General features: G+C 29.5%; 31 protein-coding genes and 2 long non-coding RNA genes across 83 annotated transcripts in view; 21 read left to right on the top strand and 12 right to left on the bottom strand.

The window, feature by feature from the left end:
• The window catches only part of LOC148230548 (uncharacterized), a 314,285-nt gene extending 288,732 nt beyond the window's left edge, over nt 1-25,553 (bottom strand). Inside the window, exons 1-13 of one of the 3 annotated variants that reach the window (XM_088194598.1) lie at nt 25,314-25,553; nt 24,737-24,923; nt 24,507-24,668; nt 8,161-8,285; nt 6,356-6,481; nt 6,196-6,287; nt 6,036-6,129; nt 4,280-4,439; nt 4,022-4,193; nt 3,768-3,957; nt 3,592-3,699; nt 2,380-2,551; nt 1-2,316 (exon numbers count right to left, since the gene is read on the bottom strand). The exon at nt 1-2,316 is cut by the window's left edge and continues 1,208 nt beyond it. In XM_088194598.1, the coding sequence (XP_088050724.1) occupies nt 1-2,316; nt 2,380-2,551; nt 3,592-3,699; nt 3,768-3,957; nt 4,022-4,193; nt 4,280-4,439; nt 6,036-6,129; nt 6,196-6,287; nt 6,356-6,481; nt 8,161-8,285; nt 24,507-24,668; nt 24,737-24,923; nt 25,314-25,466 (4,057 nt within the window). In that variant the 5' untranslated portion in view covers nt 25,467-25,553. Of the gene's footprint in view, nt 2,317-2,379; nt 2,552-3,591; nt 3,700-3,767; nt 3,958-4,021; nt 4,194-4,279; nt 4,440-6,035; nt 6,130-6,195; nt 6,288-6,355; nt 6,482-8,160; nt 8,286-19,798; nt 20,195-24,506; nt 24,669-24,736; nt 24,924-25,313 lie in introns of those variants that run through there. The other 2 variants (XM_088194600.1, XM_088194599.1) reach the window with 2 other exon arrangements.
• A 4,870-nt stretch (nt 25,554-30,423) lies between these two features.
• On the top strand, nt 30,424-32,054 carry LOC148230547 (piercer of microtubule wall 1 protein). Its single transcript, XM_088195684.1, has 3 exons — nt 30,424-30,529; nt 30,796-30,882; nt 30,950-32,054. Exons 1-3 carry the CDS (start codon nt 30,424-30,426, stop codon nt 31,066-31,068), a joined length of 312 nt encoding a protein of 103 aa, XP_088051810.1. The 3' UTR covers nt 31,069-32,054.
• A 3-nt stretch (nt 32,055-32,057) lies between these two features.
• Syn (synapsin) lies at nt 32,058-170,949 on the bottom strand. The gene is made up of 15 exons (XM_088194623.1): nt 170,767-170,949; nt 147,240-147,398; nt 144,671-144,798; nt 140,071-140,231; nt 139,382-139,564; nt 138,028-138,194; nt 136,796-136,881; nt 136,601-136,727; nt 133,430-133,534; nt 36,751-36,843; nt 35,919-36,031; nt 34,342-34,438; nt 34,107-34,274; nt 33,669-33,915; nt 32,058-33,366 (listed from the first exon to the last, which is right to left on the bottom strand). The coding sequence occupies exons 7-15, from the start codon at nt 136,837-136,839 to the stop codon at nt 33,200-33,202; spliced, it is 1,161 nt and encodes a 386-aa protein (XP_088050749.1). The 5' UTR covers nt 136,840-136,881; nt 138,028-138,194; nt 139,382-139,564; nt 140,071-140,231; nt 144,671-144,798; nt 147,240-147,398; nt 170,767-170,949; the 3' UTR covers nt 32,058-33,199.
• LOC148230546 (tissue inhibitor of metalloproteinase-like) lies at nt 42,822-84,681 on the top strand. The gene is made up of 7 exons (XM_088194629.1): nt 42,822-42,958; nt 81,495-81,626; nt 81,699-81,778; nt 81,855-81,963; nt 82,290-82,411; nt 82,489-82,631; nt 82,705-84,681. Exons 1-7 carry the CDS (start codon nt 42,952-42,954, stop codon nt 82,772-82,774), a joined length of 663 nt encoding a protein of 220 aa, XP_088050755.1. The 5' UTR covers nt 42,822-42,951; the 3' UTR covers nt 82,775-84,681.
• On the top strand, nt 88,079-123,367 carry LOC148230545 (metalloproteinase inhibitor 3-like). 26 transcript variants are annotated; one of them, XR_015811011.1, is made up of 28 exons: nt 88,140-88,322; nt 88,387-88,469; nt 88,540-88,648; nt 88,733-88,854; nt 89,775-89,911; nt 90,053-90,349; nt 93,045-95,117; nt 95,181-95,263; nt 95,334-95,442; nt 95,528-95,649; nt 96,559-96,695; nt 96,837-97,241; nt 97,327-97,406; nt 102,446-102,556; nt 106,059-115,864; nt 117,636-117,773; nt 117,837-117,919; nt 117,990-118,098; nt 118,184-118,305; nt 119,174-119,310; nt 119,452-119,857; nt 119,943-120,022; nt 120,101-120,206; nt 120,472-120,814; nt 122,230-122,384; nt 122,447-122,992; nt 123,070-123,178; nt 123,239-123,367. XR_015811011.1 is itself a non-coding variant. In XM_088194630.1 (12 exons), exons 2-7 carry the CDS (start codon nt 117,653-117,655, stop codon nt 119,489-119,491), a joined length of 612 nt encoding a protein of 203 aa, XP_088050756.1. In that variant the 5' UTR covers nt 117,355-117,513; nt 117,636-117,652; the 3' UTR covers nt 119,492-119,857; nt 119,943-120,022; nt 120,101-120,206; nt 120,472-120,593; nt 122,230-122,384; nt 122,447-123,367. The 26 variants fall into 26 exon arrangements, 2 of the variants coding, with proteins under 2 accessions (XP_088050756.1, XP_088050757.1); XR_015811008.1 differs by having other exon boundaries at nt 88,150-88,322; nt 120,472-120,593; XR_015810995.1 differs by having other exon boundaries at nt 88,132-88,322; nt 93,045-93,151; nt 93,210-95,117; nt 120,472-120,593; nt 122,447-123,367.
• LOC148230544 (tissue inhibitor of metalloproteinase-like) lies at nt 126,676-128,979 on the top strand. Its single transcript, XM_088194634.1, has 6 exons — nt 126,676-126,915; nt 127,024-127,106; nt 128,247-128,355; nt 128,415-128,536; nt 128,620-128,759; nt 128,832-128,979. Exons 1-6 carry the CDS (start codon nt 126,804-126,806, stop codon nt 128,899-128,901), a joined length of 636 nt encoding a protein of 211 aa, XP_088050760.1. The 5' UTR covers nt 126,676-126,803; the 3' UTR covers nt 128,902-128,979.
• On the top strand, nt 131,312-133,176 carry LOC148230543 (metalloproteinase inhibitor 3-like). The gene is made up of 6 exons (XM_088194635.1): nt 131,312-131,616; nt 131,798-131,877; nt 132,379-132,484; nt 132,550-132,671; nt 132,732-132,871; nt 133,030-133,176. The coding sequence occupies exons 1-6, from the start codon at nt 131,499-131,501 to the stop codon at nt 133,076-133,078; spliced, it is 615 nt and encodes a 204-aa protein (XP_088050761.1). The 5' UTR covers nt 131,312-131,498; the 3' UTR covers nt 133,079-133,176.
• Nucleotides 170,950-173,833: 2,884 nt separating the features above from the next.
• Nucleotides 173,834-218,803, top strand: LOC148230541 (uncharacterized). Its single transcript, XM_088194622.1, has 11 exons — nt 173,834-174,183; nt 209,986-210,107; nt 210,939-211,047; nt 215,456-215,568; nt 215,638-215,750; nt 215,826-215,904; nt 215,983-216,119; nt 216,830-216,943; nt 217,004-217,149; nt 217,219-217,325; nt 217,426-218,803. Exons 1-11 carry the CDS (start codon nt 174,109-174,111, stop codon nt 217,511-217,513), a joined length of 1,203 nt encoding a protein of 400 aa, XP_088050748.1. The 5' UTR covers nt 173,834-174,108; the 3' UTR covers nt 217,514-218,803.
• LOC148230540 (carboxypeptidase E-like) lies at nt 217,677-228,986 on the bottom strand. 2 transcript variants are annotated; one of them, XM_088194614.1, is made up of 8 exons: nt 228,686-228,986; nt 224,794-224,990; nt 224,574-224,729; nt 223,467-223,633; nt 223,230-223,393; nt 222,068-222,334; nt 221,846-222,000; nt 217,677-221,764 (listed from the first exon to the last, which is right to left on the bottom strand). In XM_088194614.1, the coding sequence occupies exons 1-8, from the start codon at nt 228,915-228,917 to the stop codon at nt 221,666-221,668; spliced, it is 1,437 nt and encodes a 478-aa protein (XP_088050740.1). In that variant the 5' UTR covers nt 228,918-228,986; the 3' UTR covers nt 217,677-221,665. The 2 variants fall into 2 exon arrangements, with proteins under 2 accessions (XP_088050740.1, XP_088050741.1); XM_088194615.1 differs by having other exon boundaries at nt 217,677-220,951; nt 228,686-228,975.
• Nucleotides 228,987-232,483: 3,497 nt separating this feature from the next.
• LOC148230539 (uncharacterized) lies at nt 232,484-236,786 on the bottom strand. Its single transcript, XM_088195683.1, has 11 exons — nt 236,110-236,786; nt 235,924-236,048; nt 235,769-235,862; nt 235,531-235,705; nt 235,354-235,475; nt 235,194-235,296; nt 235,022-235,130; nt 234,781-234,965; nt 234,547-234,711; nt 232,700-232,814; nt 232,484-232,596 (listed from the first exon to the last, which is right to left on the bottom strand). The coding sequence occupies exons 1-11, from the start codon at nt 236,784-236,786 to the stop codon at nt 232,484-232,486; spliced, it is 1,983 nt and encodes a 660-aa protein (XP_088051809.1).
• Nucleotides 236,787-260,487: 23,701 nt separating this feature from the next.
• Nucleotides 260,488-273,791, top strand: GV1 (nuclear protein GV1). Of its 2 annotated transcripts, none has more exons than XM_088194455.1 (5): nt 260,488-260,621; nt 271,119-271,186; nt 271,663-271,853; nt 272,802-273,351; nt 273,408-273,791. In XM_088194455.1, the coding sequence occupies exons 2-5, from the start codon at nt 271,157-271,159 to the stop codon at nt 273,483-273,485; spliced, it is 849 nt and encodes a 282-aa protein (XP_088050581.1). In that variant the 5' UTR covers nt 260,488-260,621; nt 271,119-271,156; the 3' UTR covers nt 273,486-273,791. The 2 variants fall into 2 exon arrangements, with proteins under 2 accessions (XP_088050581.1, XP_088050580.1); XM_088194454.1 differs by having other exon boundaries at nt 271,660-271,853.
• Nucleotides 273,792-300,999: 27,208 nt separating this feature from the next.
• On the bottom strand, nt 301,000-787,189 carry Mp (collagen XV/XVIII-type protein multiplexin). Of its 2 annotated transcripts, XM_088194596.1 has the most exons (28): nt 787,035-787,189; nt 730,706-730,773; nt 692,669-693,210; nt 335,857-335,925; nt 333,568-333,597; nt 332,826-332,861; nt 332,105-332,189; nt 330,252-330,289; nt 327,803-327,949; nt 325,582-325,728; nt 325,313-325,510; nt 316,920-317,084; nt 316,721-316,838; nt 312,719-312,802; nt 312,586-312,650; nt 312,314-312,511; nt 310,875-310,991; nt 310,607-310,705; nt 310,277-310,550; nt 309,454-309,581; nt 307,555-307,647; nt 307,365-307,487; nt 303,922-304,052; nt 303,685-303,864; nt 303,413-303,556; nt 301,571-301,651; nt 301,345-301,491; nt 301,000-301,279 (listed from the first exon to the last, which is right to left on the bottom strand). In XM_088194596.1, the coding sequence occupies exons 1-27, from the start codon at nt 787,046-787,048 to the stop codon at nt 301,404-301,406; spliced, it is 3,462 nt and encodes a 1,153-aa protein (XP_088050722.1). In that variant the 5' UTR covers nt 787,049-787,189; the 3' UTR covers nt 301,000-301,279; nt 301,345-301,403. The 2 variants fall into 2 exon arrangements, with proteins under 2 accessions (XP_088050722.1, XP_088050723.1); XM_088194597.1 differs by lacking the exons at nt 301,000-301,279; nt 301,345-301,491; nt 301,571-301,651; ... (5 more) ...; nt 309,454-309,581; nt 310,277-310,550 and having other exon boundaries at nt 310,684-310,705; nt 310,875-310,987; nt 312,310-312,511.
• A 27,280-nt stretch (nt 787,190-814,469) lies between these two features.
• RhoGEF64C (Rho guanine nucleotide exchange factor at 64C) lies at nt 814,470-984,122 on the bottom strand. 2 transcript variants are annotated; one of them, XM_088195519.1, is made up of 13 exons: nt 983,795-984,119; nt 914,912-914,954; nt 891,726-891,777; nt 868,967-869,016; nt 852,989-853,095; nt 828,864-830,805; nt 819,653-822,001; nt 819,310-819,587; nt 818,198-818,404; nt 817,845-818,131; nt 817,665-817,776; nt 815,368-815,589; nt 814,470-815,202 (listed from the first exon to the last, which is right to left on the bottom strand). In XM_088195519.1, the coding sequence occupies exons 5-13, from the start codon at nt 853,061-853,063 to the stop codon at nt 815,071-815,073; spliced, it is 5,604 nt and encodes a 1,867-aa protein (XP_088051645.1). In that variant the 5' UTR covers nt 853,064-853,095; nt 868,967-869,016; nt 891,726-891,777; nt 914,912-914,954; nt 983,795-984,119; the 3' UTR covers nt 814,470-815,070. The 2 variants fall into 2 exon arrangements, with proteins under 2 accessions (XP_088051645.1, XP_088051644.1); XM_088195518.1 differs by lacking the exon at nt 914,912-914,954 and having other exon boundaries at nt 983,795-984,122.
• Nucleotides 984,123-993,670: 9,548 nt separating this feature from the next.
• Nucleotides 993,671-1,029,486, top strand: axo (axotactin). 5 transcript variants are annotated; one of them, XR_015811116.1, is made up of 28 exons: nt 993,671-993,956; nt 1,013,707-1,013,922; nt 1,014,001-1,014,183; nt 1,014,296-1,014,524; nt 1,014,588-1,014,727; nt 1,014,796-1,015,011; nt 1,015,866-1,016,150; nt 1,016,221-1,016,951; nt 1,017,017-1,017,197; nt 1,018,549-1,018,666; nt 1,018,730-1,019,081; nt 1,019,153-1,019,367; nt 1,020,141-1,020,355; nt 1,020,431-1,020,604; nt 1,020,673-1,020,898; nt 1,020,970-1,021,217; nt 1,021,294-1,021,923; nt 1,021,993-1,022,210; nt 1,022,281-1,022,360; nt 1,022,425-1,022,537; nt 1,025,214-1,025,417; nt 1,025,489-1,025,682; nt 1,025,753-1,025,905; nt 1,025,985-1,026,119; nt 1,026,178-1,026,409; nt 1,026,470-1,026,645; nt 1,028,526-1,028,614; nt 1,028,721-1,028,949. XR_015811116.1 is itself a non-coding variant. In XM_088195516.1 (28 exons), the coding sequence occupies exons 2-28, from the start codon at nt 1,013,787-1,013,789 to the stop codon at nt 1,029,333-1,029,335; spliced, it is 6,027 nt and encodes a 2,008-aa protein (XP_088051642.1). In that variant the 5' UTR covers nt 993,671-993,956; nt 1,013,707-1,013,786; the 3' UTR covers nt 1,029,336-1,029,486. The 5 variants fall into 5 exon arrangements, 3 of the variants coding, with proteins under 3 accessions (XP_088051642.1, XP_088051641.1, XP_088051643.1); XR_015811115.1 differs by having other exon boundaries at nt 1,028,523-1,028,614; XM_088195516.1 differs by lacking the exons at nt 1,028,526-1,028,614; nt 1,028,721-1,028,949 and adding exons at nt 1,029,030-1,029,087; nt 1,029,151-1,029,486.
• Nucleotides 995,648-1,000,281, bottom strand: LOC148230535 (uncharacterized). The gene has a single exon (XM_088195520.1). It carries the CDS (start codon nt 1,000,148-1,000,150, stop codon nt 996,245-996,247), a length of 3,906 nt encoding a protein of 1,301 aa, XP_088051646.1. The 5' UTR covers nt 1,000,151-1,000,281; the 3' UTR covers nt 995,648-996,244.
• A 1,343-nt stretch (nt 1,029,487-1,030,829) lies between the features above and the next one.
• On the bottom strand, nt 1,030,830-1,038,466 carry HDAC1 (histone deacetylase 1). The gene is made up of 9 exons (XM_088195514.1): nt 1,038,348-1,038,466; nt 1,034,563-1,034,675; nt 1,034,373-1,034,490; nt 1,034,202-1,034,302; nt 1,033,288-1,033,531; nt 1,033,035-1,033,211; nt 1,032,540-1,032,967; nt 1,032,276-1,032,468; nt 1,030,830-1,032,214 (listed from the first exon to the last, which is right to left on the bottom strand). The coding sequence occupies exons 1-9, from the start codon at nt 1,038,394-1,038,396 to the stop codon at nt 1,032,141-1,032,143; spliced, it is 1,497 nt and encodes a 498-aa protein (XP_088051640.1). The 5' UTR covers nt 1,038,397-1,038,466; the 3' UTR covers nt 1,030,830-1,032,140.
• Nucleotides 1,038,467-1,040,694: 2,228 nt separating this feature from the next.
• Nucleotides 1,040,695-1,043,719, top strand: LOC148230532 (mitochondrial carrier homolog 2-like). Its single transcript, XM_088195025.1, has 2 exons — nt 1,040,695-1,040,860; nt 1,041,993-1,043,719. The coding sequence occupies exons 1-2, from the start codon at nt 1,040,776-1,040,778 to the stop codon at nt 1,042,868-1,042,870; spliced, it is 963 nt and encodes a 320-aa protein (XP_088051151.1). The 5' UTR covers nt 1,040,695-1,040,775; the 3' UTR covers nt 1,042,871-1,043,719.
• Nucleotides 1,043,720-1,047,024: 3,305 nt separating this feature from the next.
• On the top strand, nt 1,047,025-1,052,313 carry LOC148230531 (ATP-dependent RNA helicase p62-like). Of its 4 annotated transcripts, XR_015811216.1 has the most exons (8): nt 1,047,025-1,047,056; nt 1,047,190-1,047,277; nt 1,048,769-1,048,888; nt 1,049,036-1,050,064; nt 1,050,244-1,050,482; nt 1,050,588-1,051,044; nt 1,051,229-1,051,407; nt 1,051,660-1,052,313. XR_015811216.1 is itself a non-coding variant. In XM_088196105.1 (7 exons), coding segments are annotated over exons 2-7 (1,809 nt in total). In that variant the 5' UTR covers nt 1,047,025-1,047,056; nt 1,047,190-1,047,275; the 3' UTR covers nt 1,051,900-1,052,313. The 4 variants fall into 4 exon arrangements, 2 of the variants coding, with proteins under 2 accessions (XP_088052231.1, XP_088052233.1); XR_015811217.1 differs by lacking the exon at nt 1,048,769-1,048,888; XM_088196105.1 differs by lacking the exon at nt 1,050,588-1,051,044.
• Nucleotides 1,052,314-1,052,792: 479 nt separating this feature from the next.
• LOC148230530 (uncharacterized) lies at nt 1,052,793-1,054,745 on the top strand. Its single transcript, XM_088196108.1, has 6 exons — nt 1,052,793-1,052,967; nt 1,053,034-1,053,204; nt 1,053,283-1,053,387; nt 1,053,449-1,053,592; nt 1,053,670-1,053,814; nt 1,053,880-1,054,745. The coding sequence occupies exons 1-6, from the start codon at nt 1,052,902-1,052,904 to the stop codon at nt 1,054,623-1,054,625; spliced, it is 1,377 nt and encodes a 458-aa protein (XP_088052234.1). The 5' UTR covers nt 1,052,793-1,052,901; the 3' UTR covers nt 1,054,626-1,054,745.
• Nucleotides 1,054,746-1,055,218: 473 nt separating this feature from the next.
• On the bottom strand, nt 1,055,219-1,071,397 carry ringer (tubulin polymerization-promoting protein ringmaker). 2 transcript variants are annotated; one of them, XM_088196109.1, is made up of 3 exons: nt 1,071,370-1,071,397; nt 1,058,853-1,059,313; nt 1,055,219-1,056,321 (listed from the first exon to the last, which is right to left on the bottom strand). In XM_088196109.1, exons 2-3 carry the CDS (start codon nt 1,059,288-1,059,290, stop codon nt 1,056,139-1,056,141), a joined length of 621 nt encoding a protein of 206 aa, XP_088052235.1. In that variant the 5' UTR covers nt 1,059,291-1,059,313; nt 1,071,370-1,071,397; the 3' UTR covers nt 1,055,219-1,056,138. The 2 variants fall into 2 exon arrangements, with proteins under 2 accessions (XP_088052235.1, XP_088052236.1); XM_088196110.1 differs by lacking the exon at nt 1,071,370-1,071,397 and adding an exon at nt 1,060,363-1,060,700.
• Nucleotides 1,071,398-1,075,512: 4,115 nt separating this feature from the next.
• Nucleotides 1,075,513-1,076,859, top strand: LOC148230528 (phosducin-like protein 1). The gene has a single exon (XM_088194164.1). The coding sequence runs from the start codon at nt 1,075,584-1,075,586 to the stop codon at nt 1,076,448-1,076,450; it is 867 nt and encodes a 288-aa protein (XP_088050290.1). The 5' UTR covers nt 1,075,513-1,075,583; the 3' UTR covers nt 1,076,451-1,076,859.
• A 2,832-nt stretch (nt 1,076,860-1,079,691) lies between these two features.
• Nucleotides 1,079,692-1,084,002, bottom strand: Uba2 (Ubiquitin-like activating enzyme 2). Its single transcript, XM_088193819.1, has 11 exons — nt 1,083,856-1,084,002; nt 1,082,523-1,082,677; nt 1,082,305-1,082,452; nt 1,082,048-1,082,187; nt 1,081,869-1,081,980; nt 1,081,629-1,081,803; nt 1,081,239-1,081,487; nt 1,080,998-1,081,165; nt 1,080,678-1,080,925; nt 1,080,476-1,080,611; nt 1,079,692-1,080,413 (listed from the first exon to the last, which is right to left on the bottom strand). The coding sequence occupies exons 1-11, from the start codon at nt 1,083,982-1,083,984 to the stop codon at nt 1,080,199-1,080,201; spliced, it is 1,875 nt and encodes a 624-aa protein (XP_088049945.1). The 5' UTR covers nt 1,083,985-1,084,002; the 3' UTR covers nt 1,079,692-1,080,198.
• A 2,431-nt stretch (nt 1,084,003-1,086,433) lies between these two features.
• Ythdc1 (YTH domain containing 1) lies at nt 1,086,434-1,088,494 on the top strand. Its single transcript, XM_088195908.1, has one exon. The coding sequence runs from the start codon at nt 1,087,271-1,087,273 to the stop codon at nt 1,088,456-1,088,458; it is 1,188 nt and encodes a 395-aa protein (XP_088052034.1). The 5' UTR covers nt 1,086,434-1,087,270; the 3' UTR covers nt 1,088,459-1,088,494.
• A 5,453-nt stretch (nt 1,088,495-1,093,947) lies between these two features.
• LOC148230525 (uncharacterized) lies at nt 1,093,948-1,095,416 on the top strand. The gene is made up of 5 exons (XM_088195909.1): nt 1,093,948-1,094,159; nt 1,094,464-1,094,499; nt 1,094,569-1,094,802; nt 1,094,876-1,095,040; nt 1,095,116-1,095,416. The coding sequence occupies exons 1-5, from the start codon at nt 1,094,043-1,094,045 to the stop codon at nt 1,095,254-1,095,256; spliced, it is 693 nt and encodes a 230-aa protein (XP_088052035.1). The 5' UTR covers nt 1,093,948-1,094,042; the 3' UTR covers nt 1,095,257-1,095,416.
• Nucleotides 1,095,417-1,095,869: 453 nt separating this feature from the next.
• LOC148230524 (uncharacterized) lies at nt 1,095,870-1,097,813 on the top strand. The gene is made up of 2 exons (XR_015811195.1): nt 1,095,870-1,095,961; nt 1,097,097-1,097,813. It is a non-coding gene; the product is annotated as an uncharacterized LOC148230524 (long non-coding RNA).
• Nucleotides 1,097,814-1,099,345: 1,532 nt separating this feature from the next.
• Wbp2 (WW domain binding protein 2) lies at nt 1,099,346-1,103,197 on the top strand. Its single transcript, XM_088194088.1, has 7 exons — nt 1,099,346-1,099,448; nt 1,100,965-1,101,139; nt 1,101,354-1,101,513; nt 1,101,590-1,101,720; nt 1,101,992-1,102,301; nt 1,102,365-1,102,450; nt 1,102,523-1,103,197. Exons 1-7 carry the CDS (start codon nt 1,099,393-1,099,395, stop codon nt 1,102,568-1,102,570), a joined length of 966 nt encoding a protein of 321 aa, XP_088050214.1. The 5' UTR covers nt 1,099,346-1,099,392; the 3' UTR covers nt 1,102,571-1,103,197.
• LOC148230522 (uncharacterized) lies at nt 1,103,192-1,104,734 on the bottom strand. The gene is made up of 3 exons (XM_088194089.1): nt 1,104,604-1,104,734; nt 1,103,913-1,104,092; nt 1,103,192-1,103,853 (listed from the first exon to the last, which is right to left on the bottom strand). The coding sequence occupies exons 2-3, from the start codon at nt 1,104,058-1,104,060 to the stop codon at nt 1,103,294-1,103,296; spliced, it is 708 nt and encodes a 235-aa protein (XP_088050215.1). The 5' UTR covers nt 1,104,061-1,104,092; nt 1,104,604-1,104,734; the 3' UTR covers nt 1,103,192-1,103,293.
• A 1,398-nt stretch (nt 1,104,735-1,106,132) lies between these two features.
• LOC148230521 (uncharacterized) lies at nt 1,106,133-1,111,882 on the top strand. 2 transcript variants are annotated; one of them, XM_088195556.1, is made up of 7 exons: nt 1,106,134-1,106,218; nt 1,107,127-1,107,191; nt 1,107,262-1,107,337; nt 1,107,546-1,107,604; nt 1,107,673-1,107,700; nt 1,109,748-1,110,106; nt 1,111,229-1,111,882. In XM_088195556.1, the coding sequence occupies exons 1-7, from the start codon at nt 1,106,191-1,106,193 to the stop codon at nt 1,111,835-1,111,837; spliced, it is 1,224 nt and encodes a 407-aa protein (XP_088051682.1). In that variant the 5' UTR covers nt 1,106,134-1,106,190; the 3' UTR covers nt 1,111,838-1,111,882. The 2 variants fall into 2 exon arrangements, with proteins under 2 accessions (XP_088051681.1, XP_088051682.1); XM_088195555.1 differs by lacking the exon at nt 1,111,229-1,111,882 and having other exon boundaries at nt 1,106,133-1,106,218; nt 1,107,673-1,109,857.
• Nucleotides 1,111,883-1,114,675: 2,793 nt separating this feature from the next.
• LOC148230520 (18S rRNA aminocarboxypropyltransferase) lies at nt 1,114,676-1,115,726 on the bottom strand. Of its 2 annotated transcripts, none has more exons than XM_088195566.1 (3): nt 1,115,390-1,115,726; nt 1,115,079-1,115,329; nt 1,114,676-1,115,012 (listed from the first exon to the last, which is right to left on the bottom strand). In XM_088195566.1, the coding sequence occupies exons 1-3, from the start codon at nt 1,115,641-1,115,643 to the stop codon at nt 1,114,783-1,114,785; spliced, it is 735 nt and encodes a 244-aa protein (XP_088051692.1). In that variant the 5' UTR covers nt 1,115,644-1,115,726; the 3' UTR covers nt 1,114,676-1,114,782. The 2 variants fall into 2 exon arrangements, with proteins under 2 accessions (XP_088051692.1, XP_088051693.1); XM_088195567.1 differs by having other exon boundaries at nt 1,115,079-1,115,321; nt 1,115,390-1,115,712.
• A 1,524-nt stretch (nt 1,115,727-1,117,250) lies between these two features.
• Nucleotides 1,117,251-1,151,859, top strand: LOC148230516 (uncharacterized). Of its 10 annotated transcripts, XR_015811126.1 has the most exons (18): nt 1,117,251-1,117,339; nt 1,127,104-1,127,156; nt 1,127,229-1,127,289; nt 1,127,353-1,127,426; nt 1,127,490-1,127,592; nt 1,134,926-1,134,993; nt 1,135,058-1,135,118; nt 1,135,182-1,135,255; nt 1,135,335-1,135,398; nt 1,142,090-1,142,157; nt 1,142,225-1,142,285; nt 1,142,350-1,142,423; nt 1,142,502-1,142,565; nt 1,147,109-1,147,948; nt 1,148,587-1,148,651; nt 1,148,723-1,148,783; nt 1,148,847-1,148,920; nt 1,148,999-1,150,360. XR_015811126.1 is itself a non-coding variant. In XM_088195548.1 (17 exons), exons 1-17 carry the CDS (start codon nt 1,117,312-1,117,314, stop codon nt 1,149,647-1,149,649), a joined length of 1,704 nt encoding a protein of 567 aa, XP_088051674.1. In that variant the 5' UTR covers nt 1,117,251-1,117,311; the 3' UTR covers nt 1,149,650-1,151,859. The 10 variants fall into 10 exon arrangements, 6 of the variants coding, with proteins under 6 accessions (XP_088051674.1, XP_088051675.1, XP_088051676.1 ...); XM_088195548.1 differs by lacking the exon at nt 1,147,109-1,147,948 and having other exon boundaries at nt 1,148,999-1,151,859; XM_088195549.1 differs by lacking the exons at nt 1,148,587-1,148,651; nt 1,148,723-1,148,783; nt 1,148,847-1,148,920; nt 1,148,999-1,150,360 and having other exon boundaries at nt 1,147,109-1,148,091.
• LOC148230519 (uncharacterized) lies at nt 1,118,587-1,123,918 on the top strand. Its single transcript, XR_015811131.1, has 3 exons — nt 1,118,587-1,119,400; nt 1,120,117-1,120,813; nt 1,120,920-1,123,918. It is a non-coding gene; the product is annotated as an uncharacterized LOC148230519 (long non-coding RNA).
• On the top strand, nt 1,127,629-1,128,864 carry LOC148230518 (uncharacterized). The gene has a single exon (XM_088195565.1). The coding sequence runs from the start codon at nt 1,127,781-1,127,783 to the stop codon at nt 1,128,717-1,128,719; it is 939 nt and encodes a 312-aa protein (XP_088051691.1). The 5' UTR covers nt 1,127,629-1,127,780; the 3' UTR covers nt 1,128,720-1,128,864.
• On the top strand, nt 1,132,089-1,133,009 carry LOC148230517 (uncharacterized). Its single transcript, XM_088195568.1, has one exon. The coding sequence runs from the start codon at nt 1,132,236-1,132,238 to the stop codon at nt 1,132,968-1,132,970; it is 735 nt and encodes a 244-aa protein (XP_088051694.1). The 5' UTR covers nt 1,132,089-1,132,235; the 3' UTR covers nt 1,132,971-1,133,009.
• Nucleotides 1,151,860-1,153,433: the final 1,574 nt, after the last annotated feature.

The following is a 1,153,433-nucleotide window of genomic DNA, read 5'->3' as shown; positions in this document are numbered from 1 at the left end:
TCTCTTCGTCTAATAGTGAAAAAGCGCGTTTTTGATCATGTGGCAATTCTTCACTCTTTGTTTTCTCTAAAACATTATATTTAACATGTTCGGTATTGTTTTCAAAAGGCAATTTAGAAAACACATTCTTTAATTCTTCCGGACTGATAGGACTACTTTTTTTATCTACAAAGGTTGACGGAACTTCATAGAAACTCAAGTTTTCTTTCAAACTATAAGGATTAGAACTTGAAACTATTTCTTTATCTTCTTCAATAATTTTAAATGATTTATCTTCCAGCGATACTTCTATTTTTTCATATTCATTATTTGTATATATTTCTTCTAAATTAATAACAGATTTTTCAACCTCGTCAAGAGAGATAATTTTAGTTTTAGACAAATACGCATCATCGTCTTCATCTGAACTGATATAAGTGCCTGATTTTCTAGCACCGAAAAATTCAGGGCTATGTTCAAAATATTTATCTATTGTTAAAACTAACGGTTTCTCATCTTCTACAAATGCGCTTGTCACGCGCGATTCTGCTCTCATAGGACTTTTATAACATAAAAACGAGGGAGAACCTTCAGCGCATTCTGCAGCGTATCTCAAAATTGGACTGATGGAACTAACTGAACTACTCACTGATCTTTCACAGCTGTTTGATCTAAAATCCGGATACACAAACGGCTTGATATCTGTTTTATCGGAATGGTCCCAAAAGCTTTGCTCTTTCTCTTGATCCTGCTCATCGTCTATTTCGCCGTTCTTATCTAACTTGATAGAGCAATCGTCTTCTGCTATGTCGCTAGTTTTTTCCATAAACTCATTCTGTAAAGATTCTTCTTCTTCCCACGATCGTTCGTTTTTAATTGCATCGTCAGCTTTTCTAAATTCATCTAAATAGTTCCTCAATGGTTTTCCTCTGTTCGAATCCACAAATTCATTAAAATCGCTATCAGTATTTTGATATTTGATATCATCAGTTAAAGGATCTTTTTTTTCACTACTTTTTATAGAAGGTTGATCGTCATCACTATCGATCTTACTTGAACCTAAATGTACGTCGAATTCTTGCAAATAATTTACAAATTCACTATTTTCTTTATCATCTGGAGAATCATCTTTAATACATTGTTGATCGTCGGCAATTTGATTAGTATTATCTAATAACACTTCAAATCTTTTTGCATAATTCTCAAATTTAGAAGCACTTTCATCTTCCGGAGTTTCTTTAGAACACAATCGATCTTCTTCAATCTCGATATTATTCGTTCTATCTAACAATTCTTCAAATTCTTGCACGTAGCTTCCGAATTCATTGTTTCTATCGTTGTCATCAATCGATTCGATTTTATCAGAAGTATCTTTATCGACATTCACTTCAAATCCTTTTGCATAATTCTCAAATTTAGAAGCACTTTCATCATCCAGAGTTTCTTTAGAACACAATCGATCTTCTTCATTTTCGATATTATTCGTTCTAACTAACAATTCTTCAAATTCTAGCATGTAGCTTCCGAATTCATTGTTACTATCGTTATCATCAATCGATTCGATTTTATCAGAAGTGTCTTTAACGACATTCACTTCAAATCCTTTTACGGAATTCTCTAATTTAGAAGCACTTTCATCATCTGGATTTTCTTTAGAGCACAATCGATCCTCTTCTTTCTCAATATTATTCGTTCTATCTAATAATTCTTCAAATTCTTGCACGTAGCTTCCGAATTCATTGTTACTATCGTTATCACCAATCGATTCGATTTTATCAGAATTGTCTTTATCTACATTCTCAACGCTCGTTTTGTCATTATCGACCTCTTTAAAAACATCATCTGTATTTCCAGTAAAATTATCACTAAGTTCTGAATCGAAATCACTCATTCTGTTTGGTTCGTCACATAAACTAGTAGACGTGCTTGATTCAGAACATTCACTATACGAAGAAGATTCACTTTTTCTTCTACTTCTCATCGATGTCTGCAAAATTTCATTGACTTCAGACTCGGTTACTAGTTTGCCATCTTCTTCTTCAGGTTCTTCGTCTGGTTCGTCTCCTTGCAACGGCATCTGCTTAACATCCCTCCATTTGATAGAATCTCTCCGTTGGACTGTTTTCTTCTGATTCTCATCTTTCCAATGAAGTGTTTCACTCTTGCTTGGCGTTATACACTGTGCTTTAGAACTACTCTTATTAATCTTTTGTGCTCTCGATGGCGGTATAGCTCCTTGAGGAGGACCGAGACGCCTACCGCGCGCACTAACAATCGCACTTTTTCCCAGTAATAAATGATTTACTGATATTGGTCCATGTCCAGATGTAGCACCAACTGAAAATGTACATTTATTGATTAGTTTATGTGATTTTTTATTAGTGTTATAGTACTATTTACCTGACGGTTGTCTAGCACACGCCGCAGCTAAAATAATATGCGCTTGTCTTTGCCTTTCTCTCAAACGAGCATATTGTTGTTTTAAAGCTGATATATCTAATGCTAATTTTTCCCTGTCAGGATGACCAAATACTCCAGCAGCCATGAGTGCACCGCGCCCACGTCCACCAGCCTGCGAAAATAATTTAAAAAATATTATTTAATACAGAAGTATTTATTTATTTTGTAAAAGTTAAAAGGGAGAGTCAAACAAATACACCGCTATATTATCCTGTAAATTGAGAGCAGTGTTTTATATAGTATTAATCAAGTATGCACCAAGGTTAAACAGTTCAGTATGATGATGTATGTATGTTACTACAGTAAATGTAGGAATGGACTAGAGAGTACCGAAACTGCGTGAGTTCTATAGCAGATTCTTCTCGACCAAACTAGTAATTAGAGTCTATTGCAGCAGTTGAAGGCATTGTGAAAGAAAATCGCAGAGTAACAGTGACCAAAACAACATACAGAATCAGCACACTACATTTTTCACGATGTTCTGCAGTTTCACAATATTTCCAAACCAGATTAGTTTACCACCAGCAGGAAACTAAAAGAGCGAGCAAGAGATAATGCTGCCAGGAAGTGACTCGTTGACGCAGCCATTGCGAATTGACTAGCGCTGGCAGGAATCCTGCTTGTCGGTATTAGGGCTCTGTTACACTACCACAGGAGTGAATTTTTGTTCTACAGTGAACTGTCTGTCAGTGGTTCATAATTATGAATAACCTACAAGTGTTGGTAAAAGTATATTCAGACCAAATTTTGGTCAATCAGAGGGCGTAAAAACAATTATCACTTCGCAGAAGTCAAAAATCTACGTCAAAAGCAATAAAATTTTGTTGGCGCCATTGCAATGGGAACGATAGGTAGCGAGCGTTCCCACTGCGACGACGCCAGTGCGATTTTATTGCTTTTGATGTAGATTTTGACTTCTGAGAAGAGAAAATTGTTTTGTGCGCTCTCCTGTTGGTCAAAATTCGGTTTAGATATGCTTAATTCGATTATCCTTTATAGTAAGTTGTAAAAAACATTTGCTCTACTTGTCAAATCAAAGAGATGTAAGGAAGTAAGATGTCCAAGCGTTTTCTAAGCTTTTCATTTGACTCACCCTCATAATTCATTAAATGTTTTATAAATATATGTATATATTATATATATAATAAAAACCTGCAATCCGTAAGCAGTTGTAATGGCCAATTTATCACCATCATCACTTGAATCAGTCTCATCTTCAGAATAAAACATTCGGAGTCCTTTCTTAGCAGCCGATTGTACCTGTAGTATAATTCACATTAAAAACAGAAACTAACTAAACATAAGATCATGATCGAGTAATTGTATACCGAATGTGCCCACGGTGTAATATTATACCGATGCTTATCTCTGAGCCGTGGGAGTTCAGGAACGGGACCTAACTGAGCTGCCCTAACCAAAAGTGCTTCAGAAGTGGCCGGCGGCGCCTCGAGAGTCTGACGAGCCAGCTCGCCCATCACCGAATAAAATTCATCGGCTGACTCTACTACCAAAATGCGGCTAGAAAAATATAAAATGAAGTATAACTCAAAGCTGTATATTTATAATTGTTAAAGTTACTTACTCTTGCAACGTATCCCAAATAGCTAACGCCGTCGTTAAAAGTATCTCATCTCCTTCCAAAAATACCAAGTCCCAGACTCGTAAAACGGTATTTCTCGGAAGACAATTACAAAATAGCGTAAGAAACCATTGCATTGTGAACACATTAGTAAGTGGTGGTTCGTAACAACTTCCTGTAAATATTTCAATATAATTCATTAATGCATCCGTAGAATGTGATTCACGTCCTGGAAAATTTTCTAGATATCAGTATATATACCTTCGGCAGCTCCTTTCTGTAGTTTCTCCAAATGAGCAGATAAACGGGGCAATCGCAGTTTTAATAGATCTCTAAAAACAGCCATATCGACAGACAGTCCACGTAGATTGTTAGCAAAATATCCTTCTGGTAAAACAGCCTCAATTAGATAAATCATAACCTGTAAATTAAACCTTTATATATTAATAAACAAGTATCATAAATATAATATATAAAAAAATCAACAAAATATTTTTATATTATATATGAAGGATGAAGTGCAAATATGTGTTGACGTGGATGTTTTAATATGTGCCATCATATATGGTTTTAGCTTATTTATGATGTATAACTTAGAATTGTACACCTCTTTATTTCTCTAATTCTCAATGTTTGTCTGTCACTTTTATGTGATTTAACAGAACGTTCTGTTCCAAAGTTCTAGTTTCTTTAAATTACAAAAATATATTATAAATTTAGTAATAAAAATACCTACAAAGAATTTCAAAAACGAATAATATTTGCGGCAGTTAATGTATGTTCAACGGTTTTTTTGCTTGAGAGATGATGCCAGTTGCAGCACATTTATTTTAAATAATTGATAAGTTAATAGATGAAGAAGAAGTTCTAATATGTCGTTGAAGAACTTGGATCGACCAAAATCATGTAATGAAATGCGGTTGGTTGATAGAGCATTGAATGTGATTGAGTCAACGATTCTGAATAGCACATTTCCAGACAATGGAATATTTATTTAATTAAATTAAGACCATCGTAACAGGTATCTCAATGCGTCACAATAGTTAAAAATCATTACAATACACAAAAAATATAATACAAGTAAAATAAAAAATAATACTTAAATATTAAAATAAAATGATACGAACTGGACCAGCTCCTCGTTGCCATTAAACAGATCAATGTGCAATGCCAACATATTAAGTTCTTAAAAATAATTATTTTTCACATCAGTTCTTCCTATACATTATTATAATTAAATTCGTTCAAAAACTGTTTCATGCTACTTTCATAAACTGGGTAACAAGTTCACAAATTAATTTACTTTTTCGAGCATCATAACGTCAACAGCGATCTTTGTTTGCATTTATTTTATATAATGAACAACGATATATTGTTGTTTAGCATTCAAATGATTAAGGAGCCAGTTGGCGACAGCCAAGTGCGGACGTTCTAGTTTTAACGGACATCAAAAGAGGACGCGATCGTGATTCTCGAAGACGTTTCGGAACCCGAAACTAGAATTCTCTGAGAATAGTTTGATTGTCGACAGCACCCTTCAGTAGTTTAAAGAAATGCTAAGTGACATACAATTTTCAATGGCAAAAAACGGTATAGGTTGATGAACCCTCGAGGAGTCACTGTGGTAAAATACTCTTTCGACAATCGGCCGCCATAGATTATAATCTGAGTTAAATCATCCGAGCAACCAGTCCGATAATTTTTTAAAAATTAACTCATGGCAAATTTTTTCAAAATCCGTATATGCGACATCTACTTGAATTCCCACATTATGAGATTTTGTTACCATTTTGTGTCAATAATGTGCATATTCCTAGAATCTCATGGATTCGTATTGACTTAAACCTCACACAGCTTAATTCTCAATTGGCAATAAGATCATTCAATGTGACCGATGAACGCTTTAAGTGTTAAAAGATACGATAAAATTAGGAACATACACAGACAAAGCTGGGTAAGTAATAAAATATCTTTATATTATACATATAGCTTATTTAAACAATTAAGTAATACTAACTTTTAACGAATCACTTTCAGATCTATCCATAACTTCCAGAATTAGAGCAGCTAACATATTGAAACCTTGACAGTATCCGACGGCTTTGTTCCATCTGAAATGATCAATATGTCACATTGATTACTATCTAAATGATTCTGCGATAAAAACAAGTATTTACCTTGCATAAGCAAGAAGAACACGTTTCAAGACTGCTTGATTTTCTCTGCCTTCCGTTCCACAAAACAAAGAACATCCTGTACGATGTAAATCCTAAAATAATATAGTTGATTATTTGTATATAGCTATTTCGATGAATTATATATTTAATATTAACTAACCTTGACAATCTGAACTCCGAGTTCAGTATCGTCAGGATTTGTCCACTCGCTGAAGCATGTTCGTTCTGCTCGTGTCCAGTCCACACCTTTCACTTTGAGGTGTTGTTCGGCCAGTGTTAGCCATAGCTGAAAACAGAAAGATGTAATAAGATAACAAGTATTATTACCAAATATTTTTTGTAATTTTGTTATGGTTTCTGTACTGTATATGAATATTTAATAAGACTGGCTTTTCAAATTCAGACAATTTAATATAAATATATATATTATTTGTACTTTATTATTGGTACAGTGACGTCACCGGGACCAAACAAAATAAAATTGATCCAAAGTGCGGCACTGATGACGTATTATATTAGCTGAATACATCTCGTGAGTTGGAAAATTGCTCCAAAAAGTACCCCTGTCGAGTTTGAAATTGTTTTCAATAACGCAATTTACTTTCAAATACCATATAGAAAGTAACTAAATAAAAAATAAGCATCGCTTATAGGCACTCGGAACACTATTTATACACATCGAAAAACGTTGACGTCACGACACGTGAATTTCCTCACTGATGGGCTACAATTTCACTTCATGATACTTTTTTCATCGAAACTTTGCTTATAGAATATTTTAACGCGAAAACTTTCATCCGAGACTTTTTTCATATAGCCCATAGGTATATAGCAATAAAAAACGTATCGAATTTCATATCATAGCTACCCTATTTTTTTACGTAACATAAATAGAGAGAGAGAAAATAATCTGTTTTTTTTCTTTCCGTAGAAAATTTAGAACGTTTATGCCTTCGGGTGAAAAAATGGTATCAAATTTTAATTTTATACGGCTTTCGGAAAAATCTGATATAGCCTGAACTGTTTTATATTCACGGCATGTTTTTGATCGAGATTGGAAGTTTCGCGTTGATTTAATTCATTTGAGACCTACACACATTGACAGTACTTTATGTCTACAGTTTCTAAATATAGGTGGAAATAATTATTTAAAAATAAATGCTTATTTATGAGCATATTGTATTTCATTTTTACGAGTTTGAGCTAATTACAAAATAAACAATGCTTTGCAAACAATTTATTCAGTGAATAAATATTTATTTATAAACATTGAAATATTTAATATATAACATTTTATTCTATTGTACTATATTTAATTCCTAAAAAAAATCAGCACTCGAAATGGACATAAGCAAACTGTAATATGGCACACTGCCCAATATGGTGCCAATAATAGTTATCGCAAAATATTACGTAAAAGTGCAGAAACTATTGATATTACTAGCTAACGTTCTAAATTTCATCAAATGTAATATTATTTTCTTTCTCTTATATCTTTGATTTATTATGGCATCTCAAAGTTCTCGGCTTTATGATTTCTTACAGTGAATTTTCATATGATATTTTCATAGTACGATTTGCCATGTCATGAATTATTTATATTTACTACTGTAAAAAACCCATTCTTTATCGAAATAAGATTTTAAGATAAAAATAGGTATTGCAGTAAACATAACGTACTGTTTATTTTTAATTGACGAAAACGATTATTTTATTAATTTATTGCAAATCTATCAATCATGATCTGCAAATCTATCAATCATGTTTTTTCAATGCACCATGATGGCCTTTATGCAAAATAATTTAATTTAATTAACATTGTATTTTTTTAAATTACATTGCTTTCTTGTCCATTCCAAGAATTTAAAAATATTAGTAAACTATTGTTTTTTAGTATTAAGGGTTCAGTGTATATTATTTAGTATACAAAATCAAATTTTTACTTGAAGAGTCTCCTCTACTGACCTTCTTTCTGAATTCTGGCGGGATTCCGGTGGGCAATCTGGCCACGAGCCTCATGGCCTTTAGCCACTCGGCCCAGCCGCATGCTCCGCCTTTTGGTGACACCGAAAACCTCATGTCTCCCTCACCTGAAACGGTAAAAATCGATACATTGATATATATTATTCAATATTAGAACGCGTCTGTTAAGACACGAACTTTGTTAAGTATCATTCAACTATGAAAAACGCATACTGTATCATCTTGATGTTATTTTGTTTATACTTAGAACTAATATTCAATGAATCGCTTAAAGTTGAAATAAATAGCATAACTATTTATGAATAAAGTACCAAATTATATTAAACGTTTTAGAGTGGGGTTTTAATTGCATATATACTATTCTCTATGGTTGTAATTCAATAATGAAATCGATCTACACGTTTGAGTGGTACGCCACACTTACCCCTTTATTTATTTATTTTTTAATTAGCCCAGCTCTGATCAAATTAACCCGAGGGGAAAAAAGGGTGGGATATTAAGTTGTAATTAATGGAGTGACTCACATTGTTCTCTCGGTATACCCTTGGCCAATTGTCCTAGGAGTTGGAAACTTCAAAATGTAATTTCACAGGTACGTGAGCGAGAGAAAGAGTTCTTGAAAAATATTTATTTTTATAATTACCATTATAAAAAGCACAAATGTTTGCGCAGTTCGTTTTCGGGGTGTAGGTGAAAAAAATTCACAATTTTCAAGCGGAGGTCATAATAATTTGGACTTTTGTACATACCTGTGTAATCTTAAGGTCAAATTTTTTTACAGTTAATTTGAAGTATTTTAAACATAATTACATTTTATGTTTTGTATATTTACATATATATAAAAAAATACAATTGCCTCCGAATAAGACTTAGCATATTGGCCTACTTTTAGTTAAAATCTATACAGCTATAATATAAACGATTGATCGAATCACTGGAAACGTTCACTAAGACATTCAAGTGCAAAAAAACAATAAATAAAAAAGTAGATACATAATTTTATTAACGGAATCATATCGATATTATGGCTTCAGTATATTATTTAGAAACATCCATACATAATTGAATACGTGTGTTTTCACAATTTAATGTTGAAGCAATCGATTGAATGGTGTTTATGTGAAAGAAGAATTTCTGATTTATTATTAAGTAATTATCATTCATCGTTGAATTAAAAAATAATACTTTTAATCAAATTTTCATTCATAAATGAATTTTAAAATATATTTTCACTGCCCGATGCTAATTAGTTAAATTATATAAAACGGTATTTTTTTATTAAGATATCTTTCTGATCTTTCTTTATAAAATTATAATTAACATATTCGAAGCTTCGTGACAAAATAACCCTCGACGTATAAAAATAAATACTAGTTATTTTAAAACACAGCGTGGTTAGTAAAATCACGGCATTTTCTTTAATGATAATAACAGTTCAAACGTTATAGATAGCGCGCCATTACATAAGTGCAATAACGATTCTTATACTTTTCCGTCTTTGCTTGCACGAGCTTATCGCCGAAAACATTATTGTGCTTGACAAGCTTGTTGAGAAGCTGGAAAAAGTTATGTGGGATGGTGTTTTAGCTGACGAATGCCGCTGCAGTAATATCTTTATTGAAGGTTTACAATTTAGTTATATGTTTAATGATATAAATGAGTGATCGGTGGATGAGGCAACACCGGTCGTCAAAGTCCGTCGAGGTCCGTCAAAAAATGTGCTGCCCTCCGCCGCTGTCACGTTAGTCAGTAGAGTGCCGCCTAATAAATAAATAAATAGCTCTCCACAGTGCTTGTCTATTTTAGGCGTGCACCATAAATGATTTTTAAAATATTTATTACTGTTTGTATAATGACCATCATGATGCATTGAGGAAACATGCAAAGTCACCATGGCAAAATTTGTAATGAAAAATAAACATTTACCAATGAGTTTTGGTAATGGGACTAAACTATATTTTGCGAAATTTGTATAAAATGTTTCAGATAATGTTTAAGCAATAGAGATATTTTAATTTTAGTAAAATATTCAATGGGAATTTAAAGTTAAGCAAAAACAATTTGAAAATGTATTTTCAAATTGTTTTTGCTTCGCCGTTCCACCGCGTTACATGACAAAAAAGCCCTCGTTTTACATAAACTTATTACCTGATGATTACCCAAAAGTTTCACCGGTAAGTTATACTCTTTCACCAAAGGAGGCGAAGTTAAACAATAATGCTATTGCTCCTAAATTAGCCTTATCTCCCATTTGTTCAACTGTTCTAATATTTTTTTAATGTGGAGAAGATAAAATTTAATCATTTCAGTAAAAATCTCTCATATGTAGTATATATGCTGACCCATGTACATTGTAATTAAAAATAAACTGAAGAAAGTGAAACATAAATTACCATATAAATCTGTAGGTCACTTGTGGGAAATTACACTGAAAGAGACCGACTTCAAAGCATAACCTTTTAACCTCAGAGTTTTAATTCAAAGGAGCGGATACGTCCACTGAGAGAAATCTTGTAGGATTTGTATTGTTACGCAGTCAGTCGCAATATTACGCACGCAGAATACATCTCGTTGGATTATGGGATAACCCAATAACGGCACGTACAAAAAAAGTATACGTACTGTCAATGCGATGGTATGCGCGTACTGCGTAAATACAGTGACATGGAGAAATGCCAATGAGGCTGATTGAAGCTGATCGTTACACAAAGGAAAAAATGCATAATATATGTATATAAATATATATTTATAATAATTTTTAAGCTAGTGCTTAATTGAAATATTGGATGAGTTTGTGGTAGCAATGATACGTAGAGACCACATTGCATGAAACGAAACGTCGAAAATCATAAGATGCCTATTTATTTATTTATTATGGTTAAAACTAGTGACCGCTATGGAGTGCAGCATATTCTTTGGCGGACCTTGACGGGAAAAGAACGACCGGTGGGGCCTCGTCCGCCGATCATTTACATCATCATTAAATAACATGTAACTAAATTGTAATATTAATAAATAATACTGCAGCAATAGTTACCACTCGTCATCACCCACTCGCCAAAGTTTAAACAGCAATGTTCATTCTGGTTCGAATACTCAAGATTCGAACAGACAAAAAAGATAGACTAAGATATTAGTCAACTTTCGAGACTAATCAACCATAGAACAGTCGGCAAACTTTGATCGACCTCTATTGTAAGCCGATAACCAATCCTTTTTCGACCTGACCTTACAGGATCAGCATAACAACTATGATGAGTTACACCAGAATCCACTTTTAATAACGATGTTGCAGTATTTTGATTAATAAAATTCATATAAAACCAGATTTCAATTGTGTCTCACAGGGATAAGTACAGTAAGTACACATCAACCAACTTTTACTCATTTTTTTATTGTTGCAAACGTATAGTACAACATTATGATGAACAAGAGCAATCTAAATTATATTTATATGATAATATAAAACAACTCTGGTTATATTTATGTATAAGTAAATACTAGTAAAATGCGTAAAAGTAGAAAAAATATATCATAATTCTGCGCTAAAGCTATTTAATTTTTCGAAGCTTTAAAAATATATATTTTAAAACTAAGATACACATCTAAACCAATATATACAACGAGGCATACTCCTTGGTTTGAAGTGAAATATTTGTATTAATCACATACTTTTTAGCATAAGTTTCTCCTTTATTTATGCAAAATTAAGTTAGGCATGGCATGGGAGAAATATCCGGAAGAAGGGTCTTATAACGCAACTGAGTAAATTGTAAAAGATTGCATTCAACATAATAAATATTTATAATCGAGCAGGGTTTTAAAAAATAACCATGCTAATAATGAAGGCTTATATAAAGAGCATATTTTCAGACAGATATTAAATTATAAATTCATAGCTTTATTAATTACCAGAATAAAAAAAATCAGAGTTCGTGCGCGATTTAAACCTATGACCTTTCAATTGTAAATTAATAACCTATCGTGCTGCTTAATATAAGACATAGTGATTATTTTATTCCAAAATCGATCCGATATGTTAATAATTTGGCATTTAAATAAACGACAGCATGTTGGCTTTAATCTGATTAGCGATATGATAAAATTCGACTCACAGTAAGGTATTGAGATAATGTACGATAGTAACTATAAATTGAGTAATGCATATTTATTTGTGGTTAAAAACGCGTACAATTAGAAAAATATAAAATATTATAATAAGCGATGTACTAATTGGCCTCCTTAGAATCTAATGATGCTTTTCAGGACATGCATAAATAATTTAAAATATAAAATAAACATCATATGTTGAAAAGTAGTATAAGTTTCTGACTAATACACGAAAAACTGGTTCGAATTCCATATGAAGTATTTTTTAAAGATCCTAATAACTGAATATTATTTAAGAATGATCATTGCAGATTTGGTTTTCCTATATTTTCCGAATCTCATGGATGAATATCGTGATTAATAATTACGATTAAGTCGAGGTAGCTCATGCATATTGCCATCTATTGATTATAAACTATAAAAATAGTTTATAATTAATAAAATATGTGTCTCACAATTTACTAAGTAGTTATTGATTATGTTTACCCCGTTGTGACGTATTGGGATAACGCCTGTTATGCTGCACAATAAATAAAAATATAAAATAAAATAATATACAAATCGACGTATCTTTAGAAGGTTCTCTAACTATTGTTGAAATATCGATCTTTATATATATTATTAATTTGTGTGTTCTGGAGCAAAAAACTGAAATTTGGGTATAGAGTATAATGCGTGATGCTCCTCAGTACCATATAAATATAATTGTTTAATTACATATACAGCTATTTCAAGTGCTTTTATATAAAATATACAATTGTATTTATAAGGAAAACTGTTTATTTATACATTTGTGTTATATATAATATATTATAATATTATGTATAAATCGATATAATGTAAACAATATAGCAAAATATTAGGTTTATATTACTTTCAAAGAGATTATAAATAATGCATAAAATTGTATGTTGTTTTTATATCATTTAAGAACAAGCATGTAACGAGCACAATGTAACGAAACTGTCAAAAACACACATCATCCGAACGAACATTATTGAAGAAAAATACAGTGTATTTTATATGTTAAAATATTCAATCGATTCGATTAAATGACTGTTGAAAAAGCCACATGAATTATTGATAATATAAATTGTTTTTAAAGGAATCTACGTTCTGTGTTATCGTGTTGCAAATATAAATTAATTAATATAAAAATATTATAATATTTGTACTAACAATGCTTACAATATTATTATAAATAAAAGTGAGGAGCTGTAAAATAAGGACTAGATTGGCTAAAGGTTTTAGTCGTTTTATGACTTAAAAAATACGCAGTGTTTTTTTGTATTAATTAGAAATAACAAAACTCACAAATGTTTGCACATGGTATTCAATGTGTTAAGTCAGTAGTTTTAAAAAATCAACTTATGATACTGAAATACTGAACATATCTAAAAATACTATAATTTTATACAATTTGTTCATATTTTGTCTCACAGGATCATAATAAATCTGGTTTCACTATTTTGGTGATAAAAATCGTCGCCACTCATTGCATTTTACACATACACATCAACACACAAATCGATTTTGTCGCAGAAGTTATTAACTTAATTAAAATCAGTTCTCTGAATCATTGAAGCAGTATATGATGATTTCAAGAAAAACAGTCTTGAAACGCTTAAGACTAAGGGAAGATAGAAAAAGTCCACAATTGTAACATGTTAATAGAAAGCGTTTAATTTATGAGTTTTCTTTCACGAGATTTTTGTCATATCAATAAGATGCATTTTCGATTCACCAATCTGATAGAAGAGAGTTAAGAGATCCAACATTCTTGCAAACTTCTCATTATTAGAGGAAGTGCTTGACTATGGTAGTGTTAAGCTACAAAAATCTTTGTATTTCTAAAAATATATCGGTAAGCACTTTGTATTATTGAATTACTATTGATGAGATAAATGTTAAACTATAGATTCGCAATCTATTTCTGATATAACCTGAATCTAAGATTCTGACCTAACCAAGGATGAATTTATTGAATTAGAGAGTAGCCTATTTTCGTCTGATAAAGTGAGATATGGAAATTTTAATTGCGATTGCAAAAACGAATCTGTGCGAATCGGGATTTTTATTACTTATAACAATGTAAACGTAATCTTGAATTGATTGGACGTACAACATGACATTCGTGTTGTCTTGTCAAATACTAAACCATAGTTTAATCTTCTTATTGAAAATAAACAACAGCAGCCTTCACATTGACATGTAATTTAAAAATAAATATTACTTTTTCATATAAATTGTATTATATTTAATACAGGTAAATTTATGGAATATGTTTCCTTTGTAACTTAAAAAGTAAAGAGATTTTTTTAGAAACTTTCCTAGCTTTTATTTGATTGGAAAAAGGGTCCAAAAAATAAAAAAGGTTAAGAAACTTTTTTTCAACCATCTCTAGTTTGTATTTAGTTATTCCGAAATGAATCTTATATTATCAATGAAACGAAAAAATCACTTTTAAATGATCGAAATATAATTTTCTTTTGAAGTTTGAAGTTTAAACTGATTCTAAATATTTCGATAGCCACCTTTTTACATCGTCTGCGTTTTGAATTTTTTCCATCTAGGAAATATTGCATCAATCGAAATAAATACTAGTCGGAAGGAGCAAGGTCTGGAGAATAAGGCGGATAAGACAAAACCTTTTAACCAAGTTCCTTGATTTTACTGAGAGTAAATTTCGTCCACACCCTGACGCGCATTATCGTGTTGTAGAACTATTCGACTTCTGTTGCCAAGCCCTTATTTTTACTTTCTCATTCAGTCTCCAAGCCTTCCCAATCTTATTAATGTGTATGCACTGTTGAATATGACTAGTTTAGTTTCTTGCCCAGCTGATGGATAGTTTGAGTAGGATTTACTACCATTTCTACAGTCAGCCAATTATCGTATTTTTTGCTAGTTTTCCACATCCTTAACTCTTTGAGGAGTATTGCCGTACATGTACGGCGGTCAATCTTTCACTGTTTTGAGGTACCCCAGATAGTTATATATTTACATATATAACTGAAGAAATAATAAATAAAAAACATTATAATTATATAATATTTTTTTTAAATTTAAATTATTGTAAATGCTTTATTTACAAAATAATACCCATAAATTAAATTTATATAAAAAAAATATTAAAAGCTTCTGTATTGATATAAAAAAATTCAAAAACGCCGAATAATATATAATAAATATGTAAAATAAATTACCAAAAATTAATAATAGAAAAGTATAAAATAAATCAAATCCTATATTAAATATTATAATTAACTATAAATGCAATATTAAATAATAATAAATAAATAACAACAGAGAAAATTATGGAAATATACGTAAAATTAAATCACTCCCAGGTGTATACTAACAAATTAATGAATATTTATAAATGAAATCACTACTCAAAGGGTTTTTATCGTATTTTAAAAAAAATAATCTTTGACCTTTACAGATATCTAATGAAATATCTAGCACTTTACAATTCTTTTAGTGGCCGTAGTTGCCATTTTTTATTATATAAATTCATTTGTTTACTTGGTAAAAAATCTGCTCTCATAAATTTTTGGGCTTAAATATTTTTTTAATGTGAAGTCTAGATGTGCGCCAACACAGATATAACTAAAGACGTACTCAGGTATCCAAAAAAAATTAAAAAGCAAAATTTCGGGATTGTCCAACATTATATTTGCATTGGTTCAAATATAAATTATAAAAATTATAAGGAAACATTATCATTTATTAATATACCATAATTCGTGCATCACCCTTATATCGGAATCGTGTCACGTAGTAGGTTCTAGGTATCATAAGTATGACTAAAAATAGACATTAATTCAATATTGACGGGTAAATCGACGCTTGATTACATTTAATATCAGAACGTCGGTTATGTGCGATTTAATGAAGAACATAATCTAAATTTAGTTAAGCTATTAAATAAGCATTCGGAAATATAAATATCAAACGTTTCAGACGTAATTGGATATTCTGAGATTGATGCTTTGACATTATGTTAATTTAATTTTAAAGTATAATTAATAAATAAAATAAGGAAACGCAAATTAAATTAAAATGATAATCATTATTTATAAATTGTTTTATTTTTATCTGCCTAGCGGCGATACGCTTTTAGAGTACATTTGGGATTAATAATATATAATTTTACTCGAAAAATTCAGAAGCGGATGAATAAATCATTATTTTGTGTATATTAAATTAGCGTGAATTTAATATGTTGTTGCCATAAAATAAAAAAGGTTTATAATATGTGTTAATTAGTTAAAAGCAGTCATTATTCATAATTTTAATATACTTGAACAAACTAAAATATAGTAGATTTTATACGTGTTCCGAATAAATACATAATTAACAATTAAAAGAAGCATTTAAATTATCTGACAGGACATAAGACAGCCTACAAGATTTATTGAATTTGATTTCATGCAAAATAAAATAATATGTATACTGTGGGTATACCCTTCAATGAAAGCTAACACCACTTTTGACCTATATATAAAGATGGCAATCAAATTTCGAAAGCAATACAATTATACTTTTCGAGGAATAAAACAAGATACATACATATCAGAATAATTCGTTACGACAATCTCCAATGGTTTTGTATAAATTAAAGCTTAAGCTTAAAATTGTGAAATAAATACAAATGGCTCACAAAGAATTAGAATAAGCTGTAAGATATTAACTACACTGGTCTGACTGGTCACCAATAAATATATTACCAGCACAATAAGGGTTCAAACATCACAGATAAACTTTCCTATATTTTTTTTAATCTCACAGATGAGTATCATGATGAATAATTAAAATCGAATGGAACTAGGTCGTCCATAACATCTATTGATTCTACGTATGAAACGAATAGCAGCCAAATTTGTTCAAAAAATGTTAAATTTTCATTAAAAATGGTATTGTGAAGAAAATAAAACAGTAAAAAATATTAAATTGAATCGTAATAAAATTATTGTAATTTACTATAGTTTATAATAGTGTAACTAGAAACGAATTATAAAATACATAAATATTAATCAGTCACAGTTTTATAATTATAAAATGTTATATAAATATCTGGTTACAAAAAAATTAATCATATATTTAAAATTATCGTCAATATGTTCTAAGATATCCCGGGATCCCGAATGATTTTCGATTCATAATGATCTCGGGATTAGAAAATATAATCCCGAAACTTTCGAGATTGACTTTTTTATTAATAAAATTCGAATTGGTTTGTAAAAAAATGTAACATTCACGTAAATATGTGCTCATAGATAAGAAATAACATCAGAAATCGATAAAATAGGGATGTACTCCATTATTAATTTAGCATCACTGCATTACACACTCATTCGTAATTATGTATCACTTATGTAACATCGATCATGTATCACTATTTCTAAAGTTTTTTACAAAATTATTTTAATTAAATCTTCTCGAAAGGAGATGATCAATATTAAATTATTTACCGATGGATATGTAAAAGGAAAATGATTATTAATAATTGATTGTGAATCTGAAAAACACTGCTTCGGAGATGTAAATAGAATGAAAAAATTCGTGATATTATTTAAAAGATCACTCACAATTTTACAAAAACAAGTTAAAACGAGCACGGAAAAAAATCTTTCACTTAGTATATTAAGACTGTAAAACCTTTACACTATGTTGGATCGATTTTATAAGTATACAAAAAAATGCAAATTGGCTTAAACAATTTATCGGTAACGAAAGAAAATTGCAGAAAATATAGAAGTTTTGAAAACTCTAAAATTAGCTGTCGAAGCACTTTGCCGACGTAATTCCAACTTGTGCTTAGCCGACGCAATTCTTAAATTTTGCGGCAATTGACCAAGCTTAAATTTGCATTAAGCTCAGATGTGCCAATTGCTCTAAAAACACGAAAGCGAATAGGTTTAACGGATACGATTAAATAATTAATAAATCCTAAATCCTTTGATGAGATTAATATTGATATAACCTACGCTGTAAAAACTCGTAAAATTCTATGGCAATTATTAATTATAAAATATCCTAAGGTTTTACCACATCAGGAATTCATCTCGACACATTAATGTTTCTCCTGTTTATTAATGATAATATTAAAGTTATTCGTCATTCCAAATTCTTACTTTTCGCTGATGATCTTAAAGTACTCCTTAAAATAAATTCCTTTGAGGATTAATAAAAAATTGATGCTAAAAATGCATTACCATTTAGCATAAAATAATTACATATTATTGAGCAAAAATGTGAATATTGAATGCGGTGGTCTGCAACTATTTTCATTGTGTAGCTTCAAGACAGAAAAAAAAGAGCACATACTGATATATACATTGGTAAAAAAATTCAGATCTAAAAGATTTGCTGTCAACTCTTTTACGAGTATTTTAATACAGCTGACTATCATTTCTTCGATGTTTACAATATTGGTAATTAGCATTTAGTGTACAAGTGTCGACTCACGTTTTTCACTTTGGAGCTGACCAATGATATAATGAATTACAATGTGCTTCCTCGCACAGAAATGGTAGCTGATTTGGGTGTCATATTTCAAGAGGACTACAGATTCCATCAGCATTCCAGAACGAGTGGTATAAGTTTCTGACTATTGACTTGAAAGACCTGGGTTCGAATCCTATATGGACCATAGTGTTTTTAAATTTCTATCGTGCCTGGGAGATAGGAATTAGTGATTATTATATAATTATAATTACGATCGATCATCATAGATTAGGTTTACCTAGATTTTCTTAATCTCACGGATGAATATCGTAATGATTAATTAGAATCGAGCTAGGTCGAACATATCTGGTATTGAAAATTCTCTAATAATTAAATCAATTGAGGAGCTTGAGGTCACCGTGTGCCTTGTTTAATCACATAGTGTACAGTGCCCTTTGGAATTTTCTTCTGGTCTGGTTAACAAATAAAGCAACCAACTCATTTTTAATTTGGAAAGGTCCTAGAAAGTTTTTTCAGATACCTGTACACAAAGAAATATTACATGCAATATTTTTTATTATATTACAATTGTTAACTTGAAAATGGCTATAAAATAATATCATTAAAATATGTTTGTAAATTTAATCATAATATAGAAATATTATTTGTAGAAAAAAAACGCATAAATAAAAACTATGTTAAAATAATTTTTATTTTTTTGAAAAAAAAATATACACATACAGCATTAGCAAGTCGCAAGGGTGAATGTTTGATTATGTAGGGTTGAATTTCAACTTTACATAGCCTCGACAACTGAAAGGGTTCAGCAATGAAAATACGCTACTGGGGTAATTTCCAAGTAATGAAAGGAAATTCAGATTATTTATTTAAGGCTTAAATAATTGGACGGGATACAGTTGGTATATTATAATAATGATTTTTGAGTATTCTACCAAATCAATTTATATTATTTTTAATTCCAGCGGGTTAACAATCAACAACTAGTAGGAGTAGGTATTGCAACAACGCGTCTGCTAACGAAGCCCTAGGAACTCACCGGTGCTTTGCTTCGAGGATCCGGCCAGATTCTTGAGCGAATTGAGCAGCCCGCTCATATGTGCCTGCGGTGGGTGGATCAGCGCGGATTTTTACGACGCGGGCACTCGCCCCCCATGCTGTAAGATTAGGGGCTACCGTGACCACGGCCCCGTCACGGCCACGGCCACGGCGCTACCCGCACCCGGACTCATCTGAGCGGCGACATCGATCGCCGCAGTGTTTATGTCATGCACCAACCACCACAATGCACCGATCGCATCCCCGGAGGGTCCGTTTCGGGAATGACAGCTGCGCGCTTCAGAAGAGGTTGCGTAGGAGTGCGGAGCGCGGCGCAGAGGGAGCAGCACCGATCGATGAGGCCCACATCTGAACGGCGCGACCCTCGGTTCGGCTTTGGGAGAAGGCTAGTGGTGGCGTCTCGCTCTGACGTCGATGTGCGAACGAGACGGAGGAACAGTCGGGTGTGTCGTATCGCTTCGTGCATGGAGGTACAGGGCGGCCAGGAAGAATAGCGCTCGAGGCAGTGACGTACTAGGGGCTGGCGTCTGGGATATCACCAGGGGCGCCGACTTAAGCATTTTTAAAAATTATTTTGAAAAAAATTAAAAGCGGTAATTTTTTTAGCATTACAAATACACCACCGACAGAAAAATTGAGGCAGATATTTGTTGAAATCAGGCAAAAACCCTTGAATTTGGCCAAAAAATATATGTTATTTAATGAATCAAGACTTTTACTCTGGATTTTAATGAAATCGAAATAGTAAAATAAACTGACTAAGCAATTTCCCCCCCCCCTTCTTATAAAAATCTAAAATGATGTCCCTGGTTCTAAACCAGAAATTTTCGGACTATCCCTCAACACATCTGTCTTGAAATTATCCCAAAAATATTTTAAAAATATGTAATATCAGTGAAGTCATATCGAAATACATTTTCACCAGTAAATATATATTTTTAACAGTAAAAATATAATTCATCTGGCATGTGCTAGAAAAATGACATGATTGCAACTTTTTCATGCATAGTAATATAAAGGGTGTTTTTTTAGAGGTTTGTTTTTCAAATTGGTAAAACTTTTTCCAGCAACAGCCAATTTGACAGTTGATTTGTGCTCAATTTTGTAAGCTATTTCACCATGAATAGATTTACGCCAGAACAGCGCTTGGAAATTGTGTAAATTTATTTCGAAAATCGTGGTTCAGTTCCCGAAACTTACCGTGCGCTACGTCCATTTTACGAGTAAGGAATTCGAATAATCATGAATCGTCTTCGCACCATGTATACTCTAATTGATAATACGCATCCGCAGAGACGTCGTACAGTGCGCACCGAATAAGTAGTTTCTGCTGTGGAGCGTAGTATTGAGTAGGACCCGAATGAGTCGATTCTGCTGTGGAGCTGTGTCCATATGCTTTATGGAAGATTTTGCGGAAAGATCTTGGTTTACGAGCTTACAAGATCCAGCTCGTGCAAGAATTGAAGCCGCTTGACCATCGTGTGCATTGTACGTTCAGTGAATAGGCTGATAACGAGATTGCTCGTTTACACCACAAAATTTTGTTAAGCGATGAGACTCATTTTTGGTTAAATGGCTACATCAACAAGTAAAATTGCAGTATTTGGGGTAAAGAAAATTCAAAAAAAGAAAAGTGCTTTATAGGGTGTCATCATTTGTCCATATTTCTATAAAAATGATCCCGGTCCAGAACGTTACAGTCAACGGAGAGCGCTATAGATACATGATTATTGACTTTTTCGTTCCTCAAATGAATGGCATTAATGTAGAAGAGCTTTGGTTTCAACAAGACGGCGAAACATGCCACATAGCGCGCGCCACAATTTAAATTTATTGAGCGCATAATTTCGCATAATGGACCTGTGAATTGCCTTCCAAGATCGTGTGATTTACCACCTTTGGATTATTTTCTGTAGAATATGTGAAGCTGTTAGTCTACGCCGATAAACCAGAGAAGATGGACGACTTGGAAGCCAACATTCGCCGCGTTATTGCTGATACACGGCTCCGGCTGTTCAAAAAAGTAGTAAAAAATTGGACTTTTAGATTGCGCTTTATTTGAGCCAGCCGCAGCGTCCATATGCCGGAATCATAATACAATTTTCTTTCCAATAAATACCATGACTAATACCACGATTTTTATGTGTTTTATTTGATTTCAAAGTTCTACACCTCTAAAAAATCAGTATTTATTTACATGCGATGTATAAATGTTACAGTAAATGTGTATTTTTCACTAGTGTAGTCCAAATACATTTTTACCAGTGGATATATATTTCTACTACCGAACATATAATTTAAATTAAAGGAGCTAGTAAATTATAAACTGCTTTAAAATTTCTATGAAACTCAATTTGACAGTTGCGAAACGTACATTTGTTGTTCAAACCTAAACATTATCTATACTAATTAACCAAACCCAACTAATTATAGTTTTAGAACTTTCATTAGATCAAATCAAAAGTACAAACTAAGACAACTCAACTATCAGAGGAAAATAAGCGGAAGAAGAAGTAAAGACAGATGTTCAATCAGGCATTCGCATCCGTTATAACACTTTAATCCGAAAGAATCTTAAAATATTATCCCTTATTTGGAACCCCTACAGGACCAAATATTCTCTAATGAAAAAATATAGTCTGCTGCGGGTTCATGAACCCGTCGCCTTTGAGTTATCAGTCCAGGCTTTACGGATTACGCTACTTTTACTATTGAGATTACCAGAACCGTATGTCGAAAACATATAAATTTATAGATAAAACGGATGGTTCGTTTGTTCATTCCTGTCAGTTGTGCTGAACTGCAGAGCAACATAAACGAAGCTATGTACTGATCTATGACTCATAAGAAGTTAAGCTATTGTTTTTCATTGAAGCATGCAGTTTCAGAACTTTTTAGTCCACTCACACGCTTGCTGGAGTTATTTACATATATCACTATATTGAATTTACAGAACTTACATTTGATATGCCTCGCTACAAAAATTGTACTGTGAGGTTAAATTAAACTCTTCAATAAAGTTAAATAGCAGTTCATTGTAAAAATGTGGATGTTTTAAATTTTATGATAAATTTAGTAAAATCACTGAGAATTGTCTCATTATTAAGTAATACGGCAACTTACAGAAATACAGTTTAATACCTCGAATTTGTTGCAGAGCCTAGACGTATGAGCAGATATTATATTACATTTTTAATCTACTACAAAACACATATAATTAAATGTCTAATTATTTATAATCATTCAATACAGTATTAACCAACATTTATTGTGTTTTAAAATACGATCATTTAAAAATAGATATGCTAAAAAACATATAAACACTACAAGTCATAATACAATAATTACTGTGTTCTGAAATGGTGCATATATTGTTAAATAAGTAAAAATCGATTATATAATGTAATATAGGAAAATACGCTACAGGATAAAGACCCTTCGTACAAACGAAGGGTTGAAATACTGTTCACGTAAAGTGAATGAATTGAAAACATCTACATATACTTGTATCACAAGCTTAAATGTAAAATAAATATAATTATATTATTCCATTACACTAACTTGATTTAGTTATAATCAAAATGTTTAAGTTAGGGCTCACGTATAAATTATAAATGATTCGTTCATTATTTACTAACAATTACCGGAGAAAGGATATGTTTTTGGAAAGGTATATTCTATTGGGAGAAAATTTTCTAAGAAAGTTTTCGTCGAGGCACCTTGTGATTTTTGTCGGGTAACTAACTACACACACATATTGGCCAACTGTATACTATACTTGTGTTTGTATGCGTGTGTATTCTGACGTCACGTCTGAATGAAAAAGAATGTATCCCTTTTAAACATGGTCCTTGCCGTCACATTTTTATTGGACACATAAAAATTACATCAATACGCGTGTTTTTAACGAGTTTAAAAAAAACAAATGTTAGATATAGTAACAATAATATTCATACGTAAAATTCACTAGAAAATTTATTATATAATTATAAAAATGTATTTTATTTTACATCATACATATATGTATAATGTAATTTGTTCAAAATACATAATTCAATTTAAAGAGAATTATTATTATGTAACGTTAAATATTTATGAACTTTTATAAAATATTAGTAGATATTATAAAAACAGACTGGTGCATATTTTATAAAATCAGACGGTATGTTATGAAATTAATTGATAAGCGAAATTTAAAACCAATAATAAAATATGTACTATTTCATTCGCGTTACCCATGGATTTGGGTATTTATAATAATATTATTTAATTAACTTCTCAACTACCAAATTATGTTTTTTACCCGCTTAGATTGAAGTTTAAGGACATTTAAAAAAAATAAAAGACCATTATTAATGACTAAATCCTAGTTTTTATAATTTAAATTGTATCTGGGAGATCGAAATTAATGACTTTTTATATTTATATAATAATTCCGATCGATTATCACAGATTAAGTTTTCTTAGATTTTCCTAATCTCGCGGAAGATTGGGGTAATAATCAAAATAAAATTTAGCTTGGTGGTGCATAGTGACATTCATTGAATGTAAGTTGTAATAATATTATATAATTAATAAAATATGTGTTACTAATTTACAGTATGGTGTCTTACTACTTACTTGTAGGTATTAATTAAATGTATGAGTTTATTGAGAATAAAAATTATCATAATTTAAAGTTTACTCACTGTCATCCTGTATTCTCCTCAACAAAGTAGTTATCATGATACAAAGTCGTTTACTTCTACGCTTCAGAGCTTCTCTCTTATACAATCTTTTAACTAACAAACCGCCCAATAGTTGCGTCCTGTGATTCCACTGCGATATGATATTGGACAAGTCTTCTAAATCTGAAAGCAATCAACGAATAATGAAATTCAACGAAACTCTATAACTGTGGTGTCGTTTTTCAACTTACTCAAAGTATCAAGTTCCATTTTTTTCATCATCATAATATCTTCGCAGTCCGGCGATGCTGAAAAACACCTATCACTGTCTGAGGTTTTATCTCTGTAATTTCCATTTTCGCCAATGCTCGCATCGTAACCGTAGATATCACTTAACAGCTTTTCAATCAGCTGAATTGGAGGAGTAGGTATACTTTTCTAGTTAATCAAACAATAATATAACTATGAAAAAATATATAAACGTCAAGCAAAGCTATGTTATATTTAATTAGAAAGTCGTTAAAACTGAATCTCATTTTAAAGCTGGAAAATCGTCACATTAATTGATTAGAAAACGCCATTAAAACATATATTTTAAATGTTTTTTTAAATGTGAAAATTGATTGAATTATATACATTATTTTAAGGGATATAAGTTACAGTTCTTCTATAAGGACTGAAATTATGTTAAAAACATAACTAAAGATGTGAACTGAAAAATATGCTGTATAGATAGAAAAAAATAACTAAAGTAATTATTTTAGTACATAGATTGGGTTAAATAATCAATGAATAACATTTTGTTTATTAGATACAAACAAATAATACCTTGGGTATTACAGGATTAATTCTCCTTTGTGGTGTTCGCTTAGTTTTGTATCCATTTTGGAACGTTACAGCATAAGAATCGTTTTTAGTCCACACTTCAGGAATGTTATACTCCATTCGGATGATTTTCAAGTTTATGTTGCTTTTGCCCATTTGTGATTATTTAAAACCTCAAATTGTAACTATATTCACAAAACAACACCGCAATACGACCGTATGTCGATAATAATAAAGAAATGTGGCGTGTGTTGATAACGCTTGCACCGGTAACGCTGCGAATAATTAATTTTGATGAGGTGACCATAAAACAAGGACAATGTAATCATTTTTCTCAAGTTTGGTTAAATACGAGTATTTTTAATTTTTATTTATTTATGTACATACAAAACTAGTAGTAGGTACTAGAAGGAGTCTCTGCAGTGATGATGTTGATGTCTTTCAAAATCCAATAGTGTTTATTCGAAATGAGCTTCTTTTTCTGACTGAATAAGTGAGCAGTTGTCAAATCTTTTTTTACATTCTATGTATAATAAAAGCTTAGGATGAATTGAAAAAATATTTATTTATACCGATTAGAACGTATTATCAAACTTTAATTTACGTCATATTTAATGAAGCGTGAACAAAAGTCCCGGGTGGTCCTCTATAATTATAACCATTGTGGTCGTTTCTTAATGGCAAAAAACAAATAATATTAATTGTTTGTTGAGAAAAACAGTGCTTTTTGTTTAAATGTGCGTTTGACCATATTGTAATATCGAATAATGCTTTGTAGTAATAAACAGTTATGAAAGTTTCGATAATTTATGTTCATGGTTTTAGAAAGTCTGTTCTGGTCATTGTTCACGTGTTCTAATATGACAAGTTTTTTTAAAGATTTGTTTGTAGATTTAAATTTAAATTTAAAATTAGGGTCTTGTTAACGTAATTGATAAATAAAATTGACGGGACCACCCGCGATCGATGCGATGAAATCAGAAAGAAATTAATCGCTTTATTTGTATTTAAGACTACCTAAACAATGCAAAGGTCAATGCCAAATACAAAATAATGCATGACATATATTTGTCGACAGTTACAAAGTGTCCATCGAAGTCACATTTATAGAATTACATCATTGCCAATTTTAATGACATTCGAATCATCGTACATATACTAAATATTTATTTAAAAATAATAAATTATTCTGTTTTCGTTCCTAATCATTACATTACTTCTAAATTCTTATGGTTTAAATTACACGATCGTACTGAATTACATTTTATCAGAAATGTTTTTCTTCCAGAAACTTCATTCAGAACCACCACTTCGCTATCGACTTGGAATAAACGAGAATTCAGCCGAACTCGCATTAAAAATTTTCAAAAATAATTGATAACTAGAAACTTTGTATATAAAATGAACGCGCGCATTGCAAAGTATTGCACATAATTATATTTAAAATAATTTAAAAGTAATAATAACTTAAGCGACCACACACAGATGACCAGGTTTGAAAAGATCTTTATCTCAAAACTTACAGTAATTGACTGACCAAAATGATCATCCATCACAAGGAAACAAAACATAGCGTAAAGGAGTTTGGACCACACAGACCTCGTTACATTCCCATAAATAACACGAGTTCTTACAGTAAATATTCTCAAAAAACTCCTTTATGGCGAAAAGGTCACGGATAGAATAAATCACCGCATCAGTGACATTCCCGAAAATGTAATACGACCTTGGACGAGCGAACGTCGCTTTCTAAAGGCGTACCTATTTCGCCGTTCGACTGCAGCGAGTTCTCAAACCCTAAAAAACAATTATTATTATACGCTGGAACTATAAACATATATTTATAACAGCAATTATATTAATGTATGTTACAGTGAATGTGTATTACCAGTGAAGTTATATTAAATTTTCACTGGCGTTTATATATTATAAATTGTTCATTTTTATACGCGATAAATATTTTTTTTAAATTATTATAATTACATACGTGTTTTAGATCGCGTTTTCCTTTGATTTTTCGTCTCAATATTTTGCCACATCCTCGAGAGATTTTGCTTCTTTTTATATACACTGTTGTTTTCTTCGCACAGGTAGAGTTTTTGTAGAACGATGTGATGTCACAATTCTGTAAATCTCAAATCATGTGATTTTACGCATATAAGCACAACCGGCTGATGATAAATATAGTTTTACTAATACTGATCAGTGAAATTGTAAATCGATTGCTTGATACATTTAAATGGCCCAGTTGGTGAAATTATATTAATACTAGTAAAATTATACCTTCACTGTTAATACACATACTTAATTGCATCAATGATTTTTTTCTAAGGTATCTCTAAGTATCGATTAATTTTTATTCACCGCTCACAATCTATATCCCACCATAAAAAATGATTTTATGCATATGTAAGTTTTGGCAATAAAACCAAATATCCGTTAGATAACGAATCACAAATTTTCCACTGAAAGCTCGTTTACTTTAAAATTGGCAATATCCTGTCGATTTAAATCGAATCTTAAAATGAAAATGTCAACACCATAATACATTTAGATTTCACAGAAAATGTGTTATAGATATTCAATCTCTTCACTTCTAAACAATATGTCTTAATAGGATTAATTATACGTGTTTACTATCTATTATATATCAAACGGCTCTATATCAATAAAATCAACGCCGCAATTGAGTTGTAGCTATAACTACAATTTAATATAAAGTCTACATGCTCTATTGCAGAGTTGATTATTTTTTCCCACAACTACGTACCATTGCTATAGTCACCTTGTGTGTAGTATAATTATCAGCTGTCCACGCCATAAGCATGCGATAATTTCAATAAATTGTACAAAATTGTGCATTGGTTAGAGTCGGTTTTTGTTTGCACAATAGACCCGTATACATAACAAACAATATCTACGCGTTAACGTTTAACCATTTCCTGTGTTAATTTTCAGCACGTAAAACGAATCAATTAGTAAACGGCTTCGCGGGAGTTTATTGACTTAGTTTTAGTCCTAATTATGCGGTCGTTAAAATATAAATTGACTTTGTAGAGGAATAGCGAAAACATATTGCTAGGCAAGAACACCGTAACTAAGATAACTGTTTACATAACAATTGAAAGTTTAACTATATTTAAACAATATACAAGAAAATAATAAGTACTAGTCTTAAGAATTTTAATGTTGGTAATTTGATTTTAAATATAGCACATACTTATTAACAACTATTAAGAATGTGTGTTTTAATATTAAGAAGCAAATTTATTTAAGGATATATTGTATTAAATTACATTTGATAAATAATTATCATTAAATACAAATTATTGGTAGTGCCATCACTGGAGAGGAAGTGATTGTATTCGAGGGGCGCAAGCCCACTGATGTTGTCACTGAGGGCGCTCTGGCTACGACAATCCTCCAGAGGGGGTAGTGGCGTAGTATCCATATGTGTAGGCCAGACCTATGGGGGATTAGTCTCTGCCATGCAACTCTACGATGGAGGCGTCTTCGATATGTGTGTGGCCAAGGGCGGAGCCCTTGCGGCGGCTTCTGTGCTGATTGTTAGTGAGGGCTCAACCGATCAAAGACGAAGCCCTGGTTACGAACCTAGTGCGTCATTGGCGACTGTGACCGCGATTCAATAAATCATTGATGAGTCACCTCTTATCTCGCCATGTCTGAATTAATTTTATATTAGGAGAGATGGTTGAAATATATTTTATTTTATAAAATCATTATCGATCCTAGTGTAGTTATAATAGTTGCTGTGAAACACATTTAAGCATAACTAAATAAATTTAGAATAAAATGTTAATAATATAGAGATTGTATTATTAATAAAAATATAGCAATAAAAATATTTACATTATAAAAATAATAAAATTTTCATTAAGGAATTATTTTTGGACTTTTTCATTCACATGTACATAAGTTTTTTGACCGTTTTCCAACGAATTATGATAATAATGATAACTTTCCCAGCGCAAAATTAATTTCTCTCGCCCGCCAGCGGGCAATTATCGGAAAAACAGTTTTCCGCGGCGGCGTTTCCACGGAAACCCACTTTTCCTACATATTCGTACCGAAATGTTTGATCATTTTCAGAAAGTCACGGCAAACAGACACGGGAAAATGTCCGAGCAGAACAGTAAGACTTCGCTGCCCCCAGGCACTTTTCCAGCGAGCAATTGTGAATTTCCCGAAAATTTTCGCAGCGAAGCTTCGATCAAACTGGCGGTGCGTAATGAAGGTAAAGGTGAGATTGAGTGGCGAACATACATATATACTTAAATGTATTATATATAGTTATTGATTTAAATAAGTAATCGTACTTTGATATGTGTCAGTAAATATAGCGATTTATCAAATGCTTACTAAATAAATTATTCTAAGATTAATATAAATTTTTCAGTAAGGTATCGATTTTGTCCTTGAAAACAGTTTTGATTTGATATTGAATAAATTATGCCATCTACAAATAACTATCATCAATAACAAAAGTCTATATCAATCTATATGCACACATAGAAATAAAAGCACGTACGTCGGCCGCAAGCACTTACACACAATCAGCAAGTAGAAAAGCTCAACCCACGTGACAACGATACTGACTGCTCAATGATATTATTTGTTATTGTAGAGATAGTTTTTTATTACTTTCTACCATAAATATATTATTATAGCTACGTAAGTATTCATATTACGAGTAACCGTAAAAGTAGTAAAATCGACTAAAATCATGTTTTATTTTTAATTTTGACAAAGAAAAAGCAATTTTTACATACTTTTTTTGGAACTCTATTTGGCGCTTCGTTGCATTGGCAGAAGATTTTTCTCGAAATTTCACAGATCTTCTGTTTGCTAGATTGCAGATTGTGCGGTCTGAAAATATTCACAAGTATTGTGCAAGTACTTTTCCAGTATGCAATTATTTTATACAAAAACAAAATCAAATACTTTTTGGACCAAACCTTTTATTATAATTTATGATTTAAATTATGACTACCATTTAAAACACCAAAGTGCTTTTCAAATGATGAATACCACGGATAGAAATCTTAGAATTTTTGGTTCTGAGAATCCCTTTACTTCCATCAGATGTCAGATAATGGATTCGAGGCACTGCTTGACAGTGACACCGAGAAAGGAGACAAACGTATATCAAAAGAGGATCTACGCCCTCGTATCAGGCACCGGCACTTTGCTCTTTTCATGTCAATCTCCCTCACAACTTGCAGGTGGCACAGAAAACAACTCCAGAAAGCTCATTTTCAGAGACTGCAGCTCTCAGAGCTGCATCCATTGAGATAAGATGTCTGCGTCCCAAATATCTCCCAAATATCCCCAGTTTCATATAAAACGTTGCCATATAATGTTTTCTTTCTTTTATTATATTATATATATACATACTGTGTGTGTATATAATGTCTTATATAAAATATGTCTTATATATAAATATATCAATAAATTTTCATCAAAGATTGTTTTAGTGTTTATGGCTCTCAAGTAGACAAACAGCATCCGTTCTACCGTACTTCGTCCCAAGAGTACGGATGGTATCCGCCAGGTATGTAGCACACAACTATAAATATACGTCTTTTACAATTCATAGTATATTTTAATTAATGATTCAGATGAGTACACTGTACCATGTGTATACTATCCGACTAAGCAAACGTTCAGCAGTCACTTGGCAGCGGCTGGAATGTACCGAAACCACTCGCTCAATACCAGCATGGACCCGAAGCAATGAAACAACAATGTGTAATATGGCATTTATTCATATTTCATAATATAATATTTATATAGAATATATAATGTAACATTCACTTACATGATCAATTATTGATTAAAAAAGGCACAGAAAAAAGAATCTGAGAATTTTTTGAGTCGCACAACGCAATTTTGTAATAATTTTTAATAAATTGATAAACACATATATTCTTTGTTATTTTATTTAACAATGGATATTTTTATGATAAGCTAAAGGGTAAACAACGAATGTTGCTTCAAAAATAAATGTGAATATCTTTTTTTTTCATTTAAAAAATAAAATTTAGTTAAAAAATAGTTTCACGGGACAACGTATATCTTTGGCCACCCTGAGGTCACCAAACCTTACTGCTTATAACTTTCATATATGAAAATATAATAAACAAGAGCTATACAAATATAAGTTATATAAAAAGAGCTAGAATTATATAAGAGTGAATGACATTTTGGTCAGATGCAATGCTATTTAAAATATAGAGATATTCACATTTATATTTGTATTAATATTTGTAAATCAAGAAAAGTATTAGTTGTATTGGTAAATAAATAGATCATGTCTCAGAAACTCGTTTCTGCCCTTGCGGCGAACACTAACAATTTTGCAATACACATTTTAAATAGCAACAACAACAACAGCTTATTCCATTTTGTATTTTTTTAAATAGACTTATGAAGTATAAATTATATACTAAGTTATAATGTTAACTTTTTATGTAATAATACATAAACAAATATATAAACCTTTCAAAGCTAACACGGCTTCACAATACCATATCTTAACATTGTTTATTTGTTCAATATCCTTGTTACATTCACAAATTATTTTAAATCATAACAGTCGTATGTATAGATAGATAGATAGATACAAAAGCTAATTTTTTTCATTTGATAGTAGAAGGTAGAGATATGTTTGTCTTAATGCAATCAGATCAGTTTTGAAGAATATATTAACCGCTTTGCTGCCAAGATTGTACATTCATTATAAGACAGCTAAAGGATTAAGGCCTTAAAGAGAGAAAACTATATTTATAATATAACAATACAAAAACAATTTAATATTTATCATACACACAAGGATAATATTTTGTGTATAAAACAACGACCCTTTACCTATAACTGCCACATTTCACATCCGTTATGAAAAAATTATACATCAGTAAAGGTACCCGTTTAATCCTAAGTTAATATATTTTATCATATTTAATGATGAAATGAATTAACACATTTCGTTGTAAGAAATCTAATTGAAACAACATTTTTATTTGTATTTCTAGCTCTCGGATTAACCGAACATCTAAATCTCTACTGTTACAAATGTCAAATTTAATATAATGCACATTTCGTTTGGTATATTATATTAATTAAATTGTTGTATATTTGTGTATAATACTGATTAATCAGTATTTTATTTATTTAACATATAATTAATACTAGCATGTCCATTCACACGTGTGTCGACACGAGAACGTATGGAAATCAGAGCAGATAGCCATAACACAAGTTTTGCTCATACATTTATAACAATATATGCTTTTTTTAATAAGAGACTATTCTAAGAATATCATGAAATTTTAAAACTATATAATATATTATTAAATTAAAAACGAAATAAGTTTTATTATATATTTTTATATGTTTAACTGTATTGTCTGTTTAATATGTCATGTTAACTTTTAAGCGTTGAAAATGACGAAATTGTATTGATTTATCGGTTATTTCATTCCTTTTCAATACAATTCAATACATTTTCATTAAATATTATTATTAAATATTTATATAAACAATCAAAAACACAAATAACTGACCATACGCTCTGGTGAGATAGCGACAGTTAATTTTGTTCAGATTTGACTTAGAATTAACTAACAATTTTATTAGTATAGTTAACATATATAAATGCGTAAACATTGAACGATAAGCATGAGTAATGTATGGATTGAAATAATACTGTCGAATCGAAGAAGCTACACTAACCGTTCACGCACATGTAAAAATTCTAAAAGGCTACGTTTCTCCGTATAAAAAATGGTATCAAACGAAAGAGTATCACAAAATCATATCACAATTTATAAACATAATACAAAAGATGATAGAAAATAATATAAAGAAAATTACATGTCGCCGAATATACCGGCGAATGTCTTGCGCAAATTTTTCATGGTGTCTTCCGCGTCTTCGGCGACGGACGCCGACAGAGATCCTTGACGAGAGAACCCAGACCGTTGCGGCACTTCTGGGACTTTGGTTGTAGATGAGCTCACAGTAGAACTTTGAGATGCTGAAATGATAAAACAGATTGTATAATATTATTTAATAAGATAGTTACGAATTAGGTGAGCTAAATGAAAATCTTAACGGTGCGATAAAAATTAAAAACCCTGCTTTAAATCAGAGATCAGTTTTAATTTGTCTAGTTTGATTAATGGACGTTTGGTCAATCTTTAAGTGTTCGGTCTAAGTGTCGCTAATTTCAACGTTTCAATTTTTTTTGAATAAATTTTAACAGCCTGCTCTGAAGACGTTTTCATTGGTTTCTTAGTAACTAAGCAACACTCATTGAAGACCAGGAGGAGATTATACCTTGAGAATCACGTCTTCCAACGGTCGATAGCGGAGGATTACCAGGAGGCGGATGATCAGGCTCAGCTGGAATCGGTGGCAATGGTCTCTCACTTCCGGTAGTTGGTATCGGAGGTGGTCCCGGTGGACCCGGTGGCGGTCCAGCTGGAGCACGATCTTCAGTGGGGGAAGATACAGATCCACGAGTCGATTTAGTAGCTTGCCCAGCATTGGCAGCAGCAGCAGTAGCTCCTGGTCGACATGTATTCTGAAAAACATTTTAATCCAATCTTCAAACCATTTTTAAAAAAACAAATGAACAATAGGTGTCACTGTAACCATTGCTTGATGTGACCTTACTCTCAAAAATAGTTTCAAGTTCAAGTTCCTTGTTTTTAGCAAAATTGAACGGAAACGAACCATTTGACACCATCTTAATTGTGTTATTTTTTGGCTAACCTGCATCCGTTGAGTTACAAGATCGGCAATGTGGCGACGGTCGTCTTCTTGAGTGTCTCCCATCAGAGAAAGAGCACTGTCGTTCACTTCGATTATGTACTCCTTACCATCTTTGGCAACGACCACTTCTAGAGCGCAAATTTCCAAACCGCCAAATAATTCGCTTACCTAAAAAAAAGTTTATAAGAGAATGCGATTTCACTACGACTAAAAAGTTGATCAAAAAATGTAGTACTTCGTCGACCCAGGTCTTGTAGCGTTCGGTCATTTGGAGTTGTTCGAGCATTGCAGATCCTTGATTTGTCTTCCAGTTGCCAGAGATAGATTTGCGCCTGAAAAGCAAAGAATGATAAAATAACGTCACTTTATAATGTGAGAGATATATATGATATATATGGTTTAAGCTAAAAATGCTGAAAAAGGTATGTACATACATATCTATGTTACAGTGAATGTGTATTTTTTAGCGAAATTATATTTTCACTAGTAGAAATATAATTTCATTGACTAGGTCAGTGAAAATGTACCAGGCAATTGATGTATAATTTCACTGGTCAATATTACTGAAACTGTATTGTTACACTGATTTTCACAGGTGATGTGTCACCCAATTTGACAGTTGCGAAACGTCCATTTGCTGTTCAAACCCAAACCTAACCTAACGAATCAACCATTATCAACTTGACCAAATGAAAGTTTAAAAACTATAGTTAGTTTTAGAAGTTTGTTTTAGTTATTTCGTTTTGTTTGGGTTTAAATATTTTGCCATTAGCAGGTAGTGTATCGCCATACAACTATTTTTTGAAACTAAATTTTGAGGGTGATGGTCGTCTATATTTAGTTCAGATACGGCGTTGAAAGAGGGGGGGGGGCAGGTGGGGACGTCTGCTCACAACAAATACAAAAACGTAACACAGACTTTACAAAAATTAAATGACGCACACCTGTTTTTGAGATAAGCGTTAAACGATAATAAAGGGTGGGCGTTTTCAATATTTAGTTTCGTCCAATGAATAAATTCTGCGAATTTCGGTCAAAGTAGATACGGCCGATAAACATGTTTGACATAGGCGTAAAAGATTTTTTTTGTTGAGAATAAGCGTCTCACTGTCTCGCAAAATAATGGCGCACCATTGATTTTGGAGCGGCACTAGTCACTCGGGTATATTGAGAGAAAAAATACTACCCTACTTCCAAAGTAACAAGTATAGCGAATAACATTTTAACAATGCCATAACCAACTTTAAAATCAGTTTTATATACAATTTAATATGTAATATTATTTGGTACACAATTCAGGAGAAATATACTACAAATATAATATTATGTCTTAATTAAAAAAAGAATACATATAATCAAATACAGTTGACGCATATGCATGAGAAGTTGTATGTATTACAATATATGATATCAGCGCAAAAAATAGCTCTAAGATCATAAAAAGATCGATAAATATAATTTTCATTAAATTTAGACAATACACCTTCATGACTTCATCCAATTCTTAGATGAGATCATTCGAACCGCACAAAAGCAATCTTCTTCGGGACGGTTCTAGACTTCCAGTATAATACTAATATAATGATGAGATTACTATATTTTCTTCAGTAATTGGCGTTTGAGTTAATGTAAATATTTTTTACGCCTCCGTAAAAGTCCCGATCGAAAACTCTTAACATTAATTGTTGAGTCAATTATAGGTTAGCCAAGATTTTCTTTGTATTTTAATTTTTTTTGAGTGACCATTGTTTTTGATTAGCTTCGTCGATAAAAAACATAGTAAGTAGTTTTAAGGTAAAATTTAATTGTTACATAAAAGCTTTGTAGTTGCTTCCAATCTTTTGCACATGGACGTCGAATTTAGCGTCGATGTAAGGCTCGAATGTACAGTAGGATCCGGAGATGGCTACCACTCCTGCCATATCCTGTAAAATAAAAATTAGTTAAATTTTAATGCTAGGTTTTAGTCTTATTAATATTACAATAGTTGGAATCAACAATCACTAAAAATCATGTTAAATTGTACGTATTATAATAAATTATTATGTACGTCCAATATATTTTCTGATCTCATATTCGATGTGGTCAGTATTATTATACAGAAACCGTTTCGTTGAAATTGCATGCTTTCGTCATGCCATTTTCGAGATTCGCCATAGTGAAAAGCAACAGAATGCATATTGCATTGTGACACGATACGTGTAAGTTCAGTAAAAGTCTAAAGTAAAATTAAACATAACCTAATCAGTAAACACTTGATTGATAGATGATTTTGTCTCTATAATGCATTTTATTACTTGATCCTGGTATATTAAAATACATCGATGATTATAAATAAATTAAATAGATAGATAGAGAAATATATAATATATAATACTAAGTAGCTTATGAGTGCGAAGCATTGACGATGTCAGCGAGGGTTAAGTAGGGTTTTGCTATGTTCTTAAGGTTCTTCGGACCATGTTGAGAGTTGTAAATAACATAGTGCTATGATGCTATGAATATGGATATGAATGGCTCTAATAGGTAAGACTTGCAATTAAAATGAAGGGTAACATTGTAGTTAACACTGTTGAAAAACATTTGTATCGTGTCTTCTATTTATTAAATTGATTATTTATATATGTTTATATGGGTAAGTTACCTGAAAATCTGAGATGTTCTCCACCTTCACTTTTCCAACCCCTCCGTGTGCGTGCCCAATTTTCAGAACCACTGGGAAACGAGGAACAGTTACCTGTGAACAAAAAAGAGATAATTCAGCATTTGAATACCTTTATATAAAACATTTATTTTAGACAAAACATAACCATTTAATTTCTTGTTTAGTAAATAAATTGTCTTAGGTTTAATATTAATTGTATTTAGAACTTTAAGTAAGTATATAGTACTTTATATTGAATATAATCATATATAATATTTCAAACCCTAAATATGTTTGAATTTATAATGTAAAACTAAATTATAAATTTATTGTCCAAAAATATATAAAGCATAATTATTTCGAATAGCAAATATATTAAACATCCTAAATGTAAACTAAAAGTAATTATATTTTTACTATTTATTATTGTTTTATTTAATATTTTGATGTTATCAAGTTATTTTTTAGTTGTAAACTTTACATACTTCATATAATATGAAGTAAATAAAGTAAATATACGGTTTATTTACTGTTATTAAAAGTTATTTTTAATATCTTCAAACCATTTTTTTTTTAGATTTTGACATTAAACATCTTATGTATTACTCATTAGTTGTACAATACTAATAATGGGTATAAAGTAAATATGCATTTTTTATGATTTATTATTTTAATAGTGGCTTTTAAATATTATATAATATTTAAAATCATATTAAAAGTAATACTATTTATACTTAAGGCTACATTTAAATGCGCCAGGATAATGTTTTTAGTATTTACATATAGCACATTATTATATAATTTAAATATATTATATATTACACAAAAACGATGACCTCATTGATGGTTTTATCAATTTTTAAACCATTGATTTTTTGGCTTCTTATATGGATATGTATTAGAATTAATAATAAGAAATACGTATTAATTTACTTTTTAGGCAATGAAAATAAATTAGAATATTTAAATATTTTATTTCTTAAAATTTGGCGGTCATGTGTGTCACACAGACGGAAAAATCGGATTTTTAATGGCGCGGCGAGCCAGCAATATAAAGGATAACTCAATGAAAATTTAAATATAAAATTAATAAATTCCGAGCTCACCATTGGTTTACTCCCCCCCTCCCCGAGCGCCATTGAAGAGCCTGTGTTACAGTTAGTTCAGTGGTGCACAAATTATTTTATTTCCGACCCCTCCGGTTTCGTTTTAAATTTTGTCGCGACTCATGAATAGACGCTTTTTTAATCGTCAACATAGTTAAAGTGAAATTATTTGTCACACCGTCACACGTCATCGTCATCATGCGTTAATTGCTCGGCAGTCGCTAAAAGACTCAGATAGTACGCGGTGTTCATCGCGTCGCTTTAACACTACACCTGGCGACTTTTGGGACTGTCAGTTCACCCCTATTGTCGTCTCAGAAATGAATATAAATTTAAATATTTAACTGCTATTTTATTTGTTGATGCCTTATTTTTTTGTTAAAAAACAAATTTCTTTGAATTTTACGACCTCAAAAAAGTTTCTTCCGATCCATGATTTGTGCATTACTGCTCTAGACATCTGGCGCTCAAAGATATTACAATTTTTAAGAGAGCTGACCGCCGGGGCACCACTAAAAGGCGCCCACAGAGACTGCAGCCTTGCGCCACGGAGACTAAGCTTTAGAGTGGCCTACACCACTACGTCCTCCAGAGATTTAAATTAACCTTTCATAATATGTATTCTAAAAACATAATTTAATTTATTTTTACACTATTAGATAATTGTAATATAAAAATATCCATGACGTTTTAATTTTTGAAATAAATAAAAAATTCATGTTTTTAATTTTGGGGAATTTTAATTTACTTTGCCCGATAAAGCAATTGGGAAAACCTTTAATAGTAGATAAAGAATAGAAGCAGCACTTTACTAACCGCAAAGTAAAAATATAATAGAATAGAGATAAGATAAATATAATATTTATTTATTGCATTACATATAAATATATAAACACAGCTTTTTAATAAAAAAAATAAATTCAATAAATTATATTATTAATATAATATAATTATAATGTCTTAGTTTGTATTATTTTCTTATGCATATAAAAATCATAGATCTATGTATTATAATTATAGATACGCGTATTTACCACTGTATATAATTCGTTGATTAGATTAGGTCAGCTTGTGAAGTATATGATCTTAACATAATAATACATTGTTTATATTTTAATAAAAATATTGATGTAAACGCAGCATTAATATTATAATTAAAAAGCAGTTTTGTGTTGTATTATTTTTTTCTGGGTCACCTCAAAGGTGACAGCATCGCCAAAGTGTAAGCCTTGTATGGTCAGGATGTAACTCTTTATCATACATATCATTCAGAAATTATTACCCGATTGTTTGCTCTGTAGGGTCGAACAATGCAATGGGCTCGAGGAAGTTTACTTCTAAATTTAGATTGTGTCATGATCTGATTCACTGAGGAAGCAGCAAAATAAATAATGAATCGATGACCATTTCTGGAAGTAGTTTAATCACATTGTATAACATATAAATAATAATAATGGTTGATCTATATCAATACTATCTCATCTAGTATTAAGATATCCTATGTAATAGATATTATATTTATTATTCGATTCAGATTCTTCGTCTTCGTGGTGTCATGTATCGCGGTTTGGCTTTCTCAGCATCTGTCAAGGATGATAGTACTGATTTGTACTGTGAAATGTGTAGGTACGAGTATATTAATTGTTATGTCAAAACAGGCTTTCACGCTTTATCGGACCGCTGGAGCATAAAATTATGTTTTTCATTGCATTAGTTATTTATTTATTTTAATAAAATATCTTACAATTTATTTTTTAATATAAAAAAAAAACAGTGAAATCTGCGCAGCTATAAACTTTATGATACTTTACCCAAATGGTAGTAAACACAAAATGAAATACACTAATATGAGTGGTAGTAAATCCATGCTTTAAATCACTATAATTTAAATACATAAAAAATGACTCATTATTAAAAAAAAAATTAACCGAGATTATTAAGTTTGTAAAATTTTAACCGAGATTACGCTAGTTTAACGTGATTTAACACGTTAATTATAGAGTATTACTAACGTTTCATTGATTCAATAGTAACGTTAAAATATGTGAATAACTATGATGGAATGCTGACCATTCGTCGAAATATGTAACCATACATTACTCACTAAAAACAAATGTGGTTAAACAATAAAAAATTAGTTTAAAAATGTCAAACCTCGAAAGACCACACAAAAAATATATACAATTTTTTCAAGAGAGACGCATTTATTGTATCTTTCTTGAAAGTTTAATTCAAGAGCTTTAAAAAAGCTCTTTTCGATTATATTTCACGGATTTATGACCAATAAAGTGTCTTTCGCCCCCATATATCGCTCCAATTGAAAGACACGTTCCAAATTTTTGCGATTGCACCGAAATAATACGACTTATTTTCGCTCGCCAAAAAATATTATTGAGACGATCTTGCATGCTTTCGATTAGAGATGAAACATAATAATGAGATATACAGTAAGTAGAAAACACAATGGTCAATATGGTCTTGAATGGGCATTGTGCAGTGAGTCGAGCCATATGTCATACGTTACACGGCAGTATATCAGTGTAGCGTTTAACGTGCATAATTTATTGTTACAAAAGCAAACGTTTACCAAACTTTGACATTTGGTGGTATATTGTAGACGTATAGATAGAAACATTCAGTGGCTTTCTAATCCTTTCGTTTGTACATTGTATAATGTTTCTAAGAGTTGGCAGGCTTTGTAAGGTTTGATCTATGAATTTTTGTATTTTATGTTTAAGTGTCGTTAAGGGTCTAATAAATTCGTATATTATCATAAAAACAGTAGTCTTCTTATTTTGTAATATAAATTATTAGAGAATATTCTCTATAAACATAATATTTCAAGCTGATTTGAAAGTTCATCATGCGGATGTTGGTAGCTCGCAAAAAAATTTAAAAGCTTAAATCAATATTGCAAATGCTAAGAGGCGTTTTTTTTAATCTTGTTTGTACTTATAACGAATGCAGTGTAAAATATATACAGAATAACTTTGAAAATTCAAAACCCGGAAATGTTTTATTTATTTTTAATCTAAGCAAACACATGAATCATGAACGGAAAAATATATATAATGGCAACAATATTGTTTTGATTTATTTTGATCATGCCCAATAAAATTTGCGTTATGACCGAACCAAGCGCGAGTTTTCCGCTCGCTCTTGTACCGCTAGCATCAGTGACTTACAGGCGCGCGGTAAGCATATTTACTATTAAACATTCAGAAAGACGAAATAAAGATTCCCACAGCAATACAGATGTTAAACTGGTCCTTTGAGTCTGATAGTATGCCCTTCTCTCGAGGTGAGAAGTGAAAAAAGTATTTTAAAAATAAATGTTTAGAAAATATTTATTTTATACGTTTATTTATTTAATATTTTCTCTATACATGAAAAATATTTTAAATTAATTAATCACATTTGTTTCAAAATAAAATTATTACCATGAATAAAAAACTGAATTGTACACAAATAGTTTTTAATGAGTCAATTCACAAATTAATCTTTTTTAATTATCATATTATAATATCAGAAAATATACGATGCCCAACATTAATTCTTGTTAATAACAAATAATAAGTTTTCGCTCCGAATCATCGCATTAGTTACACTATCGAAAACGGGGAGGAACGTTAGACTTCACCCCAATTCCCAAACACAGCAGTGCTGAATTTTTCTTTCAAAATATACTTTTTTTAGGAACTATTTCATTTCTGATTTGGGATAGAGTTATGTCAAACTTAAATCATGCGATGCTATGCCTGGATGGCCTTTAGAAGATCAAGAAGAGCAGCTGATTTTCACTGAGATTTTTTTTTACAATACTGTAGCAAGCGATGCGTAACTATATATCAAAGAAGACATCAATAAATAAATATATTATTAATATATACATTTATTATGGTTAAATAATGTAAATATATTTAATACATATCAAGCCACAAAAATAAAAAATAAATTAATTACGTAATGTTGACATTAAATATAATAATTAACTTTCCCACAAAAGAGGATAAAATACCTAGTAACATTTTTTTGTATATATTGACATGGATATTGAAAAGTAAACATGTACTTTCAAGTTTAACCGAAGATTTGGTTCTGTGAATAGTTACATAATGTATTTACACAAAAAAAAATCTAAATTTTCAGAAAGGATAAAATTACATTTTATAATTTAATTAAAATAATATATGGCCATTTTGCCATTTAATGATTCAAATTGATACAGCAATTAACTTTTGGCACGGCAGCCATAGCTTTACAACTCACGGTTATAAAGAAAGATTTATTACTATAATTAATTAATCTTCAAAAAAATATATTGCGTCAGCATTAGTGGATATTTTATAAATGTAACAATAATTTTTAAATAAAAGCTTATGTATTACAAATAATGTTTCTGAATAATAATAATAACTTATAGCACAATTTAAATATACATACATACCAGGCGTGGGCGGTGAGATACTTTCCCTCTCGATCGCTCGCGTGTTAAGTGACGAGAGTGAGTGAATAAAGGCATGCGGACCCGCATGCCCTTATTCACTCACTCTCGTCATTTTGTATTTTGTATTAATCACAAATTAGGTATTCCAAGATTTTCCTAATCTCACGGTTAAATATGGCATGGGTAATTAAAATAAAATTTGCTTAGATTGTGTATATATCGATTTTGCGCTGTAATAATATTGTGTTTACAATGTTGTAATGCAAGAGTTACAAGTAATAAATAAAGGTAAATCAACACACCTAATTATTTCCTCTGAATATTTCTGTACTGGCATTTGAGTCATTACCCTCAAGTTCATAAGAAAAGGAATGTGTAATAGTAGATTCAACTTAATCTCTCTCCGACCACAAAAGGTTGCGAACTTCTGACCGGAACAGGACCGCGGTTCCGCACTAAGCAGCCCACATACTTATATCACTCAATTCATTCACTGCACTTCAGTTTCCATACGGCTACGGAGTCGGACGGTCGCGCGTTCTTTATCGCTCTCTTGAATCCAAACTTTGATCTGTTTACGACAGTTTTATTTCGCATCCATAAAATCAGTGACAATTTTGTAACATACCGCAACGTCGAACGTGTGATATGACAGGTAAACTATTACATAAGTGAAACAATGTGCAAAATTAACGTTTATTTCATCGCGTACATAAGATGCATAATTTTACCCTTTTGAATGGATATTTTTAATTCTATTTAAATAGATCAGATCATATTTAATCTTATTAAAATAAAATAATGTTATGTTGTTATCTGAGATGAAATGTTTACACGTTCCACGAGAGAGCTCTATCCGATTACACCTCTCAAAGTCGATTGCTGCGACACTACTTTTGCATTAACAACCGAGGAAGATTATGCCAATTTTTATTTACTTAATCGTGTGTGTGTTTAATTAATTATTCGGTTAAAGTTAATGTGTCTGTGACACTGTGGCAGTCGAAGCGGCGAAAGGTCATTTTATTTTCGGATCAGTTTCAAAACGTCATATCAATTAATTTAATTCATTTAAAAAACAGTACAGTTTATATTTAACTTGTTCACCGGCATCTGGTATATATGGTTAATATTTTGTGTGAAGCGTTGTTTGTGTATTTATATAGTACAAGAACTTCGATTAGATGATTAACTGAGGATGTAAACAAAGTATGGTTAATAACGGTTGTAAAGACCGCTATCCACTGTCAGTAAAAAATCTAGGTATACTGGTATACATAGTTCAGTTATATTGATTGATTATAGTCTTAAAGGTCATCGGGATATTTATCAATTATAATATATACTTTTATACGCTGACTCTAATTTTAAAGTAAGTTATTAGTACTTTTTAATATATTATACCAAACACATAAAATATATGAATTTGTGATATTTAACTTTACATAGCAAAAAATGTATACAGGGGTTTTAAGATTTATGAATATAAACATTGTCAGTAGTATGTTGTTTTATTATTATATGAATAAATTTAATTTTAGTAGAATTTTAATAAGGTATTAAAACTTGTGCTAACTGATTTATGAATATGCAAGTCTTTAACCAAAATAGTGACAAAATCTCTCGATGCGAGAATTCAAGTAGACGTCATCTATATGGATTTTGAGAAGGCCTTTGACAAGGTTTGTCATGGGCTATTAATAAAAAAAAATTTTCGGACATATTTCTCTATAATATTTTGTATTATCGATACAATATATGATCTATTTAAAATTTTATTAATTTATTTAGAATTCTTGTATCAGGTTAGTTTTATTAAAATTAGGATGACGTATTTTATATTGTCTTATCTTAAAACATGCATAATTATCTTTAATCGTGGTTTTTAAGAAACCGCATTTTTTAAATATTCATGCGGTTAGTAAAATATTATCGTATTATGTCATTGACACGTTATTTTATCATTACATTATCTATGAAATTTCTTTTAAAATCTATTATACGCATATGTACATACATCATGCATTTTAAAATATCACAGATGAGATCATGAGCTTATCAGGGTTGGGCAAATAATGATGCACAATCTCAAGAATTTTGCTCAAGAGCCAGACCTTCCTACGTTCGGAGAAAACTATAACTCTAACTGACGCAATTTAGAATAAATCTGTCACGAAACCGAAAATAAAATTTAATTTTATATAGGGCTTCTAACCATAATTTAGTTTTAAGCTTTCAAAAGTCCAAACACGCGAGCCGCTAAATAGCATATTTTGGTAATTATAGAAGAACGTTTTCGGGTCATTTTTAAAACATTCCACTTTAGTCACACGTTAAATTCTTCTCAAATTAACGCCACATTCTGTGAAAACTTTCACGACACGCTCATAATTAAAGAACCATCAACGCACGGCAGCTTTTACGTAACTTTAACTTTGACGAAAGACCCTTTATAATTTAGATAAAATTTATTGAATGGTTTATGCTCTTGACGCTCGGAGACGATGCTAAAATTAATTTGAATATAAGAAATTTAATTAAATTAAATAGATAAAAAAACAAGTTGTTGACAGTGTTACAAATGAGCTGGCGATACGAGAAATGAACCTTGACGAAATGATAAACCGGTCGATTAATCGTGCGCTTAAGTTTTAACGCGTCGGTTAAACCACACCGAGCTATTGTTAACTAATTAACTTAAAAACTCGACTGTTTCGAATGTGTGGAATTTTTTTGTTGGAACTGTGAGTTCTGTTACAAAACCTGTTTTAATTGAAAATTGATCTGTACAGTGTTTTGGATAATGTTTAAGATTATTTGTAGGCAAGTTAAATCATTCAGATTGAATAATATAACGAGACGAGACAGTTACATCGTTAGAGTGCATATATCATTTTTATTGTAATTTAAAACGTAAGATCACTTTAGGCTCTTAACTGAAGATTTCCTTTCTCTTTATATGTTAAGTATGTATTTAAATTGCAAATACTATTTGATAATAAACTAGCTTCTAAAACATCACATTGATGAATTATATCCGTTGTGATTTGAACTGTAATATAATCTAGTTAGATTGTTATAGAGAAGCGGTACAAAAATGTTTAACTATTCAACATGTATTTATTTTAATGTTCGTCATTGTCACTAAAATATAAGTATCAAGCAATAAACCGAAATTTTCTTAGTCACTAAAAATAGAAAATACATATAATCGACTTTACAGAATATTCAAGTTTGTCCTTCTATTTGTCTATGTCAGTAAATTCCAACCTATATAGTTAGTTTTAAAAATTATTATCCCTATTTGGCGACTCTTTGAATGAGTGCTGTATTAAGACTGTCTTTATTTTCTTAATCACTTCATATTTATAGTAAACATATATAATTAATGATAATTACAAATAATTAATTTTTTGAGTCCAAAAATTTAAGCAATTATATACGTACTTGCTTCACAACTCAATAATACGAATCAATTAAAGATGATCGATGAGAAATGAGTGCTTTTCCCCAGATTCATTGCTAATTTTATGGTAAATGTTGAAGGATACACAGTTGAGAATCAAACGTTATGCAAATGTTTTAACGTGACAACGAAAACATTCGCAGTTTTTAAAATATTTTATATGCACAAACCGACGCCATAGCACACATATTGTTATCGTACATGGCTATAAAAATTCCTAAGTCACTATAACCGGCCACGAGATGATATTCAGCTAAAGAAACACTCTTATCAAAATCCAATGTTTATTTATAACGCCCACGTTGTTCCAGCGTATTGACAAAAGCGACTTCCATGAATATATTTCGCTAGTACACAAAAAACTGCGGTAACACCTCTTTCAAGATAACCTTAACGTAATGACGCATGGTTTCGGTTTATTATCTGTGAATCAGAGATGCGTGTTTAAAGTTAAACGGTAACCCAAAGGTTGCGTAATTTTGAGTTAAGGTCGGTTTAAGAAACATTATTGTAGTACCAGCATAGGGACGTTAATCATGTGAGACATGTGGGACGTGACAGGTTATGTTGTTCAATAGAACAATCGTCTGCAATTCATCCAATTGCGCTCCGATGGGCTCATCCGAAACGAAAACATCAATTAAGAACAGTTGTCAACAGATTGAGACATTAAGTGTGGTAGCAAAACAACGGTTAAACGCACGATTTGAAACTGTGGCTCTCGAGCCGTATACGGCTTTTCACTGATTCCGAGCGCATTAGCGTAGTAACTGTAAATTTAATTCGTTGAAATAAAAATTGTGTTAGATTCTTTATTTACTTTTTTTCTAGTTATATACTTTTTTATCATTTTACGATATTGTTTTCAGTGACTATTGAGTTGTCAAATTTACGTGATAATTGTTCATATCGTATCTGTCAGAACAGTAGGAGTGAAGTTACATATAAGTTAAGATTTTGCGAAACATATTTGAGCTTTATTATAAAATATTATATTTGCGCAACAATAATAAGCATCGCAGTAAATGCGTGATCGCGATCGATGATAGAAATATAATTGAGTTGGGTTTAATAATTTACGCAACTAAGATTCTAGAGTGTTAAATAAAAGCAGTAATTCAATATGTATTTGTTTATGGTGGATATACGTTGAGCGCTTCTTAACTGCAGTAAAGAAAATATGGCACTACGAGTATCTGTTAAAATGCTTTTGATTCTTTCAATGTAAACTTTTAAATTCTCCCCTATTTCTTAGAATACCGGCGGTTGTATATCAATAGATCACAATTCCCAGATATACGTGTGTTTGTTACAGTAATTATTTGTATTTGTGTTATATATTGTAAGACAATTTGTATATTATTTTTTATTATATGTGCATAGCTTAGAATTTTTATAGAATTATAAATTAGGATCACTCTTATTTTAATTTAATTTATTTATTTAACATAAAGATAAAATTACACAGAAAAAAATATACGTGAAAAAAATTACATGAGGAAAAAAACATGCAAACAATAATACACGCAATAAAGTTTCGCTTTTGATATTTATTGTGTGAATTTTATAATGTGTAATTTCTTCCTAGTGTAATTTTATTAAATTACGCTAGGTGTGATTACACGTATTTTTTCTGTGTAATTTAATCATATAAAAAACTTAATTAGTATTAAAATATTAAGCTGTGTTTTATTCTTAACATAGGTGGACCAAATAATTAAACAGGAAAAAATTTAAAATGTTAAATTAATATTACTATTGAATGTTTGATTTAACCTAAAGAATATTTAAAAAAATCAATATATTATGTATACCATATGGTGCATTTAAAAGTAGCTCCAAACTGCAATTTATCTTATATATAATGGTTCTAAGCCGTCTCTGTCGCTTCCGCTTCCGAACGCGCGCGTTTTAAAAAGAAACATTATATGCTCAATATTCTACTTTATAAATCGTATAGAGTTGTATGAGTGGTGTATATAAATACACGTAAACAAAGGAAATATATATTATAATAATAAAAATTTAAATTTGCTCCGATTGGTAATGCGTTCTGTTGTCTCGACCAATGAAAAATAAGCATTCAAATATAAAACAAGATGGCCGACAGTACCGTGACAACAGTTTTAAATAATTATTATTTAATAATAAAATTTTGTTACGCGACAAAAATTTTTGTTACGCGAAGAAAAACGCCGTGATTATATCATATTTCACTGTTTATTTATTTGCACAGAAATGTGCGCAGCGAGCGCTTGTCAGATGACAGAAGAACTGTCACATGTAAGCAAATTTGAAAGGGAATTCCCGGTTTTGGGCGCGCTTGAGAACGAACTACGAAATTGATTTTAACGATTTAAATTGTAAACACTTATCAAAATATGCATAAAAATCATTAAATTCTAAAAAAATATTTTTTTAAATATGTTTAGTTTGTACGGGATTTAAAATATAATATAAATAATGTGGATTTGTATTAGCTTCTCTATGCAGAAAAAATGTGTATCTAAATTTTGGCGAACGTTGGCAATTTAAAGTTATAGTTCTTAAAGAATTTTTAAAATTTCGCTTGAAAAAACATTTTCAACAAAAAAGGGCAAAGTTTCAAAATAAGTATTATTCATTACCAACCAACTACTAAGCACATAGTGTTGCAAAAATAAAAGTAGCTCCAAACTGCAATTTATCTTGATAAAAATGTAGTTGTAGATGATGCATTTAAAAGTAGCAATAAAAAAATTAGCATATGTTTTTCGGGGTACTTATAAACGTGCTGTACAACGTCTATAATTAATGTTTTAATTATTACACCATATAAGTCACTACCTACATAAGGATATGAAGATATTGTATCTCTCAGATTCACTTGTTGTTGTACTTTCAGCATTATCTCTGATTACTCAAGATACCATATGTAACATCATAATAAAAAAATAAAATGCAGTAAAAGCATATATGACGCTTTGTATCATATGCATATGTATGTCTATTAAAAATCTAATTAAATAAATAACCAATACGATGGAGCTCTAGTGAAAGTTATTGCTTATTAAATCGTATCTAAGAAATGGATTCAATAATTTAAATCAACGATTACCTCAGATTGAAAATTTCATGGGTTAATATTGAGGTAATAAATTGAAATTGCTCTAGGTCGTAATTTATATGATATGAAAAATACTACATATGTATGTATAAAAAGTAATATTTTATTTGAACGGCAAAGTTCAAATGGAATGTGTCAAGTTTTAATTTAACTTAACCAAATTTTATCGATATACTTTTTTTCGTATCACGTCTAATTTTCATAAGTGGTTGTTCGCCGATTTTTTCACCACCCATAATTCACTTAGCATTCGTCGTTCGTTCTGTCATATCTAAAATTACTCATGCACATCGCGTAGGAATGCTCCCGTTGCAATTTTGAAATTGTTTATTGAGAAAAGGAACCGAAAAACGGGAGCGTGGAACCCACGATATGTGACTCGCGCATAATGGAATTCCTCAGTTCCAAGTGTGTGTATGTAGTTAATGTTTGGAAAACACTTTTGACGCTTCGCTCAAACATTTGAGGTTCGCTAATATGAAAATAAGGTATCGAATGTCGGGGAATTAACGACGCACTCGAGATTACGCAAATAAAGACTTCATTCAGTGTGCGAGAAATCAAACTAGGAGTTAAAATAACTCATTGGTTCAAATTTTACCGGCTGTGTTAAAAAACAACCGTGTGACTGTGTCACTTTTTTAACGACTCATTGTCGGTTTGGCGGCTGTGACCCTCTGACGATTTATGGCTCAATTAATATTCGAAACTCTATTTGGACGAAAGCAATGTGTCGGTTTATCGCTTTTAAAATTTCACAGTACAGTCATTCTTCGATTTGTGTCAAGGATTCATTTTTTACTTCAAGCAAATACTTATTACATAAAAAAACATACAAGCACGAGATTTATAGAATTTCTTTTAGAATGCAATGTTTGATTCGGCGCATTTTAAACTATGCCGATCTAATTTTACTTATCTAAATCAGTGGCTTTTCAAATAAAAAAAATACTAACTGACCTTATTGCAAGCATCGATTACCCAAAATAGGTAAACATAATATAAAAAACTCACGGGCATAAGTCAGATCAAAACTATATATTTTTATAATAGATAAAGAAACTTCCTGAATTTCTCTCCAATAATGAAGCACGCATTGAATTTTAGAGCAAGGCAGATTGCTGATTTTTAATATCAAGAGCAGCATACTTCATTCGCAATTGCACACGAGGAAGGGTCTAAAATTTGCGAACAAATATTTTTCCTTCTCACAGTACAGAAATCAGTAAGACAGTTTCCAATTTGCTCTTACAAAAAACTTTAAATATAGATACACAATTACCAAAACAATCACTGAGATAACCTTTCACTGAAAATTTACTCATAATTATAGCTTCAGCATCAATCCGAACTATATTTAAGACCAATTAAGTTATGCGAAACCTGCTTCTAATTTTACGTTATACCTTTTACAACCCAAGCCCTAGATTTTGTATACATAATCGAGTTCGTAAACTCAGAGAATGTTTTGTTTGATTTTTAGCGACGGTCTTCAGAGCTTGCGAAACGATTAACGTGTTTTATTTTCATTTTTTGGGCCAGAGCATTTTCGGAGTGGCCTCGGAGGGATTTTTGCTTACCTTCGAGCCAGACCTTTAGGGCTATTATGAAACGCCATGAAAGAAGAATCCATTAAATGTTCGAAGCAAAACGATACGCCAAGCGTGACTTACGGGACCGACTTTCTCGAAAGGAACTTTCGTTCCGTTAAGGATTTATATGTTAAATATATATACTATATTGTATTACATACAAAGGTATATACATATTTTATTTAATATATTATGTAATTAAAAAAGCATGATTAAAAGTTAATATGATACATCTATCATCCTAGAAATAAACAATGCGGCACTTTATTGAAGTATAAATTATATTAAAACTTAATGTTGAATGCGTGTTTGAGAGCAATAAATGCTAGTTATTTCTTGACCCAAATTTATAAATCATGCAATAAAATCCTATTGTGTGATTTGTATAAAATTATCAAAATGTTGAAGAGATTTACGTGCTTTGTGTAATCAAGTGGTTTCTAATAATATCTTTGTTGGGAATGTTTAATAGGTCAAATAATTACTTGCACTCAAAAATTAAAAGAGTTATGTTGCTTGGAAAATAATAGCAGATTTTAAATGTCAACTTCAATTAAGTATAATTTCACTGAAAATGAAATATAATAATATTATTTCTAATTGTAGTGATAATGAAATTTCATTAAAATTATTACTATGAGAATTTAAAGTTTACTTTGTAGTCTTTCCTTATTCAATGTATACATTCCAAGGATCATAGAGTTAAAGATAACATAAAGCGTCAAAACGGACAAGACGTATGCCTTCAACGCGGATTTCCGCAACGCTGGTCTTTGTTGACTTTCTCCGTGTTAAATCCTAATTAGCATAAGTCCAGATAAGAACGCTCGTTGTGTTAAGAACAATCATGACACTGTCCGGCTTTGAACTTAAACCCGTGAGAACGGGAATTGTTCTCCACAATCCTCACGTTACATTGGGAGGAGCCAAATAGGCAATAGATCAAAGATAACATCTCAAATAGATGGATATTCTGATACACATGGAATCCATCTCAACTAGCAATAATCGTGAAGAATAAAAAACACGCACAGATGTATTAAACATTGACTCGGTGTCATAAGCAATAAATTTTGCCCTCGTTACACTTTATGATGAGATGTAACAAAGTGATCATTGAGCTCGGTTGCATTTTATGTTACTGTATAATGTTTATAGGCTCCTTCGCATTGCGACGTATAATTCGGCATTAAATGTAAGTTGAGTTATAAATATTAAAATATGATACGCATGAACATGATTCATGATCTATAAAATCGCGAAATTCGATTTGAAAATAATCGTTTTGCGTGTAATATGATAATACCTTATTAAGATATAAGACGAGAAATTTGACTATAAAAAAGTTAAAGCCGCAATTAAATGTAAATTACATAATTTTCAAGTAAGTTATGATCCTACATAATGTATACATAAAGTTCTTTATCTTCAAATCTGGTTTTATTAAAGGAATTTACTTTGGAGTAGTAACTATGTTTTTAGCTTTTATAAACCATATATGTAAATATTTTTTATTGTTAGTATCATAGCATATAATAAATTAACGTAAAAAAATGGTATAAATTACCCGAAAGTTTCCAACATACATTAATATTATTTAAAAGCAAAAGTGGTAATTTGCCAAATCAATTTTTCATGAATAATGTATAATGTTTAATTAAATAAGATAATGTTTTTTTTTTAATTGAAGATAAACTATGATCTTTGTTAATTTAAGTTAAAAATTAGTATGCAAAATAATATTGTTTTATTCAGTATTTTTTTAATATCAATGAAAAATATAATTTATTCATGTGACATAGTTTAAGTTCAAAGTATTCATCTAATCGTAAAATAGACTGTAAGATTCGCAATATTGTTGTATTTTATAAAATCACCCAATTTGGTATTATATGTACATATACCATCGATATAAATGTATTTATTATTTTTACATAGGCAGGATTTTTCTTATGATTTTTACTGAACTTAATTTTGATAAAAATATAGCCAACTATAAACCTATTATTTATAGATTATATATTGAATTGAAATAAAACAGGCACTGAAATAATATTTGCAGAATAAAAAAAATATATATCTATAGAGATTTAAAGTTCTTACAACATAGGTTAAAGATTAGTTAAATATGATATTAATTAAAAATTTAAAGATAGTATAAAAAAGTAGTGTTAATTACCAAAATGATTTTTAATATGTATAATACATTGAAAAAAATGTTTTATGCTAATCCTGAATATTTATTAACTGCTTGCAAATTTTGTTGTATTTCATAAAATCTTAAGGACGAATTTCGGTGTTCTATTGAACAATTAGGATTCAGCAAATATAGCAGGACAATGCCAAATATAAAAATTAATATTAAAATCAATTTCTTAACAGAAACTTGGTGAAGTATATTCAGATGCGCTAAAAATATTTTTTGAGTAAATAAATAAGGATTTTCACACGGAAAATATCTTATTCATTTAGATACGAATGTCTTTATAATTTCTTTAGTATACATTATTCATCAAAAGAAGCCCTTCAATATAAATGAAAGGATTAAACCAGCAGGTCTAAAAACGGCCAAAATACTTTTATTCAAATTTACAGGTGTGAGAATTTGAATAATATGCTATTAAATTTTCCGCCAGTAGGACGCAGATAGAAACTAGTAATAATTTATTAGTTTATATTACATATGGGCGAGTATCGTTTTCTCTGAGCAGTGGTGGAGAAGCAGGCGCGGGGATGATGTCTGTGGAAGATTCTTAGAGTTCTTGTAGGTGGCAGTGACCGTGTCTGGATGTTAGTTTCTCTTGCTGCGATGATCGTGTTTGGGAGTCTCAGGCCGCATTTTGCGTGGGGGCGCGGCTGCCAGGCGAGTGTCTGCTGTCTCTTCATTGGAGAGCAGCCTTAAATATTCAGGGTTGCAAAGCTTGCTGACAAATCACAATCATGCAACTATCATCTAGCCAATCGTTGCACTCGCTTATTAGACAACGATATATTTTAAAAGTGACATTTTCTGGATGGACATCTCCGAGGTCAAATGTGCAACGGTAATATTGTGGCTTTACGGTGCTTATTGTCTTCCGGTGATATATTTGTAACAAAGAAATATTCTGTTAATGCACCAGAGAATCCTCCAGTGTTATTTATGTGATATTTTTTTTAGCCGTAACGAGGGCTTTTGTGTGGTCCCATCCTTCACACTATATTGTCTTGTTTTTCTCAATTGTTGTTGAATGACAATATTTGGTCCCAGTCATTAATGCTAGTTTCAAGGATAAGATCCTCACAAAATAATTAAAATCGTCTTTGTACATATAAGTGCTTTTTTGTCAAAATTAAACACTAGTGGAAAAACAGTTTTGAATATTAAGTCATAAAGTACCCGCACATGCATTGAGAAAAGATAACATGTGAATTCGGGATTGCCATCCAAACGGCCGTTTGTAATCTGCTCTAACGGGCAAAAAAAAATGTATCATGACGGCCAACCTTGGGTTTCAAAGCTTTAGTACTTAAAAAGCTCATTCTTGTAAAAGCTTAGTGAGTGCAAATTAAAGTAGTTTCTATATAAAGTGGTTTATTAAACTAATACCATATAAACATGTCTTTGCAAAGCTAAAATTTAAAGTATTTATAAAAAAATATAACGGAACAATTCAACATTAATATATTAAGCAAACATCTGTGACACGTACATATGTTGCCAAAACACGATTTTGTTTGAAATTCAACCACTGAGAACTTTCCAAAAGCGATCGATCGTTTGGACCAAATCCAACTTTTGACTGTTACGAATCGATTGGCAAAAGTTTACAAAACGCGTAAAATCCATAAGAATGACGATTTGCTGACCCATTTTCAACAAATCGATCCAGACCCTCCACGACTCTTCTGGACCGGCACCCAAACAACCAGAAAAACCAGGTTATGCAAATTTGTAGCTTCCACGATACATCATGCATACATGCCCCCGAGTTTACAAACGACTCTCAATTTTTATTCACGGTCAATCACTGCATTCTTCGCTCGGTTTCAATCGAATAAAAGTACATAAATTGAGTTTTTGCTGAAGTTCATTTGTACATATGTAGATACAACCATCGCAGATCGTTAGTTTGATTTATGTTTTGATCGTTAGTTGCATGACTTCAATTTCTCAGCTTTCCACTTCGTAGACGTTCCGGCTTTCTTCTCTCGAGTCAAACCGCGATTCTCAAACGTCATATATTCACTTTAATTGATGTTATACCATGTAGTGTTCTATTTGATATGCATTTCCTAATTCTTCGCGTTAAACATGCAACAGATGTTCGAGAGCCAGTAATCGGGTCACTGGCTACCGAGATATTGTATAATTGAAACGCAATAATATTGCTTAAGAACCATTCATACAAATAAATCATTGATCCTTAAATGTATATAAAAAAAAACTAATATTAAAAAAGCCTATGAAGCATTGGAACAACGATTGTTAACTGGTAACATTTATTTTATAGAATAGAATAAAATAATTGTTATTTTTAATAAAATTTTATTTGATTTTATTAAGTGCATCAAACTTTTAATGACCAAAAGACTGCTAGATAAAATATATTTGCCCTTTATTAAAAAATAAAAATAGAAATATAATATAATTTAATAAGTGTACTAGATTAAACTAGTAGTCATTTGTGTATTAAAATTATACTATAACTAATTTACAATTATTATTAACGGATGTCTTCAATTATCAGTCTTGGATGCTTTGTTTAAACTTTACACCTTGAACTAACGTTTGTTATTATAAAACATTAGATTCAAAATAATAATATTTACCTCTATGGAATACTAAATAGTTTTAGTAGATTATTCCTCTTTTAATAGATAATTAATCTCGAAATAAATACATTTATTTTTACATCCCCACTAATTAATCTTGTTAATTAATAATCTGCTCTTTTTTCACCACAAGCATAACTCTCTCATTTAACGACGAATTCCACTTAATTATTGCTCGATGCCAATAAATTGTCAGTTCTATAATAAAATCCATATAACGAACCCGACGAGCACGACTCGCGGAGCTTTTGAAGCTCTCGGGTCCTTTGATCCGTATCGTAAAGGTCCAGTTTCGGTCTTAACGACCTTAGTCCTTTGATTAACTTCCTCGTCGTCGACACCTTTTATCTCCATCACCTGCGCTCTGTTGTTTTGAGAGCGTGAGAACATTTTGTCTTACTTACTATCGTCTCGAATGACGCCTCATTCAAAACGATGTAAGTATCTACTTCGAGATGTAAAAAGTTAAGATACACGCGTCGAGATAGCGCAAAAAACGAGACACAACAATAAGCTTTTTCGTTTTTATGCGGCGGGTACATGTCTGAAAATGGCAACCAGTTTTGGTGCGTCTACAATATATGTAATGCAGCAGGTGAAGGTCGGTCGAAAAGGACTACAAAAATGCTTCTCGAAACTTTCGCTTGAATTTGTTTAATTTAAAACTGTAACAATTTTTGCACTGAATACTTTATAACGAAATAATTTAAAATAAATATTAATAGTCTTAAGTTTAAGCTTCATAATTGTTAAATTTAAAATTAGTATAAAATATGTAAAAATATAAATATTTGGTTCTTTTATATAAATCGTACTAAAGAAAAAGTGTTTTTTCGTGTATCATGTAAAGCGTTTAAAAATGCAAAAAGTCTTTTTATATTGAATACTGTTCATTAAAAGGGTGTCAAGTCTTACATTGACAATTTCAGACCAATAGCGTTGTTTTCAGCACCTGCAAAATTATTTGAAATTGTATTGCATAAATACATTTTTAATCATTGCAGGTGTATGCTTCTTGAGTAGCAACATGGTTTCAGTCAATTTTATGTGTATATGTGTATGCAGGGCCGGCCCTAGGTTATTGTGCGCCCCAGGCAAAAACTAAATTTGCGCCCCCCCCCCCATATTAATACTTTATTAACTCATTACATGAGCGCAAAAATAATTCAAATTAAAGTAATTTAATATTATATTTGACACCATATTTTTTTTGCGATTGTGGGTATTTTAAGAATTTGTAGTTTTATTTTCGTCGCGATTTTTTACGCGTGAAATAATCTAAAGAGTGCACAGTAGTGTATACAAAAAAATAATATCAGATTATATTTTTTAACAATATTGTTTGATAATTTTAAGTAAATATTGCGCCTTTATTTGGTATCACGGCGCCCCACAAGATCAAGCGCCCCAGGCGATCGCCTGTACTGCCTGCCCCTCGGGCCGGCCCTGTGTGTATGTGAGTGTGCATATATGTATATATTTGTATGTATTTTAAAATAGTAATATATTTTATATAATTATTTTGGTAAAAATGACGCATTGGGTTAACCTGTCAGGTCACGATGATCCAAATTTTAATAAATAAATAAATAATAAAACAGGACTTTTAAACAAAATTCGAGTCAAAATTATACATTATTAAAATTGAAGAGCAAAGCCTTTTTTATAATCGATTAAAAATATAATATTAAAAGTATCAATTTGACAATATAAAAAAAATGTTTTTAATATAGTATATCTACATTGTATAAAATATTATATTACTAAATTAAGCTTGCCTAAATAATTTATAGCATTGGTTAATTAGAAATTGCCGTTAAAAATAGTATCATATCCATTGAGTATATAATAGTAGCTTGAATGCAAATGTATTAATCAGTCTTGAAAAAAAAAATATTAATCGAATCCTAAATTTATATATTGTTGTATTTTATAAAATCAGACAGTTAATTATTATATTATATAAAACTACTATTAATATATAATTAAAATATGCATAGTTAAAATTTTTTAATGACATATTAATTCACGGCAAATTTGATACAAACCTATTTGGATTTTATGGTTATTAATAGGTTTGATATGAGTCGTAGAATAGCAAATTATGCATAAAAACGTTGATTTTGCGTATTTTACAGAAATCTGGTTCTTGCAACGTTATTGAATAATAAAATATGAATACAAAGCTAATCAAATTAAATTATAATGCAAGTCAAATAATAATAATAATATATAGAAATAGTAGTTACACTAATTGCCATTCAACACAGAAAATCAATTAAAGAATATTTATTAGCGCACGTTTAGCTAATAACGATTGATTTAAAATAGTGGCAATTTAAATTGAAATATTATGATTTGTTCGCTAGTTAATATTTTTTTATCCAATTTGTAAAAATACATTATGCATTCTAATATGACATCAATAGGAAAAAATCTATTTATAAATACCTACGCTGTGCTTATTTACTATTTTAAAATGAATGTATTGATATTGAATAATGTTATATGACAGTTTTATTTATGTATTATAATAAAATACTAATCCAATGATTATAAAAGATAAGATAGAAACTCCTAGTATATACATTTTATTATAATACCAAGACACGATTTTGAAATTCATTGAATTCTGCAGCTTTACATAACATCTTAAGTGCGTCAAGAGTGTTTACGAATTCCCTGATCTTTTTTGCGATCTATTAATACCCTGAGCTAGATATGGTATTCACCAGATATCGATCTAGATCTTAGATTATTGACAGATGTCATCATCGATGAGTATAGTCGTTTGATTTATTGAGAGTGCATCTTGTGTATTTGCGGGAAACAACGCGGAAACGTGTTCATTCATCTCGAGAGCATCTCTTAAAGACGCTCGATTGGTTAAACGAGATAAACTGGACAGCTGTGGAATATGTTAAATGGTTTGTTTCAATTGCAAGGTCATTGTTAACGTACCGAGTTAACGAAGTGTTTGTCGTGGCTTTTAAATAACTGAATTACGATACATGCGATTAAATAATATAAAGGTGCAGTGTAAACGCGGCTTTGCAATCAATGGATAATTAAAGGAGACGTTTTGATGATGATGAGTTGATGAGAAACGTCAGTTGTAAGATGTTTTGAATTTTTTAGAGTCAAACCACTTGTTCTAAAACCGGAGAGAACATCGAGCATCATAAGATCACAAACATAACACAACCACCCACGTAACAATTATTTTATGAGTCACGGTTATAATTACTGTGCCATAAACAACGTTATGATTTTATGCTTAAACAAATTGGATCGAATAAAAATCAAATAATAATTACAAATGTCCCTTTAAGGCACTCATGATAATAAATATTGGTTTAATTATATATTTTAAACATGAATTTAAATAAATCTGCAATATATTATGATTTTATTATCGGAGACTAGTAAGACAAATATTTGAGTTCCAATTAAAAAATATTCAAAATTTTTTTTTTTTTTAACATGTAATATTAATTACTTATCTACTTGTGAACCCTGTGTTTGACATGCCTGGTTTTATGGCTTAGCTTACAATACGATATATCAAACAAAGCACATCTAGCGGATACATCAAAGACGTGATCTGATTTGAATAATTAATTGAACATCAGCAAACATGGTAATTAGTGTTATTACTATTGCTGCTGACACATTTAACAAATGATTCATAAAATTATTAACACTTTAACACCTTGAAATAATTGCTTTAAAACAATAAAATATTGAAAAATAAAGTATATTTTTAAACCAATACATTAGAAACATATTATGAACTGAATTAAGAAAAATATTATGCTTAAAAAATAATAATTAGAAAGTATAATTTTGATATTATCAATGCCAAGCTAATACTAAAGTTTGTATTATTCCTGCAATCTTTCTTTATAGTTGTATTACATACCCATATTAAAAATTCACGTTAAGATTACCTAATATGGTAAACCATGTATTAGGTATACTCGAAATGAATGTCGTTTTTTTAATTTAAGTTTTAACAGTCAGTCTTGCTTTACCTGAGTACGTATTTTGCTATTATATATTTATGTTGGTGCACGTCTAGACTTTACATTCCAAAATTATTTCTTTTTGCTTCACAAAATTCCATAAAAATTGATTGAAAAAACAAATGTACCATATCCTAAGAGTTCTGCACCTTGATGCTGATTCGCCTTTTCTCAATCATTTGATAACCGAAGTATTCTACAACAATCGTTATAAGACAGTGGTTATCCAAAGGTCAAGTAGCAAAACAACTAGAAGTCCGGGTGTACTGTAAATAAAATGTGCATGGTGGAATTTTAACCCTTTTAGTGCCAAGCTAAATTAGGTGGTGTATGCTAAAAATGCCAAGATATTTTGGCATATATTGATGTTTTTGTATATTTTAAAAAATATTTCTAAAAAAATATTTTTTGTGTGAACGAAAAAAAAGTATCAAAATACTAAATTAGGAACGGACACCCCGTCCTAGCGGCATTCATGTCGTCGTTCGTAAGTGGATACCGGTGCAGGCGCGTACGGTGAAATACTTTCTCTTTCGCTCGCTCGCGTGTTAAGTGACGAGAGTGAGTGAGAGAGGCGCCTGCGCCGGTGTCCTTACGGCATTCAAACGGTTATAGGGATTGTGCATTATGAAACTTTTAAACCTGCTTAAAAATATTTTGTGTGTCTCTGGTGGGATTTTAAAGATTGTATTGTGATTAGCTGGATCGTTTGCAAAAATGGTCTGTACTTGCAACATAACATTTCGCGTTCACATGTGACGAAATTGATTAGATTGAATTAGGGAAGTTTTAATATCATCCACAATATTCTCTAGACCTTGCTCTATCATTTATGCAACATTTCCTAGATCGAAAAAAAATAAAATGCGATGTGAGAAGTGAGCTATCGGAATATTTTGAATCAAAGCCTCGGAATATTTTATGTTAATGGATTAAAAAAATACTCGAGAGATGCAAAAATGTTGTATCTTAAATGAGCAGATGGTATTTATTAACAGGGAAGGGTGCCTAAGTTGTGAGCATGGCTCTAAAAAATAACCGGTCAAAAATGTAGGATTTTATAAGAATTTTTTGATAATTTTTTGCGCAATATATTTTCACGTTTTAATTTCAAGCAGTAATTAAAAAATATATGCAAACTTACTGTCTTTCAAATTAAAAAAATACTTTCGATTCTGCATTTTTACACACAGGAAACGGGTCAGATATCTATAGCAATGTAATTCCTACAACCAAAGTAAAACAAGTAAATCAAATAATATATAATTTTAACAATTTTTTGTATACTTGTCAATGACATTAGTACTAAAAGATAATGAAAATTATATAGTACATACTATAAATATTTTGGTAAAATAATATACATAATACAAGTCCTTTATTATTCAATTTCAAAGAGCAAAAGGTACGCATGAATATTTAAAAAAATCACGTGTATTGTTTGCTTTTGCGAAACATGATTTTGTGAGGTTTATACACAGTTTGAGTGAATTGGAAATGCGTTGAAACTGACGCAATACATTTTGATTGGTATATCGAAAAATATCCATATATGTAGGTATATATAGGCAATTTTTTTGTTATATTTTGAGTTGACCATTTTTTTCTCTATTTTCAGGTAAAGATCAAGTTGTTATACTATAGTTTGCTGATTGTACTGATACGATTACAACGCACCTAAGTAATCGGTGTCTACATAGTTGACTAAAGTGAGTACGCAAATTAATTTTGATATCTCATGTAATATTATTAATTTGATAATAAATTACATTTTATAACATACACATGCAAATTTTCATTGACACTATAATAAAATACAAATTTGGACATTTTACATCATAAAGGAATATTTATGCATATATTTAAACAAACACGTTTATTCGCAAATCGATTTATATGCTTGATGAACATTTGTCCGTGACTTGTCATCAATGCACATTTTCTTCTCAAGATTGTTAACATTCTCAATAATCGACCATATCATAAGTACCACGGGTAGATATTTAACTATTTATATATAATACATAGTGCAAACATGATTGTTGTTGTAAGCACGAAACCTGTGGAACGATTGATCGTTTGTATCGAACGACAAATAATACCAATTGACTTAACGTACGTAATTGGTTTTGCTTGATTGCCTATAATTGTACTGACAGATTATTAACGAGTGTCTAACGCGATTTATATAATAAAACCATTACTTTTAATTATCAAATAAATTAAATATATAACTGGCATAGTTAAATTTAACTGCTTGTCAGATTTATTGATTTATATAAAATATATTTATAATAAATGGATACTTAACTAAAAATAGTGAAATAAGATCATATACGCGATACTATTGAAAGATATAAGAGAACCTATAAAACTGCCATGGCTTCTGTGTGTATCGCATAAAATGCCATTTTCTTGTTATTAAATAAAATTTATTACGTCATTGTGTCGATTGAATATTTATATTGATAAATTTTACCATTTCAAAGGAAAAAAATTGTGCAACGCTTTTCATATTTTACTAAGAATACATATTCAACAAATTTTCAAAGTAAGTCAAGACCTTTAGTTCCATATTTAGTCATGCGACTACATTCCGACAATATTTTTAAAGTTACATAACAACACATGTTCGATAAACATTCTCTCCCTAGTGTCTAAACATGGCAAGTAAAAATAAAGTCAATATACAAAAGTCAAGAGTATGCTCAAACATTTAAAGGCTAATTAATTAATAATTCATCGTGCTTAATATATTGAAGGTGAATTCTAAATATGTGTTTAACTACTTTTATTAAGGTTAAAACTAGTCGGCTGTGATTGATGGTCATAAATTGTAAGTAATTTTGCATAAAATACGCCTGTTTGGTATGAAGATCAAAAATAAATTATCGTAAAGTAGAGATTTATTAACAAAAATCACAGGGATAGGTGTTTATGTGATGTAAATCAAATTTAATGGTAAAACGCACTTTGATCATTTGACAGACATAATGTTGTTATTATTTAAACGTGTTTTATTAACTTCCTGCTTTTTAGGAGCAATATGTGCCTATGTATATCATTCATAGTTAAATATCAAACTAATCAAAACTTTTATTTTATTTTTTGAGTCAATAAGATATTTGCAACGACTAAAATCAATATCAGACACACGTCACATTTATTTACTTCTGGTTGAAACGAAAAACATATTTAAATATTTATCTTTTCCATCATTTTTTGCTAGATGTTACGTCATATGTGTGTAATTTAATTAAGTAGTATAACTAAAACTTTCATATGATTTTTATTTTTCAACAAATCTTCTATAAGATGTATGTTTATATCAAATTAGTAGTTTTCATTTTTTTGCATAGATTACAATGCTTTTTAACTAGTAACATTTCTCAACTTTATTGTAAATAATCTACATTTTAAGTATAACGCAAATTTTTCAACCCTTTGCACTCCAAAGTGTCTTAGAAACTTCAAGCCATTTTCAGCGAATTTGTTATATTTTTATATTATTTAAATGACGGGATTCATCACATTCAGAACTTGCAGTGTTGCACCTGCCATTATACATTTTCGGAAGCTGTCACCCCTTTTTAAATGTTTTCAAACAGGTTTTAATATATAAAAGGGGGTTTAAATTTTGACTCTTTAATGTATATTTTAGACATTTATTTGGCAAATTAATTAAAAAAATTGAGAAGTGTGGTACTTTTTGGAACAATCCCCTGGAACAAAGCCAGATATTTTTAACAAGTTTCGTAATAATACGTCTTCGCGACTCTTGCGGTTCTCGTCCTTAAATCCTGATCAGGATCTCTTATTAAATATATGTATATTCCAAATGAAGTCTCGAGAAAATATAAAACCAGTTAATCCAATGCGTCACGATGGTTAAAAAGACAGTGCATAGTATTATTACAATCCACAAAAAAAAAAAAAATACAAGTAAAATAAAAAAAATAGTATTTATGTAAAATAGTATCAGTGTTTGATTCTACAAAATACAACAATATTATTTTTATACATTTTTATCAATTGGGTAGATTTAAAACAGCGTTCTTGTTTTCCAGTGCTTTTATTTTGGGAGCGCTGGGTTACGTTTCTTTGTCAACTCGCAGAAGTGTTTATATAATTAAACATTTTTGGAAGTTGCTCAAAGGTATCGTAGACAATCCTTCGGTGTTCGAGCAGCTCCAACTGTAGTTATAGTTCTCGGTCGCGTCCACTGTTCTTGCCTGTAAAGTCTAGAACTGGAGCACTTGCCAACTCTTCTCTGGCAAAGGCCGTTCGTCTGCTCAATACTGTGCATAGAGATATTGACATTTTCTGTTGCACATATGAGGTTTTGGTTCAATTCGTGTTTTTTTTTCGGAAAACGTCTGTCATAAAGAGGTAAAGATTGAATGAAATAATTGAGTAACAAATGTATATAATTATAATGCTATTTACTAATGTCGTAAAAAGATTTTAAATATATTTTATCTTAGAATGCAAATTACATTCAACATTGTTTTCAGTTACTCAAAACGATTAACTAAGATCAAACGCAGTAAAAACCCCATTACCATAATTATCGCCTCTTAAGTCACCGTAATCATGCTCCATTATCCATAGTTAAGATTAAGCTTAACTATTAGTTATATATTTTATTTCCTATAAAATCCAAACGTTAAATTGATAAAATACGATAACACTTTTGCCGCACAAATAAATAATAGCCGTTTGCGTGTTGTACGACAATAAAACAAAAACGAACGGCAATATGAATAAATAAACCTACAACAATGACTGATAAAAATGATATCATTAGGTGTGGGTGTGGAATTCCGGACGAAATCTGGATGAGTAATCTCATCTTTAATTCAGGATTAGCGAGAAGCGAAGTGCTTACTGTGCTTATGACATCAGTGAGCAAGGGCCCAGGATCCTTCTCAGGGATATTACGTTAAGACTTAAAATAAGCATTGACATACTTTTGGGTGGGCGTTGAACCTTACAGGGATGTTAAAACAATGACAATAAATATATACTATTAATTGTGGAAGTTTGATGTAGGATAGGAAAGACTTCTTGAACACGTGTGTTGAATTTTTCGCACCGTTAACATCGATCACGACAACCATTGATTCAACGCATTATTGCCAGCTTTTGCGGTTTTGCCACCACGAATATTCGCAATCCGATTGTAAGTAAAAACCTGATTTGGCGCGCTATATGGCCATCGCAAAGCCATATACAGTTATGGTCGATAGGATTATTCTCTCGGATGCATTATTCATATGCGCTGGTCCATCTGCTAATTCTTGCACGGTCCGGCTGCCATTGCAGCTCGTTTGTCCAGTCGAGATCAGATACCATTGAGATGCGCTTCAATACCTTGTTATCCAAAAGATTATGTCATTACCTCACTATTATTTATGATCGATTGTCTTTTAGCAGTATTTCTATAATTATTCTTTCATTATTATTTTACATTTTTCTTGTTCTTTAGACATTCATCTTTGAAATGACAATTGAAGTTTTGTTTATCTTGTGAGAGATGAAACTCAGCGACTTTTCTTAGCTTCTTCCAAGTTCCAAGAAAGTTTCAGCTTAAATGTCACGCTATAACATATTTTATCACTAAGGACTATTGTAGCTGCAATTTCCATAAATGGTTTGGTAACCCTAAGGGGTGTGACTTTGCAGCCAGTAAGACGCAGCTGGAAACTAGTAATGATTTATTAGTTTATATTACATATATTGCGAGTTACTATTTACTTCTTTATTCTAGTCGTAACGAGTGTCTTTGTATGGTTCCATCCTTTACACTATTGTCTAGTTTATCCTTATTGACGAATGATCATTTTTGGTCATAGTCATTAACGAGATACTCCACAAATGGATTTTATCAAGTGACTCACGTCTCGTGGTTCGTGAATTAAAAGTTAAAATACAAAGTAACACACATCTAAAACACCCGGTTGTTCAGTTCTACGGTGGTCCACTAGCAGCTTTGTCATAAATCTTCAGGTATAATGATCTTTTAGAGGCATTAAAGTCGACCACCTCGTTGTCGATACTCTTTTCGGAGAAAACTCACTTTTCTCTGAACGATGATTTACTCACAGCCACCGTTTATTTTTTACGCTTATTTTGTCGCTTAATCTAAAAGCGTAAGCGCAATTTGCAAACGTCCGATGAGCAAATTATGTTTTGACGGCGCTAAAAAATATTTGCACGCGATGAGAGTCTGATCGCTATGATGACCGTTTAGGGATATTAAACAGTTTATTTTTAATCGTATACATACGCTCTAATTGAGCGATTGATCTCGTAACACCTTTGTGAAATATCGAATTGAAAAAATTACACCTTATATATATTTTCCGAATTATTAAGATATGTTCCACTAGTTTATCAAAGATTTATGTAAATGACAAGCAACTGATCAATTGATCAAGCTAACCATAAAAAGTTTCTTATTAATTCATTAAATCTGCTGTTATCGCACCATAATCGAATCTCAGAATCTCCCAACAGTTACTTGAACTCCATGAAAGTAATCGTTTTCATGTTCGACATCTCGGTGGTTAATGGCTTTCTCTAGTAATGACAGCACAGTACTTTGGCCCCAGGGTGCACATGCAAAGCACTCCCACGATCACTAATAAACTCGAATTACCACGTCCGATATCACATTTTTCACAGACACGCGGTCAAACTTTAAAGGGCACACTGTCAAATGATCGATATTTAAAAAAATGGTTTTCGACGCCTGGAGCGTCCACAAATATGTTGGAACGTCAACAAAATCTTGAATTTTCTATTTAGCGTCTCGATTGTACGTCGCTTGTCTCAAGGTGCATTTCGTTAGAAGATCACATTGGTTCCAGGTCGTTAACTTTAAAAAATTTTCGATTAAATCCTATCGCTATTAACACATACTAAACATGACTCAATTACAGCGATTTAATTGCGAATCTAACATTAAATCATTAGATGGTAATATGACTAGATAGCATTAGATCAGCGTCTATTTGCATATGTGTTAATAACCTTATACGGTAAGCACAGAATCGTGAAGATCTTCTAGAAAACAATGCTATATTACAGTATAACTAACTTGTATTATGGCATCTTTGATGTTTTTATTTTAATAAAAACGAGAGGTAAGAATTTCCTTATCGTTTGGCAAGAGCGTCTAACGTCAATCAAGAGTCGGATTTAGTGATTAACGGGATTGCTCTTAATTCTGAGGTTATGCGCAATACTACATGTATATTTTTAAGTATGTACATAGTGACATTTTAACGATTTGTTCTGTTTATGTTGCGGAAAAATGCGACTTTGGCAATGTCGTTTGTAATCAACAACAGATGTTTCGGCGAAAATATAGAAACGTTGTGAAATCGTTGTGTTAGCGGTTGTTTATGTTATTATTATATTGTAGATTGAAGTAGGTGTAAACATGTTGCGCAATTAGTGTTTACTTCGAAAATAAATTTAAAATTACGCCGCATAGTTATTTTTGATGTAAGAATAGATTTTTAAATAATATTTAGCAATATAAAAAGTGTCACTTTTATCTCATACTACAGTGCGAGCTACCTTGCTCCAAAGTCGAGAGCAGGGATCGCAAAGAGCAGTGAGGTGTGCCTTATATATTTTTCTTAAATAAAATCGAGATAGGTTGTGCATTGTAACATCTATCGTTTTCAAGCTGTAGCAATAACAGTTCATAATGAATAAAATATGTGTCTCACTACTATTTTTGTTGTTTAATACATACAAGATATTTTCTAAGAACTGAAGTAGCTCATTATTAGAGAATATTCAATACCTAGCTCGATTTTAAATATTTTCCTGTGAGATTACGAAAATCTAGGTAATACTAATCTGTGATGATCGATCAGAATTATTATTATATAATAATCATTTATAAATATTGAAAAATAGCAAGGTGTTTTACAAAAACTAAGTGCAGGGCCGCCGTGAGCGAACTCAGACCCTGGGAAAATAATGAATCTGGGCCTCGTGAAAAAAAATGATATATTATATATTTTCAACATAGTAATATAATTTCTTAAATATATAATAATATGTACGAGTTAACCATTCCTATGCCATAAATAAATATAAAAATTAGCCACCTTTGCTATTTATTTTCTGAAATAATATTTTATGCGAAATATTTTAATTATGTATTAAAAATTATTAAAAATATCAATTCATAGTATTTACTTAATTAGTCATGTTTTTTTGCTGCTCAGTGTTGCCATATAGTGAACTTCTAGTCCAGCTCAAAAGCAAGAAAATCGTGCCATCGCGGTGAAAAGTTTATTTTAAGATTTTTTATAACCATATTATGAGTGAGAATCTAAACCAAATTTTGCCCAATAGGAGAGCGCAAAAATTATCACTTCTCAGAAGAAAAAAATCTACGCCAAAAGCAATAGAATCGTGTCATCACCACTTGGTAGCGTTCCTGAATGTCTAAATCTAATTTTTATACAATTATATGACCGATCAAGTTAAATTTTGAATAGTTTATCTTCAGAAACCTACTTAAAACAATACTTATTACCTCCACCCTGGTAGTTATTATATTAAATAACATCTATACTAAATTGTCCATTATGTTTATTATATTGCATACCATTCATTCGTATGATCTTGATAAAAACACATTCATCCTGCCTGGAAGAAAATTCTCATTAATCTTGGAGTAAATATTTTAACGTATTCAGTCATAAGTTTTAAAGCTGTTTATCTGAAGAATCACCTTTTGAAATGTGTATATAAATATAAGAAAATATAAGTACTCTCTCTAATCAATTACAGGTTAATATGCATTAACGCTGGTCAGCTACTACATTTTAATTTATTTAACCATGATCAATCTATGAATAATTGAAAAGGCAGATTTTTTACAAATCAATACTACAAGCCATTTAGCGATTACATGTTTTTGAAATGTACCTGTTACTCTGTCATTTTAATGTTTGTAAGCATTCATATTTCTCTATACGTATACTTGATTTATCATCAGACTTTTTAAGCCAAACCGAGTTACACTAAGCTTATGATTCGGATGACATTTGAATCAGTTAAAGAAATCTCTGCATTTCTGATTTTATAATCAGGTAGCCCTTTGTACTGTCGTAAAATTTCCTAAGAACAATCTTCCTACAAGTGTCCAATTAACGCGCATCACTCTAGCGCGCGCTAACGACTCAATTAATGTCCACAATCAAATTGATGATGACACAATGCGCTCCCGTTACACGTGACACGTTCATTAAGGTGCCTCCACATACACACGTTGTGTTAATTTTAGCTCAATAAGATCGAATCGAATTTAATGCGAGTCGATGCAGGTCGTCGTGTCATAATGACGAAGCGTTTCGGGAATGTGTATAGCACGCGATGCCAAGTGCCAATTCTGCTTGTCGTAAATCGGCGAGAAAGAGGTAGTCAAGACTAAAGCCCGATTTTCATAGCTGGACATAAATGCTTTAGAAAAGTGACACTTAGCACCTCTCGCGAATCGACGAATGTTTCAAAGTGGTCATCGGTCTATGTGCTATGAGTGCAACATGACCTATATTCAACTAGTGTACAGTGTGCGCCACTAGCGATGCACTTTAATTCGCAACCGACGCCAACCTCGTTTCCTGGACTTTGTGTCCAACTCTAGAATGAGTAAAATTACGGCGTATTCACAGATTCAGTAATGGTAATGAGGTACTTAAATTAAAATAGAGAGACATAATTATAAATGTGCCATTTTGCTTTTAAACTTCTTTCCGGTAGCTTAAGAATTGATCTTTTGAATAATACTTATGACTTTGTTAGCGAAAGATTAAGCTGATAAAACCTCTAGTTTACATCTTTAAGAGAGTTCTACAAAGCTCTAAACAAATTAACGTCTAAAAGTGTAAGATCCATACTATATGGTGGATGTACAGAAACATCAAAGTGAAACAATTTTGAATGTGACTCCATAAAAGTATGTCATAATGGCGTTGAAACGTTGCTTTTTTCGTTAAACGTTAAATTGTGAGCAGTACTTAGTGGAATCGATCCTTTATTTTATACACAATACTATCCTAAGCCTAATAGATACACTACTAGACATTTTTTGTGCAATACAGTCTTGCTGTCAAATTTAAAATTATAATTATTATATATAAAAAAATCGTTTAAAAGTTGTATTTAATGCGTATAAAAACATGCTCTAAAAATATATAAATCAAGATGATTTTGATGACGCCACTAGTTGTTATCTCGATTGTTTTCAATTTGTTTAAATCTAGTGACATTAGTTATAATGTCAATCAATTAATGATTTTGAAATAATATTTACTAATGTTTCATTTAATTTAATACATATGGTGTAAATTAATAAACAAAGTAAAAAAAACTATACTTATGTAATGTATAATGTAACATATATTTATACATGATTGATTTTTATTTTATATATCAGAGAAAAAATAAGATTTAATCTAAATCAAAAAGTTACTATGTATGGAACGTTCATTAGAGATAAGAGGATTTAAATTTCTTAAATATCATATTTTTCCTCAATAGAAAACTTTGTATTTGACATATTGATCTTATCATTATTATTTAAGCCTAATCTTATAAATTTACTTTTATTATATTATTAAGATATACTAAGTAATATAATAATTAAATAATAAAAAATCTGAATTTTATATTTTTATAATATAATATAAAATACTATTTTATTAATACGGACTTTTTAATAGTTCACATGACCTGCTTTATTATCAAATATTTTATAATAAATTATAGTATTTAATCGTTTTATTACTCTATATATTACCAACACAAAAAATAGAGGTCAAAAGACGATAAAAGCTTAGGTATAGCACGCGACTTTAGCAACATGCGGTTCTTCATATCACAAGGAACACTTTTCTACAAAAAAACTTATTTCAATATTAGCACTAATTTTCCACACACGCATGTGCTAAATCTACATAGAATTTCGCAGTTAATATGTGAAAAAAAATACCTTTTAAAGTTTACTTCAAAGCAAAATAAATAACCAACAAACCCGTTTAGGTCTAGTTGAATTTTTGCTGTCGAAGCGTGAGAAAATATTTACAGAACCTAAACAGCGACAAAAATGTTTAGTATAGAAAAACACTTATATTGTAAATATATTTTATAATAAATATATTTTAATTGTGTTTGTCGTTTGTAATATTTGACTTGTGACATTTCACTTTCGTGGGATTTTTAAAACAAGCAGTGATGTCTAATGATTAAATATCGTAACAGGCGTTGTTCAAGTATATGAATGAATATATTTTAAATGATCTCATTTGCTAATCTTATCTAAATACCTTATTAATTAATTGTTTTAATCAAGTGAGTCATCTGTGTCACATTGTATGTGACATTCGTCGACACTTGAGGACGCTAATACCTAAGAACGTAAGATTCGATATCTGATGCACTAAAACGCCCACGATTCCATTTAAGGCTATTCAGATGGATTCCAAAGAGTGTAAAGTTGTTGCGGAATTAGAGCAGCGATCGCTAACGGCGGCACGCGATCGTCCATCAGCGTTTAAAACCGACGTTTTTACACTCGTCAGCCATATTTGGCAATCTTTATGATTATTTGATGAAACACGTTTTGTGTAATATAATGTGGTTTTATTCTAATTCAATTTTATGTGTAAAGCGATTCAATTGATAATATAATATCCACAATATGCAGGTTTTATATCCAGAGCAACTCATAAAATATAATATCAATTCAATTGTATTGAAACTCAAGTTCCAAGAAATGCACAATTACAACGATAAATTGAAACTTAACGGCCTCAACAAAGTTTTATCGTATAACAATGAAGATTAATAAAAAACGCATATGTGTTACTTAAGGTATTTTAAACACGCATCGTCGTGGGATATTTATCAAGTCTAAATTGTTTACCGCAACGATTACAGTCACAAATGATACTGAATCACGTCTTTATATTATAAGCGTAATAGTATATTGTATAAATATATTATATATTCTTAAAAATATTTCATAAAGTCGTGCTTGAAAAAATGGCACGAAGTCTGGCTCTCGAAACACAAAAGTTTTTTTTGATACTTGAGACAATGGCGTCTTTCCTTTTGAGAACGGCTGATTTAAAAGCGCCTTTTTGAGAAGAGTCGGTGTGAATTATTATGACAGTGTGTGACTGCACCTTGTTAAAAAGTGAGGTTTACACGCGAATTAACGTTTATGCAAATTTCTCTTTTGAAAGTTGACAAAAAGGCAGCCGTGTTCGAATTGTATGCATACAAACAAACATTTCAATTGTAAATAAAGCTCTGTTTGAGCTTTTTGTGAGTTCAGATATAAAAAATGATATTTTAAATCTACGAGTAATTTCATCATAAACTGTATTTGTAACAATGAGTCAAATATATTATATTATACAAATATCTATGATTATATTTTATTAATGGCAATACCACATCCTTAATTGACTTAATGCATGATAGTTGATTTATAAATTGATATTGTTATATTCATTGCTGATTTTACTAAAATTTGATTAGATAGTGACACAAAAATAGCTGTAATCTCATATATTTATCAACCACTAAACCTATATAATTATTTTACCTATAAAATGATACGCTTTATCATTCAGTATGTATACGTATTGTGGATTTGGAAGAAAAACGCCACAACCCAAAAATAGTATATGTTGAAAAAAGTTAAGAGTCATAAATTTCTGAGTAAATATACCTCGACTGTTTTAGTGTCACTTAATATTGAATTTTTTTAGTTCGAAAAAGGGTTAGGCTATCGTTGTCTTGCGATTATAAATTTAAGCAAAATAGAAAAGATTCAACTGCAGGAAAAATATTACCATATCAAATAACAACTTTCAAAGTATTGAGAGAGAAAATAATAAAGTTTTAATTATCGATTAAATATCGAAATAAATTGTTAGTTTAACTATATAATACTATATTCTATGTACGTGTTTGGCATTAAATACAAATATATCGTATTTCAAGCCTCAAAATGAGATGTTTTAAAATACAGTGGCAAATGTAATATTGTACATCTACTGTACATCTAGATACTATTTTTTAATTCATTAAAACTAATAAATTAACAAATATTAAATATAGAACGTATAAAATTTTCTTATTTGTCTAAAAATAGTTCCACCATATTATTATATTTTTTATTATTTTTATGCTAATATTGAAATGCTTCTTATGAATATATATTAATATTTAGTTATGATTGTATTTTACTACATATCGGTATATGAAGAAAGGCAAATATTATACAATAAGAATATATATATGTATATATATATATATATACTACAGAAGTCGATATATACTACATATCGGTATATAAGGAAACGTAAATATTTTTTATGCCCATGCTCAATAATTTGACGTAATTTACTTCAAGAATTCTTCATTCCGCTATTATTTCTATCTTTCTAATATATATTTGTTAAATATTAGTATTCGTATAGTTCATACAAATATGTATTTTATGGTTATTTTTCCTGTATGAAAATTTTCCTTGTAAGCTCGTAAAAGTAGATAACCTATCGTTTATCTATATTCTATATAGTCTCCGAGGTTTTTGCGTAAGCCAAGCGAAACATAAATTTAATCAAATTTTTAATTAATAATGGTTGATAGGTCCTATTTTTTATTATTATATTAGACCTTGATCATATGAGGATTTTAGGTTTGGTAAAGTATATGCAATTGAAGCCATTTTAAAATGGAAGTTAACTTTATTATTTGTATAAAATTGCCACTGTAGGGTAAAGGATCGGTGAAGGATGCAGTTGTGGGTCCTCAATGGGGATGACCGGCCAAGGACGAGAGTTTGACGAATTTGCTGACATACTACGAGATATTCAATATCGCCCCGATAAGCCAAGGCTATAAAAACATCCTGGCTCAGGCAAAAAAAATGCACTCTAATTCTCTGCTAGTCGACCCAAGATAAATTGTCCGAAGTGACATACAACTGTTACTATTCAAGGGTTTCTCAATAGATATCTCTTTTGAAAAACCGAAAAGTGGTTCTAATAAACATTGTTTTGTTAAGCGATTGGTCGCTCCACAACACACTTTTATTTAGATTAAATAGTTCACTCTTAGACAGCTGGTTAGCAATGTCAAACAGTTCACTTATGACTAGGTTCATTCAAATCGAAATAAAGGGGATTCTCGGAAGCACTCAGAAACGTGAGATAATACAACTATATATATTTAAAAAAAAGTTTTATCACGCTTTCTTATCACTCACAAAAAGCAGTTTTAAAGTGGTTACGAGTAATGTTAAAAAGTCGTATAAAATTACGTTCCAAGAAACGTTATCTTGTTTGGCGAGCGGTCGCTATAATTTATTATATTTATAAGTTATATTATTAACTAACATCAAACTCTTAACCTAAGGCTATTTTTTGCAATATTTATTATCCTATTCTATTTGATTTTAATATAACAGGTATTTTTTTAGGCTTTGATCAATAAAATTGGTTGGATTTTACACTTCTATTTCTATCAAGTAGAAAAGTCAACATATATTTTGGATTTTTAAAACCTTGCATTACTAATTACATATCAAACATGTGTTTAATATTTAATTAGTAATTATAAAAAGCTCAACAACTAATAAGAATATTTTTTTACCAATAAAAAAAATAAAATGGCTTTTGCATAAGGCTTTGATACAAGCTCAAGTTTATTGTTATTTTTATAGATAATTCCTGCGTCATCGTGATCGACCATAAAAATACAGCAGATGACTCTTGCACGATCAAAAAATATTACAAATTTGCCGATCTGTTTGTTGTCACTATCAAAAATAATCTTTTGACTGGATCGTGACTCATTTGTTGTCCCTTTTTTCGATTCAATCGCGTAAAAAGGATCGGGCCGTGACGTTTCCATCCGCGAGAAGATTTATCGTCAATCGTTAAAGCGATCGATCTTTCTGTGAATTAAGAACGAAGTAAATAAACCATAAATATAAATTTAATACAATTAGCTTAGATCGTTATTTATACGTGACAATTAACATGGGTATTTAAAATATATGGTATGGCTAATGATAAAAAAATATAATGACCAATTAGTTAGAAACGAGATAATTTTTTAATTAATGGCGAATTATTATTAACGCTGGCGCCTAGATAGCTAAAGAAGAAAACAGTAATGCTTACAATATGTAAGTATTCTTGGAAGAGAAACCATAGTTGCGGTAGTATAGTTATAAAATTTAATATTCCACAAGTTAAACAATGAATAATTAAAATAAACCGCAAAGGTTATTACAAGTTTCAATTATTTTATTAAAATTAGTTTTGTGATAAAAAAACAAATATAAGATATCATTTAGTGCAGAAAGTGAAATATGTAATTCATATTTAATTATAATCGTGCGATAACAGTTTGATAATTTAATAATACAATGTCAATGTCAGGCGATATTTTCTTTGCACATAGATATAAATATTATTTAATAAAAATAATATTTATTTAAAAATATCTATGCGCCAAAGGATATTTGGAAAATCTAGAAAACCTATTTTTCTTGACAAGTTTTTTAGACCTACATTGTATGTCGTTGTTAGAGTGCTCTTTAATATATATTTAGAACTGTTATTAATTACACGTTTACTGAAATATTAAGCTATAAGAAAGCTAGCGTCATACTAATACGACAGCTTTAGAAATATTTTCTAAACCTTAATTTATAATTTAGTTTTTCGTTCCAATACCAGAAATAGTGACTAATCTTTTGGTAGGTTAAATATTGGTAATCAAAATGACTCATTCATTATTTCCCCCATAAATTTTATACATAGAAAAATAGAATTATACAGTGACGTTGCATATTTTTCTTAAAACTTTAACAATAATATGCCATAAATATGTACCATTAAAACATAAAAAATAGATTGGGATAAACAATATGTAATGATTCACGAATTTTGTTGAAACGTGATGACGATGCAAACAAGATAATATAAAAATACAATTTTATCTGTATTTTAATTTTATTTCTTTGAAAGATAATAATTATTATAATTGATAAATGTATACGATTAATGCAAGTTGCCATAACAAATTTTATATCACTATTTGTAGAAGTAGGTACCGAAGCTAGCAAGTGTGCGAATACCGGACCCTCAACTTTTTGGGTTTTAAATATTGTTTTTGCTTCGTTCTGATTTTTTAAAATATATTTTAAAATTGAATTTATTATTTAGGATTTTAAATAATAGTCAAAATGGTTAAATCTATAAAAAAAAACTACTAAACATTTTCAATTCATTTGAAAATAGGTTTACAACTTGACTAAATATTTTCAGAAAAAAATATTTTATATTATTTAACGTTAGATTTACAATTTAGATACTTAATGACAAATCTAAAAATTGTATATCATTCTTGAATATGTTTAAAGTTTAGCTAGATAATAAATTAAGCATTGTACAGTGAAATCTCAATATAGCGAAGCTCACGGAACCAATGAATATATTTCGGTATACTGAAAATTCGTTATATTGAATGTAAGGAAGATGATATATTGTTATTTTATTTTTAATTACCATATTAATACAACATCAAAATAACCTATTATACGGTTGACAGATCGTTGAAATCCTTAAAAATGGAGAATGTTTTTTTTTAATAATTAATAAGTGCAAAAAATTTTGCTTTACTTAAAAATAATAGTAAACTAAACATATTTAAAATCTGTAATAAATTAAGAATATTTAAAATCCATAATAAAATAAAAAATATTTTTAAGGTTGAAAAAATATTTTGAATAAATTTTATTCTGAAACTTTATAATTTAAAATATTTAAATTAGTGTTATACAATTTTGTGTAGTTTCCTTTCAAAGGCGTCAGTAAGAGAGATTTTTGCAACACTATGTGCTTAGTAGTTGGTTGGTAATGAATAGTATTTTTTTTCGGATCCAATATTTTAGCTATCATAGAAATATAGTCTAGTACATACTATAATTTTTTTAAAGGACGTCTACTTTTTTCTTTGTTCTCGATTTTTTATTAGAAAATCGAGAGGCAAATGTCCGGATTTGGGAAGCGCTAATGACATAAATGCAAAATATTATTATACAATTTATTTGCCTCAAATATATGTGGTACACTAATTGTTCTCGATTTCATATGTAAAACTACACGAATATTTCGAATTTGTAATTATTTTTATTGTATAAGTGTTTCTTTTCTAATATATCAACGATTTTATTTATAAACCTTGATACATATCTGTATTGCTATGTAGATGTCAACTCTCGCTGTCACTATCATTTGTTAACGCACTCTGAATCTTGCGTTAAGCACACATTATTTTGCGCATCAAAATTCTATTTTTCTTGTAACTTTCAATTAAAATATTTTAACATATTTAATTCATGCTCATAATTTTAACTAAGTATATTTTAAAATATTTAACTTAAAATATTTTTTAGGAAAAGAATATGGTGCAATTGAAATATGCGTTTAAATTTTTACATGAGCATTATGTTATCTCGTTGTACAGTGATAATTAAAAATAATATATAATTATATTTTTCTTAAATTTCACTAGTCCCACAGTGTTGCCACTGCATAAAAACAAACAGAGTTCTACCGCGGCTAATTGGGTCGCTAGAATAAATTACACATGCATTTTATCGCAGCGTGCAAATGATGCTAATTAGTTTGCGACGTGCACGAGACGAAATTCTCTTCATTCTATAATAATTTGCTTTTAATTCGCGAAAGCATTTTTTAATAAATTCAGAGTATCTAAATTTGTTATACTTTGACATTCGCGCCAAGGCTGACGACCCTTGTGGACTATAAATACAGCTTCCTAATGTTCACTTGTTGAGGTGACAAACCAATGTCATATTTAATTGTTGGGGAAGGTCACGATGATGTTGCGCAATATGTTTATCTCGAAAATATTTAAGATAAATCTTATCACAGTGCGACATTGTCTTGCTCAACGATAAAAAAATGGTAATATTCAACTGTATCGACAATATAAAATTAATTAATTCGTTCGATGGATTTCAAAATTGCAAAAATATATATTTAAAACAAACTGAAAATATATATATTTTGCACACTTGCGGTCAGTGCCGAAAGAATTAGTTAAAATTGATATTGTTTTAAGTAATAAATAACCAATTCCGATCTCTCAGACACGATACAAATTGAAAAGCGATAAAATTAATATGTTATTCGAACATTGTATTATATTTCAGGTATAGGTTATATGCTTAAGGGTTCGATCTTTTATAAAGCAGCTGAGCAATATTAAAGCAGCTGAAAATATTAAAATTTGCAGATTACTTTCTTTAGCTCCCAAGTTAGATTATGTAAATAATATTTGTAGCTCCTTCAATTAATTAGCTTAATGTTTGGACTTTCTCGAAAAGTCAGTACCTTTCTTTTTTGAAATGGTCAGCAAAAATCTAAGATTTAATGATTTCACGACCACCTAAAAACTGTCACACCAACTTAATAACAATAAGCGACATTATATATGGAAGTAGCACTAATTGACATCTTTTTGTATGGACACAGGAAGTAAATAACATTGTATAATATTGGAAATATTAAATAGATAAGAAAAAACATACACATTTATTCTGAAAATGTAAAGAATATTTTTTTTATGTTTTTTAAAAATCACAGCATAATTATTGCTTATTTTATTTCATTATTGTTTTACTAAATTAGTTAATAAATATATCTGATTATCAAACCAGTAAAAAAAATATTTATAAAATATAATATAAACAAAAATATTGTATACTTCTAAAACTGCACATTTATTCACAAAAATATGTTTATTTTGTCTTATTAATCACAAGATAAATATTTTAAATTATATTTTATTGATTATTTACTAATTTAAATTAAGTAAATATGTATCTAACCAGCATAAAAAATATTTAAGTATGCATATATAAATATATATAAATTGAATATATGTAATATGGATTTCAGATACTAGATGGCGTTAATAATTAAAAATATTCACAATAATAAACTTTGCTATCTTTTTGAGGAATCTTCTTAATCCACGAAGGCTGTATGTATATTGCTAATTTGCTATAGGAAAATTATACATTTATTTATTTAAATTAAATTAAGACCATTGTGACCTATCAGGTTACCCCAATGCGTCTCGATGGTCAAAACAATACAATACATAAAGAAAGAAAAAGAAAGCTAACTAACTTTAGTTTGATTACATGTATCTAATTCATTTTAGTGGATTGTTAGAATCCCTTACGCAAATTATATTATTTCATTTGATTTATAATATAGAAGAAAAAAATCTATGTAGCATTATATTGATTTCACTAATTTTATTGTTAGTACATATATAACAAAATGACACAAAATATAATATTAACCCTTTTAATGCCAAATAATTTTAACTTGCATATGCAAAAACTGCCAAGTGTTTTTTCTAGAAAAAATATCTTTTACAATTTAAAAAAATGCTTATATATTATATATATTTTTTAAATTAAAAAAAGCCGTGTGCTCTCTATTATACGTTTAATAATAAAAAGGAATAATTTAGACATTTTGCAAGAAAAATTTTTTTTTTTTTTAAAAAAAATTAAAAACAAATAAAAACAAATTTGAAGTATAAAACATATCTAAACACATTTTCTTAATTAAAAAGCTAGTCTTTTATCTAGTAAAATCTATTGTTAGTTGATAAAAGAAAAATAGCCATTTTACCATTTTACAAAGAAACATATTTTTTTTTAAATTTGGCAAAATTTTGCAAAACGTGTTATATCTGAAATCGATTATTTTAAAAATATGAATGATTTTACAAACATACTAATTATACATACATATATACTATACAAGTTATATATGGTTTATAACTATTTTCATGTTTACAATTTGTTATTAGCTATAATTTTATAAAATATAAGAATATACAACAAAACGTTGGTGGTTATAATAAAAGGAAATAAAAATACACTACTAATGGTGAGGTAATGAATATAATTTGTAAAAATATGAAATATTTGTTTTGGGTAAATTTGTGAAAGATATACTACATCAAATATACGTAACGATACCCGCTTTTGTTTTGCTTCATCTGGCATCCCATTGCAAAAAAATTCCCAGCGGCTATTTGTTTTGGACACACAAAAAAAAAATACTATGAAACGTCATAAAATATACTAGACATGCCTTATGCATGCTTATCTACAAATGTATTCATTTTACTTTGAAGAAGCTTACATATGACAAAAACATTATAATACATATAAATTTATTTTTAAAAGTGCATGGCCGAAAAATCGGTCCGCAACAGTTTTTGCGTAAGTAGTGTGGATTGATATTTTGGCCCTCTGGCAAAGGAATAAGGAAGCAAAAATAATAAAAAGTCAGAAGTGTAATCTGATTTATCTTTTAATATTTTATTATTTTTAAAAATAAACGTAAATTAAAATGTTTTTGCTTTTAGGTCTTATGTGGTTGCTATATTGTAATTTATCAATAATAACTTATTTCGATTCCAAACAAAAAAATCTAATTTTATCATATAAAATATGCTTTTAATAAAAATAATAATTTAGGCATTCAGAGACATCTATCGGTACAAGTAATATTGTTTTAGTCAGGGTACTTCTTGTATAAAAGGTAAGAAACCATAATAATAGAAAAAAGATTAGATACACGAGGTAGAACATTTTAATAATTTATTCAATTATGGAGACATAAAACAAGAAAATAAATACTCCACAGAAGACTAACATGATGAACATAGACAAATTAAAGAGGGTATTAAAACTGCTCAATATAATCTTCACGTGGAGCTGTTCAAAAGAGGTGGAGATATTTTTATATATAATATAATATATTCGGATATATTACATTATATATTATTGCAATAATACCAATAGAGTAAAATCAACGGATCATACACCTATGTCCGCTCCATAAGAAAGGCAACCTGTTGATGTATTTGAACTACAGAGGTATAATTTGGACAGAGACATCAACGACTGATCTTTAAAATATGGCATATACAGGAAAAACTTACGGAATTCACTGTTTACACATACTTTATGTAAGTGTTGACATTGATTTTAAAGCTGCATATGATTTAATAAATGCAAATAGATTATATGCAGCCATGAAATAATTGTAAAACACACCATAAATAGGCTTACCGTACGTCTCGCTTACACACATCGGTCCCTGTTCAAAAACAAAACAAAATTTTCGAGATGACATTTCTTTTTAACTGTCCCAGTTCAGAGTTTCATAAATATGGTAATCCTAATCATGAGTAACGTTGAACGCTATATGAAGATGCTTTATGAGTTGTCTAAACCTCTATACATGTACAACGGTTTCAGACCAGAAGATACTCTGTGTACTTTTTAATATTGCCATAAGAAGCGCCCGACTTAAAAAATCAGCAGTATATATATATATATATGTTGTAAGAAATGTGTATTACAAATGAAGTTATATTTTCACTAGTATACATACTGATTTATATTTTACCGGCTAATTATCAATAAAACTATATTTGATCACAAAAGATGATCCGGTATTTCCACATGATTCAGAGAGTTGTGTCGTCACACCATTCGACAAAATCCTACAATACTTAATAAATTAAACCAGTCCCAAACATAATCTAAACGAATTAATCCAATGAAAGTGCAAAAACTATAGTTTGTTAAAGAACTATCATTAGGCCAAGTTGGGTTTGGCTAATTCGTTTTGGTTAGTTTGAGGTTTAAATAGCAAATGGACGTTTTGCAACTGTCAAATTGAGTTTGTACACATTTTATAATTTTATTTTATATAATTTTACTGGCGGTCTTCAGTTATATTATATGTTTCTAAGAAGAAATATATATACATTGGTAAAAATGTACTCAGATATCATTTCAGTAAAAATATCACTTCACAGGTAATGCATATTTACTGTAACATATACAATAAGTTGGTGCAAGTCTTCATCTATGCTGATGACATCGATATAGTATACTCTATAAAAATCTTTCATAGTCGAAAAAACTAAATATTGCATTAGTTATAACTTCTTGGCATTTAACATATATTTAAATTAATCATGTTTTTATATCATTACAGAATTCAAGATGTCCTCGTATCGATATTTGGGTTTGATCGCATTAATGCTACTATTGCAGTCGTGGCACGTGTCCGAAGCCTGCATGTGTATGCCGTCACATCCTCAATCGCACTACTGCCAGTCAGATTTCGGTATGAATTCTCCAAATGTTTTGTAGAAATATAATAAACTACGAAACTATATCGTTAACATTTAATTTACAGTTATCATAGCAACGCCGAAGTTTAACCACACAACTGGCGATACAATAGCATACAAACTGAAAATCAGGAAAGAGTTCAAGGTACATATTTACACAAACATTTATATATTAATATGTTTGCGAGTTAATGCTCATAATGTGGTTTGTGTACTTTCAGATGTCCGAGAAGGCAAAGCTTGCCCTTAAATCTGGATGGGTGACAACTGCCTTGGAAGGCTCCATGTGTGGAGTATCAATGGACCTTAATCGCACATACTTAATTACTGGTAAGATATCACTATTGTATATTTGTTGTAGCTTATTGTTATATTGTATTAAGAATGAATAGCTGTAATATATTACTACGCATTCATTTTAAACTTTATAGCTTTCGTGTTTAATGATTTTGTATTATAGTCTAATAAATATAATATATAAGTAATTTATTTAAATTTTGATCTTACAGACATTTAATGTATCATAAATACTTTTATCTATATTATAGTCAAATTAAAACCATGAATATTTGTATTTCGTAATTTATTTATCAAAAAATAGTTCAATATAATTTTTCGTTTTGGACTTGTCTTGATTATTAGCTTAAACATTCCAGGTCGTATCCTGAGTCTTGAAGCCAAAGTTAACTTATGCAACTTCATCAAGCCATGGAAAGAAGTCAACCCTCGGCAACGAAAAGGATTCAAAATGTTGTACAAGCAAGGCTGCGAGTGTAGAGTGAGTTATATTAAATTACATTAATATTATTTAAGGAACTATGATTGTTTTATTAATATTTTAATATAAATTTTCAGATTCAACGATGTAATTCACCATTGACGTGCAGTCAGAAAGGGTCAAACAACACTTGCAAATGGTTACGCAACCATCCCGGACAGAATTGTCAGAACAACTATGGAATTTGCTTCCAAAACAAAGGAGTATGCCATTGGGCTATGTAAGTATTATAGTGCTATTACTTTTGCACTGTTACTATAAAAGATGCTTAAGTTCGTATTATATGTTTTCAGGGCTCGTAAGTTGACGCAGTGTCTTCACTCGTATTCTTTAAACCACTATATGAAGCCAATTCGACCTTAAATTAGTATATATTGTTTTGTATATAGTTTTGTAAAGTTATTTATTTTTCATAACATGTAAGAAAATAATCCATTTTTATTCTTGAATCGTTAAAATGCATTTAATATACATAGTGATTTCTCATCACATTTTTGATTTATAATAAATAATGTATAATATTAAACATTTATAATTAATGTGTATATAATTATTGTTGTGTTTGTTTGTAAATTAAAGCATAATTTATAAACTGTATACAAAATGCTTAAATGGCTGCTTTTAGTATACATATATATAATTTTAATGATGTAAATATATCGCAATAGGCTAGATAATATATAAGATTTTCTTATTATTTAAATGTTTTTCATTAATCTATAAGTCACAAAATGTTTCAGTACACTATTAATATTAAATATACAATATGTGTATTTAAAACATGGTATTATTATATAATGTAAGGAAGTTGATGAGATGTATGTAAAATTTCGTTTTGTATAATATTAGTTATTAATAATTGTATTCCAGGTTTATTTAATTACATATTTTTTATTTGCAAATATAATATCAGGTTGATAATTATATGTATAAGCATAATACATGTTATAGAACTACAAAAATAAAAACCTGTGATCATAATATATCTTTTATTAAAAAATGAATATAATTTTGCCTGTGATCTATGTAAAATATCTTGAATATTTATTTTTTATCAGAAAAATTGATAAATTATATTAGTCATTACTCAAAAATTAAACAGTTACTGTTATTAATCTCACACAATTTTTTCAATAGTATCTGGAAGATTAGAATTAACTATGCACAATACAACAAAGAATTATGTGATGTTTCAAAAATTCCATTTTTGTCAGAAATATATATTAATGGTTTGAATCATTGCTTAAATTTACCATACAACAAAAAATAGATTAGTTGATATTTAATATAAAAATCAATAATATTAATAGAGAACTTTAACCTTGCTTAATCGATTTTAAAAATGCTTTTTAATTACATTTACAAATTTGTAATATAAGCTGAACATTTTTAACTGTTTTGATATAGTAAGATGCAACTGTATCTCCTAAGTAATGGCTGGTTTGAAAAAATATAATAAATAATAATAATATGCTAAGTCGTGAATATGATGTCATCATTATAAAATAATTACGAATACTCATAACATTTTTAAAAGCAATATCACGACTTTAAAAATATATATATGTATATATTAAAGGCATTTATCAGTAGTTTATATCTTTCATAATTTAACAATAGAAGTAGCATTGTACGTAAGCTTAATATTTTAAATTCTATATTTTAAATTTATAAAATGCTTAACGGTATATTTAAACATATATAAATTGGTCCAAGTTTTTAATGTTTTTTTATAGTATATTTCAATTAAAAATGTCAGAAATAAAAGCGACTTGTTTGATAATATTTTTAATGACAGTGCATTGGATGTATGTCGATGGTTGTACTTGCGATCCGACTCATCCTCAAACTCAATTTTGCAATGGACATTTTGGTAACAACTTTGGTGACAACTTTATTTTATGAATATTTGATTTGTACAAAACTATATTTTAAATAATGTTTTTAATAGCTATTTTGGCAACTCCTATAAACATGTATGCCGTTGATGTGATGACCAATGCTTATTCGTTAAAAATTCACAAAGTCTACAAGGTTTAATACGTTATTTTATTTTTTGTAATTTAATTTCAGTATAATATAATTAAATTAGCAATAAATAGGCAACTGCAGCAGGACTATTATTTATAGCCAACGGTACTGTATATACTGGTAATAATATTGGACTTTGTGGAGCTATTTTAGTACCGACCCAAAAATATGTGATTATCGGTTAGTTTAACTTTATAAACGATGTATTTATGTTACAATAAAAATATAGTTTGAATCAACCTGTTAATTTAATCGAAAAGGTGGCACTTTTAACGGAATAGGATATATTAATTCGTGTGGATTTGTCAGACTACTATCTGAAGTTACTATGGAACAATTAAATGGGATCGAAAATGTGTATGCTAAAGGATGTAATTGTACGGTGAGCATTCTTAAAAATTTTCGATTTACTTATAATAAACGTTCTACAAAAATGAGATTTATAGGTAATATTACAAAGCAAATAAAAAAAATGTTTTTTTTTTTATTTTAGATAAACGTATGTCTAGATGAAGGTTGTAGCACCGGAGATAATTTTAAAAGTTGCGTTGCAGAACCAGCTAACAATTTGTATTGCTACTATAGTTATGGAGCCTGTGTTCCAAGATGGGGAGACTGCGCATGGACCGAGTAATATTTCCTAATAAATTAATTACCTTGTATTTATTAAAGTAAACTCTGTTATAACGAATGATGTTTATTCAAATTGCATTAAATTATAACAGAGTTTCAGTTACTCATCTTATTAATATTTTTTTTTATATTTCAGCCAATGTAGAATAAATGAGTGCATAAAAACACTAGTCTGATAACATTGTATATAGTTTATATTTTTAATGAATGTCATACTGGATCAACACATATTAATAAAAAAGTAAAAAAAATATTAAATCGGAAAACTCTGCTCCGTGTATATATAATAATACCATTAATCATTGACATTATTTAAATACGCAGATCTCAATTACAATAAATTAATAAACATTTTTTTATAAACTATTCAGTCTTTGGGAATGGTTTTAGTAGACTTTTAGAAATGTATTTAATTAAGGTTTCGATCTATATGTATATGTTTATTAACATAATGGATTACAAGAGTGAATGATAACCAGATTCATGATTTGGTAATAAGTTTAAGCGAATTAAAATAAAACTGCGTCTGTTTTCTCTATATTTAATTAATGAATTAGACAGTTGATAACTTTCTGACCCTCAAAACAATGATAGTACTATATTAGATAGTGAACTTGAAGAATATGCTGGAACTATCAGAGCTTTAAATTATATTTTTTCGTAGATTGCACTTCGAAAAATTTTATCAGATAACATTGATAGTATACTTTGTGAACTTCGACTGAATATGGTCTATCTGCAGTGTAATCCTGATTTAAAAACATTATGTAGATAGTTCTTGCAACTCTCTTGATCAAAGATTTTGCTCGAAAAATGCTTAGAATGATGATTTATAGATCGATTTATATTATATTAACAAACATTGTCAACATTGAATCACGATAAAAACCGAAAAGCACTCAAAGTTACTGAATAACATATACATACACATATAAGCAGTTGTAAGAAGACTATGTACTCTATTTTAAAATTCTAGATTTAAATAAAATGACAAAATATATAAAACAATTACATCTTATTGACTTGTATTTTATTAACGATTGTATGTTTATATTTATATATTTTTTAAATTGTATGTGAATATGTTTTGTATTATTGTAGACTAAATTTTTTTTTAACTAACTAAAACATGTATTTTTAAAGATTTTTTTGTCCAAATCGAATTTTTTTAATTGTAATTTTAAAGATAACTTACACATATTCAATACCAGAAAAATCATTAAGTTAAAATATTAAAAATACTCATTGACCTTGAGAAAGCACTTATTGCGCATACGTGTTAAAAGCGTAACAATATCTAGAATATATCAGCGGCACGATACATAAACCAATTTTAAGTGATCCGTGAACCTATACAACACACGCGCGTTTGTCTCAAAAACGGTGTTCGTGGTTCTAGTTGTCACGCTCTTTTGATCTCTACCAACGTACGTGGTAAGGAAACGGCAGGACCGCAAGTCAGTATAAATAACGCAATGACAAAACTAGACTTTACAACGTCTATATGTTGCACCCTTCATATACAGGTACTGACGACTTCAAGAAGGGTAACCCAAATGAAGACCTACTATTATAACTTTGCCTAAATTTTATTGAATTATTAAAAAAATACTAACTTAGCCTAGCGGTTGATTTTATTTTAGGCATATAACCAGATAACAGTTCTTGAAATTGCGTCATTTTTTAGCACAACCACGATCGAAAAAACAATACAGTGACTTAGAATGAATTGTAACACCATTGCACATTTAAGAGTTTCTAATAAGCACCTATTCATAGTAATATACAGCTTATTAAAATATTAGCATACTCAATTATATCACCAAAACTGCTTGGAAAACTTGAATAATACTATTTTACTTGTTTGTGTTTATATCATTTAAACATTATTTTTATATAAGAAAAGCTGTGAGTGTATAGTAAGTTTTGTTAAATACATAAAATTCAGTCATAAAATTTGTTATTATCAAAACGGCAATTCTGAAATTCAAAAATGATACAGGTTTTTAATTGCAAACTAAACTTTTTATAAATCAATTTTAACCTTTTTCATTTCAAATTAGACCTTTTTCATTGCAATTTAAATCTTTTTCATTTCAAATTAAACTGTTTTCATTTTCAAATTAACGTATAAATACATAAGCTGCTTCGAACAAGCATTATAAAATTTGCAAAAATTGGTCATACAATAGAGACACGGTGAGAGACGCAGAAGGAAGACGAGTCAAATGTATCGACACTATAGATATAGGCTAATCGTCCAGAAAGCATCGCAATAACATATCACGACAATCCCAGCCGCTGTATCGAAATCACAGCAGACAATAATACAACTCGCCGACTTCCAAGACCTGCAATCTCAACTCCACCGCCTAATAGCAGCATCCACATTTCTCTACATGTATAGTAATTTCTGAAATCTTAAGTTTTAAAGTGAAATTATGTGCATTTTGCACGGAAAAATTGTAGGCATGTGACTCAGTCTTCAAAGATGATATGTTAAAAATAAACTCTTATTTTTTATCATCATTAATTTTTGTATCATTTGCATTTAATTGCTCATGTAGAAAGTATGCACTATTGCTTTTTAATTGTATATGCAAATGTCGTACAAATATGAACTACATTTTCAGCTGTATTAATAGGATGCAACTGTATCATTTTTGAAACCCAATGAAATAATCTAAGTGTATTTTATTCCCTGAATAATAGCTCGTTTAGATAGTTTATAATGAATTATAATAATAATAATTCTATAAACTAGTCGTGAATAGTAAATATATAAAGACAAGCAAAAGATTTTAAAATTAATGGAATATTAATAACGTTATTGATGGTTTCGACATTCATTAATGTTATTATATTATAAAAAAATCACGAATAATCATAATATTTTAAAATCAATATCACGACTTTAAAACTATATATTAAATGCATTTATCACTATATTATATCTTTTATAAGTTAACAATACAAGTGGCATTGTACGTAAACATTATCAATATTTAGAAATCTGTTTTTTAATTTTATAAAATTATAAAAAAATCGACCCTTGTTTACACGTACAAATTAGTTTAAAACACAGCAATTCTTTTAGTATTTTTTTCTAGTATATTTACATAAAAAATGCTGCAAATAAAATCGATTTGTTTGACAATATTGTTGATGACAGTGCAGTGGATGTGCGTCGATAGTTGTACTTGCCGTGAATTTCATCCTCAATATCATTTTTGCAATGCAGATTTTGGTAAATTCGCTCATTTTTACTATTTTCTTTTACAAAACTATATTTCAAACAATTTTTTTAATAGCTATTGCGGCAACTCCCACGGAATTGATTGTCGTTGACTCTGAAACCAACGCTTATTCGTTAACAATTCACGAAGTCTTCAAGGTTAATAACACGTTATTTAGTTTTGTATATTTTAATTTCAATATAATGTTATTAAACTAACAATACATAGGCAACAGTAAATGGACAAGTAGTGATCACCAACAATATAGTATATACCAGTAATAGCGATGGTCTTTGTGGAATAAATTTACAATTGAACCAAAAATATTTAATTGTCGGTTAGTTGAACTTTATAAATTATAGTTTAATAAATAAATATGTAAAAAAATTATGTGAATTCAAATGATTATTTATTGATTAAGGTGGCGTGACTAACGGTCAAGGAATCATAAGCATATGCGAATTTAATACCTTGTTTTCTTCAGTGAGTCCTCAACAATTACTTGGATTCAAAAGACTGTATGCTAAAGGATGTGAATGCACGGTGAGAAATTTTTTTTTATTTTTAGATTTGGTAATCTTTTGTAACATTATATTAAGCACACTCAAGTGGTCATTTTTAATTAAAAGTATAAAAATATTGACGCCTGATAATAATAATTTTGTATTTTATAAAATAAGCCAGTGTGTTTTTATTTAATCCACAGAGGTAAATTAAATAAAACCATTTTTTAATATATAATTTAACATTGCCATAAATTAATAATTTAACATCTTTCATTTTATTGTGAGAAAAATGTTTATAATGACATAAATTTTACTTTTTTAAGGCGATTTCCAGCGCGACTAAGTCAGATTATATCTCACCACTGACGTAAAAAATTTACACAAAAATAAATTTAATGGTTAAGATACACGATTTTTAAAATAAAATTTGAAACTCTTTCTAAATTAGGTTTTAAAAGATTGTCTTACTTAAGATTTCAACGCTGATTTTCCTCGATATTCTTTTTCCACTTTCATACGAACACGTACAAGCCACGAGTGTAAAATTTGCAGAAATAAGTGCAGTATACTGTCATCCAAAGCACAAAATCAAAATAAAAGACTGAAGGCTTTTACCACGTTCTTGATAATAGATTCTTTGCTGCAAGGGACTACAGTGCTAAGTACACGCAGTGGAGATCTAGAGTCTAGATTCTAGACTAATTACTCGTTAAGTTAATTATTTTATATCAATTTTGCGTTGCAAAATAAATAAAATGTTTTATTCATATGCATAACTATATTTATAAGATCCATAATAATATTTTTTTTAAATTAGAAAAACATTTTTTTTAAAATTAATTGCCTGATATTTTTTTGCAAAATGATACGTTTTTTGTATTTTTTTGTTATTTATTGCATTTAAATATGGATTTAAATTATTATTTTAATTTCTCACTTCCTTACTTTTCATTTTAGATCAAAATGTGTCTAGATGACGATTGCAGCACGCTGTCGTATGGTAAAATGTGTGTCGCAGCACCATACGATAAATTAAATTGCTTCTACAAATACGGAGCCTGTGTTCCAGCTGGCAAAGAATGCCATTGGACCGAGTAATATTTATTATTAAATTAACTAACTTTTATTTAATAAATGAAACTCTGTTATAACGAATGTGGTTTATTGAAATTGCATTTAATTATATCAGAGTTTCAGATCCTCACTTATTTAATACCTTTACTTTTATATTTCAGTGATTGCTCTATTGATGCCTGTGTTGGACTAGTAATCTGAGTGCAATGTACATAATATATTTTTAATAAATATCATATTATTTTAACATATAGTATTTCTTTAAAAAAAATATTGAACAGCATTTCATAAATCAACAAAAAAAAAAACAATATCAACTCTGTAAATATTTGTAATACATATCGTAAGCATTTGTTGTATTATTTGCAATACACGGAGCTCAATCACAATTAATACACATTTTCTAGTAAATTATCCAGTCTTTGAAAATCGTTTCAGCTGAGTGGACTTGTTAAAATGTATTCATTTTTGGTTTCGATCTTAATCTATATTTGTATGTTTATTAACATAAATCATGCAAGAGGGAATGACAATCACCCACAAACTTTTTTTGTAAATCAGATTTTGGTATATTTAAATCAGTTTCTTTTTAAAATCAGAATAATAATAAAATTGGCAAAACATAATACTCATTGTAATGAAAATATTTTAACAATGTTGATTGTTCCTTGTAATGTAATTTTTACAACAATAAATAGCAGATATATACAAGGTATTTAATAATTCATTTTTTTGTATGACTATCAATTACCAATACTATATTATATATTTTTTATGGTAAATATTTTAAAATACTAAAAAAGCTAAAAAGTTCATTCGTAACGGACTATACATAAATTTAACGACGATGTTTGACGGTTTTCATTTTGTTCTGAACAATCCTTATTTAGTGACGGGTACTAAATTTGATGAATTAATTATTTATATTATATATGTATATATAGTGGCCCAAAAAAATGAAAGTATTTCTTAAAGCTAATTATTAAACCATTGTTTTAAATATGTTTAGAGATCTGTGATATTGATATGGTTTAAATTAAATTATTATTTCAGATACGTGATGGAAAAAGATATAAACTTTAAAAATAATTATTTTTTTGGCTTATATGTATATTTATTTTATTACATTATTATTTATAAATTCAGGAAGAGTTATGAAGAATAGAGCTTATACTGGAGACTCTGTTTATATAAAATCGTACGATGAGGTAGCCCTTAATCTTAAATTTGCATTTAAAGTTTTGTATCAAAACAGGTGTCCATGCCAGGTTAAGTTTTTTTAATATATCTACTAATTTAAATATGATAAACAACCAGGTCCATGTAGAACGCTCTGAAGTTAGTAGCGAGAGAGTTTTTTCGATAACTGATGTCGACATATCTTGGACTTGAATTAAGACACACAAAACAAAATTAACTAGTTATTAAGAAAAGCTTTTCAAACTTCTTAACAAAAATTATCTACCTGTTGATTGAGATGAATGATACAAGGGATTTCATGTATTATTTAAAGGTATTAAGAACTTATAATTTTGTACCGTAACCTAAATTTTTATCTCTTATTTAATATGTGACAGTTTCACAAAAAATTTTTTTTTTCAAATTAATAAAATATTTTATATAAAACCAAAATATAAACTGAAAAAAGGGTGTCCCAAAATTAACACAATATTTATTGCGATAATTTTGGGAAACATTTATTTATTATATATAATTATGCGTTGACCTTATATGTCCTAATTATTTTCTTACTGCTAAAAAAGACTAAAAGTGCTGAAAAAGAACTGATTTATATTTCTGTGGCAAAAAATGTGGCAAAGAGCTTTTTTTGTTGTTGAATACATACATACAAGATATTCTTTATGAGTTAAAGTAGCTTAATATTAGAGAATTTTTAACACCTAATATGTACGACCTAGCACGATTTTTTTCAATCATTACTTAATTGAAACTTTTTGGCAACGAAATATCTGGAGCAAATAACACAAATAACTAGTACAAGAAATAGTAAAATTGAATATGATAAAAGAAAATTACACATTTATAAAAACTTACTAATAAAATGTTTAATGTATTTTAGAGCTTTACACAATTTTAACCGACATTTAAATATTAGTTTGTACTACATGTCACTAAAATTTATATAGCTAAACGCGAATGAAATAAAAATCATAAGTTTTGTATAGTTAATATATAGTTGTTCGAAATCCATGAGGCGCGACAGACACGGTAAACACGACCTCACTCTTCCAGCTCTGGAAGCCGGCTAACAAGTGGCAACTTGTTCAAACTTGACACTCACTATCTCAACGGATCAGGCTATCGGACTTATTACTTAAAATAAATGTAACGGCAGCAGTTGCTGCTATACAACTTCTATCACCGTACTTTTTTATCACACCTCGTATATAAATCGTTTGGCTCTCGACATTCTTTCATAATTTTTGAATTTTTGACTCTTTCATTACCTATTCATTTAATGTTCAGATATTTTCATTTTTGGTAAAAATGTCACTTTATCTTGTGCATTAGTATTATTTTAAATTGATATATATTTTAATAAAAGCAAATTCGGTTTCTTAATATATTTTTTTTCAATGTATGCTAATAAATTAAATATGGAAAATAAGCAAATAAGAGCAATATTTTATTATTCATGTATTTCGCAAAACACATATAATGAGAGTTATTGTCAAGAAATTAATAAAATAAACCAAAAACTGTGACGTCTAGTATCCGAATTATACGATCAAAAAACACGACAATGCATGATCGACCCTACAAAATTGTAACGAATTGGACTATAAAATCCACAATAATTACCAGACATATCGCCAGTATATTTTCGCTTATTAAAGCATAATGATACATTTTTATTGGGTAATAAAGTTTTTATTAACCAAGCTTCTGCCAAAAGTGCAATTCGTGGTTACATCTACTCTAGACAAATTTAGCACCACTGAAATAAATCTAAAATGTGTCGATTTTAATAGTGCTTATTTTGATTAATAAAGTTGTTTTTTAGCTAAGAAAAATATATTTAAATTTGCAGATCATAGACTGTAATTATTTTCTTAGCAACATAATACATATTAAGCATTTGCATCTCTTCACAATTTTTATATGTTCTAATTAATCTAATCTACGTTTTAGGTACGCTATTGCGACAATAATAAAACTTGTGATCGTTATAATAGCAAATTTAATGACATATGCCCAGCTGATTTGAGGACTAGTAACAACTGCAGTTGAAAGCCGAAGTATTCTAAATTTTTGATTAAATAAATTTTTGATATGATATAAATATATTAATTTCAGGACTGAAGAATTGCATCAGTGTTTGTATAATAACGTGTGGTTATAATATATATTAATATATTATAACCCAAATGAAGACCTACTATTATATCGATTATTAATAACTTTGCCTAAATTTTATTGAATTATTAAAAAAATATTAACTTAGCCTAGCGGTTGATTTTAGTTTAGGCATAGAACCAGATAACAGTTCTTGAAATTGCGTCATTTTTTAGCACAACCACGATCGAAAAAACAATACAGTGACTTAGAATAAATTGTAACACCATTGCACATTTAAGAGTTTCTAATAAACACCTATTCATAGTTATATACAGCATATTAAAATATTAGCATACTCAATTATATCACCAAAACTGCTTGGAAAACTTGAATAATACTATTTTACTTGTTTGTGTTTATATCATTTAAACATATTTTTCGGTATGTATTTTAGAAGTAGGGAATTCGTCTTAAATTTTATTTTTGCTTTACATTACATTACTTACTTCAAGATAAAAAAAATCAAATTAGACTATAAGAATATAGTTTACAAGCTTTTCAGCCAAAATATTGCAAACTTATAAGTCATAGAAATAAGTCAACCCAATGTTATATAAAAAAAGCTGTGAGTGTATAGTAAGTTTTGTTAAATACATAAAATTCAGTCATAAAATTTGTTATTATCAAAACGGCAATTTTGAAATTCAAAAATGATACAGGTTTTTAATTGCAAACTAAACTTTTTATAAATCAATTTTAACTTTTTTCATTTCAAATTAGACCTTTTTCATTGCAATTTTAATCTTTTTTGTTTCAAATTAAACTGTTTTCATTTTCAAATTAACGTATAAATACATAAGCTGCTTCGAACAAGCATTATAAAATTTGCAAAAATTGGTCATACAGTAGAGACACGGTGAGAGACGCAGAAGGAAGACAAGCCAACTGTATCGACGCTATAAATATAGGCTAATCGTCCAGAAAGCATCGCAATAACATATCACGACAATCCCAGCCGCTGTATCGAAATCACAGCAGACAATAATTCAACTCGCCGACTTCCAAGACCTGCAATCTCAACTCCACCGCCTAATAGCGGCATCCACATTTCTCTACATGTGTAGTAATTTCTGAAATCTCACGTTTTAAAGTGAAATTATGTGCATTTTGCACGGAAAAATTGTAGGCATGTGACTCAGTCTTCAAAGATATGTTAAAAATAAACTTTTATTTTTTATCATTATTAATTTTTGTATCATATGCATTTAATTGCTCATGTAGAAAGTATGCATTATTGCTTTTACATTGCATATGCAAATGTCGTACAAATATAAACTACATTTTCAGCTGTATTAATAGGATGTAACTGTATCATTTATGAAACCCAATGAAATAATCTAATATAAGTGTATTTCATTCCCTGAATAATAGCTCGTTTAGAAACTTTTTAATAAATTATATTAATAATAATTCTATAAACTGGTCGTGAATAGCAAGTATAACGTTATTGATTGTTTCGACAGTCATTAATGTTATTATATTATAAAAAAAAATCACGAATACTCATAATATTTTAAAATCAATATCACGACTTTAAAACTATATATTAAATGCATTTATCACTATATTATATCTTTTATAATTTAACAATACAAGTGACAGTGTACGTAAGCATAATCAATATTTAGAAATCTGTTTTTTAGTTTTATAAAATAATAAAGAAATCGACCCTTGTTTACATGTACAAATTAGTTTAAGACACAGCAATTCTTTTAGTATTTTTTTCTAGTATATATACATAAAAAATGCTGCAAATAAAATCGACTTGTTTGACAATATTGTTGATGACAGTGCAGTGGATGTGCGTCGATAGTTGTACTTGCGGTGAATTTCATCCTCAATATCAGTTTTGCAATGCAGATTTTGGTAAATTCGCTCATTTTTAATATTTTCTTTTACAAAACTATATTTCAAATTTTTTTTTAATAGCTATTGCGGCAACTCCCACAGAATTGATTGTCGTTGACCCTGAAACCAACGCTTATTCGTTAACAATTCACGAAGTTTTCAAGGTTAATAACACGTTATTTAGTTTTGTATATTTTAATTTCAATATAATGTTATTAAGCTAACAATACATAGGCAACAGTAAATGGACAAGTAGTGATCACCAACAATATAGTATATACCAGTAATGGCGATGGTACTTGTGGAATAAATTTACAATTGAACCAAAAATATTTAATTGTCGGTTAGTTGCACTTCATAATTTATAGTTAAATAAATAAATATATAAAAAATATTGTGTGAATTCAAATGATTATTTACTGATTAAGGTGTCGTGGCTAACGGTCAAGGAATCATAAGCGTGTGCGAATTTAATACCTTGTTTTCTTCAGTGAGTCGTCAACAATTACTTGGGCTCAAAGGACTGTATGCTAAAGGATGTAACTGTACGGTGAGCAATTCTTTTTTTATTTTTAGATTTGGTAATCTTTTGCAACATTATATTAAACACAAATTCAAGCGCTAATTTTAAATTAAAAGTATAAAAATATTGATGCCAGATAATAACACTTTTGTATTTTATAAAATAAGCCAGTGTGTTTTTTTTTAATTCACAGAGGTAAATTAAATAAAACTATTTTTTTATATATAATTTAACATTGCCATAAATTTATAATATAACATCTTTCATTTTATTGTGAGAAAAATGTTTATAATGACATAAATTTTACTTCTTTAAGGCGATTTCCAGCGCGACTAAGTCAGATTATATCTCACCACTGACGTAAAAAATTTACACAATAATAAATTTAATGGTTAAGATACACGATTTTAAAAATAAAATTTGTAACTCTTTCTAAATTAGGTTTTAAAAGATTGTCTTGCTCAAGATTTCAACGCTGAATTTCCTTGATATTCTTTTTCCACTTTAATACGAACACGTACAAGCCACGAGTGTAAAATTTGCAGAAATAAGTGCAGTATACTGTCATCCAAAGCACAAAATCAAAATAAAAGACTGAAGGCTTTTCCACGTTCTTGGTGATAGATTCTTTGCTGCAAGGGACTACAGTGCTAAGTACACGCAGTAGAGATCTAGACTAATTACTCGTTAAGTAAATTGTTTTATATCAATTTTGCGTTGCAAAATAAATAAAATGTTTTATTCATATGCATAACTATATTAATAAGATCCATAATAATATATTTTTTTTAATTAGAAAAACATTTTTTTAATAATTAATTGCCTGAAATTTTTTTGCAAAATGATACGTTTTTTGTATTTTTTTGTTATTTATTGCATTTAAATATGGATTTAAATTATTATTTTAATTTCTCACTTCCTTACTTTTCATTTTAGATCAAAATGTGTCTAGATGACGATTGCAGCACGCTGTCGTATGGTAAAATGTGTGTCGCAGCACCATACGATAAATTAAATTGCTTTTACAAATACGGAGTCTGTGTTCCAGCTGGCGAAGAATGCCATTGGACCGAGTAATATTTATTATTAAATTATCTAACTTCTATTTAATAAATAAAACTCTGTTATAACGAATGTGGTTTATTGAAATTGCATTTAATTATATCAGAGTTTCAGATCCTCACTTATTTAATACCTTTACTTTTATATTTCAGTGATTGCTCTATAGATGCCTGTGTTGGACTAGTAATCTGAGTGCAATGTACATAATATATTTTTAATAAATATCATATTATATTAACATATAGTATTTCTTTAAAAAAAATATTGAACAGCATTTCATAAATCAACAGAAAAAAAACAATATCAACTCTGTAAATATTTGTAATACATATCGTAAGCATTTGTTGCATTATTTGCAATACACGGAGCTCAATCACAATTAATACACATTTTCTAGTAAATTATCCAGTCTTTGAAAATCGTTTCAGCTGAGTGGATTTGTTAAAATGTATTCATTTATGGTTTCGATCTTTATCTATATTTGTATGTTTATTAACATAAATCATGAAAGAGGGAATGACAATCACCCACAAACTTATTTTGTAAATCAGATTTTGGTATATTTAAATCAGTTTCTTTTCAAAATCAGAATAATAATAAAATTGGCAAAACATAATACACATTGTAATGAAAATTTTTTAGCAATGTTGATTGTTCCTCGTAATGTAATTTTTACAACTATAAATAGCAGATATATAGTGGACGTTCTGGATATATACAAGGTATTTAATAATTCATTTTTTTGTATGACTATCAATTACTAATACTATATTATATATTTTTTATGGTAAATATTTTAAAATACTAAAAAAGCTAAAAAGTTCATTCGTAACGGACTATACATAAATTTAACGACGATGTTTGACGGTTTTCATTTTGTTCTGAACAATCTTTATTTAGTGACGGGTACTTAATTTGATGAATTAATTATTTATATTATATATGTATATATAGTGGCCCAAAAAAATGAAAGTATTTCTTAAAGCTAATTATTAAACCATTGTTTTAAATATGTTTAGAGATCTGTGATATTGATATGGTTTAAATTAAATTATTATTTCAGATACGTGATGGAAAAAGATATAAACTTTAAAAATAATTATTTTTTTGGCTTATATGTATATTTATTTTATTACATTATTATTTATAAATTCAGGAAGAGTTATGAAGAATAGAGCTTATACTGGAGACTCTGTTTATATAAAATCGTACGATGAGGTAGCCCCTTATCTTAAATTTGCATTTAAAGTTTTGTATCAAAACAGGTGTCCATGCCAGGTTAAGTTTTTTTGATATATCTACTAATTTAAATATGATAAACAACCAGGTCCATGTAGAACGCTCTGAAGTTAGTAGCGAGAGAGTGTTTTCGATAACTGATGTCGACATATCTTGGACTTGAATTAAGACACACAAAACAAAATTAACTAGTTATTAAGAAAAGCTTTTCAAACTTCTTAACAAAAATTATCTACCTGTTGATTGAGATGAATGATACAAGGGATTTCATGTATTATTTAAAGGTATTAAGAACTTATAATTTTGTACCGTAACCTAAATTTTTATCACTTATTTAATATGTGACAGTTTCACAAAATAGTTTTTTTTCAAATTAATAAAATATTTTAGATAAAACCAAAATATAAACTGAAAAAAGGGTGTCCCAAAATAACACAATATTTATTGCGATAATTTTGGGAAACATTTATTTATTATATATAATTATGCGTTGACCTTATATGTCCTAATTATTTTCTTACTGCTAAAAAAGACTAAAAGTGCTGAAAAAGAACTGATTTACATTTCTGTGGCAAAAAATGTGGCAAAGAGTTTTTTTTGATATATATTTTAATAAAAGCAAATTCGGTTTCTTAATATATTTTTTTTCAATGTATGCTAATAAATTAAATATGGAAAATAAGCAAATAAGAGCAATATTTTATTATTCATGTATTTCGCAATACACATATAATGAGAGTTATTGTCAAGAAATTAATAAAATAAACCAAAAACTGTGACGTCTAGTATCCGAATTATACGATCAAAAGACACGACAATGCATGATCGACCCTACAAAATTGTAACGAATTGGACTATAAAATCCACAATAATTACCAGACATATCGCCAGTATATTTTCGCTTATTAAAGCATAATGATACATTTTTATTGGGTAATAAAGTTTTTATTAACCAAGCTTCTGCCAAAAGTGCAATTCGTGGTTACATCTACTCTAGACAAATTTAGCACCACTGAAATAAATCTAAAATGTGTCGATTTTAATAGTGCTTATTTTGATTAATAAAGTTGTTTTTTAGCTAAGAAAAATATATTTAAATTTGCAGATCATAGACTGTAATTATTTTCTTAGCAACATAATACATATTAAGCATTTGCACCTGTTCACAATTTTTATATGTTCTAATTAATCTAATCTACGTTTTAGGTACGCTATTGCGACAATAATAAAACTTGTGATCCTTATAATAGCAAATTTAATGACATATGCCCAGCTGATTTGAGGACTAGGAACAACTGCAGTTGAAAGCCGAAGTATTCTAAATTTTTGATATGATATAAATATATTAATTTCAGGACTGAAGAATTGCATCAGTGTTTGTATAATAACGTGTGGTTATAATATATATAATAATATATATATATATATATATATATATATATATATATATATATATATATATATATATATATATATATATATATATATCTTATAATAATATGAATTTTTTTTAAAGCTTTACAGATATATATATATATATATATATATATATATATATATATATATATATATATATATATATATATATATATATATATATATATATATATATATATATATATATATATATATATATATATATCGGTAAAGGTTTAAAAAAAATTCATGTAAATAATAGTTTATATGTATAATATAAATATTAATTATTTATGTTAAAAAAATAAAATCAAAGTTTTTATCAAAAATAGTTAGAATTCAGATAGCTTATTTTTTGTACTGATAGATAAGACATATCTGTCATTTGACATTTTCCTGTTCATTTGAACAGTTATACGAGTATACGTATGTTTAGACAGTTGTGTAAAAATGTTTAAAATTTTTTACCTGCTTTTTGCGCTTTTTACGTACATTGATCTAGCTAATTTAGCATTTCCGAAAGTTCTTCATACAAATTTTCATTTGAAAATCTACCAGCATTGGTTGTGTCAACCAAGCTGGAAAATGTATCTCTTTTAAATCAGCAAATCGTTATTTAAAATCAGTTGATAAAGTTTGCAGATGGTCCAAAATAACACGTTTAGCATTATCAGTCACTTCACATTTTTGGAGCCAGTAAAATTTTTCAAAATTGTTGTTGAAAATATTTTTTTTAGATAATATGATAAAAGTGGGAAATGCAAATATCTTTGCTTTTGCATCGACAAGTGTTTTCTCCGATCCTTGAAGTTGGCTATTTAAAATATTTAATTTTTCAAATATATCAGTTAAATAGCTTACAAATGCTTTACCGTCGACCGTCATCAAAAACTTCATATCAGATCGGTTGCTTAAAAAATCACAAAGGGTATCGAATAATTCCATAAATCTTTTTAAGGAATTTCCTTTTGAGAGCCATCTTACTTCAGTGTGAAGTAACAGTCTTACGTGTTCCGCATTTTGTTCTTCACAAAATAGCCTGAAGAGACGCTCAGATTTAGCACTAGTTTTAATCATATTGATACACTTTATAACGGAATTTAGTACCTCATTTAGAACAGGTGAAATGTATTTAGCCACCAAGTTTTCCCTGTGAATAACACAATGCACCACAGTCATATCTGAATTTAGTTTATTAAATATATCTTTGGAGGAAGTGGTACTTTCTAATGATTTGCAGAATAACATTTCTTCTGCAAATTTTTTTTATCAATATATCTTACGTAAGCTAGCAACACGGCTTCACTGTCTCTCAAAGTTGATTCATCCATTTGTAGTGAAAATTTTCTTGTTTTCAGCTTTTCAACAAGTTGGATTTCAACGTTTTCACTCAATTCGTCTATTTTTCTGCAAACAGTAGTGTTGCTGAGGGGCATAGCCTTCACGAGTTTGTCATCTTGTTGTAGAACTGTTTTAAGAAATGCTGATATTGTTGGCTTGATTAGATCCTATTCTATAGTTTATTTTTTTCCACATTTAGCGATGAGCAATGAAATTTGGTAACTAGCCTCAAGACTACGATCAATACTTGCAGTTTGTGCACAATATAGATTTGTTAATGTTGTTCGTTTTCCAAATTTTTCTTTAAGATTTTGAAAGAAAATAATATCTGAATTAATATGAGTACTATGTTTCGCCTTCAAATGTGCTTCAAGACGACCTCGTTTCATTGTTTCATTGGTAAAGGATTTCTCACACATAAGACAAAAAGGTAGACATTCGTCATGCCCAGCAGGTATAAATCCAAATTTTAAGAAATCCTACGCACGTGGGTATATTTAGTCGTGAACGAGCAAATTATATTTATATGTGGAATATTTGATAATTTCCGACGTGTCCCATCTCTGAAGCGTGATGTCCCATCTCTGAAGCGTGGTGCCCCACCTCTGAGGCGTGGTGCCCCACCGGTGGGGCGTACGCCCCACCGTGGGAAACACTGCTCTAGAGCTAAACGGTTCGCAAAGAACTGACTTTACTTTAAATGCCTTTAAAACACACAATTGTTTTGATTTATATTTTAAGCTGAGGGATCAGTATAAACAATTGACAACACTTTACGCTACAACTGCATGGTCATAAAACCTAAAAATTTTTTTGTTGATATTTCATATTGTTCATTGCCATAAATTAGATAAGTCGGGACTGTCGAACAGGAAACACAAAAGAAATTTCTCCGTCGTACCCACTAACATAGCCGACGACCGGAACTATGCAACTATGGAACTATGAAAAAATTATACCTGATAGTAACCGCTCTAACTCGGGACTTCGGGCATAAACGCCAAATAAAAGCAAGGCGTTAACCTTTACCGGACCGAGTTAAAATTATTTTTGTTTCTGAAATATTTCAAAATTTTTTAATTTTGAGTATTAATCGAGTAATTTTCAAAATACTCGATTATCAAGTACTTGAAAAATAGACAAGTATACTCGAGTATCGGGTACTCGATTACTCGAATTGGAGACTCTAGTCTGAACGTGCTTTTTTAGCAGCAGGCAGCTTAGGAACCAAAATCAGATCAAGGCTAAATGATGAAACGCTTGATGCTTTGATGTTACTTCGTGAGTTTTATTCAAAATAATGTTTTCCATTAATTGGGTCTATGAATGTACATATGTACATACATTGTCAAAAGTTCATTTTTTATCTTCTCAAATAAATATATAAGACCTTCCCTTTTTTATTTTTATTATATTATTGTCTATTTTAGGCCCAAGACTAAAATTATACTTACTTTATACATTGTACGTTATAAAAAACAGATGTAAAAATATATTGTATTATTAATTTTAAATTATTTTTATCGATAAAATTACATGAAAATTATCCCGGGACTGGTACCGGGATCCCGGGATCGACTAATTGCAATAGCAAAATCCCGGGATCAATATTTTGCCCCGGGATTGGAATCCTTAGTGCTAACTGAAAAACATGCCGGCATGTGCGGGTTGGGCATGAGAGTCGGCGAAACACGTCTATTTTCAGGTGATTTATTATTATAATTTAATGTTAATCGATGTGTAAATTATCAATTCGTTTTGTCAGGTGCCGTTGACGGTGATGTTGCAAGAATATATTCGTGCAATTGAAATAGAAGATGGTATTACATCAGCAGTGAAGAGCGCAGAGGATTGAGGACGGAATACAAAAAACAATGTAAATAAAATTATATGCTTGAACAAATTACATGTCTAATTTATTATTGATGTTGAAATGCGAAACCTTAGAATCTCAGTTAATTTTTAATAAAAATCTAAAAGCGACAGACAGTTGGCAATGTGATTCAGATAAGCAAAGCAGTAGCTTAAAATATCGGATACACTTGTAACCCGCACCAAAGCGCTGTCATTCGTTTTTTGAGACGCTCGAAACGTTTCATAGAATCTGTTCAAAACTGCTATAAAAAAAATTAAGACAACATGTTTCAAGCCTTTCTACAAAATCGATTTTAAGTGCTTTCAAAAAGTCCTCCTCTTTCATCATGTGTCACGCAGGAAAGTCTAATAAAGCAGAGAGAATAGCGCACTTTTAATAGGTTTCTTAAACATTTTTCTGTTCAAATTAAAATTGCTTGACATGAGCATTTAAAATAAGTGATATATATACATATATAAATATCAGTATATTATACAACAATTTTAGAAGCAATGCACGTATCAAAATGAAAATAAAACATAATTGTGAGAGGTTCATCCAGATATGCAGTTAACGCTAAGGTGATTCAAACTACAATTTAGAAAAGAAAATAGCAACGCGTTTTATCAAAAGGCTTTATAATTATAAAAACATACTTAATATCACAATTGCGTAACAATTATATAATAGTGCCAATATATTTTATAATATTCGGAGATTTTATCTCTCAATCAGTATCCGCCCATTAACCGCTCATTGAGCATAATAAAAACTACCATTTTTTGCGTAAACTATGACATAGACAATGTGTCTACCGATGTAAAAATTGCTCAGAGACAATCACACGCATAAAAAGCAGACGATCGCACAATTCGAGACGACAGACAACCAGACTTAGACGAATTATGATTTTGAATACTTTGGCTGCTGCTGATAAAATCAAACTGGCCTACTTGGATTTGTTCGCCTGTTTATGCATGGTAGTTATTTCCTTTTTTTATACAAAGAACATTTTTGTATAACAAAAAAAATAATGAATTACTTAAAATTAAATTACGGGAAATAGATATTTCATTGTTGCACATTTCATGAAAATAATATTATAACAATAATACAAAAGAATAAAATGTATTATTTTTCATCTTTAAAATCAACGGCTAATCTCGCAAGTACCGAATGGAACAAGACAGAATTAAGTATAGAATGATTAAATATATGTACAAATAAAGTTATTAGTACAGAATAAAACTCATTTGCAAAATAATAAACAGTTTTTTGCGTCCCAGTTTCAGAAATTGATTATTTTTTTACGTTATGTTATGATGTATGGCGTCTTGTAATGAATACTTTTAGGCTTCGTGGCTCATGATAAAAATAATTTTGAAAGATAAAAATAATTGACCTAAAAAATCCAGACATAATATGCTGTGCAAATTTTATGATGCCAGAGCTTGTCGTACGAGAGTTTTTGATGCTTCAGTAAACAATTTTTCTGCTTTATACTATAAATAAATATTATAAAATACAATTATATTAATGCGAATTTATGTAATATGTATCTTGAATCAATAACTTAAATAAACATTATCTGTATATTTCTTTACGAGCTGATACTATTTACATAGCTTCAGCTGTTGAGATGTTTCACTGAAACATGAGACTGAAGCTAAATTATTTAAAATTAATATATTACTATAATAATTTACACGTAATCAGACTTACTATTGTTTTATTGTCACATCGTTTGATCTTTACGAACCACGTGATAAAGTAGTTCGTAAAGGTCAAAAGATAATAGTGAATCACCTGATCAACGACATTTTTAGAATTGTCGATAATCTGTTGTTTTGCAATACTCAATAATCAAATCTTAGTCAACTGCTGTGTATTTGTAAATGACAAACACGACGGTTGTTCACTTAAGCTTATAAAACTGTGGGAGATTCAACCATCTGCACAATTTGTTATAATTTAGAGGCCATTCTAACAACTATTTTGAGCAGATAAAAGCACGCACAGATTCAAAACATCAACCGCATGAACGGTTGCCATTATAAGATTCCCCATAAAGGTCGACGATATACCGTTACATTTTAATTAGAATCCACTACTATTTGCCTCTTAGCCATACACCGTGGGGGTGTTACCCTGAGCTTCATTTTAATTTTTATTATACAATAATGCTCTTTTCATATAATAAATACAAATATTTTATTGCTTTTGTAAACAAAAATTAGTAGGAGCAAATTTAATAATAACTATATTAATTCTATTTATTTAAAAGATCGTTGAAATTCTGCGCAAATTAAAAAAAATCAGATATAAGTAGCAAAATTATAGAATAAAGTAAGTGCTATTGTGGGTTAATCAAATTTATTCATTTAACAATCCAGGACTGACGAGAGAGAAAAGTGGGAAGGGTGTCGCATGAAACGAAGAAAGAGATAAAGCATGCTATTTTGTGTAACGGTACGTCCAGACGAAATGGGAATCTTATGAAGCGAACGACTGTAAACACGAGTATGATTAACGGCTAAAGGTATAGTACGCATGCGCGACCAATTCAATTCCCGATAAACAATTCACGGCGTACGCGTATCGAGTACGCAAGACAGCCCGCGCTGCAGCCAGCTTTAGCCGCTCCCTCGGTATGGTTGTTTGTAGCCGTTTTTCTGTGCGATTACGTTTCATAATTACTTAAATTAAAAAAATGAATAAATGATAAAAATATTTAGCCACTGGTAGTAATTTATAAATATTTACAAATACCGTGTTACCAGTTTTCCGGCGTTTATTTGACTGCAAAATCACACACTTAATTCTCAAAACATATTATTCAAATCGATAAGATGATTTTGGTTTAATAAATCGCTTATTGTTTTAAGTTTATGTAAAATTAGACCCTGCAAGATCCCTTAGATTTCAAAGGAATTCCTTACAAAAGGGAAAATTGAACAAAATATCTTACTGTAACTTAAATATTAACTTTAAAAATAATTTGAAATACGAGATATCTAAACTATTATGCGAAGTATATTTTTCTTCACACTGCAGAGTAAAAAATTGAATTATTTTGTAAACTAATAAAAATAAATTGAATTTAATAATGTTAATTTTATGTTTATTAAGGTTAAAGTGAGAAAGTTATATTATTAGTATAATTAATCATAATTTTTAACATTGTTTTAAAGCAGAATTCTAGAAACTAAATTAAAAAATATAATCACAATTTATTAAGATATGTTCTATTAGGGAATTGAAATGCATAAAATAAAAATTGTAATAAAGCTATAATTATATTAGTGCAATTATGATTATTAAATAAAATTTGTAAAATTCAATAATAATGAACTAGTAAATATTTTTATTTACTATTAACACCATCTTTCGGTTTTGCTTAACTACGACTTGCCACGATGATTTAAAATAATTACTATTTATTTTATGTTTAAACAATAGGTTTTGTAAAATGCGTTTAATTAATCGTAACCAGATACATTATATAAAGCTATTATTTTTTTAGATTACAGCAACAGGTGGCAGCAGTCAGTCAAGCAATTCAACTTGCCTATAACAATACAAGACAAATTTAACCAGTTTTAGTATGCGGCTTGAGCGGAGCACAACAACAATAAGTTAAAACAATCACGATTAAAATGTACTCTATAGTTCGCGTATTTTGGGTACTGTTTGCGTATATAAAGTTGACAAACTCTTGCTCGTGTATGATGGCTCATCCACAGCAGAACTTTTGCCACTCGGATTTTCGTAAAGTGATGCTTTTTAATGAATATAATCTATTTATGCTTTTTTAATTAATAACAATTTTTATATACAATTAAATTAACAATATTGTTACACCACGGAGCAGCAAGGCGAAAAGTATGACGCACGCAACTCAAAGGAATGGCTAAGGGAGGGGGCGAGCGTCATGGTCAGAGGGTGGCAGGGTGGAATAGACTGGCGCTCGCCGTAGAAGACGGACGTTATTTTGGCACTGCGGCTTAAGCGACGGACTTACGACGAAACTAGACGAAAATTAACGTCTAACAAATCAGAAGTGGGATCAGGCGACTTGGGCGTCGTTCAGGACTGTCGAGGGAGTATTTACGTAAACGTTTATTTAATATTTCCTTTGTTACTAGGGACGCGTAAATAAACAAGATGGCGGCTAACAACAAAAGCGGTAGCGGGAGTGTCGGCGGTGCATACAGTGAAAGCGTGGGCAGCGTCAACAGTGCAGGAGGGGCGCGAGGCATCCGGCCTGAACGCGTCGGAGTTAGCGCTGGAGCCACCCGGATTGCGAGCGCTGGAGTTAGTGCTGAAACCATCCGGGGTGGGAGCGCTGGAGCCACCCGGAGTGCGAGCGCTAGAGTTAGTGCTGGAACCATCCGGAGTGGAAGCGCTGGGGCCACCCGGAGTGCGAGCGCTAAATTTAGTGCTGAAACCATCCGGGGTGGGAGCGCTGGGGCCACCCGGAGTGCCAGCGCTAGAGCTAGTGCTGGAACCATCCGGGGTGGGAGCGCTGAGGCAGCCCGGAGTGCGAGTGCTAAAGTTAGCGCTGTAACCATCCGGAGCGGGAGCGCTGGAGGCAGCAGGAGCAAAAACGCCGGAGCCAAGCGGAGAGGCAGCAGCAACTCGAGCTGCATATATGGGGAGGAGTCAGACGATATCTTGGAGATGGATGTCGCGGAGGAGAGTCACGGAGAGAGCGACTCGAGCTATGCTGCGAGTGACCGTGACGACGCCCAAGCGCTGAAAACCCGACTCATGAAGCAGGCTGAGTCGTGGTTTAGCCGGCGGACTAGCCGACACCGGAGCCCCAAGAGGGTAATAAGGCCGGAGTCGGCTAAACGTAGACGTCAGGAGACCGAGCAGGTGTCTCACGCGTCAAGTGCAGGGCATTGTAGTTATCAAGCGTCGGAGACGAGCGGAATCCTCGAACCATTCGATCCACAGTGCCCTACATTTCGAGTAGATCACTGGCTGACCACTGTGGACTGAATGGGGCAGATTCATGGCTAGACTGATTATAACAAAACGTGTATTTTGCAGGATAAGATGCGGGGCTCGGCTCAGCGATGGTACAATCGTCTACAACGCTACGACTTGACCTGGGAGGAGTGGAAAGTTCGACTTCAGAGGGCTTTCGAACTACGAGAAGAACCAGCGGCGTTGCTCAAGAAGCTAATGGCCCGGACTAAGAGCTCCAAAGAGACGATGACCGAATACTACGACGATAAATTGGCATTGTGTGACCAGTGCTATTTATCGGGACGTTGGGCGGTGTCCTGCATCATAGATGGGATTCCGGATGAACTTAAAGCGAACGCATTGGCATGTCGTTGTTCGACTCCGGACTCTTTATATATGAAGTTTTTGATCGGACTGGACTTTTATAAGTCGCCCAAGATCAGGAACTTTCGAGAGGCAGAGACTTCCAGAGTAGAGTCATCCAGAGCAGGGCCTTCCAGGGAAAAGCGGTATAGGACTAGGCCCACCAGCTGGAAGCCGAGGAGGAAGAGCCCCAGCGAGGAAGCTGAGGATAAGCCGGAGCAGGAACGTCTAAAAAGGGGAGTCCGATGTCACAATTGCCAGACCTTTGGCAACCATCTGAGCAAGGACTGTCCCCAGCCAAAGAGGACTAGGTGTTTGACTTGCGGAGAGAGAGGACACACTGCATCGGTTTGTCCTCAAAATAAACCTCCAACTCAGCAGCCCTCAAAGGTGAGCAAGGCTGTGAACGTCAGGCTGGTGAGTACAGACTTAGATCTCATTTACAGGAGAAAAGGGCAGGTGAACGGTCGTGATGTAAATGTATATATAGACACAGGATGTCAGCATAATTTGTTGGCAGCAAATTGTGCGACTCGGTTGGAGCTAGAGGTAGAGCCGCAGATAACTATTCTCCGAGGTTTTGGAGGCGATTTGGGAGAGCAGATGGGCTAGCCAAATTTATACTGACTATTGATGGTGTCAACATAAATATGAAGGCGCTGGTTACTCATTGTGATATCTCAAATACGGATATGATTCTAGGTCAGCCGGCGTTAGCGGAGGATGGAGTGTCACTGGTGGTAAGGGGCGACCAGGCGGTCCTGATCAAGGAAGGGGACGTCGCGGACATATTTAAGCAACTATCTCTAGAGGCTGAAGACACAAGGCACCGTGTCTCATTATCTGAGGATGTGACGATTCCAGCCGGAGTCACTGAGATGATAAGAGTCACTATAAACCAAGCCCAAACTGGTGAAGAGTACGAGATGGGAGCTAAAGTGTTCGAGGACGGCCGATCCTTGGTTGCAATCCCCAGTGGCATACTGAAAGCGTCGGCAGACGTGAGAATAAAGATGACAAACCTGGGCAGCGAAGAGCTTCATTGGAAGGCGGGACGACTAGTGGCGAGACCGACGAAATGCAGAGCAGCGCAACTCTAAAGAGCCTAAATTAGCTAAGACTACAACAACCGTTAGTACCATTGTTTCAATTCATAATTCTGACCTTGATGTGGGGGATATTGCAGATGACGAAATGAAGAAATTGGTGAAAATCCTTAAGAGTAAGTTGTCCTGTTTCTCTTCCAGTGAGGGTAATTTAGGATTAACTCACTTGGGTGAGATGTAGATCAAACTCGCTAACGATACTCCGGTATACTATAGGCCTTACCGTCTGTCTTATGCGGAAAGACAAAGGGTTAGGGAAAAGGTTAGAGGTTTGTTGGACAGCGGAGTCATCAGAGAATCCCAGTCAGATTATGTGAGTCCTATTGTGTTGATTAACAAAAAGGACGGTGGTTTTAGGTTGTGTGTAGATTATAGGGCATTAAACGCTGCCACAGTGAAGGATAGGTATCCATTATCGTTGATTTCTGACCATTTAGATCGCTTAGGTGGGAAAATTTATTTCACAACGTTAGATATGGCACAGGGATATCATCAGATTCCAATGCATCCCGGTTCAATCCATAAAACAGCGTTTATCACGCCGGACGGGCAATACGAATATCTGCGCGTCCCGTTTGGTTTGGCTAATTCGCCAGCGGTGTTCCAAAGAATTGTAAACAGTATTCTGGGAGGAATGCAGCATGAGGAAATTCTGGCCTATATGGATGATCTTATAATCCCTTCGGCAACTGTGGAGGAGGGATTATCTCTGTTGGAACGTGTGCTGACGTTGATTGAACGGGCTGGCTTCAAGTTGCACATTTATAAATGTTCCTTTTTGAAAGGTTCTATCTCTTATCTAGGGCACGAGATAAGCGGTGAGGGAATAAGACCTGGCGAAAGGAAAACCAAAGCAGTGTCTGATTTTCCTACACCGACTAACGTACACACTGTGAGACAGTTCATCGGCTTGGCAAGTTACTTTCGTAAGTTTGTGAAAAACTTTGCGATTATAGCAAGGCCCCTAACTCAGCTCACGGCGAAAGATGTTGAATGGACATGGAGCGACGCTGAACGAAACGCTTTCGAGGAGCTGAAACGTCACTTAGTGGGCAGACCAATTTGGGCGTCGTATCGCAGCACGGCTGTGACTGAATTGCATACCGATGCCAGTAAATTGGGCCTGGGTGGTATTTTACTTCAGTTACAGGAGACGGGCGAGCTGAAGGTTATTTCGTACTTTAGTCGAGCTACAACAAAAGCTGAATCCATGTATCACAGCTATGAACTTGAGACGTTAGCTGTGGTAGAATCTGTAAAGAGATTTAGGGTGTATTTGTTGGGTATACATTTCAAGGTGATTACTGATTGCTCGGCAGTTAGGGCTACTTTGCTGAAACGAGATTTAGTGCCTCGTATAGCTAGATGGTGGTGAGTCATTCAAGAGTACGATATGGAGGTTGAATATCGTCCCGGTGAGAAGATGCGACATGTGGATGCCTTGAGTCAGAATCCTACAACTGTCAATCTGATCGACGGTACTGAGGCAGATTGGTTTTTATTAGTACAATTGCAGGACGAAAAAGCTCAGGAGATTATCAGAGCATTAGAGCATCGACAAGCTGACAAGCATATTAAGAAGGAATTTATAGTAAAGGACGGTCGTCTATATCGTAAGACCGCTCTCGGAGACCGTCTTTATGTTCCTGCAATGGCAAAGTTCAATCTCTTGCGTAAGCATCATGATGAGATTGGTCACCCAGGGTTTGACAGATGTTTATCACTAATAAATAGAACTTATTGGTTTCCTAGGATGAGAAGGTTTGTGCGCAAATATACAGCAGCATGTATGAATTGTGCATATGCTAAGTAGTCCAGTCAAATAAGGGTTTAACCTCGGAATTAAAGATAACAAGCTGAAATTTTGAACAGACCTTTGTTTTGGCGTTCTAAATATATGGTGAAAAGTCTCAAAAGATATCGTGTCTGCTAATCAAGATATTAAAGGTCAAAGGTCATAAAAATCGTTTTTTTTTGCAAATATCTCGCCTCTTTTGCGTCGCATGTCATTAAATGCTTAACAAAACTTATAGAAAATAAAATTTTCTACAAGTTTGTTTTAATTTATTTCTTCGTATGGTTAATGGTTTTCGAGATATAGCGCGGGGAGTGGGAAGCGCGCATCCGTTTATAGGATAACGCTATGTAAACTACGGAGCCAGAGTTACCTGTACATTCTTCCACAGTTTCGTAGAAAACATCGCAAATTGTTATCTGCTGAATGAACCCATCTAAAGCATTATAACTTTCAATCTCCATATCTTCAAAAATCATCATCGATAATGCAAAAAGTAATACGTATGGCCTCTGATACTTCTTGCAAAAGCGGGACCATCCAACATTTTGTCGACAGAATTCGATGCATAAATTGTACTGAGAGCTTCCTTGATTCCGCTTCCATTCATTATATACCCTATGCATCCAATAAAAGACATAAGCATATGAAAGCCTCCTAGTTTCACAACTACTCTGGACAAGTCTGAGCTAGCATCTGAAGCTGCTACGATTTCACGTGCTTTTATGTACAACGGCTGATCAAAAGTTATTAAGCATGTTCTTTGTTCATGTTTCTTGGCAGTGTTTATAGCATACTGTAATGTAGTGTAAATTGTGTCCATATTACTCACAGGATGATGAATAAAAGTAAGAAACAGAATCCGAGAAGTTACAAAGTTCTCATTGTTTTTTGTAAGTTGTTCAATAAATCCATTCCACCCTGGCAACGGTGAGATATTTTTCCACTTTCCGTACTTCCACAACAAATCAACTACATTAAATATTTGTTCGGTTAGTTCTTCTACATCATTAAAATTTTGAACTTGAATCTCTTGCTCAATCCGGGTACGACATGATTTTCATACACTGAAAGGGGTATATGTGATAGTGCTGCTAGCTCCTTTGCACTTGGTTTTGTTGTAAATTTCTTTATGCGGTCATCAGATATAACTTCAGATTTTGGAGTTATAATTTTTATCATTCCCATTATATGAACAGTATTATAGCCATCAAGAGTATAAATATTTTTCTGCATTATCTGCTGCATACTGTACTAAGGCACTTGACTATGATGGAACATCCAAAAGTCTTTTTGGATGTTTTGTCAAGTTTTATTAATAACTGCGAAGAAAAGGACCGTTTTCGTATGGAAGTCATTATAGCATGACTTATAGCTGTGTATTTCGTTTTAAAATGCCCCGTCTTTCCTTTTCTGTTCTTTATAATAGCTTCTTGCAGAAAATGTAATAAAGTTTTCGGAATTTCTTCATTAATATTTTACTCGGGGGGCGGATAAGACTTGGTCTCAACAACAGAAGATCGAATATCTTCTCTAATAATCGCCGCAGCAGCTTCCACTACGCGCAAGTATTCTTCTTCCGAAGTGCCTTTTTTATTTTCATACCTAGCTATGGATAAAACTTAAGGTTGAGCATCGCGAAAAGAAAAAACAGGGAATGATCCAATCTTCGTTATAATTATAATATCAGTTAAATATTTTTCTCTTAATTTGGAAATGATCTTATCATCTGGTACATACTCCGTAAGGACATCTCTCAACTCTTTCAATTTTTTCGCACAAATTTCTTGTCGAGCAATATTTAATTTTTAATTCCTAATAATACAATAAAGAAAGTAATAAAATTATGGTTCAAACGACTTGCCGAGGCCACTTTTTTCACGATTGTTTACTTTTTCAAAGCTTATACCAAGTTAAGCAGGTAGAAATACTCGCTGGATTCTATAAACGGATGTACGCCTCCCACTCTTCGCGTTATATCTCAAAAACGGTTATTGATACAAAACAAATATACTAATTAAACTTGTAGATAATTTTATGCTTTACAAGTTTTGTTAAGCATCTAATGACGTGAAACGCATAAAACGCGAGATATTTGCAAAAAAACAAATTTTGTGACCTTTGACCTTTGATATCTTGATTAGCAGACACGATATTTTATGAGACTTTTCACCCTGTCCTTAGAACATCAAAACGAAGGTCTGTGCAAAATTTCAGCTTGGTATCTTTCATTCCGAGGTTTAGCCTTTATTTCGCCTTATTTGACTGGACTAAAGGGTGATTATGGGCGCAGAGAAGGATTTTTGCATCCTTATGAGAAGCAAGCGGTTCCTTTCGATACAGTGCATATAGATCATTTAGGACCCTTTGTGAAAAGTGTGAAGCGAAATAGTTATCTGTTAATGATAGTAGATGGTTTCACAAAATATACCATTGTGAAACCCACACGCACCCTGAGTTCAGCTGAAGTGATTGAAAATCTGCGATGGGTGTTTGCAGAATTTGGTTATCCGCGGCGTATTGTTTCTGACCAGGGCTTAGCATTTACTAGTAGAGCGTTTACTAATTTTTTGCAGGAGAAGGAGGTTAAGCATGTCATGAATGCTGTAGCGACTCCGAGGGCCAATGGTCAGGTTGAGAGACCTAACCGCACCATTATCGAGGCTATTACAGCAACAGCAAGTGCGGAAGCTAGATGGGATAAACAATTATCTGAGATAGTGTGGGGCATTAATCACACCATTATTTCCAGCACTAGGTTTTCGCCAGCAGATCTGATGTTTTCTTACCAGAGCGGACGACTAGCAGGATTATCAACAGGAGATACCACTGCTGAGGCGGGACGAGAACGATTGCAATCGAATCGACTGAAAGCGGCTGAAACTCTGCGAAGCACAGCAGCTAGTATGAAAGCGAGATACGACAAACGAAGGAAGGCTGCAACAAAGTATAAGCCGGGAGAGTTGGTTCTATGGCGTCAAGCAGCTACAGCTCTAGGGGAAAAGGGTATCAATCAAAAGGTGGCCAGCAAGTTTGATGGTCCTTACAACATTTTTAAGGATCTAGGAAACGACAGGTATCAAATTGTTGCACTCAAAGGTGTTAGAGGATACAAACGGTTCAAAGCCACCGTGGCGGTTGATGCCCTGCGACGTTACCAGAGCGGAGCTTTCCATACAGGAGATTCGTCTGGAGGAGATTCGATTGATTCAGAGATCAATAGGTCTGGGAGACAGGATCTGATTGATCTGTTGGAAAGTTAAACTCTGACATCAGACCAGTCGGATGATAGAAGTGTATGGTGCTGGTTGAGAAGTGGGAGTAATTAGGTATTCTATTAATGTGGACATTAATTATTTCAGGATGGACGATTGTTACACCACGGAGCAGCAAGGCGAAAAGTATGACGTGCGCAACCCAAAGGAATGGCTAAGGGAGGGGGCGAGCGTCATGGTCAGAGGGTGGCAGGGTGGAATAGACTGGCGCTCGCCGTAGAAGACGGACGTTATTTCGGCACTGCGGCTTAAGCGACGGACTTACGAAGAAACTTGACGAAAATTAACGTCTAACAATATTAATAAATTAATAAATTCTAGTTATATCAGCCGTACCTGAAAGTCAGATTGACGTCGACCATTTTACCGTTCAGTACAAAATTAACATAAAGGACTGTAGCACCGGAGATAATTTTAAAAGTTGCGTTGCAGAACCAGCTAACAATTTGTATTGCTACTATAGTTATGGAGTCTGTGTTCCAAGATGGGGAGACTGCGCATGGACCGAGTAATATTTCCTAATAAATTAATTACCTAGTATTTATTAAAGTAAACTCTGTTATAACGAATGATGTTTATTCAAATTGCATAAAACTATAACACAGTTTCAGTTACTCACCTTTTTAATATATTTTTTTTATATTTCAGCCAATGTAGAATAAATGAGTGTATAAAAACACTAGTCTGATAACATTGTATATAATTTATATTTTTAATAAATGTCATACTGGATCAATACATATTAATGAAAAATAAAAAAAATGATTGCTAAAAAAATAATAAACAGTATTTATTAAATCAGAAAACTTTGCTCCGTGTATATTTAATACATACCGTTAATCATTGACATTATTTAAATACGCAGATCTCAATTACAATAAATTAATAAACATTTTCTTATAAAATATTCAGTCATTGGGAATCGTTTCAGTAGACTTTTAGAAATGTATTTAATTAAGGTTTCGATCTATATTTATATGTTTATTAACATAATGGATTGCAAGAGGGAATGACAACCAGATTCATGATTTGGTAATAAGCTTAAACGAATTAAATAAAACTGCGTCTGTTTACTCTATATTTAATTAATGAATAGATAGTTCTCGCAACTCTCTTGATCAAAGATTTTGCTCGAAAAATGCTTAGAATGATAATTTATAGATCTATTTATATTATATGATCGAACATTGTCAACATTGAATCCAGATAAAAACCAAAAAACACTCAAAGTTACTGAATAACATATACATACACATATAAGCAGTTGTAAAAAAACTATGTACTCTATTTTAAAATTCTAGATATTAATAAAATATTAATAAACAATTACATCTTATTGACTTGTATTTTATTAACGATTATATGTTTAAATTTATATATTTTTTAAATTGTATGTGAATATGTTTTGTATTATTGTAGATTCAATTTTTGTTTTAACTAACTAAAACATGTATTTTTTTTCCAAATCGATTTTTTTCCAATGGTAATTTTAAAAATAACTTACACATATTCAATACCAGAAAAATCATTAAGTTAAAATATTAAAAATACTCATTGACCTTGAGAAAGCACTTATTGCGCATACGTGTTAAAAGCGTCATAATATCTAGAATATATCAGCGGCACGATACATAAACCAATTTTAAGTGATCCGTGAACCTATACAACACACGGTGTTCGTGGTTCTAGTTGTCACGCTCTTTTGATCTCTACCAACGTACGTGGTGGGGAAACGGCAGGTCCGCAAGTCTGTATAAATAACGCAATGACAAAACTAGACATTACAACGTCTATATGTTGCACCCTTCATATACAGGTACTGACGACTTCAAGAAGGGTAACCCAAATGAAGACCTACTATTATATCGATTATTAATAACTTTGCCTAAATTTTATTGAATTATTAAAAAAATATTAACTTAGCCTAGCGGTTGATTTTAGTTTAGGCATATAACCAGATAACAGTTCTTGAAATTGCGTCATTTTTTAGCACAACCACGATCGAAAAAACAATACAGTGACTTAGAATGAATTGTAACACCATTGCACATTTAAGAGTTTCTAATAAGCACCTATTCATAGTTATATACAGTATATTAAAATATTAGCATACTCAATTATATCACCAAAACTGCTTGGAAAACTTGAATAATACTATTTTACTTGTTCGTGTTTATATCATTTAAACATATTTTTCGGTATGAATTTTAGTAGTTGGGAATTCATCTTAAATCTTATTTTTGCTTTATATTACATTACTTACTTCTAGATAAAAAAAAATCAAATGAGACTATAAGAATATAGTTCACAAGCTGTTCAGCCAAAATAATGCAAACTTATAAGTCATAGAAATAAGTCAACCCAATGTTATATAAGAAAAGCTGTGAGTGTATAGTAAGTTTTGTTAAATACATAAAATTCAGTCATAAAATTTGTTATTATCAAAACGGCAATTTTGAAATTCAAAAATGATACAGGTTTTTAATTGCAAACTAAACTTTTTATAAATCAATTTTAACCTTTTTCATTTCAAATTAGACCTTTTTCATTGCAATTTAAATCTTTTTTTTAAATTAAAAGTTTTCGTTAATTTAAAAGTTTTTAAATTAACGTATAAATACATAAGCTGCTTCGAACAAGCATAATAAAATATGCAAAAATTGGTCATACAGTAGAGACGCAGAAGGAAGACGAGCCAACTGTATCGACACTATAGATATAGGCTAATCGTCCAGAAAGCATCGCAATAACATATCACGATAATCCCAGCCGCTGTATCGAAATCACAGCAGACAATAATACAACTCGCCGACTTCCAAGACCTGCAATCTCAACTCCACCGCCTAATAGCGGCATCCACGTTTCTATACATATGTAGTAATTTCTGAAATCTCAAGTTTTAAAGTGAAATTATGTGCATTTTGCACGGAAAAATTGTAGGCATGTGACTCAGTCTTCAAAGATGATATGTTAAAAATAAACTCTTATTTTTTATCATTATTAATTTTTGTATCATTTGCATTTAATTGCTCATGTAGAAAGTATGCATTATTGCTTTTTAATTGTATATGCAAATGTCGTACAAATATGAACTACATTTTCAGCTGTATTAATAGGATGCAACTGTATCATTTTTGAAACCCAATGAAATAATCTAATATAAGTGTATTTCATTCCCTGAATAATAGCTCGTTTAGATAGTTTATAATGAATTATAATAATAATAAATCTATAAACTAGTCGTGAATAGTAAATATATAAAGACAAGCAAAAGATTTTAAAATTAATGGTATATTAATAACGTTATTGATGGTTTCGACATTCATTAATGTTATTATATTATAAAAAAAATCACGAATACTCATAATATTTTAAAATCAATATCACGACTTTAAAACTATATATTAAATGCATTTATCACTATATTATATCTTTTATAATTTAACAATACAAGTGGCAGTGTACGTAAGCATAATCAATATTTAGAAATCTGTTTTTTAATTTTATGAAATTATAAAGAAATCGACCCTTGTTTACATATACAAATTAGTTTAAAACACAGCAATTCTTTTAGTATTTTTTTCTAGTGTATTTACATAAAAAAATGCTGCAAATAAAATCGACTTGTTTGACAATATTGTTGATGACAGTGCAGTGGATGTGCGTCGATAGTTGTACTTGCGATCAACATCATCCTCAATATCATTTTTGCAATGCAGATTTTGGTAAATTCGCTCATTTTTAATATTTTTTTGTACAAAACTATATTTCAAACAATTTTTTAATAGCTATTGCGGCAACTCCCACGGAATTGATTGTCGTTAACTCTCAAACCAATGCTTATTCGTTAACAATTCACGAAGTCTTCAAGGTTAATAAAACGTTATTTAGTTTTGTATATTTTAATTTCAATATGATGTTATTAAACTAACAATACATAGGCAACAGCAAAAGGACAAGTAGTGATCACCAACAATATAGTATATACCGGTAATAACGTTGGTCTTTGTGGATCAAATTTACAATTGAACCAAAAATATTTACTTGTCGGTTAGTTGAATTTTATAAATTATAGTTAAATAAATAAAGATATAAAACATATTGTGTGAATTCGAATGATTATTTATTGATTAAGGTGGCGTGGCTAACGGTAAAGGATACATAAACTTGTGTGGATTTAATACCTTGTTTTCTTCAGTGAGTCCTCAACAATTACTTGGGCTCAAAGGACTGTATGCTAAAGGATGTAAATGCAAGGTGAGCAATTTTTTTATTTTAAGATTTGGTTTTCTTTTGTAACATTATATTAAACACAAATTCAAGTGGTAATTTTTAATTAAAAGTATAAAAATATTGACGCCTGATAATAATAATTTTGTATTTTATAAAATAGGCCAGTGTGTTTTTATTTAATCCACAAAGGTAAATTAAATAAAAACATTTTTTAATATATCATTTAACATTGCTATAAATTTATAATATAACATCTTTCATTTTATTGAGAGAAAAATGTTTATAATGACATAGATTTCCAGCGCGACTAAGTCGGATTATATCTCACCATTGATTTATTTACACAATAATAAATTCAATGGTCAAGATACACGATTTTAAAAATAAAATTTGTAGCTCTTTCTATATTAGGTTTTACAAGATTGTCATGCTTAAGATTTCAGCGCTGATTTTCCTTGATATTATTTTTCCACTTTGGTACGAACACGTACAAGCCACGAGTGTAAAATTTGCAAAAATAAGTGCAGAATACTGTCATCCAAAGCACAAAATCAAAATAAAAGACTGAATGCTTTTACCACGTTCTTGGTGATAGATTCATTGCTGCAAGGGACTACAGTGCTAAGTACACGCAGTGGAGATCTAGACTAATTACTCGTTAAGTTAATTGTTGTATAGAAATTTTGCGTTGTAAAATAAATACATATTTTTATTCATATGCATAACTATATTTATAAGATCTATAATAATATTTTTTTTTAATTAGAAAAACAATTTTTTTTTAATTTTTTTGCAAAATTATGTTTTTTTTGTATTTTTTTGTTATTAATTGAATATAAATATGGATTTAAATTATTATTTTAATTTCTCAATTCTTTACTTTTCATTTTAGATCAAACTGTGTCTAGATGCCGATTGCAGCACGCTGACGTATGGTAAAATGTGTGTCGCAGCACCATACGATAAATTAAGTTGCTTCTACAGATACGGAGCCTGTGTTCCAGCTGGCGAAGAATGCCAATGGACCGAGTAATATTTATTATTAAATTAACTAACTTCTATTTAATAAATGAAACTCTGCTATAACGAATGTGGTTTATTGAAATTGCATTTAATTATATCAGAGTTTCAGATACTCACTTATTTAATATCTTTACTTTTATATTTCAGTGATTGTAGAGTAGATGCATGTGTTGGACTAGTAATCTGAGTGCAATGTACATAATATATTTTCAATAAATATCATATTATATTAACATATAGTATTTCTTTAAAAAAAATATTGAACAGCATTTCATAAATCAACAAAAAAAAAACAATATCAACTCTGTAAATATTTGTAATTCATAACGTAAGCATTTGTTGTATTATTTGCAATACACGGAGCTCAATCACAATTAATACACATTTTCTAGTAAATTTTCCAGTCTTTGAAAATCGTTTCAGCTGAGTGGACTTGTTAAAATGTATTCGTTTATGGTTTCGATCTTTATCTATATTTGTATGTTTATTAACATAAATCATGCAAGAGGGAATGACAATCACCCACAAACTTTTTTTTGTAAATCAGATTTTGGTATATTTAAATCAGTTTCTTTTCAAAATCAGAATAATAATAAAATTGGCAAAACATAATACACATTGTAATGAAAATATTTTAGCAATGTTGATTGTTCCTCGTAATGTAATTTTTACAACTATAAATAGCAGATATATAGTGGACGTTCTGGATATATACAAGGTATTTATTAATTCATTTTTTTGTATGACTATCAATTACTTATACTATATTATATATTTTTTATGGTAAATATTTCAGAATACTAAAAAAGCTAAAAAGTTCATTCGTAACGGACTATACATAAATTTAACGACGATGTTTGACGGTTTTCATTTTGTTCTGAACAATCCTTATTTAGTGACGGGTACTTAATTTGATGAATTAATTGTTTATATTATATAATATATGTATATATAGTGGCCCAAAAAAATGAAAGTATTTTTTAAAGCTAATTGTTAAACCATTATTTTAAATATGTTTACAGATCTGTGATATTGATATGGTTTAAATTAAATTATTATTTCGGATACTTGATGGAAAGAGATATAAACTTTAAAAATAATTATTTTTTTGCTCTATATGTATATTTATTTATTTATTTATTATTACATTATTATTTATAAATTCAGGAAGAGTTATGAAGAATAGAGCTTATACTGGAGACTTTGCTTATATAAAATTGTACGATGAGGTAGCTCCTTATCTAAAGTTTGCATTTAAAGTTTTGTATCAAAACGGGTGTCCATGCCAGGTAAAGTTATTTCAATATATATACTAATTTAAATATGATAAACAACCAAGTCAATGTAAAACGCTCTGAATGTTTTCGATAACTGATGTCAAAATATCATGGACTTGAATTAAGACACACAAAACAAAATTAACTAGTTATTAAGAAAAGCTTTCTTAACAAAAATTATCTACCTCTTGATTGAGATGAATGATACAAGGGATTTCATGTATTATTTAAAGGTATTAAGAACTTATAAATTTTTATCACTTATTTAATATGTGACAGTTTCACAAAATAGTTTTTTTTCAAATTAATAAAATATTTTAGATAAAACCAAAATATAAACTGAAAAAAGGATGTCTCAAAATTAACACAATATTTATTGCGATAATTTTGGGAAACATTTATTTATTATATATAATTATGCGTTGACCTTATATGTCCTAATTATTTTCTTACTGCTAAAAAAGACTAAAAGTGCTGAAAGAGAACTGATTTACATTTCTGTGGCAAAAAATGTGGAAAAACTGTTTTTTTTTTGTTGAATACATACATACAAGATATTCTTTATGAGCTAAAGTAGCTTAATATTAGAGAATTTTTAACACCTAATATGTACGACCTAGCACGATTTTTATCAATCATTACTTAATTGAAACTTTTTGGCAACGAAATATCTGGAGCAAATAATACAAATAAGTAGTACAAGAAATAATAAAATTGAATATGATAAAAGAAAATTACACATTTATAAAAACTAACTAATAAAATGTTTAATGTATTTTAGAGCTTTACACAACTTTAACCGACATTTAAATAATCGTTCGTACTATATGTCACTAAAATTTATATAGCTAAACGCGAATGTAATAAAAATCATTAGTTTTGTATAGTTAATATATAGTTGTTCGAAATCCATGAGGCGTGACAGACACGGTAAACACGACCTCACTCTTCCAGCTCTGGAAGCCGGCTAACAAGTGGCAACTTGTTCAAACTTGACACTGACTATCTCAACGGATCAGGCTATCGGACTTATTACTTGAAATAAATGTAACGGCAGCAGTTGCTGCTATACAAATTCTTTCACATTACTTTTTTATCACACCTCAAATTAAATATGGAATATAAGCAAATAAGAGCAATATTTTATTATTTATGTATTTCGCAAAACACATATAATGAGAGTTATTGTCAAGAAATTAATAAAATAAACCAAAAACTGTGACGTCTAGTATCCGAATTATAAGATCAAAAGGCATGACAATGCATGATCGACCCTGCAAAATTGTAACGAATTGGACTATAAAATCCACAATAATTACCAGATATATCGCCAGTATATTTTCGCTTATTAAAGCATAATGATACATTTTTATTGGGTTTTAAAGTTTTCATTAACCAATCTTCTGCCAAAAGTGCAATTCGTGGTTACATCTACTCCAGACAAATTTAGCACCACTGAAATAAATCTAAAATGTGTCGATATTAATAGTGCTTATTTTGATTAATGAAGTTGTTTTTTAGCTAAGAAAAATATATTTAAATTTGCAGATCATTACTGTAATTATTTTCTTAGCAACATAATACACATTAAGCATTTGCATCTGTTCACAATTTTTATATGTTCTAATTAATCTAATCTACGTTTTAGGTACGCTATTGCGACAATAATAAAACTTGTGATCGTTATAATAGCAAATTTAATGACATATGCCCAGCTGATTTGAGGACTAGTAACAATATTTGCTATACCTATTATGGCTTTTGCGCCCGTGATGCAGACGGCAAATACTGCAGTTGGAAGCCGTAAGTATTCTAAATTTTTGATTAAATAAATTTTTGATATGATATAAATATATTAATTTCAGGACTGAAGAATTGCATCAGTGTTTGTATAATAACGTGTGGTTATAATATATATTTATATATATATGTTAGTATTATCGGTAAAGGTTTAGAACAAATTCATGTAAATAATAGATTATATGTATAATATAAATATTAATTACTTATGTTAAAAAAATAAAATCAAAGTTTTTATCAAAAATAATTAAAGTTCAGATAGCTTATTTTTTTGTACTGATAGATAAGACATATCTGTCATTTGACATTTTCCTGTTCATTTGAACAGTTATACGAGTATACGTATGTTTAGACAGTTGTGTAAAAATGTTTAAAATCTTTTACCTGCTTTTTGCGCTTTTTACGTACATTGATCTAGCTAATTTTTGTGTCTGCTTAGCCTTAACTTGTTAATAGTTTTATTGTAAAGCAGATTATGGTAGATATAAATATAATGATGATAACCCATGAATTATTTAATACAAAATAATATATATGTCACTATTAAAAATAGTACCGAAATTGACCATCATACTTTACAACTAGAAATCGACATAATTGGAACGTTTAAGGTAAAATAAGTAGTTTGCTTAATTTTTGTTTACGATGGTATGCTCACACATTACTTTTATGTAAATAAATAAAATAGTTGACTCAACGCGGTAAATACGCATTAACAAATAGTACAGTGCTAGCTGAAAAACATGCCGGCATGTGCGGGTTGGGCATGAGAGTCGGCGAAACACGTCTATTTTCAGGTGATTTATTATTATAATTTAATGTTAATCGATGCGTAAATTATCAATTCGTTTTGTCAGGTGCCGTTGACGGTGATGTTGCAAGAATATATTCGTGCAATTGGAATAGAAGATGGTATTACATCAGCAGTGAAGGATTGAGGACGGAATACAAAAGACACTGTAAATAAAATTATATGCTTGGACAAAGTACGCGTTTAATTTATTATTGATGTCGAAATGTAAAACCTTAGAATCTCAGTTAATTTTAAATAAAAATCTAAAAGCGACAGACAGTTGGCAATGTGATTCAGATAAGCAAAGCAGTAGCTTAAAATATCGGATACACTTGCAACCCGCATCAAAGCGCTGTCATTCGTTTTTTGAGACGTTTGAAACGTTTCTTGGAATCTGTTCAAAACTGCTATAAAAAAAATTAAGACAACATGATTCAAGCCTTTCTACAAAATCGTTTCTAAGTGCTTTCAAAAAGTCCTCCTCTTTCATCATGTGTCACGCAGGAAAGTCTAATAAAGCAGAGAGAATAGCGTACTTTTAATAGGTTTCTTAAACATTTTTCTGTTCAAATTAAAATAGCTTCACATGAGCTTTTAAAATAAGTGATATATATACATATATAAATAAATATTAATATATTATACAACAATTTTAGTAGCAATGCACGTATCAAAATGAAAATAAAACATAATTGTGGGAGGTTCATCCAGTTACGCAGTTAACGCTAAGGTGATTCAAACGACAATTTAGAAAAGAACATAGCAACGCGTTTTATCAAAAGGCTTAATAATTATAGAAACATACTAATATCACAATTGAGTAACAATTATACAATGGTGCCAATATATTTTATATTATTTGGAGATTTTACCTCCCAATCAGTATCCGCCCATTAACCGCTCATTGGGCATAATAAAAACTACCCTTTTCTGCGTAAACTATGACATAGACAATGTGTCTACCGATGTAAAAATTGCTCAGAGACAATCACACGCATAAGAAGCAGAGACGACAGACAACCAGACTTAGACGAATTATGATTTTGAATACTTTGGCTGCTGCTGATAAAATCAAACTGGCCTACTTGGATTTGTTCGACTGTTTATGCATGGTAGTTATTTCCTTTTTTTATACAAAAAACATTTTTGTATAACAAAAAAAAAAATGAAATACTTAAAATTAAATTACGGGAAATAGATATTTCATTGTTGCAAATTTCACGAAAATAATATTATAACAATAATACAAAAGAATACCTAAATGTATTTTTTTCATCTTTAAAATCAACGGTTAATCTCGCACGTACCGAATGGAACAAGACAGAATTTAGTATAGAATGATTTAATATATGTACATATAAAGTTATTAGTACAGAATAAAACACATTTGCAAAATAATAAATAGTTTTTTGCGTCCCAGTTTCAGAAATTGATTATTTTTTTACGTTATGTTATGATGTATAGCGTCTTGTAATGGATACTTTTAGGCTTCGTGGCTTATGATAAAAATAATTGACCTAAAAAATCCAGACATAATATGCTGTGCAAATTTTATGATGCCAGAGCTTGTCGTACGAGAGTTTTTGATGCTTCAGTAAACAATTTTTCTGCTTTATACTATAAATAAATATTATAAAATACAATTATATTAATGCGAATTTATGTAATATGTATATTGAATCAATAACTTAATTAAACATTATCTGTATATTTCTTTACGAGCTGATACTATTTACATAGCTACAGCTGTTGAGATGTTTCACCGAAACATGAGACTGAAGCTAAATTATTTAAAATTAATATATTACTATAATAATTTACACGTAATCAGACTTACTATTGTTTTATTGTCACATCGTTTGACCTTTACGAACCACGTGATAAAGTAGTTCGTAAAGGTCAAAAGATAATAATGAATCACCTAATCAACCACATTTTTAGAATTGTCGATAATCTGTTGTTTTGCAATACTCAATAATCAAATCTTAGTCAATTGCTGTGTACTTGTAAATGACAAACATAACGGTTGTTCACTTAAGCTTATAAAACTGTGAGAGATTCAACCATCTGCACAATTTGTTATAATTTAGAGGCCATTCTAACGACTATTTTGAGCAGATAAGAGCACGCACAGATTCAAAACATCAACCGCATGAACAGTTGGCATCATAAGATTCCCCATAAAGATCGACGATATACCGTTACATTTTAATTAGAATCCACTACTATTTGCCTTTCAGCCTTACACCGTAGGGGTGTTACCCTGAGCTGCATTTTAATTTTTATTATACAATAATGCTCTTTTCTTATAATAAATAAAAATATTTTATTGCTTTTGTAAACAACAATTAGTAGGAGCAAATTTTATAATAACTATATTAATTCTATTTATTTAAAAGATCGTTGAAATTCTGCGCAAATTTTAAAAATCAGATATAAGTAGCAAAATTATAGAACAAAGTAAGTGCGATTGTGGGTTAATCAAATTTATTCATTTAACAATCCAGGACTGATGAGAGAGAAAAGTGGCAAAAGTCGCATGCAACGAAAAAAGAGATAAAGCATGCTATTTCGTGTAACGGTACTTCGTCAAGACGACATGGGAATCTTATGAAGAGAACCTCAAGTACGCATGCGCGACCAATTCAATTCCCGATAAACGCGTATCGACTGCGCAAGACAGCCAGCCCGCTCGCGTTGTAATCGGCTTTAGCCGCTCTCTCGGTATGGTTGTTTGTAGCCGTTTTTCTAAGCGATTACGTTTAATAATTACTTAAATTAAAAAAATGAATAAATGATAAAAATATTTAGCCACTGGTGGTAATTTATAAATATTTATAAATACCGTGTTACCAGTTTTTTGGCGTCTATTTGACTGCAAAATCAAATTCTCAAAACATATTATTCAAATCGATAAGATGATTTGGGTTTAATAAATCGCTTATTGTTTTAAGTTTATGAAAAATTAGACCCTGTGAGATCCCTTAGATTTCAAAGGAATTCCTTACAAAAGGGAAAATTGAACAAAATATCTTACTGTAACTTAAATATTAACTTTAAAAATATTTTTCGCGAAGTATATTTTTCTTCACACTGCAGAGTAAAACATTGAATTATTTTGTAAGGTAATAAAGATAAATTGAATTTAATAATGTTAATTTTTTTATTTAGAAACTAAATTAAAAAATATAATCACAATTTATTAAGATATGTTCTATTAGGGAATTTAAATGCATAAAATAAAAATCGTAATAAAGCTATAATTATATTAGTGCAATTATGATTATTAAATAAAATTTGTAAAATTCAATATTAATGAACTAGTAAATATTTTTATTTACTACCTATTAACACCATCTTTCGGTTGTGCTTAACTACGACTTGCCACGATGATTTAAAATAATTACTATTTATTTTATGCTTAAGCAATAGGTGTTGTAAAATGCGTTTAATTAATCATAACCAGATACATTATATAAAGCTATTATTTTTTTAGATTACAGCAACAGGTGGCAGCAGTCAGTCGAGCAATTCAACTTGCCTATAACAATACAAGACAAATTTAACCAGTTTTAGTTTGCGGCTTGAGCGGAGCACAACAACAATAAGTTAAAACAACCACGATTAAAATGTACTCTATAGTTCGCGTATTTTGGGTACTGTTTGCGTATATAAAGTTGACAAACTCTTGCTCGTGTATGATGGCTCATCCACAGCAGAACTTTTGCCACTCGGATTTTGGTAAATTGATGCTTTTTAATGAATATTATCTATTTATGCTTTTTTAATTAATAACAATTTTTTGATATACAATTAAATTAACAATATTAATAAATTAATAAATTCTAGTTATATCAGCCGTACCTGAAAGTCAGATTGACGTCGACCATTTTACCGTTCAGTACAAAATTAACATAAAGGATACGTTTAAGGTAACGCCCTACTTCTCTACACGTAACTTTTAACTAATATTATATTCGATTGTCACAATTGCGTCGTTAGATATCCACTTAAGTCGCTGATGGGTCATGTTAAGAAAATTACTGGTGAATGTGCAGAACGATTTTTAAAATCGTGAAAGAATGCGTATAGAAGAGTATAATACATAGAAACAAATTTGTTTTATTCAGCTGTTTAAATAAATATTATTAAAATTTTTTAGAGTAAGATTGCATATTTACGGTAATTTCTTTCAGTGGCCTATTTCAAAATAGCATAATCTGTAATACAAATTTTACAATTTTTGAAAAGTTAGAATTTTTTCCGCTTCCACTGGAAAAAAACACAAATTTCATATATTAAGAGAGTGCAAAATAATTACTTCTCGGAAGTTTATAATTTACGTCAAAAGCAATGAAACTATATCGTGCATGTAATTGTGAAAGAACTCAAGTCATTTATCAAGCCTAATTTTTTGAAAGAAAAAGGAGAAACACCTTAATAGTGTGTAGTACCAATAATTCATAAAAAAACATATTTTTTTTTAAATTCGAGTATTGAAAACTATCAGATTTTTTAATTATAAAACTGATACTTAATGTGAAGTAGTTGTATATGGTTAATTTACCACATGATAATAAATTTTAGGAAATTTTTCAAGAGCTGATAATTTAATATAAGGAAATAAAGCGGTTTGCGGTTTATTTAACTAGACCGATTTTTTCTTTCTGCGAAAAAGAAAAACACAAGAAAAAAGTAGTACTTTTTACAAATATTAATTACTAAAATAAATACTTGAATATTGTATGAGAATCTCAAATAAGCTATGGTATAACACAAGAAAACTAAAAATAAAGCTACAAATAATTTTATATCTGAAGAAATGCTACTAGTAATAAATTATTAATTATTAGAGACAATTCTGCAACATACAAAACATAAAAAATCTGTAACACTGGAAAGGTTTATGAATAAGTTTAATTATAAATATATATAAAAATATTTATTTAAGCTTTCATAGACAATTAGAACAACCTAGAAACAAGTGAAACACTTTATAAAATATACCAACTAGTATTAATTCAATAGTCACAATAAAGTTATATACAAGTATTTTTCAAACTCGTTTTCAGATGACACCTGAAGCCAAAACAAGTCTTATCGACAATTTGATAACTACTGCTGCAGACTCAGCCACGTGTGGAATTAAATTAGAGTTGAACACTCAATACTTGTTATCGGGTAATGTCGAAAAAAATAGTATTTGTAGCAAACCACTACATTAAATATATTTTTATTAGGAAGTACTCATGAAGGAGTTGCTAGGATAAACCTCTGTGGCTGGAATACTTTATGGAAAGATGTTGGAAAATATCAAGAAAAGGGTCTCAAATCTGAATACGAAAAAGGATGCAGTTGTAATGTGAGCGAGCATTATGTTCTTTTTTAAATATACTTATTTAATGTGTGATTTTATTATATGATTCTCAACATTTATCTGTATAGATAAGCCCGTGTTTTACGGCTGATGAATGCAATCCTAAGCAAGAAAACGCGTGTTTGTTAGATCAATTTGCAACGGATAGATCGTGCTATGATAATTTCAGCAGTTGTATTTCTACTGACGGACAATGCAACTGGACTAAGTAAGTTGATATTTTGTCTTTAATTAAGAAACAACTTTGTTGTATAACTAATTTTATAAATTTGTATTTTAGGAATGAACACTTCTTGAAGTGCAGTAATTCTCCGCTGGACTTACAACAGGCATATATTACCAAAAAATAAAGAGTGTAATTTGTGATTCTGAAAATATTATAGATTTTTATTAAAGATTTATAAACGTTTTATGCTTTTAAACCACAATCGCTATTTTATTTATTTTAAAGGTTATTTTAATAATATATTAGTTATTTTACAATTGCTATTGTATGGAAAGTGTTAAACATTTTTCATTTTTTATAATATTAAAAGTATTTATCCAAATTGGCTATTATAAATTATCAAATAAATTATTAATACCTAATTAATAAATTATATAAAAATCTATAGTATTTTATTGCTATAAATGTTTTAATATAAATTTTAATATAAATATTTTAGACATTTCATAATAGTATATGACATTAACGTTCCATTAATTAAGGCTTATCAAACGTTACAGTTTAACATATTATATTTTAATTATTCATAAAATGTGAGTACAAAATCATAATTAGTCACATGTTACGGTTAGCGTTTTAAGGAAATTCCGTAATCGCATAAATGATTACTTACAAGGACAAAGTTGACAAAATAGTCAACACATTCCATTTATAATACAAATTCATCTATCATTCCGGACGGACCAGTGATAACATATTTAAACATCTATGTGTCGCTTAATTATTTTAAAACAATAGTTACTGTAAATAGCATACTTTAGGAATATACACATTTTATCAAATAAATATCAGGTTTAAAAATTCATTCATTGAAATGAAAGAACATTAAATTTGTAATGTTTTCAGTTACTAGTATTATATATATAATGTTTGTTTTACGTTTAAACAAATATTTTTATCTATTATGAAACAATAGGATATTTTTCTAGTGAAACTAAATTCCTAAGTAAATTATATTAATTATATACACATGAAAAATTCCTTTCTACTTTAAATTCGTTATTTACCTCCTGCATATAAAGAGGTATTGGATTGAAAATGTAACATTATGCAATTTCAGTAAAAAACTGTCAAATATAATATAATGTACACATTTTAATGGTTTTTTTCGATGGTGAAAAAAAATTTTTACGTGGTATCAAAAATGTGATACAAATTTAAAACACCACTGTAAAATTGCTTGATTAGTTTAAATATTCATAAAAGTTTCCGATTTAAAGCTACACCAGTAGATTAAAATGGCCACTGTACAAAATGTACCAAGGTGAAGAAGTAATTTGTATATTTGGTAGTGATAAAGTGAAATCTATTTAAATTCATTGAAGATCAGTATAGTGATATATGTCTGTTACTTCAGAAAGTGTACGTGTGGACTAGAAAATTACGAAAAGAAACAAGTAACAGATTTTTTAAATAATAGCTTTAGTTAAAGCTATCATAAAGGCAAATCGCAAATGATATGTCTTGATTTAGGAATGAGTCTCGGAGGCTGTGGTTACGTCCCTCGATTCAAAAATTTAGGTTGACGTAGACTATATCGACTTTTGAATGTTAATGTTAGCTATTTATCAAGTTAGGTGTGGAGTTCCACGTGGATTTAATTTGTGTCCTTTACATTGACATACATGCAAAAATTAATAACTCTATGCTGATGACCTGAAAGTGTTTAAGATAAATCACACAAAAGCGGATTGGCTGTTTTTATAATAATATATAGAGTCGCTTAAAAGGTGGTGGATCAACCGTCGACTATCCAGTATTACATTTTTTTATCCAATTGCCTGGCAAGATTTATTATAGTTTGAAAAGAATAAATACTTTCAAGTAAAGTTCGAGCAAGATGCTCGGCTTTGTTATGCGGAGCGCGTGTCATTTTTTGTTCGATAGGTTATTAATATATATTCATTGTCTGGAATACCAGCGAAGCATTGTTAGAGACAATAACAAGGAAATCTTTTAGTGTCCGTAATTAAAACCTAGTCCAGAATTTTACTTTACTATTTTTAGCATATTACACATAGAAGCGATACGAAGAAAAAAATAACAATTAGTGTGGACTTATGCTGAAAAATGTAATTTTGAACCATAAAGGTAGTACGTAATTATATATTATTTCACTATGCCTATTTTCAGATTCTATCTCCAAACATTTATCTTTTTTACTTACAGCGCAGATCTTAGATATCGAATCTAAAATTTTAATATTCTAAGAATCGTATAAATTGAATTAAAAATATGCGTCAGGGAAGATACAATCGAGACTTTTATGAGATGAGTTTAGCGATATAATTATTGCTAGACACTCGCTAAGATTTACTTACAGATAAGTATACACGAGTAGGCTTTTATAATTTTTTTAAAATCGACTTTTCTCCAAACAAATTGGTAACATCTGTCGCATTTTAAAGCGTCTCTGTCAATTGACGCTTTACAATTGTTTGATTATTAATTTATTGCACACCTGTAATAATAAACTACCGTCAGATGGTAAGTACGTGTAGCTACATATCAATAGAAACATTGAAATTTACTTCCAAATATTGTCAGATTAAACCGCGAGCAGTTTTCGTGTATCCGTTGTGTGGTTCCAACCTATCGACTCAAAAACCGCAAAGTGCGATTGTGCATAGTAAAGTGTGAAATTACCGACGGTAATTAATCATAATAAGCGATTATCACACATATAATCTTATTTCATTAAAAAATATAAAATTATTAAGCATGTTTATAAACAAAATTGTGATTTGTGTGATAATTTGCGTTGAGGCTTATGCGCAAATGCAAAACGACGCATGTGAATTTACACACCCACAGAACTATTTTTGTGATTCAGCTTTTGGTGAGTAATTGTATAATAACAATTACAATTGTGGGCTTAATTTTAACAGCAAATATTTAATAGGTTAAAATTAATAGAAATAGTTATACAATAAAAAAACGAAACGTTAAAACCAAGCTCACGATTAATATAATATTTTTTATAATTAAACATACATATGTTTTAATTCTATTTTTTAAAGCAATTTTAGCCATACCAAGAAAAGTATCTTTAACACCATTTGGAATGCGTTATGAAATAGAAATTGTTAGAGAATACAGGGTAATTATTAATTAATTTTAAGAGTATATACAAAAAATAATATTAAACTGGATATGAATTATGAGATATAGCAATATTTTTTGCAAATTCGATATATTAAAAACATACAAGTTTTTTTAGGAAAAATAAATACAAGACAATAAGAGACTTATATTTTTGCTTTTCAAAGCTAAATCAATGTCACAAAAGTAATAAAAAGTAGCTATTCTATTATTTTTCTTCGCTCTCTGTAAAAGCCATTTTTTTTGCGCATATATAATACTTGTTTTTTAGAAGGTTGAACATTTTAATCCAATTAAAATATACATATCAATATATTCCATACCATATATTTAATATATAATATATAAATACAGATCGTTAAATATATGTTTTGTATTTATTTACATACTTTTTATAATTATTAGGCATCTGATTGACATTAAACAAATACATATAAAACGTCTACTATTATTATTACTGTAAGTTTCTGAAGATCTATATTTATTTTACTACTTTCAGATGTCATTTAGAGCAGATAAAGCCTTATACATGGGCCTATATATTAAGGTTTGCGATACAATGAATGGTTTCGAAATGGATATCGATGAGCCATATATGATCACGGGTATTTTTTATATGAATTTCATATTATTAGATGTCTTATTAAATTATTATTAATTTATAATTCAGGTGCTGTTTATGGCAATAGAGCATATACAGGCGAATGCAATTTGGTGATGCCTCTCAATTTAATGAATTTTTATCAGCAGATTGGTTTTAAAGAGTTTTATGACGAGGGGTGTGATTGTGCGGTAAATATCTTAAGAACTTAATATTAAAAGAAATTGTTTTAAATAATTTATGTATTATAGATTGAGATCTGTCATGGAGCTGGAAGTTGCCAGCAAACTAACAACGAAGATGTTTGTACAGTGGATAGAAGTATGTATCCTGATTGTCACACAGAATTTAGTCATTGTGTGCGGACCAGTGATGGATGTCAATGGGCGAAGTAAGTTTATGATAAATATAAGTTAAATTATAGTAATGAAATGCAATAATTGTGACACGTATATATGACACTTGTACATTAATACCATAAATACAATAACACATTGCAATATGTATAATCATTTTTTTGTATTGAATGATTGAATTATTTATTTACAGGAACAATCTTTTAACCAAGTGTCTGAAGAAGCAGTTTTTGAATATTTAATATTTTAATTATTTGATGTAATGTCTTACAAATCGTTTATTATTGTTATCATTATTTATACTCGTTAAAATTTAATAAATAGTTTTTAATACATAAAACATTAATTTTTCTATTGAATCTAATATCTAACACACAGGTAAAGCATGTTTTAACAACTGTAAAAACAGGTGTGAAATAATTTGGTTATTACTGATAAATAGAACTCGCCTATTTATATTATTTTTTCAATATAATGTCACCACACATGTTTTATATTACACATATTATAGGCAAATGTTTGCATTTATAAATTTCCAGAAAATGAGTAATAATTTAAAAATATAAATGGTTCAATAAAATAAATTTACTCACCATATCTCCATGATTAGGGAAATAAGTCTGCTCGATTAGTGGGAAGTTCTCTTTGCCGAGTCTTCTTTGTAGCTGTAATAGATGCGCAAACACCCAAGGCTTGTCCTGAAAATAAGAATAATACAATTTAATTTTTCTCTCGTTAGTAATGGGAAAAAATGCGTACCAAAAATTAAAAAATAATATTTTTATTGCAGTGAAAATTGCGTACGTATAATTAGAAAATACTTCTACTGAATATTTATAGACGAGTTTAGTAAAAAAAAGTGTTTTGCTTGTAAATTTTAATGAGAAAAACTCATGAACCACTCTGATGTTTGTTTGTCTAAATTATAATCTTATAAAAAAATTACTTCTAAGGTGAAATTGTTTTGAGTTTATTAATATACAAAATAACTGGTAATTAAACCGCAAATACGTATTTGATTATAATTTGACTCGTCCCTTGAATTTGACCAGAAAAATGAAATACTATGAATTTTAATAAAACCGTAATAATAAAAAAACTGTTTAACTTTAGCCCCCTATAGAAATTCTCAGGTTACTTCGAAGAAAATCTAAAAAAAAACCCGAATCTATCCCGAAGATATTTTTAAAAATATGTCATTTTAGTAAAATCATATCGGAATACATTTTTACCAGTAGATATATATTTTAACCAGTAAAATATAATTTATCTGGCAGGTGCTAGTAAAATTATATGATTTAAACTTTTCCATATGTAGTAATACATACATTTACATACCTATCATTATTTATTTACATGTGATGTATAAATGGTTTTATTTTTTATTTTTCACTAGTGAAGTCCATATACATTTTCAGCAGTAGCTATATATTTCTACTAGAATTTTTTTTATTTAATTGATAGGTCTAGTGAAATTATATGTTGTTATAAAATGTCTAAAACTCAATTTGACAGTTGCGAAACGTAAATTTGCTGTTCAAACCTAAATCTAACTTACACGAATTAACCAAACCGAACTTGATACAATGAAAGTTCTAAAACTAATTAAAATTTTAGAACTTTCATTAGGTCAAGTCTAAAATACAAATTTAGCCAACTCAACTCTCAGGGGAAAATAAGCAGATGAAGAAATACAAACAGACGTCGCATCTCGCATATTGCTCCATAGTTTGTCTGCATTTTTATATTACACTACGTTTTAAAAATATGATAGCTTTCCTAACCAATATTACAACAGACTTCTGATATAAGATTATTTGTTAAAGTTTATTTAAACCGAATTTTGGTAGATGGAAGAGCGCAAAAACATCACTTCTCAGAAGTCTAAAATCGACGTCAAAAACAATAAAATTGTGTATTATTAACACAAAACATTACATCAGCGTTTATACTGACAATGAAATTTAAAAATTTTACGTAATCTTTTTTTAAATATAGTAAAGGACTTATCTAATATGTTTTTAATAGTATTTAGAGTCTAGGTCTATGTAAATAGACCATGGTCCAGAATCTAAAACAAAACGTTCCAACTACGACGACTATTTATTACTTTTGACATGAATTTTTAACCTCTGACTTCTAATGAAAAATAATTGGATGAAGTTCGCCTGCAATTCACCGCCAGCAATTAATCGGAAGTTGTTTACCGCCGTGTCAATTGATCGTATAAGCATTTTGTAACCCACAAATAATCGCTAGCATGTTCTTCGCCTGATATCATTTTAAATTGAAAATAATGTGTTATTTTTAGAATTAAGTGCATCTAAAAATGGAATGGACTTATTACTTCTAATAAATAAGAATTGGTTGAAGTATATTAAAATCGAATTTTGGTCAATAGAAGAGCGCAAAAACAATTATCACTTCTCAGAAGGCAAAAATTCACGCCAAAAGCAATAAAATCGTGTCGGCGCCGTCGTAGTGGGAACGCTCGGTAACGAGCGTTCCCACTGCGACGGCGCCGGCACGATTTTATTGCTTTTGACGTGAATTTTTGACTTCTGAGAAGGGATTATTGTTTTTTGCGCTCTTCTATTGATCAAAATTTGGTTTAAAGGTACATTATATTTTTAATACTTAAAAGTCGTAATAGTAATATAAAAAAGTTAAAGAATAAACATTAGATAAGCGAGCAACGGCACGATTTTATAGCTTTTGCCTGAGAATGAATAATTACTTTTTGCGCTCTCCTATTGACCAAAACTCGATTTTAACATACTTCAACATTTGATTTTGAAACAGTAAAAATACGTAAAAAAGTGATGGAACGCCGTTCCACCGCGTTACATGACAAAAAAGCCATGAATAAAAATAACACTGTTTATCAATGTGCAATAGCTTTGACATCAGATCCATATTTTTAAGATAGAAACTAGAAAGAAACGGTTGTGTTATTCAAGTTCTTACGATAGATGCACATCTTGTAAATTCCATTTAATCATAGCTTATGAAAGATATATTACGTTTATTAATTACTAACCTATATGTAGCAACCTTTTCTTAAAATTTACTGTGTAAGGAATTTAGTACGCTTTAAATTGTATAGAAGATCTTCGTCAAACTTAATTTTTTCAAGTGCGTAATTTATTTGATATCATAAAATGTACGAAATACAATGCCTGACATTGATAATTTAATTAAATGCCTAAAATTCAATAATATTATAGCAATAAATAAAAATAATAAAGTGAAATAATGGTTTGAAACTTATAAAAATAAAATATTTATTTTCGCTTTAGCATCCTTTATGTTTACAGCCAATCATACAACAGATTACCTCAGCCTAAAAAATAAATTTGTAAGCGAAGCGGCTCATGGGCTTTTAAATATTTTAATATTCATATCCAGTATGATATTCAATATTTCACTGTTTTGAATTTTAAATTTTCGTTAAGAGATTTCCACGAAAATAAATGTCGCAAATCCTACGAATACGTTTCAATTTTTACGAAGCATAAAGGTTTAATTGAATTGAAAGCTTTATCATTCAAGCTCATCAACGATTTTCCTATATTATTATTTGTTTTATTTATTTTTAACTTTAAATTAATGTATATTTTTATTATAGCTGATATATTTTTATCCGTTTAGATTAATTAAAAAACACATGACACTAAAACTACGATCTATTAACAGACATTCGTATTCAAATCCTTCACATTATTTACTATTACGTCAAAGGGCTTACAGTCAAAATTACATACCTGGAAATTGTAGATGGCATTCAGGGAATTAATAGAAGGCACTCCACCGAATTTGAGGCCCAACAACAATGAGCGATATTCTTCGCCGGCATCTCTCAAATTCTGACGTACCAACACGAAATCAGGCCTGAAAATTCACAATAAAATCATAAGTAAATACAAGAACATTTAAAAAAATATTTTTATGTTTAATACCTAAAGCAGCGCGTGACTTTAGTGCCATTTCTAAAAACTGCCATGGAGACATTGGCACCGTCGGCGTTTGCCGTCAGAGATAATTCCTGTGGATAAAATATACATTATTACAGCTTTTTACGTTTCATGCATAACGGTTAAAGTAATTTATTACAATTTTCCGTTTTATCAGATTATTTTGCTTCACTCGGGTTACGTTTAAACGCTTTTAGATTTCTAAAGTTGATATATATTAAAACGATTTTGCGGTCGAAACAACCCTTTGCAAATCGATTATAGGAACAAAGGGTGCCAGAAATTTACAATAGAAGCAAAATATATGTATAATTTTAATTAATAAAATACAACAAAAATAGTATGCCTCTTTGTATGAAAGTAGAAAAGTACGTGAAGTAACTTTTTAAGCTGGCGATAAAAAAGTTTAAGCGGTAGCACGTAATTGGTAAAGTTACACAATTTTGACGCCTAAGCAAAATTCAACACAATGCAAAGCTATGTGGTGTTTAAAGAATTGCAATTTAATAAATATTATTCGACTATATTAATATTTGTAAATATTGTTATTAGTAAAACGCATGTCTTGAAATACACATTAGATTTTATCAAATATTCGACTTTTAAGTTGGCATTTATGGAAAGGTTTTTCCGTAGTTATTATGTAATCCTTTGCGTACAAAACATGTTTACATTCGTGTTTTATAAACGCATGACGCGAAATATTTGAGAACGTTTCGCTAGATGACAATAGCGAACACTATTTGTAAAACCTTACCACTAAACGATGCTCCCGTGTTCGAAAGGCAAAACCCTCCGTTTTCTGAATATAAATAGCCTTTTTAAAGAACGAAAGAAAAATCTGTTCAAGCTTGACCTTCAGAAAACCCACGCCAAAAAAAAAAGTTAAAACGATTGATAATTTATAATTCACATCCGACCGAAGTTTTGAACAGAATCTTCAGTCGAAATTGCCTCTGCCAGTATCTTAAAATTTCCTTTTAAGAAATCAATAGGAAAAAATAATCTAAAGTGCTTCTATCGAAATTTGAATTTATGTGATCTAATATCAGATTTGATGTATTGTAAATAGTGTCAAATAATCCCTCATATAGGAGATCGTAAATTTCAGTTCAGTCCTTACGACAAAACATTTCTTACGTTTCATTATATTATATATTGTATTCGATTTGAGGGTTGAATAAAATATCTAGATTATATTGAAAAAAAATGTCAACCTTGAATTCGGCTTGTTCCACGCGTATGTCCCAATCGTGATGCAGACGCTTTCCTCTGAAGTATTTGGACCAATCTGTGTGCTGATCATCTATCACCAATAGGGTGACACATCTTTCCTTGTTGAAGGCTGGTCTGACACCAGCTGTCACAGTCGACGTTACAGTACCTAAATGTATGTTACAGTATGTTCAATAGTATATTTATTAAGTAGGATATAAATAAATTTAATATGTGTTTTAATATAATATATCATTATTTATAATATATTGTACTTATAAATGCACCCCACTGACAACAATAATGATTTAATCACTTATTTGAAGGGGTGATTTAAGCAGAAATACTTCCGTCGATGACATTGAAGGAAGGAGATTTTGTATGCACATCGCCAAAATTTTCGATAAAACGTCGAGAATGCTCGGTTTCATTATACGTAGCACATATCACTTCAATAATTTATTAGCGATTTGCATTCTGTAAGATATACTAGTTCGTAGCTTCCTTGAGTATGGCTCCATTGTCTGGAATTCAAGTGAAATGAAGTATTCCTTCTTGCTTAAAAAAATTCAAAGAAAGTCGTCTCCGTATTTGTATCCCAGTGCGTTGGAATACAGTTTATTTCATTATCATGTACCGTCTACTCGATTAAGCACTTTTAAAAGTTGCTAAATAGATGTGTCGATAACCTGTAAATGTTCGGTGACTTTCGGTTGCGAGTTTTGAGTGCTCTAGAGTCGCGATCGCGTCCCTTATTCTTACCATTGGCGACCAAAACGTTAGTGCCTAAGAACACAGCTTTTACATGAGCCGTATAGCTTATAAACGAACTTGCCAAACACAAGGAGCTGGAAAAAATATTTGGAATAGTGCTAATCTTTTTTAGGTGTGAACTATGGTTCACTGTATTCTTCTGTATTGTTTAAATTTTTTTAACGTTCCATTGTATAAATATTGCTTCGTAAAACAGCCATCATGACGCATTGGGGAAATCTGTTAAGTCGTGAAGATCAGTTTTGTAATTTAAAAAAAAATCAGTAAAAATTTTGGCCATCCGACAATTCCGGACCGTTTTGAAATATGTGTATATAAAACAGTAATCTTAGCTTCAATCAGAATAATTCTTTACTTCGCTATATTCTGAGCCTTGTGGTGCTAATTGCTGATGTTAAGCATTCAGATATATTTTTGTATTCCGTCACTTGCGGTTTTCTAGCGCTAATTTTACCCCCAAGTTTATCAGTTAATAGTTTATGGATTAAAGTGTAAAAGTTAAATGAGCTAATACCTTAATACTGAATAATATAGGGGTTGTATAAATATATAAAAATTATTTGATTCATATAATTTTATTACCTAAAAGATTTGCCCCTTGGTCCCTGGCGGCTCCTGTCAAAGACTGGACTCTTTGCAGAAGAGACTCCCTTGATTTGGCAGGACTGCTTGGAGCTGACGTTCCTCTGGGTGTTCCTCTCAAATTTAAGGAGAGTTCGCTTCCTCCTGTTGCTCCTGGTGCTCCTTGTGGTGCTGGTGCTGCTCCTTTGTTTATATTATTAAGGTAACATTAACAAGTCAAAAATTAATGAAGATATACACAAAACTAGAGAAAAATGGCTAGACAATCGTAGTAAATTCTCAAAATTGATTCTCATGAATCACACATTTTTTTCTAGAACTATTAATAACATGATTCTGAACGTTCACTAAATATACAAGTAAAAGAAAGATAAGTCAATATTGAATCAAGTGGTACGACGACATATTAAAATATATTATTAAGCAATATATTTAATCACTACTTCACTTATACTCGAAACTTTCCTTTTACGTAATACAACAAAAAGCTAATCCAGGGAAATTTGACTAAGCATGTTAAGTAAATGTTGAAATTACAGCGCGTTGTACTTGTTGTTCTTTGATTGTTCTTTGAGACTTGCGACATGCGTCGAGCGCTAATTAACTAAGAAGGTTTTAGCAAGTGGTTTCATTGCCGTGTTTATATATGTATAATATATAGAACTAAATGTTTAATAATAAATATATACCTGTAGCAGGAGCTGGAGCACCAGCAGCAGGAGGAGCACCAGAGATCGAAGACTGTCTGGACTGCGTTGGTTGGCTGGTTGTAGCTGGAGGTGGTTTCTGACCCACGTATGGATCCACCTCGTTTTCTTCACATTCCGAGGACAGGTCCCCAGAACTAAACCTGTTGGCCCAAAAGTGTGAATTCACCCATTCATTACTGTTATACACACACCCTTTTGTCCATATTGGTATGAAGTGCGTATGTATGTGCGTTTGCGCTTATGACTAAAAAGCAATAATGATTAAGTCACTTATATCAATATAAATTAATACTAATAATAATGACTCTCTTGTGAAAAATAGTTAAGCTTATGTATTATTGCAATATTAACTTTAAGAAGACATTTGTAATGTAAGACAAACACATGCAGTTATCTTAGACAAAGTTCTGTATGCAACAAAGTAGCTTTGTTGTAAGTTTAAGAAGCGCAAAACCGCAGACTCGATTTATTTTATACGAATAGGGGAAATTCATGATTGGATATTTGCTTATAACCCAGAAACTGTCTTAGTTGCTGTAATATTGAAGCTTTGATCGTATTAACCACATACGTATTGCTTATTATATATAATATGTGAATTGAATTGATTATCGAATCGTTATTCAAACACGATTAAGCTTTCAAATTTAATCACAAAATCGTTTGAGCAAAGCTTGGTATTATGTAGGATATTCAATTAAAAATTCTATGACAAAGGATATGATTTAAGCCACACTTGAAATGCTTCTAAAAATATTAAATCGAAAAAAATATGACAGTGACATACAATGGATAATGGAAAAATATGATTTTTACGTATTTTTCTTAGAAAGGTTCGCTTTTAAATTGCTTGTTCTGATAATAACATTACATGTACTAGTATCGTATTTAATAAAAAATAAACTGAAAGTACATATTAATAGACTGAAGGTTAAAGTTTATTACTTATAGAAAATAAAATTAATCATAACACATTAAATAAATATTATTTAATTGTGATTTTTTAAATAAAAATATTAATTTGAGAGGGGGGAGGGTGTCAACGTTTTCTTGATTGCGGCCAGATAAATGAATGCGGCCTTCAAAAATAGAAAGGTTTCCTAAACCTGGTTAGTGCATCAGATCTTCACTAACTTGCGCTACAACCAAGAGGAGGTCGACTTAATTTCAGACCAGCAAAGATCGCAAAAGTTGCCGCTTCTCTCTTCGCATCCACAGGTTCAGCTCGATGAATAAAATATTAAGCCCCCTGAACCGACACGTTTAACAAATAGTGATTCTTTGGGAATTTTTGTGACCATAGAGAAGCAACAACAATTGTTTCGTTTATAAAAATCCACATCGTACAAAGCCTTTTCCTATTCGTCTAGTAACTTGTTTACTTAAGACAAAAAGCTGAGAGCAGAAAGATACACGGATATAGAGAGAGGGACTCATTTTAATGAATCTGATACTTTACTACTCTGCCTCTTAAATAACTACTGTGTTTTTGATTTTATTGCCTGCTAAAACCGTTTTGATTAACCTGGACACTTCGGCATTTGACAGCGCCGCCAGATACTGACACCTGAATTGTAGATGTATATTAGTATAAATATTAACATTTGTTATAAAAATGCGTCCAGCTGGTTAATAAAGTTTCACCACTCTCTAACATTAAATATACATACAGTGAGAAATACTTGATATAAATAAATTAATTTCTTGAATCAAGAGACGATATCAGTTATATCCCGTTCATTTTACTCAATTGACTAAGTAGACGCTACAAATTATAATCATTATAGCACAAACTTAACCTGTGAGTAATATTGATCCATAAACTGTACAATGGAACGCGGTTGATTATGAAGGTATTGAACAAGTCTGGCACATTAAAAGATAAAAGCGTATTATTATTAGAATTTCATTCATTTTTAGAGATTTTCCATTTTATTTCAAGTGACTACATTTACTTTGCATTATTAAATACATTACAAAAAAGACGATTTATTAAACAGGAATTTATGTTATAAATTAATGCTTTTCACATGGTCAATATCTCAAAGACACAAGTAGAGCATCCAAAACATTTTTATGTGGCAATAGATGACAAGTCACTTATTAATTGATTAAGGAAAGCTATAAAAAGTATGTCATAGTCGAGAATAAGATCCATCGAAGCTAATGATGATGATGAAGGTTCATCATAACAATCACAAGAGCACAATAACTACCGTCCAGTCCTTTTATTAGTTCCTCACATCCAACATTAATATTACATGCTCTGCTGGTTTATATACTAAGGTGATACTTTTATTAGATTTGATCGTTCGCCATTCATATTATGTTACAATAATAACTTTTGCCACTGACCCGTTAATTCGTTTTTTTCGTGTGTGCTTAACGAAGGATGTCGCGATTATCGGCGTATTAATCCGAGTCACGTAGCTCTTTATTTGCAATTACCACACCGTGAACGTTGTTACTTTTACGCGACATTTTTTTACGGTAATGACCGTGGTGTGTCTGAAACAAGCACGAATGATATGTGTGTATTCTCCGAAGTACGGCGGCTTTGTTGCTGTGGCCAAAGTGGCTAATGATCCGTGAATATGTGTCGTGTAAAAATATGAAAGTTATAAAGTATTGCGGTGCACGCGGTGTAGAGCTTTTTCCGATAGTATAAAGCGAAAAGCGAGAAAAGCTTTTTAAAGCTGGCGCGGTGAAATGAGGTTTAAACCTAATTTTTTTTAAGCGAAGTTATAAAGAATAGAACTTTCACTATATCATAGAATTCAAAAATCCATCCAGCTAGAATGATTCATGGATAATTCTGATAAGTAGTGGCGGAATTTCAATTTTTATAACACATTTTGTTAAGCTCTTTATATATTTTTTCTTAAAGTAAAGAATGTAAATTACTTTATGAAAAAAATACTTGTGCAGAAGTTAAAACATTTCATTTTCACATATTTCAGAACCGTTTAAATTTTAATTTGAAAAAAAAATCGCAACTCTCGAGAGATTTTATAAAAATATTTCTCGGTATTCCAAATTGAAACATATTCAAGAACCTTCAGGAAATGTCTATTGAGCAATCACAAGAAGGAGCCCCTAATTAACATGTATATAAATATTAAAAGCATTATTACAAATATACATGCAGATGTCGGTAACTTTTTAAAACGATTGCTTATAAATGTATTTCAATTTTATTAAAAAAAAACAAGGTCAAATGTACTATTTTTGATATATAACTTTGTATTGCCATTTTCCGTGAAGAAAATATCAAGATACAATTTCCCACGCGATGTTTTAATAATAAACTGTTTTTTTTAATAAAATGGCAAAGGTTAATTAACCGCGAAGATTTTCTCAAGAAATTGCAGGGGTGAATTTGAAATGAATTTTATATCAAGAAAGCTTTGATGTTTAATTAGTCGCACAGTAAAAGTATTGTTATCATATATTACAAGGGTCGGTAAACGTTTATTTTATGTTTCCCTTTTTTATTATGTTCAATTTAAATTAAAATAGCATTTTGATTTTTACATACTAGTTGCATTTTTTGACGTTTTTCATTCTTTGAGAAATGAGAAATTGATCTAAATTTTAGATAATTCTCGAGAAATTTGGACTGATAAAAAATATATCTAATATTTAATACATTAGTATATATAGAAAATATTTTTACTGTTTTTACTTAGAACAATTTACGTGAATACGTATGCAGGTTAATTATATCCTCGTAGAGCAATATGCATCAGCGTATTAAGGAGCCAGATGGGGACAGCCATAAGCGAGTCGGATAGTGCGGACGTCTTAGCGCTAACGCAATTTAGGACGTTTCGGAACCGAAAATTGGAATTTCTTGAAAATAGTTTGTTTGTTAACAACACCCTTTAGTACTCGCATAAACAGCCTTTCTCAAATCTACTTGTGTGTGCACATTGCGGTTGGAAAAACTTTAAATACAGAAAATAGTATATATGTATGTACAATATATTAAAATTATTACTGTTTTTTTAAATTTATAATACACTTAATATTATTTATGCTTGTTTAATTTTATAGTTTAATTAAGGCTAAATTTGTTTCACCTTTAATTTTAATTATAAAGCCACCTTAAATTTTAATTAAAAAAAATATTCAATGAAAGAGGAGTTTCAAAGAGAAATTTTTAGGTAGATTTCTCTCAAACAGATATATAATTTAAAATATATAAATTTCGCTCGAAAAAAAAAGCAATTTTTTACCATTTAACTTATTGTTGTGCTTTATGTATGACAACATAAAAACTATATTATATATAGGTAGGAGTAATTTTCTTAGTATTATTTTAAAAATATAATATTTGTGAATATGTATGATTGTTTAAGTTTTGACCATGCGGTAGTTATGCCAGTGCTGCTTGATATGAAGTCATTGATTGATATCTGATGATTTAACAATTAAATGAGACTGGCGCAAGACAGGTACAAGTGAAAGAGGCGTCATGGGTCGTAGTGCCAAAAAACATACATTAGCAGACTTGTTTTTACCTTTTGCGACGATCAAAGCTTTTTAATTTAAGTTTGTAGCATAAATATATAGTTACCTTCGCTTCAAGTAATTGACATTGCTGGTGAATGAGCTCCGGAAGCTGGAGAAAGACAGCGTGGGGGCGGGGGCGGGCTGCGGCCCACAGATTCCGGGACAACCGGACCGGTCTATCTTGACAGTCGCCTGCAATTTTAGTTAGAGTGAAACAAACACAATATTAATGGCAGTAATGCCATTGTCAAGCTGGAGACTCACTACCGGAAAACCTATTAACCGTGCACGCTACGTTGCACGTGCGGTCAGTCACGAACTACTACTAACTTTTCCGAGCTGAATAATCGATAAGGGTCAATTCAGTCAAGAAAAAGGATGTATATTTGATAAAATACTGTAGGTAAACTAAAAGTAAATTACCATCTTAAACCATCAGTTGTAGCTCCAGTCACGTTAATAAATTTCAGTTTTTGCGCTCAATTATAATTTATAATGAATTAAAACATGGTACATCTTCAAAGTGGTCGATATGCCAATAATAAGGGTCGATTGGAATCGATGGAAAGACATTGTTTCACAGTTATATTTGAAAATTTTTAACTTGTTAACGTGAGCGCTTAGACTAATATTTTTTACTATTTTTACTTTGAGCTAGTATTGTATTTTTTTAATTTATGTTAAACAACTCTTAGAAGCCTGATGACAGCAATCGCCTTTCACTTTAAACGTTTGATCCATCTAAGCTGTCACTTGAATCCCAAGAGTTTAACTTGATCGATACGACTTTAAGACTACGAAGACGCAATATTACGGCAAGAATAGATACATATATCTTTAATTCATAAAAATGTAGTGGATTTATTTTTAAACGTCACACGCACGAATTTCCAAAAGCCACATATAGCTCACTGTACTAAAGTTTTCCAAAATAAAACAGTATAGAAAATCTAGACAAGAAAATCTTTTTCTTAAAATAACACATTGTTATTATAAAATACAGATATTTCACTAATAAGTTGTTAATTACTTTTCCTAACTTTTTACTAAGCAAAACTACAGTTTTCTTGGGAATGTAAATATCTATTTGATCACACTGCGCGAAAATATCGTTAGCGTACAGAATTGTATCGCATTTGCCCTGTGGCTTTTTGCCAGCACGTTCTGTAACAAATTGACTTTAAATTTTTTAAATTAAAGCCAATTTGGCCTCAGACACCGAAGGAAAAAAATATCTCTCCATAGAATTTGGTGTTAAGCATAAGAAAATAAAATTGTGTATAAAAAATATTTAAAATTGTGACGAATGAAATTCGTTCCATAACAATCTCTGGGCTAGTCTTATTAGGGTTTGTCCGATTGCTAATGATCAATTTGACTGAGCGTCTGAAAAAAACAATTTGTTTTTGAATTGGGTGTTAATCAGAATATCAACATAAGCATCAATTATGAGAAGCATTCTGCTAACATCTGTGCAAAATTTTAAAAAGCAATGTAATAATGATACAAATTGGATAGAGTCAGAGATCAATTTTATATTTAAGTAATTTTTATATTTAAAGAAATCTAAATTATTATTTTATATACTCAAAAATCAAGTAAATAAATATAAAAATATATCACTATCAAACAGTTTATACAAAGATGTTAATAACATTTTGATAGAACAACTATTTTGAATATTCATATAAATAAGTGACTACCCCATAATTTAAATTCAATAGCTTAGTTTAAATTATTATAAAATGTACTGTGAGAACTAATACATAATATCGATGATTACGATTGTTTGTTCGATACAAAATATTTTATTTGTACAATTGAGTCAATATTAAACATTAAAGTTATAACGTTTCAATAAAACACGTCATTATATATAAAAAAATAAATAACATAAAATTTTATTATCTAAATCTCAAATCTCAATATTGTATAATATATTAATAGAAGTAATTTTATGGTAATAACCAACACCGCTTAATGTTAATCTCACTTGATTTACATACATTAGATTGGGTTGAATGCTTTCAATTCGTATATATGAATTTCCTTTGACGAAAAATATTTTGTGTAGCTCTTTATTTGATTATATACGAGCGGTTCGACTTGAAATTATCCATATAGGTATAGAGCACAATAACACGAAAATACTTTTTCCTATACGAAGTTTTTCGTTATAAAAAAATGGTTTGACACACAAACGAAATATTATTAATATTACGAAAGACTACGTACGAAAGCACATATAAAAAAATAATTTATAAACGTTCGCACCATTATACGTAATACCTAAAACTCAACAAAGCCGCTTACTAGGAAAACTGTAAATCGAGAAATGGTATATACAAATACATATACAGCACAAACGTTCCTTATGCCTAAGTCAACAGATTGTCAGATTACTAAAAGTGTCTATTTCCATGTAGTAAGGGAAAAAATGCTCATATATAGAATTAGTTGCAGAGCATCGTGCGGTTGGAGTATCCATGTTTGCTCTTTTGTTTGAAAACTCGGCGTGCTTCAGAATAACGACCTTTCATAATATGCCAAGGGTCATATCACATGGTGACATCGAGGTCTAGATTCTGGGAGAGGGTCAAGTAGTTGTACGTGTGTGTTTTTATCTTGGTTACCTTTTAACACGGAAAGATGCGGGGTGATGAGTAGCTTCTGTATCGGTTGTAATCGAAATCGAGGCGATTGAAGGAGGCTGAAGAAGTTCGATGTAGATCTAGTTGTTATTTAGGGAACAATGGATGTTCCCGTGGACGCTAGATGAGCTGGCGGAGAATCTGTAAAGAAAAAGAGGAATATATGTTAAAATGTATATATGTTGAATAAAATATCGGAGGATTTATCCAAGTGGTATTGTAAATTTTCTATGAGACTACTACTTATCAGATACGCCTATGTTATTCGTGACCCTAGTTTACTATGTACAATATCTTTTTTGTCAGGGTAGAAAAGGTTCAAAGAAGGTTTCTCCGTCTTTTTGAATAAGTAGTTTCACTTTTCTTTGACGGAATATATGTTGATTTGATGTTGGTAAATTAATAAATGACGTGGTTATTTTATTTTATGTATTTAATAGTATGTGGTTTTTTGTTATTATATTATAAATACATAATTTAGTAGTGGCAAATTATCTTAAGGTAGTAAAAACATTACTTATAAAAAAACATTGACTTGTTTGATATATCATTTGATACAAGCAATATGCTAATTTTACATCTCGATGATCAAAGTATATATTTTTTAGCTTGTAAGTATTGTATGTATTGTATTGTATTTACAGCATATACATATATTACATCACTAATTATAAAAAAAATAACGTAAATATATTAATATTTATTTTTGTAACAACATTCGTGAATTCCATTTAATTTTATTCCTCTGTGTACTCTTAAAACATTATTTATACACGTGTTTGTACAAACACCGCTTCATTAATTATCTCTCACCGTTTAGGTTGAGCTTTCGTGCAAAAATGATGACTCGAACCGCGAATATGGCGTGTCCGTAAAGAAATCTCAAAACGATTTCAGGGAGGATTTAATTGCGCCATTCGCACGTCAACCCTGACATTTGGACGAGGGTCACGTTTCAGTCGTCCAAAAAAGACACACGCGACCCCTGAAATATTATAGGTCAAAATTTTCAAAAAGGAAACCCCTTCAATATTACCTATTTATCTACTCGGCGTGCTCGCACGACCGTAAAATTATAAACAGACGATGATAAATTTACTAGTCCCAAATTGAAAGCACATTTGTAAAGCCACAAAATTCATAAACGAATTTTCTTGTTCGTGAATTTTGAGGGAATATGAATGGGTAGCAGAAACTGGCGTCTCTTTGTTGTCGTGTTGTTATTCTGAATTCGCTGCGAATTAGTTAGGAATAAATCACGGAAAGCATGTGTATGCCGAACACGTTTGCGATACGTGATATAGCAGTTGAACGCTGCTTTCTATTGTGGACCATGTTACGTTTAACTTTGGACACTGTTTATTATTCTGTTATAAAATAGTCAAACGGTAATTTTTAAATTCCTATAACTACATATAAGATTTTGCAATACCAGAATTGACCCAATGGAATTACTTTAAATGTTTTATGTGCGAGTTTCTTAAAAAAGTTTGTTTACCAAATTGTTTAAAATGTTACCTTTGAAAGCTTACACAAGTGTCATAAAGTATATATAATATCTGGCGAGACTTGTACATAAAAAATATATGTAAAAAAAATATGAACTTTCTCGTTGATATCTATATTAATCAGTGGTATTAAATTACTTAGTAAATATTTTTAAAAATAGCTCTGCTCTTTAAATAATATATTAGTATGAGATACGTTGCTACATATGAATTTTTCAGCACCGATTCTACTGTGAATGTGCTGAAAGATAAAAAGCAAACTGAGAAATATAAAACCTTCGATGGAACGTGTTCCAATATCGATTCCAAGCTGTTCAGGCTTTCTTCTCCTTTTGTATTTGCATTTTTTATAATTCACAGCTTAAGTTCTTACACTGCGCTTAGGTGTATGTAAGCTCTTGGTTAAATATGAATCCGATAATCTAATAAGTAATATGAAAGCCTTCGAGAATTATGCAAATATGGTTAAACAAGCCCCATTCTAATTGATGTTATATTGTTTTAAAGCTTTAAATGAGCACGAACGTTTATGAAATATAAATTATAAAGCTAAACAATACAAAGGTATATTTTAGTAAACGGGTACACTTTCGAATCAAAATCCCCTCTGCCGTTTATGAATATTCATTTACGCATATTGCTCAAGGACATGTCACGTAAATATTAAACATACGCGTATATTAAAAAATCTTTTTTTTAAAAGAAATTGTATAAAAAACACCAATTATTTTATGTTTACAATCATGTCTTAAGAAACTAATTAAACCTAATATTTAACTGTATAAAAATTATAAATGAAGAGCATCTAAGCAGAACAAAATAATATAAAACTATCTAAAACTATAAAAAAAAATTTTTTGTACAATATTTTATATATTATATAATATTCTCTGGCGAATTATTATTGTACGTACTTATAATATATAATTCATTCTGAAGTTAAGTTCTTCAATAATTCATCGTTAAAGGGATTAAAGCGGTTACAGAGTTTCCGACGCAACTTACCTACCATTATATATTTATAATAAACGATTTAATGACATTAAATTTGCTAGAATTGGTTGTACCTTCTAATAAAAATAATTAAGACATTGCTATGTGGAATTGAGTCTAGACAGCAAACTGTGCATATTTATATACATAATTAGTATTTAATGATACGCAAATTTTACTGATAATAAATTGACAGTTGTAATTAATAAAAAATCTCCATATAATGATTCATATCAAATAAATTTTAAATGCTTATAATCTGAGTATTATATATAGGTAAGCTCCATATTAATATGAAAAATTCTTGTTTATAACCATTTTCTAGTATAAAATTGAAAATTAAAAACTAATATAATACTATTAAACATAACAAAATAAAATAAATTAAGGATAAATACAAAAAACTTAGTGAGACGCCTGACATTTTATTAATTATAAATCATTATAGATGTATGTCACTATGCACGACATAGTTTGACTTTATTTTAATTATTCATCTCGATGTTCATTCGTAAGATAAGGAATATCTATGTAAACCAAATTTGTGATGATGGATCAGAATTATAAATGAAAAATAATCACTAATTATGATTTTTCATATACGAAAATAACTCCCTTTCAGGTATTAGTTACTGAAAATTCCCCTATCTATCTATCGTTCTTGTATACAAAAATACCTAGAATTTCAAAACCTTCTAATCTTTCTAACCGGCCAATTAATAAAATATAATAAAATTTGAAGATAACTTTCCTTAGTTTCTAAATTAGAATATAAATGTTATAATTTAGAGGTAATTTTAACAACTATTTCGAACAAAAAAAAATAAAAAAAAATTACCAACAATAGAAGAGAGATCTCGTGACCAAGAAATTGCGTAAATAATTTGATCACAAAGCAGCACATCCGTTACGAGACGTTAATCACCCATAAATACAGCCGAATTACTCTTTGTGTGGAATGGACGCGGGCTTACCAATACATTCTAGCCTACGCATAAAAATATTGCTCTTCCACTCTTTGGTTACTGATTGCAGGAGTGACCATCTTAACCAATTTTTCTTTGTAGATGTGTCCGGGAAGCGATGTAATTGCCTTATTTACGCAAACATTATTATCTATGATTCTCCAGAACTGTCTCGAAGCAAAATAATAAAATCTGTGACACTTAGAAAAAGAGAGAGACCACCACGTAGTCACAGAAGTAAAGACAAAACGAGAGACATCCGCAGATCGTCCAGTAAGCACCACGAGAACACCTCATAGCTGTTCTACCGAAATCACAGCCGACAATAATATAACTCGACACGCCAGCGAAGACATTTCGGCTCTATCGCCTGATAGCATAATTTACATTTCTCTTTATTTATGTGGTGATTTTGGTATGTTTGTAAAATAAACTGATACCAGATTTTTCGACGTCTATTTGAATGCAAAGCTACGGTTCTAAACCTGAAAGTATTATAAATTGTACACATATTTTCACAACGAAAGCTGTCGGGCAATTGACAAAGTACTAAATGAGTGATGAAATGTTTAAGGATATTAAAGGAAATAGATATATCATAAATTCTTTTGATTGAGAAGAAAATTATTAGCATGCGGTAAAATATTGCAAGTATGTCCATTAAATCATATATTATAATACCCGTGGAACCACAACGAGTGAGGTACACATGTTGTTTATCGTTCACCAGCTATGGACAGAAAGTCTCTCTCTATATAGTTCCACTCTTAATACATTTATTTTATTATAAAAAGCTTACGTAATATTTTCGTAGAATATTTAAATAATTAGTTAAATTAAAACAGAGTACCACAGCAAGCAGCAGGTAAATTCTTAGCTGCTACAATTATTTTACGTTAAAAAATAATATTTATTATGATTATTACTTTAATATTTAAATATATATTTGTAAAAAATGTTTGTATAACAGTATTGTGTATGAAATAAAACACAAGAAAGCTATAAAAAAATACGTGTAGGCAATGTTTGCCGAAAATTGAATACTATTATAAAGCGAAACAGGATTCCAAAACACACTGTTTGCTTTCTTTTTAAAAATCATATAAAAATTAACACGTAATGGTCTTTGACAAATATAATAAAATTTGTTTAATGTATGTGGTAAAGAATTATGTCGCAAAGCATTGTTAGCGTAAAATTGTGGGCAAAGAATGTTGGTTAAATAATTCTGGGCGAATAATGTTTCATATTTATATTCTATGATGGTATTAGTTGCAATTACTTAATCCACTAATCTATAATCCACTCGCGTATTAGTGATATTCGAAAAATATATTAAAAAAAAACATTTTTTGACGTAACGTAAAATAATAAATTATATATAAAAATTATTTTAATAGACATTTATGATCAATTTCTTTATAAAATAGTTACCAATAAATATAGATAAAAATGCGTTTAAATGTAACGGTTATTACAAAGAGACGTACTAATTTATTGTATTGTAAATCAACTCTGCAATGAAATGCTGCATTTACTAATATCCACGTTTCTTACATTTAACGAATAAAAAAACAGAACTGATTATTCATTTGCACTTTACAAAATTGGTTTATAATGATAGAAAACCACTGCATTGGCATTAGTTGATTCAGCGACTAGTAACTAATCCAACAAAGCAAATATGTACCTATTACTACCATTTCATATGCACGCTCATACCCTTCATACTCACAATATACACAGAATCTAATATCGTCTGCACACAATAACGTATCACGTAAAATATTACTTATCCCCAGAGAGTCACGTTGCATCACAGTCAAATATTGAACTCGAGATTAGCATTCGTCGATTGATTCGAATGTTCGAAATGGATTTACGGATGAACGGTCAACAAGGAACGTGTGTGCACACGAATCTATCTGCGTGTGCACTCGAAGCGACGTTACGTTAACGTGTGACGTCACGCGTTCACGTGGCGTGACGTCACTCGGAGCTTTTAAGCCCCGCTGCCATTTGTTAGCTTTGTTGTTGAGAGACACTCGACAAGGAATGTATGCAATGTTGAACATGTGTGCTCATGTAACGTTTCACATCGTCGAAATTACGATACGAAACGTTACATGTAATATTAATTGTCAGTAGAAGTAATATAAATTTAGTAAATTAGTTTTTGTAAAACTTTTAGTTTTGTCCTAGCAACGCGTTGTGATGCAATTACGAAACATTATTGTATCGCGTTTTAGATTTGTTGGGTAGCATGTCATTACAATATATGAGCAAAGTTTAAATACAGTGTTGTGTATATGAATTAGAAGGAATGAAGTAACAGGCATGACAATGTTTTAGTTTGATACGTTTCACATAAAAAAATACTAATTTGTTGAAAGTTATTAATCAAATAAAAAAATATATCTCGTAATTTATTGAATGATAATTTTGAAAGAATATCATTTTTCTACGTAGTCTCCATAGCGTTCAATACGATCAAAACAGTTTAGAAATCTATAGAAACAACTTTTCGCTGAGTGCCTAGCCATTCGCGCAACACCTGCTACACTTCTTATATTTCTTTTTATCGTTTTTTAGCAGTGCTAAGATGTGGGGATGAGATCTTGCCAGCAAGGCGGATGACAGATCTCGGGTCATAAAAACAATAAAGCAGGCAGTAAAGAACGGATTATTATCATTTTAAAACAAAACACTTGTACCCAAAAGAATAAATCATTCGAAGATAATTATTTAAGTAACCTGCATATATAAACAAAACTACCCCCTATTAATTGTTTTCTCAAGTTCTAGCTAGTGATTGTGAGCCCATGTTTCATCTTAAAAAAGATGCCTTCTACTTTAAAGCACTGAAAAAATGTTATTATTTTCCTTGCAAAATAAGCATATATAGTTTTATTACTTTGTGACACTCAATACTATTACATTTTTGACATTTTTTATCAAAGACAGTGAGACATCATATATTGTAAACTAAATTTCACCTAAAAACACGTAAGTCTGGTGTCCGATAAGAATTTGACCGAGTTCAGACATTTTGCGTCTGTGGTCAAGCCCGGACAGATTCGTCAGATGTCCGACGGGCAAATCCATACGTGTGTGCTTGGCTAATTGCTCACTTGAGTTTTAAAAAAGGATTGCAGGTCTAATTATTTAGTCTCGCTTAACTAACCGTTATGTTCAGTTACGTGATTTCGATTTTTATTTGTCGTTATATTTTTTTTATTTAATAATTTATTTTTAATATTTTATAAACAATGACGTGAATTAAGTGAAGCTAAAAGAGACAATATAATTGAATTGCATTCGCAAGGACCGAATAAATCAGAAATTAGTAAATACTTAAATTGTCCAGAATGCTTTGAAACGATGTAGTTCTTTCAAATCAAACTCAAGAACTGAAAGAAAACGAAAGACAACTGTCCAGGAAGATCGACTGTTGGTTCGTAAGTCTCTTAAAAATCGTCGAAAAAAGTCTTCAAATCTGGCTGCTAAAATCTCTGCAAGTGGAGGATCATCTATTTTTTCGCGGACGATGAGAGTAAAGCTCAACCATGTGGGACTCGTAAGTTATTAATCCCGACACAAATCGTGGCTTTCAAAAATAAATAAAACTCGAAGGTTAGAGTGGGCCCGAAAGCACTGAAATTGGAAATCTGAAGAATATGCGAAATTCGTTTGGTATGATGAATCTATCTTTAAAGAAATTTAAAACTAAAATTGGTAAATATTAAAAAATTTGATTTATTCAAAAATTTCTGCAGCAGTAATTTTTTAAAATAATCATAATTTTTGGAAGTAGTACACGTGCGTTGAGGAGTTGGAAAAGAATATCTAACCCAAAGTCACATAAAGTGTACTTAAAGAATAGTAATTATTATGAAACTTTGCTCCTTTTTGTTGGGAATGTTTTTTCCAACAAAAAGGAAATTTTAAAAATTCAAATTCAAGCGAAATTTTAAAAATTCTCTAAAAACTATAACTTTAAATTGCTAACGTTCGCCAAAATTTAACTACATATTTTTTCTGTATAGAGAAGCTAATACAAATCTACATTATTTATATTATATTTTAAGTCCCGTATAAGCTAAACATGTTTAAAAAAAGATTTTTTTTTTAGAATTTGATGATTTTTTGTGTTTACAATTTAAATCGATAAAATCAGTTTCGTAGCTTGTTCTCAAGCGCGCCCAAAATCGGGATTTCCTTTCAAATTTGCTTACATGTGACAGCTCTTCTGTCATCTGGCAAGCGCTCGCTGCGCGCAATGAAATATGTTATAAACACAGCATTTTTCTTACAAAGTGTTTATTGAAGATGATTCAAAGCGATGTTGCATTGGAATTAAAGACAATATAATTAAAACTATAAATTATGAGTGTGCCAGTAAGTGTTTGGTTATATGAATAATATATCACGGTTAATCTAACAAAAATAAAATCGACTTTTTAGGATCAAATATTAAAAAAACAAACAGCGGTGATTTGACAATTAAAGGTTAACATACCAAAGTTAATTAAACATATTACAATGCTAGTAATAATGAAAAATCTCGCATTAGTGTAAACAAAAAGTAACATTTTACTCACTATATAGTATCGTTTACAGTTCATTTTCAGAAGCAATGAAAGATTTAATATTTACTTATGGCAAACAATTAAAATATGATGTATTGCGACAACTTTGAAGAATATGAGGAGATGGAAAACTACGTGTTTAACCCTGTACAGTCAATTACGTTAATTTTGTTCTTCGGATGACGTTTAAATTTAATTTATGGATTATATTTGTAGTGCTAATGTGTTCAATGTTTAACTTTTGATAAGGTCTTATTGTTTTTAATTATTTTTTAGAAGCAATGATAAAACAATTTGATGACCTGTATGACGACAACGTAAAATTGGTATATAAACAAAAAGTTGAAGTGACTGTCAGCAAGTATTATTTTTTTATAATAAACATACTATAAAAGTTTGATGTAACTGAATATCCTGAATTTGTCTGTTCCAAAAGAGAAATGATTGCACAGAAGAAAAATGGATAGAAAGCCACTACGTAGATACATATTTTGCCACATCTGAATTAAAAATAACCCACTTAAAGATATTTTGGCTATCGATTATTCCAGGTATGCAATCATATATTTATAATCATTGTAAAATGTCGTCTATTAGATAACATCCAAGAAAGTACACATTTATAAGCTGTACGTTGGCTAATATATATAGCGTTCCGATTTGATCGACATTAACTTTCAATCCTCATACATACTAAGAATTATATTACACGTTTACATTTAAAACATATCTGGTTTATTTTAAATTCGTCAAATCTAACGAATATGTGCATTAAATCAGAAGCAACGATAATTTGTATGTATTGTAAAAGGAAAAACTCACTTTTCGGCCTCAAGGAATTCAAAATTTGAAGATTTCGTTACGAAGACTGTTATATGATTGTTTACCTAGTATAATCAATGTATTCGTTTAATCCTTACACACATTATGTATATATTTCATGTTTATAGTTATAACATACCTAGTTAATTTGCAATCCAATGTTTATATTCAGTCAAATCGAACAACGCACTTGCCAAAATAATGAAAATTTTTGTCGCGTAGCAAAATTATTTATAACTGTTGTCACGTTACCGACAGTCATCTTGTTTTATATTTGAATGCTTATTTTTCATTGGTCGACAACAAAAGTAGCTCGAAAATCACCATGCCAACTCTATTTTTATTTTTATTAATTTAAATTAAATATATTTCCATTGTTAACGTGTATTATTATATACCGTTCATACAAAGAGATACGATTTACGGAGTATAAAATTAAACGGAGAATGTTTCCTTTTAATTAAATTATAAAACAATTATGTTTGAGTTAGAATGAGTTATTTCTAACTCATGCGGAATTACGTATATAAATAAAAATAAAATATGTTTATTATTATTTAATACAAAATAATAAGCTTCTATTTTTTTCAAATGGTTAATAATTAAAGACAACTTTTATTTAATTTCCGTTGATTTTTGAAAGTATTAGGTATTTAAATAATATATAATTGGGTTGGTACGCATTTTGCATTTTGCACGTCTTTTTTATTAAAAAATCTTGGTTAAACTTTTCACTACGTATAGAAAAGAAAATGGGATGAAAAAGTAGTTTAAAACTAGAGTTCATTCGACTAAGATTAATCATGTATTTCTTTATACGTATGTGGTATTTTCTATTATCTAAATTTAGATTTTTATTTACAAAGTTGTATACAAACTATATATACACAACCTAGATCGATTTAAATTATTCATTACAATATATATATTTATTTGATAAGGAAGATCTAGAAAAAATAATAAGTAACTGATAATTCCTTTCTCTCAGACACAATAGAAATTGAAAAATATAAAATTTCATATGGAATTTTAATCTAAGTATTTTAGATTTTATGATCAACGATTACAAACACAATTAAATTAAAGTTTTAGTTCTAGTCGGAAAACTTTTTATTGTAACTTTTATTAAATTGAAACTTTTTAAATGTGAATTATATAGAAACGTTTTTAAATATGTATAATATGTGTATATTATACATACATTTCATGAACCTCTTATCGAACTGATTTGTGGCTGGAGAGAGCTTTCGTGAAAGTTCTTAGTTGTTTCACAAACACAAAGTTCGAAAAACACACTTTGACATTTAGACCCAATTGACTTAATAACGTTGTTAAATAATTCATATTATTAATTGGGGAATTTCGTAACAATTAAATATCATGATAGTTCAATATGATATAATTATATCGAATAACAATAGTATCACATAAAAAAGCTGTTATACATCAATCAACTAGGTTATATGAAGAAAAAAATAGGTGCGATTTACTAAACTACCTTCTGGGTGCATGACTAATAAGTCTTTGTCACGCAATTTGCTCGTACTGTGTAAGAACATATACTTATGATATATGTATGTGCACACGTAAAACATTATGATAATAAATATAAAATACTTTGCGAAAGTTCACATTACAAAACCGTAATTCCCTTGATGTTACTCCATCGTTACCGACGATGATTATGGTTTTCAGATATAAGTGTATTGGACTTAGATGCAAAGTTTAAACCGATCGAAATCCAACACTCTGATAAGATAAGGGAAAACATGACACAAAAGCTATGTATAATATAGAGCGAGTAAATACCGGCAAATCTCCCGAGACTTAGCCGTAAAAATCCGGATATTCCTTCGATCATGTTTTATTTATTTTGTCTAGCTACGAACGTGACTATTTCACGGAATTATATTCACCAAACAGTGGATTATACCGAGCTGAAGTAATAAGATTTATTCCTATAAATACATACATAAACATCGAGTGTTCTCAACAATAAAAGTTTGTTTGAATCGGCATGAATTGCGTGACTAACTAGAAATCGAATTAGCATGTTTATTGTAACATTAATTAAAACTAATGCATTTGGGGGAGCTTCTTTAAGCTTAGTTAAGCGAGACGTGTCAGATGGTTGTTATAGTCATAGACAGGGTTGTTAATAGAACTCTCTTGAGGTTACAGGGAGATTGCCAGCTAAGCAGCAGTATTATATATGACATGTACTAGAGATATTGTGGTTCAGAAATCTCTTGGGATTGTCGCTTGATATATAATACTGGATATTAATTGTTTTTACACATGAAAAACAATTATTTTTATTACTAGTATTTTACCGGTCGATTAACAGAATCTAAAAGTAACCACATATATATATATATATATATATATATATATATATATATATATATATATATATATATATATATATATATATATATGTGGTTGAATGCGTATATATATATATATATATATATATACATACACACACATACCTATTATTTTTTAAATATTGTATGTTATTTTAACTAGTAAATAATTTATTGTAAATGCAAAAATCAATGTAATTTCTTCAAAAATATTGATCGTGTGGGGGGTTTCAACCATTTGCACAATTTATTACAATTTACCATAACTACCATGCAAAAAAAACTAAAATAAGAGAGCAACCCATACCGAAATTTTGACAAAACACAGTATATTCACCCAACAATAAAAGAAAGATCTCGTGACCAAGTAATTGCGGTGATAATTAAAAATATTGTATAGACCACTTAATAGTACATCTGTCCCAAGTAGCACAAAAATATACTCTTAGTTTGAAGAGGACACGCGATACGATATACCCAGCGCAAATTATTATTCTTCGACTTTTTGGTTACTGATCGCCTGAATGGTTATATATACGGTTTATTTAAAAAAATAAACACATTTCGGGGGGAGGGGGGGGATGCCCAAGAAGCTATGCAACTGGCTCGCAAACATCCTCATCTGCAATTCGCTAGAGCTACACTAGAGACACTAGAGACATCAGTGAATCGTGAAAGAGCTTCACGACAGATCCCATCTGCTCCACAGACATCACAGCCGACAAAATACAACTTAACACGCTATCGAAAACTTTACCACTTTCAAGACCTGTCATTTCAACCACCGCCTGATAGCGGCATCAAAATTTTCATATTTATGTGGTTAATTATATGTTTATAAAATATATTTTTACTAGTTTTTACGGTGTTTATTTTGCTGCAAAGTCACACCCTTTGGCACCAAAACCCGTAATTATAATCAATTCTCTAATAAACGTACAATGTATTTGTATTTAAATAATAATAATACATATATTTTGTCAATCAAATATCGAAAAATAAATAACGAAACATTGGTTTTATAGTCAAGCATATCAAATGTTCTTAAATATGAACCACAAAATATATTTTGCGAGCTTGTGCTATCAGTATTAAAAAAATATTATCATAATTTAAATTAATTGAAACACCTAATATTTTTAATCAAAGTAATGTAATGAGAATTAAGGTATATGAATACTTAATCAAAGACTGCTTTTATTAAGATAATTTATTATCGTAGCAAGAAATTTCATGACATTTTTTTAAACTGCTATTTTATATTATACAACTAGCAATTATTAATAATTAGGCATGTAATTGCTTTAAATATAAATAATGGTCATGGTATAAAATATCTTATGTTTGTTTGTATTATATTTCACTATTTTTTAAATAATTAAAATGCAATATCATAAATAAATTTTATAGCAATATTTTTTGCGGGCCGCTTGATTGACATGCCTGCAAATCTGATGTGTTAAGATACACATTTTTGTGTAATGAAAAAACAAAATTGTACAAAATGCTTCGTAATTAGCAAATGCTTTAATGAAAGGATTACTAATTAGCAAAATGTCGGTATCCGGAAATTTACCCTTATTAGCCTGTCAATCTGTCGAGATAATTTTGAAGGATAAAATTACGCAATCCTCCTCTACTGGAGCCTAATTATTTATCATTATTTATTGAATATCTATCTACGTATATAATTGGAACATTGAAATTTCATCCGAATAATTCCGTATTTAATCTCAAAACATAAGATCTGCTCAACTGATTTTATCTTAGTTTTGTCCAAAGTGTAAATTATCTATATAACTTTATTTAGTAACATTGATATACACTCTGATTATATAAATATTTATTCAATAATAATTCGACTAAGAACTTAAGAATAGAACACTGCGAATTTCTGATGCCATCAAACTTTAATATGTAAATTATGCTTATAAAATTATATTAATATAAGATTATCTATTAAGACTGTTAAGACCAAGTTTTAAGTAATGCGGTTAAGGCAAAGAATATAAGTTAATGGTCAACAAGTCTTTTTACGACTGCCAAATAAATGTTTATACGACGCTAATGATTTGGTGCCTTCAGAAGAAATATTGTATTATTAAAAAAATTATATTCACTAAAACTGCAATACAAAACGTATGGTTGTAAAGGCATTGATTAAACATTGAGAAACTTAAATTTAATTTGTGATTAAGTAACTTATATTCGAGTCACAGTTTTTTCGCTTAATTGTCTTGCTTTCATCATGTCAAAGTATGTCAAAAGAACAATAAATGTCATGAATCTTAATGTTAATAAAAATAAATATAAATAAATTCGTGAGATATGTTGGATTGGAATTAAGCTGATAATATTTATATATGTATGTACAGGTTTTAAGTGTTTAATCAGCGTATTTACCATAATGAGATTGTTATTCGCAGATAGCTTTAGTCAGCTTCTCTTTAAGCCTCTTTTATACCTAGTACGCGTGATTGCACTCGAACCCCAAAGCTTTAACCAGAGTTCGCCTTTCTCGCTTTTTCACGACACAGTTGGGATTTTCATTTATTTGACAATGGTGTAAATTGAAAGCTGTCCGATCACATCCCACGACGATTCCAATCTACACATGCCTTTCATTATATAAATTGAACATAAAACTTGTATACTGGATATTAGGTTTCTAAACATACTAAGGTTGCTGTTTAATAAATGAAGCGTGAGATGCTGTTTTCTTTTTGACATGTTTTTAGAAATTGGATCTTGTTTTGAAAGAGGATATTCATGCACAGAGAAAAGATTGAGGCAATAAATAATTGTGGCGAACCGAAAATAGGAAAACGTGGAGGTCGTTGATTAATTTACCACAGTGACCTAAATGGTCGGAAGAGTTCAACTCACGGGTCAATATGTAAATGGTTCGAATGCATATACATAGAAGTTAATGAATGCATCATTTTTTTAAAACTATGTTTAATTTACTAGTGACATAAAATGTAGATAGTCTATCTTTATGGCTTATAAGTAAATGGACAATACAATAATAGTATAAGCAATGACTTAAACAATTTTTATATTGATATTATTACTGATATTGCTTTTATATACGAGTGTTTTGAACCTTCCAAAATAAATTATGCTCGTAAACCGAGGTTCTACACTGTCCAGCTAAATCCGTAGTGTATTAGTGTTCAATGAAAGTTAAAGGCATTTTAATGATATTTTTTTATAAAAGGAATGCATGGCATAAACTTACATATAATATTTTTTTATAAAAAATATTTTTTTTGTAATAAAACTATTTACTTACATATTAATCAAAATTTAAGTATTTTCATCCATAAAAAGTTACATATGTAGATTAACAAATTCTTTATTTCCTGGTTTTGATAAATGCTAGTATGTTAATTTTAAAGATTACACGAAACCTAATCTAGGGAATATTATAACCTATAGCAGTATGCCAGTTAAAAGTTAGCAAATATGTCAGTTAAATTGATCACAAATCGCTATCTTCATTTACCTATCAATGTGGTAATTCTTAGTATGCAATTACATACATTTTATTTATTTTCCATTGATATTTAATAAATAACCAGTAAGCATTATATCCGTTTATTTTCAAGGATGAAATAAATCTTATGTGATTACAGCTATAAAGCAATAATTGTTATACTACGTCATTTTAATGGTCTCTTGATGATTCGAATTTAATAATTCTGTTTGAGAGGAGCTATAATATATTCTACTAGCTCAAAGATTACAAAAGGTAAAATACATGAGCTACGTGTTCTATGTAAAATCGATTGTTTAAGGTACTTATCCTCGGAAAACGCCGTGTATGGGGTTGTGAAAATATTATTTTATTTGGAAAGATCGATGCCCTTTCTCTTTGTCTTTGTGGCCTTACATCCGATATGAAAGTAGGATTAGAATGTTACGAAGACACGTCAGAATTTTTCTTTTATATCCCTTTAGTTTTGACGAGTGAATCGGAAAAGCCCTCCTGGGGGCTATATACACAAAGAAAAAAAGATTCGCGCGAATATAAACGAATAAAGCAGAATAAATATTCGCAAAGTGGCTTTTGTGGTGTATATAAATTTGCATGTTTGTTTTTTTTGTGCCGCAGGGTGTATGGCAAAACATAACAATAAACAAATAACGCGACCTTTGGCCTGTTTATTAAAATTATGAATTGACTGTTTCGTATTTGTTTATGACGTTAGTAAAATAATTAGTATAGAAAATTATAGGTCATTAAATAAATAATTACAATTTATGACCTTCAAATTAAAATATATTTTTCTTAGCTAGTAATTAACATTATCCAACGAAATAAACATAATTTATAGTTATTAGTTATTTATCTATTCCCGTAGTGTAAAATTTTAAGTTTTGGAATTGATATAGTGGATAAATACCATATACTGTAAGTGATTTGAGATACTTTAACAAGTAAGATCTGCTGCGAAATGTCTTGTGAGTAAAATAGATAGGACAACACGAGAATTGGACCTTTTCGAATAACACACAGTAATTACTGCATATTGTCGATTTGAAACAATGTTATTGATTATACAGAGTGCAAAAAACAGCGAACATAATTTTTTATTGTTGTAATTTAATCCTAATATTGTGCAAATCGCTTTCTGCTTAAAGGATATACTTTCGTCGTTTGTTACAATATGCCTGTTGCGTGATCTTTGTAACGGTGATATTTTAGTTTTTATTTAGTTCGTGTGGCACCCATTTGTCAAGCTTTTTTTTGTTTTTATAGCCTCATTTTAAGTAAAATTAATAATAAAACCGATTTGTATTTTATCAGAATACCGATGAAAACTGCGCTTTAAAATAACATTAACATGAACAGGATAAATTAAATTTTCATTGAAAAATATTTTTTTTAACAACCTAATATTATTATAATTTATTGTATTATTACGACATTTTGGATTTTAAATAAAAAATAGAAGGCGGCATTTTTTTAGCTATTGCATCAAAAATTAAACGAAAAAAGTGAAATATAAATTTTAAAGTATTTATAAAAAACCGAAGAATAAAATTTGTGTGGCGAATAAGGCGTCAATTTCTATGAAAGGAAAATATGACGGTTTAGGTATTTTCAAAAACATGAGGTTTTAGTACAAATTGCTTCGAATTAAATATAAATTTAGTTAAAAAAATACTGAATAGGAATACTCAAAAGTTACTTATGCATATTTTATTGTATTTTTGTTTTAAATTGATATCAATCACTGAATAATAATAAATTGTTTACTTTCCAATTATTATTTTATTATTTTTTTCACATTGGTGTCGTATATTGGAAATTGAGATATTGTTGAATCAGCCGCCCTTTAGAAATTGCCCGCCCAGACCGGCCCTGAACATATGTATATAATTTTTGATAAAGTAGTAAAATATATTACATTAATAAAAACTCAACCACTATAAGCAAGATTTTTTAAAATGGGTAGTCAACATACAAATTTGCTGTTAAACACTAAAATTAGATTCGCCATTTGTAGAATATTTCAGAAATGTTACATGTTCGAGTCAAATTGCTTATTTTGTGTACATATCAAAAAAAAGAGATGTTTATCTTTAGAGCTAAAAATATAAATATTCTCACCACGAAATATAAATTACGATTTTTATTACGAAAAATAAAATATTCAAAGTTGGTTGTGTGAAAATGAACATATTTTCATCTCGACAGGAATCGAACTGTGAAATTAACGACGATGTTCAGAAATAAATAATTCACATTCTAAAAACAGACAATGTTAATAAATAAATAATTTATTCGACTAAAACTTGTTAAAGAATTAGACGACAATTGAGGTTTTAATCCCTTCTATGTTAATGAGAAATTAGAGGATCTTTTCATTAGCATATACATATGAGAATTTTACTGAACTGACTTCAAATCAAATAAAAGTTAAATACAATAAAGTTTCGATAAGTGATTTCTAGTGCGAAGAAAAAGAAGAATATCCGAATTTATCGAATAAGGCAATTTGTTGTTGAATGCCTTTTTGTACCACTTACTTAAGTGAAAGTGAATTTGCTCTCCTCACATTGGCAAAAAAATATATAGGAAAAAGTTGAATGCCACTCCTGATGTCAGAAATTGTTTTTCCACAGCAAAGAAAATTTTAATATAGTTAAATAAAAAAGCAATTTAATTATTCACATAAAATATAAATATATTGCTACAGCTATTTTTATTTGTAATGGAAAAAATTGTATTTTTATTGTGATTTGCGAATTTATTTCATTCTTGATAAAGGTACTCCTCACTTAACGATCGCTCAGACCAGTTCAGTGCATCTCAAACGCGGAGATGCACTGAACTGGTCAATTTTTCTGTAGTTATTTCTTCATAAATCGATAAAGTTAGAGTGAAAGAGACAGTAAAAGCATCAACAGAATTTAAAGTTATAGTATCTAGACAGTAGAAAGGTCTTACTCATGAGGTGTAGAAATTACTGGCTGGTTTGACAACAAGATACAAAACAGGATGCTGATAAGCCTTTTAATATATCAAGTCAAGGCACGCAGTCTCTTTGAGCTTTTGAAGGCACGCAAAGGTGAAGAATCAATGAATGGTTTCACCGGTTTCAGCAAAAATTCAACCTACATAATTTAAGTATCAGCGGTAAGGTAAGGCAAGGCAGCAGAAACTTTGTTGACCAATTTTATAAGATTGTCGAGAAAGACAGTTACTGCCCGGAACAGATCTTCAATGTGGACGATACTAGATTTTGTGGAAAAAATGCTTGAAAGGCACAAATATACACAAAGATTTTAAATACAGTTTCACGTTGTTGTTGGGAGGGAATGTTGCTGGGTTCAAGTTAAAAACGTTTTGAGAACTCACGTGCATTGAAGTAGTTTAGTAAGCACCAGGCGCTTACGGTTGGATACATTCCTTTTCGCTCGCTCGCGAGTTAAGAAAGAGCGAACGAGAAGAAGTGGGCGTGCGGAACGCATGTAGCGCACGCCCTTTTTTCTCACTCACTCTCGTCAATTAACACGCGAGAAAGCGAAAGGGAATGCATCTCACTATACGCGCCTGGTAAGCACACGCTGCTTGTTTACTATCGTACAATTTAGAAGCATGCATGACGCAAGATTTATTTGCTTCATACCCTCGGTAAGACAATCTTGTCGTAGGAACGAAACTCGGTCCTTAAGTGAGGAAATGTACAACTTGTTAAATAAGTTTTAAGATACGCTTTTCTCTGAGGTTTATATTTTTTTCAAATAAAAAAAAATTCATTGAAATCCATGTCGCAATTTTTTTAAATAGCAGAAATATGGAAATCGGAACTTTGGGAAAAATCTACAACAAAATTTTAAAATGTCTAATACTATTGTTTTTAAAATAAATAAATTTAAATGAATGAGGCTGTACTATAAATTCATAAATTACTGCAGCACACGTTTTAAGAGACCTCTATTATCTAATATATTATGATTAGATGTAATTAGCAAGAAAAGTATTTACTGTTGCTTGTCGGTTGAATTCTGAACATATTTACGAGTTTCTGAGTAATTTTAATATTAATTGCTTAGCTATCACGACATTGAAATACAAGGAAAGGTCAATTTAACCATTTACAGATGCATTGTTGTTTCAGATTTATAATCAAAATTTTAAACGATATAAGTCAATTTGTTCAAACAACGTATTTTTTATATAATAATTAATTGAAAGTAATTTCAAGTTTATTACATCGCTATAAAATAAAGTTTCAATCGAGTAGTTAAAAAATTGAGTTTAAAGATATTAAGAAATTCCAGAAGAAATAAAAAGTTTAGCATTGTTTCGCTTGCCCGTCCTATAAACGATACAATTATTAAAATAATTGATAATAACATCCATTAATGATTTTTGAGATCGTATATTTGAACGTAAAAGCAACTTTAAATTTTGCTTAATGTTATCTTTTAGTATATTTTAACTATCTGACAGCACATAAAATACACACTTCATTCAAAAGCTCCTTTGATCCGACATAAAACCGGGAAACGACTCTAGCGGCACAGTTCCAAGAAAATCGATCTCACATACACAACTCAATGCCAGACTCATTAACTTGGTCAGGATATTACATATACCTCCGATTCGGGTTCAAATCTTGTCACGAGCAGCACACGTTCGATTGAATTTTACGTACACGTAAATTTTCTTAATTAATTTTAGATTAGTACGCGTGCGTGAAATTAGTTTCCCCGCAATTAATTAAGGTGTTCGATTTCGATAGAAGGCTGAGACAGGTTTAATCCGATATATATATACACGTATAGTGGTATATTCGTGGAAATTTACAATTCGCATGTAGTTGAAAACCTCTCGGAAAATTGCTTTAGCCGTTGTAATACGAGAGAAAAATTAGATTCGTTGTGTTGGACTCGCGCAGATGGGATGAAACGTGGTTTGGACGTTATTAATTTTCGCACATGATTCGGTTAAATGCTAGCAATATGTCAAGTGGATTTTAATTTAATGTAACCCATGTTTGATATTTATTATCTAATCATTTTGTATTAGCCCTCGTTAGTTATAATTTGGGGTTTATCCCATGTTTAAAATTATTATTTTATAAATAGCAGCGAAATCTCTTGAGGTCTAGTCAGATATTTTCATGTAGGTTAATAATTCGATAACCAAGTTTAATTTAACTTAGCCAATACATAATATTTATTTATGTCACTGTAACATAACATGTATTAACTGCGCGTATATATTTATTTACTGTAAAATTTCCATTGAAATATGACAGGCGTTAGGCTAATGCTTTACATGAAAGTAAACACGAACAATTCCTACACATAAGTACACCAGACTGAAATCAGTCTGTATATTACTGAATGCTATTTAATTTACAGCGTACAATCAATATATATTACTATGCATGACCTAGCTCGATTTTATTTTAATTATTCATCACGATATTTATTCACGAGATTAGGAAAATCTATAGAAACCTGACATGTGATGGTCGATCGGAATTATAATTATATAATAATCAATAAGTCCGATCCCCAGACACGGTTTCAATTTAAAAATATAATGGTTCATATGTAATTCGAACTCTGTTTTTTTAGGTATTGGTCACCGTCTACTATATTATTATCGGAGTTTTTAATTCATAGGATGAAAAATATAGCATTATTAAATGTATAATATAAACTAAAAATATAACCTTTTGAAGTATATTTGAAATACTTTTAAAAATCAATGTAAAAAAATTTATTGTTGAAAAAAAATGTTATAAAATGGGTTTTCTTCAGTGACATAGTAGAGTTATAGCGCATAAGAAAGGGTGCGATAATTCTGTAAGCTAAACCAATGATTTACTATCACTGAACAAAGAAAATGAACGCTGAAAAATCTCGCTTTCTGCGACGAGCTTACTAGAATATTACTGAGATGTTGATTAAGTAGAAAATATTAAAAAAATAATATTTTATTGTTAGTTAATAATGCAGAAGGTCATTCGCCATGTGACTTAAATAAACACTTTTTTCCTCTGAATGGATTAAGGTGTAATACGTAAATTTAAAAATTATTATTTACGGACCACAGTCAGGCAAAAAATTTGAGCTATTGATAGATATAACGGTAAATCGTTAACGAAATTCTGAAAAAAAAATATTGGTAATATCCGGAGTGAAATTTTAATATCTACGACGAGTAAAATATGGATTAAGATTATATTATAGTTGTTCGGGAATAATATGCAAACTAAAGAAGTTAACCATGTTATTAGAATACTTGTCGAAATCAAAGAAAAAGAAAAATAATCTAGAAGAAAAGCATTTCTATAATATTTTAACGGAAATAAGCAATGAACTCTGATGGAATTTCAAGTCCAAAGAAAGAAATATAATTTTTCAGAGGAGCAGCAAGAAAATGAGCAACCAAAATAATTTTTATTTAAGGAGATGGCTAAATATATATATTATCTACAGTGATACCTCAACATACGAACCCAGATTCGAGACACGAACCGCGATACACTGTGCTTGCGCACGTCCCTAAAATATTTATCAGAGTAGGGTTTGTTGTTATTACGTCTCATTTATTTGAAATACGCTGCACGTACATATTTGCTTTTATGTGTATATATTTCGGTATTTATGTAATTAATAAAATGTATATACATATATAAACTAGTCATATTAAAAAGAAAATTGCTCAGATTCAAATTTATTTCGACTTACGGAATTTTTTAACTTGTTCGAAAACATTGGAATCAATTAATTACCTAAATCGAGGACTTAGTATATTTTTTTATTCATTTGTGGCAACCTGACAGGCGTAAGCCCAATGCTTTACAACGGGGTAAATCTGTACAAACCGGGTAAATTAATTAGGCATAGTGAATACACACAAATATTAAACATTAGACTGAAATTTATTAAATATATAATTACTGTTGTGTATTTTAGCAACGTAGTTGTTGGCTATTAATGAAGTTTATATTGAAATTGTGGTGAGGAAGCTGTAAAATCATATATAAAAATATGTTTATCTATACTAAAAATATGGAATTATTTGAAAAGCATCACTATTTTATGCAAAATAATCAAAGCGATCTTTAAGAAAACAAAAATCATCAGTGAAAATTTCACTTATAAAAAAAAGATTGACATGAAACAATATGATGGAAATAAATTATACATATGCTTTTTATGACGAAGAAATTCATTCATTACAAATTATGGTACTACAATGGTATAATTTAATGAAATATAAACACAGAGGCTTTACCTTTATAATTCAGACAAAAGATAATTTTACTAAAAGGGACAAGATTACAGCAAAAATTGCAGAATACAATTAAATATACATGTGAAACTTATCTATCAAAATTAAAAAGCGTACAAAATTAAAATAAAGAAGGAATTATTAAGATTAAACTTTAGAACTTTAAATTCGAAATATTTAATGCAATGATAGTTTTAAGAAAAAAATAATGTATTAATGGCTCAAAATACATTTTTCATTTAGTACATATAGTACATCGTATCTTTAGCGATATATAGAAATATTTCTTTTAATCCAATATCTATATAAAATAAAAATATTTATATTTGTCGTTACGAACTATTGCCAAATATTTATTGCCTTAGAAGCAAAATACCCATATTTTTAATATAAAATGTACTATAAATTTACTTAAAAATATTATTTTTCTTATAATATTTTTTTATAATACATACAGTTACATCATGTGCTTATGTAAGTAGGTAATAAAAATGTCTGTACCCAGTTGGCTTGCATCCAAAAAGGTTAAATATATTTAGAACATTGGTTGCGACAATGGAGAGATCAAGGACGAGTTTTTTGTTTATATTAAATTTATTAATTCATTAAGAACACAATAAAATTCATAAGATATTTTTAATTTGCCCTAATGTTTAATCGCAGCGTTGGAATTATCATTGCGTAATATAATTCCTTTCAAGAGGCTAATATTCATCCGGAATCCAGCTTTTCACAAAGCTCATTTCCTACGAGCTTTTAAATTGAGCTTTATAGCCATTTAATCTAAACTTTTTTGATCTACCGCAACCAGACATAAAAAATATATAATTGAATAATAAAAAGGACATTAAATTTTCGCGTGTATTATACTTTGACCCATATTTTCGACTCATATTGGGGTCAACGAACCTGACTCACTCGGCTACGTGAAACTCGCGTACACGTAAAGTTTTCACTAATATAAGTAAACAAGCATTTAAAATATTTTTTAATATATAAATAGGGTATAATAAACTAATTTATTATAGATAAAATTCACATAATGGCCAAAATTCAAATTGTTATTGCCGACATTAAATCACTTTCAATTGACAAAATTCAAATTGTTATTTTTAAATTTAAAAAATTAAATTAAATTATTTTAAGATAAAGAATTTACAATAAAAACATGCGTTTGCGATATTAAAATTGTTATTTTCGAAAGCAAAACATTTTAAGTTAACAAAATTCAAATTGATGTTATTTTATTTAAAAAATAAATTGTGTTATTTGAATATAAAGGATTTATAAAATTTTGTGATTAACGAAATTCAAATTTTTATTAAACAAGTTAAAACATTTTTGATGAACAAAAAACAAATTTTCCAAAAATATTCGAATGTAAAGTGTATTTTTGTAAATCGATTCCGTAACTGTGCGCGTGTTTTTATGTGTCAAAATGCGGTTTGCGCGAAAATCGCGTATTAATGAATTAAATAATGCTCGCTGAGCTTACTTGGGAGTTGGTGATTGACTCTGAGCTCCAAAAGCGGCGAGTTTTCGGGGGTATTTTAGACCCGGGGAAAGCGACGGCCGAAGGAAAACTGTGGTATAGGGAGAGGGTTCAGCGCACGTCGGGCTGTATAACTATTGATTTTCTAGGGGTGCGACTGCCTGATTTATCTTGAGACGACCCCAGCGCCATATCTACAACTGGCGGTCAGAGTTTGACAGCCAGCGAGTCGATAAAACAGCGCTCTATATTAAATTACACATTTGCCAATAGATGTCTCTAAATAAAATAAATTATAAAAAACATGCATTTTTAAATCATTATTAAAATTGATTATTGATGTAAAATTATTTTAAAGTGCGTGTACGTGAGTATTTAAAAATGTGTGCTTATTTTCTAACGTTTTTTACGTCACGCTTGATAAAACCTCACGTGTTTATGTTTCACAGGTGTGCACCATTGTCATTAACGTGAAGTGTGTATATGCGTGTCTCTTTCGCGCGTTGTTTTTACGCATAAATGCGTCTCGCTCTGACTTTGCTTATTTGGTGGGGAGGTAGCCGCTCCGGCGAAAACGAAAGTTGTCAAAAAGACAGGCGTTTTAAACTTGTAATAAAAAATATTATTGTGCAATATTTTTAATTCGGACTGAGAATACTTTTATTTTAGAATATTAATACTACGCATTGCAGTCATTTATTTATTTATTGAACTCGATTACGACTTTACAGATTTTATAATGTGTCAAGATGGCCTTAAAATAAATCATATTATTAAAATTGTTGTATGTACCTTACTTTGAAAAGAAAGTTTAGCGAATGCGTGGTAATGTAAGGTGATCAGACGTCTTTTTAAGGATGATTGCGCTCTTTACATTTTTGTCCTCATTCGTCTTCTTTTTGTCATTCTTTATCTTTCTCCGTCCACCTCAAGCAAAAATTTCCGAAATGACATTTTTTTAGTCCCCGCAGTAATTTGTTCTTCTCAGACAAACAATTTCGAGATCGCCTTTTATTTTTAGTGTCCTCCTTTAATATCTTAAAAATCTGGTCACCTTAAGTAATAGGTTAGCAATGATATTAGACACTGAATATAATTTATTTGTTGTTTAAAGTTTACAGTTTAACTAATTCGACCGGTGAGCGCAAACCAGCTGAAAACATCCTTTCGTCGCGTTGCCAATCCAGTAGGTTTTCCGCTGCCGCTCCGACTCGGTGTTACCTGCGTGGCTCCAGGGTTGTTTTTTATTTCAAAGGTAAATTATTACAAAATATTATATTCTGAGAATTAAATATAAATAAATATGGTTTGAGACGATTTAATTTCAAAGATCATTTTCTGGTATATTTTATGTCTTTCTTCTTTTATTCAATTAATCCTAATGTTTTGTTAATAAGTCATAATATGTTTTATGCATATATACTACGCTCACATTATATTTAAAAAAGACTGTCATACATTAGTTCACTCATTTAAACACGAAAGTAGAGCTAATGAGCGATAACGTTCTTACCAAGACGCACAGGAATAAGGGACGCGATCGCGACTTTAGAGCCCGCAACTGAAAGTTACTGAGTATAAAAGGATCCCTGAGAATTCCCTTTTAGAATATTTACACAATGCTTCGAATTTAGAATAAATTAATTTTTTTCTGATGAATTTTATTTTAACGCTCTTAACAACAAGGCGTAATAAATATTTATAAAATTTTAGAAAAATCTGTTTTACCTAGAATAAAATTACATTTATATATTATGGATGGCATCTGGATGAATCATACTTCTCTGTTTTTTGAAAACGTTACAAACCTAAACATATAGATTATGAATTTAATCATTTTGTCCGAATAACCAAGCAATAAATAAAAATGATCTCATAATTATCAGTTGTTTAATTAAAAAACATTATTATTTTGGAAACATTTTCGAATTACATAAAAATTGTACAATTAAGTTATGTTTTTTAATGATGTTTTTATTTGTTTAGAATCCATTTGCCTTCAAAGATTTAGTTGAGCTTAGTTTTCGGACGTCGTAGCTGGAGTAGAGATGAAAGAACTGAACGACCGTTGTTAGTGTATTTGGTGATGCTAATCACTCGAAATCTTTGATTTTCCGGTAATAAAATTACACTTATGTGTGAGTCGTAAAGATTATTATATTTTTTTTATAGCGCTTTTAATGTGTATATGCGATTAGCGCTTATCATCTGTTCGGTTGATCTCCACATTTTAAATGCTCAAAAAAATATTATGTTAAATATAAATATGATAATGTGTAAAGGTATCATCAAAGTCGTTATTGCTATTTCGCTTATAACAGTCTCCAGCCCAGACCTTTTGAGAATAGATTGATTTTAATACAACCGTTCATAAATAAACATGATTTGAGTGAGGATCGTTAGTCCTATCTATATTAATTTAGATCTTAGCTGAAAAACTTTAGATCGCTTCAATTTATATAGTATAAATAGTTCAGTACGTAAATGGCTACTATAAGAAATCCTACATGGTGTTTTGAAAATATATCAAGAGATATCATTATTTAAAAATATGTATAAACTAGATTCTCAAGATGAAATAAGAAGTGGTTCTATAAGACTTATTCATAGAAATATATCATGTGATTACTTATGACCAGTAAGTCATTATGGCTGATCACCCTCAAGACAAATAATAGAGTAATATGAAAGTGCATCGGATTTAAAAGGTCCAGATGCGTTTTTGATTCGGTCCTATTGGTCAAGATAAACCTGTAAAAAAAATGATCAGAGCTGCTGACATCAAGGATATAAGAATTCTTTTTGCGAACATAACCAACACTTTAATTTGTATGTCACTACTAACTCAAAACCGAGACTTGAATATTATTGTTTTATTTGCTAAATATTATTTATTTTGTGCAATATTAAAGATAAAATTATTTACATTTAATTCTTACATATAAACGAGATTTTCATAGGATATGAAAGCAACTTATAATGTAGTAATTTTGGTTGAGAAATTTTGTGGAATTTCGATTGAAAACCCCTGCCACAGTAGCCGTAGAGTCGGCTTCGCTCCAAGATGGTTGTTCGCTTCAGTGCTGCGTAGCCTTCGCGGTATGAGGTCGCGTTTTCGCACATCGAAACGCCTTCATATATTTGACAGTTGTTGCTAACAAATTTAACAACTAAAACCATAGCAACGACGTTTTACTAACACATACTAACAATCGACCTCCGATGGTTTCTTGAGTCGCAAAACCGGAGAGATATCGACGAACGAAAAACGCAACCCGAACGATGACAGCTTAACTGTTGTGATTTAGATTCAATTAATTATTCTTCTGCATAATTATTGTGATAATGAAGTGTGTGAACATGTTCATCTTGAGGACACTGATGTGTGTGGCGACCTTGGCGTCTTTTGCGAACTCCCAGGTGTGTATTTATCTATTGCAAATTTCCAAAAAATCTAACCTAATATATACATTTAAAAATACTATATATTTATAGATTTTATTATTATAATATAAGACTCATACAGTATTCTCTAAGATCATATTTAGAATGGTCAAGGCCAATGCTCCCACATTCTTCCGCCGAGCTATTAATTAAAATTCACTTTCTTAAAACGCCAACTGTCTAATTTTAAGCCGATTTAAGTATTCAAAGTAATGAGAATTTTAGTAAGAATGATTTTAAATGATAAAAATAATGTTTCTGAGTCAAAGTATATTCTTATGTATTTTTTGCTTGAGCAAAGTCGCATCAATTGTGCTATTCATGGTCAATTCCCTTGAATAATACAGCGCTACAACTATACGCTATATAACATATCATAGTGGTAAGAAAATTGCATTGACTTATTTAAAAATTATTATGTAAAGCCAACTTTTATTTTAGCCAAATATTTTAATGTCCAATATGTAAATAAATAATATATTTATGTTTATATGCTTTTAAAATGACGACAACATAATATATAAGGCAATGTGCTTAAACATACTGATATTTATATTGATATTAATAATAGCTATTTAATATAAATACTTGACCATTAAATTCAGATTATGCCCGAGTAATTATTTTATTCTATACACCACAGATGAACTTAAGACCTAAATGTATGGCTCATGATTTCATTTCGAGTTTTCGTTATTTTTTCATCACTTATTTACGAAAAAAACATGATCTGATACGACTTATTCTCTCTAGCACTTTGATTTAATTTGATATACAGATACCTACTACAATCACCTGAATTTTTAAGCTATTATAGATACAAATATAACTATTACTCTTCTTATTATGTTTTCAAATTATTAAGATTCGTCTTTCTTTTAAACTTAACGTCGAAATTTTTATATAAATGTTTTGTTATTTGTTATTTTAACAGTTAATTGAAAGTGATGATTATATTTGTTATACTACACTGCAAAAAAAAAAACACATAAAAAACAATAAACATATACTTTGTGACACCTATCACTCTTAGATAATGATTGAATAGTTTTCTATCTGCAGTAGGAAAAAAAATCAAACTTTGTGTAGCCTTGACTTATCTATAACGTTTATTTACACTTTTTATTTTCATATATAATATATAGTACTGAGTTTAATTTATGTATATATACATAAATATTATATGTATAAAATAAGAATCATTAAAAATTATTAGAACAATTAAACTTGAATTTTCTTAACTAAAAAATAAATATGTTCAACTCATAATAGATTTAAGTTGCGGAAAACATATATTACTCAAAGTAATCATTTATTTTTCATATATCATCGTCATTGCCTATTCTTAGAACTTGTTATGTTAATAAATCGTTAAAAATAAATTATCTTATTTCGAGTATATAGCTAATAAGGAAGATAATATGTCGAGATTTTATTTTTAGGGTATATTTTAATTTATGAGAGACTATTTATTGAGATCATGGTCCAGATTTGTATTTAGAACTGTGGAAAGTAATAATTTATAATTAGTTTTTATACCGTTGTTTAATTTTGAGTAGAAAGAAAAATACACGTTAAATAACAAATATAAGGATTTGAAACCTTTGCAAATTGTTCTGTATTTTTCATTATTTAAGAAGTTATTTTGTATATTTTCATTATACACATTAAAATTGTGTATAAAATGTTATTAATTATGAAATTACTACTGATTCAATATAAAAATTCTAATGTCTTTTAAACAATTTATTAGAGTATTATATGCCATTATAAATAGCTCATGCTATTTTTATTAGAAGAATGCATGTCAAATTTACTGTGAAAAAAATGTTTAATCTATTCTTTCATAGATTAATAATAGATAATATTTTTTCAATTCCTAAAGGTATTCTCCAAATATTAAAACATATTTGTGGCATGAATATGCTACTTCTTTAGTTTACATGAAACATAGATATATTCAGCGTATTCTTGTCCTGGAGTCTCAATTTACTAAACAATAATGAGTAGTAATAAACAAACATCATAAAAATATACCGTTAGAATACTGATTAAATAATTTAAATTTATGTATGAACAAATATATATGCCTGTTAATATTTTGATCATCATTATCATTATCTTTGATTAATATAATTTAACAGTAATTTAATTTTAGCATTGGCCAGCGACAGATGTTGCATCAGGCCAGGCAGCAGCGCATTGCTGAATCCATTCATTTGCATTCGCACAAGAATGGGCGTGGGTGGATCATAAACGGCAGCTCCTTTAAAGGCTCCTCAAGGCCCTTGTTGCCGCCCTAGAGCCGACTGGTTGGGCGGCACTGCTATAAATAAATGTGTGTATATACATACAGGCTTGGTTCTTTCACCCACTTACTTCCATTAATTTATATCGTCGCTAATGCGCTTTCGATAAATCTCTTTGGAGACAAGGTTGGTCTTGATTTTGATTATACTCATATCTGTCTTGGGACCTCGGATCGCATTGTTTATATTGAAGCATGTTCGTGTGAGAAATATAAATTAACACACGTAGAAATACATTTTAATTGTGTTTGCACGATGACCATATTTGTGCGGCCTTATCGTTTGACAATTGCAAGGTGATTTTATTCCGGTATCCACTGGACAAATATGATATTAAGATAATTCATCCAGTTATATGATAATTAAGCTATAAGCTCATTGATGCCAGCAATTTGATGTTGTTATTTTACGTGTCTTTGACGAAACTCATTACAACTTTCAGGTTCAAAGTTTATCGTGGAAGGCTAAGAAAATAATTGAATCTGTAATCAAACTTTAAGTAATTCTAGATTTCAGAATTATCGATGTACTTTATGAATATAAAATAATATATTACCTCTACAAGCTTGCGACGTGGGTGAAGATCGATATTATTAGTGTCTTGACGGACCAATTGCTACACAAGTGTGTTTATGCTCTCAATCAAAGAACACTTTTATTCTAATTAAAATGTGTTGAAATAAGAACACTATATTGCTGAGCTTGTGACTTCAATATAAGCTTATTTATATCAATATATTATTGTCTCACCTTTAAAAATTTAAGTTAAATTTTAATTTAAAATAAAACGTAGGATATGACACATTAACACGTGGCTCAGTCACAAATATCACCAATATATGGAAACACTATAATTATTAATTATTTGTATACTTATAAATAATAGGAAGGAAAAGTTAAATATTAAATAAAATGTCTACAGATTGATTATAAATTGTATGGTACATAATCATTTATAATTAATAATAGGTATTCATTATGTCTGATTAATTTACTCAGTTTGTTCAGATTTTCCCGTTGTAACGCATTGGGCTTACGACTATCAGGTGACAACGGAAGATTCAATAAAAAAATAATTAATAAATCATAAATATATTTACCGATGAAAATATATTTCGTTATAATTTCACTGAAATGTCAGTGAAAATATATTTTCACTGTGACACTGTATGTATACATATAGCTAATATTTTTTTTTTTTAACTTAAGAATAATCTGAAAGAGACTATGCATAGTTGTTCTTTAAGACCTTGCTAAAACATAAAGACTCTTACATTTCCTTTCAATCCTCTCCATAGCTATTCACATAATTTGTATTATTTAGAATGCCACCCATTCCAAATTTCTCTCAGTTGAATTTGTAAATATTTATCTAATTTATCTATACTTCTCTAGCTCTTAAGTGATCTGAATTAAAATTTGCATAGATATACTTGAAGACCCTGCTAAAATATAGACACTTTTACACCTCATTTCAGTCTCCTTCATTGTTTCTACACGATATGTATTACATTAAATGCTACCCGTTCCAAAACTGTCGTGAGTTGCACTTTGTAATTATATATATAGAGTTTGAATACTTATTTTTTAAGATAATCTTTCACCCCCTTTCAGTCCCACTATGTAAAACTATGCTCATTTTTAACCTGGTCCGTAAAAAAGTTAATTACACCACTTCTTCCCTACAGACATAAAATCTCCTCCCCTTAAACAAAGTTTTATTATATTGAATGCTAGCTGTTCAAAATGTTGCTTAGTTGCACTCTAGGAACATGAACTAATGCTTGGATTAAATTTCGCATACATCGTTACTCCTTAGAACCTAAAAAAGACACCTAATCAAGAAGAAAACACAGATCAAAATTCAAATCTATTTTTTATTTCAGACAAAAAAATATTTTTGTTTTTATTTATTTGTTATTTTTTTAAAAGCTCTTCTGTTTAATATAGTTATATTTTTGTGTACAGTTTCTGAAGATCGCCTTCCTTTAGATGGATGGTATTATAACAATAATACCTATCTGGAACATAACATAGGTATATTTGCATTACATCTTAACAATTCCTTATTATTAATTAGCATAAGTAGCTAGTAAAGATTTTTTTGCCCTGCGTTTTACGTGATTTACATGCAGTACAAAATAATCAATTATATTTGAAACGAGTTAAAATTTAATAGTTAAGTTAGCCACTAATGAGCAGATCTAAATATCTGCAATTTATCTTCAACAATTTCGAACTATTATTTTCATTATCCATGATATTATATATTATTTTATAAAAAAAAAACACTCAAGGCTAACTTCAAATTCTGTGGTTTAATCCGTTACATTTCAGACGCCTTTCTCTCTTTATATATTTTTTTATAATTAAGTTGCATATTATACGTGCAAACATTTGTTATTCATTAATAACATTTACAATGCCAAACCACAACAAATTTAGCTGAACGTTCCTATGATTCATTAAAGTTAACAGGTATTTTTTTGTATAATATATTGATTGAACATACAGCGTTATTTATTCATTTTTTAACAACTTAGATATAATACTTTTTGTGGCTTCACTGTTCCAAACTTTTTTTGTCGTTCTGTCTACATCGCACCTTAATTATCACATTCCATCCGGTCTAATGAATCCCACGTAAACACGCATCCTTTGCCACATTTTTTCTTGAAGTCTTTTTTCTGCATGAACTACTGAATACCCAGTATTATGTATAACACATCTGACTCAGTATTATGTCATCATTATATGTCCGATATCGGCTTCTCAACCGGCTGTTGGTTGCGCAACGTAAATAACCAGTTTGATAAAAGTGGAAGAACTTTCTTTCTCTACCGAGGGTCATCCCGTTCCTTGACTTTCTTGTTCTAAATGCACTCTTACGCGTATGCTAATTCTCAACACGACGCAAAGGAATGCATATTTTAAAAATTCCGTGAAAAGCAAGTCGATGAATAATAAGAAATGTTCTTGGAGACGAGACGCGAGGACACGCGAGGCTATTGAATACGATTGGTCGAGGGGCATACTAATGGTTCGACACTTAGAAATGTATGACTAATGGACAAAAACAATGGTTAAAACATCAATATGCAATTTGAGGATGACACATTAGATGAAGCATGTTCAGAAAAAACACCCAACAAATACCACAAAATTACAAAAGAATATTATATGTATGTGTAAAGATCTAATTAGGAAGTTTTGTTTAATCTGAAAATATGCAAAATAAAATAAGGCCTCTTAAAGAACACTAGTTTCTGTTGATAATCTTGCTTCTAAAATCAATCAAGTAATTAATGAGCCTAATAAATAGTTCTGTACTTCGCATTTAAAATTACCTGACCCTCTTACCTCTGATAGACGATTACTCGACACAGGTCCACACCTTGAGCGGCTTACATCACGAAGCCAATCAAGTCGTTTCTATGAAACGCCTCGTATACATCATCGCGTTATTATCTTCGAGAATGGATGACAATGCTTCCGAAAACGCCAACGGACTTGTACATCTAGGTTCTAGGAATTTTTGTATATTAGTTCTCTTGGAGAAAATAAAATATCCAAAACCACGAGCGTGGTGAATCTATCGTGGAAATTGCTGCGTGATTTTTTTGTTATTTATATTTGTGCGGTTATAGGTTTGAAGCTCAAGTTCACACGATTCGTCATCGAGAGAGTACCTGATGATAATGACTTGATATTTGGTGATGAAATACTGAAATGTCGACAATATAAATCATGTGAGTTAAATTTTGAATAAAACTCTAATTAATTTAGGTCTGATTCAATATTATAGTTTCATAAAGCAGATATTAATAATATTAACAAAAGTTAATTAGTTTCTGTTAAAGAATAGCAAAACATGTGTCTGGACACTTTTGAATGATTAAAAGTTTTAAAAAAATAAATTCAATATTATTTAAATTATTAAAAAAACGATTTTATTGCTTTTGTCGTGAATTTTTGCCTTCTGAGAAGTGATAATTGTTAAAACGCAATTGACTAAATTCACTTTGAATATACTTTGATTAGTCCTCTTATATTAGAAGTTCATAGTAATATCGGTAAGGATAGCTATCATATTTTTAAAACATAGTGTAATGTCGAAATACAGACAAACTGTCTGTTCTTATTCTTCCGATTATTTTCTCATGAGAGATGAGTTGGCTAAATTTGTATTTTGGACTTAACCTGATAAGGTTAGGTTAGGTTTGGGTTTGAACAGCAATTGGACGTTTCGCAACTGTCAAATTGAGTTTCATAGACATAATAAAGCAGAATATTAGCGCCTATCAGTTAAATTATATTTTCGCTATTATAATTATATATATCTACTGGTGAAAATGTATTTTGACTTTACTAGTGAAACTATAACTTAACCAAAAAATACATTTATACATCGGATGTAAATAAATAATGATAAGTATGCAAATATATAATTGTACTAGCACCTGCTAGATAATTTATATTTTTACTGGTAAAAATATATATCTACTTGTGAAAATGTATTCCGATATGATTTTACTAAAATGACATATTTAAAAAATATTTTCGGGATAGATTCGATACTGTTTTTTATAGATTATATTTTAGGATTAATTATTATATATTAATTGCTGCATTAAATCAAGTTGTCAAATTACTGACAATACAATCAAATTATGATTTTTCGTTATTTCTTTGCTTCCTCTTTAGATATTCAATCTGAAAATTCAGATTGAATACCTAAATTTACTGCTACTAATTTACATTCGTTGAATATTTTCCCTCATGTATAATATTTTTTAAATGTTCAAGAAGCAATAAAGTCACAATAATTTTCAAACAAATTGTAACACAAACGAAGCCGCATCAAAAAACTACAATCTGTCCCTCAGAAAGTGGGTGCTTTTGAAGGCAATGTTCCGCTCCTTTTATTTCTTGTATGTATAAAAAAGGCTTAAGGAACTTGTACCTGAAATACATCGGTGCATACATCTCAAACAATTGTAGTTTAGCTTAGATTCATTATTTGAGGTCGGTTTTTACTCTTTTTATACACATATTTTTGCTATGATTTTTTCCAGAGTCGGGGCCAGGAATTTGTCCCCTCTCCTTCCCTCTCTCAGCGGCCTGCCTATTTGTTACGTTATGTTAATTAAAAATGTTAAGAAATAAACGATGCAGCGTCGTTATTGTTCAAAAAGAGTGTGACCTTCGCCTAGGTCCATTTATAGCAATCTGTAAATTTTAGATTAAAAAATATGTCGTTTACATATTTACATATAACATTTTTTCGCTAGCGGCAATTAATTATAATATTATATATAAAAAAACCGCTCCTGATCGCTACGCTGGAGCGATGTGACTCGCTCGTCCCTAACGCATTTTATAAACGCAAAACAGTTATCTGGCGTTACAGTTTGCGTTACAATTCGTTGCCAGATGGTATTGATTAAATAAACAAAAAATTGTCAACAGATGTAAATGTGACGGAAATATATTTAATAGTTATTTCATTATTTATTTATTATTAAATGGATGTGTGTATATTTATTAGACCACTCGATAATTTTATTTAGTTGCGAATGTTATTTTTAAAGACATCTGCATAATATGATTTTTTATAAACTAGAAATTTATTATAGTTTTATAAAAGCTGAAATTAAATTTGGCAAAATTATAATGATTTAAATTTGCTTACTATGATTTGTGTTGGTCCATATTTTTACTATAAACTAAAATTCTTGGGCATTGTTCGGAGATGCCCATCACATTCAGGCTTTATTTTTCGATCGATCGTACGATATCGTGGGCGGCTTAAAAACATTACCCCTAAAGCCACGAACGTGTCGAATCTCAAAATTCTCAGCGTGACTCTATTTTGCTATTTATATGGTGCGCTTAGATAAATTTTCACACGATTTGTCGGCGAAAAGTGATGATATGATGATTACGTTGGCCAAGCCCGATCATTAGTGACGAAATAACTGACAAAAGGGCTCTTTTGCATTCTTTTCATATATGACAAATTACGCAATAGCGCGTGCGACACACACAGCCAGCCTTCGACTGTACGTATAATATATGAACATCACGTTGTGCAGAGTAAACATACTTGAGTTTCGTCACTGACGCGTAATAATGATTTTTACCGTATATGGTTAAGCAATGCGTGGCATTAGGCACATGTCTAAAATTTCAGAAACACGCGTGGGAGAATCGCTATAGGTAAAGTGGTTGATAGATAAATAAGTAGTGCAGTTGATGTACTTCGCCTTTTATGGAATAACATATTGGATTGACTTTCTGGTTTTGTTGTCGATTTCGTGCTACAACTAATCTAAATGACGCCATCTATTCCTATCATCTACCATATTTTTTAATTTATGTGTGTATAAAATGCTTGTATTCAAATTTACTATAGCTAACGAAGCATGCGTATTTCAATTAACTATTTTGGTTCAACAGTTTTGTTAAGTAATTAAAATATCTTATATACAAAATAATTTCAGTGAACTTAATTATTTATTTTATTTAAATTTATTTATTTTAGTTAAGACCGATTTTAATTATAGATATGTACCGTATTGCTATGCAATTTTTTTTAATAAAATAAATTAAAAGCGTCGTATGCTTAACATATCATACTGCTTTTAAAATAGTATATTAACCTTAGATTGGCCATAAATCTAGTCTAGAAGGTCTTAGGCTGGAGACTATTATGGATCGAATTGCATTCGTTTCAACTGAAAAGCTTTAAACTTTAAGCACTTAAAACCAGGAGTTTATAACCTTTCGGATCTTCTAAGCCACATCGCTGCACAAAAAGTTATCTAGGGCCGCATCAGAATTTAATATTTATTTTTAAATACAGTATAACCCATATTATCAACCCATTTCACAAAAACAACAATAATATATTATTGAGTTTATTTTTTCGAAAGTAGAATTTCGCCATTTTATTTCACAGATTTTATTAAGAGATAATATAGAAGCCATGCTAACATTTTGCAAATATCATTAATAACCCTTTGAGTAGTGAGTTAATTTATACACATTTGTTAATTTATTAGTATACTCCTGGGAGTGAGTTAATTTTACGTATTTTTCCAAAAATATTTCTGTTGTTATTTACATAATATTATTTTATATTGGATTTACAGTAAACCTAATGATTATTAACATTTTATTGTTTGTGTTTTATTAATTCATTTTAACATTTTTCTATATTTTAATTTATTTAATTTTTTATATACATGTATTATTCCGCTTTCGTAAAAAAAGTTATATCAATTCAAAGGCTCTTAAGATAAAATAAGGCTCTTAAATATAAATTAATTTTTGTATGTTTATTTATTTCGTACTCTTTAATTCATTGCTAATATTTTTAATAAAAAATCTTTTACATTAAAACAAAAAAAAATATTATATAAATTTAATGTTTTTATTTATTATTAATATGTAATTATCTAGGGTGCCTCAAAACAGTGAAAAACCGACCACCGTACATGTACGGCCATACCGCTTAGAGGGCTAATTTAATTTTTAACAATATTAAACCTTTGAGTAGTGAGTTAATTTCCTAGTATATACCTAAGAGTAAGTTAATTTAACGTATTTTTCCATAATTATTTTTGTTGGTATTTATATTGCATTTATAGTAAAGTATAGAAAAAATCAGTATTTCTCAACGTTCATTTGAATTGATTGATTTTACTTATTTTTTAGTATGTTTTATTAATTTATTTTAATATTTCTCTAATATTAAATTTCGTTAATTAATCTTACATATTTTTTGGTTTTTGTGGATTTTTTTTAATAAATTTAAAAAAAAGCTCTCTATATTTTTTATAAAATTAATTTAATTTTATTTTATTTTATTAATTTATTTAGCTTAATAGCTAATCTTTACATCTAACAAATATAGTAAACATATATAAAAATATATAAAAAATACATAACAGAAAGAAAAAATAAAAATATACAATAATAAAGTCTTAGTATTATAATTTATTTATATATGTACGAAGGTGTTTTTTTATTCCATTTATGAAACCCGTTATATTTTTGCTGTTTCGGAATTCTCTTGGAAGACTATTATATAAATCAAAACCTCCGTACATAATTCCCCTAGCCGTACTCGTTTTCTTATACTTAATTATCTTTAAATTTTCTTTATTTCTAGTATTATATTTATGTACATCTTTATTTCTTATTAAATACTTATTAAAATATTTTGGTAACATATTATTTTCTAACTTATATATAAATACTAAAACATTCATACTCAATATTTCTTGAACATTTAACCATTCTAATCTATCAATCATACTTTTACAATTAGTTAATCTATTTTTATTTAAGATTACTCTCATTGCCCTATTTTGTAATTTTTGCAACATTTGTTTATCTAATTTATTTAACATATTTAATAGTGTTGCACAATAATTAAAATGGGGCAATATTATACTATTGTAAATTATTTTTTTTGTATTTATACTTAATATATTTCTTAATCTAGATAATAAACCTATTTTTCTACTAATTTTTTTTAATATGTAATTACAATGTTCTTTAAAATTTAATTTTGTATCAATAATTACTCCTAAATATTTTATATTATCCACTATTTCTATACTAGAGTTATTTATTACTATTTTGGTACTATTATCTAACACATTTCTTGTTAAGTTCATATATGTACTCTTTAATATATAAAAAAATATTTTACAAGTATAATATTTTTATTTACGTAAATATATAACTATATGGGGTACCTCAAAACAGTGAAATATCGACCACCGTACATGTACGGCTATACCGCTCAAAGGGTTAATACGCGGGTGTTGTAGCTTCATGCGGTCTGCGGGCTGTGGGTTGGAAAACCTTGCTTTAGACCTAAATCTGTAGATCCAAATTTACGTATATATGCATTTAAACTAGCAAAATCTAGAAGCACTATGTTGATAATTTCTGCTGCATATTCCTAAATAAAAATAAATAAAGTGTTAAATACTTTTTTCAACACAGTAGAATATAATAAACATTGTCCAATTAAATCTAAGTGTTTCTAATGATTCAGTTAAATATCTAAATCATTTGTAATGTGGAGTAAGCGGATACTAAAACTTTCAAACATCTGTGTTCTCTGTAGTTTTATAGACTATTCGATATTCTAATATATATTTATAATTTATTAGGCTATAAATTGTAAGAGCTTTATTATTTCCTCATCATAAAATATTATAAACATATTTCTTGTAACCGCACTAGCCTACTAATCTTTAGTTTTGAATACTTATAAGCATAAACTGCAAAAATATTATGATTCAAGTAAAATACTAATATAAATTTCATGTGATGAATTTGTGCCAAAAATATAATTTTATAATAAAACAAAGATATTAATATTTGCGTAAAGTGATTCTTAAGCCATGCTGTTAATTGAAAATAAATATATGATATGGTTGCAACTATAATCTGATTTACGTTTAAATTAAACGAAAATAAAGCTTGATATATCAAAATTTGCTTGCAATGAAACTGACCCGTTCGTCGCATTGATCGTCACTTATATATCTTCTTAATATTTTCTAATTTATTATCACTTACAATTTGTATAATGTACATTGAAATTTTTTTATTATTTGAAGATGTACTGATTTTGAATCGCGACATGCTTTTGTGATAGTACAAATACGTTTTGCTTATTATTTATGTGAAAAAATATACGTATAGTAGAAAATAAGGTGATTCTTATTTTAAAATTATTATATTTTGGAACGCCCTATTAATATGGTATTTTATAAAAATATCTAATTAAACATTCGGATTATATATTATACAATGTTAATTTTAAAATTCCAAATCTATTAAAAACCAGCACGATAAATGAATGGTATAAGTTGCTGACTATTGACCTGAAAGATTTGGGTTCGAATCCCAAATGGACCTTGGTGTTTTTCAATTTCTATTGTGCCTGGGAGATCGAAAATCGTAATTAGATTATTACAGATTAATTAAAATCGATCTAGGTCGTATTAAAAATTGTCTAATAATGATTAGAGCTACTCCAGGATATGGAGAATATTATATGTATTTTAAACAAAACGATTAATGAGTCAACATCTCTACATTATAATTCAGATTACTTTCGATAAATTGTTTACCGTTTAACATTGATTAAGTAAAAAAAAATCATACGAATACAATGAAATATTTTTTACTATTAGAAGAGATATAAAAAACATCCGTATAGAATAAGGATATTTTCTTTTTAAGTTATTATTGGATTATTTAGACATGACTCTCGGAGTTCCTGTGAAAACAAATCTCACAAGGTTTTTGGGGCATCGCAAATGTTTTCACCGCGGAACACTCTCGTGCACTGTGCTTTAGCATATCTTTAAAACATCTTTGCACACTCAAAGTTGTAATTAGTCTTTATCAAGAGCAATCTATTGTAACAGCTAAGTAAAACAGATTAAAAAATGGGCCTTTTTTTTCATGGAAAATTAAATTTTAAATTTGTCGCTCCATTTTTTTTTATTAATGTTTATGTTTACGTCAATTTTATTGCATCTTTAATTTGTATTTCATAAATATATTGTATTATTATTGTAATAATATGTCGTACTGTTAGTTATTACGCATATATTATAAAAATAAAAATAAATTTCTTTCCCCTTTGATTTCATATTATTGTTTTAAAAATATTAAAACAATTTATAACAAAATTTTCAAAAAATATTTGAGCAGGTATAAAAGTTCTACTAAAAATAACAATACACACTTAAATCATCCACATTCCTGCCAAAATTATCCATACACACGCGAAGTTTCATAAAGTATTTAAAATAAATAAAAAAGTTACATGTTCCGAAGGGGTGGGTCCCTGTCCATCGTTCAGCAGGTACTTTTGACCTTACACCATGAAACGATCCACGATCCAATCGATTAGCAATGATTTTTGATCACGAAACCTCGGTGCAAAACTGCGGCCCGCGGAATTTTACTTTTACGGCCTTCCGGCCTTGGTGAGATCGCCCACATCTCCATCGCAGCCAGATCTGGTTCTGATCCGATTCGCCGCGGGGCGATGTCGATGATCTCTATAGATCTATATAGATCATTTGCGGAAACCTTACCGGCGTCCGTCGGCTCGTATATCTCTCGCGCATGGCAAACGTTTAATGCGATAATGTCCGACACAAAAGACGCCAACTATTCTCCATCTCGATATACATACATATGTATGTATATTATACATCTGTAGCTGGAAGGCTTAATGAAGTGTCACGTGATCGCTAGATCGAAGGTCTTAAATATTTATGGATCGAGAGATAGATTTACAAACCATTAATGTCGCAATATGGTCGTGTTAATTCGCTTCCGCTTTATGAACAATAATGAATATCTGAATTGTGGGTTGCTTATAGCACATAATATAAAAAAACATAGTCTTGTATTGTAAATGAGCATATGTACTTTTAAATATTTTCGATCATGATGTAGATAGCTAAACATTTTTAACTTTATATATACGTATTTTAATAGATAGAATTTATTTTACATTCTGGATTCTGAAGTGATATATGTAGGGCAATTGAGTCTCAAAATTTACCATGGAAGAATTTTACTGAGTGAACAATTTATTAAAAATTGCATGCTATATAAATTTCTAAAAAAAAAAATCGGACTCTGCAGCCACTAAAAACACTTGTGAAGTGGAAGGTGATTTATTAGATATCCGTTAATTTCAAAGATTAATTAAAAAATCAAACAGAAATGACGATGATGTCCTGGCTGCAGAACTCGAAGCATATCCCACTCAAACTATCAATCACGTCGACACTTGTCGAGGCACTTGTCCAGTGAGATCCAACAGTGGTTATCCAAAGACAAGTAGCAAAACCTACCCAGAAGCCCGGGCTCGCTCTAAAAAAGTAATTTTATGTATATGGTGGGATTGTAAAGAGATTGTATCTTATAAAACTCTTAAACCTGACAAAAAAATTACTGCGAGCTTATATTGTGATCAGTTGGATCGTTTGCACAAATAAGTAATGATTGTACTACACTCTCTGGAAGTTGTCCCATTCTAAGTTCGGCGGCCGTGAATGACATTCGGACGGCGGCTTCTGTCACGTACAGCTGGCATTTTTGCGCGCGATCGAAAAATGTGCCAAATAATCGCAATTTTTAAATTGTCATATTATTAAAATTACGCTATTGATAATCATAAAAGTTTGTGTGGGCACTCACCAATACAATATCAGTAAAACAATTTCGGTCGTAAATATTCAATTTACGCAAAATCTTTGTCGGCGTTTGCAAAATGGCATAAGGCATAAAAATGATACTTCAGAATACGAATACCACATCTGTGACTATCCTAGAATTTGTCGCCATCGATTCTAAATAAGAATTCGTTATGGTGTGACATTTATATATACCGATCTAGGAAAATACATAAGAATATTCGAAACGATTTATTTTATCAAAATCAAGTACCAATAATTATTTTTTAATTATTTAATTTTATATGAAAAAAAATATAATAACGATATATGTTAGAATAATATACTATCAAAAATATAATTAATCCCTTTTAGTGCCCTAAAATATTCAAAGATGTCAGTAAGAGTCTGTTACAGCGCTCGACATGCGTGTTGACCATAGGACGCCTACGCGCATACTGAAATTGAACTGAGTTACTCGTTCTATCTCAGTTTGAAAGGGGAAGTATTTCACCGCTCGCGCTCGAAAGAGCAGCTCCGACTTTGGTCCGTTTGCCGACAATGTTCGGAAGCACTCGAACCTGGCCAAGTCGACTGAATTACCCCCACTTTACCTCCCGTTCTCGGTAACCTCGGATAACTTCGGAGAGATTTTAGAGCGGACAGATCTGAACACGACCGAAGTAATCCACTATATTCTCCGTTCTTGGCCAACCTTGGCCAAATTCCAGAGAGTGAAGTGCAGGCATAAAAAAGGCCTGCACTTGCCAACAGAAGTCGAATAGTTGAACAACACGATAATGTGCGTCAATTTCCAATTGAGGCTGGAAGGTTTTAACCCATCCACCATATTCTCAATACCTTGCTCCTTCAAACTATTATTTATTGCGATTGATGCAATACTTCCAAGTAGGAAAAAATCAAAATGCAGACGATGTTAAAGGGAGCTATCAGAATATTTTGCATTTTATGATAATGAAATATAAAAAATTACCAAGGGGTTATAAATTTTAATGTAGATTATATTTTGAATCATTAAAAGCAAAATAAACATTTAAGAGTGATTTTTTAATTTCATTAAAAAAACGACATTCGTTTCAGGACTCCCCTATATATTTCATCAATTTATATATATTTTGTAGCTATGCATTGCATCGTAAATTAAATTCAGAAAATATTTTATAGCCACTATTTGATAAAATGTAAGTCTCGGGTTTATTGGCAATAAACTGAACTAATCTCACGCTAATTTTATAAGAAACTGTGTATTTATATCATCAAGACAATGTATATTTTAAAGCAATCGGCTACGTGTCTTGATTAATAAAAACATATTATATCTAATTTATTACATATTAATCAAAATTTATAAGTGGGACCAAAAATAATTAATATCCTACCTTATTTATTTATGTGCGATACATTGAAAAAAAAAGTAAAAAAGGTCGATAACTTTTCTACTTTGACTATACAAACTTATTTTTAACCGACGTTTCGATAAGTATATATCTCGCCATGATCACAGTCTACGATTGTTGGCCACTCTCGTTCTCAATTTGATCATCATGTGATTTTTTAATCAAAACTCGTATTTTTAATTGATTTTTAAGTTTAATCTTTTTAGTTATTGTTGAACGTGTTTGGTGTTTTGTTAAGCTCAAGTCTTTGTTAAACTAAACTTCGACTACTTTATTGTTTTGTTCAGCAGATTAGAGCCTTAATGCTGCTAAAACTTTTTTGAATATGATTTTTATTCAAACTTTTGTAAGGATATTTAAAATTAAGACACAATGCGTTAATTAAATACTGGAAAAAGAAAACCGACGCATAGTGCTTTTTTGCTTTTATTCCAGAGCCTTGGAGTAGAATTATTTGTTATTAATCATATAGTGAATTGAATATCTTAACTTAATCTCTAAAAACCGAATGTAATATTCTACATAGATATAGTATACGTCTTGAGATTAATTAAATGGGTGGCTTATTTCGGATTAAGTGACAAATTATAGCGTTATATTTTTATATACAATATTTGTATGACCTTGCCGAAAACTCAAACGACCTTCACCGACATAAACATCGTTGAATGATGTGAATTTTTCACTTTCTTGACCTTAATAATGAATTAAAAAAATAAACGAAAAAATACGCCCACGCGAGAAGAAGATAATCACATATTCATCACGTTCCCATTCATTCACAATTTAATTATATATGTAATTTTCGGGTTTATCTAATATCATTTCAATAAAAATTACGCAAACAATATTCGTTACGATCCATTGTGTAACCATATACGCCATATGAACTTTGAGATACATTTTTTCTTTAAGCTTCAACAAAGAAAATTTTTAACGATGTTACATCACAATTTTTTCCAAAGCGATGATTTATTATAATTATATATTTATTTCGGACTAATATTACGTTGTAAAATATACGGTAATGAAACGTGTAATTATTAATGTGAGGTTCGATCAACGCATAAAGGGCTATTTTATTATTATTAGAACGTATATAAGCTGCTTAGAAAGAATATGAACATTTAAAATATGATATAGTCTTAATTTCGCAGAGTAAAAAGTTATCTTACTATGTAATAATCTGTTTCGGTTAACAACAATAGTAATATCGTATCGGAAATAAGTAACTATTTATATTTAAATTGTTCAATTTTTAATGTAAAATAAATATTTAGTTGAAAGTTGTACACTGTTGGTTTTATTGCATTTAGTATATAATTTAAAAAAAATTAAGTTCTACAAAATAAATTTCAAATTAATGTTATAAAAAACAACACTTTTTAAAAAATGTTTATTTGCATTTTATTTATAGAAATATAAATTTAAAAAAAATACAACTTAGATCAAGATTATTTCTAGTAATAAAAACTTAATCCTTATCAATCGATAAATAAATGACTAAAAAGAATATATATATTACTGGTTTAATTTACAGTGATCATTTAATAATTAAACTTTTAGTATTATTAATGTACAATTATTAAAAACGTATGCATGTATATAATTGATATACATTTTTTGAATAAGTATTACTCTCAGTAACACCTTGTACCAACGCCTGTATGTTACAGTTAATTTTAGTATTATTAAATATGTAAAAAAATCATTACTTTTTAACAGTCCATTCATATTAAATTTTTCGATCTATCTATAACATGAGTGTCTGTTTTCCGATATATTGAAGCAATTGTGATGTAACACTTGCAACAATTGACCTCACATGTGCGTGTATACACATCATGTACATAATTACATTATTATTATACTATACAATACCGTTACAACACCTGTAATTTAACACTCGCACGTTTAACTATGTGTATTTTAAAAAAGGTTACCGCTAAATCGTGTTTAAAAAAAGGCGATTATAACGCATCGGTGCAATCTTGCATTATTAATCTTTTTTCCAAAGTTAACAATTGTCGGTTATTTAATTGCATCCCATCGGATAGTTCTCTGCACAATGCCTAGAATGTTTGTATTTTTTTCGATCAAAGTAAAAAAAGTTAACCGTGACATTCGATCTACAATACAGTTTTCAACGGACGATGTCGATATATCGAGTTCTCGGAAACGTGCAGAATGGTAGTCGATATGCATTTATTTTATTTTATTGTGGAGAATGTCGGTTCTTTTGTGGTGTATCTGATATAATATGAAGTTTTAATGATATACTATGCACGAGCACGCTAAAATAAATTTGATACGATACAATATTACGCTATTGTTAGATCAGAAATGAATTTATGTTTGATATTATATAATAAAAAAAAATAGTATACATGCTTAATGCTAAAATATCATATACAACATCAAGTCTCATTTGATGATAATGAGAGTTAAACGATAATGGTAGAGTAGAACCTTTTTTACATGCCTCAATTTCCTTCTAGATCTTGTTTAAATTGCTTTAATTTTTTGTGAGTCACGTGAGGATATTTTGAGTAATGTATTAATTATATAGTAAGGCATATATTGTATAATAATAATAAATATATTCTTAGGATATATATAAATAGTTTTTAAACTATGTTATACACAACATAAAAAACATCATTGATATCGAAATTCTTTTCTCGCGCTTTTATCATAAATTATTTTCGCACAGAAACGATACACTATCCATAAGGGTAAAACTTTTTATTTGATACTGGAATTATATGTAAAAAATGCTGATAAACTAATCTCAATAGATTAGGCTTAATGCCCTTTTGTTTATAAAATATAGTATTACCTGATATCTTGTGCTATTTTTTTAATATAAAATTAATGTATTATCTGTTTAATGAGATGATTAAGGACGGAATAGCATTGTTTGTAACGTCTCAGACTAGTAATTCTAAGATTGCAGGTTCGAGTCCCGGTAGCGGCACTCGAATTTTTATTTATAAAAATGCGCTATTATTAAAAACCCGGCCCCAGGATTAATAATATAGATGTCACCAATTCCCAGACTTTCAGTCTGATAGTTAATACTTATTCATAATGTCTGATTGACTTACTTAGTACAGATTTGTCCATTGTAACGCATTAGGCATACACCTGTCAGCTTACAACGGAAGATTTAATAATATAAATAAAATATTTTAGAATAATATTTACAATGCTTGCCCTTAAATCTATTCTTATGTACCTATCAGAATAGGGTAAATGAGTGAGATATGCAGAAATGGGTCGGAAAAATTATTTATCGCTGGGTATAAGTGGATCGATTTTTATGACAGGATCAAGTCTCAATCCACCTGCTTTAAGATGATGCTTTGATACCAAGTTGAGGACAGTCAATTTATTCCTGAGTCGCATTTTTCCTTGAGAAGTACTTAAAAATATACTTTGTCGATGGGTTTTGTAATTGGTGGTAATTGTCGGTTCTTGACAAAACACAGCAATACCATTAATTTTATGAAGTTATTTTGCATGCGTTGATAAATGTCGTTGTTTTCGGAGAGGATCTGAGCTCTTCTCAACCTCCAGGCTTAAAGTTTATCGCGCAAGGTAGACATGACATAAACTAATTGTTATGTCTATGAACTAGCTGTGCTATGAGTAAAAATCGATATTATCAGTGTCTTAACGGACCGCATAGTACGAAATATTGTGTGATAAAGCTACTATATGATTATAAAAAGACATAAGCACATTCTTTTTTTTTAATTATTTCGTCTTATAAATCAATGTATATAATTACACAAATAAACAATATGGTCCATGTTCATGGATGAACCACGTTCTCCATTCATTACTTTATTCTGCAAGAAAGTCCTGTCTATCCATGTTAATTTATATTTACTTTACTTCAAAACATTGATAACCCTGCATGTTTTTAAATCTGACACGCAATAGCTAGCGGATCGGATAATGAATCGGATCATCACAAACAACGGCGCCATTGTCAGGGTGTCGAGATGTAATCACGGTTAATTTATTCGGTCAGTGGTGAATTTGGTCACACTCTGGTGACCGGTCACTGACCACTTTCCGTGACAGCCGTTATTACGACGGCAGTTAAAACGCCACCGGCAATTATGTCACGACAATTAGAACCCACTAATGTTTAATTGTAAAAAAAACTCGCTAAGACAATAAAACTAAATCAATAACTAACTATTGTTTTTATATTTAATAAATAATATTAAATATAGTATAACATAATTATATTAAATATGGTTTAAATTATTTTACGTTTAACGTATAATCTTTATTATGATATTTTTATATCTTAGTAATTTACATATTTATTATATTCAGTATCAAAAGGACTTGATGAAACAATGGATGTACTTTAAAAAGTTTACATTCAGAAAAACTTTTAATTTATTTTACAAAAGAGAAATCGTTAAAGCATTTTATAATCTTTGTGTGTGTCTACAAATAAGCATACATATTCAAATGAAATAATATAACTAAATGACACGAATATTAACATATATTATGAGTCAAGTATTATCAAATACTATACACTTGTAATATATAATGCCTATGTATAATATATAAATGAAATATCTAAAAAATCCATGTTTTTTTAAGAAAGACATATTTTTCTTAGCTCTATAGCTAACGTGAATCACTATATAGCATAGGGACCCGGAATAAAAAACATATGCATGCACTACACTCTCTGGAAGTTGGCCAAGGTTGGCCAAAGATGGAGAATATAGTACGTTACTTCGGTCGGGTTCGGTTCTGCCCGCTCTAAAATCTCTTGGAAGTTGTCCGAGGCTACCGAGAACGGGAGGTAAAGTAGGCGTAATTCAGTCGACTTGGCAAGCTTCGAGTGCTTCCAAACATTATCGGCATTATTTTACGAGTCAAAGGGACTGAAGTTGGAGCTGCTCTTTCGAGCGCGAGCGGTGAGATACTTCCCCTTTCGCTCTCTCGCGTGTTAAGGGACGAGAGTGAGAGAGATAATGATATAGTGTTTCGCAAACTGAGATAGAACGAGTAATTCGGTTCAATTTCAGTATGCGCGTAGGCGTCCTATGGTTAACACACATGTCGAGCGCTGCAAAGTGGTCAAGTTATAATACCACATGCTTATCGGGGACTTCAACAGACTTTTACTGACATCTTTGGATATTTTAGGGCACCAAAAGAGATTAATTATATTTTTAATAGTATATTCTTCTAACAGATATCGTTAAAATATTTTTTTTCATATAAAATTAAATAATTAAAAAATAATTAGTGGTACTTGATTTTGTTAAAAAAAATCGTTTCGAATATCCTTATGGATTTGCCTAGATCGGTTTATATAAATGTCACACCATAACGAATTCTTATTTAGAATCGATGGCGATCAATTCTAGGATAGTCACACATGTGGTGTTCGTGTTCTGAAGTATCATTTGTATGCCTTTTGGCATTTTACAAAAGCCGACAAAGCTTTTGCGTAAATTTAATATTTACGACCGAAAAGTTTTCATTGATATTGTATTGGTGAGTGCCTACACAAACTTTTATGATTATCAGTAGTGTAATTTTAATAATATGACAATTTAAAAATTGTGATTATTTGGCACATTTTTCGATCGCGCGCACACATGCCGGCTGTACGTGACAGAAGCCACCGTTCGGACGGCGTGTGGTCGCTTACTCGAAGTCGTAGATCTCTGCCGACTTAAGTTGTAACTTCGGTTCGGATAACTTCCAGAGAGTGTAGTTCAAGCATTACAGTATAACTTCGCATAAATGTCGCAATACATAAATTATTTTTATCGAGCGGACGTTTTTTTTTTAATTTTAATAATTAAGAATATGATTAATATTGTAAATATGATTTAAGTATTATTTGCTTCAACATATCTAGTCAACCAGCTGTCATAAACCATCTAAAAAAGTATCTTCTTCTGAATTTTGCTTATTTTAAGAAAACAAATAACTAGCACGATAAACAAGAGTTATTAGTCTCTGACTATTGACCAGAAAGACCTGGAATTTGAATCCAATATGTACTTTAGCGTTTTTAATTAATTGCTATTGTGTCTGGGAGATCATAATTAATGATTATTGTATAATTATAGTTCTGATTGATTATCGCAGATTAGGTTTATCTATATTTTCCTAATCTTAATGAGGAATAAATCAAACTGTCTTATATAAATCAAGAACATATTTTAATTTTATTATCATTAAAAATATCAATACTAGTATTTAAGTATTTATTTTAAATATAAATTTAACTGGTTCAAAATAATAAGTCTTTTTATAGCATACCAATATTACAGTATACTATAAAATATTAAGTGATTAAGTCGATCTTTGTCATGAACAAAGTACCATACGCATATATTTTTACGCCATGCAATTATTTTTAATGTCACGTTGATAACAAAACTTTTATTACGACACAGATCTTTATCTCTCCGCCTTATCTAAGATCAAAGTTTCACTTTTGTCCGCTCAGTGAATCACTAATTGTAGTCTCATCTGTCAAAATCAGCCAATTGCAAGCATCACGAAATGTATGAACAAAATTGGCGAAAAATGCGTTTTCAAAACAAAATGAATAAAAAATGTAACGAAACAGTGCATTGTATCGGTACTCTTACAAAATTGCGACTTTTGCAACTGTGTACCGGTTTAACCACATATTATATAGGTATTTATTTATATTAGTACATGTTTGAGACTAAGACTTTATTATAATGAATTGTTTCTCTGGCGGTTATAGTTAATGATCGGAAATCACGGTGATTGCTTTGAGAGTAAATTATTGTGGTTAACATACGCTTTGAGCTCATCTACATACTTTTCAATTAATTCCTAACGCATTGTAAGAAATAAACATTTAGTTAATACTAGCTCGGCGCGAGGCTTGTAATGTTGTAAAACAATCATTGTATTGAATGTATTATAGTATATTAATTTATAGTTATCACAATTTATTTTAATTATAATCTGTAGAATTTCTTTTCTAATTTTTTATTTTATTATTTATTATAATGTTAATATATTAGTATAGCAATTATTAACGTACATATACAATATATAGATTAAAATACGGTCAAATCAACTATTTAAATTTCAATTCAACTTTCACTAAAGTATCAATATAAATAGATACAAATAAAATAGTACCATAACTAAGTAATACATTAGTTTTACTCAAACAAAGTTTTGCTTATTTTATTTCACAATATTTACTTTAATGTAATATGTAGCGATAACTAAAAAATTTTCCAAAAAATTCTACTTTTTAAAATAAAGAAATAAGTATCCGTATTTTGGAAAAAAATACAAAATAATGCCACAAATTAATTGACCAGTTATTTAGGTAATTAAATACTTGGGTATTTAATGACCTAAATTATGTCGTAAGAACTATCAATAATATCAATCGGTATGTAAATTAAAAATGTTTAGTAATTATTCAATTAATTAAGAAATTTATCGAACTCAAATACTCGTTATTGTTTCTTGAAATATTTTTTTCTACAAATTATAATTATTCAGTTTTTTATAATATGTTTTAGATTAAATAATACGTAATAAAAATATGTTTCATTGATCAAAACTGAATGACAAATATTTTTTTGATAAATAAATATATATTTTTTAGAGATGCTTTACAGCACAAATAAACTATTATTAAAGTGTTTTTTTGTTAAGTTCGTTCTACGCAATCCTAACATTATTCGTTAATATTACGTATTAACTAAAATCTCTTTAGCGTCTTTATTTTTTTTTATATATAAAAACATTTATTTCAATACGAATAATTTTACAAATATATAATATACTTAGATACAATACATATTTCTGGTTTATAGACATTTTCATGTTTACTATAAATTTTGTTACTTAATTCAATGATATAAACATTTGCAATTACTATTTAATGGTAATCAACTAAAAATCCCAAACTATTTTATAAAAAAATATATGAAAAATCAATGTATCAAGTGATACTAAATTTTTTTATAAATTAAAATTATTAAGTATTTTATAAAGCTGTAATCTAAAAAATAAAATAACTCATTGAAACTAGGCTAAATATTATTGAATATTATATAAAAAAAGCTGTAAAAATCTCTAAATCAAATATTTGGCGTCAAAATATTATTGTATTGAGTATTTTATTTTTTTCTACTTTAAAAATCATTATTAAAATATAGAGCACAAAACTTAATTTTATATTAATAAAATATATACTAATTATGTCTTTGTGGTGAAAAAACTATTATACGGTATAATTGTATTAAATTATAAGTGAGGTACATTATAATTGCATTATTAAAACCTTTAATTGACTCATGAGAAATTAATTTATCAATTGAAGGTTAACTATATAATAAAAAATATAATGTATTGAACCTATGGTCTATTGTTTTGGTTGAACATTTATAATCTCAGCTTAACTCAGGTAAGAAAAATAAAATAAAAATTTGCTTTTATAAAATTAGATAATCGCACAGGTTTTATATCTATAGTGTTTTTATTTTATAAAGGCATAGATAGGGATACACAATTGAAAACTCGGCATTGTTCCAATGCTATAACTCCTTCATTGTTCCAAATCTAAAATTACACAAATCAGCGATGACAAACAATGCGGCACGTGGGGCTTGCGATTTTTCATCCATTTTGTCGCACTTCGTTTGCCGGTGATTTTTTATCTTTATTTCGCTCAACCATTGAATTGCCGCTATTGTGATTATATAACCATCATAATAAATATGTTTGCAATTTTTTTCTGAATCGACTCTGCTATTTGACGGTCACGGTCATGTCACACGTGAATATTGATGATTTTTACGCGATTTTTAGGAAAAAAAACTCTCATAGGTAAAAAAAATACATAAATCATAATATATTATTCAATATATCTTGTTTATTTATTCGGTAATATAAACTTTGGAAAGTTTAAGTTTTTTTGCTGAATTAATTATGTTGTGCAATAAAATTAGAATTTGCCATCGGAATTTTGCTCTTAACATTGCCAATAGGTATAGATGTACATACAAATTTATTGCATAATGTTAATGTAATAAAATGAGCTATTTATGCTTGTATTCAGTTTTAGAGGTAATACAAAGATTAGTTCTCATAAATTTTAAAAGTTGTGCGAAGATGATAAATATAATGTATTAAAGGCTAGTCTTACATATTTGTTTATCTAGTATTATAATTTATTGACATAAATAGATGAATAAGTATCCCATTTCTGTTAAATAATCTTCAACGTTTATCCTTCAGTTTTTGGCTTAATCTTGCGGGTTTTATTAATTTTGTGTACATACCACCAAATGCACAGAAAAACTTCACAAAGCGTCATCCCACTCTTAGGGTTTTGAATATGTATTTTATTTGGAAAAGTCATTCTTTTTTCGGTTTACATTGTCTTGAAGAACCTAATTCTCATCTCAAGTTAAACCATGCTTTGTGATCGGACCACCACCTTTCTGTGTTTCTTTACACTGGAGGGTGGGTCTGATGTTATCCATAAAATTGTTTGTCTGTTTTTTTATTATAACACTGCTGATTGGAAGGGTTTCAAGAGTATTGTCGAGTCTTGATAGTGGTTGGGCTACTAATAGACGCTAAAACTATCGACGATGACATTAATTATTTAACAACAAATATCATAAGTACCGACGCGTTATTTTTTTCATAATTATAATAAACATACTCCATCGATTATTAAATAAAATAAGAAAGCAGTGGCAAAAAATTGACTGATTATATTCGCGATAAAATTCAGAGCATTAAAAACTTGTGTCAACTTAATAAGCTAAAACCAACAGACAGTTCATTATTCATTATGGAAAGTAACTAAATCGCTTAAAAATAAATACACAGAAATTTCACGGTTAAAAACTGTAAATATCATAACTGACACGGATCAGAATAAGGTAGAGATGTTAGCTGATCGTACGAACTTATTAAATAATTGAAACACTCGAAAACTGAATACGAAGTAAATATATCAATAAAAAAATAGAAACATCCGCGATAAATAAGGATTTAATTCGCAAAATTAGCTCATGGGATAAAAATATAAATGTTATTAAAAACTTGAACGATAAAAAAGTCCTGGAATTGATAGATTAGATAACACGTTAATCACGTTATATAACACATTGCATACATTACTTAACAAACATTTATAATGCTTTTTTTTCTATCTTTCGGTATTTCCCAACCGTTTAGAAAACCGTTAAAATTCATCCAATAAAAAAATCCGATACGGATTCTACAAATGCGATTAGTTATCGCTGAATCAGTTTATTACTGTCATTAAGTAAAATATTTGCAAAAATAATCAATTAATAATAATAATTAAAAATAATAATAAGAATAAAATTATTAACGTTTGATTTCATGACGAACAATTTGATTTCATGACATATCAACTTAATAGTTGAATTTTAATATGAAAGTGCGGGACTTTTAACGTTAGATATAGACAAAGCTTTCGAAACAGTGGCATGACGATTTGATTCATAAACAATACAAAAACAAAACCCCTGGCTATCTGCTACGCTTAATACGCTCATATCTGAAGTGTTGCCACTAAATAATTAGCATTCGAATTCATGTAAAATTTCAGCCTCATGAAGTTTGATCGTGCCGTTCCTTTTTATCTTGAATAGGAACGATATCCAAAAATAAAAAAATCTGCGTCAATTATTTTATGGTTAGCCGAAGATTTTATTTAGCCAGAAATTTTAACTTTAACTAATAGTTTAAAAATACGTGATTTTTTTCTGGTACCCATAATATATATATTCCTATAGTAACTGATGTTAAATATGTTTACCACGTGTGACGTTTATATTTAAATCTAATTAGATGCATTAATAAGAAAGATAAATAGATATTTTAAACCCAAAAATGCATGTCTTATCTCAATATATTATATTTGATAAAATCATTTCGATTATTATATAATTATTAAAATCGATGTATAATTTATAATTCTTGAGAATCATGTCGTTTTAAGACATTCAAATTACATAGCGCTGTGCATAATTTCTATCAATGCCTAACGACTTTATAATAATCTCAAATTGAGCATTAACTTTCCTGTTGACGATTACGTTTCAATGTTTCTAAATACACAAACTTGTTAACGTTGCCAACAATTACGTTTTCTATTATACAGTAAAAAAATCTCATCTCTATTTTTTTGTATATACATTGCAATTACGATGGTTTATGCAAAGCGCAAAAATGACTTTCCCATTTAGACCACTACTTTCACTAGTTAAACCGCACACGATATTCGGTCACCGCTGCCATTGTCATCTTGAACTCAAACGCAAGTATATTGTACATGTTTATATTGTACAAGTTTAGTTGTGCAACATGCGTAGATAACGCATTCTCTGCCATAACGTTCACTTTTGCAGTTGTGAAATCAGGAACGAGCCCAGGAACTATTCGATTTAATTATCGGTCGCTTAAACGGTTATGGACAATTTCCCCATTGTTTCGAAATCGAACACCACAACGCATGATGCTTTCTATTTCATCTGTGTTGTTAAATTATATGAATTACGATTGCATGTTCATGTCTGGTAACAATGCTCACGTTCGTTATTGAAATCGCACTGTGGGATCGTACCAGATCGGCCAGCGGCGTCAGATCTGGCTTCTTATCTGGCTTCATTGTCTTCCGTATCATCAGATGACCGTGACAGTCGAAGACATCGTGTTTATAATGGACCAGGTTTCTTGGCGCGCAGCAGTCTCACGACTCAGGAAAGGGTCAAGGGTTCATTCTTAGTCCATTATCCTCGGCACTCATTCCTTCATTCTTAGCGAACAATACATATCTACGTATGTGTATATGTAACGGACAATGACCGAGCCCTGCTATCATTTTTTAACAGTTTATATCATATTTTTAATAGTTGACTCTTTTTTGGGTGAATTCATAAGAGTAACCTGTGCTTTATTTAATGATTGGAAAAGGAAGCTGAGTGACTGTTATATGGATTAGGATACGACAACTTTATAGAGGCTTTTTGTGCTATAAAAGTTCGCTGGTATGTGAATTCTATCAGTTTAATTTACAGTGGTATTTCAGTTATATATATATATAAATAAATATCACTATAAATATTCCAACATAATACTTCTCGCAAGCTATTAAACTTTATTGCAAATATTTATGTGCCATAGTTAAGATGAATTTGTGAAAGGAGCTGCTTTTAGTCCCTTTAGACAGTATTATATACATATAAATAACGCTGGTAATGGCATATATACATACAATGTATGTTTATAATATTTAACTTTTATCAACCATTGATTTTTATTTTTTTAATGCTTTCAATAATATATAATTTTTTAATTCGAAATTATTATTTTTGTATTAAAATTATATAACATTCTTTAGATTTTGTTGTTCTAAATTTGGTTGCATATAATGCACCTAGCTCCTTTATAATAAAATAAGTGTATCATATACGAAACCGTTTTTTATATGTATGTTGAGGTATTAATCATTTTAGTCGCATCGACTTATAAACTCAAAAAAATATTTTATAGCTATGAAAGATATTTTTACGGCACCATAATTCAGATATGCTTTTATGGCGCAGTTAAAACAAGCAAACAGGAGTATTGGTATTCTGCTTTTAAAACCACTCCGTCATTACACTCTGGATATCCACATGCAATTTCACGTCACATCTTCGACATGCAATACGACTTATTTGGTTTGAGATCAGATCGCCATTATCCGCCCAGAGGCACTCAGAGCGTTTGTCTTCTATACGGCAATCTTCGATGGCGAAATCGATATAATGGAACACAAGGCAAGGGAAGGATAAGGCCTAAGGACAATAAGTGGGCAATTTCCTTCTCGTCCGATACGTGTCCCGTTCTAAATAACCACCGTTCTATCCGAGACGTAATGCCATACTATGATATTTCAATAACCACGTACCACCAAAGCAAATATTACGCTATCAATAAGACGCTGTTTGTTCTGTAGAGTGATCTGGAATTACGTAGGTTAAAGAAAAAAAATATCGCATTTATTATATTTCATAATCGACTAGTATAAGTTATATCTTCGTGATCTAAGATTTCAAAGCAATCGCAATTAGAAGCCCATCGTTCGTATAAAAGATTGATGGTGATATCGCTGAAAAGTGAGGCTAGAAAGTAATCAATTAAAGTCATGTCTCACGATACCGGCAACTGCAATAATATTTTTTTAATCGTGAATACAAAAGTTTGGGAAACAATTGATACAAAAATGCTCAATCATGCGCCAATCAATCTGCTGTCGGATAAAAATAAAATCAACTTTTGTATATATTTGATATTGAAATACAGCTATTACGGTTTATGAAAGTTGAATTATTTTTATCTGTCCGTATATATAAATGTTTTAGGGTGCCTGCTTGTGATATTACAACATAAAATTGACCATGTGAAAATTTTAGCTTGAGATGTATTTTTTTTGTCATGAAGAATTCAAGCCGCTTCTAGCAAAGAAGCAAATCAAATCACAAAAAAAATAATATGATTTCGGAAATAAACTCAGTAGCATTTTCTTCGTTCATTATATATGACATATTTGAAGGGCGAATTGTGCAACAGGTTGAATGTGACTAGGCGATGCTGTATTATGTATTGTTTACGCACCGTTACACAACAATGCATCGGTTCGTAATTAAAACGTGTTATTTATTTGTTAATCTTTTTTTCTTGGACATTACGAGGGCTATTGTGGTGGTTCGTTCAGTTACACTCTTATTAATATCGTGGTTACTATGTTATACTACTATATACATTAATACGTTTGAAATCGATATGATTAAAACAATTTTGTGTGCCTAAATTTCGTTTTTAACTTTAATTATTATTTTAATTGTCTATGTTATTCCGGGGTTTTTATTTGATTAAAAAATAAATAAATTGTTTGTTGCGCAACAGTTAATACGGGTTGTCGCAACAAATTTGAAACAGAAGTGGGTCGCTTTGGATTTCAGACCAGTGGGAAATTAAATGAGAAGAGGTGAGCAACGTCAGTTTCTGTGATATTTGCTGGTCCGAAGTTAAGTCGGCCTCTTTTCGGTTGCGGTCCAAGTTCGAGGTGTCTTGAAATTCAAGTACTTTGAACTTCAAGATGTTTAAGTATGTGTCAGATAAAGTGTTGAAAGGAAAGCCTTCAGACGAAATGTCTAAGTGGAAGTGATTCCTGGTTGCCAAGGTCCCAGTATTTATATTCTACGTCCCTCTATGGCGGATTTTGTGATCCGCCCTTTTACGGTGGGACGACCAAATATTGAAGAGCTGCGAATTTCTATGAAATTAATTGTTTTGGTCTATTCTCAAGTCAGAGAATATTTTATTCTGTATGAATTATGGTGCGTATGTTAATCCATTAAGTGGTCTTCCATGGTGTTTCATTTTAAGCGGAACACCCAATTTTTGCTTCAGCGGTTAAAACGCTTTTATTGATCTTTTTTATAATTACATATGCGTTCATCCCTTCAATTATAAATATAAAAGTGAAATTATATTTTTAAAGTTTTTGCTTGCTCTTGATTTTTTATTCAAGATCGTTTTCAACGGAATTATTACTATTTTAATGTTTATATAGGTAGTCTTATTCACAATTTTGAAAAAAAGATAAGACTAACTAATTTATAATATTTAATTTCACAAGAAGTTTCATGATGACGATATAATTAAAACTACAACAGTCCTCAAAAATCCATATAAAAGACCAAAAACTGTTTTTTAATTAAAGTTTATTTTTTGACGTTTTTCACCTTATTACTTATTTTCTCATATTTTTAAAAAAGTAATGATATTTCAAAAAAATCTATTTAGATTTTTACTTTTCTTCGATTTAAATTATGTTCTAAGCGAAACATAATTTAAATCAATAAAGAATTTATTTTACGAGTTTTCGCATCAATGAAAAAATTGTCCAGACAATGATTTATTAATTACACTGAAGTTAGAGAATGAAATTATGAAATAAAACTATTTCATATAATAATTAAAAAATGGGTTATGGTGAGAACTGCAGATATATTAAATAAATAGATTACCAACTTAAATTTGGATCACATTTTTAAAAATAACGATTCAACCCACGTCTAAGGAAAGTCAATGTGTGATTTCTATGACAGAATTTTCTTCAAAAAGTCTATGTTCACATATTTCTAAAATGCACTTATAGTTTTTAAAATATATTTGCTACTTAATCTATGTTGCATTAAGATTACCTCATTTTAAAAATCTGTTCTAAAAATTGAAGCGATATCTTCAAGCTCGGAGCTAACTCTATATTTGGTAACTCAACCCAAAACGAACAGGTAAAGTGACTCACTCTCTCGAGACTGGATTGTATCAAAAATTCCAAAAACATCGATGACGATGCATTTTATAGGTGGGTGCTCGCGAAATCCAAGAATGACGTAGGCGTGCAAAATATACGAACCTTCGAGGGGTGAAAAAACGGGTAGATCGAACAAGCTGGATATTGTAGAACCAGTTCTTGATCCACTGACGTACAGTATCTTTATCTCGCGTTAAAGCGTGTATGACGCCCTTTTGTTTGTTTGTTTGCAATCTTAACAAATTGCGCTCACTCGCTGAACCGATCCAATAAGCGACCAAACACACCTTCCCACTCTGCTGCAATTATTTATTACAACTCGAGTATATAAGACAAGTGTTATGTTGTATTAAGATCATTTGAAAAATTACACCTGATTGTAAGGTAAATTGCCATATCAGAAAGATCCGAATTAAAATTTATAATTAATAATACTGATTGCATATGTAATTATACATATATGTGTTCACTAGTGGGTGATAATATAACTTAACAGTTGATTAAATCTTATCAACAAAATAATATAATATTATTATAAAAAACTATGGGTTTTTCTAGAATTGATTTATAGTTCGCCAATTAACTAAATAGATTAAATTATATGACATAGTTTGAAAAACTATGAGTCCATTAAAAATACAACTAACCAAAAACCTTGTATATAATGTCATATATAAAATCAATTTCAATATCATAATAAATATAACTTTTCGCATAACTGATTAAATTATACATTTTTATGGCTTGTTCCCTGTCAATAAAATAATGCAATAAGGCAGCACGTTTCAATCAGAGAAGTAATTATTTATTAAATCATTTTTGATTGGACTATCGTCTGAAGCGAAGGTATTTATAAAAACGGCGTTTTTTATAAAGAATATTACGCTGCAGAAAATAAATATATATATACGGAACGACAAAAAAAGTGTGTTTGACTTTTGGAACGTCTCGTAAAAAAATGCATTTGTATGCAGAACACGTACGTAGCGAAGTCAGCAGAGATAAAAGAGAAGAAGAGCTAACCGAAGAAGAAAAATACCTTAAGGAGATAGTGCGATAACGAGCACACATCTATATAATATAATACGTTACATATATATTACGAACGGCACGAATTCAACTTATGAGATCGTTACAAAATATCAGGTTTTGCTTTTAAATCTGACACGTGACATTTCAGAGATGAACGTTTTGCGATCGCGACATTTGATTGCGAAAAAAAACGATAGCAAATGCGAACCGTATGTGGGTTCATTAATATTTGGTCAGTGCTTATAAAATGTTAGATTTATTTCAAGGAGGGTAATATTGCCTTGAAATTAAGGAAGCGTTTTTTTACTTAAAATATTATGTGCAGCAAGCTACTGTGAAAATATGATGAATTTCTATAACACAGTTCACATAAAAATTTCATATACACTTATACAGTAACCTAATAACTTTATTTCGTTTTAGAGTGTATTGACTCATAAAGAGGCCCACACATGTAATGGTTTTCCCATAACGGCACATAGCAAACAACTATCAATTTCACTTTCAATAGACTTATTTAGAAGTCTGTCTAAATATATATAAAAACAAATAAACATTTCAACTCATTCAACTTAACAATAGCTTAAAAAACAATAAATAATATTTTTTTTGTTATAAAGGCTGGTGAAAAATGTATTGTTGTAGCAACACAGATAATTTATTTTATTACTGTATTTCAATATATTGGGAAATGCAGAAAATTGACTTCAACTTAAAAGAAAAGAGATTTCCATACCTATAGCTATATTTTTATCAATGGTTAAATTATTTTGTATACATATATTTTCAACCACAGCACTTACTTTTTCGTTGATCAGCACACAGATTTGTCTCTGGATGATATACCGTCGCAAATCTTTTGATATTCGCAAAAAATTGTGAATGCTTTTTATAACCATTCAATCATAAACAAGAAATTGATCGATCTCGAGTTTCTTGAACTATTTGGTGTTTATGTTTCGTAATATTCAAACGAGTAATTTTAACACAATGAAGTGCTACAAGGATCAAGTTTTGCTCTACTACTTTTTCTTCTTATCTATATAAGACATATACACAGCAGATTTAAATATATTTTGACCGACACTTTATTTATATATTATTATTTAGAATGTGCTTTGGTAAATTGCATTCATAAAATCGGAGCGATCTCGGAAGAATTCTTCTCGAAAGAGAAACTCTTACTAAATATCATGGCAGATTCTTATGATATTATGATTAAATACATGATCTACCGGTTACGCGTTTATTTTATATCGTAGCAAACGCTATTTGTATTATTTTCTTATTATTAAATTTGCGACAATTTCTTGTTTGCGTTTCGAAAATCTTTGGATTTCGGATCTTGTAGATGGACCAGAATATGCGCCAAGTGGGAAGCGGTTGCTTCTTTAGTCTTGGTGCGATTTTGGGTGAACTCTTGCGTGTACAGAGTCGGCAGTATCTGGTAAAGTTATTGATGAAAGTTTCTGACAGAAGGGTATTCCAAATGTAAATGTCTGATGTACTGAGATGAAAGAGTTTTTTTATTTGGAAGTTGAATTTTATTTTTTATTTTCTGCTGTCTTTTCTACAAGAACGATTGATGGGTAAACGTTGTTTTTTGAACAGCTGGAGCTTTAGCGACACTGTAACTGAAAATTTGTAATTCCGGGTGGCACATTCCACTTGTTGTCGTGACATTTTAATGCAATAATAATATTTAGTATTTCTAAAGGCACCTATAACAGTTGTTTATGGTCAATTATAGGATGCATCCAAATCTCCGATCGTCACGTACGTCACCATAATAAATACACTTGTCGGTAATTCGCAAAGAATGATAAAAAAATATTTAATAAAATTTTAACGTGTATTTTCTCCTGTGGTCTCGATAATCAAATCAAAGATCTGAGGTTTGTGAAAAACTAAATGGTATTACGCATTTACTCTCTGTGTTTATTTGCTTAGGAGCACGCTCGTGCGCTTCGATCTCGCACACTGTTTTCACATATCTTTGTAAAATGAAAATTTCGTACCTGCAAGATATCTAAATATCATATTACAATAGCATATTATTTTTATATTATATATTTAAATGTATCATAATAATATTGTATTAAAGTTAAAGTTAAAGTTACCCTGTAATTAATGTTTTCTCAAAAAAAAAACTATAAACTTTTTTATAAAATTATCTAAATATGTATCTATATTTTTTTGTGCAGGTTATTAATTATTGTTTAATGTTTAGAGATAATTATATACTAGATCGCATTATCTAGGATAGATTACGCGTAATATAATACGCACGATAAATAAGAAATATATTTTTTCATGTATAGTTTAAAATGAGTCTGGCTTCGATTTTTATTAAGAATCTGACAAGGTTTTCAATCAGGTTTTACAAGTGCTTCACTTTTTATTGACCTATTTTATAAAAACGGCAATTTAATATCTGGAGGGTGTATATAATATTTAATAGCTATCTTTAATAATATAACATTTTTAAAGTCGTTTAACTTTTATTATACAGTAATTACTGTAAATTATATTTATTTTTATAGATCTTTTTTAAAGACATACAGTGTATTAGATTTTGAGCTCTACAATTTATTAAATTTTAAATTCCACAAAGACTATTTTATTTAAACAAATATTGTGTGTGGCATAATTGAGTGAAAATAATAAATTAAGTAAAAATTCTCATTGCGCAGTGGCATCAATTATAGATTTTTTTTAAATAATATAAAACCCATCACAGATTCTCATGTGCAATTTTGTAACTATTTATTAAATAATTCAAATATATATTAATATTTAAATTATTTTAGAATATACATATAAAAAATAACCAACAAGATAAACGACTGGTATAAATTGCTGACTATTTACCTGAAAGACTTGGGTTCGAACTTTTTTTAACGTGTCTGAAAGATTGTAATTAGTGATTATTATATAATTATAATATAGATCGATCATCACAGATTAGGTTTATCTAGATTTTGCTAATCTTACGGATGTATGTCGTACATATTAAATGTTAAAAAATCAACTTATATGTATTAAAAAAAATTATGCTATAATACAAGTTTTATTTAATTTACTTAAGAGAGCCCAACTTTGGAGAAAAAATTTAAAATTTGCTACCAATATTTTTTTATTACATACCCAAAATATTTTAATTATTTTTTTATCAGGCTACTTATAAATGCGCCATCCGCGTTACAAGCTGTACACGACCATGCATACCTTAGTTGTGAAACATGTTTAAGCAGCTGTCTCTTTATTAACGCTGCCATATTTTTACGTTAATGAATCGTAAATGTTTTAACTACGCATGTTTGTTCAGAAACGTATCTAAAATATATATTCATGTATTTTTTTCTTGTTTTCAGGGCCTCGAACAGGCGGTCGAATTTTCTCCGGTGGTCACAGCGACGTGTAAAGCCGGATTTATGACCATAAAGATTAACTTTAACCAATCTTTTACGGGTATAGCGCACGCCAGGGATTTCAGGTATTTTATATCATGATTTATAATACCATTGCATGGTTGACGAGCCTAATTCATACTATGTTGTTCATACACATTAATATCTATTTTTCCAAACAGGCGTCAATTTATTTTTTATATGTATGTAGGCATTCTATATTTTTAAGATGCTAACTGAGTCTGTTCTAATGATATGTAACATTTAAGTTTTTAAAATTTGATGATGCGTTTATATATTTTTCACAGGCCTTTTAACTGTAGTATCTATTTTTATTGTTATTTAGTTACAATCTAGATTCTAGACTTAAGAATTTGTTGTATGTAACGTATATACATATACATATATAGATCAAATAAAGATCTTTTTAAATTAAACAAATTCCACATATTCTTTCATACAAATCATTTTAAATATTCAAGTTAATTCAAATACAGATGTTTCTAAAGAACATTTATGTAAAACACAAACAAATAAAAACAACCAATCATAGACTATGCTTTAGTCATGAGTTTGGTTATTTAGATTATTTTATATTATTTCATAGATCCCAACATATAATTTAAATAAATACGATATCAATTAAATACTTCTCATATCCTTAAAAATATCAATTCCTATGAATGCAGAATATTTCATTGTAAATGTGTCCTTAGCTGAAGTAGACATAGGTTATATTTTTTCCTTTTAAATCTAGCTTGTTGAGCTATGTTTGCCCTTCAAGGCCGAAGCTTGTTCGTATCTTATTTAATACTTAATTTTAAGTTGTGTGCCTCTACCTTTTTATTTGAGCAATATTTTTATAGTTATTATTAGTTTAATATTTTTTTTATTAATCTGTTTAATGTCATTTATAGAACTTTACCATGCATGAGTCACGGAAATGGAAGTTCTACTCTCCAATTGGGCATCAACCTTCTGGCACCAAACGGAGCAGCCGACTACTGCGGTGTACTAGTTAACAACGTGAGTTTTCACTACAACAACAATCACAATAATATTCATTAAGTGAAAGTTCAATGACTGTCGAGATACATTTTAACGATCTCGATCGTAAATATCGTCTAACGCGTTTTAGAGATCTAGATTAGAGACAGAAACGGCAATATCAATGCTAGAAACTCACCGGCATTGTTTCGAACTGGAAGAATTTTTCGATTCGATTCAGCGATGGGTCAGTGGCATTGAAGAAATACGAAATTGGCAATTAATTCGACGCGTACGAAGAGAAATTTTGTAACGTTTTTGAATCAAAATTTTTGGTAGTTGTTTAGTGTGGTTCTTTTTTTTTGGAACGGATGCATTCGTTCTGCGATGACTTTTGTTAGGCCGAAACGGACACCGTTATTAAAAAGAGCATCCGCGCGAAGGATTGACGCAATACAATAATTAAAATCGACAATCTGTGATTTACATTTGCTTTTGCATTGTATTGCAAAATATCATTAAAAATAATTGCTACAAATCATTTAGATCTCGTTTTGTAAAATCATGAATTTTATAATAAAATACTTCATATCAAACAATATTCATAAAATTAATTATTTTTTATAATCGATGTAGCAATTGACTTTCAATTCTCTAATTACACCATTTAAATGGTTTTAATACAATTAAATTAATTTTTCTATTCTCAACTTTAATGCTTATTGATTACAATATACAGTGTAAAGTTAAAAACCCAATTATAATTTATAATATAAAAATTGCAATGGTAGCATCAACAGTTAATGATAATATTTATTATTATAAGAAAGTATCACATATTAAAAAAATATATTTTGAAAAAAGATGCACCATCAAAAATATTTAAAGCCGTTACTGTGAGAACTGTTATTGCTAAAATGATTTAAAGAGAGACATTTGTAGTTTTTTTCGTATTTTTAGTACATCTATAAATGCATTGAAAAGTTAGCTGCACTTACAAATGAAATTGATTGATCTATACCTTTTATAAATCATCCTTTGAAGCTCTAACCACAACGCGTCATGTATGAAATATGACACATATTTATCAATGCATTTTAAACGTTCTATAATAAATATATACATATATTTTTGTTATAGGTATATACATATATCTATAATAAAAAAGATTTTTTGGTATTTGTTTCTCTCTATATTCTTTCTTATTCATATGTATTTATGTATAGCAAATATTTATTTTATTAGCATAATATTTATTTATATAATTTATTTTACTAGCCTAATATTTATTTATATTATTATACATTTTCTGATTGTTTTTATATTAAATAATGCAAATTCTATTCGATTTGCTTATTGCAATGCGTCTTTTTGCGACGTTTCGACATCAGTTTCCCGTCACGTTGCCAACGTTGAAAACACGCAATAGTTTCCCGGAAACTCGAAAGATTCCCATTCCGCTTTAACGGTAATTACATTTGACCATATCATCGATGGCTATCGTACGCTAATTATTATATACACGAAAGTCGATTAAAAGTATAAATTTTGGAATCAAAGGAAGTATTTGGTAATAGCCGACGACAAACCATCCCAGCTCATCACGGTCTCCTGGTCGCAATCGCCTTGGTTCACTTTTTATTTATGAGATATTTTATTTTCTATCACATTTGCAAACGAAGACCTTCATTATGCGCCACGTTATGGATATTCGATACGTATTATGATTTTCGAGTGGAAATTGCCCCGCGGCGAAATAAAAAGAATATATGTATTCAGCATTATCGGACATACACCGATGCTTTGTGTATTTTTCTGAGTATTTACATTTTCGTGGGATGTGTAGAAAAAAATGCCGAGTTCGACGAATGATTTCTTGAAAACGTGTTTATTTATAATTATACTTATTTGTCATGTATGTATAAACATATGTATAATGCTATGTTCATCAAAAATATATTGGACACACTACATATTGTAATATATAAACTAAATATATTTAAAACATTAAAACGCCATATTTTAATTAATCTATCTATAATTTATCCATTAAAAATATATGTATAGATAAAATAACTCGATTTTTATGTAAAAATGCGCACTGGTTTTAATTCTGTATATGTATGTAAGTTCATTTTTTATTATAATTTAAGTTTTTAAATTTCTACATAATTAGCTTTCTTAACAATATATTTTATAATAATAATTGTTGGAACAAAAGTTCAATCCATTTCCATGTCATATGAAATACCTGAAAAATATTCTGTAATAGGAATTTCTAGAGTTGGGTATACACATCCTTACACATCCCTACAATTTTAGAAGAATTCTGTTTCTGCATGCTGCTTATATATATTATTAAAAATATTATTATAATATTATTAAAAATACTTTTAAAAAACTGAAATATATGTATAATCCGAAATCACTTCAAATCCGTATGGAAATTGTGTAAATATATGTATTTTATAGATAATAGTGAAGTATTTAACAGTTGTAACTGTTTCAATACAACACTTGATTTAAAATCGATCCGATTCCTATTCTTGTGTCATCAGCAAATAATATACCACAACTTTTATATTTTTCTTATTAAAAATTCTTACTTACAATCTACAGATAAAAACTCAGTTTAAAATTATATTATTAGACTGCTATTACTGATTTTTAAGTTCAATTTAATTTTTTAGTTATTATTTTTGATTACTTGAGCAAAAAAAATCTTGCCTGTAATTTTATATTTAAATCGAGTTATCTTATTCGTATGGCAAAAATCGTATTTACACTGTTCAAAAAATAAATCATGTACTTAAAATTTAATATTAAACATTAGTGTTTATTGTAAGAATGAAAATTATCGCAATGTAGTGCCTGAAAAAAATTGGCAAAAATCGACATACGATGAATTTTGCTATTTTTTACAATATAAAATCTAATATATTAGAAAAATGAACCGTGTATTTATAATATATAATTAAATTTTGCTTAGAAAAAATGAAAAATATATGCACTGCCGAAAAAAAATATCGTATACAAGCAAAATGCTTGTCATCTAAAGTTTTATGTAAATTTATTTATTTATTAATTTTAGGAGCATTTAAAAAAAATATATTAAAATATTATATATAATAATAACACATAAAATTGATATTGACAAATTTAATTTATTTCTACATAAAAGATTTTAACCATTTGAGTGGTAACGCCGTACATGTACGGCGGTCGATCTTCCACTGTTTTGAGGTACCCCAGATAGTTATATATTTACATATATAACTAAATAAGTAATAAATAAAAAACATTACAATTATAAAATATTTTTTTAAATTTTTATAAAAAATAAAACTAATAAATTTAATAGTACGTAAAGGAACATAAGAAAAGATATGTTATATTAACTTTATCAAAAATATTGAGAGTCTCTGAATTGATATAAAAAAATTCCATAAAGGCCGAAAAGTAAATAAAAATAAAATAAATTAATGAAATTGAAAAGTGTTAATATAAATTAATAAAACATACTAATTCAAAAAAGTAGTAAAATAAATGCAATATAAATAATAAGAATAAAAATAATTAGAAAAAAATACGTAAAATTAACTCACTTCCAGATGTTTAATAACGTATTAACAAATGTTTGTAAATTAACTCACTACTCAAAGGGTAATAGGGATTGAAATTAAAAGTGATGTGTTTAAAGAAAATTATAAAAGTATCCCATAATAACAAAATACAAAATAATAACAAAAATGTAAATATAATATATCGTCTTTGTATAATTTTGTGGAAAATTATTTTATTTTTATTTAAATATTTATTATTGCGCATGCTCTTTTATCTCGATAGCACTTATAAAAGAGTGGTGCAAGATGACAGAACCTCACAAGATTATTCGATTATTTCCTTCATTCATTTTTACATAACCTGTTTATACCCAAAAATAAAATTGAAAGTAAAAATAAAAATATTAAGGCATATGAGAAAAACATATTTATTAATTTGTGTATTAATATGAATCTGGAATCAACAAATATATCTGAATTTTACTTACAATATATACGTATTATATCACAATTTTATATGGAATATGTATGGCTTTCAAAAAAAGTCCATTATGTTAATATAAACTGTATTATGTGGAAACAGGACTGAAATAGAAAAAAAGTATCACACCCAATATTTGGTAATAACAGGTATATTTTTTATACAAATATATTATGTAAAATTCATAGATAATCCTGTGGTTTTTCTTGTAGGGTCTCTATATAATATTCTTGGAAGGTCCTAAGGAAAATGTTATTTTTTATATACAGACACATACAATGTATTTTTGTTTTATGTAATACATATTTATTTTTACCACTTGTTTATTCATGAGCTACCAAAATATACATTTCACAAAGCACTATTTGTATTTATATATATTCATAATATTCTCAAATTACAGAAAACCGAAGAGAGATCCGTGCCTTTGGCTGTGCGAGTTCACAGGACATTGGAGCTCGCCGATGACAAATTTTATGTTATTACCTGTGGAAAATCAGGTTTTCGCAATGCCAGGTATGAAATGTTTACATTAATTATAATAAACGTTCATTAATAAATTCTCATTCTTAAACACAAACACAGAAACGAAACCTCCTTAGTTTCTCTGAACGTTGTCAACGAAAGCGGCCGAAAGATAACTGAAGCGATTTACGGTAACAGATACACTTTGAGAGCCGATCTTAGCAAACCGGACGGTTAGCACCATTTCAACATTGACAATATATCAAACTTGTACAAAGTTATAACATTAGCATATTTAATGATTGCAGGAGCCTACGGCATGAGAGTAAAGTCTTGTTTTGCATTCAACAAACGCAATTCGAGCGTTCCTTTGATAGACGAACGAGGGTATGTTTTATTTATGAATACTGTATGAACAACAATAAATATGTGGTTTGATTTATATGAATGTTTTATGCATTGCAGTTGCTCTGTAAATTCAATGATATCAGCTTTTACTTATGACTCGACGTTGGGAAGAGCCGATGCAATTATTTCGTCCATATTCCGTTTTCCTGATTCATCACAATTGAGCTTCCAGTGTGACGTTGCTATTTGTAAAGGTATAGTCATAATTAATGTAATACTATTTAAATCATTTATTTATTTAGACACAAATGCACAAGAAAATATCTAAATATTGTCGATTGAGATAACTGCTGGTCCAATTGCAGTTTTAATATAATATATTTTTTCAAATTTATCAACGGTACAACACATTATTTGCACACCATTTAAGTTTAAAGACTGACAGATGAATATGAATGTAAAATAACCACATTTGCTATTTTTAACCAATTATAATTTTTAAAACATTACCGTTCCAAGATCTGTACTTTGTATTTTGAACATCTGCTGGTGGTTTTCACATCTTAAAAGAGTTTTAAGACCAACAAATTGCTACAGCAGACAAAATATTTTAAATATTGAAGTATCAATAGAAAATTTTTATTAAACAGCACGAAGACTACATTGGAATATGTTTATAAGATTTGTTTGAGTCACCATTGTATATCGGTTTCAGAATTTTAGGTATTTTCTTAGACACTATTTTAGTTTAGATTAGTAAAAATAAAGTAGTAACACAATATCAGGTTAAAAAATCAACATAAGTCGCCCGTGGGCTGGAACGGAGTGTTGCCATAGTGCAGTACTCCAGTCAGTATTTGGCGCTGTGATAGCTATATAAAATTGATTTTATTATGTAGTGTGAGTACTACTGATTTTCATAGAACGTCATTGGATATTTATATGATTCTAATCTACCTTATAGGTGGCTGTGTGCCTGTAGATTGTTCTTCAAGCAGTGGAGCTCCGTTACCGGTTGAAGATGGTTCAGTTTCTGCTTCGGCTAATGTATTTGTATTGAATCCTGGAGAAATACCAAGTAATTATACAAAATTAATTCACTTATGAAGAGCGTATATTAAATTATATTATATTCTAGGAGTCGAAGAGCTATGTGCTGAAGGAGCCGTTCATCCGGCATGGTTACTTTACTTAGCCATCGCTCTCGGTATTATGTTTTTAGTTATGTTGATTATCAACTGCTTCTTATGCTCGGCTATGACATGTTCATGTGCTAGAACAGAGGTTTGAACGTTTCTATAAATATTTTAATATAATCTGTACAATAGTATTAAAATTAATTTAATTTTCTAGGTATTAGAAAAAGATCCATCTGTCGTTGAGGATTACGATCCGTATAGAAGCTGGCATGGAAGTCAGTATGGCTCTAGATATCCATCATCTACAATTCATTCTACTAGGTATTATTTTATCAATTTGTTCAAACAAGCTATTGTATGTTAATTCAGGAAAAAATGCCTAATGGGTTTTGTATTCATACATTTTTTACTTTAATTCCAGGTCAGTGTCAGATAATAGTGATCATTATGCAATTGTACAGTCAAGACCGGGAAGTCGACACTCCGGCGCTCATCGCTCTCGTCATTAATATAATAAATAATATATATATTCTTCAATGCAATACTTTCATATAAAAATTATCAAGTATTCCTGTCATGCTGTGTCAGAATATTTTGATTTTTATATATAGAAAAATATTTATATTATATTAAAAATTTTTAAATCGGAGTTTGAGTCATATAAATTGTAACGATATATTTTTCTACATAATCAAAGTTCTTCAAAATGTTGTAAGTATTAAAATTTCACAGGAAAATAATTATCTATGATGAGATAATTGCTGTTGCTTTATTTGTTTGTTGGACTATTAATATTGGTTTGCCACACTATTTATAATTTCCTCTCTTTGCTGATAATAATAATGCTTGTTCCAAAAGTTCTAAGGTATACAAAGCTATTGATGCCCTAGAAAGTATACTTATTTATTTTTATGTTTATAACAACCTGTTCTTAATGATTTATCAAATAATGTTTATTATGATTGAGGATTGAAGGCTTCAATTACTGCCTATTTAGATCTCGCTTATATACACTGTTAAAAGTCTAACGAATTTATATTCAAAAATATATATAAATACATTCTCAAAGCAATTTTACCAGATTTTAGTACTTACAACCTTATGGAAAAGCTTGATTCAATTAATAAATTTTATACTAAGTGATTATATTATTTTAAATAACGAATTTAATTACGTGACGAGGTTTGTATATATAAATATTTTATTATTTCTCTAACGAGTAGTTCAATTATTCTCAATTGAAGTCCAAAATGTTGGAAAACTTCAGGTCGAAAATAATATTTGCTTTTAATTTAATTTTAATTCGATTTATGTAAGTGATATTAATTTACATGTAAATTTATGTATATTTAAGAACTATACCAGAATTTCATTGATATTAAAAATATGATTACCTTAATGGTGCCACTGAGTTTACAACTCAATTAGTATAAGCTTAATCTGTTAATCTGACCATTTATCTATACACAATGTCTTAAAATACTAGCAATCAATTATAAGTTATTTAAGTTATCTATCTTTTCTACTGTCCGTCTAGTATTTTAACACATTATGTAAATATAATTTAAGTTAGTTAAAATGCCTTTATGATCAAATAATACATGTTTTATCTTCTTGATATATGACTATGAAGTTTCTTCATATACATATGAAAGACATTACAAAGTTATATTAACTTTCCGCATAACACCTTTTTTATTAGTCATCCAGTTTTATAAAAAAAACATAGGTTTGTAAGTTTGTACATATTTTTGCTAAAAGTAAATGTAATAAGTGTAAAATAAATAAAATGTATTGTATGAATTAGTTTTATTTTATTATAGGTAAATGAAATCTGTCCCTATATATTATTTATTTGAGTGTTTTAGAGACAAACATATGTATTGTTAAATAGCATAATAAAACATTTTCACATATTTTGTATAAATATAAGGTACACAAATATTAAACAAGCAATAAAATACTTCAGTCTTAAATATTATTAGGACAATGTTTCTTTTAAAATATCCTTTATTATGTAATAATATAATTAAAGATATTTTTTACATACTGTTTAAACTTTATTGAGTCTTACTTTTAATACAATTTTCGTTTGATATATATTATAAATTCGTGTTTACTATTTACATCTATCTTTATAAATTAGCTCCATTACTATCTCATTAGGTTATAACCCCAATCCTTCGAAATATATCTTTTCAAATCATCCTTATGTGAAAATGTCAATGAAGCGTTGTTTGTTATGAAACATGAAGCAACTGTGAAACATCTCATTGTTTTTAAATGGTATCTGTAGTATATCTATGTTGGAATTATTGATTATACCCCAGATTTTAATTACATGTATCTATTTTGGCTTTAAAATAGTTTTGTATAGTAACAGTTTGCTTCCTAATATTGAGCTGAGATAATCGAATGATGCTGTTTTCATATTGTGTAAGTTCTTAATTGTTTTACCGGTGGGCTATATTTTCTCCTCATTGTGAATGTTATTTGAGCTGATTTTTAGAACTAGTTAGTAGTATATATTTTGACTATGGGATCTGCAAATATAATGGTATGTTTTGTAGTGAGAATATCAGCGGTACTTATTTAATACAGTGTCGACCCAAAAACATTGCTTTGCGGAACTCCAGAACTTATTGGAAGGAGTGATTTTCGATTCTCTAGGTAGTTGATGTATAAGTATGTATTATACTACACATGGTTATTCTAATGATTACAATATTTTATTACAATTTATTTTTAAAGCACGCCGAAATTATGTAATAAAGATATACATATACATATATTTATTCTTGCCGTAGTAGTGCTCCGTTGGAGTCTCCAAGATCTATTGTTATACTCTTATAGATTCAGGACGAATGTTTGGCTAGATGAGATCTGACGGTTAAAGTGAAATTGGTTGATTTGGTGTAGCTTCTTGTGGTGCAAGTTTGGCTGAACTATCTGTATTTCTACTCCGAAGTAAAGCAGTAGTTCTGTGATTAAGTACAGTAGTGTTAAATACTATTTGAAATGAGTTGAGGTCTAAATGTCCCTTCCAGTCACTATCATTTAACCAATGCAGATGATTTGAGGCGAAACCAGACCCAAAATTATATTCATTTGGCAACATATGTGCTTATTCAGTGACATTTTGTTAAAATATGGTTCAACGGTTTTAGTGCAATTGTTCCATAATTATTAATGGATACTGGCAATGATCCATGCGAATAAGCATAATTGTTATTTTGTTTGTTTGGCCAAAGAAACTTCGACTTTCCAGCAGAAATTTCTATTAGTACGACTTTGGAGGGTAATCATAATATGCTTTATTAAGCGTCTGGGATACATGAAATGTAGTAGTGCAGTAAACATATTTAATTGTAAAATAAAAATCAATATGTTGTTTTAAAATATTCTTTATTATGTATTATAGTAATTCAATTAAATGTATGAAATAGTAAATTCAAATTACAATTCTTAATAAATATTGGTTAAATATGCATAAAAGATATGTTTTATTAAACATTTTATAATAAGAATTTATGTATATACAAAATTTGTGATCAATAAAATTGGATAAACGTACATATTTAGATTAATTTTAATTTATACACATATTGTCATCATCAATGTTTATATTGAAAAAAATTAATAATTTACTATGTTATTATATAACAATATGTGTTTTTTATTTATATTAATAATAATAATAATGTAGTATGTACAGTTCAATTAAATTAAAGAAAATTAATAATTTACTTTGTAGTGAAGAATGTAAAATATTAATTCATTAACTCACTCATATTTCGTTCATTTAAGCATTTTTCAGTTTGCATTAAATAACACTTTGCCAAAGCAAAGTTATATAGCATCAATCTAGCTTTTTTCCTATTGGTCCAGTTCCAGCATTGTCCCTCTCGTAACGCATCTTCATTCAGTGTTAAATTAGAGCATCACAACTTAAAAGTAACAGTAATTTTAAGTTTCAACATTTTTTTCATTCAACTTATGTACATCGGAATGAAAATATCTTCAACCTACATATACTCACAATATTTCTTTGTGGTACAGTACTCATACCATATTTCTTGTAACGATAAGAAAAAAACTATTGCATATATTGAAAAAAGTACATATAATTAAATCATCTAAAACATTTAAGTATAATTATTACCACAGAGTATTTATTGGTGAGCTCAGTTAAACTATTGTTAAGTTAATATAAAGCATATTTAATACATTTAATCTAATAATGTATAAAATGGTATTAACAAAACAAGAATTTATACATACGTTTTATACAATCATAAGCTGTTTAGTTTTTAATGAAAATATGTGCGGAAAAATTATGTTGGTAGACTTGTTCCCTTGCATTACAACTCAAATCAATGTCAATATAATTGTGAGAAAAATATTTTCTGAGTATTTATTAAAATATATTAGTTTTAATATATTGAATATAATTTATTTACTATAAGTATATTAGAGTCTATTTTTATGAACTGAAAAAATCATTTTTATCTCAAACAGTTTTTTGTGACTTTTTCCGCACATTTCTTACGTTGGACTGTAAATGATACACATTTTTTCAAATTATATGATTTTAAAATATGTTATATTATGTTACAGTTTCAACTTTATGGAGAAGAATGTTATTGTACTATTTGTGATTGTTAGTAACGAATACGCCCAGTTCTTTCCCATCCACTGTTTATATCCCGAATCTCATTTTTCTCAATCGTATCATACGAATCGTCAATTGGTTTTTCAAACTAAAGACCAAATATGAAATATGTTAAAGTATTAGTAAACAAGGTGACATCATTATGTTAAAATGTATTCAAAGCACTTACGGGTGATTTGCGGAGAGTAAAATCGCACCTCGTAGCTGTCTTAAATGGAGTGTTACGTACTTTAACTCGCTTTGTTTCTGGTATGTAACCGTCCTTGTGAATGATTACTTCATACAATCCAGGAGTTAACAGTCGGAAGTAATCACCGGAATGAACTGGAATAATTCAGATAAATAAGTATTTCAAAGTTACTTTAATATATATTAATATAAGTTTACAGACCTGAAGTTATATCGTGTCTGATGTCAGTGTGCCTCCAAGAATCTGTAATGTTTCTTACTCTAATTAGAGCTCCGGGTATTGGCCTGCCTGCTGTATCTCTGACCAAACCAACGATTCCATTGTGTACTTTCCAAATGAAGCCGATAAGAGCCGCCCTATTTCTATCCCATTCCTTCTTCAAATCTGCCGCAGGTGGATATTTATCACATCCAAGTTCGATTGTTATCTCGAAGTCATTTGAAGATAGATAGTTGAAGTCTTGCATACCTAAAATAATATAAATTATGAATGAAGCTATAATTTAAAAAAAACACACGAGGCAAGAACGTGTTAATTTACAAATTGTTGTTTTTTAGCGAATGTTAAATGAAAAGAATACTTATTTTATGTACCGTTATATTGAATTTTTTGTAATCGTACGAGTGTGAGTCTAATGAAGCATGTACATACAACTTGTTTAGAGTCTAGAAAATGGATAGATATTTTCATTGCGTATGAAGCAAATTGTTCATCGGCTGCTACAACTCTTCGTCAAACTTAGGTATCTTTCATCTCATCGCCTTTTTGAGTAATACAAAGATGTAAAAATCACCATAGAGATCTGCAGTAACAATTCTAGGAAGTTCTACCCTTTGCTTCAAAGCATTACTTGATTTGTACAGCTACAAGAGGACCATTCTTTAAACTATATATACTACTACTGCTAATTCACAACACAGTAGAACGGTGTTTTCAAATTTTTATCTCACTTTGAAGTTTTTCATTTAACTCACCTCATACGTTTTCTTTACATCAATTAAAATGTTTATCTAATCAATTAAAAAGTAGGAGCGCAAATTTGTTAATTTTTGTACAAAATTCTATGAAGGCAAAACATATCTGGAACGCTTTTCCAAAAATAAAACTCATATGCATCATGGTAGCATTATTATAATCTCAAATTATCATTTATCAGCATGCCAATCTAAAAAAGGTTGTTCATTAGTTGTACGAATCCCTTAAAGGATTACAGATAAACTTTTTATTAACTAAATGCTGTCTACCGATAAGAATGCTTATTCTAGCAAACAATGTGTAGTGTATTATATCAGAAAATAAACAATGAATATTTTTGTGAAGACTACACTATCAGTTTGTAAAAATGAATAAATAAAATCATTACCTCCTTTAACGCTGTACCATTGAGCTCCATTAGTGATCCCATTTTGTAAGCCAAAGTTATAAGGCTCAGTTTTTTCATACAGTTTATCGTCTGGTGGATTGCAACCTTTGCGGTCATGCGATGCCATATCAGCATGAAGAGTAGCATATGTCAGAGCCAAATCTCTAGAATATTCATAAGAAATATATTAGAATATTATTGATTATTTCATTTTTAAACCATTTCAAATATGCGTACCTAAATGTATCATCATCCGGAGTATTTGAATATTCGTTGGAAGGTACACCAGAGCGACTATCGTCATACGGATAATTAGCGACGAGGTCCCCACCGTGGAAATTAGCACTTAATACGAATGGAACTTGCATTACGAACCGCATCACGGCTCTGGTTTCAGGTTCAATCTGGAATAAAAACATATAATAATAATGTAAAAAACGTAATCCCAGTTGCAGCATATTCATTTTACTAAATTAACAAATAATGGATGAAGAATAATCTACCAGTTATTCACTTGGGATTTTAAATTCAAATTGAGCACATATGATTAAGGCATATCCCATTGAGTCATAATACTTTCACTTTCCAATTCTCCATTTGCCTACTTGTGCTAGGAGATTAATAAAAGTAAACAAAATCATCGTCTATAGTTACGAGTTCAATAATACAATATAACTGTAAAAAAATCTGTGATCATAGTCGAGTACGAAAGGTAATACATAAATCTCAGACGGTTGATCCTGGGTCCTGGGCTTGTTGGAGGACCCTCAAACTATGGCCTCTCTTAGAATGTCAGCCAGGAGTCTGTTCCCCTTCGTCTACCTAAGGACAACAACCTCATCTGTGCACTCCGGCAACCAACAGTTTCTAGATGGTGCGTTGTCGAGGGTTTGTGCCTCTTGGATAATGTGCTCTATAACCTGTGGCTTCAGTGGCGTGTTCAGTGTTATTAAATGCTTAATTTTTTTGTGTTTTATATATAAGTATATATCTAGTGGCGGCCGGTGAAACGCTGTACCACTGTTTATATCATAAATATAAAATTCTAAATTGCCTCTTCAACGGTAATCTAAGATCCCTGCAATGCTAGTGGATTCTGTCATCAGATTGAAATAGAACACTCAAAGCATATTACTTTTTATTTTACAACCGTAAAAAAATATTGATCTTGACCAATAGTAGCTGAATGATAATCTCATGGCTGTTTTGTATTATGCAATTCTCTATAGAATGTATCATTAATATGGAAGTACACAATCATTCTACAGAAGCTAAATAATTTTACAATCATACAAAAATTTCAGTTGTTGTCTTAATATAAATAATATACTATTTTGAACATACCGGTTGGGAGAGTCGATCCAATTCCGGCAGTAAATGATTGTTGATGTCGTATCCGTTCTTCTCGTATGTGAATATAATCCTGTCCAAGTCTGGGAAGTTCCTGTTGAGATCTATAGAGTGATTGTTTTTCCTTCCGATTAAGTAATCTTTACCTCCCTATGAAAGAGTTAATGTTTAATACATAACCAATATATATATAGTGAGATCATTGTCAACTTACAACTTCAGTGGATGTTTGCCAGCCGTCTGGATTCATAGATGGTAAAAGATGTATTCGTGTTATCTGCAACAGCCTTAAGATTTCTTCGTCTTTCTCAATATACTTTGTACATAAATAATCTGCCAGTCCTAATAGCATTTCCCTTCCGAGAACTTCATTACCGTGCATGTTGGCAATGTACTTGAACTCAGGTACCACTGCAATAATGAAAAAACAATATATGATGCTATCACATTATCACAAGTACTTTCAGAAGGATAAATTAGTTTGACGTCATACCATTTGGCCAAATGTTATTAAATTGTATAGGTTATCATTAAGCGTTTATAGAAGAACAATGGAAAAAAATATAAATAAATGCAATTTAAGCAGAAGTACCATAGATAATGGCAAATTAATTTGTTTTCAATAAATGAAACAATAGGTATGATTAGTTTACCGTTAAGAAAATATGTCTTCATATAATAATATTTTCAAGGTCAGCAGTGTTTTAACTTTATCAGATACATTTAATGCTTTGCTTTTATTATTATTTAGTCTTAATTAGTTATGTCGTGATATATTATTTTTATATGAAATATGAATAGCAATATATTTTTTCTTTTAATTATAGTGCCTAATGTATTTATATACATTTTGGTGCCAAGCATGTGTGATTTTTGCTAGACCGAGCAGACCTTCGTTCGCTGTTAGACAGTTGTAATAGTCGAATCTATGTTCATTTAGTCAAAGTGACATTTAATCGTAGACTATTGAAAATATAAATAAAATTGGCTTATTAAACTAGGGGGTACCATACAGAATAAATAGTGGTATCTGCTAAATCAGTTAGTGTAGCAGTTAATGATGAATGGTCATAGAATAAATGTAAAAGATTGAGATTTATCATATTGATGATATCATAAGTACATCTTTTAATAATAAAAAGATAAACATGTTCTTAAAGTTTATAGAAATCATTCATTTTTAATCTATGTATTTACGTTTTAAACTTATTGTACCTGTAACTTGAATTTTATTGTAAAACAAGCTGTCATTAGATGATTTTTAATTCATACAAGCATCTTAACTAGTCATATATTAAACCAATTGCTAATTTGATTTTAATTTTTAACTGCAGCTATATAATATATGTATGTTAATATTGATAGTCATAATACTTAATTAAAAATAATAGTGGTAATAATATTTAATGATCTTAACTAATTTTAATTGGAAATGGCAGACTTATAATTCTCAATAGAAATATTATAGTTTAGTATAAGTTAATGGTTTTCATGTATGCATGAGAATTTATTGTAGTTCTACTCACGTTAGCTAAATATCTAACATTTTTTTAAAAGTGGAATTATATATTTTTTGGCTATATTTATATTTATTTAGTTTAACATGTTGTGTTTTTATAAAAAAGTAGTAATGGTAATTTAAAAATAACAATATGTTATAGAATAACTATTTTAATTATAATTAAAATAATAAAAATAATTTTGACCGTACTAAATTTTTTTCATAGTTACTCTATAGGACTCTGCTTCAAACATAAGTGACCCTCTTCTTAGCCACATAGTTGCAATTCGCGAGTTTTCACTTTAGGACCCTGAGAAAAATATCATCACTCCCCCCCCCTTCCGATAAATTAAATGTAAATTGTATTTTATTTTATCAATTTAAATTTCACGCACTAAATATTTGAATAATTATCTAAGAACCTAAACATACGATGATGCTCGTAACAACACGTTCAATTTGCTTGGTTGGCAAGATAATGGACAAAGAAGTTATTAGTTGAGAGTTACGTTCTTAACTTCGTTGCGTTGAATTACAAACACAAACTAACCCTCAAGGTCAGTACTTCCATTGTGCTGCTAAGTACAATTAAAGACGAGGATGTGTTTATTTTCAGAGCCCCATTGATTTCTAGTGTATTGCCTATTCGCTTCAAGCGAATTTAATCCCTAATTCGCCCAGTTACTTAATGTTACATTAACTAGACAAATAAATGCTTCTTTCGTGGTAAATTTAATTTCATGAGTGAAACATTCACAAATTTGATTTTTTAATGTTTATCAGACCATGTTTTAAATGTATTGTGATGATAATATGTGTGTGTGTGTGGGGGGGGGGGGAACAAATTATATTTGCTTGGGGTGCTAAATAAGCTAAGGCTGGCCCTGTGTGTTGATTTCAGCATATTCTGATTTTTTTTATAGACCGATGATCCGAAAGACGCAGGTTCGAATCCCATATGGACCCATTCCATAGGGTTTTTCAGTTTCTATAGTGTCTAGTTATCACTAATTAGTGATTTTTATGTAATTTTAATTCCGATCAATCATTACAGATTAGGTTATCTAAAGATGTTTCTCACTAAGCTCACGGATGAATATCGTGATGAAGAATTATTATATAATCGAACTAGGTGGTGCAAAGTCACATATATTGATTACAAGCTTAAACTTAATAAAATATATGTCACTGATTTATATACTTTGATTTCTATTGTATTTAATATCCAACAAAAATTAAAACATACTCATTATATAAAATAATCATGAATTATATAAAGTAAAAATTTATTAAAAAAAATTAAGACATACTTAGTAGAGAGTTTAAATTTCAATTTTGCGTGCCACCCTTCTTAAATATTCTAATTCTAATTTGCTTTAATGTTTGCAATCTATCGTGTGGTAATTTTGGTGGTATAATGTATAATTATCGTGAGTATGTAAATTTCTATTGATAAGCAGTCCGTAAATCACTCACAATATTAATGGCAAATATGATAATGAATCCTGAACGAAATGACGTAATTTTGGTCAAATAATTATCATAAGTATGTTTATTTCTATCGATGATCAATGAATAAATATTAATAAATCCAAAAAAAAAGTTTTTTTTTATTTCATTTTTTTTAAACTTTGTTCCGCGTGGAATTGTTGGCGCGGGTTTGTTGGGGCGGCATTGACATTTGCGTGGATTTGTCTTGCGCGGCTTTGTCGAGACAAAAAAAATCAAATTAAACATGTAAATTTACAGCAGAACTTTATTCAAAACATTGTATATTTAGAGCAGTGACGAGTTTTTAGAATCATTTAAATAACATCATCGCGTATATGGTTTTTGTTTATTTTATTAAAAACTATTATTTTATTCAGATACATTGGACTAACAAACTAAGTGGAGCCATTATGGCACATTCCCCGTTGTAATGCATTGGGCCAACATTAATAATGAATAAATATCCATCCGCCATAGGGCAATTAAAATGCAATGTTTTTAATTTGTTTTATAAATATTAAGGTATTAATTCTGGAATATTTTTAAGATTTGGAAAATATTATTATTAAATAAAAAAATGATAGCCTTGTTGAGTTCACCCTTAACATTTTACACGCTTCATATGTAATACAATCAAAGTAATAATAATAGTTTAGTGACCCATTATACTGCATTTTAATGACAAAGTTAATTTTATATATTATATAGTCACATTTGTTTTAATTTTTCATATGTTTATTGCACTTTTCGTGTAATAGTTTCACATAGTTGTGTATAATAATACTTAATATATTTAAAATAAAAAATACAATCGAAATATTAATCATTGTATCTACTCCAACGTTAAATAGTATAATAAATATTTTCTCGGTATAGTAGTCCTTCCTAGTCTTTCAACTGTACAACATATGCTAGCCAAATGATTTGAAATATTAAATTAATTCAAGCACAGTATAAATAGTAATGTATATCTAGTGCATATTAATAATTTAATACATTGCATGCTTTGAGAAATGTGTATTGACTGGTTTTGATATTTTATCTGTTTATTGTCTTACATATGTTAATCTATATATAGTGTTGAAATAGTATTATAGTTATTAAAAAATCTTACTAGGCTCATGGTGTCCAGGCCTCGGTCCAAACTCTATCACATATAGGGGAACTCCCCTAACAGATGTTTCACTGAGGGTGTAAACGCGCGTTATCGAATGACATTTTTTGTGGACTTCTAAAAGGACTTCCAGGAGTTCTTCGTTGTTGTGGTGCTTCCACACGAACTCAGCCTTTGTAAGAGCACCAGCTAGGCACAGTACCAAGAAGAATAGGGCGCTCGCCTGCGCCATGGCTCAAAATGGACTGACCACCAAGCTGGCGTTGAGTTGTTTGTGCGCGAGCTTGTATCGATCGATTCAAATGCGCCGGCTGTTCGTGAATGTGAGCGGCGCATGCGTATTGATGTACTTTTCGTTGCGCTGTTTCGAATGGGTTTACTTGTGTGGGCTGGCGCTGTTTTTTGAATTTGTTGAGATTTGGATAAATAGACCAGGGCTTCTGTAATAAAAAAATATGGTCAGACTATCCTCTTCCCTGACATGGTCGAATGTACTAGTCCAAACATATATTATTTATTTCTAGCATCACCAAGTATACTCGGTAATGAAATGTATTTATTTTCATGAAGATTAAAATACAGTAGCACAATTAATTGCAAACATAAGTTGTTCCAGAAATGTGTTTGTAATCTAAAACACTCATACATTAAAGCTAATTTCCTAAAAGATATAATGTAAACTCGGATGAATTGTCCCTCAACCCAATATTAATACAAAAATGATATTATTTTTTTATATAAATCTGACTATCATGACTCGACAGGTTTCCACAATGCGTCATGATGGCAATTATACAAACACGTTTGTTTTAACATTTCACATGTACATGTTACAGTTAAAGTGTTAAATTTCGATCAATTATGTAATGACTATGCTCGATTTGCGTTAACACAGTCAGTTCGAGAGCTATCCATTTCATAATTATTCATAATTGAGAAAGAGATGGCAAGTTTGGGTTTATCCTTTCATAGCTGTTTTATAGCTCTCTGATTGTGTTAACGAAAATAGAGTATAGACAAAGTATATCTTAATTTCATGTATACTTTCCCTAGGTAATGCACGAATCGTGTATGCTTCATCTAGTGAGTGTATGAACTCTCCATTGTGAGCTAGTTACATCGACAGTCGAGCGTGTTACCTACCTACTTGAAATATACAAAATAAATGATTCCTCAAAAATGTCATTCATTTTATGACATATGTATTTACTCAATTTTTATTCGAATTATAATCAATGGCATCTTAAAATTGCTAAAAATGTATCTACAGTGATTCATACATCGATGGTGATTTTACAGAACAGAGGAAATATATTTAATTACAATAATAAAAATAAAATTTGAATTTTGTTCCATTGATTTCCAAGCCACCGGTAAGCCATTCTGTTGTTTCGACCAATGAAAAATAAGCATTCAAATATAAAACAAGATGGCCGACAGTAACGTGACAACAGTTTTAAATAATTATTATTTAGTAATAAAATTTTGCTACGCGACAATAATTTTCATTAATTCGTCATTTGACTGAATATAAATAATCGGATTGCAAATTAACTAGGTGTGTTATAACTATGAAAATTAAATGTATACAGAATGTATTGAGGATTAGAAGAATACATTGATTAAACTAGATAAGCAATCATGAAACAATTTCGTAGTGAAATCTTCAATTTTTCAATTCCCGGCGGCGGGCTCCGAGGCCGAAAAGTGAGTTTTTCCTTTTATAAATAATCGGATTGTAAATTAACTAGGTGTATTATAACTATTTAAATTAAATATATACATAATGTGTTTAGGATGAGAAGAATACATTGATTAAATTAAATAAACAATCTTTGTAATGAAATCTTCAAATTTTGAATTCCCGTCGCCGGGCTCCGAGGCCCAAAAGTGAGTTTTTCCTTTTATATTACATAAACATTATCATTGCTTTCGATTTAATGCACATATACGTTAGATTTTAAGAATTGCAAATAAGCCAGGTACATTTTAAACGTGAACGTGTAATATATCCTTAGTATGTATCAGTATTGAAAGTTAATGTCGATCATATCAGCGCTATATATATCAGCCAACAGACAGCTTATACATGTGTAGTTTCTTGAATGTTATATAATAAACGACATCTCACAATGATTATAAATATGTGATTGCATACCTGGAACAATCGATAGACAAAATATCTAAGAGTAGGTTATTTTTAATTCCGATGTAGCAAAATATGTATCTACGTCATGGTTATTTATCAAATTTTCTTCCGTGCAATCATTTCTCTCTTGGAACAGCCAAATTCAAGATATTCAGTTACATCAAACTTATGTAGTATGTTCTTTATAAAAATATTATACTTGCTAACAGTGACTTCAACTTTTTGTTTATATATACCAATTTTACGTTGTCGTCATATAGGTCATCAAATTTTTCTATCATTGCTTCTGAAAATAATTGAAAACAATAAGACTTTTATCAAGAGTTAAACATTGAACACGTTATTACTACTAATATTATCCATAAATGAAATTTAAACGACAACGGCAGAACAAAATTAACGAAAGTTACCGTAGAGGATTAAACACATAGATTGGCATCATTTCTTGAACTGATAAGTTGTACGTCATAATTTAATTGTTTGCCATATGTAAATGTTATTAGATCTTTCATTGCCTCTGAAAATTAACTCTAAACGATAATATATAGAGGGTAAACTGTAACCTTTTTAATTCTAAAATGTAAATTGTAACGAGATTTTTCGTTATTACTACCATGCTAATCATACCATTATAATATGTTTAATTAACTTTAGTATGTGTACCTTTAATTGCCAAATCACTGCTGTTTGTATTTTAATTTTGATCCTAAAAAGTCAATAGTAATTTTGTTAGAATGAGCGTGATATATTATTTATATTACCAAACACTTACTGGCACACTCATAATTTATAGTTTTAATTATATTGTCTATAATTCCATTGCTACATAATTTTGAATCATCTTCAATTATCACTTTGTAAGAAAAATGCTGTGATTATAACATATTTCACTGTTTATTTAATTGCACCGACAGATGACAGAAAAGTAGTCACGTGTAACAAATTTGAGAGTTAAGGGAAATCCCGGTATCCCAGTAAACGAACTACCCAATTCATTTTATCGATTTAAATTGTAAAATATGAAATATGAAAGAGAAATATGTTTAGTTTATACGGGATTTTAAATATAATATAAATAATTTGGATTTGTATTAGCTTCTCAATACAGAAAAAAAATGTACTTAAATTTTGGCGAACGTTGGCAATTTAAAGCAATTTATTTTTTCAACCTTAAAAATAAAATTAATTTTATTATGGATTTCAAATATTCTTAGTTTATTATATTTTTTAAATATGTTAAGTATATTATAAATTTAAATTTTTTATGTTGACAACATTTTGGTATTTTTTTGTTTTATTAATATTTAGTTAAGTTGCAAACCTATTTTAAAACGTAATACAGTGAAATCTCTTTGTAACGAATACCGCAATATCGAAATTCCCAGTATAACGAATCTTCAATTTGACCCCGATAAACTTTCATACAAAATGTTTTCATTGTAACGAAGACTGATCTCAGTATAACGAAATATTTTGATTCGAATTTAAGAATGGCGTTACAACTTGACACAATATTTCTTCGAATTCAGTTCGTCCGGGTTGGCACTTCCAGTATTTTTTTAAATAATGAATTTATGGTATATTAAAAAACATTGTTAAAAAATTCACAATAAAATGTAGGGATTGTCACTAAGAACTTAAAATCACAATTAGTACTTGTCCTTCGTGTGATAGTCTTTGAAGCACTTGGACAAAGTGCAACTAGGCATTGTTGAGTGTGATATTTCGATAAGCACTCGAGTGGCACCCCTAGTGGCATATGCTGTCAAAACGTCGTAATTAAAAATAAATACCAATATTTAAAACCATTTCTAGTTCAATAAAGGGAACCAAAGAGGTCTCAGTTAAAAAAATGTAAATATGACGTGTCGTGTTTGCGTACAGCCAGGAGCCCACAGGCGGGTCTGCGGCATTGGTGGTCTGCTCAAGTTTTGCCCGCCTGTGGGTCCACGGCACCCAAGTGGTTAAGTTGTAAGCCCACTTTCAAATGAATTGAAAATGTCAAGTAGCTTTTTATAGATTGAATCATTTTGACCATCATTGAAAATCCTAAATAATAATGTCTAATTTGAACCATTAAATTTAAAAATAGATTTTAAAAAATCATAACGAAGCAAAAATAATATTTAAAAAAGTTGATGGTCCTCATTAGCGTACATTTACAATACATTAGCTCAACATATACGTATATGCATGCATACTTATCCATATACACACTTTTTAACAAACATATTAATAAATATATTTGTTATATTTTTTAATTTTTTTCGTTTCAAAGTTGATTAAATGATAATCTTTATGAAGAGAATAAAATAACACATCCTTCTTTTTATTCAGTGGAATATATCGCAAATGAAGTCGTTGATGCAATGTTTTGAGTGTTGACGACTTTGTTTTTCATTCTCTCTATGAATGATTCTTGGGTACGCGGAGCGCGACTGACTGCTTCTGAAATTCTGTTTGCGATTTTTTATATTGATTTTTTTATATTAAGAAAATTTTTCTGTATGCAATTTTTCCTTTCTCATACTAGTATTATTTCGCGCATTTCTTTCCCCCGGACTTTAATCGCTGAACCAAAAAGTACAACTGCTTTACAACAGATCGAGAGATTTCGTCTTCAAAAATGATTATTTTTAAAAAAAATATATTTTGTCCTCCGACTATGGCTGAAGTATAAAACATATAACAGCCAAGACAACCCGTGGAGCCATTTTAGTCGCCCCCTTTATTGCGTCATTTGATGAATACATACAAGGTTTATCATGTTTCAATTAGTCGTTGAGGCGTAGCTATGGTTTTTTCTCCCCTAACAAATTTGATTGAGCGCCCCTATTCTAATAAATTAATACGAATCATAGAAATGTAATTTAAATTTAATTATTTTATTATATATTATAAGCAGCCTTTTATGAAGAAAACAAGCTGAAAAATTCACAGTTTTGAATAAAATATAAATTGAAAAACATATTTATATACTATCTAAGAAAATATTATTGTGTTGATTTTTAGATAGCCATACTTAATAGTATATTTTTATGGTCTGAAAACTTATTACTAGTTTTGAATTGAAATATATATATACAGGTGGGAGAATATAACATATATATTCATTATAATAAGACATTTTTGTTACTCTACAATGGATCCATATTCGTGCAATATAATACAAAAAACTTGTATATCCATTTTGTGGTTAAATAGGAAGTTGGTTATCATATTTTTATTCTTTAGAAACACAAAAATTTTATTTGAAACAAATATACTGTCTTAATTTAAAAGAAAATATATGATAATATTGTGGTTAACTAATGTATTATCTGTATAAACACGCGATGACATAATACATATTTACACGTTTATGGTTTCTTTGAAATTAAATTCTTGGTAAGAAAAATAAAACATATATTCAGAATTCTATTAAAGTGTATTATATATTGCTTTATATGAAAAATACTTATTTATTTGAAAATAAATCGACCACACAGCAAGATATTTATTACTATTTTTTAAATGAATGGCATGCTAAAGTAGACAACCCCTTTGATTCACTAGGCTTAAAAGTTTTTCATAAATTACTATCGTACATTAATAAGCCACGCAGCTACAATTTAAAATTTTATTTGATAAGTACAAAATTAAAGAATAATTTTACATACATATAGTAAAGCAGTTATTATTTTTTTGAAAAACGCTTGTAAAATAATTCAACCAATAAAGCAATAGCTGCTGCAATGATTCCAAAGAGCCACAAGAATAACGATCCTTGAAAATGTCGAATTCCAAGCGGTCTAGGTCCAACATTTCCATCCCCATGCCGTCCCAAAGATAGCTTTACTGCTAGTTGAACTTTAAAATTGGCATGTTTTAATACGACCTGCAATTCATTTAAATAAAATTTAAATTCTGTAGATTAGTAATGTATAATAAATTATGACAAGCAAACTTGAGTCTCCCAAGAATGTGGTAAACCAGATTGATGAAGTCTTCCAAAGAATGTATTAATCTTTTTTGTGAACGGAGAGCTCTTTCGTGCCATGAAGACACACTGTTCCCAATAAATATCTTCTACCATTAATTGAAGATAAGGAACTGTCTCTTCAGTAACATATTCTCCAATAGCAAAATGGCCTAAAATATGTACCATATTTACTTATGTTATAATTAAATCAATTCAATTTAAATACCAGCTGGAAGTCTTTCAACACTATATGCAAAGTCTCTAGTTTTTCCTTTAGACTTTAATCTAGCTTCGGGCCACTTCTTGAATTTTTCTACTAGTCGTACTATATTTTTCTGAAATATTATTTAAGATATGTTCATATAAATTAGCATTAAAATATATCATTAAAATTTTACTTCAGTAGATAATAAAATGGAGAATATCCAAGCATCATGTGTAGCACCCCAATCAAGGTTGCTATCTACTAATTGTTGTACAGTATTGATTGGATCTTCATATCTAACAATATAAATAACGTTTAATTAAAATTTATAAAAAAATGACTTTATTACTTACCTTGGCACAGTAATGCTGCTAGATAATCCACTAGAATATATGTTTGAAATTAGTAAACTAAGTAATAGTAGAAATAAAATAACGTATCTCAACGCTATTGGTGGATGAATTAATGAAGGTACCTAAAATAAAACTTAAATGAAATTCATACAACTCATATTAAGTTCAAAAACATACTTGTTGAACAAATATTCCTAGCGTTGCCATCAATGACTCGAAGATTGAAAAAGGATTCGTTTTAACTCTTCCAGTTATAAAGATTCCGATTGCTCCTATCATTAACGCTATAAAGACACTTGACCACATAGTTCTATTGAATGGTAACACAGGCAAAAGCCAGCTTGGTATTAATCTATAAAACATATTATTATTGTTTTAAGTGTTCATAAATATTTTAATATAGTATAAATTATACTTTGGAACTGGAGCTATGACAGTAATTCCTGTTCTTACTATAGGCATTGTTAGATCTAAAAATCCATACTCGTGATACCAAGAATATAAAGCACCTGTAAATGTAATTGTTTTATGTGATGTACGTATGTATATTTAATATATTATGTATTATACCATATCCAAGATCAGCACTATCGATCACCACATTTCCAAGAATACCATTTCCTGTTCTGTTATCCCAAATTTCACCCCACTCGTGTTCGTCATCTCTGATTATCTCAATCGTACAATTGAGCCATCTGTAATTTCATTTCATTAAATATGCTATAAGTTTGTTAAAAAAATATGAAAAAGACATACTTGCAAAATTCTATAGCAGCTTTCATCTCAGTACCATCTAATCCTATGATTTCATCATTTTCATCCAATTCCAGAATAGCATAAGGCTTATAGCTAAAAGTAGCCATTTTTACTGTTCTTCCCTGCATATTGGACAGTTTGTCAGGAAAGAGATTAGCATTTTTCTCAAAAGTACCATTCGTAGAATTGTAACGGTCTAATATAAACACATTTGAATTGTTATTATAACCGACATATTTTTGCGTTCCCAATTCATAAGATAAGCATCCATCATCAGATCCGATCAAATCGCAAGTTGGAAGTATCAAAAGCACATCTGGTATGAACGATAAAGCTTTTACTTCCAACAAATCAATCAAAATCATTCGATTTTCGAAGCTATCAAGATGAGGTAAAAATATGAGTTTCCTGTTGCCCCTTCTTTGATTTGTAATATGGACGTTTTCATCAAAAATATCCATAAATTGTATTGGATCCTTCACAGATATCACATAATCTGAGCATCCGCAATCAAATGTTTCTAAAATAGATCTGGAGAGATTATTTGTATTAAAAACGATCGTGGGTACACTTTCTTGCAAGTCCAACTCCGTATCTTTGAATATAGCCAAACAATAAGTTTTCAGTAGATAAGTTCTTATAATCAGGCTAATTAAATCGCCCATATATTTTGCCATATTTTTGTCCGAAGTAGGTGAGTTTTGGTGACTGACTGTATGCAATATGTGTATTGGTTACAATTTATAAGGCTTTGGTGCAATAATGCTTAGATAATTATATGAGTGTTTTCAATTATTCAGAGTAATTATTATTGACCAGTAGTATATTTTTACTAGCCTTGTTCGAACAAAGATATACAATTTTATATCGATTATGATGAATAAAGTATTATATTTTTTCATAATAAGACTGTGATGATAATGTAAATATTATTAAAGAACATAGAAATGTTTGCTCAGTAGCTATTTTCTAGATATGTTTAGGAAAGAAAACATCAAGGGCATAAATTATGAATCGGTCAGTAAAGCATATTATGTCCATGCAACCTTGCTTACTTCTAAAATACTATATATGTATATAATTATATGTATATTTTTTAGTAATATCTTTTTGTAGAAGCAGTAAAATGTTTTTAGCTAAATTGTTGTTACTATTATTTTATAAATTATTTTAATACAACTAATTGCCAGAGCTACTATCCCAATTACTTTACATTTTATTTTATTTATAAATAAAATTATTATTTCTTTATTAAAATGATTAATAATAATAATATTTATTAATTTTTATTATAATCTTATAATATGGTAAATGTATTTTTACGGATTTTGGACATAATTTATTTATAGTTTGGTTAAATGATTTTAATTTATGATTTATTAATTTATTTCCCTACTGGCCAAAAAAGTTATTAAATTAACCGTATATCATTTTCTATAAAAATATAATATATTTTTTCAACATGACCGCTAGATGTCTATATTTAATTTTATAGTAAATTATTTAATTTAATAGTCTACAGATGTCACTAAAACTTTTTGTAAAATATACAATTAGATCAGTGGCTTACAAACTTTATGGTATTGTTCCTCATATTTTAGAAGAAAAATCTTAGCATTCACCATAATTTTATTACATTTATGAATAGAAATTATGTTTACAATATGATTACATGAAATTTACAGAAACATGTCAATAAGGTTTACTTAAATGTATGTTTATAAATGCATTGCTTTTAGTTGCAAATTGTGATATCGACTAACTGTGTGCATATGTACTACTATGAATTATTTTTTTACAACAAAACAAAGCAGCTAATGCATAAAATCCTGTTTTGGATAAATATTATGTTACAAATGGCAGCAGCACATACACAGCAAAGACATTTTCATAGCATTAATGTATTTTATAAATGCTTTTACTTTGTTTTTTTTTTAATCAGTGGAAGAATTTGTGGTATTTGCATTGATTTATTTTAATTACTCATTAAAAAAATAAATAAATAAAATATGTAGTTTTAAAAATAAATTATCGTTGCTAAATAAATTTGCTTCTTCCTTGTGGTCTTCATCAAGGAATTTTGTAATTTTTCTGTAAGTTCGAATTCTCTTTGAATAACCTTCTTTTGCATAGAAGGTATATTTAGCTTTCATATCTTCACACAACTTTCCATACGACCTAGCTCAATTTTTTTAACACAAGAGCTAGTTCTAGTGACGAAGTCTGAAATCCAAATCTTTGGATACCATCTAGATGCAGAGGCTAAAGCAACATTATTATGTTTACTATAAAAATAAATAGTGCGTTTTTTGTGCATTGACAACAACTATAAACTGTAATAGTTTTGTTATGATTTAAAAATATATAGTGAATTATACATAGCCCAGAACAGCAAACAGTCACAATAATTTTAATTTTGAGTCTTCATTTTGTGCAGGCCACTTTCTATTGTCGTGAAGAATTAACTTTTCGACGCATGTTACCAAATTATCATATATTTTTTTTTGCTTAAGAGAAGCAACAAAACTCGCATTAACGATTATTTTGGTAAAAATATATTTGTGTGTTACCCATTTATCAAGCTTTTTCTAGTTATTTTAAATGATACGTAATTGTTGTATTACTAGAATCTAAATTTTGTAATGCTGTAGAATTGTGATTATGATTCAACTAACGCATTTAAGGATGGAATAGCGTAGTCCATAACGTCTCAGACTATTAACTCTGAGGTTGCGAGTTCGAGCCCCAGCAGAGGCACTAGAATTTTTATTTACAAAAAATGCGCTTTTATTAAAAATAACCGGTCCTAGATACAGTGAAATTTATTGGTTATAAATTATATTACACATACTAATTTGTATTTATTATTATAGATGTCACCGATTCCCAGACTAAAAAGTCTGCTGGTTGATACTTACTTGTAGGTATTCATTATATCTGATTGATTTACTCAGTTGGTACACATTTTCACGGTGTGGAAGATTTAATAAAAATAAATAAATAATATTTAGTTGATCATTATTAATTATAGAAGGTATCTCGTCTTATCTTCAAGATTCTTGTCCCAATTACAATTATTTCAGAACTACATTTGCATCGTGCGTTCTTTAATAGTTAACACCAAAAGTATTTAGAACTCATACATATTTAATAAATTTATAATAAAAAACCTATTATTGGGTAGATTTATATAATATTATATCATAATATCGATTTATAATTATATAGCATAAAACTGTACCTTTCAACATTGCGCATCATTCATATTGCACATGCAAATTATGCAATATTAAAGGTACTTATATCAACTTTTAATAACCGCGTGCGAATTCGCCTGAAGTAAAAGTCAACTATTCAATTAACACGGTTATACCAAACTCTTCTTCGTGTAAAATTTTTCCACAGCAAAAACCATCATCACGATTTGTTCCATTCATGATTTATTCGCATTAAGTGCTCTATTGCGCTCGTCAAAATTGGCGGAAAGGTCACCCTCTTCTCATAACGATCCGGAACAACGCCATAAATACTTAATAATAATTCGCGAATCGCAATTGAGATGCTCTAATGTTATGTAAGCTTAGTCTAGTCTAGTAAATTTTAATAAAGACACTCTGAGAAGTCGGCTTCTTACTACCGAAAATCGATGATAGATAAGACCAGAATGCGAAATGTTCTTGTGGGAATCGTCTGGTGTGAGACTAGGACTATCGACAAGACAAATTCGTTCTAAGCAACAGTCCAAACAATGGACTATGACGTAAAAAGCATAAGGAGAAAGATAAGACATGATTATTCGAGAGCTAAATTAATGATCCAAACTTTTTAACTAGACTCATTATCTCTGATCTCACAATGAACCGTGAAAATGAATGGCTTATTAAGATCGATTTAACGCGATTGCTTATCCCAATCGGAAATAACCGATACAGATGAAAAATGCTGTTAGTTATAGTTCCGAGTTTAATTAAGGGCTTAGAAAGTTTATTATCACCACAGTAAATGGTTGAGCAATGCGGAACATTCACTCTGTTATCAAAAGAGATTTTTAAACCTCATTTATGTATATATAATACATATATATTGTAATATTAAAATAACAGTAAGATCAAGTAGATATTTTTACACCTAATATTATGCATAAGTATTGTAATTTTGTTAATTGAGGTATGAAAGGTCGAGCGTTCGCGCAAAAACTTTGATAATTTGATATCGGATCGGATGTGTGCAACAATGAAATTTCGCAACGTTAAAAATTACACGTCATTACGCGGATCAGTCAGGCGTCGACAACCTTTTTTGAAATTTGCATCTAATTGATTTTAAGCGCCGAGAACGGCTGTAATGTTGTGTTAGTTGTGTTGTGTCATAATTAATTTGTTGTCAGTTTTGTAATCGATTAGAAGATTTACGCTTGTGAGACCTGGTAAGGTTACAATATGAGTTTTGTACAAAAATAATTGATTTGTAATTATTTTACTTCATTATAAAAATAATAACAATATGCTAAGCTCATTATAGCAGTATTGCTAATTATCGAGAATATTTTTGGAGAAGTGGATAGTAAATATTTAAGAAGTATAAAGCAAAAGGTGAAGATAAATTATTTACATTTTAAGGAGAGAGTAATATCACACATATATGACAAGAAGAGCATTCTTACTTTTAATTTATATAACTGATTTAATAGGGAATGCAAAATTGTAATATCTGTAAGCCAAAGAAGAACTTAAATAATGAATTATTATAATATACAAGTTGATACCATATAAATGTACTTAATGAAAAAAACATATATTAGATAATACAGTATATTTTACATGACGTTAATTTTAATGATCACTCGAATTATAGAAGCAAAAAAATAGTCAAAAATAAGTTTATTGTCTAGAATGAAAGTAACTTACAATAATATTATATTGCCTCATTTTAACTATTGTGTAATGATATTATATATGCTCAGTGAAGCAGATAATTAAAAAAGTTGCAGAATGGGATGATGGGAGTAGTATTAAATAAAATAATATTTACTAATTGTGAATATATGCTTGAACGATTGAAATAGTTGGGTGTTGGAAAAATATTAAGAACGAATATTTTCGTATTTTTAAATATGTTAGAAAGTAATAAGTAATTGATAAAAAATATATGCTTGTACAATATTAGAAATAGAGCAGCAAAAAACTATTAGAGCAGTGATTTTTAACAGTTTACTGTCATACCTTCTTTGGTAAAAATTTTGTATAATTTCAGTTTAATCTTTAGAATGAGTTTGCATTTTTACGTATTTGGCAGAATATTTTAAAGGATGTATAATTAATAGCATGAAACCGTAATGTTCTCTGATATCTTGTTTTTTTATGTCAATGTAGAAATTTTATTATTATCACTATAGGGACTTGACCATGCGACATAATTCTCTCCTTTAATCAAGTCCATTTTTAGAAAATAATTCATTTGTTAACTGGCGCAGCATCTGGCGAGTTCAAGTTTACTGCTCATTTACAATCATTGTCTTGAGTTCCTCTACTCATATGAGTATAAAGTCATATCAAGATCATATCATATCATCAGGCAAAGGGTTTCAAACAATTTATTTTTTTATATAATGTGCCGACAGAATTTTTTTGTAAGAGCGTAAGGATTGATCAGTGTTTCGTTATCAGTTTAATGTATTTATAATAGTTTTTCTTATTCATCTTTCGATAAATTAAGTGAGCCTGAATTTTTAATAATCCTATATCAATTTATAGCTAAAATGCAAATTACGACTTCAATCGAAGCTTTCTATTGATAATTTTGATTTCATTTGTACTTTACAGATATAAAACCCATAACATCCACGTCAAAAGCAGCCACTCGCAGACTCCGGCGGACACTCAAAGAGACCAGCAGACACCGGCTGCCCGCGGACAACATACGATCATAGACGCAGACATCCCACCGCCAGCTTCTCCACCACCACTCGGAGAAAACATCTCACCATTTATGTATGTAAATATAATCTAATAAAACTTACACTAGATTCCACCATGCGTCCCACTGGCTACGAAGTCACATCCCTAGGGTTCTCAAACCTTAAAAAGCATACAATAATGTTACAACTTTTGCCTTTTTTCGATAAAGTAATAAGGTTGCCCAAATTTATTTTATGTAATGCCTGATTCAATATGTTGCTTATCAGATCCGATTTTAATATCTATATATGTAGGGACGCTTATCTCCTCCTCTTTTTCTACTAGAATATAGGCCAGAATACTATTATATATATTTGGCACAGCAAAAGCTCCAAGAGTCGAACTCGACCTTCGAAACGACTCATAGTCTGAAGCAATCAACGGGATAATAATTTACATTATTGCACAAACTATACGGCCATATTTTAAGTGTTGTAGCTTATAAAAAATTGTAATCTAAAATAAATAATAAACGCCTTTACCAACCAGGTACCGTAAAAAGACATGTATGTAATTTAATTGATAATTTAGTTATTAAATATGTTGTATAGTCTATAAAGAGTTTTAGAAGCACTTATGAAGCAATTGCGTGTTCTGAGCGTGCGTGCCCGAACATGTTCGATTGATATACATTAATTTAAATACACCCATATTCATACATACATTAATACATTAGGGTCTAGCCTTTTATAATATTATAGCTGGAAAAAATCTAGACGCCCCTCCAAAATATTTTATTAAAAAAAACATGTATTTTAATTTTAAATTAACAGCAAATATTTGCTTGTAGAGGTTTATAGAAATTTTTAATTTTTTTTAATGGAAATGTTTTGCAACAACAACTATATATATTTACTATATGTATATATTTATATATCTTTTTACGAACTAGATTTAAATTTTTGAAAATATAAAAGTAAGCGATATTGCAATAAAGCTATGCAGATATTAATTTTTGTATGACTCGTTGGAATTAAAAGTTCAATGAAAAAATGTAAATTTAATTTTTGGTTTTGTTTTTTATTTTGTGTAAATAAAATCGATGGGATATCAATGTTTTTTAGAACAATTTAATTGCTAATATTATGGCATTCATAAATAAAAAGGAACCGGTACTAATTTTCCGCATAAATTATAGAGAGTGTGGGGTCAAGATTTCTTTCAGTCAAATATAATATCAATTGCTATGCAATTTTACGATCACTCAAAGACATAAATAATATTTAATGATCGATTGTTTTGCACGCGAATTATCTATAATTTAATATTATGGAGAGAGAAAATTAGGAATTTACGGATTTCCTCATAACATCTAGCATACCTTTGAAGAAGATCATGTCAATTTTAGCCTTGGTATTTTCATTTCCTAAAATGCATCCTTGACAAATTCTGGCATCCTGTGTTGTGGTTCCATTTATTTATAGATGGTTATCGATCTAAACTCATTTGTTGATCTTTCACGACTTAGATTAGGACGAGCTCATTAGCATAATAAATCAAAATGTTAATGGACACGAATTGTGCATTAGCCGTAGCGTAATTCGCCGAAGTGTTTCGCAATCCTTGTTATTCGTTAATAAGAATTTACCATTTGGTCAGTTTCGCGACATTTCGTTGATTGTTAATCATAGCACTGTGACGTGAATGTGAGATTGAAATTAACCTTGGTGGTATATTTTTCTAAAATTGATTGATATCATTTTATAAATGTTTATCTTTATAAATATCGATAGATCTATTTTTTTACATTTCTAATTATCATTTTTAAAGAGCGAGAAAAACTTTTACAATTTTCCAATTTCAGTCAAAATATAACTGAAACTTTTATATGTATGTTACTAAACTACAAAATAATGTTATTAATTGGGGAATGTTTACGAAGTTCTGGAAGTTTGTTTGAACGTGCGACTAAGCCTTGACATTTTTATTGTTGATTTTTTCATTTAGTTCGTTCTACTCATTTGCTATATATACAAATGCATAATTTTTATATTGTTTAAGCAATAAGAGACACAGTTGTTTAAAAAAACAATAATTTTCTTCTTATAGAAGGAAGGTGTAAATACCAAGATAAATCATTTGCTGTCAATTTTTAATGTATCTGCTAAATCGAAAAGTGCTATTTACTATTGGATCAACCCATTTAAAAACGATGGAATGAGCCTTAAGCACAATGTTCAATTTTAAATTGTAGTCAATGAATAAAATATTGGTACTATGAAAAATTTACAGAAAATAATATACATCAGCGCTGTTTGTTTAATTGTTTAATTCATCTTCAATATGTTACTGAGATGAAAATCAGCGTTTTCTTCCTCGATTGCTTCGATATCCGAACTTTATACATTGGAATAAAGTCGTCCCAATAATCATATTTTAAATATACTATTTTGGAACAACTTAAAAAATAGTTAGTATTAACAACACGATCGGGTTTAGTAAAAAGTGTATCAAACAATCGAGGCTTTTATTTCATCTTTCTTCAATTTTGGCTTTTATGGTTGTGAACATTTCGTGTGATAAAGTTGTGTTAATCTTAAATATTTTTAAAAAGGAAATTAACAATAATTTCAGAAGTTAATAAAATGGCATTAAAGCTTCAACTGCCAGTTTTATAGGAGCGAGTACTTTATAATTATTTTACAATACGCGAATGTTCGATTCATTCCAAACATGGCCGATGTCAAGATCAATTAAAGATTTTCTGATGCAATTTCGTAACTTTAAAAATCTTTTGATCATGGGTATTAAGAAATTCCACCTTGTCTTCATGTCGAGATATAAATTAAACTAGACAGCAAATCAGCTCTTTACATATTTTTCTAAAATTGTGCATTTCGTTGAACTTTTTTGAAATAATTTGCTTATTTTTCGAGTCTCATTTAGAGTCTAAGTAAAGCTCGGTTTCAAACATCGTTTTTCAGTTTCTGCACTTTCATTATTTTCAAAGTCACTTTCCTGAATATACAGTTAATCGTCGTTGTCCTCTTCATCGGAATCTTCATGTGTTTGACATTCATCCTCTTTTTGGTAAAAAAGGATTATAACGTTTATGAGAGATTTTTTTCATAACGCTAGCTCCATCAGTTGTCACTGTTACAATGTCGGTTTTAAAAATAATTTCAAAATCTTCCAAACGGTTCTCAACAATTCTTCGGATTTCAGAAGAATCACATCTTCCTGATATGAAGTCTAGTCCTAAATTGAAAATATCGTTTTCACTATGAACGACGATATTAAAATACTTTCTATTTCGTAAATTCGCAATTTCGGGAAAAAATAAATAAAATTTGAATCGGAAAGTCTCGAGTCCCGAGTTATTTTTTTTTAATTCCCGTGACTCGACACAGAATCCATACCTGCGATATCTTTAAATAAAACTTTCTACATTTATTGTAATTGACTTCGAGCGCTTCCGAACATTGTCGGCAAACGGACCGAAGTCATAGGAACCGAAGTCGGAGCTGCTCTTTCGAGCGCGAGCGGTGAGCTACTTCCCCTTTCGCTCTCTCGCGTGTTAAGTGACGACAGTGAGAGAGATAATGATATGTTTTTTTGCAAACTGAGATGGAACGAGTAACTCGGTTCAATTTCAGTATGCGCGTATGCGTCTTATGGTCAACACGCATGTCGAGCGCTGCATCGTAGTCACGTGGTCAAGTTATAATACCACATGCATATCGGGGACTTCAACAGACTCTTACTGACATCTTTGAATATTTAAGGGCACCAAAAGAGATTAATTATATTTTTGCTAGTATATTCTTCTAACAGATATCGTTATTATAATTTTTTTCATATAAAATTAAATAATTAGTGGTACTTGATTTTGTTAAAAAAAATCGTTTCGAATATCCTTATGTATTTTCCTAGATCGGTTTATATAAATGTCACACCATAACGAATTCTTATTTAGAATCGATGGAGACAAATTCTAGGATAGTCACAGATGTGGTGTTCGTATTCTTAAGTATAATTTTTATGCCTTATGGCATTTTGCAAAAGCCGACAAAGATTTTGCGTAAATTGTATATTTATTAGTGAGTGCCCACACAAACTGAATAAAATGACAATTTAAAAATTGCGATTATTTGATACATTTTTCGATCGCGCGCAAATATGCCAGCTGTACGTGACAGAAGCCGCCGTCCGGACGGCATATGAAGTTTGTGGCAGTATGGTCGCTTACTCGAAGTCGTAGGTCTCGGCCGACTTCAGTTGTAACTTTGGTTTGGACAACTTTCAGATAGTGTAGTGCAGGCATAAAGTATTTCGCTGAAACTAATACAAAAATATAAAAAAATATTAATAAATAACATTTCATTTTAAAATATTAGCGATTTAGTTATTATTAACTTTCAGATACCTAATATATTTTATAAGATTAAGAAATTAGTTATAATCGACCCCTTTTACCAACAAAGCGCTGTCAAAACAAACTGTCAAATAAATTCAGACCGTTCTCAAAAAAATCAAACAACCCGTTATCAGTCTTTCATAAAATTTAATAACATACAACGGAATAGATAATATATCATTTTCAGCAACAAAAAATGTATCGACCGTTTAAAAGGCGATAAAATTATGATAAGCATCGGTTAATGCAACAATCGGATCGTGACGGACCTGCTCTAAACTCGTTACCCAATAATGCATCTTACACAAGATTCGATCTTCTGGTTACCATGAAGAATAATATGCAACGAATGCAAATTACCTAATCCAAAGTTATCCAGATACAATTAATCGTAAAACCACGCTACTATGATTAAGCTCGCTCATAGCGAGAGTTTTGGAAGCGTGTAACGACTGATTTTGATTGATTCGAACGAAATTATAAACTGTTAACAGGCATTGGGAAACGATTCGATTTAAAGCGTATACCATGTTTAATGCAAAAGGATTAGCCAATTTGATATTAGCAATAAAATATATTCGTTCCATATTCTCGAGTCTTGTTTATCGACCTGTGAGTCAGAGTTGGATATGAAAATATTTACATATAGCATCCATCCTATGTGGCAACTTATAAGGAAGCTTGATAGAAGCAGTAGAAGCAGCTTTATGCGATATGAAACGATACTAACTTTTCCTTTGATGGTCTGGTCGTCTTTGTTACGCATGAACTAAGCCGTGAGATAATGAACTTTTCCGCGAGGTATATATATTTATTTGTATAACGTATAATAATGGACTGGTTGTTAATTTGTTAGATGTAATGCAGATTGCAATTGGAAAGCTGTATTGATAAAACAAATAAGGCTATTTTGGATATCAACCATCAAACTGGTTCAAAAGGCGTTTATTAGGTGTAAGGAAATATTTTTATTAAGCTATATATGTATTATATGTATGTATAAGTATATTTAGATATATAAAAAATAATCAAATAGTAGATTTTCAGTATTTAATTTATATTTTTTTTAGATAGCATTTGTAGTAAAGGAATTTTTATGTGTATTAAAGTTTTTTTATTTAGAGGCACCACTTGCATTGAAATGCAATTATTTTTTATATATAAGTATTGTATATAAAGGCAATTATTGTCGCTATTAGAGAATGTTTGTTTGGTTATTATCTATTTTTTTCACTATATTGATTTACATTATACATTATATAACAGGAAGTATTTCATACGAAAAGTAATATAGAAACAAACCATTTTAAAGTTTAATCAATTTATTCTTAAATTGAAAAGGTAGATACATTTTCACGAATGCAATAATAAAATCATCAGTTACAAAAATGATTACTGTATTGGTAATTTAAAAAAAAAACAAAGTGCAGGTATATAAAAATACTTTTACAAAATTGAGAATGTGCATTTTATTTAGTATACGCGATTTTTACGGTTATGCATATTAATGAACTTATTCATACACATATGAGTAAAGTATTGAATATGAGATATAATTATTTACAGTTTTAGTAAATTGTATCCAAAATAAATGCACATTTTTTCGAAAGTTAATGTCAATGTTCTATTTGCATTTATCTAACGTCAATAGAAATCTGCAATTCAATTGTTGTGTCAAGGATCTGCATAACAAAATTATTCGAGAAAAGTAAGGAGTGCGTGTAGCTGTCGGCAAAAACATAATCAGCATTCCAAAAGTCAATAGTGCATTAAAATCAGTTAAATCAGTGATCAAAAACATTTAAATATTATTTATTACACTAAAATAATATCATATTACAAAATTTTATATAATAAATCATTTTATTTATATCTTAAATAGAAATCAGTATTTGATCATTGCGGATACATAAATTACGTGTCACGATTCACTAAATAGTTAATTCGTTTGGATTTATGCTTTTTATGTAGGAAGATGTCTTAATTTATGTAGCTCGATTCCATAGAAATTTTCTATTGAATGAGCTATGAACGAGACAAATTAAACATTTAATCAAAAAACCAAATGTATGTGAAATTGTAGATCGTGATTTGATAATATTTTATGTATATTGGGATTTTTATTTATATTAGAACAGGATATCATTCATTTAAAAGCGTTTTAAATGTCATTTATGAAGCGGATATTATTTTATAAAATCAATGATAGGACTAACATTGACCTTTCCTTATTTTGACACTAATGTATTGAGGGTATGCTTTTTTAAAATAATCAAGGTATTATATAAACATTTTTTTATTGAGTCATCATATATCACGTGTTACACGTTTATGAGTGTTAAATCGAAACCTAGATGTTCATGGTGAGATATAAAAAAATATGACTGTGATTCATTAATTGCAGTTTTAATTGAGTTTTTATTCTTTACAATGTCAATAGATGATATTTTGCATTAATTACCTCTTTGATGTGTCAAGAACATATACACACTTCAAATATAATAGTGTAATGGAGAAACGATTTCTAAATAAAATTGAAGGTTAAAATGTATGACTTACTTTTGAACAATATTAAATTATTTATAGATTTAAGACCCTACTGTTTTTGTTTAATATACATTTAAAGCAAATTTACATTTTTACGACATAACTAATAAAATTATACAATTTTACATTTTCTTGAAAAAAAATAGTTTTAATTATAGGCCAGATAAAATGGTTATTTTAAGTAACTGTTAGTCAGATAAAATAGCAATATGATTATTTTAAAGTAAAGTTTTTTTTAAATAAGTATAGTCAAATATGTATAGACTAAGCTCAAACAAAAACTTGATAAAAATAAAAAATCATATCTCGTGATCTGAATATACATTGGGTTGAAAATAATTTTATAATGCCACATTGCCTCCACCATTATGATACATATGTTACGAAAATAATTTATTTCTAAAATAGCAATTTATTATTAAAAAGCGTCTTATGAAAAGCTGATAATTTAATTATCAATAAAAGCAACATAAAAAAATTACGTTTATTTCTATTAGATAATTTAAATATTTTTTCTTGGATTTATTTAATAAACATTTTTTATTTATGATACATATTTTTATCTAATTTGTGTTTCATATTCCTTTTTATTTATAAAATATAAAAAATGTTAATTTATCTTTAATAATATACTATTTGTTTTTAAAATATACAACAATATTCACCAATTTATAAAAGTTACGTTATATAATATACCTACTGTTTGTTTTTATAAAATACGACAATCTTCAGCAATTCATAGAATGAATTTTATTCTTAAATAACGTAATCTGAACTAAAAAACAATAAACTAAATCATGAAATGTAAAATAATTTCATTGTGACAGTCCAAATATAAGTAAAAATATTTTTTATTAATTTATTAGTCAAACATATTGTTTGACTTATACTTTTAATTGAAAATACTTTAAATATATTGTCATTCATAATTGGCAGTCAATATATAAACTGAATAATATTCTGTTTAAAATACAGTAATGCCTGCACTACACTCTCTGGAAGTTAGCCTAAGTTGGCCAAGGATGGAGAATATAGTGGGTTACTGCGGGATTACATCGGTCGAATTCGGTTCTGCCCGCTCTAAAATCTCTCGGAAGTTGTCTGAGGTTACCGAAAATGGGAGGTAAAGTGGGGGTAATTCAGTCGACTTGGCCAGCTTCAAGCGCTTCCGTACATTGTCGGCATTATTTTCCGAGTCAAAATGACCGAAGTCGGAGCTGCTCTTTCGAGCGCGAGCGGTGAGACACTTCCCCTTTCGCTCTCTCGCGTGTTAAGTGACGACAGTGAGAGAGATAATGATGTGTTTTTTCGAAAACTGAGATAGAACGAGTAATTCGGTTCAATTTCATTATGCGCGTAGGCGTCCTATGGTCAACACGCATGTCGAGCGCTTCATTGTAGTCATGTGGTCAAGTTATAATACCACATGCTTATCGGGGACTTCAACAAACTCTTACTGACATCTTTGAATATTTTAGGGCACCAAAAGGGATTAATTATATTTTTGATAGTATATTCTTCTAACAGATATCGTTATTATATTTTTTTAATATAAAATTAAATATTAAAAAAATAATTAGTGGTACTTGATTTTGTTAAAAAAAATCGTTTAAAATATCCTTGTGTATTTTCCTAGATCGGTTTATATAAATGTCACACTATAACGAATCCTTATTTAGAATCGATGGCGACAAATTCTAGGATAGTCACAGATGCGGTGTATGTATTCTGAAGTATCATTTTCCTGCCTTATGGTATTTTGCAAAAGATGACAAAGATTTTGCCTAAATTGAATATTTACTAATAATGTCTCGATTAATAATTTAACTATTTATTATTCAATTGATGTACAATCATATGATACTATTATATATAAGCACCAAAGGTTGACGATTAAAGTCCTGTCATAAGAGCTACCAATGCTACCAAAATATTGTCAATTGAGCAATGTCAGAACAATGGTAAATGTGTGTGTGCATTGATGAAATCAAATGGCGCATTTCCCAATGAACCGCAAGGTAGAATTTCAAACAGACGTGCAGGTTATAGTGAGGTCGCGGGTTCGAATCGAGGGTCACAACTCTTTCTTCTATTATAGTAATTATAGCGAAAATTATAAAGACAAGGTAATTTCAACGTATACGTTTTAACGTTACAAGAAATACTAAACATTTTGTAATTTTATTCAATAATGGGCGGATGTTACGTTTTATGAACTCTAATTTGATTCAATTGCGTAAGAAAGTCAATCGGAAGCGACGTTTCACACTATCTTGAATCAGAATTAGTAAATATATATTTTATATGAATATAATAATCTCAACAAGAAGTGGTTCATTAAGACGATCGTATAATGGCATCAATTTTTGTTCCCAAACGTGAGACAAAGCAAAGCAAATAAACACTTATCTATTGTAATAAATAATTAAATATTATGCAATACCTTTTTTTACGACGTTGTTATATTTAAAACTACACCTATTATATTACGTTGTAGTGAATGTGTGTTTTTAGAATTAATGAGATGAGTATCGAGTAAGACGAAACGCTTTAGTCATATCCGCATTATTAATTTAACTATACATCTTAAAAAAATATGAATAATTAATTGCCATATATTGTTATCCATAAATTATCTTTCAGTTTCAATGTTTTAACGATTCTTTATTTTTTTACTTCACTCATTTAAGTCTAATAAAATAAACGTTATTTTCTCATAGCATTATTATTTAACGTTCTAACAGAGTTATAAATATCATTCGTTATTTACAATTTATAGATATTATCTAGGTTATTGTTGCTGGTCTATTTAATTTAATGAAATTATAAAATCATAAATTATTTGTGGCACTACGTATAATATAATAGTTACGAGCATCGATCAGAAGATGGTTTTCCAGTTAGTATCCATGTACGTTATACTTTATTGCTCTATTTTTAAAAATTAACTATGCTGTTTTCTCGATTAGGGATGTTTTAGTTTTGTGATATAGTCCTACTCTCTGCTTTGGTTAAAAAATAAAAAATGCTAGAATCCTGGGAGAGGGTAATTTTTTTATGTTCCCAGAGAAGCAACTGACCCAATTTTTGTACAGATTTGTTGGGGTTTCAACAAAGCATACTTCAATAAAGCATTGATAGCGTTCAAAACATTAACTTTAAAAATCGTGCAGAAGACCAAGTATTGCACAATAGCCACCCAAGCTAAGTATCAAGACACACGTCTAAAGACAATACTCTTGACCTTGAATTTACTAGCATTGTTGTACGGACACTTTTTTAATTACTGACAGTCACTAAACAATGTACCTTAAATTTTGCTTTTAGGAATAGTTCGAGTGTATAGTCAGACGCTAAAGCGATTTGCCTTACAATTGGTCTTATCTTTTATTCGTCCAATCTTCTTTAAAGGAACTTTCTATGCTAATGAACGTACTAATATTTGATAATTTTGCTATACGAATTTATTTCTGCCAATCAAGTCTAAGTGTGACATATTTTAAATATTCATGTATTAAAATGATTCTTGACCTTTAGAAGTACGCAATGCGATTGGAATTCGTACTCTGTATTGGGTAGCGGTATTTTTTTGAGCTTCTTTGTCTATAAAAGCTTAAAGTTAATCCAGTAAAATATTCTTCGGATCACAATTAGCGACTTGAAGCCGTTATATTGCTTAAAGCTTTTACTTAAAGCCGTTATGTCGTACTAAGTGAATTTCTTCAAAGGCAGCCGTTTTTGCATTCCAAGTAATACGAATTTAAAGGACCTCACAGTTTACATAAAATAATACGACTGCCCACGACTTTTAAGCAATATTATTTCATCTTTGTTATGGAAAGTAAACATATACTCAGATATTTTTTATACATGTACATATGTGTATTAACAGTTATATTCAGTTCAAACATATTATAATTGACCGAATCAGAGGTCGCGTGATAGACCATTACTTGTTTGAGTTTGTTCCATTAGATACGTGGTTATTATCTTAATTGTTTTATATTTATTTTTTTTAAATAAAAAAATTATCAGTTAAAACTGAAAATATAATATTTTTAACATATCTATGAAGAAGATAAATATTAATTGATTTTATAGTATTATATTTTACTAACTAGATGTCACAAATTTGTTATTGATTCTAAATTGTAATCTTTTAAACTGAATTAGCTCATTTTTTTAAACCATATATGTACAACTTAGCTCGATGGTAATTAGTCATCGTGATATTTATCCATAAAATTATAATTATCTAAGAAGGCCTTATCTATGATGATCGATAGTTATCATTATACAAATATCATTTCCAGACCCAATGAAAATTTAAAATCATAAGGTTTCATATTGGATTAGATTCTAAGTGTTTAAGGTATTAGTCATCAAATTTTGCTGGTTTATGAATAAAAATAATTTCAAATAGCTTGACCTTAAAACGATCACGGATCGTTTATCTACCGAAATTTCATTTAAAAAACTATTATAATATAAAAATGGATGATTCATACTTAATCATATATTTCTTAGCCTCATTATTGACTAATATTTATTGACCTATTTCTGAGAGCTTTAATTTTAATACGATTTTAAAGATCTGTATAATCACGTATATTAAAACCACTCTGATAACACGTCGTGTATGAAATGATATAAGAGTGGAAAAGGTTGAACGTTACAGTGTTAACATTTAAATTGAAAATGATCCATTCATTATGTTGCACAATAGACTCGTATCGAAAAATCAGCAGCAAACGAATCGAATCGAGATCAATCCAAGCGGTTCCATGGGACAAATTGAACTTCAATTGTGCTTTTTTCTGTCTCAAGGTCAGTGAGATTTGACTAACAATGTCATTATGATGCAAATTTTGCATGACGACCTTGGAACAATACAAAAACGAAATGAAACCACTTAATGAGGCAAAACTTTTGATCTATTTGCTTTCAAAAATTGTGCAATATTAAATTTGCATGAGATTTATTACTACTTTCTTTAAACGCTATTCGGAAGATGAATTGACGTTGAACCATTCTCGGTGAAGTTGAAAGTGTTTTTTTCTTTATAAATACATCAGATGCTCTGCGCTTATCTGATGCACTCGATCAAGTATGTCAAAAATCAGTTTCTCCGTTGTTTGTTAAATAAAAAAAACTAAGATGGAACACGGCTGGTTTGTCATGGAGCAGAATCAGAGCGGAAATCGACAATGGTTAAAGGCGAAGAAGAGGAACAGTTCGAAGCAGACAAAACTGTTCTTGCAACGATTGGCAAATAACACAATGGGTCATTTTGCATAACTATGATTGTGCAATATGCGCGTGCCCAGTGGCGCTTCGGAGACCTTAATGACCTACAAAGGCATTTTGTTGTGGTTCTCTAACGGTGATAATGGCATAATCATGTGCTTATTGCTTAATAACAATCTATCACAATATATAAACCCTGTATTTTTTGATAAAATAAAGGGTTTAATTCATTTGGATATAAAGTAGATTGTGCTTTTGGGTTTTTTTGCAAACTTTATCGTTTTTAAACACTGATATATACTCAAACATATATTTTGTTTATACTAGATAGTCATTGTCTGTACTACACTCTCTGGAAGTTGGCCAAGGTTGGCCAAGGACGGAGAATATAGTGGGTTACTTCGGTCGAGTTCGGTTCTGCCCGCTCTAAAATCTCTCGGAAGTTGTCCGAGGTTACCGAGAACGAAAGGTAAAGTGGAGGTAATTCAGTTGACTTGGCTAGCTTCGAGCGCTTCTGAACATTGTCGGCATTATTTTCCGAGTCAAAGGGACCGAAGTCGGAGCTGCTCTTTCGAGCGCGAGCGGTGATATACTTCCCCTTTCGCTCTCTCGCGTGTTAAGTGACGACAGTGAGAGAGATAATGATATGTTTTTTTGCAAACTGAGATAGAACGAGTAATTCGGTTCAATTTCATTATGCGCGTAGGCGTCCTATGGTCAACACACATGTCGAGCGCTGCATCGTAGTCACGTGGTCAAGTTATAATACCACATGCTTATCGGGGATTTCAACAGACTTACTGACATTTTTGAATATTTAAGGGCACCAAACAGGACTAATTATATTTTTGATAGTATATTCTTCAAACAGATATCGTTATTATATTATATTTTTTTTCATATAAAATTAAATAATTAAAAAATAATTAGTGTTACTTGATTTTGTTAAAAAAAATCGTTATGTGTTATTCTAGATCGGTTTATATAAATGTCACACCATAACGAATTCTTATTTAGAATCGATGGCGACAAATTCTAGTATAGTCACACATGTGGTGTTTAAATTCTGAGGTATAATTTTTATACCTTATGGCATTTTTCAAAAGCAGACAAAGATTTTGCGTAAATTAAATATTTACGACCGAAAAGTTTTCATTGATTTTGTATTGGTGAGTGCCCACACAAACTTGTATAATTATCAGTAGCGTAATTTAATAATACGACAATTTAAAAATTGCGATTATTTGGCACATTTTTCGATCGTCATGCAGCCGTCGTGCACACATCATTAACGCCCGCCGTCCGGACGGCATATGAAATTTGTGGCAGTGTGGCCGCTACTCGAAAGTTGCCGACCTCGGCCCATTTCAGTTGAATTTCGGTTCTGAGATCTTCCAGAGAGTGTAGTGCAAGCATATGCTGCATAGTAAATATTCAATTCATTTAAACTGTGTAGACGCTAATATTATAATTTTGACCTTTTTAAATATAAAAGGGTCCAAAAAATTAAATTTTCATGTTTAAAAATGCTTTAAAAATTTTTAGATTTTTTTCATAATATGACATAAGACATCTAATTAGCGTGAAACTTACACATACGGGGTCTGAAATCACCCGAAATTTACCCTTGGTATTACTTTATATTTAATAAAGCAAAAGAATATTTTTATATAGTTTATCGTATGATAAATATATGAAACAGGTCATTCGCATATATTTAATTCTTACAATATGAATTAAAACAGTGTGTTGATTACAAACAATATTATTATTGATTTTAATTTACAGATAAATCCATTACAATATTATTTTTAGCTAATAATTAAATCATTTTATCGATATATATTACATAGGTAGATGCAGTAATTTAGTACGTCCATATGAACCGTAAAACGTTATATACGTATCAGTAATTTATATTTAAGTATAATATTAATTAAACTGTAGCACAAATTTTGGTTCAATAATTAATAACTCTTTATATTGTAACTGTGTATCAAGTACAATATTACAAAATAATGTTAATGATGATGAATGTTATGTACTATTTTTTTACTATTAGTTAAAGGTTAAAGTTAGTAGTTGAAAAAAATTAATCATACTAAAACTTACAACACCAAGTACATATCTATGTACAAAATTTTACTACTAACACAATAATAACGTCTTATATATATTTCTTGCTATTTTATTTTACAAGTATGTTTCGAATTATATTTTTTCATATTGAATTATTTTATTTGGCACCATTTTACCCTTTATTCATAATATTATAATATGTCATTATTATCATACTTGTTCTATGAAATAAGATTTATTGTAAATATACCTATTTATTTATCTAATTCTTCCACATATTCATAAAATAATACTACACTTGGATTTTTATTGAATTCATCTAAAAAAAATCGATAGAACAAATTGTTTTTTTATTGTATATGTAGCTTAACACATTCTCATAGTAAAATAAAAAAGTTATCGAATGAAAATTTGGAAGAAAACTCTTATTTTTATAAAAGGAGTTTGTGAAGGGCATACGACCCACCCAATTTATTTTTTGGTTTGAGTATTTTTCCATGAAACGTTTTAAATTTTGTAAGCGTGGTAAATTTTATCATGGCATAATTCTAGCACTGCATAATAATACCTAATAAAAAATCATTGCAGTACGTATGATACAATTTGATTTGCGGTTTTTAAACGTAACGATTCGCACTCGGGATGATTCGTGAGAACTGGGCCGCTGTGGGCTGCTAAGTGAAAGCGAAATCACTTTGAAAATATTTGAGACTAAAAAGCAATTACAGAATCTTACCTAGATGCAAAGAAGCGTACAAATGCTTCAACAACCATAGTGTTATTACACATCGAGCGAACGAAAGCGAACAATCGCATGAATGACTAGGAACGTCGCTTTTACGGTTTTACGTGATCAATAACCGGGATGCTGCGAGACGTCTCGAGATTGGAGGCTTTTATAGTTTTACTCGAGAGGCTGCGGTTGTGCGTTTCTATAGAATATTGTATCGGTCGTTTATAAATTGTTGCTGTTGAGTTGAAATGGCTTTCGGTGAAGACGTAAATTAAGCGTTGCGAATGTTAATGTCTGACTTTAAAGTTATTAAATTAATTGAATTCTGATGTATGTCGTGAGTGTATAAGTAGATAAATAATTGTTGATATAAAATTTATTGTTTAAATTAAATTTATGCTATTTGCGTGTTAAATATTAAAATATTGTTATTTTTGTAAAAAAATATGTATAAATAAGTAAAACAATTAAAAAAGTTCCTAATATACTAAATTATAATTATATGGTAGAGGTATTATGTTGTAATATTATTTTATAACTCAAGTTTAAACTGGTTATTTTTATTACCATACAGATATTAAAAATCTATTAACTCTAATGTAACTACATATTTATATTTTTTTTATTTATTAACCAAAAATAAACCTCTTTTAATCAAGCCAACATAATACAATATAAAGCATAGATTTACATTATCTGGAATTATTTAAATTATTATTAAATTAAATTTTTATGAATTGCTTATGTTACGTTCTTAAAGTCTCACATAAAAAGAACAGAATTTTTACATCAAAGTACTACACGAGTTGTTGAAATAATATCTATGATTTGGTAATAGTTTTATTTCTGTGAATTATTTGCCTTGAAAGTAAAAATTATTAGAGAAACTAAAATAGTTAAATGTAGACATCGTCAGTTTTTAGTGAAAAGTCACTATTAAATTGTAATGTGTTTTTTTTTATAAATGTACATGTGCATATGTCTATGTTTTATATGTATATGATATATGTAGTATATGTATGTTAATTTGTAAGAATATATTTTATGAATTGTTTATGCTATAGAATAAATAGAAATATTAAAAATAATATACATTGAAATTTCGGATTGCAAAAAATTGGTTTATGAGTGTTTCATAATAAAATCAGTTTTTACTTGATAAACGAGCGATGTCTTGCAATACGAGCAATATATATTGTGTTACTTTCTCTTCAACTGAGCCGATGATTTTATTCGACAGTTGATTATTTTTTTTGCAGTGAAGTCATACCGCTAGAAAAATAATTTGCTACTTAAGTTGAGAACAACTTACTGGAGAAATTCGAGTTCATTATGATAAAATTTCTTTCTTACAATACCACTCCATTACTCTAACCCATAGATTAGCATGTCATTTTGAACTTTCAAAAGTCTAGCACCAAATTACTATTTTAGCAATGCTTCCATATTTTTTTATGAGAGGTCATTGCATGTGTCATTGGATAAGTTTCTAGTTCCACGAAAAGATAAATTCATTGAGCTATCAGTGATTATGGATTATTGTGTAGGAAAGTATTGTCATGTTGCAACAAAATACTCCTGAAGTATGTATTATCTACCAGCACGTAGTGCTCTGAAATTATCTCTCGTTCATCCTAAAAGAATGTCAGTATAATTTATCTTAAAAATTGTGCTTTACCTGTTTATTATTTATTTAAATACACACAACTTTTGTGTGATACAAGTGCATGGCATAATGCACCCTGTACAAAAAATATATTAATGGCTAGACCACAATGAGTCCACAAAATGTGAGTACCAGGATGAAGAAAAATCAATATTATTCTACAGATGATAAAAAATTCAAATAGCTATGTTTATTGCAAAGTTGTTTAATACTCATGTTTTTTCATGTGGTACTTCAAATATTACTCGGGAAGCGCTGGTAATTAGTTGGCGCACTAAAACTATGTTCTTCTATAATTCCGGATTGTGTATATTCTCTACCAGCAGTTTTAGGAACTGCTTTCCCATTTCTACTCGTCGACGCGGCTCGAGGAAATCATACTCCAGCATAACTTATTGATAATAATTGATAATATACCTTGTGTACCGAAAAACATTTTTTAAATAATTTTTGATTTATTTATTTATTTTATTAAATTTTCCGCTGTAACGTGACAGGCGTAAGCCCAATGCGTTACAACGGTGTAAATCTGTATCAACTGAGTAATCCAATCAAATATAATTAACAAGTAAGTATTAACCACCAAACTGAAAATATGGGAATCGTTGTCATCTATATAAATAGTTATAAATTATTATGTGTAATATAATTTATAACCAATAGATGGCCGGTTTTTTTTATTAAAATTCAAGTGCCACTGCCGGGGCTCGAACCCGCAACCTCAGAGTTATTAGTCTGAGACGCTACGGACTTAATAAAAATTAGTGGGCTGCATTATTTGGAAACCAGACTAGAGAAGCATGTTTAAATGTGCTTCACACAGTTTCCTCCAGCTCCTCAATTTACATAATCATCATCACGCAACATCTGTGAAGCTTTATTGAATATGTTTTTTTTTATATTCTGACGAAATATGTAGTCTGCTTGAAATAGAAAACTAAAATAGGTTACCACTTGTATAAGATGAAGCACATTGTTATCTATTTAATAATTGAAATTAAGTGGCGTTAATCTACTAGAATAGGTCATAAAATAACATTTTTTGATGCTAAATGGTAATCCATTAACGGATGATCACGCACATAGATTTTCAACAGCAAATTATTTTACTATCCTCAATAGAATTAATTTTAAGAGATACTTTGAGGTCATCAGTAAAAAGTAAGAATTTGTAATTACGAATAGTTTTTAAATATCAATAATAAACAAAATAAATATTATTAGACCGAGATCGTAGCCTTGTGGAATACCTGATGTCGCAATGAAACATTACACTACTGCACTAACTGCTATATTAAATTTATAGCAAAAATAAAACATATTTTTACAGTGTTATTAATTTACAAGGGACAATAATTCGCGTGAAAAACTTTTTTTAAACAATTAGATCTTTATATTTGAGGTTTGTATATCAACATCAAAAATAAATCTAAAAAATATTTTTTACTGACTGCTTATTACAGCAATTATGCGACTCTAAATTTTTTTTCTTTAATGTTTTCGAGTACTATGTATACAATACAAATGTTCTTGAAGTTTTATTGATATAAATCAATTAAACAAACAATTGCAATTATCAAAGCAATCTTTTTATTGTATGAGTAATTGATATCATAAAATATTTTTTAATTAGTGATAAATTATTTTATGTTTCCAGCAAATTATTATTTGCTATTAATTTTCGTTATTTTTAAGAACTCATTAATTAGTTTGTTAGTCATTACAGCTCGTTCACCTGATGGCCTTATCACAATGGCAGTAACCCGTTCCATGCAGGTAAATCTCATACCACCTCTCTGTGTCTCGTCTTGTCTCTTCGTGCGAAGCTCCTACGCCTCTTTAGTCTATGTTTATCCGCGGTCAGTGACGCTAGTGACGGATACGAACGTTTGTCGTAGATAAAAGTGAAATAATTATTTTGATAAGGTGAGATTTCAAAACAGATGTGAAGTGATAACAGTGTTTGGGAAAGATAATAAAAAAATCATAATGAGGCATAATATTTAACGGTCATTAGATACACTTTTGATTATATGTTATAATAAAACGACATAATTACATCAACCAAGACAATGCGAATTTCATATATATATATATATATAATAATAATAGTCGATTGTTGCTTCAGTATATAAAAAATAACGTACGCCGTTTGTCACATTGTATTGTCAAGTAAATCATAAGCGGATCGATAGTATCGCATAATTGGCCATTCTAGGTAACCCATTCTCCTTGTATGGTACATTGACAAATGTCAATTATGGGATTTGTGCCTTAAATTGCCATAATATAATGTTATTAGATCCGTTTAAATGTAATGTACACGATGATTATCAGTGTAGTCAATAAATATATAAAAAACAATGTTAGGAATAATAAATATACACAGAGTGATTAATAAGGTAATCAAACGCATTTGACGCAATGATGGACGCGAAAAGTGTAGGTGTGTAAAAGTGAAGGTAAAGACGTTTATTTAATTGAGAGTGATAAATCAACATAGACAGTTTAATTCGAGTGATAATGTTTATTTAAAAGTACATTTGATTAAAATATAGATCTTCTAATCTAGTAACTCCATATATTACATTGAAAATTTTTAACATTCGGAAAGATTTATTATACTCAAATATAGTATTGTAATGTTATATATTTAATAGATATATATTATTATATCACTAATGGATCGATTCAAACCTTTTTTTTGACATTTTAATGGTTAATATGTCAATTGAATATTTTTTAAGGGATTCAGGATTAAAAATAAACCCATAAGATATTTTTAATACAGATATTCTGGTTTGCCGTATATCATTGTGTTGAATTCTATTTATTAAAATATATTCATATTGAATTATTTAAACATTATTTTGAAACTGTGTTTTTTACGTTAAATTTATTTAAAAAAATACATGCCAAAAAGATAAGAATATATGCTAATCAAAAGTGTTTTTATGAAATCATTATGTGTAAAAAAAATATATATTTTTTCGCATGTCATAAAATAGATAAAAATAATATTACTATTTTTTTTTTTAAACTTTTACTATTTTAAAAGTGCATAATTACTATGGTTTTAGACATTACATAAAAATTAAAAATTAAAGTTGTCAATCTATCGATTAATTTTCCAGTTTAAATTTTCATTAAAAATTAAATAAAATTAATAAAATACAAATTAAAATTGCATTTAGCGTATTTTCAAATAAAAACATTATTTTATCTTTAAATTTTTTTATCATACAATGCAATTTTTTTATTTTTTGGATATAATTAAGTAATAAAATAATTAAAAATTTGTCAATGTCAAACAGTTTTTTAAACCTAGTATTATAAAATATATTTGTGAAAAACTGGGACAACCATATGTATATTGTTTACAGTTTTTTATAAAACGATAATTTCGATATAATTATTAATTTTATGAACATACTATCAAATATTATTCATACTACCGGTTTAAACTACTTTTATGTTTACAATTTAGTTATAAATACAATGTCATAAAAATAAGAATATAAAATAAAAAATTGCTTACAGTTTTAGATTACAAAAAACAGGAAAAAATTACAAATTAAGGGAGATAAACATAGATTAAGTGCTAATTCTAAATATCTGGAACGATTGATATGTCATATTAAGTATCTAAAACAATATGTGCTTTGACATTTTGTGCTTATGTTTGAATTCAAGGCTGTTTCTATCACAGTAATTGATACATTTTAGTGGGGTTACGCAAAATATTTTTGTAGTATTTTCTAGTATAAAAATTACAATGTTCTATTGTTGGTATTTGTAAGCTATAAAGTTTTTAAAGGTGTATTATCTATTATTTTTAATGCTTAATATTGTATCACTTGTCATTTAAAAAAATAATATTGCTAGTGTTACTCCACACCGAGCAAGTAATTTTAAAATTAGTCCAAATATTTTTTTAGTGAGCTCGTTTTTTTAATATGCAAAATATACTTAAAAAATATAAGCTTGGAATCAAAGTTTATTTAACGCTAGATTTCTATTCTAAATTACTGTCCTGTTCACTTTGGAGAGGCGATGGCAAATTTTATCTACGCTTTGTAAATATAATTGACTGTGTTATTCTGGTTGATTTTAATTTTCCACGTTTCAGTCAATCTTATAAACCGGTAATCACATAGTAAAATAAATTAATAAAAAACATATTTAAGCCCTTTATATAGGATTTTTATATAGGATACGATTTTCGTGCTTTGTTTTTGCAGACATCAATAAAACTTTTGATCAATATAATTAACAGCATCTCAGTTAAACTTTATCGTGATACTATTTTACATATAAAATATTTTAAATCACTTGATAAAATATACGTACATGAAATATGTTGATGCATATTATTTAATAATTACATTGAGATGCTATACAAGTTTATAATAATTGCCAAAAAAATAATAAACTGATTTTATAAAGTATTTTTATTTTCAATAAAAATACTATTCATTTTTGAAACTTTTGTATTCCATTGGTAAACGATTCTTCCTTTGATATCTTCACCTTCGATGCGGATACAAACAGCCTTCGAACGTTCGACTTCAGCCCCCAAAAAAATAATACAAAATCGTGACACACGGAGCCATCTTCGAAGTAGCACGAGCTTCATTATTTTATTGTAGCACGACTCGGATGCACACACCGAACAGGAAAATGTTCAATCATCGATTCCACTCAATGATGCAGTATTACGGCCCTCGAGGGCATCTGCAAATCCGAGTGAGATTGAATAATACACATATATCTTGCGATAGTTATGTAAACGATCGTGTGTGATAAGAATATTGTGCAATCAAACACATTTGAACAATAAATAACAGTTCAGCATGTGTAATACCACATCATTAGCATTATATGCATTTCCTTGTATATGAGAATTTATACAATCAAAGTTAATTGTATATTTGCAATAGAGATAATGAGCTAATGTCGTTCAGTGTCATTGAAAATCGATTCTTTAATTGAAAATAGTTGCGAAAATGATCGAACATTGCGATGATACTATATTGCCATATTATCATTCGTAATGCGTGATAGAGTTATTAAATCTGACGATTTATATTCAAGTCAAGTGGTATAACTTGTTTGATACATATTTATGTGTATTTAGTTATCTATAAGATTAATGGGAATTGTTGTGACTTCTTCTAATGATTGATTTTTTGTGAGGTATGTAAATCAGGATCCTTGTCCTTTTAAACGATTACGTAATAATTTAATTCATTAATGCGTAGAATCTATTGTTGCGTATTGTCCCATTAAAAGTTCAGTTTGAGCTTCGTGATAATAATCATCGATTATGGCATTCTTATGTTAATAATGTAGCATTATGAAAAATTATATTCATTATTAAATATGCAACTGTGTTGAATTAACAATTCTAATACGTGTGACATAATGTTAGACTTGGATAAATGTTCAGCAGAATGATTTTAATTGCATGCATTTGCAGCATTCATCCGACGACAAAGTGCAGTTATGCGTGTAAAAATTATACTTAATTGAGTGTGTGACAATTGTGTAACGTTACAGTGACATGGACGTGTGAACAAATTAAATGTGACAAGAGAGTAAGTGGATCTGATGAGATTAATGTACATAGTTGCAATGCAAAATATTACTAATATTATTTAAATAATATATGTTCATCAAAAATTAGGAAATAAGTATATTTTTTTCATAATTTAAGTTTTACCAGTCAGTTTTTAATTTGTGTTGGTGCACGTCTTTAATCCACATTTCAACATTAAAAAAAACATGCGCCCTAAAATTTACAATGAAGGAATTTAATCAGGTAAACAATACAAAATTGCATGTTATAAGAATTTATTAAAAAAATATATCGGCAACTACAGCTACTAAAAACATTTGTGAAGTGATTATTTGGATATCCATAAATGGCATTGATGGCTTGAACTAGTTTGAACGGTAAATTACGATATCAATAATAATCCTGAAAGTGAAATGAAAGCAAATCCTTCTCAAACTATCCATCAGCTGGCCAAAAAATTAAACCAATAGTGCATAGACACATTCAGAAGGTTGGAAGGCTTGAAGACAAACTTCAAACAAGAAAACAAGTCAGCGCATAATCATACATCCCAACAGCTTCAGGATCTTGAAGCTTAATCGCATTTCCATGATCATTTGATAACTGGAGATGAGAAATGGGAATGAAAGTGGTTATCAAAATCAAGTAACAAAACCTACCTCGAACTTGAGGCGCACTATAAAAAAAGTTATTTTGTGTATATGGTGGGATTGTGAAAGGACTGTACATTACGAAACTCTTAAATATAGCCAAATAATAATAGTTCTACAACACGACAATGCGCGTACTCATGTCGCAAAATTGCCTCTTGATAAAATCAATAAACTTTACTGGAAGGTATCTTATCCACCTTATCATCCAATCGATGCAATCGAAAATACATACGATATGAAAAGGTGTATATTGGAATATTTTGCATTAAAGCCTCATTTACCGGAATTAAAAAATAACCAAGAGGTAGGAGAAGGTTATGTATTTAATAAGAAATTATATTTTTAATTACTCAAATTAAAAAAATACATTTAAAAGGGATTTTCCAGTTTCAATAAAAAAAACGCATTTATTGCAGAATAACATAATATGTAAAAGTTCAATGTCATTGTAAAGCTTAAAAATATACCCGAATTAAATTCTGAGAAAAATATATTAAACAAGTTACTTGTGTACATTATTATATTAAAGCATGTATAATAAGATATAACAATACAGTAATTAAACACACTGTAATTATGTGATAATGATAATTATTTAAGGGAATTCTCCAATTAGAAATTTCCAACATCTTATTATTTTCTTTCTCAATTACTTAGCTACCGAAGAAAGAGAAAAATACATGTTATGATTTATTTTTATTTATATTTATTTTTAGACTCTTAAAACTGATTATCTAGTATAAAATCACAACTATTATATTGTATTTCATCTAATAAAAATATATGATAGATACGTATTTTGCTTTGAAAATTGCTATATGAATATATTAATTCATATATATTTTTAATTTTAGTATAATTTACAAATACATATGTATGTATGTACATACTTACTGCTTTTGTAAGTTGTAATGCATGTTATTACAAGCAAATTATTTTTATTGCTGAATTATTATGCCCTTAATAATTAGGAGTTTAATTACAATAAAGAAAGTCGTAAGAAAATTATTTTAATTATATACTACTGAAAAATACAAAGAAAAGTTTCTTGAAAAAAGCTATAAAATCAATTTTCATATATTACTAAATTATAAGAGCTTCTCAATCAGCGTGTGACGGCTTAATTGCGTTATTAAAACATAATAATATATTATTAAGTTAATTATAAGATATATTTTCTCCTAAATAATTAAATATTTTAGAAAGAGCGCTTAAAAAAAATATTTAAGAAGAATTCTAACTTTAACAGATTACTTCATAAATTATTAAGTTTAAAAATCACAGAACTATGTGTTAATAAATTAACGCAAAATGCTAAATAATAATACGGTTCGATTTCATATTGAGCATTTACGTCGTGATAAAGTGTTATTTAGCAAGGTAATAATTACTTGAGGTCAATGTTTTATTGGACCTTGACTCATGGTCATACTCGTATATCATAATATGCATACATAGCATAGCTCAAATTACTTTGAGGTTTTAAATGTATCGAGATCAAGTTATAAATTAATATTCAATTATAAATAAAGCCTCCAGTAATACTATATATTGTGTAAGTACTCACAGATGCGCACATTTGATCTTGGATAATCTGGTTTCGGTCATTATGTCTCCAAGGTTGCTTGGTTACTGTATTTTTTTTTGTTTAACGGACAAACGTAATATTATAAACAAAGACATTCAACTGTGGATAAAGAAGTAAACAATTATTTCCTCTATATAAATTCAACACAATTGCGGCATTTATTTTTTACATCTAGTATTTGTCGTGTAATTTAATATAATTTGTTTGCTTATTTTTTGCTTTTACAACCTCATCCGTTTATACAATATAAATGGATTTAATCATAGAGTAAAGAATATCATATATTCTTAATCTATGGATTTGATAGTATAAATTATGTAAAATATTTTTATTCTTTTTAAAACACACTAAAGAAATAATAATAATTTAACTTTCGTCTAAAAAATAGTTTTTTATTAAAAATAAAAATATGAAATATATTTTTGTGATAAATATAAATATTCATGTAAATACAAATATAAAAATACAGGTAAATTAAAAATATTTTTGTAGCAGGAATGTTTTTGTCTTTGGGTTAAATTTGCGGTACAACGTATTTTTTTGAGCTTCTGTTATCCGCAAAGAAAATATCAAGACAGTAAAATTGTGCTATTTAACTCATACTGCAAATCTAAAAGCTTGATAGCAGCGCAGCGAGAAAAATTGATGTTGATAATAAACTGTCTTTGCAAAGAAAAAAAAATTTTCTCTGAGAAAATGAAAGGGTTAATTGAACGCGAAGATTAAAATTTAGAATATGTTTTAATTGATAGATATTTTATTAGGAAAGTGCAAAAATGCTTTTAGCCTCGCAGTGCAATTATTTTGGATATTTTAGCTTTAAATTGCTCTTTTTATATAAAGGAAACTATTATGTTAAATTTGCAATGATAATATTTAAAACGTTTCTCTATGAAACTGGAAAAAATCTAGCATTGCAATTTCATTAATTAATTTAAAGCCAGTTTGAACTTGTATTGAAAATTACAAACGCAATAACATTTGCCAAGGTATAGATATTTTTCTATATTTTTTAATTAAATAATAAATTTATTTATTGTTAATCTTTCATTGGAGCATTAAAAGCGTTAGCCCAATGCGTTACAATGGCGTAAACACAATCAATAACTAGTAAGCAATAGTAGTTTCTAACTTTTTATGACAGATATTTTAATACAGTTTAAAAGCAGTAAATGTCAGTATATACAACATAGCTCAGTTTTATTTTCATTATTCTAGAGAGACTAAAAAATCTAGGAAAACCTAATCTGCGATGAAAAATCAAAATAAAAATTATAAAATAAAATGTTGATTTACAAAACATAATTAAATTAAAAAAAAGGGTTTGAGGTTAGAGTCACAGACTTTTACCACTGGGTTATCATAATGGTTAATGTTCTAGTCGCAAGAAAAATGTAATGATTTTTCATAAAACAATACTAGAAAATAACATACTCAACAGTCTTAACAAAGAATTATTTAAATGGATGGTCAACTCTGCCCTTAAGCATTTAAAGCATTGAAGTAATAATATAGAACAAACATTGAAACTATAACCATGAAATGTCCAAGAAATATACTATTCAATCAATGTGAATTTATTTATATAGGATTTAATTTTTCATCATTATCATGTGCATTTTTGAACAATTGTATTACTATTTGCTCTGTAATCCATTTTGAGTTCGCTGAATTTTATTTTTCATTGTAAACTATTTTGTACCATTAATTACTTTTTAAGTAAAGAACAATCAAGATAAGTTATTCAGACTGTATATTTTACATTTGAGTGATATTTCATGAGTGAAACTCATTGTATTTACAATTTATTTCGCCAGAGCATTACCTTAAATATTTACAGTGTTTAGACGCGTGCTGCACGACGTGCGCCAGTTTGCACTTTTTTATGAAGATGCTCTTAAGTCGTGCCTCTACAGACGTGCAATATGATCTAAGATCTAAACATTCACTTTCAGTTCAATTGTGAATCATTGTTACGTACATATACTTGCAAGCAATTTATGCAAATATTAAACGCTTAAATTGCTCTATTGCCATTGATTTTTCGAGTTCGAGAGAATGTTTGCCGACAAGGCGCGATGATAACAATTGTTTATGGTCATTTCTATACATATAAATATGTGTATAATTTCAATTGTGAATGTTTGTACAACGTGAATAGCCTCAAGCGACCAATAACGAACACCCTTTATGCATTTGATAGATATCCTGGATCGCGACCCGCAGACTGACACTCTGGACTTTTACTTTTCAGTTTTGTTACATATAATAAGATCGTGTCATGTCATGTCATTCCAATGTCGTGATATTAGATGAAATCTTCTTGTCCTTGTTTAAAATATTGCATAACACCAAGCCGGTCATCATGACCATTTTTGGTGGTCATCATCTACCGTTGATGGTTGTTTGATGAAGATAAAAAATAATTTGCTGCAATTAGAAATGTTTACAAGGCAATAAATCAAAGCATGTAATACGCTAAGATTGATATAGTAGTAATAAAGTTTCTCAAGTATATTTTTAAGCCAATTGACAAAATCTTAAGTGAATATTTTTGCGTGCCTTACTAGTACAAGTATTGCTTAATATCCTTTCTAACGATGCAATCTAAATTTGTATCTAATAAAAGTCAAATATGCTATTCGAGTTGCACATTTCGAAATTTAGTACGATTTATTTAATGCATTATCGCTATAAGTGTACAGGATGGGCAAAAACGGGTGCTACTATTAAAAGCGTATTTCAAAGCAAATTATTGACACAATTTTTTTTGTATGGTGGGACTGAAGATGAATTTTAAAGCTGGCCAAACATTAACAGAAGGTTTATATTGTGATAATTTGGATTGCATAAGAAACTAACAAAAAAAGGCCTGCCCTTGTCAACAGAAGTCGAATAGTTCTACAACACGACAGCGCACCTCTCATTAACTCTCGATAACATCAATGCACATATCTGGAAGGTTTTGTCACATCTATCTTATTTTCCAGACCTTGTTTCTTCTGATTATCATTTATTTCGATCGATGTAAGACGAAAATAAATTAAAAATCCTGATGATGTCATAAGGCTATCGGAATATTTTGCAAAAAGCCTATAAAATTTCATGTTAATAAAATAAAAAAAAATGACCAAAAAGTGGGAGAAGGTTATATAAAATATTTAAAAAAAATTATTATAAAAATAAATATTTAAAAGATATTTTTTCGTTTTATAAAAAAATTGCAAATACTATTTATAACATTAATTTTCTTACATATACTTACAAAAGATTTTTATGTTGTGTCAACACAGATTATTTTTTCTTTGCACGTTATTAATAAAAAGTTAAAAAATTTGGACGATTCTTATTAACTTTACTTTATATATATAATAAAAAATATGAATAATAAGTAACATTATTTTTATTATCAGTAAATAAAAATTTAATGGTTTGATTTTTTCATTGTATTGTACAATAAAAAATCAAACCATCAAATTTTATGTTAACCAAAACGGACTGTATCATTTGCTTAAAAATAATATAAAATTACATAATTAAATAATATAAATTTAATAGATAATAAAAAATATAATTATTTATTACAAAATCTTTTAAAGACATTAAATTTATTACTTAATCCAATGAATTTTATGTGACTATGATGCAGGAACGATATATTATTTAATAAATACAACAATAATTTATAAGATTTATTTTGATTGACAGACTTGATGCTTCTTATATTTTTGTAATAAATATATGTGAAAAAATCTTGAAATTACATTAAAATATATTGTTTATAATTATAACTTTGGATCTACAATAGTAAAAATTATTTTTAAAATATCAGGTTTGTTAAAAACATTTATCCGAAATCATTAGTAAAATTAATATATTATATGCAAAAAAACTTTCCTTAGGCTAAAATATGTAGTTTTTAATCAAAACTTTAGATATATTTATAAAAAATAGGCAAATCTAGTTTGAAAACAATAAAGTATGTAGTTGAATGTTATGATCAGTTTAAACTATTTATCAGTTTTACATATATACAATGTGTGTTTTCTTTATTGTATAAAAATTAAAATTTCTAAAAATTACTTTGTATGCAATTTAATAATAGGTATGGTTTTGCAAGAGTGCATTCAATTTGCTTTATTTTTAGAAGCAATTTGTTTTTAAATTTATCAAAACCATTCATCCATTCCATAAAAAACCACAACATTAGTTCGAAACGTAAAATAATAATTTAAAATAAATTTTCACAAAACATATTTCTAATAAAAATACATATGGTTCATTAGAAAAGTATTGCAAAACATTAAAGAATTTGTGTTAATTTATTGACACTAAAATTTTGCTATTAAATTATGAAATGAACTAAATGGCATTATAATACACACATGGTATTCTTATCGCCTTTAAGATTTTTTTGCGTAATGACGAAACGCACAAAGAGCCGTCTTAATTATGGAGGGAATTTTATAATTAAATAATTAAAAACACAATGTAGACCAACTTCAAATACGTCAAAAATGCTCTTAATTAAGAGTAGAATAATTTATCATTATCATTGTGTAATATATATTTATGTACAATAATTTTCTTTTACATTTTTTTAGAGATTAGAAATACGAAGACCATAGTATTATTTAAAAAAATGGCGATACAAAGGAGGTATTCATTATTGGTGAGTTTTTTTTAAACTTTTTATTTTAAGCGTTTAAAACAAATTATAAGAAAAAATGAGGTAAATTAACGATCGCTCAATACATTGATGAGCGAGGCCATTTTTATTTGAACCGTATAAACAGATCACCTTTCACATTCGCATGAATTGATTGGACTGTCATTGAAAGCACTATGTACACTTTTGGATCGTCCGTTAACTTGAATTTTATATTAAAAGTTGGTCATCACTGACCTTGCATGCAGTTCTCCTTGAGGCAAAGTGCATCTCGGACACGAGAATGAAGTGAATCGTGATACACATATGTGACACGTGATCGATCTGCTTTTTAATCTGCCTTGAACAAACTCAAAGTTATTGCTCTAAATATATCGTCAGCCTAGTTCTAGCTTCATCGATCTAAAAAGTTTTTTTGAAAATTAAATGAGTAAAGTAGGGCATTGATTTTAATCCCAAGTGTATTATATCTACAACAGGTTCTCCTGACAATGGCATTGTTCTACTTAGACCAAGTGAACAGCATCAAAGTGACATTCGGAACGAATGGTGGTCCTATTATACCACCCACACCAACACCACCAACGCCTCCACCACAGCCTCCATTCAGGGATCCAGCACCTGTTTGGGAAGATCAAACTAATGATACACCGAATCCAAATCCATACAAGTATGTATTTACTTTGTGTATAACTATTTAATTAACTGTAGGTTTGACAAAAAGCTCATGGTAAGGTCATATGACCATTGCAAAATGCAGCAAAAAAAATTTTGAAATCATTCATTTTTGGTAGCATCAATTATTTTTCAATCATTTATTTAACCCAAATTGTATAACAGCAGTACACATATTTTTATTTTAATAAAATTATGTTATTAAATTTTAAAGTAAGCAATAACAAGCTTAATAAACTGTTACTAATTTAACTTTTAATTAGTTTGCCTATCAATACTGTGTGTAGTAAAATAGCCATGAATATATTTACGATATTATATTATAACAATTAAAATTTCAAAGGCAATTATGACTTTTCATAGCGTACTTTAGATATGATTTAGTATAAGGAAAATTAATAGTACTCGATTTTATGGATATGATTTAGTATAAGGAAAATTAATAGTACTCGATTTTATGGATATTATGTGCATGTTGAGAAATCAATAAAGAACATAGAACTAATAAAGATTGCCCAAAGGTTTTACATGTTTATTATCCATGAAAAATATAATTAATTTATAATATAGCAGATACTTTATACTTAAAACATATTAGGCACTAACAATAATATAAATTCTGTCTAATTTATATTATTGTTAAGTGTTAATATATAAATATGTAAATTTTATGCTCTTGACTAACTTCAAGCGTTATACACTTATTGTTCTATTTATTTTATTGATACTAATTTCTGTAATACTTTTATATATATTTTTAACAAGCAGCTTGAGAGAGATTAAGTGTATAAGATCTACTCTTTCAAGGTTTTAAATTCATCGCACATCTACTATCAAAATCTTGTAGTATAATTATTGATCACATACCCAATTTACTCTTTTTTTATTAGCTAGTCAATATTTATTTTTAGCAAATATTTTTAATTGTATTTTTTATCTGTAGGGCTCCATTACCACCTCAATTGGCACACTTCTTCCCACAAAACAAAGCGCCTGTAACACACCCAACTCCAACAGTGAAACCTCAGTTGAATACGCAAACCAGATACACCCACGTGATATACCAGCCGAAACCTGCTCTTCCAGCTCCATCTACCACGATATCATCGGCTAAATCGTTCGTGCAAGCTTATGCACAACCAAAGACTACTCATCCTACCCAAGTCACCAACTATGTTTCGAATGACAAGCAGAAAGAGAACAATCACCAAGAGATTCACTATCAAAGCGACGAAAGGAAGAGTGAAAGCTTTACAAATTATAAGCAAGTGCCAGCGCTCGGAATCAAATACTTCCCCGGATACGGTTACAAGTATCTCACGCCGGAACAAGATAAGGACTCTAGAAAGTATGAGTCTTCGAAGCACTTCCACAACAAACATAATGCAGTCGAGAGTAACGACATATTTAGCAACCAACAGCATCCTGATGACATTGACTTATCGTACGGCAAATATTTGGCCCAGAGAGTGAAAAAATCGCCAGAACAACAGGTAAGATAATGGATCATTTTTAACTTGAGTTTATTCTAATAATATTAAATTTCCAGATGTATATCGCACAGCAGCCGTTCACCTACTTCAACCAACAGCAACTTTTCTTTCCCAGTAACTATTACAGGCATTAACATCTTGCCTTAAATCTAAGTTATACTGCCATTTAAGTTTAAAACTGTGTTTTATACACACCATAGACAATTACTGCTTCTAATAAAAAAATACAATAGCCATACAGATAAGATGACACATTAATGACTCAAATTATCACAGTATTTAAATACATATGTACATATATATAATTTTTAATAAAATAAAACAATTTATAAAGTCATTTTGTAGTCATAATAAATGTGCTATAAATTTTAAGTTATGTAAAAATGTTTTTAGTATTTATTGAAACATGTGAGAAAAGTGTAATAAAAGAAATTAAAATACACATTTTTTTATTTAGTTATTTATGACAAATAAAAGTGAACCTTATATAATAAGTTATTAACAAAAACTTTCTATGATGTATAAGTCATTTAATAAAACGATGTGACATATTTCACACCATATAATACCCTCATAAAAAGAGATTAAGCGAATATGATGAATGAACGATACGCTTGAGAATCGCTGCTGATAAAAATGTTGGAATTCACACGTCATATTAATGTCAAATAAAATTAAAGGAAAATAAAAAAATGAAAGTTAATAATTTGCTTTATAAATAAATAAAATATTAAAAAAATTATCACTAGATCATTTTGATATTTACACATAGAAATAAAAACCTTGATTTAAGACGATCGACTGGAAATTAAACTAATTATAATTGTTAGTACCAATCTCGAAAAAACGATTAAAAATGAAATAATTATTAGTTATGTCGGGACTACACGTTAACGTTGTACAAGGTTAAGAAACTTATTTCATATAATACTAATTAATTTATTTTTGTCCCTTATACTTTCTAAGAAAGATTTTCGCAGGCGTAACACAAACGAGCAGACATCCATTAAATGATATATCTTGAACAAAGACACTAAAAGGTCTATACCATAAATCTACCAAAGGTCTCCGAATTCACATTCCATAGACAAAATTGTAAAATATTACTTAATAATTCTCTTATTAACATAATATTTTTATTAGACAATAACAAAAAGTCTGATTCCACCCCGAATCATACTTATTGGCCAGATTATTAAGAACTAAAAGAGACGTTAGACTCTCCCCAATTTTAAAGAATATATAAATTAAAACATGACCATACTAAATTACTTTCTTTGCGAACTTCCTTCGTGCGCTTCCTTCATGCAACTTCATACAGAAATACCACTTCGTTAAGTCAAACTTGTGCTAAAAAGCAATGCTACGCCAAACAACCAGGCTAAATAATTTCAAAGCCACGCCAAATAGATTAAAGCGATTCTTAAAAATTTAATCACAAACCAAGAGATCATCACTAAGACCACTTGAACAACGAAAAGAGAAATATTTTACAATACAAAATTATCAACGCATTTATAAAAGTTAAAACCTCATACGTCACATAGTATCACAAAAGTAAAAATAAAAACTTAGTATCGCTAAACACCAGTGGCAACAATGCGTCTATTACCATTATATTATTATCGAGACGTTAACCACCCATTATTGATGCAAAAAAAAGCATGAGAAGATGTGCGCCAGAGACAATACGTTTAACTCTACGTACATTCAGGTCTGCCAAGACAAGGTGAAAAAAGGAAAATTCCCGGGGTCTGACTTTGTGTTCTCTTAAGGCGTGAATGCATTTTAGAGGTGTGTGCATAAAGCGATGCAATTTATTAATAAACATTTATTTGCGAATTGCCAGAACTGTGTCCAATCAATATAAAATATGTGATACTTGTTCACATTAGAACAGATTCTGATGAGACATCGAGGCAGAAACTTAGACAGACATAAGCAGAGACATAAAGCGATAAAGGCAGATTGACAGGAAAGACATAAACAGATTGCCTAGAGAGCATCACAAGAATACACCACGATGCCTATTCACCAGCACTCAACCCAAGAATACAACTTGGCACACCAGCGAAAAAGTTATGACTTCCAAGAGATTCTTATACGATCTTATAATGATACTGTGGTGAATCGTACCTAGCAAACAGACTTTTTTTCACAAATTTTTTTTCGGCCTCAAAACTCTATAATACCGATATCAAGAATCATTTATATTTGTTGTTTTTTTAAAAGGAACAAAGATATTAAAACACCGGCGATGTGAACGGTATAATTGACTTAAAATTGTGCGTTGTTTTACGCAAAAACACCTACTCAACAAATATAAATTGAACAGAAGATTTGAAAGAATAAAACAAAGATTTCAGCTATACAATAAATCGTCTATCTTGATAAAGTAGTCGAGTGAGAGTAGGATTGTTGATCTCCTCCTCTTTCCCTGATTGTATACAAGCCAGATTGCCGGCATACAGCGACTGATTTAAAGAGAGCTTTAACCTCACTCATCGAGTCCAGAGAAAAGCTGCTTTCACTCTGATTGTCTTATCTGGTTCAACCAAGCAGTCACATTGAATCTCTAAGAGTTGAACTTCATCTTCAGGATGACTTGAAAACATTTACGATGTAGCAATACACATAAACAAATGAAGCTCGAATTTGATATTCAGGCATCAGTGAATTTAATTTAATTTTTTTCTAGCATGACATTGTACTTAATAAATTAAGGATATCATTAAAACTATAGTGCATTATTTATTAAGTTTTATTTATCAAGGTAAATCGATTACAGATAACTTTAATGATCTTAAAAATATGTTTAAATAAATCTCTTAAAGATTTCGAAGATGTTTAGAAATGAATGTAGGATTTTGTGTCGTTTCAATCCTAACATATCGGCACTTATACGAACCATGAGTTACAAAAATGACAAGTATTTACGAAACCTTCCTTAGAATTGGATTCACGTATGTATACATTTCAGCATTCATTCAATGTTATGAGGAGTGTCATTACACAACTTTACCTGATGTCCAAGTGTTTGCGTATTCGTAAAGAATACGATTATCTGGGTTAGCGGGCCGGCGCGTGCACAATTAAATACAGCGATGAATAAACTTTAAAATTGATGTGTTTTTAATTCTTGAGAAATTATATAACGACACACGATGAGAATATTATATGATGCAGGATCTAAGCATTTTATTTCTAGTGTCAATTTATTCTAATCAATTATATTTAAAGAAAATTTAGCTTACTATATTTTTTTTAAATTGACGCAGATAAGATTTGAGTAAATGTAATAAAAAAACTTTAGTGAAATTTTAATTAGATTTTTTGCTGTAATTAAATAATTATATCATCTAATATAAATTCAGTTCTAATAAAAAGTAATAGTTTATTATTTAAATACAAGGCCTGTCTTTTTAAATGTTAGTTGTCTAACTTAAAAAAATAATCAGTACAACTCGCATGGATAGAGCATTGCAAACTTGTCCATAGTATATTGATAATATAATAAATAAAAATAATTGATTAAGCCACCATTTGGCATTTACGGTTTTGGATACGTATTTAGTCGCTAAAGATATTTGCAACCACAACCATCAGTGGTTCAACATTCCTCGGTTGAATTTTGCAATGCATTAATCGCATTTCATAGACCCAATATCGTCATTTTGGTTAGAGAACTTCATTCCATCTGAGTGTTCAGGTGGTGTGAAAAACGACCACACATCGCAGTCAATTAAAGTTTATTATAAAATGAGTTTTACATTAATATATGGCAACTAGTGACAGTTATAAAAGAGAGAAAAAATAAAAATTAAATTCCAGTAGTGTAGTTGCGGTGAACATTGTCATTGTAACAAGATATATGATTTATATAATGATCTCAATAATTATATGAATAACATCAAATTATAATATTTTCTTGCGTTAATATACATTAAATTAATCTATATACACTTGCATAATTATTATATATATATATATTAATTAAATCAGCTACCAGCATGAATCTTTCGAAATATTTCAATACGTTTATTTTTCCAGTCGATTTAATCTGGTTTCCATAACTAAAGGACAACGATCTCAAATCGCGGCATCTGCTTTTCAAGGCGAACGTAGAGCCACAAACGGCAATGGGATTATCGAACCTGTGGTTCTCAATCAAAAGACCAGAGCTTCATAAAGTATGTTGTTTAATGTATACAGAAGGTCGCAATACGGGTACGGTAGGAATTTGCTCTTTATTTATCTTTGAATGTCATCGACTGTAATACAAATTGATGTGGGTAATGCTCTCATGGCAAATAAATTATTAAAAAAAAAAAAAAAAAATAATTTCCCATATCCATAATTTGTATGATTTAATAAATCATCTATTCGTACTAAAATGAATTTAAAACGTGAAGAAAAGACTAAGAATGCTGTCGTGTGATCGTTTCGTCTCGAATATATTGATCGTATATTTGATTTGAGACATTTCAGGCGAATAACATATACGGATATTGGTGGGCTAATTGCACTGCCTGATTATTCAACCAACGAAATATGTTCACGTCTTGAAGAAGCGAGATCGTTAATTCAAAGGGTAGAGTGCACTATCGGTTTTTACGCAGGATAGACGCATTGCTTATCGCAATATTTTACGCACAACAGCATAATTTATAATCATCAATTAATATCAACTTATTTAGCAATCTCAACTATAGCAATTTGAAAGTTAATGAGCACAGTATCCTTAATTTCCATTTATTAAATATTTATTAAAAAAAATAGATTTAGTATCTTTTATCAGCCCATTGAAGAGAGAATTTAGATGCACCCGATAGCAACGAAGCGGCATTTCCGTACAATTATATGTTAGACTGAATTGTGTAATATGTCATGCATTTAAAAAATTCAAGCAGATCGATCATCGTTGCACTTTTAAAGCTTCTTCTATCCGTTTCGATCACTTTCTAAAATTCGCTATTCCCTTCTCCTAAAAACGACAATGCGAATCACACGATGAACGTTATATAATTTTATTAATTCGAATTAAAAACCTTTCTAAACAACACTTAATAATTGTTATAAATTAGCAATAAAACTATTTCAACTCATTAAAATTCAGTTTAAAAATCACATAACGAACAAGAGCAGCAGTATACGGTCAAAGAGAGTAATAAAAAAGACAGTTAAATATTTACGACGTTTGCAAAATCAACATATACATTTCAATACGTGCGATTGCCTAAATATTTTTAATACTAAAAGTGAAAATGAAAAATAAAACAAATAATATCTTAAGAGCACAGAAATTTCCTGTATGCAGAGGGAAAAATTATACACTGTGTATAAAAAGAGGAAAATTACTGTAAAGTTTCACAACAAATTAGTATTGAGTGTATATAAATGCGGTTAAAGTTGCGTTAATATACAACATAAAATAGCTTTATATTAAAATCATTTTTGTATTCGAAACATAATTTACTAAGTATATAGTTATGAAATAATAAATAAATATTTAAATTAAATATCGCTCCTTCTGACTGTTTTTTTCGTTAATAAATACAACAAACTCTTCCTTCATTATTTTATTCTTAAAAAGCTAATTATTTATAATTGTCCATTAACATAAGGTTATATTTTTAATAATTATTTTCACGCATCATAATCGACTCTACGAATTTAAAACATATGTATAATACATATGTACATATATTTTTTATATAACGTAACAATATTTTTGAAAATTGTATATATATTAGATATGAAGTACTACTTTTTAAATTTAATTAAATAATATGCATAAAATATATGTTCCATCCATAAAGTTAATTAAAACCACTTTTATGATCTGTTCGTTAAATTTTCATTGGTTTTACTACTAATTAGAAGAATAAACCGGGAATTGATAATTAATTGTAAAGTAAGTAACACAACTTTCAATTATGTGATTAGATGGATATAATAAAAAAACTGGATATATTGCAATTAAATTCATTACAAACTCACATGTGGTTATGTATCTCAGATATATGCATTATATAATAAAATTACAATGTATCTCAGTTTCAGATATAGAAAAGTTTTTATCTTCAAATACTTTTTAACTATTGTGTAGAGCCGAACGTAATAGAACTATGAAATTACATAACATTTAATGGCATGTAAATGTTCTTCTAAATATATACGATTCACGATTTTTGTCCAATAAAACTATTGCTAAATACAATTTTGCGTATTCGTGTCGCTTCTGTGTGTTGCCAAACGCGGAACGCAGCATCCGAATTGTTATTAGATAACGCTAATTAAAGTTTATATATGATCCCGTGTGAAAAGTGCACTAAAAATAGAAAGTCATGAAATACTTAAATTATTTTAAATGATTCTTCCATTCGTGAACGCTCCACGCGGAACAACGGTAAAATGTCAATGATCATTTTCGATTGAAATAATGATAATGCTGATTTAATATCGTGGTAAAACTATTGAAAATGATTCTCATTGCTTTATACAAAATGAGTAATTGTTATAATATAATTTATCAAACTGCTTTTACAAATTATAAAAGGATCATTTTTATGATTAAATTATTATTTTCTGGGAAGTTATATTTTCATTATTGAAGTCCAAATACATTTTCACCAGTAGAGATATTAAGGGTACCCAAAGAAAGAACGTTTTTTTAATGAAAAGTATTTTTTCAATAACAAATTTATTGCACAATATTATTTTACAAAATAATCTTTATCGACAGATTCAACCTTTTTTCATCGAGCATGCAAGTTTTTAATCCTACACTTGTAAAAATTGAGTAGCTGTGAATTAAAATATTCAGAAAGAAATGTTTGAACTTTACTAACACTATTAAATTTTATATCATCTAAATTATGTTATATAGATTTTAATAAATGATAATCTGATGCTTCTATATCGGGAGAATATCGATGGTGAGCAACGGTTTTCCATCCGAGAGCATTAGTTTTTTCTCGCGGGAATTTCGCAGTATGATGCAGGCGCGTCGCCTTGTTCTCGTCGCTTAGTGCGTGTGGAATCCAAACGCTTTGTTTCTACGCCTTTATATTTTTAAAATCTTTTTGTATGCTACACCATGAATATATCTTGACTTATCTGTTAGCTCCTGAATCGACATCTTTGTATTGGCTTCAATTTCTTCAGCTATACGGTCATCATCGATCATTTTTGATGTCTCACTTCTAGACATGTCTTCCAAACAGAAAAATCATATTTGAATCTTTTGAACCATTTTTTAAATTGACGAACCAGTAAAACTTAACCATAGACGGCACAAATGCTTTTGATTGCTGTGGTTGCCGAAATTTTTTGTGAAATTCATACAGCATACAATAATTCATACAGAAACACCTTAATCGGAACGAAATCACCATTGAAACTTGGTGTGATTTTTTGTTGTTGTTATATTCATAATGCACTTTCCAGATGTTAATCCAAACACTACCGAAAAAAATACATGCTACCCCGAACCACAAATATTATAAGTCACGACCGGTAAATTTATTCTGTATAAAAACCTCATAGCGAAAATATAATTTAACTGATAAGCACTAGTTAAATTATATGCTACTTTAAAATATCTATGAAACTCAATTTCCCAGTTGAGAAACGTTCATTTGCCGTTCAAACCCAAACCTAACCAACACGAATTATTCAAATTCAACTTGATTTAATGAAATTTATAAAATTCATAGTTTTAGAACTTTCATTAGATCTAGTCCAAAATACAAACTAAGCCAAATCTACTTTCGTGGGTAAATAAGCAGAAGTACAGATAGACGTCGTATATCGCATATCGAACAATAATTTATCTGTACTTTGATATTATACTATGTTTTAAAAATATGATACCAATAGTACTAAAGACAATAGTATTCAAACAGAATTTTGGTCAATAAGAGGGCGTAAAAACAATTATCACTTCTCAGAAGTAAAAAATTCACGTCAAAAGCAATAAAATCGTGTCGGTGCCATCGATTTTATTGCTTTTGACGTGGATTTTTGCCTTCTGAGAAGAGATAATTGTTTTTTTGCGCTTTTCTATTGGTCAAAATTTGATTTAGATACGCTTAATTCAAATCTCACTTATTGTAAGTCGTAATATTGTTAAAAAAAGTCTTAAAATGAACGCTAGATAACCTAGCAATTTAATTTCTTTTGATTACGGGCGGAGCAGGTAAGGGAATTTGTCCCATCCATACTAAATTTTGCCAGAAAAATGCATGTCATTAAATACTATACATCTGAATGAAATCGAAATATTAAAAAAACGACATGACTGGCTAATTTTTGCCCCTCACCTGTTTAAACCTAAAGCCCACAAGTACCTGTTTAAACTTAACATAAGCAAATTAACCATTATTTCATTATATTTGCTTAGGTTAGGTTTGGGTTTGTACAGCAATTAGACGTTTCGAAACTTTCCACACACATACAACGGCGCGAATATCACGGGTAACGTAGTGGGAGATAAAACTGGTGTTTTTTATAGTATTTTTGACAAAGATAATATAAATAAATTTTGTGTGGAATTACATTATTAAGATTTCATGTTTTAGATAATATAAATTAATATTTTTTGCTACTTTACGGTTATCCGGAGTCATTTTTAAATAGTTCTGCTCACTCAGTATTTATGTAACAACACAACGTCTTCCTTTTGGTCACAATGGAAATGTATATTATATATTGTGATTTTATATAAAAATAAACATTTGAACAAAAGAATAATTTTATTTAAGATGTAACTTCGAATAACAAAAGGGTACCTATTTTTTAAAAATATATTGAGAAACACAAGTCATTTAAATTATTATTATTAACAAGTTAGGCTTACTCACTCTTAATTTTAGAGTAAATAGGTCGAATAATATTCATCAATCATTATAAATTCAGTTTATTGTGTTTTTAAGATGTTGTGTATATTAACTACAATAATATTAAAAAAACATATACTCATATTTTGTATTTAAAGTAAAAAATGCACATTATTTCTAACAAAAATAAACATTTTATTATTATCCGCATATAATTGAATTTCCATAAATAAATTCTCACATGTTAGATCATATATATATATATATATATATATATATATATATATATATATATATATATATATATATATATATATATATATATATATATATATATATATATATATATATATATATATATATATATATATATATATATATATATATATATATATATATATATATATATATATATATATATATATATATATATATATATATATATATATATATATATATATATATATATATATATATATATATATATATATATATATATATATATATATATATATATATATATATATATATATATATATATATATATATATATATATATATATATATATATATATATATATATATATATATATATATATATATATATATATATATATATATATATATATATATATATATATATATATATATATATATATGTAATAAATAAGTCTAAGAACGTCTTAATTTATTGCTTTTTTTAATCATTTTTTATTCTTTGTAATACGTTAGATTTTAAAGATAATTATTCATTAGCCTTAATCTGGTTTTTCGTATTTATATGTGCGTAATATTTAATAAAATAATCTTATATCAAAAGCATCTTCCAAATCGATAAAAAAATATTATTACGAGTTGTATAAAGTTTAAGTTGCTATTGTGCAATACTGTGTGATGTGCACGACTAATAAATATATTTATTGTGTAGTCTAAATGGGTTTTCATTTAGAATTTCATTAGCTCCTTGAAATTTGTGTTTTAGTTTACTTTTTAAAAATGTAGTGACTTTATCCGAGTTGTTGTTGTATCCATTGAAATAATTATTATTTATGTTGCGTCATTCAAGTTATTTAATATATATGAAAGATACCAGTGTTAATAAAAAATATTTATAGAAAAATTAAAATTTTACTATCATTAATAAATAATATAATAAAACAATATTCCACTCTGTATGTGAGAATGTTTTATACTTCAATATAACAATAATTGTAATATTATTAGGTTTTAAATTTATATGTTAATAAATTATGCAATAATGTACAATGGTTTGCCAACCACCTTATTTTTTCGTATTTATTTATGAAACATGCAAATGCAAAATACCTTAACGGAAAATGAATTACTGTTTAATAAATTTTCCTTTCACGTACTCTTAAGTTACAACTCAATTTTTTTTGTGAAGCGCAACTTTCAATATCAATACAAGACATGTTTATGACATATGATTTGATATTATAAATTCTATAATAACATCCCATAATGACCCCCAACACTCGAAGCCCTTATTTAGACTTATATCACAGTTTAATCTCATACATTATATACCGCACGATCGTTATAAGCCAATGCTAACAAATCATCTACAATCAAGATAGTTCCTCGGGCACTTCGCCTAGGAAAACACCGTAAAATTGCTCACACGATAGCTGTTTCCGCCGAGTGATCAAGGTGTGTGTTTGCGATGTTCATCAACAATGGTTGACCGTCCCTGACACTATCCGAGATGAAGTCCGAGCTCTTGCGTGCGACACCTCGTTCGAGGTCAACGTATGAATAGTTTACCATTTTTCCCTAAACAACAATGTATTAATAATATAATAAAAATTGCGGAAATAAACATATGTTATTTACGAAGGTGGTTCCATATACAGAATGGCTCAAAAACACATTGTTTAAAAGCTCATATATCATGAATTGCTAATGCTACAAAAAATAAAACAATAAATAGATGTATGTTTCAAGATTGTAATGAATTATTTTGAACCGATATACAATTCTACAAATCATCATTTATCTAGGTGTATTATACACAAAATTTCAGCCTATTACATACAATATAAGATTTTGAGCTTTTAAGAAACCCTTGTGTAAACGATATACATACACTCATTTCAAGATCTTGTTGTTAATACATTAAGCAGAATTAATATTATCGGTGATATTCGTAGAACTCATGAAATCATTTATAAATGGCTAAAATTAATATTTTAGGTAGAAGCCAAGTTGTGACGGTAAAAATATATTAATTCACACAGGTTTGTATGACCTTACAAGTTTCTCAAGGTTACCCTTATTATGTATAATATTTCATTGACTTAAATGTCAAACTTTTATAGGTAAATATATCTTTAATATTATTATTAAATTAATCTCGTTATCTCATACATATGAAATTACTACAAAATCAGTTTAATCCATAAATCTACTGAGTTTCGGGATACGTGAATTAGTTAGTACTGAGGTCTTAATCCAAAAACATGTGTACTTGTGTTCAAGTATTTATTTAGTAAGTTAGGCATATTCCGACCGTTTTGAAAGAACGGTCGGAGCCGACTCACTGTTAAACGCCAAACATTTCCGAACGCATACAAGCGTCAGCAAAAACTATTTATAATGATCTAATGAAACAATTATAATGAAAACACTTGCTCTACGCTGATGATTGAAAAATGTTTTACCAGATAGAAAGTGCGTATGATTGTTTGATTTAACAATGGAACATGAATACTTAAACTAATTGCTTCATACAACCTAACATTAATAAATATTCTGTTATTAGTTTTACTAAGAAAAAAAGCATAAATAACGATTTAATAATTCTAAAAAAAATTGTGAATATTGTTATGTAAATTAAATATTAAAAAAACATATATGAAATCATATTAAGGCTTATCACATATTTGTACATTATATGTTGCTATTAGGGAGAAGGAGCAACATCCGAGGGGTGCAGATTCTCTGGTGACGCAACATTTGGAGACCGCGGTTACTGGTGTCGATTTTTAAAAATTTGTAGGTGCTGTACACAGCTTCTCTCTGGTAGGGGTAGGCTCTTTCGATTCATTATCTCTGTGGCACGGCTCTAATGAGCTAGAGTCACATTTAAAGACAGTAGGGGCTATTCTTCGGACTTGTAGCCTTTTAGAGAGGCTTAACTAGCTAAGGGCAGAGCCCCGGTGACGCTCTGGGACTCTGGCCTTCTGATTGCATTCTGGGATTCTACTGCATCTATTCTAAATGGCGTCTCAAATGCAATTTTGCTGTATAATAATGCAGTAATATTGTTTGAATGTAACATTAGAAATCCAATTGCTGCGCCACCTATGTTTTTTTAAGTTTCAGTTTTTGATATTGTGAATATTTAATTATTTTATCTTTTTAAATATGTTATGTAAATATCCTATTCTGATTATTTTTAATCAAAGACATGTAATAATCGTTAGTAATTTTAGTTTTTATTTTAATTTATTTTCAATATTTTTTCAATGAATTATTAAATAGATTTAAATAAACTTTTTTTAAAGTTTTTATTTTTTCTATATTTCTCACGTTTCATGGTGTGTCATCATTTATATTTTTTTTATTACAGATGAACAAAATGTTATAGATAGCTTATCCAGCAGTAACTATATAGTTCGATATAGGTATAATAATATAATTCATATATGTAGGTTCGTATACAAAACTTTTCATGCATCGTGCATTTCGTGCGAAAATGCACTAAAGGACACTGGTCTACACATGTGACCTTTAAAACAAAGTGCATTTAAACTGTCATGTCATGTTCACATTAGAAGCATGCAATTTTTCTGTTACTGCATTCCCAAATGTCATTTGATTGCTTGCACCATGGGAACGACGCACCATTTCCATACAAAAATAACATGAAGAATTTACTCTCATTTTCATTCAATATACAGATTAAACGATAAAGTCAGGCGAAACGAGCTTCCGGAGAACGCAATAACATTTACAAGTTAATCTTTTAATTATTACAATATGACAGGTCTGTATCGAAAAAAAATGATAATGCTATTTGGAATTGTAGACGACTTATATAAAAACATCCGTGGTTTTTACCTTGGAGCAAATGCGTTTGATGCGAAAATAAAACTCTTTTAGAATTTATAATTGATGTTTGATTTCTAAATAAAAGTTTCTTAATCTTCATTAATATAATATATTTTTATTATTATTAGTGATAAATATGATTAAGCATATTGATCGATTTTTTAATGGTGGTTTTAGACTCAATTAATGCTATTTTTTAAATGAATTTAATTATTACTTTTATTTAAAATAAGTTTGTATTAAATTTAATTAAAATTAGATTTATTAATTAAAGTTTGATAATATTATGTCGCATTTAAGTCCTTTAAGTGACTTAATTTATTATTCATACAGTTCTAGTTTTAACGACGAACATTGCCGCGATCCTCAAATGTCAAGGCTTTCCAGCTACTTACAAGAACTGGTCCATCACGTCCAACAACATAACGTCTGATTTCGATTTCGATACAAAAATTAGCAAGTCTTGTCGCCTTCCTTTTAAGTGATCGCAAAATCTAGTTATGTCGGCGTTGAATATCAACTAAGAATAAAAAAAAAATTACATGGCGTAATGAAAAAATTGAGCATCGCTAAAGACTTCCTTATTGTCTTTGTTACGGTTTTTGAACATCGTGCTTATATTTTTTTAATATTCAATTAAGACTCAGTTGTATGTAGGTTAAAACGAAAAAATCTCATGTGTTTTTGCAATGTTTGAATTTATTATTAATTTTTGGTTCAACTAATTAAAGCATTAGGTTGATTTTTTGTTGCTTGTGCAGACCTTCAGTCGCTGATAGGTAGCCGCAACTTTTGGATTTGCATCATTAGCTAAGTCATTTTGTATTTATGATTAAAAGCTTTTAGCATGTTACAAATATAAAAGATTGGTATAGTTGTTACAAAAATGTCTGAACGTCAAACGAGACTGATAAAAGTTCTGTAAAAATCCAGAAACATTCAAAAAGTGTTGTGGTTAGATGTTATTAATATATTTAATTCCAAAGGATTATTAAAATGTTCTGTAAATATATTGCACTTTTCGAAAAAATCGTATATATTGTAATGAAAAGAGTTATTTATTTTACTATAAAAAAAGACTTTGTACACAACAACACGAGCCTTTGTGGCGAACAAAAATAGTTTTAAAGCCTTTCTCATATAGATTTTTTCCTTCTTTATTAGTGATTTAAATTTTTTTACGAATTCAAGTAAACGTCGTATATACAGAAGGCTCTCCACAAAGTTTGTCATGTTTTTTTTTTAAAAAAAACTGTCGAACCTCGGTTGCTCGGATGATTTAACTCGGTTATTATCGACGCCTATGGCTGTGGCCATCCGGCTCCGTAATACCCTGGCATTGCACATTGATCTGCTTAATGTCGGCTATGAGGAGCTGGTCCGGTTCGTATCATTTAATTTCGATATTTTATGATTTTTTGTTTACCTCTTAATTAAATGTATATATATTTTTGTGATTTATAATAATACCATTATTGTTTAGAGACGCATCAAGGTAATCTGTTAGGTTACGATGTTCTTAATTTAACTTAAATAAACAAATAAGAGGTCAATGGCCAACGGGTGCGCAGTCAGATTCAGTAACAAATTTTCAAACTGCCTGATAAATGTTTAAACGACGCTGTTAAATTTAATTTTTCCGTCTTAGAATGTCTTAAATGTTTCTTTATTAAGTTTCTGTGTTTTTTAAATTTATTTTCGTATGTTTAATTAAAGTTTATTACATATTTATTATTATTTTAAATTTCTGCGTTTATATTTTTTACTTGCGTAAATAAGGAACTTCGTGTCTAAATAGGAAAAATAAAAATCGTCTTGTGCGACAAAATATATACATAAAATATATAAAAAATCATGTATATGTTTTTATTTAATTTAAAGCTAAAAATGTTGCCGAAAGCGTTTCCTAAAGTTAGGGTCTGAGATAATGTCATAAGCTTGAAGAGGGTAAAGACTATTTACATATAACATACATTTAAAGACACTGATAGTGTAGTTAATCGAATTTACGCATCACTCATTAATATTTTTTGCAACATACGCAGTCCTAAGACAATTCTTAGATTTTCCTCAGACATAAGATTCAAACGAGAATTCAGGACATTATAATAAAAATTGAATTTGCTTCATTGCTTTCCGAGGCACCGGTAGTGCATTTTTTTGTTTCGACCAATGAAAAATAAAAATTCAAATATAAAACAAAATGGCCGACAGTACCATGACAACAGTTTTAAATAATAATTATTTAATAATAAAATTTTGCTACGCGACAATAATTTTCATTAATTCGTCATTTTACTGAATATAAATATAATCGGATTGCATATTAACTAGGTGTGTTATACCTTTAAAAAATAAATATATACATAATGTGATAAGAAAAATACATTCATTAAATTAGATAAACAATCATAGAACAATCTTCGTAATGAAATCTTCAAATTTTGAATTCCTGTCGCCGGGCTTCAAGGCCAAAAAGTGAGTTTTTCCTTTTATATTACATAAACATTATCATTGCTTCCGATTTATTGCACATATACGTTAGATTTTAAGTATTGCAAATAAACCAGGTATGTTTTAAACGTGAACGTGTAATATATCCTTAGTACGTATGAGGATTGAAAGTTAATGTCGATCAATCGGCGCTGTCCCAGTGGGAACGCTTTATATATCAGCTAATGGACAACTTATGAATGTGTAGTTTCTTGGATGTTATCTAATAAACAACATTTTACAATGGTTATAAATATGTGATTGCATACCTGAAATAATCGATAGCCAAAATATCTAAGAGTGGGTTGTTTTTAATTCCGATGTGGCAAAATATATATACGTCATTGTTTTTATTTAATTTTTGTTCTGTGCCATCATTCCTCTTTTACAATTGCCAAATTCAAGATATTCAGATACATCAAACTTATGCAGTATGCTCTTTATAAAAAGAAAATATTTGCTGACAGTGACTTTAACATGAGAAGATTCACTGTAGCCATATAGATCATCAAATTGTTTCATCATTGCTTCTGAAAAATAATTAAAAACAATAAGACCTTTATCAAGAGTTAAGCATTGAACACATAATCACTACTAATATAATTCATAAATTAAATTTAAACGAAATTTAATGAAGTTACCGTAGAGGATTAAACACGTAGATTGGCATCACTTATTAAACTGATAAGTTGTACGTCGTATTTTAATTGTTTGCCATACGTAAATGTTATTAGATCTTTCATGCTTTTGAAAATTAACTGTAAACGATTCTATATAGTGGGTAAAATAAGATTTTTCATTAATACTACTATTGTAATATGTTTAATTAATTTTGGCGTGTATATCTTAAATTGCCAAATACCGCTGTTTGTCTTTTAATATAAGATCCTAGAAAGTCAATAGTAATTTTGCTAGAATAATTGTGACATATTATTCAAATAATCAAGCACTTACTCGGTAACAAATTTTGATGTAACAAAACAGTTCCCACTGCACACTCATAATTTATAGTTTTGATTATATTGTCTATAATTTTAAATGCTATATCACTTTAATTCATCTTCAATTGACTTCAATTAAATATACAGTGAAACCTCGGTTTATAAGAATAATTCGTTCCGGAAACGTTCTCGTATTTTAAAACACTCGTACATCAAAGCAAATTTCACAATATGAAAAAATGGAATCTTAAGCAAATTCGTTTAAAAACCCAAAAATATTTATATATATACAAAATAAAATATATATATTTATTTATTATTTATATTATTTTTAAGGATTTAGCGAAAATGTGACATTGTATTATCATTAAGTAGATTCATGGCTCGTACTGCCTTATTCGGGTTATGCTTTTCCACAATTTTTTACATTGTATTCTACATTTTGTAGATATTTTTATTCGCGCTTAACATAAGGTGTTCTTCATCCTCTTTCTTCTTCTATTTATATGAGATTTCTTCTGTAGCTTCGTTCTGTTGCTTGCGATGCAGATACATTAGTTCTTTGGTGATCAACTGCTGACCATGTTCCTCTACCAACTCTTAAATATCGTTTTTATTCACTTCCAGTTTCTTGTAGACGCAATTCCATTGACAATTGACCGCTCCCGTTTTCGGTCAAACCCATTAGCGCAATTAGGTCATAATTTTCTCTAAACAGAATTAAGGATTCTCTTGATAAACACGCCCCACGCTTTATCAATATTCTTGAGACAGCTCACGATCTGTAAATATTTTTTTTCAGTGGAGTGGCGTTGAAAAGAAAAAACGTTATCTTTATAAACTGTAATACTTTCAGTAAGTCGTCCTGAAGGTCTGTAGAATAAGCAGGAGCATTATTCATACCAGGCAAGACTTCACAGTAAGAAAATCATCGGCTCAGTTGAGAAAAAAGTGACGCAATACATACAGCTCGTATTGCAAGACATTGTTCGTTTATCAAGTCAAAATTGATTTTAAATAATGTTGCGAAACACTATTGGATTTAAAAAAAGCTGAATTAAAATTTGTAATGGTCGACAATAACTATAGATATTTTTTTTAATAATATTTTTCGAGGGCAGAATTTGGAAGTACAATGCATATCGTATGAATTGCACATTCTCATAGGTGGGAAGTAACAATGGAACTACTAAATCGATTCGCTTAAATTATTAGCATGCTTTTTGGGTTCATTATTCAATCATATTAACTAATAGTGGTTATTATGTAATACAATGTAACGAAACCGTTTTTTGCTCAAATTAAATATTAAATTTACACCAAATTTAATTGGTCTTGAAATAGACCCACGCTCGATGACAAAGGGTTTTTCAGAATAGTAAGGAGCCTTGATGATTTCCTTTGATTCATTCACGATTTTTTTTATATTTCTGATTCCGCGTTATATAAAAAAAAATGCAATTAAAAAAATATCATGTCAAAAATTTGCACCATTGTCTTCATTGGATTAAATAATCGAGGAAACAGTTTGCTATTAATATTTTGCAAATTCCCTCGTGAGAACGTTTATGTGTCCATGTTGCATTTGATCTGACGATGTAAAAGCTTAATTAAGCTCATAACTCTAGATACAGACAAGTTCCGCTTCCTGGTTACCGAGATGGGAGAGTTGACAATAATTATTATGAAACTCATAAAGCACTGATGTGGTGTACAATCTTTTGAAGAGATGTCTAGATATAATAAATTATATTATACCTAAAATAAGATAAATTATTATTTTTCATATTACACAAGGCATATTGACCTTTAAGTTATTTTTTCAATGCTGTCTATAAATTTGTTAAAATTTATTACTAGCGGATAGATCATATGAATAGTGATTAGTTTCATATACATACATATTTATAATTAATATTTGTAAATATTTAAATAAAATGATGCAATAACTTGTTTATAAAAACATTAGATAATATATTTATATAATTTTTATGTAATACTATTAATCACTTTAATTCGAAAACAATGATTTTATCATCACGTATGTGCAAAAAAGTAGAAGTAATATTTCAATTTAAAAAAGTTGATCTGGTTCACCGCCAGCGATCCAAATGTTACCAAAAAAGTAACCAAACCAGTGCTTCAATTTTTTTTATTATTACGGCAATGACCTCTTCAAGGCTATATTGTCAGTTAAGATCATCTAAAGGTCAAAGCAGAAAAATGTGAGATTGCATAGGCATTTATTTTTTAATTATTGTTAAAGGTGACAACGGCCGGATGGCCACGTGTTGCCCTTCAAAGCCTTAAAAGTAAGATGGGGGTCAGAACGATTTAAAATTATTCAAAAGAGAAGACCTGTAAATAACTCTGCAATGAACCACAGGTTCTTTATGGCAATTTTTTTTTTGAGACCTTTAAAATATAATGTTGGATTTTAAATTTATTGCACGCTAAATTACGTAATTATACACAGGTTGTTTAATAATTATTTTGCCCACATCGATGCCGTTAAATTAAATTGGACATATAACCAAAAACGTTCGATTTGACATTTATAGTGTAACTAACATTTTTATAAAATTTATTCGTTTTGTATTAATTAGAAAATTTAAACTTGATCTAAATTTCAATAATGAATTAAATATTTAATATGAACATCTTATATTTATTTAGTATTATATTACGCAACAAACAGTAAATACATTTTGTATGCAACGACTCGTATAACCGCAATTCGTCATAGTAAGTAATAAAGCGTTAAACTCTCCTGCAACTCATTGCTAAATAAAAATATTATTTAATGTTTAAATACATTACATAGCCATCAAGCATAAAATTATTATTAAGCTCTGAGCAATAGAGTCAAGTTAATAAATCTTTGCGAAATATGATGATCTCTACAAATATGTATATGCGGTATTTGTATAAAAAACATACTATAATTTAAGAACAACACGATTTGAATATTATATATTAGCAAATTGTTACTACAGATGATTTAATGATTAATGCAAAAAATAAACGCGTTTTGGAATTTGACGCCAATAAGATCTTCGCATTTAAAGGTGATCTAGTTTTTTATCGACTTTATTTTCGATATACATACGACGAGACTATTATGTGCTTTTTTTATATATGTATATCACTAAACCGGTCCTCAAAAGGTAGGTATGGTCATCTATCACGATAAAAAAGAGCTTTGTAGGAAATTGTCATACGTGAACTTTACATATGTCAAGTACGTCTGGTTGATTAAAAAATGTAATAAACAACGACTTTAAATGTTGGACTATCATTAGTATGGATTATTGGATTTACCAATCAAATAAAAAATAAATTAATTGATTTAATAATTTACAGCTGATTTTCAATTACATATTTAAAACTGTGCTTGAAAAACTTTTAAATTTTAGTAATTATTTATATTATTATATAAAATTAAGGATTTTAAAAGCAATGCATCTTCAGATATGTTTGTATTAATATTGTAATTTCTTCATCTATATTTTTCTTTATTAATTTACTTTTAATCCAAATCGAAAAAATGCGTATAATATTACTAACCTTAATATCTGACAAAAATATTTACTAATGAAATACTATTTTCATCACATCACATATTTATATATTTACGCTTATAAAATACAAATTGTACATAAATGTTTCTCTTTTATATTAACAAATATTTCATTCAGTTTCATATATTTTATATTCAGTATCGCAAACCAGCTGCATACATAATAAAATCGTCGATAGCATAAGAACTTGACATGAGATGTAAAATATACAGATTTATACGAGATTTACGTTGCATAATTTTAAATATATATTAAGTATAATCCTAGCACAATATTTAAGTAATAATATTTATTCCAGATAATATTTTTCGTAAACCGTGTCCCTAGGGATGTATTTTTTTCTTTTACACTTTTTTTTTATTTTATATTATTCGGGTTTTATGATTTTTTTTTATATCAATACAGAAGCTTTTAATATTTTTTATAAAATTATTATAAAATATTTTTTGTTGTGTTAATTCATTTAGTATTTTTTAAATTTATTAGTATTATTTTCTATATGAATCATTTATTCAAATTAATTTTTTTTTATGTAATTTTAATGTTTTTTATTTATTATTTTTTCAGTTATGCATGTAAATATATAACTATCTGGGATACCTCAAAACAATGAAAGATCAACCGCCGTACATGTACGGCGATACTTCTCAAAGGGTTACAAGTGCAAATTTTTTAATAAATTTTTAAAAATCAATTTAGAGGGTGAGTAAATTATAACTATTTATATTTTATAGCTGATATTATTTTTATTTAATAATTTAGATTTACTATTAATTTAAATTAAAAATACATGTCTGGCCGCTCTAAACAATATTTATATTAGTAAGATAGTTTAACAATACAATTTTAATTTATTGTGAGGGTTAGAGTTAGGTATTTTATTAATTAAAAAATAATTAGACTTGAAGTTAAAAAATGTAATGAACAGTTATAACACAAATATTTCAATTTTGAGTGAAAATTATTTGATTGTAATTGTTTAAGCTAATTTCACGCTAAAATGTCACATATTCCTCAATAGATCATGGTTATACACAAATCAAATATCATTACCAATAATGAAACTAATATAATTAACAAGGCGTCACATGAAAGCCACAACTGTACGCTACAATTATTTTTTAATTAATCCAATTAAAATACCAGATCTGGTTCTAATAACTATCCACGACAAATATGTCGGTAGTCACCTATTATATCATTGTATGTATAGTACAGCCACACATAGATTATGTGCACACAGCCCGAAGGTAAAAAGCGACAGTGTAGGTGACTGCAAAGGTGATTCGTAACATATTACATTATGACTTTTTTTAATACCACATTACAACAATGGACATTTAACAAAGCGCAAATTAGAATCGCCGATGAAACGTGATAGCCTCCGGCCGGATGATACGGCCACATCGCATAATCGATTATCCGAGCGAGTTCCGGCACTAAAATCTTTTGGATTCGGAACGAAGCGATTACGAAATCGAGTCACCAAAGCAAACTATGCGGAGAATTCGGCGATTCATAAAGTGGGGTCGATTCTTGAGACATCTTGTCTGGTAGCTGTCTATATTGGGTAATGTTAGCATAATTTAAAATAAATTTAAAGAGACATATGCTATAAAAAAAATTAACCGCTCCAAAATTTTTGAGTGTTTTTTACACATTGTTATAGAAACCAAGGACTTTTTGCCATCGTTGTCGTTGCTGTTTATCTGCCTCTCTATTGTAATTCGAAATTGTGAGAATATGCGAAATTTGCGTGTCGAAGATTATTCTGTAAAAAATCAGTGAATGTGCAATTATGGAATTTTTACATTGACGTTTTCCCATGTTATTATTACGTATAATTATTATGTGTTAAATCTTAGCAACAATTAGATGCCCGCAGACTCGGCTTTGAAATGTAATTGATGAAGTGAGAAGACGCTATTTAAACTAGACAATGGTTCTCAAAGTGCGTTTATGTGCGACTTTTCATTTCGTTCAATATAATTCCAATCGAATTTCTATTGTTTACGGATGGTAATTTATTGTATAGAATACATTTCAACGTCTTTAATGAATAAATAAATTATTAATTAAAGAAGTATTTGCTGAAAATAGCAATAAATAATGTTTTTAATTTTCATGGAATGACCATTTAGGATTACAATTGATTAATAAACAATTCAAGCAATAAAATCAGAATTTCGATATTCACGTTTTAAAAGTCGCGATATGTATTTTTGCACATTAAATTTGACTAGAGAAAAAATCCATCTCACTGGCACGCCCCTGGCGCCAAAACAAGCGCTTATACTGGGGTGGTCACCCATAATAGCTTGTAGAAACCAGTGTTGATATAATAAAAAAACAATTTAATAGTTCTACGTATTTGAAAAAAATATTTAAAAAAATAAAATTATGCCGAATTTATAAAATAAAATATTATATTTATTATTTTTTAATCTTTAACCGTTAATCGGAAAGATTATGACTCCAAGAAACTCATTTCAAATAAAAGTTTACAACGAGCTTTCACGATTTTAAATACTCAAGATCAACTGCAATTTATTCTGGCAAAGTAAAACAAAACAGACCAGTTTTTAATATATCATTTTAGGATGTAGTAACGATAATTACGATCGTGATTATAATTTTTCTGTAATGCTTGGCATTACGCCAAAATTATTTTTAAAATAATGAAACCTTATAAATTAGACGAAGATTAACATATATAAAAAAATGTAATTTAATATTAAATATATTTTCACCAGAAAAACCCCAATTCTATCATGTTTTGTAAAATATAATATGCCTGAAAATTAAATGTATTACGCATATAATAATTAAAAATTAATCAAATTGTAGCAGTAACTAATAAGTACATTAAAAATCTCATATTTAATATATACATTTTAATTTGAGTAAGAAATTAAGATTTTCAAAACATCTGCGAAATCGAAATTATTATCAGATCATTTCAATGTTTTTTATAAGTGATCGCTTTGGAAACTCTACTTAATGTAAATTATTATTATTATCTGGTGCATCTTGCACATGCATATACTAAATATTTGTCCGAAGAAGGGTAACTTCTTTTTAATCGCAATAACAAGTCCTCCTTCGACTTCTGTTACACATAAATTTATCAATGTTTAATAGTACTCTTGAAGTTGCCCATATACCTATGCTAACAAGTTGTATAATATAATAAAATTGTATTCATATCGTTACATAAACTTTGAATGCATTACAAGTGATCTACTTGATAGATATATATACCTTTTTATATGCATTTCAATATCTGATTATAAATACATTATACAAAGGCGCGGAATTCAGTTTTACTTTCCGTAAATTATCCATCTAGGCATCCACGCAAGTATACTATAGGTATAATTATATATTAATGTACACTCGACTTGAAAATTATACGTCTTTTCACGGGAATTGTTATGCGCCTATTGTAAATCATGATTATTAAATAAAATTTTCTATTACTCAACCGCTTATGGGACTCTTAATTTATGTGGGATTTTACTTGCGGAATTAATTTATAAAATACAATTTTAATTTGAGCAACTAAAAAATAGCGCTATTAAACGTTGGTTGTATTCATAGCTATTTCAAAATGTTACTCGAGTGGTTTTAGTATGTGACGAATGGTAATTGTTGCTCCGGCGCGAGTGATTTGCCCTTTAAGGAGAACCGCAAGGGTTCAATTTGGGTCCGTGGCTGTTTCTCATGTTTATCATTGCCATTTATGTATGTCTTAATAGTGTTTAAGCGATTTTAATACTAAATAAAAAACTCAATAAATTTAATGGGACAATAATATTATTTCTATTATAAATAGTAAGTAAATTCGTCACCATAAAATTTCAATAGAAATACATTGCCATATTTATTTATTGTGTATATGCTTATTAATGAATTAGATAATACGATGTAGCAACAAATAAAAAAAATAGAACTATAAATGTAGTTTCAATAAAAAATATATTTATTTAAATTAATTTAGAACCATCGTAACCTAACACGTTACCCAAATGCGTCATGATGGTGGAAAACAATAACTGTATTATTTCAAAACAATTTTTATTGAATTGAAACAATACAATTATTGACAGTTGAGCATATTAACAATTTCATTGCTAAAAAGTCTAGGGTATAAAAATACGCCTATGTTACTGCCGTCGTATCATGTAGTATGTACTGTATTGAAACGGTTTTGTTTGTGGTCAGTAACTTTTGTTTTCGGGTCAAATGCCTTCAATGTTTACCTTTTACCTGTCTATCTTTTGTTGAGTCATTCATTGCAGAATTGCCAGCCAAATTACACGGTCCGTTTGGTACTATCGGTAAGGATGTTCCGCAGCAAAATTAAATTCGCACGATCTAAAAGGCGATCTTGTTTGTGGCAACCTTTCAGATGGTAAAATGGCATCTTAATTGGGCAGTAGCAATTCAGAAGCGTCGAATTGAGGATATTTTGCAAACCGCTCGGGGGTTTTATCGAGTTTTGTTCCGCCACTGCCAATCACACCAATCGGAACAATAGTTTTGCGCAACTGGACGTTAGAAATTAAAAAGGCTCCGATCGCTATAGGTAATTTATTACGTATTCTGTTATGAATCTCTCGGATTGTGCCTTTTTCGTAAGTTGATTGTTGGTTTCGTTGCAGAATTGATCTTTGATGTTGGGCAACGGTGCCTTTTATAACTTGAATTTTGCTTGGGTTATATTATATTTACCAAAACGAGTTTAAATACTTAAATGGAAATTTAGGTGTATTAATATCATATAAAAATATGTATAAGGAATTGTTCAGCACATATAAACGAGCTCTAGCATGATTTTTACACAACCATTACATTTATGTATCTATTAGTTTAGGTAACAGAACCATAACTGCCGAGCTACAATTTAATTTATATACAATAATTAGATATATGTATCTATGTTAAAAATAAACATATATTGTATTTTCTCTAGAAAGAATAGCTAGATGTAGATGTTGAATTATACGATTAATTTAACTGTATCTATTAATAAGATCTTGTTTTTAAATAACATTGATTGTATATCATATAATATTCGGTAAAATGCATATATTTTTCCATTTTTGCAAAAAAATTGTGCTAAGAAAAAATATTTGAAAATACAGTAAAATTATTTTGTATAAATTCGTTGTTTTGATTTGATTAGGATATTGAAACTACTGTTATGGCGATGCTTGGTCAATCCGAATGGGTGTTTTCGCTCGTTTTTATACCGTTGGCGTTTAAAAAGCTAGGAGAGGCCTATTTGTGATTACAACATTAATAAAAACGAGTGTTTCGCTGGTCCTTCTGGCCTTCCCACGAGAGTCAAGGTCGCACGCAACAAGAAAATAAAAACCAATATAAACAATTTATTATTTTTACGGGATATTTATATTTATACAGAAACTAAAGATTTTTTCACAAATATTCTTAAACTAAATTTTGTAAAATTATTGTGTCTGTTATCGTAGTACGAGTCGAATATTCTGTTTTAGTTTTTTTTTTTGCTAGCATTTATATTACTTATAGAGATAGGGTACAATATTATTATTTTCATTTATTAAAATAAGCTTTTGAATTTTCGTTGCAAAAAAGCTAAGTAGTAGATAAACTGACCAAATCAACTGTAACGAACACACATGATAACATAAATATGTTTTTATAAAAATAATTTCCTGTGAATATTCATATTGATAATTATCCATATAAAAATGTATTTAATAAATCTTTTGTGGCAAATGCAAAAATAATTATAATATGTTTTTTAACTTTTAGCTGATTCTTAACTGAATTAAAAATGTACTTTGTACAGTATAAAACAGTGTTAATTGTTTTGCAATTGATTAATAATAAATATCAATATATAGAGACATCTATTATCAGGTTATACAGTGATAATTATTTTGAAATTGATTAATAATAAAAATCAATATATAGAGACATCTATTAACAAAAACATTAACTAAATAAGAATTTATCTATATATACTTTTATTATTATTTACTGAATATTTTACATTAGTAACTAAATTTCTTTACAGATAAAAAAATCTGATATATTATGTAAGATAAAATCATAAAAATATAAGACTAAAAATGTAATATTTTAAGCAAAGTTGTAAACCATGTTTAAATTTATTTTATAACAAATAAATATGTTATTAAAAACCTAAATTTGTAAACCCAATAAAAATTACTATTAATATTTTATTTATTAATATTGTATTTTTTATTTTAGATCCACTCCATCTAGTATAATCTAATATTCTTAACTATTGTTTTCTTTAAAGTTTAACCATCCTTACTTTTGAAATATAAAATAAGCTGCTTTTGTGGAATACTGCAGTTATACTCAAAAGAAACATCGAATTGTATCAATATGCAATTAATAATGAGACAAATAAAACACATATTTATATAATGACTTTGATTTTTAATATCGCCTTGTTAAAAGTACATCATTCGATATTCACGAGCAATAAGTCAATTTCACATGTATTTTTGATATAATATGTATAATACATTAATTTATTGTTACGATTTTTATTATTATTATTTTACAGTGTTAAAAAACTTAACGTTAGAACAAACTTAAATGTAACAAATGCATTGGTCAAAAAATATTGTTAATGTCGTTAGTTAAATTAGTCAATATAATACGTTCGTTTTTATGGACTCGTGAACACTTACTGACAAAGATGTAAATCACAATCAATATTATATTAAGTATGTATTCGTATCGAACGATAAAGATATGTTGAAGGTTTTGCATTCTGTAAAGAGTTATCAATAGATCGATGATAGAATGTCGTATAAATTATCAGACTCTTCAACGTATTTAAAAAACGAAAATGATATGATTTTTAACATTAATGATTTTTAATTTTGATACGGTCGTAATAATTTAACAACGTATTACATTTACAAAAATACCCTATTAAACCATATAAAAATTACTATTATTTATATAACATTTACAATTGGCTATATACGTAATTGACGATACATACGTAACGATGAGAAGAGTTTTCAGAACTAAATGCGAATGCATGACGATAATTATTATAAAATTAATTATCTTAAAAATATAATATATAAAAAATATTTTTAGCGATTTCTCATAAATAATTACTTGTACTGACTTAGTCAAATTATTAAAATACACTTACACGTTCATATTTGATCATATCAATTTAAAGTAATGAGCCTGAACTTAACGAAGAAATTATTTGTTTGACTAATGCAGTATTTCGAACTAAGATATTCGATAGATTCGATAAATTTGTTAAAACAATATATTGATACGCCTATAATATATTATAAAACACAGACAAATATTGTTAATTTAACATTTTTACAGTCTGTATCTATAAACAAATTATTATATAAGCTACAATCATTATTTCATTCAGTTTGCAAATTGGACTAAAACTTGATTTTTACTTGCATATCAAATAATCTTACTTTATAATTTATTTAACATTTATGAGTGAATATCAACAATCGTATCATATAATATATATAAGAATTATTGTTAGCGTTAAAAATTATTTTTACAATAGTATAACAGTATTATTTTCAACTATGCTTCAGAAGCTGGCGTAAAACAGAATGTTAATACTATGTAAAATCATCCATACATTACTATATAAATATTTTGAAAATAGGCGTTATATAAAAAAAGACAAAATAAAATAAAATTAAAATACTTGTAATACACGTTCACACTTAATTTTAGTTAATTTTTAGATTATTACTATTACATACATATATGTATAATTAGATAGGAAATGTAAAAACCTAATGAATTCTTACACGTCAATACTATTACCTAATTATTAATACAATTCATCCATTTGTTAACTATGTAAAAAAAGTCCGTATTCATTGTAAATTGTAGCACTACTAAACGCAGAATCAATTATTATGTATATATAACCACGACTCGATAATTTTATCATTAAACTAGAAATTTCCTGAAAAACCAAAAAACGTGAATTAAGAAATATATTTAAAATAAACGAATATACGGTTATATTACATTCCAAATGATGGAAAAGGTTATATTATTCTGACTAGAATATATAAGGAGTACGTCGTTTAGTCTTCATTGGTTTTTAATTCCTCCAAAATTTTTTGGTATTCCTCCATGCTTAATGCGTCGCTTTCTCTTAATGTTTCGTTATAGCTAAAAGTTCAATATAAATTTTCATTTTAATATGTTTATTAATAATCTACATTAGGGTATTTTTTTCATTTAGCATCACCTTCCAATTCCTCTTTTCTTTCTAGATGCTTGTGAAGTCGCTTCAATGCATAATAGAGCAAAGCGATTATTACAGGAATACCTAAAAATATGAATTTTAGTGTCATATATTTAAATTAAGAATGTGAATTGTATTTATGTAGTGTTAATGTATAAGTATCTTGTTATATATTGAACAGATGATGGGTTAACCCTTCCTAAGAATATAATAGTATTGACTGATTTGAAAAAAAAAATTTGAGCTTGGTTATGTAAAACATTTATTGCACAAACATGTTTTAATATTATTATAAAGTTGTTGAATCGGCTACCAAGGCAAAGAGGTCTGTCTAAATCGTGGTTTGACTAGTCGAACGTCAGTGCCGGAGCTCACCCGTTGACGTCGGCGTATCGGTACGTCCCTAAGTCAAATATAAAATAGCTTGGTTGGCTTACTGCGTCAATGAATCTAAACTGTAAGCTAAATAATTGAATGAAGCTTTTATTCTGAAAGTCCACAGAAAGAGATGATTCAGGATCCTCAGTCATTTGTCATAACTTATGAGTGTCTGGATTTTATACATAACTAATAGAATAGTAGCGAAAAACTACTATCTTCATCTTGTGTATCTGATGCTGCTGTGAAGTACGTTTTTAAACACTCATATAAAGCAATCCTATAATACTTTGAATGGTATATTTACGACTGCTTGATTTATTTTCTGAGAATGGTGTAATTAGCGTGTTTTGTGTCTCGCTAAGGTTTCCTAAAGTGACGTAATAGTTCTTCTGCGCAGATAAATTAGCACATCATATTTGATTGTTTCCAAAAATATATTAATACAAGTTATCCTGTGCTTAAGCAAAACTTTTGCAACAGCTTATTGAAGTATTATTTTCGACGTATTTATAACAGTATTGTTATTGTCGCATATTATCGTCGTATTCATTTACTGTTTGTAAATATAATATTTATGTAATATAATAGTAAATATTATATGTATCTATGATTACAATAAACAGTGCTGTATAACATAAAAAAATTACCAAAATCTCACAAATAGCAAGTAAAGGCATTATTTACTTTGAAATTGGTTGAAAAAATACAATTATATATGTGACTCTATTTGAAATAGTCATATAAAAAGTGTTTTTATCTTTTAATAGATAAAGACAAATTACTTGTCCTTGTCCGCTTTAGGACTTTGTTCTCATTTATTTGTGTAAAAGGACCAGGTAGCCACCGGAATAAAAAATATTTACAGATGGCCACATTATGTAAATACCTCTGAGCTAAATTGTAGATGCATTCATCAGGGGATGAGGATTGCTCATACGGCTAATTGGTTGAAATAAGCCAGGACATCATTCGTCAAAGCTGCTCGCAGAAAATATTTACATATGTTCTCAGTACTAAATTGAGTAATACCTATACATCAGATCTTTAAGGGTTTTGCTATTTACAACTACTTTACTTAAACCTAATTACTCGACGATCTGCTAGACCACTTCGATTCATCTGGAGCCTACCGACACTGACACTTGATATATACATATATATCTAAAACTCAAATAAGGAAAGATTACCTGTCCTCACATATTTCTTTCTACGAGTAAATGTGAATAAGCTACTTGTTCTTATCCTTACCCATCTATTTCTACTCATATGCACTCATCTACTAGTAAATTGATAGATCACATGTCATCATCTGTCTTTATTACTGATAGATAAGAATATATTCCCTGTTTGTGTTATTCTCATAGTACATATAAGTTAGATATTTGATTATTATTTGTATATTTTGTTTGTATATAAATATATTAGTGAATGTGTGTATGCATTAGTGTATATACAGTTGTTTACCTTTCTTGGTCTAAAAGTTTGTGTCCAAGTAATGAACTTGCTAAACCGACTTTGTCCGGGGAATCACTGTGCCAAGCGTCACAATAAGTATCCATGGCTCGTTCTCCTTGTGGATGAGATCCGTGCCATACGATCTTTTGTGGCCTTAAATAATAAAGTTGAATTAAAAAAGTAATTATTAAAAAGTCATGCTTTATAATTAAATATTGCAATTTCAAGCAATTTCTACTTTTTATTTAAACGTATAAAATGTTCTTCAAATCATGACATACCATGAAATATCTTGTAATATATTCTTTCCATTAAAGCTGTATATTCTTGGTGACTGTGCAAATAATCCACCAGCGCCGTCAAACAGATCACCCCAAGAATTAAACAGAACATCACCCCGAGTGTTAACGACGGGCAAGTCTCTATCGCTCCACCTCACTATTGAGTCGATGTTTTGAACTCTGAAAATTAGTTGTATCAATATATGATATTATTTTTACAATAGTAATTTTATTCACCTCGACGATAGGAATGCTCTAAAGGTTCCTCGTAGACCAGCTCGTCTCGCTTGTCGATAGCAAGCATAGTCGGCACCACGGATACCATGCATGTCTCCAGATACTGGTTCATTCAACGCTGCCATTCGTAGCTGAAATATATAAAATATGTGATTTATTATAATAATGATTATGTTAGGCTTAGTGCTAAAACAATGTAAGTCACTTTTCAATGTTCTTCAACTATTTTTAATTCAAAAGTTAATCTTGCATGTTACTGAATATTCGTTTGAGTGATGTATAATAAGTTTATGTAGTTTGGGTTGAAAAATATATTTGATGTTTTATAATACTAAACAAACGTTATTTATACTCATAACGATATAATTGTAAATTTAAAAAATAAAAAAATAACATATGGCATAAAACACTATTTTTTGTTGCGAAATAAAAAGGCATATTTTTATTTTATTCTTCAATCTAGGTACACCTAATGGTTTACCTAGATTTCCTAATCTTACGGATTAATATCGTGGTGATTAATTAAAATCGAGCTAGGTCGTACATATCTGGTATTGAAACTTCTCTAATATTGTGCTAATACAGTTCATAGAAAATATTTTTTGTATTAAAAAAAAATAGAAACCAGTATTATTTAATTGTTTTTTTTATTATTTTTATGTATATATATTTTTTGTTGTTATAATATACTTATTTTGTAATTTTAAAATGATATGAATCAATGGATATATCATACAATAAACCTAATATAATATTTAAATTTATTTAAAAATAAAAGGATAAAAAACACAAAAAATAAAAAATATGAAAAAAAAAATAAAATTATAAAGAATAAAATATAATTAAAAACACAACGTTTTACTAATTGTAATGCATTTTGTCTGTTATAGATTTTAAATGAAAAAATATATTATTATTACATAAAAAAATATATCTTTATTGTCTTAAATTTAAATTTAAGACAACAAAGATTTTTTTTGCTTGGTTGCTTATTTTTTTTTCTTTTATGTACATATACTTAAATTACTTCTAAATAATGTTAAGAAAAATAAATATATTTGAATGTAACAACCTTTAAAACGTAAAAAATATTAATAAATCAACACGAAATATTGAAATATAAAATTTAAACATACAAAATTACCCCAAAAAGTTTTTAATGCAAAAAATATTTCAATAAAAGAAGAAAAAAAATAAAAAAATAATGATATGCTTTGCTTGTGTTTTTATAATAAAAATAAATACAAAAAAATACATAATTAATTAAAAAATTAAAAGTGAATATTTATGATTTATTTAAGTATATTTTGTATGATTTTTTAGTGTTACTTATTTTTTTGAGAAATGCTATTTTTAATTGTTTTTTCCCAATAAGCATATTTGAAAATATAAAAAAAACAATAAAAAAAATGTAATTTTTAAAGACGATTCGTGTGGTAAATGATTGCCAAACAAATAACAACGTTTGATTTCTTTAGAAAGATCGAATTATACTATTCAATTGTCTTTAAATTATATTAATTACTAATAGTAAAACATGTCTTCAATTGATTATTTTACAGAAATATTGTTGCACACACGCAGTAAGCGCTCTTCATCAACGCCTGTTTCTTACAACAAAAATAAATACATAATAAAAATATTTACGTATGTAAATATAATATCAAACCTTAATATGTAATTATAACAATATATTATATAGTTTAATGTAGAGATATTATAAAATAAGTTAAACTGATTATTTTAATTTACTGTTGATTTAGATCAAATATTTTATGATGTAAAAATTTACAATTTCTGAATTTGAGTCTCATTTCCTAGATTACAAAAAATGTTTTTTTATTTAATATACTTAGAGATAGTAGTATATCAAATAAAAAAATAAGCGTCGTTTTCGGAGTGTTTTATGTAACCAGATAAAGACATACCTTTATTTTTCGAAATTTTGGTATTTACACAATTTTAATTGAATTCGCATATATCTGACCATTGTACAATTTGTTTATAACACATTATTTATACATTCTTCTGAAGCACTGAATCTCTTTGTGTTGCTGCAATTCTTCTTTTATCAAACAATAAAACCAGTGCTTCAGTTTCAACCGAACCTACTGAGTTATATGCGAGTGAGTATGTATTTGTGTGGATATTAAAAAAACAAAATACTTACCATTTTAGGATACCACTGCGACAATGGAGGCACGAGAAATAAAATGTAAAGGTTAAAAACGGTCGAGCATGGCGCGTTTGGGTCATAAACTCATTCTTGGGCAAACAAAGGGTCAATTGTAATGAATGATTCAGAGGGGAGGTCCAAGGTGGAGAGAGTGGGCTGGAAGTAGAGCCTTCGCCGCTTATGAAGCGATTGAATAAACAAAGGAAAGGTTTTGTTTATTTACTCGGAGGATTTTTTTTATTATTATTTCGGTTTTCGAAAGAGCGAAAGAGGAACAATTTCGTTATTTTTTATCATGCGCAAAAGGGTTAGAAAGTCAATATGTTTTGAATTAGCTCAAATACTTGTTCCAGCCAATTCAACTGTGTAATTCATTGTTGAAAGTTTCGTTATCGAATTGGCGTGTGGGCGATCCATATATTTTTCATATCCTTATTATTGTTTATATTATCAATTTATCGGTATGCACATGCTTATATTTTATATATTTAAATCTAATATATTATAGTTACCCTAGTTTATTTTCAGCGTATCATATTATTAATAATATTTTCTGAATATTTTGATTATGATCAAACAATGGATATTTCGTACTGGATCTTATACAATAAGTTACGCTATATTAAATACTACATGAATCTGAATTTAATCACGATCTATTATTAAAACACACCGAACCTTAAAAATGTAATATTGTACAAAAAAATATCTGTACGCTTCAGAAAAAAAAAATCGTTGTATGAATAATTAAATCCGGTTAATACCATACAAAAGTATAATTATCGGTTATTTTTTATTTTCATTGTCTGTCGATTCAATACAAATATTTTACACAAAATAAAACACGCCTCGGTTCATTAGTTAATCCACTTTTGCAAATTTCGCATAAAATATTCATAAAATAAATCATGTTGGCTGCATTCGCAGAAACTTGGTCGTAAATCATGTTATGGAAATCTTAGGGAAAACTTTCATATGACATTTATGCTCTTTTGCATGTTTTGCGATTTTTTCTCTTTCTTTCGACTAGTCACTTTGCAAAAATATAATAATGAAAGTGTTGACTGCAGAGCTGTGCTAAGAAAAATAAATAAAAAAAATGCTGTTGTTTGCAGCGAAGTAAGTTTTTTTACATTCAGTCGTATAATAATATCATATATCTAAAAATATATAAAATGTACATAGATACTAATATTATTTCGGTATATGTTAAGAGTGATACATATTCTAATTATGCTTATTTGTAGAAATTTATTATTTAACTTACATTAGGTCCTTCTACAGGTAGCGGTACGTTGTTGATGAGATTGGAAGCTTCGAAGGGCGGATGAGGCTGTGGGGGTGACGTCGTTGGTGGAGCTTGTGTGGTAGTCGGCAACAACGAACCCAACTATAATTTAAAAATAGGAATAATTTTTTTCTGTTAGTACAGTACTCAGTATAAAATTATTACTTACAGATATGTACTGCCATCCGTTGGTCACTCTAACCAGAAGTACTTCTTCGTCGATTTTGTAAGCCAATGTGCCCACTGGACAAAGACTGGCCATCTGGAAAGTATTTTTAAATATAATGATTGAAAATTTAAGTACAAATTTTTTTTTTTGAAAATATTTGATTATATTTAAAAGAAAATAAAGGCGATGTCAAATATTTATTCTGGATTTTACAACTATTTAAGTTGACTGTTGCGTATGAAATGTTGTTATTTTAAGGTAAATAATTGTCATGTACGGTTCTTACCACATAAATAAATATTACTGCCCGAGTATCTGATATTTTTTATCAATGGTACTTAAGTCTCGAATTTTAGGTCAGCAAGGCACATTTTGTTAAAAGAACAACAGTTAAAATACTACGCAGCATCGTTGCAGTAATATATAGCACCAGGGACGTCATTTGGGTAGAGTGGCAGTTAGAGACAATTGCCCCTCTTGAATTTAATTAAAAAAAAGCATGTCAAGTAATGAAATACTATGAATCTTAATGAAATAGAAATATTAAAAAATCGACCACTGCCTGGCCAACTTTTGCATCTCCCCCATGGAAAAAGTTTAAATGACGTCCCAGATTCTAAACTAGAAATTCTTCAAAGAAAATCTAAGAAAAAACTTAAAAAAAAAGTATTTCTTAAAATATGTCATTTCAATGAAATCGTATCAGAATATATTTTAACCGGTAGGTATTTATTTTTACTAGTGAAACTATATATAATCTGGTAAATACTAGTAAAATTATATGATTTCAAATTTTTCATATGCAGTAAAACATTTACATACTTAAAATTATATATTTACATGCGATGTATACATTTTACAGTGAATGTGTATTTTCAAGTGAAAATATATTTTCACTAGTAAATTCCAAATACATTTTCATCAGTAGATATATGTATTTCTACTGGCGAAAATATAATTTTACTAATATGCGCTAGTGAAATTTTGATATAAAATTTGCTAGTTGTGAAACATACATTTTCTGTTCAAACCCAAACCTAACCTACACGAATTAACCAAGCCCAGCTTGACGTAATGAAAGTTTTAATAGTAATTATAGTTTTAGAACTTTCATAAGGTCAAGTCCAATATACAAACTAAGCCAACTCATCCCTTAGAGGAAAATAAGCGGCAGAATAAGAACAGACAGATGTTATATCTTGCATATTGTTCCATAGTTGGTCCGTAGCTTGATATTACACTATGTTTTAAAAATATGGCAGCTATTTTTACTAATATTACTACGGAATTCTGATATGAGAGTATTGGGCAAAGTATATTCAAACCGAATTTTGGTCTATAGGAGGGCGCAAAAACAAGTATCACTTCTCAGAAGTCAAAAATTCACGCCAAAAGAAATAAAATCGTGTCGGCGCCGTTGCAGTTGGAACGCTCGGTAACGAGCGTAATATTAAAAAAACGACCAGTGACTGGTTAACTTTTGCTCTCCCCTATAAAAAGCTGAAAGGACGTCCCTGTATGGTAGTAATACTCATATGGACTATAAAAGCTTTACAGTACAGGATGTTGTATCATATAAGTTATGTCCCAACTTGAATTGAATCAATCAGTGAATTTAATGAGTAGATAGTTTTATTATCAGCAAGGTAATTAGCGTTATAAGATTGATTTTGCTTAAATATAAGATACAACTTACAAGTGACTTGAGCTATTTTAAACAAATATCTTAGTTCCTGTGGTTGACATATTGCTCTTGTCTTCTGTTTATGTGAATATTCTGTACAAATCTAAGGCACGTATTAAAATTGAACTAAATGCAATAATAACAACGACGTTTTAGTTATATACTTCTTTTAAATAGTTATTAAATTCATATTATTTATTTAATAGTATGTTAACCTTAATCATTGTGTCTGTGTTCTGGAAGGTAACTGCTCCAGGCACAATCCTCATTTGCTGTTGTTCTTCTTCTCCACCCATTCTTCCTTGCTGCTGGTAGGACGACGAAGGAGAAGGATTCGGAGGCGCTGCGATAAATTGAGACGAATGAGCGAATTTTAATTAAATCAAATAAACCTGCGTGATACATTGCCAAACTCTGGATAGTTTTCTTTATACGCGCCCCATCGAAATTAAAGCCCGTTTGCCCCCTTTTGATTTGAATTTTACACTCTCGTCTCGTCGAAAAGGTTTAATTCCGTTTAATTTGGCTTGTTACAAGAGAAATTTAGTTGATTAAGAGCAATAAACTCGGAGCGGCGTTTCTCTACGTTCAACTCGAATAACGGAATATATTTTATTAGAAATAAAAAATCGAGAGCTTTTAAAACATGAATATAAAATATATGAAACTACATTTTTCCTATTTACTACTTACAAGTTATGCGTCTTACCATTAGAGACCGCCTCCTTAGAATCTCTCGAATCTCTATGATCTTTCAGAGCTTTCAGTTCGTCCAGAGCACTTTTGTGCGTTTTTGCTGATCCAGTATTTAATGTTTTTCAAAGACAGCAGAAAGAAGAGAAAAACATTTGGATCTATTATATATAAATATATAAAATACAGACATATACTCAAGTCTCCCTAAAGGCTACGGTTTATTGTCAGCGTTGAAAGGGAGCAAATTGAGTGACGTTCGCGTGATACATGTTTGAAATTTTGCTCAAAAAGCAAATTGCTGAATTGTGTCGTATATAAATACATAGCTAGACAAGAATATACCTGGTCTACTGTGTGTTGAAGTATCTCCATAGACAGGCATGTGCATCGAGAAACCTGGCTCTCCTTTTTGTCCCACAACTGAAAGTCCAGCAGGTCCAGCGGGACCTGGAGGCCCTGGTGGTCCAGGTACTGTAACATAGCGCACAGATCCATCTTCAACTGAAGAACCTGATCCTGCAGGACCTGGAGGGCCTGGTGGGCCAGGAGCTCCATTTGAACCATTAGTTCCAGGAGTACCATTCGTTCCTCGATCGCCCTTGTCTCCTTTCTGTCCCTAATGAATATTATAAATTAAATTAAATTATAAAATATATTCGATTAAAAACTTACAGATCCGAATCCAAACATCCCAGATGAAGAATCGCCCTTATCACCCTTAATTCCAGGCGCCCCTGGAAGTCCTCCTGTTCCCGGCGTTCCAGGTGAGCCCTGTTAAGTAAATAATACACCGTTAAAAGCTTTAATTATGTACGTTAATGCCCCTAAATGTCCATTACTTACTTTAAGCGATGCCTTTAACGCGAAAGCCAAAAGTTAACGAAGTATATTATGAGTTAAAGATAAAGGTTTTGATCAATGTAATATTAAAAAAAATTACCGTCCATCCTGGTAGTCCGATGTCTCCGACAGTTCCTGGTTTGCCTGGTGTCCCTTGAATTCCTTGGATGCCTTGTCTACCTCGTTTGCCTCTCGGACCTTGTTCACCCTTTTCTCCCTGAATTATCAAAAACAGTACTTGATAATTATAATAACAATTAAAAAAATCACAAAGAAATTCGTTTTTAATCTTTTTTTTTCGTAAATAATAAATTTTATTGAATTAAAAATCCGATAAAAAGTTAATTGAAGTGAAATCATTTTGTAATTTTAAACACAATTTAAGGCTTTGCAAAATTGATATACAGTGTAATAATTAAGTTTGTACTTTCATGTAAAAATAAATTTAGTGGCGAAGACTACTTGTAATGATGGCATTTAGTTTCAACCTAAATTAATAACTAGAATACAAGTATCATATTTTTGAATTAGGTTAAAACTAGGAAATACATATAGCACGTAATGGGATATATAACATTTTAAAAATACACAGAAAAATAAATTATAAAAAAATATAATATACATGATCGTATAATAATATATAATTCTCAACCAAAAGTAAGGATGAAACTTAAAAAAGCTTTTAAACTTTTTTTGTGAAGTCTCTTTAACATTTTAGTATTTATTGTGACGTCTTTATACTGATTTAAAATTATAAGTTATATTAAGGTAGAGGTGCACAAAACTTAAATGTAGCTTCATAAGTTAAAATAATATTAATGAGCTTAAGAATAGAAATTAATATATTTATGTAATACTATCTATTATATTTTTAAAATATATTAAATATTTTTTTTTATAATTCTTAAACAGTTTTAACGAGGCACTAGATTGTACCATTCTGCGTCAATCTCTTAAGATGCATTTGCCTATGGTTTCCATCTTAGGATGTGTTTGTTTCGGTTCATCTATCGAAATTATAAAATACAATTCTAGCTATAAAAATAATTTATGCAAATGCTACCTTTTTGTATGTTTGACATGCTGGCAAACAATATTTATAATCTAAATTAATTCTTCTTGGAATATATGTATGAAAGGCATTGCACTTTTATAATTAACCAAACAGGTCGAAATTGTTGTACAAGACTCACAAAGAGCGAACTAATTCAGACGTAATATTTATGTAATATCACAACTTGTAAATTTCCGTACTTTAAATAAAATAGTTTAAATCTTTATATTTTATATTTAATAAAACAGTTTAATTACTGGAATACTAATACGGCGTGCTACTATTTTTTTTAAGATTTAAAGTTACGTAATTTAAATACGAACAAAAATTTGATCTCATTGATCGATCAATTGTGATCGCGCGGTCATTGGTCGATTCGGTCACGACGGCTGCGCTCTATATTCTAGTTTATATTGAAGTAATTCAGTTAATTAATTGTGTGTACGTTTTAATAATAACAATTAGTAAAATTAATTAATACATGCCTTTATCGGTACAAATTCAGCATTGCTGCCAGGAACCGGCAAGCATGGAGCTCCCTTGTCGCCCTTGGGTCCTGACGATCCTAAGGGACCTTCGATTCCGGGCATTCCTGACGGTCCGATTTCTCCTCTCTCTCCGGGCTTTCCGTCGTTGCCAGGGTATCCCTGCGGCCCTTCTATGCCCCTGCTACCCTTTTCACCCTGTTATTAAGCGAGCGTTCCCTTATTAAAAATTCATTATTAATTTAAACATTCATAAATAAAAAAATAATTACTTTGGGACCGAGTGAACCCTTTTCACCGGACGGACCTTGAGGACCAGCCACGACTCGCGTTCCGTCTAAATTTTTATTTAACAATTACGATACATTTTTTTATTTTATATATAAAAAAAAGATTAAAACCTACCCGACCCGTCGTATCTTACGTCGTCATCGATCGATCTAGTGGGAGGTCCTGGAGGTCCAGGTTTACCTTCGAGACCTTGTTCGCCTGAAAAAATAGTAAACATTCGATGTAAGGTCTAGTGGCTGGGAATTAAAGCAAAGTCAGCACTCTTTCATTTTTTACCTGTTATATAATTAAGTTTAATAACATCTTACAGTAACCAAACCGAAATTTAAAATTTATTAAAAATTCATTTATCGTAGATTCAGGTTACAAAAAATGATTTCAATCATATAATTATATCAATATTTAATTTGTAATAATATTGGGTAAGTTTTTTTCTTTATTTTAGTGATTCGAAATATAATTTCCTTCTAAATATATAACCTTCTACTGCTCGGATATTTTTTTAATTCCGTTAACTTAAAATCTTGGATGCTCTGATTCAAAATATTCCGATAGCCCCCTTTTCTCATTGTCTCCATTCTGAAATTTTTTCGTTTAAGTTATGCATATTTAAAAATTATGGGTAGCTAATAAATTACATACCACTTCACAAATGTTAAGTTAAGTGGTTAATATAACAGGCAATTTTATATAAATTATCAATGTCATTTAAAAATAAATTTTGGGGTTCAATTATATTTAAAAAAAAAAACAACACAGATTGTACGGCCAAAACACGAGTAACTGTTGAAACGTAAAAAAGAACACGATATTTACTAATATCAGACGCGAACGGTGAGATACATTCCCTTTCGCTCGCTCGCGTATTAAGTGAAGAGAGTGAATGAGAAAAGGTGGCGTGCAGAACGCATGTAAAGCACGACCCACGACGCGAGCGAGCGAAAGAGAATGTATCTCACCGTACGCGCCTGCGTAATATAAATGGATATTAAGTAATTATAAAAAAAAATAGTTTTCTCACAAACCTATGTCCAAATAATATATTTTTTATTATTTAGATAAAATAAATAAATAAATTATTATGTGTATAAAAAAATATTATTCATAATTTAAAATATACATAAACTTATTTATCCATCTGTTTATTTAATAATAATTAATACTTATATTGTTGTTTTTTTAAAATAAATTTATGTTTTAGAATATAATATTATTATTATTATTTCATTAATTTATTTAGCTTAATAGCTAATCTTTACATCTAACAAATTTAGTAAACATATATATAAAAAATACATAACAGAAAGAAAAAATAAAAATATACAATAATAAAGACTTAATATTATAATTTATTTCTATATGTACGAAGGTGTTTTTTTATTCCATTTATGAAACCCGTTATATTTTCGCTGTTTCGGATTTCTCTTGGAAGACTATTATATAAATCAAAACCTCCGTACATAACTCCCCTAGCCGTACTCGTTTTCTTATACTTAATTATCTTTAAATTTTCTTTATTTCTAGTATTATATTTATGTACATCTTTATTTCTTATTAAATACTTATTAAAATATTCTGGTAACATATTATTTTCTAACTTATATATATAAATACTAAAACATTCATATTAATTTTTAGAATGGTTTTAAAGTATACTATTGTAAGTGTTTCGTGTTATGTAAATTATTGTAACTCAATGTGTTTTTTATTGAAAATAGGAATTTAAAGTAAGATACACAAAATTTTTCTCGGTTTTTATTTATTTAAGCACCATAAATAAGCAAATAAATTTTATATTCATATTAAACTTAACGTTATTACCGAAAGATCTTTTTCTAAGAACGCATTTAAAACTATTTTTAGTTTATATTATTAATTCCTAGAATAAGCTTTATACTTAACGATAATAATGCAAAAAAGTGTAATTAATTTATGCTATTAATATTTTTTTATGAATAAATTTTTGTTGCGCTACAATAAATTATTTTTGCTTATTGCTCTCTGTTGTATTGGTCAAACATTAAATTGTCTTTATCATATTTATAACTCGATTGAATATATGCACATACATATATCAAATACTGCTTACTGTCGAAACAAATATGTCAAACATATTTATAAAATAATAATACATTAATTTAATTTTACGTTATTGAAACTTTGTAAGTGAACGGAACGTAAATTATATTGATGAAAAAAAAATGGCTATCCATTCCGAATAAAATATTATAACAAAGAGAAATGATCGGATAGATAGTTAAATTTCGAAACAATGATATTACAAAATAACACACACAAAAACATCAAAGGAATTCAGTACAAGAGTCAATCAAAATCACTCTATATACAAATAAAAATATACTAAATTGGTTTATTTTATAGAACAACATTGAGTTGTATTATTTATTTACAGGTGATAACAAAATTTTATTATTATTCTAATTGCTCTGAGATAACATTTGTAAAGCATTTTATTAGTAAAAATATAAATATTTATATAATGCTAATATTTTATTATCGATGCTCATCTATAAAAACATTTTAATAAAATATATTTCAATTGAATACTAATTATTAAGTATATTATCATTTTATAAGATGTTCCTAAATATTGGGATAACGAGCCCCTTTTATTCAATAATAAGTGTCCTATGTTTCTATTACCGCCAAAATAACGGTGATCCTAAATGGGATAAACTAGACCACTGGGGGATAATGATTGAAATTGGAGGTTTCGTTAGTGATAATTGATACTAACGTACTAAAATGTACATTTAACAAGTAAAACATGCTAACTTCAGAATAGGAACCAAAATTATATTATTGTATATTGTTTAATATATAATTAAAAATGATATTTTAAAATATATTTTATTGTAATATGTCATAAAATAAATATTTGATTCACAACAGAGTCAAAATCATTAGTATAGTAGCATTATCATATTAAAACTACATTATGGAAATTAGTTCTGATTCGATTATGATTTGTATGTAATGATTATTTATATTTTGAACGAATTGTTAATTTTATTATCTCCTTCTTAAAGGTTGTCACTGAATTATTCATATAATGAAACTTACATTATATATGTTACAGTAAATGAGAAATAATTTTATTTATTTGAGTAAAATTATATTTGCTTACATTTTCACCGATAAATATATATTTTTACTAACAAAAATATAATTTAATCGATAAGCACTAGTGAAATTTAATGATGCATTAAAATTTTCTGTTTAAAGCAAAACCTTATTTAATAGGATAAAATGTCCAAAACAAACTATATTTGTTGAACTTCCTTTAGGTCAAGTTTGGCTTAGTTAATTTCTTTAGTATAGGTTTGAGTCTGAACAGCAAATGAATGGTCTTTCGCAACTATCAAATTTAATTTTATAAACATCTTGAGCAGTATATAATTTCATTAGCATCGGTTAAATTATATTTTTGCTAGTTGTAATATGACCGTTGAAAATGTACTTAAATATTTTTTACTGAAACAGTTATTAAAATTATATTCATACTAGTGATAACTTGACTGAAAAATACAATTTACTGTAACATATAAATTAGTAAGCTAGATATTTATAAGTAAACTAAGAATCTATTAATATAGCACTAGTGTAAAAATATTTTTTTTGAGAGCAAAATTGTCCTGAATTTATTTATAATATAAGTGCTATGAATGTATTTTTAATAATATAAATTCGTATTTTTGCAATAAATATTTATATTTAGTAAAGAAATTGCAATACATGAAGGATATTAAATTCTACAACTAACTGAAAAAAATAGGCACATAAACTATATTTTTAGCAAATAAAAAATATATTTTATAACGCAGTTTTTTTATTCTATAATTTAAAAATGTAGAAAGAAAATATAAATATATTTTTTAATCTACATTTATGTTTAAAATAAAATAGTGTACTTAAGGATTATTGAGATTGTTGATAATTATGCAGACTTTTTTTATTCTTCGCAACTAGTTACTACGACATGGTAAAGAAATATGTACTCCTACTTATAGGTTAATGCTTTATAATTTACTATATTTTTATTAGTACAATAAGCGGTTAAATATATTATTATTTATTTGAAAAATATAAACAAACCTTTTTCTCCTTTTTCAGCAGGTTGTCCGTTCGTACCCGGCAATCCCGGCAAACCATCAGTTCCAGGAGGTCCTCTCTCGCCCTTTGACCCTAAAGGACCGGTCACACCCGTACTACCCTGTATATAATTTATTATTATAATAGGAACACCCATTTTTATACATAATCTTATAACAATACGAAAAAAAGTTTTTCTTGCCTTATCGCCCTTGTGTCCTCTGTGACCTATTTCTCCCCTTTCTCCTTTATGCCCCATGAATCCCTTCTCACCTTGGGTCCCTGATGGTCCCATAATTCCCGGTTCGCCTTTAGGACCCGGAGTTCCGGGCCTAGAGTTTCCGGCTCCGCTGCCGAAAACCGATTCCTGAGGGATAGCAGATGTAGTTAATTGATATGACCACTCTTTCGTACTGAAGCGAAATTAATTACAAAATTAACTTTTGTCTCTTGAAATGTATGAACATACTATATATAATACATATTTTATATATTATATATATATTATCAACACTCACTTACCTCTATTATCCAAATAGGATAATTTAGGTTTATTATGCACTAACCTTAAATATTCCTCTAGGCTTCCAACTTGGCTATAAAAAATCGTTGGCGTGAAAATGAGAAAAGTCACGTGAATACAGATAATGCAAAATATACACATTTTTACCTTTCGAATGTGTTATTACAGCATTTCCCAATCTTTTTTAAATGGCGGACCGGTTTTTTTATTTTGTATATAATTTTTTTTGCGGTTCACCTTATGTTTAATAGTGATAATAATAAGTATCTTATCAGAACAAAGTCAACATAAAATATGTGAGCTCTCTAGAAAGAATCTAAATTAATGTTCTTGCTAAATTAAAATTTATAAAAATTACAGTTTGACTTTTTAATCTATTTATGTTTCTGTTTCTATTCCTCATTAAAAACTTATTATTAAAACATATATGATTATTTTTCAGAACATTTATTGCAATTTTTTAGATAAAATAGTGTTAAAAATAATTATTACATATAATATATGGATATTTAAAGTAAAACAATATAGATCAGGGGTGATAAAATTAAAGATAGCTAAGCTATTTTAACTATTTAATTTTCTTTAAATATTGCAGAGAATATATAAGTATAATAATTTCAGTTGCTGCAGTATTTTATGTATAAGAAAATATGTTTTTTAAGAACATTAATTTTTTCGCTGTATGGGCAAAAAATTTTTGGCATTAATTTTTAGAATGGTTTTAATGTATACTATTGTAAGTGTTTCGTGTTATGTGGATTATTGTAACTTAATATGTTTTTTATTGAAAATAGGAATTTAAAGTAAGATACACAAAAAGTTTCTCCGTTTTTATTTATTTAAGTACCATGTCTTTTTTAGTTTGACATCTATAATTAAATAAAATAAAATTGACCTGTAAATTTGTTCTACTAATATTTATAAAGGGGTGGAAATTTAAAGTTCTTCTACTGATATACAGTTTATATTAATTTAGTAGCAATTTCTTTACGGGGCTTGAAATTTTGTTCACCTTTGATTCAGGCTTTCAAAAAAATATTTTTACAGAACCTATAATGAATGGTTTAAAAAAAAGCTTTACGCCATTTAATGAATGAAATTTGAGAACTATTCGCAAAAGCTTTTTCAGATTGTCGGTCAACGATTTATTTTAATTTTAAGATTTATTTAAAACTAATTTTTAACTTAATCCAATTGTCATGTATTTAAGCTGCGCTGAAAAAAAATTCAAGAGTTTTTCTCAAATTTGAAATGTATGTGTAATTTATAAAAAATAAAATCTGATTAGTTGATAAAATTAAAAGCCATTCAACTTATATAAAAACAATAGTTTTAATGCGTTTAATTTTTTTTGTGTATCGATTTCTTCTCCAGGGATCGAAACCGGTCCGCCTATTATAGTTTGGAAAACGCTGTTGATATAATAAATAAATAAAATTATAATTATCGCCATGAGAAAATTCAAGCCGCCTGCGGATACCTTTATTGTTGATTTAATATAGGCGTATTAAGACTTATACGCGCTTATTAAATTAAGGAAATAGTTCACGTTCGTGAATAAATAATATAAATATAATATGTACGTACACGTTCGCGTATATCCAACAACGAATATTGAAACAATATTCGTTGTTTGATCAAAGGGCAAAAGGAAACACTCGCCTGTTTTGTATGGGGATAGCAAAGTGGAGAAAGGAAACACCTGTCAATGCCAAATGTTGGGCGTCTCTTATGTGCGAAACTATCCACCCGGCTTTTGGATATTAGACGCCCTTTTGTAGCGCGAGAAAAAATGATTTATAATAACAAAACGCAAGAGAAAAGAGTTTTCTTTTATCGAGAGCCATATATAATATTATGCGCGCGTGTGTTATTAAACTAACGTGCAAATTGAAATAGGACAAGTTGTGTAATTTCGTTAATACTTGGCGTGATGGCAGCCAGTTAGAGCCGTGCAGGTGTTGCAAACCTTTAGAAAGGTTTGGCTCGGAGTAAAAATGTTTAATAATAATTATAATAAATAACTAGTTGGTGGTGAAAGAAAGACTCTTATGGTCGTTGGTTTTTCTCGTAAGAGAGACAGCTGCCCAGCATGGCACCGAGAAAACTGGGGCATAAATGTATTTAAGAGTTTAAATTCCTAATTAATTTAACAAGTTTTATGTATAATAAAAATTAAGAATAAAAGTAGACTATAACTTTATATTGCATGAAAGATATTAAGCGGTATCAACTGTATTAATTGTGTCCAGAGCCTGTCCAGAAATAATTTTTAATAATTTGATGTCAATAAGGGCTTAGGGCAGAGCAAAATAGAGAGCAATTAAATTAGGCCAAAGTAACAATAACAATAAAAAAAAGTACAGGAAAACAATGGAAAAAACAGAACATTTTTTCTATGAATGATTAGTCAACAAATCTGATTATTTCTGCAAAGTGTAGCGAAGATCTGTCAGATATTTGCTAGGTATAGAGATTCAGAAGAAACAGAAAAACTGTATTTTATAGCTAAATTACATGAATCTGATGCAACGGCAGCTTTTATTTTCAAGAAAAATCCTTAGCAGAAATAAAAAAATGGATTTACACATGTCTGAGATGAATACATCTACTAAAGCCTTTTACACATACAGCACGAGGCCAGTTCAATTCAGTAAAAAATCATAACTATTAACACTATAAAGGCCGATGGCACAACATGTGTGCCATATTTTTTATAATTATAAAGTAGCAAATTTATATTCAAATTGTTTTTCAAATATTTTTTTATTAATTTTTAAAATAAGTTGACGTCATCTGTTGATAAATTGAACCATGTAGCCACGCGATCTGTATAATCGGAAGTTGAGACAAGCATACTTTGTGAAAGGTATGAGCCATACAGATATGCAATAAAGGCCTTCAGTACTACATAAACAATTGAGAAAGGTGCTGATTAATAGTTAAGGGAGAATTTGCTTTGGTTCCCTAAAATTTATTTATCTGGCATAAAAAAATATAAAAATGCTGCTTGTCCTTTGGGATGAAAGTGAGCCATAAAGAGAATAGTAAAACATATAATTTGAATATGTCTATTCATATAAATTCAGACATCGAGCGCATTACTGATTCGTATCAACTGACACGTAATGATCGATGGCCATATCTGATTAAATGTCAAAGGATACGGAAAAAGCTTATTCCATAAAAGGTGCCGAATTATTTTACATATTTGGCGCTCTTAGATATTGCACAAGCATTGTTATGGACAGATTATTTACATGCTGGTGGTCCGATTTTTTTGAAGCTTAATTATAATTGGGTTCTTTGGGATCATAACGATAATGATTTTCTGTATTTGGCTGTCGTCAATATCAAAAACCATTGTCTTAGTTAATAAAGCAATAATAAAGTTTGTGGAATTGAAGCATTGAAACACATAACGTAAAAAATTAAATTAAATTAATAATGTCGTGGTTTTCTCGAAATTATTATATAGACACTGAAGATCTAGAAATAAATACTTATACAAAAAATAAAAATAATGTGTTTATTATGTTTAAATAATATTCTTTACATATCTGTATTATAAATGTCTTGTTTTTAATTTAATTTTCATTAAAATACTAACGAATATTACATTTTTACGACTTATTATAATGATCAATGATACATACTATATATTTCCTCCCACTGGTAATAAATATTGTACTCTACTAATTAATTATACAAATTTAAGTCATTAGATAAATTTGTTTTTATATTTTTTTTAGTAAATATTTTTTGATATATAATACATTTTTCTGTTTAGTATTGATTTAATTAGTGGGTTAAATACTTTAATAAATTTTATTATACTGCTAAGATTAAATTAAATTACAATGTTTCTTATTTTTTTTTTCGAAATACTATATTTTATAATTTAATTTAGTGGTATGCTGTATTATAAAATTATTTATATAATTAATCATAAACATGCTAAAATAAAAGTAAGCATCATATTTTAAATCAGATCATAGTTTAAGATATAATATAAAACAAATATTTAAAAATTCCAGTGTTATAATAAATTAGCTACGTATTAAAAGTTGCTTCAACAATGATTCAATCAATATAACAGTACATTTATCTATCACAATTTAATACAGAAAATTATACCGATTCTACTGTGAAAGTTATAACCATTTGCATAATTGTGCAAAATATTTACGCAACAATCGCGGAGAGATTTAGTGACCAAACAATTGCGTTAATAATTTAATATATTACAAGTAGCACCTAATAGTCCGTGGATATTTATGACCCATAAGTACCACCGAAAAAAAATACTTTTTGTTTGGAAAGGACGCGCGCTTACTAAAATACACTCTACCCTGCACATAATACTATATTGTTTTACCCTTCGATTACCAGTCGCCAGAGAGACCACCTTAACCGTTTCACTTTTAAAATGTGAAAACATACTGTGTATGTCCCCAGCGATGCAATTGGATAGCAACCATCCTCATCTGTGATTCGATAGAGCTGTCTCTAACCAGCATTAATAAATATGTAAGATTTTCTCACAGAGAAAGATACGGGAGAGACGCGTAAAAGACGGACGAGGAGAGACACGAAAGATTTACAGCTGCAGAGAAGGGCCAAGAGACACAAGAGATAAAGAGATTTCATCATTTAAAAAAAAAGAACGAAACTTAACTTTTTTGACTCGATTAACTATTTTTTTAAGATTATTTATAAATTACATAAATAATTTAATTTATTTATTAATTAAAATTATTGAAACCATGTCTGCAAAATTTATAATATTTTAATACAACATTATTTGTACAATGTTTGAGTTATCATTTCTCACTTGTCCTCGAAAACACAATGTTTCTCCCATCTAACAAAAATGATTCACAATATGCAAATTGATTACCTATGCCTGAATAAATTACAACATCACACACTATTTTTGTAGTTTTAGTAATTATCATACTGATAAGAACTTATCTTAATACAGTCGTATTAGTATAAGTTCTTTTTTTTTATTGAAGATTGAGAATTCATGTTTATTGATAGATAATTGTTTGTGAATCTGATTGCAAAGGATTGTTTTTTAATTATTTTAATTTTTTTTCGTTATGTTTGACCAATGGAGTGCTTGAGAGTTTCATTTTAAGATCTTCGTAGATGGTTATGTTTTATCTGTATGAAGATAAAACGCAAATCCTCCAAATCTAAGAACAGCGACGCGTGAAATTGGACTTCTGCCACAATTATCTAGCCAGTTGTTACAAAAAGCGACAACAAGGAAGAAGAGAAAGCGAAAATGGATCTAGTAAAGATGCCGCATTCAGAAGAGCTGACATATATGTGTTGAGAGAGAAATCCAGCCAACCGATATTCGTGGGTCACGATGCTTATCAACGAGGCAACGTCTAGAATAAATTCATGTGAATAATAATGTATTTATATACAATACACTATTTTCTGTTATTATAATTGTACTACATTTTTTAAATTATAATTGAGTGGTTTAGGATAACGAATCCTGTCAGGACAGTCGCTGTCCTGGGACGTGCTACAGAACCGCAAAGCCGCGAAACATCGTTGCTATTTCAGTTTTGGACCACGTCAATTATAATTGAAAACGGCATTGCGAGCTCAGCTGCGGTTTTGCGAAATTGTCACGCCGGATCTGACGAATATGGATACAAAAGCTCCAGTTTAAATGATCATGGCTGGACCGCAAAACAGGACGTTCCCATGCACATTGTTGGTTAGTAGCAATTCGATACAGACAGGATCGCATTTTAAAACTACTCGAGTGTGAGAAAAGCTCGTTATTATAAGATCAGTTAATTAAATATACAATGATGATCTGTAATATAATTTGTAGGTTAACTAATGTGTCGGAAATTAAGAAGTATCGAATATATGGACGGATTAAAGTTCCATAATTTTATTATTTGTTGTGAGACGTGAATCATTATATTAAAGAAAGATAATGATACCTTGAAATATGATATATCATATAAAAAATAGTTATTATGCATGTAGATTGAGAAGAGACTGCTGAAAATATTTCCAAAGACGATATTTCAGTTCTTTGGACACAGCTTTAAGAGAAAAGAAAACAATTCTGTTACTGGTTAGAATAAAGTGGAGACTCAATTTGTGGCAAAACGTTGTGCTATCACGATACTCAGATGCAAGAAAAGCGGCCGAGAGAAAGAATAGTATATAAAATGCATTAAACATTTTTCTCAGTAATATCTGTGATGCATTTTTAGTCCAGTATATTTTAAAGAGCGAAATTTAATTTATTTACATCAAAGGTTAAAAAGCACAATTGTACTATTTTCTATTTCTGTGATATTATTAAAAGTTAAAATTTAATACAAGTACTTCTACTACTGCAGTGATATGAACTAAAATTAATAAGATGTTCAAAACCATTCTTTAATTAAAAGACATAGTTGTGAAGATAATATAACATTATATATTGAATCACATATTATTTTATTAAATATATTTCGTAGCATGAGCATTAAAATTATTGACCATAAAAAATAAAATATCTTTTTAATATTTCTATAAAATCACGACACATGTTATTAATTTACATAAAAAATAATGATTCTCCAATCATTAATGCAATAGAATAAATAAAAATGGCTTTCAATTCGATAAAAGCTGATTTGCAGTAATGTTAAACGATGCGATTTTAAAATAACAGAGAAATAATTAGATACTTCGGAAAAATATTTATATATTATTAATCTTTCAGAATATATGTATTTGTAATTTAAATATGATTTATTACAGCACACTGTTTCGCAAAGTAATCTAAAGTTAAAATTTTGTATATAAGTAATTACTGACTTAAATTAGAACTGTCTCCCTACAAACATATTATAATAATAATTAAAAGCATAAATAACAAAAGTTCATTTTTTATTAGGCCTATATATTTTATGATATTGACAATTTAATCCTTATTATGGCAGAAATTATAATTGAAATAACAAATTAAGTAATTTATATACCTTAATTAATATAATAAACAATAATTAAGAATAATTACTCAAGACTGATATTCAGGACATTTTTTTTATATACATGTACAATAAATGAAACTTTTAATTAACAGTGATTGATTTATTTTTAATTATAAAAAGAGAAAACCAAAATGGTTATTTATATAATATGATTGTTTCACTTTATTTCTTTGCATTCCCTTTGAACATACATGACTTTTTATTTATTCTACTGATACTTATTTATTAATTAATTTATTACCCCTGTGTATCAATATCAAACATTTTGAAAACTACTACAAGAATTTTGATAGATAGCGTGTTGTGAAGCTTTGTTAATTTCCTGCATGGTTAAGAATTAGGAGCTCTGGTTAGCAACCAAAGTGCAAATAATCAACACAACAAGTCCTTTGACACAATAAAAAATAGAGTTCATTGCCAGAGAGTGCATTGTTAACAACGTGTATTTTTAACTTCGAGGTCGTCTTCATAAATTTTTGTTTTATTTTATTTCATCGATCGCCAAGGCGCTAAAGAGCGAATGTACAAAGAGGTATGATGAAAAAATCGTTTCGCAACATATAATAGTACATAAAACATTGCGGAACTTTTGCTTTTTTGGTATCGACGCACAGTTTCTTAAAATGGGGGTCGCGTGTTTCCGACGGGCGGCGAAGAATAACTCAATAAGGCGTGACACGTTTCAGAAAATAAAAAATATAGAAAATAAAATAAAAAAAGTGTCAGAGGTTCGGAATTAAATTTCGCTATAAGCGATAAATTTTGCCACTTGATTCGTATGAGTTTACATGAGATTTGTTTGGGGAGATAAATCATATTCAAGTCCGATGTTAGGTAAGATATAATACAAAAAATATTAGAATTAAATTGAGTCTGCAAAATAATTTAGCTAGTCATGATAGATTAATTAATTTTAACATGTAAAAAATAGACACGTATCAATATATTTATCTGTATATTAAAATATATTTTTATATTATGTAAGAAAAATTTAAAAAGGGTTTTATCACAGAAGAACAACAAAAAAAATACTTAAATGTTACTTACATCTGATCCTCCGTGGCTCACAGGTCCCGGTGGTCCAGGAGAACCCGGAGGACCCGGCGTGCCAGGCATGCCATCAACACCCGGTTCCCCTTTGGGACCAATGGGTCCCTCTGGGCCTTCAGCACCCGAGTCTCCGCGTTCTCCCCGTTCACCACGAGGGCCTAGTGGTCCACGTTCCCCAGGGATTCCGGGTTGACCCTGGACAAAAAATAAAATATTAAAAAAAAATTCACTCAATTTTTCATTAATAGTGTCATAGGAAAACTTACGGTTAGCCCTGGAGCTCCAGTCTTTCCATCGGCTCCGACTGGTCCTCGTGGTCCTTTCAGCATATCCAACGTTGTGATGGATTGTATGATTTTCGTTATATTACAACTACATTGCCCGGGAGGTCCATAACCTTCTCCTCTAATTTCCTAGTTAATAAAAATAGTTTCAATATAAATTACATAATTTTAGAACTAAAAATAAATATTGATAATGCACTAATATTGATACAAAAAAAAACGTGAATATTTTCGACGTTTAATATTTCTTTTTCATATAAATTAGGATTTATATATATATATTTGTTGAAACTGATATTTTTATAAAATAATAACTATATCAGAAACTCAATTTTAAAATTTTGGGTTTAAAAGTTAAAAGTAAAACAAATCGCGATGTACTCATGGAGTATATGTGAATAGTAGTGATCTTAAAGGTCTAATAGAGCACTCAAGACTAGCACATAAAATCACTTAAAATTTCCTACAAAGTAAATATATTAAAAGCGTATTAGTATTATTTTACAATATGTAAGAAATTTATTTACAGAAAAAATAATAACTTATTGTAAAAAAAAATAAAATAAAATACAGATAATTTAAAGTAAATTTGTATTGTAATTCACTGAAATGCCGGTAAGAATATAATTTTACTAGAATTTTAGTAAAATCATATCATAAATAATTTTCACCGGTAGATATATATTTCTACCAGTAAAAATGAAATTTATCTGAAATATGCTAATAAAAGTATATGCTGCTCTAAACTGTCAATGGCCAGGTGTGAAACGTATAAAAAAGCGAGTAAAAAAATAGTTGTAGACACATCACATGTTAGGGCCAAAATTTTCCAAATGTACGTTATCTAAAAATAAATATCTAAAACTTTTATTGTCTAGTGAAATTATAAATAAATTATTAGATACATTTTAACAAGCCTAGAATGTGATTTATTTTAATTTTATTTATACAAGTAAAAATATAACTTCACTGAAAAATTCATATTCACTGGAACAGTGTCTAAACGTCCATTTGCTGTTTAAACTCAAACATAACCTAACCGAATTAACAAAACCTAGCTTGACCTAATAAAGAAGTTTCGTTAGGTTTGTTCAGTAAAAATGTATTCGGATATGATTTCGCAAAACAGTAAATGAAAATATATTTATATCAGTAAAAATATACCTTTACTGAAAAATACAAATTCATTGTAACATATCCACCATATAGTATAGACCTTACACCTTCTGATTTTAATTTATTTAGAGCTTTGAAGAACTTGAAATTGTGTAAATATATCGAATTTTACCTTCTGTCAAGACCACGCTAGTTTTTTAGACATATATAATTGATTAAACTTTAAATCTGAATTTATAAATTAATTATTTGTAGAACACTTATAGATAGAGCGAATATGAATATTTAATTCAACTCTGTAACATAATTCTATTAAAAACATATTTGAAATAGTAGAAATATAAGTTCACTAAAAATACTCGGTTACTATAACATATATTATATAAACTTGGTTTAATAAGTAATTAATTATGATTATTATAAGTATAACCACCAGCAAAGATACATATACAGTGTACTCTCGATTATCTATATTTATTTTTTCAATCTCTGTTTTATAAAAAAAATATTGCATTCTGTGAATGCAAGTGTTAAAACTTACAAAATAAACCTTAAATTAAATTAAAAAACTTCTTGTAAATTATTATAGCTCATATATGGAAAAAATATCTTCATAGATTATTTTAAAATCATGATTTAAAAAATCAGTAAAATTGATAGAAATTATATATAATAGAATAAATACCGTTAAATATATGTCAGCTTAGACACGCCATCGTTTGTACAACGCAGAATAAAAAAAAAGCAAGTCCAAGGGACATAAATCACCCAATTAGTATACCCTTATATTAAATCCCTGTGATTAATTTTATAGCAACGGTTAAGGGTGATCCCGACAAATGCTATACATGGAGTATCTGAATCTCGGTAAAACAAAAAGCTTTAAACAAAAACAAATTGATAGAAATTTCACGTTTTCTTTTGATACAATATTATAGCATCATGATTTCAATTAGATTACTTACTTTTAATCGTTTTTCCTTTTGTTATTATTTTGAATAGCATGGAAGAAAGATGGTAGAAATAATATGTTAGAGTTAGATAGTCAGAAGCGAGTTTTTCAAAAATATATGCAAGTAATACTTACATCGTATCCTGATCCAAATCCGCTGCCACTTAAATCGATGTTTGTCATTGGTATATCGGTGAAGGATGGTGATGGGCCTGGTGGACCTGGAGGTCCTGATAAGCCAGGAGGACCAGGAGGACCAGGTGGACCTCTAATGGCTTCGCCCTGAAATTAATTTATTATTAATATTTTATATTAAAATATAGCTATTTATTGAATGTCTGACTGTTGCCAAAATAAACATTATATGCCACATTTGCACCACTGCTAGCCACAACCAACCGTAAAGGACTGAATCGTTCTCAGCACAACAACTAAAGGTCGATGGTAGACGTTTGAAAAAAGTTAATAGATACTGAAGGAAAAAAATATTACAAAGTTAGCGCCACGCACGCAACGTAAGAAAAGGTGATTTGCAAAAAATAATGGATAATCACCTGTTGAAGCAGTGTACGTGATTTTTTTTATAAGAAGCAATAAATAATAGCAATTTGTGAAGAGTTATCGCATCAGTTACGTGTGCGCCATATATGTGGGTTATTGAGAAAATATTATTTTGGGAAGACCATCAATGGAATCCGAAAGGTTTTCCAAACGTTGTTGGTATACTCGATTTGCAGAATATATATGTAATCGGCTAATGCTTTTAATGTGTAGCTATATACAATTTAAAACTATTCACTTACAAATATTTACATTAGGAAAAATATTTTAAATAGATATTTTGTATAAATATGCCACTTTAAATGAATCCAAAAGTCAATTAATACTATTCTAAATTAGATAATAAGGCACCTGAAGTGTGATTTTATCTCTCACATAGAGAGATAATGGGTTCATGACAAGTAGTTACAACGAAATCAATTTTTTTATAAGTGTCTTGTTGGGAATGTTTTTTTCAAACGAAATTTTAAAAATACTCTAAACCTATAACATTAAATTGCTAAGCACATATTTTTTTCTGTATAGAGAAGCTAATACTAATCTACATTATTTATTTATATTTTAAATCCCATATAAACTTAACTTATTTTAAAAAATATTTTTATTAGAATTTGATCATTTTTATACATATTTTGATAACTGTTTTACAATTTAAATCGATAAAATCAATTTCGTAGTTCGTTCTCAAGCGCGCCCAGAACAGGGATTTCCCTTTAATATTTGCTTACATGTGACAGATCTTTATTACCGATTATTTATATTCAGTCAAATCAAACGACGCACAAGATGAATTAATGAAAATTATCGTCACATAGCAAAATTTTATTTATAAATAATAATTATTTACAACTGTTGTCACGTTACTGTCGGCCATCTTGTTTTTTCATTGGTCGACAACAATAGAATAAATAAACGGAGATTCAAAAATTATTGTGCCAACTCTATTTTAATTTTTATTAATTATAATTAAATATATTTCCTTTGTTTACGTGTATTATTAATAAAGTTGTAAATGTAATGGATATGCCTAATAAATATTAAAAAGATTACCTGTAATTATATCTATACTTATACAATATTTAATGTCTCTGATTACAAAAATTAGGTAATTCACAGTAGTTCACTTTTTATGTATTTAACTAGTATATACATATATATGATTAGCTATATTTATTATAAATTTATTTTTGAATGTATTGTAAATTAAAAATTATGATAATATATAAACATAATATGTACGTAACAAAACATACTGATGATCAGTTCTATTTAACCTACTAAAGTTGAGATTAGGTTTATGTTATATTGACTGTACCTAATCCAACTTAACTTATAACTTTATTTGCTCCTAACGTAACTTACCTTCTAACTTCTATTGAATCTAATCTAATGTAACTTTTAACTAATTTGTAGTTTTGTGTAAAATATTTTTGGAAGTTTTACATATACATATGTCGTAAATATTAAAAAAAAATACATAATATGAATTTATGAATGTAAAAAAAATAACACAGTAAATAATATTTAAATGAACTTTGAGTCAATTATAGTTAGCCATATTGATCATATTAATAAAATAGATTTATAAAACAAATCAATGGTAATAATACTACTAGAGATCAAAACTAGTTTCGTATTTGACATTTGAAAGAGTCGCTAGGTAAAGGGTTCCGAAGGTATAGAGAGAACGATGACTCAGCCTCTTGATATAAGGCATCGGAGCGGCAAATCAGAAGGGTCCCTGAAACGGCCCTTTTTAAATTATGCAAATTTTAGATATGTTTTCAGGGTTGGTTTGATGTAATTTACTCTTTTTTTTTGTCGGCGTGCGCAAACGAGAAAAATATTTTTCCGTTTGACGTAGTTTCGTGAAAATAATTACGCGAATTTTCAACGTTTTGAATATTTAATGCAGTGCGAAAGCTTTGTTGTATTATTCATGTGCTCAGATTCGACATATAGTGTTTATTTTGTTTCTGCGTATGAAATATATATGTACATGGGTTAAAAAATAAAGCATTACCTTTGGTCCCTTTTCGCCTTTTTCACCTCTTCGATAATCTGAAACATAAATAACGTTCGAAAGATAAAAAACATGGTTGTAATGTATAATTTCATTATAATTTACATGTTAAGGAAAATATTTCTATAAAACACTATAAAGGGATTCATGGAAGAAAAATAAAATATATACAATATATTAATTCTATAAAAATTAAGTGTAATTCCAGCGCAATAATACATAAATATATACTTATGTTGAAAATAAAAAAAAAAACTAAGATTTAAAAAAAATAAATTATATTTATACTCTAGAAATCAAAACCCAGCTTTTTATAAATTAATTTTGTACCATTTATTTTAATTACATATATTAAATCTAAAATATATGTGTTAAAAAGTATTATATCATATTATTAGAATATATAATCTAATTTTTTTAAATAAAATTTCTTACTAGTTAAAAAGTTTTGGTAATAAAGTTATTGTTTGAAATATATTTTAATTTACTAATAATTAATATATTAATACAATACAAATAAATAAATGCGTATTATTTTTTCAATTCTGTCATATTAGTTTTTGAAAACTATTAAACCTACATTACCTTTTTAAATACAATCCTTACGCCCAATGTTAGTCGTTTTAACTAAATAAATATTCGAATATCGAAAATATTATCCCGTTTTTTAACTACATATTTGTTAATTGAAAATATTTGTTTAATTAAACGTTAAAATGTAAAGTAGTTTTTTTTTATTTTTTAATGATTGCAAGAACCTTAAAAGTAAATTTTATCAACGCAGATAGTCAACTTTTTTATCGATGTAGCGCTTCAATATCTATAATTTATTGCTCGATTGTTTTACAAAATTTATCTTATTTTTTTAAGGTTATTTATAACAACTTTGGCTAAGCTAAAGACTGAAAAACAAGAAGTCATATACAAAATAATGAAAATCAAAACACTTTATAACTTCCGAAATCATATAAATTATTGAGTTAATATTATACAGCTGTGGACTTTCTCAATAGCCGATATGGAAATTTCTATTTTAATAAATTTTTAGTCTATCTAAAATAATTCAATATTATTGCTATCGGTAGAAATAATAATTTAAATAAACTTTGTACTAATTTATTGTTTGCAACATTTAATGCTTTATTATTTTTATAAATAAACTAAAAATTTTTACTGTAAATATAGAAATGTGTATGTATGAACTTGATTTTTATTATTTAAAGTGTATTTTTCGACTCATGAATATATTAAAATATTTAAACATTTTATTTAAATAGTTGAAAACAACGAATATTTGGAAACATTTATGTCAAGCTAATTTTAATAAAGTTATCTGTTAAAATATGCAAAACTATTAAAATATATTTTTCTGGTATTATTTGTATAATATATTAAAGCACTATGACTGAAACTTAAGTATTTAATCGTTTGATAAAATATAATAATAGTTAATAACTTGTTGCTAAGAAAGATAGAAAATGAAGAATAGTCGAGAATAAAGTGAAATTATAAGTGGACTATCCGCGGAGACAATTTAAGCTGAGCTTCAAGATTAAGCTTAAAAGGCTCGAGTGGCAATTTTATTTCGTAAAGCTTTTTTAGTTTGTTGCGAAGAGAAGTTCTTGCCGAGGAAAAATTAATATCAACTCGCAAGAGCTTTGAAAAATGGTTTCTGAAGTGACGCGGAAGGAGTAGTTATTAAATACGGGTTAAATCATTTTTATAAAAATATGTTCCATCTAATAATAATATATATAAAATATTGTTAATTTAGATACAATTTTATGATGCTGGTTATTTTTTTAAATTATCTTTGAGATATACAATAGAATATCTCAAAAACAAAAAAATACCGTCAAAAAGTGGAGGATGCGATGGAATAGGTGGTGGCATAGTATATTCTCTCCCACTTCCATCCTCACCTTCTTCCTGATCCAGCTGAAAAAGAAAAGCTCAGATTAGTATGCGTACTAAATTAAATCATAATAATAGAATAAGACAACAAAGAAATGAGCCCGAGTTAAAACATTAAAATTTAAGTTATGTATTATGAATCATAAACTTACATAGTATACTTACGATCGAATGCAACTGAAATTTTCAATAAAATATTAATAGCCTTATGCTGACCCGTGCTTAAGATATTAACTTTGTAAGTACTGATTATATTATTTTAGTAAAAATATTATATTATTTAAATGTTAATATACATAGTAGCAAACACGCTTTGTTAGTTGGAAAGTCGTTTTAACGTGAGTTATAGCGATACTGTGATGCGTTATATTATTTTTTATAGTATCATTAATTCCGAAGGTCATATTTATTGCAAAGAAATAGAAAACAGTATGATTTATAGTTTGTTTATAAATTCTTGTATAGATTTGTTATTATAAAATTTTGGTTAAAATTAAATACACGTGCGAATATTAAAATATGTATTAATCTGCATTACATAATCATTTTTTATTTTTTTTATAAAATCGTATTTCGTTAGTAATTTATAGTATAGTTTTGCATGTATTTTTAGAGTGGTGTTATCGTAAAAGCTGGAAATAAATTCTCGTCCAGACTCACGTTTATGGTATAATCACCGAGTCCAGAACCAAAATCCTGAAAAAAATTTATTGTAAACACATAAAATATTTTAATTTAATATACAAAATGTTTATCAAACGGAAGGCCTAGAGCTATATTAAAATTTAATATTGGCAATTATTAAAATTTGAAATCGTTTTAATTTCCTGATATATAATATAACTAAGCTTTCTTGGAATTATTGCTTCAAAAGATGTTACCAATGTAACAATGTTAAAATGTAAATAAACAAATATGTGTGTACATATTTATATAATACATAAATATTAAATTTAAAATGTAATTTCTCAGAAAAATAGTTAATAAAAATTAGCCCTATTATTACGTTCAATATTAAATATTTTTTAATCAGCACATAAATTATTAAATTTAGTTTTACGACACTTACAGGCATACCATAAAAGAATATATTATATCAATTTAAACATATACTTAATTTAATTTTAAATTGCATGCTTAATTACCTAAAAATAATTTACAAAGTCCTTAAATATTAGTAACACTAATTTAAATTACATTGTAAACATGTTTTTTTGCTAGAAATAATGTGTATTTATTTTAATTTAATTGGTATTTTTGTAGCAAAATTCAATGTCTGGTTTTATATGTACAATGAAATTTATCATAAGTGTGCTATAATACGTTTCACGCATTTCATATTGTCAGATTAGTTTTTATTATAAAGCCGACATTAAATAATAATACATTATTCCAGACTCACATCCAGTGGCATTAGGTAATCTCCAGATGCCTGTAAAAATGTTACTATATTTATATATGTATGTACTATGTATATAAAAATGAAAACGAAAAATACACAAAATACGTCTTAAACGGAAGGTCAAAGACGTTATTAAAAATTTAACGTGCGCAATTATTAAAATTGGGAATAAACTCAATTTCCTCGAAACACTTTCTTATGATAAAATAAATTATTACCCTAACAGATGTTTGCACCGTTGAATTGCTGACATTATGAAATATGTACTGAGACAGAGATTCGCGTATATTTCTTGACAGTGGTAATTTAAGGAATAAATGTATATATATATAAACATATGTTTCATTGCAAAGATATTTTGTTCATTTAATCATATGAATAATTAAATATGTGTTATAATATCTTAAAAAGTAAATATATGTGTTGATATTTTTAGATTTATATTTTAAGTATACCGTATTATAAGTATAAAGAAGCTTTGTATTAAGAATATTAGCGTATAAAAAAGAGCAAACATAGTTTTAACTAAAAAATAAATAAAACTGAACTGAAACTTTATAATTATTTGGCACAAATAAGTAATTTTTAATATTAAAATAACGTATTTTATATAAAGTAATTTGCACTTAAATGCAATAAAAAATAATTTAAAAAAGATAACACATAGCTTTTATGTGTGTTTTTTTAAAGTAAAAATATGTTTAAGCATATCTCCTAAGCAATATTGTTTATCTAAATATATGCCAAAAATTGGTACGTTTTAAAAAAAATAATTAGTTAATTAATTATTATATATAAATAAGCTAATATTTGTCATAAGAAAAACATTTATTATTTGTAATGATTTTCGTGTGGGTAAGATATATTTATATTTCGGAGAAGTGTTTCGATTTATGAGTAATTTGTATATTTTTTCCATATTTCTATTTAAAAAAATACAATTTGTACTGTAGTAACTTAATTAAAGCTTAAAAACGTCATTTAAATGTAGACATAATATAGAAAATTTCATCTAAAAATATTTTTTATATAAAATATTTTTCCAAAATTATCAATTTATTTTTATATGAAAAACTGATTAAAAATATTATGATTTATGATGTTCAGAAAATATTATACGTAAAAAAAGATAACCAGAATAATATATCGAAATAGGCATTTTTATGCATTTCTTTACGAATTGCTGATTAAAATAATATATTTTAATATGCGATCACAAAAATATGAACTTTTAACTGTTAAATATAGATAACATTAACAGTAATATGTAATTGCGCATTTAAATGTAGCCCTAATATTTAAAAAAATATATTTTATAAAGGATATAATTTCTAAAAATATCCATGTATTTTTTATAAAATACTACATATAAATATTATGATTAATTTTGTGAATACAAAAAAAATAATTTAACTGTTAGCTTAAGACGTTTTTATTTAATAATATATTTATATAAAATATTTTTGCTGTAAGCATTTTTTATGCAATAGTAATTTAAAAATAATATGATATATTATGCGATCAGAATTATACTTAATTGTGATATGAAGATTAAAAGTAAAACTTTGCATTTAAATGTATTTCATCTAAAAATATATTTTTTATTTCTATTTTATTAAATTACTGATCTAAAAATCACAGAATTTATTTTTTAAATAAAAAATATATGCTTTAAAATATTGAAAATTGCATCTAAAAGTATATTTAGTACAAAATATTTTTGATGCAATCATATATGTATGTATGTATAATTATTAAATTATTGATTAAAAATTATCATGATTTAATATGCGAACAGAAAAAATATTTTAAATATATTTAGTAAGTAAAGGCTCAACATGAGCATTTAAATGTAGCTTCAATATAAAAGACTACATATAAAAATATATTTCAATAAAAATATTCTTAAATAAATTGATGAAAATATGATATGAGAATAAAAAATATAATTAGTGAACAATTTAATTTAAAGGAAATTCTTTATTTTTGTGATTTGTAAATATTTATTATTTTTGTATGATGTATTAAATTAAAAATAATAATGTACTTAAAATGCATTTAGTAATCAAAAGTTGAAATAGGACATATACAAATAAAAAAAATGTTCATTGAAAATAAATATAGAATAAATACAAAATACATAATATTATGATCAGCCTATTTTAGTAAACATTACAAAGAGAAAATTGATCCTATAATATTAAAAAATATACATATTGTGTTGTTTTTTATTTTGGTATGCCTGTATTATTTCTGACGGAATAAATATATTTAATTATCAACTCTTACCTCTTGTATATGGGAGCATTGCACCGTAGTTCCAGGATTGCCAATCAGTTTCAACTCTTGCAGACCACCCTGCAGGAACACGAAGGTGCAACAATATAGCGGGAGCAATTTTTCAAATTGCGCAAAGACCCCCATCATCAATGATACATTGCTTTTTAACTACAGTTCTTTTATGTGCACACAAAAATAAATGTGTACATGGGTATATTTCACCGATGCCACAGCAGCAGCAGTATCACCTGAGGCAAACTCGCTTAGTTAAATATAACCCATTCATAGCTAAAGAGATACCTAGGTATTCGTTATCGAAACCAGATTCTTTCCGAGCTCAGTGAATAAACGGCAGCCGCTCGATCGTGTAGCGGTTTCGTGGTTTATTTTATACTCACTACATACAGTGTATGTGTGTTTTTTTAATCGATTTATTAAACAAATGTTGGGTATTTGCGTCGGTTCGCCTGAACCGATTCGAATCACTGTGTAATTTTATTGATTGTAATTATAGATTCACCAGAGTGTACCCGGTATGTCTTATTTAGTCATAGTATCTTAAATGGCATCTGAATCACGCGCCGTTGATAGAATAATATAAAATGTGGAAGTTAAGAGGATATTATGTGTTTTTCGTATCCTAGACATGTACGAATTTCCTAAGATTTTATATGAATATTTAACAAGCGTTATAAGAGAAAATTTAACACAATATCAAGTTCGAAGGTTTATTTTTTTATTAAATGGAATAAAAATATGTGTAATATGACATATCATACATTATTATTTTTCTGTAAGGTGATTTTATATAGAAAGATGCTTTAAATAACATATGTATTCATTGACCTTATAGATATAGGGTTATTAGCTAATATGTAAATATATTAAAAATATAGTGATTTAAAAAAACAATGATAACTTTTATTGTTTATATTAAATAAACCACGTTAAATTTTATTATTTAATAAACTTATGCTATGAAATAAAATGTATTCATTATTATTAAAATTCATCCAAAGTCGTATTTATTATTACAATATTTTTTATGAAAAAGTGATTTAAACACAGCATGATTAATTATGAAAGCTGGTAGGATATTTTAATTGAATAAACAAGTAACGACAAGCTTAAATGGAAATTTAAATAACTGCACCAATAAATACCGTTCATAATAAAATGTTATTGTATAAAATAATATGCTTTAAAACGTCTTTCACTGCATAATCTATGTTAGCCCAATGCGTTACAGCGGGGTAAATACAATGCTTCTAATCGATGTATGTCACTATGCACTACCTAGCTTGATTTTATTTAGCTAAAAACAATATTTGACTTTCAGTTATTTGTCACCGACTTGTGCTGATTTCATATTTATATATTATTAAAAAATAAAAATATAATTAAATTGAATACAACATCGATACTGCTTAAAAAATAATTTTACTTCTAATGTAATTTCATTGAAAAAATCAATACGTTGATAAAGTAAATTTGTTTTAACTTTTTAAAACAAAAACCATGTTTTTAAACAACTGTAGCGTTATTAGGTTTGAGTAATAATAACAAAAACAGGCATTTTTTACCTACTATGTATACTTAATGTATGTATATACACCGGGATTTCGAACATACGAGTTCATAATACTTATAAAGTTTTACGTTTTTCATGAGATCATTTTTTATGCATTCTCGTTTCGGCAAAATAGAATAAATACTAATATTTAAAATATAAATTTACGAATGTATGATAAAAATATTCATAACATTAGTTTGAAAACACGTGATGCAATTGACCACACAAGTGGACTTCTTATCGAAACTCTCCCACTCAAAACCACTTCAATGCAAGTTCTTCTAAGAAAGGAAAAAATATACCCAAAATAACAGTTATTAGTTTGACATGGCGTTAGAGTGAAGTCACGGTTAAACCGCTTAATTTAATTATTATTTAAATATAAATAAAGCAGTCATTAACGTGTCAGCGTTGAGTTATATCAATTTATTATAAAATTGGTTCAACTCCTCGAGCGTTCGATCCATAAATCATTAATTATTTTTTATATAATGAATATTAATATTTAACGAGAAATATTTTATCTTGTTAATAATATCTTATCTCTGGTATATCTCAGAAAATTTTTTGGCACATAGTGTTTGGTTTTTATGTTTGGACAGTAATGAGCGCGTTGAGTTGAACAAACTGATAATATTCGCACATTCACAGCGATTGGGTAATTTGTTTAGTTTTGTGCTAAAATTAGCTTATCTTTTTTAAAGCAATTCACGACAAGTAGTAAATATATAATAAATTATTTTAGACTACTTTAATATATATGTAGATTTATTTTTATTGATGAGTGGTAGTCTCATTTAGTGCTTTGCATGAATCATTCTATGCAAATTAAAACCTATTGTCTCAATCTGCTAATATCTCATCCTTGAATTTGTGATTCCAAAGACTAATATGTATACCAAATACATATATAATTATATTTGGTGACTTAAACAACTTGATTTTTTAATAAAAAAAATAATAATAATACGTATTTTTAAAAATCTGTATTAAAAATATTTCTTTAAGCATAGCAATGATAATCCAAAAGAAAAAGTTTATTTTAATTTTAATAATTAAAATTTTTTTTTAAACGTATATCTACCTCCCATCTCTATCATTTTAAAATTTTATTAGCAATAAATGTTATAGGTTTATATGGAAAATATTTCGACAGCTCCTTTTTTACATCGTCTGAATTATGATTTTTTTACCGTATTGTGCAAACAATCTAGCTGATCCCAATATAAGCTTATTGTTATTGTTTGACCAAGTTCAAGAGTTTCATAATGCACAATTCCTTTGCAATTCCAATATATTTTACAGTGAGATAGTTCTTTGAGATACGCTTTGTTACTTAATCTTTAGATAACCACTGTTTTCTACGACGATTAATGTCGTACAACACCCATTTATTATCTCCGACTATCAAATGATCAAAAAAAGCGACCAGTTTCAACATACAGACGCTCTTTGAATATGCGGAAACGCGATTTATTTTATTCACTCAATTTGGGTGGAATCTATGTATATACATTGAATCAAATCAGTTTAGTTTCTCAGCTAGCTGATGCATAGTTTGAGTAGGATTTGCTTCCATTTCTGCAACCATGACATCATCGTTTATCTTTGCTGGTTTCCCAAATTATTATTGATATTTTCGAATTTTTTTATACTATTTCTAATATTTATGGATATTTAATAACTTTACAAATCTACTTATTCGACGTAGCGATTTTTTTATATAATTATATAACATGACATTTGGTAAAAATTCTGCCATCGTGAATTTTAAAGCTCAATTTTATTTTTAAATGTATGAATATGCACGACATGTAACTAATATTATTATTATCTAAAACACTTAATTATTGGTCAGTGAAAATTTTTTTTACAGCTTTAAACCAATTAATAAATAATTCATTATTTTTTCGAGATTACTCATAATGATCATATAATCGAATGGAGATGTCCCTCGCATTAATAATGAAACAAAGTGGCTTTGAACCTTGAATTTAAAGAGCAATATGTAATTAGTTATGTATTTTTTTGCTGTAAGTAATTAACGTTAAAACGGAATCTATCGTGTCGACACAAAATAACAAAAAAATGCATTTTTGAAACAACCAGAAAAAATATCGTTTTTGTACTATCTGATCTCAATTTTACCTCACTTATTACATTCACCTTGAATCATCAAGAGTTTAACTCGATTTTCGAAGCACTTTGCATCACATCAAATTCCATTTATTGACTTTCAGAAAAATTGGCACATTCTTTGATTTACGAAAAATTATAACAAGACTAAATTAAAATATTTATTTGTGTGTTTTTTAAACAATGAATTAATTATTATAAATATCCAAACCCATGTAAGTAAATTATTAGATATTTTAATAATGCTTTTAAAGTTTACCTAATATATTAACCAAGTATTTACTTTCAATAGGTGGTCCAATACAGTACTGTTATTGAGCAAATTCTAAACTGTCATTGCTAATAAATTACAATAATTATTGGGCGATTCATATTTATTTAAATTATTTTATGTATTACATATATAATAATTTATATTTACTAATATACATATATTATTATCTTTAATATTTGTATTTGCAACATTAAATATTTATCATATGCATATATCATATATGTATACATAATAAAATATTCAAGGAGTGTTGAAATAGTGATGACTGATGAAAAATATTATTTTTTATGTAATACCTTTACTTTTTCGTAGAACGGAAAGTAAATAAAAAACGACATATGTTGACGTTATTGAAGCTGATATGTTCTGTATCTTAGTTTTAATATTTATTTTATGTATTAAAAATATCAAATATATATTTTTCTAGTATATTGTGATAGTGCATATTTTACTTTTGTATTGTAATTAATTAATCAATATTTTTATTAGTAATAATATATTTCCAGTTCCTGATAAAATCTAGAATATTCCGAAACACAGTAAAATAATTTAATATACTCATTAGCTTTTTAAATAAAATAAATAATATGTAACATAAATGCAATAACTGCCATATTTGGACTACAATATAATTTTAGATTGCACCACCATTTCGCACAGCACGTGGTTTTAACACGTGCGATCGTTTAGCTTTAGAAGAATGTTGCAGAACACATGGATTTATTAGTGACGACCAACGCTTTTTGTTAAATGTACTAAATCAAACTTCAAAGTGTAAATTTTAAAATATAATAGACCATCTATTTTAGGGCCCGTGGACGTCAACGAGTTTTATAATTAGAATTTATCGTCTATGTTTTGTACTGAGCTCGTTAAAATATATAAAATTTGTATTATATCACTGAATCACACGCGATCGTGTGATGAATATGAACACCATAAAGAAGCACTTCAAATAGTGAGATGGTACACTATAAAATCTTTAGCACTATAACCGGACAAATTAACGTTGAACTAAAACATTTTTACGATCACTCTACGCGCTATATATTTGTACTGTATTTTTTTTAACCGGCTGCACCGCTCGTGGTGTTCCTCAGCAGCCGGTTCTGCTCTTACTAAATTTAAATCCTCACAGACACACACCAGCCATCACCATGACTCAGTCACATGGGTCACGCATATATTTTAACATTTAGGCTTTACTAGACTGGTGTGTGTTGTAGGCGCCGAGGACTCTTCGGTAGGAGGTCCAAAAAAAATCATCCCCAAAAAGGAAGTTGTGTAACATTATCTCATCCTTCGACATATGGTCGCATTAAGTGTTCCATGTTAAAAAGTGCCATCATTATAATATTCAAGAACATGGTAATACATGCTGAATTTGAAAGTTTTATTCGGCGAGAATATATTGACACCGATGCCGGTGGGTTAACGTTAACTAAAAATGTAAAGGTCAATAACCGACGAGCGGTATATCCAAAATCAATTTTATATAAGATTAATAAAACGTATAAGATCCTGTGAAAGTTTATTGATCTTCTTTGAACAGTCAGAAATGCCAAAAGCCGCGAATGACAGCTGTGACATTTAAAATGTGCTTTATCATAGATGAGATTTGTGAGATTGTCATTGGTTTTTTATTACTTAACTTTTAAAACATATAACATAGATAAGGCCCATTAATATATGTTTTTTCATTTATTACCATTCACAAAAATATTTTTTTAGCATCAGCATGTATGTATACGACCTTAAATTTAATGTTTATATTTTTTATTAGTCCATAGTTCACGAGATACATATATGTAGGAGTATGACATTTAAAAAAAGTTTTGTTATTGGAAAAATCTATTTTTATTAAGTTCGCATTTTTTTTCCTACTATGAAAAGTTTTCTTTATAATAGTTATATTATTGTTTTTATTCCAGTCGTATAATTTTATAGATAGAGTTATTTTTATAAATAATAAATATTTTTATCTTATCAATATTCAAATCTAATAAATTAGATGTATGTGTTATTATATTATTGAAAATTATTAAGGTTAGTAAAAATAATTATGGGCATCTAAAAGCAGCTCGAAAACATATAATAAATTACGATATAATAAATAGAACTTTAAACCGGTATAAACCGAGAATCGTAAACTAGGTTTTGATAACGATTTATTACTGTTCCATAATTGTTTTTTAGTGGTCTGTTAATTATTTAATTAAATGAATATTATTTGAGAATTAAAATGAATTGAGTAATAATACACATTAATTCGAATAGATCTTTGAAATTTTAATAAAGCATAATGGTATTGTACGTTATTCATATATGTTGATATATTACAATGTATCAATATGTGCTACTATGCAATTCTTAAATAATTTTGTTTGATCTTCATAATCTATTTAATATTTTATTTATGTTTAACAGCCATTTCTGAAGGAAATGTAATCAAAATCATATTTACAAAGACTGATTGTTCACTCTGATGGTGATGCCAATATTTTACATCAAACGAAACATGTTTAATTAAAGTTTCATATTACGATTTTTTGTTGAAGCTCGTGTGTTAATAAACGGACTACTTAACCAGTGACTTTTCATTTTCGAGTTTAATTAATTGACGAGCATTACATTTTATCTTTCACGTCGACTGTTCATCATCATCATCTCATGCTCTTTCGGCATGCACAATTTAGCATGGCACTTGAATATCAATACAAATTGATTAATATTTTGAGACTTTCACTGTACAACAAGGCACTCATTGTGGCTTCACTCTTTCTCTGCAAACATAAGGTCATTTCGTGATGCAAAGTGCAACGATCCCGGCCGCTGAAGAAGAATGCAATAATAAATTTCTTCGTATTAACAACGACGAACAAACTCAAAGAGCTCCATTTTAATTTATCGTAATGAGCGTCGTTTATGACGAAGGGTATTTTACATATGCCAGGTATTGAGTATAAAAATGTCAAAAGAACAATGGAATTGAGTTAACCGAATAACTGTTGAGCATCGCTGACACGGATTTTTTTTCCTATTCATGAAGCTCACAGAGATTTAGACGGCAATGAGGAAAGATCGTAAAATATGTGTTCCTGTAGTAAACATTCTTTACTAATAGATACATAGAAGTATAACTTATTTTGTAACACATTCATTTTCGTGAACCTCAATCATATTTTTTATGGTGATAATAATGACATTTTGTAGAATAGTCTCCAATTACCAGTTTTTTATATTTTAGTTTAGAGATAAACACTCACTTTTAAAGACTTGATTGACTACTTTTTTAAACGGTATGCATTTTATACTCACACCAATTAACCCTTTATTGAATATTGACAGTGAAGAATGTTTGATTAAATCTCTATTAAATAATAAAAATGCTGTAATGTCTTAGGTTATATTTTTAGACAATTAATAAATTATTATGATTATGATTCAAGTGTAAAGCATATTTTTATATTAAAAAAAGCTTTGATTTAATTATAACAAATGTGTTTTCTATACCAAAAAAATATTTTACTAAAAAATAGAATGAATAAAATAATAAATAATTTATTATAAAATAGTTTAAAATTATAAGGACGGAATAGCGTAGTCCGCAACGTCTCAGACTAGTAACTCTGAGGTTGCGACTTCGAGCTCCGTCAGCGGCACTCAAAAAAGCAAAAGTTTTTTTAAAAGACCAGAACGGTAAAGCCGTTTTATTGATGATGTAAAACCATGGTCCATGGGTTGAATTAAACTTGTTACATTAGGCGGTAAAAAATTTGCAACCATAAAACCGTCGTTCGCTTTTAATAAAAAAATAATAATTTCCTCAATAAAATATATAATTATAACTAGTAAAATATTTATTGTCATTTTTAAGTTAAAAATAATGTACTATTAATTTCTTTCATTTTTAAATAGTTTTATTATGAATTTAAAGTACTAGATTTTTAAATCTAGGAGTATGGTAAATGGTTACTATTATAATGTTATATGAAAAATAAATTGCTTCATGAATCTAATATATTTAATATTTTAATAATAATTAGGGAGTTAAATAACAATAAAAGTCTACATGCATACCATATATTTATGCACATACATATTTAATAATATATTGTGGAATCTGACTGAGTGATTGGAAAAATGTTAAAGAGAACAATGCTCTTGAGTTATCTGAATAACTGTTGGGCAACACCAAGACGGTATGCGACTTAAAATATGTGCCTTTTTTTAAACGTCGTTTGTCGTGCAGTGTGTGTTGGTTCTTTATGTTTAGCTTCTGACAGGGCCGGGTAGTCAGCGATCCGTGAGATGACATGTTACCTGTCGTATTTTTGTTGCGATTCGAATCATTTCAGGGTGTGACCCGAAGTTGACATCTTCATTGGTTATTCGCGGTCCGTTGCCTTCGACACACCCAGACGTTGCAGAGGTTGTCAACATTCAGGGCTTCGATTGACTACATCGTTGTATTTTTAAATTTATTTTTAAGATATAACAGTATAAATTGCTGAAGGTTTAAATGCAAAATATTCTATAGCTCTTTTTTAACATACGAAATACATTTTCGGATTACATAATATTTCTTCGTTTATTAAATTAGCTTAATCTTTAATGCAAGTATAAGTTTGCAATGTATAATATTTTTTTTACTTTATGTGTCAGTATTTTATTTATATTAATAAGGATAACATTGTGGTAAAATATAAGTTTCGTTGTAAATTATCAGAACACATGTTTCTGTAAGATATTTTCGCGAAAAGAGCTGATAAGTGACTAATTTTAATAATAGTTGTAATTACTTAGATTTAATATGTATTTTATTATTTATTGTCATTGTTATATACAGAGATTTGTCTTTTACTGTAACTGAGCATATAGGAAAAAGGTTTTGAATAAACAACATAGGCTTCAGAAAAAACAGTTTAAAATAAAACAGAAAAGGTATTCTAACATATTTTGTGAAAGTTAAATCTAAATAAAAAACTTTGACTTTTACACCTGTTATATTGAGTGTAATTCAGTACAAGTAAAATTATACATATGTATATAGCAAGATTCTTTATATACGTTGATTTCAATACGATAATCAATTTTATTAACATACTATTATATACAATATATGTTACTGAGGTTTAGAGATTTTTTAACAGGATTATTCCGTACAGAAATTTTGCAGATAAATTTTTGAGGACAGGAACTTTCCGGACACATTAAATAATAAAAATACAGATTCATTGAATTTAATTAGAATTGATTGCTACATTGAACTCCGTAGTTAAATATACAACAATCTAAATGTTTACCTTAATTATTTTTTTAATATAAAATTAAAAAATATTTTTTGTCTGGAATAATAAATGTCCAAAATAATCAGTGTCTGCAAAAGTCCTATCAAGAAATCAGTTTCCAGAAAGTTCATGTCTGCAAAATTTGTGTCCGGAATATTCCTGGCACCATTACTGATTATAACTATTTTCACGTTCACAATGTTTGTATTAGCGGCAATATAAAAAAAATAGGAATTTAAAATAAAACGTTGGTTGTTACTAAAAACTGTTTTTTTTTTTAAATAAAAAATGTTTTATAATTTGAGAAATGTAAAAAAAAGCAACGAATTAAATGCTAATTGCTGATATAAAAATACAATATTTTGTCTTGTTATAATATTTAATGATGTTATAATAAATAATGATTAATAAAATTTGAGTTCCGCTGCCGGGGCTTGAGCCCGAAACCTCAGAGTTACTAGTCTGAGACGTTACGGTCTGAGCAATTCCGTCCTTATATGTTAAGATAGGTCTGATTGTTTTTGTAGTGGGCCTACTCTTTCTAATAAATATCGGTCCGAGGGCCGCAATGGCAGTAAGCCCTTTAGGGCAACGTTTAAAAATGTGATAAATTTAAACTTTGAGCTCAAGTGTAGAATAAGGTAATTAACGATTTTTTATAGTTAACGTTGTGGTGCCAAAGTTGGTCTACGTTATGTTAATGGTAATAAAATATATGTAAATGTATACATTGTATTATGTGCTTTACTGATAATATAGCTTATACTTTTTATACGCTTGTAATAAATATCATTTATGTATTTTTTTGAGTCCTTTAGTGTGAAAATTACTTTCTTTATAGTTATTTTTGTTCAATAAAAAAACGATAGCTCATTTAGTAAATTGGAGATAATAGTTCGAAATGTAATAAAATTCGACAAAGTTGTTTTAAACATGTTTATCATTAGTTCTTTATAAACGTGAGGTCACAAAGTATAATAAAAAAGTATTGTGGTTATATATTATAAATATTACTTTTTAGAATTTTCACCATCTTCAAAATCAACGTATAAGCAAAGTTAAAAATATTAAAAAAATACTACAAAAAATAATTTGCTTTTTTAATAACCTGTAAAGCAATTCAAACTGCAACAGATTGTAAAAATATTGTGTAAATGTAAACACGTGTACTCATATGTAACGTTACCAAGAATGTTTTAATTGTAACCATTAAAACTCACACCACATGCACTATCATATTCTATTTTTATTGCAATTAAAATATACTGTGATGCAATTAGTACATGTGTACTGTTAATCATCACGTAGATTTAATAACTATGTATGTTAGTATCTCATAAACAAGTGGAAGGAAAATCTAATATTTCGCCGTGTAAACATAATATACAATACTTTAATGTAGTGGTGTGGTAAATTTTGAAATTCCACTTAAATTACTGTACAGACGAGCCAATCGATCACTTGTCTGCACCTCTCCACCCACTTTGACATACGTCTTCCTACACTCGGCTGAACAATGTTCTCAAGAACCCTATAATTATGTCGAGGGTGACCATCTCGCACGAAGAATAAGTAAACATGAAAACAGGAAGGGATTTTATGTAAAAAAAATAGTTATGCTACATGTGCGTTTTTATTTTAAGCAGCTGTGGCGTCCTGTTTATATTTAATTATTTTTGCATAATATAAAAGCCAATCTTAATAATAAATTATGATATTTACTATGTAAAAGCATATTACTATTAGTTTCTGGTTTAAAAAATAAAAGGGCAAACAAAAGCTATTAATGCAATGATTGTAATAATATTTTTTATTTGAAAGATACATTACTATGATAAAATTAACTAAAATTTTGTTTAAAAAACAAAAGAAATAATTTCTGACAATTTTTGAACGAAAAACGTACCATTTATCTACTTTATCTTCACAAAAAATTCAACTATACCATCGATGCTCAAAAAACAAATATATTTCCATAGACTTATTGAATATCTATTTATACAAAATAAAATAAATGTAACTTAAAGACGTAATGGTTACTCTTGTATCGGTTATATAAATAAGTTATAAGCAATAGCAATTTTGTTATCCACAGCTATTAGGCACAATTTCAATCCATTTATCAACCTCATAATACATGACTCTGGACGTTGATGGTTTACGTTTATATTCATATTACTCTGTAAGTTATAGTCGTGACATTTTATTTGGTGAGGTTCGCGATTGAGTTGTGAGATAAATATACTGGTTTTATATACATACATGCGTATGAGATGAACAATAAAAATAAAAATGGTATGCGGAAGTACTTGCAAGAAGTCATGTCGATTCAGCTAGTGTTTCAAATTGGATGCCTGCCACTGGTGTACTGCCAAATGTTAACACTTTATCGAGTGCATTTGGTAATAGCTTAAGTGCAGTTTAATATGGAGAGTTGTCTGAATTATAAACGTTTAACTTTTAACAGTAGCTGTGGTTTTAAAGAAAAAAAAAATTAAGTAAAATGACTTACATTTTTTTGAAAAATTTAAATTATCTCCTACTTGTGAATATAGTTAAATATAATTCATTGACAATGTTTGGTGATAAATATTGTTTTAATTAACTGCATGAATGCAAGAAATTAAATAAGTACATTTTAGTATAATATATACAATTTTTATCGCAAAGAACATTTATTTTTACCATCTAAAGTCAACAGACTTTTAATTATCTTGATATTGTAAGCAAGCTAAATGTATACATAATGACTGGTATTGCTACATTAAAATTCGACATGAAATAAAAACTAATATAAAAACGCATATTAAAAAAATAGCTTAATGTGTGTACCACATTCATATACATATGATATGCTAAGGATGCATAAGTAGAAAGGTAAAAGTATTAACCCTATTTTCAAGTAGTGCTGGAGAATTCGAAATCACACAGCACACTAAGGTAATCTCTCTTATTTACCATTCCATTGTTAAACTGATTAACAGACCAAATTTTATCGGTCTTCCGAGCATTGTTAACGCCACACGTGACTGCCGCAAATTAGTTTCCGTGGTTTATTTATTTTTCTCCTTTGGCTTAAGAGGCAAGTGCAAGAGATGTTAGCTCTTTATGTGGCTGCATCGCTTCTGATTGGACGTTCGTTAATACGGAAGTTTTAATGGGGAGCTAGTGTATTTTAAAGGTAAAAGCACCTGTTTATATAAATATATAAATTATAAAAGGTCTTATTAGAGCATCTATAACTGATCTTTCTTATGCTTGTAAAAAATAAATTGCACGGTAGCTGGAAAATCTTACCCTCATATTTGATCTTTTGTGACGATTTTCGTTTCAATCTCGTCATTATGCGATTTAATCTTTTCTGACTCTGCAATTGTACGGCTTATCATATGAGTGCCATTTTAAGATACATAATAACATTCATTGCGAATTTATTATGTATCTAGCACAAAAGAAAATCGGATACCTTGTAATACTATAATAACCCAGCTGGGAAAATAATTGTAGCTGACATTTAGGAGGTTTGCATTATCCTTTACGACTGGGTTGTTAAAGCATATGCTTTTTTCTGTTGCAGGATTCATTTAAATATCTACAAATTTCTTTACTATAAAATATTTCCAATACATTGTATATTCTTTTATAATGAAACATTATTTGATTATTAACAAAAATTATTTAAATCAATATTATAAATAAATACATATTTTTAGAATAATTCATAATTACAATTAAAGAAATATTTTTGACTTTTGTGCTTAAAATTAGATATTTCTAATAAAGATTAATTCATATAAACCTTCTATTCCTTAATCGAATTTTATTTGATCTTGGTAATCTATAGTCAGAATATCCAATAAAAAACAACACAACAAGGACGACTGCTTCAAAGAAGATGAGATTGAGATTTTGCTCCGATTGCAAACGATGACCCCCAATACTGTGAGTCGAAACATTGAAATGAGAAATGGGTATTAAATATGAATTAATTCTTCGCTCTCCTAATGCAAACGCTAATTAATTTATTTTACTAATCTAATTATTTAAGACGTGCCTTTGATATTATGATTCTGCATTTCAACAACTATTTTATTTATAAATTAGACAACCAAAGTAATTAAATTGACAGGTTTAAAAACGGTTTATAAAATACTTATATTCGCACACTTTAAATATATTTACCTGATATTTTTTTATTGAATTAGGGTTAAAATTACTAATATAATATAATATAAAGTTTTAAAACTACCAATAAAGTCAATGTATATGGCGAGATCATATTTCTTAATCTTACCGTTACACAAATAAACCAAATGTAAAGGTACATTGATAATTGTACCATTTAAGGCTTCGCTTGAACCTTAACGATCGAAGCAGCCTTTTTCGGCTGCGAGATGAACTTTCGCCTATATGGCACAATAGTCGAGCTCCCTTTCATCGGTCTGAAAGGATATATGTACATATATTCATACAAACACAAGTACTTGGACCCTATGACTAGGTCATGGTACGGTGAGTGCCCAAAAGCGTGGAATAGTGGCGGGCAAACTGCTGTTGTAAAATCGTTTTACTTGCACGTCTCTGATTTTTGGGGCCCCTTTATGACGCTGGGGCTCAGCCCCTCGTAATGAGCTTTGCGCTTTAGCGTTTAGACGAGTTTACTCGGCCGTGAGACTACTCGGCGGAGAATGAGTGTAGTCGGCCTATAAGCGAATTTATTCGTCTCAACTGCCACGACTAAAAAGGAGCATTTTTGCAAAAGCCTATGTATAGGCTTCAGTACGAAATAAACATTGGAATGTAAAGCAACTTGTACCTCTAAAAATCATCGATAATATATATGTACTCCATGTTTGAGAGGTAAACTAAAATAATGTTTGCAATAAAAATAATCTTAAATTCATTAGACGCAAAACTTCTATACTTTTTGTATAGTATGTAATGCATAATATGTTAAAAATATTTTTTTCACATTTTTATGTATTTTTATAACTAATAAATATCTTTTATCAATGTGTATTTTATATTCATATTTGATAATTAAAATATTAATTTTTATTCCATTTAACCACATAGTTGTTAGTATAGACAATGTATGACTCTTTGGCTATGTATATATGTATGTATCTTGTCTAGACTGATAATAAAGCTATAAATTAATCGAAAATCTGTGCTTTGCTTTTATATGTATTTCCAACCGAATTAAAGTAACGTATGGAAACTTTTGACCACATTAATTCCATTGAATATATAAACTAAGCTTTTGTGTCGTTTAATCCAGTGTTGAAAGCAGTTAATTACTTTATTTTTTAGTAGATGAATTACGAAGATAAAATAGATCGACTTCCAATTATAATAGCAATTAAAAGCTATATATATATTTAAAAATATAATCAATGCATATTATATAAAAAATAAATTATTGATTTAAAAAGCAAAAATCAGTTAAAGTGCGAATCTTAAACTCTATCTATGCGACGATTAAAAAAAGTGTTAAAAGAAATTCTCCTCAAAACAATTTTGCCGAAATATATAGACTCAAAATGATGTGAAGGCGAATTAAATCACGTAAATACAAAAAATAATTTTCAATATACATATCGCATAAAAATAAAATAACAAGCGTTTGACATCTTAGATAATTGAAAAGATGACCGACCATCGATGAAAATGTAAAAGATATAAGGACCTCTTGATAATTGTTTTTATTATTACTAACAACAGCTAAATCATTATCATGGAAATTGTTAAAGAAGTTAGTAACTCGTAAAGTTTATTCAAAGCAATTTTTATTGACGTTTGGGCATGAAATTAGAGTGGGCAAATTTGTTGAAATTTTAGCCAATATAGCATCGTGGAGAAATATCAACAAAGAGTAATAATATGCGATGACTTATGAGTGTATGGTTATGACATAAAAACATAAATCCAATCGTTTATTTAAAAGCACATGAAAAGCCAAGATTAAAAAAGACATGTTAAGTTCGTATAAATGTCAAAGATTTTCTTACTATTTTATTTTCAAGTCAATAAGTAGTATTGCTTTGTAATTTTATCTCATTTGAATAAGGAAATCTAAAATAAATTACTATAGAATTATGAGCAAACAAGTTTTAGATTTTGCACAACAATACTTCAACAGCTCGCAATTTATCTGTTATTTTTTGGCTAAAAAATATGTACTACGTCTGACGAAATTCGACGAACATCTGTCACTCGATACATCAGATATGCCTCTCGAACTTAAAGACTTTTCAACTTTACCGACATTTAGATTCGTATAAATATTTTTGGTAATTATTTACGTTTTTGGACTAAAATCTAACTAGATTTTCTGGCAGCAAAGTCACATCACTCGGCACGAATTCCGGAATATTATGAGGTAATAAATAGCAATGAAATAGTAAATAGTTGATTGTATAACTAACGATACGGTGATCTATATAGCTAGTATTAAATTTAAGCGCAGTAAAGTTTTAAGGATATTCTGCAATTCTCAAACTAAAATAACTCATATTTTTCAAGACATGATACTGACGGAATGTTTTAGGTTAGATATAGCTAGTTATAAGTATATTTTCAGCTCCGTCACGCGTTTACTCTCTGGTTAAAATTCGCTCACGTTGTCCACGTCGTATTCCCCGTCCCATTTCGCCCTTGGCCCGTACGTGTAGTGGCCGTATTAAATTTTCACCTGTAACGTTCGCCCGGTATGAAATAATCCTATGCGGGGGCAGATTGGCCACAAGGTATAACTGCGGAATAATTTCAGGTTTGTGACAATAATTGGCCATTACCCGCCGCCGCTCAGTTTCAATTATCCAATCCTTTGTCCCGGTCTGTGGGATTTTAGACCCGACGCGGGACACCCTCATCAGCACACCGGGATTCGTCGAAAATCTCAAGAACGCACACACATACCAGAACAATAATACACACAGAATCCTTTTCAAAGTCGGCGCAAATTGAAATCAAGAAATTGATTGCTGCCCCTCTCTCTCTCCACTTTCACTCTGGTGAATTAATGAATTTCATGTTTTGCCGCTTGTTACAGCAATTATGCTACGGGATTTTAGTAGGTGTTTATGTGAAAGCGTTTCAAACAAAAAGACACAATTGATTCAATTAAGTCAAAAGCGAAAGCTTAAACGTAATTGAAATTCAATAGTGTCTGCTTTTTGAGCTTTACTTAAGCTTAAATCACCTATAACATAATATTGATATATAATTTAAAAACATTCAAAACTTTAAACATTTATTATTTTGCAACATATTACAACAAAAAAGTACGACAAAAAAATTTTTTTAATGCCAAATTATTATTATTTTTCTAATTCTTTGATAGAAATACAATAAATATTTTGATAAAAAATATATATAAAAATGGTTCTTCAGAATACGATAAAAACTGTTATGCCTGCACTACACTCTCTGGAAGTTGGCCAAGGTTGGCCAATAATGGGTTACTTCGGTCGAGTTCGGTTCTGCCCGCTCTAAAATCTTTCGGAAGTTTTCTGAGGTTACCGAGAACGGGAGGTAAAGTGGGGGTAATTCAGTCGACTTGGCCAGCTTCGAGCGCTTCCGAACATTGTCTGCAAAAGAACCGAAGTCAGAGCTGCTCTTTCGAGCGCGAGCGGTGAGATACTTTCCCTTTCGCTCTCTCACATGTTAAGTGACGAGATTGAGAGAGATAATGATATAGTGTTACGCAAATTGAGATAGAACGAGTAACTCGGTTCAATTTCAGTATGCGCGTAGGCGTCCTATGGTTAACACGCATGTCGAGCGCTGCATCGTGGTCACGTGGTCAAGTTATAATACCACATGCTTATCGAGGACTTCAACAGACTCTTACTGACATTTTTGAATATTTTAGGGCATCAAAAGGGATTAATTATATTTTTAATAGTATATTCTTCTAACATATATCGATATTATATTTTTTTCATGTAAAATTAAATAATTAAGAAATAATTAATGGTACTTGATTTTGTTAAAAAAAAACATTTCGAATATCCTTATGTATTTTCCTAGATCGGTTTATATAAATGTCACACCATAACGAATTCGTATTTAGAATCGATGGCGACAAATTCTGGGATAGTTACAGATATAGTGTTCGTATTCTGAAGTATCATTTTTATGCCTTATGGCATTTTGCAAAAGCCAACAAAGATTTTGCGTAAATTGTATATTTACGACCGAAAAGTTTTTACTTATATTGTATTATTGAGTGCCCACACAAACTTTTATAATTATCAGTAGCGTAATTTTATTATTATGACAATTTAAAAATTGCGATTATTTGGCACATTTTTCAATCGCGCGTTGAGACGTCATTCACGGACACCGTCCGGACGGCATATGAAATTTCCGACAGTGTGGTCGCTTACTCGAAGTTGTAGGTCTTGGCCGATTTCAGTTGTAACTACGGTTCGGACAACTTCCAGAGAGTGTATTGCGAATCATATACAACAAATTATTATACAATAATAACGAAAAAAATATTTTAACATACATATATTAACTTTTAGATTACGCACTACACATTCAGCCTTATGCGCTCAAAATTTTGCACTACCACCTCATAGTCAGAATTCTATATCCGAAAATGATCATACGTTATAAAAAGTTTACATCCCGCACGTTATGCTTCTAGGTTTCAATGAACAGTTGCACTTTAACCGCGGAAACGAGCTATCATTCTGCATACATGCCATTCAAAAACAAACATAATACTGATAATTTCATACATCGTAATCCGTTTTCGATATAATTAGGAGGTTCGTGTACTAACGGCTCGGTCCAACCGCTTCCGACCAACCGCATGATGGCACAATGAAACGCCAGCGGATAATGCGTTGTGTAATTCGAAATCAAATAATAGACGCACACGAAACCCATTAACGGAGCACATTGGATGGGAAAATGACATGTAAATTAGAAATTCGAATGATCACATAACGACAAAACTAACCTCATTCATCGCTATGATGTTAGAATCAAATTGGCGAAAAATAATGTGCGGATTATGCTAGAAAAGTTTAATTAAACAATTATTGGTAACCAATAATTATTTTTTTAATAAAAAATATTTAACAGGCAATTAATTTATTTTTTGCATTTATTGGTTAAATAAATTAATATCAGTAAAAAAATACGAACATATTCGAATATTTCATCAATTTTTTATTTAATATTCGAATAGTTAAGAACCGTAGACATGATGATATTTATTTTGCCCGAATGTCCTTTGACAAAAACATAATGTTTGTCTTAATAAAAAAATAACAGTGCTCGACAAAAGCAATGTCGACTTTGTAAGAGAAACGTATAATGCTACATTTTAGGAAAATGTTTTTTTTCAGGACTTTTTATTTTTTTAAGGACGCTTTATAAGCACCACACTTAAGTAATTACGTAAGTTATCATTTTATGAACCATAATAGTAATCTCGTTATAGTTTATAAATTAAGTATGCGGCAGAAGAACCAGACATTTTTCATATGGGAGGACGAATAAAGATATGTGAGTTTTATTCGGCAGTCGAGTTGATGCCATTATACATATAATAGTAGCCAAGGAACCATATGGACTCATATCGATTCAAGCTTAAGATGTTCAAACATTTTTAGTATATTATGGCTAATATTTAGTTTTTATATTGAATTAATATTGTTTATACATATTTTATGTAGACTAATATTTATCAATAAATTAGAAATACAAGTTTTATAGCGTAATAAACGAACAACCTTGAAGATGTACGCAAAATCACTACCTGTTAAAAGTAACTTACTTTAATGGTATTCAAAAGTTTTATTTAGTTCCATCAACGTTTGCTAAATTATCAGAGGCCAATCTGAGCGTTCAATCTTCAACCCCAATCGAAGCTAAGAGAAATTGTATCCATTTAAAATCTCAGATTAAATATCGATAGCTCTCAAAATAAATTTGCAGTCATCAATTTCACCTTTAGTACTTAAATACTACGATAAAAAGCAATATTTTTGTGTAAAATACAACTATGAATTATTCATACAATTATAACCAATGAAATTTTCGATCAATTTTTTTTCAAACAATGTACTTAATACGATATTTTTCCCATATAAAAACAAGGATTGATGCAATCGATACAATTACATATTTATCAAGCATATTTTATTTAGGTTGTTTGTGGTTTGTTGTATAAATATTATAAAACATATTTCATTAATATATTTTTAAACTTCATCTGCAGTGATATTTATTATATTTATTTAATTTAAAACATGAATTGTGTATACATATTTTTAAAGGAATAAAAATAAAATTGATTGGGTTTAAAATATTTTTATTTATAAACCGGAAATGATTTATTAATTTCAAGAATCAGAGCCAAAATGTGCTTATTGATAATTTCCTAGTTCGCTTTAAAGTACAAAAGTATTTAGCTCAAACATTCTCTATACTTATCAAAGAAGTGCTATTAAGAATTAAAGTAAAAACCGTGTTAAGTCTAACTATGTAATAAAATATAAAGGAGCGCGTGGGCGAATAAACGTTTATAATAAAAATAAAAGAGGGATTGGAAATTATTAAAGATTTCGCCTAAGTGCCTACTTAAACTTTTCAAAAGTAATAAATACATAATGAAATTGGGACGGAAACAAACTTGTTAATTTCGCTTTGAGTGGTAGGAATGAGAGAGTATAAGAAATAATTTTCACTGTAATGGTTTTCCAATTGGGCTTTGACTCGAGTCTTGAATTCCTTATTTAAATGTTCTATAAGTATATAAAACGTATATATCTAGCGTGTAAACATTTCAGATTTTATTTCTGCTAAAGCGGTTCGATATAAAAAAGTTTGAAAGCGAATTGATGCACTCAATGCCCTCGAAATTATTCTTCTCGAGAGACTTTGCATATTTATGATTTATAAAACCGTGATATGATTCACTTGAATATTAATTTCATGCAATTTTAGTATTTCAAATATTTCATGCGATTTTCCAGAAGAGAGCTTTTTATCCAAAGCTCATCTGCATATAACGTTTCTTGTGTTTGAGAGTTGAATTATGATAGTATATTATGAGCACGTGTTTCGCAAAAATTATTCGTTATTAAAATTATATAATGTGTGTGAACATTTTATTCGATATTAAAAACGTACACTAGGACATTTTGATGCAAATGTCACTATGTGGTATTTCAAAGCAATTTCGACAATGACGAAAAGTCATGTTTGAAAAATTATAATGGATACTGCCATAAAATATAATAATAACAAGACTGTTCAGAAAATAATGGCTAGCTAAATCGCTATACAAGCAAAGCATATTAATTATTATTTTTATTTTAAAAATCAATACCTTTTAACTTATAAAGGAATTCTGACTCATTGTAAAGGTAAAAGCTTTTTATTACAAAATGCGATGATTCGTTCGAGTAAATAATGCTTTAAGGCAGCGAACAGCGGGATAATTATAATTTATTCGTTGTTAGGATTAAATTCTATTGGCAAAGCTTATGGAACGAATTCGCAATTTGTTGTTTCAATTTAGTGGAACGAGCCATTACAAATTTGTATTTAAAAGTGTGTAGAGTCATAAATTAATTCTGGATTATTTTTTAAGACAAAATTTTATATATGAAACAAGTCATGTGTCTGTATTAACTCAATGAAAAATGAAGCATTCGTAATGCAAATCCTAGCAATCTGAGGCTAAGCATTATGGAGATTCCTTTACGCGTCACTTCTTAATCTCACTGTCCCATATCTCTGTTTTCTCAGAATCAATTTTCATTGTTTATTGCAAAGTCAGTAGTCATTCATAATTGAGAAACTAGGAAAACGAACGGAACGTGCTACTGAGATAAAGCTCCGATGAAATATATTGCACCGTAACTGCCGTTGACATGTACCATTGAGCCTTATATATCAATACGTCAATTGGAAACTATTAAAACAGACTTTAAATCACAATTAAAAAAAATTTGAAGCGTGTTTTTAACTGTTTGACATGCGAGGTATATCATAAAACAACACTATAGCTATCTTGCTTGTACAACAAAATTCTACGAGCCTTATTAGATAAATATTTTTTCTTTAACTTATGTAGCATTAAATATTTGACACAATATGCTAATTGTAATTTAAAGTTAGATCCCATTTTATTATTTATTATTGTGTAAATTAACTCATTAGATACACAACTAGAATGAACCTATGTTAAATACACTTTTTGTGTGCGTATAGTCAGATTGAATTCTGATATTTTTCTGCATTTTTATTGAAAGAGAATCAACAATTATTGTATAAAAATAATTTTAGCAATAAATACGCATTTGCTTGCTATATCAGTGCTTATTATGCTAAATAAAACGAAGAGAAAAAAATCGATCGTCCGGAGCTTAAAGCTTGCAACGCCGTTAACGAAATAAAACTCGAGGGTAAATATGAAATTATAGGTCTTTAGAATGTCTAATCTGAATCACCGCTGCCTTGTAATATATTCTTTTGGAATTCAGGGAAAATCAATTGAGCGAATTTCACGTTTTGGTTCAATTGGATTTGTGCAATAAATTAACTACTTTCATTGCTGAGTCGTTCAAGATTGGAATACAGCAGAGAAACGTTAATGTATTTGTATGCTATACAAATGGTAATGAAATTAGTTATATAATATTATTTAAATTAAATTTTAATATGCACGGTATAAGTATGTATTCATGTAAAATACGAATAATCCTAAAGGTATAAAAAAACTTTATAATCCACTCTCCAGAATGATCCTTACAAAACATAAAACGAACGATTTTTTTATATGTGAGAGCTTCGTTTGATAATGTCGCACACATTTTTTATGTAAGTAAATTTTAATATTATTTTAAATAATTAAAAATTAATTAACTTATGCAAAGAGGAAAGTATTTTTTTTAATACTTATTTTGTAGATTAAATTAAAAAAGAGTTTTTAAATAAATATATCAATAGGTAAAGCTTAATTTTGATATTAAATTTATTAATACATGTTTTTTCAAATAAACAGGATTACGCCGCAGATTAGCAGAATTACGAAATTAATTCTTAAATTTTTGTTAGAGAGCTTTTAGGCTGAAAACAGATTGCAAAGCTTCGCTGGACTTTTATTAATGTATTTAATTTAAGATGTAATCCTTCCGACAACCAAATACCATTCCCACAGTGGATACAACAATATTAAAATTTTAAATTTCAGGTCTAAATTAGATGCAAAAATTTAGGAGCAATTGACATTTTTTCGATTGTGTGTAATAATATTATTATATGTTTTTATCATTATAGCTTTGTACGAAAAATATTATAGCAACTTAACCAATCTTCTTAAACATTGTTTGCAATTTTAAAAATTTCGTATTCAAGTTAAGGATAGGTGAGATTATATTTAAATATTTAATAGAATCAGGGATTAAATGCTATATTAAAAAGAACAAATATTGGATTTCATATTAACATTATATAGAAGTTAAGCTTCGAAGTATATAGTCAACGTGTGTTGAGACTACAATATTTGATAATATACCCCAAAGGCATTCTCACTTTATACAATCAAATGCCATTGTATAGTCTACGAAGCATGATTCTTAAATTATCTACATATTTTAATAATTTACCGAAAAAATAGTGTTTGCTCTTTAGTTCATTTTCTTTTGAAAAATTCAGCTTTTTCTTTTGTATTTTCTAACTTACATTATTATGCAATGTAATAAAACATATAATAATATTATACTGATATGGGATATAAACGCAATTGTTCTATGATTTGTACACTTTTTTGTGCAAAGAAATAAATATGGATTCCACTTAGTTTTGAGGCCATATCTCGCTTTTCAATATTTTGAAAAATTTGAGTGCAGCTGCCGGGGCTCGCACCAACCTCAGAGTTACTAGTCTGAACCGTTACAAAATACGCTATAAAAAATAATTTAAATATTATTATATGATAGCAGATTTTTATACGGTCTTAGTTGTTTAATTTTGAAAGTATATGGTCCAACGCCACACAACCTTTGTCCTTCCGCATCTTTAATCTTTTGAGTGAAACATTTCGCTTTGACATCGGCGAACATATTTGCATATGTACATATTCATATTTTTCATCGCCTTACAGCATTCGCATAGGGTAATGATTTTTTAAAGTTCATATACATAATGACACACATATACTGTGTACATACATTCATTTTCAAAGACAAAATGAAAACGTTCGTCATGAAAACAAACTGCACGTTTGATATGCGCCACGCGGCATATTTGTTAGACGCAGCTCAGCTGTTTGCGTAATACAAACCCCCAGGTTGAAATACCGGGATTCATAAACTCTTCAGAGACTTATGATGCTTGCTGCAGATCGCAAGCGGAGATGAAAACGCTGTGTAACAAGTGTTTCGTATTTGCAATGCGATGTTTGCAAAACCGTATCGACGGTAAACGTGAGCTTTGAATTTTATCTGTAAGGTGTGTAAAAAATTTTTATATATAATAACATACAGTCATGTAAATAATTAAATTCAGTTTGTTTGATGTTAACGGGAGCACCCGAATTAAATTAAATTCATTATATAGCACTTGTGACTTATAATGTGAGCAAAACTAATTTACTTAATATAAGAAAAATATATATTTTTTATGAACATTCGCGTAATTGCTTTTATTTAAAGTTTAAAATAGTTTGTTATCTTTGCAAAAATGAAGATTTTTTTATATAGAAATTGCAGACTAGACTGTGAGCTTAACTGGGTGCAAAAGTAAAGCATCTCTTTATTTACAAAGCTTCTAAAGTGAAAATGTACTTTAACACTATTTTTCTTTGACAAAGTTTACAAGGCATAACTGTAATGGTCCATAATTTATTTTTACCATTAACTCTTACAGTATAATAAACACTCAACGAGCTACATTTAAGGCATGGAACTTAATTTTATTGATAATAACGTTTTTAATTTTCTATTGTGCTAAATAAAAATAGATTAAATATATTATATAAGCTCTAGATATATGACCATCAAACAAAGGGATTTTATTACAATTTATTATATTTTTTTCTGTAACGATAACGGTTTAAAAGCATATATTTTCATTATAATGATCCTTTCTTTACATATGTATGTGTATAAAAATAGCTTTGAGGTGACCGTTTCATCACCCCTTTGCCATCTAAAATGAGTTAATGATACTTTTCGGAACAACTTTATATATAAAAATCACCATAAATATATAAATCGTTAGCTTACCAAACAATTTTAAAAGGTTATGAGAAGCCTAATTTTCAGAATATTAACAATTTTAAGCAGTCTACCCGACAGAAGAGTTTAAGTAGTCAAAACAGAGTATTTCCTATTTTATTTATTTATTTTATTTTATTAATTTATTTAGCTTAATAGCTAATCTTTACATCTAACAAATTTAGTAAACATATATAAAATATATAAAAAATACATAACAGAAAGAAAAAATATACAATAATAAAGACTTAATATTATAATATTTTATTCCTATATGTACGAAGGTGTTTTTTTATTCCATTTATAAAACCCGTTATATTTTTGCTGTTTCGGATTTCTCTTGGAAGACTATTATATAAATTAAAACCTCCGTACATAATTCCCCTAGCCGTACTCGTTTTCTTATACTTAATTATTTTTAAATTTTCTTTATTTCTAGTATTATATTTATGTACATCTTTATTTCTTATTAAATACTTATTAAAATAGTGTGGTAACATATTATTTTCTAATTTATATATAAATACTAATACATTCATACTCAATATTTCTTGAACATTCAACCATTCTAATCTATCAATCATACTTTTACAATTAGTTAATCTATTTTTATTTAAGATTACTCTCATTGCCCTATTTTGTAACTTTTGCAACATTTGTTTATCTAATTTATTCAACATATTTAAAAGTGTTGCACAATAATTAAAATGGGGCAATATTATACTATTGTAAATTAATTTTTTTGTATTTATACTTAATATATTTCTTAATCTAGATAATAATCCTATTTTTCTACTAATTTTTTTTAATATGTAATTACAATGTTCTTTAAAGTTTAATTTTGTATCAACAATTACTCCTAAATATTTTATATTATCCACTATTTCTATATTAGAGTTATTTATTACTATTTTGGTACTATCATCTAACACATTTTTATAATTAATAAACATACATTTAGTTTTATTCTCATTTAATTTAAGTACATTATTCTTTAACCATATCTCTAACACACCTAATTCATCATTCAAATTACTCACAACTTCTTCAATGTTATCACCCATGCAATAGATCAATGTGTCATCTGCAAATAGATGAACTTTACATTTTTTTACGTTATTAACTATATCATTTATATATAAAACAAACAACAATGGTCCCAATTTAGACCCTTGTGGTACTCCATAATACACTAACCTCTCTTCAGAACATACATTATTTATCTTAACTTTTTGTTTTCTTTTATATAAGTAATTATTAAACCATCTCAAAACTATATCACTTATACCTATACTCTCCAATTTCTTCAACATTATTTCTCTGTCTATTGTTTCGAAGGCTCTCTTGAATGTTATGACGCTAGGGTTTCTTAATGCCTTTAGCATGTCGGGCCGGCATTGAAAGCCTCTTAACTTTCGTCCTTGGTTGGGCGTCCCCATTAAACCATCCACCATCGGATGAGCTAAAACTGAGCTTTCGATTTTCACACTAGTTATTTTATAATTTATAACAAATATACAAAAATATATAAGTGTTTTGTGAGTTAAATTAAAATAAAATGCAACTAAAAAAAAGACATGTCATTTCATGTATATTCTTAAACTTTAAATTTTTATTTAATCTTCCGTTGTAACTTGACAGGCGTAAGCCCAATGCGTTACAACGGTGAAATCTGCACCAACTGAGTAAGCCAATCAAACATAATGAATACCTACAAGTAAGTATTAACTACACCAAACTAAAAGTCTGGCAATTGGTAACATATATATTATTAATTATAAATTATTATGTGCTATACAATAATCACTGCAGCTAAGACTGTTTTTTTAATTATATCGCATTTTTATGAATAAAAATTCGAGTGTCGCTGCCGGGGATTGAGCCCGCAACCTCAGAGTTACTAGTCTGAGACGTTACAGATAACGCTATTCCGTCCTTATGTTAAAATTGTAGTTAATTTCAAAATTACAGTTGACTAATTTTATAATGTTTAGTGGTAGCTTCAATATTTTAACAATTTAATCAATTAAAAACATTATAATGTAGCAAAACAACATATTTTGTTCTTCTAAAGTATTTTTAAATAAAAAACACCCCACTCATTTCACAAAAATTTAAAGAAAGAATATTCATGATGCTTAATGTTTGTTGAAAATCATATGTTCGGCTATCATAAAAGAGTGTGTTACAACTTGTTTTTCACTTTCTAGTTCTACGTCGATTTTTGAGGCATAATAGATACTATTACTCTTTTTCGATCAACATGTTTTTGCCTATCGATCTTTATTTATTTGACACCGTTTCACAATAGTAATATTATTAATAGAAAATTTCAGATGCGCGTATAGTCGTAAAAAACATAATAAACAATTTTATTACTATAGATCCGAATGAAAAGTGCAAATATATCTTAAAATCTACGTATATTTATATACGAAGAATCTAACATAGATTTCTATTGATGTAAAATTTATGCACAAAGTATAAATTGACTAAAATGAAATCAAAGCACTTACAAGAGGTTCATAAGGAAGAAAAATGAGCTGGATCGTAAAAAGAATAATGGCATTAAAATGATATATGCCCAACGAGTGCGGCCAGAAAGATATAGGTATACGTTTGTATTTTGTGCTATATAATGATATTAACGTTAGCCAATCCTATTTATTATGGAATCGATCGCTCTTTTTTAGAAGAGGGTGGGTCAGAAGATTAATTATTTTAATTTCGCCGCGAAAAAATATTTATGCATATTCGGTCGGATAATTAGGAGCAAATTTTGGGGGAAATTGTACGAAACCGCGCGACAGTATCAGCCGGTTATATAATTAGGTTAATAATTTAGAAAACTTGGCCGGGGACGTCCGTGGTGGAGCTCGCAAAGTTGGTCATACCACGTGAATTTACGTCTCGTTATAAATGTGTTTTTAAAATCAGATACATCGCTAAACGTGTAAACTTTGAAAATAAATTCGAGTTTGAATTATAACTCCCGAAAGGGAGAGAAACGTCGAGTAATTCGATGTTATCCGACCTTACTGATGGATTTATGACTCGGCGAAAACGTGTCGATTTCGCGTGAATTATGAAAAAAAAACGCGTTTTTAAGCGTTTTATCTCTCAGTAGAGGATTTAGCGTCTTAAGTTAAATTGTATTATGCACGTGTGAACGTATTGTATTGAACGTATATTACCCGCATCTGCTAATTAAGATCTTGCAGAATGCCATATGGAGCTGAATGGCACCTATTAAGAGGAGATTTCAATTATGACAGTTGAGGTGCATATTCATATATGTATGACATATACTACATATATTCGTAGCGAGTAGCTTTAACTATTATTATAATATAACAATATTCGCGTACTGATGAATTAAATAATAATCGCAGTTTTAATATTCAATACGGAGACAGAAAACCAGTTGCATGTTCAGTTAAAAAGTTCTGAAAACCGCGACATGAGGAAAGCTTAATTTATTGATTTCGCAAGGACTGTATCAGATATCAATAAATAAACTTTTTATTTATAAATATTTTTTTTGAAACATTACCCTATTTTAAAAATTCGTTAAAACGAACTGTCCATAGAAAAAGGATTTGCATCGCAGTTCCTTAATAAATAGTAAAGAGACGTCTTCGAAGCTGTCTGGAAAAATATATGCAACTGAGGGGATTCATTTCATCACATTCAACACATACAATAGTTAAGGAAGTCTCAGATAATGCAAAACATTAAACGATATCATTTTACGATTGTCTGGTGCTAAGTAACACTATAGATGGAAAATTAAAATAAATCAAATATATTTAAGAAACTTAGACATTGCCGTTTATAAACACCAATGTCCTTTAAGTTTAATAAACATTGCTCTTAAGGGTTTGCCACCATTGTAGCTATTAGAGCAATATTAATAAAATCGTGGTCCCGACAAAAACACAATTACATTATACATATGTTCATACATATTTTTTAACCGTTTGCCCTGTTTCATGTAATTTTTTTTTTTAAACAAATCCTCAAAATATATGTGAAAATATAATTTTATATACACTTCTCATACTGATCTAAGAAAAAAACAACGACCACTATTATTTTTACACCTGAAAATATTGTGAAAAAATCGCGTAGCCACCCTAACGCAAAAATAAAAAATATCATAGACTATGATGAAAACAAATATAAATTAAAATATAGGCACAAATGCCAAAGCATACATTGCTTCAAAAGTTTCGATGATTCTAGGTCTTAAAATGAATAAATTAATGTTTCCTATTTTTTTAAATTACTATCGTTTTTTCTTTCCATATTAAATTTAAATTCTCTTAAAATTTTCTCCTTAAATTATTTTTTACAAAAGTAAATTACTTGTGTTTTTTTTATATAGTTTGAAATTTATTTTAATTATCATCATTCATTCAAATGCCACTTAACTTTTTTTAAAGGTATTAAAAAATATGCAATACTTTAAAATATATATACATATATAGTAATTAAACGGTATATCAAACCCTGCCCCTATAACATACGCCAATCTAATTATTATTTTTTATTATCCATGTTTATTCATATATAGCTTTACGGTTATTTTACGCAAATGATTGTGAAACGTCTTTGTAAAGCAGAACATTAGCTGTGTTTAAATTAGTACAATACATTGTTTAGTGGTGATTACTGTTATAGAAATTTTGTAAATGTTAATGGTTTTCAAAAGTCTATGGTATTAATTGCTTGCGTCTTCAAATAAGACAATTTACCTCAAGGATTTATTTATAAAGCGCCTTTGTTTAAATTGCGTTATCTAACATGGGGTTATGTAGAATTTCCTACATAACAAAGGTAATCCATTAGGTCAGATTACACATTGACATAATTCCTATCCCTTTATATTGCAATTCGGCTTTAAACCATAACGCTTATATCCTTTAATTTTACGGTTTGTACATCGCAGTCAAAATATTCGTCTCCTACATTATTTTTCAATTTTAATCAAGCACAATTATTAATTCGATCCTTAAATCGATTTATATTAAAAAGGGTCTTATTCATAATGCTATAGATTATCTAGAGCAGTGCTCTACAACCTTTTCTGGCGGGCGGATGTGGCAATTTAACACAGATTGGACCACTGTAGAGTATTTTATTGAAGGTATTAAAATATATTACATGTTATTCAATGACAATATGATTTTTAATTCCAATTTTCTGACCACAAAAACTAAGAACCCCTAAAGACACTGATTTAATAACTGTGAAAACAAACACAAGCCGTCGTTGACCAGAAAAAATACAACGCAAGTGTTCTTACTGTAAATATTCTCCGTCATTAAAAGAATATTTTTGTGTTGCGAAACGACCACGGAAAACAATAAACTACACGTTAATCTACTGTGACTAAAATGATCATCCATCAACAAGGAAACGAGACATTAGCGTAAAGGATAGGATCACACACAAAAGCCATCGTTACGACTAGAAAATCACATAAATAACACAAATTTTGTTCTAACTGTAAATAATCTCAGTCATTGTAAGAATATTTCTTTGTTGCGAAACAGTCACGCATATAATAAATCACCGAATTCACAAGATTCCCGTTGCAGTATACGACCTTGGACAATGCCCATCAAGCAAATGTTGTTTTTTAAAGGTGAATACCTATTTTTCTGTTCTAAAATATGAGTACATCTATTGGCTGGATGATAGCTGCAAGATTGTGATTGCTCAGCAAGCTTTGCAGCCCTGGATACTTAAGCCTAGAGTCTGATGAGGAGAGTGCAGACAAAAACAGCCACTCACAGACTCCGGCGGACACTCAATGAGACCACATGCGGACAACATACGATTATGGATGCTCACATCCCGCCGCCAGCTTCTCTACCACCGCTCGGAGTAAACATCTTGTCATTAATCGCCTGTCGCAACATATGTAAATATAATGTAATAAAACTCTAATTAGATTTCACCTAGCGTCTTACTGGCTACGAAGTCATCACCCCCTAGGGTTCTCATACCTTAAACATCGTTTAATGACATGTGACATATTTTAATAACTTTTATAAAATACTCTGCAATGGCCCAATTTGTGTATAATTCACCTTCCACCCACCAAAAACGATAGCAGAGCACTGCTATAGATAATCAGCATTACATATAATGATTTATTTTTATTATTGTGCTTGATTAAAATTAAAAAAAAATGTAGAAGACGAATATTTTGACTGCGATGTATATATCGTTAAATTAAAAGATATAAGCGCTCTAGTTTGAAGCTGAATTGCAAAAAACAGGGATAGGAATTATGTTAATATATAATCTGACCTAATGGATTACCTTTGTTATGTAGGAAATTCTACATAGCCCCATGTTAGATAGCACAATTTAAGCAAATGCGCTTTATAAATAAATCATGTAGGTAAATCACCTTATTTGAAGATGCGAGCAATTAAATTCATAAACATTTGAAAACCATTACCATTTACAAAATTTCTATAACAGTAATCACCACTAAACAATGTATTGTACTTATCGAAACGCAGGTTATGTTCTGCTTACGTTTCACCACAGATTTATATATGAATAAGCATGAGCTAAAAAATAATAATTTTATTGGCGTATATTAAAGGTACGGTTTAATTCTTATTTCGAGAAGCAGCAACATCAAACCTACTTTGGACATCACAACCTACTACACCACTGCCTGGCACAAACCTGATTGAAATTTGTATATTGGTAATCATGTGCGATAAAATACATATCAAACAGTTTAATAAATATGGCAACTAATTTCTAAAAAAAATGCTAAGTATATTTTAATACAGTCAAACTGATCATCTAATTCCAAAAAACAAAGCTTCTTAGTCGACTTAAAAGTCGTAATGTATTCAATTGGAATATGTTCCACATAATCTTAGTTGATCTGCAAGAAATAAAAAAAAATGTTTTTGTGATTTTGCAAGTTGATTAGACCAAGTGGATGCATACTAAATATCATTAGCATTAAGAAACTAGTTATAAGTAATAAATAATGACATTAATGTGAACAACATTTTAAAAAGACAAGCTATAAGCGACGATTTAAGTTTGACTAGTAAACGCTAATTAGTTAAACGTTTCAATACGTGTAAATGCCTAGATCTTAGAAGAAGCCGCTCGGCGGCCAAGTTTTAAGATTAGCCTTAATCAACTTAAGGTTTTATGGTTTTCATGGTAATGTAGTCGGGTTAAAGTCGTTTAAGTCTTTAGCGAATACATTAGGACGATTTTCTAGTCTTACGCTTTATTTCACACTACAGTTTAATTGTTATGACTTCGTGTATATTATATAAATGTGCTTAAAAGTACGTACTGTAGAAACAAGGAAAAGCTATCAAAACGGATTGTCAGATCGTATGACAAAAATCTATGAATACAATTATATCAACGATGATAACTATGAATTATAAAAATATTTATATTTTTTATAAACTATTATAAAAAACACGCCAAAACTATGAACAAGTATTTGTTATCCAAAAATATTGCATTATGTAATATTATACAATATTTGGCCTGTGTTTGCCAAAGTGTGGTGCGCAATAATGTGTAATGTTTCGCGTTGTAATCGGAATCGCAAGACCGGTTCTAAATTATTATTTGATGCAAATATTAATATTTCCTGTAAAGTGTTTCATTAGTTTCCATCATTAGTGTCATATAGACTGTATATAACCATTATTGTCGAATATAGTGTACTTTATACTATAATAACTCTATGAAATATAATTTAATAGTTACGTGTTATTTTTTGTGAATTAGTATACATGATTTTTTAAAGCCATATGTTATATGAATATATGCATTGTATAACTTTTTGATGATATACTACGTATCCAGCTTCTTTTATTGTAAAATAACGTTTGAAAAAAGTATTACTATCGATCTCTCATTATCTTTGAACATCTATGATCCCGCAACTCGCTTTATTCCTATCCCCTTTAATTTTAACAACAGATTAGATATACGCAATACGCACGCAGGTAGGTTTATAATTAAATTGTGCGTCAGATCCTTATCTTTTGATTAATATCCTGGGAGCCCTTCTGAGCACTTTAGACCTGTAGGTGTATCGCTTATTAAAACCGTGACGTTTTCGTGAAATCCCTCCGCGGGAAAATGGGAAAAATAAGAGCCGCGAAGGTCTAAAAATGGGAAAAGGCTGCCTTTAGCACGTTTAATCTTTAGCCGACTTAATTATTTAGCTTCGGGACGCTGCTCGGGTCCATGGGTCCATTTAAATCCGGGGATCCTTTATTGCGCACCGGGGCTTTAATTGCAGCCGGTATCTTTTGTCGCAATTAAAGCAGATCTGATCTCTTTTTAGGACCTACAGAATGTTTATAGTTAATGCCGAACCCTTCAAAACCCCGGCACTGACCCGGACGATTAACAGTTGTCCCGTAGGCGATGTATTATACGCATAGTGTATTAGGTTTTAGTCGTTTTACGGCACAGTAATTGCGTGAATAAGGGTGTTTTTGAACGCTAGACATTATTTGATGGCGATAGTTAATTTTGTAATGTTTTTAATTGGAGAGTGGAAATCGGGTCTAAGCTCAAATATCAACTTTTTTGAGCTACCTATAAAAACAGTACTATGAACCAAGCCCTAAATAAACCTGTTGGGTTTGCCAGTATTTATTTTTTAATGATAACCTTAGTCCTACCGAAAATTACTTTCTTTGTTACAATAAAAATATTGATTAACACGCAGTTCATAGAGCTTAAAACCATACAATAAATTAATTTTAAATAAAACAATACTAGATAATTTAATTTAACGATAATTTATGAGTTAACGTTGAATCGATACAGATAACTTTATGGTTCAGAAAAGCAGCCTTTTTTACTGTTTGATCTGATCCAGTCAAGTAGTCAAATTGAACCTCCAGAAGTTCAACTCAATCTTTGAGACGAATTGAATACTATTACAATGCAGAACCACGACCTATGCGATAGTATTTATCTATACCCTAACATAAATTTATTGTAAAATAAAATAAAAAAGCTAAAAGTACAAAAATAATCAAGCGTAATAATTATCGCGTCGATCTTTTTTTGGTACAGAGAAATAAATAATTCTTAAAAGGTTTATGTTATTTACATGTTTTACTTTATCTGTATCATAAGAATATTGGATTTCATTCTTAATATATAAAATATTAAGTAAAGCACATTTGATTTTTTACCATAAAATGTGTATTTATAAATACAATTTTCTTAATTCAGGATTAAATTTAATCCCCCAAATTTAAAAATAAACTCCAGTTAAATTATTATACAAGACTTTCCCGAAATAATTTATTGCAAAAATTATTCATATTAGAAAAAATAATTTGGTTTTATAATAATTTGTTAAAATATTTATAAATTCATATTCATGGCTTGTGGTCAACCAAAAAAGCCATTTTGTATATTGAAAATAAATCAGCCGATTAATTATGGCGGTTTACTAAGCGCAATGCTTGCGGATATATTATATAATATTAACGACCTAACGAAATGTCATACATACGGTAAAAATGATGTGTATTTTAATAGTTATTAAAATTTATAATAGCAATCGTAACCTGCGGCTGGTAACAGCTTGAAACTGTGCTAACTATTGGTTTTTCGTATAATAACAGAAAGCGCCAAATTAACTTTTACGCGTTTCTAATAAATATTAAAATTATTATTAGTGAAATTTTAGATGAACGCTTGATGGTACTTTATTTAATTAAAATGTCAAAGAACCTACTTGGTGGATTGTTTGGAATATATGTTTATTAATACGTAATTTATTTAAAACCTTCCTAGAATTTGGATAATTGTGACGTACTAGAAAGAGGGTAATGTAAAATAAGCTTTCACAGTATTTTCAATATGTACAGAAATAAAAATGACACAGACATGTGTAAATATTATTATTAATAATTTAAGCTGAAATATGTTAATTCAATTGCATTAATATACACACTTTTTAATATTTAAAACTTGATTAATTCTATATTATACGTACAAATTCGTTACACTAGTTACCACGTAAAAAATATGAAATTAGCGTTGAAAGCGTTAATAAACGGGCCCAGATAATTCAGACGTGCTAATGTAATATTCTTAGAATAAAAGCTAAGAGGCCAAAGATTGCTAAAAATACTTCAAGACATCCTAATGCAGCATTCTCAGAAGAGTAATTTTGAATAGAAAGGCCGCCTGTAATTGAAAACGCGCTCCATAGAATTCGATCCTCAGAGAATCTTAATTAGTTACATATGTCAAGGATCGGTAAATTTGTTTTTAGATTGTATTAACACCTTTCGATCTATGACTCAATATTTGTTGTCAAATTCGACTAGAGATGGATGAGCTCGGAGTTTGACTCAAGGCCACCCCGGTCACTTGAGACGTTAAGTCATCTCAGCATTAATGCAATCTACGCCACATAAACGATTCATGGAGATCCGGTCTACAACATTTTACGGCGCCCAGAACTGACACAGAAATAAGATAAGACGACTTTATATGTCTAAATTAAATAATCATCATATGAAATATAAATCTGTAAAAACTGATTTATTTATGTAAGATTAAATGTATGCGTCTGGATCAAAACTAGGTTTATGTTACAATTATTAAATTAAACATTCTAAAAGTATACTTGGCAACTTAAATTAGTAAGATGATGAGATCATTCAGTTATTTCATCAAGGCCTAATATTTATTATAATAATATTCAATTAGACGTTTATTGTATTGCTTGTTCATTATCACATATATGCAAAATAAGCTATAAAAATGCGTCATCACACTACTGTTTTCATACATTATATTATAGATGAACGAAATTTCACATAAAAAACAGTATATTTACACAATATTTAAATATAGAAATAGCGAAATTCCCAACACAGTTACTGTTGCCGCGTTGAATTAAATTATACTTCACGTGTATGACCGTTGGCGTAAATTGAACTTCTACGTTAATCTAATTTTGGTTTAATAAAACGTACATGTGGTAGTAACGGTCTGACTTAGGTATCTATCTCATGTGTATAGTATATAGTGAAATGCTTTTAAGCATATATTTTTTCATGGTATAATTTGTACACGTCACAGCAGCACTGCAATTGTCTTTTCAGTGCAAGTTTGGTACGTGTGTGGAAACAACCCTTTCTTAAGCAAGATACTTAAAGTGGAAACTGTAAGAATAGTACGTGAAAACAATTTACAATATATGACTTTAAGACTATAGCGATATAAATCCGAGCTTAATTCTTGAAAATTTAATATATAAGTGAAACATTTTACTTATATTTTTTTTAGTGAAAGTCGAATAAACAATTGTTGTCAATTGTGTTTATTTAAAACAGTTAAATTAAATATTATTTGCCATTTGAAATAAACAGTAATATATATAACATATTTAACCCTTTTAGATGTGATGTGCAAATTACTACTAAGAAGTAATATCCTACGGAATATCTCAGAACGATTATGAACTTTCCATCTCCGCTGGGATCTCGTTAGATCAGATATATATATCTGCTTCAGTGTATTACTAATCTGTTTGCCCAAATTATCGGTCTGTCATTTTTGATAGAAAATCCCTACGGAGCTTTCGAGATCAAATATATAATATCTATATATAAAAAAATCATTTTCATTTTGAGGAATATATTGAGAATATATTTTATATAAATAATCTAACAAACATGAAATAATTAATTGTTAAATGTTTTGGTTATAGATATAGCATGTCTAAGCTTTCAGTAAAGCATTATTTGTTTGCTAAATTGAAAATAAAACACCACGTCAGTAAAAAAGCCGCACAATCACATTAAGGCTAGACAAAGCTTGTCCATTTGGTTTAGTCGGTTGATGCACCGATGTTTCCATTTTCACACGAAAGTTTTTACGAGTTGGCTGAAAATGGCGCATGTTTTTAACCTTTATTAGACATTCAAGTCTCTGGTGATATAAGAATGCTACACATATTTTTTATTAAAATAATTTGTCTAATGTTTCATCTATAATCATTTTATTAATCCTGTTTTTTTATTTTATATAAAAACCAGTCGTTAAAAATCCATGTATGTAGATAGCATACGATTTTTGTTGCACGGTCCATTGATCCACATTTTTATTTTATACTTTATTTATTCGTTCAATGCATTGTATAAATTTATTTTACATATGAAAATACGTATTGGTTTTTAATACAGTTCAATAACTGCAACCATTAATAACGATTCCAGATAATCAACAAAACAATTTGCGTTAAACACAGCTAAACTTTAAATGTGCTTTGTGTATTTTGTATAAAGATTAGGGTTTATTGGTAGTCTATTAAATCGAGTTGCTAGTTACAAAAAAAATAATACATAGCATAATGTAGGAGGTGTATAAATAACCTTTGTAATGTGAACAATGAAATAGAAAATATATGTCTGTATGTAAACATTCTAGTTTTAAACTTTTAACTTTTAAGTTAAAAGTTGAGCTGGACAGAGGGGTAACGACCGATTACGTGCTCTACTGTGGCAATGAAACCGCTGAAGAAACTAAACAGCGACGTGCTGACAACCGATTATGTGCTACTTAAATATGTTAAGACAAAATACTGAAAATATTATATATTTAACCAAGTATTAAAATAAAAATAATGATAATGGGTTTGAATCTATCTTCAACGAAGCCAAGTAATAAATCTAGTAAAACTTAAGGCAAATATAAAACCATTTTTTAATTATACATAATAATCATATCTCTTTTAGTTACGCATTATATGTTTTAAAACATTATATAAGTAATAAATTCAAAGTAACTCGAATGATGTAAATAAATAATAATCATTCGTTATATAACATTCCAAAGTCCCACGATAACTTTCTTCTTACTTGTTCCTTCTCATTTATTTTTCCAACTCTGATTTTATCTCCACTTTTATTTATTATGTTATTTTTAAGATGGCTGCATGAATACGCAGTCGTGAATCACTAGCCACCCCCTTTTGCCTTTGTAAAATTTGTTTTTCCCGCAAGAGAGTTTTATTAACTTTATTTTCAGGAGGAAGAAGTGTTTCCTCTCGCAATTCAGGAGGCCCATCGGTCTACGGGGAGCTTTAGCTAAATTGGTATTCTGCATTATGCATAAAAAGCGCGGCCCTAGATGCTGCAACAATAAAATTGAATTAATTCACTATTGGGTGTTTGGGTCGCTTAAATCAGCGGTATCAAACTTAAATTACTCTAGGGCCATAAATATAAATATATCCATATATATATATATATAAAGGGCCTAACCCTGCCTCTATTGAACTAATATATTAGCGACCCTGGACGCAAAATAATTTTGAACCCTCGTATATATTAATGAAAATAAATCTGTTTTTTTTAAGTATAATTTAGTTATTTTTTTAAGCTCCTTTCGTACATATTTTAGATGAAGTTTTTAAAAATTTATGTAGTTATTATATAAGACGGCACTATATACTTATATTATTTAAAATTAACACTATACTCGCACTCGCACATTCCTCACATTCTCATATGCATGAGTCATTAGTATCAAAATAATTTAAAATTATTTAGAGAGCTATAATTTTTTTATTAAAGCAATTATTTTCATTTATATTTTACTGAAATTCTAAATTGCTTAAATTTTATTAAAATTTTATTTATCATCTAATTTTTAAATTATAAAGTTAAAATATTGTAAATAGTTGTATTATGAAATTATTAAATGTTTTCCAGTAACTTGATATTTATATACAAGATTATTTTTTACTTGACTTTGTCGGCTGAGTAAATAATACATATAATTTACATAATAATTTTATTTTCATTAGGTTGATAAGACATCAAAGTATTTCTTAATAAGGTATAAAAAAGTTAATAAATGTATGGTATCATTATTTTTACATATAATATTTTTACCCTAAAATCATTTTTTTTAATATATTATTACTATTTATTTTTATAAAATATTTTCTTAACATTAATATTTGATTGTTCAATTTTGGTTAGGGAATAATATTATGATAATTTCATTGCTCATTTCCTCGCTCGACATCTTGTTCACACTGTAATCTACTTCTCGTCAAATAAAGTCAACACCCGCGACGCACATAACATTGTCCCTGGTCGGATCGTCCGGCCATTATTGTTGTTTAATTTTCGCCGTTGATCTCATGCAAAATATTATCTTTTAATTTTTTTAAAGGACCACACAGCGTCGAAAAAAACTCCGTCCTCCGAGGATAATATTCGCTTTCGGCTAAGTGATTTTGTTAAAGCGTTTTGAACTGTTTTCCGGCCGGCGTTCAATATGCATGAGCTTCGTGTAACGCTCCGCTAAGAAAACTCAATATCCGGACAGGGGTTGTGGAATGAGGATTTTTTTTATGTAGTACGTGTTTGCCCAAAAGGAGACAACGGCTGAAGAAGGACGCCGTATTTGCGTTGGCTTAACGATTTGTTAATTGTTTACGAAACGTGTTGTTCGAGACTACGCGGAATTAATCAGGATTGTATACACAAAGTCGTTAGGAGAGAGAAACGAACCGCGACTCGACAACATATCAACCTCTCTAATTGTTTATGTTGACTTTAAGCGCTTATGATACTAAGTTCGAAAGGAACAGAAGTGATTTAAACCAGCGGTTTCGAATTGGCGGCGCGCGGCCCAGAGGATAAGTCGGGTAGGATTATTAGAATACGATAGTGTGGATTTTCACACAAAGCTATGTATATATGTTAAATACTACAATAATTTACAAAGCAATTTTATTTAGGAAATAAATGTTAAATTGATTCAGTATAAATGTCAAATAAAAAGGATAAAACTAGTTTCAATATAAATGTTTTATAATTATATTTGTATGTATATTTCCCACTGTCATAAATATGACAAATAATATACATATTAATAATATTAAAAAGTATTTCATCTCTCTGAACTCTCATACAAATTATGTAACGCAAAACACATTTTTAAAAGAAGTCACATGAATTTTACCCAAGGTATGATTATTTAGATTTCCGATTTTTTTTATCCGCATATATTTAATATTTGCATAATTACAAATGTTACATTTCTATGTTGTATATTTGTTTGAAGCTGCTTAAGAAATACTTATATATTTATATAATACAATTAATTGTGTTTCGTTAAGTAGCTATACATATAGTGTTTCTTTTCAAGAATTTATTGAGAAGAATGTAAAATAATGATTTATTATTTTAAAAATGATTTTTGCTACAAATTAAATTTATACATGTATTTTTAATGGTTTGCAATCACTGCAATTTTAAAGACATGTTTTGGTTTTAATTCGCTAAATACACTAAATACGCTAAAACAAAAGGAGAGAGAGAAATTTTCAATTAACATTTAAAATTAAGAATGCAAGGATCAATTACTTTTTTTCTACAATCAGTATAATGTCGGTCTGTAAAGCAGTTGGTCTATATACTTTTTTTATGTCAGCCTTTTTCCCCTTAACGTATGACCTTATTGGGTACATACTAGGGATTCTGTGTCGAGACAACTTAGAAATTTATTCCTGGGAATTCAAAGATTTTTTGTTGTCTCAAGTCCTGGAAATTAAAAAAAATAGCTTGGGACTTGAAAGATTCCGATTCAAATTTTATTTAATATGAAGTTAAGAGTTTACAAAATAGAAGGTATTTTAATAGCGTCGTTCGTAGTTAAAATAATATTTTCAATTTAGAACTAGTCTTCATATCAGGAAGATGTGATTCTTCTAAAATCCGAAGAAATGTTGAGAACCGTTTGAAAGAACAACTCATGGAGCTAGCGTATAAAAAAAAATTAGACGTAAGAGTCCTGTCGAAAATCAACTTTGCCTAAATCATGCAATTCATCTAGCCGTTATAAACGTTTAATACCGGAAAGAGGATAAATGTCCAACAAATAAAGATTCCGATTAAGAGGACAATAATGATGAACAATATATTCAGGAAAGTGACTTTGAAAATAATGAAAGTGCAGAAATTCCAAGTAAAAAACTATGTTTGAAACTGAGCAATAAAGTTCTAAATGAGACTCAAAAAATAATCAAATTATTTCAAAAAAGTCTAACGAAAGGTACATTTGTACAAAAATATGTAAAGAGCGAATTTGATGTTTAGCTTAATTTATGTTTCGACATAAAAACAAGGAGGAATTTCTTGATACTCATGATCGAAAGATTTTTGAAGTTTCGAAATCAGAAAATCTTTAATGGATTTTGACATCGGACATATTTGGAATAAATCGAACATTCACGTATTGGAAAATATTTAAGAAGTACTCGCTCCTATTAAATTGGCATTTGAAGCTCTAAGACGCCGGGATGCCACTTTATAAACTTTTTAAATTATTGTTACCTTCCTTTCAAAAAAAAAAATTAGAAGCGAACACAACTTTATCGCACGCAATGTTTACAACCCTGAAAGTCAAAATTAAAGAAAGACGAAATAAGTGCCTTATTTGTTTATATTTAAAATATGGTGAATAATTATTGGGATGAATTTATTCAAGTGCAGAAAGTTCGGATATTGAAGTAATTGAGGAAGAAAACGCTAATTGCCATCTCAGTAACATGGCAATCGAAGAATAATTAAACAACGCATTATTGAACCACCAAAATATTACAACCGCGAGAAATAAAAAATTCAACTTTAAAAAGAAGTTTCTGATTTTAAACTGAACTGGCAAGTGAACTCATTGCAACTCATAGCCAACATCGACATAAAGCGAGCGAATTTTTCTACGGCTGGAATATTTGTCACAAAAACCAGGAATAGGCTATGTGATTCATCATTAAATGCCTTAGCGTTTTAAAATATATATTTTGCCATACAAAAGTAAAAGTTAATTTTTTCCATGATTTAAATGAAAAATAATTAAAGTCTCGAGTCCAGGGAATTGAAAAAACTCTATTATATTTATATTAAAGGTACTGGCACAAATCCAGAAAGACTTTTTAATTTTCGTTTTGCATTTTAAAGACAGCCATGACATATGACCTATAAGCCAGTACATTTTTCTTAGCTAGATGTCTATTTGCTACAAAACAGTATCGTTATTTCTCTTAAAATATTTTATTAATGAATTTGTGTACCTGTTTAGTAGTTAAGTGATCCTCCCTAGATCCAAATTTATGTTTAGGAATGAGGTTTTAGTGATATAATATTTGGATTCAGTCTTTGGAGAAGCAGTTATTCGAAGACTCTTGATAAGATTGAAGGAATCTAGTTTATCAATATCCTTATCCAGTCTTAGAGTCAATATTTTTTATGCAACTTTTCATTAGTGCGAATGGTATGCTACTCTTTTAGTAAAAAATAAATAGTAAAACTACGTCTAAGTGACTATAAAATTTAAAAAAGCTTAATTAAATTCATAAGCAAAATTCTATCAATTATAATTAAAATAATTATTTATTTTTTTTAAATTGTATCATTATTGATTTGCACATAACATTGCTTTTTTTACTGTATATTTTAATATAATGTAATAGTTACAGCTTATAAGTTGAATAGAAAATAAAATATTTAGCAGCATGTAGGTTTTAAAAAAATCTGCGTTGAAATAAAATAAGATAACTTGTCGTAAATAATAATGTGATCTAAATTCACAGGCAAAAAAGTTTTATTTATAAAATCCACCTCGAAATATCCCTCTGCTATTTATTTTTTGAGATACGAGGAAAATCTGTATAACATATTTCACGTGGCTGATTTCTTAGTAAATATTTTTTTGTTCGATTTCCATGGAATACGGTTTAGAGAAAAATCTCATTTAAATACAATAATGTATATTTCACATTATTCACATATTCAATTGTATAATATAATAGAAAAGTGCTTAATATTCATTCATAAATTTGTATTAGTAATAGTTAATAATAAAAATGATTATTATATTTTAGCTTTAGAATTAAACGAGATGAATCATTTTGGTTAAACTTGTTTATATTTTGTACTATTATATATGACGCGTTCGCTATTATTAATTTTGCGGTTTATTATATGCCGAAAGTTACGTAATATTATTGTGTTATATTATGTATATAATAGTATTTTGGTATGTACGAAAATGTAATTTCTCGAGACAATGAGAGCTTCGTATTATTTCTCGGTGGAAAATTAAGAAAATGACACCATCCGTATTCAGTTCGCGTTACTTGATTGACGCGGCAATTTATCCCAGGAATATGGGAAAACATCAAAAAGGGTTCAGGACTCAATTGTGACAATGGCATGAGTTAGTACCTGTGTTATACACACAGTCCTAGATATCCAAGAAATGTGCAGATCGACCCAAAAAATGATATTTCTTAATTTAATAGTAACGCAATATCACATAGAAACAGTAAAAATAATATGTTTTATAAAATCTAAATATAATTAAATTTGGCCTTGAACTTAAATATTGTATTTTTAGGTCCAAGTATTATATTATATATTATACAATTTATAGTCGATTAATAATGTATTATTATATCGCTAAATCGGTAACGCATATTTTATTAATTAAAAATTATACAGCTTACAATCACAACTGTCATTATGTACGACACAGCAATTTAAAAAATATATTTGTTATTGAGATTAGGAAAATCTAGGAAAACCTAATAAGTGATGCTTGATCGGAACTATAATGATATAAAAATCACTAATATAGATCTCCCAGATACGATAGTAATCGTGAGACACTTGGGTCCAAATGGAATTCAAACACATGTACTCGTCTACGCAAATAAAGATTTAAACTATACCAGTATTATAAGGTATATATAAAAGCTAATAAATATTTTTAGCTCAATTTTACACGAATGAATAATGTTATTATTACGATTATGTATATATTGAAAGTTATGGATGAAAGCAAACATTTTGGGCCCTTCTGTTGACAAACGTACAAAATGCACGAATTAAGCTGCGAAACGGCGACAAAAGAAAATAGGGTCACTTCGAAAGGTCCGATAAAAGCATGATTGATCGCATCGTTCTGACAACACATCGAGACCATATTCATCATTGTCTGAGTGCGTCTGTCACTACACGATCACGCGAAACTACCTAAACTATATCATTCCAACATTTGCTCCTTTCAAATCGTATCAGCGCCCTCGTTTAGATCGATCAAATTGAAGAATTGATTCGGTCACCTTAAGAGAAAAGGCTAAATTTACGTACGCCCTAGACACAAAGAGAACTTTGTGTTGTGTAGAGTTTTTAACGAGGGTTAAAAATATCCTCCTTGCGGCATAAAATGTTTTATGGACAAAGCCGCTCCCCCAAGGTTGACCCCGTGCGAAAAACCCTTTTCTGCACAACTTTGCGTGTTTCAGACACCCGGTCTGAGATTTCCCTCCCCGTGATGTATGCTCGTATATTTTTCATTAAATCCACTTTTCGATGTATCCCTAGAGGTTGAAATATGAAATCAGCCGCAAACACGGCGCTTAGGCGTTTCATTGTAACGTCTATTGTGACAGTAAACGTTTCGATCCTTCTTAGCCATGAAGTACACGAAAGACACTTAAATTTTTATATCCGCCTATGCCATAACGAGATTTATATTTGTTCAGCAGTTTCGAACGCCGGAAAGGGTTTAAGGCGGTATTTTACGCCGTCATCGCCGCATAAACTGTTGCTATAAATTTACTGCTCAAACAATTTGGTTTAAAAGTTAATATTTACTTAACTGAATTTTAAGAAGGATGGAACGCTTTGCCGCTTATCATTCTAGAGTAATAAAATACAATAGAGCTAAGTTATTTTTGCAGCATAGATTATAAAGGTATTATTTTAGTTTATTATTTGAGTATAATAAACATATATTTAAAAAAATAATAAAAATATACATTTATACAAAAGATTTTTTACACGGATATACTAAATATGAACTGCAGCAGTAGCTGTTGTCTTTAATGATATATACATACATACGTAATATATGTATGTATATTGTTGAAGTTTATGAAAAAAAATTGTATTTGCATATACTAATCAATGATTAATATTATACATAACACAATAAGGTTATCCTTATTAAGATTTGTTTTGGGGTTTAAATTATAGTTTTTTATCACAAAAATTGCTTATAATTATAAAGAACTGTTTTTGTTAATTTTAAAATTTATTGCTGTAATTTAAATTTTTTATGATATGTAAAATAAGTTTATTTATATTAATATTTTTTTATAACTTGTATAAAAGGCTGCAATAATCAGATTGATTGAGTAATAAAAAAATGATACATACTAATTTTATAGAAAATATTTATCAAATTTATTAAATCTACAAAAAGTTAAACTCAATATTTTCAATAAATAGTAATTCATTTTTGAAGTAATTTATATATAGGCAGTTTTACTTTTTTCGATACAAATTAAACTAAATTATTATACTTAAAAAATATTTTTTAAAAGAAGAAGTATTTAAGAAGAATCAATATTAAAAAAAATTGTCCGTGAGATGATAACGATATTTTTAGAGAAATTATGAAAAGATCATTTTTAAAAATATAAAGTATAGGCATAGATTTTTATGGTGCAATTTTTTTCAATTAGACATAAATTTATATACTTTTTTATAAAATTAACATTGAATATTGATTACTTATGAATTATACAAAGCAACTACTAGTAGGTGAAATATGAAAGGGATATTTATACCATAATATATTTAGAAAACTTATAATTGAAAGTGTATATATATATATATATGTATATATATAATATTAGGTAATCCCGGAATTAATGTCGTTTTTTTAATAGGCAACTTTGGCTTAGTATTTTTGGGTCCGATGAGCAGTGAAGACGTGCGCTGTAATTTTTTTCTTCTCTGTGATCCTTTGCCTTTCTTTTAAACAAAAAAAATATTTTCTACCCCATTTACAAACAATGGCAGAGACGTGTCCTTCGGAAACACATTTAAGAAGCTGTATGCTGTTTTCGTTTCATTAAAAAAAAACTGCGACAGAAGCAACAGAATGCATTTATGACATTTACGATGATATACTGGACAAAAGAAAGTGCCAAAGTTGGTTCAAAAAATTTCTAGCGGGCAATCTCGATTTGAAGGACGAGCTTCGAAGTGGACGGCCCAGTCTAGTGGATAGTTCAGCTCTAAAGGCGGAAATCGAAGCAAATCCGATTATGACCATTGATGAATTATCGAAGAAAGTCGGCACATCACGGTCGAACACCCATCGTTATCTTGAGAAACTGCGAAAAGTTAAAAAATAAGGTATCTCGGTTCCTCGCGCGCTCACCGACGCAACAAAGCTCAACGCCTCAACACATGCAAAATACTCCAAGAAAAGCAACATTTTACCCCGTTTCTCCATGACTTTATCACCAGAGACGAAAAATGGGTTCTTTATCATGATATAAAAAAATAAAAACAATGGTTAAATCGAAGTCAAACCCCAATTCCAACACCAAAACCAGGACTACATCATCGGAAAGCATTATTGTGTGTGTGGTGGGATTCGAAAGGTGTAATTTATTATGATGTTTTAAAACAAGGGCAAACTGTTACTGCAGCCCTCTATTGTGAACAGATGGACAAATTAAATACGACGTTACAAAAAATTAGACCTGCTCTTGTGAATAAAAGTAATGTCATTCTTCAACATGATAACGCCCAGCCGCATGTTGCCGATATTACCCGTAAAAAAATCCAGGACCTTAGCTGGGATGTTTTATTGTATCCACCCTATTCTCTGGACTTGGTACCGAGCAACTTTCACTTATTTCGCTTTTTAGAAACGCAATTAGGGAACAAAAATTCGACAATTCGACAAAAACTGAAATCGGGTCTTTCGGAGTTCTTCGAATCTAAACCAAAAGCCTTTTATGAATAAGGAATTTTAGATCTAGTAACAAGATGGCAAAGAGTCGTAGATAACACTAGAAATTACTTTGTATTAAAAAAATATTAAATAATTGAAAAAAAAAATAAGTTTGAGTTTTAATAAAAAACGACATTAATTCCGGGATTACCTAATATATATACAGGACTAATGAATATTTAAACTCGAATTTTTCTGTTTTATTTACGTTGTTATATTAAGCATTATAAAATAAAAGCTATTTTTAGCGTTTTGCAGATAAATGTCATTTGCAAAGTCACACAGTTAATTCTTGATAGCGTTTTAAATAAACTTGCTTAAATAATTAAAAATAGGGAAATTTAAGTGACATAAAAGCCATATTATTTATTTAGATACATCTGAATATATATTGTCTATGTTTAATCAAACTTATTTTATCCATTTCTCGTCATTGTAAATATTCTTTTGAATGGAAGTTACTTTTACGGATTTTAGAGAAAGGCTTAAAAATTTATTTGATGACATATATGGAATACGTTTTCATATATTCTAAACCTTATCATAATTCTAACAACATATTTTTGCTAAAATCATACTAAATCAATACTAAGCGAGGAATTACATATCTGTTTTAGGACGTATAAAGAGTTACACAATATATTTTATCAACTAATATTTAGTGATATATTCATATTTTGTACTTTTTTGATGTATATTATTTAATATTTTTATCATAATCTATTTGTGGAAGACTTCCAAAAAATATTGTATTAATATTATATTGTTATTGACAGACGTAAAATAAGATAAAACTTTATGATTACGATCATAACATGTTTTATCTAAATAGCTGAATTTTGATTTTTACTGAGAAAGAGCTTTCTACAATATTATATAAATTTTGCTACAAGGAAAATTTAAGAATAAAGTAAAATTACTATTACAGAAAAAGTATACAATTTTTTTAATTTTTTAATAAAGAGTGACCCAATTTATATTGGGTCACTCTTTATTAAAAATGGTGTTTAAAATGCTGTTTTTTTTATAAACTATGAATATTTTTAAATCTAATTAACATTGAGGAAAAAAACCGCTCAAATATTTTCTATACAATTTTTAAATCAAGAGTAACCAAAAAAGTAATTTCCACAGCAAAAATGATAAAGAATATTTTTTAAATAGTTCTGGTTAAATCGGGGCGCAGCTGATCGCAAAAACTGGTGTTTTAAATCTATATATATATATATATATATATATATATATATATATATATATATATATATATATATATATATATATATATATATATATATATATATATATATATATATATATATATATATATATATATATATATATATATATATATATATATATACACGAATTAGTCCGAAGATGGCTGGTGTGATCCAGCCGAAATAATAATCGATACGAATATATATATATATATATATATATATATATATATATATATATATATATATATATATATATATATATATATATATATATATATATATATATATATATATATATATATATATATATATATATATATATATATATATATATATATATATATATATATATATATATATATATATATATATATATATATTGTAATAAAATGCTATATCATTAGTATATAAGTTCGAAGCTACAAAACACCAAAATCGGGACGCAGATATATTGAGAAATCGACATTCGGAAACCTCAACGGCCGGGAATTTGCATGGTACTAGTCCTTCACGCCGGATGTGAACTAGATACACAGTTGAACAAAATAATTTAATTTCAAAGAGCTACTATTCAATTTCTATAAAATACAAAGCAGCGGTTTACTCGATTTTACAGCTTAATATCCTGATCGCGCTTCTCGATAAATTTTAAAATAAGATAAAAATACACACATAGATGGTTGTAAAATCCAATAATATCCGCGCACGGATAAGTGTTGATTTCAACTTTATTTCGCCGAAGATCAATCCGGACTTCTTTATGACTGTAACGGGAATTGAATTATTAGGTGAGGAACGAGCTCCAGAAACCAAATATCCATTTACAACGCGTAAGTGGTTGCGGCACTTTCCAATGGGATACGGAAACGGAGCCGAGATAATCGAAACGAAGCCAATCGTAACTGTCAGTGATATAAAACGGAGACACACACACACCCAACGACAACAAAGGTACACGCAGTGAAACTATATAATGAAATTTAATTAAAATTCATTTAATTTCATATATTAAAAAAAAATAATTAGGAAAATGTTGACATGTGAAAACATGATAATATTATCAATATCGTATTTTATTAAGATGAATTAAGATATGTATTATTTAGATTCATATATTGAAAGATGCCTTATTTATTTTACAATTAGCTCCGTGCTAGTTATGCATATTTTATTTAAGAGGTCAAATTCGATCGATACGTAGTTTACATTAGCATAATGTACAAGCGTGCTTTAAAGCTCGCAATATACACTTTTATCACTGATAAAATATTGTCATAGGTGAATATTATACGCTCATTTTTGTTTCGAGTGGACTTAATGGCATTTGAAGCGACATGCTAGACAACATATCACATTTCAATAACCCGTTTCAAAACAACATTATTCTATGGTGTTTGTATAGTTTTTGCTTTCTATCGTGAAGCATAATTATATCATATAATTACGACCTATATAGGTTGTATACCATATTTAAATTGTTTTACAATATTAAATTTCAACTTTATTGATAAATTAAAAATCAAACATAGCCGTCGAAGTATCAGTTGTAATATGCCATGAAACCGACAGCTTAAACCGCAAGCATTGACTGCAATCGAAATTATTACATACTGAAATGAACTGACGTACATTTTATAAATAGAGTGCGGTTTTCTGAGGTCAAACAGGTTTTCTTGCCTTGAATGCTAGTTTTATGCAATAAATATTATAATATATACATATATGTATGTAAAAATAAAATAATTATTTTTTAATATTAGTATATTAGCTACACTCGTTACTGAACAAATAACGTGAATTAATAATTGCTATTTTAGATCTAAAAACTCTAATTTGCCATAAAATTGTAGTATAATAATACAAATTATTAAAAATAGCAATAATAGTTACACAATACATTTTTTGATTTTTTTCTGATTATATAAAAAGTATCAAAAAAAAAATAATCAAGAACTCGTTGGATCTTTTTGAATATTTTTATTGGATAGTAGTTTTAGAAATGTATATATTTTTCGATATTATGTCTGAAAAATGCATTGAAATTTCTGTAGGTTATATATTTATTGAAATCTACGTCAACTTTCAAGTGAAAGATCCATATCAATACATTGTTTGGTTTGTATATATTTGATTTGATTCTAGACGTCATATACTATGTCTGATTCGATACATGTTGTATATTTTTAGAATGATTTTTCAGCAAATTTTTTTATCACTGTCTGAGTAACTTTTAAATGCCCCACAGCCAGATATTAAACAACACTTTCTACCAACAAAAGAGCCGTAAAGCTCAACGCGATAGAAGCTCCCCGAGATTAATTGCGTCTTCCAACTTAACACCGTACGTGCGTCCATTACGAAAGCTTCTTCGCACTTTCACCGCCACGTATGTGATACTTGTTCGATATAGAGCTTTAACCCGTTCGCGTCACCAGGGTCAACCGTGATTGTTGATTTTATCAGCGATACATATTAAATGGGAAAGCCATCGTTGGCAAGTTTTATTTGTTCGTCTACCTGTGTAAATATTGGAGCGGCATTGAAGTGTTTGTACACGGCTCGGAACCGCGCGCCACAAATGGTTTTTAGCAAAAATGATAATGGCGGTTCGATTCGCTACGTAAACACCGCGAAGAAGTCACATTCGAGGTTCTCTGAATCAGACAGCTGGCACCATTGAAAATGTAAATTTAATAAATATGGTTCTTATAAATATTTCAGGCGCAGATTCATGATATATACTGTTGATTAGAGCCTAGACGTTGTTTGGATTGTAATGGACGTTTGCCATGTTGTTTGGCTCTATTTGAAGATCCAATCGAGTGTGGGTGGGTAACCCTTTTGATATATATAGAGAATAATGAGCGAATATGATATAATATATAATATTTTATTATTCGATTTAGAACTAAAAAATATGATTTCTGGTAGTTGGTGAATTTATAAATAGCTTAAGTATAGAACAAAACCATTATATATTCACTATAAATAAGACACATTTACTTTTTTAACATTAAGCTGTCAAAGCTTTGATATCATTATTCCACCTAAAGCATATTTAGGTTGTGACCCAAAATTTGATAGTTTTGAATATTAAGTGAATCGCTAGATATTTTTTAACATTACCAAAACTTTATTGCTTTAAATATTTTTCAGATTCAAAGTAAATTTTTATCTTTCAGTAATTTTTTAAAACATCTTATTTTTATCAAATAAGATCAAGATATTATGCAGCAAAAATAACCTTAGTCTTGACAAAATATAAAATATTAAGGTTTTTTTTTAATTATGTAATATACATATGCGAATCATCTAATTTATTACACTAAAGCTAAAAAATATATTGAGAAACAGCAGATATAATTATAAAATTTATACATCAATATCAAGTTTAAATGAGCTTTCAAAAATATTAAAAGTTTAACATTAATAATAGTTACTGTTACTATAAATAATAATAATGAATTAATAATACAAAATTTAGTTTTTAATTTAGGCTTTAATTCGCGATATTAAAACAGTCACCGATTATTAAATTGGCTTATTGCTCGAAAATGTTTGAAAGCACTAAGATCTAATATTTATGTTATTAGTTGATTATTTGTGGACAAAAATAAATATGTATTTATTTAAAAAAAAAAAACTGGGAAATAAGTATAAAAGGTAATCATTTATTATTTTACTGAATACAAAAAAATAAATATTTGCAATATATCAATTTTTTAATACTAATTAAATAATGTTTTATACACCAATTTAAAATAATAAAATCATATCTCAATAGAAGAAGTAGATTCAAAGTAAAAGTTTTGCATTTTTTTTGCAAGAAAGAAAATTAAAATATTTGATTTTAAATCTGTCATTATTTTATGTAAATATCTGTTTTTTCGCAAATATTTTTGAAATAGTAGAATTCAAACCCTTATTTTATTAGTAAACTATTTTAATTTATTATGTATCAAAATTTTTTTTATATAAATTTTTTAGACAATTTGTTAGCAACTTTATTTTTAAATATTATACTTCTTATTGTAAAAAAATCTTATTTAAAAATATATAATTATAATCCAGTGTTTAGTTTAAATATACTTCAAATTCACTATTAAATTAACTCACTAATAATTTTTTTCATTATTAAAAACTAAGTACGTGTTATATTTATTATCTCTTAAAATAGCTATCTACGGTCAGAATTAATAAAATGCTTATTAAAAAGAAACATTATTTAGCAGTTTCATATTAAATATTTGAAAGTGTCTTTTTTAACAATCTTTAATTATAATCTGAAGTTTAAAGATTTATTAATATACATATGCAATCTACATGAATTGAATGAATGCCAAAAATTCATTGTTTTATGGAATTTAGTAAATTATTTAAAAGAAATACAATACATGTATTATTATTAGACTTTTGGTAAAAAATAATTAAGAAATAACATTTCTATATCACCTAACTGATATACATATATTCTGTACCAATAAAATTTCTCAATAAACTCCAATGTTATATAAAATAATACTGAAAAATGCCTAAAAATAACACTATTGTTTTGTCAGATTCTCCAAAAAATATAGTATCTGTAAATAAACTCATGAACTGAATTTTTTTGTATAAAGAATAGAAGATAACCATTAAATAATAAAATATAACTAGAACTATTTTTTTTTTTTCAAAAAATCAAAGAAAAACAATTTTTATTCTTTTACCAATTTAACATAAAGCCATCTATTCGACTACTTTAAAACCTAACCTTAGAGATAAAAGCAAAATTTAACGAATTTTAAAACAGTACGTAATTTTGTATATATATGTATATATCTAAATCTTGCTACTTTATTTTTGTGTTATAATGGATGTTGTACTATACTTTAGGGTTACTCAAAACGCTCGATTTTCATCGGTGAAAAATGTTATTTAATGGCTAAACCGTCTGATCGTTAAAGCAAATAACCGGTTTCATCGTTTTTCAAGGTTTCCAAGAAGTCGGTTATTTTCTACCTCACTTGTGATTGGACAGATTTTAAATCCAATAATTTCGTGTTCTTACGACACCCACGTCTAATCTAAACGTTATTTTTCAGGATATTTCTCGTCTGGTAGAAATTTTCCCTATTCGGATAATCCTGTCAAGAAGAAAACGAGTTTTTTTCAACCTTTTTGAAAATCATTGCCTTACAAATATTTTATTGAAAATAAATTTATTTATTTCACAAAACCTATAATGCATATTTTGGTATATTATATATTAATAAATGGGATAATACTATGTGTCTGAATCTTAATTATAATAATTAACGATATCTTAAAAGTCATTATTTCAGTTACACTATTAGGTTTTGTATTTTAAGCTATACGAATAAACGCTTGAAATTATTGAAATAATGTGATGCAGTTAACAAATAGCTTGTTTTCTTGTCACAGTGAATAATACATATCATCGATTTATTTTTTCTGAAAAAGCAATAGTCAATGATCCTACCCCCATAGAGAGTTACATGAAATGTTAATAGCTGTTTACCGTGAGGTTCACTTATTGCTTTCTTAGAAGAATAATAATAAAACAGACCCTCGGGTCTGTTTCGTCGCATGATTGCACTGCATAATAGACATGGCAAAATTAAATCAATATATACATACATACTTATGTACTATTCGTTTTTTCATTATTGCAATTCTCAACTATCTTACTGTCTCAGAGAGACGCTCTTCGACTTTCTAGATGTGCAATTTATTTTTTTATTAAGCACTCAGAAATGCAACCTTTATTGTTCTCTCAAAGTGAATTAAGCGTGGTGATAAAATTTAACGATGAACCGATGTGTATCGAGTTTTACGTTTAGACTTATGAGACACTCGTGTTAAGAGGGGTATTTCTCGGAAAAGTGCAATAAGCAATAAATGCTATGGTTTTGTCGAATCAGTACACGATAGACTCGTAAAAGAGACATTCGGCGTCCGGTAGTACCGTCATTTAAATGTGCTTCGAAATGGGCGTGTGTCTTGAAACAGAATATATTAAATATATGGTAATGCGTGTATATGGGGTTGTATTATAAATGCCAGCTTAAGTTTCTCCTGAATAGTAATTAACTGAATAATTTCCAATAAGTCACTCTTTGAATTATTAATGTTTTCCTTACCATAATACTTAGATCCGACCAAAATATATCATACGATTTTTTGGATTCAAATTGTTTTATATATGATTGTTTATTTCACTTTAAAGTAATAAAATACTATGTTATTTTGAAACACGTCTTTGCTTGTACTTTAACAACTTCTACATTATATCTGAAAAGTCAAGGAGGCTAAATAAACTTTTACGTTCTACAAGTCTCACTTAAATTTAGCGAACGACTAAAAACTGTTTAATGTGTTTAACTAAAATACTCATGGCTGAAGTTATTTTTCAGACATAAAAATCTAAGCAAGAAAGTCTCTATATGAGAGAAAGTCTATATAATTTTTATAAGCAATGGTATATATGTTCTTTATTATCAATACTAAATTGTATTGATAATTAATTATATTTTTATTTTAAATAGTGAAACATGTCGAATTAACAGCGTCTAAGGTGAAGAAGGAAGTAACCCCACTTGAAGACGACTATATGCACTCACATCAAGAGAAGCTTTTACAACATACTTACAGGCACAATACCTACGAAGGCTTGTTTACTTTTTCAATGAGAAAAAAGAACCTCTCTCATTCTCTTAAGCCAAGTGTTTGCTTGAAAAAGTACAGAACTAGTTTTTAGTTAGCGCGTTAAAGTTGGAATTCATATGAGTGTGAATTGTATGCGGAAAACTGTTTTTGCATCACTACTTCATTCATTATATAGAAATGGTACATTTAATTTGTGGAAGTGCAATAAACAATTTATTATTACGCTCATGGTTGTTTATGGTAAAGTTTTTATAAAAATAATATTAAAAAACAAGCAAATAAGACATTTGTATCAAAGTAAATAATATTATATTCCATGTAGTTTTTTGTGCCGCCGTTTCGTATTACTATGTGATTTTTGTAAAGAAAAAAATAATACTATATAATGGAAAAAATAGGTAAAATAAAATTAGTCTATGTGTTTTCTTTTCTTTATAAATAACAATAGTACGTCCTTTGCCAATACGTGATTTTTCTCCCCTTAAAGAGCCAACTAGATTCCATGTTAATGCTTAAATTTTTTAATGTTACGTTTTTGTAAGTAATATTTCCAAACAAATTAAACTAACCAAATAGCCATTTAAGCGAAAATATTATACTTTAAATAACGTTTTAAGTTAAGTCATATAAAATACGTTTAATAATAAGTAAAACAAATTTAATATTTACGAGATACAAGTTTTAATGATTACTTTCTCTAACAAATACATATGTATCTGTTTTAATATAATATAATAAATAGCATAAATTGTTTTTAAATTAATTATATAGAAACTTATATATAAATAAATTATTTTATGTAAAAGTAATTTAATTATATTACATTAAAGACTTCCCTTTTTATACGTAGATTTCAATAGAGAAAAACTTCAATAAAAAATTAACCTTTGATGTACAGAATTAGGCTTTTTAATAAAATGGCAAATGCTTGATGGAATTCACGTAGTTTCAATAACATCTTATATAATATTTATATGTTTTTCTTTTGAATCGGAAGACCATTCAAGTTTACCTCGTCATCAAAGTATATTAGTTTTATTCATGACGTATGTATTTAATCAATATTAGATCTATTTATATTAATGTATCGTTCCATAATAAGTTCGAAAAACGTCAGATAAAAAATAAATATATTTGTAAAATTCATGTATTATTATAATATATAATCATTATTCTAAAATTTTTATTGTTAAAGTATCAAATTATTACTTGGTTCAAGATATATGTTGTACTTTAAAAGCAGTTTTTTTTATTAAGCTTGCAATATTATTTAGTTTATGTGACGTGGTCAAATTTATTAGACAATATTCAAAACAACATACAGTGTGTGTTTAAAATGACTGTAACTTTAATAATAATATTATTATGTGGAGAATAAAAAACTGCTGCTTTGTTTATGGCAATGACGTTATGACATTAAGAAATACAATAATATGTCACGACTTTATTAGAGCAGTAATGAGTAATATACATTGATTATTGACACTGAATAAATCATTCAAAAAGTTTTAAATTTTTAAGCAATTGATTAACATTATGAATAAAATGATAACGGGACCATTATGATCGTTGCAAAAATAAACGTTTTATGCTTTTTTATTTGGCATAAGCAAACACTATTGCGTTTCCAAACAGACGACCATTAACGGATCATTTACTCTGCCAAAGTACAAATTTCAACATCGACAAATAAGTTTAAATATCTCCACTGAACAGGTACAGAAAACATTTTTAAAAATATAGTGTTTTTGAATCTATCGTATGGCAGGAAATATGTCAAAGATCTGTGCTCGACAATAACAAAGAGCCTAGTTTCGCTTCGAATCATAGTCAGAGGATTGAACTTATCACCTATTCTAAAGGATAAAATAGCCAGAACACTACTGCATTCCAGACTTTTACACTGATTTCAAATAAACGGAAGTTCAGCCAAACTCGCACTGAACGGAGATACGCTGAATCATCCAAGACGACCCTTAAAAGACATAGAAAAGCAGCCGCTTTTTTACGAGCATATAATCTGTTCTAGATAAATATTTGATTCGATTTTCGATATGTCTTTTAGACTATGAAGACGCATTATAACATTTTAAACTGATTTAAATATTAGACTATGTATTTAATAAATAGGTTGACAACGTCAGATTTTGCACAGTAAAAGTATTTAGAAACGTTTAGTATATATTGTAAAACATTTAACATTAATTAGCGATGGTTGGGTATTAAAAAATCAAGCTGACATAAGACTTAGTATCAATAAACTTTTTTCCTGAAATTGAAGTTAATATTAAATACATGAGAGAGAAAATATAAAGATGTTCTAAATGTAGTTTAAAGCAATTCTAAAATAAGATATATAAAAAGCTTTTCATTTTGAGTTAATCTGTGTATGTTGCGTTTAAATATTATACCGAGACCACCCGTCTGTAATAAAAAAATTTAAATAGCAAATACGCGTTAAAAGCGTAATAAATTAAATATGATCTTACGATCTGCCACATAAATGTATTTATTACACTAACAATTGTGATAATTGAAAGATTCGGATTTATTAAATCTTGTAAAACCGTTTAGGTAAGTTATCTAGATAGACAAGTACCTCATTAAAGCGTTGCCGAATATCTAGCTGTTTAAAAGCAAATAACAAAGCTATTTCCTACCTCCCAAATTACTACAATTCTGATAAACTGTGATGATCAATCGAAAATATAATTATATCATAACTAATAATTCCGCTCTCCTAGACACAATAAAATTTAAAAAAAACACTAAGCTCTATATTGGATGCGAGCCTAGGTCTTTTAAGTCAATAGTCAGCGACTTATAGCACTTATCTATCATGCTGGTTAATATCATATAAACGTTTATATAAGATACATTAGAAACTTTCAAAAAACACTTCCATAGGGTATTTTGATCTAGAACTTCCTGACTTGAGACAAGCGAGAGCTTATCCAAACACGCATTTAGCGGAGCTACGCTGAGCATCGACTGAAGATAAAAGACCGAAGAAGCTGTTGTTACTTACTTAGCATAATAAAGTCAGAATTTATTGATTCGCGGATGACTAGATTTTAAGAAGCACAGACATCACGTATCTATAAAATACAATGTATAAAAATATTCTGATGACCGCTAAGTCAGAACAATTTAAATAAAAATACAATAACAGTTACTTGGAATTGAAATAGTTATAGCTTAAAAATACATTACTCATCCTGTTATTTTAAATTAATTTTATTACTTTTTCTACTCCTTTCACATAAATTACAGTTATTAAGAAAAACACGATCGCAAATATTACAATTATCATTATTAAACAAAGCTTGTACAAATATTTTATTCTTTGCTTTTGAAGTTACTCATTCATTATATAATATATACAGACACACAGATCTACAATAAAGTATAATCCCACATATTGTTTGAAGAATAAACTTGAGTTTATGCTACATAAGTATATGAGTGTACAGCGAGCTTCTTGTTAAGAATTTCCGGGAAAGTCTTTAGTAAAACTAGAATACGAATATTTGTATCGTGTGCAGTCATGTTGCAAAATATACATTCACTCGCCCATTCGTTCCCCGACCCCCCGATGCCAGCAAATGAGCTTTTGCTAATGCGAACTTCCTAGGAGCAGTCCTTGTGCCGGCCAAAAGGAAAACTTTCCCGATTTCCCGTCCCATTACACCATTGTCAAAACTTGGCGATGACCCCTGGCACACCCTGTTCCCGGTAAGGACCAAATTGAGATCCTGAAAATTTTGATTCGCAAAATTACAACGGGCCTAATGTCGGCAATTACGCGCCGGTTTTTTCTCTCTTCCGCATTATACTAACGGGACACGTACCCTGAAAGAAAAAAATAAACTTTTTTGCCCTCTCTGCTCCAAACAACAACGGCCTTTCCGTATTGTATGTCTTAAACGCCAATGTCAATATTGGCCCACGTTGAATTGCTCGCATTTTTCATCGTTCCTTTCAATGGATTTTTTTTTGATGTGCGAACCGAGTTAATAAGCCTTATTTATATAATGAACCCTTTGCTTGCGAACTCTTTGCTCGCAAAAAAAAATATCAGCGATACTTAAAAGTTTTACGAGCAGCTGTACGAGTTTATTCAATGTGTGTGTATTCAGTTTAAGCTGACGTGTGAAAATTCGCAAGCCGTAATTATACGTGAAGGCAAAGCTGACGTTTAATTTATGACAGAGCTTTTTAAACTGTGACTCGACCGCCTATTATTTATTTCAAAAGCTCAAACTCCACTTTGTGACTGTCAAATAAAAAAAAACAACAGATTTTTTTTTAAGTAAATCCATTCAAGGATAATGGCAATAAAGGTCGTAGCATATTATGGCTTTCATTACCGTGGGACTATCGAACAATCAATCTGTAGACACTTTTACTCCATTTTATCCAAGCTAAATTATGCCATTTAAGTTTAAATTGCGATAAAGAGCGACGCACAAAAACACACAACCGTTAAACTCTGCAATTTCGCCGATGGAAAAAGTTTCATGTGAAAATTTAGCAATGCCAGAGAATTACTCAAAAGGACATTCACTAATTGCAGAAGTTCTGCAAAGCGCCAGACAAAAATTAACATCGATTGTTTTCGCTGTGTACATTTTTCAACGTGAAAGTTCATGGAAAATATTACCATAAAGCGTTCTAAGAAACACGAATAAGTAATAGATTTTCCTGGAAAAAATTGTAAACAAAATCAATACATTTTCATTTATAATGCCATAGTTACATGCGTTTAATTGCTTTTGTTTTGCATATATTACCATACTGTCTTAAAAGTTTAAGCTCGAGCGAATATTCAAACGATTCCAAAGTTCCAAAGATGCATTATTGTTATTAACTGAAATTTGTCGCAGTTTCGCGTTAACTAGTTTCATCAGGTCGTATTAGGTAACTTAAAGCCAAGTTTAAGCGCAAACAGTCTGAAGTTTTTACTTGCGTGTGTAACACTATACATATATAATATTTAACTGTGCTACATAACGAGTGGTTTTATAGCACTGTTATTTTGTATATTCACTTCTTTGTGCATTTACAGATCAACGAGCGTCATCTTGCATCTAACTAGGTACTTAACTAGAAGAAATTCACAATCAAAGGTAGAAAACGAAGCTCAGGTTTTCATTAAGAGATCCTTGATGGCAGACTTCGACATCAGTTGGAAAAGTGCACTAGACTGGAATATAGTACTGCTTTCGTACTGGCACTCTCATTTATGACACTATTTTTATGTGTATATATATACGACCAATTGAAAATGATTAATAAGAAAAATCTTGAATGCTTTTGTAATTGACAATTCTGAGATTTACGCCCACTGTTAATAAAATGGTGTTTTATAATCGTGTTAACTTCGACACCGTAACAAACAAAGTCGTTTATTAAATTTCAAGGAAAAACTCGATAAACAATGGATACCTATACAATTTCAATTCTTAACAAATATTATAAAATATTTATATTATAAATTTTGTATAATATTGACAATATATTTTTTGCGTCAAGAGGTTTTTTTCAAAAATTATATAATTATACGATTCATGGAATTCGGAAAATGTAATTATTGAAGAAAGCCAATTATAAATAATTATAAAAAAAATATTAAAAATATTTATAACAAATTAGCTATAATACACTTTAAGTTATAATGAACTATGCTTATCATAAACTCCTTTTCTTATTGTAATTAGTACAGATACAAAGTTCGACTTTGTAACTCCATATTACAATCACCTAACACAAGAGACTGCAAATCTAAATTAATCGCTTTATAAATAATATGCTTCGAAAACAGTAATTGTATTATTTAATACACAAAAAATATATATATAAATAATTAAAGTACAACATAAAAAATCATAAAATGTAAAACTTAAATAATACGAACTAAGCCAGCTCTTCGTAACTAATATTAAACAGGTCAATGTGTAATGCCAGCGTATTAAAGAGCTGGATGGCCAAAGTCATAGGTGAGTCGGCAAGTGCGGACGTGTCCTAGCCCAAACCACATCAAAAGAGGACGCGATCGTGATCCTGAAAGTCCTTCTGGAACCCAAAACTGGTATAGAGAGAACCTCCACTTGCTCTCAAAAGTGATTCAGCGATATTTTCTAGTTAAAGTGTTCCCACTGAGATCGTAGGAATAAACTGAAGGCGAATGGGATTGAGAAAATGACACAGTAAGGCACTTTACGACACTAAAGAGCAGACGGTTTACGGAAGCTCATCTTCATAGAGAGTCTAAATCACTTTGTAGAGAGAAGGAGTCCGCAACAGATCGAATGCATTTATACAATTTTAAATCATCTTCGTACAGAATAAAACTTGAATTTGTAACTGCCGTATTAATGTCATTAATATAGGACAAAAAGAGCAGAAGACCCTGGTTGGACCCTTGAAGAGCCCCCAAATGGGTGAAATATTCTTTCGATAATTGCCCGCCATAGGTTGAAAACTGTCTATGATCGCTCATATAACTCGAGAATAACCGAGTTAAATCATCCGAGCAACCAAGGTTCGACATTTTTTTAAATAATAAACCTTGTCGAAAACCTTCTCAAAAATCTGTAACGCGACGTCCATTTAAATTCCGCATCGAGAGATTTTGTTACCGTTTTGGTAAAAGACAGAAGATTAGTAACAGTGCAACAAAGCTTGCCGAAAGTAATTAAAAACATATCATGAATAATTACTGTAAACATTTGAGGAGGAGCTGACAATACTGCGACTGGTCCATAGTTCTTTATACACAATCTGTCACCCTTTTTATAAATAAGGGTGACTTTTGTGCATTTTTATATGAACAGATCAAAACCGAAATACGATAAAATTTATCTGAATTTTGGATTTGCGTGTATTGAAAATTCAGATGCTTCTATTGCGATGTTTTATAAGATATTCAGAAATAATTCTTTGGTTCTAGTGAAACTTCATTAGCCAATTTATTATTTTTTTTATGTTCTAAGATAATGTTTTAGATCTCGCATTTTAATAATTTAGAATAATAAGAACATATTCATACTGTGTGAATTTACATAACTTTAAACTCATTAATTATAATAAAAATTTATCCCTATATTATTTTTAATAGGCAATAAACTTTTAATTCGAATAATTGGATATTATGTATATTATAACACTCTATTTAGTTATATATATTTAATTATTTCTTAAGTTTAATTCTAGTATATAGTCAAGAGCTACAAATCGCTAGTTCGTTTGGCCTATTTACACTTCATTCTTTTTTTCAAGACGCCCACTCTCTGGGCGTCGCTCCTAACAATGCGATCGTAAATAATAGACGAAAGTCTCAGGCGTTTCAGGCTAAAGTCGCAGACGTTTCGGGCTAAAGTCGACAAACATTGTGTTACGGTGTGTCTGCTGGCAATTTAACCGTTCGGGATTCGAGCGAAAATATTACTTGACCCGAATGCTTTACTGCGAAAGGCGGAGTACTTATCCGGCATTAAATAATGGTTTCTGTATTTATTCGATTCGGTAATGAAAATATATTGCATTTCGACCTCCCGCAATTTGCCATTTTATATGCACAGCTGTTACTATTGAGGATTAGGCTTTAATTATCTAGACGTGCAGCCTATAAAAATCGAAAAAGGTCGTGTTTGTATAGTGAAGCTTAAATAAAGATTAAAAGAAGAGCAGTTCAAAACGTTTTGCAGTTTTGTACTAAACATACATTAAAAAAATATTTTAAACAGTAGTGATATTGATGCGAAACATCTTGTAATGTATATTTTATAACACTGGTCAATATAACAAAATTTTTAAAACAGATTTTAACCAAATGTGAAACAAGAATATGTGGTATCTGTTGTTTGTTATATTTTTAGTAATATTCATTCCAACGCTTCTATGTATAATATTACAAACACACTGTTTCTGTTAAATATTTAAAAACATTGATTAATCTTACATGTTTCCATGTGCTATTCTAGTTATTTATAGTTTGCTCTTGATTATATCTATTAGTCTATCTGAGATAATGAAGATTGAAATATATAAAATATTTATGTATATGCAAAGAACAGAATTATTATTTCGTGTATGTGGTAGGAAAACAATAGTAATAAAAACACAAATAAAAAGGTAACGACCGCGATCATCTGCCGAGGAAGTATTCCAAAAAGGAAGTTCGAACGAATTTTAATACTCGATAAGGTTCGTAAACTCGAGCAGTAAAAATTTACGATGTGTATCGATTGTAAATTAAATATTCAGATGCTTTACTGTCACTGTGTTGAGCGATAATTACGTAATGTGCGTTGTAATGCTTTTGGTTATTACGTAATTACGTGGTTGATAATGCACGTGAGCCTTGTGTGAAGCGAATTATGTATTTTAGCATTAGGTACACATGTTGTAGGCTAATTAATAAATAAATAATAATCGAAATGGACCATTTTGTGACTGCGAACTTGAAACGCGCGTTAGAGTTTACCATACATAGGTCAAAATAAAATAAATTTAATTGAAGGTTGATTATAATAATATTCTAAACGATAAAAAGTAATTTTATTTTAGGATTGATTTCTACTGCTTTATGTATATATTTTTATTTATTTAATAAACATTTTTGATAGCTCATAACGTCAATGATCAAAATAAAAATAATTAAGCATTCACACACATGATTTAAATTGACACCGCTATTTTAAAAATACACTAAAAACACGATAGTTTTTCTAATTAATTCTCTTACATAAAAACAAAAAACTTATTTTATTGGTCGTAGGAGCTTTCGTTTTGAAAAATAGAAGCAACCAAGCTGAAAGCTGAAAATAATTGCCATCAAACAACTTGTCATTGTGGCTTACTGAAGTATGTAATAAGATCGATATTTACAAATTCTAATATATTTTTGCTATACCAAATATATTTCTTAAAACAGTAGAGATATATTAAAGGTATAAATTATTTTTTCAGTGCCCATTCAAGAAGAATAAAAAGTATAATTGTACCAAATACATATACAAACGACGTGAGCTTCGCCTCGAGAATGCTCCAGCAACTTTTAAATAATGCATGCAATCAAGTCACACGTGTATACAGTAGTAGTACATAACCTTCGCAATAAAAACTTGGTGCAAGAGCACAGTATAATCCGACACATTTACAAAGCAGAGAGGGAGAGTTGCCCTTTAACCCGAGGTAGTTGTCGTGAATCTTCATCTTTTAAACTTCACCTACACACTCCGTCGTGTGGTATATCTGTGGATGTAGGTAAATAAACGAGTCGTTCTCTGTTCCAAAACGTCCCCTGGAGCGTTGGTCGTTCCGGATACCGTTTTTCCGAAATGGATCAGAAATTTAACGCATTGTCTGCAGGCGAATGCGATTTTTAAAAAGAAAACACAAGTTTCTTCTCGCTTGCTTTGGCATTTTAAATTGTTCGCCTTTCGGGAGCCTCGGGCTGTTCTAGATTTCAGAGATGAAGTCCACAGTTGTGATGTATTACGAAAGAAAACAATATAAAATAAACAACGATCCATTATATTAAAAATTCTAAAAATAAATATTATATGTGTCAAAAACATATTAAAAAATCCATGAATAAATGGCATATTCTATATGTATAAAATGAGCATTTGGTAAAAATTATAAAATGGGTCACAAGCAGCAAAAAATGTAAATATTCTTGATTGTAATTTAGCTGTATTAGTTTTATAATATATACTTTGACTACATATACATATCTTTCTTTCATTTAAACAGATTTTTTAGGATTTATTTTTCATCACCTGGAGAATAATTATTGAAACATTGGTAATATATCACCATAAACATTTTAGATATGTTATATATCAAAGGTTGCCAGACTTTTACTCCCTGCAGGCAACTTGCTACTGAAGTTATTGATGGCGATCTACCAGTGGCGGAATCGCCAGATATATGTAATGCTGCTTCGTACAAATATGATTAATAAATCCTATTATAGTTTATATGACGGTATAATCCTGAGTCCATTTATTATTTTTTTAGATGTAAGCCCATATTTTGTTTGAGAAAACGTTTTAGGACGAAATACAATGTATATTATATAAACGCGGGCGACCGCAAATAGCTCCGCGGTCGGCTGGTCGATCGCGATTGCATAAAACATTTAGTCTTGTACTTATATTCTTTGTTAACTTTTAAATTTAGTTTTAAATAAATAGCTAGTAGCTAAATACTAAGTGAATAGGCCGTAATTATTTTAAGGAAAAATATTACTTAAAATTATTAGTTATAATTTGCTGAAATGTAAGTATTTAAACAGAGAACCTTATTTAAAAATTAATATTATAGATATTAATTACTTACTGATAATTTGTAAGAAAGTGACTGACCATATTTATTATAAAATTACTATTGAAGTATTTAGTTTGTTACTGTAGTAAAGTGAAAGTCTAATACTAATTTTTAATAAAATAATTTTCAAATCGGTTACATACATGAAAACTCTATTATAAATTGCAAAAAATTATAAACTTTTAGCAACCAAGACCTAATAAATTTATCAAAAATATAAAGCGATTTAATGTTATTTTTTGTGAAAGTTCCAAATTATTTTTTTGCGCTTGAAAATTTATACTATTTTCATTTTTATTTAAAATAACTATAATTTAATTACTTCAAATGATAATATTAGCAGTTTTTTTTATTTGCAAAAAAAATTAGAAAAATTTCAAAAAGTCTATAACTACGAATTAATTAATTTACATACAATTTTTCTAAAACCGTTATTAGTAATAGTTTTTTCATTCATAAACAGCTTTAAAAATATGCATTTTTTATATGAAACAATATTTTAGTATGCTTTATAATTTGTATATTATTTAAATATAAAAATATTATTTATTGCTACATTTTATCTTTGAAGTGGCTTTACAGATTGTTTGTGGTATCATCCTGTAATCCAAGGATTTATTCCACTACATATAAACTTGATTTTACAATATGTATTACCAAAAACAACTCATTTAATATTATTTTACAAGTAAGCAACATGTAGACAAGGATTAATAATTCTCAGTGTTTCTAACCCATCATTTACTATGTTTTATTGCAAATAAATTTTACACCCCCCGTTCTTGGAAAATTATATTAATAACATATAATTTAAATATTAAATTATGCAATACTATACAGAAAATATGTTAAGAAATTCATTGTTATTATTTACTAGTGTAACTACTATTTTTAGGGTTTTAATTTGATGAAGTTATATAAACAGCATTATTTAAATTTCATAATTACTCGTTAATATGTGTATTTAAACTACAATAAAATTTAAATTTATTTTCGAGAAATTAACATTAAGCTCATGTTTGATAGTAAATGGTACTGTCTGCTCTTTTCTCGTTTTAATTTTACTCTCAAAAATTAGTTAAGACAAGTCGTGAGTTGAACTCAACGAGTTAAAACAAGTCGTGAATTATAAGAATACCTCGCTGAAAGTTCCATGCATTGTAGCTTAATATTATACACCCAAAGATTCTCCCGTCTCGAGGATTTAACCAGCGAGTGTAATATAAAATAAGTTGCGCAGTAAAACGAAAGCTTTCGTCACACAGGCAGAAACGAGAGCAGCTGAACGAAGACACAATGCTCCTGCCGGATTATTATCGTTTTTTTATTGTCTTGGCTAATTTCGAGTCGCGAATTAAAAGCTCCGCGTAATTCCTGCGGAGCTTTCTTTTAAATAATCCGTCGAGTCGAAAGTTCCGAGAAAGCTTTCGCATGCAAATGCGAGACTTTGAGAAAAGGTTTCAACTTAATATTCGGTCCGACGTGTCGTCGACAATGGAAAAATTTGTAAATATGTCTCCGCCTTAAAAGGAGCTCTGCTTTTTTGATGACGCTGACATATTGAAACGTTTCACTGAGAATCTTGAAGGAGATTTATGCACACGATGCAAGGTGCAACTTTTCCTATTTGAAAGTTTGCACCCTCGCCTTTGTGTGTCTATATACATACTTTTAATGTGGCGTGTGGCAATTTCCCTAATGAAAATTAACTACTGCTGCGTGCCATCGCTTATGTGCACTTGTATAATTAATATAATACGAGATGTTAGGGCAGTTGAAAGGGTAATATCAAATAAATTACTATATAAACGTGTAAGTATACTAATTGAAAATTAAAGTTATTTAATATAATAAATAAGATTGTTTACTACCAACAAGACGTTCGTAGGAAATGTCTATAATTTTAATTCATTTTACGAGTGGTGTCGTGTTTAATTTTTTATTTGCAGTTACTGTTCATTGTTGTAAAAAATACTGTATCTTCTTACTTTTGAGACGTGCTTTCGTGTATTCAAAATAGTCGTTAAAATTATTTTTAAATTATCAAATAATATGCAGTAAGTTAAAACCCCCACATTATTAAAAAAATATTGAGAAATACTACTGTAGCTAATCTGATAACAACTGTTTTCACATTTGCAACAAACAGACTTAGAGGTTTCATATTTAAGAGTTACACTACATCTGGATGCCATAGACACAGATTTTTTACTGTTAACAAATAAGTACCGTACGAACTGACCAAAAGGAAAAAAAAGCATCGTTTCTAAGTTTGTTGTTTATTAGTTCTCAGAAGAAAATAGCTAACCATTAGAGAATTATAACCTGCGATAAGAAATGGATTTTTTACGATAACTAAGTTCCAAGACATGCTCCGAAGTCTTGTTTGCGACCGAAAAAAATATAGTGACCATATGGTGATATTCTGAGGGAATAATTTATCAATCGATATTAAATCTGAATTATGCATAGAATATTAACCATAAAATATCCGAAGTTAGTAAACATACTTAAACGATATTGCTCCATGATAATCCGAAACCTTATACTTTACTAATTACCGTTGCAAAATTAAGCGAATTAGGATTGGAAATTTACCTCATACCTCATATTAATCTGACCTTTCTCTACAGATATTCACCCCTATAACATTAAGACTTATTTCTCCGAAATATGAAATTCAATAGTCAAAGTAATATTATATCAGTCTCTGATAACTTAACAGCCTCTAAAAATTTAAGATTTGGTGAATCGTTGGCAATGGATTTTTTATTTAAATGAGACATATTTTGAAAAATAAAATTTTAGTTAAAAATTAAGTTACTTAAATCGTATCATTTATTCAGTAATATTGAGCATACCAACAGATATTGCATTATATTTTTTTAACATCATATAAAAATGCAAATATGAGACAATTTTTACAATCAAAAACTAATCAATAAAAAATAAAATTAATATTTTAAATTTAATTTAGCATTATGTATAATTTTTCTAATTTAAATGGTACCATCAGAAAATACTCAGCGTCGAAGTTTTACCGAGAATAATCATTTTACTTTTAATTCTCCCTCGTTATAGCTAATAAAATAAAAACTGAATATGATTTAAAATACTCATTTTGAAATAGTATTCCAAATTGTAAAATGCTGAATTTTCACAATGTACCAATAAGGATAATCTTCATTGTATGTGCATACATTTTTATGGCTCCGCATGTATAATACACACAGAAAGGCTAATCTTGCCGGTTATATATCAAATTTTTGAACGGCTTCCAACTCGAACACGCCCAGAAGGTTTCGAGAAAAATTTAAATATTTAAAAGTTTTTTTTTCCGGGGGGGATGCTCGTAGAAAGGGTGTACTGAAAAATTTATTACGCTCGGTACACCCTTTCGAGCGAATTTATTACATTTGCGGTACGCGAAAAACAATTGTTGGCGAATGATTAAATTAATGAAAGGAAAAGTTTTCTTGTTATTACAACGTGTAATAAAACGTCTCTTGAAAACGTGTATGCATAACAAGAAACTTTAATAGAGAGTTTGACACGCGTGCGTGCGCCGTAGTTATTATGGTGTTTTGTGTACTATGTGTGTGTGTGATTTTTCATAATTATGTACCGAAAATAATTGTGTTTTATGCAAATATTCATTGTATCGCCATTATTATTCATAAATGCATAAACATATTGTATTATTTATGATAATTTAAATAATTACTACAATTGGCGAAAATTTTAATTATTGTAATTAGGATGTTATGTTTGTATTATAAATTAGCTAAAATATTTGATACAGTGTTTTTAGAGTATGATATACAGGCTTGGCCATGATAATGGGGCACCCCAATAAATGTGTTATGTCTTAAAAAATTGTAAAAATAAAAATGAGTAGAGTCACCCTTAGCTAATCCTTAATAATATATCATATTTAGCAGTGCAGGATAAATCTAAGACATTTTGATATGGCGAACTCTAAATATATCAGAGTTACTAAAAATACTTTGTATTTGCATATTATAATGCAAATACCATTTGAGATGGAATATCAGAACTGGAGCAAGACACGTTAAGATCTGTCTGCGCTTATATTATTAAAAACAAAAAATGCTTTTATTTGTATATAACATTTTTTTATATTATATTATAATATTATACATATTTATATTATACATATTTTTCGTCTAGATTTCCTTGCATTTTTGGGTCAAGTGTGCTCCGTCATAAATTGTGTCCGTATCGGCTTTTAGAATAAATCACTGCGACAATGCTGTAGTACAGAAAATTTCCACTTAGAATTCACAACGGTGCATCGATAAGGCGGTATTAATTTATTAGGCCATCAATGTACAGAGCCGTGCCGTTAAATGGCCGGAGCTTTGGCGCGAGCTTTTCGCGCGAACAAGATGGAAGTTATCGATAGTGCTTCGTGTGTAGTCAAGATTTTGCGAAAATTTTCCGCTCCGTTCGATGTGCAGCGGAAAATTCGTTATTAATCTTTGCGTGTCACGGCATGGTTCGAGTTTGGAATTATTTAGAGTTCGCTGTAATATAGTAGCAATTGCTGGTCGGGATAGTTCGTCGCTTGGCCGATTAACCGAGTTTTGTCGTAACTTAAGTCGTTTGCGGTTTTGAATTAGAATTTATAATTGAAATTCAGACATATTTATGATATATAGGTTGATCAGAGAGTTATTCCAGAAACACTACTTCTGTATATGTATATTTTTAATTAAATTGTGCAAAAGTATACTAGATAATTGGTAAACTTTTGTTTTAAAAACAGAAAAAATGATGTGAAAATGAGATCAAGAATCAATAATTTTATATCTTCCGTCTTTCCAAATCTTTTTACCTTTGTCCGACATTTACATTACTAACATCAAGTGTAAATTACCTAACTTTGTGGTGGTATTGCCTTCCCAATCAGTTATAATATAATTAAGAGGTCACTCTAACGACTATTTGAACAAATGACAGAGAAACAAACCCGTCTCGAAAGTTAAGCTACACACAGTTTATTTACAACACAATGAAAGAGAGATCTTGTGTCCAAATAATTGCTTTAATAATTGGAAACATTGCATGTACTACCTAATAGCACATCTTTCTCGAGATATTATATTTGGTTGCAAAGTCATACCCATTTGACCTCAAAACCCAATAATTTTAAATATTGGTATTTTATCTCTTAATTTCAATACATTTGCTATGAATATGTTACATCTTTAAAATCGTAATTAAATTTGCCAAAATTTAAAAAAAAAAAAATCATTACCAATAAAAGCAGCACCGCTAACTGATTAAAAATAGCTCTAACAATATGTATACAAATAAGTCAGATAATAGATTTTATTAATTAATGAGATTTTTAGGCCCGTTGGAAAAAAATCAGATAAATAAAGAATATTTAATTCATAAAATTGATTTGTAAAGCAAAATTTTACTTTTTTTTAACACTGATATTCTCACCAATATACGCGTGCTTTTATTCGGTGTTCAGATTTTTCCGAACAGGTTGTTTTCGGACACTGAATTTTACGGATACCGATTATTTTGAATATCAATTACTTCGGACCATTATATTTTCTTTGAACTGAATTAACTAATTAATATATTTTTTATATCTAATAAGTACGACTTTGCTCGATTTTAATTCTTTAGTGAATTTAATAAATTTTAACTTAAAACTAATCTGTAATTTCGATTCAAATAAGAATCATATATAAATCACTATTTCTGAACTCCCAAACACGATAATATAAAAAACAGTCTATATGCGATTTGAGACCAGGGTTAACATGACTTTTAACAAAATTTTCATTTTTATAATAATGTCATTTGAAATGCTAAAACTGGATCGTGGTTCTAACTTTTTTAATTTTACAAACATGAGTCTAACGCATTACAAAGTGGTAAATCTGCACCAACTGGGTAAAGTAAGTTTTCAACCAAATCTGTGACATCATTTTGATGTCATTTTGCAGCTAGGTTCGGTTTTTATTAATAGCACATTTTAATAAATAAAAAATTCTAGTCTAAAAATAGCAGTCTAGACCTTACGGACTCCGCTATTCTGACTTTTACTGATCTGGATTACCGCTGGAGCAAACTCAATCGTCCGCTCTTTTAAACGGGATAAAACGAAACATTTTTTGCTACACAATTAGTTCTTAAACTTTATTTTTGAGTTTGTTTGCCTTATTAAAATATCGCAAATGGTACAATAAATATTTTATTTTAATATTTTCTAAATAATAATTAATAAGTAAATAAAGTAATTAAGTTTAAGTATAATAAATGATTTTAAATATGAGCGATACTTGGAAAAACGAAAATCAAAGTTGATAAAATATTTTTTTAATATACATATATGCGATGATGTTAGATTCAGTATATTAACCCTTTGATATAGCTCCCTAAATATAGATATTTCACATACAAATGTTATTTTCTCTTAAAATAATACTATACAGCTAATTCTAAATGTATCTAATTCTTTCTTTATAACATGACAATGGATTTGGAAATGTTTAAAAAATTATTAAATACCGATGTATAGAATTTTGGCAACCGAATCGCTATTTAACTCCATTGACAATATAACAAACCAAAAATATGATAAAATGTTATTTTGTCGAAATATTAAGTTATTTTAAACTGAGTATAGTACTATACATGAGGAATATTATTCTACTGGATCAAAACCGTGTAATAATTTGCGATTGGTTCTGAAGACATACTGCATATATTAATTATTTTTTATCTTTTCGTTAATGAAATATTTGTAATTGTTTAGTATTTTTTAATTTATAAATGATTTTAACACTAACTTAAAAGTGACAAGTAGGCAACATTTTTAAATAAGGCAAGTGGGAATTTTTTTTACCTTATTTATTAAAAAATATTTACAGCACATTGTGTTATTTTTATTTTGTTAAATTTATGTTCTAAACTTAAGGTTGAGTTAAGCTAAGATCCAACAAATGGACAATTGCATACAAAATAAAATTCTTATCTGGGGTTACCCAGGGAAATTTTCTCGGTACGCTTCTCTTTATTTTGTATACGAACGATATTCCAAAAATAAAAAATGCAAAGGTCTTAAACCAGTGCTTACGGTCTTAAAGCAATCGAGAATAAATTACAAAGTTCTTTTGAGTTCCTAAATAAATATTTTTAGAGATGGATAATTAAAATCAACCAAATTAAAACAGTAGCAATTATTTTAACAAACTCTGCCACCACCTCTCTTAAATAAAAAGGACATTAATGTAAAATGAAAAACAAGCGTTAAATACATTATTATAAATACTGGAATTCAAGCCTAAATTTAATAACTATATTTTAGAATTTCGCTCTAAAGGGCTTGCTGCTATTGCGGCGCTTTTTATAGAAAAAGCGCGATAGTATAAAAAATAAAATTTTAATCTACAATATTAACAATTATTTAGACCCAGTTTTAATATGTAGTACTATATATTTTAACATAAAATTTAACATACATATGTAACACTAGTGGTAATATTTTTTTTCTAAATTAATAGCGCTATAAAAATAATTTACAATACAACTTTTTATACTAATCTTAAAAAATTGCATATTAGCCTTCAAATACCAATTGGTAACCCTTTATGTGCTAGGTGCGGATAAATCCGAATCACCGTGTATGGCTCTAAAGTGCGAAATTGGGATTTATTGCACACTCAAGAAATATAATAGATTTTTTTGAGTGCTGAATTAATTTTTATAAAAAGTCTCGTAATTAGTGAAATATACAGTACAAAATTAAATTAAAGATTCAATCCTGATACTGAATATAGATGCGCATTATATGAATATACATATAAAAAAATCGTAATTAAATTTTTAAATTTAATTTTTACTGTATAATTGACTAATTTACGTAACTTTTTATGAAAATTAATTTAGCACTTAAAGGATTAAAGAACACTACCATTTTTTTACCAAAAAATATTATAAAAATACTTCGCAAAACTACAGTAATTTACTAATTTCGTATATCGGTGACTATGATGAAAACAAAATTAAATTTAAATAAAGCACAAAATGTCCAAGCAAATGTCAAAGCTTTAGAGGCTTAATAAATTACATAGCAATGATTCTTGTGAAATGTACTCAAATTATCACTTAATTTATTGTCTTTTTCATCCTTTTTTGCTTCAAATGTAAATGTTTTTTTAGGTAATTCCTATTTTTTATAAAATTGTAGCTAATAACAAATTGTAAATACAGTTATAAACCAGTAACATGTAAAGTATATAATAGAGATATATTATTTATATTAATCAATAATATAAATAAATGTTTAAACTTACTATGAATAATTAGTATGTTTATAAATTTATATATAAATTTGAAATGATAGCATTAATAAAAATAAAAACACTTTGAAATTACCGAAATTATTCATATTTCTGAGTTATGCAACTTTGAACTTTCTTATTGTTAATTCAATAAATTCACATTTTCCACAATAAACCCACATCAACGCACCTTAATAATTTGTTTTTGGAGCATAAATAATTAAAATAAAACTTTGTAATTACTTAAAATATAACACGTTTATTATTAGCATGAAAATATGTATATATGAGACTGTATTCACTATTAAAACTGTATTTTTAAATTTTTCATAACCTTGCTAATATATTCGAATAGAACATGTTTATAAAGTTTTATTGCACACATTCATATTTTATATTTAATAATATAATTGTGCAATTGATTCTAATGAGTACATTAAATTGAACTCGATAATTTTTATTTTAAATTTAAAAGGGTTTTTAAGGGATAAATATATACTAAATAATATGATTATATACGAAGTTAGGTAAAAAAGCTGGTAATTATTATACATACATACAATGCTAGTCGTAATCAATTTTGATGTACAATATTTTAATTTGCGGGCGTAATAACTATAATATAATTTGAAATATGTTTTTTATACTACAAAAAAATATAACATATATTCATGCGTAATTAATCAAAAATATGCTAATTTATTTTGTGTTAATAAAAAAAAATCAAGAAAATATTCAAATTGTTTCGTTTCGATAGTTGTCTCGCCTCCACAATATGATTATTCATAATTGTTAAAAAAGGAACATAACCACTGTATTATTTTTTAGCTAATAATTTAAATATGCAAATACAGGGATTGTTTAAATACATTTACAGCATACATTAAAGGACGATTTTCTCACAAATCCACCAATTTACATTAAAGTGGGCGTCGGGTAACTCGAGCGCCACATTTGAGTATTTGTCCGAAGAGTGCTTAAGTATTTTAAATTCGGAAACAATTTCTGAGCTTTTTACGAATATTTGTCTTCATGAAATTAAAACAAGCCGAGCGTGAGGAAAGACGAAGTTGCTCACGTTATAATATGCGTCCCGCCAGGGGCTAAAAAGAAATAACAATAATGCTTTGAAGGTCCTTTCTTATTCGATAACAATCGTATCGGGGATAAAATGCCTATGCTGACCACTTGCAACCTATAAAACAGGCCTTGAGGAGAAATTTGGAATACAACTAAGGTGTGATGTGTTTTGGCGTTAAAGTTTATTCGAACCGCAAATCGACTATTTAATATTAACAAATAAAGTATTTTGCTCTATATGTATTTATAAAAATCAATAACATTTTTTGTATTTTGTACTATATCAATTTTTACGGTACTTCTAAAAATATATTTTATTAATAAAAAATATGCTATTGTGTATATAATGTAATAAGTATATTAAATAAATAAAACTATTGTGCGAGTTTCAAAGTCAATGCAAGATTAAAACTATTTTTTTTATGACTAAAACAACAATTCCTAAACTTAAAAACAACAAGTCCACCGTCACGTAAAAATAAATTAAACTATGGTTTTATATAATGTTCTTCTGAAGTATGAGTATATATTATATTAAATAATCCCAAAATTAATGTCAATTTTTTAATGAATCACAAAATCACTTTTAAATATGTATTTTTATGTAAATGTTTCAAAATAAAATTATTATTTTACCTTTCGGTCAGTTTTTTAGTTCCATTAGCATAACATGTTGGAGGTTTTGATATTTCATTAGCCCTTTTTTCACATCGTCTGCATTTTTTTTTCGTCTAGGAAGTGTTGAAACGATCGAAATAAATAGCAGTCGAAAGTAGTAAGGTCTAGAGAATAAAGTGGATGAGATAAAACCTTCCAGCCAAGTTCTTTGTTTTAGAAAGTAATCAAAGTACAACATTAATACTTAGTATTATATCATAACATCACATTTATTTAGTAGTAAACCCATATGAAAAATAAACTTATGAATAATTGTTTAAGGGAATATAACTATTACAAAATTTTTATATAATAATTATATTAACTACCTACGATATTCATTGGCTTTAGCTAACGAGGTTCGGTCAGCTTGTTTTAAACTAGTCAAGTTGTAAACTTTCGTCGGCGATCTTGCTGGTAGTTTAAGATCAAATGTCTAACTTCATCCTCGTGTAAGCTAGAGATTTCTCTCACAGGTTCTTTCGAGTATATTTAGAGGTTAAATTACTAGTTGTGATACCTATCAGGTTTTCAACGGTTTAAAGATATAGAAATAAAATTGCACGCGTGTATTCTAAATTTAATAATTTAAAGAAGCTTTTGTCAGAATAAAATCTGCTACCAAAAAAATATGCTTATGGATAAATATGTAAATTAAAGTGTGAGTTTGAGATTAAAATCAACAATGCATATAAATTAATATAAATATATATTTGCGTAAGCAATAATAAAAACATATATAAATTAAAGAATGTATTTTGAAAATAAATATATTATGGCGTTCCAAAATATCACATCTAGCGAAATAAAAACACTACCAAATATAAGTCATAGACCAACATGAGCATTATTTTGAAGGCAAACATATGTAGTATTAAAAAAATATGTATACTTATAACCAATGAATTAATAATGCTCTAGACAAATTAAAATCATTTTTTAATCCATTAATATTTATCAATGTATCATATTAAAAACATAGCACAGTTTCATTAAATATATAAATATGCGTTTATATAATTTATTATATGTTTATATAAAAGTTAACTATTTAAATATAAAGATAGCTATCGGTACGAAGAAAAACGGTAGGTTGTATCCCCACAACATAAATCAAGTCGCGCTTTCATCGTTAGGGCTTATTTTAGAACACACGCCCATGTTGAATTCGTTGCAACTTGATTTGATACCTAAAAAAGTTGTAAATATTTCACACGCAAAAAGCGAAAGTATTGTTCATTATTCACAATAAATAAAAAGGTGCTCTGATTTATTTTATTTTGTGTATATGAACTACATATATTTTTTCATTATTTATTTGCAAATCATTAATCCTTTCCGCCGGCCATAAATTTATCTTTCAGCATACGGCGCCTTAGACCTTTCGCTCTCGTCCATTAAAACGGCAAAATAAATTAAAACAAGGGTGTGTTTGTACAATTTGTGCTTTCGAATAAACAAATGCGAAAATGAACATAACACGGCGTTCAATCATAGTAATTGATTTATCCTATACACACATACATACACAACACGTAAATCGATAAACGCAAACGCAAAGGTTTTAGGTCAGTAAGGTCATGCCTAATTGAATTACAGATTTTTGTGATAATAATAAATATCCTATTCATACTTATAAAATTATTAATGTGACGCTTGGAACCCTTAATTTATACATATATATGTATGTGAATCTTTAAAATCTTTTTTGTTGTTAAATACATATAAAATATTTTTTATGAGCTGAAGTAGCTTATTATTAGAGAATTATCAACACCTAATATGTACGACCTTGATTTATTAGCGGGAATACAAAAACATCTGTCATGATCAATTAAAATTATATTTTTATTTAACAATCAATAATTCAGATCTTCCAGACAATACAGAAATTTAAAAAACACTAAGGTCTATATAAGATTCAAACGAAGGTCATTCAGGCCAAAAGTCTCATAAATATAAGTTACAAATAGTATTTAATATTTCCTTTATGCATTGTCTAGGTATTATGCCTAAAAAAATATGATGAAATAGTTAAATATCTAATGAATTTGATGGACATTAATAGGTATCAATTTATTTTACACAAAGATTTTTATTTATTAAATATGGTACGAGTCATTTACAAAAATTGAATGAAGTATTTTCATTCAATCATTTACAAAGCTTCCATTAGTAGCAAAATATTTGCCAACTAGCTTTTTACGCGTTCCGAAATTAATTTTTAAAAGCTTCATATATCGAAAATGCGAAAGTTAAAATCACTGATTAACGGTCACCTAAATGGCATACAAAAAGTCAAAATTTTTATATACAATGTACGGTTAAACTGATATATCATGCATTTATAAAACAAAATAAATAAAGAAAAAACATTTTAAGTGTAATTAGTGGAAAAATGAAGAAAAACAATGCATAAAGTGCATATGTACCATTGATATGTGGTTTTTAGCCTCTAAGTCTAAAGCAATATGTGCTTATACTTTAATTTAAGGTTACTTTTATCATAGTTTCCGGTTTAAATACAAACATAAATTATCCGGTTTAAATACTAACATAAATTATTAACCAAAAACCAAACTAAAATTTTAGTATTTTTAAACACACGCGCTTCTCAAGTCCAGCGAGCAGTGCTCGCAGACCTAGCAGCCGTCGATAAGTATGCTCGCATTCTAACGATCCTTTCCAACGTACGAGGTAGGGATACGTTTTACTCGCACGACGATGTATATCGTAGTGTAGGACGCTTAGACTACTACTTCTCTCTAAGGACTACTTCGATCACGGGGTTATGCCTCATCTCCTGTTTGAGCATCACCTCTAAGACACGCGCTCGAGAACAAGTACCGACAACTTCAAGATGGATCTACTATCGGAGCGACCACGTACGACCTATAGACTTCAGATCAATAGATGTCACTATGCACAACCTAGTTCAATTTTATTTAAATATTTTATAAAAGTCACTACTTCTGATCTCCTAGACACGTTAAAATTTGAAAAACGCTAGTGCTTACTTTAATGTATTAGTCATTAATGTCTACCACTGGTAGATATATCGTTCAATTCAAAATGTTTAACAGGTTTCACTATACACAATAAAATATTTAAAATTGTTCTAAAATGTTTAACTAATAAGAATATACAATTTTCAAAAACCAATTTTTTTTAGTTATGATGTCATAAAATGATTGTTGATATGAAGTGTGTATGTAAAATAATTTGGACTAAACCCTTTGTCGTCCATGTTATTATTTAATTTTTATTTTGAGTACGTAATATAATTACACAAATAAAATTATTTCATTCAACATATTTTTTAACGAAACCCTCCAAAACGTGCGTTTTAATCCCACACACATTTCGCAAACAGCTCAAAGCGGACACGTCTCGCGCGCGCGAATGTGTTCTTTTCGCGCGCTCAAAAGGGTTAATTAATTTATATTTGGCATGAATATTCATTGGTCATAGGACTACGAAATTTTGAATTCTCCAAGGAGCGCTTGGTCCATAAAACACGTCACAAAGGCTCTCGGCGGCCACAAAGAGCCACAATTTTCGGCCGTGGACAAACAACGGGCTGGAAAATTTCGGCCGCGAGATCACTGTCATTGATATGGAAAGCGGCGGTGTCGGTGGCAACCCTTTAAGGGGTCGTGGGTTGGGGTTGGTTTATGCATACTGCAGTATGCGCCGTTGTGCGGTCGCTGGGAAAACTTGCAGCAAGTCTGGTGCGCTTTTCCCGTTTCGTTTCCTATGGGAATAACTCCAAAGAAAACTCACGGTTTCGACCGTTACGACGTTTTGAACAATGGAGTGGAAATACATTAAACATTTAAAGTGTTTGCATTTTTATTTGGACACCGTATTGGGTAGTGAAAGAAAGTTCAATTCTGGGACAACCAAATCCAGGTTATATATTATACAAACTATTCACAAAACATACTTTAAAAGGCATAAAATAAAAATATATATTTTATAGTAATATATATATATATATAAATACATATTTGTCTGTATGTTTTTTAATATTTACAAACATGCCTTTTTAGCTTTTATTACTCATTAATTAAAAAAAAAGAGATTTTACTAATCATTCGTTGCTCTTTTAACTTCGTTGAGAGGGTGCAATTAAATAAGGATAACGAGGTTGTAATTCCCATAGCTAAATTAAACTAGTTAGACGAGCGGAATGTGGTATTGCATTATGATGCTGCAGTAAGGGTTGAGTGTACAGCATTCTTGATCAAAGTTTGGCATGATAGTCTATCAAGCAGATCAGAATAGCGTTTAACGTTCCTTCTAGTCCCCTTTGTTAAGTTATCTACTATGAGTGTCCTATCGGTATCCTAAAATATCTGGTCGTTGTATGTAAAATATCATAAGTCCTATCTGTAGAGCAAGTAAGTCAGTAAACGTTACTAAATATTCACTCTAAATGATATAACATATATAATCCATCACTAGTTTTTTTACAGTAGTAATGTTTTTTAGTATTTGGTCATTCACTACGTTAATCAGCTTACTTACCGATTTAATATCGGGCAATTTAATGGTTTTTAATTTAACAGAATAATCAAAATAAGCAATACCTATAATGAACAATGAACAGCAGTACTTAATTTGAAGATATCCATTATTCTTAAAATATCAATTGTTTCTATGAACATATAATATATATAAATAAGTATATACTTGGCGTAGAGTCAAAAAAGCATTTTTTAAGTTGCTAAGGGGCGGTGTCGACAATCCTTCAATGCTATGCGAGTTTTAACTGCGAGATTTAGTGCCCTAGAAAGTCGTGATCGCGTCCCCTATTCTTATCGTCGCAACCAGTACGTAAGCGCTTGAGAACACTCTTTTTGCAAGAGTCGTCCAGCTTCTCTACTAACTTAACAAACACAAGGCTGTTTTGGCGATAGTTATGAAAAGCTTAAATAAATTATATGGAATGTTTCTCATATATTTTAAGTGTGCACTATAATTGTTTTTTTTTAATGTTTAATTATTAAAACAATAATCAATTTGACAATAGCATGCTTTTTAAACCGAGAAAGTAGATATGTTTTAAAAACTGTCACAAAAACATTCTCCCAATATTTACACGGATGCCCTACTAGTGATAAATTGGGTGCTTACACTACTGGGAATATTATGCGCCTATTATAGAAAGTCACTGTTTACTTTTATATCATTACTATAAAAATAACACAGTGAATACTTGACTTTTAAATATTTATACTTTCACTAGTTAATAAATTTGATATATAATGACTAGACCTGTTCGAATTTATTATAAGTACAATTAAGAAAACTGGTGATGGGATTGTATATATGTATATATTTTATACCAAAAGTATAACATTAAGCTGACGTACGAATTAATGGCTAATCTATTAATCAATAGCTATAGTTGTTTTTTGCATTGGCTTTGTTCAGAAAACTTAAATATGTAACAAAATCCAAGAAGTAGTAGTAATTGGCAATGGTGTATCATCAGGTTCTGAATTCAAAGGTATTACTCAAAATTCGGTGAGCCCAGAATGTCAGCTGTTTATTTTTGCAAAGACCAGAGCAGCTGACTCTTGAGGTTGGTCGATGAGAAGAATATTTTCTCGTCGATCAAATTCCAAAATATATTCCAAAAATTTACGATAGCGGATTTTTTTCTAAATAAACAATTTGTACAAAATTATATGTAATTTGTATTTAATAATAAAAAAATTCTTGCTAGATAATCATTAGATAACCGTAAATTGTAAAAATGAGTTTGAAAAATTTTAAAAATATGTTATGACGTTAAGAATAGTTCTAGATCTGGGAGATTAAAAACGATAGACGATGATGTCCTTGCTGCATAAATAAAAGCAAAGCATTGTCAAACTATCTATCAAATAAGTTACACCAGTCAGATTTATCAGCGCATAAATTTAATCCATGGTGTATGGATTTTATACGAATAGAAGAGCTTCTGGATCTCATAGCTTAGATCCATTTTCTCAATCATTTAATAACCAAAGATTAGAAATGGGTGTTTTACGGCAACAATCGTGATAGAAGAGATCCAAAAAAAGATCCAAAGATCAAGTAGCAAAACCTACTTCGAAGCTTGGGCTCACTGTAAAAAATGTGATTTTGTGTATATGTCATGTTGGATTGCAAAGGGACTCTGCATTACAGAACTCTTAAACTTGGCCAAACAATAACAAAAAAATTATATTGTAAAGAAAAAAAAAGGTATGCACTTGTCAACAGTAATCAAATAGTTCTACAACACGACTGATTACATCAAGGAGCTTTGTTGGAAGATTTTATTTCATCCACTATATGGCCTAAATCTTGTTCCATTTATTTCGATCGGTGCTACACTTTCTTAAACGGGATAAAAATCAGAAATGCGGACGATGTGAAAAAGGGCAATCGAAATATTTTGAATTAAGGCCTCTAATATTTAATGCTAGTATGTATATATAATTATTAAAAATGACAAAAAGATAGGAGATAAAAAACGTTAAAAGTGGTCTTTAGTTTGATTAATTTCGGAATTGTGTGTGCATATATTATTATTATTAATAAGTAATATTTACACAAAATATTCATGAAATTTTTAATGTTTGTATTATTTAAGCTAAGCCTTGGGGAATAAAAGTTAGGGCTAGGATTATGAGTTTAAGCACAAATTATCTTATCCTAATGAAAACACATTTTTTAAATCATAGTTTTATTACGGTTCAAATAGTTACTACGTAAATTATCCCATTAATTTTGAAACGAATAATTTGGAGTTTAAATGAAAAACAAACGATAAAGGTCAAACGAACTGATTATTTTACCATAATTTATAAAATAAAGTTTCAGTAATATTTTATTAGTGCGATTAATAATAAAACTACGAAATAACGCTTTGGATTCCGTTATGTATAATATGTGTAAAGCATCGTTTTACAATAAAATAATTGACAGAATAACAATTTAAGAAAATAAACAAATATAATAATTTGCATTTCATTATTGAAATTTTCTGTGATCTGCGGATTACCCGGATGCGTATGCCGGAAGTAATATCAATACGAGTATATCTGTGCAAATGTAATGAATTTAATAAATATCCAATCAAAACCGCAAAGTACATCTCGCTTGGTATACATGTTTTAATTAGGCACACACAACCCAATAATGTTTTATTTTATAGTTTTGAAATGCGTAGATTAAAAAATATTTTTTAATGAATAACATTAACTTTAGCTGCACATGAGACGTTTTCGTATTACATTAACTAAGTTTCTCTCAAAACATATAACTGCTGAACACAGCGAGGTTAACTCTGAATTGTTCACACATTACGCAATATATTATGTAGATTACTTATCTAGTTTTACAAATAAGTTGAATTAACGTCGTATTTGTTATATTTCCACTATAGCTAAAGTGAAATTGAAAGGGTGGCATTGCTTAATGTCCTGCTTTGTAATTGAATTGCCATTGTAATTATTCTCGAGTGGTGTGTCACTATTCTGTTTACAATTCGGATGTTATTATTAACAATAGATTTTCGCCAGGCGCGTATATGATAGTTATTATTAGTAGTATTATATGGAATGTTTTGAAACGATCGTCGCTTTTCAGATAGTGTAGAATTGCGATAGATAGTATTGGAACGGAGCTGTCAGGAAATGTACAAGTGGAGGGTTGGTTGTGAGCTTCCGTATTAACTGTTGTTTGATAGAAGTTTCCACCCGCTCTCACCCTCCTGTCAAAGGGTGGCTTCAGCTGCCGGAACTTCTCTGTTAACAAACTGAGAAGTTAAACGTTCCAGGTGCTGTCCACGAGGCCTCGTCACTGAATCTTGCAGTCATAGCCTAACTGCCAAATGGTTAACTGGCACTCCCGGGGATAACTGCAATAAAATCCGGTCGCAAAACTTTCCATCGCAGCGCAGAATTTATGGCGGCCTTTCTTATAAATTTTGCAAAGATTTGAAATACTAAAAGAAAAGCATTAAAATATTTTTTTTTTAATTTATCTCAAAATTTAAATTGCTGCACACCAGTTGTAATTAACAAGAAGATCTACTAAACATAATTTTTAATGAAATATTTTTTTTTAAACTTAAAATATAGTGTAATCTCGGTTCAATATTTAATATAACTACACGTTACATGTAGTCGATTTTTTCAATAATATAAATATGATCTTCTTATAATTATAATAAATAAAAACATCATCTCGTAAATATATACGAAATACAATTTGTTTACCTGAAATTTTTTAGAATATTTTTTATATGATGCTAAAAGCTCAACTTAAAATGAATAAAAAGTGTACTTTGTATTATATGATATATTCAATAATACCATTGAATTAAAAATTCACTTTTAATACTTTTTCAAAACAAATGTTTCGAAGCAAAAAGGTTATTCTAACATACATACATACGTATGAAAGGTCAAAGCTTAAGTATAATCAGTATTTATGAATATTTTTAAATTTTCATAATCCAATAATTAAATATTGGTTTTATGCAAGTTCTTCGAAAAGAAAATTGCCAAATTCATTACCGAAGTATATTTATAACAAAAATTGGGTTTTAGTGTTTCGCTTTTACAAATGTTTGCGTTGGCGTAACATTTCCCGTTTTTGGTGAAAATGTTTCTCAAAAACGATGGTTGACATGTTTGCCTATTAGGAAATGCTAACTTGGCGTATCCATTTAGCGAGTCCATCGCGAATACTAATTAGCCTTGGACTTTTGTCTAAATATATTACCTACACACACATGATATGATGTATACGTAAAAATATGTATTGCAATGTGAGACGGTGAGAAAAGGTTAAATATATATTTGCTATTACAATGAACTCGTGTGCACTGGCCTTATGAGGTCTGAGCACACAAAGTGATCTAATGTGAATGACAAATAAATTTCCGTATTTGCTAATTTACGTATTTGCTATTAGTATTAGATGCCATCATCGTTAGGGAAACGTTGACTCTGGTTATTTCGACCAAATATGATAAAAACGGTAGTCCATTAAAATTGAAGATATGTTTATCAAAAATAAATAAAATAAATAATTAGATCAATAAATGATATATTAAGACAATGGCACTCGTGAAACAAGATTCACATTTATAAATAAAAAATGGAAAAATCATAGGTACAGATTTTTTGTTAAAAATTACGAGAAATAAATGTTGGACTTGTAATATATATGATATTGTTGGTAATACAGAAAAAATAAATATAGGATAGACACATAATTTCAAGCCATTGCTACGTGGCTAGAGTTCCAAAAGAGGGATTAATACAATACATTGGGGATGGAAACGCAGTATTCTAGCTGTACAATACATCAAAGAAAATATTATCAGTATTAAAATATCGTTCATTTTCTTAGAATATTATGGCATTTCGTGCCAATGTTTATTCCTAATTATTATTGTTTAAATGATTTATTATATATATTCAATAATTTATTATTAAAAAAATAAAACCATACTCAATTCGGTCACAAAGTAAAATAATAAAAGTTTGCATAATCAACCATCGGTGGCATAAGCTATCATCAACGCAAAAAATAACACACAAGAATCACCCACACGTCCACGTGTGTTCATTATTAATCATCTCAAAGCAGAGCACGTGGCGTTGATGCCCCTTGCACTGGCATTGATAAATGAAAAAATCTCACAACACCCTTCCGGGGTGCCACGTACTATCTAGCCAGAATATACTTAGAAAATACATATGTAGAGGTCGGAAAACACATTTCCCCATAAATAACGCACACACACCGATATGAAAAAGCCAAAACGGAAAAGCAACGGACACGTTCTCCAGCTAATTCCGGTAATGGTCGTCGCCATCGTAATTACGGCGAAATAGGTCCGGGTCGAAAAGTTGTGACCCCGCAGCGTTTTTCATCGAGCTTTAACCCATGCGTTAACTAGTGTGGGTCCTGAGGACCTCGGAGTTTGTTTTAGACTGAAAACGACTATTTGAATCAAGGGAGCTGTAACATACGTATGTTTTCACAGAACATCAAAATATACCTATATACACATGGCAGTTAAAAGGCATCAACAAAAAAAAAATCAACACCGCCAATTCAAAAAAAAAAATTGTTCAACGGTATATTGGTTGTGTCTCATTATATTTTGATTGAATCATATTTCATTGCATTATTTTCAACCCAATTTTTTAAGTGCATTACTTTACTATTAGCTGTACTGGCAATCTTAGACATATCATTGGTTAAGGGTAACACTCAGATATCGAGTATGAATGTATCTAGGCTATGTCCTCAGATCATATCGAGAAAGCTGATTATAAAATATATTGAAAATTGCGAGCATTTTGACTAATAAATAAATCTTCGTATAAGATATTCATTACAACAATCGACTAATTAAAAATATGATACAAATTATTTTACATTCGTAATTGAACAAGCAGTAAATATACAGCCTTGGCCATAATAATAGGGTACCCCTTAAAATGGTGTGTAACTCTTTACTAGTGCATAGTCTGGCCGATATATTTTAGCAGGTAGTTTTACCCGTAATTTTAAGAACTATACAAAAGAATTTGTCGTTTTTAATTGCTCATTTGAGTTTTAAAAAAATATTGCAGGTAAAGTTGTCTAGTTTCACTTAAGTGCCCTTTATGTTTAGTTCAGTGATTTTGGCTTTTATTTGTAGTTATATATTTTTTTTTAATAATTTATTTTGAATATTATATAAACATTTAAAAAATGCCAAAAAAATGCAAATTTTTAAAGAAGCGAATATAATTTTATTGCATTCGCATATTATTGACTGAATATATCGAAAATTAGTAAACACATTAATTGTTCACGATACGCGGTCCAAAATGCCTTGTAACGGTTAAGCTGAAAGAAAATGAAAGACAACTACCTACGAAGATCAATTATTGGTTAGCGACTTTCTTAAATATTGTCAAAAAATGTCTGAAATCTCTGCAACCGGAGGGTCATACATTTTTCACCGACGAGAGAAAAAAGCTCAACAATGTAAAACTCAGAGCTCACAAACCGTAGCTTTTAAAAATATTTTTTTTTTTTTTTTTCTAAGAGTTATTTCTAAGAGTTAGAGTGGGCTTTAAAACACCGAGATATATTTCTAAGAGTTAGAGTGGGCCTAAAAACACTGAGATTGGACATCTGAAGATTAGGCGAAAGTCATTTGGTTCGATGAAACCAACTTTATGATATTTTTTAACTAAAGTTGGTTAATATAAAAAAATATAATAAAAACCAATTTTATTCAAAAAATTATAGAGCAATATTTTTTTTAAATTATCATACCTTTTTAAAATTTTTTTAAAGTTTTTGAGTACACGTGCGTAGAAGAGTCGGAGAAGAATATCTTACTGATTTCGTAGTATCCAAAGTCAAATATAATGGCAAATACTTATAATAAAATATAAATAGCCTTATCGATTTAGATATATAATAATTTAAAAAATAAATAAAAAAGCATTGGCAAAAAATTAAAATTAAAATTGGTTATTTATTTAATATAAAAATTGCCAAGTGGTCGCTTAAATTTAATCCACATGACATTTTTTATAGAAAATAACAAAATCGTTTAAAAATAAGAAGAATAAACTAAAAACATTTTAGTCAACACCAATTTAGAAAACATTGAGTTATTAGCCTGTGTTTTTTCGACGCTCTGATAGTTGACACAATATTATATATGACAAATTGATCAACAAAATAAAATTGAATAACACAATATTATAGTAAAAAGGTTATCTAATTTCAAGTTTTCTAAAGGTCTCATACAGCTACTCTTAAATTACTAAACCGATGGATGAAAATTTGTTTTCAGAACGATATAAGACATTTACTGGAGTACCGCGAAAATCCAACATGGGTCCATTGCTGTTTATTTATTGTTTATTAATGACATAGAAACAGAAATGAATAACTTATTTTTTATTATATGCAGACGGCTTAAATAATTTTAAAAGAGAGAAATCGATTTCGGATCTTAATAGTAGGCTTTGGAACTGATTTTTTTTCAGTGTCATGAAATGTTCCACGATTTTATTTTCAAGACCACAGCATACTAGAAGCTGGTTCAATTGTATGTATTTCAAGCAATGAACTGCAGTTCGAAAAAGTACAGCGTAAATTCATTCAGTATTTATACCTGAAGGAATACGGGTATTATCTGATTATGTTTTTCAGTACTTTCATTTTGCCGTTAGAAAGCATTTCATATCAAAAAATAATATAAAAATATTACATGAAAGCATATTTAATCAATACTCTTCAGAATCAGTGAATATTTAAAGACTAAACTCAAACTTAAGTATAAACATAATATTAATATAAACACATTATGCTATATTGGCATAAATTTAAGTTTAATTAATATTTATTTTAAATATAGTTTAATTCTATACTTAAAATAAATATTAATTTTAATTTGAGATGCTTGCAAAACTTAGTGGAGGAGAGAGAGAAGTCATTATTTGATCTTCAAGGTCTTAAAGTATAACTGTTGAATATTAGTAATAAATTAAATTTAAAATTTTTATTAAAGAAAAGAGAAAAATTTTCTGTGGGATTAAGTAGGCTATCTAAAATTTCCTTAGAGTATTTAATTTAATGAATGCACTCTAATAAATCACGTTAAGTTAAAATATTGTTGTATCAAACATAGAGTAAAGATGATAAAAATAAAAAATATATACATGCAATTAAATTGTTATTTTTTTCCGAAAAAAACACCAGATGGTGCAAAATCTATATTTTGTGAGACGTAACTGAATATGAATGAAAACAAAGCATTTAATCCGTAATTATATTTTTTCATAATTGTATATATGCATGTAGATTAGTATTTTGATTTTTTTACAACGGTTTTAAACGCTTTTAAGTTATTTTCACTCTCATTTTACTGTATCCATTTATATGTTTAAACAAAGCGACAAGACAAGAAAAGGAATATTATGATTGTAAATAGATATTTCGCACTGATATTTCACTTCAAAGGCAAATTCATCGAACATTATTTGGAATGTAAATATTAGCAAAAAACTTTATATATCCTTCTTAGAAAAGCAATCTAATTTTAGGGTTCAAAGAATATACATGAACGTGATATATAAATATTTATAATAAAAACATATACTATAAATTAAAATGTTTAATTGTGTTATAGTCTTACTTATTAACTTAAGCTATTTGCCAGTAAGGCTTATGTAAGATAGTTTAGGAGAAAAATGAAGGAAACTGCTAAGCTTTGTATTTATGAGACTGGAAGAGTTTAACAGCGGCAATTTTCTAAATTTCCCACGCTCCATTTAAGGGTTAAGCTTTGGCCGAATCACTCTGGTATGTGACACACGTCCCCGTAGGCCATATGGGCCCTCTCTCTGACAAAAATGTTTGATACTCGCCAATAAATAACGTTAAGATGTGGAAAATTCATATCTATCGCTATAAATTTGAATACTGTGCGTGCGTTGGGTCGTTTTGACTTTTTATTCTGACGCTAGCTAGACACCCAGTGCCTGCAGTGAATTTATATTTGTGTACTCTGTGCTTTATGTTTTGTTTTACCTTTGGTTGTGTGATAATATATGTATGAAAAGGTGAATGACATTACATTCTTTGCAAAACAAGATGCAGCTAAAATGCTTGGTAAATATGCTAGGTAAATATATAACAATTTAGCTTACTGCGAAGTAATTGAGCAATTATTATATGCTTCAGACGTTTTAAGATTACTAAATATTATAGAAATATGATGATTCTGTAGTGTTTTATGTACCAGAATATTGAGAGAATTTTTTTTAATAATTTTCACTTAAAAAAAAGTGAGCTTATATTAACACTATCATTATTGATATTAAATTAAAAATACGATATGTTTACTGACACTTGTTCACTATCAATATAAAATACTTTTGTATATGCATATTTATGCAAGCGAGTTATGTGATTAATATTATTATTAAGGCGGGTAATCAATATTTTACATAACAAAACAACTCTTGAGTTACCTATTATAATTAATACGCATTAGATTTTGGCTTCTGTGAATCTCTCCAATATTTTGATAATATTAATATAGTATAATATACGAAATTTGCGAAACTATCGGGAGTGATATACCGTGTAATTTTCATGTCGGGCAAGATCTGATTTTGCAATCTTTTGCAACCGCGTCGGTTCAAGTAATTAGGGCTTTCGGTGTGTGGCATCTACCGCAGACAATGGCCCCTCGTTTTTCATCCAGTATCTGATCTCAATCCGACCACTTGAACCCCGTAGAGATCTCCGGAGTGTCGCTCCAGCAGATCTGTCCCCAGGGACCTGGAAATATGTATGGGCCCCGAGACACGAGTCATATAAATCGCGAGGTAAAGCCGCGAGAAAGGATGTTTTGGAGTGACAAAAAAAATTACTATAAAAACTAACTTTATTTTATTTAAAAATAATAAACTTTAAATGTTCACTATCACATATTTTTTATTTGTTATTAACACTGTAACATAACAGAGAGAAAGATTTTCATTATTAAACTGATAAGTGTACTGTCAAGTTAAAAGCAGGCATTAGCTTGTCATTTGCGAAGCGTAAGCAAACGAAATGTGAATTTGTATATGTATATTTGTTTATATATATACATACATGTATTTGCTAACATTAAAGCATTTTTAAGATGGTTTTAAGCAGCTTCATTCAGATTACTATTAATAATCATTTTTTTAATCAAAGTGTATATGAATTTTAAGTTAATTTATTATTTATGAACAGCGTATGAAAACTCAAGTTTTAAAATGTTTTAACTATTTTTCTCTCGTTCCACATCAAGTATGTGCTCCAAAAACATACAAGTTTTAAAAGCAAGTATATATATTAATGTATAATACATATGTTCAGATGCAGAGAAAATCTTTTGACCTTTTCCAACGTCACGTTGTCAGGAATGCGTCCCAGGAACGCTTTGACCGAAAACCTTCCTGTTTTTGTTCCATTTCTCACGGTCTTATTACCAGAATAGAAAAAAAATATTTTTCGAAAAGATAGCCGTAAAGAGAAGGCAATTATTGCTGTGCAAAAGTTACGGTGGTTCCTCTCTTTGAAGCCGTAATAAATTAATTGTTTGCGGGCTCTTTGTGAGTCGATGATATGGGCAATGATTTGGAAAATAGGCGTTAAAGCTCTTTTGATTATGCCGTTCAAAGTACACACATATAATAAAATAAAATATAACCTTAGTACGTGTTGAAAATAAATTTGTTCCAATAAATCTATGGTGTGGTAAAGGCGAGTCATTAGCAGGACATAAGGATTTATGACGTCAATCGGTATTTGTCTAGCTAAAATAAAAGCTTAGAAGACGATTTATAAATAGCATAGGAAATCTTACATTTCAGCTAAAATAAAATATCATTAAATAAAGCGTATGAACAGGAAATTGACATGTTCTTATAAAACTATTTATTATTAAGTGTATATATTTATAATTTTTTTGTGCATTTACTATTATTTATGTAAGATATAAAACTTTAACTACAGATAATGTTTCGTTAATCAAAAAACTCTTAAAAATGATATTTTAAAAAGGCAAATGAGAATATTTCACGTGTAATGATATGAGCATTAAAGAATATAAACTCTTGACATTTTCTTCTAGAAGTTTTATATCATGCCATAAGCAGCGAGATTAGTTTTTATATCGTATACATGATATATTATGTTTGATGCTATGTCGCATCGCATAGGTATGCAAATTAATGTTGTGTTAAAATTATATTAGATTATATTCTAAATATAATAATGTTATTACCTTAGGGCAAAAATATGTTAACTGACAAACATTTGAAGACCAGTCTGTTTTTAATGGTAAGTTTGGTTTTGGTATAAGTTGTATATCATTATAATAATGATATTTCAAATATTTATACAAAAATCACATGTATGTGAATTTTAATATTTTTATTTTTGACAAAAAAAATTGTGTTGAATTTAAATACCACAACTAAATAATAATCTTATGTCTTATTTTAATTGGACTGTGAAAACAGAAGGTCGCAATAGCGTAATACGTAAGATCTAGACTGGCAACTATGAGGTCACGGGTTCGAGGTACGTCAGCAGACTAATTTTCATTTATTAAAATGAGCTTATATTAAATTGAAAATTATTTTTTAAAACGTGTTTAGATTAAAGTGATTTTTCATTTTTGAAACTCATAATCCTAGCCTTAATTTATTTTTCTCGACAAGATTTATATTAAAAAAATTATTATTTAATAACCATAGAAATCAAGGTTCTTTTATTATTACTAAATTAATCTTGTTTTAATATTAGAATAAAAGGTTAAGTCAACTGATATATATTTACTTTTAAACACATTTATGTATTTTAATGCTAGTTTTCAAGTTTATTTTTATTTCCATATTATATTAAGGCGATATTGCAACTAAAACACATTTGTTTATCTAATATAGCTAACCTGAGCCTAATTAAAATCAAATATAAAACGTCTATAAAACTTTTGTGCTATAATAATAACAACAGTGATTAAAATAATTTATGCAGATTGTGTGAATATATTTTACGTTTATTTATTGTTTAAATTATATTACCTCAAACTACGGGTAATAACAATATGTAAAATTTATTTTCATGGAATACTATTACATAAAGTTGTTTAAATATAAAATTAAGAACATTACACGAGCTAATAAAACGCTGTTAATTATATGAGGCGAGGTAATAAAAATTTATGTATATAACATTAGTGACTAATTAAAAATATTTAATAAATTAAAAAGAAACTAATACAAACTCGTATAAAATTTATGGGAGAAATATATATAATCGCTGCTTGTTATGTTTTTTTTTATTATATAGGGATTCAGATGTATTTATTTCATGTGGTGTTGCTATGTGATTATGAGAAAATATTAATTTTTCTGCCTTATCGAATTTCACTCACACGTGGCGATTTTGGTAAATTAATATCAAGGCCTTTGATATGTATCCTTTGGCGTAGCACAAAAGGCAAATTTCAAGATTCGAAAAGTTTCACGTATAATCATTTCCGAACAAGATTACAAAGCTCCGTTTGTAGTTATTTTGGCAAAATATCAAAGGTGTTGAAATTCATTGCGTCTAATTCGAGAATAATTACTTTCTAAGGCGACACAATTACGGTTCAGTTGGTTTTGAAGTAGCTTATAGAAGAGCTCTAGATATTTTTGAAGGTCTGAATAAAATTTAAAATTTTATTATAATTATAGTAAAAAGGTTTTTCTGAAGAGAGTTATAAAACGCACTCGACAGGCATCGCACTTGAAGTAACAGTTTGCGGCAGATATTTCCAAGCGAACACAAAGCTACTTTCATGAATTTAATAATATTTTTTATTATTTAAATTTAATGATAATAGTAAATATTTAAATAAGAAAAATATAGCTTTATTATCTTGGTATTATATTGTGAATAATTTTATTAGCGTTGAGTAGCTACTCACAAATAAATTATAATGTAAAACTTATATGTGAAATTAAATTAAACACTTAAAAACTGTAATAAAAATATCGTACAAATTAAAGTCCCCTAAGAAAGAGTGTTAATTTTATCATTAAAATCACTTCATAAATTATTTTTCTAATATAAAATTATTTAGGGGTCAACCCGGTATATAAATCTTAATACACTGATGATTAATGTTAAACAAATGTGTTTGTATTACACTGTGTATATTAACCCGAGTTTTTCCATCATGAAAAAACCGGTAATAAAAGCGTTTCCATTCTGCGTTGATATAAAAATAAATTGCTTCTCACCGGTCGGTATATTTGCACTAAGGCAGGTAAATCCATTTTTATGACGGAGCAAATACCGCTCCGTCCGAAGATCTTGTCTTATACCGAAACGTATAGAACAAGCGTCCGGGATTAAAAAGTCCTTATTTTGGAAGGCGGGGTGGCATCGGCACAGGGCCGGATTAGGCGGGCGCGACCGGAATCCGACCCTAAGATTCTTTAAATTCCGACGGCGCAGTTCGGACCTGGTAGGCGAAGGGGCGGAGTCGGGATTTAAATGCCACGAACATGTTAGCTTAATATTCGGCCCTGTTCTTTGCGATGATAAGCGGAACACTTTATGCTTTATAACGCAATTTGGAGGAGGTGTTTCTGTTACAGCTATATTTAAGTATAATATAGACGTTTAAAAATTTTCTGAGAAATTTTGATCTTGATGTGTATATCATCAATGAAATACTATATTATTTTTGTTTTGCACTACGTAAGAATTACTTCTTGCATTTATTTGCGTTCTTCTGTACTTAAACACTCTATATAATCATGGTTAGTGAAAATATTGAACTAATCCTACCAATTTTTTTAATACGTATTTTTTTCAAATACTGATTTGTTAAAATATTTTTTCATAAAAAAAATACCAGCTAACCCAAAAAAGATACCCCATAAAATTTGACATCAACATAAGCATGATACATTTAATATGCTATAAAAGCCAGCTGTAATATACTTACGAGTTTCTACTTAAAAAATCTTCATTTTAATTTCAGAAAGCAAATTCAACATTAAATAAATTTTATATATATTTTTTATTTAAAAGTGAAATTAAAAATATGTTTGTGTTATGTAGCAAAAATGTATAATTTTAATTAAATCAAAATAACGATATTTTATAATATTTATTTACAGAAAAAAATATCAGTCAGATATTATATATATAGTTGTTTTAGAAAAAAATATTATTTGATTTACCAACAGTTAATATTTTCATGTAAATCGAGTTGTCTTATTTATGTTGTAAAGTATAAATAACTAGATTATTAATTTACTGAAGCCAACAGTTTGCTTTTAATTACTAATGAGAGAAAATTTTGACAACAAAAATCCCTTAATATTAGCAATTAAGCAAATTTTCACAGAAATAAAAGTATTAATAAGCAGAACTTTAGAAAATATAGTAGTTTATCTGTGACAATTACACCACTTGTGTACAACAGGTGTAGAGCAGATGCCAGTGGATAATTGTACCATTGTTCTTCTAATACACGATCATAATATTGCTTTTCTAAAAATGTAATTTCAAGCCCAAAAGAATTTATTTACTGAAGAAACTATCCAAACTAGCAAGAGGCAAACATAGTCATGATTTTTACGCCAAATATCTGATCAATTAGAAATTTCATGTATGTTTTACGCCAAATTTATGATCAACTAAGAATTTTAATTTAGGGCATAGAGTAGCATGAAATTAAGCTGACAAAAAAGTGTCTAATAAATATCTACTAATATTTTATGAAATACGTTTAAATTTAAAACTTAAAATCAACTTTTTTAATAAAGCTTTTTATAATTACTATATTTAATGTTAATGAATTTGCTTAAGTAAAAGGCTAAAAATTACCAATTTATTTATTGTGTACACAAAACATTTATTTATATTATTATCATAAAAAAAGGACATAAGAAATCTTTTCACACAAGTCGTAAACGACAATGTTCTATGAATATCTTCATCTGCTATACAACGTTTCTTTGAATCCTTGAATGTTAATAAAATAAGTTAAAAACGAGGTAATAAGAATAATGTTATTGTAATAGTGCCACCATAAGAGACGTTTTAAGTCAAAAGTAGAAGCTACGTCGAGCACTCGGCGAGAAAGCATTAAAAAGCTCTGAGGGTCAGATTTCTCCCATTTGCGTCGAGGATGCCAAAGGACCCAGCGGCGGATAAACCCCAGGAAGCTTCCTCCAGATCGTATCGTAGTGCCGGAAGAGGAAGAAAAACTTTTATTACACCTCAAGGAAAATGGGGATGCATTACCATGCAAGACTAACAGTGCGCGACCCCTGGCAGCCAGGCTTTGCTTTAACTTCATTCTGAAATTGGGATTTATGCGCGTAGTGTATGCACTGAGCTAAAATACTACCAACGTATCCTTGACAATATGCAAATATGAAAATAATAAAATATATCGGACGGAATAGGGAAAAATGTTAAAGAGAAGAGATGCAACTCGAGCGAGGCGTAATCTCATGACAAATATGTACAGGTGCATTTATGTTTAGAAGTTGTGTATCATATTGTTAATGCTTAACGTTTACTTTGTGATTTTATTATATGTTAGCTTACATTGAATTGCATACAGCACTGAAATGTTATATTAAAAGCTACTACTACAAGCATTATTAGCATTACAACTAAGCGGTAAAGTAGATTTAACACAAATAAACCTGCGATTAGTTCGAGAAAGTTATTAATGTATTATTTACATAAATACATATGCTTGAAAGCAGTTCTTCAAAAAAAAGTACACACATATAACATAATTTAATGTCAAAGCAGCAAAGGGAGTAAAAAGAAAAATATATAGTTGTCAATAATGTTTGGTAAGAAATTTATTTATAAATATTTCAAACGTCGTCCTCACGACGATAATGTTTAAAATGACATTAAATGAACGAAAGATGCCTACAATATTGCAAACACACAAGCTTTGACATGCATACTAGTAATATGGAATATCTTCAATAAATTGTAAATAGTAAAAACCAGTCGTTTGCTAAATATGCTTCTGCAAAATTGCAATCATTTCGAAGCTATGGAATACGCAGTAAATTTACAAAGAGCATTTTTTTCTTCTTTATGAAATAAGTCTATCAAGACTTCATAAATCATTCAATGCTAAGTATTTTTAGTTGTTTAATTCTGTTGAATCTAAAAGTACCGTGTAATGTTAGATCGATCGATTGAAAACGGTAGAACGAGCCTTGAACACGATGAGCGCAACGATCGACCAAACACTAGTAAACTAAGAAAATATTGTTACTATGGAAAAAATAACAATGAACTGTAAATATGTTCAGAACATTTATAATGAGTTAATGCGATAAATAGAGTTTTATTAAATTAATTTAATTTACAGACGCTACAAGGCAACATTTTATTAAATAAAACCTGAATATTGTAATTTAACTCCAAAATAAAAAAATAATATGGCAACGATCAAAACCATTATTTTTGTCATGATTTCTTCGTCTTTACAATATTTATTGTAAAATAAGGTTGTTAGTAAGCTTTCAAAAAGTGCTTTAATAAGCACTGAATACAATTAAGATCTGTATAGTTAACCATTGCAACGTACCTACATCAATCAATAAAAGCAGTTTTTACTACCATATTCTACTTTAGTGCCTAATTATCACCACCTATTAGAAGAAATGAAGATATTTACTTGACAGGGAATTTTTAAAAGAAATAATATTAGCTAATTTGTTGAATCGCATGATAAACTTTAAAGTAACAGCGCTGGCTTAAATAATTAAACATTCTACTTGACAGAAAATCTTAAAACACCACAAAGCGTAAAAACACATTTTCATCATGAAAAACTGTTATGGAGTTATTACTTCAAATTAGAAAAGCTTTTGATTTATGTAAATACATTCAATGTTTCACTTTTATTTTTGGGTCCCGAATTATTACAATCGGTAACACCCTTTATCGCCACCCTGTATGTATTGTGCGCGGGTTGTGCGCCAGTAAAAATTGTCATTCAGAGTCGCAAAAGCTTGCTTTGTTACCTTGGCCTGCCGCAATCTGATCACCGCGCCAGATGCTGCGGCGAGGGAGAGCAATCTCCCTCACGCAGTTCTTGGATAAAGACACATCCGGAAGTATGATTTGGCTGAAAGTAGTGTTTTTTGTATGGCAATCGACGGGGTCTAATCTCGCTTTTGCCCTAGTCCCACGCGACCGAGAAAAAATAAATGTTTGCTCCATTACTGTGTGTCCAATATGTATATACATATGTATGGGTACGTGCTTATGTGGGGTTGTAAAATTCGGGTTAGTGAAACACTGTTGCACTAGTGATGTACTTTTTGATAAGTGGAACATGAATAGGGTTAGTCGGGGGAGACTGACACGCTTGTACATTTTCTAGGATATTACAACAGCAAGGGTAAGTGTTAACCCAAAACATTTAAAGTGTCAATGACACGTTTAAGAATTAAATCGAATTGTTAATTACAACGTGCACTTAAGTATTTTTTTTCATATAGAAAATTATGCATTAAGATTGTATTATTATTAAATTATTATCAGGGCTTAAGAAAAAAATATTGAAAAAAAGATTAACATCAATAAAATATGTAAAGATATAATTGATTCGCGAATACTTTTTATAGTTAATTATATTATGCGTATTATACCAAAAATCATTGTTAAATATGTAGAGGTTTCAACCTTGTATTTTTTAAAATTTATATGTCCTTCTAACGACCATTTTGAACAAACAAAAAGAAAGATCAACCCATTTTTAAATTGGATATAATCAAAATATATGAACGAAAATATCGTGACAAAATAATTGCGTTATGAATTAAAAATATTGCATGGTCCACCTTATTACCCAAGTACCACAAAAACTACTATTTTTGTATACGACGCGAGTTAAACAACACATTATATCATGCGCATAATACTATTGTTCTTCGACTCTTGGTTACCGATCGCCACAAATAGTCGTTTTTTTAGACGTGAACATATTTTCTGGGTATCTCACAAACATGTTTATCTGCGATTCGACTGAGCTGTCTCGAACCAGCATTATAAAAGATGTGACACTTAGTCAGAGAGACTCCAGACAAACGATACGGAGACGCCACTATATTCTCTATGATATGAAGTAGCTTATTATAGATTATTTTAAAACCCAAATTTGTATAATCTAGCAAAATCTAAATTTATCATTACGATACTCATCCGTGAGATTATCAAAAAATCTATCAAACAATTTTATATACTAATCAATGATGTTGATCCCCAAGATACTATAGAAAGTGTAAAACACAAAGTCTCATAAACTTGACTACACCACTGATCTAACGTGGTATTAAACTGATACAAAAGTTTTGAATGGTTATTTAGTTAATAATCAATGTTTTTTTTGAGGAACAAAGCTCCTGGCAAATTTAAAAAAACAACATAATCAATTTTACATCCACACAACGTCAGCAGATAAACTAAATTAGAAGACATTCAAGTGGCTTTATTTTAATCTACAGATACATTGAAAATCTTTTGTTTTAAGTTCATAAAATTGAGTGACTAATAAATCTATTTGGTTTTTGTAATACTGTGTATCAACCAAATAAAACCTCAAGCATTTAACAGCAAATATATAATAATAAATTTTCAATAACAAATATTTAATTATCATTTTTATACGTGTAAAATTGTATGATTTTATTATTGCTTATAAGTTATATCACAGCCCCTCCTAAAAATACTCGGCCTAAAATAATAATTATTGAGGCTTCACGATTTTTTTTATAAAACATATTTAAATTTGTTCAATTTTTCACAAAAAACGTAAAGATTCTTAGGACAAAATTATTGTAATTGATAATTCGAATTTTCCATTATTGATTCATACAATTTTCAATACACGAAAAATTACAAGACAAGACTACGATTTTTTATCTTTATGATATCTTCAGAAAAGATTATTATTGAAAATGTGAATGAAGAGCAATTTTTTAACATAAGTAGCTAGACGGTAATATATTTGTTACAGTCAAAATTACTAAAAAGATAATATTCAAAAATATAATTTAATAACTACTTTTCATATATATGTATATATAAATGTTTAGCTATAGAGCTGTATATCTCGTTATTCTGGCTTTTCTACCGTTAAATTTACCGACAAACTTGAAAATCCTCAAAGAAAATATTATTTAAAACATAATTTAACATACAAACTTATAATTAAACATTTTAAATTTTATATTATTTCCTAGATATATACAGAGAAAACTTGCTAAATATATTACAATACTAGTCTTTGTGAGTAACACGTATAGCAAACAATAAAACAACAGTAAAAATTTCACTGTCGGTCCTTCATCAGGCAAAACAAAGAGCCAGGGGCTACCGGGGGTTGTTATCCTATATCTCGCACTATATAAAAATACTCACTAAAAGACGTTGTTACAACAACAAATTAAAAATAAATATTAGCGTGTTGCTATAATGAATAATAATAAAGGTCATCGCTGAAAGTTTCGTGCATGTTCCATAGGTCGTTTCGTTACGTTCACGTTATGTTAATTGTTGCTATTTATGTTACGTTATGGTGCATTAGCAATTTTGAAGCTAATTTTCGCAACAACGCTTGCTGAAATAAGGTTCAAAATTGGCATCAATTTAACACAAGTTTGTTAATGAGAATGCAATTATAAATTCGTAAGGGTTGACGTAAGAAATAATATAATAATGAAAAACGTTGCCTATAAAATTAGCATCAGCTCTGAAATCGTTTCATTATTCAATACACGTTCATAAAATTAATAGCTAGGTACATTGTTGAAATATTAATAAATATTATTTTTAGTTAAGCAATAGGAGGTTTTCAAGTCGAATTTAAATTAAAAAGTTTCACAACTTATTTTTTATAAAATAATAGAGCAAACAAACTTTCGCGTGTAAGAGTTCAAACGCCATTTACGTTATATGTGTACCACGTTTATGAATCAAGATATCTGTCACGTAAATTTGTATATAAACGATTCCTTGACGTTTTAATCAAGTCATATCATAGGACAAACTGACAGTTTATGATGTCAGTTTTAATATTAGATATGTGCGAATGTGAATTTGATAACTTACTACTCAATATTTAAATTAATATAATAATTATAGTTTAAGGCTATTTTCTGTAATATAAAAATTGTTATGTTTAAATTATATGATATAATTTTATTCAGTGCTAGAGATTTTTTATGGCTTTAGAATTGTCTTAGAACAACCAATTATAATTATGTTATCTCAATAGACGTCAATGCATTTAATGAATTAGAGAAGTGTTTTTAAACAGCTAGATTCATTTTAACATAAAGTTGTATCTATCGTTAAACGCCAATAAAAAAATGTTCGATTAAGATGATTATAATATAACTATTTTGGTACATGTTTGTATATACATAAATAAGTATAAAATTCAAGCAGCAGTTTTCTTTCAACACATAATACATATAGTACTTAGCGGAATTAAAAATTGTTACAGCCATTTCAAACACACAATTACTGACATATTAATTTGATCCTAGATAATGTGTTTCCCTATAATTTTGAATTCATCTTTTATAATTGAATGCTAATTTAAGTAATGTTACTATTATTGCTATTTAGATCATATTAAAATATTATATATTTATTATTATATAGATAAAAATAACGTATATATTCCCATATCTGTAAGTCATAATTTTTTCACATACTGTAAATAACTGAATTTTTCATTCAACATTAACCAGATGAATTTTGTCAAAGGGATGCGATACGCCCCAGGGGTTCCGCATGACAGTTGCATCGTTAACTAAAATCTGCGTTAAACACGAAGATTGATTACTTAGGCCTGCGAATTCAGACCGTAGACAAACAGTAATAAACGCAGATAAATCACGCACCTACGTTTATGTAAATATCATCGTCAAGGGTAGGTACAATCCTTTAACGTTGTTACGGTTTAGCGTTCATAGCGAACGGATTAATCCACCATTTCAAAGGTCAACAATCGCATAAATCCACCCAGTTAAAATTAATTTATTTTATAATAAAAATTTACGACAGACAAACACCAGATGCCGTTTTGCCGTAAGCAAATTTTAATGGTGGCGAAAAGCGTTTACGCAAATTAAAAAGTAAAGTATTACGCAACGACTAAACACGCTCGCTTCTCTCTAGCTTTAATCGTTATTCCCGTGTATGTTTTATATAATAATATGTTAATGCTTTAGTTTTATTTTCAAGTCACTTTGATCTACCATTTTCCTTAGTTTTTTATGGGTTAATATTTTATCTGTATTTAATCTGCATATAGATTTTATTTAATTACTAATAAATATAAAAGTATATTGGGGCAATAGATAATTAAGAGGTATAGAGAAGTTATTATATTTTCGAAATTTATTTTTATATGTAGTCGAAATAGTGCCTAAGACATCTTTCAGATATCTTTAGAAGATGAGCTCACGCTGAAATATCTAATCAAATAAATATTTGGTGAAACTCGCATCCTGTTACTCTTCACTATAATTAAGATTGACTGCTATTTTAGATCATAAAAAATCTAACATCTAAAGCAATACAAACGACTAGACGTCATTTAATTATAAATAGATTGCTTCATTGCTATCGATCGCTATTATGTGTTAGTCACATCTCAAAAATGTTATTTTAACTACATAAACTAAAATTCAAGACCATATAAAACATATTTATTTTACAGTTACACAAAATCGGTCTTTTTTAAAGTATAATATTTAAATTACCGAATAAAATTAAATGTAAACATAAATTGTAAATGTAATTAATAATAAATTAAGACTGTAATATTAAATATGGACACTGAAAATATACTTATCGTCGTCCATAAAGTAAAATTCAGTTTTTAATGAAAAATTATATAGTTAAAATTAGTCATGTGATATGACTGTTAATTTAAAGTTAAAAAATATTATTAAGTATTCGCTAAGCACTGGATCAAAGAGAAAATATAATTACCAGTGCTCTATGATTTTGCCTTTAGGTTTAATTACAACTCGCCTCAACTTATCTAATTATGTGTTTTTTAATTTATACATATGTGATATAAACAAGAAATTTTATATTTAAGTTTAGTTTCTCTACAATAAAAATTAGCTATTATTTAATATATCAGATGCATACTTTATTCTATTTTAAATTTTTTTGTGTTCTACGAAAATATACTAAGGCATAGATATTTCTTAAACATTTTACGTGCATATTTTCTACGAATATTACGTATTATAAAAGCTTGTCCATTGCTCGGTACATATTTCTTTAAATATGAAATATGCTCATATTTAACGTACGAGCGTATACAGTAGCTATAAAGTTATCACATACATATATCTAGAAATTACTTGGTAATTTGAAGGAGCAAATATCTGTTATATATCAGATTTTTCTGCACGGCAAAAAAAAATACGGCAAATTAGTTAACGGAACTAAATAAAAACCGGTGACATAGCAGTAGCAATTTCAGCGAGTCATACAAGTTCAAGAAGTTTTAGTTCCGAGAATCTACTTCCTTCCGTCACGATTCAAGCCATGGTCAGGGAGTGATATTTTAAATATTCTCCGAAGAAAGACATCACCGCACACTTCAAAGATTTGCTTTAGAATATCGATCCTCTACAAAAGGCATTCACAGCAGATGGTGCGACACCGGGGCTTCGCCCTTGGTTGGTCGGAACATAGAGGCTACCATCAGAAATATTATAAGCTACCACTTCTAGATATGCATACATCGAAAGAATCTTTCTTTGATTGTCAGTCAGGAATTACAACATGATAACTTAAATATAGTTCGAGAATTCCGCGTCACCAGTGATACATTATATCAGTGGTATTTTAGTCAAATACTCTACTTCCATTAACCATATTATTTGTTAATAAAAAAGTTACTTAAATTTATGCACAGACTATTAACATCTATGACCAAATATATTCGAGAATAATGGCAATTTTTTTTAATTTCTAATACACTAAAATTTTAAGTATTAGGTTTTACTTTTTATGCAAAAGTATGTCATATATTGCTTAAAGGTTTCATGGTTTAAAAATAAAATATCGTTTCAGCCATAAACTAATAAGGTTTCGTTCGATCTCTAAAACAAATTGACAAATTTGTTCGTTTTATATTGCCATTCGATGAGCGGACAGACAAATAGACGGACATACAGAAAGTTGATATAACCGTAATTCACTCATACAAATACAGACAATATACTCGTAATAAAACGAAAAATAAACTTCAAAATCAACACGTCGAACATTGTATGGAAAGCCATAAATAACACGACACGTACAGGCGTGTCGCTCCCCACGGCACTATACTAAAACTTGTGACATATTGCGCAATATAATAAAACCTAAAGTATTAAAAATATACAATATCATTTTTTCTGCACGTGTATGTGCGTGAGAACTTTATAAGGATGTCCGTAACGTGATGAGGGTTCGATCCTAAACATCGGCTATAAAAATGTCGATAGACATCCTGCGTTTTGCGTCGATCATACATCATTTTAATTGTGCTACATGACACCTCGTTGAATATTTACACCTCTAACTGAGTGCCTAGTACACATTTTCCTCTTTTTCGGATAAAATAATTCTATTAGCCTCGAATGAGCTTATTTTAGTCAAAAATGCAAAAATGCCGATTATTGGAAAAATTGAAAATGAAAAATATCAACGCTATGCACCCCGTTTTCACGACTACGTAACATATTTCCATGCATAATATATATCCAGTATGTAAAGCGAACGATTCTGCAAAACTTCCTAGCGATACACACACTGGTAACATATGCCAAGCTTGTATGTACTGTATGTGTAATATTTAAATAAAACAGTACAATTTTGTAACATACATATTTATAATGTGTCAAACAATGACAGAATTGCTGCGAGGTAAAATTATTTAATTTATTTTTGTTAAAAATACACACTAATTGATTTATATATTTAATAAAAATACATAAAAAAATAATGATCCATTTTTAAATTAACCTGTTCGCTTTACTTTCAACGCTAATGGCATTTTCTTGTACAACGCTTTATCAAAAAATATACTATTACTAACTTACAAGTATTATATATACAATAAATATAGTAAAAATGTTTTTGTATTCTAACTAATACTGAATACCAGACCATATTAATAGTAGCAGCTATAGAATTGTTTAATCATGATAAAATAAAAATAAATAAAAAAGCCAATTTCAATTTGAACAACCTAAGGCAGCTTTCAATTTTTTTTACGTAATTCCGCATGAGTAAGAAATAACTTATTCCGCGGTTACAATTTGATATATTAAAATTATAAATTTAATACGTATACCTTTATAAAAATGTATTAGATATACTTTAAATATTTATTTTTAAATTTAAAAAAAATAAATAAGAAAGATGAGATACATTTTAAACGGTTCGGTAACAATTGCTCCTACGACAATTGATCTCAGGACAGTTGCTTTCGCGGACAATTGCATTCAGGAACTATTGCTCTCATATTTTTTTAATTTACTGCATGTAAAAAAAACACGAGAGAAATTGTCCGTGAGAGCAATAGTCCCTGAGTGTAATTGTCCTGACAGCAAATACCCGTTTACCATTTTAAACACTATTTTATTAAAGCATCATTATAATGCTGAATTTTTAAAGTAAAGATTCACAACTTCAGCCATAATACCAAATAAATTAAAATATTTTTTGTAAAATAATTTGAATTATTAAATTGTAAATGAAATAATATCTTTTTTAAAAAGTTCTTGCCTTATATAAATGTATTTATTAATTTTTCAATGCAATATTACTAGATAAATACAATTAACGACTGACGACGAAATCTGTCTGTAAATTAGTGACGTATATTATATTTATTATAAGCTATTATAAAAGCCTACATGCAATACTATATTCATCTGTGAAATTAGTAAAATCCAGGAAAAAATACTAGGATCTATAAGGAATTAAGACTCCTTAGTCACCGACTTTTACCACTGATATATCGTTTTAATAAGCGTCGATATGGCATTTTAATGTATCATAAAAAAAATTATGATTATTTATATGTACCAATTTAATGTGTGAAACATTTTTACAATAAAATAAATAATTTATTTACTATGTGTACATGCATCTCAGTCATTCAATTGATTTACATTATACGAAAATATCAGATCAAAGAATGACTTTGAGTGTTATAATCATTAAATTCGACTGTTTTATATTGAAACATACATATATTTGTCATTTTTTATTTTACTTTAAAAAAAAAATATTGTTTAATATGCATATATCTTTTATAAGAAATGGCAAAATCCTAATCCTAAAAATGTTTCGCGCAACTGTTTACTCAGTGTATGTTTGAGGTAGCGCTAAAATAATATTTATTTATAATAAACAATTCAAAATTGCATATATAATCACTTACTCTTAAAAAATATAAATTAGTAAGTAATATTTATCTTCGCAAAAACTATAGTAGAATTTTAACTAAAACACCATTTTTCGATACTACCTAGCTACACTTACGTTTGGAACATATTGACCTTGACAGGAGTGTCGAACTTTCACGGGATTTTAATATTTATTTTTAAAAAATACAACAGTATTTTATATCAGTTCATTAATATTAAGGGTTTAAAATATTTCTAATAAAAACTCAAAATAAATTTTCTACTATAATATAAAATATTTAATTTAAATTGAGTAACCTATTAAATAAAACCTAGAATTAAATGCTTAAGAAATTCTTTAAAATTATATTTTTTATGCTTCTAAGACGAAGACAAAAAAATAAGATTCTCATACGCTTTTAAAACGATCGAAATTCTTAGAACGATCGTGAAAGTGTTTTTTTGCAGGGACGTTCTGAAAAGTACACAAATACGCGTGCAATTCTCAATAGTTTGTATATACATACAATAAAGGTATTAAAGATTGTAATCTCGACGGTTTTTTACAAAGTACTATGTTATATAAGATTAAAATTTTGACAGTACTATACAAAATATTCAACAATTGTAATTATTTACAGTATATTACATTTAATTTAAAGTAATTATTAATATTATTATAGTAATTAACATAATATTTACACAGAGACCTAAATTCATACATACGTTTCATTTCCAAGACTTACAAAGTGGGTGCCCTTAATGGAACGCTAAGGGCGCTGAGCATTTATCAAAGTGTAACTATGCGCGAGTTAAGCAAGATTTTGCTAACTTCAATAAAACACGTATGAATATGCTTTATATTTACGTCTGCACAAAGAAGACGTACGGCGAAACAACTAAGGCTTGACACCACTTTTAAAACTACCAACTTTCACGTTAAACTTTGGATGAAACAAGGAATGAAAGCGCCTACGTCCGCGTGGCGTCGTTTCAAAACATAATATAATTTTTCAATTCAATACTTTGGTCCTGTGCCAAACTTTGAATTTGCTCTTGTTAGACCATTAAAAAATCCTTTTATATAATGTCTCTTTTGTATTAAAATTATATATGTGAAAAATTGATTTTTACATTTTTTCTATGCTTATAAACGTAGCTAAAAATCATATATACAATGTTATCAAGATTAAAAATGTCTATATAATAAATAAACCTTATGAAAACTAAGACATTTGATTATATATGCCATACTTAAAATATTAAATTTTAATAGATATTTGATCGCAAAACAGCACAGCTAAATATCAAGCTATTAAAATATTGCTTTTAAAGCACGATAATTAGGAATATTGTTTATCAACATTTTATACCTAGTACGGAATACTCTATTTTTAATTCCATAAGTTAAGGGATGTATAATTCTACGAGTAATTCAATAACTTATTTACTGGAATTTGCAAGGAAAATTGAGTTTAGAAAATGTATTTAACATAGACTGAATATGTGAACGTCTGAAAGGAAAAATGTGTTACTGTCTTGTCTGGTTTATTACACAAGGACTTAATGTTAACCAGTTTAACTAGCTTATTTGATCATAGGAAAACAAATATGGCAACGAGGAAATGGCTTAAAAATATTTTTAAATATCACCACTTCCTGATAGTATATCACCATTTTTTTTTATACTTTTTTTAGTATTTAAATCCTTAATAATATATTGCTTATTAATAATTCGTAAACAGAAATGATACTAATATAGTATTACACGTTACGTAATCATTAAATTTAATGGCTCAGCACTATGATACAGTGATGAAAGCCATTGTTTTTAAAGTCAGTGGTTTGAATCTCATATGGAACCAATATGCTATTGTGTCTTATATTTAAGTCAATGGTTATTAATAATAATTATAATTCCAAAAAGGCTTTTCTAGCTTTTGTTAATCTCAAAGGTCAAAATTGTATTGTATATAAAGAGATAATGTAGCTTATCAAAGTATTAGTATCAATTATGTACAATATAATATTGAGAAAATACAGATACAAGGCAAGTAAGAATGAAAGTCTCTTTCTTAATGACAATGATGTAAATTTATATAAATAAATAAATTATATGTTGATATTACTGATTTTCATAATGAAAATTTAAAAAAACTAAACTTTTTATGAACCAAAAAAGAGGACTGCTCTAAATTTATTAAAGTTCATTTTACCCTTGCTTAAAAATTTATTAAAGAGAGTTTTTATCTATTCGCATGTATTTACAGTAAATAAATAAGTTTTCTAGATTAAGGATTCGAATACCATAAAAGGAAATATATAATTTGACTTAAGATTTTTTATGTTATATAAGAATTTTATTTAACGGTTCGATAATCCACAACTGAGGCACAAAGGGTTGGACCAAATTCAGTCGAGTAGTCTTACTGGCCTCGTCCCACGGATTGAGCACCTCGGTGGGACTTTCTAATAATGTTGTCGCAATAAGTAATACGATGATGTCGTTGGATGGCAATAGTGCGGTGGCTGAATTTACGACATCCAATATGGAGACGTTTTGGCGAGTGCGCATGAGAATTGCGGCCGCTTCTTTATTGCCGTCGCTTGTTTATTGTTCCTCGTTCCTTTATTTCTCAGAGAAGAAATATTTTTATTGCGACTAGGAGCAACCGAGCAGTTTCCAGGTGCTGCGAATCGCCATTTTTACAACGTGTAAAACGGTACATGAGCAAGCAAGACTTCGTGGTTTGTATAATTGGTGTGAAGTCGTAAACCAGAGCGAAGAATTTGGACGGAGTCGATGGTTAACATAATAAAATAATATCATATAATACTGAATAAAAACATAACTACAAAATGTTGTAAATATGCCTTTAGATTTATTATTGCAAAGGTAAGAAATATGGCTTTGTTCGAAATAAAAAGGCTTCGATTTTAATCAAAAAAGTTTTGCACTCTTTATTATGTTAGGGTTCCTTAAAGCTTACAAGTTTTTATAAGCTGCAATTCATAATATAGCAAGTAAATAGAACCACTAGCTACTAATTAAATATTATGTAAGAAGATCAGATATTTGTGAAAATCAATAAACAACATTACATTGTTAGTTTAATTTGTATATGCTTCACATCTTTCATGACAATTGATTTAACATATTAATGCATTTAGTTTACAGAACGATTTAGTATCATTAATAATTATCTATGCTATGCGCCTTCGTGTTTGTCAAAGTTTAAGGGTAAAAGGGCAAACTCGTTTGCTTTGGAAAAGTTTCGCTTAATTGCAAGTTTGTGTTTCACCCCTTTGTACACCTTCAAATTTACTCTTTCTATATCAACTCGGCGGCAAAATGTTTCTGTTGCTTGATAACGTACGTATTATGTACACATGTATATGTAATATATGAAGAGTTCGCCTTAACAAAGTACTATTATATACACATATATATAGATATATATGCCATTGTGCAAACGTATACATGCGCATTATACAACTCTAAACTGAAAAAGTTTTACTTTGAAATTGTCAATGAGAGCGCGAACATGTGGACTAACTTATATACACACATAATTTTATCACGCATAATATTATAATGTATTATACGTTAATAAATATAAATAAATATTATACCTATTTCTCATTTTAATTATGACATTTTAAATAATTTTGATGAAGACTTACATATATTTTTTTATATATGGATATTATCTTTTTTAATAAATATATGGTAGTTCTATTATTAACAGCTTAACGCCCGGGGACTCGTATACGAGTCTTGAAAAAATATTTAGTGGCCGTGAACTCTGGCATGAGTCCTGCGTCATGCGTTTTCTTTTATTAAAAAAATACTAGGAACTTTGCCTTTATATGATAATCAGAAATAGTAATATACAATATTTTTACGTACTTTCAAATAAAAAATAAACTATATTTTACTTCAAATTTTTGTAAAAAAAAATCGTTTTATCCCACTACGCACGCGAATTTTTTTATGAAATATATAAACCATAATTAAATATTATTTATAAAAAATAATATTTTATGTTACACTTCTTAATCAGAAATAAATTTAAGAGTCACACTATCTGGCTAGGTAAACATCGAACCAATCCAATTAAAAGAAATTGAAACACCCCGCTTGATAGCACATCAATTAACAAACATTTTCAACCTAAAAATCTGTATGTTATTGCAAAATTTAAAAGTAAAATCGTTACGTGATATGAAATATGTGAATAAATTAGATAACACAGTAATCAAAGTACTTCCCAAAAGATCATCTATTAACGTACGAACATTTTTCTCGGTGTTATTTTGAAATTTTCTCACCATTTAGAAAACCGCAATGATTTACAGATTAGGAAACCAAGGGAAAAAAGCTACAATTCGGATAAATTATCGCCGCATTAGATTATTGTAAAATAATTAAAAAAAAATATTATTGCACTTAAAAGAATCTCTAAGAAATATAACCATAAACGAATAAATATATATTTTTCATTCCTAATATTTTGTGTAAATTGAAAATGGTTGCAATGGTAACAAACCGGTTATTTATAATTTAATAATATGTATGCTTAAATGCTTCTATAATATTTTATATAAACGATTTATAAAAAATATCCGTTTATAATATATGTAATGTAAATTGCACTCACTAAATTTTTTCACTTTTTTAACTTTCTCTGCTTACAACACTGTCACGGACACATTTATTTTTATCACTACACTTATGAACCACACTGTATCACTATTTATATTTATTTTTAATATTTACACTTTTTTATATATTTTAATATTTTTTTATAAACACTAAACAAAGTAAACACTCGTCAATATGAAGAGGAATTTCACAACTTCTGCACATGTATGCTGTATCTTGCCTTATTCCATGTGCAGAACAAACACGATATTTTCTTCTCACATACATATCCACACTTTTTATTTTTATTGACTGTTTTTCAGCTTATCTGATGGATCGAAGGCACGGGAACGGCAAGAAGTGGTAGAAACTGGTGAAATGTCTTTAGAATCGATAGATTCCACTGAATTCTGCATCCATCCTTGAACCATACTCAGAAGAATTTAATTTTGTTGTTACGATTAAAATTTTGATTGACACTGAACGAATAAAACAATGCGCATTGAATTAAATGAAAAAACAACATTTTTTTGTTTATTTAATTGTTTTTTTTTTAAATATTTGGTAACTATGTATTTATTGTTTCCGGTCGTTCTGCTTTTTTCCCGTGTCTTTCATCTGGCTGTTATGAAAAATAGATATCATTCTGAAATCTTTTTTCATATTTGTTTTCCAAATTTGGATAAGCGTTTTACCCTTTCTGCCATGTTTTTATATATTTGAGATTCTTGAAAACTCTTATTTTTCCGGATTGTTCCACAAAGTTCAGTTTCCCATAAAAATAAATATTTTTCGAGTTGAAAAAGCCTGGAATACCTTCCCGGTATTCCCCTGGAATACCTTCGAAATCTTGATAATCGCTTGTTGGATTACCTTTACTCCATTCTTCTGGGATAATATCACTATCACAGTCACCATCACTGAATGAAAGTAAATTCATCAAACGCGTTCTATGTTTACGTACACTTGAATTAGAATCACTTTTGCACATATCACTATATTCACAATCACTGGAGGCGTTAGACAATGCGTCTTAATTTTTTTCCAAAAAGATTTCATCTCTTTTGTCCATTTTAGGGTGATTGAAAATATATTTTTTTAATTGAAGTCACATTCACAAAACATCACTGTGAGAAAGCAATTTTCGCGATACGCTTCGGTCAATAGTTCAGAAGATTAATAAGCCTAAATTTATTGTAGTTGAACTAACTTGTTACATGTTTTAAAAGCAAAGCATTGCTCTTTGCTTATATAAATTAAAGAAGTTCTCATAAAAATAATTTTATTTATCATAATTTAAACTCAAATTTTAACTTTTTTAAATAGATAAGATAAATATGATTGTGATCCAAAATATTTACGATTCCAAAGAAGAAAAAAATTAAAACAATATACAAGTATATATAAACTTTGATTTCCCAAGAGTTTTTTTCTCAAGGTGCTACTATAAAGTTTAGTCCCAAGCTTTAATAAATATTATTAAATTATCTTAGCGTTTCAGAATAATTAGACTGTAGTTCATATTTGATCGATAAAATGATTTTTTTTTTTTTTGATAGATGCAGCGATACAAAAATATAAAAAAATGTTTCAGTTAGTTGTGTGTTCTTTTAAAAACAATGCTATATAAATATTCTATGGTTATGTATCTTAAAACGACACACGATAAAGTAAAAAGAAAAATGTTTTAATGACAATAGTTGCCGTAATTCAAATACCATGCAATTTTGTAAAAATTGTATGGTATATGAACTTAAAAATTTTGAGGCCCAATTTTTTTTTAAATATTGGAATATGTAGTCCAGATATGACCCAACACATGTTTAACAAAATAATTACTTAATATTAACAGCTAAAGCACGCCTGACTATTAATACAAAAATTAAAAAAAATTATATATATTGTGTTAATAATGAATATTTTTTATTTTAAATATTGATTTAAAGAGGCTCAAAAAATTCAGAATTTTCTTTTTTTTATTAAAATTAAAATAATAGTTATAACTCTGTTTTTTAATATTTGTATTTTATAAAAAAAGTATGTATTTTTAAATAGATACTTTTTATATATAAGCGAAAATTCTGAGTTTGTGTTTGGTATAATTTTATTTCACCGTTTTGCTTATTTAATTATTATTTTTGTATACTACACAGATATCAATTAATTTAAATATAATTAATAACACTTAGTTTGTAATTTTCAATATAATATATACCATAAGTCATTTCATAATTATATATAAAATATTTATATAATAAAATATATTGTGTTAAGGTGCGGGATATAAAATATTGTTAAAATTTATTAAAATAAAATTATTATACCCATACTAATACTTTATTATTACCTGTATTTTGATTTAAAAGCTAAGCGGATGTCAGTGTCAAATAAGCATTTTGATTTTTGGGAACTTAATAAATCCGTGGATTCATAGGATTTGAGAATTTCATATAAAAATTCAAGATTTTGTAGAATTGTTAACCAAATTTCATTACATAAATATACGAATTAATAATTTCTTTTTTAAAATAATTTACGTTTAATAAATATTTTTTATATTCTTTAATAAGAATCATATAAAAAATTAATAAAGAATTTTTACTTGTGTTGTGGTAAAAAAATAATATGTTATTTTGTATTTATATATCGAGATTTTATAATATACAATATCAGTACATTGAAAAATATAATAATATATTTTAACAAGCAAGGTTTGCATTATTAAGGAATAAAACGGATTCGGTTACTGCTAGCGTTTAACTATTTTAATAGTTAATGTCGAAATACCGGTTAACGCCTCGTTATAACGTTGTTTTGGGACAAAGAAAGTCACGTCTCGTTATTGTTTGATAATTCGAAACACACGATAACTTGATCCCGTCTCGGTTAAAAGACAACTCGTTAAGTCGACAAAGGAAGATAATCTGAAAAACGAGCTTGTAGTGGATGCTCATTTCTGTAAATATTCCCGCGCGTCATTTATTTCATTAACGAACTTCTGCGCTTCAACAGAGAGGCCTCGCAAGTTATTTTACTTTGTTTTCTTTTTTGGTGCTGGCGACGATCATTAATCATTGTGGTGTTTGAAATAATAAAAAAATGTCTGAAGGAAATTAATTGACTGCATGAAAATTCGAAAATCCACAGCGCCGACCTTTAAGCCTGTCTAATCCTAGATGGGATTTCACCTGTCGGTGTACACTACAAGGGGGATTAAATACTTTTGACTTTTTTCTCTAGGATTTAGTACATTTTCATGCAAACTTCACGTAAGATAAAATTAAATTAAATTAGTTTTAGTTTATAGTGTGTAAGTTTATAATTATCTCACATATGTACGTAGCAGCTTTACTTGAGTTTAAACTAAAGCATATAATATATAACTTTTTGATGAATATTAAGGGAGAACTCAACAATTGTTTTAAGATAATCAACTACAAAGTAATACAAGTGTTTCAAAATATTAACGAGCAATTAAACTTATGGGTATAATTACGACCCTACATAGGTAGATGTATGGAAAATCTGGCATTTTGTATTGAGCTTGCAATTTGCGTTTTAATTAAATTGCTATATAATACATTCAAAATAGCGCAATATTAAAACATGGTTCTATATGTTAAAGGACAACATTATTTAAACTCAAAGAAAGATACTGAACGAATTGACCGTAAAAATAACATATAACGCAAAAATGTGTTAAAAGCGCAATAAACAAAATTTATATTATTCTTTACGAATTACGCTGATAAGTTTATTATACGTGACGATTAGAGATTCTAATGGAATAGTATCGCCAAAAGGCCGTTCATTATTTTGACCAACACTATATAGACGCGCGCTAATATTTGCTGTAGAATGTGCTTAAAGTGTCGCCAAATCTCCACTTTTTCAAACTGTAATACGTAGCGATTATAATAATAAAGACGATGGAAATAAACAAAACATTACTTTTACTGCGCAACTTAAGAAAAACTAGAGCAAAGTGATCCCTTAAAATCTGACCCAGCATATTCTTCAAGCACTTCTTTACCTTCATCAGTAACTCCCAGTTTAACCAATTTGCGCTAAGCATAGTCAAGTATCAACCGAAACTTAAAAGACCGATAAAACAGCCGCTTCCCTCTTTGCGGTTTTGGTCAGTTACGACGAAATATATGATTCAAACCAGATTCTAGATACAGTCAATGCTACGAGAACTGCACATGACTGAAAAATTATAATATTAATAATTAAAAACTACAATTCTATACACGAATGATATTCATATTTTAAAAAATGAAAGCTTTGTTGATTCTCCCCTATTTTCCAGAAATTTCATATTGAATGAACGCATTAAAATATATTAATTACAATGCTTTTTTTACTTTTGTTGCATCGATTGCCTCTTAGAAATTTATGACAGAATATTGAGAACTGATTTAAAAAATATCAAAGAATCAAAGTATATTTATTTTATCACACAACGTGAGCATAAGGACCAAGAAAGTGATTTTCAGAACAAAAATCTCTAGGAAGATCGATGAAAAAATAAATAAATAAATAGGGAATTGTCTTAAAAACCGATAGTGAATGTCTTAAGTTTAGGTTAAAGATATTTGTTTTAATTAAAATTATTTTAAGAAATATGTTTTAATTTATTGACTCCATTGATGCTGTGTTTTTTTATCGAATAAAAGAGGTTTTCAGTTAAAATGAAAGCAAAAATGTTAGAGATTTTTATATAATATAAATAGGGTTTGAATAATTTATATAAAAAGCCTTTTTTATTGTAATTCTAATAAATAATGAAGATAGTTAATAATTACATGATTTTATTTTAAAAACAAGTTGTATATTGTATGTATTTAATATTTTAATATTATAACTTTACATCTAAACACAGATACTATTAACTAAACATAATTGTTTTACCCACAAGGTATTTAACTACCCGTTTGATTGTCACGTCGACAACTGCTAATCCCGCTCAGTTATACTGAATAATACAAAAGGTTGTCAACTACTGGCACATTTTGTATTAGGAGGATCGTTTATCCTTCGCGTGCACACACACACAAATCCAGAGACAATCATTCGTTTCAGGATTTGTGTAATCAAATAGCTCTTGTTGAAAATTGTGGTTTTCGTTCTTTAAGCGTACCCATCCATCTTTCTATTTAATTAATTTTATTCAAGCTTACACAGATCCAATAGATATTTAAAATAACATTTTTTAATCAATCGAGAATGTGTTTTTGCATAAGTTTCAATCAATTAAGCGTTTCATATTAATTATGTTTTACGCATGTATAATGCGCATGGGATTTACACTAATTGGTTAGATTATGTTTCAGAGATTATACCCTAAGGGTGGATATATTGGTAACATGTCAACCCCTAACAATGTATCATATTTTATCAACCGATATTTAATAAGGATATTACCCCATTAATTCCTGTGGATTATCTTTCGCGTCATTGTCTTGTTAATAATAATAAAATTTATATTTTACTAATTTATAGTTATTGCCGCGACGACGTAAAACCGATTTTGTAATTAATAATTATTTGATAAATTTTAATATTAATTATGATACATATATAACAGTGTTTGTCACTTGCTAAAAGTGGTACTTACTTTGTACAAGCAATTTACATTTAGTAAGGGAATAGATTACATCCTTGTTATTTTTAATTTGCATTCTAGGCAACACTGAATAATAAAAATTCTTGGTAATATATTTTTATACTAGCTTAAGTATTTCTATTTAAAAATATATTATATATTATACTTGCTATGATTATAAACATAATTTATTTTTAATACATAATTAAATTTAAAAAGTAACATCATAAAATAAAATAATTTTAATACCGAATAATTATTATTATTGTTAAATTTACGTCGTGATATTTACATGTGTTTATTTATGCTTTAATCGGAAATATTGTAATATAATTCGACGTTATCTGTGATGTACTCTTCGTTGTTATAATTTACGAACTATCCTCCGAGATATGTTAAATGGCTTATCGCATCTTATCCATGCTTTGTGTGAGTTTTCATCTTGCTAATATTGGCAAAGCGCGATTTTCGTTAGGCCGTTACTCAACGACCCAATAACGAATATTTGCATGTGAAATTTGAACACCATAAACGACACATGTGCGCCGCGGGCAACGCGTGTCAAACCATGAAACCTTGTCTTTGTTCAATAATTCAAAACTCTTGCATAATTTTGCAGTTTATGCACGTTGCTCCGGTACGTGAGCCGTGGCACGGATGACTTTATCCCATGGAGGGCAACTGTTTTTTGAGAGAAAAATTCAAGTAACCACACACGCAAGCAAATTTTCCAGAGCTGTATAGATTATTAAAATCTCGTATTGATTCAATATCAATCCTAATTCACTGTAGCGTTAGGAGAAAGTAGTAAATGAAATGGTTTTAAAAGTATGGTATTCGCCACGACATGAGGCAATGTAGCAAATAACTCCACAGATTATAGACTGCGTGGAAAAGATCATCAGGATTATTGAAGAACAATTTATATTCATGGATGCTGATCTTGCTTGAAAAAATATGTGTCAAGGCTAATAACTAAAAATTGTCCGGATGATAGTGGAATATCTGAGTGTCCTTTTCTAAACGAGAAATCTACATATTGTAATGAAATTCCCAATGCGATATAAAATTAGATAAGTAAGTGCAAAACATATTATATTAGTCATTAAGATGTAAAACCATTTGTAAATATTTTATTTGTGTTTGAAGAAACCACCTCATAGGAGTCGCGATATTTATAAAAAAAGTAAATAAAACATGTGGCCACTAGCACTAATATATTTTTATAGAAACTGTCGCAAGTTAAATTAAACATGAAAATAAAATAATTATAATTAAAGCGCGGTATAATTCTCCTGTACACAAACTGATCCGTTTCGATCTTGATGCTATGCTTAGACTTGAAAATTTTAATTAAAGATTTTTAAACGCAAATCGATCTTTGAATACTTACATATCATAGTCGCGATTTAGGGTTTTCCAAAATTATCAACGCATTGCACTACAAACCACATGAAGTCGTCTAGTTAAGTAGCACTTCAATTTCAGATATACAGTGCATTTCGGCTCTATCTTTATATTGCCTTTCCGTGTTCTTTACAATGGAAAGCACCAAAATTGTCATTGACTATATTAGTGCTAAATATAAGGGCTTAAAAAGTATTTTTCATCTGATACTTATACAATTGACAATGATATTTATCACTTAACAATTGCTCTCAAATTAAAAATGCTAAATAACATATTTCTTCAGAGGCAAAAGAACACATTTCACTCGGTCCATTGTGTTTTAAACAATCGTTTTATTATATTGTATTAAAAACACAATTGTAAACCAGTAACGTGTATTGTATATATTATACAAGCATGGTAAAAAAAATATATTAATATTGAATATTCATTAAAAATAAATTAATCAATTTTAAGCAAAATAGTTTTATATTAAAAAATTTGGATATAAAACTGTCAATATTAGTGAGAAAAATACAATATTTTTATATAATAGTTTTTAAGATTTTTTCGAAAGTATTTTAGAAATAATATCTGTACGCTATAAAGCACATTTCTTTCTGTGTATTCAAATTTACTTTTATTATAATTACATACAGTATATAAAAAAAATGCATAAACTCGCATCATTTATATAAAATAAATCTACGGAATATTTTAAACATATAACTGTATTCATCACACAATCAATCTACTGCGAATAATTGATTCCGAGAACAATTGATATAATTGATATAAATTTATAAACTGATTTTAATGAATAGTATTCATCAAATTTGTATAATCATATTGTCACATATTTTATATTTATTAAAATATTTAAAAACATGATTTTTCCAACTACATATATTTCCAATATATAATAAACGAATATATTTTTGTCTCGGGCTTCGTATTAAAAAAAAAATAATGTTGATTTTTCGGTTTCATTTATATTTTAAAACATACAAAATATGCTATATTTGGGTAAAATATAACGATTTTGGTATATTAATATATAAATATAAATACTTGCCCAAAGAATTTTATTGTGTAACATCTTCCGCAGCAAAGCTGAAAATTGTGTACTTTAGATTATAGAACAATCTCCAATTTATTTCTTAGGAAGACACATATACAGAACTGGATTCTGAAATACTAAGAAGTGGCCTAACAACACATAAAAAAGAGTTCACGCCATTTACAAGATTTAATTATTCACAAGTAGTGGCAATGTATTTTCTATACATGGTATTGTAGTACAAAAGTGTTTCTTAGTCCATATTGTATTTATTATTATCCAAATTAATGTGTTAAAAAAATTATTCTCAAAATTCTCATGTGACGGAATTATGTCGTAAATTATATGAAATTCGAAATACCACAGCAAATAATATGACACTTTTAAATCATTCCCAAGACGATTCTTTACGATGTTGCAAATCTGTATTCCGGCTGAATACCGCGACATTGTTTCGTATAAAAACTTTTTTTCCTCCTTCTTTTCTAGAAGAAAGTTCCCGTGGGATTTTAATTGTGCGTGCCCGAAAGGAGCGGGCATCATAAGACTGGGACGCGAATCAGGATCGATAGCAACATTAAATCCGTTTAGCCGGAGTCTTTGTTCTGTTGCCCTTTCTTTGTTAGTCATTAACAACGGTTTTAGGGATGTGCCCGAATCGGACCTTGTAACTCGCATCGATCGATAGTAACTATTGGCAATATATAAAATAGTAGATATTGTATGCTTTCGTATCAATAGTAAATATAACTGATTAGGTTTTCGTTCACTAGTTCATTCTTTAAATAAAAATAGAATTTTTTTAACCTTTTGTAAAAATAGTAATAATACATATTACAAAAAGTATAGGGAAATTCCGATTCTCAATGTGAATTATTTTCTGAATATTTAAAAGATCGCAAATACCTTTGATTTTTGAACATTTAAAAAATCTATGCTAAGAAATTTACACGTCGTTTTCGATTGGCAACCGTTACATAAAATACAGTTCTAGATTCTTATTATTCAGCTCATTAAGTTAAGCGATCGCTAAAAACGTCTACTAAATATATATCATTTAATTTGTGGATGAGTTTATTGGTGGCTATGGATAACCTTCTACTCCTCACTCACATTATGAACGTTATATATTTTTATTTTAATTTATATTCATTATGTTATTTTAATACATTCTATCTGTTTCTGCTATTTATAAGCAAAATCAAATCTAAGCAAAGTCGCATTCTAGATTATGAACTACTACAGATGGAATGTATTCAACCGAGAAAAAATCTTAAACTAGCCTTTTATATCTAATTATTCCTTGTAGAAATAACAACGATAATTTTAAACAATCACTAGGGATTTAAATTTGTTAGATTGTAGTGATTAAAAGTTAAACGAATAAACTTTATATAAGTAAGTATAATAAGTTCAAAATTTAAATAATTAATGCTTGTAATTCAGATGTACAATATCCAAAAACTTTTTCTTAATTAACAGAAAATTCTTGATTATGACGTAAAGTTTATATAAAATATGTTTTAAAGCACAGTTATTATATACAAATTGGTTTATTAATAATACTCTATAAGTTGCTTTTAAATATATTGATCTTTCATTAGTAATATTTGCTTCGAGTGTTAATAAAATAATTTATTTATTTACATACATATATATATGATATATAAAATCTATTTCAGAAATAAATCCACCCCTAAAATTTAAATTATCAAGATAATAAAAATTAAATACAATGAAGCCTCTCTATAGAGGATGGTAAAAAAATGTGAATTTAAGGCAAAAGTATCTCTCTATTATAATTTTTGTTCTGGTCTACCTAACAATAATATTTTTTGGTCGAGCTCAAAAATGAATTTCACGCAGTTAATACCTTCATCGTAAATTAATTCGCATAAAACGTTAACGCCGCTATCTGTTATTTGTGAAAAAAAGGTTTAACCGTAACACCCGTAGGTGTGAACCGACAAGGGGCCAAATTTAAATATGTAAATTGGATATTTCCGTGTATTTAGTCGCGGTTCATTTAGTTTAAAACCGATAAAACGAATCCGCGGAAAAATTGAAATCGAAAAGCTGAATAAGGGTTAGGGAGGGCAAGGGAATTAAAATATAATTTCCCCGCTGAGCTGCTGTGGCATTTTTTCTCCTTTTACAACACGCACAAATCTTATAAAAAATATATTGTATACATACAATTATATCTAAGCATATTTTTAAACTAAGCTATTTTTTATTTATTTATTTATTTAATTATTGTCATTTTGAAACGGTCAGATTTTAACAAAAACAAACAGTTATATGATTAGAAAAACTGCTGAAAATTAATATAAAAATATTGTATGCATCAATGTAAAAAAAAAATTCATCCCTATACTAATTTACACTACATCAGATTTCAAAAATAAATATGTTCCATAAAATGCATGAAATTAAATAACGTATAATCTGTTGAGTCAAACTGGCGCAAGAGCAAAATCCATGTATTTAGCCACGCTTCATTTACTTAAAACCTGAAAAAGCGAATTCACCGATATACAAATTAAACGATGAACAAGAGATGGGGAAAATTTGTAAATTCTATGTGGAAATTTTTTTTTTTATTTTTCGCTTCAGCAAGTGTGGCGATCGTTATTCGATTATAGGCGTTCTTAATTACATGGGTTCGGGTCCGTGGAACTGGCCGTGTCACTAGAGTGTTCGTAGTGCGCTCTTGAAATTGAATTGTGACACAAAAAGGTTAGGGTAGCGAGACCTTGCCGTACCAGGAGACCTCAGGGTAGTTTTATTTGCATAAGCAAATTGGTAAACAGGTAAGTAAGGCAGGGACGTTAACTCGATTCGGCACTGGGTTCATAAAAATGCGTTCTAGTTGTGTCGTTGTGTACCTACTTGGGTCTCAACCGAGCGTATGCTCGTACAGAATCGGGTTTACCATTCGAAAGCGTATGAATAAGTAACGATGGGCAAAATCTGTTTGAGTGATTTCTTTAGGAATAAACTATATGTATGTCTCAAGAGCTCGATCAATGTACAGTAATTATGATTGAAGATATATTTTAGAATATATTAAATATTCTCGAGATTACTCGATCGAGATTTATAAGTAAATCTCTTAAACATTTTAGTTACAAATCACAAGATATTCGAGGTTTTAAAATAAAATAAAAATTTATACTAAAAAAATTAAAGTGATTAAATTCACGACAGCTAATACTTTTATTTTTAACAAACATTCAAAAGTTCTCACATCAGTTAGACTTGCTATTAAAGCAATTAGTTAATGAGCTTTTATACACAAATATGTTTTTTGAATATAGTTGCTTTATGAAACTTTTAGTTGTTTTATTCTGTAGAAAAATATGGTACAAAAAAAAATCACTTTGTGTATATAAATAAGTATAAAGTGTATTTTTTTAAATAAAACATTTATTTTAATACTATTTACACTATTTAAAATAATTTAATAGTCACTTTAACAACCATTTAGAACTAACGAAAAAAGAGATAAACCAATCTTGAAAGTCAAGCACACACAGAAATCGTGCAACAATAAAAGAGAGATCTCCTAACCAAATAATTGCGTTACTAATTGAAAATTTTGCACGGATCACCTAATAGCACATTGGTCCTGAGACGTTATTAACCCATAATTACCGCAAAAAAGAACTCTTTGTTTGGAAAATACATTCTACTATTGTTTTTTCACTATTTAATTACCAATCACGTGTACCTTTTCTATTAATTTGTTCAAAAAGCGATGTAATTAGCTTGCAAAGATCATCTGCTATTCGCCAGAGCTGTCTCGAATTAGCGATATATAAAATGTGACACATGCTCACAAAGAGTACGACGCAAAGAGCATCACAGCGAGTCCCTGCTGCTCCATAGATATCACAGCCGGCAATAATACAACTCGACATGCCAGCAAAGATTCTGACTTCCATGACCTGCCATTTTAATTCTATCGCCTGATAGCGGTATCTACGTTTCTCTACATATGTATTTATTTTTATATGTTTATAACATTAACTACTACTAGATTTTTTGGATTCTATTTTGGTTGCAATGTCAAATCCCCTTGAATTTAAAATCCGATACGAAAATGAACTTACAGACATACCTATTTTTATGCTTACAATTTTTGTATCAGCTACATTAAAATACAAATAATAATAATAAATAAAACGTTGCTTGTTAAATTTAGAGAAAAAAAAAACTAAATAAACCTTTAGAATTAAAAAAAAATAAAAACAATAGATTAGGAACTAATTTAAGACATATTTGTCAGAAAAATTGAAACAAATGAAATATGCTTATTAGCTTCGAAACCTATATGTGTTTTATTATAAATTTTAGATTCATTAGTCTTCGATACATTAATCAGATTAGTATTTTAATAGTATTTTTTTTAGTATTTTATTTTTTTATGTTGCTATTAACACTTTACCTACCGCTCACGCCAATTGGCGTCCTGAGTGTGCCGAAAGTTAAACACCGCAGACGCCAATTGGCGTCCTGTGTATGTTTTCGTTTCCATGTCAAATTAAAAATATATGTTTAGTGTTTTATTTGCTTTTTTTTTAAGAGATGACTGAATAAATGTATGAATTTTCATTTTATTGTATTTTTATTTTTTTTTAATTATATTTAGACAAATGCGAAGGTTTTATAAATATATTTTATATTTCTTTCATCAGGCAGTTTCACTACCAGACAAACTTATGTATTTTTTGATGTGGTCCGAATATTCTAACAAATTTTTCTAGACATGTTATAAATGTAACAATGCATCAATTCAAGCCATTATTAAGTGGTTCTCAACATGTGGTTCGCCGGAAATAGAAATTAATTATTACATTTCCTTATTATTAGATTTTAAAATTGATTGATGATTTTAAAATTATAAAAGCAAGTAATCTAGGAATTTGAATAAAAATAATTTAAATTGAGTTAACCAGCGGTTCTCAAACTGTTTCAAATTTCTAAAAACTTTTATCCAGCACACTTTTTTTTCGGACGGTGTAAAAAAAGAAAAAATATGATATTTTATACACAAACATATAAATATGTATATTTAAAAATAATTTATTGGGTAAATGGGTTTATTTAGAAATAAAGTCAAATTACATAAAATTAAAAAATACGATGTACATATATAAAAAGTACAAGACACTAAAAATTTATCATATCATTAACCATTAGATAGTATTGGATTACTGAGAATCTCAAGATTGTCAGATTAGTAAGATTCTATTGTATTTTTTTCTATCCTGTTATAAGGAAATTCCAACATATTTTTTGTCAGTAAATATTATCTCCCGTCAGATAATACTGGCTTACTGGAAATACCGAATCTCAGTGACACATTATTTTAGAAAGTGGGAATTTTTTCGAGTTATTATTTTTGAATTATTAGCACGATATACATAAAAACTTATGGATATGAATTAAGTTTAAGTTATACTATCGTGTGAAGTACATCTGGTTTTCGTGTGCTCGAGTGAATATTCGAAAAATATTACGAACTGTTTATAAAGCATTTTTTTTAGTTAGATACGAGTGTAGAATCTACGTGAAAATAATTACAGTTTATGTTATTTAATATAGTGTTAAATATATATAGATATTCCAAGTGACAATGAAAATTATAGTGATAGTGATTCAGACTCCTCTGTTCATGAAAGAAATCGTCCACATGCTATGATGCTCATGAGCAATGAGGAAGATGAACAAAAAAAATATTTAGAAGACACTTTACAAGACACAAAACTTTATTGAAGATGACTTGTTTCCCGTTATTGCAGAAGAAACGAATAGACACCATAATCAACACATCAACAGATACAAACTGCAAATTAAATCTAAAAATTGGGTGGATGTAACGGTACCAGAATTAAAAAATTGGTTTGAGTTGATATTGCTAATGGGCCTGGTAAAAAAAGGCTCATTACACCTGTATTAGACAATAAATCCACTAATAGGAACCTTGATATTTACAAAAACCATGAGTAGAAATAGGTTTTATCAAATATTACGTTACCTGCGTTTTTCCAATAATGAAAATGTTCCTGATAATGTAGGATTACTGTTCAAAGTACAAAAAATAATTGATTATTTCTCCGAAAGATTAAAAAATATGTACAAACCAAGCCAAAACATATCTCTGGGTATGATCCCATGGTGTGGAAGATTAAATTTTCACGTATACAACCCCAGTAAGCTCACAAAGTACGGTATAGTGATAAGAATGGTATGTGAACTTGTGTCAGGATACATATCGAAATTTAAAATATATTCAGGACCTGGAATTTCGTTACAAGATTCAATATCACATCTAACATCAGACAATAAATACAAATGGCATCATCTTTATATGGACGATTTTTATAACAGTGTTGAAATAGCAAAAAAAATATATATATGAAAAAAAAATAGAATCTGTGGTACCATAAGGAAGAATCGGGTTTTACCAGAATATCTGAAAAATGCAAAATTACGAATATTTGAAACCAAATATAAACGATATGGGGTAATATTGTTGCAATTGCGAAAAACAGTAAAAAATCGAGACACTTTAAACTTTCATTATATAACTAGTTATTGTGAAAAGTGATTTACACGTGAAAGACAATGTAAATTATCGGTGTATGTGCCTGGAAAATTTCACATTACGATGGAGTGAATTACAACGGTTATTGAATATTTTATTGCAAATGAATTATATATCAGTAAACTCGTATTAGTAAAAATGTCACAATACAAAAGAAAAGTTTGCTTGAAAAAAGTTTTTACAAATTTAAAAAAGTTTGAGAACCGCTGGTAACTCAATTTAATTTTTTTTTATTTAAATTTCTAGATTATTCGTTTTTATAATTTTAAAATCAAGATAATCATTTTAAAAATCTAATAATAAGGAAAAGTAATAATTATTTTTTATTTCCGGCGAACCACATGTTGAGAACCATCTAATAATAACTTGAATTGATGCATTGATACATTTATAACATGTCTAGAAAAATTCAACGAAATATTCGGACCGTATCAAAAGATACATAAATTTAAATAAAAAAGGTAAAATTCGCGAAGTTTTGCAAAAAAGTGCCGGTATTTAGCGTAAGTCTGGTAGTGAAACTGCCGGTCGGTAAAGTGTTAAAGAGATATTAAAAAGTTTTTTAAAATAATATAAAATGATATAATATTTAAATTATTTGTATGGCTTTATTTTAGATGATGACTTGCAATTTATTAAAAATAATATTGCTAGTGTTACTCCGCACCGAGCAAGCATATGTTTATATGGGTCTGATTAATTGTTGGTATATCAAGATCTTATTGTGGTAAGCCCGCTTTTTTTAATAAATATTGGTCTAAGAGCCGCAATTGCAGCAAAATGTGTTTAATTAAAGTTGGGGGTCTAGGTGTAAGCCCAGTTATTTAACACTTGATTTCCATTTTTCGTTTTTGAGAGGCGATGGCAAAGTTTGTGTATGTTTCGTAAAAATAATTGCTTTTTTCTCTCTGCGATTTAAATTTTCTACCTCTCAAGTATATGTTATATAAATAAGTGTATGCGTATGTATATCTATATGTACAGTTTTATATATAAAAAAATAGAATAAATATATTTAAAATCAGAATCTTAAAATTCTAGCTATCAAAAATGCTTAGTATCAAAACTATATTTTACCAGATCAATAAATACATTTTAAGTTTAACTATATTAATGTCTTTCAAATCATATATTCAACGTTTGGCTTTTAAAATACCCTAGAGGCGTAAGAAAGTCTGTCCTAGTCGTTAAACTCTCAAGACAGAAGATTGAGGTCCTGTCACGATATACTCGCCGCGGGATTTGACGCTTCAATTTCGCAACATAAACCAATCCAAATTGTTAACTGTCACATAAAGTTATCGCACGCTTTCAAGTTAAAAGTCAACCTTCAAACTTTGACCTAGACTGAGTCAGCTGCGGACTTACATTGACCTCGGAGGAATTTAATTTACCAAAGTCCACGAAATAATTCACGTCATTCTCTTCGAATACGTTTAACTCCCTTATTTTTTTAACAATTAAATACCCAATTTATTTGACAGTTTTCACAAAATTGAGCTCATAAATAGTTATTTGCAAAATATCTATAATTACACCTCATTTTATCGTTTAGCAAACAATTTATTTAATCATAAATAACGAGATTAGTTTGCCAACTTTAAAATTGGTCTTCGCAAAACTATTAAATAACTAAGAATATGCGATAATGGAACTTGACTTTATGTAGTATTATACAAGCTGAACTAATTGGGACAAATTAAAACTTTACTAAACATTATTATTTATATAATATTGCACATATTCTAAAAAAATTCTGTAACATTTTTTTTAAAGAAGAAATGCTCTGTTTTCTTATACATTTATAAAATGTATTTTAGAATCCTATGCATCACACAAATGAGATGTAAATTATAAAAAAGATATGTTCATATATAAATATATTAATATATAAATTTTCATATATATTAATATATAAATATATATATATTAATATATAAATGTTCATATATATTAATATATAAATTTTCTTAATAAATCGTGACTGAAAAAACGAAAATATTTTTTAAATGATCATATCTTAAGTACAAATATTGATTAATGAATATATACATTAATATATTTATTAGTACTCGTAAAATAGAAAAGACATCTAATATATTTTGTAAAACATTGCTTTTTCAGGATAAATAAAAACCTACAGTGTGCATTCGACTTATACTTAAATTCGATCGCTACACTTCGTTTCAATGCATATGTGTTACATAATATTAAGTTCTTTATACGATAATAAAGTGTGATCGAATTCATATGACAATTAGAAAAATTTAAAGATAGTTAGTATATAGAGTTTAAGAATATTTAAGGCAAACTAATGTAACCGCAGTGCAATTTACCTTTTATTTTATAATCCCCTTGAAATATTTTATGAAATGTAATATCGCGTTAAAAAATATGACAACATTGTTGTGTTAATTATATTTTATTACACTATATTATTTATATTTTTCTTTTGGGTCAACCAGTACATTTAGCGCTCAATAAATGTATCCAATTAAATAAATTACTTTACTTCTATACAGGTATTTATTTTCGTGCCTGCGTATTGAGGAGTTACCGCACCTCAGCGGCTGAACCAGAAAAAATATCTTTTTACTTAGAAAAAGGTAGTTGATTTAACGTTATGTGTGCAATTGAATTTTAAGGGTGCTCAAATGGGCATTTACAGCCTGCGCGTCTTCGGGGTTCAAGTGCAAAACATCCAGGTCACATAAATAACCTTACCGTAAGATATATCTGTCTATAAATCTGTATGTAGTCGGCAAGAAGACGCTTTTCCAAAGAAGACAACAAAGATTTCCCAGCAGAGGTGCACCTCCTTCGCAGGATCCACTCTCCGGGGACGAGTTACGCCTTTATTTATTTGCATCTTGTAAACTCAACCTTTATAACGCCATCTACTCAATACACGTCACGCGTTTCGATTCAGGATAAGGTCTTCCATACAAGAGGAAGAAGCGAAAAAAACACACGAAAGAAAGGCGATAAGTTATGAACGGTATCCGGACATGGCTCGAAAGCTCGTGTGATGGTCGAAAAACGAGATTGTCACATTGATTGCCCCTTTTGTGCGAAAATGTGTTAGAGGAAAAACGCGGGTCCTTGTAAAAAATCGGCCCAAGATATTTCTCCTCCATCGGCACGTCTCAGGACTGAAGGATAGCCTAGGGATGCTCTGGGTTTAAATATTATGTCGGGGCAGTAAGTGAGACCTTTCGGCTTGTCGACGGTGACACATTCGACAATTTGGTCACCTTTTGTGGACACAGTTATTTTTCAATTTGTTATATGCAAAATGTGAGTTTAAACTAGTGAAATAATTATAGCAATATCTATTAATCATACTAAATGAATATTTATACAAAAACATCTACTTTTTTAGTGTAATTTATTAATTAACGACCTCATTTACACGCCACGATGACTCAATAGAGTTTCCATAGAAAAAAATTAAAATAATAATTACTGCTACTAAATATTTATAGCACTTAATACAAATGACATCAAAAAAATAAATATATATTAATCCTAGTTAATTTAGTAATTTTATTTTTTTACCAACTCGTGTCATAAAAAACTAAAATAATTTGCCCTTCCAACTAACGCTTATATTTGTTTCATAAACGTAAATATTAAAAAAAATAGGCTGCGTAGTAAAGTATTTATTATTGTAAGAATAGTATATTTAATAAATTTAAAAAATATTTATCATAAAAAATTAACTCTAACTCTTTTCTTTACCAAAATGGACTTGCCCCATTTTCAAAATCAACGGCTCATATATGAAAACTAAAATTAAAAAAATCGACTATAAATGACTTTCACAGTAAAAATGTAACGCGTGTTTAGTTAAGTGCTACTACGGTTAAATTTTACCCAATTTAATTTTTGATAAGCCTGCAATAAAGCTTGAGTGAAAACGAATCGTTAGTTCACAGAGAAAATTCGAGCTGTAAGCATAATAAACATTTTTACGTTAAAACCATGACGGTAAACGGCGAAAAATAAAGATTATAGTATACCATTAAAAAGGTACACACACGCATATTTCGACAATCATTTGCTCAGGCGATAATCAAATGAAAGGACACATAAAGTGGGCCATAAACCGGGCTAACGTTATTGCCAATGAGAAGGAGCATGAATCCATAACGAGGAACTGTAATGGCATCACATTATTTTTTATATATTTTATGATTTTTTCCTGCGGCGAGCATTTACTGCCTTCAAATCCTCGAAATTATAAGACAGGACTTATATACATTTAGGAAAACTTTTTTTGTTGATTGACTGCCAGACGGAGTGGAAAAGTGGAATGAGAGTGGCCGACAATGGTAGGCGTAATGAAAATTTTAAATTCTTCCTTCCACTTTTCATGTTTTTTATTCCTCCACCTACCTATCCTGGCCCTTTTTTCCCCTTATAATATTTTATTTTTTCTGGTCGGAAAGGCTTAAATCGAATTAAATTTTTTTAAAGAACGCCGATATTAAATTCGAACTCAATTAAAACACGATCGAAAAAACGCAAATATCAACGATCTTTTTAAAACATAAAAAAATATACCGGTCTCATATCTATTGAAAAATAAATGGAGGGTAATATAAATTATAAAAAATAAAAATGTATATTTATTACTTATATTTTTTTTTTAAATTAAACACTTTTTTTAATTGGTAATAAGTTTATAAAATTTTTGGGTGTAATTCATTTTTATAATATAAAGTACCGAACCTAAATTATTACTTTAATGTACAACATTTTCTTGAAATAATTATCTTATCTAGTAATTTATAAAGAAAAAGTTAACAAAAACCTCTTTGCGGATATTTATTACTTATCTAAAATTTATGTGTAATGTAATAATGTATAGAACACTTAATATCATATGATCTATTAGATTAGGAAAACCTAATGTAAGATAAGCGATCAAAATAATTATTAATTATAATCTCAGGCACGAAAGAAAATTGAAAAAAATATGGTTTTATACGTATGTTATATTCGAACCAATGACCTTCAATTTATCAGCAAAGATCTTATCCAGGGTCTCTCGTGCTGGTAATATTATATACATATATAGTAATTAAATTTGTATATATCCGTGATAAAGACATATACATACATGCCAACACTTTTTATGTTGAAGAGAGTTAGAATGTTATAACTCATAAAAATTTGTAACAGTTCGTGTCCAGTATTTGGTTAAAATAACATAGAGTAAATATTCTTCAGTAATATTTACATCACATAGACATTTTAATTTATTTTATATATGCTAAAAAGCTTGGGAAAAACAAACAATAACCTTGTAAATAACTCAATAATTGAACATATCATAATCAAATATAAGTGCGATAATAATTATATGCATTTTATATAAAGATGATAATATTATAATTTTTAAAAATACGAAAGATGAATTAGTTAAGGTAATATATAAAAAATTGTTGGCATTTAAAAGTTCATTTTTAAAAGAAATAAAATGACAAAAAACATTATTTACTGTACGTTTTGTAATTACTATCCCAGAACGTAATATTTCTGCGACAAAAAGTAAAGAAATAAATTTTTATCTTTTTATTAAAAAAAAAAGTTGTTTTGATATATTATTTTTTTATTAAGAATGGCCCAAATAACAAGCTTTTTTCAAAAAATATAAATTTAAGATTTGTTATTAATATATATATAATAATTTAAAGTGTATAAAATTTATATATGAAAAAGTTATACTCATTAAGAGATAACATAAAACCATTATATAAAATAAAGCAAGTTATAAAAATAGTATTAAAATAATGAAATAATTAATGATCTAATTATCATTATATAATTATATTTTTTTTATAAAAATATACAAATACCTTTAATTAAAACTATTTAAGTAACATATATTTAGATCTGGGTTATAATTCATTTATTTCAATTACGTTGTACGTATTGGCAGTGTACATTCTACTATTAAGGATCGTTTACGGTCCAGTTAATGCTTAACAGTAGCATACAATAGAAGTAAACTTGCCTATTTGTGCCACACGTGGGAAATACTATTCATCAAACATAATTGTAATCGTGTGTAATTGAAATAAATAATTGAAAACGTGAGAATTATCTTATTTTTAGGTTGTTCAGATAAACCATAAATTACAGCAAATACAATTAAAATTTAAATAAGCGTTATTTTATCAATTAAATTTAATTTAAAATTAAGTATGAAATACGGTGTTGTAAAACAATGTACGCAATGTAGTTACTATTTTTAGAAATTATTTTCATTATGACATTTATACTAATTATAATGTAAGATTTGGTTGAGCATTTGCAGGATATACAGTTAAATTAAATTGTAGACCACAAAGAATAAATTATTATTAAAAATGAATTAGGTTATATCATTTTTATAAAAGAAAATTAGTCTATGTACGTTTGCAGTATATCTCAAAAAAACATATAATATAAGTACAAAAATATAAATATAAAATATGTTCTTTTAATAACGAACAGAAATTAAAAAACAAGATGCTATTCCCCTTACGGCTTAATTTACAAAAAATCAGCTTAAAGTAGCATAAATGTTATTTTGTAGCATTTTTTTAATATATTACAATGTCGATATTACCCTAAGATAATGCAATTTTAATTGCATATGTATAAACATATATTATAATGTAGTGAGCTTTTATTTAAATTATATGCCAAATCAGTTTATTGTGCATTTATATATATTTTAGCAATTCGTCAATTGTACAAATTTATTATTAAAAATTTTTTTTTATATACTAAAGACTAAAATTATAATGACATTTTGTAAGCATTTTTTAGTTTAAAATAACATTTATTTTGTTATTTTTCTAAAATAAATTTAATATTTAACTATTTTTTTATTCAATTATTAGTGTTAACAAATATTTTTTTTAATGTTGAATAAATAAAGGATCATTTATTTTTAACTTATTTATAATACAATTATATATACATATGTATTAATTAATTAGTAGAATAAAATCGCGTTGATTGCTATATATTATATATATATATATATATTGTATCGATCATTTCTATTTTACTAATTAATTAGTACAAATAGTATATATATAGTTGTATTCTATTCATCTTTGTATCAAAAAATGTGTTCAAGCGTCAACCGCAAAATTTCCACGATGCCTGACTGACCTTAGAAACGACGTGTGAAAGTTACACAAAAGTATAACGACACATCCATCTGTATATATCTTGAATAGAGCCTACGTTTCACGAATGACTCGAAAGAAATACACATACAAAAATCTATATGTATTATATAACAAATCGCACCATACGTCTCTTACTAAATTGAAATGTAAACTCATTCGTTTTCGTACACACTTTTTTCGCACGAATCGAATAAGATGATTGATTACGTTCGTACATTGAAGTTTTCCGAACGGTTAGCGCCATAGCAAAATTTCGTTTATTGAATATAAAGCGAACCGGAGCGCACTCTTAATTACTTGACATTCCTCCATAGATACATAAATCATTCCGAGTCTATGGGAAGGGTTGGATGTGATGAATGTATTTTTAACAATCGACTTACATCGTAGAATACATAGTCTGTTCATAAAGTTCCTTGGATTGCAAAATAGCGCGTGCATGCAATATATTAGCGTCTGATATTGAGTAATTTTTTCATTAGATTAAGTTTAACTTTTATTACATTATTAACAGCTTTTATAAGAACCTTTTTAATAAGATCTATAAATAATACTAAAAACTAGTATTACCGATATTAAATCACCGTATATATATTTTATGTTGATAATTTAAAAAAAATCATTTAAAAAATATTCGAGAACTTTTTGAACAGCCCACGTATATAAATACATATATGTACGTGTGAGGTAGTTAGTCAGACGATGGTATATAGGCGAAAACACCGTCGCTTGAATAACTTTATCAAACCTTATCGGGGGGACGTCGTGTTTACCCCGAACTTAACGTGAAGTTAAACAAATACGCTAGAAATTATTCACAGTCCATTGACTGATATTCATACATTATACACGGTCTATATTTTCGTATAAAAGCTCGCTTAATATTTATTTTGTCGATAATAAGATATAAGGAAAAAATATGAAACATATAAACTTGACATAGATATACATATACTCAATTTTATCATACAAAACGTTTATTATGACTTTCACTAAGCTTCTAGTAAATCAGTATTTTTGCCACGTCAATAGATTATAGATATGTTTAAATAAAGTAACAATAAGCATTCTCTAAATTGATATTATTTTCATATATATTTCAATCATGATTCTATTTTAGATTACAGCGAAGAAATCCCGTAATATTTTGTGAATAAATAATCAAAACCATGAGAAACGTATCAGATAACGGTAACAACAGAAATCAAATAGATGTTTCCAGTAAGGTAATTGATATTACTAATGATATAGCTATATATTATTAACAAATAACTGCAAATTAATAATTTACATAAAACTTTAGTACTAAATATTTAATTTATATACTAATATAATTTGATTTTTCTGTATATAAGTCGTTGAGCTTAAAAGTGGGGCAAGTCCATTTTGTTAAAAAAAAAAGAGCTAGAGCTAATTTTTATTAGAAGTTATCTTAAAATTTATGTTCTGAATCAATTCACAATCATATCTTTAAATAACAGTGTAAATTTTTTATTAGTAATTTATTTTTGTCAATGATATTAATTGTTTGTTAATTTTGAAAGTGAGCAAGTATACTCAAAATAAAATAATTTTAATAAAAATTAAGCTTGCTATGTTAGTAAGTTTCGATTTTGGTGTTGTAGAAATGGCTATTTGAAAAAACATTTTTTTGTACATTTCTGGCGATTGTTATAAAGTAATACAAACATGTAGCAAACAAAATCTATTTTTACTACACGAAATAAATAGCGAAGATTTTTATTTAACCAAACCTTTGGAGGAGGCAATTTTGAAAAGTACCAAGAATATTGATGGCAAAACTGTCAACTAGCTTAAACTATTCTGGATACAAGTTTTAATAAATGCGCAGTATATATTTAATTCTCAAAAGTGACTTACAATTTAAAACTATTGATTTATCGCCAAAACATTGGCATCTTTAAATGGAAAAACTAGGCCCTATTACTAAAGAGAAAGATAAAGATGTTTCTCTGGATATATTATCAAACTAGGCCCTATTACTAAAGAGAAAGATAAAGATGTTTCTCTGGATATATGCCTTATAAATCACACAAATATTATAGGTACTTTTAAGGGTAAATTTGCACCATCTTAATTAAAATAATTTAATAGTAATATTCATTGAGGTATATGATGTTGTATTTATGTTGTTGTGTTTTATGTATATAATTAATATATTTTTCCTGTTAGTTATTCTCTCTTTTCTATAAGATAATATTAATAATTTTCTTTAATGCATATATTAGAAAAAAGTAGGAATTGTTGAAATACAATTAAAAAGTAAAGAAATAAATTATTCTATTTTTCTAATTACAATTAAACTCTTAAAAAACAGGAAATCATCATTTTAATAAAATCATAGCTATTGAAAAAAAGAAAGCGAGGTAAGTCCATTGGGTCTTATTAAGAACACGATTTTTTGTTTTTTATAATGCGAATATAATTATTGCATATGATTTTTTTATGGAAAAGGTCTATTATTGCTGTTTAATATTTTTAAATCAGTTCAAACGCAAACCATTAATTGTCCAACAATAACATAATATGTAGGGCATCCAAATACCCGCCCAAATTCACTACCCGGTTCTTGAATATTTTTAGAAAGGAGCCGGGTACCCGGTTCGGCCCCGGGTAATTTTTGAAAACTGTTATATATTGACCGGGAGTTCAAATTTACGAATATTATATATCTTTGATTTTGAATTGTATCTTGAATTATCTTGAATTTTAATCATAATTAATTTTACCTTTTCGATACCCCGCTGTACGCTATCACTACCTACTCTGTTTGTAGCTGTGATTTTAACGGACGCTAAAATCACAGCTACCAAGAAGGGTTTAACTAATACGTAAATCGGTTTTGCAAAATATAAAGAAGACGGAGAATCTTGCTTTTTTAAAATCATATGACAACAAATGTTTAATTAAAAAAAATTTAAATAAAAAGAACTGGTTACCAGTTACAAATTACCCGGTTCTTGTTTCTTTTAAAAACACGCAGGTACCCGGGTACACGGTTTAGAAGCCCTTGGACTTGATTCACTTTCAATATAAACAGCTCATATCCAAAACAGCAGCTTTGCAGTCTGCCATTAATATATATAATATCGAGATTCTTGTTAAAACTATTAAATTAAATCTAGTCAATAAATTTATATAAGTTCAATTAATTAAAACTAATAAATAAAAACGAAATACTCTAGGTTTTAAGCTGTTTACGATCACTTAAATAACTTGAGAATAACTGAGTTAAAATATCGAGCAACCATGACAAACCCATAACAAACTTTGTCGAAGGCCTTCTCAAAACATATATATATACAAAGTCTATTTGAATTCCCGCATTGAAAAATTTTGTCACCGTTTTGGTAAAAAACATAAGGTAAGTAATAGTAACAGTGGAACATACTATTGATAACAAAACTTTCCGAAAGTGATTGAATACGTATCTATACCTATTTGAATAAGTAAGAGTTGACAACACTGCGACTGGTCTATAGTTTTTTATACAAAAATTTTCACCCTTTTTATAAACATGTGTTAATTTTGTGCATTTTCAAAAATCAGTAAGTATTAGATAAATAAATCATTTAAGTGAAGCAATGAGATTGACTTTACAACCCTTCAAAATAAATCAGGATTTAAATCAAGTCCCGTAATAAATGACATTAAAAATTGGATTTCAATATCCATCTAATTTTAATGATCAGGTAATATGGAACGGTTTCATATGCTTTGCATATTTATTTTGATCGCAAAATGTTTTGGCAGCTGAACCTAACCGACAAATGCGAGTCTCGCAATAGTAGATCGCTCGATTGTTATAAAAATATTTTTAAAAAATACAAAGGTGTCTTTTAGGTTTCGGGTTTTCCTACAACGACTCTCCAAAAGCACAATAAAACCTTTGTCAACATCCCATAACCCTTCACCGCATAAACATCCACCTCTCTTGCAACCCATCGCGCGTGTCTTATTATACAGACGAGGATCCGATCGCGCATGTTTGCCGTTCATAAACAGGTCGTAATCCCTGCAAATACCCCCGGTATGTTTGATAATAGAGGCAACAGAGCGTTCGGGACAAACACGTAGTCAGTTCCGCACATCAGCGGTTATATTGTGGGGTGCTACAAATCGTCTCTGTTTGTCTCCTATCGAACGTGCCCATCAATCCGATCGATAGAACGACCGATGCTTTAAAAACACACCCAGATTTTCCCTTTGTCTCCCATAAAGATAGGCATTGGTAACTCATGGTTGGAAGCCTCCAAGTTTTTTCGGTAAGGAAATTTTAAGGGAACACTTGCAGTCTGTGGTTTGACTTAAAACACAAGCGAGGCTAACGATAAATATTGTGGTTGTACGTGGAATATCAAATCACGCGATTTGTACGTTTTTAATTGAGTAGTTATAATAATTGTTCGAGGAAAATATATTAAGCAATTTTTGAACGCGGTACGTGATTTATATTATGTTTTATTTTTCATCAAAATTTATAAGAAGTAATTATATTATGTATAATACAACCTTAACGAAAAAAGGGCACCTTTGTTAATCTACTATACCTTAATAAGTCATAAAAATATAATTATATAAAAATAATATTTTTGCTAATATAACTGTGGCGACCGTTCGCCAAACAAGATAACGTTTATTAGAACATAAACGGCTCTCCAACATTTTTCAGAACCACTTAAAAAAATACTATTGTAAGTAGATATAAAAGCGTGATAAAACCTGTCTAAAAAAAATAAAAATATTTTTCGTATTACACATTTCTTAGTGTTAACGAGGAATGCCATTCTTTTATCAAGCGCCAGGGTTATAACAGTGTTGAGCCATACTAGAAAAAGTCTTGTAATTTATTGACCCGCCGTTTATTTTGGAATTTATCTTAAATGCATGGTGTTGTAAATCTGCAACAATTTATTTAAGCGCTTATAACTCAGTCTACGTTCAAAAACGTAACATATGTGTAGCAAACACCGAGCCATTATGTTTTAAAATTATTCCGATAGATGTCGCTGTTGGCGTGATAATGCCATTTAAAAAAAATCGTTGGGTGCAGATGTGTCACATTTTTGGGAATTTAAAAACTTGTTTTAGTTGTAGTGGATTTAAAAGAAAATAAAAATAATTTATATACTCCAAATAGGTTAGTCTAATATTTTATATTTATTTATGTTTTCTAATTTTTGTAATAGTTGCAAAAAATAAACAAAACATGCAGTTTTATACACTGGCCCATATTGACCAAGAGGAACATATGAAAAATACCGAAATGCAATGAAATTTCACAAACAATTTGTGAAAAATGTGGTGTGGTCTTATGTTTTATTAAGAAAAACAATTTCTTAATAAAGAACTTCCACAAATATTATATTTTTTTATATTTTTAATTTTAATATATTTTTTTCGCGTTCTGCATGATGTTGCATATTTACAAAAAGATTTGTTTTATAAATATAATCCACATATAAGCCTAAATATATTTTTAATTATTTTGGCTGGCATTTTCAGCCTAGTTTTAGTATAAAAATATTTTTATTTTTGAATTTAGAAAAATCATGCATTTAAGGGCTAAACCGTTGTAGCATTAGCTATGAGGAGCTAAATTTTTTTTTATGGAATGTATTGCTTAAAAACATTTTTTCATGATTTTAATTCTATAAATATAAGTAATAAATTTAGAATCTTATTATTTATGATCAATTATTTTTATGCCAAACAATTATTTTATGACTAGGCTAATTAATGTAGTAATTTATTTATTTTTCTTAAAAGCTGTTGCGGATATATCAATAACCATAAAATAAAAATAAGTCAACATATATGTATGTACAGCATTTGCGTTTAGATTGCCGCAGTTTTATTATCATATAAAACATAAAATAACGTACACGTGTCATAAACGAGTAACACAAATGTCAAAATATTATTACGCACATAAAAACACATTACATTATTTATGCGAATCGTTAAATTGGCAACGATAGTCAACAAATTATCGATCAGTCTGTGTAACGCGTAAGGCATTTTGTTGTTCGTTTTCAAGTCACCCTAGTGGCTTAATGAGATAAAAGCAACAGACCCAAATCATAAAGTTAGACAGGGGACCTACATAGATATTCACATCTCCAATTACCAGACAAGATCATGGCGAATTGTCAGTAAAAAATATGTAATTTAAATTTGAAACATAGTGGAATACTCTATTCTTTGCCTCTATGTGTATATATGTTACATACAATACAGTTTCATTTACCTTTCTAGTATGTGTATCTTTTTATTATTAATAAAATATATAAAAAAAAAACAAAAATATAATTATAAATAAGTTTTAAGTACATTGTCATAATAAAAATATTGCAATAAAATTAATCTGACAATTTAAAAAATAAGAAATTATAAATATATTAAAGCACTTTAAGGTAAATTAAATATATACCGTTTAATATTCAATAACTTAATAAAGCAACGAATGAGTTAAAACAAATCATAAGTTACATAAAGAATCAATCTTTCTGGAAACTAAACTGGAAAATAAAGAAAAAATAATAAAGAAAAGTCAACGCATTATCTGATCGTGGAACAAAAGTTTTCGGACCTTTGTTAGCATCTTGTATAGAAAATCAAGAATAAAAATACTGTTTTTAATGGAAGCTTCCCAATAAAGAAAAAAATGACATAAGCAGCAAAAAAAATCATAGGCTTGATTGAATTACCAGAAAGTTGCTCAAAAAACTACATGAAAAAAAATATAAAAAAACAACCATTTTCAACGCAATGGAAGATGTCAAGCTTATCCTTATTTCAAAATAGTCTGTTGCCTATTTTATTGAAAATGTTAAAGAAGCTACTGCTACGTAAGATAAATCTAATACTACAGAAATATAATAGAAACCAGTCAGAAATTGTCAATTAAAATATAAAAAGTTCTGGAATAGATTGATTAGATAACACGTTGATTATGAAAAATCATCCTGGAATTTGCATTCATTACTTAATAAAAAATTTTTAAGGCCTGCCAATCTTTTGGATATTTCCCAACCGTCTGGAAAACCGCTAAAATTTATTCAATAAAAAAAAACGATAAGGATCCTATAAATTCGATTAGTTATCGCCCCATAGCTTATTACCGTCATTTAGTAAAATATTTAAAAAATAATCTTTATGCGTTAAGGAAGATCAACTCAATAGTTTAACGGAGCACATATGCGCTAATTTAATACGAAAAAACTACGGGAATTTTAATGTTCGATTTAGAAAAATTTTTCGACATAGTATGGCATGACGGTTTGATTCATAAATTATACAAAAAAAAAACCCTGACTATATACTATGCTTAATACGCTCATACCAGAAAAATAAAAGCAAAGTTGTTTCACTTAATAATCAATACCTGCGTAAAATTCCAGCTGGAGTTCCTCAGGGAAGTTTGCTCGGGCCATCTCTTTATTGTAAAGTGTCATTAATAACCAAAATCGATTGTTAAGACTTATGTGTGTAAAAAAATTATGAGCTTAAGCTAAGTATTTCTAATTATTTTATTTTTATACACATGTCTACTCCTGCTTCCACTCCACAAAAATATATCAGTACGTGTTTTTGTATATGAATCAAGTGATAACACCATTGTGTCAAAGTAAAGTTAGCTTTAGTTTAATAGGGTAATTAATATGTACATTAACATAATCATATAAATACAAGGTTGAATGGTTTCTTGATGAGTGTTCCTCTATGGCTTTGATTACATTGATGGCAAAGCAGAATAAATTTCACAGCACTCGCGTACGTGTTTATAATTAACGTTTGATTATCGATTCGGCATTAGAGGGATATTGCGTAAGTAAGGAAACCTGTAATGATAATAACGACAGTCGATTAATTTTCCTCGGAATTAATTTCGTATAAATTTTCAGGCAATACAATTCGCCATGCGCCCTCGAGCACTCGAATATTATTTTCATGTCCGATAATAATTTATGACGGATAACGAAATTTGTGCGTCCCATTGAAATATTTAACATCTTGGGCCTCGTATCTAGATTGCCATTGTCATTTCGTGCAAATTAAGCACGCTGGATATATATAAGCCAAGTCTCCCATTGAGGAAATTCAACTCGAAACGAATCACCGACCATTATGGACGAAATCGAATATTTTTTCATTCGCAGCGGGGTAACTCAGTCACCCCAGTTTTCGGGTAGGTACTTACTACTTCGCGGACCCCATCAATGAAAGCGAATAAATTATTCACAGGTGAAATATGGGACTATCGAATTGAACGGCCCGCCATTTTTCATACAATCGGAATTCGGTTTAATTATACGAGTCGAGTTTTCGGCACGTACCGCGCCGAAATCTGCGATCGTCCTCTATTCGGTAATTAATTGTTGATTTAACGCCTATTTTTGACAGGCGCGCCATTTTGTGTATAATTAAGTGCGCGTTATAAATATCCGACGAAAGACGGCAGTATCCGAAAGTCGTCGCTTTTGATATACAAGCGATTGGTCGTGCTAGATAGGCGAACCCGAAGGGTCAGTGAATTCTGAATTATACATTCGGATCTAAATCCTGATTTTCAAAATGAGAAACGCCCTAATTTAGATTCTGTACTAATTAAAAAACTGTACCATAAGACTTGATTTGTTTAATTTATTATGCATTATGGGTATTTGAACGTCCTTGCCGAATTTAAATAGGTTGAAAAATGATCAGTTATATAGTACATACTTGTTGCAGTATTTTCTCCACTATGCTAGGAGAGCTTCAAGCGTGACCTTCTCAAATTTTATAAAAAGATGCAGAAAAGCTTTGCGATCTGAGCGATATATTTTGCGACAATATATTTTTTTTTCATAAAAGCTAAGCAATGAACGCGAAAGACCGCCTTAATAATGCTTAAGCATAAAAAAATGACCATTAAAAGTTTCAATGTATAGCATAGATTTAAAATTAAGTAAAATTAATAATTAAACGCAAATAACTTAATTACGTTCTTATGCCTACACTACACCTCTGGAAGTTGTCCGAACCAAAGTTACAACTGAAGTCGGCCGAGACCTACGACTTCGAGTAAGCGACCACACTATCGAAAATTTCATATGCCGTCCGGACGGCGGCTTCTGTCACGCACAACCGGCATATTTGCGCGCGATCGAAAGAAGTGCCAAAAATCGTAAATATTCAATTTACTCAAAATCTTTGTCGGCTTTTGCAAAATGCCGTTAGGCATAAAAATGATACTTCAGAATACAAACACAACATCTGTGACTATCCTAGAATTTTTCACCATCGATTCTAAATAAGAATTCATTATGGTGTGACATTTATATAAACCGATCTAGGAAAATACATAAGGATATTCGAAATGATTTTTTTTAACAAAATCCAGTATCACTAATTATTTTTTAATTTTTTATTTTATATGAAATAAATATAATAACGATATTTGTTAGAAGAATATACTATCAAACATATAATTAATCCCTTTTAATGCCCTAAAATATTCAAAGATGTCAGTAAGAGTCTGTTGAAGTCCCCGATAAGCATGTGGTATTATAACATGACCACGTGACCACAATAGGACGCCTACGCACATACTGAAATTGAACCAAGTTACTCGTTTTATCTCAGTTTGCGAAACACAATATCATTATCTCTCTCTTTCTCATCACTTAACACACTTAACCGCTCGCGCTCGAAAGAGCAGCTCCGACTTTGGTCCCTTTGACTCCAGTCTTTTTGCCGACAATGTTCGGAAGCGCTCGAAACTGGCCAAGTCGACTGAATTACCCCCACTTTACCTCTTGTTCTCGATAACCCCAGACAACTTCCGAGAGATTTTATAGCGGGCAGAACCAAACTTGAACAAAGTAACCCATTATATTCTCCGTCCTTGGCCAACCTTGGCCAACTTCCAGAGAATGTAGTGCAGGCATTAGCACATGTATTGGTTTTTCGTAAGAAGCTCCGAAGTGTCAGAATATAATAAATTTATGATATACCAACAAGTCTAAAATATTTTTATACATAAGGTATCTAGTGATAAGGATGTGAAAGAAAAATGCACATTGAATCCATCTAGAAATTCAGTAATGGAAGCGCTGCGAATCTATAGAGCAGACAGATTAGATACCAGGAAGCATATGCGCTAATTTAAAAATATTTCTGTCCTAGCGTAGAAATGCTTAGGCATACTTATTAATATATATACATAAACAGTGAAAAATTTCAAGAAGGTAACTCATACATATTAAACATGTGTTTAAAATAAATTATGTTCAAATTTCAATATGTTTAATAATGAGTTATTGTCTTTAAAATAATATTTTTCTAAACCTATTTACACCTGTCAAGTATATTTTGAGAAATAAGTGTTACAAGTCTTAAATCAAATAAGTGTTATTATTAACACATCGTTACTAACAACACTTCGAAAAGATAATGACGTCACGCCCGAGCGAGTTACGTTCAACGTTTTTAAACAACAAAATAACTAGCTCTCGGAGGTCAGCCCTAAAAGTTTGAACCCGTTTATGTGAAGGGTCACTTCGGTATCATAGCTCAGTAGTTTCGGGTGTAATCTTCCGGAATAACTTCCAACTGTCGCAGGGATTACTTGCCGAAATTATGTGTTACTTAATTATATTCGCGCTTTGAAAGAGGATATCTGAATCGTTTATGAAATGTTAAATGTTATAGATAAGTATATACATATATACATTAATGTATTTTTTTACCGTTAAACATAACCTTTAGGTAGTCACGTTTCGTGTCCGAATGTTTGTTTATAACGTTGAAAATGCAATTATCTTCTTTTAACGACGGTCGTTTTAACGACGAGGAAAAAGCATTTGGGAAAAGGATTGTATTAAAATTGTTTAAATACTTTAATTAGATTTTTTGCTGTTGCTTTGGCAACATAAATATACACTTTGAGGTGTTTCGTACGACAGCGACCCTTTTTCGAATTTGTGGTGTGTTCGTGAATATAAGGCAACGCCAATGATTAAATACTGCTATATGTATCATTTATATGAACTAATGAAGGCATAGTTTACTAATATCTTTTAAATATGTACCGAATGTACTGAACCTTATTTATAACATTCGATACTTATTTAAATAAAATGTATGTTCTTCCAAAATTTAAATGCTTTAATTATGACATGATCATAGGAAAAATAAAAAAAATATTGAGGAGGTCCAGTTTTTTAAATATCTAAAGATAAAAATGTCCTAATAAGAGTAAATGTGTCCTAATAAAAAAAATGTATATATTCATCGCAATAATTCCTGTCATTTAAATATTAAATATGTAATAATATATTTAGTTATTTTCAATATTAAAAATTATCTAGACGTATTTCTTACTATATTTTAATGCAAATCTATATCTCTAATAGATATCTGTAAAAAAATAATGATGTAATTGAGCGAGAATGCTTATTTTTTATTTAAAGACTACATAAATACTTGAATAGTATGGTGTAAATCAGTGGTTTTCAAAGTAAAAATATTTGTTTTTATTAAAATAACACCTTCATAAACACTAAATTGGTAGCGGCGACACTTTCCGTACACGTAGATTCCCCACTACGTGATCCCCTACGCAGATACCCACTTAGCGGCCCGCCAAGCGATTTCGTGCGGCCTACCACCACCTAAAATCATAATACAAAATTTGTGTATGCGGCCCGCCACCACCGAATTATAATACTAAAAGAAAGTAGCGGATAGCTCTAAAGCCACATTACGCACGTACTTATAGTCCCAACGTGAATTGTAAATGATTAAGTGAAAAAAAAAAGACTTTGTATCTACCCATATAAAATATAAGTTATAAATTAAAATTTATGCTAATAATCGCTGCCTATGTTTAGGGAAAAATTTGTTATTATTAAATAAGTTTAATATTTGGCGTTGTACAACTAATTTATTTATTTTTTTACGCAATTATTAGATTTTTTGGGTTTATTTCTTTCTGACATATAAAAATAAATTTAAAATAAAAACATACTATTTCTTAGTTTAAAATTGAGATTAATATAATACAAATGGATACAAATAAAATATTTATGGCTACAAAGAAATCAAAATTAACAGTAACATTTAACATAACACAAACTTTTAATTTATTAATTAAACATTCTAAATCATTCTCCTGCGTTTTCGAACTTAACCATTTTATATGACACTGTATCGCTCTATGGTTAAAAAAAAAGTTTGACAATAATTAAAATATAACTTAATAATTATGATAATGTGATAGAGTATGCAATTTTAATAATCTTACTAGATCTGCATAATATTCAGGTAATTTATTTTTATATATTTGTAGTGTCTTTTAAATAATATAATTTCATAATTGATTAATTTAACATAATTTTATTTTTATAACCATATATTATAATTATTAAATAGGTATAGATATTTCGTTTATGACTTTATTTATAATGTAATAAATTAGAGAAAAAGTTTTTATAAACTTATTTGTGATTTTAATGTACTATTTATATTAAATTTAAATTTAGATATATACATTTTTTTTCGCACTCAACACTCAACATTTATTTATAAAAGATGTTGATATACTTAAGTGGTTTACATATTAAAAAATGGGTGCTGGAGAAAATGTTAAGAGACTCCTGCATGGATTAGAAAACGAAACAGTTGTCAATTCCACTTTTTCCAAGAAGAGGTGCTACAGCAGTAATTGCCTGGATGCAAATCATTTAACTTTTATAACAATTCCCATTTTAAGATGTGCTTAGGTAACTTATGTAAGTGTACAAATAGTAGGTTATACAATTTGCATTTGCCAATATCAGGGAGACCAGTGAAGATAATCTATTGATTTTTTGTATTCCTACAAAAGTAATTTATTGGAATACAAAAGAATACAAACATCTATGGACAAAATATTTTAAGAAATCCTAATTTTTAATTCGTATATGAATCTAGTTGTTATGATAAGCTTAAATAAAAATTCTTAATGAATTATTTTAAATTACGCATATTTAAAAAAAAAAAATTATAGTCAACATCTATATTTTCCATCCGGCAATCATCACTTCCGCATTTTCATTATTATCCCTTTTATCATTCAAGTACATTGCAATATATAGTTTAGCACTCTTATCACATATTTAATACTGTAACGTACATATTAAATAAATGTATGGTCTGCGAATAAAATCAAATTACGTCCATAATATTATTTATATACAATACAAACAATAATCAAACAAACATATACCTCAATTTCACTCGAAGTATTTTCTTACTGCCTTTACCATTCTATAGATTAAATAGTCTACAAAATCATTTTGATATATGAACTTTAATCGATGTACATGTAATTTTTTTATTGTTTCAATTGGATTTTTTAATCTAGAAATACCGTTTTGAGCTGAATTTTTAAGAAAGAATAAAGGGGAAAATAACAATTAATTTTAAAAGGCGCTTTATATTTTTATTTAATTAAAATAATTATTCTTTTTGTGTCAACACAATTAAATATATATTTATTTTACTACAATAAACAAGGCAAAGCATATTCGCAAAAATACCATTAATATATTGTAATTGAGGTATGGCTTCCAGATTAAAATTATTATTATTGTATTTGTTAGGAGCTGTTAAGATGAAACGAGTAATTAATAAATCACAAATTACTATTTATAAAAGTACAAAGTAATATAATCCAAAACCTAAACATCGGTGCCCTTGTTTGAAACAAATTGAAAATAATTTCTAGGTAAAAACATCCTAAGATCTTGTCTGCCGCAAATATCAAAAAACTAGTCCTAATTGTGAATGGAAAAATTTACTATTTTTAAAATATATTATAATGGAAAATCAGGTTGTTAAATATGGTCCAAAATACAAATTTAGAATGTCTTTTTTAGCTTTCAAGTCAGGATTTATCAACTGAATTTTTTATTCTAATTGTGGCCCGCAAAAAAATCCAAAAATAATCTTTGCGTTTAAATTTTAATGAGAATTGCTGAACTGCTAAAAGCTTATAATTACCATTTAGTATCAAGTACAAAAAAAGCATAATGAATTTTTAAGAGATTAAACAAATGGAGACCACTGGTGTATGGGGAACTGTTGAGTCATTGGTTTAGAAATATTTGTTTTTGACCTATTGTCTGCTTAAATTTCACCATAAACACGTGTTCTAAGTATTCGTACGACCCACGACATTCCCCATAGTTGCTTAAAATACTTAAATCTCAATTATTTCCGTGAACCACTGACTCAAATCACATACACACATCATAACCGCACGTGCGTACCACACCCACATAATCTTTACAAGTATATATAATGGAAGCACACGGTTTCAATTTGAATTCCAGTCGGCACTTCTAGCGTCAGGGAGGGTAAATCCTGCATCCACCTGGACAGGTGGCAGGTCTCTGCTACGCCATACCATCACGCTTCACACCACTGTCGGGAATAACGTCTCTCGCGAGAGATATGCCTTTATTTAGTGTCTAACGGGCGCCTCCAACCGAAAAATTAGTTTTCATCCGATCCACCCTCCGTATCATCATACAATTTTCTCTTTTTCTATATATTTTTGTTTAATCCGAAAGCGTAGTGCGCATATTTCGACGAAGTCTCGTAGCTGCGAATTCGGACAGAATTACGGCTATACTATCATAAATATACGTATTTATGATGTAGGAATATAGTGTGAAAGACCGATATTATTACATCATAAATAATAGTGAGACAGAAGATTGAGCAGGTACAGAGTTTAGCCGTTACTTGCTTGGATTGCTACGGGCTCACTAATTTACTTTTTTAGTACACCATGTCTTAGGTATGTACCGATTATTTTGTTATAAAACGTTAATTTCAATGTGATAATTATTTTACTAACATATAAACATGTGCGATATATGTTCTGATTACTAAAATATATCCATGATTATTATAGTGTAATTTTCTATAATAAAAATAAAATAAAGCGCTATTGGATACGATTAAATGGTGAAAATACTCATTTTTTTACAACTTGAGTGATGCAAAAAACACAGAGTAAAATTCTAATTTATGTGCTGTAAGTTAAAGTGTTTTACAGCTTCTAAATAAATGTGTGCCTTAAAATTTTTTGCTTATATTCAAATTTAATGTTGTTTTTATCGTAGTCAACGATAAACGAGATATGTTGAAATTATCTGAATAATTGTTTGCAGATTAAGATTTTTTTTGTTGCGGTAAGCGCTCTCCTTAAATCAAACATTATATTAAGGGCAGCAATGACAGCAAGCCTCGTTCGGACAAAGTTGCAAAATGCGTTTTTTAAATTTAAGCTTGGTGTAAGCCCATGTATTTTACGCTAGATTTATATTCTACATTACTGTCCTATTCACTTTAAAAAGGCTACGTTTCGTTAAATATAATTCACTCTATTCTATTTTGGTTTATATAGGTTTTTGACTTCTCAACATATTAATTAAAAATTTAAATGGTTTAGCTGTATATGTTATTATACAAGAATAGCTGTATCATTAGCGTATATAAGTGTATCTATTTCAGCTATAGTAAATAATACAATATTTAATTATTAATGAATCACTTCGTTGAAACATGTAACTAAATTTACATTTAATTTAGTGTTGTAAAGGCTCTGTTACAAGATATTCAAGAAAATTAATTATTGATTATAAATAACAACAGAATTTTCTTACTATTGTAAAACTTATCCATTGTGGCAGCGTTTAGAATATTTTTATTTTATAGGAAATTCTATTTTTTTAAATTATTAACAAATATTTTCATATTTAACTAGAGCTGTGGAGTCATTTACCATTTTACTGACTTTCAATTTTATTATTATTTTTGTCAGCATATAATTGACGCAATAATTTTTTTTATTATCTGAATTTAACAAAATAATGATTTAAAAAAAATAATAAGCAAAAACCAGACACGTCTATTAATTTTACTTTTATTAGTTTATTATATTGATGATTATTATATTAGAAAATAAGTGCAATAATAAATTTTATGAAAAAATATTCATAATGTAAAATAAAATATTTATAATAAATAAAACGATATAATAAAATAAATGAACTCAAAAATAATAATAATTATACTCGCAAGAGAAAAAAGTTGTTTTACATTGTCAGGGTGACTAAACCTAATCTTAAATCATTATTAATACTTAATCTAATTTTTTTTTCATCCGTGATGTAATTGATAATTGCTTTTATTGAGTCAACGTTTATGGAAGCTCTTTAATCAAATTGGATTATTTTAAGCGCGGAAAATAAACGATTCCGACTCTTCCTAAAATACCATCTAAAATATCATGACGGCGCGACTCTGACTCTATCTAGATTATAGTGCTACTAAAAAGTAATTATCACCATATTAATGTGTGTTATATTTAGAGATCGTAATTATGTGGGTGTGAAAAATATTAAAAGAAGGAAAAATATACAAATACATAAGTTAAAATCAAAACAGACAATGAGTAAACAACTTTTAAAAGTTAAATATTGAGTAAGAAATACCATAGAAATATTGAAATATTATGGACGACATTAAATCTAAATGGCAAATAATAGTGAAAAGCGTTTTTATTTTCAATTAAAAAAATTAAAAAATAATTTTAGTATTATAGCTTCTAATTAATATTAAAATCAATTGAAAATTACGGTAAACTGTTTTTTTTTTTAAATAGTCCCGAAATAATAAACATACATACTATTATAAACATCATGATCTTTAAAAGCAACTAAAATAACTATGTTAATTCAAATACAAAGACATCGATTACTAAATAAAATTATATACAGAAGAAAATTTATGTCAACAGCACCCTAGAAATGTTTAAAGAAATAGCTCACCCATCCCCGCGGTAGATACGTTCTTCGCAAACCCCGCGTAAATGGAAGCCGCGTAAAAAAAGGCTTGGAACTCATACAAAATTATAGGATAGGTTCCATTATATAAAAAAATTTGATTTCATATTCAATTTTAAGATGCGTTCCAAAAAATTCGAGCAAAAAGATACAGTTTAAAAATAAAAAAATATATTGAAAAAATACATTTTACTTAACCGCGTTAAAGTAAACTGCGTAAATCTTTTTACGAGAACTCAACGAATTGTATGCGTATCTAAACGCTCCTAAAAGAAAGGCGCTGAGATAAAAGAACAGATAATTACCAAATATACACTTATCAAGGTATCTTAAAAAAAATTCTGACCTTTTAAAATGATGTGGAAGTATTTGGTTATTTGGTAATTACAAAAAATAATTTAAATTCTGATATGCTGCGATACAGATAACTTATAGACCGGAAAAAATGAAATGCGTTCTTCATAACAAAGCCGAGTACCTTGGATTTATCGCAAACGTCGTTGACGTATAGATAGAACCTCTACTTGCTTTAAAAAGTGATTTCAAGAACTCAGGAATAATCTGATGGCAAACGGGATCGAGAAAATGACAAAGTATGGCACTTTTCGACACTAAATGGCAGACGGTTGATGGAAGCCCATTTATATTTGCAACTTTCGTATTTTTGCCATTAAAAAATTTACTTTCTCGAGTAACTTCGAGGAAATGGTTTGATTATTGATTTAAAGTATAATAAAAAACCCTCTATCAAAGAAAAATAAAAAATACAATGAATTATTAGGCCAAATGTTATTTGTAAATAACTTAGCGTCTAGAGCTACAAAAAAAATCTGTCTCTAAAACAAGATGTGTATTTAAATTTAACTTGTAGTTATAATAGTCTCGCGTAATATTTTTATAATATTATTTGGTATAATAATGTCATTGTCCTTTAATTTCTTATTTTATAATTCTTCTACAATATTTTTTTGTAGATGATAATCTGTGTTATTTGAGCTTAGAAAAAAATTAACTACTGGCGTTACTATGGAAAAAAAGCTAATGTTATTACTGGTATAGTTGTCTGTTTATATATTAAATTATGATGGTTTAATAATAATTCGTTTTGCAAAAAGTCCATAATGAAGTATTGCTTATAAAAAATAGAAGTAAAACAGCAAAAAATATGTATGTACTACTAGAGAGTTTATTGTACGGTCGAATTAGTTAAATGCCCGAGCGTATCAATGCAACCGCTTACAAATTATTTTCTTAAGAAAAACTTTTGTTGAATTGAGGCAATTCTTGTGCATTTTCTTTCTCTGAAGAAAAGCTGTTCAAAAACGTATTGTGTATTAATTTTTGTATTATTACAGCGAAATGGTAATCAAGAGGTCTGAATAAAGTTTTCTATACAAATGATCGTTTATAAATATAGCACAGAAGTTTTTAAAATATCGTTTTAAATGTTTATTTTATGCATAACATTAAAATAAAATATAATTTTTATATTTGTTATGAGTTTTAAAGATCAATAATTTTAAGAACTTATTTTAAAAAGGCATGATAGTAATGTTTTTAAATAAAACTTTTTATTAGATCGTACTGTAGTATTTTCCATGTGCTTTTTTTCGCTTTTCTAGTTATTGTTTCAGCGGGTGGCTCACCATGAAACGCAGACATTTCAACGAGTCGACCTGTGAAACCGTTTAGCAATGAAGATGTACCCAGAGCGAAAACGATTTGGTTTGATGGGCGCGACGGGGCAACCCCGAGCTTTACATCAAATGGGCTGAAGAAATGCTAAAAGCTCGCCCGTTGAAAGCGTGCCAAATGGAACGAGGGTCGATTTTTGTTACGGTGGTTGCAAAAAGTCTCGCGTTTCCCTCTGCTCACCGCTGTCGTAATTAAGTGTTTGCTGGAAAAACTCTCAGACGCCAATTAAGTAAGAAGGCGGGACAATTTTAGGCAGCGCCGAGAAGCTCTGCACATAAAACTCGCAGTATCGGCGTGAGACAAATTGCTTTCTCGTGTTGCGAAAGCTATGGCATTCGCTTAAGTGCACGTTTTATCAAAAATACACGTGTAAACGCGCGATAAATTATCGCAGCCATTTGTGTGCGGTGGTAATGAAACACGCGAATAACACTTGTCGCACGACACGACATTAATTGTACGGTAAAACTAGTAATACTGCCGTTTCATGATGATAGTGATTGATTAGATTTGAAAGTAAATTAAATCATGATAATTTATTTATTAATTCTAAATCTTTCGTTGCAACATAAAAAGCATACAACGAATTGAATACAATTGACAACTACTAAATTAGTAGTGAGACGCCATACTAATATATAAATCAATGACATCTATTAATAATCATAAACTAGCATTACAGCTTACAATCAATCTATGTCACTCTGCATGAAATAGCTCGATTATATTATTTATTCGCGAGATAATAAAAATCTAGTATAACCTATTCTTTAATAAAAAAAATTTAAAGAAATTTAATAATTACTTATTCTGATTGCTGAGACATGATTGAAACAATGTCTTTCATGTAGTAATTCTCAACTGTTTAAATCTATGTGTATATTTATTTATATTATATATAAAATAAACACTCATCGTTTAAGTTAAATATCAATATTTTTATGACATAAAATATTGATTAAATTTAAAATGTAATAAAGATGTAGTCTTTATTCAATATTGATATTGATCATACTAGTATTTCTTGTCTAGCGTGTATTAGGTACGTATATCTAAAGTTAGCGTTGTTGTAACATATTAAAAATATTCTGCAAATATTGCGTACAAAATTCATAAGCGTACATTCGGTTATAAACACAATTTTTCTCGCGTCAAAATTCGTCTGGCTTTTATGCTATATCACAATACGCCAGACGTCTATGGCGCAAGCTGGCTATGTTCAAACATCTTATTACTATCAAACTCATACAACGGTAGATGCAAAAGTATTTGGCCAGGCACGTTTCCAACTATTTTTTTATATCTATTTTAATATTTAAAGAAAAGCTTAGTTTTAATGTCGTAAAATTAAATGTCGGTGATATTCAATGACTAAGCTTGAAAATCAGTTAAAAGAAATATTTTTATCTTTGAACATTTATATTGTATATTAAATAACTATAAAATAATTAAATAATAAGTAAGGAGTTAGTATAAAATTAATTTAAAAAAGTCCATCTTCAAAAGTTTTGATTCTATTTATTGTAAATTGTGTAATGAATGTCTAAATAAAGAAATACTAGTATAATGTTGACTATAATATAATTTATATGTATAATAAATGCAATAAAAAATATCCCATTAGGGCAAAATTAATATCTGTAATTCTTTGCTATAAGAAAAATATGAATTAATCATAAAACCAATATTTATTTTTTTCCTAGACTAAAGCCAAATACTTTTAGACTTCCCCGTATGTATCGTATAAACGGGTTAAGCAAAATTTACTTAAGCCAGCCGTTTCAATTGCCCAATATAATACAAGCGTTGTGCAAACTAACCGTGCGCTAATTGCTTTACGACACATGCTAGCCAGAGAGCTTTTCGAACAGGCACGAATTCACGGCATGGCACGGTTATAATTATTTCTTTTTAAATGTAAAACTTTACGGGTCAGCTGAGGGCATCAAACGTTGAAAACCGCCGAGAAGGCTCTGAAATTTGCCGACAGAATTCAAATAGCGATGGACATTTCGCACACGCGAAGCTTTCGCCTAAAGCTCTCGCGCGGTATTAGCACGCACGCGAGCTTTCGCGCAAACGTGGCCGGTTTTCATTAAACAAATAACATTTGCATGTGCGAAAAAGTTTTATAATGAAAAATTTCGCCGAATTTGACGACCTAGTCTCGATTCTAACATCACGCCAGTTATTAAAAAGCAAGGGTAGAGTTGCATTTAATTGTAAATAATATGTAAAGTTGTAGTATAATCAAAATTTATGTTAAATGCTGAGCTTTAGAACTTTTAATTAGCAGCCACCAGATTGTAATTATGTCCCTTACAATTTAAACGATTTTTTAAAGTAAAATACATTTTTCTCTATATTTACATAAAATATATTGTAACTTTCCTTTAATAAAATATTTATTATTTTATTTTAAAATATGGTGAATATAATAGATATGTTAAAAAATAAAATATGATTTATGAAGTGTTATTACTATTGTAAAAATGAAGTATCAAAAGATAGTTAAGTGTTACTATTTTTTTGGGTTAAAGTAATTTACATTGAAAAGTTTAAGAGTAACGATATTTATTTAATTAATTATATAATTATTATTTAGACATAACCTTCCTTAATATTTTAGTTTATTTATTGCTCATATTACAAGTGAGTTAAGCTCATCTAGATATTTTCATTTACAGCACAGAATTAAATATTTTACCGTAAAAATATTTTTTTAGGGCATAATAATTAAAAGCAATTGCTAGGTGCAAGAAATATAATATTGTGTTTGATGAATCTCTTAAGAAAATGTAATATGATGAGATTTTTTTGAACATTTTAGGTTTCTCGAAAATTTTTCTCGACAATCAATTTTTGCCAATATGAGTGACTCTAAGAATTATGATTAGCAACTATTTTATTCCGACTTTTTCAAACATTGCTGGTCAATAAAAGAAAACAGAATCTAAGGATCAATGACTTAAATATTTTTTTTAAGGATTTTCATGGAAATGTAATATAAATCATAAAATATGATGTCATTTTTTGTGAAATACTAATAAAAATATATTGTGATAGAGAGTGACCGTTATTTTAACATGCAATAAATATTTTAGTAATGTATATAATAATATCCCATATAAGCATTTAAAATAAATTAAAAATATAATAACTATGTAATTGTATGTTTTTATTGAATATTTACTATTTTTAACTATCAACAAGTAATATAATTTACATGTTACTTATAACTAAAATTGTTAAAAATAAAATTGATAAAAATATTTTTATTATATAATTATATGAACTGTAATAATTAAAATATCATATATACTTTATACTATATATTTCATAATTTTATTTGATTATTTTATTGTCTCTAAAATAATTATTAATACTAAAACCAATTTAAATTAATTTTTAATTTAAAAAAAATAAAAAAAATTGAAAAATGCTAAGCAATATATGCAGTCTGGAATTATCGTGATAGAAAATTTATTAATTATATTTATTTATATGAAATACGGTTGTTTTTTAATTATTAACAGATTTGAATTATTAAATTTACATATTTCTATATTTGTATTGTTAGAAAAGAAAATCAAGTAAAAAAATACACATTTTTTTATCCCATTTCGAATAAAATAATATATTACTTTTTCAGATGCTAACAACTATCGCATTCTTATAACATTATTATATTACACTCCCCTGTCATAATGCTTTTCAAAAACTATTTATTTATAATATTTTAATTAATGCGGTACCCAAACCTTTCACACCTATTTTATAAAGTTTAATTTGCATTATTTAATATTTATTTAAGTTTTATTCGTCAGTTAATTTCTATGGGACATTCAGCTCGAAAATAAGCTTTTAATGTTAATTTCAATACATATTTTTTTCTGCATCTTCACCGCGAATAAAACATATAATTTGCTGTAGATGCAAGACTGTTTTTTTTAATTAAATAACATTCCATAATAAAATATAATTTGATTCTCGACCATTGATATTTTTTATTCATGAGACTGTTACAGCTCACATCAAGTAAAACTACGCTGAATCGACCGAGACGACCCTTAGAAAACAGATTTAAGCAACCGCTTTTTATAAAAATATAAATCTACTGGTGAAAATGTATTTGAACCTAACTAGTGAAAATATAACTTTACCAAAAAATACACATTCACTCTAACATTTATACATCGGATGTAAATAAATAGTGATAAGTATGTAAATATATTTAAAACTACATATAGAAAAGTTGAAACCATATCATTATACTAACATCTGCCAAATAATTTTTATTTTCACTGCTTAAAATATATATATCTACTGGTGAAAATGTATTCCGATATGATTTTACTAAAATTAAAAATTATTGATAATACATTTTATAAAAATATTAAATTTATATAATTTAGCTGGTGCTATTGTAGGGTATTCGATCTTAATTTTCAGATCGAATACCTAAATTTACTGGTTCTAATTTACATTTGTTAAATATATTCTCTCATATAGAGTACTTTTTAAACGTTCAAAAATCAATAAAGACAATAATAATTTTTAAACAAATTTTAACACAAACGGAGCCGCGTCAAAAAAACTACAATCTGCCCCTTTTTAATTATAGAAAAAGTACTACATAGAAAGTCAGTGCTTTTGAAGGCAATGTTCCGCTCCTTTTATTTCTTATATAATATGTATAAAAAAGGACTAAAGGAACATATACATAAAATTTGATATATTTCAAACAACTCGCTCAAAACTTGAGATTCATTATTTGAGGTCGGTTTTTACTTTTTTTTTAAATATATTATTGCTATCTTTTTTCCAGAGTTGGACTCCTCAAAAAGGGAAAGCAAAGAATTTTTTTTTGGATCATAATATCAAATACTTTTTTACGAATCTGTAATATTGCTAAATAATTATTTACTCAAACACATACACTAAATAAGCCACAGTAAAAAATAAATAAATGGTAAACATCTATAGAAAATGTTTCATAGAATAAACGTCGCGTCTAGAAGGCAACAAATTGTACCTCAATGCATCCAGCAGAAAGGTGCTAGCATACAAATAAGGGTACAATCCGTATTACTTCTTGTAGATATATCTGACGAATTTCCTCAGAACCCTCTTCAACAACATGGAGTACTTCGCTTCGCTAGGATTCCATACGATGGAGTCAGATTCAAGCTTTCGCGTCGTACGTTCTGCAACGAACCGCCGTAAAACCTAAATTATTAAATTGATATTTGCGATTCTCAAAAATACATTCCATCTTAAAATATTTTTTTAATCTAACAATATTTTAAAATAATCCTGCAACGTGAACAAAGACACAAATAATAAATTACGCCCCTTAGATATCACATCACAATGCCTACATTATAAATGCAAATTGCGATTAATTAGCAATACAAACGCAATTACATAACGATATTTGTCACGGTTTGGATATTGCCAAAGTGGACCGACTCCCAACTTATAGAAATATAATATGGGCTTAAGTCCGTTGTCGGCTTTTGCCCGAGGGCCCTAGAACAATGGTGTCCCGGTACCGGTGCCGGTTGGCGGTTTGCCTCATAAATTGCTTTGGACATTGCAATACCGACAGATAGGTCAACTGCTGAATTTCAAATAGAGGCCCGGCTCCCAGAACCCAGCTCCGGGCCCTTGGTCCATAGGCACAGGGATTGAAATGCGACCTCGTACTACTACAAAAGCCGCACTCATACATCTTTAATCGGCCCGGATTCTTAGGCGGATATATACGATTCGAAGACCCAGATTTTTTAAATATACTAAATAAACATTATTTCTCAATGCCTTACAATTATAAACATAACTTAATATAAAATAAATAAAAATACTAAATATCATTTTTCAAAAGCAAACACCAACACATATTTAAAACACGGATAAGAGATCAATCTTTGAAAATAAATTAAAATTGTGTTATTATGTGTCAATCAATTAATTATTTTAAAATAACTTAAATAGATAAGCCCGTGTCAAAGTAAATTATTAATAGTGATTTAATTATAATGCTATGACTAATGCCTCTTTCGGGTTATTTTATTTAAGCTTAACATTTATAATAAAAAAATGACATTTAGCTTTCGGTTAGGTTTAAAATTAATTTATAATATAATTTCACAAAGGACATTTAATTTGAATCATATGTGACTTTAAAGCTTACCTTACCATTAAGACTATAAATTTAATTCTATAATTAAATGAGGATGACAATTACTATGTATAATGAAGGAGATTCTAACAAAGTTATTAATACGCCTAAGGTAAAAATTTATTTGAAGTATTAAATATTAACTTTATTATTTCATTATAAATGTACCTATTTATAGTTTAATATTCAACCAAATAACAAAACCAACTAAAAGAGTATTTTTTATACATCAGAAAGCGTTTGCACACATATAGTATGAAAAATATTACATCGATATCTTTGAAGCTACAGCGATGCACACACATCTAGCGAAATTGCCACATCGTCGTTTTCCCGGAATATTCTATATAGTATAACCTTTTGCACTGGCGATATATTTTTCCATTAAACGATATTGGGCAATTGACACAAGCATGATTCATACGTCGTATGATGAAAACGTCCGCCGAGGTAACAACAACCGAGCAGTATCCATCCCATCTGAGGAAAGCTGAGAAAATTGAACGACGCTGCCTCGGCTTTCTCATCCACTTTATCATGAGACCCCTCGGGAATAATATATCATTAAATTAAAACACATTTCGTTCGCTGTGCGAAAATTCAATTATCATCTCGGTTACTCAATAGGCTTGTTAAAAATTAAATTACACCCTAACCGCCAAAAGTCAAGATAGTAAAATCAATTAGCAAAAATATGTATTTTTATATCCAAGTTAAATGGTTAACTTATCTGTACATGTATCTATTTTTTATTGTTGATAAAAAGACTATTTTTTAGTCATATTTTAACTTGATTAAGTTAGGGTAAAGGCACAATAAATTATATTGTTTATCAAAAAAGAACATTGCAACGGTTCTTTAATAAAAAAATTAAGTTTCGCTATTAATTTTTAAACCCACTGTATATGTTGTTTAAAGATTTTAAAAAATCCCTGTTATAACAAAACTTAAGATAATAAAAACACAAAGCATTTTACTAACACTATATATATTTATTATATATATTTTCACGATACGCACATAAGCCGTTTGAACAAGGACGAATAAATTCGGCAAAGGATCAAGAAGAAGCGAATCACACACGGTTTGTTCAATCCATCAAAATCCAACGACATACACAGCAAAATATGTGACACACAGACCCCTAATCTCAAACCCTTTCGCCCCCGTGTCACCATAAACGATTCTACTTTGCGAAAGCTCGACGAAACAAGCGACGCCAATTTCCACGGTGACTTTCCTTCGACTCGTAGGAATATTTTCCTGGAATAAATTCCCCATAAAAATGTACATAATTTGCGCGAATTAAGCGTTACTTATTTATATATTCGTTCGCAAAAATAATAATTCGCCCTTTGATTTCTGTGGACGTTTCGCAAATTCGCCGCCGGTATTATTTAAGCATGAAAAGAGGTCCGATTTTTATTTTTTCGCCTCCCTCTCCTTGACTCGTTTATCCTGTCCACGGCTTCAAAGCATTACACCCTGTGTATAACACTCGAATTTATATAATTTAATCCAGGAAGTGGCCTCTTTAGACCCACGGACCCTCTCTCGTTTTATTTCTTCGAAATATGCTTTTGTCCGCATCGACTTCAAAGTGATGTCAATCTGACAGCTGTGATTCATTATTCATGGGAGTTCATAACTCGTGTTCCTATTGCAAATTGCAGTATATGAGCACATAAAAAACGTTAGCTTTTATTCAAATAATATTAAGAAAATATATAAGTAATGTATTATTAAAGACATAATAAAAATTGCCAAAACCGCAAAATCTGAAAATTAACTTTGTTTGCCTGCTAGTTATGCTTTACACAAGCCGGAATATATCTAAAGGAAATTATTTTTGAGTGTCACTTATAACAATAGTGTTTAATGGCTATTGTTTTTATTTAATTTACTATCGCATAACATCAAATCACTGTATGTAAAATTACATTTAAATGTATAGTTAATTTTCAACTATTAAGAGTTATCTGATTTACACTTTAGATTAATGATAATAATATTATAACATATATCTTAACTTTAAACTATTTTATTTTTCATAGCATGACATGTTTCTATATGTCATACTATGTTAATTATTACACATTAGTATTGCATATACGAAGAGCTTAAAATAGATATAATTTAACTTCTTATTTAGCGAATTAATGAGTAGCAAATTCTATTCGAGATTCTAGATTGATTTTTTGTCAAGGACAATTGAGTTGCTTTCCGTACAAATGTTCGATACTTATATATATAATATAATTACTGTAGAGAAGCCTGGAGAAGGATCGTATTTAATTGAGTGGTAATATTTTATATTGTTTAATATTAAGTGGCCAAATTTAATTAAGTCTAAAACTGACATTTGCAGTAAAAATTTCATTTTTATGAGAGGTATTGTGATTTCACTTTTTTTCTTATTTGCAGTCAGACTTTTGAGCTTTTGTGTGAATTGAATAATCCTCATTTTTTTACAATTTAAACCGAAAAATAATGCAGTGTAGTCCACGTGAAATATAAAATTGGGATTAAGCGAAGGTTAGAAAAAAAATCGAACATAAAATGAGTTTCTTTAACAGATTTTGATAAAAAATATCGAAAATATTTTCTAGCAACCGTTTTACGACATCTAAATGCCATAAGATTAGTTAAAAAATAAACAAATGGTTACCACATTAACTAAATAGCAAAACAGCAACGTTTCGAATTTTCATTAATTTTCAGACACAAGATGAAACCATAAAATGAAATAATCATAAGAAATGTATTATCTGCGGTAAAAAGAAAATATCAGAACAATGCTTATATATTTTATACACAAAATAATACAGTGACGTTATATTATTCTAGATAAATTATTAAGCTATCGTTTCTTAAGCCAGAAGAATCATATTACACGAATATTAAAATCATGCATAAAAAATGACCCATAAAACATCTAATGTTAATCAACTGACTTGAAGCTAAATTGCTTCATGATAATATAAGACTATAGTTTACTAATAACTGTTGCAATTTTAAACGAATAAGGATTTAATATTTTTCATTATCCATTATATAACTCTGACCTTTCTCCTACATATTATCACTTTTTAGGCATTTGACTATTTTATTTTCAAAATACGAAGTTCAATAATAATCAATGTAATATTATAAAAGACTGCCTTCTCCTTAATGGAGTCCAGGCTGCATTTAGGCTGTATTCAGAGCTACAAAGTTTGTTGAGCAATTACAATCATGCAGATGTACTTGTTTCTTAGAACAGAAAAATAGGTATACGCCTTTAGAAAGTGACATTTGCTTGATGGGCATTGTCCAAGGTCGTATACTGCAACGGAAATCTTGTGGATCTGGTGATTTATTGCTTATTGTGACCGTTTCGCAACGGAGAATATTTATTATAAGAACATTTGCGTGTTATTTATGTGATTCTTACTAGTCCTAACGAGTTAGGACTAGTAAGAATCACATAAATAACACTTTTGTGTGACCCCATTCTCACACTATTGTCTTGTTTTATTATTAATGGATAAACATTTTAAGGATAAGACCCTACAGTTTTCACTGTAATATACGATGCAATAATCATGTTCCAAAGAAAATTATCAATGTCAAATTCAATAATCTCTACGATGTCTATAAAGATAAGGAATGATCATCAATAAGTCATAGTAAATCTGTAAATATTAAATATCTAAAAATCCCTATATCAGCGATATATGTAGAAATTAAGGTAAGAATAATCACAACTTCATGGCAATATTTAAAAAAATAATGCATATCTACAAAAATATATTAAAAACGAACAGCAAAATAACTTGTTTTATATTTGACTGTAAAATTAAATAAAATTATTTTCTTAATATGAAGGAGAGATAACTATCTATTTTTTAAATTCAGTGTATACAAAATGTTAAAATTTAAAAGTGCGCCTTTCTGTACAATCATTTATAGTGGATATAAAATAGTTTATCTTTCAGTTTCACCCAAAACTCACATATGGAATACCACTGAAAACGTTTTACTTAATTAACGTACATTTTTACTGCTAATAACCTAATTATTTAAATTATACCATATAATATTGATTTTTTATTAGGTCCTTTTAAACTAAAATCATTTTCAATCTGTAGTCCAAGATAAAGAAAATGAAAGTATATACAATGAATAGCTTTGATGACTTGCAATAAAGATGTCAGTTGCAACGCGTTCATTTTATTGACTTTTCAATATGAAAGGCGTGGAATAAAAAAATATTTGTCTAGTCGAGTTCCTTAATACTAATAATATAAATGGATAACCACAGTAAAAATTGCTTTGAATGTAGATCTATTGTATTTGCCATAACAGTGCAATGTTGAGTTAAGAAGACATCGATTAAAAAATGCGACAGCAATACTTCTTATTGTTTTTTATTTTTAATAAAACATATATGATATATTCTATAAGTTGAAAAAGCTCATTAATATAGATTTTTTATACTTAATATGTGTTACATTATGATGAATTATCACGATATTCATTCGTGAGATTAGGAAAATGTAGGATAACTTAATCTGTGATGATCGATTGAAATTTGATTTATATAATAATTACTAATTCTGATCTCCTAGACATAATATAAATTGAAAAATAAATGTTTATTGTGCTCGTAGTGAGATTAGGTTTCTTCTCTTTTTTAATTCGCCTTTGTGATTTTAGCGATTTAAATACCCAATGTTATATTCGTCACAATAAATATGTCTCTCAATGGTACATAAATTTACTTAATAAGCGAATGCTTCTCTATTGGTTAATTTGATACCAAATACAAAATATTTATACAACTGAATGGTCTCATGATATTCTGTATCATAAGACTTATTAAATATTTAGATATTTAATAAATCAATACAGCATATTTCAAAGCAATTTTTATTTATTTTAACAGATAGAAATATTATATCGTTAATTATAAAAAATATATAATATAATTTAGCTATTGGCATTTTAATCTCTTCAAAAATTCAATCAACGCAAAAATGTTCGAGTATTCCAAAAGTTCAACGTTAAAAATTCGGTCCAAAGAATATAATGCAAACATTGGGGGTCGAGCGTATTATGTTCCTAGCAGATTATTTAAGCTCTTCCTAAAGATTTGCTCTTCGATTTATTGCATTATTTTTCTCATCCGCGAAATGCGTGCCTCGTCACGTCGCGCATAATGATAAATAAGTATAAAAATACTAGCAGAGCGGCTACGTTCAGATCGTGTGCATTGTTACGCCATTTGCGAAAAATAATGTTTCTCAATTGGCGTAGCACGTGCTACGGCGTCTACGTGACGCGAAATCCGAACGATTCGTGTTTGTTGATCTGTGTACGTGTATAGAGAGCTACGGTGCGGATGACACTCGCGCAATTAACGATATTGGATATTATGAAAAATATAGTTGTTTTATTATTATTAATGATTTTTATCTTAAGCGTCATTGCGTATAATTGTACATTTGAGAGGATAAAACCGATTGGTCATGTCAGATTAAAATAATTATTTAATTGCAAATCAACCCTTGTAACATGACAGGCTCTAACGAAATGTGTAATAGGGTAAACTAATTAGATGTTCTAACAAAGTCTGGAAATTATTAATACATATTTAATTAATTGTAAACTATTTTATATTATAACTTTAAATTAATTCTGCTAAAGTTTTTTTTCTATTGATTAGGTCACTAGATTTTTCTGTTGTATCACTCAAATAATCACAAATAAATAGTTTTAGATTAAGTAAATAAGTAATATTTTATATTAAATATATACAAATTGATTTAAAACAACTCATATGAATATAAAAATAGATATAAATATACAATGAAATCGAATTACTTAAACGGGTTTAATATTTAACGATACAAGTTTAAAAATATTTATGAAAAAACTTTTAGCTCGAATAAAAAGTTTGTTTGATTGTATAAAAATATATTTTAATAATTTATTAGCTGAGTCTCGTTACTCTGGGCGAAAAAATACTTATGTTAAACATCTTTAAAAAAGCTTTAGTACAGGAGTGTCTACCCCGCGGCCCGCAAGCCGCATGTGACCAACAACATTAGTACATGCGGTCCGCCATATTGTTAAAAACTAAATTAATATCACAGTTTTAAATTTTTTTATTATTTTAAAGCACGGTTTCTACATTATATCTTAAAATAAAAGTAGTGAAAAAAGTGAACTACATGTATATAAAAATAGAACGTATCATAAGCTGACTAGCGATTATTTTTAGTTTATAAAATAAAGCATTACGTAATAAACCCTTATTTAAAAGGCATTAGGTTTATTAAAAATATCTTATGCCATAACAAATATTTCGTAAAAATACTTCTCATTTATTAATAAAGGCAAGTCAGGTAGTAGCAAATTTTATTTCGAAGCAAAGCAAATCCGTTTACTGACAATGAATTTAATAAACTCTATATTCTAAGCTTAACAAAAATAAGTTGCCCAAATAAGTTTTTAATAAATATACAATGAATTTAATATTACTGAAGAACTGATTTATCTATATTATATTCACTAAAGGGAAAGTTTTTTCACAGATTTTTATGAAGCAGAAAAAGCAACATAAGCAAGTTTTTGCTTAACAATAAAATGTTTGGTACAGTATCGAATGGTTGGATCATAGGAAAGACTAACGAAACTTGTTGACTACGTTGCAAAAATATCGAAAGTGTCACTTATTCTACATCAATAAAATTACTCTTAAAATGAGCATTAGTAAACGTCGTCATTACCATAATAAATTTTAAGTTTCCGAATCCGAAATTTAATTATTATTATTTTTAAGCTAAGCTACGAGTATTTTAGTATTTTTTTAATATACTTGTAGAGTATGTATTAATAAAGTACATGTATATTTTTAATATTAGATAAAAAATTAAATTGATTTTAATTTCATAAATACTTTTAAAAAGTGTGATTCTAATGAAAAATATAATAAGCCCTAAATATTATGATAATAAATATACAATGTTTAAAATTTGCATATACGTCGAGTAACTCTATCTTTGTTTAAAATTTTTGTATATTTTTGCAAGCCTATATTTTTGAAAATTTTGTAGTCGTATGTTGTATTTTAATCTCGGACACATGTGTAAATAAAGATATATACACAATGGAAATCTCGTATCGGCCATTAGACTGGAAAGCTAACAACTAACTGACTGCGCCGCAATCGTTAAAAGCTTTATACGCCGCTATTCCATTCTTTAACGATTTTTCGTTTACATTCATTGGCTTACAAAGTATTCTTCGCGCCGGATTTTTACTACTCTTTTTTACTTTTCACAACATTTATATCCTTTAAATATTTATCGCCCGAAGCCCCCACACCATTGGCTGAATTTTGGATTGGCCATGTGACCTGGCGCACCTTTCCACGTAACCCTTCCAGTCTGGCCTTTAGTGTTTTGCAAGGTTTATATTACTTTCTTTCGCAAAATGCGTTTTCGCCACTTGACGAGGGTAAGGCTTCGTGCAACTTTTACGACTATCCGCTGTAGAGGTAAGAGAAAGAAGGGGAAAAAACCATTCAAACGGCTGTAAAACATCGCGTCCATCAAGGTCGATACTGGACGTGTCCTAACTACGAGTTTACGCACTCCTGATGTCTGTCTAAATGTCTAAAAGGTATCTTGAGTCAATTAAATCTTGAACAAGATTGATTGGTACTTTCTAAATTAGTAGATAATACACAATAATATAAATATTCTAGGTATATACAAAGGTCTTCTTAAAGTCTTTAAACATTCAGAGACCATTAACTCATTGTACATTTATTGGTCTTAATATTATGAGATAAATTCATTCCTATCATACTAATAAAATTCCAAGAATTTTAGTAAATCAGATTTTTTGGATAATTGTATATTCAAGTAATTCACGGCTTAAGGTTAAACCTGGATAAACGGCTTATCTATTTATGTGATGGTGCGATAGTGATATTTTACATACAAGAGACTGGTTGAGTTAAACCTTCTAGCAATCAAAAAATGGGTCTTGATCTAATATTATATATTAAAAAGAGTAAGAAAATACCCTAAAGTCGAATTATATAACTAAGTACATAAAGATATAATGAGATTTTTAGATTAGCATTGATTAGTTTTAAAAAAAAAAATTTTAAATAAGATTTTATATATAGGCTAACCTATTACATAAAAAATAAGATTATTTATATACTTTTAAAATTTATTAAATAATTTAATATTACCAAAAGAAAATCGAGTAAAATATTACTTATAGGCCTTAGTAGATATAAAATAGATTTTATTTTAACTTCCTGCCAACTTCCGCTAGCCTATAATCAAATATACTTGACAATTCAGTCGCGGATGTTTTTTAAACATAATTTAATTTATATTTTTTATTAGATAAACGATTACTTAGCGAAACAGGATTTAACATAATAATGATAATCAAATAAAAATCATGTAAAAATGAGAAGTAAACATATTCTCCTAATGGCATTGAACAGATTTAAAACAGACTCAACAATTCGTATAGAAATTCGGCATATATATTTATAATAAATTTATTTATTATTTTAAATTATATTTATAAAATATAGTTTTTAATAATTTTTGCCAATAATTGTCGGCTAATAATATTACGGACATTAAAAATCAGCATTGTAAAAAAATTCTATTTATTACTATTTTTATATTTTAAATGAAATCTGTGGCGAACAGCTTTAATCATTGCGTTAAATTCATTCCGCTTTGTGCCTTCGCGGTGTACGGACGCACCTCGTGCTCTGTGCGTAGACCGCGCTGCTGTACACACTCGGACCTGCCAGCTGCGCCGCTGAACAATTTTGCTCACTGCCTACCAAACACCAGCGCCATGAAAAAGGCGCAGACGCGTAAGCGTTCTGTGGGGACGATTAAGGCGTTCCTTAACCCCAGTCAAGATTCGGAATGGCAACTTCCGAAAAAAACTGCCAGACCATCCACTGAGTCCAGGAGCCCCGGACCAACCCCGAGCCAAAACAGGTTCGAAAAGCTTCCCGAGGTATTACGAAGCAAATCAAGCAGAGTTCCGCCTGTGATTATGGAGATCACGGGCTCACATCTTCAAACGACGGACCTTATTAAATCCGTCACCAAATCCAGCAACTTCACGTTGCGTTACACTGGAAAGGGCAACGTGTCCGTCCAGTGTTCTTCGCTCGAGCAACGAGCCTCACTAATGGAAGGATTGAGGGGGCATCGCCCATTTCATACCTTCACCACTGACGAGGACAAGACAGTAAAGTCTGTCCTGAAAGGACTACCAGAAGTTCCAACTCAAGATATAGCTGCTGACCTCCAAAGGCAAGGACTCAATGTCGTCAAAGTAACGACAATGAAGACAAAGACGGAGGTACTGGGAGGTTCTCGCCTCTACCTGGTTCAGTTCTCTTCGGATACCAAGACAGCTGCAATCAAAAACATCCGGTACGTTTGTTTCGCCAAGGCCATTCTGGAAAGGTATAAGCGTAACAATGGACATTTAACCCAATGTTTCAGATGTCAGCTTTATGGACACGCAGCCAAAAACTGCCACCGAACCCCACGATGCGTCAAATGTACCGGCAGTCACGCAACCGCTGACTGCTCGAAAACGGATCGTGAGACACCAGCGAAATGCATCGGATGCGAAGGAGATCATCCGGCCAACTTCAAGGACTGCCCTCGCAGGAAGGAGTATCTCGTCCAGACTCAGAGGAGACATCAAAGGCCAGCTACCGTCGCGGCTGTCGCCCCGGCTGCACCTGGACCGACATTTAACTTAGTTCAGGAGCATTTTCCCGCACTCCGACCATCCCAACCGGCTAAGAACTTCTCAGCTGCGGCCGCTAATCTCAAGCAGGCTCAAAGATCACAACCAGAGCCGACAGCAGCACCAAACACCGGCGCAGAGGATGCCCCCATGTCGTCCTCGGATCTACGGAAGATGCTCCTCGTACTTCAGGAGATTCGGGTCAAAGCTGGCAAGTGTGCGAGAAAAATGGAGATAGCCATCATGATGGTAGAGTACCTCGATGTCCTCTTCTAAGAAGAAATTGAATTTGCTGACGTGGAATTCACGTGGAATTCGACACAAAACTGGCGAGCTGGAGCTATTGATCAGTGAGTATAAAATTGACATTGTCATAGTTACCGAGACGTATCTTAAACCTCACGTTAAAATATCTTTGCCGAACTTTGTTTGCCTCCGGAGAGACCGACTCTCAAGGCCAGGTGGCGGGGTTGCGATTTTTATTAAAAAATCTATAAAACACGCGCGTATAAATCCCGACGTAATTAACTTAGAATCTGTCGCGATCCAAATTAATAATAATAATAAAATCATCACAATTGCTGCCGCATACAACTCACCCGGAGACGAATTGTTGCAGAGTGATCTAGATGCTGTGCTTGGACTTGGAAGCTCTGTTATATTAAGCGGAGATTTCAACGCCAGGCACTCGCACTGGAATTGTTCTAGTACCAATCGATCCGGTTCCATGCTCTTTAACTACTTGCACGATACTGACACGGATATTCACTTTCCAAATTCACACACACACTATCCTTTTAATAACATGTCTCCATCAACTCTTGATTTCGCATTAGTCAAAGGTTTTGCGCCAATTTCGGGGATGCACTGCATCCAAGCTCTATCTTCGGATCATCTTCCTGTGTTTTTTGCTCTGGAAGGCGATGTTGAGGTCATCCCTGAAATATTTTTTGACTACGGAAGAGCTGACTGGAAAGGTTTTAGAAGTTTCATTGAATGTCGTCTACACGGCGCTCCACAGATATACACTTTACAAAACACCAGGCAAATTGACGATGATATTAATTTTTTTACAAATTTAATCGAGCAGGGTAAACTATCATTTATACCGACGCGTAAAAATATACCAAATAAAGTAAAATTAACTCCAGAAATTATCGAATATATAAAAATCAAAAACAGAATTAAAAAGCAATGGCAAAAAAATAGATCACCCCAGCTTAAAACTTTATTAAATAAATTAACCAGTGATATCCGCGTAAAAATCCAAATAATTAAAAATGATTCATGGTCGCGTAAACTGAAAAAACTAAATCCAGCAGATAACTCATTATGGAAAATCGCTAAATCAATTAAAAATAAATATTCAGACATTCCGCCGTTAAAAAATGGAGACGACATAGTAACCTCGAACATACAAAAAACTGAGGTATTAGCTAATGCATTCTCTACATCCTATGTGCTAACGCAAAATTATACGCATCTAAAAACCCAGAGTAAAGTTGATCGTTCAATTCAAAGACTTGATAAAACTAGAATAGATAAGAAAACTATTAACGAAATTACCCCGTTCGAAATTTATAACATTGCAAAATCACTTAAAAATAATAAAGCTCCGGGAATTGACCGATTAGATAACATCTTAATAAAAAACTTTCCATTTAAATGCTTTCATTTCCTAACTAACATATTTAACTTTTGCTTATCTATTGGGTATTTTACAGGTATTTGGAAAGTTGCAAAAATAATTCCGATAAAAAAACCCGGTAAAGCTGATAGCATCCCATTAAATTACCGACCGATTAGCTTACTACCGTCCCTAAGTAAATTATTTGAAAAGATTATCTTATCACGTTTAAAAGAGTGTCTAAATAGTAAAATCATTGACGAACAATTTGGCTTCCGCGAAGGACACTCAACAACGCATCAACTTAATAGACTCACGGAGCACATTTCTGCGAATTTTAACAGGAAAAAAAGCACAGGATTTTTAATGTTAGACGTAGAGAAGGCATTTGATACTGTGTGGCATGAAGGGCTAGTATACAAACTAGATAAGTACAAAACCCCACACTATCTGATACAAATTATCCGATCATACCTCCAAGATCGAAGCTATGTCGTCTCCTTAAATAACGATAATTCGACACCGCGTAAAATACCAGCCGGGGTTCCTCAGGGGAGCATACTTGGGCCGTATCTTTATATAATATATACAAACGATATTCCAATTTTAAAAAACACCAGTCTCTCTATTTACGCGGACGATACGGCCGTTTTAACTAGTTCATATGGTCTTAAACCAATAGCAACACAACTACAAAAATCTTTGCATAACTTAAATAAACATTTAAAAAAGTGGAAAATAAAAATAAACGATGATAAAACTGAGGCAATCATTTTTACGATGCGCCGGCAACCGTTGCCTCCGCCTTTAAAAACCGAGCAGGGCAAAAACATTGAATGGAAAACGAGTGTTAGGTATCTGGGTCTTCACTTAGATTCTAAATTAAAATATACAAAGCATATAAAAGAAGTACGGTCTAAAGGGCTTGCCGCCATTTCAGCTCTGAGACCCATTTTTAACAGAAAAAGCGCGTTGACGATTAAAAACAAAATTTTATTATATAAACAATTAATACGACCGATATTAACATACGCTTGCCCAGTGTGGAGTAATACGTGTAAAAATAATTTTAATAAGTTACAAGTAATTCAAAATAAAGCTGTAAAAATAATTTATAACACCCCATATTATACTAATTTAAAGAAACTCCACACTCGATATTCTATACCTACAATTAAAAATCACTTTATTACTAATACGATAAATTATTACAAAAATATCTCGCGTGAACATAATAATAAATTAATTGCAAAAATTGGAAACTATGACAAAGTCACACTAAATTTCAAGTATAAACATAAAATGCCTAAGCACATAATGCTTTGATAGCAAATCTGTAACCACGACTTCAATAGCCCCAGTTCGTAAGTGTTATTTTTAATTATGTATCTTACATTTTATTTATTTTATTTTCTTTTTCTTATTGTATAAAGGTTTTAGTATTTTCTCCTTAAATTTTACTTATTAAATATTGCATATTGTTGCCTCTATTTTTATTTATACTATTGTAATTTCGCTTGTAAACATGATAATGGCTAAAAGCCAGAAACATGTAATTTATAACTTGTATAAAACTAAATTATTTTTGAAATAAACATTAAAAAAAAAAAAAAAAAAAAATTGCGTTAAATATATAATAGATTTAATAAATTTCATAAGATACGACCAAAAATTATTTTAACTAATACTCGTATTCTTCTACGCATAAAAGTTACAAAAAATGCATTTGAGTGTTCCGAAAATTACGGAAGATTTTGTTAAAGTCAACAAAATTTCGCTAAAGCAATAAAGTCAACAATAATTTGCAAAAAAATTTTTACATGAATGTAGCTGCGTTAAAAAACTACAATCGGTCCCTTTGAATAATAATGTTTATTGTAAAAGTACTACCTTGAAAGTGGGCGCTTTTGAAGGCACTGTTCCGTTCTTTTTATTTATTGTATGATATGTATAAAAAGGGCTAAAGGAATTAATATCTGAAATACATCAGTATATAGGTATATATTAAACAACTGTAGTTCAGATTCATTATTTGAGATCGGTTTTTACTTATTTTTTCCAGAGTTGGACCCCTCAAGGAGAATGGGTATTTTGAACAGTGTATTTACTATCAAAATGTTCATCTATATTTTTTTATATTATTTAGAGAGATTTTCAGTATTGCTTCTTATTATTTTAACAAAAGATTAGCAAAATAAAACATCAAGGATTACCGTACTAAGCAATATACTTCAGTTTATATTGGAAAAGAAATCTCGAAATGTCAAACCGTCTCACCGGTTCAAATCTACGCCAATTTATTTCAGCACTTCGAGCGAAATCTATTGACCTTTATTAAATTCTAAATGCGGATAATAGGATTGAAATATATTGGTTATTAAAAAAACTATATATATAAATAGATTCTAAAATTAAACATTATTAGAATTTTTTATCCAAATATAAACATTATTAATGAATGAGCATGTTTAAATATTATGATTACCCTAAAGGCCAAAATTCATATTACAGAAGTTTACTTAGAACGCTGGTTTAATTGTATCAACAACATTATATAAATAAATTAATTATAATCTCTCTTGATGGATTTAACCGCGTAATTACGTATGTAATATGCCCACGCTGGGTTTTAATATTGATTTATGCACAACAAGCGAGCATTTGCTACTTCCTGAAAGCCGCTGTTCTCGTTGTGGCCTTCCTAAGTCATATTAGATTGCGTGCAAGTAATTGCAGGGATTCAAATCCCATTTCCTATGGTGCAGTTTGAGTGCATAACTAATGCGCTTTGTATCTAGCGAAAATGCATCTTTCGGTTCCCATTGAGAAGATATACTAAAAGTGGTCTGATGCTTATTCCTCTAGTCTAAGTGAAGACTTGCGTAAATATGTTGTATCTTAACATAGTTAATTGTATACATAATGCATTCTCTAAAATATTAATTGTAATAGCACTTAGCAAATACTAAACATATTAATATGTTGGTATATATTTTTTTAAATTAGTTTAAAAATAAGTAGATTTAGATCCTTTCATAAGTGAATAATATTTAAGATATTGTAGTAGGGTTTCGTGCATATTTTTATTACTTAGCACGTACTATTACCAGTCTCCGCATTTTATGTGTTGAAAAAGCACATGTCCTTTCATCAGACGTCTCGCATACATACAGGAGATACATACATTAGTCGCAACCGTTGCTCGCTAACGAGAAATATAGCCTCCATGTCACAAATTCCGTTCCATTTCGTGCAGTGTAACGCAATTAGGCTGGCGTGAAAATAAAGATGTTTATTTAATTGGAAGCCACGTGAAGCCCTGCCGTCTTCTAACACCCAAACCATACTATCGTCATATCCGCTTTAATTTCATTCGGATTTCACACCACGCGATACTAATTCCATCGTTATGACACGTAATGTCAATCACCCGAGCGCTTTGCTCTGAATAAGTAACGATTCAACATCGTGACTCCCACCATGCAATTATGCCATTTACTACATTAAAGCCTACGCCGAGTTGCGTGGTTAATCGAAATTGAAATCTCTCCCTGTGTGTCAACAAGTTTAGTCATTTTTCCACAGTCGATTCCGATCAGGTACGATAAGTTTTTTTTCTCCCTGCCTACCCTTCGGAACTAAATTACGTTTGGGAAACGTCGGATTGATTAGTCTTATTCATAATCAAATGTGAAACGTTATCTGAATGTGATATTTCCATTAAGGTTGAGCCAAGCATGGCGTGATAGTATTGTGAACTGCGAATCGATTCGAGGGCGATTTAACTGAATTAAATGCGACTTGACTGTACGTGTTTTGTGTAAGTGCTTATCTGAAAATGTGTCGCCTTTGCCACTCTTATAATTGATTTTACCCACATGCTAGCAATTTTCTTTTGAAAATGCAAAAGTAATTAAAAATACTACAATTCTAATGCCGCTAGATTTCGAATGTCCATATCACATGTGAGCCGAGATCACACAATACAAAAAATTTAAAATTCCCGATAGATCCAAAAATAATTATTCAATAATCAATTTTTTTAGAAGTTAATACAAATGGGTTTTAAACTCCCGTTGGTGCAAAATTAAATAAATATAATATCTTCGGTTGCTATTAATAATATTATATATACGCTATATGCGACATTTAATTAATCAGAAATTACTACAAAAATAATTGTAGTTGTATGCAAGAGATGTCTCTAAATAAAATTCCTGATTCCTAATATTTTCTTTTCAAATATTCTACCAACAAATATGTTTAAACGATTACATTTATTATATATTTAAATCGCTTTTATTTTTAGGGTATTATTAAAAGTTACGTTATATAGAGTGACTGTATTTTTTATGTAACATTACAGCAAATATAAGGTTCTTAAATATTTAAAAAAAAATAATCATTTACCAATCTTATTAATTTAAGGAAATCAACGCTTGTTATATTCATAATAATCGAATCGCAATTAAAACATGTCATATAAATATAGAGAGCACTTAACTTACAGTCAATATAGGATCTTAGAAGCGCAGCTGCATCATGTATTATTCTAAATTATTTATGAGATATGCAAAAAAAAAATGTGATATGGTTAAGGTGCGTGGACCAATCTGGGCAAGAGTTTTTATACCGTTGGTTAACATATTTTTAAATGTGTGGAAAAACGGAATGCTAAAAATATATCAATCTACGTGTTTCACTGGTCCTTCGAACCCATTAATACGACCTTCCTGCAAGGGTTAAATTCGCACATAATTAAAAGAAAAAGTCCGACATATCCTCGAAAAAATTTAAATATTGGTTATAAAACAAAGTCACTCACTTACAAAATTACACAGACTCGAGAATCGCGTTTTTATTTAGTAAATAAAAACGATAAAAACTATATATAGACATAATACTAGCCTATAATGTATGATATACGTAGTCCAGTATTAATTTAATAACCGCATACATATTTACAAAAATTTCACGACTAGCATAATAAATTGTAAACATTACATTTACGCAACGCACAACATTTTCAAAAAGCTAATTATGCGATTACTACAATATAATAAATACTAACAAATAGAAACATATTTTTTTAATAATGTTCAGAAAATCCGAAATCAGTTTTTTTCACAAGTTAATCACTATTGACTATGTCAAACGCCTTTTCTAAATTGTTGTATATAATGTCTACTTGTACACCAGAGTCCAATAATCTCTAATAGTGAAATTATAAAAAAACATTTAGTTAATGATAGTGGATCGGGATTGTCAGAAAACATATTGCGATGCACTAAAAACACCATTATGTCCCATAGAGAGGTTTGAAGTATTATAACAGAAAAAATATTTATATATTTTGAGCAATTCTGCAATAAGAAAGTTAAAGCTAGAAACTATTTTTAAATGTGTCATTGCGTTGTTCTGGATAAATGTTAAACGAAAAATATATTTGTAATTAGTTTTAGAGTCGTTGGTGCTATATTTACATACATATGAACATAAAAGAGTACACAGATTTGATCAAGTCAAAGTATAAACCGAAATAACAAATATGGTTCTGTATTTAAATTAAAAAATATGTTTGTTTTCTGATAATTAATGCATTAGTTTTATATAGGTATTAATGGGTAACGATTTATACAAAACTTAATCTTATCAAGAGAAAAAACTTTATATTTCTCAAGATCTTAGAGAGAACCTGAGCAAAATGTGTAACACTGCGTTGATAACATATAGAATTTTTTGTAATTATATATATGGCTCAGTGTTCTTATTCCACTTATCACATTATATAATCAGTTGTATTTTAAATCATGCTGTACCATTAACTATTATTGCTATGGAAAAAAAAATTTTTAAATTCAACCCCTTATTATAATTAATAAGGTAATAACAAATATTATTGCTTAAAAAATGTATTTTTGGTATACAGGTGTTTGAATGAGTTTTTATTTTTTTTCCATATTATTATTTAAAGATAATTTAAATCTATGTATATATATTTAATTTTAAGAAAAATTTTGTTTAACAGAAAAAGATATACAGCAAAAAAAATATATGTATGTAAATGCTTCAAAAATAATATAAAACAAATAGTGATTTTGATTATTTTAACAAGCAAATTACTTTAATATATTTTATTTTTTTAATTAAAATATTGACTTAAAAGTAAAAAATGTATCGAGATACGTAGAAAGTAAAGAAAGACAATTTCATTATGAAAATAAGTAACTGTGTCATTAGATCTGAGCCGACGATATTTTTCTCAAAAAATAACATTAAAACTATACACAACGTTAACATTTTGTATCAACGAGCACAACGTTCAGCAAGCTTAAATAAATTGCATTGTCAATAATGTGTCTTCTTTTAAGAAAGAATTTCCATTTTATTACGTAAAACCGAAATGAAAGAACGTAGTAAGAGAGAAAAATGTTGTTGAAGAACGTCAACCACCATTGTTGGCCCCCCTTACGTGAAAGTATTACGCGAGTGTTTACGTAACGATAACGATATAGCGAAAATTATTTTCGCACATGCCATACCTACACACCACAGTTGTTTTATCAACGGGAGTTTTCGGCAAAGCCTGTGCCGAAATTGTACTATATTCGCAAGTTAGTCGGGATAAGCTAAATCGGTAACACGTCGGACATCCTGTGTCAGCGCACTAGAAATTAACTCCAGTTTTCTGAATACGAATTATTGTATTAGTAAGCGCACTTTAGCGTGAGTGTCTTTAAAGTTTTACACCCCTTAACATATTCAAGACACGTTTAGAGGATAAAGGCAAAAGCTCTCGACCGTTGTCTTAGTTATGTGTAAAAAAATCTTTTTTTTTCCGTTCACTGAAACAGAATGACTATCTGGGAAATCTTACGTTTTAACGTCTCTCCCGACCTATTTTGAATAATAATTAAACAATAAACTCGTCTTTAAGAAAAATAACACAATGTAAACACTATTCGATTTAAAAACAAAAACATTTTTCTTCTACTAAAATATCGCAATTTTTACATAAAATATGTGAAGGCAAACAATATGAGCACGCATGTAAAATATTTTGCCTACATCCTGTAAATGTATTGCAGATTTTTTGTACGATACAATCGGTTTATGCTGTCACCGTTGAGCCGCAATTCTGATAACATATCGTAAATGTATAAAAAAATATTATCCTATTCAAATTCGCTCAATCTCAGCCTCAACATTTCAGCCTGTAGACGTTTACGCATAAATACATAAATATACATACGATTTTGTGGCAAAATGCTATTTTTAAATGCACCACTTGCTACACAACACAATAATATTAAACAATAATAAAAATTGTAGTCGCGAGCTTGAGATATTATTTTGTATAAACATAAAGTGTATCTTCTCTCAGTATGTCAGTATAATCCGCGAGTAAAATATGTAGATCGATTCAAGTGAGCGAAACGTCTTTATAACTTGTAAATATATATAATATTCAGCTTAATTATTCTAATAATAAATTACATATTAAGCAATTTAATTATAAAACGTCGCTAAAAAATATGAAAAATCTTTCATGTGCAACTTTTGAGAGGTGAGGAAAACGGCCCGCTAACAGCCGCCGCCGTGAAAAGCTTTACCCTTTTAATCTCATTTAAAAATCTCAAAGTTGCAAGAGCTCCATAACTTTGAAGATCTTATGGGTCTTAATCTGTTATATCTTTTCTTCGACAGCGTAAGTGTGACGGGTTATTGGAGACCGTTAAACGTAGTATAGCGATCGAGGCGAAAAAAACCGTTTGAGAAACGCTGGCATTTTTTGTGCTAAAATAGGGATTCCCTTTATAAAGTTTTTCAAAAGATTGCAAGCTTTGAGGAGCGCCTTCTTTGTGATTCGATTGTGACGCCGTTTAAAGTCCAGAATCTCGGTCATGCGAATTAAAATTTTAAAGTTAAGAAATATAAATATCTTAGATATAAATATAAGAATAATGGAAGAAATAAAAAATAATCCCTTAAATGATCGAGTATACTTTCGAGTGTTTCAATACTTTTTAAAGCCCTAAAACTTTAGATATAAGTATTATTAATATCAGTAAACAAATAATATGTTATCAAATACATTAAAACAAATTATTAGATAGAGAAATACTTTGTAAAATGTATAGGTAAATAAAATAGTATTGCTTTAAGATCAATATAGCAGAAATTTACGTGTGTGAAGTATGCATACCAAAGCTATGTATTATACTTATATAGATTCTAGAGAAGGTCTGAGTTTTTTTTTTATTTTTTTATACTTGCACATTGAAGAAAAGAAAATTTCATGGAAGGTAAGACTTTTACTAAAAATTTAGAAACTTGACAAATATAAAATTTAAAAACCTTAGTATATAATATATGTAAAAGTCACATTAAAAATATTATGTTTATACAATAAACTCTTTAAAAGTGCATTAAGAGAATTGCACCAGCTACTCTCACTACTTATTCCTTTAAAGCTTTTTTAAAGTCATATATAAACTACGAAATATTGATTAAAAATTTAGTCTAGGTATTCTGGTTTATCGGTCTATTTAATTTCTCTAGCAATTAGACGGTGAATCAAAAAAAAAATTGTAAAATATAGTATGTGATTTTAGTAATACAGTATATTTTTGAAAATATCCTTATATTATTAATAAACAGAGAACTTATCGTCGAAGGAAACAGACTTTAATAAGATGATGATTTGACATATTACACGCAAATAACTAGGACCATAAAAAATCGATCTAGTTTGATTGATTACAGATCATCGAGATACAAATAAATTTTGGGCTCCTATATTTATACCTTAATCATAAAGAAATATGACAATAACAGCTGTTACAACTTAACATTTTTAATATTATAAACAAGATAAAGAAACCTTTCTCTAGTTCATTGTTTAAAAAATAAGATTGTTATAAGAAGCGCTTTTTTATCTGAATATGAATGCAGTTCTTGTATTATGTTTACAAAATCGTTAGCAAGTTTTTGACATTTTAATATTTCTGACTTATATTAAAAGCATGCATATTTTTAAACATCTGGCATGGACCCACTCTTTCTTAGGCAGCGGTATAAAAATGTAGCGATTGTAAAACATTAAAAAATATATTATTAAATATATTTTAACATCAAAAGGCTCTAAGAAAATTCTCGTCAAATGGAAATTTTTGATTTGGCACTAATTAATTGTGTTTTTGAAATGACCAGAATTGTTTAAAAACAGATTGATTAAATACTTTCGTAAAATGATAAATGACCACTAAAATTAAGGATACATAAGCTGATGTTTCGCAGTAATTCACGGAGGATAAATAAATAAAATGGTGACTCTGCACTTTGAACTTCAATTATATGAAAGTACGAACATGAAGGTCAAAGCATCCAATTGCTTGTCATTGATAACTATGTAACTAAAAAAAATATATTACGTACTGCTCGTGTAGAATTTTATATTTTGTATTATTACAAAAGCTGATAATGAGCTCTAACATATAGACGATTTGAAAAAAAATGGGATTCGTACACCCGTACAGTTGATCCCTTTGACAATTGATCCCCCAAAGTTTCTTTAAGAATTTGTGTTTGTAAATATGGTTATATATATATATATATAATATTATATTTAAATTAAGTTTAAGCAATTTTTTTTTAAAAATGCGTTCGTAAGAAATTACATTTTAGATAATTTAAAATGTTTTCATATTTACAAATCATTATGGAAAATAAAATTTGATACTAATTACATATATTTTTATTCCAAAGCTACATGTGTAAATAAATAATTTGTATCTATACGTTAATAAAAAATAATTTTACAATTTTTAAAATAAATAAATAAACAACAAAGCAAACGTTTAAAGATATCGAAAAGAAAAAAAATTGTAAAAAAATTTTATGATAAATTAAAATTAAATTTAATTAAAGTAAAATTGAATATATAATTAAAATACATATAAAAATATAATTATAATTATAAGCAGATATATTTTAAAATAAAATACATATTAAATTAATATATGAAAAAACAAATCTTTTGACATATAAGATCCAAAATATCTTAAATAGTGGATATTAAATATAACTATATAACCATCTTACTTATCGTTAATAAAAGTATGAATAAAGTTAAATTTAATATTTAATATTATTAACTAAATTGTTATTAAGGTAAAACACATCGTTTTTTAAGTAATGATGAGCTTTATACAAAAAACTACAAAAGTAACATTATTTATTTTATAATCTTAATAAATTTTATTAATAATAGATAATAATATTTACTGTCAAAAGTTTTTATTAAAATGCGCATTAAAGAGTATATTTTACAAATAAAAAATATTTATAAATACAACTTTAAAATGTAATAATCAAATCCTTTTAATTAATAAATAATTTACATAAAGTTTAAATATATTTTCGTCAAAAGTATTTAATGAAGGAATTACCTTAATTGAACTATCAAACTTGCCTAAACAATAAAAAACTAAAACGAAAAAAGTTTGCAGAATTATAAATTAAGAATCGATAATAACGACAGTACAATTTGAGTAAATGTTTACAATATCTTGAAAAGTTTGCCATTGTTTATTTATTTATTTATAAATTTGAGAAAATAATTTATTTATATACGTGAATTAATTAAATACACGTGAAGCTTTTGAATGAAAATATTTGTAATTAGTTTCTAATTTATATTTTCCTTAATGGTTTGTGAATATTAAAACATAATTTTATACATACGAGTACTTTAAGTACGAGAGGTTTATTTTTATAAATTTGATCCCACCTTATTTAAATATATTAAAATAATATATATTTATACCCTTCACGAACGCTGGTATTTACGAATATAAGTACTTGAAGAAACTTTGGGGATCAATTGTCAGGTGGATCAGGGGGGTCAGTGCTTCGTACGCAATGAATTTGTACTTTAATTGTTAGCTATATTACACTGTTTTATAAATACATCAATAACTCTTTTTCCAATATTAAATCAGGCATGCTCAACGTATTAAAGTATTATGCAAGAAGTTGGTATTAAACTGTTATATCACCCAGAAGGTTGCAAACTTTTACGTTAACGAGTACCACAAATTAAGAACTGAGATAAGTATACCTAAAAATATATAGTTGTGCAAAAAATTAGGCATTTTTAAATTTGAGATAAAAATATGTTGTAAGGAATAGATTTTAAGATATTGTTAATGGTTAATGTAAAAATATCTATTCCGTTGCATTCGCTTAACTAACAAGGCGCCTGTTATAATATATAATATTATCGATGGTGGTAGTTCTTTGATAATTAAATTAATTAAAACTAATATTTATAAAGGTATAAGTAAATCGTGCAACACAGTTAACTGTGAGTTAACGATATAAAAAGTTAACTTTCGTCGAATATAATCAGTCCGCATTTAATTTACGGTCAGGTTCTTCTTGAGAGTCGCGCTTAATGCTCTTTTTTAAAGCCACGGTTCCGCTAACAACTCTTGGCTTTGGTTCCTACGTGGAAAAAATATAAATTTTTAACTTTTTGCCTTGTTAAACGAAGCACATTTTTTGTATCGTCCTTAGATCCGTGTATCAAGCTTGTCTCTCGGATTATGCAGGGCCGGCTCTGAGCATTAAAACCGGCCCATTTATGCGAAGCTTCTAATCCCCGACGATCCTTTATATACAGCGATGTCCCAAAGTCTCGCATTCCTTCGCGCTCTTATCAAACTTGAACAATTTAAAGGACATTGAATGTTTAGAATTAAAATTCAAGGCTAAGCGCCACTTTACACAACCCAAATAAAACATGTGAGATGTTTTGCATTTACACCTTTTCGGCATAATGGAACACATCGCGGTTTTTTCCTCACAATACTTCAACCCACTTTAGCATTCAAGGGATACATTGAATTCGGTGCTTTTTTACACTCGGACAAATTGCAACTGCCGGATAACGCGTAAAATATTTCAGTATATTTGTAATGAAATGGAGAAAATATTCATGCGCTTTCGTCATGCAGAAAGCGTACATGTAGCTTTTTCGTGAGTGAGATGAAAAAGCTCAATAGACGGGTCATATTGTTGGAATTATCGCTGAAGGGCGGACAGAACGTTTTCACAGAGGACACTATTGGATTGCAGAAGGAAAGATCTCGAGTACGGTGGGCGGACTAAATCTCAAAATGTAAGGGGTCCGAATTGATCACACATTACGGACCCACTCGTGCTATTGTTCGCACTGAATAGGACCAATCTTATAACATAATATGTATACACAGTGAGGCAAGGATGTTTTGAATTGATTGAATCCAATACAAAGAAGTCAAGATAAAAAATAACTCCATTAGGCTATACTACTTTTTAAATTAAATTGTAAAATAAAGTTAATCTCTTTTAATTATTTCAATTAAAATTATATATTAATCGGAAAATATATTAAATAAAAATTGGGCTTGAAAGTTTGTAACAAACTCTTCTCCAAAGACACTTTAATGGACTTTAAATCCTCATGAAATTTGCTTTTCATCTAAATTCAAATTTTTAAGCCGACTCGAGCAAATTTTGGCATGCACAAAAATTGATCATGACGATGTTTTCTAATTAATGTTATCCTCAAAGTGGTACATAAACTCAATAAAAGTGTAAGAATATTTTGACTATAGAAACTTTTACTAAATATCTCGAAATCACTTTTAAGAGCAAGTAGAGGTTCTATGCACACGTATCTGCGATACATCTTCCAAAATGTTAGACTTTAAATGTCTAAAATAATTTGGTTTTTTAAAAATATTGAACCCAAATTTATTATTTTGCTTTCGGTGTTTGTATAAAAACATATTTTAACCAATTAATAGCTATTGCGGTATTGCAATTTAGCTTCTAAATGTAGCCGTCCTCCTACACAAGTATACGCATTTATATAATTAAATTGAAAGCTTTATTAAGGTTTTTATGAAAAGGTTTCCTTCACCGTGCTACTTAATACCAAGAATGGCGTAAAACGATTTCGCCGAGCTTTAACGTCGCCGGTAATCTGTCGCTTTCTGCTCTAGGCCCCAGGGGTAACCAACATTCTCGACGCGAATTCAAATATTTTTACCCACTGAGGCGTCAACGGAAGTCTCCGTCGTATCACTCTTTGTTCCTGATTTGCCACTTCCGCAAAGACACGGAGAACGAAAGGATTTTCTCATAAAAGAATTTGAATATAGCCATACTTTATAACAAATAACCACTATTAACGTACAGATTTATTCGATTCAGAAACTCAGTTTAAATTGTAAAAAGTCACACTATATAAATGTTGTATTCAACATGTTGAAAATGCGTGCAAATAAGTAATGAGCACATGACAACGATGACCTGTATTTAAGTAGGGTTGCTATACGTCCCGAGTTTATGGGACGGTCACCGTATTTTACTATTCTATAATAAAACGATTTGTATGTAAAATTTCAAACTAGTTTTAAACGTTTTTTTTTATAAGATCTATACTTCTAAATATTTCCATATATATATTTAGTTATAATAGTATTATGTTATTTTGGTTTTGATCAGACATATAAAATTATATATGCTATATGTATTTAGAATGTAGTCAATAATAACTAATTATTTACTACATTCTCAAAAAATAATATGTCTGAAACAGACTGGTGTACCACATCACAACGCAGTGCATTGAAGAGAAAAAATATATTTAAGCAATAAAAGATTTTTGCAGCAAAGAATTTGAATGAAAAATTACACGTATATCTCTGCTGCATTTTAAATTTTGATGTGACTTATAATACTACAATTTTTAATTATTTTACCTTAAAAATCATGATTAGAATATTAGATTTATGATCAACTTCAAATGAATAAAACATAACATGCGTGTTAAGCCCAATAAATATTAGTTAAAATAAAAATGAATAATATTAAAAAAGAATAACATTGAATATTTACAGTAATAAACTTAATTTATGACTCGAACTTTTGGTATAAATATATTTTTTCACCCAAAACTATTTTTTTATTCATAAACTAATAATTAGAACGTTAACTTTAAACTTTTTAATTAGTTGAAAAATTATTTCATATTATAGTGTAATAAAATCTGTAGTATTTCATACAGCATATATATAAACCAGTCAGGTGACATGGCATACGCGCGTCTAAAGACCGACGAGCAGTACCCGCGGACCAAGCAGCCGTACGCCCACATTCTCACGATTACTTTTAACATACAGATAGAGGATAAGACTGACGCACACGATAGTGTATATAACGCGGCACAAAACCAAGACACATTTGACTTTACTACTCTTCGACCATGGTGCCTTTTGTTTGAGCATCACCTCCAGGACATGAGCTGGATAACAAGTATCAACTGACGCAATTAAAGGATCTGCTATCAAAGCGTACAAGGTACGACTACATACTACCTATACGCTTCAAATCAAATATATAAAAATCAAATAGCAGTGTTTTAAAAATGAACTTTTACAAAAAATATTTAACGATATTTTATAAAAAGCCCATAATTTAAAAAAATTACAAAAATTAATAAATCTGCATTTAACTGATTACAACCAGATCAATGAATTTTATTTATTACCTGCAATTTTCATATGTATTAACCTACTAATTTTTAACCCCAAAAAAATATTTCTTACTGAAATCGTGATTGACGTTCTGTATCTTTAATTTTTCCATATTCTATTTTTAAGAGAGTTATTTATTGATCCGAATTCTACAAGGCCATGAAAATAAGAAGTTGGTGATTGAAAACGCTGCTGGAAGTATTAAATATAATATTATATTATAGGTTTACGAAACAACATACTGAACCCAATTAATTTTCTATTTATTATAATATATCTTTATGAAATATTCCGTGTATGTAATAAATCATAGAATTGAAGATAATAAAATATCATTTGACGGTTTTATCTCATATTATTATTTGTAATGATATTTTTTTTTATTTATATCCATATTTCTTTTATTGACTGGGAAAAACGCGAAAAAAAACGCTCGCATATAATCCGCATTGTGCGTAAAACAAATTTTCCCTTTCATGTTTTTCCATGGCATTAAGTTTGCTGATTTTTTATTTATTCGGACGCTCTCGGTACTGTCTATTCAAATATACGGACACATGTTGCCTTCGAAAGCGTTGGAAGTTTGGTTTGAGAAAGCGAAAAAAATATTCTGACTTGAATCCGAAGTAGTACGAGTGTAAACTTCCAAAGGATGTAATAATAAAGGCACGGCACAATTGTGTCACTCGTCACAGGAGACGAAAGACGAAAAAAGTCACCAATGTATGTAAAGATTATAAAGTAAATGTTATTAAATTACGCCTAAAGAATATAATAGAAAACATCAAAGAGAATCGATCATACTATCAAACTCAGATAAAGTTACTATTATATTTAGCTTTCAAATATGTTTAGAACGTGACAATTTTACCTATATGTGTCTTATCGAGGAATTGATAAAAACTTTAAAGGCAAAAATATACCGGTAGATCTAAAAGTATCTAACTAGAAAAAGTTTTTCGTTTATAATATAAATATAAATATGTTCCTTAAAGAATATAAACAAATCAGAAGTTTAAGTGATTTAAAACATAATGTTTAAATACTATTTTTTATATAATACATAAATATATTAAAACACATCTTGCGTTAAATTTGTAAAATATAATATAAATAATTATATATTATATTTACTTTTAAATGATAATAAGCATTACCTTTAAAGAACTTTTTAAAAGGATTCTCAATTAATACGTTCCGAAGAAGTGAAGCAAACGTGTGCAAATTGTCAGGGGGTGGAAAACTTTCGCAAGCTTTCGCTGAAAAAGCTCCCTGTTAATAGGAGGTATCCAAGAAAATGAATAATCAGCATAAAATTTGGACTGCTTAACAATATTAATAAACTCATTGGCACAAAATAGGTGTTCCTTATCTTTCATACACACAAGTACAATACAATAGATGTACATATATAGTAAACAAGTACATAAAAATACAACAAAGGAGCCGTGTAAGAGGCGAATGGATTTTCCTCTCACAGGGCGTAACAAATACAGCGTAATGATTTATCTTTTTTGTGTGCGAAAAAAAGCATTTTAGATAACATTGTGTAAGTGATTCGTTTTGGAGAGATAGATCGGCAGTCACAATATAATCCATTATTGAGAACAAGAGTTACCGGAGCGATATATCAGCGACATTTTTGATTGTTATCCGATGGCGATTAAATGATATATACCTTAGGGAGATAATAACATTTTAAAAGGGCGATAGTTCTCTTACTTGATATATTTATAATTTGCCGTAAATAATATTTTCACGGCGCATAAGAATTAATTCCGTAGGAAAACTTTAGAAATTCAATTAGTAATTAAGAATTTCTCTACAGATGCACAGGCATATTCCGCGCTGTTGTATTTCTTTAAGAATTGTTTTCTCTGTATATATATATATTATATATTATAGATAAACACAAGCAATATTTTTACTAGAAATATAAATAATTTTATAGCATTTTCTGGATAGTGAATAACTAAAAATTATTATACAAAATAAAACTTATAAATGAAACATTATATATTATTGTCATTTTCAGGAACGCCATAAGTAAAATACGCTGTATAACAATATTTTTCTTATAAATATAAGTCAACTTATATTTTTAAATGCAAGCAATTATTGATTATGGTATATTGTAATAAATTGCATTTATTTTACTACTTGAAAGCTGAGTTTTTAGCTCTAAATTTAGCTAAATAATATTTTTGTTATCTTGTGACACATAAAGATAACATTGTAAGGAAAAACTACTACATAATAAATTAGATACCTATTTTCCATTCAAGTCAAAAATTCTGATCTCTAATGGTTCAAGCAAAGTGATTCTTATTTTTTGCACATATGAGGTGATGACATATATTAGGTTTTATATTCAAATTTTAGATCATATAAGTATGGGCGATAGACAATGCGTATATCCTGCGTTAAAATTGCTAATATTAACTACTTCCTTGTATTCACGATCATCAAAAGTTTCACCTTGTCCTCTCTATATATTTGTTTATAACATGATATTTCATAGTTTACGCTTTATTCTTTAATTATAAAATTAAAAACATATTTTTGAATATCTCAAGTTTTGCAGTATAGATAAGGGAAATTATTTGCAATTTTTTCTTTACAAGAAATATAGAAAGGAAATGTGATCAATTATTAAATATGTATACATTATTTATATACATGTGTATTTTTTTTAAAATCGATGTTTTAACCTAACTTTCAAATAAGTAGTCGATTCAATTAAATTTAATATTTGAACTTAAAAGTTTTTAATTGGTGCTGCTGCGAGATAAGAAAATACGGTATTTGATACAACGACGTATTTATGATCTCGAGTCGAAATAACGAGCTTTTTATATTAATAAACTTTTACAAATATGATTTTCAACAAAATATAATATCAAGATAGCAAACGTAAACAAATAGCCACGTGTGTATTTGTGTTGCATTAATTCTAACCATCGGTTTAAGAGTATACTCGTAGCAAGTTGTGCTTGGAAAATTCAATTAAATGGAGCATTTAGCCAGAAACTCATTTATCAACGGTCGAAATGTGCGATCAATTACTCATAATTACAACGAATTTGACCGCCGGCCGTTTATTTAGCAAAACCATAATCAATTAGGAAAAACTCTAAGCGCAAAGTCGTTTATCATCCGCGCCGCGGATTCAATGCACGACGAAAAAGGGGTGAAAATTGGTTTTTGATATTATCTGATTTTGCTTTGCGATTGGATTTAATATTTGAACAGAGTAGCGAAATATTAGCGTCATAATTGTTTTAGTGAAACGGTATTTCACAAAACACCAGAATGTTAATTAAATGGGTTTTTTGTCAGACACATACGTGGAACGTAAATATTCGTAAAATGTACTCGTATGAATTCATTGTCTTTTATAAACATTTCTTTGTGATAATAAAACATGTGTTTGCATGTTGTTTCGAAAGTCTGTTTGCTGTACGGTTGCAATCAATCGTTGTATTTAAACGCGTTTCGTGTTTGACTTGAAATCCCTAATGCTTCAACATATTGTTTATATTTGCGAGTTTCGATATATATTGAAGTTTATTACTTGCTCAATATAAAAAAATATATACCCTGAACAAAAACTAAGCTGAACACTATAATTTTTATAATAAAAATTATGTGTTTTATTATCAGCTAAACATTTATTGATTTATACGCACGTATGCTATAATAATATATATATAAACTTATAAAATAATATGTAAAAAAGTACATATATATACTTTGTTTACACCTAACACAATCCTACTCAATACATTACTCTACTTAAACAATCTCCTATTCGTAAATTAAATGTATATTATTAAACTAGCTGCGGTACCTCGCGGTAGTGAGGAACCGACAATTAATATTATTAAATGCCAGTTGGTTTCCTAATTATTAGCAATTGCATTATATGACTGATAATCAAATTATAAATTTTTAGTAAATTTTTATAAATGATAAACATCTAATTTACATCATAATTATTTTAATACAAAAATATTAATAATAAACGTAAGAAAATTAAAAATATTTATGTACATATATAAATAAACATTTTTTAAATAGTATATATTTTACTGACGTTTAATAGGCAAAATATTTACTATTTAAATTAAATAAATAACCAATAGATTGTAGAACAAACTTCAAAAGGATAAGAATTTTTTATAATGGAAACGAATAATTAAATGCCAATAACGTATGAGCTTCGCTTCACAAATGAATTTGGTATTTAAAACCGAATCGTTAAGAAAATTAATAATAACGGCTGCTGCTGATAACGATAAAAAAAACCTCTTGAATTAATAAAAAAACAGATATAAATTACCGATTTAATTTTGTCAAAATTCATTATTATAATCTACCAATTTCCATACGGAGCGGTGTTTTTCTATTGCATCATTATTATAGTTTTAAGATCATAATCAAAGCAAATTTAAGGCCAATTGGATTAGTTGAGCAAATCATGAGAATTATTTCTCATTCAAATACGGCCGAGCTTTATTGAAAGCTTCCATGAAAATATGATTTTTTCGAGCATCTGTCATGGACCCACCTTTTCTTATTCAGCGGTATAAAAAACTAAATAGGTTCTATATTTTTTTTTAATCAGCAAAAAAATAAATAAAACGAAAATTATCTATAGCAACAGATAAATCTGCGATCAATTAGTATTTTTTTATTCGAAAATTAATAATCAAATACAAAATAATTTTTATCATCGCATTTAATTTGTATATATTGCGGTAACGATACAAATTCTTAAGACTTACTAATCTTGTCTTTAATGCATTTGTGGAACTAAGAAACTTTTTTTTCCATGTGCGACTGAATATTTTTTTGGCGCAGATTTGAATTAGCCTAATATTCAAATACTAGTATCTAAACACTTTTTCATATATTTCATTAAGTAGATAGATTTTTAAATATAAATACATTTTTTTTAGTTCTGTTGCAAGCAGCTGACAGGCGTAAGCTTAATGCGTTACAACTGGGTAAATGGATACCGATTGGTAACTGGTGAGATTGTGAATAATTTCGATTATCTTTTTTCGAGTATTTTTTGACTTTGAAATTTTAAGAATCTTGTTTCTCGAGATATTGTATTTGAGAATCTCTAGATTATTAAGAAAGGTTCATTTGTATATTGCATTCTAAATGCATGAGTCATGTATTCGTACATGACTCATATAGCATTAAAAAAAGAACAACTACAACACTATGCTTCAGAGCGTTAATCTAAAGATTAACCAAATATCTGATGGACATTTCTGGACACTGACAAAAAAGATAGACTTCTACGAAGCTACTGGAAAATTGACAGAAAATCGCAAACTTCTAAAAACAAAATTAAGTACAATAAAATCACCGTCAAAATTGAATACGAAAAAATTTTCAAGCTCTGTAAATTCCATGTCAAAAAAAAGAACAAAATTAACCGATTAATCAATAGATTACTATTGTTTCTTAAAATAACATTTTTATGAAGAATAAATTGTTCAAAAAGTTTCTTTACCGTTATTCTTCAAAATATATGTTTAATATTTTTTTGTTGAAAATTGTGATTCGTGATTTATTTTTGAAAATATTATTTTTTGTTGTATTATTTGTGAACTATTTATAATTTTTTTTTAATATTTCAGTATTTTTTTTCAAATATTCCAAAAAATTATTTACGATATTCCTAATTAATTTTGAAAATTTTTAAAGTCCTGAGATTTCTCAAGAATAATAAATAAAATCATCCTATTCTCGATATTAACAAAATTTCGAGAATTGAAAAATTCATGTGACATATATATAATTAATTAAAAAATTTTATGCGTATTAAAATTTTAGTGTATAATGATAGCACATTTTTATAAATAAACTACAGGTAATCTAAAGACCCATGACCTCTGGGTTAAAAGTCTAGAACTTACAGACTACGTTATTCTGACCTTTTGTTTATTATTTGGAAAAAAATAGCTACTTTTCTTTGACATTAGCGTCAGTTCTTTTTGATTCATATATATGTCAGCATTTTGCCATTAAATTACAACGATAAAATGGATCACTAACAAATATCTCACACTAAGATTTAATTAATAAATATAGCCATTTAAAACACGCATTGTAAGCACATGGTTACTGCGGCTAAAGATAAGTAAACTCTTTTAGGTAAAATTTATCCTAGCGATATTGGCGTTGCCCACTTAGTAAATAAATCTCTACTATTTTTATTGTCATTCTATATATTTTCACTCATGGAAAATCTTTGATATTGTAGAGTAGTTATACAAGGCCCTAAAAGCAAATCAATATTTAAAACAGAAGCTAATTTAAAACAATTTGTGTTAATAATAAAAATCCTGTAATAGCAATAATTTTAACATTTTTTGGCATAACAAAATCTGTGATTATTCAGCGAATATTTATTAATACTAGTTTTAATATGAGAAACCACATTAAAACCATCAACACACTAAAAAAAAATCTTTTTGAACCAGTAACATAAAAAGGCTCGCAACGAAATACGGTTTTTGCACAAGGACGTGAAATTTTTCCGAACCTAATTAGTAAAAATTAAGCTTCTGAAGAGCAAACGATCGTTTTGAATAGTCAGTACTTGAATTCGTGGGAGTACTTGAGCCCTAATCTTCTCACAGATTTCACTTATCTTTTACTCGCTACGAGTCGTGCAGATATTCCTACAACTAATTAACTTTTTTTTTTCACAATAAATATAAATTAAAAAAATAAATATACGTTTAATTCTATATGCACTATCTTCAATGTTAAAATTAAAATAAAAGTCGGAAATCATTTTTCAGACGTGATTTGCAACGCTCGCATCATTTTCGTGTGAATGATCTTCGATATCAGTTGCGACAACAACAACAGGCGCAGAAGGCGAAAAAACCACCTCGGTAATACACATTAATGGAAAACTGGTCGCACTCTGTGCAATGAAATGTGAAAATTCAGTTTCCCGCAGTGCGACCTGGCCCGGGGGACTGAATATGTTTACCGACGATTGCGGCCGCTGCATCCCCAAAGGATGCCGTTATCCAGTTTAGTATGTTTGCTCGCTCACGAGTCGATATGTTTGAGAATATGGAGTGCTGGCAGCGCCCAATGTTATGTGCGACTATAATATACACACCATATTCCTATACGTTTAGTATATATGGGTATATAGTTTTAAAATACCGACCCTTGTGGCAAACATCGAGCACTTCTCATCGACGCCAATTAGCACACCCTTTTAATGAAATCGACTCCTAGATTGGTTTCGAATACTGTGTACACAACGATACTCAATAACGCTAGTACAATCTCAGATCTCCACAGAAAATCGTGGAATGATTGTAACGTGTGGAACCTTAGAGGTCCAAATGGGAACTTTTTATTTTTTATTTACAAAATATAAATAACATAACTATAATTTAAAGCAAAACATAATTTTAATTTATTTTTTAAATAATTTAACAAAACCTCATTTTTTCAGTATTATATAGATTAAATAATGAAAAAAATGTAAATAAACCCACGTGTTTAAGGCTTAAAAATTAAGCCACAGTTATCTTACACATCAAACAGTCATTTTTTATAAAGTCCATCTTTGCGGAATTCAAAAACAAAGTTATTTGCCAACAGCAAAAGAATTCATCCCAAAGCTTCTCAACGTTGTTAAATACAGTAGAATCTGATGCCTACGTTTTATTGGGTCTTATTCTCAAAACTTTCGTTTATTTACTGTGACCAAAATGCTCATCCATCAACAAGGAAACAAGACAATAGCGTAAAGAATGGACCACACAAAAACCCTCGTTTCGACCAGAAAAAACAACACGCAAGTGTTGTTTTTTCTGGTCGAAACGTAAACTTACTGTAAATATTCTTCACCATTGAGAATATATTTATTTGTTGATAAAATAAATCACCGAATCCACAATATTCCTGTTAAAATATAATACGATCCTAGACAATGCCCATCAAACAAATGTTGCTTTTTAAAGGCGTATACCTATTTCGCTGTTCTAAGAAACAAGTACATATATTGGCTGAATGATCGCTGTATGATTGTGATTGGTCAGCAAGCTTTGCAGCCCTAGATACTTTAGCCTAGATTCCGACGAGGAGAAGGCAATCACAAGCAGACACCATACTATCATGGGCGCTCACATCTCGAAAGGGACTCCTCCACACGAGCACCACCGTAGCAGAGAGGGCTTAACTTTCGCTGTAAAATCGCTGCTACGCCACCTAATAGACTATTGAGGACCTCCCACGGACATCATACCTGCGCCAGCTTCTCTACCACCGCTCAGAAAAAAACATAACGCCATTATCGTCTATCGCAATTGTAATATAATGTAATAAAACTTTAAATAGATTCCACTAAACGTCTCAAAACTCTGTTCTAAATAAAAAAACAAGGGTTTTTTTTAAATTATTAAAAAAAAAATATATTATTTGCTGTCTTGTCCCAGTGGTATTTCGCCTTTTCCGCCTATTGTTGACAATTTTTTTCGCAACTGATATCGAAGATCAGTCACACGAAAATAAATCGAGAGTTGAAAATGAAAAATGCTTTCCGACACTTTATTTTGATTTGAACATTACATATAAAAAAAATGTTATTGAGTTGTAGAAGTATCTGCACGACTCGTATCGAGTAAAAGAAAAGTGAAATATGTGTGAAGATTAAGTCTCAAGTACACCCACGAATTTAAGTACTGACTCTTCAAAAACGACCGTTTGCTCTTCAAAAGCTTAATTTTTACTAATTAGGTTCGGAAAAAATTCAAAACCTTGTACAAAACCGTTTTTACGTTATTGGTGCAACAAAGAAATTTATTGTTTATTTTTTATGTGTCGATGGTTTTAATGTGGTTTCTCATATTACAATCGGGGGCACTTTTTAAAAATATTTGTTTGCAGCAAAATAATTTAGTTCAAGGTTAAGGACAGTTACTCCACTTTTTCAGATACAGACGAATGTGACCGTTTTTTATTTTATCTCCATAGATAAAATAAAAAACACTTATTTGGGTAAAAGAACATTCATTCGAAATGGAAAAAAAACATTTCTAATTAGTCTTTTAAAAATGAAAATATTTGATGTCTAGTTCCAATCGTGATCAGAAAAATATTTCAGTGCAGCTTTATCATCACTGCTGACTTCAAATTAGTTTACATCTTGAGTTCGCTACTTGTGCAGCTAACAAAATTCAAAATGTATATCCAAAATTGGCACTAATAAAACTCCAAAAACAGTCAAGCAACTGTTTCACTACAATTATTAAATTTTGGGCAATTTCGAGTCTGTTTTAACTCAAGATTTAAGATAACCTAAACATTCTACAACATAGAGAAGCGAAACAAAAGATTTATCCATCTATTTATATGAAATATATGGCCCAAACATTGTATAGTCAATATAAAAACCATAAAATAGTATAATTTTACTAAGTAAATTTATAATTTTAACTTTAATAAACGCATTTGTATCGCATTAACTAAAGCAGCAGCATCATTAAATTATTGATTCTCTGTGTATTTACGTTTATTTAATTTCAATTTTAAATTTAATTTATGCTTTATACATAAATTATTTTACTTTAATCACGGGTACAAATTACGCTTATTCTTTTTGTACAGATACAAGCCTCGCATATGAGTCGTTCAAAAGTAAAATTAATGTTTTTAGGAATCACAAATAACATTTAATCAAATAAGTTTTGCAATTTCAGTACAAAGAAAACTACTGCTAATACTTGCTGCAAAATATATTGTACATTTATGTATATAGACAAATTTTTTTATGGATATGACTACATAAAAAACTTAATGTCCAATAACCACATTTACTTTTGTCGAACTTTAAGCAATATACTATTTTATTAGAGCTCCTGTCAAAATAATTTTACATTCAAAAACTGTTATTGTGTCTCAGAAATCAGAAAAAAATAGTAATTTTATTTTAATAAATGAAAGTAAGCCACACAGTTTTCTGTATTAAATTGAATATTATGGAGTTAACCGATTGGTATTGCCATTTTAAATTTAATGTAAAAATTAATGAAAAATGATAATATATCGATATCATTTTATTTTAGTCCGAACACAATGAAGTGAAAATGAATAAACCAGTAATGTAGCATTTAAGAGCTAATGTCACATCGCAAAACCTGTCGAAATAAATATCGACGTTGATTATGTAAAATACTAATATAAAGTACTGGTAGTTCTCAATATTATGTGTAAATATGCACGCACTATATTCCCTTATGTGTATTATAATACACGCATATATGAGTATATAATTTTAAAATACCTCCCCTCGTGGAAAACATTGAGCTTTTCTCATGGGCACCAATTAGCATACAATTTTAATGAAATCGATTCCTAGGTGGTTTTCGAATGCGTATAACTGCAATTTATAATAATAGTGGTGATTTAAGTCTCATAAGAGAATTGTGATATAACTGGAAAATAACATAAATCGAAATACTTCTTCTAATAAAAATATTATTAAATAATGTATTTCTAGTTGAAGAATTATTTAAGTTTATCCATTTGCTTGTGTCTTACTAAAAATATAGAAAAAATATTTGTTCTGAAAATAATATCATTATTAGGTTGTAATTTATTTTATAACTACGCAATAATGGAAAAAATCACATGAATTACAATAATTTGTAACAAAATATGCTACTAGTAGAATTAAATATATGTATAACTCACCAAATGAATTATCACTACTCACGCATATATTATTAGAAATAATAATATATGTATAACTGTCAAACATTATGGTATATATTTAAGCTATTTTTATATTTATATATATTTCACTGGTACTATGAAAAAATATTTTTACTACATCAATGGTTGACAAGCTCACAGTGAATTACCAAAATATTATGTTTCGGAGCTGAAAACTAGTTTGACTTATGCGTTACATAGATCAATTATACAGTAATTTACTGAAGGATGTATTAGGTTTAGCAAAAATAAATATCTAAACACACAATAAATAAGATTTTATGTATATATGTACCTGACAATAATATAAAATATACAGGTAAAAATTATATTACTAATAATCAAATTATTAGAAATATGCATAGAACAAATATATGCTTTTTTGGAAGAACAGTGACTTCATTATCTTAAAAGCAAAATCATCGACTAGAATATTGTATATAAAAGACTGTTATTAAAAGAATCTAATTATTTAAGTAGCATTGATGATGTTACTAATTATAGTATTTATTCTAGATTAGAAAATTTTAATAATGAGCAAAACCAAAAAATAAGAACTATTAGGAAAGTTTTATTTTACTCCCGTGTTTTAGAAATTCATTAATTTAGACAATAGACGATAACTGAAAAGTTCATTGAAGTTATTTTAGTTGATTTTCTAACAAGCAGTGTCAGTTAAAATTTCATAAGACTTTAAATTGGGATAATCAATAAATTATGATATATTATTAAGTGAAAATTTTAATTTTAATTAAAAATTATGCATAAATAATAAAAATAACGAATCATAATAAATAGAAAACAAACCTACAAAATTATGATAATTTTTATAATTTGTTTTAAAATTAGGGTTATCTATTTTTGCTATTTATTGATTTAAATCGACGATAGAATAATAAATATTACATTTATATTACAGTAACTGTATAATATAGCTTTTATATATTTAATTTTACTAAATCTTTCAGTGAAATCATAATAAAATATATTTCCTCCGGTAGATATATACTTCTACTAGCCAGAATAAAATTTAACTGATAGGCACTAGTGAAATTACATGCAGCTTTAAAATGACTGTGAAAGTAAATTTTACAGTTTTGGATTGTCTGATTGTAGTTCAAACAGTTCCTCATTTAAACTAAAACAAAAAAACTAATTTAGCATTGAACTTTTACAAGATCAGCCGTTACAGTGAATATGTTAAAGTTAATTTTTCACAAAAATCATATCAAAATATTTTTTTACTGAAAAATACATACTTTTACTAGCGATGATACAATTTAACTAATAGGTGCTAATAAAAATATACTGCTGCATCAAAATATATATATATATATATATATATATATATATATATATATATATATATATATATATATTTATATATATATATATATATATATATATATATATATATATATATATATATATATATATATATATATATATATATATATATATATATGTATATATATATATATATATATATATATATATATATATATATATAAATATAAACTTTTCCATTTGCTAAACAAACTTAACTAAAATAATTAATTCATATTAGAGTACAAAATCTATTTAGTTTCAAAAATTCCATGAGGTTAAGTTGAGTTTAGTTAATTTTTTTTTTTGTTAGGTTTGGGTTTGAACAGCAAATTGCTGTTTTACAACCGTTACAATGAATGTATATTTTGGAGTGAAGTTATATTTTCGCTAGTATAAATATAATTTTACTAACTGTTTAGGTAAAAATGAATAAAATAATTGATTTATAATTTCACTGGTCAATATCAATGATACTGTATTTATACGCTCGGAACATTTTGTCCTTAAAAAGCAATGTGTTTTGAAACGAAATTTGCTGGAGCTTAACAAATCTCGTTCACAATTATCAGTTGAAGACCATCGTTAATTTTTTTTTTTCACTTTTTAAACATGACAGCAGAGATCAGAATATAATTTCACTAGCATCTGTTAGATAAATAATATTTTTACTAGTTTAAATATATATTTACCCGTCAAAATGTTTAAAAATGTGATTTCACAAAAATGTCAGTGAAAATATTTTCACTGTAACATATATATTATTTAAACACTAAATTATTTTACTGTAATGTAGAAAAAAAGTAACTTAAATGTAAGTTTTCAATTATAATTACAGAAAATATAGTAGACTGTATTTTTTCAAGATAATCTATAAATTATTGAATAACTACGATTAAAACAAAAAAATATTAGACCACTCTGTATATATTGAGAAAAATATTATGTTATGTTAAATTATCGGTTACATATTTTTTTTTTTTATAAAATTATAACATAAATGTATTTTGGGGGGGGGGGTATAAATATACATGGTTAAAGAACATATTATGTATATTTTGTTATAGAAGTTAAAAACAGTACTTTAATTAATAAAATACGTTAGCTCATATATAAAAATTTGAATGGAAGAACTGTGAAGTTCAATGTATATTTGTTGTTAATCTCTATTGAGCAGACCTAACCATTACGGTTAAAAATTGGTAGAGAATATTCGATATTCATTGGTGTCTAAACAATGTGTGCGGTGTTACGAGAAAGAATAGACGAAAAGTTTGATCAAGCCAAAAATGAGTTAGAAGTTACTATTATTTTAGAATCTAGTATCTCGCTATCAAATGACTTTAAAGTATGCAAAATCATTTAAAAGTAAAGCGATTATATAAATTTAAAAATGTTATAAAATTATATAAGTCGCTTGAAGTCAAATATATAGCATTGCTGGAAAAAAAGGATAAATATATTGTTGATCCAAAATACCTCAAAATTGTTTTATTTATATTTAAGCCAAATAACTACAACAATAAAAATTTATCACAATAATTTTTAGTTTTTTTTTCAAACAATGATTTACACATACATAATATAAATGACATGAAATGAGTATAATTAAGCATTAGAAACGTATATCGGGCTCATTGTAACAACGAAAAAATTGTTGTCTTATAAATAATAAAAGTTTTAAATACCTGATTCGGAGAGTGTCTCCTCTGGCTGAGCTTTGCAGCAAGCTCGCCGGACGGGTAGTCGGAACCTCCCGGGCTGAACCATCCCAGCACAGAACCAGTTAGCAGGACACAAGCTAACACCATAAACGTGAGCAGACCTCCGAAGACCACCTTAGTCTTTTGAGACAGTACCATAGCCATTTTGCCGCGGTTCGATACGAACTTGCCTTCACCTTTAATTTAATTCGGATCCGCTCCTCTCAGCGACGCGGATTACACACAAATTGGTGGTTTCAATTAATTTTAAAGCAATTTCGAAATGCTCACGAATACAAGTGAGGAGGAATTCAATTATTCAAGCGGCGACATGGCTTTGGGCAATTTGTTACGTTTTCATTTCAAGGTAAACAGCGTTCGAAACACAAAATCAAAACGGCAACGCTCCGAGTAAACAACGAAACGGCGATTGTGTAACAGGCCACTATAGCACATCATATATATACGCAAACGTTTTATTATTTAATATTGTTTATAATATGTACATCACAAAACGCGAATTCGCTTCCGTAGCACTGACGCGTAATAAACGCGAAGAACAAAACGATATTTCACATTTCACATCCTGATAAAAAGGGCGCACAAGTCAGGAAGTCATTTTTAGAGTGTTTGCTGAGCCGTTTTTGTTCTCTCTTTTTCTCTCTCTCTCTCTCTCTCCTCGATGTGGTTATGTCATATTTTTAAATTGCTCAGTCAGTAACGTGAAACTTCTTAAAGTTTATCCCTCCGCTTCCTGCGAGACACACATACACAACTATATTAGAATACAATTTTGCTTATCGCTATATAAAAGCAAAGGAATTATATTTTATTTATGTACCATGTAATGTATAGCGTACGCGTATAGAGCACTCATACGTGTAACTTGAATATTATACAATATTCAGTGTGAAGGATGTGTTTCGTCTTCAAAGAAATGATAAACCATACACTCACATAATATATCATAATAATATACATAAACCATCGGTTGCTATGTTAAAGAGACAAAAGAATATAAATAATATTTAAACACTAGGCTGTTGTTGTTTAAAAAAAAAACAAGCGAATTTATGAATAATAATATTTTGAAAATCATTATTACCAAGTTGTTATGTGCTACTGTTAAAAGAAAAAAAACTCTTAATATGAACTTTTAAATTATATAATAAACCTTAAATTCCAAAAAAAATGTATATACAATGAATTAAAGATCGTTTTAAGCAATAGAGAAAAAATATTTTTATTCTTTAATAATTATTAGTTACTAATATATATGTTTCATTATGTGTGAAAAACGTCTATAAATAATAATTCATAAAAATATTTTTTATTTATAATATATGCAATTTTTTAAGCATTTAAATATATTTTGACCAAGATGTACGTAACACATACATACTTAATAAATAAATCAGGTTTTAAGTGTGTAACGAATGCATTTATACGAGAATCAAATATTAAATATTTTAGTTATAGATTAAAATCAATAAATAATTTAATAATATGCTGTCTTCTTTATTACATACAAAATTTTATTCACATATGTAATTTTTTAATTACATATGTGAATAATAATTAAGCATTAGATAATTATCAATTGTGTAGATTCCATGTAGTAGTGTTTTACAAAGTTCAACTTATTTATTATTTATTGCTTTACTTAGGAGAAGATTCATACATAATTACTTGAACTTTAACTAACATACATGTTATATCACTTTATAAATAAATATTCATATAAATATACTTAATTTTATTAAAAATATTTATATTAATTTTTTTGGATATTTTGTTAATTTCACACTAAATGTGATATTATTATATTTATATAAATAAATTATATGCTTAACTTGTATACTATTTATACCACTAAATTATTAAAAAAAAAAAAAAAAATTCAAATAAAAAAAATACTCTGTAATATTTACATGTATAATTATTTATTTTATAACCATGTTGTAATTATAGTGTAAAGATAAATATCATTAAATAGTGTTTACTTACATTTTTTTATAGTACTACTTTATGAGTATGTAATTAATTTATAAATACATTTTTTGTATCGTGTATATGTATGTACAGTAAGTTCTCGACTTACGCGGTTAATTCGTTCCAGAAAAATTCGCGTAAGTCGAAAATCGCGTAAGTAGAGGAATACTCATCCGATATGTATTAAATATTAATACATTCCCCCAATCATCCGAACGATACTTAACGAACTAAATGCCGTCTTTTTGTATGTATACATTAGGTTAAAATGAAAATAAAAGCATTATAAAAAATTATTCTATGTGTAAAATGTCTACATACATTATAATCTTAACTTTTTTAACAAAATAAAATGAGAAACATAAAAATAATATTTATACATACATATTCATTAAAATATCATGTCATAATGTCTATACTATTCCATTTCACTATTTTTAGGTGTTGGATTTCTTTTATCTAATAAGAAACCGTACTTATCCAGTGAAGATTGTACACTAGATCTTTTTTCTCATAATAGATAATTTTATAACAGGAAATAGCGTCCTGAACTGCTTTATTGGCTTTCTCAAACCGATAAATGTCGGGATCTTGTACTTTTAAACCAGCCATTCCTTGGTCTATCAAATTGAGGCTTTCTTTCATTTTTTGTACTCAAATTCTTTTATTTCTTTGACTTCCTCCTCTGAATCACCGCCGTTGTTTCTATATTCTTCAAGTTCTATTAAATCTTCATTGTTTAATTCCACTCTATGACTTTCTAACAATTCAATGAAATCATTTTCATTTAGATTTAAATGTAATTGGTTTGTCATTTTAACAAGATCGTTAATTATGTTATCTTCCTGCATGGGGTTTTCAACAACTTCAAAAAATTGAGGAGTAAGCTTCTTCCAAACGTTTTTCATGGTAGACTTTACAATTTCATTCCAGGCAACACCAATATTTTTAACAGCTTCATAAATATAGTGTTCTTTCAAAAACTGTGTGAGTGATGTACTGTTTGCCCTACAGTTACCTTTATGGCATTTCTAAAAATTGTCCTTAAGTAATATTTTTTAAAGCTTTGTATTAGACCTTGATCCATAGGTTGTATAATATTATAGAGGTCGTATTTGGGGGCAAAAATGCTATTTTGATATGTTCGTGATCACACGGTAGATGTCCCGGTGCATTATCAACCAGGAATCAGTCCACTCTGTGCTGTTGACGCGAGCGGTCGCATTCGCGCTTCGCTCCGTTATCGTACGAAGGACACCCCCGCTACCGTTCTGCAACGATAGACACGCCCACTGCAATTAGCTACAAAGACAGCGCCATGAAGAAGGCGCAGACGCGCAAGCGTTCTCTTGGAACGTTGAAGGCGTACCTAAACGCCTCACAATCAACTTCAGGCCTGCCAGACCACGAGTGGCAGGTACACAAAAAGACATCGAAAGTTTCCCAGGATGCTAAGATGCCTCCGACCACGAGCCAAAACAGGTATGAAAAGCTTCCCGAAGTGATCGAAAGGAAGCAGCAGAGGATACCGCCTGTGATCGTAGAGATCACGGGAACACACCTCCAGACGATCGACTTAATTAAGTCGATCACAAAAACATCGAACTTCTCGTTGCGATACACGGGAAGTGGCAATGTGTCAGTACTTTGCGCGTCGTTTGAAGCACGCGCGTTGTTAATGGATGGACTGAAGGGCCAACGCGCCTTTCACACATTCACCGCCGACGACGATAAAACAGTGAAATCCGTGCTGAGAGGGCTCCCAGAGGTCCCCACCGAAGACATTGCCGCAGATCTCGAACGTCAAGGACTTAGCGTCGTCAAGGTGACGGCAATGAAGACCAAGACCGAGAAACAAGGAGACTCCAGGCTCTACCTTGTCCAGTTTCCGGCTAATACAACAACGAGCACTATAAGAAGCATCCGGTACGTTTGCTTCACCAAGGCCACGCTTGAAAAGTACAAGCGTAATAAGTTGCATTTAACGCAATGTTTCAGGTGTCAACAATTCGGCCACGCTGCAAGAAATTGTCAACGAGCCCCCAGGTGCGTCAAATGCCCCGGAAACCACGCCACGAACGAGTGCTCTAAGAAGGACCGAGAAGCACCCGCCATCTGCACTGGTTGTGGAGGAGACCATCCGGCCAATTTTAAGGAGTGCCCTCGTAGGTTAGAATACCTACAGAAAACTCAGAAGAGACAACAGAGACCGACTCCCACTGTTCACTCGTCGCAGCCGAACAACATATTCAACCTCGAGCAAGCGCAATTTCCTGCACTGAAACCAACGAAACCAGCGTTGGTAAAAACCTCAACCACCCCAGCAGTGATCTCATCAGCCACTTCATGGAACGCCCAGGTTGGCGCCGCACCAGCACCAATAAACAAGGCGCCACAACGTCCCCAAACCAGGCAGCCTGAGGAGCCCCTCTCAGACACAATGCCAACTTCAGAGCTACGCAGGATGTTGCTCGTCCTTCAAGAAATCAGGACCAAGGCTGGAAAGTGTGCCAGCAAAATGGAGATCGCCTTGATGATGGTCGAATATCTCGATGTGCTCTTCTAAGGTGGGGCTCAACGTTTTGACGTGGAATTCACGCGGATTCCGAAATAAAACTGGAGAACTGGAACTGCTGATCAGTGAGTACAAAATTGATATTGTCGTAATCACCGAATCTTACCTCAAACCACACGTCAACGTTTTTATACCGAACTTTGTCTGCCTCCGGAGGGACCGTCTCTCAAGGCCAGGCGGAGGGGTCGCGATATTTGTAAAAAAATCAATTAAACACGCGCGCATTACAACAAACACGACTAATCTTGAAACTGTCGCGATACAAATTAAACACGATAATAAATTAATAATAATTGTCGCGGGGTATAATTCTCCCGGTGACAGGTTGCTTCGAGGTGACCTTGATGATGTGTTTCGTCTTGGAGAATCCGTGATATTAACTGGAGACTTTAACGCGAGACACATGCATTGGGATTGCCCCGGTGCGAATCGATCCGGTAAATTAATCTTTGATTATTTACACGATACGGACACTACTGTAAATTTTCCGAAATCCCCAACGCATTATCCTACCAACCACACGACTCCGTCAATTCTGGACATAACGTTGGTCAAGGGTAATTCCCGGATTTCAAACATGCACTGCATCCAGGCTCTGTCCTCGGACCACCTTCCAGTATTCTTTACGTTGGACGGTGAGGTCGAGATGGTGTCTGAGGTCGTTTTCAATTATGCAAAGGCTGATTGGAAGCGATTCAGAAGCATAATAGAGTCTCGGGTATTGATTAAACGACAGAATTATACCTCAAATGACACTAAAACTATTGACGATGATATTCATTACTTAACATCCGTGATCGAGCAGGCCAAAATATCATCAATTCCGTCGCGTAAAAATATTTGGAATAACATAGAACTCACCCCAGAAATAATTAAACGTATTAAAATTAAAAATAATATGAGAAAGCAATGGCACAAAAATAAATCGCCCCAACTTAAAACTCTAATTAACAAACTAACTGATGAAATTCGCGTTCAAATTCAAAACATCAAAAACGCTTCGTGGTCGCGTAAACTAAAAGCTTTGAAACCGGGAGATAATTCCTTATGGAGAATGACGAAATCGCTTAAAAATAAAAACTCAAATATACCACCTTTAAAAACCGGAAACAACGTAGCTAACACGACTCAGGAGAAGGTCGAGATTTTAGCTGAGACATTTTCTACATCTTATCAACTTACGCAAAATTACATTGACCAAAAAACCCAAAATAAAGTAGACCGGGCAATTAAAGATATTAGTAAAACTCCAATAGATAAAAAATCCATTAACCAAGTCGGCATATCAGAAATTCTTAGTATTGTTAAACGATTATCAAATAGAAAGGCTCCAGGTATAGATAAATTAGAGAATATATTGATTAAAAACCTTCCTTTTGTTTGCTTTAAGTACTTAAATAACATTTTTAATTCATGCTTATCTTTTGGATATTTCCCAATAATCTGGAAAACGGCAAAAATTCATCCGATAAAAAAACCTGGCAAAGCAGATAACATACCAATTAACTACCGCCCGATAAGTTTACTTCCCTCATTTAGCAAATTATTTGAAAAAATTATATTATCTCGATTAAAGGAATCTCTTAATAGCAAACTCATTAATGAGCAATTTGGTTTCCGCGAAAATCACTCGACTACGCATCAACTTAATAGATTAACAGAGCACATATCTGCCGATTTTAATATGAAAAAAAGTTCTGGTCTTTTATTATTAGATATGGAAAAGGCTTTTGATACAGTATGGCATGATGGATTAATGTATAAACTTTTAAAATATGAAACTCCCTATTACATTATTCACATGTTACGGTCTTACCTGAAGAATCGAAGCTATGTTGTTTCGCTAAATAATACATTTTCGACACCGCGTAAAATACCAGCTGGTGTTCCTCAAGGAAGTATACTTGGCCCGTTTCTCTTCATTCTATATACTAATGATATTCCAATGTTAAAAAATACTAAACTCTCAATGTACGCTGACGACACTGCAATCCTTACTAGTTCTTATGGTCTTAAACCTATTGCAGTTAAACTTCAAAAATCCCTTGAAAACTTAAAAAAATATTTTATGAAATGGAGAATTAAAATTAATCAAGACAAAACAGAAGCAATAATATTCACTAAACGTAGACAACCCTTGCCTGCACCCATTAAAAGTGAACAAGGGCATAACATTGAATGGAGAGCGAGCGTTAAATATCTGGGTATACACCTGGACTCCAGACTAAAATTCAATAAACATATAACTGAACTCCGGTCGAAAGGGCTCGGCGCCATTGCGGCTCTAAAATCAATATTTAATAGAAAAAGTGCGCTTACAATAAAAAATAAAATTCTAGTCTATAGACAATTAATCAGACCTGTTTTAACTTACGCTTGTTCAGTGTGGAGTAACGCGAGTAATAGTAATTTTAATAAACTTCAAGTAATTCAAAATAAAGCCATAAAAATAATTTATAATACACCGTTTTATACTAACCTTAAAAAACTCCACACCAAACATTTAATTCCTACCATTAAAGAATACTGTTATTATCAAACCGAAAAATACTATAAAAAAAATCTCGCGAGACCACGCAAACCCACTAATTTCAAGAATCGGTGATTACGACAAAGCAAAACTTAAATTTAAATACAAACATAAAATGCCTAAGCACATATTGCTTTGATGCAGTTAAGCTCATCACAGTGTCATCAGTTTCAGGTCTACAGGGCTAGGTTTATTTACCTTTGTATGTGTTTTATTTTGTATATTATGTATTTTGTATAATTTGTTTTTCTCATCTGCTTCATTCTTTTCCAAAATTTTTTTTTTTTTTTTTTGGATTTTTTTTTAAATTTGTAAAAGGTTTTATGTATTTTTCCTTTAATTTAGTATATTCTCGTATAATTTATTATTCTTTTTATGTTATTGTATAACTTAACAATTTGTAAACAATGTAAATGGTTATGAACCAGTATTGTGCATTTAATATATCTGTATGCTATTTTACCTATGTCTATTTAAGAAATAAACTTTTATAAAAAAAAAAAAAATCAACCAGGAACAAAAATTTACGCGCAAATCTATATCAACATCGATATTATAACAAATTTTAAATTTTCTAAATTTTTAACCGCGTAACTACGAATCCGCGTAAGTAGAAACCGCGTAACTCGAGAACCTACTGTATATTAAATTTGATTTCATTCATAAAAAATGATTTTTATAAGTCTATTATTTTTTTAGATTGTTTGCTTAACAGATGTATGCAAAATCAAATTATATGTATATAATATATATATTTGTTTCTCAAAAGTTAAGTTTAATAGACTGATACATGTATTAAATTTGTTTTGCATATGAAATGTTATGGTAAATTCAATTATGTTGTTTTTCATATTTTATTATGCAAGCAACCTAATGAAATTCGCAATTTTTTTGGCTTTCACAATTTTACTTCAAAGATTATGCTTCGTTCAAATATAAATATATCATATATGAAATACACGGAAAACGCAAAAAATAAAATTAGCGCGTCCGCCCCAATTTATGAGTCACGTGCGTGGAGAAGAAAATTATGCCCAACAAAACTCGCAAGAGAAAAACTCTCTTAAACTTTCTCGTTTAATTCTAATAAGTTTCACAAACATATGAACAAGGCTTAATGGCATTGGAGAAAAAAAGCGTTAAATTAGACGGTTTTGTATTACACGAGTGTATAAATGCGTAAAAGTTTTTTACACATACATATAAACATATAAAAATATTATTATACAGAAAATCAGATTGACTGTTATTATATTTCATTTTAGAAATGGTCTTTTATAATATATTGACGACATTTAAAAATGCAATTCATAAAAATATAATGTAAAATGAATTTAATTCATACAAATATTTGCAAAAGTGAATATAAATGCAAAATGTTAAAAGTGTGTTTATTTATTTAACAATAGTTAAAACTGTTTATTTATTTAATAAATAAACAAACTAAACTATTTAAAGCATATGTATTAGGCAATTCTAAAATGTAGTTTTTTTAATTTAGGTTTTAAGGAACAGTCGTGCTTTTTATTTTTGTTGAATACATACAAATATTTTATTATATATGAACTGAATAAGCTCATTATTATAGAATTTTCAACGCCCAATATGTACGACTTAGCTTGATTTTTAATTAATCATCATTCGTGAGCTTAGGAAAATCTGAGTAAACCGAATCTGTGATGATCGGTAGAAATTATATTTAATTTAAAAATAAATATTTTCAATCTCTCAGACACAATAGAAAATTAAAAATACTATGATTCATATGGAAATCGAACAGAGGAGTTTTAGGTCAATTCTTAGAGACTTGTACCAATCGTATATTGTGCTTGTTTGGCTGTTGATACATAAGTACGACTTTTTGTATCTTTATTGGTGTATATCAAGCCCTAAAATTTATGATTGCAGAAATTTACCAAGTTAACAATTTATACAAAATTGCATGTTATATTATTTTTAATTGATTTCATTAGATACCGTTAATGTTCAAGATTATTTACGATATCAAGAATAGTCTTGCCTTGATGACGAAAAAAGACAACATTTTTCAAATCGGCATTAGAATTCATTCAAAAAATTAAACTAAAAATGTTTTTGGTTGTATATATAAAGAAGTAAGTCTGTTTTTTTACTGATGCGACATATAAATAAAAAATCATTTTAGCATGTTATTCAAATTTTGTGAACAATTACGAGTACATTTATTGACTTTGGATTACAAGTGGATAACAAAAAAAAGCCGGTATTAGCATAAAATAAAACTAGATTAAAATGTGGATCAAAGCGAATGAGAAATAAGATTTTTAGAACGGGGTCGAAGAAGCTTTTTAATCAAAAGCGCTTTAGTTAAAAGCTTTACGCGGCGTCGCTCGCGTTTTCTCGGCCGTGCAAGGTGTAATGCGATATTGAAAACACGTGGAAAATCCGGGAAAACGAAAGCTTATAAGGAAAATTGTTGCGTTACGCTTCTCGATACTGCCGCGTAGCACGCGAAAAACGTGAATGAAATGAAAAAACAGAGAGAAAATGTAGTTGCGGTGGCAGCAGAATGAAAATAAAAATTACATATACTAACTAAAAAACAAAAACTTTAACGTTGGGCCAGCAGGATAATGAAAAAATGTATTCGGTGCAAAATTAAAGTTTTTTTTTACTCGGTGATAAGAATTTATTATGTTGATAAGGACTGAGTTATGTATATATCGCTGAGTTATGAGTGTATCGCGAACAGTCATCTGAACTATTGCAATAATAATAACCTGGTATTGAAATATTAATTAATATTCGCCGGACATGCGATGACAAAATTAATTAGCTAGATTGTTTGGATACATTAGCAAATAATTTAATATGATAAATTAATTTCCGATTGAAAAATTAAGGCTTACTATCTTAACTAAAAACTTGCAATATAATTTTTTATAAAAACGAACTTTATAAATTTTTTTTAATAACGTATAGCAAATATTTTTTAAATGCTTATAGTTTAAATATGTTAAAACCGATAATACTTATTTTAATCAAGATAAAAATCAGTAAATTTAATGTATTTTTTTTAAATTGCTAATAGTAGCAGTACACTACTTAATAAAAACGTTTAAATACAGAAAAAACTTTTAAGCAAATAAAGTTGTAAAGTCATTATATTTGTGATTATTGACTTTATAACCAAACTAACTGTTCTTATTTGATGCAAAAAAGCCTTTAAAATTACAATTACATTGATTCTATCGATTTGCTTTTTCGTTTGAGATATTTCTAATTTTGCGTTTTTTATACCATAAAAATAAATAGGTCAAAAGGTTAGTTGTCCAATAAAATTAAAATCAACATGAATGTTTAAAGAAAGCAATCCAAGAAGTATAAAAAAACCTACTAATACTGCTCGTATTCAGTCTAATCTATCAGATATTTTATTTTCAATTAAAGTATGGCATATCCCTGATAGGAATGTTAAACATATTTTTTTATTTTTAAGTAAGTAATATATTCATCTACATCTTTTCTATAAATGTCAATCAAATTTTATCTAATAAGCATAAAAAAATATGCGTCTAATATTGAAACTTCTTAGCTACAAAATTGTATCAAAGAATCAAAGAGTGTTGATTTACGAGAAATGTTATAAAATAAGCAATATAATTTTAATTTTAAAATATAATTCTATTCTTAAATATGCATATTTTAGTTGAATACTTTTAAAATATAATTAACATTGTTTGCATTGTTTCAGTCAAATCATTGTTTCGTTTCAATGGCGCTTTAAGAGATTTATAGGTGTGGAACTGTAGACCTTTGATACAATTCAAATTTGTTTCCAAGTAATGATACAAACAACGAACGAACGTTGAGATATTTACGTTCAATTATTTATTATCTATATACAAAAATGTTCTTTCCGAACGCGATTAATTCGAGTTAAACAAACGGAATATAAACGTTATTATTTAAAAACCGAAGTGTGTTGTAGGAAAATGTTTGCACAGTCACGCTGAAACTTGTGCGGCACAAATCAAAACTTGCACGACCTACCAAACCGATGGCATGGTATAAAATTCGGAATTGGATTTTGTAACGGATCGCTTTGTAATTGGATCACCACTAATCTGATCGAGATTATCGAGAATCAGGTAGTGAATTAAAGATGATTTGTATGCGGATGTATAATAGGCTCGTAAATAATATGTATTTTTTATATATATTTTATATGTGCAATCGAGCATTTGATCTTAAATTGAATCGTTTCAAAAAAATGGTATATTGTAAAATACACAATTTATACATGACCAAAACTAACAATTTTTGTAGTCATATGTGTATTTTATGAGTATGTAATACATATAACATATATTTATATAATTAAAAAAATAAAAAACTGTTAATTTGTCATTGTCAAGCAAACTAAATATATAATAATTCAACTCAAGAATATATTAAAATATTATCTATTTATATTTATTTACACGGTAATTTGTTACAAGGTTAGTTACATAAATATTTTAAATCTGTGCTATTGTAAAATATATATATTTTGTAACTATATACTTATTAATAATAATTTTTATTTGGGAAAATTTACTTATATTTGAAGCCTTGATATAGGCTCGAAATAAATTTTATTTACAGTGATTTATTGATGATAATTTATTGCAGGTATTTTAAAAATTTACATGAAAAATTGCAAGCACACACATACATAATTTATATAATTACACTAAATAGCAGCGTTCTGTGTCACAAATTTTGATAAATTTGCTTTCGGTCTAACGGCAATAAATTTGTATTAATCACAAGGCGACTAATGTAAAAAACTCGGATAACAGTCCAATTCCTTAACTTTTTTGCTCATTTTTATCGAAGTAAATTATAGTTGAATTAAGCGTCCCGCGGAAGAATGTAGACGAAGAGTAAGGGTGATTTTTTTGGGATAGAAAAAAAAAACCATCGTGGCGATGAAGCAATTCATCAAGGCGAAAGCCTACAATCAACAAACATTAGTATTTTCACCCCCGGCGGGAGCCACCCTCGCGGCCATTATTGAGCGTCAAATCGAAAAACATATAAATCTTGGTCCAAATGCTCGAATCGTTCATATTCGTGCTAAGCTTTTCAAATAATATCCTTGAAAAGCGTGAAAAAGCTCTATTATGCGGAATTAACGCGCACGCCGCGCAAGCTTTTAACAATTAACCCCTAAACATGCACTGAGAATTTTTATTTAATTTTTGATGATAAAAAATTTTATGACCATAAAAAACAATCTTTTATATAAATACTTATTTTGATTTAATTAGGTTTTTTAAATATTAATTTAAAAGTTTTATTTTATATACAGCGCGAGATAACTATGCATAAAAACTTCATTATAATGATTTTGATTGTATCGTGCAAGAATAAATACACAACATTAAGAAGTAAGAGTACACAGTCTATAAAATATTTCTTAAAATTGTTCTATAATTTATATTTCCGTAATAACATATTTTTTACTTTTCTGTATAATCACCATGGCTTCCAAAGCATAATGAGGCTGGAAATTAATTTATTGATTTCAATGTATTTTTTTCAATTTTTAATCTTGTTAAGGATGAGACTAAATGGTTTTGTAAACGAAACAGATTACTGACATAAGTGGTAAGGATGTTTTAAGGTCATTTTAATCACATACTATAATACAAACTGAAACTCCTATTGAGCCCAGTAAGAAAATCGCTTTCATTTTTATTAGCCTTATATTTACACTTTCCGAATATTTTGTATAAAAAGATCTAAGTCTTTATACTTAATATTTTCTTATATAATGCAAAAAAGCATAAGTTTTTCATATTTATTGATAAAGATATAAAATATTTATGAAGTATCAATATATTTCTAAAAATAATATATACATGAAACTCCTATTGAGCCCAGTAAGAAAATCGCTTTCATTTTTATTAGCCTTATATTTACACTTTCCGAATATTTTGTATAAAAAGATCTAAGTCTTTATACTTAATATTTTCTTATATAATGCAAAAAAGCATAAGTTTTTCATATTTATTGATAAAGATATAAAATATTTATGAAGTATCAATATATTTCTAAAAATAATATATACACCAGTATGTTATCGCGATACACGTTTTCTAGGGAAAAGTAATTAAATACAAACGAGACGAATTACAAGTTTTACGTTTCATTTAACGTTTCTTACTATAATTAAAAAAGCCCTTTAATAAGTAACTTGTAAAGCAATTTTATTTCGAACTATCTTTTAATTTAGTTTTAGTGCTATTCATATTGATATTATAATTTTACTAATGTTAAAGATGACTGAAGTTTCAATTACTTATTTTAAATCAATTTTATTATTATAAATAGTTTAGGTCTTTATTATGTTCACTGCTTTCAATTCTTCAAACTGATTTTAAAGCTAATATAAGCTGGGTTTTAACAGTAAAACTTATAAAATTTCTTTATAAATTATTTAGAAATGTGTTAATATATTTATACATAATATGCATCAACGCCTTTTGTTTAAAGTATATGTTTGTGATGAAGCAGTTTTTCATTAATTTTTCGATTGAAACTTAACAAATATTATTACGAATGAAAATCTAAGATTATCTAAATATGTACTTATTTGATAAAAATTGAAAATATATTTATAAAGGCTATTTGGCTTTAAGATTATTTTTTTTGTACGGTAATTATCGTCAAAGTAAGAAAAAATAAATTTCAAGGTTAAGTGAAAAGAAGATTGAAAATTAAATTTTTAATAAATATTTAATTTGATGTCATAATATATATATAAATAAAATATATTTTTAAATTAATTTTATAGCTTTCTTTACACATTTTGAATTATTTTCTGTATATGAAAATAAATTAGCAGAAAATCATAGAAACAATTCGCAAATCATAAATTATATATTATTCAGATATAAATATAACATATTCTGAACATATTAATCTTCAAGTACATATACTTGAAGATTAATATTTACCACCTCTTTAATACTATTCATAGTCTTTAAAATCACGATCACCTTTATATTTAAAATTTAATTAATCGAAAGATGTTTAATTTATATCTGAATAATTAGCTGAAATCACCTATATTGCAACTTTAAAAATATTATATTCTCGCATTTTTTTCTTATTAATTATTTTACAACTTTGCAGAAAAATGCACAATCTAATAAAACAAAGGTACTAAAATATAATTTTCATTACAAGACTAGCAAAAACAAATAATAAAAAAGAAAAAAAATTTGTAGTAACTTTTATTTATGACAAATAGTTAAACTACTTTTTAAAATATAAATATATTTACTTTTCAAATCTCAAGTAACTTATGTTTCAATATAAATGCTAATTAGCCAAGATCAGTTAGAGTGAAGTGCTAGATCTCTTGAACTTATAATGTTCTTGAACTAACAATGTACTGTTATACAGTAAGCTTATTATGGAATGGATTATACATAAACATAGTTTACTGAGAGGATTATAGTGGATAGCGATTATTGCTGATTTGCTTAGACAACGTAGGAATAATAATATTATACACTATTTTGCAACGATGCACATTATTTAAAAAAAAAATTATGCTGCGTTACATTTATGGATAAAGCGAACTTTTCCAGCTAATCCTAATGTTATCATAAAAAATACTAATTTCATTCTTCCAGATACGATTCATCTATGGAATTCTAATCTAAGACATTCAACTCAATAAGCATGACTTATATCATTACTATTAGATAATTCTTGAAGATATTACTAAAACTAAAGAACGAATTACAGTAAAGTGTAATATAAAAATATACTAAATTAATAAAATAATAAATAAAATAACTAGCAATAAAAATTTTAAAATATTATTATTTTGGTAAAAGGTGAAAATTAGTAGTAGTGTAATTTAAAAAATATTAGGCATTTGTAGCTGGCTTCGGGCGTTCAAATATAAATTATTTAACGACTTCACTTGAATTACTTTTTTTATACTAGACCACGCAAAAGGCTAACGACTTTGACTAATGTCAACACACGAGCGACCGACAAGATAATAGTGGTTCGACAATAAATCTATCCTTACAATACAACAGCAATGAAATTGGCTTGTTTAGGCGCATTAATCACAGTTTGGCTAAACGAAAAATTGATTTATGATTTGAGTGTCGCCTGTCTGGCGCAGTAGAGCATAGCGCATAGCACCGCAACATACAGCAACCAGGAGACAATCGGACGTATGAAATGGAAATGAAAAGAAACGACAGAGAGGTAGGTGGCACCGGTATCGAGAATCTTGCAACGGCGGGAAATAAATGTAAGTCTTTGATGTGTCAAGGAAGATAAGAAAGGAGCTTTCCGCGAGCTATTCAATTTATAACATTTGTGAGAGGCGCGAGAATGCTATCGTGCCGTGTGACGCACAATGAAAAATGTCGCCCCGACACAATAGTAGATACAGATTCGGTAAAATGTAAGTGGAATCGTCTAAAAATATATAAACAAGGATATATAAATTATACATATATGTATATACGAGGGATATCCGGAAAGTAAAAATACAAGGCTAGCAAAAAGAAAAGCGATTTTCAATCGGTTGACAGCACTGTCGATTCTGCTAGAATTCGCTTGATAAGCCAGAGCATATCATGTCTTAGAAGCAGCAATGATGTACTGTAATATATGTATAAATAGCCATGCTAATTTATATAAGTAAGTAACATTAAGCAAGAAGTAGTGAAATTAATTGTTAAAAAATGTAAAAGAACATTCGTTTTTATTGAAAATAATATTAAATACTAGTATTTATGTCTATACATTTAACGATCGATATACCGCAAAAAGTGTCCAAAACTGTTTTTCAAATACTAGCAATATACTTATTTCACGCCATAATCAATAAATCTTTTTACTGTCTTAAAAATATAAAAAATAAGAAAGCAATAAATAATATGCAGTCTATCAAACATGAGGTAATAGCCATTAGAAGTTTCAAGGAACAATCTTAAGTATTTATTATAAATGCATTAACACTTTGGTACACTCGAAAGAAAAATCAGCCCCAAGAGTTTTTTATTAAAACGCAAGTAACATTGAAGCGCGACTTATTTTTGAACTCAAGGAAATGCCATTTAAGGTTTCAAAGAACGAACAAAATTAATGGCATAAAGCCACATAAAATTAGGTATTTACTCAAAAGAGAAAATTCTTTACGCAATCATAAAAGAGCTGCTTTAAACTTATTCAAAATAAGCGCCGCAGAAAATCGCTTTTAAGAAATGCAATTTGTTTATGCATTGCTGTACCGTTTTCTTATGATACCAGTTTATCAGTTAGAGCAGGGTTTTCTTACCTTTTTAGTTTTATGGACCCAAGCAAAAATCTTTTTCGATATTAAACTTTATCTTAATCAAGCACCTCCTCTAACATTGGTTAATTGAAATAAAAAAAAATATGAAACACCTGAAATATTTTAATGGATCCCAAGTTAAGAGCCACCAGTCTATAGCTTTAGCAAAAAACCTCTCTTTTATCAACCGCTAGAGCCTAATTAATCACATGAGCTAGCCGATATACAGCATTTCTCAAACCTGACCTGTTGAATTCCAAACAGCCGCCAAAATAACTGTAATTACCTAACAAATATTTATAAAAGTTATTTAACAAATATTTAAAGTCATTGTAATAAAATTTAAAACTGTATAAGTAAAATAAACAATACGTACAATTGCGTCCTATTTTGTATTATAAATCAATCATAAAATAAAAAAATATTAAATCTTTACTTTTAGAATCTCCCTCGTATGTATATATATATATATAGATACATATTAGGTTTGTATAGTAGGAGTGATGGCAAGAGACAAAAATAAAACATCCGCAGAGAGATTGCGATCGTCAGATTTTAAAACTCGAAAGATTAGATCTGAGTGGAAACTGTTTAAGTCGAGCGTGGGTGGTTTATTGTAAGACTTGGGCATGGAAAATCTTAAATAGCATCTCAAATAATATTTGAATGGTATAATTATATAATTTATATTAATTTGACGCTAATATCAGAAAGGTTAAAATTAATGATCATTAAAATTTGTACATAGATTTAAGATATTTTATTAAAGCACTCTTTACTTTAATACTTGGCTCAATACGTTTAAACCTAGTAGAAAATATTTTAAACCAAGTGTTTTTGAGCAGTTACGATAAGTAAAATACAAGCGCCTCTTCACTTGATTGATTTTTTTCTTTGGGTTTACGAAAATCGTTTAAGAAATATAAAAAAAATTGAATAAGTGTGCTACAAAAAAAAAACGGATCATGCGGTGGGTGCCGGTGCATTAGTGTGAATGCTTACATTTTTAAATGTCTTAATAGTATTTCTATTGTGATGCTTTAAAATTGATAATTAGATTTTTAAATATAATGTCCAATTTTATATAATTTTTTTTATCAAGAAATTCCAGCAAAATTAATCGCTTTTATTTTCAATTTCTTTTTCAAGCAAAAAAAATTTTTTTATTAAAAATCGATTATATCCATAATTAACGCAATACACTATACAATAATATTTTTGACGTTTAAAATTTTTAACATAATTCAACGTTTTTTTAAAATATCTGATTGAAAAAAGTACTAAAAAAATATTGTATGCTTGATTATGATAGTTTACGATTTTATAAATAAAATGTAATTTTCATCACTATACTAACAAAAATATTTTTTTTTTTAGTGAAATAAGTTTTTTAAGATTTAATCTAAGATAGTGACTTTATCTTTAAATTAGGATCTGGTTTATTATTAGCAAAAACAATAATTGTTGCACAGTCACAAAAAATATTCATACTATCTATATAACGCAAATTGGAGTTTTTAATGGTCATTTTTTAGGCATAACTGACATAACTTATACAAATTTTATTAATTCTCCTCAAACTTTTACAATAATAATGTTTAGAGTTTTATTCAAATTATTAAATTTAACTATGTTAGCTGTTAAACATATAGCTAATACATGTTTATACCGAAATGTTCCTTAATATTTTATTTACAAATTAAATAAATAATTACGTGAGTAAGAAAATTTGTTCTAGTGATAAATAATTATTATGGTACGATTTTCATGAGTTTTTTAAATAAATATTTATTTAGAACCTTTGCCATGATACCTATGCACATTGATACCTATTAACAAATTTAACACTACTTTATGGTTCGATAATATTAAAATCCTGCATTAAAATCTTAGTACAAAAAAAAAATATATTTTCCAAACAGATATATATATATATATATATATATATATATATATATATATATATATATATATATATATATATATATATATATATATATATATATATATATATATATATATATATATATATATATATATATATATATATATATATATATATATATATATATATATATATATATATATATTAATTTTAAAACACTGTAAAAATAAAAACAATTTTTTTTTACTGAAAAATATTATATATATTACTTATTGAATAGTCGTTGAAAATTTAGTATATAAGCTTATTAAGTATAGCACACTAATCCTATTTCGATTTATGATAATATGCGTGTTTGCAATTTCGCGAAAACTACTTAACAGCTTTCAACGAAGGTTTGCAGTAGGATGTATACAAATCTAACTAAATTTCTATAGTAAGAACTTGTGATATAAATCTATTTTATATTCTATTTCTTTATTTAAAATTACTTCTGGTTAAATTTAGTGAATAGTAATTTGCCGTAAAATATTATATATAACTAAAACACAGTTTTATAGTTTTCACATAACGCCGTATGCATTGAAAATTGTAAGCCACAAAGCGTGTAGCCCTAAAACATTTTCCACGTAAAAAAACCATTCAAGGTATACGCTATGGTACGTAAATAGACAAAATACACGCTTCATGTTTAACCGTCGTACATATGGTAATGTTCGAAGCGAGCTTTATGATTAAACAGAACATCACGCGATTTCCATGTCCCGATAACGATTGCAAGGGAATGTTAGCGAACCCTTACGATCGCCAGGACACGCTGCTAGAATGGAACGTTTAGATCCCCTCTCGGATAAGAGCTTTCACAGAAAAGCCAACATTTCATCGGATTTATCTTAATAGTCGTAAGCTTGCATCGCCAGAAAGGACAGGCACGGTTCAGGTGTGCTCGTTTATGTAATAACAATATCTGAGCACAAAATCGGATGAATTTTCCCCTCAGTTCAATTTTCAACAATGATCATCGTTCGAAAAAATATATGTAAATTAAGTATTTGTGTTTTAATAGGTCGCTGTGTAAATTCGATCGTAATCAAATTCGATACATTAACGTTAACGTTAATTCCATGCAACTAGTTTCGCGGTCATTTAACCGAACCAAGCGATAGCGGTTAATTTTGTCGATTGCTCAGATTAGGCAGTTATATGTAAAATTTATAAAGTTATGTATGTGAGTTAATCTATATAAAACACAACCTAAACTAACGCACAATTATACATAGGTATGTTTTAAAATTGGTACAAAAAGCTGTAGATTTATATCTGAATTAACGGTTAGCGTACTGCCTTAATCGTCCTTAAAGAAGTACTAGCCAAAAATATGTTTCAGCATAATTAAATATATTCTAATGAGCTTAGATTTAACAGTACTATATATTTACGTTGAAATTATTTAAACATTAATTAAAACTCTGTATCTCTGGCGCTTTGCGAAAGAATATGGTATTTCAGAAGAACTTAAAAACGCGTGGTAGGTATAGGATTTAAGACTTTTTTATTTATTTTAAAGCACAGTTTTCTAAAAAAGATTGAAAAGCAGTTTAAAACTTGTTTTAAGAAACGTTTTTTGACTGACGGTTGCCACAATTTATTTTCCCATTTAATAAAAAAAAAATTTTATACTACTCTATGTTTAAAGTTCTCAATTTAACCCATTTATTTGCTACGATATTTTTAAAATCCTATCTGAACACATAACATTAAATTAAAAATATAAAAAAATGCTTCATACTACTCATGCAATATGTAGTAGCAAATTCTAAATTTAAATTATTCTTAGTATTAAAACATCAACAACGATCCTCGTTATTATTTCTCATTGTTATTACGAAAAAAAATTACTAACATAATTTATCATTTAAAGTATTATTGCTATATCAGATAATTCTAAAATGTCCTATAAGGATATTTAGTATCTCTTGAAATTAAGCAATAATCAATGTCTATTCTATAGGAGTATGCTTTTTTAAAAACAAGAAGAACTAATACATTTCCTCTAAAAAGATGGAAATATAAATCAAAAGTTTTCATTAACATATAATATTACGACCAGATATATATTATTATACTATTTAACTCAAGTAGATTTTAATTATTATTAAAGCAATTAATAGCAAGCATGTACTTTAATATTCAACATAATAAATTTAAAAATAGGAGATAAAATACTAAATTATAATTTTCACTTCGTATCTCTCAGTCAGAAAAAAATTATAAGTAATATTCAATGTTTTTGGAGAAAATAATATATTATTTTAGTATGCTCGTATCGTAGTATAAATGTGTTAAAGAAAAGGCAATTCTTTAGGGAATAAAAAAATCTTACTGAGCATCCTTATTTATTTATTTATTTATTTACAGCAACTATTGCAACTTTTTATGTTCAAAATTTAAATTTTATAACGCTGCTATTACGTATATGATATTAAACATAAACAGTTATTTTAATAGCTCTATAAATATTTAATAAATTATTAAAAAATATTACAAAAAAAAATATTTTCTAATAAAGAAAGGTAAAAAATATTAAAACACCTAATGGCAATGAAGTCATTTTTGTAAGGGTTAATTGGAGTTACTATGGGCGGCTATGAAGCACCAACCTTTTTACATAAAGCTTAGAACGTAATTTAAAATAATCATTAGTTCAATAAATAGCATTTCAAATATTCATATTAAACTTCAATATATTAATAAGGTTTTTTTTATAAAATATGGATCACTATTGACTTACAATTATTGTTAATAATTTTAATAAAATATGCAACTTATATTAAGACAAAATGCTTTAGTACATCATTTAGACTTTCTTTGATGGTTTATTAAATTAAAAATATCCTGCGCGTTATCCATTTTTTTGTAATATTTACGATACTGCCGCCCTTCGGAGCTACCGCCCTGGTACCATCGCACCACTTGCACCTTAAACAGAAATGACCCTGTATATGTGTATATATATATACATATATATCGCGTTGCGTGTTATTCTCCATTGTTTGTTTTTTATACGCCTGTTTTTATTGTGCTACTTCAGCAGGAGTATTACAATCAAGTATAAAATAAGACGTTACGTGTAAAGAAGTAACTGAGAATGGGCAATAAAGCGGATTTTTTTAAAATTACATACTCTCCGGCAGTTAGGCTTTATCTTTTAACGTTTGCCTACACATACATATATAAGCATAATATATATTTATGCATTATAATACATAAAATTAACCCGCATTGTACCCAAGCTAACGACGCCGCTTCACAAAAATGTACTCATATGAATATAAAAACGTAATGCATTTTATGAGAGTAAACAAAATCTTGTATAACAGTAATAAGTAATTATAGCATTATTAGCGTATCGGTAGAGTGATGAACAGAAATGTTAATGTTTAGTGATTAAATTTACGCAATTCATTAAATTATTAGTCTAAGCTGCAAAAGTTATCTCGAGGTAAATAAAATTACTTTGGAAATAATTTGCAGTCAATAAAAACAAATGTTTTTAATTGCCACACCTTGTTTGCTTGTCTAAAGTATCGTTACATGTTTTGTTACTTGTTGTTGTGCTCTGGGCTATCACCTGTTATGTTACATCGGTATATTCAACGATACAAGACGTTTAATAAATTAAATTGCCTTAAGATTAATTATTTTTGTGTATCGATTTTTATTTAGGTTAAAGCTTAATGTGTTAATAATAAAGTATGTAATTATTATCTAATTTTGTAACATTTAAAAAGCACGTGATATCCATTAACTTTATTTTTTAACTGCTGAATTGCCCAAATAAAATTTACTATGAAAGTTTTTTATTAAATTAATATAAGTTGTTAATTAAACGAAAACCTAAAATATGGATAAGTAAATGTAAGCTCAAGTGAAATCTCACACATTAAAAAAAAAGTTCAGACTGCACTACATTAACTGTTAATGAGATATGAGCATTTGAAAAGTTTTTTTTAAATAATTCTATACGTAAGATTTGTTAATGAAAGAATTTTTCACATTTACATAATATTACGTAAGATATTTAAGAAAAAAGTTAATTAATAATACGTACACTTCCAAGTCGGCGGATCTCTTGGAATCCGCTTTAGTTACAATCCGGATTTTTCAGATTAAACCGAGAGAGCTCGAGTTTGGAAAGTTTCCATTTAGGAAAAGCGAATGAAAAAAAGTTTTATTTTCAAATAAAATAACACGAATTTATCGCATGTAAACAATAACAAATAATACAACGCCATTTCTTTATCTTGTTGCAGCCACCACCGCCTGTCGTTTGGTACAACGCCAACATCATGAAGACTTGTAACAAAACAATCCCACGGATCGTTGACTGCCGTGACTCGAATACAACTATACCGGGGAAAAGTCTGGAAAATCAATTTTCCATTTTGGCGATAAATTTCGTCTCCAAACACGTATACGTGTATTCGTACGTATGTATCATTCTCATGCCTTTCGGTTGTGTCTTTCAGCGTTGTCAAGAAGTCGCTGGAAATCTCTCATAAATCTCCAACTGGGAAATATAGCGACTGCGAAAGGGTGACTTGCGAGGGTGCGGATGCAAAATATGACTTGATACTTAAGTTTTTACTTTGCAAAGTTTATCACTCAAGATTTTGCCTCCATCTACTTAGCCAAATGTGATTTCACACTTTTGTCCCTCGTACGTAATGTACTACACAAAGCAACCCTCTAGTTACTGAACATAATTTTAAAACACAACATTTTGTACTCGCATATAATTAATACTTTGATTCCTAAATCTTATAAAAAACAACATATAAACTCGTTGGTTAAATCAGTCAAAATACTTTTAAGCACTTAGCCTGATCCAAATAAAAATACATTTTGCTGTATTTTTAACTAAAACTCAGTCTCCGACAATGTCAGAGTTTTCCTAAACTATGTAAGCGTATGATTTTACGTTTAATTTATAACTAAATTATTTTTTGCGTTGTATATTTTGTGAGATCTTTTAATATTCAATCGCATTCTACAACCTAGTACTATTTTATTTCAAATATTTATTGCGATATTTATCTGTAATAGGAACAATAAAATCTAAGAAATCCTTTATCGTGCCGATTAATCGTGCATTATACATTACCGGTCAGCCTATAAAGAAACTGCAGCCCCCAGAGGCTGAGCAACCCCAATAAATTTATCAAAGCGATCTACTCAAAACCAGTTTTTACCTTCGCGTTGTCACAAAAAGCACTTCACAAGAACGTTTCAACTATGTGTAATACATATTCTCAATAATCCGGCTTAAACTGTATTTAAATACATAAATATCACAACACATTTTTTATAAAATTCTTAGATAAAGCAACTGGTAAAGTACAAGTAAATAAATTTATATTTATTGTACGGTGAATCTAAATGTATTGCTCAAAATAAAAATATATATTTTATTTTACGTATAATTTTAATGACCGATCACATCGCAATTTATTGACCACAGATTGCAATACAAGGCGCTATAAGATAAAAACGACTCTTAAAATCTTATTTAAGACTACTTTCTAATAAATATGAAAATCAGGTCTCATAAAAATTAATTTCAGTAAAGCATACGACTGACAAGTTTTTAGTTTAAATAAATCTGTTTTCGAAGCCAACGGCCAAAGAAATCAACGATTTTAAATCAATTACCGGGGCAGTAAATCTCAAACTGTTAACTAGATTGGACAGTGCATTTTTTTTGGCTAATGGTATGAGCCTTTGGGCTTGACAGTCTCATAGCAGAGAATACAATTGCGGGTTAGTGCCTATTTTTATTTTTTTTCTGGTTGGGTCTTCATTTAAGGTACTAGAAGGAGCTTTTATTGAAGCATCCTAAAACTGCGTTTTACGCTACGTCTAAAGAGTAAGTCAGTTCTTAAAAGGTAAGCTAAAAGTTAGCGCCAATTCACCACCAGAGCACGTCTCATCAACGCCGCAAAAGGCGCGTCGTCGAGGATGCAGACCCTCGACAACGCGCCTTTTGCGAACCTCTAGATAACGTACCGTATAAACTTAGCTTTGAATTAGTGCATAAGCTGCTTTTATAAACCAGTATTTTCTCTAAGTTTGTTACATAAACTTTTGTTATGATTTAAAAATACATTAAATATGTAAACTATTGTTAGGGTTTCAACCACTTGCACAATTTGTTATAAATTATAAATTATTCTAACGACCATTTCCATTAAACAATAAAACGACTCAAAAATAACAATAAAGAGACATATTGTATAATTTTATAATTCTGAATCCCGGAATTCACGTTTCAAAAACTGAGACATAAAAATATGAGTGATTTTTAAACATAGATAATTTTATATTGATTATTTTATTCCGTTTATTTTTCATAAAAACAAGGACCAGTTTCAAATTTTATTGCTATTTTATTGCTCGTCAACATCCTTTGCAGAAATTTCAGAAATTAAAAACATTTTTTGAATCTAAAAAATAATTATCAACTACGTTGTGGAAATATCAATTTGAATATACCTTGGATTAACTAGGGGTGTCACATTTTTACAAAAAATAATAAAATTACAAAATTAAATTACGAATATGCGAATCAAAAACAATCTTACAAAAATTTTGAATATGCAGCTAGTATAAAAGACGGAGCCAGTTTAAATGTTTAAATAATGAGCCTTCTACTTTTTTTATTAAATAATAATATTATTTTGTATAATGTATTTTTTTTTTGAAATAAATAAATAAAAAAGTTTTTTTTTATTATAAATACTTTTTTATTTATTTGGTAAATTTTCAGTAACTAAAGCTCAGATACCATGAATAGCGTAGAATTTACGCAGATTGTATGTTAGAGTAGCAGCAATTTTCTACCTCTCTGGGTATGTTCATAAGCAAAATTTCCGTGTATGGGTCAGGCGGCGTCATTGGGCCTTACTGCTTAGAAAACGATGAAGGTCGGACTGTAAGTCAATGGTGAGCGCTATAAGTGCATGATAACTGATTATTTTTGGCATAAAATCAAAGATATTTATGTTAAAGTAACATGGTTTTAACAATATGGCGCAACTTGTTACACATTGGGTGCAACGTTAGATGTTTTGCCTGAAAAGTTCATAGGTCACAATATTTAACTTTTTTGTTACGTCAACTGGCAGCCAAGATCATGTGATTTGATGCCATTGGATTTTTTTGTGGTGCTACGCTAAGAGCCATGTCTACGCTGACCAACTTGAAAGGTTGGAGCACCTAAAAACCAACATCCGCTTAGTTATAGCAGAGATGTACTAAAAAGTCATCGAAAAGTACATTCAGAGATAATATTTTTTATAAATAATTAAATATACAAAATGCACGATTTATAAAAAAATCTGAGAATATCCATGAATTTGCGTGTTTTAAAAAAACGGAAACACAAGTTCGATAACCTTTACTCAAGATAAAGATAGGTTTAAGATAGCATCATACAATTACTTAAATTACAAATTTAGATACACGTATATTTTTTAGAATGAATTTATTAAATTAAAATTACTAAAAAATATTGTAAGTAATCAGTGATAGTGATAGTAAGCGAATCTTCTATACCGAAAATTACTCTCGTCAATAGCCGATTGAGCGCACTTATCTCGTATATAAAAATAATTTAGAATTCGTGTGGTACAACACAATTTTCTCGCAGTTCACCTGCAATTGGATACGTTTAATTTTTTCGTATATACACACACACATACAAAAAAATATCCTAGCCTTATATCCTTTATAGTATCGTGTGGCCCACGGGCGCGTGCCCACAGTGAAGAGCACGAGAGAGGCGTTTGTAAAATAAATAAAAATAAAAAACGCCTTCACGTGTCTGAGACAGGCGCCACATACAAATGTGCGTCACTCATGCGAAACAAAAGGGCGTACGTGGGTCGAATTAACCGTGAACGGTCGTGGACGGGTTGAGGCAACAGCCGGAGCTCGCCGCCTAATCCCAAGATTGTTAGCGTTAATTATCTTCTAAAGTAGACAGCTAGCGGGCTTACGGTTCGCAGAGGATAATGGAAAGAGGGTGCCGATCCTAGGCTATGGGATATCAATCTGAGCCGGAATTATCAAGTATGCGGCCCGCGCCCACGGCCTGATTTAAAAGCTCGCGTGATGCAAATTGCGGCCAACAGGGAGCTGACCGGCCCAAAGTGGATTTTGTTTGTACGTGCCATCGGTCAAAGTTTTAATGAAAATATTGCAAGCGCGTAAAAACGCGCAATATTTATTAGTTTGTTAGAGATTTTTTTTATATTTTAAATAAATAAAATATCCTTTATAGTGTACAGTTAAGATGTTAACTTTTAAAATATAATAGAACAATATCATATTTTTGGCTAAGCAAAATATTTTCAAAATATTTATGATAGTAAATATCAGCTGCTTTTGATTCTCTTAATCAATGTTTACTAAACTTTTTTGTTCTATAAACTCATTTGCCAATCAGGCGAAAGTAATGAACCCTAAAAATATTTTTTTTATAAGCAAGGAAAATTATAAAAATAAAATATTGAATTAATAAGAACAATAAACCATAGTGTAGTATTTGACTAGGCATCACGTAAGCTATGGCAAACTTCCAAACGATTTTGCGATCATGTTCTCATTATTACAGGCATTATCTAATCTATCTAATATGTTAAAAATCTAAAATAGTATTCATACATTATTGAAATTGGAATTAAAACTTTTACAGTTCGCTATGCAAAATTATGATTAGCTTCTTTGAAAAAGCATTAGAATTTTCTAATATTATTTATTTAAAATCGAAGAGTTTGTTTTCATCGTTATTGATATACATAATTTATACCGGAAAGAAAAAAATAGAGATTTGTGATTTAATCTTTACTCCGTAAAGATTAAAAGTTTTGTGTTCCGTCCATACAAAGCGATACGATTACCAGAGTAGCAAATTAAACGTAGAACGTTTCATTTTAAAGTGAGCGCCTCAAAACAATTATATATAAGATATTGAAAAATAATTGTGTTTTAGTTGAACCAACAGAGTTTTTTCAATGTCTTTTTAATCAATAATAATTGATGTCTCAATAACACAGCAACTGTTTAGATTTGCTCCTAAAATTTATAATATGTACAATTATCATATCAATAAGATTCGAGTATGCACAGTTATGATGCAAGATAGCAGAGTTTTGATATACTTAAAAAAATATACTGAGAATGATATCAATAGTTGCTGTTATTGAATTGGAAATATAGTAAAAAAATTAAGCTCACGCGAGACTCACATGATATTAAAATTAGAAAATTAGTTCTCAAGCTGGCTAAATGCATTAAAGTATATTTAAGGGGTGCACTAATTGTTTTTAAAAGTGAACAAGGCAGTTACATAGAATGTAAATCTAGCCTAAATACATAAACCTATAATACTTTTGTTGACTTTTTAATCAGTAAAATACTATTTATTAGTAATTTCTTATATGAATTAAATAGGTGTTCCTAATATATTTAGCGCATTTTAAATACATTTGTGTTAATTTATATTTGTATATACCCTCCATAACATATTTTGGTATAGAACTCAGAAGCAGCAACCCAACACAATAACTTTCAAATCCAGAAAGCAATCTGTATTTATAACAAATTAAATGCACATACAAGGATATATTATATCACCGCTCTCTGGTAAACTTTGCAGTTACTGCGTACATCATCTCCCAGTTACACAGCAGCCCCTTGTAATGAATTATATGCCTTTACCCCCTTCTATGTTAAAACGCGGTAGCTATTTCACGGCTAAGAATTCTGCAACGTCTTAAAATGTCTTCTTACAAAAGGCGTTACCTTAATAACATCCAAGATTACTGAGCATCCATGAGCTTAATTCGCCACGTTAAAAGAAATTCAAGGTATAAAGTTGCAATAATTGTTTTAAAAGCTAGTATAATTTGTAAGTTGCGCATTTAGCAAATAAATAATAGCTCCAATAAACTTTTAAGTTAACGTAATAACCATAAACGTTCAGTTTACTGATTGTAGTACAAAAAATATATAAAACGGTAATTAAAACAAAAAAAAATTGCGTTGCACAATTGTGCCTGTAAACGTGTATATAAATTGAAATATTACATTATGATTGCTACATTGTATAAAATATATTTGTGTCTATTGTAGTATGGATATAGAAATTTATAATTGCATTTAAATCTGTGTTGTGTTGAATGAACATCAGTTTCAATGTTTTTTCTATTTACAAACCTTTTAATTGTATTAATTTAAAAAATATTACAAGCCCTTATTGTAGTGACTTTTGCTAAAGGCACTATTTAAGTAGATATAATAATTGCTACATAGTTAATTTATTAAATTATACTCATAAAATATTCAATGCATAGTTTTAACTCCAGAACTTTATTAAAATATTTAAAAGCTTTTATGGTTCAGGCATTTTATTTTACATTGGCGTATATGAATTTCAGCAATAATAGTCGCACACATGACGTGCGTTCATATATATTTTAGCAAAAAAATACGCATAGAACAAAGAAAGGCACTATTATTATCGCTCCTCACGCGAAAGTGTGCAAAAAAATGCTAGAGAGAGATATTCTTAATGTCATCGATCAGTCACTCGCGTGAAAATCGAATGGTGAGAATGGCAAAAATACACCTGAATACTTCTTCTTGTGCTTCGCTTCAGGGTGGAATCTTTTCGAACCCCTATTGTTCGGTCTTGCCGAACAATGAGGGGCGCCAATGGGCACCAAAGTGAAACAAAGTATGGCGGCACAAATGTGGGTGATAACATTCGGAAATGTCTTTTGTTGGATGGAAAAAGTTTTCAGCGGAAAGTAGAGGAAAGATGGGGTGTGGTGGCGAAACGATATTCCCGACCGATGTGATATGATACACATAAATATGTGCCGGACTAATGCAAACTTCGACATTAAATGAGTCTTTAAATATATATGTATAATAATATGTTTCAGTCGAAAGTATCGATTAAGAGATTTTTAAATGTTATATATGCATAGTATTTTTATAGTGTTTGCATTTAATACTTTTTAAAAAGTATGGTGATACTGTAAAAATAATAAAAAAATAATATAAATTTATTAACTATTATCAAAAATGTGCTCGATGGTGTAATAATTAAATATAAATAGCGATACTCTCAGCTTAATTAAATATAATATTAAAACCTTTTTTAAACGACTTGTTAATATAGATTATTATTTTAACAATATAATACACATGTTATATAAATATATAAACTGTGCAATATTATGCAATAAATTATGTAACAGGTTAAAATAAATATTAAAATTTAAAGTTAAAGTTTTTTTCTGTTTAATATTTTTCTATAATTACTTAATTGAATAACAAAGCAATATTCATATTAAAACAGTAAAGATTGCGGCAATGATTATAAACTAATTTTATATTTAAAATTGTAAAATAATGTACTAAAAGATATATATTTATCTTTATTGAAATTTAGATTCGTACTGAAATATATTTTCCATTGATATTTCTATAAATATAATTGTTATTATAATTAATTTAAATGTTGTTTTAGGCGGTTCTTAAATAAAACAGAATAATCTTAGATCACGCGAAGTTAATTTTATTTCCATATATTCAAAATTAGTTGAAAATTTAAATATATGTAGATCCTCTCATTACCAACTATTTATTAATATATGTGTATTTTCTTTCAAGCAATTTTATGCAAAATAAGCTTAATTTTTTTCATCGAATCAAATAAAAGTAAAGTATATTTTTTCTCTCCTCATCCCCGAAAACAAGTCTATATTTTGTTGAAATTGTAGCAAACTCAGTAAAAACTGTGAAAACATACACTATGAGAAAAATTAAATTGAGTCATGAAAATAAAACTTACAGCGAAAGGCCAATAAATAACATATCATTATTCAGAATAAATAGGAATTTCTTTTGAAAATAAATTTATAATAAACCATGATTAGAATCTTTTTTTATATAGCATTTAAAATAAATGTCTTTTTTTAATAAAATAAAATAAAAAACACTTTATTAATAATGTAAAATATAATTTTTTTCTAAATATATAACTTTCTTTTACCCCTCAGTCAATTTTTATTTTAATTAGCATAAAAAGTTTAAAGCTTTGATGCAAGATATTCCGATAACTCCCTTTCCACATCGTTTGCAGTTATTTTTTTTCTGTTTAGAGCTAGACTGTGTTGCATCGATCAATATAAATGGTAGTCGGAAGGAACAATGTGGATAAATTTTGTCAACACAGATATAACAAAAGACGTACTTATGTTTTTTATCAACGTCCAAAGCACGACTGACTGCTAAAACTTAAATAAAAAAAAACGACACTGATTCAGGATTAACTAATATATAGTTTAACAATTTTAGCCATTAACTTTAATGTCTTTGATATTTTATTAAAAATAATTTGAAATACATATGTATATATTTTATATAATATATGCTAAGTTAGCGTATGAACCATAAACTAGATTTTTATGTTTTCCGTACGCCATAAATGATACTTTTTCAAAAAGCTGACGTGCCTATTAAAACAGAGATATGACTTTGATATTTTATTTTGAGTTTAGTGCTTTATTTTCATATTTTTATGCCATTAAAAGTTTAAGATCAGTATTCGAAAAAAGCTTTTGTAAACTATTTTAGTTATCAAGTATAACTTTTTCAATATGTATTTAATGCTTTTTGTATTTTTTTAATTTGATTACATAATATGTTTGACCATGAAAAGAATAATTTTATCTTTTACTCTCTTAAGAATAATTTAATTTTACTTTATCTCTCGTTGCGGACCAGCAGCTCATAAATTGGCACAGTCCACGGATTAACATTTAAGTAGCTCTGGATCTTAATACTACCGAAACAAATATAAGGATGTTTATTTTTTGTGAATAAATTTTAATTATTTTTTACAGAAATATACTGCGTGTCATCAAGTAAAACGCGTGAATTATTATGAATTAATAGGTTCGCCTATAACCTACTGAGGTACCAGTTAGCCCCTTTTATTCCAAACAATACCTCAACTCTTATAATTAATAGGGTAACGACTCCGCGGCAATTTTACCAAATAAATACCGAAATTTACGAGCGACTGCATCAATTTTATTAACTATTTAAAACGAGCTGTCGTGCTGTCGCCGCTCGTGTCTTTTCTTCGTCTCTATCTAAAGGAGCAAAAGGATTATAATTGCTTCACGATCCTATTTTACGACTTACCATAGAAGCCATTTGCAGCCGGCTTATTAAACCCCCGTTGGTAATCCTGATGCGGTTGGTTCTTTACATTCAAACTTTGGTTAGACCAAGTTTTGCCGCAAATGAAATTGTCGCAATTTTATCAACTATCAAAAGAGTTTCGACTCGGCTTACCTCGTAATGTATAATAATTCACCTCACGGGGAATACGCAATTTTATTTAATATACATATATAGAGAGTAAAATTTTGTAATATCCCATTAATTTTTTATCCATTTAACTTTTTCTCTACCTATCTGATTTTTTTGGTATTCATTATACATAATGTATATATATATATTTAGTGCGAAATAGATTGCGTTTTAATTTAACTATTTTTAATTATGTGCATTTAAAAAATAATTTATATGTACACACTTTTTTTTAATTTCTATATTGACAAAATATTTTCTAGTCGCGTTTAGATTCTATAATTAAAATTAATAAAACTAAGCTTTTCTAACGGTTCGGTAAAAAATAAATAATAAGACTTTATCTTTTGATTATCAAAAACAGACACAAATACCTTAAGCTAACATCAGAAATATATTATATTAAAATACATATATATGTACATAATATATATACATATATGAATAATTCAAATCAAATAAATAAAAAAAGCTTCTATTAATAAATTCAGAAAAAATAGTTCAGCATTACTAGCAAGAAAAACATAATATTTATGATAATCTAGTTTAGAAAAAATACAAACAAAACATTAAACCAGTACAAAACTTCTATAGTTCTTGGATACTAATATGACATACTATGATTGAAATCACAACTTTGATTTGTGTTTTCACTATTAAAATTTTTTTTTTAATCGAAACATTCATGCGGACTTTCTTATATTATATAATAGACAACATCGTGACATGTTTAAAAGTATAAAAAAAAGTAAAATAAATAACATACATACATATATAAATATATATTTATGATGATTCAGTCTACGCAACACTCAAAAACTTAAGATTAGAAAAATTTAGATTAAAAAAAAAATAGCTTAGTAAAAAAAATAATCACTGATTATTCTAAGAGAAATTTTAATAATAAATATATTTATTAATATTTTTATCGTAACATGATATAAAATAAGAAAAATGACAATACGCAAATTTTATTATTTCTCGAAAAATTTGTGGTTTTTTCAAGAATTTTCATATAGTCTTTTTTATTACAAATTAAATTGATACAAACATTTTTATTGATTTAAAACCTCTGTATTAGAAAATGTAGGTCCTTTCCAAATGGTGAAAAGCTATTGAAGTCGAAAGCATTTGAATATCATAAAAATCCTTACGATTTTTTCAACTACTCTAATTGGCTTTATCTTTGCTGAGGTAATCTCAAAACTACATTATTAATCAGATAAGAAGAAAACCTCTCGGCATGGGAATCGTTAGATTACAAAAATGTATATGGGCTTTGTACATAGTTAAGCTATAAAATTTGCCTGTCGACGAATATAAGTCTAGTTTTTTCAATAATCCAAAGATGTTTTTCATCTTCGAAATATGAAAAATGCAAACTAGCTCTTATTGCCAATTTTCTCTATGATTCAAGCTTAAATACAAAGCGAAAAATTATTTCGTTACTAGACACATCAATTGAAGTAGATCAATCTGTTCTAGTCCCTAGATTATTCGAGTCCATTATAAAAAAAATCGTCATTTTACTAAAGTTTGTTCTCTTCAACAAGCATACAGTTATCTGTTTAACTATTATATATCACATACTATATATAACATACATAACTTTATAGATCAAAATTTTTCTTTAAATTCAAGACACGAGAATGACTGGTTTCGACGAGATAAACAAAATTAACAACTACTAAGTAGTGAAGCACCAGACTTAAATCAATGTCAGTTATATATTATAAAACTTAAAGATTATAAACCTTTGCTACAGTTTTCAATCAATAGTTGCACGACCTAGCTTGACTGTATTTGAATTCATATGTGAGATTATTTTTTTTTGTAAACCCAATTTGTGATAATTGGAATTATAATTATATAATAATCACAAATTCTATTCATCATAAAAAAAAAAAAAAAAAAAACACTTGTTTATATGGCATTTAAGCCCAGATCTTTAGATATTATTTTTAAGATAGATAAAAATATAACTTTATCTAGGTGAATACTTTCATATAATAAGCACAAAGTAATTGATATGTTCGATTTAATTTAAGGGTAAAATAAATTAACGTGATTTTGTTTACTTATTGTGAGCTTTATAAATTAATTAACATTAAAATATAATGTGATGATGTATTTTTGACCGCATTTAGCTGAAATATTAATCTTAATTTTGGAACGTAATTACCAGTTTAATGTACCGGGTCAAGAGCTTTAAATTTCAAAGTCGGCTTTGAACTCTTTGTTCGTCGGTCCAAACGCGATTTAACCTAGTTTTATCTAATGCAAAATTTGTTCTGCTCTAATATTCTTCATCTATTAACTAATAATTATTTATATAAAATATTAAATATTTACTAAATATGCAAAATTTGTACGTTAATAATTTATAATAAAACATTTTAATGCGTATCTACAGCTTAAAAGCAACGAGTTATTGCGAGGGTTGAGAAAATATATGAAAATCGTATTCGGTAAAATCGCTTACGATTTGCTATAAGTTTTCCGCGAAAAGTTCCTATCCATTTTATATTTAGAGTTTATGCCACTTGTAAATTTAATTTGATAAAAAAACTTTTTGCAAAAATATATACACATATTTAATTATGAGTATATTGAAGCTTAAAATATATAAATGTAAGATGCATCTTATGGTTAAGTAATTATTTTTCAATGCTTTCATATAATCATACAGAAAAAATATTCATTATAAAATAACGAAACGATATCCCTGATTGTATATTAATTATTATTTTTTTTCGATTACACAGATATAAATTATTAATTTTTAATGTATTTTCAAGTTAACCTCTTGTGACTTAAGTAAAAAAGTATTTTATTAGTTACAAAAAACACAATGCTTACGTCAGTTATCACATAACGCTCCAACTTTGACAAAGTCCGCATATATTATTTAGGTATGTGTGCATTTTTGCGGGACACTTTGTACATCCACAGCTGCTCATTTCGACCGACGACGATGCTATATACCCACGCATTATGTATACAGAGAGAAAACGAAACGCCCAAACAAACAAACTTGTCAGGAAGTACCTGAAGCGAGAACGGGTCTTCATAAGAAGAAGCGGCGGCGCTAGATAAGATTTATTAATTGGACCAAACAAAACAGCCACCGGAGACCGACCACTTCCTAAAGTCAAAGTAAACATCTCCGAGCGACGACTGAAGGAGTACCGATCGAAATCCCGTGCCAAATCTCACACAAATTGCGCCTCCTAATTATGTGATGACGACGGCCGCCGTAATATCGTTAGGTTGTCCGTATTTGCACAGAGCTTGCGGTCAAAGTATAAACTTGGGGACGGAGCTTTACAAACCCGGCGCATTATATCCCCAAAAGACCGACACGAAACTATTATTACGTATTAAAAGATTATTCGGTTTATACATGTATAACGACCGAAAAATATTCAACTACTTGTGCAATTGACTTTGCCAAAGGACTGAGATTTAAAAATAAATCGTAATACGACCACGATAGAAGTGGGTTAATCTCGAAACTGGAGGATTATGCGCGAGGTGTTTAAAGTTTTTGAGAGTAAAAGTTCTTACGGATTAAATAAATATTTATTTTTTATATACTAAAATTAAAATTAACATAATAAAGACTGTTAAGCTGCTCAAATAAAATTTAAAATAAACTTTATTTTTTATTTAAAAATATATATTGTTTATATTTTAGTATCACAATTTAATTATCTGTAGAACGCATAGTACTGAAAACCAACGATCATCAGAATTTCAATACATTTAACCGAAGTTTTAACTCATCAATAACCTTTACCGTTTAACCATTAATGACAAAGCTCGCGTCGCATACTAAACGAAGCGATATCGAACGAGGGAGGGAGAAAAAAAAAACAATAATAAAACTGCGAAAATATCGGTTTCTATCGGTGATTTCCATCGTCCATTTTTACGATTACACTAAATCATATTACGGTACAAATATATCATTCCGAAACGAAATTATTATGACGTCATATTTCATAATGGTCCGCGAGGCGTATTTTGTGTTGTCGGAGAAGTGGAGAGATTTTCCCAAAAGCAACAGAAAAAAACAACGTCGGGAAATTCGAAGGAGGGCATTACTTATTCAGAGACTATGCTCTGCCTGCGTGAATTTTTCAAAAAGATCTATTAATATCTGCACACCTTACATGTGTGTGTATACAGAGTGTCCAATAAAAATGTATGACCACTCTAATATACATAGATTATCCTTAGATATTAAAGATTAACAGGAAATAGTATCGTCGATTTTTCTCTAAACGTATGAAAGTCAACTTTTACGGTTCAATAAAATACATGATGTATTATATTATTAAAATTAATTTTAAACCGTAAAATAGTTTTAGAGAAAGTTGATAATAAGATATAAGTATATTTAAAAAAATATATTTAAGTAAAATAAGAATAAAATTTCTTTATAAAAAGCAAATCTCAATAAGAATCAGTTAGTTTAAAATATTATTTTGGTCAATATGTAATACTTGAAAAAATAAATAAATCAAATTTTATTAACATTATTCTTAAGCAGTCCTTGCATTTTTTTAATAAGTAAGTCCTACATAAAATATCTAAGTAACACACAATATCTAAATAATCTGATCCTACCTGAAAGATGGACACTATTAAGTTAGGATCAGAGAAGTAAGAAAAATTATCTGTTATATAAATTTGGTTTATGTTTTTATACGCTTTGTGGCATAGGAAAAGCTGCTTTAAATTTAATTTTATTGCTATTTTTTTAGTAAAATGCTTGACAAGAAGTAGGTTTGTTTAAAAAAACGCCTAGGTTATAACTATTTATAAATATATAAGAACTAACACATAGATTTAATTAACATAAACAATATCATGACCCTGACAAAAGTACTACTAACACACTAATAATAATATGGAGATTAGACTATAATTTAATTTAATTAAACATACTATAATTTTATGATAATTATTTAAAGGATGCCTCCAGGGAGAATTTCTACGTATTATTGTTTTACTTCCTCAAGTGTCGTTGGGAGAATGAAAAAATAAGGAAATAAATATTTTAAAAATTATTGCTTATTATCCAAATAGACAATTCGCATTTTATTATTAAAAAAAATAATTTATTTAATAATCAGCTTATTTAAAATGTAATACAGTATAATCTCAGAAAAATAATATGTATAACTTATTTTTAGTCGAATAAAATATATTAAACGTTCATAAGAAAAAATACATTTAAGTATGTATGTTTGTATAAAAATCAGTTGCATAATAATCTAAGCAAAATAGTAAGAAAATATGCCATTTATAACAAGTAAAATTTATAAATAAAGGGTTAAATTGACATTTATTTTTTTAAATATCAAGCAATTTATTTTAATAAATAAAATCTTAAAAAAAGTGAGACGTTGTAAAATATAATCACATTACTAATAATCCGGAAATGTTTGGCCTTCCCAATTATTTTAAGTAGCATCATAACTCATTTTTTTCGCACACACTTGTGGTCTTGAAATTTGATACATATTTTTATGGCACACACCATATAAATGTATCGAATCGGCTCGGGGAGGTCGTTCGCCACGTATGGAACATTAGCGTCAACGGCCTTAATACTGGAAAAGTGCGTGAAGGTGGCGCGTTATATGAACGAAGCGAAATGATTTATTGTCGCATGTGCTCTCGCATTTTGTAATGCATACTGAAAAACAAACAGAACGTCTCTGAAAAAAAGATATATTACAATCTTTTATTTTTCACAGTTGAAGTTTGATTAATTGCGTTTGGGCGCTGTCAGCTATTATTTTTTAAGAGCTCCATTCCAGCGCGCGCTATTATTGCGCGAGCTTTTTGCTGTGCTTTAAGCTCGAATTTCGCAACGCGATCAACTCGCATACATTAGCTGCGATATTAAACAGATCGTTTCAAATTGCTTTTCATTTACATTCGACGGGTTTCAAATCAACCGATTAAAAAATGGGTCACTCGAACATAGCTTTACACCAACTGTAAATATTTGTTTTTCGTTTAATATTTTTTTAAAAATATATTTGGAGACTACAACCAAATTAACATATAACACGAACTATAATTAAAATATAATTTTGTACTCAGCATAGTAAGGCTATAATTACACAATACCGCGAATAACGTGTTTAACCCTTTTAAGTATACTATTAATAGCAAAACGCTATGTTTTTTCTTCAAAGGAGTGGTGTTAAATTTCAATGAACGCAATTTTTAGAACTAATATGTATTACTCACTATAGAAAAAATTTATTAATATCAAAGAGTGTGACATTAAGTAAAAATATCGAAAAATAATCAAATTATTTCGACAAAGTCCAACGAAAAGTACAGTTTTACAAAAATATGTAAAGAGCGAATTAAATGTCGAGCTTAATTTATGTCTCGACTTGAAGAAAATGTGAAACGAAATTGCACCAGAAATTTTTTAATTTCTCTTGACATCGGCCATATTAGGAATGAATCAAACATTGTTTATGAAGATATTATGTATAATGCTAACTACCAATCAAAATTTTAATTTTTAATATAATTTTTAATCTCTATTCCTATTAAATTTGTAAAAGGTTTATATGTTTTTTCTTTAATTTTTACTATACTTACGAATAATATTTTTTTTATTGTATACCTCTACCAATTGTAAACAATGGAAATGGTTATAAACCAGTATTGTGCATTTAATATTCCTGTTTCCTATTGTACCTATGTATATTTTTGAAATAGACTTATGAATAAAAATAGTATTTTATTCCTGATTAAATAAAAAAAAACGAATTATTGATATGTATATCAAGAAACTAGCAGCAATAATTATCGTTTTGTTACAGGTTTTTCAAAATAGATATGTTGATTATATTAATTTCAAGCTACATTTATATACAGTATATAGGAATATTTAAAATTTACAAATTTGTAAACGGATTATATCAAATAAATAAAAATATATTTTAAACCATTACAAGAATAACATCAAACGATTACATAAATACACATTACCAGCATTAAAAAAGCATTTATCGCATTTGATTTAATAATGTTATTACACTAGTTAAAAATAACACCAAAAGCGATTTATATAAAATGTTAATAATTATGCTATCTCAATAATAATCCAATCAAATTTTCTATTCACCAAGTACAAATTAATGTGTAACACAACCGTAGCGCTATATTCGAATTTGTGGAAATTTAATCATCGACTGCGTTCGAATAAGCTACACCAAATTAATATATAACACAAACGTAAACGTAGATTTAATTAAAAGTTAATTGACTAGGATAAACTGATTAAAATTAAAATCAATCTTATGTGAATATATTCATATTTATACATAAAGATAAATCCATAGTTTTATTATATTTTTTTTTTAATATAACCTTTTAATTTACCACAATGTTATATATACCAAATAAATGCCTTTATAATTTGTGTACTATAAGTAGCTTTAAGCCCAAATGATATTTTATTATTCGCCTTTTCAATTTCAATTAATTTTTTTATTTATTTAAAACTATAATTGATCTTACAAAGTTTTCCCGAATAACTAATATTTCATATATTCACTTTAAGTCAATATTATAATATTAAGCTATATTCTCATTCTCATACATAATAGTCATTACTAATTTTGAACTAAAATAAATTTGGATTTGATTATTTACTTTATTTATATCAAAGTTCTCGACAACGAGTTTCATCTTGTTTAATCTACTTCACAAAATTAAATGAAAACCAATTAAAAAATGGGTTTAGTTGCACTTTTATATTTTAAAATGCCGAATCACTTTGTCTCAAAACAGTTAATTATCCTAAAACATGCATTTTTGCTGAGTTCGCCCTCAATATTAAAAATGACCTTATATTATGAATTGTGTTATTTAATTAACACCACTTTACACATCACAACAAGATTTGTGATTAAAAATATATATTCATATATAAATCTACAAGCTGATTTATATGTTATATATTTTTTTTCTATAAAATTTCATATACGTTTGATTTATTGAGAATCCATATGTTTTAAAATAAAAAATAAAATGTATAAAAGCTTTTACTGTTTATTTTATTATTAAAAAGCTTTACATTGAATCTAGGAGTTTTAAAGGTGCGCATTGCGGTTTGTCCTGTAAAAAAGTGTTCTCGTTTATAATATATCTCCGCTTGGCACAGTAGTACTGACTTGAAATACAGTCAGCATGCCCTCGAAGCATATTCCACATGAAATTATAAAGCTTTTCCACACTCAACACCATAAGATACGTAGTACGTCCGTTCGGTCCAGTGGGTTTTTCAGCCAGTCGGAAGTGGGCGTCTCGGTCAGACTCCGAGTTTAACCACTTTTCCGGCACTGGACGCCCTCTACAATAATTCCCGGGGCGAAACTTATAGCCAGATTTCAACGTTTGATAGTGGGGTGTGTCAATTAAATGTTAATGTGGCGACAAGAGTCAATGTGTATCGCAATTCGATAGTTCGAGATAGTACAATTTAACTACAACGACTCATTAAAAAATTGGGATAAACGTTCAACGTAATGTAATAATTAATAGCTAAATAGCGTGTATAGAATAAATATTTAACAAGCAATTCATGACAAGGTTTGGAAGCAAGGTGTATTGGTTTCACGCGAATTGAGTGAAAAAACAAGTCAACTCTTATCCGCGAATAGTCTCTTGTTGATTATTTGAGAACCGGAAATAATAAATATGTGTTATATGACAAGAGTCATCCTAGAAGACATTGGTTATCTAAAGACTGGGCACACCGTAAAAAAATATGTTGTGTGTATGGTGTGATTGCAAAACTCTCAAGTCTGATCACACAATAACAGCCACCTTATATTATGATAAGCTGGGTCGTTTGCACAATCAATTAAAAAGGGCCTGCACTTGTAATAATTATACAACAAGAAAATGCGCGTCCCTATTTGACAAAATTAAAAAATTTTATCCAAACCTTGCTACTTCTGACTATTTTTAATTTAGCTTAATTTAACAGTTTATAGAAATAAAATAAAATAAAATACAAATCAATAGAATATTTTGAATTATTACTTCGATTTTTAGGAATTGAAGCCATGGATTACTCCTATACAAATGTTACTAGCGATGCAGCAGTCCAAATATAATGTTTGGGTTTGTTTAGAGACAAATAATCATCATTTAGCAGTTACAAATTAACTCAATATTTATTACAAGCAATAATTCACTATTAATTTAACTAAGCAAAGCAACGCCACTGAAACAAGCCAGATATGTTCAAATGATTATAAAACCTTATTTAATAAATTAAAGTTTAATTTAAATTACTAATTTATATACATAAAATTGCTATGTATGTTTGGCCACGTAGTGTGAAACATTCGAATATTTTATTCACTTAATTCTAAAATGGTATAGTTTTATTTAATATGTTTTTATTTTTTACTTAATTATTAACAGCTGGTTTCTGAAAAAATCTTGTTAACCACTGTTGTACGTAAAATACGGATGTTTTTTACGGCGCATAAATACATTTTTTATTTTTCGTGAAATACGTACTAAGCAACAAACAGGATGTAAAATACCAACATATGTTTTCAAATGCTTTATTTTGTATATGTATTTTTTATATATATACTAATGAAAAAACGTGTAAGTATAATATAATATTATATTACTAAGCGTAATGAATACTGAACATAGTTTTGATATTTTGTAATAAAATGTATAGTGTAGAACATATACAAGTTAAAGTAGGATTTATTATAATTGTGTGAATTTTATCTTCATTACATTTTAAAAAGGGCCAATAGAAGTTAAAACAGCCAATTCAAACATCTCTACATACTATTTTACATGCGTTTTTAATCAATGTCATGTACTTCAGCAAATCACAATTTTAGTGACACGAATTCAGACATCTATGGACTACGTAAATTGTATGAAAAATGTTGCTTAAATATTTTTATTAGCTATTGCTCTTTGGAATAAATTTATATTTCCCGTAATTCTATTGATTTGTATTCAAAATTTCAATGACAAAATTAGGAATAAGTACATTGTTTTAAGAACCGAGAACAATAACAGAAAATTACCACAAATTCGCTACCCTTACAAAAGTATATTCTAGGGTGTTTGATACGTGTTTTTCTTACGTTTTTATCCGAGGGTTGAGGCAGCCACGGGGAAATCATTCGGCTTTTCCCCCGCACTCGTGGGGTTTTCACTTTGATAATAACCAACTGCCGAAAAATTATGTTAACCCGTACACAAGAGTGTTGCTTTCATGTGAAATTAGTGCTCTTTTTTATAGCCGGAATACTTTTTTTTCGCCAACCTCGCTACTCCACCCATTTTTTCACGTACACGAAAAACATTTTCCGCACTCACTATGTTCGTTTTCCAATTAGGCGACTCGAAGTAAAAATTAAAATTGCCAGCTCTAATTAATAATTTAAATAACAGAATCGGGTTATAAAATCACATTTTAATCAAGAATTCTTAATATATTTAATATTGTTCGTAAAAAGTAATTAAGAAAATGAATAATATTTTTAATGATAGATAAATTTTAAATGAGATATAAAACCAAAACAGTATATTATATCGTATTATTTCTTTTAATCAACATGTATATATTTGTAAGATTAAAGAGAGGTAATTGAATCTAAGACAGAAAATTCACTTATAAAAATACCCTAATTTATCTAGCCTAAATTAATATTTTGATCAAAATTTAAATTTAATAATTAAAGATATTTTAATTTAAAATATTTTAATTGCATTTAATAAATAAAATTAGCTTATGTATAATTTTAAAAATTATATACTTTTGTATCTACTTACTAAATTCAATTAAAAATGTATTAGAAATATGCAAAAAATAATTTAATCTAATTATTTTCAAGGAATTATTTTAAATCAACTGTAACTAAAATATTATTTTTTAAACTTTATAAGTCAATCAGACTTATTGTGTTAATAGTAATCATTAACCCTCGGTGTAGGAATTGTTAATATATATATATATATATATATATATATATATATATATATATATATATATATATATATATATATATATATATATATATATATATATATATATATATATATATATATATATATATATATATATATATATATATATATATATATATAACACAGGTTCCGAACCCGTGGCATGTATGTTATCAGTCTAGACCTTACAAACATTTTTTCCGACCTATTCCGTCACGATACCCTAAATTTGCAGTTTTCTTGGATTTCAAGAGAGCCTTCGAAACAATAGACAGAAAAATAGTGTTAAAGAAATTGAAGGGTATAGGTATAAGTGATATAGTTTTAAGATGGTTTAATAATTACTTATATAAAAGAAAACAAAAAGTTAAAATAAATAATGTATATTCTGAAGAGAAATTAGTGTCTTATGGAGTACCACAAGGGTCTAAATTGGGACCATTGTTATTTGTTTTGTATATTAATGATATAGTTAATAACGTGAAAAAATGTAAAATTCATCTATTTGCGGATGACACATTAATGTATTGCATAGGTGATAACATTAAAGAAATTGTAAATAATTTAAATAATGAATTAAGTATATTAGAAATATGGTTAAAGAATAATGTACTTAAATTAAATGAGAATAAAACTAAATGTATGTTTATTAATTATAAAAATGTGTTAGATAATAGTACCAAAATAGTAATAAATAACTCTAGTATAGAAATAGTGGATAATATAAAATATTTAGGAGTAATTGTTGATACAAAATTAAATTTTAAAGAACATTGTAATTACATATTAAAAAAAATTAGTAGAAAAATAGGTTTATTATCTAGATTAAGAAATATATTAAGTATAAATACAAAAAAAATAAATTACAATAGTATAATATTGCCCCATTTTAATTATTGTGCAACACTATTAAATATGTTAAATAAATTAGATAAAAAAATGTTGCAAAAATTACAAAATAGGGCAATGAGAGTAATCTTAAATAAAAATAGATTAACTAATTGTAAAAGTATGATTGATAGATTAGAATGGTTGAATGTTCAAGAAATATTGAGTATGAATGTTTTAGTATTTATATATAAGTTAGAAAATAATATGTTGTCAAAATATTTTAATAAGTATTTAATAAGAAATAAAGATGTACATAAATATAATACTAGAAATAAAGAAAATTTAAAGATAATTAAGTATAAGAAAACGAGTACGGCTAGGGGAATTATGTACGGAGGTTTTGATTTATATAATAGTCTTTCAAGAGAAATCCGAAACAGCAAAAATATAACGGGTTTTATAAATGGAATAAAAAAACACCTTCGTACATATAGAAATAAATTATAATATTAAGACTTTATTATTGTATATTTTTATTTTTTCTTTCTGTTATGTATTTTTTATATATTTTTATATATGTTTACTAAATTTGTTAGATGTAAAGATTGGCTATTAAGCTAAATAAATTAATAAAATAAATAAATAATAAATAAATAAAATGAAAAAAAAAATATATAACATAAATATAATTTTTTAATACAGAAGCAGATTATTTAATATTTTGTTTAATTATTTAAAATTTAGTAATAAATAATCAACACATTACAAGAATTAATTGCATTAGTAAATTTTGAACCTCGTATTGATATCATATTATTTACATTTTGGGTCACCATTAAAATGAAGCTATTGACTTAATTAGGTCTTATTCCATGAAAAGTAACAAATTACTGATTCCCCAATTTAATTAATTGATCAAAGTAAATTGCGCGGAGCTACGGGCAACCAACGACGAGATCAATTCAAGTGCTAAAGCACTCTCGGGAAATTAAAGAGTAATTTCAATACGAAATTGTGATCGCGATGAAAGACAAAAAATAACATTCGCCAATAAATCTGGTGAGTTCTGTGAAAAACTCAAAATAATAATATAAAAAACGCCACTTTACCCGCAAATAAAATGTTTAAATATGACGAAGGGCCAAAAAAAACCTCTTGAGGGTCACGCTTAAAATAATTGCATTATGTACGACTGTTTTCAACACATAATAATATATACGAAAGCACGTGATTTGATAATTTATTTATTTGCTTTCCGAGGAATAATTTATAACGGAGCAATTCTTCTTTTCCAAGGACGTGACATTGTTTTTGCGTGTTTTCATTATAAAATAACAAGAGCACATGTCGCCCACAAAATATACATTATTGAAATTTTAACCGAGAGTCAAAACTCGGACGTATTTATGTGTTTGCATCCCTTTTCCGGAAAAAATATAAAATAAAAACGGCGTTCTCAAAAAATGGAAATTCTAAGCTATAAATTACGTAGGGATCGTCAACCGTTTAAAAGCTTTGATTGGTTTATTGTTTTACGGCGCGATATTTTCACCCCCGAAAGCTATTTCATATTTTTTACGTTCACGCAAAGCAGATAGGTCGCTTTATGTACGCGAAAAAAACTTTTCCCCGCCAAAAATGATACGTGAAAACCGACCCAATTAATTCTTGAAGGGAAAAAAGCGAACAAAAGGCGCCGCTTTGTTGTGTTACAATATATTAAAGAAATATTATGAAATATCGTAAGGGAAAATCTCTATACGCACACAAAGTGCCTTATAATGTACCTACGTGTGTATTGTTTTGGAAAAGGAGACCTAATGTATTATTACCATTTTTTTCTATACAGTAATATAATTAAAGTTATATAACACTTTGCTATATTAAATGGTTTACTATACTGGGCAGGATAACTTCAACTTGTACGATTAGCACTTGAATATTTATGAGCTAAAGATTAATAAAACTAAAACATTTTCTTGTAAATAGTTTTAATTTTCTCTAATTAAAAAATATTTAGATCATCAAACATTAGTCAAGCAAGCTGACTTAGTAAGTGATTTTAAATATGAATTTTCAATATAGTTAATATGTAAATAAAAAGCCTTTAACTGCGTAGCACAAAGTTACTAATGCGAAGGTAATTTTAAAGCAATATATTAATACAATAATAAATCTGCAAAAAAAATTAGTTTTTATAAAAACATTGTCAAGCTTTTTATACATTTTTGTATAAAAAGCAAAAAAAAATTGCAAAACTTAATACAATAAAAAAAGGACATGAAAACTAATAAAAAATCCTGAATATTCCCAAGAATGCGTTTGAGTTTCGGGTATTATAAAAATCTGGATATTCATAAACATGCAATTCAGATAAAAGTAAAATAATATACAAACTCATTCATATAATATAAAAATATATAGACACATCTATAAAATTGATAACCACAAAGTAGCATTGCATTTAAAAAGGTTAATACCTATATTTGATTAAAAGTAAATAATATAAGTCTAACGTAATATTAAAATGGCTGAATTTTGGACATGAATATCGTTATACAAATATGCAATACAAATATTATTTTACAATTATTTTAAATAATATTACATATTACTTTATATCATTTACAATATAGAGCGATAGTTATATTCCAACCTAAAAATAGACTTTAAATACTTTAGCAGTAAAAATATAGTTTTCCCAATACTTTCTAGTAATAAAAAAATAAATGATAGGATTTAGAAGATTTTGATTTATAGCTATCTGTTCAAATGCGAAACTCCCACGAGAATCGAACCGCATTCCCTCAAGGCCGAAGCACACAGATGTTACACCACAATCCCACATATTTTGAAATATTGCACATAAGATATTTATTGCTAAAAGTGATCTGCACAATTATACCATTGGTCCTCACTTAAATATTTCTACGTCGCATCGAACGAAATGAAATTAATAACAGTTAATATGTATTCACCGAAGCATTAAGAGACAAAAATAAAGTAAGTTTATGTTTATATATTATATCAGTATAAATAATATAAGGGATAATATAATGTTGTATTTTATTTTTATCTTATACACTAACGTGAAGAACGTTGGTGAACGTTGGAAATTAAGTTCGGTTCGATATGAGAAAACTTAAACGTCACGACCACTTACGCCGTTATACGTACGATATTTTTCAATATATACCTAAAGGGTTTCAGGAGGGTAAAAGGGAAGGAAATTTATTTGTCTTTTGCCGTTTGCGAAACGGTTATGAATTCAGAATGCGGATTTGTAGACGTATCTTATCCGATACAAAGTGGTCTTCGGAAAAGTAGCTAGTCCATATGGGAATATTAAATTTTATGTGAAAAACTACCCGAGGAGATTGGAATATTGTTGTACGTGTGGCGAAACTCTTATTGTAATTTACATGATGTGGTTTTTTTATGTTAATATAGAATCAATTAAACTTATATATTGCTTATAAATTTACAGAAAAATAAAATATTTATTTTATATTACTGTATAAATACAATTTTCTTATAAATATTTTTTTACGCATATTTATGTTGGTAGAAACAAGATAATAAATTTATTGCGAAGTGTAAACATATACGTATGTACTAACGGGATTCTTGATCGAGAATCAGTCGCCTCGAATTATAGGCCATATTTAAAAAAAACTTATGATAGTAAAACTAATGCTGCTAATAAAAACTATTTTAAAGGAAGTAAAAACCTCCTAATCATAATTTACTATTTATTTTAAATTTGTAAAAAATATTTATTTTTAATTATTTATAAAAGATATATTTTTTATAAATGTTTAATAATATTTAAGGCAAAGAATTTGTTTGTCTGTTTTAAGGCAAATTTTAACTATTGTTGATATATTGTAGTAATAATTTGCCTTGAAAAAATAAATCGAGCATACTACATAAGGATCACTTAACGAACGATTAAGTTTTTTATACAATGATAAGGAAACATAACCAATTTCCACGATAAGTATTATATATTTACAACTAAAAAAATATGCACTCTTGTTGTATTTTCAAATTTAAGTTGATAAATAAATATATCGTTATTTTTTAACTGAAATTATATTATTAAATTATCAAGCTACATGACACGAGTACATTCGAACCCTCTATAGCGTAGAGATTGGGACTTCGTTATAAAAATACGTTATAGGGGACTAGACATCTATACAAAATTTTAGATCAGATTCTTTTAACTGAATTTGTGAATTTAACGCAATCAGCAAATCAAACTTTTTTTCATATTTTGTATGTGTTAAATGACCTTGTATTTAGTTTGTAAACAAGAGCACGTGCCCTATGTTTTTATTGCGACACGCGCGCGAAGAATGTCCTTGATTTTGTGAGTGCCAGGGGAGTCAAACGCAACAGTATTTTAATATTTTTTTATATTGATTTATTTATGTATAATATAATATATATTATTATTTATATATTTTACATAAAAAAGTTGTAGCCAAAATGGTACTGCATTTGAATATACAATATTAATTATCCTATCAAATATATTATTTTACCCTATTCAAACGTATTTCGCCTAATAAGAATTGTTTATTGATACTTTTATTTGAAAGCAATAAAACATTTTACTAATTAAAAGTAGCAGTATGTTTGAATTTAATAAAAAGCATATTATTACGTTAAAAATATAATACAATACAACGAAAATATGCAATATATATTTTTTGTACCAACGCTTGTACCTTACCCTTCAGAATACATTTTCTTCTTGGAAAATATATCTGTATACATTCAATCCAATGATGTAGAATATTTATATACGTTTACTGATTCAGGAGTTATAACACCAACAAAAGCACCTACATTTGTATTTCGGAATAAGCTTATTACATACAAATATAATATGATAGCATTGTGCACTTTCATCGCGGAAGCGGCAATTATTACGATTGTTCAAGCGTTAATCGCGCTTCGCATCAATTAATCCATTTTCTTATTAAAACAAACTGTGTATACAAACGGGAACAAACAGTAAATAATTCCATAAATTACGAACGCAACGAAACGTCCCCGAGAATCGCAGATATTTTAATCAACCCTGATTTATTTAGGCTGCGTACTCCGAAGCGAGCGAAAAAATAATAAATTACAGTTTGGAAGATGTCCTTCAAGCGTCCTAATTAAGGCGGTAATTATTTTCGTATGAAAAAGTAATAAGAAACACCTTGACATATGTATGTATATTAAAATAAATTTCGACTTTAACCTTAGACATGTCATTTGATTTTTCAAATACGTGGCATCTTTCACATACGAGTATAATTACATTTTTACGTATTTTATAAATGAATTTATAATAATATTTTATTACTTAAATTTTACTAATAAAAAAGCAAAAAATATAAATAAATAATAAAAACGAAATCGAATAGTGTATTTAAAGTAAATGTAACTATTCTAATTGTACGTACGTAAATACATACAATTAAAATATATGTTTCGAATATCACTATATTTTCTTTGAAGTTTATTAAACAGATAATTAACTAGAAATGGTTTTACTGTTCGAAAATATTAAATGAAGTACACGAATTAATATGCAATAACTTTATTTTCAAACAGTTTTAAAATTATTTAATATCAAAACGATTTATAACAAAGCTTTTTATTAAAAAAACTATTGTAATAGTTAAATAAAGCTCAAATATACAAAATTCGCAGAAAAATCCAAAGCAAAGTAAATTTTGTTTATATTATTTAAGAGCTTTCAATGTGTTTAATACATATTTTATATGTAAGAGGTATTTTGTATTTTTTTAGAATAAAAAATCGCTTTAAATATAAAGATTGCTTAAATTGAAATTTATTTATTTTACTAGCAATTTAAATTGTTTACCATATACATCAAAATTTTAAATACTATTTACATATACGTATTTTAATGTAATGGAAAGCAATAATTAATTAATATTATTTATAATAATAAATAAATCATTATGATATATGTTTTTTATGAAATATATATGATATATGATTTCTTAAATATCTAATATTATCTATTTAGTACAAATAAAAAAGAATATATTGCCATTTATATTGTTTAATTATTATCAAAATAATATAATATTTTACATATTCTAAATTTGCCACTGAATGCCCAAAGATCGTGTTTTAAAAGTCCAAAATCTGCTCTCTAAATGGCGAATTATAGCTAATGAAACTAAATCAATCCATGTTATATTTACGCTAAACAAATATACTTGTCCTCCGATACACCTTAAATGGAAATGGATACCACATGGGAACTCACTAAATATCTTTAAATTCATCATTAAAGAAGACTGTCATAGAGAACTTTTGGAACAAAATAAAACATCTGAGACTGTACTTACTCACTGGACCAAATTCAGGTTTATATTATGGAGCTTAGATTTTGGGTGTGACCTCCAAATCTAATTTCAATAATCTTGAGAGATTCCAGAATAAATTCCTCAGGTTGATGCCCGGTTCTCTTTAGTATGTGCCTAACAATCTATGGTAAGTTACTGCAACTGTGTCAATGTAAAATAAACAATTTAAAAGATAAATGAACAATATTTGAACAGATTAAAAACTTAACCCAACATACTAAAAAATAAACTTCCAAAATACAATGTAGATTTTAAAAGCACGTTAAACTAACAAATATATTTAATTAATTTGAGCAATATCATGTAGCCTATAATAAGATACTATCACTATAATTTAACTAATTTAAACAAACTTAAATTTTATGATTAATATTTAAAGATAGCAGGTGGCAGATTTCTTACGTGTATTATTTTTTTAAATATAGTAAAAGTGTTGTTAAAAAAAAATTAAAGCATATTTATAAAAATGGAAGGAACAAAGTGACATTAGAATTAATTTAATTTCGACCGAAAAATAGACACTGAAAAACATCAATATGTAATCATAAATCTGTTTTATTCGTTTAGATAAAATTCCTAATGTAGGTTGGGTTCATTTGTCCTGAATTATTTATAAACTAATAATTTTATAAGCAAAAATTCACACAATATCAAAGACTTTAAATAATTTATTTGTATTAAAAAATATATATTTATTTTAATTTTATTAATTAATGAGTAAGTTTATAAATGACGAATTAAGCATTTATTTGATTGAATTTATGCGCAATTAAATACAGTTTATATAATTTATTCGTTTATAAGTTGAATTTAAATTAGATAAACGTATTTAATTGTAAATTTTAGAGTTGTTATATTTTTTGTATATCAACCGATCCAATTGGGCAGCGAAAAGCATAATTCGTCGATTATGGTGCTGATTTCGAATATCGTTTGCGGTTCGGCGTTTGTTGCTTTAATTAAAATTCTCTATGCAACGGAAACCCATTGTTGTATTCCAAAGCAACCGTGCAAATAAATCTTCTTATAGTTAGTCGCCGGGGAGCGGTAGGAAATTGGATTTGTTGATAAATAAAGTATTCATTCTGACCGAGAGAGCCTTTCTGCCCGCTAGCTACGTATCCGTCTTTTCGTTTCAATTAGTTTTTCAACGCGCAATGCTTCGTTCACCTGAATTTTCCGATAGTAAAACCACTAATGCCCAATACGACAGATTGAAGCTGAGTATCAATTGGTTACTGAAGAATTTTACTGCTGGGTAAAATATTTAAATTTTAACCAGCTTTGTAGTTTTTATTTCAAAATGTGTAGTATTACTATTCGAAACACCCACAAGTTAATTATTTTTAACTAAGCATCAGAAACGTGAAAATTTTTTAGACGATAATGACAAACATGTCTGGGTTATTTATGAACTTTTTTTGTAAAAAGTATTTAAAATCATTAGCAAAATAAATAAAAAAAAAAATTAAAATATCGTAAGAAAAAATAATGTAGAATAGCTATATAAAAAATCAAAATCAAAGTACATTTGAATATTCAACTCAATGTATACGTAAATATAATAAATTTAATATTGAAAACATATTATATTAATATATAAAAAATGTATCTAAATATCCTACATATCGAAATTTTATTTTAATAACTAAATTGTTATTAAAGTAAGAAATCTTTTCAAAAAAACTAGAAATGAAATTTTTTTATTTGATATTCATAGACTTAATCTTATTAGCTTATAAAAATATTTCTTGGCAATACTTCAATGCACATTATATAATATTTCACTATTTAAAAATATTTATAAATACAAATATAATATCATAATCCTTATACTGAATAGATAATTTACATAACATATAAATATATTTTTGTAAAAATATTTTATATAAGAATTACCTATAATAAATTATAAAATTTATGCGAACGATAAAAAAATAATTATGCAGAAAGATGGATTAAAAAACGATAAATAAATTTGGCTTAAAGATTAAAAATTTGTGAAAGTAAATCAATCCATATTATCTTTCAAACTTGCTATATTTTTTAGTAAAACTAATGTTAATACGTATGCTCCACTTAGTTTAACTATGTATGTTCTGTTGTGAAATTATATACAAAAAAATAATATTTAGTAATACTTTTTCAATACTATCCGCGTAAAAGTTTTTAAATTGTAATTGTTTTGTCTAAGCATTCTGGTTTCTCGTTGTTTTAATCTCTCAAGAAGTGAAAATTCCTATTTTTATTTCTACATTGTAAGAGAATTTTTAAGAAATTTTGATAAATAAAAATAATGTGATTATACAGTAAATTAATAAAAATGTAAAATATTTGTTTTAATTTTTGCACTAACTTTTTGTCATATTATTAATAGTTACTTAATAATTTATTAAAACTGATACGTAGTAAGTACATTTTTTTTAAATAACACACATTATTTGCTATAATGTACGCGAATATTCGAAGGATCAAAACGGATCGATCTACTTCCATTGATCACGATGCGCTACGAGTTACGAAGGACTTTCAGGCTCATAAAGAAAATTGTCAGTAACATCTGTTACTTTACATTTTTCATATTAAAAACAAGATAAAGATAAAAAATCCCTTTAAATTATTAAAAAAACAGATTTACAAAAAGGCAAACTTTATATAGTAACTTTCTTGGAAGCTCCCATACATTTTTGCAATCTGCCGATTTTCACGCAGAGCGATTTTTTTTATATGAATATTAATGTTGTTCCTAGATTACCAAATTAAAGATAAGACTGATTAGAGTAGATGAGAAAATCGTAAACAACCATCGACCATCGTTAAAAAATTGCAAGAAAGCATGCATATTTTCAAACATCTGACACGGACACACTCTTTCTTACGCAGAAGTGTAAAAAATACTGCAATAATTAAAGAAATAAAAGTATTCGTACAATTTAATTAAAAAAAAAAGCCTTCATAAAAGTGTAAAAAATACTGCAATAATTAAACAAATAAAAGTATTCGTAACATTTAATTTGTAACAAAAAAGCCTTAAAAAGGTCTAAAGAAATCGGTAAATTCTTGATTTGGCATTTTTCTCGAGAAATTCTCAAAAAGAAACACTTGTTATGTAAGATCATTATTTAAGATGATAAATAATATTTGATCATAAGTGAAATCTCTAAGAAACACTTGAGGCAATATTAACTGCTGTGAATTCATATTGCTTTACGCTTTCAACTAAAATTTTATCTAATAAATAAGGGTTCAATAATATATTTTTTATTATTTTTGTGAAAAGATTTATATCTGTTTTAATATAGCCAACTTTAACACGAATAATAAAAAAACACAAATAAAGACAATTATAAAACAACCATAGTTAATTAGCTACAAAAAATCATTATCTGTATTTAATTTATTTTATAGCCACTCATGATTTGAAGCGATAGGTTTATACTGAAATAACAAAATAAATTGTGTGCGACCAATACGCTTTAAAAAAAATGGCGATAAAGAAATATAATTAAATATAATGGTTGTAGACAAAACATTATGTGATTGTATGTGGTATTTTATCAAGGTGTTCGAGCAAAAAACGTTTTCCAATAGTGAGGTAAACAAATTACCCATTTTTATATACGAAATATACATGTAAAGTGTCTTAATGAGTTTAGGACCAAAAGGTCTTGTTTTTAAATTACACGTTGCTCATTATAAATCAATTCCTTGAAGGCACACAATTAATACTAAACTTGAATAGAGTAAGAAAGTAAATCATATAGAATGCCGGTCCCATTATGAATAATACCTAAGGGATTTTCTGGGAATTCCTTATGTAATACCTTGCATTTTGGTATATGATCTTATTAAAATTAAAAAAAACTGTGGTTGTATATATTTCATATGTATTAAATATTATAAATATTTTATATAATCAAATATTTTTTTTACAAATTACATAAATGAAAATAATACAGTAACCACATTGTTACGCATTATCTGTTTTTTTTATTATAATACAATTCTTAACACAAAATTTTAAATAAGTATTTAGAGTTTCTTTTACCCCGAAACTAATATTAATAATTCTTTACGTGCACTTTTCGTTAATTTCATCCATAAAAATACTTTTATAAAGGGGGGTCACTCTAAAAGTGCGATGCTTATTCACGACTGCCGATTTGTTGACAACATATTATTCAGACTTTAAATTATTGTAATATAAATAGAAACCAGAGAATCAATATCACTAAGAAAACAATAAATATTTTATCAAAATGTCACAACGTTTTGTTTGAATATTGTTTTATTGCGATTGTGAGATTTGTTTTGTGCACAGAATTATTTAATAATATTTAATACTAGTTGCAATATTTAGCAATTACGCTAGAAATAGAAGCATTGTAAAGAAGCCTAATATTTAAAATGAAATCTTCAATCTAGGAGTGAAAATTAAAATTCTATTCTTATAAGATCAACCATTAGACTGAAAGATAACTAAGACAAATGTAGGTCAACGTTAACGAGCAGTTTTATGTAAATCGCACGTTAGCGATAAGCATCGAAACTTAAATTCTAATTTATTCTAACTTTAACATTCCTTAAATATTTTTTATCTGTTTACACTTTGTAAATCAATTTATGTACACTTTGAAGTTTATATAACGTATGTGCGTAAACTTACGCAAGCTCTCGGTACTTGACGTAATTTATTCATATGAATTATTTAATCTCAAAGAAATCAACGTCAAAATCGACAAAATGTAACGTTTCTGAGAAGAAATTTTCCTCATTTCGTAACGTGAAAAAAATAAGACGCACACATATGCGGTTGAAAATAAAAGTTAACTTCTTACGCGCGCAAATAATTTCAAAGTTAACTTGGCGACGATATTTACCGTAGTGAAATTGCGGATTTTTAAACATCAAAAATTGTGTATATTATTTTCAAAGACTGGGAACCAACGCCCACGTTTTGGTATGAGCTTTCTATTTGCGTGTATAAAAAATTACATTATTTTTTATATAAAAATACTGTCACTTTATAAACAAATATAAAATGTAGAATGCAGCATTAAAAAACAATAGGCGTTTTATATAAAAAAAATATATGAATTATATTTTTGTACATCGTATCATCGTTTTTTTAATTACAGTTTTAACAATCGATTGAAGTCAGTCAATCAATCAAAACTTGAATACTTTTTTGTTATATCTGTGTTTGTTAATTGACTCTACATTCCAATAATTACAAAATAATTGCGTCATATTAAATTTACGATGACAGAATTATTAAAATTAAAATAAAAACCATTTAAAAGTGATATTTTAGTTTCATTTCAAAACCGACATTCATTTCGGGTAAATACTACACATAATTAGTGAAGCTTAGTATTGCATTATAATATAATATTTAATATAAAAAGCAAAAAGTGCCATTAAAGTAAAGCAAAAAAACAGAGTATTATTTAAATTAATAATAACTAAGAATGGCTACCTGTATTTTATGGTTTTATTATTGTATTATGTTTGAATAATTCTGAGAACCGAGGATAACCAAAGACCTTCTTTGGATTCAATAAATTATTGCTGTTGATACAAGATACTTTTACTTATTTTTCCTTTACAATATTTATGAATACATGTGTTTCTTATGTGGCTTTTTATTTAACAAAATAATGCGCAATAATAATACTTATCAATGATTGAAAAATAAAATAAAAAAAAATACATTAAATATGCTTTTTATTTCACATAGTAAATTAAAAATCCATTTTTGCATATTTATTGTCACCGATATATATGTAAAAAAAAGTTTGGATCGAAGTTAATATAATAAAAAAATTACGTATATGTTTAATCTTAAGATAATAAATATTACATTTATAAAGACCAACAAAATAAACAATGACTTAATAGAAATGTCTAATACATGCTACCTGTTTATTTCATAATGCAGTTGATAGCCTACTTGTACTTTTAATTGATGGATAAAAATGTTTTTTTTTTAATGTTGGCGATTGGCTTTAAATTAATATGTGTAATATTTACCGGAAAATCTTTTATAATACTTTTTTGGTGGCATTCGTTATTTTGCGCAATTAAATAAAACGATATTTTTCAGAACCGTACTTTAACTGATTTTTAGTCAAAATAATTAGAAGGGGTTTATAAAAAAATCACTGAGTTATACGTTTCAGAAGTCATCACAAAAGCCCCTTTTCTTTGCAAGACGCCAATGAATTTTAAGTAGATTAAGTTATCAACCAGATAGAATTTTTATGACGGAATTCTCCGTTAAAGATCACATAGCAGTTAATTTACAGACGTGGACGATCAGCTGAGAGTTTCGATCACTACATCCTTCTAAAAAGGACGATTCGAACACTAATTAATATCCTATACTATTTTTTACTGCTTTTATTTTAGATTTATTATAAATCATGTTAATGTATTATAAAAAAAATGTATTGACATCGATATATATTTTTAAAAGCATTAGGAAGTGTGTCATTACAAACATACATGGTGTAAATATGGTAATATGCACGAATTTGTAACGACTAATCTGATACATTTAAATATTATACAATATATATTTATATTTTTGTGTAGTCATAAAAACGAGGCCAATATACCTTTACTTTTTAATGCTCACTTCAACACATACTTTATATATTTAATAATAAGAAAAACTTGGAGTTATTACTGAGCAGTGGGCAAAAGAAACCGTTAAATGCCTTTGATCACGCAAGCATTATTACATTACTATTATTTATGGTATTTATTACTATGATAAACGAGGTTAACGCTCATCTCTAATTTTTAATTTAAAACTTTACTTAATTATAAAATAATTTATTTTATAAATTTATACTAGAATTAGAACGCAAAAACAATAAATATTTTTGTGGGTGTCATATACTTGAATGACTACAATTTTTCATATTGTCACGTTCCTTTCAGGTATTTATATGACCATCCAATTTGTAGTTGAACAATTTTATGGTGGTTCAAACATCCAATTTACGTGATCCGTATATGTCTGTATGGTATTATTTTCGACAATATTTTTATTTTAATAAAACAAATTACGCCCAATGTCTATACTATTTTATCAGATCAATTTTTATTCCATTACTTAGTCGTTAAACATTTGTCCTTTTAAAATAAAATATATACCGATTCCTTCACAAATTTGACATAATTTTCACTCAAACTAAATGACATAGAACGACAAAATAATCATTACTTTGAAAAATAGTATAGCGTGGGGCAATAATCATTATTTACGTGCCCTGTGGCTGACAGAGGGACACTGTATTATTCAATGGTTTTCAAGTTTATCATCGTCGAAAAAAATACGAGCTTCTTTAAATATAAAATGGGCCTACATTAACCGGGGAAAATGTCGTCATAATACGTTTTATTGAATCGTAAAAACCATCGTGGAATGCTCGTTATTGGGATTGGCTATGAAATATTCAAACATCATCGAATCACATCTGCGCATAATAAATTCAATTTATTGTAAAAATCATTCCTGATTATTAAAAAAAAATTAGTGAAAATATATTTACTGTATATAAAAAAACGGTTAAAAGGTTCTTAATGCATTCGCTAGATGTTTTTTAAAAGGGTGAACGTTTTAATGTCAAATTTTTATTAAACCTTCATATCAGCAATAAATGTTGAAAATATTTTTGACGGCAAATTAACGTTGTGCTTTATGCGTTTAAAGTAATTAAAAACGTATAATGTAATCTCAGTATATATATATATACTACATTTACAACATTCTTCTAAAGAGAAAATCGTCGTCGAGAATTACCGTTCACTAATTTTCAAGCGAGCTTTATAAGAGGGATAGGGAAAATTTTGATAATTGTCCATTTTAAAATCCATTATAAGATTTAAATTTTGAGTTGAATACTTCTTTTTGAAGTTTGACAGCCAGCAATTTTTATTTCGTTTTATATAAAGTAAATTCATTATGTATAATAACCTAAAGATACATGTTATATTTAATGCAAAGAATTAACAATTAGAAAACAATATTTATTCTGTCTAATTAATGTTTTCATATTTTATAGTAAGATGAAAGATAAATAATTCAAGTCATAAAAAGAAGCTCACTTATAATTAATTCCTAAATAGATAGAATTGTAATAATTAAAGTTGATGATTTAAAGGTTACTTTGGTTAATAAAACTAGTTTATTGCTAAACATTTAATTTTGTATCTAGATATTAAACGCAATTGAAAATGTATCTGGAAGATAAATATTAAATCTAAACTGATGTTTTCACCATATTATTTGAAATTAGTATAAATACAATCTTTCGTGACAATATGACAGGTTTTTACAATTTGTTACAATGGAGTTAGCAACTACAGATTAAAAAATAAATTGTAAATCACTAACATATATTTTAGTAATTTTAAACTATTATTACAGCTACAACCAATATATTAGTCACAATGCACGACCTGGCTCTATATTCAAAATATTTAGCACAATATTTATCTATGATATTAGGAAAATTTAATCTGTGATAATTAATCGAAATAAAAATTATTTAATAATCACGAATTTCTATTTTCTAGACACGATATAAATTGAAAATCTCTAGGATCTTTACAATATTAAAATCAATGATTTTTTACAGACTTATACCACTTGTTATAATTATATCTATTTTAAATATACAAATTATTGTATATAGTATAGCTAAAAAGCTTGCATAACTTTAACTTTTCGTATTTACTTTCCAATAAGATTACATTACACATTTGTATATAAATACTTAGTGTTAAGCGTTTAAAATTAACAACAAATATTATATATACAAAACATAAATGAGCAAGCTATTTTAATATTTCTTAATATGCACAGATGTTAAATTTACATATAGATATATGTATATACATATATAAACATAGTAAAATATTGTTATTTTAATATTCGACATACATACTATAATACCTTAATTAAATTTAAAATACCATTTCGGAATATTAATATCACATAACTTTTTAATCTACAAATTATCATTTAACGATAACGAAAAGTCCCGGATTTAAATATGCGCATATTCTAAAATATTGGCGAAATATAATTGGGCGCGAGTTTATGAGTGCAACAACCTGGACCCCTTACCACTCTCCACTACAAAATTTATAGTGTGTTCGACTAACGATTTCTCAAGAAACGAAACTGCACGAGCGGTAGAGTAAACCTAAAACTGTTTTTTAGAAACAATATTACAATACTGAACAAGAAACATATATTCTACACATTTTAGAAACGTATATAAATATATGTATATAAGTACAAGTTGATGTATAGTAAATATATGTTTGAATAATATATTAAATGCTAAATAAAACCTTTTTGTATTTATAAAGGCTTTTATACCGCATGTCTAGCAAGTCATCAGGGTCATATTTGTAATAAATAAATTAATAATAACCCGTTGGATAAATTAAAATTACTTTGACTAGTAATAAATATATAAAATTTATTGTTCTAATTAATTTTTCTTGCTATAATTTCTGGACCATTGAATAAATTATGCTTCTTATATATCAAATGATATATTAAATAAATTAGCAAACATTTCTAATGACTTGTTTGCTTTACAAAAAATATTGTAATGGAAAATAATATTGAATGTTTGTTATTATATTATATTCAAGCACAATAAAAAAGAGGCAGTACTTCTAGTTTAAAACCTATTTCAAAACTGACGGTAGCCTAATCGCTTAACCGCTTAACCAGTGACTCAAGCATAATTACTTAATTGAATCAATTTCGTACAAATAAAATGATATACATCGTTCTCTAGTGTTTTAATAAATACTATATTGATTTAATAATTTAACTCCTGAACGTGTAGTTTTAATCATAGATTAATCTATTGAATCTGAAATTTTGAAAATTTCAATACATGTTTCATATCGAAGCCAAATCGAATATCGGTCAGCCGGCTTATAAGTACACCTAATTTGGTTTTATTACCATGTAATGGAGTTATTTCATGTTAATGTTCCCGTTTCAGCTATTAGGCAATGGTTCCAGTATCATAATTATGGACCCCTTTTTGCTAATCTAACAGCAGTAATTGAATTATGCGACATATCTACGCTATCCGAGGCATGATAAAGAATTTATTTTAAATTGCATTATAATAATACGATTTAATAGATTTAAGATTTAGAGTCACGTATTTTGCGGTTAATTTTCAGGAGAATCTTTGTATGTACTTAACAATAGGGTTTAAAAAAGCGACCACTCCTTGTAATATTTCTTGATAAAATATATATGTATGTAGATTCCTATTTATTTTTGTGCTACAGATTTTAATGTTCCGCGAGGGTATTGTGCGTATTTTAAAAATTATATCGTATTGTTGAGTATTTTTGTAAAATATTTTCTTTTTATAAGAGCTGAACGAAAACAAAAATTTTTAAGGGTTGCTTAATTGAATTTTTTCGAAAAAGCTCCGCTGATGACAGATGTACTAGTTGTATGACAAAGAGATAAACAACATGACAAAAACAAGCATTGCTTAATTAAAGTCAAGTTTTAATTAACAATTTTTAAAATAGGCTATTGTGCTACAAGTTTCATAATAACTAATTGGAACGCTTTGCGTCCGTTCTGATTTTGACAATTGTTGACAATAAGCTTGAAAAACGAAGATATTTCAAGAAAAGTTTAATATTGAAATTCGTATTGTGTAAAATAAGTCAGACTTAAATCATAAATATGTTTGATAATTTAATGTAAGCAAAAAACAATACATATACTTCGCATTCTATCATTCAGGTGGCCCTTAAAACCTAAACGAATTTTCAAACGTTTTTAAATCATCCCAAACTATAAAAAATATACATCTATCAATGTATTTTTTATATGAATATTACAAATGTTTGCTTATCCTATAATTAAAACAATTTGTTTTGTAATGTAATATAAATATTACGCAAAAAACAGCGGATTAGTTAAAAAAAATAATTACAGCAAAATATAAAGGACGCTGTCAATATTAAAGAAATTAAAATAACTATACTTCATAAAATCAAGTATAAATATTTATCCATTTCAAACCATAATACAATGAAGTAAAATAACTTCTTTTGTATATTGTCTATGTACATTTATCTTCAATCTGTGTTTCAAAAAATATTTTGAGAACGGATTGTCCCATTTTTACTAGGCTCTTTCCATTTCATTAAATATTTCCACGTAAAGGTTTAAGCAATATTTTATTCACGGATAAATGTTTCTTCTATATTTGCTGTATTTACTTTATATTTCTATGTGTAAATGTATTTTTTGGAGAGTGCTTACGTGCCTAACGTTAAAACAATACACCAAGATCGCACTTTTATCTACATAACACATGATACCGTTAAGGATTCTGCGTTATAATATATTTTCCAGAAGCGTTCTCCTTCTTTTCACAATAGAAACGTTATGATATTACCGTCTTAATTTAAACCAACAATGATAGAACATGCGTGCGTTACAATACAAGCAATAATTCTCCTCATAACGTAAAAGCTCTTATGACTTTTAATAAAGATCATTACGGCACCAGTGTCGTTTTCGTGATTTCGAGTACTTCTAACGTAACGAGCTTTGTTTATTTGATACTGGAGGGCAAAATCCAGATTGATACGAGAATGGAAGAAGAGATACGCCGCGCTACATCCACGTAATCAATCATACTTTATATCTGACACGATAATACACAAGATAAACCGACGCGAACGATTTCAATATTTCTATCAAATATTTGTGCGGTCTTTTTGAAATTTTCCTCTCCGCCAATCATCAAAAAATAAATATACGCATAAGTGTATCAAAAAATTGGATATTGGCAGCAACAAGAGCGAAGGGGTGGTTGCTCATCCAATTTTCAAACGGGCGAGAAAAGTGGCAGTGTGCCGGGATTGACCAAAATCGGAGAAAAAAGAAACAATGAGAGTGCTGCACTTTCGCCTTTGTAAATAATGAAAACCGGCTTTTGTGTTACGGCTGAATCTGAGGTAATCTACAAGGTTGACCGTTACAGGAATATATCTATATTTTAATGAAATAGTATATATGTATATTCAAAAATAAATATATGATCAAAGACGATTTTATAGTCAAAACAAGGCTTTATTATATATAATAATTTAATTAATTTTATTCTAATCTAATCTGTATTTAACTATGTGGTTGAATTTCTCTGTCAAACTTTGAGAGTTAACTATCTACTTCTGTGGTATAAAGTTTCAAGTTTATTTAATGATTTACATACCCATTGTCATATAATTGTTGTTAAGCTCACCATGGTGTTTGAACATGGTATTTTCCGCATGATAGATCAAGAGATAAGCTAGGAAATTAATACACAATTTCACACAAATTAACTCAAAAAATAACCTGCATAACTTTCCTACAAAATATTTATAATTAAGATTTTTTTCTGTAACATATTTGATGCTAAATGTTTATATCAGGTACCTTTACTTTTATAGATACATTTTTAGAACTTATTTCATAACGTTGAATTCAGAAAATATCGACTCAAATATACATGTATAAAATAAAACTGAAAATATGGCTGATAAAGGCATTTTTAAACAGCTTAAATTTCATAGAATGTTATTTTAAATTCTCATTATTTGCTTTTTAGTATTATTTTTAAATACCTTTAATCAGTGCTTTTTTGTTCAGCGTTCCAACACTTTTTTTCGACCAATAACTATTTTGAATAAATTCAGCAATTAATCCGTTTTTGGACTTGGTAATGCTTAAAAAAGTAACAGGAGAAGGAGTATTTAATTCTTTACTGCAATATCTACAGTCTTATGGAATGACAGAAAATTATTAAAATGAATATTTGATGCAACAATACTGCCGTAATGTTAGGATGTAAATGTACAGTAAAAATACTGCTGTCAAAACATTTTCTTACTATTACAGCTTGGCATTGTATTAATTATAGACTAAAATTATCAGTAGGTAACGCTATCAAAAAATTTTAGAAATAAATAAATATTAAAAATTTATTGATAAATAAAAGTAGAGTTGCATTTATGTACTAAATTACTTGGAGCTGAGCTGCTTTAAATCGGAAATTAAGCACCCGATGCATATGATCAACATTGCGTATAATTGCGTTTTTATTATTTTAATGAAACAATGCATGGTCCTATAATAATTAAACATCATAAATGCAGTTAAGATGGCTTGCAAATAAAAATCAAATATACTGAATTTTATTTGACCTAGAACTGATGAGTGACGCTCTACAAAAATTATAAATAGCCTACCAGACTGCAACATGAATTTGTACGAGGCAAATTATAAAATAAAAATTCAGACGCGTATGGTGAGATTGAAGAAGTTGGCGTGCGGAACGCATGAAACGCGTGCCCTTATCTCTCACTAACTCTTGACACCTAACACGCGAGTGAGCGAAAAGGAATGTATCTCACTGTACGCGCCTGATGTTGACCTGTAATTATTCAGACGACGATATTTGAGCATAGATACTCACAGCAAAAAAAGAAGTCAAGAAGATATACAGAACTTTTAAATTTATAATCACTTACCTTAAATAGAATAAATTAAATTAATTATGCAAACTGAATGTACAAATTTGACAAAGAAAATGACTGTTTCAGCACCTTTTTTTTTATAAAAAACCACTGATTCTTTTAAATTATGTAATGTTTGTCGCTATATGAAATTGTAATAATAGTATCTATATAGATTATACTAATAGATATCTAAATTTTAGCTACTTCAAAATATTAAATCATGTTAATCTGTTAATATAGCGTCTACATATAAATTCTGAAAATTGCCTGAATTTCGTGAATTCGTTAATTATCAATTGAATCCTTGCCGAAGTCTTGTAAATATTAGACTTATTATATTTGTTTTATTAAATTAGAGAAAAAGATTACTTATTAAAATACAGTTTAACTTTAAATGCTTGAATTAAAATTAATAATATTGTAATTTATTATTTACTCCATTAAAAAATGCATATAATATCAATAACTCAATGAATCTTAATTTAAGTACTATATATTTTTGATTTGAAGCGAATGTTAATATAAAATAGACTATTTTTGATACTAGTAGCTGGTCTTTTTAAATAAAACCAGATGTTCTATGATACAATCAAAACTTAAAATTCAATGCCCAATACGCTCTCTAAATAAATTTAAAATAAAAATACTTTCTCTATTTAGTAGTTAATAATAAAAGTTAAGACAAATTCACCTTTCTTTGAGCAAGGGAATTTACATGGCATCGTATTATTCTTTAATATTATTCCTAGTCAAATAACGAATAAAACATGTTAAACCATCTGATTCAGTTATTACATTACTTTCATAAGGACAGAGGGGATTTATATACCTACATATATAATTCGCTGACGAGTTTTATTTTCAGGCATTTCAAAGATTATCTTTTACTGTGTTTCTAGCAAGGGACATACATTATATTTAGTAAATATGTTTTACCTTGTTTTAAAAACCTTCAAAAAAATAATACGCACATTTAAACCATGTTTCGCTCATATATAACTGAAAAAATAATAAATTTAAAGCATTAACTTGCCAAAAAAATTGCATTATGTGCCACATTTGCTAATCAATTGATACAAATCAAACACGAATCCTAATGTATATAAATTTCTATCTCGCTTAAGCGATCGAAATTAGTACAAATAATTCCGACCAATCGGCTTAGATTAGGTTATCATAGCTTTCTTTATCCTACGGATAGTATTAATGATATGTATCATTGAAAAATCGAACTAGGTACTATAACTACGCATATAAGATAAACGTAGCTGATTTCAGCGCTAATTTTATTTTTTGTCACAAATATAATAAAAGTAGTTTTTTTTAAAAAGACTATTTACACGAGTAAAAATGTGTTTAGTTCAACTAATTTTTATACTTCTTTTATAGCTCTTACAAATCAGGTTATTAATAAAAATAAATATTCCTAATACTTTATATTTTGTTATAAAAAATTAAATTACAAGTAAATCAAGGTTAAAAATAAAAGTGCGAGAAAACGAGAACGCGATTCTTACAAAAGCTCTATAAATTATTATATTTTAGAGTCTAAATATATAAATTAGACGATTAAAATGGACTGTTTATATGTAACGTATGGAAAAGTTTGAATGCCATATTGCTGAAGAAGAATCTTAGGCAAGAGCCAAGAACGAAAATAGTCTGTAAAGTCAAATTGAGATAAATGGCCAGGACAATGCTTATCGGACGACAAGCGATTAAATATATCTAATAGGGTATGTTAAGCCCCACAAAAAGTTGTATTAATAATGATTATGGTAATGATTCAGTTACTTATAGTTAATTATACATATATAATATTTAAATTATAACTAAATTTAAGATAAATAGAATATCAATAATTTAATATCATAGAGTTTATACATTACAATTATATTTTGAAGTATATAGAGCAATATTAAATTGTTATTAAAATAAATATTGAACACATTATTCAGTTAAAAAAATTAAATTTTAGTTTAATCTAAAAATTTTTAATTTATTTTTGGCATTCACGAGAAAAAAATACAAAATATCTTATAAAAAATATTCTGATAGGCATGTTAAAAAAATGTTTGTAAAAATATTCTTAATTTATTATTATGTTAGCATAGTGCTAATAAATAAAGTAAAAATAAAATATAATTGCAAATTACGAATGCAACTCACATAATTTACGAATAATACAATCATATAGATTCTCAGGATTAGATTGCATTAGTAAAAATAAACGTTTTAAAATGCATTCTACTTTAACTAATGCTCACGTTCGACCATTTACTAGCACTTCTCTATATTAAGTCTCACTAACAGCTTTTTCAACGAGCTCAAGTACCATTAACTGCTTTTACAATAAGTTCAAGAAAATGTTTCATGATAAAAGCAAAATCTAATTTATATATAAAAAAATGTACAAATGATAATAAATATTGTATAGTATAATATATACGATTTAAAGTTATATCTTATAATTAATGAGAGAATTACTAGGCAATTAATTTGCGTAAAGCATCGTAAGAAAATTGCCAGTAATTGATCTTGTGCCGCCAGTAGTATAGCGTAATACCTTTTTCCGTGAAAATAAAATTTAAATCGCCTCAAAAGTTGGCCAGATTACGTTTCCCGATGAATGCGATGATTTTATTCAGAATTTTTCGATTCCCAGCGAGGGATGGACGAAGGATTTTTTGCTGCCTTCGTCGAGGGGAACTCTTCAAAATAAATCAAAGCATACCAATCTTCTTACGTTGCTTAAAACTTTTGCGGCAAACTTTTTGAAATATGCTTCAGCGGCCCTCGGTTATATTGCTTATTAGAAACACGGAGAAATATAAACAAAAGGGAATTGAATGGCGCCGTCAAATCTGTCACGATACTTTGGAATTAATTCGTACCCATCTCGGGCACCGAATCGAATTTATAATTTTCGTTGAAACCCAGCGAATTCATTGTGTAACGTTATTCCAAATACCGTTTTCAAAACCACGTACAAACATGATTTAAAATGTACACAAAGCTCATATAATAGCGCTTTGATAAAAAAAAAGTAAGCCGTCTGCGTTTAAATCCAAACATATCAGGTAACATTCACAGATAGCATTCCATATTGTTTATCAAAGAATGTAATTTAATACAGTAAGCAGAATATTATTTTGTAAAAATTGTTTAAGTGCGCCTCTATATTGAATGCGTATTCAATATACGTATAATATTTTATATTACGCATAGTTATGTTTGGACATCCTTATGTATAATATAATCTAAGCACCGTCAAAATAACTTAGAGAGGGTCCAAATTACCCATTACGAAATATTAACGGTTGGGAGAGGTAAAAGGTAATTAAGTCCCATTCGACATACTTAAGAAACAACCCCTGAATTTGCATACGCAATTTACTAAATTACAAATGTATATTATATTAATACATTTGATAACTCATGATACTCATAATAATACAATAAATGGTGACGTTCGTGAGAGCTTTCATTATCGAACCTAAGAAAAGTATTCATTGGTCTAATATTATATCGCAATTGCTTAATTTATTATTAGTGTGAGCTCATTAATGTAGATTGCTTTTTGTGAGCCAAAGCACAAACGGAACAAAGCTGTGTTAATAATCAAGGAAAAGTAATTAAATTTCGTTTTAATATAATTGGATCAAAATGAGTTTCTTGCTCTTTTTACCATAATATTAAAAAGGGAATTCGAATAAACATATCATGAATAAAAATGTCTTGTTATTTATCAACTGTAAGCATCTTTAAAACATTTGACGTATAAATACCATACACTTTTTTAAGCTTGTCTTGTTGAATTTGGTAAAGCTAATAACTTTATAAAATTTGCATTAAAAAGTAACACACGTTTATAGATAACATAAATGTGTACCGTATTTAGTTTAACAGACTAAATTACAGTGATTTTTGTGATATTTGACAAGAAAATGTTTACTCAATAATGAACATAAATTATAAATTACAGAGTTCTTAATAATATTTTGCCTGAAAATTTAATGGGTCGTGTTTATTTGAAAGCAACACAAAAATACGATCCCTGACTAGAGATGAAAAATGAACAGTATACAATAATATGACACGAAAAAAACATTGGACCACCATGGACAATCCTATTAGGTGCTTTCAAAGCTGAAATATATCTAAAAAGGTAAAGCTCAATGTTTGGTAAGATATAAAGAGTATTATAAGCTTCCGGAACCTAATTTAAAAATTTTGTCTGAAATTGATCAGGAACAATTAAGATTTTTTAAAGACTAGCTTTCAAAAATATTTAATTTAGTGCATGCAACATACTCACTGTGATATCATTACTTTTTTTTAAACATTTTTTATACATCAAAAAGCGTAAGAAATGTAGGATCCTAATTAACTAAAAACTTGAATTGCGTAAAGCATGAAAACAATATAAAAATATATCATAACATAGGCAAAATATTAAACTAGTATTTTTTTTTAAAAACAATTTTGTTATAAGTAAATTTATACACTATAAATTTCCTGTAAAAAGATCAAATTTTCTTATATTTTTTTAGATAAAGAAGCAGTTTGCTCAGATACACCAGAATTAAGCCATATTCTACAGCAAAATAATTCATTGAAAATTAAATTAAAACCCTTTATACAATATTATATCAATTCAAATAAAAATTTAATTGATAACTTGACAAGAATAATCAACGTCTACCTTTTTAAAAATGGTTTTATTGTTTTAATCGACAGTCCTGGTCATTTTATATACCTACTTCGCTTCGCATGGAAAAAATGTTTAGGCACTCAAAATAAGGGTTGAAAAATTGCTGTTTTTAGAATACAACCAATGTCGAAGCAATTTGTGGAAACAACAACACACGTCCAGTATATTTGCCATCAAACTTTCTGCGTATTTATTTTAAGCTTGAATTGTTATTATTCAATTACCATTATTTTTTTCTATTTATTGAATTTTTTTTATAACTTTATTTATATAATCATATATAGTTAAATGACTTTATCGTGTACTCTCACATAAATATATAAAAAAGATATGATTTTTATTATACCTTTACTCTTATCGTAAAAACAGAATAGGAAAAACGACCAATGACCACGTTTGTGAGGGTCATTTTTATTTTTTATTATTTTAGCGTACATTTTTTATATTTTATATTAATTTTGTTATAATAATGTATTAAATTAAATCAACTTTTATTCCATTGATTAGTGATAAATGTATAGATTTATTAGTATACAAGTATGTATAATATATTCATAAATAAATTTAAGTGTATGTTTATAAACATTTAGTTTATTGTATATACATAAAAAAAATATTCCTTTGCTTTTATATTGGCGATAGTATCATATTGAACACTTAGAAATTAAATTACCAGCACATCCTCAACAGCTCACTCCGGAATAGTGGTCCGGACCAGTTTTTCCTCGCAACAATGGCCACACACGGAGTCCTTTTCGGAAGTTCTGACATCCGGTGGCATTATGGCTTTATTTACCACAATGAACCTGTTCGTTAACTCGAAAGTACACGTACGTAAGTAAGCGAAAAGAAAAACGCGACGGCACTTAGTCTCGGCGGTAGAAAAAAGACCGGAAACGGAAAAGTCCCGCGGTGCGAACTTTTACGCGCTAAACTTTTTCCGCGGCGGAAAAGCGCGCATATACATAAAGCACAGTCACGTGGTGCTATTTTTTTATTTTCGTACAAAAAGAAAACTTTTTCAGCTGACGTTTGTTTTTGTTCGCAAGTGTCGAAACACAACTCTGACTTTTGGAGGTGCACAGAGGCGTCCGCGTCGAACCGAGCGCGAGCCGAGACTGGGGTTGGCTCGGAGAGTACCGAAGCCACCCACCCCGCACCCGCACACCCTGGGACTACCCCTCGAAACACCCCCGTGACCTGGCGCCCATTCATCCCCGCGCATAGGAGATTGAGTGATATAGGCCCGGGCGAGACACAACCGCGTGGGAATTTGTTTTAATTATCAACTGTCGATCGTGGCCGACATGCCATTGTCGCGATTTGGATTAGACACCTTTTTATCGATACATTTTTAAATCATATTTAACAATATTCTTACAATGTAATCGTTTTATTGTTTCAATAAACCAATACGACAGAATGTCCAATATTTTGTGATCTAACTAAAATATGAATTTTAACGTTACATATCGTTTCACTTTGAAGATGAACTTTGATAAGTCATTCACCGTTCAACATCATATTGTAACATTTTCTAAAAAGTCAGACCATGTGAAATTTCCCTTTGATCACATAATAATTATTCACAGAAAGCAAAAATTCTACGGAATATATTATTATTTTGCTTATTGCTAATTTCAATTTTAATTATCACATGGGTAAAATTTCTGATAAAGATACAAAACATATACCCTCAAGATTCTAATTTCATTCGAATCCTTAATCTTATTATTAGAAAATTTACAATAAAAAATTTAAATACATATTAGGTTGATATAATTATTATATAAGGTCGTTTAATAAATTTATGTGAATTTTCGTTTATGCTTTTATAAAATTTTTCACAAATGAATAATAATTCGTTTTAGTGTCATTTTTAAACCATTATTTTAGTTTTAATGCTAACAGAATTTTTGTAAAGGATTTATAAGTAAGTAATATAAAGTACTATTAAATAATATATATTATTTTTTTAAAAATAAATAAATAATTTTAAGTCCACAAGTTTTAACATATACAATAATAAGTTCATTCCGTTTTTATCATAAATTTGATTTTTTTATTTAAAACATAAGATAACCAGAAAAAATATTTAACGTTGTTAATAATAACTACTAAAAAATTTCGCACTCTTTAAATCCTGTTTCGCATTCTTGTTTTAACCAAGATATTTTTTACGTTTATGTATAACATTTTATATACATGTGTATATTGTGGGAATAAAATTATATGAAGACATGTTGAAAAAAATTCAGGTACCCTTGAATATTATGAAATTCTCCAGAGAAACCGCCAGTTTTCTAGGTATTAAAAAATCAGTATGCAGAAATTCTCGTCTAAATATCCGGGGAATTTGAGCGAACAGAGGACAACCATCAAACAACAAAGGAATTAGCGATGAAATAAGTCTATCCCTATTATTGGTTTTGTACGATAGACCAATGACTAATATCCAAAAGACCTGGGTTCGAACCCCATATAAACCGAAATAAATAATTATTATTTATTTAAAATCACGGTCGATCATCACAGATTAGATTTTCCTGGACTTTTCTCATCTAGCATGTAATTATCCTAATGAATAATTAAAATCAAGGTAAGTCGTATATATATGGTTTAAAAAATCTAATAACGAGCTATTTAAACTCATCTATATACAAAATAAAAAATAATTAATCGCTAGAACCTTTTCGAACGAAACCGCACAATAACAGTTCATATATACTTTCAACAATGACTTACAGAAGAGTGATACGAGGTCGAATCCTACATCACGTCATCGCTAATATCGCTAGAATGGTCTATGAGTTGCAAGATTAACCCTTTCAATGCGAAGCCCATCATATAATATCGTATCACTTTTTTTCTGGAGTTACGATTTTTTTAAACATTGCTATTTTGAAACATAGTATTGGAATGAACTTGACCAATATATTTATAAGGTCTGACAATTTTTAATAAAACTACGGAAATTTAAAGATAATAAGAATTGCTTTGTAGTTTATTTCAATCATATAAATGTACCGTAATGACCTCGAAAAAATATAAATCCGTAATGATAGAGAAATTCCTGCTTTCGAAACGCCGCAGCGAAAAAATTAAGAAATGGTTTAGCATCTACTATATTCCAAGATATTGCTTTCTCGAATTTTTACCTTTTCGGCTTACTTTCAAACAATCTTGATTGTATTTCGTTTAATAATGATGATGAAACTCAAAACTACATAGAAAGTATTGTCTTATCAAAGAAAAAAAGCACTAGCCAAACAATATTTAAATTGAATCAGATAACAAATTAATTATATTAGTTAATTTGTCTGTATACTTGTTAAATATATTCTAAATTTAAATAACAACTTTTTGGCATATTATATTTTTTAACAGGTACTTCATTGTATCTCTTTGTATTAAAACACGCTCATGAATTTTCATAGCAAACTATCACACAATTTTTACCGATCTTTGCAAAAGCAAACACAAGCAAATCCAACTATGGAATTAAGTATTTGAGAGATTATTCTTTCGTATATTTTATATGCTATTATATATCTTTATTTTTTATCACTATAATATATTTTTTCTATATGATATCAATATGAAATAAAGTTATTATTAATTATTATTTTATGTTAAGAGTGCACTGGCGTCAGTTTTCAGAGCCTTAGGCAAACATTTACATTTTTTTTTCTGATATAATTGTACTAAGATTATTACAAGTTTTTGTATAAGGATGAGTAAACATCGATGGGTTAATTGCTATGCATGTAAAAAATGTCATGATTATGAATTTTAAATCTAAGAAATTGTGGTAAGTTTTAATCTTAGCAAGAGTACTATACTATGAATAATATTAGTGTTAAATGAGGGCGCTGTTCAAAAACAAGAGCGTATTCGATAAGCTAGAATTTTTTATAGCTCTGCTGTTGAAATGAAAATTAAGCTATAGATCCAATCGTCACAGGAGATATAACAATCGTATTTTACTATGATCCAGAGAGTAGATGGTAATCAATGAAATATTTATAATGGTAAATATAAACATAAAATTACATATTTTATAAACAGAAATTAATAAATAAAAAATAAATATTTATTAGTCATTGATGCAATGCAAAAAATACCTAATAAAAAGTACTATTTTATTTAAATTATCTATGAATAATATTGTATAAATGTCTAGATGCGGTGCAAGCGAAAGCGAGCATAAAATTAGTTTAAAGATAAACGCAAGAAAAAAATGTAATTATCTAATACAAAATACAAATCCAAACATTCAAGAAATCTCTTAAAAAATACATACATTTAGTGGAATTTACTATTATCTCACGAGCTTATCATGTGACTTAAATTATTGCGCAATAAACTAGATAATTCTAAGAACTCAAACTAAACATATTCTAGAAATAAAAATAGTTGATGGATTTTGAACTGTTCTAAGAAAATAGAATTCACTTTAAGTGTTCTAAAAATACATCATTCTGGTAATAATTTACTTGATTATGAAAGAATGTTCTACATACATTTATATTTTTATAGACTTCAGTTTATTTAAGCAATTATTTAAATATCTCAATAGCCATTACTCATTTTAAATACACAATAAATATTAATATGCCATATCACTGGCAATTTAAATTTAGATATTATAAAATATATTCGCATGCAAATACGAGCTTGCTCCTAAGTCATACAATCGTGTATGTATTAAGATCTCTTATAAATTAATCATACTATTAAAGTTTTAGATTAAAATAAGTTATTACTGTTTTTGGTCGACTAGACGAACAAAAACTTTGTAAGGAGATAGTAATCAAAAAGGAGTGTTCAAATTTTAGTATTAGAAATAAATGTATTATCTGTTTATTTAACAATGAGTTTTCATACCATTTAATTTGTGTTTATCTAACATGCAAAAATTTAAAGTATGGTTTATTTGGTTTAAAATTTCGTAATCGAAAGTCTGGTTTGACGTCTGGAGATCGAGTCAAAACAGATATTTTATTTGAACTAAATATACAAATAGTACAGATTTAAAGTTATATAAATAAAAGAAAATGTTTGCTCACTACAAATTGTAGTCATAAATTATAATGAAATTGTAAAAAAAATCTAAAAAAGTTTACTGCACCCGAGTTTTTCCACTGACCACAGCCAACAAAAATTTACTTGTTGGCTATATTTTTTTGCAAACCAGAAGAGGGTGAGAATCGTATATTTCATCGTTGAAATGATGTAATATAATATGGGAAATATTTTTTTGTGCGTACCTAGTCTATCCGGACAATTTCATATAATACGCTTTTTAATAGAACATCCAGGGCTCTCCCGTGGGGTATTACGTGTCAAACGTGGGTTTGATACCCCTGTTTGCTATGATTAGTAACCCGCGTATAATCAAAAAGCATAGTTTAAACCCAAAATGTAGGCGGTGTTTAATAAAATATTCCAATTAATCTACAGTGTCATTCAAAATCTCACGACAATAAAGTACTTCATGTTTAATATTAATTAATAAACATTTGAAGCAGTCGCTTGAAATTTGTCTCTGAGTCTAAGTTTTCATATTTATAGTTTATTTATAAATAAAGTAAAATTTTAATAAGGTTTATAAAAATCTTGGTTGGTGAATAAGCAGTTCTTATTTAATTTATAATTAATAACGAAAGCTGAATCATTTTTCATGTTGCGTTACCCACAAGAAAGGCTTCTCTGTGTCCAAAAAGCTTAGCAAGATAAATTGTAATACAAGGGTTAAAACTATAAGAGCTGAACAACGCCAGTGATTAAACGGGTTTGCGTTATATTATTTTATATAAATATTAAATGCATTATTCTTCGTATAACGTGAATTTATGCTTTGTTTTAATGTATTACTTTGCTCCATAATCAAAACTAAAATAGCTGTATTGTCAACTTTAAAGAAATTTAAAAAATGTATATGGTTTATATGAATGCGTTTAACTTATGCTATTTATTTAGCTACATTTGTATTTGCAAATCCAAGTATCAGCAAATAAAAATAAGTTTCTTTGAGAAAATATGTTTTAAGCACATAATAATTATTGCTTTATTAGTTATAGTTTTGCTCAAATATTTCTAATACAAAGTAGATTAATAATGAGAGTTGCCGATACATATAAAATAAGAGAATTTTACTTTTAAGCATTAAAGAAAACATTTTTTAACTTATAAGTACCACCTAGCCAGAAAACACCACTGATTGCCAAAAGTGAGAAAATAACTGGTCACATATAAGCATGAAAAATTTAATAAAAAAATATGTTTGTAAATAAGTCTTTACGACTTGCCAATATGTACGTAACGATTATAAATTTTAAGGCAACAGTATATAAATATAATAAATTAATCAAGAACTGTTTGGTAATTTTAGAAACAAAAAACAATATAGAGCATTGCCAGGTATTGGCAGCTAGCCATGACATGTGCTTATGGTGTTTTCACAACGATTCTCATTATAAATGAGGCAGAAGTAAACAAATATTATTTAACTTAAGATTTGTCGTTATTATTTGTTAGAGCTAATAAACCTTCTCTATACTGACCAAGCATATATAAGAACACACATTGCGCATGACTTTCACCTTCGATAATAACTTCACCAGTGACAATACACGATAGTTCATATGAACTTGTAACAAGCTGAGCTACGCCAAGCATCGATTGAAACTTAGCACATCAATCCTGGTTTAACTAAGAGGTAAGCAATCTAGAACTAAACCTTTTGATGGCATGTGCTCGGCCGAGTACTTGCCCAGCCTGAAGCACTCGGCCGAGTAATCTTGCCGCAAATTTTCCCCCCTCACACTGTTATCTCAAATGCTTGATTTATGTGAAAGCCGTTTCTGATTCATATAAGATATAATTATACTATGAACTACTTAAATTAAATTAAATTCATTATAAATATGAAATTAAATGATTTAATTTTCTCTACTTTATATAAATTATACATTGCTAACTGATTTTATAATATTCTATTACTACTAAGGTTTTGTTTTGATTCGATAGATTACGTTGTCAAAAAAATTATATAAATAGCTAGTTTGATGTATAAATACGAATTTTACTAATGATAAATTTTAATATTTTTCAAAAAACTCATTTGCTAATACATCAGCTATTATTAGGTGTTAATTGGGCATTATAGGAAGTTTGTGTCGAGAATTATTATTTATTGTAATATTCATATTGATAAATATCTTGCCTAAATTATTTTTTGTTCACAGTGTATTATTTTACTTTGTATCGAAATGTTATATATAAACAAGTTAAAACCCACGATGTATCTAATTATAAAATACGTGTTTGATATAAATATATTTAGATTCCACTGGAATGATATTTAAATTGTTTTTCAAAGGCTTTTAAAATAGCTATATAATGATCAAAGCGTTTTTTATTTATAAATATATTTAGTGACAGTTGATTTTTTTATTGTATTTTATACCATTTTGTGCTTTTATTTTGCACACAACAAAATACATATAACGATGAAATATAGATGCGTTTAATATATTACAATAACATACACCCGACGGTACACACAGGAATATTCATCTGATAATAAATGAATTTATGGATGTCAGCCACGATTCCGAGTATAAGGTGATAAATAAGTGGAACGTGAATTCAGCTGAAAGACCTGAGCCCCGCCGAATAAAGTACGGGACTTGAACAAGAAGACGGGAGAAAGAAAAAAGAACGTTCAGAAGTATGCCCGAACAAAGAGAATAATTTATAGGTTATCCCGTGCTCGGACAACAGTTATAACGAAACGTCGGCACCGTGAGCTAATTGAAGTGAGTCAAAAATCATTACGTAAATACCTCTCGAATCTACACGGGATACCACTCGAAACCTGTGCCAGACACTTTCAGTTGTGTGTCGATAAGTTGTCAGCACCTTGGGATGTCGGGGATCAGAAACTTGGTTTGGCGGAGCACTCTCTATACATATATTTCGAATTGATATAGCATGTTAGATACGTCGTTTAGTTTATAAGCTGTGAGATGTGTTCTGGATACGGTCAAAATTACTTGTATGAGTTTAAACGCAACGCTAAAAGGTAACAGACATGATCGGATTTATTAACCGTTAGCTATTGATCCAATGTACGTATAGCTTAAGTTTATAGCTACAGCTATTGGGTGTTTTAGCTCGAACAATTTATTTTACTTCATTAAAAGTTATATGTCTAATTGTAGGCAAATCGATTGCTACGATTACATGTCTTTTTTTGAAGTACTCCACAGATCTTTGCCTATTAATATTAATATATGTTATAATATATATAATTAGTTTCTGCTATGCATAATCGCATTTTGCTGAAGATAAAAAAATAAAAAAGTGGGAGATAACTCTTTTAAAAATTGGTCTCTCGATTGTAAATGACAATCATATTAAATTCACTTTTCTTTAATAATAATGCGATAGATAATATATTTTATAAAACATGCATTGCCACTAGAGACATCAGCAGATCATCCAGGAGTCATTGCGACACAATCCCAGTTTCTCAACCAGCGTTCAATTTACGGAATACAACCGGAAACTATTTTTTTTTGTGGTAAATTGCACATAATTAAAATAAACCGTTACTTTTCTGGCGTCTATTTTTATACTTATATCTCTTTGGCCTCAAACCCCTAAAGATCCTGGTGTTTTTGAATTTCCAACGTATCTGGGAGATGGACATTATTAATTATTATATAATTATAATTTCAATCGATCATCACAGAATAGATTTTCTTTGATTTTTCTAATCTTACAGAAAAATAATAATAATAAAAAAATCGTGCATTGTAATATCTATTGATTGCAGGCTGTAATGGAGGATCTGATTCTTGATGATTATGAGTAAAAATTATCATTCATTAATAAAGATAAACTAGACAATAATGTAAAGAATGGGACCACACAAAAGCCCTCGTTACGACTTAAAAATGTTTTACATAAAAGACACGCAATGATTCTCGGGTTCATTAAATGTATATTTCTTTGTTGCGAAACGGTCACAAGAAACAATATATCACCGGAAGACAATAAACACCGTAAGACCGCAATATTCCCTTTGCACAAGTCGACCTTGGAAAGATATCCATCAAGTAAATGTTACTTTCTAATGGCGTGTAGACATTTCGTTCAACAATTGGCTGGATGATCGCTCGCTGCATGATTGTGATTCGTCAGCTTTGTAATCTTTAATACTTAAGGTTGGAGACGTGCCCCCACTAGCAGAGAAACAAAGATACGGCCTGAGACCCCCGAACACAATCATCGCAGCATAAAGGAACTGACCCCACTGCTACCTACAGGATTTCCTACGGACATCATCCCACCGCCAGCTTCTACACCCCTGCTCGGAAAGTGACGACACTCGCCCATCATAGTTTGTCGCAATTTATGTAATTTATTATAATAAATTATTACTAGTTTTAAACTGCGTCTTTCTGGCGGATAAGTCATACCCCTTAGGGTTAAAATACCTTAAACTTATAATTATTAAAATATAGTTATCAGATTTTCATTTTAATCTTATTTCACTAATAGAAACCACTTAAAAGTCTATGACAGCTATCAATTAAACAAATCAATTCTATAAGTTTTATTTGAAATGATCGTAAAAAATAAAACTAGGGCTCTTTTTTCATACTGACTGCTGCAAACCGTACGTGACAAAAGACGCATTTCTATAATAGGATTATAAAATCCATTCGAGAATTTCCGCATATTAAAAAGGAAAGCACGTTAAGATGCAAAAAAATATTTACCGGTCGTTACAAACCTATTCAGATGTCACTATAGTCGCTGACTATTGACCTTACAGATCTGGGTTTAAATTTCATGTATCTCTTAGTGGTATTTAATTTGTTTTGTGTCTGGGAGATCTACATTAGTGATTTTAATGTCATTTTAAATTTTAATAATAATTGCTTCGATTATAATATTATAATAAATCTAATCGATCATCACAGATAAGGTTTACCTAGATTTTCCTAATCTCACGGATAAATATCATAATGATTAATAAAAATCGAGCCGGATCGTACATATAAGGTAATAAAATAGCACTAATAATGAGCTATTTCAGCTCATGACCCATATTATTTAATATTTTCCAAAAAAAAATCAAAGTAACGGTCAACAAAGTTTAGTAAGAAAGCAAGCAAATTCAATTACACCCCTAGATCACCGAATTGGTCTTGACAGCAAAAGGTGGACGAGCACTAAGCCTCTCTTAAGCTGTTCGTGTGTATGAAAACGAATACACAGCAACCAATTTTAACTAAAAACATGTGCTTGGCACAATCACATGTACTGCATATAAAAAGACTCCTGACCATATATAAAATCACTAATTATCAAAATAGCTTAAAAGATTAATTTGTAATATTTAAAAAAGTATTCGCTTTAAATAAACATAACATATTATTTCGATGACAGGAAATATTTCATTAAAATTATAAACGAATAAATAAATGTAATGTTTGATTTAAAAAAATAGTTAATCACTGCTACACTATTCGATTCAGAGAAGCATTTTACATTTAATATTAATCTAAAATAATCCTATAATCCATGTTATCCAATCTTAAAATTGTATTTCTGACTATTTGAATTTTTTCTGTAGTTAAAAAAAGAGGCAGTATAAATTAAGCCGTTTGCCCCAAAAGCCACTAACTAGTAATTTAAATGTACAGAAAGCTCTCGCATAGGGTTTTTTTTTATTTATCACCGTATTTGTTTTGCCCTACTTGCTTTTAATTTTTATTTGCGTTTTAATATAACTATATATTTATATTAACATTAAATTAAAATATTTGTTTTTCTATAAGTTCTGGTCTTTTACATATTTTTATTATTTATAAGATATAATAAAACTAAATAAAGAATTAACATAATAATGTAATTTACATTTAATATTATTATTATAGGCGGCTATTTACTCATATTTGTACCCACCAAAAACAAGGTTAGTTAAAACCATAGCGCTGCTGTTATTATTCAATATAATATATATATCGATGAAAATAATTTCGAAGCGTATATATCAATTTTAATGGTTTCCCATTATAGTTATTTGACCTTCCAAGAACCCAATAACCGACTCTCAATTAAATATAAAATTATATTTATTACTCAATACCCATAAGCGAGGTACCTGAACTTTCCTCTTTGGCGCAATTTAATTGAGACACTAGCGCACGACAATTTGAGCAAAATTACTTATGGAAATTGCTTTTCGATACATTTTCTCGTGACGTTCTCCGAACAATTTTCCTATCTATCCGAACAATTATCGGACAACCTTCCGGATTTTCGAATCGCGAGACGTCTGATGGATTATAACAGTGGTCGGCAACTGTAGGTCGACTTATCGACTTTGCTTTGATGTTTTCGCCACGCTGTTTTTGCGTTAACTTGAAAACTCAGTCGTTAAATAATACCACCCCTTTATGAATATTTTCCGATCGTAATAATAATATGTAAAAGCTTTCAAAGATTAATTTGCGGCACGGCGAAGAATTGAATAAATAATAAAGTGAATATTCCGTCCCGGCCGTCGATAAATTATTATTGGGAAGTAAAATATTACCGTGAAATATTAAATGTCAATAAAAAAATCAAAATGATATGAAAACAATTTATCTTTCTTCTACTTACACCCCACATATTTAGCCAGCCGTGTGTGGGCTTAACTATTTCTCAGTAAATTATCGATACCTAAAATAAACACGGGAATTCTTCTTAAGACAATATAATTTATTGCGGTATTTACTTTAATATTTTTTGTGGCATAACATTTTAATTGGAGCACACCGATGCGGGATACGTCACAATACAAATCGTAAGGAATTAATATTTAATTTCCCAAATAAAAAGTTTGCTACAATTACCAAAAAGGAAAACGAATCTTAGACAGATCCTTTGCAAGGGTAAATCCATAACTAATACATTGGTTAGAACATAGTAAACGACCCGACAGATTTTTGAAGCTTTATCAGTAAAAATAGATTTGATAGAATAAATCTGAACGAAAGTGATTATCAAGATAATAGAAAGAGAACAAATGCATTTGCGAGCTACTGCAATGCAACTCCAAAGTGCGCAAATTCACACGATAAAGACAAAAATATACATATATACCAAAACGCCTATAAATCGATAATTTCACAATTTTGGATATTTAATATGGTTTCAGAAAATTTGGTACGGCAAAATATTGCCAGATCCTGCATTCATTCTAGCTGGTATGCTTAAAATTACAATATATAGTATATCATCGCATATCTGCTGTTGTTTATTTTTTTCTACCTATCGTTGAAAACAAATAATTTTCTCGATATATGGAGAATTACGAAAGTTACTTCCATAACTAAAAAGAAGCTGAAGTAAATTATTATAGATCTGTGTCGATCTTATCAGCACCAGTCAAAGTATTAGATTATGCTGCACCATATCAAAAAATAACAGCAACGAATCTGCTTTATTTTTGCTATTTCGTGACGTAAAGCTCAAGTGGGTGTGATCTACACTGATTTAGAGAATTTTAAATTCTTTAAACAAATAAATAGGTTTGGGTTTGCTATTAAATACATATTTCTTTCAATAATACTTTTTCGATCGTCGTCAATATGATCAAAAGGGACAATACAAGTCGTATAAATATGTTGCTATATCGGGAATTTTTTGAAGTATTTTTAAAAATAATCATTGAGAATTGTAATATATCTTACTTCTATGTAAAAAAATTATCTGCTAATAGATCACCACACATTTAAAAAAAACATTTCATGACATATTCTAAAGCAAACACACCACATAAATTTGATTTTAAAATAAATAACAATGTACTTTATTGCATAAAATTAGTTATTGGGTTTAACTAGTGTTTCTTCTCAATAATTATTTCTTGAGAATTTCACGAAAAAAATGTCATATCGAGAAAATTCATATCTCGAGAAATCAAAAAAATGAGAATTTTTAGGATAATTTAAAAGATTTTTTTGTAATTCAAAATTGACTTTGTATAACGCTGCTTTTTTATAACTCTGCATAAGGGCTGGTTTATGCCTAACATGCATACTTCTTAAAAGGTTTAAATAGGGGTCTGGTAATGACAAAAAAATGTTCACAAATTTTAACACTAGAACTTGCCTAATTTTTGTTTAAGTAATAAAAGAAGCCACTTAGATATGAAACCTTATTGAAGATGTTCATATTAAATGTTTAAAAAAATGGTTTTTGCAATTTTTTATTCTTCTAACCGGCTGGCGATTTATTTTTACTTTGGTGATCTAAGAACCCGCTCCTGATTTAGGGCTATTTTTCTTCTTCGATAATCTAAAATTTTAGTTTTTTATATTGTTAACTTTTATCGAAAATTGTCTTACGAATTGGGTATAAATACAAGAGCCCAAAATTATTTTATTCCGAAACATTTTAAGTTCAACAAAGTGCAAAAAAAATTGATGACATTAATTAATTATTTTTGAAATCCAGAATCTTTCACCAGGCAAAAAAAAATGACTTCTTCTATTCATCAAAATTTCTATTTATTCATCAAAAGCAGAAGTATGTTAAATGAGTAAAAAGGTATTTGCAGATTATTTATTGGCTCAACGAAATTTATAGAAAATTTGAAAAATTTTCATTAACGCAATAATTAGAGAAAAAAAAATCTTTTACCTTTACAGAGAGTAGTGTAAAAAAACATACATCTCACAAATTAATGGAGAAATGTATTTAAAATATGTGAATCGACAAGAAAAAGAACAAATAATTTGCGGTGCATATTTGAAGCCTTGTTGTCGATTAAACCAACATCAACACAAAACGAGAGGAATTTTTCTACGGACAAATTATTTTTATAAAATAAAAAAAATAGTCCTATTCTAATTTGGATGGCATGTGTTTTTAAAAAGTTATTTTAAGAATAATATAATATAATGTATATAATATTAATTCATACATATATTAATAAAAAAATATTAATGTTTCGCCATTTTCAAGTTGTTTTATATTTTAATTATATACTATGATAATATTCGAAAAATTATTATGTAATTATTTTATTAATTTATATTTCTAATAAAACAAATTTGTACGAAATAATTTACAGAAGCAAAAACACTCTTAAATAACCGATGTTCTGAAATACTAAATAAAAGAAAAACGTAATAGTATTAAAGTGATAAAGTTACTTTTCCTTGACCTAACAGACATTTATAATAGAGAAAAATTCAGGTAAAAACAAACATATATAAATGGCTATGCTTTAAAAACATGTTTACTTAAAAATGTATTACTAAAAGAATTGCCACAAAATTTAACGTACTTATATTATACAAAAACCAAAAAGTGCACATTTCTTTGAAGATCGATACGAAAGTGTTTTTTTTATTAAAAAGTCTTTAGTCGGTTGGCAGTTTCAGCTTGCTTGCTCTTCGCATGCAAAAATAAACCGTTTATAACAAGTTTTTAAAGTACTTGCACTATTCATGATTATAATACCTCCTTTTGGAGCTTTCGCAGCCGTAATCGGATTTGTTGCCGACTTCATAATTATACATTAAAAACTAAAGTATGTTATGTTTGGCTTATGGCACCCCTGGGCTCTTGAGAGCGCACACGGTTTGCTCAACTTTTGACACTAATTCCCTGCAAATACGTCACATGCACGTTTCTTCACCGAATGGCACATACATACACACAAAGATTAATATCTACTTCACCCAAAGCTTCGTCAAAGTTTTCCACTAAAATTTATGTAAGCGCTCATTCAAAACTAGTCGACGGAAGCCAAAAAACTACACTGCCCTTTTTTGGGATATTACCCCGGCGATAATTAATTACAGCGCAACCTTGCTTTACTTGTGTTTTCTAATCTGTTTGAAACACCTGTGCGTGTGTTTATGTTTTGTGTAAAATGGCGGCGTACATCACCGCTCATTTTTGACTGAATATTTAATAGTGTTTTAGTTTTTGATGTTGTGATGTCAAAGTTTTACGCACATTGTTTATAAAGCGCAGGGATGATATGAAAAAGGATAGGTTCGTAAATATTTTATGGTCAAATCTGAATGGACAATGAGATCATACAAACCTAGTCACATACAACGACGTTAAAATAATTTACTATCAAATCTAAATCTAATTCAACCGTTTATTTTTATTATTATCTTAATCAATAAGACTAGTTGTTATAACATGAAAAATAATTTCACCCGTCTAACATCTGTTCTATCCAAGAACGGACTCTAGGGAAAGCGGCAAAAAAGCTCTATTTATCATGTTGGGCAGGGGCAAGTTTCTTCTTCTTTCTGGACAAAAAGTAGAGCTTTCGGAGCAACTGTTACGACACGAAACCGCACCCGGGAGCCGGCGTCGGAGTTGCGGCGTCGATTCGCGCCATTTCCTATTCGCCGGATGTTTGCAGAGATAACGACCGGAGGATGCGTGAGGCTTTTCCCGAGAAATGTCGGAGATAAACGGAGAATTCGAACGAGACACATATTATGATACTGTGCTTTGATATGAAGTTTACAAAGGACGTCAATGACCATTGTCGCATTCGGGAAATGAATTTTCAAATACAGGGTTGGTCAATATATATGTATAAGTATATACCATTTTTGTAAAATATTTGTATTATTTTCATAATCCTTAAAGATTCCTTATTTTATTTTTATTCATTTTGCAAACGAGCTTGGATGATATTTTATTTAGGCACAATTGCTTCCGCTTATCTTTATCTCTAAACGTATCATAGGCAATATATTTTTAAGAAAATATAATTTAATGAAATCTGTAGCTATATTATTGCATAATCGATATTGTCCATATATACTTTACTAACTTTAAAATATATCGAGCTTAGTATAATATATAAATAAATAGTAGTTAAAATAGACTTTAAAAATTCATTGTGGTCTAAGTTATTTCTGCTAAGTAATAAAGTTTTTTTTTATATTATCGACTTATATAACTGCTCAAAATGTATTTCTAGCTACTATAAAAGTCAATAGCTAAAAGTATTATGTATCTTATACATTACTTTTTGTTTTAACTACAATTATTCGCTGCCATATGGCATATACTAGTGATTTATCTATGACATTAGCAGATATCCTAGAATTTAAAAGCTACAAGTTACTACATAATTAGAATGTTGACCAAACAATTATTTGGTTTACATACTGTGAAATGCCTTGGTATGATTGATATTTTGTAAAATTCCTTGAGTTTTATAAAGCAAAATTATTTTTGAGGATTATAAACCAAAAGCATCTATTTTGTACAGTCATGTACAGACAATATGTTTTTCAAATTTATATTTCAACAAAATTAGCGTAAAAATCAAAGTGAAAAAATTTTTTTACTTAGATTTTTCATCAATAAAATATTAACTAATTAATTGCATGGTATTACTTTAATCATAAGAAATCAACAAATGAAACATTACAAACGTTGGTCTAAATGTACTATTGAGCTTAGAATTTTTGCGAGTAACTTTGGCAATTCAGGTCACTCGGCCGAGTACTTGCCCAATCTGAGCGCACTGGGCCGAGTGATGAACACAGCATCAAAAATACAGCATTATAATTAATATACAATTGTGTTTAAGCGTTTACTTTTAATTAAAATAATTTAGGTAAAAATTATAAGGGCACTAAAAAATATTTTAAAAAACATTATACAAAAGTTTTTAACTTGACTGTTTATTTTATAACATTTAATATACTCAAAAAATCAAAATTTGGGTGAATTTTGCTTTATAGTTATTGTTTATCAATAGTTCAGTCCACTCGGTCGAGTAGAATATTCACTTAATATGAACTCAAATTGTAATACATCTACATTTAAATGTTGATATAAACTGTGGCATCTATAGTAAACCAGAAAGATTTAAACAATTATATACATTAATTTTAGAATTTCTTTAGAAAATTCTAAATCGAGAATTTTCATTAAGCCTTATTTAGGTAAAAATCATATTTGAACAAATATTTTTAAATGTTTTACAAACACTGCATAAAAAGTATGGTGCTGTGCCAGATGTTTTGAAATATGCATGCTTTCTAAATAGAGATTGAAAGTATTTTATTATTAAAAAATTGTTGAAAATTTTCTTAATTACTATAATTTCTCTTATATTTTCTTTGGTAATCTAAAAACTTTAAAAAGAACTAAAAAAAAAACAGATAATAAAAAACCACTTTACATAAGAATCGACAGATTGCATAGATCTACGAAGGCTTTCTACAGAGCTAGGTTATAAAATATACCGCTCTGTGAATATGAATCTACTGATCCAAAGGTTTTCTTATCTGTATCTTTTTCGAAATATAAAAAAATTAAATTTGCAACAACTGTTATTGTAAATTTTCTCTATGATTTGGGTATAAACACGGAAGCCCGAAATCCCTTTGTTACTTGACGCCATGTAATCAATCGAAATCCTTTATAACAAATAATAATCCTACTGAAGTTTGTTCTCTTCAACGATTATTTAATTACTATATAAAGAGATATATATTAATACAATTTATTATTGTAATTAAATCTCACATATATTGTATATATTTTTTAATTTATTAAAATTTCTCGAGAAAATTAAAAAATAAAAATCAAAATTTTGTTTTCTCGCGAAATGAAAAACATCGAGAAACCAAAATACCTATTTATTGTCAAAATACACTAGAATAACAAATTTCTAGGCGCAGCTGCAACAGAAAAAAACGTATTACAAATAAATTTTACTACTCTTGACGTCGTGCAATATGCTACAAGCGTCAGGTAAATTTCCATCGTTTTTTTTAAATAAATTTTGCAACAATTGAAGAATCGAGTACATAGCTCGTAGAAACATCAACCGATAGCAATAGAAATAAATGTTTTACAAAAACACGTTTATTAGATCTACAAGTTTTTTTATGAACAGAAGAATAATACTGAACGTCAGTGCCAATTTAGTACAAATATTATCGATTTCAATATATATATTTAAATAAAAACCCTTTATGCCACCGCTAAAGTTTCGTTTCTTAGATAGTTCGGACACTCCTTGAAAGAAATAGTCGCCTTCAGAGACTACGCTGCCAGGGGCCGCAGCTTCAGAGACTGCCCTATCAAAGCTTTCATCACTCGTTTCAGGAAATAAAAAGATATTTATTACAGATATTTGAATAGATATCTTTCCCGCTATTGCTATGGTTCTAGCACATCTAGAAAGAAAGAGAGAGAAGTCAAAACAAATTGTAAAATCTTTTGGTTAAGAGCTTAACCTCTGACACACACTATAAATCACATCATTACACCCACAGGCGCGACACGTTTACGACACATTTCAGAGTCGTCGCGACGCCCTTTGTTGGCCGTCATTGCGGTGTACATTTAATCATGGCACAATTGCCATACGGCTTCCGTGCATACACATTGCGGCCAGGTAATTTAAATTCTGCGGCCGGACTTAACGCACAATTAAACCCGTGTCCCCCGGCCATATATCTTGGACGGCGGTTGGACGCCCCTGGCGCATGAAATTCGATTTTGAGCCGAAAACATGTGGCCTTTATTGTTTTTCGAATCGTGCGAATCCTGTGGCCGGGCTAGGTCGTAAATCGACTTTAAGTCGATCGATGGGCTCCCTATCTTGCCGGTAATCAGATCTTATAATTTATTTTGACCTTTTATATGAAATATTTTCACTTTCGGGGCTCGACCCTCGCACATCAATAACGGCGCTCTGTCGTGTCTTATGAGCATGAAAAGCGCGTTTTATTATTGATACGAAAAACAATAAAGATCACGTCTAATTGTGTGCCGTAAAATAAAAGAGGTATTGACCGGAAAACTGAGCCTCGGAGACGTAGAATATAATCCTTTTTTATTTTCAATCTGACGTGAGTCGATTATTGTTTGTTATGATGCGTAGTGACGTTTTGTCTTTTAATATAATATATATTGATATTTTTATTTTATTACGAAAGTATTGAATAGTTCATGTGAATATTGTTTCTGCATATTTTATTAGTGGCATCAATATTAAAACTTATATTAACTATAACCAGTATTAAGAACATGAAAACATTAAATATATTTAAACACAATACCACAAGATCTGTGCTACATTGAAATTTCGAAACCGGTCAATTTGCTAACTTCAATGCTTACAACAAGCAACTGCAGATGCGTGGACCAAGAGAGAGTAAAGTAGAAGATAAGTCAAGATGATTAACCTTTTATTTGATATAATTTATAAAGCATAACACAATACAAATTGCTAAAAAAAGTTTACCCGCTTAAAGTGAAATGGTAAACCGTTAAGAATTATTAAAATTCTAGGAATCAATATATTCAAACCTAGATATGTACTAGTCAAGATTGTTGTTTCAATTATATGTATTGTTTCTTGTTTAACTATGTATTTATTTCTCAAGAAATAATAAATTAATCCAAATTTCTTAAATTCTCAAGAAATTACAACATATTATAAAAAATAGATGTAATATACAATATATATGTATAATACAACAATTTGGTTTTATATTTACGCATGAAAATTATATTCTTGTTAATTATAGAAATATTAATGAATGCAAAAAATAGTAATAGTAAATACATTATTAATTTTAATATAATATATTATTATTATTTTTCTAGAAAAATTTAATGGATGTAATTAACCCTTGCATTCCTTATTATTACTGACCGGCAAATGTTTAAAAAAGTCAAGACAAAATGGTTGCTAATCATGAATTCAAGATTTGTTATTAACATTTTTTTTGAAGAGCTAAACCAGAAATCCCTTTCCTTTTTCTATCTTCTCAGAATACAACTCTGAATTTAGATCATTTTAAACTACTATGTTTTAAAAAAGCATTAAAAATATTTGTAAAACTTTTAACAAAATAATAACGAGAATCTTGGAGAAGCATTTCATTTTTCAATAAATCTGTCATGTTTATTTTGCATTTTTTGAGAGGTTATCGAAAAAATACATATGTATGTACTTTAATATTTTATCTGCAAACCGCGTTTCATTGAACATTTTTAAAGAACCTAAAATGATCAAAAATGTACGTTTCATATGGATTTTACCAATAAGTGCTGATTTCTAGTGGATTAGTGAAATAGACACAGCCCATAATATAATAGAGGCTTAGTGAACTTGTAACAGAGTGTAAGTAAATTTGTAATTTAGTAATTTATTTCATGATTGGAAATCTTCTGTTGCAACATAAGCAATGCGATTCAACGATACAATAATACTTTTGGAACGATTTGATTTTATATCGTTTAGATATTTTTCCGGTGGTAAATTCATAGAAGAATTTAAGATCTGTTATTGGATAGTGGTGTTATCTCACTATTAATTTTACAATGTTTGATTGTTTTGATAATAATCCAAAAAGATATTCATTTATATTGCAATTTTAATAAATATAAATTTATTAATTCAATTTATCGTGATTTAAACAATAGTAGTGAAACTTAGATTGAAGGAAATTTTGTAACTCAATTCATATACAGATGTTTGTTATGCGCAAGTAATGTGATTTAAACGCGAATTCATCAAATTACGTGTACAACGTGTGAGACAGAGGATTCCTTGCAATTGGGAATTATACGATTATGCGGCATTGATATGCTAGAAAGTATCTTCTTTGTGTTGATTACGATTAAGCTTTGCATAATAAACGACATGTGTAATCAGTATGTAATCTCGTCATCCTCTGTGACCACCGTGCTGTGAAGACAATATTACGCTCGACTATAGATATATTAAATACATACATGCGAGTTGCCGTTCCTAAAGTTTCCGAATTTTAATTTCATATTTTTTGTAACTCTATGTTTATATATACTTAGCTAAAAATCAGTAAGTTTGTAGTATTCATGTAATTTGTACTTTTTTATATGGCAATATATTATATTATTACTTGATATGGAAGAAGTTCGAGATGTGAATCAACAGTTATTTCAAAAGACAAGCTGCCTCAAAAATTTAGCTACTGTGTTTTTGCCTTTCAGAATTTATTTGAAATATAAGTTTGGTCTAGAGTTAATCTAATTATTATTATCTAACTATTTTTCTATATCCACTGATTGCCAATAGAAATTTTGTCTCGAGATTTCTTAATAGTAATTCTTTAAAAAATCTCAAAATATTTAGATGTCGTAAAATATTTCTAAACTATGCTTCTATTGTGTGTCTAAGTCTATAAAATAATAATTTAATAATAAAAATCCTAAAATTAAATTATAAAATAAAAATACCATTTGCTTAAAAATAAGCACTATAGATATTCCGAAAATAATTTATTTAATTAAGATATAAATTAAGACTTTTCTGATCAAATGAAAATATTTTCATTGACAGTTATTATATTATTAATTACAAATTAAAATAATATTGAAAAATATACGATGGTTACTATGCCGCAAAATAAAAAAATAGGGTAAAGAAAGAATTCTAGACGTAAAAAGGAAATGGATCACGCACGTTGAATATGGATATATAACATAGAGCACTACTAACAAATAAACCTACATACTTTACGGAACGTGAACGTATTTTTTTACGACAATGATATTATTAACCAAAATTTAATGCCTAATGCAATTTTATAAAATGGTATTACCTATACAGACACGTAAAAATAATAATAAGCAAAAATTTATACAAAATTCCATTTACTTACAAAAACACACAAACCAATAAAAATTTATTTAAAATAAAAGAAGAGGTAAAAGAATTTTATATCTTTAGAAGAAAGTTATATTTTGAATTATTTATCATTCAAAAGAGATGTTTCATTAAAAATACATTTTTTTTGGGATTACTCTATATCAAGTATTAATTTAATTAAATAGTAATTATTTTATTTTTATATTTATTATTAAGAACTATAGGTAATTCCGAAGTTTTAATTTTGGGATTCCATAAATTGTCCAGATTTAGAATCCTTAATGGCCAATAAATAATATAATGTCATCGTACGATAAACTCGTAAATAAAAAAAAAATAATGCTAATACAATATAATACCCTGGTAAATAGTACATAGCTTGATAATATAATATTAAGGCTTATCAATATCATAAACCGCACATCACAGCGACATTCCATTGACACGCTATATTAAAAGTTCGGAAACTTTTTGAACAACCTATGTACATATATACTTACATACAATTAGGCGTATACGTATATTGATTATTCTCATATTTAATACGGTAAGCCCTGTGAGAGAGACTTGGGAGGTGAAAGACTGCAATTTCAGTTATCCTACGTCGGCCGAGATTACAGTACTTTATGCCCGTACGGGGTAACCCTTGGAATTTTGTAACGTTAATTTAAAATGCACCTGTTTTCGGTCGTAAAGGGAATCAAAAATCCGTGAATTTAACCGCCGACTGGTGAATAATTCACAAGCCGTATAAAACTTTCCGTTTTGCGTTCCTGAAATGAAATATTATAATTTAAACAGTGTCTTCATTTGCGTTTATTTTCTCAAATAACACTATCCTTCATATTCCACTAATAAACGCGCGCCAGTCAGAATAAAAAAAAATTGGAAGCGAACTCGCAGCGTATTTAATTTAAAGTATTTCTTCGAATTGGCATAAATATTTCATGACGAAACATACAAGAGTTTTTCAGAGATGAAACGCTCCATATATTAAAAATATCTTTTTTTGTACGAACAAAAACAAATATAGGGATTCGTTGTAATATTACGAGTGACCTTATAAAGGGAGGGAAAAAACTCGAGATCCGCGGACCCCTTGTTTGACTACGCCGCTGAAATATTCTATGTATTCGCATATCTATATTAATATGATATGTGTATTCGTATTTACGTATATTTATACAGACACGTACGTATTTAATATTGAGATATGTAAATAATTTTATTAACATTTTTCAGTTTTTTTTTATAAATTGTATTCAATATAAATACTGAAAATAAATGGACATTCGCCTTCATTAACTTAATACGGGTTTATGTGCAATTTTAAATAAAGGAAAAGTTTGTTAACTTAACAGACATATATTTTAGATAAATCAATTACGATTTGAATGTAATAATAAGCAAGATACTTAAGATAAATAATTAAAATTATATCTTTCGATTTTACATAATCTTACTAAAATAATATATTATTTTATCGTTTTAAGTAATTGATATTTAAATAGTTGAAAATATTACATATTTATAAACTCATTTTATGCTTTATCCTAGTGCAAAATTCTGCCATGCCATAGTCTATAATTCTGTCCATTTTATTTGTATTAGCTCACGAAAACAGCGTAAAATTTAAGAGTGATGCTCTCTATTACCCCTTTGAGCGGTATCGCCGTACATGTACGGCGATCAAATTTTCCCTGTTTTGAAGTACCCCAAATAGTTATATATTTACAAATAATATAATTTAAACATTATATTCATATAATATTTTTTCAATTTAATTTGATGTAAATGATTTTTATAGAAAATAATACGTAAGTCAACATAACAAAAATATGTTATATTTATTTTATAAATGAATATTGAAAGCCTCTAAATTATTAAAAAAAAATCCACAGAAGCCGAAACATATAAAATATATGCAAAATAACACACTAATACAAAAAGTAGTAAAATAAATCAAAGCAATTACGCGCTGAAAAACGCTGATTTTTTTCTATAATTGTCTATAAATTTAATATAAATAATAATAAATAATTATGGAAAAAAAACTAAAAAATAACTTCTTATTTAAAGGGTTAACTATACGACCAAATTTGTAATATTAGACTATATTATTTTAATTCAAGAAAATGATAAAAAAATTGACGTTACATTGAACTTGGCGTACTTTTTTGGATTTCAAATATATTAATCCATAATTTATCACCTGTTATTTATTTATTTAAATTAAATTAAGACTGCCGTGTCTGAATAAGTTACCCCAATGCGTCATGATGTAAAAAAATAAACAATACATTGCATTATTAATATACATTAAAAAAATATAAAAGCAATAAGCAAAAAAATACACCATAAGAAAGAGAAAAAATCATGGTACATTAAAATTTAATGAAAATAACTAGACCAGTTTTACGTGGCTGACATTAATTCTCGAAAACGTTACGGAACCCAAAACTAAAATTCCATAAAAATTGTTTCATTGTCGACAGCACCCTTTACCAGTTAAAAAAAAAACAATAAGCATATAACTTTCTGCGAAAACTTAGCGAATCGTATCCCAACGGTCCCAAAAGAAAGACGCTGGGACACAAGAACGAATAATAACCAAATATATATTAAAAAGGTTTCTCAAGTACCTTTTCTCAATTTTTCGATTGTGAGGAAGTATTTGGTTTTTAGGGATTCCAAATTATAGATCACGATCCAAGAATGCTGCAAACTATCATTGATCATGAAAGTGAAATGCACTATAACAAAGCCGAGCATCTTGTAAGATTTATCGTATACTTTGTTTAATAGTAGAGAACCTCCACTTGCCTTCAAAAATGATTCCGAGACTTGAACAATCGAACAAGACGAAATCGTTTGAACAATCCAAATGTAATCGTGATCGATAAAATGAAACAGTATGCACTTTTCGATGCTAAAGGGCGGATTTTTTCATTGCTGATAAATAAATATTTTAAAATATACAAACGCAAAAAATTCCCAAAAACTAAAAGAACAATGTCGAGCTTCAGTGTGAGTTTATAAATGTTTGAGGGCGAATAACCAACATAGTTTAAATATCTTATATGTAATGGTATACCTATAACAAGGAAACCAATATAGTGATAATTATCGCTTAAGCACAGCATATTCGATACACGACTCGAGCTCGATTTTAATTAAATTCATCGTCAAATGTTAGGTGTTTTAATATTACTATTAATATACATGTAGGTACATTACACGAAGAAATTTTAATGACGAGTTTAAATAGCTTTTAATTGACTGAGTGCTTTTATTTAAATTTCTATTTATGATAAATTTGCTGTTAACAAAATAATAGTTATCACTCATGTATTCATCAAAGAGGTCTGCGGATAGTCACCAATGCCTTATAGAAAAATACTATAACTAGGAACGTTTTTCGCTTATCACAGAATTGTTTTTGTTGCGTATTGTTTAACAAGCTTAATCTATCGAAAAACCATTCAACACTAATTGGAATCGGACCTGCACAACTGACTCGTTGTTTGATGGTATTATGGATGTAATTTGTATAGGAAGAGGCATTCGATGCATTTAAATTACATATAAATTTTTTTTTATCTGCTCTCAATTTTATGCAGATGTATTTCATTCATTTTTTACAGCTATTGAATTACTTGTTTTCAATTTGAATCGTGTTACGATGCATAAAATAATAGCGATATATTTTTTAATAAAAACATGAATATTTGCATGAAAAACATAAAAATAATGCTAATTGAATATTTTATATAAATATGCATAATAAATATTGATGATAGTATATGTTATTTCTGTGCTTAAAAATTTGGTTAATAGATATAATGAGAAAAGCGGTTTTTTTCTTTTTATTATAATATATTATTATAGGCACAATGATGAGAAAAAATTCATCTTCCTAGAAAAGAACCAAATAACTTTGTATAATATTATTAATTTGGTCAGGTTAAAGTAATTTATTTAACATATATAACCGACATAAAGTACAAGAGATCTCTTAAATTCATACTCTTTTTCAATAAGCAACTATTACGTATGATTCGTAATAATTTACAAAGCTAATCAAAGATCAGAACAGAGCTTTTTTACGTGTGCTTCTTTATCAAACGTGTTTATTTGGTCCACGTTATTATTAAATATATACATCCATAATAAAACATATAATATATACAATATATGTTATCAAAAGTGGCAGTTAATTAAATCCAAAATGTGCTCGTAATAATTAGGTGCCCTGTGTGAATGTCAAAAGCTGGCGAAATCATTTACGGCTACGGCAATATACACGAAACTGGCTTTCCTTGTCAACGCTTAACAACCCGCTAACGTTACAACCCTTAAATCTGCCGCCGCAGGTGTTTCCCAAATATACCTAATCAATACACAGTGCTGTATAATATGTGACATTTAAACGACTTTACAGACGGATAGTTACAAATAGTGTCATAGTTTATAGCAATTGCTGGGCATCAAAAATAGGTTATAAATAATCGCGCAATTATTTGCAATATATATTTTCCTACTAAAAAATTATGCAATTAAAACATATTTAGGTTTTAAACTTACGTTTTTTTAATACGATTATTAATTTTACAAACATACATAATACTGATTTAAAACCATTTTCATGTTTATGATTGTGTTGTCAGCTAATTTTAATAAATATAAAACCTAAGATAAAACGTCACCGGTAACAATTTAAGAAAAAAAACTAATTACGGTGGTTAAAAAAACAATGGTTAAGATATATAGTATAGCTAAATATCTGAATACATTGAAATGTATTTTTTAGTTTTTTAAGCAATATGTGCCTTGTCATTTTTTGCATGTTTTTAAATTTAATGCAGCTTTTACCATAGTTTTCGTAGTTACGCGAAATATTTTTTATATTATTTTCTGGTTTAAAATTATCAATGGTTGCTTACTGTTGTTATTTGTAGCGTATTAGGAATATTTAATAGTAATAGAAAAAAGTAAATTATATTTTATCCGAACAAACATTTGTAAAGATTTTATTTTCTGTAGTACGTGCTCTTTTTAAAATAAATATTGGTCGAATGGGCGCAATGGCAGCAAACCATTTAAAGAAAGGTTCCAAAATTTTAGTTTGCCCTAAGTATAAGAGCATGTATTTAACACTAGATTTTTACTGTCCTGTTTACTTTGTAGAGGCAGTAGCAAATATTGTTTACGTTTCTAAAATATAATTGCTAATTTTTTATTACGATTAATTTTGATTTTTCACTTAATAAAATATTTATTTGATATATTTATACAAGATTGTTATAATACCGTAAACATTTTAAAATATAAAATATCTGTATCGTCAGTATACATAGATATACGCGTATTTTTTAATTTTGCGGTATCGTTCGTATACAAGATAAAAATATACGGCCGAGCAAACTTTTCTGAAGAACTTCAACTGGAATTTTCTACGATATTTAGTGCTCATTATTTAGTGAAACAACATTCTTCTCAGATAAAAGCGTATTAATTGTAACAGATATTCGGTATTTTATATGGGAAAAATAAAATAAACTCAGATTACTACTTTTACTTAACTGTTAAAACTTGCCGTTTATTTTATTGCCCTCTAAAAATAATTCGTTATTGGTTTTACCAGAATTAAAAAAAGTGTTAAACATACTTTTAAATTTATATACTAAGTTTATTTCCATATATATATAATATCTATATATATTTTTTTTCAACCGCAACAAATATAAATAATGCATAGCAAACGAAAGCTCTGTCGTTTGCTTTTGTAACAAATCAAACATTAGTTCTGCAAAATCGCGTTCTACGAGACCGACTGTTGTTCTTTTGGAACAGGTTCAGTTCTGAGAAATTTGAAGAGGATTTGCTTTTACATTATTCACGTTAAAACCGTGGGAAAGGGTCGTTGCGATCGCTTGCGGACTCTTACGCTTTGTATATCACCCCAATTCGATTTTATTACGGTCACAATTCGATTCTGGCCCTGGAGATGTTTGTCTTTGATTCGAGAAGAATGTCTTTAATGGCTTGTATTCATTACGGAATCCAACCGGAGATTTTCCGGAGAGATCGAACGTGAAAATCGAATCGATTGCGGCTTGGAGAAGATTATGTCCGTAATGCGTGTTTGACGCAAAAAACGTTTATTTTTATCCTACTTGCTTTAGCCGACATGTGTAGTGTCGATTTTGACCCAATTCCTTCAAATAAGCAATTTAACAAAAGCTTTATTGAGAAACTAGCAATTAGCTACTCGTTCTATATCCATTATTTAATTTGATTATGAATACTGTACACAAAAATAGCCATATTTTTAATTGGTAAAAATATAAATTCTGAATATATTTTTATATAAATATAACAAATTATAGTAATCGCAATTATTATGTAATTTATGTATGTATATAATTCACAAAAAAATAGTTTCTCACTAATTTTATTGACTTATGCTTTTAGAGCAGAAACTTATATTCATAAGACTTATAAAACATTTATTTTACCTTGCGGTTTCTTGCTATGTCGAATATTAATTAAATTTGCACGAACTTTATAGTCTGTTTTAAATTAGGTTTTAATATGCAACAAAAGCTCTTTGGTTTTACATAATTTGCGGGAGTTCTTTCGATAAGATTCATTTTTAATTAGCGAATTTCAACAATAGTTGCGGGCTAACTGTTTTCATTAAAATAATCCGAGTTTGATAATTCCTTTACTTGAAAAAGATTTTCATATAAATAAATAATATTTGTTGGTTTAAAAGCCTTTAAAAGTTATTTATGATGGCAAAAAAAAAATATTACTTAAATAAGCACTACACTATAATATTTGTAAAATCATCAAAATGATCAGAATTTTTAAATGTTTGCTTTAAAATTCCCAAGATTTTTTATTGTTCGCAATATTGCATCAAGAAGATGCTATATTGCATTGTCTTGGTAGAATGCTATAACACCTATGACTCCTAGCATACTGACTTATAAATAAATATACGTATATCTACCGCGAAATTTTATCCTTTGCTGACTTTAACTGCATGCTAATATATAAATCAAGAGCAGATTAATTTTTATTTTATCTAAATGTACAAGATTTTTTTATATAAAGGGCCGGAAGCAATTATACATCCTAATGGCATTTTCACTATGGTACATCAAAAATATTTTAAATATATTGCAAAATTTGATACAAAATTATTTTATAATGATCTTTTTAATTATAATGTTTATGAAATTCTATCTAATTTATAAACTGTTAATGTTCAATTATCTGAGCGTTGAGCGCGATTGAATTTTTATCAATGCTTATATTTTCACTACAATTTCTCTAGTTTGCCTTTTTGTTTTAATAACAAAAGCAGAAACCAGAAAAGAGTTTTCCACGAATAGAAAGCCAAAGCTGGCAAGATTACTCGGGATCAAGTAATGCGGTCGGTTATATCCGACCATCTGTGTTAGCAATTGAACAACTCCACTTCGAGAATTTTCCGAAAGGAAAAACTCACGATGTCGTCGATTTTCCTTTTTTTGGAAATTTTTATGCGAATCCTTTATTGACAATTTCCTGCGGTTCATTCGCTGAAATTATTTTCTGTCGTAAAAATCAACAATGGGAAACAATACAAATACCTATATATAATACATATGTGCTTAAAAGGGCCGGCAATTTTCCTAATATTATATTTATTTATGTGTGTCGATTCAAGAAGTATTGAAAATGACACAATTGCGTTCATTGTCCAACAAACTAGATCAAGAAAACTCTCATATCGGAATAATGTTTATTGTACGTCGATATCGGAGCAAACTACACAGAGCTTACAACACGACTTTCTGATTTGCGGTTTGTATTCTGAAACGTACTTCTTACCAACGAGAAACCAGAAACTCGTTTGTCTTATGGCATGTCATACAACTGTGATATATGGACTAATTCATATATCAGGCGACGTCAAACGGTCCCATATTGTTGTAAACTCTTCGTAATATATCATACGCACACCGAATCGCGATATTCAATAAATGATCCGCGAAAAATTGCCTCCATTGTTCGGCAAAGCCAATAAATAATTCACAGTTTGACATAAATTATGATTTTTTTAAATTAGTGCCCACGTCACAAAGTACGACATGTCCTACAGTTTACATAAGAAGAGATTTATAATTTTAAGCACATGTCAATTTTTAGACATTTATTCAATAAGGTCGAATAAAATTTTAATTGAAATATGTCAAATGTCAGAATGACGACGTAAGAAAAGTTTAATCAAAATATTGCGCCATAATAAAATTCATTATTAAGAGTTTTTACCTATTGGATTTCTACTCAAAACTACAAAGTCAAAAATTTGAATAATTGTCATTAAAATAACTAAACACGTGTATTATTGAAAAGCAAATCACTTGAACCGGCTCGAATCGCCACACATCAAAAACTCGCAGCAAAAATGAACTCCACAGAATAACGCGCGGCAGATGCGAGAGTGCATTTCAATTCGATCGAGATTCGACTGTATTTACTAAAAAATTGCATATAAAATGCGTCTTAAGAAATTTCGAAATATAACCACTAAATATTATTATTAAATCTTAGCCTAATTAAATATAAATCGCACATATTGAATTTCTTAAATATTTAAAAAATATTAAAATTTTAGTATTTAAGTTATTATTTTTAAATATTAAAATTTTTGTATAAATGTTTTTGCAATTAGATATTTTTCATTATACTTGAACTATATATGAACTTCAATTTTTTGCTTTGGAACACGCATGTGCGTTGCAATCATAAATCCTTTAAATATATATTTACGAAAACAAAATCATAATTAAATTTGCCTTTAGCGAGAACAATTCAACTTTCGAACGAAATATATGAATAGATAGAGTTGAAAAAGAAAATCACAAATAATCACAAATAGCAAGACAATAATCAGTGATTATGAAAAAAATAATTTCAATTGATCACCTTGAATTAGGTTTTCCATAATCTCATCTATAAATATGGTGATGATTGAATAAAATTTAACTAAGTCGTAAAAATGTGCTATAATTTTTTTATATAAGTATAAATCAAAAGTAAATAAAAACATATTTATATATGTATGTAATTTATATTTTACCTTATTTATTCCTAATAAATTGTTTTGTTAGAACCTCATAATTAGGCAAAAAAAACTTGTCAAACATACGTGATAAAAGCGCAATAAACCAGTCAATATTATATAGCGACTCAATGGTGACAAGGGTATTTAATGTATGGATAGTGATGCATACGGTTTTAGTTTCCGCCAAAACGTGCGTTTGTTGTCTTTTATTCGCTACCAAAGCACATGGTGGGGGCACGACGAACCCGCACGATAAGACGATACCAAAACCAGACTTTTGTTTAGCATCATACAAGACTACAAGAATAAAATCTAAGAACGGAACCGAAGGTAAAAAAATTACGACCTCTATCACTTCTTTATTAGAGATAACATTTCAGAGCTGCGCGTTTATATGCGTGTATTTTAGAGTTCATTACTATGCAACTACTTATTTAGTGACCTTTTTATCATATAATGTTAGTACGAAATTAATAAATGGCTGTTTTCTGAAAGGGATATATTTTATATTCTATACAAATGCACTTTTAAAAGCTTGGCAATAATCTTTGTTTATGGCAGTTTTTAATACGTATTTTTCACGTTATTCCATTAAACTATAGCACATTTGAGTAAACAATTTTGGTAAAAAAAATTGTGATCAGTACAGCGAAAGTTGCGATCCACAAACATTCATCATGTTTGGACAGTTTATTGATTAGTATTCGACTAGAAGGCAAAAACCAAGAGAATCGACTACTAGAAGATCGTTTCAGGAGAGCACTATCTTCTTAGATCGACCCCGAGAGCGAGCCGATATCCGGCCCATTTTCAACCTGATCTTTTATTATGATACATAGATTTTTTATTGGTAAACATGCTTTCAATATAAAGCGACTTGAAAGAGCGCTTAAAGAAATATCTACAACCAATTTTTATCGTCAGTATACAGCATAAGAAACTGTATTTGCGCAAATAGCTCTATGTACACCTAGATTTCCAGCAGCGTCTGAAACTACTCAGGGGTTAAATATATTTTAATGAAAAGTATTTTAATAAATGTATATAATAAACACAAATAATTCAGTTTTAAAAAATAATATTACAAGACTGCTTTAAGCTCAAGTAATAAAATTAAACAAATTTATATTTAATGTAAGACCTTGCTAAGTAATATTTGTTTATTTGTCAAACATTAAAACAAAATGTATTTTCACTCATATAAACGCCTTTTATCCGTTATTTCCAAGATATTCATTCCCCTTGCGTCGGTAAAGGCTGGAGGCGAAACGCGTTTTTGATTTTTTTTCTAAAACATTTTTTGAAAACGAATTACAATTAACGTATGATACATATATGGTAAGAGCTTTTTTTGTAGCAACAACTTTATTTGTATAATGTATTTTAAAACAAAATTTGGCTTCATTTAACATTAAACGCTTTTATAACTGTTTTTTTATAGATGTAGTCTCGCATATTACGATAATACATTTTAGTTTAACTTTAATATATTGGTTTAAATTTCTCTATAGAGATACTTATTTACAAACATTTTCTTTTACAATGTATATTTGTAACTTTAAACCCATTGATTGTATAAATGTATATGTATACGTATAAATATACACAGTATGGAATGTGCACTCTATACTTTCAAGTCCATTGTGAAAATAATATATTGCGGTTTGGCCAACAAGCTTTGTGTGGAAACGTTACGATCACTTGGGCACCAGCTCTCCACAGCTTGGCCATTTCGTTGACAACTCCAAATCTATAATAATTTATGAGCTCGTTCCAATGACAAAGCAAATGTCTGCGAATGTAAAGTGGACACCCGACCCGTCTGAACAATCGCGTATTTTAATATTCTGCAAATAAATTAATTATAATATATTTTTTCTTTTAAAATGCTTTGCAGAAACATTTATATATTTATTGAGTATATTTAATATTATAATGTAATTCTCGCATTACTGCATCTGTATATAGATTGCACTATAAGTATTTTTATCTAACCTGCATAGTAAGCTTTTCTTATTCTAGAATTCGTGAATGAAATAGAGAAGGAAACTCCCCGTCAATAAAGAGTTAACGGTCCATAGTGACTCTACTGTGGCGGTCATTTAAATTTCCGCGCGAGAGAACATTTTAATATAAATCCTAGCTACTAAAACACATAAAACAAATTTGTCACTGATAACCACGTAATAAGTTAGTTGGAGTACAATTAATCAGAAGAGTTTATTTTAAATAAATTACCTTCGTGTTTAAAACACTACTTTTTAAACATAATTTGTATCATAAGTTTCTCTTGTATATATTGTATATAAGTATATAGTCTTGTATATAAACATATCACTGATGCATAACCTAATAATTTTAATTTATTGTAAAATAGCAATAAAATATTTCAAATAAAATTACTATGATTTTTTACCGCAAAAAAAGTATTAGTTCTTGCCACATTTTTTTTCTGGCATATGTATATGAGTTGCTATAGAAAATATATATATATTATAAAAATGCTAAAATTTGTTTAGGATTTAATGTAAAAAATGTATATTTTTTGCTCTAAATAGTAAATAGTGTAAGAAATGCACTGCACTCGCGGTATACCACACAAATATCGAATTTGATCAAAACTTTTAGAATAGTAATGGCGAATTCAACCTGATATTTACTAAGCCCTTTACTTAATATATGTTTATAGTTTCAAATCGGTAAAATCGACAAAATAAATATATCATTACTCTTCATTTATATTTTTAAATATCTAGCATATTTAGGGTTAATAATTGTTAGCTGTTTATATTTTCAAGCTAATAAAATGTTTGCCTGTGTAGCCATATATTTTTTCAATAAATGCCATTACCTTGATTTAAATATTTACTAAACTGCGCTTTTAAAAATGCTGCTATGTAAATGAACAGGTTATGCAGTAACATTTTCTTGCAAAAAAATAATTGTCTAAATTAAAAACTTTTACCTTGCTATGAGATCATTATTTTATCTTTATAAACAAATACTTTACTTAAAAAATATTTAGGTTTATTTAACCACGCATTGAGAAATCCGACATGTCTGCAATATAGGTAAAGTTAAATACACCCTTTCACAATATATCACTTTACACACGCTAAAATTAATATTCAGCCCGTGCCTAAAACGAAGCGATGTGCCACCGTACGTCCTAAACGCCGCAAGATTAAATCCGAAGATTTCACGCCATTGAAACAATTTAATAGTTTAATTATGTTAATACGCGTGCACTTAATGCATGCACAATGAGTCCGATGATGAATGCAGCTTGGTCCAGCTAGCGGAGCCACAGGGCCACCAACCCGACCCCCTTATATAATATAATATGTAACTGACACAGACGTCCGGCTAACAAAGAGGTGTGGGTTGGAAGAGGGAGGGTTAACGTTGGCACTCCTGAGCGGATGGCCACGGCCGGAAGTGTTTTAGAAATTTCCTCGCGGCTCGTTTATCACTGTGGATGCGGACCGGCGACCATTGTTTATTGCGGGACGGCGGCAAAAACAGAAACGGAATAATAGTTGCGACGCTGCATGTGCAACGGGTAATCCAAAATGGAGGGGGGGGGTCTAATGGGAAAAAATTAACGACTTCTCATAGCAACGTAGGGTCACATGCGGCTGATGAGACTCGAGGAGCTGCATGGCGAATGCACTTTTTTATTTAAGGTAAATGGTAAGTGTATAATATATAAATTTACTAAATATCGTATTTTATGTATGTAAAGAATATGATCTTCACTCAACGATAGTCGCTGATCAAATGAGCGTTCAAGGGAGCGAGCTACGTATTTATAGTCGAAGCAACTGTTGGAGCGCGCGCGCGTAACTAATACGAGCAACCCGAACCATACATTTTTATTTTTACTTTAAACCTTACCATTACAATATTTTTTATACATAATTGTTGTTATGTGTAAAAATATATAACATAATAAAATCTTCTTTGTCTATATGTTTGTTTTGAAGAAGATATTTCTAAAAGTCAATGTTTAAGCTTAGCAGAGATACAGAAGCAAACAAATTCTATCGTTATAAAAAATCGCATCATTAGATAAAAAAATAGATTTGCAAAAAAATTATGCTATATTTATGAAAGTGACCCGATTATTGCAAAAGAAATTGTGCACACGAAATTTTCAAATAACAAATATTCTGTACATAGGTGATTGTTTGATTGTAAAATATATTTTACTTTTAGCACCAACTGCTTTATATTTTTATCTATTTTAAAGTAAAAAATATGTATTTATAGAAAATGTTTTATACTAATGTAAATTACTAATATAATTGTAAAATATTATCAAAACATGACATTTTTAAATTAAAATCATTTTGACAACTGTTATATATGACGTATTCTTAAATAAACATATATTTGTGTACATTGATCATTTATGATAAAAAATGTTGCTGTTTGAAATTTTAGTTTTGCGCAATAATCATAGGACATATTTTACTAAACTAAAATTTATAAGGGATTTGATTATGAGAGAGATTATTAAAGTAATAAAGATTCCGGTTCACTGTCATTTTGAGTTAGAAACAGTATAATTTTGACTATAAATAGTCAAAACATTGTACTTAAAAAAGAACCTTATACTAAATATTTAATAGAAGAATTAATTTCAATGAATGAAAGGTAATTAAGTTTTACACTACAAGATTTTTTTATTTATTTTTACCAATAGTTTTTTTGCTAATGTGACTCATTAATTTTTATTTGTAAAAAGATACCGACGTTTCTTTAAACCAAGTTTGAATCGTCTCCTGAACCAACTGTCAAACTAGTTTTTGAGAAAGATAGATACAGCATCATTAAAATCAAAGGCTTTTCTGAGAAATAAAGTTTCTAAGATGGTTTCAAATAAAATCTTTTTGTGCCATATGGCAGGGTTTTCAAAAATTTTGAGCGATGCCAGTTAGTTGCTCTTGGATCGTAAACCGAAGCTGAAAAAGTCCACTTAGTTTCTATAGCCTAACGCCAAATTTTACATTTAACCTTTTGCTGGTCCCGTCTGTTTCAGTAAATCAAAGACTCTTACATATGTACCGCCAAACTAACAATAATTTTACTACATATATAAATGGCTCAGAGATGAGTTGAATCAGAAATACAAAATATACAAGTTAAATTTAAAATAGTAAAATCAGCACTATTCATTCAATTTTATACATATATATTTTTTCTGATATCAATATTACTCAAGACCCGCAGGAGTGCTATGGTTCTTCTGTTTTTTTTTAATTTGCACTATGCAACATTTGTTAACGCGTGAGAAGTTTCGAAAAAGCAATCTTTGTTTTGTTTTATAATGATAAACGTTTAACTTTTATCAATATATTAACGCACGCCCCCGCTATATGCGCCGGCGATGCGATATATGAACTTCAACTGTATTTTTTGCACCTCGGCGAATATTAAATACTCAAGAAATCCTAATTATGTTTTAAGTCAACTTCGTTCACCGCACGACAAGGAATATTACAATAAAAATAATACTTTTGTTTTAATAATAGCTATAAAAGTAATAGTAAGAAAATTTCAAATGTCATACACTTACATGCAAACATTTTAGGAATGAGAGATACAGCCATAAAAATGTTTTTTTAATAAAAAACTAACACAAGTTTTTAAGTTATTTCTAAAAAAGTCAAATTAATTGACACCGTGTGTTTAGTGAATGATCAAATTTCGTGAATTTATTACCGCATATTCCCCGGCGCCGCGATATATTTACACTATCTGCATTCAAAAAAATAATCCTCACATTTAAATAAAAGTAATAATGTTTTGAGCCGCCGTCGATCATTGTCCGACAAGAAATAATATTATTCAAAAAAATACTTTTGTGTTACCAATAACCATAAAGTTAAAAAATCTACAAGTTATTTCCATTTTTATTCATTGTTAGTAAATTTAAAATATGTAATCAATCACTAATATTTATTTAGTAATCCTGGAATAATAACAAAGTATATAATTTAGAAAAAGCAAAAAATATTTAAATAGCTATAATCAGTAGTCAGTAGTGTAAATTATATATTTATAACCAGTAGAAAAAAATATGTTTTGTAATAATGAATATTATGGTAAATAAAATATTGATCTATTATTAATATGAAATAATTTAATTTTATATGTATATATATATATATATATATTTAGAAATGTATGCATATACGTAAAGACCAAACACTATGAAAGTAGCTTGTCAATAAATTAAGCTTTGCTCGAAAGCAATAATAAACTATTTATTGCTTCACTCGCTACTAGCTTCATGCGTTATATACGGATCTGGACGCTTCCTATATTAATGCCTTAGAGTAGATGTTGTTAATACAAAACTATGCGAGTAAAACATCAAAGTATACATATATACTATATATACAACACTGTAACATAGCAACTTGATCATTGAGAATTTCTCAATATATCAATTCCAAAGGAAATGTTAAACCATGAACTTACTATGTTTTCGTAATAACTCTGAAATGTAATATTAATGAATGAAAAATGTTTAATTGCTTTTTATGCTAATAACAAAAAAATATTGTAAACTAAAATCAATCATCTTTTTACTGATAAATAAATTTATTATAACTAATATTCTGTCAACGTACGTTACAGCTAATTTTTACGAATAAGAAATACGTTGACTAAACAATAATTGAAATATTAATTTTCATACGTTTTACTTTATACAGGCGAATATCAATGAAACATTTTATTAGTGAAATTTTTATTATCATATCCATCCCGAGTTACACGACCCGTTTTATCGTTCGTTTTATCACATATGCCATTTTTACTCCTCGAATATATAGTGGCATATAAAAGAAAGTATAAAATGATTTTTTTATACAAAAACGTGTCTAGCATTATCCTCTTTTGACCGTATTCTTTACGATGGTCTCTGTGCGTCTTTCGTGAGTTATGTTTAGCGTCCGGCCAATTTTTCAATATGGATCTAACATTTTACAAATTTTTGATGCTCAAAGAAAATAGTTGTAAATATTTTACAAAAGTTTATTTGAGTAAAAACGATTTAAAAATATATTTTTAAACCATATCCAATAAAATACAATAACTCTTGTTTTGAAACTTTAGTAGTAGTCTTGAAGCAAACAGCTTTTTACCACTTCCGTTACAAACTTCCTAAATGTATGCCCAATTTACAACCACTTCCGTTACGTGATCACAATGGCGCTAACCGATGTTTGCTTACGAAAGTTTTTTAAGGAATAGTAGTATTCTATGTGGTTTTAAATAATCAAAATATAAAGGTTGACCTATTAAAGTTTAAATCAATAATTTAAACGGTTCTTAGTTGTGTGGGAAACCTAAGTGAATAAATTATGTCTTTGAAATAGCGCTCTTCAAAACGAACAATACATTTAAGGAAAACGCGTCGATACATTTCGTGTAGAATCATATTATATATTATTGTATATTTTCCTATCATATGAGATTTATTGATACTTTCAACGATAAACATGTTTTCAATTGAATGTTTAATAAAGTATTTTTGAGCTTGTCAATATTTAATAATATTTTATTACTTATTACATTTTACTATCACGATATATCATTGCTTTTGAACTGAAAACCGAGGTTGCAAATTTTTCATAAATCTACGTAAATATTATCAAAAGTTCTAATAAAAAGTTAATGTATCCAATCTGAGCACTATAGTTATATGCTTTTTTTTATTATTTAAGTTATTATTAAATGCGTTTTTAATAACAATTAAAATGGTAATATTTAGTAACTACCCCTATAATATAATTATGACTGCGGCAACTTCACTAACAAAGCCACTTTACAAATGTATCATCCAACTGTACTACGCTTGAGCTCAATATGTCGCATGCGACCAAACGCTTTTATAGTACGTACCTTGCCTGAAAATAGTAGCATGGAATGTTGGAAACTGAAAAGCATAAGACCAAAGGCAGACGACGTCGCAAGTCTCAATAATGAGCTACATTTGCGGTTGTTCTGTTACAATAAATCTAAACGGTCGTATAAGTACGTATACATAGTCGAGCAAATTTTGACAAGTTCTTAAAGTGTTCGTAAATAGTTTAATATAAATAAATGGCGCTATTTAGATAAAGGTGAAGAGTCTGTTCTTGATGATTCAACGTAGCGAGTTGACATATAAAGAAAGAGTAACCGAGTAACGTATATTAATAAATGAAATAGCGACAATCACAATACATTAATACTATTTGATTAATTATTTTCTTTGAATAAAAGCATATACATATATAAAATGGTACATGAATATTTAGGATCAGAAATAATAAAATACCAATGCATATTTAAATACATCACTTTGGAGTAATATTTAATAATAAAATTTAATTTGAGAAGCACTCTTAAAATTAAAACCAAAAACAGACGTCACGTAAGAATAGAAGAAAGTTTTTTCTAATTTTTCTATATTTTTTTTTGGTATGTTATTATAAAAATATAATTTTTATTAAAGTATTTTTGATGTCGTCGTTTCTTAGTGCTTTAATAAATTGCTTAAAATCATATTTTTACATTTATATGTAATACACAGTAAATAGTTACTATTCCTGTTAAAAAAATAAAAAGTTATTTTCATTTCTTATCGCAGTAGAGTATATTTTTATTTTTTGCAGAAATGTAAATTTTATTACATAAACTCGATTTTATGTTTACTGTTACTTGATGTTAGGATTCGCTTGAATATAAAATGAACATAAATATTTATTTATTGAAAAAATGCGATAACTTTGTATGGTCTACTGTTGTTACATTTATGTAATAAGAATAACAATAGTTCGTGTTTCTGATTTTTCTAAATTCATTGGTTTGTCAGAAAAAGAAATCTGCATAATTTAAAGTATTTTATAAAAATACCATAAAAAATTATAAAATCCGCTACTAAATTATTTATCTAAATATTAATGCTAAGCGTGTTTCTTGTTCAATATAAAGTTTTGAAGTACAATAGTTTATATGATATTACTTAAAATTAAATTTAGTTAATCGTCGTCCTTATGTGACATGTTATATTCCCTATTTCTACCCCTATTTCTTGAATATACATAGTCCATAATTACTTTTCTAATCAATCAAATACTCAATAGCTCAAAGTAAGTAATATTATACAAGCATATATTTTTACATTCAGAAAACAAAAAGCCCAATCTTGCTCAAAAGAAAGATTTATGCTTTAATATTTTAAGCTATAATAGTAACACTTTAGAAATAAAAGCAAAAGGTAATGAGTACTGAAAAATATATATGATACCTCAAGAAAAACACAAAAAAATCTGCAACTATCTGTTTCAAATCTACATCAAAAATGCTCATTTTTAATAAGAAAATATATTTATTATTTACTTTAAAATATGTTTAATTTTAATCTTGAACCTAAAACTGAGCTTGAAATACTTTAAATATTGACTATATATAATTTGCTCGATGTTTTTAATGTTTAACAAAATCGATTAAAATTATTTTCTCGTTGCACTTATTTTATTCCTTTCTATATTTCATTGAGCAAATAATTCCAAAATTCGCCTAATCAAGAAGATTTATTCACATCATTCCGAGCAGACGACAGGTGACAAAATGCCCCATTGCCCCCAACGACACCTCTCAACGGTCGCGTTAATCAATTCGCCCTATCCAATGAGCCATTAACACCTCTGGTCTGCGTCCGATCCCTCCCAATTATCGAGCAATTCCCAATAAAAGAAACGCCTTTCGTCCCGCAACCTTTTTATAGGGCGGTTTCGTAATGATCCAGCCGTATAATGTTGGTTTTAAAACATCCCCTCGGCTGAGCTGGGCGCACCCCCAGGGCCAGGGGCGCCTCGGCCAATGCCTCAGCACTACTAACATTGTGGTACGCCCAGGCCATAATTTCCAACGATTTACAGCTGTAATTAAAGCCTGAGCTGTATTATACCTTCGCTCTTCGTCCGCAGCGTATATGTATACGTGTGTTATGATGATTCATTTGGACCGTGAAAAGTTTCCCAAAAGTGCACAACGGCGCCGGTTACAGTTTCGAAAGCGGCCCGTTAAACTGTACGGTTAAATTAATTTTAATTATTAAAACTAGACGGTGGGTGTTGGAGTACGTTCGCGTGCTAAAGATTTCCAAGACTAGTACTTGTATGGTGTTATGGTATATGGTTGCTAAATGGCTTCGCCGCCTCTGAACATCCCGGTTTATACGCCCGGGCGTTTTAACGTACCGACACAGTGCCATATTTAATGTTGGTGTGCATTCTAAAATATGCTTTGGATTTGTCTGAGGTGTAATTAAATAGTGGCAACAACGAAACGCTATTTTGTAATTAACATGTTATTTATTTAAGGGTTTATAATATATGTGGGGCTTAGGATACTACTTTATATGGCTTCTAATAAACTTTAATGTTTTAAGGCGTTGTTAATAAATTTTCACTCATTTTGTATTCAACCTAGTAGAATTTTATTTTTCTATAAATATAAATAGTTTTATTATCATAATTTAAATATAGCTAATTTCACAACTAGATCTAAATTAATTTAAAAAAAAAACTTATTGCTAAAAATACAATATATACAATATTGTACTAAAAAGAGCTTGCGATAGTTTTATAAAGAGCATAAAAGACAAGACTAAATATTTTCATAATATTTTTTAGGTAAAATAATAACAATAAAATAAAATGTTTTGCCATTTAAATTGCCAATTAAAACATAAAACAGAATTCGCTTCTATTAGCACATCAATAACTTTCTCTTGATATCCCTTACTTGAAACACAAGCGAGTTTATCCAAACTTGTACTAAATAGAGTTACGCCGATTATCTAATAAGTCTGAGAAGACCAAGAAAGCAGCTGCTTCCCTCTTTACATCAACACTAATTCAAAACTGAGAGTTTAACCAGAGACGACTAAATTATTTAGACTCATCTTTACATCTTTATTCAAGTAAGTTTACTCAAAAGTTGTTGCACAATAATAATTATTTATATTAAAAAAAATTGTATATGTAAATAAACACTATAGCACTCAAGTAAGAATAAAATTCACTACAAAAACTCGCAATCTAATGTAATAAATAAAAAAATCAATTCACCACTATATATCTGAATATAAGAATGTTACACATTCAAAATCCTTTCTATAAAAAATGCTTTGATGCATTTTACAACTGTTACATGTAACCAAATAAAATATATCAAACATATTTAGCACACTACAACTTTTCATTAAAATATCTGTTGAAATTAATATTGTTTTTAAAAATAAATACACCATGTGAATGACAACCAAAATATATAGGTTTTAATATATGCTATATTTTATATACCTACTAATATTATTTTCAAGTCCAAATATTAGCCAATTTAAGTATACGGATCACTTGATACGCATGGATGAATACAAAACAGCACAGATTGTCCTTAATAATATTAATTTATTAATTTTACGTCAAAATTTAAGACACATTTGACTTGTCGTAACTAGCTAAGTATTCACGAGCATGATCCAATAATTAGATCTAACATATTATACAAAACTTTGAATAACATACCGTATAAATATACGGATATTACAACATACAACCGTATCACTAATATTCATTTCAAAAATTCATTAACCCGAGTAAACTCCGCAAATCTGCACTTTTGTCAAGACTACAGCTTCCGTTTTTGTTGCTTCTCGAGGCTATTATTGTTCTGTCAAAACATAACCATTGAATGCACTGCACCGGCAGATATGACACAGATGGGGCAAGTTCCGCTATAAGCGTTGCGAAATTAAAATAGTTTGTGTTTTCCGCTTGTGTAAAGCAAATTCATTTTAAAACTTCGCGTCTGGAAGCCTTGCCTTCACATCGGGAAAATTATGTACATGGGCACGACGAATATATACATATATAAATATATACATATATTTTCAAATAAAACTACAAAAATGTATTGCAGCTTGCGCTCGCCTTGTAAAAAAAGTTTCTATGAATGTCTAATGAAGTCTAGAAACGCTCGCCCAAACCATTTTGTATGTGAATAATACTTAGACTTGCGTCTAATTCCGTTTTTATTACGTGATACCAATTCTGGATTCAGACAACTTCTCCCTACGCTGCATAGCGTTTTTTATGCTCTTGAGAAGAGCAAACGTTGTCTTGAATTTGTTCTAGAAGGAGCTTTTATTATTGTAAAACAACCATTGCGTCGGCTCGATTCAGCAAAAGAACTCTTATTACAAACATTTATTACCTTTTCAAACGCATTTCTTTATTATTTTACTTGTATGAATGTTAACAAGTGTATTTTTCATTGTTTGAGTCAGAGAGTCAAGTTATTATTATAAACTAGTAAATGTATACATATACAGTCACTTTAAAAGCACCCAGAAATATAATTAAATTATAAAAATTATATATGCTTATTACCATTTTTAATTGCTTTAAAATATTGCTACTATCAAATCTTCCATTTATAAATAATATTAATTTTAAAAGTAAAAACATATTAACTGGCATTTTTCTCCAAAACTAAGTTTTTAAATATATATTTAAATATACATTACAAAAGCTTTGATGCGGTCTTTGAAATACACACACAGTAATTGCTCAAAGGTAAGTAAAATATAAAGAATCACAATTTAAAAAAAATTAATAGCTACACTTCTGTATAAGCTAACGAAAATTATATTTTACGTTAAATCAAATATTACAAATAATTAAATATTTATATTACAAGAAAATATATAATAAATTCATTTTACTCTAAAACACAAGATAAAATTACACAAAACCTTAATTTTTCAACACAAAAAATGTTTTAATGTATTGTTTAAATATTCATTTTTTAATTTTAAAAAACGTAATTTAAAACATTGGAACATTGAACACTACAGTTTTCTTTCCAAAAATGTATATTAAATGTTTATTCAAATCATCAATTTGTTATAATTTAGAGGTCACTATAACGACCGTTCAAACAAACTTAAAGATAGATCGACACGTCTCGAATGTGGGAGTACACACATGACGAAAGAGAGATCCCAATAATTGCAAATATTTCATCTATATTCCATATATATATATACATCTGTTCCGAGACGTTAATTACATCTAAGTACTGCCGAATAAACAACTCTTATTTTGGAAAGGACGCACGCTAGACAATACATTCTATCCTGCGCAAAATACCATTGTTATTCGACTCTATGGTTACTTATGGTTGGAGTGGCCATCCGGACCACTTTTCTTAATGCGTGAACATATTTTAAAGGGGTGTACATGAAATGATTCATTTGACTCGCAAACATCCTCATCTGCGATTCACCGGAGCTGTCAAGAACCAGCATTATAAAAATTGTGACACTTGGTCACTATGGAATCACAACAGAAAACATAAGGCAGGGGACTAAATCGTCACAAGAGACAACTAATTGTTCAGAGAGCATCACAGATCCAAGAATCACAGCTGACAACAATTCAACTCGACACACCTTCGAATACTCCAACTTCCAAAACCAGCCATTTCAACTTCACCGCCTGATAGCACCATTTACATTTCCCTATAGAATATGTGGAAATATATCTTTGCTTTGTAAATAAACTAGTACCAACTTTAATGACGGATATTTGCCTACAAAGTAACACCCTTTCAACCTCACAACCCGAATCACAAATCAATGATGTTTTTTATAAAAAAATGACAACATATTTTATTTTATGTCAGTAAACACTTAATGGAATTTGAACTCGAGTCTTTGGAGTATTAGTAACCGACTATACCACTAGTACATTGTAGTCAATTTTCTACTTTGCAAGGCTAATAATTTAACTTGATACAAAAAAATTGCCGTGAAATTAAACGTTACATATCACAACAATTTTGCGCATGTAAATCGAAATTGCTCCATTATTTAATACAACAGTTATAGCAATACATAAATGAATTAGCAAAACTCAAGTATACTTAATTATTAGGTGTACTGCTATTGCGAACCTTAAACCAATATCAAACCAACGGAATACGTAAATACAACTTGCAAATACATGTTTTGAGCAGTTAGTAAATAATATTTATGTTCGTTAACAAATTACATTTACAACAACTTCGTTGAATTTAAATAATAGTTGTGAATATACTAGTATCCATTATTTGTAGTCAAGTAATTTATTTATCACAAACTATATTGCTAATGGAGCTTGGTTTAGTAATAAATACAACATAGTAAGATACACTATTTATTATATTACATGTCACAGTCTCATCGTCAAATTTAATTTAAGAGCAAAACCCATATTTCAAATATGACGGTATGACGAAAGTTAAATTTGAAAAGCTCTTGAATTATACATATATTTATTTAATAATATAATACAATTTATGAAATATACTATATAATACTATCGTATAAATCAAATATTATCAAATTCAAAATATTTTTATCTACTTAACTTGACGAAATTTGGGTCGAAGTTTAACAATGTCGTAAAGAGTTCGCGCTCTCGCCATCCGTAATCTTTGCACCATTAATTAGGTGAAGGAGACAAAAGAAGAGACCACGACTCTTCGCTCGAGGGATAAATTCAGTTTCACTGTTAAGACTGCGGGTTTTTTTCACTTCACCGCCTGAAGAAGAGCATGTGATATAATTTGTCAGTGGTAATAATTTTTGAAATAATAACAACTAAAGGAGAAAAAACATGAAAAATATGTGCATATTTATAACAATAATGAGGGATTTGACGGGTTATTTTTAAGGATATTCTTCCGATTTATTACGCGGCTATTCCGAGAAAGCGCCATTATTCATCGGCACAACTTTCGCCCACTTCCACCCTAGGGACGGGATCAAGTTTTCAGAAAAAAGTTATAGACATCAATCAATCGATATTTAAATTATATATATAAGCGCATGGTCTAAAGTGAAAAGTGTACTTGAAACGTATTGAATTTTACACTCTAAATTATTTTAAAGTTTTATAACTTTAAAATTCTAGCACCGAGTGGTTTTAACAATAAATAAATAACTTAGCTTGCGAATCAACCAAACAACTCACATAATATTTAAATTGTATATATATATATATACACAAGTCAACCGTTTTACCAATTATTTACTAAATGTGTTCTTACTTTCACTCGCACTACATTTAGGCCTTTCGTCGGCTTATTATGTCGCTTTGACTTCGCCATAACACTGTTTAAACAATAAACATTTTATATGCTTTAGCTAGAATTTATATATAAATATATATTTATTATGAACATTCTATAAAAATATGCTATATTAGCTACTTGTATATAACCCCAAAATGATCGAGCGAATATTCTAGTTTCAACGGTAAAGAACAAGGGACGCAATCGCAACTCGATAAGCATCGACAAATCAGCGATTAAAAAAAGCTTAATTAAGCGAATACAATAAATTGTAGCCTGATGATTTTAACAAAAAAGGCGCTAAAATAAAAATACGGATACACTTCGTACAATCTCTTGTAAATCTTCAATATTAAAAATAAGTAATTCGCTTTGCTGGATTACCAAACAAGATTTATTTAGGGACGATATAAACTAATTTTTAAAAGACCTGTAGTTCATAATTTTTAAAAGACTAAATGTTCTTAAATTTCTATCTAATATTATATATTTATATTGCAAATCAATTAAGACATACTAGGTTTTCTAGATTTTCCTAACATCTAAAATAAATATCGTTATAAATAATTAAAATGAAATCGAGATAGGTCGTGCTTATTGACATCTGCTTTATTAAGTAAGGGTCAGAATTGCCCAATCAATAATGTCTCAGATGAATAACGATACCGTAATTTTCAATACCGGTATAACTGAGAGATAAAACAGTAACTATCAGTATCACTAGTTATTACCTGTCTTAACATTATTATTATTACTTTAATTAAAGGACCGAAAAAATATGTATATCGCTCGCATTATTTGCAATGTTTATTGAATAACAAAACCAGAGCATTTAAATACTCCAGTAACTATTGTTTTGAAGTAATAAAATTTTTAATTACAAATTATTGTAATACTTAAAATTTTATTAATTATAAAAAAAATCGTTTCGAAAATACAGGCGCCAAATCTATCTACTTTTGGAACAATAAATCTAGGACAACATCGCCTTTGATCGACTACTTCTGGGTACCTCCTAAATTTGTTTTGTGAGCACCACTTGCCAATTTATTTCAATAAAATTTATTACTCATTATTTTGTCAGGCACGATTATCTGAAAGAATCTTGTGAGAAATAAATGCGTAAGAAATTATAAATATGTTTGTTCAAAATATGACATATCTAAAAAAACAGATTTATATAATTAATGATCGTGACATATGATTTATTTATAGTATTTTATTTCAATTATTGCAAATTCAATATTTATTAAAGAATATATTTAATATATTAATTTTAGAAAGATTTATCTCTCGTGTATTTATTTATTTCTACTCATGTTAAAATACTGCATAACCCTTTTAATCCTAGACAATTTATCCTAACATATGCAAGTTTATTTTAAAAAGATCATTGATTTACATTTTTAAAATAAATTGTTATATATATTACGTGTGTTAATAATTTTAACCTTTTTAATGTACTCTCAATGAGTTGAAGTAATAAATTAAAAGACAAATTAAGTTCGATGTAAATTAAACACCTGCTAAAACATTTTAATTATTAATTATTTTAATTATATTTAGTTGCTAACAGAAAAAAAAACATTGCATTATTTTACAATAAAAATGTTTATGTATACATATATTAATAATTGGAATACGTTTATATCGAATATGCTTTACAAAATACCTATGTTTAGTAAAGCATATTCCGTGTACTATTTGGGTGCCGTGTAGTCTGAATAGAGATAAAAATGTACAAATAGTAAAAAGAATTTTGTGTATGTAATTCCTGCTTTTGTTTTCACTTCGCCAGCAATCCCTATTATAAAAAAGGGGCTGAAAGGCCGCGGCGTAAAGCATAAACCAACTAAATAATTTTATGTTGACACGTCGCACATATCGTATAAAATTATCGTCATATTAAATTATATTTTTTAAATTTGCACCGAAATATTGGCCTGTGGATTTTTTTGCATAGGTAGGGTGGACCGATATTTCGTTCCTGGGACTTCTACTTTCATATTCCACCTCGATAAAACTACTTAGACCCCTACAATGAGCATAATTTTATTCTTTGCTTCTGCTCTTTAGAAATACGAGCATCGTCATTTTCTGTCATATAGATATCACTTTCAACAAATAAAATAATTTTCGGCACAACCAGTATTTCATTTTGTAATACCGGTAGTACAGAATGTCAATTTTGCCTTTTGCATTTTGTAATACCAATAATATAGAATGTATCGCTACTACCGGTATTGTGATCCCTAGTTACGGATAAATTGTGTGAATTGCAATAATATATAAAAATCTACTTCTGTAGCACACACTATTTTTTTTAAATCGTTTTTGTAATGCAAAGGTAACACAAAGTAACACAAAGGCTCAATAATTTAACTTACATAATTTCAAATATGTTCTAATAAAATATTTTGAAATTTAAACTATAAAATTATGTATTATACTTTACTATTTTTTATATTGATCCTCGAATCAAAGCTACTCTTAACGAACGTAATTCGAGTATAAATCTCGTTATACGTACGAGCGGCTTTCAATTTTCTTTCAATAAAACAGGCCAAAGTTTTCCAAGCGCGGTCGGCCCGTCAAAACTTTTCAAATCGTTTTAATTGCTCGGAAATAAGCCCTTCAATCTTAAATAACCTCGGATGATTGAACACTCGCAGGGATCGACCTTTCAATTTACCCAATATTGGGGACAATTTTCACTTAGAGAGAAACTGAGATTTCTGCCCCCGTCATACACGCAAAGGGTTAAGGGGTCAGCGCGTAAACTTTCTCGCTTTTAACTCTCCATAGTTTAGAGGGGACTTTGAGGTCTAAATAACCTCTTGGGTACGATAAATACCCTAAATAAATGCGCGAGACGAATCACGAAATGGATCACTTTGATCGTGTCCGCTAAGTTAGCAACCACTGTGGCGACCCCTGATAGTAACTTTAGATTTTGATTTATTAGTTAAATATATTTTCTTGCTTTTAATCTAAAATATAAATATGATCAAAAAGTTTTCCCCAAAGTATACATTTCGGTTGTATAACGCTGCTATCGCATTTCGACAGCGTTTCTGTCTTTATTGAGATTCCGAAAGGCAGATAAATCTCATATGTGAAATCGGCTTTACTCGAAGGTACTAGCCAACTAAAGCTCTCGCAGCGATTGCCTGCTAATACCAAAGAATGTATCCTCTGAAATATCCACTATTTCGTTTGTACATCTTTGAAAATTTTAAAACGTTTCTCGAACGTGTAAAGATCTGTACATAAACGAAAGCGTTCAAAAACTCAAACGGTTTCACATTTATTTATTTCATATTATGATTGCTTTATATTATTATACTCATTTATAAACTTACGAGCTTCGAACAGTGCCGAGCTTTTGCAGTTTAATTGGATTGGAGTTATACAAAAAAAATATAAGTTTCCAACTCATCCGTGTCTCAAACATTGCTTTCGATACACGTATAATTTATATAGGAATAATATAAATTGTTATGAAGATAAATTGAGAGACACAGCTAGTGTTTTTTTTAATATAGAATTCTTCATTTAAATTACATTAATATATTTTATATTCCTTCTACGTACATAATTATGAACTAAATAATTACATTTATATGTAAACGTATACAGTATGTATGTATTTATATGCTTATGAAGTAATGTGCAAACAAATTTAATATGTTTTATTAAGATTAAATATTATATTCAATAATTCTTGTGAAGTCATTAGTGAAATAATATGAGTTTGCTATATACATATATTGTGTATAAATAACATGAAATAATATAATACAATTTTTATAAGTTAAATTTAATTTAATATTATTAATAAATAATATTTGCAATGAAATATATAAAACTTTTGTATAATTAAATTATCTAAGAATATACTCTCCGTTTGTTTTTAATAGTCCGATACTATTGTAGTTTTCATGATAAACATAATAATGTTAATTTTTTTCACTAAAACCACCCATACAAAAATACTATTTTCTCATGATATTTATTCTATCAATATAGTTTTATTACTAGAGTAACGGCTAAAAACCATACTTTTCCGATGCAAATGTAGGGCAATAATGCTATCGGTTTCCGTATATGCTGAAGATTCTCACTATGCATCCCTCGGGTTTAGTATCGGCTCCGTTCGTTGCAATCCATTATTTTTATACGCGCCTTATCCAGTTTCTTGGCGAACTTTGGCGTCGCGTTAAATAGGAAAAACTGAGAACCACAAAGTATGACGGGATAGAAGGAATAAACAAAGTTAAGCAAAGACTTGGACTGTTCAATCAGAACCGAATGCATACCTTTCCGCGAAAAAGTTTTCCAATAGAGCCCGGAACCGGAACCGGCGCGCAACCGATGGAATTTCATGGACCCTATAATTCCAACAGCCAATTTTACGACATCCAGTTTCCACTGCGGAGAGACGAGGAAAAGATAGCCGGAAAAGATAGAGAAAAAGCTCGAGAGCTTTCTGCTTCGATCGTCAATAATTTCATAAAAAAGTGAGTAAGTTTGCGAATGTGTTGGCGGAGTTTGTGTGAACAGTGTAACTCTTTTAACATTTGAAAGATTTGCAAAGAATACTAAATATAAATGTATCAAAAAATACAACATATTTATTAGCAACAAAAAAATACAATAAACTTTTTTTAAGCTAAAACCATTACAAATAGAGTAAGGTATGGTTATAAATGTTTTATTTAAACATAATATTATATGTTACACATATACAAAACTGCCCAGACAAACAGTTAAATAAAATTAAATTATGACTCTTTCATAAATATTTAATTTAAAAATACCATTACTATTTTGATTAAAAAAACAGCTTTAATAATTCCATAAAGCACAGAATTCATAAAACATAGCAGTATGTAAAGCCTACATTCAAAGCAAAAATTCTCTCGGCACAATTCAGAGACAATGAAATATTTATACAGTAGTATCGATATCGAGTAGTAACATCGATATTACACAACACAAAGAAGATTTGTGAATACCAAACTAAAGCAAAGCTTATATTTCTTAAAATGTAAAAATAAATAGCATTATCTACAATATTACGTTTAAACGTGGTCAACAAATTATCGACTCCTTCCTATAGATATAGAGCTAAATCGTACAGTACAGCGCTTCTCGGTTCCGTGATATCTACAATGGATTATTAGGATTTACATGAAAATTATTTTAAATAGTTTGGTAAATTCTTAAACATTATTTATACCACTGCTTTGCAATAAATTTCAAATTATATATTCATCAAAAATCCAATACAATAGTTAAAATGAGAAAAATATCTATGTATATTTTAAGATATTTAAATTAAAATTTGAGCATTTAATGCACACATGCATTGGAATTGTTCCGGCGCATATCGATATATGAAGACACTCTTTTACTACTTTCAGCTATCCAAAATCACCAACCGCATTACGCTGTCAATTATAGATATTGCGTGAGATAAAAATAATGTTAGTATTTTAGATATATAACGGATCTAGACTTTCTGTTTTCGTTCCTCAGATAAACTTTCTGTGTTTTTAACACTAGAGTATTTTAAATCTCGTTTTTTACCCTAATAATGCCAATTGGAAGAGTTTCAAGAATATTGTGGAATTCGTCTAGTGGTGATTACGTGACAGAACTATACCCCATTGAATAGATTCAGAGATGATATTTATTATTGTACAACCGTAATCAAGCACGCTAAAAAATATTATCAAAAAAATCTACGCGAAAAAATATAATAAATTCATTTAAATAACAAAATAAGAAATCAGTGCCAAAAAAATAAAATACCGCAATTAAAAAAATATTTGTGATAAAATTTAGATCATTAAAATCAAATCACGGTCACATTAACTTAAGAACTACATATAGCAGATAATCGCTTAAAAATATATACTTAGATATTCTAACGTTAAGAATATATAAAAATCTTAAGCAATACTGACTAACATGAAGCTGAAGCTCTACAATTTCGATCTTTGTATTTCCGTCATTTAGTAAAATTTTTTCGAATTTAAAATATTCTTTACAATGTGATAGTAATAACCAACAGGTCGGCTTCCGCGAATTTTAATATAAAATTGGTACGAGCCTTTTGATTCTGAATATAGACAAAGCTTTCGATACGGTTTGCTATTAAATTTTAATAACTATTTAAATAGTATTAAGTAGAAGCTATGTAGTTTTAAAAACCAATGACTACTCGATACCGCGTAAAATATCAGCTGAAATTCTTCAAAGAAATGTGTTTAAACAGTTTCTCTTTATATTAATAAACGATATTTCAGTAATAAGCTGTACGCGGACGGTACAGCTAATTACAGAAATCTTTAAGCATCTTAAATAAATGTTTCAAGAGGGGAAAAAGTAAAACGAAGGCAATTATATTTACGAAACGCAGACAGACTTTGCCACCGCCTCTCCAAAGTGAGCAGGGCAGTAACGAAAAATCAAAATCTTTCGGTAAATACTGGGCTTATAATAGGATTCTAAGCTAAAGTTCATAGAACAGATTTAAGAACTTGCTCTAACAGGCTTGCTGCAATTGCGACCCTTAGACCGATTTTTATTTGAAAAAGCGGAATTACCATAAAAATTAAAATTATAACATACAATAAATCAGATAATTTTTAACATATGTTTGCCCAGTGTAAAGTATCATCAGCAATACTATTTTTTTTTTATAAATTGCAAGTTAATTAAAATTAATTTATTATACCTCTTTATTATTTTTTATATTTTTTTTTTATTAGATCTTCCGACAGGCGTAAGCCCAATGCGTTACAACGGACAAATCTGTACTAAATGAGTTAGTCAATCAAACGTAATGAATACCTACAAGTAAGTATTAACCACCAGACTGAAAATCTGAGAATCGGTGACATCTATATTATTAACAGCTTAACGCCCAAGGACTCGTATATAAGTCTTTAAAGAACATTGTTTTTTGACCGTAAACTCAGGCATGAGTCCTGCGTCGTGCTTTTTCTTTTATTAAAAAAATACTGGGATACTAAGTTTGCTTCTATAATCAGAAATGGTAGTATACTATTTGTACGAACTATTAAATGAAAAATAAATTATATTTTACTGCAAATTTTTGTAAAAAGATTCGTCTTATTCCATTACGACCTGGCCTTTTTGAGGCACGTAAATATTTTTCATGAAATTTTGAACCATAATTATTGATTATATATATAAAAAATAAATAATGTTACACTTTTAAACAGAAATAAATTTCAGAGGCAAACTGTCTAGCTAGGTAAATATAAAACCAATCCAATTAAAATAAATCGAATTATCTAGATTGATAGTACTTTAATAGCAAAGTTTTTCAACCTAAAATTCTGTATGTTATTGCAAAATTAAAAAGTATAATCGTTACAGTATATGTAGATAAATTAGATAACATAGTAATCTAAGAACTTTCCAAAATATCATTCATTAACTTACGAAATTTCCTCACCATTTGGAAAACTGCAATGATTCACAAATTAAGAAACCAGGGAAAAAAAGCAATAATCGGATTAATTATAAACATGTTAGTTTATTGTAAAATAATTATATTATTGCACTTAAAATAATCCCTGAGGAATAAAATAATGAACGAATAAATATGTTTTTTTCATTCCTATTCTTTTGTTTAAATTGAAAATTGTTCCTATGGTTACAAACCAGTTATTTATAATTTAATAATATATATGTTTAAATGCCTTTATAAATTTTCGTATAAACGATTTATAAAAAAACATCTGTTATACAATAATATAATATAATTTGCACTCACCAAATTTTTCGGCGTTTTTTTTCTGCTTACAACTGTCACGGACACATTTATTTTTATCACTACACTTATTAACCACACTATATCACTATTCATATTTATTTTTATTTTTCACACTTTTTTTTATTATCTATTTCACTATTTTTTGATATGTATAAAAACACTCGTAAATATGAAGAGGAATTTCACATCCACACTATATTTTCTTCTCACATATTTACACCCACTTTTTATTTTTATTGGCTAATGCTTTTTCAACTGATCCGAAAGCCTTTCTGGTGAATCGACAGCACGGGCATGTCAAGATATGACAGAAACTGGTGAATTTATAGATTTCACTGAATTCTGCATCCAGCTTTACTCAAAAGACTGTTACGATTTAAATTTTGATAGACACTGAACGAACAAAACTATGCGCATTAATATAAATAAAAAACAACATTTTTTGTTTATTCCATTGTTTTTCAAAATATTATAAAACTAGATTTTATTTTATTTTGGCCATAATTTAAATCAATTATATGAATTCGTAGTATAAATCTCGCTTTACATATTAGTACATATGCAAAAATATATGCGTTATATACGGAGCTAGACTTTTTTATATAAATATTAAAATATACGTTATGTTGAAACCACTATATAATATTTACATTAAAAAATATAGGTTTATATTCAATTTTTTATATACAATATTATATATTATATCTTTTGTAGTTTCGGTTCAGAACCGCACTTTCCGTGTAATACACACACGCCGAGTTTTAGAGCGATTTTAATGTCTTCATCTGGCTGTATCGCCCTAACGATGTCTAACCACTACCTGACGTTGTGGCCACACCAACTTCCAAACTTTCCGAAAGCAAATTCGCCAATTTGCCACCGGTGCGAAGAGAAAACAGACAAAGAAAATCCTGAAGCGCACCATCCCGACAGGGGAGGAAAACTCTGGTCGAATTCCTGAGAGGTAAAGTTAATGAGTCCCGTCACAAGAGGACTACACACGAGAAAAACCCAACCACTACTTTTCTTTTGTCCTGAAAGTCCGCAGCGAAAACTCTAACGTATCCATAAAAAAATGCTGAACTAAAAAAAATAGCTGCATATCTCCTTAAAAGACGCGATAAGCGTCCATAAACCCAATATCTACTTACTACATCCAGTATTGATTTTGCCCACTATTCTAATATAATATATCAGATTCTCGGAAAACTCAATTACGCTGAGCTAAATTTATTAAGATAGCAATAAATAACCCTACGTGTTTCGTTCGTATTATACATACGTACATATCTAAGCTTTTATTTTCCATAATATAACAAACCCAATTAAGCTCATAACAACATTAGTTCAACATGCAAGATGTATAGTAATCCTTTCGTGTGCATTCGCGCGCCATATTATAATCTAAATTAATTTGTCGTTAACACACAGCTAACATTTGATAGTAGTCGCAGTCGAGTTAAATATTCACAAACTTGTCGCGGCTAAAACCTAAGGTTCAATGAATAAACTTTGTTAAATTTGTATAATGAACAAGTTAGGCGAACGGCAGCTCTAACCTGCGTAGTATAATAACAACTTTACTACGATGAAACTTTTTCGACATCACCAAGTGGTCACAAACAAGTCTGACACGTCTTGACAGTCACGTCGGACGAAGGAAACCGAGATGATTAATAATAACCCACACCATAGCTCAACAACCTTGTGAATACTGGGGCTAATCTGGTCTGGGTGATAATTAACTAGTGACCGTCTCAGAACAGTTACGTTATGAAAGAAAAATAACAAGAGTTGAACTAGATCACGTCACATTAATGAAACATTTCATATACATATTTTATTTTTATTAGTATTCCCTTACTGTCCTATATTTATATAGTAAACGATCAAATTAGACGTGTCAGTAATATTTAAAAAATATTTAAATTTGAATAGCAGTCGGTGTTAAAAGCTCTTAATTTTACAGATGTCGTGCAAGGTTTAGATGGTGTTTATTTTTACTACATTATTCATGAAAGAATGGAATAAATTATAAATAATCCATTTCAAATTTACATGATGGTCTAAAAATTGTGTTGACTCGAATAATTATGCAGAAAGTTTTGTGTGATTGACGTTTAAAGACAAAATGTATAGCAATAGAATATGATACATGTAGAAATTTAAATATATATTTATATATATATAATTATCTTAATAAAAATTTGCTCCATAAAAAAATTGAATGCGAAAATTTGATCACCTAATCTTTAGGGATATCAAAAGTATAAATTGAATCAATCTTAATGAAAGAAGCAAAACGCCTCTTTATAAATTGAGTTGAAAAACAACTTGATATTTAAAGCTGATTACAGATATTGTGCTTGAATATTTGTAGCAATTAAGAAAATTTAAAGGCGCAGATTATGCCAGGTGTAAAATGAAAAATAATAACTCTTAATATTTGTATTATATAACAAATAATATTAGAAAATAAATATGCAGTGAATTTTATATTTTTTCCTATAATACAATAATATTATTTATACAATAACTCTAGAGCATCATTAACTTTTTCTAATCACTATCTGCGATACATTTTTAATTATTCAAAGTATACAAATATATACTATTTGTCATGCTATTTTACTAGTTCTGAAAATTTGTTAAAATTTACAATGCATCGTAAATTTATTCCGCTTGTATTTAATCTAAAACGCAATTAAGTTTAATTAAAGGTTATATATATTTATATAAGTGTCTATATATAAATTTTACAACGAAGTTAAATTTCTCATTAAAACGTTAATTTAAACTTTATTATATAATACATATGTTCTTTAATATTATATATGGAATGTGCATCACAATAAAGGCAATATTTATATAATTTAGTAATGAATGTCTTTTAATATCATGATTTATTCTTAACAACGGATTTTAAATTATTCTGAATTAAAATATAAATAATAAATAAGTATAGCTTGAATTGTATTTAGTACCATTATTTATACAAATCTTTCTTTACCAGATACGTAACCATTGAAAATCTACAAACAACAAAGTAGTCAAACGATTTAAATAGTCATTCAATCTCTATTTCTGTTTCTTCAAATCGTCCATAGAGTAACTTCTAAAGTATATCTAGTTGCAGGTAGTTAAAACCTTCTCATACGTTTTTTTTAATCGTTTGATTTAACACTTATTGCCAAACACTGATCTGAATGTTTAACCCTTTCAGACCTGGTGTTCATAATTATGTACATCAAGTTCATTATTTTTTTTTATGAACTTGGATCGATATTTTTTATTCACACCTAATTTTTTTAAGTCTGGCAACATTCATTAACCTTACTTAAAATTTACGTCAGCGTGTGTCGAGTTGTTCCTGAGATATTCGGTAAATTAAGACATCATGGCCGAGAAATTTTCAAAAGTACAAGGTAAGTGTATTTAAATTGATTTTTTTCACAGAACTTATAATCAAAGTTTTAAAATATTTACATATAATAATGTAGAAAGATTACAGTTGATTTATTATTATTATTTTTTGTTTCCTAAAAACATTTTTTTTTAATTTACGATCAATTAAAAATGATGTACATAATTATGTACAAATAGTCCCCATGGTTGCAATATAAGAATTAATATATTTTCGATAATGTTTTTTTTTGTACTACTCAATCGTAAATTATGCACTATAAATAATCAATTACTTATAAAAATAGCTATTTAAATATTTTTAGAAAGAATCTACGACCCTACAAACGAAAAGGATATGGAGGAAGTTTACGAATTACTTGAAGATTCTGATTTTGGACTAGATGATGACGAATTCGAAGACATGGACACTGAATATGAGGCTACATCAAATATAATAAGAGTAGGTGCTGATCGCATGGATGCAAATAATATTCCAGCAGATAGACACGACATTGAAATTAGTAACACTGAAGATAACGAGTTGATAACTAACAAACAAAATATTAAATGGCGGCGTAGAAATTTTGAAAATCCAAACATAACTTGGACTGATAAAACGAACTTGAATTATACTGATATATTGGATCCGATAAATTATTTCAATAAATATATAAATGAAGAGGATTTTGAAAAAATGGCCGAATTTACAAATTTATTTGCAATTCAAAAAAATTGTAATAATTATAAAATGTCAGATAAAAATGAAATGAAAACACTTTTTGGACTACATATAGCAATAGGAACTTTAAAGTTGCCTCGAGTACGTCTGTTTTGGGATAGATCTCTTGGTATTAATTTATTTATTGATTCAATGTCAAGGGATAGATTTTTCCAATTGAGGAGTAATTTACATCTTGTAAATAATTTAGAAATACCTGCAAATAATATTGATAAACTTTATAAAGTACGTCCAATATATAATTCAATTAGAAAACGTTGTCTTGATTTACAAAAGGAAGAAAACTTATGCGTTGATGAGCAGATCGTGCCTTTTAGAGGGCAACTCTCAATAAAGCAGTATATAAAAGGAAAACCGTCACCATGGGGAATAAAAATTTTTGTTCTTTGTGGAAAATCAGGACAGATGTACGATTTTATTATTTACCAAGGTAATACGACGGAGTTAGACTGCAACAAAAAAAAACTCTATGGTTTAGGAGCATCGGTCGTGCTTCATCTAACAGAGAGTATTCAACAGGAAGGGCATAAATTATATTATGATAATTATTTCTCTTCATTCGATTTATTAAAAACATTATACCGCCGTAAAATATACGCTGCAGGAACAATACGAGTTAACAGGTTTGCTAATCCTCCATTACGATCCGACAAAGATATGAAAAAAGAAACGAGAGGATGTAGCGATGAAGTTACAAGCATAGATGGTGAAGTAGTTTTAGTCAAATGGCTGGATAGCCGTGCAGTTACACTCGCATCAAATTTCGTTGGAACTGGTGCAATTGATGAAGTTGAACGTTGGGAGAAAAAAGAAAAAAAATACATCAAAGTAAAACGTCCTGAAATTGTAAAGCTATACAATCAATCGATGGGAGGCGTCGATCTTTTAGATCAATTGATAGGGCTTTACCGAATATCTATTAGATCGAGGAAGTGGACCCTTCGATTAATTTTTCATGCGGTGGACTTGGCAATTGTAAATAGTTGGTTAGAATATAGATGTGCAATGAGAAAATTAGATATACCACATAAAAAACAATTAGATTTATTACATTTTCGGATGCGTCTTTCTGAAAGTCTTGTAAAGATGGGCAAATCTAATATTTTATCTAATAGAGGGAGACCAAGCAAAAGTTCGCCATCGCCATTAGCAAAGCGATTAAAATTTGGTCAGGAAGTACGTCCTATATCGGAAATACGATATGACATGACAGACCACATGCCATTTCTCGATAATAACAAAGAGGGAAAAAGATGCAAAAATAACTGCAATAAGAGGACACATTTTTATTGTGATAAATGTAAAGTACATTTATGTCTCACAAAAAAACAAAATTGTTTCGCCTCGTACCACCGCAAGTAAAAAGTTTTATTTTATTATCAATATGTTTTAAAAATAAGTTTTTAATTGTATTATAGTATAAGCTATAAAAATTATGTCTGTGTGGAATTTATTTCATTTAATTATTAAAAAAAAAACTGCATCGATTTCATTACATTGTGACGCTTGAGACGGTTTGTACATAATTATGTACATATTTTTTTTTATAGTAAATATGAGAATAGAAAATTTATTTTAATGTTTTTATTTTCCTTAAACCTAAATGAACCCAAATATATCAAAAAATATTTTTTATCGCACTTAACAATAAATCAGGTCTGAAGGGGTTAAAAATGTAAGAAAATATCTGTGGAATTAAATTTAATTACAAAAAAATAATCTTAATCGTTTTATAATGGCAGAAAAATTTTAATTAACAAAAGATAATTCCTATATTATTTTTCTATATATGGTATTATTTTATGTAGAGAGTAGAGTCTCCAATTCGAGTAATCGAGTACTCGATTACTCGAATTGGAGACAGATATAAATTAGAAGCCTTGTCCAACGCGTTAATGACAATAAGACCAACATCAACAGCAACGGAAAGGATTTTTTCCATAACAGGAATAATAAAACCAAAGGTTAGCAGTAATATTAAATTCGAGACACTTTTTGCATTATTGTTTTTAAAAAGTATGTTCGTGAAGTTAAAATAATTGTAAAAATTAACATACTAAGTATTTTATTTATTTATTTATATGTGCACGAATTTGAATAATAGCTATTTTGGTACATTTGGTAAATACTCGAAAGTACTCGAGTACTCGAGTATTTTAAAATTTTAATATTCGATACTCGAGTAGTTGATGGTTCGAGTAATTGGAGACTCTAGTAGAGAGTATAAAAGTATGCTTTCTTAAACTTGTTTCTATATGTCAACATCAAAAATATGCGCTATATAGAGACATTAATATATCATTCTACTTTAAAATAAATGCGACAATACTTCTTTTAAAGAGTTTTAAAATTAATTTATCAATACTTTTTAACATAAAAGCTTTCACAATCATAAATTAAATCGAGCATTCTCAGCATAAAATATTTACATAACTTGCGTCACGCCAGCCATGTAAAAACGAGCATGTTTACCATTTCCGAACACGGTCGTGTATCACGGTCGAAACATTACGTAGTACAACCCCTTCGTAAATACGCGGATCGGTACGTTAATCCGTCGGCGGGAGCGCAAAGGGGTTAAAGCAGATCGCGGGCTGTTCGCAATAAAACAGCTAAACGTACGGCAAGTTTTGATCATCCCGTTATGTCGAGATGCAAGTAATCCGGAGTGGGAACATTCTAATCTGGCCGAGGGGCCTTAATCCTTTTACAATTACGTTACATTGTACGTGCCAAGTGCTTAAGCTGAGTTTTAATTTAAACTTTGCCGGACGCCGAAGACAGTGGTGTCGCGCGGCAACGGGCAGATGAGGGTTGGAAGATTTAAGCGTTAAATAAAAGTAATTGGGAGGCTGTAAATGTCACACGATCTCTTTTATATACATACCAGACATACATATATTATAAAGAAAGCCATCGCAAGGTCCTATAGTCTAACATACCTAATTGTAAGTAAATAGTGTTGCTGTAACTTACAGCTACCTATTGCTACAATGGTATCTTGCTATTTATAACTTAAAAATATGTTTTATGCCATTAATGTTAGTATATAACTAGGTACGGGGGGAGGGCATAAGTTTTTTTCACTTATTAAATCGCTTCTATGCGAGAAACGCGCGAAGGAGGAGACCCTTGAGCAACAACGTATTAGAAATTTAGTCGCAATGGATTGCTTTGCGGGGGAACAAGGTTAACAGTTTTACAAAAACAAATATTCTTACGCTATTTTTTGACGCCAGTTACGGGCACATTACAGTGTGAATTAATTTAATTAAATCTTGACTAAAGAAGATCGATGAGAAACGTTTAACGATAAATATAAAGAAAACTGGACATTTAGGAGCGAAGAGAATGTCGCGCAAGTTAACGAGTCTGTACGAGAAGATCCGGACTTGTCTACTCGCAAGCGTTTAGTTGCTATTACGACACGAAAATCAACTATGCTTCGAATTATGAAACTGGACTCAAAACTACACCTATATAATGCCCAATTGCTACAAAATTGGGCAACCTCCCATACATCCAATGTGACTATAACGGTGGTTAAGACTATGTTTTCTAATAAACTGATATTGTGCTTCTTAAGTCAAGAAAAATTACAAATCGAAAATTCTCATTGCTCCGAATATTTGATGATTTTTCCAAAATTCAGATTTGATAATATTTTTTTTTTTGTAACAACGAATATGTGTTAATGTTTTACAACCACTGAATTTTTTAAATTACTGCATACGAAAGGGTGGGTCTGTGATAAACGTTTAAAAATATGGTTGCTTTCTTGAATGTTATAAATAGAGGTAGGAAATTTAATGACAAATCGATTTTCTCAACCTATCGGCATTATTTTTAAATAAATATATAAGAACTACATTAATAATTAAATAAAAAAAATATCTATAATAGATAGGAATATGCAGATTGTAAAAATTCATGGGGGCTTTTCATATAATTACGCCAAAAAAATATCCTGTCGGCGAACTTAAACATCGTTTATTTAATAATCGAAAGAGATTTTTAACTTCATATAGTTTCAAGTATTAAAAAAATGTAAAGTATCAACAGCTGTTATTGATAATTCTAAAATAAAAACAGGAGCCTGAAAATCCACTGTAACTCGATGCTTATGATTAATCGAAGTAGATCAATGCATTCTTGTCCTTTGATTATTCGCTTCCATTTTAACAAAAGTGCATTCTATTAAACAGTGTTCTCTGTGACGATCATCCAGTTCTCTTTTTATAAAAAATACAAAACTATCTATAATTTTAATCACATACTATATAATCATATTAAACATCCAGAAACCAGAATACTTAGTCCACTATATCCAATTTTTAAATCCAAAAATAAAGCGTAATCCAAAATATATGATTAAAAACTGCCAATATCGCTCACCCTAGAATTTGCGTGAACAAACTTTATTTGGGAAGTGAACCGTAAAAGATTTTTGACAAAGACTAGCGTTTACCTTTATTAAAAAAAAAAATTAACACTTACCTTAGAAATTTTGGCAAATATCATTTGTAAGACTTACCCTTTAAATACACACATAAGTTACTTATATAAACAAAAAAGAATAAAATTCATTAGTGAAAATAAATTTAGCTGATAATTTATTATATTTCTGATATCGATTTTAAATATTAAATTTAGAATCGTATTTTAGGTATAGAAATTTACCATTTTACAATTACAAATTTTCTTTGTGATATTTCATAACTAATTCAATTTCTACTATATTATAATTTAACTGAATTTTTTCTTCCAAGGCCTGGCGTGGGTTCACTTATTCTTATAATTTATCAAATAGTATTTTTTTTTCTCTCCACCCGGCGATTACTTGGTTTCATTTGAACTTGAACTTTTTATTTTATATGTATATATATACATATATATATATAACATAGAGGTTGAGCGAAATTTACAAATGAAGGATAATCGAAAATTTTCATCATTAATTTTTCGCCTCGGCGCCAAGTTTTTCCCTTTTCGACCGGCGCTTCAAAAACTTTTGCAAGTTTTCAATTCACTGGGATGAAATTCTATCTTTTTCATTTATCCTTTTATTAAAATTTCCGCTGTGTTCTCACTAACAAACGTCGACGTCCAAAGAGATCTAATCCATTCAAATACTGATTACACTGTTTCAAAAGTTGAACGCAATAGTTCTGAAAGGGTTCTCTCTCTCCCACGGCGCCGAAGACTTTGCGAAAGACTCTCGCCCAAAATTAGCTCATGAAACGAAATTTTATTACGAATTGAAAATTTAACGCACTGTTTTTCTGTCGCAATTTATTCACACCTACACATTTTCATTTGCTTCATAATTTTCACTTGCGATCTAATCGCAATATCAGGAAATAATTAGCACGTTCGAAACTTCGACAATCGCCACGAAATGGCTCTTTGAGCTATTAACAACGAGCTATATTAACCCCGTAAACGTCATACGAGAAGCTCGCTAAACGGTTAGAGCTATGGTTAACGGGCTTGGCATATATGCAAACTTTGAACGAATAGCAACAATTAATAAATGAATACATACAAGTAGATCGAAGCGATCGAGGAAAATGAATTCTCACTCACTAGGAATTTTGTTACTGGCTCTGGTGTATTTCAATTGGAAATATGTGCATGAATAATGTATGAGAAGAACGAGGGTGCTAACTGTTACCCTTGTGTAACGATATATAATGCCTCATCGGGGTTGGCTCAGACCTGTCTTCGTTTAAGACCAGCCCCAAGGCTCTATATCTGAAACGAGGGCGGGTCGAGTGTATGATGGTCTTTGAATAATCAAATTTTTCACAAATATTACGGAGCTTTATATATCAAAAGCCTTTGAGATATTAATCCCAAATTTAGCAAAAATATATAAGTAATATAATTTTATATACGAATAAAGCAATAAAGAGCTGTTCAACGCGCAAGTCACGATTTCATTAGAGGGATTTTTCTTCTAATATACAATACTATTTTTTCATAAATGTGAAAATTCAGTTTAAAAACAGAAGCTTTTATTAGCGTACGAGATACAATGTGGTGTAAAAAACATAACGAAACGCTTCAATTGTAGCGCAACTCTTCATTTTGTCTTTATTGCATCTGAGTACATCTCCCCTTAAGTGCTTTCGGTAATCCTAAAGAACAATTATAGTAGAATGAGCGAAGAGTTGCTATTCAACGCTTCATATTACACAGTGCCATGGATATATGCTCAAAACGAGCACTAGATTAACTTTAATATATACATTATTTTTATAATTAAAATTATTTAATTACATCGTTTTTAACTTAAATAAATTACGAGGATAAATGTTAAATAACAATATAAAAACAAGTAAGTATAATATTTATAAAGCAGTAAAAACACAATTTCACATACACTTTAAAAAACAGATAAATTATTATTTTAGTTATATAATTATAATTATTAAAAATATATTTATTTTACTGAGGGTAGATAATAAACAGTGCAAACATGAAAAAATCATAAATAATTTTATAGACAATAATTCTAGACACATAATAATAAAACGTTGGCTACCATGTTCGTCGGAGCCCAGCATATACCAATTACGTTACGACATGGTGGGTTCCAGTGACCGGCAAATCGGTCACCTTTATAATGGGACATAACACTAAATATTACTGTTATGGTATTTAAGTTGAATCATACAATAAAAATAATTTATTTTTATATAATATGTAATATAAAAAACTATTTTATTAATAGCTCAGCGTGATTTTAGTAATTTTTTCTTGGCAGCTAGCGTGTTAAATACCTAACCTAAATCATTTAAACAAATTTATAATAATGATTTAGCTATAGATCATATTTGATAAATCTGTAGTGTTAAGTTAGAATGTGTTATTTTTTAGCTTTTGCGTTTAAAAATATTTTACACCATGAGAAAATAGCTAATATTAAAACAGAAAATAAACAGTTAAGCTAAAAATATATTTTTTTTAAAGCAAATATTTAAGAGCAATATTTTTTTATTGTATCTGCTTTAAATAATCAAAAATATATCAAAAAAAATAATATTAAAATATAACGTTAAGTTAAATTACAAAGAAAAATCAGTTACATTTAAAATGAATTCTCTGAAATCAATAATACTTTATTCCTAGATACACATATGTACATATGTTGTGTTACATTGAATATTTAAAAATAATTTACATGTTGAAAACTTCATTTCTGTATAACATATAGTTTATATGCTTATATTACACCAAACCTACACTGCTGTAATTGACTTCTAAGACAATAATTTAGTCATAACGACTTTATTATTAATTACCGCAAAAAGTAATTAACACACGCTCGTGGCAAAGTAACTAAAATATTTTAATGAAGAGTAATTAAAATTATAATTACACGGCTAAAGGCAAATAATATTAGTGTACGAAATATTAGATGTTAACATATTTTTAAATAATAATAATTACACTTATTTAATATATTTTTTTAAAGCTTGGACTGTAATCAACATGTTAGTAAAATTTTGATAAAAAAAATATTTTTTCCAAAAATTATTAATTACATAATCTAAGGAAAGAGAGCCATTTTTAAAATGAGGTATATGATAGCATATGATTAAAACGTATATAAGTATCTTGCCATACAATTTGGTTTTAACTTTGTGGCATTGAAGTCTAATTAATATTAAACTAGATTTTATTTATTTCAGCTTGATATTAAATATTTTTTTAAGTTCTTAGTTATATATGTTTCTAAATAATCACATTAAAAACATTATTTAATGAGACAATATATTTTTTATTAATATACTCAGAACTAATCAAAATTTTATTTATAATTACAATTTATGTACATAGCAAATTTAATATATTATATTAAAATCTACATTTAAAAAAATTAAATATAAAATCACTTTAATATTATGATGTTTTGCACGACAATATTAAATATGCTACAATAAACTTTTGATACAATAGTCGAGTCACCAACATAAATAATATATTAAAAACGTTGTTTTCTTCTTTTTTTCTTTTGAAATATAAAAAAAAAACAATAGATATTTTATAAATTATAACTCATATATTGTATAAATAAAATGATATTTAAACATTTTTTTTATACATTGTAGCAATAAAAAATATTCTAAAAATTATAGATTTTTTTTATTTTAAGATTTTACTCCTACTCCCATTTCACTTTTACTGACATTCATTTTTAATACAAGAAAATTTTAATGGCTATAAATATTTTTATTATCAAAATGCAATCTATTTATTTTTAATATATAATATTTAATGTATTTGTATATTACATTTCAGGTAAACCCCAAATCTAGGCTCTATATGACCACGCCGATTCTATGATAGTGATATATTATCATATATAAAATCTATCGTGTATAACAAATACAGCATTGGTTCAAGAACGGTACCCAGAAGCACACCCTATTATATTCGATAAGCCTTATGGTTACTTCTCTGGTCTTAATTTGTAATTTGTGTTTTATATAGGATTGCATTATAAATAAATTATTTGGAAGCAATCTCACACTTTGTTAAAAGCCTGAGTTATACCTAACGATATAGCTGAGCAGTATTTTTAATTTTTATGTTCTTCATTATTATATTTTGCCTTGCTTCAACGTAAAATGCTTTAACGTAAAATGATTATTTTTAAAGCCAAATTGATGATTTTCTATAAGACAAAGTTCCTCTATTACTGGTTATTTTTTTATAAAAAAATTCTAATATTTTTGACATAATTGGTAAGATACTTTTTGGTCTGTAAAATGTAATATCTTCTGGTTCTTTCCCTGGTTTCAGTAAAACTATAATTCAAGCAATTTTTCATTAGGTTAAATCGTAGGTTATTTTAAAAACTGAGTTAGATATTATGGTTAAACTGAATGACTTTCAACATCATATTCGTGGATTATATTATTGTAGCTAATACAAGTATAAAATTTAATTAAAATATAAAGCTAATAATAAAATATACTTTACCAAGAGTGTCGTTGCATTATTTAAAATTAATTTCGCTCAAACGTAATCCCTATCTGGGCGAATTTTAACCGCTCGCCGCGAATTTTCTGTCAGCAACTTTGAAAAAATCTCATTTCCTCACAATTACCAAGTGAACAGTTTCGCTGACGTCTATTCTCATATACTATACTATACTGCTCATAAATAATATGTTTAATTTTATCGCCTAACTATTTACAACGGATGTGTGATTAACTACCATGGTAATTAATTTCGCGATTCGATTACCCTCGATTAACGCAAACGTACCGCCAATGAATATGTCGAGTAATATGTTTGTTAACAATACACAAAATCCCTTACGCGCATATAAATCTCCACCGGAATTAACAAGTTAATTACGGAGCTAAAATTATTATAACAACCCATCGTGGTCGCTTTTGTTCCACCGACTCAATTATATTTATCATGTTTACTTTATACGAATACAATTACGGATAGGGTGAACTACACACAAAGTTACACCTGTGGTATTTTTATTCTAAGATTTTTAAAATGCAATCCATTTTATGAATTGCCATCTAAAACGTTGTTATTTAATAAATATAAAACAATACCAGATTAAATAAATTGTGGGTCTTTTTATTGATAAGCCCATCAGGGAAAAAATTCAAGACACGTATGTTCAATAAAACATGCTGAAATATTTTATATTATCACTGGTTAGTTACTGTATTAATAAAAAATATATATAATAATTATTTTTACAGGTTAAATTATGCATAGTATTCTTACTTTGCGAATACTTTACGAAGTCATTAGCTAAACAATACGTAGTTGGAAAAGTGTTGCCTCAGCCCAAGCGAAACAATGTATATTTTTCCTCACCGACCGGAATATTATTCTATTGAATTACAAATTATTGTATTATGGCGAGCATTATGTAAATTTATTCATTATTTAAAATACTCTTTACTCGTCTGCGCCTTTTTTTATGGCGGTTTTTCAAATCCCAGATATTTGCCTCCAGTAGTGGTGTCCCACCCTATAGAAATCATATTTACGGCGCCGGGCTTAATTTATAAAATCCCAGAAAAAATACTTGTACGCCGAAACCGGTTTTTGATTAAATCTGAAATTTTTCACGGACGAGAGAGCAAAAGCCATTGCCGTTTTAATAAAGCACACTTTAATGTGATTACGGACAACATTTAACAACGACAGTCGAATCTTCAGAGTACTGAAGATTGGAGCGAATTTCAAGATGATTTAATTAAAATTATAATTTCGTTTCTTCCGGAAGTAATATTAAATCAGAATTTCAAAAGCGGTGACTAAATATTCTATATGTATAATATATCAATGATTCTTAAATCCTTTTTTATATTTTAATGATTTACTGAATCGGTAATTATTTATACTATTTTAGTATTATTAAAAGTAAAATAATAATTAATATAAAATAAATTTATATTGTTGCTATTTTTAAGATCTCAATAAATAAATTTTAGTTTAAAAATATTTAATATTAAATCGAGTAATCAATGCTTTGATTTCTCCTAGCAGTTGTCTTAAAACTTTGGTCTTTGCAAATTGCGCTGAATACCTCCACTAATGAATTTGAACGATCTCAACTCCTTTTCAAACATGAACTATGAATGCATTTGACAAATTAGAACACCAGTTCAAGCAGTAATTTACAGCGTAGTTAGCTTGCGAAACTATTTTTAATAACGCTAGATTATCTAAGCGATGAAATTACGACGTGAATTCTGAATATCGCAGATTACATTGAAACCGTTTATCATGTTGTCTATGTGTATTGTATATTTATGCTTTGTTAATTTCACGGTAAAAATTATCAAGTATTTTTACAACTGGCACATTTTTAAATGTTTATATAAAGTATCTAAGCTAACTATTTTTTAAAATTAAATTCTGTGCACGTACTGCATCTGTTTCCGTTGCGAACACATAGTTTTTTACGTGACACGAACAGAGCTCTTTCCGAAGTTTTTACTAATTTCCTATTGTGTAGCAAATTGTACAGCGGTATATATACACATGGCATATAACGTTGGGTGCAATTCCCTAACAACTTTTAAACGGTTTCAATTTAGCAACGCTTATGAAAAGTCGTTGATATGGCAAATTTTCCAAGGTGCACTCGTAAATAGTTGATATCCAAATTTGAGCACTATAGTGATTGTTCAAGAAAAAATCTTTACTTATATTTTTTTTAATACCAACTGAAAATTAATAATATTATGCTTATACTTCATTAAAATATTAGATACTGTGCTTCAGAAAGTGTTGTATATAATTTATTAAATATGCATGAAAGTAGCTGTAAAAAAAAATACTAGACTCGACTGAAGTTTATTTTTATTTTACTGATATTAAATAGCTTAAAATCAATACTTTATAACCGACTAATATGTTTTCAAAATTTGTTTTTGCTACTAGAATTGAAATTTACCGCAAGCAAATCTATGCTAGTTTAAGAAGGAAAGAGAGAGAGAGACACATATTATAAAAAAAATAGGTATATGTGACGCATTATTCATTTATAATATTAAGTACCTAACCTAAGTTATTAACTTAATCTACAACATTATCAGTTTCTAAAAATTATTATCTTAGTCTAGATTGACAAAAACCTTTTTGCAGAAATGACAAACATAAAATTCAATATTTTTTGATACGAATAGCATTAAATATACAATGTATTTATAAACGGAGTGAAACTGTAGTGATTAAAATAAATTATACGAGTACATTTTATTAAAGGGTAACTATTCAAAGTTTGATTGAATTGGTTTAAAGGACTTATACAGAGTTACCAAATGTACAAATTTGAACGTCTTCCGAGTCATCCATTTGTCACTTTAATGAAAACTTGCTTTAATTAATTTGCATAAAAAATTTCTATATACATATAAACTTAACCGCATTTATTTTAATAAATAAATATTCCTTCATAAGCTTTTCTATTTTTTTGTATTAAAATTAAATACAAGCATAGTTTAAGCTTCAATGCGTAGTGATCTAGTGTGTCGGGTTTGATTTTATTAAATTTTAATCTGTTGTCCTGCCATATCCTAACCATGTACGTTGGTAGGAGCAAAATATCACGGCAAACGACGGCTAATATATATGCTGGTAAAATTAAAAAAATATATTAATAAGTACCATATGAAACAAATAGCTTTCATTTATTTTTGTTCCAGGTAGAAGTGCTGTAGTGATTAAAATAAAGTAAATTAGTACTTAAGTTATGAGCGGGGTCGTAAAGAGTAACTATGCAAAGTTTTCTAAGATCGGTCTAAAGGAACATACTTGAAAATAATAAACGAAAAATACTGAATAAAAATTCATAAGCTTATCTAGGTTATTTTGTTTTAAAGATTAAGTGCAACCAAATTGTTGAGTCTGGTTTTAAAACCGTATTAAATACACGATCAGGTGGCCTGTCATATCCCCACCACGTACGTTAGTAGTGATCAAAATATCACGGCACACGATACTATAATTACGTCTTTTAAATATGTCTTTTAACATACTACTTTTGGATTCATGAATAATATAAACGTTTCCAATAGAGACGGGAAAACATCGAAAATGATAAAAGAGATAAGCGGCTTATCACATAATTACACGATCCTAAATAATAAGTAAACAATAAATTGACAGCTTCGATGTATTCAAATATTTTTAAAAGAATCGACTGCAAACTTTTAGATAATTTTTTTATATCAATATAAAATATTTAGAGGTACGTATTAAATTATTTTCTGTAAAAATATTTTGGAGACCACTTACATAAACCAATGATGAATATATGAAAAAACATGTGCTTAGTAATCTCCTAATCACTATTTGGATAAATTAATGTTTAAGCAAAGCAATTTTAAGTTCCATTTTAGATATAAAACAAACAGTAACCATATTTGCTTTAAAACTATTGATTTACAATATAAACAGCATCGTATATTAATCTTTGAGGTTCAATACTCTTAACCAAAGTGCCGTAAAGTGCCAAGGCCATAAAAATATTTAAATTTTTATCGAATATTATGATTATAGCAGTATAGCTTATTACAAATTACCGCTAAGTCATGTGGTAAATAAAGAGTACTACATTTCAATCCAACGTCATTTGTTTAAAGGAATCTAAAAAAACTACTAAAATTGTTGACAAACAATTAAAATATAATATATTATAATTAATTATAATAATTTATATAATTGTTTGTATTATATTTATACTAATTAATTAATTTACATAATATTAATTATAAACTTTATTGTTCCCAAAAATAAAGAGTGCATTGAAATAACAACGTTTCGTTACCATATTCATATGTGATTAGGGCAAAATCGCGGACTAATCTATAGACTAGACCAAATAGTATATTTCACAAATGTCCTACGGATTGAAAAATACGTCACCATTATTAATATATGGCAAGAATTGCTTTTTGAAAATTAGTTTATTATACTATAAAATTCGAATAAATCTTAGACGATGATTTCAACATAGTAGTCAAAACGTATGAAAAGATATATGCTATAAAATAAGAGTATTGCTAAGAATTTTATTATATATTTTTTTTTTATGAGAAAATGCAAAAATATGAATCCATTGCTCGCAAATAATAATTGCACATAGATTTCAATTAGCGCCGATGGGATAGGAATGCGGTCTCGGTGGAAAGACAGTCGGCGGTCGCAGGAGACCGGTGCCAGTTCCGGCGCCGGCGCCACCTCACAGTGCCATTTCGTAATTAAACTTTTGTGACAGTGCGGTTAGCGACGATGTCCGTTTTCCGGGTGGCTCCATTGTTTCCGGCTCCGCATTATCTTTATTGTGTCGAAGTCTGGATGGTTGTTGCGCATTCTGAACATTTCCTTCCACAGCACCTACACATCCAGACGGACCACGTTCAGTGTTTTTATCCCTGGCTTTTGAAGCGTAAATATGAAAAATCCTGGGCGAGCAGAACAAAGCTCTGATCATTTTAATACCGGAATAGTACAATAGTTGAGAATAATCAAAATCGCGTTGCGCAGTTAGCGCAGAGGCGAGCAAGCGGGTCAGTTGGCTTTCGACGCTCGGTGCATTTTCTTCAAAATGGTTTAATTACTTTTTTAGAATGAAAAAATGCAAATATGAATAAGCAAGTTAATATGCATAGTCCAGGTCTAATAAACACTATGTTTTATAATTAGGGGTAAAATTATTATAACAAAATGTTCATGTTTTATTTGTTATTTATTTAATGATAAACGCAATAAGGTCTTTATTAACCGCTAAACAAAAAGTCAATAACCGTTTATGACAATGGTATATCAAAAACTAACTTATTATTAATATTGTTCATATTCATATCATAGAAAATATGTGACACCTATTTTGGCTTAAGATAAATATTCAAGATAAAATTGCATAATATTTTATATAATATGTAAAAAAAGATTTTGACTACATATTTTTTTTAATAAAATAAGCTGGTTTTTACACTGTAAAATATTCACATACAAAAAAATATGACGGCAGTAATTAAAAGCTCAAAACACTGCAAATATTTCTTAAAGAAATTATAGTTTACATTTTAAAAACATTGCGTTTGTTACTTACTTTCCAAAACAACATATAACACATTGTCTACAGTTTAGTGAAAATGGTTGTACTTTTTTTATATAACTTAGAAAATATATTAATTAAAAATGTTTCTAATGTTGCTAATGTCCCTAAGAAAGCATTTTGATAGTCTTCAAAAAAGTCAATTAAGTTGCAATTTGGCTTTCAGAATAAAAAAAATAAGAAGAGTTCGCCTGAGACTGTTCACTCAAAGATTAGAAAAGCGAAAATGATTTGTTATCAATTCGTCACAAATAAAATTTAACCCTTAGAAAAACCTTGTTTAATAAGAAATTATTCAGTAAATTTAATTCATGATTAGGGTTAAATACAGTTATAAGAATCACTGATATTTTGTATATACGTCAAAAAGTGGATGAAGAATATATCGCAGTGCAACATTTACTAATTTATTTATTTAATAATTTAAATTAAAACCCAGATTACTCCAATGCGGCAAGAAAGTTAAAAAAATTAACAATAACCAAAAAAATATATAATAAGAAAAAGCAAAATAATTATAACATATAAAAATTGCTCAATGTGCAATGCCAGCATATTATGGAGTCAAATGGCGGCAGCCATTAGCGTGTCTGCTAATGCGGATGTTCTGGCACTAACAATCATCAAAAAAGGACGCGATCGTGATTTTTGAAGACGTTCCGAAATCCAGAACTGGAATTACTCAAGAATAGTTTGATTGTCAACAGCGCCCTTCAGTAATTAACTCTTTGAGGAGTATAGCCGTACATATACGGTTGTCGATCTTTTATTGTTTTAAGTTACACCTGATAAAACTAAAACAATAATATATTAAAAATGTCATATTTAAATAATATTTTTTAATTTGATTTAATGTAAATTATTTCTATATAAAATAATACCAATAAAATAAATTATCATAACCAAAAATATTTAATTTTAATTTAAGAAAAAATACTAAGTATGGATTTAAAAAAATTTACAAAAGCAAAATATTATATGAAATAAATTACCAAAATTTAATAATAGAAAAGTGTTTAAACATACTAATACAAAAAAGTAATAAAATATATTTTATCATTAATTTTTTTTTATAATTTACTATTAATGCATTATAAAATAATAATCAATAAATAACAACAAAAATAATTATGGAAAAAAACGTAAAGCTAACTCACTCCTTGGTGTATACTATGAAATTAATAAATGCATACAAATTTACTCAATACACAAAGGGTTAAGGAAATGCTTAACGACATAAAACTCTGCGAATCATATCACAACGCTTTTAAAAAAGTATACAATAAACAAACATCCTTTATTTAAGGTATTAAAAACATTTTTGATTAAAATAATTTACTTATTCAGGGACTACAACTTATAGATGTTAATTCACAAATATTGCAAACTAAAGTGTTATAGAAGACGCGAATAACTGACGAATCATCAAAATGAAATGCGTTTCTCATAAAAGCCGAGCATCTTAGAAGATTTATCGCAGACGTCGTTTACGTATAAAGAGAACCTCCTCTCAAAAGTGTTTTCCAGATCTTTAGTGAAAGTTTCTTTAGTCAAAGCGTTTCCACAGAGGTTATAAAAAAATTTGAAGGGGAACGGAAGAGAAAATGATACAGTATGTCTTTTTCCGTTTTTTTTTCATTAATTTTTAATTAACTGCATACAAAAAAAAACTTAATTTTATTACTGCTAGATTTATACACATAATAAATAACTATATATAAAATTGAAATGTAGTTGAAAAAAATCTTTAATTAATATTTTATAGTGTATCAAAAATATTTACAATTAAAACTAATGTGTATATGTCATAAATAAATAATGTTGTTAATACATTTTTTTTAATATACTAGAAATATTATATTATTTTAGAATAAGCTGTACTTTTTATAGCATATTTTTAGTATTGTAGTTTATTTATATAAATGTAAAACTATATGAACCGAGGAACATTCGCCACTAACCGAGTCAAATATCCAGCTACAATTTTATAAAGAAAAACTTACAAAGAAGCAGCAGAATATTCCATTAAATAATTCCGAGAATTTAATACCTTCACAAGAGTTTACTTTGACAAGAAATAAACTTGTATTACGCTGCGACTATACATATTATTATGATAAATTTTATTCAACAATATGGTAGGATCAGACATTGCCTAATATTTATTATAACATCCTGTCATAGTTAAATTCAAAATGTGAATATTGTAGATTTGATTTTATTTGACGTTGCATATTAAAGGCGAACAATACAAGTTATGTTTCACAGTTGAATTATTTATATTATTATTTATTTGACGTTACATGTCAAATCAATGATTCATGGAATTGTAAGTTAAAGCCTTGTTCTATTAAGAATAACTCTTAAGAATTTATTACGCCTTACTTAAGTATTTAAATTAAGTACGTACCTACACTCACACACACACGTGATAGTGTTGAACGCTTGTTTTGATAAAGGCTGCCGCATAATATGTGAATACGAAAATTCCGCCTGTTCTCCGATTGCGGTGCTCAGATAATGAGGATGAATTGCAGTGTGCGAATGTGGGGCAGAAAACCGTGTTTTCTTTTGTTTTCCAACCACCACCGGCCACCCCTAGACCACCACCGGAAGGGTTGTTACCGGCCGCTGGTAAATTTATCCGAAAAATCACAACGTTATATCCCGGCACGGGAAATTGACAGTGGGCGAATTCGATTCAGGCTTTCCGAAACGGATCGCCAGGCTTTTGACGAGTCGTTTTTCGACGCTAGATATTTTCGACTATGTGATAGAATGCTTTATGAAAGAGAAAGTCGAATTGAAGTTTACAAATTCGGCCTGCTTATCGTGGGATGAATCAATTACATATCATCGAACACAGTATTGTATAAAAAGACAAAATCATATTATATCAATAGATATTAAATTGTATCTTATATAATTTTATACATATTCTATGAACATATTGCTTTATTTTATTTGGAATACAAACATAAATTTACAACTAAAACTATACATTTCTAAGAAAATAGCATTTTCACCTCTTAAAAGTGAACAAGGAAACTGCATTAAATGGAAGGTGAGCATCAAATACCTGAACATTTTATACTCGTCATACATCTCGACTCCAAGCTTTAATTTACCAAACATATAGAAGAACTTATATTCAAATCCGTGTTGCTAATGCGGCCCTAACTCTATTTTAATCAGAAGAAGCGCATGAACAAGAAAAAACAGAATTTTACTATATAAACAGTTAAATAAATTGCCCAGTGTAAAGTACCACTAGTAATTTATTGTTTTCTTAACTTTCAGTCATTCAAAATAAATCGTTAAAAATAATATATATATATATATATATATATATATATATATATATATATATATATATATATATATATATATATGTATATATATATATATATTTATTTATATATATATATATATATATATTTATTTATATATATATATATATATATATATATATATATATATATATATATATATATATATATATATATATATATATATATATATATATATATATATATATATATATATATATATATATATATATATATATATATATATATATATATATATATATATATATATATATATATCGTTTCTATATCAATCGTAAAAAACCACATAGTAAAATTCTATATGAAAAAAATGCTCTTATAAGTGAAAAAATGTTTGTAATGAGAGAAACTGAAATTTTTTCATAATGTTTATCCTAATTAATTTTTTCTGGGAGCGTTGGGATACAAATCATTGTATTCTTAGTACATCAATGCCCGGCTACTTTAGGCTCCAAATTCTAGAGTGAATTAGAGCCGCGATCACGTCCCTTATTCTTGCCTTTCGTGGTCAGAACGTCAGCGCTTAAGAACGCTTCTCTTGTACAAGCCATCCAGATTCTTAACCAGCTTGCCGAGCACAATGATGTTTTTGGCAAAAAAAATATGTGCGATGGTTTTAAGTGTGCATCATAATTGTTTAATGGCTATCATGATACATGGGAAAAACCTATAAAGATTTTTGATAAAAAAATATTTCATAAAATTTAAATTAAATTAATCCTAAATTATGGGGGCTGCTATAAGTTGGCTACCCTGACAAGATTGATTGTTGATAAATCAATTAAATTTTATACAGCAACGAATCTGTCTTCCATTGCTAGCTCGGCGACTACCGATATTCAGCAAAGTTCTTTGAAAAAAATAATTAGATTAGGCGGAAATATTTAATCTTACCAAATACTCACGACGATATAAAAGCTGTAACACCGCCACAGATCAGATACTAAGCTTTAGTCTATTTTTCGGATTTTAAGCTTTACAGTATTTCGTTTATTAAAGCGTGAGTCAAGTTGAGCCCACCGCAAAAGTTCTGACCTTGGCCGGGCGAGCCCCTTGAAACGGCGCTCCCTAGAATTGAATCAAGCACAATAAAGTTTTAAGAAAAATTGCAATCGAAACGGTTATCGTCTAAATTTAGCCCACCAGAAAATACCACACCATAAGTTTGTGCACGTTTCAAAATCTCGCCACAAAAATAATAAATTTTATCGAAAAAATTTAACAAATTCACATTATAATAAATATGTTTTTGCTTAAACTTCCCTCTTTGTATCTATGAACTATAATTTCAAAATATTTATTAAATTAACTACTGTAATTTTATATCTTTACTGCAATAAATCAGATTATATTAACTGGTAGCATTCACTTATCAAACCATTATTTTCGCACCCCAACCAAATCGAATAAATTTCTAAAGCCTTGGGCAATACACCAAGCACGAAATAAATTTCCATAATAATTTTCTAAATGTTTCCCGTTGCACAACCACTTGCGTGAGACATAAAGTTCAATATTTACGATGACTTTATTTGACCACATGCTATAATGTATCAATAAATTCGCGGCAAACCTGTGACCCGCGAGCGACCAGCAAAAACTGGGTCGCCCTCATGCACACAGTACGGTCTTTACGGCCCTGTGCCATTGCTAAGACCGCGGCGTACTTTTCACCGTTCCAAGCCGACATTAACTATGCAAATCTCATTGGAATATATGACATGGAAAAATTGTATCTGGCGAATTAAGTCAATTTAATGATAGATACTATTTTCTATAAGTACACAAATATTTTTCTAGCAATAGATACTTGTAATTTTTATTTTTACTGTATGTATATATTATTGCAAATATGATCCATAATCATAGAAAAAGACTGTGATTTTTATATTTACATATTTAAATATTATTAGAACATCTATATTCGTACCGATTTTAATAACATGTACAGGCAGTATATGCTATATTTAGGACTATTCAAGTTTTGCTCAATGCAATATATTGTAAATATGAGCAATTCAACTCAGCAAATAATTTAACAAGCTAGAAATTATGTTATTCCAATTATTCTCATTTTATTGCCTTTGCAATGAGAAATTAGTAACTACGTTACATGTTAAGTAACACAGACTTTCGCTAATTATATCTAGATACGATTGTAATTCTAACATAAAAATATTTATTATTTCTTATAAAAAATCTAGAAATTCATTAGTAATATATGCAAAGAAATTGTTAAGTATTCTTTTGAGCATCTCTTAATAAAAATAAATACAATATGTCCAACATATGTAATAATAAAATTCACAAGAGTAGATTCTGAGCATATTTTATTATTATACGTTATTCCGAGAATGGTATATTATTATTCCATGCAATAAGATAGTAAGCAAAAAATATATTTTTGACGATGCTTTCGTCTCAAATTCGCCGGAATGAAAAATGCGCCGTGTAAAATCATCTCCAGTCCCTTATCTCTATGAATCTTAATTACATTTTTAAAACAGCTCCGCTCGCCGGCCAAAGTTACAAAAGGGGAAACCATCATAATAAATTACGAACAAAGACGAAAGCTCTGCCTCGAAAGTTTGCACAAATCTTATGTTTCATATTTCGAATAAGTTTAATTAGCGAAACAACTTATCTAGTTGGAGATTCGTTCGAACATTTATTTATTTTGTCCTTTAACAGCTGCAAAATGAGCTATTTATCAACTACAATAGAATAATTATCGAAAAGTAATTGGTATATAATATAAGGTTTCCCAAGAATATTTCTCTTACTGACATTTTGTTTATCAAAGACTTTGATTAAAATAGCTTGAAATTAAAATATAAGCACAAAATTCCAAAACACATTTTTCTTTAGAAGCAGAAAAACTATTCTAGATATTTAGCTTAATGTATAGCGAGTACTTAAATTATAATCACCAACGTCATATAATATATATCTTTTTTTTTATATTGTAGTTATGGACAAAATTGTAAACAAGAAAATGGCTATAAACCAGTAACATGAATTTTATAAAATAAAACATAACTTTTAATTAAAATAAAAATTAAAATAATAAATCTATTCATTGTTAATTTTTTTATATTATTTATAAAACCAGTGTAGTTAAAACTTTTTTTCTAATCATATGGAAAGATTATGAATTATAATTTCAATAATTTTCAATTAAAAATACATTTACGATTATACATCCACCTTCTTGCACAATATAGTGAGTCGAGGGCGATTTTCTTTACGATTATTAAACAAGTTTCGTCAGAATCGTTAAGTTTTATCGCATCTTCATTGAATTTTATTCGGACGAGAGAATAAAAAAGTACTTATGCGGGAAAACAGCAAAGTCGAACGTCGAAGTGTTCGATATATATTTTTTTAATGTCTTTCCAATAGCAACACCGTCTAAGAGCTGCCTCTTTCTCTTTATCTGTATAAAAATAAAATAATGTAAAGAAAAGAATCGGTAGAGACTATTGTAGATCAGTTGTTCGTACGTGCGCGTGCAATCCGAGAAAAAAGGGGGGCCAGGAAAAAGAAGGGAAAGAATGTCTCATATTGTGTGCCAGATGTCGGATGTCTCATAGTTATTTTTCAGATAGAAATAGCTGCCTGGATAAAAATCAACTACGTCTAACGGATAGTTTGAAGGGTTTCCCGCGTACCGGGCGCCAACAATGAAACGCTTAACCCTTTCGGCGCGCGTCCGTTATCTCGACTCGTACAAAGGCTGCTTTATGGTTTCTAGTGTGACACTTTTCATGGTGCAATATGGGGTGGATGTGCAAACGATAAATAACCTTATAAAAACCGTAACGCAGCCCCATATCAATGGATAAATGGATAAGCTTTTAAGTATACTAGATTGATAACAAATATTAAATTTAACCACAAATTTCTACAGCCTTTTAAAAAATTGCTAATTAATCTACTTAATAAAACATCAATATTAAAAATACCGCGACTTGAATTAAATAGGCAATAAAATTATTTGTTACATTGTTAATGTTGAACTAAAATGGATTTATAGATCATTGCGCAAAAATTTGCATTTTCTTTTCATTATAGTTATAATATAATGCTCAGTTTTAAGATCTGATTCATGATCTGATTCAGATAATAAAATATGCCTAATTAATTCATCTTCGGTTCACAATTCTTTGATATCTTTAATATTTAAGTCTGTAAATGATGTTGACAAAATATTATTATGAGAAAATTCATTATTTCTGGATGTAACGACAATACATTTTGCAATCATATCTAAAAATAATATATTTAAAAATACAATTTTCTTTACCGCGTTAAAATGAACCGCGTAAATTGGGGGTGGGTGTATTAGCTAAATAAATTATTAAAATAAAATATAAATAGCATGTACTTATTTGGCGAATTGACGCTCAATAAAATCAAGGAAATTATCTGAAAAGTTTTATTCATCCACCTTATTCTCCAGACCTTGCTCCTTCTGACTACTATTTATTTCAATCAATACAACGCTTTATATACAGAAAAATAAATACAGACAATGCGAAAATGGTGCAATTGAAATATTTTAAATCAAAGTCTCCAACATGTTATGTTAATGAAATTAAAAAAATGTATGAGAGGCAGAACAATGGTTTATATTATTAAGACGGAGATTATTATTTTAATTAATAATATTTAGTTTTATTAAAAAAACGACATTTATTTCAGGATTACCTATTATATGTATATATATTTAATTGTCCTTATACTCTGAATATTTTAAAGCAAAACCTCCAACACGTTATGCTAATGGAATTAAAAAAATGAATGAGAGGCGGAAGAATGTTCTATATTTAGATAAAGACTATATCTTTAATTAATAAAATTTAGTTTTAATAAAAAATCGACATTTATTTCGGGATTACCATTTATATGTATATTGTGCTAATACTTATATATTTGTTAGATTTTTAATTTTAATAAATAGACTTGAATGCGTTCAAATAAAAACACACACATATACATTGTATATCTTTTGTGCCTAATATATATACATTACAAGCATACAATTTGTGCGAAATACACACATAGGTGTAATAAGTCGAGACAGTAAATTTCCACGTGAGATATGGACTCGCGTAACCGGAACACACCCACAGTACAGTCTTTTACCGCTGCCGGGGAAAAATAAATGACTTCATTTATCATGCAAGCATCCACCCCTCATCCTCCACAGCCGCCGACCCGAACGGTATTATATTTTACTATAATCTTAACAAATGGGCGGCTCCCTGAAGGTCTTGGCCAGCGGCCGGAAAAACGGGGCCCTTCGGAGACAATCGTAAAAAACTTATATAAATACGTACATATAAAACGGGGCGGTTTCGGTCAGGCGTGTAGATCCTTTCCTCTTGCATATTACAAAGTGACTACAACTACGCAGAGATAAAGGCCAACAGTATAAAAATGCTCGCTCGTTTTATTGCCTCACGTTTGAGTTAAGTTTTCATCTCCTACGTACCATCGGATATTGGGTAATTCGACTTATCTAAAAATGGGACCCGCATGGAGCTTTTCCTTTCGGCGTTAAACACTAGAAGTGTCTTATCAGGGCTTATAATAACCATCGCTATAATATTATATGTTGAGACAGTTATTAGACTTTGAGATAAATTTATATATATCGTATATACTATATTTAAACATTAATAGAAGCCTATATAAGATAAAATATATTTTAAATTATTAAATATGTCAATTTTCAGAACGGATAAGTATTTCACAATACTTTTGAATCTATATATCGGTTTGTCAAAGATTTCTAATTATATTCTACTGCTACTCTAGTCTAGTGCTACGTAATAAATAACATATATGTAGGTGATAAATACAGTATGCTTAATAAACTACGTGTCGCCTTATGATGTATGAAAGCGACAGGTTTAATGCATTAACAGGAAATTGCATCTTGTAAAGGACCTGCGCAACGTTGACTTAATAATGGTCATATCGAACGGATTTATGTGAATTATATAATTCACTATTCTATAATATTACATAACAATCGATTGGCTTAAATTTAGATTTAACGTCGATTATATAATATAGTTTAACCGTGTGCTTTGAAACCATTCAACGTGTGTTAAGCTCGTCTGAGTTTGTAGCACTAATAACTATGTAGATGCAACCAAAATGGGCAAGTTTCAAAACAGATTTAGATATTGCTCAGATATGTTTACATCTCTCTCTTATCTATAACTGTTAGTGTGAATACAACTATACTATGAGATATGTTATATAACAATAAACATTAACATCAACTCATATATAGAATTTAGTTCGTTTTAAGCCCTTTAAAATTTTTTTAATCTTTGTAATGCAAAGTAAATAATGAATAACTATTCAGACTAAATAAAAGCGTCTTTAAAAGTTTCGCTAAATATTTACGAGTGAGCTGTGAAATTCTCATCTTTAAATATTCAACTAATACATATTAATAAGATTCTATATTTTCATTAACACTTTTTTTGCAGTTGAATAATAAATTCCTACTTAACGCAATTTAAAATATATTTATGCTCAACCACAAAAGAAAATTCACGTACACCGTTTTTTTTATTAAAAAAAATATCATTAATTTGTATTAAATTAATATTGAAGCGTATTTTAATAATAAAATATTCTTTAAAAATATGAATAACTAATATTTTGTATGAAGGACATTTTATTTTATCACTTATTTTACATTATATAGCGCCAAATAAAATCAATTTACAACTAGAGTAACTAAAAATTTTAATTGGCTAATAAATAAAGGAGGGAGCAGCCTTTGAAGAATAATTAAGATTTAGGGCATACATAATATCTAATAACCCACGTTGAAACCTTATCAAGAACACCTTGCAAATGGGAGTATACCAATCATTAATCGTGGAGGATTTGCATCATACAAGGAAAATTTAAACGTACAATGTATAAGTGTATTTAACTTTGTAATAAATCGTATTATGTTGTATGAGTTTCTTAAGCTCAATTAAATAATCTAAGCTTATCATTTCTTAAAATTATCACATTACTTTATAATGCGAATTCTGATTAATTAACTCCGTCCTTTGAATTACAAATATAAATTGATAATGCGCAACTACGAAATTCTAAGTATACGTAACTTTTAAAAACTTGAATATCGAATAATAAATCATTAAATATTCGAATATTCATAATTTTATGTCAAAAAAAGTAAAAATTTCATGTGTTTTAAACTTTAAACCAGTACGATTTTTAACCACTTAAACGCTAGTGACTCGTCGGTCAGTAATTTATTAATTATTTTTTTTTGCAAATTATTTTTTTAAAACAAGTTATCAAATTATATTTTTTAATTATTAAAGATTATTGATGTAGCTTAATTTATCTGTAAAACAAGTATTTTATATTTATTTTTAGAAAGAGATACTGATACGTGAAGAGAAATAACAGGTGACTCAGTAAAAAGTCGCTGGCTTTTAAAGGGCCTACTGTCAAAAAGAGTAGAACACAATATTTTTAAAAAAATATCATAATAAATAACTTTAGATTTACTTAAAATTAATAAATTGCGAATGTCCACAGCTGCACAATAATAACTCGTAAATATGAGTAATTAAATAGTGCAAAAAAAAGCGTTTTTTTCATTGTTTGGGAGCTTTTGAAAAGAGTGATTGCTAAAATTGCAATAACTACAAAATGAGAGCTAATTGAGAAGAAATCATAATTCAAACATTTAATAAATAATTAAAAAATGCATAGAAAGCGTATCTAGACGAATTCAGGCACTTATTAAAGCAAAAGGAAAACATACCAAATATTAGAAACATAGCCCTGAACTGCCTTGTGGACCGTTTTTTTAATTTCAAAATAAATTTTACTATTTCTCACCACTAAACTCTTTGATTTATAATAACTAATGCTATTAAAAATAAAAAGATGAGTAAAAAATAAATTTCTGACAAAAAAATTACAAGATATAGACCAATTAGGGTAAAAAAATTTGCAGCAATACATTAAACAAAAAATTACTACGGAAGAGTTTGTAGTACACAAAAACTGAATTATACACAAATGTGTTTTTAGAATTAATTGGTTTTTGCTGTATTTAGAAAATCTAAATTTTAAAATATTCCAATACGAGCAATATCGAATACTTAAACTTCGGATAACAAATAATCAAAAATAGTTAAGTATAACTAGTATTCGAATATTCGATTAATCGGATTTTAATGTTCTAATAAAAATAAAAATAATTTTATCAAATACCCATGATATTCTATAAACTTAACCAGTAATTTTAACGTCATTGTATGTTCTTTAAATTTAATAACAAACATATTTTTTATTACCATATTACTATAATTAAGTTTTGCATTTAATTAGGTTTTTTATAATTTTTCGAAAATAAATAAAAATTAAAAAGATCTTTAAGAAATTGTATATAAAATATTTATATATTAACGGGACTCTCAAGACTCCAGAATAAGCAACTATTAGCTAGCCCTAGTATGTCCACATCCCAACACGAATAAATCGTAAAAATTATTCAATTCAATACGATTATTGAATTATTATGGCTAAATACAATACAAAAATTTATGGTGACTAAGTCATTATGGCTGATAACTTCATTTGAATACTGTCACCAAATGGTATAACACAAATGGTATAAAAATTCTTGCCCGTGGTGCAATTTTATTTGATATGCGTAGTAAAGGGAGAAGATCTCTCCTTTGACTTAATTGGTCAGGATTAATCCGCATACGATAAATCAAAGCTTTTTGAAGAATAAATATTTAGAATATTTTATTTTATGTATTATTTACTCAAATGCTTAAATTAACTCATGCATTGAAAATCGATACTGTGTGCATATTTAAATAATGTTTAATCTAGCAAACAGTCGCAACAAAGCTGTTGGACTTCTAAATTGCCCTAACTAAATTTACAACCATCCCAACAATACGTATAAGGAGTGTGGCCTTTAAAAACATGTATCCCTTTTGATATCAACACGCATCGCCCCCCTGGGAACAACCCTAAAAATTTACGAGTGCTTTCGTACATTGTCTGCATCGTTATTTACAAATTTAGCACAGAGCACAACTCTTCCTTGCGTCGTACTCACTATCAGAAGCGTTTTTCAATTATAATAATTTAATTTTCATTGCGCACCATATGGTATCGATTTTTTGCTATACTACAATCTCAACATTAAATCGAAATTTCGTATCATACTTTGTTTGGTTGCGCATTTCGCAGATGGGTGGCGATAGCCGCGTGGAATTTAGTTTAATGCAGTTTATCGTGCAAGTTACTTTGCTTCTTAACGTTACACGGAAGCTCCTGCATTTACGCGAGTCACGTACAAAATTCAAAAACGTGCATACGTACTACGTAGTACGTCGGAGGTTGTAAAATTCAACAATGCAAGACTATTGTAGTGTCGAAGTAGACTTTAACTGTGCATATCTCCGAACATTTTATCGACTTGCAATGTGTAGTGTAGGAAACGCAACAAAAAAATACACGAGATCGTGGCTTGCCAGTTGTAAAGTTAATAGAACGTAGAATCTCGAAATTACGTGCTTCAATATTTACTTGAAAATAATATTGTATGCTTTATAAATTCAACAGTTTTACCTATTATATTTTTTTTTAACTAAACTTATATTGATATTAAACTGAATCATTTATAAGTGATCTAAACCAAGTGATATAATATATAATAGCAGCATCTGACGCGACTGTGTATACCTTAGCGCAGTTGCGTTCTTCCTAACAATCTACTGTTATTTGGTGCTCACATCAAGTACCTTAGACAATCATTTATTTACTCACTTGAGCTTTTAAGCTCTGGTATTATTTACAGCGTCTCAACATTGTCCGAAGGTCCTTATCAAGACCTTTCTCTCGAACCTCTCGAGACACTCTTACAGGCATTAAGTTTGTCTTTTTGCTTGTCCTTCTCACTATAAACGCGTAAATGAAACATTCTAGCAATATGATTTTATACAAAACGGTATACATAAAATTCAACGGTTAAAAGCACTACTTCAATAAATCGTAATTATAAATGTATTCACTAGGATAAGAATCTAAATTATAACAAAATAATGTACCATTTTGATTCTAGAATTGCATTCTTAAGCATTAGCATAACAAGTATCAAAATATCTATACTATAATTCTATCTTTGATTTAAAGTATTTTATTCCTTAAAAAATCATGAAAATGGCTGAACAGCATTTATTTTTAGGTTTTCTTTTAAAATATTTTATATAAATATAAATCAGAAGCAGAAAACAATTATTAAAAATAATATTATTAATTTGCATTAAAGCATGTAAAAAATGTGTGCCTCAACAAAAATCATATAATAGTTATACATTTATTTTCAATATAAATCATACTCGTAATATTAATTAGAAATATTTCTATGCTGACTACCACATTCCGGAAAATTTAGAATCCCATGTGCTCCAAGAATTGCGAACCGGTTGGGTAAACAGAATAACTCGGAACTAATTACAACTACTGTTAATTAAATCTCATGCAGACTTTAATATGTTGTCGAGTTAAGCTCATAAATAACGGTAAGTTTTTGTCGGTCATACGTTAAAATCAAACAGCAGTTCCGTAGTAGCTAGTCGTTATCAACACGAGATAACGAAACGTAAATTTGCCATAGGCCCACGAACGGCAAACATTTATTATAATTAAACGGTTAAGCGTCACTGACCAGTGTTGAAAATCGGTAACGCAGCGAAAATCACGTACTATCGTACGTAACGACAAACATGAAAATCAATTATGGTATCATATGATGGCCGTTATGCTAAACAATAGTAACACGTTAACTATAAAATGCAATTTTCATATAATTAAAAAAATAAAAGAGAACGCTTAAAAAATGTGTAAGAATCACGCACATGCTGTGGTGTGAGCCGGTGCATTGTGTTGAAGCAGTTGGCATTATTTTGAATGCTATAATTTTAGTTTTCTATTTAAATACGTTTGACACACATGTTTTGCTGTTTACGAACAGTTTTTAATTTTTTTTTGATTACATGGTAAAACTCAGTATTATTTTTATAAATAATAAATTTTGTTTAATATTTCGAATAAATTTATGTCTTTTAAGCATTTCTGCCATTAGTCTAAATTTCTAAGTTTTCAGTAGAAAAAATATATATTTTTTTAGTGAAAATAAGTGCTTATTAAATTTTCATAAGCTCACCTTTTTTATTTTAATTATATTTTTAATATGTTTTTTGCACTAATTTTTTTCATTGTCTTTAACAATTTTATAATTTTTATGTCGCATTAATGCTAAAAAACGTATAAATAAAAAAAATATTTAAAAAACACAAATCAATGAACAAATTTTGGGGCCAAAAATGATAAAAAATATAACCACAACAAAATAATATACAAAAATAGTCTTTATATATTACTGTGGTAACCACATATAGTTTGAAAGGGTCTTTGTCTTAAAACTTTAATTTACCATGACCAAAATAATCATCCATCAACAAGGAAACAAGACAATAGCGTAAATGATGGAACACACAAAAGCCCTCGTTACGACCAGAAAAACAGCACGCAAGTGTTTTTATTGTAAATATTCTCCGTCATTGCGAAACGGTCACGAATATAATAAATCACCAGATCCACAAGATTTCCATTGCAATGCAATACGACCTTGGACAATGCCCATTAAGCAAACGTTGCTTTCGCTGCATAATTGCGATTGATCAACAAGCTTTTAAAACTCTGAGGGTTGTCCACTGACATCATCCCTCCACCAGCTACTCCACCACCGCTCGGAGAAAACATCATATATAAATATAATGTAATAAAACTAACTAGATTACGACGATCCATTACGTTTTGTATGGCTGGAATATCAACTGTCTACATTTGTATATTCGTTAGTATCAGTGGTATTTAGATTATTTTTACTTCAAAAATATGCTTTTTCAATAGCGACAAATTGTTTTTTAAATAAATTAATAATACAATCCGCAAAAATAAATACGCTCACTTACGGCAAATCTAATTATAATTACAATAAACCCATAACAAATGTGTTAAATTGATAATGGATTATAAAACATTTAAATTGTGCGTCGTTGAAAAATTGTCACATTTTACACGTTAATTCACTTAACGTCGCGCGTTCGCAAAGTTCATTATTCATACTCAGAGCCGCGTATCGAACCGACGATACTCAAACATTTATACATTTTTTTTTCAATACAATCAAACGCTCGAGATGAGCTTGCATTAGCATAAAAACCCTATAGGTATAAATTTAAATTCAATTTTCACCGCTGAACTTAATGTGTCGCGCGTGCGAGCTTCTCGAAACCCCGTAATAAAAAAAACCGCGGCGGTGAACGGGTTGAATCGTTAAACGGCGCCGTTAAATTTAACAACCGGATCGTTATACGGCGCGTCACTCCGATTGTTCAATAAGTCCACCTGGGGTCCGTTTCCGGGACCCTTTATGTTGCCAAATGTTCCGCCGGAACTAATATAACGTCCGATTGAATTATCGAATAGTTTTCGACCGGATGCTACGCGAGCTACGAGGCCGCAAAATAAGCGTAGCAAAGAACGTACGAGGTACCATCAAAAAGAAACAGGACTTGAATTTTATATTTTTTGGGGTCTCTTACAACTGATTTAACCATATCGCTATTCAAGTTTATTCTTTCTCTATATATAGACTACTTCTAATGTGGATTTAGTTTTATTAAGTAGTTCTGTTTGCCGTTTTTTACAATTTTATTTAGTACAACTTAGCGATGACTTCAACTGTGCAAATATACACTTAGTTTAGTTTCAAAAACTATAAGATCTCGTTATTTAATTTCTGTACTAATAGCATATCACTCTTTGACATGAGCTATCCTAAACAGCATACTTTCACTTTGATCAGTCCATATAAATTTGTTCCTCAACAAAGACAGGTATTGAATTACAAATTAACATACAATATGTATCCTCTCTTGCCATCTTGTCATTCTTTCATCAATAACTAAAAATTAGCACAAACAATTAACATTTATGTTCCTTAAGAAACAAGATAAGTGCTTCTTTAACAACAACATGGTTTCCGATAGTTTAATTTTTTTTAACTTTTATAGGCTTTTGATAAACTCAATCACTATTTACTTGCAAAAAAATGTATATGGAATATCCTTAAGTTCTTACAACGTATCTCAAGTATAACAAATTATTTTAAGAACAATACTGAAGTATCTCAAGGATCCATTTTTGTTTATATTGCTCATTAAGGACATATAGTCGTCAATATATCACTTAAATTTATTATTTTTTTCGGATTATTTGAAAATCTTTCCCTTGATTTGATATCCTTGGCCTATAGGAGGATCTAAATATTCTATGAAAACTTGCTTTCAATAACGAATCACATTTCAGTGTCATAAAATATCACATTACTTAATTTTCAAGTTCCTTGAAGTTGGCGGAATACTTCTACTATCTCGGTGGATATATATTCGACAAACCTTGATGTGATATTTGAATAGTACTGTAGAGTTGGCCTGCACATTGCAGAGATTTTCAATAAATTAATAAAGATACCCGGTATCATCATGAGAAATGCATGATATTTTAAAAAAGACTTTGATATTGCGTACTCTTTATGATGCTCATATCATCACATCAAGCGTGAATTTCGACCTAAATAGAGCGTACTTTTTTTAGTATTTATAGATTATACCAATTAAAAGGTCACCATAACAGCAACTTGAACATCGAAAAGACAAATCTCCCACAGTACAAATGATCAACTCCATTACGAATGGTAAAATCACACATCATACAACGGAATAAAAATCTCCGTACTACAAAAAAATGGTGTTAACAAAGGAAAGTGCGCACGGACGCCAAATATTGCGCAATAGTAAAATCCTTCCAAAGACGTTAACCACCTTTTATCACCATCAATAAAAATAACTTTTCTACAAAAAGATGCGCGTCAGAGGCAATAAATTTGCCACGGATTCTATTACCATTGTTCTTTAAAGTTCCTAGTTAGCAATCGCTAAAATAGCCATCTAGAGCGTGTTTTTCTTAAGGCGTAAACACATTTTAGAGATGTGTTTAATATGAGAGCAATTGGTTTGTAAATATTATTATAAAAGATGTGACACTTGGTCACATCGAGTGCTGACTGTAGAGGGACAGGAATTGCGTTACTTATATGAGAGATTAGGTCACGAACACTTAAATAACGTTGCAAAAAAAATAATAGCACGGTGTTCTGATGAGAAGAACAGTAGGTACATCAATAAGGAGTATGACAACAGTTGTGATTGAAGCAGTGATTATAGTGAACAATATTTAATAGGTTTAAAGCTGGTTAAACACTTATACGCTATATGTTTCACCACTTATTTAGCGATTGAACATAAACCATTAGTAAAAAAATGTCTAATGAACCCTTGGGTAAAAAATCATATGTTTGACCTTAGTTTTAAACGATTTTTTTTTATTTTACATCGCCATGCTATTTTGTAAGTCTAGTTGTTTTTTTAAAGCACTTCATATCCCGTAGCTTGGAGTGAAAAAATCAACCGGCAATTAACCCGTTAATGCCTGGCGGCACAGAATTTAACTTGACGACAAAATGCGGGGCGCAATGCGGTTGACACACGAATGTGTATGTACATTAACAAAGGCATTAATTGGATTTATTAAGATTGATGTCCGTTATACATTCAATTTTATTTTCAGAATTAAATTTAACGGATTGCGATAAAATTTATCATGGAATACAAATTGGCAACATAAATGTAGATTTAACCCCGCGTTACGACCGTGTATTAATAAATCTACTCCGCAGATAAGCCCATATTTTAGTATAACGTGATTTTATTAGTATACAGCGTGACTAAAAAAAAAATATAATCTCTGATTATTATTATTATTGGCAATTTAATGTTGTCCCATAATTGTCCAAAACGTTTTAGTGTGAAAATATAATTCACGTAATTTAAGCCATATTTTTTAATGTAAATTATTCATAAAATAATTTTAAATAATAAGTGATTCACGCAATTTAAAAAAAATATGCTTAAAAATTGCCTTACAACATTGAACTAAAAGCCTGTAAGTTTACCTTACGTAATTAAGGCTTATTTATAGTGAACTTTTAATGTTATGAACAAATAAAAATATGTTCAGCCTCTAAAGTTCTTTGGTACTATATTATAAATTATACAATATTTTTAAGCATTATAATTTAAATTATATGTGTTTTTAAACTTATTTTATAGTATGTTTATAAAAGGTTTTTATAGAAGAACATAAACTCCAATAAAAACTACTTTACATTTTTAATTAATCTAAATATGTAAATGTAATATAACTACATAATAACACATTCATATTAAAAATATACATGAAGTTAAATTGTTATTAAAATTTTTACCTGATTCAAATTGTATTAATGGTATGCTTTAATAAAGATACAATTCCCTTAATTGTACAAAATAAATAGTCATTATCGAAATATCTAGTGTATTCAACGTTAACATAATATTCTACTAACTTAGTGTGATTAGATACTTAAAACATATATTTTTGCGCAAAATTATAACTATACTCATATTTGTATTTTTTATATATAAGTTTTATTATGCAATATAACAATATACATTTTTACGACGATTAATATACTTTTTAGTTCAATTTAAATTAAGCTTATTAAATTGTTGGTTGCTCGTTTTCAACTTAATTAACAACATATGTAAGAAAGCACCAAGCTCAAATAATTCCATGTTTATTTTGTCAATAAAAAAAGATAGAGAAAGTAAATCTACTTTATGTATGTTTTATAAATAGCTAATGTCGTTTTAAAAATGAAACGAATAAATTTAATATAAGTATAATTCCATATATGCAATATATTATCAGTTGAATTTGTATACTTATATAATAGCCATATTGTATTTTTATATTCTATTGATGTTATGAATTTAGAAGAATATTGGATGGTAATATAATTGCAAAAACATCCATTATTTTTTAGCAATTAACCTTTCAACCATTATCCGTACACAAAAGTTAATAAATTTACATTTTTAATTAAGAAAACATAAACAAAACATCCAAAACATAAACTTTATCGATTCTCCATTCCAAATAACACGGTATCGACCCAGTTTCGTAAAATATACGCTAAACCTTGGATCAATAAAACGTGTCCTAGTGACTAATTTAATTGTGTATAAAATTTAAAAAAATAACCACTGCCATACCCTTTTTTATGTATTATTTGCCTAAATAATACTATATTCACTTAAATATAGATTTTGTTACAATAAGACTATTAGCAATGTAATCATTGATGTTTGGGGTCTCTACGCCACATAAAAATACATATAAAATTCACAGTAAATCATTTATAAATATCACTTACCTTTTCTGCACAACAATATCGCGTTTCAACGCGATAATTTTGATAGCTTTTATTTTAAACAAATTTGAAATCTGATATTTATGTAGATAGCAATAAATGTAATTCTATATTAAGCTATCAATTTGTCGAATCAGTAATCTTGCCTTATCGTAGATTATGTGCATTACGTTAATTTTAATTTGCAGTAATAAAATAAATAATATAAAGACACTTACATCGAAAGCTCCTCCCAGAAGTGGTCCAGCTTCACCCACGTACAAGACGGATGCAGATACGAAAGTCAGCTGAAGGGGATTCCTCTGCACCACCATCGTCTGGAAATCGTTGCAGTTGAGCAGTAGAGTGATTTTGTCCTTCATGACGCTCAGCCCGATCTTGGTCCATTTGTCCACGAATGCTGGTACCACGAAGCTAGCAATCTTCTGGGAGACTCTCATGCTCACGTCAGAGTACAGAAGAGTTATATTGCTTATCCCGTCTCCTGATGGTATCAGTTGTATGCCCAGTTGTACCACTGTGTCTAGAGGATCTACAACGCTGAATAGAAAACCTCCATCGTTGGTCTTCGGCTTGACCGTTGTGATTATCGCAAATTCTTCGTAGAGCTTCTCGGGTAGAAAGAGACTGTAGGGGAATTTAATTTTCGAGCCGGGCTTCAGACCGTAAGCGGCGAAGCCATCCAGTCCTCGGATTGCGAAAACCTTCGCATTGTTTGACGGTGTTGGAAACGATCGTAATAAGTCGTGTTCGTATAGTCCTGAAAATATATAAAATGAAATGTTATCGATTAAAAATACATATAATTTTGAGAAGCAATGATAAATCTAATAACATTTACGTATGACAAACAATTAAAATATGACATATTGCGACAATTGCGTCACCGGGAATTCAAAATTTGAAGATTTCATTACGAATATTGTTTTATGATTGTTTATCTAATTCAATCAATGTATTCTTCTAATCCTTAACACATTATGTATATATTTAATTTTCATAGTTATAACACACCTAGTTAATTTGCAATCCGATTATTCAGTAAAATGACGAATTAATGAAAATTTTTGTAGTGTAGCAAAATTTTGTTATTAAATAATAATTATTTAAAACCGTTGTCACGGTACTGTCGGCCATCTTGTTTTATATTTGAATGCTTATTTTTCATTGGTCGAAACAACAGAATGCATTACCAGTGCCTCGGTAAGCAATGAAGCAAATTCAATTATTATTTTTATGAATAAAAATGGCATGACCATGAAAAATATCATTATAAAAGTGGTTTTTGTTTTGTAAGAAAAAATAAACAATCGTTTTAATTTACCTATAAGTTAAATCTAAATTAAAGGTTAAATCTAAGACTTTTTAATATATTATATATATATTTCTTAGCCCTTGTGAATGAAAATTTTATACCTACATAAATTCAAACATGAAACGAATAGCGATGAATGACACATTTAAATAAATTTGAAGAAATAATATATATCATATTTTTTTATTAAATTTATTTATTATTACAGTAGAAATTAAGCGAAATGTATCTTAAATGTTTATAATCAAAATAAACTGAAAATATGTACATAATTCCTTATATACATATTTCTTATGTTTTTTCTCAAAAAAATTTTTTTTTAATTATTTAAAAAAATAATAAGATACTGATTTTAATTTTTATTTAAAATTTATAAAAATAATATTAAATTGTTTACAACCTCTGCAATTTTTAAGACAAACATTTATTTTAATCTGATAAAATAACAGCTGCATTTAGAGCAGGTAATACGAAAAAGAACAGAAATTTCTACGAAAACATTGTGTCTCATTTAAGTTTTATGACCGACTCAAGGTATTACGATTAAAAAACATTTTATTTTGACTTTTTTCGCCCGTGACTTAAAAATAACTATAACTCAATGAATCGCTTGCCGGCTGTATAAACAAATTAATTTCTTTAAACAAGGTAACGAATTATTTACAATTTTATTTTAATTATTAAATATTATTATACTAGCTTCATTTATCAGTAAATCTAATATTTTATATTCATATTTATTTTTAGAAAGAGATAATGACGTGTAAATGAAAATAACAGATGACTCACTAAAAAGTCGCCGGCGTTTAAAAGGTTAAAGACTGTTCTTGTTCGTTAAAATGTTTATTATTTACTTTTAAATAATGTATATGCATAAATATTGACCTAAATTGTTAAAAATAAAATTCATATTTTCATATATCTAATTTTTGAGACTTTTGTCAAGAAATAGAAAATATCTTGTCTTGTTGTTGTAACATTTTTAATTGACAATCATAATACTTAAAACATACTTTCATTCTAAACTTTTTAGATTTTTGTAGTAATTACAGCAAAGAAGGTATACGCATGGAATTTTTACCCAAATGTGGAGTGAGTCTCTTTATTTAGATGAAAATTGTTTTGTAACTACAGCATAATTATTTTAAAATAAAATGCTACTATAATTATTTTATTGTTTCAATCTTTTAAAATAGCATACTGTTCCATTTACACGATTTCTTTTATTTGTATTATGATTTAATCCTTTTACTACTAATATTAACTATAAAAAAATACATGTTTAATTTCATATAACACTTTAATTTAATTTAATATGAATTTTAAATATTATGAAAAATATATTTACCTAGAATTAAAGTGTAGGTTAATTTTGAATACTTAGAAAGCTCTTTCGTGTATTACATTTAATTTGTATGCATTATACGCGGTTAATTAATTGTTCAAAGCTGAAACTATATGTACTTTAATACAATAAATCTGTCCGATAACAAGTTACCCATTTTTTATTTTCCAATAAGATATAGTTACCACGAAAGAAACGCCGTTCGCAAATGAAAAGCGCAAAAAGCTCACCGCGTACGTGGTATATAATTTTAAAATATTGCCTATTGTCACGGAATTGTATTCGCATAATAATATTATGGCAATAAAACCATACGACTGAATAGATGGCCATTTATAACCGCAATTCTAGTCCGAAATTTAGTTATATTACTGCCAAGTATTTTAATATAACCCTAGCTTCCGCAAGTTATCCCAACTTTTGGAGCGGGGTGTTGTGGGGGTTAAAAACGAAATTGCGTATAAATATATAATTTATAAACGTTTCGAGATTTTATGTACTTCATCAACCGTGTTTCGTAATGGGTTATATTAAATTTATGCATATAAACAAGCGTGTGTGGAATGAAACAGTGAAATTTTAGCTTTAACGCCGACTATAAAAAACATTAATTAATTTTGTCATTTATCATAGACTAGTTAAAGTATTTATTTTATTATTTATTGTGGTATTATTTCAGGTGATGTGATTTGCTAGTTCGATAAGGAGAGTCACATATAAAAAATAACAAAAACAATAAAGCATTTTAACCCTTTAACATAATAATTATAATGTAACAAGTAGTTTAATAAATGGTTTATTTTTTTGCATTATTTAATTATTTATCTAGTGATACATTTACAAAAATAATAACTAAGAACTTACATCATATTATTTTTTAATCATATTAACAGGCAGAGACAAATATTTTTCAGGTAAATTAGGTCAAATGCGTCAAAAGCTTTCAAGGTTTATTAATAGTTATATCGATTTATCATATTATTATATTTATAAAGCGAATCACTATATAATATTTATTTCTACTTATTAGAATAACATATTTGACATATCATCAAATATTCCAAAACATTTGAATAACACGTTTGACATATCATCAAATATTTATCGAAATTTAGTCTCATAGTTTATTAGTTTATTATAAGTATTATTTAAAATTTGGCACGCTCCTTGCTCAAAAAGTGACCTTCGCGCTTATTTTGTCTTATAAATCAGCGTCTGTGTGCTTATTTGTATGTAAGAATACGGCTTTGTTAATTTCTCTACCGCTTCAAATCATCTTCAAAAATAATGCAGGTACTCCCGCGCAACCATGTTTATGAAATATTTAACATTGTGTTATTTTATTCTATTTATTGTATTACTTTCATCTTGATTGTTTCCCGAATACCATAATCTAATGACACGCTTGAGTTATCCATCGCCTGGGCTATAAGCGAGCATCCCAACGGCGAAGTTACCGCATCGTCGACACCCCTCACTCCCATATTGACAATCCGGAGGCCCGATTGATAACAAAGACTTCAAAGTTGCGCCGAAAAGGGAATAGAACAGGGGGCGAGAGTCGGGACGGCGTAAAAAGCGATTTGACAAATTGCTAAAAGTTTCCGGCTCAAAGTAGCGCGAAGAAAACTGGCTATAGGAATCACGGTCTGGCTCGCAATTTATGAGCGGCGGAACATAATCTTTGACACACGACTGAGCTTCCTAGCGTTTTGCGCCCGCAGATTCCGGAATTTATTTTCGCTGGCTGCCATTACTGTTACCACGGGCGAAAGTTTTCGTGTACAGGATGTCCTATTGCGAAACTCGCCGGCGGCGCTGGATCGGAATTAAATCGTCGGGAATAATAAACGATAGCACGGGTTCAACCCGGAGACGGTTGCGCCTACTATTGACACACTGTTTGGCAATGCCTTTCTGTAACATTAGAAGTCTGAAAACTTAAGAAAATCTACTAAAGCTAGACCTCCTAGTCGTTGAGTTCGTGCCTGAGCGTCGCGATTCTTTATCGTGTCTTGAATCTTCTTTAGGGAAGCTTAATACAGCATATAATAAATATCCTGTTATATATTTGATCCGTGGTGACCACACACAGATGACCACGTTTAAAAGGGTCTTTGTCTTAAAACTTGCGTTAATTCACTATGACCAAAATGATCATACATTAACAAGAGAACACCACAATAGCGTAAAGGATTTAGACCACACAAGCCCTCGTTACGAACAGAATAAATACGAGAGTTTTGTTCTTACAGTAAATATTATCTGTCATTGAGAGAGTATTTATTTGTTGCAAAATGGTCACAAATATAATAAATCGCCGGATCCATAAGATTCACGTTGCAATGCAATACGACCTTGGACAATGCCCATCAAGCGAACGTCGCTTTTGGTGCATGATTGCTGCATAATTGCGATTGATCAGCTTACTTTCGTTGAAATAAACAATAATATGTGACTATCATACGACATTTTTACTTAAAACTCTAATTAACAAACTAACTGATGAAATTCGCGTTCAAATTCAAAACATCAAAAACGCTTCGTGGTCGCGTAAACTAAAAGCTTTGAAACCGGGAGATAATTCCATATGGAGAATGACAAAATCGCTTAAAAATAAAAACTCAAATATACCACCTTTAAAAACCGGAAACAACGTAGCTAACACGACTCAGGAGAAGGTCGAGATTTTAGCTGAGACATTTTCTACATCTTATCAACTTACGCAAAATTGCATTGACCAAAAAACCCAAAATAAAGTAGACCGGGCAATTAAAGATATTAGTAAAACTCCAATAGATAAAAAATCCATTAACCAAGTCGGCATATCAGAAATTCTTAGTATTGTTAAACGATTATCAAATAGAAAGGCTCCAGGTATAGATAAATTAGAGAATATATTGATTAAAAACCTTCCTTTTGTTTGTTTTAAGTACCTAAATAACATTTTTAATTCATGCTTATCTTTTGGATATTTCCCAATAATCTGGAAAACGGCAAAAATTCATTCGATAAAAAAACCTGGCAAAGCAGATAACATACCAATTAACTACCGCCCGATAAGTTTACTGCCCTCATTTAGCAAATTATTTGAAAAAATTATATTATCTCGATTAAAGGAATCTCTTAATAGCAAACTCATTAATGAGCAATTTGGTTTCCGCAAAAATCACTCGACTACGCATCAACTTAATAGATTAACAGAGCACATATCTGCCGATTTTAATATGAAAAAAAGTTCTGGTCTTTTATTATTAGATATGGAAAAGGCTTTTGATACAGTATGGCATGATGGATTAATGTATAAACTTTTAAAATATGGAACTCCCTATTACATTATTCACATGTTACGGTCTTACCTGAAGAATCGAAGCTATGTTGTTTCGCTAAGTAATACATTTTCGACGCCGCGTAAAATACCAGCTGGTGTTCCTCAAGGAAGTATACTTGGCCCGTTTCTCTTCATTCTATATACTAATGATATTCCAATGTTAAAAAATACTAAACTCTCAATGTACGCTGACGACACCGCAATCCTTACTAGTTCTTATGGTCTTAAACCTATTGCAGTCAAACTTCAAAAATCCCTTGAAAACTTAAAAAAAATATTTTATGAAATGGAGAATTAAAATTAATCAAGACAAAACAGAAGGTATAATATTCACTAAACGTAAACAACCCTTGCCTGCACCCATTAAAAGTGAACAAGGGCATAACATTGAATGGAGAGCGAGCGTTAAATACCTGGGTATACACCTGGACACCAGACTAAAATTCAATAAACATATAACTGAACTCCGGTCGAAAGGGCTCGGCGCCATTGCGGCTCTAAAATCAATATTTAATAGAAAAAGTGCGCTTACAATAAAAAATAAAATTCTAGTCTATAGATAATTAATCAGACCTGTTTTAACTTACGCTTGTTCAGTGTGTAGTAACGCGAGTAATAGTAATTTTAATAAACTTCAAGTAATCCAAAATAAAGCCTTAAAAATAATTTATAATACACCGTTTTATACTAACCTTAAAAAACTCCACACCAAACATTTAATTCCTACCATTAAAGAATACTGTTATTATCAAACCGAAAAAACCTATAAAAAAATTTCGCGAGACCACGCAAACCCACTAATTTCAAGAATCGGTGATTACGACAAAGCAAAACTTAAATTTAAATACAAACATAAAATGCCTAAGCACATATTGCTTTGATGCAGTTAAGCTCATCGCAGTGTCATCAGTTTCAGGTCTACAGGGCTAGGTTTATTTACCTTTGTATGTGTTTATTTTGTATATTATGTATTTTGTATAATTTGTTTTTCTCATCTGCTTCATTCTTTTCCAAATTTTTTTTTTTTTTTTTTTTTGTATTTTTTAAATTTGTAAAAGGTTTTATGTATTTTTCCTTTAATTTAGTATACTCTCGTATAATTTATTATTCTTTTTTATGTTATTGTATAACTTAACAATTTGTAAGCAATGTAAATGGTTATGAACCAGTATTGTGCATTTAATATATCTGTATGCTATTTTACCTATGTCTATTTAAGAAATAAACTTTTATAAAAAAAAAAAAAATACGACATTTTTGCTTTAAATATACAATACGATGTACACGTTTACGCTAATACAATCTCATTAAGTTTTTTTATGTAAACGTTTATTACAAGATTAAAAATACAGGAAAATACATATATTAATATTAAGTACTGGTTTATAGTTAACAAGATAAAATTAAACATATAAATAAGAATAATAGTAATAAAAAAACATTAATGACTTATTTTTAATAATATTTTAAAACTTTACCTATTTACTTAACTGGACACCTGGTGCTAGTAAAATTAAATGTATGTATGATTCTAAAGCAATGTGTGTTTAGGCATTTTATGTTTATATAATATTTAAATTTATGTTTGCTCTTGTTATAGAGACTAAATCTGGGGATTAGTGGGTTAATAAGGTGTTGTGTGATTTTTAAAGTATTTTTAGTATGATTATGGCAATGTTCTATTTGATTTTTTTAGAAAGAAGGTATATATTATTTTTATTACTTGATCTTGCACACCAGATAAACGTATGATATTACCATTTTAATTACCTACTTATGTAGCGATGTAATGAAAGCTTTCCCCATTTTAGAATATTTCTGCTTTTGAAAAATAACTACAGAAAACATTTTTTTTGACTGGTGAAAGATTCTGGATTTTGCAAATATTTAATTTATAACAATAATGTCTGGTCTTTTTGACTATATAATTTTTCTTTAATTGTCCATTGAAATTTCGAGTTTAACTTAAATTTGATATTTTTCAATTGTTTTAACAACAATTTAAGGGCCTATTCGGATGTCAATAATAATCGTATGACAATATACTATAATAGTTATTGCTACTTTACATAAACGATATAAAACAAAAAAATTTGAATTATCAAAAAATAAAGATAGCCCTTAATCAGAAGCGGGTTCTTAAATCACCAAAGTAAAGATAAAACCGCCGGCCGGTTAGAGTAACACAAAATCGTAAAAAATTCTTGACCATTAAAATATTTTTGATCTTCCAAAAAAATATGCATATTTTCAAACAAATGGCAGATATCTTATCTGAATGTCCTTTTTTATTACTTAAGCAAAAATAAGACGAGTTCAAGTGTTAAAAATTTGTAAACAATTTTTGTCATTCTCAGACCCCAATTAAAACTTTCCAAGAAGTATACATATAAGGCATGAACCCGCTTTTACTTATGCATCGTTATTAAAATAGCAGTGGTTGTAAACCTGTTTAAAATATTCATACAAATTTAATTTTATTAATATAAAAATGCTTTATAAAAATTCTCGAGAAATTTTCTGATAATGAGAATTCTCTATTTGACATTTTTATCGAGAAATTCTCGATAAGAAACACTAGATATAATATTATGTCACTTTAAATATTGAATAATATAAGAAACTAAGACACACAGATTTGACGTTAAAATCTCTAACAATAATTTCAGTACCTAAAAATCTAAAATGTAAAACGTTTCAATTTTACATTGGGATCCATTTATATTTTTTTTAAGTAATCACGACTATGTAGCAAATCTTTTAATAAAGAGGTTTTTTTTTATATTAGGAATGCAATTTAATATTAATGCTTTTTTACTATATAGTTAAGAAAACATAAATACTGTTTTTTATTTACAAAGAGACACTTTTTCGGAAATAACGACATTAGCTATCTGCAATGCTGAACGGATATAACTATAGTACGCAACTTTTATAATTTTTCAGAATACCTAACAAACACACAGTACAGTTAAAATTGCGGGATTTCAACCACCTGCACAATTTGTTACAATTAGCAGGTCACTCTAATGAACATTTGAACAAACGAAAAGAAAGATCGAAAATCATACAACATACAGTATATTTACAAGAATGTAATAAAATCATGCATGGAACACTTAATAGCATATCACTTTTGAGACGTTAATCACCCATAATACCTTTGTTTGGAAAGGACGCGACCTTGACAATTTATTCTATCATACTCATAATACTAGTTTTATTCTACCCTTTGTTTAATGATCGCCGGAGTGGCAACGATTGTAACAATGACAGCTTGATAAAAATATGATAGGAATGGATGGCACCGTGTATTATATAATAGTTGAGAAGGTCAAAGCCAAACAACTACAAAAATCAATGCGATACATAGCAAAAATATACATATTATGCGTACAAGATAACCTATAGCGAAACATTGCTATCTGAATTAAATCGCCAGGAATAATATAGGCAAGGACGGATTCTCGTAGACATTTGTGTCTACTATTGACATGCCATTTTGTAACCCCGTCCGCTAAGGGTAAATTGCGTCAAGGCAACCCTGTGAACAATGTTCACCGTCATCATTCCTGCTTGTTTTTAGATTGGTTAAATAAGCCGTGTCTCAGATATACTTGCACAGCTCCTACATCTTTACACCATACAATGATGCAGTACCCTTTAAGGAAGGGTAGACATGAAATCTCAACCGATGATATAGTTTTGAACATTGATAATTTATTTTACATATTGTTACTTATCTCTTAAGAGAGTGTTCATAACAATTCTAAGGAAGCTATGTATCTTTTAAGCTTTAAACCCAATAAAGGCTACGTAAAAAATGTTGTCTAAATAACTAACTCTAATAATTTTGATTCAGTCAAATCATACTAGTGGCATTTAAATGCAGATTTTAAGCTCTTGCTAAATTAAGGTATACAGGATTTTCTCTTTGGAAGCTTCACGGAGGCGTTAGATCTGAATTAAATCGCTAGGATAATAACGAGAGGACGAAAGGAGTTAACCCGGCAACAATTGCGCCTACTATTGACACGCCGTTTGACTCTCCCTCGCACTGGGGTAAATCGCGTTAAGCCAACTCGTGAACAATGTTAATTTTATTCAATTAAAACACTAAGACCTTGATTACTATTCGAGACAAATTTATACGTACACATGCAATTAAAATTGCCCCGACTATGCCACGAACGACATAGTGTTGACATAGTACCCGGGAAATAGAAAACTACAACACTAAGATATGACAACGATGCGGCATTAGTAAGATCAATAAGATCGTGAAACTGGTAAGAAATACATTTAATAATATTTAAGTTTATTATTAACATAGCAAATTGTCTGCAGTTTTCAGTGTTTTTTTAATAACGTAAATACAATCTTTTAAATCAGTTTTGATTGAATGTCTAGTGCCTTTATATAAACAATTATACACATACATTTGACTTCGAAATAAGACTTAAAAACCTAAGGCTTTCTTAGACTTGGTGATTAAAATCTATACAGATAATTAAATTTATATTTAAAGCACTATTCAAAATTAAAATTTAATATAATTATCGTATCTAGTTATTAAATTATTACATTTAAACGCGTTCAAAATAAGTTTTGTATATACATTATGTATATTAGTTAAAAACATACATTAATTAACACCACGCATATTTTACAAGGCAATTTAAATAAATTTGTTAAACATTTACGAGTTAATGTTATTTGATATTTATTTTTAAAATGTTTTATAACATATTCAATCGTATAAAAATTGATATAAAAAATACCTAATTACTAGACACACGCGTCCACAAATGTTCATTCCAACTATTGTGCGCAGTCCACATTGTCGAGATTACATCGGTTTGAAAATCAATAAAGTAAAAAATGAGCTGCTTAGCTATAAGAAAAAATAGAGTATATTAAATAAAATTGAAATAATTTAATACAATATTTTTTAAATTATATATAATATATCATTTTTTTATATTTGTATTATATAGACGTTATAATATGTAAATAAATAAATTTTAATTTCAAAGTGTCGAGGGCCGGAAAAGATTTGCAAAATTCGGAGATGACTTTACAATTACATTAATTAAGTTCAAACTCACATAATTTAATAAGACACGACAGTAAAATCTGATAATAAACCCATCATCCGTGTTGTCGCTTGCAAAATTCATATTTTATCTAAAGCATTCATAATCTTATATACGTATATGTTATTATGTACTTAAAGCATTCCGTCACCGTCGCAGTGGGAACGCTCGTTGCCGAGCATTTCCACTGTGATGGCGCCGACACGATTTTAATGCTTTTGACGTGAATTTTTGACTTCTGAGAAGTGATAATTGTTTTTGCACTCTTTTATTGACCAAAATTCGGTTTTAAAATACTTTGATCAGCCTTCCTATATTTGATCCATAATAATATCGGGAAGAATAACTATCATATTTTTAAAACATCTTGTAATATCGAAATGCAGTCAAAACAATATGTAAGATGCGATGTCTGTCTGTATTAATTAATCCGCTTATTTTTCCCTAAGGGATGAGTTGGATTAGTTTTTATTTTGGACTTTGATTGGGTTATGTTCGGGTTTGAACAGCAAATGGACGTTTCGCGACTGACAAAATGAGTCTCATGGACATTTTAGTCATTTAAATTATGTTTTTGCTAGTAGAAATATATATCTACTGGTGAAAATATATTTTTACTTCACTAGTAAATATAACTTTACCAAAAAATACGCTTTCACTGTAACATTTATACATCCCATGTAAATAAACAATAATCATATAATTTTACTTACATCTGTCAGACTAATTATATTTTCACTAGTGAAAATATATATTTACTATTTAAAATTTCTTTCATATTTTTTTTTAATTAAGATTTATAGTATTTTATTAAATGACATGCATTGTTCTGGCTAAATTCAAGCGGAGGCTAATTATCCCCTGCTTTCTCCCTTCTAATGATGTCCTTGAAAAATATTATCCTAGGAATGTTTTTGACTTTTTAAAATTACTCTAACGCATTATACCGGTAATGAAATATGAGTGTATTGCTATGCCATTAAAACAATATTCGCATCGTAGCAATAGAAGCGTAAAAAAACACGTCAAGTTCTATTGAATGGCAAGGTTATTTACCGGTTTATTTTATTATCGAGGTACAGTGCGCTATTAATTCTTACTACTAGATCAAATGGTTAATAAAGAATGTTATCTTGCAGATATGAGCTGTTTACGTAAGAAAATCTGAAAAATACTCGATTGTGATTAAGATTTTTGAGTTTGCACCACGATACTTCACTACTAATACACATATTTTGCTCAAAAACGACACTGATATGATACCGCAACTACCATATTAACCAAATATTCTCTCTTCTGTATCCTTATTTTGCTCCCGCAGATATTGAAAGGACAACGATTTGAAACCATAGATGATATAAACGCAAACTCTCTAAGTATGGTTAAGAGTTTAGACTATATCAAATATTGCATTACATAAATGTTTTGTATATTCAAAAAAACAAGTATAAGATAATATTTATACTAAATTGAAAACAATTACGCTTTGTTAAAATATAAAATTATCGTTTTTATATCACACATTATTTATATAATTAATGTTTATTCAAATAAAAATGTTATTATATTTTATTACGAATATAAACTGTAAACTTTAATTATATGCTAGAAAAATCTTTACTGGATTTAAATATATTGAACTATATTTTTATAATAAATTATAAAAAATATTTATTTACGTAAATTTTAGCTTTGTCTTTATGGACCTTATATTTATAATATATTGTCTGTTGTAAAATATTTGTAAAGAATTATTTTATTGAATCTGTATTCGTTAAAAATATATCAATGCATAAAAAAATCTTTCAATTACTGATCGTTCATTTATTGAGATATTTGTCAATCTATTTTTTATGTTTCAATGGGTAGATTGTACCTTTTACTGAAATTGTTCCAGCATACAAATTTTACCAATCAAATCGATACGCTAATTTAATCACGTTTTTGAACCATACAGTGAAAAAATATTTATTTTTAAAATATAAAATGTTTTTAGCGATTTAAATATATTATTCGTTGTAAATCAAATCGTATATGAAAATTATATAATTTTCAGAAATAAATTTATATATGTAAATACAACTCAAAATAAAATATGATTTTTTCGTAATTAAAATAAATATTATTATACACAAGTAAATAACATATAACTATAAAAATAGTAAAATGGTTTCAAAATTCTACAAAAAATACTAACACCATCTCTACGCAAAGCGCAACACTTTTATATAATATTTTCCGCAGTGATGTTTTCTTAGACGCTGGTAAAGCAGGGAACGCAGTTATCATCGCGTAATAAGAGGTTAAAATTAAATCTGATTTTATATGTATGTTTTAATTACATTTTTTTTATTATAAATAATTTATTAAAACATAAAATTGTATTGTAAATAATAGGTAATAAATATTATTACGCCTTTCTTTTTTAATTACATGACATCTATTTTTTACTCTCTGCCCATTGTAAACATTTTGAAAGACAAGCGTTCAAAGAAATTCCCACAAAGCCTTCGGGCTTTTTATTCATTATGGTTTAAATTTCATTTATGGCTTTTGAAAAACAACTAGTTATTTGGAATCGATTATAAACTTTTTAATAAAACGCTGCCTATACACCGCAATTCAGGTAAGATAACGGCGATTAATCTTTTGTAATTTCCAATTAGTTTGTTTGCTACATAAATTTTAGAAAATTGTTTAACGCGCGCGCTTGAAGCGAACAAAGCCTTTAATTTCCTGCTTTCCTGTGTAAACTTAAATTTATTAACAATGAAAATTTCGATGTGAACCTGTTCCTAGAACAGGTGTAATTATGAATTTGTGTATCGTTTATATTTTGATAAATATAAACACAAACATAAACGTGTTTGTTTGTATAATACATACATAAGTATACATGTCTATAAATAAAATAGGGCGTTTATTACTTGTTTGAAAGTTTAAGAGATTTTCTATTAGATTTCGAGAGATTCAGAGGGAAATATAAAAACACTTTTTTAAAGTTGAGTTAGGAAGCCAGCAAAGGAAATATTAAGTTTTTGTAAAGTTTTTGTCGCTTAACTTTTCTTCAGATGATATAGAGTATAACTAAAAGTAAACCTAGAAATATACAGTGGATTAATTGTATATCAGAATTAAGCCAAGTATTTAATTTAAATGTAATAGATATTTTAGAAAAATATGTGTTTATAATGATAATGAACACAAAATGGAAGACCGGATCAGATATCCTAAGGGATTTTCCTTCCGGATGTGGGAAAAGCTCTTTACGGTTAGCGTCCATAATTCATTATGGCACTTTGAAGGAAAAACGTTTAATAAATCACATTAAATATGATGGTGTATTTTTTTGTCCTAAATTTTAAACGAATTGTGAAAATATACTTAATCAATTATTGCTATAATCAATTATCACTGTAATATTTATAGATAATAATTTTAATAGGTATGTGATTAAAGTATAAGATAAATGTATTATATTACAGAAATATTCTTAGATGAAAATTAATCATTATTCATTAAGATCATAATAAAAAATGTTGTAAATATATATGTATTTGCTACAATATCAATATCATAAATAAAAAGAAAGTCATCATCTGTTAAAATTAAAATATACATATATCTTACATGAATCACAATAACATTATATTGACCCATTAAGTAATAAATCAACCTTAGGTTAAGTCAATTTCAGCTCAACGGCTCATGCAAATTTGATGCATATATTGCGGATTATAAAGCCATTGCTAATAAATAACACCCTGTCAAATATCAAACATATACCTATCTATTTTTAATATTCATTTTAAGCTTAAAACAAAGCTCGCTTATTTTACAAACCCATAAAGTTAATCAAATTACACCTGATTCTTCCATAGATTTTTAAATGCGCCTTTACAACAGCAATTATGCAATCCAATACCGTTTCCATTAATTCAATCTTAACGATTACGTTTTCCAATTAACTCTAATCGGAGATTTAATCAGAATAGGACCTCATCAGATTTATAAAAGCTGTTTTACGAGCTTAAACGTTAAAGATCGACACCTTACGTTTTGTTATATAATATAATATAATTTAAATATTTAACGATGCAACTTAACACTTAACGCCTCGTACTTTCAAAGTGTGTAAATCAATTCGGATTGTAATAATATAGTGGAGGTATACCATTAGAATTACCCAATCAACGATTCGCGTTTCTAGTACGCTCTAATCATAAATCCTGGTATAATCTGCGGTAAGGACTGGAGAATAAGGTCCGTTAAGTACCGGAACGAATAAATTATTGGATGTTCATATAGTGGAAGGGCCAGCCCCGTTCCTACATAGTACATATCGTCATTCACTGGTTCATCCCGTGGCTGCTGCAGAAGCTGTTCAGATCTGATAAGCTTAGGAGAAGCAGTCGAAGAAGATTTACGACTCGAAAGTATATGTGTATAATGATATACGTGGAACTTCCTCCTTGTTTATGTGGAACGATCGTGGACAAAAATTAAGTCATTATGCAATCGAGCACATAAATAAACGAACATTGATGGTCGATAGAATTTTAATACAATTGGTACATCCTATACTAAATTGTGTCAATGCTGCTTCTTAATTCGTTTTTAATAGGATGGGGCGTGTTGTGATTGTGTTTCGGATGACACGGCGAAAGTCCTTAAAATATTTATCAGATTGTGGGTATGGAATTGTGTCATACTTTGTGTCGTATCATGATGACAAGTCGTCATATTTAATAGGTTGAGGGGACGGAGATTTCATGTTATTGATAATGTTAAATATAAATAGAACTAGGAGTGCTTATTTCATTGTTTCATATACTTATTCTAATAAACTTTTCAATAACAACCTTGAAAAGTAAACATTTAAATTTCAGTAATATGCTTTGTGCTTCCACATTTTTATTTTTTATCACAGATATACTGGAATAATAATCCCTACAACTGTGTCGACATATATACATTTATACACAAGAAATCACTGCTTTAAGTTGCAGTTAGGAGTTTATAATAACCTAAAAAGGATAGAACTATTTTTTGCGAGAGTAATCAAAAGATTACTCTCGATTACTCTCGAAGTACCTACATTGCTTATTTTTAAAACCATTAATATAGTATAATACAATGAATAATATGTAAAATAAATCTCGAAAAAAAAATTATTGAAAGCAAAATAGTGAACAATTAATAACTCTCAATATTACAATTATTGAGAGTTATTAATTAAATAGGCAAACTTTAAGAACAATATATTAGGTATTGAATCATTTGTGTAAAAATATGTATGAATAGAATAATAAATTTCGTGTATGCAATACATGCTTTTGTTTTCACTTCACCAGCCATCCCTAGTATAGGAAGGGGAACATTTAGAATTACTGGGAACATAGCTTGGTAACATTAGACTTGCCTGAGATAAAGAAAATGTATTCCTTTTATGTTGATACGTCGCACACATCGTATAAAAAATATCGAGCATGTTAAATTTGCGCCGAAATATCGGCCAGTAGGATTTTTGCATAAGTAGGATGAGACTATATGGGCCCTCTGGGGGACAAAATTTTTTAATATTATTCAACTCTGATATCCTACCACGATTAAACTACTTAGGTTAATCCCCTACAATGAGCATAATTTTATTTTTTATTTTATGAGCATTTTTAGACATTCAATAAATAAGATGTATGGATTAAAAAATATTTTTGGTACTACCGGTATTTTATTTCGTAATACCGGTAGTACTGCAAGTCAATTTTTGCCGCAATGCCGGTATTACCAGCATTGCAATCCTTATTCACAATACTTAACATCATTGAATATCGGCAGTAATTCACCCTAAGCTTAAACAAACTTGTTATTGAGATAATATCATAATAAAATATTATTTACTTTAAAGATATACGTATGCATAAAAACATCCAGTAAAATAGAACAAATTAATTTTATTGAAAAGGTAAAATCTTATTATTAAATAAAAGTTTTTTACATCCTTAAGCATTTTGCTGTTAATAAAAACTGTATCAATAGCTACAACTTTTATAGAAAGAACGTACACAAAAATAGAAAAAATACACCTGGCACTAAAAGAGTTTTTTTACACGACTTTTGTATGAAGTTCAACATGGAAAGGATAAATCTTGAATGGAAAGACCTTTATTACAATGGATATACGCAACTCTTTCAGATAACGAGAATCCGGCAATTTTTCCGATTGCATCTCCGCATTGTTGTCATGGTTGTGAAGCTCGCTTATCTCTGTTCGGGACTATGCAAAAAAAACCGCAGATGGAGGAAACGCAGGTACGGACTATTCCCTCGGGATGTTTTCGGAGGGGACCCAGACAACGGTATGTCCCCTCTTTCCTATGCCATCCGACTACCTCCGACCAAAGAGAGGAACCCTCAGGTTGGAACAATGAATAATTCATCCGTCTCGGCAGCAGTCAGCCATGGTGGAGCGCCTGAGGGCGCCGGCCCAGCTGCGTACACTTTAACCGTAATTTGATAACGAAAACTCTTAATGCGGCTCGTCATAATAACGCATAAAAGTCTCGCGGATGCCCAAGAGAAAAATCCGCGCATTAATCTTCACAAAACGCCCACGATGTATAAATTTTTACGGGTTAAAGAGGTTCGAAAACTTTCAGGTGGCGCCTAAAATAAATGTATACTAAAGCTATTTTTCCTTTGACCCTAAGAATTTATACATGCACTATATAAAAGATTAATTTTACAATTATAATACTTCAAACTAATTATAAAAGTAACGCCTTTTCGTTGTAAAGTTTGCCTTCTAATTTATCACAAAAGCTTTTATATGGTATAGAGATATATAATACATATGTTCATTATACTGTATATGTTAAATTATTATTATTAGGCAATTAATCTCAAAAGCATTTTTTTTGTAAATATTAATACCATCCTAATGTAATGTATTTTTGTTACTTATTCGTATCAACTATGTACTTAATCAATCCATATTTAAAAATTTAATTATTTTGTAAATGTTTTAAATGCTCTTTATATATTTTTTTTATTAATATTTAAAATATTTAATTACAATAAATAAGCTATAAATATTTGATATTTTTTAATAATAATTACTTCGGTTTTAATAATTTTGGTTAGTGTTATTTTAATCCATTTGATATTTTACAGTATATTCGCTTTAACACCACGAATTACATATATAATCGAAAAGCATACATAATATATCAATATTTTAAAATATTATTTTTAATTAGGTATATAATTTATTAATTAATTAAACAACAGTGAGTTAAATCATTGCGACAAACAAAAATTCGCAACGCTAGCCATTTACGCAACAATAAAAATATTATTGCCTCTTAAGTACACTATTTTGCTTACTGTATACATAATTAAATTAAAAAAGAGCAAATTAAGAATAATTTACTAATGAAAACACAAACAACTAAAGTGTCTACCGCCCCCATAATAATAAACTAAGCGTTTAACTGAATTTACCAACAACGATTTCGGTCTTGTTTAATTATACCATTAAAAAATAATCAAGAACGACCTGCCGCCAGTAATGTCTCACATTATACCATTAATCATTTTTTTATGAATCCAAAAATGTTGAGAAACATTGGTGATCGGGTCTTTTCACAGGGCCTATATATCAAAGCGGCTTTTATTAAACAAACACCGCGATTGAATCGAGATCAACTCTTAATTCGTCACGTTAACCCAATACGCCCGGATAAAATATTCAATTTATATTCTTTTGTAACAACGCAACGAATCGTTTTACTGTCGCCTGGATAAAGTATACCAATTTGAGTGCGGTAAAAATATCATATAAAAATATTGTTGTTTTTTTATACACGTATTTTTTGTGTAAAGCTAACAAAAAAGCTCATCTAGTGTGATGTTATTATCTCCGTGTTTCATTATTCACCTGTCTGCTCTATAACCCCTTGCTTATCCTCTCAGACGTGCTTTTGTAGCCACTGCTACAAGAGCGTTTCAAAAGAGAGTTTCATAATGCGAATTTATTAATTCAAAATGTACCAAAAACATGTTTACCATGTTCTCTCGATTTTTGATGAAAAAATATGTTTACCTTTTCGATAATTTAACATATTCAATGGACGATTCGTAATACAAGAGCAAATACATTTCAAACGACAACGACTATCTAGTATCTGGTTATATATACAAACGGCATCATTTTATAAATTTACTAAATACACTAAGGACTCGCGAAGCAAATTACATATATAATATGTATATAACAAATATTTAATAAATGTAAAGAAAAAAGCTCTAAATAAAATGATTCTACTTTACTTCTTACATGTCAGCAATAATTCATTTTTAAATATTATTCTAAATATTTATTATTTATAAGTAATAAAATTAATATTATTATATTTAAAAAATATGTATTAAATGTAGGAGAAATAAATGTAATTTGTAGTTTAATAATAATCAGTGCGAATGTCGGTAAAATTCAATTCAATTAAGTCTAATTTTAAGCTAAAAATTATTGTGTTTATAGATTAAGCCAAATTTTATATTTTAAAATCTTTCCGACCACTTCGATAAACTAAACATAAATAACCATAAAAGTAATCAAAACATTCTAATCCATTAATTTAAAAACTATAAACATTAAATAACATAAAATACCCTTAAAAAATTTGAGTTAATGATTGAAACGCGGGTTATTTTTTGCTCTCAAGAAATTAAATTAATTAAATAGTTATCCAAGTTCATAGCTTTATTTAAAAAGCTTAAACCATCAAAATCATTTTTTTAAACTTCACAAGCTAAAAACAGAAATATACTTCTGACTAAGAACCTTAAATTTAAGTAGATATTCCACGATAAATTAAACTTTAAAAATTCTTATATCGTTGTTATAATTTTTTAGGAATTAAAACTTTATTTTATATTAAATTAAGATGGGGTAATAAAATAAATTTTGAGTTTAATTTATTAAAAAAATTGGATATAATATGGAAAATTTTATAAATGGATAATATATTCTTACAGATTACTAGTAATTAAAATGTTACATTTTAAGTAGTCACATTAATACTATACATAAATAGTAATGATCGCATCTTTAAACATAATTTTTATTGCTCATATATTTCATGTTTATACAACTGTGACCTCATAAAGTAAAATGATGATTGCATTTACTATTAAAATACACATCATATCCAAAAATATCTTTTAAAAATTCTTTATTTTAATTAATAAATTACCTAATATTCAATATTATCATATAACTGTTAATGAATGCCAGCATATTAATTTTACTTTCGTTTAAATAACTAGATTTGTTAGTACTCAAATAACATACGAAGTATCCTACACTACCAACTTTGAACACCTTATTCGTTTATTCATCGTTCTGGGAGTTGTCTCTTGCTTGCTTTGCAAACCCTGTACGTCCGAAGTTAGTTAACCAAGCAAACACACAGTTCTGGATGCAGTCCAAGGTAAACTTATTTAGATTTACAATTAAGCTACAAGTTTGTCGGATACTCCTTACTTGCCCGAGAAACGCCCGGGAATATCATGTGTGCCCTTAAACGTTAGGCATACGATGTGGTCGAGGGTGAAACTCGAGGTATGTCATCCTATATCGTGTGTACATATGTACAAATGTTTATATAGTATTTTGTGTATGCTAAATCTTATCAGAAGTTACCTATACAAACACCAAACCTGGATATTTAAAAAATATATTCAAGAACTAAAATTATGGTGAATATACAAATGTATGTGAATTAATGTAATAATGCCAATTCTGTAACATTTATTATATTCTAAATTTTTTTGTTATTCATTTTAACTTTATAAATACACTGTATGTAAAAGGAGATAAAGTTAATCGTCTGTCTGTGTATCTATAATTATTTTAAGAATATATTGTTCTATTTTACGTTGCTTCTCCATTGTATTATATTTTAAATGTGAATTGCACAGCTAATTTATTCTGTTAAGTTAATACAAAGCGAAACTAGTCAGTACATAAAATAAATAACTATATAAGCTTTTTTACTATACATAGTACATATGTATATGAACAGTCGTTTGAAATCAAGCAAATGTTACATTTTAATTTTAATTATGTTTATAAAGTTATATGTTACTTTAAATGCAGACATGTCTCAATAAAAGTTATATTTAACTCAGACGTACATATAAAAACAAAAACTTCATGTACATATATAGTTTAGTTACTACGATGTCGTTACTGCACATTATCTCGATTGCTTATTATTTAGCTTTTTATCAAATTAAACAAGTATGGTTTATACAGCTTTAATTATATATCTAATATTTCATTTTAATTATGTGCATTGTCTATATATGTCTCTGGTTTTGATACGATAAAAAAATATTTAGTTTTTACTAAACGGGTTTATTTTTGGTAAGGCAAAGGAAGTTGTTATTCATGCATTCATTTAGGGTTAGTTAATCGTCGAAGCGACGAAAACATGATAAAAACACCTACCATTGTGCAGTATTGATAAATTTTTTTCTCACAAAATATATGGCAATTTATGCACATAGACCGAGCAGATAGAATTTTTGATTTTTCATGCGAGAGTTGGCTTTCAATGCAGGTGAAATATCCTTTCTATTCTAGCATTGCTTTCAATGGTGTTTTGCCATCGGAGCGTATAACCGAAAATATGGCCGAATGTGAACGAATTGATTCTATTTACATTTCCAATATGTCTTTCGATATGATTCTAAAAGATGCTTGAAGTAGAAAGATGCAATAGAAACTTAAAAACGAATCTGAAGCATGACTTATTATGTTCAATAATATTTTTCTAGAGGCAATATTTTTTTTTGTTGAGACTAGGTAATATTTTAAATTGTTTTTTCTTGCAATTTAAACTGTCATTTTTTTAGATGTGTAAAAATAATTATTTAGAAGATTAATGCAATGACCCAATTAGCTACTAAATTAAAAATGAACTAAATGTTCTTTACAAAAATATTTTTTTATGCCTTAAAAACTTATAAGCAACAATAATGTACTGCTTAAAAATATGAGTAATGCATATATTATATAAATAAACATTTTATGACAAAGGCATATATTTTAAAAGGCGTACCCAAATAATATATATCGTTAATAAATCTAAGAGCAAGTTTTTATTGTACTTTTATAACATTAAATTTATTTATAAAATATTTTTAATTTATATATATTTTATTTTACAGCAAGATTTTGGAATGAAAGATAAAGCAACATTTTTTAGCATGTATATATAAATATTTTGTGTGTTTCGTATTTAAATATATTTTACAATATAAAAGCAACTAATTTAATTAGAGTCATAGATTGTTAATATTACTAATACACCAAAAATCACTACAATTTTTAAAATACTTTTTTTATTTAAAAATATCTACTTATTCATATATTATATTTTTTGTATAATATAAAGGTCATTTTAAAATAAATTTATTGTAAACTATGTTCTTAAATATATCATGGAAAATATATCAAAATAACATAAAATAGAAATTTAATGAAAGTCGATTTCATTCAAATACAAAATCAATATGACCTATTAATTTTATCGTTGTGAAAAAAGGTCCGCCTAAAATAAGTAAATTTTGAAGCGCCTATGTTTTGCAATCATTAATTTAATATATTGCTGAGTATTTTATAATTTGTCTTCGCTTCTAAATAAGTCAATAAATTAAATGTATTCTCGTCAAATAAACATAGTTAAACTTTACTTTTACGTGCCTACTTAAAATACGAATAAGCAAAAGCTTTTATACAATTTCTAAATATTTACCAATATTCTAATTTTATAATAAATTTATATTATACTGAGTATTGAAATATATCAAAATAAACTATGAAATATAAATTTAATAATTTGTAAAATTTTTAATCTAGAATTTTTATCGATTTTATTCAATAATAAAATCAATAGATTTATAATATTTGATCGTATTGTAATAACTGTTTATTTTTATTTTAATTAAGTTACTGTTTGTCGTTCAATAAACATAATTAAACTTTACTTTTACTTGCATACTTAGATATAGTCATTAAAAATATATTTCATTAATTTATCAGCGAAAGTTTTTTATGGCAATAAATTTCTCTTTGCCAAGCAAAGCTATTGATGTATATATTTACCTATCAATAAAAACCTTTACCGTTCTAACCACTTTATTGCATTTCCATCGCTTTGTTAATCTAAATAATTACTTTGTGTACATAAATAACATAACGACCTCTCGCACGATTTTATTATCTTATTTTACATAGCTTTTTTGTACACGCAATTTACGATCAAATTGCCGAGCGCGGAACTCGAAACACTTAATTGATACCATAACCATCCAGTTTTAATATTTTGCATCGAAGTTACCTCAAAGGTAAAATGATTGCACCTCTGCCCATCGGACCTTTAATTCGTTACGATGTTGCCAGGCGGCCATGAAATTTCATATGGCAACTTAAAAGAACGTGACGTTAATTCGACCGAACGTTTAACTCGCGCTAATGTTTTATGCATTCAATCGTAAGAAAAGCGTATTTTTTATTGAAAATAATTAATATAAATCATCTATAGACACGCATGAAATAAATATACGACATGGAGGTGTGAATCGTATTTCATGGTAATGCGTTATCGAATTTCTATTCTATTGCTTTTGGCACCATTAACGGTATAAATCTTTACGCATCGTTCTATTTCGTAATAACGTAAATATGTACATATATTGGTAAAAATAAATATAAATACATACGACCAAATAACACGAGTCTAAGAGAAAAAATTTCGACATGTAAAAAAATACTATAATCACAGTAATTTTGCACACGTTTACAAGCTGGTTAAAATGCCATTAATCTCCGTTTATATCGAAGCAGATTATATTGTAGTGTAATGTAATATTTTTATACAATAATATAGTAATTTCTTCATTAAAATTTGAAAACAAGCTAAATTGACTATAATAAATATATCACACAAGATATATGATGAAAAATAGACTTCTTTTAATAATTGGAAGACAATAACATTTTTAATATTAATTACTATACATAAATATATTACACAAGAATGTCTATACCTATTTAATTATGTATAATATATTGAAAACCGTACAGTAGTTTTACGTGTAATATGTTTGATCGAACTTTCCTGGTGCCATGTTTCACGTAGTGTTAGAAGAGGGTTAAAATTTGATTTCTGACCCTAAGGAGTCACAGACAATGTAATTTACCTCCATTACGCTGAAAGGGTGTACTTTTTATATTTCACGGATCTACCTACAGATAAACTAGAAGCTATATAGTATTTATTTATTTAAAAAAACTGTATGTGTTATTGCACTGATTCTAAAAATATATCAACAAAAACCTCGCACTGGTTGCACTGAATATTTATCGCTACCTAAAATAAAAACTAGATACATAAGCGGTCATAAATCAAGGAGCTTTCCAAACAATCTAGGAAATAAAGTAAAACTGAAGCGAACTATAAGCGTACCTGCAACATCAAAGTACTATACATTCTATAGGAAATTGACGGAAAAAATTCTATTGCTGAAATATAATAGGTTTTTTTCGTTTGTGCCATTTTTCCGGCGCACTGCGGTACTATTTTCAATTTTCATTTTCGTCACCTGTTTTTTTATTTCTTTTTCACGGTTCAGTCTGAAAGTGAAGAGTTTGTCTAAAAATGTATAATTGTATGTAGGCAACGGGGCTACAATCGGACCCTTTATTATCCAAGGTGGAATAATTTTGCTAGAATTGTCTTTGCGGTGAGAGCGTTTTTGTTATGATTGCGACGAATGTCGGTTGTTGCGTTTCATAACATTTATCTAAGGAAATTTCATGAAAATTTTATTAGCACGCGAAAAGCGGGCAAAATCACCATAAAATAATCATGATGAGATAAATCGATTATTTTTATATTCAATTCTTTAAAGTTGTCACTAAAAACTTATTTTTTCCAAAGTATTTGTTTTAACTTTATCCATTGAAAAGAATTTGGTGCTCTACATCTTTACTTGCAGCTTTAACCCTATTGAAAATGCCGTCTTACTGGAGCTTCGAAGGACCAGTGAAACTTTAAACGCGTTTATATACATAAAAGCTGCCCGATGATTTACAATAAATCGCATGGAGCTGTACTGCAGCATCATATAGCTTCGCTACGACTATCAATTGCTGACTCCAGTACACGAGGCGCGATTGTTTTGCTGTTCTTTCAAAATAAATCAGAACAATAATATTAATTTACATTCAAATCCAAAAATTATATATTATATATTGCAAATAGTATACAACAAAAATAATTGTTTAAAGATGCAATTCGACTTAAGAGTAAAAATTAAGTGGTACGGATTGATAAAATATAAAAAAAAGGATTTTTTGTTCAATAAAATACCTGCCAGACTGCCAGATTTAAGATTAATATTAAATGTTGCTCTTTAATGTGTTGTAATTAGTAATTAAGGTCCTCAATTATTCATAATTCTTAACTATTTAAATATTGAATAAAAAATAGATTAGGTATTTAAATATACCAACATATTGTTAAAAAAATTTTCGATTTTTACCGATATTATTTTATTCAACTAATTAGTGCAAAAAATTAATTAATTGCTAGTAAAATATAATTTAATTAAAAAATAATTATTGGTTAATAATAAGTATTTTAATTAATCATTGTAGTTAAACTTTTCGAATATTATAAAATATTCATAACACAATGCTGTGCGAATTATTGATCAGTTAGGGCGTCAAAAATGTTTAATTTATTACTACATACTTTTTCAGTGACGTCGTTACAGCTTTTTTAAATCACTAGACTTAAGATCAGTTGCATTTTTAATACATCATTTTATCGAATTTATTGTATACAATAGCTAATAATGTTAGGAACGTATTTTATATACATAAAGATCGGATCTGTAGTGGAGTTTGTTTTATACAAATTTTCATATAAATTAATCGCGATCAGATTATTGAACTGATTGAAATAAAATCTTTGCGTCTTGAAACAAATACAAAAACGTTACACGAACTTCAACAAAAATTGCAACGCACACCTGTTTTTGAGAAAAGCGTTAGACTAAAAGCCATTCAAACATTTTTTTTTCGTTTAACGAACAAATTCTACGAATTTCGGTCATAGTATTTACATGTTTTATTTATCAAAGTATTTTTTTATTAGCTAATTTATTGAAAAATGTGAATCTTGATTTGGCATTTTTCTACAGAAATAATTTTGGATAACACACTTATTAATGTGTTTAATTGATAGTAAAAAAATAATATTTGTTATGGGAAGCATAGATATATGTATGTTTGTGCTATGTAGGTATTTTATTATAGTATATTGCGCAATTTTTAATAAATTAAAGACTAAATATTAATATACTAATAGTACAGTTTTATGACCAATATGCACTAAAATGTATTTATATCATTTATTTTTTTACTAATACTAGATTAGATTGAATGCGGTTGTTATTTATTTTATGTCATGTTTTATTCTTCCTGTACACAATCTATATTTTCTATAGCCCATATCGCACCCCATTCGACATGCTTTGCAAAAAGACAGGATAAGCCCAAGCTACACGCCGTCGCTCTCAGCCATTTTGCGACTGCAACGTCCGATAATGACATATGAAGGGAGGTCCTCTTTTAAAGCCCGTTTAAAAAGATTTCCTCCATAAATATACCGGTTCGGGTAATGGTAAAACTTTTATGGGATATCGCCACACTCTCCCGGACATGGCCGCATTAAACGTGACGTAAATACCAAATTTTATCAAAAACCTTTTTTTTCCTTTTCCAAACACACGAAATATATCGCAGACTCCAAAAACGCATCAATTTTACTATCGGCCGATAAAGGGTCAAATAACGTTTTATTGTTTGTATCTCTCATATACACAAAACGCGTAAAAATAAGACGCTTTAAAAATTGCACATAAACGTCGGGTTTATGTGTTATTATAAAAAAATATATAACGCGGCAGGTGTACGGCATGGGAAGGATAATATTCAATCATCTATGTATTTCACGCTAAATTAGATAAGATTATCGATACGTTTCGAGAAATTGTTTGCTAGCTCGTTATATTAATACCTATATCAGAGACAGTCATGTGTAACGTTGGCAATATTTGTCATAATATTTCACTTCCTGTGAAAAATGATCTGCTTTTCCTTCTTTCTCGAATCAGTTCAATAGCTCGGAATTCGAAGAATGCCAAGCGATCTTCAGCCCTGTTTGTACGTATTGCACGTTATAGTGTATTAAATATATAATATATATATATATATATATATATATATATATATATATATATATATATATATATATATATATATATATATATACATATATATATATATATATATATATATATATATATATATATATATATATATATATATATATATATATATATATATATATATATATATATATATATATATATATATATATATATATATATATATATATATATATATATATATATATATATATATATATATATATATATATATATATATATATATATATATATATATATATATATATATATATATATATATATATATAAACATTATATAATTTGGAAGAAATATTTGTATATATTATGTTAAACGATATTTTTATTTAGAAATATAACATCATAGATGATAATCGTTTATCTCAAGTGAACCGATACTTGTATACAAAATGTAATAAATCATAACACACTTGAGTTGTCATATGATACAAATTAGAGTTGTGTGTGTATGTAATTGATATGTCGCAATATGTTGTTTAATTAATCAAATCATATCGTTTGTGTCATCAATTGATTTGCGTATCAATTCGCAATATATAATACAGTATGATGTGTAGTTTCTATATATTTTTTTATTCAGATTTTTTTAAATATAATAAACTCTAGTTATATATTTACATCTATAAAGTTTTTTTTTATAAACAAGTAATATAGAGCTATTAATAATATATTTATTTATATCAATTCGAAGTGTATTTATGGCAATTCGAACATATTGATATTATGACAATCAAAATCATTTGTAATGTTCTCAGTAAAGTTCTGTGTTTTTCAGTGGTTAATTAGCAATTGATCGTAGCCTTTATATGCTGAAAAAGATAACTAATGATGATTCAAATTAAATATCATGTAGATTATCTTGAATGTGATATATATGTAAATGGTTTTAATTGCTGTCTGCAAGTTTACAGAATTGTGTTTCAATGTATTTCTTTGACTTCAAGACAACAAACAATACGAGCGCTTTTTGCTTTAATTAGCGAGTAATGGTTAACAATGCAACCTGAAATTTACTTAGCCATTGAAACAAAAATACTATAAAATGTAACTAGTTAAATTATACACAGGTACGGTTCATACAATATCAAATGGGGGTGATATTATGTTTTAAACTTATAATTATCATAAAAGTTAAGATAGAGAAGTCTGTAAGCAGCTGAACTGATTCCCTGCAACAGTTTTATTACAAAAAAATATATTTGTAATAAAAAACTACAATTAAAAGTTAAATAAATATCACTGGATCCTAAACTTTTAGTCTGGTACTGCCAAAAAAATATTTATGATAAATATGTGCTAACATGAATTTATTTTTTAATTATTTCACAATATTTATATCACGTTACAGTGAAAGTATATTTTTATATTTTCACTAGTACAATTATCATTTCACTAACTGTTGCAGTAGAATTATATTTTAACCGATAGGCGTTAATGCAATAAGATGCATTAACAAAAAAACAAGACAATAGCCCTCGTTACGACCAGAAAAAATCACATAAATAACACGCAAGTGTTCTTATTCACCGGTTCCACAAGATTCCCGTTGCATTATACGACCTTGGACAATGTCCATCGGGCAAATATCGTTTTCTAAAGGTGTAAATATAATCTAATAAAACTAGATCCCACCCGCGTCTCACTAGCTACAAAATCGAATCCCACAGGGTTCAAATTTTAAAATGTCATGTAGATCTTTAGTGCCAGACAATCATTAATAATGATAGTTCTAAGGTAGTAATATGCAGTTTACAATTTATATCACAATTTTAAATATTACTAAACATATATTTTTAGAAAAAAATGCCTCTTATATAATCAGAAGCATAAGAATTACCGACTTATCGTCAAAAAGTTACTATTTTTAATTTAAAAACTGATCATTTAATTAACAGATCACCCAGAAAAAATGTAGTAACTGTAATGCTTGTACTACACTCTTTGGAAGTTGTTCGAACCGAAGTTCAACTGAAGTCGGTCGAGGTCGCTGACTTCCGAGTAGCGGCCACACTGCCACAAATTTCATAAGCCGTCCGGACGGCGGCCGTGACTGACGTCCGCACGACGCGGCGGCTGCTGTCACGTACAGCTGGCATATTTGCGCTTAATCTAAAAATGTGCCAAATAATTGCAATTTTTAAATTGTCATATTAATAAAATTACGCTACTGATAATTATAAAAGTTTGTGTGGGTACTCAGCAATACAATTTCAGTGAAAATTTTTCGGTCGTAAATATTCAATTTACGCAAAATCTTTGTCGGCTTTTGCAAAATGCCATAAGGCATAAAAATGATACTTCAGAATACGAACACCACATCAGTGACTATCCTAGAATTTGTCGCCATCGATTCTAAATAAGAATTCGTTATGGTGTGACATATATATAACCCGATCTAGGATATTAAAAAAGATTTTTTTTAACAAAATCAAGTACCACTAATTATTTTTTAATTATTTAATTATATATGAAAAAAAATATAATAATGATATCTGTCAGAAGAATATACTATCAAAAATATAATTAATCCCTTTTGGTGCCCTAAAATATTCAAGGATGTCAGTAAGAGTCTGTTGAAGTCCCCGATAAACATGTGGTATTATAACGTGATCACGATGCAGCGCTCGTCATGCATGTTGACCATAGGACGCCTACGTGCATATTTAAATTGAACCGAGTTACTAGTTTTATCTCAGTTTGTGAAAAACCATATCATTATCTCTCTTACTCTCGTCCCTTAACACGCGAGATAGCGAAAGGGTAAGTATCTCACCGCTTGCGCTCGAAAGAGCAACTCCGACTTCAGTTTTTTTGACTTCGGTCCGTTTGCCGACAGTGTTCGGAAGCGCTCGAATACCCCACTTTACCTCCCGTTCTCGGTAACCTCAGACAACTTCCGAGAGATTTTAGAGCGGGCAGAACCGAAGTAACCCACTATATTCTCCGTCCTTGGCCAACCTTCGCCAGCTTCTAGAGAGTGTAGTGCAGGCATAATAAACACAGCATTCACCGCAGCTGCTTTATTTATTTTTTGTAGCATTAACAATTAAGATGTTAAAAGAATAAACTTGTAACTAGAAACGATGTGTTTAAATGAACTTTATCATTATTTTTCAATAGAAATATTGTTTCATACCAACGTCAAAAAATATTTGTTTTTTTTTACACAATACATTACGTCCGATTTTTGTAACTTAATGTTATGTTATCGTATAAATTGATTATTTCCAATTCAATACAACATATTTATTGACCATAAATCGGACATTCACGGTTTGGATTAAACTGTTCTGTTACAACACAAAACATCTATCACATGCCTCTAAACGCATTTTCCATTCCATTCGTCTCGTTTAACGACCCAAACACGAGTCCCTTGAAATAACATACCCACAAAGCACACACATGGTATCCAATCAATCAACGGCCGTGTGCTAAACCGACATTATCATCTTGAATGGCTCATCGCGAGTCATTAGCTCCCCATGACATGTCACTCTTGGAAAGAGATTCGCTGCACAGTAGCTCCAGTTGTGGTGCGTTGCTTGAGCGCATCGGCGTTAACGTCTCAATGGCGCTTATCTCTGGAAAGTAGGGCCAGTCCCTTCGAAATGATAAAAGTTTAAGAAAGCTAAAAGGGGCGATAAATCAACGCGGTGACACTTGCCGCGCCAGAGGGAGCCGTGGGAATAGATTTATGGTCGCCGATGCCCACGAATCGATACTTGTATCGGACGTCGATTGTTTTTATTTAGTGCCTTGGCAGCCTCCCGAACGAAAAAGCTGACGATTGATCGCTCGGTGAGGGTTGGAGGTTTGGTGTTCTTTTTCCACCTGTGCGCCTCCTGTTACTTCCTGTACCAATTATAAACGTGTGACTGCCGCACAGTGGCAAAGAATGACTAGAAGTGTTCAACTTGCCTTTGTATACATTTTTATTTTAATTTATTTGACTTGGGCTCATTTATTTTAAATCTCAAGAATACCTTGATGTGCAATATAAGCTTTGTTATTTCTTAAATAAAAATAATAGCTTCTAAGTAAAACAATCTGTACAATTTCGCTCATTGAGCTCAAAATATTTATTTACTTTTTAACACAGTTATCCGTGTTAAATTTAATAATAAAGACTAAAAAGATCTGGTAACTCGCATTCTATTCTGATAATGAAATATAATATACATAAATTTCGTATGCTCTTTTAAAAGAACACTCGCCTTGCTTGAAGGCGTCTAAAATATATAAAACTGCATGGCTAACACTTTTTTGTCATTAATGTGTTTTGACATTTATCTCTGTAAGTTTGCACGTTTTCTTAAACATCGAAAATTACTCAAGAAGGAGATTAATTGTTGTTAGTGTATATAAGTCAATGAAAGACTTAGGTAAAATACGAATTTATTTTTATTAAATCTAATTTCACCGATAGCACATTATTGTTAGTAAATTAGAGCTATTTGCAAAAAACATAAAATCTTAATTGCATATATAAAAATGCTTTTATTTTGTAATAAGCATTTAAAAATAATTACAATATAACTTTTATAAAATGAAATATATAAGTGCCAATGTGTCTATTTATATATAAGGTAAAATTATTTAATTATAAATTATTAACACTTTCGAGTCCAAGTGCTTTGTTTACTCACTATAAATCAACTTATTATAGCATTGTCTGCGTCTAAAGATCGAGTTCAACTTTAAATTTCGGACATAGCTAGACCAAGGTTGAAGTAAGGGGGTAGTGGTTGTTTTTTGCTCTTCAATGTAGCTCCAACTAGTGCGAGCTCAGATAAATTCGCATGAATTCCAAATTGGAGATATCAGGTGATAGTTCCGAATAAAAGTTAATAATATACTAGAGAGGATTTCTTTAAGATTTTTAATACATATATGATATTCCCACTGAGCTGATGTAGCTTATTTTTATATATTTTTATACCTAATATGTACGACCTAGCTTTTTTTAATTAATGATCACGATATTCTTCCATGAAATTAGAATAATTCGGAAAAACCTAATCTGTGATGATCGCTTAGAATTATATTGGTGTTCAAAACCAAAAATGAATATCCATCAATAGGGATACACTAGACATTAGTGTAAAATATAGGACTAGACAAAAGCCCTCGTTATGACTAGAAAAAACGCAAAGATTCTCTGGTGCATTGAATAAATATTTCTTTGTTACGAAACGGTCACGGAAAACAATTTATCATCGGAAGACAAAAAGCACAGTAAGGCTGCAATATTTCCGTTTCACAATTCGACCTTGAAAGGATGTCTATCAAATAAATGTCACTTTAAAAAGGCGTATACATTTTTCGTTGTTCTAAGAAGCGAGTGCAATGGTTGGTTGGATGATCGCTGCATGATTGTGATTAGTTAGCAAGCTTTGCAGCACTAAATACTTAAGGCTGGTCTCTAATGGAAAGACGGGAGACACTATCAGACAATGTCAGATACTAGCAGATTCGAAGACACTGCCCCCTCGTGGACAACATAAGTTCATGGACGCTCACAATCTGAGAAACACTCCACCATACGAGCACCGCACAGAGAGATAAACTTACACTATACTGTCGCTGCCACATCAACCAGAACTCTGAATATTCCACTGACATCATCCCTTCGCCAGCTTCTCCACTACCGCTCTGAGAATAACGATACTCGCAATATTTTTAATTTTACCAAATAAAATTCTTACTGGTTTATAACCCAGTCTTACTGTCTACGAAGTCACACCCCTTAGGGTTAATAATCCTTAAAAATATACTCCTACAGGCGCTATAGATAAAAAACAAAGAAGGAAATACGGGATTCAAACATATTCTATCGTGCTAACAAAAATGTTCTTCTACTATTGTACGTCATAGCGTATACTTATGACGATTCATTTAAAAATATTTGCGTTAAAAGTTTGAATAGATAGAGATTTGAAAATTGTGCATTCAAAATGTTGCATTTGTCAATGTAATAATGTAATTGAATATGCCCCAAAATGCTATTAAGAATGCTTTTCGCTTATCCCTTAAATTTATTTTATTATCACATACACGAATTCACTTTTTTGTAATTACAATGTAACGTTTTCATGATTTTTTAAGACTAATGTCATTTTGTTTATTGCGCTTTTAACGCATATTGCGACAAGTTTTTTCGCACAGTCAATGCATAAATTTTAATGGATGTTTTCTAGTTTCCACAGTGTATAAAAATATTTGTTTTGTTAAAATTGTATTTATCATTCTAACCATCATATTAATTTTATGAATAATTGAAAAAGTTTAACATATTCATATAGAAATCTATATTTAGTAACATACTGTATAAAATACAATTTTATCTATTTTATTCCTCGTTTTTACATAAATTATCATACAAAACCAATAAATATTGGTAATTAGGATTTTATTATCTAAATAGAATGAGCTATTACTTTTTTGATTGAATTGTGTGCCTTGAATGAATAATATTTTCCAATTGTAAAAAAAAAAAACTATGTACTTTACTGATTTTATAACGTTATTATTGGAACATGTTTGTAACTACTATTTACACAAATGCTGGAAATACATATATTTTTAGAATATTAAGATGTTGCTACAAAAATTTTAATTTATACTAACATATACTTGCAAAAATACTCAGATTTATTATTAATTATATTGCTAAAACATAACAGGTGTTAGCCTAAAGCATTTTAGCGTTGTAATATAACTCATACAAATAATCAACAGGTGTAAACAACACAATGAGTGACTTAAAACAAAGTATTTATGCTAAAGATTGAACAAAATATATAAAATGCTTAGTCAAAATATTTAAACTTTAAAAATTAAAAATTTTAGGCTCCACTATTTGTTTAATATTATCAAATTCATAATATTTACCTATACCTACATACAAAATATATTTATTTTTCTTTGATTTATAATCACTAAAATTTAATAACTTTTCCTTTACTGTGATGTTAACAAGTTAACATATTATCTTGGTATGAGAATATCGCTATAAATAGCTCAAACAAAAGTTTTTTGTGTTATGTATCTCTCTGCAATAAATTTTCATATAAAGTTAGATAATAATAATATATAATCATTAATCTGAAATATTACTAATACATATTTTATCAACAAAATCGACCGTCAATTCACAAATTTTTGCTCCACACGGGAGTCGATTTCTCAATATTATTTTTTAAATAAATATCTAGTTAGCTCAATTTCGGCATCTATAAATAATTGTGATATTCATGTACAGTTTTAGTGTAGCAGTTAATGCTCTGATAATCTACTTAAAATCGTGGTATTTAAAACTTTAAATAGTTTTTTTTGAGCCATTATCGTGTTATTTATATGAACTAATTATTATTAATTCGATCCCCTATTATTGGAACAGAATTTCTCACGTTTGGTCAAAAAACGTCCATAATAACAGCGTAAATAGTCTTTGGACAGAACCATACAGTAACATTGGTTTTATGATGTCATGTCATGCGGCATGTAGCCGCGAACTGTAAGAAATAAGGAAATATTATATTGTTTGATTTGCCAACAGATCGTAAAATTTTACTGACCAGCCACTGAGTTCATAGTAACATGTGCACAGAAATACATATATAGGTACATACAGTTTCACACCTAACTACGTGTACATAGTGAAATTTGACTTGAAAGATTAGATTTGCTTTGTCATACATTTGTTAAAATTAGAAAAACCAAAGCAAAGCCTTCAAGTTATATATTAAATAAATAATAAACTAAATTTTTGTTTATAATATATAAATTATTTAAATGTTATAAATATAACGTTGAAATAGCTAAAATGACTTTCACCTTCATACGTTAAACCGGGCACAATATATCACTCCTAATCTTTCTCAGTAAACCTCTTTTCTAGTTTCGCTGTTATCTTTATTCGTTCTTGTTCTTAAACAACGTTTGAATGTTAAAACACATGTGGGTCGCTAAATAGTGGTCAGTGTGAAAGAACTCTAATCCGTTTACACGAGTAAAATAGTTAAACAAACCGCTAGACTCTCAGTAAACCACGATTAAAACAACACATGCTCAAAAAAGTAAAAATGTTCACGAAAATCTACAGGAGCAAAGTGCTCTGCAAGAAATTAAATTTTTTGCTACGTTATTTTTAAAAAAGTTCCTAGAGGTGATTAATCATACCAAAACGTCAATTTTAGCTTTAAATTGTGAACGTTCAATTTCCACGTGTCCAATCCACGTGACATACGTTCAAAGGACGAAATCCATTCACGGTATTGACGCGAAAAGCTTTCATTGCAGCTGACGTTAAATAGAAGCAATCGTGCTAATTGATAAAGTGCTTAATTTATTAGTATAGCTTTTTAATCAAGTATCGGAAAAGAATGCTTATTTTTTCAATTGATACAATTGAATCTAAATTAGAAACTTGATCGTCCAAAAACTCTTCTAAACTTTTAATATAAAATCTATATTCGGAAAGAATAGATACTAGATAATTATTAAAAATGGAAGCCATATGTATTAAACCTTTTTTGCAACTAGCATTTCTGATGTGGTTTACTTCTAATCACAATGACGTTTTAAACAGGTTTATTTATTAAAATTATGACCATCGTGATCTGACGGGCTAACCAAATGCGTAACGATTGTTTAAAGTATAAAATATATTACAATTTTAAAATTTATACATAGTATATACGTATGCATACATACAAATGAATATACGAACACACACACAAACATATACACATATAAGTAAAATCACAAAAACAAGATAAAAACAGACACAAATCACTTTGTCCCATACAAATTGAACCAAAACCACATATGTACACGAGAAAATGTCAATATCTCTATGCACAGTATTGAGCAGACGAACGGACTTTACCAGAGAAGAATTGGCAAGTGCTCCAGCTCTAGACTATACAGGCAAGAACAGTGGACGCGACCGAGAACTATAACCACCTTCGGAGCCCACACTTGGAGCTGCTCGAGCACTGAAGAGTTGTCTACGATGCCTTTGAGCGATTTTCAGAAGTATTTTGTAATATAAACACTTCTGCAAGTTTGCAAAGAAGCGTATCCTAGCGCTCCCAGAATAAAAGCACTGGGAATCAAGAACGGATAATACATGTATTCTTTCAAGTATAAATATCAAAAGAATTTACGCTGTACTTTTTCCAGCTTCATTTCAATACATTGACTCATTACGCCTGGAATCCAAATAATAGAGCTAGTTTCTAGTGTGCTGCGGACTAGAGCATCGTAAAGAGTGCGCAATACTAAAGTATTTCTAAAGTAGTGCACATTTCTTAAAATAAAACCGAACATTTTTAAAGTATCTGCAATGTGCAGACTAAATTTCCAACGTTTTTCGAAAATCATATCTAAATCCCAAGTAGAAGAAGACCTGTCTAGAATATATCCACCGAGATGGTAGGAATATTTTGCCGGCATCGATGACCTTGAAAATAAAATTGTGTGACATTTATTTACACTCAGAAACAATTGGTTATAGTAGGCCCACTTCCATAAAGGATTGAGATCCTCCTGCAGGATTTACTAAAAAAAATTGAATAATGCATTGCTGTTCCTATGTCATTAATGAACAATAGAAACAGCAATAGACCCAAGTTGGATCATTGAGGTACTCTAGTAGAGGTCTTATATCGTTCTGAAAAAGAGTTTTTATACTTGACGAGCTGTTATCTATTGGTCAAATAATTTGAGAAGATATTTATAAGACCTTCAGAAAACCCAAAATAAGATCATTTTTTTACAATTAAAGCATAAGTAACTATCGAATCTAATCAAATGCCTTTTCAAAATATGTGCATAAAACATCCACATGTACACCAGAGTTCAATGATATTGAAACAAATTTAGAAAAAATATTAGTGACAATGGATCGATATTGATGGAAACCATGCATACACTTGCAATAAATAAAAATGTATTCATGCAATATAAATAATTTTTCAGGTGCTGAAAGCAACGCTATTGACCTGTAATTGTCAATGTGAGATTTAACGCCCTTTTTATGAATCGGGATGACCTTAGAGCATTTCTACAACTCTTGAAAACGGGAGGAAGTTAAATAGTTCGTGTATTTAAAGCAAAAAAAGTGGCTTTCATGATAAAATAAATAAGTGAAATGTCACACATACAATGATGTTCTAATTAGCTTTAAACGATTAAATTATTTGGACAAACAATTAACTAATAAGACTTTTATGACGTTTGAATAAAGATATTTTTTCTAAGCTCACAATCTTAAGGTATTGCATGTTAAATTATGTAATACTTCTCTCTATATATGTGAGAGATAAACAATGAAAAAATATATCATAAAGCATATGTGGCTAGGATTGGTTTTCGTCACAAATTCGTTTTTCGAAGAAACTATCTACTTCGGAGAATATTTAACTCAAACTACATACTTAACGTTTTAACGTCTATTTATACACGCCCAAAACCGATAGGGAAACGGTTCTCATCACCCCAGATCAATTATTAATAGTCCACAGCATTCAAATTAACACTAATTGTGACAAATGTAGAAACGACGACGCGTTCCGTTTACAGTAGCTAAACTACAATAATTATTCCAATGCGTGTGATTCCTCATCGGATCTATTGTGCGTCATTTTAATTCACTGATAAAATATTTATGTGTCTAGTGGGGGTTTTAAATAATCCAAAATGACAGTTGCTACCTCCTGTTATTTACAAACATATGGGGTTCAAGTTTTATAGTACTAAAAAATTATTTTCGAATCAAAGGGAGGTACATACCTATGTTTGTTCCGAAAAATGATTGCCCTGTGACCCTCAGGATGGCGAGAGCGATGAATGTGATTATCCTGAAAGTAAATAAAAACAGAATTAGTTATGCACATATACATTAAGATAACTTAGTAACACGTGGTATAAATGGATTAATTTGCTTTATTGTAAAATAGGTTTTTATATCTAGCTCCAAACTTTAAAAAAAAAAATATATTGCGTTCAAATTAACTGCATGATTTTCTTTTAATAAAAATAAGTTTTTAATATGTTCTCCTAAAAAAAAGTAGTACCTATTAAAAAACTAAAATTAGCTATTGCACAATATTTAAAAACATTTTTAAGAAACATCAAATTTTTTGTCACTTCATTACAATTTTTTATCACGATGTAATAAAATAAAACAGGTTTTATATACAATAAAATATTATTTTTTTAAATATGTAAAAATCACATTAATTATAAAATAAAACTTTAAATTATGAATTTTTAAAATAGCTTTAATATTTAATATCATTTTGATGTAATTTTTATTATGAGATATAATAAAAATTACATCATATATTGCAATCAAATTACTAATGATTTAAATTTATTTTCTAAAGAAAAATATCCAGTGATGCGAGGTTTTTAAATAGCAGAGGAAACCATCAAAGAAGCTGTGAAATATTACCTAAGAAGGACCGTCTGACATTTTCAATCAAGAAAACATACATTTAGATTTTTAAAAAGAATTCACACTTGTGTAAATATATACATAAACATCTCGCAATGTATTGTCTACTTTGTTTTGACACGTATACACGTATTTGTATTATTTTAATATGAACCATAAGCTTATTCACATTTAGTGATTGCATTTAATAGATTTTTAAGTAATTACAATAAATCTTTAAAATTATCAGTTATTAATTATTATGTTCATAAAATGTTTATAGCTTTTTCAAGAAATCCAGTTCCTTTCTAATTAGCTTCACATAGTTTAAAACGATAATAAAATTGATTTAAAATAACATGCATGTGCATGCATCGCATACCAAGTTGCATTGCATTGCATACAGCACAAGATTTAAATTCTTTTTGCCCTTTGTGATTTAAATAAAAATGCTTCCACATGTGAAAAATGGCCAACGAACGAGGCCAAAGTTACAGTCGGTTTGAGGAGAATGCCATAATTTCAAATCAGCATTGAAATGTATTACAACTTATTATGCAAGAAGGATGCAACACTTGTCAACACAACTATAAATCGTCAAGCTAAACGTGGGCTCATGCATTATCTTTAAAATACTTGAGACACAAAGTGATGAACGACGTTGATATAGTATTAAAATAATTTATAAATAAAAAACAGTGATTATGAGCAATGTGGGCTAATTTGGTGTACATGTGTTGTTCGAGAGCATTGCTTGTTTTATGGTTCAACCGTTTCGAGTATATTTTACACTCTAAACAAGAAACTAGACTACAAAACAGACGATCTAAAATTATCTCATAAGTTACTGCACGTGCATTAATTAATGTCAACGTTGATTTGTAAATTAGTTGAGCGCAGAAGTCGTAACAAATCAGCAAAGTTGAACAGAAAGGTTCTTGGAAAGCGTAACGTTGATGCGCCTTTAACTAACAATGTCTCGTAAAAGTTAAAAAGTCCATATGCGCTAAACCTACCTCTGGTTTTGTGTCATCGCATCTGGAATAATGCCAACAGCATTAAGTCTATCAAACACACTCTCGTGATGCATATTATATAGTCAGCCATTTACGATTTACAATATTACCACCACGCTTAGATCTTCTTGGAAGTGCAATTCTGAATAAAAAGAAAATGTCTAAGTAAGGACTGTCGTAAACTATAAATGTGGCGGATTAATCAATCTTTATCGAACTTAAAATAAAGCTGTTAAAATATAATTTGAAATTTAATATTATATGGAAGTAAAGACTCAATTGTGTAATTAATATTGATTTTGTTTAATGATCATTAAAAGTGACTTTCCTTTTCAAAGACATAGATACATTTATTGTATTTTTATCAAATGTATTTTCATTTAATATATACGTGCAGTTAAAATAAATTAAGAACAAGTAACGACCCTATAATTAAAATTTTTTTATACTGTAAATTATAGTATTTTAACTGTTCAATAACATAAATAAATTGACATTAAGCTAATAAACACAAAATAAACATTGAATCTTTTAAACTCTATATGTAGGTTTCTGTTTTTAGAATAACTAAAAAATACATATGTTTGTACTTATTATTGCAATATTCATTGCGCTATTATCATGGCAATAATTGGGTAATAAATCCCATTATTAATATTTTTTTAATATCTCTATTGTATCGTTGCCTACAGTGTTATTTCAATAGGTTTTATTAGCGAGAACAAAGAGTAATTAGTAAAAATTAGAAATGGTGCCATTAGCATGATTATTTCTTTTTAATATTCCTATCAATATTATAGAATAGATAAGTGTATGTGTATGTATACACAACAACAAAAAATAATATGTCTGTATTTTATAGCAAAATACAGACAGAATCGATTTTATTTTACGTTTCTGTATTTAAATAAAAAAAATATTAAACCCTTATTTTATTGACTTTTTTCAGAAATATTTGTTTATTTTCGTTTTTTTTATCACTTAATTGACTAAATAAATTGAATTTTTTTTATGGCGGCCGATATAAATTACACAGACAGAAAAATAACGCAATTTTAATGTCCTCGCCAGCAAGATAATATACAACTCATTAAGAGTATCAGCATTTTTTATAGCATAATATAATAATCACATAAAATCCACATTTTACGAACGCGCGAACCTGAAAAATCATTTAATAGAGTTAGTTTTACAAAAACAGTGCAATTAAAAAATATGTCTGTCTGTGTTTAATTAAATAAACTAATCTAAACCGAGTTCTCACAGTAAAAAAATAATATTAATAAGTGACAAATTATTTTACTATAAAATTGGGATTAAAACTGCGAGAACACTATAAAATATAAATGTAAAAAAAAGCTAACTATTATTAAAAAAAAATTTCATAATAATAAACCAAAGTCTATTATATTTTTTGTACAAAATCACTCATTATGTGCCTCACTGTGAACACATTCACTTAGATCGAAACTACTGCCATGTTCTATAACTCGGTCGGCGAGCAAATAATTTTCTCGTCGACCGACCTCAAGATTCATTTGACCTAGTATTTATCAAATCTGCTATTTTAATACTTCAATGCCAATTAATGATCCTTGCTATCTTAGCTTATGAGATAACGTCACAAAACCAATGACCTTTACGACTATTCGGATTTAGCCACATGAGCGGAAAGAAACAACCAGATTCAGTCAAGTCCGCGATTGATCATTAATTTGTACATCGGTTCATTATTATATTATGTGGATAATAAAAATATAAACAATACTTGATTTAAACAAATATATCTAATTAGTCATTCAATGTGCATTTTTTTTAAAACCTAAAATGGAATAAGCTGTAACGAACAATCAAAGCAAAAATTGCAGTTAAACTGCTCTTGAAAACAGATATAAGAGTATGATTAATCGCTGTGGTTCCACCAATTCAGTGTCGGGCTTCAAAAACCCCACAGAGAGCTATTAAGAATCTGCTCAACTAAGAGTGTCAGGGTCTTCCAGAAATTTGCCGCATTCAGAGCTTCCAAAGAAATAACAACTATGCAGATGGTTTTTGTTATATAGCTTAAAGAATACAGTCTCTAGAATGACGCCAAAAAAACAGGCTCCTAACTATACTAAAACACTAAAGAATATTGTTATAATTTCTTTACATTCAATATTGAAACACAACTGGTTTACGTCGGATAATCCATCGTCGGTTTTGATATAACACGGTTGATGAATTGTGGCATATTTTTGTATAACGCGTTTTATATAACACGGTTTCAGAAAAAAACAACAATTAAAAATTAATTAACATGTTTGATTTACACAAGACAAGATGAGAATTTAACAGTTACACAAGCTTGGAAAATAATTTCTATTCGAAATTGTATCGATATGGTCTCTGCATCCACTAAAGAAATATATAAATCGACTTTCAATTCTTGCTGGAAAAAGCTATGGCTAGAAGTTGTCCCTGGAGAAAATGTTGTACCACCAATAGAAGATGGATACCAAAGAATAATTACCATTTTTCGTGATTTTAGCGTAGAAGGATTTCATGATATGGATATTCAAGATATCGGAGAAATATTGAAAGGTCGACGTTGAACGAAGAAGAATTAGTCAAAATGTTGAATGAAACTACCATAGTTAATGACTCAGAAAGCAGTTGCAACGAAGAAGCTAAATATTTCACATTAAAAACAACAAATGACGGCTTGAAATTGGTTGATAAATTAGAACATTTTTGTATAGAAAATGATCCCATAATGGAAAGAAGTTTGAAGTTCAAGAGAGGATTACAGCAGATCTTGGCCCTTTATAACGAAATACGTAAAGATTTATATGCTAAAACTAGACAATCGCATATTATAGATTTTTCAAAGGTCAAATCCAAAAATACCCCAGAGTCCTCTGATGATGAAAACTTACAACTGATCTCGAAAAAGAGTCAAACATATAGAATTTTGAGTGATAACAATAATGAATGAATGATCTATTATCTGTTACATATTAAAGTTTTTTTTGATAAATATGAAAATATATATTTTTTGCTTGTTTATTTAAGAAATAAAAGGTATTAAATAATTTAGATTTTTACTTGGAACGCAAACCCAAATTTTGTATGAACTTCAAACCTCGTATAACACGGATTTGTATAACAAGGCGTTTTTGTGGAACCATATGAGTGTATTGTATAAATTATATTATTGTATTTTTATTATAATTTACCTATTGAAAGCCTAGTATTAAGCTTAGATTATATTCTATTAAACGTTTTTCAAAAACTCGCTTATCATCATTTACACAAGAGCCACTTTATGACCTATTGAAACTTCAACAATCAATTACCCGCGAGCAGAACGGATCAAACCACGATCACGTGTCATAAACAATCGTTTTGAAGTCTTACCAAAAAAAAATACCACCCACATGGATTTGTCAAACAATGAGCGATTGTCGCGACGTATGTACATGCATGCACAGAAAGTACAATATACCTTCCAAAAACGAAACTTTATACCTCCGAGAATCGATACCGAAAATAAATTCAAGCCAACCTTTAAATTGCGGCACGAATTGATGAAATCTTTCGATTCTCACCTATTTGTGCATCACGAAGACGACGTAATCTACGTGAACAAGAAATGTGGTCATGTCCTGTCGTGGACTATCTACATCTCCTTTGTCTGGTGAGATGAACTCATGTGCATGTACAACATATTATATCATATCACATGTGTGTGTATGAGAAAGTGTTTATAATATGCTTGTATGTATGTATATACACTATGTATAACCAAGTAAGTTAACTCTCTCGGTTAGATAAAACTTATGGAGGTTTAAAACGGTAGTACGTAAATTTTAACTACCGCACAAAATCATAAAAACCAAACCAACATTGTCTCCGCCTTCTGTTTTCTTCCGCGAGAGTTAAATTTTATTTTTTAGAATTTCATGGAACTTCATGAATATTCATTATTTTTATATATAACTAGTATATAATAATACTAAAGTTTTTAACATAAATTGATAAATGCGTATCTCGTATCAATATTTTATATTTATATTTGGCATAGAATATTTTTTATTGCTGCATTGTTAAGCTTTTATGGTCGTGGTTTCCAGCACTTCTCAATGTGCGAATAGAACGATGATATACATCAAATCTATTCTTACACATTTATACGTATATCGTGATCTCGTGCCGCACCTCAACAGGTGGGCAACAACTGCACAAGTGCATTGTTGAAGAAAAATACTCGAAAAAGATACTAGTACCATTCATTGCCGACGAAACTTGATACGTTTGGTTTGGAGAGACGGTATTTGATTTGTGACTCTTTTCGATGCCCTCTTGGCGTTTATGACCATACTTTTATTGTATGAGATAATTTATTGTAGTCTTGACAAACGAACGAGCCTATGAGATATACTGTTTTATAATACTGACTAAGAAAACGTTAGGGATCAAATGTTTTGGAAATATTTACTATATGATTTTTGGTGATACTTTATACTTTCTAATCCGTTTTTTAATGCATTACAAATCAATGCTATAAATTCTATATTTAACTAATACGATCAAACTTAAGTGTTATGTATAAAAACAGTGGCGTATAAATTTACATTTTATTAAAAAAAAATCTACATATAACTATCACGTTAAGTAATCGATATTGTATTTTTTTAATATAATATTTTAATATACTCGATATAGGCGGAGTTTTCTCTAAATTTTTAACACTTTCATCAATTTCTTATTCACTGTAACATGCGCTCGATCCATCAGTATCAAAACGCCCACATATATTCGTGTATAATATATTATACAATTAAATTATAAAACCCATTGATGGGTATGCGTTTTAAGTGCGGTTTAGCTTTAACTGGAAAACATGTACGGTTTCTTCGCAATGCGTTGGCGATACTACACAAAAGGTTAAAAGCGGAGGTACCGGAGGTCAGGTGTAATATGTTTGAGTAACATATTTAATTACACACCTCTTGATGAAGTGTTATACCTCAAGTTTTATATATAAGTACATATACGATATCGTGTATGACAAGTCAAACAAGTGGATGTATCGCAATTGCTGCGGTCAAGTTAAACTATAACTTTTGCCGTATATCTGATTGTGGTTTAAACTGAAACAATAGTTAAACGTGACGCTGAGCCACTTCAGTTACAGCGCCAGTTAAACCTGAGCTGCGGCTTTCGGTACGCTTTGAACAGGATATCGTTTTTTTACATTTCGAATGGTCGTCCAAACTCGAGATTCGGATCTGGTCGTCTATAGTTAATGAGGTGTCGAGTTGGTTACAGGGGAAGAAGACTTTGACACAACACACGATCCGAAGCGGTTGCAAGGTGACATTTGTCTGTCACTTGGAGTTAGGCTCAAACTGGCAGAACATGTTTTATTTTACTTTTTTTTAGTTCGTCCTTTTTATAACTATTGTGTCTGGTAAATGTATGTAATTTATATGCGCATCAGGTAGCGCAAAATAAAGCTTTTGATTTTTTAGCAAGATTATTTTTTTAGATATAAAATGTTATCTTCTTTATATTTGTCAATGTATGATGAAACTCATTTGTATTGCAATTTAATAGTAATTTAAATGAAATACCTTACTAACTACCTTACAACCTTAAACTATTTGAAATGTAAATGCATAATTTTATAGCACTGATAATAGAAAAACATATATAACTTTGAAACTATACATACTACATATTTATGTGCTCTGATCTAGAACATGTATGCAAATATTAAAAGGTCTGTAATGGTTTTGGAATCTCATAAAACAATATTTTTAAAGAATTATTTCGAATCAATTATCAATCTCAAATATATGTTATATATGTGGTGTAAAAATATTATTCAACTTATAGAATGTATTGGATGTGAATTTATATAACATAAATATTTACGATAGAGCATAAAAAAATGCAAGGAATATTCAGAAAAATAAAATAGTCTCAAATTGTTTTTAAGGATTGACCTATAACGTCTTTAAAATGTCCTATTATTTACTTTTTAACTTAAACCTCAACTTATTTTATAAACCTAAAAATCGCGCTACATTTTTTCTAATATTTAATTCCATCATACCCTTCTGTATACTTAATGAAAATAAAACTACTTTAAAAAAATAGATATTCAGTGAAACATATTGTCACAAAAAAAAAGAAAATTAAAAATTAAAATATAGAAAACCAATTTTATTAGGCAATTATTATTTTGGATATTTTTACAATACAATACGTACTCTTAGGTCAACAATATGAAATATTTTCAATACTGTTTTAATAAACATATTTTAATGATACATAACACATTGCTATTTATATGCAAACATATTTTAAAAGTAAACAGTCTTTTGACAGAACCAAACAGTTACATTATTTTTTTTATGTTGCCATATGGAATTCGAACTGACCCATTCGTTAATGCGAATGCTAAAATATGTAAATAATACAGGTTGATTTAAATATAATGCATATTATTAAAATAAATTAACCGTGTAATTAATCCAAGGAGTTAAAGAAAGTGAATGTTTAATCCCTTTAAATCCATCATTGTTAAAATCGCTGTCATTTCTATATTTAACATTGTAACTGGCCGTAATTCGATATGTCACTGATTAACGAGCATAATTGTTCGTGATAGATTGTAAATGCGGGTTAAGTCCCTTCGATGCGCACTGAATTTTTTTATACTGACGACACAGTAGCATAGTAATTTTAATTAATAAAGAGATCAAAGTGTACAAAAGAAAAATAATATCGTATTTTAACATGTAGCAGTTGTAAGCAATATCTTACAAATCCTTGAAATGGTTAATGCCACTGCTTTTTAATTTTCTATTGACTTTTGATTGATATAGAACATTTAGGTGTTAAGGTTCTTGGATAGGAGAAGTTTAAGCTAAATTAAAAATTTGTTAACCAGTTGTTATATCTCCGTGAAAATTTATTAGGAGACATTTCAGAAATGACTGGTAATGATATATTGGACGTGTAGACTAAATCCATTGATAGTAGATTATTAATAATATTATTTGGGCAAAGAGAGTAAAGCTTTTTGATTGCATCAATGGCAACGCTGCATTGTTTGGAAATCGCTAAAGCAAATATTTTCCTTGTATAACGTGCACACAAAATGCAAAGTAATCTGCAACGTATACAGCAGCGTCTTCCTTTGTCTCTTGTCAGTTTGTGTAATTACAAAGGGAAGTAATTAGCGAGTTTCGGTTGGCGTAGACGGAATGACGCTACGATCGCTTCCCAGTACCAGTCACGTGCTACGAAGTGTGGTACACTTGTTTACATTACTTCATATTTAAATGTTTTTGCAATAATTATAATATGGTAATATAATCAATTTCCTAAGAAGTCAATAGATATATTGGATTCGTCGAAAAAATGCCACAATCTACGAAAGGCATTGGAAAAGCTATGGTCCGCATAATATGCCAAAGAATACCAGTTTTAATAACAGCAAGATTAGGATTTTAATATGGGTTTAATTTCACAATTTTAATTCTTAATCATGCAAGTGCCAGGTTCGTTTTGTTATCATTTTTTAATGTACATGTAAATCATTGACGTTAAAGGTGAAAACAGAAGAGAAAAATTTTAGTATCCAGAACCGTTTTTTATGTAACTAACATAAAAATATTAGACTAGCTTAAAGTTTGATAATTAACTAGAATAACTTAACGTGCAAGTAAAAGCAATATTTATCGCGGATGCTTTTTTTTCTTATCTATTTACTTTATTTTCAGTTATAGAATGTTTTAAATTTGAAGTGAGTTTGCACGATATATAAAAAGCGTCAGATGGCATCTGTGTTATTTTATGATATTTCTGTTTTTGACGGTGGAATTTCCATGTGTTTATTTTTAGGAGATTTAGGTTTTTCCTTAATCTAAATAATCTGCTGGTTTTAGTTCTTAAAGTTTACGCGTCTACGTTTCGTTTCAAATGATCTGAATTTTTTCGCGTTGGTTTATTTAAATGTTCTACTTTTTAATATTATTTTTTATTTAAAAAAAATAATAATTTCAGGAGCACTTCAATTTAATTATGTAAATTTTACATGTTCTAGAGTTAATTCGCCATACAAGACTCGACAATACTCTTGAAACCCTTCCAATCAACATCGTTATAGTTAAATAAAATTTCAGGGAAAACCTCGACTTTGCTCTCTAGTGTATAAAACGCAAGATAAAGATGCATTGCATATCTAAGATCTAACCATTGCCCTTAACTAACGCAATATCCAAAATGATGGTGTCGCGCAGTTGATACGATAATATATTGGTATTTTTAGAAAGTTTTAAATTATTTCGTCGTGTAAATAATTAAAAAGCGTTTTTTTTATCAATTCACTCCAGAAAAATTCCAATACCTGTGTCTAGCATTGAGATCCCTAGTTTAAATCAACAAATTTCTAATTCCAAACACAGCATCGAGATCGCAACGGGTTAACTCACATCCTGGATCAACTACACTTTATGATAATTATTTTTTTAATGTTTTTTTTAAATCTAATTAATACATTCAAGTGTATAATGACTTACAGTAAATAAAGAAGTGCTTTTATGTACGATAGGTCTAAAAGTAAAATGCCTTGGAATTTTATTTTGTGCTTTTTTTAATATGGACATATTATGTCACATAAATTTGGGTACACAATTAAAAAAAATTAACAATTGTTTAAAGTCAATAGATCTTAGAACTCAAAATATTATGAGAAAATATATTTTTTCTGCATTTTTATTTTTTTAACCGTTAAATCGTTTGATCATCGCCATAATTCAGGGCGGAAATAGACTATTTGTTACTGACTAATTATTATGTAGTTAGACTGTCTGCGTACGTTAATTCCAAAATCAGTGAACTTGACAATGATGTTGTGAAAACCACCTGGCCAAGTAGAAGGTATGCTTTGCCATACGCCGTGAGAAAGCACTTGTCGTGCGTATGCATTAAAAGTTCAATAAACGAACTATCGACAAGTAAAATGAATATTTCGACGGTTATAACGGTCGTTCGATTCATTTACAAAGATAAAATAAATATTTTGCACAAACAAAACGAAAATTTCTGTATTACCAGATCTCAAAAAAAAAAAAAAAAAAAAAAAAATTAAATTTATTATCTTTTAAAAAAGTTTTGCAACCAATTTCATTATAACGATCAGGGATGATACACAAAAAAAATTAATTTGAATTGTAATAAGTTTGTATAAATTTTATACATAACTAACCATACATAAGTTAATTCACTATTTTATCTTTTTCTCAATAATAATAATAATAATAATTATAAAAGCCTAGACGGTTTTATGTGTAGATTAATTTATGCTATGTGTGGATTTTATTCGCATATGCTGAGCCATCGCGTTCTGAAACAGGCGCGCATACTATTAAAACACATTGCGTCATAGCTTAAAAAAAATTAAAAGTAATATATACTCTCACACATAGGTATTATTTGTACTAACTGTACTATTAGTAAATTTAGGTATGCTCCTAATTTTAGGTAAATGGTTTACTCCCGAGCTAATATGTTCTTTATTATACCTGTTTCAATAAAAAATAAAAATCTCTGGTAATAATATTACTTAATATTGTCTCAATATATAATACATAAGTTAAATTAAATAAATATATATATACTTGCTTTATAAGCTATTGATTTATTAAGATAATATTATATTTTAATGTCAATAATTTACGATCGCTTAATCTCATTATAGTTGGAGAAAGCAAAATAAAATTTTAATATGAATTACACAACAAATCTTAGATTTCCATTTATTTATTTAAAAAATATATTTCAACATATTTCTTAGTTGTAATTATAAATAATAATAAACTATTAGTCAGAATAAATATTTTTGAGATCATAAAAAATTTAGCACTATATTATCTGTTACATTTGAAAAATTTGCAATTTATTTTTAGATATATAATATTTGTATAGCCATCAACTAATAATAAATAAAGTCAATATTAAAGATAACCTCACGTTTGCTAATAGACATTGTTTTGAAGTCTTTCGTAATAAGATACTTTTCTATAGTATTGATGTCATATATCTGAAATGTTTTATGAATTTGGGTTATATAAATATTTCTATTATACATACATATGTCAGTATTTAACGCGATATTTATAACAAAAATGCATTATGAACAAACACATTAATATACAGAAGACCTCATAAGAAACGCAAAATCGAAAAGGTTATAAAATATTAGGGTAAAGCATTATCCAAAAATTGAATATGCATAATATAAATCAACAGCACGTGTGTTCGAAGCTTGAACGAAAATTTGTGATACGTATGAATAAAAGGGTAAAATTAATATTGTAATAATAAATATATTAATTCATTATGTATGCTTTTAAGATCGTGATTAAACATTTTTTTAATTAAATTTTTATCAAAATTATATTAAAAAAAATCTAAACCATCCCTTTCCCTTGCGACATTTTTTTTATCAAAACACATTTTATCATTTAGCGCTCACAATATCAACCCCGACTTTACGCCAATTAATTACATTCAAAAAAAGTTACCCCTCTGTTAGCAGGCACATATTAAATTTTATAAAAACACAATAAAAACGGAAAAGCAACCGCCCTTTTATAGCGCGATTTGGGAACCGCATAATAGGATTCTTCCTTTCGCACCTACAATATTGTGTTATTAAAAATTCAACCCACAAATGTGTTCGCCCGCGGGCATTGTCTTCCGCCTGGAAAGGACCTATAATATCGGGGAATACATGCTTCAATGCCGAAGGAAGATAACAATTTTTAAAAGGCGAAATTAAATTGGAAAAGTTCAAGCTGGAAAGGCGAACTGCGTCGGCGTTTAAAAGCTTGAATTGCCAAGGAGAAAACTAATTACTTACTGATTGAGTTTTAAAGTTAAATGTGTACGTGCAGAACTATTATATACAACGAAAATACTTTCTTAAGTTTAGGCTTTAGATTTTTTGAATAAAATTAACTATACTTAGGATATACATATACTGCATGGATAATATTAGGTATAAATTACCTATATTTATTATTTTAAGTGAGTGCTTAAAAAAATTGATGGAGTTGTACTTTAGGTGCTTTGAAAGAGTTGCCAATTTTCTTAGGGCGTTATTAATGAAAACTTGGTTTTCAAAAATTATAGATTATGTATCAGAATGGTGGTAAGAAAACGGTTATATTTAATAATGTACCACCAATGTATAGATTAGCAATTTTAATAATATACATATTTTTTTTATTTATTGTAAGCTATTATATTATATATTTTTTCATTAGCAATATATCTATTAAAAATAGATTTTATTTAAATAATATATATATACATATAATTTTATAAATTATTGAATTGAAAGTTTTATATTATAAGCACATGTGTGTATATATATATAAACAATTTAAGAATCATGTTTATATTTCAATAAAATGTTTATAATATAATATAAAATAATATTGTAAACCAATTTAGATTTTATAATTTTAATTATAATCTAATAAAATAAATTAGCAAACAAAAATAAAAATAGAGTTTTTGGTTATATCTGTAATAAAATTATTCTAGGTCAGACATCGTAAACCTTTAATGGAATGCACGCCATTCAACAAGATGGGTGCGTGTAAACGTCGCTTATCTTAACAAAGAAGAAAATGAATTAATCTTCCCACGCGGCAACACTAAAAGCACAGAATTTTACACCTAGAACGCAAACATTGTTTCAACACCTTCACTGTTATACTAAAGTAGATATATTTTCACATATAGCATATTTTTTACTTTTAAAAATGTGCCGAAATAATAAACGCAACTATGCGAGATAGAACATCGAATCGTAAAAACAACACAGCAACTTTCTACCGTTTTTCGGTTCCATATTGTTTATAAAGTACAATAATGTATATGAAACATAAACCTAAATGGGATATCTCATATTTATAAACACAAAACAAGTATCGGCTGTGCAAACACGGCAAAGAACACAATGCTTGATAGAAGGATACACACAATTCACGTCGAGAGCCGAATTATATCTTCTGATATAATATATATATATGTATACTATATACAGATAATTCCGGGTAAATTCTACCTTTTCTCATTTTTTTCGTACTGAATCTATACAATGTTGGTAACGATGTTTTCTATTAAAGCAAGTAAGAAAATGTTTTCTATAAATATATATTTCAGTTAATCATGAATAAATACATTATTAAGTATGTAATATAATATAAACGAGAAATAATAAAAATAATTCGTCATATAAACGAGAAATAATAATTGTAAGAAGTTATTTCTCTATCGATATTTACTAGAGCTAAGAGCAAAATATCTAGCTAGAATAAATAATTATCATTCGTCCAGAAATCTATCCATTTTTAAATACTTAAAATCAAACATATTGGCTAACTCTCATTTCCTGCACATGTAACCTCTTTCACTGCCCTTGCAGTGTGTATTAAGTTTATTTTTGGAGTGCATACGTGTCGCTGAAGATTTTGCTCGTTTATTTATTATAAGTATAAAATAGAAGACATGAATACTACAATATTTGACTCGATTTACGAGGTTTTAATTTATATTATATATTTCCTGAAACATATCTACCTAATAAATTCCTGTCATACGATGATTTTGCGAAACTGAGACAGGCGGAAAATAAAACCAAATAATCGGAGTGCTTATTTTTTATTTTTGGATGTTGTTTATTTTTTGCACTATGAATAAATTTATTCTTTGCACCATAATAAATGCTGCAATGATTTATTAATTAATTTATATAATTCACGATTTATTTATTCGTGTAATTTGTATACATATGTACTATGTACATATGTTTATATATAATAAAACTATCAATTGATTGGGTATATATCCATTCTATAATTCATCATTGGACGAATTGCTATTATTCAATATCGTAATTAAATACACATGTTGATTAATGCACAACAATTAATATTTGTTAATGTATTTAAAATCGACAATGCTATTATATTTACTACCAAATTTAATTACCGCCTATTTTCGAAATGTATAGCAGATCTGTTTTTAAGTTTACTACTTGAAAAGAGTCGCTCCTATTTTTTTTAATTGTACTCTTATTCCTAAATGTATAGTAATGATATAGAGTCGTAATTAAGGAAGTGAAGTGTATTTGCTGATTTTTATACTCCTTCAAAAATGTGGTTTAAGAAAAGAATGGCGCAGATAAGCCTACCTTTTTAGCTAACATAAATTCAATACCTAATTAACATGAAACAAATATAAACTAAGTCCATAATTTTGATTTGAGTTTTATAAAACAATTGTTTTTATTTATTCAACTCAAAGTTACGCCTATACTATGGATACATATTTTTTATAGCTTACATAAAAATAAAATCATTCTTCTACAGAATATTTTTTACAATTGATCTACCTAAATTTACTATTACTCTTATCGACCTGCTTGTAATCTTAAGTTATATTGTGTTTTCTGCTTTAATAAATACATATAGTATATAAATAAAAAATCATACAATAAAGGTTACCTATAATATCTTTATCTGCCTTAAAATCATTTCTAAATATTTTTTGTATTTACTACTATTTATATTGACAATGAACCTATTTTATTATTTATTACAATAATCTGTTTAAATATAACTATCAATACAGCCATATTTAAAAAAAAATCCATAAAATTATCATTGTTTTAAGCCAATTTCATATTATAAGTTATTAATTCTTTATATATTAATATCAATAAACTATCATTTGCAAAAAAAAAATATTTCACATTTTTTTATATACATTATTATATCGTACATATATATAATATGTAATATAGAATAAATAATAAGGATCATTTCTGAAATGATTACTTCCCTGAGCAACTTAAGCACTATATTACTTTTATCAACATATTCTTGTCAACCGTCTATTTTAAAAGTAATGCGTTTGTCACCTGTTTCAAAAGCCTCTTGAAAACCAGGAATACTGTGAAACGACCCTGTTTACATCCTTAGCAATCATTTATCACTACTTTCAAAGCAGTCTCTGTATAATGTTACTCCTTGAAGCCGATTAATGCTCACATGAGTTTCTTTAGTTATAAAAGAGATCAATTCATTGCATTTTCCTCTCAATTTTTAAGCTATAAAAATAGTTCAAGCAATATTTTTTTTAATTTCTTTAAAAATAATTGATTACTAATGATTCTTGAATTTTAATCCTTTATTTATAACATTGATTTAAATTTTTTACGACCTTTAATTCATAAGCAATGACTCGAATTAATACTTTTTTAACTATAAGTGCTAGGATTAGATTAGATTCCTATAATATAAAATTTGTATGTCTATTGAATTTATGTAAACACTAAAACAAAAAGAAAACGTTATTTCAATTACTTTAGCATTTGCTTTAAGCACTCAATTAATTGCGAAAGTCCTAATCTTCACAACGTCAATTTAAATTGATATTTATGTGGGTTTTTTATTAGTGTTAATTATTCTCACCAAATTCCTCGCCTGGTTTAACTCTCCCTATTTGCTACAAACTTCTAGACATTTATGAAAATCAAAGCGACCGCCAAGCTACAAATTGGCAGCGTTGAAACGCGAGACCAAGCAGTGCACAATATGCACTTGACATGATTTAGCACCTTCCACAGCAGCGCAAGACATGTTTAACTTGGCACAACACACAAGTGGTAAAAGTTAACAGCGGCCCTTGTGTGTACGGCCGCTCGAGTTTCGAGGGTGAATTTACAATTCAACACCACCCCGGCAAACTATTCGTAAGAAAAGTCACCCTATATACGCGCGTGTGTATGTCGTGTATATTATCGCTTGTTTGCATACGAATGGTGGTTGTTGGTACGAGAGACAAAGAGACTTTTGTGTATTTGCTAGCGGACCTTCTGTGTAAACCGCAACGGCGCCTACATAATGGGCCACGAAGTTTACATTAGCCATCTCCAGCTAGGATGTGAATAAACGAGACGAATGTCCTGGTAAGGAACATAACGCCGGTGTACTGTGCGAAGGACCAATAAAAGTTATCTCGGCTATAAACGCAACCGAGCGTTGTTGGTTCAACAAACAGGTAAACTGGCCCGAATTTTTATTGCAAGAAAGTAAATTTCAGGTGTTCGCGTTGAAAAATTCGGTACACCTTTTATTGTTGTATAAATTTATTTTTATGATACACGAAGAACTATGGGAAATGATAATGGTCAGTGTACACCCGGAGGCAGTTTTGACCGTATAATTGCTCTAAGACCAGCGTTTGATCATTTAAAAGTATACTTTCTATTATCATTGTTTTTATTAATATTAAATAAAAAACTATGTAAGTTTGCCTGTTGTCAAGATCCGTTAGAAGTATTAGTAAATCCGTATAAATAACTCAAACACAAATATACGATACAATGTAAACGTATCACAAAACCGACCATTTTTTCTTAATTTACTTTATTATTACAATCGAGAAACATTAATAATACTTGCTGATTTAATCGTTCATAAAAAAATATACTTTATCCCTCAAAATGTGCTTTAAATATTTGCCATTTCTATAAAACACTTGACTAACCAGAAACTATATAATTTTATTATAAAAAATATGTATTAGACTGAATAAATATGTTTCTACATATATTTACGTCATATGTGTTACATTTATTTGTCTGTCAAATACTAACACAATATATTAATTGTGTGGGTCGATGACAAACATCCGAGAAATATGGGTTCGTATCCCATATGAATCCTAGGGGTTTTCAATTTATATCGTATGTGGGAGACCAGAATTATAAATTGGTATAATTTTAATTCTGACAGATCATCACAAAATAGGATTTTCTATCTGTTTTTGCTCTCATGTGTGAATATTCTGATGATTCAATAAAATGAACATATGGTATAAAAAAAATCTCTAATAAAGAGCTAAATTTAGTTCATAGAGAATATCATGTACAGTAACATTTAAAAAACGCAATTCTTTTCAAAATACCAGCACAATAGACGAGTGGTTTAAGTCGTTAAAAGACCTAGGTTCGAATCCCACATGGACCTCAGTATTTTTAAATTTCTATCGAGTCTGTGTGATTAGAATTTGTGACTATAATATAATTATAATACCGATCGATTATCACAAAATATATTGACCTAGATTTTGCTTATCTCACACGTGAATATTGTGATTATTAATTAAAATATAAGGTATTGATAGATCTCTAGCATTGAGCTTCTTCAGCTCAAAAAGAATGTTATATGTATTCAAAAAACAATATAAAATTTAAACGCAACCGTAATTCTTAATTTTTATCACTCACTGAAGAGTATGTATATACTGTTTTCGAATGGTTATAGTCAGGTTTTGTATTAAAAATATTTATAAATAAAAATAATGCAAAATCAGTCACAATTATTTTAAGTAAAATTAATATAATATTATTTATTTTAAGTTAGGTTATCGCCAAGAGCCTTAATGTTACCAATCATTAGTTTAAAACTTAAAAATGAGTGAAAAAGGTCGGGTTAATAGTAAAAATAATACCTTTGTGATACAACAAATTTACTGTATGATAGTGTAAATTTGCCGTTAATTAAACCAATAAGTATTTGCAAAACATTTGAAAAAAATTTAAATGTGTACAACTCTTAAATTCACCTTAGATAAGATGTGTATGCAGTTGTATATCTGGCAAAAAGCCTTTATTACCCAAAGAATGAATTACTGTTTAGGATTGAAAAAGAGTGAAGATCTATGATAAGGGTAAAAAATGATACACAGATCAGATAGAATATACTACATTCGTATTTAAAGTAGCGAAATATGCAGCAAAAAATGTAACCAGCTAGAGGAAATTTATAGAGCTAAATGATCCGGGGGTATTTCTAATATAGCGAAATTGAAAGTATTCACTTTATCGACAGAACAGTGAAGGCCTTGAATTATAATTTTTTATCATCCTGTTTTACCCCATCATTAGGTAAAAATAGTAAATAAACTTTTTTTAATAATTTGATTAATACAGTAAATATAATATTAAAAAATAAATTAAATTTATATATAAATTTATATATATTTATACACATAATATTGCAAAAAATATTTTAAAAAATCGATTTCACAACTTAACGGCAAGCAAAAACTCATAAAAGTGATCGAAAGAGTTTTCCAAAACAATCTAGATAACAAACTAGTATAATCTACTATAAACTACATGCTTTTTCATGCTTAACATTATAGCAGGGTAAAGAAGGTGAAAAAAATATTATTTTACGTAAATACTGGTTATATTCGGTTCTAAAAATTTTTACTACATAATGTTTTTAAATTGAAATATAGGCACAAAATACCATAGTATTTTGTGCATATATTTAAATTTAAGCTTGTTTTTGTCATAGTTTTAGGTATTTCGGATTAGTGAATTATTGTGGTTATGTGAATTTTTTTTTTGTATAAAACATTTTTAAACAATTCAAAAATTCCGATAAGATAATCTTAAAATATCAAATTTATTTTATATTATTGAATTTATTTATTTTTATGTAAGTAAAAACAAAGAAGAAAGAACAAAAAATGAGTATAATAATATTTCTTTGGATTAGTGCCGCGCCATTGTGTGTCTACGCTGGCTGGCTGGTGACCGGTTGGCTGTTGTTTGATATTTGATTAAGTACATAATAACTTAAGTTTACTTCATATTACCGACGCACGAGAAATCATTAAAAAAATATTGGTCAGGGTGGAGAGGGTTAAAAAGGAGGTCCAACTCTGACTCCACAGCCTGATATAAATTTTTTTAATTAGTAAAATACGTTTTATTGTAAATTGTATTTATGGCTTAATTTTACATAAAATTAAGTTATTTAAATTAATATTCCTGGTCTTATGATTGTTTGAATTTTTAAATTTGCTTTTTTATATTTATTTTGCTGTTTAAGGATCAAGATAGCGGCAAGTCCTTTAGAGAAAAATTCATGAAAATGCCTAATAAATTTAAGTTTAATTTATCTTCCACTACTGTTGTTATGATTTTAATCCTGAATAATTTAAATGTTTTACCTTTTGAAGTATATATATATTTTTTATAATTATATATACTTACGACCGGTACCGTGGTTTGATACCATAAATAACTGTTAATATGGCTGTGTTGTTATACATAGTATGCACTAATTAACAAACACTGTTTTATTCGAGACAATCTCTTTAAAAAGTTTGCTCGATAAATTTTTGTAAAAAGTTAATACCTTTAGTTAAAAAAATAAAATGCTTTAAATACAAATTAATACTAATTTCAATTGGTAAATATTTTTAAAACTTTCAAAATATAATTTAATATTATATATACATACGTTATTTATATATTCCATTATCAAAATAGCAGTCTATCGCCTAATATAAATGAGCTACAATAAAAACCTGACGCTGCCAATTTAATTAAGTATTTTTCTTTATTAATTTAGATTATTTAAACGTCTTTAACATAGACGTTGAGATTAAAGTTTTTAAAAAATACTTGAAGAAGTTTTTTATCAAAAATTGCATTTATTATTATATGCCTATTTTGGCAAAATACAGATAGTCCTATAAACATCTAAGATATTATAATACTAATAATTTTAATCATCAAATGATTAATGTAACTATTTTATTGTAAACGTTAATTGTAAGCACTTCCAGCAATGTGGTAATAAAGCCACTTAATTATTAAGTACATTAATTAAGTAATTATACTTATGTTATTAAATTATTCAGTCATCTAATCACATAATTAACAATAAGGAAATTTAAACCTTCTACCTTAATAAAGTATTAAAAGCCACTTTTAGGCGAGCGGTCTTCGGGGGCGAATTACGAACATTAAATGCCCGTCTCTACTGTCGCAATTGAATAGAGTTAAATATTAACCTTGTTTAACTCTAATTAACCGTGCAAACATGGCCGCTATATCATTGTTCGGTGGTATGTATATTTTTTCAAACTGAAAAGCCAAGTCGTTTCAGTGCGCCACTTAGGCTGGCCGCCTCGGGCGCAATTGAATTTTTCATCCGTGCTTATTCACCCCTCAGGAAAGGCTTGGGGTAGAAGTTACCCCATAGCGACGGTTCTTCCGGCGCGCAAACCCTCCTCTGCTCGGGTAATGTATGGATTTCGAAGGGACCCTGACTTTAAATGGAAACTTTTAAATGGAACTGCCGGCTTAGATAGGCATAGAGACCCGCTGCCCGTTTCTTATCTCGATTTTACCCGAACATTATCCAAATTATTTTATAAAGCACCCAAATGTCGTTGCGATAATTTTCAATTGAAAAAAGTTCATACTATCACGGAACGAGATTGCTTATCTGATTCTACAATAATCGACAAAATCTATTTATTTAATGCTTAAGTAATGTAACTCAAACTTTGTAATGGTTACTTCTAAACTTCTGTAGCGGAGTTTTATAAGCTTAGCCTTAAAACATCTGTAATAAAGTATATAGAGAAGCTCTATGTTGTATTTTTTTGCTATAAACTTTCTGTTTAACTTTTGCCGAACATTATGGTTCAGATGCCAACAAAATAAAATGTACAAAATAATTATATTAAAAAAAAATACTTTATATTGGTGTTATTTCGAATACAAATATACAAACATGCACAGATCTAATAAAGCACCTTATCTTAAGTTTCTTAATAAATCTTGTTGTTCATTACAGCCACTACAAATAGTTGTCTAGTTTAATTGCAATTAACCAAGCAGATTAATAGAAAACGATCGAGTAATCGTGTTTTGTGTATCGTATTACACTTCCAGCGTAATAAACATAAAAAGTTTATTACTGTACCATGAAATCTTTTTATGGATAATTATTAATTAATTAATAGATTAAACACAAACCCAGTTTGATTATACGTTGCAATATATTTATATAGAAAATACATTGCATAATTACAATATTTAATAAAACTTTTATTTCACGGGAATTTGGACTTTTATTTCAACTAATAATTTACGCTCTTAGAAAAGTAACGTAGAACATTCGGCGTCACTATGACCCGCCCATGTAATAAAAGAGCGTAAAGATAAATACATAAATAAACCGCGTAGAATATCCATTATGCTTCCGCGCACAGAAAGGAATGTTCCTTTTCTTATTTTTATATATATATATACTATATATATTCTCTACTACCATATTTCGAGGATTTCATTGTTGGGCACTCGGGATGCGTGACCGAAAACCATTTGTCAGCATCTTGGATTAATTTTAATAAAGGAGAGAAAATTGAATATGAATCAATAATGGATCGAGAGCCAAATAACAACCAGGGATGTCCGAAAAGGAGTATAATATTAATATAATCATATTTTTTTCTAGGTAAGTTTGTGTAATCGAAAAACCATAGCTTTACTGGAAGTTTTGTTCGAAGTAGTCACTTGCAAGGGACCGAAGTAATCCGAGTGGTCTGAGCATAGTTTAAAACTTTTGACGCAAAAGCGGTTTACATACTATTATGAAGTTTAAAGCGGGGTTACCTGCACTTTAATGTATTTACATGTAATTCATAAAAGGTTCCGCGGTAAAAGTTTAAATGGGGTTACTAATTTTTTCAAGGAATTCGATTTAAGTATGTTTTAATATAAAATACAATTGATAATATTATAAAACATTATATATAACAGGTAATTTAAAATATGTACTCTTTTAAAAGTAAACGATTTTCATTAATATTAATTTATCGAGTTTGAAAAAAAATAAAAAGTAAAGCACGAATATTGGTACAGAATTAAAAGTTTTTTATATCGGTTTTCTACTTTGTATAAATAAAAAATTTGTATTGATTTCAAATAAAAGTAAAAAATATTTCAAGTAATATAAAAACTTTGAGGCGTTTATTGAATGTGAATCCTTTAATATCACAGTTATGTTTAACATTTTTAAGCACAATTGTCTATATTATAAGATTACTAGGAACAAAATTAGATCTTTCTGCATTTATAAATAGGGTATTCTTTCAATTTCAATACACAAATATTTTTAATATAGTATTATTTTAAGCAATTATATTAGTTAAACTAATTGTATAGCACGGTTAATATAAATGTTCTAAAAAATATTAATTAAATAATTATTTAAATTGTTTTTTACGATACTTCTTTCTAAATAATAATTTAACTATATTTCGTTGCTATTATTTTAGCCTAAAAAATATTTTGTAATGCAAAATCATAATGGGATACACCAAATAAAAGTATAGATATTATGGATGAAATAAAAACCTGTATTTTTTTAGCTTTTACTACTAATATTATTTGCAAATTTTTAGTATACTTATTAATGAAATATTTGTCCTGCAATTCAATAAATATTGGATAAGATATAGGATGTCCTTTTTTTATCTTAATCTAATTTTTAATAAGTTGAATAAAAATAATTTATTCTTACAACAAATTATTATGAAAACGATTTTTCTAATGACTATATTGATATAATATTTAAATAATTAATTAAAATATTAAAGAATTATAAAATCTATTTTTTTGCTCCAATAGAAACTAAGATGAAATAATTGCTATAAAGTTGCGCTACTCTAATAGTACATATTTTTTTATTTTAAAAAGTAATAAAATAAGGACACAAAAATAATACCTATGTCTTATTTGCGTTAACACAGTCAGTTCGAGAGCTATCAATTTCGTAATTATTCATAATTTATTGAGAAATAAATGGCAAGTTTTGAACAAATTTATATTTTTATATATATCAATCAATCGGAGTAATGATAAGTATATCGAACGTGTATCCGTATCGCATGCTTTACCATCTTACTAGAAAACCAAACTAACCATCTCCTTCTCAATTATGAATAATGATGAAATTAATAGCTCTCAAACTGACTGTGTTAACGCAAATGAGTATAGCACTAAATAAAGGATAATTAAACGTCAGACGAAAAAAATAATAACGTGAATAATTAATTTTCAAACTATAAATAATATAGTAATAAAAAAACACGTAAATATTCAGATAAATATTTCCAGAATTCAGCATCAACTAACATAGTCTTACAATTCTAATTATAAAATTTCAATTTTAAGAATTGCCAAAAAACTTTGCTTGAACAAAGAACAAAGAAAGGTATTCTGATTTTATTTATGTATGTATTATGTATTAGTTGATAATATAAAATATTTAGGAGTAATTGTAGATGCAAAATAAAATTTTAAGGAACATTTTAATTACATACTAAAAAAAATTAGAAAAATAGGTTTGTTATCCAGAATGAAAAATATGTTAGGTATAAACACAAATAAAAAAAATTACAATAGTATCATATTGTCTCGTTTTAATTATTTTGCGACAATATTAGATATGTTTAATAAATTAGATTAGATTGTTACAAAAATTACAAAATAGGGCAATGATTTACTAGTTGTAGGAGTATGATTGATAGAATGGAATGATTAAATGTTCTTAGAAATATTGAAGATGAATTTTAGTATTTATATATAAGTTAGAAAATAATATGTTACCAGTATTTTAATAGGTATCTAATAATAAATAAAGATGTACATAAATTTAATACTAGAAATAGAGAAAATATAAGGATAGTTAGGTATAAGAAAATGAGTACGGCTAGGAGAATTATGTACGGAGATGTTAATTTGTACTATAATATTCCTAGGACAATCCACAAAAATAAAACTATAACAGTTTTCTATATGAAATAAAAAAAACACATTCGTGCATTAAGTAAAAAAATATAATAATAAGTCTTTTTTCTGTTTATTTTTATTTTCTATGTTTTTAATTTTGGTGAAAAATTTTTTAATAAGCTACATATTTTTTTAAAATGACATATATGTCACATTAATAACGATAAAGCCCACGACAAAAAGGGTCAAAACTGCATATTTCGATTCTTTCGAATATATTCAAAAATAATTAGTTTAGTATGCTATATTCGAATACTTATAAATCTTACTTACTATATTTATAAATCGAACTTAGAAACTATCTTAAAAATGTAACATCTTGCCCATAGCAATGAGACAAAATACTTCTAACTAAGATCTACTATATTCACCGTCAATTAGTGTATTGCAATAATGCATTCAAAATGTTTGTCTTAATTGTAGCAATAAGTCACAAAAAAATCTGCTTAAGTAATTATCAACTTTTTAATGTAAAATACAATTTCGAGGCATATGATAACGCACCGAAAAAAAGATAAGATAAATAGCTTTTATAAAAAGCATTTGTCATATGAATTTATACATACAAATAAAGTAAAAGAAGAATATTATTTTTTATTAAGAAATAAAAATAATTAAATCTGAGATTTACATACAAAATTACTTAAATCACGGAAATTTCCAGAAACTATAATGGCAAAATTTTTCAAGAATCGGAATTGCATTATTAAAAATATGTATATTAGAATGTTTACTTCAAGGTAATATGTGAAGCTTAAAAACTTGATATAATGGCTTAATTGCAGTATAAAGTCATTCTTTAGAACTGTTGCCTCAAATATTAAAAATAGAAAACATGATTAGCAACTTCCATAATATAACTATAGGAAATACAAAAATAATAATTGCTGTTCAACTTGACCGTTAACCACGCATCAATAAGACACATTGCAGTAACGACGATCATTAAAGCCTATTTCTGCAGCAACCATCAACCTTAACGAGCAATCTCTCGCTCGACTGACAAACGCCAATACGATTATTAATTATTATATTACAACACCGCCAATGAGTAAAAACGACGTAACGATACGACCGATTTAACAATTATTTCGTATCTTACAATCTATTTACGTTTTAGCTTCCATCACGATTCACTCAAAGAGTACTTTCACGAGAAGATGAATTATGCGCGTTGGACAGGTGCATTTTCTACGCTGTCCCACATATGCCCATTGAAGTGCACGAGCGACCATCAAAAATCTCTCCAGTACCTATGCTATGTATTAGGGGTCATTGTGAGAATGCTTTTGCTAAGAGCGAAGTATTTCGGCCGAATGCAAACACCGTTAATGTTAAGGTCAAACCTCGAAAGAAAAAAAAACGATCAGTTTCACTGAGGCAAATTATTCAAATAACTTACGAGTTGAGAATACTTATTTTTTCGCGTTTTTATTATGCAACTGAAATAAAGTGTTTACTATGCAAATTTATGTTGTGTTTGGTGTTTAAATTACTAAGTAAACGTTAAATGAAATATAAATGCCTTGTAGGTAGTGGCACGTGCTTAGATTTGGGTTGGTACTATAGTGTCAATTTCCTAAGATGTTTATTTATTTACGTTTCTAGAAAAGTTAGATATGTAATACGGTCTCTAAATTGCGCCATAGAATATATTTCTTGCTATCTGGATTATCCATAATTCAGCTAGAGATATAACCCCTATGAAATATTAAATGTTTTCAACATCTTGGAGACATTGTGCGAAAGGCTAGCCGTTAGACATTCACCTCAATATAGCAGTTAAGTTTAACTGAAGCTTAGCGTTAGGTCTCCTAACGACGCCATGAATCATAGGGATTTGGATTTGATCCAAGATTAGATTATACGGCTCGTCTAAAACGTCTTCTTCCCTATCCCTATTCGCAATTGGCAATCGGTGCCGGAGTATCGCCGTTAAAACTCACTAATTATCATCAGCCTTTTTTTAAAACAAAAAAACCCTATCTCCTCCATAACGGTTAAATCCCGGCTAATTCCCGCATAATGTAAAACCATGTCTGGTGCAAGGGTTCTCACCGGTCCTGGGACTGTTCAATGAATATTTAAAGACGGTTTTATCGAGAGCAAGTGGTCTGCTCCTTGTCCATTTGCTCGCAGATAAATCCTTAAAGGGGTGAAATTCCGCGAAGGGATCACCAACCTTTCTCGTACTGTCCTAATCGGTTAAATGATTTGGCTGAAAATAAATATGCGGCGATTAGGGGCGGTCAAAAGATTTCGGTGTCCGTGTGTCTCATTTATCGTCGAGGATTACGACCCTTGATGCGTGCCATTTCGTGGTAGCCCTTGACCATAAGCTCAACAATTTGCATATGCTGGGATTTAAAATTTCGTGTCACGTTTCGTGTTAAATCTATCCATTCACTGTTACTTTACAAATATTGAATAAAAGCGTTATATGGTATATTTTCATTTAAAATGTAGATAATTTCTTGTTTTTGTGAATAAAAAGTTAGCAACAAATCTGTATATATAATTTAAAATATTAACTTTATAACTATAAGCATCAACTTATTTATTTTATCTTGATTATGCAAGAAAAAATATATGTTGATTCTGATGATTTATTAGTTTTTTTTATTTAATACTATATTTTGTAACATATCTATATATTTGTTTTACATATAGTCTTCAAATTAGCTAATTTTATTGCTTTGTACTATATACGTGACTAGCCTAAGTTATTACATTAATTTTTGAATTATGAAGTACCTACAATAATTTATGAATCGTTTTTAGAAGAAAAATTGATAAAAGAAACTCTTTGCAAATGTGTTATTTTAATTTAAATTTTAAGGTCCAGAACAATTTGCACAACAAAATTGAGCCAGTCATTGAAAGAATATTTTTATTGTTAAATGATTATATTAAACAATAATGCCTATGATTTTTGCTGTGAAATTCACAAAAAAATCACTTTAAAAAAATGTTAGTATTAGTTTTAGAAATAATTTTATTTTTTTAGCATTTTATACTCCATCGTTTGTTATTTTCTGCACTGTCATTCTAATGAGCATTTTGAACAATGACAGTCTTGAAAGTTAGTCCACACACAGTGTTTTCACAACAATGGAAAAAAGATCTTGTAACCAAACAATTGCGTTTTCAATCAAAAATTACATAAGCCCCTCTACCTCCATGAGACATACTAAAGATTTTGAGCCGGCAAATGGACTGTAGAGTTTGGGTCGTTGACTAGACTGCAAGTTTTTTTTTTGCATGACCCCAAGGTGTGTCGAACCATCATTAAAGTATTTTTAGCAAAACAATACCAAAGCGTAACTTTCGTTCTTGACAAGCAAATATAATAAACAATAATGTTTATAATTTTTGGCGTAAAAGTTATAGGAAAATCATTTAAAAATATAGTTATATTAGTTTTAGAGATTTTTTCCTTTTGTTAGCATTTTATACTTGAGCATTAAAATCACTTACACATTTCGCTATTTTTTGAACGGACATTCTAACGACCATTTTGAACAAATAACTTGAAAATTTCGAAAACAGATCTCGTGACCAAATAATTGCATTATTAATTTAAAAAATACAGAACCTCCTTCACCTTCGTGAGACATGAGGGATACTAACGATTTTGAGCCGTTAGCTGGACTGTAGAGTTTGGGTCGGCAACTAAAGTACAAAACGGCGCACTCATTTTTTCGCCTGACCCCAAGAGTAAAAAAAACATTATTAAGGTATTTTTAGCAAAGCAATACCAAAGCGGACCTTTTGTTTTTGACAAGCTGTCCTTCGGGCTTATTTTTAAAACATTATTTTAATGGAGGGCTCCATTAGCGCTCTATAAGACGCTCTATTTAAAGACGCATTTAGAGCTTAGTGTGTGAATTTTTCGCCTGCACAGTTTTTAATACTTCGGAGGTCATTCTAATGAGCATTTTGAATAATCAAAAAGAGAAAGCAATTTGTCTCAAAAGTATGGCCAACAATGAAAGAGAAATATTGCACTAATATTTGAAAATATTTTTCGGGTTAATCATTCATAAGTACTGCTAAAACTACTCTTTGTTTGGAAAGGATGCGCGCTAGACAATACGTTTTACTCTTTAGTTACCGAAAGCCAGAGAGCTATCTGAACCGCTTATATTTTAAAGCATACACACATTTTGTGGGTGTATCCAAGAAGCAATACAAGGTCCCGAAAATATCCTTATCTACGATTTTCTACAGCTATTTCGAACTAGTATTATAAAATATGTGATGCCACGGATTTACAGCAATAAACTTCATGGACACGAAACACATCAGAAAATCGTCCAACTTCATCACAGAAACACACATCACGTTAAATCCCAGCTGCTCCATGAAATCACAGCCGACAATAATACAACTCCACACGCCTTCGTTCAAAGCTCTTCAACTTCTAATACCTTCTATTTCAACTCCACCACCTGATATCAACACCTCATTACAAACCATGAACATTAATTAAAATATACTAAAAAAACTTAAAACACTGTTTAAAAATGCTCACCAATGCCAGCAATTTGATGTTATTTTGTCTATTATTTATAAGTCCTGTGGTTGTGAAGATATAGATTGTAATTAAATAGGGTTTAAATATAAATAGGTTTAGTATATTCTAATCAAATTGCGACTCGAGTGAAGACCGATTTTATAAATGCTCTTGGAATATAGAATTCTCCCTTATGAACAGTAATATTTTAATTGAGATATGTTGTGAGTAGAGAGACGTCATTCTAATCTAAAGTCTAATAATAAATATAAAGCGTCTGTTGCTACCCAAGGGTTCGTTGCTAAGCGAGTGTCGTGAACTTCATGCTGATATATGTTATATATATATATATAACAATACATATGCAAACAAAAAATACGTAAATAGTGCAAAGCAGTTGTACAGATACTACAACTATTTTTTTACTTTATTCATTAAAACAAGTCCATTATATATAAATATTTTTTTGATAATATTTGTAATTTATTTTATGTTATTTTTTACGGTAAATTTAACTATCTAATTACTCGAAACTAATAAAAATGTAATATTTTTGTTACATTATTTTTAGATGTACATTTGTACATATTATACAACATGTATGAGATAAGATTTATTCATATTATTACTAAAACAATGCATCTGTTTATTTTGCTATGACATCAATTATCAATTCATGATAAAGTATCGTAAAATATACCACATCCTTTAAGGAAAATGTATAACACTTATTATATAATATCATCATAAAAAATTATGCATGTATATATAATACAAACGATAAGCATATTGATATGTTTAGAAAGCTATGATTAAATAATGATTATCTTCTTTTTATTCATATACCTTTTATTTATGTCATACATATTTTAAAATATAATATCGAATTAATTTATTATGCTAATTTTGCTATAAAACCAAAATCTTTTACATAGGAATGAACCAATTTTATGTCAAACATATAAAAAAAATGATTTACATATTCATACACGTTTTATACAACGCATAAATATATTCAAAACATGAGTAAATGTTAACTTTTAGTCTAGCTTAACAATAAGATAAACCAACGTTCCGTTAAATATTGCAACACACTGAATATAAAATAGACCGAACGATCAGAATGTAAAAGACAAGATTATTATATCGGTTGTGCATGGGCGTTTTTATACGATATGTGTTGTGTATGGGCAGCTTTGTATTGGAATTTGCCGAGCAAATGGCCGGAACGAATAAAAGTATTCGTAAACCCTTTCAGATTTAGTGCTTGCAATGGCGCTGGCTACCGCAAATGAAATATTGCACTTTAAGTAGGAGATTAACGAATGCATTCTGATGTAACCGGTCAGATTAACAGACGCCGGCTCCAGATTTATTGAGCAGTAATAATTTAAAACCGATTCGCAGGCAAAACATACTATACGTTAGTATGCGCAGTTAAAAAATGTAAAGGTATTTGTATAATATGGTGGTTAATAACTACCGGGAATTATTCAACTTAAAAAGTCTGAATAATTCAGATTTATCTGGTTAAATATGTTGTTAAAATATTATTTATATTTAAGATTTGTGATGCATCTCCCATTATATTATTATTAAACTATCATCAAAAATTAACGCAAATAAATCTTTAGGTCTTATTACCTTTTAAATTTTGCATAAACATTATTTGGCTCACAAATATTTGTTTTAGAAATATTTATATATTTGAAAACGCATACTAGTGAAAAATTAAAATAAATATAAAATACCTATATGCAAGAAAAAAATATAGCTTTGTATTGTATATGTTCTACCAAGGAATCTATCTAGTTATATTCTAAAACACAAAACTAAACTGTAAGATAAGATAAGATGGCATAAAAACAGCCTTTCTTAAAAATAATAATCACACATTTCTAGGAGATTCTAAAAAAAAACCTTTTATCAGGGGCCAAGAAAATTAATATTTCTAAGCCACATTCAACAGTTGCTCTTGGGTTCTTGACCAGACCAAAATTGACGGCACACTTTATTTTTTTTGACCTGACGTTGTGGTTTTTTTAACTCTTGGCCTGTCACCTCCCCCTTTATTAAAGGCCTCTTAATCTTTTGTCATTGAAAAATTCTCAAAATGGACATGACGATTTAACTCGTCATTGACTTTTAAAAACTAATTTACAGCGATCAGGACGAAGTATCACGCTCCCTACTAAAATATCTAAACATTCGTGCTAATCACGCATTTTGAGCAACCATAAGATTATTTGTATATTTGTATATGTATTTGATACTTCTGCAGAATTATTTTAATTGGTATTACTGCAAGATTTATTAATTATTCCTATGTATTTCAAACCATCAACTAAGAAAATATAACATTAAAGAAACCCTAATAATGATAGTAATGATAAAATTGATCTTCCTTGTCAACATCCTCAAACAAAAAAAAAGTTTAATATATATTGATAAAAAATATATATTTTTAATTTTAGAACTACTATTAAGGAATAAGAAAAATGTGATTTTTATTAAGTTTATGCTCCTTTTTAATAATTTTATATTATTTTTGAGTTATTTAATTTTTTAGTTGACAATAATGTTTTTTTCTATTAGCTTTTATAATTTTTTTAGCTCTCTTTGTTTATAAGGATAAATTACAAATTTCATGCATTTCTTTATGACGATTTATTCCGTTATTACGATAATCGTAGTCTGCGTGACGAGAAATCCCGTCAATTAACGGCGCCCTTTACTAAAACTACAGCCTACAAAGCCGTTTTGACTGAGTGAAACCCTCTTTAAAAGGCAACTAGAATTCAATTTAGTCAATTCCTTCTAAAGACCCCGAAATATATAGCGTGCCACCGAAGTTCTGTGTCCCTTAATAATATGCTCCGTAAAATATGTCCCTAGTGTCATTTTTAAATCTCTTTTGAACCAGTGCTTTTTAGTGTACTATATATGATATATTATAACGTAAATAGTTCTAAAATTATTTAGGCATTAGATAAGCAACAAGATTTTTTTGAAAGTGAAAGAATTTTTATGAAAAATTACAAAGCGTGTTGAAAATGAGCAATTTGACGGTAACAAAAAATTATAATAAAAAATAACAGTCAAAATATTTTTGAGAATTTGTCAAGGCAATAACATTAAATGTACAACAAAAAAAATGTACCATACATGAAAAATAAATCTTAAATAAAAATACTAATACCAGAATTAAAACTAACGTGTAATTTTACATACAAATCTAGTTATCTTTGTGAATTCCTGAAGAGATTTTAAAGTAAAAACTCTTTCTTTGGTTCTTCTAATGGTTTTAAATATAAAAATAAGGGCAAGAAAAAATATATATATATAATTGGTTCAAGAAACGACAAATTTAATATAGATCTAGAGATTTACATCTTTTTTTATTTAATTACTAACTAAAATGTAAAAAACTGTCTATATGTTTCTATAACATATACAAATATAACCTTTTTAATGTACGTACATGTTAAAAAAATTATCAATATAAAAAATAGCAGTTAATTTAAACAAAATTTTAAAAGTATTGCTATTTATTTTTAACATTTGTATTTTTTATATAAGAATGTATTACTAATACAATATTTTTTCATTGGTAAAATATTAATATTAACAAAACACAAATTTATAAACAGATGTTTCCTTCGCATATATTTTAACTCGATTCAGAATTTTTAGATTATTTATATGTTAAAATTAAATTAATAAATTAATTCATAATAAATACAATATGCTAATAATCCTATCAAAGATTTACGTGTTTTTAATGAAAATTTACATGGTATCTCATTACTACAATATTGTATTTTGTATATGGTTTAAGAAAAGAAAATGTAAATTGATAGATGTATATAATATATAAATACATTAATAATAGCATAGAGCGCCATACAGTAAAAGGTTATTTTTATCTAACGCATATTTCAATAGAGCAATTCAATGCGTACAGTTGCGTTAATGGCACCATTATCACAAAATACATTAATTTATATGCAATTGTTGTGTCAATGAGTAAACGTTTATATTTTTATATGACAGATTAATAGAACATGTTGCACCGATAGGCAGATTAAATCTGTGAAACTAGTTTATCGAGATATTTTAATGACTCTATTTCTTTAATACATCAATCGATTATTTAGCCTTGATATATAGCATGTTTAAGAGATTATAAATTGCTCGAATCGTGTATCAGATAAATATTGAGTGTTGTAATCGAATTTTCGCAAACGATTTACACAATGTCATTTGACATCTCTCGCCTCTGAATATAACATGAGTGTCCCTTTATATCTTACAAATATATTTGCTCAAACACCTCCGCACATCCGTCTTCAGGTGAATACATTTTAAATATTGAACGGTTCGAGTTCGTGCTTGCTTTGCAAATAGCTCGGCTTATTATTGAAAATAATTCAGCGAAAATTTGCATACAACGCGAGATGAAGTGAAGCGGAATCGCTTCAATTTTGGCTTAAGGGCAAAATGTTTTTTTTTTGTGAGTCGTTACACGGTTATTTTTCCAGTTAAGGTCAATTCGTAAGCGGGAGAAACGGTCCATTTAGACACACGTGTTTTCTGGAAATGAAAATTTTCCAACAAGAAGCGATTGACATGTATTCTCCGAGAGAAAACAATAAGCAATTCTGAACGTTGCGTATAATGTGCGCCTCGTTTTAGTGAACGCATCATATTTTTTATAATTTGTTTGAGTGCTCATTTTCTATGAAAAAAACGAAAGCTGATGTAATTCTTAAGTCATTATTTTTTAACCTACAGCTTAAATACCACACAATAATCCATTCGTATATAATTATTTTAAATTGTATATTTGGCATTTCTAATTATCGTATGATGATCTCAATTTAGACCCAAAGCTGAGGCAAGTGAGTCATTTCCATGTGCTGAATGTTCTTGGAAAACGTGAAGGATTTACTTATTTTTAACCTTATAATAAAATAAGATGTCTGACTTAATATTATTAAATTGCTATAATAATGATTCTAAACAACTAAAGAATTTCAGATTATTATTTAAAATAATATATTTACTACATTTAACAGCTTTTATAAAATAACTATTTTAAATGATAATTTAATTGGACAAATATACATTATCTTACAGCGTGACCAATATCGAAATATTTATTTGAAATGCTGCAACATTGAATCTAATAAAATTTATGTAATTAAAAAAATATTTTAGAGCCTTTAAAATATCATTAAAATAAATAAGACATATATTAAATATTATATTGATAATAAAATAACCAAAGCATCTATCAAAGGTATGTTTTAATTTTAAAATAATTTATAAGTTTCATTTTATGTTCTAAAGCTATACTTATTACAGTGAATAAATTAAATTGAATGGTTATATTCTTATTGCATCAAAATGTTTTATTTTTTTAAACACAGTTTTATCATAAACTATGATATGATATGTACACAATAAACAGAAAACAAGCAGTTTAAATTAAAATTATTCTACATTTTACAGATTCTTCAGATAAATATATTATTTGATTACATAAACACCTAAAGCAATAGCATATAAACTAAAATAAACTTTTGAGATATTTGACATTTTTATGTGCTTGTAATGCTTTTAATATTAATAAAAACAGATAGATATATCATTGTACGTATTTACGTCTTCAATAAACATTTTTTTTATATTATTGACAAGAAAACTGTTTTTAATTCTAAAACCAGTAATAAATTATTTTTTAATGTCATTTGAACAATTTACTGAATTAAAAATACAGTTTATTATAAATACCTCAAATATAGAAAAGCTTAAATTATATTTAATGTAAATAAATACATGCCTCACATGCCTAATTCTTTTATATAATTATGAAACTAAACAACATATTTTTCGCTCTGAATTTTTAATAAATAAATAACACGCAAGATCCTATGGAGTCAAATGTCAAAACACTTATATAGTAATATATGTGGTTCAACACATTCTTACCGTAAATTATATATTTAGCTCCCATAAAAACACACACATAATACATTTACTGGTTCTAAATGTTCTACCAGCTTTCAGATAATGCAAATGTAGTAATTTGTAAGAGCACGTAGTAAATTATGTAACTCATTTATGAGAATATAAGGTAACATGATTTTGCTTTATAATTCACCAAATATAATTATATTCACCAAAAAAAATTCAATGAATTAGTATATTTTTTTATTTGACCTAAATTTATGTCATGACAATTAAACAACTATTTTAACAATAATAGTTAAAAAAATATGTATTTAACTCACATATATAAAGGTAAGATAATGGCCTGGTGATATGACGCTAAAATCCTTTCCTGCGCTTTTAACACTTTTAAAATTAATAATTACTGTTGGGCTGATAAGTGTTTCAATGTAAAACAACATGGAGATATGTGTCCGGATAAAATAACAAGTTCGCTACTCACGAGCAGGTAGCGAAACCTACAAAAACTAGCGTTACATGTCTACGTTTTAATACATATCATATTATCTGTTAGTAGCTCATTAATAAAAAATTATCTGTTTTACTTTATCATCTTGATATTTATCAGTAAGATTAAAAAATCTAAATAAACCTAATCTGTGATGATCTGTCCGAATAATAATTATATTATTAAAAAAACTTTAATATCCACATGGAATACGAACGTCTTTCAAGTCGATAGTTAGCGACTTATTCTACTCGTATATAGTCTTCGTTAGAATAGAATTTAAAAAAAGTATATATTTATTATACAATTTATGCTGTCCTAGAATCGTCTAAACAAATTTTATAAGTCAGATATGTCTTTATATAAATAGTGTGAATCCGAATTTTGGTGATTATTCTGAAACATTAGTATTCAATAAATACTTCTGCTTAATTTTGCCACGTGAGTTCAGCTCCTGAGCTCACTATCAGTGGAGCTCGCAAAAAACAGACACAAACGATCCAGTGCAAGTCTAGAACCCAAAATTTTATTTCCACATTAATCGCCAGAATTTGCCCAGTCAAGCCACAAGTCTTAACTCGAAAATATCATGCTAATGCGACGCAAAGCTACGGCACAAGCGATCAATCACAATTAAATTATTAAAAAAAGGTGTACAGCCGTATTTTTATAATTTGTATTTTATATTAAGTAATTTTAAAACATGTAAAACATAAAATAAATAAATAATAATATAAAATACAAGAGCAGTTTCACAATATTAAATAACAATTCAAGGTGCTAAATCAGAAAACATTTAATTAACTAATAATATTTAAGCACCAGCGTTTACCTAAAAGTTGTGGTATACGCATCCTAATAATCCGCTTTTCCAATTCTCGGAATTATATCGGTTTACATTAAACGACCCGATATATGATACACATGTATACCCATCTTCAAACTGACCTATGCCTATAAAATTATTATTTTAGATACAAGTCGGAACGTTAAACCGAAACTGGTTTCGGCATATATGATAATAACGTTCCGACTCGTCGCCCACACGACGTCTCTTAACTTTTAATAGATTCTGGTGATTCCATTATAGTACGTGTGCACGTTGGTTATAAGTTGTAACCAATGTCTCATAAATACGTTTTGGAGCGATATTATTTTCAGCTCGGCATGTGCTGTACATTTTTCAACATAATACTTTGCTAAATCGAGATATGATAAGATCCCTTTGCGAATGTCACGAGCGACATTATTTTTAAAGCTGTTCCCTCGAGCTTTTTCTCTTATTTTTAAAGCATTATTTACAGATAACGCCCACTCTATAATAAGTATGTCACTTTTGATGGAAATACACTTGTCAATGGCAATTATGAAAATGGCGACAAAGTAAGAGCATACAATACATGTTTGCTTACTTGTCAATTATGCATGTGTGCTCGATTCGAAAGTTCGTTTAATTTATTGTCAATATATAATACCTGACGGTAGATTTGGTAAATAAAAACGCGACTTGGGCTTGAGCCATATCGCCTTCGTTAAATATTTAATTTTATCAGTTTGTGAAATGTAATGTACTTCTTATCATAAGTATATTGTATTGAAATATTAAAGTCATCCTGAATCTGTATTATATTTTTAATGTCTCGCTTAAATATATTGCATTTTTTTATAAGTGGGCTGTTTAAACTATTCCTGAACATTTTTTTTTAACTATTATTGCTCATATATCTATCGTTGGAATATATCAGGCCTATGCTTTTCAGTAAGGCGAAACAGATATATAAATACAGGACCAAAGGTAAACACAATAAATTAACAATAAAAATACAAAATTTATAATTAATAGTATTCATAATATTTTATACATTATAACTAATTATATTATAAAATTATTAGTTATATAGATTATCCAATCTTTTATTAATTGAAATGATTGTCAAAAATATAAAACTATCAACAATAATTATTTTCCTCAAAAATCTATAGCTATAAATCACAAATCACAAGTAATTTTAATATAAATTATATTCAGTTTCAATTATAAGAATTATATTTAAGGAACGACAAAAAACTGTCAACCAGATTACCTTTTTAGTTCGGACATATTTTAACTGTTATTTCAAGCCACACTATAATAAATTATTATAATTATTAATGCAGTGAGCTATGGTTAATTGCAATGATTAATTAACCAGCGCCGTAAACCGCACAGGTTCGTATATTATTTGGACAGCCAATGTATATATAACATGCGTCTAATATTAAACGTATTTATGACCCAAAAATTCCCGTTTCAAGTTGATATTTCTTTATGTTAATATTATAAAATATCTTCGGGGCCAGAACATCATGTTTGAACATTAATATTTGCCAAAGCACTGCCACCGGACAGGTCGTAAACTGTACACTTTTCGTACCCGGGGTTTTTCTTAGCGTATCGTAAAAAATGAAAGTGTTATGAAAAATTTACGATCGTTCAGACACAAGAGTCTCGTGAAGCAAAAGGTTCGAAAGGTCACGTTTTATTATCCACTAAAATTCGGTTTTTGTACCGCTGGATGTATAACACATAAGGGTTGATGACAATTAACCGATTGGTCGTTAAATGCAATCGGGACAGACAATTTGTAATGACTTAATTGAATACGTTCGCTCGAGATCGTAAAGTTTTGATTTTACCCACGACCTTTGTGCGTGGCAATAAACACAATTGGCGCAATTCGATTCATATGGGACCTATAATTAAATAGGAATCAACAAGTAGCAAAGCGTTTTCAAAACAAAATTACTAATTTATTATTTAAGAGCTGATGTGCATATAGTAAAAAATATTTTTAAAACAGAACGATTTTATGTGTTTTTTTTATATTTTAATATTTTTAGGATGTAAAGTGCTGTACCAATGATTTTTTTATATGTTAAAATCAGTTTAAATACGGCTATAAAAAGTTTGCAATAAATATATGCTATTATAAAAATAGGAACTTTAAGATTGCCATCTGTATCGATTCGGCGTATGCTCCACTGGATGCGAGACTAAACTCTTGTGTATTTCTAGTTGAAAGCAAAGTGCTTAAAGTGTAAAATCTGATAAATGTCAGTATGGAATTTATTTTCTATGGTGGCCTATTGACTTATATATAATCAGGAAAAGAATATTGTTCCTTAATCCCTTAACCAATTAAAATGATTTAAGACAGAACTCTAATTTTGTTTCAACTGATAAATATTTAGATGCTTTTTTCGGATTCATATTTTTTTATTACAAATCTAAACATCAAGGCTAAACAGGTTTTTTCAGTGCGTCGTGTAGTCATTACACAAACAATATTAACCATTTAAAGATAATAACTAAACAACCAGTTATGGTGTGTTTTTAACACATTTATAACTGCAACTTTACAATAAAAAAGTAAAAAAATCAGTGTCTCAAAAATAACATATTTATCTGTATTTTTATTATTAATAATAATTTAATAAATACCACAAATATATATTATGTAATACGGTTAATTCGTTAACCACAACATCAAATGTTGCAAATAAAATTATTAACCACAACCGCTACTACATAATTCAAATTAAATACTATTTTTAGTAATATTATAATAATGTAATCTATTAGGAATAAAACATGGTAAACCAAAAAATATATTTTTTGGATATAGTTAATTGAACTTTCGGGTAGAACTTTTACAACTAGTTAGATTCTAGTAGAGCTGAGTTAATTGTACAAAATACATAATTTACTAAAATGTCCATCAAGCAATTATCAGTGTTCAATAAAAAGATGAAGCTTGAGCAAATAGGAGATGAAGCACATTGAAAACCAATTGCAATAAGCCTGCACTACACTCTCTGGAAGTTAGCCAAGGTTGGCCAAGGACGGAGAAAATAGTGGGTTACTGCAGGGTTACTTCGGTCAAGTTCGGTTCTGCCCGCTCTAAAATCTCTTAAAGTTTAACTGTTTAGGAAAGTTTACATGTGCACTGCGTTTAGCGACCGTGCAATAATTACAAATAATAATTTAAACGATTTGTATTCGATACATTTTTATTTTTTCTAGACAGGTTTCAAATCTGTTTTTTGGTAATTATTAACTTTCGATATTTGGTATGGCTATATTGCAAATCTGTGTGTTTTACTATAGGTAATTATTTGTTTTTAAGTCAGACCATTTTCGATTTATTATTTTTTTTAATTCCGTTATATTAGAATACACGCCTGACTTATTATTGTGTGACTTCTTACAAAAAAACAACTATTTCAGCATTAGAAAATTGAAAACAAATATAACTATCTAATTTAAAATCGTTAGCTTTAGCTGACCCATTTATAAATAAATATAATAATATAAATCGGTTATAACTGTATAATTATTAACTCTACAGTAACATAAAGTAAATACAAAAACTGAGTAATTTATCCATTGAAAGTCTTTTATAAATATTTCTAAAATGTATCTTAGTACTAATATTTTTACAGACATTTTGTGTATCTACTATCATCTATCCATAATTAAGTTTATAAAAAAAGATAGTGATATTTTATTTTTTATAGTTATTTACTTCTATAGGAATGTCAGATTTGTATATCAAAGTGACATTAGTTTGCGAATTTACAAGCCAAACTTTTTAAACCTATATAAAAAATATAATAACCTTTCAATAATAAATCAATATCTTATAATTTATACAATAATGACCTAATATACTATTAATTTAAATATTATTTTAATTAAAGAAGCTTTTATATAAATAATTGAAAAATAAAATTAAAATTTCGTTATGATACATATATGCACAATCAAATACCAATTTTTCGAAGAATTCGCTTGCATAACGATTGTACCTTTTCACAAAGGCGAACCGAATACGAAATTAAGCACCCCAAAAAGAAACTGAGAAATAAACCACGACTTGAAAACTTTTCGATTTGGACAAGATTGTTAAACTTTTTAGCAATCCCAATTGGGTTAATTATTATTCGCCGCATACCAAAGTTTTTAATTGAAAATAAATATTTATGCAGCGTTCCCACAATCACGTAAACTTTGCGTTCAACGAATTATTTTTTTTATGTTGGTTAAATATTTTTTTTTTATTATACCATATAAATAAAATTCTAACCGCAAATCCCTATCGACGTTTAAACGAATACAAGTCAAAGCGGGGGCGTTTGTCGGATAACAGACGCATTTCTCGGGTTTCTCAAACAGATTATTACGCCACTTTAGCCATTGTTACTGTATGGTGTTTGTTTCTTTAGTACAACCACTAAGCTTGTAATATACAACGTAAAAACGAAAGGTGATATGCGTGTAATCGAAACTTTTATAGTAGCCCTGAACTTTGATCCGCTTTGATTTTTGACGAACAAATAGAATTTTATATCAAAAATGCATAAATACAAAATATTTATTCGCACTAATTAAATTACTAATATGTACTGTATATGGAGATTGTAATTGAACTACTTTAAACCTATAGCTTTAGTATGGTAATTGCATAATACGAATGACTTTTTGACACAAAAAATCAGAGTCGTCGCTTAAGTTGTACATTTATTTTTTCAGTGTAAACTGATGTTGGTAAGCTACTGTGAATTTTTTTTTAAATTCAGATAAATTAGATCAAATAATATCGCAGATTTAAGAGTTACAGAAAATATTTTTTTCATGGTTCAGAAACACGTATAATAGAGAGCGACATGTATCATTAATACATTTATTATAAATTATCACCATTATTACTAACCAATAAATACTACAATAAATAAGGTCGCGTTTTAGGAAGTATATTTAGTATTTTATATAAGTATATTTTATTTTATAAAACATTAAATAAAATACTATTTCAAAGTTTACACAGAATCAAGTTCATATATTATAAATATCACTTTAGCTGCTCATATTTAATTACTTAGCGTTTAATTTTAATACTCCAGACATTTATCTATCTGTCAAACATATGACACTTACTGTTTCAACGTCAAAGTGACAACAACATTTAGGTCAAATTTTAAAACTTATTTCCGCTACAAGCGCGTAATATTCGCAGATACGACGATCTAGCAAATTTATGAGTAAACTATTAATTTTTTGAAGTCCACTGAACCAAAGTCCACTATGTCAATCTGTCTAGGGCGGCGTTGCGTGAAATTGCCTCTGAAAAACAGGGACGAATTTAAATTGGTAGTTATCGTGGATATTCACATACTCTATGTATATTTAATCCTTCATAGCGGAAACCAAAGTTTTTTCGACTCGATACCAATTACAATGACAATGCATTGTATATGGACATAGTTATCTTTGACCGATCATGCGTGAGTAGAAATTCTAAACACGAAATGACTGGCTTGTTTTTTTTTATTCCCTTGTGATATCATTACACGCGTATAGCTTTTAACTGAAAAAAAACACAGAGCATAATTATGATTAATTGCATAAGAGTTAACACATGCGCTTGCGCACGATTGCGCAATGGATAACGTACACAAATCTTCCGTGTGAAAAATTACGTACATTTGTTACACATCAATTTGGTAAGAAAATGTGCGACTTCGCTTCGTTTCAATTAAAATCTATAATTTCTAATAAAACTAGTTAATAAACTGAAAATAATACAGTTATAAAAACATGTTTCACTCGCATTTTATTCACAGTTACACTTTATTGAATTACATATTATTATCTGCCAAAAAATAAATATATGTATTTAGTAGTTTTGGATACAATCATGACATTGCGACGTAAATTTACAATGAGAATACCACTTGACTTTCATGTCACTTAAGCGATTGTTGACTACTAATGAATTGCAATAAGAAGGTACATCACTTGAAATCTAATTGTGTTTATTGTCTCCACCGCCTTCTACTTTCCACTAAGAGCTTTTATTTATTAATATTATTATAAACAGTATTGAGGATTTATATGTGATGTATTACACCACTTGAATTCCCAAAATTTAATAACGCTAGTGTCAATTTAATGAACGTACTGCAACTGACAACCTTTCTGGAGTCAAAAATATGTTTCAATTAACTTTGACAAGGATTTGGAGAATTTTTGCTTTTATTTGAAACTATTCATTGTTGATATGAAAATTAAGAATAAATAATAAATTTTCGTAAACACCCTGATCGTTTCCTTGGAACTATTTGGGGAAAGGTCTTTTAAAAATAATTGATTCTGGTCTAATGGACCTTTAAAGAAGCAACGTTTTTTCACAAAATTGTGTTAACAACCATTACCAGTTTCAAAGCAATTGCATTAAAACTGTAGACCAAATATAGGTGCCAATTGCAGAAGATAAGATACCAATCATATCCAGATTTGTATTCCATTAAATAGATACACAATCATATAAGATATGTGTTAGACAATAACAAAGAGTCTAGTTCCGCCTCAACTTTTTTTTAAATACGTTTTTTCCAATAATATAAATAATTTAACAAATACAATACACTAATTATATAATATACAAACATGTTACTGGTTTACAACCATTTTCACGTTTACGATATGTTATTAGCTATAATTTGATAAAAAAATAAGCATAATAAATAAATCGTTTGTGGTTATAATTTAAGGGAAAAATTAAAAAAAAAACTTTTACAATTTTAACGAAAAAAATAAAATATAGGAAGCAAAAAACACAATAAATCAAGTGCTAATTTGAGTACATTTCATTGTAGTACTGGAACTATTGATATGTTGTCTTTATACTTTAAAGGAATATGTGCTTTGACATTTTGTGCTTGTATTTAATCGCCTCAAATCATTAAAATTGGTTAGAGGACCAGTTCGTGGAAAATTTATTGGATGTCTCTTTAAATCTCAATATATACTCTTGAGAATTAAGCAAGAACGCTAACCTACTGAATCATTTTTCTCAGACACTTGAGTCAAGAACTTTATTTAGAACTACTACTTCCGAATTGAAATAAAGAAAACTTTATCCAAACCCGCACTAAGCACTGCTAAGCATAATCATCGAAAGCACACCTAAGAAGCTGAAAAAGCAGCGCATTTAACTTTCACCGTCCGATCTAATGATCCAGCTAAGCTGTCCCTTCAATCCCAAGAGTTCAACCCGATCTTTAATACGACTTGGAGACTACATGATGCAGTACTATAATGAGTACAAACACGTTTAGTACAAAAATGCGGTCAATTTTAAAACTGTTAATATTTTAAAAAAAAAAATAGTATTTTTTTTTAAATTATCAATAAACGATACAAAAATTTCAATAATCACACAACGGAGCTTACTATTAACATTTTCTCCATACAAACATATCATCTGTTCCTATCTACTTATGTATAAAAATAGGGAATTTATCGCTACAAACCATTATAAAGTGACAAGCGACCAGAGAAAATGCTAATAGACAATGATTTGTCCATATCTACCAATAAAATGATATGGCCGTTACAATAAATAAATACTATGATACAGATTTGTGCTGTAGTGTTCAAATCGTAACTCTGAGATTTATTGTAACTGTTTGACTGGAACAGGCGATCAAAGTGGAAGTGATTGCTTTTCTCTGAATTTGTCATCAGTGGCAATTCGAAGTAAGCTCCACTGGATTTCAGTTTACGCTTAACTCCAGAGTATTTTAAGTCGGTAAAAGTTCTGATGAAAGTTATTTTATATGTCAGCATTACAGCGAATATACAATCCTACTTTTCCTCAACCCCTTGATAAATATGAATAATATGTGACATACTATAATTTACATTCTTATCCTTTAAATATCTTATTGGGGATGCGTAAGTCTGGCAACAATGGAATTTTAGTACCTGATGGTATTATTTTAAAGGTTACAGCTATTTTTCAAAACACGCACATTCTTTCGTTATTTGTTCCGACGCGATAGATCCATTGTTTGTTAATTGCTTCGGAAAAAAGATGCATATATTTATTTCCTTTTAACAAGGCTGCTAAAATGCCATTTTATTTAAATGCAATAAACATTAATACATTAGTATAACGTGACGATAATGAGTGATCGCTTGCAGTAGTAATATTTATTGTTGCAACATTGCAACAGGTAAAACGTAGTCAATAAATATTAGTGACAAATCAGACTGAAATTAAAATCTGTAAATTTTAATTAATATCAACTACTATCAATCAAGCATAGAATCTATAGATGTTACTCTGCAAATTTCAGCTAAATTTAATTTTTATTATTACTCAATATATTTATCATTGAGATTATAAAAATATAAGGAAACCTAATAATATAAATATATGACCATAGAAAAAATAATTATATATGAATTACTAATTTCTGTTTACCAGTCAAGATAAAAAATTAGGAAATGAATGGTCTGTATAAGATTTCAACTTATGTTTTTTTAATATTAGTCACTGACTAAATACTAATAGTGAATTGTGCTGATTTAAAATTATATCATTAGAGTGTATTATTTGAGAGTTTTATTGGTAAAATAAATGAGCTAACTTTCTATAAATGGTAATCAATTTTATAATCCGGCTGTATCTTTATATAAATAAGTGGTGAATAATAAATAATATTATTAATGAAATTTAAATTATTTAACTGTAGCTAAAGCGTGCCTTATTTTATTTATAATAGTTCAAGTAATTAGGTATTTATGATTGTTACATCTTAACATTTTCATAAATGTTTTTTATTTAAATACTAATAAATAAATGTAATTTCAGATATAATTTATATAAACTACAATGTCAGTGAATTTCGTAGAAAGTTGAATTAATTTCCCACGCATGGCTTTATCTTATATCGTGATCCTTTTGTGTGGCGCTTAGAGGGCAAAGTTTTGAACAATTAAGTTAATATTGAAATTGTGTATTCAATTAATCAAAAGCGCCGCAATGTACCGAATTTAACACTTGTTTATTCTAGCAAATACCAACATTATAATTAAACGATTTGGTTGAATATTGTTTATGGCTTTAACACTTTGCACGTGCGAGTTGCTAAACATAAATACGGCAATTGTCTCGCAGTAAAGTTTATTTTCACTTTCACCCATCAACGTCCACTTGGGTTCACTTCCAGAAAATTAACTTTCTTCAAAACGCTTGACACGGCTTGAATCGATATTTTAAGACTGATATTGCTGAGACATAGGCAAGCCAACACACGCGGAAGTGTCTAAATAGCGCGACCTAAATTATTTCACAGTTAATGCCAACTACTCAAAAGCAATTTTCAATTGAATTGCACTTTTTTACTGCATAGATGACACAGCCGCTTTATAAACTATCTGACTGATATTTATTTTTATTCAATTTAAAAATATACCCATCAGTGAGGAATAGCTTCGTGAAAGCTCAAACGAGCCTAACAAAATAACAAAACGAAATTCCTACCGGCAAGTTTGTAAACGTTAAGCCGTTAACCACGGCTGAAACTGTACAAGGCACCGGACGAAAGTCATAACGACAATTTTGCTAAGATTTTAATTAAAAACAATTTAATGGTCAGCTTAACTTAAGCAGTAATCGTAAACAGGTGGGGTTATATTGTAGGTTTGTTAAATGATTGAACGTTGTGCATGTGGCAAAATTGTCGGATCGTTAAATTGCGAAAGTGCAATAATCCCACTGTAAAATATTTTATTACAGTTATATAAATGCAATGTTGATATTTATATGACTGCTTATTTATTAATGAGGTAACTCAATAATACCAATAGTTTTTTTTTTTTTCCTGCACTTCGCAAAAACACATATATATTTTGAGAGAGGAAAAATTTGAATTAGTTGGAATAAAATACTTAGCTAAATTTATTAAGCGTACAAAAACTTTGACAGTGCTATTTCAAAGGTAACATAGAATGTAAATCTAGCATTAAATAGCTCTAAGCGTGCTGCCATTGCGACCCTTGGACCAAAATTCAATAAAAAAAGTAAGCTTACACCGTAAAATTAGATCTTACTATACAAACAATAAATTAGACCTATCCTCTAATATAAATGCTTGTCCGGTAATACTTATTTTTCTGAATTCCACATCATCCAAAATATAATACAATTAAAAAAACTATATAATAGCCAATAAAAAAAATTGTATTTCCATACCAGAAAATATTATAAAAATATTTTACGTAACCATCTCACTAGCCTCGTCGATCGGAAAATGCAATAAAAATAACCTTAAATTTAAATTTAAGCCCAAAATGCCAAAGCACATATTTCTTTAGAGGCTGAAAAACAAATTTTAACGGTTCTAGATCTTCAGCTAAATATATCTAAATAAGCACTAAGTTTATAAGAGTTTTTCAATTCAAATAGTGAAAGGTCTTTCTTTAAATCGTAAGCATTACAAAAACTAGCCAATATCAAAATGGTTAACATGGAAATGGTTATAAAAATGTAACAGTACAGTTATATTTTCATTGGCGTTTCAGTGAAATTGTATTTTAAAAGATATAATATAGAAATATGTTTTTCTAGTAAAAGTATAATTCAACTGATAATTGCTAGTAAAATTATATGCCGCTTTAAACTGGCATTAAAGATCAATTTGACAGTTGCGAAACGTCGCATTTCTGTTGAAACCCAAACTTATCCTAAATAGCTTAATAATTATACCATTATAATATTCGTTAAGTAGCTGTTAAATTGACTACCTGCAAAATGTTCCAAATGCTCAAAAGAAAAAGGTGTTATTGATTTTGACTAATGTAATAATTAATTATTTTATACATATTTTCACTAGCTTATTTAAGGAAATTATATTTTAAGAAGTAAAAATAAATATTCACTGAAAAATACACATGTTTGTAAAATTATCTATGAAACTGAAAAATACCTAATTATTTTTAAAATTTTAATGAAAATCGCCTACGAAATTGAGTAATATTTTTTTTTAATAATCTGTTAATAATAAAAATATAAGATTTATTAATTATATATTTTTTGTCATTGAAGATTTTATAAATGATTGAATTTAATTTATTGCGCTATAGATTAAAATTAGGAAATTCTAAAATATAAACAGTGAAGTCTCTTAATAGTGATGTTATTAATAAATATTAATTTACATTACCTGATATTTAATTGTATATAATGTTATCTATACAACGTTTTAAATCACTACGATAATAGCATATATTATTTTGTAAAAAAGCATAAATTTTGTATTAACTTCTTTCATAGTGAATTCCACCTTTTAATTTATTAAATCCTTAATTATAATCTATAGCCCAATAAATTAAATAATGTATATGATATTCTAAAAAATACCCACACTACTAGAAAAGTCAATGCATACTTCAATGCGTAAATATTGATGCAAATATGTTACTCACTTAAGTCAATACAAAGAAACCTCTCGCAAATTAAACACTAAATTATCACATCTTGACTTTATGACATTTAAAATAAACATTTAGTCGTTTAATTGTTTACAGTAGATTTACTATCACTTTAATCTGCTAAAACAGCACGACTTACACCAACAGAATACACTTTATCTTTATAAAATAAAACAATCACGACCGATTTCACCATAAAATAAATAAATTTCCTACTGAATGGCGCCTATTAAAATTCCACAGATTTAAGTCCTCGTTTGGCATTTTATAAAAATTTACATACTGAACTAAAAAAAAAACATTAAATTTAGATCCTGAACAAAATCTACAGATATCGTCCTGATCGCTTCTTATTAAGACACTCGATCAAACTAACACTTAATAATAATTCAATCAATAGCAAATAATCCATCTTATCAAACTGTCATTCGATAAATCGAGTTACTAATCAGTTACACGCGAGATTCATGCTAGCGACAAGTATACGTTTCGGTTTGTATAAATATTTGTGTTGTGCTTTTGACACGTTACGCCATTCGCGTATGTGGACACGGTTAAATTTAAACGACACGTTAACTTTTTAACGGCGTAAGGTTGTCGATTGACAAACGATATGCGATTCACAGGTAAGTTGTCGTAAAACGCTCTTCTTATACCGCATAATAGCGTATCATTATTAATATATCAGATAACATGTGTAATTAGGGTTGGCGACTAAATATAATATATCAATAATATAATAAGTAAATGTGATAAGCTACATATTATTAAAATAAACTACATACATTAAAATATGTTTTTTGATCATTTGAATTATGTTTATGCTGATCTTAATAAATAATAGTAAATTTATAGATGCGAAAGTTATAGCATATAAAAAACTATTACATATTTATTTATTCACTGTTTATGGTTCTAAATTTATTGCGATACGATTACTGAACCAGGAAATAATTAGAGATAATAAACTTTTACCAGATAGATAAACGTAGTGAATATATTACCTTCCACAGAAATATACAAGCAATCCTCTTTGAATGCATTACTATAATATTAACTAGATGTGAATTAGGTCATTTTAAAATACAATATTTATATAAAAACACAAAATAATGTATCCAATGTATGTATAATCAGCATGTTCAGCGAATATTTTATACATTTCAACACATGTTTCAATTTAAACTTTTAAAAAGTTTGTTGGACAACCCTAACTATATTATATAATGTATCTCAAATCTGTCGGCTTTCTATCCCCATGTCCGTGCGTTCGGTTGACTGGTCATTGCCGACAACGCGTTTGCCCTAGACTCTTGAACTTGAGCCAGACAAATGGGAAGACTCTGGCTAGATTTCGATGGTACACCATAAAACACGGTCGAACGAGCAAAGTGCGTAGGATGAGATCCCAGATTGAACGTAGCAGTTCCTGCACGAAATTTATAGTTCGATCACAAATCTAGCAGACTTCTGACCGAACGAAGACACTTTATTTTCTTTTGCTTCGAAAATAACCATGAAAACTAGACGAAAAATAAATATTCAATGCAATCGTGTGTATTTTTCTTTCTATTGTATAATTCGGAGAGTTTATAGTGTTTATACCAACAACTGATAATAAAAGAGGGTTATCTATTATTCATGGTTTTTTGACGCATGCGCCAATTATGAATAAATTAATCACTGCTATAATAATAATAATAATTTTAAATACTTATCAATCAATATATATAAACAGAGAGCTGCGCGTATTGAGAAGCAGTAAAAAATTATAATATAATACAACGTCAACAAAAAAATATTCATATTATAAAAAAATTAATAGCACCATTAAAATTGCAAGATTTGCCAAAGATATTTAGTAATAAATACTGTGCAACAATTTTGAGACACGTACAATTTACATAATTATTGTATATACATATAAATATAGATTTCGGACGTCCTAGCTGGACCAGGGTTGACGTGAAGAGAGAAGCTGTTCATCTGTTAGTGAAAATTTAAAAAAAATTCTCTCGTGTTAGAAGTAAACTTCAAATTGAAGTGATGAAAGAAGTAAATTCTAAATGAAAGAGAATGATATGCGCTATGTATGCGCTTATATACGTTTGGTATAATTGAGCGAGGACTTTTTTTCTCGTCCATTCAAAACAAGATTCAGAAGTGTAATTGCAATTTTTTATTCACTGTAAATACAGTATCCATTTTAATCTGCTACACTATCTCATGAATACAATAACATTAATACATATTTTTAAAGCCATTGAACAGCTGTTAGAAATATTTGGAGTTAATCACTCGAATCTCTGACCGTCACGTACAAAATGTTTATTACGCTTTTAACGCATATTGCAAACTGTTTTCTCACATTCAATGCAAAAAATTCACTAAGGCTGATTGTCACTTGTGTGTTTATTCTATTTCATTTTAATATCAATAAAGCAATATTTTGTGTACTACTGAACGTTTTTTTAATAAAACCTTTACTTTACTGTAAAATTGCAGAATTGTTTATACTACAGAAGTATTTAGCTTTGCATTAGAATGTCACGTGAAATACTTCGTCGTTATACTAGGATGAAAGCTATACCGAATAAAAATTTAGTTATATAAATTATATATCTTAATAGCATACTTATTTCCTAAAGATAATTAGTTTGGACTGGTAATTTAAATTAATTGACTCAAAATGAAGTTTTTTTAAGATTATTTTTAAATAAAAATAAAATTATAGTATAAGACTATTTTTTTTGATTTGATAAATATTATTATCGAATCCCATCATATGATGGGCTTCGCGTTGAAGGGGTTAATAAAAAAAACATAAATACCGTGTAACTTGGCAACTTGGTCCGCTATTTAAATATACGATTATATAGAAAAAGATGTATAATGACACATAAATTTTTCCCATAAAATATATAATGTTACAAATGCTTGATTTAACCTTATACACAAATCAATGACAAGTATTTTTCTATATAATTTTATTTCTAAGGATAATATCTGTATTGTATTATTTTGCGTGCGGTAAAGAACTGTTAAGAATAATCCGAGATTCATTGTTGTATTTTATTATATAAATTCGTTGCGATCAAAGAAGTCTATTTATAATTTAATTACTTATAATTTGTACTAAAATTTAAAACATTAAAAATATTGCTTTAAATCCCCTTACAAAAAAAAACGATTTTTAATTCGTGCTATCCTGACTCAATTAGCATTTTACTTAATTGAGTTATTTTTACTCTTGTTATTGTCAAAATTTCTCAGCCAAAGTAATGCAACATATTTTTAATCAATATCACTCTGATTAAATAATCTGTAACAGTGATGCAAAAACTATGCATCCCGGCCCTCTTAGGGTTCGGATGAAACATTTTTGAGGTCACAAAATTATAAAACAAAACTTTTATTCAACAAGAATCAAGTATCAGAAAAGTAGCGAAAAAAAATTATAGTACCGAAATTTATATTAATTTTTGTGACAACTCTGATAACCAACAGATGGAGTGTCAAGCGACGCGACATAGATCACGTACTCTCTCAGTCTCTTAGCAACTATCAGTCAATCAATACGTGTCGATAATAACAGAATATGACTTACGGGTTGCGATTTTCAATACAGATTCAAACATAGAAGAAATCGTGTTCTTTGTAAGCACATAGCTCACATTAAGCTTTTTAAAATGCATATATACCCTAGTACATACGAGCCTAATTCAACTGCGGTGTCCGAGAAGTACCCATACCCTAATACATAAATAAAACCATTGTTTTACAAACTAAAAGCGTAAACCCAAGACCCATAAATAATTTTACTAGAACTACATTGACAACAATAAACGTCTATCCATGAATTGCGGCAAATTTTAAACAAAATGGGAATTCGGAAATAAAAATAATTTATGCACCACTACTTTATAGTGTATTAAACTTAAAGCTTACTTATCTGACTTCAATGGTTCTAAAGTTAAGCACAAAAACATACATTGATATAGTAATAGTACCCGCTCAAACGAAACTTGACCTTACACGTAATTTGTTGGCTTCTGTGTAAAGTTTATGGAAAAAAAGTATAGCAGTTTTGCAAATAAATAGATTTAATAATACAATAAATATTATTAATATGTCAAAGTTTTTTTGTGGACCATGTAATTAAATTGTACAAAAATTCGCCAAAAATTGTAAAATATTTTTATGGTGCATATACGTCATTCTTGAAATAGAATATAATATAAAATTACCTGACTTATAAAAAAAATAAACTTAAAGATGTTTATCAACTTTTTTTTATTACATATATAGAATCACTAAAATGTAAATATGAGCCGTTGATTTTAAAAATGGGACAAGTCCATTTTGTTAAAAAAAAATAGTCAGAGCAAATTTTCATTAAAAATTATCTTGAAATATCTGTTTTTAATCAATTCATAATCATATATCAATTTGCAACTATTGATTTATTGCCAAAACGGGGTACGTCAAAGATTTTCGACAAAATAACATTGCCATCTTTAAATGGGAAAACTGGGCTTATTACTAAAGAGAAATATAAAGATATAATAGATTTATCGCCTTATTGACCACCCATATATAAATAGGTACTTCAAAAATTTGCACCATCCTAATTAAAATTTAATAGTAATATTCCTTTAGGTCTGTTATGTTGTATTTATATAATCTCTTCTATAAAATTAAATTAAACTTTTTATTTAATGCACCTATTCAAAAAAAGGATGAAGTGCTAAAATAAAATAGAAAAGGAAAGAAATAAATTATTCTATTTTTTCTAATTACAGTTAAACTCTTGAAATCAGGAAATCAACATGTTCATAAAATCATTGCTTTTGAAAGTGAGCTAAGTACGTTGGGTTCGATTAAAAACATGTTTTTTGTTTAAATACTACGAATATAATTATTACATATGATTTTCTTATGAAAAAAGCCTGTAAACAATATAAAACAATTATATTATTGCTTACTAATATTCTTAAATCAGTTCAAACCCAAACCATTAATTATCCAACAATAACATAATATGGGCTTTCCCTACTTTCAAAATCAGCGGCTCATATCTGTATATATTTAGATTTTATTATGCATATATTCTATTATAAAAATGATTTGCTGTACAATATAATCAGCATTTCACAATCAACGTTTAATTGAAACGTAAAATAAATCCTATTATAATATAATATATAAAGAGATTTGAGGTAATTTATTACACCATATCTCCGACAATCTTCTTCATTATCGTACATATTATATTACACCATCAGGCCTGTCCAACAGTAATAACTTTATTATTGTAATACCTAATTTAGAGTTATGGCTTCCATTTAACGGCTTAATACCATCGCCATTATCGTAGTTATTATGCATTTATTCTCCAAATGCGGTCTGATGATGTTCCACATGTCATTAGCATAAATCACAAATCGATTAACTTCCGTCGAATGAATCACATGTATAACGCACTGTTATCTCGCGCGGATGTTAACGTTCATGTGATCATGCTAAATTACAAGCATACATACGGATTTTATCTGTATTATTTTACTGACACGGTTCATTTAACATGACTTCTTAAATGATCTAATTTGACGATGATAATTTTTAATTATTAGAATAAATGTAATTTTATCAAATAAACTATTTAAAATCCAGTTCTATGGCGAGATGATAAAATTTACTATACATAATAAATTTATCAAGCGCCACTTCCTGCACATGCAACTTATAAATTCACGTGTTGCAAGATTTTTGCCAAACACTGAACCCTAGAGAATTCCAAACATTTGTAATTGGGACGGACTTTAAAGAAACTGCTTCAGGAAAAAGAATCGAGACAAGCCCACCACATCTATTCAGCCATATTTCAGAAGTGAAGAGAAGAGAATTTTTCGTCTGGTAGCAACAGATGCTTTCGCTTTTTATATACAAAGAAAATAAAGGGTCAAGAATATTTCACATTCTATTTTAATGCATTTGCTACATTAATATTAGTCATTCGCTGTTGTTTCTTTAACGCCAGCGTTCATTTGAGAAATGAAGCGATTTTAAAACGGCGTTATTTATGCACATAACATACAATATGTGCAAAAGTATCACAAACATCCTCTTCATCATTTACAAAATACCAAACAAGTTGTCGATTCAAGCACAACCTGTTATAATCATTCATAGTCAAATACATTATCGAAATCAGTATCCTGTTTTATTATTAGTATAATGATAATTATACTAATGATACAAATAAATAATGAAAATCCATACACTATTAATATTTCTTATGTACATTCATCAAAATGCATTCGTCACGGTGGACGCCTTGAATTTTTGTACCACTTATTTTAGATAATATCTAATTGGAATTTTTAGAATTTTTCCAGACGTAGCACAGAGAGGATAAATCATTTGTATGCTTTTGAGATGCCATAACAATATTCATATTTTTATAGTTGAACAGCAATATAGAAACATCACAGATAAAATACTTGCTAAATTTGCTTGACCTTGCAGTCTGCAAAAGTGTGCTAAATACCACTTCTAGCTGTTGAATGTAAATTATCATGATGTATAAATAAGTGTGTGTATATGTAGTATATGTAAATAGATGGAAAGAGAGATAAACAGAATGAGAGTGAAAGGTACAACTCACTATGCATAATTTAATATGTACACAGCATCTCAAATACAATTATATTATTTAAATAAATATTTCACTGTATTGTTAAAATAAACTAACAATATAGTGAAATGAAATAATTAATATACATATTTATTACTGTGTTCGTAGTAACATCACGATTATCTATAAACCTAAAGACTTGCAATAATAAACCATTGTTATGGGTCTTTTGCTATTTTACTGAATTATGTTGGCTTTCATAGTACATTAATAAAATATTTTCGATACCACATTTTTACATGAGAAGCATTATGTAATAAGAAATATAATAAACTAAAGTATTTTTAAATTTAATTAAAATTATATTTATTTATACTTTGTTGAAACTATTTATAGAGTAATATCAATACATAAATAATAAAAAAAATTTTGATTGTTTTTTTATACCGATTTTTTATAGGAACTACTGCAAAATATTTTTTATTTTTTAAAGCTTATTTAACTTACATAACATTAATTTTTATGTACTATACTAATATACTTGTAATTGAATATTTTCAGTTAAATTTTAGTCATTACATTACGAGATTATTTATCAAAATCATTTTTTTTTTCAATGGATTTGATTTAATTAGAATTATAATGAATTAATATATAAACATTTAGATTTAATCAGAAACACATATGTATAACATAATGACATTGTTTGATTTATCTAAGTTGTAAAAAAATCTCAAATCCGCATTTTATCACATTCATACATAAATCACATTCACACACTATAAAATCTAACGACACGTATTCTATTTATAAATAAGATTTGTTTTATGTGATGTTATGAAAAATTTCACGCAATAGAATATTATTTAACGGTTATTTATAATTTATTATAATCATTTGTTTTTTAACAAACGGCAAAAAATGCATTTGAATATATAAACAATAAAAGATATTATTACAACGATGTTTCTAGAACAAGTTTCCCGCAAAATAAATAAAAATACATACATAAATACATATGTATTTAAATCCTTATTATATAAACTAAATTATATTATGTAATTAATAATAAAACGAGTTTATAATAATATTGCTCGATCGTTAGATTCCTAAATTGTCATAACAACGGTTGATAATAATTGCTCATTTATCAATAGTTTAACGGTTTTTTCTCTATGTAATACTTTAAAAGCCTAAACGGTTATGTATAATTAGTTAAAAGCAGTGGGATCTATCCGAAAAATGAAAATCTTTTACTGTGGTATGTATTACCATTACTAACAAACCATGATAGTACCTTGCTAATGTGTTAATATCGCTACAACGGCTATTACAGTAAAATTTATATTTTACAATTTTTTTATTGTTGTGAATCGAGAAAAAATATAATGTTTTAAGCAAAAAAATTATATTTTTTAAACATTATTATCGATGCTTGATATGAGCTAATCGAAAGCACCTGCCACTACCAATGTTTCTCAATTTATTTGTTTGTATCAACTATAAATAAATTATATCAGACATATTTACATACATATGTATGTTTTATTGTCAAGTAGATCAGATGTCTAAATATTTCATACAGTTTTTGTCGGTTAATCCGTTGAATTTTTAACTGGTTTAAATATAGCATATCAACTATTATCAAATTATTGCACTAATAGAAGAAATAATTCGATGCATTTGACTGCAAAGCGAGAAATTTATATTTTTTTATTAAAAAAAAATATTTGAATAAGAGCTTACTGGCAATACAATATGCTGGCTTATTGATTATTATATTATATCCTACAAAAGATTAATTAATATTATATTTAATCACGATATAAATTTGACAGACCCCCCTTCCCCCTTCCCCATGCACCTAACCGTAAAATAAAATAATAATAGGAGAGAAAATACTTAATAAATGATTTTTTAAATATATGCTTAGGAGCTATAGTTATTTTTTGCTATAATAATATTTGTGCAGTTAAACTCACAGCATTAGATTCATGTTGTTGTGTGATTAATCCAATGATCCAATAATCCTCTGCTTATCCTCGCTATGAATCACTGATAACTTGGTCAAAACAGATGAACACACGGGCACACAAATCACCAAAGCACTCGCGCCATCGATGTAAACAAACAAGTGTCAAAAGCACGTGCGTCGACGATGAAGGGTCACCGGTCCCACACGTCCGGCTCGACGCGTGGTTGTGAGCGAACTGTCGGCGTCGCGGCGCACGTGGACCGGTCGGCGAGCGTCGGCCGGCGTCGGCCGCGAAAGCTCAAAGCTCGCGACACGTCAAGCTTCCGAATCAATCGGATACACGGAATTCCAAGTCCTTCCGGTCGAGTCGGAGAATGCGACCCGAAGAGCTCGAGAGGAATCTGATCCGGGTTTAAGAGGTTTATGATATTCTGATTACCGAGGAATACGTGTTAACATTGAAGTTGTATGGTTTAAAGGTCGTTTCACACGTCTTTCAATATTAATTAGTATGTGTGTATCACACACGCACTAACTCATAATGCGGCAGAAATTATTTTGATATCAACTGATTAATAAATAAAATATGAAAATTGGTTTGCCGGAAACCACATAAATTAATATTAAAAACATTTTTTTTAAATCTTTAAACATATAATTACAGTTTGGGTGAAAACTTATCTATATTTCTCTTAATAATATTTCATAAGATTAATACATAGAATCCAAAGTTGATCGAATGCCATTATCTCAGTGCTAAAGTGAGATTTGTCAAGCTCTTGAAAATAAACGTATACTTCGGCTATTAACTTCTCATTTATCTTATAGTTGGGAACAGATTAAAGTCGAGGGTAATAAGGGCATGGAAAACCAATTGAATGTCAAGAGAATAAATTTAATGGTTATTTGTATCTTGAAATGAGACGAAGCAATGTTTTGCGTTATATTATAGGACGTTTTTCTTTATAAGCAGCTCATTAATAATCAATGTTACTTGTTTTTCCATTAAAAAAATAGTTTTTAAACATCCGAAATCAAAACAGTGACATGCAAATCACATGCCTTTTGATTGATAATCACAAATCGACAAAAACATACTTTTTCTTACGGTGCATCATGGCTCAACAATCCTTTGAAATTTTCTATTGTGTGCGTTTTTGGTCCAAAGTCAGCATCGACAGGACCCATTTCAACGAAACTTTCTACATGTCAGTTCAAATAAAATGTACCCAATAAGTCAATGTGCTCAAAGCCTCTGATATTTGACATAGCTCGCGAGTCATTAAATATTAAATCATGCACTTTATCAACATTTTCTGCAGGAACTAGTAAATAAAAATAATATCATCCAAAATAAAAATTCTATAACCGCAACAAGTTCATTCTCATTTAAACCAACTATATGAAATTTCGTACCCAAATTTTGAATAATACTAACCAAAGTTGCCACTTCAACTACAGCTTTTTTGTACTGATACTAACTTTATGCATGAAAATATTATTCTAAACTAAAAATGTGATGATCGTTTTTATATTGTATGATGATTGATGAGCCTTAACGCTTTTTTTAAATTAAAAAATATTGTTAATTTGCAACAAAATAAGCTGTAAAAAATTAAAACTTCAAGTACATGTATTTAACGCTTTTTTCCATTAAACGTTATTTCCTCTTTATTTAGAAAAGGTGGTGGCAGAATTTTGTGAAAATAATCGCTTCTCTTTTCATTCTGTTAAATTCGATAACATCTCAAAATAATGATGTTTGTAATTTATTCGCGATTGCTTTAAGACTGTAAGCACTATTAAAAATAGCTGTATTGTCAGCGTATATATGTATATAAACACGTATTTTTTATTTTTAGGATATCGGCTGTATACAAGATAAAGAGAAACGGCTCATGCAAACTTCCCTGAGGACCTCCAGCTGGAATTTTACGCGAGATCGACTGTTCATTATTTAGTGAAACAAAATAGCTTCTAGATTTCAGGTAAGCGCGTATTCAACGTATTACAAAGTCGGGGATTTTGTTTTTTTTTATAGTATATTAATCAAACCGTCGTGCCACACTGTGTCGATAGCTTTTTCTATATCTAACATTAAAAGACGCGTACTCTTTTTCATATTAAAATGACCGCATATATGTTTCTTTAAACTATTAATTATTGAGTGATAATATACAGTGATTTTCGTGTACATCAAACTGTTTATTAATAATTTTTTGATCCAAAAATTTTTTTCAACACAAATTCAAATATTTGACTAAATAACGGTTCAATAACTAAATAATATTTATTTAGGGGTAATTTCTTAAAAACAGTCCCTTACATTAACTAAAGTTTAGGATAAGCAATATTGGACCAATCTTCCGAGTGTGAGATATATGTTTTTATTTAAATAATGATTTGAAAGACTGTTTTTAGAGTAATGTAGCAATAACTATTTACCTCATAATCTATGGATACTTTTGTGGTCAGTAATAAAATATTATTCTAGCTGTTATTATTTCCTTAGTAAAGTGTCAATAACAAATTACTAAATTCTTGTAAATACTATATAGATATATATATTATTGGCATTTTACGATAGATTCTATATAGCGATACAATCATAAAATATGCGAATTGCTGTCTTGCAAATGTTGTCAATGCAGAAAGGTTTTTTTTTAATTAATTTAATTTAGTCTAAATTGAAAATACATGTTAAGAAACAAGTTTCAATCTAAGTTTTTTTATTTTAATATTCATGATTTTTTCCATATTGCTATTAAATAAATGTCATAATATCCTAATGTTTTCTAAATTATTATTTTATGCTCTAAAATATATGTATACATGTTGTTCTAAAATAATAACATTAACACATATTTATATTTTTTAAATACATAATTTAATGATTAGTTTTTAGTGGTTTTAATGGTTAGTTTTTACGTGGCTATCATCTTTATAACTCATAACGTACAATTTGTAGTACAACCTGTTTTATGAAACTTTCTCTTAAAATTTTATTGTTATATTCATATATTATATTGCATAATAACATAACGCGCATTCTTCAATGTGGGCGTCTAAAAATTAACTTAAATAAATGTCCACATATTCAGAAAATATGCAAATAAATCAAAAGTGAACCTTAAAAGTGCGGAAAAAATTTAAAACCCCGCTTCTTTGTCCTGTATAATAACAGCAGCAGTATTACATATAGTTTGAAAAGTAGTAGCAATGAGGCATGTAACGCAGTAGCTTAAAAATATACCAGTTATCAAGATAATAAGTCATTCGTTTTTTAAATAATGGAGGAGGTGAGAAAAACAGAACTTAATAAAAAAATAATTCCTTCTTTATTTTACAACCTGTTTTCTGACAATGAGTGGATTTTATAACTTTTTTTTCCTTGGTTATTAGAAACAAGGGAAAGAGAATAACACGTTGGAAGATACCTAGTGAAATCTTCTTTTACTTATTCTCTTATTAAATTTCATTATATTTGTGGTTTAGTTTTGTTAGCTACCAAGGAGCGTAAACAATGTTTTGAAATATTTTAATAATACTTATATGTGACCTGAAGACCCCAGACTTGAGCTGATATCATTATTTTATTTTCTAATGATAATTTTGATTTATGGTCTATTAACGAATACAGCTTACGAAGCTGGAGCTCTCCAAGTCAAACATCTGTCAAGGATATTTTACACTAGTTAATGTTGAAATCGCTTTACCATTAAAGAAGACCGTTAAAAAGTGTCCTGTTTAGCGTTGATGTAACATAAAGAGATTTGTTTTCATTGGCTTTGCTCCTTCATTTCCAGAACGATAATTGTATCTTGATTAAATGCTCTTGTAATCCCTTTACTACTACTTTCGACTCCAAGTCTGATACCGTGATTATTGTATCGTGTGTAAAAGTTGCTACTGGTAGATAACAAATGTAAAACTGTTGATGTTTGTATATATAAATATTTTTATTTTAACTTTATTCCAAATTGTCATTATTATTATTAAAAAGGTTTGAAATTTAGTTAATTTACTATGTATGTAGTTTGGTAAACCGAAACGCTACCTCGTAGCGTTGTTTAAACTGGCAATAGCATTTAATTGGTTAACTTTGACAAAGCTAAGTACACTTTTCAGCTATTCCATTGTGTAAACATACTTATTTCTAACGGGTGTTTTTGCATTACAATTATACAAGAATAATGAATTAATATTCTGAGAATTGCTAATATGAAATTAAAATCATAAACATAATTTTTAGTGTAATACAGGTTGTAAATATTTAAAGACGTTTTAGTCACAGATGTCGAAACTTTCTTTGCTAATTTTAATAGTATTCGTTGTCCTAGATCTCAAATTTTACGTGATTTTATTTGATAATGGATTCTGTGATTATTTGCATAAATTTATTTAAAAAAATACTGTGCTTGTATTTTATCAAGTTTACATATAGTAAGTCTATATTTTGAATTTCTTAAAACTACTATAATAAATATGTTATTTACACTATAATTTTTATAAATTGTTCCAAGACGTTTAAATAATTTTTTTAATTAAGTGTAAAAATCGCACTAGTAAACCTACTTTAAAAACAAAAATTTTAGTACTTTTACATATGTCTACGTTCTTCAATCATTATTTTAATTTGCTTATTTAAAATAGAGATTTTATATTTTTTAGTAAATATATTATCTTTTTTTTATTTAATTATATTTTTATTTTATTTATATATTTTTTAATGCTTGAATTACTTAAGCAATTTTTTGTCTACTAAAAATATTGTTTTTGACTAGATTCCACCCTGAGTTGCACTGGCTGCGAAGTTTACGCCCTCTAAGGTTTTCAAACCCTAAATAGATTAAATCTAAAGTGACAAAAAGAGATTGTTAACAATTTTTTAAAATATTTTGCTTCATTATCTAGTAAATCTTGACAGAATCAGTAATACGTTGCTACCTCTTTCTTACTAATGACTTGGCATATCAATTAAAGCATATTGTACTTTATTGAATGAATCCTGTGCTATGACAAGGTGCGATTGTACAGCTTCAATCTTTTGAGATTTAAATTTACAGCACAATTTTTTTCATTCACGTTTATCATTCATCAAATATCTTATTGACACATTTTTTTTAGTATTTACTAATTACGTTACGCTGCGTATTATTTCATTTTTTGTGAATATCACAATAAAGATATCTCTTACAAAGAAAAAAATATTTCAAAAAATCTATGAATGTTTTATTCTTCAATATCATTAATTTTGTTATTATTATGCAATTACTGAAATAATTAATGTGGCTTCAGTTACGAATGGGGGTTTAAAATTCACATTAACTTTAAACGATTAGATAGTTAACGTCGCGGCATGAAAATGTCGCCCGTTAAGTTTTAACGATCGAATAGTCGAAATGACAGCGGGGATGTTAAAGGTATTTTAACGGGGTTAGGCTCTAAGAAAAGTCAACAAAGTGACCTATTTCTTTAATCAAGTACATAAATGAGTTATTTTTATTTATAACTAAACATTAAAAAAATAAGCGACATCATCCTTAAGCCATTTTATAAAATAATTAGATGTCCCATTAAAGTATGTGTATATAATAAATTTGGTAAAATAAATTTTAAATCTCGGGTAACTTAAAAGATTTTATTATTTAATATATTTTAAAGATAATTTGACGTGCTTTGTAGCTGCATGTAAAAAATATATAAGTAGAACAGTCTCAGCAGCATCTTTTCATGTAAGAAAACCTACTTTATTATACGGTGCCCGATAAGGATAATAAATATGTATGCTGTGGAGCGATAATAAGGACATGAATAAAAATATTGATATCGTTACATTCTACCTAATATCATATTCCCCATATCATTCTTATCCATTATTCAGTCGCCGAGCGTGAAAACCTTGCCCGTTCATTTTTATTAAAATTAACATATGACATGTGAATAAAGGTTCCGTATCCAACCCCATTGTGCTAGAAATTTTTTTTTTCTTCGTACGACAGCGAAAAGGCGCACTTATCAAAGTCGCTCGTTTATTACGAAACGGGTAAATTTTATATCATTTTCTACCCGCAATGTGTTGGCGGACGAGAAACTTTTTAATATTGAACGCCCGCGCGTTTAACGATCGATTTTATTGGAGAAGTGTTTAATATACTTCGACGTAGTCGTAAAAGTTTTCGCAAACGCCTTACTGCTACTGCTTGCGCTTTCAACGGAAAGTTTGCCTAAAATTATTACGGTGTATAAAAAATGGTTAACATGCGTCATAAGACGTGATTTTTTACCCGTGTGCATCGTAAAATAATTTTGCTCTGAAAGGAGAAATTATGGCTATAAAAAGAAGAGTTAAATATTTATGCACTCAGTTAGCTTATTTAAATCGATCATTGAAGAATTATTTTTATAGCATAACCATAAAATTAATGTATTGTATAAACAAACACTAAAATTCTATTGGAATTCGAATTCTAAGATCGTTATTCAAATACTCTTAAGTGTCGTTAAAATGCTACACAGTCACTGGATCATTCTCTTGGAATTACTTGTGGAATGTCTAAAAAATTTTGTGTGAACTTAAAATAAAATGGGCCAAGTTAAAATATCATACATTTTCGATTAAAATTAAAATAATAAACGCAAAAAATATTTAATTGCAGTAATTTTAATTTAATAATTTGCTCGTTATATTTATTTTGGGTAAATTATATTTTTTCCACTCAAAAATATTAATTTATTTAATTAAATTAAGTTATCCCAATGCGTCATGATAATGAAAAACAAAACATAGTATTATTATAACATATAAAAAAATTAAATAGCATAAAATATTAAAATTAAATGATACGAATCAGACAGCTGATATTAAAAATGCCATATAATAATTTGTTTGCTGACAGCACCCTTCAATTCCGAGGGGTTAAGGCTGCGACTGAGGCAACATAAACACCCCCCATAGATCTGGGGGGGGGGGGGTACTGTTACTAAGATGATATGCAATTCCAGCTAGCAAGCGAGTGCTCGGGAGAAACATTAATATATCTCCAATAAAATATTTAGTACTACGGGGGGTAGGGGAACCACTCACCTGGCCGTCACAAGCTGGGTGCCCACCCGAAGGGTTGGACTCGTAAGTTCCTATAACCTGCAATGGATTATATGTAGTTATACTTAAACACCCTAAAATAGTTCAAAAATCTTTAGCGACTTGTAACTTTATGCGATAACTCAATATCCAGTCCCTGAGAAAATTCATGTTAAAAATAACATTTTATATATTTTTAAGATCGTAATATAATTTATTTAATAAATAATAAAAGGTACGAGTTAACCCTTTATATGCTACAAATAAACATAAAAATTAACATATAAGCCATTAAAAAATATTAAAAATATATACCCATAATATTTATCTGATAATTAGTCGTGTTTCCTTTGCAGCTTAGTGCTGCCATATAGTGAAATTTCTAGTCCAGATCAAAAGCAATAAAATCGTGCGATTGAAATTATCAAGCGTTGACTTTTTATAACAATATTACGAGAGAATCCAATAAAGCACATCTAAACCAAATTTTGTACAATAGAAGAGCGCAAAAAACAATTATCCCTTCTCAGAAGTCAAAAATCCACGTCAAAAGCAATAAAATTGTGTCGGCGCCATCGCAGTGGGAACGCTCGTTACCGAGCGTTCCCACTGCGATGGCGCCGACACGATTTTATTGCTTTTGACGTGAGTTTTTGCCTTCTGAGAAGTGATAATTGCTTTTGCGCTCTCCTATTGACCAAAATTCGGTTTGAATATTCTTTGATCAGCCCTTTTATTTTAGAAGTACATAATAATATCGGTAAGGATAGCTATCATATTTTTAAAACATAGTGTAATATCGAAATGCAGACAAACCATAGAGCAATATGTGAAATGCGATGTTTGTCTGTACTAATTCTTCCGCTTATTTTCCCCTGAGAGATGAGTTAGTTTAATTTATATTTTGGATTTGACCTAACCAAAGTTCTAAAACTATAATTAGGTTAGGTTTGGGTTTGAACAACAAATATAGGTTTGTCAATTGTCAAATTGATTTTCATAGATAATTAAGAGCAGTTAAATTATATTTTCGCTATTAGAAATATATATCTACTGGTAAAAATGTATTTGGATTTTACTAGTGACAATATAACTTCACCAAAAATACACATTCATGTAGCATGTATACATCAGATGTAAATAAATATTGATATGTATGTAATAATATATATTACTACATAAAGAAAAGCTGAAATCATATAATTATACTAGCACCTGCCAGATAATTTATATTTTCACTGGTAAAAATATTAATCTACATGTGAAAATGTATTTCGATATGATTTTACTGAAGTGACATATTTTTTGATCCTCTTTTAAATATTAAAAATATGCGGCCTCTGCCTTATGCAAATTAGATTACGTGGTGCAAATCAAGTTTGACATGCCTGATCTATAGGATACACATGCGTTTCTAGCAGTGTTAAAAACAGTTTCCTTTGTAGTGATATTTTTCAATGATTTATATAAGCTGACCTACTACTACATGTCGATTTGTTGATGCTAAAACAAGTTTAACCTAAGTACTTAAGAAATGACCTCAGTGTATTTTGCAAATTCCTATAAATATTTGCATATAAACTTTGTATTGTACTATACATAAATTGCTATAATTTTAGTATTAATTATTTGGATGGCCTCAATATGTATTTTTGTAAAATACGCTTGCATGTTTCTGTTTTTATACATATGCAAGAAAATCGTTTTAAAAACTTAAAAGCTATCAAATGTCGGGTTATTTACGCTAAAAGAAAAAATCCTTTAAATTGTGGATAAACATATATTTTTGAAGTATATTTTGCAAGATCCCACACAAGACTGTTTATTCACGTGATGTTTTCAAAGTAAACATTTTTTAACTTGGACCAGCTTTAACCTTCGTTTAAAACATCGACCTGAATGTAAAGTTTCATTTATTTTTATGTAATTATTGAAATCATACCATCTTGATTGATGTTCAGACATAAAAAACTGTTTCCAAGACCGTCAAAGTGACTGACAGTGATACGCCATCGGCATCATCACACGCTCAATTTACATACAGTTATTTTCGCAATAAATTACCATAAAGAGCTAAAAATATTTATATTCAAAGAGCATTCGCGAAACTTCCGAGCGACAAATAAGTCCTGGAATTTCTCAATATCGCAATGGCACCTTATCCATAAATTCAAACATGTCTATTTATAATTGGCGCTTACATTGTTTAGATGTTGGGTCGTCGAACCAATCAATGTGTTGAGCTGTATGTGAGAAGATCCCTGATCTTGTCATCAATATTCAAACAAACCATTGCTGCTGTGAACGATATATTATGCATATATCAAGGTTAGTCCAATAAATATCTGATCTGACGTGTTTCAACACATGCAAAATTAAATATGAAGTAGATGTATACATAAAAAATATACTTTTATAGAAAGTTTTAAATGACAAATAAAATAAATTATTCAACACGAGCTTTAAAAGTTGCAATGCATTCAATGTTGTACCTCATTACATAAAAACCAAATTGAAGGCCCAATACTTTTATTTAAAAGTATCATGTATTGTCTAAAGACGCGTTTCGTATACATTTGCTTATCAACAGTATATTTTATGCGATATCTTAAGTATCTGAATTTATAATTCAAAGCGCGGTATTGCACATAAGGCGACAAAAAATACAATGAGAACATAAAACATTACGCTCCGACACTTTGTCGCCGAATATAAATAAGGCTTCTGTCATTAAATGAGGACATGGAAAAATTCGTCTGGCAAATCCCGGCCACTGCTTAAATCAAACAATAGACTCGCAGTTATAATTGTTGATCGACTTATTTAGTTCAGTTAATTTCGTCTAATGCTTAGGCCCGAAAGAGTGTGTTTCGTAAATTGGTGGCAATTAATTAATTGGCCGAAATTATAACTGCTGCCGACTTGTAATTAGGGCTGATGCTTAGACGGCGATAAATCTCTGAAGGTCCAAATTGAGATGTCTATCTCTAATTTCTTTTAAATAGAAGCTTTCAGTAGAAAAGTGTTGAGTCAATCACCTTTGCCATATATATATATATATTTTAATAATAAATATAATATATTTAAATTATTATATCATCAGTCAAATCTACATGTTAAATTATTATATGAACAAAATAGCCTTTGTTTACATTTTGTGTTGCTAGAAACACAGTTCTATTTAGAATCGTATGAATGAGGGTTACTCGTATGCTTTATTTACGAAACAGCAAAACTTCTCAAGTCAGATAAATATTTTTAAGCATTTAAACACTAGGCAATAAAAAAGCAACCGTAAACAATCAATTACTTATACACTATATATTTTTTTACTAGATATTTGCACCGAAGTAAAAATACTATTGATTCAAATTAATATTCTTTATACATAATGGAATTAATCGCAATTTTAACGTTTATAGAATTTTGATATATTTTTTACTATAGTAAACATTTGATAAGGCAAATTTAAATATGCAGCAGTGAAGATGATGTAATTTGCGGTAGATTTGTTTATTATACATCTTTCTGGTAAATTTCAATTTATGTTTATTCAAGTAACTATAATCTATAATATTATATAATCGTTTGCTTGTAGTAAAAATATAGTGCAAAAAATAAACTAATATGTTATTTCAATCAAAAAATGAATAATTGTGATCGATTCGTGATTCGAATATACAATACAATGTATAGTTACAATGCCTTGAATTTCTTCGTTGTTTTGTTGCCAGTCGAAGACTTCAATCCGATGGTATCTGGTTGATTATAGCCTCGGGTCTTGTTGGCTTAGTCTGCGTATCGACGGTTAGCGATTTTTCGTCCCGGTCTTAATTTAAGGTTGTATTTGCCCAATCGTCCTTTCGTATCGTAGGATAACAACCTTATCGTGATTCCGCAATCTCGGATCATCCCTTCGGATTCAAGGACTTTAAGGATATCTATCTTTCAAGCTGATACTCTTTACTGAAACGCATTTTCTGGATTACGGATTTGATTTGATTCTAACTTAAATTTAATGAATTATTTAAAGAAAATTATAAATCGCAAACACAGTTTTGTCTATTATTAACATCGTCTATAAGACTGTGTGTGTTGTATTAACATTTGTTTGTATGAATAAATAGCTTTGAACTCATGTCCGGGGGTTCTCAAAACAAAAAAAAATATTTTATTTTATTTCAATGCTCGAAATGAAAGTTTAACATAAACTTTTCTTACTGCGTTTCAAACTTATAGTTAGTTTCTTTGAAGTATTACAGAATTCTAAAGAGTACCCGTTGAAAAATCAATCCCCGATAAATCGACATGAAAGTTTTTTATTTCTATAACTCGTGTGAAATGCTATTTTTTATAATACTTAATTAAAATTTGATATACATTTAACTGCTATAAAATAGTATTTGTCGTATTTAAAAAAAGCAGATGATTGATTAAATAGATTGACATAAACTTACTAAACAGTCCAACTTGTATAGAATCAAAAGTCAATATAATTTAACTACGTATCTGAAATATTTTTTTATTAATATAATTATTTCCCTTAATAATTTAAAACATATTTTAATTAATATCTCAGCATGTTACTTTTTTTATTTTAATAATATTTAAATAAAATAATGACTCAATACTTTTTAGTAAAAATTAGATTGCCTTAAAATGTAATAAGGTTTTGAAACCACTGCAATATATGATTTAAACCACACCCTCCGATCGTCTGCGAGTGATGTTTTGCTCTAATTTGTTTACAGTTCACTTAACAATGATTCACGCTCATAATTGATGATAGCAATTAATATATGTAATACATTTAACGAACATACAAACATGAGAAAAAGGCAATTAAATTTTAATTATACACTATATTTAAAATATTAATTATACACTGTATACAATTAATAATAATAATTCAATTAAATCTCGATAGAAAGCTATTGAAATCAAATAATTTTAATTGGTAATTTGAAATGCCTATTTTATTACAATCTCTTTATTTTAAACATTTCTAAGCTAAGTTATTATTTTAATTATTAATTATTTAAAATATAACTTGAATTTTTTTAAATATTTTAAAACGTTATTAAATATATTTTTTACTATAATATATATAAATGAAGTGATAATAAAGTATGTTTTTAATTTTTTTTTATTTAAACCAAGTAAGTAAAAACCAAAAATTACTAGTTAAATATTGAAATCCAGTCTAGATTTTTATATTTTTTTTAAAAACAGCTGTTACTACCTTATATTTTTTATATTTCGAACAAGATAAAAATTAAAAACGTCTCTGAATTGTTGAAAATACGGGATTTATGTTTGACGACAGACAAATTTTATGGCGTAACTCTGTGGAAAGCCCCCATATTTTTTTTAATATATAGTCTGTAACGTCTCAGACTAGTAACTCTGAGGATGCGGGATCGAGCCCCGGCACTCGAATTTGTATTATTAAAAAATGCGCTATAATAGAAAAATCCGGCCCCAACTGCAGTGACATTTATTAGTTATAATTTATATTACATATTCCCAGACTTTCAGTCTTGTGTTTAATACTTACTTGTAGGTATTTATTATATCTGATTAGCTTACTCAGTTGGGGCAGATTTACCCCGTTGTAACGCATTGGGCTTAAAATTGTCAGGTAAAAACAGAATATTTATTAAAAATTATAATATAATAAGGCCAATTAAATTAGATGAGAAAATCGTAACCAATTTTTTTCCATTTAAATACGTTTGACTTCTATTGAAAGTCTATAAGAAAGCTTGCATATTTTCAAACATCTGGCACAGCTTCATCTTTTCTTATGCAGTGGTATTATATTATTTTTTTAAATATTCGTATAATCTCTATAAAACTTATAGCATTTTTTTTCCAACAAAAATTCTTGAGAAAGAAATAATAGTGCTAACGTTGGTTTTTTATTATTATTTTGGAATTCATACCGTTTTTTTTAACTTGATGGGCATTTTAGATATTTGGTTTGAATACGATTACTTAAAACCGTTACAATCGTTTACTTGATTTTATTGCTTATAATCACAATTTTTTTAATTGAGTCAAAGTATTTTTTACGTTGCTCTAAACTCTAAAGCAAAGTTTTGTTCCTTGGTCCTTAATATTTAACAAATTAATATTCGCAAAATATTGTTTGGCTCAATTTAAATTGGAAACCTATTTTTATTTCTCATTTCAACGCTTAAAACTATTATTTATTTTATAAATAGTTTATGGTTTTCATTTGCAGATTTTCGTAGTAGTTTAATTTGAACTCAATTTAAAAAATCATTGTTTTAATAAAATTTATGTAGCTTATTTTTGGTAATTTATATTAATTTCACTATAATTTTAATTTTTGAGTTTTTAACTAAATAAAATTAAGCAAATGTTTATGAACCATAGATTTAAATATTTATATTTGATCATGTGGGTTTTCACACAATTTCATACATACTTTTCAGCTTAATATGAGCTACACTACTCGTCTAAATATATCGTGAATTTCTCAAAGTACTAATCTCATTTCATTATTGTTTCTTATTTTTCGGCGATAACCTTAAAGTATGTCTAAAAATATATAGCATTAAAGACTGTAATAAACTTAAATTTGCCATTGAAACGCTATGTGTGTGGTCATTCACTAATAGATAACTTTTTATCATAAAATCTAAAATATCTAAAACAAGAACTCAACTTAATTTTGCTTATGAAATTCAATGAGCTTTGTACAGAAGTGGTTACTAGTTCGATTGTCCTATTTTTAGTGGACTACAGATTCTATCAGCATAAAAATTGCAATAAAAATTGAAATAGAAAGTTGTGGCTAAAAATTGTAGTTTAATATATATGTATATAAAAAAATATGTCAACTACCTTTTACCCTAAATGGTTGCGAATGTATGCGTTTAAACCGTTCATCATTTCAAAGTATACATTTTTTAACGATCAACGATTGGGAATTTTTAAGAGGTATTTTTTTTTATGTCTCTCTTAATTTTTTTATATTAAATAAACACTTCACTGAAAAATAAATATTATCTTACAATTTTATAATTGAGCTTAGTAATATAATAATTAAATACATAATAATGACTATTCTTATTAATATATTTTTTTATTAATAAACAACCTCAGTCCTCGTTAATAATTAACGAAAAAAATATTGAGCATCATTATGTCTCGTTTAATAAAATTCAGTTGCGCTGACTTGCTCATTTTTTTATTTATTTTTAATAGAGTTGTACAATACGTTTTTTACTACAAATACACAACACGATAATAATAGATTAGATGCAAAGTTACGCGCTATTTTTTAATATATCATTAAGCCATTTTCTTGTTTAATGTGGTTTTTTGCCTTATAATTTTGATAAATTATAGTGATATTATTTTTTTATTGCTTTAATAAAAACGCTAGAAGTTCATTACAAATAAAACAAAATATTTCTTTGTAAATACCCAAAAAAATCATTTCATTATTAAATGTTAAATGTGCAAGAAATTATACAATATAAAAAAATCATTGCTTTTATCAATCGCATTTAACGAAGAGAGATAAATATTGTCTTGTTGTTCTTATTATGAAAGTAATTGATTAGCAATGATATTTTAATCAGCTTTCCTTCTATAAATACAGTCATTAAAAAGTTAATCAAACTTCAATATATATTTTCAAACTTACGTAATAAATTACTATAGTACCTTAGATTTGGTTTTAATAATTTAAAAAAAATAGACCATGTATGTTGTAAAATTAAAAAAAAATATTAGAAAATTAACAGTGAACGAAGTTAAATCTAGGATTAAAGATGCATAACTTTTACTATATTTACGCATATTTTAACCATAAAAATATTCTAGTATTATGGCTTAAAACTTTTAGTTATCAATATGCAATATACAATTAACTGCTTATGTATTATTTTATTTTAAGTCGATCTTAATTTTATTACAACCATAAAGTTTGGCATGCAATTTTAACGTATGAAATATAAAAAGATTTTAGAACAAACACATTAATGCATCAAGACATAACAATAAAAATAAAAAATATTGGCGAGAAATACAAAAGCACCATATGATGGCCAAAGAATTCACTTAAATCTAAATAACGAGTGCTAAATATATAGGAATAAAGCTTACTTACATGCCAAAAGATTTTTATTATTAGCATATTTTTATATAATACTTAGATTCGACCGCTAGAAATCGAAGCAAGTGCATTCCAGCTTGCTACCTCACGATTTTTTCTATGCCGTTCTTCGTGCATGTATTATACATATATTATATGTATAATGTATAATTATAAATTTATTATGGCGTCCTAATAGAAACATGCATCCAAAAGAGATATATTATTTCTTGATAATCTTCCATGGGATTTATATACAAATTTTCTTGACGTACAACTTCCTCGATTTGACGCAACACGATAAGACCCTTTCATTAATCATCTAACACAGACAACCATTATACAGGTTTCAATTATGGCTTTCAAATCAGCGGGAATTGAAAATTTCTCCAATTTCACTAAAAAAAAGGTACGACTCCGTGTATGTTTTAGTGTTGTAGCCCAACCGCTGAGTATCATCTCAGATTCCGTTAATTAAGCGATCACCAGAGGGTATAATAACACATTATGAAGACATTCAAGTGCGTAATAAAAGAAATTGAAGCATCGAAACGAGTTTTTAATATAATCAATTCATTCATCAGGGGGATTCCGCTCGCAGGAATTCCTCCACTGGCACTATAATTAAAAATTTAAATGAACTGTTTCGAGTCTCATTACACTTGTCTGCGTTTTTTTTTTATTTATTTCATTCTTTGTTCTGGACACTAGACTGTTACAAATTGGTTTTATCCAGATGGACTTAGATGTACTCCATTGTGATGTAGAGTTATCGTAACAGGAATCTGTAAAAATTAATGGAAATTCTCGGTTAACCACATTATGTAGAGTAGCGACCGATTAATGAGACTTAAGAACTTCTCACTGATAACAAAATAAAAAATAACCTATTTCATTTCCTTCTCGAGAAAGTACACGTTTTGAGGATTACGCAAGCTTAAAATTAAATATTATGCATTTTATAATAATTCCGGGTAAAAATTCAGCGAGTGAGTTCGTATTTTTTTAATAAAAAGCTAAATCCTTTTAATGCAGTACGAGATAAAGCACAGTTTTAAAAATGTAGCATGCACGGTAAAACATTTTTTATGCTTATTAATAATCAGACAGAGGTAAATAAATATTTTTTATAAAAAATATATATTCTACCTACGATGTAAGTTTGAAAGGTGCAGTCATGTGCATTTAAACGAGAAAAATGGCCCACCGGTGGGTTATTAATTTTCGATTCTCAATTACGACACGGCACCATTTCTGTGATATAACTGTCCGTTGATGGATGCATCCAGGAACGCCTATTCGGCATCCAAGCACACCGAAGGTGGACATAATAGTGTTGGGATGATTAATCTTAAAGTGAAATCTAGAATCTGTTGTATTGATTTGAGAGCTATCCTTTAAACTGATATCTGATATTACAAACATACATGATAATTAATTTATCATTAGAAAACAAGTTTATTACAAATTTAGATCTTAAAATTAATTGAGCCTGGCATAAGGTAATATAATAGAGAATATTATCAAAATAAACATAGGTATGCATGACACAGAAACATGTTACGGAATGTTTAAAGGATGCACTTAAAAAATATAGCTTTATTAAATACAAAATTTAGTTGAAATTTTTAATAAAAATAGTCTTGGTGGTAGTAATTATTTAAATTAATTACTTTTCCTGTTTTGCATATGGGTGAAAAATTTTTAGATAAAAAAATTAAATAATCATAAATTTTTGGTCTACAAATTTTTAGTCTTTTGTGAATTTTTTGGCTTAAAATTACCTAAAACACCTTATTTTTCTGATTTTCTTAAATTAGGTATCTGAAAAAAATATGGATTTTTTTAGTGTTTTATGCCCAAGAACTCATAAATGGCTAAACATGTTTAGTCTTTAAAATTAAAAATCAAAAAAGTCATATTATACTTTTTTCTATGTGTACAATTTTTTTTATTAAAGACAAATTAATAGCCTGTTTTGAATGAACCAAATTTATAGCTAATTGACTAGGTTTTTAGGGTTTTCATCTAAAAAAGCTATAAACTTTTACCCTTTTTAAACAAGTTTTTAAAGTTCGTATTTTTAGAGATAAGCTTCTTTAAAGGATCTTAAGGCCAAAGAGGTATGACTTTTTAGCCAAAATAGACGTTGGTAATAGTTTATTGTTAAGTTGTAATACTTAGCAATAGGAATAATGTCGAATTGGAAATATTTTGTGGTCTAAGCGCTGTTGAAAACGTTACGTCTTCCGTTATATGCATTAAGGGCTATTTTGTATTTTGTTGTTGTTATCGGTCTCGGTCTGGTTGTCTATCGTCTTAAATTGTGTAATCGTCTAATCGATGCGTATGATTGTCTCTAAACCTCTCGTCTCAAATCACTTGCTTGTCTGATGATGAAACAAAATCTCTTATACTCTTGATTCAAGTCGTCTCTGCCGAATCAGAGATGCAAAAATTGATTGGCAAATTGCATCGCTAGAATTTTCGACCAACAAAGTATGTGTAGTATAACTACAAGGCAAACTTTTTTAATCGTTAAAGCAAAGTGTATATTATAATAGCGGTTTCCACGCCAAAAGACGCATTGTCTTTTGCATCCTCTATGCACAAAACGGTTGTTTTCATGCTACTTAACGAGCAAATGTGCTAATAGGGAGGTAAAATCTCTAATTGTGATAATATATTATCTATTTTTCATTAGTTCTTTTGTCATAACGCGTTGCTATTTATTTTTCATAAGTTCGTAATTGTTGTCTAAATGACTAGCGTTAACGGCACAGTTGTGTGTACCTTCTACAATACTCTTGAAAATATCCTAGTGATACAATAACTAAGAAAAATACTAAAATTAAAATATATAAAAAATTAATACGTCTGATTGTATTTTAGTATACAGCTGTAAAACGACGTTTGCACAAAAAGGTGTTTAATATTTAAACCTGTCTTAAAGCGAAGTCACATTTTACAGCTGTTTTAATCGATGGTGTTTTTGGCTTTTAAGTAAAGAAGTATTAAGACCACATTATGTAATTATTTAAACATTGATTAAAAATTTAATTACATAAAAAATCTTACGTTGTTTGTAATGTTAAACTATTTATATTTTGTTAAATGTTGTAGTTCCATTAAATTGAAAAAGTTTATTTTCTCAATCGCATATTATTTACAAATACTAATACTAACATGAATGTTTTTAATTATTGTCATGAATAACCTTATTTGAAATAAACGATTTAAATTTTATTGTTAATGTTTTTCCTAGAAACTATTATTTAACATTATAAATTTAATAATTCATATTTATGTAATAAATTTTCCTTGTTTTGAATTTTCTGGCTTATTTTATTTTGCCAATGCGGTGGCCCCATTAGGATTTTTTTCTATAGCCACGCTGAGATTTAAGGAGGCTTAGACTAGATCATTAGCATGTATAAAACAAAGAACATAAAAACTTACTTATTACGCGTTAAAAGCGCCATAAACAAAATGCTCTTCACGACACTGCACGTCTGCAAGCCTTTATTTTGACAGAAAGCAAATCGCAATTATTTTTCTAAATACCACCGATTCCAAAATATTATGTAGATACTTGTAGATATTATTTGTGTTTGATTAACTTACCAATTTGGTACTGATTTATCAAGTAACAACAAAATATTTATAAAAAAAAACTATAAATTATCTAAAATCATTTCCCCTTTGCAATGGCCGTTCAGTTTCTTGACACACGCAGAAACAATATGTTACATTAATAAACAAGTTTAATGCGAAATGAGAAATGCGAGGTTACCAAATATTTGAAGATTAATATCCTAACGCTCACGCAACTTCAAATGTTCCGCTAAGAAAACAGTCAGGGATACACAATTATATCCTCAAAGCATTGCTATTGCCTAAGTGTTGAGTAATAAAATCGGTCTAAGCAGAGCAAGCGTATAAAATTGCATGCATGGCGCATATACAGCCAATTCCATTTGAAATTTGATGCCATTCGAAACCTAATATCTCCGACTTACGCCAACCATTTAGAGAAAACAGCCGCTTCCCTCTTGGTCTTGATATAAATTTGAAACAATTGGCGTTGAGCACAGTTGTGATTAAAAATAATTACACGTATATTTACGTGATAATTTACGTTTTTTTTAATATAAGATTCATGATAATCTAAGAGAGCTCTGCTAAATTCATCTCATGCATTTTTTACCTATAATGTCGCATATGTAACGATAATTTTTTAGCCAGAAGTACGTAAATGTAGGCCATGCAATAATTACGAGCCAAAATCACTTATAATTTGAGATTATCTCAATAGAATTAAAGTCGAAAAACAACTAAAACAAAGTCAATATCAAAGATACTTTTAAGAAATAAATTAAATTACAGAAAAACTTACTAAAATAAAGAATACTACATACCTCAAATGATTATATATATATATGATCGTATTATGTTTATTCTTGGCAAATAGTCTCATTCAACTATGATTGAACATTCTCACTATATTTATTACCCGATGATCTAAATCCAACTTTCATTGAATCATGTATTATATATAAAATATGTATGTATATTCAAAGCTCGCGTTAGATTCATGGATATTTATTGATATTATATTATAGCAATAAAACGTTCTAGATATAGTATATATTTCATCGAGCTGCGCTAAGTTTCGTCAAAAGGGACCGAATACTAAATAAACATCAATACGGCATCGTATATCTTCACGGGTGGGCCTTAAATTTACATAAGAATAATTTAAATCGAGAAGCTGGACTTTGTCAGTAAGTCCAGATCAAAAGGTCACACACGAGACTTTGCAATTTATGGAATCGTTCTTCGTGTTGATAGATCTTTCATATGTTAGTCATGGTCTGAGATTCCGTATTATTTATAATACATAAATATATTGATGAATATATAATATAGTCGAAATAATGCATATCAATCATAAATATTTTTTCATTTTATCGAGGAGTCTAGATCAACATTTCATTAAATATTAAGCGCCAATTGTACTTAATTATTTAATGAATTATTAAAATATTTAATTTTTGCTATGAAGAAGGATTAGATTCGAATGTAATCCATCTTCATTGTTGCGTCCGTAGATACTAATCGCATTCGTCTACCACATTCCATTATGGAACAAATACGCTTGACAAATACTCACCAGCACCCTAATCTCGCATATGAGAATCTTTTTTTTTCATTATATTATACCTCAATGTGTATGCTTTTTTGTAATATTGTACTACGTTGCTGCTAAGGGATTACACACCCGCAGCGTATCATTTTTGAGTGTCTACCCCTGAAAGGAATAATTTGTCATGCATGTCTATGAATATAAATGAGACAGATATATGCTATTGTTAATATCACATATAGCATATCAATTCATTACTTTAAATTTATATATATATAGAATCACAAATATTTATTAAATTGAATTTTTATGTTAATCTATATCACCAATTTGGTGATGTATTACGTGTCGTTGATGATTTTATGGAGGGTCTGAAGTCTTCAATTAAATCCGGTGACTTTTCTTAGCTTTCAAATTAAAATTCTGTCTAAAAATATTGATGAGCTTGTTGCTGACTAAAGCTACAATATTAACGAATAATGATCTCAACATAAGCCAATATGTATATATATCATATATAGCAGTTTATTATTAACGTTGTATATGTTCTACATAGTAAATTTAAAATGTATATTTCTAAAGTATTTCACTTAAACAAAATCAAAAAAAAATTGTCCCTATGTATTGGTAAGCTTGAATTTATATTTATTTCAGCACTAGCTCGTTTTTTCAACACCCAAAGCGCGCAATTTTCTACAGTCTACAAAATTCATAAAAAATAGTATTGATAATTATTATCATTCTTCATAAAGTAAATAAATCATTTAATTACTTTATAAAACAATAACAAGTTAATAAGTAAAAACTGATCTTCTTTCACTTATTTTTTGTAAAATTATAATTTAAGCAACCTTCCATTGGTTTGAAAGGTAGTTTTAAATTCACCACATTTTGTATGATCATTGAAACCAATTTATTGTCCTGAATAACCCCACAATTTCTTTGCCAAATTTTCTTCCCAGACTCTTTGTCGCATACACACTGTTCCATGGTTCGCATTTTTTTTTTAAATTAAATATAAAAACGGTTTTTAGATTAAGTTTTTATGTTGAATTAATTCCTTATAATACAATTAGCTTGAATTTAGTATTAAATGACCCTCGCTCAATCTTCATCTTCTCTATGTATTTTTTTATAATTTTTAAAAACAATTATTTGTTGTTTATTATTAAGCTTGATGTAGATTCAACTCTTTATTTTCATTTTAATAAAATATTATTAAGACCCTCAACCCTTTAACAAAAAAAAATATATACAAATTTTACAAGAAGATAAGAATGCCTGAGTTGAAAAAATTCTAATATGCTTTAAATTAAACATGTATAGGCGCATTTTTGTATGTAAGAAAGCACTCTATGCATAGCGAAATTCAAATTAAAACAAGAAATTGGCTATGCCTCGCAATATGAGATTCCTCGCGATACGTTTAAAATGGAAAGGACGAGAGAGATCTTAATATTTATTTAATGCATACCTTGACCTTTAAACCCTCACCCATGTACAAATGTACCCATGAGCATACATATGTAGGTTCCAAGATTTGAAAAGCGACGCGAGCGAAAGGTTACATTGTATTATTCACGCGAAGACAACTGTTTATGTTTATTTCGCAAAACGCACATTCTATTGTAGGACATAAACGTACATATGTACATAAGTTATATAATATTAAATTTGTCGAAAATTACGCGCGATAAAACGCGACGCGGAAAAAATGATAAAAACCTAGGTGGAAGCGTAAAAAGCTCGACGGCGCGGAAAATGTATTTTTATAGGACCGTCGTCTCGTCGCGAAAATATGTGAAATAAAATTGCAATGTGACGGATTTATTGTCGGAACGTGCGAAGACCGATTTTTAAACTTTTGCATTTGTGGTAAGCTTTCAAAGCTTAGGGTACGCGAAAGCTTCTTCGCCGATTTCATGCTACAAGTGGCAATTGGGTAATAAATTCCAACACATTACATAAAATGTTATAAAATTACCTACGTAACATAAAATTCAATAAAATAAATTCATATTCATAATATATTTTAGTACCAATGATTTATTATCGCTTGATCATTGATGATATTTTCATTCAATTATTTTTATCTTCCAGTATACATATACAGGTGTTTAAGATATGACATTGAATTGATTATGAGATAAACATTTGTGTCTCTTCAAATAAATTTATATTCCAAAGAGTGACTTAATTTATGGCTTAATAATTGTTTTGGTACACTGTTAATCGAAGCTGCTTTAAATAAAAAAGTGCAACGCTAGTAATCAAAATTTTCTGGAAATAAACATATTTTTGACTTTAAATGTGCTTGTGCTATATACATATATTACAGAAAATATAATACCATTGCAGATTATTGTGTTTTTGTATCTTTACTTAACATATTTCTCATTTTATATAATATACCTATTTTTCTACCATTTTTTAAAATATGCATTTACAATGATCCTTAAAATTTAATGTTTTATCTACAATTGCTCCAAAATATTTTACCTTATTAAATATTTCTATAATAGAGTTATATATTACTATTTTTATATTGTTTTCTAAAATATCTTTATAATTAATAAACATATTTTTTTTTAATCGTATATCTATTATATTTAATTCATTATTTAGGTTATCTACAATTTCTTTAACGTTATCAAAAATTCAATAAATTAAAGCACAAACAGATCTATTTTACATTTTTTATATGATTATTATATCAATAATATATAATATAAACAACAATGGTCCTTATGGCATTTATAATTGATATTCTGCGGTTACAATACGTCTAATCGTAAGCAAAACTGCAGTGTTTGGTCAACAGAAGACCCTACAAATGCATTCAATTAAAGCTGCAGTTTTTGACAATTTTTTAACACACAGCGTGATGTGGCCCGAATTTATTATTTAAGCATGGCGAACAATATCTGTGGCCGCAATAAATATTTATATCTAAAAAATAAGTGGTTTCAATGAGATACGCACATGCCACACAGCTTAAAAAACTATAGCACTGGACGCCACTACATGCGGTTTAAAGCCACTATTTTTTGTGAAGTTACTTCTAATCAAAGATTTGTGCTAACAATCTGTATTTATTTCGTATGGGTGTCTTTCTCTTTTTGCCTCGAATATCGTCTTTTTTTGTCTGTCTTTGCCCTTCATCCGAAGGGAAAAATTGTCGCATATTAGCGTTTAATGTCATATTTTGATTAAAAATAAATAAATTTCTGATATAGTATTTATAGAATGGTTCTCTTTTTATTTTTTATTAATCTCTATATTAAATCTAAAATAACAAAACTTTCAAAACCCACAATGACTAATGAACAAACTCCGTCTTGTGTATCCCGTTCGATTCCCACAAAAAATATGTAAAACACGATCTAGATTTAGAACTCTCGGCACCCTTTGATTGTTGACCAAGTCGCGACTGAAATTCATTAAAGGCATGCTTGACATTTGTCTTGCGATTTTTGCGTGGGCATTAAGGGCCATTTCTTAACTAGACGTTATAAATTGGCGCCGGTTTCGCGCGAGCGATTCTCAACCATTTTATTTCAGTATTTTGAATGACTCGCACATGGTGTGTCTGGTGAATTAGTTCTTTGATCTCAAAAAGGGCGAACTTATTTCGACTTCGATCAAATTCAACGCTAACCAGCGCTGAGACGAAAATAATAATATTATTGTTTTCTGAAACAGCAACAGGTGGCATGGATGCGACATTCGAACTTCTGAAGTCTGTTTGTTTAGATAAGTCGACCGTAAAGTTTACATGAATTATTTCTGATGTACCAGTTTTCTGAATGAGTCATTGAATAGATAATTGTGAGATATTACTTCCTTTGCGGCAAACATTCATTGTCCCCGAACAATGGCGGAAGATTGGGTGAAATTGTTACTTGAAACTATTAACGTTTGTTACGCATTTTGATAATGATACTACGAAGTGATTATAAATGTATAATGTGTTACGCTGGTATGGTTTGATATATATTTTGATTGATGTTTTATATTCAAATCAATGTATATATTTTTTAAAACCATAACAAAAATAATGCAAATGAAATTCAGGCGAGCCCCTAAAGGCATAGGCCAAAGATTGTCATATACTGAATAGCAATGAATTTTCTTACCCTTGTACAAAAACTGATGTTTTATATTGTCATTTTATTTATATTTTATGAACACGTTGATTTAGGTCTAAATATACAACAGTTCATAATAAATATATTACATAAACTAGAGTTTATATTTTGCTGCCCGTTTTCGAGTTTTTTGCTACGGCTTAACATTAAAATAAATAAATATTAGGTTATTACTAAACTATTCTAAAACCTCTCGCTGCGTGACCAATTACTTATATGTTATATATGTTTATTAATAAATATAATTTACATGTAAAGCGTATAAAAAATATTGCAAAAAATAAAACTATTATATTTAATAAAATCGGGGCATGTTATTTGACGAAAATAGCATTCATAAAGATATCAAGGAAAATAACATTAAAAATTGCATGACTCAATGAAGAGTAAAATTCTCAGTTTATGAATAAAAAATGGTGGACTCAATCCGTCTGCGTATTTTTAGCTCCCATCTAAGCTGAATATTGAGCTTTCTAGATGCATTTTGACCCTTAAACGATTTTGCTTTGAAACCCGCATTAGAATTTTACTAAATGCCAATACACTAGACAAGATCTGGCTTTAACAGCGATGGTGAACTTTATTTTGCAATAGGTCAGATTCGATTTAAAAATTCTATAATTACTAGTAGGGTCAAATATTTTGGCTAAGTAGTTTTATAATAAATTTGTATATAATTTTTATGTGTAAAAAAAAATTACAATATTTCCTGAAAAGAAATCTTAATTCACTAAAATTGTTGAACGAATCATTAAAAAACGTATATAAATATGTATATATTCAGAACTACTAGAAGGCGGCTGTAAAATATTTCAGCGTTGTCTGCGAGTGAGTCTTTGAAATTGGAGTCTTCGCTGGCATGTCGAGTTGTATTATAGTCGGCTGTGTTGCCTGTAGAGTCTGCGTCTCACACATATGCCCAAATGTCTCATTTTTTATAATGCTGGTTCGAGTGGTTTTCTGGTGAATTGCAAAATAAATTGTTTGCGAGCTAATCGCATCGCTTCTTTGACATGCCCACAAAATGTATTTACGCATTTAAAAAAACGGTCTAGATGGTCTCTCTGGCGATCAGTTACCAAAGGCAGAATAAAAATAGACTAATTAACGACCCAAACTATACTGTCTGGTTGATGGCCCAAAATCATTAATATCCCTGGCGCCTCATGGAGGGAGGTGGTTTCTCGGAAAACCTTTTGCTTGATTTAATTTGAATACGCCAACACTTGTAATTTTTCCTAGGAAGTCCGTATCGCGATTTTATTTTTCTCGAAAAGTAGTTCCGAGAAACCTCGTTATCACATTTGTCCTAGCAATGGTCGTCACGTATTTTAAAACAAAAAATATAAAATAATTTTTCAAACTGTTTCGATTGCCAAAATCCAAAAAAAATTGGAAAAGTCTTTGTCCCAAAACTTGCGTTAATTTACTGTGACCAAAATGATCATCCATCAACAAGGAAACAAGACAATAGCTTAAAGGATGCAACCACACAAAAGCCCTCGTTACGACCACATAAATAACACTGTTTTGTTCTTACTGTAAATATTCTCCGTCATTGAGAGAATATTTCTTTGTTGTGAAACGGTCACTGATATAATAAATCACCTGATTCACAAGATTCCTGTTGCGATGCAATATGACCTTGGACAATACCCATCAAGTGAGCGTCGCTTTCTAAAGGCGTATACCTATTTAGCCGTTCTAAAAGGTGACTGGAGCGATTGGCTGGATGATCACTGCATAATTGTGATTGCTCAGCAAGCTTTGCAGCCCTCGATACTTAAGTCTGAACTCTGATGAGCAGAAGGCAGTTACCATCAGCCACTTGAAAACACCAACAGACGCCCATCGCCCACGAACAACATATGATCATGGACTCACACATCCCGCCGCCAGCTTCTCCACCACCGCTCGGATAATTTACTGTCGTTGTCACCACACCAATCAAAACTCTAAGGATCGTCCACTGATATCATCCTTCCGCTAGCTTATCCACCACCGCTCGGAGAAAACATCTCGCCATTTATCGTCTGTCGCAACACATGTAAATAAAATGTAATAAAACTTCAACTAGATTCCCCCCTGAGTCTTACTGACTACGAAATCACACCCTTAAGGTTCTCAAACTTAAAAACGTATCGAAACTGTCAATTAATTAATGCAATATTTTGATTCTCATCACAAAAAGTGACTGCATATATTATTAAAATGACTTAATATTTTTATTTTTTATAATAGAACCAAAAACAATTATTTCAGTTATTACAAAAAAATTAAGCCTATCGATACTTTTCTCTATTAAATAATTCAGCGAAAATAGAAGGTATATTTATTGCTTTCACTATCACATAAAATTCATTTAAAGTAATTCCTATCAAAATTCTAATTAAATTTAAATACCGATAATAATGGATAACAATAATGAAAAACATTTAAATATTTTATTATTTATTATCAATCTACAATAATATTTAATAATATGATGATTAAAAAATACAAATACTATAATTCTAAATCTAATTTGTTTTTATGCATATATTATAATAATATTTAATATTTTTTTAAAACTATCTATTATATAATAATTATAAAATATATTAAAATAGGATTTAAGAGTCAAATAAATCTTATAATATAATCAACGGAATGAATTTCGTATCTTACAAATCGTTTATCGTACATTTTTGATACATCATTATTATAAATATATTTATACTATATACATTTATCATAAATAAAAAAATAGATAGCCACCACCCTATCATATCACAGCTAAAAATAAAGTAACTAAAGCTGCTGCTTATGTTATTGATTATTTGATATATTTTTTCATTTATAATTAGTTTACATGTTTATTTATATTTAACAATGTACATATTTAATACAACAAAAAAAAAAACGAAATTACATTTCATGGCTTAAATTTATACTTTTTCTTTTATTAAAAATCGACAGATCACCGTTAATACTGTATCAATGGAAAAATCATCTCGTGAGGTACTCAAATTATTTTGCAATCGCAGAAAAAATCGCACATATGCTATATAAGCCTTGTTTTCATCCGTCGAGCGATAAATAAAAAAATCGATTGATTCGGAAAAGCATCGCCTTGAAAATATATTATCAAAAGACTCACTAATTGAAATATTCCTTCATGCTAAGTCTCAAAGATAATATTGTGTATAATGCACGAGATTCGCGTAGGAGCTTTTCTCGCAGTTGCAATGAAATACATTTTAGACCATTTTTCTGCAAGAGGATTTCCAGTGGATTTCCAAGTACTTCTTAGACCGGCGGCGCTACCCTATACAATATTTATGTCCGGGATTTGCTTTTATGGCTTTGGCCATTATAGAATTTTATCGTACAATGCACCGAGATCGCTGTTTTCAGGGGGTTAAATGACCGGTTTAAGTTACCGCAGCGAGATACAAAGCTTTCCATTTGGTCGAAAATAAATTATTCCCATCCCGTCGAATCCTCTTTGGTTAATTATGTTTTAGTAAGCTTCGAAGGCGGAAAAGCTCGTCGTCAGTTTCGAGTCATCATGCCATTTATCATGATATTTGCGAGAGCATTACGCCTTTTTCGCCAGGCTCCCATGCCTTGGCAGTGGTATTGTAATTGTTGGCACCATTGCTTTGTACGTGCGCTGTCTTCAGCCTGTAAAATATGTTTTATTACTATTTTTCATTGAATACACCTATAAGAATTTGAATATGCAATAGCTTTAACTTCTGTATTAAATGAAATTCATATTTTTAATAATCATAAGGCGCAAAAGAAATAAGTTTAATTATATTATAAATATATAAAATATTTACTAACCTTGAATATATAAGTGTCTTTGGAAACTATCTCTTGAAGTTCAAAGTAGTCATCCCAGTCGTTTTCAGCGGCAACGACGCATCGGTCCAAATAAAGAGGCTCCCTGAGGAGAGCAGCTCTTCCACCCTTATCCCTAGCAAGCACCAAACTCGCCTCCCTCACCCCAGTGTTTCTTGGAAAGCACGGCCCTCTAGTATCGCACGGTTTATACGACGAAGTTGGCTGAAAATAATATTTTCCATATATTTTAATTATCAATATATACAACGTACGCAGGGATAATAAATAAATTAATTAAATTCTCGCGTGCATTTATGGAACCGTATCTGCGAGATACAATTCAAACTTTTCACAATGCCGTCGACAATCTGGTTGGCTTTTATTAAAATTAAAATAATTAAAACCGCCCCCTAAAAAGAGACGTTCTTGCTATTATTAACACTCGTTCTGACGGAAGAATCGAGACGAAAATTCGTATCGCTTGTAATTTTTCCCCTGCCATACTACCTAGACGGGATCTCAAAGGATTTAATTATATAAAACGACGACGGGAAAGAGGACAATAACTGAAACTTGGATTGAATTAATTCGTTTTAATACCGCATAAATATGGAGTGTAAACAACAATATTTTGTTCGTTAACTTTGATTCGATTCGATCTATAAATTATGTAGAAAATATTTTTATAAAATATTTTTAACTAGTTTTTATTTTATTTTTTATTGAATATATTTTTTTAATTGTATCAGATGTCATTTTATTATTGCACATAAATTATAAAACAATTAAACTGTGTATAAATATGATCAAATCTAATAATATGTCAAATTTTAGCTGTATTCTATAATTTTTTTTGTACTAAGTCCTCGTTTTTTGTGAATTAAAGTTTAATATTTTTTAACACATTACAAGCTTATTTTTACGTTTTACGTTAACTTTCAAAGTAAAAAATAAAAATTTATATTTTCTTAATGGATATAATATATCGTTGTTTTCTTTGCAATATTATAAATTTAATTCCCATATAAATTTATTGTTCAAAATAGGAAATTAAAGTAGGGAAATGGACGAATAAAATAAAATAATTGGTTCGGTGTTTCTGGATTTTAAAAGGGCATTTGAATACATAAAAAAAACAGATAGTTTAGATTTTTATATAATATATAGTTTTAAAAATAGTTTTAAAATAGTTTAAATTATAGCTGCTATATAAAAAATTGTAGTTTTCAATATAATTTAAATAGTATGTAAAATGAAGGTATCGTATGGAGTACCACACGGTTTTAAATTAGGTCAAATATTGTTTCGTTTTGTATAAGTTAATTATCAGTTAATTACCATCATTTAGTAAAATATTTGAAAAAATATCCTCATGTGCTTAAAAAATCCTCAAGCGCTCAAAAAATCTTAAAATTAATAATAAAATTATTAATTAAAATAATAATAAATAATAGGAGGCTTCGTAATTCGTAAAGACCTGCATCTTTCACGGATGCAGATATTTACGAATATAAATACTTGAAGAAACTTTAGGGGATCAATTTCCAGGAGATCAATTGTCAGGGGACGACATATCAATGGTTCCAAATCTTCAGTTAAATGTACTTAATTATTGGGTTTCTTCTTATATTTTTTTACTTAAATTGTAAAATATACTTTTATTTTTTTGTGTAACATTAATTTCATATAAAATATAATTGAAATAAAAAATTATTTTTTTTGTATTATAAGTCTGAAATTTTAATTTAAAAAACCTAAATGACCAGACTTTTTAGTGAGTCACCTGTTATATTTCTTGACGCATCAGTATCTCTTTCTAAAAATGAATATTAAATACTTGGTTTACTGATAAACGAAGCGAACGATAAAAAAATAATATTAAAAATAATTCGATTATTAGAAAACATAATTAACAAGTGACTCACCGGTGAGTCGCCGGCGTTTAAGTTGTTAATAAAATGCCCCTTTAGAAAATATGCAGTCACTATTATAAGTCAATATGTATAATATATTGCATACCTAACTTTTCAAAGGCGCAAAGTTTATTTGTAAGCTTTTATTATTAATTATCTTTATTTTTTATCTATTTAATTATATGCACAGTTTGTATCCTTTCAAAATCACGACTGATTCACATTCACCAGCAATTTGCATACCTCCTACGCGCTTTTTGCTAAAACTCGTGTTACATTTACCCTCTGACATTCACGCTTCTCGTCTACTTCACGCTCGATCTTTGCTAAATCATCCATTTATGATTAAACTTTCACCAAAATGACAAACTCAAAGTTAATTACTTTTCCATTGGTCACCAGCAGAGCGTTGATCGGCGTCAGTTTGATGGTCCTTCCTTTCCTCCAGTTGTTGTCGTTCGGTTGAGTGAACAGTAGTTTGCCTTCCATTGCGAATCTAAACACACAATATATTTATAATAAATATTGCTATTGCACTGGTTATGATTAGATCCGTTTATTAACCTTGCTTCGTCATGATTCCATTCTAGAACGTCAACGGCCAACTTTCTCAGTTTGATATTGATCATGTCCATTTCCGAGCTGCTCCTTCGTCCGTTGTTACTGTTGGATATTCTGCGCCAAAGCTTCAGCGTGGTCACATCTTTGGCTTCGGAATTCATATGGCTAAGATGCTGTTCTATCTTTTGTTGCGCTTGTCTCAATTGTTCGCGACCTTCCAGGTGATGTGGGGTCACTTTGAACAATCGCGATAAGAGCAAAGGGTATTTCGTCACTCGTTGAACAGGAACCTTGATCGATAAATATGGATAAATATCTTTTATATATATTGTTTTATTATTTTGTAATAAAAATACCATTAAAAAGGAATTGAGATTCATTCGTCTCAGAACAGTGTTCTCCATTTGAGACACCTTGAGGAATATCCTTAGCAGTTCTTTCTCTTTCTCAAGGCTGGACAAGAGCATCGAAGCTGCTCCTTGCCTGACGCAGTAAGACGTGAAGGCGTGCAGCATTGGCGCCGATTCCAACATCAACTTTCCAATATTAACGGTCAGCAAGTCCTAAAAAGTATAATAAAATAATCGGTTGCCAATAAGGAAGTATGTGTATATATGGCGCAATTGACTGAATTGTGCAATTGTTGTTAAATTACATTATAAAAATTTTCAAAGTCGAACCCGTCACGACTTCGATCTAGGCGACAATAAGAGTTATTGTTATGACCTCAAGAAAAAAAGAGATTGTTAAATATAATAATGTCGCGTTTCACATTTTATCAAGGAGAGATTAACGCGAGATTTATCGGAGATTAAATATTAAAAGACAAAACACGCTATCTGTTAATTCGGCTCAGATTAGAGCGCGGTGAAAGTCTGAGCTCTTTGTTTGAGAATTCGTCTATTATTCATTCGAACCGAACCAAATAAATATAACGCGTAGAACGAGATGAATGAGATGAATCTCGAGACATGATTCGTGACAGATGGTTGCCGTTTCGTCATAATAAATCGTAAATCTGTGAAACATCCGTTACGTTCGATGCATATGCCTACGCACATAAATATAGCTTTTATATAATTCTACAATACAACGAAAACTGCTTCTGGTATACTTTGCAATCGTAATAAATTTATATCAAATCGGCTTAACTCATTCCTCTTTTATTTATATCCCATAATTAATAGAGAAGCTTTAATATATGTATATATATATTATTTTAAATACATAATATATGGATGTGTAATATGTAAATTTATAATGTAATAAAACCAATCGACAACTACCGTTTTACGCGTCCATGAATTGATCTTATCATGATGACTTTGAGTATTCAAAATATGAATAGTTAACGGTTTAAATCGGGTAAAGTGGAATGTCATGTTATTGACTTACATACGTTTGAATATGAAGCACCTGTGAAAAACTAGCTGTTAAGTACAATATATTAATAATAAAATAATCTTACTTCATCTCCTTGCTCTATGGCTATTTCTAGCGCGTCTCTCAGTCTTTCAGCTAAATTCTGATTATTCTCCAATAGTTCTTCAACGTTTAAAAATATCGTTGAAAGCTGTTCTTGCGTCAAAAGTCCAGCTACTAACATAGGTTGATAAAACTCTTCTAGTATAATTTGCAAGTCTCTTCCGTACTTTTCTTCAGTTTCTACAATTTCTGTGATGATTTCTTTGCGTTCGGCTCGCTTCTTGCCGCATTTGCGACACACCAAAGGAGCAAACATTACTCCTGAAAGATGATGAAATATAAACATCGCACACAATTCAATAAAAATATATTCCGCAAAAGCTTACCTGATTCCGTTACTTGCGTCTCTACAGGTCCATCACAATCTTCACATAAATGTATAGGAGCAGTGTTATCCAAAACTGAACTTGGCGGTAAGTTGTGACTTTGCCATCTACTTCTAGAACACTTGCTCGTTTCTGAACCGACCCCAGAATCGTTTCGTTCAATTTCACTAGACGACTTTTTACAAGCAGTCATTTTGTCGTTGTCGATGTTCGAAATGATTAACGAATTGTCTTCGCTGGAATCAGAGCCATTCGATAAATTGCTTACCCTACTGCTGAGATCAGAATTTTGCCTCTGATGATCTATTTGCCCCTTGTTCTCGCTCTCATCTTCGTTGGTCAAATCGTTAGAGCCATTAAACGAGTAACTATCTTCAGGCACTATACCTCGCTCTTTGGCGTCCACCAAATAGGACAGGATGTCGTATTTGGAAGCGCCTTCAAATATGGACCGAGCGGTCGTTTTCTTATCGTCGTCCATCGACGGCGGAGGACTCAAAGGCAAAGGAGGCGGTATATCACTTATCTCCTCATAAATTGGATCTTGATTCAATCGTATAGATTCGTAATGGTGATCGTCGTCTAAGTTATGCGATATTTCAATTTCAGATAACGTAGCGTCGACTAACATCTGATAGAACTTTGATCTTGTTGAGTTTTCCTCTTCGGTTGATATTTCGCTGGCGCTGGCGTTATAACAATCCGACAAAGGTTCAAAATCTGAAGAAGTGCCTATTAATCCGCTCTCGTACTCCATACTTTCGTATGGGGGTGAGCAGACTTGGTTCCCTTCGTTGTTATTATGGGAACTTTCATTTCTGACGGAGCCCGCAGGTGAATCGTACAATCGTTCGTTTTGTTCCAATTCCATCTTTACGCTCTCTTTCAATAACAAATCTAATTTTTCATCAGCTCTAAGCATGGTCGTTCGTTCTTCTTGCAATTTCAAAAGAGACGCGTCTATCAATCTTGACATTGCTTCATCATCTTCGTTCGTATCGTAATCTGAAATCTTCCGCGACTCTTTAAGTCGCATCAGCGAATTTTCTATTAACTTAGCTACTAGATCTGTGTCTAAACCTTCAGCTAAATTACCCAGCATCGGATCTTCTAAAAGCTTAGAAACAAAACTGATTCTAGTCAAGTTTTTCAACTCAGATTCGCTCTTAATCGGATTGTCGGTTGTACTGGTTGGCGTTTTAGAAGCGTCGTTGATGGCTTTGCCACATACGTGTGGGACTAGATTTCTCTTCACAGCTTCCACGGGGTTTCTCAGAAGGAGACTTATTTCTTCCGTCGTCGAATCTGATACGTTCTCGTTGCACCTCGTGCCTCTCAATGTTTTGTTATCGGACGCATCTTTGATGTTCGTTTCTTTCTTGCCTTTGTCATCTTCCTCTACGTTAACGTTGATCGTTTCGTAATCGACTACAACTAAAGTCTTACCCGGAGATGTCAGAGTTGTGCTCGAATCGCTTTTTGAATTTTCTAAATCATAGGAACTATCACCAGAGTTGTGTATGTAAATTTGATTGCTATGCTTGGAGCTTGAATCTAAGTCTTCAGGAGAACCAGAATATACACTAATCGTCACCGTGTTTCCTGAACTTTTTACTGTGTTCGTATTGACGTTGTTGACAGTCACTGACGATTGATAAATTGGAGTGTTATTGTCGACGTTCACAGTTGAATAACAATCATCTCCGCTGATCATGATGGAAGTCTTTTTGTGGTTTTCTTCAGTTTGAGTCACAGATAATCTGTGCACGGTTCTGGATTCATAATCGGAAGAATCTTCGGCCGATACTTTCAACGTCGTTCTTTCATCTGTATCGATCGGAATGGTTGCGATATCTTCCAGTAATCGCTTGTCTCTAATGAATCTAGTTTTGACGTAACCTGATTCTTTTTTGGGTGAGCTGTGAGGTGTTTTTCTTTCTCTGGATCTCGACCTCGGCGGTGGCGAAGGATTTAAAAATTTGATTTGTTGCGAATTGTTCATTGTTGTGGATTTAGTTATCGGCACTATGGAAGTCGATCTGATAGTCTCGCTAGCATCTGTTTTGTTGCTGCAAACTATAGTCACCGATGTTGAAGATAAGCGATCTGGTTCAATGGACGGAGATGGTGGCGGAGGAGGCCTGTCTTTGGGTCTTTGCGGTTTGTCTATATTTATGATCTCCACTAAGCTATGCGTGCTGATGAACACTTGCCTCGAATGAGCTCTCGATGGACGCGGACGAAGTGCCATTGTGTCCATGAAAGAAGGCGGTTCTGGAGAACCTTCGAGTGTTAAACGCTCCGACTGGCTCCGCCTCAGCGCCACTGCTCTTCCTGCGGTCGTAGAATCTAAAATAAAAAAATAAACAATAAAATTACATATCTCATAGGCTATTAAGCTATTATTGACCATTACGGTCGTTGAAAGTAAAAATAAATTTCATAAACGCTTTCTTTTTATCACGTATTTGACCTTTAACGTAACGCGAACAAATTGTGATTTGCTGCTAATATGCAATAATTTTCAATGTTCACATAACCATTATATAAATTCATGATTGATTTTTTGTATATTTTATAATGGTATAAACAAATTTAATTCGCTTATTAGACCTTTCTAAACTGATTTTCTCTTCTCCTTAGTACTCCTTTAAGATCGGCAATCAAAGTCGCATTAAAATCGCTCTTGAACTTTCCAATTTTTAAAAAGAGACCATAAGGTCCGATGAGGCAAAATCGACCTGAATTATCGATATAATTATTTTAGAAACTTGATGATGTGAATCACGGAATTGAACTTGATGACACCTAGCGTGATGGTGTTTCGTTATCCGACAATCTCACTCAGAATGCACGCTGGGTCAACGAGGCAGAGGTCTAAAATTCGTATTGTAAACCTCGACAAAAATGCGAGAAATTTTATTCCATGTTATGTTTTATTATTTTATTTCACTTCTAACACAATGCGTTTGATACATGACAAGAATAAATTTCTACGCGACATAATGAATGCGATCCAGAGAGTCGAGTGTCTAGTAATGGAGTCACGTACGACATGACATATGTATGTGGCTTATCGTCGAAATATTAATATTAATTCAAAAGTATATGCATTTGCATATAATATACAAATTAAAAAATGTAACCATTAATTTTATATCAGGGAACAAAGTGCGTCGGCGGATGTTTAGATATGCAAGTGGATATCTGGGTCGCGTCAACTATGAATATTTTATGTAATCGTTGCAATATATATTTAGATTCAATAACAAGGTTTAATTATGGCCGTAAAACTGACCATCTTGTAAAATATAATAAAATTCGCACCATCCGCACAATTTTAATCGCTTATAATTATATCTTGATTGAGTAACTCAATTAAGAAATTATTATTTATTAACTCTATTATAGACTAGATTTATACTAATTGATAATTATGTATATATTACCTAAACAATGTTTTATAATTGAAAGAAATATAAATACTTTAATGCAAATGTCCTCACAAAAATATGCTATTAAATATTTCGTATGATTAAGAATATTTTACTCTCTTAAATTAAAAAACTTAAGTAATAAAATATATCAATAGTTTTTTTTATTGTCACTGTATGGTAAAAATATTATTCCAATAATAAACTCTATTTACATGTATTCAGGTTTATTATGGCCAAAACTTAGTAGTACTGGCGTGACGGATTCTCTCGACTAGCAACCTCCGGCGCGTTCGTACGCGCGCAGTTGCGGGCCTGCGCCCCGTTAAACTTTATAAACACCATGTAACTGTTTAATCCTCAATAAAAAATACTACTGCAGCGGCTCAATCTGTGTCTATTTGCCACCCGTCCTTTCCCGTCACAAAAACCCATAAATATCCATTCTTAAAATTTAAAAACTATTACTTGTAAGCTTGTTGTAGCACTTTAAAAACCATTTTACTATCTTGAATTTAAGATATTGTCACTGTTTCAATAAATGAATGTGGTATACTGACTTTTGACACAAGGAATATGTATATTATCAGTACATAATAAAATCTATGCACCTACAATTAAGAATTAGCAATGTAAATTTGTCAGATTTAAAAAAATGGCTTTGTCCTTAAAAATTGGCTTTAAAGCTGTTTTCGGATAAAATCTGTACGTGTCCAAAAAATGCGATAAAAAAAAATGTATAAATACACATTTATTTCGTATATTCTTATTGAGTCTCTTTTAAAATATATTAAAATAATATTAAAATCTAGAAAGTTTGTATTTGAAGCAATAAAAATATTTTAGGGTTTCTGTTTTACTATTTTTACAGCTGTAGAAGATCACTTGTAAAAAACTATTAAAAATTTTATAATATTAAAATAGAGAACCTGAAGCATATATATTTATCTGTATAGTAGATATGGCATATAAATGACAATGTATAGCAGTCATTTCATATAAAAACCATATGTAAATTATCACTTTCTTAATAATATTATAATGTAAATTACTCATTTTATTTAAAATACAAAAGTTTGTACGAAAGCTTTTCATCCAATATTTACAGCTTAACTTATTTTTTTATTATAAATAATTTATTCTTTAAAGCTTCATTGCGATTTCTTTCAATGATTTAAATTCTCATAATAAATTTCTCTAGGCAATAGTCGCAAGAATGAAGCGAATTTTTTGTCTTAAAAAAATGCGAAAAATTTTTTTTTCTTGTACAACATAAGTTTTTGATGTCAAAAAAAAATTTTTGACATAAAAATCGATCATTTTTATTTCAAAAAATTAAATTTTGCAATAGCAGAATGGATCACGTCGAAAAACAAACTTATCTCAAATATTTTCTAAATAGTTTTATGAAAAATCGAAAAAAACTATTGATTGTGTACAAATAAAATATCTAATTTAATCCTTAAAATCCCTTAGTTGTTATAGTTTTGATCGATCATCACAGATAAGATTTCCCTAAATTTTTATAGTCTTAAGAAGGAATATCGTCAAAAATAATACAAATTAAATTAAGCTAGTTTGCTTATACATCTAGTTACATATACTAATTGTTAGCTGTAAAAATAGTTTACAAATAATTAATTTTTTTGGCTGATTTTAGTTTGATATCTTACTATTTTTTTGCTGTAACATATTGGGCTAGTGCCTTTTACCTTAAAAATAAATATTTGTAATATTTGTAATGTTATAGAACTACTACATACAATATAATGTAATATTTGGCGTGAACATTTTAAAATTATAAAACATTAGTCAATACTTAAATATCAAATAAAGAAAATATAATAATTAAGATGTGATTTCTTGTCTATATAGATCTTTTTAAATAACTATATTTTTGATAAATGGATTATTTATACTAAGAATAATAATTACTTAAAAATGATATGAAAATATTACGTACAAGATTTCATTCAAACTACATTTTCTTTCATGATTTATTTAATTATAATCATGATTATAAATTTTATGAAAAATCATAAAACAATTTGTTTGAACTAAATTATTTTTTCCTTTTATTGCTCAGTTTTTAACAATAGTTTTTAAATATTTTGATTTATAAAATTATTATAAAACTACTAAAAAAGAATGATTTGGGATTATAAAATTAATAAAACCTGCCCACACATATTTTTTAATGATAATTTTCAGTGATAATAACTTATTGAAAGCCAGCAAATCATACGTAGCAATGAAATTATATTAATTAAAATATTCTTAACATTAAAGTTAAACATTTTTTTTGTTTAAAAATGCCTAAAAAATATCAACTGTTTGGCTTAGAACGATTAATGTTGTTTTTTATTATTTTTATGGTGCTTTTAGTATTTTTTATTGGCAGAATATGTCATATATCTGTTCATTTAATGTGCAAAATAACTTATATTTAAAAATATACCAAAAAAATATTGAAATAAAATATTTTTGTGACAAAAATTACCATTTATATTATTTTTTTAATAAATATGTCTTTAACTGATATCTGCTTAATCATAAATAATATATCAATTGAGCTAATTATTAAACTGAGGAAAATAATTCATGTTAAACTATTTTCACAATAATATATGAATTAACAAAAATGTGTTATTAAAATTAATAAAAAAATATTTTAAATCAATAAATAAGTAACTGTTCATTATATACGTATTAAATAAATTTGGTAAATCTAACATAATTGAATCTTATTGAATATATGATTTCACGAATATATCAAACACATACAAATTTAAATAAAAATTATCTAATCAAAAATACCGTTTAAACATATTTAGAATTCATTAATTGGATGATCGCGTGAGAATAATATTGTTTTATTTTATAAAATAAGACAACATTGTTGATTCCATATATGTTAATTAGAGTATTACAATCTTTATTGATTTTTGATTTCATTTGCTAACTTCATAGTATTATTAAGTATAAAATATTTTAAAATATATAAGATTTTTTAAATTTGTATATAGTATATAGAACAATACAATAATAAAAAATACATTACTACTAATCTATTGTTCGTGTTTATATTATATATACATATGTATAAACTTAATAATCAGTCATTTTATAAACTTTTACGAAACGACTACATCATTTTTTACTGTTTTTGCGTAGTATGCATTTTGCATACTACGCAAAAATATAAAGTTTTGATAATTGTAAAAAATAAAAATATTCATCCCGCCAATGCCTTAAGTTACTATATTATCAAAATGTATAGGCTTTTGAAAATAAACAAAACATATTTTTGTTCCTCCTTAATATACGTCCTAATATGTTGAGTAACACAAAATCAGTGGTTGTGAAACGAGGGCACAGTTTGTAGCAACCGACCAACGTCTGGTCACGATTCTTGGGCGCGAACCACCTTTTTGTTCTTTGGGCAGCTGTCTTTGTTTGAAAACGGCGATTATGGTCAGCGTTTAAACTTTTTATCCATATATACGGCAAACCAATCCCTTTAGACAAATTTACGGCCCAGTTAACAACGGCGCTATAGGTCAAACTGCCGAGTTATATAATATATTATTACTACAACAGATCGCTCTGTATGTATGAAATAAAAAGACGCGATTTTTAAAGGTCGCCGGGTTGTCCGTTCTAATATGCAAAGTAAATAGAATGTGCAAAGCGTGATATGGCAATGAAAAAGAAAACGAGCAACTTTAATTTGTGCAATTTTCGGCAACTGCAATGAAAACGAAATCGTGTTTGTTTTATTTTTTTATTAGTTTTTGCACACTTGCTACTTTTCTAAACGCGGAACGCACGCAACATAAATATAAAACATCGGGTGGTCTATAAGCGACTGTAATTTTAACTGATTTAATGTGACCCCATCACGCGCCGCCACTCTCGCTAGCGTTAATTGAAACGAATGTTGCAAAAAATCCCTAATGACAACGCGCGGTAATGACATTGTCGAACGCAACTATTACTTGTGCAATTTTAACAGTCCATTGTTGCGTTAAAATCGATTCGAATATTTATGTGATGCTTAAAAACCGCAATTTAAAATTTTGAAAGCAAAACCCCAAGGCTTTCGTGAGATTTGAGTGATTACTTTATTATGGATTTTTTTTAAATCGTGATTACTATGTCATGATTTAATAATTGAAATATTAGATTGAATATATAAATTTACTCTAATATGCTCGTACCTGAAACAGAATTGTGAATATTAAACTCATGAACAACAACTATGTTACAAAGGATTTTAAAAGCCACTCTATAACTACAACAGGGGTTGAAAAGGACGTTTCATTTTCACAGTAAGCCAAATACGTATAACCCTGATATAAATAAATTTTAATGCTGTTGAAATGAAAAAGACGTTGAGGTTACACTCTTATATTTTTTACCAAATAATGTAAAAGACTTTATGTATTAAACATAAAACAATATAATTTACTAACCATAAATTGCTGGTGCAATAATTTTCGTTTGAGGACCAATATATCAAATTCGTAGAGTAACATATATATTTAAGTAGAAGACTTATGAAGCTAGATACAAATAGAATAATACATATTTCAATGTTTTTTAACTTGAAAATAATTGTTCCTAAATCTATAAATTAATTTAAAAGTAATTAAAGAAAAATATATTACATTATTATTAAATCTATATACAAATAATAGCATACGGTCTGATTTATAAAGTTCAACAATATTATTTTCTGAACAGATTTTGGCTGTTCAAATAAATTTAATTTTTAATTATATTTATTTGTATTTGTTGTTTATTGTTTCTACTGCTCTTTCAAATGCTATACTACTATACTTTGCAGTGTATATACCATGAAATATTTTTGTTTTAAAATACTGTTTATGCATTTTATTTGCTTGCGAACACTTTTTTATTACCAAAAAATAAAATTTTAATATTACTGCAACTTTATTACCTATTTTAATAAATTAGGCGATTTTTTAACAAACTATCCCTATAAAATACAACAATATACATGGGTTAGAAATTATTTACTTATCGATTTAAATAGCAGGAAAAAATTTTAATATGTATATTTTAAAGAATTAAAAAAAAAAATTGAGTATTATTTTGCTTCATAATTTAATTACAAATTAATACTTAGACACCTTTTTAGTGTTATATCATTGAGAAATTCTACCAAAAAATATATTTTTAAGAAACACTTGTTATTCATTTTATTTGAATGGCAATGAATTTTAATCGATTAGATGAATTTTTAACGATCTACTCGTATAAAATACAACAATATTCGAACTGTTTATTCTGATGAATTTATACAATTTTATATACTCTTTATTCTTTTTTTACGAGCTATATATATTATAAGAATATACATATTTTTTTAAGGAGATAAAATAAATTATATTTAAAAGTTATTTTAAAGTCTTTTAAATACAATCTACAACTTTTCTATTTCAGATCAACTTCCTGATTTTGCCCCACATCAGTATATTATAACGCTACTCATTAAACTGATGATTTAACGATACACCTAATGGCTATTTAAACTTTCCCTTTTGCCACAATGAAATTAATAGCGTTTGACAATTTAGGTCATAAATCGCCTTTGGCGTGGCTGTGCGATTCTCTGCTAGATTAATATTAAATCGGTTCAATATTGACTTCAAGCTGTTGGGCTTAATTAAATTCAAATTTCATATGTGGTAAATTTGCATTATATTATACATTTTAATTCCTTATTACTTAATTAAATCAAAGTTGCTTACCACTCGACGTCGTGTGCGTGACAGCATTTTGTAGGCTTTGACACCCTTCTTCGTCAGAATTAATCCTAACGTGTACACGCGATTCAAGATCATTCAATTGCTCAACTCTCCCTTCGCTGCTTCCGTCCGATGAGTATCTCTGATCACCATCGTCGCTATCCGGACTTTGGTGGTCAACGTTTTCGGCATGGTTCATATTTATTGGGTTATGACTTCCTACCAACCCCGCTATCTGCTCGTCTTCCTGCCCATCTGACTTCCTCTCTTTGTTGATTGATGTCGATTCATCGCTGGCTTCGGAAGCGTCGTCCGGCGAGGAAGGTTGCTCATCATCGGTGGCGACCTGCAGTTGTGACGAAACGATTTCATTTTCGACCAGAAACTGGACTTTCTTGCGCTGGAGCGCAGAGGATTGGATATTGCTCGAGGACTTGTTAACCGGGGGCGTCGGCAAGTAAAAGTGCGGCCCAGAAAGTGCTTTGTCGGTTGGAGAAGCTCTCGGCTGAGTCTCCGTCGCTCGCTGGACCGGTCCATCGCCTCGTGGCTTCTTCAGTATAGACTTGATGGTCGGATCCGCAGCCGGGGACCGGTTTGCGACAAAAGTCGCCGATGAATTATTCACGGCCAATTGTTTGGTAACAATTTTTTGCTTGTTGTCTTTCCGATCGCTCTCGCTTTCCTCCTCCGAAGTCTCTATCTTATTCTTGCGAGGCGGCCGCCTCGGAGAAGTGCTCCTGCCCTTTGGAGACTTCGTTTCAGTCTTTTGTTCCATATCCGTCGCAACATTCTTAACATTACCACAACTGCTCAATCTATTCAATTGATTATTGACTTCCACATCATCATAAACGAAATCTTCATCTACATTAGGAGAATTAGATTCACCGAATATCCTTATCCGTTGACCTCCAATCGCTTGAACGTTCGAATACGGTCCATTATGCTTAGCGCCTTTCTTGCTCTTCTTATTCAAACTCTCTTGCAATCGCTTTAAATTGAACGTCTCGTCATTATCTAAATCGTTAAAAACATCATCATCTTCAACGATTTGATGCATCAGCTGATTATTCTTATTCTTCTTCATCAAATCGTACGGATTCACGTCGCACTCTAAAATCGACCGCCTGTTGCTCATTTCGCTCTCGTATATCTGTATGTCCTCGTACCACAAGTCCTTGCTCCTGCTCACACTTTTACTCCTCGCTTTTGAACTCTCTGAACTTGGACTCCTTTTTCGACCTCTATTTCTGACCGGCGAAATGCTTTTGGCTCGACTTCTCGAAGCCGTGAACTGGCTGCCCACGTGAGACGAATCCAAAGGCGACGACAGCCTCGTTCTCCGCATGAGATCGTAAGGGTCTGAAGTCTGGCTTTGTGGCGTTAGACTCAAAATGGTCGGTCTCGATTTAGTCGTCGGTTGCAGTTTCATCGTGCCTGCTCTTAGTGTGCCTCCTGAATTCATAATGGGCGGAGGTCCCCTCATGGTTCCGCCCACTACTTGACTTCTCACCGTTCCGTTAACGGGCACCCCCAGCGGGAGACGAGATCCTTTACATTTTTTACATATGCTAACTTTCTTAGAGCTACTTTTTTTAGTGCCGTTAAGATATTCGGGGCAAGAGCACACAACCACCGCATAGTTTTGTACAGGCGATTGCGGGGTGCTTATGATTACGGGAGATTGCGGTTCTGCATATTGTAGATACAACGTTGGGTGGTGCACGGGCGATGAAGGGGATCTAACAGTTCCGTATAACCAAGTTTCTGCATATTTCATCGACTTGGAAAGCGATGAACCGCCTGGAGCGCTAACGGTGCCATATAGATTAGTGCCTGCCGGAAGGCGGAGTGTTCCTTGAGAACTGTTCGGGTTTTGGCCTAGCTTCAACCGGTGCCCCCAAGATTTTTTCGATTTCGAGTCGTCCGTCGTAGTATACGTCATCTGTGAAAAGAAAAAAATGCATTAAAATATGACAACGATAAATTACATAGAGAATAATACGCACGAATGTACATATGTATGTATATAATAATACATGAGTTCGTTAAATTCAATGGCAAATGCATTAAAGCAACCAAGCGGAGCTTTCCCCCATTACGTTGATGCCCAATTATATAAGTTCATTGTTATGCGAATTATTTACATATATACAAGTATTTCAACAGCAATAAAATTGGTCGGTCAAGGTAAAGTTTGTATTATTATTTATTTAAATTTAGAATGATATGATGAATTAATACACAAGAAGAAAAATGGGTGGTTTCATATTATTCTTCAGGCAATTAAAAATACATAATTTTAAAAGTTTATTTGAAATAGTATATATTTTTTTGCTATAAATATAAAGCTTAAACTATATTTTGTATATCTAGCCTAAACGCTGTCTAAATTAATCATAGCGCATTTTTTTAGAATATACACCAGAGAATCAAAAGGCAAAATAAATTTAAATTAAGTATAACTGATTTCTATACAATTTTAATTTTTCTGTTCATTTCTAACAATATATCAAATCTCAAAACAATCATATTTTAAACTTCACTATATGGCAACACTGAGCAGCAAAGAAAACATGACTAATTATCAGGTAAATATTATGAGAAGATAATTTTAATATATTTTAATGCCTAATTAAAATATTTCACATAAAATATGATTTCAGAAAATATGTAGCAATGGTGGCTAATCTTTATATTTATTTGTAGTATACTCGTACCTATTATTATTAATTCAATAAATTATATTATGATGTTAAAAAATATTTAAAATGCCATTATTGTCATGAGGCCCAGAATCATTGTTTTTGGCATCAGTTCGCTCTTGGCAGCCCTGTTTATAAAAATTGCGTGTCAAATTATATAGAGGCAACAAAATATATATTAATATTAATTTTAATTATCATTTAGTGTTTTGTTTAACTTATTTTTAATTAAATAAATTATAGTAATTTAATATAAATTATATAGTATCTGTATAATGAATATTATGTATGTAATCTTATTTAAGGACTGAATACCGTAGTCCGTAACGTCTCAGACTAGTAATTCTGAGGTTGTGGGTTCGAGCCCCGGCAGCGATACTCAAATTTTTATTAATAAAAATGCGCTATTAATAAAAAAAATCAGCCCCAGCTACAGTGACATCTATTAATTATAAATTATGGTACATAATAATTTATAATTAATAATATAGATGTGACCGATTCCCAGACTTTCAGTATGCTGGTTTAATACTCTCTTGTATGTATGCATTATGTCTAATTGACTTAATCAATTAGTACAGATTTGCCCGTTGTAACCCAATGGGCTTACGCGTGTCAGGTTACAACGAAAGATTTAGTATAAAAAAATGTGTCTCTAAAGAATATAAATCTCATCGGGTATATCTTAAAAATATTATTTTAAATTATACATATAAAAGCTAAGTAAAAGTTGAGAAAAATCCTTTATTTTAAATTGCGTATTAGAGTATCATAATATCTTTATTTCTATTCATAATATATGGAAAATATATTGTTATGCAATAGAAGCGCAAAAATACATGATTCCCATATGACATTAATAACTAGAAGTATAGTTAGGCTTAGAAATAAACGTGAACAACAAATATCCAAATCACTGATCGATCAGGGTAAATGATTATATTTATCTTTAAGCTACTCTCATGTCAAAAATAAGGGATAATTGACGGCTTATTGAAAATTTTGAATGTATGATGACTAGATAAGTTTTATTCACTAGAAAATGATGAACCTATAATTTTCTTTATAGCACTATTTTACTATGAGAGCAAAATAAAAGTAGATTAATAAAAAAAAACAGTAATGGTTGTTTATGTAAAGGAAAAATAGCATAAAGGTAGTCCTCAAAAAATGGACCAATCAATGTGAGGAAAAGCTAGGAGTTTAAGTTTTTTGTATTTAAAAAAACTTTAAGAGCTTTAATATAACTCTTAAGAGTCTTAATATTTTCTCTAGCAATAATGTGAATCTAAATATTGTCTCATTTTTATTTCAGATCGCCCATATTAATTAATCATTGCAATGTAAATATATTATTAAATATATTTTTAACATTAACTATCGGTAATTTAAATAAAAAAGTATTAAATAAAATATATAAAGAACACCACAAGTCTCTTGGTGATTACCCGTCGCCAGGTGAGAGGCGGTGAGGTAAATTGAGGCGAGTCGCAGATTATTACACTTCCATCATCCGCAAAGTCGTAAAAGTTTATGACTTATATAAGGGTTACACACACGAATAAGGACACCAGAAACCATAAGGCGCGACCTATTCCGAGTTACGATAGCGTACTTCTCGTTGAACTTTAGACCTCAAAACGCCACACTATTTTTGCACATGGCACATAATGCGTTACCGTACTTGATACTATATTATTATATTTTAATGTAATAACGCCCATAAATATTTTATATTTACGTTTATTATATGAGCTACCTTTTGTCTAAAACATTATTTCATAATAGACCTATCAAAACGCTGCAAGTTTTCTCTTTTTCATATCGATACAGAAAAATCAGAAAACTGATTGTTTATTGTAATAGCTTTGCTATATGAACTTTCATTACATAGTTCTACAAATCGGATATAACTAAAGTTAGATCGTTTCGGTGCGTAGTTTGCCATTAATGAAAACCTTATCCAATCCCTGCTCCATACGATCAAAGTTTTGTGACCATAAATCAAAGCGTAAGAGTTCAAAATCACTTTCACCCTACAGCTCGTGAACGTTGCATGGTATCTCGCTTTAAGATCGTCACGTTTCAATGCCGATACAAAAATATCGATGCATCTGATACTGTTTAGTTTGGAGAAAATATGTGCAAAAACGTGTTACGCGATACACACTCGAGAGTACAGATATTTAATGAAATTTCATCAAACGAACATACAAAGTATTAGGGTGATCCTAGTTAATGAGGACTATGAATGCAAATTGGGCTTAAATATTTGTGTAGGGTTGCTTATTAAAATTTTAACAAACGCACTTCATATGTGTGTTTATAATATTGTAATTTTATAATACAAATATGAGGAATGAGGATTATTACATAAAGTGGTTAAAATTTTTATTAGTTTGTTAATTAAATAAATGTTATTCGGCTTAGAGTTAACTCATCGTCAATTAGGTGAGAAACTGCAGCCGTGTGAATGCTCGTATTAATTTGCTTGGGAAGATAAAACTAATTAATGATAAAATTAGTTGCTGACAACTTTATTTCACCGGTAAATAAAATATAATGCTATTTTTGTTTAATAGACAAAACTTTCATTCAAAGAGGATTCAAAGCCATAACCAAAATAATTTAAATTAAGTTTTCGCAAACGTACTGCCAATACCGTCATACATAGAAATGGTCTCTTAAAATCATATTATTTTTATTCCTTCGACTTTGCGGCTCAAGCCAAGAACTTTCTAAGTTAGTATCGTGCCAAAGTACGTCGTTGCACTTGGTGCATCGCGAACGAGATCAGTTGCATACGTAATTAATGCCTTCGGGCTCGAATTTAGGTCATTATATAATGACGAGAAAACTGCTTAGACATGCAAGATTGAAAATCCAGGAAATCGACTTTGAACGTGAAAACGCGTGCGAAGATGAAGCGATTCCAGTTTTAATGGTCCAATCTAGTCTCATGTCAATGGCGTAATTACTATTTTTATTATGCTACATGCATGTACAATTTAATAGTGTAGTATTTAAGCTGTAATAATTTTATACATCATTTACGCATGAAAATTATATTTTCATTATGCTTGATGATTCAATTCAAGTGAACACTTTTATTCATGACGGTGCATTATGCAATAATATTGTAGTTTGGGGCTATGTACTGACAATCACGAACAACGGCCATAATACCACAGTTTAGCCAAGAATTTCTCTATTATATCCGCAAGCAATTTGCAAGGGACTTGTATTATTTTGAAGCATGGGCGATATTAATTTCCTTTATTGTAAATATACATTGCAATATTCAATTATACATTTTTTAAATAATTATAACTTATACAAGTAATCAAAGAATAAATCATACACTATAATATATTTAAAGTGGTATATTAGTTTTGTAGTCAAATTACGATATTGTGGTTATAATAATGATGAGAGAATCGTTTTAAGGTCAAGCCTCTCAAATTTTTTATTATGCCTTAAAATGTCTGATTTTGAATCTTCTTTTGAGCTACTTTAAAACGCATTTCTAAATGATTTTATTTGAAATTTCATATAAGGTTTAGAATAATTTTAATAATTGTTTTTATTAATTTTATTGATGCTGATATTAACAGTAAATATTTTTACAATATTTCAATATTTTCATACACAATTATAAATAATACTGTACAACAAGTTTTTTGTTACAAAAATCAGATCTATAATCAAAATTTATACATTATTAAGATATCAATTATGAGGTCTATAAATATTCCTAGCTTTAACTTATTTTCCCGCATGTGTTAAATAAATATCTAAGCTTTATTTGTGTAATTATTACTTCTTTATAATGTTTCTTTTCAAGAATTATTTCTTAAGAAAAATTACAAATCGAATCTTCTTTTCTCAAGAATTTCAACATATTATTTTTTTGTTAAAAATAATATTTGCGAGAATATTTTGTAATGTTTTATAACCGCCGCATTTTTTATACTGTTAAATGAGAAAATGTGGGTTTGTGCCAGATGTTTAAAAATATGCATGCTTTCTTGAAAGCTTTTATTAGAGGTCAGAAGAATATGAATAGTAAGAAACTGCTTATGATTTGCAACTGCTTGATTTCACCTAATATTTTCTTTGGTGATTAAATAACTAGAATAATAGTCAAATAAAAAGAAATTGATTTACGTGAAAATCGGATGACTGCTAAAATGTATAAGGGATTTTCCAGAGTTTTTTTTTCATTTTTATAGAGCCTTTTTTGTTAAAAATTATATTTGTGTAAATAATTTTCAACCGCTGCATTTTTTAAACTGCTGAATGAGAAAATATGGGTCCGTGCCAGATGCTTAAAATTATGCATGCTTTCTTGAAAGCTGGAGGTCAGAATAATGGTAAGAAATTGATTACGATTTTCTCAAGTTCTTTAATCGGTCTAATCTTTACTTTAGTGATTTGAGAACTAGAATAATAGTCAGATAAACTGGTTTGCATAAAAATCGGCAGATTGCTAAAATGTATAGAAGATTTTCCACCAAGTTTTTTTTTCATAAAATTTTTCATATAGCCTTTTTTGATAAAAATTATATTTGTTCCAATATTTTTTATTGTTTTACAACCGCTTCATTTTATATACGGCTGAATAAGTAAGTTTGGGTCCGTGACAGATGTTTCAAAATATTCATGCTTTTTTAAAAGCTTTTATTAGATGTCGGGAGTAGTCAAATATAAAAAATTAAATTGACCATTTTTCAACTACTCTCATCGACCTTTATATTTGCTTAGTAGCTCAAATAACTATTTTTTTAGAAATCAGCAGTTTCCAAAAATATATAAGTAATTTTTCAAATAGTTTTTTCACCACTGTTTTAGATAACCGTCATAGAGCCTTTTTTGTTAAAAATAAAAAATTGTAGAAATATCTATAAATATTATACAACCGCTGCCTAAGAAAGGGTGGATATGTGCCAAATATTAAAAAATATACATGCTTTTTGAAAACTTTTATTAGAGATTGGAAGAATAGAAATGACAAAAAATGTATAGTTTTTGTATTTTTATTTTACTATTTATTTTTTCCACTGAAAATTTCTTAATAAAAAAGGATTTCTGATTCCTGTATAATTGGTATGTGTTTTTTAAAAAGTAATTTTTAGAATTGTGTGTGATAATGTATTTACTAATATGTTTAAATAAATAATAAATGTATTACCATTCTTCAAGTTTTCTATATTTAAATTACCATTAATAATATAATTTACATGCTAAATAATTGGCAAAAAAATATTGCAAAATTAGAAACAGTAATTGTATTTTACAAATATAAAAATGTACAATAATATACTGTATTATTATAATCACATATTATATAAAATACATTTATTTTTCAGCAAAAGTTTTCCCAAGTATTTTTGAAAAAATCATTAAAATTCTCATTTCATGAAATATTAAAAACATTGAAAACCTGAACCTCTATTTTTTTATAAAATACATTTATGTTAATTTAAAAATAAAAATTGTACATAATTGTGGTAAATTAAATAATGCATTTAATAATAAAACAAGGGTAACAAAAAAAATTGTAGAATCTTCATAGAGACATTTTTTTAAATAAAAAATTGTAGAATTTTTTTAATATTATACAACCACTGCATAAATAAAGGTGGATCTGTGACAAATGTTAGAAAATATACATGATTTTTAAAAGCTTTTAATATAGATCGGAAGAAAGAAATCACAAAAATTGTATAGATTTTGTATTTTTATTTTAGTATTTACTTTTTCCACTGAATTTTTTTTAAATAAAAGGATTGTCGATTCCTATTTAGTCGCTTTTAAAAAAGTTATTCTAAGAACTATGTGAGATAATGTATCTACTTTTTTTATATTTTAATTACCATAAATAATATTATTTACATGCTTAAATATTGGCAAAAAAATATTGCAAAAATGAAAACAGTAATGATATTTTACAAATATAAAATTATTTTAATAATCACATATTATGTATAATTATTTTAATGTTTTAGTAAAAATTTTCAAAGATTTTCGAAGATATTAACAAGTAAAATTAAAATTCTAGTAATACTTGCAAATTAAAAATATCTAATAATAAAACAGGATTTACAAAAAATTCTTAAAAAATGTACACGGTAAAAACAGTGCACTAATTGTATATTTATAATAATGTAACAAAGTATATTTTACACATTAATTAAAAAATATAAATTAATTTATTGAAAAAATAGAAAAAATCGAATAGTAAAGGCATTATTTTGTAATAAAAATACTATGTCATAATTTTATTCAATAAATAATTGTCATGTAACGCAAAACTCAAATTTAGAATAATTCAATGGATACTTTGTAGCAAAGTCTACAATAATATATAATGAAAATGCAATTAAAAATAGTTTTTTATTTTTTTTTAATGCAAAAATATTAAAAATGTGGTTTCTTAGAAGGTCTTGTTTGTTTTATAAATCGTTGATTTGTTACTTTAATTTATTAATGAATGCGTTTCTGACTTATTCATTTTAATATCACTGTATAATACCCTCCACAATTTTAAGAAGACTTACCTTCACCAATATCATATAGATTATATAAATATAAATATTTTTTCTACTCCAATAAATATTTTAAACTTTCACGAACAATCAATTTATTTTTATTTATGTTGAGAAGCTCTGCTATTATGAACGCACAATACAGTTACTAAATAAAGAGAATTACTTCACGATAATTTCGTTGCAACTGCCGCAAATTTGTTTATGATGCGAAAATTAATTAAAAATTTTGCATCACGTTCAACTTTTATCGCTGAACTCGCTTTGTTTTCACCTTAATTCGCTAATTATTTCACCAAACAAATGTTTCCCGTAAATGTGCACACATTTTAGTAACTTGTTAATTATAATTATCCCAACTCTACATTAATGTATTGTACTCAGTACTACTGACAAATAAATTTTAGTTGTGTAACAATAAATAACCCAACTAAAATATCTCCATCTACAAATTGTTATTTATTACTTTCCACTCTCAACATGTTTTTGTGTATATGTAATTTATTATTATACAAAGAAAAATTGAATTTATATATACATTTCAATTTTTTCACTGCGGTCGTATACCATTATTGCTTTGTTACTCAATTACGTATAACGTGAAATATTATTATGTAAAACGTACGACAAATTTTCCAGTGTTAGTTAAGAACGGTGTTGCGGATTCATCACGGTTCCTTTCAGCGATTCTACATTTATGATCTGCGCATGATTTGATAAATGTTCAATTTTCTCGCAGAGATTTCTCCGGGGAGTGTTTCTCATAAGATTATGCAACAGAGCACATACAATACACGCACTGTTGCATTTTTCTAGCGTAATATCTCACGGCCCACCTGACGTACAAAATGAATAATGATGAAGAAAAGTGTTACCTTTTCATATATGCATATGTATGTATGTACATATAAGTAAAAAACCTCCGAGCCAAAACGGTAAGTTGGCGATATAAAAAAGAGTCATCAACCTTACTTATATGGTTAATGAAAAGAATCAGTAGGCGTGGATGAGTCGCTGAGTAAATTGTCGCATATTGTATCACGGATATATATATATATATATATAGAAAATATTGGTAATGTATTTTCGTTGCAAAAAAATAAAATAAAAGTTTGATTTTACAATCTCTAGCAACATTTCATCTAGTAGAAGTGTTATCTTTAAATGCTCTTTTTTATTGATGGGATATGGTGTATATTTTTTCTGTAGATGACTTTCTTTATTTTTAATACATATAATACATAATATGCACAAGCTGTGATGATCCATCGAAATTATAATTATATAATAATCATAAATTCCGATATCCCAGACACTATAAAAATTAAAATAAATGGGATTCGAAGCTAGGTCTTTCAGGGCAATGGTCAGCTACTTATACCACTCGATCGTGCATTCCTATCGTATTTTCTTTGTTATTTCTATCGTATTATGGACACTGAATACTATTTTATGTAAGCATATACACAAAAAAAAACAAATCAAGGCACTGTTTATAAATTATAAAAATACATTTTAAAGCTACGTTGTATTTGGCGTAAATTTAATTTTATTTAAATATAGTGTACAGTAGACATTAATTTAATATTGCCTCTTATTGAATTTCGCTTAAATATTATATTATGTATTTATTTTATTAAATCAATAAAGAATCAGATTTTACATTATTTATGACGAAAAGTGCGTCATATCAAGTCTTGATTTACTTATTATCCAAGTATCAGTAAAAATAATGTATTTATATTACAATACACGAGTCTTTAATATGTATTTCAAATCAGAGACCGAAGTACCATTTATAGCCTTGTTTTTGAAGTATATTATTAGGGGGAAAATTCGCGGTACAACCTACCAATACCACATAAATCCGATAAACGAGAGTGAATTAAGTAGAAGCGTAGGCGATATATAATAAAAAGAACAAAAAGCAATTCAATGGAAAAAATACATCAATAAATAAATATTCTGGGATTTTATAAATATATTCCTCATTTTCAATGGAATGAATTAACATCAGAGTTTGTCGATTAGCAATAACATTAAAACCATGTTTAATAATTATATTTTAATTTAAAGTAAATATAGTTTTTTTAAGCTTAAATATAATAATTTTATTCAATATGATACACGAATAATATGTTTTATATTTTATGAAAAATAATTTCCAATATTATTGATTTAAGTTCATTCCTTTTTCTTTAGACTTTTAATGCTCTAGCTTTCGTATAAAAAATGTAATGTACCTTATTTTAGAAGATGTTAAAATTTTACATATATTATAAAAACATATAAAACCTTTGTGTAGCTAATAATGAATAGGTCAGATATTGTATGTTTTACAATTGTTTATAAATGATCGAAATAAAATTCGACTAAAATTTTATGTATATAGTATTGATTTAAGGATGCAAAACAGTAATCGTATTCCTTGAAATATAACGTTTTACAATTTTGAAGACTACACATACTTATATATAAAATAGCTTACACCAAGAAACTATTACTTAACAAGTTTTCTATCGCTTTAAAAATCAACAAACAAAACATATGTCGGTGCACAATATAAGTCGGTGACTAAAACCTAAAAGACTTAGGTTTAAATCATATATGTAAGCACGGTTTTTAAATTTCTATCGTATCTAGCGACTGTTACATAATTAAAATTTCATACCATGGAACGACGCAGACGAAAACAATGTTATTGGTACACTAGCGCCTGGCGACAGTGATTATTAATAAATTTGTGAAAAATTAAATCAAACGGAGACCGGACCACTACTTTCGATACACGATTAATCACATTTTTTTGTGCATCAATGTGACTTTCATACATCTCTATAAATCATTTAATTAATAATATAATTTCAATACAATATTACAAATTCCTAAGCTCATTGATTAACATCGTAATGAATAAGAAAAATAAAATTGTTTATAGTAATGCATATGATTGTATGCTGTAATAATAAATAAATAAAAGAAATGTCAGCAATTCAGAGACAGTCATAATAAAGATGTATAATAATTAAACAAAAGTAGTATAAATCAACATTTTTTTTATATTTTTAATAATCTCATGAAATATCAATGTTTTAAGTAACATTTCTACATATTGCTGTATATTATTAATTGTGCAAATTATAATTAATTTATATGATTACGTTTACACATTTATATTATATTATTAATAAATTAAAGTTCGTAGTACATCACCCACGTGATTAAAAATTCCAAAACAAAAAAATAAAAAATGAGGTGCCAGTATTAAAAAAATTAGGCGTGAAGCACTAAAGCAATGACACAAATATCCACGACACGTCTTAAGCAATTATTTTGGATTACAACTAGCAAAAGAGTAAATCTCAACGAGCTTAAGCGCCTTCTATCTTTCAATTAATTCTTTAATGCGTTTAATAAACTTTGCCAAAATATGTACAATAATCCCGCACAAAGTTTCAGACGAAGTTTGCTAACCTTTTAGCAACACCCGTCGTCTCTTCGTCTTTGAAAATTTCATTATAGATCGAATCTTAACTCGCAAGCTTCATCTATCCATACCTATCTATATCTAAATTATTATTGTATTACAATATATAGATACGTTTGAATAAATTTCACTTCCTGGTCGCCGGTTTTATCGGTTTGCGGTACAACACCTCCGCTACACTATATCTATCTCTAAGACCAGCTTCCGCATTGTGAAGCCTATAGGTTATAATGAACGCGCAAAAAGGACATGGAGAAATCGTTTACTTGCAGCTATATAGGCGATAAGCCCATCGCTGATTGTTCGCCAGGATAATGACAATGTAAACGCTAATTGACACCGGTCGACTGCCCCCGGCAGAAAACGTATTCGCATTTGCATACAGACACGTCCGTATATGAATCGATACCAGTTTTAATTAGAAAATTGCAATAATAACGGGATTTGATATTCTTGTATGGAAAAAATAATGCCAATTCAGATTATAGCGCGGGATGGTAATCCAGATGAATGAGCCAGAAAACATACTTGTGCAAGTATCCTAACACATATTTTATATTTTATTTTTTTTTATATGTAACACAATAACATATAAACTGTCACTAACAAAGTCTCATGATATTTAGATATTTTTAAATCGCCCTGTATTTTTATAAATTAAAATAAATGGTGAGGATTCTGTAATAAAAAATAAAATAAAAACAGATAATTGTGTTACATATATATCATTATAGCTTCTATTTTATTTAAATATTTTTGAGAATTTTATAAATAGTTCACTGAAAAATTAGTATTGTAGTTGCAATTCTTTATATGAATATTATAAATAAAATGTCTTATGCTTTAATAATTGCACAAGAGAACTATTTTTTAGTTTATTTTTATGAAATATAATATTTGAGCAGTTAATATTTTGAATTATGTAATTAAATAAACTTTCGCTTCGATAAATTACATATAAAATAATTTGTAAATAATTAAATAACGTGACAGTGAAATATTTTATACACTTCATAAAATTATAAAATACATCATCGACATCACATCGTTACGTTCAATTATACACCGATGCATAAAATTATCAAAGTTTTTAATCAATTTCCATAGAAGCTCAGCTACCGATTTTAATTAATTAAATTCAATCAAGCAACATACACACACGTACTATATAATACCTGTCGATAAACGAGCTAGTTCGATCTAAATTACCCGCCTCGCATATTCATAAGTGCAGCACGATAAAGCCATATTATTAAAGGCACGAGACTTTCTCATGGGTGTTGACATAATGGTTGCTCACTACGCTTCCGCGACTTTTGATTACATACCAATACCTATCCAAAGCATTGTTTTTCAGTTTATGATACATTCGTGATCCACATACGTGTGTGATCGTGTTATGATACAATCCGAGTAATGTAAGCGCTTTCGCGTGAGGTCACAGATGATTAAATGCCAATTTGTATGATGTCGTGTGCTGGCAAAGGAATTTTATAAGGACTTGTGTTGGATGAAATACTTGTGTCTTTGACCAGCCATAAAACGGTTGACGAACTGGTTTTTGATTGAAATAATGGAGTTTCATGAGCATGTGCATAAATATGAACAATGGAGATTATGTCCATGACTGCTGAATCGTACGAGAAAATTGCGTTTTTAATGAGATACAATCAACGAAATTGCTTGAATGTCTGTTGAGGTATTACCTTATGTTTTAAATAAAAAAAAATACTACTGTATATTTTATTTTCTAATAGGTTGTAATATAAGACATAATTATATATATTATCTTAATATCATGCTTTATAATGATGTATCGAATCTATGTAGATTTACAATATTTTCATACATTTTCTTAATATTTTTTAATTCACATGCATTGTCACATTTTAGTATATATTTTTTGCACTTCAACATTACTACAAATGAATATATTATATTATTATATAATAATACGTATTTTTTGCTCTCTTTTCATATATTATACATTATATTATCGCAGAATAACACTCTTTGAGAACGTAACAACGCCGCTAATGATGATGACCCGCTCTCGCGTCGGTCTATCTACATGTTAAACTTGCCGGTCATTTAGTGCCATTTTCCTTCCTATTTCCCATAGTGGAGAACAGATAACAATAAAATGGCTAACAACAACTTTTGAGAAAGCCAATCGAAATCATCAGGCAAACGGCAAGGAAGTTCGGCCCGTTCGAATAGGCGACGCCTTTTCTCACGCGCAACGACCTTAACTGTACGAATCATTATTTCCCTGGAATCACGTTAGGCTTTGATTGATAGGAAGGTAATAAACATGGGAAATGATATGTACGTATGTATGTATTTATCATGAATGAAATTCACAGTGTTTTGTACAGTAATAAAATTTAAATGTTCAGCATCAGTATACGCAAGTAAAAGTATTAGTAAACGCGAATAGAAGATTATTTTATTCTTTTTTCATATTCCATTCGAACAATAGCAATGTCTGATGTTTTATGGTTATGTTAAAATGTATTTAAAGAATTTTATTAGCACTTAAATATTTTCACCATAAGTTCAATTAACTGAAACCCATCATTCCGAGTTCATGATAAAATTAATAGCTGCTAATATAAAAACTTATATGTAAAAAGTTTATTCTAAATCTATTTTTTATGAACAATTTCATTACATAACAAAAATTCTATCACAAAAAAAATCGTAATTCAATAAACTAAACATGATTTTTAAAAGCCTGTATTTTTTAAGGTATTATTTTAATCAACGGTAAGTAGATGTTTGTTTTTAATTAAGGTGGTTAGTTAAATTTTTAATTAAATAAACAAGGAGAAAAACTGGTGTAATTCTGCCTTAAAAATAATTTCTCTATTAGGAATACATGATGTAAATAACATAAGACGTTCATATACATAGACTTCAGCTGGAGGTGGATATCGATATTAAAAAGATGTTATTATGAATTGTTCAAGATGAAAATTACCTACATAAAAACTTATCAAGATATATAAGATGTTTCAGCTTAAAATAAATCCAGAAGAAGACTCAAACACGAGTTGTAACGAGCCAGGATGGTCACAATCCTCAGCAGTTATGAAGTGATTTTAAAAAGTAAGTTAAATTATGACCTAATTTTATATTAACAATAACAATAATACAATCACATATAATCCTATGAACAGCACTGTATAAATAATATCAAATTTTATGGCAATGTTTCTAACCAAATATTATTATTGTTGTTAACAGTTTTATTTAAAAACCCCTAGCTTTTTATTTAATAAATATAAATTAGGTAATAAATGTTTGTGGCTTTATAATGGAAATTTTACCAAATAATGTTTAAGGTTTGAGAACTCTAGGGGGTGTGAAACGCTAAGCAGAATCTAGTTAATTTTATTAGATTATATTACAATTGTGACCGACGATAAATAGTGACATGTTTTCTCCGAGCGGTGGTGGAGGAGCTGGCGCATGGATGATGTACAGCGGAAATTGATCCATCTCTGCTACGGTGGCGCTCGTATTGAGTTTCTCTCGAGATGTGAGCGCCCATGACAGTACGTTGCCACGGGCGGCGGGCGTCTGCTGGTTTTGTGACTGCCCTCTTCTCATCGGAGTCCAGGTTTAAATATCCAGGGCTGCAAAGCTTGCTGACCAATCACAATCATGAAGCGATTATCCAGCTTCGTTTTTTTAGAACAGCGAAATAGGTATACGGCTTTAAAAAGCGACATTTGCTTGATGGGCATTATCCAAGGTCGTATACTGTAACGGGAATCTTGTGGTTCCGGTGATTTATTATATTCGTGACCGTTTTGCAACAAAGAAATATTTTTTTCAATGACAGTAAGAACACTTGCGTTATATTTTTTCTGGTCGTAACGAAGGCTTTTGTGTGGTCCATCTATTACGCTAATATCTTGTTTCTCTGTTTATCGATGATCATTTTGGTCACAGTAAATTGACGCAAGTTTTGAGAATAAGACGCTTTCAAACGTGTGTGATCACCACAAATGCTAATATCTAAGAATCATATATAGCCAATAATATAATAAGATTAACCATAAAAATAAATAAAAAATACAGCAGTATATTTAATACATTACTTTAACAAAAAAAAATATTTTATACGTTGCGAGTTTTTTTACGATAAATGTAGTTTTTTTAATTATAATCTGAGTAAGTATTTTAAATTTAAATCTAAAAACTGTATATAATAATTTATCATAATCGATACAACTTATATTTATCATTTAACTGATAAACAGTATTTTAAAAAAAAAAGCTTTTCATTAACTATACTAAATAGTGTTAATAAACTTATTCTATTTATTTATATATTTTTTAAATCTTTGGTTGAAACCTGATAGCCGTAAGCCCAATGCGTTACAACGGAATAGATCTGTACCAACTAGCTAAGTCAATCAGGCATTTACCACCAGACTGAAAATCTGAGAATCGAATGAAATAGAATGACATTTATATTATTAATTATTTATAAATAAATGATTATGTGTAATATCATTTACAACAAATTGATATCACTGCAGCTGAGACAGGTTTTTAATAGGCTCGAACCCGCAACCTTAGAGTTATTAGTCTGAGACATTACTGACTGGGCTATGTCGTCCTTATTTGTTTTTATTGTTTTATTTAATTTAAATTAAAATATAAAGAGAAAATCTCAGTTGTATTTTATATCATTAGATATTACATTTATTTATATTTTTTTTAAATAAACATTATTTTAATTGAATCATTAAAATTATCGATGTTTAAAATAGGATATTTTTTGAATAGGCAAATGTCAAAAAAGCTATATTATTTTATTAATAATAATATTGATGTATAATTGTTATAAAAGTAGCAAAAATAAAAATCTAATTTGCTTATAAAAATATTCAAAATATACAAGAATCTTGTTTTAGAAAATATATTCATAAAAAAGAGAACGTCATGATGCAGAAAAATGCTAAAGATGAGTTATTTATTTATGATGTTGACACCTTTCTCTTAGAAAAAGTTAAATTAAGGATATTAAATGATGACCCGGAAATATTGCTTTTTAAAATTCATTATTTTTAGATATATTATACATCGTGAATGCAAATAAAATTATACAGAATAAAAAAAACAATACCTCTTGACTAAATTAATATTAATAAAAATATTATAGAAACATCTACTTGTAGCTGTTGGTTATTACTTGCTGTAGCACATTAGGCTTTGGGCTAATGCCTGTCATGTTACAACGTACAATTACAAGCAATAATAATAATCTATTAACTGCATAAGCTTAATATTGTGTTTCAAATTATTCTTTTCTTTGAGCTTAAGTTTTGTTCAATAGACATCGATGAGTGAGCATATCACAAACCCTTAAATTCTTGAAAAAAATTATGTTCCTCAATACTAAATTAAATGATATCACTAATAATCTAACTACAAAATGTGTTAATTGTATTAGCGTTTTGATATTATGTATGTTATTAAATAAAAATAAGCACATGCAACCATTTTTTTAACCAACAGGTGTACTACGAGTGTCTTAAAAACGTCAAATTATCAAAATTTTACGGATCATTATTGTATTATTATACTATAATTTATGCTAATCATAAAGCTGCATAGAAAGTTTTCTATCGTTGACGGCTTAATTTTCCATGTTTTCTAACACCATAAATCAAACCCGAATTTTTCGGTGTCTATGTCCTTGTTTGCCTAGATTTACTGGGCCCGGTCGTAAATTTGTCAACCCATCGTATCAACCGGAGGCTGTGATCGCGATCAAGATAAAATAATCTCGACATAGACCTTGAAATGGAAAAAGTGTGTCGGCGCTTTGGGCATATCTACTTTTCCTTTCGCGGCTACACCCATCGCACGTTAACGTTCACTTTCACTAATACGAACAACCAACAACCGCACAAATCGTATATAATACATATATAAGTTCAACCGGTCGGAAGGTTTGCCTTAATCGATTTTTAAAAAATCGTATTGATCGAGATTAATTAATGAAGATTGAAGATCGAACATTCGTAATTATTATTGAATTTATAAAACATATCTGTATATAGATGCGTATCTGATGAATGGAAGAAAAGTAAAAATAATGTTTATCTAATCTCAGCAAAATATACAGATTCATGTCTAAAATATTAATGATTCGCTACTTACTATAAAGAAGATGTATGTTTTTTTATTTATATTTTTTTAAATTAATAAATAGGTTTATTATGAAAATAATTTAATTAATTTAATACAATTAAATAATCTAATTTAATAAATTATGAAAAATATTATATATTAAGGGAAATTCAACAAAGTGAAAACTTGTATTGATTACTTTGAATTTACAGATTCCACTCCTCAATTTATTCGTTCGAAAACTGAATTGATCTACAATTAATCGCTTCGAACTAATTCCGACTGAGCGAATTCGATTGTCTCAAAATTTATATCCTAATTTCGGTTTAATTGCGTTAAGTCCGTAGTTAGCAGCAGCTGATTAAAATCGACTGATTGTTTTAATCTCGAACGAGAGTTTAACCGAGCGTTAACTGGAAGACACAGCGATCAATTATATCCACCGGTTACTGTATTTTCTCGTACATTTAATTGAATAAACATAATACGAACAGCGCGTGCATTAATGGCACTTTCTTAATCTCAAACTTATTGGTTCAAGTTTAATGTAAACACGCCTTGTTTGGCGCGAGCACATAAATCAATACGAAACCACACATCGACAAAAAAACCTAACCGACTGCTTTCTTTTTCGATAGAGGAGAACGCCCTGATGCTGCGAGTCATCGAGATGTGGGTCAACGACTCATCTGGCGACTGTTTGTCCCTTGTCAAATAAAAAAACACACCTGACCCTGACGGCCAAAAATTGACCTCAGCTAGCTTTGCCCGGCCTTTGCATAAACCAAGATTCACTTTCGTCGGGCGTCACTTTCCCTCGAATAAACACGGTTCAAAAATAACCGTATGTAATTATCATTGTAGTGAGTGTATAGGTTTATTTTTAAAAGCGTCGAGATGAAAGGCGAAAGATTTGACTTTCTTTTTGCAGAGACTCGCCCATACAACTAACCGAGCGAGACATTGTCGGTGAATTGCTTTATTCTTCAACGGTTGCAGTAATACACTTTCATCGTATGATGTATGGTGACAATGCTCAATAAAACTTGAATTGACTGTAAACGTAAATACGAGCTTGTGAAAATTTAATAAAAAAAAGGGAAAATTGCATTGTATGTTACAAAGAAACGCGTAATATTTAATACAAATTTTTTATTGTCTTGTGATTTATTACAGACGTTTTTATTGCTAAAGAACCATTTTAACGATGAAGTAACGAAGCATTACAATAGTTAGATAAAACATATACATAATAATAAAATAAAATGTTATTGGATCTCTACATACATAATTAAATACTAGAAATAAAATAACTCAATCGTTATTTAAAGATAATTTCAGGCATTAATACAAAAATATGTATGTAAATATACCATTAAATTTAAATCCATTGTCTATCAAAACATTTCTAGCTCAAAAATGATATCGTATTTAATACAAAAAAGCAAGATAATTTCAAAGAAATTTTTACAGAAACATTTATGGAAATGGAAGTAAGAATTTCTTAAGCATTTCCTTCCATCTGTCCATCTTTTGAGTAATTTTATAGGATGAATATTAACGCCAGTTGCCAGCTGGTATCAAATAAACGTCACAATTACACTTTTTATACATAAATTCTAATATAAAGGTTTCAGAAACACAATCAATATGATTGTATACAATTTTTACAATCATTTAGCAAAAGTTAATATATCATGGTTAATTTATTTGAGTTACTTTTGAATTTGCCATTTTAGTTAATACGACTAAATAATCTAAATGTGAACATTTTTTACAAATATACCGTTTTTAGTTGTAACCTATTGCGTTAAAACGACGTAACATCTGAGGTTTTTTAATTTGGTAACCATTTGAATAGCTTTGTTCACATTTTATTGAGATCGTAATTTATACTACAAATAAAAAAAAAATTATGTATATATTGAAACCACTAATATGTATTTAATAGCTTCGTATTTTACAAAAAAATAAATACCTTGCTAACTAGTCAATAGTCGAAAATTTACAATTTATGATGTAAAATTATTTATATAACATAACGATTGCGTGCGGTCAATAGTTTTAATTGAATTGTTATTGTCCAAAAATGTTGTTATCTCACACAAATTGTCAAGAATTTCTCTCACTCAATCGGAAAATTTCTTATTTTCAAACAGAAAAAAACACGCATTTTTAGATAGAGATATAAAAATCGAAAGTGTGCGTTTTTTACTCACAACACAACTATGAAGACCGATTATAGCAAACGATAGATAAAACACGGGAAAAATCTGCAGTAATATAATAATAAAGGCGAGGTTATATTATAATCATAATGGAAGAAGCGCGTGTAAAAAATTCACACGGTTTCACTTTTATTTATGTCTTTGTCGGCTTATGATCTGTCTCGAATGGGAAGACCTTAGCATTGTTTACATCATATCTATTGGCAAAAATGCAACAACACATAATTTTGGTTACGAAACGACCGTTGAACTATTCGATAAATTTAACTATAATTGCAAAGCGTCCTAAATCAAATTATGAGAAATTTAGGCGAATTTCTAAACGCGTAATAATAAAGCAGGGTAGTAAAAACTTGTTTTGAAAACAACGTATAAAAACGTGCTTAGTAGTTTCGCAAAATTTCACCGATGCAGTTCGATGACATTCGACGACAGTTGCATCATTCGAAAGATATTCGGTTATCTCAGGAGAAAGGTTAAACACGCACACATATTTTCTAAGCTTATATATAAAGTTTTTTATTCAAGCAATCTAATGGCGAATATTGTTTATGCCGAAAGCGTTGAAAGTTGCTGTGTTTTTGTATTTTATATTTAACGATAAATAATGAGCCTTTTAAAATAAACGATCAAATATATCAATTTATTTTTTTAATTATACTAAATTTTCCTTGTTGAATTATTTTTTTTATAATATCCTAAACTTTTATTACAATACAATTATCATTCACAGGGACGCCAAAAGCAAACCCGGGCCTTGGAAAAACAATGATTCCGAGCCTCGTGACAAAAACGGCATTATATATATTTATTTTTTAAAATCGTAATATAATTTCTTGAATAAATATTAATAGGTACAGTTAACTCTTTCTATGCTACAAATAAATATAAAAATTAATCACTGTTGCGACATATTTTTTAAAATCATATTTTATGCGAAATATTTAATTAGGCATTTTAAAATATTAAAAATATCTACTCTTAATATTTATCTGATAATTAGTCGTGTTTTCTTTGCTGCTTAGTGCTGCCATATAGTGAACTTTCAGTTCAGTTCAAAAGTAATGAAATCGTGCAATTTCAGTGAAAACCCTCAATTATCAAGCGTTTATATTAATACTTTTTACAACAATATTACGAGTGAGAATCAAATAAAGCACACCAAAAAAAGAATTTTGACTAATAGGAGAGCGCAAAAAACAATTATCCCTTCTCAGAAGTCAAAAATCCACGTCAAAAGCAATAAAATCGTGTCGGCGCCGTCGCAGTGGGAACGCTCGTTGCCGAGCTCGGCAACGAGCGTTCCCACTGCGACGGCGCCGACACAATTTTATTGCTTTTGACGTGAATTTTTGCCTTCTGAGAAGTGATAATTGTTTTTGCGCTCTCCTATTGACCAAAATTCGGTTTGAATATACTTTGATCAGCCCTCTTACACTAGAAGTACAAATTAATATCGGTAAGGATAGCTATCATATTTTAAAAATAGTGTATTATCTAAATGCAGACAAACTATGAAGCAATATATGAGATGCAATGTCTGTCTTTACTTATACCTCCACTTATTTTCCCCTAAGAGATGATTCGGCTAAGTTTGAATTTTGAGCTTGACCTAATGAAAGTTCTAAAACTATAATTAATTTCAGAACTTTCATTAGGTTAGGTTTGGGTTTGAACAGCAAATGGACGTCTTGCAACTGGCAAATTGAGTCTTATAAACATATTTTCACCTATCAATTAAATTATATTTACACTAGTAGAAATATATATCTACTAGTGCAAAATGTATTTAGACGTTACAAGTGAAAATATAACTTTACAAAAAATACACATTCACTAACATTTATACATCGGATGTAAGTAAATAATGAAATTACTACATAAAGAAAAGTTGAACTCATATAATTTTACTAGCACCTGTCAGATGATTTATATTTTCACTGGTAAAAATATATATCTACTGGCGAAAATATACTCCGATACGATTTTACTGAAATGACATATTTAAAAAAATATTTTCGGAATAGATTCGAGACTGAACTTTTAGGAATAACCAAATAAAACTGTATGTTTTATTTATTTATTTTGCTGCATTAAATTCAGTTAGAAAATTACAGATAACACAGTCTATATAAACATTTAATTTATACAATTCAGCTGGTGCTATTGTTTATTTTTTCAGATCGAATACCTATATTTACTGCTGTTGAATATTTCCTCTCACGTCTAATATTTTCGTTTCAAAACCAATTAAAAATCCAAGAATTCTAAAACGTAAAATGGCAATTTTATACTATTTTTTTGTAAAGTTATATGTTAGGTTTTAGTAGCTTCATTTTAATAACAAATCAAAAATATTCTAGGATCTGTTAACTACTCGATAATAAATAAACAACGAACTTAATCGTATGAATCAACTGTCAATTATTTACTGATAATCCTTATAAATGGATATTTAACTAATATATGTATTAAAAATATACGGATTGATAAATATAAAATTTTACAAAAATAGTAGTCGGATGCATTAATATTTAAAATCTCTAGACTACAATTGAATTTATATACGATAAGATTCAACCACTTACAAATTTGTCAAAAATATGTAACTTGATATATCAAGTTTATACTTGATATACCTGAAAAAACAGAATAATTACTTCATAAAACATTTAGTTAATATGAATAAACTCAGCATAAAACACAGTCTGAAATCTTAAGAATCGAATACGTAAAAACATTCAGCTTATATTTAACAAAGAAATAAACAGCCAGAAAATAGGTAGTATACAATAAATTTTTATTAAGTTTGAAGACTAACTTAATAATATTAAATGAATCGATTATGGGAACCTGATACAAAGTCAGTAATCTGATTTACAATATTGTAAAACATATAAATTCCTAAGTTTGTAATTTTAAATGTATTTTAAAAATATTTTTTAAAAGACATTTATTACATTATAAAAAGTGATTATATGTGAGTGTAAACAGAATATAAACTTACCATTTGTGTAGCAAAATACGGAGGGTCTAGGCCCCCGCCCGGGGGGCGCAACATTGCAGCGCTAACTGCCGCCATCTAACGATCCTTGTCCTTCCAGCGTACCATTTCTAAAAAAAAGTACAATTAATTTTTTTTAAATCAAATTACTAACATACAAGAAAGTAATCGAAACATTATTCAAAGTAACATAAATAAGAGTTACATCACAATCTCCAATCGAAGTTATACATTATTATTATTGAAGCATACACAACTTTCATCGCATTCATCATCTACAGTATAATTACCAACTAAACAAACATACAAAATCAATAATCTAAACATTGGAGACTGTCAAACACCCCTACATTTACTATGCACCATCATCATCAATTATCAACGGAACGCCTACGCTCGACCAAACAAACTTTCCGACTGTATCCTCTTCCTTGTCCATTGTCTGGCGAAGAAAGTATAAATTATGAATAAAACAACAGGTTTTATTGTACACCCATACAAAAAAAACAATCGTGAGACAGCTATCTACAAGTGTTATTAAAAAAAATGATTATAACCTAAGCCCTAAGACACACCAAGAATACATCTTCTTTTTTTCATTTCACGCTCGTAACTTATCGATTTTTCCTGTCGTCGATCTGACTGCAATCAATTTGTTCCCTTAAGAATAGGTGCCGGTATATTACACAAAAGGTCAGGGTCGCTTTCGTAAATGTGCCGCTATCGTATATTATAATAATTTAATAACCGAGACAACGGATTATGAGATAACCTCAGAACGGTCACGATCAGTTCCGCTCACAATGGTCATTATTACGATCATTCGTTTGATAGTGCTGTACGAAATTTCGTTTGGATAAACCTTGACCTTTAATGTCATTGTAAAGGCTTTGTGTCGCATTGCGAGTGTTTTTAATTAAAATTCCTTTAGCATGGCCGTATGAGAAAATCTGTTTTTTGTTTGTAATGTTACATTAAATTGCTACCGTAATATATTCCAAAAATCCTACTGAAATATATTTTTGAAATTATATTTATATTTAAAGTAGGTAAATGGCTTTAAAGCTTGATGGCTGTGTCCCGAAATCATAATGAACTAAATTTCAAATTAAAATCATATCAAAGTATACATATATATTTCAAGCAAAGACAAAGATATATAAGCCTTAATTTTACATTTTACCTACACATTCTATAAAGTGCTCACACAAAAAACATCAAACATCGAGCATAATAATTTAATATACATATGTTATATCATATTAAAACTACTGCTATTACTTACGCCATTAGAAAATCAGAGATATAATATTATATGTAAATATAACATAAAAATGTAAAAATAAAACAAGGCTTATCAAACACTAATGTACAGTGTTGTATTTGCCATAAATATAATATCACTCAATTTAAGTATAAATTAGATGGTGATTTAAAACATTTTACGCTTCGTCTCATCTCGATGTTTCTGATTTTTAAAGTATATTTTATAAAAATATTAAAAAAACTATAAATTTTACATTTTTTATTAAATTAGAATAATAAACATAGTACAAGTTGAATTTATTTAAAATAAGTTAAGGCTCTGGCTTTTTCGAAGGTAATGATGCCATGCTTATCACATAATAAATTCGACGATAAGTAAAATATATGTAATGAAAAAAAAATATAACACATATAAATTTAATTATTTATTGTAAGTAACTGGTGTAATGTGTGAAACTTATGTCGTCAAAAAAATATTAAATAACTTTAACTTATTTTTTGACGACAATATATATAGTAAATATTTGTGTAGAATAATCGTCATGATTTTTGAAAATCACAAGGTTTCACAAATAGTGTAAAATAATCTTTATTAATCAAATCAATTTAGCAAATACTATAAATCAAAAATTTTGTAATAATAAAAGTTGATTATTCTACACAAAATTTGAGAAATTTCACTTTAAGAACTTATTATTTTAATCTACATCACAAACACTAACTTAAATTCATATGTATTATTTTAATCATCAATAATTAAAACCTTACTAATTTATATAAAAATAGTTTAAAGGTGAGGTGAGTCAATGTTTAAAGGTGAGACTTAACTTGGAGTTTACAAGCTTAAAATGTCATCAGAAAGTAATTTTTATGTGCTTAAAATTAAATGTAAACAAATATTTTTATTTGCATTAGGCATTAGTTTAATGTGCAATACATTTTTTATTATATAATATTATTTACATAATTATTTATTACATTATATATGAATTACACATTAGCTCATTTAATTAATTATTTGCAAAGCATTTGCTCAACCTTTATGGCACATCCAAACAATTTCCCACAGACCTTTGAGTCGAAAAGTTTCGTTAATCGCTCGAGATTCTCGTGAGACGAAGCAGCCGTTGTTTCTTAACGTTTCAATACATTCTGTACCATACAGTTTATTTCTGTGCTTTCAAATTCAGGCACTCAATAGTCAATATCCATTATAGGCACCAAACCTACACGTGTGTACATTATTGTATTTAACCAAGAATAATACGCGCGTTGGACTGTTGTTGATTTAACAGTGCTCTCGATACATACACACGTTTAGGGACAAAAGAAAATTCGTGGTACCTAGAAACAAGTTCACTAGAGCTTTGACCCTTTAGTGTTTGGTTTAAAAATACATAACGGCGTCGACTCTAAACCAACAAATAGAGATGTCAGTACCTTTAAAGTAAATTATTAAATAGTGTTGTTAATCTGAAAGTCCAATTACGTACACATGAACATTGAATCAAATTGAAATTGTGTTTTAGTACTTTATGTGCGTTTTATCTACTGTAAGAATCTCTTCATTCAGAGTCAGTCACGACGAAAGCGATTTTTTTCTATAATTTATATCGCAAGCGACCGCAACCGCACAAAGAAGGATTTTCATCCAACATAAAAGGTCATTTTAACGTAAAATTATTTATCAAACATCCGTGAGAGCTATATAGAAGATGAAATGTAGTATATAAACATTCTCAGCGAAGCTTTTAATTGCCGTAAAAAATATAAAACGGATATGTCGTCATTGCAAACACAGGAAGCAAACGGTTATAGTGACGTATCAGACTGGTTTGCTGAGACTCACTGTTTTTTGCCATCTTCGTCTTATTCCTTCGAAGCAATACAGGATTAAATGTTTTTGACCTCTCTATACATCAAGATTGTCGTATAATTCGCTTTTAATAGCCAGTACCGTTTAACAAAATAGGCCTGTTGCGTAATGCCACTATTTGTAAATAATGATCCCGTGTTATTTATCCATGCCGTAATTTAGAATAATAAAAGAACAGCAGTTTTTTCTCTTAAGTAATGTCATTGATCCATGGTATATTTGCCAAAAATGTAAAGACACGCTCTGATTATTTTCAAGCAGTGCTTAATGCGGAACTGGAAATGTAAGAATTTAATAATGAAAAAATAAAGCGTGTTGTACAAAATAAATCAATCTACAGTTTTTACTAAAATAAAAATATATGATTAATTATAAAACTAGCTGTGCATTTAAAACATTTTATATATCTTATTCATTTAATTATTTATTATGTCATAGCAGCATGTATTACAACTGGGTAAACACAATCAATAACTACTAAGTAAGTAGTGAAATACCAGACTCATATGAATGTCTGTAAATCATAAATTATGAACATGATTGATTTAAATTAATAATTATAATATTCTATCGTAAATTAAAAAATGTTTAATGCTTTATCAGAATTAAAATTATATGATAATAACTAATATCGATCTACTAAACACGAATGAAATTAAAAAGCACTTGGGTGAGATGAGATTCAAACCTAGGTGTTTCATGAATTAGTCACAGACTTAATATATTAAAAACTTATGTATTGTTACCTTTACTATTTATTTTTAAGAAATACATTATCAAATCCATGGATAAGATTTTGTATGTTTATATTTTTTTATACGTTTCAATGAATTTTTGTTTTTCAGTGAATATATATTTTACCAGTAATAATTTAATTAAACAATTGCCTTTTAATTACACTGTCAGTATCAATATCAGTGAAACTGTATTGTAACGCGTACATTCGAAACAGTTTAGCATTATTAGGTGTAAGTAAAGTGTAAAATTCAATTTAATAGTTGCGAAACATCCATATGCTGTATAAACCCAAACATAACTTACCCAAATTTACTAAAACCAGAAAGGCTTAATAAAAGTTCAAAAACTACAGTTAATTTTGAACTTTGTTTATTTTAAGTAAAGCTTGATTAATTTGTTTAAGTTAGGTTTGGGTTTTATACTATATGTGTTCTATTTTTATAATCGAAATTTGCTGATGGTATGAGACTATATTATTTTTTTTTTTAATGCAGGAAAATTAATGTTTCCTGTTTTTCAAAAGAGCAGCGTATAATTTCACTACCACCTGTCAGTGAAATTATATTTTTACTAGTAAAAATATGTATTTAACAGTAAAAATGTGTTTCGATATGATCTCAATGAAATTATAGTGAAAATATATTATCAATAGTAATACGCATTCATTGTAGCATATATACTGTTATAAATTGTGGTTCTTGATGAATCCCACCAATGCGATGTTGTTTTGCGAGTCCATTGCTGAAGGTTTAGAGCAGGCGCGTACGGTGAGATACATTCCATTTCGCTCGCTCGCGTATTAAGTGACGAGAGTGAGTGAGAAGTGGGCGTGTGTTACATGCGTTCCGCACGCCCTTATCTCTCACTCACTCTCGTCACTTAAAACGCTAGCGAGCGAAATGGAATATGTCTCACCGTACGCGCTTAGCTTTAAAATAGAGTTTTAGGTTTTTTGGAAGGATCTTTGTCTAAAAATAAATATGGAGCGCTTGTTGCTGATCAAAACAAAATAAAAGAAGAGCAATAATCTTATATATATATTTATAACAATACTATATATACTTTCTATGAATCGGTACACATAAAATTGAATAATTATTTGTACTGATTGAAAAAAGCAACTCATTAAAATTAATTTTATTAAAAAAATAAGCTTAGTTGTTCAATTCATAATGAGTTTTTTCTCGAAAGAAATAATTTGCCCGAAAACAGTAAGATAGTACTCAATGACAAATCGATTTATATGTAAAAATATGCTGATTAAAAATAAATCATATAACTATAAATACTTGGTTATAGAACATTATGAAAATAATAAAAATATATAATTTAGAAAATAAATACTAAGCGCTTCTCTATGACAACTTTTCAAATAAATTCATATTTTATAACAAAAATGCTTATAAATAATATTTTGGCTAAGTTTTGTAAAGTAATACAAATGTTTAAAACATTTATAGAAATAAAGAAAATTTTATTATTTTAAATTAAAAAAATATCTATGATCTTCGACTTATTTTACTTATACTGCTATTTTATTATATTACTTTTTTTCTTACAAATTTAAGATTATTACTAACACTATAATTTAATGCTATACTTATTAACTGCATAAGAAAATAATATTTTTTTTTATATAATACATGCACAGGCGAAAGAAAACACCTGTCTACATATATGTTTAATAATAGCCATTATATATTTTACATTAATATATTATCTATAACAATGCTTATTATTATTACAAATAAATTTTATTATAATATTATAGAGTATTAACACAAATTATTGCATAATGTTCTAAGGCTCTTGACGATGTATCAGACCATGTAATGTCGCTCAGAATCTCTTCACGTGGAAAATTTCACAAAGAGATTCCTCTAACTTGCGCATAGATGTTCTCGATATTAAACCGTGTCTGGAAAATTATACCTTAAATTATATAACTACTAAAGAATAAAAACAATATATCACTGTTTTAATTAAACTCTTATCGCATCATTCAAAGCAATAAGACGAGAACTAATGTGCATTGAAAAAATATTGTATTAAAATCAAGGCCGCGGGTTGCAATCGGCAGTGTCCATTAACTTTTTTACTTTGCTCTTGATTGACACCAGTCCTTGTGTTTCTCGATATAAAAAATCAGAGTAAAAAACGTTAAAAGAAGACGTACGAACTTTCGAATTAATTATTATTCGCGTCGGTATTGAGCCGTTTCGCAATTCGATACTCGATTATGTCGTAACGCCGAGATGAGACGGTTAACTGGTACATGTGTCGACAATGGGTTAACTGGCACATGAAACGACCGCAGTGCTTCTAATTCGATGTAATTAGTAATATTTGGAGTATGCGAATCGAAAACCGCCAATCGAAATTGTAACGAACGCAAAAAGCTCGACTTTCATCGGGAAGCTCTCATGACGAATTTCGACCGCGTCCGCTTTCTAACCATAAAAAGTCAACTCTTTTATGATTTATTCAATCGCTTCTTAGTTCTTGTTTTTTTTTATTTCGTTTAATGCCTCTCGGACACGTCACACGTGAATCGTTTCCCATTATATCCGCGAAAAAGTGCGGATGCTTATTATTTAATTTTTTACAATGCGGCAATTACGACTTCCTACTGCCAAATATATTAAATACAAAGATTTGTGTGTAATCTTAAATTAAGTGTTTTCGATTTTACTTTTTGCTATTAATAGAAATCTATACATTCAAGGCTGTCTTTATATCTATGTAAACAACTATTTAATAAAATATATTTAAAGTAATTATGCAATAAATAATACTTAATCATGTACTAGCGATATTTGAAAAGAAACTATATTAAACATAAAAAATATTACTTTTTCATTTTAAATTAGAACTACTTCTTTATACTTTAAAAAGTACTCTTTCATATATGCTTTAATGTAATCAATATAAACCGCACAGCATTAAGTGAGTCTAAACAAGTTTATTGATGTTAACATAATAACAATTTCATGCTTAATATCTTATTTGGCACCCAACGCGCGAATCAATGGAATTAATGGGATGTTATTTGCTTTTTTTTTTAAGAAACAGTATTTTCCATATTTATAAACAAAACTAAAATAAACAGAAATAAACAATTAATTTAAGGAGTAGTTTCTCCGTTCATACAAAAGGAAGACCAAATCTGTCAAAGCGATTTTTTGTAAAAAAAATTGAATGAGAATCGACTAAAACGTATTGTCTATCAATTGCTATTTTATCATAAGCATATGTATTTAACACTAGTTTGCATGTCCATAACATAATTGCTATATCACGATCTAACTTAGCAATGCTATTTTAAACACACATTGCAAGTAAACACTCTTTCATATCACTCCTAGTTAAAACGACAACATCGCTAATCGATTAAAAAATAGTTTCAAGTCTTATCTCATATATTATTTTTTTCTGTCTTCTGACATTCAGCAAAACAATCTTTAAATCTCACGTGGGTGAATCACCCATCAGTGGTTCATTAGAACAACTTTAAATCTAATCTTTCAGTCGATGTCTCCATAATCAATTTATTGCCAAATTTGTTAGGATATTTCTCGAGTTTTTCCTTGTATTTTGGTCTTGCATTTTCCACTTCTTCCTTGACAATTTTTACTTTTTTAATAAGAAAGTTTGAGATATGTTACGGAGAATACAATATAACTCTTAAAAGTATATTTTATAAACTCTAAATTATTTTATATTAGAGTTATTGCTAATCCCCATAGTTGAATATCGTACATCCAAATTGGCTTAAAAATTGATTTGTATACAAGCAGCTGTCCACTGTCTTTTTGTGGGTTTTTCAAGTAAATCTTTTGTCGAGGTGCATGCCCAAATACTCTGCACCATATAATCGTGGAAATATTGCGTTATTTAATCGGACTGTAAGACATGTTTTCTTTCTGTAAATGGACAGACTTTAGCTCGTTTTTTTTTTATTCTTCAAACACATAGCCATTCTTGTGTTTTAATGAAGCTTTCATGGAGCCATAATAACTGTGTCGTCAACAAAGCTTTTTTAGGTAGTACTTTTTGTAGTTGGCAAGTCTCCTGTATGTGTACAATAAATCGGTACTGACCCTAGTACACCACCCTAAAGTACCACAGATTTTACTGGACAGACAAAGGATTTATCTGCACACTTTGTCGAAAACCTGACTTATATCCAAAAATCGACTAAGCAATATTTCTTCTTTTGTAGATTTTAATTAATCTTGTTTTTAACTTCCTATATTTGTTTAATTATGCCGTGTTTTTGTAGAAAGCCGAATTGCTGATTGAGCTGTTAGATCTCACGTCTACTGGCTTTTTTTACTAATTTTGGAATAAGGATAAGTGGTGCCTTATTCTTGCATTAAAAATGTTTGTATTATTTCTACATTTTTCTTTGTGGTTCTTTAAACACTTTTTCTGTAATTAAATCATGACTAGCAGCTTTGATGATTTTTAATTGTAGAATTAAATTTACTTATTTTTTAGTTAAGTTTATGTGGTGCTTGCAAAAATTACTGCATTTCTTCCTCTTCATTTTTTGTGAAGGATGCTGAATGGATCGAAAACTTTTCTTCGGTGGTCAGAAAATGTGGTGACTTTTTATTTATTATTTCTTGCTATTTTACATTTTCTAGTTTAATGCATTTGTGATATCATTTGTGTTTTTTGTTGTTTTTTTGTATATTTATTTATTTACTTATTTATTAAAATTATTACCATCGTGACCTGACAGGTTAAACCTAATGCGTCACGATAGTCAAAAGTAATAAAAATAATATATAATAAAAATACACATATATACATACATCTACTTTATAATTTATAAAACAGATCCTAGATTATTTTTGATTTGTTATTAAAATAATGCTACAAAAGCCTAACATATACATAGCTGTACAAAAAATAGTATGAAATTGCTATTTTACGTTTTAGAATTTTTGGATTTTTGGCTTACTTATATGGGACCAGGCTTTCCGAGAGGGAGAGGGAAAGGTAGCAAGTTCCCGAGGCCCATTTTCATTGAGGGGCCCAAAAAATCACAGCAAGAATATATTTATAAAAAAAGTAAAAAACAACCTCAAATAATGAATCTGAACTAAACTACAGCTGTTTGCAATGTACTTATTATATATATACTGATGTATTTCAGGTATATATTTTAACTCTTTTTATATATAATATAAAATAAATAAAAGGAGCGAAACATTAAATTCAGAAGCACCCATTTTCTAGGTAGTACTTTCATAATGAACATTATTATCAAAGACAGATTGTAGTTTTTTGTATTAAAATTTGTCTCCGTTTGTATTAAAATTTGTTTGCAAATTATTGTTGATTTTATTTATAGTAGACATGATAGAAAATATTGAACTAATGTAAACTTGTAGTAGTAAATTTAAGTATTTGATTTGAAAATTCAGACTACAATAAATACCTAAGGAAGAAGCAAAGAAATAATGAAAAATCAACAACAACACCATCTAGATTATACAAATTTAATTTTTTTATGTATTGTATTATCGGAAATTTGACAACCAGATTTAATGCAGCAAAATAAATAAATAATACATTCAGTTTCATGTTATTCCTAGAAGAAAAGAAGAAGTATACGAAATATTTTTATTTTATAAATATCATTTAAATAATTGTTTATAGATAGTATGAATACTAGTTCACTATTAATAGTACAATCTTTTAACTAGATCACCAAATGTTCCATAAAAAATAACGATAATAAATAATAATTTTATTAGAACTATTCAGCCGAATAATTGCCGGCGACGGTCAAGGTTGGTAAGAAAGTTGCCCAATAATCGCTGGTCTTCTTGTAGATACCATTACATCCGATACATTCATATTATAATATAATGATCGAAGCGAAATTTAATAACGTCAATTTGTTGCGTTGCCTACCGCAACAACAGCACACCTCTATGTGATATCAAAACTATTTATCTACGTACTTCACTGACATTATCATTTAATTCATCAATATCATTCTAGGACTAACGACTATAAAATTGTAATGATATTATTTATGTGGGTATAAATTAACACTGCCCAGAAATCGAAACTTTTTCATTGTAAATTATTCGTCAGCAATCGTCATGCGGATAAATTTATATGAATATAAAAGATAACGTGCAATGCAAATGTTGTGTTTAAAATCTGACCTAAAAAATAAATTATGTATTGACAGTAAATAGATTGCTTTCATTATTGATTTTTTTAACAGCAATTACGATAGTTTAAATCGTAATTTATGGCATTGATAGGAATGCAATTTTTTTGTAAATGATAATGTAAATACAATATTAATGTAATATATGTATGTTTGAAAAATCTGTCACGAAAATCTTGACTGATTCTGAAGCTGTGATTTCTAACATCACACACGTACAAATTATGAAAATAAAAACGACAGACACGCACGTTGCGTTAATGACAGTGAAATCGCCATTGCTTCCGATCGATTCAAACTCGTGTACAACGATTGCAAAAAAAAACGTACAAGACAAGCACCAAACGAATAGAAACTTCTACACACGACCGCTGAATGTTAATTGCGCGGTGACACTTTTACGGTTAGGCGCACATGCATATAGCCGCAGATGAACCGTAAAATTGGCAAATGATCTTTTCGCGTAATTAGGTGCGAGTTTTAATGTGGATATGTGTAAATTTATAGTGGGTATGTTGTATAGTATGTAGACACTTTGCGGTTGCTTCGTAAGTTAACCCACGCGGGCTACATTCCAGTTGTGTCTAGTTTTAATCGGACGATTAAAGTTAATTGTTAAATTAGAGTACAGTATGCAGGTAAATAATAATATATCACACGTATATATTTGTTAATAAATTTTATGAAAAATATGCCCTTATACAATATAATGTAAATATTAAGATACTAAAGAAAAACTGGAAGTCAATAATTATTGAAAAATGTGTAGTTTATATTCTACAAAATCAATAGTCAATTATGCTTTTTTACGAACTAGAGCTATTATTTTGTTGATTATAGACCATTAATGCCCTAGCTTAATAACAATGTACATACAATAATTAAGAATATTATTTGCTATCTCATAATTACCCTAAAATATAGGTACAAGCGAACAAATCGATTGAGTTAAATATAAATTTTGAATTGTCAGATTCTAGTACATTTTAATGAGTTTCTATCCTTAATTGATGCAGTAATTATTATGTAACTATTCATAGGTAAACTTGAATTACTATTTTATTACGTTTCACTTTTCTTATGAAGGTTTATTGCTAATCAATGCAATTAAATTCTAACATTTTTTATATTATTAAAAACTAGCGAGTTGCATATAATTCGTAAGTGGTAAAAAAAATAGTAATTTAATATTTATTATAAATAATTTACCATAAATAAAAACCAATTTTTTAATTGATTTATATGATTATTTACCTTAAGTATTGCTATACGTGTTGATTTACAATAATAAAAAAATATATATTATACAGATAACATTATGAAAAATCTTAGTTAAATATATATTTCATTTAATGCAATTATATAGACTATTGAATCTAAATTATATATTTTAACAAAAATAAATAATAAGTACTTGTTACTGAGTATTTTTATCGAGTACTTTCAGGTAAATATAGGTGTATAAAATTTATTATTAGTTAAATTCTATTTTTTTTCATAAATAATTATATTTTACAATGTTATAATATTATTACTATTATATTTTTAAGCTTAAAAATAATAAATACGGGTCAACAACGTTCTTAGACAGCAATTAAGCAGTTTTTTCGAAAATTGTTTCTCGAGATTTTCTTTAAAATACTATATTTTTAAATGATTTGGAACTACTGAATTTTAAAAACCATAATTAGTTTTAAATCTGCTTAATTTACAACTGCTTTTAAATCAATAGAGAGAAATGATTAGCATTTAAAAAAATTAAAAATGAACATTTCTAGACAAATTGGATTGATTTTTTTTACGATAAAATAAGTGTGTATATATACAAGCAGGTATTTAAAAATAAAGGGAAATTTTCAATTACCATATAGAAAAATGAAAACTATAAATTTAAAAAAATATGAAAATCAAATTTATACGAATATTTTTAAATGATTTACAAATACTGATTTTTTTTTTAAAAAGTGATGCTTATACTCACAACTGCATTTAAAGAAAATAGTTTAAAAATGTGTATTTTTTATTATCCCTCTAAAACATTGTTTGACAATATAAGTTTTATGACTGACTCTAGGAACTACGATTTATAAAAATTTCGTTGCGACTTCCTAGAGCATTTTTTGCTCAATAAAAAAAATAAAATGCAAGGATCGATTAATTGCATTATCAAGTTTCTTACAATGCTTTGTTTCTTCTTATAAATATTTATTAGTTTTTAATATTTATTTAATCTATATTTAGGTAATTTTTTCATTTATTGAATCAGTAAAAATATTTTCTATATATATACATTGATATATTATATTTTGTAGGAATATGAATACAAATTGTACATAAAAATATATATCTTTACATACGTTCAAATTTCTCAAGGAATCAATAACACTAAGTAAAGAACATTATTCTAATTTGAACTGTCATATAATATCAACTTAATATTCAAGTTAATATTATGTGCCACGTTACTTACTGATTAAATGTTTGTAAGTTGCTAACGACACTAAATAATGACTTCAAATCTAGATTATTATAATAAATAAGCAGAAATTTGTCCATGATTAAGCAATACACCGATTCCAAATGTAGGTAGTGCAGAAAACAAGTAATTTATATGCACATAAGCTTAATATCAACTTAATTTGACAAAACGCAAACAATAAGTAATGACTCTTAATTAAAAATATACAATAAACCGCAGCGAGCTCGAATATCTAAATTAAACAAATATTCAAGAACTCGTTGTAATTTAGTAATCCATCAAGACAAGAATTAAAAAGGCAAAGGAAAAAATACAAAACTTTTAAGACTAAAGAATTGACTGAAATATAATTCAAGAAACGTCAAAAGAAAAATTACATAGAATGGAGTAAATATATTATATTAATCGCTAATACAAAATTCACTTACAATATTTTTCCTAAAAGTCCAGAAAAAATAAAAAAATATCATGTATATATGAATATTAAGAAAATAATTAAAATTGTACGTTGTTATGTATTTTCTCTATATTTTAATTAAGATTTAAATAGCTAAGTTAATACAAACATACTTCATAAACACCCATTACCACGTTGACAAACCACTCTTTACACCTGTTTCCATATTCGACGACGCACTATAATTATGCTTGACGCCTTGCCTTTAAATACCAAAGCAATTATTTACCGGATTTTTTGTCCCTGTGGACTAGACAAAGCCTCAGAGACATAGATTTCACCTGAACGTCCTTGATAAAATCGCAGAACAACGGTATATATATAGCGTCAGTGTTTTATTCTCACTTTTTGTGGGACACAAACGTATCTATCAACGTAACAAAAAAAACACACGCGTGACTCCTGACTACGTGTCTTTATTTGGACAAAAAGATAATTTAACAACAACACAAAAAAACTATTGCATGTAAAATGAATTTTCACCTTTTAAGGTCAGGATGGCGTAAAAGTGTATGAACGTGATATATTATTTAACGACTGCGTGAGCGAGCTTTTCTCTGAGAACATTTGAGTAAATCGATGAAAGCGTTTGAGTGACAATCTTCTTTATTTGGTAATTTTTCCAGTTATATAAATATGTAATTGATGAGATAATTGTATTGAATATTTCCGGAGCATTTCATCCGATTTTATATAACGTGCTCTATTCAAAATCATATTCATCGTTGAACCACTTGTAATTGTGATCAATCTAGCCGTCGATTGTTAACTATCGAACAACACCAGATGCCATACGAGCATTTTTTTTAATTGTCTGCTTTTGCCAGCTGCAAAAAATCGCTGCTAAAAGTTGAACGGCCCCGTCAAAGTGACGACCCCTGACCCCAGGCAACTGTCAAAAGTATTGTATAGCAAAAAATCGTTCTTCGGTAACGTTTTGTAACGATAACTGTTCAGCTCGTTTAGTGGCGTAACTATATAATCACTCTTATTATGGTATACCTGTGCATCATGCGTGCGTGATGGTATCAATTATCTTTATTTGCCGGTGCATTGTATTGTATTTTTTGTGTCATAAATAAGCGTTGAACGTAAATGTATTTTCATTTATATTATATTATATTTACCATTCAAAACATATTATGTATCCTTTTTTATATAAAACTACTAAAAACAATACTTAAAAAAATACCAACATCAATTAACAATTGCAATTATACAATAAGGTAGTAAGTGAACAAAAAATCCGGCAAAAATTGCCTTTGTTTACTATTGCAATTATTTCTAGTTAAAAACATTAACATTAAAAACTAGTTGAAAAATAAATAGTATCAGAATGAACACAAAAAGCTTTTAAAACTAATTTTATTTTTTTTATAAGGAAATAAGATTTTTTAAAGTACAGTGTATTCTCACCAATAATACTCACCCAGGTGAGTATTATTAGTGCTAAATTTGTTTTTTATTAATTTATAAGTGTGGTAAGATAAAAATCTTCATGTTGATTATTAAAGCAACAAAAATGACAAGGAAATCTTCGAAGGTTGGTTCAAAATCAAATGGGTTTCTAAAATAAAAGATTTTTTTACAAGTAAATGTTTCTTAATTAATAGATAATACGCCTTCTCATCACAATGAAAGCATATTTAAAACAAGCTACGATCTTATGGTGGCAAAATGTTTACTGTCTAATATTACAAGTTTAATTTAACCCATGGACCATAATATCATCTGGTCTTCTCAAAACTCTTTCTGAGAAAGATGATGGCTTAATCAATTTCCAGAAAAAAATACGACATTGGTTGCTACATATGGAATGGTACAATTTTTGTAAAAATTAAAGACAGGAACACTTGCTCGATCGTGAATAAGAATTCTTACTAACATGGAAATAGATGTAATGGATTCTGAGGAGACTGAAGCAAGTTATATATCTAATTTATTCAGATTAATGTAAAACTTGAAATGCTTTTAAAATGTCCATCAAGGAATGGTTTGATCGCAATTAAAATTATCCGAGTTTTTAATACTTGAATGATAAGTATATCATTTCTATTGTCACTCAAACAGAAGAGGAAGTGATAGAAATACAAGTAAAGAAGATACTAACCATCACATTCGTCACCTGAAAGCACTGATTTCTGTTGAAATATTAGCCCTAAATTATTAAAAATATCTAGTCACAATTAATACCTGATAATTAGTCGTTTTTTCTTTACTGCTCAGTGTTGCCATATTATGAATTTCCAGTTTAGGTCAAAAGCAATAAAATCGTGCATTTATCAAGCGTTTATATTAATACTTTTTATATCAATATTACGAGTAAGAATCGAATGAAGAACAATAGAAGAGCGCAAAAAACAATTATCTTTTCTCAGAATTCAAAAATCCACGTCAAAAGCACTGAAATCGCACAGTCGCCGTCGCAGTAGAAACGCTCGTTACCGAGGGTTTCCCACTGCGACGGCTCCGACACGATCTTTTTGCTTTTGACGTGAATTTTTGACTTCTGAAAAATGTAAATTGTTTTTTCGCTTTTTTTGTGATTATACCAATAAACACAAATTATGTAAATAATTTTATACTTATTTAAAAAAATTTTAAATTCTAAATATTAATGTATTTTAATTTAATTTGAAAAATATTTATACTTATGGTTCACTACTTTTTTTTATAATATATGTATTATTATTTACATATATTTATCTGAATTTTAATTATTAATATTTGCCAATTATAATTTTTATAATAAATTATAATCGTTCAACTTTTAATATATAATAATAATTTTAGCGCACCTTAATTGAATAAGCTTTTAATATAATATATATTTTAATCAATCGGTGAATGTCTAGGTCTAGAATAAATGCGGAAACACTACCTTAATGAATAATTAATAAGCGATTAATCTTAATCAATAAATAATTAATGATACTATCTAGTTTAATAAAAAAAAAATATTTATTTACCTTATTAGTTGCGAGTTTGTATTAGCGTCATCCAGCTTAGTAATCTGAAACTAAAAATTAAATTATATAATTATAAGCTTTAAAATCTAATTATATTATATGTATATAATTTATTTTATATTATTTTAAAAAAATACAATTAATCTGTTAATTAAATTAAACGTCCCGCGTGATTAACGATTATTTATTATTTTCACTACATGTTGATATATTTTTATTTATATGTATATAAAATGTACTTAGTTACATTTTTATATAAACCGCAATACCGGTATAGAATCGTGATTTCTATAATGAAATTATCCATCGAGCCAATACCACATCCTGAACCGGTTCCGATTGGTACTTTACCGATCAGTTTCGAACCGATTAATCAACGTGATTTGCGCTAATTTATAACCGATCCATCTAATTAATAGGTAAAATGAACCGTGAAAAAGTTGGACGAATCGAATGCATAATTTCAAATAAACGACCATTGGATAGTTAACCACGTAGGAATTAATTGTATAATATAGTTTTAATGATTTAACCTACGCTGTATTGACATTTGCGAATTGCAATAGATGCATAGGTTAACGTGTAAATTCAAGGTAATATATTGCATGTATAAAATGAATGGCAACCTTGCTATTTTAATAATTTAATTTATCGAATAGTATACATATAAATGAGTTTTATATCAACACAAACCATAGTTTAATTTAAAAAAATTTACTGTATATTTTAAAGACAATGTAAAAATTTTCGGATATACTTTAACGTCTTAAATAAACAGCTTAATTTAATATATTACCACTAAACGAAACGTCAGCTGATAATCATTACCAAAGCTTTATTTTCAAAGAAGGCCTTATTATAAAACTCGTTTTAAATCTGAAACGACAATATTCTGACCTCGCTTTCAATTAAACATGCATCTCTTTATAAACCACTTTATACAGTAATTAAAATGCACTTCTTAATTAACAATGCTTAATATATTTTTCATAAACCCAATCGCTTTTTTATTTATATTTTTTAAATCACAATTTATCAATCTGATCTGTGACACTTACTTACTGTTTTCTCGTAAAAAGCAGTAGCCAGTAATCTCTAAGTTTACTCCTTCTACGACTATAATTATAGATAAGACTATTATATTAATTAACAAGGTTAATCTTTTAATGAAATCCGTAATTCTATCGGTAATAGACACTTGAAAAAAATCCGTTTATTTTTACTATTTATATTGAAATATACGCATATGTAAATTTGGTTCTGTCTTACTATTTTTACACCGTAATACCAGCACTACACTCTCTGGAAGTTGTCCGAATCGAAGTTACAACTGAAGTCGGCCGAGGCCTACGACTTCGAGTAAGCGACCACACTGTCGCAAATTTTATAAGCCGTCCGGACGGAGGCTTCTGTCACGTACAGCCGGCATATTTGCGCGTGATCGAAAAATGTGCCATATAATTGCAATTTTTAAATTGTCAAATTATTAAAATTACGCTACTGATAATTATAAAAGTTTGTGTGAGCACTCACCAATACAATACCAGTGAAAACTTTTCGGTCGTACATATTAAATTAACGCAAAATCTTTGTCGGCTTTTGCAAAATGCCATAAGGCATAAAAATGATACTTCAGAATATGAACACCACATCTGTGACTATCCTAGAATCTGATTCTTAATAAGAATTCGTTATGGTGTGACATTTATATTAACCGATCTAATAAAATACATAAGGATATTCAAAACAATTTTTTTTAACAAAATCAAGTACCACTAATTATTTTTCAATTATTTAATTTTATATGAAAAAAAAATATAATAATGATATCTGTCAGAAGAATATACCATCAAAAATATAATTAATCCCTTTTGGTGCCCTAAAATATTCAAAGATGTCAGTAAAAGTATGTTGAAGTCTCCGATAAGCATGTGGTATTGTAACTTGACCACGTGACTACGACGCAGCGCTCGACATGCGTGTTGACCATAGGACACCTACGCGCATACTGAAATTGAACCGAGTTACTCGTTCTATCTCAGTTTGCGAAACACCATATCTCTTTTTTTGTCGTCACTTAAAGGGGAAGTATCTCACCGCTCGCGCTCGTAAAAGCAGCTCCGACTTCGGTCCCTTTGACTCCGGTCCTTTTACCGACAATGTTCGGAAGCGCTCGAAGCTAGCCAAGTCGACTGAATTACCCCCACTTTACCTCCCGTTCTCGGTAACCTCGGACAACTTCCGAGAGATTTTAGAGCGGGCAGAACCGAACTCGACCGAAGTAACCCACTATATTCTCCGTCCTTGGCCAACCTTGGCCAACTTCCAGAGAGTGTAATGCAGGCATAATGATTACATACTGTTCAATCGTGATTTTATATGTTTATTTAAAAATGTCTACAACTTTTCAGTACTTTTTATAATTAATTTAATGTTATCTTGAATAATAATGTTTATCAATAGATCAAACTAGGAAGTGCAATGTTTAATGGATATATAAAATAATAATTTTGAGACTTTTTTTAATAATTTAAAATCTACAATTATACTTTTCAACCCATTAATTGTAAATTATGGATAATCAAATTAAATCTAAAATATTAATGATAATAATTATATTATTAAACATTCCCGTTCCTCTTCCATACTAAGCGCTTCAACATTATCACCAATGTTGTTTTATGACGTGTAATTGTACTACCTCTATTGTAGGTCCCATTGTGCTTGCAGATAAACAGATAATACGGTCAAACAAAGATGTTCAAGTGGGCAAGTTGCAATATACGCAAATTGCATATCGCACCGAAGCTTTACAGTATATGCAAAGCTCTTAAAGCTGTGTATGTGCACCGAAAGCGCGTTTTAAACAAAGGGCCCCTCACGTGCACCACTTGGACACCGTTTTCGTGTGTATGTATACTGAGAACATAACATTATTTGCAGAGTTCACCCATTTAAATAATGATATCGATATTATCGTCGGTAGTGTGATTAAATTTTCTGTCGCAAATTTAATCTCACCAACGATAGTGCAAGCTTCGAAATATTAATTTAGTATAATACTTGATTTCTATATATAAAGGGTGTCTCAAAATTAACGCGATCAGGAAATGTCTGATGTAGTAACTGAATTGCTTCACGGGCTTATTGCATGTGGCACCATCTTGTTGAAACCACATCAATATCATCCAATTTTGGCAGAAAGAACTGTGTTATCATGTCGCGATATCGAGCACTAATAAGTCACTGCTTGACTAGCCACATTTTCAAAAAAGTATGGTCCAATGATGCCTCCAGGCCAAAATCCGCACCAAACAGTGCATTACTTTTTAACAAACTAATGTGGGTTATGCTATATATATATATATATATATATATATATATATATATATATATATATATATATATATATATATATATATATATATATATATATATATATATATATATATATATATATATATATATATATATATATATATATATATATATATATATATATATATATATATATATATATACATATATACTAAAAAATACTTTGGAAATATCGGGTGAGATCCTGATAACCTATTCATCAATTTAAATATAGCCATTAAAGACTTTAGCACATCTTGCTTTAGATGTATCACATAAATTAAAATCTTATCAGCTCCAAGTTCTTAACTTGTAAATTTATAATAATTGATATATATTTTTTTTAAACTATTTTATATTTTCATTATTTATCCGAATTCTCTTATTACTTTATTTTAAAATTTTTTTATAAATCTAAATATCATTATTAACCATTATCTTGGTTTTAATTATATAATTATTGAGTTTTACATATTTTAAAATTTACATAAGATTTTATTTATTGCACTTTTCTGTAGATAAAATATATGTTATTTACGACAAAAATGTGTTAAACAACATAATAAACATATTTTTTCCATAAATTACTTACGCCATTCAGTTTTATAGGTTCGCTCATGTTTTTTTATTATCAGTAATTACTTCGGGAGGAGAAAAAATGGTATAATGTTTCATGTTTAGGTAGCATATTACTGTTTGTCAATACAATAAATCTTATTCAAAAAATATTTATGATAATGTTTCTATTTATATTTATAGTAGAATATGTCTTATTAAATTAGATAGATAAGAACTTAATATAGAACTAATAAATTTCAGAGTAATTACAGTTTTTCTGTTCAAATATAGAGCAAAAATAGACATAACCTTTAAATAAATTTTTAATCTGCAAAATACTGCTATTTAAAACAGTAGTGCACTGAAAAGTAACAAAATACTTAAATTGTGATCTAACATTAAAATTATTTGCATTATTCTATTTATATTTATTAACAGTTAGCTATATTTTTTTTTCAATCTTTATGAATGTTTAGCTTTAATACAAAAACATGAACTAAAAATAAATAAGTGATCTAAGAACATTACTGATTATGTTAATTAAAAATCAACACTACTAACATACTGTGTATCCACTATAAAAAACAGACACAAACACACCAGACACGCGACATCGAATGACTGATGTGTGAATGGACCGCATTAGATGGCAAACACGCGTTCGTAATACGCGCTTCTATGTCGCGTGTCTAAAACGTTGAAACACTCCCATTGACGAGTGTCAAACGCTAAAGCTTAAAAAATAACACACATTCATACACACGTGGGACTGGTTAAAAAGTTTCCGAACTCTTACTAGTGTACAACTGATCTAACATAGATTGATGCAACTGTCTATTAAACAAAGAATAGAGGAAAACGACAAAATACAATATAAGGCAAATTGATTATATTCATAGTTAATTTTTTTAGAATTACCGCGATATTTTTAAAGCACAGAAACTTTATGAACGACCCATGTACTTTGTATGTAAATACATAGATGAAATCTTTCATATGACCGCTTCGTGCGCAGAGATCGAAGTTTTGTTTCGTCGATAAATGATATGCGGCCTGTATGTCATCTGTCACGGCCACGGCTCGGACCCCCGCTGTGGATTTTCGTTTTGTAAATATTTTTCATTGTGAGGGCACATGCAGATCGATCGATCTATAAGGTGAGTAGACGCTTAGGTACGAATTCGTGAGGTCAAAGCCGCAGAAAATTGAAAGGGACCTTGAAAAGAGCGCCGACACTCAGATTTATCACATATAGATTATTGTGATATTATCATATTGTTTTATAAATGGTGAAAAGTAATGTTCTAATTTATTGCATATTGTTAAAGCTTAGGAAAGCTGTAGCATTGGTTCATGTTTTTATGTGATATGTAGCCATGCTTTGAAAAAAGAAGGTTGATGCTATTACTTAACTTAATGGTGGAATATGTATTAATATTTCAAAGTAAAAGTGTATTGTTTCATCTTCTTTGTGAAAACACCCTACGCAACTCGAGACGACGTAACTCGATAATTTTGCTATACGTTGTCTCGCGTTACACATCACATAATGATATAGTGTTTCTGGAGTGCTCTCGCGGGCGTTGCCCAACTAAAAGAGCCTCTAACCAACCGTGAAATTAAGTCAATTTTTTATAAGACGTTAAGAAACTTTAATCTCTATCCATAGTGTCTGTTCATTTTAAAAAATGGCCGCGTCTTTTGTGATGAAGACTTGCATCGCTAATCGATTCGCGATTTCGAAACCGCGTCTCGTTTGCACGCGGCTTACAGGTCAATTAGGGAAATTTCGGCGCAGACAACACAATAGTCTCAGATGGTACGCCATGAATAATTCAGGGTATTCACCAAAATCCCTAGAAGTGAAAAAAGTGAAAGCTAGGGGATTTGCGACATTTTTCACGTAACGCACCTGTTGAGCGATTATCGCACCTGTGGAACGCGCACGAACTTTAAAAGACGAATGTCTTGAGTACTATTTATTGACTGATTCACCATTTTTTTATTATTAAATAGACTATAAAATGTATTTATCGCGTACTTTAATCCATAATGAAAGTATAATTCGGTCTTTCTTTAATTAAATATAAAAAAACAGCATTTTCTATAGTTCTTAATAGCAAAAACTTTCTTTTTTTTATAGTAGACATCCCCATATTTATACATGATTACAAATTATACAATATTAGATTAAACTGAAATGTCAACTCTATAAAAGGTTAGCCTTAAATATACATCTTCAGACACAATAAAATGTCATTCGAAAGTAGTATTAAGAAATTATGTTGTATATTATATAAATAATCGGTTTATATTATTATATAGATATGTCTAAAAAGACACAATGTGTCTACAAACCAGTTTAAATTTATGATCATCTTAATTGACACTTAACGGTTATCTTCAATTATAGAAAGTAGTTTAATTAAATCTGTAACTTTTTAGATTTGATATTTTTATAGATCAATGCGATTTTTATTTCTTTAATTGTGTCATGTCATTTGATATAGAAATGAAATGGACATTACCAAATATTTTTTTATATATAAAAATGATTAAATTTTCTAATAATAATAACATTTATCAAAGTATTTAAACAGTATTATCATTTTAAAATTTGGAAATATGCTATATCGGATATATGATATAATGATATATAATGTAATATCAAGTATCATACCTTCTTATACATCAACAAAGATTACATATATATATATATATATATATATATATATATATATATATATATATATATATATATATATATATATATATATATATATATATATATATATATATATATATATATATATATATATATATATATATATATATATATATATATATATATATATATATATATATATATATATATATATATATATATATATATATATATATATATATATATATATATATATATATATCAGGGGAATATTGAAAACATTTGAAGAAGAATAGTTTAATATATATACATATATTGCTAAAAATTCTAATTAATGTTAATGATTTCTCTATATTTTACATTTTACGAGAAAGTTAATAATACTATTAAATATTTTAAAAATAATATAAATTGCTAAATAAAATAAGATACATATATTAATTTACATTTATATCAATTTGCTACTAAATTTATTATATAAAAATCTAAATATCTAAATTTATATATTACATTAAAATAGTTTTATAATACATAATGCATTTGACATTGAGATTGTCAGACTAGTTCGATGTTTAATTATTAAAATACTTAAACATAGTTTAATTGAAGTTTTATAAGTTTTGTACATTACACTCTTAGTGAGACAATTGTCACTAAAATGTTCTATTATGCATAAATTTAGTTGCTCTTAAAAAAACATTATTTTCATGCATGAGATATGTGAAATACTGCTGATTTTGACATAATTAAAAATAATATACTACTTACAAATAATCATATTAACCTTATTTATTCAAAATTAAATCCTTAAAAATAAATTATAATTATCTTTTATTGATAATAAGTTGTATATTTATTTCATTATTAATTTTTCATAAATTTCTGAATAAAAATCTAAGCAATTTTTTCTCTCCCTTACTTAATTATTAGACAGTTTACTGGTGAAAATGTATTTGGACTTTACTAGTGAGAATATAACTTCATTGAAAAATACACATTCACTGTAACGTGTAAATGTTTATATATATTACTACATATGTAAAAGTTGAACTCTTTTTTTTACTAGTAAAAATATATATCTACCAGAGAAAATGTATTCTATGATTTCACTGAAATGATATATTTTAACAAATATTTTCGGGATAGATTCAAGATTTTCTTTGAGGGATAACCCGATAATTTCTGGTTTAGAATCAAGGACGTCATTTCAGCTTTTTCCAAGAGGGGAGGGAGCAAAAGTTCACCAGTCAGTGGTCATTCTTTTATATTTTAATTTCATTAAGATTCACGGTATTTTATTGAATAATATTCATTTTTCAGGCAAAAAATTCAAGAGGATCAAATGCCCCCTCCTGCTCTTTCCAAATGATCGTTCTACCGAAAGGGCGGAAAACAAAAATAATCTACTAAAGGGGCTATAGGTCACTCCTCAGACACTTGCTTAGAGAACATCCACTCTGGAGTTCAAGGCATCAAAACTCCAAGAACTAAAAAAACCCCAGTTGGTTCTACCTGCTTCTTATGATCGAGCATAGGTCCTTATCCACCAGCTCATTAGTAACACATAGCTTCAATATCCTGTAGGCTTTGCATAGTCAGTTTTGCGCTAACGAAGTGTTACACCACGACGATCGACGTCTACAACTGTATTCCCGGTCACGACTAGTATTGATAGTCTCTCAGAATCACTATCATGTTAGACAGAAGATGGACTAAATATAAGTCCTTTAAGAGCTTTTAAGCTTGATCACACTAAGTTCGTACGAATTTTAACTGAGGGGTGGCCAACCTAATTTCAGACCATCGAATATCGCAAAAGCCGCTGCTTCTCTCTTCGCATCCTCTGGTTCGCATTTAGCTTGACGTCCGGAATTCGAATTTAAACCCGCTTTAGAAACGCCTGGAGCCTACGGAGCTTTACTAACATAAACAAACTGTACATGACGAACTTAATTGTTTGTGGAAAATAATCAAAAATAACACAATATGTTATAAACAACAAATATAAACACCCCTGCTACAAAATTCAGAACAAAATATAGCAATAAATATTAATTCTATTAATATTTTAACATATGCTTTTTCCGTCGTCAAGTAACCGATACACTTATTTTTTATATTAAATTTTAATAGATTTAAAAGTTTATTTATCTAAAAAAATTCTTAAGAAAATCTCGAGTAGAAGTAGTAGCTCCATTTTGCGATCCACATCACAGCAATTGAAGCTCATCTATGTCAATCTTATAGTTATAATGGGACTGAAAAGTGTCACGAGCTGCAATGAATTTGTCCGTCCAGCTAGGCGACGGCGACGGTCAATCCGCTGCCGGATACCAATATCACCATCTAAGTCTAAATGGGGAGTGCCCTGATGCCCAGAACCGGTCCGGACGATGGGCAGCAGCCATGTGACGGACCAACACAGAACCATAATTACCGGGGCAAGGCCGACACTGTTACCGTTCCCCCTAATGGGCGCAATTAAGCCGTAAAGAAACAATGACACCGAATTTCTAACCGGCTCGTGCCACGAACGATTCGTTTCCAAGGACTGTTAAAAATCGACTACAATGACCACAGATGAAAGTCTAAAGAGCCATATTTTAAAGATAGAGATTCGTATATGTACCGATGTACCCCGTGGTGCGAGTAATTGGACCGGTGTGGGTTGAAATCGAAACTATTGATTGATGCTTTCGTGCAAGAAAAAACGCAAGTACCGAACTCAACCTTTCACGTGCGACTTTCATAAAAATTATGTTTCTTATTTACAATCACCTTTCTATCAATATATATATATTTCAAATTACACGTGATACATATTATGCGTTGAATTTAAATGACTAAATAACTATATAATATGTGAAGAATCAAACCTTTGCAAAACAAATTTGCAAACATTGCAATAAATACTCAAATGGCTTGGTATAAAATTAAGTCACGTTCTAAGCACCATTACGTGTGATAAAATGTCGATAATATCTCTGGTGCATTGCGATTGAAACATTATAAATTATGTACCCGGGCTACTTATAAATGCCCTACTTTCTTGGGCTTATTAAACAAATAGTTTACAACATCTATTTCCCGTTTATTTTTTTTATAATGTTACGATAAATGTTTTATATGTAATAATAAAAAATATATAAGATTAAGTAAACATGAACAAACTGCTCATATATTGACGCGTGAGTGCAATTTTGTTGTATTTTATAAAATCAGACATATAATTTTATTAAACTTGTTATTTTTAATTAGTTCATAGTGAAATAACATATTTTACAGTACAACTTTTAGTACAAATAAATGTTTTTTTATGAGAGATTTTTATAGCATATGTATCAGAATTAGGCATTCTGGTTTCTCGACGTTTTTCATTTATCAAGAAATGAGAATTACCGAAAAAAAATTATAAATAAAAAATATATGTAATATATAGTATGTGATTTTAATAATATAGAATATTATTGAAGATATTTATATATTATTGATAAACAGAAAATTATCGATGAAAAGAACAAATTTTAATATGATAATGATTTGTTATAATGGACACGAATAATCAAAGGACCATAACCGATGGATTACAGAGCATCAAGTTAAGCAGGAATTCCGGGCTTCCGTATTTATACCTGAATCGTATTTTTATTTCTAACAAACCCAAGAAAAGTTTGACACAGATAAATATGATTCGCAACATAATATAATATATAAAAATAAAAAATATATTACTTATTAGCTGCGTTGACAGCTAGATTGTAATAGGAATAAAATATTTCTAATAAGATAAAGATAAAAAAACCTCTTTATATTATTTCAAAAAACAAGTTACAAATTCGCCAACAGGAAATTTTAATAGCGTAAGTTTTTGAAGCCCCATACATTTTTGCAATCTGCCTTTTCTTGCGCAAAACACGGACCGAGCCCTTCTATGCAGCGGTTGAAAAACATTTAATAATATTTGTACTTATTTCATTTTATTAAAAAGAGCTCGTTTTTGCATATTTTTTGAAAAGAAATACTAACCAAAATCATGGAAACATCGTCTATAGATTTTCACGCACATTAAAACAAAAAAATATTAAAGCAATTGGTGTAAAACTTTTTCACTCATATCTAACTTCAAACGTAATATACTGATTTGAGTGTTTTCTATACATAATAATACTACGTTTACTAGTCATTTAGTGAAAATTAAACTTTTTTTAAGTTTGCCTCTATATAAAATATAATCACTGTGAAAAGACTATTTCTATTTCATACACAATAATCATAAACTATTGTCATTTTATAAGACTTAATAGCTTATTAAGAATTTCTAAATATTTTTATTCAATTAAAGAATGCATCTCTTACATTCGTGTATAAAAGTATAAATATTAGGAACACGAATAAATGCGTAATCAAACTGAACATAATAATACCCAAAAAGTTTTAATAATATGATACAAACATTACTGAACATTTTGAAAACTATTTAACTTTTGTTTTATGTACTACTTACTTGTCGATAGTACGATTATGTGTCCGAATGTTACAAAATGTTGTGTCAGTGATTGCAAAAAAGCATAAATGTGTATAGCTTGCCTAACTTAGATCTGGTTTAAATTTAAATAAATATAAATTAAGCGTGCGCATTTTTTTGAAAGCTTAAGAACTATTTTAAACGATCATATATTATTCATATAGCTGTTTATGTTAATCATACTAGTTTGATTTCCACGATTTAGAATGACTTTTTTATAGTATAAATTCGGCCAAAACCGCAAAAAACTTACATTAAAATTAAATTTTGACCCCACTAAAATTAGCGAAAGCTGCTGCGGAAACACAAAAAAATAGATAAATTGCTATCTTAAGGCATTCTAATTAAATATATTAATAAACGTCGTCTAAAACAATGATTTCCGCTTACTAATCAAAATTCTAGGTGTTTTATGACCACAAACTTGTACCTACTATTAAAGATTCGAAAAAAATGCCAATACCAGTTCATTAAGCCAGATTGATTATGCGAGCCTTTTGAGTGTGCGCATATATTTTAGAAGAAGAACCTGTTCTTTCGCGAAGGTCTCCAATCACTCTCACTCGAGAGAGAGAAAACTGTCTCCACCGTTTTGCCGAGATCAAGACGAAACAAAATCGCACATATAGGTTTGTGGGTCGAGCAAATAGTAGTTATTCATCACTTCTATTGGCCTTTCACTCTTTCTTCGGGACCCGAGAGGTATTCGATGCACCACCTTCGCTATCGTTTCACCTGCGACTAGTTTACACACCGGAGGTACGAGATTTGCATGCCCAACGCATAATTGCCAAGATCTGAGTTTTCCAGAGTTTTCACCGTAATTGCCTCAGCACCGTTGCACACATACGGAGACGCGTAAATCTCAAGTTTCTAAAAGGAAGATGTACGTGGGTCGAATAGGATTTCTTCGTAATCGATAGCTTTACCCACATCATCAAGAAATCAAGCTAGACTGGATCATAAATACAGTCATAGATCAACAATAATATTAGAAAATAAAATTTGATTTGATAAGGGTACTTAAAAAAATCTGCGTGTTTTTAAAAAAATCACATCTCAATCAAATGCGGTTAGTTTGTTGTGCATTTATCAAACGGATGCGTTCAAGATCACCCTGCTGCACTTTCATCCTAAGCCTCAGCGTTTTATTATCAACAATAAAACGGAGAAATAAAAAACTCTTTTCGAAAGCCTACGTCCGATGTAAATTTTTAATTTCACTTTCTTTCTAACGACCGCAGAGAGTGCACGTGGTTGGTTCGAAAGCAAGCAAGAGTAGCAATTCGACGTGAAATTGTAAACTCACTCGCCAACTCGGAATACCGCCTTCTTTAGAATCTTTAATGGACCATTCGGCGGTCGACGTGTGGTCACATTAAACCACTCATGGGCGTTCCTCTTATCTCGGTCGAAATTATATCCAACGCGGCTCTTTAATTATCCACATTAAAGAAAAAAACCAACCGGTTCGAAGTTTGAATATACAGAAATATGTACTATTTTATAACGAAACATCATCGAAGTATACTTAATTTTTAAATCAATTAGGAAAATTAAAAAAATAATACTTATTTTTAAATAAAAATAAGTACATTCTTTTTTTTCATTTTTGATTTTTTTTTCATTTTTTAAATAATATATCATAAGTGTAACATTATTATAGATCTCTGCATAAACTCGACAAAATATGCCAAAACGCGCAGTTTCCTGATAATAACCGTTATTGCAGCACAAGTAGAAACAAAAACAGTACACAGTCGTATTTTTGTGCGACGTATACGTCTTTCTTCTTGTGACTCAAGCCTACCACGCGCGAATGTATGTATAAAAAATTGGAAGCCGTGGCGTACGCTGATCTAGACTGTTAACTCAGAGGCATCGGGTTCGAGCCACGATTTTTAAATTTATAAAAATGCACTATTTATAAAATCCAGCTCTATAGTGCTATATAAATTTAACCTTTTGGTTGCCGAGATCCGATATATAAGCTTTTGTTACTTTGGCAAAAATTTTCGGATCTGACGTCAGTATTAAAGAAAAAATCGCATACATTTTTAATAAGCTTAAAAGTTATTTTATCAAAACAATAACATTTTCTGTAGATATGCATATATATTTTAATATGTAATACAGCGATGCTAAGATAGTTATTCCAAATCTTTTTTTTATAATTTTTTCTATTATTCACTCTAAAACTAGCACAACTTAATATATGTATTAGTCGCACAATACAAAATTGAAGAGTATACTTCCATTTTAAAAGCAGTAATTTTATTATTTTGCAGTTAATGGTTTTTTTACTTAAAAAATGTGCTTATGTGTTTTTTAAATAAATTTCTGTTGTAATCAATGATTAAAAGCTCATTTTGACGCGCAGTGTCAATTGTTGAAAATACTACAATAACTGCTATTTAATTAAGCTTTTTTTTTTTTTTTGGAAAAAGGACAAACTTGTTCAAGTAGTGCAATTTTTTTTAGAAATTGTACTATGTACAAATTCTAATGACATATTTTTTTAAATATCGCGATCTTAAAAATCTTTTATGGCAACTGTAAAGCTTTTTTCACTTAATATATTGTGCTAACACATTTGCCATCAAACACAAAAAATAAATTAATCAAACAGTACCTTAGGTAATCTACATTTTTCCTTAAGAATCTCTAGTTGAGCAAATCTGTATATAAATTTTACTAAAAATTATAGAAAATCATTTTCTAAATAATATATTCCAATAAAAATAAACAATGCCTTTAAATGTCAAAAACCACAATCATATTATTGCACAATAAATTATAGTATTAAATTATCATATATAACATAATTTTATATCTGCACTATAACATTACATATTTCCCACCCACACACCATTCACCTGCATTGCAAAACATACCATTATTCGGTCATCTTGATTCCACTAACATTTGACATTAAACTCGATAGCAAGCAATGACTCACACATAGTATAAAATCAACATGTTGACTTTCAATTTGTGAACATACCGAACACAAACCGTACTGAACCGAACGTTCAATAATATCCTCAATTCAGCCGTCCGTTGCAATCACAACTCAAACTTTCCGTTGCAACAGAATAGGAAATTATAATAATAAGTTTCAGTAAACACCGAAAAAGTGTCTAATTTCACACGCGGTGGCCCGAATTCGTTTTCATCGCCGGTAATGATACATCAAACAACTATTTTTTTAAACACGTTATTATATATTTTACTTTCGTCTATTTGCATAATTTTAGAGCGAGTTCTCACCGCTTGCTCAGTGTGAAATTCACACGCTCGAGTATGAAATGAAATTTTTTGTGACATCCAAATATGACAGACTGTATAATGAAACGAAAGTAACGCATTCTCAGTGCTCTATGGGAACGATCATACTAATATAGTATACACCTGCTAAACTAACGACACGACTTTGAATAACAAATATATAACAAGTTAACGATCGAACCTCCTACGCAGTGAACTGGCAAGTCACTACTAACGAAATACAATATTAAAATCGATTACATTTTGATTAATAATTAACAGACAGGCAAAAGCTCAAAGTTAAAATATCTTTCCTTTGTATTATATAATTAATATAAATCGGTTAAAGTTCGAAAGCGTCTCTGAGCAGTCTATACATCTAAGTATTATATATAATTCCAAATAAGGCTTTATTGTATAAAACCAACGTTGTTTTTAATTTTTAATCGATTGTCGACGATTTCTGAGGCTTCGCTTTAATGCCTTTTCAATCAAACGTCTTGTATCGTGAAAGTTCGTCCAGAGCAAAAGGTATAAACTTTCGTTTTCGCGTTCGCAAAAAGATGATTTTTTACTGTACTGTTGTTTCGCAGTTAAAAGCTCTTTAACGTCGCTAATAACTGGTCTCGACAATAATATCTGCAAAAGTAATAAGTAAACTGTGCAAAAACTGGATTTCCGCTCGGGTGAAAACAGCCGGTCCGTGATCGCGATTAACGACGCGGGCGAAAGAACTGAACCATAAGTTTAAAATTAACAAAAAATATATTTAAAGAACTAACCCTTCCCCTAATTATATAAACTGTATAAATTGCTCTATATTTAATTCAATTTAAATTAAAAATTAACTGTAATGTAATTTTTCATTATAAATATAACTATTTAATTAAGAAATTTATTTTTTAATAATTAAAAAAATATTCATAAAATACTTATATTTGTATCTAGTAAAACAATATGCGTAAATAATATTATATATTATTAGTTAATATAATAATAAAAGGATTTGTTCAGAAGATTATATTAAAATTTATTTTTAAAGACATTTAAGCTATAATTTTTAATGAAAAATGTTTATATTATATATCTATTATACGCATATGTACATAATAATAAATTACTAAAAGATCCTTCTGTCGCTTTTAAAAGCTTTGGTTATCTAAAAACATATTTTTTGGAAATCTTAGATATTCATATATAAAAAACTTCTTCATAAGTTTTTAACGTTCTATTTTTAATAAGTTATATTATACCAAAATATTATTTTTTAATTTATGTAAAAAATTGAAAAATATTGAAGAACATTAACCCAGTGATTTATTTTAATGTACATACATAAAAGTAACTTTCAGTGAATCTTTTCTTATATAAATGTTTTCCCAAGTTCTAAAATTTTCTTGAGCTTTGACTCTTATTGCAATTTGCCAATAAAATTTATTTTTAAATTTCGTGCTTTTAATCTAGTTTTAGAACACAATCGAATCATTTTTATATTTATGCTCTTGTGTCTTTCATAGGCAATGACAAAATCTCTTGATTCTAAAATCCAGGTCGATGTAGTCTATTTATACTTTCAAAAAGCACTCAACAAATTTTATCATGAGCTACTTCTTTGAAGTTAAGCAACTTTGGTTTTAAACGTTCTTGTTTGCTTTTTTTCGCTGTCGTCAATATGTGATCTATAGCAATCGTCACTCCAATGAGTATTTCGCTCATTCTGGAGTACTACAGAGATCATAGCTAAGTCATCTGTTTTTTTTTCTTTATTAACGACATAGATGCGGCAATTTATTATATGCTGATGACCTGAAAGTGTTTTAGAGTATTCGCACAAATTTGGATTCACTCTCTTTACAGAAAGATCCCCATGCCCGGCAGAATCCACTAAAAGTTTTACTGGATGTGCTCTAAGCAGAGATGCGAAAAGGCATCGAGGATTCTCGGCTTCGTTATGCGGAGCGCGTGTCACTTCAATAATTTATTGGTGATTCGCGATATGTACGATACGCTAGTTCGTAGCGTCTTTGTTGTTGGAGAGAATTCAAAGAAAATCTTGTAGATTTTTCTACAAGAAAGAATATTGTTATAATATTTTTTCCTTGTTGTTTTTATAATGACCATCATGACACCTTGAGATAAAAAATAAAATCAAATTTGAGATAAAAAATAAAATATGATTTTACCATATTTTTATAAATCAATAGACAAAAAATATATGCTTCTTGCAAATATGATTAACTATAAATTATGCAGCTTTTAAACATTGTCCAAATTCAGAACGCTTAAATTAAAAATTGTTGCTTAACTGATGTATGAATTAAATATATTAATTGTAAAGTAAATCACCAGCACATTTCTTAACATTTTAGTGACTCGAGCTTTCCTTTTTATATTATAGTTAAAAAGTGCAATTAAAATTATATGTTTGTATAAAAAATAAGATAAACACAAAAGAGATACGAATCGCGTGCAAATAAGTTGCAAAACTGTCGCACAATCAATTATCCGCTTTCTATTACACTATATATAATCGATTTTGCATCTATTTATCGCCATTTTATGTAAACCGACCCAATTGCATAATTTGTGATTACGTTATGCATATCGTGACTTTGTTTAATTGAATTAATATTGTAATACTATCAGATACATGCATTGTATGCATACTCAATTTTTATACAAAGCATTGTATTCTTAACACTTTACACAACAATCTATACATGCCAGTATTTTCATAACGTATGGTAAAATTCTGACTATAAAGTCCGTTCGCAAATATGTGCCCTTTTTTTACAGCAAAAAATATCCTTTAAAGCATCTTCATTATTCACAAAGTAGCTTTACAGCGAGCCAGTGCTGCAGCTATAATAAAACTAAAATTCTTTCATTAACTCTAACTTAAAACATAATAACGGCAACTAGTCTTTGCGGAAACACCTTAACGAATCCCTTTGATGCTTTTTCGAGGTAACATCACGGGAATTCTTTTGAATGAAACTTCGTTATGTACACAATAATAATAAAAAGTGCACACAAGTGGCAACACTGGGAGCAAACGAAGCATAACTGTGAATTTCATAACATCTCGCACGCCACTCGAGTAGATACAATCTTGTATAACAATCTTGTATAGCAATAGCGCGAGGAACTATTTATAAATTTATATTACTCTTCATTCAGGTTCTTTACGTATACGAAAGTGAAATGGATTTAATAATATCAAAATACATAAAACAACAAATCCTCATTTATATTAAGATATATGCTACATACATTAATTTATTATCTGTTTTATTATAAAAATCGTACACTAAAATTGTAATTAGTATATAATAGAGACAATCAATGTTATGAAAATTCTATACCAATGATACCCTAACATCACGGTGCGTTAATTTTGCGAAGGAAAAATAGCAATATCGTTTTTATAACGTATTTAGGCTTTCGACTACGGACCGTGTGACCAGTAAATTAGATTACACGCTCGTTGGCGACCCCTGGTCATTAGATTTTGGCCATCGATGCGTGCATAATAGCACCAAAGGGTCATCCATTATGTTGGTCCTGGCCTCCGAAACCACAATGGGTTTATTATGACATGTACACGTCTAAAATTATTTACTGACCCATCTTCGCCATGATAATGCACAATATCATCAATAGCACCGGTCCATACAAGGGATCCGATTAAATTCTCGTTTAAGCAGAGTTTTTTTTCACTAATATTTAATAATATATTTTTATATATGTTTTAATAGATTCATAATCTATATGACTTAGCCAATAAGCATAGAGATTTATTTTAATTGAGATATTCTTGTTAGCAAATATTGATAGGTTATCTTAATTGTTCATAATAGCATTCGCTTTTATATTAAAATTAATTATATCTATTTTGATTTAAAGGTTCAGTTAATGCCCTCAAGCACATGCTAAGGGCAATAGCTGAATCAATCAATTGAGTAATAGTTATAATTATGAAAAGTATACTTTATACATATTACAATTAAATTTAAAAATTACTGATCTAAACCTAAATAAAAATAAACACAATTTTTCTCGAATATTACTGTATTTTTATCTAAATAAAAAAAATCGATCGTGATGCGTGAGTATAATATTGTTGTATTTTATGAAGCAGTTGATTTTTATATATTGATTAACATAAAATTACACTATTTTTTAGATTTTTCATAATATAGCATAAAATCTATAAAAAATATTCATTATTACATTTGTGGCTAACGTTATTAAAATTTCAATACAACATAAAACAATCAATTTTTAAATCTAAATTTCACATTAAAATTGTTTGAGAAATTTATGCAAATTTATATTCACATTCATAACCGTCTATACTTTTATATAAACTAGAATTTTATTATGTCTAACGAGGGTAAAACAATTAATATCTACGAGTAAGTATTGAGACATCAGACTTAAATCAAACAAATATTATAGTTGCCAATCAATGTATATTATCAAGACATCAAATTTTGATAGCAATATCATTGTATTGAATATACGCTATTGTTTTGTAATTCAAGCACTAGATAATTAGCCTTTGCTTTGTTTATGTGCATTTTTGATTAAAATTAGATAACATTTTAAATCCCACATTTTTGCCAAGGTCAAACAAGCTAAATATTATAACAATAAAATAAACCATCAATGCGAATATGGAAAATATTATCGATAATTTTTGAAAAACTATTTTCATTGTCATATAATATTATAGTAATTTACAGTAATTATCATATTAGTATATACAGTGAAATCTCAGTATAGCGAAGCTAACGGGAATAAAAAGTTTCGTTATATTGAATGTGAGAAAGATGATATATTTTTATTTTATTTTTAATTTCCTTATTACTACAGCATCAAAATAAACTCTAACAAGATTTACAGATCGTCAATTTTTAAAGATACTGTAAGGAACACAATAAAATGTTTCATAAAAAAAGTTTGAGGGACGGCGAAACATCTTGAATGTCACTTCTGAACACATAATAGTGTGTCAAGTTATAACGTCATTCTTAAATTCGGATCAAAATATTTCGTTATACTGAAATAAATTTTCGTTACAATGAAAATATTTTTTATAAAAGTTTTTCAGAGGCAAATTGAAGATTCATTATTCAGGGAATTTCGTTATTTCGGTATTCGTTACAAAGAGATTTCACTGTATTATACACACGGTTTCAAAAACTACGATATCAATATTTTCTACATATACTACTATTCTCGTAGGATTATTGTTTTGGGTTCAGGAGGCAGTTGTCTATTTTCTAAAATTCTAATAGATTTTTTAATAAACGTTATTCATACTGAGCTCAAAATAAACATTGTAATTTTAAATTCCTTGCACTATTTTTTCAGTAATATTAAAACATTTTGAAAAGCAATCCCCGAAGCTAATGTTTGGAAATGCAACAAGCTCAAGAGCAGTAACTAGAGTGTGTCCAAACGCTCTTTTGTCTAATCTTGCCGTGTTCTAAAAAACGTTACGAAACGCGTACACGATACACGTTTAATTACTGACATACGTCAGCAGATGTAACAATGATTTTTTTAGCACAGTTACATCACCGTGCATTTTCATAATGAACGCCTTGTTAAAAATTTGAGTAACACATGGTTGGTAAATGCTATTTTCAGAAAATTTCGCGTGCGAACAGCTGGCGACTCACTGAAAGCCAAATTATTTTTTTCTGTTGAAACTATCAATTCTCCGATCGAGTCTGGCCACATTATGTTACGGAAGCCGCACGCCTCCAGAGGCCGCATTGTGTCCTGTGCGCCGCAAAGTGACAAAGACCGAAAAAAATCGCTGAAAATGAACTTTCGTGGAAAAAGTCGTGAGGCGAAATTCGATACCCCATGTATATAATAATAAACTAACGTAAAACGTTCGACAATGATTGTTTGCGGCCCATTGTTATTTTTTATCATGTGATAATTGTATCGATTGAAAACGTACGTTGAAACGCTTTTGTAAAGATCATATAACATAACTTTTGATTGAAACGTAAAATCATGCAGGTTGTTCTTACTACGAAAGTGTACTCCAATTAATTTACTGAAACAATAATACTGCTCAGTATTTGACTACCAAAATAAGATAACTTGACTGAGTTCACCGTTAAAACTATATTTTTTTTTTATTATATAAAAATTCATGTTATAAACATTTATATATTGTTTTTTAGATAAATTTGACTTGAAGTGCAAATCTCAAATGTGATTTTAAAAAGTTGAAAAATTACATTCTGACTTCATTTTTAATGTTACAAAGTCAATTTTACTGTTTATTTAAGGCAGGGGTTGGCAAACATTCGCCTCCTGCCTGTTTTAACCCGGCCCACAAACTAAGATTAAATTTTACATTTTTAAACTATAAATTTTTACAGTATGCTTTATAAGAAACGGCCAATCGTCTAATTAATGAGCTGCGAAATATGATCTATGTGGTGTTCCTATTGCTTTGCATTCCACTGTGATGTTAAGCAGTTGTGATTCAAAGCCGATTTTAGTATCCATGAATATTAATATTGCCATTGTCAAAGTCAGAAAAAAAGACTAGTGAACTTTGAATTTCGTGATTTAAAAGGAGAGTGGAGTGTGTCTGTACTAGAAGAATACAATATACGTCGATATTACAATGACATAATATTTACAACTCGTAGAAAATCAGCGATCAGAAAAATTGTAAAGTTTTAAACTAAATTCTTTTTTGCTAAAAATTAAAATAAAAATAATGTAATAATTAAATAAAATCATATTTTATTGTTGCAATCAGAAAAATTAGTTAATTTTAATCCATCAGTATTTTTGGCAAAAACAGAGCTAAGCACATTGTGAGTAACATCAATAGACAATTAAATGTAAAATCAATTTTAACATCACCTGGTGCTTCATAATCATTTTCGACTTTCGGCGCCCTTATTAAATCAATTGTTTATTAAATTATAGCAAATCCACTTTGAAAAATTGCAAATATTTTGTATTATAATGGTTAGGTATAATTAGTAACATTTTATGAAGCTTCGGCAAACAGTTGATTACGAAGGGAAAGACTGGTTTGCCCCACTTGACTGAAGAATTAGCTTCCATGAATAGTCTGCATGGAACAAATACAGTAGAATATATTTTTAATGACGTTAATAAAACGTTAACAAAGTACATTCGTAAGTGAAATCGACTAAAACGTGTCACATCCGATTTTGGTAAAAAAATACGCGGAACAAATTAAGACTTGCTTGGAAAAATATGAGGCTTGTGAAAATGCAAGGTGCTCAAAGCGTCTGAATATTTATTTTATCACCTTGTGGGAAACATCATAATCTATCATGCATTATTAAACCAGTTGTGTCAACAGTGATCTTTATTCGCTCTCGTGAACTTAACCGTCATCAATTCTGAGACTCTTTTTATATAAAAAAAATAGAAGCCGAATATTATGATTTGCTTTACCATACAGCAGTTCGATAGTTTAATGAAGGTAAACTTTAATCGATTTTTTTTATATATATGTATATATTTAGTATTCTATAATATATTATTATACCATCACTAAATGACTTAAATAAAAACTAACCTTAGTTAAAGTACTTGTGAAATCTTAAAACTAATTTTACGTGAAACTAAAAGGAAAAACAGTTCCAATATATGAAACTTACACTGTTTGAAAAAGTCCCGCTGAACCTATTTTTTCAGGATCTTGCCTTTCACAAAAAAGTTTGCCAACTCTTGCTTTAAAACATATATTCCAATAAACTCTCAAGACATCATTATTTCCTGCTCTTTGTAAATACACAAAAGCCACTCCTATTCATAAAAATTAATGGAAATCTGTGCAGTGTTGTGAGCTCCTACTAAATTATATAAAATAATTATGCATAAATAAATCAATTGTTTATGACAAGATTTCTTGGACCAACAATATGCTTTTTGTCATGCCTGTTCCACTGTCAAAAATGCAAATAGATATCATATACAGTGATTTTAAACTTTGTCATGGATTATTAGTAAAAAATATTCGGACTTCGGTTTGTCAGATGATCTAACTAGATTATTCCTGATTTATTTCAACTGATAAAAGTTACAGCAATCATCATACAGTAGTGCTATTGTGATGAAAAGTAAAATTGAATTAAATTAGACTACTTATAGCAAATTAGCATCTCAACAGTCGCAACGTTTGATGATTGCGTCAGGTGCAACCACATTGTGCATAAACGATGTCAATAAACGGAAAAGAGAGATGGATGTCATTGTCAGCCAAGAACTCGAATGCGATCGCGATCGGAATGCGAACTTTGCGTTCCTATGATGCATCCAAACGTTGCATCTCGGCCACGAGAAAACGCGACATTGAATACACTCACCTCCCAGACAGCCGGCGCCCGCTTGCATCACAACAATTGTACCGCGTGCGATCTAAAAGTTAAAAAAAACATAATTAAAATTAAATACAATGAAATTGTACTAGATTATATTATATATGAAAACATCGCATTGTTGACGAAATCACAAGCATACCATAAATTGTAATTGATTTTGATACCTTAATTCGAAATCTCTCATTTTATCATCAAAACATAAATATTTTTAGGCACACTGTATCGTGTGCTATAGTTATATTTGCTCACAGTTGAACTTTGCCGAATTGTTGAAATAAATTAGCGTTTCGTTGCGAACGCGGAATCTAGCGCACCTTATCTGCGATCAGATGTCGTACACGTAAAAAGTTGGGAAATGTTTTGAAAGTTGTATGATAAACGCGTGCTGAACAAATTAGTGTGCTTTGTTGTGTTGTGTCTGTAATTAAATTGCTTAATTCATTATTATCGTATTGTTTTACTTTTTTTACAAATAGTATGCAAATTTTATAGAATGGACTTTTAATTAAACTATGTAATAATTAAATTATTGCTTTATAATAATTTTTAATATGTAGATTACTTATCATAATATATATTATATACTGACATATGTCATTTGAACCATTTACAAATACAATATTAATTAACTTTATTTTGATCAAAAAATAGAAGCAAAAAAAAATTGTTTTATAAATTAGATGACACTTTTTTAAAATATAATTATAATATACAAAACTATATGTTTGGCATAAATATAAAATAAATTGATTTATATGTGAAATTTAATTAAATTTTTGTTGGCAAAATTCATTGATTTTTGTTTATACAAAACCAATAAAATAATTTTTTAATATATTTTCTGCTACAAAGTTAATATATAATTTATCAAAATCTGAGTTTAATGTATTCACATAAGTTGTAGCGATTTATAGATTTTTTGCCACAAATATGTAATAATCTGATTTATATTTTAAAATATTAGATATTATATCTTAAAATATGCACTGTGAAAATTGCACACACGAAAAAATAAAAAGCTAAAAAATGCCTACTTCATTTTTATCATTGTTACACATATTTTAGAATAGTTGATTCTCAGTTGTTACAGATTTTTTCCGTTGTAACGCATTGGGCTTATGCCTGTTAGGTTACAACGGAAGATTTACTACAACATAAATACTTAAAGTATTTATTTCTCATCTTTATAACAATATAACAACAAAACTTAAAAATAAATCTTTCTTTTCTATAATCATTAATTATTGGCACATTTATAAACGCTGCTCGAGCTTTTCCTCGGGCAATTTATGAAATACCCATATTTTGCAAACTGACACATTTCCTAATTTTATAAATATTTGAACTGATGTAGGCGATAAGTTAGCTTCCGTACCAATAATCTCAGATCTGCTTGAATGGTAGCCCTAATATCATCACAAACAACTCTTAAAAAACTATCTTTACTGGCGAATTTCACAATTTTTAACTTAATGACATCTCTGCCTATTGTATTACATATGATTTTAAATGCGATTGTTACATTATGAACAAGTTCAAACGCATAAAGCATAATATAGCTTAACTAAGATTTCTTTATCGTCACTGTCAATGTTGTTTCACGGTTGAAAGTATGGAAACAAAAAAACCGTTACTAAAACCATCATTTATACGACTACTGTTAACAAACACCGAAATAATACTATAATTATTTTTAATTTACAAAAAAAATGCAAAGACAAATGGAACCACCTGTATGTAACACATCGAATACCGTGAAAAAGTTGACGTTTCACAATTTTAATTTCATACAAAAACATCTACTGTAACGTATTTATTTCCCCTTTTAGCTAAATCACATTAAAGGCAAAAAATAAATAATAATCCTCGACATCTCTGGGTAATAAACACATTTCGAGTTTTTTTTTATTACTTACATCCCGTCACCATATCGGCCTTCCTATGCACATTCATCAATCTCTAACTCATCATAAAGGTCTTCCAGTCTTTCCGCTAACATTTGCCCCTGAAATGATCTTGACATTTTTAATGTAGGTCAGTGGCTTCCAGTCTTTTTTAAACACATTTTTTTGGTGTTCACTGATTTTAGTAATACAAAAAACAATTTTTAAAATAAATTAATTTTGGCTAATGAAAAAGTAATAAATATTAAAAAATAAAAATGTGCCAAAATGATTTATTTTGCATTTTTCACCATAAATAAATACAAAAGTTTAATTTCTAATACATATATAATAAATATTTATATATTTTAAATCAGCATATGTATGTATGTATATAAAGCCAATATTTTTTATTTTAAATCTGACATCATTACTTTTTACAGATTTTCCCAATGCGTCATGGAGGCTATTATACAAAAAAAAAGTAACAGCTATAAAGATTTTTAAATAAAATTGATGCACATCTAAAATATTTATATTAGAACTATCTCACAATTTTTTGCCAGCTCCTTATAGCTATTTTTAATTTAAAAAAAACATTTTAATATTAAAAAAAAGTATATATTTATAATATAATACTATATTTTTGATAATTTTAAAGTTAAAACATATTGTCATATTACTATTATTGTATATACTATTATTGGATTATATATATAATATTCCCTTTTGATTTAATACTTAAAATATACATACATACATTTATATTAATATAATCATAAATTGCTTCATAGAGCTTTGTTTTTACATAATGGTCAGTTAATTTAAAATAAAATCAAACTATAGTTAGTTAATAATAGATTAATTTTAAGTGGCCATTTTATTATAATAATATTGTTTATTAACAATAATTTAAAATTACTTTACTGACTGTTTATTATTATCAAATGACTATATTTTAATTTTATTTAAACTTTATTGTACATATAATTTATTGACATTTAAAAATATATTTATTATGGTTGCTTTATCTACCAAACTATCTGTAAGATATTTCTACGAACTTTACGAATCATACTTAGTAAAAAAAATGTAGATATGGATCATTATTTTGGAGAACAAATAACTTTGCATGTAGCGAGACTATAAAAAAGTATTTACACTCAAACACACGTCACGACTATCTCGACATCGTTCGCGTTCCCTTTGCGTCCGGATTTGCGAAACAATCTTCAGACCTTTAAAATGCCATTCCAGGTCACGATTGTCACTTTTTGCCTCGCTGTATGTAGGATTTGGATTTGTCGTGCTTTTGGATTAATAGCCGACCGGAGACATTCGCCGGTCAGCTTTGACGCGCATAATGAACCTTGCGTTCATGTCATGTCGCATGGCATAGAATGCATTCGGTGACATAAAACAGAGACTTGTATTATTATGATGGGTAAATAGCTAAACAAGCTAGAACACTCGCATAATTTTATAATATAATTTTGCGCTCCGATGGATATGTAAAACATGTAAACTATAACTAATAATCATAATGCATATGCATGACAACAAAGAAAGTATGCTGAGACTGAAAAATGTGGTAGACCATAGTAAGACGAATTATAGGTAGCTCTTAGTAACAAAGACATTGATCAAGGAACTTAGTAACAAAGAAATATAGGTCAAAAGCCTGAAAATACTTTCATAATATGTATACATTGTTATATATTTCAAATAACCTTTTCAATCATAACATAAAGTGTGACTTCATTAATAGAAACATTAGTATCTGCTTTAGCTTTATGTATATTTATTTTATATTAAAATCGCTTAAATATTTTTTAAACTAAAATATGTTTGAAACGATTATGAAAATAAAAATACTTTACATTCCTCGGTATATTGATAATACCCTATAAACTAATATGTACACTTTTAAAGTTATATCGTAAACTACCACATAATTTTTATAAAAAAAATCCTATTAAATCTGAAATATATCCAAAATTAATTAACCATTCCCGATCTATTTACGGTAAGCCTCTTTCATCTAGTGCAATAAATTAACGTTAGTTTAAAGGTCACATTTCACAAGCAGTAATAATCAACCAAGCTTTTAAACGTTTGCTCTGAATCTTTAATATTTATTGCCGCAACACACCCTTATGCAAAACGAGCAATGCAATAATTACAAGCCGCAACTGAAGGCATTTAATTTCAGCGGAATCTTGGTCATTGTTGTTATTGTTTATGTGTGGGCACATTTCGATCCGGTGACCTGAATATCAACGATTCGCGATCGCTACAATTTGCCAAGGCGTATTGACACGTGTAGTCGGCCTTTCTGTACAAGGAAATTGTCATTAAGACATTATTAGCATGGTATGGGTGGGCGCTTTATATTCTTATTGTGAGCTCTAAGTAGGATAAATAGAGAGTAGAGTAGAGAAAATGTATACGAATGCTAAGTTTATTTTCAAAATATGTTCTTGTGTCTAGATAACATATTCCTTAGAGACAAATTTACAATGAAATTAAATATAAAGTTGAACTAAAATTAATACTAGTTCTCTATTTGATTTGAATCCTATAAAAAATTCATTGATCGTCAGATTTTTTTTCTTATACTATTTAAAGAGGCGTAAGTATCCATGAGAAATATGGTGAAGAGATAAAATCATCTAAATTTGTTTTGAATATTTAATACTGTTTGGCTAATAAATTACACATATGATAAATTAGTATCATCATAAACCATTAGATCAGATAAATAAATGGAAAAATATTTTATTCATTATTGAATATTATAAATATTAGTTTAAAGTTTATTATTGTATATTTTGTTTAAAGACAGATTTGTCGTATCCTTTCAAATAAAATTGCCAACTTCTTTCCTTTTTTTAAGTAATTTATTTTAAAATTGTTTAGATCACCTCTATTCTCATTGCTTTATTTCTAATATATTATATGCATAAATACTGCTATATCTAATCTATTATATTTTAAAATTGATCATCTAATAAAATAGTTAAATTTCATAGAATTAATTATTTTAATATCGATCTGACCCTAGCATATTTACTACAATTTGAAACCTATCTATTCTGCAGCATTTATAAACATTTAATGTGTGGGTTGTTTTGCAATAATATATCGTAAAATATTATATTAATGGGCCTATATGTACGAGCTATTGCGCGATTATATGAGTTCTAGAATCATATTCTCAAAAACATTATCTTTAGATATTCAGATACTGACACCATTAAATTTTAATGACTGTCACAATTGAATTTTTTTAAATATTGTGAATATCTGTTTTTATTGTTTTAATCAATAATTGCTTTGTCTCTAAAAATGTACTTCAAAAAAACATCGTTTGGTTTAAAACTGTACATGTCCAAAAATAATACAATAAAAATATTAAAAAGAGCTTTGATTAATTTTCCAAGAACTTTTAAAAAACAGAAGAATCAGGTTAATTTATATTAAGTAAAAATGTAAAAGTTATATGTACAATTTTAAAATTATGTTATAAACCACAACTTTTTTTTATTTTTTGTTTCTTTTTTAAACCATCGATAAAATTAATTTTGAAATCATTCTAACGCTATTTCAAACAAATGAATATAAATACTAGCTCGTCTCAGAAATAATCACATCAGTACTGAGACGTTAATCACTCGTAATCAACAATAAATACTAAAAAGAAACTATAAGTGCGTTATATTCCGCGCAAAATTACTATTGATATTTTTACCCCTTATTAACAATCGCCAAAGCGGCTACATGTAAGTTAATTTTTTAAATTGTAAATATATTTTCAGTATGTGTGCAAGAAGCGATTCAATTGGCGTAACAACATCTTCATCTGCGATTCAACTCGTCTCAAGCTAGCATTATAAAAGATGTGATATTTGGTCACAGAATGGCAGACGTCAGAGACTGACGGAAAAAGACGCTCCAGAGACTCAACCCTAATGAGTCACAGCATAAGGCACATCAGCGGATAGTATCGCATCACAAAAGATCACAGTCGACAATAATTCAATTCGACACTCCAGCTAATATCCTCTGAATTTCAAGACCAGCTTGTTCCTTTACACCTGATAACAACAGCTACATTTTAATATATGTGCTATTTTTGACTGCAAAATGACACCCAAAAAATACAAAACGGGTTTAAAAATATATTTTTTAATTACAAAAGAAAATGTTTTTTTGCTTTATAGTAAATATTATTTTTTCCCAGTCGTCAATTATAAAATGACAAAAGTTCCACGGACTTTTGGTTTAATGACTTTGCATCCATGACAGAAGATCTAGCTTAAAGCTCAAGCCAACCATTGATCCACACGACATTTTGAATTTATAAATCGAGAGGTGACAAAAATTTGCATATTGTTCTTTCTAAGATTACTGAATATATGTAAGCCCATCAAATCATATCTGATCGCAAAATACAAAGTATATTGTGATTGTCGAATTCTTTTAATTAAAAGAGAACGTCATAATTATACAAAAAAACATATACGCTGCTTAAACATTATACTTCCTTAACTATGTATCTTTAGTTTGCGCAATGTTGCGAGTCCAGATGCGATAGAAATTTAAAAATACTAGAGTTCATATGAGACTCGAATGCAGTTCTTTCAGTTATAAGCAACCGACTTAAACCACTGGATTATCGTGTTAATTTATAGATAATAGTAACAGTTGGCTTTTAATAACAATCGTCATTTAATACTTTATTTGTATATGTATGTATTTATATATAAATAATTACACACAACAAAACATAAACATATCATAATGATGGGAAGAAAATTATAAAATAACTTTATAAAATAGCAACAAAGGTTTACTTGCTTTCTAGCCTTAAATGTTATATATTTTACTACCTCAGCATCAGACATTTTCGTTTATTATACAAAAAAGCTTATATTTTAAAGTAAAAGTGGTTTTATATATGTAACATGCAACTGGTTTGCTTTTTCTACAATTTTACACTAAAACTTCCTAAGATGATATGCTTACAGATAAAATTGTTTGATATAGTATTTTTCGATCACTCTATATACATATAAATTGCTTTACTTTATTACATATTTCAATAATTACACGTTAATACCGGCGTTAACGTTCACGGCATCCGTTCACGAATCCAATCCGTGCTCTTCCGCCAATCGTCGATACGCATGACGAGAAACTGGTATCAAGTGAAACGTAAGATTTTCTCTCAAACAGAGAGGAAGGCCTGGATTATTTTAATACTACACAAAGCAGCTCTTATCTACTAAATCCAATCTAGCAACCAGAGACAGACAACCGTCAGAGCGACCCATATGACGGACCATGCGAGTCGCCTGCCTGTTGGTGCAACACAGGGAACACTACGTTGCCTTTTCCGACAATGTTTACGACCTCAAATTAACATGAGAATGCAACAGCCATGCACCATAATTCACCTTTTGAAAGCGCACTTTTTTTGCCATGTAAAAGTAACACACTTTACCATATGCGTGCGCTGAAATGTTGACAGACACGACTTGAGCTTATCAATCAGGTTTTCGTTTGAGTTTTACTAGCTAAATTGTAATCAGCCACTATATTTGATGCAAGTACTAGATAAATATTTTTTTGATCATGATCATTAAGTCCAATGAATAGAATTTTTAATCCTAATGAACAGAATATCAGCAATGTTGGAGTAGACAGCATATAATATCAAAAAGATTCAGAATTTTATAAGACTCATAAACATTTAAGTAAAATGCAAGTATACTAAAACTTTCAACAAAATAGTGACAAATGTATGATACATACAACACGTATTAATAATTAATAAATAAATTATTAGAATATTGTTGTAGTCCGGAAAATGCGAGTATATATTTTCCAACATCCGCGTTTTTTTGCAACTAGCATTATCATCTCTCATCAACAACGCCATAACAGCATATCTCATTCAACCACCGCGTTTGTTCCGACAAACAATAAAACATTCACCCGCTAAATGCTGCTTTATCCATTGTTCGCGAACGGTTTTTCTCGATATGATTTAGATAGGTATGTATGCACACACAGAGGTATACAGAGCGGGTATCCAGCGCGTGCACAATGTATCGACGCCGGATGAAAGTCAATACTGATACGCTAAATAATGGAACGATTATTCTGTCGGTGAATAGGAAATTGCATTTTCCATAGGCATAGTTTCGCGTTGCGAATTCAATGCGGGTTTGGCCTCAACAGTTTCCGCTCTCGTTTGCCTTTGAAATAGTTTTCATTTTTCAAAAAAAAAACATACAGATTAATCCCACGTTTAGCAAACTATCAACCATCTACGAAGCGTCACGTATTTTTGAAACATTATAATAATACGTATTGTACTTCCGCTTCAGATCTGGACGCCCACCAGATCGTGAATATTGTAAATGTAATCATAAAACTTTCTTTGGTTAAAACTTCTTAATGAATCCCACGTAGACGTGACGGCGTGAACGATTGATCTTATCGAGGTCTCGATTTTTTACTCTTTTAAAAAGTCGCATTGTTCTTTTAAGGTGTATCGTTTGACCTCAAATAAGCAATTATCAGTTGTAAAAATTAAGGATTCGTTGTAGGTATATACATATGTATAGTAATTAAAATAATTAATAAATTGCTAATGCAGGTAAAAACAATTATCGACAAATAAAACTTTAAGCTCAATAAGTTTAAAAAAGATATGCAAATTTTATAAATTTTTTTTTAGGAACTCTAATTTTATAATGAATACCCTCAAACATCCTTAATGTTAATTTATTTTATGTCACGTTTAACAAAGGGTTGTGTATCTTAAAAGAATTAAGATCAAATATATATTTAATGCCTGTAATATTTACTATTATTTAAAACAGAAAATTGAATGACATATTAAAAAATATGAATAATCAATAATCAATCCTAGTCATTTTAGTAATAATTAAAACATTTCTTTCTGCAATATCTTAAAAAAATAAACCAGCACTGTTAAGGTTGTTAAATTGGAATAAAATCGTAAACCTAATAAATGAATCACTATTTTAAGATATTATATCAGACAGATTGAAAGTGTAACCGGTTTTTTAAACCAATAGCAAAAGTGAGCGAAACAAGAAAATGCGAAGCAATGAGAGCAATAAATTTGCTACGAGAAAGTAAGAAAAAAATCTTGAAGAGGTTGTAAGTCTTAAACCAAAATAATTTATCATAAAAAGTGAAAAACTGACCTTAAATCAATCAGTATTAAAATAAAAGCACTCAATGAATACAGACACACAACTTATTATACATAATAGTACAAAGTAGATAAGGATATACTATTAGAAATTTTAGATGAACAAACATAGATTAAAATATTATAAACTAAAATATTTTAAAGAATTTTTAATTAATATATTATATAATACATTAAAAAAAAAAAAAAAAATTATTAAATAGAAATTTAGGAACTCATGCTATAATATAGAGATCTATTATTGTTTATGCTAAGAAAAATATTTTTACGTTATAACCAATCAAGCGTAAGACCAATGCGTTACAATGCAGTAGCAATTGAATATCTACAAGTATTAACTACCAAACTTTTCAGTCTAGGAATCATTGCTATACTTTTAATTATAAATTAATATGTGTATTATAACTTAAAATAAGCATATCGATTGCTTAAAGTGTGAATTTGCTAACCACTTTTCGGTAAAAATGACTTAACAATGTCATTTTGTAAGTTTAATAGAAATACACACGCACAAAAAATTGAAAATCTCCCAAATTTCCAATTAAACACTACAAACATGAGATATTGCTTTATTTTTTATTTTTTCTGTAAAGTTGTCAAATATGGTGCTAGCAATTTTACACTATAAGTCAACGATGTCATTTTGCAGTTAAAGCCGATTTTTATAAATATATAGCGCTATTCGAAGGATCGAACCCCCAATCTCTTGACTTGCTAGTCAAGATCTTACAGACTACGCTATTCTGACCTTTATATATTATATAATATAAGTAATATTGTAGATGTAGTTTAAAAATGTAAAATGTTACTATTTGTGAATTAGATATTAAATTATTTTCAGGTGAAAGTAAAATTTTTAATAATCAGTCTTTACAAAAACTACTTTATAAAAATGAAAAAATATGTTTTCCCAAGAATTCCAATTAAATGTTTTTTCTTAAAAATTAAATTTATAGAAATATATATTATTAGTTTAAAATCAAATATATTAATTGCTAAATTCACAGCTGCATTTAGAGCAGGTAGTGAAAAATATATATGAATTTCCGATTAACATTGTTTGAGAATATGAGTTTTATGACCGACTCTAGGAATTACAATTAGCGTGGATTTGTACGCCAGTAACGTTACACAAGAATCAATGTTTCATGAACATACATAAAACTTATGATAAGATGATGGCATTTTATGCAAAAAAACGAAGAAAAATATCATGTTATTAAAAATGACCGGTAATTAAACATGCATAAAAATTTTACGTTTGATTAATTAATAACTAATATTATCTACACGCATTAATATTTACCCAAATTTTTATAAATGTAATCAGTAAAAGATTTCCATCAACAAATAAATATACTGTAATAATGCAATAAATAAATTCTGTATTACGTATATTTTTTAGATATAGAAATTTCTCGAGAATTTTCCACATATTTGGAGCAAATTCTCATATGTCAAGAAATAAGAAACACTAGATATGATGAATAAGTGGTTAAAGAAAAATATGATTAAAAAAATCTAAAATTATTTTATATAATATAATAATAAAAATAATTAACTTAAAGAATAAGTTCAAAAATAAATTATTAGAATCACTAAAAAATAATATGTTTTAAAATGTAGCTATAATAAGTAGAATTAGATACACATACTAACTATATACTACATATACAAAAATATATAAATAGATGTATATAATTTAGAGCCAAGTACAAAGCGACTATATCTATTCTAAATAAATATAAAATGTTTTAGTGTAAAGAAAAATGTGTACATAATATAATAATTTATTTCTTAAAATTAAACAATAAGATTAATAAATGTACAAATGTAGAAAATTATAAGAATAAGTGAGATCGAAAAAACATAACTATAATAAATAAAAAAGTACCTGAATAATAATTGAAACATTAAATTAATTAATAATATTTCCAAAATTTTATTTTTATGCACAAGTTCTTATTAACATTCAAATTTTATTGTAAATTTAATCATACCCTCTAGCATTAATGTATTTTAACGACAAAGATTTAATCTTGAACGCATTTTTATTAGTATGTCACTAGTAAGTCAAGAAAATTTGATATAAGAGAAATAATTTTTGAAGTGTATTTCTTAACTTATAATAGTTGTTCTTCCTAGTGGCGCATTTAATAGTAGCTTATCAAGTTTCCGTTCTATATAGTTTTAATATTTCAATTTAGCATTTGCATTGTCTCGCAAAAGAAATCATCATCGAAAATGATACGTTTGCCATTTGTAATAAATACAATTTCGATCACGCGCAGCCCAGTAACATAGTTTCACAAACGCGAAAAAAATTTAATAACAAACTAATAAAAATTCCAATGCCGTTAATTTTAAACTAATTTAGCGATTCATTATATACATACATATATATTTTGAGCTGTTCGATTTATTTTTTTACCAACGGCTTATTAATATAATTGCCGCATCAATTTAATTGTAAACAAGTTGATGGGTATTTACTAGGTGAAATTCAGGCCCTTAAAATTAACATATCGATTGTTCTAAAGAAATAAAAGAAATTTAAATTTTCATTAGTGGAACACGGACGTCCATTGTTCCAATCCAAAGTACGTTCACGGACTTGGCACACAGACTTTCGAGTGATTTAAATCTTTCGCCAGCGTCCTATCTGTGATTAAGTCTGGGGATTACCTTACTATTTTTTATAAGTATGTATAATTAAATGAGAATAAATTAGGATTAACGAGAACAATACTTTCAGACCCCACATGGCCGTAATTCATCGCGAAAATTTCCAAGTTGAAAGTTTTCGTACATTTATCGTCCTATATGCAAAAAGGGTCTATATAATAAATTTGTATGATTTATCGTAAAAGGAATTTTCAGGAAAATTCAACGCATGAACGAAACTCGTGCCAATTGTACCGAAACTAATTAATACGGTTATTCGGGCCTATTTAATATTTAACTATTCGTAGGACAAAAAGTAAAGTTCTGATAATATTAAAATTGTAAGCAAAGCGAGTCTGATACAAATAATAATTTAAAACACGTAATCAGCGATTCCCACGGTTGTATTTTGTAGATTATAAAAAAAATGTTTCCTAATAAAAAATATCAGTTACATGGGCTTTTATAGTATTATATAAAAAGAGATACTTCATATTTTAATGAAACCCATTATATATCCCTTAAATTAAATCACTGAACATTATTTAATTATTGAAAAATATCGAGCTTTTAGGAAAAATCTATAAAAATGTATATATTATAACATTATAAAATATCTTGTATTATTCCTAGCTTATTTTTTCAAGTAGATTACACTGCAATACTATTTTATGTATATTTATAATATAAATTACTCTAATAAACGTGTTAAGTGAGCTAGCAACATTTAAGTACCACTTTTTATGTAAAATTACACGCTGACTCTAACTGCACTTTTGCGCAATAAAATATGGTAGATTTATTTTTTTATTGAAGTTTATTGCTGCTTTGTATTTTTATTTTAGCTAAGCATATAAACCATTTATAATTTATTTTATTAATATATTATTTTTTATAATATATTAATTTTTAAATTAATATCTCTTGTAAAAACTATGTAAAATTATATTAAATAAAATTAAAAAAAAGTTTTGATCTCAAGATTATACTTATTGATTTGTTTTATATTTTTGTTACTGTTTCAGATATTACAGAAATATATTTGTATCAATAATACACATACCGTGTGTATAATTTAAAGATAAATTACTATTCTCATGCATAAAATATAAAATGACAGTTTGAAGTTATTATTTGTTATGAAAATGTTTAGCCCAACATAACATATAACTGTACTAATTATTGCATAACGCATAGATTCATACAAACGTGAAAAAAGCTCTATTTTATAAAATTTCTACAGTTAAAACACAGTATTTTTTTGCTATTTTCGATTTGCTATCGATCATTCTATAGCATTACTTTACGTTTTTATTTTTACAAAGTTTTAAATATGAAATGTATACACATATTTAAGTATGCCTTGCTTTAATTGTTTATTTATTGATATATTTAAAACTGCGTATTTAAGTCATTGAAGAATAAAAATAATAATTATGCCGCGAAAAGTCTTGGATTCAAAGTTTAGGAATCACGGATCTAAACTATTGTCACGTGTCACATATTCAGGGTTTTGGGGTCACGTATCATTTCAAACAACGACTATGACCCTTTCAGCTTTTGAAACATTAAAGATAAACGAATTCCTAAGCTATTCAGAACCATTGAACCACTTTCCAGTTGAACTGAACTCAGTTAACCATTCAGTTAAATATTTTTTTGACTCAGATTTGCATGTTCTCGATTATGCTATTTTTGCATGTTGATTGATATTTGAATGCGAGGCCGATTCTCACGATACTCGCTCTAGATATTCGATGTGTATAACTTGTACATTTTAGCACAATTATTTTGGCAAATCGTCGAAAATAATATGTCGTACATGAATGTATCGTCACGTTTTTTTTTTTATGTTGATCTAACAACGATAAAAGAACAGTTCTTTCGCGCTCGTAAAAGTTCATTCGAAAGCGTGCCTAAAAGGGTTAATAAACCGTTGTCTCTCGCTTAAAGGTTGACAATGACATCTCTTGTTTGACCGACTTTGAAGGTTGAACAATCGCAGTCATCTGTCAACTCCTCCTGAACAACCGTTAATTTTGATGACGACAGAAAATGAAATTTGTTTATGACGGTTGCTTTTTGCATGCTTGACGATGTGTATAAAAATGTTTTTTCATACATGTTTCATTTATATAACACACCCACGACAATCCTTTTAATTTAGTATGAAATTTGCATTTAATATCGTCGCGATAATTTGTGGTACAAAATGGAAATGAAATATTTAGCGAGTGTTCCAATATAATGAGCCTGACATTCAATTGATGCAAATTGATACAATGCTTTGTAAAAAAAAAACTAGAAAAGATACAGAAAAAAACTATAAAGTAGTAATATAAAAAAAAGTATTCTTTAATATTCTGATATGGTGTAATAAAGAGAATTTTAAAATTAAAGCCTACTTAACAGTTGTAATAAGAAATAAAATAAATATATTAAAAACATATAGTTCTACTTAAAATTTACTATTATAAAATAAAAAAATAGATATATATTTTTTTGTAGAATGTAAATTATATGTTTTCTCAGTATATTATAAATATTACTAGTTACATATATTAGGTATATAAATATCATTTCATAAACATTTCACTGTTCTTTTCTTTGTTTGCTTATAGCAAAAAAGCACACCACATACGTTCGTTGTATCAATCCAACCTTATTTATTCATTATTTAAATTTGCATCGTCGTTGTGCAAAAAAACGCCTACAACCAAACAACCACAGCCAAAATATTTTCCATTTATACAACCGAAGTCCCAGTGTAATCTGAGACGATATCCGAAATGAAAATGAAATATTCAAATCGATGAATAAGTAACGAAAAGATATTTAGTAACCGAATACACAGAGCAGAATTTTTCACAGCGATTTTCTTTCTTGTGCGACTGAAAAATTGCTGACTTGAAAATATTTATTTACTGTTAATCTGTTGTCGCAACAATATATATGAAAAATTGCTTAATAGCATAATTTCAATATAAAAAACAGCCGTTTAATAAATAAGTAACACAATAGTAATACTTTTGCAATTTATTTATTGCAAGGCATCAGAATGTAATGAAAATTTTTAAATCAGTGACAACTGCTTTAATCATCATAAACTATTTTTTACATCTTACAATCAATGAATGTCACTATACACGACCCATTTCAATTTTATTTATTTTTAATTATTTAACACAATATTCACACGTGAGATTGATAAAATCTAGGAAAACCTAATTGATATGATAAATAGGAATTATATACATATATTAATTTTACAGATACGTTAGAAATTATATTATTTATTGTTTTATTTTACTATTAGTGGATCAACACATTCAGTAAGTTACTTTTAAATTAGCGAGCATTTGTAAATTATATTTATTTATTAGTACATAAGAATATTTTAAATGCTTTGCAAGTGACTAACAGATAAACATTGACCTCTAAAGTTTTGTAGAGCGATTGTCTTTGTTCTATTGTCGTAGAAAATTAAAGCCACTGGAAGCAAAAGGCAAATTACTAAAAAGCAATTTTAATCTTTGAATCTCCATAAGATATTTCATCCCGGATGGTTTCACATATGTATGTATTTAATGCCTTGACAACAAACCAATTTATAGTCATAATGGGTTCAAAATAACACTATAGATCAGTGGTATGAGTCAATGACTAACAACTGTTAAATCTAGATCGAATACCACACAAAATTCAACTGTGTCTGAAGTTATTATAAGGTTTTCTTTAACTTTTCTAAGCTCACGTGCTAACTATTATAATTAAAATAGCCAAGCTAGGTCATTTTATTTTATTATAGATCTGAATTTAGCTCATAGGAAGCATCACAAATAAATGTCACTAGGTATTCTGTATCGAGACAACCCAGGAATATATTACTGGGGATTCCTGACTTTTATACCATCTTGTGTCATAGGACTTTTGAAAAAATAGCCACAAGAATCGAGACTAACTGATTTACTAATAATAAAGTTGTCTGAAATTAACCCAATTGTATCACTTAAAATGTTTGATAACATAAAAAAATATAATAAACAATAAGCAGCTTATTGGTTTAATACATATTTTTACAAATTTTCAAAAAGGTTTCCAATGAAAACCATTTTCTAAGTTGCTTGAAAATATAATTTAAATAGGGGAAAATTTTTAAAACAATTTTTTCTAATTTAAGTAGTTTAAAATCAAAAAAAAAATAATTAAACAACTAACAAACCACTGGAATATTTAATAACAAAGAATAAATATTGCCAACGAAATAAAATGAAAACTAAAAATCTAACTCTTTTATATACATCTACACCCATAATTAAGTCAACATCAACGGAAAACTTAACTCTTACGGCAGGAATAATCATTACAACATTAGAAGTAGTCTATTTTATTTATCCCTTATTGTCTTAGTCTTTACAAAAATTACAAAATTACATGAGTATTCTTATTTTTTATATTAAATTTTAAATATATATATATATATATATATATATATATATATATATATATATATATATATATATATATATATATATATAAAAATATAGGTATTACAAATAATAAATAAATTTAATAAAAAATATGCCTTTTCATATTTACACATACATTTACACACAATTAAAATATTAATCTAAATTATTTTTTGCTATGATTTAACTGATAAGAAAACAAAAGTTTTAATTCTGAGTATTCCCGAGTACTATTTTTTTTGTCTGGTTAGGCTATCAACTTTAAGGTTGTTTTATACTATGATAATACACATAATTTCAGAAAATTTAAAAACTCAACTATGATTGAAAATTGTCAACTAATTATTAGTCCTTTATTTTATTAATTAAGTAAAAAAATATATACTTTATAATGTATAATGATAGTGAAGTTTTGCTTACATTGTAGATACTTCTTTGAATTAGGGGCTAAAACATAGTAGCGAAGACAAAATAATGAAAATTATTCAATAAGGATTCATCAACTTTTGCAAAAAATCACTTTATTCTAAATAGTTTATTGGGACAAACAAGTAGAAATATTATAGTATAAATTTATATTTTCTGGAATATTTTTTTTTAAATATATCGTATTCCTAATAAAATAAAATATTTTCTAATAATATCTTAACTTAAATTTGCTAGTTAAAGTATGTCAAAGCAATATAAAAAGCAAATTTCACATTTGAAATCTGTCAAACTAAAACGTGTTTACAACCATTTTGGAATAATTTAATTTATTAGAGGTAAATTTTGGAAACAATCTAATAGCGATAATACAATTTATGTTTCGCTTCATGTAATAAAATTGTGATTTCAATATTTGCCGATTTCTTAAAATTAACCTTAATAACATTATTAGAAAGTTGCTTAACTATTATATCACGAATAAGAAAGATTTGTTTATTTTTTATCAAATATATATTATTAGCACCACGTTTACAAGTTAATTTGATTCATAATAAGTAAAAACTATATAAAAAATTGATTATCGTTTCAACAACACAGTATTTTTGCTACTTTTTATTATTACGTTTAACATATTAAATGTAGTGACTGTATTATCATAGTGCAGTTGCTCCACGAATTGGGTTATGATAATTATTTAATTTTGCATGAATTCTGTATTTGATTTTACTATCATACAAACAGAATATGCCTGCGTCTGATCAAAGCTTTTCGCGGTTAAAACAGCGAGAGCTCCGGGAAACAATTTTCACAACAACCATAAAAAAACTCAAAAACCACTCGACTGAGTACTTTTCACGGATCAATTGACAAACGGCAAACCAAATAGAAAACCACCTGCTGGCTGCCGTTGTTAATCCTGCATTTGAATTATGTACTTTATCAACTCTAAAACACCTGCCGACACCGTTCCATTCTAACGGAGAATATTTATCAAGTTGTCGCCTTATCACAAACTCATGCATACGATAAATCCACAATAAGACGAATGACTGTGGACCTTGCGGGAAAAAAGTAGCCGACAGGTGAAAGAAAAAATTCGATTACTGGTAATAAATTTTTAGAAATGCGCGGATATTTGGCACAAGAATCGCGCAAAGTCGTGCACAAATGATTAGGCGAAACTGAGATAAGCAGAAGCGGATTTTGCGCTCGACCCAATATTCCATATTGCAATCGTAATGACGATTGCGGTGAAAAATTCTCATTCTTACACGTTTTGCTGGTGATTCGCAGCAAGCCAGTCCCTGACCAATTTATACAGAAAAAATAATCATAACTTTTGTTATTTTGATTGCTTCTACTTAAAAATAAAAATAAAGCAATAAAAATATAGCTAATGACTTTAATCATACACTTACACAGGTGTGAACTTTGACATTACATTTTCAATACTTTATCTTATTATTTAAACGTGATTTAATTTTAATTTTACTTGATATTCTAATACATATGTACATATGTTCAAGTAACAAAAATAAACTGTAACTGTAACTGTAGAAAAATTAAAAATATATATTTTATCAATTTATAATTTTAACGATTAAATTTAGGATAACTCCAAAACCCTTGCTGCTACAAAATATAAATATTGTTCGTGAATGCTTTTATCAAACAATTACTTTTCAAGCCAAAACCAATTTTAAAATACGCCATTTTTTTGTGAATCACACAAAAAATATACAACACTTTATTAAAGTTTTTCTGTTTAATGTTAGCTGCGCTACATAAAGATCTTCTAATAATCATTTATTGAAATTTTATTTTTTAAATCATAAATAATTGAGAGATATCGATTTTTATCGAATGGTTACTGTGTATATTATTATGATAATACGATCTTTGAAAGAGAGTGTGAAAAATATAGAATTAAAAAAAAAAATAAAGCATATTTGAGCCATCAAATATAAAATGTAAATATACATAAATACTATTATAATATATTTTATTTAGGTTCACCTATTTTTTTATATCCTTTACATAGCTTTAAGGGCAATTAACTTGACGTTTCGTTTTATAAAATGTCAAAATTTTTACCTTCGTTCAATTAGGTTAGCTTAGTACATAATTAGTGACAAATGTGAAGAAAGGGAATTATAAAAAATAAAAAATACTCACAGATCGAATACAGCTTCCTATAAATTTATACTGTTTTGACTGATTTATAATACATATATTAGATGATTTTAATTTAAGTTTTGTGTCAGTCGTGCTTTAACGAATACAGCTTCCTATTAATTTATACAAAAAAATAAAATGCAGAATATGTTGCATTAAACCCACCAACATTTTTAACTGATGAAATTAAAGAATGTTATATCTTTAGAAATAAATTATATTTTAAATCATTAAAATTAAAATAAACATTTAAAAGTGATTTTTTTATGCAATAAAAAAAACATTAATTTTTGAATTACCTAATATAATATATACTCAGAAAATTAAAAATGGCATATAACGATTTGTCTGAAGTGATGTTATATAAATCTGTTAAAGCCTTGGGCTTACGCCTGTTATATTATAATAATAATAAATAAATAAAATATATCATAAACTCACGCCATTCGTTAAGTTAACCTACTTATAATGAAATAGTTTGTTTTACTGCTAAAATTAAAATTCAGTACTTGAAGCACTTTTGTTCCACGACACGTGTGTACTAAGCCACGAACAATGAACGCATTTTATAATATATGCACATAGTATATGAAACGTGTGGTACTTTATTATGGGATTTTCTAAATCCTCTTCTAGGAGAGATGGTCTCGCGTTTGAATATCTCACGCTTGTCAACGGCGAAGCGGAAAACATCCATAACGGCAAATATAATTTTTCATCTCGCATTATGAATACGTAATATGAACATGTAGGTACACAGATATTGTATACGATTTGGTGTAGTTATATGACAACATATCAGCCTCTTTTCAATGCGCGCAAAAAAAAAAGATCTTTTTATGAATCCAAGCTATCTATATGCAACTCTGTCCCTAGTGGATCCGTATGTCATATTATGTGTGACGACTCAGAGACGTATCTTGTCTGTTTATCAGTGTCTCGAGTGTCTCATTAGTCACCAGAGAAAGCCGAGGAGTTCACCACGTGACTGAGGGTTTGTGTAAACTCGACAATCAAATCGGTGTCAATGCGACTATAGCCGAAATGGCTATAACCGCACTCGTGACGTATTAAGTGTGCTAACAACTTGAAAAGAAATATAATTTAATTTGACCGGCGCCCGTTATACTTACATCTCTTGTGTGTCAGAAAAGTGAACGATTTTTGACGTAAATATGAGTCATAACACAAAAAATTAGCACTCATTTAAAAAAATAGGCTTCAACGGGGCTTTGCAGTAATAAGTTTAAATCATGTTTATAGCACAAATAAATTTGTTAGAATAATCATTACCATTATATTTTTTAAATATACTATAATACATCGCTACATCATAAACAAAATATTTTAAAAGTAAAGATAGAAGACTAGTAAAAATATGTTTTTACTCGGTTTATACTATCGTTTCTGTGAGTCCAAATGACACGAAAGACTTTACCAAGTCTTAACCACAGTAACATTGTGATTATATGTGAATATATTATTCCCATTTGCCTTATTCTCTTATTTAGTAGTGACACAAAACGTATGAATTTCAGCCCATTAGCACTTCGACCCTTATCTAATTAAGCTTTCGCATCAGTACACTATACAGATTGAGGCAAGGCCCGACCTCCTACTTGGGCTTTCGTGAGTGAAGAAACCGGCTCAAATTAAAGCTCATATTCAGCATATGATGGAGCTAGCGATAAGTCCAAGATATGCTCTCATAAAGAGAACGAAAATTTAATAATAAAATTATAACATTTCTTTGCAAAATGTTTGTATTTAAATTATTCATTACGTTATTCAGCCGTGAGATTGGAAAAATCAATAAAAACATATTTTATTAGGATCCATTAGATTATATAATATTCACCAATTCCAAAGTGAGATTTGAATAACCAATTTTTTTACGTTAACTGTATTAATTAGTAGTGTTAAAACAGTAATCATCTACTTATTAATATTACGCTCATAAAATTTTAACCCTGCTCTAATAAACATTACAATATTGAACATTATAATATTGTAAAAATTAAACAATAATAAACATTACAATATTGTACAAAATCATTTCCTAATATTTCTAAAACATTTAAAGCAATTATATGGTTTATATTATTTGTGTGGTTTAATATCAATGCTCTATCGTATGATAGTAATTTAATAGCGCATTTAAAAAATCAGGTAAATGTCTAACAAGCAATTAAATATTCTTTATAAAATTATTATCAACAGATTAGATTACACAATCTAAAGTTCTGCGCGCGTTGGGTGCCAAAAAATTATAAGCGCACTGGATTAGTTTACACTCGTGCCTTAACTTATTTTGCCAGCTGGTATTGAAAGTCATGTCGATCAAGTTGGAAAATAAATTGAAAAGTGTTCTAAATTCGTATGGAGTCAATTCCAAAATTAAATTATTCTGAACTTATAAGTTCTCGTTTTTAAAATATATTAAATTTTGTTTCTTGAAAGATTAGTTACACTATAAAAATATTATTACAGATTACGCTATTTAGTATACATTGAATCAATTAAAAACTGAATTTTGATTTGTTGAAATGGAAAAAAAATTGCAAAAATAATGTTTAGTATAGTTCTAAATATAATATATACTATTAATAAATGCAATTTTGAGGCAAAGATGTACAACAAAAAATTTTTTTGTAGTTTGTTTAAAAGTTATTATTACCAATGTATTTTTTATCTGTATGTATATATGTATATACATACATATATGGGCAAAACATAATTCCATAACGTTAATATAATATTATATTATAATTAAATTTAAAGTATAGATGAAATATAAAAAATACACAATCTAAATACAACATAAATCAGTCAGTTGTATAAAAAATGGTTGTTTTTTGCAAAATACTATATATTCTAATTCTAAAACATGCACACAAACGCTACACATACAAACCACAAACGGTAGATAATTTAGAGGTTAGGTTATAAAAAATAAAGTAATCTCACCAACAGGTGTGGTTATTTTATTTACATAAGCATTAAAGTTATATATTTATATTTAGAAAAAATATTACTAGGACCGATTTACACAATAAAGTTTTTTATGTAGTGAATAATGTATTAAACACTACTTTTTTTATTAAAAATATTTTAAAGCTGTACAACAAATCTATATTATATTTTTTACAATAATTAAAATATGAATGCATCTGAGCGATATAAGAGCAAAAACTACATAAATATATATTTTGCCAACAGCCCAAATAAAACAGTATGGAAATCAGAATTACCATACTGATTTTTTTTAATTGTGAATTTAATATTATAGAAACAGAATCGGTTCGTTTATGTTGAAAAAAGTTTTATTAAATCAAAAATTTATTAATAAATTATAAAATAAAGTAGTTAAACTCTATATTTTTTATATTAACCATTTAAAGTGTTATGTTAATTTATAACCGAGTGCGCTTATAAATTATCAAATATAAAAAATGTTTTGACACATGATCTTGAACCTATAATAACAATCACGACTTTCAAATTATTCAGTATTCACGATTCAATTTTTTTTATAGTTTGCGCCAATTTCGCACCACAAAACAGGTGTTTAATATTATATTATTTTTTTTGTGAAATTAAATAAATTATAATATTATATTAAAATACGAATAAATCAATAAAGAAATCAGTGTGCATAGTATTAAACATAGATGAAAGTTCAAAAATATTTTTATAATAATAATTTCATGAGCATATAATTGATTTCACATTTGAAAAAACTGTGCGTCATATAAAACCTAATTTATTAAAATCACGCTTCAAACACAAATCTGCCATTTTTGAACATAACTATCTAAACAGGTACCACTTAAAAAATGTTAAGCAGGTGTAAATTAGCACTGCCTATTAAGAATAATATATAAAAAAAACTATCAATGAAGATGACCCACTATAAACCAGGTTCTGCCAAATTAACGTTATAAACTATCGATTAATTATTATTTTTTCTAATTAACGATTTCATAAAAACGCTTTTTATTACCATCATTACAAACTCATACTCTATCCGCGTTAATATATTTATTACATCCGATTTAAAAGTGTTCCGTCCTATTTGTATAAAAATCGCCAGTATTTGTGAAAATTTCTCTCGAAAATGCAACGCTATTAAGTCGGTAAATAGAATCATTTCGAATTGATATGACCTCGTTGAAGAAATTAGCATAACGCAAATTATGCTCATATATATGAAGGGGGTCATATATAATTCACTTTTGGCTTTTTTGTATATTCAATATTATTCGTATAATAAATAATACCTAATTTGTAAATCTGTACCTATTTGCCTTAATCGAGTGCCGGAACATATCTGCTAGCTCACCTGAAACAATGAAAAATATACATTATTAAATTTTATAATAAGTGTTTTTTATTAGTTCTTAATGACGTCTATCTTAAATGATCGCTTTCTTTATAGTTTGCGCAATTTAAAACCATTTCCTGATTTACTATATACACTAACTCATTAGTTGTTACAAAACAAACCGACTTTATCTTGAAGCGATAATTATCATTCTTCCAACTCTAATTTCGATTCAATACGTACTTATGTATATAATTACGAGCACACAAATATTTTAAGATTTAGAAGATAAGGCAATCTTTACAATCATTTAGTGATTAAAAAAATCGATTAACGTTAATCTATCACGCTTTGGTTTGAGCACAATTATTGTCTTAACCTTTCATTTAATTATGATTTCTAATAATAAATGTTAATTAAAGCATATTAACAAGTTTAATAAAATGTGCCAAGGTTTGATCTATCTGTACAACAATCAAAAAGTCGTTCGTTAATTTGAATAATGAATCTAGATGTAATAACCCTGCTCTTATATAATTATGAACTCTGTAACTAATGTTTTAAACTACATTTCTGACTAATGAACCATATCTTCCGTTCATAAGTTTTGTTAGCGGAACCTTGCATCGTTGATAAAATATATATAAAGTATAGATAGAATAATATTTTTAAATTAAAAATATTATATCAACGTATACGTAACTGTTATTCAATATACTTAAAATATAAAACGACAGTTTTCTACTTAGTCACAGGATATTATATGATATTTCCTTATTGGATATAATGACTTCAGTCTGCATCAAAACCGCAAAGACAGTTTTCATGATTTTTTATGCTTTTATAATTTTACTGATTAGTTTTGCATAACGTTTTTGACAGAGTTTTAATATGTTGAAATTCAATACAAGCACTTCCTAGTTTTATCAATATTCATATAATGAAAATGAGAGAGTTAATAAATTAGCAATGAGTTTCCCCTTAAACCACATGATTCGCTCATATGTGGGTTTTCCGACCACGCGTCGTAAAAATGTACTCAAAAGATCATTAATTGTTGCAGTGACCACGTAATAAGTGTCAAAATTGTAAATCATCAGAACGAATTCAATTATTGTGCTCAAACGAATGAATAGTGTACATAATGCTATTGTGTGTACACAAATATACTACAAGGTCGTTTAAAAAAATGATAAATAATGATTATGCACTTCTACCATATTTAGACTTTGACTAAAGAACTTCCTTGAACTTTTAATCGAGGGTTTAAGATTGGTAAGATAAACTGATATAAAATCTTGTTCTAGTCAAGGTGTTGATTTTTTGTTCACAACCGAGACGACCAAATTGCAAAAGTATTACGCAATTCTAATCGAAACAGAGAAATCAAAGACGGAAGATGGATCACGTTTCAGCCGATGGCTATTGGTTTTCCACACCGTTGACACTCAAAATGTCTGCAAAAGTGTATTCAACTGATTTACCGTTATTTAACCTGGATTAGAAGAAAACATTGATTTGGTTTAGTGACTAAAAATCAATTATTCAATAATACAAATATTTATATATTATATTAATACTACCAACACTAAAAAATTTTATAAGTGCATATATTTATGTTTTTACAAAACAGTTTTGTTTCTATTTTTCAAGTTACATTTTTTTCAATTAAAAATATTTAAATAAGGTTTTATATATTGCATTTTCATTGGTGATAAATATTTGTATTTTCTTCTTATTCAAAAGAGAAAGTCATTGCACTTCATTAAAAATTACAAAATAAATAATACTTTTTTTACTGGAACACTTTTGGGTTTAGTGCAGGGTCTTATTTAATATTATTTTCTTGGTTAAGCTAACGGTGTTTGTTGGTAATACATAATTATATAAACTATTTTTACAGTTCTATATATTGGTTATATTCACGATTTTTTAAGTTAAAAATATAGCTATAAAAGCATTAACTCGTAATACGTTTTATTTATTTTTTTCAGCAATCCAAAAGATAAAATCTTGTCATTAAATTGTTATTAAGCTAATAATATTTTTTTTATTGAAACACTATCTAATTTAGTTTAATATATTATTTAATATTATTTTATTCGTTAAGTTAACAATGTGTTTTGTTAATGCATATACTTTAAATGTATTTATTTCAAACTACTGTATGTTATTTTTTCCTTTAAAGTATTCGTGTTTTTTTTATAATATTTAATTCAATGACATTTGTGAGTCTAATATATTAACAATTAGTAACACAGTGAGAGCGCGAAGGTTAAATTAAAAATTAATTACGTCAGATTTAATGGTATATATTTATCAACTAAACCGTGAAATTTATATCGACAGAATAAGCGAATTTATATGTAGCGATAAGCATATTATAAATTAACGTAAAACACTTTTTATTATGGAATTATACAATATAACAATAATACAGCACGTAAAGTGGATGAATTTTAAAATAAACTGAAAAATACAGTTTTTAATGAAATCTACCCAAATTTAATATAATATATACATAAAAATTAATTAATTTAATATTTGTTGCAATATTAAAATATGGCTTAATTCCATGTCACATATAAAATATTATGTTAACGATTATAACAAATATAGCAAAAACTAATTACAGCATTAGATTATGTACATTACTACAATAACCAAAAAAATGTTTTAATAGTCATTATTAATTTGAAATCTCAGAACTAAGGTTTAAAATAATTTACTCTTAAATGTGTATAAAAAATAAATAAAAATATTAAAAATAGCAATAGATTTATATACGTGAATTTAAAGTAGTTTTTTTATAAACATTAAAACTGGTTCTTATGACCAACAATTAATTTTAGTCTATATTTAATCATTTATGTTTAAAACACTATGTTCACACATATTCATAAAACTTTACTGTTCTCTACTACACAATCACTACTAAATGAGTTTCAGTAATGATAACTAAACTACATAAAAGGGCTTTGTCCTTTTCAGCCATCTTTTCAAGTTGTCCACATTAAGGAGTTTACTGCCTTGATGTTGACGTGCTGTTGAAGCCTCGCTTCGTTATTAATTAACATATGATTACTTTACTATTTTTTTTTTATTTTTCTATGGTTAAATTTTGGTTCATATTTTATCAATAAATTTAATTTACTATAAGGAACTTTGACTCAAAAAATTTACCATTGCTAGCTTCATAAATACTCTAAATCATTATCGGACTGATAAACTTGTAAATATATGGAAATTCGATTTGTCGCTATCATCATACACTTTATTTATTCAACACACCTTTACAAGCGTACATTTAATATTTTATAATTAGATTTTATATCTTAGTTCGTTTTCATACGCAATAATGCATGTTAGCTTCACGAAGCTCTATTGTATAAAACATATATCGAACATTTGTGTTTGACATGCCTAGTCTACAACATCACATATATAGCATGACTCGAATAGCATTTAATTTTAAATTAGCACTCTAATATATCAACGTTTATCAAAATATTTTATATATACGCACTACATTGTCATGATCACGACATGACAGCTTCCGTATATGTACTTTTGGTTCAAAAAAATAAAATTCTATAAATGCATGCGATAAAAACCACAATCGAATATGAAGTTGTACGTCAATATGTCATGGTATATGTTAAATGATACTGATATGCTAATGTATATTGCAGAAACAACTAATACCGTTGTTATGCCATTCGCTTATTAAATTCGATATGATCCGATTATGTTCAGAGTAACAAGTCTAATTAAATTGCAATTATTGTACTACACTACAACTAAAACAATCTCTGTTAGTTTGGAACACTGCTTTAATTTCAAGCAATGTATATATGTATGTAAATATATGCACAACTGCATTTTCATTATGTTGAAAAACATCTAATTATACTCACAAATACGAATACATTTTTCAAGTTAGATACGAAAAAAATATATCACATAGCACAATATGATTACGCCAGCCTTTTTTGAGTACTGTCGTAATGTGCGTTTAAACTCACATATAACTAATTACCTGAACACAAAAGGGACTCGTATATTCGTACAATCGTTACACCCGCATAATATTACACGAGCCTTGATTACGAAGTTTTTTCAACGTAGCATTATCTCACACGCAAAATTAAAAGTTCATTAGTTTAAACCGTGCGCTCTACTGCGTCTGTGTATTTACTACAACAATGTAATATTTATTTTTACATTTCGCGTGAAACGTCGATGAACCAACGCCAAATAGTCGCTTTGTATAGGAGAATAATGAAGGTCCAAAAGCACGCTTTGAATATGTAAAACGAACAACGAGTTGAGTTGTAATATTGACACTTCACTTTTTTACACCCTTTTGTGAGTTTGCCGCTATTGCACAGAGAATTTGTATATTTATTACCTATGGGATATTTTCAACGTTCTATAAAAGATTTGTATTACTTTATTTTATAGGTTGAAATAAAATATAACTAACATTTAATAAAAACGCACTTGGTAAAATAAACCAATTTTTCAATAAAATCGATAATCGAAATAGTTATTCTAGAATCTTTATTTAAAATCTATTTTGATGAATTTAAATTAAAGGTTTTATCGTGAAACATCAGAAAGTTTTATTTAATTCATAATCAAGTTTGCTAAATACTCACTTTATGTAAAAAATGATCTGCATAAGGCTACAATGAGAGCTAAAAAAGTCAAGCGTAGAAAATTTTAGCTAATGTCTCTAAAAAAAGTTGGCAAATATTTATAAAGAAACACGAATTATTTTTTATAAGAAAAAGTAGCGAAACCCATAAAAAACATCACCGATCTATTTTAAGAGCAAAGTAGTATTGTGTAGTATTATATAAAATATATATCAAATATATCCGTTTTAATGGTTTCTTTATTATATAGAGATAAATGTAGAGCAATTGAGCATTTATAGACTTTATCTATGTAACACCAGAGTAATTATGCCTATCCTATTACATTAATAATAATTGTACTTCACTTCAAATGCATATTAAATCAATCAGATAGCAAGCAACTTTTTATCACATTATTTTATCATAAAATAAATAAATGTCTAAAAATAATTTAAAATACTGTCATGATGATAAAAAATATCTCAACTCTCTTTTTACACCATTTTGAAATAACACGGTCCAAAAAAATAATGAATACATATTTTTACACGAATTATTTGTTCTAACACGATTCCCAGAAATTACAATTCGAAAGAGACGAGCTACTTCTTTGGATGATAAGTTGAAAATTTTGGACCGTCTTGTGAGAGGCAAAGGTTTCACATTTGTGGGTAAAAGTTTTGATCTGAACGAAGCAACTATTAGAACAATTAAAAATAATGAAGATTTCATTCGAAAAACAGTAATTTCTGGACTAAAAAATAGTTCCAAAAACTCATCGTATTGTCAAAATTTTATCTTAAAGAAGATGGAAAAACTTTTCATATTGTATTATTTTTCCTTAATTAAAATACGTACGTATGTATAATATTTTAATAAAAATATTATACGATTTACTATACTACAATGATGCTATTTTTTAAATAACACGAATTTTTAAATTTAAGGAAACAATCATTGATTTTCATATGTATTCTATCACTTATTTATTTACGTTGGAACGTATCCACCGCGTAAAAAAAGAGTTGAGTGTAAATAGTAGAATGGGTTTTATGCATTATTTTGCATTACATATGTATCATATACATAAAATCTTTGCTGGTGAAGAAAATAAATAAAGACACGATAAATGTTAATAATAAAAGTCACAATAGTAACAATAAAAATAATTTTAAAATATAATACTAGCACGATAAAATAGTAGTTATATTAAAAATCTATAAAAATCACTAAATATTTACATCAAATAAATAGTTAATGAATTTATTAAAATTTTAATTTTAGTCTATCTTACCTTGAAGATCAGATATAATAATTAACATTATCATTAAAAAAACACAATAATAACTTAGATTTTAAAGTCGATATCCAAATATTCATTGGGGCAATGAATTAGTTTCGTTATATTTTTCTCAGTAATTTAATCAAACAATCAGTAATTATAAAAATATATAAATGAATATCTTAACAACTGTTTTTATTATAATTGTGATTAGTTAAATTTTTATCCAACTAGCCAATAAACTTTTTTCCACATAAAAAATTAAATGAACTGATTTTATAATATAAGTCTATTTGTTTCTAAGCGTAGTACTTTATTTAAAACACAACAAAAAATAATTTGAGTAGTTGCTAAATCTTTTATCATAAAATGCAATGGTATAGTAGCACCTCTTAACAATAATAATAAGTAGAATAAATAAGTTTTTAGAATAATAACAAACTGACCAAATGTTATTTTTCAGCGGTGTGCTGAATTTATCGGAAATTGAAAACCTTGCGTTAAAGTCAAATTACTGCATAAATGATGCGATTAAACAAAACGGCGCTACTGAGATGTGTCACTATGCGTCGTTTAGAATAGATAGCAGGTGCTCTGCCTAAAATCTAATTACAAGCGAGGCCAAAAGTTGTGCTTTCAAAGCTCTCTTCGTGCTTTAATTATTGCAATTGAGCAGAGTTGAAATACTTGTAATCAAGTTTAATTTCTATTTCGCAAACGATATACGTTTATGCGTGACGATGCATATAGACGCAATAAAACGTCTGCCCAATTATTTAATTCTAATAAACTTGATCGATTTATTGCCACTTAGAAGTGTATACAAACTGACCCTAAACAAATAAATTATAAGATGATTTGGCCATACAAAGCTAAAATATTTGAATCAGTCGAAGTGGTAAAGTATATTTTCGGATGTATTAGTTTACTAATGATAATTAAACTTCACAATGCCAATTTAGTCGTTAACCTTTAATATTCACCTTTATAAAAGGCAGTAAAGTTTACGACTTTGCGTTATTTACTACTAGTAGGTGTGTAAAACGGGTGATTTAATTGGGTCGATTTACGACCGAATCTTCTTAATTAGAAGCCAGCCTATTATTCTCGCGCATTTTATATGTATTTATTATTAAAATAGCTGTGTTGCCCAACTAAGCCCGTGACCAACGGAAAATGAATAATACTGTATTTTCAGCTCCGCGGATTACATTCGTTCTGTATTTTTACTTTGCACAAACAGTCAAAGTTTCTTTGGTTACGCCACACAGATATTTTAAGGTAGTTTTATATCAAGTAGCCAATTTTTACTCAGTCAAAAACAGACCACGATTGAATCGTGATCTTCGTTGTTAATAATATTTTTAATTTCTTTCACGAAGGGTGTTGTGTGATTTATTTTATTTTTATCCTAATTGAAGTCAAACTTATTTTTTAGATTTTTTTATCCTTTATTGTACGAGCTCAAACTGAAACACTATGTGCCGCAGACTACTGTCTGGCAATCTAAGAAAAAACCTCGCTTTGTGTATGCAGCGTAGAGGCTGCAGTCTCAGTAAAACTCCCCGTTAGGGGACCACTCCAGAAAGCGTAGACTGCTGTCTGGCCTAGCTCTATGGGCTGGTTTCAGGTGGAGACGATAGAATATTCTCTACAGAGAATCCCCTGAATTTGAAGCCCAGCTGTTTTTACGCTAAGCCGTCTGCGGTGGAATATTTAATGGGGCGGCCGGCCAAGGACGAAAACATATACGAACAGTTGCCGGCTAATATAAATTGAATGGGATGGCATTCACCTAAGAATTAAAAAATCCTCTACGCCAAACTAATAAAAAATGAAGTGAGTTTTCTTCTTTGCTCTGATCGATGACCCAAACCTGACTGGCCAGAGTGGATCAAAATGCCTGACAAAGGATAGTGAATTAGTGGAAGCACTCAGAAACTTGTAAATAATTGAAATGTCTTTATTAAAAGTGGTTTTGAAAATCGTTTAAAAGCAGTTCAAAATTCATTTTTAAGAAACGTTTGATGATCAGTCACCAAAAATTTTTAACAAAAAAATACTTATTAATATTATACAAAAATATCGCAAATTTTAATTTTTTTAAATTTGGACTAAAAGAGATAATAATATTCTACTTTTATATCCTACTCCAATTATTTTATTCTAAGCTTCTGCTTTCAAGCAATATGGGCAACGTCGTTTTCGTAGTTCTAAGCCATAAATATGTCGTTTTCAACAAATACGATTTAAAGTTTTCAAAAAAATTAAATTTTTGCCCCAATACCGGTATTACCAGTATCGATACTACCGGTATTGCAATTCCTACTTGTGTCACTTGCCAATGTCTGTTTAAATATTTAAAATGCAGTAATAATATATTAGTAAGAAGATGCACTCTGTAGATCCACAAACATAAATATTTTAACATCATGAAATTAAATTGCTGATGTACGAAAACTAAGAAAAAAGGACTCGAAAAATATTTAGAAAGTACAACGAACCATTTATAATCATTAACATAGGATTAAAAAAAATTTTTTTTTACTTATTGTATTATATATATAATACTAGAATTTAATATAAGAAGATTTCTGCTTTGTAGCTAGATCTAAAACTTTAAAACATTAAACATATAACATATTTTTTTGAACAAATTAGTAAATACAATTTTTATACCTACTAAAAAAATCATAAATACTAATTTTAAATAAATTCAGAATATATAAAATATTTTATCAATATTCAATATATACCAATTTAAATTTCTTCAAAAAACTAGTAAATCTTTGCTCAATGGATATGACAAGATATTTGCATAGCATGGATTACATAAAATACAACATTTTAGAACAGTTCATAAATATTTTATGAGGAATGAGATCACTATACTTTTTTAGAATATTTTTTCTCCTTATTTAACTGGTTTTTAAGGATTTTTGTCAAAAAAAAATTATTACTATATGATTGATTTTTGTGAATATTTATTCGTAAGGCAGATTATTTATATAAAATTTAAAACTTGAGGTTAGTAAGTACCTTTACATGGCATAAAATCTCTCAAGTAGTTTGAGCTAATCCGAAAAGGACAATGGAGGTCACGCTAGACAAATGTTTGTCTCATACACTGTTAATTTCCTTAACAAAAAAGCTTTTAAATGCACACACTGAAAGTGACATTGCGTACGAAATTTGCTCCGCCACGATTTCTTCAATATTGTAAAAAACCGTTTTGCATAAACACAAAGTGTAAGGTCTCTCTTCGAACGGTGGATACTGTTATATTTTTTCAACTTGACAAATATTGTCTTATTACAATTTCGTGAACGTACTGTCGTCAAGGCACGCAGTTCGAATGCTAATTGCCAATTCAGTACGTATCCGAGCCGAGACAGGATATGACCGAATACGGCCAGAAGGCAAATGTGTGTTAATGTCGTTGTCACACATGTCAACAATACGTTTTCCCGAAGCCTGTGACTTTCGTCGGAGCGTGCCGATTCGACGCCATTATATTATTCGACACAATTCGGGTTCTATAGCCACCGGGCGCGCTAATTGACAGCTGCCATTTTAACTGGTGAGATACGGCCACTAGAATCTCCTCACCGTAAAATGGACAAACAACATCAACGGGCATAGATGGAGGTTTGTATAGTTTAATATTTTCGGCTGAGTCATAGCCACCTCATTTTCTCTTGCCATATAATATTCCACCGACTAGCTTATGGTCAATGGCGAAAAAGAGCCTGAGATCCGAAGACCTATTTTTAAATTAACAGCCTAACGCCAATATATCGAGCACATATATAAAAAGCTTAGCATATTAACGACAAACTTAACTCATGAGTCTGTTAACATTTTTCAAATTCGATTAATTTGGTGGCTAGAAAATAAAATAACGCAACTAGTGTTGAGCTTTTATTTTTTACCTTGTAAATTTGGATCAATTTTATATATATATATACATACATATATGTCTGGCATATTATCAGTGTAAATAGAAACTGTAAACCAATTTAAAGTTACAAAAAAATATTTTCAAGATAATTATAATAATCTTTAATAAGAGGCTACCTTATTGACTTTTATCTAATCAAATTAAATTAAAAATTACCCGTTATTCTTTAGATTTTTTTTTTAAATATATATGTTTTTATACATATATTGAAACATAGGTAATTTATTTAAAATAAAATAAATGGAATTGCACACAAGCGTATCAATTTCTGCCATGTCAAGAGTTGCAATCGGACTGATAGGTATAACCGATAACCATGTTTTAATCAAGTAGGTAAATTCAACGTTCGAAAAGTGGGTGCATAGACTGTTTGTATTTATAAATGTATTCACAAGCCTCCAATCATTGCGTTGGTTCTTTAGTCGGTTGGTGGACAATCGAGGTCGGACAGTATTGATACTGTCATTGACAATTTATAGATAATTTATATAATGGACGATATGTGCCGAGAAAACCAGATCCCGTTTATCATTATTTGTTATTGAGTCACGAGAGAGCGGTGGTGCTATTTATAGCGGTGAAATTTATAGAAATTTTTCGCTACTAGATAAAAGTATGGCGGTGTAATGCTCTCGGTCATTTCAACGATCGTTTATCAATAGAGTTCATTTCCTCGTTACAATGACCGATACGTATATATGAAGAAAATTTATCGATAAACCCAATCTTTAATATTTCATTTTTTTCATGAGCTTTCTATTTGGAGCTTCTATTTATAATATAATTAAATTTTATTATAGGAACGCAATTGATTAAAATACTTATAATAAATATCCTTAAACGTCGATTAAATAAATTTATTGTCTCGAGCTATAATGCCAGTTTTTTTTAACTCGGTCTAGAACATAGTCGACACAAAAGATGCTACTAATTATCCAGTTGAATTTGCTGAATTAGATTTGATAACAACAGCACAAACTAACCCTCAAGATTATGTAGCGCTTTTGTACTACTAAAATACCTTCCGATGTTTTGTCGTTTTTTTATATAGTGGAAGTTATATATTATCAATACTAAAAAACTTATATCCACGTCCGCTTGTTTTTCAATTGAAACAATGACTTGAACGTTTGCAAAATAATTTGAAAACATTTTCTTTCAACAATAAAAAGATAATATGTTTATCACCTTTTTTTTCTTTAAACAAAATTTAGGTATTTATTTAGTCATATTATGCTAGAATTTATATACAATTTATGCACGTATTCATTTTAAAACGCATGACTGAAAATCGTTGCGTTAGTGCTAACTTTTAATTTGACAGATGGACACCAAAAATGGCCGCCGGCTTAATGCGCGTCGATGCGAAAAGTCGATTGGAATTTTGCACAAATTATAGAATGAAACACGCATTTTTTTAGCACCGAAAAATACAATATCAAACTCTATATACATACATTTACTAACATACAATTAAAACATCGCTTATATGATAATAATTAATTAATCGGCTAATTACCGAACACACTATCAACTGATTGTTTCGTTAATTGTCTTTGGTTATCTAGGTCGAATTGTGTGTGTATTTTAATCGAATGAGCATATTATTATATTAATTTAGAGCACAAAAAACGCGTGGAAATTATGGTAATTAATCACAATAATTTGTTAATAAATTAATTTAATTAAGAACCAGAGATGGTATCGTGCGAATTAAAAGTTGCGTGCGTTTCGAATCGCATATATTTACACACACAAGATCCGTTTGTTATCATTGTTTACGTCATATATGCGCGATTATCTCATAATAAATACAGTTAAAGCTCGTTATTATTTCGCATTCTGAAATTTTAAAACAAAAAACCTTAATTAACAGACGAAATCCATGTTCATAATGAAACATGAAGGAGTAATCTTTATATAGTATTTCCTCAATTTAATTTCAAAACAAAAACTACGGTTAAGTATTTGCTTAAGGTCGATTTTTTACTTAAAATATACTTTTAAAATAATAAATATAGTTATTGGGAAATAATATATTTCAAAAAATTAGGTAAAATAAATAAATTCTATTGAGATGTACGTATATTTAGAAAATAAGTGCATAAGATCTAAATATATGTACATCGATAGTTTAGCAATGAGAACACCTGTTCTTAACTAATTTTTTTAAATTTTAATTAGTGGAAAACTATTTTATTGAACATTAGGAAAATACAAAGTAGGAATTGCAATACTAGTAATACCGATATTGGATCAAAAATGAATCTTTAATAATACTGATACTATAATACAAATTGAAAAACAGCTAGTACCAAATTGTTTTTTCCATTTCCATTTTTTTAAATTCGTATACTTTATTTGTTGAAAATGATATTATGTATAGCTTAGAACTATGAAAAATATATTGTTGGCAAGCAGAAGCGGATAATAAAATAATGCTCATTATAGGGAAATTACCTAAGTAGTGTTATCGGCGTTGGATATCAAAGTAGAATAATATTATGCAGTATATAATATTTACATAAACATTTGTAACTTAATTAATGTTACTTTTATCATGAGTGGAAATAAATAAATAACATGCAAACAAATATTATTAATATATTTAAAAATAAATATGAAATGTGCAATAATTAAAATAATACCAGCTGTCGGTCTCTCACTATCGTGAAGTACCGCAGCTAATGAGTGTACAAATATCGGACCATCAATTTTTTGGGATATAAATATTTTTTTGATTTGATCTGATTTTTTTAATGTAATTTTAGTATTTATTTTTTAAATTATATATTTAAATCACAATGAAGTTGTGCGCTACATGGTAGTAACTGATTAAAAATAATGAGTTATTTAGGAATATATTCTATTGGAATAAATTGGCAGTGATCTAGCGCCAGGCTTAAAAGTTTATTGTGTCAAAAATTATGTTTTTCTATACTTATTGTTTTATTTAATGCCCGAATTTTCAAATATTTTTTCCAACAATGTTATAAAATATTGACAAAAAGGTTTTATAAAACACAGTTTTCCTAATGATTTTTATTAGTGTTCGAAGACAACATACTAAAGAATTAGCGTATAAAATATTTTTAGAAGTACCTGAATTTAAGGAAGATTGTTATTGTTGGATTTGTTCGCAAAACTCGCAAGCATGTATTAATTTTTATTTTTTAGGTGTCTATTGTAAACATTTTTATATCAAATGTACTGAAAAATTTGTCTAATGGTGGATTGAAAACTAGCCCCTACATCTGCAGCTTATTTTATTTTACGTGCAAATATTTGTCGAGCATCTTTATAATACGTTTAAAAATAAATAATCAAAAAACCATACCGTTATTCCGGTACACGCTTCACATAATCGTATTTCTTAGACGCCGTTTTCGAAACCGTGTACACCGATGAATTATCGCCACGAACGGATATTCTCATTAGAGAACCAGCGAAAGGTTAAACTAGCTCCGATGAAGCATATCGATGCGAAATGTGAAGGACGCTGCTGCAAGTGGCATTTTAGATGTTCGCGCAAAGAACAGAGAACGAACACAAAGGTATTGGGAAAGTGAATCAGATTATGCTCTACGTGGCAAAACATACTGTTTTATATTTTAATATTGTGTAGCACCCTTATTTAATAGAAGAATACACATTGATGGGTGGTATAGTGGATGCATTTGCTCTTTAAGAAGAATGCGAAGATCTCCACATAATCCACTCTCTTAATGTCTGGGATTAAGTTGGAAACATTGCAACTCCCATGAAGTGTTGCGTAACACAAGTGGTGGTTGTAAATCTCCTAGATCTTGATTGTGGACTCATTACAGAGGGCCGGCGTGTCTAATTGAATAACACAATTTGACACGAGCTCACGCTCAGTCGTGACTGCACATACACATATACACAACAACACTGACCGATGTTTTGTCATGTGCCACTGTGGGATCATACGTGAGAAATCTGAAAACGATTTAGCCGAGGTTATTCTTGATACTTCCTTATAGCAAATAACAGCACGAACCAGATATGATTTTTTAAGCATCCAAAACTGTAAACGATCCAAAATAGCCACTCCCAAGTGGTAGATGCATGGCAAGATTTAATGGGTCTTTATAGTATTGTATTTTATTTTTTTATATCGTACTATTAACAAACATAAATAGAAATATATTTATAATGATCATTATCATATTCTTATATTTGCCAGTCTTACGAAAACAAGCGAAGGAAACACCAGTGATATTATGTTGCGAATTTTATTTGTACACATTTTTGTAGAAATTTTGTTTTATGACAAAAGCCAATTACAATTTTAAAGAACAAGATAACAGTATCAAATATCCGAACATGATGTCGCAAATATAAAACTCATTATATTTTCAGTTAAATTTACATCCAGAAATCCTGAATTATTAATTAGTAATATTTTATTTCAATACTACTAATAGTTTGAATTTTGTTCAAAAATTAAACGGTATTCGCATGTAGTATATAATCATAAAACTATTTGTAACTCTAGCATACCTTTAAAGGTTAAAGGAATGCGGCAGGAATCTTCTAATCGCCGCCACGGGATAAAACACGAGCAACTTCAATACGTTACTCTAGAACTCTGGCGTGTACAAGAAGGCAAAAAACAAACAAACCAACATACATTTGTCATGATACACATCAAGGGCGCTTTTCTACACGAAATCGATTATGGCAACAATTTCGACGATTCCATCTGACACTGACAAATAGTGCAGCTTCTACCAAATCGAATCGCCTTTGAGAATCCTAGCACTGGGTATATACAAGATGGACTCTTTGAGTCGCTTTGCTGTTCGACACAATGGAGAGTTTCCACTCTCGCTACAAAAGCGTCCAGAAATTCCACGACAGCTCTAAAACACATTATGTACAATAAGCGTGATTTTATTTTGCCATCAAAACAGCTCGGGAGACATTGCACTAAACACCATATGTTTATGGCGTAGGTGTAAGTATATATTTCGTTGTGAGTGCAACATGTGAACTATTGTGTATTTCATCTATACTGGTATATTGTGTAGAAGGTCACTATCATTGGATAACGTAAAGGTGTTATTTGAACGATGGATAATATGTTATTTATGAATTGACGTTGATAAATTGACAATGTAAAGTAATCATATATGAAAATTATATTTATAAAAATATATTTTATATGCATGAAATATGGAGAATAACTTCAACATGCTAACTGTAAAAATACAGATAGAATGTGGAGTATTATTTTTAATAATTAAATCATTATTATTAAAATAGCATATTTGCCTCATTTTATAACTTATTTACTATAAATTCAGATGTATAGGCAAAATCAGAATTGTATTGTAAAATCAAGTTATATTTATTGTTACGATTAGGGATTCCAATCCCGAGTCAAAATTTTGATCCCGGGATTTCGGTATTGCAATTAGTCGATCCCGGGATCCCGGGACCAGTCCCGGGATAATTTTCATGTTATTTTATCGATAAAAATAATTTAAAATGAATAATACAATATATTTTTACATCTGTTTTTTATAACGTACAATGTATAAAGTACGTATAATTTTAGTCTTGGACTTAAAATAGAAACTAATATAATAAAAATAAAAAAGGGAAGGTCTTATATATTTATTTGAGAAGAAAAAAATGAACTTTTGACAATGAATGTACATACTATGTACATTCATAGACACAATTAATTGAAAACATTATTTTGAATAAAACTCACGAAGTAACATCAAAGCATCAAGTGTTTTATCATTTAGCCTTGATCTGATTTTGGTTCCTAAGCAGCCTGCTGCTGAAAAAGCACGTTCAGACTCACAGCCTCAAAGATTCACAGATGACACGTGCAACTCGCGCAAGTTTGTACAAGAAATATAACGATGTTGTCAATAATAATTCGATTGTGCTTGATAAATCAACCAATCCGAAAAATTCGGGATTATGTTTTATAATCCCGGGACTCATCGGGTATTGAAAATCGTCCGGGATCCCGGGATCCCGGGATTCGGGATCCCGGGATTGGAATCCCTAGTTACGATGGTTCTGATTGCTATTTCACTATTTTTTTTATTTTAATTAAATTAAAATAATAGAAATTCAATAACGTTAGTTTCATCCTCAGACATACGCATAGTTTAACATCCATTAAACACATGTCTAAAATTATTTTTTTATCAATTTATTATTTAAGCTGCCGTTACATATCATATGTGGTAAACGAATAACTTTATAACAGTAACATTAACATAACAGTAGCGTATTAGGAAACGATTTCCTGTTGCCTTCTACATAGAAACAATTGTATTATTTAATACAGAAAAGACAGAATTTAACCTTTGATTTATAATAGAATCTTAAAAAACTAGAGTGAAAATATCGATTGTTATTAAATCCTAAATATAATACAAATAGCAAACGTATTACTTATTTCAACCAATAAAATACTAAAGGTCTATATATATTTATTATTCTGATACAAATATATTTTAACTTGACTTTTAAATCTTCACAGAATAACGTTCGGATGAAACAATTCAGCTTTTGTAAATCCATCCACTGTTTTCATTAATTGACCTGTCCGAATTGATGGATACGTGCTGTGAAGCGAGAATCAATTAAATTTTAAAGCGCACAGGGATGAGATTCCTAAAAGCTCATACATATCTATAAAATATTAAATAATTTCTTAAGTTTCTTATAAAGTCTGAAAATAGCGACAACAGTTTAATTAATGGACGTTAAATATGCCAAAAACTTTTTAAATTGATACTAGATCTAAACAACCGATTCGGCGAAACAAAGCACGCGCCTTAACTCGATATAAATCTTGGGTGTTTTTACTTTTATCTACAACGCAAAGTCATTGACTTTGATTTAGAGATTCGCTTTGATAAATTCTTCAAGTTCACACAAATCATCGTACGTCACAATGACGAAAATGACAACTGAATGGTTTTCACTCGTCCAGAAATTTTTGCAGTTTTCGCTCAGGAATGTGAGAAAACGTTAAACAATGGCTTTGAATTTTTTCCTTAAACTTTGCATTCAAAGAGGCAAAGAGAGTCAATCATAATGTATAATATAAAAAGCAGAGTGGGCAATCTCATAAAGCACGCGGAAATAGTTAAGTAAAAGTATGCAGCACCGAAACAAAAGATCAGGGAAAGTCCATTGTAGTGTAAAAATAGTCGACAGTATTTTGTATGCATATTCGAAAACGATATTTTTCCCATAAACATAATGAAAACTTCAATTTGGCAACATTGGCCTAGTTTAATACAGGAAAATGCATATATAATAGATTATTTATAGTGAAAAAACATGAATCGGTAAAAATAATATTTTATAAAAGCAAAATAAACTATATCACACAAAAAATATTTTTTTTTTATACAATATTATAGAGTTCTAGATAAATTATTTTAGACATTATTATGACACATTATTACATATACGTAATAATGTGTCATATAAAATAACTATCCGTTACACATTAGCTTGGGTTTAAAAAGGAACATAAATTATCTACATAAAAATAAAAACTGTGTAGAACTTATTAACTGCACTTTGTGGGAGCCAATTACGACAAGAATATATTACACTGCATTGCTAATTATTTTTACCATTTGACTCTGTAAATTTTCGTTTATTATACTTAATTTAAAATTAATTTATATAGAGAAAAATATTGTTTAGTTCCATTAATTTGTGTAAAAATTATTTAGGACATGAATTTATTTATGGTAGAAATATATTATATCTATTTAAATAAAAGCACTGAGATTTAAATTTCTCTAAGAATAAATACTGAAGGAATTTAAAATTTACGCCTGAAATCCATACACTCTGTAATGCAGCCAGCTTCTAGTGTACTGCGGACTACGGCATCATAAAGAGTGCGCAATAATTCCTAAAGTAGCTCACATTTCTCAAGATATAACTGAGCATATCTATATGCTGTAAGTCTTTTTGAAAGTCATACCAAGATTATTAGTAAAGAAAAGCCTGTCTAGAATATGTTCATCAAGATGGTAGGAATATTTTAGTGGCATCAATGATCTTTAAAATGAAATTGTGTGACATTTTTTGACACTAAAAGGTAATCCAAAGCCGACCTAAATAAATAATAGAGATCCTCCTGCAGGTCGAGGTAATCCGAAATCGCATATAATTTAAAAAATCAGAGATTCTATGCCATGAATAAACAATAGAAACAACAATGGACCCAAGTTGAATCCTTGCAGTATTCTTGTAGAGATCTTATATTATTTTGAAAATTAGTTTTCATACTTGACAAGCTGAAATCTATCGAGTAAATAATTTGAGAATAGCTTAATGATACTTTCGGGAAATCCTATATTAGATCATTTTTTCACAGGTAAATCGTGATTGCTTTTATCAAGGGCATTTTCAAAATATGTGTATATAACGTCAACTTGTACGCCAGATTTCAATGATCTCACAAAGCTAGAAAAAACATTTGTGATAGTGGGTCGAGATTGGCGGAAAACATGTTGCTGTAATGTAATTTCAAATAATATGTCAGATGCTAAAAGCAACTTTACTGGCCCGTAATTATTAAAATTAACTTTAGCTTGCTAAAGCCGTAGTCCATATCAACAACACTGAAATTTTCTATTTACTACAAAGATGACAATGGATGCCGTGTCACAACATAATAAGATTATGACATACAATTTGAAAATATTCAGCAATTTCTTCAGAACCTTCAAAAATTATCTTGTTTTAATTCATGATCTTCCGCATGTGGTGAATATTTACGGAAAATAATTTCTCAACGACAACGTAAACTTTTAATAGTTTAAAAATTGAAAGAAATTTGCAGTATTATTAAAAATTAATAATAAAATTACACAAACTCTGATCGTATTAGATCGTCAAACATAATTTGATTTGCATCTATATAATCCTATATATCATATAACTAAAATTATTTATTTGCCTAATTTTAACACATGAAGGCTAAAGAAATGGACTTGGAATGATTTTTAGAATAACAATGAAATCTTTATTATCAATAAAATGATCTCACAAGAAGATAAAGTTTATAGATTGTTTGTTTTTTAAAATGCACATGTTATGTGCTTCATACAGTATCTATAATCGCAATTTAACGATGGAAACTACTGACAAAAAATATATAATAATATGAAAACGTACAACAAACGTTTTCTCATTGGACTTTTACAGAAAGTGCGTTTTTACCATCCCGAATGTTTCGCTGTGAAATAAAAACCTGGACATTGTTTCATTGTTGTTCACGTTGACAATGGCGCTCGCGAGACTGCAGTAATTCATAGAGTAATAATTAATTAGCGACCTTCGCGTTTTCACATATTTTTTTTATAATATGAAAACATATACATATATATTATATATTGTATATATAGAAAAATATGTTATCTGGAGCAAAGAAAGTGTTTCCCGCGCTGTTTCATTGTTAACTAAGAAAATCATACGGAGGTTTCATTTTTCATAAAGTTCGCTAGTGAAATTATCATAAATTGCGATCGATTTTTATTATAATGGAAACGCAGCGTAAATCAGAATATTGCTAATGGAAAATTTTTGAGGTCACACTTGTCACTATAGTGAAAACGTGTATGTTGAGTTATCACCTTTCGGTCAAACTGATTAGAGGAAAAATAAATTGCGCACTACTGATTCGAACGGTGTTCCTTTTCCTAACAAATCGATGATATCATTGGAGTTTTTTTAATTAATTTATTATTAAAATAAATTAATGTTTCAAAAGAAAAGCGATAACGCTAAGTATATTTTCTAATAGAATATAAAGTTTGCAAAAATAAATATAATATATATACTCTAATAGAACGTATTTAAATAAGAGAAAGCATTTTTAAAAACATCTATTATTATAAACTATTAAAACCACTCACCTTTGTAACGCATTACTGATAATAAATGAACCATAAACTCAAAGATGTTTACCTCTGAAACAATAAAAAAAACAGTCAATTAGTAAATGCAAAAGTAACATGCTATATCGCATTTATCCGATAGATTACAGTAAAAAAATCTTCTATTATACTTTTTCTTTAAAAATAATTATTACATCACAAGCTTAACCGTTTAGCGAGCGTTACACAAAAGTTTGAAATTTGATAAGCTGAAAGTTTTTTACGTTAAAGGTATATTTTTTGTCGTAAACATGTCAAGTTCACATATTTTTTTATACATAAAAAATGTGAGAGCTTCCACTTGACAATCGATTAATTATTATACACTCACCTTTCACTTAAATGAATAAATCTATGATTTTATAATTGAATATTTACATTTATATACAGTTCAATTGTGCAAAAATGGACTTCTCAGTGCAGTTTTGTTGCAGATTATTTTTTTCCCTATTTGCCAACGGCCAACAATGTCTACCATTATATCTGAGCTTATTGGGAAATATTAGTTGCACGGTGCGTAATGATATATGAGTGAAACGATTTTTATCATTATAAAACGGCTTCTGGTACAATGTTTCGTTGCGTAACGCTACATGTTTTATAGATCGTGCTGAGTGAAAATAGTTTAAGTAATAAAATTCAATGATAAAGTACAGATTTGCCGTAATGTTGGCTATAATCATTTGATAGCATTATCGTTAAATTTTATTTTAAATCAGATCGTTTGATGAGTTTTTTAACATCTTGAGTGTTGCAAATGTACTATAAAACTGTTTTATTGACTTTATTTCGAAACCAATTTTTATAAACACGAAAATTAACCGCAAAATCTAGTCTATGTTGATTTTGCTGTAACGGGAGCGTTCAATCATATATGAAATTATATTTTTAATTAAATTGTGTCTAAAACAAATATTTATAATACAAAGACTGGATACAAAACCGTGTTAAATATGAATACTAAAACTTGTATGTGAACATACATAAATATTATTAGGCATTAAGGCTTTAATATCAAATTACATTTTATCGGAGATCAGATTTTATAATTTACAATTAAAGTATTACTTATCATTTAATCTCTCATAATTAGTGCTAACACTCTGAAACACTTTCATGTGTGTTGCAACTTATTTATTATTTGCCGCGTGTATATCGTTAATAAAGAGAAAAAATAGCAAAGAACCCAGATCCCTGTGGTACTTCAGAATAAGCTAAATACTTATCAGAGTGACGATTGCAATTTTTTTAATTTTTCTAAAAACCAAAATTGCTTAACTTTCTAAGAAATAGATCATGACAAACTTTATCAAAAGTCACTATAGACTACATCGATCTGGATTTTAGAATCGAGGGATTTTGTCACTGCCTTCGAAAGGCAAAAGATGTTAGTGACCGTGGAACGACCCGGACGAAACCCGTATATATTTAATTTATTCAACAGGCATTTCAATAGAATCTAACATATTTAGAAAATGTAACCTAGAGACCTACTGAAACAGCATTTTTATTTTTAAATAAAATCATAACCGGACTTAATATTATGATTAAAGAAATATTTTAATCGTTTTAGATTATTTTAGATTATTTATCTGTTTTATTTTAACGCTTTTGAAGCTTTAGTGTAATTCTAACATAAAGTACATACTATTTCATCGCGTTTCTATATATTGAATCAGGGAATATCTTGCTAAAGCTTAAATAACTTAAATGCATTTTAAATTCCCTACAACTTTCTTAAACAAAAATAGCATCATCTATCGAGCTGAAAGATATGTGCTACACATCACATAGCAATGAAGTTAGTAATACGTGAAGCACTTTATTATTAGATTTTTTCAGATTGCGATGTTAATTTTCATCTATGATCTGAATTTAGACGTCAGCTCAACATGCTTTTCTGACAAATAATTTTTATGATGCTATTTTAAAGATTTGACAGCGGCGATTAGTTTGCAATTAATAGGTGAAAAATATGCTAATGTTTTGATAGAAAAAATATAGTTTTCAATGGTTAAAAAAAATTATACTAGGATAAAAAAATTATGTTTCAGCCGAATCTTTTAAGTTAAAGCTGCCGTAACCAAAGTGTTTTTTGTTCTCAAATAATATTTTGAGAACAACAAACACTTTGAGATATCATTTCTTACAAAAAAATATTATATTTTATACCGAAAATTAACAAAAAACGTTATAATATACTTTTGTATCAATAATATAAATATAATAAAAAGTATAAAATTAAAAATAATTTAAGCTAGCAATATTATAAATGTCATTTAAAAAAAAATATTACAAATACAGTTGATATTATATAATTTATATTGATGTTACAAAATATTGAGCTTAAAATTTCTATTTATTAAATATAAGAAAAAAATTGTTTTAAAAAGCACATATTTTAACATATTATAATTAATACAAACAGATAATCAATTTTTTTTTTTTTAAAATCACATTTTTTATATATACTATATTACATAAAAAATGATCATGTATATTTCAACAAAAACATATAAAAATATAGTGAATTTTTTTACATAACAAATATATAAACAATAAACCAAAACTCAATACAAATTCTGCATAAATATTTTATTAAAGCAAAATAAAATCTCATATTATTATTATAGCAAACAATATTTATTGTATCATAAACAAAGACATTTTATTTTACTTTATACATTAAATATATAATACAACTATTAAAGTATAAAAAATAAATGTTTGCCATAAAAAAAACATGTGTATTTATTATTATAATACATACATTTTCTTCCGCTTGCCCTGAAGATTGGTTATTAACAATATGTATTTCAACGAATACATACCCAGATTTAATATTAGAGCTCACAAAGGCTTTCTCGCTTATTACCAATTTGGCTAACAGCCGATTATGAGTCATTAATCACATTTAATATCGGATCGCAAGCAAACCGCACACCGTTTTCGGAATTCTACTACCATATTCAAATGTTGCCAAAGTTCAACAGGTCGAGGTCTGAAACTTTCCAATTGAAAAAATCCTTGTTCATTTCCTTTTTTGTCACTAGAAAGCTAGTATTTTTCCATAAAAATATTATAATAAATATTCATGAATAATCATCATGTTGCATCGGAACGCATATTTATGTGTATCGATATCGCACAAAGCGGAATATACGAAAGATATTATCTTAAAAACCGGTATATGTATGAAGCATTGTAATTTAAAACTATTAACAAAACAAAACAACTTCCTGTATATAAGTATGAAATTTATATATTTATTGCATTACTAAAGTCTTCGGGGCAATATTAAGGATCGTATCTTATCGTCGAATATTTTTTTACACATTGCACAAAAGCATATGGAAATTTCCCGTTTTCTATCTGACGCAACTGTCTCCAAAAAAAATGTCTTTATTTTTGATGACGTAACTTTAACAACAATGGTCCAACTCCATTAGCAAGTCTCGCTTTTTCAATGGATCATGCTCTAAGATGACAATGATCACGTCAACTGATGCAACGAAAAAACTTTCCAATCATTCACTCTATACCTAATCTAATTTGGAGCGTTTTTGTACTAAAAATCTATTATTAAATTACACAGCAACGTACAATAAGCCATATGCGTTATATATCACGTCGCAGATGATAATCAGACAGTTTGTGTGTTATAATCTTGAACGCCGTTACTCCATAACACTTTACGCCGATAATTCCATAAAAAAGTTACAACCGTGCAATTATTTAATTTAGATTTAATCTCCATTATACACAGTGTTTTGAAAAAATCACGATTTTCTAACAAGATTTGCGCTTGACTTTTTAGCCACTAAACTGCGTTAAAATTGTTTATTGTTGTTAATTAACACGCGATTTGTTAATTACCGACGCTATATACTCGTGTGTGGGATGTCAATCATACATAGTGTAATAGCAATTATTTGGCTGAAGTAATGTGATAATTTGCCATTAACGAATTTCTCCGTCCAGGTGTCTGTGTGTGTAATTTGCGTTAAAACTGCGCTCGGTGAAAGTTTGAGAGGCGTTGATATTGATTTAACCCGAGACGCTATGCGTTTTCGAGATATTATTTTCTAATGTGTTGGGTCAAAAAGCTAATTCAAATAGTTCAGTGTCTAAATTTAAGATTTCCAAACATGTGTAAAAAATCTCTCGTAAATAAATATTAATTACATGCAATTACTTGATGTATAATATAATGATAATTACCATTTAGCTCAACATGACAGTAAATCAACGTAAAATAACGATATGCCTTAACCTAACTGATTTCTTTTTAGGAAGCTACTAAATATAGAACAGCCCTTTTTATCATATAATTTTTGAAATTAAACATATTTTGTATACAGATATATATAATTAAATAAAATAAGAGAACCACAGTGATACCTTGATTATCCCCTTGAAAAAATTAACAATGCCATTGTTTCTAAGTGACTATTATTGAACATTGATTGACAGATTACTAATGTTTCTATGCTAGGGATTTAATTTTTTTAATACTCATCAATTATTTTTATCTATATTTCCTTACATGTAATGATAGACCGATCTAAAAGTATCATGATTGTTTATTAAAAACCAATAGAATCGTTCAAATATTGCGTCTGATACTCTGATCAATTGTTTTATAGAATAGTTTTTTATCTGACTTGTCAGCAAATAAAACTTAAATAAAATCGCAATCAGTTTTCAGGTAAACCTCTGTCACATTAAGCGACTCTTATTTTGACTAATTTAAGCCGCTTGAAGCAAGACAGATCGCTAGCAATCTATGGAATTTAGTCTCTAAATTTTTCAAAAGCATAATAAGAACACTGCATTGAGGGTAGATTTGTTCTGTGCTAATTTAAGAACGCAATTATTATATATAAACAGTAGCTTATTTTTCGTCTATTATCTCGTTGATTCAGTAGATTTATCGAGCTGCAACTAATTGGTTATTGCCCTGTATAATAATTACCTAAATACCTAGCTTGCAAATGAAAAATAAAATCATATAAAGTTAAATATCGCTAGTGATACTTTCGTGAGAATTTTAATAATAATTACAATAGAGATACTAAAGCTATTTAATGTAGCTTAACTATGTTTAAAACATATCGTATATGCATCGTAATCGATAGTTTCGAAATACATCGAACTTACCATCGAAGCACTCTTGCGTTACACACTAATTGTGGTAATTTCGCAGAAACGCTCCAGCATTGTTCGCGTCGAAAGCTTTCAATTCAACAGCCTCAATTTGCAGCTCTCGACATCGTGGATGTTCGAAGGGTCCGCATCGGTAGCACCACGAGCACAATTCGATGTCAAGAGTTCACATCTCGGTGCAAATGGAGCGGTCCGCAGCTGCTGGACCAGCTTTTTGTACTTGGACTACGACCGTTAGGCCGGCCAGAGATACATATATAATACTAGTACACACACGCATTGCATATGGGTAGTTGTGCCATCGACTTTTTGCGCGAAAGCCTCTCAAGAATATCGCGGATAATGACTACAACGAGATCAGTGGGACGATATGCGTGTGCGATATTTACGCCAATACCGGGTGGACGACAAATCAAAGGTTGTAATTGCCAGCTGTTTCGCTAATGTGCGCTAAAGTTTCTTATCCTGTTCGTGTTTGAGTGATCAAGGCCGCATCAGAATGCCTTCTGATGGGTAGTCGTCGCGTGACAAAGAAGTTGTGGCTCGACAAATGGGTTCTCAATACATGAACGATTTAGCTGGGAGACCGGATTGAATAGTCCGAGATTGATAAGCTCGACCTGGAGGTGCATTGAGTCGGTTATCCATCAATCAACGTGTAATTGTGTAATTTATGCGTGATAACTTCACACAGATTGTAAGCTCTTGAGCTTAGAGCTTCATTTCTATCTATCCAACCATTTGATAGGACGTATATATATGAAAAATAAATCTAAATACAAAACAATTGTATTGGACAGAATAGCTAATACATAGTCTTAGAATTCTTATCAGAATATTCCATATGTGCTACATATAAACTATGGTTAGATTTTAAGTAATCACATATTTTTAGTTATCTATAAAGCAAGGTTATTAAATATTTGTAACAAAAAATGATTATGAATGAAATTCAGCGAAACAAAGTCGTGAAAATAATATAAAAATTACTATTACAAAATAAATATGTCATCAAAACACTTGCAGAATAATTACAGCAATAGTATAGGTTTATTTTCAAAATGTTATAATAGTGTATTTTTATACTAGCTTAACAGAATTTTTATATTGTAATGGGTTTCTTTTAACAATTATATTATTTTAGTCCAGTATAGATTTTAATAAGGTAGAGGTGTACTATATTCCTTAACTAATCTATACTCTTGTATTCGTAATTTTTCCAACTTAGTAAGCATTTTTTTTTGTTATTATAATAATAAAAAAACTTAATATTACATTACGGCTACGTATAACGATTATTAATAATATCCATTATTTCGATAGGATTATACTCAATTACAACTTATTGTCCCATAACATAATTTATATGTGAAATTATCATTTATAGGGTGTAATAATTTTTCTATATAAATAAATAGTAATTAAAAATCCTACCCAAAAAAATACGACTACTTATGACGAATAATTAATTTTACAGGCATGCTAATTATGTATATAGAATATACATATAACTGGGTTATAACCATTTTCATGTTTACAATTACTTATTAGCTACAATTTAATAAATAAAAAATAGCAACCTAAAATTTAAGAGAAAAATAATAATTTAAGACAAAAATTAAAAAAACTATTACAATTAAACCAAAAGAAAAATACAGAAAACAGGAGTAACACACTACCTAATTTATATGTGAAATTATTATTTTAATAATGTGCAATATTTTTTTTTATTTAAAATTTTAATATTTAAAAAAACGTTAATAAGTAAAAATATATATACAGAATTACATAATGTTCTGTATCTTTGTGACTATTTTTTTATAAAACGAAATATCAGCAAAACAATGCTTATACTTTTACATTTATTACTTTAAAATCCATAATTATAATCTATTTTATCTCAAATAAATTCCATATACATACTATATACTTCTGAATATTAGTAATGTAAATAAAATATTTAATACTAAATGATTTATAAACATTTTATCTAGAGCTTAAAACGTTAAATTTATTAACTAGATAAATTGTATTTCTAAATATCATAATGAAAATAAAATAAGTATTACTAGTAAAATGAGTTTTTTTAATTTTATCTATTAAAATAGAGGTACAGCGTTAAAATTTTAAAAATTCAATAGACTATATTTTTTAATATCAATCATGTAAATGAAACAAAAAATGTTGATAAATGACTTTTTAACATTTTATCTAGAGCTTAAAGCTTTACTAACAAAAAAATTGTTAGTAAAATAATTTTTTAACATTTTATAAAAAAAATTAAAAATATTTATTTTGTAAAAAAAAAAGATTATTGGCTAAAATCTGAATTGAAATCTTTGCATGATAATACAAGTAGAATTATAATTGGAAAAAATATTATGGTAGTTCATCATTTCAAATAGACAAATTAAATTCTTCAATTATACTATTATACTAAAAAGTACACGAATTAAAACAATATTGTTTCAAGATAGTGACGCTTAAAAAATCATAACAATGTTAAAAAATTGAGAAAAAAACGCTTAGAATAGAAATTAAAATAAAATTTAAAATCGATGTTTTATACTTTTTTTGGTCATTATAAATTTTTGTCAGTATATTTGGTCAGTATACGATAGCTTAATGATTTTGTTATGTAATTGATTGTAAAAATATATATTGTGAATATATCGACAAAGTTTGTATACCAGGCTTATCCGCCATATATTTTTACAAAATGGCGGCTATTCAATTGATTATTATATAATAATTGATCGCCATATTTATATACATATCTGCAAAAAAACAATACATCATTTTTATTATTTTGCTTGTGGCAATAAATAATAAAGTGATCCCTTAATTATGTTACTTGACCAAAAATACCATTTTTTATTGCAATTACGATTGAACTTTATATAGCAAAAAATGTTTCTTTCCCATTTTAGTGAAAACTGAAGTTGTTGCTATTTAAGTATGAAGAATTCCAATTGGCTGAAAAGAGGACATGTGCATATATACCACACTAGAGTGTGGATAATAACATAACGCCGAACTCTTTTAAGAGGTCCATTTTTTTATCCGCGTGAAAATGTTGGTCACTATACCGTGACTGCACTGGCCCGAATAATTTCTAGGGCCTCGATCACAATTAGAATCGAAGGGCCACTACACAATTTACCGTTGGTTAGTTTGACGGCTTGATTATCTCAGGCCGGTCAGATTCGTTATGGGAACGCAAATTGATTTTATGGATAGTACGCGCCATAACTGACGAGATTAGTCGCGGTCGATATTGAGTCGCCAACGGTAGCCAAGATCGTTGGCAGTGAAATCATTTTAAAATAAATCTCTCCACAGAGAAGAATAATCTTAAAAATGATGTGCTGTGATTTCACTATCTTCAACAAAACACACGTTTTCTTGTTATGTCTTGGAATAATGACACTTTTGTTATTGCATCTCTCACGTTTGTTACACTAATTGACAGTGCACTAGTGGACTTGATTTATATAAGAACAACGAAGGCGCCGCAACAAACGGAGATAATCTGACGCCTTTTATTTCACTTGACCCATATTTATATTTATGGTTCTTAAAAGACTACACAAGCATGTAGTAATACTTTTAAATAATGAAAAATGCATGTGAATATTTCTAATCCGTGTATCAGATTTGTATCATAAATACATATAAATTGAAGGTGTTTTAATATTAAATTACTTAACTGCAGTTGAACTTATTTATATTTGACTGCTAACTGAGCCTCAATTTTGTATATTCTACACACAATCGTACAAGTTATTATAAATTAATATATTTTTCACAAATAAAAGATGACTCGATTGAATTATGCATTATTAAACTCGACAGCGTATTTCCAATAGTTTGTATTAAAACTATATGCATATGATTGATTAATAGTGCTTAGCATACAGTCATCATTATTCTTCTTCGTCATTTCGCTAACTACTATAGGATGTGATTAATCTTATTTCCCGTAAGCCCATCGTTGACCTTTTACCTATAATATTATTTTGCTTTATAGCCTTGAGTCAATTGCAAAAATTAATTAATGACTGATTGTCCAAGGTCGATTTTTGTCCCTCGCTTTTTCGCTGCATTTGCTTTTATACTTCAATCAAATCAGTGCTCAATATTCATTGCAGTGATAAATATTTAGCCTCCCAATTAACCAGATTAATGGTCACCGCAAGACACGGAGCCGAATGTAGGCAAAGCCTAATGGGAAATAGGTCCGACCGGAAAATTGGACCGATCCGCCATTTCTCCGCAATTATCCAATCGGAAATCGATCGAGATGATGATGATGATCACGATTGCCGACGACCAATTTTTGGACCGCAGAAACAGGGTCATCTGCAGGCTAGTTCAATAGCAATTGCGTAATTCACAATGGTGCAAACGGCGGAAATTTCACACAGTCCAAAGCTGTGAAATATCCGACATAACCGTTTTGTCCAATAAACGTAACGACTTTTTTACAGTCGAACAAACAGTACTTTTAAAACGAAAATTCAACATTGAAATCCATAATATAATCCGTTCGATTGTTTATTACATAGTACTGTATATAACGATATGAAAGAACCTCTTTGTGCTATTACAATACATCCATGATAAAGTCCTTATCTCATGAATCATTGCCGATGTTGAAAGTAAAATCACTAGTCGTAACTTAATTATTTATGGTTGTGTATAGGTGTTCAAAGACATGTCAAGTATGAAAAGGGTATTTTCATTTAGTAATGTACGTTATTTGATCGTAATGTTTCGGCTTTAACTATTTTCATTAACGAGCTAATGCTTGACAGTGTCTGCCTGCAATGATAAATCGTTATTAACGTTTTTAATAATAAATTATTCGCTATTAATTATATTTTATTTATTTCTCGCACTAGTCAATTTTAAGTTAAAAAACACGTTAATAACTAGCAACTAGTTCGTTGATTTTAGAAAGTTAATAAGAAATAAAAAGTCAAGATGAAGATATATAATTATTAATAGAGAAGCATTTTTTATCAATCATTCAAAAGAAATAGTTCTAGATATGATAAAGCGTATCTCATATAATTTATAGATACAATAATTAATAATATTATACATACTTCATTATTGATAAAATATAAATAAAAAAGCCTCAATCCATATTGATATTATTTTTTACAACATGCATACGACACTATTTCTATCTAATAATAACTATTGCATACAACGTAATAAAAAAAAATATACAGTGAATATTATGTGTAAAGTAATATATTGATGCATATTTTAAATTTTATAATCCGACAAAATGATTTGAAGCGTTCCAGCACATTTCTTCCGAAAATCCGAAACGAAGCCTACAAATGATTTAGACTGTCAAAACGTTTATAACACAATCATCGGTCATCTTCCAGTTCCGTTTGCGGACAATCAGACAATTAGACTCTATATATGACAAACCGCAACGATTACTGTACCAAAAACATAACTACTATATATGCCTAGTAAAAAAAGTTGCTCGGTGTGTCATATTTTTCACACAGTGTCCGACGCATATTATTTTACTTCCAAAACCACCACGACATATTAACCCAAAAAGGAAACCGCTAAAGCTATTATATTCACCCTGAGAAGCTGATAGTCGAAATCTGATCCTTCTGGTCAGACAAGAACTTTACCCTGGCCACCGGATGAACAGACTTTTATTGTTCTAAAGAATTAACCTCGCATAACGGTGACAGTATAATTATTTCGCTGATAATTTAAACAAGGAAAACTAGTTTTATTGTAGTACGATGGTGATAATGTTTAGTTTGAAGTGAGAACATTAATTTAAAATGATAAGAAGTTTAAGAAAAAAAGTAAAATTAAAAAATACATGGTAAAATAATTTATTTTAATTTTATTTCTAATAACCTTACCAATTCGATTTTGTGCATTGTTTAAAATAATCAATCAAGATTGATTGTTTTAAACAATGCACAAAATTATAAAATTTAATTACGATAAACCAATCAGTTCTACGAATCTTCCCAGTACTTCTATTGGGCATTACAAATTAGCAAAAAAAACTAATTATGAGACGACAGATCATTGAATCGGTCTTTTATTCTAACTCACTATTGAAAGGTAATTAAAAAATACTATTGTAATGGGACCTTGAACCCAAGCTTAACCATTTTAATTTATATACAATTAATGCTTTAAAATAATAAACATATTTAAATATACCTAAATTTAATTAATTTTTATGTATTACACAGAAGTTCGAGATAAACTCTTAATAAGCAGTATTATTATTATAACTATTTTAACCAATAACCCTAAATAAAGCTAGATAAAGGGAATCTATATAATTTTTATACACATATTATACTGTATGAGCTGAAGTAGTAAAAAATTAGAGACTTTTTTAATATTTATTAGGTATCACCTAACTCCATTTGATTTAATTATCACCGTGAAATTAAAAAAATCTATGTTGATCAATAGTATAATAATCGAAAGTGGAAAAACTACCCCAGAGAAGTTTAAGATTATATCTTGATTTCACATAAAAAATATGTGGTATTATTTTAACTCTTTAAATTTATTTATTAACTAACTAAAAATGGTACCATAATTTTTTTTGCTACCCATTATTTACGAATAAGCTCAATTTGATTAGATCCTCACAATATTCGTCTGTAAAATTAGTAAAACTTAATGTATGTTGATCGATCAGAGTTAAAACTGTATTTAATCATTGGAGAAAAAAGTATTATACAGAAATTTAGATTAAATCTTAATTTTACATAAAAAAGAAGTATAATAGTATTATATGATTTTAAACTCTAAATTCTTTGATCATTTATTATAAATAAAGCAATATGAAAGTTTTTCATATTATTTTATACTTATATTATACTCTCTATAAGCTGAAGTAATTCATAATTAGAAAATGTTTATGTACGACCTAGATCGATTTGATTTATACATCACGATATTTATCCGTGAAATTAGGAAAATCTTAGAAAACCTAATCTGTGTTGCTCAAAAAGAATTAAAGCTATATAATAATTACTAATTCCGATCTTCCAGATCTCAATTGAAAAACAAAAACGGTTTATATTCGATTCGAAACTATGTCCTTCGGATATAAGTCATTGATAATGACATATAAAACTGGTCTATCGTGCAAGTAAAAATTTAGTAAGTAACGCCTTATTGTTGAAAATTATAAACTTTATTTCATTGAAACACCTTTACAATACTTTAAACAATCTAAATAAAAATATCATTCATATATGTCAAATATTCCTAAGCACCTTTTCACCTGTAATATAAATATGTTAAAATAATGCTCAGTTGTACTTTAGGACATTAAAACAAATATATACAATTCATTTAGCCCACCTTTATTATTTATTCATTATTTCCTGTTAACGTTTCGACGTTTAGCTTTTTCAGTAATCTAAGAACCGCTTTTCAATACATATTTTTTTTATAAATATAACAGAAATAGCTTTAGTGAATTAATTACGTCGGTGTTATAAATAATATAAAAATGGCATATAAAATAATATTTTATGCTCTTGATATGTACTGCATATTATCAGAAACTCATTGGCTTTAAATATAACTATTGTTTAAAACTTCGCATCAACTAAAGCTAGATATAAAAATTTTAATTGTAGTTCTATAAAACAGTTTACACATATTTAATTTCCATTAAAACAGGAATACCTGGGTTCGATTGTCATATAGACATTAGTGTTTTTAATTTCTGCTGTGTTTAAAATATTGAAATTAATCATTAATATAAAATTATAATATTGATCGATCACCAAAGTTGTAGTTAATCTCACGGATTAATATCGTGACGAATAATTAAAATTTAATATAGTTTGGTCTTGCATAGTTTAAGCAATTATGCGTTTTTAATTAATAAAATAGATGCCACAGATTTATAGAGTTTAATTTTAGTCAGGTGTCTCACTACTAATTTAATAGTTGTTTTATATACATAAATAAACTGAAAGCTAGTTTATTTCTATTGATATATTTTTTATTACACCGTTAACGGTTTATAAGTTATGCTCATTTAAAAATGTAATTTTTACTTTATCCTGACTCAATTAAAAACATATTTTTGCTTACACAATCTTACAATATTTAATTTTGTTTGGTTACTCTTTAGAACATTAGATCATAAATCAATCTATGATCCCTAATAAAATATAATACTATTTTTTATATAAATCAACTGTGTAAGATATACTGTGTTTAACCTTTTGACTGTTAAACAAGAATACATTGTTTTTCATGATTACATGAAATATGTAAATGCTAAAGACGATTGTTGTAGATGTTATTATGCTCGAAAAAAATTAATTTAAGAACTTGTCGCTGCGTTAGTGTGTCAATGATACTAAATATTTTTTTATATATCTATATTAAATTTATTGTTGTGTAGAAAGAATTAATAAATATGCAAGATTGTGATTTTCAAACAAAGGGTTTAATTTAACAATCACTCATTTGTATTATTACGTTACGCCATAAATGCTTAAAAATAATGCTAATTTAATTTAATAGCTATATGTGATTGTTGTTTCTATCTTAGATAGAAGGGTTTGGGTGCAAAAGCTCTGCAAAAAATAAATTCATTATCTAAGAACTTTCTAAACCTTCATCCTGAAAAAGTGCAGTGAGACAGAAAGAAATGTCCCGCGAAGCTTCTGAATAATTCAAATCATTTTTCTTGGGATTGCGAATGCGCCACTGGGAGTGCACAACTTAATCCTTTCGACCGTGAAGTGAAAAATATTAAGCATATAACACGTTTGTGTGTGTTTCGGCACACGTGTGTTATTTTTGTGAGTGTGTTCTTTTTGACTGCTGGTAATCATAATTTAATTCAGGGGAATATCCGCGTGCCACGAAACTTCCTGTCTGCGGAAGATAAAAGGTGCCATTTCCCCATTCGGTTTAAAATAGTAATCGCAGTATTTTTAACTAAGTCACCCGTACGTGACGCTTTTTTACAACATACACGTAAAGCGTAAACAATGACAATGATAAAAAAATAAGTCTTTCATTGAAGGATATTTACCAGTTTTTTTAAATAATTTCTAAATGTTGAGGAATATAGTGGCAGTTTATATAATAGTGTGATTATTTCTGTATCTCATTTTGTAAGTCATTAGTTATAAAAGCTCAGATTTATTTGAACAAAATAAATAAAAAATAGGTGTTATATATCTGAATGTAAATACAACAAAAAAAGTCCAATGCGACCTAACTTAATTAAAAAAGTTAATGAATACGAAGAAGCAAGAAGTGCTATTTTTCAATGTCATCATTAATTTAAAAGATATCTATATCGTTGCCCCTCGAGCACGTGAGTGCGAAAAAACCGCGCAGCATCCGGGCCGAAGATAAAGAAGTAATTGAATCCCGCCAGGTGAAATCCATCTCGTCTGCATGGTGAGTAATGGACGTCAATTTTCACCTTACATATAAAGCCCGTCCATTAGTGAGATTTACACTCGATGCATATTCAAATAAATATTTATGTGTAGGATGTTTTCTTTACTTGTATTAATAATGAAAAAAAATCAGATAGTATAATAGGAAAGCTCCGCAATGTCTAGAGTACAAACCACGGTAATCACAGCCTTTTAAAATTTGTTTACTAACATACTCTTTATTGATCTATGAAGCAGAACATATTATATAACTTTTCATAATAAGAAAAACAAATCACTTTAATATATATCTAATATAACTAATAAAGAAGTATTTTTTAGATTAAGCTATCCAAAACGCAACTACAGAATTTAATTTGCAGGAGAAAGGTCAAGGAAATATGACTAATATGGCACAGTTTCTAATCCTAATGTATTTAAATTAGCATTAATTTCAAAACTGGTAATTTTGGTATTACCGGTATTACAAAATAAAATACCGGTAATAGCAAAAAAAATTTTTTTTTAATCTGTACATTTTATTTTTTTAAATCATTTTTTTAATGATAAATAACGTCCTGGCCACAATGATCAGGAATACGGAACGCGATCGCGACTCACCGAGTATTCGCGGGTTGTGGTAACTGCCTCTTATCAACTTCAAAAATTGCTTCATTGTGTAGATGCTACACCAAAAATATAATTAATTATATCCTAACGCCCCTAGCATAAAGGCACTAGGATATAAATACAGATACGGCCAGTACTTCCTCTTGTAATTCAGTAGTTTTTTTTAATTTTCTACAACAATAAGGAGTATTTTACTTTGCTTCGATTACAGACAATGAGGTCATATTCGAGGACACTACGAGCTAGTGTATCATACAGAACGCAAATCGACAATAAAGTATTAAAGTGACACGCGCACCGCACAACGAAGCAGAGCATCCTTTATGATATCACAATTGTTATCAATGTGCTTACTGTTCTTCCCTGTTTGAACGTCACTCCCAAGTCATCAACGGGAGTATTTATATTAAAAATTCTTTGTATAAACTATGGGAAAATTCCGCTCAATAAGGGGATCTGGAAAATATGACAATGTAACACAAAGGTAGTCAACTGTCGATCGACCACCTACACAGCGACTCCAGATCTTTATATAAATAGAGTGAATCTGAATTTGTATGAATACTATGAAACACTTTTAGAGCATCAGCATATAATAAAAGTTAATGCTAATGATCTGAAAGTTAAAAGTTATTAATTGCCGCTTGTATGTCGTTCATAAAAAGCAAAAGACCCAGAATTGATCCCTGTGGTACTGCATGATGATCGAAATTCTCATTGGAGTGAAGATTGTCATAGTTCAAATAAGGACGACGTTCAATAAAATATTTGTTTTAGAATGCCACTATACTGTCCCTACATATTTTTTTGGGTATAAACTAATTTTTTAAGCATGCTTAGAGATTTTTACTATATATTATCACAACTTTCATTAAACCCTTAGACAAAAACCTTCTTAGGTACCAATCAACGGTACATGTTTACTGTATGGGGTCCATACAAACAATAATTTGACTGTAATATCAAAACTTGACGAGATACATCATGGTCACTATAGATACTTATATATGTTTGATAAACTTATTCTAAATCAGTCATCAAAATCTTTGTTGGCCAGTGTAATTAGATGATGATGTTTTTGTCTATCTTAATGTGTACATTATATTCTAATATAGATATAAAAAATAATAAAATTTAATGGTTTTTATCACTAAAAATATGAACCGATTTTATCAGTACGATATAACTGTGGTATAATCCATGACCAATACCATAAAAACCAGGATTTCAATCGTGTTTATAAGATCGATATTAGTAATGAATATACAATTATAATCCCGATTGATTATCACATATTAGGTTTTCCTAGATTTTCCCGACTTTCGGTGTGATGATGAGCTAGGTCGTACATAAAAGGTATAAAAAGGTAAAGAGTAAATCAATACCCCTATGGCAGTTCAACTCGAAACATGCCTAAAAAAATTATGCTACTTATTAACTCTAAATAGCCAATAATCAAACGATAGAAATCAAATTATTCATGGTCAGAATTTAATGCCGTAATGTCAACGTGTCAACACAAGAGGGTCCGCAGTGCATTTCGCAAATTTGACGCCGATTGCCCCCCGGTACCGATTCGTGCTGCCAATCATATGTGTGTGTTGTGACGTGTGTTGGCCGCTTTAGGCGACCACGTGACGCGGTAATGATTTAATCGTGAATCGAATAAGGCACGATCGTGCGCGGAATTTCGGCAATAAGGTGTGTTTTTGGCACACTTGTGCCGAATGTAATTGTGTTTTTATTTGCATATCGTGTCCGTGTTTGAGTGATTATGCCGCATTGGTAAGAAATTAATATAAATATATCGGAAATTAAAGTAAACACATTAAAGGTTTACGACACGCTGTCACGCGGTTCAACGAATGTGGTTCTTAGGTTCTTACCAATTAAAGCCAAGAACTTGAATAAAATGAAAGACAACTGTCCAGGAAGATTGAATGTTGTTCGCGACTAAAAATCGGCAAAAAATGTTTTCAAAGCTGGATGCTGGTATTATTGCAAGCGGAGGGTCATCCATTTTTTCGCAAATGGTGAGAAGAAAGCTCAACAATGTGGAACTCAGAAGTTGTAAAGCCTGACACAAACCGTGGTTTTTAGAAATATATAAAGCCAGTATTTGCAGACAATAAATTAATACTATATCACTTCTATCAATTTAGCATCTGTGAAAAATTCAATGCATCACAAATATTTTAAGCCCAATTCAAATAAGCAATGTAATAAATAATTGTATCATAAAACGAATTGTTTGTGCATTACTGCTGGTTAAAGTGAATAACTCTTTAACGAATCCTATTCTGAATAAAACATTTAAAAATTTACCTTAAACAGATGCACAAACATTTCGTTTTATGGAACAAAGTTTTTATTTAAATGGACATATGTTAATAATAAAACAGTTAAAGTCAAAAATATACGCCTAATAATATTTCTTTATAGTGTCTAATATATCAAGTTTTATTGTAACTTATTTTTCTTTTATTTTTTAAAGTAAAAAAGTCGAGAAAAATATTCTCACACCTATAAAATGTGTAACATAAAGCTATTGAAGTTGCAACATATTTATTATTACTAGCTTGTTCCATTCAAGAGTTTTTAGACGGATAGAAACGAAACAAAGTTACACATATTTTTTTCAAATGAACAGTATTAATGAAGCAGATCAAATAACAGTATTTAAATTGAATACGAGTTGAATTCTCTGATTGCGGTCCAGACATCGTTGAAGATGAAAATAAATTTATATGGACAAAATGTAAAATAATTCTGTTGCTAAAAATGCAAGAGTCCCGCAATTATTTTTTTACAAGAGGTAGTTTTCACAAGGATTTAAATGTTTTACACAATTCAACGTATAATCAATTCCTACTAATTAAATTTGTTGTTTTTGTTAACTTTTAATTTCAACCATTCAATTTTAAACAATAATGTTTGCACTACACTCTCTGGAAGTTGTCTGAACCGAAGTTCAACTAAAGTCGGCCGAGGTCGCCGATTTCCGAGTAGCGGCCACACTGCCACAAATTTCATAAGCCGTCCGGATGGCGGCCGTGAACTGGCATATTTGCGCGCAAACGAAAAATGTGCTAAATAATCGCAATTTTTAAATTGTCATATTAATTAAATTACGCTACTGATAATTATAAAAGTTTGTGTGGGCACTCACCAATACAATGTCAGTGAAAACTTCATTCAATTTACGCAAAATCTTTGTCGGCTTTTGCAAAATGCCATAAGGCATAAAATTGATACTTCAAAATACGAACGCCACATCTGTGACTATCCTAGAATTTGTCGCCATCGATTCTAAATAAGAATTCGTTATGGTGTGACATTTATATAAACCGATATATATATAAATACATAAGGATATTCGAAACGATTTTTTTTAACAAAATCAAGTACCACTAATTATTTAATTTTATATGAAAAAAATATAATAACGATATCTGTTAGAAGAATATACTATCAAAAATATAATTAATCCCTTTTGGTGCCCTAAAATATTCAAAGATGTCAGTAAGAGTCTGTTAAGTACCCGATAAACATGTGGTATTATAACTTGACCACGTCACCACGATGCAGCGCTCGTCATGCGTGTTGACCATAAGACGCATACACGCATACTAAAATTGCACCGAGTTATTCGTTCTATCTCAATTTGCGAAAAACCATATCATTATCTCTCTTACTCTCGTCACTTAACACGCGAGAGAGCGAAAAGGGAAGTATCTGACCGCTCGCGCTCGAAAGAGCAGCTCCGACTTTGGATCCTTTGACTTCGGTCCGTTTGCCGACAATTTTCGGAAGCGCTCGAAACTGGCCAAGTCGACTGAATTACCCACACAGCGGGCAGAACTAAACTCGATCGAAGTAACCCACTATATTCTCCGTCCTTGACCAACCTTGGCCAACTTCCAGAGAGTGTAGTGCAGGCATATAAAGCAAAAACAATGACACCCATAATTCTTACTGTTGTTAATGCGTTAATGTTCCACTTAAACATATTAACAACGTAAAAAACAAGCTTTAGATCAAATGCAAAGTTTGTCAATAAGAAAGTACAGGACATATAAAATTAAATATTTTTAAATTTTTAATACATTTTTCGATTAAAAAAATAAAAACACATTATTTTTGTACAAATATTTGTAATAGTATTACACAGATTTTTTATAGTTAAAGCATATATAACTATTTTTGCGGTTGTATATAATTTAACCAAGTTGATTGTAATATTAACATGTAGTCATTTATTATAAATTAAGTTATTCAAAAATTACCTAATCAAATGTTAATTCAATTAATATCAAACAGTGTAAACAGGTCTTAACGGTCGGTCGAACGCCATGTTGATGCGTATGAATTCTTAAATAAATTTAACCCAGTCAATTCCCTCTGGGTATTCCCCGTACGTTTTGCGAAAGGGTTGCTAATGGTCTCCGCGGCCTCTTGAACTTTTGTTGATATTTCACTGTTAAGAGCAAGGGGGTTTCCAATTTAATTTGGCTTAATAAATTATGTAAGCAGTGCGTATTTGCGGCCGTATCGCCTTGGTTCGATATTGTAATATTTGCATAAAACGCCCGATTAAAAATTCACAGTTAGACGATTATCAATTCGAATTTGCCAAGCGTCTAAAGCGGGTTCTTCGGATCGTGTTCTATGTAAATATTGTTTTTTGTCTTCTCGTTGGAGAGAAAACTCGTTTTAAATTGTGATAAAATATTTTATTTATTTATTTATTTATATACAAACTACATTTTATTTAATTTTACTGTGTCAACTCGTATATCAATGGATTAATCATGAATTTAAACTTGACCTAACTTAACTTTTCAGTCCAGAAAATAGTATTTTATGTTAATATACCTAAATGGTTTGACAATACTATTTTATAGAGAACGTAGTGGAACTCTCACTATTTTTACGGCTCCCAACGCACGCAAAGCTTTCAATAATTAAATATTTTAACAACTGTTATACAAATAACAGTTCTGAATAAAAAATATTGTCTTCTCGCCTTTTTTATTTTATTTGTAAACTTATATAAAATATGCATAAATACATATATTTATTTTTTAAAAATGAAACTGATTCAGCTATATTCCATACATACTTTTAATGAAAAGTCCAACGTTACAAAACCGCAATACGAAACGCCAGCTTCCCGCGCTCCGAGTTTGGATTTGCGAAAGTAGAGCAGAAAAAATAAGCAAACAAACGATTTCATATAAAATGCAACGAGCGATTTTTTTGAAAAAATGTGAGAAAATCAACAACATTCTGAATGAATTCCTAAGATTCGGATTACGTGGAATGCGACACCTGCTAGTAAAACGATCTTGGGTATAAAATTCAATACTTGATCGTATGACTTTAGAAAAATATTATACATTAAGTTCTGTTTTGCAATTATTTATGTATGTCATAGATGCTTTATATTATCTCTTATACCATAAATATTAGTGAAAAACCTAATACTTGCGCTAGAGTCATTTTTAAATTCATAAATAATTAATAGATTATTAGTCTTGTAAATATATTCTACACATCCGTATATATGACATTTGCTCAAAAGGTTGACCATTAACTCGTTATTCATAAATAATTGTAGCCTGAACTTTGGGTGTGGCCTGAACTATTTAATAAATAAAAAAAACAACAAAGCACGAATTATTTGACATACGGATGTGTTTTTTGTATTATTAAATTAAAAAATTAGTTCTATTTGATAATAGGTGATAATTATTAAGTTGTCCTATAATTAACTACCTTTATTTTGATTTCATATAATATATTATATATAATACAAACGAATGAAATTGAATATTGATTTATGCACTACAATGAATTTTCTAAAACACAGTTGATAAATATACATACAGCAATATTAACTAACAATTAAAAATTATACAACAATATAATTCAATATACACGTCCTTGAATTTCATTATTATTTTTTTACGGTCGTAAATTCCAATTGACTACTTTATTTATTTTTTGCTATAGATGTAATATAATACTATAGCAAAATATTTCTGTACAATATTATTTATAATAATATTTAAATCAATAGCTATTATAGAAATATGTTTTATTGTTTAATTGATGATTAATAACCACTCACTGTGACTAGATACCGCAGCTAGTTGAGAGTTGTGATATTGAACGCTTAAATTTTTGGGTTTATGAAATAAATAATTCAATTTTATATATTTTATAAAACAACCAACGTAAATTAAATAAAAACACAACTTGACTAAGCAATAAATAAAAAATTGCTAAATCTGACATTTCACACTGTCCGAGATAAACTGATAAACCCATACCAAAACATTATGTCATCATATTATTTTTTTATACACTATTCATATCGATACGCTTTTTTAACAAAACCATATACACACGCATACATAATCATAATTATACGTTAGCGTAACTTAACAAACATAGCGTAACCGATATCACGATCGCCTTAACGCGTTACGATTAATGACCTGTCGTGACAATGTTTTAAGAACATAAATAATATCATTTTATTGAAGGGCGTGACACGATTCGAAGACAACAGGAAACAGTTGACCTTCGAACACAACAAAAGAGCACTAGACTTCATCCGCGTGGAGCAGATAATATAATAATAGCACTGGTTTTCCTTGCATACTTGCAATTAGTTACCCTGCCCATATGCAAAGTAGAAAAAAAATATCTCACGCCTTAAAAACAATGTCGATTAAGATTGTTTTAATCTTAAGCATTACGATGTGCGTGCTTACTCATTGAGTTAAATTGCAAAATATGCTGTTTCGACCCATTAGCCTTCATAATTTGAGTTCATTACGATCGGTGCTTGGCTTCTATATCTAATCATAACGAAAGAGAAATTTTGTATTAATTGTACGTTATTAATAATTCGTAATGGCTCTTTTAAATGAAACTCGAGAAAGAAATAGCAATTTATAATGAAAGGTACAGATATTAATAACAGACGATAATGCTTTCCTTTGTAATATGAAAAAAATAATTACAATCGTAATAGAGATATGTTTATACGTTGTACGCAATACACTCTATATATTCTACTATATAATTATATAAAGTAAAATTATGTTGTTATAGCTTTGTATTTCATTATTCACATTTTTATCGTATAATACTTTTTTATAATAAAAAACTAACGAGTGCTTAAATTTAGTATGACTACAGCAAATCATTACAATAATTTTGCGTAATTTCACTATTCAATTTTTTGCCATTATAAAAAATGAAACCACCAAACACATTTATCACGCTAAAATTAAAAACAAACAACAATGAATAATTTAAATATTAACACGTAAGAATATAATAAGGAAAAAAAAATTGAGATTGAAAGAAAAGTAAATAAAGTTGAGCTTATGCTTTTTAGACATCAAACCAAGAACGAGTTTAAAGTTTACCCTAATTTTTCACACTACGCTTGGGCTACATTTATATGCGCCAACCTACACGAATTATTTATATTAATAATTCATATTAATTACTGGTCTGTATCAAATATTCAGAAACCCTATTTTTACTTTTCAACATTCGCTATGCATTTGAAAAATACTTAACTACTTTTAAAGGCACAACTAACCATACATACTTCATACGCATTATTAACTATTTACAAAAATCGTAAAAAAATAATATTTTTTTTTTAAATTGGTCAATTTAAAAAAAATAACAATATTCCACAGACGACGACGACGATAGTCGGCACGTACTGCTTTTTATTGTAAAAAATCTATTGCAATATACCTAAATAAAATGGTATTAATTCATTACATTATGTTTTGTAAATGTTGATTAAATCAAAAAAAATATTAAATATTACACGTTTTAGAGTTTCTCATTATTAGTTATTGCTGTTTCTCATAATATTTTGTGTTAATTAAAAATTGCAAAATAACTGTATCGATTGTTTAGTCGAGATTCACAGATTTTTTTGAATTATTTTAGGCGATATATTTATAATTATCAATTTATTTTAATGCTGTAACAAGAATTTCAAAATATGATCAAAAATCAATTAAAACAATTAAATTACTGCTTGACGCTTTAAAATCTACATTAGTAAATAAATAACTTAAATTTCTCAATAGCACAATAGGACAATATTAACCTTTAGGACTTTTCTGGGAATTTTAATAAAATTAAAAACGCAACCAAATAGTTTTTAACGCATGATTGTCTTTAATTGGTATATAAATCACAAACGCAAATACCTTCGGCTATATATTTTTTTAAATGAAAAACTTATCATTTTAACGTTTATTGAATTAGACAAATTATCACTACAAATTTAAATTATAAGGAAAAAAATCGTTTACTTTGTTTGGATCTTGTGGTACGCTGATTTATTTTTAAATATAAAAACAGTTCTGAAATTCACGAACAATTTGTGCAATTATTATAGTGAATCTGTATTACAAGTAAAGTTATATTTTAACTGATGTTTCAGTCAAATCATATCCTAATATATTTTCCCCAGTTGACATATTTCTACGACCGAAAATATCATTTAACTGATAGAGAATATTTAATTGAACTAAAACTTAATTTAAAAGTTGCGAAAAGTCTATTTGCTATCCAAACTTAACAAAACCCAAATTGTCTAATAAAAGTAAAAAGACTTTTTACGTTAAATGAGTAATCATATAAATTAATTATGTTTTGTAATAATGTTTTGGCTTTTGATAGAAGCTGAACATGCGATCATTTGCAATTACAAACGCTAAGCGTACTTCTTAAAATTTAAAAGTATTTTAAAAATCTAATCAATAAAAGCGACAATAAATGAAATGTTTCATGGCACATTAAACCATTAGTAACATTTTCACAAAGCGCAAATCTCGATTGCAACAAAAGCTCACTACTTAGACAATGGTCGTTTGAGACCTTATCAATTTTCCGCGGCTCATCTGCATATTTCACTGTCACATGCTGCGCTTTCAAAGCGTCAATCGTTGAATGGCCACATTCATAGAAATTGTTTTGAAAAAAAGGCCATATCTGACCCGTATCTGACCTTGCACACTGCCATCTGGCGTCTGATCTCTTCTAGACGATCGCCTCGGCACGAACGGACCACAAAAGTGACTCACGCACAAACCCGCCCACAAAGCCTTAAAAATATAAGACCATTTAACAGTTTCAAATAATAATAAAAAAACTGGATGTGAATCACTCAAATTGGCCGAACGCGTCGTTAACCTCTTGTGTGCCTTTCAATTTGAATCATTTACAAACGTTAATTTTTAATTAGGACTACCGTTGCCAAATATACATATCGTCTAAAACGATGACCTAATAATTTTATTATGTACCTTAACAAAAATACGATTTTTATACATATGACTCATTATGATAAAGTACAACGCTCGAGGATACGTTTAAAACGTTTATAAATAATATAACATACTAGTCTGGACTGTGGGAAAATTATTGTGGTTTGGTTAGTGTTTTTGTTATTCCAATCGCGTGATTTTATAATTTATAAGGCAATATAATGTTTATGCAGGCAATTTATTATATACTAAGGCACAGTTAACAACATTTAAAACTTCTGATTTATTTATCTAGTGCCCCCACGTTAAAACAACTTTGCGTTCATCGTTCAATAATATCTACATATTGTAACTTTAACAAACTTGGATTAGTACAATGGATAAAAGCAGTGTTTGTGGTCCAATTCATTTATATATATTAAAATACATAGTAAAAAACTATTTATAGAGCTAGCTTTAGTACATAATTTCCCCTACATTTTGTTCCGAATTATATTGTTTCCTTCAATAAACAACCATTGACTTTGTTTTATATAATATAAATAAATATGTATAATAATTAATCTTGTTAATAATAAATTGAAAGTTATTTATATGAGATCATTTGAAAGTGACATATACACTGAATTTTACAATTTTTGTAAAAAATCTTAAACATCTTATTTCATAAACCCATTTTAGAATTATTGAAGCATTCATAATTTATTCTAGAAAAAAAATTGCTATTACAGCAGACGTTCGTGATAGTATAATTTATGAAACATATTATTCATACGTCGATTTATTTATCAAAAATGTGCTTTAGCATAGCTGCACATAAATTACTTCGCTTTTAAAACATGAACCATTCCTCTCAAGGTCTAGTGACAGAATAGCATATATATATATATGAAAAGTTTCAGAAGGCCGTATCTAATATACATAAGTGTACATAAATACATTATTTTGAAAACAGATCCATTTAAATCCGACCTTTTGACACCATATCTAAATTATTAACTATCACACTCTTGTGAAAAACACATGTAGCAATTTCCGATTTTGTAAATTTATTAGACCGCTGATGATTTTAAACGTTTTAGATTATCTAATTTGAGGGTTAGTCTTGTTTTTAAATTAAAAAATAGACAAGCATGTGTTTAATACCATTTTCAATAACATGCATTAACAAGAAACTAAGAGTGTGCGTGGAGTACTTTACCAAAGGCAATTGCAATCGTTTACTATAATAACAGACCGCAGACGAGAATCGATCTCGGGAACGATCTCTAGAATCACGCATCTCGTCTCCTTCAAAGAAAAACGCGAAAATGCGCCAAAATTGATTGCCAGCACGCGATCTTCTACATTTTTTCAAAGAAAACATTGTATAATAACAACAGTATAATGATGAATCGTTCTTCTCTAGCGTGCTAAGTGCTAACCTGTCGGTGATGCGTGAAACGAGCCACTAATTTCCATCGGATCGAATTGCTGTCGATGTTTTTGGTTCACTCTGTACTGCATGCACACGAACTATAATAATATTATGCATTATCACCGACGCGCATGACTCTAAACAGGCTTCGTTGCAAAAGAAACTTGCCCAACGTTGCAGCAACAACGAAAAAAATCGAAAGTTCCAATTAAAACCAGTAATTATTCGTATGCAACGAAATTCGATTGGATCGACTGTGCATGCTGGTGTACGGGCTGAATAACCTTTTGCACTAGGTGACGTATCTATCTATCAACAGCTCTTATTTTGACTTCTAAAGCATACACTTGATTACTAATTAAAAATAACTCAAGTACTGCAAATTAAATATATTTTTTTTAAATAGATTTACTGGCACTATTTTAAGATAAAATTAATATATTTATAATCATACTTGTATTATTATTAATATTATATATAACTATAAGTAAAAAAGTCATGCCAAAGATTGTTAATAAATAAGTCATCTATATTGTCTTTCATTCATTAAAATTCAGACATGGCTGGTCTAATACGTTCATGACCTTAGCACTCGAAAACACCTCTCTGACTTGAGACATCCAGCTCCTCGACTAGCTCGTTAGACACAAAGTTGTACTTAGCGTTCATTAGCTTGCCCATTTATTTTAAGTATTTACGATAATTTCTCATACTAATTTATGATATTGACGTTATTTTAATATTTTTTTATTAAAAGTCAAATTATTCGCAAGACACGAATTTGGAGGAGAGACACAAACATGTATGAGAACTTCTCGAGAATTCTCGAGAAAATTTAATAAAAAAAAATATATGAAATATACAATAAATTAAAAATATTTATTTTTACTGATATAATTTAGAATGATTTGGATCAATATTTATGCATGTAAATAATATAAAAGTTAATAAATAAAATATTAGCAAACGCGAAGTATGCTAAGAAATGTATTGAATCATACTAGTAAATAGTTATTCCAATATTAATTTTATCTAAATTATAATTATAACTATAATAATTCTTAGAATCGGTTATAAAACCTATATTGTCAAACAATGTTTTCGTAGTGCTAATCGGAAATCCTCGTCCCTTTTCTCACTACCTGCTTTGAATGCAGCTGTAAATTTAGTACTTTCGATTATACGGATTATTTACCCGTGCTTGAAAAATATATTTTTTTTAATTAAACTTTTGAAATGTTCTAGAGAAAGTACTATAGTAATGTGTTTCGGGAATGCATCTAGAACTAATAAAAAAAACTTTTGGCGATTGGAAAAGCAAAAAACATAGATCATTTAAGGGGGCTAAAATAAGAAATCTTTATGTTGATTATTATAACAATATTCATTTTTTTAATTATTATATGAGATTTAATTATATTGTAATTCTGGCAATAATAATTTCTGGAGTCGGTTATAAAACTTATATTGTCAAGCAATATTTTCAGAGTGCTAATCGGAAATCCTCGTCTCTTTTCTCACTACCTGCTTTGAATGCAGCTGTAAATTTAGCCTTTTTAAACATATACAGAGCACTTTCAATTATTCGAATGCATGAAATATATTTTTTTTTAATTAAATTTTGAAATAAATTAAGAATGTGTAGTAATGTGTTCCGGAAAAAAAAGCCACAAAAAACTTATTTATGGGGGCCAAATTAAAAAATCTTGCTGCTGATTATTATAACCAAAAATAAGCATAGATGAATAGAGAGATCTTCGAATATTAGCATATAATTAGCTTCGAATATTAACCAAAAGGCTTCCTGAAGTAAGAGATTTTTCATGCTCTTTCTGATCCGAATCAAAGCATATATAAAACGGACGATTGTTTTATGGTTGCAAATTTTTTGCCACCTAATGTTACAAGTTCCATTTAATTCATACACCAAGGTGTTATATTATCAAATAAAAAGTTTTAAAGTGCAAGTCTTCCTGAAACTTTGTGAAAGATGATGGCTTGATCAATTTCTAAATAATACGACATTGGTTGCAATATATAGAATAGCATAATCTTTGTCAAAAGTTAAGCCTGTAACACTTGTTTGATCGTGAAGTACGATTCTTGCTAACTTAGAAACAGATCTATTCGATTCTGATAATACTGAGGCATCTGAGTAATAGAAAATTTAATATGCTTTGAAAGTGTCTATCGGGAAAACATCGAATAGTGGTTTGATCGCGATTTAAATGATCTGATATTGTTACAAACAGAATGAGAAGGGAGTGATGATGAAATACAAGTGAAGAATATATTAATAATTACATTAGTCACAAGATGATACTGACATATATTAAAACCTTACTAGACTAAATCGACCAAATGGGATTAGAATATAATGATATTATATAATATCTCTTAGCGATATTCAAAAATGATTGAAACTTTATGCAAAGCAAATGAGAATCACAGATTTTTTTATTAATAAAAATAATGATAATCTTTACTGTAAAAAATTTATTATACTTATTTTAAAACCAAATAAAAATTTATAGTTCGGATTATCCGTGTTGTTTTAAAACTTTCAGTGGTTGTAAATTTTTAATAATTTTAGAATTTTTTTTTTTTTGAGAAATTCTCGAAATTATAAACTAGCTGTAGTCGGTACAAAACGATAATTTTTATTTAACTATTCCAATAATGGCAATATAAAAGTATTTTTGAAGTTTTAGTAAGAAAAAATATGCAATTAGATTAAGTTTTATATACTAATATATTTATATTAAGAATTCAGCTAATGGTGAATTATTATTTTAACGTGTAAATGAATTGTTACGTACAACTACAAAGCATTTTAATTTATAACCGCGTGTATAGCGTTACAAATGTCGTTATAAATTTAAAAATATTAACATAGCAATTAACATAATTGATATAAAAATGTTTTAATGACACATTACAATTTTTCAATGAATACATTACGCTTTGAAAACACATTCCGTACGTTCAAATGTGTGCAAAGCAATGTTGCGAATTTTACATTTGCATTGCATGTATGTAGAAACAACATTTTGTGTAATACACATGTACGCTAATTGCTTAGGGTAATTTATTATTTTCATGTTATTTTAACATTTTTTTCATCAAATAATGAATCATTTTTTGCTGAAACCTGTAGCGAAAGGCCAATCACTTCCCACGAGCTTCGAGTTGACCAAAACTGCAATTGAATCAACAACTGCAAAAAATATTTAATAAAAACCATTCACTTCGAGTGGGTGTTTCAAGGTTGCTCTCGAAACTTTTTGACCATGCATCTAAACAAATATAAAATAATGATTTGAAATCTTTGTCTGTGAAAGTTTAACATTGAACTTCTCGCATATTTAACTGATAATTAAAAGAAAACAGTGACGAGGTCAACTTTGACTCGCTTTTCAAAATTTTCGCGTAAACACCTTTTGACCTCAACGAACGAATTGGTGCAAATGGTCGCGCTCAGACGTGCATAACGATTTCAATACTTATAAATTGTACGTTCAATAACATTTTAGATATTCCGTTGCACGTTGCGAATAAATTACAGAAAGGCTGTGCGAAAACTGAAATGCAAAAAATATATGTTGCAACCCTGACAATTGCGTCACTGTAAACAAACGTTAAATTCTACCGAACAACGGATGCATACTTAATTATCTCACTTGAGTTTAATTATACACACCCGGTTGTAAAACGTAACAAATGCGGAAAATGCTAGTCTGACTCCTAATTTTGACCTCGTTTTTTCTTGGCTTTGTCTTTGAGTCTTTTGTTAGAGATTCTCAAATAAATTTCCTCGAATCGTTAACCTTGTCGCTTATACACACATGCAGTAAAATAGTGGACTACTTTTCAAGTGTTTTTATAAGGTTATGTTCATTTAATATTTAATAATATATGTTGAAATTATTTTTATTGTATATTGGTTTAACTATAATTAACTAGCTTGTCGTTAAATCACTCAATCACATTTACATCAATTTTCTAATGTCATGAATTAATACATTAATCTGACTTTTATGTACATCGGAAGTCATGAGTTGTTTAATTACATTAAAATCAGTAATTTGATATCCATAAGCGTCCTACAACACGGTAGCACATTCTCATCTGGATCTGGGTTGATTGCGGTATTTTAACCGCATACCTATATATCTCGACTTACGCAAATCGCTTATATCGAATGAACTTTAAATTTTATTGACACTTCAACTTGCGCAGTGTATTTTTTTATTTACAGACAAACTTTCGCCATTGTTCATCGAATATGACAAAAAAAATATTTGCAAAATAATTTACTCGGTTTGTCAATCTATTCATTCAAATAAAGTGTGACTAATAGCAATAAGATATTGAAGATGTGATTAGTATAATTATAAAATTTAAAGAAATTATGCATAAAAATATAAGAAATCGTTAAAAAAGTAATATTTTAATTTATTATATATGCAACACTTAAAATTCATAGCACATCTTAAACATGTCCATGACACACTAAAGTCACATGTTGATTTATTTCATATAATCCAAATAATTTAATATATCAAAACTAATTGTGAAATCGTTTTACCATTGTATTTTTAAAATCGTTTCAGCTATAAAAACTGGAATAAAAAATAGGAAAACCACTGACTACATTATATTCGATTCTCAAAAAAATATGATCAAGCATTTGAGTCACAACTTTCAGTACATAAGGAAAATAATTTAAATATAATACGTTATAATGCTGTTATATCATATGTACATATGTATATGTGTACATTCTTAATATTTTTTTTTAAAGAAGAAGATCATTATGACTTTGATTACGGACTGTTTATTATTGTTATATAATCATGCGCAAAGCTCATGTTCCACATTTTCGCTATGTGTGTGACCATGTTGGAACCGACATGCAAATCGAGCATAGTATAAATAACGCTACAAAAACTAGTCTGACCACAGAGCCTTGTTTCCTGAACGCTTTGCTAATCGCCTTCTACGTTCAGAAAGCGTGATGAATTGTAAATTTTTAGGTTTTTCTAGCGTTTTGACGGCGACCAAACGAAAAATCGACCGAGCCGAATCGAATTACTAAGCTGTGCGAAGCATCGTGAGCATCTAGCTATGACCAAATAGTCAAAAGGCTTTGAAAAGGAGTTTTAAATAAATTTAAAAAACAGTAATAATTAATTTTGTATAGATATTACGTAACTAGTTTTGCAAATTTATTTTGCGTAATATAAGTCTGTATGAATTATGGTATCGAAAAATGAAATAAAGTTGTACAATAGCAATTTATAAACCTCATTTTCCATATGATTTTATATTGGAAAAGAAAATGTAGAAAAAGTTTGATTAACGTTTCTTTCGCGCCGAAGAAAAGTACGAACCGTTAAGAAATTCGCATTACACATACCGACGTGCAAGATCTCGCGCAAAAAATATATACATCACTAAGAAGATAAATTTATACCGAGTATATTTACATGTTAAATATTTTTTTTTTATTTAATGCGTTTGTTAATATATATGTATTATTTCACACAGATATGTTTCATGTATATGCTTAAAAATCAAATTTGATTTATCAAAATCAAAGTTAGAAGACTTTGAAAAAAAAAAAAAAAATAAGAGATATAGTAATTTCTATAAAATATCACTCTTATTCACAATCTTTAACTTAATTCATAACTATTTTGATCACAATTGTTGTATATATTACCGATTATTTAATAGAATATCGAATGGCATTTACATGGAAATTATATATTTTATTTCAATTATTTGCAACTACAATTAAGCAAATATTTAAAACAGTAATCACGATATTTCATAAAAATGATAAACTCTAAGAAATAAAACAATAAATTTGTTTATTTTTTTTATAACTCATAAAATAGTTGAATATAATAAAATAGGCCAGGTAAAATTTCATTATGATGAACATATTTATATTGTAAATAATAACAACTTGTATATTCAACACAAAATATATAATCAAATTAACTAGAAATTAACTAGAAATTCAAATTTAGAGGTCACACGTGTCGTTATTTGTAGATATAATAATATCTTCATAGAATAAATTCAAACTTTAATCTGAAAGACACAAAATGGTATCTTGGGTATTACACATCATCTTAAAAATGCGTAAATAATATGAGTACGTAATTGCGACATCTAAGACGCATTTATGTTATAGATAGTGATATATCTTGTATGACCAGGCCCAAATCTGGAAAAAATCATAGCAAGAATATATTTATAGAAAAAGTAAAAACCGACCTCAAATAATAAATCTGGACTAAACTACAGTTGATTGAGATGTGCCTATGTACTGATGTATTTTAGGTATATGTTCCTTAAGATTATTTTATACATATTATACAATAAATAAAAGGATCGGAACATTGCCTTCAAAAGCACCCACAATAAACATTAATATTCAAAAGGACAGATTGTAGTTTTAGACGAAGCTCTGTTTGTGTTAAATTTTGTTTGAAAATTATTGTTGACTTTATTGATTTTATTATAGAATATTTAAAAATTATTAGATATGAGAAGCAGTAAATTTAGGTATTCGATCTAAAAATGCAGATCGAATAACTTAAAAATAAGCAAATAAATAACGAAAAATCAACAACAGCACCAGCTGAATTAAATAAATTGAATGTTTTTTTAGATCGTTATCGTTATTTTAACAACTGGATTTATTGCAGCAAAATAAATAAAGAATACATTCAGTTTTGTGTGGTTGTTCCTAAAATAAAATCAAGCAAAAACAGTATTGAATCTATGCACATGCATGCATCTATGAAATACATGCACATAATTTTTTAAGTTTATTAATAAATAAATAAACGACAGAGCTAACGTTTCAGAATATCGTACAGAAAAATAATTTGTAAAGATATATTATAATGCATAAAAATCAAATTAAATCAAAGTACTAAATATATTTGTAAATATAAAAATAATTATAAGCAAATTAATTTAAAATTAAATCAATTTATAAAAAACCTTATATATATATACATCTAAAATACCTAATATTAAAATATTACTATATAATTTTTTTTATAATCTTTACAATTTTTAAGTTTTTATTTTGATAATAATATTTCCTGTGAGATTATGAAAAGCTAGGATAACCGTATCTGTGATGTTTGATCTGAGTTATATTTACATAATAATAGAAATTGATAAAAACCAAGATTCTTATGAAATTCGAACTCAGGTCTTTCAGATATTAGTTAACGACTATGAAGTACATTACCATAGAAGTCATACACATAAATATTAATTTGTATATGTTTCAGCTTGTGTATAGAAGTTGCTAAAAAGAAAATCTAAGATTGCAAACGAATTTTTAAATGGCGTGCAATTGTCCTATAATTTAATACTAGCGACATTAACGACTTAAGATGCCCTGCAGCTGTGAGCACATCACTAATAAACTGCTTCACGTCATATTATTATTATAGTAATAATTAGCCGCATTTTATTATTTGTTTTTTTAGCTAATAATAATTTTAATAAATGAAACCTAGAGAATGAAGAAAAGTTTGATGATAAGATTCTTCCAGACCGAAATAATCCGCATTGAAAAATGTCGCAAAGGCTGCGTTGATAGAATGGACAATAGAAGGGCACTGAATAATATACATTGATTAATTGGGTACACCAAAGAAATGTATTTGAAGGCAGACCGAGGAAATTGTAGCTAATGGGCATAATAAAGGATTGAAGGACAATTAAGCCTCAAAATTGCGACCAATTGCATGAAAAGGTGAAAGATATGTACTTGTAGATTCGTACGAAAAAGACATATCGATGAACTTCAACCCTTTGGAGTCTTTTGTCCACACGTATTGTACATCTGTTTTTTATTGGCAGCTTCTTTGTCCATAACGTCTGGACAAAGAAGCTTTTCTCAAGTTAATTAAAATCATATAATAAAATTAATATTAAATAAATTCCATTAAATTATAAAAATTAAATTTCAATAATAAAATTAGAAATCTAGTTATAAATAAATCTAGCAAAATAAATTTTATTTTTTATAATATACATCTAGAAAGATATAATATGAAATAGTTTTTTTCTTGTTATTTTATTCACTGATCATTAAATTATTTAATTGAATATATTCATTCAAAATGGCAATATTTATTAAAAAGACTGGACTACAAAGGGTCAAATTTATTTATAGTAATTATATATTATATAAATTACACTGTGAATATATAATAATAATAAAATGCGCATAATACATTAATTTATTGTGTAGTGGAAGTGCTGAATTGTGAATTGAATGTGATAAATGATTGCTTGAAAGAAAATAAATTAAAATATAATACAAACATAAGGTAGCTGTAGTAACGTATCAGTGCAAAATACAATTATGTGGATATTCATAATCAATAATATATAATAAAGAAAATTTATAAAATAATAGTAAATTTGGATGAGTAAATCCGTCCATCGATTTACACGGTTTTACAAAGTAAACAATATCCTTAAACTTAAGATAATTCTAAATATTATATATTAATACGTGTTTTTATTGTACATTCTCAGCAAAAGTAGGCAATTGAATAACCTTACGTATGCACATCTCTTCTGCGCCCACCTGTATAACATAACATGCCACGTGACGTCACAAAACCTCTGCCGACGGACGGCACAGTGGCCAGAAATTTGTAGTTCAAACGCCGGCCAGTACAGTTATGTTGTTATGGACGCGAAATGTGGGCAGATATTTACCGGCAGGTCCGTCAATGGACAAGCCAGCAGCCATAACGGCCCCCATCTGCCTATAACAACACTGAGGGACATTTACGATCGACGAGGTTCGATTGTGTTTCCCAACGCACGATGTTTCGTCATTCGGGCTCATGATTGTCGCTCGGATAAGCCGAAGAAATTGGGTTGTGCGGACAAAACGTGAGTCGCTACTACTAACGTAATATTCGTTTAGGCCGAAAAGCCATGAATGGAACCAGAAAAACCTGAACTGCGGGCCAGTGTGAACCCGGTGTGATCTGTGACACGGTAACTTATATGCCATTCCGACTTGCGGAAGGCGTCGTAATGTCGAGTAGAATGTGCAGAGCTGAGAGGAGATATCCTGTTTAATTATTATTTGTATTATATATATTGTTGAATGACGCAACATACTAAATACATACATGAAATAATTGCAAACTGGTAATAATTTTTTATATAATATTGCATATATTGCGACAATCGTATCGAGCAGTGGTGGAAAAGCTAGCGGGGGTATTATGTCCAGTGGATGGTACTCTGAGGTATTGTAATTGTGGCAGCGCCAATATAATGGGGGCTCGTTCCTCTTTGAACGAAATATGTCCACGCCTCTAGAAAGGGATATTTGCTTAATTGACATCCTTAGAAGGTTGAATGGCGCAACGGGAATATTGTGACTTTAAGTTGCTTTTCTGATGGTCCGTTTCATTACACTCTTTTTTCACGTTCATCCTTATTATGTCGTGGTTACGGTAATTAAGTGCGCGAGTTTCAAGAGCCCTCACGTCCTTTTAAATATTTACTGCACGGATCCAGCACGGATGATTGTATTTTTGATAATTAATTGTTTTTGCGGACAATTTTAATGAGCAATATATAAAATATTTGCTTCATAAAACGCTTTGTTTATGCATTACAATAATAAAAATGAGCATTAAATGAATATATTTATGTTCAATTAAAATGTTTAGATAGAGCAACATTTTATTTATAATGTACACTAAAATAAATAATATGTGCATTAAAATAAAAAAGCTATGAATTAACAATAGTGTAGCTAACGACCGAAGTTAAGCGGCATGTACTAAAAATCTGTTTAATGAAACAAATTATTTATTTAAATTCACATACATATATCTTAAAATAATTTTCGCAATTTAAACTAAGCCTTATTGAATAAATAATCTATAAACTTTCCTCAAGAGAGATGCAAAACAAAATGGTGGATTATTAGCTAAGAAAAGCTCACTGTGATTAATATAAAAACATGTTATAAACACTGTGAATAATATAAAAAAACATTGATATCCTACGCCGATAATACTTCTTAAGGTATTTCCCTACAATAAGCATTATTATATTCTTTGCTTCTGCTTTCTATTAATATAGCATCGAAATTTTTGTAGGTCTAAGCCAAGTTGTCAAAGAAACAGGATAACAAATGTATCAGAGAGTCATATATATGTATTTTTAGAGCAGAAAAAATGTTTTTTATTTAAAATTTTGATAAAAAGGTGACGTTCCATCGCTTTTGAAAGTCACTGAAAGTCTGGCAAATAGCTACATGTTTTTAATTTTAAACACGCATGTAAGTTTTCACATTTGCTTTTAGCTTATTTTTTATTTGATTCATAGAAGAGAATGCTTGTTCGCATATAAATATATATAGAGCCAAAGATTGTGAGAACAACAAATGCTAGTTTTTTTAACAAGTCACCTGTTTCCATGTAAATATAAAATATTATTGTTTCTATTTTAGGCAGTTGTATCATAGCTAATTGTGTTGATGTCTGAAGAGCCGCGAACGCCTATGCAAAGAGCCGCATGCGGCTCGTAAGCCGCGTTCGACCGACCCCCAATCTAAACTATAAAGATATCGTTTCAACACATCCGCTATTTCATTTTGTAATACCAGTAATTACCGAATGTCGATTTTTGCCTCAATACCGGTATTACTAGTATCGGTACACATAAGCACAAATGCCATACTCAAAAAAATAATCTATAAAAACTACTAAATTTACGTAATTAAGCAAATTGTTTATTGGACTACTGAATTTATGTGGTTTATTTTAAAAACTCTAGATTTATCATTAATTTAATAAAAAATATAATTGCTGAAATTAATACTAAGTTATTATTAAAAACCATATATAATTACTAATGGGCCCGATCCTCAGTATACTTCAAAGTTTTTGAGGCTGTTTTCAAAGCTAAGATATTATTTCTACGTCTAATTTAAGTCAATATTTTGTATAAAATGTATTATTTTAATTTGATTTAACAAGGTTCTATTTTATTATACTAGCCTTGTACCAGACTTCGCCTACGGTTCGACCCTAAGTATATATTATCCTTCAATACTAAGCCATAGACGCTGCATTTGATAAATTATTTTAATTTGGTAGCACATACATATATGTATGTCTTTTAGATTGCGTGACATAGAATTGATCTGTCAAGTCAATTCCTTTCACATTAAACGGATGTCCTTGAGACTTATTTATTTCTACAGTAAAGGCAATGAAAATTGGGAATTGAAGCGAAAAATATTATTTATGAAATAAACACATTCTTGACTTTAATGTGCCAGTCATGAACGTTGCATCAATTACACATGTGTAAAATGCTTTTAAACCATCCGTATTCTATTGCACAGTTTTGGTTAATACAAATTCCTCAGCTTCATAATCGTTCTACTAACATTGTTTGTGCTGTTGTGAATTTATGTCACACTGAGCGACCTATGAATCGTCGTCGCGAAGACAAAAAAAATAATCAATGAATGCTTTCTGAAGCGAAAAGCTAAAATCAATGCATTTCAGTAATAATAAACTTTTCAGTGATAATAGCATTATAGACATTAAAGTTTAGTTTGTGCTTCTGTAATCTACTAACAGTAAACAATAACTTCTTAATTATTTATATGTCATCGTCTCTTGATTAAATTATCTATTTCATCGAGCGACAAAATATTCGATTAATGGATTACTCGAGTCAAGTATAATGAAATGGAATTATTTAAAAATAAAATTTCCTTTAATTCAAGTGATAATAGATTAACACTTTTTAAATTACTATTGATCTGAATTGTAATATTTTTTTTAAAGAACCCACCGTAATGTTCGGAAAGGGTTAATAGCAAAACTACGTTACAAAGTTATGCGCGCCATTATTATTACACGCATTGAATATTATTATTCATTACACCCAACCACCATTAAGGCGCCACTTGAACCCAAACTAAGCTCAACAGATCACGCCATAGTCCTGATATGATAAATCGATGCCATCACTGCGTTATTACGATGCGTACTCGAGTTACGTAATAACAAAACTATTAATTAGTCGCGGTGAGCGCACCTTATATGCTAATATAATATAATCATTTTTTTAATATTCTGTCGAGTCGCATTTTCGTCCACACTCTATCACTCAAGCATTTTTGAACCGTTGTTATGTAATTGTGCTAAGGTCCGTTATGGTCGGGTCTGATAATGTGCAAAAAATATGTTTCCGTTCATATTTTGCATAGCAAAAACGCTAATACATACGACGAGTTGAGATATTTTTAAGCGATGCCTATATACATAATGTGTATACTTACGTAATGTGCACATTTTACTTTTAAGTCCTAATCATGTCAATAATAACGCTATTAAGATAATGATGACTCGAGAATTTCGTTTACGAGACGATCGCCAATAAAGTAACAGACCGCTTATTAAAAATTATATAAATTTTCTTTCGAGATAAGTTGACGTTGGCATAAAAATTTAATGTTTGCCCATACTTGGAAATTTAACCGTGAATTTTTTAATAATATATCGGGAATAATACGTTTAGATTTCTAACTTTATAAAGAAGATTAAGTACGTTAAGATTCAGATTTAATAGCAACAAATATTATTAAAATTATGACAACAATTAATATAACTGTTGCTGTTTTTAATACAAATTACATTGTATTAATAATCATTTTTACAGGTATCTACTTCCAAACAATGTTAATTAACTAATTTTAAACCAAATCTGACCCATTTAATTGAAACTGTCACGAAAACTGTTGCTATATACATACATATGTAGACATTTTGTGCTAAAAAATAAATGGGATTAATAACGATTTATTTTAGGAGTTAATCCAAAAATAATAAAAATTAATATTGCAATGAGGAATTCGCAAAAACACCATATATGATGTTTTTTGCGAATATTCTTAAATGATTTTTATAATACATGATCAATAAAAAGATAACTAATATTTTCTGAATATTTTTTAAAAGATCACAATATCTTTCTCTATATTAAAATAGGTAAACTTTGAAAGCGTTTAGATAAATTACTTGAATTTCCTCTCTAGCGGTAATTTTAATATTGTATTTTCTTTTATCTCAGCACTTCTCGTGCCGTTGCGTAATATAATATCACAAAGATAACGAATTTGAATTGCTAAATTTGCGATGAGCAACAAATCGAAGCCACAATGTTCAACCACGACACGCAACACATTATGCTCGAAACACAAAAGGTTGCATCACGGTTGATTTGACGTCAATTTTAGTATCGTCATCGTCGAATCACGATCTTTATCACAAAATGATCTCAATCATGTCTTCCGTCGTCTACTTTCCAGAATCCAGACACGAAACCGAGGAAAATTTCCCGGAAAGCCCATTGTTCGCTTCGCCGAGCGGAAAACCCCCATAATTGTTTTGCGTGAAAGTTGATTAGTCTTGGACTTTCAACATCAAAAATAAGCTTTCTTTTTAACTCAAATACTCGAGTGACATTTTAACAATTCAAACTATGCAACAAGATAGGTCTTTGCAAAACTGGTCCGTGATATAGATCTAGTATTTTTTTTAGATCATCGAACGTTGATCTTTGAATCCACGAGTCTAGTTTCTGTCTCCACATAGCGATTTAAGTACCGCTATTTTTTAAACATTTTTTGCGAATAATAAATGACACATTGACTGTATTTAATTACATATAATGTATAAATATACAGTATCATTAAATATAGTACGCTAAATGCACTAATTATTTTCTGCACTTTGCACAGTGAAGGTTAAAGTAGCATTATATAATTTGCTACACAAAATTAAAAATCGCAATTTAGGTTATAAAATAAATGTTTTAAATAAAAGCTATTTGTATAAGTTGAAATGGTAATACAGTATATACCATACTATTAAAATGTGCAATAAATCTTAATCCAGTGGCATTAAAAACAATGTTTTTAACTTTTATTCATATAGATTCTAAGGTATGTAAGTTTAAGTTGTTTAGGCATTAACAAATCTCTCTTAATTGCTTTAATTTATATAAATAAGATTTGATGCAGATAGTTCTGAGCATTACCTAATTCTTCTACAAATTCATATACGAAAACTATCACCATTTTTTCTCTTTCTAGCGTAAATTTTTATCATAAAGAATTGGCAAATACAGCAAAAATATTTTCACTATGTAGTTCTACTACATCTCCAATAAAATATATATAATCAACGTGATATTTATTTGGTGGTTTTACACATTCTAGTGTTTATTTGAAAGAATTTTAGAAACTTAAGTCTATAGATTTTTATAATGCATTTTCGACAAAAATGTCATTTATGAAATTCAATGAAAGACCAGCAAATTGCGGTTTATGAATTAATTTGATTATATGCTAACCTACGAATATGTTTTATATTGAAACTATAACTCTTATGTGTCCATCTTAATTTGATTTAAATGCAAATATGATATAATCGATATAACAATCAGTTGCTTCATAAATACCATCGAATTGATCACGTAACAAAATACTAGTCTGCATTTTTAATCCTAGGCTTATGAAACTAAACGTATTACAACAAAAATAATTTAAATAGTTTGATTTTAAAAGACAAGTCTTATAGATATTAAAATACTTTACTTGGTAATATTATAATACTTTAATTTGCAACATTCTGGAGTAATAATTTGCAATCCCCGTAAAACCAAATACTCCCTCCTAATAGAACAAGTTCAGAGAAGGTTATTGAGATTCATATATAAGAGGATATTTGATTATTATCCGTTTTTGTATCCGAGCGCTTTTCCTTTACGAGCTTTGAAATACTCGCAGAAAATTGTACTGAAGGATGCTGTCTACAATCAAACTATTCTCAAAGAATTCTAGTTTTGGGTTCCGAAACGTCTTCGAGAGTCACGATAGCATCCTCGTTTAATACCAGTTAGAGTCAGGACTTCCGCACTAACCGACTCAACTACAGATGTCATTTAATTTTAATATTTCATGATTTTTTCTCACTAAATTTGTTTTTGTTTTACTTGTATTATATTTTTTGTGTATTGTAATAATACTATGTATTGTTTTTTTATTATCGTGACGCATATGATAACCTGTTTAGTAGGTCACGATAATCTTAATTTAATTTAAATAAATAAATATACTAGATAAATCATGAAATGCTATAAACCTACCGAAAATTCGCAAAAAATAATAATCAGTGACTACGAATAGACCGAGTTAAAATATAGATATAAACATAAAATGCCTAAATACTTCATACTTTAGCACCATTAATATAATTAGCAGAACCTCTTGAGCTCAATTGCTTATAATAATTAATTTTTATTATTTTATTTTCGAGAGGATTTTAATTTTTTCCTAAATTTATCGTATCTTGGTAATAAAATATAATACAATAACTATTATTTTATGTTTTTAATTTATTCTTGTAAACTAAAAAATGGTTATTTACCATTAAATTGTACTTAATTTTACAGTATATATTTATCTATATTATTATTTTTTAATGAGCTCCAATACAAAAAAATAAATATGCCTAATATATACCTAATTACCGAGGGTTTAATCTAGGAGCTAGCATCAAGGACCTGCGGCATCATCCAAGCACCTTCGCAGCAGACTGGCTGACATAAGATGACTAGCAATGCCCTGTTAGCATTAATAATCACTTACATACATATATAATATATGTATAATACTTAGCAGTTTCAATAATTTGCTTATGTCATGGAAAGCAATGTAAAATAATTTTCACATAAATAAATTTATATTACAAGAAGGTAAATTACGTAGTATAAATTTATATTTATATTGAACATGGTTTGTGCTATTTTAAAATGTGCTATTTACTTATATTATTAATTTTGGTAATAATTATATATTAATTTATAAGTTGCATCTAAAAATTTTTTTCTCGGATAGAGCTAAAGATTTACTAAAATAATTTATAAGCAACTAAAAAAAAACAGAAAAGTTGAAATGAGTATATGTTGTATATGTTCTTATTAACTAAACATAAATTCAATTTTGCATACAAATTGACATGTTTGATAATAATAATATTATTTTAAGAGAGTAACTATTAAATAAATACAGCTAACTGAATGAAGTTTTTGGGAATTTTTATAATATGTTTATGAAAATATTATACATAGACTATTTATCCAAAACCTCAATTGAAAATACTTAATCAAAAATCAACAAGCAAACAATTTAAAAATAAAATATTGCTGATTTTTTCATTGTATTCTGATAGCTATTTTATTATTAATTACTATACATATTATTAGAATACATAATTACATATAAAATAACAAGCTCTTTATTGTGGAAAATTCAATTTATAAAGCTTTAATTAATTTCGTTTCGCGTGTCAAACACAGCCTTCCGTTTCCGCGATTAAATAAAGATACAAAGTATTTTAAGTCTGCAAATTATTCCGTTGAGCTGTATACACACAAATAAATACTAGGAATGAATATACACTCTCAACGATTATTTAATACTTGGTTTACCGTTCAACGAGCGTCCTTGAGTTGTCAAATTTAACCCGCTCGCACATACAATACACTTAAATTGGCAAGTGCTCACACGTGCGACGAATTTAATTAATCAAAATTAACATCAAAAACATTATTATAAAACAATAACGTTTACGAAATTGCGTAGCGGTTAGAAAATTGCCTAAATCTTGAGCTTTTGCAATGCGTTTTGTTTTTTTTTTTGCTCAAAGATAAAAGGTATGACCCGGATACTCGCGATGGGATGTCGACACGGCAAAATAACGTCAAAATCGTTTTTTAAATGTCAAAACAAATTATCGATACTTTGAGGTGCAATTCATTTGTACGTGGTGAGTCTAAACCAGTTTCACGATCGAGTATTTTTGGTTCGGAGAAGTGATTATGTATAAATCTATCTAAGTTCCATTAAAAGGTCAATCAAATAAAGAAGGTTTGTTGCGATGCAAATTTAAGACTAACGTTTATCTGTAAACAATAATCAGATTAAAAGTCCAAAATTTTAAATTTACTAAGCACATAGAAAATATACATATCTGATGAAGCAGAGCTTTATAGCATAAGATAGCTTTGACACAGAACTATAAAATATTACAGGAAATATATATTTTATTAACGATATTTTGACAAGTTATATGTACATATATCCGGCATACCTTATAATAATTTTAATGATAATATATTTTGGCTATACATGGTATAAGCTCTTTTAAAGATACGTGCATCATTTCAACCATAATTTAGATACATACTCTGGCAAAATTTACCTTTAAATTAATTCATGTATTTGGATGACCCGTTATACCATTTCACGTTTGTCATTCGACAACAAAAGACACTCGAAACGATAATTAACAACCAGTAGATACGAATTAATTCAACAATGTCTATTGGTCAACGCGTTTCGAAATTTGAACATACACATACACGTCAATACATAACGCAAATATGCTATGTTACTTCTTCTCGTTGTTTCCCTGTAAATGCTACTATTTCTCGCGTTTTCATAACGTTTAATTGCTCCTTCGTTGAGATTTAATCGTCGGACGAGAGACTCGCGATGAAAAAAAAATGCACTTCACGGTCGGTTATCCACAGTCTGGTTTTCTCGACTGAGACAAAAGTTGGAACAAGAAGAAGAATAACATTATACGAAACCAAGGCCGTTTGCCTCTCACCGCCGGCCACTACCTCTTCTTCCTATGTGCACTTAAATTATGCACTTTTCTTGGAGTACTCTATTGACCTAGGTTAGAATACGATTTCACTTATAGTCATTGTAAATACGAGTGTAAAGAAACGACTATATTAATTAATAATTTAAAATAAGATATGTGACATTAATTCTATTGGTAAAATTAATATAAAATACGTTCTAGGAATGTTCAATGTTATCTGGTAAATATATTTTGATAAGTGATTTTTGCATTTTTAAACCATTTATAATACGTTTTTACACAGTTTCATTTTTATTTGAGATAATATTAACTGGAAAGGGTTATCTAAAATAGCGTTAAAAAATTTATGATTTTTTTTTACTATTACAAATCTGACTTCATGACTTGACATGTTTACCCAATACGTTTTGATGGTCATTATACAAACAATAACAAAACAAAATAAGCACCATCCCAAATATTGCTTTGCAGCTCTTGCCAGAGGTTTGTCAAGCTCATTGAAAATCTGGATGGCTCATGCAAGAGGAGCATTTTTAATTGCTGGTGTTCTGGCCGCAACGTCTGGAATAAGGGATGCGATCGCGACTCTCTGGCCGATAGCCGAAAGATGTCGAGCATTAACACCGCCCCTTAGCAACTTTAAAAAGTCCTTTATTGAATAGACTGCAATGAATTGTATCCAAATGCTCTGATGAAATATAGGCGATTGTCGATCGACCATCTCCACAGCGACTCTAGGTCTTTTTGTGAAGAGAATGAGTCGGAATTATGCGAATACTTCAAAACACTCAAGTCATCAGTAATTAATTGACACATGTATGTCATTAATAAAGGGTAAAAATAGTAAACGACTCAGATTGGATCCCTGTGGTACTCCAAAATGAACAAAATACATATTGCCACAGCTTACATATTGACAGCAGTGACTTAAGTAACTCGAAAAAAATCTAATAATATAATATTTAAATGCATGTCTTTATTAAATAACGTTGTGCTTCATATACAAGTATATATTTTATATTAAATATAAGTATGAAAATAGTATCTAGTTGTAACTATATATATGTAGCTAGTTGTCATAATTAAAAGCCATTTGGTTCTAAATGGAAGCATTATAATTGTTAAGATGAAAAGACTTTCAAAAATGTGTTAGGCTTAAATTTTACTCTGAATGTATAAATGGTTATATAAATACAGATATTAGTATTTTACGTCAACATATGTATCTATACAAAATTTATGTTGACAATATTTATTTATATAGATAAATTAGAATTTAATTTTGTACTTGTTAACTAATGCATATCTGAAAATAAAACTCACCTAATTACTTTTTTTTTAATTTTGACAACACTTAAATAAAAATCTATTGAGATAGAATTACCCATTGTCTTGAAAACAACCAAACTGTATTAAATAATACAGTTGTGTGCAAAAAAACGCATCACTTTATGATATATCAGTAATCATAGTTTGAATTTCTCTGAACTGTTATGTCTTTATATTTTTGAGTGGATGTTAAATCTATTAAGCTCTAGCTTTTGTAGTAAAAACTATTGACCTGAAAGACCTTAGCACGAATCCCATATGAACGTTAGTGTTTTTCAATTTAAGTATAATTCTGATCAATCATCACAGATTAGGTTTACCTAGACTTTCCAAATCTCACGGATTTTTATCGTGATAATCAACTAAAATCGAGCTAGGTCGTACATATTAGGTATTGAAAATTTTGCTCAAGCTTAAAGATAATATCTTATATGTATTAAAATAATATATAAAAAAACTATATTTTAGTTTAACTAAAAAATTCGATATAAGGTCAATTTTTCGGTTAAAACCAATTTTTTTAATTTTAAAAATAGGTTCTACTAATCAGTTTAAATGTAAAATAACTACCCTTGGTAAGATTGAGTGATACTACAATTGTGGTTACGAAAGAGTCGTAAAACTTCTTTAGATTTTAGTAGTATTTGCAAAACATGATATAAATATAAATGTCCATCCTTTATGTGTGGTTTAGAAAAGCGTTAATACAATCGTATACTTGCCAAAAAAACGTTATTGACCGAATAAATGTGTCTAACGCGCAAGAAATTGAGAAAGAGTGACAAAATTGTATTTATATTTGACTACGAAAATCGTATCCAGAGAACTGTGAAAATTTCAGACAGCCAAACAATATGGATGTGCTTCATATATTTTGGAGTGAAAAGTGGAAGGTGGAATATAAAGCTATTCTGAATTTTTATTGCTACAAATAAAATTTGTACTGCAACTTCTGACGAGTGCAAATATTCAGTCATGTTTTTTTATAAAGTTCACCAATGCAATGAAGATACGATTTTAAGGAAAAAATTTAAATAATAATTAATAATTAATTTTATTTTTATCATTTATAAAATATAAATTGTACAACTTAACTAGCTAACAAAAACTTGTTGAAGTGATGAAACAGTTGGCCACGATTTGTTAAATCCTTTTAATTTTATATCAGTATTAAAGGCTAAATGGGGTGCATCAAATAAATAATATTTTTCTTTATTTCTAGTAATATATGATTTAAAATTATTTTTTTATTACATGATGTTTTATAATTTAATAATTAATTTCAAATTGTTTTTTAATTATTGCTCATATTTTACTTTTTTATTATTTATTTTAATATCTTTGCTTATTCTGGGGTTTCATTTAATTTTTATGTATCATATAAATCATTTAATATTTTACGTGTTTTGTAAAATTATGTAAAGCAAATAAGAATCTACTATAAGACTATTTTGTAAAAAAAGTTATAGTTACACTAGCTTTACGTTTTTGCATATATAGTACAATATGCAAAATATCATATATTGATTACTGCATTAATACATAAAATATCACCATTGGATATTTAAACTGTAAATGTTAATTTAATGCAATTATGGTATCGATCAAACAGTGAAATAAAATTAAATAATTTCATTAGTAAGATGCACCGTATATACCTTTATATGTTTTATTATCTAAATTTTATTATGATACATAATGATAGTGCAGCCATATAAGATAAGATTATTAGACAATGCAAAGCAATTATAGCTAAATTTTATGACGAAGATAAGACAACTAATTTTAATTACCGGAAGCTATCTCGCAATTGCCTATATTTGTGTTTGTTTTAATTTTATCAAAATAAAGCGATTTGATAATAAAAATCAGCTTTATATCTACGTTTTTTTGATGACCGATATTTCAACACGGCGCTTACACTATGATAAATGAACTTTAAGACCACTTTTAACGTTTACATAACAATGTGATATATCGCTGAGGTATCTCGCTTGATTGATCGGAGGCTTTCGAACATTAATAAAAAAATTGTATACATCAATAACACGGGTATCCCATGTCAAAGCCTAGATTGCATCAAATTTCGCAATATTTTCCTAAGATTCGTCATAGTACAGCATAATGGACGTTTGGTCGATTTGTATCATGCTTATAAATAGCTTTTTCCACGTCGAACGTTTCGATTTAAATGTAAATACAAGGAGCGTTCAAGTTTGACATGCACTCTATTTATATTCATACACAGTCACTTTTCAATGCCTCTTTCAGTCATACTGGCAATTTTCATATTTATGCAGTATGTGTATATTATAAACGCTGTTTCAAGGATAAGTGCAGTTTTATTGCCCGTATTCGAAAAGCGCAATAAACAAGAGCTAATTTAATTTATCTGCAGTGATAATGCTACAAAATGTATTTTAAATTATATGAAATAGATAGCCGCTAGTTTTCTAATATATTTCAACAAAAGTCACTCAATTCTTTTAGTAAGTTACTGTTACTTATAAAAAACGTTTATAAAAGACCGCCTTTTGTCACCTTCGTGAAAGAGCTGTTTTTTAGTGTTGAATACGATTGTGTGTCTTTCTGTACTGTGCATTAGCATACTTAATATAATACAGTAAAGAATTCGTTATAGTACTAAAAATGTATACAAGGGAATTGTATGCATGTTGAACGTAAAAATTTTAAAATATGAGACGATAGATATTCTTACATACTTATATTTATCTAGAGCTTAGTGTATACATAATACTGAGTCATACAGCAATGGTGACTATAAGGAAAATGATGAAGATATTAAAATAAAAGCTTGTTCTTTCCAGTTTTATTAAGGCCAACAAAAATATGATTTTATTTAATCATAAAATGCTAACTTGATTTGTTTCTGACAAAAGATATTTTATAAAAATATTATATTTTTATAAAATAGACTAATTAGAGTTTTTGTATGCTAAAACATAATTTGTAAATTAGGTATAGAAACATAATTTTTGCTTAAAAAAAACATAACTTGATATTATTTTTTAACTTCTCTATTTCATATAAAATGTATTTTAATTTAAAATTGCAAGATAATAATTTATTTCAACAATTAAACTTTTAATAATATATATTGTACAAAAATGTAAGGCTACTTTCAAATGCACCACTTGCTAATTTTTTAAATGTTATATTAATATACATACATATATATTTAAATAAACATTATGTAGTCTAATTTTAATATTTTAAGCTACCGATCATATTTTATATGTATGTGAATGATACATATATGCATTTCTGTATGATGTATATAATTGCATGAAAAATTGTTTAATAAATTGATTGTATGTATAATATTTTTAATTTTTGTGAATTAATATGTATGTATGTAATAATGTATACTTATACTATGTACATATATATCATAATAAAACATCACTACAAGATTATGGTCAGATTTCAAATAAATGAAATAAATATTAGTTGCAATCAAAAAAAATACTTTTTAAATTAGATATTATTGTGATTTGTCTCATTTACTAAGTATTTAATAACTAAAAATATGTAATCATAAATCGATAATTAAAAATAATAATGATTTACGCGTCGTTTATGTTAATGCCCCAAAAACTATTCTTAAGTGAAAAATTCAAAAAATCGTTTTATTATACAACTGCATTTGTTTTTTCAAACAAAAACAAAATATTAGAAATTAATTTTGAAATTCCGATGAAAATAAATTTATGGTTTTAACGCTTAATATCAATTTACCGAATAATGCACCAACGAAAATTGCGCGTTTAATCGCAAATCGCGAAATCGACAAAGTGAAAGTGCGCGTTTTGCAATTGCGCGAAGGTTTCGCTCTTTAGCGCGTCGATGTCTCTCGCATACAAAACCCTTATTCCGCCACGAAAGCTCAACAACAACAACAAAATTAACTCACCGGTATCACGCAGGTGAAAAACGCGTTTCGCCGCAGTCGAAAAATCCGTTATCACACAACATCCGATATCACCAGAAAATAACACGATCACTCATTTATGATTTTTCATCCACCGTTATTGCACTGTTTTTTTTATATTATCATTTGTGTGTCACATCATCGTAACGGTGGTGTGTTTTTTTTTTTTGGCTGTTATCACTGAGGCACTCGCGGCGGTGTAAAAATACGATGTAGTGAAAAAACGGTTGTACAGTTAATCGAAACTCGCGCGAATGTTACAGCGGAACGGTCGGTGTGTCGGCGCTGCGGTGCGCCGGTGAAGACTGGCAAAGGTTTATGACCGAACCGACAGCGACGCCATCCGACGGTTGTCGACGCCAATCGCAGGCTTTGCCCCCCACTACTGCCGATCGGCGAGAGGCTGCTGCTGCTGCAGAACGGATGCACGTGGCTCGAGGGTCGACGACACCTGGATGCGCTTTGCGAGAATAGAAGATAAGGTTATATACTACGATTACCAGGAATCTTGCCCTCTTAGAATTTCCCAGACATATCCTCTTTTTGATGTCGTCTACGTATATGTTAGCTATAAAATATAACATCCCTATTACTTCTAATCCTTCTTCCTTTACAATATCCTATTTAATTCTAAGCTATTTGATGTGCTGCTTCCAAAGCTTCTTAAACCAATACATCCAATGCAACTAATTCCGTCTTACCAGCTTAGCTTCCGGAAAAAGCATCCAAGCATAAAGCGAGTTCATCGCATTTCAAGTGTAAAATATATATGTATATTCAAAGATATTTTTGAAATAAACTTTTATAAAAAAAATCCAGACCTCATGACAAAAATAGCACTAAATATATTTTTTAAGATCATGGTTTAATTTCTTGAATAAATAATAATAGCTATGAGTTGACCCTTTCCATGCTACAAATAAATATAAAAATTAGCCACCGTTGCAACATATTTTCTGAAATCATATTTTTTGCGGAATATTTAAATTAGACATTATTTTTTTTTAATCTATTCATAATATTTACCTGATAATTGGTCGTCTTTTCTTTGGTGCTCAGTGTTGCCATATTGTGAATTTCCAGTTCAGGTCAAAAGCAATAAAATCATGTCTTCGCGGTAAAAACGCTCGATTATCAAGCTTTTATATCAATATTACGAGTGAAAATCGAATAAAACACATCTAAACCGAATTTTGGCCAATAGAAGAGCGCAAAAAACAATTATCCCTTCTCAGAAGTCAAAAATCCACGTCAAAAGCAATAAAATCGTGCCGTCGCCGTCTCAGTGGGAACGCTCGTTACCGAGCGTTCCCACTGCGACGGCTCCGACACGATTTTATTGCTTTTGGCGTGAATTTTTGACTTCTGAGAAGGGATAATTGTTTTTGCGCTCTCCTATTGACCAAAATTCGGTTTGAATATACTTTGATTAGCCCTCTTATATTATAATTCCATTGTAATATCGGTAAGGAAAGCTATCATATTTTTAAAACATAGTGTAATATCGAAATACAGACAAACTATGGAGCAATATGTGAGATGCGATGTCTGTCTGTACTTATTCTTTCGCTTATTTACCCCTGAGAGATGAGTGGCTTAGTTTATATTTTGAACTTGACGTAAAATTATTAGTTTTAGAATTTACATTAGGTTAGGTTTTGGTTTGAACAGCAAATTGACGTTTCGCAACTGTCAAATTGAGTTGCATAGACATTTTAGAGCAGCATATTAGCGCCTATCAGTTAAATAATATTTATTACTTTATAAACTATTGTGTCAGATTTTTCTATTAGTCTTGCCCTAAATGATTTAAAATATAAAAAAATAGTTTAAAATCAACAAAATAATTTTCTACATTTTCTTAAAATAAAACGATAAGTAAAAGCAATCTACTAGTTTCTCATAAATATTATAAATATTACTAATTAATACTTTTGGTAAATTAATTATGTTGTATCTCTAAAGCTTTATAAAACAATACAGAAATTTAGGTTAAGGAGACAATTTTTTAATATTTTCGCGAATCTTAATTAAATTAGAATAGGATCCCAAATATTTTTTTTATTTTAAAAAACGTTTGTAACAATATGATTAACTTAAATTCGTTAAAAAGATATCCATTATTTTTTATGTTTACGGTTGTAATATTTTAATACAATATATAGAAAATCAAAACAGTTACATATTTAAATATATAGTTTATATTTGTTTAACTAAAGATCTAAAAGCATTTAAATGTGTACTGCTTACTATTTTGTGCTCATGTTTAAATTTATGGTAGAGACATAGATTTGTTGTTTTTCAGAGTAACTCTTGATACCAAAATTTATATTATACCACTTAAATCTATACTCATTTTTCGTGAAAATTGTTGATTACCTGTCTGCGTAAATTTGATCAAATGTTGCCCACAAGTATCATACTTGCTTAAATTTGTAGGAATCTATTTCAGTAAATTGCTAAAAAAAATTCTAGCATAAGGTATATTTTTCTTTATTGCGTTTATATAATATATCTTAAATTTACTAAAGGTTGAGTACCACACAATTCATAGCAGTGAAATCAGTCATGCGTTTAGCGTTACCTATAATATATTATCAGAATTGTCAATACCATTTTAACATGTTTTTTGCTAACTACTCTTTTGCTAAACTAAACTGAAAATATCGTTTTGCATACAAGGATAAACTTATCAAGTTTCCGTTTAATAAAGACAAAATTGAAACCAAATATTATGTAACTCTTTTAGCTGACTCATTCTACTTGAATTAATTTTCTTAATTAGGAGGATCTAGTGCAAACTTTTATAGCTAATTTTTTCAAAAATAGCCGAGTTTTTATCACATTAAATTTTTAATGTTGTTTAACCACATGCCGCATTTATGAATAAGTGTGATTTCCCCTCATTTTCTTAAAAGTTATTATTTTACTTTGTTATGTCGACATTTTCTGAAACAAAACTGTCATTTTATATCACAGATTTTTTCAGGATATTATTTTCCGCAATCAGATACTAATTGGAATAAAAGTATTTTATTAAATATCTTTATTTTTATATGATATAAGTCTTTATTTTAGATTTCGTTATATATTTGTGTTTTTAATTTTATAAAACTTAACATTTTCTTTTCAATGGAACAGTTATTTTTTACATAAATAATATAAATTCTAGTCAGATTCTTACGGGAAAAAGTACATTATTACTATTAAAACAACATTTATTATAAATATGATATTCACCAAACAAGTGTATTTTACAAATACCTGTCATATTACTTGTGTATATTCATAAGAAAAGGTTGCAGATTTCTAAACAGGTCACGCTCATTGCGTTACAATGTAAAAGCAATTTAATTCTACTATAAAAATCATTCGTATAGATATGTATATAAAAGTGCATTTAGCTTCGATCGTGCATAACTTTATATTGCTATTATTCAAATAATTATATTATTATGTTTTACATTCTCGTCATAATTTCATTTTCTAATGCATCAAATGGAGCATAAATATTTAATAAATATGTATATCTATCTCTGCATTCGTAACGATATAATAATTACCAATTCAAATACCAAATTATGAATGACACTTTCTAAACGACTATTAATAACTAATATTGAAAGTTTTTATTTGTTTGCTCTACGTATAATACATCGTTGACCTTATGTTATTCAGGTAATTGACAATCATAAAATACATTCTATACTTAATCATGATTTTTATTATTTATTCAATAACGTTATATTTTGTAGGGTTTTATATTGAATACATATGCTGAGATGCAAGGTAATTTTCCTATATTTTCCCCTATCGTGTTCAGCGTGGAAGCATTGCAATTTATCATCGCAATGCAATTTCCTTTGCAAGACTTTATTGTCGACGTCGAAAACATATCAAACGTGCGCCGTATTCTTGTGACCATTTTATACGACCACTAAATAAAATCAGGTTGAACGCTCTTTAGAGGGATATTATACTATTCCTTTTATCAACGAAAGACCACTTAAATTTATAGCGACAAAGTAATATTAAATAATTATAAATATTTTTATTACCAATGCTTTGTCCTTAATTTTCTATTTTTAACGAAGCACAAAAATCAATGAATATTTTTTAAAATCGATACATTGTTATAATATTAATTTATCTTCAAAAATCATTAAAATATTTACATTGTATCAAAAGATACACACTCTAATGTATTAAACTTGCAATAAATTAAATCTCTTAAATATTTTTTTTTGTAAATTAAAATATCAAAAATAAATAAAAAAATTAAAGTACAATAAATATTTTCTAAAGTTCAATTCCCGTGTGAGTATTCAATAGTCATTGCATTTACGGTCAATTACTTGGTGGTAATTACTAAGTAATTTTTCTACAAACAAAACCGGTTTAAATCTTTTAATCATTGTCAACTAAGCGATGATGTTCTTATTATAAATCTAGAATTTCTATGTAAAAAATAATGTATTTTATTTAAATACTACAAAAAGTTACTTAGAGCTTTTTTATATTTCCATAAATTGACGATTATATATATGTATGTTTTATTAATAATAATTAAGTCTACAAAAAAAAAGATAGATCTAAATGTACAATATGTTATATGTATCATTGACGTTATATGTACTATATTACATGATATTAGGTACTATACAAAAATATATTATAATACTTTCCAAAAAAAAACTCCATTAATTAATTGCATTACCTTCAACTATAATATGTAAATGACTTGCCAAAAATTACATATTGATATATTTCTATATAAACTAACGATGCATAGACAAGGCCTCATATTTAACAGTTTCTTTCCCAGTTTTCTCTTCTACAACGACGACAAAACAGCGATTTCACGGCCTCGATCTTGATGGAACTCGTATGGATCGCATGATTGATTTCTATATGAAAGATGATGTGTAAGACCGCAAAGATAAAATATGATATACTTAATATGTATAATAAAAATGTATTTTTCCTCCAGGATGTAGAGTTTTAAATAGTAATCTCACGATTTTGAACGCTCTAATCAAATTCGCGGTGCAAAGTCATCTAAGCGTCGAATTCGGTCACAAAATGACGCACTTTCATGCTCAAAAGACTTCAAATTGGATTGTAGCACAGTGATAAAATATCAAAAAATACTTTAATAAGAAAAACTGTTAGCTTACTTTGTTGTCATCCGTTGATTTGCCTGAGACAATCGAATCCGTTATCTGTAGAATAATAACGAGAAGAACGTAACGAATCAATGTTAACTGTATTAGTTAACAATTTAAATACCATAAATATAATTGTTACAATTAGTATATAGCAGTATGTCTAATTTCATTCCGAATGTAGCAAACTTTGCCAAAGACTGAGGCAGAAACATGCATTATTTTATCGAAAGACATTGCTTTTGTAAAAAATAGGCTTTTGACAACAAATTAAAAACCTCTAAAAAGAAATATAATACTTAAGTTATAAATAACTAGAAATTAAAATAAAATAATAATTCACAAACCAAAGCTGATAAAGTAAAGACAGAAAAGATGTTTAAAAAATTGTAAGGAAACTACGAGGGTAGCTAAGCTTGGTGATAAAAATGCGTTAAAAACTGTAATTTACTTTTTGATAAATGGCAAAGGTGATTTCATATGTATTAACAAGTCATAAAAATAAAACAATTGTATACATATGAACCTGTCTATGTATTTTTTATCACATAATGTTAAACATGTTATATAATTCATGCAAGTCCTTACATTTCTTTATAATTTCTTTAAGAATTTGTCATAAATATAAAAATGCATGGTTGAGATTGGTTGAAAAAAAATTATTTAAAATATACATAAACATTCTAGCTTTGCATGCCATAAACGGGAGCGTGTTCCAACGCTAGTGAAATGCGACGTCCTAGCTCACCCGACAACCGTCGTACCAACCGCACGTCTTATTATCGTAAACGTAAATATGATATCTAAAGAAGCACATAGTTATGATTTTGATAACGATGTTTCTTGGAACCATTTTAAAAATATATCTCGTGAACTTTTTTGAAAACTATAGGAAACGTAGGCCCCGGAATCCTAATTAAAATTAAATTATGTGCACGTTTCTGAGTACTTCCGAGAATCTTTCTCTCTTGATTAGACGCCAAGGATATCAACAGTGTGCTCCACAGTGATAACACCAGTTCTTGCACTGATAAGTCAAGAACTTTCGTCTTTTTGGAATAACATTAATTGGGTTTTAGCTGACCAACACCGCAGCGGGCTTCCATTCTTGAAGTTATCGTCCTTGGCCGGTCGTCTCCATTGATGACCGCAGAAGACTCAACGCCAAAGTTTTTCCTGTTCAAGTCTCATTTAAGGTATCCTCTGCAGCTGTTCAAAAACAACGTTACTAAAATGCACCCTGCGTTACCGATGGTCTGCCCCCCCCCCCCTTCCCCAAAATGTACTTCGTAAACTATGTCTATATTGGTGTGTTTTTAATGCATATTTTTGGATATTATAGTTTATTTAATTATTTAAAAGGCTTTAATTGCGTCTTAACCGACAAATGAATTTCTAGAAAAAATAAATCTACTGAAAGGTAAAAATGCTAACCAAATGTGAGCCATCAGAATGGCTCTTCAGCGCATATCCATCAGAATTCTTTGATTATTATTTCATTTTCAACAAATGCAGATCCATCAAACTTCAATCTTTTTCTGAACCACAAGACAACTAAGGAGACAACGATTTTCATTCACCAAAGTTGTTCGTAAATTAAACAATTTAAATACATGGAGTAGGAATAAAGATGTTGATAATATAAAAAATAAAAATTATAAACCCACAATACAATTCAATCGAATGTTAAAATAATGTAGAGACATCTCTTGTCAACTTTTTTTATAAATACTAAGTACTACCAGAAAATTTCCTATCAAATTTAAATGGTTCGTAGCTTGACTAATATTATTATGTCGCTAGTAATATTTATTTTTTTATTACTTTTTTATGTTCAAATATTTCAAATATTACTATAAACAATAATAATAATGTTTATCAATAATAATTATATTGGGTATGAAAAAATGTTTAATACATAGCATGTAAACAAAATAAATAACATTCAAGCACTAACATTACTAATTCGAAGATATAAGACAAAGTATTACACAAAGTTATTAATAGTAATTTACTAATATGTTTCTCTAGAACGCTGACCCTATTCTTACCTTTTTAAATAACACATATCTATCTAATTGTATTGATTTAACACCACTTTGTTGATTAGTTGCAATTTCGTGATGTTTTGCCAAAACATTATCGGCGTCGGTCTAACCAGAGTTACGTCTATCCCATGACACTGGAAATCCTTGGATGATAATATGAAGATGCGCCATTTTCGTAATCTGATAACCATTGCCAATTTCATGGTCAATTGAGAATATTGTATGTCGATCGACCGCAATGTTATTATTACAATTGATACGTCAATTTAAACTTTGCTTTGTATCATTATTGATATTGAGAGTAGAACTTTGTTTTAATAAACAAGTACAATATCCTGGATAGAAATTATTGTAATGCGTAGTCCGTGGTTGCTCACGCCGGAGGCTGCTGAGACGAGATATCACAATTGAGCTGTTGATTGAATTACTCAGCTACCGGTCTTCAACCAAGATGCAGTCGTTTACCAGGCAAAATCTTCTCAATTTTTTTCTATGGTCCAAAGAATCTTTCAAAGACGTTTTTCTCTGTTGTAAGTCAGATATTTGAATTTGTCACAGCTATCCATATTAAATGATAAATGACCAACGGTTTGACATTTTCTAGCTTGAAAAATATAGTAAAAACATTCACATTCACAAATTAAATACATTTATATATTTTTTTCAATTTCATCATTTTAATAAATTGCTAGTATTATTTTATAGTTGTAATATAACAGAAATACAACACATATTTTTGAAGTTAGAAATATCCAACAAAATAAGTAACCCAAGGAAAAAGGTAAAACATGCGTGTATTTTCGTCATCTTAGTTCTAACATCACATATCTCATTATACCACGTGCGAAATAAGATTTGCAACAATTGATGTTTTGTTGATATGTTTCGAACATCTGAAAGTGAAAGATAATAGATGCTAATGAGAATATGTGATATGTGAAGTCAAAACAGAGCATACGATAATTTGTACATATATTTCACATATATGTAGGTACATAAGTACTTCAAACCGTTTATCATTGATACAATGATATTTTTTTTAAATAATATCAGTAGTAGTTTGATTAAATCTTAAGACATTAGTGATATTAAAAAATAAGCAAAATTTATATACTTACGACATAGCATACATGAGATTTCATCACTACTCTGAGCTACGTCAAGAATGGAACGATACTAAAAAGATCGAAAAATCAGCCGCTTCCCTCTTTACGTCAACCCTGGCTCAATCACAGCGTCTGAAATACACAGCTAGCCCAATCTAGAGTAATGACTGGATTCTACAGACCTATACAAAGCTATGCGAACATCACAATTTTATAGTAATTACATAAACTGTACGTGCCTCAAAAATTGTTACACAATAGTAATAATTAAAAAATATTTACTTTTTCTTATATTAAAATAATAAAAGTAAATAAATGTGAAGTTTGGCAGATTTTTTTTAAATATATAATGCATTTAAAACCTTTAATTATTTACAAAAATCAACTTCATGCAACTTCAATCAAATAAAATTAAGTTAGTAAATAATACATATATCATACACTATATCTAAAGGTTATTTTTATTTTACTTTAACATGCTCCTTATTTTTCTTATTTGTTCTTTTAAAATTTAATAATAAATATTTTAAGTGTATTTATTATATTTTTCTAAATATATACCTTTTTAATTTATTATTTTAATGTATAAAATATATTCAGCATTGTACTATTTGGTTAAACATGTTGGGAAGCTCAGGTAAAAAATTAAGATGATGTGTTGGTGAAAGCGTATTCCGAATGGAAGAGTAGGTATAGCGGTATAGGCGCTGTCTCAGCTTTTATACGCTTGGCCAACCAGAGTTTCATGTGCTCCTCTACTTTTTGCTGCATTGGCCAATTATAATAATTTGGGGGTGTAATTGAAATTTTTATTATCAATATTTTTGAGTTGCCTGACTGTTAATGTTTGTCGTTTCGGATCCCAATTTTTTGTATTTTGGTAATTTATACAATAACAATAGGTTCTGAGCGGCTGTTGTTTTACTTTTAGTTAATATCTCTGGATTTATGACCGACACTAAGAAAATGCACAATGGCACTAGTCGGACAAAGGCTTAGAAAGTTTATGGCGCTTTTAACGCGTAAGATTTTTTTTTCTCACGGTCCATTCCAATAATAGTATTGAATATACCGAAAAAACAAACTTTGCATTGCAAAATCCCTGACAATATATGATTGAATACAGTATATAATAAAATATCAGATTGTATTCGATACCATCAACACAAATAATCCGTTGAGATTTATTGTATTATCGTTTTAATCACACGTCAAATAGACTTCAAACGATTTTTAATTTTCCATCAGATTTGTTATTCTTTCGACTACAGAAGTATGAGATTTAAAATGAATTTAATGGACAGATTATAGATCAAACATATGTATGTTATCTAGTTATCTATCGCAATTATATAAATAGTATATTAATGTAACAAGAAACAATTTATTTTAAAGACATTATTTGAATCGTTTTTTAATAGATCGCATAATTTTGAAGTGGTACACATATACATATGTTTTTCTTTCGCAGCATCCCACATATTGAGAGTAGTAAATCGCTTGATGAACTTCTTGAGCATCCGGCTCGTGATAACGCACCAGTCGGCTGTAAATCGCGACGCGAGTTAGTCGCCTTTTGCTTTGTGAAGTTTTTGCTATATTTTTTTAATACATAAAATATACAACAAGAGCAATAAAATACAACAAAATAACTAATTGCTAATAATAAATAACTATATTGAGACTGGGGCACAGAAGGCGTATCAAAAAGTTTGATAGCTACTACTGAAAGGAAATTTGTGTCAAATATTATATTGTAATATTAAAATTATTAATAAACATACAATTGTGACGATGGACGCCGAAGAATATCTTCACTGAATACGTGAGTACTTGAGTTTGTTTGTTTTGTCTTTTAACGTTATTGTTGTTTGTTTAAACAATTTTAAAATGTTATTAAATGTCAGTCAAGGTCGGTGCCGCAAACGCGATCAGTCAATGTGTGCGGTATAATAATTTTCAATTAATTTCAATGTTTTTATTTATCTATGTTGCTAAATAGAATTGGAATTTAAGTCATTTGTTGCTTTATTTGAATAAACAAATTCTATAATTTATGATAAAAAAGTATGGTTCGTTTATTAAATGTTATGATAAAAGAAAACTCCTAATAAATGATAAGATAAAACTTGTTTTCAATCAGTTTCGATTGATTCCAATGAAAGTTTATAAGGTGTAGATAGATTATATATTGATTATAATCATAATGTAAACATTATTTAATACTTAAACGTTTAAGTATTATTATGTCAAATATTTTGTTTTTCAAAAAATCAAACATCTTTTAATAATAATTAATATTTATCTAAATTAATCGCGACAATTTAATCAAAATACATATTTAAGATTAATTTTAATCCAATTTTTTTATTAAATTTATTTGTCATACTTCTCAAAATATGTATTATTGCTAATAAATATCTTATTATTCTATAATTATTATAAAGTATAACAATCATTTTTAACACTAAACATAATGGTTCGGTGAATATAGCTCGAACGAAAATTGCGCACAGCGAAAATTTCAAACAGCGGTTTGTATAAAAGAAAAAGAACGTCTGCATAAATAAAATATGTCAATATGATTTAATTTTTAAATATTTCACAATTATATTAGTAATTTACATTGGTATGATACGCTTACATTCCCTAAAATAACACAAATATTTACTTATAATATAGAGAAAAATATAAAGCAGTTGAAATCAAAAGTAAAATATATTTGATAATCCAAAAATGTTTAAAAATTTCACTGTATGGAATTGTTTCCGTTTGCGCAATAATCCGATCACCAAACATATCATGTGAAGCAATATATTTTTTAATCTTGAATTAAGGTACGCTATCTTTGACGTAAAAGGCAAATGGATACCCTGATAGCTAAATTCCCATACCTAGATATTTGAATCACAATAATATATTTCCCGTTATATATACGAGGCGTGAATAAGTTGACAAGTCAAACTCATCATATATGTATATTTTAATACAGCAGTTTTCATGTATAAATAAATATTTGATTTCTGATTTACGATATTTTACAGATTATAAAATGATAAGGTCAAGCATAACACTTGATTAGAAATTCACTAGTGAATAGTTGCTGAATTTATCGGTATTATTATTTATATACAGAGTATGCTTATTACACTTAAATACTAAAAACAAATAATAACAAATTGCATGCATCTCGAGATATCAACTTATTCACGCCTATCGCAGATACAATATAAGGTATTATTAGTATTATTTTGTAACTTTTAATACATTAATAAAATAAAATACACAATAATGAGTAACAATACAAGTAGTTCAATTATCGATTGGACATCTCATATTATTTTAATTGTAAGATATTATAATAAATACTGAAATCTCGAGATTAATACAATTATTTTCTTAAAAACAGTTGGCTTATGTAAGATTTTCAACGAAGTTGTTGCGACCTCTCCCCTTTGGAGATGGCCGTCTTTTCTTCTCGAAGGACCACCGTCTCTCGACGGAATTAAACGCCTCTAACCATAGAAATGCTTTATTATCAGAGTTTACATCCTCAGAATCCTTGCTGACGCACGACCATACGCCGTGACAGCTGAGGCGTCTTCAGGTTATTTATACACAAAAAACCACGCACGGCCATAACACACTTTTATTCGGCCATGCATAAATATATGTAAAATTGTCAGAACATTCTCCCCCCTTGAAGGAACGTACATACTTTGAACAAGGGAGAAGTATTGTTCTTTCAAAACACTAGTTGAACAAACTTATTGAAAAACAGTTGGCGGAACACAATTATATTAACTATTAAAAAAGGTTAGCCACTCGGCTAAATAAAAACTCTGCCACATAGGCGCAGAAATTATAACACATGAGTATTCCCAACCGAAAAACAATACCAAAGTATACACAACAAAAATTATAATACACAAGTATACAGAACAGATAACACGTACAAACATCGTAACATATGAACATTGCAAAAACTTATGTTTGGAACATTTTTTCCTCCCTACCCTTCAAGTAGCTTTGTATCTTATTTTGAAAAGATTCTTGTTTACTCACTATTTTCTAATTTCATCGCCTGAGCGATGTTTACGCACATTTGTTTTATTACACTGTGTCCTGTTGCTGCTCCACTGGTAAGAGTGCTAGCCTGCTGACTGCACGTTTGGTGATGCCGCTAGGCGTTTTTACCGAGACAACGCGTACAACTCCATCTTCTCCTGGCTGCAACCCGATCACCCGTCCAAGTTGCCATTGAAGAGGAGGCAGATTGTCCTCCCTCAACAACACCATGTCGCCAATGTCAGGATTGGAGGAACCCGATCTGAAGCTGCGCTGCTGCATCAATGTCACATACTCCTTGGACCACCTGGCCCAGAAGTGCTGCACCAGCTGTTGCAAACGTCTGTACTGAGACAGCCGTGACTCCGGCACGTCGTGCACGTTTTCCTGGGGACAAGCAGTTAGTGGCTCGCCGATAAGGAAATGACCAGGAGTCAATGGAACGAGGTCATTTGGATCATTGGAACTTGGAGTGAGCGGACGCGAATTTAATACTGACTCGATCTGCGCAACGATGGTACTGAAGGCCTCATATGTTAAGGACGCGTTTCCCATTACCCTTACCAGATGTCGCTTGGCTGATTTGACAGCCGCTTCCCACAGACCGCCAAAATGCGGTGACCGTGGTGGTATGAATCTCCATTTAATCCCTTGTTCAGCTAACGAAGCCGGAACTTCCTTGAAGTCGGCAGATCTTAGAAGCCTTCCTAGCTGACGAGAGGCTCCCACAAAGTTCGTGGCATTATCGGAGTGCAACTCGGCAGGTTTGCCCCTCCTCGCGATAAATCGTCTCAAGGTGTTCATGAACTCATTTGTAGTGAGTCCCGTGATAACCTCCAGGTGCACTGCCTTTGTCGCAAAACACACAAAGACACACACATAGCCCTTCGTCATTGATCGGTTCCGATATGCTTTGGTGGACACATCGCAGAATCCGACCAATTTGATGGTAGACTGACACTGCGCAAACCTATGGCGTGGGGCAACTATTGCCTTTAGGCCATTTAAACCCCCGTACAACAATTGCCAGGAGCTGAATAAAGAGCTGGGGATTTTATAATCCCAGCCAAGCTTCTCCTTCCACAACTGCTGCATGTATATTTTTAATATTACAACAACGAGACCGACGAGACCCAGTGGATCAAAAATTTGTGCGATCGACTTGAGGATCTCCCTTTTGGTCACTGGGAGTGTCTCCGGGAACGCTGCCATAAAAAAGAACCTATCTGTTCTCGTTTCCCAGCCCATTCCCAGTGTCGTTGACTCATTCGTCTCAATGATATGGTGAGAGATCTGTCCCTTTGCGTCCTCCTTGAGATCGCTTATCACCCTCGGCTCGTTTGACAGCCATTTTCTCAGGGTTAAACAACCCTTTCTCAATATGACGTCAATTTGAGACCGTAATGCCTTAAGGGCCACAATGGAATCTGCTCCGGTGAGCAGGTCATCAACATAGAAATAATTTTTTATGACTGCAGAGGCTGCAGAAAAATCAACCTCTGCCTCAGCTGCAAGTTGATGCAGGCAACGCACCGACAAAAATGAAGCTGGAGCTGTCCCGTACGTTACTGTGTTCAGCTGGAACGATTTCACGTCGTCCCGTGGGTCAGATCGCCACAGGATTTTTTGAAATCTCCTATGGGAGGCGTGAACCTGAACCTGCCGGTACATTTTCTCTATGTCAGCCGTAATGACATACGTGAACCGACGAAAACGAATCAACACGACAAAAATATTCTGCTGTAGTTTTGGACCAACCATCAGTAGATCATTGAGCGAGGCACCGTTGCTGGACTTGAACGATGCATCGAAAACCACTCGGAGCTTGGTTGTGATGCTACTTTCCTTTATCACAGCATGGTGTGGAATGTAGTAACCCTCGTCCCTTATGGACGGATCGGTGGGAAGCTCAGACATGTGACCAAGAGAGATATACTCTTTAAGAAAGTCAGTATACTCATCCCGAATCTTTACAGACTTCGCCAGCTTTCTCTCTAAAGCAAAGAACCGCTTAAGCGCTGGCTCGTATGATACACCCAAAGTGCGGTCATCAGTTTTGAATGGAAGGCGTACAACAAATCTACCTTCCGTTGTACGACTTGTTGAACCCTTGAATTCTTCCTCGCACTTGTCGCTGTGACTAGCTCTTAGGTCATTACTTACCTCTTCGAGCTCCCAGAACTTTTTTAACTGCCTGTCCATCTGCACCAAGCTAAGATTGCAGGCAGGATCTTTAGCGGCCGGTGCTAAGATGCTACCTGACACTATCCACCCAAATGTGGAATTTGCCAGAATTACTACTGACCCATCCTCAAGTTTGATTCTTTTGCGCCCATTGCGCATTGATTCAAAGAACCAACTTGCGTTAAGGATGACATCCACCTCTCCCGGCAAGTCAAATTCATTGTCTGCCAGTTGAATATATCTAGGGATGGCCCTACGTACATTGCTGTTGGCCATGCTTGGAATTTTTGCAGTCAATTTCGGCATGACTATAGCGTCAATTACCGACCACTGCTTTTTCTTCCTCGGCGCTATTTTTAGCTTTACAGAGCCTTGACTAGCGGCCACAGACTCCGCTACACCCACTATGTTGGCGCTGGATTTGCGGATGTTCAAACCCAGCCTGTCAACCAGTGCACATGATACAAGGTTCGTCTCAGCGCCAGTGTCAAGAAGGGCACGGCAGACTTGCGTGGAATCATTTCGACCCCGGATGGAAAATTTTACCGTCGAAAGTAAAGCTATTTGCGATACTACCTTACCGGTTTGACCTGGTCGGCAGGCCATTACAGCGGAAATTGTCGCTTTTGGAGCTTCTGCTCGATCCCTATCTTCATGGAGCAGAAAGTGATGCCTTTTTGCACACACTGAGCAGCAACTGCCCCTGCAATTACCAGCACTATGACCTTTCCGCAGGCAATTAAAACATAGTGCGTTTCGTTTCACGATGACCCACCTTTTATGGACATGCAATTGTTTGAAATTGGGGCACTCACCCAACTTGTGAGTCCCCTTGCACTGAGGACATACCTCGCGCAACGGCTGATGGCTCACTTGGTGAACAACTTTAGGCTCCTTAATGGGGACCTGAGTCGGGATAATTGTGTTTTCCAACACTTGATGTTTCGTTTTTAGGAATGTTAACAACGCCTCGAACGTTGTCAATTTGATTGTTAGTGCTGTCGCTTCCCATTCGCGGGCCAGCACCACTGCCAATTTTGACACGATGATCTGCACTAGGACAAAATCCCAATGCTGCACTGGCAGCCCAAGACCTTCCAGTGCTCTTACGTGCAACGTAGCCTCATCGATCAGCTTCCTTAACCCCACATGGGAGCTGGCGCTAACTGTCGAAATACTGAGCAGTGCTCTCCAGTGCTCAGTGGCTAAAATTTTCGGGTTGTCGAACCGTGATCGCAACAACTCCCATGCGATGTCAAATGACTGACCTGCGGACTCTATACCGCGAAGGACCTCAGCGGCTTCTCCCTTGACCGAAGTCAACAAATAGTGGACTTTCTCTTCATCTGATATGTTTGCCTTTCGGCAAACAATATTTAGAAAAAGGCTAGAGAAATGCGGCCAATCTTTGTAGTTACCTTCAAATGAAGGCAACCGAAGGGCAGGTAATGAAACATTAGTAGGCGGCGCGACTGTTGGGAGGGGGGGTTGCCCCCGTGCATATCGCACTATTAACTCTTTCGCGGCGTAAATGGCTTTGTAATAATCCCTTTCAAACGCCGAGGTAGCTTCATCGTCCACCTCACCTATGGTGCATTCGATGTCCTCCTGGACCTGCCTGAAGGTCCTTAAGACATCCACAACGTCATCAAGATGTACTTGAAGACCCGACGCGTCTCCTCTCGACACGCAGCCCTCAACAGCGTCGGCAAATCGCTTAAGCTGCGACTGCAGCCTAGAACGCTTCAGTATGTCGCGTTTTGACATATTGACTCGAAGGAAAAGTTTGAGGTTAGGAAATAACAAGTGGGGAACGGCTAACCACTAACCTAAATGTCTTCTCCTCCGTCTGCGCAGCTTCTCGACCCGGCGGCTTCCCTGTGATGCCCCGCAGTTGATCAGCTGCTGCTGCCCCGAATGCTTCCTCAGCGAAGCTCTGGTGGTCCATCCGGCTCGTAGGACCAAATGTTGCGACCTCTCCCCTTTGGAGATGGCCGTCTTTTCTTCTCGAAGGACCACCGTCTCTCGACGGAATTAAACGCCTCTAACCATAGAAATGCTTTATTATCAGAGTTTACATCCTCAGAATCCTTGCTGACGCACGACCATACGCCGTGACAGCTGAGGCGTCTTCAGGTTATTTATACACAAAAAACCACGCACGGCCATAACACACTTTTATTCGGCCATGCATAAATATATGTAAAATTGTCAGAACAGAAGTGTTAAACATATTATGTTTTTACTAAATAATACATAAAAGTCGTAGGAATTAACTAGTGTTTAAATATATAATATATCAATGGTACAAATAATTTATTTAATATAAGTACTTAAATTTAAAAGATGTGATTACTTAATAAAGCGTTAGCCCAATGCGTTACAATGGAATAAACACAATCAACACAGACACCATACTGAAATTAAAGTCTGTAAAGCAGCAACATATATTTTAATAATTATAAACTATTATTACCGCTTACAATCAATAGTTTGATTTTTTAAATAATTGAACCGTGAGATACAAAAATCTAGGAAAACTTAATATGTGTGGATCGATCGGAATTATGATTATATAATAATCACTAATTCCGATTTTCTAGATACGATAGAAATAGAAATAGATACGATAGATACGATAGTTCATACAGAATTCAAGCGTTCGGGTAAATTCAAACCCAGTTCTTTAGTTATTGATTTATATTACTGTTTGATTGTGCTGGTTTGTATAAAATGCTCGAAAATATTGTTGTATGTTATGGAAACAGACTTACGTGTGAGATAGTAGTTATTATATGTATGTATTATTACGAGCAATAAATATTATTGTAGTTGTAAAACACTATAATACAAAAAAATGTGGAAGTATCCCTAATTATTTTATTCATATTTATTCTTGTTTTATTTCAGTTAAAATATTCAACATACTGTAGTGCTTTTCAAATTGACATCTTACCTTGATCCCAATGACATTGAAGAATATTTAATTATTGAAATTACATTCACACATTATGGCCCACTATTTTCGCGGAATTTTAAATGTTCTATGATTTGACAAAATGTGCCATTTTTTCAATCTACAAAATAATTATAAATGTATGTATACATTGCCATTTTTAGATAAAAGTTGCAATCTGTATTACATTTACATTATTTTCGTTCGTTCACGTTCGAGTTCAGTTGATTCACGCGTTTTCGCGTGAACGGACCGTAATGTTCTAACATTATATACGAGCAGATAGTATACAAAATAGTAAGCAATTGTATTTTTATAAATCGAATTTTTAAATTTAAAGGTTCTGTCAATGCAATCATTTCTTTGTTATATCTGTACCTAAGTTATACTTAATAGTGATTTAATTTCATGATTTTACGTTTCTTATTTGTATGGATTTTTTAATTTATTTAGATGGAACCATAACCAACAACAATAATATTTTATCCACAACTTTTTAAGTGACAACCTGCGTCACTTTTATATACCAAGTGTATAGTAAAATTATATGCGCCTAAGCTCAAAAAAGCATTTTTAAATCAAAATATTATTTTTTATAAAATATAATTGGTATTGTCTCGTTCAAGATTAAAATATGGGACAGTTGAAGTGTTAATACACGTCAGTGTATGCATTACCTGGAATTTTCAATTAAAGTTTACATTATTATTTTTTACGTTTAAAGCAACTAGACAGTGCATAAATTGACTTATCAGTGTATAAACTGACGGACATTAGCTAGTTAATGCGTAAATAAATTGTTTATTTTTAATTTAAGTGTCTGAAAACACTGCTATTAGAAATGTTAATGTCATATGCAAATCGACAGGATCAAAATTTACATCAATAAAAAGAAGCTGCTTTTTCAAAAATAGTTCACAGTTACTAAAATATAATTATAGTATATTTACAAAAATAATTATAATTATTATTTTATTTACAGTAAATATTTCTAGAATTTCTAAAACTTGAACGGAGCATGACATTGAGAACCGCATCTCATAATCAGATATCGCTTTACTACGTTAGCCTTTCACAAACTAGGACAAAGTATAAACAATAGATTTACATATGTCCATGTAAATCTATTGTTCTTATGTTCATTCCATTCATGATTTTCTATGGTCAAACCGGCCTTTGCAGTTTGCTTATCGAATTTAAATACATTATCTTACATATTATGTTAAATTATATGAATTCAAAACAAGTCAAATCAATACGCAGATATGATGTTTTGAGAACAGAGAGTGAAAAACATCTAAAAACAGATCCCATCTCTAATTGCACTCTCACAGCTTCTTTACGAAATCGTTTGTCCTGAAACAGGGCCAAAATGAAAAATTCTTCAGCACACATGACGTACATCGTTATGTCAGTGTATGGGTGTATTCATATTCATACGAATACGAACACATGCACAATCGAAACGTTACAGTTGACAGATCGAAACGTGAGCGAAACAAGATGAGACGGTCTAACTACGGAGACAATGGATATTATCGTATTAAGCGTGCGTTGATCTCAACATTGACAATTTAGCATAATTTAGCATCTTGCTATGTATGCGTCTGACTTTGATATTTATTATAAAATTTAAGAAAAATATTATACATCATATTATATTGCACGCGCTTCCACGTCCCACGCTTTAAAATATATTGTAACGCATCCAAGTCGCTCACCTTTCAGTTTAGTTTTAGTGACTGGGTTATCTCTGCCAATATAGACTGTTGACCTACAGGGTGTATATAACGTTTATAGTAAAATCAATAAATTAAAAAAATAATTTTAGTAACCATGGAACTATATTTCAAAGAGTAACAGAAGAATGTAGTTTCTGATCGACAAATTAAAAATTTTTGAATATATAAATGACATGCGATAGTGCACCTCAAAGCCATAGATATTTTTTTTAATTACATTTTAAAATTTTACAGTTAAAGCATGTATGTTAAAATGTTAATTTAACATTGATTATGTATATCTAAATCATCACCATTATTTTTTACGATCGTGATAGTTTTAAAGAAAAATATATACATCGCGTGTTTTTACACTCCACTTTTCCTCGAAAGACCCGCTCTCGACCACTGGAGCAAGGTCGCTCGCGCTTAAATTATTTTTTACATTTTTTTGTCAAATAAACTGAGAAAATCTGTTTCTTCAGTATATATTAGATTAGTGCACCGCTACTGATATTTTTTAGCTTATATGCTTAAACTCATTATAATAAATATATTGAAACATTCAAAGTTATACTTTAAGTATGTACTTATTAGCTTATATGTACAGTAGAAATGGAGAAAAAAAATAGTTTCGCGGGGTAAACTGCTATGTGAAATAATAATCCTCATACCTCATCATTTCGATTTCAAAGTATCACATACAACGATTGTTTAAAAACAGTATATTAAATTATGTGGTCATAAAAAACATATTTAAATTATAATATATCCGGAGACATAAAACATATTGCTAAAATCACTCAAAAGTGACATGTTTGAGAACAAGCTCTTAAGAACAAATTAGCGCGTCCAACTTCAGCAGTGTTAGTACAATATACACTGCTAATCATCATAACCATATAAAAGCACAAAAAGATCCATAAACGTAATTGATAAACGTGTTCGTGTCTATGATATTTTTTATTATTATTTAAATCGACTAGACCGTGAACGAACGTAACTCATACGATTCACACGTGCTCATCAAAGGCACACTACTGTTTAAATAAATCGAACATATTTGATGTCTGAAATCAAAATCAGATACATATATTCATTGTCATGATATGTTTACGTGATTAAAATGAGTTTAAGGGCCAATCATACTAATAAGACAAAGTTGTTTTTAGTTATAATCAAATATTTTATATCAAAGTTGATATAGTGGATTCTCATTACTAAATTTGTTGATAGGATATGTGTAAATGGAATATTTTTAAGCAATTGCTACAATAAGAGTATATCTTAATTTTATTTTTATCAAGCTATATTTATATTTGTATCGGTCTGATATTAAATTACCAATATGCATTTTTAGCTAATTGATTCACATTACCTCTAGAAAAAGATTTAGAAAATATGGTGTATGAAATAAGATTTGATATATCTGGAATTTATAGTTTAAAGCGCTACAATGGCGAATGGTAATGCCTTATGCTATTAACACTATTATCAGTATATAATACTTGACCGGTTTTCACTGAAATGTGTTAAATTTTTTGATAAATCCCATACCTTTTATGCAAAATATATACATACATCTTTAGTGAAGGATTCTACGTGTTAGCTCTTATCTGCTGTGCAAAATCTGAAATTTTCACAAACAAACGCGACCTGGATATTTGTATGTATCGTACAAACGTTCGAGTGCACCTTATCTCTAAAATTACTTTGCTTGAGGTGAGGTAAAATATTGGCACGTTGGCGGTGTCCTTCCTTGGCATAGTCGACTGATGGCTCTGTGTGAAGTTCGCCTGCACTTCGACGAAAGGTGAGCCAGGATTGAATGTAATGGCGCAAGTCGTAATAAGATAATCATCACAATAACCCTCCAACCGGCTCAATTGATTGACGGGATCAGCTCTTCAGCGAAACAATGTTTCTCAAATGTTTCAACTGCTGCTGGAATAAACGCACGCTACAAAATAAAAAAATAAAAAATCATACTTAATTACATAATTAAGCAGACAAATTTTGTGGAAAAATAATAAGTTGCTGTAGTTTCCCACATGTAGTTGTTTAAAACATAAAAGTAGTTTTAATTAACTGAAGATATTCCATATATTTGGAGCAACCTCTGATATGATGACTCCATTGTCTTGAATCCAAGTGAAGCGAAGTACTCTGTCGAAGAGAATTTAAAGAAAATTTCTGAGATATCTCCACTGCGGGTCGTATCCGTATCTGTATCCTAGTTACCAGTAACTAGATATAACCCGTCATTTCTCGGCGACTTTGGCTGCAAGATTTAAGTGCCCTCGAGTCGCGATTGCGTCCCTTATTCTTACCTGTTTCAACCAAGATGTCAGCCCCTGAGAACGCTTCTCTTTTACGAACCATCCGGGTTCTCAACGAGTTTGCCAAGCACAAGGATGTTTTTGCTATAGCTATGAGAAGCTGAAAATTTTTATGTGGGATGGTGCTCATATATTTTAGATATGCATTTTAATTTTTAAATGTTTCATTGTATAATTATTGTTTGTATTATATAATGACAATTATGACGCATTGAAGAAACTTTTCAAAGCATAATGGTCAGATTTGTAATAAAAAAAATTATATATATAAACGCACATACATTTATTCATTATACATAGTAGAAGTTAAACTAATTCTAATAAATATGTATGGTCCACTAAAGTATTTGTGTATATAATAAAAACATATGGTCTACTGTCAACATAAATTTATCTATTCCATATTCTACATATATATATTAACGTTTTCAATAATAAAATATGAATTATTTCATTTGCGATTTGGGAATTCAATCCCGAGTAAAAATTCTAATCTCGGGATTGCAATTTGATTGCAACATAATCTCTGGACTGGTCACATGAGTAGAAAAAAATAAAATACATAAATTTATATATCTATACTAAATATTAATTTAGTAACATTTATAGAATAGTTAAAAATAACTACATACAATTGTGTTGCACATTTTTTTTAATATACAGTGAAGTGCAAAATATTATAATATTAACAAATCATAAAGTGATAAAATCTTAAAAGTAAATTAAAACGTTTATTACCAATAATAAGCTATCATTTTTTTTTCGTTCTCTATATAAATTATAATATTTAAAATACTTACTTACATATATGACGTTGTTATAATTGTTTTGCACCATTAAAGGGCTATTTATTACCAGTGAGCATCCAGCCTTCCCGCACGTGACAAGTGCAGGTGTATTCAAACTTTTGAATCAAAAATTTGTTCAGAGACCATCTCGATTTTTCTTGACAATATGTATTAATTAAATATTATGTATCTGTTTAATTAATATAATAAAATTAAATAGTTTACACACATTGATCCGTCGGAATATAATTATAAATCTTACAAGCTTTCATTTCTAGAATTTGTAATATAAATAATTTAACTTTTAAATAATAATGATACTCTTGGCCTATTTGTATGAAATTAGCTACTTACATTTCCATATTCATAACAAATATAATAATGATTTTAATTTCTATAAATTTGTTCAAAATATAAACAGGAGTAATGATAAGTATATCGAACTTATATCCGTATCGTGTGCTTTAAAGCTAATAGTAGGGGCGTAAACTCAAACTAGCTATCTCTTTCTCAATTATGAATAATGATAAAATGGATTGCTTTCGAACTGTCTGTATTAACGCAAATAGTGTATAGGTACACATCCAATGACACTGGCTTTTGATTTTTTTTGAGGATTTGGCGAAAATGTGACATTGCTATGTTATTTAATATAACCATGGTTCGCATTGCTACAACATTACTCAGGTGGTGATTTGCCACGAATTTTTGCACTGTTTCTACAATTAACATATATCCCTAATATCATTTATAGTGTGGGGTTTTTTAGCGTCATTCTTCTCCTTATCTTCTCCATAGGCTCGTGCCGTTGCTCGCGATGCAGATATATTAGTTCTTCGGTGATCTGATAATGACTATGTTCCTCCACCAACTCTTGAATATCATCTTCTCCAATGACACAATTTCACCAACAATTGGCAGCTCCCGTTCATGAGCAACTCTGTCAACGCAATTAGGCCACAGTTTTCTCCAAGCAGAATTGAGGATTCTTTTGGTACCTAGTGCTTTATAAATGATCTTGAGGCGGCTCATGATGTGGAAACAATTTTTTTAGGGTAAAATTTGTTCCTTCTTACCCTCAAGACTTTGCAAAGCATTTTGAAGTTCGAAGTGACCTGCTTATCCATAGGCTGGAATAATGGAATTGTGTTGGGAGGAAAAAAATTGATTTTAATGAATTCCTCGAGTAAGTCATCCTCAAACAATATTTAATGGGGCAAATTCTTTTTTTTAAATTATGTTTTCACTGTCGAGAAGAATCGTCGACTTAGTGGGGGAGAAAGTGACACAATATGTACTGCTCGTATTTCAAGACATCGCTCGTTTATCAAGTCAAAATTTTATTTATAAAAATGCTCGTATTTTTAAAAATTCGTTAACCAAATTATTTTTAAATATATTTCAAACAAATTTAACTGAATTTTAAGCTTATCCAAATTAAGAGCAATTTTCAAAAAAAACATACTTTATATATTATAGATTATATTCATTCTTATTTACTAACTTGATTTATATATTCAACTTCACGTATGTATATATGTATAGTATTTATTGGCATAGTTCAAATTGTATTTAAACTAAATTAATTGTATGTACATTGCATAGTCGAATAGTTATCGTATTTTTCTTCATTGAGATAAGGAATAATATCGTTTATCTACGATTCGTACGAAACGTTAAAAATATATATTTACATTGCGTCACGTTTTCAAGCGCTTTGCTTTAAATGACTTCCAGAGACTACTTTATCCTTCACAAATGTGTCCAAAAAGTATACATTAATAGTTAATTTGGGATCCAAGTCGCGTGATTCACAAAACAGTTGGATACGTGCTCTAAGCACGTTCTATCAAACTAAATGGTTCTTAGAGAAAATTTTCGGTTAATCGTTTCGGCGATAAGAAACGACTTTGCACCACAATTGAAACATCCTTAGTAGTTCGCGCAGGACGTGCGTCACCGAAAGTCCTTGATCCTGGCTGTCGAAAATCGGCTACGATCTTGGAGACCTTTGTAGTTCCCACAGTCGAACGAGATGAAATCATAACTTAACGCTCGACAACCAATTATGCACGTGATTAGACCCAATTTGTGGTTAAACACCCAATTATGTGCGTGGGATTGCCGTCATAGTGTTTTTTGAATATCTGACAACAACACCAACAAGGACGTCAATTCAACTTTTTCCAGGGGGGGGGGCAAAAAATGGTCAATGGTCGATTTTTTAAGATTTCAATTTATTAAGACTTTTTATAACAATATTGCGAAGAAGCAAATTAAGCATATCTAAACCGAATTTTGACCAATAGGAGAGCGCAAAAAACAATATTCCTTTTCAGAACTCAAAAATCCACGTCAAAAGCAATAAAATCGTGCCGGCGCCTTCGTAGTGGAAACACTCAGTTATTTAGCGTTCATATTAATACTTTTTATAACAATATTACGACTTGCAATAAGTGAGAATCGAATGTAAGGAGCGTATGTAAACCAAATTTTGAATAATAAGAGAGCACAAAAAACAATTATCCCTTCTCAAAAGTCAAAAATTCACGTCAAAAGCAATAAAATCGTGACGGCATTATTGCTTTTGACGTGAATTTTTGACTTCTGAGAAGGGATAATTGTTTTTGCGCTCTCTTATTGACCAAAATTCGGTTAGAATATACTTTGATCAGCCCTCTTATATTAGAAGTCCATAGTAATATCGGTAAGGATAGCTATCATATTTTTAAAATATAGTGTAATATCGAAATGCAGACAAACTATAGAGCAATATGTGTGATGCCATGTCTGTCTGTACTTATTCTTCCGCTTATCTTCCCCTGTGAGATGAGTTGGCTTAGTTTATATTTTGAACTTGACCTAATGAAAGTTTTAAAACTGTAATTAGTTTTAGAACTTTCATTGGGTTAGCTTTGGTTTATAATAGCAAATGTACGTTTCGCAACTGTCGAATTGAATTTCATAGACACTTTAAAGTAGCATATAATTGCACTAGCGTCATCGGTTAAATTATATTTTTGCTTGTAGAAATATATATCTACTTTCACTGAAAAATACACATTCACTGTAACATTTATATATTGCATGTAAACAATAGTGTAGAAAACGTATACGTATAGAGAAGTTAAAATCATATATTTTTACTAGCACATGCCAGATATGAAGATTATATTTTTCCTTGAAAAAATATATATCTACCAGTGAAAATGTATTCCGATATAATTTCACTGAAATGACATTTTTTAAATATTTTCGGGATAGATTCGAGACTGTTTTTTTAATTTTTTTCTGGTTTAGAATCATTCAAGTTTTTTCCAGGGGGGGGGGAATTAGCCAGACAGTAGTAGTTTTTTCTTAATTTAAATTTCATTCCAATTCGTAGTGAGAATCGTAGTTCATTAAATAACATGCATTTTTCTGGCCAAATGACGTCCCTTAACGCCAAAAATACATTTTGGCACAAAATTAGCATATCTGAAGTTATAACATTTTAAAGAAAAATATCAAAAAAGATCTGACACAGTGAAATATATTAATATGTACAATGTTTAATATATTATCAATAATAAAATAAAATAAAATAGACATAAAACTGCCATAAATTAGTTAAAGCTGTTCATTTATATTTACATAATAATAAATTTTGCTTCAAATTAAGCACTTTTCTAGAAAAAAAATACAATTTACTAGTAATAAAAATTAAATGTAGTTTAATAACTATATAAGTGGTGTGAAAATTAAAATGAAATATTTTATTTTGGATATATATTAAAATTATTGTTATTACATTATGAATATTAAGAATGGTATAAAATATGTTAAATATAGTTTTACCTAATTTCTCTTACTGTACAACCATAAGTTGATGCTAGTAATTTTTATACAGAAAGTACAATTAACTAGTCGGGTTGTTTTCAAGAAATACCTTTTGTGCGCTATTTTAATGGTCATATGATTTGCGATTGCCATCAGAGCTATAATATATTACGGATTGTGAAAAGTCATTGATTTTATATCTGCAAAATTTATAGAAATTCGTAAACTCAAAACCTCGCTGTCTTCGATGAGTTAGAACAATATCAGTTTTAAATGTTCTAAAGAAATGTATTGCCAAGACACAGCGTTCGTTGATCTGGACTACGAATCTTCATCAGGAACAGATTTTATCCAAGACTACATTCTGAAAAGATTCAAGTCTGTTCCTCAGATGTTTTTGATAATTGGAATAAAATAAAAATATATCCTGTATCCAGAGATAAAACGAATATATGGCTCTTTCTTCTAATATTATATACTCTACATATACATTTTAAATTCTATTTGTTATATAAATATTGATTTAAATGCTAAGCAGCATTTAAATTTGCACTTTTTATGACAGCATGATTTATAGACGCATGGACCAGATTCGTCACATGCCGTCAGTCATTCAAGATCTTGACACCTTTACGTTACGCCTTCAATGCATTTGCATGCGTGAAAACGAAACTGAATTAAACAAAATGCAAACTCATTATATGCACAAAACCTATGTGAGTCGAAAGCGAAAATACAGTAAAACAGATTAAATAATAAGAAGCAATATTTGTCGTATAACAACAAACGACGGCTGGCTCGGCGCGCTAGGTCGTAAAACTTTATGACTTTATAGTATCAAATCGATGCAGCCATTTGTTTTATATTTACATGCTTTAATTATAGTACAAAAATCGGTTATCAGTTGAAAAACACACATATTAATTATCTCAACGTGTTTAAACTAACGATGTTTGCCGTAATAGCGCATACATAGAACATGTGCGTCAGAGTTAACGAAGATCAAGAAGTACTAAGTATTAATCCATTACACCAGTGGTTTTCAAACTTTTAAGTATAACACCTTTCTATGGAAAGATATTACAACACACGTTTCTCGTAATTTTGAACTAAGCTACAATCAAAACAAGACTACTCATTTTAATATAATATCATTATTAGTTCAATATACAATAATAGCGTATATGAAATCTGTCATTCAATTGATTTCTAGTTTAAAAACACCAGATTTTCTGAGATAAATTAGTTCAAAATAAATTAAATGAAAGCTGAATAAGCCTTTACAAGTGACACTTCTTAACGTTCATGTGCAAACATTTTTTGTCGAATATGACGTTAACTTTTAGCGATCGTCGCCACAATATATTAGCTGTAAAACTTATATTTTACAGCATTATCTTTTGGTATGTCAACTATATATCTCGGAAATACACAATCGTTATTTTTCAAGTATTTTTATAAAATGCATTTTATGACGTTATTTGGGTCGCTATTTAAATACCCTATTTTTGCTCTTTTCCTATCGTATCTTAGTACTAATATTATGCTTCTCAACATTTTTTGCTATACATATGAAATTATCAGATATCTATATAAAGTTACGGAATAATTACAATAATTTAAATTTTTAAAGAATAAATATTTAAATACCCAATTAGTTAAGTATTTTAAAGCATCTACATTAAAAATGTATACATAAATGTAATCAACAAAAAATCGCTCTTTGAAGAAATCACTAGCAGCACAAAGTTGCACTTGAAACAGTAAATTATTTGTCATTTAACCATGCGGTGTTCAAAGAGCGCATGCGCATTCGTTAAATTTAAAACGAAAACGCCATCAGCCCACACCGAATGTTCGCAATGAATCTTTTCCTGACAAAACGCATCCGACATTAGTACGTACATATGTACATGATACGACATGACATGTGCCATTAGTAAAGTCAGTTTTAGTTAGGACCCTAACTCAATTTTTTTACATGGATACTATTTATCATTAGGACTTACATGCAAAGAAAATTATATCATCAAGACTAAGTACTGACAACAAAATTCCTATTTCGTTTAAACCACCGATATTGTAAAGTAAAATAGAAGCACTTTATCAATAAAGTATATCAATGTCAAAACACCATCACAATAAGCACGAAAACCGTTTATAAAAAAAATATCACAAAAAATATATATATATATAATATTATGTCCTAACCTGAGTGCCAGAGTGTTAATTTGTTATAAATGATTATTGTGCAACAATTTTGAGTCAATCCACGTAGCACGTATAATTATGATTATATATACGTGAAGTTCTTGTCTGCGTCTAAAGAATCCAGTCGTTTGCCAAATCTACGTGAAGAGGGAAGTTGCTGCTCTCTCGGTCTTCTCCGTCTATGTATGTCTATAGTTGGCATTACTTTACTTTGTGAGAGTTTTATTCTTACGTTTAACTGTGTTTATCTGGGAATCTGTTATTATTTATTTAATTAAATTAAGACCATCGTAACCTACCCCAACAGGTCACCCCAATGCGTCACAGTGGTCTAAAACAATACATTGTATTATTTCAATACACAAAAAAAAATATAGTTAAAATATAAAGAAGCAAGCAAAATAAAATAAATCGTAAAATGTTAAAAAAAAAATATAAGAACCGGACCAGCTTCTCGTAACTGATTTTAAACAGATCAATGTGCAATGCCAGCGTATTAAGTAACCGGATGGTGATGGTGCCATAAGCGAGTAGGCAAATGCAGACGTCTTAGCCCTAATGGGCATCAAAAGAGGATGCGATCGTGATTCTCGAAGACATTCCGAACCCAATATGTTATAATTGTTATTTACTAACATAATAATACAAGCATACAAAACAATGGTTTTACTCAAAATCCAATACAGTTTGATAATTTGGGAATCTCCAAAAAGTATAGTCCTAAAATCAATGTAAAATACATCTATAAGTGGCATGTTTGCATCCTACTTGCAACAAGTACTATAGAGTGTATGTGTAGCACGTGTTTAGAACCGCAGTACTAGGCTATTGACAGTCCAAAAATATTACTCACTGGTTTGACCCGAAATGAGACGCCACTAAAAGGCAGGTTGTACATTATATTTGTTGCACAAACACAGTTATTGTTTGCTAAACTGCCGTTGCTAGTCATTACGTATTACATGTGTTAAACCGACACATCTCTATACATTGTATGCATGTCTCTATGTTGTTTGGCAGATCCGGTCGGAGAAGGGCCAGTTATCGGCTGATTCTCAGGATCGTTCGGGGAGAGCTTGTTTAGTTTCTGTGGGTCAGTCGCTAGTCTATCAAGTCTATCTCCAAATTTGTATATTGAATGTTAACTTTTCAAATTTGTGATAAAGATTTTTTGCAATTATTTTCTTTCCTTCTTTAAAGCTCTTAATCGTCATCATATTGTTTTTTGCGTTGGTTGTATTTTAATGGTAATTTATATTCCGTACAAAAAAATTATGCATTAGCACATTTTCAAGTAATTTATGCAGTAATTTTGTCTCATTCCTTGAAGCATATAATAGCCGTTGTCATGTTAACGTGAAATATGGCCTTTTGCATATTATCACTCGATAGAATTTGCACTTCCATATGTGTATTTATTTTATAAATATATCTTTACAAACTAAGCTATATTAGTATTTTTATAATAAATAATACTTATATTTTTCAGATAATTATACATCTTCATGATACGGCAAGGAGTCGTCTACTGTCACCATTGGAACGGTCATAAGTTCCTGTCAGAAGATAATGCTTTATAATGGCAAATGCGACAATATATTTAGCAATACGCAAGCACATATCATTATTTATTTAGCTATATTTAGTTTAATAATTAAAAATGTCGGGGGAAGTTTGCCTTTTGATGCTCAACCCGAAGATAGAGGTAAGAACTTTTGTATTTAAGATAACTCTTTTGAGAATTTGAGCCCTTAGTTGTTTATATATGTGTATATATTTTTAGAAATCTGTTTTGGACAACCCGAGATGGGACCCTGTAAAAGTTTTGTCCACAAATGGTATTTTATTGGTACGAAGGGTGGCCCTGGTAATTGCACCATGTTCGTGTGGGGCGGCTGTGGCGGAAACCCAGCGAATAGATTCAATTCTGAGGCTGAATGCTTGCATACTTGTATAGGCGAATCATGTAAGAAAAGTTACAATTAATTTTTTTTATCTGGATAATCGGAACTAGATGAAATCATATAAATAGCATGACTATTCCTGTCACAAATTTAATTTTACTTCATTTATTTCAGATACATTACCTCCATACTTAACGTCCACGTTGATTCCTTCTCCGACAACGACCACAGTGCTAATACCGACATTTGTACCACCACCGCCCACGTTACCGCCAGTTCCTAGACACGAAAGAGGGAAAGAGTTAACATTTGCTGAAACTGGACATCACACCACATTTATGTTTGCAGAGGACAATACATTCATTCAATTAGACGGTGATATTATACAAACGTTTCAATTGAGGTATTGATAATGAAACACATAATTATAATGCTACAGTAAAATTACAATTAAATCAAATTATAGGTTGTGTCGTGAAATATCGTTCAGATTCAGAACTCGTTTACCGCACGGACTACTAGTATACCACAATGTTAAAAACGCAGATAGACTTAAAATGCAGCCGTATGCCCTTTACGTGATTGTTGAAAAGGGACAGCTGAAAGGTTAACTATTAAGAAGTACTTACCTATTTTTTATAAATAGATTTTTTTAATATTGCTTAAAATTTTAGTTGTACATGTTTTTGGGAAGCATTTAACATCAGTCACAGTCGGACAAGGCTTGAATAGAGACGAATGGCACAATGTAATTGTAAGGATTGATGTGCACGGAGCGAGATTGATAGCGAAAGTGGACAGTCAACAAGAAGAGGTATATTTGAAGGGACTCAATCATGACACGAACTACGGTATATCTAGTAATCTCACATCTGTAGTATTAGTTGGAGGTAAGTGTGTGAATATTCTGCTAGGAGAACATATTAATTGATATAATTGCCATATATGCAGATGTTAAAAATAAAACCCTGTTGTTACATTACTTTTCCTTCTGAGCATAATTATTATAATACCTACAAATAATGGCTTCAAAAACGGGCAATACTTGTAATAATCAATGTAAAAGTTGATGAAGTTAATATCTCGATTTTCGATAAAATGTCAGTTGCAACACACTTAATTTACTTGATTTGTAAGCAGTTATAATAGTTTATAATTAGTAAAATAGATGTCACTGATTTACAGACTTTGCTTTGAGTTTGCTGTCTCACTACTTATTTAGTAGTCTAGTAGTCGTTGACTGTGTTTATACCATTACACTGCAATGTTGCAACGGAAGATTTACAATAAATAAGTAAAAAAGTTCTTAATGTTAGTAGCCCTATTATGCTGTTAATGTGTTAAAATCAGTTGTGCACATACGTGATTAAAGCAACAATCCTAACTTGCACATTTCAAGGCATAGAAGTGTTTATTCCTGGCATCTTATTGATTTCTAGTGTCCTTTTCGTTTCAAAGGGTCTCAATTCCTGATTCGTTTTATCTTCACTGTAACAATAATTAAGTCATAGTATTTAGTATAGTCGCTCAATGTAACAGGAATTGAAGCATGAACATTGCCGGTGAGGGACAGTGTCTCAGTAGATTTAACAAAAAGGTTCTGAGAAGGGTTTTCATACCTTATTGTGGTATTTTTAGACAAAACAGTGAAAACATCTGACATTTATAACAGTTAACATGATCTTAATGTGGATTATCATTATTATATATGTATTTCATTTCTGATATGCACTAATAATTTAAGGATTAAGTTCTGAAGAAAAGCTTCATGGTGTAAAATACATCATAGAGTCGTTCGTAGGATGCATAAGCGACGTAGTATTAAGTTCTGGTAAGGCAGCATCAGATTTATTACCGATCGAGCCGTTGATAGCCACAAAGCACGAAAACGTTAAAGAAGGTTGCATAAATAAATGCAGAACGAGAGAGAATCTCTGCTTTGAAGGTTCTCAATGCATCAATCATTACAATGATTATTCTTGCGACTGCTTTGCAATGAAATATGAAGGAGAACTGTGTGATATTTACGGTAAATCACATAATTTATTCATACTTACTCATATTTGTTAAAAGTGTAATATTTAAATCAATTTTTACAGCTGCTACCATATTGACATTGCGCGGATCCAGTTTTGTGTCATACCGAGTGTACGACTGGAAAGATAGAGTGCACTCTTCGATCAACAGAATTAGTATGATATTTAAAACTAGATTTGATAACTCGGCATTGTTCTATGCAAGCGGCGAAACCAGCTCTTCAAAATACCATTATATAGCAGCTTCCGTTCATAACCGATCTGTATACGTAGAGATGGATTTCGGCGATGGACCCTTTAGCGGTTACGTTGGCGATTATGTCAATTCAAATCATTGGAATAACTTGACAATTTATCACGCAAATGATACAGTCACTGTAACCGTCGACACATACGAGAAAGTGTTTGATATACCAGGATCGTCTTACCATCTGTATATAGATCCAGAGATATATTTCGGTGGTGGACCGGAGCTGAACAACAAAAAAGGATTAGTGTCCGATAACAACTTTGCTGGAAGTTTTAAGTATGTGTTTTACAATGACGTCTCCATTTTGTACGAACTTAAAAAAGGCAATCATAAAGTACATTACATAGGAGTGTTAGAACCAGAATTTTATGAAACCGACGTTGATGTCATACCCATTACTTATCCGTTTGCTTCTTCTCACATTTGGTGGCCCATTAGCACCAAAAGCAGCTTGAATCTAACCTTAGACTTTAAATCGAATCAAAATATGGCTGTTTTAGCATACAGTGACATTGTGACTTCAACGGGCATTGGATTTTGGGAGGTTCCTATTTTTTTTAATATAATTTCAATTGTATAAATCAAAATATAAATATTGATTAATTACAGGTGAGATTTGTTAATGGAGAAATTCGCTTCGAACTCGTTCCTGATGTTAATAAGAATGTAACTCATCTTTCTTCCGTTAAATATAACACTAATGGTACATGGCATACTGTGGAGTTAGAATATTATAATGGTGGTATTAAATTAGCAGTCGATTTCAAAAACAAGCAAACTAAATTGTTTGGTGAGTATTATAAAAATCTAGTTAATAATAATTAAGTACATACTGGTAATAATATACGAGGGTGAGTCAAATAAAAACCTCAACGTGAGGTACAAAATTATTACAATTATCTAATGGTTCAAAATCATTAAATAATGGCCACTCAGCATAAAAAAAGTATATTCACTAAGCCAAAATATATATGTATTTCAGGTTAATGATTGTGAACTCAGGTGTTATCCCAGTAACCAGTATTTCTAAGAAGCCATCATTACATTACATGACCAAAAATTGACTGTTTGGTGCACATTGTAGTCAAGCGGCGTCATTGGGTCCTACTTTTTTTAAAAAGATGAAGGTCGGACTGTAACATTCAATGATAAGCGCTATATGTAGGGACGTCATTTCAACTTTTTCCAGGGGGGGGAGCAAAACTTGGCCAGTCAGTGGCCATTTTTTTAATATATCGATTTCATTAAGATTCATAGTATTTCATAAAATTACATGCATTTTTCTGGCCTAATTCAAGTGGATCCCTTTTTAGAATCTACGTGAAAAGCAATAAAATCATGCCGTCGCGCTGCCAAGATCATGCGATTTGGCGCCGGTGGATTTTTTGTGAGGTTACGCTAAGGTCGTGTCTAAAAGTGTCTGCTACAGAACACACAACACATGTGCCTTGCCATACTAAATTTTTACTTATCAAATAAATTTCAATAAATTTCACCCTTCTACTATTCAAAAAACTAATGCTATGAGCTGCTCCATCTTGGTGCATGTTGCAAATTTAGCGACTAATTTAAGTTACTACTGTGCCTTCGTGTTGCATACCTGATTCATACTACTACTTGCCGGCTGCTTTTCTATATATAACACTGTTGCAAATTTACAGCACAACAAAGCAGTGTTTTGAATTGTTTTCCCCTTTAACAATTCAAAACACCACTTTATTGCTACCTTAAGATTTTAATTTGCTTAGCATGTGTTTCCACTGTTAGAAGCATTATTCAAAACCATATTTTTGGAGTCTCCATTAGGCACTTCAATGCATTGGCCCTGACTTCTCTGTCCTAAAATCTTGTGCCTTTAAATGGCATACATTTTGTGATGATAGAGACAGTCAACCTATCCCTATTGTCACCCACTTTGTACGCTACTTCTTTTACTTTACGCAACCCTAGCATGAATGTAAATTCTCTGCCCAACTTGTTACACATTCTGACAAAATAAGGTTGCTACTAATTAGCACAAAAAAAAGAGCAGATCCCTTTACATTAATTTCTTATGACTTCACCAACTATGTTTTACCTCAGTTTGCTAACACTTCTATAGTACCGAAAAATATATAGTTTTTTTTAAATATTTTACACAGGTTTACAATTCACGCTGGACGATAAAGTTATAATCGGAAGTGGATTAAAATCTGCTAATTTAGGACTAATTGGATGCATGAAGGATATATACGTCAATGGAATGTTCATTGAACCTAGGTAATTTAAAATTAACATATCAACCACTCTGATTTTTTTATATAAACATGTTTTAATTTATAGATATGTCATTAAAACTGATCGAGTCGTAGGCGAAGTGGCAATCGACAACTGTAACTTTATAGATCCGTGCCTGAGACCTAATACTTGCGAACATGATGGAAGATGCTCCGTCAAAAACGATCAAATAGCTTGCGATTGCAGCGGAACCGGATACATCGGCAAAAACTGCCACTTTGCCAAGTTTCGCAAGACTTGTGAAGAATTAGCGTTACTCGGATACACCCAACCAGATGTGTACCTAATCGATATAGATGGAAACGGAAGGTTTCCACCAGCTCATGTGAAGTGTGAATTCCAAACGACAGAAGATGCTACTAAAACTATAGTGGAACACAATTTACCTAGCCAAGTTGTGAGTAATAAACATGTTTCATATTTATCAAAACAGAAGATTTATATATAAGTTGTTAATCAATTGCTTAGGATGTCCGTTCGGCCAAAGAGGAAGACTTCCGCTTCAGTATAACGTACAGAGAGTTTACGGCAGAAATGTTGCAAGAGTTGATATCGCATTCACTTTATTGCAGTCAATACATCAAATATGATTGCTATATGGCACCGCTGGAGTTGCACAGTGCCACTTGGTTCATATCATCAGCCAGTAATAATACAGTGGATTACCTCGGGAATGTTAAACGGTTTGTATTGAAAAATTATTTACTGAAGAGATTAGAGATTAGAACTCACAATCACAATAAACAATGGAAAATGATATGGCTCTGTCTTAACGAGAGACCGAAGTGTTGTGATGTACATTAATAATGATCCATGTGATAAAACTAATGTATAATAAGAATCATATAACATCTTAAAAGTATTACTAGTATGTTATATTAAAAAATATAACCAATATTTAAAAGTACTACAAATATAAAACAAATCCAACTCTATGGGACAAATGTATAACTTCTATTCTTGAGGATAACTTAGCGCTTCCTGTTCACCAGCGACTTTGATCCTCTTGGGAAAGTTACTTTAACGAAACCATTAAATACGTGTATTTTTACAATAGTCGCCCAATGGTTTATAATAAATACCATCGAGAGGGATAATAGCTCTTATAACCAGTCGCTATGACTATTTGACGACGACTCTTAAAACTGGAAGTGCTGTTGGCTTGCATTGGCCATTGGCTATGTTCTAAATAAAACAGAACAATAATATTAGGAATGTGACTAAATAGGTTAGGGAAAATGCATTACTTATTTTAGTTGTAATCCGCAGGCTACGTGTATAAATAAATATTAGTATTTATTAATTTCTTACAAAACTACCATTTTATATTAGGAGAAAATTAAGGTTTTACCTTACATGTTTCTATATAGTATAGTAGAGTAAATGTAGACAGAACATACATAATTTTTTCCATTAATACTTAGTAAATATTGCTAATACTTGATTTATTATTTAGAGGTTCCTGTCCATGTGGCGTCAACAGAACATGCATAAATACTTCACTCTCATGCAATTGTGATATAAGCGAAAATAAATGGCATTCAGATGAAGGATATTACATGCAACCGCACAGTATGGGCATCACTGAGATGGTATTCATACAGCAAAAAGATTTAGACGAAAATGCACAAGGGAGGATCACACTAGGACCTTTAGAATGCGTTGAAACTAGTAATTTTATCAAATATATATGTATATACAGTTATACTGCAGTTCTGGAATTATAAATTACAAATATATTTATAGATACACAACAATATGTTGTAACGTTTACTACGTCTCAATCTTACATTGAAGTTCCTGGATGGAGAAAAGGTGATATTGCATTCAGCTTCAGAACAACGGGGACTAGTGCCATTTTGTTATTTCAACCACCGATAAGAGCTAACTATCCATCATTCATGGTAGCCCTGACTAGCGGTAAATATTGCTTGGCATTATTAAATCATTAATATCAATAATATTATATATCTAAAACTTAATTTTAGATTACGAATTAACATTTAACTTCACACTAAACACGGGTACAACTAGAAAAATGGTTATCAATTCAAAGCGAAAACTGAACGGCGGAGAGTGGCATAAGATTTGGATTGATTATAACTTTTATCACGTCCGATTTATGCTCAACACCGAATACAAAATGTTGAATTTGTTATTGGAAGAAGAATTTGGTCCTTTTGAAGGTTCTATGTTCATCGGCGGAGCAACTGCGTAAATACTTTTTTTGTAATATAATATATATAGTATATTAATTGGGTTTATATAATAAATGAATATTTTAGTGATTTACTCAAAAAATCTGCCGTCAAACAAGGATTAATCGGTTGCTTTAGAGGTTTAGTGGTCAATGGTGAAATTCTAGATATTTACAGTTACATGTCAGTGCATTTATCTGAGATTATAAAGGATTGTAAACCGTCTTGTGTGTCTAATCCTTGTCAAAATAAAGCGACGTGTAAAGAATTGTGGTCAACGTTCCAATGCATTTGTCAAGATCCTTGGGCTCATTTTGGCACACACTGTGAAATTAGTATGAAGCATTTAATAAATCCTTACATGATATATACACATTATCTACTTACATAATTACTATAATATAATTTTAGATATAAATACAAAAGCATTAACGTTCCTTACGCCGGAGTCATACTTAAGAAAGAATTATCTATCAGCTAACACAACGTTAGAAGAAAAGAACAGACTGAAAAAGATGATGTTTGAGAATCTACTCGTTAATCTTAGAACATACGACAGTGATGCTTTGATACTGTATGCTAACGATCATCTAAATAACTTCTTTCATTTATACATTGCGAATGGAAATAGAGTAGTGTATCTATTCAACCATGGAAATGAACTGGTCAACTTGTCGGTAACATACGACGGATTAAACACAGGTGAAAGTATACAGATTGCAATAATCAGAGAAGAGAATTCTACGACATTGCACTTAAACGACAGAAATTCGACCACTAACAAGACAGCTTTTCTACTGACTGAATATTCAAATAAACCCTGGATTAATCCCGAGTATGAGATGCTGAAGCCTCAGCGTCCTCCAGCTCCACCAGCCGATTATTTCCAAATCAATTTAGGAGGAACTGATTTTCAATCGCTTCAACCGGGCACAGCTGGAGGAGAAGGCACTCGAGGATATGTCGGTTGTGTTAGGGGACTTAAAATTGGTAGTCATGTGGTGGATCTGCCAAGAAAAGCTCAAGAAAACATCGATGAAGGTTTGTTCTATAAACATATTTTAAAATAAATCAGTGTATAACTATATACTATTAAATGAAATACTATAGAACTAAATGGAATTTTGCCACATTGCAACATGCGTTGTGATTTGGAGCCATGCAAGAACGGTGGAATTTGCACAGAAGATTTCAGCCGCCAAGAAAGTTCTTGTGAATGCGAACATACAAGTTACTTTGGCGAATTCTGCAATGAAGAAAAAGGCGCGGATTTCAGCGGCGAGAGTGGACTACAAAGAAAATTTGTTTTGGAGGGTCCAGTAGAAAAGGTTAAACATAATTATAAAACTCTTTGGTTATCACAAACATGATAGTAAATTAAAACAATGTTCACAATAGGTCAAGGTGCAACTGGCATTTTCTAGCAACGATCTACGCCAAAGGAACACGGCTCTTCTATTATTACAAACGGAATATCAGTAATATAATTCATTAGCTATAATGATATACTACAGTTTTAACTTACTATCTATTGTAATGCAGGCACAATTATTACTTGCTGGTGGCGATAACATCCGACGGCCATCTTATGTTCGAAGAAGACAATGAAGGCTTGGCGTACAATGCTAAAATAAAAGACAGAAACTTCTTAAATGGTATTTCTATACATTATTAACATATTTTATTTTATTATTAATTTATTTTGTAAATACATGTGCAGAGCCGTTCAGCTAAACAATAACCTTAGCAATTAAAATATTACTCTAACAGTTTCTATGGGATTTCAAACATCATCTTTTCTCTAACTTATAGAATTTCTAGGTTGTGTAAAAACCTTACCAACAGTTTCATTGACACCAATTGGTTTCTAAAAAACCGTGCGAAAAAAAAAACGTTTTTCATTTTTTTTTACAAATCAAAAACCGATTAACCGAATTTAACCGTCCTCAGAAAATTAAGATAATTCATATGCTTAAAAATTTTATTTTGAAAAATAAATATGTAAATACCTATGTAAGCAAAAAAATCTAATTTCATTACTTATAAATATAGTATTAATGGTAGAATAACCAAAAATAGATAATGAAATACAAGAAAAAAAGGTATGTTTTATATTTGAGATTATATAAAAATACAAATGGGTTATTTTTTTATATATAATATAACATTGTATGAATGTATTTTTAATCATTTATTATTCAGTATTTCTAATCTACAACATAATTGAAATGGTACTTGACGGCCGTATAATATTGGTTATCTTATATATAATCTATCTAATCTTATATATAATTGTTCTAAGCCGTCGCTTCCGGACGCGCATAACTTTAAATGAAACATTCTCCGTTCAATCCTCTACTCTGTAAATCGTATCGCTTTGTATGAACGGTGTGAAACAATACACGTAAACAAAGGAATTACAATAATAAATCATAATAAAAATAAAAATTGAATTTGCTCCTATTGATTTTCGAGCCGCCGGTAATGCGTTCTGTTGTTTCGACCAATCAAAAATAAGCATTCAAATATTCAAATAGTTTCGACCAATGAAAAATAAGCATTCGAATTCAAATAGACAGTACCGTGACAACACTTTTATTTAATAATAAAATTTTGCTACGCGACAATAATTTTCATTAATTTGTCATTTGACTGAATATAAATAATCGGATTGCAAATTAACTAGGTCTGTTATAACTATGTTAACTTAAATATATACATAATGTGTTGAGGATTAGAAAAATACATTGATTAAACTAGATAAACAATCTTCGTAATGAAATCTTCAAATTTTGAATTCCCGGCGACGGGCTCCGAGGCCGAAAAGTGAGTTTTGCCTTTTATAAATAATCGGATTGCAACTTAACTAGGTGTGTTATGACTATTAAAATTAAATATATACATAATGTGTATAGGATAAAAAGAATACATTGATTAAATTAGATAAAGAATGATAAAACTATCTTCGTAACGAAATCTTCAATTTTGAATTCCCGTCACCGGGCTCCGAGGCCGAAAAGTGAGTTTTTCCTTTTACAATACATAAAAATTATCGTTGTTTCTGATTTAATGCACATATTCGTTAGATTTTACGAATTGCAAATAAATCCTTAGTATGTATGAGGATTGAAAGTTAATGTCGATCAAATCGGCGCTGTCGGAACGCTATATCAGCCAACGGACAGCTTATAAATGTGTAGTTTCTTGGATGTTATCTAATAAACAACATTTTACAATGATTATAAATATGTGATTGCATACCTGGAATAATCGATAGCCAAAATATCTAAAAGTGGGTTATTTTTAATTCCGATGTGGCAAAATATGTTTAATTTTTGTTCTGTGCCTTCATTCCTCTTTCGGAATAGCCAAATTCAAGATATTCAGTTACATCAAACTTATGTAGTATGTTCTTTATAAAATGATAATACTTGCTGACAGTGACTTCAACATGAGAAGATTCACTCTTTGTTTATATATACCAATTCTACGTTATAGGCATATAGGTCATCAAATTGCTCCATCATTGCTTCTGAAAAGTAATTAAAAAACAATAAGAGTAAACATTAAACACATTATTACTACTAATATAATCCATAAATTAAATTTGAACGACAACCGAAGAACAAAATTAACGGAAATTACTGTAGAGGATTAAACACGTAGATTGACATATAAATTTATCTTCATCAAAATAGTCGCAATATGTCATACATTAATTGTTTGCCATACGTAAATGTTATTAGATCTTTCATTGATTCTCAAAATTGACTGTAAACGATACTATATATGGGTAAAAAGTAACTTTTTGTTTACACTAATATGAGATTTTTCATTATTACTACCAATTTGAACCAGTTAAATTTTAAAAAATATTTTAAAAAATCAGAACGAAGCAAAAATTATATTTAAAACCCAAAAAGTTGAGGGTCCGGTATTCGCACACTCGCTAGCTATCGGTACCTCACGATAGTGAGGTACCGACAGCTAGTTTTAATAATTACCTCAACCAGCTGACTACTTATCAGGTATTGCCGAGCCTTTCATAAAAAAATTACCTGAGGACCCCATTTCAAGAACGGTTTTTTCTGAAAAGCGGCAGTCTTATCACTATCACTTCCCTCATGATAAAGAAAGATATTCTCTATCATGAGGGAAGGAAGTCAATTACATTTTTTGACAGTTAGAAGTGACTATACAAAACATACAGTTCACTCAAGCTCTTTAAATGCTGTTAATAGTAGTTATTATCTTTAAATAAACCAAAATATCTGCAATAAAGCATGTTATCGAACTAGAATAATAAAATAAAATATTTACCTATTTAACAGGAGCCCGCCACTCATTCTTTTACACCCGGAACGGTTCCGATGCTTCGTTATTGATTGATAGAGCTGAAGTGCTTCTTGAAAGTTATACTACACCAAACGTAACCAGAGACGAAGATTCAAACTCTAACGAAGTCCAAATTGGGGGATTAAACACAACAGACACTCGATTTATAAATTATAAAGGCTACAGTGGATGTGTTTCAAGTAATGATACTGAAATTCATACAAAATCTATCTCTATAAACCAGTTTATTTATAATATTTATATCTTGTAGATATTTACCTTGTCGTGAATACTTATACAATGAAGCCTTTGGAAGAATATATGTTATTTACTAAGAACAGTGCGGAGAAAGTAGAAGTTACAAACTCTCAAGGTGTCAGAACAGCTCAATGTTCGGCGAGATTCGACGTTCCTCCTGATTTACAATTACAAAACTCATTGTTTAATATACATAATGGAAGTTTGGTAAATATTTGTGGTATTAAATTGAGGTTAATTAACTTTAATTTTAAATATTATTTTAAATATATTTTAGGGCACTGATAAAACATGGGTTGAAGATCCACCAGCTCGTATACCTTATAAATCACTGTATCTTGATGCTTCGACCGAAGAAGAGAGTACGAATATTGTCTTCATCATTTTAACAACGATCTTTGTTATTATAATCATTGCTTGCACTTATGAGGTTAGTAGCATTTATGATGATCATTAATCAAATTTTTTTAAGGTAAATAAGATTTAATTAAATAGATTTTCTAATGCAGGTTTGGCGAACTAATAAACAGAGAAAGGTCAGATTAGAACGAGAGACAGATGAAAGCATCATACGTAGCAAAGAACAAGCGACTAAGTTGCATGAATCTCCAGGACTAGGACTAAGATCGCACACTTACAAAGTGGTAAGCATAATTGTTATTAAAAAACATTTAACGCTTATAAAATCAAAATATGATTTAGGTGCCATCCGATGATAGCATTCAGTTAACTCCAAAGAAAATGGTTACAATAGCTGTTCAGAATGGCGTAAAACCAACCGGCGTAACCAAACAAAATGGCGTAAACCCAACAAATGATAGCGTTTCAGATGATATAAACGTTCCAAAAGAAGAAAATGATGAAGTGGTGATGTTGGAAAAGGTTGATGTTGAACCACCGCCTTCACCGCATGTGAAGAAGATTAGTTTTAGAGGTAATGAAATTAAAAATATTATTATATATGTATTACGATATGATTGAGTTTCGTTTATAGATAGCATAACAGATAGAGAGTTATCTTGGGATCCGCTATCGGAGTCTTCAGAGCTCTTGGATCCGGATAAAGAAATCTCCGATGTAGAAAGCGACGAGAGCGACTCCGAAATGAATGTGGCGAATGAACAAATTCCACGTTTAGCGTCCGAAGAGTCGATCACCACGTCACCCGTGGTAAGCAAACGCCGACTGTTCATACCTATCAAAGAACACGCCCTAGACAAACTCGACTTTGGGAAACTTACGTACAATAGGTTCCAAGATGACATCTGATGTTTGTGCATGTTGCCAATTTTCGCTTATGTACTTTATGTATAAATCTATGATTGTTTGCTTGTAATTAACCAATATGTGACTTTTAAGATTTTTTTATACAATAAAGCATGTGAGATGCCCCCTGTAAAATATCCAGATCTAGTCACTGATTGTCAATGATCTAAATTTATAAATATTCATACATAAAAGGCAACAAATTAAATGGTCAGAATTTAAATTAACTTTTGGTCTGAATAAAAATCAAATCCTGGTTAGAATTTTAATAACAGCCTGGTCATAATTATATTATTCCGGGTCAAAATAAATATCAAATGGTTAGAATAAAAATAGCATACAGTCAGAATAAAAACATAGGACAATCAGAATTAAAATAATGAATGGTCATAATTATATTATTTAGGGTCAGAATTAATATCAAATGGTTAGAACAAAAATAACATACGGTCAGAATCAAAATATAGAATGACCAAAATTAAAATATAGGACGATCATGTGAATTGAAAAAAATATTATAACTTTTATAAATATAAATTGGCAATAAATTATTTATTTTAGAACCTTTTTTTTTTAGAAATTTATTATTATAAAATTATTTATTTTAGAAATTTTCTGGTCACCTTAGATAACACTATTGCCAACTGAGAAAATTATTCTGTCAAAAAAATTCTTACCTTTAATATAAATTCTGCATAGTCCAATTTAAAATCTAACCATCTAATATTTATTCTGGCGGCCGCTATATTCTGACCGATGTATTCTGACTTTTTAATATAAATTCTGACCACAACCGTTTAAAAATTCTGACTCGAAAAATATGAGCCTACATATAATTGTAAATACTAATATAATTATTATACACACATGATGCCAAATGCAGATTTTTAAATAGTAATATCTCTCTTACTTTAAAGCCAAAGAAAAATAAAAACTACATCAAATTAAGGTATTCTTCAAAGTACATACATGAGATATAAAATTACTTGTTAATTGAAAATCAGTATAAATTGTAGACCACTCTGTATATATAATATATTTAATTTAGTTTATATCAAAAATATTTTTAAATTCGACGATGCATAAAATATTAAAATGTATATTGAAAAAGCAATTGATTTACACAAATATTTAAATTTAAAACTTTCTAGGAACTGAGTCATATAATAATGATAATAAATATATAACGTCTAAATCCATGGACATATGTAAAAAAGATTTATTTGAATTCTAGCTTTGGATATGACTGCATTTGATGTTAACTTATGTATTTCTCTAAAAATAAAATTAACTCCACTGGATTTGTCTTATTTTGACAGAACCACAATAGAAAACAATAATGTTGACAACCAAATCAAATAGTAGTCTTATAGATAAATAAATAGTACCGTTAAAAAATAGACATGACTGATGTTGATTCTAAACGTTATACAACACTTCATTAGAAAATGGTGATTTTTTCCAAAACACATGAACATAAGATTATCAAAGAAGCAATAAAATAAAAAAACTTGAGGTTCACAATATTTAAAAAAAAACTGTTATTGGGAATGCAATGTAACATTAAAAAACACGCTTTACATTTCCCTAAAATTATATCAATGTATACATTGAAGCACTGCACGTACTTGAAGCAATCTATATTTGCATTCCTAAGCATTGCGATCAATTTACTATGTACTTTATACTATGTTTATTTATTATAAAATAAAATAGAAAAAGATTTTCCTTGTCCTTTGCTTTACACAAATACCTATTTATTATTATATACATATTTATAGCAGAGTAACATATAATCAAAGCATGAATCTCCACTGCCTCTCAATGTGATGTCAAATACTGTACTTTCTCTATCTATTCTTAACAAATCAAGGTAAGAAAGTTAAATCTACTTATCGAAAACATATTTTTAGATTAGATTAACGTGTTATTGTTTGTAACTAATGTGTGCGTTCTACGTTTGGTTTCTAATATGACAGGTCACGCAGAGGCAGCGAAAAATCGCAAGAGGGCCACCGACATTTACGACGCCTCTGCCGTACAAAATCGATGAACATGACTCCAACGAACTCCTCGCAACTAATGCTTAATAACGAAATAGTCATTTATCTCTATTTATCTCCACCTTTTCATTATCCTAATATTGTAAATATATCTTTGCTTGTGTGTTGATACTAAAAAAGAAATAAAAAGGTGGGAATACTCTTACTTTATTTGCTTCAATACATATGATTCCTCGCACACTATTGAATTGAAAACTTTTATTTAAAAATTAATTTTAAAAACAGGAACGGCTTATTGTGTTAGACGAAGAGAAATCTAAAGAGAACTCACCTCAGCCATCCGGTAATATATATCATAATTTTGGATTATGTCGATTATAGTGGATAATGTTGGTTTCAGTTTCAGATTCGGAAGAGAAATTTATTCTACCGAGAAGGCCGATAATACTCAGACCGCAGTTTATCTTCTTCGATAACTCGAGAATATTTACAAATCCTATTAGTTATTTAGGCGGACCTCTGCTGGATGAGAAATCGGGAAGAAGTTTGGAGTCGGTGTTATCATTGGATTCAATGGTGTTGCCTGAATAACAAACAATAGTTATTAGTTCATTTATAGTTTGCTTAAAAAAACTATTAATCGAAAATGGCTTGTTAGACTGACGAGCGTATTGCTTTTAAACAATTGTGATATAATGAATATTTTCTGTATATTATATGATAAAATATAATATTTAGATTTTTTAAGTTTTTTTATTTAAAACATCATAAATTCTGAAGATATTAGCCACAAAGATAAGATTTGAAGTTTTTTTGCTTAATTCATGATTTGCTTTGATAAATACTCAAAAATCATTTCTATAATAAATTCGTTTAAAACAGGAAATGCTTTGCAATATATATTATGTGCCATAATTTATAAAGATGAATAACTAAAAATTACAGTATTACTTAATAAAGAACGATGAGCATCAATAGAAGTGCTTGAATTATAACTTGCAAGTAAACTGTCATAGCATCCAGTAATAAATTAATATCTGTCAATCTATACACATAGGAAACGCTAATACCCAGTGTGAATGCAGTCTAAAACCCGCAGTGGATGCAGTCATTGTTAATTTTAGGTAAAGTACGGATATAATGAACACACACATTTCAACAAATAACATGGTTAAAGAGACCATTTAACTTACACAGTTCATTTACTAAAGAAAAACAATTGGATCTCCCGCTCAAAAAGTAAAAGCACACTATCAGCAGGTAGATGGTTTTGTAGATAATGGTAGATTCAGTATATTAAATACACAAACAATTTTAATAATTAGGTATAAGATACTTGACAAAACTATCAATGTAAATATTGTTTTAATAAGCACCGCCTATTCCGTCTAAGCATTGGTATATTGGTTGACGTTTATGTATTCTAAATTTATGCTGTATTAATTATCAATATACAATATAAACGAATTGTTAACAGTACTACTGCTAGAAAGTCAAGCAAATAATTAATAAATAAAATTTAGTTTGTAAAGGTTAATATTGGTTCGTTGCAAAAGTTTTCTCATATTTTTTTCAAGAAAGTTTTGTTTATTAAATCAATTATGTTTTTCTTCTGATGTTATTACAATTTTCCACATTATTTACACCATTACCTTTAAAAAAAATGAGTTAATAGATGTCTAGCTTTCCATTTTGAAGATCATAATACATAATACAGTTACCCTTAAAATATAACCAAATATCAGCTGGCTTTTGGTCTAGGAAGTGCGTTGACTGGGTCTGGCCCGAAGTTTTTTCTTTGGCATCAGTGTACAATTTGATCTATTGAAATTGAGATTTAAACCAATAAATAATCGATACCTTCAAAATGTTGGAGGAATGATCCAGACACTGGACAGCGAAAATCAATCTTTGAAAATCATGGGCTAATCACTGGCAGCTGCATATGAAAATCCCAAAAAGATTTACTGACCAAACAAATGTCCAACTGGCTCTCTGTATGCCGGGAAAAAGTGAGAGATATCATCAGTACATAGAAAACATGTTGCCACACAAGTCAATGATGAGGAAAACGATAAAAAATGATTCCATACAAAATTGTAGTTTATTACTTGTATATTACATACATATGTATTTTATATATACATTGATTCGTCAAAAAAAACCTTAAACAATGTTCAACCATTCAACCAAAAATGTTTTCTAATTTCCCAATACAATAATAAGAATGTCAGAATCATCAAAAACAAATATAAAATTTGAAAAATAAAATGAGCTAAACTTTACTATTAAAAACACAAAAATAGGGAAGATACAATCATTGTACGTTATAAAAATAAAATATAAAAATTCTGTAAACACATTTAATAAAAACATTATCGATATTACATTCATGGAATTACAGATATTTTTATTATTATTTGATAATACAAGTAACTCGTTTTGAAAAATACGACTTGCACATCAAACGAATCAATCAAGCACACGTTTCGCAAGTCCATTTTAAAAAAATATGACCTACTTACATTATAATAGTACATTACAATAATAAATAAACGTTGAGATCTGTCAATAAAAGCAAATTAAAAGTTTAATTTGTACATTGAAACAAAAATGGCCACATTACCGGCAGAACTGTATTTCGCTTATGTTTGACTTAGATAAAGAAATTGTGCTTCAATCAATCTAGGCGAGATTATCCTGTTATATGACAAACCCCTAAAAAACAATTTGATTACAATTAAGATTCCCATTACAAAAATATCGCCTCGAATATCTCACTTCTCGTTACTTGATAATAGTTTATTTCTCTTTATCTAGTACATTCTTTTTAACTAATGTCAGAAATACGATATCTTATTATAAACACAGATATTAAATATTCACACAGCACTTATAAATCGTGATAACAAATAAATCTAGTTATCTTACTATTTATGTAGTCATATTAACTCCCCTCTCGAGACTGCAGTGGGATGATTTAAATTTTTATATAAAAATCTTCTTACTAACAGTATATTTTATTATCGTCGACAAAAGGTATTGTTGCCTGTTTAAAATTTACATAGAAGGATGATGAAAGGCAAATGACATTCACGCCTAGAATGAGATTAATACATTTAATATTTTGAATGATGATCTAAATCGAAAATATATATTTTTTATACATATGATAAAATTGACATTGGATTCTAAAATATGTCCCAATATTCACCACAGCAGCACGTGGTTAAAAAGTACTTTAATTCACATTATGTACGTACACAACCACTCTTTTTTGAATTATTCAAAAGTAACTACTTATTAGTAATTCATTTCGTCGACGGCCGAAACAAATGTCCAGTTTGTGATTTAATAATATGTGAAGAGCTATCACTATTTACTTTATCGCGACCATCATGGATTGGACGCTGGATCTTTTTTACCGTCGTCTGTGCTGCTGACCTTCATATCTTCCTTGGCATCTTCACCTAAAAATAAATCCACTAAATTAGTAATCTTGTTTAAATAAAAAATCGTTGTTTATCTTACTTTTAATCTCATCCTTGACATTATTAATAGCAGAAGTAGCTTCTTGTTTATCGAGACGTGGTCGTTTACGCGGTGCACCCGTTTTATAAGAACGATTATCTCTCCTTCCGCCGCCCCCGACTCCGGCGACGCCTCCAGCACCAGCTTCGTCTTCAGAGTCGCTCAATTCATTATCGGGAGCAATTCGCTTATCCTTTAAAAAATATTCCAACTTTTAATAAAAACTTTTTTTAAATATATTGATTAATTATTTATAAATAATACCTTTTCACTTTGCGGCAACCTATCGTCTTTATCGACTTTATCTTCATCGTCCGATTCATCGTTGACGGCATCTTCGGGTATCACCTGCACCTGAACGCCGGGAGCGTGCGGCAGCATTCTCAGATTTTCAAACAGTCTAGTTTTTATCTTCTCTAAGTATTCAGGAGTGTTCTGATTCGACATGTTACTAGGGCTGATGTGCAGTTTGAAGTCTGGACCAAAGTATTCAAAGTAATCGTTGTAGGGCAGTTCGTTTGCAATCTCGCAACCGAGAGCAACTGAAGTCTCATAAGTCCAGCACCGTGAAACGTTTCTGATTGTGTAGCCGCCTCCTCCAACCAGCAAAAACGGCAGACCGAACTTCTTTACCAGCTCGACGCATCGCCCATGTCCTTTGACGGTTAAATTGAAACATCCAAGTCGATCGCCTAAAAACAAAACAATTTTATAACTGAAAGACTCAAAAAGAAAATGAATTAAATTATAAATCAATACCAGTTAAAGAATCAGCTCCGCATTGCAAGACAACAGCAGACGGCTGGAACGTTTCCATGACTTTCGAGATTATCGGAACGAATATAGACTCGTAAGACTCGTCGTCCATGCCATCGCGAAGAGGAATGTTAACAGCATAATATTTGCCTTTTCCTGCTCCAATATCTCGCAAATCACCTATTTAGCAAATAAAAAAAAGTATGAATTTGTATTAAATAATATAATATAAAAAGGTAAAAAAATCTATATATACCAGTTCCGGGGAAGTATTCTCCATATTTGTGGAAAGAAACTGTCATCACACGATCTGTGGTGTAAAACGCTTCTTCTACTCCGTCACCATGATGAACGTCGATGTCAATGTACAATACGCGTTGGTGATATTTCAACAGCTCAAGAATACCGAGCACGATGTCGTTGACGTAGCAGAAACCAGAAGCTTCGGATTTCTTAGCGTGATGCAATCCACCGCCCCAATTTATGCAGATTTCTGATGCCTAAAATATGACAATTATATTAGTCAACGTTTTCTAAGAACTGGAATGACAATAATTGTATATTTAATTTAGAACAATGTGTATGACAAAAAATTATTCTTTGAAAATAATTGCATAATACTTATTGATAAAAATATTGTAATTTTATTTAGTATAGTACTTTAGCAATATATTGCAATAAAAATTGTTAACTATTTCTTGACTCTTATTTGAAGCAGGTAAGAATTAAAAGTAAATCTATAAATATTTATTTCATCGCAACATTTTTTAATGAACTTTGGTAGTTACGACAGATGTTAATCACAGAGGAAATAGTTGTATATATTTCTTGATATTTTCGATTAACTGTGATAAGAATAACTATCAAATTTGAATTAAAAAATGTAATTTTAAAAAAAAGTGAAATTGCTAATAAATTTAACCCTTTGACTACTAATCAACGATATATCGTTGTTCGTCATTGTATAAAATAAATGCTAAAAAATATCGTTATTGACATAATGATACTCAAAAAGGTAGATTAATTTGTGAACTTGTTACTCTATTAATATGACAATGGTATCAAGTTTTTGAATGAATTTATGAACTATAATAACATAGGAAAAACCAATGAATGTGTGAGAATTTTTAAAAACATCGTAGCAGCCAAAGGGTTTTGATTAAAGCTTACCTGTTTGTTGAGTTTAACCGCTGCAGCCACAGAACCACCAGCAGAAAGCTGACAAAACTCATATAGACCGTCAAAGACTGGGCAATCCTCACCGACGTTAACTGAATTAAAAAAAAAACAATTAAACACAATTAAAAAACGAAATACCGTTAACAATAATGCGAAACTAACAGCGCTGCATCTGCTTATTGTACTCCGACATGTTATCCGGTCTAATGGATCTCAAAAACCGTATATAATCGTCGGAATGGAATTTGGTCATCTCGTCGGCGGTCGCCTTGTGTGGACGCTGAAATTGAGATGTTTTCATTAAGAAAATGATGATAGTAGACTTGAAAAAATCTACATAGACAATACTTACATATATCTCCATTTTTCTATACAATCCATAATTCAAAAGTAAATTATGAGTCATGCGAATACGGTGCGGTTTCATGGGATGACCTTGCCCATAATAATAGTTCCCGATGTCGCCTGAAAAGATAAAGTTAAAAATGTAAAACCGAATCAGGGTTGGAGCCATGAGATTATGGAGATTTACTAAGATAATTATCTATCGTCGGCGATTATATTTTTTACTTCTTGTTTTTGCTTATTTTTAGGAACAAAGGGCAAAGATCAAGACATTTCACAAATCTGGCAAAACATTGAGATATTAAAATTCTAAGAAAATAGTAATTGTGTGTAGATATGCTAATATTTTTATTGCTAGTTACATTCAATTTTATACACTTAACAGTAATTACTCAAGTTTCATTTTGAGATAAATATATAAAGAAATTTTGAAACATTTCATAGTTCTACAGTCCTTTTGTACCACAGGTACATAAATGTGTATTTTTTTATTATATTTTCTGGACTTTTTAAATTATTTGCAATCTGTTATATAAACCGTTCTTTTTAAAGTGGTATAAGTTCATTTTTGGAGAAAAAATGAGTTAATGGTAATTTCAGTTAGATAATAATATCCTTTTTATATTTATAATCGCAATCAATGTTACACAATATCCACATAAATGAATCAAAAAAAGTTGAATGTTTTTTGTTGGAAGTGAAATAAGTCTATTCGTAATAATCATAATTGATCAGTTTACTACCTTTCATAACTCATTTTCACCATAATTACTTCACTATGCTAAGTATAAAGGAGAAATAAGATTGAAATATGAACGAAGTTTGTTAATATTAGTTAATAAACTCGATTATTTGTTTTGTTACATGTCTTCATTTTAATTATTATTTTTTAGATTAAAAATAATTTAGAAAAACCAACTTCAAATAAAATATAAATTAAAAATTGCTAGTTCATTTTTTTAATAATCTCTTATTATTGAAAGTGGTATAAGTCCATTTGAAGCTAAATACTCGTTTATTTCTTTTAGCATTTTTATTAACCGCTTCCCGGGCGCTCACACATATGTGGGGGACAGCCTATACATGGTAAAAATACGAATCTATAATATATAATAATATAATTTTCATTATTTTGGGTATTCCTTTAAGAACAGCGTTTCTCAACCTGGGATCTGCATAAAATAAACGAATATTTATATTTTAAATCATAAAATATTAATTTTTTTACTTTGATAACTTTCAAGAGTTAATTTTTTTAGTTCATGTGATTATATACTTTAATTTAAAACAATAAAAGAAATCGTTTTTTGAAACGCATACCGTTGAAGAAAACAACCCTTTATGGATGGGTCCTGCACACGTACAGGATTTTCGATTTTCAATGATTATGTATTAATCATTATTCTTAATCATTATTTCTATTGTTAAATTTTATTTTTTTATTATAAAAAACGCGTTGCCGAATAAATGTTATTAAAAAAAGGTTACTTTTTATTTTAGTTGTTGAATATACTATTTACCAAAAAAAAGAGAAGAAAATAATATCGGTTTTTTGAACAACTTTTGAAAAATATTTCAGGCATGAAGGGGTTAATTATAATTGCATGATAAAATCTGACATGTTTATAGTTGTAAGAAGAATTACCTGAATTGATTGTTTGCCAATACTTTTAGGTTGATTCAAATGCAAACCCTTAAATATCTCAATGTATGAATAAATGGACTTATACCACTTTCAAAAACAAACGGCTCATATATTGATTTCCAATCTGAGTTTTGAATAAATTTATTTTATTCTGTTAATTAAATAATAATTTCCAAGGAGGTGTTTGTGAAGATAATTCGTTTCATGGAGAGAAACTGTTAGGTTGCAGTTGAGATTAATTTAAGGAAATATATTCTAAAAGTTTGATAAATTTATTTGGACTACTGCCGTATTTCCTAATATAAGTTAATTAGACATGACATTATGAGAAAAATTGAGTCAATAGGCAAAAACAAACAATTTATTTTACTAAATATACTGATTTTAAAAGACTTTACTTAACTCTTATAACACTTATATTCTTAGATGAAATTTTAACAATTACGGATGTTGTATGTTATATCTTGCAAATAGTCTTATTCAAAATGATCGAAAGGAAAGGATAAAATTATAAAATAATTCATAAAGGATTGAATTGTGATAATCTAGAACTGTGGGTTTGATTCCTGCAGTGGAATCGATTTTTATTTATGAAAAAAACACTATAAAAAAACAGCTTATATTGCACAATGACATCCAGTAATTAGAAGCTATAATAGTTTATAATTATTAAAATAATTATTAAAATAATGTCCCAGACTTTGTATTTCGTATTGTCACAATGCTTACTCTCATAAGTGCCAATTATTGTTACCCCCGTTGTAACGCATTGGGCTGACGCCTGTGATATTAAAAAAGGATTCTAAGAATTTGATATCAATGCAAGGAAAGGCATTTTGATTAAATTGTTTACTTTAATTTTAGCATTTCGGAAAAGTTTTATTTCGAATTCCTAAGTTATGGTTATTTTCAGGATCCGTTAATTGTTTTTGTTCTTATTTCTCAGTGAATAATAATTTATTTATACTACATATATTTATTTTTATACAAAATAGATTTTTGGCAAGTCCAAGGCTTTATACTAAGTAGATCCTTTTTAAAAAAAATATATTTGAGTTAAATTAATTACATCACTTTGATATGTTCTACTGATCTAGTAACAATGAGATTGACTACTGTAGTTAGAGCATGTACATGTGTTAGAGCATGTACATGTGTAAAGTATTTTTTTTTTTCGAAAAATTAAAATCTCAAAATTTTCAGATTTCAGATTTTTTTTACAAATTTTAATAGCCTTAATTAAAACTCGATCATTAGAATTTGGCCCACGTCTTCATTGCGTTTTTGAATTAGTGTTGGGTTTTTCATTTCTGCGAGAATTCGCTTTGTTCTTGATTTTAGTCCTCGTTAGTTTGAGCCAAATTAATTTTCCTAGCCAATTGCAAGTTTTAAATTAAAAAAAAATATATACCGACGACGTAAATAGGAAAAATGCTTCATATGTAAAATTAATACAAAGCCAATAAATTTATTAATTAAAATTATCATAGAAATTAACGTCATGTTATAATGCGAAAAACAAAAAAAATGCAATTTCTCAGTGCGCAAAAACAACTACATCAGCAAGTTCGATTAATTGTTGATAAAGAAGTGCAATGAATCAGTCGGCGCACGTTTTGCTACCGTCTAGCCGACAAATCGTCGGTCGACTTCGCCGCGTGCGCTGCCGACGCCACCGTAAGTGGTTCGACACCCGCGAACGACGAGCGCCGTCAATCGTATTAAAGGCTATACATACATTTTTCATCACGTTTAGACGCAAATTAGCAATGGAAAATATATAACGCGACATAATCGTATGCGTGGATAGCAAAAATGTTGCACAAATGAATTCGAAATCTTGGCGCACGATATCCAAAAATGGTTTTGAACCCCTGGCGCGGCGCGCGATCGGCGCGGCTACAGGCGCTCTCCAGTCGTTCGAAGAGAAGTCGCCTTCGGAGCCTCGAATCGGTTCGAACCGTTTCGCGGGCCCCGCCGGCTTCGTACAAATACGAGCGAACGGGCGCAGCGCCCCCCGGCAAAATAGAGCCTGAAAACGCGCCGCAAAGAGGTTTCGTCGAAAAAGCGAAGACCGGGGTCGGCACGTCAGAAAAAATTCGCGACGCTTTGTTATCAAAAAAAATGAAAAGTGCCAATCAACTCACTGTCGTAATAGTAGCAGACGCGCTTCTTGCTATGCGGCTGCATTGCCATGTTTATGCGCTGTCTGGAGCGCCGTTCGCCGCAAACCCCGTCCTACCTTCGAGGCCGCCGACACCGCACTGTCGCCACCGGCGTGCGCGTACGAGCAACTCGCAGTAACGAGCAATGTTGCCAACAAAAGTGTATCGAAATAAAAATATCTAGTCATACTGAATAAAATTTGGCAATGGCACTATTCTTATAAACATATAAAAAATATATTTTGGAAAAACTATTTAATTAATTATTTTCATGAATATTTCTTACGATTCGGTGATAAAAGCTCATTAGAAGAGCGCACATAATAAAAGTGCAAATTTTTTTTTATCAAAATCAGATTTTTATGCCTAACAATTAATTTTACTCTATATTTAATAATTTATGTTTTAAACACTATGTTTACTTATTTTCGTCCAAAAGTTTTCTGTTCTACACTACACAATCACTAATACAAATGAGTTCTAGCAATGACAACTAGACCAGTTCGGAGAGCTTATTTCAGCCGTCTTTTTAAAGTTCTCCACATTGAGGAGTTTGCGGCCTCGATGTTGACCTGCTGTTGCAGCATCTTTTAATTTTCAGCAACGAAACGTTTTATAGCACTGGCGACGTCTTCGATACCTAGGTCACGATGTATGTCTCCATCACAAACATTCACAATGTTTCGTAAACTTTATTTTGAATTTTTTTTATAAATCTAATGTGGCACTGTTTACCTTATCTTCAGAGTTGTATGCCGTAGACCAAAACTGGTTTTAAGATTTAATTGTATATCTTAATTTTGTTGTATATTGATAGCTTAGAATTTTTTCCCTTAAGCCAATATAACTTTATATATTTTATTTCAAATTCTTCTTTTTTCTTTTTTATATGTTCTTTCCACCGCAATTTGCTGTCCAAGGTCATGATAATGTATTTAGCTGAATTTCCAAATGGGATAGTGTTGCTTTTTATGAAAATTTGCAATTGATTAGCTATATTTTTATCAGAGGAGTTGCTATGTACCTACCGATTTTAATTCATGCCACTTTATATTAATCCGTAAGATAAAAAAAGGTAAAAAAAATAGCTCTGTGATAAGCATAATAATCAGTAATTTTGACCTCTTAGAAACGATAAAAATTGAAAAAAAAACAAACAATTCCAGGTAGATTTTTAGATTTAAAATTTCAATAGGTAGCTATGAGATTAAAATATTAGCCTACTGGAACTCCATAAGATTTCAATAATAAATCGAGCCATCAAAAATTCAAAACCTTCTAGTTTTAAGTGTCTTGTGAATTAATGTGAACCATTGGTCAATTTAAAATATAAATAATTGTAACGTAAAGCTGAGATTATTCTTGCTTTATTTACAAACGTATTAAAGATACATGGCCCACTAAATTTTTAGAGAAAATCCCACATAGATAATAAATCTTAAAATGAAAGCTACTAGAGATTAATTATATCAACTAAATATTTAAAATAAATTACAAATTGACAAAAATACCTATAGCATTATATGATTTCATGGTTTAAGTATATACAATTATGATAATTTACATTCGTTAATATCAAATAAAATGGTAGACCCGTCTAAATAATTCGGTAAAAATAGCGACAAAGGCTATATGGTATAATCGCAACTCGATATTTCATCGAAATTCAATATGAAAAATATTTTAACTTTGAGTTTTGCTTGTATTAAAAAAAAAATAGTTTATTAAAACAATATAATGACATTTATTGACACGGCGACGGGATGATGACGGGTGACAATTAGACACAGATTGAACCGCTGCAGTAGTATTTTATTGTGAAATGAAGTTGCTTACATGGTTATTTATACAATTACGGGGCACGAGCTCATGACGCGCGCGAACGGGCCGAGGGTTGCCAGGGGAGAGATAAATCCATCACGCCAGTGTCACCAGAGTGCCGCCAAGTTTTGTCCATTATGAAATATATATATATATATATATATATATATATATATATATATATATATATATATATATATATATATATATATATATATATATATATATATATATATATATATATATATATATATATATATATATATATATAAACAGAACCCACAACATTATTTTAAGTTAATGAAATAGTAAAGATATATAAAAATGTAAAAAACCATAAATTTTATATATCGACAAAATAAACTGTTTTAGTTATTAAGATATCGTAGTATTTTTAAAAACTAATATGAAATATAGACTGATAATAATTTATAAATTAGGAAATTTATACCGCTTTTTATAATTATATTATTGAAAATAAATGTATATTTATTTGTCCCCCTATCGTCGAGCGTTAAAATTACATAACTGACACTTCTTCCTTTTCTTTTATCTGACACGGTTTTGGCCATCGTTGATAAGAAACAAAATGGCTATGCGGCATGAAGATCCAGATATTCACATGGAAGCTCATCCGTATGACTTTGACACCGCAGTTATGCGTCATGGACAAGGTAGTAGGACAAACCCTTTGTCGTACGCCATTATCAAATGTCAAAAATGCTTTTGCGAGGTTAACTAAAAAGTAATATTGATTATTGCATGTTTGACATTTGGTATCAACTGGCTGTTTATCTTCAATATTGCTCTTCTCAAGAATATTCACTGATAAGTATACATCAATACTCATTCAGTTGTCGAATATGATTACTATCACTCATTTTTTTTAGTCAAACATAAATCAATAATTAATTGTTGGTACGTTTTAAATATTCATGATTTACCTTGATAAATTGCTTCAATTTTCTTATATGTTTTTAGTGTAATTTTGTACATATTGCAAAACATTTTAAATGAAACGTGTTCTTTTATGTTATTTTGTACTATAAAATGCAATTTAGAAACAATTTTACGACTGTTAAATAAAACTGTACAACAATTTTACACTTTTAGACACAAAAAACTAAACTCAATTTATGTGTGAACTTACACAATGAACCAATTATTTTTTCTCTATTCTATATAAAGTATCTAATGTACTCTTATTGTGTATTTTCGATATCTAATTCATGTCTGAATTCAAAGAGATGGTTTATTTACCAGTCGATGTCAAAGTTGATTGATTGTATTTTAGCTGCATTTTTATGAGGCGATTTTTTTAGATCAGTGTTTTAGTATTAAATTCCGTTACTAAGCGACTTTTTTACTGTCACAGCTGCACTTACATTAATCTAATATGTCTTAGTAACCTTTTTGTATTAGCTAATAGTGTATTTTTATAATATAATGTGTAATGTTTGCATGTGCACTATTTTTTCGTGATTCAATAGCTTTATTCTCTTTATTGTAAAAATTCCTTCATACATGGTTTGAGTATGTTATAGACTTATTTGTAATTTTGCGGAATAAATTTTGTTAGACATTGTAATGTACCAAATACCTCTTATATCTCACTTATTTTTATCTTTTCACATAATATTTTTCATGGCTAAGTAGAAAAATCGATGCTTACATTATTATTAGGTATCTTTTTAATGGTGTTCTATGACTATATGTAAAATAACTGCAAATTTTATCTCTATCTATTGTGACTATAAATTGAAAACAATATTCATGATATTCTAATGACCTTATTTATATTTCCAGGTGATCCGAAGGCAACGGAAGAGGAAAGAGAACAAGTGATAAATTTTTTTCAAAACACGTTACCTGGTTTGGTGTTCCATCCTGTCGAGTACGTAAAAGTCTTGTGCCAATTAGGCTATGAACCGATTCCGCCCAGGTTGGGTAGAAGTTTGTTCGGAAGGCCAAGATATATGCTCGCCAATGTGTTCCAATACATAAAACACATCAAAAAGACTGATGGGTTTTTTGGATGTTTCAAGGGTTTTCTTCCAACCTTGCTGGGTAACCTCACATCGGCAATACTGTCTCCCAAAGTGTTCAGAGCGCTTAAGATTTCTTACAGCGACACCGACGATCCTCCCAATATAATAAACGACGATGAACCCAAAAAGGAGGAATATTTCAAATACGCCAAAAGGGAAGTCACCCTTAACGGAATTTCTCTCGTTATATCTTATCCATTTAGAGTCGTAACTATTAGAATGATGGCATCGTTCGTCGGAAGAGAAGAAGGTTACCAATCAATGCTTCAAACCATACGATCCATCTATAAAGAGAGCGGAATCACTGGGTTCTACAACGGAATCGTTCCTAGATTGATAGGAGACTTGTCGTGCATCGGAGCCTCTATCTTCTTCGCTTACTTCGTTAACAAATATATAGTCAAGACGAAGGAGTGCAGAAGTTTGACTTTCCCCACATGCATGTTTTTGACGAATTCAATGACTTATCCGTTTGTCGTGGTGTCCACGTGCATGGCTGTGAGCGGCAGCAGTTTAGCGGCAGGAAATCCCCCACGTATGGCTATCTATCAGTGGTGGGGATCTTGCTATGTTGATTTGCTAAAGCATAAACAACACAAACGAGGAAATTCGTTACTTTTCCGATATTTACCTTAAAAATTCAAATTCAATATAACTGATATGAAAAAGCTTACATTTTAGATCTAGCTTTTTATGTTATAGTTTTTATTGTTCTTCTCGTTATTAGAAACTATTAGACGCGGATTAAAATTATCTATTAGAAAATTGTATAGACGAAATTAAAAACTATAACATAAAATCGTGTATGCATTGACAAATATTACTCCAATGTAATGTGTTCAAAGAACTTTAATATTTACGTTTTAAAGTAATGAAAGAAATACCACGACCAACTTACTCGTACACACATGTAATAAGTCAATTGGTGAAAGTTTATTTTAGTATTTATATTTTTTTAAATTAAAATACCTTTGTTGTCATGTATTATAACTTATAAATTGTATTTTCCATGCAAGTACAACTCTAAATTCAGACATATACGTATACACACTGGCGGCCAATGAAACATTATATCCCAGTCGCACAATCGCAAAAACACCGTGCGCGCATGTGACAGTGCAAGAGGGCCAGGACTCCTGGCCCTCCGCTTTGACTTAATATCTAACGCACACATCAGCATGATGTTTTTACGATTGTGCGTCTTAAAAAATACAATGTTTCACCGGCCAGCAGTACGTATACATATATATTATGTAAAGAATTTTGAAATAAATTAAGATTTACATAAAAAATGTTATTGCTTAATAATGTATTATTTAAAGCATAATTCCTATAATATATTTTTTATTATGTACATATGTACAAATTCATATGATGCATATATGAGATGAGAGCACATTTCGCCTGTCATTTTCTTGCATTTATTTTTCATAATAATGTTTATTGAAATGTACAAAATAAATAAATTACCAAAATTAGTAAAAATATATCTTTTCATTTAATGTATGATTGTTCTATTTATAAGATTTTAAATTGTATTATAAACTAATGACATGCATGAAATGGTATTTAAAAAATCTATGAATAGCTTCGTACCAAGGAATAGGATATTTTAATAAATTTAAATATGTTAAAAATTGAGAAAACGCACACTGAGAATGTTAGTAAAAATTTGCTATCTTAAAAAGTATTAAATTGTCCAACCCACTGAATATTAAATTTCTTAGTTGTTTTACCTAACCTAATTACATACTAAGCTTATGATTTAATAACATAAATAAAAGTCGTTTGCAAATATAATTTTACATGTAGTATATTTCTAAATTATAACTTAAGATAGCCTAATAAATTAAAGCGTTTTGTTTCTATCTACCAGTTAAAAATTACTCTCGCCGAATTCTCTTATCATTTATAATTTAACATGTGTTATTAAACTAATTATAACGTACAATAAATACTACTGCAGCGGCTCAATTTTTATATAATTTCAAGTCTTCACCAGCCGTCCGCCAAACTACAATAACATTTATATATCAGTCACCCCTTCCACCCTCACACTCAAATACATAAAAAAAAAAATATTAGCTTTATTACACACATCCGCAGAAGTCAGTTACTTTTCCTATTATTATTTAATTAAAGAAAACATTAGCTAATTTGGTCTCGTAGCAATAATTTATTAAGTAGTCTACTTTTAACAGGCCTTTTTCATGAAAAAAATACAATTACTCACACAGATTCAAAACACATAAACATCGTAAAACTACTCTTACGGCCAAGATACTTAAATCAAACCAATCGCTAGTTTCCTAGTCGTTCTTATATCATTGGCGTTCAACCGTTACGGACGCGGAACATGGCTGCATATTGGAAAATACGTAGAAAGATAGAAAAATAATTCAAATTTGGTCCTTCAAGCTCAAATAGACACCCTTCGCGCAAGGGTCAGAATCGAACGCAAATGAAGAAAACCCCTACTATTCCTCGAGTGGATATATTAAACACTGACAATTAATCAATTACATTTCATTGAGAAAATGCAGATACTTAGTTGATTCCATTGAAAAAATGCTGAGATCTAATAAAACACGCAGCGCGTAAATTTTTAGTGATAAGCTATTTAAGAAAATAATACAACCCAATTATTTGCGATGCTCTAAAATGCAATTTTTTATAAATTAAAAAATATCCTGCGTGTGGTTAAAATAAATATAAAAATATCGAAACAGCCTTGATTTACGAGTTTAATTTATTCCATGACGGAGCTCGTAACTATTATTCGTATAGATGTTTATAGATACCTATTTAAATGAAATAATAAAATACAAATTCATATAAAATAATAATATAATAAAATGACATGTTTACATCACAGAAAAATAAATGTAATTGATGAAAGGCTCGTATTTTTCGGGTCAGTATTATAACATGGTTTTGGTCAGAATTTATATTAAATAGTCAGAATACATCGGTTAGAATAAATATTAAATGGTCAGAATAAATATTAGATTGTCATAATTTATATTAATTGGTCAGAATTGAAATCAGATCGGTCAGAATTAATATTAAGTAGTAAGATTTAAGTTGACACATGGTCAGAATAGATTTTTTCAGTTGGCAATAGTGTTATCGCTTAAGATTGGTACAACTGTTCGACGGCGTATGTCGTTTTCATCTTGACAGTTCTGACGCGCCAACGCTGAAACAACAGCTCTTGTCAACACCAACTATTAGACCTTCGCTACGACCATCATTATGGTGAATGATAATCAAAATATAACAAAATTTATTTTATAACATGGTTTTTATTTATTAATAATTACAAATTTATATAGGAAAAAGGAAGCGTCTCGCTACCGCTCGCGCCGACTTTTTCTGTAGAACCAAACAACCTAACCTTTTTTTAATAATATTGTATTGATTTGTTCTCATTTCGGTATATCTTGTAATTGTCCAGCATCATCCAATCTATGACTAACTGTTCAAAAAGCGAAGATGCATATGTGAGTACCACAATTGGAATTTGATTATAAAATAGGTTAACTTCAAGTTTCCTGCGTAAATATGTGATTATGGTAGCAAGTTACTTTATTGTGACCATGTGTTATTTTATTCTGACTATACTATTTTTGTTCTGACTGTATACTATTGTAGCGCATGTGGTTTTTGAGGGATATTTAATTAAACGACCTTTTTTAGAGAGCTGGCGGGGACGCGGTGTGCTAGACCTTAGTCATGGCGAGAGAGAGAGAGAGAGAGAGAGAGAATGTATGTATTGCCAGTTGTTAAGAACCACCCGCTTCACAAGCTGAGCGGTGGTGTGGTAGCACTGGGAACTGTCAGAACGCCGCCACACTATTTTTATTCTGACCGTTTATTATTTTTATTCTGACCGTTTATTAATTTTATTCTGGTCATTTGGTATCTATTCTGACCATTTTGCTAATAAAATTCTGACCGAAAATTCATTTTTATTCTGACCAAAATTTGATTTAAATTCTGACTATTTAATTACAAGTCTTGATGAAATATATATTTAAGCAAATGTTAAAGATATACAATATATTCTTTGTTAAAATTATATAATTAATATACATATAAGATATTTTTGTAATAAAAAACGTAACGTTCATTATTTGTTCTTGTTTTTATATAACTGTATAACACTTTCAACTGCTATGTTCTATATGGATAATTTATATTTGGTTTGATGTTGATCGGATTAGCCATTCATTGATTTTTCAAGATGTGTGGTGCTGATAATAAATGTAATATAAGGTGACTAGATGTCCTATTTGTAGAGGATTTTCTTCATCAAAAATTTTGCCTTTCTTGAACAAAAATGCCCGAGGTGGTCTTTTTTTAGCTCTCGTGGTAGTTTTCTCACCTCAAACCAAAAATTCTGAGATGGCCATTGAAAAAAAAATAGAAATATCCATAATTACCTTTTCTTTGCTTCTGCAGTAATTTATCCTCCTTAAGTAAAATAATATTCAGATAACATTTTTATTTTCTTCTCTTAATATTTTCAAAATCTGGTCACCTTTCATAATATATAATTCATTATTTATATAAATTAAATATTTCACATTAAAGCAGAACATATAAATTAGTAAAGAGTTAAATTTTAGCATTAAAATTTTACTAAACTATAATTTTTTTCACATATTTGCAATAAATCAATACATTACATGAATATGAATTTCATAGTTAATAAATACAGCGTTAGGACCTACATGCGGTAATTTTGGCATTGGTATCCCTGGTGACTCGGCGCATCGCCACCCATTGGTCTTTCCGGTCCAACCGTCGCTGCTGGCAGGTGTGTCTCGCGGAACAGTCCCTCCCGACGAAGTCTTATAATAATTTACTGTGCCTATTACGTGCCACTCCTTGTGGCGTGATAGTCGAAGCGATCCAAACGACATCGCCATTTAATTTTCTGCATTTTTCAGATATAACATCTCCGGCCGACCAACACCAGGACCGATTGCATCTTTGAATATCATCGTCATCAAGCTCAATCGACCTTCTATACACAATGTAAGTCCATTATTTTACCGTTCTCCATCGTCCGAGTCTAGTCTTTTTCTCATCTGATCGATTTTTACTGCGTCCCAGCCGCCGTTCATGTGAACGGCCATTTTGTTTCCCCTCTGAAAATTATTGATTACGTCACTGCTCGCGTGCGCGATTCGTTCGAAAAATTATGATTCTAATGCGAAATAAGCCGTTTTGCCTATACATCTGAACCAAACCGGAGGTCTTACGATGATCCTGAACATAACCTGCAAAAAGCACGTGTATCAAGTTTGTACTCTTGTCATGGCGCGTGTTGTCTAATTTTTGTGAATTATAAGCTAAATCCAACTGATATTTCGCATGGTGTCATGTTCGGTCGCCATTTTGTAATTATTGTTCCATGCGTAGGTAATAGAAAATATTAAAATTTAGATTGATCCTTCTGTAACGACACGTTGCATCGCTTCTCAGATGTGACGTGTACGAAAACGAAGGTAAATTATTTAAAATCAACGTGGAATAAGTCGAATCGATCGATTTGAACAAAGTCTCGTTGATTTTTACATTTATTAATATAAAGATCACACGGAGTTACGTATTGGTTGGCGATATAAATCGAGATCGATAGTTTTATTTCCTCATCGATTGAATGAAATTTTGACTGAATAAAAGTACTACTTAATAAATTGGCACACAAATTTTCTTATGATTTCACATTACATGCTTCTAGAATTGTTCGGTTTAATGGTTTCATTAAAAACACTCCAGCAATAGTGTTTAAAACTAGTCGATTAGCTTTATAATACTAACGTTTAATTTTAATAGCACTAGAAGATTAGTTTTGTCTTAAAGGATTTAGCTTCAATTTACAATCATTGATTATGCATTTCCATGACAGTCTTGCTTATTTTGACCCAAGTAGTCGAAAAAATCATTTACATATAAAACAAAGTGTCTGGATCAGTTTTCCACTCATATTAGATTGTCACCAATTTTTAATTCTACGTTTAAGAAGTCAATGCCATTGATAACGAATTAGAATTACTGTTACAAATAAACTTAGGGTCCATGCTTAACTTTGGTTAATTGCTCTAAAACCTGTTGGAAAAAGAGCACATCTCCGTGGATTTCTTGCAGTAATTTAAATGTAAAGTTTCTTTCACTTAACCCCTTCCCGGTTATGCCCAAGTTAATTCGGAAATTTGTATTGTGAATTCTTATCTCAAGCGTCAGCCTTTTTTTTTTGTTAAATTAGATTTGTATGAATATTTTTAAATGTCTTACAATAGGTGGGTCCATGCAATTAGTTTTTGTCATTTTTAAAAAGTACTGTGACCGGCAAGGGGTTAAATATATGCTGTTATAATAATATAAATGGGTATATGCTGTTTTTCCTTATTATATAACAAATGAGTTGATACAGTATAAGTGGCTGTCGGTTTCCATTCAAAATACATAGTTTTAGGCATCATTATGTTCATTTATTTGAAAAAATGTTTTTTTCATAATTAGGATCAAATTAATAAGAACAAAATGGCGAGTAGCTGACGTGATTAAATGTTGTAATACATTAACACAACAACCGGCAAGAGTGTTTTCAACAGTCTATGACGAAAATGATGAGTTAGAATGGTGCGTAATCTCGATATTATTTTAACCCGTCATCATAGTTACTAGATATTTTGTGTTGATCCTTATTTACCAACTCTGTCTTGCTTTATTTACTCGTTACGGTCGATCGATGAAACAGATTTTTTTATTATTCGTTTTCTCCGACAGGAAAGACAACAGTAGTCGTTTCGGTTCCAAATCGGGAGGAGGAATGAAGCCTTACCAAAGATCGAGCAGTAGGCCAGATTCCAAGTTCCCCAGGTCCTCGTCTTCCTCCAATGGAGGATTCGGCGGCTACAAGTCTTCAATGAAGTTTAAAGATGAATTAGGATCAGCTCTGCGGGCTCCAGAATGGAGCCAAAGCGATCTCCAACCTTTCCAAAAGAACTTTTACGATCCTCATCCGTCGAACACGAATCGTCACCCTCGTGATGTAGAACAATACAGGGAATCGCATAAGATAACAGTAGGCGGACCGAATGTCCCGAATCCGATTCAAGCTTTCGAAGAAGCTAAATTCCCAGACTACGTCATGGGCGACATCAGAGCTCAAGGATACGATGAACCTACACCTATTCAAGCGCAAGCTTGGCCAATCGCCATGTCCGGTAACAATCTCGTCGGCATCGCTCAAACTGGCTCCGGTAAAACTTTAGGATACATTTTGCCAGCCATCGTTCACATCAACCACCAGCCTCCCGGACACCAAAAAGGACCCGTAGCGCTCGTCTTGGCGCCGACTCGCGAACTGGCTCAGCAAATCCAGAAAGTATCTTCAGATTTCGGCGGAAGATCTTACGTGCGCAATGCTTGCGTTTTCGGCGGAGCGCCCAAACACAAGCAAGCGCAAGAGTTACGTCACGGTGTTGAAATTTTAATTGCAACACCCGGGCGTCTCATTGACTTCTTGGAACGCGGAACCGTTAGTTTGAGCAGATGCACATATTTGGTTTTGGACGAAGCCGATCGCATGTTAGACATGGGTTTCGAGCCCCAAATCCGAAAGATCATCAGCCAAATTCGTCCAGACAGACAAGTGCTCATGTGGTCCGCCACTTGGCCTAAAGAAGTACGCAAGCTCGCCGAAGATTTCTTGGGCGATTACATGCAAATCAACATTGGCTCTCTTGAACTCTCCGCTAACCACAACATCCGTCAGATCGTCGACGTTTGCCAGGAACACGAGAAAGAAGACAAGTACGTATTCTTAATTGATCTTTTTTTAATCCAACTTAACTTTTAAATGATGAATATTCTACTAATGATAGCATTTGATTAAAACCCAAATTTCCTCTAAGAAGATCTGATTTTGCCACTAAATATATATCTAAATCTATTTTCAAGTTCGATTTCTAATTATCTTTACGCGTTTACAGACTAAACGATCTACTTCAAGAAATTGGCAACGTTCAAGAGCTCGGTGCTAAAACCATCATATTCGTCGAAACCAAACGCAAAGTAGAGAACATCACGCGAGTTATCAAACGCTTGGGATTCGCCGCCGTGTGCATGCACGGTGACAAGTCCCAAGACCAGAGAGACTTCGTTCTAAATCAATTCCGCAACGGTAGATGTAACATTCTAGTTGCGACAGACGTAGCGGCGCGCGGATTAGGTACGTACCGAAACGCGCCACACAATGCGTTTTATGTATTCTTAAATATAAAACTGCTTTGAAAACCTATTTGATGCTTAATATGAGTTTTCATCGATGTTTCAGAGGCACTTGCCGGATGAGTATTGTGTTCTACAATGGTGGTTGTTCACCGGATCTAGTTGAAATATGCAACAAACTGACTGCTTGATCAAAAGTGCAAGCCGTCACATGTGGCAAAGCTAGAATGAGAATGCAATAACTCGTCATGTGCCTCTACACTGCCTTTCACTGACTGAATCGAGGCCGAACTAAATCAAAACATCAGTAACACCTAATGATGGAATAATGAAGATGCGCATACATTTAACGCAAACAGTTTATGTGCATCCTCCTGATACCCGGAAGCATTGTCACGGACCGAGCTCAAAAGAGATCAAAACTGTCTGTGAGAAATGCTCGATTATCAGTTCCGGATGGGTTTTCTGATGGATGTTTCGGCTGATTGGAATTGAAACCTGCATTGGACGATTGTCAAGTGCTTTTGTGGGTTTTACCTTCCTGGTTCAGTGATTGCTATGAGGTAGTGTGAATGAAATATTATTTTTATTAAAACTATTCGAGTCGGCTGCTAATTTTATTTAACTTATAAATACGGTTATGGATAGTAAACTCGTTTGCAGTAAAAGTTTCATTTTAAGCATCTCAAACAATTGATTACGACGCGATCATTTTGTCGTTTGCTTTATGGCTCGTTTCGTTTGCAGATGTTGACGGTATTAAATATGTGATAAACTTTGACTACCCCAATTCGTCAGAGGACTACATTCATAGAATAGGGCGAACAGGTCGTTGCAAAACCAAGGGCACATCTTACGCTTTCTTCACACCCTCCAACAGCAGACAAGCTCGCGACTTAGTATCAGTCCTTCAAGAAGCGAACCAGGTGAGATTTATATTTTTTTTATGTTTGACCGATCCTCTCAACTTTGGCATGCACCTGTCCTTCAATGACGGGCCATGAATGCGTTTGGGAGGTAAATTAACCATACAATGGTGGACTGAAATGCCTTCGGTGTCCACACCTTCAATGTCTGGATCCCATCCTCAGAAGTTTCAACATTTTATATATATTATGATATTATTGTGTTCAATAGTTTTTATATATTATTAATGTTTTATATCGTTTTAATTATAGGAGATAAATCCAGCTCTCCAAGAGATGGCCCACAGATCTGGCGGTTACGGCGGTGGTAACAATTGGGGTCGTTCCCGTTTCGGAGGAGGCGGTGGCGGCGGCGGATCGTTCAAACGTAGCTCAAACTTCGGCAGGGGCGGAAACGGTTTCCGGTCCGGCGGAGGAGGAGGAGGCGGCGGCGGATACAATGGAAATAGAGGAGGAGGAGGCAGCGGTGGACACAAGCGATTCGAAAATTAAACTTCTCTTAGACAAATTGAACTTATTTTAGGTGGACAATAGTAATTGCGCAACGATACTACTCGTTCATTCATCAGTATTGTGTGTGTGTGTGATTAACATTCCATAAATATTGCTATTGTGCATATCGTTGTTTAAATTATATTTATTTTAAGACTACGATGAGAGTTTGATGAGATATAGATGATGAGAGGAGCATATTGACGTATGTTCAGATGCAGTCGCCTACGAGCGTGCAGTTGTATCTCAGTTTCGTGTTCGTATTATACACCCTAAAATATAATGTGGGTTTTAGTTTTATCTTGACATAATCACTAAGCTGCGATACAAATTAAGTTGCACGGTGTATTAACTAAAAAAATATGTGAAAAGATCTGCCATCGTTAAATTGTGGAATAAAGCATATTGAATAAATATCGGTCTTTTAATTTTTAAATGTTGCCTGCTTCCTGCAACACTTGGAAGATTTATCCTATACCCATCCTGTCTTTGGTCTGCTGCAGAGTGGGATTGAAGTCCTCGACTATTTAAGAATTATTGATAGATGGAACTTGACCATTAACAATAAAGTGAGGCGACGTCTTTTGAAAAGGAATTTCAGAAATAATCGATTTTTTCAAAGCCCCATAGCAGTTTATTCTTTGTCTTCGGAACAAGTTTCCGTGATTTTTTAACTACCGCAGCAATTTATCTTAGAATATAAATTTACGAGACACTTGTCCTCTGATATTTTCAAAATCTGGTCACCAGTAATAGGTATTACTAAACGTCGTGAAAAAAATTTATAAAAGCCCATTTTGCATTTAGGTGCAGTAGTGTAGATCTCAGTAACAATTTTAACTAGCAAATTTAAATATCTGGTACATTTTTAAGTGGGTTACACCCACTTAAAAATGTTCAAGAAGTTGACAAAAAATTATAAATTTTATTGGAGTTGCCAGATTTTTTTGAAAATCTGGCAACTCCAGTCTCCATAGCAACGTTCAGTTTTATCTATCCAAAATGGAGTTTGATAATAATGAAACTGTTTTAGATGTAATAAATGACAGATTGCAAACACTAAACGCAGTTAGTATCAATTATTTAATATTAATCTTAACGGTGTCTTCCAACTGTTCCACTATATTTTTCCAGAAATCCTTTATCTTACGTATAGCCTTTGTCGGCGAACACAGATTCGAGAACAAGAAAATTTTTGCTGAAAAGTACAGAGCTCTGATTGAAAAGATAAATTCCAGCTATTGCGACGTATTAATTAGCGGCGCCATCTTGCTTTACGACAAATTATTTTTCGTCATATGCGAAGTGCGTGAAACATAACCTCAAACTTATACATATTTGGCATTAACACTACTTTATTCGCGCAATAACTATATTTTCCAGGGTTCTGAAAACACTATTGTACGTCAAATTAATTTGGTTTTCAACCAATTTGGACCGCTGCTCGGCAAAACTAAACTCTTATTCATATATCATAATGTCAGAGAGGTAAAAATTAATTCAAAACGCAATTGTTAAATTTATTTATTTATTTTATTGAAATTTACAGCGGCGATTTTTTACTTGGACTGCTGTCTATGCAGAGCCAATCAACCAAGAGAGAAAATTTAACAAAACAGATACATCAGCGAATCATGTTGAATATTTTCAAGAGTGTATGGATAAATTAAAATATTTAGATGAGATTTTAAATGTAAAATTTTGTATATATGTATATTATATTCTGGTAACCCAAATTTTGATAAATTAGTATTTTATATTATATTTAAGGAGAAGCGAAATGAGATTGAATCAAATTATAAGGATTTTCCTGATTACGATTTAATTAACTTTATTTTATGCTCCCCATATGCAATGGATCTAAAAGATTATGCAGCAATGTATTTAAAATTGATGGATTATTCTTATTGTTTTGGTAAATATTTTTATGTTATATCATATATTTGCGACAAAAAATTATTCCTTTTCATTTCTTTTAAGAAAACAGTTGGCCTGCACCCTATGATTTCACGCCGTATCTAGAAACGACTGAAATGCAAAAGACTTACGTGGAGTTGCTGTCTAATATTGATGATTTTTTAACTGAGAAAGAAAGTACAGATGGAGAGTTTAATGAAGAGAAATCAAATTTTGGTGATACTGTTATAGATAAAACGATTTCGGAACAAGTATTAAGAGAAAATGAAGTATTAAAAACGCAGCTGTCTTTAGACGAGTCTCAACTTGTGCGGGAAATAAAAAGTTTCGAGAAAGCGATTATTTCGCGAGAGGATTCAGAAGTAAAAAAAGATGAAATTGGCGATGATGGAAATATAAATTTAGAGAAAGATAATGTTTTAAATAAAACAAATTCGGAACAAGTCATTAAAGAAAGTTCTAATTTAATGAAGCGAGTTTCTTTAGACGAAAATAAACTCGTAAAGGAAATTATTTTTTTTGAAAAAACTTATATAAATCAAGAAAATGTTGAAATTAAAGATAAAAGCGATATACATATTCAAGAAAATAAAAATACATTGACATCGCAACTATCATTAGACGAAAATAAACTCGTAAGAGAAATAGATTTTGGAATTGACTACGACAAGAAAAGATACTCTTTAGATCAAAATCTTATCAATATATGTGGAGCTTATGGAGGAATAGATACAGACGCGGTAGAAAATTTAGACACTGAAGAGTCTTTAGATGACGACGATGAAAAAGTTAAGGGGCAAAATATTTGATTAAATTAATAATCCATTCAGTTTCGAAAAAATAAAAATCGTTCATAATGTGATATTAACATTTAATATATATAAAATAAAAATATAATTTAATAAGTATAAATTAATTAAAGAGTAACATTTAAAATATTACATGATAAAAGTGCATTAAAATAATGAGAATGAATATTTTACATCAATATAAAGCTTAATGTTATTATCTATTAAAGAGATTATTTCTGCACTGGTCCCTATTGCAAATTATTATACAATTATTAAATTGTGTGTATAGGCAGTGTATTTTAAGTATAGGTTCTATTGATTTTATTATTCTTATTTTATTATATAGTATAATGCATATATTAAATTATTGTAATATAATATGTAAATATTATCACATCTAACATTAATAATGGAAGTTTTTTTACAAAATAAAATTATTTACATCTATCATTGAAAATGTTTATGACTTTATACAAAATTTGAAAAATATAATATATAATACATACACGTTAAGTTCAAAAACCGATTGATGGGATTTTTTAAATGACTTTAAAGACACCACTGATTTATTTCAGTGTCTGTTTCTCTAAGCCCACCACGCGTTATGGCTGTTTATTTTTCGTTTTCTGTTCAGGTATTTGAGCTTAACATACACATAGACGTTATATTACATTATATATTAGTTAAAATAATAACGAAAATGCAAGTAAACAATAGTTTTACACTGATGTGCGTTAAAATAACTCGGCAACGCATATTAAATTTATTAGGTGTTCAATGGATTTTTTTATTTGGAGGTATTAAAATGATAACATTAAGACGATTGTCGATAATAAGCTGTGTACATATACTAGTTGTTCTGAAAATGTATTACTAGCTGCGTGCGGTAACGCATCTTATGTCATGCGCAGAATGTACATATTTTTGTCCCTAGGATACATTCTCAATTGAAGCCGAGTACATACACGTATTTGACACTGCATGGAGAAAATGTGCGTATCAATGTTTTTATTTCTTAGCAATTATAGCAAATATTGGTTTACCGCTCGTTCACACTGCTCTGATTTTTGACGTAATTTATTGACTTCCGTGACGCGTGAATTTTAATCACTTATTAGAATAGCTCGATGGTGATTTCATTAATTTAATTTTGACTAGCTCGTTTTTAGGACAATTTAAAACTTAAAGAAGAACAATTAAAATTGGATAAGAAGATCACTTGCAATATTAAACATCAAATAACACATCGATTTAAGGAAGACTTCTGTAAAATAAAAATATAAGTAACCAGGCTACGGAGCTACAGGAGATATCTATAGCTCGGCCATTAAAATGCTTTACTCAGAAAATAAATATATTATAATTTAACATTTTTTCGAGTCAGCCTGCATTTTAATAATGCAATATTATATGAACACAGTGGAAATGAGCTCATATGTTTTAGAAGCTATTTATGTGGTTAATAAAACCTTTGTACTGCCATGTGCCGAGTTCATGTATGTAGAAGAAAAAAATTGAAACGCGTCATCGACTAATGTGTCTTGTCGTATGTATTTTTATGTTGATAGCCAGAGACGTATCCTGAATTTTCTGGTACGTCTTTCCTGCCGGCTATTCCCTTTCCTTTGCCAGTCTCGTCGAATCTCTGCTTATGGGATCCTGTGTATTTGGAAGTGTCTGTGAGACGTTCGATTGCGGCTGGCGACTTGACGACCTATGGAGGAAATGTTAAAAGTCATATAAATGTCAAATGTCTAGATAGAAAAAAATCGATAGCCTGTGTCTTAAGTTACATCAACTGTTTCATTAAGTCACGTTTATGTGCCATCAATAGGTGAGGGTCATTAACTCTTTGATTGCCAATGACAATAAATATAAATTATTGTATTTAGTAATCTATATTTAAAACAATAAATATTCTTTATGTTATATTAATTACTTACTTATATGAATGAGAACACACAATCTGTATTACTTAAGTTCATGACTCATCGATGAGTAACACTGTCAAGAATTATCGATTTTAAATTAAAAAAGGGATATACAATTTTTAAGAAATACAAGATTATAAAATATATGTATATGCTTCTTTGTTATTGTATTTTTACAGCTATATATAATTTTCACTAAAAAAATAATATATCGTTATATTATTCTAATTCAGCTTAGTTTTGCATACATATTATTATTCTTTACGAAAAAATCTCGACTTGGGTAATAAAAATATTTCACTTTTGAAGTTTATTTTAACGTTATACCAATTTTCTATGCTTTGTTATAACTATATATTAAAATTATCAAATAACACTATTTTAAGATGTGTACTAGTATTGAGCGGAGAGCAAACCTAATCGACGGTATGATATATACATACTATATAAAATTAATAAAAAAACAATAACTAATAAGTGCCATAAATAGGTGTTGTTTTATGCTAACATCCATAGTTTAGTTCAATCAAAACTATTTTGGCGTCTGCACGCACAAATTACGAGGAAACACAGATTCTCTAACAGTGAATTTTATCTTTATATTGCCGCGATAGCCAAGAGATTTGTTGGCAAACGAGAGTGTCTAAATTGAATCAATGGGTGCCGCACCAACTACCGCATGGTCCGCATGTGAATTAAATTCATCTGGCGAAACAAAAAACAGCTATTTTTAGAGCGAATTGTTAGGGGATTGTTTTTATTTATGACAACTATAAACGTCAAAGCAATTTTTGACTAATGGAGAGAATAAAAACATGAGCTCTTTTTAAGCGTTATACAGAGATCACATGCTTTTCTTTTTTAGAATTTCAAAAATTGTTAATAGGATCACATATGGATCTTCATTCTTTTTTTTTCTTTTTGCACCTTATGATAATAAAAATAATATATTACATACACAACAATTAAAAAACTGGCGGTTGCGGTGTCTTTGGCGCAATGCGTTTTTATTTGCATCAAAGCCACCGTCCGGTTTATAGTAAAAAATATAGATATACCATAAGAATGGTATGTACATATATTTTTACTATTGAATTAAATTTTATAAAAATCAACTAACCAATTCAATAAAATAAAGTCGCCATCTCGAAATAAACAAATCCAAATATGATTTAACTGACAACGCTCTGCTTATAGTCGATTCTTATTTAGTAGTACATATAATAGATTAATGAAAATATATTTTATTATTATTGTTAATAACTCGGCAAATAAGTATTCTAATTACACCATTTTTAAATCAATTAAAAATATTTAAATATATAAAAAAAAATCCATCCGACTACTACTTAATATGATTTGGCTGTACGAAGGGTGGAACCCTTGAACTCGGCGACTGTAAAATCATTAATTCGACCCTAAGCTACCATTTGATATTACGTTTTTTCTCTTTTCGTTAAATATTTTCTAATAATAATATAAATAGCGATGAATACACTAAAAAAACTTTTATGAATCGATTAATAAAGCATGTTTTTTCTCCGTAATTATTATCAAATTAGTACAGATTGTTTTATTATGTAATTGTCATCATTAGTTATACGTATTATATTTTTCAATTAACATACATATTTTTTCACATTTATATTCTGTGAAACTGTGAATAAAATTACCTCTTGTGTTAAAAAAAACGTGTCTAAAACCTGAAAGAATATATGTTAATGCTAAATTGAGATATATTAAATTTGAGTTATATACTAAGATGACTAGACGTCCTCCTTTGCGGATTGTCCTTCTCAAAAATATTGTCGTCCTTGAATAAAAATGTCCAAAGTGACATTTTTTAAGCTTCCGCAGCATCCCTAAATGAATAAAAAAAAATCCGATATGACCTTTTTTAGGTCGCCTAGCAATTTGCCCTCCTCGAACAAAAATTTCCGTTATATTCACCATATATGATATATACTCAAAGCGGAGATCAATCAAATTTATACAGTTGCGTTTATAAACCAATGTAGCTTTTTTATGAATCTACTTAAAACATTTGAATTGATTGTGTTGATTTATTTGGTACTTATACGGCAAAACTTGTTTTATGGCCAAGATGCGTTGGACAACCCGAGCGGAAGTTTCCCGCTTGTTCTTATACAGCTGGCGTCCATGATCTACGGATGCGGTAGTAAGCTTATTTGCTGTAACACATTTGGAAAGAATCAGCTAGCAATTAGTGTTTTGCTGACATTTCAAGCATTATCCAAGACAGAACCTGCAGTTCTACATTGAAGATTTTTTTATTTTATTATGAATTTCTCACCCCAGTTCCAGTATGTCCAGGTGGCCCGCAGTTCGCCATCTTGTTCTTGATATCTTCCACCTTGATATTCTTAGATTTGGCTAGATCATCCAGGTACTTTTTGTAGTCTTCGAAACCTACTTTCAAAGACTTGAGTTTCTTGAAGTGTATTCCTGTATCGGTAGTGGTGATTTTCTTCCCGTCGATCACCTTAGCTTGCTTCATCCACTTGTCGCTCTGAGACAAAGTGATGAGTTTCCCGTCTGATTTGATGTCTCCGAACTTGGAGAAGGCTTTGAAGCTCTCCTTCATGGTGCAGCCACCAGCGGCTGGGGTGGGAGAAGGACAGGCATCTCCATTCGCAGTGCCGTTTGCAGCAGTTTTAGCGTCTCCGTTTCCGGCCGCCTCGATCTTCAAATCTGCTAGTTCCTTAACCGGAGCTGCCTCCGTATCCGCCATTTTTATTTGTTTGCTGAATGAACCTGCGAATAAAAAAATAAGCTGTCATAAGTTACATGTAAATTAGAATAAATAATAAATTCATAGAAACACATAAAAGATATGGGTTATTTTCAAAATAAAAACAAACATGCACATTTCTTGGAAATTTATTAAGTACTTCGTTTCTCAAAACACTAAAACAACAACACTGCGTTCACGTTAGATCATTTCTATCGAATTCCAAACATCAGGCAGTCGACCTAAAAAAAAGCAGGGTTAAGATATACTATCACCAGATGTTTTCTTATTCAGAAGGTTAAATAAAAGCTTCATCTATAGGACGACAGCCCAGAACATTCGTTCCATTAATGAATTCCGATTTTTTTCAAGAGGGGTAGCAAAAGTTGGCCAGCCAGTGACCGTTTTTTTAATATTTCGATTTCATTAAGAACATTACTGGCAAGTTCAAGGGGCGTTCCTGTTTAGAATCCAGGTCAAAAGCAATAAATCCGTGCCGTCGCCGTCGCAGTGGAAACGCTCGGTTATCTAGCGTCCGAATTAAAACTTTTTATAGCACTATTACTACTTACAATAAGTGAGAATCGAATGAAGCATATCTAAACCGAATTTTGACCAATAGGAGAGCGCAAAAAACAATTACCCCTTCTCAGAAGTCAAAAATCTACATCAAAAGCAATAAATCGTGTGGGCGCCGTCGCAGTGGGAACGCTCGTTACCAAGCGTTCCCACTGATCTCACTCTCATTTGGACACACTCTCAAGATCGGCGCAACTTGTCACACATCGGGTGCAACGTGGGTGCTTTGCGTGAAAAGTTCACAGGTCGCATTATTTTACGTTTTGGTGCAGCCAAGCTCATGCGATTTTAGCGCCATTGGATTACGCTAAGATCGTGTCTACGCCAACAAATCCCAAACGTTTGAACACCTAAAAACCAACATCCGACAAGTTATAGCCAAGATACCGCCCGAAATGTACGAAAAAGTCTTCGGCTAATGCAAAAGGTGCAGAGGCAGCCATTGATTTCATATTAATTTGGATTACCTTTAATTAGGCAATATTAGATTTACCGTGAATCACCGACAATTGTCAGAGGATCGAAGACTTGAAGAAATCTTTGACTTCAATCCAATAATAAGCAATATCATTGTCGTACTGAATCACTCTTTTCCATCATTTCAGTCAGAAACCTACTTCCGCCACTTGATCCAAAACTAACACTTCGCTTCCGACTTGGAATAAATAAAAGTTCAGCTGAACTCCCATCAAACAGTCGCTTTCCTTCGACCATCCGACCAGGTTCAGCTAAAGCAGTCACCCTAAATCCCAAGAGTTCAACCCGATCTTTGTATAATACAACTCTATTTTATTAGAATAAAAAATGTTCATATAGTAATGCAACGATATCTGTGTGTTTATATAATCGTAAAAACCACAAATTAAACAATCGATAGAAAATAAAATGAGAAACTATATTTTCATTCCAGTTCCAAAGCTACCCGACCGGTTTAAAAAGAATGTTCAAGTTAACTAATACATACTTTACAGATTTACGCCGCGTAATTTAAATATACCGGTGACGTGCTTTAATGTCGGCATAAAGAACATTTATCACGGCCGTGTCACGTTCACGGTGGCAAAAAAATTAAGTAAAATAGAAATGACCTCACACGTTAGCTCTGTGCGTGTAAATTTTATCTTCGTTTTCCAATACCATAGAAGAGATAGGTTATAATGTTTATCTTGAGTGCACATTATTTACTAACTTTTTACGCGTCTTTAACATACGCTGATAAAGTATAATCTACTATAGCTCAATTACAAATACTGTAATTTATATTCTATGCTCAAAATCAAGTAATTTGGAAAGCATTAAAATATAATATTTCATCACTGAATGTTGTCATTATTATTACAAACTAACTTAGTTTTGTTTTAATGGAAAGCTGAAAAATACAAGTATTATTATTTTAGGTTAGTTGGAAAATGGCTTAACCATATAGTAAGGGTACCTGTGTATTATATTGTAGTGGTTTCACATTTTTTTCACGTAGAAAAGAATGGAAGAAGGAAGCGTTTTTAACATAAAATGTTTTTATGTAATAAAATGTGTAATGTGTAAAAATTATGTAATAAATGTTTTTAGCATATACAAAGGGAGGAACGTGTTAACCGATACTTTTGCCAAAAATAAGTATAATATTCACTAGATCAAGTATGTTCTTTTAAATAAACATACTATTGCTCTAAAATTGCTAGAAGATGTAGAACCAACAAGCAAAGAACCAGTAAAGTGCACTTTTTATGGTAACCAAAATATATCTAAAAAACATAAGTTTAATATTGAACATGTCACTGACATCGTTTTTTTTTAATAAAAAAATACTTTAGAAAAATAAGACATGGTGTTCTATTAAAAAAATAGTTAAAATATAAATTGGTAAGAACCTAAAAATAAAATAATAATATTAAAGGTCGTCTTTCGTAATAAAATCATTTACTGTGTCTAATAAAAACAGTAGTTTAATTCTTCCAAAAATGTTTAAAAGACATTATCATATAATTTCCTGTACTAATCGGTCCGTCAGGATACTGAAAATATCGATATTCACCAGAGTCACCTGAATTAATGGTGTGGCAATAAAATTGATTAATACACCTGTAAACTGGAGTTGCCGAAAGTTTAATATAAGGACCTCAAATCCACCGAGATACCTTCCGCGATTGACTTTGAACATATCACAGTTTCATAGAAGACTTTAGACTTATCAACGACACGCTATAATAACATAGTATATATTAGTGGCATCACCGAGCTTAATCGAGACACGCCAATTTACAACAGTTAAATTATTGAACTACGTTTATGTCAGTTGATATGTTTGGAATCTTCATATACATATTAGATTTTGTATTAATGAAAATAAATTAGATGTGTATTGAAATGCACATTTGAAACACAACTTTCACGTACTAACAAATAATCGCTCTTAGAGAGGAAACCACAATAACCATATTTTATGAGTTATAAATTATAGCATTAGAAAACGCCCGATTGTTTTAATTTGGTTCGAATCAATTCAGTATTATTTCATACATGCGAATTTATTTAATATTTTTCTATTTCGTACAGTTATGATGTAGTTATATACCTTTTTTGATAAATACATTTACAATACATACAACGGAGATAGCAGATAATTATATAATTTGTTCTCGAAATAGTCGTGGAAATTCAATCATAATAAAGAGACCTCTTGTATTAATGTCAGATTTTTTTATAATATTGCTTGATATTTTCGCTTAGTTTTAAGACTAAACCTAATATGTAAGCTACATACATAATTACTACATATTTTATATTTTAAGGAATGACGACAAGACTTTTTATACAAAATAAGCTGAGCTTATGTATATAAAATATCGTTTTTAATCAAACGTAGGATGTAACGAACAAAGGATAATAACTCAATCTGATTATAAGAACAAAATCAATTATAGTCCATTTTAGTGGGCGCTGTAAACTGATTACTTATGTACTAAATTGGTCAGATTCTGTTAATAAATGGAGCCAACGCATTTCTGCCTCCTTTGTCTATGAAAAAAATCATGAACTCGATCCTTTTCCTGAAAGGTTAATTGGCTTTGTTAATATAAAAATCCACATATGTACAAATCTGTTTTAGATTGTATAATGACAATGTATTCCAAAAGAAAATGTATACAACATAAGCAATTTAGTAATCAGAGGCACGTAACAATGCTTTCTATTGTTTGTTATTGTATTTAATTTTCTTAACTACTTTCTATGATGAATATTAATATAGATTCAACATTTGTCAATAGATTGAGAGGCACTGAGCGGATCTGATGCGGAAGTACGAATTAACTGTACAATGTACATACATCTATTTATGTACACATGTTAAAATCATTAAAGTAACAGGCCGAATGCCTATGGCTTCAATTAAGTCTGTAACTAAATGGAGAGTTGGTTATATATTGAAAAACTGTATAAATTATATAATACATAAAATATTATTGAGGAGACAGATTATATATAAGATATGTACACAAGCGTTGTTTTTATAAATCATGTAATACATATGTATTCAGAAGTTTTGCATCGTTTGTCTCTCAACCTATTTTGCAATTTATTGCTTTTAAAATCTAGTGGGATTTTTAAATATGTGTCATACTTGATGTATCACTAAAGGATATATCTAATATCATGGCAACTAGAAAATAGTATTTATTCATAGGACTATACAGCGTTATTTTAAAAATTTATACCATAACTCTTGAACTAGTATAAGTAAATAAATATACAATAAATGTAATATAATGTTATACATGAACATCAATAAATTAATAAATACAACTTACTGTTTGTATGCATATGTCGGGACTAGGGATTCCAATCCCGGGATCCCGGGATCCCGAACGATTTTCAATACCCGATGAGTCCCGGGATTATGTTTTATAATCCCGGATTTTTCGGATTGGTTGATTTATCAAGCACAATCGAATTATTATTGACACATCGTTATATTTGGTGTACAAACTTGCGCGAGTTGCACGTGTCATCTGTGAATCTTTGAGGCTGTGAGTCTGAACGTGCTTTTTCAGCAGCAGGCTGCTTAGGAACCAAAATCAGATCAAGGCTAAATGATAAAACACTTGATGCTTTGATGTTACTTCGTGAGTTTTATTCAAAATAATGTTTTCAATTAATTGTGTCTATGAATGTACATATACATTGTCAAAAGTTCATTTTTTTTTCTCAAATAAATATATAAGACCTTCCCTTTTTTATTTTTATTATATTATTTTCTATTTTAAGCCCAATACTAAAATTATACGTACTTTATACATTGTACGTTATAAAAAACAGATGTAAAAATATATTGTATTATTCATTTTAAATTATTTTTATCGATAAAATAACATGAAAATTATCCCGGGACTGGTCCCGGGATCCCGGGATCGAGTAATTGCAATACCGAAATCCCGGGATCAAAATTTTGGCCCGGGATTGGAATCCCTAGTCGGGACCAATCGAACAGAGTCAATTATATTTACGAAACGTAAAAATTTTTGCCACCGTCTTTCCAAAGTAAACAAAGTAGTAGTATATAATGGAAGTTGAGCGTTACATACCTTGGTTTTCGAAATTCAACGGATATTTAATAAATAAGCGCATTAACCATAGTAATACTAATTTATATAAGCTGGAAGTCATTCCTAAAAATAATTTACAATATATATTTTATAGTAATATAATAAAAACTGAACAACAGGCAACATATATTAACGATTAAAAAAATGTCAGTTTCACAATAAAAATACGATATAAAAACCTCGCATGTAAATAGTTAAGCACAAAGAAGTAGAGCACATATTAATTTAGAATCAGAAACACACATTTTAAAACTGTTAATTACTCTTGGAAAAAAATGAATACATTATTAACCAATTTCATGGTAAATAACGCTTATGAACCAACAATTCGCAACTGTATGATTACAAAAATAGCTTGCCAAAATAAAACATTTGTATTAATATTTGCTTTATTTGTCCAAATATATTTAGGCTGAAAGCGGTAGAGGTATACAACTCTAGACGTGATTATCAGTCTTGAAATTCGAAAGTTTCCTCATCACGATGATTTACATCATAATCGCGGCATGCGATTTCAAAAGTGGCTCAAGACCACCAATAAAAACACCCCCAACCCTTATCATCCGATACAGGGCGGGAACAGTCGCGTGCTGAAATTTTGCACGGCAGCCGGCACTGGGTGGCTTTCGTGGTGGGATAATGGCTGGCAATAAAAATAATTCTATGTAACGCATGACCTGGAGTGGGTGAAAACTCCTGACCTCACTACTTGTATAATACTCTAAATATAAACGATTTTACATTGCCGCGTGGGGTCTCTATAAATTCGACCTTGCTACTAGCTATGGGGCTAGTTGATATTGACTGACTTTTCAGACGGAACCATAATAGCATTAATCTAGAAGGAAAAAAAAGGCATAACTGTATATTTAGATGGGACAAAAATAGCACCAAAATTTATAAATGGGCAAGCTAATTTTTGAAGATTTATAATGAATCATTTTGGAGTCGTTACGCTTGATTGAGCTCACGAATGTCGTACATCATAGAAAATCTTGGTGTGACACGACAATGAATCAACATGAATATGTAAATTGAAAATACAATGGTATACACAGGAAGACCACGATTTCTGGATTTAGCATCACTCGAATACCATACATATATTTTCCCCTCTATTTATAGATCAAATATAAAACGACGTAAATAAAATAAAACTTGATCGGGAACACGAAATATGTTTATTGGCATTCTTCAGCAACATCTTTCATCATCATTCAGGCATCGGATATAAATTAGTTTATATAATAATCTTTGATTTATTTATGTGTTACACTCCAATGGAATCGATCACTAATTAACAATCGCAAATAGATGTTTTTTGTTCGAAGTTCGAACAGACAAAATAAGGATAAAACTTTTTTTTTGTTGAAAGATTCAATATAAATACCTCCTAAAAAAAGTTATCTCTATCTCTTATGAAAATTGGAACTATAGTATACTATAGTTCTCTAATCTATTTTCATCAGTAAAACATGCCAATTTTGTTTATATTTTATATCTGCGATTTTTTATGACGAACGACGAAGCTTTTTTAAAGAATACTATGTGTGTTTTATATAGCAGTGAATGAACCACAGCATTATAATAGAAAAATTCAATATTCTACAACCAATGCCTTCAAAATCAAATAAACTTGCGCCAATCAATCTTTGTACATATATGTATATATGTACAAAGATTGATTTATATGTGTATATGGTACCTTATATAATCACCTAGTGCGCAGTACTCTTAAGCATGCTTCTCTGGTCTGGTTGCCAAATAATACAACCGACTCAATTTTAATGGAAAAAGTCTAAAAAAGATTTAGTCGAGTCGCGTCGACGAGTGTATTTGGTAAAACACTTTAAGTTGTTGGTGGGGAATAATTAATAATAATAACCTAATTATCGTTACTTGCGTTCCCAAGTATTGTTTAAAGTACTTCATGCAAGGACACGAGTATTGGACTACTACCCAATAAGCACAGCTTCTTCTTTATATGATAATAACAAATCAACACTATCTTTCAGATAGTGTTGACTTGTTATTATCCAGGCACTCGAAGTAAAAAATTTATGCATTATTTTCTTATTACGCTTTTAAAAATGGAGATACATTTAGAGGCAATATTATAGTTATTCCAGAATCCCGTTTATTCTGATTTATTTGCGACATGCCCAACAAAATTAGTCTTATGGTTAAGATTCCGCTTGTTCTTATACCACTAGCGTCCACGATGGATGCACGCGGGTAAGTCTTATATGTATTAGAAAGACGAAAAAAGTGTTTCGTTGGTCCTTCAACCCTGATAAGAAGACCTTCTCGTGAGAATCAAGGTCACACGTCACAAAAAGAAACACTCCAACTTAATGTAAACACCGTTGATTATAAACGGTTTGCATTTCATGCTCCAATGGGCTTTAATTTCCAAACACCTGATATGAACGCTTCTCTTGTGGTCAATTGTATGTCACGTGTAAAAGCATTCAATCCGATAATTAAATAAAAAGGCTCGTATTTTTCGGGTCAGAATTTTAATACGGTTGTGGTCAGAATTTATATTACAGGTCAGAATTTATATTAAAAGGTCAGAATATATGTGGCCAGAATAAATATTAGATGGTCAGAATCATTTTTTACAGTCAGTATCTATATTATATTATTTGTTTTTAATCTCAATGTCATTTTTATGTTAACATATGGTCAGCATAATAATACATGGTCATTATCAAGGTGTATTATGCAGATTCATTGAGAGTTATTCGTAGAGTATTCAATGTTTTGACTTACACTCGCTCGCACCTAACCTGTCCAACAGTTTTGGTGCGAGCGAGATATTTTATAAAATATTTCTAAAATAAATAATTTATTACCCATTTATATTTATAAATGTTATGTTTTTTAATTCAAATGATCATCCTATATTATTATTCTGACCATATGCTATTTTTATTTTAACCGTTTAATATTTATTCTGATCCTCAATAATATAATTATGACCAGGATGTTAATAAAATTCTGATCGAGATTTAATTTTTTATTTTGACCAAGAGTTGATCTAAATTCTGACCATTTAATTTGTTGCCAATAAAAAATATGATCATAAATTTTATTCATTTGATTTTGATCATCTTTACGCATTTATTGCAATACTTATGATTGACATGAACATTTAATAATATAACAATAAATTAAACATTCAACTATCAATTACTGATTTTCACAAGAAGATCATGTAAAAAAATAACATAATAAATAAATACAATCGAAATAGATGACTTCTGATTTTTAATCTTAGGTACATTCAAATGACAAATGGAAAAATCCCAGATTCACCCCTTCTATTACGAATAATTACCAAATGTTTCGTGGTGATTTTTTCAACTTAGACAATGGTTACTTTAAACGTTTACCAAAATAAAAGCAACCCTTAAACGTAATAGCCCACTTTCCCTTCATGAATCTCTCATTAGCCATTTCTTCCTGCCAATTTGATCGTCTGAGTTAACTCAAATCCCCCACTCGGACTAAATTGATCAATTAAAATTTATCCCATTGTTCCAATCTCAAATTGTAAACCTGTAACCGATACAATGGTACTTTTTTACAACCTTTTTTTATTCGTCACGTACAATGACGCAACCTAAAACATAAAACTTGTTGATGTCAGACGGTCTCAGACATAGTCTTCACCTTCGTTTACTCAATACACAACCTGTGAATATGTTATGTAAACGTTTTCATAAGCAAATTCTCTTCTTTCAAGGCTATTTTTATACATGTATTTACATACTGTAATACTGATCTATCAGTTTACAAATGTTTGATCAAAACTATACTTTCAAGGATAAAAATAAGCATGACTTAGTGAGCATAGATCGATATAAAAGGTGCGCCTAGAGAAACGCTTTCGTCACATGTATGTGCATTTTCAATAAAGTAGCTAAATGATTATATCCATATACGATCAATGGTGAAACTTTATGGCAAAAGTTACCATCAACCTGTTTGAGTGTGTGATCCAAATAAACTCATTGCACTTTCTCACATCATTGATTACTGAAATTTACAATGACTCTCAAACTCGTCTTTTTATATTTATCGACCTGTAGTGATGGAGTGAAACTCGAAAAGCTACATTTGTAAACTACCTTAAGTCTTGAATAGAACACAGCTGGAATTGTGCCAGAATAATAATTTATGAATGAAGCTCCATCTAAATCTATCATATGATGAAACGCGTATGAGAGAAGTCAGTTTTATGCAATTATAAATAATTGTGCGAATGTGTTCAACAAACAATATTAGCAGAGTACAATTGCCAGTTAAGGTAAGAAGACACATGTATGGACGACAAGACGTTAACGGAAAACAATAACTTTCATTTCACTCGCCACTTTCCATTTTATGCATGATTATTTTTCCATTTAATATGTAGTGTTTTCCAACGAGTCTAATTTAAAACATATACGTTTTGATAGATAACTGCCAAAATATAGTTGAAAAGAAAGCTAATGTTCAATTCGTGCTTTGTAAAATATATATAAAAGCTATTCGTTTATATTTGTAGTTGAATATTTGGAATTTTTTGCATTCTAGATAAATATTATTACTCTAAAAATATGTTTTGTATTTTCAACAACGCATGTAGTCATTTTTACGCAAATACCCCCCACCCAAATGACGTCCTTGTTTAGAATCTACGTCAAAAGCAGTCAAATCTTTCCGTCGGCATCGCAATGGAAACGCTCAATTATCTAACATTCACATTAAGACTTATTTAACAATATTACTACTTGGAATAAGTGAGAATTGAATGAAGCATATCTAAACCGAATTTTGACCAATAGGAGAGCGCAAAAATAAATATCACTTCGTAGAAGTCAAAAATCCACGCCAAAAGCAATAAAATCGTGCCGTCGCAGTGAAAACGCTCGGTTTTTTAGTGTTCATATTACGACTTACAATAAGTGAGAATCAAATGAAATGTATCTAAACAGAATTTTGACCAATAGGAGAGCGCAAAAAACAATTATCCCTTTTCTGAAGTCAAAAATCCACGTCAAAAGCAATAAAATCGTGCCGACGCCGTCACAGTGGTAAAGCTTACCGAGCGTTCTCACTGCAACAGCGTATCTATACTTTTTTTCAGCTAATTTTCTTTTGAGAGATACGTTTGCATAGTTTGTAATTTGAACTTGACCTAATAAAATGTGGGTTTGGTTAGTTCGTATAGATTAAGTTTGGGTTTAAACAGCAAATGTATACGTCGCATGTAAATAAATAATGATAAGTATGTAAATGTAATATATATATTTATATATTATTATATATGCATAAGTTAAAAATCATATAATTTTACTAGCACCTGCTAAATAAATCATATTTTCACTGGTAAAAATATATATCTACCGGTGAAAATGTATTTTGTTATGATTTCACTGAAATGGCATATTTTAAAAAATATATTTTTAAACTGTTTTATTTTCAATTTTCTTTGAGGGATAACTCGAGAATTTCTGATTTAATATCAGGGACGTTATTTTAGCTTTTTCAGGGGTAGGATTGGCTCTTTCGATTGAAATAAAATCCATACTATTTCATCTTGTCAAATTCAAGGGGGGCAAAAGTCCCCACCTTCTTTTCCCCCCTGACGTCTCTGAAATACTGTTATATAGTATATAAATAAACATGTATACTAATAGTGTATTTTAAAACTAATGAATAGAACTTATTTGTGAATAACACAAAAAAGTGATTGTTGTTATCAATAGCAACCGCTGTAACGTTTTTTAACCATCATCACTCATCAGCATCGGCGCAAATGTGAAAGTTCAACGTCCAAAGAGCAAAAAAGAATATTCTATAACCATTAACAAAAAAGTTAAACTCTCACACGATCCTATTTGTTTTAAACATAAATAAATAGTGACATTAATTATAATTATTAGTCCGACCAAATTATATTTTCTCACTAGTCTGAGGTATACAATTTGCAATTAGTACAAAGCCGTATTCATGACATAATTCAACAATAAGTGCAAAAAAAAGTACAAATAAATAAACAATTTTTATAAAGAAAATTCTTAGACGTATATGTTCAATCCATAAAATATTTTAATAGCACTTAATTTAGCCTACGCCGTAATAAATTGTATTGAATTTCAATCGATAGCTACTCTATTGAGTTATTATCCGATAACATGCCACATTCTATAAAAAAACATTTAATATTTTATAAAGCAACAGGTATAAGTCAATATCATTATTACAGTAATTGAAGCTTGTCATGATCGTAAATCCAATTTAAACGTAATTGATAATAGTAGAGTGCCCACAAAAATATATTACCTTTTTTATGAATATTTTAGTGGTATAAGAGTTTACTTCGTGATGTCATTATGGGCGTGGATTTGTTATTTTATGAAGACCGTCCTATTTTTGTCACGTTAGTTTAGCATAAAGCGTATAAACACATTTATATCGTGACTATGGTCTCTATCTGGTTTTATAATTCCTCTTATCTATTTTTTTTATCATATTAGCACAAAACGAGCTCTAGCTAAGTTTATATAGAAAAGAAAGAGAAAAATGTATAGGTACTAAGAGCTAAGGGATGCATAAGAGTGTATATATTTCTTTGTCTGCGGAAGTGATCAAAATAAATTACTTAAAAAAAATATGTTCACACAATTTTCTTCTAAATCAATAACGAGCGTATTTAATAATACAATTAATATATTTAATATCAATTTAAAACATATATTGTTTAAAAAAACATTGATTTTGTACTTAAATTCAATTAATTTAATAACACAATTGATCAATGCCCTGAGTCGTTTTATTTATTTATTTATTTTGATCATGTTAAAATGGGTAGATGGGTAGATGGTAGGTAGACTGAAACTCACCGTCTTTACCGAAGCGCAGAAGCAGACTGCTCCAGTCTCGGTAGGTTTTTCCCGCGGCGCTGGGAAACGCTGATTATTGCGCAATATATTCGTTTGCGCAATATTATCGACCGGCTAGAGAGGCGCGCGCATCATCAGATCATTTGGTTACATCTCAAATGCCCAGAACCCCAGAATGACTCATGCTATGCGCATACCTATAAGCTTGGGGTAGCGAGATGAATAATAATAAAAAAAATACATTAACACGTTTGATGCAGGTAAAACCTTCAATATGCTTTGGTAAAACATTTGCTACATTGAATAACGTAATTTGCGTTCAGAGTATGTACAGGGCCGCTTTATCCAAATAGCCAATAAGCACAGTGCCTATGGCGGAATTTTCCAAGCCTTTCACTATTATTTAAAATTGTTAATAGCTTATTATCTTCTAGTTTAAATAATAAAATAAATTCCATTTGTTAATAAAAATTAAAAAAAAAATATATGTATATAAATTTTGTCAAGCATATTTCGAAGCTTCGTTATTAATGACTTGCCGCCATTGCGGCTCTGCACCAATATTTAGTAGAAATATAAGCACAAATTGCAAAAGCGCATATTGCTATACTGAAGCGCACATTTGAAAACATTTAAATTTAATTTTGTTTAATTTAATTTTTTCCAAAAAACTGGTTTGTTTAAAAATTAATTTAATCGTGAGTACAGTTCAGGTACAGCAAATAACTACCATATGTTAAAAGATAGTATGGGCGCCATTAATAAAAACTTAATATTAAAATAACGCAGGATTTAATATCCATTTTTAAGAACGCGCAAACCAATGACTTAAGAAAAAATCTTTGGCTCAAACGAATTAAAAGACTAACTACGAACAAACTATAATTTAGGTCTAGCGTAGAAAATCATTTCATTCTCATTCTTTAGTCATGTTATCCTCATAAACGCGATATTTTTGGACATTTTCTGAAGAACTGTAATCCTAATAAGTCTTTGTGTGATGTTTTGTTGTTTTTTGGGTATTTAAGTTGAAAGTGCCATAATACCAAGTGAAAATAATTGACCGCACAGTGTTTTTATATAAACTAATATTTGTATTATATATTGATGGCCTTGAAGTGGTTATTAGTCGAAAACAGCAAGTGCTGCTGTACTTAAGTATAAATACAGCTATAAGTCCCACAACAAACCGTTTCAATTATATGCATGAACTTATTACGAACATAAAACTCATTTGCACACCTTTTTAGATTAAAATTATCTACATAATAAAGTTGAACGCATAAAAATGCACTGAGATTTAAAACTTAATTAACATATTACTATTTATTTTAACGAAATTTGAATAGTCTGTTATCATACCATTAATTTGGTAACTCTCACAACAGTAAATATTTTCAGCCCCTCCCACTTACTATAAAAATATCAAATACTATTTTTTTTAATACATATTTTATTATTTTACTTTAGTCAACACTTTCTCGTAAATACAATGTCAACATAGAGCTACTAATCATACAGCGGGAAAATTTGCAATATTTTACTCATGATTTTTTACTTTATTAAAAATAAACGGGCAATATAAATTTGACGAAAAGCGCGAAAAAATTGCGAACTAACTGCTATTTTCATTAAAAAATACCTGGGGTTACAAAAGTTATAAGTATTTTTTTTTCATCAATTGTTCTTTTCATATACCAGCCTTTTTTTAAGTAATTGTTTTAATGAAGTAATAGGTTGTAAGTACTAAGACTCATAAATTTTATCATTTCAATTAATTACTTTCAATAATATTACATTTTTCTTAAAGTTTTTTGCGAAAACAGTTTGTGTAAAATATTTTAATATACCAAATTATTTTTTTAGAAAAATGTTTTTACGTAAGTTTTAAGATATGCATGCGAACGAATATGTCTTAAGATTTTTTTTCCAAAAAATGACAGTTTTTGAACACAATACATAAAAAAAACTCTGCAGTCATATTCTCGAAGCTAAATAAGATTTAAAGTATTACTGAATATCTATACTTATCGTGCATTGCGATAAAATGCACCAAGAAAATTGATTTAATTAGGACTTTTTTTCAGTAAATGTCCAGAAATAGCGCGTTTATGAAGAGTAAGACTGAAATGAGATCTAAATAAATTATAGTCACCGGTAAAACTATAATTTATCTGACATGTGCTAGTAAAATTATATGATTTCAACATTTTTATATGTAGTAATGTATACATTTACTTATCATTATGTATTTACATGCAATGTATATAAATATTATAGTGAATGTGAATTTTTTACTAATGAAGTCCAAATACATATTTATCAGTAGATATTAATTTTTACTATATGGTAGAAATATATATTTTTCAAGGGGGTAAGCAAAATTTCCCCAGACGGTGGTCGTTTTTTTTAATAATTCAATTTCATTAAAACAAAGTCTTAAATCGGAATCAATGATAATGTTTTAGGGGCTGTGATGATGGCAGTTGGCAATGAGACACAGATTGAGCCGCTGCAGTAGTATATTTATTTGAGGTTACGGTTTACATTATAAGAATGGGGCGGACGCGCGACGGCACGCGTCCGAACCCTTACAAGCTTGCCGGAAGAGAGAGAGCCGTCACAACACCGCTATTTCTGCGCCGACCAGTTTTGGCCATAACAAATCTATATTGGCCCCCATACGGCTCCGGCCCTAGCAATTTACAATTGCGAACTATAACCAGGGGGAGGTATGGGGGCCTTGGCGCTGCTGTTGATTAAATGCTGGCGGCGCAAAAGTAGCAAAGTCGTGACGTATGGTGTGGCGGCGCGGCCTCCAGTGACGCGCGGCGTGCTTCGCTCCAAGCCGAGTGGAACACGCGTAGACCCGGGCGGCGCGTAGGGCTCCAGGGGGCGCGAGAAGAACGGGCATGTCCGGGAGCACCTTTCGGGGCCCTGTGGTGCGTCGGTGCAGCTACACAGGGCGCGCGCGTGACGGGCCCCGAACATGCGGTTCGAGCTCGGAGTCGCGGGGGCGTAGCCCTACGGGTGCGTGACGGGTCACGCGTGGTCCACTCGAGCCTGGTCTACGGCAGCACTTCGGTGGCTTCTCGCTGGAGGCGCGTGGTGGCGCCGGCTGCTTCCTGGGTCACGTGGTCGGCGGCGGCGGCGGCTGACGATGGCGGCTCATGGTCGGAGGCGCAGGCCCATCGTCTTGGTGGTCCGCCAGCTCGAGTCCGGATCCAGGGAAGCTCCGGCGGGGTGGCAGCAAGTGGGTTTGCAGCGGCTCGGCTTTTTGTACTGCAGCGGCGTCTGTGTCTGCCATTTTTCGTCTGACTCCATATGTGTGCTCAGGATCACGTCGGCGTCAACAGTTTAGGGGCTGTGATGATGGCAGTTGGCAATGAGACACAGATTGAGCCGCTGCAGTAGTATATTTATTTGAGGTTACGGTTTACATTATAAGAATGGGGCGGACGCGCGACGGCACGCGTCCGAACCCTTACAAGCTTGCCGGAAGAGAGAGAGCCGTCACAACACCGCTATTTCTGCGCCGACCAGTTTTGGCCATAACAAATCTATATTGGCCCCCATAATGTTTATGTATTGTAAAAGGAAAAACTCATATTTCGGCCTCGGAACTACAGATTTGAAAATTTCAACACAAAGATTGTTTTGATTGTTTATATAGTTTAACAGTGTATTCTTCTAATCCTCACCCACATGTATATATTTAATTTTCATAGTTAAAACACACCTAGTTAATTTGCATTCCGAATATTTGTATTCAGTCAAATCGAGCAATGCACATGATGAATTAATGAAAATTATTATCGCGTAGCAAAAGAAAAATTATCGTCATGCACACAAAATTATTGAAATCGTTGTCACGTTAATGTCAGCCATTTTGTTTTATATTTGAATGCTTATTTTTCATTGGTCGACAACAATAGAATAAATTAGCCGAGGCTCGAAAATTTTATATATATCAAATTTTGCTAGATAGTTAGTCGCAAATATTTAGAGTACCTTATATAATTAAAAATAACTTTTTTACACAGTAACTACTAAGTCTTGTATTTTTATTATTTAAATATAAGTTTTCAGATTAAATAAATAAAACAGCACATGGTCGATTTTTTTTCTGTTTAAATCATTAGCTCAAACGTCAAACTTAGCGCTTGCATATCAACATTTGCGCGCGTGTAGAATTATTGCGCATTTCACTAAAAATGGCCACTTTAGAAGACAGGATATTGGGAGAAAAAACCCATTACTACTGTAGCAGCAGCGAAGATGAGGACGACGACCATTCCGACTCTGAAAAACGCGGAAAAGGAAGCAAACAAAGTCAACCACCGCCGCCACCGCCTCCCGCCGAAGAATGGAACGGAACAGCCACTAACACGGGACCCAAAGGAGTGCTTAACGACTGGCAACGGTATAAACAATTGGAGAGTGAAGCGCGGAACGAACAAGAGCGAGAAAAGATCGCTATGATGAAGAGGATGACGCTCACTTGTATGACATCAAAAGAGGAGGAAGAGCAAAAAAGACAGAAAGAAATCGACGACGAACTAGAAGAACTTTTGAAAGACGAAATATTGTTGAACTATCAAAAGCAGCGCATGCAAGAGATGCTCGCGCAAGTCGGCCGTTTGCCAAGATTCGGTAAAGTGATTTCTTTGAAATCGAGCGACGAATTCTTGAACGCGGTAGACGACGAAAACAAGTCCGTAACGGTCGTCGTTCACATATACGAAGACAACGTCGAAGCTTGTCACGTGATGAATGGCTGTCTCATATCACTGGCGCAAGACTATCAATGCGTGAAGTTTTGCAAGTTGATCGGATCGTTGGCCGGTGTAAGTAGACAGTTTAAAATCAGCGGAGTGCCGGCGTTGTTGATTTACAAAGCTGGCCAAATGATGGGAAACTTTGTAAGAATGACTGATATATTCGGCAGCGATTTTTACGCCTCTGATGTGGAGAGCTTCTTGATCGAGCACGGATTATTGCCGGATAAAAGCTTCGTTCCGAGCATCGTATCGTTGAATCAAAACAGAAACGATGACGATAGTGATGTAAGCTTGGATTAATAATTATAATAATATTAATATTAACAACTCGTAACATTCGCTTCTTAATAATTGTATCTGTATCAATTAATAATAGTAAATATATTACAATAGTTCCATTTCAATGGAGAGAAATGTTTAGTTTTAATTATATTTTAGAACATATACTTAAAACGATTAAGTCCATTTAATGTATTAGTATAAAATTAACTAGTCGTATTTGTATTATATAATATATAAGCTAATTTTATGTAATATCTTCAAAATATGTATTATATTATATAATACATTTAACAAATGCTGCCCCCTGCTCTTAAAAATGATGGAATATCAGGGTTTCCTGATACATTTATTGTACGTATAAAAGCCTAGTATTATGTATATGTATTTGTGAAAAAAATCCAAGCAATAAACATAATATTCGTATACACTTTTGTTTTTGAACCGTTTATATATTACACTCCCAAATCTGCAAGGACTGATCAAAAAACAAATAGAAAATGTTTGTTATTCTGCATTATTATATTCATTAATTTAAAATACACCCCTCCTGAGTACAGGACTGGAGACGATTATAGAAAATAATAAGTATTTGAAAATAAAAAGCATATCGGGTATATGTTTACCAGTGGCGTGCCGTCCGTACATGCGGTAGATTCAAAATGTCAACCCGCATTATATAATTTTACATAATGTATAATATAGAATGTGCAAACAAAAAGATTTATTTTTCGTAAAGAAGTTTTTTTACTTCTTTGTCAACTGAAAATGCACATAATATTAATAAAACATATGTAATATAATCTATCTATTCTTCTAAATTACCACTATATATTGTTTCACTAAAAAAATCTTCATATTTTGTAATATAGCTCATAGAAAAAAAGTTGAAATCAATTTACTTTTTCTTAACATAATTCATTAAATTTTTTTAAAGTTCTGGTGTGAATTTTATGCAGAAACACTATGTCGGTCAAATCTCATGTTAAAACTCCGTTAACGAGTGACTGACAGCGCCTGAGGAACCTTTCTTCCAATTAATTATTGGCGGGCACATGTGACCGCCATGGCGCACTGGTAACAATTGCTGTTAGTCACCGGTGATTGACACGGCGCGATACGTGTTAAGATGGACGATTGTCAAAAGAATATTTTACCCCTTCGGGGGTTCCTCAAGGATCCAATCTGGGACCTCTGCTTTTTGTGTTATTTTTTAATGACATAAATACAGCAATTAAAAATTAAAGTTTTCTTCTGTACGCTGATGATTTAAAATTATATAAATGCATTCGATCTGTTGTGGACTCCTTCTCTCTACAAAGTGATTTAGACTCTCTGTGGAGATGGGCTTCCATTAACCGTCTGCCCTTTAGTGTCGGAAAGGGCCATACTGTGTCATTTTCTCGATCCCGTTCGCCATCAGCTTATTTCTACCATCTCGGTGGTAACATTTTGACTAGAGAAACTTCCACTCAAGATCTCGGAATCACTTTCGAGAGCAAATGGAGGTTCTCTCTACACATACACGTTGTCTGTGATAAATCTTCCAAGATGCTCGGCTTTGTTATGAGGAATGCCTTTCACTTTGACGATCCGTCAGTTATTCGCATCCTCTATGACACCTTGGTTCGTAGCATTCTTGAATCGGGATCTATAATTTGGAATCCCCGAATAGCCAAATATTCCCTTTTAGTGGAAAAAATTCGAAAAAGGTATTTAAGATACCTTTACAAAAGGACATTTGGTTATTATCCGTACTTATATCCCAGCGCCTTTCTTTTAGGAGCATTGGGATATGATTCGCTGAGTTCTCGCAAAAAGCTGTATGTCGCTAAGCATTTTTTCAAATTACTAAAAGGTGCTGTCGACAATCCAGCTATTCTCGAGGAATTCCAGTTTTGGGTTCCGGAACATTTTCGAGAATCACGATCGAGACCTCTTTTGATGGCCGTTAGGGCTAGGACATCTGCGTGGCCATCCGGCTCCTTAATACGCTGGCATTACATATTGACTTATTTAATGTTAGCTACGAGGATCTGATCCAGTTTGTATCATTTAATTTTAATATATTATAATTTTTTGTTATGTTTAAGTATTGTTATATTTATGTATATATACGTTTTTTATGTTTTATAAATTTAAAATTTGTTTACGACCATCGTGGCGCATTGGGGTAACCTGTTAGGCCACGATGGTCTTAATTTAATCTAAAAAAATAAAAATGTACATTTTATCGACAAACATATTTCCTCTCAAAGTATCTGAAAACGGACTCAATATTCTATTGGTTCTATACCTCCATTTTGGCTTTTTTAAAAACAATAAATAAAATAATTGTATAAGAGTATTACAACTAATTTTGAATACCTTGATGTTACTTATCAATTTCATATATTGCATATAATACAATAAAATATTCCTGACTAGGTATTCTTTCATTGCGCTGATTATTTTATAAATTTCTGCTTTCTAGACATTTTGTGTATTATATTATTCATAAATGAGGGTGAGAAAAAATCTTCGCTCTATTGTCCTGTAAATTTGCTGTGGTGGTAAATTTAAAGAGTAGTCAGCAGATAGCAGTACAAATTAGACATAGAATTGCCACAAAATTTGCATGCATGCATTAAAATTTTGCAGCACTTTAGAGTAGATCAGGGTCAGCTGAGTTTTGCAGGGCTTCAGGAAAATATTATGTGGAATCCCCGAAACAAAGGTAGAAATAATACAGGAACATGACTATATGTACATATGTGGGGCCCTTTTGTGAGTAGGGCCTCGGGTAAAGATCCCGACATCTTAGCTGGCACCGCAGAAGGTAAAGGCTTCATAGAATGAAACCTGGGTTGACTAAAACTGTATGAAAACTAAGAAGAGTAAGAAATCACTTGATACCGCTTCACTAAAACTGAGAAAACTCAATATATAATCTTCTAATTAAAAAATATGACTCTTGAGGAATGATGAACAATTTTTAAGCACATATCAAGCAATAACTGTTATCAGAACGAGTTTTCTGTATATGTCATACTAAATTGACATGGATCACCAGGTATATATAACAATGCTTGGTCTCATACTGCATCTTCAATATTTGCAACGATCTTGAACATCTATATGTTCTGACAAGTCATTAATTTTGGCTTCAAATTTCCACTGAACCATTTTTACGAAAACTTTCTTTGGATGAATTTTTTGGTTTTGTTTTGTGTGCTAGTCTGTTATGCAATGGTAAATTTACAACAATAAAAACTCAAATAAAAACAGTAAAATCAGATATATTTTATTTTGTGGAGTAGTACAATGACATTACCAATTATTGTAATGAATTAAATGGGTTATAATCAATGAACCAAAATAAATTACGTTAATTAACAAAATGTCAAATTGTGGAACGATCACAACTGAAAAGTCAAGTAGCTTCTGTGTAGCTACGCAAAAAGTGCAAAATTTTGATTGAAATTATTTCAATGTCACATCTTCAGAGAAACAATGATGAAAGTGCAAAAATTATATTTCTAATCATTAAATAGATTTGAAAGAAAAATGAACGAAGAGCAAATCTATTGTAAATGGTGTAAATTATTTTTGGAGTTTCTCCACTTTTTATATAAAATAATAAAAAAATTAAATTTTGCAAATTCTTCATTGTTCTTCTGGAAATGCGAAATGTTAACTTATTCATAACGATAAAATTTATCTTAACATTAATTTATATATAAAAGATAGTATTCAAAATAAGTCACAGTAGAAAAATAACCTACGATAATTAACTAAGATCAACGATTTCCATATCGTTAGATTCCGAGCATAGTTTAGGTTTTTTCGCTTGAGGCATATCTTCAGAATCGAGTTTTTGCTTTTTAATCTTACCGCCCTCATCGTCTGGCTGTTCGTCTTCGACGATCTCCATATCGCTCTCGTTGTCATCGTTTGCTGTGACTTTTTTCGAAGAGCTTGGTTGAGGATCATCATAATCTTTAGCTAAAAATCATCAGAATTATACCAGTTTCTTAAAAGTATATAGGGTCGTAGAGTATATTTACCAGCTCCGTTTCCATTGGTACCATTTTCTTTTTTCGGTTTTAGGGTTTCAGCGTCAGCGATGACTTCGAAATCTTTACAATCAGGTTTATCTAATATAGTGATCATCAATTCGTAATCTTGTTGGAAGTCGTCAACCTATAAAATCAATAAATAAATCATTAGATTTATGAGGAAGAGGCATACTAGATGAACTCTGTTTACTTTCAAAAAGCTTCCATCTCGAACGCCTACTTCGAACAGTGTTTTATTGTTGTTCGCTTCGGTTTCGCCTTCTTCGCATGATAACAATATATTACCATTGTGCATCACGTCGGGAGATATCATGTTTAGTCTTCCGATTAATACCGCAGAACACAACTCGCCACAAGTGAGTTTTATAATGTCACACACTAAATGCACAGATGGCTTTGCTGCGCACACGTAACATTTTGGATTAGGGGGCGTAAGACCTAAAATGAAGAATAGATTGATTAGAAACTGCTTATCGGTCGATTCGCTGAGAAGATTAGAAATAAAGTTACCTCGATCCGGCACAAACAACTGTCCTCTGGGATTCGGCTTCAATCTCAAGTATACAGATTGACACTTTAAGAGATCGTCCATGAGAATATTGAAGGCGTGCATGACCACGATTCCGGCTATAATAGCGTTTGCTGTCGCAATCGCTGGAATGATATTTCCAGCCATCGCTATGCATAAAAATATTTGTTTATTACATGTTGATTACGATAATATGAATAATTATAAACGGATAAGACTAACATTTCATTTGGAAGCGAGTCTCCTGTGCGATTCCGAAGATGTGAGCTCTTATATTGGCGCAAGCGGCGACAAAGTCCATTGCACTCTTGTCATCCTTGTCCCAAACCAAATGATCGCCTTCGTTCAAAGCAGCCAGTGAGTCTTTGAGGGCATAACAACTGTCAGCAAAGACCTTTGTGCATTCGGCAATGCTCCAAATGCGTTGATCTTTTAGCCCGCTTTCGTTGGAAGATGAACTTGTTCCTACAACTAGATAAAAAAAAATTTTAGTTTAAGATTCTGGAAATGTTCACAGCCCTCTATTAAATACATTTAGTTTATTAAATAAAGAATCATATCTTAACACATGATGGAATACATTAAAACTCTTTCACGACAATAACAACGTACCGGCGTCAGGCAGATTTTTCATATCTAACGGTGTCGGAGGCCTACGTTTTTTCCATAAGTTGTCCATGGATAGTAAATATTGGATATCATCCTTGAATAGTTTGTTGAACAGTTTCGTAGGATCGTATCCGCAAGCGTTCGCCCAAGTTCTAGTACTGATTCGTTCTACGTTACCCTATAATCATAATTATATTATAAATAAACAATAATGATAATAGATTATTTTATTAAAATACATGCTTGTGCATTGGCATTTTCCGTGAGGGCTTGTTCACCGGCGTCGCCGGCTGCTTCTGGATCTGCAGTGTCCGGCGATACGTCTTCATCGTCGTCGACTTCGCCAAACAATTGACTATAACGACGAATGCATTAATACTACTACTGTAATATATTTTATATCAAAACGAAGCTTATCTCACTTGAATAAATGTTTGGCCCAGACGATGCAATGAATTGGTTCCGATGGCGTATTGCGGATAGTGCAACCCGGGAAGGTTTTCTGAGTTGCTTTCGGTTGACATTCGTAGCATTGCGTCAGACCTTTTTTGATCAACTCCACCTGAAAAGATAATGCTGCGAATTAAATAAGAATCGATGCCTAGTAAAGTAGTAAAGAACCAAAACAAATGCCTCACCCACGGTAATACCAAATTGGAGTACTAAAATAATACAATACCTGTCCATTGTAACCAGCGGTTCCACTTTCTATTAGGGGAACGTCCACAGCTAAGCAAATGCGGTTCACGTGATTCCTAGCGGCTCTATTGTCCAAGGCGTTCATCACCAATTTAAAATGCTTAAAATAATTAACGCCGTACTCGGTCCTATAAAAAAATATGGATTAAATCGCATGAAAGTAGAACAAAGAAAATTTTTTTAAATTAAAATGCTTACGCAGTGATGTTTGCATGGTGAGCGATGATGTTAGCGTTGGGGTTGAAACTCAAAGCACTCTCGCGAGCCACGTTGGCTTTGGATTTACCGACGTGCTCTTTGTGAAAGAGAAACTGTCTGTTCAAGTTGCTGACGTCGATGGTGTCGAGGTCGATCTGATAATAATAAAAGAAATAACTATAAATTGAACTATTAAAGTTTTAACGGTAAATATTCATAGAGCACACTAATGACATGTTCCTTAATCGGCTTCAATTGTAAGTAGAATCAAGTTGTGCATTGGTTGGTATAAATTGATTAAAAGATTCAGATTATGTAAATCCTGGTTACAGTTCAGATTCCAGTAGTGATTTTATATCAAATTAATGTAATATTAGGCTTGAAGAGAAAATAAGTGTAATATAATATGAAGAAATTAGTCAATGCTTTTTGCATTTTGAAAAAGAGATTTAAATTTTAATAATAACATATTATTACATATGTCATCTCTTTTTTTATGTACTTTTCTATTATCGAAGGGCAAATTTATTTATTTTATATATAATTATAAATGTCATTTTTTAAAGTATATTCGTTGCGAAGTTATTCATGGGGTGTTCACTATTCTGACCAACGCTCACTCGCTATCGTTCGCATTTAACCAATTTAAACTACTTCTGTAGCAAAACAGTGTTTTGCTACAGAAATAGTGAACACACCATGAACTCAACAAGACAGGTTCTTGCACGAATTGTACGGCTTCTGTTACAAATGAATATTTTTTCAGAAGTTCACTTTTTATATATTTTCATAGAACACATAATATATATGTATAATATAGATATTTGTACAGTTTTTTTTTATTTATAAACACCTTTTCAAAAATAAATCTCTTTCGTAAAGAGAGGAATATGTGTATTAGGTAGGAATGATTTTCTGAATTTAAAAATATTGTTATAAAGTTAAATCAAAGTTTTTATTCGTCTATCCATAATATTAACATTGCAGTCACAGGTGTATATGTTTTGTAAAATGTATATAAGTAAATATCTTGTGGCAGTCGAAAGAAAAATAATATATTTAATTTACACCCTGGCAACCCTACGCACAAAACAATCCGCATGGCTAGAATGAATGTATTATTGAATCCACTTTATTATCCATACACATTTTTATGAAGTGTCAAAAAGTAAAAGTTTTGATTCGAGTCAATATACTTCGACGCGTATCTAACGATGTCTCACAACTAAATAGTGGGTCGATTCAGGGAGTAAAATATGACGACGTGAGACAAAAGCCTAATAGTCGACCGGCGTCAGTTTGCTCGAGTGTAGTAGCGAAAATAGACACTCACGATTTCTATGTCGGTGAAACCAGCGAGCACGAGATTCTTGAGCAGTTCGCAGCCGATGCCACCGGCTCCTACCACCAGAACCTTGGAAGAAGCCGCCAAACGTCGGAGCTCCCGCTGTCGCCCTCCCATCGCGCCGGCACGCTATGAGCAATTGGCCGAAACGAAGCGAAAGCTGGCCAGTTAACTTTAACGCCGGCGTAACTTTTTTACAAGTTTACTTTCATGCGCATTCATTTCCACACCAAAACTGACTCACACGCTTGCGCAAACGAATAGCGTGCGTTTGTAACTTAGGTTACAAATTCAACGCGATGCAATTTTGAGGTACGCAAGGGTTTAGCCATATTTTTGCCGCCGCTGACCAATTCTTCATTAGGCGAACTTTTTCAAAAATCGTTAAAAAACATTTGTAAAAAATAAAATTGGTCTCGCTATTTCTTTATCTAAAAATAAGTTATTTTTCTATGAAAATTAAAGTTGCCAAAATTAAAATAAAATATATTTATTTAAAAAAGGGAACATATCTTGGGGTAAATCCTTTACCGAAAAGTATGAAAAATGATTTTCTTTGGCGGCTTCTATAAATTATGTCACAGGTTTGTCATAGGTTTTTCAGTGGAATTGTGACTGTGTGAAACAAACAGGAGTCTGGCTCAATGTCTTTGTGACATATGAAGGGGTGGGGGGGAATAAATTCTCGAAAAGCTGTGACATAATTTATAGAAACTGCATTTGTGCAAAAGGTCTTCACGAAACCTTGCATATGATCTTGTATATCAAATATTTTTTGTATTTTATGTCATTTTGTTGTTATTTTTTACCATTATTAGCAGTAGTGTAGTGAGGCCGGAATATCGTTCCGGTGCTTTTTTCCACGAACGAAACAGGTTCCGGTACCATTTTTTGTAGATTTGATAAGATCAAAAAATCTTCTTGCAAAAAAAGAAATAGATCTGTTCTTCAAATAAAAATGAACAAAATAACTAGGGTAATCATCTCTGGGTTCACATGAACTGAAATCTCATAGCGTTTCGGTATCAGCTTGTTTAGAACTACACTACTGGTAAGTACATTTATCTTTCGATTTACGCGGTTAAGAATAAACTTTTTTAAATATTCCAAATCAAACAGATCAAAAGTAATAAAAGCAGTCGTAATGGGGACACTATGATTCCTACTACGATGGTGACGATAGCATATTAATTTTCTAATAAGCACACCATAACCGAATTTGACCAATAGAAGAGGGCGAAAAACAATTATCATTTCTCAAAAATTAAAAATCTTTATTTGCCATTAAATCGCGATTCGGAAACACGCTGAAGCACAAGAACAGAATTTATCACAACTTTTCGACTAGGATTAGACACGTTAGAAAATTCGAACTTTTAAAAAAATTGTCAGAAGATCTATATGTGACATTTGAAACTAGAAGCGATGCAACACATTTCTTATAAAATATTTTTAATTTAAATTTCATTATTTTAATTTCTAGGACTTTAAAAATTAAAAGCGATTTCAAAATCTTACTGTGAATTTTAGAGAAGCAGCAACTGATATTAAATCTCTGGAATTAGAATTGTTCGAACTCCGCAATGATTTATGCGAAGGTTCTGTTAAAATATCAAAAATAAAATGCATAGATTGAAAAATATAAATTGAAAAATTAATTAGACGACATGAATGGATGCCAGGTTAAGTATTAATTAATGCACAGAATTTTCAGTAGAGAACAAAATCATGTTATGAAAAATGTACTTGACCAATTGCAATGGAAAATATTAACATCATTTTCAAGACTAAAATATCTAAATAAAAATTTGGATTTCTGATGCACATCGGAATTATTTTTTCTAAAACAGATGAAAATAAACGACGTCATAATTGCACAATTTTGGAAATTTCTATGACATGGACGTCGTTGGAAAGGAATTATTCACAGAAATCGAATACTGTGAAATGCTGCTTACTACTCGTAATGAAGTATTACCGAAAACTCATTTGAATCTTCTTACCTTTATTGTGTCAAATATAGATGATATACATATTTACAAATCTTCTCATTTAACTACAGATTATATTTGTTTAACGCGTTTATTTCATAAATATTCATGGGTACAATAGTATACAGACGTTTTAAATACACAATACTGGTTCATATTCATAGCCATTTCCATTGTCTACAATTAAAAATAAAAAATAAAAAAATAATAATAAGTTATCCCTAACTACTATAATAGAGTAAAGAATCAAGGAAAAACACATAAAACCTTTAAAAAAAAAATCAAATATACATATATAAAATATAACATACATAATTAAAAATATTAGATTTAATAAATCAGTGAACTGAAGCTGTTACTGTTTGCGTTTGAATGTCATCAAAATCAGGAAAAAGTAATCTATAATACACGGTATATTCATTTTTTCTTTAAAAAGCTGTTCTTTTTAAAAAAATAACCAGTGTTAGTCTAAGTCTGAGGTCGCTGCGGTGCAGTGCGTGGTGCGTGCTAACAAACTCATGTTTTTGTATGCAAGCGGCTTGAGTGACAGCTATTCATAGCGGCGGAGAGGGCGTGCTTGCTTGCGTCTAGCGGAGCGTGCTCGTGCAACTTCTTTGAATAGCGTTTTGCGTTGACGTTCAAGATGTCCCTTGAAAAAATAGTGTGTAAAATTCAGTTGAAGGCTGAAATATGGATGTCAACGTAAATCGCTATTCAAACACAAACAGGTTTGAAGTTGCACGCGCATGCTCCAACAAACGCGAACAAGCGCGCCCTCTTGAAATTGTTGAAATTTTAAACAATATATTCGGTTTTTGCTGCCGTAAAAATTGATGTCAATAACATTTAAAAAAAATTCACTGTGAAAAAATAAGACGGGAGGGGGGGGCCAAATAGCATTTTTGCCTCCAGGCGCAAACTATTCTAGTTACGACACTGTGGTAAAGACATTAATGTATTTACGTAAATATTTTTATATGTAATTAATCATGAATTTACTAAGAAACTGAAATATTTCTAAAGAATGGAATGGAATTGAAATGTTGGATTAAAATAATCCGGAGATATTCTTAATTTACAATTTTTTTAATTATGGAAACTGTAGTTGGATCAACCATTATGAACGCTAGCTAACCAAGCGTTCCCACTGCGACGGCTACGGCACGCTTATATTGCTTTTGCCGTGGATTCTAAGCAGGGACAGGGACAGAAAATGAAATGCTACGAATCTTATAAAAACGATGAAATCGAGGAATTATAAAAACGAGCAAAAGAAAGGTGATTTATATTTTCCAAGGCGGCCTAGAAGAGAAGAAAAAGAAGAAGCGGTGCGCGCAGAGAAGCGGAGGAGTGGGGAGGCGGCGTCCGTCGAGACCCAGACGTCGACATGAACGCCGGGCGGCGGCGCTAACATGGAGGCGGCCGCCGACGCCGTCAACCTGGGCGTGGGCGAAGTGGACGCCGAGATCGTCGAAGAGCTGAAGCGGCTCGAGGGCGAGAAGGGTGACGCCTCCGACGACGACGACTCCTCGTCGTCCTCCTCGGCCTCCGCTGACGAGTCGAAGGGCGACGCGGACGCGGATGCGGACGCTGACGCTGACGCCGACGACAAGAAGGACGAAGAGCCGGCGCTCAAGAAGCGCCGCGGCGTCCGCGCCCCACCCGACTACTTGGAGCGCCTGGCGCCGCTGTTCCGCGACGCGCGCTACTTCGTCATCAAGTCGAACAACGTCGAGAACGTGATCCTATCGAAGGCGAAGGGCGTGTGGTCGACGCTGCCGCAGAACGAGTCGAATCTGAACCGGGCCGCGCGCGAGTCCCGCAACGTCGTGCTCGTCTTCTCGGTGAAGGAGAGCGGCAAGTTCGCGGGGTTCGCGCGGCTCTCGGGCGAGTCTCGTAGAGATGCGCCCGCCGTCTCGTGGGTGCTCCCCCCAGGGCTGTCCGCCAAGGCGCTGGGCGGCGTGTTCGAGATCGACTGGGTGTGCCGCGAGGAGCTGCCCTTCTCGAGCACGCTGCACCTCTACAACCCCTGGAACGAGGGAAAGCCCGTCAAGATAGGGCGCGACGGTCAGGAGATCGAGCCGCGCGTCGCCGAGCAGCTGTGCCGGCTCTTCCCCGAAGACGAGTCGACGGACGTGGCCCCTGTGCTCGAGAAGGTCGAGAAAGCAGCCGAAAAACGCCCCGGAAACCGCAAGCCGCCGCGTGCCCCCCTCGTCGGCTCCTCCTCGTCGCGCTCCTTCCGGCGCAAACCCTACAGACGGCGCTCCGACAGAGAGAGGGACAGGTCTCGCGACAGGGACCGCTCGCCTCTCTACTCGTCTCGCCGCGCTTGGAGGTACGAAGCGGCCTACGCTGACTACCTGCGGGCCTACCAGCATCAGCTGCCTCCGCCGCCCCCTCCCGGCTACGCCTACGACGCCCCGCCGCCGCCCCCTCCGCCTCCGCGCTACTATGACGGCCCGCCGCTGCCGCCCGAGTACGCCGGCTATGACACCAAGCGCTCCTACGACCGCTCCGTCGACGAGTTCCTGTGGCGCACCGCCGAGCGCTCCCGCGGTCGCTCTCCCGTGCGCGAACGCCGCCACCGTGACCGACGTTGAAAGTGTAATTTTGCCCAATAAAGTTTTTTAACTACACATGAGACTGAACTGACTTTTTCTGCGGTATAGACTATGTCCCGTCCGCCACCGCCGCCGCAGTGACTCCAGTGAATTTTAACTTTGTATATGGAAATACAAACTTGCGTTGGTGATTCGTTCATATTTTCACAACAAATTATAATGTTCACTATACCGATCCCCGAAGCGAGAACGTGTTAACTGGCTTTCTATATATGAGGCTTGATCGTCTTTTTTAAGTGTTGTTTTGCAACGAGACCGCATTTCAGAGCCTCTTTTCAAACAAACTCGCAGTCCGTTAGCTAAGCTCCACCTTAACACTTCATGTCTGGCTCCATTTTTGACTGGGAAAACTTCCACAGTAATGAAACTGCTCTTCTCTATTATCTATCGTATGCTAAGATTCTGTTAGTATATGCATGTTTTGTACGTTACATATTTGCCAATCCAAAAACCTTTTATTTAATTTTACTCGAAATGGAATAAATATAGATTCCATCCAATATTGTTTTCAAAGTGCGATTTAACAGGGAATTATTTTAAGAGATATGTGCATTAAAATAAATACTTTGTTCCATAAAACGAGTTGTTTGTGCATTTTTGTAATTTGTTGCAGTATGTAATTCGTTCACGGGGTCCGCTGTTAGTCAAAGCAGTTTGTTTTATGGAACAATTATTTTATATATTGCTCACTTAAATTGTCCTCATCAAAATTATACACTTCTTACATTGTTGCACCAAATTATTCCATGAGAAAAAATGTTTTCAGCCAGGAATGCACAGTTTTTTTACGTTGCAAACAGCTAAAAATGGCAAAACATTCTCTGTATCTTTAAGAATGTGTATAATGAAGATCAAAGTGGCTAGGTAGTTTATTTTGTGAAATATTGTCAATTTGCTGCTACCCTGAAACACTTATCATATTTTCATTTTATCCCCTATTCTAATCATAATATTCACTATTTTTGATTTTTGTTGAAAAAACTACAGCAGAATCATTCAACGGTAGGTGAAGGCATTCGAACGACTAAAATTAAAAAGAACATATTTACACTTAATCTGCGGGCCGGTCACACGCAAACGATATTGTGAAACGCGAATGATTTTTGCGCATATGAGAATTTTAATAGCGTTTCACTAAAATAATTGTAGATTTTATTTTACTCACCCTATACTAGAGAATCCGCATGCGTAAAGATCTGCTCCCAAAATCACACTTATTAAGAAAAAATGTTTACATTGACTTAAAATAGTTTTGCAGAATGGCAAAGGGAACGTTTATACCGATGTGTTGAATAGAACTAATTCATAAGTCGAAATTTAATGCGAAAGAAATATTTTTATGCATCTCAGATGCGTGAAATTTAAAAATATGTATAAAGTCGCCAAAGAACCCATTTATAAAAAGTGTGCTACTGTTAAAAAATTTATTTATTATTTTAATTATTATTATTTGTAGTACATATTCTTCTTAAGAGATGTCGCTAGTTAAAATTCAATGAGGAAAATTTAAATGAGCAATATATATAAAATAATTGTTCCATAAAACGAATTGTTTGTGCATTACTTTTGGATAGATAAGGTGCGAGTGTTCATTCGTCAGAACAGTGAACACCTTATGAATAACTGCAACGAATCCTTTTCAAAAGAAAAATCCAAAGATTTACCTTACAATTCATTTTATGGAACAAAATATTTATTTAAATGAATATATCTCTTAAAATAATTCCCTGTTAAATAGCACCTAAATTTAATTTCAAAACACGGAATATTCCAATGACCAAAGAACAAATATTGTTTTTTTTAAAACAAGAAATTTCGTTGTCTGCCAATAATGATGTCCAGAAAAAAAACGGAATAACGGATTGTCTATTCTTTAAAAAATTATTGAGTTAATCGAGTTACATTAAAGCATTGGTGTATCACCGGCACAGCTAAGTTAACAATAGCTTATGCTATTTTTGTGATAGAGTTTTACTAACGGAGTTATGATTTTTTTTAAATATTCGCAATTTTGAAACAATTATGCTGGCATGCTGACAATTTAGAAAAAAAATTTGATGCAAAACTGTTTATAACTATCTTGTCCACAAAAACTGTCATATCCCATATATATATAATGTGGTTTTGGGGTCTGGTGATGGTCGAAGAACTGCATTAAATTTTTTTCGAATTATAACATATGACCTTTAGCAAAATGTACCTAAAACATGGGCAAATTTAAAAAATGAAAGCCATGCATCAAAACACATTTATGGCAAGAAGGTGTCCACTTAAATAATAAATATGTTCTTGCTGTAGATACAAAAATACAGTTAACATGTTCTTCGCTTGCCAGATTGATGTCTTAGGAAAGTAGTGGATATTATAACTCATTTTCAAACATCAGTTAAACACGTTCCTGACTTGGGGTCTTCATGTAATGGGTATTTGTCTAGTACTGCTTTGATCTGTGATATGTTAACGCTTCGTTGAACGATATTCGGAGACGACCCCGGTATTCTCGCCGCTGACTAGTCTGATTGGATACAGCGATGAAAGTTAATGTTAGCTTACGTCGACGAAAAGACCAAATATATTATTTTCGTTTCCTATTTTGGACCATTTATATATTACACGTCTTTCATAGATCTTATATATTTTCATGAAGTGAAATGACTTCCGATTCTGAATCGAACTTCCGAACGTCATACATCGTCGTGTTGAAAGCGACACTTTCTTATGATTGTCCTAGTCTTAATAAAAATCAACCCGAGCTTATCTAACGTCGTTGAACTTATTTAGTTTAAGCTTCTGAATTTCGTTAATATTTTTTTTATAAAATGTTCGACATTGGTCATTGATGCTATTTTAGTTCATCTCAATCGAAAACAAAAACCTGCCATTTTATTTTGATTACATCGTCCTAAATTATTTTATGTATTATCATCATCCTTATCTCGATGACCTTTTCCATTGCTTGTCAGTTGTCAGTAATGTTGATATTTTGCAGTGTGCCGATCGACTTAACTTTGGCCCTGCTACTTTTTTCCCTATCTGGCTTTGGGTTATTATTTGATTTTTGTAAATCGTATATCAGTATCAGTATGCAATAATTAAATTTATTTTCGTCGTTTACGAGAGATCAATTCGACTTTTCATCAGTATCTATGTAAACTAGACGAGTACGAAACGTCCAATGTATCATGAGTTATTTTTTTATACAATACAGGGTTGGAATCTTAGGCGAACTGTGAATGTATAAATTATTTATATATATATGAAAATTTACATATTATATTTGAATTAGATATGATTGACCCATATTTCAAGGGATCATTTATACGCACAATTTATTGTTATTATTTTACTCACAGTGTCAGTTAGGTTCTCTTATTCGACTAACGTATTAATTAGAAACCAAAATTTAACTCTACCTTAAATCGTGATGAACTGAATTTAGATAGGTAAGTATCCCGAAATGGTACATATGTAAATTTTTGAAATACCAATTGGAGGGATGAGTATGTTTTGTGATTTGGTCATTAAAATAATCCAACTTTAAAACATCAATATAATAATAAACATGTAAATTTACGGAATGCATTCAATCCTAGAATAGCTATATATGAACCGGTGGAGATGCCAAGTTTTCTTAAACATATATCTTCAACTAGATGGGAAGTATTCCATATTTTCGATTTTTTTATCTAATGCTTCGCGATAATTAGTCTGTAATTTTAGTTCGGCTAAAAAACAGATTAAATTAAAAATATAACTAGCTAATAAAAGCTTGTGATACAAAGGTATAACCAATTCATCAGAAGCTGTGACTTGAACCAGATTTTTCAAATCGTAAAGGTGAAGTAACCGCGAAGTAAAAACTGTAAGTATAAGTTAAAATCTCTTACATCAACTTTTCATAGTAACGTTTATTTAACTTTTTGCCGAAAACTTGAGAAATAATTTATCGTATTTTTCGGGTTAGAATTTATATCAAATGGTTGAGATTTAAATTGTACTTGGAATTTATATTAAACGGTAAGAACCAACTTGACAGATTGTGTTATATTACTGTAACGCTAAAGACACAACTGGTCGATCTGTCATTCGCTTGTCAAAAGTTCATAATCATTATCAAGGTATTTTATTCTCAACTTGTTTGGTTGGCCTCGCAATGTTGACAAATGTCAAGCCGAGCGTGCTCTCCGACGCCGTTCTATCGTTATTTTAGCTTCGTTCGTCGCTCTGAATACATTCGCGTCTACATACAATTAAATAAATTCGTTGAAAATTATTCATTGGATATTCAATGCTCAGACCATCGCTCGCTCGCATCTAACCTGTCCTAACAGTTTTGGTGCAAGTGAGATATTTCTAAAATAAATAATTTATTTGTAAATGTTATAATATTTTTATTCTCAAACTGCGAGAGCTCACGTGTACGTGAAATCCGTTATATCCATATAATTATTTTCAATGATTTGAATTGAAAGTGATATATATATTATCTACCATATTTTTAAAACATTTTATTACTTCTGTCATTTATTAGCAAGCTATATTAATTGATATAACAATATAATAGAAATAATAATAATACATTAAAGGTACAATAATTAGAACTAAGTATATAATATAATATATGATAACAATGTAATTTATTCAACGAAACATATGTAAGCAATTCAAATTCGTATATTCACGGTTGAAGTATACAGGATTTCTAGTTATATTCATTTATATTTAAAAATATGAAAGTTTCCTGTAATTATTAATATATCTTCCAATACATTTTCATTTAATTATTTCGATTGTTTCGCAAAATAAACTTTATACCAGAGAAAGCCCTTTCAATACTAACTTGTGTCGCTGGAGCTTTTAAAACCACCATTTCAATTTTGTATGAATTAGGATCTGTATTTTTATTTGTACTTTTATTTTTTTTACCATTTAATCGAATGTTTCATTAAATGATTGTGCTTGTTCACTTGTGATTGAAATTTATTTGAAAGATTTGAAAAATATTTTTCAAATGTTCCACAGCCTGCATTTTTTGTGAGTGCGTACTTGAATATGAACCGAACCGAAATAAACAGATATTTTTTCGGTTCAGCTCACATTTTTGTTCCGACAAAAATAACGGTTTTTCGGTTCAGTTCCGGTTTTTCTAGCTTTCGCCAACAAAACCGTGACCTTTTTTAGCTCCCATCAGTCAAAGTCAAACATTACTTTTTCAGCTCCCGCAGCTTCTTCAAACAAACATCTCCGAAACGACATTTTTTTATTTTTGGAATCTGAATATCCGAATATATAAATTAATTTAATTACATATAATTTATTTATTTAAAGAACTTAAAGATGCTTTACTAATTATTATAATTTAATTTGTAGAAATAATATTCGAAAGGGGTTCATGATGGTAAGCTAGCGCGCGCCGGATATCGATCGAGGGGGCGGCGAAAAGGTGTGCTGCGCGTCCCTTTGCCGCCATTGTCGGCGCTTGTCTGGGCGACGCCGGTTTAGCCGCCATTCGGCTTCGGATCTTGCCGCTGTTAGCGCCGTCGGTCCGCTCATCTCGCTCATCATGCGTCGACGAAAGAACGTGAAGAAGTCCGATGACGAGTCCGACGGTTCGGACGTCGCGGAAGAGCAGGAAGAATTCGCAGACTCGAGCGAGGATTGGACTCCAGGCGCTGCCCCGGTAAGAGCGAAATCGATCGTCGTTATTTACTCTGCGTTCCTTCGTCGGCGCTCCATCGCTCGCGCACGGCGCCGCGTCCCTTTTCCGATCGGTCGGCGGCGTACTTTCGACGCTCGGAAGCATAACCTCGAAAACGTGCGCCGCCATTTAATGGCGGTTAACATATACATGTATGTATACGTATAGTCGGTAAAGCAGCGCTCGCTTGTACTGCACGTCACAAGCCCGTGCGAAATCACCGTACGCGTGTAGTAGACAAAGTTAATTATGCTTTATAATACCTGGACGTTGTTTTGTTTTCAAGGTCAAAGGCGCCGCAGACGTCGTCAATGCGAATGAGGTGAGTTGGTCTCGAGTATGCGCTCACATGTATTATTGTTGCAAAAGTCTTAATTTTATTATATTTTAGGGTCAACCTAAAGGCCGCAAACGTCCTTCGAAATCGCCCGCAGCAGCCGTAAACACGTCCAAGAAGAAGCGAAAGAACTCGACCACCGAAGAGAGCGAGCCAGAGGAGGAAGGCGGCGAGGAGGAGGGTGAACAGGACGTGGAAGAGGAGGAAGACGAATCCGAGGAGGAGAAGAACGGATCTGATGGCAACAAGTCAGATTCTAGCTCGAAAGACATACCAAAATACTACCACGTCAGTACATCCACAATTGTAACATCGTTCATTCACATTCTTCTCGAAACGAATTAATCTATTTCCATTTCAGTCCGGAAACTTTGTCCTCCTCAAGAGCGACGTTAAATGGTCGGGTGAGAAGGTCGTTTCCAAGCTGGAGGATGTCAATCTGTGGAAGATAGACGGCAAGGCGCTCCTTCAAAAATACGTACCGATGGATTCCAACGGGAGAACATTACACAAATGCACCTGTGTGGTGAGTATCGCGTTTCTATGCTGCTTTCACTATCGCCTCGATATATATTAATTTTTTATTCGTTTTCTCTCACAGTACTCCGGATGGAATGTGGACAACCGAGAGAATTACTACCCCGTCACGGAAATCCTGGATAAAAATCCAAAGACGGACGCGAAAGAGCCGTGCGTCGCTCTAGATCTCGCCGATCTAGTTAAAGTTAAGGATAAGAATTAACTGTCGTATTTACTAACGTTTATGTAACCGTTTATATATATTTTTTTCTCTACAACGCCATTTTATGATCACTGATTATTGGAAGTATAATTTTTTTGTGAACGTCTTCATGAAACATTCTTAACGAGTTTTTGACTAAAATAAAGTTTCGTTCGACCAATCAAGCCTTTTATTACATCCTACATCCTTTTGTTTTAGGACCGATTTTGGGAATGTTAAATTTCTTAAATTATCGCTTGATTGACAAATAGCTCCCAAACCGAGGACAGGCATGACAACTCAGAATGTAATTGTGAAAATCGGTAGTTCCTATTGTTACTTTGGATAATTTCGATGCAGTGTAACGGTTTTTGTGCGACACAAAGAAAAAAGCTATTGCTAGTATAGTTGTAGAGGTATTTTTTTCTTCAAACAAATAGCAAGCTATACAATAAACATTCCGATATTCGTCTTAATTCATGTTTTTGTATGCGGGGGGGGGGGGGGGGTGGATAATTTATTACTTAACATTTAGGGAATGTAAAAGAGATAAAAATATCATAAGTTCATATTTATAAATAATTATCGGTGGCAACATCGCTCTCGAAAATTCGACTTGTTCGGTTGGCTACCCTATCGTATTGTTTTGCTAGCGATGCTCGACGGCTGACGGTCGTTAAAAATGGCGTACGTCAACAACAGCCTCCTCGTTTACGCCGAACCAGGGTAAGTTTCTGAATTGGGAGGTTTTTTATGTACGCGACTTCGAAATTCTTCGTTTCTACAGTTCGAAGCTTTTATATAATTCTCAATCTCGTGTTTTTATTTTATTTACATGGCCATAACAATGTATATCGTGACTATCTGTAACAATGAGGCGTGCTGGAAAGCGAAACTTGTATTGTTTTTAAATGTAAAATGTTGCCATGCTATAAAATTTTATTTTGATGCACGTCGGTATATGTATCAGGTAGCGTCACCGCCAACTGGATTTATGCCAATCAAAGATTTATTCATTAGTGGTCGATCATCAAATTATCAAGGAAGAATTTACATAAATTTAAATGTAGTAAATGATGAAATATAACTATTTATGCCGAAATGATGTCCGTCTTCTATGGTGAGCGCTAGTCTATTCCACGCTGCCACCTCTGATCATGACGCTCGCCCTCCTTCTAAGCCATTCTTCCGGTTCATGCGCGTTATACTTTTCGCTCTGCTACTCCGTGGTGTAACAATATTTTACTAATAAATTACTATTTTCAAAATTAAATAAATATACCCAAACCATTCACATCTATGCTTAAGCTATGGATATAAATAGCAGTAAAAATACTATTGGCGGAGCAGTATCGCATATTTTTACTAGATTGGTTCTACAAAATCTCAATTTAATTAAAAACCATGCAAAATACACCTAACATTTGTATGTAGTATGGAAAACTAGTTATAATAATATCATTTATTTATTTTTAAATTTAAACGTATTGTTACTTAAATGAATTTATAAGTCGAGATAAAACTGTGCACTATAAAAATATATAAATCTATATGTAGTAAGTTTAGATTCTATAAAAAATCGACAATAAAATCATCAACAGTTGATACCGGCTAAAAGTCTTTAGCCGGTATCAACTGTTTTTTATTCTTATTTTCGAAGAAAAAATCAGAAGATTCACCTTGTATAAATGCACAAATAATTCGTTTTATGGAACAAAGTATTTATTTTAATGTACATATCTCGTAAAACAATTCCCTATTAAATAGCACCCTAATAAAAACACCTAATTGGTTTATTTCTATAGGTCGTTTTTTTTACTTATTTTTATTTATATATTAAAAGTGTTGTTTTTTTCTTCAGAAAATACCTGTAATGTCGTTGGCGTCATTTCACACTTAGTTACGACTAAGGCCCACTGTCCACGGAGACGTCGCTGCGTCATTGTACGCTTGTTGTACGTCTGCTTGCTGCGTACATATAAACTAACGAAATATTATTTGACTTCCCACCTCACTCCAAGCTTTCTCAGTAATATCTTTTCTTGCATAATTTGCAAAATTACTATTATAAAGACACTGGTACTTTTCGACGATCTGAAAAAAATCATTTCATTGCTTGCATGCATCGACGTGAGTGTGACGTTGCAGCTCCTTGGACAGTGTTTCATTAGTTTATTGTTATAATCGTACTCGACGAATGTTGCTTCAGCGCGCTCCGTTCGGTTAGATACAACCCTGAATCACGAACGCAGCGGAGTTTCACGTGACCAATCGGAGAGTGGCTCTCAGCAACCAGTCACTGCCGCCTGGCACGGGATGCGGCCACTATAAAAGGAGAAGCGCAACCGGCACAACGCACTCATTCTTCGGCGACCGAGACGAGAAGGACTCTCTCTCCATAATGGAACTCCGGAACATCACAGTAACCAAGGAGCCTGAACTATCAACTCGACTGATTGAAAGCATAATACAGGAGGAATCCGGAGCAAGAACACCTTTCGTCCTCGCTTCGATAACCATCAAGAACGAACAACAACAGCGTAAACTATAAAACTTGGAATAAACGACTTTAAAACGTTGCTCTCGCCTATTATTAACATCTTTATTATAACATTATATGTAAGCAGCAAGCAGGCATACAACAAGCGTACAATGACGAATACGCGTCTATGCAGCGACGTCTCCGTGCACATTGGGCCTAACTGTTAGTTAAATAGCACTTTTAATTAGTTAAATAACAATTTTAGAGCTTGTACAGAAGTTATGCGTTAATAATTCAACAGTTTTGGACCACTCAAAACATAAAGAAAAATCAAAAAATCTTGGTAAACGCGTGCCGCACGAACTAAATGAAAAGCTATAAAAATTCAATTCACGATCGTTTGTTAGGTACGATTAAAATTATATACATTATGACAGCAGAAAGTGATTTGTATAATCGTTGAATAAGTTTGAAGCGCTATAACGTTGGCTGTGAAACCTAAGTAAATCTGTTGGTGACAGATTTGCATGCAATCGAAACAATTACAGCTGAAAGCTATCGTACATATATCAGCAAAATATAGACTTACCATTGTTATAATTGTATCTCGACGGATGTTGCTTCGACGCGTTCCGTTCGGTTTGATACCCCCTGGACTACGGACCAATCGGAGAGTGCGATAGCTACACCACTGCATGCATTGATTGTGAAAATAAAGGGCCTTTTGGATGGTTTTAACAGTTAAATTTCGCACGAAAACAGGTTCGGGGACGTAATTTTCTAGGTACGTATGGCAGTCCATTTCCTGCAGCTCTTGAATAGTCAAGTCCATAAATAAATTTTATGTCATCCAAGCCTTATGGTTGCTTCAACAAAAAACTGGTAAATTTTTTGTATAGTAACCTGTAATGTCACGAAGATTTTCTAATTGATAGATTAACAAAGGCTTCTATTTTAATTCTCCAGATGCATTTCCACCGAGAAGAAGAGTTAGACGGTCCTAGGATGCTTTAAACCCAGAAATAGTCTTCCCCCATATGGAACCAAACGTACGCGTTGGTATTCGTGTCCAATAAAGCCCAGTCTCATCCACATAAAAATTAAATTTGGTGGATAATTTCCCCTTTCTACAATTTCACGGAACTCCATTTGATATTTTTTAGCTGATTCTACGTCTTCACTAGCCGATTCACCAATCATTTTAAGGTTATGTAAGTTTGATCGTTTTCTAAAATGATCGAACCAACCTTTGCTTGCTTTAAATACTTCTTCTCCTTCATGTTGAGATTTTAAATGATCCCAAAGACTAAGTGATTTATTCATTCATTTTAAATATTGAATATTTTTTTTAAATTGTCGGTCGCGATATAACGAATCCGCGCTCACCATGGTCGCGGTGGACAGGTGCTACCTGTATGTTATTTTTGTCCAAGTCTAAAAATCGCAGATATGTATTTTCTGAATTTCATCGCTAAGACTTGAAAAAATACTTAGAGATAAAAAATTGTTATCTTTTCTTCATTTATATATAAATGTAAACACAGTATTTAAATATAATAAAATCTCTCGGGGCAATATCGAACATCGTTCTGGAAAACTCTTTGTATTGTGGACTTGTACGGTTGGCTGCCTTGTCGTGTGTCATTCTGCAAGTGACGTTCGGCAGCTGACAGCTATGTCGCTAAATACAGCGCACACCGAAAACGGCGTCCTCATTTATGCCGGAGAAGGGTCAGTATCTAAATCGCATCCCTTTCGAACACGCAAACTACTTTCGTTCGTCCGGTCTTGGAATTTCCTCTCCTCGCCCATTATGTCGCAATTCGATTGAGGTCTTTATTTCCTTTCCAATTGAGAATTTTCGTCATTTGAAGAAGGAAAAGGTCGATTGGAGAAAGGTTGTAAAATGTTGATATCGTTTTTGCGCGCTGGTATAATGATAATTATATGACGTCACTTTTCTCTTATTGACATGGCCATAACAATACGCATTGTGACTATCTGTTGACGATATTACTAGAGTTGCCATCATGAATATCCTAATGATTTGCATTTAGGATTATTGATTCATATTTTTTGAAATACATTTAAAATTCAATATTTTAGAGTTTAAACCATTAGACAAGAGCATATAATGTGGTTGAATATTTGTGTTTTGATGTTTACAATAAATTTTATAAAATCTGGGATTTCCAGATATCAATATGAATTTTCCTTAGCGCTATTATATCATTAGTCATACCTCGACTCGCGCGGTGGATAGGTTTTGCGAAATTTCGCGTAAATCGAGAAATAGAATACATACAAAAATTAAAATTAGGTTACAAAAAATAAAATTCAGTGTAAATCGAGATTTAAAACTTGATACAAAATTGGGAGAAACACATACAATTATATATGTATGTGTATTCTCGTAATTTAATACAAAAAATGTCATTGTTATAAAAATATTATTTATTATTACTTTACGATAACAATATGTTCTCGAAAATATTACTTAAAAATTCTTTATAATATGTACATAACTTAAAACGAGATAACAATTTAAATATTTCTCTTCGTCACTGCTGTATTCTAATCTAACCTGTTGGTTTCTTTAGAATTTGTGTAAAATAAATTATTATCAGAGTCATATCTAGCAGCAGATTCTTCTGGATTTTATTCTAATTAAATAATCCGTTTCTTAATGATTTTTATATCTTGGCGAAATTTAACAGTCTTTTCTTTATCGCGTTATAGCGAAACCGAGTTGAACAGGTACAGTGTAAATCGAGGTATGGGTGTATATGCATATTCATTTTGGTAAGGTGACCAGATTTTGTAAATATCAAAGGACACTTAAAATAAAAAGGCAATATTTGAAATTTTTGTTCAAGGATGATAAATTGATACGGGAGCTCAAAAAAATGGTCATTTCGCAAATATTTGTTCAAGGAGGAAATCTGGTCACCTTAATTTTAGTCAATATATTCCAATTAAGTATCGACAGCAGTAAGTGATGCAGTTAGATTATTTTTCACTTGTATCTCATCATTTTTTTCTTCAGATCGTAAAATTATATTTTCTTACATCATACATAATATTTGTTTTTAAAACACAATTACTAATTAAAATCATGTTTCTTAAAAATAAACAATGACTAATAGTGTTAATTTGCATTGTTTATTATCAGTGTTTATGCTGATATGACAATGACAGATTCACTTTTATATTAATATTACAACTTGATCTCACAAATTTGTTTCAGGATTGTCTTATATTCTGACAATGTCAACGTGGAATTCAACGGACCGCAATCGGCGGAATTCCGAGGCACCAAAAACGGTCGGATGTATTTAACAACCCACCGCATCATCTTCAACGCCAAGTCCAAAACTGAACCGATGCAATCGTTCAGTTTTCCGTTTGTCGCATTGAGTGATGTTAGTATTTTTTGTTTAAAAGCATAATGTGAAGTTACTATTTATAACTTTTATGAAACTAAAAATAATATATGAATTAAATAACAATTATTTTGCCAGTGTATATTTTTATTAAAATATGTTTCACTTTAACATAGATAGTCACTTCCAATATGTTCGATAAGAGTTAACATATTTATTGAATGTATGTCAATTAATTTTTAATCTCATCAAGGTTGGTGTTGAGCAACCTCTGTTTGGCGCTAATTTCATCAAAGGCAAAGTGAGGGCTCAAGAAAATGGCAATTGGATCGGTGAAGCGAAATTCAAGATGTCCTTCAAGTCTGGTGGAGCAATAGATTTCGGTCAGGCGATGCTTAAAGTGGCTCATATGGGTATAATGAATTATAATCTATCTTATTTTATTCTACTAGTGTTTGAGTTATATTTATATAATATGTTTTGTAACAGCAACTAGAGGAATGCGGAGTAATGATGCACCTCCGCCGTATACTCCGCCTACTGGACCTTGGTATTCGGCTCCGCCGCCTGCTTACGCTCCACCACCGCAAGGCTATTATGGATGGACTCCTCCTATTAACGTTAGTCGATTAACCCTTTACTCCCTATCTAAAAATCGATGTTCGGAACAAATGTTAATTTCCGTGAAGAAACTACTATCTTGCTTTTTTAATATCAATGAAAAAGTCTAATAAAAAGTCTATCAATTGAAGTATATTAAGCAAACTACTTCTTTCAATATGAACTTAAAGAACATTTTTATAAAAGTGCACCACAGAGTTGATATCTGTGTCAAATCAATAAGTTATTAATTACTATTCTAAATAAAAATGGCTAATGATATTTTTTCAGGCATTCCCAGATCATCCACCACCAAACTCGGTATTCATGTCGAATAGCCCTCCACCATATCCTGGAATAAATATCGGTCAAGCTCCAGGATCTCAACCGCCAGTCGGTGGATACTCTCCTAATGCCGGATACCCTCCAGCCGGAGGATATCCTCCAAATGCTGGTTACCCGCCGGCCGGTGGATATCCTCCGAATCCACCGTCGTATCCGGGTACGCAAGGATATCCAGCACCAACGGTGGCTTCGGCAGGACCGTATCCCGGCGCTTCTGCTCCTACTGCTTCGGCTCCACCGGCAAACGCTTTCAATGGTAAGTATCAAATATATTGCAATATTCTTGCTTCGCATACAATACATTAATTTATGTACATAGATGCAAAAGCCGCTGAAGCTGCACAAAGCGCGTATTACGATCCTAATCGACCACAAATGGCTTACGTACCACCGCCAGCGTATTATGTGAGCATATATTGCATCTGTATATTCTAACGTTCAATGTTTTAATTTTTTTTTTATTATTATTAATTTCAGGAGCAACCGCCTAGCTATCAACAATCAATGTCTAAGAAAGATCAATGAATTGTTTTGCACTAGATTCGTTTTTTAACTGTTTCACAAATCTTGTTATTACGATTATAAATCTATTGTATACTTTTCAATTATCAATATTTGAGAGCAGCTTGTTTTATATTAATTTGCTCGATAGTTGTTTTAAATGTATGTATTTTATTTATGTAAAAGTTAAAGAGTGATTTATGACTAATTACATTCCTTCTCGATTTCGCAATCAAATGTAGCTTTGGATATTAAACACGTCATGTTGAGATTTTTTCAATAGTTTTTTTTTGTACCAATTAAAAAGTATTTTAAATACTAGTTAAGATTAAAGCTTGCCATGGTTGATCACTGACATTCAAAATTAAACTTTTTGTAAATATTGGTAATATTTTTTCATTTATTTTATAGATTAAAAATAATTTGGTTATGAACATATGTTCAAAAAAATATTTTAAGTGAGGATTGCATTATTTTGTTATTAATTTATATGTATATATAAAAATAAAAAGCTTTGGTAATATCAAAAATATTGTGCATTATATGATGTATATATTTATATAAAATACACAGTTAATGCTTAAATTTATATATTATGTTGTATGTATTGTTTAATCTGAAACTATTGAGATAAAAACATTTATATAACTATTATACTGTTTTATTTATTTCTTAGTTTACATTAAAGTTAAGTAGGTACAAAATATATTATAGATATTCATTTTAAAGGCATTACACTTTGTGACATCAGTCTATAAGATCAGCGTTATACGAGGATATACGCGAACAGTTGCCGATCGAAGGTCTCATCATGTAAGATTCTCCATTATCTTCCTGCTCGACGATCATAGCCATTTCGTGCTCTTGCACGGCTTGGAATATCTTAGTCTTTGCCAGGTTCAAATGGTAAGGAGTCAAACTCTTTAAAGTAGGAGCTAATCCTGCCAAAAATACGTCCACAGGATGTAAATTGTCCTTTAAAACGCAATATTTAGAAGACGAAGCGATGTCGGTTGTCGTCTCGCAGTTATTCACAAGCATCGAAGTGTTATCCGATTCGTCCGAATTGTCATCGTTCGCCGACACAAAGTTAATTTCCTTCGTATCTACATTATGCTCTTCTTCGTCATCATTGCCGACGTCTTTTTTTATGACTTTAGTAAAGTACGAGTTTAGGAACGCCAGTTGTTCTGCATATTTGTACTTTCTCGCTTTAGCCGGTCCCATTTTCGGATGTATGATTTTGTTCATTAAATTTTTCCTATATTGATCTCTAATGTTGTACCATCTCAGTTTACAAACGCGACCTGAAATAATATTTTTTATTAATTTTATATCGAGTGTAAACGAATGAATGAATAATTACCGGGACGGTTTAATTCTTTTCCAATTTCGTCCCAAATTCTTGCTTTGTGTTCGCAATCGCTGAACTGCTCGTGTGCCGTATCGTAGAGTTCGGGATTTAATCTGACTGAGTTTATCAGCTTCTTGTCGTTGTTTAAAGTCATAAACATTGTTTATGGTTCAGTTTTATGATATTTTGACACTGAAAGGGAACGGTATAGTATAGTATTAGAAGACAAACTAGAACATTTGATTCATCATTCATTTGTGTTAGTTTATATAATTGGATAATCGTTCTAAAAATTAGATTATAGTTTACTTGATAAAATTTAAATGTTTTTGAAATCGCGGGATATTTTCGTGCGTGAAAATGTGTTGCCATTTAAAAAAATGAATATATTTTTAAATTTAACGTTTGTTTATCGATGTGCAAAAATACTTATTAAATAAAATATAAATGTTCTTTACAATTTGAATTATTACAAGACATAAAATTTCTATCAAATCGCATCTATTTACTAAGTCATATAATGTGATTTGATCGTTTTAAACGAGTTTTATGACATCCGGGGCGCGTCCGGGTCAGGTATTGTCAGTGAGCATTACGAGCTTTGAAATAACCCGATTATTTATTTGTAATATATGTGCAAATGTGGATCGCCTTCGTTATATTCGAAAGAGCTGGCCGTATCGGACACGGCCCTGATACGTACTTGACCCGGAGCTGTCAATGCACGGACGCCACGTTGGTAGCCCGGGCGCGTCACTGACACTGTTTCGCCGGCACGCTGCACTGAGCCCAAAAAGCGCAATATTTATATTTTATATATATGTATTAAGTACAAAGTGATAATCGACAAAATCAATACATATATTTTGGTTGAAATGTAAATTTAAAATATTGGGAATTCATTTAACTTAAATAATCGAGATTTAATAAATAATATACAATTTACTGCATTAGATAAATATTATTAATCAAAATAAAACAGCAAAGCTTAGTAATAATACAACCCTGATTCCCTCATATGAAGGTATATTAAATGCATTTTTTTAAATAATAAATAGCTTTTTATCAAACAATTTCAATAAATTTCTGTTCATTATGACAAGTGGTGAATTCTGTTAACATTAGGCGAGAGTGCTCACAAAAATACTTAGGCAAGTGAGAGACACTCTTCTCGGTAATTAATGTGGTGCACAAACAATATTGATTTTTTTTTTTGATTTTTTATCCTTTTTATTTTTGTACGAAAAATCTAAAATATCTTGCTGCGCTGCCAAATGCAAGCACGATAAAAATATCGCATTTTTAACAAAAAAATTGAGTTTTAAGTTGGTATTTTTAAATTTTGAAAGCTAATTTCCGCAATTTCCTATTTTGTTATAAACATATGTGAAATATTCAAGTTTACTAAATAATATCATAATTCATTTTATTGACTAATTTCAATGATTTATTCTGACGTAACAAGAATATACATTTTTTTAGTAATTTTTGATGCCAATTAAGCTTTTAATGACTGCTTTGTGAGAATTACTTTTTTCAAGAACGCATGTAACAATCTACAAAGCTGCAAATTGTTTTTACATTTTATTAATTTTCATACAATAAAAAAGGTAAATTTACAAATTATTGTTTCGCAATATATTAAAAATACAATACATCAATTATATCTCGAAGTGTTGTATTGTTTTGTATTAATTTATGAAAATCCATTGTTTATACATATCAAAATTAAAAATTTCAAATAATTGTAATAGTGAGAAAAAGAATAAAGTTTTTATAAATATGAATTTATTCTATAGAAGTCAACAGGAAAATCGCCAGTAGTTATTGGGCAGCTAAAGGTGCTATAAGCCTTTGAACCTAATAATATGGTAACTTAGTATAATTTAAGGCTGTAAATCACTTGAATTTATTAAACCATAATATTTTTTAAAATATGACATAAATAGATCCCCCCACATATGAACAAATTTCAAAATGACGTGCAAAAATATCTGCCGCAGTGAAAGTGTTAAGATATTATGCTCCTTAAGGTTATTTTTTTAGAAAGCTTAAAATCAATTTAATATATTTTTTTATAGGAAAAAAAACTTTTATGCATAATTCATTACATTTTTTCAGTTTTCTCTCGTATTGATATTTTTTATGATCATTCAATTCACGAGTACTTTTTTTAAGAAATTTATATAGGTAGTATAAGCTCGTTTTTCCTTGGTTAATATTATAATTGCTTAGACCAAATTTATAAGCCTTGCTTGACGTACTTTTTGACAGCTCGCGGGTAGCCACGATGTCTTTAGTACCTTTTATAAAAACCGGTAAGAAAATAATAATTAATGTAATATTATAGATATTAAGTTATACGTTATTTTTACTTATTTCTGGTAAAAATAAATATCTATAAACTTATTTTATGTATTTTTGAGAGTTAAGGCAGAAAAAAATCGAATACGTTGATATTGCGTTAACGATATTATTTTTGAAATGTTGCCTTCGTATTGTTTGTTGCAACAGAAGAGGTATAAAACACATAATACGTATGTATTCATACATACCCTTTTATTTCTGCCAAAATATACCACTAAATCTGTATAAAACAAATGTTTTCACTAATACACAAAATCAATATCACAAAAATTTGCCAGTTGACAACTGTCATTTCATTCTATTGAGTTTGAACATAGACGCATAGTCAAATTCAGCTAATACAAGGTAACCAGGCTACCAGCCAGTTGTAAACCGATTGTCATTATCAAGTATTCAAGAATATCACCATGCAGCAAAAGTACCTCCACTGTTATCGTTGGTGTGGCATATATTAATTATTATTATTGCACAACTTAACAGCTGATTATTCTAAAGTTTTCATCAAAAACATTGAAATGCATTACAGGTGCATTTCCTAGTGATCATTGTCTGAGGACAGCAAAATAAGAGTTAAAAATGCTAGCAAGACCTATCTCGATACATTGAAATTACATCTTGATAAGGTGCCAAGTGATTTGGCAAACAAAAACTCAATAAAGTTAAAATATTTACTAAATATCAATAAATAGTAAGTTATAATTAAAATTTTAATTTAAGAGAAATATATTTTATTCATTTTACTAGGTTCATATATATTTTATACATTTTTATTATGAATTAAAAATTATGACGCTGTTGGGTTATTAACCCAATGCTTTGCGAATTGCATTATTAATAAAAATGTTATCATTTTTTCTAGAACCAGGAATTGAAACCGAAAATGAAACAATCAATTCTATTAACCCATTAGTATATGAAGTTAAGGTAAATGAAATCACTGTTTATACATTCCTAAAAAAATTATATTTTCACAACTTTTTATTTATTTTTTTAGTTTGAAAATGTTAAAATAGAACAAGACATCTTCGAAAACAATGATACACCCAAGGTGGACGATATGTTTGAGACAGGTGAGAAAAATATTTGAATGAGGGATGTTAATAAATTTATTGGAATTTGATTGTAATATACTCATTTATTCAAGTATATTTTTTACAACGTAATCACCATTTAGGGCTTTAGACTTTTCAATTTTTAAATATCAATTTTTTTCTCTAAACATCCTTCTAATATTTTTTTTCAATCACCAATGTCTAATTGATAAATGTATAATTTCAGAAGTTCACGATGTTAAAGATATATTTAAAGAAAATTCTATCGATCCATTGGAAATACAAGTACGTAATAGTATTTATAAATGATTATTTATTTATTAAATTAAATAAATGTTATTTTTAATTTTCAGAAACAAGATTATGAAGAAGATAATAGAGGTAAACAGCATACATGCACCTATTGCTATAAATTATTTTCAAAGAAAAGTATTTTTATGGAGCATCTTAAATTGCATTCGGAATTGTTTATCTATAAATGTAAAATATGTGCTGTAGGATTCAATATAAAATCTCAACTCATACGCCATAGAAGTATTCATAATAATAAATTGAAAAATAAAATTAATATTGCCCTTCAAAATAATTCTGTCAATTTTATATGTAATCAATGCGGAAGATCGTTTAATAAAAAGTGTGCACTTTCCCGACATATGAAAACTCATAGTGATTTTGGTAATTTTATATGTGACAAATGCGGTAAAACATTTATTAAAAAACATAAACTTTCAAGACATATGGATATTCATAGTGATTACAGGAACTTTAAATGTGAAAAATGTGACAAAGCATTTAAAACAAAAAATAATCTTTCACACCATGCTCTAACTATGCATAATGATTCCTGCGATTTTGAATGTATCACATGTAAGAAAGCATTTAAATCTAAATATTACCTTTCACGTCATGTCAAAATTCATACTTACTCTTGGCAATTTAAGTGTGACGTGTGTGAAAAATTATTTAAGCGCAAGTGTGACGTTACAAGGCATATGTTTATTCATAGTGATTCTAAGGACTATAAATGTGACATTTGTGAAAAAACGTTCAAATATAAAGATTACCTTTCAAGGCATATGTTTGTCCATACTGGTATTTTAAATTTTAACTGTGACAAATGCGGAAAAGCGTTTAAAAATAAAAGTAAACTTTCAATTCATATGGATACTCATAATTCTTCTAAGGACTTTAAATGCGGAGAATGTGGAAAAGCGTTCAAGAGTAGACGGTACACTTTATGGCATATGAAAGTCCATCATGATACTTCAGACTATAAATGCGAAAAATGTGGAAAAGCATTCAATAATAGACGTAAACTTAAAGATCACATGAAAGTTCATGGAGATTCTTGCGACTTTAAATGTGATAAATGTGGGAAATCTTTCAAGACTAAGCGTTACTTTATATGGCACACTAATATTAATTGTGAATCTTTGGACTTTAAATGTGAGAAATGTGGAAAAGCGTTCAATAATAAACGTAAACTGTCATGGCATATGAATGCTCATAGTGATTCTTGGCAATATAAATGTGACCTATGTGAAAAATTGTTAAAGCGTAAATGTGATCTTGTTCGACACATGAGTATTCATAGTGATTCTAAGCTCTTTAAATGTAAAGAATGTGATAAATCATTCAAATATAAAGAATGTCTTACAAGGCACATGCATGTACATAATTAGAAAAACGGCTTCTATAATATGATATTATATGTTCATTAACATATGCCATTTACACATTAAATATTTATTGAAAAATATGAAATAGTTTTAAGTTAAATTAATATATAAAATTAACACTTTACTGATACGTTGATGTGATAAACCCTGAACGTTAAAATCCACATACGCCACATTGGCGGGCACGGTTCTACACAACTGATATCAAACAAAAACGCAGTGTAATATTTAGGCTTCAATATCTGATCAATAGAAGTCGGGATAACACATGATATATGGATTTATAAATCGAGAAATTTCTAAATCTTTCATATTTTGTTTTCAAACATAAATCCTCAATCTGCGATAATACGTTACAGATGTGTCAACTATCCAGGAGCTGCAATAATAACACATCTGTTAGTGCATTGAGATACAAGCGCTTATGAAAAATAACTTAAATCCCACCACTGTTTCGACTTTCGCTGAACTCCATAGGGTAGCAGTCGAACAGTTTTTCACCTATATATTTTTAAATGATCCTTCAAAAATGTTATTTTGTATTTTTGTCTCTTAAGGCGTATTCTCACAAATCAGGTTTAATTGACCGATTATATTTGATCAACAAAAGTTGAATGAAATCTGTAATGTGAACCTTTGTTTCAATAGAGTTGATCAACTTGAAACTGTCTTGAAACGTGTTAACATCAGTTGATTGTCAAGTTAGCTTTCAACTGATCACTCCACTCGTGAATGTGTTTTGTTTTTAGTTAAAAAAATGAGCCTCAAGTGGTCTGAAAGTGTGATGCTAAAATTCTTAGAACTTTATCATAAGCATGATTGTGTTTGGAACCACCGACTAGATAAATATAAAAATAAAGATGCAAGAGAAAATGCTTTGGGTTCTATTGTCAAAGAAATGGAAATTGCTGGTCTCACAATTGCTGATCTGAAGAACAAAATTAAGACGATTAGAACGATGTATAAAAAAGAACATTCATTGGTTTGCAAATCAAAAAAAAGTGGAATGGGAACAGAGGAAGTATACGTGCCGAAACTGTTCTGGTACAAAAGGGCGGATCTATTTCTAAATGGTGTTACAAATACAAGAGATACCTCATCAAATTTAGTAAGTATACTTTTATCTTAATTTTACATTGACTTGTAGTTATTAATCGTCGTGTATCATATCCAGTTGCCAGGACACAGCTCCTCGTCTGGAAACATATTCTGCATATTCATCACGCACATTAGACATTAAGTAAAGCATTCACTTGGATATTCTGTGTTCTCCAAGCAGCCAGTATAATGCACCTGGTATTCAGATCTTCAGTGCCTGCTGGTGTATATCTTTCACTCAAACTAATTTTTAACCTATTATGTAATACTAAAGCTGCTGTTATAACTCCGTTCAGTTTAGTAATTCGAACCACTATAGGTCGCTCAAAGACTCTGAATCTAGAAACCAAAACTCTAAATGCATTTTCAATTATGCAACGAACTCTTGACAAACGATGGTTAAATTAGTATTTTTCAAATGTTTTCAAAATGTAGGTTCTTAAGGGGAAAGCATCGTCAGTGACTAATACACCACCTTTTGGAAAATTTAATCCATTTTATGCATTCAAAGATTATTCTGCAAAAATCCGTCAATTTGACGGGTGTCATTAAAAATTGGTATATAGTGACCAGATTTTCAATGATAGAAGTTTCCGAAAATTAAAATAGTGCTTATATACAGTAGACCTCCCAATAACACGGTAAATTGGGGATGTGCTATTTGGATGCCTGTTACTTATGTGTGAGTGAGCCAAAGGGAGGATATCTCACCATACGCGCGTGATTTGTACGTATGTATTGCAAAAAATTGTATGAGTATTTTCTAGTACCCTAATCACACGTCCCCAATTTACCGTGTAGTTGGGGAGTCTACTGTATTTGCATTGTTCAAATATAAAAATTAAAAAAAAAAACAGAAAAATACTATGATACAAAACAAATCAGAAACCTGTCAATTTGATGGGTCTCGTAAAGCTAGTATTATAATACTCCACTATGAAAAGCATTTCGTTTAACAATATATTTTCCGTATATCACACCACAACAGTTAAAAAATTCCACCGAAAGTAGTGTTCCTTTTGAATTATCTTCCACTCTTCTTCAGTTTGTGGCACCTGTAACAAAAAAATTCACATTATACTACATTTTTAATAAAATCTATTATTTTAATAAAGTTATATCTCTTTTTTAGAATTTACAACAGTATGATGGAGCTGAAAGCGAAACACTCGAAAATGAAGCAGTAAACCCAGACAGAAATGAATTTTCTGCATCAACGTCTGCATCTATTACTACCGAAAATGTTGATATTCAGGAAGAAGTGATACTTGTAGAAAACACAGAAACTGCCAATCCGTCTACTCCGAAACAATCAAAGACGACAAATGTCTTTCATGCTCCTCGGAGTCGCAAACGAAAAATGGTAAAGGACAATATTTCAACTATAAACGCAGCAATTGATAAACTTGATAAAATAGTGCAAAGTAATAAAAATGAGACTGATGATGAATTCGACATATTTGCTGAACATGTCGCTGTCCAGTTAAAACAGATGCCTCTTTACGATGCAATCATCTGTCAGGAACAAATTCAAACAGTAATAAGACAAAAGCGATTGGAACTCTTGTCGAGACAGTCCCAGTGTCATACAACTTCATCATCAGCATTTTCAAACGTTATGGAAGGAGAATATCGGTCATCGTCAGTTTCAAATGCATCATGCAACAAAGAAGAATGCGGAGAAGATTCGCAGGAGCCATCTGATATACTTGATAAATCTCTAACTAATTTATTATTTTAAAATGTATTACTTTTGTTAATAAAATATTATACTTACCTTAATAAAGTCTTATAAAGCACCGTACATACTTACATCAAAAAATTTGAAATGGTATTTTTAGGTGTTGAAAATTAATTTCCTGTAGTTAAATATCTTTTAGTTACTTGCAGTTTTAATTTTGGTGAGATTGCTTGTTGCATCATTGTATCTTGTTTATGCAATCCTGAAATTTCAACAGCAGTTCGTCAAATTTTTCTTCAAACAATCTTTAATGATTTCTAAAGCTTTATGTATCCTCTAATGCTAGTTCCTTCAGTAAGGTTTCTGATGCTCCCAATCGATTTCTTCTTAATATCCATTGCTTCACCTAAAAATGACGTTTCCAGTGTTGTTTTTAGTTCTTTTAACAAAACAGTTATTCTCTGTGCCACTTCACCCACAACTGCTTTCAACGCTATTTTAACTGAAAATGTTGATCAGTTTCTATTGAAATGTGAACAAAAACTGATTTAAGTCGTATTCAACTTTTGTTGATCAACTATAATTGGTCAATTAAAATTGATTCGTAAGAATGCGCCTTTAGTGCTAGTAGACCCATTTGAATGTCGAAGCAAAGAAGGAATTCGAAAAAATACGTGTCTCGAAAATCCAGAACATCTTTGAAAACAATGGTGACTTTTATTTATTACTGGGTTAGAAACTGACCAGCATAATTTTTTGTTTCAAATAATTAGATATATCCCAGCCGATAGTTGTTGATTGGAACAATTATTTACATGAGGTCTGTGTGTGGCGGATTGAACAAGAAAACGCCATGATTGGTGGAGAACTGTACTGTTTATTCATGGAATGAATGTATTTATTTACACTTAAAAAAAGTTATATACTTAAATGATTTGCTATTGAAACGGTTTTATATTTTAATTAAACGGAAAAATGTTGTTACTGGTGAATTTTGTTAAAACATCTCGAATAAGTGTATATTTTTAAGTATAAGTATATACACTTAATTAAGTTTAATAATAATATGATTTATTTTTAAACGGCTTTTAAAAGTTAAATAATAAAATTATTTACTTTAACAACTTTTATGTTTTAATAAAATGAACCAATGGTGATTTTGATCACAATTCCTAAAACCAACGTACACTGTTTCAATGGAATTTTCATATTGCCTTCTCATATTTCGCAAGTCCAATATCATGAAATATTATTTTAATTTCACACGCCGCGAACCATATTTTGTGAATTATTGAATAATATCAGAAATCGATACTGTAATTTATTTAAAATAATAATCCAAAATTTCATTAAAATATATGAGCTATGTCAAAATACACAAATTTGATCTAAAAAAATATTTACCTGTATTTGCAAAAAAGTGCCAGTTTTAATGTAAGTCCATCATTTAAGGTATCGGTCAGTAAAGTGTTAATATTACTCGTTGTTGAACAACGAATAAATAATAAAGTATATACTAATGATTTTGTAATATAGAACATATTAAGTTTGTCAATGTTTATTAGAATATGTGAAGTAATTAAAAATATATGTAATGATTTGTAAAAATAAATTTTAGGACGCTGTTTTGTTACCCAAATTTTATCCTTAGATTAAGAATATTTGTATTATACTATAATAAATTTTTTTTGGAATAATGTCAAATATTGTTTTTTGTTGTAGTGAAGTCGAGTGAAATTTGGATGAGTTTTTTTAATCAAATGTTTTTATTAACTATATAGACTTAATTGTGAGTATGTGTTTTCTATCATTTTTGTCAAAAATGAGTTAAATTAAAATCATAAATATTTTTTAAAAAGGTTCAAAAAGACATAATGTAAACGGCGTTCAATACAACTTATTCAATGATTGGAACTTATGCAGAACAGAATAACTTATCCAATGCTATTTTGCTTTGTGATCTATAGCAGTTGGTTTAGGTAAGAGCTTTTTTTGATAGTCGTCTTCTGATGACCAATCGTGTGTTGAAACATACATTGAAAACATTGCGTCAATTTTAAATACCATTGGAAAATAAATACTCATTTCGCAGTTACCGAGCTAATAAATTGTTAGGTCATATTTTTGACTAAATATTTGTATGAAGATTTTTCAGCTCCGTTGGTTAAAATACCAAACAGAACAGAATTTCGTCTCTCAGAAACAACACTGTATTATAATGTATTCTAATAAAGAAATAGTAGTTATATGTAAATAATAAAAAATAGCAGTTGATTTTTTAGTAAGTTTGACCACTGCGCCATGTCAATCACCCGTGACCGTCAATATTAATTTTGAATTGATGACTCTGGAGCGCCAGCGGTCACCAAAACACTGAGTTTTAACATTGAATATGACTGACATTGCGTATCTGATTCAAGTGCATAGCAAAACATTCAAGAATTATATTTAAAAATTGAATTATTTAAGAAAAAACTGTAATATAGTACATCGTAGATTTTTCATATTATTTTTGGGCATATATGAGCTATATAATGAAATATGAAGTTATATGAGCTATATAATGAAATATGAAGGTAAATAATATCAAGGCTAATTTGGACCAAGTAAATAGGTAGACTAATTTTTGGATTGATAAAGTAGTTCTTTCCAACATATCTTATAATATATTATTATAAAAAGTCATTAAACGAACGCTATATAAGAGAGAATTTCTACTACGACGGCAACAGCACGATTTTATTGCTTTTGACGTGGATTTTTTACTTCTGAAAAGTGATGAGAGAAAATCCTTGTTCAAGTTTGGACATTTTTCTGAACTAAAACCGTGAAATTTTCCATGGCAGTTAACGTATTAACGGCCCGCAGTTATATAAAGGTTAAATAATTTCAAATAAATACTCTCGTATTACTTCTATGTATTTTTGTTATAAGTTATAAAAGTACAGATATACTTCACGACTATTTTTAAGTCAATAATGTGTTTTTATCCCTCATTAAACAACTTAAGATCCTTCACTTTCATCACCGCACGATGATGACGACGACGAAGAAGGAATCATCGAATCATTTTCAGCCGGCTTTCTTTCTTGGTTCAAGTATTTATTTTGCTCCACGACAACTGAAGCACTATCCGTACAAGAGGCGTAACTGTCGAGTAGCTCCAAATTCAAAGATAAAAACGAATGTCCCCATGAAAATTTTGAAAGATAAAATTTTGCTTCTTCTTTGAATCCTAAATTATAATAAATATATTGTTTAAAAAATGTATGTATGTTTACTATAATATTATAAATATTACCAGTTATATACATAGTAGCAGCTAAAGCCTCCACGCAGCTCAATTTACAAGGTTTGCCATAATTAATTGGATTAGCAGCTACCAAGAACGGTAACAGCCTAGGATATGGAGTTTTCATTTTGTGGAAGGGAGTTTCGTCTATCTTAGCCCAAGAACAATCGACTACGGCGGTGCCGTTCTGTTCTACGATATTTCTATCGTTGGGACTCACGCATTGCGTGCCTACAGGAGTTAATACCAAACCTGGAAATCTAAAAATGTATAAATATTTTCCGTTAAAATATAAATATTATAATCGTTGTATGTAGTACCTTTGTCCTAATTTTAAAGTTTTTATCATATTGTGCCTGGACAGTTTCCTACCGGAGCATTTTTTGGGATCGCAATGGTTCAAATCCCACATGGCAACTGTAAAATTCGGTTCTGTTCCATTATCGTCTTTCTCAGAATTTTCCGAATCGGATTCTAGGGTAAGTTCGTTAAATCTGTCGGCGTAGTGTTTATCCAACGATTTTTTGGTGTGCTTTACTTTTTTACGATTGCTTCTGTTTTTATTCGAGCTCATCTTAATAATATTTCACAAGCGGCATGTGTTCATACATTCATAAGAGTTTGACGTTTGTGGCCTTAACGCAGCTTTTAATATGCATTCTCTAGTAGAAAAAATAAAGATGTAATTTTATAAATAACATAATTGCGTCGTTTACCTGATTTTATTGCTACTTTCAAAAAAATAAATTATAAAAAGTCAATTCATGATATACTTCAAAGTTGCGTATTTTTTTGCTTTAATTTAAATAATTAATTAATTAATATTATATTATATCCAAACTTTTTATCCTTAAGCTAGTGAAACATGACATTATATTTTTATCCTTAAACAAACAACAGGGCATTAAAACAAAATTATTAAGTTTCTTACTCACTCGAAAACGAAATAACAGTTAGTATAGCGGATTTAATCACAACGGTTTTAAAATAAAAATTATGGAATTAAAAAACCTTACTTCAAATATATTTGGAATTGGGTGTAATTGCCACATACTACACAATATGGTTAAAAAAGCTATGCAAAATTTAACTTTTGATATAGAGTTAGTCGGTATATAAAGTTAAATATTTTTTTTGGAAGAGCAATACAATACCTACAAAAATGGTTCGACTTCAAAAGTAACAAATTTCAATCCAATAAAGTATTGTACTTAAAACCAAACATAAAAATTGAATTTTCGCTTATTAAATAATTAACAAACTTATTTAATAATAGTTGCGATATTGACCTTCTATACGAAGATGTATGTTTAGTAAATAATTTGTAACTGAATATGACCGAATAGAAACAAATGAGAGAAACAGATTGTTATTAAAACCCGTAGAAGGTGAATTAATGATCAAACAAAATTTTGCTTATAATTGTAATGACTTAAGAAAAATTATCTGCAGAAAAATTGCAGGCCCATCGTCTTAGTGGTCCGCCAGCTCGAGTCCGGATCCAGGGAAGCTCCGGCGGGGTGGCAGCAACCGGGTCTGCAGTGGCTCGGCTTTTTGTACTGCTGCGGCGTCTGTGTCTGCCATTTGTCTGACTCCATGTGCGTGCTCAGTTTAGGGTCGGTGATGGTGGTGGGTGGCAATTATACACAGATCGAGCCACTGCAGTAGTATTTTTATTGAATTATGCTGGGTTACATTTTAAAAGGGCGGACGCGAGAAGATGCGTCCGAACGCCAGGAAGGTTGCCAGTGTAGAGAGAAAATTTTCACGCCAGTGCTACTCAAGTGCCGACCAGTTTTGACCATAACAAATTTAAATCGGTCCTCATAATATCCGAATGCCATTTCAAGTGAAGTATTTCGTATGGTGAAATTATTTAAATTCGCGTGGTGAAATGTCTGGTTACCTTTATTTTATATATTGACACGGTTCTGAATACTTTTTTTTATTATTAGGCGGTTTCCATAAATTATGTCACAAGATTTCATTGAGCCAAACTCCTGTTTGTTTCACAGTGTCACCAATAAGCTGACCCCTCCCACCGCTAAACCTATGACATAATTTACGGAAGCCACCTTAGTAATTACGTATTATGTTTTATTTGAGGTGACAAGTTCTTCGCAAAAAATAAAAATGTGCGTGGGCTGTTGGATTAATGCTGTGATATATTGTCGTGAGATTGGTCAGTATATCAGTTGTTAAGGCCAATACCATCGCCGATCGATAGGCGGTTGACGCTAAAATGTCATTCCCACCGATTATTAAAACTGGTATGAATTTGATAATTAATTTATTAGTATAATTTGTAATGTATATATAGGGTGACCATTCGTCCTAGATCCTGCGGGACAGTACCGGATTCTATCCATGAAAGTGAACCGGAATTAGAGATTCGTATATTATCAAAATAAATTTAGTTTATAGCTGGCCACACACGGGCGGACCTGCCCGTCGGATTAGTCCGAGATGGATGTCCGACGGACAAATCCGCTAGTGTGTGGTGTAAAAACTCTCGAACAGATCGTCTGTTGTCTGTCCGTTGTCCGTGCTCAAAACGAACGGATCAGACACGGACAAGCAGACCTGAGCATAGATCGCGCTCGCGTAAACGACCGTTTGCAGTGTTTTTTTGTTAAAATTTGTCCCTTAAATAATTTTATTACCCGGGCCTTTATTAATTTGCGCCAACGGTGCCGTCAACGTCTAATTATTTAAAAGTTTTAAAACTTTATTACCCAATTAAAAGATTTCTATTACATCACTATACAATAAAAAAAATAATATAAATTTAAGATGCACTTAAATGATATAAATATCGATTCTAGATATGTATATTAATACATAAAAAAAATTATAATTCAATTACACTAAAATTAAACTTATTATCATTATTGAATATGTATGAAGAGATCAAGGTATATATAATATATATATATATATATATATATATATATATATATATATATATATATATGTATATATTATTATTATTATTATTATTAATAAATGTCCCGACGGGCAGAGTCGAGCTCATATGCCATCTCAGCTTCAATAAAATTGAAAGCCAATCAGATAAATTTAATCTTTCTTCTGAAAATATGGTTAACAGTATCGATGTAAAATATGATTTACAATATCGATGGAAATATGCATGTTTTTTAGGCACCCTCGACTCTCCACTCTTGTCAATTGAAAGGTAATTAAAATGTATCGCAATGGTGTTATCCGCACCCGATGGTTTACGGTGTTTCTTGTTAAAATTTGTCCCTTAAGTGATTTTGAGTGATTATCACTATTGAATATGTATGAAGAGATCAAGGTATATAGATATACATATATGTATGTATGTATATATTATTATTATTAATAAATGTCATTTAGAATTTACTTTAAACTCGATATAAATTCAACTTTTCTTGCTTTTATCTTCGACAATCTTCCAAGTCGAGCTCATTCATATGCTTTCAATAAAATTGAAAGCCATAGATATAATTGATCTTTCTTCAGTCGATAGCGAGCTTAATATGGTTTACAGTATCAATGGAAATAGGCATGTTTTATAGGCAGCCCTCGACTCTCCGTTGTTTTTTGAAAGATAATTAAAATGTATCGCACCCGATGGTTTACATTCTTTTTTGTTAAAATTTGTTCTTTAAGTGATTTTACGACCCGGGCCATAAAATCGCTTGCCTTTATTTATTTGTGCCAAAGTTGCCGCCATCGGTAGGTATATCGTCTAAAAGATCTAAATAAGATTTTGCTCATAAGGTTTTATTACTTTATGACCCATCGGTCACTCAATATTACCGTTAAAAATGTTTTTTTCGACATGTTTTTTATCAAAGACAAATATATTGTAAACTAAATACGTGTGTTAAAAATATTTGTGTCCGCCAGTTACGCTCTAGCGCTCGGTAACATCGCGTGTTCGAATTTTCTTGAAAATGTCATTCAACGATAACAGATTATTTTGGATAAGTTTCATAGAACCTTATAAATCTTTGCAGTGTTTATGGAAAGTTAAAGACAAAAAACTATATTTGAATAAAGATTTAAAACGACAGTCTTACTATAAATTGATTGAAAAATGTCAGGAAATAAATCCAGAAGCAGATTTGAAACTCGTTAAAACGAAAATTGAATCGTTAAAAATTGGTTTTCGTCGTGAACTTCGCCTTCAAAGACAATCAAGAAGAACTGGGTCTGATGCTGAAAACATCAATGAAGCCACATTGTGGTATTTTGATCTAATGCAATTTTCATTGGATCAGGAAGAGGTTAAGTCGGGAACTTCAAGTATTGGTCAAGGTGAAGATGAAGACGCGTATAATGTGAGTATCTGTTTTATATTTATTTTATATACTTAAATTGTAATTACAATTTCATTTTGGTAAGGAACAGCACCAGACAAATTAAAATAATTTTTAATGCATCACGAATTTCTCTTCTGTTAGGATCGTTATATGCGCGATTTAACTGTAAACCGTGTAATTGGTTACTGTTCTGACGCCAATCGCCATGAGTTATGTGATGATGTTAATCTTCCTGATCAACGTTCCTGGTGTTGAGTTAGCTAGTACCCAATCTCTTCAACAAGTTATGAAGTGTACAACAAGCTAGAATTACACCATCAATATTTTTTAATTTAGTCAGTGATATTGTAGTTAAAAGTACTCTGAATTTCGCAGAAAATTCTAAAGTTATTAATATTCCAATTAAATGTTTCATTTTGTAACATATCGAAAAAATCTGTTTCCTGCAATATTCCTCCATCTGAAACTTTTCCGTTAGTGCCTACGTGTACGTATATAAACTCGTATTTTGCATTTGCAATACCGAATAGAACAAGACTATAAAATCCTTTGTAATTGTAGCAGTATGCACCAGTATTTGGGGGTTCGATGATAGTTACATGTTTCCCATCCATAGCACCCACATAAAGTGGAAAATCCCAGAGCTCTTCAAAATCTTTTGAAATCTGAAGCCATTCTTCTTCAGTGCTTGGAAACTGTAACAAAATTAAATAGTTTATTATTTTTATTTTCAGATTGACACCTTCACCTTCTAGACCCCAGACATCAGAATCAGATGTACCAGGCAGTAATAACACTATCATCAACACAAAACGATCCAGTCCACTCTGTGCTGTTGACGCGAGCGGTCGCATTCACGCTTCGCTCCGTTATCGCACAAAGGACACCCCCGCTACCGTTCTGCAACGATAGACACGCCCACTGCAATTAGCTACAAAGACAGCGCCATGAAAAAGGCGCAGACGCGTAAGCGTTCTCTTGGAACGTTGAAGGCGTACCTAAACGCCTCTCCATCAACTTCAGGCCTGCCAGACCATGAGTGGCAGGTACCCAAAAAGACATGGAAAGTTTCCCAGGATGCCAAGATGCCTCCGACCACGAGCCAAAACAGGTATGAAAAGCTTCCCGAAGTGATCGAAAGGAAGCAGCAGAGGATACCGCCTGTGATCGTAGAGATCACGGGAACACACCTCCAGACGATCGAATTAATTAAGTCGATCGCAAAAACATCGAACTTCTCGTTGCGATACACGGGAAGTGGCAATGTGTCAGTACTTTGCGCGTCGTTTGAAGCCCGCGCGTTGTTAATGGATGGACTGAAGGGCCAACGCGCCTTTCACACATTCACCGCTGACGACGATAAAACAGTGAAATCCGTGCTGAGAGGGCTCCCAGAGGTCCCCACCGAAGACATCGCCGCTGATCTCGAACGTCAAGGACTTAGCGTCGTCAAGGTGACGGCAATGAAGACCAAGACCGAGAAACAAGGAGACACCAGGCTCTACCTTGTCCAGTTTCCGGCTAATACAACAACGAGCACTATAAGAAGCATCCGGTACGTTTGCTTCACCAAGGCCACGCTTGAAAAGTACAAGCGTAATAAGTTGCATTTAACGCAATGTATCAGGTGTCAACAATTCGGCCACGCTGCAAGAAATTGTCAACGAGCTCCCAGGTGCGTCAAATGCCCCGGAAACCACGCCACGAACGAGTGCTCTAAGAAGGACGAGAAGCACCCGCCATCTGCACTGGTTGTGGAGGAGACCATCCGGCCAATTTTAAGGACTGCCCTCGTAGGTTAGAATACCTAAAGAAAACTCAGAAGAGACAACAGAGACCGACTCCCACTGTTCACTCGTCGCAGCCGAAAAACACATTCAACCTCGAGCTAGCGCAATTTCCAGCACTGAAACCAACGAAACCAGCGTTGGTAAAAACCTCAACCTCCCCAGCAGTGATCTCATCAGCCACTTCATGGAACGCCCAGGTTGGCGCCGCACCAGTACCAAAAAACAAGGCGCCACAACGACCCCAATCCAGGCAGCCTGAGGAGCCCCTCTCAGACACAATGCCAACTTCAGAGCTACGCAGGATGTTGCTCGTCCTTCAAGAAATCAGGACCAAGGCTGGAAAGTGTGCCAGCAAAATGGAGATCGCCTTGATGATGGTCGAATATCTCGATGTGCTCTTTTAAGGTGGGGCTCAACGTTTTGACGTGGAATTCACGCGGATTCCGAAATAAAACTGGAGAACTGGAACTGCTGATCAGTGAGTACAAAATTGATATTGTCGTAATCACCGAATCTTACCCCAAACCACACGTCAACGTTTTTATACCGAACTTTGTCTGCCTCCGGAGGGACCGTCTCTCAAGGCCAGGCGGAGGGGTCGCGATATTTGTAAAAAAATCAATTAAACACGCGCGCATTACAACAAACACGACTAATCTCGAAACCGTCGCGATACAAATTAAACACGATAACAAATTAATAATAATTGTTGCGGGGTATAATTCTCCCGGTGACAGGTTGCTTCGGGGTGATCTTGATGATGTGTTTCGTCTTGGAGAATCCGTGATATTAACTGGAGACTTCAACGCGAGACACATGCATTGGGATTGCCCCGGTGCGAATCGATCCGGTAAATTAATCTTTGATTATTTACACGATACGGACACTACTGTAAATTTTCCGAAATCCCCAACGCATTACCCTACCAACCACACGACACCGTCAATTCTGGACATAACGTTGGTCAAGGGTAATTCCCGGATTTCAAACATGCACTGCATCCAGGCTCTGTCTTCGGACCACCTTCCAGTGTTCTTTACGTTGGACGGTGAGGTCGAGATGGTGTCTGAGGTCGTTTTTGATTATGCAAAGGCTGATTGGAAGCGATTCAGGAGCATAGTAGAGTCTCGGGTATTGATTAAACGACAGAATTATACCTCAAATGACACTAAAACTATTGACGATGATATTCATTACTTAACATCCGTGATCGAGCAGGCCAAAATATCATCAATTCCGTCGCGTAAAAATATTTGGAATAACATAAAACTCACCCCAGAAATAATTAAACGTATTAAAATTAAAAATAATATGAGAAAGCAATGGCATAAAAATAAATCGCCCCAACTTAAAACTCTAATTAACAAACTAACTGATGAAATTCGCGTTCAAATTCAAAACATCAAAAACGCTTCGTGGTCGCGTAAACTAAAAGCTTTGAAACCGGGAGATAATTCCATATGGAGAATGACGAAATCGCTTAAAAATAAAAACTCAAATATACCACCTTTAAAAACCGGAAACAACGTAGCTAACACGACTCAGGAGAAGGTCGAGATTTTAGCTGAGACATTTTCTACATCTTATCAACTTACGCAAAATTACATTGACCAAAAAACCCAAAATAAAGTAGACCGGGCAATTAAAGATATTAGTAAAACTCCAATAGATAAAAAATCCATTAACCAAGTCGGCATATCAGAAATTCTTAGTATTGTTAAACGATTATCAAATAGAAAGGCTCCAGGTATAGATAAATTAGAGAATATATTGATTAAAAACCTTCTTTTTGTTTGCTTTAAGTACTTAAATAACATTTTTAATTCATGCTTATCTTTTGGATATTTCCCAATAATCTGGAAAACGGCAAAAATTCATCCGATAAAAAAACCTGGCAAAGCAGATAACATACCAATTAACTACCGCCCGATAAGTTTACTGCCCTCATTTAGCAAATTATTTGAAAAAATTATATTATCTCGATTAAAGGAATCTCTTAATAGCAAACTCATAAATGAGCAATTTGGTTTTCGCGAAAATCACTCGACTACGCATCAACTTAATAGATTAACAGAGCACATATCTGCCGATTTTAATATGAAAAAAAGTTCTGGTCTTTTATTATTAGATATGCAAAAGGCTTTTGATACAGTATGGCATGATGGATTAATGTATAAACTTTTAAAATATGGAACTCCCTATTACATTATTCACATGTTACGGTCTTACCTGAAGAATCGAAGCTATGTTGTTTCGCTAAATAATACATTTTCGACGCCGCGTAAAATACCAGCTGGTGTTCCTCAAGGAAGTATACTTGGCCCGTTTCTCTTCATTCTATATACTAATGATATTCCAATGTTAAAAAATACTAAACTCTCAATGTACGCTGACGACACCGCAATCCTTACTAGTTCTTATGGTCTTAAACCTATTGCAGTCAAACTTCAAAAATCCCTTGAAAACTTAAAAAAATATTTTATGAAATGGAGAATTAAAATTAATCAAGACAAAACAGAAGCTATAATATTCACTAAACGTAGACAACCCTTGCCTGCACCCATTAAAAGTGAACAAGGGCATAACATTGAATGGAGAGCGAGCGTTAAATACCTGGGTATACACCTGGACTCCAGACTAAAATTCAATAAACATATAACTGAACTCCGGTCGAAAGGGCTCGGCGCCATTGCGGCTCTAAAATCAATATTTAATAGAAAAAGTGCGCTTACAATAAAAAATAAAATTCTAGTCTATAGACAATTAATCAGACCTGTTTTAACTTACGCTTGTTCAGTGTGGAGTAACGCGAGTAATAGTAATTTTAATAAACTTCAAGTAATCCAAAATAAAGCCATAAAAATAATTTATAATACACCGTTTTATACTAACCTTAAAAAACTCCACACCAAACATTTAATTCCTACCATTAAAGAATACTGTTATTATCAAACCGAAAAATACTATAAAAAAATCTCGCGAGACCACGCAAACCCACTAATTTCAAGAATCGGTGATTACGACAAAGCAAAACTTAAATTTAAATACAAACATAAAATGCCTAAGCACATATTGCTTTGATGCAGTTAAGCTCATCGCAGTGTCATCAGTTTCAGGTCTACAGGGCTAGGTTTATTTACCTTTGTATGTGTTTTATTTTGTATATTATGTATTTTGTATAATTTGTTTTTTCTCATCTGCTTCATTCTTTTCCAAATTTTTTTTTTTTTTTTTTTTGGATTTTTTTAATTTGTAAAAGGTTTTATGTATTTTTCCTTAAATTTAGTATACTCTCGTATAATTTATTATTCTTTTTTATGTTATTGTATAACTTAACAATTTGTAAACAATGTAAATGGTTATGAACCAGTATTGTGCATTTAATATATCTGTATGCTATTTTACCTATGTCTATTTAAGAAATAAACTTTTATAAAAAAAAAAAAAAACAACGAAAAAAAAAATCTTTAACTTTTAACAGTAAAAAAGCAAAATTTCTTGAATTTGCAACTTCTACTCTAGAAGCAGCGAGAACAAATGAACTAAGAACAGAATTTGAGGGATTTGGTGAATCAGTGATTAAAGATTTGAATTCTATGAGTAGTCTGCAAAATATTATAGCCCAAAAAATAATAAGTGACGAATTTGTATTACGGTAAATTAGGCAAACTAAATGAGAACTGTTCTTTTATTGTTCATCAATTGTATGTCATTTTCTTTCAACTTGATATTATTTTAAAATATAAATATTTATATTTTGTATAGCTTTATATTTGTATTACTTTATTTTTTATATTACTTTATTTTTGTATTAATTTCTTTTTGTTTTAAATTGAATTTTAATAAATGTAAATCACCTTAAGAAATTCTTGTTTCAATGTGTTAAAAATTGCCCAGCACGTCTCTGGTATAATTATTCCTAGCAGTTGAGGTGAAATAGCGCTTAAAAACTTTAGATCTTCATACGAATTTCTAGTAGCCAGGTAACGTAACCTTATTGTAAGACGTTCTCTTGAACTAACAGCATATCTCATTACTATGTTTTTCTTTTCAATTAAGGGCTTCACCTTATTTAGTAGGTATTCAAAATCTGATTTGTCCATTCGTAAGAAATTGTACAAATCTACAGGTTCATGGATTGTCAATTCTTTGAGGAGATTCATATGGCTATATCTATGCCAATTTTTCAGCCATTGCTTCACCCAAACTTTTCTACACTTTTTTTCTTCCAAACAGATAAATTCACCACATATTATAGCGAGTTTTTGCTCTTTTGAAAGAGCAGACAACCATTTTAAATGGACGCGTAACGTCCAACAAGTGTCCGTTACGAAATACGACTGATCCGACGAACGAAGTCAGAGCTCAGACACAGACAGATCCGAGCTCGTATACTTTGCGTCTGTGGTCAAGCCCGGACAGAACCGTCAGATGTCCGACGGTCAGATCCGTACGTGTGTGCTTAGCTAATGTTATATTTTCACGTACAGATCGATTTGAAACAATTTTGTAGTGATGCAGAGGTAGAACACAAAAAAATATTAGGGATATCGAAAACTATTTTCTTTCAGTTGAAAAATGTCCGCCAGTTTTAAAAAACTTCTTTACAAATGAACAGACAAAACTTTGGCTTAAATTTCTTAAGTTAAGGCCCTAAGGGTGATTGACCTTGTGGCCAATGAGACTTTATTTATATATTTACATGTAGTGAAGCTGTCGCAGGTGATGATGCCCGTGGATGATCCTCAAGGTTCTTGTGGCTGCCTGCAGCGATGTAGTTCTTCTTGCGGCGAAGGTCTTTCAGGAGTTTCAAGTCGTCTCTGTGTCTGTCTGTCTCTCTGACCGTTTGCCTCTCATTGGAGTCCGGGATTATATAGTTTAGTGGTTAGACTTGCTGGCCAATCGCTGCAGTCGCTTCGTAGAACGGCGAAATACGTCTCCGCCTTTAGAGTGCGACGTTCGCTCGTCCGAGGTCGTATTGCATTTTTCGGAAACGATCACGGATGTGGTGATTCATGATATCCGTGACCGTTTCGCCCAAAGGGATTCTTTTAACGACAGAGAATATTTACTGTGAACTGATTTTCCGTGTGGTCCTTTACGCTATTATGTTTGTCTCTTCTCTCACAAAATACTTATAAAATCAATTAAATTACTTATATGTTATTTATAATTTTTTTTTTATTTTATTAGTATTTGTTTCATTAAGAAGAATTTTTTAAATTACCCTTCCCCCCCCCCCCCCCGACAGATGTCCAGGATTGTACTCCAGAAAAAATGGTCACCTTATGTATATATGACAACTGAAGAAAACTTCGCAATGATAATAATATTGCAACAGTGCTCGTCTGTTTTTTGTATATCCAATAATTAAAAAAAACAAACCATATTTTTTTATTATTAAATCTTCCGTTGTAACTTAACATGGGTAAGCCCTATGCGTTACAACAAGCAAATGTGTACCAACTGAGTAAGTCAATCAGACAATAATACTTAGTATTAACTACTAGACTGAAAATCTGGGAATCGGTGACATCTATATCATTAATTATAAATTATTATGTGCTATACAGTTTATAATCAATAGATGTCACTGCAGCTGGGGCTGTTTTTTTTAATAATAGCGCATTTTTATAAATAAAAATTTGAGTGGCGCTGCCGGGGCTCGAACTATGCTATTCCATATATAATTTATGGAGACTAGACGTCCTTCTTTGAGAAAGATTGACCTCTATTAGTTCTTTTTTAGCTCCCGCAGCATCCGTAAATAAACAAAATATTACGAGATGCCCTTTTTATTTCATACACTTTTCAAGAACAGTTAGGTAAAAATAATCATGCTCAAAATAATAATCAAAAATTTTCACACACCAAAAATTTGCCAATCCAAACCTTGGAACAGCATCTTGTAAAATGTTATTGTCTTTCCAGAACCAAGCGTTGAATCAATGGAATGTATTAACACAACAGAATGTATAGTAAAGGTAAAAAATCAATAGTAAAAATGTATCTTTATGATTTAAACACATTGTAATATTAAATATTATTTTTTCTAGTGTGAGGATAATGACATTAAAGATTATAATATACATCAAGCGGATGACATGTTTGAAGCAGGTATGAATTAAGCTCTTTTTTTATATTATTAGATTTTAATTTAATGTTAATCTATCTTTTCAGAAATACATGACGTTAAAAATATACTAAAAGAAAATACAATTGAAAAGATTTCAGACGATCTTATGGAAACACAAGTAAATGCTTTTTTCAAATGTGTTTATGATAAAGTATTCTTACAAACTAAATCAAATTTTTAGAACCAAGAAAAGGAAGGAAGCCATAATCATTTAGGCAGTGTTCAGCATTTTGATATAGATGAAGGTAATCCTAAAGACTACAAATGTGAAAATGTTTTTACAGGTAAAGCTATCCTTTTAAGGCATGTGAAAATTCATGATGAAACTGTTTACTTTAAATGTGACAAATGTGAAAAAACGTTCAAACATAAACACAATCTTTTAGAGCATGTAAAAATTCATAGAAATTCTCAAAGTGGCCATAAATGTGATGTATGTGGAAAGTCAATAAAAAGTAGTTTAAATCGCCATATGAAAATTCATAGTGAATCTAGTGACTTTAAATGTAACCAATGTAAAAGAACATTCAAACTTAAACTTACTCTTTTAAAGCATGAAAAAATTCATATTAAATCTCAAAGTCCATGTAAATGTCAGATATGTGGAAAGTTCATAAAGAGTAGCATAAATCGGCATATGAAAATTCATAATGAATCTAGTGAATTTAAATGTGACATGTGCAAAAAATCATTCACGCATAAAGGTTACCTTTTACAGCATTTGAAATGTCATAATTATTCTAGCGACTTTAAATGTGACATATGTGGAAAAGCATTCAGACTTAAATATCTTTTTTTACTGCATATGAAAATTCATAATGATACTGGTGTTTTCAAATGCGACATATGCGGAAAAGTCTTTACGCTTAAAATCTACATTTTACGGCATATGAAGATTCATAGTGATTCTGGTGACTTCAATTGTGTCAAATGTGAAAAAGCATTTATGCTTAAACATTTATTTATACGGCATATGAAAACCCATAATGATTATGGTGATTTTAAATGTGACATATGTGGAAAAGAATTTGCAGTTAAACGGTACATTTTACGGCATATGAAGATTCATAGTGATTCTGGTGACTTTAATTGTGACAAATGTGGAAAAGCATTTATGCTAAAACATTTATATATACTGCATATGAAAACTCATAATCATTCTGGGGACTTTAAATGTGACATATGTGAAAAAGTATTCACATTTAAACGTTACCTTATACAGCATATGAAAGTGCATAGTGATTCTTGGCAATATAAATGTGACCTATGTGAAAAATTGTTGAAGCGTAAATGCGATCTTGTTCGACACATGAGTATTCATAATAATTCTAAGCTCTTTAAATGTGAAGGATGTGATAAATCATTCAAATATAAAGAATGTCTTACAAGGCATATGCGTGTACATAATTAGGAAAACGGCAAGTAAATGCTGTATACATAGATTCTATAAAATGATACTTCAGTTCATTCGTAGCACATATGGCATCTCAAATAAATATTTACTGAAAAATATGATTTTTAATATTTATAAAAAATAAATTTAATTTTATATTTTTATAGAATAAATTTAAAATTAAATAGTATATTTTAAAAATCCTTTTAATGAACTATTTTTATTGATTTTAATAGATATAGTATATGTTGATGGATCACTCAATTAAATAAATGTATCATTAAGAATATATTTTAATTGTATTTAATTTTACTGAACAATAATTTTTTTCAATAATAAAATGTTATAAACCTCTTGTTTACTATTTTAGTTTAGCCTTATACATATTATTGGTAATTGCTATATTAATGAATATTATTCCTGTTAAAATTTTTAAAACACTACATTTTTATATGGGGCGTCGAACAATCCCGCGCCGACATAGCCGCGTAAGACAATCCCGTGCAATACAACCCCGACATTGCCGCGACGCACAGCATACGATTTGACTAATCTAGGGGGACAAAAGTCTAAAATTATAATGTCCAGATATTGCTTTTTTAAAATATTACTATACCCTTGAATGTTCCCTACAACCGGTAACGTACCCCAAAACAGTTTTTGAGCCGCGATCCCTTCAATAACAATGGGAAAAGTTACCGTTTTGGATCTAGGTAGCCGCGATTAGCCGCTCAGTGTAGCTGTGAACATTGACGTTTGTGCATGTCTTACTGTGTTTTGCGTGATTTAAGTACTTTTTAGTGATGGATTCTTCATCTAGAGGTAATTATCAATCTATCATTGCATTTTAATCTACCAAAATATTCGTGAATACTTTTGAATATTGTCTTAAAATATACCATTTTCAAAACAACAAAAAAAAACCACAAAAATTAACTTTGGACGGTCTTAAAGTATGTAGTGAAGTTGAGTCAAGGCATGACAAAGCTCTAAACGTATTCTTGCATCATTATAGTTTTTTAACAACATAATTATTTTGTGCAATTATGTGTGATTCTAAAGATTTTTAATTTGTTTCTTTATAGGTGCCCAAATTTCACGAAAGTCATTATTTTACTTTTGGCGTTCTATCCCGTCCAAAGACAAGTGTTTGTAAAGTCAAGATTTGTTGATTTGCTCCTTACACAAGATCAGGAGAAGCCCTTATGGACCTTTCTGAAAAAAGAATGTGAGAAGATTCGCGTGAAATGGCTTCGTAAACAGAGACGATTAGACTTATTTTTAAGTGCCCATGAAAAATGGTTAAATTAAGAATTAGTGTTTAATATGCTCCACGAATAGTCACCGAAACCAAGTTTCAGTATTGGTTGATGGAAAAAGCGTTTTGAAGATATTTGTACAAAAACGAAAAAGCTCAAGGTTCAATTAGAAAAATATAACGATGCACAGCTATCTTTTGCTGCACAATTAAGTGTGCGAGCCAGTGGAAAACAAGACGCTGCTAATTTAATGGAGGAAGTATCTACAGTTTTACCAAAACGAGCTACTGGTTATAAAAAAGCTCGGAGACGAATTAGCGTGAAAAAAGAACAACAGCCTTACACCCCGGAAGAAGCGTTGGCTTTATTTATTGCAAACAATTTCACTGTTCAGATGTACAAAAATATTTACACATGGAGATGAATTCGACCACAACCGTGAGAGAGCCTGATGAAAATATGTACCGGTTTGGAATATCTAGCCTGCATGCTTATATCCGCACAATGGAATGCTTATTGCATATTACTTACCGAATGGAAATAGCTGAGTGGCAAGTCAGATCAGAGACAAATAAAGACATTTTTAAGAAGAAGGATGAAATAAAGGGTAAATTCAAAGAAGTCAGTCTCATAGTAGACAAAGTTAAACCAGGTTTTGGTACGAGCAACGATGGGAACACTGCAAGGGCGCTTTTCACGATTTTAAAGCAACGTCTTGTATCACCGGTATCAAAGAAAATTTAATTTATCGCCTCGGTACTATTCTTACAGTCATAGCATCTGGCTATGAAATGGACCCGGACAAATTTAAGCAATATTGTTTGGAAACAAGAGACTTATATCTCATCCTATACCCGTGGTATAACGGGTATAGGATGAGATAGATATACCCAGAGCAGAAATAATAGGACAAATGTCTGAAGAGGCTTCAGAGGGCAAAAACAAAGAAATTAGGAAGGTCAGATTAGGTCATTCATTAAAAACTTCTTGTGTTCGCACAAATTATGATTTATTTCAATATTTATTAATGTCGTCTGATCCCTACATTTCTTTGTTGCGGAAACTGCCTAAGAAAAGCAGCATAAAACATTTTGCTCACATAAAAACTTTGTTAAAATCCAAATAAATTTAGTAGGATTAACAAAATTGTGTTTTATTTGCTGCCACATCTCTAAACTGTAATTTGAGACCATTTAAAATCCTATAGGTCTGATTCTGAATTTGTCCAGCTAGATTGGTCAAATCGTACACTGTGCGACGATACAGCCGCGCCGACATTGCCGTGCAAATTAAAATTATAAAATTGAATAAAATGAAGGAAAATGATATATATATATATAATACATAATTAGTTTTACAGTTATTTATTTTCCTACTGAATGATTACGAAGTTTTTCTAAAATGTAATTAAATGCTTCATGATATTTATTGCAACATAATTGCGCCAATATGTTTAGGTGCTATTAATATATTTATATATATTTGCGGTTATTTACTACTTTCATAAATCTTTAAACTTTTTTGATTAGGACTGTAAGTGATTACAAAATGAAGCACATGTTGTACTTTATAGCTTTGTATTATTAACAAATTTGCGAATATTTGGTACTTTCATAAACCTTTCAACTTTTCTCTACAAAAGGGCAATGAAGTTTGATAAACATTTAGTTGACTTCCAATAACAGCTTAAGTCAGTTAACTATTTGTGCTTTGGTTTAATTAACAAAAGCTATGGTAAATTTAATAAAATATTATATATTTTATCAATAAGTAATTATTTTTTATTTTAGTCATGGAAGAAGTTAAATCACAGGTGGACAAAAATCATATTTTGCATTACAGATATCGGTATCGCAGAGACAAGATACTGGCTGATGGAGGCGCGTCTTGGAGATGTCCAAGAAAAGATTGTTTTGGGCGTGTGAAGATAAGCCGAGATGCTGTAGATACTGTTGTCACAGAGCATAATCACGCGGCAGATCCAGATCAAAATGAAGCAATGAAGATCGCAACAGAAATAACAACAACTGCTGAAACACCTCGCCAGATCATCCAGCAAGCTACAGCGGGAGTTTCTTTGGAGATATCGTGTAAACTGCCAGAATATACAGCTTCTTAAAGTACGATTGAGCGACAACGAAAGAAAAACTGTGTTTCTTATGCTCCAGTGAATTCGCTCGCCGATATTCTAATTCCTATTTTTCTGAAGCAAACCTTAAGACAAGAAGACTTCTTGCTCTGGGACTCCGGTGCTGATGACACGAAAAGGATTTTGATGTTTGGGACTAATTTGAATATTGACCTTCTTAAAGAACATAAGTACTGGTTTATAGATGGAATGCTTAAAGTTGCGCCTACTATTTTTTTGCAAATTTTTACGATTCATGCGCTGATCGATGCATCTGCTGTACCGCTCGTGTATGTCCTGCTTCCTGATAAATCTGAAAAAAGTTATACAAGAATACTGGGCAAGCTGAAGGAAGCGAAGCCAACGCTAAATCCGACTAGTATTATGTTAGACTTCGAAAGCGCAAGCCAAAATGCATGTTCGACAGTCTTTCCTGAAGCGAGATTATTTGGGTGTTTATTTTATCTCGGTCAGAATCTTTGGCGAAAAATTCAGCAGCTCAATCTGTCTACAGCATATAGTAGTGATGGAAACCTTCGAACCAATATTAAAATGCTGCTTGCACTTAGTTTCATTCCTATAGCTGATGTTTCTGCTGCATTTGAAGATTTGATCGATAGCTGTCCAACTCTGATGACGCAATTATTAGATTACTGGGAAGATAACTACATTGGCCGTTTAAGAATAAAGCGACGCGTGCCTCCGAGATTTCCAATTCATATATGGAATATAAGAGATAGAGTCGTTGAACACCTTTCTCGCACCAATAATTCGGTAGAAGCGTGGCAGTTTCCATTCCAACAAACAATTAATGGTATTCATCCTTCAGTATATAAAATATGTGAACATTTCTCGTTTTTCGTCGGTTTCGAATTTCAATGATTGTTTTCGTACGGATTATCGACGAAAACCGAGGTAACACTGTATATGTATATATATATATATATATATATATATATATATATATATATATATATATATATATATATATATATATATATATATATATATAAATAAATAATTATTATTATTGTATCATTATGTACAACTATGATAATAAACTATTTCACTTATCAGTACACTCGTTTATCTGTACACTTTCACAATGATAAAGGTAAAAGGTACGTAATGATAAAAACATACGTTAATGATAACAATTGATAAAATTATTGATTTTGGTAACTTTCACTATTTCAACATAAAAAATACAGTAACATTTCTAATTTCTCTAAAATTACTTAAAGTATAGAAAGGAGTAATAATACGTGTATCGAAAGTATACCCGAATCTTATACTTTAGAGCAAATTGTTGGGACGTAAAAGAGCGTCCTCTTTTTTTCACTTATGAATAATAACGAAATGGATAGACCTCAAAGTAACTCTGTTAAAAGAAACGAAGTATGTATGTACTTATTATTGCTATATTAATGACGTGCGCGTCGGTTCCCGTTCATTTTCTCTTCGACCGCGTACGTGCACGCACACCAAGGAGTGGACAAATGAAATAATATTCGAGTTTTTAGATCTTTACGAAAATAAACAAGCGCTTTGAAAAAGCTAGTCGCCCCAACATAAAACAGGAACGATGTCCATGACGCATGGTTGCGGATAAAAAGTAATTTAAAAGGTGGAACTATACCTATCTCTCAAAAGACACCATCGACCAAAAATTTGAAGATTTACCCCCTCACAAAAAATCCCCCCTTCACATGTTGAATATACGCCGGTGTCTAAAAGATTAAACCAAGTGTTTTCATTTAAAACACTAAAAAATAATTTGAATCGTCTTATTGTCGTCTTTCTACATAAAATAATACGTAGGTATGACAGCATTTTTAATAAACTAATGCATTTTATAATGTAAACGATATTTTAAGTATTAATTAAAAAAACACCGATTGTTGTCAAGCCCTTTTTAGTATTATTAAATAATTATTAATTTCAAGCATTTTTAGATTTAATTATTTTCTAGTAATTGTAATTAAAACGCCGTTTTAAAATAGAAACGCAAGACTAATTTCAATGTTCGATAGCCACATTTATAACCACTGAGAATTGTTGTTATGGCCAAAACCATTTCTGGTTGTTGAGATACCGTTGACGTATGTCAGTAACGGCACTTATTAAAACTGGTACTAACTCGATAATTAATTTCATAGTTGTAAATTATAACATAACAATTACTAACTGAAAACTACACGTAAAAACTGCATGATTATAATAATCCAGAAACAGCATTTGTATTTGTCATACCATTACAATTTACAATAAAAGAATCTCATTTTTTCAACTCACCTAAGTATTTTTTATATATAAAATAGAGTTATATTCACGATATAAAACACAATTTTTACAATTCCTTAATGTATATGTATTTATAATATCTCATACTAAAAAAAGAAAGTACACCTATACCATCTATTAGAAACCGCATTTATCATCTTTCAATGGATTCAAGTTGTATCACAAAGTAATTAAATATAGCATTCAAGAGGATATGATAGATTTATAAGTTAGTTAGTACTATAATATAATGCACATGTATTGTTTTAAATAAAAAATAGAATACCAATTATTTTTACATTTGTTATTTTATGATATTTTTATTGCTCTTAAGGTGAATTTTCTGGGTCTAAAGGGTATTTAGAAAAAATACAATAAACACGATGAAAAGACTCTTGTGTTCTTGGTGTTCCCGAATAAAGCTAAAACGCTGTCTCTGCAGCAGAGTGAAATAAAAAAGATTTCTGCTTCGGGATGTGAAATATCTCATTCTTCTTACTCTGCTCCGGTAATTGTATTTTGACAACATCTTATGAAATGTTATGTCTTTCTAGAACCGGTTGACGAAATAAATAATGAAACAATTGAGAATACTAATAACCTAACTGAAAGTAAAGTTAAGGTAAAAGTTACTATTAATAACGCATTAAAAATATTTATAATAATATATTAAACATTTTTTCTAGTGTGAGAATAAAGACATTAAAGATTTTGATACACATAAAGTGGACGACATGTTTGAAGCAGGTATGAATTAACCACCATTTTTATATTTTTAGATTTTAATATCAATTAAATCTATCTTTTCAGAAATACACGATGTTAAAGATATATTAAAAGATAATACAATCGAAAAGTTTTCAAACAATCTTAAGGAAATACAAGTAATTGCTTTTTACAAATGTGTTTATTTATGATTAAATATTTTTACAAACTAAATAAAAAATTGAACTTATTTTTTAGAATCAAGTAAAAGAAGAAAATCATAATAATTTAGGCGATGTTCAGCATTTTTCTAGAGATAATGGTAATTATTGGAGCTACAAATGTAAAATGTGTGAAAGAGTTTTGAAAAGTAAATCTATACTTTTAAAGCACATGAAAATTCATGATGAAACTGTTTACTTTGAATGTGACAAATGTAAAAAAACATTTAAACATAAACGCAATCTTTCACAGCATGTAAAACTTCATAGTAGTTCTCGAAGTGGCTATAAATGTGATGTATGTGGAAAGTCAATAAAGAGTAGTTTAAAACGACATATGAAAATTCATAGTGAATCCAGTGTGTTCAAATGTGACATATGTGGAAAAGCATTCACGCTTAAAGATTACCTCTTACAGCATATGAGATATCATAGTGATTCTGGTGACCTTAAATGTAACAAATGTGGAAAATTTTTTATTCTTAAACATTTATTTATAATGCATATAAAAACCCATAAAAACCCAAACCCCTTCAGGCTCGTATGCCTAAAACAGATTTTCAGTCCCAGGGACGTCATGTTTTTTTTAATGGAGATAAAGATAAAATTCTTATTAATATTTGAGGTTTTTCAAAAAATTGTCTACTTCATGGCGCTCTTGTTCTTCAACATTAGTTGCACTCGATGTACAATATCTGAATCTGAATCGCGATCTTTTGATGATTCTAATAGTGGTCTTTTCGAATAAGATGCCATACATAAGTATAAAAATCAGAAAAAAAATAATACTTAAAATACCCTAATAAACATCATTCTTTATGGGACATGAATGTGTCAAAAACTGAAATCTTTTGTGTACGCCGACAAGTTGGGGTCCTAGTTTTGAAAAAAACGATAAATTGAACATTTTTTCGAATAAAATTTTTTTTTACATCTAAAGCTTGATCCATTTTTTTTGTAGTCTTCAAGTTATTTGAACGAAACTATTGTTCTTATAAGTAGATGATAAAACAGGACACTATTTTCTTCCGTCCATATGTGTGGGATTTTTGATGGGCATGCGGTGCACGTTATACGTGCTTGACGGATTTTGTGGCTATAAATGTGATGTATGTGGAAAGTCAATAAAGAGTAGTTTAAATCGTCATATGAAAATTCATAGTGAATTTAGTGTTTAAATGTGCCATATGTGGAAAAGCATTCACACTTGAAGATAACCTCTTACAGCATATGAGATATCATAATGATGCTGGTGACTTTAAATGTAACAAATGTGGAAAAGTTTTTGTTCTTAAACATTTATTTATAATGCATATAAAAACCCATAATGTTTCTAGTAACTTTAAATGTGACATATGTGGTAAAGAATTTGCGTTTAAACGTTATATTTTACGGCATGTAAAGGTTTATAGTGATTCTGGAAACTTTTGTGACAAATGTGAAAAAACATTTATGTTTAAACATTTATATATACTGCACATGAAAAATCATAATCTGGGGATTTTACATATGTGGAAAAACATTCACGTTTAAACCATACTTTTTACAGCATACGTAAGTGCATAGTGATTATAGCAACTATAAGTGCAATCAATAGCGAAAGTCAGTTAAGTGTTAACATAAGGCATATGATTATATGAATAATCATAATTCTGTGAAATTTAAATGTGTCGAATGTGGAAAATCTTTACGTAAAAGTACCTATCAAGCATATCACGACAAAAGCTCCACGGATTTTTGCTCCAAGCTCTAACTACTAAATCTCTAGCTGACAAATGCTCCACACGCCATTTGCTCCAACAACAATGTCCACAAACATATTCAAAATGTTTTTTTAATAAATGGATCAATCGAGGGGTGACGGAAATTTGCATCAAATTGGATCAATTGACGGGTGACGGAAATTTGCATCAAAAGCCAATCAAATTAAATCCGATCGCGTTATACAGAGTTTATCAATTGTTGAATTCTTTAAATTAAAAAAGACCATTATAATTATACAAAAAACATATATGCTGTTATTACATAACACATTTTAATACTTCCTTAAGTTGGTATCTATTTATCAGTGCATTAATTACAAATGCTTTCGAAAATCAATAGAATTATATATGGATGCACAATGTATTATCCATTCATCATCGACAGATTATTTTTTTACTGCTAGTACCATATGATTACGAGGTTTACGAAATATATATTTAAAGCAATTCGTCCACCAGTGCAATGAGACTGCGATCCGACTTAAAAACATATCACATGAGCGTTGGGCGGGAGTCGCTTCACAGTCGAACCCTTGTTAACTGCACAGTCTTATCCACCTGCACGATTACAATGCGACCTTCGATCTACTCGCGAACAACCAACTCACAAATGACTGGCTTGTCAGTTACTTGCCGTATCTTGTGCAACTCGAGTTAGACGCTCCTGCTATCTTTCATAATTAACTATACTCTTATAATTCAATTTTATTATGTCAGATCGCGATCAGGTGTTTTGTATAAAACTAGTGGAAGCAGTGGAAAAGCATCCATGTTTATTCAACTATAGTTTGCCAGAATACTCTAATAAGATCGCTCAGGAAAAGGCATGGGAAGTTGTAGCCAAAGAAGTTGATTCGAGTGGTAAGTACATTACATACATTACATTGCAAGTACAAGTGTTTACTATCCTTAAAAATACCTGAATACAGAAACATAAAATGTAGTTAGCTATACTTTTATTGCTACATTACACAATTTATGGTGACCAAATGATGGGCAGGGAGGAGGGTATTGAAATCATACCCCCTTTGCAAAATCCTGACTGCACCACTGTTTAAAACCATTCATCATATATATTATTGTTTTAGTTGCTATCTGCAAGGACAAGTGGAGAAACATCCGGACGGTTTTTTCAAGAAATTTAAAAGCAGGTAGTAGAGGCAAACGAAAGAGACCATACTATTTGAATAGGGTGCTAAAATTTTTAGTTCCTTTCGTGAAGCAGTCACTGTTAGATGTTGCCAGAAACTTGCCACTTATACTTCTAGAAGAAAGTGAAGCTGTCACTCAATCCTATGACATTGATGAACATAAAGAATTCGACGAGAACGAGCCATCAGCCGAATTTGCTCCCTCAGATACAAGCAATTCATTAAGTGCATTTCAGTCTGCTTCAGCATCTTCGCCATCAGCGTCTACCACGATTCAGTCCCAGTATACATCTGTATTCGTGAAACCAAAGACAAACAACACAGCTAAAAAAAAAAAAAGTCAAGTAGCTATTACACCTATCAACAAAGCTTTCATTGACTTCTGCAGCCAGCAGATTGCTATCTCCAAAACTGCAGACAGCCCTAGAAAAATGTTTTTACTTAGTCTACTCTCAGACGTGGAAAGCATGACTGATCACCAATATCGAAAGTTCAGAAAAGATTTGCTACCACTGATTGATAATATTTTATTACACCACCCCACCTCGTCACAAGTGAATGGTACTTCATCATAAGAGAGTGATATTTCAACAGTGCAATTGTCACCATATCTGATGAATACACCATCATCAGTTGCTCGTCCTGGAACTGAACAGCTTCTGAACCTCCAACAATACCAGCCTCCTTCATCTGATTGGTGGCAACATATTGCTAAGCCAAATGCTTAGTTTATTATTGTTTGTTTGTTTCTACTCGGACATTTTAAGTGAAAAAAGCCTTAAGTTTTATGGTTCGTAATGGGTACTTTAACAACAACTTTGGGACTGTTTCCTATTTCATATTTTTTTCTCTCTTTTTCAACAACCTCATACATTATTAATATTTTCACTACATAAAACTTTTGAATCTATATGTTAAAATGTTCTTGCAGAATATAATAATTACAAATACAACTTGCCTCAAAGTACTCAGTAGTCTTTCTTCCATTGAGACACATCCCTGTTTGTGTCCTTTATCTGATTATCGGGCCAAGTTTTCCAACCAGCTCTTTGAACAGTTCCCTGGACATCCTTAAAAATCCTTTGAACTTTTCTTCGTCCCTTTCAAGGTTTTTTTAGTTTTAAAAAATAATCATTAATTTCAAGCATTTTACAGCTTGTTACTTAGATAACTAATGATATTTTCACTTAAAACGTCGTTTTTATATAAATTAAAAATAGAAACGAAATGTTAATTTTAAGGGCACCTATTTCTGCTTGCGCTATCTTTGTGCGTAATTGATTTTGTTCTCGATTTCTTGTATCCGCATTAAAAACACTATTTTTGCTATTTGTTAGTTAGCACGGCACCGCACTGAAAAATGCTAATTATTACTCCATATTGCGTTACCTGTGCTGTTCAAATACAAACCTAAGCTAAATAAATTAACCATTATACTGTTATTATATTCGCTTAAGTTAGGTTTGGGTTTGAAGGCAAATGGACATTTCGCAACTGTCATATTTGAGCGTGGTGCAAGTACCATATTTTTTCGCTGGGCTTTCATCACTAAGCACGAATTCATCATTTCTCTTTGAAACGCGAAACCCTTATTATTTTACGAACGACATCATAGCCAATAAATATGTTGTTAAGGCCAAAACCATTTCTAGTTGTGATAGACGGTTGACGTTAAGATGTCATTTCCAGCACTTATAAAAATTGGTAAAATGTCGATAATAATTCATTTAATTGTTGTAAATTATAATGTATCAATCAAAAACTGCATTATGATAATAATACTGAAACATCACTTGTATTTGTAAGGTGACCAGACGTCCTCCTTTGAGGAGGATTACCCTCCTTAATTATTTTTGCCCCTGAACAGAAATGTCCTAGGTAACCTTTTTTTAGCTCTCGCAGCATCCCTAAAGGAACAAAAAGACTTGGAAATGACCTTTTTTCTATCTCGCAGCAATTTGTCCTCAAATAAAAATAGCGTCTGAGATGGCCTTTTTATTTTTAGTGTCCTCCTTTGCTATTTTCATTATCTGGTCACCTTAGTATTTGTCATGCAAATATAAAGTGATTTGAGTTGATCGTCCCGGAAAGTTTCCCACATTTTGATAAATTTCCGAGATGACTTTTTTTTTAACGCGTCCAGCATTACAACCTAGCAAATCTGGTCACTATGTAAATACCATTACACTACAATAAATTTAAAATTAATAAATAATTATATTTTTCTTAAAGTCGTTCACATTAAAATTAATCTAAGTAATTTTTTTATGCAAATTTAGTTTATATTCACAGTAGAATTACATATATTTTAGGGAGCGTAACCCTAGGGGTGGTTGCCCTCGCGGCCAATGAGACTCCTGGTCGAATCCTATTATACTGTTTATTATTTTATATTTACAAGTTTGTTAATGGACGAATACAGCGTGACGTTTCTCGTGATGTCGGAGTTCGTGCAGTTGATGATGCTCAGGATGGCTCAAGCTGCATGCGACAGGTGCCAGGAGTGTCAGGTGGAGGCGCGTGGCTGGTTCCTCAGGAAGGCTGCTGGTAGCTCGACTGCCGCTGATTCCGCTCTCTTGTCTCGTGCCTCAGCGTCTCGTCTCTCGCTTCACTCTCGTGGATTGTCCTTGGGCCCTCTGCCAAGGTCTTGTGTACCAACTGCGGATCAACTGCCGTCTCCTCGTCGGAGTCCGGGCTTATATTCTTTTAGGGGATGCACCCTTGGTGGCCAATCACGCTTGTGCGTCGATCTCCTAGCCAATCGCTGGAGTCGCTTTGTAGAATTCGAGAAATCGGATGCTGCATATTTGGAAGCGAGTTTTTGCTTGCTCCGACTTTCGAATTCTACGGAAAGGGTTTGCTGTTGTGATGATTAATTGCATCCGCACCGTTTGGTCACAAAAGAGATTCTCTTAACGACCCGTGTTGTGTGGTCAAAAGAAATCCCTCTTGTGCCATGATGTTTGTCTCATTGTTAATGGTGAACATTCTTGGTTACGGGCATTAACGATGAGACAATTGCCCTTTTTTGTCTGTTGCTATTCATGGTGGTCACCAGTCGCCACAATATTTACGATATAAAGATATTTTTTTACAATTCCTTAATATATTTTTATTTATGATATCTCATACCATTGGAATTAGCAATATTTTATTGATATATTCAAGTTGTATAATTTATCATTAAAATAGTTCAACTTCATGAATTAATTCACAGATTACTAAAATTAGGTGCTTTTATTAAAATATATAATTATAACAAAATAATAGCACATAACATTTAAAAGGATAGAATAGATTTATAAGTGAGCTAGTTAGTAGTATTATATAATGCAAATGGATTGTTTTTAATAAAAATAATATTAATTAAAAATCAATTACATAAATTATTTTTAAAATCTATAGCAACAATTAGATATATAATTACCACTTTATTAGTTTCCATTTGTTTTACAATATCGTCATTTGTATTTTTTTCTATAATGAGGGAGAACCATTAATTTTTCGAAGAAGCAAGACTTTATGCATGAAGCGCTCGCTACTATTGCGACTTTTTCTCGTATATGTATTTGAGGAGTTCATAATCCATAGAGCCTTACTGATCGATTACACTATGATGGCAACATCACGATTTTATTGCTCTTTCCGTCACTTCTTGATTTTTAAAAAGAGATTTTTATTGCGCTTTCTTAAGGCGAGAATAAACACGATGAAAAGACTGTGTTCTCGGTGCTCTTAAATTAAGCTAAAACGTCGGCACTGCAGCAGAGTGAAATAAAAACGATTGCTGACTTATTGATTTGAAATATCTCAATCTTCTTACTCTGCTCCGGTAATTGTATTTTGACAAAATCTTATGAAATGTTATGTCTTTCTAGAACCGGTCGACGAAATAAATAATGAAACATTTGAGAATATTAATAACATAAGTGAAAGTAAAGTTAAGGTAAAAGTTACTATTAATAACGCATTAAAAATATTTATAATAATATATTAAATATTATTTTTTCTAGTGTGAGAATGACGACATTAAAGATTTTGCTATACATAAAGTGGACGACATGTTTGAAGCAGGTATAAATTAACCAACTTTTTATATATTCTTAGATTTTAATCTCACGTAAATCTATCTTTTCAGAAATACACGATGTTAAAAATATATTAAAAGATAATACAATCGAAAAGTTTTCAAACGATTTTATGGAAACACAAGTAATTGCTTTTTCAAATGTGTTTATTTATGATTAAATATTTTTATAAACTTAATAAAAAATTGAACTTCATTTTTAGAATCAAGTAAAAGAAGAAAGTCATAATCTTTTAGGCGATGTTCAGCATTTTATTAGAGATTATGGTAATTATCGGAGCTACAAATGTGAAATGTGTGAAAGAGTTTTGAAAAGTAAATCTACACTTTTAAGGCACATGAAAATTCATGATGAAACTGTTTACTTTGAATGTGACAAATGTAAAAAAACATTTAAACATAAACGCAATCTTTCACAGCATGTAAAAATTCATAGTAGTTCTCGAAGTGGCTATAAATGTGATGTATGTGGAAAGTCAATAAAGAGTAGTTTAAAACGTCATATGAAAATTCATAGTGAATCCAGTGTGTTCAAATGTGACATATGTGGAAAAGCATTCACGCTTAAAGATTACCTCTTACAGCATATGAGATATCATAGTGATTCTGGTGACCTTAAATGTAACAAATGTGGAAAATTTTTTATTCTTAAACATTTATTTATAATGCATATAAAAACCCATAATATTTCTAGTAACTTTAAATGTGACACATGTGGTAAAGAATTTGCGTTTAAACGTTATATTTCAAGGCATGTAAAGATTCATAGTGATTCTGGGAACTTTAATTGTGACAAATGTGGAAAAGCATTTATGCTAAAACATTTATATATACTGCATATGAAAAATCATAATTTTTCTGGGGATTTTAATTGTGACATATGTGGAAAAACATTCACGTTTAAACGATACCTTTTACAGCATTTGAAAGTGCATAGTGATTATAGCAACTTTAAATGCAATCAACATCGAAAGTCGGTTAAGAATTAACATAAGGCATATGATTATATGAATAATCATAATTCTTTGAAATTTAAATATGTCGAATATGGAAAATCTTTACGTAAAGAGTACCTTTCGAGCGTGTCACGACAAAAGCTCCACTGACTAGTCCCAACAACTAAACGTCCATGACAAAAGGTCTAGCTGACAATAGCTCCATGCGACAAAAACTCCACACGACAAATGGTCCATACGCCATTTGTTCCAACAACATAATGACCACAAACAAAGCATTCAAAATGACTTTAATAGATCGATCAATTGAGGGGTGATGGAAATTCGCATATTACTCTTTTGCAAATAAACATAAGTAACCAATCAAATCAAATGCTTGTGCATCTCGAAGCTGACGGAGAACATCTCTGAATCCTCGTCGAGACGAAACGAGCTTCAATCGTTATATGCGTGTTATATTTTCCGCCAAATCAATTAAAAGACGTCACTGCTGCATTTTTTCGTAAGATTCAGTCGGAATCTGAATATTTTTTGAAGAAAAAATGTATCATCTTGGGCGATTTTAATTTACCTACGAACATCAGTGCCAATATTGACATAAGTTTAATAAGTAATATTTTTAATTTAAATCCAATAAATTGTGTCAATAATAATTTTGGTGACAAATTAGATCTAATCTATACAAATGTAAATAATTGCATAGTAATTAAGAGCGAATTCGTATTGGTGTCGGAAGATAATTATCACCCGGCGCTAATGATAAAATTAAATATAAATAAAATTGGCATAACTACGAATGAGTTGGAATGCGTGAGCGATCGGAATGATTTAGGATGGTCGTTTGGAAATTGTGTAGATTTTGGTTTATTAAATAATTTACTTTTAGGTATGGACTGGAGCCGAGTTGGGGGGTGCGTTGATGTTAAATCTTCCCTGGCGGCCTTCTATGAGGTTCTTTATTGTGCATTCGACCAGCTCTTTATTCGAAAGCGCCCTCGAGTGCTTAACGTGTCATATCCTAGATGGTTTTCTCATGAGATCATCTCATTACTAAAAAGAAAGCACGCCTTTCATAAGTTATGGAAGAGATCGGGACATCCATATGCTTTCGAGGAATTTCGTTCATTAAGAGCACGCGTTAAGTGTTTGATAATTTCCTGTCATCGCAATCATTACAAAAATTGCCAAAAACAAATAATTAATGATCCCAAAGCGTTCTGGAAATTCATTAGCACTAAACGCGCTACTCAGTCGACGTCGAAAGTGATGAACCTCGACGATAAAACATTGGACGGTTCACAAAATATTGCTGACGGTTTTGCGCAATATTTTCGTTCTGTTTTCGAGGAATTTTTTTCGCCTTCTGCTCAGTCGCTTCCTTTTTCATGTTCTTGGTCTTCAATACTGACCATCAAAGAAACTGAGCACTCAGATCTTAAATACGGATTTAATAAATTAAAGACTTCTTCTGGACCTGATTTAATTCCCGATTTTATTTTGAAGGGTTGCGAAGTCAGTCTCGCTGCTCCTCTAAAATGTGTTTATGATCTGATTCTAAAAACATCATCATTTCCTGATCTATGGAAATGCACAAAAGTCACTCATATTCATAAAAAGGGTGACAAATTATATATAAAGAATTATAGACCAGTCGCAGTGTTGTCAGCTCCTGCTAAATTATTTGAAATAATTATTCATAAATATCTCTATAATCACTTTCGGCAAGTTTTGTTAGACCAACAGTACGGGTTTCGTCCTGCCCGTTCCACTGTTACTAACCTTTTGTCGTTCACCAAAACGGTAACAACTTCTCTCGATGCGGGAATTCAAGTAGACGTCGTGTATACAGATTTTGAGAAAGCCTTTGACAAAGTTTGTCATAGGTTATTATTAAATAAATTGTCGAACCTCGGTTGCTCAGATAGTTTAACTCGATTATTCTCGAGTTATTTAAGCAATCGTAGACAGTTTGTAACCTATGGTGGACGTTTGTCAAAAGAATATTTTACCCCTTCGGGGCTTCCTCAAGGATCCAGTCTGGGACCTCTGCTTTTTGTGCTATTTATTAATGACATATATATAGCAATTAAAAATTCAAGTTTTCTTCTGTACGCAGATGATTTAAAATTATATAAATGCATTCGATCTGTTGCGGACTCCGACTCTCTACAAAGTGATTTAGACTCTCTGTGGAGATGGGCTTCCATTAACCGTCTGCCCTTTAGTGTCGGAAAGTGCCATACTGTGTCATTTTCTCGATCCCGTTCGCCATCAGCTTATTTCTACCATCTCGGTGGTAACATTTTGACTAGAGAAACTTCCATTAAAGATCTCGGAATCACTTTCGAGAGCAAATGGAGGTTCTCTCTACACATACACGACGTCTGTGATAAATCTTCCAAGATCCTCGGCTTTGTTATGCCTTTCACTTTGACGATCCGTCAGTTATTCGCATCCTCTATGACACCTTAGTTCGTAGCATTCTTGAATCGGGATCTATAATTTGGAATCCCCGAATAGCCAAATATTCCCTTTTAGTGGAAAAAATTCAAAAAGGTATTTAAGATACCTTTACAAAAGGACATTTGGTTATTATCCGTACTTATTTTCAAACTACTAAAAGGTGCTGTCGACAATCCAGCTATTCTCGAGGAATTCCAGTTTTGGGTTCCGGAACATTTTCGAGAATCACGATCGAGACCTCTTTTGATGGCAGTTAGAGCTAGGACATCCGCACTTGCCGACTCGCCTATAGCTGTGGCCATACTGCTCCTTAATACGCTGGCATTGCAAATTGATTTATTTAATGTTAGCTACGAGGATCTGATCCGGTTTATATCATTTAATTTTAATATTTTATAATTTTTTGTTATGTTCAAGTATTGTTATATTTATTTATATATATACGTTTTTTTTATGTTTTATAAATGTATAATTTGCTTTCGACCATCGTGGCGCATTGGGGTAACCTGTTAGGCCACGATGGTCTTAATTTAATCTAAAAAAATAAAAATAAAATAAAAAATAAATCTGATCGTGTAATTCAAAGTTTATCGAATGTTGAATTCTTTAAATGAAAAAAGAACGTTATAATTATGCAAAAATGATATACGCTGCTAAAAGATAACACATCTTTATACTTCCTTAATTAGATAAAAAATATATTATCCATTCATTATCAACAGATTATATTTTTTACTAACAAAATGATTTTTATTATAAAATCATTTTGAATATTTTGTTTGTGGACATTATGTCGTTGGACCAAAAGTCCGTACATGAAACCCCTATCAAGGCATATGGTGCATTTTTATGCTCAAACTATGTTTCAATATTTTTTTTGTTTGTGCTGGTTTTTATCGCTGAACCCAAAATGATGGCATATATTTTGATTTTCTGTATTGTTTTCGTTGGTAGTTAAATATGTTGTTAAATATGTTGTTAATATTTGGATGATGTTGTATTTTTTATTTTGTATAAAAATGTGTATTTGTTGCCAAAAACCACCAGTTGATACTCCCACTGCATTTACCGTGCTATTCAAACAGATACCTAACCTAAACAAGTAAACCATTACACTGTTAATGTATTTGTTTGGTTAGGTTTTTGGTTTGAACAGCAAATGGACGTTTCGCAACTTTCAAATTTTATAACTATAAAGTATTTTCATATTCATTTCCATTACATATAATACATTTATAAACGCGCTAACGCTGATTGGTTAACAGGCGCATGCGCACAGCGGTAAGACCACGCTAGAGTCACGGGAAACGCAGTGGGGAGTGACAACTGGTGGTTTTTGAGCGGGCGCCGTTCTAACTAACAAGTACCCTTAAAATCCATATTGCGTTTAGTGCACGATGAAGAAACAGCTGTGTCATTTTTACAAATGAAAAACATAATACCACGCGAACAAGTGTGTACAAACGGACATATGATGAAATTGTCGTTTAGTGCTAATGGACCCATTTGGCGATGTAATAAACGGGAATGTCGAAGCAAAAAAGGAATTCGAAAGAATACATGGCTCGAAAATTCCAAAACATCTTTGGATACAGTAGTGCATTTTATTTATTGTTGGGCTAATGAACTGACTAGCATAAAATTTTGTGCCAAGGAATTAGATATGTCTCAGCCGACAGCTGTCGATTGGAACAATTATTTACGTGATGTCTGTTTGTGGCGGATTGAACAAGAAAACGCCATGATCGGTGGAGAAGGAATGGTCGTCGAAATTGACAATAGTCTCTTCGTTCGTCGGAAAAACATTGCTGGCAGGATTCTTCCGCAACAGTGGATTTTCGGTGGTATTTGTCAAGAAACTAAGGAGTGCTTCGTCGTCAAAGTTCCAGACTGTTCGACTGAGACTCTCATGCCGATTATTAGGGAACGAATACGGCCTGGTTCTAAAATCCTTTCTGATTGTTGGCAAGAGTATACAGATATTTCAAAGAATGGTTTTGAACACGAGGCCGTAAACGATCGATATACTTTCGTCAATCCTGCAACGCTTGCCAAAACCCAACAAATAGAACGAATGTGGGGTTCCATCAAATGTGGTAATAAGCAGAGACGAGGAACAAACAGGAACTTTATGGATTCGTATCTGGGCGAGTTTATCTGGCGAACGAAGTTGAATGGACGCGATCCCTTCGAGACTATTCTTCGAGATATATCATCATTTCCGCTATAAGGTAAAAATAAATATGATAACTATAAAATATATTCACATAACTGTAACAGGCTAGAGTCACGTAAAACATAGTGAGGAGTAACATCTGGTGGTTTTTATACGTGGCGCCATGCTAACTAACAAGTACCTAAAAATGTAGTTTGGTAATAAGGCAAAATTTATTCAATAATAGTTGATATTACATATATATTTTTTTAATTCTAAAACTAGTTGGCACAGCTGTGAAAGAAGTTAATTATTAACTAAGCCTAATATTTGTCATGTAAATACTATTACAATTTAAAATAAATACATTGTATATTTTTCTTAAAATCTATAACAATAAACCTTTAATGCCTGAATATTTTTTGTTTCAAATATAGTTGACTTTCAGAAAAGAGTTCTTATTCTTTCTTGATGTACCTAGGAACATTACCTAAACGTATATATCTGTAGGTGATTTTATATTAATTATAACGATTATTTATTAATTGAACCTATTTTATATATACACAATTTCAAAGGCAATTTTTCATTTCTTCTGATTTAGCTGGAAGAATCTTTTTATTGTCACTTGTTCCTTCTCTGAATAAAACAAGGAGCTGCAGCCATATGTTAGTATAGAACAACATCTTGTTAAATGTTATCATGTCTTTTTAGAACCGTGCGTTGAAATGAATCATACAGCAATTGAATATATTAACACAACCGAATGTATAGTAAAGGTAAAAATAACTATTAATTGTACCTATATAAGATTTAAACACATTCTATCATTCAAAAATATTTTTTCTAGTATGAGAATGACAACATAGAAGATTACGATGTACATAAAGTAGACAAAGTGTTTGAAGCAGGTTTGAATTAAGCAGCTTTTATATAATATTATATTTTAATTTAACGTTAATCTATCTTTTCAGAAATGCACAATGTTAAATATATACTCAAAGAAAATTCTATTCAAAAGTTTACAAACGATCTTATGAAAATACAGGTAATTTAATATTTTGAGTTGTATCCTTATATAATTTGTAATTTCTACAAACTAAATATAATTTTACTATTTTTTTAGAATCAAGAAAAAGAAAATAATCATATTCAATCAGACGATATGCAGCATTTTAGTAAAGATCATGGTAATACTCGGAACTACAAATGTGAAATGTGTAAAAAAGTATTCAAAAGTAAACCTTACTTATTAAGGCATATGAAAATTCATGGTAAAAGTGCTTATTTTAAATGTGACCAATGTGAAAAAACATTCAAACTTAAACTTACTCTTCTAAAGCATGAGAAAGTTCATAGTAGTTCTCAAAGTGCCTATAAATGTGAGATATGTGGAAAGTTCATAAAGAGTAGCATAAATCGACATATGAAAATTCATAATGAAGTTAGTGAATTTAAATGTGACATATGCAGAAAAGTATTCACGCATAAAGGTTACCTTTTACAGCATTTAAAATATCATAATCATTTTAGCGACTTTAAATGCGATGTATGTGGAAAAGCATTTAGACTTAAATATCTTTTTTTACTGCATATGAAAATTCATAATGATACTGGTGTCTTAAAATGCGACATATGCAGAAAAACATTTACGCTTAAAACCTACATTTTACGGCATATGAAGACTTATAGTGATTCTGGTGACTTTAATTGTGACAAATGTGGAAAAGCATTTATGCTTAAACATTTATATATACTGCATATGAAAACTCAATGATTCTCGAGTTTTTAAATGTGACATATGTGAAAGAGTATTCAAGGTTAAACGTTACCTTATACAGCACATAAAATTGCATAATGATTCTGGCGACCTTAAATACAATCAACGTGAAAAATAAAATAAGAGTAAACTTTCTAGTGTATTGTATAAGAATGCTTTGAATTATAAATGTAACTTATGTGGAATACCATATAAACATAAAAGTTACCTATCAAGTCATATACATTTCAAATAATACTTATCGAGTCATGTATACTCATATTCATTCTCATCGTGATTATGTATGAATAATCATAATTGTTTGAAATTGAAATGCATCGAATGTGGAAAATCTTTACATAAAGAGATTTAAGTGTATCACGACAAAAGCTCTACGGAAGCCACATTAAGAAAAAAAATGAAGGAATCCTTCAAATCTAAAGTACATGAAATTGCCGATCAAATTGAAGAGGATTAAAAAGATAGTGCTATTATTAGTCGTCGACTAAATGATCGACTTAACGCACAAAATATATAATACAGTGTATAGTTTGGCGAAATGAAATCGACCATTTGGTGATATAAAATGTGAAGTTGAGCTTCATATTAAAATTGTATTAGATTCAGGAATTGGACTACATACGCGATACTCTGCAACCAGAATCGTCGAATATATAGCAAAGGAGTTGAGAAGAAAACTATTTTGTAAAATTATTGAAAAAATAAAAACGTATTATCATCAACGAACCATCAACGTTTTCTAGTAAATCTGTACTGGTTGTATTTTAAAGGTAGAGGGTATCGAATTTTGTCCAACTATAATTATGGATTTGGTTGAGTTGGAAGTTCAAAATTCGAAAACAACTCACAATGTTTTAATAAAAACATTAAACTCTTGTGGAATAAATCATGAAAACCTAAAAGAGAATTTAATTGGATTTTGTTCAGATAGTGCCAGTACCATGCTAGGATGTAAATCAGGAGTGAGCACAAGAATAAAAAATATTTTCTAAGTGTTATTATTTGGCATTGTTTGCATCATCGATTACAAACTGTTTTGGATGATTCAATAAAAGACATTACACGAGTTAATCGCTTCAATATGTTTGTTGATAAAATATATTATATATTTTACCAATCAAATAAAAGTCAATAAGAGCTCTTTAATATTTCCAAGGAAATTGGAATTGAAATTTGGGACCAAGATTTTGTCTATTGCTTTCGATTAACTTGTGATGTTTGGCGAGCATACCCCCCTACATTGCACGAATATTTCTCAAAAAATATTCTGGAGTGGTAACACGGTTTAGCAATACATGTTTCTTAAGCGACCTGGCTCTGATGATTGATATATAGAAAGAAATGAAAACTAAGTTGAGGACATAATTAAAACAGATTTTTATAAGAATATTGACTTTCAAGAACATATAGTATATGGAAATATATCCCCCGAGAAAAGTTAATCAACAGTGATAAAACATTTAACATTAAGATTGATGAATATGCAAGAAGTGAATTTGAAATATTGAAAAAATTATAAGTCAACTAATAAGAAAATGTATGATCTATTTAAAACTTTTGAATCAACTACCTGGAAATTAGATGAAATTGTCAATGATGAGCTGGTGAAGAAAATATTAGGACTATAAGTGAAATATTACACTTCAATATAAGTGTAAATGATATCATAAGAAATAATAACAAAGAACTTCTTGAAGCGGTCAGAAAAGCTAAATACAAATGCAGGAAGCTCCGCCAAGGCGGAACGAGGATTTTCAGGAATAAATACAATTTGCTCAGAAAAAAGGGCAACTTAAAATATTGGACAAATTTCGGACCCAATGACCATTAATTTAATAGGTTTGCCACTGTTTTCGTAGAGGACCCTACACCATATGTTCAATCATGGCTCCAAAGTCAACTTTCAGCTAATGATAAACATATGTGACCCGCCACAGTGAAAGTATTTAATTAAAAATCAAATATTTTTTGGAATGAATAAGTTTTTTTTATTTGTAATTGATTTTATTTTTTAATTATAATAATTTTCAAAATCGGTGGGGGAGGGTGTTCTAAGAGCTGGTTAATACAATTTTAGAAGCACACCACTATATGTAAATTGTGAACTAAAAAACTTTTAAGATAATTTATGTTAATAAGGATGCTCAATATATTTAATGTTGTTTATTTATCTTTTACATACAAAAAATACAAATAAGCAAAAGAAATTGGTTTCAATAAGACACTGTCCTTCAATTCTCCTTAACCCTTTCGCTGCTAAACAACGATATATCGCTCGTAAAAACAGCTAGAAATGCTGATTGTTGACAAATTAACGATGTCGTAACGCTAAAATTTGAAAACTTGCTGTGCGCGAGTGCATCAGTGTGCCAAAAAAATTTTCGTCACATGTACATATATACTGAAGGCGACCAGAAGTCCTTAAAAATGTTGTCTTTTACCCTCGAATAAAAATGTCGAAGGTGATTATTTTGAACAAAAATTTCCGAAACGACCTTTTTTATATTTTGAAAATCTGGTCACCTTATAATACTCTAATTTATTGTTGTGTAAAATAAACTAAATGCTGTATTTAATTACCTAGTCGGGATTTTAATATTGGAAAAAGTAGTATGTATTTGTAAAAATGTCGGCACTACGTTTATAAACAAATAGTTGAATTCGCCGCTGCGTCACATTGCTGGTTTGGCCCTAATGGCTACGAAAGCAGCCCACAACGTTTTGCTACATAAATACGTTTTACAATTTAAACTGGTTAGGTGTGAAAGAGCGGCAGCGAGAGGTTGTTGGTCAAAACATTTAAACCATTTATGTAAGTTGAATCTTTTGAAGCCAATTTAAATGATTTTCCTTTTAAGTAGATTCGTTGCAGTGAGTTATTTATGAGGTGTTCCTTTTCTGATCAACGCACTCTCGCTGCCGCTCATTCGCACCTAATCTGTTTAAATTTTAACGTTTTTATGTATCAAAACGTTGTAGGTATTTTTCGTAGTCATAAGGGTCAGACTAGCAAGGGACGCAGCAAAGAGTGCACAATCATTGGTTCTGAGCGTGGCACCAACATTCTTAACAAGTACTCAAAAATCTATTTAGTATGTGACGCACAATAAAGTTGGACAAACGTACAATGAAGTATGTTTACCAATAATACACTGTTTTTTTTCAAAAATAATTATAAAGAGTAGCATTTCTCACTAGAATTTAAAAAAAAACATCGTAGCAGAAAAGCATTAAGTAATAGATATTTTCAATTCTACCTAATCTGCTATACTGCGGTTGTTGTTTTCTACTTGTATACATAATTGAGTTCTAAAAAATGTGTAAAAATAGGAAAATATTAAAAAATGCAATGTGATTTAAAGTATGTTTATGATAAACATGAATAAAATTCATTAATATATAAATAATATTTATAGAATAAAAAAAAATTAGAAAAAAATACAAAAAAAAGTAAGTTTCTTGCTAAATAAAATGAAATACAATTTGTAAATATACCTAATACAAAATGTATTTAATTGAAAGATTTAATTTAACATATATATACTGCAACTGTCTAAAATAATAATTAAAAAAATACACGAGATTCAATAAATGAAAATATTTATATACATACATATATGTATATACAATTAATTAGGTAATTTAATTAATGAAGAAATTGTCATTTTAATTGTAGATAGGATGGGCGTACAATATGTATAGTGTATATAATATATAATAATCACTTATTTCGGTCTCTTAGATACGATAAAAATTGAAAAACAGTAGGGTCCATTTGAGA

The sequence above is a fragment of the Plectrocnemia conspersa genome, unplaced genomic scaffold, assembly GCF_051122295.1.
Source record: "Plectrocnemia conspersa isolate PC_06_02 unplaced genomic scaffold, ASM5112229v1 ptg000010l, whole genome shotgun sequence".
NCBI lineage: Eukaryota > Metazoa > Arthropoda > Insecta > Trichoptera > Polycentropodidae > Plectrocnemia > Plectrocnemia conspersa.
This window is presented reverse-complemented; position numbering and strand designations above follow the sequence as displayed.

Excerpts from the sequence above, each read along its gene's own strand:
- LOC148230547 (XM_088195684.1), top strand. The coding sequence starts at position 30,424 with ATGGATTCGAGGCACTGCTTGACAGTGACACCGAGAAAGGAGACAAAC. Across the intron at positions 30,530-30,795 it reads CGGCACTTTGCTCTTTTCAT|ATTGTTTTAGTGTTTATGGC; the intron begins GTCAATCTCCCT and ends TTTTCATCAAAG. Across the intron at positions 30,883-30,949 it reads GTACGGATGGTATCCGCCAG|ATGAGTACACTGTACCATGT; the intron begins GTATGTAGCACA and ends TTAATGATTCAG.
- LOC148230546 (XM_088194629.1), top strand. Across the intron at positions 81,627-81,698 it reads CTACTGCCAGTCAGATTTCG|TTATCATAGCAACGCCGAAG; the intron begins GTATGAATTCTC and ends TTTAATTTACAG. Across the intron at positions 81,779-81,854 it reads AAATCAGGAAAGAGTTCAAG|ATGTCCGAGAAGGCAAAGCT; the intron begins GTACATATTTAC and ends GTGTACTTTCAG.
- LOC148230545 (XM_088194630.1), top strand. The coding sequence starts at position 117,653 with ATGCTGCAAATAAAATCGACTTGTTTGACAATATTGTTGATGACAGTG. Across the intron at positions 117,774-117,836 it reads TTTTTGCAATGCAGATTTTG|CTATTGCGGCAACTCCCACG; the intron begins GTAAATTCGCTC and ends ATTTTTTAATAG. Across the intron at positions 117,920-117,989 it reads CAATTCACGAAGTCTTCAAG|GCAACAGCAAAAGGACAAGT; the intron begins GTTAATAAAACG and ends AACAATACATAG.
- LOC148230544 (XM_088194634.1), top strand. The coding sequence starts at position 126,804 with ATGTACTCTATAGTTCGCGTATTTTGGGTACTGTTTGCGTATATAAAG. Across the intron at positions 126,916-127,023 it reads CTTTTGCCACTCGGATTTTG|TTATATCAGCCGTACCTGAA; the intron begins GTAAATTGATGC and ends AATAAATTCTAG. Across the intron at positions 127,107-128,246 it reads ACATAAAGGATACGTTTAAG|ATGACACCTGAAGCCAAAAC; the intron begins GTAACGCCCTAC and ends ACTCGTTTTCAG.
- LOC148230543 (XM_088194635.1), top strand. The coding sequence starts at position 131,499 with ATGTTTATAAACAAAATTGTGATTTGTGTGATAATTTGCGTTGAGGCT. Across the intron at positions 131,617-131,797 it reads TTTTTGTGATTCAGCTTTTG|CAATTTTAGCCATACCAAGA; the intron begins GTGAGTAATTGT and ends TATTTTTTAAAG. Across the intron at positions 132,872-133,029 it reads GATGGATGTCAATGGGCGAA|GAACAATCTTTTAACCAAGT; the intron begins GTAAGTTTATGA and ends ATTTATTTACAG.
- Syn (XM_088194623.1), bottom strand. The coding sequence starts at position 136,839 with ATGGCAGTTTTTAGAAATGGCACTAAAGTCACGCGCTGCTTTAG. Across the intron at positions 133,535-136,600 it reads ATGCCATCTACAATTTCCAG|GACAAGCCTTGGGTGTTTGC; the intron begins GTATGTAATTTT and ends TCTTATTTTCAG. Across the intron at positions 34,275-34,341 it reads ACAAGACCTGGGTCGACGAA|GTAAGCGAATTATTTGGCGG; the intron begins GTACTACATTTT and ends ACTTTTTTTTAG.
- LOC148230541 (XM_088194622.1), top strand. The coding sequence starts at position 174,109 with ATGAAGTGTGTGAACATGTTCATCTTGAGGACACTGATGTGTGTGGCG. Across the intron at positions 210,108-210,938 it reads GCGCACGCCAGGGATTTCAG|AACTTTACCATGCATGAGTC; the intron begins GTATTTTATATC and ends TGTCATTTATAG. Across the intron at positions 217,326-217,425 it reads TCTACAATTCATTCTACTAG|GTCAGTGTCAGATAATAGTG; the intron begins GTATTATTTTAT and ends CTTTAATTCCAG.
- LOC148230540 (XM_088194614.1), bottom strand. The coding sequence starts at position 228,917 with ATGGCGCAGGCGAGCGCCCTATTCTTCTTGGTACTGTGCCTAGCTGGT. Across the intron at positions 224,730-224,793 it reads GGCAAACATCCACTGAAGTT|GGAGGTAAAGATTACTTAAT; the intron begins GTAAGTTGACAA and ends ACTCTTTCATAG. Across the intron at positions 222,335-223,229 it reads ATGGTACAGCGTTAAAGGAG|GTATGCAAGACTTCAACTAT; the intron begins GTAATGATTTTA and ends ATATTATTTTAG.
- LOC148230539 (XM_088195683.1), bottom strand. The coding sequence starts at position 236,786 with ATGGCAAAATATATGGGCGATTTAATTAGCCTGATTATAAGAACTTAT. Across the intron at positions 235,297-235,353 it reads AGCAGCATTACTGTGCCAAG|ATATGAAGATCCAATCAATA; the intron begins GTAAGTAATAAA and ends TTATATTGTTAG. Across the intron at positions 234,966-235,021 it reads TGTTGAAAGACTTCCAGCTG|GCCATTTTGCTATTGGAGAA; the intron begins GTATTTAAATTG and ends TACATATTTTAG.
- GV1 (XM_088194454.1), top strand. The coding sequence starts at position 271,157 with ATGGCGATACAAAGGAGGTATTCATTATTG. Across the intron at positions 271,187-271,659 it reads AAAGGAGGTATTCATTATTG|CAGGTTCTCCTGACAATGGC; the intron begins GTGAGTTTTTTT and ends TTATATCTACAA. Across the intron at positions 273,352-273,407 it reads AAAAATCGCCAGAACAACAG|ATGTATATCGCACAGCAGCC; the intron begins GTAAGATAATGG and ends TTAAATTTCCAG.
- Mp (XM_088194596.1), bottom strand. Across the intron at positions 317,085-325,312 it reads TGAGCCACGGAGGATCAGAT|GAATCGGTTTTCGGCAGCGG; the intron begins GTAAGTAACATT and ends GCTATCCCTCAG. Across the intron at positions 303,557-303,684 it reads ATATTACAAGATATTTCATG|GCCACAAAAGATCGTATGGC; the intron begins GTATGTCATGAT and ends TTATTATTTAAG.
- RhoGEF64C (XM_088195518.1), bottom strand. The coding sequence starts at position 853,063 with ATGGCGGCAGTTAGCGCTGCAATGTTGCGCCCCCCGGGCGGGGGCCTA. Across the intron at positions 818,405-819,309 it reads CCATAGAGCAAGGAGATGAA|GACTTGCTGACCGTTAATAT; the intron begins GTAAGATTATTT and ends TATACTTTTTAG. Across the intron at positions 815,203-815,367 it reads AAGACACTTATATATTCAAG|GCTGAAGACAGCGCACGTAC; the intron begins GTTAGTAAATAT and ends CATATTTTACAG.
- LOC148230535 (XM_088195520.1), bottom strand. The coding sequence starts at position 1,000,150 with ATGTCAAAACGCGACATACTGAAGCGTTCTAGGCTGCAGTCGCAGCTT.
- axo (XM_088195515.1), top strand. The coding sequence starts at position 1,013,787 with ATGCTTTATAATGGCAAATGCGACAATATATTTAGCAATACGCAAGCA. Across the intron at positions 1,015,012-1,015,865 it reads ATCTGTAGTATTAGTTGGAG|GATTAAGTTCTGAAGAAAAG; the intron begins GTAAGTGTGTGA and ends TAATAATTTAAG. Across the intron at positions 1,022,211-1,022,280 it reads TGGAGGGTCCAGTAGAAAAG|GTCAAGGTGCAACTGGCATT; the intron begins GTTAAACATAAT and ends TGTTCACAATAG.
- HDAC1 (XM_088195514.1), bottom strand. The coding sequence starts at position 1,038,396 with ATGGCAATGCAGCCGCATAGCAAGAAGCGCGTCTGCTACTATTACGAC. Across the intron at positions 1,034,491-1,034,562 it reads ATAGAAAAATGGAGATATAT|CGTCCACACAAGGCGACCGC; the intron begins GTAAGTATTGTC and ends TCTCAATTTCAG. Across the intron at positions 1,033,212-1,033,287 it reads AGAATACTTCCCCGGAACTG|GTGATTTGCGAGATATTGGA; the intron begins GTATATATAGAT and ends TTTGCTAAATAG.
- LOC148230532 (XM_088195025.1), top strand. The coding sequence starts at position 1,040,776 with ATGGCTATGCGGCATGAAGATCCAGATATTCACATGGAAGCTCATCCG. Across the intron at positions 1,040,861-1,041,992 it reads AGTTATGCGTCATGGACAAG|GTGATCCGAAGGCAACGGAA; the intron begins GTAGTAGGACAA and ends TTATATTTCCAG.
- LOC148230531 (XM_088196105.1), top strand. Across the intron at positions 1,050,483-1,051,228 it reads CGTAGCGGCGCGCGGATTAG|ATGTTGACGGTATTAAATAT; the intron begins GTACGTACCGAA and ends TTTCGTTTGCAG. Across the intron at positions 1,051,408-1,051,659 it reads TCCTTCAAGAAGCGAACCAG|GAGATAAATCCAGCTCTCCA; the intron begins GTGAGATTTATA and ends TTTTAATTATAG.
- LOC148230530 (XM_088196108.1), top strand. The coding sequence starts at position 1,052,902 with ATGGAGTTTGATAATAATGAAACTGTTTTAGATGTAATAAATGACAGA. Across the intron at positions 1,052,968-1,053,033 it reads GATTGCAAACACTAAACGCA|AAATCCTTTATCTTACGTAT; the intron begins GTTAGTATCAAT and ends ATATTTTTCCAG. Across the intron at positions 1,053,388-1,053,448 it reads TATATCATAATGTCAGAGAG|CGGCGATTTTTTACTTGGAC; the intron begins GTAAAAATTAAT and ends TGAAATTTACAG.
- ringer (XM_088196109.1), bottom strand. The coding sequence starts at position 1,059,290 with ATGGCGGATACGGAGGCAGCTCCGGTTAAGGAACTAGCAGATTTGAAG. Across the intron at positions 1,056,322-1,058,852 it reads CTGGACATACTGGAACTGGG|GTCGTCAAGTCGCCAGCCGC; the intron begins GTGAGAAATTCA and ends TTTCCTCCATAG.
- LOC148230528 (XM_088194164.1), top strand. The coding sequence starts at position 1,075,584 with ATGGCCACTTTAGAAGACAGGATATTGGGAGAAAAAACCCATTACTAC.
- Uba2 (XM_088193819.1), bottom strand. The coding sequence starts at position 1,083,984 with ATGGGAGGGCGACAGCGGGAGCTCCGACGTTTGGCGGCTTCTTCCAAG. Across the intron at positions 1,082,453-1,082,522 it reads CACCATGCAAACATCACTGC|GACCGAGTACGGCGTTAATT; the intron begins GTAAGCATTTTA and ends ATTTTTTTATAG. Across the intron at positions 1,081,981-1,082,047 it reads TGGGCCAAACATTTATTCAA|TCAATTGTTTGGCGAAGTCG; the intron begins GTGAGATAAGCT and ends TCGTCGTTATAG.
- Ythdc1 (XM_088195908.1), top strand. The coding sequence starts at position 1,087,271 with ATGGAGGCGGCCGCCGACGCCGTCAACCTGGGCGTGGGCGAAGTGGAC.
- LOC148230525 (XM_088195909.1), top strand. The coding sequence starts at position 1,094,043 with ATGCGTCGACGAAAGAACGTGAAGAAGTCCGATGACGAGTCCGACGGT. Across the intron at positions 1,094,160-1,094,463 it reads GGACTCCAGGCGCTGCCCCG|GTCAAAGGCGCCGCAGACGT; the intron begins GTAAGAGCGAAA and ends TTTGTTTTCAAG. Across the intron at positions 1,094,803-1,094,875 it reads ACATACCAAAATACTACCAC|TCCGGAAACTTTGTCCTCCT; the intron begins GTCAGTACATCC and ends TTTCCATTTCAG.
- Wbp2 (XM_088194088.1), top strand. The coding sequence starts at position 1,099,393 with ATGTCGCTAAATACAGCGCACACCGAAAACGGCGTCCTCATTTATGCC. Across the intron at positions 1,099,449-1,100,964 it reads CTCATTTATGCCGGAGAAGG|GATTGTCTTATATTCTGACA; the intron begins GTCAGTATCTAA and ends AATTTGTTTCAG. Across the intron at positions 1,102,302-1,102,364 it reads ACCGGCAAACGCTTTCAATG|ATGCAAAAGCCGCTGAAGCT; the intron begins GTAAGTATCAAA and ends TTATGTACATAG.
- LOC148230522 (XM_088194089.1), bottom strand. The coding sequence starts at position 1,104,060 with ATGTTTATGACTTTAAACAACGACAAGAAGCTGATAAACTCAGTCAGA. Across the intron at positions 1,103,854-1,103,912 it reads AAAAGAATTAAACCGTCCCG|GTCGCGTTTGTAAACTGAGA; the intron begins GTAATTATTCAT and ends ATATTATTTCAG.
- LOC148230521 (XM_088195555.1), top strand. The coding sequence starts at position 1,106,191 with ATGTCTTTAGTACCTTTTATAAAAACCG. Across the intron at positions 1,106,219-1,107,126 it reads AGTACCTTTTATAAAAACCG|AACCAGGAATTGAAACCGAA; the intron begins GTAAGAAAATAA and ends CATTTTTTCTAG. Across the intron at positions 1,107,338-1,107,545 it reads GGACGATATGTTTGAGACAG|AAGTTCACGATGTTAAAGAT; the intron begins GTGAGAAAAATA and ends GTATAATTTCAG.
- LOC148230520 (XM_088195566.1), bottom strand. The coding sequence starts at position 1,115,643 with ATGAGCTCGAATAAAAACAGAAGCAATCGTAAAAAAGTAAAGCACACC. Across the intron at positions 1,115,330-1,115,389 it reads ACTTTAAAATTAGGACAAAG|ATTTCCAGGTTTGGTATTAA; the intron begins GTACTACATACA and ends ATACATTTTTAG. Across the intron at positions 1,115,013-1,115,078 it reads TGCTACTATGTATATAACTG|GATTCAAAGAAGAAGCAAAA; the intron begins GTAATATTTATA and ends ATTATAATTTAG.
- LOC148230516 (XM_088195548.1), top strand. The coding sequence starts at position 1,117,312 with ATGTCATTCCCACCGATTATTAAAACTG. Across the intron at positions 1,127,427-1,127,489 it reads ACGATCTTATGGAAACACAA|AACCAAGAAAAGGAAGGAAG; the intron begins GTAAATGCTTTT and ends TCAAATTTTTAG. Across the intron at positions 1,142,566-1,148,586 it reads GCATTTTATTAGAGATTATG|AACCGTGCGTTGAAATGAAT; the intron begins GTAATTATCGGA and ends ATGTCTTTTTAG.
- LOC148230518 (XM_088195565.1), top strand. The coding sequence starts at position 1,127,781 with ATGAAAATTCATAGTGAATCTAGTGACTTTAAATGTAACCAATGTAAA.
- LOC148230517 (XM_088195568.1), top strand. The coding sequence starts at position 1,132,236 with ATGTTTGGGACTAATTTGAATATTGACCTTCTTAAAGAACATAAGTAC.